The sequence below is a fragment of the Leucopleurus acutus genome, assembly GCF_964270905.1.
Source record: "Leucopleurus acutus genome assembly, chromosome: 11".
In the NCBI taxonomy this organism is placed as follows: Eukaryota; Metazoa; Chordata; class Mammalia; order Artiodactyla; family Delphinidae; genus Leucopleurus; species Leucopleurus acutus.
The window spans coordinates 53614055-54767487 of NC_139152.1; the positions used below are offsets into that span (position 1 = coordinate 53614055).

Genomic DNA, 1153433 nt, shown 5'->3' on the forward strand with positions numbered 1-1153433 from the left:
CTTGGTACATTTTACAGTTACCTGTCACTCTGTCCAAGCCCTGCTAATTCCCCTTTTTTATTATTTGTGGAGTCTAGGTATTTTCACCTTTACTTGCTGTAAAAAATTGAGGTTGCATATGCCCTTGTATTCAGCAATTCTGCTCCTAGGTATATTCCCTACCTATGCAAACTCTCATATCTATGCACACTGGGACACACACAGGGATGTACACATGGCAGTACTGATTGTGACAGTAAAAAAGGAGGAACCATATAAAATTCATTAACAGAAGAATGTATGAATAACTATGGTCGATTTACAAAACATAATAAATACACCAGTGGTTGTCAAACTTCTTGGTCTTGTGATCTCTTTACACGCTTAGAAATTACAACATTTGTCATATCAGAAAGATAAATTTTTAAAAGTTTACCTGTCATTAAAAAAAATTAATTACATGTCTATACGATTTTTATTAAAGAAACTACATTTCACAAACCAAACAATAATTTACTGGATGAAAAATGGTATTGTTTTATATTTTTTAAATGTCAAATCTCCATTTGCTTATATTTATGGTCTCTAGTCACAATTCAGTACATTCCCCCTTTGGAACAACAATAACATTAATTAACAACAGCAGCTGACATTAATAAGCACTTAGCTTATATGATATATCCATCTCATTTAACCCTTATAACAGCCAATAAAGTAGGTGTTATTATTCCCATTATAAAGATAAGGTACAAGACATAAGTAAGGAAGAGTAAGTAAATTGCCAAAGGTCACATCACCAGTAAGTTGCCTAGTAAGGATTCCAATTTAAATTCTCTTACCTATGATGCTATGTTAAACTTGAGTATAGCATTATGCAACTGGGTATTCAAAAATTAATTGATAGTGATGGAGTCAAATTTACATCTGAAACTCACCAAAGGCTAAAGCTATATACTACTAATTTATTTCAGTTTAATAGTTTAATGCTTAGTGTTAATGCTTTAGTGCTGAGTTGCATCCCCTGAAAATTCATATGATGAAGTCTGTCTCAGTCTATTCGGGCAGCCAAAACAAAACACTAGAGACTGGGTGGTTTATAAACAACAGAAATTTATTTCTCACAGTTCTAGAGGCTGGGAAGTTTAGCAGGCATATTCGGTGTCTAGTTTAAAGGCCCTCTTCCTGGTTCATTGACTGTGTCTTTTCGCCGTCACCTCATGTGGCAGAAAGAGTAAGGGATCTCTGTGGGGTCTCTTTTATAAGAGCACTAATCCCATTCATGAAAACTCCACCCTCATGACCTAATAAGCACATCCCAAAAGCCCTACCTCCTCATACCATCACAAGTGGGCATCAGGTTTCAACAAATTATTTGGGGGGACACAAACATTAGGAGCACTGCAAAGTCCTAACTCCTAGTACCTCAGAATGTGACTGTATTTGGAGATAGAATCCTTATAAAGAGGTAGTTAAAGTAAAATGAGGTCATTAGGATGGGCCCTAATCCAATATGACTGGTGTCCTTATAAGAAGAGGAAATTTGGACACAGACAAGTACAGAGAGAAGTCCACGTGAAGACGGAGATGAACATCTACCGGCCAAGAGAGAGGTCTCAGAAGAAACCAACCCTGCTGACAACCTTGACCTCAGACTTCTAACCTCCAAAACTGTAATAAAATAAATTTCTGTTTAAGCCACGCACTCTTTGGTGCTTTGGTACTTTGTTATGACACCCTAGCAAACTAATGCAGTCAGGAATTTGCCGAAGTTTCATTGGTCACTGGTATACTGCTATAAGTTTTAAATGAAACCTATACTTTAAAAAACTAATAATATTTTATGTCAAAATATCTCACTGTCAAGCAGAATTTTAATTTTTAATATATCATTTAATAATGAAATGTCATTAACATTTTAATATAATTTTAATACTGAATAATTCTCTGGAATTTATCTTTTATACTTTTTCCTTTCTAAATTAAGATTAAAATCTCCTAGTAAAAGGAGATTTATACTTTATAATATAGTACATGGCATACAAATAAAATCTTAAAAGTATTTAATAGTTAGTTATATCTCAAACTTTATTACTTAATGAATCAGTTTCTATACACTGCTTTCAATCACTTTTTATTAACTGCTTCCAAAACCCGCAACAGGTGCAAGAATAGATTGATGATATCCAAGTAGAGGCTGATGGCAGCTAATACATACTCTTCAGGTGACAGCCTATGCATCAAGGAGTGTGTGTCATAGATGATGAATCCACAGAAAAGAAGGGCTCCTACAGCAGCCAAGACCAACTCCACTGTCTCACTGTAAAAAAATACCTATAGGCAAGAGATTAAAATAATAATTTTATATTTAAAAACAGCATTAAGAATACTTAAGTTACTTGCTCTTAAGTTATATATTCTACCTATGTATTTAATAATTCTGTACAACTTTGAATACAAATGTTAAAAGTAGAAAAAGGCAAGGCAGGTCCACTACTGTTGTATGAAAGGGTGAATGGATGAACCAATGGATATCCTCCTTTTATTAAATTACCCACCTGACTTTGAACAGTAGCATTCCAAATATAAATAATTTAAAATATATTTCTTATTCAGAATTACATGTGCCACTTGAAGGTTAGCAATTACAAGTGAGGGCCTCTTTCTATGTAATTTAACTCATTTTGTTCATTCATCTTCCTTTCCATCAATAATATTGGCATAAGACCTTGATTTTTTAAAATATCATTTTAAATTCATTCTACATACAAATGTTCCCAGATAATTATAACCAAGTGTCTGACCATAAGATGCTTCTTATAGCTTTTTGAGATTATTTATATTTCAAGTTACCATCCTAAAACAACTTACCTTCAAGATTCCTGACAAGCACAAAATCCACAAAGTAGCAAATAGTCTATAAAAACAAAATATTAATAATTTAGAATATTGTTCCTAACCAAAAAACTTTGTAAACCCATTCAACATTTTCTGAAGAAATAAATCCATCCTGATATTTGCCTGATAAGTGAAATGTAAGAATTCTTTACTGTACAATGAATACTGTAGAACACCCAGAAATGGAAAGAACAGCTATCTATTCAACATTTGTTTTTATGGTGTACAAAACTAGTTAAGAGTATCATTTTTAAAGTTTTCAATTGGAACATAAATATTGACATAAGCTAAAAATCATTAGAAGTATTTTAATTCTTCTAGAAATTAAAAATCTATAAATGAACAGAGAAAATCTATAAATGAACAAATGAAACAAAATTGCATTTTTTAACCAAATAACAATAACAAATTTTTCTGTGAACATGCATATCCATTAGAGTGATTGGGATTAACAACAGTTTAGACACTGAAGAAGATTATTGAACTTGAAAACAGCAACAGACACTAACCAGAATGAATCAGAGAAAAAAAGACTAGAAAAAAAAAATGAACAGAGCACCAGTGAACTGTGGGACAACATCAAGAAGGTTAGCAAATATGTAGTTGGAGTCTCAACAGAGAGGAGAAAGAAGGGGAACTTAAAAATGTTTGAAGAAATAATGGCCAAAAATGTTCCAAATTTGATTAAAACTTTACACTGACAGATCCAAGAAGCAGAAGAAATGTGAGAAAAACACACCAAGGAATATCATAATCAGATTACTGAAAATGTTAATCATATTACTGAAAATTACGAAGGAAATGTTAAAGGTAGCTAGGGGATAAAAGACATATTATGTAGAGACACAAAGATAAAAAAGCAGACTTCTTGTCAGAACTACACAAGCCAGAATACAGTGGAGTGACATCTTTAGAGTACTGAAAGTAAGAAAAAGCCCAAACCTAGAATTCTGCACCAGCAAAAATTACTCTCAAAAACAAAAGTAAAATGAAGATTTTTCTGCAGACACACAAAAGCTGACACTAACAGACCAGCACTATAAGAAATGTTAAAAGGAAATCCCTCAGACAGAAAAATATTAAACGGAAATTTGGATCTACACAAAGAAATGGAGAACAACAGAAACAGTAAATATGTGGGTGAACATAAAAGGCTTTGTCTATATTTTAAATCTCTTAAAGAGTTAAAAATAAAAGAGCAAAAATAATAATAATGTATCATGAGGTTTATAACATATGTGGAACAAAGTTATGGCAACAATAGCACAAAGGTAGAAGAGAAGCAACCTAAGTATACTGTGCATGAAATGGTATATTCTTGAAGGCAGACTATGATAATTTAAAGATGTATACTGTAAAACCTAAAGCAACCTCTATTTAAAAGACCTACAGCTAATAACTAATAAAGGAGATGAATGGAATTAAATAATCCAAAAGAAAAAGAGGAGAAAAGAAACAAAGTAACAAAGAATAGATAGGACAAACAGAAAGAAAACAAGTGGCAACAGAGTAGGCTTAAGTCCAACCATATCAAAAATCACATTAAATATAAATTGTCTAAACAAGCCAATTAATAGCAGAGATGATCAGATTGGACAAAAAGTTAAGATCCAACCATATGCTGCCTGCGAGAAAATGATTTTAACTCTAAAGACACAAATAAGCTATATATAAAAGGATGGAAAAAGATATACCATGCTAACACAATCAATAGAAAGCTGGGGTGGCTATCTTAACAAAGTAGATTTTAGGGCAAGAATATTACCAGAGATAACCCCTTCATGATGATAAGGGGATCATCAAGAGGACATACAATCCTGAATATTTATGCATATAAAAACAGACCTTCAAATAACATGAAGCAAAACTTACAGAATTAATAGGAGAAACAAACCAAGCCATACTTGTAGTTGGAGATTTCAACACCACTTTTGCATTAACTGATAGAATAAGCAGGCAGAAAATTAGTAAGCCTGCAGAAGACTTGAATAATGCTATCAAGCAACTTGACCTAATTGACATTTATTAAACACTCATCTAACAACAGCAAAATATACATTCTCCTCTAGTACGCAAAGAACATTTACCGAGATATCATAAAATGAATCTCAATAAATGCCAAAAGACTGAAATCATACAAAATATGTTCTTTAACAACAGAATTCAATCAGAAATTAAACATACATAGTATTATAATCCACTTTGGTGAATCAAGGGCATGGTGAGATTCCAGCTCTCAGTTTTCTTGCTGGAATGGCCACAGAATTTCTTGGATACATCTGGTATACTTAAGTTAGACTGATGTATCTTGCCACCTCACCATATAGATCCTTCAGGATTGAAAAGGACTCAGGACCTGCTTTTTCATACTTAAACCCTAGGGAAACTCCAAAGCTTCTGCACCAAGGAGTATGGGGAAGGTGGTACTAAGAACTGTGAAGCAACTGGAATTTTACCTACTTGTAAGCTAGTAAGTTAGTATGGCAGAATTTCATGGATGTTAAGTAGAAGACATGCGACTCTTAGGTCTGAGATGAAGAGTGGTTTATAACAGCAATAGCAGTAGCTGAAGAACAGGCACAGGAGACAGGTGTTGTGGGAGTAAAGAAATGAAAGAAATAGAGGACAGAAGGTGAAGAAAGAAAATGAGACACTGATATTTAAGATTTCAGCAATGAAACAACCCCTAGTGATGACAATCACTATGATGTGATGTCTACGATGTGGACACGGCAGGAAGATGAAAGCTGCCAAAGTAGATAGAGGTCCAGAGATATCAAGAAGCTAAGGTGATGGATGGGCCTAAAATGCAGTTTGATACTAACGTCTTTAAAGCATGAGGGAGGCTTGACCAAAAAGGGAATGAGTAACAGTAATGAGCAAGAGTATGAAGCATATAGCCAGACAGCATAAACCTTAAAGCAATGAATGTCCAGCATGCTGAGGAACAATGAAAGGAGCATTAGGGGACTGAAGCAGTTTTCAATACTAACCCCCCATCCCAAACAACATAGGGTGTGGGGGAATGAGCAGCTAGAGAACAGTGTTCTCAGGGAGGAATCGAGTTTCAGCTGAGATAAGGAAGAAGAAAGAATTTATTCTGAAGAGGCTAAAATATAAGGAAGATATATAAGGAGTTCTAGAGTCTATAGTAGAGTGGATGGGAGGAAGGGGTACATATGGAGATTGGGATGGGAAGAAGCAGAGAGAGAAACCACATATACATCATAAATCATACATAACATACAAATATATAAAAAACACCCCCCCCCCCCAACATACATATAAGACAGGAAAGGAAAAAAAACATGTTGCCTCTCCCTAAATCAAACTCCATTCTAATACAACTATAAGCATCCTGCACAATTGTCAGTGTTGGCTGACCAACTATATTTTACCCCCAAGAGACTTCTGGTAATCTGGATTACCAGAAAAAAAGGAGGAGGAAAGAAAGTTTTGTAAAACTAGACCACTTGTAAATTTTTAGTGTTGTAACTGGAAAAAGAACAGAAAATGTTTGAGTGATTATGTGCCAACAGAAGGCCATTGTGAACTTAGGAAAGAGTCTATGCATTCTTACCAAGGTGAGGGCGATACAGTACCATTATCCTAGTATAAAAAGGATCATTCCCTATATTAATTAGTTTGAAGAATGATACAGGTTAATTTAGATGGATCAAAAAGATTTTAAAGTTCATGCAGACTCCTGGATCACAATTACCTCGCTTTTGCCACAAAGATGTAGAGGTAACATTTGGTAACAGTTTTGCTAAGACAAAGATCTAAATAATTTAGGTAAATTTCATACCATTTATAAAGCATGCAAGCCTAGCCTCTCTAGAAGGCTTAAATTTTTTCGCATTCACTTCCCTTTCAATACGGGGGAAGCAAAAGACTCAAAGCCACTTTCCATCTCCTAGCATACTCTGGGAGAGTACTCAAAGGGATGACCTCTCATTACCCTCCATTTTTAAAGTATCCAAAGCTAACAGTATAGAACTTCTCTCAAAACTAGGTAATACTAAATATACTTATCTATCATAACCATGATATATATAACTTACCCTGCTCCAAATTTGCTGAAATCCCTCTTAGATTGTAGAGTACATACAGTCAAGCCAAGAAATACTGCAGTAGTCAGTATAAAAGCTTGCAGAACAATATACACATCATAGAAAGTAACTGTAAAATTACAAAACACTGATTTAAAATACATACAAACATAGTATAAAAGTTTTTTTCTAGTGGGAAGCAGCCACATAGCACAGGGAGATCAGCTCGTGCTTTGTGACCACCCAGAGGGGTGGAATAGGGAAGGTGGGAGGGAGATGCAAGAGGGAGGAGATATGGGGATATATGTATAGCTGATTCACTCTGTTATAAAGCAGAAACTAACGCACCATTGTAAAGCAATTATACCCCAATAAAGATGTTAAAAAAAAAAGTATTGGTTTCTTTGTACACTTGAAACTAATAAAATATTATAAATCAACTATACTTCAATTTTTTTAAAAAAGAAATGTTAGTGTATGGGAGGATGTAAAAAAAAAAGTTTTTTTTCTGTCATATAACAGAAATGCCTTATTTTGTCCTGTACTACTTGCTAATAAAAACAATTATGGAAAGATTCCTTATTCAGTCTTCAATACTGGTACAGTAAAACCACACCCATAGTGCAATAAACAGGCTCCAAAATATACAACATAAGTGGTCATGTTATTATGAAGTTAAAGAAACGACTAGAGAGATATTACACAGCTAGTTGGTTTAGGAGTTTGGGGGATATGGTGAAATGATTCTCACCCATTTCTGTCCCCACTGCAGTTTATCACCATAGTTGACAGTGGTGACTGTCAACTCTGGCTTAAATATCAATAGGATATTCTATAAGAACCTAATTGGGAAAAGAATTTGAAAAAGAATAGATACATGTATATGTATAATTGAATCACTTTGTTGTACACCTGAAACTAACACAACATTGTTAATCAACTATACTCCAATATAAAATAAAAAGTTAAAAAAAATATATATATATCAGTAGGGATGGTTCTGGGTCCTGTGGCTGGCTGGGAAATCCTAGGCAAGAAAAATATTGGGGCTGTCTGGGGCTGTCTGCCGTTTACCAATACCATAGGGAACAGAAACCAACCACTAATTGCTTTATATCCAAATCTGCATTATCTTGGAGTACATTATTGGGGGTTTACTGAATATATAACGAATTCCCTTCTGAAGTTTTAGAATGACCATCTGGATTGACTATGGCTACTGTAATACAACTGCTTAACATTTTAATAGAATACTAAATTATAACCTCTTTAAAGGAAATTACATACTTTGAACCCAAAACCATTTAAGTAATTTTTAATTTGAGGGGGATTAATTATTCAGTTCTTTCTATTCCTAAATGCTAACTAATTGGACTTTCTCTACTTATGCCATTACAGGGTTAGGAAGATGAACAAAGAAAAGGTAAACCATGAAATCACTTTTGCTTCTCATTAGAAATGTCAGTGTAAGATTAGGTGGATTCCAATAACCCTGAAATAAATCTCTCTCCTACATCCCTTACAAATGGTGGGAGCCAGAGAAGACAGAGATGGACTTGATAATAACATTAATAGTAACATTAATAGATAATAACACTAATAATAAGTAAATATTAATAATACTTCCTTTCTATGCTGAGAAATTTCAACCCTATTTTTTTTTAGTTGTTATTATTATTTATTTATATTCTGATTCTTTTATAAAAGGAAGAGATGAATTACCAAAAAATAGATTCAATAAAACTGGCATAAAAAAGTTAAAAATAGGGCTTCCCTGGTGGCGCAGTGGTTGAGAGTCCACCTGCTGATGCAGGGGACATGGGTTCGTGCCCCGGTCTGGAAAGATCCCATATGCCATGGAGTGGCTAGGCCCGTGAGCCGTGGCCGCTGAACCTGCCCGTCTGGAGCCTGTGCTCCGCAACGGGAGAGGCCACGACAGTGAGAGGCCCGCATACCGCAAAAAAAAAGTTAAAAATAGTAATGACAAAATAGGAAGAGATAAATATATTACAATAAGGATCAACAATTTACTGTTATTGAGAGTAATAGTCAATTCTGATCTTTTTAGTATGCCAGATTAATCATTCTGAGTTAATCAGAATTTTTATTGTTAATAAATCACAAAACTTTTTACTTGAGGCATTACATAGAGTACATCAAGTAACTATAACAGATACTTCCTTTTAAATATATATTTAACACAAAATACAAAACAGAAATGAACACTGTTTCTTGTAGTGCCATTTGATGAAATATGAGGATATAATAGTAAAGTACAGTTCAATGCAGACAATTTGAGATACTGAGCTTATATGATGAAAGTACATGGCTCCAAACATGTTATCAATTCTTCTAAGCTCCCTTTAAATAAGGGAAAAGATTAGCTATGGTTGTCTTATTTTCACAAATGGATAAACAAAATGAATACTGTTCTTATTCCTATTGTCTTCCTAATTCTTTTCCACTTCCTCTGAACTCAGTTAACTACATAAACATTTAATTTTTGCTTATATTTTAGGAATTCTTCATCCTATGCCATATTTTTTAATATGACATTCCATGATGGTATGCTTTAGCCCCAAACACGTTTTTATCCAAAACATTTACCAACATTAAAAAGTTACTGTAACATATGGAAGCATAATTATGGCTTACCAACGAAGGCCACAGTCAGAGCTTCCAACAGTGTCTAAGAAAAAGAAATTGAAATTACATAGATGCATGTAAAATTTATACTATGTTATGTACATGTTCTAATTTCCAGGAGTTCAATGTGATTCCATATGCATGATCTCATTTTAGCTTCAGAGCAGCCTTGTGAAGTATATGGGACAGATAATAAGCCCACCATAATGAAAATGAGACCTCAATGTATTAAGTGAGAATATTCAGAATTCCTTTTTTTTTTGGCTGTGCAGCACAACTTGCAGGATCTTAGTTCCCTGACCAGCGACTAAACCCAGGCCACAGCAGTGAAAGCACCACATCCTAACGACTGGATCACCAGGAAACTCCTGTGAGAATATTTAGATTCTAACTGTGATCCCATTACTCCTTGAACTCAACTAGATTTTTCATATCTGTAACAGGAAGATTCTAAAAGTAATATGGAAAATTCTATTTTTCTCACTCACTATAATGTAAATAAAAATGAAACTGCAAATCACATGCACATTTATAAAAACCTCACTACCTCACACAAATAAACACAGGAAGAATAAAATATTTAAGTAGTACTTTGGTGTGGCAGAGTCTTAAACTGTCTCTGAATATTCGTTTTTTCTTTCTTCCTTAGTAACAGAATTTTTGCCTCAACACACAACTGTTCAGATTAATCATTACATTTTTCAGCCTCCCTTGCAGCTAGATCTGGTCACAAGACTATATTCTAGTCAACAGAATGTGAGCAGAGAGGCATACAACTTCAAAAAGCAAAAAGGCTTGCTCTCTCCTTTCTCTTTTCATTTTTTTAAATAAATGGATAGAATGTAGATATGGTGGTGAGCTATCTTATACCATGCAACACTTTAGAGATGTCTGAACCACAGCAGATGAATGGGCCCCTGAGAACTTCCCTAAACAGTCACTCAGATTTTTATATGAAAGAGAAGTAAACCATCTTGTTTAAGCCATTGTTATTTTGTCATTGTTTAAGCCATGTCAAAAGTAGCTAAATTCATATCCTAAATAAGAGTTAGGGATATTGAGCTTCATCCTCTAGCTGCTCTTTCCCCTTAATTACATATCTTTGTTTTATATGCTTACTCTAGTTAGATTTTATCTGATAGAAGATTATCATAAAGGTAAAGCCTTGAATTTTTTTAAAAAACTCATTAATTTTGTTCTGTTACTGTAACACATGTATATGCATTCAATTAAATAAATAAATTTAAAACTCAGGAATAAATGTTAAAGGAACAGATATTGTCAAAGTACTCACAAATCCAAAAAGCAGGTACAGGTTAAGGGGATGCTTATGTCTGTTTAAAGTCAAGGCTAAAATCAAACCCAAAGATCCAAGGGCACACACCAAAATTAAGGCAGGACTGAAAGACAAAAAATTAAATCATTCTCAAGTTTAAAAATACTATAGTTTTATCCAATTTAATAAAATTTGTCTATGTATTTGTGAAAGTACAGGAAAAAAAAATCTGAAAGGATCTACACCAAACTGTCAAAAGAAATTATTTTTCCATGGGGAAAATTTGAGGACTGTGAGATGTGGAGGAGCAGGAAGACAAAGAATCTTCCCCACAGGGACTTCCCTGGTGGCGCAGTGGTTAAGAATCTGCCTTTCAATGCAGGGGACACAGGTTAGAGCCCTGGTCCGGAAAGATCCCACATGCCTCAGAGCAATAAGCCCATGTACCACAACTACTGAGCCTGCGCTCTAGAGCCTGTGAGCCACAACTACTGAGCCCACGTGCCACAATTACTGAATCCCGCAGGCTCCACAAGAGAAGCTACTGCAATGAGAAGCCCACACACTGCAACAAAGAGTAGCCCCCATCCGTCGCAACTAGAGAAAGTCCGTGAGCAGGAACAAAGACCCAACGCAGCCAAAAATAAATAAATAAAAATAAATTAATTAAAAAAAAAAGAAGAATCTTCCCCACAATGAATGGGGAAGACTTAACCTTTTTACTTCATGAACTTCTAACATACTTGAATAATTTTTGCAATTAGCATACTGCTTTTTTAAACTAAAATACAATACATAAAAACTATTAAATAATAAACCAATTTTATACCTAACTACTTTTTTAGGGTATTTACTATATAGCTGTAATTTAAATTAAAGAACTTTACTCCAAATAGCAAACTAATAGTTCAAGATTCCCCTTTCGTAAAGGGAGAATAGAAATTATCTACTTCTAAGAAAATATTCATTCTCTACTTTTCCTTTCCTTTAATATAAAGAACCTATATTACTTTTAGCCGTGGAAATAATTATTTTGGAGGTCAGATCTTAAACAAATTAGGGATGAATCATATGGAACTCCTCTGAAAACTTTTCAGTGAAATTTTCCTAATTGTGAACCAACACTAAGGTAAGTTAAACGTTTTTTAAGTACCTTTACTTTTCAAGCACTGTCTTGGGCTTTGGGGACAGGGCATAAGTCTAATAAACACACAAAAAACTAAGACTTAGAAAAACTGCATACACAGTTAAAAATTCTTAACACTATTCCAGGAAATGAGGACTTAACCCTATGAAATTAAGCTAAAAAGTTTAGAGGTAAATACCATATCGTAGAACATTTTCCTTATCAAAACTTATTTACAAGAGCTAATAATGAACCTTTTTTACGTTCTAACCTTAAAAGTTAATAGAAAAAAAAAAACTAACTTTGCTCATATTATGCCCTTTCAGTGATATGCAACGGCTGAAAATGATTCAGAACCATGTCATTACCTTACCTTTCATGAACAAATGTCCGTATAGAATCAAAGTATAAAAAAAACGTGGATGTCACTGTGGTTAAGAGAACTTGCAGAGAAAGGATGCTGTAGACTTTTCTTAGAAAGCCTGAAAGAGAAAAAAGTTACACATGACTATTTTCTTAAGCATTTATCAAAGAACAGCAAGATCAAATTTCTTCTTAGAAACATTAACTTGTTATATGAATTCTTTTTTAAATCTTAATCCAAATAATGCAATCTGTAACTAAAACTAAAAACAAAAAAATGCCTCCCCAAAAAATCAAAAATTTTAAGTGATAACTATCCTCCAGGAAGCATGAGCTTAAAAAAAATTAAGTTAATGGGCCAGAATACAAATGTTTTCATCAAAATAAAAAGAAAACATTAAATGCATATTTGTAAAACATACAACAAAGCAAAAGATTAAAAACAGAACATTTTAAAGAACGAAGCTATGTTGAAACTGAAAAGCAGGAATAGAAAGCATATGGTTAGATATAAAATTAAAAAAGAAATCTTAATTTCCAAGCAATACAAATGTTTCCCCAAAATGAACTTCTCCATAAAAGGCAAACAATATTTAAACTTATTTTCACTCACCTATTTTTATTTCTCACTTCTAGTACCTTTACCTCTAGTTTCTATATAAGAAATTCTTACTTTCAAAATATTACCGACATACATATATCAGCTCCAAATATCAACTCCAAGGCCTAATGATCTAAAAATACTTATTAACGTCTTCTGAGCTACAGATGACATAAATGATACAGTGAACACCCAACTCACCACAAGCTTCAGAAATAAAACATTAACAACAGTTCTCACCTCTCCTTAACAAACTGCTAATCATCTTTCAAGATTCACCCTTTCTCGGGACTTCCCTAGTGGTCCATGGTTAAGACTCGGCACTCCCACTGCAGGGGGCCTGTGTTCGATCCCTGGTCAGGGAACTAGATCTGGCATGCCACATTTAAGAGCCTGCATGCCGCAACTAAAAGATGCCGCAGGCCGCAACTAAGACCCGATGCAGCCAAACAAATAAATAAATAAATGTTAAAAAAAAAATTCAGCCTTTCTCAGTTCCCCAGTCTGAATTAAATGTTCCTCCTCATGTTCCCAAGGGACCCTAAATATACTTCTAGTCACTTTATTTTATAGTGATACGTCTAATTGTCTTTCACTATTAGACTGTAAAGACTAAAAAGCTCCCTAATAATAGGATAATAATATTAATTTTTATACTCCTAGCACCCAGCCAAGGAGTTGGCACAGAATAAATACTCATTAAATTTTATATGCTTTTAAATAAACTTATATTGAATTAATGAAAAGTGAATCTTTCCAGTCAGGGAAAAGGTCTTATTCTGAAACAATAATGGAGCCACATAACTTCTATAGAGCATTGTTCTTAGGCAAGAAAAACACTATTGAATGACTTTTACCCAACAAAAGATGTGATATTGTCTCTTGACTCTCATGACAAGGCGAATATGATAAATGTTCTCTTTGAAAAAAATTCCTACCAAAGACCTGGTTCCTCAAGGAATGATGAAGTGCTTTGACGGCATGTCTGCCAAATATCGAATAATAAATATTTCATGAGAATAAGGGAATTTTCATGAATACTAAATCTTAAAGACCCCGCAATTAAATCTTTTTTTTTTTTTTTTTCCAATACGCGGGCCTCTCACTGTTGTGGCCTCTTCCATTGCGGAGCACAGGCTCCAGACGCGCAGGCTCAGCGGCCATGGCTCACAGGCCCAGCCGCTCTGCGGCATCTTCCCGCACCGGGGCACGAACCTGTGTCCCCTGCATCAGCAGGCGGACTCTCAACCACTGCGCCACCAGGGAAGCCCCCGCAATTAAATCTTAATCAGTGTTTCCTTCTGGCACCCTTTCCAAAACATAGTGAGTTTTTCCTCATGTCTTAAACAGGTTTTAATGAACGTATATCGTAACCAGTGACTCACAATCACAGTGAGAATCAGTCCTACTTTGGCCTAGGCAGAGGTAATCTTGAACAAAAAGGAGATAAATAGTGTTCATCTCCACAACCGATCTACAACTTACTTTCTTAAAAAGGCCCTGATGTCTGCAAGCTTTGGGAAGTCGTTTCTGCCTTTTTCAAAAAAGCAAAGAATCTGCCATAGACAATGTTATTTGGGCTATGTTTCCACAAATTTAATTCTAAACCAAAGGTCAAACCATTACTCCCCCAAGGGATTTTCTGGACTGTAAAAAGATCATATTCTTTACTTCTGATACCCTACAATGTACCTTATGTAACTCAAACCCATTGCACATAATATATATTCTCAGTTAAGCAGTGAAAGTCAATGTTAATCCTTAACATTTTATGGACCTGTTCTACAGTCAAAACAGTGTGTTTAATGTTTATTTGTATATGTGCGTGTGCACAAGTGCATATGTGATAAAAGACTGGAAGAATACAAGTGAAGGTGTTAATAATGGTTTTCTTTGGGCAGTATGACTGAGGGTGATTTCCATGTTCAGTTCTTTCCTAATCTGTTTTTTTAATATATCACCAATAAATATTTATTACTTTTGTAATAGAAAAACATTTTAAAGAAACCTATGCAGGGGGCTTCGCTGGTGGCACAGTGGTTAAGAATCCGCCTGCCAATGCAGGGGACACGGGTTCAAGCCCTGGTCCGGGAAGATCCCACATGCCGCGGAGCAACTAAGCCCGTGTGCCAAAACTAGTGAGCTCACGCTCTAGGGCCCGGGAGCCACAACCACTGAGCCTGCGCTCTAGGGCCCGCGAGCCACAACTACTGAATCCCGTGCACCTAGAGCCCGTGCTCCGCAACAGGAGAAGCCACCGCAACAAGAAGCCCTCGCACCGCAACGAAGAGTAGCCCCCACTCGCCGCAACTAGAGAAAGCCCACACGCAGCAACGAAGACCCAACGCAGCCAAAAATAAAATCAAAAAAAAAAAAGGAAACCTATGCTAAGCCAATAAATTCATCATAAAAATAATCCTTATGCAGATACTCTAAATCACAGCTTTTCTATACTCTTTAAAAATGAGAACTTAAATAAAATCTCACAAAAAGTAACACCTGATACCCATTTTGAATAACTAACATAAAAAGTGGCAAAAGATATACATACGCAGCTCACAGGGAAAAATAAAAGATCTGATATGAAAAGAAAACAAGCCAAACAACAATCTTTCAATTTCTTTTTTTTTTTTTGAGTCCTAATTTCTCCCCTTCTACTTCTCCCCTTTCTACTCAAACTTAACAGGCTAAACCAGGAACTCTTCATTTGTACCCAATCTGTAACCAGCACCAACATCCCCCAAGCCAAAAATGTAGGAGTCATCTCTCATTCCCCTCCCTTTTCCCAATCCATCAACAACTACCATAGCTTCCACCTGCAAAGTCGACCACCTCTGGTCTCCTCTGCAGCCTCTCCAGTCAGTCTTATGATCTCTCACCTGGACTATTAAAGCAGCCTTCTAATTGGTCTCTGTGCTTTCACTGGTCCCACCTGTAGGCCCAACCCATTCTCCACAGCTGTCAGCAATCTTTTTGTAAAGTAATCCATATCACGTGACTCCCTGCTTAACTACTTTTAATGGCTTCCCTTAAACTTAGAATAAAACTTTGAAGATTTTATGGGGCCTACAGGCCCTACATGATATGGAACCTCTCTAAACTCATCTCATATACTACTCTTCCTTTTCCTCACCATGCATTACCCTCACTAGCCACCTTTCTGCTCCCCAAACATGCCAAATCCTTCCTGCTTCTGGGCCTTTGCCCTTGCTGTTTCCTCTGCCTGAAATGCCCTTATCATTCTTCACATGAAATGATGGTTTAACTTTTGACACTCCCTTCAAGTGACTCACTTCTAACAAAAAGAATAAGGCAGAAGTGGCAGTGTGTATTATTTCTAAGTCATAAAAGGCAACACCTGTCAACTATACCTCAATAAAAAAAATTTTTAAGGCAATATGGCTACCTACTTGCTCTTTCTTAGATCACTTGCTCTAGAGCAGTGTTTATCAACCTTTTTTTTTAATTGCCCATCTAAGAAGCCTTCTGAACGTTTTTATCCTAATAGCCCTCCAATAAAATTTTAATGCCACAGGGACTTCCCTGGCAGTCCAGTGGTGAGGACTCCACACTTTCACTGCTGAGGGCCCAGGTTCAATCCCTGGTCGGGGAACTAGGATCCCAAAAGCCACGTACCATGGCCAAACTAAAAAAAAAATTTTAATGCCACAAATATACTGTACATATGTTTATGTATTACAACTCTTTGGAAGGCTACAAACCATTGAAATACCTGAGATTTTTTGCTCTCCACCTCAGGAACCAATTTTCATCCTCTTGGAGGCTGTCCCCACTGAGAATGAACACTGTAGGAGAAGCCAGCTGCCAGTGCTGTGAGAAACCTCAAGCAGCCCTCTGGAAAGATCCATGAGAAAGTGAGGTCTCCTGCCAACAGCCAGTGAGAAACTGAAGCCTTCTGCTAATAGTGATGTGAGTGTGCCTTCCTGCAAGCGTATCCTTCACCATCAGTCAGGACTTCAGATGACTGCAGCCTCAGCCAGCATCCTGACTACACCTATGACAAATCCTGAGCTAGAATCTCTCAGCTGCCTGGCTCTTAAAAACTGATAATAAACATTTACTCAAGCCAGTAAGTTTTGTGGTAATTTGTTACACAGCAATAAAGACTAATACAGATTTTGGTACCTGGAAGTGGGATGCTGCTGTACCTAAAACCTAAAATATGGAAGAGGCTTTGGAACCAGGTAGTGAGTAGAAGTGGGTAGGTCTTTGAGGTAAAAGCTCAAAGAGCCTTGAAGAAACTATAAAAGGATGACGCCTTTACAGAGGCTGTGGGTAAGGACGTAAAGAGAGGAAAATCTTATGGAAACTGGAGGAAACAGAATCCTTGCTATGTAGCGGGAAAAAATTTAGCAACACTGTCACCTGTGGGAACATGGAGTGTAGAAGATGTGCCTAATGAAGTGGTGATCAAAGTAAGGAGATGTCCAGACAGAGCATGCACTTGCTGCCTTCTTGCTGCTCATACTAAAATGCAAGAGATGACACAGCATGTGATGATAAAATCCTTTGTTAGAACGTCACAAAGGGACTTACCTGGAGGTCCAGTGGTTAAGACTCTGCGCTTCCACTGCAGGGGGCATGAGTTCCAGCCCTGGTCAGGGAACTAAGATCCCGCACGCCGCGTGGTGCGGCCAAAAAGAAAACAAAACAAAACGAACCTCACAAGTATCCAACATTGTACCTCAGAAAAAATCATTCAAACAATAGGGCTTCTGAGAGGCTTGAGGAAACAGTCACTCATCATCTCAGCCAAAACTCACTCTAAGACATTTGGGTGTGGCTTTTATCTAATGGAGTGAACCTCAGTAAGAATCATAGGAGACCCACAAAGTTTTCTGAAGAATTTTATTGGCAAAAATACCACCAAATTATGCTTGTCTTACCTTTGGATGTTGGGTGTGTGGATACAGGTAATTAAAAAATTCTTTAGTTCCACAGAGTCTGAGAGGAAATGTACTCATACGAGCTATACTTAAGGAACCATAGGCAAGGAGCCTCATCCATACCTTTAGATAGCAAGATTCTGAACTTTGAGCTGATGTTATAATAGGATAAGACTTTTAGAGGGTCTTAGCTTGCATGTGGAAGAAAGAAAAATAATTTGTAGCCAGAGGGAAATAAATATGCCTGTAAGTTCTTTGACACATCTTCAAAAGGTGGAGCCTAAATACCCTCCCCCTGAATGTGGACTGGACTTAGGAACTTGCTTCTAATAAATACAATAAGGAAGATGTGATGGTGTGTGGGACTGCCCTGACTAGGTCATAAAAGACACTGTAGCTTCCTCGATGGTCTCTCACGGATTGCTTGCTCTCGAGGAAGCCAGCCACCATGCCCATGACACTCATGCAGCCTATGGAAATGTCATGTGGCAAAGAACTAAGGCCTCTGTCAACATCTGCATGAATGAGGTTTCCAGGAAGCGGATCCTCCAGACTAGTCAAGCCTTAGCTGATTGCAGTCCCAGCCCACACCTTGAGTGGACTCTCATGAGACACCCTGCGCCACAGCCATCTAGCTAAACCTCTCCCAGATTCCTGACTCTCAGAAACTGTGTGAGGTAATACCTATGTGTTGTTTTAAGCGTCTAAAATTTGGGGTAATTTTTAATAAAGCAATAGATAACTAATACACCTGGCTAGCTCCTTCCAGTACAACACAACTGCCATCTCCTTTACGAGTTCTTTTCCTGGCCGTTCCTGAACTAAAACTGCTGCTATGCTAGACCCTAGAGTCTACTCCATCACTGTTTCTTTTCTTCAGAGAACTTATCACTGTTAGTAGTCTATTTGTTTGCTTGACTCTTTAGGGTCTATCTCCCCTACTCCTCCACCCAAATAACAGCTCTAGAGAACTGAAATATTATCTGGTTACTGCTATATCCCTAATATTGGTAGAGAGCCCAAGAAAGTTGCGTAAACAAAGAAAAAACGCTCACCTTCACTCACCTAGCTAAAGAAATGTAGATTAAAACAAGATAACAAGAGTCAGTCAGCTACAGCTAAGGGCGAAACCCAGCACATCACCTGACCTTATAGGCGTTACTGGGCACAGTCACACTGTCATGTGTGTGTCCTCTATGGCTGCTCTTGCACCACGATGTCAGAGCTGTGCCACAGTGTCCTTAGAACCCACAAAGCTGAAAATATTTACCATTTGGCCCTTTGTAGAAAATGTTTGCCAACCCCTGATCTACCAGATTGCCAGATACTAAAAAGTTTGATGATCTCAGTGTTGGTGAGGGTGCAATAATAGAAGTAATACAATGGAAAATTGTATTTTCCTGATATACAATACAATGGAAAATTATTCAGCCTTAAAAAGGAAACTCTGACGCATGCTATAAAATGAACACACCCTGAAAATATGCTAATTGAAATATACTAGTCACAAAAAGGAATACTGATGATTCCACTTATATGAAGTTATCTAGAGTGGTCAAATTCATAAAACAAAAAAGTAGAGTGGTGGGGCTTGGGAGAGGGGAAAGTGGCAAGTTGTTTGATGGGTACAGAGTTTCAGTTTTGCAAGATGAAAAAGTTCTGGTGATTAGTTGCATGACAATGTGAATATATTTAACACTACACACTGAACTGTACACTTAAAAATGGTTAAGATGATAAATTTTTAATGTAGTATGTATTTTACCACAATTTAAAAATTCTTATTAAAAAAACTGAGTTCTATTGCCAAAATAGATCCAAAATTCACTTCCAGAAATACAGATCAAGATTCTTAGCGCATGAGCGCTTCATAAGTCCTCTCCCAGAACAAGTTCCAGCTGCCGGATAGGATGAAAATCTGCTGCAGCTTCTGTGATCAATTGGCTGAACTAGAGCGGACAACGAATTCCACTTACATGAAGCTGAGCATTTTAAATTCAAAATAATTTCTACCCGCGGGATATTACATAATAACTTATAACCAACATGGCATTTTGATTGACCTAGCAAACTTCCATTTCCAGCAAATGCCTCAATAATCCTCACATCTATGTTGAGTTTTAGGTCCTGCAGGGAGAAAACAGTAAACGAGATAGATATGGTCCCTGCCCTCACAGTTCTTACAATCCAGCAAAGAAGACAAGAACGTTGGAACCTGGAAACAAGTTCACACCGCCTAAACCAAAAACATCCAAGCAGATAACTCCATTCAAGTATATGTCACGATGATAACATAATAAACTTATTTTAACCGAAAAAATAACTCTAGGTTTCTCTTAACTGAAAGATGCCAAATTCAGGCTACTGAGGTTTTCAACTGTCCCCTTCCCCACCGAAGACAGGGTTTAAGGCACGATGGGTTCCGGTTTCTGAGCGCACAGCTGGGGAACCACCTCCTCTCCCGTTGAGCCCCTGCGGAGGGAGAACGCTCTTCCTCCGAGCCGGCGGGGCTGGCAGGAGAAGGGAAGGCTGCCCTCTGAACCCCAGGACACCCGCGCTCTCCCCCGAGCCCGGTCGGTGAGGATGCTCGCCTCAGACGCCGGCGGCGCGGCGGGACCGACTAGGCGCGGCCGAGACGGGCCCGGCGACGTACCCATTCGGATGTGCACGCTGGCGGAGGCCACGCAGCTGCCATAGTTGAAGTCGTCCTCGATGGAGGAGCAGGGGTAGCAGGGTTTAGGGTCCGCCATGTCAGAACGGCACACCCAAGTACCTTTCCGAGGGCAGACAACACCAGCACAACAGCCTCCAAGCCACTTCCGGAGGAGGCGGTCCAGCCCCAACTAGCCGAGCGGCTGCGGCCGAGCCAAGCCCCAACTAATCGATGATCTCGCCTCAAAACTTCACTTAGGCTGAGAAAAAGGAGATGGCTTCAGATGAGGGTGGGAGAGAAGACGAGTTACATTCTCGGCGTCATCTGAAGTGAAGGTTTTCTCAGATTTTCCTCCACAAGTTTCTTCAATCTTCTGACCTGGTGAGTTGCTAAAAGTGATAAAAGCGAAGTCCCATTCATCCTTCCTTTCAACAAATACCCGTCTCATTCATATACTCTGTCAATAATCACATTAGAGAGACACTTTTAATTACATTATTTTTATTGAAGTATAGTTGATTTTATTTGCACTATTTTTAATAATAACAATCCCTAAAACTATTGAGCACTTTCTATAAACCAGGCTTTCTTAATGAGATAATGTTTAATCCTGGAAGACAAGTCGGAGCCAACCAGGAAAGCGTGGAGTGATGTAGGCAGGTTCTCAAGGGACCAACATCTGCAAAGCGGCGGGGAGCAGAGAGCAAAGCTCAGTATGAGTAGGGCACAGATGGCAAAGTATGAGGCTGAATAGATAAAGGCCAGATCACTGTCTGCCAAATGTAGAATACATTGTAGAGTCATGACCACAGCCAGGGAAGAAGGGATGTTGCTGTACTAATAAAAGAAATGATGGTGGCAAACACGATGGATCAGAGAGAATATTCATGGTATTACTGTCATTTCAGTACAAAGATGAGGTGTAGATATACACAGAGTAATATCATCCCAGGATCCCTTGGAATTTTTATGACGCATTTACTTTGATACACCCACATTTGCCATCCTCACTTTAACCATAACACTCAAAAGACTTAGCAAGTAAAACTCTGAATAGCTGTGGAACGGCCTATTCTGAAACCAAATCCTTAAACTTGATGTTATTGGAAGCTTTTGTCTAAAGAACTAAACTCAGGGCTTCTCCAGGGCTTCCCTGGTGGTGCAGTGGTTAAGAATCCACCTGCCAATGCAGGGGACACAGGTTCGAGCCCTGCTCCGGGAAGATCCCACATGCCGCAGGGCAACTAAGCCCGTGCACCACAACTACTGAGCCCGTGTGCCACAACTACTGAGCCCACGTGCCACAACTACTGAAGCCCCCGTGCCTAGAGCCCGTGCTCCACAAGAGAAGCCACTGCAATGAGAAGCCCGCGCACCTCAGAGAAGAGTAGCCCCCACTCACCACAACTAGAAGAAAGCCCACGCACAGCAACGCAGCCAAAAATAAATAAATTAAATAAAATAAATAAAACAACGAAAAAAAAGAACTAACCTCATTTCCATAAAGACAAGCAAAAAAAACTTACCTTTTATGATTTTACAGGCATTTCAAAAACACATTACTCATTTTAATATAAAGTCATAACAGGATTTATTATATAGAACTAACCAGAGTTGTCCTGGGAACCCACCATCTTTTTTTTTTTTTTTTAATGTCATACTCTTTTGCTTTTTAAAAAAAATTTTATATATTTTATTTTTTTTTTATTTTTGGCTGTGTTGGGTCTCTGTCGCTGTGCTCCGGCTTTTCTCTAGTTGCGGCAAGCGGGGGCTACTTTTCATTGCGGTGCACAGGCTTATTGCAGTGGCTTCTCCTGTTGCGGAGCATGGGTTCTAGGCACGCGGGCTTCAGTAGTTGTAGCTTGTGGGCTCCATAATTGTGGCTCACAGGCTCTAGAGCACAGGCTCAGTAGTTGTGGCAGACAAGCTTAGCTGCTCTGCAGCATGTGGGTTCTTCCTGTACCAGGGCTCAAACCCGTGTCCCCTGAATTGGCAGGCGGATTCTTAACCACTGTGCCACCAGGAAAGTCCAAACCCATTGTCTTATTGACTAAAAGCACCATCAGCAAAGTTTGATCTCCTACCTCTTACCATTTACAAAAAGTAAATTTCAGATGGATTGTGGATATAAATGTGAAAGACAAAACAATAAAACTTTGAGAAAATGATATATAGGAAAATTTGATTTGGAGGAAAGAAAAGATTTCTGAAACCAGATACAAACTAGCAGTTAACTCCAAAGGAGAAGATTCACAAACTAAACTATATTAAAATGAGGAACTTCTAGTAATCAAAATACACTATAAGAGAGTAAAAGCAAGTCACAGAACAGAGGAAGATATTTGCTACCCATGTAATGTACACAATGCTTCTTTCCAGAATATAAAAACAATTGTTACAAATCAAGAAAAACAGAGACAGGCAGCCAACAGAAAAAAAGGCAAACAGGCATCACACACACACACACACACACACACACACACACACACACACTAAATTACTAATAAACATATAAAAAGATGCTTACCCTCAATGTTCAGAGAAATGCAAATCAGTGCCACAATGAGATATCTCTACACATTCACCAAATGACTAAAGTTAAGAGGTTGACAACACCAAGTGTTGAAAAGGTTGTGGATCAACTGGAACTCAAACTAGAACTGGCTTCATAGGCATGTAACCTGTACAGTTGCATAGGGCCCTGCTTTCAGAAGGACCTTGCATTTGACTTAATGTTCAACTGTCGCCATTTTGCAATTCTTCATAATTTTTCCTTTGAACTTGTGTTTTATAAGTGAAAGCACAACGGAGCATGAGCAGAAGAGTTACACACAATATGTGTGTGTACACTCTTCCATGCCAACCATTTGCATTTAGCATTCAGGCAGCCCCATTAGTGCAGAATTCTATTAGACCTGTAATGCATGGGAGTTAGGCTAGATTGAAACCAGTACAAGATGAAATTCCCTGGCGGTCCAGTGGTTAGGACTCTGTGCTCTCACTGCCGATGTCCCGGTTCAATCCCTGGTAGGGGAACTAAGACCCCACAAGCCTCACGGCATGGCCAAAAAAAAAAAAAAAGCAAAAGCAAAACAAAACAGTACAAGATAAATGCGTTACATCTGCAGCTTAGTAAAGAGAAAGGGAGGGAGGGTGCAGACAGCTGAAAGAGGCCAAGCTTTCCTTACCAACCAGAACTTACTTTGCAGAAAGAATGGTGTTCTAAGAAACATGAATGACCAAGGAATCCTATCATAACTTTTAAAATTTGTGTTACTTCCCAGCATTAGCCAACCACTTACACTATAAACGAAGATATAGAAGGAAAGAGAGATAGCACAACTATAGTTTGTTTTCCCTTTAGTCCATCCTTATCCGGAAGCTGAAGGTAGAGAGTGTTGGTAGATTGTGCACATATCAGGAAATGAAATAAAAACATTTTGAGTTAATTTCATGCAGCTTTTCCACAGTTGAAGTAAGAATGAAATACATAAGCATGTACAAGCTATGAAATACAAATTATGTAATTTTGATGATTCCACACATGAGTTTGCATTTAAAACTGGCATTGCACAATATAAAGATCAATGGTAAAATCTGTGCTAATAACTTTAAATGATATTTTTTTCTTTACTTAAAATGACATTAAATAGCAAGTTAAAAAATCATGGCAGGCTTCCCTGGTGGCACAGTGGTTGAGAATCCACCTGCCAATGCAGGGGACACGGGTTCGATCCCTGGTCAGGGAAGATCCCACATGCCACGGAGCAACTAAGCCCGTGCGCCACAACTACTGAGCCCACGCGCCTAGAGGCCGTGCACCGCAGCAAGAGAAGCCACCGCAGTGAGAAGCCCGCATGCAGCAACGAAGACCCAACACAGCCAAAAATAAATAAATAAATTTATAAGAAAAAAAAAATCGTGGCAAGTCAAGAGACTGCAAAAGAAACAAAAAAGCTTTCTGTTTTAGTACATTTAATGGGACTTCTCCCTGCCTTTTAAACAAGGGGCCCCGCATGTTTATTTTGCACCGGGTTCCACACATCATGTAGCTGGCTCTGCTACTGCGACTGTATATGGAGAAAGCCCTTTGGAAAATTGTTTGCCAATATCCACCAAAGCTGAACATACACAACAAGGCCTATGACTCAGCAATTCCACTCCTACATGGAGTATACGCTCAACAGAAATGCATGCATATATTTGTAAAAGATGACCAAGAATACACATAGCAGCCTTATTCATAATAGCCAAAAACTAGAAACAACCCAACTGACCACTGTTGGTAAAATGGATTAAAAAATTGTGGTATATACTTGCATAGTTTCTACAATGAAAATGAACAAATTACTACTATATACAACATGAATGAACTTCACAAACCTTATGTTAAGCAAAAGAAACCAAATACAAAGAATATGCACTATGAGATTCTATGTAAAGTTAAAAAGCAAGCAAAAGGGGACTTCCCTGGTGGTGCAGTGGTTAAGAATCCACCTGTCAATGCAGGGGACACGGGTTCGAGCCCTGGTCCGGGAAGATCCCACATGCCACGGAGCAACTAGGCCTGTGCACCACAACTAGTGAGCCTGAGCTCTAGAGCCCACGAGCCACAACTGCTGAGCCTGCACGCCTAGAGCCTGTGCTCCGCAACAAGAGAAGCCACCACAGTGAGAAGCCCGCACGCAGCAACAAAGACCCAATGCAGCCAAACATTAATTAATTAATTAATTTTTAAAAAGCAAGCAAAATTAACCTGTGGTCTTAGACATCAGAAAATTATCTTTGGGGAGTAAGAAGGGATAAGAACTGGGAGAAGGCACTTAGAAGGACTTCTGGGATGGCTGATAACATATGTTTACTTGTGATAATGTAGCAAGCTATTTATACTGAGTGTTTGTATACTATTTTGTGTATTGTACTAAAATTTTTAAATTGTGTTTTTAAAAGTGACAAAAGTTATTTGCTCCCTCTGGGTTTAGATAAGAAAGTTACCTTATGACAATAAAGTACTTAATTGCAGATATGGAATCCAATAACTCAGTATCCTCTATTTTTTTTAAGCTTATATTTTCAAGAACAAGTTTATTTGTTCTTGTTGCATTTTGTTTTGTTTTGTTTTTGTTTTTGTTTTTGTTTTGGCCACACGGCTTGTGGGATCTAGTTCCCCGACCAGGGATTGAACACCAACCTTCAGCAGTGAGAGCACAGAGCTCTAACCACTGTATCACCAGGGAATTCCCTCCTCTATTCCTTTAAAGCTGAAATTTCATACAGAGTGCTTTGTAAATAAAGTCACTAATCTAAACAAATTTCAGTGGTTTTAAAGACCTATCTGCATCTCTCCTCTTCCTGCATCTTTCCTCTTCTTTCTTACTGTCTCTTCTTCTTTCTCCCCTCCTTTTCATTTAATATGTTTGTTCTACCAACTACAGGCTAAAATCTCTTCTAGATTATTCCCAGACTATAATAATTCTATCCTATTCCTAGATTGACTTGAAAACCTTTTTTTTTTTTTTTTGGCTTTTAGATAATAATCTGCGTTCAGCATTGAAGGAAGTAGAGACTTAAGCTGCTACTATCTTAAAATTTTTTTTTATCTTTAGAGTTTTATCTACAACTCAAGTTTAGGGACCAGAGCAGTAGAGGTTTACAAATCTCATGAATTACCGAAAAAGAGCATGGGCTTTTAGAGCTAAATAAATTTAAGTCTGAATCCTAGCTCAATCACTCACTAACTTTCAAGCACCCAAGCTTATATCTCCAGGCCTGGATTTTTTCTACTGTAAACTAAGAATCAGAACACCTAAACTGTGGGTTTGCTGGAGTATTAACATATGTAACATTGGAGACAACATGTGTAAAGCACTTAACTCTGTGATAGCAGGTGCTCTACTATCTCACCCTCACTGAATCTAAATAGGTAGGATTTGAGAGTTATTAAGGAATGGGGAGAATGTTAGAAGGAGGGAGGAAAAGCAGGCATTAAGCATGGCCAGAGGTAGAAATGAACACAACCACCATGAAACAGACTTTAGAGAAACTTGAACAGTAGGCCTTTATTATGTAATAGAGAGTCACTAAGGAAGTAATGTGATGAAATCTCTGTTTAATGTAGCTTAATTTGGAAATAAAATGGATTGGGAGAAAGCTAGGCTAGAGAGGCAACACAGTTTTGAGGTTAAGCCTCAATTTCCTCTGTAAGATGCAGATGGCACAGATACCTACTTCAAGGAGCCCTCATGTGAATACATATGTGTGGTATAATAAAAAATTATTTTGTTTTTGTTCTTGGTTCCTGGCACAGAGCTTCAAAAAACCTTGGAATTTCTGGAGTGATCAGAGTATCTTTTGTTATTCACAAAGAACCCCTTTCCTCCATATCTGAATTTATGCTAGTTCATGAGGTGACTTAGGTGGGCCTTGAGATAGTTACAAGGAAGGCACTGGCCAAGCCAGAAAGACCAAGCTTGTGATTAGAGGGTTGGAACTTTCAGCCACACCCTCCTAGATCTTGAACTCAATCAAGTGGTTGATGATTTAATCAATCATGCTTGTGTAACAAAATCCTAGATAAAATCTCTGAAACAGTGAGGCTCTGGGAGCTTGTTGGTTGATGAAAGCATCCGTGTCCTGGGAGGATGGTACACCTGGTGGGGACAAGGAAGCTCAGGACCCTTCTAGACCTTGTTGTGCTGTTTACCTCTTCATCTTGCTATTCATTTGTGTCCTTCATAATAAAATGGTCATCATAAGTATAGTGTTTTCCTGAGTTCTGTGAGTTGTTCTAGTGAATTATCAAATTGGTGGGGGCTGGATTCCGGGAACTCTCAAATGTGTAGTCAAATAGGCAGAAATACAGGTAGATTTGGGATACCTAAGACTTGCAGCTGGCATCTGAAGTGGGGTTAGTCATGTGGGACTGAGCCCTTAACTTGAAGGAGACCTGTATTAACTCTGGGTAGTTAGCGTCAGAAATGAAAGCCTTTGACCTTAACTTGTGGGGTCCATGCTAACTCCAGTAGTGAGTATTAGAATTAGATTCACCTGTAATACACTCAGTTTGTATCAGCATATTGTAGTTGGAACACAGTATGTAAAGTACTGACACAGCGCCCAGTACAGAGGAAGTGCTCAGTAAATGATAGCTGTAATTATTATTGGCTAGAGGCAAAATCATCACTTTTTTCATTTGTTAGACATTTGTTGAGTAATTACCCTGTGCCAAGCAGTATGCAAGGTACCCAAAGATGACTAGGGCTGTCCCACTACACTCCAACCCTCAACAAGCCCACGGGGAAATAAAAACAACAACAAAAAGTGATGATGGAAATAAGTACTGAGTGTTATAGAACCAAAAAAGGAATGATTAACTTTGGGGAGGTTATAAACGGCCTCACAGAGTGTTTTAGTTTGCTAGGGCTGCTGTAACAAATTACCACAAACTGGGGTTTAAAACAATAGATGTTTCTTTTCTCACAGCTCTGGAGGCCACAAGTCAGAAATCCAGGTGTCAGCAGGGTCAGTTCCTTCTAGAAGCTCTTAGAATCTGTTCTATGTCTCTCCAGTGGCACTAGGCCTTCTACCTTCTGTGTCTCTATGTCTAAATCTCCCTCTTCTTAAAAGGACACCAGTCACTGGATTAAGGCCCACCCTCATCCAGTATGACCCCATCTTAATTTGATTGCATCTGCAAAGAATTTGTTTCCAATTATGGTCACATTTAGAGGTACCAAGGGTTAGGATTTAAGCACATATTTTGGTATTACACAAGTCAATTTACAACACAGAGGTGGTGACTTCTCAACTGGTCTCAGTGGATAAGTATGGGTTCACCAGGCAAGACATACTCAAAAAACACAAACATTGGCCTCCCTGGTGGCGCAGTGGTTGAGAGTCTGCCTGCCGATTCAGGGGACACAGGTTCGTGCCCCGGTCTGGGAAGATCCCACATGCCGCGGAGCGGCTGGGCCCGTGAGCCATGGCCGCTGAGCCTGTGCGTCCGGAGCCTGTGCTTCGCAACGGGAGAGGCCACAACAGTGAGGGGCCCACACACCGCAAAACAACAACAACAACAAAAAAAAACACAAACATGAAATAACTAGTAAAGACAAATTGGAAAAGACTCAGACACTTATGAGAGACATTACAGAAGAAAAAATTTTGTGACTTGTCAAATATAGCACCTAGCACAATGTCTGACACAGCAGTTGCTCAGAAATTCTTTTGAATATATCAATCAATTAATGAAAATTACTAAGAGGTCCCTTGGCCATGTCACCGGAAACAAGGAGTTGATTTTTCAGAAAATGATCAGTTTGGGGCATGTTGATTTGAGATGAAAGCAAAAAACTTAAATGAAATAAATAAAGACTGGAGGCAGGAGTGAGAAGGGAGTCTGCAGGGCGGGCTAGGGCTGAAGACACAAATATTAGTGTGCGGTTTGAGGGGCAGAAATTGAGACACAGATGTAGAGAACAAACATATGGACACCAAGGGGGGAAAGCAGCGGGGGTGGTGGTGTGATGAATTGGGAGATTGGAATTGACATATATACACTAATATGTATAAAATGGATAACTAATAAGAACCTGCTGTATAAAAAATAAAAAAATTTTTTAAAAAAGACACATGCAAAAAATATATATATATATGAGTGTAGTCTACATAGAGATAATAGATGAAAATGAGATTATGTGAAATCTCCAACATCTGGAATAAAAAGATCCACGAATTCAGCCTGTGGGTGCATAGTACAGGCCAGAGGAAGAGTCAGTTAGGAAAACAGAAGAAACAATCACGAATATAGGAAGAAAATACCAAGCAACATCATAGAGGAAAAAAAGGCAAAAATTCAAGAAAGATGATGTGATGAGAGACTAATGCTCAGAATAAGCCCTGAGGCCATTTGATCTGAAAAATTACTAGTATCTTTAGACCCAAATATGCTGGATATTTTCATATACAGACTTGTTATTGCTTTCATTATCAAGACACCAGATTAAAATCTTAAAAAGTTAAGAACAATGAAATAAATTCAGTACAAGAACAAGAGGAACTATGACCACTATGAAAGGCTACATGATATAGATAACTAATTACCAAGTGTTGTTAGGATGTGTACTCTGAAACCTGATGATGTGGCATTGTTTCTTGAATTTACGTGCAGAGGGTTTCCTATGAACTGAAATCTGTGTCATTCCCCCCACCCCAATTCATATACTGAAGCCCTAACCCCCAGTATGGGTGAATTCAGAGAAGGGGCTTCTAAGGAGGCAATTAAGGTTAATGAGGTCACAGGGTGTGCTGGAGAACAGAAGGGACAAAACGTATCCACTGAACTAAGAATGCATTTTAAGACTGAAAAATGAGGCAGGGTGCTCCATACACTCGATGGATCAGTTTATTATAGGGTAACTTACTCACAGGGGGTGATTAGTTGGACAACAATCTGGAAGCATTCAAAGCTGCACTCCACACAGCTGAGGGGCCATTGGGACAATTTTATAGGGTTATGGGGGTAGGTGCTTGGAAACAGGGTGTGTACTCCTAGATTTATGAAGGGGTTACTAGTCTCGAGGGCACAGGGAATATGTCAGCAACATTTTTCATCCTTTGGGGACTAACAGAGCATAGAGGCTACCTGGACCTAATGATCACTAAACACTATCTAATAACTACAAAGCCCTTGATGACAGAAAAGAGATTCACTACACAGTACAGCCCTAGGTAGGGTCAGTGGAAGGACAGGAGGAACTGAACAGGCCCAAGATGGCCCAGTTATGCTAACAGCCATGCAGGGTGGGGCCCTGATCAGAAAGGATTAGTGTCTTTCTAAGAAGAGACACCAGAGTGTTGCCTCCCTCCCTCTCTCTCTCTCCCTCTCCCTCTCTCTGTTTGTGTGCATGCAAGTTAGGCAAAAGTTATTCTAGAAATACATTCTGGGATGAAAAATACTGTGAAAATAATTTGAAAAGGAAATAGTGAAATGGGATGAACCATAAAAGTGCTGGAAAAAATTATTTTCTATAGTTGAAGGTTTTCTAATCATAGAGATAATATGTTAACTTTAGTAAGTTTAGAAAACACAAAGTAAGAAAATAAAATCCCCCAAATCCTTTCTATCAACCCTAAAAGGATAATTGTTAAAATTTTAGTATTTATTATGTTGTGAAATAATAGATTTTTAGAAAAATGTTTTGATACCTTAAATGGGAAAAGCCTGAGTTACAAGACAATGCAACCCTAATGTTCTTTAAAAGTACAGAGAGAGAGAGAGAGAGAGAGGAAGAGAGGGAGAAAGAGAGAAGGAACTGGGGGAATAATTATTGCATGTTATTTTTGTGAGGTCATTTTGATGAAAGCCCAAGAAACCATTGAATTTTCACTTTTTAAAATTACCAAGTAATGCACACTACAAATGTTCTCACCCCATTATTGATCTTTACCCTATTCCTGAACCCCAGGGCACCTATGACCCTCTAGAATAAGGCTCAAGGATGAGCTGAAACTCAAAGACGATATAGGTTAGTGATCTTTGTTTCAAAAATTATTTCTGAAACCAGAAAATTCCCTACGACCCACAAGCCCGTGTGTCCTTTGAACATTCATCCTTGGGGATACTGGGTAGATAGCTGCCACCAACATAGCTGACTCATACATATTAAGAGCTGTTATCTGCCGCACCTGCTTTCTCTCACCTGTTTCTAGATTTCTGAGACTTTGATGCCCGTGCTTAGCTGGAGCTTCACCACTGATAATACCATGTATCTGTGCCATTGTCACTTTGGCCTTCAGGGTTTCCTCAGCATCTCCGTTTGTAATCTTGGCAGTTCATTACTCTCTTACCTCCAGCTGGGGTGGAAGCACTTTCTTCTTCTAGTGTCCAAACCTTGAGGGGGAGGGGTGGCTCTAGAGAGCATTCCGTGGCAAAGGGCTAGGTCATAGTGTGAAGCAGTTTTGCGGTTTCACCACAGCCCTCTCTTCACTAGAAAGCATGTATGCTGGCAGGGGGTCTGAGTCTTCATGGATTCTGGTGCAGTCTCATGCACGTCTAGCGCAGTCTCAGGCACGTCTCAGGAACTTCACATTGCTTCCACCCACACTGCCAGAGTCATTCTCTACTAACATTCATTTTCTCTCAGGGACCCAGTTGTCTCTCTCTGCAATCCAGTTTCCATGCCTATCTCACATCCCACAGATATAGCTGTAAATGTACATTTGAACTCCAGTTTTGGACAGGGGTTAGTTTCCCTCCCATAGGTTTCAGGCCCTCAGCAAAATCAAGGAGTAATACCAAATGTCTGTTCAGTGAATCAGGATGCATTTAGCTGCAAATGACAAGATCCTTGGTTTAAAAACTGATTTAATAAGGGAATTTATGTCATATAATTATAAGTCCACAAGCAGGACATTCTCCAGGCATAAAACAAATGAGCAACTTAATGACCTTATCAAGCATCTGATTCTTTCTCTCACTAGACCATCCCTAAGACTCACTTCATTCTAATATTGATCTCTGTGTGGTTGCAAAGTGGTTCCAGAGATGGCCAGAGCTCCCGCCTGTTCTTATTCAGATCAAGAAAGAGAGAAAACTGAATGAGATTTGGTTCCTGCGGCCATGAATTATTGCCAATTCCAGTCACATGCCAGCGTGAATCTGAGTACATGGACCATAGCAATTTTAAATATGGAGGTCAAGGTAGACCTTAGCCACATGGGAAGAGCATACCAGGCAAGGGAATAGCAAGTACAAAGGCTCTAATGAGGGATTCTGCCTGCTGTGTTCAAGGACCAGCAAGGAGTCAGTGTGGCTATGCAGAATGAACCAGGAATCATGATCAGAGGGTAACAGAGTGGAGGGGGAGTGGGAGAGAGAATGCAGCACATATGAAGAATCGGATTTTTCTTCTGACTGAAATTAGAAGCCATTCTTGGTTTCTGAACAGAGGAGAGGCCTAATCATATTTGATTTAAAAAGATCAATCTGGCTGCAGTGTTGAGAAAAGCCTGTAGGAAGCAATAGTGAAAGCTACTTTTAGTTAAGAGACAACTACAGTGATCTGGACAAGACATAGTGATGACTCAAACCAGGATGGCGGCTGTGGAGGTGGAGAAAAGTGTCAGGTTCTAAATATATTCTGAATAGAGTCAGCGGGATTTGCTGGTGGATTGAACATGGTCTGTGAAGAAAAGGAGGAGCCAAGGATGACTCTATAGTTTTGGGTTCAAGCTACTGTAAGGATTCAGTAACCTAGATAAGGAAGAATGTCGAAGGGCAGGTTCAGGAGGCATGATCAAGCGTTCAATTTTGGACATGAGTCTGAAGTTCAAGAGACAGGTCTGGGCTAAACATGTACACTTGGCAGTGCTGGGTAGATAGCTGGTATTTAAAGCCTCGAAACCACCTGAGATCACCAAGGGAGTAGGTGTCAATGGAGAGGACTATGGACTGAGCCCTGTGGCACTCTGACATTGAGTTAAGGGAGAAGTGGAGGAACAGCAAGGGAAGCTGAAGGGTGACCAATGAAGTCAGGGAAAATGTAAGAGAATGTGGAAGATAAATGAAGAAAGTGTACAAGAAGGAGGGGGTGATCAACCGCGTCAAAAACTACTAGTCGGTCAAGTAAGATGGGGACTGAAACTTGTCTATTATCTTCAGCAGTGATATGGACATAGGTGACCCTGAAGAGAGCAGTTTTAATGGAGTAAGGTGGGACAGATGGCCCTAGTTATAGTGGATTTAAGAGAAAATAAAAGGAGAAAAATTAGAGATGAAATAGTCAACTCTTTACTACAAAAAGGAGCAAGGTAATGGGATGATTGTGGCATCAAAGGGAACAATGGGGGCTTCCCTGGTGGCGCAGTGGTTGAGAGTCCGCCTGCCGATGCAGGGGACACGGGTTCGTGCCCGGGTCCAGGAAGATCCCACGTGCCGCGGAGCGGCTGGGCCCGTGAGCCATGGCCACTGAGCCTGCACGTCCGGAGCCTGTGCTCCGCGACAGGAGAGGGCACAACAGTGAGAGGCCCGTGTACCGCAAAAAAAAAAGAGGACAATGGCATCAAAAAAGTTTTTTGGTTTGTTTTAAGATGGAAGAAATAACTTCATATATGTATGCTGATAGAACCGATCCAGTGAACAGTGAGAAATTGTTGATCTTGCAGAGCGTGTGAACAGCTGCCCTTAATGTCTTTGAGTAGGGCACAGGAGATGGGATCTAGTGCCCAAGTGAAGAGATTAGATTTAGGAGCCTAGATAATTGATCCATGGGAAAGGTGGTGGGAGGGGGAGTGCATATTAGTACAAATGCAGGTAGGGACTGTCGATGTGGTAATGAGATCCCGTGGAAGTTTTCTCCTGGTGCATCAGTACTCTCAAGATCATCAGCTGAGCATGAGGATGGGGGAGAATGTGATGGGACTGAGGAGAAAAGAGACGCCATATACTAGTTGTCAAGGAGATCAGCAGAGTAAATGGACTAAAGGCACAAGTGTGACTACCTGGCAGCATAAAGGACCCACTTAAGAGCCATGACTTTGATTTTAAACTGAGTCCAATTAACAGGGTTTTTATTCCCCCTCCCCCTTCCAGCTACATTCAGGTGTATGGGTGGAGCTCAAAATTGGAACACTGGATTTCATCAGTATGGTAGACTTGCCAAGGGAGTTCAACAAAGTGAGAGGGGAGCAAGAGAATGGACAGCATGTGCCAGGGAGGGATTATAATAATTGAGTGTGGACTTTATGGATAAAGAGAAAAGTGAGAACGTCAAGAGGTTGGGGCCAGAGAGGAGGTGGCAAGATTTTGGACTTGGTATCCAGACGGGGGTAGGGGTTGTTGGGGTCAGAGTACTAGAGGATAGGGGATGTACTATTAATGAATCTCGAGCAGATTAATGAAATAGAATTTACGGACGGGGGTGCAGTTATTGATAATGAGAAGTTCTAGGGGATGAGTAAGTGGCTGAAATAGTGGGGAGGAGAAAATCACTGGAGAAGACATATCGAGGAACTGAGAGTCCAGGGTATGAGAAAGATCATCATCTATTCTACATATATTCTAAATCACCAAGGATTAAGAAGAAATTAGCACTGGAAAGAATTACAGTAAGCAGGAGCTACATAGTCTAAAACTGAGGAGGAGAAATTGAGGTGGGGGAGAGCAGTGGATGATGGCAACAGTGAAGAGTAGTGAGTGATACAACCTGATGATATAAAGGTCAAAGACAGTTTTAGGGAACAGGGAAGAAGCATGGTCTGATACTGCCAACATTGAAAATGCAAGAAATTCCACATAATCTGTACATAGATTTCGCATAGTCTGGCTTTCACATAAAATTCTTCCTTCTCTGTAAATCAGAAGATCTGGCAAAGCAATCCGTGCTGACTGCTTCACTCAGCAACAGTGATTTCCTGGCTCCCTGGCGTATTTGAGTTTGGCTCCCCTGTTCCAGCAATTCAAGAGCTACTAGATTAGCTTCCATTACTCAGCTTATTCAGGTAGTCCCTTTGAGGGGTATAGGGCTTCTAAAGCGTGTACAGATTGGCTGTAAAATTTTAGCCATTTGAACAAAGCCATGTGAACATTGAAAACAGGGATACAGAAACTCTTGCCCAAACGATGTTGGTTTTACCAATTTTCAAGTACATTTTGTGGAATATTTTACCTGGAAATTCAGGTAGCTACGAAATGACGGTGCATCATCACTGTTGATCTCTAGAGGGCGTCATTCCCCAAAAGTACAAATCTGAAAGGTTGCAAACAGGTGTTGATATTTTTCAGCGGAGAGCCATCTTCCACTCTTCAGTCCTTCAGGCTGGGATTTTTCTCACCACTTTCGAAGCATCCCCTCTTTTTTGGCAGTGGCATTCGTATCATGCCTGCGGTGGGACATTACAGCATAAACGGTAGAAGATTTCAAAACAATAAACAATTTTACTTAAACTCCCTGTTGAAAGCAAGAGGAAGATTCTGTGAAGCACTTTGAGGAAGGAAAAAGTGGTCGAAAAATGCTTCATCAGGAAAGCCCATGGACAAGAGAAGGTAGTAAAACCAAATAGCAGTTTGGACAAAGGACAGCCTCTAGAAGAAAACGACCACACTCTTATTTCACTTCGTTCTCTCTTATGTTTTTCTGTTCTTGGTATCTAGGTTCATCTTTTTCCAATTATTATTTCAGACATACACATTTACCTGTTTAACTTCGGTAAAAGTTGGGAGGAAAATGTGCCAAACGTTTAGAGTGGCTGTCTTCAGCTGGGGGGGGCGGGCTATGAGTGATTATTTTCCTCTTTCAGTTTTTCTGGGTTTTCCACGTGCTCCTCAAGAAACAGGACAAAACGAAATAACTTTGTAAAAAGAAGTCATGACAGGTCATCGCATATCCATCCAGGCCAGGTCGAGGGGGTGGCGGACTCTCCATCAGTTCTGAGCTTCTGGTCTTTCTCCACCTCTCACTCTTTGCTTGGTCTCATCACTCACGTCCCAAAGCCGGAGGAGCGAAAGGACTGTTTAAAACTGAAAGCCAACCTGCAGGGGGAAGCCGGGGCCGGGCGAGCCAGCGCCGGGCCGGGCCGGGCGAGCCCAGGGGCCTCTCCGGGGAGCGGCGCTGTGTGTCACGTGGGGCCCGCCCAGGCGCGGCCCGGACTCCGCGCGTGCGGCCGTCTTAGCAGCCGTCGTGGAAGCAGGATTTCCGCGGTTGTGCAACGGCATCGCGCTTCTGCGGAGAGCCTGGGCTCCGCGTTCCTCCCTGGCCCGGCCCCTCCTCTCCGGCAGCCCAGCCATGGCCTGGACCGTGGCGGCGGCGGCGGCGGCGGCGGCGGGGAGCCGCGGGGCCCGCGGCGCGCTCTCGGCGCACACGCTCCTGTTCGACATGCCGCCCGCGCTTTTGGGCGAGTTCTGCGCTGTGCTGGACAGCTGCGACGGCGCGCTCGGCTGGCGCGGCCTCGGTGAGTGTGGTCCGGGCGGCGGGGGCCGTGAGGGGCGGCGGGGGCCGTGAGGGGCGGCGGGGTAGCGGCGCCCACGCTCCGTCCGACGAGCGGCCCGCAAGGTCCAGGACTGCGCGGCCTCCGGGGGTCCTTGCTGCGAACCCGCGCTTTCCTCGCTCGCACTGGGAGCGACTCCCCAGGCCCACCCCCGAGCTCCCCCTTCGTCACTGAAACTTCGGGTAAGATTTAAGTGACCGGAGCCTTGGGGAAACCAGCTCCCCCCGTGAAACCATCTAATGTTTCTCCACGATTCCTGCCTTGCTTGGTTCGGAATATTTTCAATAAGAAACGCCTGTGGGATGTCTTCCTGTCCTTTCAAAATGACCCCCAGAATATAATTTTCGTATGAAGACATGTTTATACCTTTAAAATATTTATCCTGTGGTGTTTTCAATGCACTCCCCTTAATTACACTTCAGGTGAAATGCTAAAGTAAAACATTATTTGTAATTAACGTGGCTCCCAGTTTGCTTCATTAAATACACCTTGCTTATTTACCCAATCTGGTGGAATGAAGTTTTAGGCTAGAGAGTGGCTTTTTAATTTAGTCTAGCAATTGGCTCCAAGACTTCATTTTCTGCAGGCTTTGGAAAGTTGAGCAACGGCCTGTTGGAAGTGTTGAGTGTGATCAGAAATAATTCAGGCAAAAATCTGTAAGTACGTGCGTTCATGGTTAGATTTGATACCCCGTGATGTCGCAATTAATGTTAGTGGAAAATAAACACAAATATGTCAAAGCAGCTTAGCCTTAATTCTCTGAAATAGCTATTATTCTTACCCAAAATAGCAGAAGACCAAGGAGGAAGAAAGTTTAGTTTGCTGTTGGTGAACAGTATGGTCACACTTTATGGAATGTGGCATTGGGTTTCTAGTTGTATGAAGATTGTTCATTATAGGCTCTGTAATTTTATATTGTAGCCCTTCAGTAGAAGTCAGGAAACTCTGATTTCTGGAAAGCATGGACGTTTCTAGTATGCATTTGAGACATATCCTTCCCACACTAGATCTTTTTGAAATGGTCGATGGCATGGCAGTTTTCGCACCCGTTGGTTTCCTAGAGGTACTGAATTTGTAAGTGAAAAATGTTTTTAGTCCAGTCCATGGTTAGTGAATGGACTGAGTAGATATCGTAAATGCGTGAAGTAGGTTGGTGTAGACTGTGAAAATATAAGAACATATGTCTCATCTGAAACAGTGAGTACTCAGCCCCAGGTCACTGCTCCTTTTCAGGAAGTTCAGCTCAGTGTTGCTGAATCTTTTCTCTCCGACCCCCCTCTCTCCCTCCCTCCCTCCCCCCTCTTACTCAGCATTGAAATTCAGATATTCATTCATTACCTACGTTGTTTCATAAACCCTTCCAATGCCCCTGTCAGGCAGGCGCTGTTATCATCATCAGTGTTTGAACAGGTGAGAAAACTGTGGTGCACATTGGTTTAGTAACTGGCCCAAGTCAACAGCTGGGAAGTGCAAAGGGAGGACTTGAAGCACATTATACAGGAAGGATGAAGCATATGAGGACTCTTTGGACTATATTCTAAATTTTTCTGTATATTTAAATCTGTTCTGGGACTTCCCTGGTGGTGCAGTGGATAAGAATCCGCCTGCCAATGCGGGGAACACGGGTTCAAGCCCTGGTCTGGGAAGATCCCACACGCCACGGAGCAACTAAGCCCGTGCGCCACAACTACTGAGCCTGCGCTCTAGAGCCCGAGAGCCACAACTACTGAGCCCACGGGCCACAACTACTGAAGCCCGCGTACCTAGAGCCCGTGCTCCGCAACAAGAGAAGCCACCGAAATGAGAAGCCCGTGTACCACAACAAAGAGTAGCCCCCTCTCGCCGCAACTAGAGAAAGCCTGCATGCAGCAATGAAGACCCAATGCAGCCAAAAAAATTAAAAATTAAATCTTAAAAAAAAAAAAACCTGTTCTAAACAATAAAGTCTATTTAAAATTAAAACAAAAAACACATAGACTCTGGAGTCTGTCTACATTTCCCTCTGTGACTTCCTCAGGGTCACAAGTACTGCTGTGTTCTTCAGCTGCATCTCACAGACTCCCTAAAGTACAGCCACTTCTGCCATGAAAGAACCATTCAGTGAACCATTTCAAACATGCAGCCCCATTTTCCTAGTAGTGGAAATAACTGAAGATCACCAAAATGAGAACAAGCGAAGGCTTGTCAGGAGTCAGCTCCCATGGCTTGCATTTGACTGAGATGCAAAGGCAAGCAGAGGATTGGAAAAGCTTTATAGCTGAAAAAGAAGCTTCAGGTATGCCCTGATTGGAGGCTGTTGGCATGGGGAAGATGTATGCATTCTATTCTAAATTCTATTTAATTAAGAGTACATATTTGGCTTTCTCCAGTTGGCCCTAAATTGGAATTGGGGCAAAAATTAGGAAAGCTATCAGCTATTAATGAAGCCTTGGTTATTTTGGGCCAATTGCTATAAGGGTTATTGCTTGGCTTTCTGGACTAGTTGCTACAGATAGTAGTTTGACTTCCCAGACTGGTTACTCTAGATAGAACATTGGCTTCCTGGGCTGGTTGATGCATGTTGTGGGTGAGAGTTCTGTTTGTATATCTATCTGGCCATTGTTCCTTTGTATATTTGTTCTCTTATAGGGGAAGAATCTAAACTGTTTACTCCTTCATACTCCAGCTATAATTCATTGTGTAGGGGGCTGTGTCCCTGCTGTCTGGACCAGAGACCTGGAAAGGACCAGCTGCTTCATGAATTGTTGGCTCAGCAGAAAGGAAAGGCTGGCTCCGTTCCAGGTGGTTGAGGGCAACTGCCCATGGTTAAATAGGCTGAGTTTCTCCGTCGGCACAGTGAAAGGAAAAAGGGGGGAAAGAGGTGCTGGGAGGGAAAACTTGACCTTAGAGGGCGGAAGGGGGAATATTGGAGGACTGAATCAAGAAGACAGTTTCTTTTATGCTCAGGACAGCTGAAAGCCTGAGGGTACAGAGGGTCCAAAATTCGATATAGAAAGCAACTGTCATAGTAATGGGCAAGAGAAGAGAAAAGCAGTGGAAGAGATTAACCAAACTAAGTGTTGGTTCTCGAGCTTATCATGATTCTTGATGATGGTGAATAACAAGCTATGTTTGCAAAGGCAGTTCAGACAAAGGCAGATCATATGGTGGCCTATATGGTATAATCAGTGTATACAGGATAAGGTAGACAGGATGTTAGCAAACAGGAATCACCTGTGCAGTCTTTAAAAGCTACAAATGCCCAGGCCCCACCCCTGGAGCTGTTGATTCAGTAGGTCTGGGTCAAGGGTCCAGCATCTTTCTGTTTTTTGCCAAGCCCCACGGTTGAATCTGACGCACAGCCTGGTTTGGGAGCCATTTGCTTAGGCCAAATTCTCTTCTTTAGTAACATCTTATTGTAACAGTTACTTAACTGTAGTGACTGTACTTAATTCTGTCTTTAAACACATTCTACCTATTAATCATTAAATCACTTATATTTTATTGTTATTGAAAATGGTGTAATCACAAGGTAGTATATTCTCTGGTTGATGTTGATGATTTTATGGCTTTATAATGAAAGTAGGACCACTGTAGAAAATGCCATTATCTTATACTACCTCAAAGACCTAACGTATATGCAGAGCCTCTGGTGACAACTGATTTCATTACATTACCTTGAACTAGTGTTTAAATTGTTTGGAGCAGCTCACACTGTAAAACCTCTCAACACTCCAATGAGAGAGGAACCCTGCTTACAGATACTATGTAATAGGTTGTATTCAATTTTCTTCCTCTCAAAAAGGGAAAGAAAATTATCATAGAAATTATTATTAATCACTTTAAAACAAATTAGATGTAAAATCACATTAAATATGCATTTGAATATTTAGTAAAGATTTAAAACAATAATAGTTACCACCATCTTTTGAGTGCACACTATTTGCTAGACACTCTGTGCTCAGCACTTTACATGGATTATCTTATTGTTTATCACAAAAACTCTATTATCACAAAACTCTATTATCACAAAAACTCTATTACTCTATACAGGTACTCTATTTCCATTTTATAGATAGGAAAACTGACTCTCAGAGAATTTAGGTAACCTACCTCAAATCATAGTCTAGTATGTTGCAGACTAGGATTCTAACCAGATTGTCAGACTCCAGAGTCTATGTTGTTGTCTCTCTTTAATTTTAAATAGACTTTATTGCTTAGAACAGTTTGACAGAAAAATTTAGAAGATTGTACAAAGCGTCCTCATATATTCTGTCCTTCCCATATACTCTGTACCCAGTTTCCCATTATTAACATCTTACATTAGTATGGTACATTTGTTACAATATTGATACATTATTATTAAATACAGTTCATACTTTATTCAGATTTCCTTCGTTTTTACCTCAAGTCCCTTTTGTCTTCCCGGAGCCCATCTAGGGTGTCACATTTCACACATTTCATTTAGTTATCACGTATCCTTTGGCTGCCTTTGGCTGTGATCATTTCTCAGACTTTTCTAGTTTTTGATGACCTTTACAGTTTTGAGGGGTACTGGTCACTACTGATCAGTGCTGATCTACTGTTGTGTAGAATGTCCCTCAATTGAGATGTGTCGGATGTTTTTCTCATGACTAGACTGAGGTTGTGGATTTGGGGAAGGCAGACCACAAGAGGTAGAGTGCCATTTTCGTTACATCCTAGAAGGGGAACACGCTGTTTACATGACTGATCACTGTTGACGTTAACCATGGCTGGAGTAGTGTCTGTCAGGTTTCCACACTGTAAAAGCGGTCTTCCTCTGCGCCCCCTCCCACCCCTTTCCATATCATGCTCTTTGGAGGGAAGTCACTATGTGTGGCCCACACTTAAGGCATAGAGAGTTATGCCTCCCCTCCCTGAAAGTGGAGTAGAACCCATGTTCTTCTGACCACCATGTCATTTTTCACATCTTACAATGTTCTATCTAGATCAAACTTCTACTCTTTAGTTACCACCCCTTTTTCTGTTCCGCTTTATGGTAAAATTCCTCAGAAGGGCTGTTTACTCTCCATTTTCTCCATTCTCCCTTGAACCTGCTCCAATCAGGCCTTCACCCCCCACTGCACTGCTCCATTGAAATTCCTCTTGTCCAGAGTCACCATGGCTAAATCCGACAGTCAGTTCTCAGTCTTCATCTTATTTGACACAGCTGATCACTCCTTTCTCCTGAAAGCTTTACTTCCCTTCTAGAACATTACACTCTTTATTCTATTCTGTTCTTACAGGTTCCTCGTTCTCTCTCTCATCTCTTAGAATGCCCCTGGGATTAGTCCATGGACCTCTTCTCTTCTGTTTATCTACTGTACCCACTATCTTGTCATTGCCATCTGTGTGCTAATAATTCCCAGATTTCTTGCCAGGGTCTCTCTCTTGAACATCAGCACCATCTACCTAGTCCACCTATTGGCCTACTTGACAGACATCTCCAACTTAACCGTCCAGAAGTACTGCCCTCCCCCAGAGTTTTTCCCCATCTTAGTTAATGGCAACCCCATCCTTCATTTTTTCAGGCCAAAATTATTAGTCTTCTGCGACTTCGTGCTTTCTCTCACAAACCACATCCTGTGTCTCAGCAAATGCTGTTCACTCTGCCTTCAGGATCTATTTAACAATCTGACCACTTCTTATCACTGTCACCACAGCCATCCTTGTCCAAACCACCATCAGATTCCACCTAGTTAATTTCAGCAGTGTCCTAACTGGGGTCCTTGCTACTGCATCTGCCCACCTCAAGTTTCTTTTCAACACGGCAGCCAGTGAGCCTGTTTAACATATGAAGCATCTTATACCATTATCCTGTTCAGAACCATCCAGTAGCTTCCCATCTCACAGTAAACACCAAAGCCCTACATTGCTTTTCTCACTTCTTTCTTCTTCTTTGTTCAACTCCAGATAAATTGGCCTCTGTGGACATTCAAGGAATGTTTTTCCTGTAGGTAACCTTGAGGCTTACTTCTTCACATCATTCCTGATTTTGATTAACTATTACACACCCTAACTATGCTTTTAAAATTGATACCTCTGTGCTCCCTTATGCTCTTTCACTGCTTTATTTTTCTCTGTGTCACTTATCATTCCTCATATACTTTATATATATACATACGTCTATATTTCTTTGTTTATTGTCCATCCAGAAACAAGCTTCATGAGGGCAAGGATTTTTGTTTGCTTGTTTTCTGCTTATTCCTCTAGGATCTAATATGGTACCCGGTACAGAGAAGGTATGCACTAAATATCTGTTGACTGAATGAATTAATGAATGAACAGATGTCTGTTAAACATTCTTTTTGGGCAGAATCTTAGACAAAGTTTATACTAGATACAATGTCATGGCCCCTGCGTGTAAGGATTTTCCAATTTAACATAGGCAACAGAACAATAGAGATGCTATAAAGTTTAACAAGGGAAGGAAGTATGGGAAAATAGTACTGATGATTCCCTGAGTGTGGAATTGTACAGCTTCTGAGTTCCAGACTGAAAGACTGGTGTTGAGGGTGGACTGTTTTTCACTTGTCTCCCAGAAGTCATTAAAGTTTGATCCTTCCCTGGGTCTGGGATTGAGAGAGCAGGACAGATGGAAAGATCCCTGAAAAATCATGCGCAGGCCTTCCTGTTTATCAAATAGGAGTCCTACTCATGTAGGGGGTAAAAAGTACACATAAGCTTAAGTATGGACAAATATTATTTCTTGTAAAATGTATGACCTAGTGGGTGTTAATGCTATGGTCTGTAAGAGGAGTTGAGCTAAATTATGCTTTTGAGTTTTCTTTTACTTTTTTAGGAATTAATAATATCTTTTAAATCCTCAAGTTTTTTTTTTTAATTGCCTAATTTGTTTGTGTGCTTTGTGGGGGGAAAAAAAAAAGCCATCTTTTCCTCTTCCCATTTTGTTATCTCAAAACAAACTTTGCAAGAGCGCAGACAGTTTCCTAGGGGTTTTGGCATGTGGTTATATGCAAATATAAAGATTCCAAATAGGGTATGTTGCGTTATTCTAAAAAACCCCTTCAGAGACATATTTGCATGTGGAGAGTGATTTCTACAGCTGAATTCCCCAGCATTAGCACTCCTAGATAGTCCTGCCCTCTCAAAACAGAGCCCTGAGAACCTTTGAGCATTGAATGATTATTAAGCTGTCACTATTTTCAGATCAATTTATTTCTGGACTTCTTAGGTCAACTTTTTTGGCTTATATTATGCCAAGATGTCTTTCACACAAAAAATTTGCCTTCCAAAAAATGATTTTAAACTGTGTTTAAGTACAGCATATTTTTCCTGATTTATCTTTTCCTGTAGAAGGCTCTTGACTTTTACAACACAACAGTCATTGGGAAGTTCACTCTTTGTTTAGGACTATTAATAAATAAAGATCTACATTCCGGCAGGAACAAGGAAGGAAGGACTAGAGAAAACTTTGCACGTTGAAGAATATAACAGGAATTAAGGGTTTGCATTCCTGTCGCATCATATTGAAGCTATTGTTTTACAGAATTTGATCTAAATGAATTATACATTTTATGGATGCTAAGAATACTCTTTTAGTGGTGTTTCTATTCCCGATGCATCATCATTGGAGAAAAGCTATTAAGATTGTACGGTGAATCACCAGTTAGGGAAAGAGAAAACATTTCATTTCCAGTCCTGGAAGCAACCCATGCTTTCAGGATCCATTTTCACTGAGCTGGGTCAGTTTCAGCACTGTCAACTATGTACTCTTGGAAAACGCCTTTGTCTAATCTAGCTTTCCTTAGACTTAGTGCAAACTCAGAAACCTTTGCCCCGGGGTCAGTGTTAGGGAACTGTAAAAACCTCAGCTCATTTGGCATCTGTTCATTCACCCTCCAGCTACATCTTAGAGATGTGCTCAAGGGAATCATGGCCTGTTGCAATTTTTTTTTTTTCAACATACATAGTGGATTTATTTTTTTTATTTTTTACATCTTTATTGGAGTATAATTGCATTACAATGGTGTGTTAGTTTCTGCTTTATAACAAAGTGAATCGTTACACATATACATATGTTCCCATATCTCTTCTCTCTTGTGTCTCCCTCCCTCCCACCCTCCCTATCCCACCCCTCTAGGTGGTCACAAAGCACCGAGCTGATCTCCCTGTGCTATGAGGCTGCTTCCCACTAGCTATCTACCTTACATTTGGTAGTGTATATATATCCATGCCTCTCTCTCGCCTTGTCACAGCTTACCCTTCCCCCTCCCCATATCCTCAAGTCCATTCTCTAGTAGGTCTGTGTCTTTATTCCTGTCTTACCCCTAGGTTCTTCATGACATTTTTTTTTCTTAGATTCCATATATATGTGTTAGCATACGGTATTTGTCTTTCTCTTTCTGACTTACTTCACTCTGTATGACAGACTCTAGGTCCATCCACCTCACTACAAATAACTCAATTTTGTTTCTTTTTATGGCTGAGTAGTATTCCATTGTATATATGTGCCACATCTTCTTTATCCATTCATCCGATGATGGACACTTAGGTTGTTTCCATCTCCGGGCTATTGTAAATAGAGCTGCAAGGAACATTGTGGTACATGACTCTTTTTGAATTATGTTTTTCTCAGGGTATATGCCCAGTAGTGGGATTGCTGGGTCATATGGTAGTTCTATTTGTAGTTTTTTAAGGAACCTCCATACTGTTCTCCACAGTGGCTGTATCAATTTACATTCCCACCAATGGTGCAAGAGGGTTCCCTTTTCTCCACACCCTCTCCAGCATTTATTGTTTGTAGATTTTTTGATGATGGCCATTCTGACCTGTGTGAGATGATATCTCATTGTAGTTTTGATTTGCATTTCTCTAATGATTAATGATGTTGAGCATTCTTTCATGTGTCTGTTGGCAGTCTGCATATTTTCTTTGGAGAAATGTCTATTTAGGTCTTCTGCCCATTTTTGGATTGGGTTGTTTGTTTTTTTGTTATTGAGCTGCATGAGCTGCTTATACATTTTGGAGATTAATCCTTTGTTGCTTCATTTGCAAACACTTTCTCCCATTCTGAGGGTTGTCTTTTGGTCTTGTTTATGGTTTCCTTTGCTGTGCAAAAGCTTTGAAGTTTCATTAGGTCCCATTTGTTTATTTTTGTTTTTATTTCCATTTCTCTAGGAGGTGGGTCAAAAAGGATCTTGCTGTGATTTATGTCATAGAGTGTTCTATGTTTTCCTCTAAGAGTTTGATAATTTCTGACCTTACATTTAGGTCTTTAATCCATTTTTGTGTATGGTGTTAGGGAGTGATCTAATCTCATACTTTTACATGTACCTGTCCAGTTTTCCCAGCACCACTTATTGAAGAGGCTGTCCTTTCTCCACTGTACATTCCTGCCTCCTTTATCAAAGATAAGGTGACCATATGTGCGTGGGTTTATCTCTGGGCTTTCTATTCTGTTCCATTGATCTATGTTTCTGTTTTTGTGCCAGTACCATACTGTCTTGATTACTGTAGCTTTGTAGTATAGTCTGAAGTCAGGGAGCCTGATTCCTCCAGCTCTGTTTTTCTTTCTCAAGATTGCATTGGCTATTCGGGGTCTTTTGTGTTTCCATACAAATTGTGAAATTTTTTGTTCTAGTTCTGTGAAAAATGCCATTGGTAGTTTGATAGGGATTGCATTGAACCTGTAGATTGCTTTGGGTAGTATAGTCATTTTCACAATGTTGATTCTTTCAATCCAAGAACATGGTATATCTCTCCATCTATTTGTATCATCTTTACTTTCTTTCATCAGTGTCTTATAATTTTCTGCATACAGGTCTTTTGTCTCCTTAGGTAGGTTTATTCCTAGATATTTTATTCTTTTTGTTGCAGTGGTAAATGGGAGTGTTTTCTTGATTTCACTTTCAGATTTTTCATCATTAGTGTATAGGAATGCCAGAGATTTCTGTGCATTAATTTTGTATCCTGCTACTTTACCAAATTCATTTATTAGCTCTAGTAGTTTTCTGGTAGCATCTTTAGGATTCTCTATGTATAGTATCATGTCATCTGCAAACAATGACAGCTTTACTTCTTCTTTTCCGATTTGGATTCCTTTTATTTCCTTCTCTTCTCTGATTGCTGTGGCTAAAACTTCCCAAACTATGTTGAATAAGAGTGGTGAGACTGGGCAACCTTGTCGTTTTCCTGATCTTAGTGGAAATGCTTTCAGTTTTTCACCATTGAGGATGATGTTGGCTGTGGGTTTGTTGTATATGGCCTTTATTATGTTGAGGAAAGTTCCCTCTATGCCTACTTTCTGCAGGGTTTTTATCATAAATGGGTGTTGGATTTTGTCAAAAGCTTTCTCTGCATCTATTGAGATGATCATATGGTTTTTCTCCTTCAATTTGTTAATATGGTGTATCACATTGATTGATTTGCGTATATTGAAGAATCCTTGCATTCCTGGAATAAACCCCACTTGGTCATGGTGTATGATCCGTTTAATGTGCTGTTGGATTCTGTTTGCTAGTATTTTGTTGAGGCTGTTGCACTTTTAAAAAGGAAATTCAGAAATTAATAAAAAGAAAAATGGGGAATAGAATTATGTCGGAAAGCTGACATCCCCTGGAACTTGAAAGGTTAACTCCAGATTTCCTTAATAGTTATAAACTGTTCCTTTCCTACTATGAGAATTGTGAGCCATGAAATGTTTATACCTTTTTATGTGCAAATAGTGTATATGAGACTCCTGCTGCTATTGCCGCCAGATGGATCTTCCAAAAACTAAAGCTTCCATCTTTGCATCACCTCCTCAGAAATCTTAGATTGGCCCCATTTACTTTCAGGGAAAAATTTTAAGTTACACTGACACTCAGGGCCTCTGTCTGTCATTCAGCAGATACATATGGAACGTCTGCTATGTGCTGAGCACATTCCTATGCAGGTAATACGGAGACTTCATGGAGCTTGTTCACCTTTTCTTTAAGTTGAACCCTCTGCTCTAAGCATAGTGGTCTCCTCTTTGCCCCCTCACGCCCTTTTCTTCATTTCTGGAACAACTCTCCATCTGACAGGCTCTTCCCTCTTCCTTCATCTGACTGAAACCTTGCCTCAGTCCCCTGCTGTTGCAGAGTCAGCTGATGTCCCACTACCTCATGCTCCTTCCTGGGCTGTGGTAGCCCACACGGTCTTCTTCTTCCTTCACCCCTGTTAAATTACATGCATGTCTTATCTCACAGAGTCAAAGTGGAAAGAGAACTGTTTTAATAAGGAAAAAAAAAAGTCCTGCTGTGTGTTACATAAATTGTTAATTTATATGGTACATTATGCCTCTATAAATGTTAGCCAGTTGATTTACTAACAAAGTAGAAATCCAAATTTTCCCTTTGCTGAAATTTGATATTTAGCATTCCCTTATTGGGACATTCATTTGGAGACTGGGAAGTGTTTTAAAGACTGGAGGTGTTTTAAAGTCAGTGCTTATGTAATAAGCAGGCCAGCAAAGGGCAACTAAATTTAGTGTCTGTTTTAGGAGGGACTGTTTGTCGAAGGACATTAACTGATGAGAAGCTTGAGATTGCTCAGTGAGGCTGTGACTTGTCTGGAGTTGTTCTATAGGTTGGTGATAGATCCGCCACTAAACCCACGTGTTCCTGCATGTATCCAGGGGGCCACGGTGATGTCTGGACTGGTGACTTTTCTCATTAGAAGTCAGCATAGTCTGTGGGGCTCAGAGTTCATTCTTTTGTCTTGTTTTCTAATCGTAACTCGAGTGATTTTTTTTCTCCCCAGGGTAGTATACCCTATCCAGTTATTTCTTAAGAATTGTCCTCTCTTTAGAAATACTCATAGTTTTAAACTTGGCTCAGGCTCCAGAAACCACCCCTCTAGGAAGCCTTCCATGATGCCCCATCTTTAGTTAGGGACCCTTCTTCGTGCTCCACTCACACGTGCTATGTGCAGTTACTGCACTGTTGCACACGGTAGATGCTCAACAAACGTTTGAATTACACTGATATACAGTATTTCCTCCAAGAGCTTTTAGAAAGAGTTAAAGGTTTCATAAAAATGTGCCTCAACCAAATAGGCAGATGACATCATCCAAAAATACTTTAAAATAGAGTTAGCGTGTCTTGCCAACTATATTTGCTTTGAAGGTTCCCTTCTGTTTTTTTTTCAGTGCTACTCTATCTAAAACATATTGGCATTTGGACAGTCCTTGCCTCTTCATGAGACATCATCTCTACAAAGAGATGTAAAAGGAAGATATTCTTGCCAGAACTTAAAATATGGAAGAAGGGCAAAAACGTTCCAACTTAATGAATGATATCATATATTTTGTAGTAACTGTTTTCCCCCTACAGCCTAAGCAGGCATTCAGATTGAATGTTTCAACTTTATCTTCCCTTGTTTGACATGTACTTACCAGAGCAGCCACTTCCTTTCACTCTTTTCGGGTACAAGATGTGACTGACAAAATAAGATGTGACAAAATACTCTGACTTCCCTGGTGGCGCAGTGGTTAAGAATCCACCTGCCAATGCAGGGGACACAGGTTCAAGCCCTGGTCCAGGAAGATCCCACATGCCACGGAGCAACTAAGCCCGTGCGCCACGACTACTGAGCCTGCACTCTAGAGCCCGCGAGCCACAACTACTGAGCCCGCGTGTCACAACCGCTGAAGCCTGTGCTCTAGAGCCTGTGCTCCCTAACAAGAGAAGCTACCGCAATAAGAATCCTGCGCACCGCAACGAAGAGTCGCGCCCGCTCGCTGCAGCTACAGAAAGCCCACGCACAGCAGTGAAGACCCAACACGGCCAAAAATAAATAAATAAATATTTAAAAAATAAAACATTCAAGGTAAAAAACTTTGTATGTATTAGGTTAGACTAAGTTATACTGCAGTAAAAAACAAAACGAAAAAAAAAACCACCACTAAATCTCAGTGGTTAGCATAACAGAAACTTACTTTTGGCTCATGGGAAGAGCACTGAGAGTCCAGGGCAGCTGATCTCCATGTGGTGGTCCAGCATCTTGGGGCACCTCCATTTTGACATGTGCTTCTACCATTGCTGTGACAGGGGTGGGAGCCTGGTGAACTGCACCCTAGCTCTTCAGCGTTTCTGGCTGGAAGAGACACGTAGGCGTAACCAACCTAGAGCAAGAAAATATCATCCTCTCTGATGGGGTAGAGGACTAGAAATATTGGTGGGTACTAACAATGTCTACCAAGTCCATTTTTTTGCTCCAAAATAGGGGCAATAATGGTATCATATTGTGATCCCTTTCAGCTTTTAGGATTTACTTACAGTCTCAGCAGGAACATAAAACTGAAGGAAATTGAATAGTCCAGCAAACCCTTGTAGGACTGAAAATATGGGGGCAAGGGCTGCCGTATTAAACAGAAGACATTTGCCTTTCTGATATCTTTGTTCAAAGACTGTAACTGGTGTAGTAGTTCCTTAAGAAATTTTTAAAACCTGTGGAGTCTGAAACAGACTGAACAAAAGATAGTTCCCTAGGGCTTATTGCTCTTCTCAGAGCTGAGAACCTGTTTGTCTTATAAAAGGACATCAGCCTTTGGAGAACATCATTGTTGGAAAAGTGAGCCCTTCCATGAGGTTACCTTGATTCCTCTTGGAGGTCAGCTTCCATATTTGTGTGTGGTAGAGGGAGAGGGGCCGATTCCCACAACCAGTGACAGTGATGTGTTGCAGGTCCCCACAACCACTCTCAGGTGACAGTTGGATTTTATCTATAGATCTGTATCTGGCTGCCTGAAATTTTAAGACTCTGGAGGATAAAGGTATGAGGGGATGCTGCTATCACCATCACCAGCCCTAAAACACATTGCTAATTTCAGTACTCAGGATGGCTGGCCTAATCCGGGAGTACTGTCCCAGGGACAAGAAAGCTATTCTTTCCACCTGTCATTTGCTTGCTTTCTTCCTCCTTTGCCTTAAAATACACTTTAAAATTTGGGAGTTACGCAGAAAGACCGTGTAATATCTTACCTGAAGAATCCTATTATCTCAGGGTGCCAAATCAACTATACTCCAATAAAAATTGTTTAAAAAGTCATATACTTCCAGTACAGCTTTAAGGTATTTAAAGGACCCTAAATAAGTCATATACACTGTTTTCGAGTAATTAAAATCCTGTTATCCCAGTAGAACATTTCCCTGACCCTACCCAGATAATAACTTTTAATTGCTCAAAAATGTTCAGCAAAGACAGTCTAGAACAAAAAAAAATTTTTTTAACATCCTTATTGTAGTATAATTGCTTTACAATGGTGTGTTAGTTTCTGCTTTATAACAAAGTGAATCAGTTATACATATACATATGTCCCCATATCTCTTGCATCTCCCTCCCTCCCACCCTCCCTATCCCACCCCTCTAGGTGGTCAAAAAGCACTGAGCTGATCTCCCCGTGCTATGCGGCTGCTTCCCACTAGCTATCTATTTTACGTAGAACAAAAATTTTAAACAGCGTTTCATATAAGCTTCAACAAATGAACCTAACTATATTATCAGTGAGTAACCACACTGAAGAGAATGAGAGAGAAAAGAACTAACCTAAGTAACCTTGGAAAACAGGCTCTTCCCAGAATACCCTTAGCCTGAGGACAAAGACAAGTGTGCACAAATGCTGTAATTTGATTAGTTAATGTGTTCCTCACAGGGCTACGGGTTAGCCATTCTGAAAGTACTTTATGTACGTAGTAGAACTGAACAAACAAGCAAATATATTGTGGATAATGAGAGCAAAGTTTCTCACTGTGTGAGAATGAAGTTATATAAGTGAGAAAGGTCTAAAATGTGCCATATGATATTGACTTGGATCAGAGGCATCAGTTAAAAATCATGGTTTTTAACGTGTGTACAGACGGAAATACAGATGCATGGGTGAGAGCACATACATACATTTCCCACCTCTGTCTGCTTGAAAGACCTGGCAGCAGTGAGCACATCTAACATCTAAGTTCTTGCTTTTTAAACACCATTATCCAATAAAAGGAATCAGGACTCCTTGGAAAAGTAATTATATCAAGGGCTGGGGCAGGGGGAATATAAAATGAGCCTAGAGCATCTTGTAAAGCCAGAACAATAAGAAAGTGTTCCCAAAATGGTAGGGCTTGTCAAAAGAATGCAGGAGCAGCCTGAATGGACAAAGCTGGGGCAATTTTAGCAACAAAATAAATAATGATACTATTGGATTTTAACCTGTAGAGTAAAATAAATATCCATGAGTCCACACTGATATAAATAAATTAATTACCTAAATAAATGGGGAAGAGGAGATAATACTTTTTTACAGAAGAATTGCAGTTAACGAACATAGAAGGAAAAAGGGAAAATTGAAAAATACCATTAAGCAAACCCCACAGTAATAATTATGGTAAACAAGAACCATAGATAGATGCAGATATTTTTAGGCAAAATCTGAGAAGCAGGTTGCTTCCATAGTCTCAGAGTATCTCCCCCAACATAGTTATTAGTTAAAAATAATTAATAATAATTTTATAGTGGAGAAACCTGCAGACATCACCTTAACCAAGGGATCAAGGTTAACATCACCAGTGATAAGGCATGGACATCATGAACCTCTTGACATTATGCACCAAGAAGGATACAACAGCATTTCACTGTCCTTAAAGATAAGGAAAAACTGAGGAACATCAGATTAGTGGAGATTAAGGAGAAGGAACAAGTAATTGCAATGTGAGAAACTGGATAGGCTCTTAGAACAGAAAAAAGACATCAGTAGAAAAACAGGTGAAATTAGAATAAGGTCTTCAGTTTAGTAATCTCTGGGTCTGATCTTTGTACCATGGTTATGTAAGATGTTAACATTAGGGGAAGTTGGGTGAGAAATACATGCTAAAATTAGTTCAAAATAAAAATATAAATAAAATGCAACAGAACATATAAGGTACACACAAAAAAACAGGGATTCCAATAGAAGTAAACTATTCTTTGGTTCTTCCCATTACAATTTCCACAGCGGAGCGACTTTCAAGCAGCTGGCTGGATGTTCGTCACATTGAAAAATATGTAGACCAGGGTAAAAGTGGAACAAGAGAATTACTTTGGTCCTGGGCACAGAAAAACAAGACTATTGGTGACCTTTTACAGATTCTCCAGGAGATGGGGCATCATCGAGCTATCCATTTAATTGCAACTTATGGTAAGCATTGATTCTAACGATACGGCTCTTACTCAATTTTATATGAATTGTAACTTGTAAATATTGTATGTTATCTAAGACATTGACTGGTCATGCTGTATGTCAGTGATTCCTTACCTGTGACTTTTATCTGAAGCGGGGTTTGCAGCTTCACACTTTTGTGTCTGACACTTTCTTTTCTTATTGCCTAACTTATACAACACATTCCCTTCTACCACTTTATAGTTTGGTTTTTAAAAAATATTTATTTACAAGCTATGCTTCTTAAAATGTTTCATTCTCACTTAGTTAAGAGAATCAGCTCTCTGTCCAAAACTCTGACTCTCTGAGTCATAAACATGAGCAGAACCACAATATGAGTAAAATACAAATAATGCTATAATTTGTTTTACCGTGTGATTAGAAGTTAAAAATAATTGGGTTTCCCCCCCGTATTTTAGTGCAGATGATACCTCCAAAATAACCCTGGGATTTCTCTATTGTCTTTACTGCTGTTTTCATGCCATGGCTTTCTAACTTCTAACCTGTTTACTGTCCATTTCACAGTGGCTTGATTCTTCCCTCTCTTTGTCTTCTCTTTCTGATGCTGTGTCATGCGTTACATTTATAGTAACCTGATAAATAAAGCTCATGAAGTTTTCTCTGTTCACTCTTTGTCAATAAAATAACCTCCCAATGTCACCTGTTCTGTTTATTCCACTTTAGATTCATTGACTTCAACAAGAATGATCTTGAGTGATCTTGGGTCTTATGTTATAGATTCAGGGCTCTTAGGTTGGAAACTCCTTTAAATCAGCAGGCTTATTCTTTGGCTATTTCATCCAGGCATATTTTTAGTTCTGTGTATTTGCACACATGCTCTTTGATAATATACTTTGTCCACTCAAGCCACTGCCTCATCACCTAAAGAAGCTTTGCACACACAAGAAGAAATCCCAAGAGGTTTGTACCAGAAAACTGTAGCTTCAGAATGACTTATTTTATAGGTTTTTCACATTAATAAGGTATTAGACAGTTCCCAATAGGCTTCCACCATGATATTATCTGTATAACTTGGCTAATCCCTTTTTTCTGTTGCACACTATTTCTTCACTTAGTTTTTTTTTCTTAATGTTTATTTATTTTGGCCACTCCGGGTCTTAGTTGCAGCACGTGAGTTCTTCATGGCAGCATGTGGCTCTTTAGTTGTAGCATGTGGACTTCTTAGTTGCAGCATTCGGACTCTTAGTTGTGGCATGTGAACTCTTACTTGTGGCATGCGAGCTCACAGTTGCAGCATGTATGCAGGATCTAGTTCCCCAACCAGGGATCGAACCCCGGCCCCCTGCATTGGGAGTGCAGAGTCTTACCCACTAGACCACCAGGGAAGTCCCTTCACTTAGTTTTATACAGCAGAATGTTTCACTCTGAAGCTGACTGATCAGGTGAAATGCAGTGAGTCTCTGGGAGCTGTAAACGTAATGCCTTTTCATTATCTGAGCCTTTTCCAGCCACTGAAACCACCCACGTGACTTGTTGTTCACAGTATAAACTCACACCAATTTGATAGGGCACGGGTATATTTTATACTTCAGTGTTCTGGAATAGATTTCAGGGTGTCTTTTCACACTCTATGTTGTTTATTTATGCAGCGGGGAATTATATGGACAAAAATTCCACATCCTTGGTTGACTCCTAGTCTGTTGCACATGTTGACTCCTAGTCTGTTGCACATGGGGAATTATATGGACAAAAATTCCACATCCTTGGTTGACTCCTAGTCTGTTGCACATAAAAAAATCAATTTATTTTTTACAATGTGGGATTAGTTGATTTGTGGAAAGGCAATCAGTTACTGCCCTAATACCAGGAGATAGATACATCTGAGATGAAAAGGAGGTTAGTGCTTTGTTCTGAATCCTTTGCTAAGGAAAATAGCATTATTTATTTGCAGTTTGTTGAATTAATGCTTTGAATTATGATCTTAAAAACATTAATTGTATAGCTCGTTGAAAGCAGCCACATGATGATTCATTGGAAACATTTAAATGTAACCTGCTGCACAGGTGTTTTCTATGAGAGCAGCTCACTGAAGTCAGGAGTTGGAGCTCCTAATTGAAATGCATAAAGATTTAGTCTTTCTTTGTTGCTACCATGAACAGAGTTATCACTTATCTAAATAATCTGTTTTTGCCTAGCTTTCTTTAAAATTGTTCCATTTGGTGGGATGGTTTCACCTTAATCACCTTAGCCAAGCCATTTTGAATCTCCCATTTTATATGACAGTGAAGTATTGTCTCTCTTTTTATGTGCAGCAAAAGGACAATGGCTTTTAGTGCCCTTGCAGACCCCAAACTTCAAATTTTGTTCTACACAACAATACCTTGTTCAGGATGTTTGCTATTTCTTGCCTAATTGCCCTCGCTGGAACCTCTAGTATAATGTTGAATAGAAGTGGCAAGACCAACACATTCTTTTCTTGTTCCTGATCTAAGGAGAAAACATTCAGTCTTTCACCATTATGTATGGTGTTCACTGTAAGTTTTTCACAGATGCCCTTTACCAAATTAAGGATTTTTTTTTCTCTCCCTAGAGCTTCATCATGATAGATTATTGGATTTTATGAGTTTGTTCATTTTATTAATGTGGTATATTTTCAGATATTAAGCTAACCTTGGATTCCTGGGATGAATCCCACCTGGTCATGGTACCTCATCTTTGTTATATGTTTCTGGATTTAGTATTTTGGTGAGGATTTTTGCATCTATATTCATAAGGGATATAGGTCTGTAGTTTTCTTGTGCTATTTTGTGTGGCATTGATATTAGGACAATATTGGCCTCAAAGAAAGATTTGGGAGTTGTTTCCTCCTCTTCTATTTTGGAAGAATGTGTGAAGAACTGGTCTTAAATCTTCTTTAAATGTTTGGTAAAATTTACCTGTGAAGCCCCTTGGGCCTGGGCTTTTCTTTACGGGAAGTCTTAAAATATTAATTAAATCTCTTCCCTTGTTACAGACCCATTCAGGTTGTTTATTTCTTCTTGAATTAGTTTTGGTAGTTTGTGTCTTTCTAGGAATCTGTCCATGTCATTTATCTAGTTTTTTGACAAATAGTTGTTCACAGTATTCCCTTATAATTCTTTTTATTTCTGTAAGGTCAGTAGTTATGTCTTTTGTTCTTAATTTTAGTAATTTTGAGTCTTCTTTCTTTCTTGGTCAGTATAACTAAAAGACTGTCAACTTTGTTTATATTTTCAAAGAACCAGCTTCAGTTTCATTGATATTTCTCTTCTGTTTTTCTATTCTGTTCTTCTATTTCATTTATTTCCACTCCAGTCTTAATTCTTCCTTCCTTCTGCTTCCTGTGGTTTAGTTGTTTCTTCTTTTTTAGTTCCTCAAGGCAAAAGTTTAGGCTATTTATTTGATATTTTTCTTCTTTTTAAAGGTGGACATTAAAAGCAATAAATTTCTCTTTAAGCGCTACTTTTGCTGCATGCCATACGTTTTGGCATGTTGTGTTTTTGTTTTCATCCATCACAAAGTATTTTCTAATTTCCCTTGTGATTTCTTCTTTGACTCATTGGTTATTTATGAGTTTGGTGTTTAATTTTCATGTATTTGTCAATTTCCAAAAAAAATTTCCTTTTGTTATTGATTTCTACTTTATTTTTTTTGCACTTTTAAAAAATGTATTTATTTTTATTTATTTTTGGCTGCATTGGGTCTTCATTGCTGCAGACGGGCTTTCTGTAGTTGCAGTGAGTGGGGGCTACTCTTCATTGCGGTGCGCAGGCTTCTCACTGCAGTGGCTTCTCTTGTTGCAGAGCAGGGGCTCTAGGTGTGCGGGCTCAGTAGTTGTGGCACGTGGGCTCAATAGTTGTGGCTCACGGGCTCTAGAGCACAGGCTCAGTAGTTGTGGCACACGGGCTTAGTTGCTCCATGGCATGTGGGATCCTCCCAGACCAGGGCTTGAACCCGTGTCACCTGCATTGGCAGGCAGATTCTTAACCACTGTGCCACCAGGGAAGCCCTTGATTTCTACTTTAATTCCATGTAGTCAGAGAATATGCTTTGTATGATTTCATCCTTCCAAATTTATTGAGGCTCATTTTATTACCTAACATGTGATCTGTTCCGGAGAATGTTCAACGTACACTTGCAAAGTATGAGTATATTCTTCTGTTTTGGATGGAATGTTCTATAGATGTCTGTTCAGTCTAATTGATTTATAGTTTTGTTCAAGGAGGCTTATTATTAATTGATTGTATTTTGTTGCTAGTCTTCTAAGCAAAATAATCTAGGAAACATTAGAATACAATTTAAGAAAAACTAGAAGATGAAATAAAACTTCTGAAGTCTGAATCAAAATGTCAGAAGTAACAGCAAAATATTGCAGAGTTTTAATTTTTTGTAGGAAGCTACATAGACTTCCTTAGTTCAGACAGAACTAATAGTCTTCAATTGGGCAGCATTTGTGGGTATTTGTGATTGATTGCACGTGCGCGTGCAGCACACACACACACACACACACACACACACACACACACTCTCACACTCACTCACCCCTCTAATACCTTATGGCACAAGATGGGATAAAAAGTGAACTAACCGAGAGAGGTATAATCCCATAATCGTAAAAAATTTAAATACCTGTACAAAAAACTGATAACAACATTGCTTTTTTCCTGTCAGTTCTCTCCTTCATACTTCAATATTTTTAATTATGTCTAACAATAATTTAAGATAGGTGCTCATGGACTTCCCTGGCGGTTCAGTGGTTAAGACTCCGAGCTTCCACTGCAGGGGGCACGGGTTTGATCCCTGGTCAGGCAACTAAGATCCCACGTGCCCGCCTCACAGCCAAAAATTAAAAAAACAAAAATACAAACGAACAAACAAGAAAAAAAGATAGGTGCTCATGTTTTAAGTGAACAAAGGTATGTTTGTATATTTGATCATTAGAAAGCTCTTTCACATATGGAAATTTGAAACCATTCAATGGGAATGAAACTGAGCTTTAGAAATGAACCTTACTAGCAAGGTATTTATTTTCACAGTGTAAAAAAGAAAAAAAAGTTTGTTAAGAACATAACATTTTTTGTATCTATATTCCCTTATTTCTCTTTCAGGGGCAGCCTTGAATCCTTCAGAGCAGAGTCATCAGGGAAAAGGATTTCCGATCATGTTATCCAAGGTACAGTGTGTGCGCATGGGGAATGACCCTTGAGCCCTGTTGCATATATAATTGAATGTAAGGAATGAAGTTATCAGGCAGAAAAATGCTGTATTTGCCAGTACTTTTTTAAATTCTGGAGAGCTTTAGCTCTCATTCTTGTTCATTTATTTGGGGATTCAGGAAATTGGAGATTTGTAAATGTTTGAAGAGTTAAGAGCTTTGTCCTCTCAGTGATCTGTCAGAGATGAGTCTTAGAACTTTTAAGAGTACTGTAAGTTATGCATTTGTCTTAGCTTTTAGTTTTCCTGTTCTAGTGCTTTGCATATTACTGTTGGTTTTTATTAAAGCAAATTAGCGGTGATCATTTTTACAGCAATAGAAGTCATTTAAAATTGACTATAGGGCTTCCCTGGTGGCGCGGTGGTTGGGAGTCCGCCTGCCGATTCAGGGGACGCGGGTTCGTGGCCTGGTCCGGGAAGATCCCACATGCCGCGGAGCGGCTGGGCCTGTGAGCCATGGCCGCTGAGCCTGTGGGTCCGGAGCCTGTGCTCCATAACAGGAGAGGCCACAACAGTGAGAGGCCCGCGTACAGCAAAAAAAAAAAAAAAAAAAAAAAATTGACTATAACTATGACTTTGATACTTGAGTTTTTACCGTTGGTATGGAATATATATAGCAGTGAATACTATTGAATAAAATAGAATAACTTTGCATTCTACTAGCTTTCTTCTAAATTAGATTCCACCCTGTTGCACTGTACAGTCCCAGGGGGAGCTTTGGATTTCTGTTGGGGTTCTGTTCTTTCTAGACTTTATGAAATTGAATTATACTTTAATATGTATTTCTTCTCCTAGGAAACAGCTAGTGTCACAGTGGATAATGTTCTTATTCCTGAACATAATGAAAAAGGTAAGAAAAACAAAACAACTTTTCTTTAAATCATGTTTTCCTTTAAGTGAATTCATGAATTCTTTTAAGTGAAATTTAGAAAGAGCCAATAAACGTAATAACTATTCATTAATATGCAGATTCAGGATAAATTTTTCATAGATATCAAAATATTCTCAATCTTGACTGACACATAGTTCTGATAGGTGATACATTATTGTTATATTAAAAATTCATTGGCCAGTAAAGAGCATAATTGTGGTCTCAGCAGAATTTCATGACATTTGCTATTTTTATGTGTCATAGGAAGACATTTAAAAATTATGTTGGGTTTTATACAGTTTTAGAAATTTTCATAGCACTTATAGAGAAATCTTTAGAGGTGATTGTAGAGCAGTGCTGAAGGTCACTATGAAAATCAGTTATTTTCCACACCAACTTTCCTACTTTATCAGCAGGGCGAATAATTTACTTCTATCTGGGAATCATTCTGATAAACTTTAGTGGCTATTTAAGGCTGCCTAGCCTAATCTTTGCCACTAGATCCGATGCTTCTTTGGTTCAAAGGAGAATTAGAATAGTTAGATAAGGTTGTGGTCCTTTAATGTTTAGCAAAAAAGGTTTAAATCAAACAGACTAAGTGTGCAAATATAGCCAAAATTGGTCTCTGAAGCATTTAGCCAGGCTTTTCCCTTTGTATTTGATTACCTTTGAAATGTTTCCTCCCAATCTCTGCTTTAGATGATTTTTTTAAAAAGCTGAAGCATCTTCCTGATTTACTCTGAGCAAGTTAGTTAGCCATTTAGAGGATTTGGCTTATGAAAAATGTTTCTCCCAGTCATGCTTAGAGAGTATTATTTAGTCATATCAAAACTTCCACTTCTATAATTCTTTTTTTTACTGGTTTTAGGTTCATAGTGGGTCAACAGCAATCTGTTGATTTAATGACAGGGAAACAGTCTTGGAAAAGTTTCCCCAACTAAGTTGTCTGGCTGATCTCTTTGGAAAGGTGATAGAATCACAGTGCTTTTGTTTGAATATCTAAAAAGCCATTGGCTCTGTGGGATGGTGGGAGCCAGGCCCAAGTAAATGTACAGAGAGCACATGGTGGGCTTCAGTTTTTGCTCCTGGGCCTTTCTCTGTTGACTTTTCACTGGGCCCTGATTTGTTTCTAGTAGGGAAGTCTTGGTTCTTTATAATGATGGTTGATTCTCAAAAAGAGAAAAAGTAACTTATCTTCTCCCTACTTTCCTTCCTAAGGAATATTGTTTAAATCCTCCATCAGCTTTCACAACGTCATAGAAGGAACCAGAAATTTCCACAAAGACTTTTTAATCGGAGAAGGGGAAATTTTTGAGGTATACAGAGTGGAAATCCAAAACCGAACATATGCCATTAAATTATTTAAACAGGTATGGAAAGAATTACTATCACAGGATATCCATTCCATTTACTGGCTCATATTTCACATTAAAATGTGTCATTTTTCATCAACATTGAAAGGAGGTATACTTGAAAATAAAATTTCATAAATGGAAATAAGATATATGACCTCTGGTGACTGGAGAAATGACTGAGAAATGAATGCCTGTCTTGCAGGAATGTGGAAGTTAAATCCTTCCCCTCCCCAGATGTATGGCCTGAGAAAGACTTTTCTGAAAAGCGTTGTTAGGACCATTGCGACTTTGCTTAAGATGGTCGGATTGTGCTGGTCTGCTCCAGGTTTCCTGGCTTTCTAGGATGGGCAGCGCCCTCTCCATGCAGCTTTACAGGCTAAGCCACAGACTGATATTCGGTGCTACTTTATGAATCGTCTTCAATCGCAGTTCAGGAGAGGGCGAAAGCAGAGGCTTTGGTAGGAGCAGCACAGCAATGATCGGAGCAGGAGGTTAGAATACAGCTGAGTAGAGCCAGGGAAGCAGAAAGGCTATTGGGGGTCCGACGCAGGAGTCAGGAGGAGGTAGGTCCGCACACGCATACCCAGAGAGCTGTTCTTCATTGTTGGTCCACAGCCAATAAACATTTACTAAACTTCTTTTACGGGCTGCGTGTTGGGTGGAGATGAATAAAGCATAGTTACATTCTCCAAGAGTTCCCAGTCTTATGGGGAAAACAGGTAAAGAAAAGATTAAATTGCAGTGTGATAAGCACTTTAGCAGAGATTTGCCCCAAAGGTCATGGGAGCACATAGAAGATAGGCAGAGGAGGGGCTGGCACAGAGTAACCACGCAGTAAACATTTCCTCAGTAAACAAATGGAAAAGTGGATGAAAGGCAGTGACCTTTCAAGTGGATTTTGAAGGATAAGGAGAATTTGCCAGGCAGCGAGGGAAGTACTTTCCAGATGGAAGAGATAGCAGGTGCCCAGGCCTAGAGGCACATGCATGAAAGCCTGTGTCTTACTCACAAAGACCAGTTCGTTTGGTGGAGTAGAGTTTAGTGTGAGAGGGTGGGAACGTAGTGGCATCAGATGATACTGGAAAGATAGGTGAAGTCCATGGATGGTTTCTAAGTAGGAGAGTGAAAGGACGAGATTTGTGTTTTGAAGTATCACTTTGATTACCGGTCAGATGATGGACTGGAAGTTGGCAGGGGCACTGGAGGAAAGACGGCAGGAATTAGACTAGAGGTAGAAAGACCTGGCAGAGGGATATTTCAGATGTGTAAGCTGAAGTGGATAGGGCTGAAACCTGTATTCTCCAGTTTAATATTAGAATCACCCAGGAAGCGTTTTAAAAACTGAGCTCTGCAGCATCTGGTTGGGTCAGAGTAGTGGTGGTGGTAGGCGTCCCCAGGTGGTTCAGATGTGTGACCAGTGTTGGTAACCGCTCTAAACCAGGGCAGAGGCAGTGGGGATGGCAAGGGAGGGTACTATGTCTGAAAGATGAGGTGAAATGGAGCAAATCTGGTGATCTGTTAGGGCTGGGGAAATAGGGGAGAAGGAGGGATCTGAGGTGGTTCCAGTTTTGCAGCTTAGATTACAGGGCCTCTTTAAAAAAATTATGAACCCAAGTTGTCCATTTCCTCAAACTGCATTTGCCCCACTAATTCTGTATAGACATCTCAAGATTCCTGAGAAGATGAATGTCTAATGAAGAAATGAAACAATCCATTGTTATAACCATTCACCAAGAAGAAGGTGGTTACTCTAGAGGGGTCCTAACTGAAGGCTGCCTCTTGGGGCCAGTGTGTCCCTGGCCCCATTTGTACATTCTCTTCTGGTTGAGCCCCAGGGCCACCTCCCCAAAGACTCCATGCGTCTACTTTCGTCTTCTCTCTGCAGCTGCCACCAACTCACACTCCCTCTTGGGAGTATTCTTTCCAGGGGTCTGGCTTCAGAATGGGATGTCTTTGCCCTTTCTGTCCCGAAGACAATGATCATTTCCTTGATTGCTTCCGACCCCTCCAGGATGGTTTTGGTGACCCTCCTCTGTACAGTCGCAGGAAAATACCACTGTCTTATAGTATTGATTTCTTCATCTGCCTCTCCCAGTGGACTGGATGGTTTTCTTTAAGGAGCTTTTATTTATCTTTGTATCCCAGTGCTGTATTACAGAGCCTGGCCTATAGTAGTTGCTCAATAAATGTTTGTTAGGTGAATTGAATGAAGCACATAGGCTGTTTTCATGAATTTAGTTGCTATTCAGTATTAGTAAAAAGGCAGGAGGTAACAAAGTTACCCAAGACCTAGAGATTGTACAAACTCCTACACACATATACACATACACATCAGGAAAAATGAGATAATTTAATGAAGCCTTAGCCACAGAACATTTTTTACTAGAAATGTAGTTTTGTAACATTGAGACCTTAATTTCGGTAACCTTTCTTAGAGGGACTGAGGCTGGGAACTGTACTTAGGTGTGTTAGATTAGTGCATCCAGCTCACCTGGGGATCTTACAGTGCAGATTCTGATTCAGCACATTTGGGTAGGGACCTGAGACTCAGCATTTCCCACCAGCTCCCAGAGAAGCACAGAACACACTTTGAGCAGCAGGAGTGGTAGGGTAGCATGAACACAAAAACTAACCCCTTCACTTTTTCAGATTAAGAAAACGAGGGCCCCAGGGAGGTTTGGTGACAATAAGTCACAAATAATGAGTGTTAGAGGTGGGCCTGACACCCAGTCCACTTGCTCCCAGGGCAGTGGTTTTTTAAAATGTAAATTCTCATAATGTGGTCCTTGCAAATGATTTGTTAGACTAGTTTATTGTTTCTGACTTCTTGGGTTAACTTGGAAAATAGTTTCCAGGATTCCTGTTGGATTTCTCTCCCTTTGTTCCTGAGGACAGAGAGCTCTAAAAACTCTGCCATGGGACTTCCCTGGTGGCGCAGTGGTTAAGAATCCACCTGCCAATGCAGGGGACACGGGTTCGACCGCTGGTCCAGGAAGATCCCACATGCCACGGAGCAACTAAGCCCGTGCACTACAACTACTGAGCCTGCGCTCTAGAGCCCGTGCTCCGCAACAAGAGAAGCCACTGCCATGAGAAGCCCGCGCACCACAACGGAGAGTAGCCCCTGCTCGCGGCAACTAGAGAAAGCCCGCGCACAGCAACGAAGACCCAGTGCAGCCAAAAAATAAATAAATAAATATTAAAAAAGAAAACAAAAACAAAAAAGAACTCTGCCCTGTCTAGCAATTTGCAGACGATAACTGGAGCACACTTACTTTAACCCTTTCATGGTAGAAGTCAGGAATTTGAGATTCAGAGACACGCGACGATGTCAGGTGTATGAAGCCATCGAGAACGGTGGAGGTGCTCCATACCATATCATTGAATTCATTAATTTATTCATATGTCGGGCACTCTGCTAGCTTCTGAATCTTCTTTGAAGTAAGGAGTTATATGTTTCATTTTCCTAGTGGGCCCATTTTTTCAAAATTAGTACAAAGGTAAACTTGAACCAACAGCCAAATGACCCAAGTCATAAATGCCAAATTATTGAAATCAATTCTAATCAGAATACAACTATCACAACCAGGATTCTTTGAGATCAAGCGGGGAGTTTCTGTTATGGGATTTTCTTTGAATACATATTTTTGAATTCATATAAATGTGTACAAAATATGGTGAAAGGATTTGAATATAAAATAGAGCAGTATGATACATTTCATGAAAAACTTCTAATTCAAAAGCAGTGGTTCTCAATCTGTTTTGGGGTTAATGGATTTTTGAAAGTCTGATGCAAGCTAAGGATCCTCTCCCCAGAAAAATGTTCATATGCATTTATGCCATAAAGTATCTAATTTCAGGGAGACTATAGACCCTAGGTAAGAATCCCAGAAATAGAGAGATCCTTTCCTTATTTTTTTTCTTGTGTTTCTGTATGATATTTAGGGGAAAACAATGCAATGTAAGAAACAATGGAAGAGCTTTTTATCTGAGCTTGAAGTTTTACTGCTGTGAGTATATTGCTTTGGATTTCTCCACTTGTGCCTGGTTTTCATCTCTGTTCATCTTTGATTCTACAGCACAGAGCTTGGCATGGTTGGCATTTAATAAATGTGGGTTGGATGTTAGAACATCGGGTAAAATTTTGACATCTGCTTTAGTATATTCCTTGGAATACATTTTAAAATAGACCATTTACATAATTCACTTGAACATATTTTAACAAGAAACTGTCACAAGGAAATGGGTTAAATCATGTGTGACTAACATGACTGAATGTAAACTAATTCTTAGAACTTTAGAATTGTATATATTTTACCATTTCCCCCCTTTCTTAGAGACATTCCAGTCAAGAAACTGTTTCATCAATATAGACCTCTTCTGGAAGAGAGTTTTAGGCAAAGAAATCAAGTGTTTTCGATGTGCACATTATTTTCTGGGAATTCATTCATGAACTGGAAAGTCCTTGGAGACAAACTAAAATGACTTCATTTTCATATATATTCATATCTGCAGCTGTGCAACCTGTCTCACTGAAGGCCCCTAACCCTATAGAGTTCAGTCACCACCCTTTACAAACAGAAAATGTTCTTTTCAGATGTTTTCTAAACCAATACGTGAATTGGGGGGAGAGAGGTATTATCCTAAATCCTTCTCCGTTTATACCCAGGACCAGAAATCAAAATGTTAGAGGCTAAGTATAAACACTTAATATATCATTTAGTCAACAAAAAACTAAAACCAAAGTTGTAATAAGGTTTTTATATTTAAACTTTATTTCTTTGCTTATGAATAAATAATAAGTTCAGACACTTCAAAATTCCAAAAGGGCAAAAGGGTAAGCCAAGAGATTTCTTCCACTATTCTCATCCAGCCACCCAGCTGATTTTCCCAAAGGCAACAGAGTTATCAGTTTCCTGTATATCTTTTCAGAGATATTTTATGTGCAAGCATATATGTATTTTGTTTTCTTACTTCCCTCTTCTCACACAAGAGGTAGCATGCATACATTGTTCACTTTGCTCATTTTAGTATTCCACTGTGTGCCGTGCTGTAATGTAATCAACCGTTTTCCTACTGATGGATGTTTAGATTTCTCCTAATCTTTCACTTAAAAAAAAAAATGCTACAACAAGAAACCTTTTATATATGTTATTTCAGACCTGTTGGAAAACTTATCTAAGTTTTAATATCTCTTAGAAAACTAAGAAAGCTTCACATAAATAAAATTATAGGGTCAAATGGTTGTATGTGTTACATGTTACCACATTGTCCTCCAGTAGAAGCTGTACGAATTTACACTTATACCAGTCGTATGTTAGAGTGCCTGGTTCCCCATATTCTTGATAACATAGCGTTTATTCTTTTAGTTTTTTCTGATGTGCTAAGTGGAAATGGTTTCTCAGTGTAGTTTAAATTTCTTTTTCTATGATGAATGAATCTTTTCATATATTGAGATGTATTTCCTTTTCCATGAAATATCTGTTAATGTTTTTTGCCCATTTTTTTATTAGGCTGTTGGGTTTTTTCTTAATGGTTTGTAAGAGCATTTTATATATTAGAGAAAATTAGCCCTATTTTTATGTTACAAGATACAAATAATTTTTTACCACATTTTCATTTGTCTTTGCTTATTCTAGTTTTGGCCATGTGGAAACAGTTTTCATGTAGTTGAATTTAATCTATACTTTCTCTTATGGAGTCTGGGTTTTATATTATAGTTTAAAAGGCCTTCCCCACTGAGAGGTTATAAAAGAATTATGCCATTTTTTCCAAGTACTTTTATATTTTCGTTTTTTACATTTGTATATCTGATCCATTTGGATTTATTCTGCTGAGGCATTTATGTATTAATTTAGAGAGAATTAACAACTATGACATTGAATATTCCTGGTGTGCCATCATTATCATTTATATTGCTAATATTTCTTTAGTTTTAGGCCCTATACCAAGTACTTCACATGTGTTAATTCTTTAATCCTCACAACAATCCTGTGAGGTGAGTCCTGCTATTATGCCCATTTTGCAGATGAGGAAACTGAGGCAGGGCGTACTTTTTTTTTTTTAACAAGATCCAGTTTATTTCCTGAATCATACTCAATCTCCCTCTTCTCAGACATTTGCTAGTAAATAGGTCAGAGGCAGGCTTCTCCTCTTAGAACACACTGTCTGGAGTGGGTTTAGGGGAGAAGTGCACAGGCAAACAGGCAATTTCAGTAAGTTAAATAATAAGACAAGCAAGTACAGAGCACTGAGGGAGGAGGAGAAATGCTAATTTGGGGAGGCGGGTGGGCGGCAGAGTAGGTGTCTTGGAAAAAGTAACATCTAAGCTGAGACCTGAGGATGAGGTTTTTTGTTTAATATTAAGGGAACTACTTAAGGGATTGTATTATGCGTTTATGTATGTATACTTACACACACCCACACATTGCCTTTCTTGAGGAAGAAGGAATAGAGGGACTCAGAAGGGACGTATATATATATATATACACACAGACACACATGCACACACACACCTGTGTTTTATAGGTAAGTTTTGCTACTGAAGAAATGTGTAATAGGATTTTTTTTTTTTTTTTTTTTGTGGTACGTGGGCCTCTCACTGCTGTGGCCTCTCCCATTGAGGAGCACAGGCTCCAGACGCTCAGGCTCAGTGGCCATGGCTCACGGACCCAGCCGCTCCACGGCACGTGGGATCCTCCCGGAACCCGTGTCCCCTGCATCGGCAGGCAGACTCTCAACCACTGCGCCACCAGGGAAGGCCTATAATAGGATTTTATATATAACACCATTTATGGAAAAATAGCTTTATTTATTTTAATATCACCAGGCATGCCTAAGACATAGGAGGTGTTCCATAAATAATTGTTGAATTGAGGTGAGTTCACAGTATGTGTGGTGAATTTCACATGTTTTATATTTCATAGCTGTTACTGCGTTCCATTGGTTTTCACAGTGATGACACATGCCCTCTAGAAATAGAGTTTTTTTAAAAAAGAACCTGAGAAATGTATACGATACTGACACAGAATTCTGGGATTTAAAAATCAGTGATGTGTTTTTCAACATGAAACTTTACTAGTCACATGGATTTCAGGTAACAATACAAGCTTTCTGAAGGCACTGGATGTCTCTTTTTTTTTTTTTTTTTTTTTTTTTTTTTTAGAGATAAGCATTTTTTTTTTTAACATCTTTATTGGGGTATAATTGCTTTACAATGGTGTGTTAGTTTCTGCTTTATAACAAAGTGAATCAGTCATACATAAACATATGTTCCCATATGTCTTCCCTGTTGCGTCTCCCTCCCTCCCACCCTCCCTATCCCACCCCTCCAGGCTGTCACAAAGCACCGAGTCAATATCCCTGTGCCATGCGGCTGCTTCCCACTGGCTATCTACCTTACTACGTTTGTTAGTGTGTATATGCCCATGACTCTCTCTCGCCCTGTCACAGCTCACCCTTCCCCCTCCCCATAACCTCAAGTCCGTTCTCTAGGAGGTCTGCGTCTTTATTCCTGCTTTACCCCTAGGTTCTTCATGACATTTTTTTTCTTAAATTCCATATATATGTGTTAGCATACGGTATTTGTCTTTCTCTTTCTGACTTGCTTCACTCTGTATGACAGACTCTAGGTCTATCCACCTCATTACAAATAGCTCAATTTCATTTCTTTTTATGGCTGAGTAATATTCCATTGTATATATGTGCCACATCTTCTTTATCCATTCATCCGATGACGGGCACTTAGGTTGTTTCCATCTCCGGGCTATTGTAAATAGAGCTGCAATGAACATTTTGGTACATGACTCTTTTTGAATTTTGGTTTTCTCAGGGTATATGCCCAGTAGTGGGATTGCTGGGTCATATGGTAGTTCTATTTGTAGTTTTTTAAGGAACCTCCATACTGTTCTCCATAGTGGCTGAACCAATTCACATTCCCACCAGCAGTGCAAGAGTGTTCCCTTTTCTCCACACCCTCTCCAGCATTTATTGTTTCTAGATTTTTTGATGATGGCCATTCTGACCGGTGTGAGATGATATCTCATTGTAGTTTTGATTTGCATTTCTCTAATGATTAATGATGTTGAGCATTCTTTCATGTGTTTGTTGGCAGTCTGTATATCTTCTTTGGAGAAATGTCTATTTAGGTCTTCTGCCCATTTTTGGATTGGGTTGTTTGTTTTCTTGTTATTGAGCTGCATGAGCTGCTTGTAAAGTTTGGAGATTAATCCTTTGTCGGTTGCTTCATTTGCAAATATTTTCTCCCATTCTGAGGGTTGTCTTTTGGTCCTGTTTATGGTTTCCTTTGCTGTGCAAAAGCTTTGAAGTTTCATTAGGTCCCATTTGTTTATTTTTGTTTTTATTTCCATTACTCTAGGAGGTGGGTCAGAAAGGATCTTGCTGTGATTTATGTCATAGAGTGTTCTGCCTATGTTTTCCTCTAAGAGTTTGATAGTTTCTGGCCTTACATTTAGGTCTTTAATCCATTTTGAGCTTATTTTTGTGTATGGTGTTAGGGAGTGATCTAATCTCATACTTTTACATGTACCTGTCCAGTTTTCCCAGCACCACTTATTGAAGAGGCTGTCCTTTCTCCATTGTACATTACTGCCACCTTTATCAAAGATAAGGTGTCCATATGTGCATGGGTTTATCTCTGGGCTTTCTATCCTGTTCCACTGATCTATCTTTCTGTTTTTGTGCCAGTACCATACCGTCTTGATAACTGTAGCTTTGTAGTATAGTCTGAAGTCAGGGAGCCTGATTCCTCCAGTTCCTTCTTTCGTTCTCAAGATTGCTTTGGCTATTCGGGGTCTTTTGTGTTTCCATACAAATTGTGAAATTTTTTGTTCTAGTTCTGTGAAAAATGCCAGTGGTAGTTTGATAGGGATTGCATTGAATCTATAGATTGCTTTGGGTAGTAGAGTCATTTTCACAATGTTGATTCTTCCAATCCAAGAACATGGTATATCTCTCCATCTATTTGTATCATCTTTACTTTCTTTCATCAGTGTCTTATAATTTTCTGCATACAGGTCTTTTGTCTCCTTAGGTAGGTTTATTCCTAGATATTTTATTCTTTTTGTTGCAATGGTAAATGGGAGTGTTTTCTTGATTTCACTTTCAGATTTTTCATCATTAGTATATAGGAATGCCAGAGATTTCTGTGCATTAATTTTGTATCCTGCCACTTTACCAAATTCATTGATTAGCTCTAGTAGTTTTCTGGTAGCATCTTTAGGGTTCTCTATGTATAGGATCATGTCATCTGCAAACAGTGACAGCTTTACTTCTTCTTTTCCAATTTGGATTCCTTTTATTTCCTTTTCTTCTCTGATTGCTGTGGCTAAAACTTCCAAAACAATGTTGAATAATAGTGGTGAGAGTGGGCAACCTTGTCTTGTTCCTGATCTTAGTGGAAATGCTTTCAGTTTTTCACCATTGAGGATGATGTTTGCTGTGGGCTTGTCATATATGGCCTTTATTATGTTGAGGGAAGTTCCCTCTATGCCTACTTTCTGCAGGGTTTTTATCATAAATGGGTGTTGAATTTTGTCAAAAGCTTTCTCTGCATCTATTGAGATGATCATATGGTTTTTCTCCTTCAATTTGTTAATATGGTTTATCACATTGATAGATTTGCGTATATTGAAGAATCCTTGCATTCCTGGAATAAACCCCACTTGATCGTGGTGTATGATCCTTTTAATGTGCTGTTGGATTCTGTTTGCTAGTATTTTGTTGAGGATTTTTGCATCTATGTTCATCAGTGATATTGGCCTGTAGTTTTCTTTCTTTGTGACATCCTTGTCTGGTTTTGGTATCAAGGTGATGGTGGCCTCGTAGAAGGAGTTTGGGAGTGGTCCTCCCTCTGCTATATTTTGGAAGAGTTTGAGAAGGATAGGTGTTAGCTCTTCTCTAAATGTTTGATAGAATTCGCCTGTGAAGCCATCTGGTCCTGGGCTTTTCTTTGTTGGAAGGTTTTTAATCACAGTTTCAATTTCAGTGCTTGTGATTGGTCTGTTCATATTTTCTATTTCTTCCTGATTCAGTCTTGGCAGGTTGTGCATTTCTAAGAATTTGTCCATTTCTTCCAGATTGTCCATTATTGGCATAAAGTTGCTTGTAGTAATCTCTCATGATCTTTTGTATTTCTGCAGTGTCAGTTGTTACTTCTCCTTTTTCATTTCTAATTCTATTGATTTGAGTCTTCTCCCTTTTTTTCTTGATGAGTCTGGCTAATGGTTTATCTATTTTGTTTATCTTTTCAAAGAACCAGCTTTTAGTTTTATTGATCTTTGCTATTGTTTCCTTCATTTCTTTTTCATTTATTTCTGATCTGATTTTTATGATTTCTTTCCTTCTGCTAGCTTTGGGGTTTTTTTGTTCTTCTTTCTCTAATTGCTTGAGGTGCAAGGTTAGGTTGTTTATTCGAGATGTTTCCTGCTTCTTAAGGTGGGCTTGTATTGCTATAAACTTCCCCCTTAGAACTGCTTTTGCTGCATCCCACAGGTTTTGGGTCGTTGTGTCTCCATTGTCATTTGTTTCTAGGTATTTTTTGATTTCCTCTTTGATTTCTTCAGTGATATCTTCATTATTAAGTAGTGTATTGTTTAGCCTCCATGTGTTTGTATTTTTTACAGATCTTTTCCTGTAATTGATATCTAGTCTCATGGCGTTGTGGTCAGAAAAGATACTTGATACAATTTCAATTTTCTTAAATTTACCAAGGCTTGATTTGTGACCTAAGATATGATCTATTCTGGAGAATGTTCCATGAGCACTTGAGAAAAATGTGTATTCTGTTGTTTTTGGATGGAGTGTCCTATAAATATCAATTAAGTCCATCTTGTTTAATGTATCATTTAAAGCTTGTGTTTCCTTATTTATTTTCATTTTGGATGATCTGTCCATGGGTGAAAGTGGGGTGTTTAAGTCCCCTACTATGAATGTGTTACTGTTGATTTCCCCTTTTATGGCTGTTAGTATTTGCCTTATGTATTGAGGTGCTCCTATGTTGGGTGCATAAATATTTACAATTGTTATATCTTCTTCTTGGATCGATCCCTTGATCATTATGTAGTGTCCTTCTTTGTCTCTTTTAATAGTCCTTATTTTAAAGTCTATTTTGTCTGATATGAGAATTGCTACTCCAGCTTTCTTTTGGCTTCCATTTGCATGGAATATCTTTTTCCATCCCCTTACTTTCAGTCTGTGTGTGTCTCTAGGTCTGAAGTGGGTCTCTTGTAGACAGCATATATAAGGGTCTTGTTTTTGTATCCATTCAGCTAATCTGTGTCTTTTGGTGGGAGCATTTAGTCCATTTACATTTAAGGTAATTATCGATATGTATGTTCCTATTCCCATTTTCTAAATTGTTTTGGGTTCGTTATTATAGGTCTTTTCCTTCTCTTGTGTTTCTTGCCTAGAAAAGATCCTTTAGCATTTGTTGTAAAGCTGGTTTAGTGGTGCTGAACTCTCTCAGCTTTTGCTTGTCTGTAAAGGTTTTAATTTCTCCATCAAATCTGAATGAGATCCTTGCTGGGTAGAGTAGTCTTGGCTGCATGTTTTTCTCCTTCATCACTTTCAGTATGTCCTGCCACTCCCTTCTGGCTTGTAGGGTTTCTGCTGAGAGATCAGCTGTTAACCTTATGGGGATTCCCTTATGTGTTATTTGTTGTTTTTCCCTTGCTGCTTTTAATATGCTTTCTTTGTATTTAATTTTTGACAGTTTGATTAATATGTGTCTTGGCGTGTTTCTCCTTGTATTTATCTTGTATGGGACTCTCTGTGCTTCCTGGACTTGATTAACTATTTCCTTTCCCATGTTAGGGAAGTTTTCAACTATAATCTCTTCAAATATTTTCTCAGTCCCTTTCTTTTTCTCTTCTTCTTCTGGAACCCCTATAATTCGAATGTTGGTGCGTTTAATGTTGTCCCAGAGGTCTCTGAGACTGTCCTCAGTTCTTTTCATTCTTTTTTCTTTATTCTGCTCTGCAGTAGTTATTTCCACTATTTTATCTTCCAGGTCACTTATCCGTTCTTCTGCCTCAGTTATTCTGCTATTGATCCCATCTAGAGTACTTTTAATTTCATTTATTGTGTTGTTCATCGTTGCTTGTTTCATCTTTAGTTCTTCTAGGTCCTTGTTAACTGATTCTTGCATTTTGTCCAATCTATTGTCCATTCTATCTCCAAGATTTCGGATCAACCTTACTATCATTATTCTGAATTCTCTTTCAGGTAGACTGCCTATTTCCTCTTCATTTGTTAGGTCTGGTGCATTTTTATCTTGCTCCTTTATCTGCTGTGTGTTTTTCTGTCTTCTCATTTTGCTTATCTTACTGTGTTTGGGGTCTCCTTTTTGCAGGCTGCAGGTTCGTAGTTCCTCCTGTTTTTGATGTCTGTCTCCAGTGGCTAAGGTTGGTTCAGTGGGTTGTGTAGGCTTCCTGGTGGAGGGGACTAGTGCCTGTGTTGTGGTGGATGAGGCTGGATCTTGTCTCTCTAGTGGGCAGGTTCACGTCTGGTGGTGTGTTTGGGGGTGTCTGTGGCCTTATTATGATTTTAGGCAGCCTCTCTGCTAATGGGTGGGGTTGTGTTCCTGTTTTGCTAGTTGTTTGGCATAGGTTTTCCAGCACTGTGGCTTGCTGGTCGTTGAGTGAAGCTGGGTGCTGATGTTAAGATGGAGATCTCTGGGAGATTTTCGCCGTTTGATATTATGTGAAGCTGGGAGGTCTCTTGTTGATCAGTGTCCTGAAGTTGGCTCTCCTACCTCAGAGGCAGAGCCCTGCCTCCTGGCTGGAGCACCAAAAGCTTTTCATCCACACGGCTCAGGATAAAAGGGAGAAAAAGTAGAGGGAATTAGTAGAAGTATGAGGAAAGAAAGAAGGAAAGGAGGGTAGGAAGGAAGGAAGAAAGAAAGAAAGAAGCAAAGAAGGAAAGAAGGCAAGAAGGAAAGAAAGGAGGGAGGGAGGGAGAGAGGAAGGAAGGAAGGAGGGAAAGAAGGAAAAAAGACAGAAAGAAAGAAGATACAGTAAAAATAAAATAAAGTATAATAAAGTTATTGAATTAAAAAATTCTTATTTAGAAAAAAAAAAAAAGGGGGGACGGAAAGAACCTTAGGACAAATGTTGGAAGCAAAGCTATACAGACAAAATCTTACACAGAAGCATACACATACACCCTCACTAAAAGAGGTAAATGGGGAAAAATCCTAAATCTTGCTGTCAGAGACCACCTCTTCAATTTGGGATGATTCGTTGTCTAAAGGAGGGAAGGAAGGATGGAAAGAAAGAAAGAAAGAACGAAGGTAAAGTATAATATTGTTATTAAAATTAATTATTAAGAAAAAAATATTTAAAAAAAACATGGACGGATAGAACCCTAGGACAAATGGTGGAAGCAAGACTATACAGACAAGATCTCACACAGAAGCATACACATACACACTCACAAAAAGAGGAAAGGGGAAAGAATCATAGATCTTGCTCCTAAAGTCCACTTCCTTAATTTGGGATGATTGGTTGTCTGTTCATGTATTCCACAGATGCAGGTATATCAAGTTGATTGTGGAGCTTTATACTTCGTTGCTTCTGAGGCTGCTGGGAGAGATTTCCCTTTCTCTTCTTTGTTCTCACAGCTCTCAGGGCTCAGCTTTGGATTTGGCCCTGCCATTGCGTGTAGATCGCTGGAGGGCGTCTGTTTTTTGCTCAGACAGGATGGGGTTAAAAGAGCCACTGATTGGGGGCTCTGGCGCACTCAGGCCGGGGGGGACGGAGGGGCACAGAGTGCGGGGCGGGCCTGCGGTGGCAAAGGCCGGCGTGACTTTGCACCAGCCTGAGGCGCGCTGTGCGCTGTCCCGGGGAAGTTGTCCCTGGATCCCGGGAACCTGGCAGTGGCGGGCTGCACAGGCTCTGCGGAAGAGGGGTGTGGAGAGTGACCTGTGCTCGCACACAGGCCCCTCGGTGGCGGCAGCAGCAGCCTTAACGTCTCCTGCCCGCCTCTGGGGTCCGCGCTTTTAGCCGCGGCTTGCGCCCGTCTCTGGATTCCGCGCTTTCAGCCGCGGCTCGCGCCCGTCTCTGGGGTCCGCGCTTTCAGCTGCGGCTCGCGCCCGTCTCTGGAGTTCCTTTAAACAGCGTTCTTAAACCCCTCTCCTCACGCCCCAGGAAACAAAGAGGGAAGGAAAAGTCTCCTGCCTCTTCGGCAGGTGCAGGCTTTTCCCCGGACTCCCTGCCGGCTAGCTGTGGTGCACTAACCCCTTCAGGCTATGTTCAAGCCGCCAACCCCAGTCATCTCCCTGCGCTCCGGCCTCAGCTCGCAGCCCCGCCCGCCCCGGCGGGTGAGCAGACAAGCCTCTCGGGCTGGTGAGTGCCGGTCGGCACCGATCCTCTGTGCGGGAATCTCCCCGCTTTGCCCTCCGCACCCGTTGCTGTGCAGTCCTCCGCAGCTTCGAAGCTCCCCCCTCCGCCTCCCGCAGTCTCCGCCCGCGAAGGGGCTTCCTAGTGTGTGGAAACTTTTCCTCCTTCACAGCTCCCTCCCACTGGTGCAGGTCCCGTCCCTATCCTTTTGTCTCTGTTTATTCTTTTTTCTTTTGCCCTACCCATGTACGTGGGGAGTTTCTTGCCTTTTGGGAGGTCTGAGGTCTTCTGCCAGCCTTCAGTAGGTGTTCTGTAGGAGTTGTTCCACGTGTAGATGTATTTCTGGTGTATCTGTGGGGAGGAAGGTGATCTCCGCATCTTACTCTTCCGCCATCTTCCGCCTTCCTGGATGTCTCTTAACTGTGTGACTGGGGCCTAGTACAGCACTTGACATGGTAGCATTCAGTAAATGGATGAATGAAAACAGTCTTCCGAACTCTTCTATTTTGGTGATTTTAGTTACACATGTATACCTGAAGCAATGAAATGGATAATTTCAGTTGTATTATCTTTAATAAATAAGTTATATTGGGTTTCATGTTGATAAAAATAAGTTAATATCAAATATTGTTTTCTATTTGTTGTAAAGTTCCCCAAACCCCAAATCTTAAGAACTCTTTACTTTCTTAAGATGTCTGTCTTATATTTGGATATTGGCTAATATCTGTCAGAACGCTTTAGACCAATTTGGAAGGCAAATCTGTATCATGTGTCCATTGAAATTCCTTCTCTCTTGGCCAAATTTATATTCTGCTTTATACCTATTCCCCAACCCACCTACCATCCCCAAAACAGTGTTATTCATTTCCTATTTGAATAAACAGTTTGATGGATTTAAAAAATCTTTTGTTTCAAGGTTCCAACATCCAAACATATTGGAGTTGGCTGCATATTTTACAGAGAGTGAGAAGTTTTGCCTGGTTTATCCGTATATGAGAAATGGATCACTTTTTGACAGATTACAGTGTGTAGTAAGTTATATCTATTACTCTGCCTGATACTCTGACCCTCTAAAGCCCTGAGGCAGCTGCTGAAATACTTGAGCTATTGTGTGTTGTGCAACATGGTGGCCAGAAGAGTTGCTGGGTCCTTAGTCCTCACTGATACCATGTCTCAAATGAGTTTACATCAACTACCCTTATTTCTCAGATAATTTTTATTTGCATAACTTTACGCAAAGTACCATTCAGTACAAAGGATAGACATAAAAGTGATAGACACCTTAAAGAGAAGGAACGAGGTTGAATAAATGCCATGGTTTCTCTTTTGTGATGTTTCTGAAAGATAAGTTTTAAAAACTGATTCCAAATTGGTTAAATTTCAATTAAGATGAGAATAAAAACGGATTATTTTCAGTTACCCACACTACCGTGCCACAATAATTTTAAAATCTTGTTTAATGAACTCTTAAACATCTTATTAGCCATATGTCAATTAAGATAACATTAAAATTATTGGGTATTTCCATTGCCTATAAAGGGGCCTAGAACCAGTATTGGTAGTAGAGGAAAACCTATTTTGAATTAAAAATCGCTTATGGTAAACTACAGTGTTCATTTACCCCCTCTCGCCACCTCCTCATTAGTGTTTATTGGTTTTTACTCAGAAAATACAACCAAACCAACTACTGTTGTCTTTTCAGGGTGACACAGCCCCACTCTCTTGGCACATTCGAATCAGTATATTAATAGGAACAACCAAAGCCGTTCAGTACTTGCACAACACGGAACCATGCTCCGTCATCTGTGGCAGTATATCAAGGTAAATTATCCCAGAGCTGTAGGTTGCAGCTGAAGGCCCCTTTCATCATCATGGATGAGTCGGACTTCACCCTATTTTCTGTCTGTAGTTTCCCTGGTGTGTGTGTGTATGTGTTAAGAAATCTCATTGAAGTATTTAAAACCTCTTAATGAAAACATGTCTACCAAATTTTAAAGGCTGCACTTATATTGCCAATCGGAGAGTTTGTATTATCTTTGGGAATTATTAATGAACAGTGTAGGATAGACAGTTTTGTGTATTTTATTAATTATACTGCACAGCAAACTGTGAAATGAACCTGTATTCATCTCACTTTTTTAAAAAAAGAAACTGAGGTCTCAGGAAAGGTTCAGTGGCTCACACAGGGACTCCTCACAAGATAACAGTAGTGATCGGCAATTTAAATTCTTCCTCCTTGAGTCTCCAGCCTCCTGCCATGCCACTGAGCCCGCTGCCTCCTAGCTGTAGGTACTCACCTGTGACAAGCTGAGCGGCAATCCCAGTGTTCATTTTTGAGACACGTGAGAAAATTAGAAGCGACATCTTCCGTCTTCTTTCTTCTTCAGCAGACGTAAAGAATCATTCAGACAGAGTATATCCTGTAGCAACCCCCCCACCGCACCCCCACCCCGCTGTGCATTTTTCCTGTGTGCCCTTCATCATGAACCTGTCTCAAAGTAGGTAAATACACCTTTGCTGAATAGCAGAGGAGACTGAATTTAAAAGGCTCTGCCTCTTGTGAACCATCGCCTAGTATCTTGGGAAAAGCTTTAAGTGCGCCTTCAAGTTGAACCCAAGAGGAACTGATTGCTTACTTTGTTTTTCTGGTGAAGTGAATTTCATATAAAAAGACTCTAGATTTTGTTTTGTCCTGGGGGAGTGGTGGGGGTAGGGTGGAGGGGACACAACCCGTAGGCAATCTGCTCCTGTCGCAGTGTGGCAGTTCATCAACTGCCCGTGGAATCAGTGTAAAATTTGTGCGCCCTCATGGGGCCTGGGACAGAGATGGACAGTGAAAGTCTCAGCGGTCGGTGGAACCAACCCCTAGGTTCCACCTAGTGGAACCTCCCTCTTCCACTCAGCTCTCAGCCAGCTCAGCACTGTAGGTGCTTAAATATATGTTCTAACTGGGTAGATAGATAAATAAATACCTGGAATTTTGCTCTACATATTCTTTCTTTGGTTTAAAGTGGCTTGAATTTTTTTTTTTTTTTGGTACGCGAGCCTCTCACTGTTGCGGCCTCTCCCGTTGCGGAGCACAGGCTCCGGACGCGCAGGCTCAGCGGCCACGGCTCACGGGCCCAGCCGCTCCACGGCACGTGGGATCTTCCCAGACCGGGGCACGAACCCGTGTCCCCTGCATCGGCAGGTGGACTCTCAACCACTGCGCCACCAGGGAAGCCCTGAACTTATTTTTAATCCCATGAAGTAATCCATTAATTTTAAGCATTTTCCTTTTGTGTGACTGATTCATTACCTCCTTTCCTGAAAGCAGAGCTTGATAGGAAAGAGGGATGAGAAGGGAGACAGTGTGGAGGTCCTGGTACTTGATGGGAGAGGGGGACAGGGAAGGCCACCGACCAGAGCAAAGGGAACATCAGGATCCCGGCTCTGCCTGAGTCACAAGGCTTTCCCACAGCTGACACTGGGCAGGGAGATTTGCATGTGCCCCTCCAGCACGCCTCTCCTGCTTTTAGGTCACAGCACAGGCTGTGACCCTCATTTCTGCTTTCTCATCATTGGCAAGTGTCTTCAGGCAAGTTCCCAGGAAGTAGGCTCAGAGGCAGAGATTTGCCTGCAGGGGAATTTTTTGAGAATGCTCTCTGGAATAACAAAAGTAAGGGAAGGAGGAGGAAGACAGAATTGGGCGGTTGGAGAAGCTGAGCTGGGATATGGAAGTAGAGGCCTCGGCAGATGCCACGGGGACTGCTGAAGTTGGGGTGGCCCTTAGAAACTATCCCCAAATGAGGCAAGGTGCTTGGGTTTTGGCATCCCTGCATCCAGCCAGCCCTGAGTGGGGCTGTATTGGGGTGAGGCAGCTCCCTTCTCCCACTAGCAATTCCCAGGTTGGGGCTCAGCTGGGAGCCCTCAGCAGCCACGCCTCCCTGTTGGGGACCGAGTGCCCCCCTGGATCGGGAAGGAAGGATGGGGCCACACCACTGCCGCCGCCACAGTTAGGGAGGAAGTCGGCTGCGTGGCGCGCTGCAAAATGTGACCAAATGATTTTCTTTTCCTTGTACTTTCCTCCCCACCTTCTTGCCATCCTGTCCTCTTAGTTCAGTATCCACAATTGTTTAAATCAGAGAGCTCTGGTTTAAGAAGCTGGCTTTAAAATGCGATTCTGAGCCAACTGCTTGACTCCTCTGCGCCTCAGGTTTTTTCCTCTGCGAAGTGCTAATAAGAGAATAATAGCTTCTACCCCTTAGGGTTAAATGGCAGAAAGTCTATCTGGTGCTTGGCAAAGAGGATGCACTCACTAAATGGTGGCTCCTGTTACAATGGTCAAGAAGTGGTAGGAGTAGCAAAGGCGGGGGCTAAGAGATATTCTGGCTGGTCAGCCTTTTTACTTATCACCCTTTTACTTATTGTCTTGGTCCGTTTGGGCTACTCTAACAGAAATACTGTAAATTGAGTGGCTTATACACAGTGCACGTTTATTTCTCATAGTTCTGGAGGCTGGGAAATCCAAGATCATGGCCCTGGCCGATTCTGTGTCCCGTGAGAGCTCACAGATGGCCGTCTTTTCTCTGGTGGAAGGTGTGAGGGGTCTCTCTGGGGTCTCTTTTATGAGGGCACTAATCCCATGGGTGAGGGGAGCCGTTATGACCTAATCACCTCCCAAAGGCCCCACCTCCTAATACCGTCACATTGAGGGTTAGGATTTCAACATAGGAATTTAGGGGGGACACAAATATTCAGTCTATAGCCCTTACCTCTGTCATCAATTTATTGCGTTTGAAAAGTGGACCTACAAACTAAGTTCTCTTTTAATAAAAATCTTTTCTGTGTTAGCACATGTTTATTGAACATTTTGCAAATCACATTCATTTTAGTTCACAAATATTTATGGGACATCTGCTGTGTGCAGAGCATTGTCTTAGACCACAGTGGGGGGAAGACATTGACGATCATAGTCTTGACCTGGAAGCTTCAACCTGGTGATCAGATCGATAGTGAAAACACAGAAAATATATAGTGTGACACTATATATGCCTAATGTGTGGTTGGTCTGAGAAGGCTAATTCTAATTAGGTAGTTCCAAGCCAAATCTTTGAGGAGATGGTCATTGTCAGTGGATTGGTTGAAAGAGAAGAGAATATTCCTGGTGGAGGCATAATTTATTCAAGGGAACAGAGTAAAGAAATGCTGGGTGTATAATGAAATCAAGACAAGTTAGTTGAGGGACTTCCCTGGTGGTCCAGTGGCCAAGACTCCGCACTCCCAATGCAGGGGACCTGGGTTTGATCCCTGGTCAGGGAACTAGATCCCACGTGCCACAACTAAAGATCCCGCATGCCGCAACTAAGACCTGGCACAGCCAAATAAATAAATAAACACTTAAAAAAAAAAAAAAGACAAGTTGGTTGATTGGAGAGGAAAGGATGAGATTGGAGAATAATGAAAGATAAGACTGGAGAAAAATAAGGAAAATTGTGGGGAGAGGTTGGATGGAGCTTTGAACACTTCCTAGGCTGAGGACCTGGGTTTGATAAGCTAGGCTCTTACAAGGGGCTCTGAGGCTTCTTCTCTCTGGGGTATAGGTGGGAACAGAAAGGTTCTGAAGTCTCTTAGGTGGTCTCACAATTTAAAAGGAGGCTATATCTTTCCGGCCAGTATCCCAGGTGTTTGTCTGGATGTGCTGAGCTATAAAATCACTTAAATAACACAGAGTGCTCAGCAGGTAATATTGATATGAGTAGCAAAAAAGATCTGATCAGAGAAAGGTAGAATTTCATGGAAGAGGCAGGATTGAGCTGGAAGTGAAGCTAGCAGTGTATTTTATTTTATTTTTTGTTGGTGAAGGGGCTGCTGCGGATTGTTGCCTTTCTGGGTTTTCCAGAGGGTTCAAGGGCTCAAACATAACCATCTATAGATTACACCCACCCAGTCATGTGTCAAGGTGTGGAATTCTGGGGCTCTGGGCATTGATTTGAGAATTGTGGTTTCACAAGGGTTCATCAGTGTGTCCCCGTCTGTTCCAGAGCAATTCAGCCCCCTCCACAGCCACTGCACTCTTGGCCTTTCTGCTGAGCCTGCCGGCAAAGGTGTTAATTAGTGCCAACTGTAACAGTAGACTTTCCCCCCTTCCTTTGGTGGTGTGCACACCTGTTCTCTAGAAACTGGAATGAGAACAGCTCATTTCATTCAGGGCACTGAACATCTGTCAGATGGTAATGACATTCAGTCCCCTGCAGTCTTGACCAAACGTGAATTGGCTGACCTAGATCACCCTCCTGAATCTCTTTTATTTTTATATTTTTAACATCTTTATTGGAGTATAATTGCTTTACAATGGTGTGTTAGTTTCTGCTTTATAACAAAGTGAATCAGTTATACATATACATATGTTCCCATATCTCTTCCCTCTTGCTGAATCTCTTTTAAATGAATCCTTTACTCCGTTCTAAACTTGGGCCTCCCCGATTCCTGGTCCCACTGTGTACAGCCTTGTGCTTTCAGGGACGTCTGAAATCCCTACTATTCGGCCTTTGTCATATTAATTTTCTAATTCTTTGCGAGGAAAGGCAGCTTCTTGAAGAGATGCCATTTTATGACACAGCCCTGATAATTGGCTCAAAAAAGGGCATCTCAGTATGTGTCAAAACAGTGACCTTTTCTGTGAGTAAGTCAGGGCCCTGCTTTTGTTGAAGTGAGAAATGGAAAACCTTTCTTTTCTTTTCTGCACTTGGGCCTCAGACTGATGAATCACTGAAGAGTTATCATACATCATTTGACATTATTAAATATTGTTTTTAATAGTATGAAATAACATACAGTGTACATAAAGTGACAGTGCAAAAAGCCAAATTGAAATAGTAAGCAGTACACAATTATAACCTTGTAGAACTACAACTTCAGGAATTAAAAAAAAAAGATTAAAAGTGGAGCATACCAAAATATCAATAAGGCTTTAATTAGATGGAGAGACTATGGCTTTTCATTTAGTGACTTATTTTTTACTTCTACTTGATATTAAATTCTTATTTAAGGATTATGTCTACTCTTATAACAAAAATAAAATTTATTAGAAAAATAATAACTCAGCATCAGACCTTTCTGTCTCAAACCAGGGAATCAGAAATTTCAAGAAGGAGTCTCTAGTTGCTGAATGATATCCCAAAGTTTCTTTTCATTCTCTGTAATTAATTCTGTCTGCAAAGAAGCTTGATAATCTCACACCTTCGTCGTTTTAAAAATAGTTTAAAAAATGAAGATTGTAAGGTCATCCTTCAGCAGCCTGGCGCCCAAAGTGTGAGCAGCACCTTCTGTCTGGGCAACACGAAATGCTGTCATGGGGGTGACGTGGAAAGAGCACAGGAAGTCTGGGTTCGAGTCCAGGCCCTGCCCCCACTCTCAGGCCACAGTTTTCTCACTTGTACATCAGAGCCAAGTGGGATAATCTCGAGTTGGACCTCTTCTTGCTTTCAAATTCTGTGCCATTTCACCTGCTTGTTTTTGTACTGTGCTCTATACTCACAAATCTAGGGGTTGTGGCTGGAGAATGACATGACATCACATTTTCTTAGATCTTGGCCAAGCTTTCCCCTGATCAGCTTCCGAGTGAGGATGAGCTCAGATATGTTTCAGGAGGCACCTCCAGACACCTGCTCACCCTAGAGCAGGTTAGGGAGAGTTCTGACTTGCCTGTTTTCCAGAAACACCCCTCCCCAGTCTTTTCCCTGTCCTTCCCCCTTTCCAGCACCCACCCCAGTGATCTCATTGCTGCCCCTGTCTCTTGTCACTGCCTAAGGGTGTGGCCTTTGGGGTCTCCCAGGTCTCAGTACAAACGCCAGCTTTACTACTTTCCAGCAGCGTGATCGTGGGTAAATTACTCAATTCCTTGAGGCTCAGTCTCCTTATATGGAACTAGAACCACTGTACTTCTTCCCAGCGTTGTGAGGATGAAATAAGATTATCTCTGTGAAGCACAGCCCAGGGTTTGGCAGTGAGTTTAGTTCCTCCCACCTAATGGAGACTCAGGTATCTCATCTGACCTGTCCTTGGACCCCTGCACAGCACATTGTTAGACCTCTATTTGGGTGCAGCTCTAATGATTGGAACTTCCTCTGCGCTGCACCAAAATGTGACTCGCCCATTAGCCGTTATCTTGGCACCGGAATGATCTATATACAACTAAAGAGAAGAAGGGATAAAATTCATTTCCTTTCTGCCTTGTAATCAACAGTTTCTTGATCTTTTACGAATAGCTGAATCAAAAGATGTTTCTTTCAGTTAACTATAGTAAATCGAGAGAACACTGAACAGGGAAGTAGGAGGGCTAGGCTTTAGTGTAAGCTATTTTGCATAGAATGAGTCATTTCAACCAGCTGGGCCTCATTTACCTCATCTGAAAAAAGTGTTTATACTTTTAGCAGCGCTGACAAATCTGTTTCGTCTCACATTCCATCTTTGATTGGTTGGTAATGACTTCCCGTGTGCCTTGTCGAAAGGGAATCTGGGGTGGGTGGCTCTGAACTCAGTGATGTCTGCCAAGAATGTGGGAGGATGTTTTGGCCACATTTGGGCCACATACCTGCCCTATGCCCAGTGGTCTAAGGCTGCTTACGGTTTCAAATTCTCTTAATTTACAAACTGATTATATGATCAGATGTTTACTTGGTATCTTCTATAGATTCAGCATTATGCTTCTGTGAACAGCAGAAGCTGGTCTCGGAGGGAGTGCCAAATCGAAGAGGGCAGGGTGTACAGTAGGAACTTGGAGAAAGGAGGGCCGCTGGGGTTCAGAGCAGTCGAGTGGAAACTCCATGGAGGAGGTGAATCAAGCCGCATAGTGGATTTGGGTGACAATAGACAATTTGGGTGACACAATAAGTGGGAGGGAGTACTTTGCAGGTAAGGGGAGCAGCATAAAGAAGGCCCCCAGACAGCAGTAAGCCCAGTCTTTCCTGACTGCGCTGCTAAGCGTCAGTACCTTCAGCGTGGCTGATAGGCTGCAGACGTATTAGGGAACTCAGTGAAAGCCAGGGGACTGAGTTTACGCATCATTTGGTCTTATCAAGTTCGTTGGTTTGACAGAGGAGAAAGCTGAGACTTCCAGAGGTTAGTAACCTGCCTCAGTCACATATCTGTAGGTGGGTTGAGGAGGTGTGTTCCACGCTTGTGTGGGTCCAACAGTCATGCTCTTATTAGGTAATTAAGCCTTTCTAGCCGGGACTCCTGGGAGCATGTCGGCTTCATCAGCAGAGGCAGGGAAATGGGACAGGAGAGGAGAACATAATTAGTATGTGCAAATTTGGAAATGTTGACCTTGGACTCCTAGTGAAGACGGCAGCAGGCAGCCGACTTTGCGGGGGAGATTAGGCCTGGTGGTCTGCATTTGGAATCTTCGCCTTGTGCAAGCAGAGAGGGAGAGTAAATGGTCTTTGAAGGAAGACACTGTCAAGGACACAGCTGCAGAACACCAAGGATGAAGCCGAGACCACATTTCAAAGGTATTTTCAAGAAGTCTGCTGGTTTAGTTACCCCCAAAATGTCTTAGTAATTTGAACTCTGCAAAGAGAATGTTATAAAAACAAAATCCATTTCCAGATGGTGGAATTTGAGGAGGAAAAGGATTGAAAGAAAAGAATCCTAAAGAGTTGAAGTCTGTTCTTGGCGAAAGACCCTCACATTTTTATTGGGGAAAACGAAGAAGTTTTTGAATTACGGGATCACATAAAAGCATCTGAACGCAGTAAACCTTCTTGTTATTTCCATCTTATTCCTTAGCGAGCTTAACTGTTTTCACATTTATGAATGATTTTAAATTGAAATGCATTTTACCCCCGGCATTTTTCATCCCAGACATTCATTCTTGTTAATGTTGCCAAAGTGAGGAGATAATCTTGGGGAACATTTCTAATGTTTCCTACAATATCATGTTCTCTTATGGTATGGCCGTGTGTCTCCTGCCAAGTGAAACAGTCTTTCATACAAGGGAGGTGGTCTAGGAAAGAAAGGAAGGAAGAAGCCATCTACTTAAAAATGAATTTTTTTAAAACGGACATTGATCAAATATATATGGCCTAGTAAGTGCGTAGGGAATTTCCTTTGTGAGGAACTAGAAGGACTGAGTAGTTGAGAAGGAGGGTGGGCAGCCACACACGGGCTCCTTCATTGTGACTGTGTCACCCTTGCCCATGGGCCCAAGCTCCTCCTGCCTTTACTGCAAGACCTGATGTGAGTGGCGAGGCCACTGGGCTCCAGCTCAGCGTTCAGCAGGGACCGAAAATGCAGGGAATGCAAATGTTTGTTTGATTGATGGTTTAATTAACCAGTCTCCTCCCTGTCTGACGTCACCCCCCTCCCCCGCCGAAAAAAAACCTACTTTTGTTTTTCAGAGACATTTTAGATATAGCAATTCTTTTTCTTCAGATTTTTCCTATTTCCCCCCTGGTGCCTGCCTTCTTCTAAAATATCCAAATATGTTCATTTTTTCTAAGGAATGCCAGAACAAATATTACGTAAATTAAAATTTTCCCTATTAATTTTATTTACCACTATTGTCTCTAAACCCCAGTGCTCATTTATTTATATACAGGAATGCATACATGCATGCGCACATACATACCAAACAATATGTATATTTTTCTCTCCATGGTCTTAAAATATCTGGGAATATTAGTTTAGTCAGGTTCTTCCAGAAGTTCTCTGGAACTATTTTGAAACACAACTGATGCCTGGAAACTGATTAACCCAAGGGTGTTCAGATCTCCAGGGTTATCCTGCAACCCTCTGTACCTTTGTTACATCAAATTGGTGTCCTTGAACTTCTAGAGACACCTAACCAAGTTCTGTAGGATTTTAAGGTAAGGTGGTGGGTATAGGCTGGACAGTGGCCAGACTACATCCTTGAAAGCATGTTTCGAGGCTCTCCCTGTGCATCAGGCACTCTGCTTATGTTTTCTCATTTAGGCCTTGTAACAATCCTGTGAGGTAAGCATCATCAGATCTTTTTACCTACAAGGAAGTTGAGGCTTAGGGAAGTTGCGCTAGTTTGGTCAGAGACGAAATTTCACGTTTAAAGGAGAAAGACCCCTTATCGTCTGGGCCTAGGACTCACAAGACACCAATAAAGCAAGAACAAGCCATAATACTGTCTCTGAGTGCTGCCTAGGTCAATGGGAAAGAAAGGGAAAGCTGTATAATCCAAGAGGGGCATTAAGGGTTTCAGCTTCGCATCATTTGAGGCCAGATACGCTGCATGCTGAAGTGGGAGAGGGTGTGTATGCCTTTTTCCAGTAATCTGCAGGTTGTCGGAGAAACTGGGTCTTCCCTCATCTGGTGAGGGGTGTCTTAGTGTTGCAACAGCAGTGACACAGACAGCAAGCTGTCCTGTTGCCTCAGGCTGTCATGGAGAGCCAGTTGGGTGCTCTTTATCTCTGGGGCCAATTAAGTGAAGTCTAGACTTTTCCTGAGAGTTGCCAGGTATTCAGGGACTGGGCTACTGAGCACAGACAACTCCCCCTAAAATCAAAATATAGATACAGATTTTTAAAAACCAGTCATGCGCTTACATGTCAAACATATTTGCACTTAAATTAAGATCCTGCGTTACAATCTAGGTGTATCATCTTGCTTTATATTTAAGGCCCAAGGGCTTCAGCTTTAAATTAGGAGACAACGTGAGCCGAAGGTACCCAAAAAGAGTTGTCCTAGAGACCCCTAGCAATAGAGAGATGAAGTAACATCCCCAGAATCAGAATACAGATTCACCACTTTGTGTGGGATTTTCCCCATCACCTTAATGTACCATTACTAGTCCTTCTGCCAGAAGAGTTATCTAGAGAGGTGGTGGTCTCTCTGCTACAGTAAGTAGCCTTGTGGGAGAGAAGAGAAGAAATAGGTGGTAGAAGCACTAAATTGAAGGCGTGGGCCATTGGATGTTTCTCATCTGTTTGTTGCATTCTGTTGTTACATGATTTTAGTTATTTTATGTTGTCTTTGTTTTGTTAGTCTGTTTTTACTCCTGTAGGGTGAATGCATTCAGTTGACCTGCAAGGTAGCTGAAGGCACCTTATGTTTGAACATTCTATTTGAGGTTGAAGGAGGGGAAGGAATTCAGGTACAATTGATTGTTGAAGGGCCTTTTGCAGTTCCCACTTTCCTAAAAGAGAACATCCTTCTTCCTCAGCTACCATTAACCTTTATTTAGAACAGAGTAAATCACTGGACTCAAAATTTATGTTGTACACTAAAGTCTGCTGGTAAACAACTTGTCTTTACACTTTCATTATTCAAAGTGTAAATGCAGTGCCCTGGAACAATTTCACATTCTTATTGATGGCTTCTCACTGACCCAAAGTCCTCTGTGTAACCCAAAGTCCTTTATTGTGTAACGCTGTGTAACGCTGTGGTTACTCAGCTCACCTCTGCCTCTTACAGAAGCATGAGTCACCAGTTGCTGAAAACTTCCCCAGTTTTTCTGAGGATCAAATAATGGATTAGATTATGAGTGGTGGTGTTTCTTTTTTTTTTCCTTTTGTACTTAGAAAAGACCTATTCTTCAGGGATTCCGTTTCACCAGTTCAGCTTTTTGCATTCTCTTTTAAGTTATGGTTTTATACCATTCTTAAGGCTAGGGTGAAGGAAGAAGAGGATGAGATGTTTGACCTTGAAGATCTGGCATTCAGATCTTTGCTGTCCTCCTCTTATGCTGAAATAAAGCGGGGTGGGGGGCAGTGGTAGGGCAGGGGGGCAGAAGAGAGCCAGGCTCTCAGGGGGGCAGAAGCTTGGGTCCTGGTAATGAGAGTTAATGAAACTCTCTGCCCACCTCACCTCACTTGCCAGGCACACCTGGCAAACTCCTGCATTAAATACCCCGGGACTCTGAAATGATCAGGGCATCTCTGGAAGCCCCAGCCTTGATCTGAGCAAGTGAAGAGTACACCTATGGAAGAAGTCATTAAGAGCTAAATGTCTGTTCTTATCTAGAGCTGGGTTGAAGGTAGGATCTGGCTCTAATGTATTCCCCATATTCAGAGGTTCAGGATAGCTACCACTGTTCTCCAACTGAGAAAGTGGAAGACCAGGTAAGGAGTAACATAGATGGTGCTGTGTGCAACCCCATCTGGCCTCAGAAACTGCCAGGTTTGAAATATCTGGGGAGAAAAGACCAGGCAAGGAGAATAATGAGGACTGTGCTTACTGATACAAGTCTAGAGAGCCAGGCCTTCTCTGACTTTCTCCTTGTAGGTACAAGGATCACGCAACAGGTAAAGGCCCTCAGCTTATGGACAGGGTGGGCTCTTTGGACCTTGAAACTCTCCTGCCACCTTTAGAGGAGGGAGAGTGAAATAAAGTTTAGAGCACATCTTTCTCTATCCTTAAAGGGCCTTGGGGAGTCCCATCATTTTGTCTGTTGTCAACTCAGTCCTAGACAAAGTCTGGACTAGAATTCTCAAGACATTAGCATCAAGTCCTCTAAATAGAACTAGGACTCAATACTCTGAATCATAATAAGACCTGTAGTTTAGAACTAGGGTCTGCCTGTGGGCCTACTTGTATAGGGACAGCAAGAATTTCTTTCATAAGATCCAATATTTGTTCTAGACTAAGAATTTCTTCTTCTTATCCTATAGCTATTACCACTTTTACTACAAATATCCCATGTGGCATTTTGGATGGGCAGGCCTACTGTTGGAAGCTTTGGTTTCAGGGGACAAAAAGCAAGCTCTAGATAGCCCTAAGTAAAGTGGAAAAGTAGATGGCTTTCTCACGATCCACCCACTTCTTCTATCAATATCCATCTGCTGTCTTATGAGGGGTTGCTAATCTTCATCTCAGCTACCAGTATTGAGCATTACTGTATGCCAGGCTATTTATATGCCCCATATCAGTTCTGTGAGTTCTATTTTTTTTCCTCATTTCACATGTGAGGAAAGATGACATTGAGGCTTACAGGGTGATGTAACCCACCGGCAGTCACAGAGCCAGGAAGAGGCAGAGCTGGGACTTGCTCCCAGGCGTGTGCCCTGTGAAAAGCTTATCATTTCCCACCCCTGCTAAGACCACCCTTCAAAGATAAAAGAATCTGCTGCTTATTCTCAGCTAAGATGTTAAGTGACTCTTGAGGTGTTTATGTGCCAAGCAGCTAAAACTGACTCTGAGCACTTCGCCTTTGCCTCTGCAGATATTTATATTTTAAAAGACTCAAAGAGAAAAAATCCATAGAGGTGGAACAATGGAATAGCGTTATTAGGAAGGCAGGGGCTACCGAAGATTCCTCAAATCACTGCAGAGCAGCAGCTCTAAGCCGGGCATTCCACAACACAGCCCTGTGCACGTCAGACACTTAACTATAATCTGATTAAAACTCAGTTAATGTTCTCATTACATGCATGGAAGAAGAACACAAGGAAAGCTGCTTTGGTTAACTTTAGTTTCTCCTGTTGACAAAGCATCAGCTTTAGCCACCAACTCCATATATGTGCCTGTAAATTTGAAACGACTGCTGTTCCTAGGTCAGGATTTTGGTTTAGGTTTTATACGACACTTGGATTTATACTTTAAGAAAAATGAGAAAATGTCCTTTAAAAAGTTCATGGAGAATAACATATGGCTTTACTTGGAATTGATCAGATATAATGGTGAGCTTGTCCTGTTTCGAAATACCTTTATGATGTTTTTGTCTTGTTTGCCCTTGATCACAATTTCAGTGCAAACATACTTCTGGATGATCAGTTTCAACCCAAACTAACTGATTTTGCCATGGCACACATCCGACCCCACCTAGAACCTCAGAGCTCTGTCCTAAGCATGACCAGCAGCAGCAGTAAGCATTTGTGGTACATGCCAGAAGAGTATATCAGACAGGGCAAACTTTCTGTTAAAACAGACATCTACAGCTTTGGAATTGTAAGTACCAACTACCAGTTAACAAAGTAGAAGAGTTTGTTGCCAAGAATACACTAAATTCCAAGAATTATTTTAAAGGCTTTAGCTTTTAGACCTATTGATTTTCTGTTCCTCATTGTCTTATACATTAATTTTGTATAATCAATCAAGTAATGAAATGTAAAGTCATTAATTAGAATGAACTGTATTCAGCATTGAGGTTAATAGTCATGACTAATTATGCGTATATATTTAATATTTGTAATATTTTAATAATATTTATAATAATTTAGTAATTATTACTATGTGTATAATATTAATATTATGTAGTTGACTTTCTGTATGTTCCTTGTAGGTAATAATGGAAGTTCTGACAGGTTGTAAAGTGGTGTTAGATGAGCCAAAGCATATCCAGCTGGTAAGAATTGTCTTCATCTCTGTGCCTATTTTTGGTCACTTTTTGGATAGATTCTGAGTTCTCAGTGATGAGTTTGTCTCCTTTTCTTCCTAGAGGGATCTCCTTATAGAATTGCTGGAGAAGAGAGGCCTCGATTCATGTATCTCATTTCTAGATAAGAAAGTACATCCCTGTCCTCGGAATTTTTCCGCCAAGCTGTTCTCTTTGGCAGGCCAGTGTGCTGCAACACGGGCAAAATTAAGACCCTCGATGGATGAAGTACGTATACCCACGGTTTTATTAAAAACTGAGTCCATGGAACCATGGAAAATCTAAATTGGATAAATTGTGTATCTATGTGAATATCAATGAGACAAATGCAGCTCTCAACAGAGAATTCTCACCTAATAGATAGCTTTTCCAGATCAGAAAGTCACATCGTTTGGTACTCTGAAGGAGGGTATTACTGGGTGGGACCAGGGCAACCACAAAAAATTTAATGAAAAGACATGTGACTAATTTGGAGAGAATATTTTATTCAACGTTCGTAAGAGATCTGGTCCATTAAGAATGAAGCATACGGGAATTCCCTGGTGGTCCAGTGGTTAGGACTCAGCGCTTTCACTGCCAGGGCCTGGGTTCAAACCCTGGTTGGGGAACTAAGATTCCACATGCTGCGTGGTGTGGCCAAATTTTTTAAAAAATGCATCATGTATTTCCCTTATTGATTTTTTAATTTACTCATCTGTCCATCAATTTAATCATCTAGACATTTATTTGTTTACAGTAAACAAATATTTAGTACCTGCTTTGCACGTACCAGACTTTGGACTAGGTGCTGGTGATACAACAGTGATCAAGATACTGAATTGCTGCCCTTCAGCTCACAGTTCAAAGGGAGAGTCAGATCTATAAACATGAAGTTTCGGTACCAGAAGATAAGCATGATGATAGATGGGAGCGTAGAGTCAGAATACGTCCCAGCCTATGAAGTCAAGGAAGCTTCTTGATGGAGGTGATAGCTGAGCTATGATCTGAAGAACAGGTTGGATTTAGGTATTAAAGATGGAAGGACATTCCAGGGAGAGAATCTACACCTGCAAAGGCTCAGAGGTGCAGTGGATTCCTTGGCACCAAGACTGCAGATTGTCTAGCACCATGGAAGTGGGATGGTGGAGAGCAAAAGCTGGACGTGTTTAAAATAATAGGAGGTTCCAGGTGATCGAGGGACGTGAATTCCATTCTAGGAATTTGGATTCCATCCTAAGTCTATTGTAGAGCCATGGAAGGGTTTTAAACAAGGAGTTGACATAATCAGAATATAAAGACCATTGGCCTGGGAGTCAGGAGAGCTGTGTTCTAGGCCTGACACCACAAGTAAGAGCTGTGTGGCCTGCAATCTTGGGCCCGGAAAGGAGCTTTGAGATATATAGTGGAGGGAACGTGAAATTGGGAGCCAGAAGACGTGGGGTCAGGCAACAGGTCTGCTCCTTACTGGCTAGCGATAGTGATTCCCTTTTCTGAACCTCAGCCTTTTCATCTATAAAGTGAGGATATTAAGGTTTGTGCAGGTTAAATGAGGTGATGTGTGTGAAAACACTTTGTAAATTATAAAGCTCTCTATATGTATTTTTTAAATTACGTGTGTGTGTAAATGTATGTTATTTTATATCAGGTTAATGGTTCTCAATTCAGCTGCATATCCAAATCAACTGCAAAGCTTGTAAAATACAGATCCCTGGGCCCCCATGTCCATATTTTTTGAATGACCATCTTTAGGTTGGGGCTAAGGGATCTGTTTTTTAAGAAAGCTTCCCTAGGTAGTCTGGCATTTGAGAACTATAGATTGGGTTCACCATCCCCTGACCCCTTCCAATCCTCCACATATTAAGGCTGAAGTAAAAAATGATAAGAGATTCATCCAAGGTCACAAAGTAGTTGGTGGCAAATCTAGGCATAAAGTCAGGTCTCTTGATAATCAATTTCTTTTCTACTTTGCTTCAAGTCACTTAATTTATTAACATGAAGGAGTTTAGCTAATCCTTAATTCCTTTGCATTTCAAATTCTATAGTTGAATTTATTTCATGAAAATAAGAGAATATTCCTTAATAGGTAGACAGAAGAAAAAGGTAAAAGGAGAGGTTATTCAGACTTCACCCAATGTGTGTTGGCTTCTTGGTTAATCAGGTCCTAACTGTTCTTGAAAGTACTCAAGCCAGCTTGTATTTTGCGGAAGATCCTCCCACATCCTTGAAGTCCTTCAGGAGTCCTTCTCCTCTGTTCTTCGATAATGTACCAAGTATTCCAGTGGAAGATGATGAAAACCAGAATAATCCATCGCTGCCTCATGATAAAGGTTGGAGAAAAGGGAGAACGACTCAGAAAACTCCCTTTGAATGCAGCCAGTCTGAGGTTACATTCCTGGGCTTTGACAGAAAGACAGGGAGTGGGAGGAATGAGGACACTAGCAACGTGCCCAGTTCTGCTTGTGAAGAAAGTTGGTCTCCAAAGCCTGCAGCTCCATCCCAGGATGTGAGGGCCTCTGGTGTGAATATGGACCCTTCTGCGGAAGTTCCAGGGCATTCCTACAGGAGCATGCCAGTGGAGGCTAGCTGTTCCTCTGAATTTTCCTGGAATGAATGTGAACAGTACAAAAAGGCATCAGTTTCACCAGAAGATAAAGAAGAAAGCAAGTATTGCTGAGGCACCTGAGTACAGGTCTCATCTTGCGAAGACATTGTCTTTATTGGTAGCGCCAAGAGGATGATTGCTGGTGAATTTGGGTAATGCAGATCAGTGATCGGAACAATTCTATTCCATTCCTTCCAACTTGTAGAACAGAGTGACTTAAAGTTTTGTTTTAGCACGATCATTGCCTCATGATCAAACCTGGACTAAATTAGAACCATTCAGAATTACTTAAGATTGTAGACTCTGACTTCAGACAAACAAAACAATCAAAACCTACCAAAATGGAAGTGGATTCCAGTGTCTTCTCCCTCAGCAACCACATGACTCCTCAGAGCCTCCAGTCTGCCAAGTACATTCGGTTCAGTTGGATTCCATTGTTTTGGTTTAGCTTGCTTGCGAAGGTCGTCAGAAACGTCTAACTTGTAAATGTTAATAGATACCATACCTTTTTAAAGAATTGCCTTTTTGCTTATTTCAATCAACTCTTAGTATATTTCTGTTCATCCCTGTCAAGTCTGCCTATCTGAACATGAGCCATGACATGCCCAAGATCTGTATTTCTGTATTTAAACTCTTAAGATAGTTTATCTCCTATAATATTGACTATTATTACAATTTTTTTTACATAGAGACTATTATATCCTGAATAGAATGTATGAAATTTTAATCAAGCCATTTTTGTTCCAAGAAAATGGCTGGTCATAAAGGCCTAGGTCAGTTTTTTCTTTGATTCCAACTCTGTGCCTTTACTGCTGGTGTTTACTAGATCTCCCCCTTTTGAAATCCTACCCAATCTTTCAGGGCCCACCATAACTGCCATCTTCCAGGAAGCTTTCCTAATCTTTCCAGCCAATAGTAATCACTTTATCAGCATTTCCATAGCAATTTCTTTTTTTTTCCATTTTTAAAGATTTTTAATTGAAGTACAGTTGATTTACAGTGTTGTGTTAGTTTCTGGTGTGCAGCAAAATGATTCAGTTAGACGCATAGATACATATTCTTTTTCATGTTCTTTTCCATTATGGTTTATTACAGAAAATTGAATATAGTTCCCTGTGCTATTCAGTAGGACCTTGTTGTTTATTTTATATATAGTAGTTCGTATCGGCTAATCCCAAACTCCTAATTGACCCCCCGTTTCCCCTTTGATAACAATGTTTGTTTTCTGTGTCTGAATCTGTTTATGTTTTGTAAATAAGTTCATTTGTATCATCTGTAGCAATGTCTCTGTATTTCTGTTTTATATTTGTCACTTTCTGAATTATATCCAAGTTGCCTGTGCTATCATATCTCTCTTCCTAGATGGTAAACTCCTATATTAGTTTCCTACTGTCGCTGTAAGAAATTATCACAAGCTTAGTGGCTTAAAACAACATAAATTAATTATTTTACAGTTCTAGAGGTCAGAAGTCCTTGGCATTCCTTCTGAAGGCTCTAGGGGAGAATTCGTTCCCTTGCCTTTTCTAGCTTCTAGACACTGTATGCATTCTTTGGTTCATGGCTTCTTCCTCTATCCTCAAAGCCAGCAACATGACATCTTTAAATCTAGATCTCTCTCTGAACTCTTTTTCATCACCACTTCCTCTTTCTTTGGCCCTCCAAAGGATCCTTGTGATTGCATGGGGCCCACTCAGATAATACAGGAAAACCTCTGCATCTTAAGATCCTTAATTTAATCACACCTGCAATGTCCCTTTTCTCCTCTAAAGTCATATATTCACAGGTTTCTGGAATTAGGACATGGACATCTTTGGGGCCATTACTCTGTCTGTCACATTCCCTGACTGTGTAGGGTCCATCTCTTCAGGGCCTAGCATGTTATCCTATACAGAGCAGGTGTTTCCTTATAAGTTAAATTGAGTTACATTATCTCTGTGAACCCACATAATCAAAAATTCAGCTATAATAAACATTCCGGAGTAAATGAACAAAGTGGGGATAATGACTGTCTTTATGATGATGGACAGAAACACTCCACAAAAACCATTTCCAGAGGATTTACAGAATCTCCCTCTCCAGGATGTTTATAATAAAAGGGCAGACCTCTAGTTTTCTCTGCATCAAAGGAATAGGCCTATGATTGTTTTTTGTAGGTTTTTTTTTTTTGATAAGTCAGTACGGTTGAGTTATTCATAGTCAGATTGGAGTCCAGATTCAAGAACAATTAATCAAAGAAGGAAGTCGTCAGAAATCAGGGTCATGTTAACAGACCAAGGTCAGAAACGTGGAGCTACAATTCTGGGAAAAAGGATCTCATGGCAGGAAGTGAGGTTCAAAACACAATAAGCCTTAGCCTGATTGACAAGCCAAATAAAAGCCCCAGGCAAGCAGTTGGGAGAGGCCATCCCTGAGGGCTGGTCTGGGGGGACCTGGCTGCCCGGTGATGTCTTCCGCATCTGAGCATGAAGAATGTGTTCACAGTGCTCCCAAACTGCCCATATGCTAAGACTATCAGGGGAAAGGGTTGCCCTAGACTCATGTGATTTTTACCTCTTGTGACCTGTCCAGTTTGAAAACTCTTGATTATACACGTTAATCAAGGAATCAGTAAAAGTCTTCAACATTTGGCCTTATGTATCGCCAACCATTCTGAGGCCGATTCAGCTTGTCTTATGTAGTCTGAAAGTATTTTGGCTGAATCGGGCAAATAAGCCTAGAATTGTGTGAAGTTGCCACTAATAATTCAAACGAGGTAATCAAGATAATCAAGAACTGACTCTGTTAAACTGCTCTTCACTTTGAATCCGAATCCCCCAGTACCTTCAAAGAGAGATCATTAAGGAAGCTCTGATTGACAGCAGGCCCACACCATTATTCATCACATGTGTAATCTGTTGGTATGATGTTGATTTGAACTTGCTTAGTTGACTTAAAGCAGTGTTTCTCAGAAAAAAAAACCAAAAAACAAACAGTGTTTCTCAAACTTTAACGTGCAGCAAAATGACATGGAAGGCTTGTTAAAAACACAGATTGCTAGCTCCCAACCTATTACATGGGACTTTGCTTAGCACTGAGTAGAAGCTCTAGAAATACTATTAGTCAATGATCTTTTTAACTAGATCACCTTGCTAGGGTGTGACTATTTTAGACATCTTAAAGACCAAGTCAGATTAGCTGGCAATAACCTAATTAATGATATGGTAAGCAGATACCACTGTGGCTAGAAATTACCAGAATTTTCTATTGAGTGATGCAGTCCTTACTAGATTTGCCTTCTAGTGGGTGCGTTAATAAATGTTAACTGTTAGGAATTAAATCTTGCATCCTGCTACAGGCAATAAGAGGATACCTTTGTGGCTTCATGATGTAAAGACTAAGACACATGAAGAAACCAATAATGAGCCCCCAAGTGTTTCCTCTGATCAGCAAACGTGAATTAGTAAAGAATTTCACTCGTCTTCATCCTTATAACGCACCATGGGCAATCCTCCAGGCAGATCCTATTTACTTGATAGGTTTTTGTGCCATTTTACAATCCCCAAAACATGAAGAAAGTATTTTGTTGTTTTTGAAATTAGGTATGGGATTTCTGACGTAGTCAATTTTATTGGCTTCCGGAGAATTGTTATAATGATCTGTGACCCACTGCATAATTGTGAAGTTTCATAAGGTGGTACATCCTCTTGTGTAAAACAGCTTTTATGACCTGAGGTATGATGAGTCTAGGAAGTGAGGGTTACGTGAGTAGCATTTATGAAGAATCAAGGCACTGTGTTAGCTACTAGGGTACCAAATAAGGAGCAAACATTTTAGAAAGGACGAAAAGGCATCTACCCAAGTTAACTGTTCAGTGACATCTGTTATTTGAACCATAAACTATTGGAACCGAAAGTAAGGGCTGAAAGGGTGAGGAAGAGGTCTTACCCTTTTTACTGTGCACTTTCGAGAGGGCGAGGAAGGTGTCTTGGAGAAGCTTCCTGGAAAGAGAGAAGGGGTTAAGAGAAATAGAAAAGAACACCCAAGAAGCACTCCAGGATGGATACCCAGGGAACCAGGGGTCCACAGCTCTACCAGACCTCTGCACAGCCCCATCTCTGGGGCTGGAAGGATGGGGTGAGGGCAAAGGGAACCGGGTCCAGAGCTGTGGATGTTTTTTTCTATTTAACCTTTACAACCACCGTGAAGGTATGAATCCCATTTTATAGATGAGGAAACTGACTCAGGGTGGGTATGTAACTTGCCTAAGGTCGTCCCAGATCTGGAGGAGCCAGGATTTGAACCCACCTCTGTCAGACTTCAAAGCCCATGGTCTTTCTTGTACTCGACATGACACAAAGAAGCCACTGCAGATTCAAGCCCCTATGCAAGGGTCATTTGTCGATTCTAAAACTTTTCAGTAGGGACAGAAGCCTCACCATGTTTCCTGCCTTTTTCATTATTCTGTTCCTCTGCTTCAGGCACCCACCTCTGCAGTCATTTGATATGAGTTCAGTGAATTCATTCATTCATTGAATAAATATTTACCGATGGCCTCCTTTGTGTCAGACACTGTTCTAAGAGCTGGGGATACAGTGAAGATCAAAACCAACAAAAATCCCTGCCTTCATGGAACTTACATTTGAGTGAAAAATGAGTGAGTGGATGAACAGGAAATACTGTGGGAGAGTTGTAATCTCAGTTCTATCACTAACCAGCAGATCTCCGTGGGACCAGCCAAACTGAGTCGTCTCAAAAAAGAGTATTCTCCAGACATAGACCCTGGCTTCTCTGCCAGCTCTTTTGTCAGGATTCAGAGAGGTTTTCTCCTTGTCCTGTGGTATAGCTCATGTCTCCACGCTAGCCTGTGGCTTCGCTGTTAGTGTCTATGGCATACTTTGTGGCAATCATGACAGCACTTCTTCCACTGACCTATGACTTCTTCAGGGCATTCATTGGGCTACTGATGCCATCTTCAGCAGGCTTCTGCTAAGAAATTTGAAGCATCTACCCATGCCTCACTGCACCATCACCCCAAGCTGGAACTGCCTGTTGACTTCTCTCTCCTCCATAAAACTGAAACTTCCGTGAGGGCAGAGGCTATATCTTGCTCCTTTGGTATCCCTAACAGCTAGCACAGTACCTGGCACATACTACGGCCCAACGAATATTTGTAAAATGAATGAATTGAATAATCCTTCAAAACCTCTTCAGAATCATTGGTATCTAGTGTCTCAACACGGTCATCTAGATTGCACCCAAAGTCTGTCTTTCTAATATCCAGACTGTCACCAATCATTTGCTTAAATGGTTCCATTTCACCATCCTTGGATGAAAGTTATGAATTTCAAATATTAATATCTGTGATATCTTTGAAAAGAGGAATTAGAAATTGTATATGTTGCTTATAAATTTGCTTCACGGTGAAAAACATTCCCAAACCGTGTCTACGCAATGATAAGCCAACATTTTGACAGGGAATAAACTGATGTTTGTTGTATTTTGCTTCCACCTTTCTGTCCCAAATTATTTGTGTGTATTTGATGGTCCATTAGATTTTATTGCAGGTATTTCCTTGGGAGGCATTTTTATTCCAAAGATGCCTACCAAACCTGCATTACCCACCACACTTTCACTTAAGAGCCTTCTTACTGATGTCATCTGCCTAATTGCAAATTTTTGTGGTCATCTGTATAAGTAGCAAGAGAGTATTTCCAATGTTTTTCAGTGGCTCCTTAGTTTTAAAACTTTCTTATAGACAAATGTTAGTTGGGATAGAGGGTAGGAAGGTAGGAAGAGTGTACTTGCAGGAGATTCAGACTCAGTTAATATTGGTGTATTTAGTTCTATGCTAGCTGCATTCACACATCATCCAAGCTATTGAGCTGGGTTCTGTTACTATAAGATCAAGGAAAATGAGGTTCCAAGAAGTTGACTCTCATTCTGAGTCACACTGATGGGGAGACAAACTGAAAATTCTTTATTTAAGCCCAGGAAATACCTGCTCTGAAAAGGAGTAAATTAAAAAATTAAAAGTATCCCCTATTTGAAAATGAAAGCAGCTAATAAATATGTTTTTATTATTTTTAATTATTATTAATTTTGTCCTCACAGATGGGCAAAGATTAAAACTATTGACAGGAGTATGGGCAAATGGGTATTCTTATTCACTATTGGCAGGAGTGGAGATTAGTACAGCCTTTCTAGAAGGTAGTATGTCAAAATTTTAAATGGTGAGACACTTTCACCCAGCAATTTTTTAGGAATTTATCCTAATGAATAAAAGTTTTACAAGTGTGTAAACATGAGGGCAAAGATGTACTTTTTAGTGTTTGCATATTAAAATATTGGAAACAGCCTAAATATCCTTCCATAGAAGATGGGTTAAATAAATTACAGCACAAATATACAATTGAGTTGTATGCAACTAATTAAAAATTGTTTAGATCTGTGTTTATTGCTATAGAAAATTTGTCCCTGAAATATTATTGAATGAGAAAGCAGACTACCGAATAGTATGTTTAATATGGGCCCATTTATAACATTAGATATTTTTAAATAATATGTGTTTCATAGAGAAATCTTTGCTAAAAAGTTAATGATGGTTTCTTTCGGGGCTGTGGCGTTTGGGTACTCTTTACTTTCTTTAGACTTTTATGTATTTGACGTTTTTATAATGAGTATGTATCACTTTTATTATCAGAAAACAATAAAGCTATTTTTATTTTGGAAAAAAATGTTCTCTAGATTTCTACATTTGCCTGACTCTTCGCTCAGCTGTGCCCTCGGTAACAACTGGCAACTGGTAATAATGCTTTTATTCCAATGCCCTTTATTATTTCTGTCTTCCAACCCTAGTGACTGACGCTCCCACATAGATTTGTCTGGTATCCCCTGAGTAACAAGTTTTGAGAGGGCTTATAAAAGAAAAGTCCAAGAGGCAAAAACCAGACAAGCTGAAATACAGAAGAATGGAGAAGAGATCACAGTACACAACTGAGAATATCTGTAATTAAATATTAGTTGATTTTGGTAAAATCTTTAAAAGTTACCCTTAAGATCTATACTTGCTTCAAGTACTTCAAGAAGCAACCTACAGTTAAACTAGGGCTTCCCTGGTGGCGCAGTGGTTGACAGTCCGCCTGCCGATGCAGGGGACACGGGTTCGTGCCCCAGTCCAGGAGGCCCGCGTACCGCGAAAAAAAAAAAAACCCAAAACAAAAAAAAAAAACACAAAAAAAGAAGCAACCTACAGTTAAATTAAAGATCTTTGGGGAGATAAATTTTTCACCCTTAAGTATCCATACCCCAGACTTGTGCCCCACTATCCGTTTCTAGCCGACACAAAAATTTTAACTTGCTGAATTTAGTAGACTCTGGTTATCATTATCAACTGAAAATAAAACTTGCAACAGTGCAGAGAAAGAATGGCTGACTACCGTGCTTTTCTCCAGCAGGTAGAGGTGGAGGCTATATAACAATGCTAACGGGATCCACAATAACACATGAATTATAAAGGGAAAAAGCAAAGTATACGCTAGGGTAAAATACCAATTCTGATGAGCTCTATCTGGGACTGTTGTGGACATAACGAAGTTATGGAGTGTGTAAATATAAAAACACTTCCTAGGCAAATCTAGCTAAAAGATAAATGAATGTTGGCTTCTTAAGAGCATAACATAGCCACAAATTTTGTTCTTTTATACTAAATTAATGTGTTGGTGGTATTCTTGTGTTTCCTAGAAGGGAAATGCCAGGTAATCCCAATGGTACCATCATTACAAAGATTTCAACAAAAGAGAAGTTAAGGAATCCAATACATAAATACAGTGTAAAATGGAATCATTCTGAACAGCATGTTGGAGTGAGGTAGAAATAACTTCTGGTGGTCTTCCTAGTCCCATTATTCACTAATGATAATTTCCTGTCCTTCTGAAAGTGTACAGGCAAATTATGGTGTACTTGCAGGACCATGAAACACTGGATCTTGTGATGTTTTTAAATGTTTGTAACAGGATTTTTAAATAAGGGCTGCAGTGACTTCAGCCAAGGGCAAATATTAATCAATGACCTTTTATTGTTTTTATTTTATATACCTGGAGGAAAGGGCGTGCTTACCTCCCAGTATGCGTACAAAGCCAAATATGCACGTTTTACGTTAACTTGCTGCCTGCAGCTCTAAGGCCGTTTGCTTTGTGCTGGAAGGCAGAGCGATCTCTGACATTTTCATTATGCATTTGTCTGGCAGTTTGAAGCAGGAGAAATAATTCATGTGATTGCTAGTATCCTGTCTTGGCCATTAAAATGTATTTCCCTAATAAAAAAATTATCGCCATATTTTATAAGGCATAGTCTAACATGTCTTCTTCTTTCTCCCCATCTCGTATCCTGGCATCATCGCTCCTGATTTCAATAGTCATGTGAGTGAACCAAGTAGCATTACTGCATCACAGTTAAAAGATCTCATTGATTACAGTGAAGCCACACGTAAACTTCCCTTCAGCCACTGTTCCCATGGCCACACTGGACCCTATCGCCACCTGAAGCTGCTACACATCAGAAACCACAGTATGTTGTCCTTGATTTTATAAAGACCTCCCATTATCTGATCTCTCCTTTTTGTTTTTTTTTTTAAAGAAGATGTTGGGGGTAGGAGTTTATTTATTTATTTATTTTTGCCGTGTTGGGTCTTCCCTTCTGTGCGAGGGCTTTCTCTAGTTGTGGCAAGCGGGGGCCACTCTTCATCGCGGTGCGCGGGCCTCTCACTGTCGCGGCCTCTCCCGTTGCGGAGCACAGGCTCCGGACGCGCAGGCCCAGCGGCCACGGCTCACAGGCCCAGCTGCTCCGCAGCATGTGGGATCCTCCCGGACCGGGGCACTGACCCGCGTCCTCTGCATCGGCAGGCGGACTCTCAACCACTGTGCCACCAGGGAAGCCCCTGATCTCTCCATTTTGTCCAGGCCTATCAGTGATCCTCTCCCATCAGCTCCGTGTTTTTTCCTTTGCATAAGCTGGGCCATGCGTTCATCTGTATCAGTGATTGTGCTTGTGGAGAAATAGAACCCCTACTAGGTGTTTCAAACAGATGAAATTTAATATTGGGAATCGGCTATCAAAGGGTTGGAAAGCCTAGAAGAGCGAAAAGAGGAAAATGTGAAGTTATCCAGAGATTAATAACTACAGGAAGCCATTCTCACTCTTATGGATGAAAGAGAAAAAAGGGAAAATGTATAACTAAGAGCCCACGACCCCTGTACTGCTGAGGCTGCTGATAACTTGCTGCCGATGCTTCTGGAATAGTGTTGCCAAGGAGAAAAGCAGGAATGTGGACGGAACCACCACCTGTGCTGCTGCCACTGTCACTGCCAGGGGCCCAGTAAGAAGCAGGGAAAGAAAAACCTCTATTTCTTCCACATCCCATTATGAGAAGTTAGCTGCCAAGGGCATCTAGGAAATACAGGGTTTTTTTTTTTGTTTTTCTTTTGGCTGCCTTGGGTCTTCGTTGCTGCACGCGGGCTTTCTCTAGTTGCGGCGAGCGGGGGCTACTCTTCGTTGAGTTACGCGGGCTTCTCATTGCGGTGGCTTCTCTTGTTGCAGAGCACAGGCCCTAGAGTGTGCAGGCTTCAGTAGTTGCAGCACGTGGGCTCAGTAGTTGTGGCTCCTGGGCTCTAGAGTGCAGGTTCAGTGGTTGTGATGCATGGGCTTAGTTACTCCACGGCATGGGGGATCTTCCCAGACGAGGGATCGAACCTGTGCCCCTTGAGTCGGCAGGAGGATTCTTAGCCACTGCGCCACCAGGGAAGTCCTAGAAATACAGTTTTGTCTGAACTATAGTGGAAAGCACAGACAGGCAAGCGTGGCGCTAAAAGCCAAAAGACAAATCCTACTCTTCAGCTGTTCAGCATTTATCCTCACCCTTGTACCCTTTATTTAACCTTGCAGTATCAATAATAGTATCACACAAATAACCCTAAAATAATTCAAGATGCTGTCAGTCTCCCAAAAGAGGAGACACAAGGTCTCATCAGTCATCATTTCTGTCTCTAGGTGATCTTAATTTATCTTCCACCTGGATTTTCTAAGAATAAAGGTAATCATCACCAACATTTCTTGTACAGAAGAAATGAGAGGGAAAAATAAAAATTGGTTAATATACGCAAATACAAAACAAAGGAAATATGCATGGCTGCTGTGGTCTTTGTTTCTATAATTTGTCACGAGGCTTTAATTTGTATTTACAATGTGCTTTTTTTTAGTCTCCTTCCATGTTCCCTTTGCCCTCAGCCAGCACCCTGGTTGTCTATGTTTCCTTCCCTGATGGCGTGCACCGAACCTTCATTCCTGAAGGCTTATTCCTCAGTGACCCTGCCTTTATAGTGTGTAACCACTGCACATTAACTTTTACCCCTGGATATGGAACTATTAGCAAAGCAGAATTCCCTGGATTCCCAACCTAGTCCTTCCTGCCCTCGCTGTGCTCACCAATCTGGTCTCCCCTTGAAAACTGCAATCAATCCCCAGAACCAATATAATAACCTACTTCTTTCTTCTTGGTTCAGTGGCACAAAGAGCCCCGAAAGACAGTCCCTCAACTTCCAGTTCAGTGAAACCATGGTTGTGTCCACAGGGATCATTTCTCACTTGAGATCCAGGACCTTTAAGTTAGCAGAGTTCTGAGTCTGGGACGAAGAGATGGGAAGCAAAAAAAAAAAAAAAAAAACATGTGAGCAGGTATTTTTATTTTTCACAGCATCCTGGTCATTGAAAACTGGGGAAAAATTTAAATCATCAATAACTCTCTTAAAATATATAGTCAAATCAAATGTAATACTTTCAATAAGGTAGGTAAAAAGAATATTAGTTATTCTGTCATTTAATTTGGGTATGTTACTGTTAATTTAGTCTAAGGTTGTGCTGGGTGGAGATACATGCATGCACATATGCATGTGTGTATGTGCTTGTCTGTGGTGTATGTGTGTGTGTGTCTCTCGAATTCATCACTTTATACTAGCTCTTACTGAGCTTGTGGACCTACCAAGGTCTTGAGGTCTTTTTCACATAACCTGCTGATAGCACACCTCTCCTTCATCCTTTCCTTGTGTAATTGATTTTTATGAAATAAAACCCAGAGTATATTACATTTGCATTTTTATAACACTATCCAACCATTTTTAAATGACTTAATATGCCTCGTGCTTCAGTGCCATCTTGTTTGTTTTGATTTATTGATCCCACCTCTTGAGCTTATCACGCTGCCTTTCAGCAGTCAGCTCCAGCCTCGCTAGCCTTCTTGCACGCCAAGCTCATCCCCATGCAGGACTTTCACACTCGCTGTTCCTCTGCCTGGAACTCTCTTCCCCAATAATTTCTCCCTCTGCTATTACTCTCTATCACCTTTTACACTGTATCCTTCAATTTATTTGTCAGTGCATGATATTATATATTTATTTGTTTATCATCAATCTTCTCTAGAATATAAAATCCATGAGGTCAAGGACTTTCACTTGTTCACCGATGGATCCCTGCCACACTTAGAAAATTTCCTGAAACATAACAGATGCTCCAGAAACATTTTTTGAATACATGAACTAGCTAGTCTTTAAAGAAATTTTTAATTGAATTACGGTTGATTTACAATGTTGTGTTAGTTTCAGGTGTACAGCAAAGTGATTTGGTTATATATATATTTTTTCAGGTTCTTTTCCATTATAGTTTATTACAAGATATTGAATAGAGTTCCCTGTGCTATACAGTAGGACCTTGTTGTTTATTCTATATACAGTAGTCTATATCTGCTAATCCCATACCCCTAATTTATCCCTCTCCCCTTTCCCCTTTGGTAATCATAAGTTTGTTTTCTATGTCTGTGAGTCTGTTTTTGTTTTGTAAATAAATTCATTTGTATTATTTTTTAGATTCCACATATAAGTGATATCATAATATTTTCTTAAAATTTTTAATTTTATTATCCAACCTTTAAGTTCTGTTCAGACTTGTATCATTGGCCGGTTTGATGAGATTGCTTTCTCTATCCACAAAATTGTTGATAAAAAGTGCTCTACAGGATAAGGCCAGTTTCAGAACCATGTGGCACTCCACAGAGTACTTTCTTTGAGGTTAATGTCTTTCCAATAATTTTTAAAAATTAGGAATAAATTCAACGAACTCTGATTTCATCTCATTTTCCAAATACTTCTCTATCTTGAATGCAAGATATGATCCAAGTTCTTTAAGTAGTGCAAGAGGGACTTCACAAACTGGTCCCAAACAATTTTTCCGTCATTTATATCCCATCACTACCTGCTTCCTGCCTCCTTTCCATAGACTTTGTATCTTTCATTCTAGTCCCACTAAACTTGTTATGATTCCTGAAGCATACCACGTCCCGTCTCATCTCCATGCCTTAGCACATGCGGTTCCAGCTATCTGGAATACCCTCCTCTCCCACCCCCACCTTCAGCTAGGTCCATCCTTATACACCATCCACGACCTACATAAATATCACTTTCTCCATGAATCCTTCCCAAACTTCCCTGGGTGATTAATCACCCACTCCTCTGTTCTCCCTCAGTAATTTAGATGTTTGTCCACTGTTGCATTTTGCTTATTGTTTGTAATCTTTACCATATTATTTATGTCTCTTTTCAGTGTTAAGATGCTGACCTCCTCCAGGTATGAAGTTAGATACTGATGGATACCTACTGAATAAATGAAAAACATAATTAAATATTTAGTTCATTTCTTGTTACAGCTTTAAAAAAGCAGGTCGTGCCCAGTAGGACTGGCTTCCATCAAGGATGGCATTGACATTGGTGAGTTTTTTGGGATCCATCTTAGCCTTGCCATCTCAGAGACCTGAATTCCTCAGTCTGTTTGGAATGGACTTACTCTCAGTGGCAGAGCTGCATTGATCAGGTTCATGGAGGTTTATAAAAATCAGCATACTAATTCTCTACTTTCGAATGAAAAAATATAACTGTCCAGAGAACTGAAATCCTCAAGTCAACCTATTAGTGCATTGTCCCCCTGGAGGCAAGTTATATTTGAAGCAATATGATATGGCCCAGGGGAATTCGTTGATCTTAAGTATTCCTCAATGAAGGAATCTTGAGACTGTCTCATGCACTAGAGAAGTAGTCTCTCCAAGGAAACTTGGTGCTTAACCAAGACTGCCACGCCTGGGCAGGGCCTGGGTGATCACCTTCAACATGTCTGCTAACTCTCCATTTCCTGTGCAGCTTTGGTCAACCCACATCTCTTGGCCCAAGACAGGACTTAAAGAAATTTCACTAAATGTCTGGTGACAAAGTTATGTTTGTATCTGAGTTCCCATTCTTCCCATTTATATAATCATGGACACTCTCCTGGTTTGTTCCTGTTCATATTTACTGTGTATAGATTTAACTAACTTAACTCCAAGGACAACTATATTTCCACCTCATTGCCAACCCTGTTTGATGACAACAAGACCTAAAAGGGTTGAGTGGCTAATCAAGGTCTTAGAACTTCTCAGTGGAAGAGGCAGAAATTCATCCCTGGTCTTGTTGCTCTAATCTGGTATGCTTTCTATTATTATTTTCATGTGGAAATCCCTAATAATTATTCAAGAAGGACTAGTTCTTAGCCTTTTTTACCTGATTAAACACATGTTTTTTCAAAAGGCTTAAAAACTTTGACACATTGTTGGCACATGTATGAATCTATCCTATGGAAATCATATCCTATGGAGGTACAAAAATTATAGCTAGAAGGATGTTCATTGCTACATGGTTTACAATAGTTAATAGCTGAAAAGAACCTAAATGTTCAACGACAGGAAATTTGTGAAATTATAACTATAGTTATTAACATAATGTTATAAAGAATGTTCGCCTTACATTGTTAAGTTGGAAAAGGCAGATTACTAAACACTATGTAAAATAGGATCCTACTTTTTGCAAAACGAAAGTATATGGATACATAAATATAGAAAAAGAACTAGAAGAAAATAAAAAAGAAAGTGGTTAGGATTATAACGATGTTTTTCCTTTTTTGGCTTATTTGTTTTTTTAAAATTTTCTACAATGAACATGTATCAATTTTAAAAATGATTGCCATTATTAGAATAGTTGAAAATTAATTTTCATAATCTCATTTGATGGGATTTGAATAGAAAATAAAAACCATATGCAACAGTATATCAGTATTTTCATTATGTAGCTTTCTGTGTAAGAAAGCTGCTTTTATCTTTCTACTTCACATGTTATTAATTTCCTGTAGTGATATTCCACTAGAGGAGCTCTTTAAACTTATTAATCGCCTGTATTTCTATCCACATAAATGCAGACAAGTCTTTTTTGTTGTTGTTCTCTGGGAGAGACTATTAAAAGATAGTGAGGGTAATGACCCCCAAGCAAATATTCAAGGGACGCAGCTGAATTCGTTAGAATACTACAGTGATGTGATACCAATTACGCTTCTGTTTCCAGTGTGGGAGGGTAAAGTGTATATGAAAGCTGCAGAATGCACTTCTTCATAGTCTATCCCCCGCCAATGTTGCTCCATTGGAATGGAGACTGCAGGAGAACACCTGTAGACCAGCATGAAATATCCTTCCACTGGTCAGTCATACCATGTTTGTAGGTGAAGTGCAGCAGCAGTTGGATCAAGGAATGTTAATATTTCATTATAACTCAATTGAAATTTAATTCAGTTTCTGAATTCAGAGGATTTAAAACCAGCATAATTGAAAGTCATAAAATGTAAAGTCCTCTGATTGTATTCTCTCATCCTCATACACTCGTCTTCCCTCCAGGGTTTCTTTGCTCACTGCCCACCTCCCTCCCAGACAGCTCTGCTCAGTCCGGTGGAATGGTCACTTGCTTGCACAGAAATGTCTCTTCATTCTCAACCTGCTCAAGATATTGTGTTAACAAAGACCATATCTTCCCATTATCTTAACAAAACCTGGCTCTCACCAAGAACGCTGCTTTGCTTCCTTTACAATTCGGTCCTGGGAAGGGTGCTCGTTCTTCCATGAACCTGGCACCTCTAGGGCAGGGAGGAGGAGGTCCAATCCTTCCAGCTGCACACCGCTGCTCCTATGCCATTCACCTCCCAGTCCAGGGAGGCTTCACGGTCATGTGTCCAGTGCAGTCACACGGGCCCCCATGCACAGAATTGTCCCAGGCTTGGGGGTTCATGCTTTGCAGTGGTCATCTTGAAACTCTTAACAATTGTTATGGGCTGAATTGTTTTGTCCCCCCAAAATTCATATTTTGAAGTCCTAACCCTCAGTACCTCACAATGTGACTGTATTTGAAAATAGGGTCCTTTAAAGACCCTTTACTTAAGGTGAACTGAGGTCATTGGGATCGGCCCTAATCCAATATGACTGGGAAGAAAAGGAGATTCCTAATCTGATAAGATTCATTATAAGAAGAGGAGATAAGGACACAGACAGGAAAGACTACATAAAGACACAGGGAGAAAATGGCCATCTCCAAGCCAAGCAAAGAGGCCACAAGATAAACTAAACCTGCCATTATCTTGGTCTCAAACTTCTAGCCTCCAGAAATATGATGATATAAATGTCTGCTGTTGAAGCCATTCAGTTGTAGTTCTTTGTTACAGCAGCCTTAGCAAACTAACGTAACAGTTTCACCTTTTAATTTGTACTTTGTAACTGAAGCCTGATGGAACAATGGAGCCTGCACCAGGGGCCTGGAGCCTTGGCTCCCATGGGGCTCCACCTTCCACTGCCTCCCCACCTTCCCTGGCCAGCTTCTTGTGTCTCACTCTCCCCTTCCCTGACCCCCAGCACCCGGGGTCCCTTCCAGCCTTCCCCTTGCCACGCCCTCCCCAGGACAGTGATTGGGTCATGCCATCAGAACAAGCCTACTGGTGCCTGTTCCTGCTGTTGCCCTCCGCCCCTGCTGAGGGACTGGATGCAGGCACAGGCAGGGCTTGAAGGTGGGGCAACACTGCCCTGTGCCATCTTCAGGGAGAGCATGGAAGCACCATCTCCTCTCCAGGCTGGCAGGGTCACAGTGTGTGTGCTTGACTCTCTTGCCCGACCAAATCCAGGCACCAGGCACGGGGTTGTCCTGCTCTGGGGTGGCGTGGTGGGTTGAGGGAAGGGAGGAGAGGAGACTGATTTCTTTGCCTTCAGCTGGGGTGCAGCATCTCAGGGAAGGTAGAACTGCTAAGCCGGTGGACCATGCCCTGAGTCATGGGACAGAGCCGCCACTGGGCACCTGTGAGGGTCCGCACTCACTCTGCAGGGATTCCCCTTGTCCAAGGGACCAAGGCATGAAATAGTAAATAAAAACACCATGACAGGTCAAGAGAGAGTGACTGCAGAAAAAAGAGAGTTGTTAATATTTCGGTACCTTTAACAGCACTATATTTGAACAAAGGCCTGCACATTCTCATTTTGTACTGGGCCCTACAAATTACATAGCTAGCCCTGCTGAGCCCCATGCAAAAAGGTCAGCACTTTCAGGGCTCATACAGTCTGGCTTTTTCACCCTCTCTCCTCAATACTCTTGCTTCTATACATACAGTTTGCTTCCTTGGCTAGCATCTTTATCCACACTCCTAGCTATTACGGTGTGGTAATCCGTTACTAATGTGACGGACCCATCTACACCTAGCTCTCTACTTCACTGACCTTCAAATCCAGTCTAGGAGAGGAATTCGCTCCTGGAGCCCATCCTCCTGCTTTGCATTATGTAACTGCTCCACCTCTCAACCTCAGGGCCCAATTTAATCCATCAACTCTGGGGAAGGTCAACCAGCTGTGTGACATTGAACAAGTTAGCTGCTGCCTTTGAGACTCCGTGGCCTCACCTGTAAAGTGAGGAGAGTAATTATTAACTTCACAGGTTTGCCGTAAGGTTAAATAAAATGATATACAAGCTGCGCTTAGCATGGCGCCTGGGACATAGGTGTTCTCGCGAAATGGCTAGCGTTTTCCCCACGGATCACAGCTTCCTATCCCTGCGGCTCTCACCGGCGTACTCCCAGTGCCTCTCCAGTTCCCTGTGATGTGCATTCTCTGCGTCTGTACCAGGTGAGTCGAGGGGGAGTCCACTGCAGCACCCCGCAGACGCGGGCCTGCACACACGCGGCCCTGCCGGCCTCAGCTGGTCTCAGATGGTCCGTCACCTCCAGACCCAACAGCCCTTGTTAGAAGGCTTCCCTCCAAGCCTCCTTTCCTTTCTCTCCTCTGACTCTGAGCCATCCTCCCCTGCTTCAGAGGGAAAAAACCGGCAGCGGGCTTGCCTCTGCCCCCCCTCTTCTGCTGGTGGACAGATCTGCCTATCCTGCGCTCTTCTCTCCTTCCCTGTCTTTCTCCATCGGTCTTCTTGGCCTTTTCCGTCTATGCGCTAGACCCCCTTTCTCTCCTGTATTCGGTCATTTAGTCTTTGTACTTTATCATCAACCTCTTATTTTCCATGTCTGCTTCTCCTTAACATAGATACATGATTATATATATATTTTCAATGTTTAGGGGGAAACCCCTTCTTTGATCACATCTTATCTAACTTCTTATTCTCAGCCAGACTCTTTTTTTTTTTTTTTTTTTTTTTGCGGTACGCGGGGCCTCTCACTGTTGTGGCCTCTCCCGTTGTGGAGCACAGGCTCCGGACGCGCAGGCTCAGCGGCCATGGCTCACCGGCCCGGCCGCTCCGTGGCATGTGGGATCTTCCCGGACCGGGGCACGAACCCGCGTCCCCCGCATCAGTAGGAGGACCCCCAACCACTGCGCCACCAGGGAAGCCCCTCAGCCAGACTCTTTGATAGAGCAGTTGGCGCTGGCTCGCTCCCTTCCTTTACTTCCTGTTTGTTCCTCAGTTCCTTGAAGGAAGGCTTTGCCCTCCATGCCAGAAAGATTTGTCTTTCTGAGACAATCAGTGGCCTCCTAAGGGCCGATTCTGGTAATCAACATTCAGACTTCACCACCCCTGATTCCTCTGCAGCATCAGACATTGTTGAATTCTACTTCCTTCTGGAAGGGCTCGCTCTCTCACTCTCCTGTCTCTGTCTCTCTCTCCCCTTCCAAGAAATGACTCTCTTTCGGTTATATTACTACCATTTTGATTCCTCCCTCTCTTCTTTCTTCTCCTGTTTCTCCCCCTCCCCCCTCCTTTCCCTCAGGTGTTGCCATTCTCTGAGCTTCCACCTCCACCCCTCTTCTTTTCTCCCTCTCACAGCTTCTCTTGATGAATTCATTTAGTCTCCTGGCTTTAACCGCCCTCGATTTTCTGAGGAGCCCACAGTGCCGGGCTCCAGGCCCACCCGACCAGAGTAGCACAGTGGATTCAGCATTGATTAGCCACTCTGCGGCCAGCTGAATGGATTGGGAGCAAATCCGTTAACCCGTGTAAGTGTCAGCTTCCTCATTTGTACAATGAGACGAGTAATATATATATATCTTAAGGGCTTATTGTGAGGATTCAAATAATGCAGAAACAGCACAGTTCCTGGCACATATAAATGATCCCATAAATGGTGGTGTTGCTGCCACTGCTGCTGCTGCTAATGGTGGTGCTGTTTACGGGTAGCTGCTCTTCAACCCTTGCTGGGTATTTGGAAGACTCACCCATACATGCTCCCTCCCATCGGTTAGTAGCATTAACTGTGGACACTCTTTTGACCCACTGGCACCTCTTTCTATCCATAATCACAACATCTGGAGCTGCTGCATGTTCTCTGCTTCCTCTCACGTCTAACCCACTCTCCTGTCTAACCCACAGAGAGCGGGGGGATGCTCTATCTTGCCTTCCTGACTTAAATAATCTTCTATCTGACTCAGTCTTTCTGAGGGCTGCAAACTTAAAGAAGCCCATTTTTGAACAGTCTCCCATACTATGTAAAGCCTAGTTAATACTGACATTCTCAGCATGTTTTTGTGCAGTATTTGTTACAACTCTGTTCATAGCCTTCGAACAGAGGGTGGGAGACACTATCCAACACTATCCAACTATCCACTTCTCCCCTCCTCTGTGCCTCTCCCCAGCCCCTTGCCAAATTAGCTATTTCCACTTTATCTGTACCACAGCTCTGATCAGTCTTTTCTATACATGTTTGCCTCTCAGCCACACTGAACTTCACTTTCAGTCATGTTTTGTCCCCAGAGCCTAACATGATGCCTGGCACACAGCAGACCTTTAGCATCTATACAGGGATTAAAGAGATCAATGAAAAATACTGGAGAAGTGCTTCCTCAAAATTCCACTAGGGGTCACTTTCTGTAGGTTTTAGGAAGAAATAGTGCAGGCACGTAGTAAATCAATTCTTTATGAAAAATTCAGCTTGTGTTTAAATTTTTAAAGTCATCTGTTGTTTATTTAATGGAAACTGAAATGCTGTCATGTCGTACAAGCCTTGAAGCACGGTACGATGGCCAGCTCTTTCTGGTTGTACGGATAATGTCAATACTCATGTTTGTGTAAAAAACGAAATTGAACATAGCGTTTAATTTTGCATTTTAAGAATTCAGATCACTGAATTTATATGCAAGTTTCTTCCATATTTTTAGGTTAATATCCTTGGATAAGGTTAATATTTAGTTAATTTCAAATATGTTTATTTATAGATTATCCCAAAGGCCTGTTCTTCTAAACCTTTACTTCTTTACCACACTTATTCTCATTTGACCTCAGTTGCAAAATTAATGGTGTATTCCTACTGATTATCTTGATCTGCCTCATACCACAGAGATTTTTAATAAGGGGAGTGAAAGGGGGAGAAACTGACTTTACTAGCAATTAATAGCCACTTAAAAACAGTGCAAATACACTTACCATCGATATAATGCTTTACTATTTTGGTTACTCTCTCAAATATAAGACCGGCCTCCAGAAGAGCCGTGGTATCAAGATTCTGTTCTTAAGGGAAAATATTGTTCTTAGCAACACTGCAAATGTAGTAGCACAGCTATTGGTCAAACATTGAGTTTATACTGGCTGTCAACCTTCTAGGACACAGAAACATCAACAAATGATTAAATACCATGAGGTGAGCGCATTGACGACAAACGCTATGGGAACACGGGGTGGGGGGGGGGCGGAATTAGCTAAAGGACGGTTGCTTGATCGAAAGGGCTGCTAGGAGCATTTCCCGTCAACTTGGGGAAAGTCCATGAAATGTCTCCATCCCATAACGGAAGTTTCCCTCTCTAATGACTGCAGGTGGATGTGGGTCATTTATCCACAGTATGTCAGGGAAACCACATTAGGTAAATTTAGGTGTGTAAGCATATTTCATAGGGGTTTTGGTATCAGGAATGGTCACACCACTGTGGAAAACCCTCAACATTGAGCTGGAGGAAGGTCTTGCTTCTTCAGCTCGGCTTTTTGCTCATCCCTGAGCCGATTCTGGGAAGAATGCTTGGAGTATCCTGGCCTGCATGAGCACTTCTGACCAGCTCTACTCTGACTCCCCAGTGCGTGTATTTTCTCACATAATGGGAAGCTATTTCTGTGTCCTCTGCCTGGAACACCCTACCTGCCCACAATGGAATGAACTCTTCTTCTTCCTCCGGAATTTAACAGAAGGGTCGACTTGAGGTTTTGGCTCAATCTTTTCCTCAGAGAAAACCTTCCCTAACCTCTTAGATTAGGTCCAACTTGTTTTTTGTTGTTGTTGTTTTGCGGTACGCGGGCCTCTCACTGTTGTGGCCTCTCCCGTTGCGGAGCACAGGCTCCGGACGCGCAGGCTCAGCGGCCATGGCTCACGGGCCCAGCCGCATCCACGGCATGTGGAATCTTCCCGGACTGGGGCACGAACCCGTGTCCCCTGCATCGGCAGGCGAACTCTCAACCACTGCGCCACCAGGGAAGCCCCCAACTTCTGTTTTGAGTTGTCTCTTAGCTCTAAATGCTTCTCTTTTGCAGCCCTTATCATTATTGCAATTTTGCATTGCTTTCCTGGTGTTCAAAGATAAACTGAGGCATATTAAAAATTTTAACAGTTTATTCAAGGAAAAATCGGTTGGAGTCAGGCAGTCATAAACCGGAAGTGGTTAGGAGCCCTCCACCCACAGGAGGTGGAGGAGAGATTTTTATAGAGAAAAGGTGAAAGCAAAGTAAGGAAATTATTGATTGGTTATAGCTTAAAGCCTAGTTGGCTGTTTGTGACTGGTCGTCCTTATGTTTCACTTTCGTAATGTTGAGGCATTTCCAGCTTAGATTTTGGTTTTCTTATGCAGGCCGCCATGGCATCAGAGCCCCCTCAGTCTAATGGCCTCCTTGTTTAATTAAACACTGGTAATTATTTGATTAATTACTGACTCTCAGACTCAGCTGAAGCTCCAGGTATAACTTTGCTTACCGTTACCTAACAGCGTCTGGTGCGAAGTAAGCATTCAGTAAATATTTGTTGAATAAGCAAATGCACTTCATTTTAATTTGGCTACACAGCCCCAGACTTTTATTTCTAAGACCCTATAAGCCTAGTATTGTTCTCTATAACTTCCTTTATAAAAGGTTGGAAAGGGCTTCCCTGGTGGCGCAGTGGTTAAGAATCCGCCTGCCAATGCAGGGGACAGAGGTTCGAGTCCTGGTCCGGGAAGATCCCACATGCCGCGGAGCAACTAAGCCCGTGTGCCACAACTACTGAGCCTGCGCTCTAGAGCCCACGAGCCACAACTACTGAGGCCCTGTGCCACAACTACTGAAGCCCTCGTGCCTAGAGCCTGTGTTCCATAACAAGAGAAGCCACCGCAATGAGAAGCCCGCGTACCACAACGAAGAGTAGCCCTCGCTTGCCGCAACTAGAGAAAGCCCGCGTGCCCGGGTGCCCAATGCAGCCAAAACTAAATAAATTAAATAAATAAAAATAAATAAAAGGCTGGAAGGAAATAAAGCAGATTTACTACGCAAAGTAAGAAAATTTAGACTCAGATATCAGACGTTCCCTTCCTCCCACTGGCCTTCCCGGCCCGCCCCCTGGGCCTTGGCAGCCGCCATGTTGCTAGCTGTGCTCTCATTTACAATGCACCTCTTACCTCACTTCTCTCTTCCCCATTCTTTAAGACCCCAACCCTCTGTCCCCAGCCCCTTCCCAAACCACTTATCATCCAAAAAATTCCTCCAAGGACAATGCCCTTTTCCATTTGATTGACAACAGTTTTATCTACTTATGTTTAATATTTCTCATTCTTGCTAGTCTCTGCGTCTTGGCTTTGCATAGCCAAGAATTTCTCCAAAGGCTGTTCTATCTCCCAGATGAACTCTGCTGCACTTTTCAAACAGTAAATTTTTTCCTTCCTGCTGTCTATACGCTATTTTGATTAGAAAACAGAGCCTCCAAATCCTCAGTGACTTCAAAGTTGCGCAGCTTGTCAGTGATAGATTTTAGATCAGAATTTTTTTTTTTTTTTTGGAGACTTCTGACTTTGAATCCAGTATACTTTCTGTACAGATCTCTCTCGTCTTCTAGCCTGGGAGTTGAGGGTGTGGAATTGTTAGCGAGCTCAGCACAGTGCCCGGAACATAGTAAGATTACGCTCCATGACTCTTTGCTGAATGAACAAGCTTGATCCTCTGTCCCTCAACATTCTTTTAGACGCAAGCTGCCCGGCCTGTCCCTCTGGCGCCAGTGACCAACTGTGACCATTAGAGGGCAGCAGAGGTGTGAAAAGCACTGGGGAGGGGATAGTTGAAGTGTCGCAATGAAGTCAAAGTCAGAAACATCAGACCCGGAAATGTTATGCAATACAAAGTGCAGGGTTTGTCAGATTTAGCAAATAAAAAGACATGACACTCTGGGAATACGTATATTTAAAAAATATTCATTGTTCACGTGAAATTCAAATTATCTGGGTGTCCTGTGTTTCACCTGGCCACGCTAACAAGTGCCGTTGCATGTGAACCAGGCAGGTGCTCCAGAAGTGGCATTGGTCCTTAGAAGGGACCTGTTAGGAGGAATTGGATGGGGAAGTTGTTGGTGAGCTTACAGAAGTCGAATACAGGTGCTCGTCACATAGGGGATTGGCTAATTCAAGGTCAGCCAATATTAAAAGTCTGCTCTGGAGGAGAAGACTCTGTAATGTTACCTGGATTGATCTGGGTGACAGGCCCTTCCTCTGTCCCTTCCTGCACTGTGATGGCATCAGTTGGTAACAGTTGAAAGAGGATGTGCAACTTCTCCACTCGTGGCCACAGATTGATTGGGTAATGATTGTTTAACCCCACACACTGTGACTGTTGTGACTTGTATCCACCTTCCCTTCTTAATCTTGTGGTCTCTCACCTTGCGTAACAATCCAATTCTCTTATTTCAGAATCTTCCATTTTCCACATATTTTTTCCTATGACATTCCCTCTCCTCTAAGGCTCATTTTCTTTTTGGGGCCCTCCTGAAATTTCACTTCTTAAGTGTTCCTTTCTCTAATTAAGTAGAGACATCCATTCTCAATCCAGTTGTTAAACATGAACATTGAATAATTTAAGACACATTCATTTCCATACACATTTATTGAGGACTTACTATGTAGGAGAAAAAGCTTCACCATGAAGAAACTTGTAATCTAGTTAATGAATTATAACATTAGAAACCAAAGGGGAGATCCTCCCTCTGAGAAGTGATTGATACAGGTTGCCAGAGAACAACTGGTCCCTTTGTAAATCACTGTTCTCATATTCCTATGAATTTACTTTGGGAAGTAACTTCAGAGTAAGAGAATTCATGAACGTGTTACAAGTGATCTGTGAAATTGGGAATTATCAGTAGGGTCTTCTTTAAGTTCCTTTGTTTCTCAGAGAGCAGTTGTTTGCTTCTTCTTTTGAGGTAGGTAGAACTGACAAAATCTAGACTTACTTATTATATTTAAAAATGTAAAAGTGATTGAAACACACCCCCGCACACATACACTTACTGCTGCATGGCTTCAGGAGGAACGGGTAGTGATAACCGGCTGGAGGAGGAGGCTTTTAAGAATCCTAGGATGTTAGTATTCGATACTTCAAAGAACTTTAGGGATCAATCACGTGGTCCAACCTTCTTACTTACAGATATGATACGCAAGGCCCAGAATTTAAAGACTGGTATAAGATCGCACACTAAGCTTGTGCTAGGGCTGGGATGCGAGCTCAAGACTTCTAGGTGTGTCTAAGATTAGGTTCTGAAGGACTAGATAACGATATAACGATGTTCTGTGATGTGTGGCTCGTAACCACTTTTTTCCCGGGAAACTCTTGTAGGTGCTTGGCTTCCATGAGCACCTTCCCCCTGGGCTGTCTCCTCCCCCTTCTGATGCCCCTCCTCTGTCTGCTTTGCTAGTGCCTTCCTCTGCTCTCCTCTAAAGAGCAATGTTCCTGAGAGTTCACTCCCTCACCCTCCCTCCCTGAACAGTCTATCAACTACCAATGTTTTGGTTACCTTACAAAGTACCTCTTTGATTCACAGATGTTTATCTTTAGTTCTGATCGTTTTCCTAGGATCTATATTTTCAACTGTTATCTGCATATCTTTTCCCAGATGGTCTACAGATGCCTCAAACAGTCCAAAACTGAAACCTCGTCTTTTCCATCGTTCCCCCACAAACTGGGTTCTCTCCCTGTGTTCTATGTCTTAGATAGTGACGTCATCAGCCATCCCAGTCTCCAGGTCCCTATCCCCCACACTAATTGGTCACCAAGCCCTCTCACGTCACGTCCCCTCCTCATGAGGGACATGAGGGATGTCCCCTCATCCCACTGTACTCGCTGTGATGAGTACAGTGATGTCCCCATCTCTGTACTCATCACTTCCTCTGCATCCACACAGCCCCAGCCTTAGTCTAGGCCAGGAGTCACAGGTGCAAATACCTACAGGAGATAAACAAGTGAGATAGGGCACATGCCAGTAATAAAGCACAGTGAGGGCTATGACCAGCTGGAGACAACAAGCTTCATTTAAAGGGGGCACAGAATACTTAGTTTAAGCAGATTCTTACCATCAGGGAATGTGGGCCTAGTATTGACAGATATTCTCAATTTAAGAGAGGTCTACATTTTTAAAATGTGAAACATTCTGATTTTTTAATTGGAACAAATAATTTTTTTAAAAACCCAACTATTGGCTGGAAAACAAGCACACCCTGTCCCCTGCCCCCATCCTTTATCCTTCCCGTAGCTCTGCATCCAGCAAAGTGCCTGACATACAACAGGTGATCAGCAATTACTTAAGTGAGTGAAAATGGACATTGAGGTCGTAGCAAGCAAGCTATTACTAAGTTGTTTGCAGTTTAAATTTTTTTAGTTGTAATTACTAAATTATTATGTGCCCATTTTATTGAATGAAACACTTTGAAAATACCTCAAGAAAAGATCAGTTGTTTTCCTGCTCTCTTCCATATCCTTCAGGAAACTGGTGTTAACAGCTTAGTGTGTATCCAGCTACGCTTTTCCCATGGTCTTAAAACAGTCATATAGATTTTTCCTCCTGTGTTTCAGAAATGTAATAACACTTTACACATTGCTCTGCAACGTGTGTTGCTTTGGCTTAATTATGCAGCATCGTCATCCTTCAGCTTAGTAACTATATATCTAACTTCATTCTTTTTAATAGCAGCCTAATGTTCTTAATAGGATTTACCATAATTAAGTCAACCATTTTTCTATTGATGAGCAATCAGCTTGTTTCCAGCTGCTTTTTAGCCTATGAAAAATGGTGCAATAACTATCCTTATAAGTGGATACTTACACAGTGGTGCTTCTGTGCTTTCTCTTTCTGTGGGAGAGATTCCCTCAAATGGAATGGCTGTATTAAAGGATGTGGCTAAATATTTTAAGAGACACTCTGCAATTACTTTCAAAAGGTTCTAGCAATTCACATTCCCCCAAAAGGCCTTTGGCAGGGTGGACAGGGAAAGTCCCACTGAGAAGATGATATACGAGCAAAGCTCAAAGATGGTAAAGGAATTTGCCACACAGATCCCTGGGAAAGACAATTCCAGACAGAAGGAAGAGACAGTTCAAGGACCCTAAGGCAGAAGCACGTGTGATATGTTCAAGGAACAAAAAATAGGTCAGTGTAGCTGAAGCAGAGTGAGCAAAGGGGAGCCCAGGAGGAGAGAATGTCAGCGAGATTGATGGGCAGAGAATGATACTGGCTTTTGCTTTCATCATGAGGGTGATGTGGAGCCATTGCAGGGTTTTAAGCAAAGGAGTGACACACCAAGGCCTGTTTTAAAAGGATCGCTATGGCTGCTATGTTGAGAAAAGGCTACAGGGAGCAAAATCGGAAGCAGGAGACCAGTTAGGAGGCATTAGCAATAAGTTCACACAGAAAGGAGGGCAGAAATGAGAGTAGCATGAAAGCAGTGGAGATGGTGAGAAGTGCCGATTCTAGGTATATGTTGAAAATAGAGTCACTGGGATTTGCTGATGGATGGTGGATGGGATATTAGGAGATAGAGAGGAGCTGGGGATGAATCCAAAAAGTTTGGCTAGAACAATCAAAGGATGCAGTTGCCAACAACCGAGATGGGGAAGATCGAAGGTGGACCAAATTTAAGGAGGGAGAAAGATCAGGAATTCATATTTGGCCATGTTAAGTTGTAAATGCCTGTTAGAGACCTAAATGGAGGTGCTGAGATTTAAGAATGACAGCCTATAGATGACATTTAAAGACATGGGACTGAATGAAGGGAGTCTAGACAAAGAAGAGAAGACCAAAGACCAGGTCAGAGAGAATAAGGGAGACCAGCAAGGGAGACTACTCAGAAGCAGCAGCCACAAGAGAGGGAGACACCCAAGAGATTGCAATGTCCCCAAAATCAAGAAACAAAAATTTATCAAGGCAGGAGAGATCAAGTGCATCAAATACTGCTGGTAGGTCAGGGAGATACATGTCTACATACAGCTGATTCACTTTGTTATACAGCAGAAACAAACAACATTGTAAAGCAATTATACTCCAATAAAGATGTTAAAAAAAAAAGGCAACTGAGAACTAACTGTGGTAGACTGAGTAATAAACGCCACCACCCATGCCCCGCCAAAGATGTTCATATCCTCATCCCAGAACCTTGAACATGTTCCCTTACATGGCAAAAAAGACTTCAGCAAAGTGATTTTGTTAAGGACCTTGAAACGGGAAGGTTATTCTGGGTTGTCCAGGTGGGCTCAATGTAATCACAGGTGTCCTTATAAGAGGAGGCAAGAGGGTCAGAAGAAGAGAAGGGCATGTGACAATGGAGGCAGAGGTTGGAGTGATGTGGCAAGAGATGAATTATCCTCTAGAGTCTCCAGAAGAAAATCAGTCCCGATGACCCATTTTGAACTTCAGACCTCCAGAACCGTGTGAGAATGAATTGTGTTGTTTTTAAGCCATTATATTTGTGGTGATTTGTTGCAGCTGCAGTAGGGAATGAATACCCTAACCAATGGATATAGCTATGTGGAGGTCACTGGTGACTTTGGACCAGAGGAATTTCAGGGGAATGATAGGGGGAAAAGGCTGAGTGAAGTGCATTAACAAAGCACAGGAGAACAGGGCTATCATAAGCATATACAGGACCTTTGTGCAAATTAGGAAAAGAAGTCTGCCTCAGGCTGGCCAGCTGGAAATGGTGGTGCCCTGGGTAGATCAGTTTCAAATGTTGTTCCTTCCTCAAGGATGACAAAGTCCTGTGCCAGGCTTTCTGCTTGGCAGGCAAAGAATGGACTGGATTTCAGCTTCTACCCACGCCTTCCCTACCAAATGCCTCAGTGCAGAGCAGAGCCTGAACTAAAGCCCAGCTCAGCACTGGAAGAGAGGAGCAGGGGATACATAAATATAGACAAGCTTCAGGATAGCAAAGAAATGGAATGGTCTCTGGTGGGGCAAGTGAGAACAAAGAAAGGATTTTAAAGATGGCATATTTGTATGCTGATGGAAATACTTCGAGAGAGAGACAGAGAGGGAAATGAATGATACAGGAGGGAGAAGAGAATTTCTGGAGTGATGTTCCTGAGGAGATGAGAGGGGATGAATTCCTCACTTCATGAGGACTGCAGTGGAGAAATTCATATTTAATAAAATCAGTAAGAAGGAACAGGAGTGAAATATTATAGTATGTTTGTACTATGAGAGCAATGGACACAAAAGGAAAGAAAGTGGAGGTCTGGAGGCTAAGCAGGAGAAAGCTGTAATACATTATGTGAAAAGGGTACAGAATAAGGTGTTGGTGTGACTCAGACTTGGTCAAGCAGGGCTCTTAACAAGGCCCCGAGGCATCCAAAGGGTCTCTCTCTTTGAGGGACATCCTCAATTTTTTAGAGCCTTTCTGGTACTTAGGACCAGCTGAGATTGCATTGGCATCTATCTGGATGGGGCGCTCCAAGCTAGAACCGGGCCCCACGTGAGTTCAGTCCCAGTGTCTCCCTTTTGGGATGCTCTCCCATCTGCTGTCCAATGAGTGGGTTGACCAGCTGTCCCAAGTTGCTGCATAACTCATGTCTGTGCAGTCATCCTGGGGTACTGTGGCCAGGTCCTAATTCTGGGAGGGTGACCTGGCAAGCTAATCATGCCCATTGGACAACACAGTATTTTTTTTTAAAGGATTGTGTGAGTTGGGCTGCCAGAATAGCACTGACGTGCTGATTTAGGGTGGCTTCAATTGTTTACATAGACAGCAGTCCTATAAAAAATACTTGTGCAGGGGCGCACACACCCTAGGGATGACCCTGCCATAGTAATGAAGGGGCAATCAAAGAGATATTTCAGAGAAAGAGGAAGCATAGATACAACTTAGGGGTTAATTAGATGTACCGATATCTGAGTGTCTATCTTAGTGTCATCTTTTTAGGTGAATTTCCCCACTACAGAAATGCCTCAGACCTTGTGCTTACCCCCATCATTTGGCAATCATATGATTTAGGAAAGAAATAATAGGTGGAGATTTTTGAAAAGCATTGTGAGAGATGTAAGGAAGTAGTTTTTCTCAAAATGTGAAGTCATGGTCAAATATTATGGGGAAGGTGTCAGACAACAATAATGTCTCCAAAACAGAGCCAGCTAAGAAAGAGGTAAAGAGCATTCATTTCTCCCACACGTACGATGAACCTCAGACCCCTGAGTATAGAGTTCTTATAACCTGATCCAGTAGCTATGTGAAAAATAAGTAACCTCCATGCAATTTGAGTTATTTATCACTAATCTATGACATCAGGTTGTAGGTATCTTTATAATAGTTTTAAATCTACTCTAAGATCTCAGAGAAGTATGTGTATGTTTTACAAATCTCAAACAAACAAGAGAGAGGCAACAAATCAAGAATGAGTTTTAATCTGCTGCAATATGAGTCTGCACACAACCCCAGAGAGTTCTGGGTGCATCCACAGAAGCTGAGAACGTGTAGCAGGAGAGAGCATGGGCACTGGAGCCAGACTCCCTGGGTTCAAATCCTGGCTCGGCCATTTCCAACCTTAATCAAGTCATTTTACCTCTCAGTAGCAGTTTCCTCATAATTAAAATGGACATCTTATTATTATTGAAATATTTGAAAATTTTAATGTAAGATTTTAAATCTTAATTTAACTACAAAATAAAATGGGCATTTTAATGTTACCACTTCATGGGGCTGTTGTGAAGAGTAAATGAATTAATTCACAAAAAGCACTTTGTGGTTGGCACCTCATAAACACTCAAAATTAGCCATTATTGTTTATCACCATCATAAATAATAATAAAGGATGAAGATAAAAATACAAAAACATTCTGTTTTCTGAGTGTGGAAACATTTTCTTTGCACTCTCCACATTGTCTGTTTTTTTTCCATCAAAAATGGAATTTTGGAGATTTTATATTTCTTAATGAAATCTGCCATTGGGTAAAATGAGGTGGTATTACAGCATTATGACTTGTTTTTAAAGCAGAGTGTTCAAATTCTTTTCTCTACTGCCATGCACCTACCTCCTTTATCCTCAGTGTAATTCTCTTTCTGCATTGTACTCCTTGTCTGTCTCTCTTTCAGACATTCCTTCTCTTTTTTGCTCTTCTTTATATCTTACTTTTCTCCAGTGCTTCATAAGCTGGATGGGTTATTTTTTGTCCTTGGCCAGAAGTAGATGTCATATGCGGAATCTTCTCACAAAGAGAGGAAAATTTCAAGCCATTTAAAATAAACCCAGGGAAACATACCTGCTAATCTGAAGGCAGTTTGATTTCTCAAACAGGGTGGACCCTATGGAATGCTCAAGTATATTTCTGTCCCACGAAGTCAGTCTTCTATTGCTGATTATGAATTGCATGGGCATAGCACTTTTTACTTGGTCCCTGATTTGCTGTCCTGCTGTTCTATAAGTCATCCCATAGCCAATATGACACACTATCTTATCAATGTCAGTTTAATATTTCTGCCTCTGTTTCTATCGATCCATATCTGAAATAACTGACTTCCACTCTAGATATTCTCTCTCCCCTTACTCCTCATTCTCAGCATCACTTGATATTTGTATTTACTTCCTTTTGACTATCTCCTCTCACTAGAATATACCGGGACTCGGTCTGTTTTGTTCACTGTTCTTCTCCAGCACCCAGAACAATAACTGTCCTGAAATCTATATTTACTGAATAAATGAGTTGTAATCTTTTTATGAATACTTCCCAAACTTTTTCTGGTTTTGATTTCTATTTTTTATTTCACTTATTGTATAAGATAAGATCAATAATTTTCATAAAATGCCTCACAAATAAAGACCAATATGACTGAGTAGGGATCTACCCCCAGCACCACCTCCCTGTGGTAACAGAGCTGAATGCTTTTGCTTTGGTGCTTACCTCACTCATGGCATGTTTGTTAGGAAAGGAGCTTCTAGAAAATATACTTAAGGAGGCAATAATTTTTTATCAATATATTCTCCTACAACTTAAAAACTCATATACTGAAACAGAAATAGAAGGGCATAGATTTAGCCCTACCAATATTTTAGCTTGAGCAAAAACTTATGTAATAAATCAAACTAAATTGAATTGCAATTGAGGTGACTGGGGCCATTTCTTTGTTTGTAACATTTAGAGACAAGGGCTTAACATCAAAGTCAGTTAATTTCATCAGCATTTCCACTGAAATGCCCATATGGCAAAGAAGAGGGCTTGCATGCCTCATGGGGTCTTGAGGTACTAGCCAGTCTGTCTTCGCAAAGGTGAAATTACTGTTAAGTTTTATCTTTTACCTTAAAAATTCTTGCCAACTTTTCATTCTATATAATGCATCCTTATTTTTTAAAATATTAGAACAGGGTACTAGAAAACATTATGAGACAACTGGACACTTCAAAAAGCCTTTTATCTTGAGACTTTTTGTCCCTTTCTGGTGTATCACCACTTACCTACCAGGAGTCTAGAGTCCTGATTAGAGAATTATGGAACTAGATGTCAGTTCTTTGTGAGTAAGTCTTTTTGTTTCTTCTTTTCTTATTGAAGTATAGTTGATTTACAATGTTGTGTTAGTTTCAGGTATACAACAAAGTGATTCAGTCATATATATGTGTGTATATATATATATATATATTCTTTTTCAGATTCTTTTCCCCTATAGGTTATTATAAAATATTGAGTATAATTCACCTTTTTGCTTCTTTTTTTTAAAATTATTTATTTATGACTGTGTTGGGTCTTCGTTTCTGTGCGAGGGCTTTCTCTAGTTGCGGCAAATGGGGGCCACTCTTCATCTCGGTGCGCAGGCCTCTCATTATCGCGGCCTCTCTTGTTGTGGAGCACAGGCTCCAGATGTGCAGGCTCAGTAGTTGTGGCTCACAGGTCTAGTTGCTCCACGGCATGTGGGACCTTCCCAGACCAGGGCTCGAACCCGTGTTCCATGCATTGGCAGGCAGATTCTCAACCACTGCGCCACCAGGGAAGCCCACCTTTTTGCTTCTTTAAATCCATTTTGGGACTGCAGAATACTATCACAGTGTTTTAGCTTTTAAAGGTCCTCTGAATCAGGCCCCCAGTGCAGTTTTCCAGCCCCGTGTCCAATTAATCCCAAATCTACATACCTTAATTAAATTATAGAAACTTTTGGCAAGGGCCACTATTATTTACTTATGACTCTCACTATACTCACTAAACACAACCATCTGGTATGTGGTCAGTATTGTGTCAGGAAGGATAGGCTAGGTTCTGCTGACTTAAGAAACAAGTCCAATGCTTCCCTGGTGGCGCAGTGGTTAAGAATTCCCCTGCCAATGCAGGAGACACGGGTTCGAGCCCTGGTCCAGGAAGATCCCACATGCCACAGAGCAACTAAGACCGTTCGCCACAACTACTGAGCCTGCGCTCTAGAGCACGCGAGCCACAACTACTGAAGCCCACGCGCCTACAGCCCGTGCTCCGCAACAAGAGAAGCCACCTCAATGAGAAGCTCACGCGCCGCAACGAAGAGTAGCTCCCACTCGCCGCAGCTAGACAAAGCCCGCGCACAGCAACAAAGACCCAACACAGCCAAAAATAAATAAATAAATTTATTTTTAAAAAAGAAAGAAACAAACAAGTCTACTGCCTTAGTGGATTAACACAACAGGATTTCTCCTCATTTATTCAGACCCTACTGCGGGTCCGTGTCACTCTCCAGGGCAGTTGTCCATTAGGTGATGGCTCATCGTTGCACCTCACACTCCTACAATCACCAAGGCAAGGAGAGTTGAGCGCCCAAAATCAAATGCCTCCACCCTGAAATGATGCTTCGCTATGATTTTTATCGGCCAAAGCAGGTCGGATGGCCATGACTAACTCCAAATAGGTGGAGAAGTACAGCCCTACTGTGTGCCTAGAAAGAGAGGGGAACGAGATACCAGTAGACAGGGGTAATACGTGCCGCACACATGCAATCTCTTGACTGAACAAAATCTAACACATTTTTAATTAGGATTTCTGCTCTGTATGTAATTGTCAGTCTCTTTGGTAATTCTATTATTTAATTCATTTTTTAATTCTACTGTTCTCCTTTGGACCCCAGTTTAATAAACAAAACAGACAAAATGCTAATTTAAACATTCACCTGGATAAATTAATTCAGAGTGCTTTCGCATAACTGTGAAACCATCATTATCATGACTACATCTTAATTGCATGCTTTACCTAGTCATTAATTAAACAGGTCACTAAATCTTATTCCCTCCGTACTCTCCCAATAAAACGTTTAGGTTTTACCAATGATAGCTTCACAGTGTGTTAGCTGCCTTGATACCATCCAGGTACAGTAAAACAAAGGTATTTCCAGTGTAACAAGAAAATACTTTCTGTGTAATTTAGCGGAAAAAACTCTACGTGAGAAGCAATATGAATGAGATACTGAAATTCTTTGCTTCATGATTCAGGTTGATTGATTTATTTAACAAACATTGCCTGGATTTCAAGAGGATATTGAAATGAGAGCTTGGTTTGTGTGAGATGAATAGCCACGTTTTCAGAAGGTTATGGTTAAGCTTCTGTTTACGACCTTCACTGGCTTCTCCCTGTGGCTTCCCAAAGTACTGCAAGTTCTGGCTCTAGCCCGGCTCTCTGTCCAGCCTCATCTCCTACCCATTCCTTCTACTCTTGACTTCAGCTACTGGCCTCTTGTCAATCCTGGAATCCCTCTTGCTCTTTCCTGCCTTTTTTCCCATGACATTGACTTTCTGGAAAATCCAGGTCAGTTGTCTTGTAAAATATCCCATGTGCCAGATCGAGTATGCACATATTATGGCCTTTTGTTGAACAGCCCTAGAGCTAAGAATAGTTTTTACATTTTAAGAGGGTTTTAGAAGAAAGAAAAAAAAAAAGAAAAAGGTGAAGGAAAAAGGGTGGGGGGAGAGGAATTATGTGATGGAGATCATTTGTGGCCTGAAAAGCCTAAAGTATTTACTTTCTGACCTTTATTCTAGATCTTTTTGTTTCCACATGGTATTATTCACTTTGTACCTCAGTTCCTTGGATTTTGGGCAAATTGAAAAGTAGGTCTAGAACTGTGCTGTCCAATATTATAGTCACCAGCCACATGTGGCTATGGAGCACATGAAATGTGGCTCGTTCAAACTGAGGTGTGCTATAAGGGTAAAATACACATCAGATTTCAAAGATTTAGGATAAAGAGTGTGAAATATTTCATTAATGATTTTATATTGATTATCATGTTGAAATAATATTTTGGATATATTGGATTCAATAAAATGCATCATTTAAATTAATATCACCTGTTTCTTTTTTCATGTGGCTACCAGAAACTTTTACATTGCATATGTGCTTCACATTATATTTCCATTGGACAGTGCTTGTCTAGAACCTTGATTAAAATCAGGTTAAATATTTTTGACAAGAATGCCTCATAGCTGATCTTATGCAATCATAGTGTATCACAGCATGAGACACGCATCAGTTTGTCCCATTATTAACGGCACTAAGTTTGATAACTTGATTAAGAGGAGACTGACAAGTGTCTCCACTGTAAAGGTCCACTTTCCCCTTCACAATTTATAATTTCTTATAGCCATGGGACTATCAGCTTCCCAGTGACTTTTCACTTAGTGGTTTTAGTATCCTTTGGTGATCCTCGCTTGAATTAGTTATTATACTGGGGATTGCAAAATGGTGTTTTGTATTTTAGAATTTCTTCTTAAATTTCTTTTATTTTTTACTTTTTCAAAACAACTTTTTATTGACGTATACTTGATTTACAATGTTGTGTTAGTTTTTGGTGTACAGCAAAGAGATTCAGTTATATACATATTCTTTTCCAAAGTCTTTTCCATTATAGGTTATTACAAGATATTGAATATAGTTCCCTGTGCCACACAGTAGGTCCTTGTTTATCTATTTTATATATAGTAGTGTGTATATGTTAATCCCAAACTCTTAGTTTATTCCTCTCCCTCCCCTTTCCCCTTTGGTAACCATAAGTTTGTTTTCTGTATCTGTGAGTCTATTTCTGTTTTGTAAATAAGTTCATTTGTATCATTTTTTTAAGATTCCATATATAAGTGATATATGATATTTGTCTTTCTCTATATGACTTATTTCACTTAGAATGATAATATCTAGGTCCATCCATGTTGCTGCAAATGACATTATTCCATTCTTTTTATGGCTGAGTAATATTCCATTGTATATATGTGCCACATCTTCATTATCCATTCACCTGTCGATGGACATTTAGGTTGCTTCCATGTCTTGGCTATTGTAAGTAGTGCTGCTACGAACATTGGGGTGCATGTATCCTTTCAAATTAGAATTTTTGTGTTTTCTGAATACATGCCCAGGAGTGGGATTGCTGGATCATATGGTAACTCTATTTTTAGTTTTTTAAGGAACCTCTATACTACTCTCCATACTCTTATTTAATGTCAGTTAAATTCCTTAGCTGACATTCTTTTCTTCTTTTCCTTAAAAAATTTTTTTTAGTGAGTATTACAATGGACACATCAGATTTCATTTGCTCAGTGTGTTACAATCAAGTGCAGTCATTATTCTTTTTGTTACTCAAACGTCTCTAAATTTGGCTAGTGGGATGCCCTTCAAGCTGGCTCCCGAATCCTTTTTATCATAACCCTATTAGCTTTTGAGTGCTTCCTTGCCTTCTGGTACAGGAAATCCTAGGGCTACCTTGTACTTTCCTGTCCCAAAGGTGGAATCAGCCCTTCTTTTTTAAAAAAATTTATTTATTTACTTATTTTTGGCTGCGTTGGGTCTTAGTTGCTGGGCTCAGGCTTCCTCTAGTTGCGGCAAGCAGGGGCTACTCTTCATTGTGGTGCGCGGGGTTCTCATTGTGGTGGCTTTTCTTGTTGCGGAGCACGGGCTCTAGGCACGCAGGCTTCAGTAGTTGTGGCACATGGGCTTCAGTAGTTGTGGCACTCGGGCTTCGGTAGTTGTGGCACTTGGGCTTCGGTAGTTGTGGCTCGTGGGCTCTAGGGCGCAGGCTCAGTAGTTGTGGTGCACGGGCTTCGTTGCTCCGCGGCATGTGGGAACTTCCCGGACCAGGGCTTGAACCCATGTCTCCTGCATTGGCAGGCGGATTCTTAACCACTACGCCACCAGGGAAGCCCCAGCCATTTCTTAAGAAGCCCTCATTTCTTTTAATAAGAAATGGTATTCCAAAACCAAGATGAAGGTGGTAGATGTGATCAGAGTTACTGGGGTGATGTTACTTTCAGGCCATTTCAGTAGACAGAGCTAGGATATATATTTTAAGAAATCACAAGCTCATATTGATATTTCCAGCTCAGGTATAATGCTATAGGAGTTTTTCTTAACTTCTTTTATTCTATGTTTGTATTTCTCTTCATGTACATTAAAAACCTTCCTTTGATAAAACACAAAGACATTTACTTGTTTGCTTTATCCTACGATACACATTGTATTCAAATTACAATAACAATATTACAACTAACATTAACCATAGTGTGTGGTAAATTTTTTTTTTTTTTTTTTTTTTTTTAGCGGTACGCGGGCCTCTCACTGCTGTGGCCTCTCCCGTTGTGGAGCACAGGCTCTGGACGCGCAGGCTCAGCGGCCATGGCTCACGGGCCCAGCCGCTCCGCGGCACGTGGGATCCTCCCGGACCGGGGCACGAACCCGTGTCCCCTGCATCGGCAGGCGGACTCTCAACCACTGCGCCACCAGGGAAGCCCAGTGTGTGGTAAATTTTAAGATTATTTTGTAGATCTTTTGTCCTCAGAATATAACCTACTAAGGGTATATAGTCAGAGTAACTTAAAATATTTATTCAAAGTATTCAGAAGTAACTTGAAGTAATTTTTTTGCCTGAGAGGTTATGTTATCCATTTGATAGATAGTTTCCTTTGTTTCTGTTTGTGTTAAATTTTAGGTTTTGATTTTGTTTCTTTATTTTTGAATATGTGAAACATTTTCATGGCTCAGAAGTCAAAACCATTATAAAAAGTTACTCAGAGATCTTGTTCCCACCTTTTTCTCCATTATCCTGTTTCCACTCTATCTGTAGGTAACTATTTTCGTAAAATTCTGGTTTATGTTCCCTGTGTTTGTTTGCTTGTTTTGTTTTTGCAGAAAGAAGCATATGCAAACACATAAAACTATTTTCATTGTTTTATGTCTTTTTTCTTATTTAACATAATATCCTGGAAGTTCAAAAAGGTATTCCTCATTCTTTCTTTTATAAAATTGCTGAAGAATACTCCATGGTGTGGATGTACAATAGTTTATTCAATAGGTCTCTTACTGGTACACATTTCTACTGTTTCCAGTCCTTTGCTACTACAAAAGTTATACAGTGAATAACCTTATGCCTATGTTGTCTTACGTTTGTGGAAATGTAGCTTCAAGAATCATATTTTTAGAAACATCCCAAGTGATTCTGATGCACAGCCAGGTTTGAGTATTGTTGCTTACTGTGTACTGTAAAGATGGTATCCAGGAACCTAGAATTGTTAACGTTTTAAAAAATGAGGAATCAACAGGTAAAGAAGCAAAGTCCTCACCATCCTGAATCCTAACCTACACTACCTAGTAGAATGCAACTGAGTTATATAAACAGAAGCTTAACATCTGGAGTCTTGTGCCTAAATCATCCTGTTGGTAACCAGGTTATCTTACGTATAAACGCGTAAGTGGACCACATTTGGGCAGCAGAGCTTTCAGTTTGGATGCATTGAGTCAGAGGGAGCCAAGGGGCATCCAGTCCTGGCATCTAATAGGCAGTTGTTTGCACAGGTTTGGAGATTAGATTGGGGTCATTAGCATGTAGGTGACAGAGTAGGTGAAAGATGATTGAGGGAAGGATTACAGAGTGAGGAGGTGCTTAGGATGGAACCCTGGGGAACACAAGTACTTAAGAGGCCAGTAGAAGAACCCAAAGAAACTATAAATGGCCAGAGAGGTTAGAGGAAAACCTAGGAAGACAAGTCACAAAAGCCTAGGAAGCAGAGTGTTACAAGAAGAAAATAGTTTTCTGTGTCAAATACTGTTGAGAGGTGAGGCAAGACAAAGGCAGAAAGGTATCCACTGCATTTAGTAACAAAGAGACCAGTGGTGAGACATTTGTCAGATCAGATTCCATGTTGTGGTGGAAACAGCAGCCATCCTGAGTGTTAAGGAAGGCGTTCCACCTCATATAGACGATCCTTGGAAACACTGATGCAACAGAGGGTGTTCTAAAAGCAACAACAGTCAACATTTGTACCCAAAGGAAAAAAAATCAATTTTAGTAATTTCCCCCGTAAGTTTTTAAAAAAAGAACAAAAGAACTTTATTTTTTATTGAAGTATAGTTGATTTACAAAGTTGTGTTAGTTTCAGGTCTATGGTCCCATAAATTAAACAAACAAACAAAAAAAAAACTTTGGTGGTGGTTGTTATTTATATTAGAATAAGATGCTTTTGGATTTAGCAAACAGTGTATGCTTATTTTGTTTATTATTGAGTAATTTCATAATAAATAGTATCAAAATAGTAATGTAGTAATATATTTTATGGTGTTCCTCAAGAAGTACCATGACTTTCAAACACTATCCCCATCAAGTATGGGAACCATGGCTCCAGAATAACTTTTAAACCACTGTTCTCTTCTACTTGCTTTCCCTCACTCCTGTCTATACCCTGGGCTGTAACTAGACTTTTTTGCCCCACTGCGAGCAGGCAGCAGCCCAGCTTAAAGAAGTTTGGGAGGCCTGGGTGTACTCACAGAGGAAATGATAAAGAGGACTTTGAAAGTCATCTAATGTAGTGCTTTCCAAACCTGGCTGAGCATCAAAATCTACAACTTGGGACGTGTGTTGAAAAGAAGCCTGGGTCTCTGCCCTAGATCCTGATACAATGGGTATTGAATGGGGCCTAGAGATCTGTACCTTGAGTAAAGTGCCTTTGATCATATAAATTCAACACCTGACGAAAACAGAGGCCCAAAGGAGTCACGACTAGGCGGCTCTCCCGATTGGAGATTCGCGGTTCTGCGCTTTGGGTGCTGGCCGAAGGGCATCTGGGTTTTCGTTTTGAAGGCATCGGGGAAGGGCTTGCTTTTCCAGGTTCTCTGGGGTCACTAGACTGCCGTTCCCTCGCGTTTCTCTCTATGCAGGAGTCGCAGTGGGTTAGCTGCTCTGCAAGTGCCCGTATGCCGCTGCCCAATCAGCTGGTTTCCTCCGGGCACCTGGCGAAGCCTCAAGTCTGGCTGCGGGGCGGAGGCGGGAGAGATCACCCCGCCCCGCATCCGCTCCGCCCCTTGCTCGACCCCGCTGAGCCTCGACCCTCCCCACCCAATCCCGGTCCTCCGCTGGGAGCTTGGGGCGGAGCTTCGCCGCCGCTCCGCCCCTCCGCGCAAGCTTTTAGCCTGGGGAGTGGGAGCGTTTGCGAAAGCCGATGGTGTTGTTTTAGAAAATAAGTTTCAGATGTACAGCATTGGGCTTCCCTGGTGGCGCAGTGGTTGAGAGTCCGCCTGCCGATGCAGGGGACACGGGTTCGTGCCGCGGAGCGGCTGGGCCCGTGAGCCATGGCCGCTGGGCCTGCGCGTCCGGACCCTGTGCTCCGCAACGGGAGAGGCCCGCGTACCGCAAAAAAAAACCCCCCACAAATAACAGATGTACAGCATTATAGTTCAACATCTGTATATACTAGAGCGTGATCACCACTACAGTCTAGTTGCGATCCGTCACCATACAATTAACCCACTTCATGCATTTCGCCCCACCCCCTGGAAGCTGACGGTCCTACAGTCGCGGAGCTGATTGGCTGTTCTTGGGCGTTACGTAGCCCGGGTTTTCCGGAATTTGGGTTGAGCTGGGGAGAGTGGAGTATGGCTTCTTTGAGTCAGCCCTTGCGCGAGCTACAGGGACCCTTGCTCCCCCCCAAGGACCTGGTGGAGGAGGAAGATGATCATCTGAAGGAGGATGAGGAGGAAGACACGGTGTTTGTCGACGCCGAGGAGCTCTGCAGTGGGGGTGTAAAAGCGGGCAGCCTCCCTGGTCGGCTCCGTGGTGAGGAAGCAACTCGCCCCTGGGAATGGGTTTGGAGGATTAATGAACTGTTTCCCATTATGGCCTCGTCCCAAGTAAGGCGCCCCATCGCTGCTAATAGACTTCCTTTGGGATGGCCTAGCTGTTTCGTCCTGTTTAGGATAAAATAAAAACAGCAACAACCACAAGAATAGCAGAGACTTGAGCAAATACTATGTGTTAAGCTTGGGCTCCACGTGTATCTCATTTACTGATGACAACTTTTTCAGGTAGTTTCTTAGTCGAGGAAACAATGGGTCTCCAGCCAGTATTCACACCCCGAATCAGGGCTTTTAACTATTTTCCTGTCTTTCCTGGAGTCGAGTATGTGGTTACTTTTCAGCTACTTAGACACGCACGCACGTAAGAAACACCCCAAGGCACTGTTGATTCATTAACCTTGTGTTAATAACCTTGTGATCTGTGTTTACCTTGTATAGTTTCCTGTCCTAAGAATTATACCTATTATGTGTACCTGGTGACTGATGTTTGAGAATGTTTGAATGTTCAGACCACTGCTGTACTGTAGAATTTTTCTGGTGATGGCATTGCTCTATATTTGCTCTGTCCAATACAACAGCTGTTACCCACTTGTGGCTATTGAGCACTTGAAATGCAGCTAGTGCACCTGAGTTGAATTTTAAATTTTAATTAATTTAAATTTAAATAGTCACAGGTGAGTGGCCAATACAGGTTTAGACAGAAACTTTTAAGTATTTGTGGAGGGTTTAGTCATTTATCCTGAAAGTGTTAGTGATTGGCTACCATCTTCCAAGCAAGGTGTTTGTTTTGTTGGGCTACCTTGGAGAGATTAGATGATGAGGTTGCTGTCTTAATGGAGCTTACCCTCTAATGAATTAAACAGACATTCTATAAATAATCACAGAAGTAACTATAATATCACTCAGTGCTTAGAAGGAATAGTAAGAAGTGCTCTGAGAGGTTATATTCATGAGATTCAGGGCTTTCCTGAGGAAGTGACAATTAAGCTGAGGTCTGTAGTAAATGGGGTAAACAGTAAGGAAGAAATTATTTAAGGCAAGTGGAACAGCTTTTGCAAAGGCCCTGGGTAGGAGGGACCATGACATTTTTTAGAATCTGCTTGAAGGTCAGTATTGACTGAGATCAGAGTAGCAGAGAGAGGACTGCTTTTAGAAGAGGAACAACAAACTTTTGCCATGTGCCATGCCTCCCTCCTGGAATACAAAAACAGATGAAACATTGTCATGTTCTAGAGAGCTTACAGTGTAGTAGAGGGAGACAGATAAGCAGGTAAGTGGAATATAGACACTGTAATAGACATCTGTAGAGGGTACTGTCCAGGGATTAAAGAGAGTAGTGGATTTGACAAAACATTGGGAAGAGATTTTAAATTTATCCTAAGTTAACTTTTTTTTTTTTAAAAGTTTCAATTTTTGATGAAAATACTCACCAGCAATGTGAAGTGTTTGGACGTTTTCCATTACTGGGTGCTTGGTGGCGAGTGAAGGTACAGGTGAAGCCGGTAGGATCAAGGAGCTTTCAAGTTCAAGGATTTCCTTCTTACTTTTTACAATCAGATATGGCAGCACCAAATCAGTTACACATCTGTTCCCTCTTTCTTAAAGACTGTAATGTCTCCAGTGAAAAGAGAAAAAATTTTTTAGCATGGGTAAATGCTGAATCAAGTTATAAAGACCTCAACTTTGAAAATCTTAGGGAAAAATTAAGAACTTACCAAAAGAACATTGGAAGGAATACTCAAAAACAATCTACACAGAAAACACAAGAAGAGTCACCACCAGATGACGAGATACTGCGTTCTCTGGAAAACACAAGTAAGTGATTTTATCATTGAGTTTTAGTGTAACTGAGATACTGGATGACTGGTGTGTTTAAAATATTACCAGTACAGTATTGATATCTTGGTATAGTATTCTTTTTTTAAATTGGTTTGATGAAATGTGTTTGTATTGCTTTTGGAGTATGTCATTGACATTGCAGGTTCCTCATCTGTAATGTGAAGAGATTGGGTGAGATGATCTTTAAACAACTTTTAGTTCCTTTCCTGCTCTAAAAGTGTGATTCTAGGTCTCTCTCTAACTTTTGTGTCCTAGGATTACCTTGAGTCATTAAGAAGAAGTTCAGTTATCAATTATTCTGTTTCAGAAGGGAGAGAAGAAAGGCAAGAATATGAGCAATCCATTTTGGAAAGATTTCAGTTCAAAATAGTTTAAAATAACTTCTAAATATGGTTTGTTATCTGGACATTCACATATATGGAATATTTCATTTCTTAATTTTATCAAATAAATTTGGCAGTACATCACTGAATGATTTCAATGATGAAAGCATGATTACAGTAAGAAGAATGACTATAAAGATTAATATGTAAATGATTTTTAATGCTTAGCTTTAAATTTATATATCATTGAGTCAGAAATTTTATTTTGATTCTACTGCAAGCAGAAGGAAACAAAAGGCTAAGAAGTAGCTATCTAAGCATTTGAAGAACGTAAATTTTGGTGTTAAACACAATGAAAACCATCTTGATACAAAAGCAAGTGTTATAATACAATCACTTTTCTTGCTGGTCACAGTAAGTTTATTACTCTGTCTTTGATTTGGATTTCTTAAACTGGTTGTGCTAAATGAGAAAGTCCATCAAATCAGTTGTTCTATGAGCTCATTTGTATGTTTCTATTTGTTCTTTTCTGATATCCTGTAGTTCCGTTTATAACTGTGATGAGAGCTCTGCAGTTCCCCAAAATAATGGAATTCCTTCCAGTTCTTCTGCCCCGACACTTTAAACGGCTCATAAGCTCAGATTCTACAGAGGTGTTGGAAGAGATAGAAGAGATTTTAGGTACACAGCCATGGAAACTCGGATTTCGTAAAGTAAGAAAGATATTTGCTTAGCGTTTTGTAATCTTATACAAGGGAGGATGTCTCAAGCTTGACAGTTTTTTATATCTCTTTCAAGGGAAAGAAATTTGTATGACTTCAGTGTTGATTTATTTTCCTTGCAGTGTTGCAACTAAATATAAACTTCTTCCACCTGTAGCTCTTATGCAGTAAATTTACAAAGGAAAACAAAATAACAAAATAAATGACATTCAAATTATCAATACTTCAGTTACATAATTTAATTTCATATGACATTTTTTGTAACTGAATTGCCTTAGCACCTTGAATATAGATCTCATCGAAGACAACTTCTTGTGTGTTTGACAAGTCCATTCTGCTATGCTACGCAGTTCCTCACTTTCCTATTTGAACTTTCGAAGACCTTCATTATTCATATGGTATATGATGATGCCATTTGATTCTTTTTCTTTGGCACAATAATGTTATTTACAATTTCTTTGGCACTTCTGTTTTTCTTATTAGAGACCAGGAGTAGTAAAGTGGCACCGTGAAACTCCAGAGTTGTTGAAAACCAAATGTGGCACTTAAATCTTGGCAGTACTTGGTTATAGATGGTTTTCCAAATGAAAATACAATTTAAAAATTCTGAGATAATTGGTGGGATCCCCAAGAATGTTTACAGATCCCACCCCCCTGCCCCCCATTTGAGAAATACTGGAATAATGAATTTGTTCCCTCTATAAAATGACTGATTTCAATATGCTTGGAAAAATGAGATTCTGGAACATTAGATTATTATATATATTTATTCAGTAGGAAAGAGAAGCAGAGCAATGAGCCTTCTGGGACTCAAGTGGAACTCAAGTCCCCTTTTCAGCGTGTAAACCACCACCCAGAATAAAGACTTCTAGAGGTTTTGAATTCATTTGCTAGGGCTGCTGTAACAAACAGCATACACTGGGTGCTTTAAACCACAGACATTTATTTTCTCACAGTTCTGGAGGCTATAAATCCAAAGTCAAGGTGCCAGCAGGGTTGGTTTCTTCTGAGGCCTCTCTCCTTAGCTTATGGATGGCTGTCTTCTTCCTGTATCTTTACATGGTCTTCCCTCTGTGCTTGTCTGGGTCCTAAAATCTTATGACATCAGTCATATTGGATTAGGGCCCACCCCAGTGATCTCATTTTAACTTAATTACCTCCTTAAAGACCCTATCTCCAAATATGGTCACATTCTGGGGTACTGGGTGTTAGGATTTCAACATACGAATTTTGGGGGGGACACATTTCAGCCCATAAAATGTATGGAGGGCTCCAGGGGTGATGTCTCCATGGAAAAAAAAATGGAGCTGGTAGACGACCTCCTTAGTGGATTATGGTGAAGGAAGTTCTGTACCTTTTCAGTGGAGTTTGGGCAGAATTGTTGATAGGCACATGGAAAACTAAACAAGCCAAGAAAATGAGGCAGTCAGTAACTTCACAATATACACGAGAGTTCAACACAAAGTGAATGTAATCACAGCATATCATGTCACTCAGCCGTGAATACTGTTTACACTGATTTAACAAAAATCAGTTTTCAAAATGTATACTATTAACTTTTCTCAAAGATGGGAGGAAGAGGGCTTCCCTGGTGGTGCAGTGGTTGAGAGTCCGCCTGCCGATGCAGGGGACACGGGTTCGTGCCCCGGTCCGGGAAGATCCCACATGTCGCGGAGCGGCTAGGCCCGCTAGACCTAGCGGCTAGGTCGCGGAGCCATGGCCGCTGAGGCTGCGCGTCCGGAGCCTGTGCTCCGCAACGGAAGAGGCCACAACAGTGAGAGCCCCGCGTACCGCAAAAAAAAAAAAAAAAAAAAGATGGGAGGAAGAGAAGCATGTGTGAAAGTGACAGTACAAAGGGAGCAAACTTGCATGAAGAAAGACTTTCCATAGTAAGGAGTTAACTAATTACCTAAATTTTTTTAAAGAAATTAAGGAATAGTATAAACAATACATAGAAATGTGGAGATAAATTCTGGAAGAAATAACTGAAAATGTTGAGGGTGTTGCCTTTAGAAGGCATGGAAAGGGTAAGTCAGAGGATTCTAATTTTTTGTGAAAAGTCTCATAGTGTTATTTGACTCTTAAAACTGTATGTGTATTGCTTTGAAAAAACATAATTTTAATTATGAAATTATATAGATCTCTAATCACAGTACAGTTAATTAAAAAAAATTAGTGATGTATTAGGTACATAGTTTTTTTCCCCCAAATTTTGTTGAAACACGTATCTTCTGGAACTTAAAAAATTATTATTAAACACCATAGTTTTCACTGTAATTCTCATAATAGTCATCTAATAGTCAATTATAAAAATATTTATAATTTTTATAAAGCAAACTTGAATTTTACTTTTCTTAAAGATAACCTACAGACAGTTGAAGCTTCTGCAATGTGAGGCAAGTTGGACATCGTTTTGTCAGTGCAGGTCTCTTCTCCAGTTGATGACTGATTTGGAGAAGAATGCATTAGTAATATATTCTGAACTGAAGCGGATGTGTAGAGAGCAAGGGCACACGTGTGTTGAAGAAGCTGACTTAACTTCTGAATTGTCAGACCGCATGTCTTTTCATGATGCTTGGCAGTCTCTGAAGTTCTTGAAGGATATCGGTGTGGTGACGTATGAGAAGGGCTGTGTCTTTCTTTACGACCTTTACCAGGCTGAAAGAGGCATTGCTTCTTCAATCTGTGACCTGATGACAAGGTCGCCATGGCGATTACATGTTGATGTCAAAAAGGTGCTTGCGTCTATTCACACCACAAGACCTGAGAATTCAGAAAGTGATGATACGCTAAATAAAAGTGAACCTGACGAAACAAGATTAGAAGATCCTGTGGATATTTGGGACACGCAGGACAGTGGTGACCATATTTGGGATAATGGTGAAAGTGAAGTTAAGGCAGAAATAAGTGAAGTCCAACTGGACCAGGATCAGGTGGCTGCTTTGGACATGATTTGCTCCAATGCTGTGACAGTCATAAGTGGGAAAGGTGGTAGTGGGAAGACCACAATTGTTAGCCAGCTTTTTAAGCATATAGAGCTGTTGGAAGAAAGAGAAGTGAAAAAAGCTTGTGAAGATTTTGAACAAGACCAGAATGTACCAGAAGAATGGATTACCTTCACCGAGCAAAGTCAGCCGAAGCCGGGCAAGGCTATAGAAGTTTTACTTACAGCACCTACAGGGAAAGCAGCTGGCTTACTGAGACAGAAAACTGGTTTCAGCGCTTATACACTATGTCAGGTAAAGCCTTTTACATTTTTCTGTACATAAAACATTTGCCTTAAACACGGGCTTAATGTAATGAGTTTATTTTTCATTTCTTCCTGACAGAAATCAGTAGGCATTTATTTTATTTTTTTTAACATCTTTATTGGAGTATAATTGCTTTACAATGGTGTGTTAGTTTCTGCTTTATAACAAAGTGAATCAGTTATACATATACATATGTTCCCATATCTCTTCCCTCTTGCGTCTCCCTCCCTCCCACCCTCCCCATCCCACCCCTCCAGGCGGTCACAAAGCACCGAGCTGATATCCCTGTGCTATGCTGCTGCTTCCCACTAGCTATCTACCTTACGTTTGGTAGTGAATATATGTCCATGCCTCTCTCTCGCTTTGTCACAGCTCACCCTTCCCACTCCCCATATCCTCAAGTCCGTTCTTCAGTAGGTCTGTGTCTTTATTCCTGTCTTACCCCTAGGTTCTTCATGACATTTTTTTCCTTAAATTCCATATATATGTGTTAGCATACGGTATTTGTCTTTCTCTTTCTGACTTACTTCACTCTGTATGACAGACTCTAGGTCCATCCACCTCATTACAAATAGCTCAATTTCGTTTCTTTTTATGGCTGAGTAATATTCCATTGTATATATGTGCCACATCTTCTTTATCCATTCATCCGATGATGGACACTTAGGTTGTTTCCATCTCCGGGCTATTGTAAATAGAGCTGCAATGAACATTTTGGTACATGACTCTTTTTGAATTATGGTTTTCTCAGGGTATATGCCCAGTAGTGGGATTGCTGGGTAATATGGTAGTTCTATTTGTAGTTTTTTAAGGAACCTCCATACTGTTCTCCATAGTGGCTGTACCAATTCACATTCCCACGAGCAGTGCAGGAGTGTACCCTTTTCTCCACACCCTCTCCAGCATTTATTGTTTCTAGATTTTCTGATGATGGCCATTCTGACTGGTGTGAGATGATATCTCATTGTAGTTTTGATTTGCATTTCTCTAATGATTAATGATGTTGAGCATTCTTTCATGTGTTTGTTGGCAGTCTGTATATCTTCTTTGGAGAAATGTCTATTTAGGTCTTCTGCCCATTTTGGGATTGGGTTGTTTGTTTTTTTGTTATTGAGCTGCATGAGCTGCTTATAAATTTTGGAAATTAATCCTTTGTCAGTTTCTTCATTTGCAAATACTTTCTCCCATTCTGAGGGTTGTCTTTTGGTCTTGTTTATGGTTTCCTTTGCTGTGCAAAAGCTTTGAAGTTTCATTAGGTCCCATTTGTTTATTTTTGTTTTTATTTCCATTTCTCTAGGAGGTGGGTCAAAAAGGATCTTGCTGTGATTTATGTCATAGAGTGTTCTGCCTATATTTTCCTCTAAGAGTTTGATAGTTTCTGGCCTTACATTTAGGTCTTTAATCCATTTTGAGCTTATTTTTGTGTATGGTGTTAGGGAGTGATCTAATCTCATACTTTTACATGTACCTGTCCAGTTTTCCCAGCACCACTTATTGAAGAGGCTGTCCTTTTTCCATTGTACATTTCTGCCTCCTTTATCAAAGATAAGGTGACCATATGTGCGTGGGTTTATCTCTGGGCTTTCTATCCTGCTCCATTGATCTATCTTTCTGATTTTGTGCCAGTACCATACTGTCTTGATTACTGTAGCTTTGTAGTATAGTCTGAAGTCAGGGAGCCTGATTCCTCCAGCTCCGTTTTTTGTTCTCAAGATTGCTTTGGCTATTCGGGGTCTTTTGTGCTTCCATACAAATTGTGAAATTTTTTGTTCTAGTTCTGTGAAAAATGCCATTGGTAGTTTGATAGGGATTGTATTGAATCTGTAGATTGCTTTGGGTAGTAGAGTCATTTTCATAATGTTCATTCTTCCAATCCGAGAACATAGTGTATCTCTCCATCTATTTGTATCATCTTTAATTTCTTTCATCAGTGTCTTATAGTTTTCTGCATACAGGTCTTTTGTTTCCTTAGATAGGTTTATTCCTAGATATTTTATTCTTTTTGTTGCAGTGGTAAATGGGAGTGTTTTCTTGATTTCACTTTCAGATTTTTCATCATTAGTGTATAGGAATGCTAGAGATTTCTGTGCGTTAATTTTGTATCCTGCTACTTTACCAAATTAATTGATTAGCTCTAGTAGTTTTCTGGTAGCATCTTTAGGATTCTCTATGTATAGTATCATGTCATCTGCAAACAGTGACAGCTTTACTTCTTCTTTTCCACTTTGGATTCCTTTTATTTCCTTTTCTTCTCTGATTGCTGTGGCTAAAACTTCCAAAACTATGTTGAATAAGAGTGGTGAGAGTGGGCAACCTTGTCTTGTTCCTGATCTTAGTGGAAATGCTTTCAGTTTTTCACCATTGAGGATGATGTTGGCTGTGGGTTTGTCATATATGGCCTTTATTATGTTGAGGAAAGTCCCCTCTATGCCTACTTTCTGCAGGGTTTTTACCATAAATGGGTGTTGAATTTTGTCAAAAGCTTTCTCTGCATCTATTGAGATGATCATATGGTTTTTCTCCTTCAATTTGTTAATATGGTTTATAACATTGATTGATTTGCGTATATTGAAGAATCCTTGCATTCCTGGAATGAACCCCACTTGATCATGGTGTATGATCCTTTTAATGTGCTGCTGGATTCTGTTTGCTAGTATTTTGTTGAGTATTTTTGCATCTATGTTCATCAGTGATATTGGCCTGTAGTTTTCTTTCTTTGTGACATCCTTGTCTGGTTTTGGTATCAAGGTGATGGTGGCCTCGTAGAATGAATTTGGGAGTGTTCCTCCCTCTGCTATATTTTGGAAGAGTTTGAGAAGGATAGGTGTTAGCTCTTCTCTAAATGTTTGATAGAATTCGCCTGTGAAGCCATCTGGTCCTGGGCTTCTGTTTGTTGGAAGATTTTTAATCACAGTTTCAATTTCAGTGCTTGTGATTGGTCTGTTCATATTTTCTATTTCTTCCTGATTCAGTCTCGGCAGGTTGTGCATTTCTAAGAACTTGTGCATTTCTAAGAACTTGTCCATTTCTTGCAGGTTGTCCATTTTATTGGCATAAAGTTGCTTGTAGTAATCTCTCATGATCTTTTGTATTTCTGCAGTGTCAGTTGTTACTTCTCCTTTTTCATTTCTAATTCTATTGATTTGAGTCTTCTCCCTTTTTTTCTTGATGAGTCTGGCTAATGGTTTATCTATTTTGTTTATCTTCTTAAAGAACCAGCTTTTAGTTTTATTGATCTTTGCTATCGTTTCCTTCATTTCTTTTTCATTTATTTCTGATCTGATTTTTATGATTTCTTCCCTTCTGCTAACTTTGGGGTTTTTTTGTTCTTCTTTCTCTAATTGCTTGAGGTGCAAGGTTAGGTTGTTTATTCGAGATGTTTCCTGTTTCTTAAGGTGGGCTTGTATTGCTATAAACTTCCCTCTTCGAACTGCTTTTGTTGCATCCCATAGGTTTTAAGTCATCGTGTCTCCATTGTCATTTGTTTCTAGGTATTTTTTGATTTCCTCTTAGATTTCTTCAGTGATCACTTCGTTATTCAGTAGTGTATTGTTTAGCCTCCATGTGTTTGTATTTTTTACAGATCTTTTCCTGTAATTGATATCTAGTCTCATGGCGTTGTGGTCGGAAAAAATACTTGATACAATTTCAGTTTTCTTAAATTTACCCAGGCTTGATTTGTGACCCAAGATATGATCTATCCTGGAGAATGTTCCATGAGCACTTGAGAAAAATGTGTATTCTGTTGTTTTTGGATGGAGTGTCCTATAAATATCAATTAAGTCCATCTTGTTTAATGTATCATTGAAAGCTTGTGTTTCCTTATTTATTTTCATTTTGGATGATCTGTCCATGGGTGAAAGTGGGGTGTTTAAGTCCCCTACTATGAATGTGTTACTGTCGATTTCCCCTTTTATGGCTGTTAGTATTTGCCTTATGTATTGAGGTGCTCCTATGTTGGGTGCATAAATATTTACAATTGTTATATCTTCTTCTTGGATCGATCCCTTGATCATTATGTAGTGTCCCTCTTTGTCTCTTCTAATAGTCTTTATTTTAAAGTCTATTTTGTCTGATATGAGAATTGCTACTCCAGCTTTCTTTTGGTTTCCATTTGCATGGAATATCTTTTTCCATCTCCTCACTTTCAGTCCGTATGTGTCCCTAGGTCTGAAGTGGGTCTCTTGTAGACAGCATATGTATGGGTCTTGTTTTTGTATCCATTCAGCCAATCTGTGTCTTTTGGTGGGAGCATTTATTCCATTTACATTTAAGGTAATTATTGATATGTATGTTCCTATTCCCATTTTCTAAATTGTTTTCGGTTTCTTATTGTAGGTCTTTTCCTTCTCTTGTGTTTCTTGTCTAGAGAAGTTCCTTTAGCATTTGTTTTAAAGCTGGTTTGGTGGTGCTGAACTCTCTCAGCTTTTGCTTGTCTGTAAAGGTTTTAATTTCTCCATCAAATCTGAATGAGATCCTTGCTGGGTAGAGTAATTTTGGTTGCAGGTTTTTCTCCTTCATCACTTTCAATATGTCCTGCCACTCCCTTCTGGCTTGCAGAGTTTCTGCTGAGAGATCAGCTGTTAACCTTATGGGGATTCCCTTGTGTGTTATTTGTTGTTTTTCCCTTGACTGCTTTTAATATGCTTTCTTTGTATTTAATTTTTGACAGTTTGATTAATATGTGTCTTGGCGTATTTCTCCTTGTATTTATCCTGTATGGGACTCTCTGTGCTTCCTGGACTTGATTAACTATTTCCTTTCCCATATTAGGGAAGTTTTCAACTATAATGTCTTCAAATATTTTCTCAGTCCCTTTCTTTTTCTCTTCTTCTTCTGGAACCCCTATAATTCGAATGTTGGTGCGTTAAATGTTGTCCCAGAGGTCTCTGAGACTGTCCTCAGTTCTTTTCATTCTCTTTTCTTTATTCTGGTCTGCAGCAGTTATTTCCACTATTTTATCTTCCAGGTCACTTATCAGTTCTTCTGCCTCAGTTATTCTGCTATTGATCCCATCTGGAGTATTTTTCATTTCATTTATTGTGTTGTTCATTATTGTTTGTTTCATCTTTAGTTCTTCTAGGTCCTTGTTAAATGTTTCTTGCATTTTGTCTATTCTATTTCCAAGATTTTGGATCATGTTTACTATCATTATTCTGAATTCTTTTTCAGGTAGACTGCCTGTTTCCTCTTCATTTGTTAGGTCTGGTGGGTTTTTATCTTGCTCCTTCATCTGCGGTGTGTTTTTTTGTCTTCTCATTTGGTTATCTTACTGTGTTTGGGGTCTCGTTTTTGCAGGCTGCAGGTTCGTAGTTCCCGTTGTTTTTGGTGTTTGTCCCCAGTGGCTAAGGTTGGTTCAGTGGGTTGTGTAGGATTCCTGGTGGAGGGGACTAGTGCCTGTGTTCTGGTGGATGAGGCTGGATCTTGTCTTTCTGGTGGGCAGGTCCACGTCTGGTGGTGTGTTTTGGGGTGTCTGTGGACTTATTATGATTTTAGGCAGCCTCTCTGCTAATGGGTGGGGTTGTATTCCTGTTTTGCTAGTTGTTTGGCACAGGGTGTCCAGCACTGTAGCTTGCTGGTCGTTGAGTGAAGCTGGGTGCTGGTGTTGAGATGGAGATCTCTGCGAGATTTTCACTGTTTGATATTATGTGGAGCTGGGAGGTCTCTTTTTGACCAGTGTCCTGAAGTTGGCTCTCCCACCTCAGAGGCACAGCACTGACTCCTGACTGCAGCACCAAGAGCCTTTCATCCACACGGTTCAGAATAAAAGGGAGAAAAGGCAGAGAGAAAGAATTAGTAGAAGTAGGAAGAAAGAAAGAAAGAAAGGAGGGAAAGAAGGAAGAAGGAAAGAAAGAAAGAAAGGAGGGAGGGAGGGAGGGACGGTGGGAGGAAGGAAGGAAGGAGGGAAGGAAGGAAAAAAGAAAGAAAAGATAAAGTAAAATATAATATAGTTATTAAATTAAAAAATAATTATTAAGAAAAAAAATTTAAAAAAAAAAACGGACGGATAGAACCCTAGGAGAAATGGTGGAAGCAAAGCTATACAGACAAAATCTCACACAGAAGCATGCACATACACACTCACAAAAAGAAGAAAAGGGGGAAAAATCATAAATCTTGGTCTCAAAGTCCACCTCCTCAATTTGGGATGACTCGTCTATTCATGTATTCCACAGATGCAGGGTACATCAAGTTGATTGTGGAGCTTTAATCCGCTGCTTCTGAGGCTGCTGGGAGAGATTTCCCTTTCTCTCCTTTGTTCTCACAGCTCCCAGGGTTTCAGCTTTGGATTTGGCCCCACCTCTGCGTGTAGATTGCCAGAGGGTATCTGTTCTTCGCTCAGACTGGACGGGGTTAAAGGAGCCGCTGATTCGGGGCCTCTGGCTCACTCAGGCCGGGGGGAGGGGGGGCACGGAGTGCGGGGCGAGCCTGCGGCGGCAGAGGCCGGCGTGACGTTGCACCAGCCTGAGGCGCGCCGTGCGTTCTCCCCGGGAAGTTGTCCCTGGATCCCGGGAACCTCGCAGTGGCGGGCTGCACAGGCTCCCCAGAAGGGGGGTGTGGATAGTGACCTGTGCTCGCACACAGGCTTCTTGGGGGCGGCAGCAGCAGCCTTAGCGTCTCATGCCCGTCTCTGGGGTCCGCGCTTTTAGCCACGGCTCGCGCCCGTCTCTGGAGCTCCTTTAAGCAGCGCTCTTAATCCCTTCTCCGCGAGCACCAAGAAACAAAGAGGGAGGAAAAAGTCTCTTGCCTCTTTGGCAGGTCCAGACCTTTTCCCGGACTCCCTCCCGGCCAGCCGTGGTGCACTAACCCCCTGCAGGCTGTGTTCACGCTGCCAACCCCAGTCCTCTCCCTGCTCTCCGACCGACCGACCGACCGAAGCCCGAGTCTGAGCTCCCAACCCCTCCCGCCCCGGCGGGTGAGCAGAGAAGCCTCTCGGGCTGGTGAGTGCTGGTCGGCACCGATCCTCTGTGCGGGAATCTCTCCGCTTTGCCCTCTGCACCCCTGTTGCTGTGCACTCCTCCGCGGCTCCGAAGCTTTCCCCCTGTGCCATCCGCAGTCTCCGGCCACGAAGGGGCTTCCTAGTGTCTGGAAACCTTTCCTCCTTCACAGCTCGCTCTCACTGGTGCCTGTCCCGTCCCCGTCCCTATCCTTTTGTCTCTGTTTTTTCTTTTTTTCTTTTGCCCTACCCAGGTACGTGGTGGGGTTTCTTGCCTTTTGGGAGGTCTGAGGTCTTCTGCCAGCATTCAGTAGGTGTTCTGTAGGAGTTGTTCCACGTGTAGATGTATTTCTGGTGTATCTGTGGGGAGGAAGATGATCTCCGCATCTTACTCTTCCGCCATCTTCCCCTCATCCCTGGACAAATTCTTAGAAAGTACACTCCCCCAAGACTATATTGTTGGTGAGAACGTAAGTTGGTGCAGCCACTGTGGAAAAGAGTATGCTGGTTTCTCAAAAACCTAAAAATAGAACTTGGCTGAATACTGTCTCCATCCTTGCTGGTTGTTTCATATTCAACAAGTTATTTAACTTCTCTGTGCCCAAATTTCTTGCTAGTTCTGAAAGCTAGCAGTCCAAAACAGAGGTCACAGTGTGTCAAGGTGTCATCGGGGCCGAGCTCCTTCCCGGAGGATGCCGACATTTCTTGGATCGTGGCTTCCTTCCTCCATTTCCAAAGCCAGGAGCTGCCATGCTCTCACACCTCCTCACTCTGACACTGACTCTTCCAGTAGGCATTTATTGAATGTCTTCTAGAGCCTTGCCTTGTGGTAGCTAATCACTTAGATCAGTGCCACTCAAAACAGCCAGTCTATATAAACTGTTACTGTTTGCAGTGAGTTAGGAGCTTGTGCCAGAAAGCAGATCAGTGTACCGCTTCCTTCATTGAGAACGTCTTATTATGAAAAAAAAAAAAAAAAGTCAGGTAAACTAAAGTGTATGCTTAATGCTGTAGTTAGTTTAGATTCTGACACATGCCCTGTTTCTCAGTGGGACTGGTTTCAAACATGAGTCCACCTTTTGTAGAATGAAAGCTCCGTCGAAGTGAGGACTTGGATCGCCTGGTTTAGTGCTTTATCTCCTTTGCCTACAACAGTGCCTGGCAAATAGTAGTTGCATAATAAAAATTTCAAATGAATTAAGATGCTTGAAAAAAATAGCTTTGGCTATAGTTAAGAGTCATGAAGTTTTAAACTTGTGAAGAGTTGGAGAGTTTCCTTTAGCCCTGATCTGCCATTTTATAGATCAAGGAAGTTAGTCGTTGGAAGATTTCTGAAGGAAATAATAATTGAATTGGAGTCTAATGGACAAGGAAGCTCAGGTAAGGAGAAGAACATTTTATTTAAGGGAAAGGCCTTCCCAGAGGCATTGAGGTGAATGATCAAGTGCATATAGAGGGTTTTGAGGGGACTGCGTTGATTGGAATGAAGTCTGTGTATTGTAAGATAATGGAAATTACACTTGGTTTAGACCCGGGAATTTGAGCTTTAAAGTTTGTAAAGTATTTTGCCGTTTCATTAAATCCTTGACAAACGAGTGAAGTGGGTAAGTGATGTTATCTGCATTTTACAGGAGAGCCACTTAAAATTTGGGTGTGTTAAACAATTGGCCCCAAACCTTAACTGAGTGCAGAGCTCGCGCTGGGATTCACATTTCTGACCTCCCAGCTTGCTTCTCTTACCAAGGTGCCATGATCCCCTCATTTACTACAGACCTTATATACCTCACAAAGAAGCTTGGACTTGATTTACTGGGGAGCCATTTAGGTTCCTAAGCAAGAGAGTGCAATGAAGAAAGCAGTTCTAAGGAAGGCTACCGGAATCATAGACCCACGAGCCACCTCAGAAATTGCTTTTGCATTACTTTTATTTGTCACATGAGTGGGCATGATCCTAGAGCAGTTCAGTGTAGCTCATTGGTGGAAGAGTCTTCTGATCAGTTTATGATTTTTTCCATTACGCCTTCACTTCTGTTTAGTCTGAAGGATTGAATTAGAAAAGGAGAGGCCAGAGAGGGATCATTACTAAATTTCATCTTAAGTTCCAACTCTGATCAATTGGTAGTATCTTAATATCAGGTTGGGATGCTGGGAGGACATTTCTGAAGCCATGTTTAGGCTCAGGAAAGAGTGTAAGGGCACAGGAGAGGCATTGAGGTGGCACTTATGCCACTTATTTATCATCCTTGGGCTAGGGATACCGGGTTTAGCAGAAAAAAATGCAAATAATTTTTTAGTGTAAGTGAGCATATATATATGCATACAACATAGAAACATTTGTGGAATGGTATACAACAAAATATTTAACATTCTCTGGTTGTAATTTTATAAAAAAATGTTTCCCTCTTCTGTATTTTTTTAAATAGTAAATATTATTACCCCTGTAATAAATAGTTTTTTTAGTTGTGTTGGTGGTGGTTTTTTCAATGTTGGGGAAGTAAGGGAGTTTAGAATACTAGGAGAAAAAGTAGTATTTTCATAGTTAGTTTGGGCAGGCACCCCCTAATTTCCAGAATGGAGTATTACAGTTGGGAGAAGAGTGGGGCTTAAGTGTTTGGGCCATCTCAGAAGGCCAAGAGAAGGTTTATTTGGGGGTAGAAACCAATAGGGAGTTCTGTCTGGTCAAGAGTGATAAGAGAACAGTTGGGATTCTTGCAGTGGAATGGTGCTGTGTGAGAAGCTTGTTAAACACACCAAGTACTCCCTAGGAAGCAATGTTTTGAACTATTTCATCTGTCTTTTCTGGGATTCATCCTATAACTTTTGTGTTCTCTATTTCTTTAGTCTGTTTCCCTATGTTACTCTATGTACATCCTCCCTGTCCCTTCCCCATTTAAGAGTTTTGTTTTAAAAGAATATGTTGTTAAAAAAAAATTTTTTTTTTTTTTGGTAAATTTTATAACCCGAATTTAAAAATGCCATACTTCGCTTGTAGGTCAATTATAGCTTCTACTTATGGGAGACAAAAACAGTGACCAAGGACATGCCATGGAAATTTTCTTCGGTTAGAGTTCTGGTTGTGGATGAAGGGAGTTTGGTATCTGTCGGAATCTTTAAATCAGTTTTAAATTTACTGTGTGAGCGCTCCCAACTTTCTAAGCTTATTATCCTTGGTAAGTTAAAATATTGTTGGTATCCTAATTGTTTGGTTCAAATTATTGTTAGTACGTTCTTTATACCATTGCACTGTTTTAATATCCATATCCTACAGATGGGAAGCCATTTCTCAGACCCCACTCTGAAGCCACTCTGAGTTCAGTCTGACCAGTCTCTCTATCAGCTTGGGTGGCTCTTTGTTTTGGCCAGGATATCAGCAAGCTAGGTTGTGAATGAAATAGAGTTGTGAGGAGTTACTGTAATTACCTAAATGGTGACTATTAAAATAGTAAAATTCTCACAGACTCAGTGTAAATCAGGATGTAGATCATTTGGAAGTAATAGAAAGTCTGAATTATAGACCACTTAAAAGTAATTCTATGATTTTAAGCTAGTAATTCACATTAGACCTCCTCAGCCTCACAAGTCCTTTCCAATTCCGGTGAGATTCAGTTTGATGCTATTAGGTAGTACCGATGTGTAGACCATGTTTTTTAATGGAGGAAAAAATAGAATTGCAATGAGAGAATCAATATATTTATAAATAACTGTTTTAGGTATTTGAGGATATTGTGTAAGCAGTTGATTTTATTGATAGCTTAAGCATGCTTTCAGTTTCCACCCAGAAAATAGTTTCTCTTTTCTCTAAGGTTTGCTTGTTTGTTTAAAGTAAAAAGATTTTTAATAGAGCAAAATATTATCATTACATTACTGGAATTTATTATCAAATGCACTGGGTTTGTTTATTTTGCATTTTGTACGTTAAGTTTATTTGAGGCCATAGATTTTTCCATGTTTAGTAAAACATTGAGCAAGATTGAATAAGTGACTAAATTCTAGATATCTAAGGCCTGTTTTTTTCTTTACCTGTTGGTGAAAATATATGCCCCAACAGTTTGCCTGTGTTTATAGATATGAAAAAAGTTCAATTCATGTTTTACCTTACTGTGTTATCACTATTTTTTCTATCTTATATTGTTTAATTGGAATGGTTTTTGTTTGTTTGTTTTTTTGCGGTACGCGGGCCTCTCACTGTTGTGGCCTCTCCCGTTGCGGAGCACAGGCTCCAGACGCGCGGGCTCAGCGGCCATGGCTCACGGGCCCAGCCGCTCCGCGGCATGTGGGATCCTCCCGGACCGGGGCACGAACCCGTGTCCCCTGCATCGGCAGGCGGACTCTCAACCACTGCGCCACCAGGGAAGCCCAATTGGAATGGTTTTTGTTGCTATTGTTGTTGTTGAATATTTTTGAAGACTTAATGTTCTTAAGTAATTTTAAACGAAGATTTTTTTCTTTTTTCCTCAGAGTAAGTCTTTATGATTATAGCATATATCAGTAGGGAGAAATAAAAATAATTTCTAAATTTCCAGTTACATAAAACCTACTCTATGTATTTTTCCCCCTTTTAGGTGATATTAGACAGTTACCCAGTATTGAACCTGGTAACTTGCTGAAAGATCTTTTTGAGACTCTCAAGTCAAGAAATTGTGCTATTGAACTAAAGACAAACCATAGAGCAGAATCTGAACTAATTGTGGACAATGCTACAAGGTATAATATAACTAAAATTTTGCATTTTCTCTCTGTCGTATTAGAAATAAAGGTAAAAAAAAATATTAGCTTTTGAATTAGAGTGATTCAGTGCAGTATGTTCACTATGTTCTTTTAGCAAACCTTTTCTGTCCTTCAGGTATATGTATACCTTTTGTCCCACAGTTAGAAAAGCAAAGTATTTTTCATTATTGATCCAAGATAAATTAGTGTTGAAATTTAAGTATAAATGTGTTTTCCTGATTTTAAAAGTATATATGTGAAATAAAGTTGCATCAGGCTTAGAGACCAGAATAAACCCAAGGGGAACAGAGACTTGGAAATGAATTAATTAGAGTTCAAGGGTGACTTGGGGAAGACATTTCGTGTAATTTTTATAAGGGGAGCCCAAAGCAGAAAAAAAAAAAAAAGAAAAAGATAAAGAAAAAGGTATTTTACTCCTTGATGAATCCTGGTGGCACCTGTGGCATATTACTCTCCTTAAAGTAGTAAAGAATCCTTCTCTTTCCTTAATCTTTGCATAAGCCTTTAGAGTAATCCTCTGTAATAGACGTGATGGGACCACAGAATATTAAGAGACTTTTTATTCATTGGGCCAAAATTTATCTTTGTTTTTGACTCTCTTTTACAAGGTGCTGTTTTTGTTTCTTGGTTGGTTTTAGGTTTCATTTTCCCTTTATTGGCTGTAGTGCATGCTTTATTTCTGTATCAGCATGGAATTATTTTGGTTCTACCTTATCACTGTCCGTTATTTTGGGAATTATAGGGATCATGGGGCAGTCAACTGAGTGGCAGAGGATTATAGTTGATTTGAATAAAAATTTAGCACAGGTCCTGAACTGCTGCTGAGATCACGAATTTAGCCTGAAACTTCATTGCGTTAGGTCTTCTTGGTACAACATTCTGTGTGTGTCTGTCCTCCTGCCCTTGGACCTGCTGTGTATCCATCTGGGGCTTAGGACCAGGAACTAGATTTCTGACTATACTTGAGGACAAAAAATGACTTACTAGATAACGTAGAATTAAATTGGAAGGTAGATGTTGCTCAAAGAAGTGCTTTCTTCACGATGATTTGTTTTCTGTCAGAAGAGTTCTTATTTCTTTAATGATGGATGAAAAACTTATTAGCTTATGTGGAGGTCTTTGCAGTAGCTATTGGGTTCAGATATTCAGCAGGACAGGGTATTGTATTAGACTACAAGATGCAGTTTTTGTTGCTTAAACATTTTCTTGGTTGGATGTCAGCAGAAACTAGAATATTCAAAGCCTACTATCTCCCTGCCCCATCTACCCTGGAAAAGATAGTGGGTGTAGAGGCAGAATGGACAGGAATAGGGTAGATGATATAGGTTCGTACCGGGACGTTAAGAAAAATAATGCAGTTGGAAGTGTAACTATAACGCTTCTATAACTCTTATCTATAACTCTTCTGCTCCTACCTAAAGTCCACCTGAGTTTTGGAATGTTGGTGGATGATGGGTCATTTTTTTTTTTTTTTTTTTTTTTTTTTTTTTGCGGTACGCGGGCCTCTCACTGCTGTGGCCTCTCCCGTTGCGGAGCACAGGCTCCGGACGCGCAGGCTCAGCGGCCATGGCTCACGGGCCCAGCCGCTCCGCGGCATGTGGGATCCTCCCAGACCGGGGCACGAACCCGCGTCCCCTGCATCGGCAGGCGGACTCTCAACCACTGCGCCACCAGGGAAGCCCGATGGGTCATTTTAAAGTCTAGAAATCTTGGAAGAATCTAAAGCACATTAGGTTTCTTAGAACTCAATTTTATCTGAAATTTAGGAATTCCTTTTAGTAACCCTTTCGATGTCTTTTGGGCTGAGCTGTGCTCCTTTCATTATTCTTGGTCATTCTTGGTCATCATCACCAAGTGTTTAATGACAGAAGGATCCCAGTGATACCACGGAAAAGCTTCTAGAGATAGAAGTATGTTACATGTCCTGGGTCAGAAGCAAAATGGAAATCCATGGTGTTTCTCAGTACCCCAAATTAAATCTGGGTTAGTTCCAGCAGGGACAGCGTTCTTCCCTCTTTCTCCTTTCCTCCTTTCCAGCCCTGTTGGGAAGGATTGAAAGATGACACAGTAGGGTACTATTCCTTTGATAGCTAGGCTGCTGTTAGGTCTTTACAGGGTGTCAGTTTTCTTCCAAATAACCAAGGAGGGACTCTAGTATGACAAGGCCCCCGGCCTTTACTGTGCTTTCTGATATGACTTGCTAGTCTTGGGGAATACAAGAACAAAAGAATGATGATGAGGGAACAGAAACAAAGAGAAGATGTGGATACTTGGTTCAGCTGGGAACATGAGACCATATATATGATATATACAGAAGAAAGGAGAAAAGAAAGAGTATGATGTAAATGTATGGAAAAGGCCCCAAAGAGTTCAAATTAATTTAAATAGAAAGGAATATGGAGCCCAGTGGGCCCAAATTTCCCTCCTAGCTACCCCGCTTTTTACCTCTGTGATCTTGGACGGCCCCACGGTAGTTAACTAAGCCTCATGTTGCTCATCTGTGAAATGAGGATAATACCTACCTGGTACGGTTCTTTAGTGGTCTGGAGAAAAGCAGGTCAAGTTCTCAGAATGTTGCTTAGTAAATTCCATGACAATTTTTTCTAATGCTTTTAATGTGCTAGGGGTAGGGGACTGATGGATAAAAGTAACATTATGGTCTAGTTAAGTGTATTTTGAAACTCATTTACTATTTATAATGCATATATGGGTAGCCCTTTTACCCTATTTATGACCTATTCACAGATATTAATTCTTGTAATGCCATTATCTCTGCTCATATGTGAAGATACATTTTTGGATGCTAATGCTGTTAGTGTATTATTTTACCTTTATTTAAGAATCTCGAGACGCCAGTTTCCAACGTTTGATGCAGAGCTGAATATCTCTGATGATCCAACATTCCCTGTCTCAATACAAGATAAATCATTTATTTTTGTTAGACTCCCAGAAGAAGATACCGGTTCTCAGTTCTCAAAAAGTAACCATCACTCTTGTAAGTATAAACTTTTATGTTATATAGGGCTAAATATTTCAGTTTTGTAATATAGTTATTAAATGACTAGTTATAATTTTATTTGATGGTAAAGATAAATATTGCTAGCAAAACGTTAGGCACTGAAAATAAATAAACTAATTTATTAATCATCAAAAGCAGATGACTTTAGAATTTTGTAAAGAAGTAAGCTCTTGACACATGCATACTAAGGGCTTAGTAAATATTTGTTGAGTGAATAGGTGGATGTAGATGATTAGTTTAAAATAAAGCGAAGCCCTAAGTAATCCAGGTTCATTCAGGAGAAAGCATGTCTTAATGAATGAAGCTTTTCTTTTCCAGCAAATACTGTAAAGGTACAGTATTTGCTGGAAAAGTACAACATTTGCTGGAAAAGTAAATACCACATTTGTTGTTTTGAGTACATCTGTGAAACAAAGTAATGGCTGTCAAACTCTTGCCAAGCTGGGTTCCTAACAGTTCTGCTTCTAGTAAAGTGGACAAGCATCACTTCTAATTGTGGGTGTTAGGATGACAGCGTGGCAGGGCTGAGGAAGTGCACGGGATAGGGAATCTTCTGCCTTATGTGTACGACCCATGTCACATCACTCTACTATTTGTAAAATGGGAGTCATAGTGACAGTGCGTGGGGGACAGTTGTGAAGGTTGAGGGCGTTCATAGGTTTTGAGGAACTATATGAATGTTAGTTTTTTGTGAATAATAGGTATTAAATTATCTGCTCCAAATGAATTTATTTAAATTGAATTTATTTATTTATTTAAACAATTTGATCTTTGTATTATAAACTTAACTTAGCAAGCTTTTTTAAATTGTATAGTGGTTTACTCAGAATTGAATTAGTGAAAATTTAAATGATTTTTATTGAGGATTTATTGTAGTTGCCACAGTTCTTCAAGGTATATCCTTCCTCCTTAGCAGCGTTCACTCTGCATGTGAAATTGACATTCAACTTTATCTGTAAGCCTGTCCTCCTTTGTGTGTCCCCATCTCAGTTCCTATGGGTTAGTGTTCATTCACATGTTACATTATTCTTTTTTTAAATGAGCTCATGTAATAATAGGATTCTATAAATGCCTTTTTGGCTTTTTTTTTTATTATTATAGAAATCGTTTATATTCCTTAACAAAAGTCAAGTGATACGGAAGTGTTTGAAGTAAAAATTATTTCCTTTAATCATCCCCTGTCCTCTTCCCCTGAATCAACCCCATAAAGGTCACGTCTATAGGAAGAGCTTGGAGTTTCTCTTTTTAAACCGTATTATATCCATACACAGACATATATTAGTTTTACATAATTTGGTTTATAAGCTGTGTATTGTTTTTTGACTTGTTTTTTTTTTTTTTTCCTGCGGTACGCGGGCCTCTCACTGTTGTGGCCTCTCCCGTTGCGGAGCACAGGCTCCGGACGTGCAGGCTCAGCGGCCGTGGCTCACGGACCCAGCCGCTCCGCGGCATGTGGGATCTTCCCGGACCGGGGCACGAACCCGCGTCGCCTGCATTGGCAGGCGGACTCTCAACCACTGCGCCACCGGGGAAGCCCTGACTTGTTTTTTATTACACATGTTGTGAGTAATTTATAGATAATGTTTATTCTCTCCATAGCTTACTTAGTTCATAGTAGGTATTAGTACAGATGAAGAAAATGAGACTAAGATGGTTAAGAAACTGGCTTTCTTTGCCATTCCATTTAGATCTACCTAAAATATGTTTAGTTTTATTTCTGGTACCCATTCTTTACATTAACGAGAATGTACTTAAAAAAAAAAGTTGTTTCAGAATGGTAGTGGAGCTTAGCTGGAGCTGTTTTCTATCTTAATTGCAAACTTCAGCTGGAAAATGAGCCTCTTCTTTAAGAGAATTGAATAAATTACTCCTTAGAGAGGCATATAGTATTTTTTCGTTAATAATTAAGTGTTATTCCTTAATACTTAAGTAATAAGTATTTCTTAATAAATTACTCAGTTATTCCCATTATTGAAAGGTACAAAGGCCTAAGACAGGCTTCGTAGCTGGGCTAGAATTCCAGAGATGTTAAAATATGAGAAGAAAATGCGTACCTTAGAAACAATGAAGTACAGCGTATGTATTGATCTGGGAGATGTAGAGAGAGTGAACAAAGCAAGGAGCAGAACAGCGTGATCCTGTACGTGTGAAAGAAACCAGTGTTTTGTGAGACCTTTGGCAAGCAGGGCTTGGCTGGCGGGGAGCTGAGTCTTGGACATTTTTTAATGATAATCCTTCCTTCATCTGAAAAATGAAGGGCTCAGCGAGCAACTGATTCAGTCTTCCTAGAGCAGGGATCAGGGCTTTTTCATTCCCTTGTGATTTATCTTCTACGAGGGACCCAAAAGCCTGGAATGTTTTTACCCCAATTTTTATTTCTTCTGCCTCTCCTGAGAAATGTTCCCCAATTTGTAACATTGCTGAGAGAGGTTAGAGGAAGCCTGCTTCTCAGTGCTCTGCAAAGGACAAGCTGTAAGTGGACATTATCACTGTCAACAATCTGAGCTCTAAAAGAGGGAGGCTGGTCACACTACCCCACTGGAAAATTTCTTTTACTTCCAAGAGCCTCAGTTTCAGGTTGTAACAAGGATGTAATCAGTGGTGCTAATTAAACTACTTAATAGCTGGTAGGGTCTGGTCACTCTTGGAATGGATGCCCTTCCTGTGTCAGGGTTAACCTTTTAGTTGCTGAATCATGGGGACATCTGGGGGCTCTGGAGGAAGGAAAGACATGGCTGGGGTGGGAGGGAGGGGACTGTGGTGTTTGGGGAGTAGCTATTTTCTAGTTAAAACAGAAATATCTCCATATGTTATGCTGGTATGTAAAAGCTAAATGTCGGCCCTGTATGTAATAATACATACATCATGTGAGTATTGTGAAGATTAAAGATGAAATCACATACGCAAAGCATATAGATTCTCAAATTATAACTCATGACCACTAGTACCACCAGAACTTAAGACAGAAAGAAGTTTTACATTAGTAGTTATGTTACATGTTTTGTCCTCTTGCTCATACTTTAAATTCAGCATTCACAAACCATCAGTAAATATGCAGTGATGATATTACAAATTAGGAGCTGTCCTGGCTAGTGACTAAGGATACAGTGTCTGGAACCGTCACCTTCATTCTCTTTTCTCTTGCTCCTGGCTGATGAAACAAATGAGGTTGATGCTCCCATGGTGAACTTGTATCCCATTTGGTGAGATGTTTTCCTGGACCCCTTAGCAGGAATTCTGAAGTAGTTTCTCCATTGAAACAATGTTATAATTTAGTGCTTTGCTGTGTTAACTTTTTTCTCTTGAATTATCAGATTTATATTCTGCAGTTAGTACTTTACTCAAAGAAAAGGACCTAGAAGATGCAAAGACATCACAATTTATTGCATTTAGAAGGTAAAGCATTTACAAAATTTTGGTGTTTTTAATGAAGCTTTTAAATCTCATACTTTATGAATCTAGGTGCTGTTGGAATGGGAGACTGGTAGTTCATCACTGTGAATTCTCTCTCTTATTTTGAGGTATTTCTTGGGTACGTCCAGCAGAAGGCAGTTTCTAAAGAGGGCTCTTTCTTTTTATTGGCCACGCCTTGCAGCTTGTGGGATCTTAGTTCCCTGACTAGGGATTGACTAGGGACCAGGCCCTTGGCAGTGAGAATGCTGAGTCCTAACAACTGGACTGCCAGGGAATTCCCTAAAGAGGTGCTCTTTCTACCAAATATTATATTTGGTAACTCATAGGAAATCTGAGTGGAAGAAAGGGTTAAGATCAAAATTACAAAATACTTTTCCTGGAGAAAGTCCTAGAAACTTTTTTTTTAAAAAGATTTATTTATTTATTTATTTTTATTTTATTTTTGGCTGTGTCGGGTCTTAGTTGCGGCGTGCGGGCTCTTCGTTGTGGTGCGCGGTCTTCTCTCTAGTTGTGGCGTGTGGGTTTCCTCTCTCTAGTTGTGGTGCGCAGGCTCCGGAGCGCGTGGGCTCTGTAGTTTATGGTACGCGGGCTCTAGTTGAGGCAAGTGAGCTCAGTAGTTGTGGCACGTGGCCTTAGTTGCCCCGTGGCATGTGGGATCTTAGTTTCCCTACCAGGGTTTGAACCTATGTCCTCTGCATTGCAAGGCAGATTCTTTACCACTGGACCACCAGGGAAGTCCCAGTCCTGGAAACTTTTGATAAAATCCAGTATCTCATAATTGTTGGTAACAGAAATCCACACAAAAGAGGTTCCATTAAGGTGACCCTTGTATTTTTCTGTGTTCCAGGCAGGACTGTGACGTGATCAACACCTGCTGTTGCAAGCACTACACGGGCCGTCTAATCAAGTAAGGACAGTGCTTCCTGGATTCGCCATACTTTTGTTTGTTTTGACATTTATCACTGTAGCCGCATATTTTAAAATCTTTTTTCTCCTTTGTGAAGTCAAATGATATCTTCAATTAAATATAATATATATCCTTAGGAATTGACTATTTGGTAATCAGGGTAATAAGAAAAATAAAGAATAAAATTGTCCCTGTGGTTTCCTACCTCTAGCTTCTCCAAGATGAGTGTGGAGAATTCAGGGCAATTTTTCAAATTAGAATGTGTGTGGAATGTGTACAAGAACCTTAGCAATAGGGTGCCTACAGAGAGCACCTTAGGTGGACTTTTATCAGGGAAAAAGGAGCATAGAAAAGCCACTCTATTCACACGTAGGACAGACTAACTCACTTCTCTGGCATTTATCAATACCTACTTTTTATTAAGTGCAGAGAACCCAGAGACGTGTAAATTACAAGAGGAGCTCCCTGTTTATTGAGGAAAGACATAAAAAAACCATGATAGGTAGCCCAACAAAGGGTTGAAAAGCATAAGTTTGGGGCCACCCAGTCTGGGTCACAGTAACTGTGATCTTGGGCAGGTAATTTCACCTTTCTATGTATGTAAAAGAGGACACTTACCCAGAATTTCCCTCATAAAGTTGTAGTAAGGATGTAATGAAATAATATACCTAAAGCACTTACCACGGTAACTGGTATTATCACCAGCACTTATTTGATTTGCTGCTATTATTCTGATAATATAATTATTACAATAGCAATATGTGTAAGTGCTGTAAGACTTGAATTGGGGTAGTGATTAGAGAGATTGGAGAGGAGAGGATGAATTTAAAAGGTAGAGTCAATAAGATTTTTGGTAACTTTTGTAATATAAAGGCAAAGAGAGACATCAGCCTTTATGCCAAGATTTCTAACTTTGAAAAAATTCGACTGGGAAATGTCACTGAGTTTGAGGTGCTGCAGAAAGTGTAGATAGACCACAACTGAGGGAGCCTGATTTCTTGTTGACCTTTGGAGAACAAAAGTGACGTAAAGAGACTGTGGAAATAATTTTGAGAACTGGATCAGATCTGAGTAAGAGTCAATGCTTAAAGAAAATGAAATTGAGGTTTTCCCAACTCTGATGCTGTATTATTATTTTCTAACCCAGAAACCATCAGAATAGACTTGAATTTGGAGTTGGTGATAAAATTTGTTGTACCAGGAACGCGTATCTCTCAGACTTACTCCCTGAAAATACCTTCAACAGCCAACAAAATAATGAACTAAAGGCCGGTGGCGAAGACTTTAATGGTACTCCTCGTGGTTTTACTAAAAATAAGCATGACTTTGAAAGTGGTATTCGACTCTGCAATGGAGAAGTATTTTTCATAACAGAGGTAAATGATAACAGAAAAATAGTACCTTTTTACCTATGAGGGATAGATTTAGTTTTCTTTTATTGCCCGAGGATTGATTCAGAATTTAATCATATCAGAGCTGGCATTCTTCTTCTATAATTTTTTGTTAAGGATTTTTGCATCTGTGTCCATGAGGGATCTTGGTTTGTAGTTTTCTAGTGATAATCTTGTCTGGTTTTGGTGTCTGACTAATGCTGGCCTCATAAAGTGAGTTGGGAAGTGTTCCTTTCTCTTACATGTTCTGGAAGACCTTGTGGAGAAACATTTTTAATAAGTTTGAAGTGCTTGAGTAACAAAAACAAGGGACAAGTGACACACTTACTATATTTTACAAAGCATCACTTGCTTGGTTGCTGTGTAAATGTAGGAACTATAGAAGTGGTCACCTTGAATTTGTCCTCATTGTATAAATACACTTTTAAACTTACAAGTTTATTCTTTAAAATCTGTGAGGAAAAGTAAACTCTTCGCAAAAAATACATGCAGACTTACATAGTCAGTGCAAGAAGTGAAATGTATAGTCTTCAAAATAAGAAAGACAACACAGACTGTTCTCCAAAGAGTCAAATTAAGGTTAAATTTCAAGGACCAAAAACTTCCATTTGTGGTTATTAAAATATTTGGGTGTGTCTGTATTCAGTTGATGCTCAGGCATAGATTTTAAGCTTTTTGAAATTCTTAACAATTATACATGCTATTTTATTTATAAGGTGCTTGCATTTTATGTTCAACCCCAAAACAGACCTTTACAGTGTACATATTTGAAAACATACAAAACAGTTATTTGTTTTGATGACAGGATAAAACTGATATAACTTTTGGAAAGAAAAGATTTTTGACCATTAATAATATGGCTGGCTTCGAAGTAACTGTGGATTTTGGGAAACTAATGCAATATTGTAACATAAAACATGCATGGGCAAGAACTATTCACACTTTTCAGGTAAGAATGGACTTTTATAAAGCAATTTAAATAGCTTGCCAAGATAGAGTATCTTGCATTATTTTCTTCCTAAGTTTTGTTGCTTTTATTATTTTTTTAATTAGGAAACAAAATACACAAAAGTACAGAAACTACTGTACAGACACTAATGTTTTGCACTCTCTGCTTCAGAGCTGTCTTTGTTTTCTGGATCTAAGACATAGTTAAAGCCTCATCCTGCAGGCCTTCCCGTGTCTCCCAGGAAAAGAGCGGTCAGGACCAGAATAACTGAATTTCCCTCTTGCTTCCGTCTCCAGTGTCACTTGGCATGGCACTCTTACTGATCTTGCCTTTATTTAAAATTTTGATATTTTGTTCATTGTGGATCTTTTTTGCTCTAAATTTTAACTTTTAAATTATTTTCTTAAACTGAAATATAGTTGACTTACAATGATTCAGGTGTACACAAAAGTGATTCAGTTATACGTGTAAATATATTTTCAGATTCTTTTCCATTATTGGTTATTACAAGATATTGAATATATCAGTAGTGCCCTGTGCGATATAGAAGGTCCTTGTTGTTTATTTTATATATAGTAGAGTGTATCTGTTAATTCAAAATCCCTAATTTATCACTCCCCACCCCTTCCTTTCCCCCTTTGGTAACCATAGGTTTGTTTTCTATGTCTGTGAGACTGTTTCTGTTTTGTAAATAAGTTCATTTGTATCATTTTTTTTAGATTCCACATATAAGTGATATCATATACTTGTCTTTCTCTGACTCACTTCACTTAGTATGGTAATTTCTAGGTCCATCCATGTTGCTGCAAATGGCATTATTTCATTCCTTTTTCTTTTTTTTTTTTGGCCGCATCGTGCAGCTTGTGGGATCTTAGTTACCTGACTAAGGATTGAACCCAGGCCCGACAGTGAAAGCATCGAGTCCTAACCACTGGACCGCCAGGGAATTCCCTATTTCATTCTTTTTTATGGCTGAGTAGTATTCCGTTTGTATATGTGTGTGTGTGTGTGTGTGTGTGTGTGTGTATTTTTTATATATATATATATACACACACACACACACACACACACACACACACACGCACATACATACCACGTCTTCTTTATCCATTCATCTGTTGATGTACACTTAGGTTGCTTCCATGTCTTGGCTATTGTAAGTAGTGCTGCTGTGAACATTGGGGTGCATGTATCTTTTCAAATTAGAGTTTTCTCTGGATAGATGCCCAGGAGTGGGATTGCTGGATCATATGGTAATTCTATTTTTAGTTTTAGGTTTTTTTTTTAATTTTTAAAAAATGCAAGTAACTTTATTTTTTGTCCATGCTGTGTGGCTTATGGGATCTCAGTTCCCTGACCAGGGATTGAACCCACACCCTCAGCAGTGAACGTGCAGGTCCTAACCACTGAACTGCCAGGGAATTCCCTATTTTTAGTTTTTTGAGGAACTTCCATACTGTTCTCTATAGTGGCTGCACCAATTTACATTCCCACCAACAGTGTAGGAGGGTTCCCTTTTCTCCACACCCTCTCCAGCATTTATTGTTTGTAGACTTTTTGATGATGGCCATTCTGACTGGTGTGAGGTGATACCTCATTGTAGTTCTGATTTGCATTTCTCTAATAATTAGTAATGTTGAGCATCTTTTCATGCGCCTGTTGGCCATCTGTATGTCTTTGGAGAAATGTCTGTTTAGGTTTTCTGCTCATTTTTTGATTGGGTTGTTTGTTTTTTTGATATTGAGCTGTATGAGCTGTTTGTATATTTTGGAAATTAATCCCTTGTCAGTTGCATTGTTTGCAAATATTTTTTCCCAGTCCATAGGTTGTCTTTTCATTTTGTTTATGCTTTCCTTTGCTGTGCAAAAGCTTTTAAGTTTAATGAGGTCCCATTTGCTTACTTTTGCTTTTTTTTCCCATTGCTCTAGGAGATGGATCCCCAAAAATATTGCTGTGATTTATGTCAAAGAGTGTTCTGCCTATGTTTTCCTCCAGGAGTTTTAAAATATCTGGTCTTACATTTAGCTCTTTAATCTGTTTTGAGTTTATTTTTGTATATGGTGTTAGAGAATGTTCTAATTTCGTTCTTTTACATGTAGCTGTCCAGTTTTCCCAGCACCACTTATTGAAGAGACTGTCTTTTCTCCATTGTATATTCTTGCCTCTGTTGTCATAGATTAATTGACCATAAGTGCATGGGTTTATTTCTGGGCTTTCTATCCTATTGGATTGATCTGTGTCTTTTTTTGTGCCAGTACCATACTGTTTTGATGACTGTAGCTTTGTAGTATAGTCTGAAGTCAGGGAGCATGATTCCTTCAGCTCCATTCTTCTTTCTTAAACTTGTTTTGGCTATTTTGGGTTTTTGTGTTTCTATACGAATTTAAAAATTTTTTGTTCCAGTTCTGTGAAAAATGTCACAAATGTCAAATTACCAAATGCTGGTAATTTGATAGGGATTACATTGACTCTGTAGATTGCCTTGGGTAATATGGTCATTTTAACAATATTGATTCAATCCAAGAACATGGCATATTTTTCCATCTGTTTGTGTCGTCTTCAATTTCTCTCATCAGTGTGTTACAGTTTTTGGAGTACAGGTATTCTGCCTCCTTTTTAGTCCTAGGTATTTTATTCTTTCTGAAGTGGTTATAAATGGAATTGTTTCCTAATTTCTCTTTCTGATAGTTTACTGTTAGTGTATAGAAATGTAACAGATTTCCATATATTAATTTTGTGTCCTGCAGCTTTACTAAATTCATTGATGAGTTCTAGTAGCTTTCTGGTGGCATCTTTAGGATTTTCTATGTATACTATCATGTCATTTGCAAATAATAACAGTCTTACTTTTTCCTTTTCAATTTGGATTGCTTTTATTTGTTTTTCTTCTCTGATGCTGTGGCTAGGACTTCCAAAACTATGTTTAATAAAAGTGGCGAGGGTGGGTATCCTTGTCTTGTTCCTGATCTTAGAGGGAATGCTTTCAGCTTTTCACCGTTGAGTATGATGTTAGCTTTGGGTTTGTCATATATGGCCTTTATTATGTTGAGTTATGTTCCCTTTGTGCCCACTTTCTGGAGAGTTTTTTATTTTTTTTAATTTATTTATCTTGATTGCTGAGTTTCTTGGTATCCTCTTAAGTTTTGTACCCAAAGCAACTGGCTCATTTGCCCTCCCCTCATCCCAGGCCTTCCCACCCTCCTCAGAGGTGATTTCTGACTTGAATTTGTCTGTTCATATAGAAACAAGGTAACCAAGTTTTACATAAGTGGTATTGTATTGATTATATATATTTTTACAACTTCTTTTTTATTTATTTAACCAACTTTATTGGGGTATAATTTACAAACACATTTTAATTACAAAGTGGGATGGGTTTTGATAAATGTATCCCCTTCCTCTACCCTTGTGAGGTAATTACTTTTGATTTGGGAATAATTTTAGATTTATGGAAGAGTTGGGAAGTTAGTACAGAGAGTTCCCGTGTACCCTTCACCCAGCTTTCCCTAATATTAGCATCTTATATAACTATGGTATATTTGTCAAAACTAAGAAACTACTATTGGTACAGTACTATTAACTAAAAAATACACTTTATTTTGATTTCACCAGTTTGTCCATTAATGTCCTTTTTCTGTTCCAGAATCTTATTCTGGACACCACATTGCATTTGCTGCAACTTGCTTTTCAACTTTATTTTAATATTTTTTAATTCTCACAAGTTATTTGTGGCTCTGTTATTTATCTCATTGTTTTGAACTCCTCTCTCTGCCATTGTGTTGTTTTGGTGACAAGGCTGCATCCACTTTCTTTTTTTTTTAATATAAATTTATTTTATTTATTTATTTTTGGCTGCGTTGGGTCTTTGTTGCTGTGTGTGGGCTTTCTCTAGTTGCGATGAGCGGGGGCTACTCTTCACTGCAGTGCGTGGGCTTCTCATTGTGGTGGCTTCTCTTGTTGCGGAGCACAGGCTCTAGGAGTGCAGGCTTCAGTAGTTGTGGCTCACAGGCTCACTAGTTGTGGCGCACGGGCTTAGTTGCTCCGCGGCATGTGGGAACCTCCCAGACCAGGGCTTGAACCTGTGTCCCCTGCATTGGCAGGTGCATTCTTAACCACTGCACCACCAGGGAAGCCCCCACTTTCATTTTTATGTAGAAAATTTTATAGGTTAGACTATATCCTCTAATAGTAGGCAAACATTAATTAGCATAGGGTTTTTTTTCCAAAGTGGATGGTGTTTTATTTATTAACTTACCCCACCTCAGTTCCAGAAAGAATTTGAAATGGCTTACAAAAAGTGCCCACAGTTGAGCATGATTTTTTAAAATATAAAGAAATGCATGTCAGGGACTTCCCTGGTGGTGCAGTGGTTAAGAATCCGCCTGCCAATGCAGGGGACACTGGTTTGAGCCCTGGTCTGGGAAGATCCCACATGTCGCAGAGCAACTAAGCCCGTGCGCCACAGCTACTGAGCCTGTGCTCTAGGCGCCGCAAGCCACAACTACTGAGCCCACGTGGCACAACTACTGAAGACTGCACGCCTAGAGCCCATGCCCCGTAACAAGAGAAGCCCGCGCACCACAATGAAAAGTAGCCCCCACTCACTGCAACTAGGGAAAGCCCTTGTGCAGCAATGAAGACCCAACGCAGCCAAAAATAAATAAATAAATAAATTTATTTAAAAAGAAAAATGCATGTCAAGTGGAAAATAAAGTTAAACATGATAAAAGGATTACTGCCAAGAGTGGATTGAATGCTGATGTGCATACTGTCCTATTTGCGTGTTAACGTAGACTGCAGATTCAGCTTTTAAGTTCCCTTAAGGCCAAAGTTCCCAAAGCGAAGAGAGAAGCAGTCAGTTGACTCTGTCTACTAGGTTAAAGTAAATGAACAAACAAACAGTTGTTGAGAAGGGCAAATATTCCTAGCTGTGAGATCTGGGAGAAATTTCTCCCATGGATTTTTATGATGGGGACTCTTCTGGAAACTCATATTCTTCAATTTTGGGAAATTTTCTTAAATAATTTCACTATCTCATCCTCAGATTTCTCTGTTTTTTCTTTCTAGAACTTCTACTGTATGGATATTGGACCTCCAGAACTGGTTACCTGAATTTCTTATCAGCTCTCCTATTTTCCAACTCATTAATGTTTTGATCTATTGATTTCTTCAGATTTATAATCCAGTTTTTCTGTTGCATTTCTAGACAAATAAGTAGTGAAGGGTTTTTATTACTACTGGGTGGAGATTGGAGTAGATATCTTGGAATGTTCTTTTCATTGAATCTGGCTCTTATTTCATGGTTGAAATAATGTCTCTTACCTCTGAGAACATTTGTGATTGTTGTCTTCTATCAGTATAGTTTGTTCTTCAAGTTCAGTTGAGCTCAACAAAAATGTATTGAGTCAGACTCTCTTCTCTGTGCTTGGTAATAGGTCAGTCCATGAAATAGTCAATGATACTTGACATTATGAGGATTATATTTGGTAAGGAAGAGGATAGAGACAGATGTAATTGAAAAAAATAAGTAAACTATGTATTATGTGAGAAGGTGGTAAATGCTGTGGAAAAGGGGTGGGGGTGAGGTGCGGTTGTAATTTTAAATAGGTGGTCAGGGTAGGCCTCACTGACAAGGTGGCATCTGAGCAAAGATTTGAAGGAGGTCATGAAGTTAAACCATGTGAATATCTGGAACAAGAGCATTCTAGGTAGAGAGAATAGCCAAGGCCAAAGTTCTAAGGAGGGAGAGGCTGTCCAGCAGGTTTGAGAAACAGGAACAGCAAGGAGGCCAGTGTGGGAGAGTGACAGGAGATGAGGTTAGAGGAGTGATGTGGGCCAGGTCACCTCCTGGGGCCTTCTAGGACTGTGTTATCCAATATGGTAGGCAAATCTGGTCCACCACCTGTTTTGGTAGATAAATTTTTATTGGAACCCAGTCCCACATTCATTTACATACTGGTTATGGCTTCCCTTGCACTACAGAGGAGGAACAGGGTGGTTGCCATAGAGACCATCCGGCCTACAAAGCTTAAAATACTGATGCTTTGACCCTTCACAGAAAAAGTTTTTTGACCCCCACTCTAAGGTCCATATAGACTTTCAGATTCTAGGTCCACAAACTCATGAAGGGCATTAATGGTTTGTGTCTATTCGTACCAGTTGTTGAGCTTTAGAACAAATTTACAGAAGTAAATAAATAAAACTTGCCTCCTTTAAGAAGTTGGACAGTTCTTAATGATTTGAGGAAGATTTAAGGACATGGGCAAATGATTAATAGCAGGTTGTGAGGTGAAGGTAGGTGCCATGTCCCGCTTTCGGAGGACGGCTTTGGCTGACAGTCTAATTTTTATCCTCATTCACTCAATGAGACACCTGATAAAGAACAGTGAGCAAGACAGATGTGGTCCTGCCTTCACAGAGCTTACAGTCCAGTGAGGAGTACAGTTAAGAAGGCAGTTGGTGACAGTCCAGTCAGGTAAAAATACTGTGATAGAGGAAGTGCAGGGCGCTGGAAAGTACATGGATCAGGCAGCTAATCCGGAAGCAGGCCAGATGGAGGCCAGGGACTGGGGAGCACAGGCAGGATCACAAGCAAGTTCTTTGTGCTTGAGGGAGCCTGGCTCATGGGAAGGAAGGGGGAAAGGAAGGAGGGGAAAGGCCAAGGCTGGCTCTTGAAGGGCTGTAGGAGCCATATTAAGGAGTTAGGACTTTTTTTTTTTGAGAGCCTGGGAGCCATTAATGGGTTTTAAGCAGAATCTGATGTGACTAGATTTGCATTTGACAAATAGCACTGTGGCTGCTATCTGTGAGGACAGTGTATTGCAGTAAATGTGGGTACAGGGAGACGGATTATGAGGCTATTAGATTTTTCTCAGTGATATTTAATTGATGATTAAGAACTCAGTTAAGTTTAGGTAGACGTTTACCTGTTTACAAAAATACAGTGTAAAGTATAAAGTCCATGGGGGCATGGGGGGATGGTGCTGTATATCTAGCTAATGTGTTTAACATCTGTAGAATTAAGTAGCATTTACATTCATTTCTGAGATTCGGCAGCATTGGAAGGAAGTATTTATCAAACTTTTATAATCTGAAGAGTTGGTTTAAACTCTCTGTGTCCAGCAAGGTAGCAGTGCTTGGTATGTACCAGGTTTTGTTTTTAGTGCAGATGTGTATTTTCTACGTGCCTCATCTTGTTGTTTGTCTCCCCACAATTCCTCTTTCAGGCAGAGGAATGTGGGAGCGTTGGGAGAGAGAATGGCTCCAACCCCTTCTTAGTTTATATTGGCACTGAAAATACAGGGACTAAGAATAACCACAATTTGTTATTGTTTTCTTGAAATTGTTTTCTCACAGTTACACTGTGACATTGGGCATTTTTCTTGCCTGTAGTATAGTTCTTGGTTTGTTACACCCAAGAAACAAAGGGTCGTCATTCTCTTTTGTCTTATCTTGATAAGAGTAATAAATGGTTCAACACTGGAAAAATACGGAAAGTAGGAAAAAAAAATCATCCATAGGCCCTCTGTTTGGAAACAGACTGGTTAAATTTTTGGTAGGATTCCCTTCTTGCTTTGTGATTTACTTTGTTCTTGTTACATCTTTATGTGCGCTTCGTATTTTTGATCAGAGTAATTTTATTTTTTGTTACATGGTTGTGATCTTTTTTTTATATATATGTATCAAGTTTTTAAAATTTTGTTATATTTTAAAGCATATCTGATGTTTGTAACATATATAGATACATGATATAGAAAAATAAATATATACATATATATATGTACCTATTTCCTATTATTAGATATTTCAGGTGTCTGTTTTTTGTTATGTAAGTAACAGTGGAGTAAGACATCTATACATAAAGCCCATACAGCCGTTTCAAATTCTTTTATTAAGGAAGATTTAGCACTGCGTGCAGTTTAAAGTTTATTGCTGGGTTTCTACATGCCAGTTTTGGATCTATGACACCCAAACTTAGCAGCGTAATTAGAAAATGGGAAATCCAGGATAATGAATAAAATGGAACCGATCAGATGCATTCATTTGAATACTCTGGCCAGGTAGAATGCTCTTGAGAGCACTTTGAGGACTTGTCTCCTTTCTGCCCTTGTAGACTCTCCAGAGACATGAACCCATTATGCAGTATTAAATCTCCTTCGTGCATTATTTCCCCTCAGGGGTCAGAGGAGAAGACAGTCGTGTATGTGGTTGGGAAGGCGGGCCGCCAGCACTGGCAGCACGTGTACACAGCGGTGACCCGGGGCCGCTGCAGAGTGTACGTCATTGCAGAAGAGTCTCAGCTTCGGAGCGCAATTATGAAAAACAGTGTTCCCAGAAAAACTCGTTTAAAACATTTTTTGCAAAACAAGCTCTCCGAGAGCTGTGCATCTCCAGCAGAGTTTGCTTCCCCATCAAAGAGCTCTGAAGACAGCAGGAGACCCAGCACACGTCCATCAGCATCCCCACTCCCTACAGCCACAGATGACAGGGTGACAGATTACGTCCCCAGAAGGAGGGCCTCTGTGGCTGATGACACGCTGTTTGCCTTTGCTGAAGGATGGAAATTATCTTCACCTGATGAAGTGCATACGATTGAGGATCCATCACAATCGAGAGGGTCCAAGAGAACATGTTGCATGAATGCCACTTCAAGTCCAAACAAAATTCTTATGGTAGGACTGATGTTCAGGTTTTATTTAAATATTGCTGGCCTCAGTGTGCTTATAAATGACTGTGTACTTTTGTTAATGCCACATAGTGCTGCAGGACTTAAAAAACAAGTGTTCCCGTCACCTCTGTCCCATTTCCTCTCTATTTCTATATATCCTGGTGGATCTTAGCTTGATCTTGGCTGGATGTTTCTCCCTCTGCTTGAGGCTAGCACTCTGGACAGCGTCAGTGGACTGGTGGAGGCGGCATGCCAGGAGAAACTTCCTAGTCTTTCTGCATCTTCTTTCCTCGTCTTCCTCATCACCTTCCCCTTCCTTTTGCAGGCCATGGTCCCATTTTTATCCCCACAGCTCCATTGAAGTGGCTGGTGCCAGTCATCTTATCAACTTCAGAGGCCTTTTCTTAGGTCTCATTCTGGACTTTTCCCCCCTGACAGTTAACGTGTTTTTTTTTTTTTTGGCCGTACGCAGACCTCTCACTGTTGTGGCCTCTCCCGTTGCAGAGCACAGGCTCTGGACGCGCAGGCTCAGTGGCCATGGCTCACAGGCCCAGCCGCTCCGCAGCATGTGGGATCTTCCCGGACCGGGGCACGAACCCGTGTCCCCTGCATCGGCAGGCGGACTCTCAACCACTGCACCACCAGGGAAGCTCCAGTTAACATTTTTAACTGCAGTTGCTGTTGCCACGTTTCCTTCCCTTGGTTTCAGTGTTCCCTTTCCCTCTGACACTTCCCCTCCATCTCTGTCTCGTCTCCCCTTCATGTCTTCCCTCCTTTGCTTCCCTTCCTCTGACTGGAGACATCTCCCCCCAGGCTCAGGACTTCCTTCCCTTGAGAACTGATCCCATTCTCTCAGTTTTAGCTGTCACCTTTGCACTGGTGATCTGGTCAACAAATAGTTTTCAGCTGTCCATTGCATTCCAGGCACTGGGCATTCAGAGGTTCAGTGGCTTCAGTGGCTCCCTAGTTCCTACTGCATAAATTCCAGGCAATCTGGCTTGGCATTTGAGACCTTTCTCTGTTCGATTCCATCTTTCCCAGCATCATTTCATTTATTTCCCACTATTCCTTTTTTTTTTTTTCTTCTTTAGTCAATCTAGTCTTCATTCATTCACTACAACTGAACCAAACTTATTCTCATCTCTTCCTTTTGGTTTTTCTTGGATTCCTCCTTTTCTCTGCCTCCTCTCTTTCAGCATTTGAAAAAAAAACCCCAAAAAACATAGCTCCTCTGCTAGTCACTGATCTAAATGTTGGAGGGAGAGAAACAGACAGGTCCCTGGATTCATGGCCATTACATTGTACCGGTGGGTCATAGGCAATCCATACCACAGAAGAGTTTTCAGGTCAAGAAAGATTCTATGAAGAAAATACAGGTAATGAGGTAGGGCATGGTCGGTAGGAATAGGGGGGCAGGAGGTGCTATTCTGCCATGGTGGTCTGGTAAGTCCTTGCTGAGGAGGTTACGTGTGAGCTGAGCACTAAATGATGCAAAGAAGCCAGCCGGTTGAGGCCCTGAGGAAGAGCATCCCAGGCAGAGGGTGTAGAACATGCAAAGCTGAGGAGGAATGACCTTATTGGAAGGGGAAGGGAGACCAGTGTGCCTAGCGAATGAGAAAGAGAGAAAATGTGATGATCTCAGAGAGATAGGCAGAACTACAGGAGGCAGCTGGGACTTTATCCTACTTGCCACGGGAATCCATTGGAGAGCTTTAAGCAAAGGTGCGATATCGTATGATGTGTGCTTGACAACCGTCTCTCTGCTGTGGAGAGTGACCTGTGGAAAGGAAGGTGGGAGCAAGAAGACCAGTCAGGGTTGTCCCAGGGAGAGCAGTGAAGGAGCAGCGAGGGTGATGAGAAGTGGTTGGATTCTTGATGCCTGTTGGAGATGGAGTCTATTTGACTTGCTGATGGGATGTGAGGGGATAAAACAAACAGTGACCCAGGACGATTCCTGGATTTCTGCCTGAAGCAACTTGGTGAATTGTAGTGCCATTTCTTGAGATGGGAAAGATAATAGGAGCACTGGGTTTGGGGAAGTGGAGAGTTGTCTTTCGGCATGTTATGTTTAAGTTATTAATTAGATGTATATGTGGACTCGTTGAGAAAGGCAGTGGTTGGTAGAGAAGTTTAGAGCCTCAGGGTAAGTTAGAGAGGGAAATGTCCATTTAGGAGTCATTAGCATATAGTGGTGGGTTAATTTCAGGAGATGCCACAGATAGAGGAGGAGGCCTTAAGACTGAGTTCTGGGGGTTCTCCTAACTTTCAGAGGTCTGGCAGAGGAGGAAGAACTGGCAAAGGTGACTGAAAAGAAGTATGAGTGAGAGAAAAGGAAGACTAGGGTGGTGGGAGGGGACAAAAGTCTATCTAGGGTGGACTGGTCAGAGGCTAGGGGGTGAGAGAGTGGAGGAAGCAGTAGAGGCAGGGTTCTTGAAGGTTGCTATGAAAAGGAGCAGAGAGATAGGGCTGTATCTGGATGGAGGACTCATGGTCAAGGAAGGATTTATTGATTGATTTATTTTGGATGGGTACATTAAAGCATCCTAGGGTATTGATGGAATGGTCCAATGGAAAACAAGAAATTCATGATTCAGAGAGAGGGGATAATTGTAGGAATGGAGTCCTGAAGTGGGTGAGATGGGAAAATCCAGAGCATAAGTAGAGGAGTTTCCCTTAGATAGGATTGGGGACATTGTGGGGTGTGTGTGTGTGTGTGTGTGTGTGTGTGTGTGTGTGTGTGTGTGTATACACACACACATATATGTATACACACGCATATAATGGAATATTACTCAGCCATAAAAAAGAAGGTGATAAAAGTGGACATAGCAGAAAAAAAGTTTGCCCTTTTTTTCTTCTTCAAAATAGTAGGATCACGCTGATTCTAAGTTTCATTCAGTACTCGAGATCAACTCTGCTGAGATGGAATTTCCATCTCAACAAAGCATCTTTTTTTTTTTTTTTAATTAACTATGTTACCTCTTACAAAGACCCTGGGATTAAATAAAGCTTTTGACCTGGAGCAGAAAACAGAAGCAGTTCCAAGGAAAGAGTCTTTTTCTAAAAGTTTCTTGCTTTTTATTTCTTAGCACCAACATGGGGTGGGGGAATCATGGTTTATAGGATGGTACGAAGAGAAGTTGGCAGCACTATTCATCATCAGTTTTGAGCTTGCCAAAGCTTTTAAGCTCCGGGGGAGGCTAATGTCCCTGAAGGTCTGGAGCGCAGAGTGACACTGGGGGGCTGCCCAGTGTGGGTTGTTCCCACTGCACGATGGCAGCAGTATAAGCAAAGTCCTCTAACTGAAGAGGATGAGTTTTCTCACAAGGTTTGCCACAAGTATATGGCATTTACAGGAATCCCTAGAAATGAGGAAACTAGAATTCAAAGCTTCGGGACTTCTATAAATTAGGGACCTCTTTGTCTCGTAATTCTAGACTTTCAGATGCATTGAGATGTGTCATTTGTGAAAGACCAAATTCGATGACAAGGGCTGCCCACATATCCATCCTTCACATTTGTATTGCTACATAAGGGCTAAACCAGTATTGAGATTCTACAAATACCAATGACTAAAATACCTGAGCCCCTCCCTCCTAGAAGAAAGCTTTTGCTTTTCTGTCAATTAATAGCTTTGGGTTTGGAGAAAAGTCCTCAAAGAAAATGTTGACCTGATTATTTTTTTTCCTTTTGCCTAGCCTCCCACCATCAAAGAAAAAAAGGGATGGGTGACAAAAATGACCCTTAAAATAAAAACATATGTGTAAAATATTGCTAAAATTTATCATGTTCAAAGCAGGATTTCCAGAAGTTTTTGAAAGAAAATGACATTTTTACTTAAAAATAAAAAAAGCTAGGAAAGACATAATTACATAGTCCCTGAATAAAGAAAGTCCTTGTCTTACTCAGAGTTCCCTAGAGAAACAGAACCAATAGGGTGTGTCTCTATCTATCTATCTATCTATCTATCTATCTATCTATCTATCTATCTGGGCTATTTAATTTAACCTATCTGAATTTATTTTAAGGAGTTGGCTTATGCCATTGTGAAGGCTGGTATTAGTAGAGTCCAAAATCTGCAGGTGAGCTGGCAGATAGGAGACTCAGAGAAGAGTTGATGTTGCATTTCAAGTTCCGAAGGTAGTCTGCTGGCAGAATTCCTTCTTCCTGGGGGGAGGTCAGTCTTTTTTCTGTTAAGGCTTTCAGCTGATTGGATGAAGCCCACCTACATTATGGAGAGTAATCCACTTTACTCAGTCGGCTGATTTAAACGTTGATTTCATCTAAAAAATACCTTCAAAGAAACGTCTAGAACAGTATTATTCAACCAAATATCGGGGTACTGTGGCTTAGCCAAGTTAACACATGAAATTAACCATCACCGACCTCTAAATGGAACAGATTTAGCATGATGAATGATGAGTTGAATTTTGCTAATTTTTCTCTTTCCCTGTGGTGGCGAATCTTCTTCATGACGGTACTGGTCCATTGACTGGTGCTTGGGAATCACTAACAGTACCAAGAGTATACTTGAAGGTGTACTTGCAGTGTATCGTCTTAACCACACCTACAGCTGGCGTTGTGGACGTGCAGGCTGGGCAGTCAGTCATACAGGGCTTCGTGCTTAGAAGGAACCCATGCTTGTTATAATGTTCTCTGCTTGTCATCTTGAAATTCTTAATTTTTGAACAAGGGGCCCACATTTTAATTTTGCACTGCTAAATTATGTAGTGGACCCTGTCCGCACTTTTAGAAATTAAATGTATGTACTCAGTTAGCAAACAGTCACTTCTACATGCCAGTCCTGGAAGTGGGTAGTGGCGTTACCACAGTGAGCAAAAGCAGGATGACAGCTGATGGCTGTGGTCTGCTCCAGGCTTCCACGGGGTGGGAAAATGTATGAGAAGCAGTCAGAGGGAATAGAATTACACAGGGTAGACTGACTATATTTTTATAAAATTAATTTTATTTTTATTGTTGTTCCAACAATAAAGCTCCAGGCTTCCACGGGGTGGGAAAATGTATGAGAAGCACTCAGAGGGAATAGAATTACACAGGGTAGACTGACTATATTTTTATAAAATTAATTTTATTTTTATTGTTGTTCCAACAGGTGGAAGAATCATCTCCACAAGTGTCTTCTAAACTTCAGAATTTGAGACTAAATAGTTTAACCCCCAGGCAACTTTTCAAACCTACAAATAATCAGGAAACTTAGTTTTATTTCAGATTGCTCAAAGTAATTGTCTATTTTTTTCCATTCAACACAAAATGAACATCATAGCTTCAAAGGATCAAGACAAAAGAGGATGTCTATTAACTGGAGTTTTATTTTAAGGCATTTGTGTTAGCAGATGTTTTAAAATCATTTCATCAAAGAAAACCTTAGTGATTTTGACATCTGTCATCAGGAGAACTGACAGCACTGGTCATATATGAGGGAAAAATATGTTATATATATTTTTTAAAAAACCTCTGTATTTTTAAAAGTGTTTTATTTTTAGAATAATGCCTTATTAATTTCCATCATCGTTGTGGGTGATCTTTGCCATTGGGTTGAAGCAGTGGTAAAGATAAACTGTAATTATATCTCTTAAATTATTGACACATATTCTAGGACATTGTGTCTTCTGCAAAGTGGTCATCTCGCAAGGCTGCCACTTGCTCCATCACTGCTGCCTGGCCCTACCTGGTACATTTTCCTGGAAATGCCCGCTGAGCTGGAAGCACATTGGGTTTTGTTTTTGTTTTCTTAATTTGAGATATAATTGACATAGGACATTGGGTAAGTTTAAGGTGTGCATCATGTTGATTCACTACTTCTATATTGCAATATAATTACCACTGTAGCATTAGCTAATATGTCTATCATGTCACATAGTTATCATTTCTTCTGAGAGTATATTGTTTTAAAGATATTCCACTTTGAAAAATTCGTTTTCCTCAGTGATTTGATTTTTTTGAGTTTAATTTATTATTAAATGGTAAAAGAAAAAGTTAGGAAAAATTTACCTGTTATCCCAGTGTTTTAAAAATAGCCTTCCTGAGCTATAATTCACATACAGTTCACCCGTTTACATAGTTGAGTGGCTTTTAGTAAATTCACAGAATTGTGCAACCAACACCACAATTGATTTTAGGACATTTTTATCATCCCCCAAAGAAACCCTGTACCTCTTAGCTCTAATCCCTTTTCCGCTTCAGCCCTAGAACTGCTAATCAATTTTGTCTCTATTGATTTGCCTATTTCAGACATTTCATATAAATGGAATCATACAATATATGATCCCTTGTTACTGACTTCTTTGACTTAGAATAATGTTTTCAGACTTCATCCACATTGTAACATGTAACAGTGCTTCATCCCTCTCCCTTTTTCAAAGTTTAAAAAATTATGTACAAAGAACTAGCATTATTTCTTTTATTGGGTGTATGTCTTGGATAATCCATTCAAGGAGTGTCATTTTATCCAGCTTGATGAAGCCTATATCTTTCGTGTACTGATGGAAAAACTGGCGGCATATATTGAGGTAATATTTCCAGATCAGACCATGCTGGTTTGAGCTGATGTGGCGAGATCAGGAACCTTGGCTGAATTTTTGCAGGTAGCTCTAGTAGAGTTGCTCATGACCCATCCTGCTTTCAGTAGTGCAGTGAGGCAGAAGGCCTTCATTTCTTTTTATTACAAAATATTCCATTGTATGGATATGGTATGTTGAATTTATCCATTCATTAGTCGATGGACATGTGGGTTGTTTCCTCTTTTTGGCTATCATAACTAACGTTGCTATGAACATCTGTGTACAAGTTTTTGTGTGGGTATATATTTTCATTTCTTCTAAGTATATACCTAGGAATGGAATTGCTGGTCGTATGGTAACTCTATGTTTAACCTTTTGAGGAACTGCTAAACTGTTTTCCAAAGCAGCTGTACCATTTTATATTTACACCAGCAGTGTGTGAGGGTTCCAGTTTCTCCATTGTCTCTAGCATTTGTTATTATCTGACTTTTTAATTATAGCCATCTTAGTGGATATGAAGTGACATAATGGTTTTGATTTGCTTTTCCCTTATGACTAATGATGTTCATCACCTTTTCATGTGCTTAGTGGCCATTTGTGTGTCTTCAGAGAAATGTCTATTCAGATCCTTTGTCCACTTAAAAATCGGGTTATTTTCCTTTTTATTATTGAGTATGAGTTCTTAATATATTCTACATACCAGTCTCATTAGAAACATTTACAAAATTTTTTAATTGTGATGATGTCCAGTGTGTGTATTTTTGTTGTTGTTATTGCTTGTGCTATTGGTGCTACATCTGAGAAACCAATGCTTATCTAAAGTCATGAAGGCTTACTCCTATTTTTTCTTACAAGAGTTAAATAGTGCTAGGTGTTACATTGAGCTCTTGGATTCATTTTGAGTTAATTTTTTTTATATGGTGGGGTAGGAGCCCAACTTTATTCTTTTGCATGTGGCTCTCCAGTTGTTCCAGTTCCATTTCTTGAAGTGACTATTTCTCCATTGAATTGTGTTGGCATCCTTGTCAAAAAATCAGTTGATTATAAATGTGAGGGTTTATTTCTGTTGATCCAAACATCTGTCCTTATGCCAGCACCATGAGTCTTCATTAGTTTTGCAGGTTTGAAATCAACAGATGTGGGGACTTACCTGGTGGTCCAGTGGTTAAGATTCCACGCTTCCACTGCAGTGGGTGCAGGTTCAATCCCTGGTCAGGGAACTAAGATAAGATTCCTGCATGCTGTGCGGCACAGCCAAAAAAGAAAAAGGAAATCAAGTAATGTGAGTCCTTCAATTTACTCCTCTCTTTCAAGACTTTTTGGCTCTTCTGGGTCCCTTGCTTTTTGTATGAATTTTGGGATCAGCTTGTCAATTTTATTGACAAAAAAGCCAACTGGGATTTTGATTGGGATTGTGTTGAATCTATATATCTGGGGAGTATTGCCATCTTAACAATATTAAGTCTTTTGATCTATAAACGTGGGATGTCTTTCTATTTATGTCTTTCATTTCTTTCAACGTTTTATAGCTTCAGAGTATAGTTTTGTGCTGTTATTTAATTGAAGTATAGCTGATTTACAATGTGTTAGATTCAGGTGTAAAGCAAAGTGATTGAGTTATCCATATTTATAGATACATAGTATATATATATATATATATATATATTTTTTTTTTTTTTCGGTACGTGGGCCTCTCACTGTTGTGGCCTCTCCCGTTGCGGAGCACAGGCTCCGAATGCACAGGCTCAGCGGCCATGGCTCACGGGCCCAGCCACTCCGCAGCATGTGGGATCCTCCCGGACAGGGGCACGAACCCGTGTCCCCTGCACTGGCAGGCGGACTCTCAACCACTGCGCCACCATGGAAGCCCTTCAGATTCTTTTTTATTGCAGGTTATTAAAAGATATTGAATATAGTTCCCTGTGCTGTACAATAGGTCCTTGTTGCTTATCTGTTTTATGTATAGTAGTGTGTATGTGCTAATCTCAAACTCCTAATTTATCCATCCCCACCCCTTTCCCATTTGGTAACCGTAAGTTTGTTTTCTTTGTGAGTCTGTGTTTTGTAAATCAGTTCATTTCTATTATTTTTTAAGATTCCACATGTAAGTGATATCATATAATATTTATTGTTGTCTGACCTCATTTAGTATAATCTCTAAGTCCATCCATGTTGCTGCAAATGGCATTATTTCATTCTTTTTTATGGCTGAGTAATCTTCCATTATATGTATATATGTGTGTGTGTGTGTTTGTATACATATATGTGTGTGTGTGTATATATATATATATATATATATATATATATACATACCACATCTTCTTTATCCATTCATCTATCCATGGACGTTTAGGTTGCTTCCATGTCTTGACTACTGTATATAGTGCTGGTATGAACATAGGGATGTATGTATCTTTTTGAATTAGAGTTTTCTCTGGATATATGCCCAGGTGTGGAATTGTTCGACCATATGGTAACTCCATTTTTAGTTTTTTAATGAACTTCCGTACTGTTCTCCATAGTGCCTTCATCAATTTACATTCCCACCAACAGTGCAGGTGAGTTTCCTTTTCTCCACACCCTCTCCAGCATTTATTATTTGGAGACTTCTGGGTGATGCCATTCTGACCGGTGTGAAGTGATTACTTCATTGTAGTTTTGATTTGCATTTCTCTAATAATTAGCGATGTTGAATATCTTTTCATGTGCCCGTTGGCCATCTGTATGTCTTCTTCAGAGAAATATCTATTTAGGTTTTCTGCCCATTTTTTGATTGGGTTCTTTTTTTTTTTTTTCATATTGAGCTCTATAACTTGTCTGCATATTATGGAAATTAATACCATGTCAGTGACATCATTTGCAAATATTTTCTCCCATTCTATAGGTTGTCTTTTCATTTTGTTTCCTTTGATGTGCAAAAGCTTTTAGTTTATTGAGGTCCCATTTGTATATTTTTGCTTTTGTTTTCACTACCCGAGGGGACAGATCCAAAAAAATTATTGCTGCTATTTATGTTAGACAGTGTTCTGCCTATGTTTTCCTCCAAGAGTTTTAAAATATGGTCTTACATTTAGGTCTTTAATCCATTTTGAGTTTATTTTTGTATATGGTGTTAGAGAATGTTCTAATTTCATTCTTTTACATGTAGCTGTCCAGTTTTCCCAGCACCACTTATTGAAGAGACTGTCTTTTCTCCATTGTATATTCTTGCCTCCTTCGTCGTAGATTGACTGTAAGTGTGTGGGTTTATTTCTGGGCATTGTATCCTGTTTCATTGATCTATGTGTTTGTTTTTGTGCCAGTACCATACTGTTTTGATGACTGTAGCTTTGTAGTATACTCTGAAGCCAGGGAGCATGATTCCTCCAACTTTGTTCTTCTTTTTCAAGCTTGTTTTGGCTGTTTTGGTCTTTTGTGTTTCTATACAAATTAAAATTTTTTTTGTTCTAGTTCTGTAATTTGATAGAGATTGCATTAAATCTGTAGATTGCCTTTTGTAGTATGGCCATTTTAACAATATTGATACTTTCAATCCAAGAACGTGGTATATCTTTACATTTGTGTCATCTTCAGTTTCTTTTGTCAGTGTCTTATAGTTTTCAGAGTACAGGTCTTTTGCTTCGTTAGATAGGTTTATTCCTAGGTATTTTATTCTGTTTGATGTGATGGTAAATGGGAATGTTTCCTTAATATCTCTTTCTGGTAGTTCATTGTTAGTGTATAGAAATACAACAGATTTCTGTATGTTAATTTTGAATCCTGCAACTTTACTAAATTCATTGATGAGCTCTAGTAGTTTTCTAGTAGCATCTTTAGGATTTACTCTCTATATTATTATGTCATCTGCAAACAGTGACAGTTCTACTTCTTCCTAATTTGGACTCCTTTGTTTTTCTTCTCTGATTGCTGTGGCTAGCACTTCCAAAACTATGTTGAATAAAAGTGGTGAGAGTGGACATCCTTGTCTTGTTCCTAATCTTACAGGGGAAGTTTTCAGCTTTTCACTGTTGAATATGATGTTAGCTGTGGGTCTGTCATACGTTGCCTTTATTATGTTGAGGTAGGTTCCCTCTTTGCCCAGTTTCTGGAGTTTTTATCATAAATTGGTGTTGAACTTTGTCAAAAGCATTTTCTGCACCTATTGAGATGATCATATGCTTTTTATTCTTCAGTTTGTTAACACTGACTGATTTGCAGATATTGAAGAATCCTTGCACCCCTGGGATAAATCCCACTTGGTCATGGTGTATGATCCTTTTAAGGTATCGTTGGAGTCAGTTTGCTAGTATTTTGTTGAGGATTTTTGCATCTATGTTCATCAGTGATATTGGCCTGTAATTTCTTTTTTGTGATATCTTTGTCTGAGACCACTGTCTCAGGAAGTATTTGGAAGTGTTCCTTCCTCTGCAAATTTTTGGAATAGTTTGAGGATAGGTGTTAACTGTTCTCTAAATGTTTGGTAGAATTCACGCATGAAACCGTCAGGTCCCAGACTTTTGTTGGGAGTTTTTAAATTACTGATTGAATTTCAGTACTGGTAATTGGTCTGTTCATATTTTCTATTTCTTCCTAGTTCAGTCTTGGGAGATTGTACCTTTCTAAGAATTTGTCCATTTCTTTTAGTTTGTCCATTTTATTTCCATATAGTTGCTCATAGCTGTCTTCTATGATCCTTTGCATCTCTGTGGTATCAGTTGTAACTTCTTTTTCATTTCTGGTTTTATTGATTTGGGCTCTCCATCTCTTTTTCTTGATGTGTCTGGCTAAAGGTTTATCAATTTTGTTTGTCTTTTCAAAGAACAAGCTTTTAGTTTCATTGATTTTTTTTTGTCTCTATTTTATTTATTTCTGCTCTGATTTTTTATGCTTTCTTTCCTTCTACAAACTTTGGATTTTGTTTGTTCTTTCTCTGGTTGCTTTAAGCATAATGGTAGATTGTTTATTTGAGATTTTTCTTGTTTCCTGAGGTAAGCTTGTATCACTATAAACTTTCTTCCTAAAACTGCTTTTGCTGCATCCCATAGGTTTTGGATCATCAGGTTTTCATTTTCATTTTTCTCTAGGTATTTTTTTATTTTTCTCTTATTTCTTCAGTGATCCATTTGTTGTTAAGTAGCATATTGTTTAGCCTCCACATGTTTGTTTTTTGCAGTTTTTTTCCTTATAGTTGATTTCTGGTCTCATAGTGTTGTGGTTGGAAAAGATGCTTGATATGATTTCAGTTTTCTTAAATTTATCAAGGCTTGTTTTGTGGCCTAGCATGTGATCTATCCTCGAGAATGTTCCATGTGCACTCGAAAAGAATGTGTATTTTGCTGCTTTTGAATGGAATGCTGTAAAAGTATGGGTTAAGTCCATTTGTTCTAATGTGTTATTTAAGGGCTGTGGTTCGTTATTGATTTTCTGTCTGGATGATCTGTCCATTGATGTAAGTGGAGTGTTAAAGTCCCCCACTATTATTGTGTTACTGTTGATTTCTCATTTATGTCTGTTAATATTGCCTTATACATTGATGTGTTCCTATGTTGGGTGCATATATATTTATAATTGTTATACCCTCTTCTTGGATGGATCCCTTGATCATTATGTAGTGTCCTTCTTTGTCTCTTGTAACAGTCTTTATTTTAAAGTCTATTTTGTCTGATGTAAGTATTGCTACCCCAGTTTTCTTTTGATTTCCATTTTTGTGGAATACCTTCTTCCATCCCCTCACTTTGTCTGTATGTGTCTTTAGATTTAAAGTGAGTCTCTTGTAGGCAGCATGTATACGGGTCTTGTTTTTGTATACATTCAGGCAGTCTGTGTCTTCTGGTTGGAGGATTTAGTCTGTTTACATTTAAGGTAAGTATTGCTATGTATGTTCTTGTTGCCATTTTGTTGTTTTGGATTTGTTTTTGTAGGTCTTTTTCTTCCCCTTCTTTTGTTCTCTTCTCTTGTGCTTTGATGACTATTTTTGGTGTTATTTTGGATTCTTTTTTCTTTTTTGTGTGTTTATCTATTATAGATTCTTGGTTTGTGGTTACCATGAAGTTTTTGTATAGCAGTCTGTATACGTACCTGATTGTTTCAAGTTGCTGTTCTCTTAATTTCAAATGCATTTTAAATACCCTGCATTTGTACTCTCCTCTCCTCACTATTACTGTTTTGATATATTTTACATCTAATTGTTTTAGGTATCCTTTAACTGCTTATTGTGGATACGGGTGATATTACTACTTTTATCTTTCAACCTCCCTACTAGCTTTGTGTGTGGATGATTTCCTACCTTTACTGTATGTTTGCCTTTACTGGTGGACTTTTTCCTTCCATAATTCTTTTTTCTAGTTGTGGCCTTTTCTTTTTTGCCTAGAGAAGTTCCTTTAACATTTGTTGTGAAGCTGGTTTGGTGGTGTTGAATTCTTTTAGCTTTCACTTGTCTGTAAAGCTTGATTTCTCCATCAAATCTAAATGAGAGTCTTCCTGGGTAGAGTATTCTTGGTTGTCAGTTTTTCCCTTTCATCACTTTAAATATATTGTGTCACTCCCTTCTGGCCTGCAGAGTTTCTGCTGAAAAATCAGCTGATAGGCTTATGGGAGTTCCCTTGTATGTTATTTGTTGCTTTTCCCTTGCTGCTTTTAGGATTCTCTCTTGAATTTTTGTCCTTTTGATTATAGTGTGTCTTGGTGTGCTCCTCTTTGGGTTAATCCTCCATGGGACTCTGTGCTTCCTGGACTTGGGTGACTGTTTCCTTTCCTAGGTTAGGATGGTTTTCAGCTATTATCTCTTCAAATATTTTCTTGGGCCCTTTCTCTCTTTTCTCCTTCTGGCAACCCTATAATGCAAATATTAATGTGCTTCATGTTTTCCCAGAGGTGTCTTAAACTGTTTTCATTTCTTTTCACTCTTTTTTCTGTTCAGCAGCAGTGATTTCTACTACGCTGTCTTCCAGTCACTGATCCACTCTTCTGTATCATGTAGTCTATTATTATTTTTTGATGTTGGGGGTAGGAGTTTATTAATTAATTTATTTACTTTTGCTGTGTTGGGTCCTCACTTCTGTGCGAGGGCCTTCTCTAGTGTGGCAAGCGGGGGCCGCTCTTCATCGCAGTGCACAGGCCTCTCACTACCGCGGCCTCTCTTGTTGTGGAGCACAGGCTCCAGACGCGCAGGCTCAGCAGCCGTGGCTCACGGGCCTAGTTGCTCCGTGGCATGTGGGATCCTCCCAGACCAGGGCTCGATCCCGTGTCCCCTGCATTAGCAGGCAGATTCTCAACCACTGCACCACCAGGGAAGCCCCTCATGTAGTCTATTATTGATTCCTTCTAGTGTATTTTTCATTTCAGTTATTGTACTCTTCATCTCAGTTTTGTTGTTCTTTATATTTTCTCATTCTTTGTTAAAAAATTCTAACTTCTTGCTCTGTGCATCCATTCTCCTCCTCAGTTCTTTGATCACCTTTATGATCATTACTCTGAACTGTTTCTTGGGTAGATTGCCTATTCACTTAACTCCGCTTCTGGAGTTTTATCTTGTTTCTTGGTCTGGAACATAGTCCTCTGCCATCTCATTTTGTCTATTGCTATTTATATTTTTATGTACGTGGTAAGTTAGTTACGTTTCTCATCCTTGGAGAAGTGGCCCTCTGTAGGTGTCCTGTGCATCCCAGCAGTGCACTCCACCCGTCACCCAAGCTGTATGCTCTAGAGGTGCCCCCTAAGAGGGCTGCATGGCTCTTTCTGTTTTGGCTGGCTATGTGGGTGGTATGGTAGGCTTGGCTGGTGCCTAGTCTGGTGGTTTGCACAGCCCTGCCTTGCGTGGACGCTGCTGGCTGCTCTTTAGAGGGGCCTGGTCATGAGGTGGCTGGTTGTGGAACCCTAATGGGCCCTGAGGCTAGTGCTGGCACACGGGTGGGCAGAATCAGGGTCCCAAAGACTCTGGGGCTGTTGCCCGCCCACTGAGAGGTGAAGCCAGACCCTGGGAGTAGTACCAGACTACTAGCAGTTAGAGGTGTTTCTTGGAGTTTGCCTGCAGGGCCCAGGGATCTCAGAGCTCATTTCAGATTGTTGGTGTTGTCAGGGGCCAGTCCTGACAGTTGGTCATGGGTCCAGAGTGTCTGGAAGGTTGTATTAGCCTGCTAGTGGGCAGGGCAGGGGGCCAAAGAGTCCCTAGGGTGGCGTCTGGCCTGTGTTGCAGGATTGTAGCTTTCTTCTTTCTGGAGTCTGCCCCCTGGTGGGTAAGGCTGGTCTAGAGGCTTGGGCTGGCTTCCTGGTGGGAGGGGCTGGTGCCTTCCCACTGGTGTGTGGAGCTGGGTATTGGCCCTCAGGTGGGCAGGGCCATGTCTAGGGGCATGTCTAGAGGCGGCTGTGGGCTCAGGAAGCCCTTAGGCAGCCTCTCTGCTGGTGGGTGGGGATGTGTCCCCACCCAGTTGTTTGGCCTGTGGCATCCCAGCATTGGAGCCTTCAGGCTGTTGGATGGGGCCAGATCTTGGTGCTAATGATCCAGCATGTCAGCCACCTGGAATGTTCACACAATTGAATGTTCCTCAGTGTCTGACACCAGTGTCTGTGTCCCCCTGGGTGAGCTGCTGCCATCCCTCTGCCTCTCCAGGACAGTCTACAAGACCAGCAGGCAGGTCTGGCCCAGGCTCCTATCAAATAACTGATTTTGCCCTGGGTCCTGGTGTGTGTGAGATTTTGTGTGTGCCCTTTGAAAAGTGAAGTCTCTGTTTCCCCCAGTCCTGTGGGGCTCCTGCAGTGAAGGCCTGTTGGCCTTCAAAGCCAAATGCTCTGAGGATTTGTCTTCCCAGTGCCAGACCCCCAGGCTGGGGAACCTGATGTGGGGCTCAGAACTGTCACTCCTGTGGGAGATCCTCTACAGTATATTTATTCTCCAATTTGTGGGTCACCCACGTGTGGGGTATGGGATTTGATTATATTTCAAGTCCTCCCCTCCTGTCTGTCTTGTTGTGGTACCTTCTTTATATCTTTAGTTGTAGAAGATCTTTTCTGGTAGGTTCCAGTCTTCTTCACAGATGGTTGTTCTGCAGATAGCTGTTACTTTGGTGTGCTCATGAGAGGAGGTGAGCTCAGGGTCTTTTACTCTGCTGTCTTCCACACCTACTCTGTACTTTTATTGAATTTATTCCTAAGTATTTTATTGTTGATCCTATGAGAATATAATTGTTTTTTTTTTATTGGAGTACAATTGCTTTACAATGTTGTGTTAGTTTCAGCTGTACAATGAAGTGAATCAGCTATATGTATACCTACATCCCCTCCCTCTTGGACCTCCCTCCCACCCCACCCCACCCAACTAGGTCATCATAGAGCACCAAGCTGAGCTTCCTGTGCTTTATAGAATATAATTGTTTTATTTTTGGTTTGTTCATTGCTACAGTATAGAGATTCAATTGATTTTTGTATCTTGTAATCTTGCTAAACTCATATTAGTTTTAATAGGTTTTTTTAGTGGATTCCTTAAGGTTTTTGTATACACAAGATTGTATCATCTGCAAGTAGAGTTTTACTTCTTCCTTTCCAATCTAGTTGCCTTTTATTTCACTTCTTGTCATACTGTTAAATGGAAGTGGCAAGAATGGACAGCCTGCCTTGTTCCTGTGAATTTACAAAGCCTGCTAGGCAATCTGCAAAAATGAAAACGTTGGGACTATAAGGTAATAGCTTTTTTCTTTTTTAAGATAGCATGATGAAAATTTATACATTTTAATAGTTTTTGAAAATGTATTTTATAGAATACATATAATGTTCTCAGGGTAGATGTGATCCTTAAGATCAAGCTTTGTCACCTAAAGTAAATGTACTATTAGTCTTCGAGGTGTTCCTGTTTTAGCATTTTCACATATGTGTCACATCTCTTCTCATGAAAGTACTGAAATGTAGATATGACCTTCAGTATTATAGGTGGGGAAACTGACTCACAGTAATTAAATTTTATGCCACCACTGAGTGAGTACCAGAGCTGGACTTCAAGTCCAGATCAAATTTCAAAACCTAAGTTCTTCCTGCTCTTCCATGTTGCTTTTCAAGTTTATGGCAAAATCTTCCCCCATAGAAAATTATGTAACTATAGGTATTGTGTAGGGCTCAGTCTAGAACACTAAAATATATTCAAAGCACCAAAAAAAAAAAAAGTTTTTCTTTTGGCTTTTTAAAATCACTGTTTATTCCATTTGGTAGAGGGTTTTTTTTCCATACAAATATTTGCAACAATTTTTAATTCCCCAAAACCATACATAGACGATAAATACCATGCTATTAAAGTATTAAATTTGTACAAAAATACTTTACAGTTTAATACTTGTTTGTTACAAATAAAAATACATATTTAAGTGACTCCCCTCATGATCTTTTTTTTTTCCTTAACATGATTCTGCTTTATACTTTCTTGCCCTGGCAGTTCTGAACTATGACTGAAATAATATATTTCTTTGCACAAAAAAGAAAGGTGAACTTTTTCCTTAAACAAAGGACACAGTGTTCAAATGCTTTGCCTAAGCAGTTGTTTGAATTATTGACCAAAATAAAAATGTTCGGAAAATAATTGTTTCAGTATGGAGATTCTACAATTAATATACAGATCTATTTTTTTTATATTCACCAAATAACAGTTAGTTATTAGTGTAACTATTCAAAATATCTGAACAAATGAAAACAGTTGCTGACAAACATTAAAAGCAACTGTCACAATTTATTGCTTTGAGGGATGGTAATAATTGGCAATGCATTTTGTAAAAAATGTATTTACAATTTCAGTAAGTGGCATGGCTCAGAACAAAAGAGAGTCCAGTGTCATTTTTAAGTACATGTGCTGTACACCCCTCAATATAATCAGTTTTCAAAACATGTCTGTCAAGCAGTATGAGTTTGATTTGCCTATCAAGATAAACTTCATTTTAATAGACTCTTCATTCTCAAATTCTTAGTCTTGAATTTTAAAAATAAGATAACTAAACAGTTGCTAAACACCCTAATTCATTATCAGATTTTTCAGCTATTAACAATGTGTCCTTAAAAAAAACAGGTCACAAGACATATCCTGTTTGATAATTTGTTGCATAGGGAATAGCATACATCTTAGTTAAAATCATTCCTAAACTTGGGCAAAACATTTACCACCACCTATTATGGTTGCCTATGTGCATCATTGCTGAAACGTTGTAAGATGATTTTATACCTGTACCCCTCCCATAGCAGCAGTCCCAGCAGTTCACCAAACTAGCTCTCCTAGTACAGCCAGCTTTATGAAAAGCCTTGTTGGGTAAATTCTTGCATGAATGACTTTGTGGTAAGAAACTGATTTCAAAGTGAATTAAGGAAATTATCATAGAGAACATTTTCAAACAGAAATTTCTCTTTTTAAAAAGGAATAGGAAGATGGACCTGTAAAAAATTTCCTCTGATGTTAACTGTAGAGAGGGGTGGCCTAGTTGTTTTTCTTTTTCGCTACCCTTGGTCTTGGCAGGGGGTTGCCTGTCATATACCATAGTGATCACCAACAAAGAAACCTCTTCAACTTGAAAGGGTAAGTGAACGTGAGCCATGAGATTTAAAAGACCCCTGTGCTTGCAGTTAATGCCACATGATTATCTGTGCTTCAAATGTCACAGAAATCTTAAAGGGATTTTTTTTTTTTTTTAGCACCATGTAGATATTGTCTTTTGTCCTGCTTTGTAAAAAGCATCGCTATAATGTATTAGTGGGTTCTCGTATCTCCAAATTACCACCGTGGCTCGACTGCTGGAAAAAAGCACTGTTCTGTTCACTCCATTCTCCTCCTGGTAGAGTCTGTTCTATGGATTTCTGTGAAGCCAGGGGGTTTCTACTAATAACCAGGTCCAGCTTATTACCAGATTCTGCTATGAGGGGCACAACAAGGCAGCAGTCAAAGTCTCTCGTTCGGACATGATTAACCTGAAAGGTCAAGAAGCGCCACTTTGAATTACTGTTATAGACATAAGATGATTCCCAAAACCCAGAGTAACATTTCAGACACAACAGGTTGACTGATTAAAGTCTTGAAAGTGCTTAAAAGAGCACTCTGTACAGAGAGGTCTATCCTGGCCCTGACCACACTATAACATGGGTATTGGCTTACTTTACTCTCTGCTACTAAATTGTAAGGCCCTTGAGAGCAGGGAACAGGGACACATCCCAATGTCCCCATGCTGAGCATATCACCTTATTCATGGCAGGTGCTCCAAGTGCCAAATATTATCCCTAATTTACAGATGAGGAAAGTAAGGCACAGAGTGGTTAAGAGATTTGCCTGAGATCAGAACTTGGCAAGTGGTCCAGCGAGGATGTAATCTCAGGCAGTCTGGATGATTCCAAAGCTCGTGCTCTTGACCATGATACTGAACTACCTCTCTCGGTCATGAGCCCACCCCCTCCTCAGCTTACACATGCGTTCTTCGTCTTTCATGTTTCCTTATTCTTTTTTTTTAACATCTTTATTGGAGTATAATTGCTTTACAATGGTGTGTTAGTTTCTGCTGTGTAACAAAGTGAATCAGCTATACGTATACTTATATCCCCATATCCCCTCCCTCTTGTGTCTCCCTCCCACCCTCCCTATCCCTCCCCTCTAGGTGGTAACAAAGCACCGAGCTGATCTCCCTGTGCTGTGCGGCTGCTTCCCACTAGCTCTCTATTTTACATTTGGTAGTGTATATATATGTCCATGCCACTCTCACTTCATCCCAGCTTCCCCTTCCCCTTCCCTGTGTACTTAAGTCCATTCTCTATGTCTGCATCTTATTCCTGTCTGCCCCTAGGTTCTTCAGAACCATTTGTTTTTTTAGATTCCATATATAGGTTAGCATACAGTATTTGTTTTTCTCTTTCTTCGCTCTGTATGAGATTGTGTTTCCTTATTCTTTTCCCCCTAAAAGTTTGAAGAGTCATCTACATACTGCTTCCGTTCCTTGACTTTTCACTCTCTCCCCAATCTTCTCGGTCTGGGACCTGACCCTTATATATTATATAAATGACCCCAACTGTCCAACACAGGAATGGTGTCTTGAGTTCTCATCCCCTTTGGCCTTTACCTGGTCATCCTTAAAACTCCTTCCTTGGCTCTTACGACACCACTTTGTTTTGACCTTCGTACCATTTTAACTGCTCACTTTCAGTCCTTTCCTGCCTTTGCTTCTTCCTGTCCTTTAAATTTTGTTTTTCTTAGAATTCTATCTTTAGTTCTCTTCTCTTCCTCACTAGAAATCCACCATAGGCAACTTTATCCAAATCCATGCCTTCAGTAGCCCAGATCTTTACTTTTGGCTGTAACATCTCTCCTGAGCAACAACTGCAAGCTGCCGGCTGCCTCACAGACTGCTCTGCCAGGATGCACTGAAGGCATTAAAGACTCAGGTCTGGTACCCGTGTCTTACCCTTACCTACCTGATCGTCTTCCCTGTGATCCTCCCCTTCACCCTACACCAATCCACCTATGACAGAATTGTATCGTCTTTCTAAATTATAAAATATGTCATTATTCTGCTTAGAAAATTAATATACCTCCAGAATACAGTCCAAGAGCTTTATCTTGGCTTTCAAGGCCCTTCACAAGGTGAGTCCAGTCTACTTTTATAGCCTCATCTTCCATAAAAGTAAGTATAGCTCTAATTTATAGATTAGGAAGACAGGTCAAATAACTTGTCCATAGTTATTTATTCAGCAAATACTAGAGTATCTATGGAAAATAAACGTGTTCCTTACTCTTAGGACAAAAGAGTAATTGTTATATTGCCATGGTAAAAAGATCACCAGAACTGGTTTTAAAACGATCTAATCTATCAGTGACAACTTGCTCAGTGAACATGTGTCTGAAAGCCAACCAATCAGGGCAACCTCATGCTTTGAAAGGCAACTGTTTAGGGACAGACTCATTCACTTGAACGTACTTTCAAGACTGATGGCAACCCCCTCCTCTTCCTGCAAAATGCTCTTTCTAAAAACTGTACGTAAGATCAGGAATTTGCTTTGCTCAATGAAACTATACCTGACAACCATAGTACTCCTAGTACTTAATAGTAAACAAGGTTCAGCTTTTGGGTTTTAGACATTGTGTGAGACACTGGTATCGATCACCGTATAAGGGGAAATGGGAGAATAAGGTACTAGTCCTGTTCTCAAGAAGTTTAGAATCTGCTGGGGAATATATATAGGGAAACAGGCCGTTTCAGTAACTGGTAAATTCTACCAAAGGAAAAAGTGCCTATCCTCTATAGGAGGGGCCTCTAATCTCGTCTTGAGGCAAAGGAGGATGGGTGGACACTGATCAAATACGACTTTCAAATTAATTTCCAAATAAAATTCCATCTGAGGTCTTACCTGTAAGAGCCTATCGTAGGGCTTTAGGCCACCAAGATCTCCTGGTCCAGCTGGGCGAATGTTTTTGACATACACTCCTTTCTCCAGCAAGCCATCTGCTACACTGAACCCAAAGTCCTCCATGTCAGAGCCCTTGTACAAGGTCACCTGGAAAATGAGAAAATGTGAAGGGGATATTTAGGTAGTTTGAGGACTTTTGCTTATGAAATTTCTTGATGAAACATCTTTTCAAACTAATTTCAATATAATAGATTTGTAATAGATTAGGCAGCTCCCCCCAATCTTGAAGCTTTTTCCATTCTCTAGGAACATCCTTGGAATTTGCCAAGTCCCACCCAGACCTGGAAAAGGAGGAGAAATGCTGGAGAGTTCTGGTCGCTCTCTTTTTTTTTTTTTACTTGCAGTCATCAGGTGTATATAGGTGAGAAGTTCCCAGGGGCAGGTTCACTTCTCCTGGAGCAACCCCTAGGTGTCGGGAGAAGCCAGGGTTAGCCCTTTGCAGCTGGATATCAGGATTAGGCCAAAGGCCTTTCCTTCCTGTTCACTGTGCCTGGTGCTGTGTTCAGTGCTCAGCATATCCTCTGCCTTTGAGCAAGAGCCAGGAAGTCCGCCATTTTATTTTCTCTAGTATCCCAGTCAGTGCTTCAGTACTGTGGGCAAGAAATGTCTTAAAAGGGAGAGCAGCCAAGACGGCAGAGTAGAAAGGTCCTGAGCTCACCTCCTCTTACGAGCAAATCACACCTACCTGCAGAACAACCATAGATGAAAAAGACTGGAACCTACCAGGAAACATCTTCTGCAACGAAAGGCAAAGAGGGAACCACAAGATGGAGCCACCAGTAGACTCGTGATGTAATCAAATCCCATACGTCCCGGGTGGGCGATCCACAAACTGGAGAATAATTATACTGCAGAGGTTCTCCTCCAGGAGTGAGAGTTCTGAGCCCCACAGTCAGGCTCCCCAGCCCAGGGCTCCTGCACCAGGGAAATGAGCCCCCATAGCATTGGCTTTGAAGGCCAGTGGAGCTTAAGTGCAGGAGCCCCATGGGACTGGGGGAAACAGAGACTTCGCTCTTAAAGGGCACACACAAAATCTCACGCACACCAGGACCCAGGGCAAAAGAAGCAAGTTGATAGGAGCCTGGGCCAGACCTGCCTGCTGGTCTTGGAAAGTCTCCTGGAGAGGTGGGAGGTGGCTGTGGCTCACCCTGGGGACACAGACACTGGGGGCAGACATATTGGGGAACATTCAGCCACATGAGGCTCCACCCTACAGCCTGCAGGCTCCAGTGCTGCGAAGCCTCAGGCCCAACAACTAACTGGGCAGGGACACAGCCCCACCCGTCAGCAGACAGGCTGTCTAACAGCCCACAGCCACCTCTGGACTCGTGCCAAGACAGGGCCCTGCCCACCAGAGGGCCAAGACCCAGCTCCGCCCACCAGTGGGTAGGCTTGAGCCCTTCTCTCCAGGAAGCCTGCACTAGCCTCACGATCAGCCTCACCCACCAGGGGACAGACACCAGAAGCTACAATCCCACCATGCAGGCTGGACGCTACCCCAGGGCCAGCTGAGGCCTGGCCCGCCCCACTAGCAGGCCAATGCAAACTTCTGGACACCAGAGACCCCATACCCAGCTCTATTAGGAAACCACCACCCCCACCAACCAATGATCTAAAACGAGCTCTGGGATCCCTGGGCCACGCAAACAGACTCCAGGAACCATCTCTGCCTGCCAGTAGTCCAGCACTAACCCCAGGATCCGGCTTCACTTGCCAGTGGGTGGGCAACAGCCCCAGAGTCTTTGGGACCCTGGCTCTGCCCACCAGTAAGCCAGCACTACCCCTGAGACCTACTAGGGTTGCACAACCTTGTCACCTTGGCTGGTGACAAGGCCCCACTAAACAGTACCAGCAGCATCTGCACAAGGTAGGGTCTAGCAATCAACCAAGCCTACCAGACTGCCCACACACTCAGCCTACCACAAAGAAGGACCCATGCAGCCCTCTTAGGGGGAACCCCTAGAGCATATAGCTTGGGTGATGAAAGGGGAGTACACTGCTGGGATGCACAGGATACCTCCTACAAAGGGCACTTCTCCGAGGTTGAGAAATGTAATTAAGCTACCACAGACATAAAAACACAAAGAGTAACTTAGACAAAATAAAGTGGCAGAGGACTATGTTCCAGACCAAGGAACAAGATAAAACTCCAGAAGAACTAAATGAAATGGAGATAGGCGATCTACCCGAGAAAGAGTTCAGAGTAATAGTCATAAAGATGATCAAAGAACTCAGGAGAAGAATAGATGCACAGAGTGAGAAGTTAAAAGTTTTAAACAAAGAATTAGAAAATATAAAGAATGACCAAACAGAGGTTAAGTATACAATAACTAAAATGAAAAATTCACTAGAAGGAATTAATAACAGACTAAATGATTCAGAAGAACAGATCAGTGAGCTGGAAGACAAGAGTAGTAGAAATCAGTGCTGCTGAATAGAAAAAAGATAAAGAATGAAAAGAAATGGGGACAGTTTAAGACACCTCTGGGACAATATCAAGCATATTAGTATTTGCATTATAGGGGGTCCCAGAAGGAGAAGAGAGAAAGGGCCCAAGAAAATATTTGAAGAGATAATAGCTGAAAACTTCTTTAACCTGGCAAAGGAAACAGGTACCCAAGTCTGTGAAGCACAGAGAGTCCCATACAGGATTAATCCAAAGAGGAACAATACCAAGATACACTGTAATCAAAATGACAAAAATTAAAGAGAATACTAAAAGCAGCAAGGGAAAAGCAACAAATAACATACAAGGGAACTCCCATAAGCCAATCAGCTGATTTTTCAGCAGAAACTGAAGGACAGAAGGGAGTGGCACAATATATTTAAAGTGATGAAAGGGAAAAAACCTACAACCAAGAATACTTTACGCATAAAGGCTCTCATTTAGATTTGATAGAGAAATAAAAAGCTTTACAGACAAGCAAAAGCTAAAACAATTCAGCACCACCAAACCAGCTTTAAAACAAATGTTAAAGGAACTTCTCTAGGCAGAAAAAGTAAAGGGTCACAACTAGAAACAAAACTACAGGAGGAAAAAGCTCACCAGTAAAGGCAAACATACAGCAAAGGTAGGAAATCATCCACACACAAAGTCAGTAGAGAGGTTAAATGACAAAAGTAGTACTGTCACCTGTATGCACAATAAGCAGTTAAGGGATACATAAAACAATTTGATGTAAAATACAATATCAAAAACAGAAATCATGAGGGGCGGAGAATACAAATGCAGGGTATTTAAAATGCTTTTGAAATTAAGAGATCAGCAACATGAAACAATCAGGTATGTATACAGACTGTTACATAGAAACATGGTAACCACAAACCAAAAATCTATAATAGATATATGCACAAAAAAGAAAAAGGAATCCAAAATAACACTAACAATAGTCATCAAATCATAAGAGAAAAGGAGGAGGGAAGACCTATGAAAACAAATCCGAAACAATTAACAAAATGGCAATAAGAACATACATAGTGATAATTAACTTAAATGTAAATGGACTAAATGCTCCAACCAGAAGAAGCAGACTGCCTGAAATGGATACAAAAAAACTAGACCTGTATATATGCTGCCTACAAGAGACTCGCTTTAGATCTAAAGACACATACAGACCGGAAGTGAGAGAATGGAAAAAGGCATTCCATGCAAACAAAAAATCAGAAGCAAGCTGGAGTAGCATACTTAGATAAAATAAACTTTAAAGACTGTTACAAGAGACAAAGAAGGACACTACATAATGATCAAGGAATAAATCCAAGAATAAGATATAACAATTGTAAATATATATGCATGCAACATAGGAGCACCTCAATATATAAGGGAAATATTAACAGACATAAAAGGAGAAATTGACAGTAACAATAATAGTAGGAGACTTTAACACCCCACTTTCATCAATGGACAGATCATCCAGACAGAAAATCAATAAGGAAACACAGGCCTTAAATAACACATTAGACCACATGGACTTAATTGATATATATACAGCATTCCATCCGAAAGCAGCAAAATACACATTCTTTTCAAGTGTGCATGGAATATTCTCCAGGACAGATCACATGCTAGGCCACGAAACGAGTCTCCATAAATTTAAGAAAGCTGAAATCACATCAAGCATCTTTTCCAACCACAATGCCATGAGACTAGAAATCACCTACAAGAGAAAAGAACTGCAAAAACTGCAAACACATGGAGGCTAAACAATATGCTACTAAACCAATGGATCACTGAAAGAGGAAATCAAAAAATACCTAGAGACAAATGAAAATGAAAACATGATGATCCAAAACCTATGGGATACAGCAAAAGCTTATAGTGATACAAGCTCAGGAAACAAGAAAAATCTCAAATAAACAACCTAACCTTACACCTAAAGCAATTACAAAAAGAACAACAAACAAAACCTGTAGTAGAAGGAAAGAAAGCATAAAGAGAACAGAAATAAATGAAAAAGACTAAAAAAAATAGAAAAGATCAATGAAACTAAAAGCTGGTTCTTTGAAAAAATAAAATTGATAAGTCTTTTGCCAGACTCATCAAGAAAGAAAGGGAGGGACTTCCCTGGTGGCACAGTGGTTAAGACTCCACGCTCCCAACACAGGGGGTCTGGGTTTGATCCCTGGTCTGGGAACTAGAGCCCACATACATGCCACAACTAAGAGCTTGCATGCCACAACCAAGAAGCAGGTGAGCCGCAACTAAGGAACCCACCTGCTGCAACTAAGGAGCCAGCGAGCCACAACTAAGGAGCCCTTGGGATGCAACCACCTGCAGTAACTAGGGAGCCCACCTGCTGCAACCAGGGAGCCTGCCTGCTGCAACTAAGACCCAACACAACCAAATAAATATAAAATAAAATAAATATTAAAAAAATACACAGCACCAAAAATAAAAATAAAGAAAAAAAGGGAGAAGGCTCAAATCAAAACAAGAATGAAAAAGAAGTTACAACTGACACCAAAGAAATACAAAGGATATTAAGAGATTACAATGAGAAACTATACAGCAATAAAATGGACAACCTAGGAGCAATGGACAAATTCTTAGAAAGGTACAATCTCCCAAAACTGAACCAGGAAGAAATAGCAAATATGAACAGACCAATTACCAGTACTGAAATTGAATCAGTAATTTTAAAACTCCCAAAACAAAAGTCCAAGACCAGATGGTTTCATTGGTGAATTCTACCAAAAATTTAGAGAATAGTTAACACTTATCCTTCTGAAACTATTCCAAAAAATTGCAGAGGAAGGAACACTTCAAACACATTCCATGAGGCCACCATCACCCTGATATCAAGATATCACAAAAAGGAAATTACAGGCCAATATCACTGATGAACATAGATGCAAAGATCCTCAACAAAATACTAGCAAACCGATTCCAAATAGTAGCAATGCCTTAGAAGGATCATACACCATGGTCAAGTGGAATTTATCCCAGGGGTGCAAGGATTTTTCAATATCTGCAAATCAATGTTAAAAAGTTGAAGAATAAAAAGCATATGATCATCTCAATAGGTACAGAAAACACTTTTGATAAAGTTCAACACCCATTTATGATAAAAACTCTCCAGAAATTGGGCACAGAGGGAACCTACCTCAACACAATGAAGGCCATATATGACAAACCCACAGCTAACATCGTATTCAATGGTGAAAAGCTGAAAGCATTCCCTCTAAGACTAGGAACAAGACAAGGATGCCCACTCTCACCACTTTTATTCAACATAGTTTTGGAAGTGCTAGCCACATCAATCAGAGAAGAAAAACAAAGGAGTCCAAATTAGAAAGGAAAAAGTAGAACTGTCACTGTTTGCAAATGACATGATAATATAGAGAGAAAATCCTAAAGATGCCAGTAGAAAACTACTAGAGCTCATCAATGAATTTGGTAAAGTTGCAGGATTCAAAATTAGCATACAGAAATCTGTTGTATTTCTATACACTAACAATGAACTATCAGAAAGATATGAAGGAAAAAATCCCATTTACTACTTCACCAAAAAGAATTAAATACGTAGGAATAAACCTACCTAAGGAGGCAAAAGACCTGTACTCTGAAAACTATAAGACACTCATCAAAGAAATTGAAGATGACAGATATACCATGTATATCTGTATATACCATTTTCAAACAGATGAAAAGATATACCATGTTCTTGTATTGGAAGAATCAATATTATTAAAATGATCATACTACACAAGGCAATCTACAGATTCAATGCAATCCCTATCAAATTACCAATAGCATTTTTCACAGAACTAGAACAAAAAATGTTTCAATTTGTATGGAGGGAATTCCCTGGTGGTCCAGTGGTTAGGACTCAGTGCTTTCACTGCTGTAGCCTGGGTTCAATCCCTGATCGGGGAACTAAGGTCCCGCAAGCTGCGCAGTGTGGCCAAAAAAAGAAAAGAAAATTTGTATGGAAACACAAAAGACCCCAAATAGCCAAAACAAGCTTGAGAAAGAAGAATGGTATAATGGAATCACTCTGACTCCAGACTATTGTACAAAGCTACCGTATTGAAACAGTATGGTACCGGCACGAAGACAGGCACATAGATCAATGGAACAGAATAGAAAGACCAGAAATAAACCCACACAATTACGGTTAATTAATCTATGATAACAGGGAAGAATATACAATGGAGAAAAGACAGTCTCTTCAATAAGTGGTGCTGGGAAAAGAATGAAATTAGAACATTTTCTAACACCATATACAAAAATAAACTCAAAATGGATGAAAGGCCTACATGTAAGTCTGGATACTATAAAACTCCTAGAGGAAAACATAGGCAGAACACTCTTTGAGATAAGTCACAGCAATATTCGTTTGGATGTGTCTCCTAGAGTAATAGAAACCAAAGCAATAATAAACAAATAGGACCTAATTAAACCTAAAAGCTTTTGCAAAGCAAGGGAAACCATAAACAAAATGAAAAGACAACCTACGGAATGGGGGAAAATATTTGCAAGCGACGCAACTGACAAGGGATTAATTTCCAAAATATTCAAACAGCTCATAGAGCTTGAAATCAAAAAGACAAATAACCCAATCAAAAAACAGGCAGAAAACCTAAATAGACATTTCTCCAAAAACATACAGATGGTCTACAGGAACATGAAAAGATGCTCAATATTGCTAATTATTAGAGAAATGCAAATCAAAGCTACAATGAGGTATCACCTCACACTGGTCAGGATGGACATCATCAAAAAGTCTACAAATAACAAATGCTGGAGAGGCTGTGGAGAAAAGGGAACACTTCTACATTGTTGGTGGGAATGTAAGTTGCTGCAGCCACTATGGAAAACAATTCCTTAGAAAACTAAAAATAGATTTACCATATGATCCAGCAATCCCACGTCTGGGCATATATCCAGACAAACCTATAATTCGAAAAGACATTGGGTTGGCCAAAAAGTCTGGTTAATGAATACGTTGTTCAATAAAGTTCTTGGTGAAAATGAAAAATGTGTCTTTTATTTATTACTTAAAACCAAAAGAACTTTTTGGCCAACCCAATACGTGCACTCCAATGTTCACAGCAGCACTATTTACAATAGCTAAGACATGGAAACAACCTAAATGTCCATCAACAGATGAATGGATAAAGAAGATGCGGTATACATACAGTGGAATATTACTCAGCCATTAAAAAGAAGGAAAAATGCCAGTTGCAGCAACATGGATGGACCTAGAGATTATCATACTAAGTGAAGTAAACCAGATAAAGATAAATACCATATGATATCACTTATATGTAGAATCTAAAAAACGGATACAAATGAACTTATTTACAAATAGAAATAGACTCATAGACATAGAAAACAAACTTATAGTTACAAAAGGGAAAGGTGGGGTGTGTGGGATAAATTGGAAATTTGGGATTATCAGATACACACTACTATAATATAAAATAGATCAACAACAAGGACCTACTGTATAGCACAGGGAACTATATTCAATATCTTGTAATAACCTATAATGGAAAAGAATCTGAAAATGAACATACATATATATATATATATATATATATATATATATATATATATATATATAACTGAATCGTTTTGCTGTACACCTGAAACATTGTAAATGAACTATAGTTCAATGTTTTGAAAAGTCTTAAAAGACCTGAAAGTGCTCCTGTAAGGAACACCCTCCTCTGGGGCCTGCCTTCAGTAGCTCCCTCAGTCCTTGTCCTGGGTTTGGTTTAGCAATTCCAGGCATTCCTGGAAATGCCAGGATTTGCAAATCCACACTTCTCAGCTGTGGGCCTCAGCTTGTTCCCTCTGCATTAAGGCAGTACCACCAGCTAAAGTTTCCCCCAACCCCCAGTCCTCCTCTGACCACCTGCAAGAGTTAGTCTGAGGTTTACACGTTCATCAAATGTGTACTGAGTCCCTCCATGTGCTAAGCCTGGTTCCGGGTGCTGGGAAACAGCAGTGAATGAGAGAGAAGAGGCTGCCTTCTAGAGGCAAACACATTAATGTGTAATGTTCACTGAAACCCACTGTCCTGGACATGCCAGACAACATACTCGGCACATCACACTCATTTAACATTTAATGTGACCGCTATTTTTAGTAAGGTTTGCTGCATGCCCTCCATAAAAACTGATGCACACATCAAGCAATAATTTGGGCTTAGTTTTTAACTCTAATTATTTAAAAATGTATGTTTTGGGACTTCCCTGGTGGTCCAGTGGCTAAGACTCCGTGCTCCCAAAGCAGGGGGACCGGGTTCAATCCCTGGTCAGGGAACTAGAGCCTACATGCTGCAACTAAGAGTTTGCATGCCGCAACTAAAGATTCTGCATGCTGCAACTAAAGATTCCATGCCACAACTAAAAAGATCTCACATGCTGTAACGAAGATACCGCGTGCCGCAACTAAGACCCAGCACAGCCAAATCAATTTTTTGAAAAAATGTATGTCTTATTTATTTTAACACACATAATACCTAAATACATTCTTGTAGAAGAGTCAAAAAATTCAGAGCTATACAGGGCAAAACGTGAAGATTAATACTCTTATAGCAGGTTTATACCAAGTTATTTTACTTCAGAGAAATATGGAATATTGAAGGAATACAAAAGTGGTCAATTGTGAATTTTCATCTCACTGGACAGACAGCTAAAATATCAAGCTGGCTGCGTCAATTCTAATCACCAGGCAGCCCTAGTGGTTACTGCCATATTAGAGGTTAGGAAATTCAATTTTATAGACGTTAAATAACTCACCCAAGATCACAAAAGTATTGAATGGTGGGGCCATCTCTGTCTGACTCCAGTCACTTAACCATTATATTCTATTGCCGCTCAAGTGCCTTATTTCATAGATTCTAAGATGTACTTTTTTTTTCATACTTTAAATTCTCTGAAATCAGGCTGTGTTTTATAGGCCTGATTTTATAGGTTTTCTTAGGACCTATAGGTTTTCTTAGGACCTATGAAATAGGGTATATCAACATCTCACCCCTACCTGCCTCTTTCCAACAATACACTAGAAGGAAAGGGGCCAGAATATTGTTACATATTTACTTTAAGAGAAAAAAAGCTGTGCCTTGCCAATTACAGGTTGTCCTGATGAGAAGCATCAACATCACTCAGGAGTGTTAAAATGCAGAACCTCAGACCCTGCTCTGAATTGCCATCTGCCAATTTCTGTGCACAATGAAGTGTGCGCTGTGTGGTACTTCACACACCAGAGGGGCTATTACATGTTCTGAAAAGGAAGAGAGGGAACTAACAATGACACTCTTGGCAGGCTCATTCCATCACTGTGCATATACGAATGTGCGTATGTGTGGGTACACGCGTGTGCACTGGACCCTATGATGTGCTAGGCACTGTTTGAAGGACTGAAAGAAAGATACAGCAATAAACACAGCACAGCCATCATGAGTATACAGTCCAGTGACCATATCTGACTTAACCCTCCTAACAATCCTGCAAGAGGGGCAAGAATCACAGTTTTCAATGAGGTAGTGTGTATGAAGTTTCAAAACCTGAAATGACCTGATCTCTGTGGGAGGATCGCTTTTGTGGCACTCATTTATACAAGCATAGAGTAGAAAGTCCTACTTTACTATAGAAGAGATGTGTGTGTTTTAGCAAAATCCAGCCCCCTGCATCTGACCTGTACCTTGGCATGAATGAGAGCACCCTCTCCCCTCAAAGAAAAACTCATCAGGAGGAGAGGAGAGGTCTTTGTTGGTAACCTGGGCTCAGGTAAAAGGCTGAGGAGAGTATGTGGGAGACGTCCTGCCAAGCTCCTCGAGGAGGGCAAAGATCTTTGTTGTTTTCACTAATATCCCAAACTCCTCTAATGGCACCTGCCACACAGTAGGGCTTGTAGTTTGTCGAATAAGTGAAACGACTGGTTCTGACATACCATGTGGTTGTGCTTGGAAGCTAGTCAGAACTGACCATCACGTGCTGTGTGAATGGAGTGGGATTTAGTTCTGAGGGTCAAGCCATGGCCCGCCTTCCGGCCCCAGGGCGGCCCATGCTGGAAATGAGCAAGGCAAAAAGCTGCAGGGTGGCTGGCGTGGATGGGGCCCGGAAGGACAAAGCTCCATAGTGACACCGTGTGGCCACGAGAGGTGAGAGCACCACTGACGTTAGAGCCAGGCCTGCCCTGCCTTGAGCTGAGGAAGCCCCATTCTTGCACGGAGAGTAGGGTGGGATGGAGGGTCCTCCAGCTCAAGATTCTGGACTTCTTGCTAATAAGGCTGTGGGACTTGATTGATTAGCTTAAAAAGCAAACCAGGGCTTCCCTGGTGGCGCAGTGGTTAAGAGTCTGCCTGCCGATGCATGGGACACAGGTTCGTGCCCCGGTCCGGGAGGATCCCGCAGGCCGCGGAGCAGCTGGGCCCGTGTGCCATGGCCAATGAGCCTGTGCTCCGCAACGGGAGAGGCCACAGCAGTGAGAGGCAAACCGACCCGGAGACATTCCGGACCACCCAGTTCCAGGAACTGACCTGGGGACTTTGCACCCGACCCAGCCTTCCCGCCTTTCGAGGGGCGGGACTAACGGTCCCCCAGGATACACGAAAAGACCACCAAATAAGGAATACCCTGCGCCCTCCCAGATTCACCACACCCCTTTCCCTTCTTCCCCTATAAATTCTGCCCAACTCTCGCCCGGGTGCGACTTCTCTGGCCCCTTTCTCTCGGACCAGTGAACCTCGCGGTGCCGTTTGTTAAGATCCGACCTTACATTTGGTGCCGAAACCCGGGAGGGGTACCAAGCCCCGCGGGTTACCGCGCGGGCCGCTCCTCCCCTCCCCCAGGAGACAACCAGGGAACCTCTACTCATCCACCCGATCCGGCAGAAAATGGGGTGAGTCCCCCTCCCTTGTTCCCTCCGACCCCCAGAGACCCTGCCCACCGGACTCCCTGTCTTTAACCACGGCCCCATCAGGGACTCCTCCGTCCTCTCTCCGGGCCTCGGGCAACTGTGGAGACGTCCCAATTGCCTGACCGCTCTCCGACCCGCTGGGCCTCGGGTGATTGTGGAGACGTCCCAATCGACTGCCCGCCCTCCGACCTGCCGTGAGTTGGAGACTGAGACCAGGGACGCCTCTCTCCCTCTCCATTCACTCAGGGACAGACTGGGGGTCATGGGAACCTCACCATCGAAACCAGATCCTAAGACGCCCCTGGGGTGTCTCCTAGCCAATTTTACAGCCCTCGGCTTCTCCCAAGATTTCCGTTGCCGACGGCCTATTTTCTATTCCACTGTGGCCTGGCCACAATATCCTCTAGACAATCAATCCAAATGGCCTCCTGAAGGGACATTCGATTTTAACATCCTCCGTGATCTAGATAATTACTGCCGCAGGACGGGCAAATGGTCCGAGGTCCCCTATGTTCAGGCCTTCTGGTATTAACCCTCCCGCCCTTCCCTTTGCGTCGATTGTTCCACTTCCCAGATCCTTCTTGCCAAACAGACATCTCCTACATTCAAGCCCCTAATATCCTTTGACGATGACCCCTCTCCACTAGCCGACCCACCCGAATCTCTCGCCTCTCCCCCCTCCAGAGCTCCTCTCCAACCTCCACCCTACCCTGAGGCGGTCCCTCCTCCTCCCGAACCCGTTCCTGCCCCTCCAACCGTTCCCCCGCCTCCCTCGACAGTTTCTCCTCCCACGCCCCTTGCTTCGCCAATTAGTGCACATACACGCTCTCACGACTCCCAAGATTCAAATCTCCTCTGCCCTCGGAGGGAGGTAGCAGGAGCGCAAGGATTAGTTAGAGTTCATGTTCCCTTTTCTCTCCAAGATCTCTCTCAAATAGAAAAGCGATTAGGCTCCTTTTCTGCCGACTCCTCCCGCTACATCAAAGAATTTCGCTATATCTCTCAAGCTTACAATCTAACCTGGCACCGTATCTTTGTGATCCTATCTTCTACTCTGACCCCTGACGAGAGGGAAAGAACTCAAACTGCTGCCCGAAACCATGCAGATCAGGTTCACCTTACCGACAACTCCATGCCCGTCGGAGCAACTGCCGTACCTGGCACCGATGCAGGCTGGACTTATCAGGATGGCGCAGATGGCCGTCGTAAACGCGACCTCATGATCCAATGCCTCCTGGCTGGCATGCAGGCTGCCGCTCATAAGGTAGTCAATTTTGAAAAACTAAAAGAGATAACCCAAGAACCTAACGAAAATCCAGCTATCTTTCTCAATCGCTTTACAGAGGCCTTAACTCTCTACACCCGGCTGGATCCCGACACCCCGGTAGGGGCAGCGGTCCTAGCCACCCATTTTATCACCCAATCAGCCCAGACATCCGAAAGAAATTAAAACGGGCAGAAGACGGCCCTCAAACCCCTATTCGAGATCTGGTAAAGATGGTCTTTAAAGTCTATAATGGCCGTGAGGATTTGGCAGAATCCAGCCGACAGGCTCGGATGCACCAGAAGGTGGCCCTCCAAGCCCAAGCTCTTGTAGCCGCCCTAAGGCCGGCCATCTCCCATGGATCACAGCATCCACAGGGTCCGCAAAAGGCAACCCCACCGGGGGCCTGCTTCAAATGCGGAAAAGAAGGCCACTGGGCTCGCCAATGTCCCAATCCCCGACCTCCTTCTAAGCCCTGTCCCAGCTGCAGGCTAACGGGCCACTGGAAGAGTGACTGCCCTAGGACTGGCCGTCCCTCAGCGTCTCCACGCGGGGGGCAGGCTGACCCAACGGCATTACCACTCGAACTGCTGGGATTGGCTGACGACTGACGGCGCCCGGACTCGAAGACCCCCATCACCCTCGCCAAGCCCAGGGTAACGCTACAGGTAGCGGGTAAGTCCATCTCATTTCTGGTGGACACGGGGGCTACCTATTCGGTCCTGCCTACTTATTCCGGGCCAGTTTCTCCTTCCCAGATCTCGGTCATGGGTATTGATGGCAAACCATCCTTCCCACTCCAGACCGGTCCACTCCCACGTCATATCGAAGGACCCCTCCAAATTTCCATCAAGGCCCCAATTTCCCACCTCTGAGACTCACCTTAGGGGCCTACAACCTATTATCACCAGACTCCTAAACCAGGGACTCCTTATCCCCACGGACTCTCCCTGCAACACCCCCATCCTGCCTGTCCGCCAGGCCTCTGGGGATTATCGCCTGGTCCAGGACCTCCGAATAATCAATGAGGTTATAATTCCTCTCCACCCAGTAGTACCAAACCCATACACCTTGCTCTCCCATGTCCCCCCATCCACAACCCACTTTACGGTTCTGGATCTCAAAGATGCCTTTTTCACTATCCCCCTACATCCCGACTCCTATTTCCTCTTCGCCTTTACCTGGACGGATCCGGATACTCATACTTCCAGTCAGCTCACCTGGACAGTTCTTCCCCAGGGCTTCCGCGACAGTCCTCACCTCTTCGGTCAGGCCGGGACCTCACTTCCTGCTCCCTTACCCGCAGCACACTCCTTCAATATGTAGATGACCTCCTCCTTTGTAGCCCATCTCTCAGCCTCTCAAGACAACATACTGCAGATCTCTTCAATTACCTTGGCTCTCTCGGTTATCGGGTCTCCCCAGCCAAGGCTCAGTTATCTGTATCTTCTGTAACCTACCTGGGGCTCCACCTTACCCCTACCACAAAAGGTCTAACAGCCGACCACACCCGGATTATCCGTGAACTCCAGCCTCTGGAAACAGCGGAACAAATTCTCTCCTTTTTGAGCCTTATAGGATTTTTCTGACACTGGATCCCTAACTTTGCTCTCCTCTCTAAACCCTTATATCTAGCCGCTAAAGAAACCCCTCAAGGACCCCTCACCTCTCCCTCCGCCGTTCGACAGGCCTTTCTCACCCTCCGTAACGCTCTGATATCTTCTCTTCCCCTTTCTCTGCCCAACCCAAACCAACCTTTTCACCTTTTTGTGGATGAATGGGCCGGAATAGCCACTGGACTCCTTGCCCAGCCTGTAGGGCCTTCCTACCACCCCGTGGCTTACCTCTCCAAACAGCTAGACCCAACCATTCGGGGATGGGAACCATGCCTTCGGGCCCTAGCAGCGCAGCCGAACTGACCAAACACTCAAACTGACTCTGGCCCACCCACTAACCGTGTTTTCCTCCCACCGGCTGGTCGACCTTCTAGGCCACAAGTCTCTCTCCCTCCTGGGTCCCTTCCGCATCCAGGAGTTCCACCTACTATTCATTGAAAACCCAGCTATTTCTCTTGATCTCTCCCCTCGCCTGAACCCGGCTTCCCTCCTGCCTATCTCTGGCACCGGGGGGTTTCCATCCCATTCCTGCCCTCATGTCATAGAAGCCTTCAAACCACCAAGAGAGGGGCTCTGACACCCCTCTTTCAAATCCGGACCGCACTCTCTTTGTGGACAGTAGTTCGATACGCGGTCCTGACGGACGCCGACGGGCAGCCTACACAGTGGTAACTATCTCAACTATTATCGAGGCTAACAGCCTCCCAGAAGGAACGACCTCCCAAAAGGCTGAACTAATCGCACTTACACGAGCCCTCAACCTTTCCAAAGACCAAAGGGTTAACATCTACACAGACTCTAAATATGCCTTTCTCATTGCACACAGCCACTCAGCACTATGGAGGGAACGCGGAGGGAACTAAGGGATCCCCCAGTGGTCAACGCTTCCCTCATTGCAAAACTCCTGGAGGCCCTCCAGCTTCCTAAAGAAGTAGCAATTATCCATTGCAGGGGTCATCAACTCCCATCCAACCCAACAGCACAAGGTAACTCGAAGGCCGATTCCGTGGCCCGAGAGCTTACAAAAGGGGATCCTCCAGCTGCACTCCTATTTTTTACCAGTCCTACCCAACCCACATAGACCCCGCACGAGGAAGCTGCCTTACTATCAAAAGGGGGACACAAAGACAACAAAGGATGGATTTTTATAGACAACAAAATTGTCCTGCCTCTGGCCCAGGCAGCTGGCCTCCTATCAGACATCCATAAATCCTTACACATTGGTCCAAAAGCAATGTTCCGTTTTTTGGACCCCCTCTTTCATCTGCCAGGACTTAGAGAGGCCATTTCAAAGACTCAAATGGCCTGCCAAACCTGCGCATCCGTCTCCCCACAAGGAGGCCTATGGCCCCGAATTCCTACACACCAGATGCGTGGACATCAGCCTGGTGAAGACTGGCAGATCGACTTTACCCATATGCCACGCTGCAAACGCTTCCGATATCTGCTCACTCTTGTTGACCCCTTTTCAGGTTGGATCGAGGCCTATCCAACAACTCGAGAAACAGCAGACACAGTCGCCGCCATCCTGCTTCAACGCATCATCCCCCGATTTGGTCTGCCGGTCTCCATTCAGTCGGATAACGGACCCGCCTTTGTCTCTCAGGTGGTTCAACAGGTATCAGAGGCTCTCCAGATCACCTGGAAACTCCACATCCCCTACCACCCCAAATCATCCGGTAAGGTTGAACGCGCCCATGGGATCTTAAAAGACCACCTCACCAAACTGTCCCTTGAGGTCCGTGTCTCATGGCCCGACCTGCTTCCTCTAGCCCTTACCCGAATCCGAGCCTCACCTCGGACTCCTACTGGCCTCAGTCCATTTGAACTACTTTATGGCCGCCCTTTCCTCCTTCACAACCTACCAACCCAGAGTCCACCCCTAGCCTCCTACCTTCCCTACCTCTCCCTGCTTCGCCGTCTTCTCCGCGAACACGCTGACCGTCATCTACCGACAGTGACTGTCTCTGAAACTTCCTCTCTCCCTCTACAACCTGGCGATAGCATCCTCCTCAAAGAATTACACCCTCAATTTCTCAAGCCACGGTGGACAGGCCCCCATATGGTGATCCTCACCACTCCCACGGCAGCTAAACTCTTGGGACACCCCTCCTGGTACCATGTTTCCTGCCTTAAAATGGCCCCAACTCCGGAGACTTGGACGGCCCTACCGCTGGGTCCCACGAGACTACGGCTTGTCCATCACCCTGTCTCTCCTCCTGCTGCTCCTCCTGCCACCCAGGACTCACCAGATGTCCCTATGGTGCTTCCATGTCCACGGGACATGGCAAGCTAAAGGTTGGACCCACACCCGAGTCCTGGGCACGGGAGACTGCCAACCAGATGGGTGCCAGGCCTTGGTAACAGTCCAAATCCCCGTCTCTAACACAGAAGGTGTTCCCCTGGGATGGTCCACCCCCGCTGTCTGCTTCACTTACGATCAGACCCGAGACTACTGTCAGTGGTGGAATGAGACCTATGGGGGGTGCCCCTATCACTCATGTAACATCCATGTGGCAAAACTAGATACCAGGAGCTCACTCCGACCATCCCACCTGCTCACCACAAATGGCAAGGGTCAATTATTCATCAACATCAAAGATCCCTGGGAAACAAGATGGGTAAAAGGGGTACAAGGAAAAATCTACCGATGGGCAACGGATGCCTACCCCCGTGGGCTCTATCAGAGTCTTTCGCTCATATATCAGTTTGATTCCCAAAGTTATCCAACAGTTGAGCGAACAAGCCACTGCCATCCAGGAAACAGAACAAGCCCTAAGACACCAACTACCTCACCCCGAACACAAAGAGGATCCTTTTTCTTGGTTGACCCTCGTCCGTCAAGCAGTACAGATACTCAACCACACAGGAATAGGTAACATCTCCGACTGCTTTCTATGTGCCTCGCCTGGCCGGCCACCCTTGGCTGCTGTCCCGCTTGACCAGCCCTTCAATTCTACTTCCCACACCTCCCCACACCTCCCCACACCTACTTCCCACACCTCTAAAAACCCACCTTTTTCCCCGTTAAAAGTCCCCATATTCCTTGATTCAAAAAATCTCACCATCTGTTACGGCAGCCGCCCAAATCTAGCTGCTACTGGGTTTCTTTGTAACTCATCCCTCACGGTAAGCACATCAATTGAAGCACCACCAGGCACGTTTTTGTGGTGCAATGGTTCCCTCACAAAAGAGATCAATTCTTCCTCCCCCTTCCCATGTATCCCCGTTACTCTCGTCCCACAACTCACACTATATAGCCAAGCCGAATTTTCCTCGCTAATCATGCCGCCCTTTACCCGACGGAAAAGAGCTATCTTTCTTCCTCTGGTCGCAGGCATCTCTCTCGCCTCCTCCCTGGCCGCTGCAGGCCTCGGGGATGGCGGGGGGGGGGGGGGGGGGGGGGCGGGGAGCTCTAACACACAGTGTTTCAACATCCCGCGACTTAGAACATAAACTCCAGCTAGTCATTGAAGCCTCCGCCGGCTCCATCTCCTCTCTCCAGCGCCAAATCACCTCCATAGCTCAAGTCGCTCTCCAGAATCGACGAGCCCTGGATCTCCTGACGGCCGACAAAGGAGGCACCTGCCTCTTCCTACAGGAGGAATGCTGCTATTACATCAATGAAACAGGACGCGTCGAAGACAACGTAAAAGCCCTCCATCGCTTAAGAGAAGAACTCCAACGCAAACACCAACAGGCCGCCTCCCCAATTCCCGATTGGGGGCGATCCACCCTCTATACCTGGCTAACACCGATCTTAGGCCCCTTAATTCTCATCTGTATCTTGCTCACGTTTGCGCCCTGTTTTCTCAGGTGCCTTCGCAGGCGCATGGAGGAAGTCTCCCGGGTGGCCACAAACCAAATGCTCCTCAGTCCTTACACCTTGCTTGCTACAGGACACCCCACTGGTCTCCCCTAAGCCTCGGACCTCTGGTCGCCCGACTCCCCTTTCGACGCCCCCATTCAGCATGAAGTAGCCAGAGATCAGAACGGCGCCCCATTACACCAAAGATGTCGGGATGTAAGGCCAACTGGCCCGAGGCAGGGGAACACAATCAGATTCACAGGTTGCATCAGACCGAAATTCTCCGGACCACCCAGTTCCAGAAACCGACCTGGAGACATTCCGGACCACCCAGTTCCAGGAACTGACCTGGGGACTTTGAACCCAGCCCAGCCTTCCCGCCTTTCGGGGGGCGGGACTAACGGTCCCCCAGGATACCCGAAAAGACCACCAAATAAGGAATACCCTGCGCCCTCCCAGATTCACCACACCCCTTTCCCTTCTTCCCCTATAAAATCTTGCCCAACCCTTGCCCGGGTGCGACTTCTCTGGCCCCTTTCTCTCGGACCAGTGAACCTCGCCCGGGAGCGCTCCCTAATAAAGCTCACTTGAAGCTTTCCTCTGTTTCGCGGTGCCGTTTGTTAAGATCCGACCTTACACCGCGTACCGCAAAAAAAAAAAAAAAAAAGCAAACCAGATGCTACTGTCTCCACCTAGTTAGCGGAGCAGATCACACAAACGGGGAAATGAAAGCTCAGAGAGGGTTAGAAACTTGCCCAAGGTAAACAGTAAGCAACAGAGAAGTGGTTCAAACCCAAGTGGTTCTGACTGCAAAGCATGGATCTTTGCATGGCATACTACCTCTTTACCTAGCACATGGTTGCTTAATATTCATTGCAGAGAAGATATTTTAAGCCCCTCTAGAATTATGATTTTACCTGAGGCCATAGGACAGGAGAGTTTTATGTGAGGTGGGAATGTTACTGAGATAGAATTGACATACAGCTCTGTAGAAGTTTAAGGTGTATCACATAATGACTTGACATACATATACTGTGAAATGATTACCACAGTAAGTTTGGTTAGGAGAAAGTTGTGGTGTTTTTTTTTTTGGCCATGCAGCAAGGCATGTGGGGGTCTTAGTTCCCCTACCAGGGGAACCTGTGCCCCCTGCAGTGGAAGTGTGGAGTCCTAACCACTAGACCGCCAGGTAAATCCTGAGAAATCTATTTTTTAAGGAAAGATTTCAAACATATTCAAGAGCAGAGATGCTAGGACAATGAATCCTCATACACTCATCGCTCAGATCCAACAAGAGCTCACTTACTTCATCCCCCCGTCTTTCATCTTCTTTGGGGGAGTATTTTAAAGCAAATGCCAGTCCTCATGTCATTTCACCCTTACATAACTCACTATGAATCTCTTAAAAAATATAATCACTTTTTTATACAACCTCAGTGCCATTCATTCACAAAATCAGCACTTATTCCTTGATATATTCTAATATCTAGTCTATAATAAAATTTCCCTGATTGTCTCAAAGTGATTTTTAGAGTTAGTTTGTTCCAGCAAGGCCCACGCATTGGTGTTAGGTCTCTTAAATGTCCTCTTACCTAGAGCATGCCCCCATCCTTTTTTCCCTGTGCTACTGACTTACTGTTGAAACCATGTCATTTGCTCTGTAGCATGCCCTTCTGTGCCCCATTTTCCTTTAAAACGAAATTAGCTCTGGTTGCTTGAGTTGAGTCAGAGTCAGCTTTGGGGGGAGGGGTAGATTACAGGTAGGACAATGTGATTCCTATAACAACACATCACTCAGTGTCTAGTTGTCCCACTTTGGGTGGGTTCGGGTGATGACAGTTTAATTCTTCCATCATAAGGTTCCCCATTAAACTTCAATTTAATAGTTTCATCCATTGATGACCATTGTCTGAATCAATAATTTTATTAGGGGTTGCAAAATGATAATCTTTTTATGATCTCTTACTATCTTCTATATGAGCTAGAATTCTTTTGTAAAGAATTCTCATTTCTTCAGTTAGTGCTGTTTGGTTACTCTGAAGTAGTTTGTACAAGAAAGGCAAAATGAATGTCAATTCTTTCATTTTTAAAATAGGGAATTAGTGCACTAAATATTTCCAATGGTGTCCCAATGAGGTTTTTTTTTTTGAGGTGAGGGGTAAGGGAATGACCTTTTTAAAGTACATTATCAGTATGAACCTATGAGTTTTTATATATATGATATGTTATGATCAATTGCATCATTGTTTTGGGTGCTCAAGTTTCCTCATCTTTGGCCAAGGGAAGTCCTTCATATTGACTTCATGTTGTCCTTTTGATATGACCCGTTTGCTCTGATAAGTTATTTACTTTCTGGCACAAGATATCATAGACTCACCATGAATTTCCTGCCTTGATTGGAGGAAACACTTCCGGTTTACATTCTAGTCCCTTTCTTCCCAAACTCATGTTCCTTTCTCAAAGGGAGGAATGGGAGGAACAGGGAGAGATGGGTACAAAGGAGGAGGGAGTGGCAGTGACAAATAGCTAATACGGTTGGTGATAGTCTGCTATTCTTGGGACTCTGTTTACTAGTGGATGAAATTACTCTACTCCAAGGTCCCTGCTTATATGCCTCTCTTTGGCTTTGTCTGTGGCATCTCCTGTCCTTATGCCCCCTTTCCATCTTTGTTCCCAGTCAGGTTCTCTCTATGTGACAAGCAGTACAAGTGGGGTGGAAGGTGGCGCATTCTAGTTATCTCTGTTCCACGAGGTACAGGTTTGGAGAGCAGTCCCATGGACCCTCTGCATACGGCTGGTCAGTAAGAGGACTGGCATCCGCTCTGCAAGCCAAGCCATACTCTTCAGTCACATCTGAGTCTGAGTCACAAAGCCTATGCTTGCAATGGACATGAGGAAGCCCAACTCTGTTTTAGTTCTGAGATATGTTTCTCAATACAGTGAACCTGAACCCTTGCATGTGGGGTACATTTGGTGTGGGCCTCAAGTAGTAGTGAAGTTCTTCATTGCTCAACTGGCCTGTGCTGCTTGGGTGTTTGCTCTACAGGCCAGGACCCAGAAGGGGCAGAAGGATGAGTGTCACCAAATACTGCCAACACCAGGCAGTAGTAATCCGTTAACCACAACAGTAGAGAATGGATGTCAACCAGAGCAGGTTAGCAGATTAGCCCATTAACTGTAAAGTCACAGCTGTTGGCTAAGAGGCTTAGCTCTCCTGAGCCTTAGACTTGATGATATAGCTTTATGGCAAACTCTTCAGGATGAGAGGCTAATAAAAGGTTTAAAGTTGAAAGTAATCTGTTTCTCTAGAAAGATTTCCTAAGGTTAGAGGAGAGTGAATTTTAATAGCCAGCCCCATGGTTCTCCTGGAAATAGCTTGGAAATAGCAAATAACACAATGAAATTTTAAAATGATAGAGGTAAGATTCCAGGAATCAATAATTCACAAATATAGGACACACAGCTGGTCTCAAAAGCAGCAACAATAAATTGTGCCATGTAGCTGCTGCCCTCCTGTTTAGCTGGAGATGGGTAGTGGTTACTTCTGATTTATTTCCTATCCAAAAGTAATTCTAAGGATTCCAAAGTTTAAGTCACAATTTTCCCCCGCAGATGAATCCCTTCACCAGGAACTTTCCTATATATGACTGCTTTTGACCTCCCAACAACTCTGTGCAGCAGAATCATGCCCTTCCTACGAACGAGGACACCGCCCCTTGAACTTGGTGAATGGACTTGTCCAGTTAGAATACATAAGCCTGGGGATTTCAGTATTAGAATATCTGACCTCATGTGCTGTGTTCCTTCCACCAAATCATGACTTTTTTTTCCCCTCGACATGCAAATCTACTAGCTGGTCAGGCAGTTTTTATCCATTTCCAACTGCCCAACCAACTAAAGATGAATAATTTATCACATCTGCTGTAGTTCTTCCCATCGGAGCCCTTCTGTGGCTTTCCCCAAGGATCCGGCCAAACTGCTCCCAGCTGCTGAGAGTTCTCTGTGTTCCACCCTAACCCAAGTAAATCAAGATTTTTTCTTGCCAGGTCTCCATTCTGTGCTGACCAGAGGATGCCTCCGGGGAACGGACTGTGAACACAACGATAGATTTTCTGTTCTAAAAGGGCCAATGAGTCTCTCGGAAGGTAACTCTATGGGCGAGGATACCCTCCTACGAAACCCAGTTCAACTTTTAACCATTCATCACAGCGCACGCTGCAATGGCCTCTAACCCTCCTGAGAACAGAAGCTTTAACAGGAGGTGTCGGGCTTCACGTGATTCAAGTTGAGCCTTGTTTTGTATTTCTAAGCAAGTCTATCTGCATGTCTGAACAACGCCCTCGAGGCAAAGATCAGAAACCTAATGCCTGTGTTTTCATTTTTTTTTTTTTTTTGCCGTATGAGGGCCTCTCGCTGCCCTGGCCTCTCCCGTTGTGGAGCAAAGGCTCCCGGACGCGCAGGCTCAGCGGCCGTGGCTCACGGGCCCAGCCGCTCTGCGGCATGTGGGATCCTCCCGGACCGGAGCACGAACCCGTGTCCCCTGCATCGGCAGGCGGACTCTCAACCACTGCGCCACCAGGGAAGCCCCTGTGTTTTCAGTTTTGACACAAGTGAAAAGCCTCAGCGGCAGAGCCAACTCCCCCCACCTGGATTTTAATGGCAACCGTGTCTACTCTCTTGAGCACGTCAAGGCAAGTGGCAGCCATCCCCAGAAGCAGTTCCTAAGCCCTGGCTGCCTGTGTGGCTCAGCCCCTCGCCCGATGGCCTTATCAGAGATGGTTCTAGTACTTCCACAAATTACCGGGCCCTTGGGTTTATTCTTGCAGACACCACTGGGGGGGCCCTGTTCCTTTAAACCTGACAATTCAAGTAATGTTGGTTTTGAGCACAATTCTATACTACCTGTGGGGCTGAAAGAAAAAACTAAAGTACGGCTTTTCCAGCTGCATTCTTCCAGCCCAGAGGAAGCCATCTTGGATTCTGCCACTCAAGTGTGGGTTCCAAGATGAACAGGGTCAGGAAAAGCAGCTGCTGCCTTCCTGTCCAGGAATCTCATTGGCAGAGGAGAGAACTGGACGGACAGCAGCGTCAGACGCTGCCTCCTGTGTTCTGGCAAGCATGTGGCCCCATGAGCTTGACAAACGGGGGCTCAACAATGGGAGAGTCAGAGCTTGGATGGTGGCCCTAAGTCTGTGCGTGTCAGGGCTGACTTGGCCCTCGGAGAACTAAGTCCCAACCAAGGAAGTTCACAGTTTTTAAGATCCATGGTGGATTGAGGGCTGCTTTCCCAATTCATCTCAGAGGACCTTTGCAGCTTTCATTTCACATCATACCAAAGAGGAAAGAACCAGATTATTCTCCAATCCTCCAGGAGATCAAGCCACGCCACGGGCAGCTGATGGACACCCAGTTACCGTTAGCTCTGCCCCTGGCCCTTTCTCCATGCCCAGCCAGCACCAAGTCAGCCAGCCTGGCAGAGACCGTTCCAGCATCTCAGCTCAGGACTGCCTGCCGGCCCCTCTCCACACCTGCCTCTGCTCTCCGGCCCCCAGTTCTGGCCTGGCTCTCCTCCAGCTCCTGTCTCTTCCTGAGTCCCCCTGGCAACTTACTGACCTCCATAGCCCTCAGGCCCATGTGGGCAAGATGTCCTGATCACAGTTCGAACATGTGTGTGTGTGTGTTGGGGGTAGGTGGGTTCCCTACATCACCAAGCAGTCCTGCAACACCAGCTGAGTGTCCTACAATTCAAGTCAGTTCTGACATTATCTCCCTGGTGATAGCCTCAGACTCCATAGGTTAAGGGCTCAGTCTTACAATGTCACCTCACCTCCACCCCAGCATTTTAGACAATTGTCTTCAGACACGGGTTGTCACCCGTGCCTTTGACCAACCGGCTATGTCTCAGAGGTTCCAGCAGCCCTCTCCTTGGGTTTGACTAATTTGCCAAAGCAGTCTCACAGAACTTACCGTATCACCAGTTTATCATACAATGGTACAACTCAGGAACAGCCAGCTGGAAGCGTTGCTCTGGGGCAAGGTATCCGGGAAGGGCGCAGAGCCTCCATGCCCTCTGAGCGCACCACTCTCCCCGCATCCCCACCAACCTGAAAGCTCCTGGAGACCCATCCTTCCGGGTATTTATAGAGGCTTCATTACACGGGCACTAAGTCATTGGCCTTTAGTGATTGATTTCACCTGCAAATCCCCTCCCCTCCCTGGAGGTTGGGGGTGGGACTGAAAGTTCCAACCCTCTAATCACAGGATTGGCTCCACCGGCAAGCAACCCCATCCTTAACTGCATCTAAAGGGAGCCTCATTAACATAACAAAAGATACCTTTCTCACTCTCAACACTTAAGAAATTCCAAGGGTTTTAGGAGCTCTGTGCCAGCAACTGGGACCAGATCGAATGTATACTTATTATAAACCACAGTATCACAGGTGGCCTCCTTGATCCAGGGGCCACCTGCACCTCTGGGTGAGAGGCATCCCCTTCACCCATCCTCTGGGCTTCTGGGAATTTGGGGGCAGGAACTTGTCATTCGGGAAGTATGACAAATTACAGCGGACCAAACTCCCACTGCACTGAGCACTAAGAAAGTTGATTTTATTTCCTCATTCCAGGTAATGCTGTGGTTTGACACTACAAAGATCCTCAAACAAGAAAGAGCTCTGTGCTCCATCTAAGGGGAAGAAAGAGGGCAGCCCTGGGCTAGACTGTTATCAATGTCATCCTCACCACAGCCCGGCCAGACACGCAACAGACACACAGCAGAGCAGAACGATGGTGGAGGAAGAGGTCCAACAGGCTACTCTCCAAGGACCTGGACATTAGGGAAACAGAGTGACCCTCAGGGAGCCACCTCGTTTGTAAAGTGAATATCCCGTAGGTAACAATATTTTACGACCTATTCATAAACACATTTGATCACAACAGAGACAAGAAAAAACATCAGAAAAAGATGAATGATTCCCTAGGCCAGGGCTAGACTTAAGGGAAGCTATTAACATTTCTGGACAGAAGTGAGAGATCAAAAACTGAGATATCAGGCACACTAGACCACTGCCTAACAAGCCCGCCTAAGGGTCATCTGAGTCTAGGGGACTGCACTCTGTTTGACTTAGCATTTCTATGGCTCAGGGCTCAGACTCTGTAAAAGTGGATGGCAACTTACAGAGAAGAGATACGATGCAAATTGAGTTCTGTCCCTCAGAAAAGATAAGTTCAAAGGCCTTGCTTTTATTTCCCTGTAAGTCATTGAGCAGCTTTCATTTTAACTAGGAAATCTTATTCGGCATTCTTTTTTTTTCCCTCCATGGACTGAGATATATATATATATATATATATATATATATATATATATATGTGGTATAGTTTCTTTACCTTCCCTTTGAACAAGCTTTTTCATCCTGCTGTCATTCCTCATTAATGAGTTAAAAAACACTTTTCTTTTGCACGAGCCAATCATTTGTTTAAGAATTTTGTTTTTTACATTTTTGAAAAGTAAGTCTTAACAGAATCACAGACAAGGGAAGCTGATTGAAACAATCTATTTTGAGGACTGTCGGGGCTGGAGGTCATTACTCATATAAAACATACAACCTAAACTCCAACCCTTGTCCTATAATTCCACACTGATTGTCAGCTGCCCCTGGTTTTACAAGGAGAGAATATGCTTGTCAGACTGATGTAGTGACTAGTAACTAGACACACGTCCATTTCTCTCTGTAAAGAGATTCTCATTATGGTGTACACCTCCATATCTGGAGGCTCTAAGGCAGCTGCCTGAATCGTCTTTAAGGCTGGGATCCTGAGGAGATCTCATTTTCTGGGTTTCTGACACTGTAGGGCTGAGGTAAGACTGAATGGTGACTTCACCTGGGAAATGCTATTTGTGAAGTCTCCTCTCCTGATAACAGGTGATCCCTCCCCTTTTCTGCTAAGTGAGTAAACTGAAGTTCAGAGAAGTGACGTAGCCAATGACTGTCAGATTGTGACCAAACCTCTGTCTGCCTGACAATTCGCTGGATCTTGAGTACCAACTGCAAATATTTGGTGAAGAAAGATGCCTGTGCCGGAATAAGATATGTGTTTCCATTTCATATTTCCTCTTGAGGCCGAGCCTGTTCCTGAACTGGGGAGAATATTGCAAAAGAAGTGGGCTATAAACACCAAAAATGACACTCCTTCCAAGAAGTGAAACAACTTTATCATATCAAGAAGAACAAAGATTCACTCTCAAAACACTCAAATATATTGAAATTGCAAAGTGAACTTGGCTGAGAGAAAAGTTGATGGTAGCAAAAGCAGCTACAAGAAATACGAGACTCAAATGTTCACGGGTCATGCCATCAGCAGCCAGAAATAAGAGATGATGCTGGAAAATAATTTTAAAAAACCTTTCTGTAAAAAAATAAATAAAAACAGCTGCATACAATTAAGGAATATAATTTTATTGAAAAACACAAATGACACGGACTTCCCTGGCAGTCCAGTGGTTAAGTGGTTAAGTGCTTCCTCTACAGGGGCCGCAGATTCGATCCCTGGTCCGGGAACTAAGATCCGGCATGCCACGCAGTGCAGCCAAAAATAAAACATCAAAAGGAAATGATTTTCTAAGAAGTCCAAATGCTCTGAGTATGAAGAATTTTCTACTCTACTGAAAAAAATTTTTTTGCCTTAAAGTATGCAAAGAGAAGTGAGGCTAGAATTCATCTCAGAAATAGATTAAGTGGACACCAAAGAATATTTAAGCTTCAGAAGGAAAAGAGGGGTTATCAATGAACTGTAGCTAAGATCACAGGCTCCTTAACTGCAAAGAGAAAAAAAAAATCTGTGATAAGCTATAGTACAAACCAGAATTCATTTTAAAGATAAAACTTCAGAAGCTCCAGGGCCAAAGATGCAACCCCATTTCCCCTTTACTCAGCCACTATGTGTCAGTGACTCTGATTTCACCGACACAAAATAATCACCTCCCGTTAGCAAAACCTAAGGGAGTGATTCTCAATCCTTAGGGAGCAAAAGAATCCATTAAGGGGTTGTTAAAATGTAGATTCTTGGCCCCCGCTCCCAGAAAGTGCTGACCAGGTGAGTCTAGGTTGGGCTTAGGAACCCGCGTTGTAACAAGCAGTCACGTGATGATGGTAGAGCTCATCGGAGGTCCATATGCCAAACTATTCTCTAAGGCTATGGTGCCCAAACTTTTGGTGGAGACCCATTAATAAGTCTTGAAATCAGCTTAATGGGACAGCATTTGAAAACAAACAAAGATGTTAAAATAAACAAACAAATAAATAAATAAAAGAAAACAAACAAAACAGAAAATGTTAGCATACAGTCAATTTTTGGATGCATTTACATATATGAACGTGGGTGTACGTGTGTCCTGAATTGTGAGGCAAAATGTATTTTGGGCTGTGTCTTAGCCAAGCAAGTTTGAGAGGCAATGGCCTCTGGAGACACGAGTATCACTTCCCTGTGACTCCCTCACTGTCTACCTGCCATGCCCCCATCTAAGTACCGAACCGTCACTCCAGCGCCAACTTCCTCCTCCAACCACAAAGGCCCAAAAGGGAAGTGAGGCTGTGGTGCTTTGTTCTCAAGCGTCAGGAAGGATAACTAGCTTTTCAGGTTCGGGAATGCACGGGGTCGACCTGATGGAAGACCTGCCGGGACACGGCAGAGCCTCAGACGCAATAGATAGTGTGAAATAAACAAAAACCAGGTAGCCTGTCACCTGAGCTCTGCATTTTCAGAAGGTCTGAAGGAAGAAAAGGTATTGGTGAGGAGGACTGGGTGGAAAAGGAGGGGCAGATAATGGAGAGGAAGTTCCAACTCAAGAAGCTGGAAGATTAAGGCCACGCTCTCTTCTTTCTGTATCAGGAGATGGAGTGGTTTTTGCTTTTTGTTCGTGTTCCCCAGGAAGGGGGGTGGATACCGGCCCATTCATTCCTATCCTCTTGAGGCAGCTTCTAGTGCTAGTAAGAGTTTGTAGGTACTGGCTTGGATACGGACAGATCCACAACTTGTCCTCATGGCCAGCTTTCACCAAGTGGCACACAGCCACGAGAAAGACGGCAACTAAATAACACCAAGTGTGTTCAGAATGGTGTGCTATTAACCCTACCCAGCCTTTCCACTCTGGTCTTTGCAGCCCCTTGGGAATTCCTCCACTAGGTCTATGCAGAAAAGTCCACTCAAGGGGCTCAGGGAACTGAAAACCAGCCTTTATTCCACTTGCCAAGCTGTGCAGTCTTAACTTGGGGTTATTTTTAACTTAAGGAAGTGATGTTTTTCCATTTCCCTGGTCCCCTCTCCACACACCCCACAAAAGAGTACCTTTTCCTCACTTCTGTGAAGGTTTAGTACAGGCTAATAGCACCCCAAGGGGAAGATAACTCAATTGCATCAACAAGGCACTGTGCCTTTTCATGGTGTCAGGTAATCCTCCAGTGTTCAAGGGATGTCCATAATCAAGACACAAGCGCAATTACCAGTCTCTGCTCTGAGTAAAGTGACTCTTCTAATGACTATTTCTCCTCTCAAGCATTTCAAAATTGGAGAATGTGTTTAACAACAAACATGTGGACGGCCTATCAGGGAAATTGAATTCACTTAAAAAAGAAAAGATACCCGAGATGTGAGCATAAACCACCCCCAGAATTCCATATTGTCAGGCGGCAGGCTCCTCCGTTACATTTTCACTTAACAAGATCATTTTGGGTGTCTTACGATGCCCAGGACACCACCTACTTCTGAGCATCTTATTTTGTTTGGTATCAATCTGGAAGAAGAGTGAAGCCACATGGGAAATGCACTTACTGCTACCATTGAGGGGAAATGACTGAAGTGAAGGAAGAAAGAAGTAACCCATTTATTAGGTCAAGTGGGTCCAGCGGAGTCTGTGATCTGTGGCCTCTCAATTCACACCCCCCCGACACAAATTTTCCAACCAGTCCATCCTCTGCCACTCATTGTGCTGTGAAATGCATGACGCCTTTTTTTTTAAAAAAAAAAAAACAAGATCTATTTTCAGCACATTTTTTAAAACCTCAGCTATAACAACTTGCACAGCCAATTGACTGTCGTTATCTTTGCTAACTGCTTTCAGTACAGGAGGGATGGGGAGACAAGCCTTTTGTATTGCTGGGCTATCAGGAATCTCCCTTTGAGGAGACTGCTTCACTCCAGAAGGAAAAATGGCTCTATTTTATACTTGCTATTTCCCTATCCTGCAGCTGGAGGTAATAAATATCTGCTAAGAAGCACTGTTGTGGGAGGCTAAAAATAGAAAGAATATAGCACACAGTAGGCGCTCACTGGTATCCTTTTCCTTTGGTGCTGAAGGAAGGTGGGTTACCCAGCATGCTCCCCTCTGCCTGGGCAGTAGACTTTTAGAGAAGAGGGGAAGGCAGGGTTCCTAAATAACCGAGGGAATCAGGAAGGGCCAGCCCTTTTCTTGGTACAGCAGAATTAGCAGTGACTATGCAGCTTCTGCAATTTAATCACCAATGGAGTCCTTACAGCCTCCTAATGGTGTTTGTCGATTAGCAGATTAGGATATGTGACAGGTGGTGAAGGCTGGTGTTTACCAGACAGACATCAATTCACAGTAACTGGATAAACTAACTTGTGATACGGGGCTAGAGCTGGGTCCCCACCCTAAAGTGTCAGAAACGTCTTTGCTTTTCTGTAAAGTCTGTAATGCCTCTTAATGCACAAGGCTCTCGTTGGCAGATCTGCACTCCCTCAGTATACTGCTATCTGTGACATCCTTTTGTACATGTTTTTTTTTTTTTTTTTTTTTTTCCGGTACGTGGGCCTCTCACTGTTGTGGCCTCTCCCGTTGTGGAGCACAGGCTCCGGACGTGCAGGCTCAGCGGCCATGGCTCACGGGCCCAGCCGCTCTGTGGCATGTGGGATCTTCCCGGACCGGGGCACGAACCCGTGTCCCCTGCATCGGCAGGCGGACTCTCAACCACTGCGCCACCAGGGAAGCCCTTGTACATGTTTCTTTCTGTGCTTTGGAATGCCTTCCCACCCTCCACCTTCCTGCGGAGTCAACATCTGCATCTAGGAAGGCTTTATCTTCCTCTGTAGTGGGTTCAGGTTCCTCCCCAACCCTGCCCGCCAGCCCCCTACCTCGTGCCGTCCCTCAGGGCAGCCTAGTCTAGCGTCTATTGTACTTATCCCACCATCTTCCCACTGTTTCCTGGACTGTCTCGCCATTAGACCATGTGCTCCCTGGGGATTTATAATACATTCTTTAAGTAAATGAATGCACAATCTATGCATTGAATGAATGAACGAATGAATGAGTGATGAAAGAATGAACCCAGGATTGGAACACAGAATTCAGAACCCAACTTCCTATATAATCCCTTCTTTCACTATATCCGTTGTCAGCTGCAAAACGGCTACTTTTAATAGTTAGGGAGACTGAAGTCGTTAGAGGAAAAAGGGAGTAGTTGGCCTTTATCTCCTCTCAAGCTGACATTTATATGCTCTTCTGGGTAAGACCGATAACTTATCTCTAGTTAACATTATTAACTACAGAGAGGGTCTTGGCTCTCAAGAAAAGTAGGGTGAGATTGTTACCAACTATACATCCTTATGTATTAGCAACAAAACAACAAAAAGCATTAGAGTTCTACAAAAGAAAACCAGAGAAAGCTCCCTCCCACTGCTTTCCTTGGCCTGGGCTCCACAGACACTGTCACCTACACATGCCTTGTTCAAACTCTGCCAGCAACTCAGATTCAGCTGTTTGCAATCATAGGTTTCCTTCCATGAAGCAAAGTGAGGCAACTATCATAGCAGAGATGGAATATAACCAGGGCTTACCCTGTCCTGACCCAAGACATCTAAATGACATCTCAAAGAGAACTTCATGTCCCCTGAATAATATAACTGTCTACTGAGAAGTCTGTAACTGATGATTAAGCCTTCCAGCGTCACCCCTGAAACCCCTTTTCAGTGAAGCTGGGAGGGTACGACATTTAGAAAATCCTTCCCCCTTCCAATGAAGTTGGAATAACAGACCAACTCATTCAACCTCCACGTGACACTGGAACCTCAAACTTCTGTGAGAAGATTTTGGCCATAAATACATTTCTGATAAATTCACTGCCTGAAAGCCAGTGTTCCCCGTTTTATGAGATCACCTCTCAGAGCTCACGTTTTGAGAACAATCGGTCTCTGATGGTCTGCCTTTAAGCTCTAGCTTCTCTCCTTGGTTGAGCCCACAGTAGAATGTCATGATCATGCTTGCCTCGGGGTGGCCACGCTGAACAGAACGTGACCCTAAGGGAAGGAAAGAGAGTTTCCTGACCTTGTGCAGCTCCACAGGAGTTGGGGACATGATCTCCTTCATTTCCTGCTTCATTTTTCTCAGGGTGACAGACTTCCTGCCCACATCCGAGGGCAGAGTGTTGCTCCGAGTGGTCTGGCTGTAGTGTGGCCGCGAACTGCTCCGTTCCTGGAAGCTGGCCTGTCGCCCCAGCTGACTGCGAGGTGTAGGGGCCTCGTGATTCAAACTCATCGTGCTCCCCGACATGATTGTTGCCTGCGGCATTGACAATTTTCAGAAACAGTTAAGCCACGGACTAAGAAAAGCGTTTGGTTGCTCAACATGAAGCACATTTCTCCTTCTGCCCAGTCAAAATACGGTCTCTTCAGGGCATAACCAAAGGCTGGAGAATGGACGTACTAATTGCACCATGAAAGTCTGGGAATATGCTTCACACGTGACATTTATAATGCACAACTCAAATCCAATTTAAGTACTTAAGCCATTGAGTTTATTTAATCAAATACCACCCCTGGCAGTTTGGAGGCAAACTGAAAAGCTCTAACATCTGCTTACTGCAAACCACATTTTAAGCATTAACTTTCCACTGAGTGGGATCTAAAGATGGGATTCATGAGGCAACCTTCAGTATATCTTACAGAAATGAACTAAGAACTCCTCAGTGGGGACCAGGCTGACCCCATTTGCAATGGTGCCTCTAGCCCCACCTGGAGGTAACAATGGGCTGAAATGAGGCTACTGATACAAAGGCGAGGGCTTCTACCGAACGCTGGCTGCCTAGCTCTGGCATATTGCCTTTCCTTTGGCCACGTGGCCGGCCGGAGAAGTTTGTAGATCAGCTAGGTCTCCACATCATTTGGCGTAGGTCAGTGTTTCTTAGAAATGACCTTTGTGTAAGGTCCTCAGAGAGGTTAAGGAATAATCATTTATCACGCTACCGTATTCAACCCTTTGCTCAAAAGTGATGAGACCTTGGTTGGATTTTACCAGTGAATTGAGAAGTTTGTTCACTTTCAAATATGTTCCCTGCATAATACACAAGGAATGCTAAGATTAGATCTCAAAAATGACTGAGTCTCAGAAGTGGAACAAAAAGAGCATTTGAAACCAATATCATGCTGGGAATGTTCATTTCTCATGGTTAGAGGATGCTAAAATTCTGAAAATATGCCTGTAGCCAGCTGTGTTCCTCCGTATGATGGTTATATAATGGTGTACCAGCATCAGTGAATCTGCATGAAATCATGGATACAGAAAACAAACTCCACGTGCCACGCTACAACATGATCTAGTGGTGTTAATACCGATGCTAAAAGTAACAGAAGTGTAATTTGTTGAGTCCTTTGAATGTATTCACGCATTTAAGCCTCACAACAACTTTATGAGGTAAGTGCTGTTATTCCTCCTAATTTACATGTGAGGAAACTGAGGCACAAAAAGGCTGACCTACCCAAGGTCCCATAGGTAGTAAATGAGCCAAGTGCACTATCTAAAATTACTGATCAGGAGGGAATACTGCAAAGTGAGTAGAGTTTTCACTTGTTATCTTGCTAAGATTTATAATTCCAAGCTTCACCTGGTGTTCAGCTATACACATGCCACTCACAAGATCTTTGAATGACAGCCAAGTATTAGCACATAGGTAGGTATATCTACAACTCTGTTGACAAAGAAACAAAACAAGTGAACTTATCAATATTCTGGCTAGATCAGTTATCTTACTGATAATTTTATTTATTTATTTTTTTGGTATGCGGGCCTCTCACTGTTGTGGCCTCTCCCGTTGCGGAGCACAGGCTCCGGAAGCGCAGGCTCAGCACTCCGCGGCATGTGGGATCTTCCCGGACCGGGGCACGAACCTGCGTCCCCTGCATCGGCAGGCGGACTCTCAACCACTGCGCCACCAGGGAAGCCCCTTACTGATAATTTTTAAAAAAACAATTGTAAAAAAAACCTCATGGGTCATTGAGCATTTACAAATGCTAAGTACCACATTGTGTGTGTATGTAGCATACCATTAAATACTTATAATAACTCTGTATGGTAAGGTATTATAATTATTATGCCTCCTCATTTCACTTCAGGAAGGGGATGCCTGGATAAGTGAAGCAACTTGCCCAAGAGTCTGGGATTACTACTTTAGCCATGTCTCCAAAACTCTTATTCTTGACGATGAGGCTATATTGGTTCTCAGTCAAGTATGAGGTTGAAACATATAAAACTGACTTTTTTTAGTAAATGAAAAAAAACCCTTAACATTTATCCAGTATGGATTATCCATATAATGGTTTATTTCAGATAAATCCCCTTTAAATTGAAACCTTTCTATTACTAGCTTTGTTGGTAACATGGGACATCCTTTTATTTTATGGCATTTAACTCACACATATCATTTCCTTGGTTAATCTACTGTTACTGATAGCATCTGATGATTGTTTTCTTGCTGTGGTGACCATCCACCTATTGTTTTTACCTATTTAGACTAGCTATTTGCTTTGTGAACATTTATTTTTAATACTCATTTTTCATTAGACCAACAGGAAACACACTGGAAGTCAAATAATCACTACAGCCGGGAGACAACACTTCTGCTTTGATGAGCCTTAGCCACAACAGAAGTTACAATCTGATCGAGAAAGGGTTCTAATGGAAGCAATGACAGACTATCAAAAGGTCTTCAGGTCGAGTTTTCAAAGGATAGATTGTTTTGTTTAAAGTGAATGTAAATTGACTTAGTGATATTGCTGAAGGAATATTAAAATTAAAACACAAATACAAAAACTAAAATAAAAAGTAATTATATAAAGTTTTCTAGGATTTGTTTCTGCTTCAAGAGTATGTATTGCCTGTTTTCATTTTGCACAATTCATAATTTATATTATACTTTTTCAAAATTATTAGTGAGATAACTGGTATACATACAACTTAGGAGGAATATATTTAAGAGTTCTCTAGCTGACATTCAGTTAAACCTTCTTCCTATGTTATACTAAGCAAAAGATAGTTAAGGCAGTATTCAATACTCAAAAAAGTGGCAAAAATAATTTCTATCAAACATTTATTGTGTCATGTTCTATGTTAAGTGCCGTATAAACATTAGTCATTATAATCCCCATATTTGAAAGCAGAAATACCTGATAAGGAAATTAAGTAACTTGTCCAAAGTCTTAATTTGAATTTTTCTCTTTTGTTAAAACTATATATTTTTCAGCGCTAAAGCTGAACCTAAATTATTGCTAGCAATGGGGAAAATGACTAGTATAATTTTCATTTTCATTTCAATTGTAATCATTTTTCATCTTAGCTAATCTTCTGCATTTGTTACAGTGATAGTATGCTTTAACTTTTAATGCTGGATATACATTTCTTATGCAGGAACCTAGCTCCAGTAATATCTTTTGCATAGTAGCTTTTGCAATCAAGGGAGCAGAGTTCATCCAAACTGATAAATGAATTCCCTTTGTGCTAAAAGTGTGAATGAGATTCTAATTTATGGATTTGTCAATCATTCATCCTAGTTGAAAACTTTAATTTCTATTTGGCTTACTAATTCAACCCATTTTTTCTCCTGGATGTATAATTTCGAGGGCCACACCTGCCAGAAACGATGTTACAGAAAACCTATTGGCTCCTGCGAGATGACTTCTATGCTGACGTATGTTGTTTCCATTGGATAACTCAATGTCTGAGTGAAAACGCAACTTCATTGTACTACTTTTTACATCATCTTCATTTTACCTAATGTAGAAGCTATTAGAAGAATAGCTGCTTCTTCGAAAGAGAAGTATTTCAAAATGCAAAGTGAAAAAGGCATATGAGCCAAAACGCGCTTTGAAAAGCAGGAATATGTTCAAAAATTGTGAACTGAGATCTTTACTCAGTTTGGGAGAATGCTGACCCTTCTTCATATGGGAACTGGTAGAAGTTTAAATAAGCCACCTGATACTTAAGCACTCTACTTTTTTTGAAAGTTTCACAGAAGGCAACCAATTGCTAACATCTTAATGTATTTAAATTTTATAGGATTATCCATCTCCAGGTCCTTTAACTTGTGCTCTGAAGCTGCAATTCATGCCAGGTAATAATCATGATGTTTACAAATTCAAACTAGTATTTTTCTTTATAATTCTCTTTGCAGATTCACAGACATTAGAATCACAGAAAATATCCACACATGCATTTGAGAAGCAAAATAATATAAAGATGAGTCATCATTTTAGAATTGCAAGAGTTCCACCCCATTAGGCCATTCACATTCCTTATGGTGACTTGGGGACCTCATATGACATCAAAATAAAAATGCAACTTCTGCCACTTTATTTTTTACAGCTCCGAAAATTTAAAAGAACATAAAAGGAAACAGTCCAGGACTTCCCAGACCAAAGTGTGAATACCGTCAGCAAATTTATGGCTTTGATTAAAGAACTCCCCAGGAGTTCAGCTATTATACTCCGTCTCTCTGCAACTCCTTGAATTCACACTAAATTAACAAAGAATCAGGATTTGCAATTAACAGCAATGTAGGCTGTAATATGTTGGCTGGCTGCTTCTCAAACAGACTGGCTTTTTTCACCAGAGGCACTGTCATCTACGTTAAGGGCAAAATGAAGTAAAGTAAAATTTCCTCTTATGTTCCTCTTCACGATCAAATTAATGTCTCTACCAGGTACAAATGAAAACATGCCAAAGAAACCTTTCTAAAGCAAATAAGAGAACGAGAGATGCCACTGCTGGGAGACTTAGCTCGCTCCAAACGATCCAGTGGCAAACAGGTACAGTCAGGGTTAGCAGGGAGCAAATGGCAGAAGCCACAGGTCAGTAAGCTCGGCGGGGTGGGGGGGAGGGGTGGAAATGGGGAAAGAAATACTTTTAACTGCATTGGATAAAATCAAATCACTGTCCAGACGGCAAGGGGGCAGGGAAGGCAGCTTCACAAGCAAAAATATAAACATAAAGGGTAGCTACCAAGAGATTCATGTTTCTCAAAGACACACGCCTGTCAGCTTTCTCCTGTGGAAAGGGTTAAAGCTTTTAAATGAACTGGTGTGATCAATGCCAACTCAAAAGGACCAAGAAAACAATGAATGTAGAAACAATAAAAGTAGCAGGACCGACGCTACCTCGAGTTCTCTGAGAATTCCTGATTGTCCACAGGTTTCCAAATCCTCTAGCGCTTGGGACCAGAAGTTCTCCTCTTGTTCAGCCTCTGCACTGTCTGGAGCCCCTGTAAAACTGTTGTGAAATACAGTCTGGGTTAAGAACTTGCTGGACATTTTTTTTTTTTTGGTCTCCAGAATCTCTCTCTCCTTCATCTCACACACAAAATAGAGATTCGTTTTGGGTCTGGCTTTCTTCCCACTGTGGCTTCCAAGTCAAGCCAGCTCCAGTAGAAGGATGCTTTAGGAAACTCAAAGTATCTCAAAGACCAGAAGGACCATCGTCTTACTAATTGAATTTCAGAGTGTTCATGGCTGCGTCAACATGGCACCCGTGGGAATATGTCAGCTGCTCTGTCCACAGGGAAAGGGAAATCAAACTTTTCTCTCAGAGAGAAAAATATGTTTTCCCCACTCATTACAAACATCAGTATAGAGCCTTTAAGTGCTATCGCTTTTTATGAATTTCCTTAAAATATTTTGGTAAGGGAGCAAACTGCTAAAATAGACCTCTCAGTTGAAAATAGGGAACCCTCAGTTAAAGAAAGTTTTTTTTTCTAATGTAAGTTAATGTGAAACTACCTTCTAAACAAAAGGAGAGGGAACTAGTCATAGAGTGAGGACACGGTTTACAGAAGTAGAATTTCCTCATGTGCTACTGCTGTTTTCATTCAGGGAAACTTAGCTCTTGCCCTGTTGTGTGGTGGAGCCCTGCCTCCCACTGGGCAGGCCCAAGTCTTCGAATCTGGACATGGGGCCAGCATGGATGGCGACAGTGGCTTCACACAATGCTTCCAATGCTAGCAGTAGGTGCCACTGGAAGTAGAGAAGTTCACATCTGGCCCAAATGACCCGGAAGCAGTTGGGACAGGGCAGCAGTTGGTGAAAACCTTACCCACTGACTGTGGACTGGTCCCAGTCTTCGTTACTCAGCCCCACATCTGGGTAAGTCTGGCTTCGAGGCTTAGTGACTGGGGACAAACTGCCTCTCTGTTTGGGACTCCTCCAGTCATAGGTGTTGAAGTTGTAGCCTGAGGCCTGAAAGCCAGTGCCTGAAACAAAAACAAGGCATCATATTCTATTTTAGTAACTTGTCTTTTTCTGTAGCTTCCGTTAGTTTGTTCAAGGGGGCTGACTTTAACAGAATTTGGGATCAGGGAGGCCATCAAGACAATACTTAAATCTTACATTAAAGACACATTCACACCTATTATCCCAAATGAATCTAACAACAACCCTGAGGTAAGACCCTTAGACCCGAGCAGGAGGATCCACAGGGCTGGACCTGTGCTTTCTGTGGCTCCTGCCCTCCTCTGTCCGGGTGAGAAATCTGCTGGGGGCTGGGGCGGTGGTGGTGGAGTATGCCCAGACCTGTATCTAACGCTTTCTAGCGCAAGATCCAGAAGGTGAGAACCCTGACTTTCCTGCCCAGACACCCTGCGTCCACTTCCAGGTGGAAGTCTGTCCTTCTGAGAGTGGAATTTGCCACCAGATGTGGATTCCCGGCCCAAGGAGTGGCCAAGGGGTGCTGGTTGCAGGGGTGTGGACTAACCGTGGCTAAACCGGCTGGCGCCCACCAATGTTAGGGATGAGCCCGAGGATTATTTCATCCACCAAGAAATGACATTGTTAGCGAGTAGGGGGGTCAAATAACTACAACACCAGCAATAACGGCAAACACAAGGTGGGCATTTACTATGCAACCAGAACTTCATTAAGTGCTTTATTTATTTATTTTTGGGGTACGTGGGCCTCTCACTGCTGTGGCCTCTCCCGTTGTGGAGCACAGGCTCCGGATGCGCAGGCTCAGTGGCCATGGCTCACGGGCCCAGCTGCTCCGCGGCACGTGAAATCTTCCCGGACCGGGGCACGAACCCGTGTCCCCTGCATCGGCAGGCGGACTCTCAACCACTGTGCCATCAGGGAAGCCCAAGTGCTTTATTTGTAACACCTTATTTATTCTTCATAATTATCTTTGAAGGTAGATACTGTTCTTATTTGCATTCAAGGACCTAGGGGTACTTGCACACTTTCCTGGGGGTTCCAGTCCTAACTTTAGGAGAATAAGTTTTCAGATCCTCAAATTCCACAGGCAGGTCTTCCCCAAACCGGCCTCGCTGAGAAAGTTCCGGGAGGATCTGAGATCTGTCAAGTCTCCCTTCTTACTTCCCCATTCACAATTGTTTTCCTGCCCCTTTACAAATGAAAGACATACTTCTCATCCATATCAAACCTTTGAATGAGCTTGGCCCCGGGATATAAAAACTCCTAGGCATCAAATCAAGGGATAATTCGGGAAAGCCTCATTCCTGAGGGCAGGTCTTGGAGTGGAGCCTTATTTCAAGCAGGCACAGATTTAGCGCAAGGCTTTCACCCGCTCTCATCCATCCATCTCCCTGCATCTCAGCATCAGAATTCAGAAGGACAGCTGTCAGGGTGAGGAGGCGGGCACATTAGGATGTTTATTTGAGCTGCAAAACAAAGACTGACTTCCTTTCCGACAGGGAATTACGTCTGATTGGCTTGATGGGTGACAGTGAGGAATGGCTTTGACGATGAGGTTGTATGATGGACAATTTTCCACACATTTGAGCTGAATCTGTGGCTCCGTATTTTGACAAACATATATTGAAGCATATTTACCGCAAACTGGAAATGACAGTTTTTGCAAGTATTATAATTTGAGGAGAAAAATGTTAGGATGACAACTTTAAGTGTGGTGCGGGGTCTCAGTTTTTCAAAATTCTTCATGAGGTGCCTTCAGCTGGGAGAGCAGGGGCTGACTGGTAGGTCTGACTTTATGGTTCGTGCCGTAACCACCACACACGGCTTCATCTACTGCTTCAGGCTGTGACCCGTTACGTGTGTGTTTACGTGTGTGCACAGGGTTGCAATATTACATGCATTTCTTACTATGCTTAAAACACATAATCTAGCAAACAGGCCTAGGGCTCCAATTTCACATACAATTCAATGACTCAACCACATAAGATGACTGTCTTCATGCCAACCCTTTGTTTGTCTTCCCCATTCACTTTCCCTCTACTCGTTTGGTCCTATAACGCCATCCTCACTATCAGTTAGAGCCCAGAGAAAGCAGGATGGCCAAGGGTAACATTCTCTGATCAAAAGGATTTAATCTCCAGAATGCAGGGGAAAGCACACAGCAGCATGATGGAAATACTGTACGAATCTCCTGTTTTAGGAAACCAAGGATAAGAAGTCCTTGGCACAGAGGAACTATTTACAGTTCAAAATCTCATTTTCTTTCTTGGGTAACTGCAGAGTGTGGCTAGACATTTGGGGAGAAGTCTTGTGTGATAAATGTGCAGTTTTCTGTCAGAAGTGTTGAATTAAGGGAACACGAGTCTCCTCTTGACGGGGTGGGGGGGTGGGGGGCGGGGGGGCGGTGACTGGGCAACACTGCATTTCTCCTGGCTCCGTCTGACAGGCTATGCATCTTCTCCTTCTGAATCAAATAAACTAACCCTCAAATATTCACATGAAGTCTCTTAAAAAGAGTTAGGGGAAGCCCGTGCCTCACTTCCCTTACCCAGCTTTAAACTTGCTAAAAGCCAAATGCTAAATGGTTGTGTCCTCCGGGGGAGCATCCTTTTCTGACAGGCATTAACCCATAGGACCGTTCAGTTCCCAGGGGAAATTCCAACATGTTTTAAACTGAGCAGATTAACTTTCTGATTTTCCTTCCAACTGTTGTAAGTAGTTCCTGGTGACTTGGGCAAGAGTGTAAGGATGGCCTTGAGCAGATATGAAGCATCAGTACTAGGAAAATGTCCCTTCCCTGCCGTAAGGCGTGTCTATCTATACCAAGGATGCCTTGTCTTAATAAGCATTATTAAATGATTATTGCATTACAACAAAGCAGGGCACGAAAAGGGGATAAAATTCAAATATTTTTGCGTTAGGCATGAACTTAGAAGACCTGGGTCTGGTCCATGCTATGCTAGCACAGGGACTGAAGTAAGAGACCTAGGTTCAAATCCCAGGTTTGCCACTTCCTTGCTCTGCAGTCTTGGCCAATTCACCTCCGTGTAAAATAGGGATGATGACACGTGCTTCACCAGGTTGATGTGAGAATTAAGGAGAATAATACACACAAACACTCATGAACATGCCTGGAACACAATGAGGTTTTAATGAAAGCCTCATTTAATGTTCATTACTTTTATTATTTACTAAGTCACTCAACTTGTCAAGATCTCAGTCTCCTTATTATAAAACAGGGAAAGTAGGAAATCAGCATTGCTAATTCAGGAGATGTTCCAGCACCTCTAAGACTTGTCAGGTACTGCTGGAGGAGCTGAAATGTAAAGATAATAAAACTAGGTTCCTGTCCTCCCAAACTGCACAGTTTAGTATAGGTTTTGGAGAAAGAGAAGGAGAAACAGGCATAGATAGAAAATGAGAATTCTAATAGCATGTGAGAAGTGTTATCCTTTCAGTCTGTACACACTGAGAGAAAAGAATAGAGATCTGTCTGGGGGTCAGAATACAGGTCATGAAAGGTGTCAACGGAAAAGCAACATACAAGCTGGGACTTAGAGGATAAGCTGGCATTTACTAGTGGAAGTACCGCGGAAGCAGTGCAGGCCTAGCAAGAGGGGCTGGAAAGGTGCACTCATGATAAGCGCCGCTCCCTGGCCTCATGTTCCGTCAGTGGGTTCCTGCTTCACTCTCAGGGAGGGAGCAGTAGTCCAGGGATTTTCTGGTCCCTCTTACCATCTGTACTTAATCCTCCCCAGAGGAAGAGCAGCGATTTACCCAATGGCCCAGTTCTGGAAAAGAGCACTGGGAATGTACCCTTGGGCCCTTCTTGGCTCTCTCCAGACCCATTCTCTCCCACTGCTGCTGCACCATTAGGCAAGCAAACCTGGGTCCCACTCCTGGGGCTCACTGAACTCAAAGGAGGCAGGAGGCCAAGACTGCACAGTTAGCTGACTGTGGCAGACTACTAATTGCCTATCATAACATCCATTCTTATCTTCAACTTTTTACTAGAATACCAGTTTTGAGGGTGGACATATTACTGCTCAGGATAAGACTATATTTCCTAGCCTCCCTTGAAGTTGTGTTAATTTAATTATGTAGAAAGTTCTGGCCAATGACATGTAAACAAAACTTCCGGAAAGGCTCCTTACAACTCTCTTTCCTGCTGCCCGGAATATAGATGAAATGGCTGGAGCCCCAATAACTATCTTGGACGATGTGATAAACCCAAGGATGGAAGGCAAGTGCTAAGCATAATAGAGAAGAAACACTTAAGAGCATGGGTCCTTGATGACACTGTTGAATTACATACTAGTTATGAGATGCCCGCTCCTTTTTGAGTTAAGTCACTGCAATATTAGGGTTTTTAGTTCTATTCAGCTAAGTCAAATCCAACTGATATGCTGGGGTTAGAGTTTGCTTTGTAGATCTGACTTTCCCCTTACTTAAGTCCCAACATCAGACCTGGGTTGGGGTAGGGAAATAACAATCCTGATCTGGGTGTACATTCAATCCAGATATTCTGACAACCCCCCGACTCTGTCAAAAAAAAAATTAAGATGTTGATATTTTAATCCATTGCTGACTCCAATTTCTATTTCCCAACAGATTTAGAATTGATAAAGGCAGGGACTGATTAACATCAAAACACCTAGCGCTATCAAGGTACCAAAGACCAAAGCTTGCTTAGAGAAGAGTGAGAAGCTCAGGATGAGGAGTAAAAGGTACTGTGGGGAAGTGTCGGGAGATGAGATCGATAAAGCAGTTGGGGACTGGGGCTTCCCTGGTGGCGCAGTGGTTGAGAGTGCACCTGCCGATGCAGGGGACACGGGTTCGTGCCCCGGTCCGGGAAGATCCCACATGCTGAGGAGCAGCTGGGCGTGTGAGCCATGGCCGCTGAGCCTGTGCGTCCGGAGCCTGTGCTCCGCAACGGGAGAGGCCACAACAGTGAGAGGCCCGCGTACCGCAAAAAAAAAAAAAAAAGAAGTTGGGGACTGGATTACAAAGAACTCTGTGTTTTAAACTAAGGACCTTTGGCTTCATCCAACAGCAAGAGAGAACCATCAAAAGAGTTTTTTTTGTTTTTTTTTTAAGGGAGTGGCATTGTTTGATTTAGGTTTTCTAAAGGTCATTGATGGTAACGTGGAATGGTAAGATGCTCAAAGTAAGATGAATGAGGAAGTAAATATTTCAGACCTGATGACAGATTTGTAACAAAGGCAATGGCAATGAATGGAGAGACATGAGATGTGAAGCTAGTAGAAAGTAGGAGGATACCTGGGTCCTGATATCACAGTGGGGCTACCTGCCACCTCAGGCTCCTCCCTACAGCGGGAGAAAAATAAGCCTCTATCTTGTTTAAACACCATCCTCTGTATTTTCTTTTATACATAGGTGAATCCAATCCCTAACTGATGCAGGTGGATGATGACAGCGCAATTTAAAATAGGGAATATCTGAGGGAAATTAGGTTTGGGTAAAGGCAAGTTGGTTGCCACAGTTGAGAAGATGTTGCCAGGCCCTGAGGAATATCCCTTTACACTAGGAGTCAAAGTTAAAAGCCATGGAAAGAATAAAATAAATGAGGCAGCCCAGGTGCCAGAAATATAATTAGACTTTGTTTTTACTGAGTGATGATGTAAATAAGCACATAAAATTAACAGGTATGATACTGTAAACTAGATTTAAAATTCTAAATTGATTAAAACGTTGAAAGATAGAAGTAATTAAAAAATGTATTTCCTAAGTAGTTACTCTTCTTGTTTAGAACTGGAAACCTTTTCGTGTTTCTTTTTTTCTCCCTCCTTTCCCTTTCTCCCTTTCTCCCTCCCTCTCTCCCTTCTTTCTTTCTTTCACATCTCAGTTTCAGTATCTGGTCTTATATTTTGTATAATAATGTGAGGGATGTTACGGATTGACTTGTGTCACCCCCCAACTCATAAGTTGATGCCCTAACCCCCAATGTGACTCTATTTGGAAATAGGGCTTTTAAAGAGGTAATTAAAGTTAAATGAGGTTAAATGAGGGTGGGGCTACGGTCCCATCAGATGGGTGTCCTTATAAGAGGAAATGTGGATACACACAAAACACCAGGGATGCGGGTACACAGAAGAAAGGCCATGTGAGGACATAGTGAGAAGGTGGCCATCTGCAGACCAAGGAGAGAGGGGCTTCAGAAGAAACGAAATCTGCCAACACCTGATCAAGGACTTCTAGCCTCCCAAACAGTGAGAAAACGAATTTCTGTTGTTGAAGCCACTAGTCTGTGGTATTTTGTTACAGCAGCCCAAGAAAACTAACACAAGATATAAAATTCAGCCTAGATTCCTTTCACTGAGAGTAATGTTTAACTTTTATTCAGTTGCATGATGAAAAAATAGGTCTTCACAAATGTAGTTACTTCTGAAAGTTGATGGACACTTGGTATAATAATTTTTACTTTTAGGGTAACTACACCTCAGATATTTGTAAAAGTCGGATGCTCAATATTGTTTTTAGTACCACAATATGGTGCAGATAAATATCTTCCATGTGTAGCTCTTAACTCACATTCACTATTAATTTAGAAAAGTGATGCTGGTTCTTATTCATAAAGTTTAAAATCAGAGAATGGTTTTGAAAATCAATCTTCAACTCTACAATTTTGGGATTATAGCTCCTGTCGTTACTTTTATTTTTGAAAGCCAATTTTAGCACAGGAGAGCGAGCCAGATAATTTCCTGCCAAATTTATTTCCTAAAGCCCCAATTTTGCTAAAAATGAGAAAATCAAATCATACATTTGTGTAACTATTTGTAATTGTTGTTGCCAAGAAATAGTCAATGCATTTAGAGGAGACTGTGGTTTCAAAATGGCAGAGCAAAGATAGATCTACTTTCTCTTAGAAATCACCTCAAAACAAAGAACAGAATGTAGAGTCCAGCTTCAGCAAAACTAGAATATTGAACCATAATACACGGGAAAGTTACCAAATCCCGTGAAAGACAAACGGGGTGTGGTGCTAAGACGCCAAGAGGAGACACCTCTGACCAGAGATGATGGAGAAGGCCCAGTCCTCCAAAGCAGGGGCCACGGCATAGGCAAAACAATAACGTTTTGTTTGGAACACTAGAATGGATTGCATTGACTGGTGGCAGGAAGCGCCCTAGAGCCAGTTTGGCACCAGGGAAAAAAGCCAGAGAGGTGGGCTGAGAGATACCTCCAGACATGCCACAGACTGCATGAAGCAGTCTCCCAGTGAGCCAGGCTGGCAGAGAGGAATTCTACATTGGTGGCAGCCTGCAGTTGCTGCCCTCTGCTGGCCGAGGAAGAATGCACTCATCACAGGTGCCGTGAACTGGGGGTAAATTCTGCGCCCTTCCAATTTAGGAAAAAGTCATCTCATTTAAACGTAAGCAGTAATTTAAAAGTAACTGGCATAAGACATATACCAAGTTAATATTTAAACAAAGGAGAGAAGGCATAGAAAAACAAAGCCATAACAGATGAAGGATACTCATGAGAAAAAGACTGCCATGGAGCGAATGATGAATATGACCAAATACATCACAACAAAATTAAAAACATACACATCTCTATAAAACAAGAGATCAGAGATATGAGAGCTCAAGGAAAACTGGGCAAGGCAAAATCAAAGAAGGAGACAAAACATGAGCTTGTAGAGATCAGAAAAGAAATGGAAGAGAAAAATAACCCTCCCCCAATGGAGAAAGTCCTGCTGAGTCTCCTGCTCTGTGCTACTCTTTGTACGTACTATGTTGTGTTACCTAACTACGTTCAAGGAAAGCTGGACTCTGTACATGTTGGTGTCTTTTTGATCAATCACCATCACCTTTTATGAAAACTATAAGGAAGAATGGAAATAAATGAATTATGCATTCAAGTCATAAACAGAACAAAACCTAAGAAGAACAAAGTTAATCAAATTAAAAGCAAAAATTTATTTTAAAAAATCAGAATGGAATTAAATAAATGCAAAAGTCGGTTCTTTATAAAAAAAAAGGGCAAATACATTAAATATAGAACCATACTTGGGATATAATTATAGAAACCAAGAAAATTACAATAATCAAATAAGCGATTATATAATTATATGCAAATATATTTGAAAACCTGGGTGAAATGGAGTTGTTTTCTTCTTTCTGAGAGAATACCAATGATCATAATGACCTCAAAAAGGATCCGAAGGCAATAAAATCTGTATTGAAGAGATGGCTTTACTCCTATGTCACTGGATCATTATTCACGATAGCCAAGACATGGAAACAACCTAAGTGTCTGCCAATGGATGAATGTATAAAGTGTGGGATATATGTATATATACAAGGGAAATGCTTTAGCCATAAAAATGAAGGAAATCCTGTCATTTGCAACAACATGGATGAACCTGGAGGACATAATGCTAAAATAAGCCAGAGGGAAAAAGACAAATACTGTGTGAGCTCACTTATCTGTGGAACCTAAAAATAAAGTCAGACTCATAGAAACAGAGAGTAGTATTTGGTTGCCAGGGGCGGGGGAGCAGGAGGTGAGAGATGTGGGTCTAAGGGTGCAAACTTTCATTTATAAGATGAATAAGTTCTGGGGATGTAATGCACAGCCTGGTGATGATAGTTTCCAGTACTGTATTGTATACATGATGCTAAGAAAGGAGACATTAAGCCTTCTCACCAAACACACACACACATAAATGGTAACTATGCGAGGTGAGAGATGTGGTAATCAACTTGGTGGTAATCATTTCACAATATATATGTATACCAAATCTTATTACATTGTATACTTTAACTACACATAATTTTGTCAGTTACACCTCAATAAAGTAGAAAAAATAAACGCAAAAGAGAACTATGTAAAGAATACACATGACAGGATCAGACCGCCTGACTTAAGAGTCAAGAGTTACAGACGTCACAAGAGCCTCACCGTCCACGAGTATGACAATCCAGGTACCATCAATTTGTCAGTCTCCTCTTGTACTGATTGACCTTTGCAAACTCTAAGGAAAGCAATCACAGGGTTTTCTGAGAGTCTGAAGGAGGAATAAATAAGACAAGGGGGCCCAAAGCATAAGCTCTTGATAAGGCAGAGAGGCATGAATAGTGTAAGAGTCAAGAGAATGGGGAGTGGAAGAAGCTGGCCCAGAAGCAGACTAGAAAAGGTGTGCATCAAGAGAACTGAGCGTCATCCCACTGTGAGACTTCTTGAAACACAGTCCTTCTTTCTCCACCAGCTTTGATTACTCCATCCTTTTTCCCTTTTCATTAACTAAGTAAAAATTCACTCTGTTGGTACTTGTTAATTGTCTGGCCCTTCAGCTGGGTAACCTCCTCCACAAGAATAAGGACCATACCTCTTTTGTCCAACATTGTATACCCATCATATATTGGCTTTTATTGTGCCAGTCATTACATATTTACTTAATGAATGAATGGGGCAAGCTTGACATTTTGGACTAGAAGCAGAGAACAATAAGGAACATGGCTGCAGAGACATGAATTCCTAGCCCAAGGAGGAAGATGCGCATGACGGAGGTACAACATCCTACTGGGAATGGAGCAACTATTATAGATTTAAAGGTAAAAGTCTTCTTGAGATATGGTAGAGAGAGTGTGCTGAGAGACTATGCAGACAAGGCGGAAAGATAATCTACATCTCACAACACGATACATCACAGGGGAAAAAAGGTACGGTTCTAGGCCTTCCTTTAAAAAGTCAACTTCATGGGCTTCCCTGGTGGCGCAGTGGGTAAGAATCCACCTGCCAATGCAGGGGACACGGGTTCGAGCCCCGGTCCGGGAAGATCCCACATGCCACCGAGCAACTAAGCCCGTGCGCCACAACTACTGAGCCTGCGCTCTAGAGCCCGCGAGCCACGACTACTGAAGCCCACACGCCTCTAGAGCCCGTGCTCCGCAGCAAGAGAAGCCACCGCAATGAGAAGCCCCCGCACCGCAATGAAGAGTAGCCCCTGCTCGCTGCAACTACAGAAAGCCTGCATGCAGCAACGAAGACCCAACACAGCCAAAAATAAATAAATAAAATTAAATAAATTTATATAAAAAAAAAGTCAACTTCACAAGCACTATCTGGAGAGATCTGGTTTAACCCAATATCACAAGTAAAGGGGAAAAAGACAGACTTTGAGATCTTGGTAAACAATAAGATCACAATGAGTGACTAGGACGTGCCCACCAAAATTCTTTTTTTTTTTCCCCACCAAAATTCTTATGGTGAGGTAGGCTGTACTGATGGGTTCTACAATTTCCAGTGATGAAGGTGGCAGGCTTGAGTTGCTCCGGGCTGCCATACTATAGTATGACTTTCCTTTCTGAGTGCTACACTTGTATAGAGTTAAACTTGAACGTATTCAGAAGAGAGGCCCCCAGGATGACAAAAACACTCAAAGGTAAGTTATGTGAGGAACAGTGAAAGGAACTGGGGCTACTTTGCTTAGAGAAGGAAAGACTCAAGAGAGGCATGAGAGCTGTCTTTGAGCAGCTGAAGGGTTGTCAAGTGTCGAGGAGGCTTTACTTCGGAATGACCTTGAGAGTAGAACTAGAATAGGCAGAAGCTACAGGCTGACAGATCTCAGCTCAATACAAGGGAGAACTCTGAGCCGTCAGAACTAAGTACGGGGAGCGGGGAGAGCTGCCTTAGCAGTTAGGCAGCAACTTGTCACTCCGGACGCTCTAGGCCGTGCAGCACGACGGCGGGCAGCCAGGCTGGACAGGACATCAAGGGCTGCACTGGACGCCAGACTAGCTGACTTCAAATTCTCTCCCAATACCGAAATCCTGTGATTTCAGCTTCCGTGTTCCTTATGGGAATCACTTGAGATGAGTTATGTAAAAGTGCTTTGTAAACTCTAGTTTTACAAATACAAGGTATTATTACCAATTTTTCATCACCTTGGAGGATGTCAATTCTATCCCAGTTGCCATTTTCTCTATATCTCTCTAACCTCTCTTCAAACTCATAATGATTTTCAATTTATAAATGCCAAATTTATCATACCAATAATTATGACTACTATTCCCTGTCTAGGATTTCAAATTTTCAAAATCCTTCATAAATAATAAATGTTTCTTCATCTTTTATAAACGAGGGATAGGCCTTATATTCAGTGTGCTGATCATGGGCCTGATCTTATTGTGTAAGAGGATAGAGTAGCTAAGTTCTCAAATATCACTTAGGGGCAGAACTCATTATAATCAATAGCTCACCAAAATCTGTGTAACAAAAAAGTTCCCACATTAGTAAATAAACAAACACATGAAGAAATAAACCTCAGTCTACGCTCATAGAATTTGACTTGGGTCCTTTATCCAGAGTGTCGTCTGGGAGTTTCTCAACTCCCTGGCAATGAAAATAGCTGTTATTTGGTGGCATAGCTAACTTGTCACAAGGTATTTAGACTTGAAAAAATGACTTGCCAGGTAAATTGAAAGTCCCAATCCTCTTTTGGGTGTTCAAAATATTTTCTCCACCTGTTTATTCATACAAAGGAATATTACTGAGCCATAAAAATAAATGACGTACTGATACATGCTGCAACATGGATGAACTTAAAAATATTATGCTAAGTGAAAGAAGCCAGTCACAAAAGGCCACATATTATACGATTCCACTTATATGAAATGTCCAGAATAGGCAAATCTGTAGAGACAGAAAGTAGATTAGTGGCTACCTAGGGTTTGGGTGGAGAGGGTGGGTGTGTGCTAATGTGTATGGTGTTTCTTTTTGGGGTCACTAAATGTTCTATAATAGATTACGGTAATGGTTGTGCAACTCTGTACATATACTAAGAAAACACTGAATTGTGCATTTAAAACAGTGAACTTTATGTTATGTAAATTATATCTCAAAAAAGCTGTTAAAATATATAGTGTCTTGAATAAGAATAAACCAGTAAAATCGAATTTTCTTTAAAAATTAAATAAAATTTTCTTGTTTTTTTAAAAAACAAAACAACAAAAAGAAAACTAAAGTATTTTCTCCACCAAACTCCAATACCATCTCTAACAAGTAATGACTTGATAACTTTGAAATATCATTTCTTTTCATTTTTGTCCATCCTTCTTGGGATTTAACAGGAAGTGACATAGGCAGAGGCAGCTGAGAGAAAAAAACTAGAACCAGGAAGAGAGCAAACTGGATACAGACCCTCCTCAAAAGTGGTTACCTAAGTTATTACAAAGCAACCCTCCCGCCTGAACACATGTTCTCCAAACTGTTTATGTATTTTATTCTCTGACTTAAACCAACAGCAGAAAAGGGATTCGGAGGCTGGAATTTATACAGGGTGTTAGAGAGAAGGTAAGGGCTCAGATAAGGAGAAATAGAGAGAATTTTTGACACACTTCATCTTAACGATGCTAAGTATCGTTAAGAAGGAAACATATTTTTAAAAGAAGCATTTAGTTTATACTCTGTCTTCAGTCTAATACTTTTTGTGTGTTTATATTGTGTTAGTGAGGTCTACCTTTTCATATAGGTTATACTTCGTCCCATGAAGATGATGTTTGTGAAGAAAGAACTACAATATACTTTAATATACTATGATTACAACTCTCTAATGATGCACATTGGGGGAAACCCCTACACGTTTCCATGAAAAGTCGGGAAGAGGCAGGAATAAATGGGGTCACAAATCTTTGGGCTCATCTCTTTGCACATCCCCTGTCCCTCATTCCATCTTTGTGGAAAGCTTGCTAAAAAAGTAAGACAATGGGGCTGGTCTTCAGTGACCCAATTTACTGTGTGGTTTGCCTCATATTAAACTGTGCTCGACGGACAAGCTCTGGATCCAACACTTGGACGGCAGTAGGTCTAACGCGGGTCTGCTAGTGTTGGATAGATGTTCACAACTTATTAGCATTAAGGAGGAGGAGATGAAAGGCCAACATATTCACTGTGTTCACTATGGTTACACTGATGCAGACACAAGTAAAATAAAGATACTCTTTTCACGGAGCAGAAGGTGGATCTTTGAGAAACCTGAGTTTCACCAATGACAAATTTCCTGTACCCCACGGCTAGGACATACCTTGATTCCCGTAGCTGCCTTCTATTCCTGAACCATCCCACGAGTCCACGGCACTGTCCACGCTGGGCACAGTGGAGGGGTACGTATCGGTGAGTTTGCCTGGCTTCTGTGCTGGAGACGGGTCCTCCACATCTCCCAGGTCACTCAGGTGGCTGGCAATGGGGAACTTCTTGGGACTTGATGCTGACTGGGCTTTAAAGACAGAAAAGGAGCTTAAGTACTACAGAAAATTTAAATACAAAGATACGCCAACACTCCCTGGCTGTGTATTTCCTGAGAAACAAAACACGTAGACATTTGCACATTCTTTAAGGGAAGGAAATGCACTGCAAATCCTTAATTGTGGCTTTCAACCCACTCACCATCTGTCTGCTTCTTAATTTTCAAGGTGACAGTCTCTCCTGCCATCTGTAACAAATGGATGGCTTCACTCAGAGGCTTCCCTTTCAAGCTGCTGCTATTGATGGCTAGGATTCGGTCTCCTATGTGGATTGCGCCAGTTCTGAAACACCAAATAATTATAGGAAAGGTAGAAATAATCCCTGAATGCTACTGAATAGAAATTCCCTGATATACTTTCTTTATTCATAATAATAAAGACTTGAGGGCTTCCCTGGTGGCGCAGTGGTTGAGAGTCTGCCTGCCAATGCAGGGGACACGGGTTCGTGCCCTGGTCCAGGAAGATCCCACATGCCGCGGAGCGGCTGGGCCCGTGAGCCATGGCCGCTGAGACTGTGCTCCACAACGGGAGAGGCCACAGCAGTGAAAGGCCCGCGTACCGCAAAAAAAAAAAAAAAAAAAAAAGAGTTGGCAAGGGTCTCTAGAAGTCACTCCTTGCCTTCTCCTGAGCAATGTTACAAGATAACTGCGTCTGTTGTGAATTACTTTTTAGTTTCAAATAAAATCAGAAAAAATGTTTTAATTAGTATTTAAAATGGACTTGTGGGCTGTTTAAATTCCAGGAAAGCTGAGTCATTTGATAACCCTCTTAAAAATCCCAAGGAAACGAGCAAAGTGGGACAATCACTGTAGTGATGTTTAGCATGGAGCAGTCCTTTCTACAGACTTAGAAGTGTTGAACACAATCAGTCAGCATCCCAGCTTACCAGAAGCAAGGTTTAGACACAAGACCCTGGTGTGGCAGGCCCCCCGCCACCCCCCAGTGGTGATTCCAAGAATTGAAAAAGGCTGAACTCAGGAATCAGTTTTGTTTTTTTTTTTCCGCACTGTGTGACTTGCAGGAGCTCAGTTCCCCGACCAGGGATCGAGCCTGTGTCCCCTGCAGTGGAAGCGTGGAGTCCTAACTACTGGACCGCCAGGGAAGTCCCAGGAATCAATTTGAATCCAACTCTGTCACCTACCAGCTGTGTGACCTGGGTACCTTATTTTCACCTCTCTAGGTGTCAGTTTCCTCATCACTAGAATGGGGATAGTCATCTCACAGGGAAGCTCTGAGGGCTAAATAGGAAAACACATGTAAAAGGGCTTAACATCCTGCTTGAAATGTGGAAAAAGAAAATTAATGTATTGAGCAATAGATAAACCTTTGATCTTTTCCCTTCTCGTCCCATTCTCACCCGATTCTGAACCAGCAGACTGGAATTTACGATTCTGATGTGCACCGTATCTCTCTTTGTTTGAAAGCACAGGATGGGGGAGGAGCAGACTCACAGCAGTCAAACTCAGGAAAGGTTTAAACACTCAGATCTCTCCACCTGGGTTGAAGGATGTAGAGTGGGAATCCCATATGCTAGCCTCTGGGGTGCCGGCTCACTTGAAATATCCTGAGTGAAGGAAGCCCAGCTCACAGCCTGCTTGTGACTGAGTGGTCCGACCCCAGGTTGGTTTGGGGTCGGTGGGCAGCGGTGCTGGGCAGCAGCAAGTGGGGCTACGGAGGTGAAACTGGGTCACACAGATTATGAGGGGCTGCCTAACAAGTCCACCGATGCATCTACTCTCAAGGAATTTTTTTTCCTTTAAAAAAAAAAAAAAGAGAGAGATCAATTCATTCTTCCATAAAGAGTCTCCAGGGAGTGCCCTGGAGGTCCAGTGGTTAGGACTCGGTGCTTTCACTAACGTGGCCTGGGTTCAATCCCTGGTCGGGGAACTAAGATCCCACAACTGTGTGACGGCACGGCCAAAAAAACCCAACAGTCTCCAGTTTATGAAAGAGCCATGCTGTAAGCCACAGAACACTTGACCAGGAGGTTGCTGAATCAGATCAATATTATCCTTTTCCTCATTGTCTAACAGAGAAACCTAGGACAGGGGGACACCTGAAGCATACCGTATCATAGGTGTCTCTGTTAATTTCAGAATACGAAATTCCAACAGGGCAGCCTTTTTTGAGCTGCCTCGGTGTCCTCACCTGACAGATGAGGATGTTGGATGAGCTGATTTCTAAGGTACCCTGCAGCTCCAAAATTCTGTGATGCTATATCTCTGTTTTGCAAACCAGTGTCTTCAAGTGTCAGCATGAACAGTGTGTGTGCACTCCTGAGCTAGGTTACTGGAGGACAGATCAGGTTATGGGGTTTGGAATATGTCGTACAACGTGTCTTAGAAAGAAGTACAGTAAAATGGGGGTGGGGTGCATGCCAACGGAGACAAATTGCCGAAGGAACAAATGGGCATTCCAAATTTCAAGATGTTATTAAGTCACTGCACTGCTTCCTGAAATCTTTGAAGACGAAGCTTCTGTCACCCTCTCAGCCGCTAAGCCCGGTACCTGTCAGGTAACAGAGGCTCAGGAAATGTTTGCTGAATTGAATCGGACAAGCCTTTTAACCTCCTTGAACTTTTAGTCTCCTCTTCTCAACATGGACACCATATAAATTTACCTCTAGTCAATTGTGGTCGGTTTACACATTTCTGGAGACTAATATCAACGCTAAGCCCAGGACACGTTTAACTGCCTATAACATGCCCCTCAAAATCAAGTCAGAGCTCTGCCTGAGAGTTTTCAAGCTCTAAAATCAATCCTTTGTGCAGAGTTGAAAAAGTCAACAGATAACCAAGCAGGAGAGGGGAGCATGTTTTTACGTGGCTGTGAGGAAGGAAATCCATTTCAGACAGGTGATTGTAGAAGTTGCTTCGCATGTTACCTTTCAGCTAACCCTCCTTTGGTGAGGCTTGAAATGATTATAGGATCAAAAGGCTCTTCAGTTCCCGAAATCGTGATGCCAAGGGGCCCCCCGTAGCGCTTCAGCTCCACGGTGTAAATAATTGCTCCGGAACTTTCTTGCTCATCTGCAATAAATGCCAACGAGTCGTAATTGGTTTCTTCGGAAGAAGCAGAGTAAAAAGACATATATTCACACATAAAACAAGAAAGTCAAAACATCATCATCAAAGCACTGTGTCTCAGAAAATAATTATTTTTGGGAAGTAGCATTTCCTCAGTAGGATATACCATTCTAATACAGGGATGTAGTTGTTACCAGTGTCAGGGAAGGGGTTCTCTGCCTGATGACTTATGTTTTAAATCTGTGAGCGAGCTTCCCAGCCAGCACTGCGGGCCCTTTAGACAATGTCCCTGCCTAGCACAGTGCTTGCCCAGCATTTTGTGAGTGTGCCACGAATATCCGTGGACTGAACACACGGCTGAGGAGGCGATATGGGTGGAGAGAGTCACGCAGTAAACAGAGACTGGGCTCTGCAATTCCTATTTTCAGGCTTTACAGGCAAGCTAACTCTCAATATAGAAAAGTTGATTTAACTCACGGTTGGAGCAAACTTTAACATATGCGTGGTTAAGTGGGGCTTGGAAATCTGGAATCCCTTACCTATTGTTCCTCTGTGTCTTAAAATGTGAATCTTATTCACAAAATCTGTGAATCTTATTCACAAATACACAGATAGTAAAACAGACGTTTGAATGATTATCTGTCCGCTGTTCTTGAGACTAGGAGCCACGTAAGTTACATTTCAGTAGCACATGCCAGGTTGCCACACTCTCGTGAGCTAAGTTTCACCATTTAATGTTCCTATGAAGGAAAACATTTGTGAGTGTAGTCTGCCTAAAGCATTGGCTTGGAAGATGTCATGGGACACCTTTCGCATGGCTGGGTATTTTGACTGCATCAAAGTTGCAAACATGCAGTCTCAGAATTCAAAGGGTTTTATTTGCTTATGACAGGCTGAAAGTTCTTGAGCATTTCTTGCTTTATTCCTTGGGCCTGGGAGCTGTGAGTGGTTAAGGAGTTGTTCATTGCTGTACCTAAGGATACAATGAAATGGTCCAGTAGATACTTGAACAAAACAGTCAGTTTTTATAGTCAGGCTGTATCCCGGAGAAGCATTAATACAGTCACATTTCTGCAATGAGCAGCTGTTCATTTATGATACGAGACCCTAAACCAAGGAGGAATAGAAAAGCTTGAATTAACAATTCAATGATCTGTGTGTGTGGTGAAGAATTATAATGAATATAAAATGAAATGTCTATAGAGAAATGTAGGAAGCGATGTGTCCTTTCCTGCCAGCACTTACTTCACTTCTGGCCACAGATTGGGAGCTCTGGGACGTACCCATTGCCTCCACTCCGTCAGTGGAAGAAGAAGAAGCTCCGTACATAGAGAACAAAGACCATCTACCACACACTGGAATGCTTAAATCAACATCCTAGGGTATGAACATCTTCAACATTAGACTCAAATTTATACTGGCAGCTGAGAATCCTCCACATCAAGGCTTCGACGGCTCTGTTTCATGGTTTACACACTTCTTCCAGGTTCTACTTTAGTTGTGGTCAACAGGCTGGTGACGGGCTGCCAAGCAGCTGCTGAGAGAAGCGCCAGGATGCAGAGTAACCAAAAATGGAGGGACAGTCAAAAGTCTAACTTTTTCTACACTGTGATAGACCATCACCTGTCAGAACTGGCGTTGACATAAATGAATAGGGTATTACAGGACAGATGACACGTATTTTGCAGTCTGTGCCACCAACTATATTCTGCATAAAATTCTAGGTGAGTCATTTGATTAGTAAACCTTGATATAGTTAAGTGTTAGTTACCGCTGGGCACTCTACTGGCCATTCAGTGTGGGTGTGTGCGCCAGTGGGAAGACCCTGCCCTTTTATTGCCCGAAGTGTGAGCACTGCCTTGTCAGTGGGCACCAAGCATTCTGGATGTGGCCATCAGCTCTTTATGGGAGTTGTGGGAAATGGCAGTTACCAAGTATATGGAACCCAGCTGCCCAGAACCCAGGAACCTGTGGGAAGCTTCAGTGGAAACTTTAGTCTAGATGAAAACAACCATTGGCCCATAGGAAGGTGAGCTGGGGTGCAGTCCCATTCACCAGGAGAAGGGGCAGAAATTGGTTCCAGCTAGCTCATTCTTCAGGTAACCCAGAGTGAGTGCCCTGTGTTATTTCTGGACAGTTTTGCAACTTGCACCTAAGATGACAAAATAACGCCAGAATGGAGTAAACTGGTTTAGGATGGTTTCAGGCCACTTTATGTAGGAACATTTTAAATTAGGCAGCTGAGGCGTCCCAATAACAAAAGGCAATTGTTAGGGACTCAATGAGTTTAAATAGTGGTGAGATGCAAACCAAGAAAATGGCTGTATATTAATGAAGAAGTGATGCTATATTTAGATTATGACAAAAATGTAGTTGATTTCTGATTCCATCAACAAATAAAGAACTTGGAAACAAAAATGAGAATGGGTAAATTTAAGAGACGTTACAACCAAAAGCAATGAATACTTCTTTTTGGATCCTAATTCAAACCAACTGTGTTTTAAAAACCTGTCTACCCATGTATATGAAAACCAGGGAGATGGGAACATTGAGTACATATTTGAGGAGATTAAGAATTATTGCTAATATTTTGGGGCTTCCCTGGTGGCACAGTTAAGAATCCGCCTGCCAATGCAGGGGACACGGATTTGAGCCCTGGTCCAGGAAGATCCCACATGCCGCAGAGCAACTAAGCCTGTGCGCCACAACTACTGAGCCTGTGCTCTAGAGCCCGAGAGCCACAACTACTGAAGCCCACGCACCTAGAGCCCATGCTCTGCAACAAGAGAAGCCACTGCAATGAGAAGCCTGTGCACTGCAGCGAGGAGTAGCCCTGGCTCGCCGCAACTAGAGAAAGCCCACGTGCGGCAACAAAGACCCAATGCAGCCAAAAATAAATAAACAAACAAATAAATAAATAAGTAAATAAATTTTAAAAAAGAATTATTGCTAATATTTAAAATTGTGATGATATTTAGTTATGTATTTTAGAAGTCTTTTATAAGAGTATTGTTTAGGGATACATTAATAATATTTGCAAGATGCAATGATATGATGTCTGGAATTTCTTCAGAATAATTCAGTGTGTGGGTGGGGTGCGGAAATTAGGGTGGGAGTAGATCTGAAGCAAGACTGATTCTAAGTTGCTAACTGTTGATGCTAGGTGATGTGGGCTGGTTCATTACACCATCTTTCTCTATTTTTAAATATATTTTCATAGTAATTTTTTAAAAAGAAAAAATATTAATTCCCTTAGAAAACCCTATGTGGATGCCTTGAGTAAAGACACATTTAATTAGTTTGGCTTCCGTACTCTCTTAGCTGATGACGGCTGCCTGTACACTGTCTTGTCCAGACCCCATGACCCATCTGCCCACCAGGCAGGGTTCCCAAAGCATCCTACTGCCATGTGCTCTTGAGGAGGCCCCATGTCAGCTCTGCCCAGTTGTTCACAGCAATGGTCTCTTCCTAAATGGTTTTCCTACTTCGGATCCAGACTTTGTCCCTCTCTCCCACATCTATTTTCACCAGTCTTGCCAACCCTGAATTCCGTCTCTTTTCTTCCCAGAATATTCTGAAAGCATAAATCTGAACATGTCACTCTCTTCCTTGAAGCTTTCCGTTAGGTCCCAGATTTCTGAAGAATAAAGGGCAACCCCTTGGCATGAACAGGGCTGGAGCCTCTGTCTTCCACTATCCTTTCCCATCCCAATCCAATCTAATTCTCTCCCCACTGAACGACCTGTGGTCCATTTAAAGACACTTTGTTCACATCTTTAACCTTGCACGTGTTACTCCCTGGAAGCAGACGTCTTTCCTCTGCCGGAGAATCTCTACTCTTCCTTTAAAACTTGGCTCAGATGTCTTATATCTCTGGAAGCCTTCCTGGCTCCTCAGCTGAGACTAGAGACCTTTCCTATGAGATCCTACAGCTCCTGTGTATTTTTCTAGTGTTTCTCAACTTCTTTAAAAAAAAATTATTGCCTCCTCTCCTCCCATCAGGGAGAAAAATTAAATTTAAATTCCCCCTAATGAGAGAAATTAAATACGAGGGAATAAGAGTCAGTCGGGTAGGGCTGAGCTTTGGAGGGTCACAAACTACTGTAACGTAATATCTAAGATTCTTTGCTCCCTGAGAACCAAATTTTATTTTTTTTAATTGAAGTGGAGTTGATTTACAATGTTGTGTTAGTACAGCCAAGTGATTCAGTTATACACACATACGTATCTATTTTTTTCAGGTTCTTTTCCCTTATACCTGAGAACCAATTTTTGCCCCCATCTGGAATGCATGGTCTAGTCTACATGCTTTTCGCTCTATGTGTCTCCTTAATTAGAACAGGATCGCCTTGAAAATTACGATTTTTTATATTCACATGCCCAGAGCCTAGAACTATGCCTGGCACCAAGGAGACTCCAGTAAATGCCTAAACAAATGAGCGAAAGGATAAATGCCTGTTAGCAGGCAGTCACTGGGTCCTAGCTTTGTGAGTCACCCCTCCGGCTACTCCAAGGTCTAGATTCCTTCTCCAAGGTGATGCAGACCCAATCAGCCTCATTCAAAGAGTGAGAATAAAGCCTGGGCTGCCTGAGTTAGCTGCAGGCTGTACTTCCAAATCCATCTGCCTTCTCGGGCGTGGGCCCAACTGGCAGCTGTAAGGCCCTGCAGCTTGGGAGGAAGGTGATAACTGTCATTTACGCTCAGACCATTTTGGAGGTGGAAGCACTCCAAGACGCTGTCTCCTTGAGGCTGGTCCAGCTTAGAAAGGAGCAACTGGAGTGTTGAACCAGAACAGAAACTTTCTGAGAAGGAAGAATGCAGGGTCACCAGGAAGTTGCAAAGTGAGCCTAAACAGATCTTAATGATATTATAAACAGCTTCTATATCACAACAGAAGGTTTACCACTATTAGCAAAAGAGGTGAAAGGGGCCAGACAATTTGTTTGTTCTGCTCAGCTCTAGTTAAGGAAATTAATGGGATCACGGAACAGATGCAAAATTGCAGCATTACTCATCTGCAATGTTATTTTCAAGCTTTTTTTTTTTTTTCCCGGTACGTGGGCCTCTCACTGTCGTGGCCTCTCCCGTTGCAGAGCACAGGCTCTGGACGCGCAGGCTCAGCAGCCATGGCTCATGGGCCCAGCCGCTCCGCGGCATGTGGGATCTTCCCGGACCGGGGCACGAACCCGTGTCCCCCGCATCGGCAGGCGGACTCTCAACCACTGCGCCACCAGGGAAGCCCATTTTCAGGCTTCTTGAGTGCCGCCTATTTAACAAAATGAACGCTATCTGGCTTGATCCATAATGGCAGCTGGATTTGGGAGGCTTGGATTTGGGAGAGGGTCTTTGGAATGCATAAATGTACAGGTCAATCAAAGTTCACTTCAACTAAAAGTGATGGAATTCATTTCACAGAGTATGGCTACATTTCTTGGAGGTGGACAGACCTGAGAAAATGAACCATTTAGAACAATACTCTCTACAACTGCCTTACTGTTGTGCCAGTAAGGCCAACCTTACTGGCCTTACCAAAGTCATGTTCCAAGGAGTTGCTGAGTGTTTAAGAGTAGAATTTGAATTTCCTTATGTAAGTGATCATTTATAAGTCTCCAAATTAGGTTGCCTTGTGACAGTGTTTCTTCAAGTGTAGTTCTGGGATGAGAAATTTTAGCAGTATCTGAGAACTTGTTAGAAATACCAATTCTCAGCTCTATCCCAGACTTATAGGAATCTGAAACTCTGGAGGAAGAGCCCAGTCACCAGTGTTTTAACAAGCCCTCCGGGTGACTGTGATGCTGACTTGAGTTTGAAAATCATTACTACTTTGAGATAAAGCAGAAAAAAAGGGAAGAGTACTTTAAAAAAAAAAAATCTATCAGAGTTTCTTCTTGCAGCCAGCCTCTTGCCAAAACAACCCCTATCACTGTTCTTCGCACAGCCAGGATCATTCCTGGTTGCTTCGATGGGGCATTTCTGCTACTTCAACCTAGATTTGAGGGGAAAAAAGCTGCTGCAAATTACTTAGCCGGCTTAACACGGATGAAGTGAAAAAAAAAAAAAAAGATGAAAGCCCAACTCTTTGAAGGGCAGATGATTTAACTGGTACTAATAAGGCTGTATTTGCATAAGACTCTATTTGAAATTGTGAAAAGGTAATTTGCTTCCGATGGGACAAGGTGCCGCCTGGAAATGTTTCTCAACGCAGATCAGAGCCGGTGAAGGGAAAATACTGAATTTTTAGTCTCTACAAACATGCTACGTATTAGAAGTGAGGGGCTCTAAATCAAGAGAGAGGCCATTAGCGTCCGTATATTTGACTGGCACAAAGGCAGTGATACAAAGCGGACCCTTAGAAATTATCTGGGACAGATTTGGAAGCTTCCATGTATTTCTTCCCACAATTCCCCCAAATTCTCTCCTTTGCTTCAGGGTTCTTTCTCAGATCTCCAAACCCTCCCCTCTTCAGCTACGTTGGATCTAGATGCAGTCAAGATCTTATTTCAAGCAATAGATCTTACTTGCATCTCTGAGGGCCTGGGGATTAGGTAACAGCCATGGTTCTAGAGGCTTGGACCCAGACAAGCGCCGACTGGCTGTACTCGATTTATGTTCCCGTGGTAACGAAAGATGACAGATGTACAAGCTCCTCTAGAGAGAATGGCCACTGAATATGGGGGGTGGGGGGTTCCCTACAATCCCAGGTGTTCCAAAAGATTTGGCCATAGTAAAATAAAGCTAAAATTAATTTTATTTTTTTTTTGCGGTACGCGGGCCTCTCACTGCTGTGGCCTCTCCTGTCGCGGAGCACAGGCTCCAGACGCGCAGGCTCAGCGGCCACGGCTCACGGGCCCAGCCGCTCCGCGGCATGTGGGATCTTCCCGAACCGGGGCACGAATCCGTGTCCCCTGCATCGGCAGGCGGACTCTCAACCACTGCGCCACCAGGGAAGCCCTAAAATTAATTTTAAAAGCATCCTAATAATGGCTGTTGATAGTCTGCATTCACTGGGCCTTACTTGGTGCCATTCATTGTCGCTGAGCGCTTAAACATCAATATATTGCCTCCTTTGATCCTTAAAACTGCCGCGTTCAGGACGCATTCAATGGACATTGCGGATGAGGGCACTGGTGCCCAGAGAAATTAATTTTCCGAAGTTTCCCAGCTTGTCAGTTGTGAAGTCAGCCTAGTGTTCTTAGTCATTTTATTTTACTGCTTCCCCCAGCCAGCGCTAGAAACAGAGTTAATGCAGACTCTCTTGAATGCCTCTTCATTACTTCAGTAAGTGACCGCAACCAGTGGTCACAGACCAAATATCCTGGCCTCGTTCCCCTGCTTTTTGTCTTTTAATGGCTCCTCATTGGCTTCTGGGGTAAAGTTCAAATTTTTTAACATAGTTAGAAGGACCATAATGATCTGGCTTCAGTGTATCCATCTATTCACCCACTACTGAGTCCTTACACAAACTTTTTGCTTCAGCTATACCTGCTACTAGGATGTGCTGCTCTCTCTGACTTCCTTTGGCTCATACTTTTCCTCTGGTTAATTTTAACAACACCTCCCAAATACTTTCAAGACCAAGGTTGTTAGAAGCATTTCCTTGAGCTCCCCAGTCTCAAATGGGTGCCTTCCCGTTCTCTTAACGTTTTGTGCACACACCTAGAACATTCATAATACTGCTGATTATTTTCTTCCGTTTCTCCTATAACACGGTGACTGGTTTAAGGGCAGAGATTGTGTGTCCTTCTTAATCTAAGAACTGGCAGTCCCTAGTACCTTCCAGACACTAAATAAATGCTGATGGCGTGACTGAATGAAAAGCAAAGACCTTAACAACGTCTGAGAATAGTTCTACCATCTCCTTTAAAGTACAAGGCAGAGCAATAAAATTATTGTAGCTGGAAGACAGGCTTACATTTTGAAGCAACATCTGTTAAACTCAATTCCAGTATTACTAGCTTAGGAAACCAAGTTATATCAAGTATGGTTATAAACTTTCTGTAACTGATCAGAGAACCAAGGATGGAGAGGAGCAGACACTTAAGGAAAGAACTGGAAGACTCCTGAAGTCCAGTGGTACAGAAAGTCCAATATTAGTATAAGCAATATTTTAGGGAGTGAAACATACATACCGAGTATTATCATTCTAAAATACAGAGACAAAGGATGGCAACAATTTAAATCACCAGCTTAATTTCAGATTAAGCAAGGTATCAAACTTCCAAAATCAGTGACTGTTGTCATGAATAATGCTTATTTCCTACTCATTTATATCTTGACCAAGGATCCGAACTAATGTGGGGAAAGGCGTGTCAGGATGCAATAATAATAAAAATAGTTCCCAGTTACTGAATATTGATTGTGCCAGGAAATCTCTCTCTCAACAAGCTACAACAGCTCCCCGAGGTGAGTATTATTTTGTGCACATTACTGAAAATGGTACTGAATCTCAGGCAGGTTAAGTAACTTGCCCAAACTGACACAGCTCAAATGTGGTAGAGCTGGATTTAAAAGTGTGTGCTCTGGGCTTCCCTGGTGGCGCAGTGGTTGAGAGTCTGCCTGCCGATGCAGGGGACACGGGTTCGTGCCCCGGTCCGGGAGGATCCCACATGTCGCGGAGCGGCTGGGCCCGTGAGCCATGGCCGCTGGGCCTGCGTGTCCGGAGCCTGTGCTCCGCAGCGGGAGAGGCCACAGCAGTGAGAGGCCCGCGTACCGCAAAAAAAAAAAAAAAAAAAAAAAGTGTGTGCTCTTTATGTCTACATAGTTGGCCTTGAACTAGTCTATATCCAGGTTTTACATTTTGAATAATCCCTCCACTTGCTTCGCTCTGAATAAAAAAGGATTCAGTTACTCAAATTATACTTATATTCTCATGGGGGAAGAGGATACAGAAACACTCAAATTCTTCCAAATCGATGATCAGATGATAATTTTCAAATAATGGTCTGTTATAAAAATGTGTCTAAGTGGGTGTATATTTTAATATGACAACTTGAGAAAATCTGGTTTGGGTAAGTGTGTCTCTTGCACCTATATTTACAGTCTTATTTTGGGGAGGTGCATGGTTTTCAATGGAAGGATTTAGGATTTTAAAAACTGGACCTCTTAAAATTAGAAAAAAAAAACCCTAACAAGCATGATCATTACCATAGTATTAGGCATAGGGATTGTAGGGGGAAGGGTCTAAAGGGGAAAAATGAGCCAAAGGAAAGAAGCAACTGAAAGTAAGATCTGGCTCTCCAAGTGCTCAGCTGTTGTTTCTGAAACTCCCCCCAGTGTGTCTGCACAGCCTGGCTTTGGAACTGGGAACATCGCCAACCACAAGCACCATACATATTCATCTCTGGCTTGGCTTCTTCACTCTGCAAGGAAGATAGCTGAGATCTGCTTAGCTTGGCAAATCATGCAAAATGGGTTTCTCCACAGGGCTTTGCCTCTTTACTAGGACAGAACCCAGTCTGACGCTGGAGGCTTTATCCTTTTAAAATAAATCCCCCAAAGAAAATGCATGCTTTTTAGGAGAGAAATGCAAGTGTTGGTGTGGAAAATCAGTTGCTTGGGAAATAACTAGTAGAAATCTATGCATATTTTTAAACGTTCATTATAAAGTATACTCGGATATAATCATCTTTACCAGCTGTACTGATGGATGTAGCTACCAACTTGTTTTGACTTTGAATAGGAATCATAAACACAAGGCTTGACATGACCACGAACTCTGGATCTAGAGGATTAGATTCCAGGAGATTCCAGGACATTGACAACTGCTCATTATTGGTTGGGATGAAACTATATTCAGGAGAAACTCTCTTAATCAATCTCCCTTTAACCAATTTACTGGATTAATTGTGACTCTCCATCCTCTTTGTAAATTATACTGACCAATGCCACTGAATGTTCCAGAATAATAGGTTTCCCTCTGCAGTACCCCGTGTACCTCTGTTCCTGCTACCAATTGAGTCAAAAGCTTAAAAGTTTAGAGTCAATTATGATTATTTCCAATCCTGTTTATGCCAGTTGTACTTGTTATTGTAACGACGTAATTTAATGAATCTTACATAACCTATGAAATATGAGTATATTGGATCTATGAAAAAATCAAATGCTTTGGAAAGATTCAATAAGGGGGATCATTAGGCAAGAAATCAACAGTTAATTACATAGAGGAAAAACTTGAAAACATTGGGGAAATAAAAATCTAGATGGAGTAAGCATTCAGATTGCTTTAAATTATTTAAATTCTCACTGCATTAAAGCAAAACAACACACAAAAACCAAACCTGGAAATCATAAACTGTATATTATGGGTACGACTTAGGCAAACAAGTCAAAAGACTTGTAACTACAATCAGCAGAAAGTGTTGGCTTCACCCATAAGATTGGTACATTTTTAAGTTAAATGTTTATGCTATAGATATATGTTACTTTCTATAAATCCCCACACTAGTTGACTCTTTCAATTCATGAACTTTTTTCAGTTAGCTTGGGTTCTTATCAAAATCAGATAAAAGGGCGTCTGCTGCGGGGCTACTCAGATTGCTGGGTCGTGGCCCACGGCAGCATCATGATGAAGTTTGTTAGAAATGACAGTCTCAGGCCCCACCTAGGGTGAGCGCTCAGGAACTGTGTTTTAACTGAGCTCTTCCGGTGATTCTGAGGCCTTCTCAAGTTTGAGAGGCACTTCTCTCCTGTATTCGCACATAACTGGAAGCACTAACAATGGATACAGCCCTTTTAGAAAGCAACATGGTACAAGACTCATCCGAAATCATAAAAATTCCCTTTTTATTTTGACTCAGTCACCCTACTTTTAGGAATATTTCCTAAGGAAATAATTCAAAAGAAAAAAAGTTGAATAAAGATATCCACGCATAAAAATATCGGTTATTGTGCCACCTACAGTAATAAAACAACTGGGAGCAATCTAAGTAAGAAGAAAAGAATGGTAAATACATTACGGGCAGTAAATTCAAATGATAGCTATTAAGGGTGTGTAAAATGGTAACATGTTTATAAAGCTAAGGAAAAAAGAGAACACGCACTGTGGTTATAATTACGTAACATAATATCAACTAGAAAACGACCAGTTCTATTGTATTAGGGTGGTATCAGGTGATGATTAAGTTTTCATCTTTAAAGTTATTTTAATGTAGCTATAATGTTTATATAATGAAAATATCTTAATTATACCATTTAAAAGCACCATTATTTAAAATTCATACTACACTCTCAACGCCCAATTTAAAGACCCTCTTAACTACAAAAAACACTGCTGCAATGTCACTAGCCAGCTGTTGTATGTAAAACACCAAGATCTAATATCTTTGGTGACGGACGGGCAGTTAGAGAAATCAGTCTTAACTAAGGAGGTTATCCATACCTGAATTATCTTCATCTTTGCGGATTTTCAGCTTCACCAAGTCTTCACACTGCTGAAGGATCTGAACTGCATCTTCCATGGAACAGTTGTCCAGCCTGATGTTATCTATGGCAAGTAATTTATCCCCAAGTTCCAGGGTTCCCGTTCTGATAGTAAAGGCATAGCAAATGCATGATTAATGATGAGCACTTGACCAGGCCATTTAAGAGGCACTTAGCACAAAGCAGCATTATGGTAGTCTTTAGAAGAAATAAGATTCTTCAACTTTTAAAACTGCATTTTATTGACAAATCCCCTTTTTCCAGTCTTAATTTGGATGGCTGCCGTGACATTAAATTGCAGAGTATTAAAAAATATTTTTCTTCTGCTTTCTTCAATTAGACCAGGACAACCATATAAGCGTCACTCAGGAATTCTAAGGTTTCCAGGAAGGGGGGTAATGGGCCCAGGTTTACACAGCCCGGGTGTCCTTATGCTTCTCCACATTGTTGCACCACTTTTGGTCCTTGGCAGTCCAGATACTAGGAGAGGATACAGGGAGTGAGGCGAGTCAAGGTGAGATGGACTTAGGGGAGGTCTGAGTCCTGGTGTCTCTGCTATTTCCACCTGCACTGGGGAACTCACTATGGCTGCAGTAGGGAGAAAAGGGGAATTGGATGCTATCTGGAAGGTGGCCATTGAGAGTCTAATACTGGTTACGGACTGCTTCAGGTCTTGAAAGTTTTTAAAGGTCCATCACGAAATGAGAAAAACAATGAGAAGGTATATGTGCGTGCAGGTGCTTCTGTATGTATATGCACACATATCTATAAGGAAGGTTATGTTTTGGTAAGAACCATCCTTTATGCATTATGTCTGTGACCGAGATTGCTAATTGCTTCCCAGAATCCATTCTCCCTTCCTTCTTCTGGGTCATCCCCTAAAGATACACACCCCAGACTCTCTCTGCACCACCCCACCTCCCTTCTATGGCTGGAAAATCACAATGACTGGAGAAGCTGGAGAGGACGGCAGAGCTGCTTCTCCAGCCCTGCGTTGCCTGTCTACCTCCCAACTGCTGTATAAGAGACAAACTTCTGTCTTGTTGGATCCACTCCGTTTATGTCTCCTTGTCACAGTATCTGAGCCTATACCTACATACCTAAGTTCATACAATGTCCTTCCTACTTTTTGAGTGTTAAAATATTTCTTTAATGAAATGACTGTGATAACAGATGGGATTTTTTAAGTCCTTAACTGGAAAATAAAAAGAAAGTTAACATCTTAAAGTCTTACATCAATATTCCTAATCACTTAAAAATATTTTTGATCTGTGAAATTGAAAGTTTGAGGCTCCCTGATTTTTGTGGTCTATGAACCAAATAGGATACATAAACACTGTTTAAGGCTCAAGGACCTGGCTTGACTAGGGAGGACATCCTGGCATCTAGCAAAACTCTCCCCTAAGCTATTATCTCCATGTGGGGTGACTCTCATCATTGGGGCCACTTTCAGTTTTTTAGCGGGAAAAATGAAGGATGGAAGATGATCAGTGAAGGAGAGGCTATGTTGGACTCATGAATGACCCTAAAAAACATTTTCATGTGATTGTTGTCTACACTGGGTGCAGAAATAAACTGACACCGGGGGAGAGCTCTACATAGTCATTGACATTAGGGATGTCAAAAATATAATCGATTAATCGTGGTTGCCTGGAAAATATTGAGAATACCATGACCTATTAGCAAGGTTGTCTTGGGTGTGGAAGAGGTCATTTCTGCTGTAATTAAGAAATACCTTGGGATGAATCAGTAAATCCATCTTTCTTACCTGTGTGCCACACTGCCTTTCTTGATATCTGATATGACCAGGGGGTCTCCTGGTTTTCTACTGGATGGTGCTGTAATAATGAAGATAGAATAGTCACATCTTTATATCCACGATTCACCCACTACTGTACAGGTCTCACTGTATAGCAGCCATTAATGCAAGTACAGTTTGTATGCAAAGCAAAGAGAATCAGCAAATGAATTTAAAAATGCACATATTACCCCTTCTTGATATAAAAATGTTTGTGTTAAAGTACTCATAAACTTGAAAACTAAAGCAAAGTTATTTTAAATCTGCAATTGAAGAAAGCAATTGAAAAGCTGCCCATCTGGATTAAATCTATTTCAATCTGTGATTCTCAAGAGACGGAGGTGAAGAGTGAACAGTCCAACAGAAAAGTGTATTAAAAGCAATCAGGGGCTCCCCTTAGTGGTACTTCCATGTGATCCCTTCTCCTACCCATTCTTTCACTCCTTACCAGTGAGGAGACACCACTCTTCATGGGATCCTGCCATATTACTCAAGTGTACTGGGTGGGAAAGTGGATGAGAATCACTAATGTAAGTTTTTTTTTTTCCCCAGAAGGATATCTTTTGCTAGATAGACTGCAAATATTAAAATTTTGCTCACAAATTCATACCTAGAATGCTCTGAAATGTTCAGAAATCTGACTGATGCTATTTATTTATACTTATATATATATTCATATTTAAACATGTACATGTAACTTTTGAGTTTATAGATAAATCTATTATCCTGCACAGGGGTCAGTTTTGGGCTTTATAAATTTTCTTAGGAATATTTCCCTTTGGTGATAATGGAATAATAATAATGAAAAGCCATTAGGAATGAGTCTACTTAGACTTAATCCTCAAAATGAACTATAGTCCATATTTAAGTACAAAAATATCATCTTGACCTAGAAAGTTTACATTTAATTTAGGAGTTCAATAATTAAAATGAACATACCAACATTTATAAACAGCAATTTGCCTCCAATAGGAGATGTTTTACCAACCTGAAGCCTGGAGTGATTTCTTTTTAAGGATCATTAAAAGGCACCTAATGTAAGATTTTATTATAAACAGTCTGATCACCCCATAATAATCATAGAACCATATCATATCCCATAATCCCATTTGAATCCCAGGAAAATGTTTATGCACAAGAACAGATGGTTTAATATCGCAACACATCATTGAAAGAAAAAGCAAACACATATACCAATACCTTACCCACCGAGTTAGTCCACAGTAAATGTTAATGGGACTTCATCCAATCACTATTCTTAGCTTCTAGCAAAGAATGCAAAACATTCTGTTCACTACAATTAATTCATAATTTAAACTTCCACTCAGTGATTTGATATAATTCCACTACAGAAATATAAACATCCAGCGGTTTTACTCATATTACATTTCAGAACAGCAAATCGTTCTGGGCACAGGGCACAAAAACAAAAACTTTGTTATAATCAGCAAATACAACTTTCCTAGCATCTGCCAATAACTTTACACGATATTTTTCCAAGCTTTAGTAACCATCACAGAACACTCAATGTTTCCCTTGGTTTTTAAAAAAATTCATTTTCCATTGAAATGGACTAAAACAAAACAGTAAAGGCAACGAAATACATCAAACCCATCTCTGTCATCCTTCTAACAGAGGAAAATAACACTGTGACCTCTGGACAAACCCACACAGCTTTGCAGAGGGGTGTGAAACTTCTAATAGTCTACAGAAGTCTATGGTGCCCATTTCATGTTTACTACATTCTTCTCTTTCTCCTTTAATCAAGTCCATACTTGAGGTTTGAAAGGTGCATCAGGGTGGATGCCCACTGGAGTGATGAAGTTGAGCCCAGAAGTTGAGCTCCTGACACTATCACTACCATGCTTACCAGGCACATTAAATGTGGCCATGCCTTTCGGGCTTTGAGGGCTCAGTCATGGTTTGCACACCCTGGCACCATGTTTTATTTTATTTTTCTTTAAAAAAAATTTTTAATTGAAGTATAGTTGAGTTACAATGTTATGTTAATTTCTGCTGTACAGCAAAGTGGCTCAGTTATACATATATATACATTCTTTCTTTATATTCTTTTCCATTATGGATTATCATAGGATATTGAATATAGTTCTCCACGCTATACAGTAGGAACTTGGGGTTGTTTATCCATTCTATATATAATAGTTTACATCTGCTAACCCCAACTTCCCAATCCATCCCTCCCCCACTCCCCTTCCCCTTGACAACCACAAGTCTGTTCTCTATATCTGAGTCGTTTCTGTTTCATAAATAAGTGCATTTGTGTCATATTTTAGATTCCACACATAAGTGATATTATATGTTATTTGTCTTTCTCTTTCTGACTTACTTCATTTAGTATGATAATCTCTAGGTCCATCCATGTTGCTGCAAATGGCATTATTTCATTCTTTTTTATGGCCGAGTAAGTAGTATTTCATTGTATATATGTGTCACATCTTCTTTATTCATTCATTTGTTGATGGACATTTAGATTGTTTCCATGTCTTAGCTATTGTGAATAGACCTAGCACCATGTTTTTTTTAGCCTATATTATTTATTTATTTATTAACATCTTTATTGGAGTATAATTGCTTTACAATGGTGTGTTAGCTTCTGCTGTATAACAAAGTGAATCAGCTCTACATATACATATATCCCCATATCTCCTCCCTCTTGCGTTTCCCTCCCACCCTCCCTATCCCACCCCTCTAGGTGGACACAAAGGACCAAGCTAATCTCCCTGTGCTATGTGGTTGCTTCCCACTAGCTATCTGTTTTACGTTTGGTAGTGTATATATGTCCACGCCACTCTCTCCCTTTGTCCCAGCTTACCCTTCCCCCTCCCCGTGTCCTCAAGTCCATTCTCTACGTCCACGTCTTTATTCCCGTCCTGCCCCTAGGCTCTTGAGAACTTTTTTTTTTTTTTAGATTCCATATATATGTGTTGGCATACGGTATTTATTTTTCTCTTTCTGACTTACTTCACTCTGTATGACAGACTCTAGGTCCATCCACCTCACTACAAATAACTCAATTTCGTTTCTTTTTATGGCTGAGTAATATTCCACTGTATATATGTGCCACATCTTTATCCATTCATTTGTCGATGGACACTTAGGTTAGCACCATGTTTTGATTCTTCTCTGAGGAAGGTACAAACCAAGCATGCTTTGCTTGACTTGTAGTGCTTTAAAAAATTAGTTGCCAACATTTAAAAAGTAGTAGATTTCATACAGATGTACAGCTTCTTTTAAAAAATTAGAGAGGCAATATGGTATAGTGATGAAGAGGCAGCCAGAATGCTTGGGTTCCAAATCCTGCCCCTTCCACATATAAGCCGTGTATGCCTGAGCACATAGTGTTCAGACACCTTAGTTTCCTGGTCTGTGAAACGGTGGTAAAGAACAACAGTGCTGATCTCATACAGTTTTTGTTGTAAGGATTGAATTTTTCTATGTAAAGTGACTGGAGCAGTGCGCATACAATACTGTACATAAGTGTTTATTATGATGATTATCCAGCAACGTTGGACTCACTTTCCCACTCTCTTCTTCAGATGGAGCCTTCCGTCTCTAATTTGCCACTGTCCTCATTGGAAGGATCTCACTTCCTGACTTGCCTCACCTCCGAGGGCTTTGTGACCCTTTGAGCGAGAATACATTAGCACTCGCTCAGTGCTTTGAATTTGCTTGGAGTTCTCCATTGAACAATTCTGTGAAATCCACTGAATTGAAGTTGACAGAGCCATCCATCGAACACATACTCATTGAACACCAACTATGAGCTAGGCACGTCTGCTCTGGGCACTGGCCATGAAATCCTGGAGAAAAGCTGGATAAAAAAGGGAGATGGGGGGACTTCCCTGGTGGTCCAGTGGCTAAGACTCCACACCCCCAGTGCAGGGGGCCTGGGTTCGATCCCTGGTCAGGGAACTAGATCCCACATGCCGCAACTAAGAGTTTGCATGCCGCAACTAAAAAAAGAAAAAATCTCGCATGCTGCCTCTTTCTGTTATGAAAGATGAGAAGTCAGTTCTCTTCCGCCTCTACATCACCACCATATTCAGACACAGTTCTTGTTCCCCCATTCTTCCAATACAGTTTTGCCATTTTTTGTAAAATCGATATTTAGCATTTACTTTAGTATGACTGCAAACAGTATTAGAAGACAAGCCATGTTGCATGGCATGATTACCTGCCTTTTCTACAGGATATACTTTCTGTTGTCTTGATGTCTTTGTTGGCTTAATTTTCTTGTGTTTACCATGAATTCAACTCCTCAGATCTGTAATCTCTCAACATGTTATATCATATCAAGAATTCTATTAGCGGTTTCCAACCCATCTGGAACGTTTGCTTTCTAGGGTTACTACACAGACCTTGGGAATTTCCTTCCCACAGACCCTGGGAACCCAGAGTTTCTTTTCATTCCTGTTAAATTAATTAAAGAAGGAGGTCATTAGACTGAGGTGGCTCTAATGCTGTGGTAGCCCAAGGAAGCCAACCAAAATCTAAGCTTTTACAAGGTTATGAAATCAAAATACTAAGGACAACCAGTCACAAACAGGCAACTAGGCTTTAAGTTACAGCGAGTTAAATAATTTCCTTTCTTTGCCTCTGCTCTTCCTATATCTGTCTCTCCCCAGACTCCTGTTGGGGGCGCATTCCTAACGACTTCTGGTTTGGTGCTGCCAGATTTCAATCCATTTTTTTGCTCAAATAAACTCTTAAAATGTTTACTATGCCTCAGTTTACCTTTTAACACTGTCTCTTGCATCCTTGGAGCCCTTGCCTCCTGAATCCAATTCTCCCTCTTCCTGGCTTTACTCTCTTTTGGTGGTTGGCACACGTTCTCTGACAGCTTCCCGAAGAAGAGTGCATGCGAGGAGAGTATTCTGAATTCTTGCATAGTTGTCTTTTTTTCACTTCCCCCTTTGCTAGATGGAGAATTCTAGGCTGGAAATTTCTTTTCCCTCAGAATTTTGAAGGCACTCTTCCATTGGTTTCTAGACTCCAGAACTGCTATTTGTTGAGAAGCCTGACGCCATTCTGATTACTCGGTTATTATTTATTACCTGATACACTGTGTGAAAACTGCCCACCCCCACTGGAAGCCTGTAGCATTGTCTTTTTCTCCCAGTTTTCAAATCTCATGATGACGTGCCTTGGTGTGGGTCTGTTTTCATCCACAGCTCGTGGACCCATACATCTGGAAACTTATATCCATCAATTCTAGGAAATTTATGAAAATATATCCTTGATGCTTTTCTCTCCTCTTTCTTTTTGTAACGTCTATTATTTGGATATTGTGTTATTTGAACTCGTATAATTTTCCTATTTAGCCTAGATTCTTCATTTATTTATTTGTTGTTTTGTCCTAATTTCTAGAAATCTTCCTCAACATTTTTTCCAGTATTTCTGTTGAACTCCTTCATTTCTGCCATATTCTTACTTTTCAAGAGCTCTTTGTTCCCCACTGGAGGCTACTGCGTAATAGTATTCAGGGCCTCCCACCCAGGGATACAAATGATGTTAATGATCATTTTTTTTTTCTTTTTAAAGTTTTCTTCTTCCTGCATGTGCTGTTTCTGGTTTTTTTCTTTGTTTTTGGTGATAGTCTTACATCTTAGATTCTTTCCTCCAAGTGCCTGTGTTTTTCTTAGCTGTCTGTTCACATCAAAGATGGCTCTCCAAAATAGCTGTTTGAAAGCTTGGTGCCCCTGAGTGGGGCTCCTGGATTATGGTCGTCACTGTATAGTTCAGGCCAGACTGCTTCTTTGGGTCAGATGGCACTGATTCTTCCTCCAGCTCGGAGGGGATTAAGCCTGGATACCTGGCTTCTTTGAGCTTCTGTGAAAAGACCAGCAGCCTCCTCATTCAGTGTCTCACTGAATCTCTGCTTTCAGAGCTGGACTGGTACACTCAGCTGTGCCCTCCCAATCCAGAGACCCTCCCTTTCACGTTTTCCAGAGGATAAAACTAGGCTCTGCCAGGAAGGGGAGGGGTGCTTGGCGGTTCTGAGTTGGGGAAGGCATCTGACGGACTCATTCATTCTTAACAGACTTTCAACCAATCCCCCTGTGTTCGTACTCTCTCATCACTTTTTTTTTTTTTTTTTTTTTTGCGGTACGCGGGCCTCTCACTGTTGTGGCCTGTCCCGTTGCGGAGCACAGGCTCCGGACGCGCAGGCTCAGCGGCCATGGCTCATGGGCCCAGCCGCTCCGCGGCATGTGGGATCTTCCCGGACCGGGGCACGAACCCGTGTCCCCTGCATTGGCAGGTGGACTCTTAACCACTGTGCCGCCAGGGAAGCCCTCTCCCATCACTCTTGCTTCCAGAAGTTCCTGATTCCACCTCTCTGACTTGCTGGGAGTTTAGGATGCAGATCAGGCTCACTGTCAGCTTTCCACTCTGCTTCTTTAAATTAAATTTAATTCTTTAAATTTAAATCTTTCTCCGGATGCACATCAGGCTGTCAGCTTTCCACTCTGCTTCTTTAAATTAACCTTTCTCCATCTTCTTTGCCACTTCCAAATTTGGTTGTTGTTATCTATTTTTCTTTTCCTCTTCTCCTTATGAGTTTCTGCCTCCTGAAAAATCTTATACTGTCACTTTAAAATGGGGGTTTGGGGTAGGAGCAGGGCTAAAGGCGTGTTTTCAAGCTAGCATCTTTTGACTCAAGAAGCTTTAAAATCACTGGTCGTCTGTCACTGTCAGAAACTGGTTCTCACAGTGAATTTGGATTCTTTTCTTCTCAAACAGTTGTTGGAAGAGGTAGAAAATGACAGTCCCTATCTTTTGTTTAAAACACTTTTTCTGTACCTGAAGATGTGTGAAATCTTCTGCAGTGTGAAGCTAATTAAATGTGAATCATTCCAAGAACATTCTATAATGTCTAGCCGTTCATGGAACTTACTCTGCTAGTCAAGGTATTTTGCTCAAAGGGCCTGATAAACTGTCCAAACTACACTGGAGAAGCACACACACACACACACACACACACACACACACACACACACACTCACTCATGCAATCATTCAGTTTTACTTTCATTGTAACCATATAAATATGTGCGTGTGTGTATATATATACACACACACACATATATATATATATACTACCTGGCAAGTAAAACTGGTTATTTGATTTGAAATGGACCAGTGAGTAGAGTTTTTATTGCAAAGTTGGCAAAAAACCATGAACACATTTCTCTTCTAAATACGTTTAAGACTTAAGGCGAAAATGACAGATTTGTTGTTCTTGTTATAAAGAATGCTTTATGATTTTACAAAAAATAAAGCAGGCCTTTGTTCCTGAAGACAATTCAGTCACAACTAAAAAGGAAAGCCAATAAATTAACTGCACTCACAAAATGCTGTCTCTTGCTTTTCTAATATAGGATCTGGGAAGATTCATCAATCAGATGGTGACAGGGATGAGTGTTAACACGAACACAGCCAGTGTTAAGTCAGACAGAAAGGGTTTGAATCCCTGCATGGCCTTTTATTAGCTCTGGGTCTTTGGGCAGCTTATCCAGCTGTGTAAAATGGGCACAGATGTTATAGGGCCACTTTCAGGATTAAATGAGAAAACACATATAAACTGCTTAGTGCCATGCACGGTACAAAGTAGATAAAACTCCCTTGTAATAAAACCTCCAAAGAAAACTTCGATACCAAAAGATCTTTACGGACAACTACACACTGCAGAGACAAGCACAGTTCTCTGACCTGAAAGGCAGGTGAGCTGCATTGGAGGGTATGGGCTCTGGTTTCTGATTGGCTGAGGTGTCAGAGCTTCAGGATGCTGCTTCTTGTCCCAAACTGCATCCTTCTGCTAGGCTGTTCTACTTTATTTGCTATAATAAATTACTCCATATCATAGCAATAAAATCTATAAAAGTAATGCCTGATACTAATGTGCTATGAATGTCTCATCAGGAACTTATGAAAATTAGTCTAAAACTGCTCACCACATCCAACATCAGAGGGACTCATTTCTCAGTCAGTTAGGTATGAAGAGTGAGCCTTAAGCCAAGCGTGAAGGCTCTGATGGTACGCTTCCCGAGACGGAGGTCTATTTCTCACTACTCAGAGCGTTCACAAGATGAAGATACAGAAAGAGGACTTTGTATAAAGATAGTGAGATCATTAGAGAAATGCAAATCAAAACTACAATGAGATATCATCTCACACCGGTCAGAATGGCCATCATCAAAAAGTCTACAAACAATAAATGCTGGAGGGGGTGTGGAGAAAAGGGAACACTCTTGCACTGCTGGTGGGAATGTGAATTGGTATAGCCACTATGGAGAACAGTATGGAGGTTCCTTAAAAAACTACAAATAGAACTACCATATGACCCAGCAATCCCACTACTGGGCATATACCCTGAGAAAAACATAATTCAAAAAGAGTCATGTACCACAATGTTCATTGCAGCTCTATTTACAATAGCCCAGAGATGGAAACAACCTAAGTGTCCATCATCGGATGAATGGATAAAGAAGATGTGGCACATATATATAATGGAATACTACTCAGCCATAAAAGGAAACAAAATTGAGTTATTTGTAGTGAGGTGGATGGACCTAGAGTCTGTCATACAGAGTGAAGTAAGTCAGAAAGAGAAAGACAAATACCGTATGCTAACACATATGTATGGAATCTAAGAAAAAAAAATGTCATGAAGAACCTAGGGGTAAGACGGGAATAAAGACACAGACCTACTAGAGAATGGACTTGAGGATATGGGGAGGGGGAAGGGTAAGCTGGGACAAAGTGAGAGAGTGGCATGGACATATATACACTACCCAACGTAAAACAGATAGCTAGTGGGAAGCAGCCACATAGCACAGGGAGATTAGCTTGGTGCTTTGTGACCACTTAGAGGGGTGGGATAGGGAGGGTGGGAGGGAGGGAGACGCAAGAGGGAAGAGATATGGGAACATATGTATATGTATAACTGATTCACTTTGTTATAAAGCAGAAACTAACACACCATTGTAAAGCAATTATACTCCAATAAAGATGTACAAAAAAAAAAAGATAGTGAGAAACATTCATAAACCCCTGTAGTGCCTCAGTTTCCCTAACAGTACCTGTGTGTGTATGAGTGAGAAGAGGGTCCTTTGATTTCCTACTTAGGATAATTACGGTTGGCACTAAATTTTGTGCGGTAGAGCCTTGCTTAAAATATTTCATGAGGCTCTATGTGGAAAATAAATATCGATCATTATAATAATTAACATTCATTACGGTTCACAAGGTGTTCTGGGCACCTTACATACACTAACTCATCTAATTTTCTCAACAGTGCTACAAAGAAGGTAATGAGCACGCCATTTTATAGACAAGGAAACTCAGTACAGAGCGGTCAAGAGAGTTGGGAAGTGGGGCAGTCTGGGCTCTGAGTCCTTGCTCTTCCTCATTTTCCAAGTTCATGCTTCTTCAGTTCATGCAATAGACTTTGCACAAGCATCTATATTCCTTCCTCATCGCCCTCAGAGGCTCATTTCCTGGAGGGCACACTGGTTAGAAGAACATTGTTTACAGACTCCTCATTCACTCCTTCAACAAAGATTAAACAAGCATCTTGTATGTGCCAGGAACTGTGCTAGACCTCAGGAATCTACTATTTTGTAACAATGAAAATGGATTCTGGTTTTTATTTTTCTTTAGCAAATTCTGCTTTCTCAACTGGCAAAATATGAGTATTTTCCACGAGGAGACACAAACTCAGGATGGTGATGATTAGTTGTGTAAATGGAGCTGGAGCTCTAGAAGGACTGACAGGCATGTTTGATGAGCTTACGTATCATTTCTCCATCCGGGTATGGCACAAAACTTTTAGCTTCCATGCAAAGCTTTAGTTTACAGCTGGCTAAAATTCAAGCAGTTTTGTGGGGTTTGGGGATAGTTTCCATGATTGGTATTAAAATCAGTTTTCGTACATATGTAACATCATCATAAAGCATAATTTTATATGATTCTTTATGTGAATAAAATATTTTGCAGTTGTGTGTACATGGCCACACTTGAAACAAACTGAACATATAAATACTGACTTTGAAAAAGGGATCTATCACAGGATTAGTTTTTAAAGGGATACTCTCCTTTATAGTTAAATTACATTTTTATGTATATTAATCTTTAAGAATAAATCTATTGCGAGTTGCCATTTGATCCTGCAATCCCACTCCTGAGCATATATCTGGACAAAGCTATAATTCACAAAGATACATGCACCCCTAGGTTCATAGCAGCACTATTTACAATAACCAAGGTGTGGAAACAACCTAAATGTCCATGGACTGATGAATGGATAAAGAAGATATGGTGTGTGTATATATATATATATATATATATACACACACACACACACAATGGAATATTACTCAGCCATAAAAAAGAATGAAATAATGCCATTTGCAGCTATGTACATGGACGGACCTAGAGATGATCATACTAAGTGCAGTAAGTCAGAAAGAGAAAGACAAATACCATATGATATCACTTATATGTGGAATCTAAAATATGACACAAATGAACTTATCTATGAAACAGAAAGAGACTCACAGACATAGAGAACAGACTTGTGGTTGCCGAGGGGGAGGGGAATGGGGAAGGGAAAGATTGGGAGTTTGGGATTAGCAGATGCAAACTATTATCTATAGAATGGATGAACAAGTAGGTCCTACTGTATAGCACAGGCAACTATATTCAATATCCTGTGATAAACCATAATGGAAAATAAAATAAATAAAACTGCTTTTCAAATAAAAAAGAATAAATCTATTGCATTAAAAAAGACCATCCTCTTAAGTAAAATTTGAGAGTAAAATTACAGTGTGGCAAACTGTGTGGTAAGAGAAGCTTCTGAGGAATCGGTGTCTTCTGTAGATGCACCAGCAGTAAGCATTTCTAAGGACTCAAAACTTAGTATTGGGCCGTGGCACTCAGAGTGTCTTTACTGAATGCAGGCAGGAGGAAGAAAGAATGGGGTGGAAGCAGGGTCTCTGCGTGCAGCCAGCAAGCAGGCTCTACACTGAGCAACTCCAAGAGGTACCACACTCACGGCCAATTCTGATGGAATAAATGAATGGAATGGAATAGACAGGATAAATGAGAGCAGGGTTAAAGTTACATGGGGGCTGCAGAAGCCACGTAGAGCCCCAAATACTTTTAGAATAGTAAGTTCTGATGAGCTCTCCCTTAATCTCAGCAAGCACAGCTGGTGACAGAACAGTAGCATACCATCTTTGCTTCGTCATGAACAAACCGAAAGGGGAAGCGACCCAGTTAAAGGCGTAAATGACTGTAGTAGCAACTAGAATAGGTCTGGAGTCTCCAAAGTCCCATTTCATCTTTCTACTTACTCTACAGAGGAACGTCAGATCCATCAGTCCTACTATTTCTCCCAGTACTGGGGGTTGGGGGAGATACAGGCTCTCATACATATGGCTTCTTGTTCTTTTTTTTTTGCGGTACGCAGGCCTCTCATTGCTGTGGCCTCTCCCGTTGCGGCGCACAGGCTCCAGACGCGCAGGCTCAGCGGCCATGGCTCACGGGCCTAGCCGCTCCATGGCATGTGGGATCCTCCTGGACCGGGGCACGAATCCGTGTCCCCTGCATCAGCAGGCGGACTCTCAACCACTGAGCCACCAGGGAAGCCCTGGCTTCTTGTTCTTAACATTTATTCCATATCGTAGTACCACTATTTTTGGTGTTACATTAGATATATGTGATTTATTGGTTATTAATAAAACTTCATCTTCGATGTTAAATGTATATTGTCAAAGTTGAATTGAACAGCTCCCATTTCATACACCCACTTGAGAACTCTTTGTTTTTGCCTTAGCCACTGATGTAAATGCTATCCGACAGAGTGTAGTGAGGCACCTTTACGTAGCCTCATCACTCTCTGGAAGGGACCACACCTTGGTCACAGATGTCGCTTCTAGGTCTCCTTTGGTCTTCATGCATTAATCATTTGCTTCATTTTCTTGAAGCATTTATGGATGAACTTAGTTTATGGATATTAAAAGCATAGAGACCTCAATTTCCATTCTACACATTTCCACTGGGGCTCAAATTTTCAAAGCTGTTTTACCAAAGCAGTTATAAATCTAGAGCCTGAGGAAAAGAGGGAATTAACCACATTTATATGTCCTCCTTTTCTTTTTGGCTTGGTTACCCAGGCACCTTGTACCATGGAGGAATTCAGGAAGTTACTAAAGAAAAAGACATTATTTCATTCTTGCAAAATGAATTATAGATGCATAGTGGACAGATGGGAAGATAGTCTCAATAGATTATTGTGAAAACTTAATCTATAGTATGTTAAAATGTAGAGAACCTCTATTCCTTCATATGCCATCTAATTATTCATGTGGGGTGTGTGAGACGTATTTATTGAGTACTTACTCATTATTTGCCAGGGACTATACTAGGTATATAAATATATTATTTTATTTAATACTCTGAATAACCTACAAAATGAGGATATTCTGCAGATACCCTTATTTCCATTTGATAGGTGAAGAAACCTGAGACTGAAGAGAGTTACAGTAACTTGCTCCATTCACACAGCTATTCAGTGCTGGAGGGTAACTGGCTCCACACTTTTGTACCATTAGGTAGAAACTTGGCAATGAAACTTAAAACATTTGCCATGCCTGTAAACCATTTGAGAATACACTTTTCTAATGTCTTCCTAAAACTCTGCATTTTAAAAGATATCACTTGTACTTACAACTTATGGTTATTCCAAGTTCCACACTGTGTTTCTTAGGGAGCTTTACATGAAATGTTCCACTACTCGGGATGACAGACTCTGTAATTTCAAAAGAAAAAAGAATGTGTTTAGAGAAGACTAGGAAGATTGGAGCACCCATCAATGAAAATGCATCAGGAATACTTGTATCATCGTCATCATCTGTAGTTAAAGCTGTAGGAATTGACATCAAATCCTGATAAACTAAGCTCCTTGTGAAGAACAGACGTCCTACCCACAGGCAACAGCGCATAATTCACAGCAACAGTCGAGTTCCACGTTTTTAAAGTGTGATTCAGACAGCATCTCCATCAAATGTACCTAGGATGCAAGTTAAAAATATAGATTCCCGAATCATCCCAGATCTGTGGAATCCGAATCTCTGAAGACAAGGCCTAGAAATCTGCATTTTAAACATATTCTCCAGGTGATTCTTAGGTATACTAAAGTTGAAGAACCAAAAGTAGTTATGTTCTTTTCTCCCCCAGCCACATTGTTTGCAGAGTTTATTATTCAGCAGTGCTTTCTTTTTTTCATTCATAGCTGGGGGGAGATCCATTTCGGAAAAGATTTCAGTTAGCTGTGACGGTTGTTGATTTGCAGGAGGAGAGGTGTGCCTGAATTTGTAAGGTAAATGTGGAAAAGTACACTTAAAGATGTAGAAGCAGCAGTGATAGTCAAAATGTCTCACAACCAGAACGGTCCTGACCACAACCAATGAGACTGAGTGCTGAGCAGAGTTAGAACAAAGGGACCCAGGAGGTCCCGCTGCACCAAGGATGACCCTCTAGTTTCTGGATCACGGGGACGTTTCAGGGAGGAGCACGAGGGCAGGGGTCACTGGAACAGAGCGAAGTTGGGCTCAAATGTTGGCCAACCAGTAGAGAAGTAAGCTCATGTAGGAACAGAGAGGGAAGCGGTGTGTACTGCTCGACTCTCAACCTTGGCTAGATCTACTGTGATTTTACCAGGGCGTGACTAGTATCTGAGAAAGAAAGAATTGCTACATATTCTTAAATATATTCTTAAAATTCCTCTAACAGTCTGGGAGGCCTTCAATCGGAGACAAGGTTAAAATGGAAATATCCTCTTAAGAGATAACATCTATTCACACTAAGTAGCTAATGACTATAATCCTTTCTTGAAGGTTTCAGAAAGGGGTGGGAAGGGTTGGCAAGAAACAAAGGAAACATTAGCATAAGGGGAGGCTGGTGGGATGTCGGAATGAAACCACTTTTTCTGCTTCATTTTGCGCCAAGCTAGCTCCCAAACCGCCACAAAGAATTAACTACAGCTGCTGTGATGTGGGTAGAACTATTCGGTCCTCAGGCCCCTAGTCCAATTTGTTAATCACATTTTTAACATGTTTTGAGTCTCTGCAAAGCAGAGGTGAAAGGTGGGGTGGCCTCATGGAAGCAGAGTACTTCCTTCCTTCATCTGTCTTAACCTGCTCTTCCTGGCCTTTTCTACTTGCCCATGAAGAATTTAGGCAGTAAACCTTTTGTAAGACCAGAACCTGGGCTTCCCTGGTGGTGCAGTGGTTGAGGGTCCGCCTGCCGATGCAGGGGACACGGGTTCGTGCCCCGGTCCGGGAAGATCCCACATGCCGTGGAGCGGCTGGGCCCGTGAGCCATGGCCGCTGAGCCTGTGCTCCGCAACGGGAGAGGCCACAACAGTGAGAGGCCCGCGTACCGCAAAAAAAAAAAAAAAAAAAAAAAAAGTAATAATAATAATAATACCAGAACCTGATCTGCCAACTCAGAGTAACTGCCATAGACAAACAGGAGCACACAGTAAAATTTTGATTTTCCTGGGCCCTCCAGGCTTCTAGAAAGTCATCTGTAAAGAAGGTTCCCCAAACTGCCCTGGTAAGTTTCAGCCGGGGCTGCTGGGTAAAGGCAAGTCTGCCCCCTCTGGCTTCTTCCTTCTTCCCAGTTCTTTCCTCATTTCGCTGGGGCGTGAGGGAATCTGTCGCCTTCTCCCACTTCCTCCCTCTCTTCTTAATTCTCCTGTCCTGTCAGGTGTGGCCCCTTGAGTGTCACAGATGTTGTCCTCAACTAAGACTAATCTAAGATGTATCAGGAAGTAACAACATATATTTATTTGTTTATTTATTCATGAAGAATTTGTATCCTTCCCATTTCTCAATCGGAACTTGAGATAGATAAAATTAGTTATTTCGCCCAGTAGATTTCAAAAAGACTGGCTAATTTTAATATATTGGGGCAGAAAAAGAGAAATGAGGTTAAGTAATAACCACCTCGGTATGCTTTACTTCCTTACTTCAGGTGCTCCAAGTATCACAAATATTTACTTCTAAAAGATCTCTCAAATCCTTCCTTTCATCTCTTCTCTGAATCTTTGTGAAGGCTAATTACTACCTGCTTCCCACCACCAAAAGAGAAAGTTTAGGAATTTGGAATTAGCATGCAGACTGGGGGCAGCCAGGGTATTTGGAAGAGGCTAGTTTGGCCCATCCGCACCAATAGCCAGGCTGCAGAGAGAAGGCAGAAAGAAACAAGTGTACTTGAGGAGACAGTGTGAGGTCTTGGAGAGAGCCAGTGGTTAGCCTTGACAGCCCCTGGGTCTAGCTCTTCCAGGGGCTGCCTATTCCCTGTCCTCAAAGGCTGTGCAACACCAGTGTGCTTCCAGGAAATGCCTCTCCTGTCTAAATTAGCTTGAGTGCATTTCTGTGGCTTGCAACTAAATAGCTTTGCTATTTAGAGAACTCATTTCATGTATGTCTGTTTTAGTGTTATCCGTTTTACGAAAACGTTCTCTGTGAAAGGGGAGGGGAGCATAATGTATGTATATGTGTATCCACGTATGTATATGACATCTTGCCCAAGATGCTATACAAGTGAGTCTTTGATTCATAAGGGCCTGGAAAACACAGATCTAAAATAGTTACTATAGAAACATTTTGCTTTACATTTAAAAAAAAAATTATTTGTTATTTTTGGCTGTGTTGGGTCTTCTTTGCTGCGTGTGGGCTTTCTCTAGTTGCGGCGAGCCGGGCTACTCTTCGTTGCAGTGCACGGGCTTCTCATTGCAGTGGCTTCTCTTGTTGCGGAGCACAGGCTCTAGGCGCACAGGCTTCAGTAGTTGTGGCACACAAGCTCAGTAGTTGTGGCTTGCAGGCTCTAGAGCGCAGGCTCGGTAGTTGTGGCGCACGGGCTTAGTTGCTCTGCGGCACGTGGGATCTTCCCTGACCAGGGCTCGAACCCGTGTCCCCTGCATTGGCAGGCGGATTCTTAACCACTGTGCCACCAGGGAAGCCCTTGCTTTACATTTTTAATGTAGGGAATCTTGACCAAGATTAACATTGTTAATGACACTGAAGGAGACATTATCACTTCCTGGAAAACAGTAATAGATCACTTTTGACTACATAAGATTTGAAATATTTATAATGAATAAATATCAACATATGAATCTCTTTGATCAAGCTGTGGCTTCATTTTAATCTTAAATGTCAATATGATTTATTTTCTATCTGGTAATTTTTCCCCCCATACAATTACTTGGTTGTTAAAGCCAAGGCATGTTTAATTTGGGGTTTCTTAAGGAAATAATAATAAAGAGGAAAAAGATCCAATATTTGGAGAAACATCAGGTTTAGAGTAAGTAAACAGAACATTTATTTTCTTAGACTCCCCTGTGATTATTTTGTGCTTCCCTGGTTTTGCTTTATCTTTGTTAATACTGTAATTAAAAACACATTTGGGTAAACAAAGTCCTCTTTCTTTCCAACTGGTCTGCTTTTTCTGCCCAAAGCATTCATTGTTGGCACAGTAAGATAACCACCACATCACAATTCATCAACCTGGACACCCTTGTGAGATTTGAAAAAATTAAGGAATTATAACGGGGGCAAATGTTAATGTTTAACTCCCACTCACACAGAGAAAAACACTGGGGATTCTAGTAATGATGGCAAACAACATTTGATAGGATTTTTCACGGAGGCTTCTTGCCAGGAGAAAGCTGTATTTTTTCCAACAAAGTAACTTCAGCATTAAAGTAGAAACTTTAAGCATTCATGATATTGTACACTGGTATTTAAAAGACAGTATTGAAAAAGGCAGAATGTAAACTGTGCATATGTTATGATTATAGCTCTACAAAATTATATGTATGGTAAAGGACTTTGGTAAAGAAATATAAAAAAATAAACTTTTGTTTATTAGAATGATGGGGTTATAAGTAACTTCAGCATAAGAAAAATCCCTTTAACATTACTACAATTTGTTTGGACAGTGGTACCCACGTAAAAAGAGATAGATTTAGGCAAAAGTGTACTCACCGTCAAGCTTTTTAACCACTGTCTGTGTCACTTACAATGTTTATAAAATAGAGATAGGTAATCTCTAAGATCCAATAGTTTGAGAATTAGTGTCTGGGTATAATATATTTCTGAGGAAGAATTGGAAATGAATGGTGGTTCATATCCAGACAATTAGGAGTGATACACATAAAATAAAAATGCATGTATAGCACAAGTAAATACTTAGTAGACACTGCTATGGAGAAGGTCAATCGTGCTGGCCATTCCACTACTGGGATGTAGTGAGTAGATGCTCCTCGAGATCCTACAGTGCACAGGAGAGACACCTCCCCTCAACAAACAATGTCAGCAGAAATCCTGCTGTTTCACGCTGGGAACCCTAATATCATCTTGAAGAGGGAGTGTAATACGATATGGAAAAGACAGGTGCAAGTCAACAGACCCGGGATCTACCGTTCGCTTTGCTGTATGACCTTGAGTTTCCCCACCTGAACCTCAGTTTTCCCATTCATAAATAAATGAAGGTATTGGATTATAACAGTCCTTCCGCCACGAATGTTCTACAATTATAATAAGTACATTCTGGGGCCACAGGACAGCCTTCTTTGAAAGGTATACCCTCAGTGCCATCTGACTGATTCTTATGAGGTCTTTTACTGGCTTCTGCTTGGCCACAGCTGACGGGAAGGGGAAGATGCTACACCTAAGCTGGGCCACTTAGGTGCTTTTTCTTGGGAATTAGAAGTTAAGAATGGCTGGTCCTGGCTGGGCATGTTAGCAAGGATGGGGCGATCATGTACAGTCAGAAGTCACAGAAAACTTGTACAGGGACAAAGGGAGCAGATGTGAAGAAACAAGCAGCACCAAGAGACGAGGAACCTCAGAGAAGCAATGGGTATGAAATCCATTCGTGGTGCAGACTGAACTTCCTGATCCTAGTCTCTCAGGAGTGCCCATTGTACTTCATTCATTCATTCATTCATTCACCAAGTATTGGCTGAGGGCCTCCTGTATTCCAAGCACCATTCTGGGTGCTGGGGTACATTCTTGAACAAAAGGCACAAAGTCCCTGACATCATAGATTTTCCTACTGGAGAAGACAAGACAAGGAACAAATAAATATACCCCATAACATCATGGCATAAGAAGGGAGAAGAAGAGCTATAAATCTGGGCAAGGGGACAGACAGTGATAGATGTCGTGGAAGGCTTCTTGGAGCAATCTGAGCAAAGATCTGAATGAAGTGAGCAAACCACCCAGACATGTTGGGGAAGAGCTGCCCAGGCAGAGGGAACAGCAACTGCAGAGAGACTTCGATGGGAGTGTGCATGGCAGGAGCAGCTAGTTCATACTCCCTCGTCATTCCAAGTCCCGCCCTCCTCATTCCAAGTCCCGCCCTCCTCATTCCAAGTCCCACCCCCCTCCTGAGAGACTTCACCACGTAGATGCTCCGCCCATCACTCTGCATCCCCCCACTCCCAGACCTCTGGTTGAATGATACTTGCCTCCACTCCGCTTCACTTCGGCAGCTCACTACCCTGAGCCTTCCTTGACCTCTGAAATCTTAACTCTAATATGCCACTTTGACCTCAGTCTCCTGGCTGTTAGCCTTCTCATTCCCTTCCTCTCACTCCCCCCATTTTCCTTCCTGAAGACTCCTAATTCCTGAAGTGCTCCCTTTCCTTCTGGTCTCTCATGCTGCTCCTTTACTGATTTCCGTCCCTCTCTAAGCTAGATTCTCTCAAGCACAGGCAGTATGCGTAGTGCTTCGAGTGTGGCCCTTGGAGCCGCACTGTCTGTGTTAAAATCCCAGACCTACCATTAATGGGAATCTCCGTTTTCTGGGGACATAATAATAGTAACTTTCTCCATTGCTGTTTTAAGGACTAAATGAGCTAATGTACAGGCAGGGCTTAGAAAAGTAACATGCCATAGAGTAAGCATTTGATAAATATCATGATAATTTTGATGCTATTATCATAATCATTCCTCTGCTCTTCCTGCAACGATTTGAACCTCTATGACTTCCGTGCTCCTTCTTTGAAACTTCTCTGGAAATCTCAGTCTCTGGGTCAATCTAATCATCTACTGTCTTTGCTTTTATTCTTCGGCAGTTGAGGTCTCCTGACAAAAAACTACTTGACCATGTGGTTTGATGTTGCTATAGACTTAGAGCTTCTGGAGTCTGCTTGGGCTACCACCCAGCTTGAAAATCCCTTTACATGAGTCTGGTTGGTTATCTCATTCATTTCCCCATTAGCTATTCTAAACCGTCACCATTCTTTTCAACTCCCCAAGGTGCTGACCCTTTCACCCTTGCTTGACAGTTCTTACATGATCTTCCTAAACACAGCTAAAAATGTAATTACATTCTCACATCTTTCTCTTCAAACTCCTAGGGAGAGGTCTTCTAGTTTCTGTCTTAGACGAGTTATCCACCTATGTTCTAGATAACTTCCCTTCTCATCCCTCTGGAAACCCGTATCTACCAATTATCTCTTTTCTCTTTCATTTATTTCGGGCCCCAAACATGCTCAAATCTCTCCAGTCTTAACCAAACAAAATAACACCTCTCTGAATGTGGAATCCCCTTCTATCTGTTGTCCCATCTCCTTTCATCTACAGCTAAATGTCTTGACACTGCCAAATGTCCTCTGGGGCAAAACTGACCTTGGTTGAGAACCACCGATTAGAAGATAGGGTGGTATAGGCGCAGTGGTTAAGAATCTTCCTGCCAATGCAGGGGACACGGGTTGGAGCCCTGATCCGGGAAGATCCCACATGCCTCGGAGAAACTAAGCCCATGAGCCACAACTACTGAGTCTGCGCTCTAGAGCCCATGAGCCACAACTACTGAGCCCGCCCGCCTAGAGCCCATGCTCCGCAACAAGAGAAGCCACCACGATGAGAAGCCCGCGCACAGCAAAGAAGAGTAGCCCCCGCTTGCCGCAACTAGAGAAAGCCTGTGCGCAGCAACAAAGACCCAACGCAGCCAAAAATAAATAAATAAAATAAATAAATTTAAGAAAAAAGAAGATAGGACAGTATAAAACAGAGCACCGAGTATGTAACTAAATGTTGCAGAAGTTCTCAAAAGAGGAGCCCATGGTGGCCTCCAGTCCTTTTCATCTACTCCCTGCATTTTTCCTGCCAAACTGTCTTCCAAGACCCCTTGGCAGACAGACAATAAGCACAGCTTGTCTGTACTTCTCCACACTTTCTTCCCTCACCCCTCAGCTCCCTGCAATCTGACTTCTGTCCGCCAGTTGCTTAAAACTTCTCTACGATGTCTTTCTTCCTAATTGCTGAATCCAGGGGACATTTCCTTTCCTGCCTTTCTTACTTGAATTCTCCACAGCACTTTTACGCTATTGACGGCGACTTTTGCCTTGAAACTCTTGCTTTGGCTTCCAAAGAGTTTTGGTTCTCCTCCCACTTCTCCTATAGCATCTTCATCATCTCCTTTACTCGCGTCCTTTCCCTTTAAATCTTAGTATTCCTCAGGCAAAGTCCCCTCCTCAGTCCCCTTCTTAACACTACTCTTTCCCTAGTGGTGTCCTTTATTCCATGACTTTAACCATCACCACCATGTTGGTCACTCCTCAGTCCTGCTCTCCAGCAGAGACCCCAATCCCAGGCTCCAGGAGGTAGCCTGCAGTCTCCTGGGCACTTCCTTCTGCATTCCAGTGGCAACACACTTTCAGCAGGTCTAGTCTTATCTTTCAGCAGTTCGTTCTTGTGTCTAATTGGATCCAAAGTCCTTGAATGTCGATCCTTTCTATTCTTTCTTTCAATGATCTGAACATAGCGCAGCACCTAGCACTTAGTAACTGGTACTTGGGAAGAGTCTTTTGAGTAAGGAATGGATGTACTTGTCCTTTTTTCCCTAGTATTGACAGTGGATTTGCCTACTCATGTTTAAAACAGAACTCTTTTTGTTATCCCCAAATTTCTACGCTTCAGGTCTTCTTCTCAGTTAAAGACACTGCTATCTGCTCAACCACTCACCTTCATAACTCAGGAGCATTATGATCTCCCCTTTCTCTCATCTTCCATATCCGACCCATAAGCAAGTTATGTTAGATCTGCTTCAAGCCGCATCCTAAACTTCACTCTCTGTCACCATCTCTAGCACTACCGCCTTGTCCAAGCCACCAATCTTCTGCTACAATCTTCTGTTTTTTTCTAAGTTTGCTACTGTCCCCCCTACACTTCATAAGGATCTCTCCAAAACATCCATCAGGTTATCTCACTCCCCTCCATAACAGGCTCCATGACTTCGTTACACTTATAAAATTGTACCAAGGCACTGCACTGGCCTGTTCCAACCTCTCCCACCCCACCTCCAAATCCAGACCTGACTCCTATCCCCAGCTCCTTTATATGCTCCAGCAAGAGCCCTTTTTGCTGTTCCTCAAATCCACCAAGCTTATTACACTGGCTGCTCCCTCTGCCTGGAATGCTCTCCTCCAAGATTCTGACATGGCTGGCTCCTTCTCAACCTTTAAATCTCTGCTGAAATGTCTCTTCCTTAGAGAGTTATCCTATGGAAAAAAAAAAAAAAAACCCTACAGTCATTCTCTAACCCCCATTCGGCTTTATTTTCCTCAGAGCACTATTACTGCCTAAATTTATATTTACTAATTTTTAAATTAACTTTCTGTACTGCTATAATATAAGCTTCATGAAGACAGGGATTTTTTTTTTCCCTCTCCTGTCCACTGTTGCATCTCCACTGTATAGAATAGTAACTGGCCCACAGTAAACATTCAGCAAATATTTGTTGGGATAATGTGATCCCTATGTCCAAAGGCATATCTTTATTGATTGGTAAAGGTTATTGGGTCTGTGAGATAGTATTTCATTAAGAGAAGACAACTTTCTTAAATGGGAACTAGCACAGACCTCTAAAACCTGTACACCTATTAGCTACTGACAAGGACTCCTTCCATGGCCAAACTTAAGTCACACAAATGCACTTGCTGACTGACTCTGAGTTCAATTTCTTTCCTATTGCAAGTCTTGATCGCTACTGAAATAGTCTTGAATAAAGTCTCCCTTGTCCTTTTTAACAAGTGTCTGGTGCGATTCTCTTTAACGCTAGAGACCAAATATTCACCTACTGGGCTTGAATAAATCCACCCAATGAATTCTCATTGTTCCCCACAGAACTTGCATATTTTTTTCTGCAGTGGGAAGAGTCAAAGAGAGGCATTTCTTGCCCCTGTGACTGAAGAATATGGTTTCTCTAGCATATAGGGGAAAAGTCAGGAAGAATAAAGGCTACATGATTTTTAAAATCACTTTTATAGCAGCTATTACTTATTCATTTTGTCACATTTATTTTCAATTGTTCTTGTGGTGACATTTTAATGAATAATACAAAAGCAATGCTCAGTTCAAAATGACACCTTGAACCTCCGAAACAAAAGCACGTTCGTTACATAAAAACAATTTGTCATTCCTCCCCCGTCCCCTGCCACATAACCCACATGATTCACATGCAGTCCACTCCTGACTACGCAGCTGACTTGAGATTATATGATCATACCTGCAACATCGAACTCAATTTCCAGTGTGACCTTGCTTGTGATTGAAGAGTCTCGGAGGAGCTGGCTGGCTTCCTCGAAGGTGCTGTCTTCAGTTGGAATTCCATTAATGGCCAGCACTCTGTCTCCAATCTGTAGCACCCCACATCTGAATTTAGAACCACACGTTACGGGTCACAGATGGAGTAAATAATTATCCACTTGAAGTTGCCAAGATCCTGGCAAATAGCATTTGGTCTTATTTATTTAATGTTGTGGGCATCCTATTAGGTCAACTGCAATATCCCACATTCCTTTTTTTTTTAATAAAAGTGTAGTTGATTTACAATATTGTGTTAGTTTCCGGTGTACAGCAAAGTGATTCGGTTATATGCAATGTCCTACATTCTTGCATTTCTTGGCTACAAATGTGAGCAAGGGAATCTTGAAGTATCCCGGAAAAGTAATTAATAATTCAGCACCATGGTATTGTTATAACCTGATCTGAACCAATATATAGTAATGATGAATGTGCATTCCCCCATGGCACAGAAATTATTATGAAGTTTGGACTTCAGAGATTTTTTTAATGGATTTTTTTTCCCTTTTTAATTAATTTAGCCTCTAGTCGCCAACAGACAAAAATCTGCTAAAGGCACTCATGCTCGCTATTCTGTCTCAAACCTGATCAAGAACGTAAAATTTTATTGTCAGAACAGAGTTCATCACGTCTTGCATTTCCTGCGTTGAGCACTGTTCCATGATTTATTAGCTAGTCAAAGACAGCCAGCGAGAAATGCAGGGCAGACAACGATGCCGTGAAAGAAAATGTCTCACCTCTCTGCCGGGCTGTCAGCTTCAATATAGGAAATCAGAGGTGGAGAGGAGAGGGTCTCTGTGGCAAACACACTGCCCTGCAGTTGAATCCCAAATCCTGTGACAGGATCTGCTGTGAGCACAACCTCTGTGGTTTCTGTGTGAACAACCTGCCCAGCCAAGCCCACCGTACTGGAGGCTAATGACACTAGAGGAACAAACACACACACAAGAAATGACTTTAGATTAGAACAGGCACCAGGAGCACCAGCATTTCTGAAACAGATCGTGTCTCCGGAACAAAAGCTCATTGGCAATGGTGGGATGTGAGGTTTCGGTCTTTTAGCATAAAAAGTTTCACCAGAGCTGAACAGGATAGATGAATCTCCCAATATTTGTCACATCTAAGTCACAGCATCAGTGTAGCCCCCTCCTCAGGCCCACCCCTAATATCAGGGACAGTTGTGGGAGCTGTAGGAAGAGGATGGTCTTGGGGTCAGGGTACCTGAGGTCTAGTCCTGGCTCGACCACTAAGCAACCAGTTGGGTGACCTTGGGTTAAGTCATCTATCTCCTTCCTATCTAGGAAAATGGGGGTTGGGCTTAACTGGTCTAATGTGTCCCCCCCCAACCCCCACTTTAGCTATTTGCACCTAAGGTTCCAGCTTTTACAAACAACTTGACCTTCACTTTTGAAGAAACAACTGATCCAAGTCTGGCTCCTGGGGTGATGAGGATGTTCTGGTCATCAGCCTTAACGTGGCGTTGGGTTGCCACAATGGAGTCCTTTAAACCCTACATTCCTCCTACCCGCAAATTTGGTCTCTTCAGCTCTTGTTCTTTCCCACTGGCTCGCCAGCCTGTTTTGTCATCTCTTATTTCATTCATTTCTCTGATATTCATCCAAGCCCCCAGGCACACAGCTGTCTAGTTCCCATTCCCGACCTAGGTGGTGAAGAAGCATCCTCCAGGAATGCCTTCGTCTCAGCGCTGCTCACTGGCACCCATGCCTCCTTTGCTCTCCATGAGCAAGCTCTCTGCCTGTAGGGTCCTGCGTTTGACTGCCGCTTCCTCCAATAAAGGTCTCTGGCCTCCTTCCTCCAAGTGAAACCTGATGCCACCATACACCTCAGGACACTCTCCAACCACAAGCTATTTTCCCTCACGCTCCCTGCCTGGGGCAAGGAGAGAGAAGGGTTTAGAATACTCCTTGCTGCCCGTATGCAGTGCTGTTTATCTCAAATCACTCCTATTTCAAGTTCCATATTCTGTATTCATTTCTGCTTTGTCTCATCTTCAAACCCATAGTTTTCTGTTTTTGTGAAGTCCCTCCATTTCCTCACCGACTTCAGGACTTGGCTGTGAACCTACCTCCTCTAACCCTTCGTTGTCTCGGCACCTTTGACATCATGGCCGTAATCTCCTAACATGCTGGCTTGACGGTTCTTCATCTCTCTCAATGCCAGTTACTAGCAGTTCCATCCTCCTCCAGTTCTCTGCCAGCAGAGCCCTATGCTGGACCCCATCTTCCTTCAAAGTGGATAGAGCTCCAGGATCTCAATATCTGAATCCTCCTTATTGATCACACGTCCTTATGAGCCATCTTCCCGAGTCCCTACGATCTGACTTTCTCCTCTTTATGACGTCCAGTCCCATTTTCTCTCACTTGTCTCCTAGTCTAATGGCTTTCAAACAATATTTTTAGCAACGGATATTTCCCCCCCTTCATATGAAAGCACGTAAGAGATGCCCTTGTATTCCAGATAAGAACACAGCTATTGCAGGTAGTGAGGTAGGAGCAGAACACTCCAGAAGCTTCTGCCTCCCTCACGTGAGAATCTGGTTTGCAAGCCATCATCTTTCCTCGTTGCCTTTTCTAACATCATTTTCCTCCACACTCCACCTGGGCCTCCGGTGACCATTTCAATGAGGCCTCTGCTAGTATTCTTACACCTCATGTGATTCTGTCTACTCTCATACACCATACTCTTTGGTAATAGCCAGACACTCCACTGCTGTTACTGAGTTGCTGAAGGGTCCTACAGAAAGACATGACGAATTCACATTATTCTCTATGGGGCCCTGGAATCTTCTGTGGTGTAATATTTTGTCACCTTATTTGATTCCTCATGGGATTTTTCACAAATATTTCTACTCTTTTAAGGGTCAAACTTTACTTCCTTTCCTACAAGACTGAAAAGATCCAGCCATTTGACAAGAATTCCTTAAACAACATGCTTGTCAACCTCAGCTTCTCAGTATCATCATTTGCTCTCCCCCCCACCCCCATTTCAGGAGGATGTACAAGGCTAATTCTTCCTTTCATTATTTTTGATACTATCCCTCCCTTTCCACTCCCTCTGTGATTTTGTGCCACAAAAACTTCTCTCTTGACATTTTTCCTAACTTTCCTACTCACTCCCCTAGCCTTCTGACCTTTCTCTATAGATTTGTACTGATTCCCAAACTGCTTAAAATTGACTTCTCCCTTCACCCTTTACTGTAACTACTCTCGTGAGGATGACTTCCTGATTGCCAAAATCAATGGCCTCATCCTCTCTAACCACTCTGCAGCAACTGGCTTTGGGAACTATCCCTTTCTTCCTGAGGTGCCTCTCTTACTTTTGATGAAGTTTTGTTCTTAGTTTCTTACTCTTCCAGCCCTTACCACTTCCTTTGCCTTCTGCACTCCAAACATAGAGCTGACCACGGTTCTGTCCTAAGTGTTTTCTACTCTCATTCTTTCCCCCATTCACTTCCAGCGCACCTGTAATATGACCTCTCATGTATCTTCTCGTGTCTCCCTCTCTAGACTCTCTCAAGCTCCAGTGATGCATTTCCTTGATGTCCCATCCACAAGGATGTCTCATTGACTCCTCAAACTCAACATCTTCAAATTGAGTTAATCATCTTCTCTTTCTCTTTGCCACCACTATTTCTATGAATGGGACCATCATGTTGATGGTCCTTCAGGCTTGAAATCTCAAAGTAACCTTTGACTCACAACAACTCATTGTCTTAAATCCAATCAGTTGCTGAGTTCTCCCAGGATGATGACTAAAATATATCTTGTATAAATCCTCCTTTCCCTTCTTATCACCAATGCCTTAATTCAGGCTCTCATTACTTTCATTGCATTCCATTCATATTCCAATTATTCTAATATACCTGTTTCTGGGTCCCCTCATGTCCAGTGCTTTCCGTATATTATTGCCAGATTAACTTTGTTTAAGATGAGGCCCCAACTTCTCTACTCTCCTGGCGTACAGCCTCATCACTGCTAGTAGAGATTACTACATAGGCTTCCAACCAGTGTCCTTGCCCCTTATCTTTTGCTAACAGCTCCAAATTGCTCCCAAGGGGCTTTTCTACTATGCAAAGGTCACCCCCCAGTTTAGAATCTTTTAATGGCTCCCGATTTCCTAGAGAACAAAATCTCTCATTCTAGCAGACTACGCAGGATCCTTCATAAGTTCATTTTCTCCTGCCCATCCAGTCTCACGTTCCCTTATGCTCTGTTCCTGAGTCTTTCCTACAAGACTGAAAAGATCCAGCCATTTGAAAAGAATTCCTTAAACAACATTCTTCTCAACCTCAGCTTCTCAGTATCATCATTTGCTCTCCCCCTCCACCCCCATTTCACCTGCTGCAACTAAGGAACCCATGTGCTGCAACCAAGAAGCCCACCTGCTGCAACTAAGATCCAGTGCAACCAAATAAATAAATATCAAAAAAAAAAAAAAAAACAAGGGAAGGGGGCTTCCCTGGTGGCGCAGTGGTTGAGAGTCCGCTTGCCGATGCAGGGGACGCGGGTTTGTGCCCCGGTCCGGGAAGATCCCACATGCCGCAGAGTGGCTGGGCCCGTGAGCCATGGCTGCTGAGCCTGTGCATCTGGAGCCTGTGCTCCGCAACGGGAGAGGCCACAACAGTGAGAGGCCCGTGTATCGCAAAAAAACAAAAAAACAAGGGAAGGGCTAAAGTGGCAGAGGGCACAGCACATACAGAGGTGCAGAGGCATGAGAGCAAGCCTGGAGAACATGACTCAGGAGCAACTAAGCCCGTGCGCCACAACTACTGAGACTGAGCTCTAAAGCCCGTGAGCCACAACTACTGAGCCCACGTGCCACAACTACTGAAGCCCGTGTGCCTAGAGCCCGTGCTCCACAACAAAGAGAAGCCATCGCAATGAGAAGCCCACACACCGCAACGAAGAGTAGCCCCTGCTCACCGCAACTAGAGAGAGCCTGTGTGCAGCAACAAAGACCCAACACAGCCAAAAAAAAAAAAACCCCAAAACCAAAAAACTTTAAAATGTGTAAACATCACCTGAGATAGCCAAATAGATTATCATTTATTTGTAGTCACTAATATCCTTAATCAAGACAGCAGTCTTACCTCACACAAACAAATGTTTGGCCATTAAAGCAGAAGTATGAACATGAATGCATCAATTTTAATTGCTCTTCCCTGCTGAGGGCTGTTAGCCTGTTTTCTCTCAGTAAGCAGTGTTGCACAAGAAGGCATTTTATGTAAAAAATCTCATATAAAAATATCCACCACAAATCCTGAGGCATTAAATGGAAGACTCAACCTATGTATTATGTCAAAGTGGAACCATGTGAAAAATGCATAAGTTTGAAAGCAGTGTTAACATCTCAGATATAGGCATCATAATAGCAAATACTAGTGCTTACTTCAATAGTGCTTACTATTTAATAAGTATTGTTCTAGCACATATATATATTATATATATAGTACATTTATAATTATAGTTCTTATTTCATTGGGTAATTGTGAAGATTATATGAGAATATATCATTGTTCATACATATATATGAACATATCATATATATATATATATATGAATATATAGTCTAGAATGTATTTCTTGTCCTGCATGTTCCTTTCAGTGATGAGAATACACACACACACACACACACACACACACACACACACACACACACACACAGACAGACATATACACATTTTCATATAATCTTCACAATTACCCAATAAGGTAAATACTATAATTAGCCCCACTTTGTAGCTAAGAAGGCCAAAGTACAGAGAGCTTAGAAAATCTGCTCAAGGTCCTAGAGCTAGAAATTAATGACACTGGGATGAGAACCTACACAACCTGGTTCCAGAGGCTATGCTCATAACCAGTTCACTCTGTTGCCTTCAACTCATTTCTTCCATGAGTAAATAATTTGCTCTCTCGAGTCAGCTAAGAAACATATGAGGCTCTAGGAGTTCCTTGTTCTCAGTCTTCCTTCTCTTTACCTATACGAAAGATGACAAATCTTCTATTTGAAGGGATATGCACGTCAATATCATGAATACACCACAGTGGAGGTTTGCGATGGTTTTCCTTGTAAGGAAACCTCAGGTTCTTATAACATGAAAAGACCATGTCCCAGTATGGTGATGGCTGGTCTCCTACACTGATGGTGGCATTGGTAGGCCTGGCCACAGACCCACCTCTGAAGACGAATCTCTGGCAAACCAGCTGAAGAGCCAATAGATCCAACCACCCTTCCTCACAAGAACATTTTCTCTTTAACACCAGTCTTGAAGTACCTGGGTTTGGTTTTGTTTAGGTAACTTAAGAGTGGTCCTTTCTTTATCCCCATGGTGAGCACAGGAAGAGATCCCATCTTCTTTGAGCTTCTTTACAGGAATCATAATCATGGCCACCAAAAACAACAAGAAATACTCACACCTCTCTAGACTATGATTAGATCTGGTTGGAGAGATAGGTGTTCTCTTCCTTTAAAACTTATGTGATTATGATGAGAGATTATATTCTGCCCTCCCATCACCACAAAAGAAAAATTTAGGAGTGATGTGTTTCTTCCCTTCTTCCCTAAGGCATTCAACCACCCTTTTCTTGTTTACACGTACAACCAGCTATCCAGAAACAAGCAGCCAACCACATTTTCCTAGTCTTGCCTAATCTAATGTGCTTGGCTGTCCCAGAAGGTCATATTTCTAAGAATCACGGTCGAAATTCCTGGACCTTAGGATGCTTGTTGTAAAGACGAACATCCTTCAATCTTCCTGACGCTGGAGTGAGTAACAGATATATGTTAGGGCAGAGATTTTCAGTGGGGCACGTTCCTGGGGAAAGTATTAGAATCTTGGGGAGTGAAATACAGTTTGAAAAGGCACATTCAAGGGGAATGAGATATAGTTTGAAAACGCGTGTTTAAACTTATCATTGCCTTTCTTGCAGGGGGAGGTTCATGAAATACAATTTAGTATGAAATTTATAATAATATTAAACAACTGCATGGAACTCTTATATTTATCAAAAGGGGGACCTAGTTTTCAAAGAATTGCTTTAGAGTGAATAAGAAACTAAGAACAAAGATTTCATGTCCAAAACTACCCAGAATATAAGGAAGGAGTCTTAAAGAAAAAAAAATCACATCTTTGGTTATTTTATCAGATCAAAAGAGCAAGAAAAAGATCTCAAAAAAAAAAAGTTGTAGGCAAAGGTAGAATGAACTAACAAATTCAGTCTGAAACCGTATTTGGTGCAATCATTACTTTGTCGATAAGAGAGATCATTTCAACGGTCTTTGGCGCAGGGCTGCGAGCTGCTTAGCGTCTACCTGTGAAACACTCTTCCCGCAGGTTTCCTTATATCCAAGACTCCAACAGACCCACCCGTTTCCTCCAGGCCAAAAGTCACTGGCTAACATTTCACTTACGTGAGCTTTTGAAGTCTTTCTTTTTCAACCTCCTCCTCATCATGGTTCCACGTGGGCTAGTGGAGTAGAGGCTTCGAGGCAAAGTCCCCATGTTCAGGGAACTCAGGCTGTATGCACTCGTGGAGGTAGGAGAGAAGGATGAAGACAAAGCTGCTGTAAAAGAGTGAGGACTTGGCACAGAGCATTCTCAGGTGGGGTGTGAGCCTGCCACACCTGCCAACCAGCAACAATATAGAAAGACACACAAGAGGCACAGCAATGGCTAGTAGGTACCCCAACCAATAAGAGACCAGATCTCAGGAGCCATGGAGACAGCGCTTTAGAATCTGAGTTACAAGGGCCCGGAAGTGCCTGAGGAGCAGCGCTGATCTTCATAAGTATAATGCAACACGGAGAGGCTCTATGAATTTTGCTTTAGACAAAAAAGTAAACATTAAAACAAGTTTCTCCATAAACAACAACTCAATGCATCAAACACATAACCTCATTTTCATAGATATTTTCTGACATGAATTTCACAAGTGGTTCCATATACACAAATAAGGTCTGAGAATACTGTACTGTATATACTATTCTGCATTGGTATTTCCTGGCCACACATAAAGCATTCGGAACCTTTACGTCCTTTCCTAACAACAAATGCTTTCTGATGGAAAAGAAGGACTTAAGAGATGACAGAAATGATAAGTTGCTACTACATAAAGAAAAGCACACCACACCCATGAAACCAAAAATGGTATGAATCAAATGAGGAAGGGGTGAGAAGAATATAATTTAAGTAAAAGACCAGGAGGCGAAAGCCTGGAACATTACGAGGGCTGTTGGGAGGAGGTGCTTTCGTGAATGTCAGGGCTGGCGCTCTGCAATGGTCTGGGTGGTACGTATTATAGTGATGGTAGGTGTGAAGACTGCAGTGGTCGCTGGCCCAGGAATCCCAGGGAGGTTGCCTGTCGCTCCTCTGAATTTTCACTGCCCATATGAAGTGATGATGAGAAATAAAAACAAACAAACAAAGAACCAAAAAAAAAAAAAAGAGGAAAAAGTAACTTGAATTGCACAAATAAAAAGTGTAACCAAAAAATGAAAGCTGCTTGCAAAAAAAAAAAAAATATTGACTTTGCCCTTTTCTTAGTGGTCAGCAAAACTGATGATTAACATCAGGGATGGTAACTTTTCATCTTCGCAAGACTAATGCATGTCTTTCCCCAGCCCATTTTTTCTCCTTTTAAGATGACTATTGAATCCATTTCTAATCTCCCCTTGTGCTTCACAGCAGAGATTAAAAACATTTTTTTTTAACTTAAAAGTCAACCCCACAAAGATCTATGGCACAAGACTAGTGATTAAAGATTTGCAAATCTTGGCCAGTTAGTAGCACTTGTTTTGAGAAGAAGGAAAGAAGGAACGCTAAATCACACTGGCTCCTGATTCAAGGGGTTTACTAGTCACACATCACAATTTACTGCTCTGACATTTTAATTACACTACTATTCATCACTTGAACCTGATTTTTCTCAACAATAAACCACTCTAATCATCTATCATTATCAGGATCTTATTTATACTCTAATCAGAAGATAAAAGTCTCAATATATTTTATAATTTTGGGGGTATTTTTAAAAGATGTATTTACATTTGAAAGAGATATTGAATTATTAAAGTATTTCAAATACTTTATATTTCCTTAAGATGCCATGAAATTTTAATAAAGTCAATTTCAAAATTCTGGTGTCCCCTTTATTTTCAAAAAATTATATATCATATTTCCATTCTAATTTCAATATCGTTTAGATTTGATTTTCTACCCAGTGTTCTGAAATACAAGCACTTTTATGTTTGTTACTATATTGACATGAAATTTTTCATTTAAGTATCTTAAAAAATGAAAAATAAAAATATGAACTTTTCTCTCCTACTGTTATGATTCTAAGGTTAGATGCCTTACATGTGAATGACTCTGCAGTATCTATTCATGTAGTGAGGTCAAATACTCTGTAAGTATTTAAAGGAGGGTTATTTACGTAAGAGTTTAGATTATACCATCCGTGATATCAGTCTCACTGGCCACTTCACAGCCTTTCTGGAATGAGACAGTGCATGGAACAAAAGCACTAGTGTGGACAGATCACCACGGGCTGAGGCCAAGCTGAGTTTCTGTTCCGGCTCCAGCCCATCTTCTGTATATGACCCTGGCCAGTTACTCAACCTCTCTAGGCCTCAGTTTCCTCATATGTCAAGTGGAGATCATGAAAACGTCTACTGCACAGGCCAACTGTGAGAATTCTGTACCCAAGGTGCTTAGCACGATGCTTGTACACAGAATAAAATCCAACGACCCTTTATTAATAGCATTGATTCTGTCTACTTTCTATCTACTTGCCAATGAATCATTTTTAAAGGAAACAGATGTATCTATCACTCAACAAATTTCACTCATTGGGCACTTAAGTTTAGAGAATATTTCAGGAATCTGCAGTACACTTTTCTGGCCACCATAATTTTGTAACCCTAAACCATCTGGCCCTTTCCTTCTATCCACTGCTGTTTCTAGTTTGGGTTCCATCTCCCTCTCCACTATTCTACTTTCAAGCCACCATCTCCTTCACCTAGATCACTTCCTCATCTTCAGACTTGGCTCCCTGGTTCGTCTCTGTATCCACAATACGGAATGATCTTTCAAATATGTAAGTTAGATCATGTGACTCCCATTTAAGGTACTTCAATGGGTTACAATTACAAACAGAATCAAAAGTGAGTCCTGGGCTTCCCTGGTGGCGCAGTGGTTGAAAGTCCGCCTGCCGATGCAGGGGACACGGGTTCGTGCCCCGGTCCGGGAAGATCCCACATTCCGTGGAGCGGCTGGGCATGTGAGCCATGGCCGCTGAGCCTGCGCGTCCGGAGCCTGTGCTCCGCAACGGGAGAGGCCACAACAGTGAGAGGCCCGCGTACCGCAAAAAAAAAAAAAAAAAAAAAAAAAAAGTGAGTCCTACTTATCTCTCCAGCTTCATCCCCTAGCACTCTCCTCATCACTGCCTGTTTCAGCCATGTTGGTCTTTTGTCTTGTCGTAGAACAAGCCAGGCTGCTTCCTGCCTCAGGGCATTTGCACTTCCTGTTCTTCCTACCTCTAATATTCTTCTCCCCCTTGTTTTCATGGCTGGCTTTTTACCATCATTCAGGTCTCAGCTCAGGTACCACCACCTCAGAGTTGTTCTGACCTCCTTGGATGTAGTAGCTGCCCTCTCCCACCCATGCTATCCCACTGCTGCTTTACGTTCTTCATACCACTTACTACTGTCTGAAATGGCTTTATTTATTTAATATACTTTTAATGTTTCTCCCTCTATACTGGAATGTAAATTCCATGAGACTAGGAATCACTTTGCTTGTCTTGCTCACTAGAGGTATCACGGCAACTAGAACAGTGTCTGGTATATAATGACTGATGAATGAGTGAATGAATGAGTGAATGGATGCATGCATGAATGAACAGGAATATCGGCCAGAGAGTCCATGTCCACACTGTCCACACTGCAGCAGCAGTTTCCTTGGGATAAAGAGCACTGCCCAGGAAGTCCCTGATGGATTCTCTTTAACCATCCGCATTCTACTTTAGGGTGTACCAGAAGACTTTTTAGCAAGATACAGTCATTGCTGGGTCTGGCTCATCTACCCACAGCCGTTCTACTGAGCTCTGTAAAATATTGTCAAATGAGGTACAGTGAGCGAACTTCAGAATTCTACACTCACTTTTCGACCCAGTTCTTTATGGAGTGCTTTGAAAATTACTGGGCATTTTTGATTACTGTCAAGTCCAATTGATAACACAATAAGAAAGCTATTGAGCACCTACTGTATGCCTGGCACTGTGCCATTTGTGGCAGGCAGGTTAAATGTAGGTCATAACATTTACTTTGACTTTGAACTACTACTGGGGACTAAATATTCATACACATCAAATAATTGAGACAAAAATTATATTCGATAATGCAAAAAACTGCATGCCGTGGATAATGAATGCAAAAGGCGTTCAACAAACAATGTAGGCCAGAGAAGACAGCTATAGCCTATTTTGAACGTGCACTCTAAATCTCTTCTGTTTTATGGTGGTGTACTTAATACTCATATGTTAGGCAAGTATTTTAGTTTAAAAATTAGATGGTACTTTTTTTTTTTTTTTTTTTTTGCGGTACGCGGGCCTCTCACCGTTGTGGCCTCTCCCGCTGCGGAGCACAGGCTCCGGACGCGCAGGCTCAGCGGCCATGGCTCACGGGCCCAGCCGCTCCGCGGCATGTGGGATCTTCCCGGACGGGGGCACGAACCCGCGTCCCCTGCATCGGCAGGCGGACTCTCAACCACTGCGCCACTAGGGAAGCCCTAGATGGTACATTTTTGGCATGCTGTTTCATTTTGCAAAAAACATTCATTTATATTCTCCCATTTAATGGTCCCCATAATAACAGTCAGCCTTCACTGAGTACTCGCTATATACCAGGCACTGTGCTAAGTGCTTTTACATGGATTATCTCAGATAATACTCACGGTATACCTATGAGGTAGGTATTATTATAATACCCATTTTACAGATGAAGAAACTGAGGTATAGAAAAGTTGGGTAACTTGCTAAGTTCCCAAGTGGTGGAGCCAGAATTAAAGTGCTGAAAGTCTGACTCTGAGTTGCTGCCCTCAGCCACCATATTCCACTGCCTCTTCCTATGTGTGTTCCTAAGTCCTTTGTTACAGATAAACAGCAAGGAAAATATAATGCTTTTCCTATCATTGCATGGTGACATCGCTGTTGAAATCTTGAGGTATCTGATATGGAAGGTACTTCTGCTTGTTCTCTTCTCTAACTGTACCCTCTTGTCCTGTCCAGGAGTCCAAGGGTGTAGGCAACAGCTACTCTGGTGGTTGCTCCTGGGGCTCAGAAATGGAAGTCCTCCTGGTACTGAATGTATAGAACCTCATGACCCTGCTCCCATTTTCTTTTCCAAACTCTTTTACAAAGTTTCCTCCAGTCATGACTATGTCTCCCAAAGACCCTCAGTGGGAACAATTTCTGAGCTCTTTAAAAAACTCATTCTTGTTGGCTTTTTGAATGTTGCTACTTCCCAGCAAAAGGCACAGTTAATCTATTCCTGGTTGATGTGCCCATTTCTATATTTCCCTGAATGCTATATTTTCCTGCATGCTTTGTTGCTAAGCAAAATCTGGGAAATGTTATATCTCCATCCACCTATGGGATGAGAGACATGCTGTTTAGGGATCAGAGATTTTGAAAAAATAACCAGAATTTTCTTGTAGTAAAAGGGTAAAACTATGCAAAACAACACCACTACATACCAAAACAGAAGTTTGAGAATTATAAACACAATCACATTTTTGAGGATTAACGGGGATTTAATTATGTTTAAGAGCCAATATTTATTTCTTCTTGGAAATACAAGCCTGATTTTAATGTAAAATGTAGGGAGATGCCTGTATGTTAGATAAAGAAGATGGTGAACAATTTTCAACAAAAGTGGATGACAGGGTCAAAAACAGAAGCTAGAATTACTAAAATGACCAGCCCTTTACCCCCCTGCAAAATCACAAATGATGTCAGGTTTTCCACAGCGAAGAAAAGAAAAATTAATTTTTGGTCTCCATCCATTTTAGTATATAAATTCATCTTCTCGGACTGTCTTGGCAGGTAAAAATATTTAATATTTCATGAGTGGAAACTCTTTGAACTATTTATGATTTGTATACAGGGCAAATAAAAGGTGGGAAAAATGAGGTTGCTGAAGACAATGACATTTTTATAGGGTCTGTTCACTTTCCTGATTCACTGATACCAGAATTTACCAAGCGAAATCTCATGCTGAAAAAGCACTGGGCAGTGTGCACTGTTGTGCCCACTGTGCTCCAAATCCAGTGGCGACTTCAGATTAATTTAGAAGAAACCTAATGATTTTAGAAATCTCCCTTCTCAGCCAGTGAGCGGGAAAGGCCCGCACAGCCCCTTGACGGGAAGGGAACGTTCCCATGAACTGCACCCCCTATCATTTCCATTCAAATGAGGCAGAATTTCATAAACTGCCTCGGCTGCCTCATGTCTCCAACTCCAATGTGTAAAATTAAAATCTGATAAAGGGAAGGCTGTACTGGAGATTTTCATTAGCTCCAGGGCTGTCTAAGCTCCATTTAATTAAAAAAGGTTGTATCCAGCTGACTCATTCAGTATGAAAATTATTTGGTACCCCTTTTTTTTCTAAACTGTGGAAAAGTGCAGCGTGTTTTAGAAGGTTGGAGACATAGGATACAAATGACCTCCTCATAAGCAAAATTGCGGTTCCAGAGAAAATTCTTCTCTTGCTAACTAAACATACAGAAATGTGTCCTTCGCCTTTAGGGAGCCCTGATAGTATTAGTGAGGCTTCGAGGAACTGGTTTCAAAGAATAAAAATGGAGGGTGCTTGGATTAAGGAAAAGGAGGGAGGAGGGTTGGAACAAAGACCTCACTGGAGAGTCTTTCTTCATTTGATTTTGGGCTCAAAGTCCTTTTTCTTGCACTGGGTTTTATTTAAAGATGCCTAGGTGGGATGGTATATAAATGCTCAGCGAACAGATCTGTGAGCTTCAAGACAGTGAAAATGCAGATTCCCTCTGTTGACACTTGTTACTGCATAACTGTAGTGAAATATTCTGATACTCCCAGGAGAAATATTTGGTCAGAAAGGTTGTTCTCCATCCTAAGAAAAAAACCACTCTGGCGAACAGACAAAATCTAGAGAAAGTCATCCCTCGTGCAACTCTTCCCACTCACCTCCCCCAATATTTGAAGGGTCTGGCATGATACCCACTTTAGTTTTGAAAACTGGGAGTTTTACTATTTGCCTTTACTGTCCTTTAAGCAGAGTGGAAATTCAATATGAATAACAAGAAGTCAAATTATTTCCCTTCTCTCCACAACTCAATTTGCACCAAAGGCTTTTAAAAAAAAAAAATCAAATAGTACAAGCCTGAAAATTCTATTTCAAACAACGTTTCTTTCCTCAATTTGGGGGTTTCAAGTAAAATACCTGTGGCTTAGGAAAAGGGATTTGGAAGATGAAGAGTAAACAAAGATCACCTGTTGTTTTGAAAAGAAATGACAGAGGCAGAATTAAACTCAGCGTCTCCCTGCTTTCTAACTCTGCTGGAGAAGCAATCATTGCAAGGGGAGGATAACAGAGATTTATCCGGATGGATCCTCTCACCGTGGTCAGGTCCCTTCAGGGCCAGGCGGGTCTGATGATGGGGAAGAATCTCAAGCTTGACCTGGTCGGTGGCGTTGGCCAGGAACTGGGTTGCTTCTGCGAGCGTACAGTACTCCATGCTGGTCCCGTCGATGGACAGGATGTGATCGCCCACATGCAGAGCACCACATCTACGGAAGGGAGAAAGTCTCACTACAATGGCGTGCCGTCCTCCCTGGATTCCAACTTTCACGTCCTCATAGTTAAAACTTCACACAGTTTTCACTTACTTAAGAAAAAAAAGGAATCGTTTGGATGTTATAGGAAACACCGCCTCTCAGATGTTAAGTTCCTTGGATAAGAAGAGGAATGTAAAACCTTGTAGAATACAGAGAAAAACTCAAGGAGATGTTTTTCTTTTGTCCTTCATAAAAAATATATTATTTGGGGGGTGGTGATGCTGCAAGTTGAGGGGAAGTGAGCAGGAAGGAGGGAAGAACAGGAAAATGTTTCCCCTTGACTTTTTTCTGTGATTTTTCCTCATAGGTTTTTATATCTGTGAGTTGGTAAACATTCAGAATGTTAAGATGTGACTCACAGAATGGGAATAGGGTCATTTACAACTATTTTCTGTGTTAATGGCAATAACTTGGGGAAAGATTCAGCCAGTGTTGCTCAGAATTGTCTCACTCAAGCTCCCAGATCACCAGTGCTTGATTACTCTGTTTTATTTTGTTTTTCTGGAGTTAAACAATTATTAGTACAAAAGCTCTTGATGATGATGGAAATTATGCAGAAGTCAAAGAGTCGTCAGAGGAGGCCTTCGTGGGGAGTGGAGCGCGGGGGTAGCTGGGATGGGGAGGGGCTGGCTGCTACATCTTGCTGAACTCAAGAGACTGGCTACTGGATGAGTTGAGAACAGCAAACACAGCAGTCAGCATCCCGAGGTACCAGTCAAGTGGACAGCTGCTTAAACTGCTTACCTGCTGCGAAATGGGAAAGAAACAGGAAGAAAATGAAAGCATCCTGCACCGTTGAATGGGAGAGTACCCGTGGGTCAGTGGCCATTACTGTTAAAGGGCTGAATGTAGGTAACAGCACAGTGGAGCTGTAGATTGACCACTACAGGGGTGGCCACAGGTGCATCGGCGTCAGAGGTTCCCCAGGCAGGGCCAGGGCCTGGGCAGAAGAGGGCTGGAAACATGAAGGGAGATTGGGTAGTCAAGTATTGGGTTGGCCAAAAAGTCCGTTCAGGTTTTTTTGTAAGATCTTATGGAAAAACCCAGATGAACTTTTCGGCCAACCCAATAGATTTAAACATTTCCAAGGTGACCAGAGTCTACTTCTCAAGACAAAAGCATTTCAAGTCATCTAAAAAGAAAATTCCACGTGGAGGCACTTGGAGTGCTTCAGCTATGAGCTGGGGGTTTTCTTACCAGAAGCCGTAAAATAATTCATTAGGTGGTAAGGTAGTCTTTTTTTCCCCTTCTTGTAAGTCTAAAATACTAATTAGGAAGAAGAGTCCAGGATAAAAATCTTGCGTTTTTACTGTCATGGGAATGAATGATGTTTTCGGGGACCCTTGAAAATGGTGAAACGCTAAGACTAACACACTATGACGGTAGAGGGCCTTTCTTTCAAGATTGTATCATTTTAAAAATGTTGTTTTATTTATTTCAGAAAAAAGGAATAAGATTGTATGGTGGCAGGATTAATTGTTCACATAATAAAGATCTGCTTAGCTACCCTAAACCAAAAACGGGCTATTACCCTAGGACACAGTAGGTAAATGTGCTGAGTTGCTTGACTTTTTTTCCCATTTCTAAAGGCCACACCAAACATTTGGGTGAAGCAACATTACATGATGGGGTGGCTGAAAAGGTAGGTGAATTTTTAAGCGCTAGACCAGTAACTTGTTTTGTATATGAAGCTTGCATAAACTGGTAGAAGAGCTCTTTTTTTACTGTGTGTGTATATGTGTAGGTATTACATATGTGCACGTATATACACATATAAATATATCTCTACGTATTTTAACACACATGCAGTTTCGAAGAGCAGGCACTTTCTACGACACTCACCTGTCTGCGATACTTGCAGATTTGATTTTGTCTATGACAATGACCTGTTTGTTACAGCACATCGAGGTAGTCAGGGCCACACCAAGGCTGGCACCAGGAGTTTTGGCAACTTCAACTAGTAGTGGTCCGGATGCTGTCGCCACAGAATCTATGGAAGAACAAATTTCAGAAAATAAAACAAAGCAGAATAAATAATCAAACAGACACATGAAAAAGGTGGAGAATGTTGAGTCTGATGTTGATCTGTTAACGTTATCACCGAAACTTAGATTTCCCTCCGTGTACTATCCCCACGTCCAGTGCGTGGTAACTTCTTAAGGCATCTTTTAGGACACCCGTTCTATCGAGCTTGTATTATGGTAATATGTGCACGGGTTTATCTCTTCAACTAACACTTAAGCTTCACGTCAGCTGGGATGATGTCTTGTGTACCTTTATGCCCTCTCCATCACTAGGCACAGTGCCTGGCACATACTGGGTCTCTTGAGAAAAGTTTAAAAAATTAATTAACTCAATAAACATCTTAGCACCTACTACGGATGGATGGCATTTAAAACTTAGAAGAGGCAGAGGTCACACGGGAAAGAGGCCTGGACATGGAGTTATAACACCTGTACTTATTTCTCCTTTTCTCAATATTTTGTGTAAAAGAAGATATCATGGTATCGTAGACTAGTTACTAAAATTTTCTAAGTCTGCTTGCTTACCTAGAAAATGGTACCTTTTCCTCAGCATTTACTACAATGGAAATCAAGGTATAGTTAAAGCATTTTTAAATTTATAAAGTGCTATACACATAGAATATTACTATTATTATTATTGATATATTATGACCTCAAGCCTTTGAGTCATCTCACTTTTCAACACTGTATATTTTTGGTAGTTATTTTTTTTTAACATCTTTATTGTAGTATAATTGCTTTACAATGTTTTGTTAGTTTCTGCTGTATAACGAAGTGAATCAGCTATATGTATACATATCCCCATATCCCCTTCTTCTTGCGTCTCCCTTCCACCCTCCCTATCCCACCCCTCTAGGTGGTCACAAAGCACCGAGCTGATCTCCCTGTGCTATGCAGCAGCTTCCCACTATCTATCTATTTTACATTTGGTAATGTATATATGTCCATGCCACTCTCTCACTTCATCCCAGTCTACCCTTCCCCCTTCCTGTGTCCTCAAGTCCATTCTCTACGTCTGTGTCTTTATTCCTGTCCTGCCCCTAGGTTCTTCAGAACCATTTTTTTTTTAGATTTTAGATTCCATATATATGTTTTAGCATACAGTATTTGTTTTTCTCTTGCTGACTTACTTCACTCTGTATGACTGACTCTAGGTCCATGCACCTCACTACAAATAACTCAATTTCGTTTCTTTTTATGGCTGAGTAAATATTCCATTGTATATATGTGCCACATCTTCTTTATCCATTCATCTGTCGATGGACACTAAGGCTGCTTCCATGTCCTGGCTATTGTAAATAGAGCTGCAATGAACACTGTGGTACATGACTCTTTTTGAATTACGGTTTCTCAGGGCATATGCCCAGTAGTGGGATTGCTGGGTCGTATGGCAGTTTTATTTTTAGTTTTTTAAGGAACCTCCATACTGTTCTCCATAGTGACTGTATCAATTTACACTCCCACCAACAGTGCAAGAGGTTTCCCTTCTCTCCACACCCTCTCCAGCATTTATTGTCTGTAGATTTTTTGATGATGGCCATTCTGACTGGTGTGAGGTGATACCTCATTGTAGTTTTGATTTGCAGTTCCCTAATGATTAGTGATGTTGAGCATCCTTTCATGTGTTTGTCGGCAATCTGTATACCTTCTTTGGAGAAATGTTGATTTAGGTCTTCTGCCCATTTTTGGATTGGGTTGTTTGTTTTTTTGATATTGAGCTGCATGAGCTACTTGTATATTTTGGAGATTAATCCTTTGTCAGTTGCTTCATTTGCAACTATTTTCTCCCACTCTGAGTGTTGTCTTTTCATTTTGTTTATGGGTTCCTTTGCTGTGAAAAAGCTTTTAAGTTTCATTAGGTCCCATTTGTTTATTTTTGGTTTTATTTCCATTTCTCTAGGAGGTGGGTCAAAAAGGATCTTGCTGTGATTTATGTCATAGAGTGTTCTGCCTATGTTTTCCTCTAAGAGTTTTATAGTATCTGGCCTTACATTTAGGTCTTTAATCCATTTTGAGTTTATTTTTGTGTATGGTGTTAGGGAGTGTTCTAATTTCATTCTTTTACATGTAGCTGTCCAGTTTTCCCAGCATCACTTATTGAAGAGGCTGCCTTTTCTCTATTGTATATTCTTGCCTACTTTATCAAAGATAAGGTGACCATATGTGTGGGGGTTTACCTCTGGGCTTTCTGTCCTATTCCATTGATCTATATTTCTGTTTTTGTGCCAGTACCATACTGTCTTGATTACTGTAGATTTGTAGTATAGTCTCAAGCCAGGGAGACTGATTCCTCCAGCTCCATTTTTCTTTCTCAAGATTGCTTTGGATATTCGGGGTCTTTTGTGTTTCCATACAAATTGTGCAATTTTTTGTTCTAGTTCTGTGAAAAATGCCATTGGTAGTTTGATAGGGATTGCACTGAATCTGTAGATTGCTTTGGGTAGTATAGTCATTTTCACAACGTTGATTCTTCCAATTCAAGAACATGGTATATCTCTCCATCTGTTTGTATCATCTTTAATTTCTTTCATCAGTGTCTTATAGTTTTCTGCATACAGGTCTTTCGTCTCCTTTGATAGGTTTATTCCTAGGTATTTTATTCTTTTTTTTGCAATGGTAAATGCGACTGTTTCCTTATTTTCTCTTTCAGATTTGTCATCATTTGTGTATAGGAATGCAAGAGATTTCTGTGCATTAATTTTATATCCTGCCACTTCACCAAATTCATTGATTAGCTCTAGTAGTTTTCTGGTAGCATTTTTAGGATTCTCTATGTATAGTATCACGTCAACTGCAAAAGGTGACAGTTTTACTTCTTCTTTTACAATATGGATTCCTTTTATTTATTTTTTGTCTCTGATTGCTGTGGCCAAAACTTCCAAAACTATGTTGAATAATAGCAGTGAGAGTGGGCAACCTTGTCTTGCTCCTGACCTTAGTGGAAATGGTTTCAGTTTTTCACCACTGAGAACGATGTTGGCTGTAGGTTTGTCATATATGGCCTTTATTATGTTGAGGTAGGTTCCCTCTATGCCTACTTTCTGGAGGGTTTTTATCATAAATGGGTGTTGAATTTTGTCAAAAGCTTTTTCTGCATGTACTGAGATGATCATATGGCTTTTCTTCTTCAATTTGTTAATACGGTGTATCACACTGATTGATTTGCGTATATTGAAGAATCATTACATTCCTGGGATAAATCCCATTTGATCATGGTGTATGATCCTTTTAATGTGCTGTTGGATACTGTTTGCTAGTATTTTGTTGAGGATTTTTGCATCTATGTTCATCAGTGATATTGGCCTGTTGCCTTCTTTTTTGTGTGACATCTTTGTCTGGTTTTGGTATTTGGTAACCAAACCAATAAACAAATCCATGAATGATAACAAGTGCTAAAAACTACACTAAAAAAAAAAAGGTCAGATAGAGCCCTAGTACAAATGGTAAAAGCAAACCTATACAGACAAAATCACAGAAAGAAGCACACACATACACACTCACAAAAAGAGGAAACGGAGAAATAAAATATAAATAGAAAGGAAGAGAGCAACCACATCAAGAAACAAATCTACCAGTGATAATAAGCTCTAAATACTAAACTAAGATAAACATAAAACTAGATTCAAATTAGACGCAGAAAGCAAACCCCAAGTCTACAGTTGTTCCCAAAGACCACTGCCTCAGTTTTGGGATGGTTCGTTGTCTGTTCAGGTATTCCAGAGATGCAGGGTACGTCAAGTTGATTGTGGAGATTTAATCTGACGCTCCTGAGGCTGCTGGGAGAGATTTCCCTTTCTCTTCTTTGTTCTCACAGTTCCCGGGGCTGAGCTTTGGATTTGGCCCCGTCTCTGCATGCAGGTTGCCTGAGGGCATCTGTTCCTGCCCAGACAAGACGGGGTTAAAGAAGCAGCTGATTATGGGGCTCTGGCTCACTCAGGCCGGGGGGAGGGAGGGGTACGGATGCAGGGTGAGCCTGCGGCCGCAGAGGCCGCCATGACATTGCACCAGCCTGAGGCGCGCTGTGTGTTCTCCCGGGGAAGTTGTCCCTGGATCACCGGACCCTGGCAGTGCGGGCTGCACAGGTTCCTGGGAGGGGAGGTGTGGACAGTCACCTGTGCTCGCACACAGGCTTCTTGGTGGTGGCAGCAGCAGCCTTAGTGTCTCATGCCCGTCTCTGGGGTCCTCGCTGATAGCCGCACCTCGCGCCTGTCTCTGGAGCTTGTTTAGGCGGTGCTCTGAATCTCCTCTCTTCAGGCACCTCGAAACATGGTCTCTTGCCTCTTAGGCAAGTCCAGACTTTTTCCCAGACTCCCTCCTGGCTAGCTGTGGTGCACTTAGCCCCCTTCAGGCTGCGTTCATGCAGCCAACTCCAGTCCTCTCCCTGGGGTCTGACCTCCAAAGCCCGAGCCTCAGCTCCCAGCCCCGACCCGCCCTGTTGGGTGAGCAGACAAGCCTCTCGGGCTGGTGAGTGCCAGTCGGCTCTGATCCTCTTTGTGGGAATCTCTCTGCTTTGCCCTCTGAACTCCTGTTGCTGCGCTCTCCTCCGTGGCTCTGAAGCTTCCCCCCCGCCCAACCCCTGTTTCCACCAGTGAAGGGGCTTCCTAGTGTGTGGAAACTTTCACTCCTTCACAGCTCCCTCCCAGAGGGGCAGATCCCATCCCTTTTCTTTTGTCTCTGTTTATTCTTTTTTCTTTTGCCCGACGCAGGTACGTGGGGAGTTTCCTGCCTTTTGGGAGGTCTGAGGTCTTCTGCCAGCATTCAGTAGGTGTTCTGTAGGAGTTGTTCCACATGTAGATGTATTTCTGATGTATTTGTGGAGAGGAAGGTGATCTCCACGTCTTACTCCTCCACCATCGTGAAGGTCCTCTAGGTAGTATTCTTATGACTTTCTACTGCTCTGGTGTTTGAGACGTCATTAATACCACTTTGTCTTCCTGCAAGTACATCTTTATCACCAAGCCACCATTCAGATATGGTGAACTAGGAAGTCTGTATTCCTATCGCTGAAGCTCAGGCAATATGCACTGACTCCTGAAGCTAAAAGTCCCCTGGGAGAGAGCCATCTTCAGTCCCAGATGAAGCAAGATTCTTCTTAAATAAGGTAAAGATGAGCACAGTCATGCCAACTGCATTCATATTCCAGGGCTAAGGATTATTGTATGCACTATGTTCTTAAATGATCGGTAATATTTAGTCCTAAAACAGGTTAAAAGGCCTGTACCTCTTAATAAAAGCTGGGAGGAGCCAAAGGTCTTAGTCCACTAAGAGGATTTTCTGATTCTCGGGTGTTATGGCTATAATTTTCCCATAAACCTAACTCCCTGGTCCTGCTCACCCTGCTGTGTTAACACCCTGATCTCAGGCCATTGACATCATCTGGCTTCTCTTCTTTCTCCCTCGTTTCCTGCTTCGTTTCTCTCCAGTGCTTCCCTTGGTCATGTGCTGCCCAGGGTCCTGCCTTACTCTTACCTTGGAGTTTATAAGTGAGTGGTCCCAGGCCAACTGCAACAGTGGTTTGCACGTCGTCTGTCTCACTGGGACCTCCTAGTAAAGAATTCTGGTCAGTCCTGTAGTCCCTGTGTGAGCTGTCTTTCCAGCCCCTGTGTGAGCTGTCCTTCCATCATGAGGGTAGCTGATTCTTTCCCCCTTTCAACTCTAACAGTCAAAGTTCTGCTAAGTCAAGTGCACATAATCTGATGCCTATAGCTCCATCCCCAGAAGTCTGTTGTCCTCCTCTTGCTGGAGTCTGCTCCCTTGCAATGTCTTTTCCTGTTCAGGTTAAACCTTATGTGAGCTCTGGCCTAGTGGGGCCTTTTCTCACATTATTTTTTATAGAACTTTAGTACTAATTTTAGAAGGACTAATTTCCCAAATCATTTCTCATAGACTTGTTGGAGTTTTAACAGACAGGTTTGTGAGGTGACAATCACATGTATTCTTCCACATGGTTTTCTGTCTAAAGATAAATTTATTGGGCTTAACAGATGAAAGTAATAAAGTTTTTTGTTTCTTATAACTTAACCTCTTACAAATGACAGAAATAGAGTTGTTCCTTGGCATCCCATCTTTCTTTCTTTCTTAGTAATAAGCTTTCTAAGTTTTAGCTGAGCGAATGGCTGCCCAGCTAAGGACAACATTTCCCAGCGTCCTCTGCAGTAAGGTGTAGCCATGTGACTAAGTTCCAGCCAATGGGAAGTGAGTAGAAGTGAGATGTGACACATACTTTAAAAGAATGGCTGTGCCCTCCCGTACCTCATTTTCCCTTTTCTTGATGTTGCACTGTGGGCCCAGAACTGGTGAGCCATCTCCCACCATGCAGACAAGGGCATGGCACTCCCAGATAGGGGATGCTTAGATTCCTGAAACTGTATCTCCAGACACTGCTTGCTCTCCCAAGAAATAAATGTCTACCACGTTTAAGCTAGTAGTGTAAGTCTGAGTTTTTGTTGCCAGTTGAATCTGTACTGTGACAGGCCTTTTCACTTGAGTTTATGCCTCCAACATAACTTTCTTGAACTTTTATTCTAAGAAGCAGCTATTTATAGTTATTTGCAGATGTAAATTTTATAAAGCCACTATCAACCATCACCCAGTACACACACTAGGTTTTCATGTTTCTTAAAAGCATTACATCAGGATTAAAGATCAGAGTTTATAAAGAGGTTATCGGCATATGTGAAAGTTGCTTAAATATAAACTCTTACATTGCTATGCTTTTTTCCTGGCCTATATATTTGTCAAGGTATTAAAAATTATATACTTTTTAAAAAAATTTATTAATTAATTTATTTTTGGCTGTGTTGGGTCTTCATTTCTGTGCGAGGGCTTTCTCCAGTTATGGCAAGCGGGGGCCACTCTTCATCGCGGTGCGCGGGCCTCTCACTATCGCGGCCTCTCCTGTTGCGGAGCACAGGCACCAGACGCGCAGGCTCAGTAGTTGTGGCTCATGGGCCCTGTTGCTCCGCAGCATGTGGGATCTTCCCAGACCAGGGCTCGACCCGTGTCCCCCGCACTGGCAGGCAGATTCTCAACCACTGCGCCACCAGGGAAGCCCTAAACATTATATTCTTATGTTTGGTTCTAATGTTCCAGTTATAGTGAAGAATTAATATTAAATTTTTTCTTGTAGAAAGAAATGATAGGAACAGGAACACCTAAGAAGCATAGAAAAAGGGTATCATATTTTCTGCCACCATTAATTTAGAGGGAGAGAGAGAGTATACTCATAGCTGCTCTGGTGCACCTCTGGAACGGAAAACTAGAGCAACAGTCTCTCTTTAAGCAGTACTTTCCCCATGAAAGCTTTGAAGGAAAAACAAAATGCAACATCTGCATTTGGGGGAGCCTAATGTGCAATTAATGAGTTTCTTTTAAAATTTAAAGTGGAAAGCTTCAGAACTCTGGAAAGCTTCAGAACTCTGAAAAGAGAAAGGTAAACTCATGGTTAAGAGAAGACACAGTGTGATTCTAAGCTGGACTCAGATCTGGAGGTCTGGAGGGTGGTCCTAGCTATGCCACCAACTTACCATGTGGCCCAAGCCATCATCTCCCCTGGACCTCATTTTCTTAATCTGTAAAATTAGGGGACTTCAATAAAAGATCTCTAACTCTGATCATCTATGATGCTGCAAAGAGCTAGCAATGTCAGTAAGGAAGAGCCTAGTGGGAATTGGAAAATTAGAGAAGGTGAACAAACTTTATGAAAATACACAATAGCTGAATTTAAATTCCAGTATCCTACTAATGGGTAGAAGAGGGGAGCTGCTAGATATAAAAGTGATTCTAGACAATTACTGTTTATCAAAATGGGATGCAGGGTCTTCCCTGGTGGTGCAGTGGTTGAGAATCCACCTGCTAATGCAGGGGACACAGGTTCGAGCCCTGGTCCGGGAAGATGCCACATGCCGTGGAGCAACAAAGCCCGTGCACCACAACTATTGAGCCTGTGCTCTAGAGCCCGCGAGCCACAACGACTGAGCCCGTGCACCACAACTACTGAAGCCCACGCGCCTAGAGCCCGTGCTCCACAACAAAGAAGAAGCCACCGCAGTGAGAAGCCCGTGAACTGCAACGAAGAGTAGCCCCCGCTCGCTGCAACTAGAGAAAGCCTGAGCTCAGCAACGAAGACCCAACACAGCCAAAAATAAATAAATAAATAAATAAATTTATATATATGTATATAAAAAGATGGGATGAAAACCCTCAGACCTTTAAATATTTTGATGTCAACACTAATATCCTTTAAAGGCTGAGTTTGAGGGATGGTCCCCCACCGTCGTACATTCATCCCATAACATGAAGCATTCACATTAAGAACTTTCTAGGGCACAACTTTAACTTTCTAACAAGACTGTGTCATAATGAGGTCCTAACTTATGCAGAAAAAAATGATGAGGAAAAGAAGACGCTTATCTCATGTAAAGCTGATCAGGGATTGTCAGCTTACAGCGTATGAGCTCAGTCCTCTGTTCTCTCTCCTTAGCAGCCAAGAGTTTCACCTCACCATGTGCACTCTCAAATGCATGTGTCCAGCACACATCCTTCACTGCTGCCTTGCACAATTCCTGAATATCTCATAAGCCCATCAAACACAACATGCCCAAAGCGAATGGTGAGGCCACCCCACTCCACTGATTCTTCTCCATGTCTCCTCCTAGTGAATGGCTCACGTTTTATTCTGTCAGGCAAACCAGAAACCCAGGAGTCATCCCCAACTCCATCTTCTTCCTCACTTTCACAAATTCCTCTTGATTCTAATTTCTGAAGAGTTCTCAATTTCATTCAATTTCCAAATCCATCATCACCATTTTAGTCCAAGCTTCCATCAACTGATATATCCCTCATCTTCTCACGGCTCCCAACTTCCCCAATCCAGATCAAATTTTTTAAAAGTGCAGATCTCATGATGTTAACCCCACGCTTAAAACCTTTCAACAGCTCTTCCTGTAACAGGGTAAAATGTATTATCGGAGTCTTCAAGGACCTACATGATCTGGTTCCTGCTTACCTCATCAGTTTCCTTTACCACCATTCTGCCCTTGTTCTCTCTGCCCCAGCTTCCTATTCCTCTTTCAATTCTTCAAAAACACTGTGTGCCTTCCTGCCTCTGGCCCCTTATATATACTGTTCTGTCTACCTGGAATGTTCTAACTCTCCCCTGGTCCCTCCTTCACCGCTGCTCTCTGCTCAAATGTCACTTCTGCAGGGATTCCTGCCCTGCCCTGCAAACCACGTCAACCTGTCTGCTATACGCTTTAACAGAACCCTATGCTTTCCCTTCACAGCACTTCTAATAAACGTAATTCAACAATTAGTTGTTCAATTACCTCTTTAATTAATTGTTCTTTGATTAATAATGTAAGCTCCGGGGCTTCCCTGGTGGCGCAGTGGTTGAGAGTCCGCCTGCCGATGCAGGGGACACAGGTTCGAGCCCTGGTCCGGGAAGACCCCACATGCCGTGGAGCAACTGGGCCCGTGAGCCACAACTACTGAGCCTGCGCGTCCGGATCCTGTGCTCCGCACAGGAGAGGCCACAACAGTGAGAGGCCCGCGTACCGCAAAAAAAAAAAAAAAAATTAAAAAATTAAAAAAAAAATAATGTAATAAGCTCCATGCTGCAGGGACTGTGTACGTCCTGCTCCTGACTGTGACTCTCCGTATTGTCTACACAGCATCTGTGTACACACTAGGTGCTCAGTGTTATTTGTTGATGGAATGAACGAAGACCTATTATTTTATTCAAGGTTATGCCAACAGTAGTGATGATGCAGACATTTAAGTCATATTGTTATGCTTAAGAGTTCCTAGTGTAGTTGAAATCATGTTAACCCCATGTTTAGATCCTTTGAACGGCTGTTCTTGTAACAGGGTGCATATGCATACCCAGGTGATGCTGATGATGAGGGATATTTTTCCTTTGTCTAAATTCTAAGCCTGCATAAGGAATTCTATTCAATGCCTCATAATACCAGACTGAGAAGTGTTTGAGTTTATCTGATGGCAAAATCATTAGGGCACAATCCATTCCACGAAAGGTAACCCACCTTCCAGACGGAACTTGAACTCATTGGTCATTTCCCTTCTATAAGTGGGTATTCTAATAGCTGGAAATGGTGAAGTAAATCAGCTACTTCCAGGATTATGAGCTCTTGAAAAGACGGGCATCACTCAGAGACTGAACAAAGGTTCTATAACCTAACAGCATGCAGAGATGTGAATGCCCTGGATGTCGGGGAAAGGACACTGTCTGGCCATGGGAGAATCTGCCAGACCAGATGGTCTGCAGAGGACTCTGAGCGAATCATGTTGACTGACAGCTGAACAGAAACATGGAGTAGCAGAAGCTTACTAAGTCAAGGTCCTAGCAAAAAACATGATATACTCAAATTAGGATAATTTGATGAGATTTTAATGAAGGAAGTACAGTAAGTCCCTTACATATGAACCTTCAAGTTGTGAACTTCCAAAGTTGCAAACATGCATTCACATGTCCAGTCACATATATTAGCTCACGTGTCTGCCGTACATTGTCACATGCGGGCATCCTCTACAAGTGGTTGTGCTTTTGTGTACTTTACTGTACAGTACTGTATAGAGTACAGTAGGACAGTATCTTTATTTCAGGCCCAGGATGTCTGGAAGCAAGCGTAAAAGCAGCGGTATACAGCTGATTGTGTTCGTTGGGTACCTAGGCTAACTTTGTTGGACTTATGAACAAATTGGACTAATGAATGCATTCTTGGAATGGAATTCGCTCATATGTAGGGGACTTACTTATTTAGAAATGTGTGGGAAACCACAAGGGATAATGCAATACTCCGGGGTTAGAAGCAACAGGGCACCATACTCCACTAGGCCCAAAAAGGCAAAGGATAGAGCTGTTAGCGAAACCAGGATTCAGAAAGGACTGTATGGACAGGCCTAGCTGACAGGAGCTGGGACCTTCAGTCAAAGGATGCAGCCATCCCCAGTGAATCCACAGGGTGAAGCCAGGGAATAACACTGGACCTCACTGTCCTCCCTCCCTCTGATCTCTGGCCATGATTCCCTGTTAGCTAAACCCAACTGGAGCCAGAGGACATGGGAGCCCATAAGGCAGGCCACACAGGTCACAGTGCAGAGTAGCATGGAGAAGGGTCATGAGTAGTTCTGGAGGTAAGAAGGAGGATATCCTTATTTGTACATATCTCCACTCAACTTCTTTCCACAAAAGTGTGGAGGCTGCTTGCTTTAAACAAAATATGTAATATAAAGAAGCAATCAGGAAGAATAAAAAGACCTACGAATGCTTGCCTACAAGGGTTAATAGAGACGCTTTGACTGAATTGCAAAAATGACTCTAAATTATAGGTAAATCCACAGAGACAGCAAGTAGATTAGTAGTTGCCAGGGGTTGGGGGCAGAGGGGAAGAAAGAGTGACTGCTTCAGTTTTAGAACCAGGCAGAGGTGATGGTAGCACAACACTGTGAATGTACTAAATGCTACTGAATTTTATACTTTAAAGTGGTTAATTATATGTTATGTGAATTCTGTTACAATTAAAAAAATATGATGATACTTCCTGGAAACTACACCGGTTACAGGAACATTGTCAATTATGCAGTTCTCACTGTTGGAGAAGAGGAAGTCTTCTCATCCCTACAGTGGAAATTTTCTTGTAGCAGGGAGTTCTAAGAGCTATCTCTCCCATGGAGTTTTGTATATAGATGGTGCAAACTGATATAATGGGTAATGGCCTCAGTGCATTTTCATAATGACTACTCCTTGATCAAAGTTGAGGCATAAGATTAAAAAGCAAATCAATGCTGGTGTCTCTAAATGTGACAAGCTAATGTGATGGTCAACTTGATCTAAAGACAGATCCCTGGGTAGACAGACTGGATGTCTCTCTGGGGATCTTCCTAGATAGCAATCTTTTCCCTTACTTAGGTTTCCAGCAGAAGCTGGATGTTAGATAATTCAAGAAGGTCCTCTGTGAGGAGACCCTGCTCTGTTAGCATTTTATATATATGACTAAGACCAAATCCAAATGCTTTGGCCAGAAGGCTGGAGAAGCCTAACTAGATTCTTGCCAGGATAGAAGATCACCCATCTCACATTCCTGCACACTGGGCTTTCTGAGTCTGCAGGCTAAGTCATCGTTCCTGCAACAACATGAATTTGTTTCTTATAAATTTATTTATTTATTTATGGCTGCGTTGGGTCTTTGTTGCTGCATGCGGGCTTTCTCTACTTGCGGCGAGCTTCTCATTGCGGTGGCACTACCACTGTTCATTGTGGTGTGCAGGCTTCTCAGTGCGGTGGCTTCTCTTGTTGCAGAGCATGGGCTCTAGGCACATGGGTTTCAGGAGTTGTGGCACTCAGGCTTCAGAAGTTGTGGCTCACAGGCTCTAGAGCACAGGCTCAGTAGTTGTGGCGCACGGGCTTAGTTGCCCCGTGGCATGTGGGATCTTCCCAGACCAGGGATCGTACCCGTGTCCCCTGCATTGGCAGGCGGATTCTCAACCACTGCACCACCAGGGAAGTCCCAACAACATGAATTTTAAAATACATTTATTGAGCGCTAACTATATTCCAGGAACCTCAGAAGGTACTGGGGACTCAAAGATGAAAATCTATTATCCCTTCTTTCTCATAACCCCTTGGAATCCCTTGCCAAAGAAGCAGGGGGATGGGATAGAACTCTTGGATTCCACTACGGAAATTTATTCTGTTGAACCTCATGAAGTGTCTCGTTACTTTAAAAAAAAAAACTGCAGGACACGTAATGTTTGCAATCCCCCCACCCCCTATGAAATCTTTAATACAGTAGTGTCAAAGTGCTTATAAATATATTGGGTTATCTAATGGGATATGATTTCCAGCTTTCTAGGAAGATTACTCAAGTATGTCAAAAAGTATGTCAAATATGTCATCATCCACAGAAGGTGACTCAAGCTCCCTGTCCATAGGGCTGTCTAGGGAAAGGCAATTTTTTTTTTTTTTTCCGCGGGCTTCTCACTGTTGTGGCCTCTCCCGTTGCGGAGCACAGGCTCCGGACGCGCAGGCTCAGCGGCCATGGCTCATGGGCCCAGCCGCTCCGCGGCACGTGGGATCTTCCTGGACCGGGGCACGAACCCATGTCCCCTGCATCAGCAGGCAGACTCTCAACAACTGCGCCACCAGGGAAGCCCAGGGCAATTATTTTTATTTTGTTTTGTTTTTTTGGCCGTGCCACTCAGCATGTGGGAATCTTAGTTCCTCGACCGGAGATCGAACCCGTGTCCCCTGCAGTGGAAGCGCGGAGTCTTAACCACTGGACCACCAGCGCAATTATTATTACCAAGTATCTATGGCACATGTCAAGGGAATGGCAGTGATGTGAGACCTATGGGGGTCAGAGGAGGCTGAGCATGGTGAGCTGGGATGCTCGGGATGAGCTTCTTAGATGAGAGAATTTAAACTGAATGCTTCTCAGCTGCCTTTATTTTAATGCGCTCTAGGAAAACAAACAATTTTAGCAAGTACTGCGTTCCAGCATTACCATGTGGCAGTTACTCTCCGCATCACAGAAGGGGATCTACAAATGCTCACGTTTAATTGATCATTAGCCTTTTCTGGCAATTGCTTTCCATAATAAATGTTTCCACACAGCAACATCAGGAAGTTCATACTGCCTTGTGGTATTAAGCCTATTTCCCTAGCTGCCAACCAATTCCATCCACAGAGGGCCTTATGAAAAGCCGGAGTCCAAAAGCTCTGGCTTAATTCCAAAATGTCTAATAAGATGCATAGGAAAAATAAAAGCAAGCAGACAGGGTGGATGAATGCAGAACCCTTATTTAAGAAAGTGCAAGAGAAAAAAATGGACCGTGTCAAAATGAGAAAAACAAACAGAAGAAAAATCAGGAAGAAATAATGCACAGCCCACCCGCTGACAGAAGATTAGTTTATTCTGCTGAAGTGAAGTATGGCTGAGAAAAATGGATCATGCAGATATAAATTATTCATGGTTAAAGATGTCTCAGTCATTAAGATATTTACACTCTGACTGAAGTCCTTGCACGCTGTGTTGATTTATGGGCTACATAATTACATAAGATACGCTGATGACTGTTTGCATGGGAAACACTTTAGGTTTTTAATTTTGTTAATCAGTTTTCCCACTTTGAGCCCTGCATTTCAATCAGAGCAGGAGGCTTGATTAGAACCTCCCAAGGGAGGCAAAGCTTTGCCTGCTGTACCTTCCTGCAGATAAAAAGTACCTTTGGGGGCTTTTCAACTTACCCATTAGTTAAAAGTATTTTTATCAGTGACATCCTATTCAAATAATGCTACTAATGATTTCAACCCTTTTCAGATGAGTTAAACTCTAATAAAATTTTTTTTAACTTAAAAAAATTGCTGACTTATTTTTGTCTATTGCAATACACTACTTGGAAAATATTCCCATACAACAAAAAATGTACCTTCCATACTCCAATGAGCTTTATCTGAAATCCTAAGTTTTTCTTGGGGAGTGAAAGGGGTCAAGTTGAACAGTTACTATATCAGAAGAAGAGTTCAAACAACGCAAGTGAAATTAAATAACACACCCCATGTTACCTTGAATTTAGCTAAAGCATGACTGGTGACTAACTTTCATTCTCTGCAGCAACCTCCACCTAGTAATTTTATTAATTTTGGAATATTTTGACATTGCCACCTCCATTTTACAGGACTGATTTTTCTTTTGTACCCTGAGTATTAGCTTAAGTGTCTTTAAAATTTTTACTGAAGTATAACAAACATATGGCGCAATGCATAAATCCTAAGGTTGGAGCTTGATAGGTTTTCATAAACTGATCTGTGTAACCATACCCAGACCTAGAAATAGAACAATACCAGCGTCAAAGAATTCCCACACCACATGCTCCTTTAAATCCCTCCCCTGACACACAGGTAACCACCATCTTAACATCTAGCAGCCTAGCTTAGTATTGCTTACCTTTGTACTTTTAGAAAAGACTCTGCCTGTACTCTTCTGTCTCTGGCTTCTTTTGCTTAATATTACGTTTCTGAGACTCATGCATATTGTTGGGGATCATTTTGAGATCATTCCTTCTCATTGCTAAACAATATTCCATTGTATAAATAAGCCATAATTTATTCATTTTACCATTTAGCTTTTTTTCTGGTTTGGAGCTAATATAAATATTGCTCCTAGGAACATTCTAGTATGTCTTTTGGTGAACACAGGTATGCATTCCTATGGGAGTCATAACTAGAAGTGGAATTGTTGGGCTGTAGGGTATGAATATGTTCAGTTTAAGGAGATCCTGTCAAAGAGTTTTGCAAAAGAGTTGTATAAATTTACCATCTCGGCAACAGGGAATGAGAGTTCCAGTTGCTCCACAAGTTTGTCAGCTCTTGCTGTGGTCAGTCTTTTCCATCATAACCATTTAGGTGGGTGTGTAGTAGTATTGCATTGTGGTTTCAATGTGCATTTCCCTGGCAACTAAGGTGTTGAGCAATCTTTCACGGCTCATTGGCTACTTGGATATCTTTTTTTACAAAACTGTCTGTTCACATCTCCCTGCCCACAACTTTCTATTAGGCTATCTGGCTTATTGTTTTCTGGGAATTGAAAAAAAAAACATATTCTGATATGAGTCCTTTATTGGATATGTGGTGTGGAAATATATTTTCCCTCTCTATGGCTTACTATTTCAGACTGTTAAAGGTATCTTTTGATAAAGACAAGTTCTTAATTATTCTTTTTTTTAATGGTTATACTTTGTGTTCTCTTTAAGAAATCTTTGTTTACCGTGAAGTCATGATGATGTTCTCCTATGCTTTTTCTGCAGGATTTACTATTTAATTTTCACATTTAGATCAGTAGTCCATCTGGAATTGATTTCTATGTATGGTGTGGGATAAGGAGGGTCACCATATATTTTCTCCACATGGAAATAGCTGACCCATCGCCATTTTTTGAAAAGATCATTTTTCCTCAGTGCATTGCAATGTCACTTGTGTCATAAATTAGATGACCATATATGTACAGTTCTGTTTCTAGACTCCCTTCTCTGTTCCACTGCTCAATCGGTCTGTGCTTCTTACGATGCTGTCTTAATTACTGTAGCTTGTTAATAGATCTGGGTACCTTGTAGTATAAGTTCTCCGGTTTTGTTATTATTCTTTAAGCCTGCCTTGGTTTTTCTTGGCCCTTTGTAGAGTGATGTTTTATTGTGTATTTACTTCAGGGGAAACTGGAACCCATTAACTAAATCAGTGAGGGAGTTGAGGCTCCTGGCTAAGGGAATAATAACATATGAAATAATCATTAGGATTATTAATAATCCTAATTATTAATAATTATAATAATTAATCCTAACGATTAATAATTGTTAGGATCTACATGGTGGGTTTCAGTATTAAATTCGATAGACTGACAGTTTTTATAGCTATTTAAATGTGTTTTTTAGAATGCTAATAAAAATCTTGCAATTAAAATTTCTAGGGCTCTAGTCTTGTCCCCCGTAGAAAAATGATAAAGAGCTTTTAAACTTTTAAAAGAGCGAGTGAGAAAAGTCAGGTCACACAATTCCTTACAGAGATTTCTGAGCTCAGGCAGAGTGACCTGGGCACACTTCGTAGATATAAGGCTGTGTGTGTCCCTTACTGTACAAGTTCCGGAAGCTTGCGTTTCCATTGTCAGTACCAATGTAAGGACTTGACAAAAAGGGCATAATTCTGTCTACTAGCAGCAAGCTTTCAGGAAACTCACAAGGTTCACGTCCTACTTGCTGTAATAAGTGTAAATGAATCTGGCATTTAAGTGACCGATACCAATGAGAAAGTAGAAATATTAGCCACAAAGTGAGAAATGCTTTAGCCTGGTTATTAAAAAGATTGGGCATGTACATGACTACTGCACAATCATCATATTCCATATCATTATCTTCCAGAAAGCCTGATTCCTCCTCCACCTAAAAATAGTCAGTGTCAGGTTTTTCTGAGTTGGATAAGTGATCCACACAGAAAACGGAATGAGTCTCCGTCAGGTTCTGCTGAGGCAGAGAAACGACTTAAGCAGGAGTAAGTGTCTGCCAGACAGAAAAAGAATTCTTACTACTTAGGGTTCTTAACATCCCCAAACTGGAAGGGAACGTTCAGTCAGGAAGAGTTAATGGCTTAATGGCAAGACACAGACTCTGGCATCTTGCGCTAGGTTTAGCTTTATGGTTACATTAAAAGAAAGTACCCTAGTTCTCTAGGAACAGATCTGAAATAAGACGAATGAATACCAACCACGCAGACATCCTAAAAGCCAATTTACTTATAAGGTGCCAAAAATATACTTAGAAATACTTAAAGCATCTATATTTCTGACTGACCTTGGGCTTTTACCGGGGGTAAATGCAATATTAAAGAAAAAGCAACATGGGGCAAATGTACAGGTCTAAAGACATGGTTAGATAAAAAAAAGAGAAACTATTTGACTACTATATGTTAAAACCACCAATCCCTTGTCAATGAAAAAGCAAAGAAAGCCTGACCAAGGCATCCACAGAACAAGGGCACTAAGAGGCCCCCACTTGGGCCAATGTGACCAGTGGCTAGGAATACTAGGCACACTGTCCAGTGTCTTGAATTCTGTAGGGCCTCAATAATACTCATTTATGAATATGACAAATGAAATTTTAAATAGAAAAGTTTGACATATAGCTGGAAGGGATAGAAAATAAGTTGGATGTCAGGATCTAAAAAAGTTGAGATAGGTTGGAAGGATGGGTGAATATTTAGAAATTATTTTTAACAGGATGCATGACGATGTGTCTTACATTTTTACTGTAAGTTACAGTTTACAAAGTGCTTTCACATATTTCATCTTGCTTTTTTTCTCACAACAACCCTCTGGGATGGGCCTGGGCATTTTAAACAGCCTCCAGGTGATTCCATCATGCAGTGAAGGTGCAGGGCTGTTGCTCTGGGCTGTAGGCTTGGTCGGCAGGAAGATGTCAGTTATTACAGGTGTTCAAATAGAGCTTGGTAAGAAAACTTCTGAAGAAATTCCAGCATTAGATAGTGGTTCAAGCAAATGATGCTGAGATTCAATTACTGTGGTGTTATCAACTTTAAAGAACATTGTCTCCCAGGACCCTTACACGTCTTCAGAAACATGTTTTGAACATCATCTTTTCACCTGTTGGATTAGATAGGATCTTCTGTAGGCAACTGCTTCTTGACAAGGGCATTGGAAAGTGATAAACAGCACTTCACGCCACTGTAAGATATACTCCCACTAACAGAAATTGAAACAACTCCTGAAATACTTCAAAATACGAAAGTAGAAAACTTCTCTAAACCAGTAGAAACAGCAGAAAGTAGAGCCAACTCTTTTCGGTGGGAAATTGAGGATTTAAGGGAGCCCAAGGACATTCTGGACACGTCTGTAGAATTTAAAAAGGTGACAGTTTTTGCCAAAGGGTAAGAGCTAACAGACTGTTCCATTTTAAACCCTTCATCATGGAACCCCGACTTTGATGATGGTGCTGTATCATTCATGGTATCTTTATTACGTTAAGAAGTGAACATAGACCCTGCTTTGGGAGTACACCTGTGGCCTTTTCCTGGGCTATCTATTCCTCCCCTCACTTGGAAGACAAGCTAGATCCTAACACTTCTGTTTCACTATGGAAATCTGGGCTGCAGATGTAGTGCCCAGGAATCTGTGAAGATGTCTCTGAGTATACTTGAGATATTAAGAGAGAAAAGAAAAAAGAAGTAGGAGCGGAATCTAAACACTGGTACAAATGAACTTATTTACAAAACAGAAACAGAGTCACAGATGTAGAAAACAAACCTATGGTTACCAGGAGGGATGGAAGGGAGGGATAAATTGGGAGATTGGGATTGACATATATACACTACTATATGTAAGACACATAACTAATAAGGACCTACTGTATAGAACAGGGAACTCTACTCAATACTCTGTAATGACCTATATGGGAAATGAATATAAAAAAAGTGGCTATATGTATAACTGATTCACTTTGCTGTACACCTGAAACTAACACTATATATATAATCAACTATATCCAAAAACAAAACAAAACAAAAAAATAAACACTATATGTCTCAAATGAAAAAAAAAGTAGGAGCATTCCTGGAAAATTTTGCCTCACTCCCTTAGTCTGAGTAACTTTTCCATAATTTGAATCAATAAAAATGCCTGAATGATTAAACACCAGTACATAATTAATTCATTGTCTCACTTTCTTCCTTCATACTGAGAACACTCTTAGGTACTTAATGTTAAATATTTGATGTTCTGGGATTTTTTAATGGGGTGTTCAATAATGAACTTTTATTCAAAAATGAACCTAAACAATTATATTTTAAATAATAAGATTTCACTTTTTTTTTTTTTTTTTTTTGCGGTACGCGGGCCTCTCACTGCTGTGGCCTCTCCCATTGCGGAGCACAGGCTCTGGACGCGCAGGCTCAGCGGCCATGGCTCACGGGCCCAGCCGTTCCGCGGCACGTGGGATCTTCCCGGACCGGGGCGCGAACCCGTGTCCCCTGCATCGGCAGGCGGACTCTCAACCACTGCGCCACCAGGGAAGCCCTCACTTTTATTTTTAAATAGTCCCTGCAAAACTTTTATTTTTGAAAGAATATAAACGTAAATTTACATTTCAATTTCAGAATCTTATGTTTAGAACAAAACAAAGCCATATTCCATTAGTTTTTCTGCTGCTTTCAAAACTTTCATCCATACTTAAAACATTTATTGCTTCATAGACTGGCTATAATTACACTCAATCTTCTGTGGGCACAATATCAGATCTGTGAGGTTGAGCCTAGGTTTAACATGATATTATCTGTGTTATTTGGTGCAATTACTGTAATGTCTTTGAGACATTACTTCATTTATGAAAAATAAGGATAATAATGTATTAACTATTGAGTTGCTATGACAGAGTTAATAAAATGTATAAAGTACCTTGTACAACTCTTGGCAGAAATGAACCACACCAATTGTTAGTTCTCGCCTTCTCTACTATTTCTTGGGTTAAACCCAGGACATGCTGACGTTATCTATGCTGCTTAATTAATTTCCTAGTTGATGGTGAAAAAGTTACTGTCTTTACTTGGCCAGAGAAAGCTAGAGAAAGGACTGTTAAATCAAAAATTAAATTATAAGGGAACCCTCCTACACTGTTGGTGGGAATGTAAATTGGTACAGCCACTATGGAGAACAGTATGGAGGTTCCCTAAAAAACTAAAAATAGAACTACCATACTCCCCAGCAATTCCACTACTGGGCATATACCCTGAGAAAACCATAATTCTAAAAGATACATGTACCCTAATGTTCATCGCAGCACTATTTACAGTAGCCAGGACATGGAAGCAACCTAAGTGTCCATCAACAGAGCAATAGATAAAGAAGATGTGGTACATATATGCAATATTACTCAGCCATAAAAAAGAACAAAATAATGCCATTTGCAGCAATATGGATGGACCTGAGATTATCATACTGAGTGAAGTAAGTCAGACACAGAAAGACAAATATCATATGATATCGCTTATATGTGGAATCTAAAAAAGGGTTCAAATGAACTTATTTACAAAACAGGAGTAGAGTCACGGATGTAGAAAACAAACTTATGGTTAGCAGGGGTAAGGGGAGTAGGGATAAATTGGGAGATTGGGATTGACATATACACACCACTATATATAAAACAGATAACTAATAAGGACCTACTGTATAGCACAGGGAACTCTACTCAATACTCTGTAATGGCCTATATGAGAAAAGAATCTAAAAACAAGAGTGAATATATGTAATATATGTATAACTGATTCACTTTGCTGTGAAGCAGAAACTAACACAACACTGTAAATCAACTATACTCCAATAAAAAATTTTAAAAATTAAATTATTATTTATATACCTCCAAAACTTTTAGTGTTTGCATCTACATAACATGCAGTGATGTTGTCATCAAGAGAACTTCTAACAGAGAAGGAGGGCAGGATTAGGGAGCCAGAGAGCTTTGAGTGTATCGCTAGTTAGATTTTCATGCGTTGTTCCACTTACTTAGTTTTAAGTGTTGTAAATGATTTCAATATTATTCTCTCTGCAATTTCAGATTAGCTACACTGCTATGGATTGAGTTTTATAATCTATAGCTAATGAATCCATATCTTGGACAAGGTCCTAAAAAAAAAAAACTACACATGGAGGCTCTCAACTACAAATTATGAAAATTAAGCTAATTTTCATTTTTTCACAGGTGGGATGTTTAATATTCCTGCCAAATGATAACTTCAGCTTGACTGACCCCCCTCAAACCTGTTTTAGACACCCCATATGCCTTCCCCAGTGTGAGAATTCTGCTGGAAAGTCTGCCGAGCTTGTCCTATAATTCTGTTTGGATAGTAAGGCTTCAGTGAAGCCGATTCCACTGGTGAATGTACCACTCAGCACAAAATTGTCTTTTAAGGAATTCAAAAGATGTGTTCAAGTTACGGAAATCATCTCTGAGAAGTAGGGAGTCCCAGAGTCGCCCACAGCAGGTCTCCACAACATGAGACATCTCAGATAATCTAAGTCTGGAACAAAACGTCAGAGGGTCCTAAGAAGCAGGCAACCAACAGTGATGAACCAAAGTATATAAGGCAAAAAGCCTGGTGGGACTTTACATGGGTGCAGCTGAAATATTACTTGAGTTCTTACGAATTAATGATAACTACTCCTTCCTACTCTCTGAGACAGAGTGTGTGACTTAGTAGTTTGTTTTTTGTTTTAACCTCTTGAGAGGCACAAATTAAGCCAGAATGAAAGTCTCCAGTGGGCTAAAAATGTCAGGTCTCAGTACTCTGCTGGTGCAAATTTATGATGCTTACCTGAAACCACACCTGAGTGTCTGAGTGAATCTTACTTGTACCAGTGCCTACACGGCTGAGGCCTCTGTGGATGGCCTGGAACATGACGGGTTGGACAATACAATTGATTTACACTCCCAATTAGCAGCAACAGCTGTAACTAAAGAGAAACGGGGGTCCTCAAATGACCTACAGAACACCAAGGTTTCAAACAGCCATGATACCACAGCAGGGCACCTTTCAAAAGCCATATATTAGGGGTTTCTATCATGAAGACTCCTATTTGCTACTTGGTGAAAACAAGGGTCTTCTAAAATAGAAGGGCTGGACACAGGGTGATACAGGCCACTTTGTACTCTGATCCCAGTACTTCCCGATCTTCAAAGAACTGGAGAGAAATAACTTATTGCTTGTATACCAGTGCACCTTCTTTGGGGGAGTCTGGTCTGGTATATTCCCTAAAAGTCTGGATCTCCAGACGAATGTTTACTGTTAGACTCTGGAGCTATGGTATTCTGGAATCACTGAAAATAACTAATGAAAATTTGGGCGAGAAATTAACTGTGGGTACGGGCCAATGATTCACAGAAAGCCCTTCCATGTAGCTCTGTGGGATTCAGGTACCCTGATGTTTTCACTGATAACCTAGAGGAAATGCTTCTTGAAGGGAAGGGAAAAGAAGGGAAGGGGGTGGTGAGGGGAGGGGAGAGGAGAGAGAAGAGAGGGGAGGAAAGAATGGATAAGATTAACAGAATAGCAATACAAATTGGTTACTTAAAGCTCTATTGCATCTTTTACTACTACTTTTGGACTCCTTCAGAGAAGAGTAAATATTTACTCTCAACTTAGTGAAATAAGTGGATGTGCTGGTTTTAAGCTGTCTGCATTTCATTCCATCAACAAATATTTAATGTGCACCTTTTCTGTGCTTCAGGCATACACTGTGCATACAGTGGTTAAAAAATATATAATGTCCCTGCCCCTGCCCTTATGGTGCTTATAGTTTAGTGAAGGAGACAGCAGATAAGCTCACCAACGAATTAGCATTTTAATGGTGATAATTACTGTGAAGGAAAAGTAAGAGTTCCCTGGGTAAATAAACCAGGGAGACCTAATTTAGACAGGGTGTCAGGGAAGTTTTCTCTGAGGCAGTGACATGAAAGGATATGTACAAAATAGCCAGGTAAAGAATGTGAGTTTGTTCACGTGCAGCGTGGGGAGGTGTTGGCAGAGGGAACTGAGCTTGCGAAGTCCCTGAGGATAGGAGCCTGGTATGTGGGAGGAGCTAAAAAAAAGAGCCTTGGGAATCAAAGAGAGCTTCTGGGAAACCATGGAGAGTTGAGATGGGGGAGAGCATGCAGGGATTCAAAGGCACGGCATAGAGTTTAATTTTATCTGAAATTTAGTAGATGACAATTGAATGAGAGTGACACGATTCCATGCATGCTATGTAAAGGTCTCCCGGGCTTCTGTATGAGCATGGATTTGAATGAAGAGGGAGTAAAGAGTGGAGATGGGCACAAGCTGGGAGATGGCTGGGAGAGACAGGGTGGTGTATGTGGGTGAGCGGCGAGGATAAGTGCGAGGAAAGTGAAGATGGAGACAAGGAGGGTGGCTGGAAGGAGGAGAGTTGGACCCTGTGGAAGAGCTAGGTATAAATGGAGTGGGGAAATGAAGGATGACCCAGGCTGTTGATTTGAGAGCTGCTCAGACGGAGGCACTAAGGCCTGAGATGGGGAAGATGGGAGGGGAACAGGCTCAGGGGAGAAGTCAAGTTCAGTTCTAAACATTTAGCTTTAAGAATTACCATAGAAATGTTGCATTAAGACTGCTCTGATGGAACAGACTGTGGTTGCCAAGGAGGAGGAGGGGTAGGGATGGACTGGGAGTTTGGGATTCGCAGATGCAAACTATTATATATAGAAAGGATAAACAACAAGGTCCTACTGTACAGCACAGGGAACTATATTCAATATCCTGTGATAAACCATAATGGAAAAGAATATGAAAAAAGAACGTGTGTGTGTGTGTGTGTGTGTGTGTGTATGTATAACTGAATCACTTTGCCGTACTGCAGAAATTAACACAACACTGTAAATCAACTATACTTCAATAAAATAAATTTAAAAAGAGACTGCTTTGATGGTTCATTTGCTTTAAGCAAAGGTTCTAGAATCAGACATAATAGTTTGAATTCTGACTTTGTTCTTTTCTGCCTGGGCAAGTTCTTTTACTTCCTCTGATTCCTGAAATAGGGATACCTATGCCTATCTCTTATGGTAAGAATACAATGAGATAATGTTTATAAAATTGCCTTGCACATAATAGGTACTTAGTAAAATGCAGTTACTATTACTGTAATTTGCTAATAGCAGCATATTATGTTAGCGAGAAGGATGAATTTTGACTTTGACATTTATAAACTGTGTCATCCAGGCAAATAAGGAATCTTAAATTTCTAATTTTTTTTTTTTTTTTTTTGCGGTATGCGGGCCTCTCACTGTTGTGGTCTCTCCTGTTGCGGAGCACAGGCTCCGGATGCGCAGGCTTAGCGGCCATGGCTCACGGGCCTAGCCGCTCCATGGCATGTGGGACCTTCCCAGACCGGGGCACAAACCTGTGTCCCCTGCATCAGCAGGCGGACTCTCAACCACTGCGCCACCAGGGAAGCCCAAATTTCTAATTTTTAAAACAGCCTAATACCCTCCTTTCCTACATCACAAGGTATATACAAACAATAATTTCTACTCTAACATCTTTGATTTAGTCTTGATCCCATAGGTCCCACTGACAGGTCACGAGAAGCCTTGGAATGAAACATTCTTTTCTCGTACCATAAGGAAGAAAAGATCAGGAATATTAACAGTCTGTGACTACAGGAGCTCTGTGAAAAAACAGCACTGTGAAAAGAAGAGTTAACTGGGAGAAAGGCCTTATTGAAGGTCAGTCTCATGTATGTTCACTGAGAAGGAACAAAAAGTTCCCTAAGATGTTCAAATGTTAACAACAAAGGTCTTATCTAATATTTCTGAACTGTAACCTTCAACATTAAACATTAAATGTGTGATGACCATGAAGCCTATAAAGCCATCTATGTTTTTCAAGAATGTATTTTGATGTGCTCAATTAAAACGTGAATGAATTCACTAGCTTTGTGTGAACTGACCTATCGTAGAAGTCTTGTGGATCCTTATACTCATCAGAAAGTGCCAGACTCCTGTGGTCCACATAATCCTTTCAGGTTTTCTCAAAAAAAACAACAACACAAGAGGAAGCTTGGTTTCCTTAACAGGTAATAGAAGGATAAAATAGGATTGCAGTTGTGAAGTACACTATAAGCTAAAAGAGCTCTAAATACATGAGGAATTATGTTGAACATTATTAAATTTAGGGGAATGATAGTCTCAACGTCAAATACTCTTCATTTACTTGTTCATTCATTTCTTCCATCAACCAAGAAATAAGTGTCTTCCATGTATAGGGCACTACAAAGGATACAGTATGGGTATGAAATAGTCCCTGTTTCCAAGGAGTTTATAACATCATAGAGGAGTGATAGTCACATACACAAATAACTAGACTACCACATGGATGGGGTAAAGACTATGAGGTGTATAAACAAGATATTATGGGAGTTAAGGGGAGAGAGAGATTGCTGCTAGCTAGGTTTCCCAGGGCTCCTTGGTGTGAGCCCTCCCAGAGTCCACCATTAGCCCCACCAAAGAGCTGGGTAGACTCCAGTGCTGGGTCGCCTTAGGGCAAACAACCAACAGGGAGGGAACCCAGCCCCACCCATCATCAGACAAGCAGATTGAAGTTTTACTGAGCTCTGCCCATCAGAGCAATAGCCAGCTCTACCCACCACCAGTCCCTCCCATCAGGAAGCTTGCACAAGCCTCTTAGATAGCCTCATCCACCAGAGGGCAGACAGCAGAAGCAAGAAGAACAATTCTGCAGTCTGCGGAATGAAACCCACATTCACAGAAAGATAGACAAAATGAAAAGGCAGAGGGCTATGTACCAGAGGAAGGAACAAGATAAAACCCAGAAAAACAACTACATGAAGTGGAGACAGGCAACCTTCCAGAAAAAGAATTCAGAATAATGATAGTGAAGATGATCCAGGACCTTGGAAAAAGAATGGAGGCAAAGATTGAGAAGATGGAAGAAATGTTTAACAAAAACCTAGAAGAATTAAAGAACAAACAGAGATGAAAAATAAAATAACTGAAATGAAAAATACACTAGAAGGAATCAATAGCAGAATAACTGAGGCAGAAGAACAGATAAGTGACCTGGAAGACAGAATGGTGGAATTCACTGCCGCACAACAGAAAAAAGAAAAATGAATGAAAAGAAATGAAGACAGCCTAAGAGACTTCTGGGACAACATTAAACACACCAACATTCGCATTATAGGGGTCCCAGAAGGAGAAGAGAGAGAGAAAGGAGTCGAGAAAATATTTGAAGAGATAATAGTTGAAAACTTCCCTAACATGGGAAAGGAAATAACCACCCAAGTCCAGGAAGCACAGAGAGGCCCAGGCAGGATAAACCCAAGGAGAAACATGCCGAGACACATAGTAATCAAACTGACAAAAATTAAAGACAAAGAAAAATTATTAAAAGCAACAAGGGAAAAATGACAAATAACATACAAGGGAACTCCCATAACGTTAAGAGCTTACATCTAAGCAGAAACTCTACAGGTTAGGAGGGAGTGGCACGATATATATGAAGTGATGAAAGGAAAGAATCTACAACCAAGATTACTCTAGCCAGCAAGGATCTCATTCAGATTCTACGGAGATATCAAAAGCTTCACAGACAAGCAAAAGCTAAAAGAATTCAGCACCACCAAACCAGCTCTATAACAAATGCTAAAGGAACTTCTCTAAGTGGGAAACACAAGAGAAGAAAAGGACCTACAAAAACAAACCCAAAACAATTAAGATAATGGTAATAGGAATATACACATTCATAATTACCTTAAATGTGAATGGATTAAATGCTCCAACTAAAAGACACAGACTGGCTGAATGGATACAAAAACAAGACCCATATACATGTTGTCTACAAGAGACCCACTTCAGACCTAGGGACACATACAGACTGAAAGTGAGGGGATGGAAAAAAGATATTCCATGCAAATGGAAATCAAACAAAGCTGGAGTAGCAATACTTGTATCAGCTGAAATATACTTTAAAATAAAGAATGTTACAGAGACAAGGAAGGACACTACATAATGGAAGGACACTACATAATGAAGAAGGGATCAATCCAAGAAGAAGATATAACAATTATAAATAAATATGCACCCAACAAAGGAGCACCTCAATACATAAGGCAAATGCTAACAGCTATAAAAGAGGAAATTGACAGTAACACAGTGATAGTGGGGGACTTTAACACCTCACTTACACCAAAAGACAGATCATCCAGACAAAAAATTTATTAGGAAACACAAGCTTTAAATGACACAACAGACCAGATAGATCTAATTGATATTTATAGGACATTCCATACAAAACCAGCAGATTACACTTTCTTCTCAAGTGCACACGGAACATTCTCCAGGATAGATCATATCTTGGGTCACAGATCAAGCCTCGGTAAATATAAGAAAATTGAAATCATATCAATCATCTTTTCCGACCACAACACTATGAGATTAGAAATCCATTACAGGGAAAAAAGCGTAAAAAACACAAACACATGGAGGCTAAACAATACATTACTAAATAACCAAGAGATCACTGAAGAAATCAATGAGGAAATCAAATAATACCTAGAGACAAATGAAGGTGAAAACACGATGATCCAAAACCTATGGGATGCAGCAAAAGCAGTACTAAGAGGGAATTTTATAGCAATACAATCCTACCTCAAGAAACAAGAAAAATCTCAAATAAACAAGCTAATCTTACACCTAAAGCAATTAGAGAAAGAAGAACAAAAAACCCCCAAAGTTAGCAGAGGGAAAGAAATCATAAAGATCAGATCAGAAATAAAGAAAAAGAAATGAAGGAAATGATAGCAAAGATCAATAAAAATAAAAGCTGGTCCTTTGAAAGATAAACAAAATTGATAAACCATTAGCCAGACTCATTAAGAAAAAGAGGGAGAGGGCTCAAATCAATAAAATTAGAAATGAAAAAGGAGAAGTTACAACGGACACTGCAGAAATACAAAGCATCATAAGAGACTACTACAAGCAACTGTATGCCAATAAAATGGACCACATGGGCGAAATGGACAAATATTTAGAAAGGCATAACCTTCCAAGACTGAACCAGGAAGAAACAGAAAATATGAACAGACCAAACAAAAGTAATGAAATTGGAACGGTGATTAAAAATCTTCAAATAAACAAAAGCCCAGGACCAGATGGCTTCACAGGCGAATTCTATCAAACATTTAGAAACGAGCTAACACCTATCCTTCTCAGACTCTTCCAAAATATAGCAGAGGGAGGCACACTCCCAAATTCATTCTACGAAGCCACCATCATCCTGATACCAAAACCAGACAGAGATACTACAAAAAAAAGAAAATTACAGACCAATATCACTGATGCATATAGATGTAAAAATCCTCAAAAAAACACCAGCAAACCAAATCCAACAACACAAAAAAAGGATCATACACCATGATCAAATGGGAGTTATCCCAGGGATGCAAGGATTCTTTAATATACACAAATCAATCAATGTGATACAGCATATTAACAAATTGAAGAAAAAACCATATGATCATTTCAACATTTGCAGAAAAAGCTTTTGACAAAATTCAACACCAATTTATGATAAAAACACACCAGAAAGTAGGCATAGAGGGAACTTACCTCAACATAATAAAGGCCTTATGTGACAAACCCACAGCTAACATCATTCTCAATGGTGAAAAACTGAAACCATTTCCACTAAGATCAGGAACAAGCCAAGGCTGCCCACTCTCACCACTCTTATTCAACATAGTTTTGGAAGTTTTAGCCACAGCAATCAGAGAAGGAAAAGAAATAAAAGGAATCCAAATCAGAAAAGAAGTAAAGCTGTCACTGTTTGCAGATGACATGATACTATACATAGAGAATCCTAAAGATGCTATCAGAAAACTACTAGAGTTAGTCAATAAATTTGGTAAAGTAGCAGGATACATAATTAATGCACAGAAATCTCTTGCATTCCTATACACTCATGATGAAAAATCTGAAAGAGAAATTCAGGAAACAGTTGCATTTACCACTGCAACAAAAAGAATAAAATACCTAGGCATAAACCTATCTAAGGAGACAAAAGACCTGTATGCAGAAAACTATAAGGCACTGATGAAAGAAAGTAAAGATGATACAAACAGATGGAGAGATATACCATGTACTTGGATTGGAAGAATCAACATTGTGAAAATGCCTATACTACCCAAAGCAATCTACAGATTCAATGCAATCCCTATCAAACTACCAATGGAATTTTTCACAGAACTGGAACAAAAAATTGCACAATTTGTATGGAAACACAAAAGACCCCAAATAGCCAATGCAATCTTGAGAAAGAAAAACGGGGCTGGAAGAATCAGGCTCCCTGACTTCAGACTACACTACAAAGGTACAGTAATCAAGACAGTATGGTACTGGCACAAAAACAGAAATATAGATCAATGGAACAGGATAGAAAGCCCAGAGATAAACCCCTGCACATACGGTCACCTTATCTTTGATAAAGGAGGCAAGAGTATACAATGGAGAAAAGACAGCCTCTTCAATAAGTGGTGCTGGGAAAACTGGACAGCTACATGTAAAAGAATGAAATTAGAACGCACTCTAACACCATACACAAAAATCAACTCAAAATGGATTAAAGACCTAAATGTAAGGCCAGACACTAGAAAACTCTTAGAGGGAAACATAGGAAGAATACTCTTTGACATAATCACAGCAATATCCTTTTTGACCCACCTCTTAGGGTAATGGAAATAAAAACAAAAATAAACAAATGGGACCTAATGAAACTTAAAAGCTTTTGCACGGCAAAGGAACCCATAAACAAGATGAAAAGACAACCCTCAGTATGGGAGAAAATAATTGCAAACGAAGCAACTGACAAAGGATTAATCTCCAAAATATACAAGCAGCTCATGCAGCTCAATATCAAAAAAACAAACAACCCAATCCAAAAATGGGCAGAAGACCTAAATAGACATTTCTCCAAAGAAGACAGACAGATTGCTAACAAACACATGAAAGGATGCTCAACATCACTAATCATTAGAGAAATGCAAATCAAAACTAAAATAAGGTATCACCTCACACCAGTCAGAATGGCCATCATCAAAAAATCTACAGACAATAAATGCTGCAGAGGGTGTGGAGAAAAGGGAACCCTCTTGCATTGCTGGTGGGAATGTAAATTGATACAGCCACTATGGAGAACAGTATGGAGGTTCCTTAAAAAACTAAAAATAAAACTGCCATATGACCCAGCAATCCCACTACTGGGCATATACCCTGAGAAAATCATAATTCAAAGAGTCATGTACCACAATGTTCATTGCAGCTCTATTTACAATAGCAAGGACATGGAAGCAACCTGAGTGTCCATCAACAGATGAATGGATATAGAAGATGTGGCCCATATATACAATGGAATATTTACTCAGCCATAAAGAGAAACGAAATTGAGTTATTTGTAGTGAGGTGGATGGACCTAGAATCTGTCATACAGAGTGAAGTAAGTCAGAAAGAGAAAAACAAATACCATATGCTAACACATATATATGGAATCTAAAAAAAAAAAAAAAAAGGTTCTGAAGAACCTAGGGGCAGGACAGGAATAAAGACACAGATGTAGAGAATGGACTTGAGGACACAGGGAAGGGGAAGGATAAGCTGGGACGGAGTGAGAGTGGCATGGACAAATATACACTACCAAATGTAAAATAGCTAGCTAGTGGGAAGCAGCCGCATAGCACAGGGAGATCAGCTCCGTGCTTTGTGTCCACCTAGAGGGGTGTGATAGGGAAGGTGGGAGGGAGATCCAAAAGGGAGGAGATATGGGGATATATGTGTATGTATAGCTGATTTACTTTGTTATAAAGCAGTAACTAACACACCATTGTAAAGCAATTATACTCCAATAAGGATGTTAAAAAGATAAAGGGTACAAACTTTCAGCTAGAAGATGAATAAAGTCTGAGGATCTAATGTAAAAATTGTGACTATAGTTGATAACACTGTATCGTATAATATGCTAAGAGTGTAGCATCTTTACACCATGTATGTGTATATCAAGTTATCACAATGCACACTTTAAATATCTTACAGATCTGTCAATTACACCTTAATAAAGCTGAAATAAAAACAAAACAAAAACAAAAAATTACACTACAGTCATTCTTGTTTAATACGGCCAACAAGAAATCCGTAGTAACCAAAAGCCCTCCCCCGCTCTTCCTATGGAAGGAAAAGTCATAAAATAAATAATTATTAGAGAATTGTGTAAGTTTTAAAAATCTTGAGTAAATTATGTCAGCACAGATTTGGTACCATCTGTACCCCTTGACTCTGTAACACAGGCCTAAGGACTAATATTCAGAATGATGTCCTTGATAGTTGTATGGGCCTCTACCAAAGACCCAAGTATCTTTAATATATATTCTCAAAAACATTATTTAGAAATATTTTCAGCTAACGTTTAAGCAAAATAAGTATTCTGATGAATTTTAGAAAATAAAGCCATCCAGAACACATCATTTTTCAAACATTCTTTCTACTGAGGACTCAATGTTGTCACGGAATAAAGCCTCAGCTGCTGCTTAATCCAGGGTAATGGGAGACCTGAGGTTCATTTTAGGGAAGTGGAGCATGGACACCGTGAACTTTAATTCCCTGGTAGTCAACAAAAGTTTAGTTTAGTTATGATAAACACTTTACATGTATTCACTCGCTTAATCTTTTCATCAACCCTTTGAAGAAGTACTGTTATCATCCTTATATTAGAGATGAGAAAGTTGAAGCTTGGAGAGGCTAAGTAACTTGTTCAAGGTCAACAGACAGCCAAGATTCAAAACCAAGTTTGTCTGACTTCAAAAGGCATTACATTTTACTAAAGTTATTGTTTTCAGAACTTTTGCCCCGAGATGTTCAAGCTTTCCTTATATATATTTTTTTTTACTTTTTTTTTTTTTTTTTTTTTTGCGGTACGCAGGCCTCTCACTGCTGTGGCCTCTCCCGTTGCGGAGCACAGGCTTCAGACGCGCAGGCTCAGCGCCCATGGCTCACGGGCCCAGCCGCTCCGCGGCATGTGGGATCCTCCCGGACCGGGGCACGAACCCGTGTCCCCTGCATCGGCAGGCGGACTCTCAACCACTGCGCCACCAGGGAAGCCCTTTCCTTATATTTTATGTTATTTGGCTTCTAACGTCAGGGCTCTGAGAACCAATCATTTGGTAGTCCATTTCGACAATAATGAAGTGGAGGGCTTTTTCCCTATAAACATTTAAAATAATTAGTTCATATTTATTGAGCACATATTATGGGCCAAACAGCACATACGCATTAACTCTTTTTCTCCTCACAGCAACTTGTGAGTGTGGTAGTATAATTACCACCGTTTTACAAAGGAAAAATCTGGCCTCCAGGACTCCACACTCTGCCTTGGTTCTCTGTCTCCATCACTTGATGTTCCTTCTCAATTTATTTCAAAGGTTCCTCATCACCTTTCTGATTTGTCACTACTGGAGAGACCCAGAGCTCCATCCTTGGGCCTTGCTTTTCTCTGTCCACGGTCACTTCCCTAAGGTGCCTCATGGTTTTAAGGTCCATCTCTGTGCTGATGACTCAAAACTTTATACCTCCTGCCCTAACCTCTGCACTAAATTCCAGGCTTAATGATCCATCTGTATACTCCATACCTCCACTTGGATGATGGATAGACACCTCAAACATAACATATCCAAAACTGACCAATTACTTTTCCCCCAGACCTATTCCTACCAGTCTTATCTCAATACATTTTCTTTAAAATTTTAACAAAGACTAAATTCAACTTTAGTTAATAAAATTGATGTTTCAATAGCTTTCCCAGACTACTGAATTTGCTAAAATTTGTGATCTGAGATTTACTAGAAAATATATCTCATTCCAGTGATGAGATATCAATATCTCTGCACAGGCACACACGTGTTTCCTACAAAATAATTTGTGCACTTTTAATAGCATATAAATAAACTCAATATTTATATTTATGATTATAGATACACACATACTTCCTAAGATATAATGTGACATAATTTTAATAGTATGTAAATAAATGAAGGTATTAAAAGTAAAATAATGCAACAGGGATGTCCAAGTGGCAAATGAAAAGGTGCTTCATATCATTATTCATCCTGGAAATATACATTCAATTTGCCATGGGATATCACTACATACCCATAAGAATAGATAACATGAAACAGACTGAGAATACCAAGTGCTGGTGAGGACGTGAAGTAAGGAAAATTCTCGTTTGTGTGGCATCTATTACTTTCATGATCTGCTTTGGGAAAGTGCCATTCTTTGTCTTGTTCTGTTCAACACACATTCCTTCCTGCCCTGCCAAAGAGCAGAGGCTACACTATATCCCTGGACATAGTGATTACTGCAGTGGTCAGCATTTGCTCCAAGCTAAGTCACTCAGCATCTTTTAGGGGAGATTCAGTTTCATTTCTTTTTCTGGCATTATGAACTCACAACATAATATAGACCTGTAGCTGCCTGGGACCATCTGGTCATGACACAAGGAGAGCCTTTCCCAGGCAAAGAGACCTGAGAGACAGAACGCCTGTGATATTACTGAACTTCTTCTGAAGTCAGGATATATCTTGACTCCCCACTTTTACAAGCTAATCAATTCCCTCTTTAAAGTATTCTAAATTGGTTTCTGCCATTTGTACCTGATAGCAACTTCATATACCAATGATCTATTGCTCCTCATTTTCCTAATTTAAGATCTTAAGCTTTCTATTGCAATTTTTCACCTATTTAGCTTTATCTAGGAGTGACAGAAAGGTGTCTCAGTGGAGGTCCATGAACTTTAAGTTTTCTACATTCTTTCATAATTTTATTTCCTTTGTACTTCTAAATATCTCCTGGCTTCCTTTAAAGATAAATAGCTTTTTACTTTAGAAGTTTAATTATTGAGGATTTTTATATCACAATGAGCTCGACAGGGTAAATAGCATTATTCTTATTTTATAGAAGTAAAAGATGATACGAAGAAATGAAATCATTGAGTCTTATATCTAGGGAGATTGGTAAAAGGAAAGGTTAGTTAATATTTTATGAACAATAATTCTAATTGAAAGTATCCTATATTCTGATTTTCTAAGGTACCATTTTTACTTCTTTCCACAAATTGTCATTCTCAATTATCTGACCTTATCTATGCCTAATCCCATTTTAACCCTGTTTTAGAAAAACAGGATTGAAAAAAGCAAGAAGGACAAAACAGAGAAAGGATAATAATTACAGGGGAATACTGAAAACAATCCAAGTAAGACGATTAGAGTATAGAAGGGTATTAACAAGTGAGAAACCGAGAATAGAGTATAAAAAAAATAATTGGGGGGCTACCCTGGTGGCGCAGTGGTTGAGAGTCCGCCTGCTGCTGCAGGGGACACATGTTCGTGCCCTGGTCCGGGAAGATCCCACATGCCGCGGAGCGGCTGGACCCGTGAGCCACGGCCGCTGAGCCTGCGCGTCTGGAGCCTGTGCTCCGCAACGGGAGAGGCCACAACAGTGAGAAGCCCACGTACCACACACACGCACACACAAATAATAATAATTGGGAGGCTAGAAAGGGAAGGAGAAAGAAAGGAAGACAGAGCATGAGCAACACAGTGGGAGAGAAAAGGCTGAGAGCAAGTAACCAAGTGCAAGAGAGTTGAATGGAAGAGAAGAGAGAAAAAGGAATTTAAAAAGACATAAGAAACCCAAATCAAAGTTTGCTCATTTGCTGTATAAAGTTAGCAAAACTTAAATAATACAATAAATGTAGTATGCAGATAAATAATTTTCCAAAAATGTGTTTTTATGATAATAAGAGCTCTTATACTAAGACTTTAAATTCAAAAGTCCTATCCTGGAAAAGGGAACACTCTTGCACAGCTGGTGGGAATGTGAATTGGTATAGCCACTCTGGAGAACAGTATGGAGGTTCCTTAAAAAACTACAAATAGAACTACCATATGACCCAGCAATCCCACTACTGGGCATATACCCTGAGAAAACCATAATTCAAAAAGAGTCATGTACCAAAATGTTCATTGCAGCTCTGTTTACAATAGCCCGGAGATGGAAACAACCTAAGTGTCCATCTTCGGATGAATGGATAAAGAAGATGTGGCACATATATACAATGGAATATTACTCAGCCATAAAAAGAAACGAAATTGAGCTATTTGTAATGAGGTGGACAGACCTAGAGTCTGTCATACAGAGTGAAGTAAGCCAGAAAGAGAAAGACAAATACCGTATGCTAACACATACATATGGAATTTAAGAAAAAAAAATGTCATGAAGAACCTAGGGGTAAGACAAATAAAGACACAGACCTACTAGAGAATGGACTTGAGGATATGGTGAGGGGGAAGCGTGAGCTGTGACAAAGCGAGAGAGAGGCATGGACATATATACACTACAAAATGTAAGGGAGATAGCTAGTGGGAAGCAGTCTCATAGCACAGGGAGATCAGATCGGTGCTTTGTGACCGCCTGGAGGGTTGGGATAGAGAGGGTGGGAGGGAGGGAGACGCAAGAGGGAAGAGATATGGGAACATGTGTATATGTATAACTGATTCACTTTGTTATAAAGCAGAAACTAACACACCATTGTAAAGCAATTATACCCCAATAAAGATGTTAAAAACACAAAACAAAACAAAACAAAAACAAAAGTCCTATCCTGAAATCTGGTGTGAAACTAGATACAATCAGACTAGCTAGCCCAGATGTCGAGTCCAGTATATTTAACAACTTAAGGTATGCTTTAAAAAATCAGTAGGCATGTGATAGATTCTTTATTAAATCTATTAAATTATATTAGGTACCTTTAGAAAAAAATAATATTTATATCCTAAGAAAAATACTAGTTCGAGGGCTTCCCTGGTGGCGCAGTGGTTGAGAGTCCGCCTGCTGATGCAGAGGATGCAGGTTCGTTACTCAGTCTGGGAAGATCCCACATGCCGCGGAGCGGCTGGGCCCGGGAGCCATGGCCGCTGAGCCTGTGCGTCCGGAGCCTGTGCTCCGCAACGGCGGAGGCCACAACGGTGAGAGGCCCGCGTACTGCAAAAAAAAAAAAAAAAAAAAAAAAAAAAAAAAAAAAAAAAAATACTAGTTCCAAATTTAAAAAAAAACAAGGAAATTTGATACATCAGAAAGGGCAAGTAAACTACTAAGAAGAGTTTTTACAAAAAACTGATAAGAACTAATATCCCTAAAATACAAATAGTTACACAAATCAATAGAAAAATTAATACAGGGCATAAGCAGACAACAGGAGATGAAAATGGCTAGTGTTCATACAAAAAAGCATTTAGTTGCACTAGAAATTTTTTTAAAAAGTAAACTAAAATATAAATGCAATTTTTACTTAAATCAGAAAGATTAAAACCAAAACTATTTAGTGTTGTATCTGGTGCTCTGTTGAGACAGGTACACTTAAAACATTGCGGGTAGTAATATATTATAAAGTAGGATAACCTTTCTGGAGGACAATTGGAATTATGTACCAAATATTTAAAAAAGAAATATGCCCTTTGACTTAATGAAGTCAGATACACAGACAAAGATTTGGGTTAAAAGGATATTCACTCCAGTTATCTATAATAGCAGTCTGTTGGGAAATGGTTATGTGAATACAGAATTTATTTTTGGGTGTGGTATAAGTAGGAGATTAATTGAATTTTTTCCCATGTGGCTAACTAATTGACCCAGTATCATTTACTGACTAGCTCAACCATTCCCCACTGATGTAAGGCTACACCTCTGCTTACATATCTGTAGTGGTCTGTGGCATTCAATTCTCTTCCACTGGGTTCTTTATTACCTCATGTAAATATTACATAGACTTAATGGCACAATTTTAGAATGAGTCTTGATATTGGATAGAACAAGTTTCTCTGCTTTCATATTGTTTCAAAAACATTTTGGCTGTTTTCCCCCTCCCACTTTTCTTACATTTTAGAAACAGCTTATTAAAGTCCTCCAAAGATCCTTCTGGGATTCTGAATAGAATTTATGGATGCATTTGAAAGAAAGGATATATTTTAGATATCAAGACTTCCCACCCAAGTTCATGATGTAGGTCTTCATTTGTTTAAGTATTCTTTACATATATGCATATCTGTATCTATATCAATATCTATATCTAATGGGAAGATACAACTTTTGTTGTATTTATTCCTTATAGGAACCTTATTATTTTATTGTTGTTATAAATGGTATATTAAAAATTAACTTCCTGGTTTTGGCTGGTATATAGAAATGTAACTGATTTTTGTATACTGATCTTATATCTAGCAACTTAGAGAAACTTTTAATGAATTTCCTTCCTGATGGCACTTTCCCCTATATTAGGGGGATATCTGAGAACTCTGAGGTATGAAAATTGTCAGGCATGATTCAGAATGTGAATGTGAGTAGGGAAGAAGGAAGACAGGTGAGTCATCCTCTCCCCCCCGACTCTGGTAATAATGAGATATGGAGGGTTCTGCTCTGAAATGGTGCCCATCCCCAGAGGGGGAGCCCTTGTCTCTCTAAGGTGGGCTGCTCAGAACTTACAAACTGTTGCTGTATTTAGTTTGGGAACTGGTTCCTTCTCATCCTTCAGGTTTTTGCCTACCTGTCACCTCTTCACTGACTCCTGATTGGCATCTGTCAGCCCTCACCTGTGCCTGCCCTTATTCCCTATTACAGAATCCAGTTCATGCCTTTCATGGTAGGTAATGATCACTTTCTGAGTGTTTATTTGTTTGGTCATGTTCCTGTTTACTGTCTCTCCTCCTTGTCAATTGCAAACTTCATAAGAGCAGAGACCAGGTCTGTTTTGTTTATTTCTGTACTCTTGGTACCTGTCACTTAGCTTAAATATTAAAAAAATATATATTTGTAGACTGAATGAGTTAAATATGTCAAACACCTATTTCAATTTTATTTATTTATTTATTTATTTATTTATTTACTTTGCGGTATGTGGGCCTCTCACTGTTGTGGCCTCTCCCGTTGTGGAGCACGGGCTCCAGACGCGCAGGCTCAGTGGCCATGGCTCACGGACCCAGCCACTCCGCGGCATGTGGGATCTTCCTGGACCGGGGCACGAACCCGCGTCCCCTGCATTGGCAGGCGGACTCTCAACCACTGCGCCACCAGGGAAGCCCCACCTATTTCAACTTTTAATGTGAATAATAAATTGGATCATCAGTTAAAATACATCTTACTTGTATAATTTTATTTTATCTTCCTAACTGCCTTTTAAAATAGGCACTGCTGGTTTCCATGTGACAAATGAGGTAACTAAGGCACAGTGAAATAAGTAACATGGTGCAAACTAATAGCTAGAAATCAGTAGAACTGAAAACAGAACCCAAATCATCTAACTCAAAAGCCATACAAAACAATAAAAAGAGAAAGAAAAAAGGGAGAAAGAGAAGACAAGAGAAAGGAAGAATAGAGGGAGGAAAGTTCATTCATTCCTGACCTTTCCATCCTAAGGGCATATCATACCACTTATTCTGCTAAGAACTCCTTAACTCACACTTTAAGTCTTTTAGGAAGCCTCATACCTCTCAAAGACATTTCAGGCCAGTAGACAGATTAAGAATACGTTCAAGCAACACTGTTCTACGCGAATCATATAGAGCAGGAAATAAAAGGAGTTTACAGTTACAGAATAAGTGTTTTTTTTCTTGGCTACATTTTACCAGGACGAAACTTGCTGGTAAAGTCAGGCACACAATCAAGTCTGATAATTGTAAGAAGTATTTACAACATGATTTAAGTTTCAGTTTCACATTCCAGTTCATTCTATCATAATTTATCTGCCTTAGTCAACTTTACACAAGACTTTGGCTCTCTCTTCACACTGAAAAGCCACGTGAGAATATCTTTCCAGTTGTACTACAGTTGAGAGGGTAGAAATAGAATTACTTTCTATTGGAATCATTATTTCAAGAAAGAATATTGTACTCAACTTTCATTTTAATCTATGATACTATTTGTCCCCTTTCCTTTCTTTGTCCCTAAGTCTGATGATAAAATGGTAATTTCCATTAATTCTGATCAGCTGGCTTCACTCTGTGACGTAAAAAGAAGGAAAGGAATCCCCTACTGTTTCCAGTCTCCATGTAGTAAAGGAAAAAGTACTAGCCCCTAAGTTAATAATACCATTTTTGTGACTTGGAGGGGGAAAACACTTTCCTGCCAAAGGGTAATCCACGTATAAGAGCTGATTGCTAGGTGAAACACACTGACAGAATGAGATGTTATCATAGATTCTATCAACACAAGAATTCAAAATCGCTGAGAAGTCCTTCTCACCTCTTTCTGAACTCAAACAGAATAATATGGTATTGATGAAATTCTGTCTGCTACAGGAGGACATAATAGTTCCTTCTTAATCCAAAGTGGTTTATCAGGGATGGACAGTGACATGATGTAGAGCTTAGTTAGAGATCCCAACCTCAGGATCCGACATACCCATGACCGAGACATCATATTCGATCAGCAGCGTCGCTTCTTGTCCACACTGTTTGAGAATACTCATGGCCTCAGCATGTGTGGTTCCAAGAAGCCGAATTCCATCCACACTGAGCAACCTATCACCAGGTTTGATTGTGCCCTCTCTGAAGGGAGAATAAAGAAATAGTCATTAATTTAGCACCACGGGGCTTAGCATTAACAGTCACTCAGCCAAAGAGGCTCTTTCACACACATTCTACCATCTATCCCATTTGCATTTCCTTTTAAGCATCAAGTGTGACATTAAGAGAGTAAAGAGGTAACCCTGGCCAGAAAGTTGCTGCAATATGAAAATCAGTAATAAGAAAATAACTACACATTAGCAAATAACCAGGTCACCCACGATGAACTCTTGGGGTGTAAAAGTAATAAAGGCACATTTTCTCTTTTCTAGGGTTTTGCCAAAATGTCTAAAATTGATTTATTAGAGCCCAAGAAATAGCACTCACCTATTTTCCCAAAGCCAGGTGAGCAGAAAAGTCTGCTGGTTTCAATTTATCACCAGTGAACCCAAGCTGGATAGGGAATGCTGGTGAAAAATTTCCCTAGTCTGTAAATTTTCCTACTGATGTATAAGGCCAGTTGACAATCATTAAATTGATTCAGTCTCACATTCAATGGAAAAGGCAGGCAAATACTATTCTCCCTTCTGTGGCCATAGACACTCAAGGCACTGGGAGAAGATGCCTCAGGACAGTAATGACACCACTAAAATGGAGCCAGAGAGGCTACCAGATTATAACCCTCCTGCCTCAGGGAGGGTCAATGAAGATAAGAAAATCAGATGCGGGGAATACAAGTTTAGGATTTGGAAAGAATAAAAATGCTGTCTTAAATATCTTTCACCCAGCAACTCTCTATGTATTTTGACTCTAAATTTTTATCTTAAATTCTTAGATTTCCTTTCATCCTCCATTAATTTGGTAATACGTTGCTCACAAACTAGTAGCCTGCTCCTGACATTTCTGTCAACTCAAACTCTAGAATGTTATTAAGAAATAGAAATATTCTCATTTGCTTCAGGAAGAATCATTCACAAGAAAAGGCAGGAGAAGGAAAAAAAAACGGCAAAATTTCCTTGGAAATTTTGACATTGTATTATCCTCTGCAAAGGCAAATACACTTTAGTGCAGAGGAGAACCCAGTGTCTCCATATTTTCTCATTTTATATTAAACATTGACTTAAAAAACAAACTGAGCTAACAGTATGAGCTTTGAAGGAAAATAAATCTGAATTTCTATCCTAGCTGGCAAGTCATTTAACGATACTGGGCCTCAGTTCTGTCACCTGTAAATCTGGATAAAAATACCTGATTTAGTGTGTGGTTGTGAAGATAAAATAAGATAATGTCTGCCAAGTACTGAGCACAGTTCCTGGCCCATGGTGGTCACTCATCAAGCAGTATTTATTATTATTATTACTATTTCGAGTGCTTAAGAAAGGTTTTTAAAAATCCATCCTAGGCGGAAATCTAGTGCAGAGTCAGGGGTAATCAGTGCGTTTTCCTCCTCTCCTTCAACTATATCTAGTGGCAGGCATCGTGTTCCCTACCATTATGGAGCAGACTTTTCGCTGTGGGAAATTAGTACTAAGATAAGCATCTCTTGAGACATCTAAGTTGTGAGTTTACTTGGGACCCCCAAGGTTTACTGTAGGAAAGCTGAAGGAGCTTCTATCAGATATTCAAATTAGCCAGGAAGAGAATGCTCTAAACGCTAACACTGACAATATTCCTTCCCTTTTACTAAAAGTCGCTTCTATTCTGACACACATAATCATCATCAAAGGGTGATAATCATGATAAGGACGTTGGCAATAGTAAGAGTCAGAGAACACCACCACCTGTCTTTTCAGGTTAGGATATTACCAATTGGAGAGGATGCATTTCAAGGACCTGCTGTTAAAGGGCCAGCTGCCTTTTTTTTTTTATAATTAATTTTTATTGGAGTAGAGTTGCTTTACAATGTTGTGTTAGTTTCTAATGTACAGCAAAGTGAATCAGCTATACATATATCCCCTCTTTTTTGGATTTCCTTCCAGGATGAAAGGCCTCCTGCAAGGCACCATAAATCTCTAATCTTTGATAAAACAAAAAACCTTAAAAGGTATGCATTATCACCTACATTTTACAGTTGGAGGGAACTGAGCTTAGAACTGTTAAGTCATTTGCCAGAAACACAGGGTAGCAAGCATTGAATCTGGAGTCAAACTTTCTTCTGATTCTGCAGCCTGGACTCTTTTGTTTTCACATTCCAACATATTTACTTAAGACCTATCTGTTACTATGAAATTTCTAATTCATCAACTTCTATGCCAAAGTCCCCAGCTTTATTTGAATCTATTTGGATAGTTACACAGAAAGATGAAGTTTACCTGTCAGCAGGCCCTCCAGGACGAACACATGTTATTACAACCGGACGAGATTTATTTCTATCATCATGTGCTCCCCCTAGCAAAGAAAAGGAATACGGCTCAAAAAATGCTCTCATTGCTGCCATTAAAAAATTCACTTACAAAATGCCAGCTGAGAAACTGAAACAAATGTTATTGTTGTATATGGAGGAATACTTATAATGTTTCCTTCTGGCACATAACAGACTTAAAAACCTTATTCATTTTATACAGAATACATTGTTGAAGTCAACATTTCTCCTCCTCTCAATAAATATATGGCTGTAATCGGGGTGAGATATAAAATGTTTAACAACGACTGTGATAAGAGCATCAAATAATTATAAATACTAGCCCAATTAGAACAGCTGCTGGTTATAAACAAAGTGTAGGTGGGTATATTTGGTGTCAACCAACCAGGGCTGTTATACTGGTGAGTCTACAACGTGACATGAAGCAAAAACTAAAGGAAAAAAAAATCCAAATATTAAAAAAAAGAAAAATTCGAGTGGCTGAAGTGGCCTCCATTAAAAACGGGGTGTTCAAAATATTAGTGCATTCTAAAAGCACTACATTTTTAGTGCCCACATTTTTTTTTTAACATCTTTATTGGAGTATAATTGTTTTACAGTGGTGTGTTAGTTTCTGCTTTATAACAGGTGAACCAGTTATACGTATATATATATCCCCGTATCTCTTCCCTCTTGCGTTTCCCTCCCACCCTCCCTATCCCACTCCTCTAGGTGGTCACAAAGCACTAAACTGATCTCCCTGGGCTATGCGGCTGCTTCCTACTAGCTATCTTTTTTACATTTGGTAGTGTACATCTGTCCATACATACACTACCACTCTCTCACTTTGTCCCAGCTTACCCTTCCCCCTCCCCGTATCCTCAAGTCCATTCTCTAGTAGGTCTGCGTCTTTACTCCCATCTTGCCCCGAGGTTCTTCATGACCGTTTTTTGTTTTTTAGATTCCATATATATGCGTTAGCATACGGTGTTTGTTTTTCTCTTTCTGACTTACTTCACTCTGTATGACAGACTCTAGGTCCATCCACCTCACTACAAATAACTCAATTTCGTTTCTTTTTATGGCTGAGTAATATTCCATTGTGTATACGTGCCACACCTTCTTTATCCATTCATCTGTCAATGGACACTTAGGTTGCTTCCATGTCCTGGCTATTGTAAACAGAGCTGCAATGAACATTGTAGTATCCCCCACATTTGATGTGGGCTTTTTAAAAAAATTAATTAATTTATTTTTAGCTGCGTTGGGTCTTCATTGTTGTGTGCGGGCTTTTTCTAGTTGAGGTGAGCTGGGGCGACTCTTGGTTGTGGTGCGCGGTCTTCTCATTGCAGTGGCTTCTCTTGTTGTGGAGCATGGGCTCTAGGCGTGCAGGCTTCAGTAGTTGTGGCATGTGGGCTCAGTAGTTGTGGCATGTGGGCTCAGTAGTTGTGGCTCACGGGCTCTGGAGCGCAGGCTCAGTAGTTGTGGCGCACGGGCTTAGTTGCTCCGCGGCATGTGGGATCTTCCCAGACTAGTGCTCGAACCCGTGTCCCCTGCATTGGCAGGTGGATTCTTAACTACTGTGCCACCAGGGAAGTTCCTGATGTGTTTTGATGTTACATTTTACATCTTTTTATTTTGTATCGCTTAACAAATTTTTGTAGTTACAGCTAATTTTACTACTTCTGTCTTTTAACCTTCATACTAACTTTATAAGTGGTTGATCCACTACCTTTACCATATATTTGACTTTACCAGTGAGATTATTTCTTTCATATATTTTCTCATTTATATTTAGGGCCATTTCTTCTCAGCTTAAAGCTGTCCCTAAAGGGACATTTCTTGTAAGGCCAGTTTAGTGGTAATGAACTACTTTTGTTTTCCTTGTCTGGAAAACTCTTTATCTCTCCTTCAATTCTGAAAGTTAACCTTGCCAGGTAGAGTATTCTTGGAAGTTTTTTCCTTTTAGCACCTTGAATATATCACGGCACTCCCTCTGGCCTGCAAATTTTCTGCTGAAAAATCAGTTGATAGTCTTATGGGAGTTCCCTTGTATATAACGAGTTGTCTTTCTCTTTCTGCTTTGAGTCTCTCTTTATCTTTAACTTTTGACAGTTTAATTATAATGTGTCTTGGTATGGATCTCTTTGGGCTCATCTTGTTTGGGATTCTCTGTGCTTCCCAAACCTGGATGTCTATTTCCTTCCCCAGGTTAGAAATGTTTTCAGCCATTATTTCTTCAAATAAGTTTTCTGCCCCTTTCTCTCTCTCTCTTCTCTTTCTGGGACCGTTATAAAGTGAATGCTAGTATGCTACATGTTGTCCCACAAGTCCCTTAAGTTATTCTCATTTTTAAAAATTCTTTTTTCTTTTTGCCATTCTGTTTGGATGATTTCTACTACCTTGTCTTCCAGGTCACTGATCTGTTTTTCTGTTTCAACTAGTTTGCTACTGAATCCCGCTAGTATATTTTTCAGTTCAGTTATTGTATTCTTTAGCTTTATGACTTCTGTTTGGTTCTTTCTTATGTGTTCTTTCTCTTTGTTGAAGTCCTCACTGTGTTCTTCATTCTTCTCCTGAGCTGGGTGAGCATCTTTATGACCATTACTTTGAACTCTTTATCAGGTAAATTACTTAGCTCCATTTCATTAGGTTTTTTTTTTTTTTTTCCCTGAAGTTTTATCTTGTTCCTTTATTTGGAACATTTTCTTCTGTTTCCTCATTTTGCTTGACTCTCTGTGTTTGTTTTGATGTATTATGCAAAACAGCCATCTCTCAGTCTTCAAAGATTGTCCCAGTCTCTATGTGGCCCTTTCATAATTTCTTGGGGAGTAGGAATTCAGCTGTTTCTGGGGTTCTTTTCAGAGTAAACTGTTTTATGTGTAGCTGTATGTTTGTTGTGTCTGTGGGAGGAACTGAGTTCAGGATCTTCCTACCAACCATCTTGAACCACCCTCTATCCACTTCCACTTTCTTAACTAGTGTTTGCGTGACCTGATTTCCTCATACATCACCATCCTGGCTGCCCATCTGGATGGTCTCTAGTTTGCCAGTATTTGATAAATATGAATGTTACCATCATATGACATATTTTGGTTGTTTTTCTAATTTTATATTTTATACAGCATGTTCTTATTAGTTATCTTTTTTTTTTTTTGCGGTACGCAGGCCTCTCACTGTGGTGGCCTCTCCCATTGCAGAGCACAGGCTCTGGACGTGCAGGCTCAGCGGCCATGGTTCATGGGCCTAGCCACTCCGTGACACGTGGGATCTTCCTGGACCGGGGCATGAAGCCGTGTCCCCCGCATCGGCAGGCGGACTGTCAGCCACTGTGCCACCAGGGAAGCCCTAGTTATCTATTTTATACATATTAGTGTGTATATGTCAATCCCAATCTCCCAATTCACCCCACCACCCACCCCCCCGCTTTTCCCCTTTGGTGTCCATATGTTCGTTCTCTACATCTGTGTCTCTATTTCCGCCTTGCAAACCAGTTCCTCTGTACCATTTCTCTAGATTCCACATATATGCATTAATACACAATATTTTTCTCTTTCTGACTTACTTCACTCTGTATGACAGTCTCTAGGTCCATCCACGTCCCTACAAATGACCCAATTTCGTTCCTTTTTATGGCTGAGTAATATTTCATTGTACATATTTCATTGTATAATATTTCATTGTATATATGTACCACCTTTATCTCTTCATCTGTCAATGGGCATTTAGGTTGCTTCCATGACCTGGCTATTGTAAATAGTGCTGCAATGAACATTGGGGTGCATGTGTCTTTTTGAATTATTGTTTTCTCTGGGTATATGCCCAGTAGTGGGATTGCTGGGTCATATGGTAGTTCTATCTTTAGTTTTTTAAGGAACCTCCATACTGTTCTCCATAGTGGCTGTATCAATTTACATTCCCACCAACAGTGCAAGAGTGTTCCATTTTCTCCACACCCTCTCCAGCATTTATTGTTTGTAGATTTTCTGACGATGCCCATTCTAACTAGTGTGAGGTGATACCTCATTGTAGTTTTGATTTGCATTTCTCTAATAATTGGTGATGTTGAGCAGCTTTTCATGTGCCTCTTGGCCACCTGCATGTCTTCTTTGGAGAAATGTCTATTTAGGTCTTCTGCCCATTTTTTGATTGGGTTGTTTCTTTTTTAATATTGAGCTGCATGAGCTGTTTATATATTTTGGAGATTAATCCTTTCTCCGTTGATTCATTTGCAAATATTTTCTCCCATTGTGAGCAGTGTCTTTTCATCTTATTTATGGTTTCCTTTGCTGTGCAAAAGCTTTTAAGTTTCATTAGGTCCCATTTGTTTATTTTTGGTTTTATTTCCATTATTCTAGGAGGTGGGTCAAACAATATCTTGCTGTGATTTATGTCAATAGGAGGTTCTTCCTATGTTTTCCTCTAAGAGTTTTATAGTGTTCAGTCTTACATTTAGGTCTTTAATTCATTTTGATTTTATATTTGTGTATGGTGTTAGGGAGTGTTCTAATTTAATTCTTTCACATGTAGCTGTCCAGTTTTCCCAGCACCACTTATTGAAGAGACTGTCTTTTCTCCATTGTATATCCTTGCCTCCTTTGTCATAGATTAGTTCACCATAGGTGTGTGGGTTTATCTCTGGACTTTGTATGCTGTTCCATTGATCCATATTTCTGTTTTTGTCCCAGTACCATATTGTCGTGATTACTGTAGCTTTGTAGTATAGTCTGAAGTCAGGGCATCTGATTCCTCCAGCTCCATTTTTTTCCCTCAAGATTGCTTTGGCTATTTGGGGTCTTTCGTATCTCCATACAAATTTTAAGATTTTTTGTTCTAGTTCTATAAAAAATGCCATTGGTAATTTGATAGAGATTGCATTGAATCTGTAGATTGCTTTGGGTACTATAGTTATTTTCACAGTGTTGATTCTTCCAGTCTAAGAACATGGTATATCTCCCCATCTGTTTGTGTCATCTTTGATTTCTTTCATCAGCATCTTAGAGTTTTCTGAGTACAGGTCTTTTACCTCCGTAGGTAGATTTATTCCTAGGTATTTTATTCTTTTTGTTGCAATGGTGAATGAGATTGTTTCCTTAATTTCTCTTTCTGATGTTTCCTTGTTAGTATATAGGAATGCAAGAGATTTCTGTGCGTTAACTTTGTGTCCTGCAACTTTACCAAATTCATTGATTAGCTCTAGTAGCTTTCTGGTGTCATCTTTAGGATTATCTATGTATAGTATCATGTCATCTGAAAACAGTGACAGTTTTACTTCTTCTTTTCCAAATCTGTATTCCTTTTATTTCCTTTTCTTCTCTGAGTGCCATGGCTAGGACTTCCAAAACTATGTTGAGTAATAGTGGCGAGAGTGGACATCCTTGTCTTGTTTCTGATCTTAGTGGTAATGTTGTCCCAGAGGTCTCTTAGCCTGTCTTCACTTCTTTTCTTTATTCTGTTGCATGGCAGTGAATTCCACCATTCTGTCTTCCAGGTCACTTATCCATTCTTCTGCATCAGTTATTCTGCTATTGATTCCTTCTAGTGTACTTTTCATTTCAGTTATTGTATTATTCATCTGTTTGTTCTTTAATTCTTCTAGGTTTTTGTTAAACATTTCTTGCATCTTCTTGATCTCCGTCTGCATTCTTTTTTCGAGGTCCTGGATCTCCTCACTATCATAGTTCTGAATTCTTTTTCTGGTAGGTTGCCTATCTCCACTTCATTTCATTGTTTTCTGGGGTTTTATCTTGTTCCTTCATCTGGTACATAGCCCTCTGCCTTTTCATTTTGTCTATCTTTCTGTGAATGTGGTTTTCATTCCACAGGCTGCAGGATTGTAGTTCTTCTTGCTTCTGCTGTGTACCCTCTCACCATCATGTAACATTTAATGTTTGTCTGGTAGAACAGAGTGCCATTTCCTAAATTTGGCACTGGTAAAGAGGTCAGCTTAAAGAACCTAAGAGAAAATTTAAAAGGCATTCACTGTTCTTGATGAAAGCAAATTCTTCCTTTATGTTCATTGCTATTACAAGAGATTTATTCAGTCTGGTTGGTAAAATCTCTATTTCAGTATTTTCTTTCAATCAATTTGATGGATTCTTTTAAAATTCTTCCTTAATTAAAAAAGAAAATTCAGAGTGTTTTCAGAAAAAAATTGTTTTAATGAAAATCATGACGATAAGTTACAGCACATGTTTAACCATATTTATATAAATACCATTATGTAACTTCTTTTTTGCAAGGTGATCATAAAAAGATAGGTGTACTTTCCCCTGAGGGGTATTGATTCAGAAGAGGAAAGAGGCTGAAGACAGCAAGAACCCTTTCCACTATATTGATTTGGAGGTCTAAATACAAGTATGTAACAGTGAATACATGTTAAAGTGTGAGACAGATAACTCTAAATTTATTGGTATGTGACATTTTGTCATTATTTGAAATAATGAGCCAAGTTTAGTTTGTGCTTCACTTACGTTCTAGATGTTTGGAGCTGTAAAGCATAATAAAGACCACTCAGAGACCAGTGGTATTTTCAATCCTGGTTGCCCATTAACATGACCCACCTGGCATGCTATTAGAAAAATATCAATGCCAGGGACACCATGCAGACCAAATCTGAATATTGAGGTCCATATGTTAAATGAGTACACATACCTACAATTTTATAGTTGAGAATGATTAGAGAAATTTCCTCATCCAAAGTGAAAAGCAAATTAGTGGCAGAGTGATTTTTCCTTTCTTTAAAAAAAATTTATCATAATTTTTTTCATCTATTTAAAAAATTTTTTTATTGGAGTACAGGTGATTTACAATGTTGTGTTAGTTTCTGCTCTACAGCAAAGTATCTCCACTCCTTTTTAGATATTCTTTCCAAATAGGTCATTACAGAGTATTAATTAGAGCTCCCTGTGCTCTACAGTAGGTCCTTATTAGTTATCCATTTTATATATAGTAGTGTGTATACCCAATCTCTCAATTTATCCCTCCGTCCCTTCCCCCCCCCCCAGTAACTATAAGTTTGTTTTCTACATCCGTGACTCTCTTTCTGTTTTATAAATAAGTTCATTGAGTTTTCCTGTTAACCTAAACCATCTTCTGGCTTGATGGCAAAAGAATTAACAGAAATTTAACTCTCCATGATAACGGCCAGAACATCATTTTTCATTTTATGGATACAAGTTTCTATCATTTGGGCAGTGAAGGTGTTTGGATCTGTGACGTATAGCATTAGAAACGTAATTCCATTCATCAGCTAAAAGCCTGGTTTTTTTAAAAAGATCCATCCTAATTGGGTAAGAAGAAATTCTCCAGCATTAAATGAATATGCTTCATCTGCAATATCTTCTCCTCCCTCTTCCCTGAATGTCCTGGTATTCCCCATTGATCTAAGTTAAGCTCAAATCCCATCTATGCCATAATGTTTTACCTGCCATGATAGCATTTATCCACAGTACTTTCTCATTCTGCAACTCAGTTTGCGATTAACCAATAACTCTTAGGGGATGGGCAATGGCCACCTTTTGAGCAAGAAGACCCTCCAGATGGGCCTCAAATTGATTTGAAAATATAAGTTCTTTATTTATTCTCATTAAATATTATGTAAGGGGCTTCCCTGGTGGCGCAGTGGTTGAGAGTCCGCCTGCTGATGCAGGGGACGCGGGTTCGTGCCCCGGTCCGCGAAGATCCCACATGCCACGGAGCGGCTGGGCCCGTGAGCCATGGCCGCTGAGCCTGCGCGTCCGGAGCCTGTGCTCCGCAACGGGAAAGGCCGCAACAGTGAGAGGCCCGCGTACCGCAAAAAAAAAAAAAAATTATGTAAAATTTGACACATTTTTATGTTCAACTGACATACTAAGGGAGTTATTAAAACCTACAAAAATTTGGTACTCATAAACTAAAATTGGCTTCTTATTACTAAGGTTTTAAAACCAGTATAATACCAAGAAGTCTGATGTCCACACAAACCTAGGTCTCATTCATTCATTCTTCCATTTATTAAGTGCCTACCATGTACTAGGTAGGAGTCTAGGCTCATATTAAAATATTCTTACTACGCATGCACACATGGCTATTTGAAATTCCTGCCAATTGTGGGAAGGACATTTGTTAGCATCATATCATCAGTTGTCTTGAGGTGGTTGTAGATTGCAATTGCTTCTATTCTTTTTAGTTCTTAAGTGATAAATTACTGTTGGTTTAGCTCTTTCATTAGCAATTTGATTTTTTATTGATTAACCATACAGCAGCTAGTGATGAATATCTGCACCAGCAGTATTTTTTACTGAAGCATTTCAATAATCAGGCTTGTAGGAAGGCGAGTCAAGCGTGCCTCTCTTTCATATTTATATTTCAACACCAGATTTGTATATACCACCCTCCAAGCTAAAATTACTTGTACACTGACTTTTCATTATATTCATCTAGTTTTTTTGCACAGAAATTTGAAAATGGTTAAGGTAAATGATCTTGGGGTCTGTCACTCCACCTAAATGTAGGACTTGGTTAGAAAAGTGTAATAACTACTGGTCTAAACCATTCCATGGATTCCTGGTTGCCTGTTTTCTCTAATATTCATTTGGGCACTTTATCAACTTACATCTTAAATTCACTGGACTGTAATCTCCTGTAGATAGGGGTCCTGTCTCATGACTCCACAGTACTCTGCCTGATGCTGACATGTTGACATGTCCTTAATGAATATTTGATTGACTGATTTTCTTAATGATTCACACAGAATTGAACCTAATGCCCAAAGCTCAGTCATTAAGGCAAGTCTGTATAAGTGAACACATCTGTTTTATTCCTTGATGCATGTACATTTATTAGGATGCTTAATTAATTTTAATTAATGTCTTAATAATTTTGATAGAATTTTGACTCTGGTGAAGTAGAAAATGTAATAGGTAAAAACAAATTAAAAAATCAAGAAATGTTAAAAATTCCTGATGCTTACCTAGCTCCCTATTGAACCTATTGAACCAATTGTCAGGAATTATGAGTTATTAATGTATGTGTAGTCTTTTTTTAATAAATTTATTTATTTATTTTTGGCAGTGTTGGGTCTTCGTTGCTATGCGTGGGCTTTCTCTAGTTGTGGCGAGTGGGGGCTACTCTTCGTTGCAGTGCACGGGTTTCTCATTGGGGTGGCTTCTCTTGTTGCAGAGCATGGGCTCTAGAGTGCGCAGGCTTCAGTAGTTGTGGCACACAGGCTCAGTAGTTGTGGCTCGCGGGCTTAGCTGCTCTGCGGCATGTGGGATCTTCCTGGACCAGGGCTCGAATCCACGTCCCCTGCATTGGCAGGTGGATTCTTAACCACTGCGCCACCAGGGAAGTCCCTTGTATGCGTAATCTTTAAGGGATGAAATTACTAATAAGAAAACTAAAATAATAAAAGCCAGAATTACAGCTCAGAATTAATGGTTTTGTAGACATGCTGGAGTCACCTGACATTTTTATTATTCATATCATTCCAAAATAAGATGAACTGAGCTGATGCACGTCAGGTGGAAGCTACAGTAACAAGATGTATTTTAGGAGAAAACAATTTAAACAAAGTTACTTAATCCTAGTGCATTAAATCAAATCATCCACATTCATCAACATTTTTGACTCAGCGATATAGAAAAGTATAAAAGGGAAGACAAAAGACATGTTGACAAGTGGCAAATCAGTAGGATGACTGTGAGTTCACAAGGTTTACAAATAATGGCTTCTTGTTCTGTATTAACAAACTGGAATAAATTAGCTACATCATCTGGATTCCACTTTGATTCCCAATTACTGCTTTATTTCTTGAAAGAAAAATGGGTGCAAATATTATAATGTGACTTTAGGCACTGAAAACATCAGTTTTTTTTAGGATGACTTTCTAGTTCACTCCCAGTATTTCACTGACAAATTCTCCAAGAATATCTGTTAGTTCTATTTTCTAACCGCCACCTACCTCGTATTACAAAACCAAAGGTATTGCCTTCTTTATGTAACGTGACCTCCACCGTTCGGAAAATAACACTCGATCCTTGAACGGCTGAATGCAGGAAAGAGAGAGGAAATATAAGTCTTACATCATAATAACATCTCTGGATTTTTTGATAGGCATAAAATACTACAGATCCCCTGTCGCAAATAATTCTTGTTCAGTAATAAAACAGCAAAAAAGTCTGTTTTTAAAGAAAATGTTACAAAAAGTAATTGGACTGACATACAAATACCATAAAATAGTCATGTACATAAATGACTTATATAGGTCCAGGTGGAATCAAAATCAGAGATACTTCCTTTCCTCCTGTGTAGCCAGTTTTTAGACAGAGCATAATATTCACATTGTTAAAATTCTATATAACAAGAGAGACAATCTTCATATGACAAATAGAATTGTTTTCCCTTTGTATAATGCAAAAATAATATGATTTTTATAAAACGTATGAAATAATTATTGTCTTTATATTTATTTTTGCAGCTAGCACAAGAAGGAAAAGTATTACTCTCAGATTACCATTAATAGGTTAAGCTGATGCAAACTGATTTTCTGACATGATGCATAGCAATTAAAGACAACAGCAACCTGAATGAAACTTGGAGAGAAAAAGAAATTCGAAGTACATTCAAAATATTATTACTGACTAATAAAATAAAGATCTACTTAATTTTACTTGATAGTATCATGCTTAGGTTGTGTTTGCATGGTTATTGCTCTAATTTCACAAAATGAAATTCCATTGCCAAGTTGCTATCTCTAATTACATTATACACGAGGGGATAAGTTATATGAAGTTATATGAATATAACTAAACTACCCTTTAAGACTGTTTTTTCAAGAAACTAGTGAGTAATTCCGATTATACAGTATACTCTTGCTAGATTTAAAAAAATATTTTATCATTATGGATACAAGGATATTTTTATTCATGGAGACAGGGTTGGCAATCTATAGAATTTGATGGTCTTAGCTCCTTGTCTTGAATTTGTACAGTGATGTTCAATTGTCTAAGGCTGTGTTCATTATCAATGACACATTTTTTACGTTGTCACTAGATCCTGAAGGGCTTATTACATCAAGCTGTCAACAAGAAACATATAGACAGAATTTAAAGGTATCTTTGAAAAGAACGTTTCTTGCCATTGACAGAAATAGGAAGTAATTTTAATTAAGCATTAATTATAATTATTTTTCAATTATCAGAAATTCTGAATCCTCAAAGGAATGGGCATGATTATGAAAAGTACACAGTTAAATTCACAAAACTGCACACAGCCAGCTGAGACATAAAGTACAATAAGAACTTGGATCTGCTAAAAAAACAACATAAACCTACAGCTGAACAAAATGTTTTGGTACACTGCTGATTTAATTAAATGTCATATTCTTGCTATTAGGGGAATTTCAGTTTATTCTAATCAGCTAGGAACAGTGCATACAAATAGCTGAAAGTGTTGAGGTACGGTATTAATTAAATGTAAAAAACTGAGTTCAACCCAAATGTTTTCTTATTTCCATGACCCAACAAGCCACTTGAAGAAACTGGTTAAGAACATGATCTTTCTGTTCTATTAAGGAAAAGATATGGAGAGAAATAATTAATGAGCATCTACTGTATGCAAGGAACTCTGCAAAGTGGTTTACAAATTTTATTTCATTTAATCATTAAATCAACTTTCAATTATATACAGCCAAATTCTAATTCTGGGCCACCTGTCCTTGTTGGCTGAGTGTCTGTTCTGGGGATGCAAAGCACTGTAATTTCAATTTTGCTTGAACTAAATCTTGCTGACCATAAAATCTTACAAACAAATCTAAAGTCAATATAAAGACTTCGGGGATTATCTACAGCTTTAGATTATCCACACTCTTGCTGTTCATCATTTACAAAGATAAATGGGAATGTTGACTACATTTTAATATATTTAATGAAATAGATTTGGTCTTTATAATTTATATTTGCATGAATGGCTCTTGGCGACTAGGTTTTCATATTCAGCACCAGACATCCTGTTTGGCCACATGAATTTTACTCATTACTTCACATGTGTGTATGTGGACATAGAGATCCAATTAAGGGGCTTACCCAAAAAATCAAACTGGGCACATAGGAAGGCTAGAGAAACCAATCTTAGAATGCAAAAATACTCCTCCCTAGTATTTTAGTTGTACTGTTGTCCCTTGTTTCTATATGTGCATATGCATATACTTCTATAACATGAAGTGACATTCTCTATTTTATTATGGTGGATTTGGTTTTTCTAAATTATCAATATATACTATTTCCCATAGGAGAATAGGAGTTCTGCACTTTCCCACCTCATTACATTGGGTTTGCACAGCTGACTTGCTTTAGCCAATGGGGTGTTAAGACACGTGAACAGAGTCTGGAAATGTGCTCCTGGGGTTGGGCTTGTCTTGTTTTCCCTCTGCCACTGTCACAGGAAGAGCTTCCCCTGGGTAGCTGATGCTTCTTCATACTACATTCCAGAATGAACCATGGGGAGGAGACCTGGGATGTCCACCACGCCACACCTCCCCACCATATCATCATCATCATCACCATCACCATCATCATCTATCATCTGTCTATCTTTCTTAGAATTAGAAATGAGAAGTAATAAGGCTGTCACAGGGACATGCTTTAACACACTTATTTGAATTAAGGAAGCATTCCTTCCAATAAAAAGCTAGTCTGATTTAGCTGACGGTTTAACGGTGAGGACCGCCTTTGACAATAAGACTCTGTGGCAGATGTTTTCCATAAAACAAACGAGGTAAATCTGTAGCTCCAAGGTTTGAATGGAAATGGTATACAAAGATGTATAAAATAAACATTATGCTAAAAATTATATCCTATCCAACTACTGAAGTTTATCATAAAGAATTTTAGGTGTTAAAAATTGGATGAGAATTATGTAATATTTCAAAATTCTTTAGGGGTTATGCGACCCGAAAATTTGAAGGCACTCCTCTAGACCAACTTTGAACACACTAATACTCAAGATACAGCCTGGTAACATTCTCTCTAAATACGGTCTCAAAACACCACATAATTTTATAAAGTCAGAAAGAACTTTAGAGCTCATGAAGATCGACTATTTCATTTTCACTAAGAAACTGAATCTCAGAAAAGGTAAGTGGCTTGCCCAAGGTCAAAGTTCCATTTTTCTTCTATCAGATCTCTGTCTCTGTACCATTCTCTCTCTCATTCTCTCTCTCTCTCTCTCTCTCTCTCTCTCTCTCTCTCTCACACACACACACACACACACACACACACACAAACCTTCCTCCAATTCTTTCTGGATCCTGGGATTGGCTGAGCCTCAGACTGCTGTGAGAGTTGCAGTCTCGGCCTCGGGCGGCCTACCTTTCATCAGGCAGCTCTCCTCCCGGGCCCTCACTGCTGCTGGCTCACTCCTGTTCTGGCTGTCTAAGCTCAGTGAAAGGGAGGCTTATTAATCCCTTCAACCTCCCTGAACTCACAGATCTTATCAATTTATCTAACATAATAGAAGGAGACAGAGATAATCCTTGGCGAATAGACCTCTTCTATCTGATTTCTACCACAGAATTCACACTTCTGTGTTTAAAAGTATTTTCTCTTTTTCCATCAGCTTTGCTGTGTGAGGGAGGAAAAGCTGGTATAATCACCAACCCCTGAATATTTCTGATGCCCACCCTCTCCTCTTTAACCCTACTAATGCTATAGTTATTCAGGATATTACCTCTCTTTTGGGAAATTATAACAGCCTTGGGGCTTATAGCCTCTGATCTGTTCTCCATTTGACCTCTTAAAATAAGTCTAAAAGCCCTGATCTGATGATGCTGTTTCTTGGCCTTAAAACCTTTAAAGGCTCCTTATTGCCCACTCGACACCATCCACACTCTACCCACATGGCTTAGAAGGCCCTCCTTCTCTTGGTTTCTGTTTACCTCACTGGCCTCATCCCTCTCTAGGCCCGCTCTTTCCCTTTGTGTTCCAGCAACTCCAAACCGTTTGCAGTTCAACCTCCGTACTGGACTATCTTCTTACCTCCTTGCCGTGTCCTGTGCCTGGAATGTTCGTCTTCCTACTGGACCTACGTAAACTCCTTCAAATCTACCCCGAAATGCCCAGCTCTGGATTATCTGGGTTTGCTGGATAATACTCAGCATATCTCCACTACTGGCCTCACCCTGAGAGCTACACTAAGAGTTCCTCTTAGGAAGAGGTTGTGTTTTATGGATATTCATCTACCCACGAGAATACAAATGCTTAATCAAAGAGCATTAGCTCTAGATATTTGACTCCTCTTAACTCCTTAGCAGTGGTTTAAGACAGTGATTTCAAAGCAAACTGACTTTCAGTTCAAGAAAACACAGTACTTTCAGTGTAGTAGCAGTAGTAGTAGTAATAATGATAATGGTAACAGTGGCTAAGATGCACTATAGCTTAGTGAGTATGTGCTTACGATCTAAATACTTTACAGGATTATAGCCTTGAATTCTTACAAAAATTCTACATCCATTATAGTTGTTTTATAGCTGAGAAACCTACGGCTCAGAGAACTTAAATAAAATGCCCAAAGTCACAAAGCTAGAAAGGGACAAAACTGACATTTAACTAGTGACACAGCCCAAGCTCTCAACACTCTGTTTTACTGCCTGCTCTTAATGAAAATGAAAAAACATTGTAGCAAGGTTTCAGAACGCAGATTCCAATGGATTTTGTTGTAAAATCACCATTAGATTTTCAGTGTTAGATTTTAGGTTAAGAATAAGAACTTATGATTGGTATGTACACTCACTCTCTGAGTGCTGTCATCTGGTCCCAAAGCTTCAAACACCGTCTATAGTCCCATTCCTCTTAAATTCACATTTCCAGTCCAGATCTTTCTCCCAAACGCCAAACCGTATCTCCAGCTCTCGTCTTAACATTTTCTCTCAGCGTGGCAAATAGGCCCCTTAACTGTAGCATCTCAAACAACAAACTACTGATCTTCTCCTCGCAAGTCAGCTCTGCCTGCATTCTTACCCAACCCCGTTAACGGCAACTCCATCCTTCCAGTTACTCAGACTCAAAACCCGCTGTGGGCCTTCACTCCTCTCTTTCTGCACAACCCACATGAAATTCATCAGGAAATCCTGTTGGCTCTATCTTCAAAATAGACGAGGGATATGAGGGCTCGTCACCATCTCCACCACCATCTTTTATCTGAATCACTGCAATAGTCCTCCAAACTTCTACCCTCGTCCCTGCAGTCTATTCTCCACACAGCAGCTAGAGGAGCCTTTGAAAACATACATCAGATCATGTCACTCCTCTGTCCCAAATCATACAATGCCTTCCTGCATCATTCAGAGCAGAACTTAAGGCCCCTCCAATGGCCTACACAGACACTCCTATCCTTTACACTTCAGACCACCTCCCCCCACTTCTCTGCATGCTTACTCTGCTCCAGCACACCGCCCTTCTTAATGTTTCTAGAACAATGCCAGATGTGTTCCTGCTTTTGATCTTAGCACCGGCTTTTCCTTCTTTCTGGAACTCTTTTCCCCCAGAAATCCATACAGCTAACTTCCTCACCTCCTTCAAGTCGCTGAGTAATGTCACTTTCTCAATGAAGCTGTCCCTAACCACTCTATTTAAATTGCAATCCCATCCCCAGCCTGGTGCTCCCAACCCCGCTCCTTGCTTATTTTCTTTTTCCCACAGCATTCATGACCCATAACATTCGTACGACACACAGCTGACCCTTGAACAACATGTGTTTGACCTGCATGGGTCCATGTATATGTGGATTTTTTTCCATAGTAAACACCACAGTACTGCCCTATACCTGGCTGGTTGAATCTGCAAATATGGAAGAACCTCGGTTTCGGAGGAACCACATATATGGAGGGCCAACTATAAGTTATGCATTGATTTTCAACTGCGCAGAGGGCTGGCACCCCTAACCGCCTTGTTGTTTAAGGGTCAATTTTCATTAACTTATTTACTGTGGTTTTATTTTAATACCTGTCTTCGCCTGCTAGAATATAAATTCCACCGATGTACTTTGTGGGGACTGGAACACAGTAATGCCAATAAGTCATTTCTAAACAAATGAATTATTATCGGTTGGTAATAATCAGTCTGAGTTCTCAGTAGTACAGAAAAGCAAAGAGCTGACTTTGATGCCTACTAATTTGGGAAAGATATCTAACTTAAGTCTCTGTAAAATGAGAATAATAATGAAAATAATGCCTATCTTACAGTTTTGATTGATTTATATATTTATTATTTAACAAAAACTTTTATAGTGTCGGGCACTGTCCTAAATGCTATACAAAACCTAACTCATTTAATCCTCATAACAGATCTGTGAGTAATACCATAGATTCCTAATATCATCCCCAGTTTTCAGATGTGCAAACTGAAACACAAGAAGCTTAAGTAACTTTCTCAAAGGCACGTAGCTAGTAAAGTTGGAGCTGGGATTTAACTGGTTATTATTATTTTTTTTTTTTGCGGTACGCAGGCCCCTCACTGCTGTGGCCTCTCCCGTTGCGGAGCACAGGCTCCGGACGCACAGGCTCAGCGGCCACGCCTCACGGGCCCAGCCGCTCCGCGGCACATGGGATCCTCCCGGACCGGGGCACGAACCCGGGTCCCCTGCATCGGCAGGCGGACTCTCAACCACTGCGCCGCCAGGGAAGCCCTTAACTGGCTATTTGACATCAAAATTCAGCTCTGCTATGCTTTCTTTGTGGTGAGGATTTAAGTGAACCAATAAAAGGGGCTCCTTATAATGCTGGACATTTAGTAAGCTCTCAAAATATGTTGGCTGCGCTTTTATTATGTCTATTATTATTACTTAACAATGTATTCTGATTCTATTTTCATGCTTCAGAAATGAACATAACTATAGAAGAATCAATAGAAATCACGTTAAACATGCTTTTCCTAAACTTAGTCACTAAGTACAAAGCCTGGATGGAACTTAATGCACAGAATTTATAAATATGTGGACAGTTCATTAAAATAGCTTAAGTACAATTATGGTGTTCACAGATGGCCTTAATGAAATATGAGTCCTAGATAATTTCATCATTATTTATGCTCTTTTACATTCTTCCTGAGTAGGCTATAGCAATTCAAATAAGTTTTAAATATGAAGAAACTATACTCTACCATTCCTGTAATAAGACAATGATGGCAAAAGAGAAAAAGATAGGAACCAATAGTTTTAGGCCAAAACGTGGTGCAGCCGTTCTGCCCCTGGCTTGTGATGACTTACAGACTGGCGGCAGCTCATACTCAACTTCAAGAACCACTCTTTCCCCGACATTCTTCAGCAAGCTGATGATCTCATCGTGGCGGAATTTGGCCAGGTTGATGCCATTCACTGCTTTGATATAGTCACCCACATCCAGCTGATCACTTCTGCAGAACAGAGAACGTCACCTCAGTGGACCCCTCCTTTCCACAGGCCAGTCTGACCATACTTCCCTCTTCCCCATCATGGATAAGCACGCAAGCCCAGGATGCCGACGCAGCTCGAGTCCTGGCTCCTAGGATGTGGCTGGTTCCTAAGAGCAGGTGAGCAGCGGAGGGTGGATGAGAGGGACTCAGTGGATCCCTCTTCTCACGCTGACTGCACACTTCGGAAGTCCTGTACCGGGTCTGCTGCTGTCTCCAATTTCTTCCTAACCCTCTACCTCTTTTACTTTTAAGGAGCACCATAAAACAAAATAAAGAGAAAGTTATCTTTAGTTGCTCTGCCCATAAAGAGGTGGTGCTCTTGGGGCAGATTATCCAGATCCTGGACACACTAGAATTTTCCCTTTCTTCTCATTCCCTCTCATTTTTGCTGCCTGCCTTTTGGACATTTCACCACTTTTGGTATCTTCACTGGGAGTGTGTCCAGGGCCAACCAGAGGGTGAGCTTATTTTGCTATTTATTGCTTATAGCGGGACTCATAAAAAAAAGTATCGGTGAAGAAGAAAGTGCAACGAAAGTACTGGCTTTCAGTGACCTTCTCCTCTCTTCACCATCGTAATAGAACCTTGGCTACTCTGGGGCTTTTAGTCAAACTCTGCTTTTAAACCAAGAGCAGGCAGAAAGAACTATGATAGGACTTAATTCAATAATATTTTCTCCCCAGAGAAAAATACCAAGTTCATTTGTTTTACATAAACCCAGCTCCAATCATTCTTCCTTCGAAGCCTCCGTCATCTGTTCTAGCCAGCAGTACGTGTTGTCACTCTTAACTCAGGTTTACTGACTGACACTTATTCGGCAACTTAATTGCCTAATGCTCTGTGACAACCCTTAAGTTGTTGCTTTTTCCTATTATGCAATGCGATTATTGCTCCCAAACTTTTCATGTTTTTTATACCTTATTTCCCCCAATAGATTATAAACCCTCCTAGGGCAGGGATCTTATCTTTACTTATTTTGGTTTACTACCTGTTAAATGGTAGTGGCTTAAAGAATAAATATTTGGTGATCGATAATGCTCAACATAACTGGCACAGCGCTACATTTAATTATAGCATCAATACATGTGAAAACCACATTCTTACCCTCTCCCCTGCCAATCACACTTGCTCTAGGGGCTGCATATACAGAAGCCCTGGAGACAGAGGAAGTCCTAGCATCATGGATTGGCCACGACTGTTAAAAGTTAAAGGAGGCTATGATGTGGAAAGAAATCTCTTAAAAATCATAAAGGAAAAGAACATAAGAAAGAATGTATATATGTATCACTGAATCTGTGGTACAGCAGAAGTTAACACAACATTGTAAATCAACTGTCCTTCAATCACAAAAAAAATAAAAATGCAAAAAAAAAAAGAGAAAAAAAACCCGAAGGAAGGAGACTAAGGTGCTAGTGTTGACATCAGCCTGTTTTACAAACAATTCCCCAGATCATGGAGCAATCAACTGGATTGAGCTTATAAACTGTACCAACAGGTTGTCATGGAAAGTAATCACTATTTCCGGTGACACTTTATAAGTTAAGAACTCTAAAACTTAATTTGTGCTTATGTGGACACAAATATTGGTGTCCAGGATTTAAGGGACATTAACCTCACTTTGAATGAAACCTGGGCATTCCACCCCCTCTTTCTGAGGTAGATTTAGAATTTGTCTGCCAAGCAAACCTACCGCTGGCCAGCACCCAAGACGTTCTGCTGTCAGCAAGACGCAGTGCAATCTGCAGTTCATCAGAACAAGGACAAAAGGAGACCTCCTCACCCAAGCCTTCTGTCCTTTTGGAAACCACCTCTTTGTCTTAACGAAAGGAAAATCTCACAAGTAGAAAAGTTGAGAATATGCAGGAGAAGCAAAATTGGTACTTAGAAACCTGGAGTTGGGCCTCCCTCATTTTCTAGGCTTGTCATATCCCTCTGTGGCAGCTTCCCCTTATCCACAGCATATGCGTCATCTGTTCCCCATTAGATGATCGGACCATCTCACTCCCACTGCAGCCTGTCTGCTGTTCAGTGGCAATCTGAGGACTAGATCCATACAGACACTTTAAAATTAAAATCTCAGGAGAGCCTGGCTGCTCCTGAGAAGACATGAGAGCTCCCTGGTGATTCTGACACAGGCCAGAAAAGCCATGCTTCTGAAACGTGCCCCCCTATGCTTCTGCCCCGTAGATAGCAGTGTCGTTTGTTTACTAGTGACCTTTTCTGATGGAGCTTTAACGTTTGAATTAATTACATCCTGCATTCCTTTTTCTACGTTTCCACACAATGCAGTTACCTAGCAGCAATTCCTCCCTGCCGCAGATTAGATACTCTTGGCTTGCCGTCCTTGTCAATTCCACCGGAAACCGTCAGCCCGAGGGTAGTGCCTTCCTTCTTCATCAGTTCAACCACGGTGGAGCCCTTGAATTCCTCTGTTAAAAGAAAAGCATCTGGTTTAGTAAATGACAGTAGAAGCACAAGGGGTTGTTTTTGTGGGTGGTGAAGTGACTCCTCCCCATAAACTCTTTGCACTTTTTCTTTTGTGGGAAAAGATCTGCGGTCTCTTTTCCATTGCAACTTGCAGAGTATCTCATAAAGATGAGCATACAGGTAAAGTGGAGCAGATATTCCATTACAGGTTATTAAAATGGGTACCAGTGGGGTAGTTCGCTCTAGATTCACAATAGTCTGACATGGCTTATGTACAAGGATAATATTTGCCCTTTGTTTCCTGTCATTCTGAAGTGACTTTCTCTGGTGTCTCTCCTTGTAATTCCAAAGGGAACAATTGAGAGTCGTAAGACAAGGGGCTAGAACGGAATTTTAAACAATGATACAAAAGCATATAGTGCAGACTCCAAGTTCCCGATACATTTTTGCTGAGGAAACCAGGTGACACAAGAGGAGAGCTTTCTACAGGTTCAAGAAAAATATTATTGACTTTTTTTTTTGTCTTTCAGAAAACAAAGTACAATAGCTTCATGTTATGACTTACATCATTTCTTACAAAATGTGTCACAGTATGTTAAAGCAGGGTTGGTCCTCAGAATCCCCAGGGAACTTCTGTTAACCCCCCATTCTCTGCTTTCGAAATTTTAAAATCTCACTGATCTTGTGGGGATAATGTCTACGCACCAAGGGGGAACCCACATCTTTTGATTTTAGGCACTACAGAAAGAAAACTTTAAGACTATCCTTGCTTTCAGAAATAAAAATGCGTCAGTATTTATCTATCCAGAGGCTAACTATGATAAACATTGTTTTACAATTCTCTGTTACGTTATCCCCCTCACTGCATACACTTTCTGGGTGGGGATGGGGAAACTGGACAGTTTTCCAACTCCTCTTGAATCAGGTTATGAATTTCAGGGGTTATGAACTTCTAGGACATCAGAGACACTCATTAAAATTCAAGAACAGACTTCCTTTTTCAAAGTCTAGGACATCAGAGACACTCATATTAAAACTGAAGAACAGACTTTCTTTTTCAAAGTCAAAAAACCGAAAAGATTACTTACACACTTCTGCCCTTTATTACACATGACAGAGTTAATTATAATTTCAAAATTTATGAATGCTTATCATAAAGGTTTTTAAATTGTGGCTGCTGGTCTACTATCCCATTAGTTGATAAAAAAATCAAATCATGTTAGGGAAAGAAATAATCTCTCATCTGATCTCGTGAGGAGAACAGAGTACTTGGGGAAAGGAGGCAAGAGGGACAGGCCACTGATTTCGATGTAATAATCAGTCTAGGCAGGACTTTCAAGATTGCCGGATCCTGTGACCTAAGCAGCCCTGCATACTTCCTTTCTCATGGCAGTTTCATGACACTGTATACAGGAGTTGTTACTGCTCTTTAAAATAGAAGCCAAGGAAGAGTCAGTGAGTGTGAGTGATGTCAGCTTCATTTACCAAATTTTGAATGAGAGACCAAATAAAGATAGACATTCAAGAAGCAAAATTCTTGTCAAGTCCATAAAAGCACAGGGCCCGTTACATGATTTACCAGGAGCATTTGTAACAAAAGTCCACCACAGTGCGCATTTTACCTAAGCTCTCTTAACACAGAACAGAACAACCCTCTATATATCCCATAAAGACATACATAGGCCCAACTGATGGTTGAAGAGGTCAATTTAACAAACAACCCCATCAGTCCTCCTTGGCAGAAGGCTAGGCATAAATTATTTTAAAAATAAGGTTAATAACTAAAGGAATGAAAATTACATAATGGATGATGACTTTCCATATTACAGAGACATAATGTATACAACAATTTTACCCAACAAATTATTTGCATTTTCTTTAAATATGTAGATTGACCCTGTATGTTTAAGCACTTGATTATAGAGCTTTACTTAAGGAGTTGGGAGCCTGGGTTTTTAAGGGCCTGTCTTAAAGGTCAATCAGAAATGCACAAAGAAGCAACTATCAAATAGTAGTAACAGACAAGTGAGAAATAAGTTTCAATTAGTACGAATTTCATTTGTACTCTGGTTTTCAGGAGTGTGCTTCCTGAATAGAATGGGATACCAGGACATAAGTGCAGCCTTATGGGACGTGGACAATGCAGTTTCCTCCAGAAGGAACCAGGTCCTTCCCAGGTCCCTGGCTGAATCCTGAAAAGCTAGAAAGGCTAAATTCAATTAGTTTGATTTGATCTCTGTTAAAATACAAATCCATCTGGGCTACTTTTTAAACTGGTAATAGTCAATTACCCTGTTGTTTAAAAATATTCCAAATCTTTCCCCAAGAGCTAGTTTAAAAACACGAAAGAAAGAAAATATTAATGTACCAGTTAACTGAGTAATTTGTGTATTCATTGATTCAAGCATTTATTGAGTGCTTACTATGAGTCAGACGATAAAACTCAAAGACGGAAAAAGTCAGAGATGCTTAAAGCCCAGTCACAGAGGCAAATGAGTCATAGAGCACCATGCCACAGTGTTGGTTGTGGGGAAGGCGGCCACAGAGGAGATGGTCCTGGCAACAATGTAAAATGAAAACTTGCTGTTCCAAATGCAACATCTATTTCACAATTTTATCTTCTGTCTAATCTGTCTGTACTTATCAATCAGGATTAGTGGAGAAGAACAGACCTATGGCAGAATCTAAATTAGGCAAAACTCAGGAGTAAAGATAGAATATTGTTGCAAGAAAATGTGCCGAATCACAAGAATGTTAACTGCCAATAAGCAGCTCTAGTCCCTAAAAGATTGACTAAATCATTTATGGGCGTTTCTGAAGAAAGGAGAAAAGAAGCAGTTTGGAGAGGGAAGAACGTGTTTCTGGCGTTGGCTTTCTGCTAACCTGCGCTCTCCACTAGACTAATCACTCATTTTATGTCTTTTCTGGTGTTTAATGCTTGCATAATGATCTAATGGCAAGGAGAAATGAAGACAGATGCATTCATTTGCATAAGTTCGCTTGTATATCAAGGCTTACTGGAAAAAGCTCGCAGTTAAACAGTGGAACTTGGGAAAATCAATATATATTGACAGTTTATTTCTTTGTGATTTAAATTACAAATATCCCTCCCCAAATTAAGAGGATTCTGTAGTAAAGACTGCAGTCTCTCCAAATTAGCAAGCAACACAGGGAACAGATGATACCCAACTGGCAAGGAATGAGACGGTTCTGGATTTGACGGTTTCCTTAATCACCATATTTAATTATCTTCGAAAAGAAATTGCAGGTTTACATCTGTACCAGCACACACTCAACCAACAAGAATCTCACTGATAGAATGAGATTTAGTTGTCTGCTGTTTTAATTTGGTCTTGAAATTCAATCCTCTTAATTACCGAACTCCAGAAAGTTTTAAGAAAAGTAACAATGATACCTGGCAAAAAACAAGAGAAGTATGAAAAATTCTTGCAAACAAATAAGAAAATTCCATAACATAGATGGTTAAAAAATTAATATGTAGAAAACCATAGCCTTTTATAAACAAACAACAACTAGTTAGAAGTTAATCACGGAAGAAAAAAAAAACCATTTACAATAGCCAAAAACTAAAATCTCTAAGAAAAAAAATTAATGAAAAATATATAAGATCTCTATGAAGAAAACTTCTGAGGGATATAAAACCAGAACAAATGAAAAGGCATCCCATTCATTCATTCAATAAAAACTTAGCACTTACTATGTGCCAGGCACTGTTCTAGACTTCGGAGGTAGAACTCAACCAAACAGAGAAAATCCCTGTCATCTAGGAACTGATATTCCAGTGGGCTCATAGCCCAGTGTAAAAATATGACAATTCTCCCTAAATTAATCTATAAAGTTCACAATATCAGTAAAAAATGCCACTAGGATTTGGAGGGCACAGTTATATTTTCTATTATTGCAAAAATGGAACATGTATCCTTGCAAAGATTCTGCGAAAAATTATATTCCTAAAGTCTACCAGCTGACAGTTTAATGTTGCTATGAAAGAACAGGAAGAGACTGCCCAGGAAGCCTCCCTGAACGAGGTGATGAACTACGACTGGATGCTATACCACCCTGAGAGAGATAAAAAAATTAACCAGACACCCCGGAAGCAGGGGCCTAGAGTGGGGAGGTTGGCAAAGCCTCTGTGTCTGCCTCCCAAACATTGGTCAGAGTCCGGATCTATTTAGATGTACAAAAGCAAGAAAGAATGAAAAGAAAACACGTATCATAGGCATAGGGTATTCAGAAGCCATATTAGAACACCTTAGTGCTTTGTAATACTAAGATTGTAATGTTTTGCATAGAATCAAGGTACAGCATAATAACCTTATTTTGTTCTGTGAAACTTTTGGTATCTAGAAGTTCTTGCTTCATTGATTATTTAAAAAGTATAATTAGGCTTAGAGTAGGAAAGGGGAGTTACCTTTAATTTTTGGAAGGTCCCTAAAATTCAGGGGCTAAATGATCAGGGAATTACAAAGTGAACAATTGTAACAACAGTTGCTGAAAGCGGGGAGACAGACAAAAAGTGATGATTACAACAAAGAGTGATAAGAGCTATGACTAGAGTAAAGAAAGGGCCACCATGGTGCAACCTGGGAGGATCCATCATCAGACTGGGCAAGTCGTGCTCTGGACAGTTCCTCAGAGTTATTCCTGAGCTAGGTCATAAAGAAGGCCTCAGCTCAGCAAATAGAGCGGCGAGGTATTAAAGGCAGAGGAACAAGAAATGGTAGATGATTACATAGGTTCTGGGGAGTGCAAGTCCATCAGTTCAATTTGCACTTTCTCAGTTCTGGCTGCATTTTAGAATCACCTGGAGAGCTTTGAAAATTTTCAATGTGTGAGCCCACCCCAGACCAAGTCAATCAGAATACCACCCCCAATCGATGGGCAATTTTTTTTTTTTTTTTTTTGTGGTACGCGGGCCTCTCACTGTTGTGGCCTCTCCCGTTGCGGAGCACAGGCTCCAGACGCACAGGCTCAGCAGCCACGCCTCACAGGCCCAGCTGCTCCGCGGCACATGGGATCCTCCCGGACCGGGGCACGAACTCGTGTCCCCTGCATTGGCAGGTGGACTCCCAACCACTGCGCCACCAGGGAAGCCCGATGGGCAATTTTTTTAATGCAACTTTTACTTGTGAGATAACTTAATTGAATATTAATTGTAAGATTCCCATGCAGTTGTAAGAGATAATACAGAGAGACCCCCTAGTTCCCTTTACCTTGTCTTTCCCCTATGGTAACATTTTGCAGAACTGTAATACAATGGTACAAGTAGGATATTGACCTTGATGCAGTCAAGATACAGAAGATTTCCATCACCACAAGGATCCCTCGTGTTATCCTTTATAAATCACCCACTACCCTCCTGCCCCAACCCCTTCTTTAAACTCCAGGCAACCCTTACCCCATTCTCTGTGTTTATAACTTTGTCATTTTAAGAATGTTAAATAAATGCAGTCACACAGTGTGAACGCTTTATGGTCGACTCTTCACACTCAGGATAATTTTCTGGTGATTTATCCAAGTTGTGTGTGGCAAGAGCTCCTTTTCCTTGCTGAGTGGTATTCCATGGTATAGATATACAAAAGTTTGTGTCACCATTTACCTGTTGAAGGACATTTTGGTTGTTTTCAGTTTGGGGCTACTACGAATAAAGTTGCGATAAACATTCATGAATAAGTTTTTGTGTGAACATAAGTATTCACTTATCAGGGATAAATGCCCAGAAGTACAAGTGCTAGGTCATACAGTAGTTGCATATTTAGTTTTCTAATAAACTGTCAAATTGTTTTCCAAGGTAGCGGTACCATTTTACATTCCCACCAGCGGGTGAATGATCCAGTTTCTCTGCATCCTTGCCAGTACTTGACTGTCATTGTTTTTATTTTAGCCATACTGATATGTGTGTTAGTGATATCTAATTATGGTTTTAATTCTTGGGTACTTTGAGCCATTTCTCTAATGGGAAATGTTTAACATTTTTTTGTGTGTACTTATTTGTCATTTTCAAACCCTCTTTGGTGAAATGTCTTTTCATGTCTTCTGCCCATTTTCTAATTAGATTGTTTGCTTTTTTACTGTTGAGTTTTGAGTTCCTCATATATTCTAGATACTAGTCCCCTGTTTGAATATGTGGTTTGCAAATATTTTCTCCCAGTCTGTAGATTTTCTTTTCATCCTCCTAACAAGGTCTTCTGCAGAGCAAACATTTAAGTCCAATTGATCGATCTCTTTTTTTTATGGATTATGCTGTTGTCAAATCTAAGAACTCTTTGCTGAGCCTTAGATCCTGGAAAATTTCTCCCATGTTTCTTCTACAGTTTCGAAAAGTTCTATAATATTATAGTTTGCATTTAAGTCTTGTTATCCATTTTAAGTTAATTTTTTACATAAGATGTGAGACTTAGTCAAGTTTCACATAATTTTGGGGGGGAGGAAGAGGGGGATGGGTGTCCAACTGCTCCAGCACTATTTTTTGAATAGTCTGTCTTTTCTCCACTGAATTGCTTTTGCACCTTGTCAAAATCAGTCTGTTTCTGGGTTCTCTATTCTGTTCTACTGATGTATCCGTCTCTTCACAGATACCATGCAGTCTTCATTACTATATCTATATAAGTCTTGAAATTGGGTAGGCCAATTACTCCTATTTCATTGTTTTTTTTTTTTTAAATTGTTTCAGCTCTTTTGGTTCCTTTGCCTTTCCATATAAATATTAGAATAATCTTGTCTATATCTATAGAAACTTTTGTGGGTATTTTGATAGGATTTGGATTAAAGCTGTATGTCAATTTGGAAAGAATAGACATCTTTACTATGTTGAGTCTTCCAATCCATAAACATAATATATCTCTTCAAATTATGTAGAAACTTCTTCGATTTCTTTCATCAGCATTTTGTAGTTTTCAGCATACAAGCCCTATACATGTTTTGCTGGTTTTACACCAAAGTATTTCATTTTGCGGAGAACAACTGCAAATGGTACTGTATTATTAATTTCGATGTACACGTGTCCATTGCTAGTATACAGAGATACAATTGATTTCTGTATATTTGTCTCATATATTGTGGCCTCACTGAACTCACTTAACAGTTCTAGGAAGTTTTTTTTTTGTAGATTCCTTAGGGTTTTCTATGTAGACGATCATGCCACCTGCAAGAAAGGACAGTTTTTATTTGTTTCCAATCTATATGCCTTTTATTTCCCTTTTTTTGCCTAAAGCACAGGCTAGAACTTCCAGTACTATGTTGAATAAGAGTGGTGAGAATGGATATCCTTGCTTTCTTCCCTATCTTAAGGGAAAAGCATTCAGTGTTTCATCAGGTATTATGTTACCTGTAGGTTTTTTGTAGATTATCAATTTGAGGAAATTCCCCTCTATTCTTATTTTTCTGAGTTTTTATCATGAGTTTGAATTTTGCCTATGATGATGTGATTTTTCTTCTTTAGTCTGAAAATGTAGTGGATTACACTGATTGATCTTCTAATATCGATCCAATCTTGCATTCCTAAAATAAACTCCACTTGCTTATGGTATATAATTCTTTTTATACATTGCTGAATTTTATTTGCTAATATTTTGTTAAGGACTTTTTGTGCATCTATATGCATGAGGGATATCATCTGTAGATTTCTTTTTTTCTTTCTTCGGTTTGGGTATCAGGGTAATAATACTAGCTTCATAAAATGAACTGAGAAACACATCCTTTCCTCTTCTATTTTCTGGAAGAGACTGTGTAGAGTTGGTGTTTATTCTTTTTAAAATATTTGTGTAATTTTCAATGAAGCCATCTGGGTCTGGACATTTCTTCTTTTCGGAGTTTTTAAATTACAAATTCATTTCCCTCAATAGTTACAGGGCTATTCAAATGATCTATTTCAGGTTCAGTGAGTTGTGGTAGTTTGTGCTCTTCAAGCAACTGGTCCATTTCAATCAGATGATAATCCTTGCAGGTGGGGAACTGGTCATTGTTTGTTTGTTTGTTTTTTGCGGTACACGGGCCTCTCACTGTTATGGCCTCTCCCGTTGCGGAGCACAGGCTCCGGACGCGCAGGCTCAGCGGCCATGGCTCACGGGCCCAGCCACTCCGCGGCATGTGGGATACTCCCGGACCGGGGCACGAACCCGTGTCCCCTGCATCGGCAGGCGGACTCCCAACCACTGCGCCACCAGGGAAGCCCGGCATTGGTATTTTTTAAACCTCTCCAGGTGATTCTTACATGTAGTCAAGATTGAGAGACACTGATTTAGGGCTTAGTGCATGAGGAAAGATTGGTGGTGGAAATCAGGCTGGGAAGCAAACAAAGGAAGTGCTCAGCTTTGAGTTTTAGAAAAGTTTTAGCCTGTTATTAGCGTAAAGCAGTAGATCTGGTAATGATGACATGAACTGTTGGGGAGGAAGGCATTAGATTTGGATCAAGGAGAACCATTAGAAGGTCACTGCAGTACTATAAGGTATTAATTAAGTTAGGCTAGGTTGTGTCAACAAATTCAAAAACGAACAACGGCTCAACCACAACAGAAGCTTATTCCACTCATATATTTACAAGCCTGCAGTGGGTGTTCCCCATCAGCAGTCTGCTCCCCTTCACACAGAGATTCAGGGATCTCTGCTCTTTTCCATTCTGTGACTCTGTCATCCCCCAGGGATCTGGTTCCCAAAGTGTGCACAAGGTGCCTCAAGGTTTCAAAGTGAACTCATGGGAGCACGGTGGAGTATCTTAAAAATGTGAAGGAATTACAGCCATGTGTGATATCAGCTGGGCACACCACCACCTACTAGCAGTTTTGTTCAACGTTAGAACACACAACCCTGCTTTTGCTGATGGCTTATCTTTCCAAAGCTGGGTTTTTTGGTGGTTTCTATGACAAAAAGGAAGTTCTGTGTGAAAGTCAATGAGGAACAGGAAATGAGTTTGTCAGTATTTCATTTGATTTGAAGGTTTGAGAAACTGTGCAGTGCCTAACAAGCACATACATACCATTCCTAAGTATTTGTGATTCCTTAAATTTATACGTCTTATATTTCTTCAAATGGCTACTAAATGGTTAGGAGATAATATGTATTACGGTGTTTGGACCTAACTACTTAATAAGTGGAACTACTGACATTTCACTTGACCTAGAGGTGCTGTGAAAAAATTACTGAGACGTCAAGGGCTCTGTGAACCGAGAAAGTTTGAGAACTTCTGCCTTAGGACTTTATCTTGTCTGCCTTTCCCTGGGGGAAGGGGAAAAAGCTCTCAAAAGCCACCACTGGCCTGCTTCTGTTCACATCCCCAGGGCAAGAACTTGTTCCATGTCCACACCTAACTGCAAGGGAGGCTAAGAATTGGAGTGTGGACAGATGCCAAGGCAATGAGGGAAGTGTAGACTTGGGGGGGCAGGTAGGCAACACACGAAAAACTGAAATCCATCGGTAGCTACGTGGATGGCATGAACTCCAGGTACACCGAGGAAGAACTTCCCTGAGTTAGAGACAAATTAGTGTGTGGGGAGTGAGGAACTAGGACAGACAAGAGGATCTCAAGATTTCCACCTTGTTTGACTAGGAATCTAGAAAAGAGAGGAAGGGAATCCAGAAAAGAGAGGAAGTTTGTGTTGTTGAGACTGATTGGAGAGGGCAAAGTCACGTGATATAATGCCAGTTAGAGAGAAACCAAATGAGATTTAAGTACTAGGGAAAAACCTAGTCTTAGAATAGTTTTTGTCACACCCCAAAGGGTCTGTAAGACCCTCACCTTAGAGCCATATCACAAAAAGAAAAAGACGCATTTTAAAAGCAACCACCAGGACTTTCCTGGTGGCGCAGTGGTTAAGAATCTGCCTGCCAATTCAGGGAACACGGGTTCGATCCCTGGGCCAGGAAGATCCCACATGCTGTGGAGCAACTAAGCCCGTGCGCCACAACTACTGAGCCTGTGCTCTAGAGCTCACGAGCCACAAGTACTGAGCCCGTGTGCCACAAGTACTGAGCCCGTGTGCCACAACTACTGAAGCTTGCACCCTAGAGCCTGTGTGCTCTGCAACAAGAGAAGCCACCGCAATGAGAAGCCCACACACCGCAACGAAGAGTAGCCCCTGCTCGCCACAACTAGAGAAAGCCTGCACGCAGCAACGAAGAGCCAACGTGGCCAAAAAAAAAAAAAAAAAGCCATGTAACAGCAACCACCATTGGCACATTCAGCAAAATAGACCCTGGGAGCTCTTTACTTATTGAAGTTCCATTCACTAGATTTTTAAAAGTATATCATAAACAGTAAAATAGAAATACTATTGATAAAAATAGTATTTTTTATTGAATAAAAAATAAATAGTATATTTTATTAAATAAATATAATACAAAGAGTATTAAAAATACTATTCATATAGTTATTGTATAAATACTTTATACAGTAAGTCACAGATTTTTAAATGCTAGTGACAGAGATAGTGTTCTGTTCCCTCCTGTATCTCCAGCGCCTAGAATGGCACCTGGCACTGTGGTAGGTGCTTCCTGGGAGCTACTGAACGAATGGGCACGTCAGTCCCAACACAGGGAATTATGAGCTGGAGATGAGCATCGGCTCGTGGCAAACAGAATTCTTGCTGGATGGTGCCAAAGCAAAATGATAAAGCAGCAGAATTTGAACAGAAGCAGACAGAGTTATTTCTCTAAGCTTCTTTGGTTGATTAGTTTTTACCATTGCCTTCATAAGGGCGACTGAGGCTCATACCAGAATACTATAGCTATTCCTGTGTATTACTTTTGAAGAGAATATTATTGCTCACAATGCAGTCTTATCTGTATATTACTTTTAGTGGAGCCACCAGGATGTTTATCCCCCTCAGGAAATAAACAGATGCTTTTTCCAATACTCATTTCAAGTTCCTTCTAACATCCCCTGCTTCAGCAAAGCTGTCGGGCTCAAAGCTGGGTTTCTGTGATGAATGGCTGCATTTTCTGTCTCAGTTCTTGCCACCCAGACTAGCAGGGAAAGGTCTTCTGGCACTTTCCACCTTTGTATAGCGACATGAAGGATGTACCAGAGTTTTTCTCATCCCCTGGGAATCTGAACATAAGTTAGATTCGTGGCAGGGATGTATAGCACATAAATATTACCTCCCACAAATATTCATGTGAAACAAAATTATGATAGGTATTTATCTCCCACAGTGATGGGAGGGCTGGATTAATATCTGTAAGTTTCTCAGATCACCTCAAGAGAAAGAGGATACACAAATATGCGGTACCAGCCACAAAAATCTGAGACCCCTGAAAGTACGCGACGTCTAGATCAGCATTTGAAAGAATAGATAAAGCAGAAATGTGGACTCTTGGTGTAATTGACTCAGATATATTATGTCTTTTGAGTCATTTAGAAGAAATATCAGTGCTTTTAAATTATGGCAATACTAGGATTCTTTCAGTTTTCCACTGTTCCAAAATCAATAATTTAATTGTCAAAATTTTCTATTAAGCTTCCCAGTGTAACAGCTTATAAGTTATTTAATTTTTTTTCATCTTAGTTTCCTTATCTGAAACAGGGATAATAAAAGTACCTGCCCTTATGTGAAGAAACAGGATCCCTCCTACACTGTTGGTGGGAATGTAAATTGGTGCAGCCGCTATGGAGAACACTATGGAGGTTCCTTAAAAAACTAAAAATAGAATTACCATGTGACCCAGCAATCCCACTCCTGGGCATATATTCATAAGAAGCTCTAATTCAAAAAGATACATGCATCCCAATGTTTACAGCAGCACTATTTACAAGAGCTTAGACATGGCAACAATCTAAATGTCCACTGGCAGATGAATGGATAAAGAAGATGTGTGTGTGTGTGTGTGTGTGTATATATATATATATATATATATACACACACACACACACACACACACACACACACACACAATGGAATATTACTCAGCCCTAAAAAGAATGCAGTAATGACACTTGCAGCAAAATGGATGAATCTAGAGATTATGATACTAAGTAAAGTAAGCCAAAGACAAATATCTTATGATATCACTTATATGTGGAATCTAAAATAACAGTAGAAATGAACTTATTTACAAAACAGCAATAGAGTCACAGATGTAGAAAACAAACTTATGGTTACCGGGGGGATGGGGGGGAGGGATAAATTAGGAGGATAGCATTAACATATACACACTACTATATATAAAATAGATAACCGACAAGGACCCACTGCATAGCACAGGGAACTATACTCAATATTTTGTAATAACCTATAAGATAAAAGAATCTGAAAAAGAATGTGTGTGTGTGTGTGTGTGTGTGTGTGTGTGTGTATATATATATATATATATATATATATATATATATATAACTGAATCACTTTGCTGTACACCTGAAACTAACACATTGTAAATCAACTATACTTCAATAAAAATATATATCTTCAAATGAAGTTGCATAATTTTTGCTATAAAATATTTACTGCTTCTCATACACCACTCTCTGCTCTTGCTTTTAGATGAAGCATAAGAATTTGTTTTTAGAATATGAGTCAAGGGTATGGTTTCTAGAGAACCATGTGGTGGCGTCTGGAATCACTGAGATATGTACATTCCTGTGCACACGCGTGCGTGTGGGCACACACACACCTGGCCCAGATAAGCACACACACCACACCACCACATTCATGATGAGCAGGCCCTGGAAAGAACACAACACTGTAAATTAACTATAGTTCAATTTTTAAAAATGGTTTAAAAAAAGTACCTACCTTTAGGGTGTTGTGAAGATTAAGTGGTAAAATTCTCATAAGGGACTTATAGTACCTGCCACATAGTAAGTGTTCAATATATATGTTAGTCGCGGTATTACGGTTGTCAGCATTATTATTATTTGGATATAGGAAAATTCTAGATATGTAGTTGCCAATCTTCTGCTGTATTTTGATTGTTATGAATAGAAGACAAAACAATTAGCAGCAGTATTCAACCACTTGTGGAATCACAGACTCCTTCGCGAATCTAAAGAAAGCCTCTTCCCAGAAAAATTTTGTATACGGTTTCAGGGGAATTCATGGATACCCTGAACTCTGTCCATGTACTCTACACAGAAATCCTGAAGATCTTAAGTCAGATCAGGTTTGAGCAATGTGAAAATCAAAGTATACCCTCTGCTAGGCTGACATAAACTGTGTGCATGTCAGGTAGGGAGTCATGAAACAGCAAATAACGTCAAACCTATCAGTGACATGTTCCTACATAGTCATCTAACAATCAAGATGAAACCATATTCAAGACATCAGAAACAGGAAGTGACTCATATTCAAGACATCAGAAACAGGAAGTGATTCCTGAGCAGGACCGCCCAAGGGGTGGACCTTTATATCTGAGAATCCGTAAGGACCAGCAAAAGGCACTGGCCAGGAGATCCAATGATTGCACTTGTCTTAAGAGCCCCAGGCACTTTTGCTTTGGGAAGGCTCCCAATCTGCAGCTTTTTACTTGCAGGTGGTTGTACTCACATTTTTAAAGTTGTTGACATGATTGAAACCTGGATTCTACAAGTGAAACTAAGCAACTAGCACAGCTAACTTTGAAATGACTCTGATCTTCAATGTTCTCCTAGAGAAGCTAACTGCATCCTTACAGCTACTTGTGGGTCATTTTGGTCCAAAAACATTTTGTGAGCATCTGTTATTGTCAGACTCTGTGCTAGGGGCTAGCATTTCCAAGACCCATAATCACAGCCTCTACCTTTCTGCATTCTAAATGTCTAAGCGACAAATGTCTATACTTTCAATGCAATGTGGTTGGTGCACAGCATGGCCTGGGAGCCTGAAGAATAACGAACAGTTCAATCCGGGGTCCTGGGGAAGCCCCTGTAGGCTATGGATGTGTATTTGGAGGTTTAAATACTTTCTTTAGGGGAGAGTAGGAAATTTACTTACAATATTACTATCATTTCCATCCAATAGTTGGAGAAATTTGAGGTATCAAAATTTGCTTAGCAAATGAATGAGATATTGCTGGGGGAGGCTCTTTTATTTTTGCATGACTTTGAGGATATCCTTTTGGCTAGTATCTTATATTAAATAACTATTTAGATATGAAAACGCAGAGCTCCCATGCTAGGGTTAGAGTGATCAGACGGTCTGGTCTGGGAGCTCAGCTGAACAAGGGATGAGAAATATGTCTTGTTCAGCTGGGTGAGTGAGAAGAAAAAAAACACTCTGTAAGCAAAGGAAAACCCTGAAATTCGAAAAGATTCATGCACCCCCATGTTCATAGCAGCACTATTACAATAGCCAAGACATGGAAGTAACCTAAATGTCCATCGACAGATAAATGGATAAAGAAGATGTGGAATATATGTACAGTGGAATATTAGCTGTAAAAAGAATGAAATAATGCCATTTGCAGCAACATGGATGGACCTAGAGATTATCATTCTAAGTGAAGTAAGTCAGATAGAGAAAGACAAATACCACATGATATCACTTATACGTGGAACCTAAAATATGATACAAATCAACATATCTATGAAACAAAAACAGACCCACAGACATAGAGAACAGACTTGGTGGTGGCCAAGGGGGAGGGGGAGGTAAGGGAGGGAAGGAATGGGAGTTTGGGATTAGCAGATGCAAACTATTACACGTAGAATGGATAAACAACACGGTCCTACTGTATAGCACAGGGAACTAGATTCAATATCCTGTGACAAACCATAATGGAAAAGAATAAGAAAAAGAATATATATGTATAACTGAGTCACTTTGCTGTACAGCAGAAATTAACACAACGTTGTAAATCCACTATACGTCAACAAAATTTAAAAACAAAAATTCAAAAAAAAAGAAAAAGGAAAACCCTGAGACAGACAGACATCAGGTAAGGCTGCACTGGAAGCTAGTGAGAGTAAGTCGTCAAGGAGTTAGGAGCTTAGCTAGTGCCCAAGACAGGGAGCTAAACACTGTTTAGGGACCGTTGCGTCTTCAAAGACAATTAAAAGAACAATGCTTGGGGGGAACATTCTTTCTACCAGAAAAGGAAATGAAGGGAGGATAAACTTCAACAGGATATCAGACTTCTTGAATAATCAGGACAAAATGGGACTTAGAGCTACACCTGCTTGGCCTCCTCCTTCCATGGAGACCAAAGTACCTGTGAGTCTACCGTGAGTGAGATAACTGGATTGAAGAGAAAAATTAAAAGGAAGAAATCCCTGACACCGTTTAAGATTATCCATCCTTTTAAAGCAGTTAATAACTCTCAAAATGGTTCACATCTGTCATCTAATTTGACCTTCAGCATAACCCTGCGAAGAGGAGAACACTTCCATTTTATAAATCAGGAAACTTGAGACTTGAAAATTGGTTTGTGAGGCAGAAATCTGTATCTGTTTTAGGTGCATGGGATTGCCTTCTCATATAACTGAATGCTGTAAATGTTCAGACCGTCATAAAGTAATTGCTAAACAATGGATGCAAAAACATGTAGATGAAATACTGCTGAGAAAGGAGCTGAAAAATAAGGCCAGCCTTAGGCCAACTCCAAGCCACCAGGGCAACAGCAAATCAGTAAATCCATCCCTATCATTTTGTTACAGATGTCACAGGCATTTATTTGACTCTCTTGTTTTATGAGGCTTGATCCATTTCAAAGGAACAGATGGAAAACTGCAGTCACTGCAGATAACTAAGAGGCAAGGCATCAAGGGAGCCCTGTGGACTCTCCATGGAGAAGGCAAGCAGCCTGTTGCAGTGAGTTTCCGTTTTATTAGAGCCCTACTGAGACCCCGCTGGAATCCAGAACTGGAGGAGGCTGTGCTGCCCCCATCCTACACCTACATCCTCCCTGTCAGCTTCCTCCACCCTGACAAGGAGGGTAGCCTTCTTTCCTGGTCCCTCTCTTGGTCCAGCTCTTTTTTCCTGCTCTACTTGAGAGACAACATATTCTTGTCTCAAGGGAAAGGCTCCCCCTTAGGGTGAGCAGCAAGGAAGTGAGCAGACCCACCAGAGTCATTATTATTTCCTTCACTCAGTCCATACTTGTATTAGTACATCAACTGTCATATATAACACCACCTTATCCAACTATCTTGCAGCCTCAATCTGAGTATGAAATGTTTCAGTCCTTTCCATCCATCCATCTATCCCTCTCTTCATCTACCCCTCCTTCATCCATCCATCCATCCGTCCATCCATCCTTCCGCTGGAAAAATCTCATGATCATTTGCTGAATGGTAGGCACCTTGCTACCTAGCAGTAAACAAGACAGACTTCATCGTTGCCCTCAGGAATTTATGTTCTAGTAGGAAATGCAGATCCCAAGCAATTAAAAAAGAATAACAAATCTGATTAGTGATGATTAGTGAAATAAAGAGTGAGGGTTCTAGTCTGGGGCTAACTAGGGAACAACTGCTTGAAAAATATTTGCAGCTAGTTCATTATGCCCTGGAAAGATCAGCCATATTGCCTTGGGCAAGTCACTAAACACTCTCTGGGTATTAATCTCTGAACTACAAAATGAGAGAATAGAACTAAATGGTTTAAAAAGTACCACAATTCATTGACTCCAAGACACCAGCACTTTTAAGGAACGCTATTGTTTTATTTACCACTAAGAAATGCTGCCAATTAAATTACAACATAATGCTTTCTTACCACTAAGTTTAAAATTTTTTTGTACTTACAAATGAACTCGAAGTGCATACATAAGAAGGAAGATGTAAGTTAAAGTCAGTTAAGGGACTTCTATATCTTCTTCACATTCACTTTCCGAACCAGTGTCACTGATGTCTTTATTTGTCATATGATGTTGTCCTCTGGACCTCAAGAACACTGATGATGCCAATTTCTGAGACAGGGCTACGTTACTGTCTCTTGGTCTTTCTTCCAAGCTGCTGAGACCCCTTTTGGCAAGTTGTGATGCTTATGCTTCCTTGATCTTCCCCCAAAGTGTCAACAGAATGTTTTAGACAACAGTGCATGTTCCTGACTCAAATGGTCCTTAAATGATTTATTGCCTGAAACTTCAAGGGGTTGCATTTATCCAATCATATTACCAGGAATTACAACCAAGTTAAGAGCGTGCACAGGCAATAACGATGACATCACAACCACTGCAGGTTCAAGAACAACCGTAAGGTGCATCCTGGTTTCATGGTAGTTAAAATGGGGGGGGGGCGGTCTTCAAATAAATGAAATACAGTGTTTCTCCAAATTCCCCTTTCAACTGAAGTTCTTAGGTACCCAAGGAAGAAGGAGGCCACATGGACACAGTTCTAACTAAATCCCTTGTCCTAACTTCAGCTCCTCCTATCTGTTTTCTCTTCTGTTTCTCCATATAAGATTTTGTTTCCAAAGAAGTTTCTACTGGGAAAAAACAGGTGTGAACCCACTCTGAGCTCTGGCATTCTGTGAGTCTGTAATAATAATGCACAGCTAAAGCGACTGACTCAAGCTTCTAGGACCTTTACTGCCACAGGCTTCTTCTAAAGCCTTGGTAGAGGTCCTAGCAAGGTGTTCACATGGTCACATGGTTTTGTAAAATCTTAAAAAGACATTTTTGCATTTTTTTCCTTAAAAAGCTGCCTACCCTCAAATTGTATAAGCTTCGGGTACCACAAAAACCTATATTTTCCTTTGATCACACCATTTTACATCTCTATACCACTTGAAGAGGCGTCTAGCGGTGTCACATTTTCTCATTTGATTCTCACAGAAACCCAGCATCTTAAAGATGAAAACACAGAACCTTTTCAAGGTTAGATGATTTGCCTAAGGACACCGTACCAGGCAAAGCATTTTGCTAGAACTTAAAGCCAGGTGCTCTCAACTCTGAATTCAGTCTTCTTTTCACAACATCACTTTGGTTAACATGGGTTGCCTTGGCTTGGTAGGTTGCCAAAGTGACTCTCGCCAAAAAAAGAAGTTCCAAATTCTAACAAAAAATTCTAAGACTGTTTTTTCTTTTTCTTCTTGAATGTAAGCATGAAACACAAAACCACGTGTGGTTCAAGCAGATTGTGAAAGTCACTCTCACGCAACGGGTAAAAGAATATTTACTGATCTGTATTGAGTTAGTGACCTGCCACACCGTCATTTGGAAAGCCACACCAGTCCCAGAAAATAACAACTTTGTGTTGAGGTTCATGAGAAATATGCTCAGCTGAATGTTGAAAGAAAAGTCTTACTCTTTCTTTCTGTTGTTTTGTCTAATCTTTTTCCACTCAGGGATATACACACACAGGAACATTTTTTTCTCATATCTGAAATCTTGATATATATTTCTTGAAAAAATATTACTCCTGTCTTTTTTTCCTCCATTGCATATTTCTCTTTAACAGATTCATCATGCGGTCTGAATACAATATCCACCCATGTTATCAAGTATGAACAGGGCAGAGAACACAGTTTCTTTTTAAAAGCACACTGCCCTACCAATACCTTTAAAATCTATTAAAGAATATCTCACCAAGCCCAGGAGAGCATTACAGTAATTGCTTCTCTTAGCCAGGTGAGAAAGAACATATCTGTCAACACGGAAGTGCAGAAGCAATTAACACCTCAACACTCTACTGGGACATTGCTTAAATTAAAGAAATAACAGGGATGCGTCATGATTATTGTATTTCTAATATTTAGTCACTCGCATGGCTGTAGAGTGCCTCAGTCATCCCCCCTCCCCCCTCCCCAGCATAACAGGGCCAGGTGCTAGTGTGTGCATGACTCAGGGTGTATTTGGGTGTTGGCATGTGTGGTGCATGTGGTTCTTTGGTCACATTTCTCAGAGGCTGAATGCAGAAATAGGGCTGGTGTGTGCACTGATGCCATTCACGTGCAAGGCTATGTATGTCTTAAATCAATAATTTCTCAGGCATAAAAAACAGCTTTCTGGATTCTGTGCTGCCACAATGGAGCTGCCTTGTTCGTCCTCTTCCATGCCTGAGCTACTAAACAGAAAGTTTATGTTTACCAAGCCTTCAGTGCAAACAGCGGAGGCTGAGCTGGTGAGTGAGTCAGAAGGGTAAAAAGCCTCGTTAGTCACCAGCAAGATGTAGAGAGAGTCTAGAAGTCCAATCCATCATCTCGCCCTCTTCCCAGTAATGTTACATGACCTTTATTGAGTGCAGTCTAGGTACACAAACCTGATTAGGCTTTTGAGAGGCCCAGAAGCTGCAAAGAGGGCTTGCAGCTCTGCGAATCTTAGTCAAGGTAAAATGCATTTCTTTCCTTCCTCCCCACCCCACCCCTAAAGCTCGGCTGTTTTAAGAGGAACCAAAGTCACTCTCAGAATTCTCAGAGAAAATCGTATAGGCTGCTCTAGTTCCCATTTACACAGGGGAAGTCAGGTAAAAATGAAAAAAATACCATGCAAAACACCTATCCTTCTGAAACTATTTCAAAAAATGACAGAGGAAGGAACACCTCCGAACTCATTCTATGAGGCCACCATCACCTTGATATCAAAACCAGACAGAGATAGCCCCCACAAAAGAAACATACAGGTCAATCTCACTGATGAACAGAGACGCAAAAATCCTCAACGAAATACTAACAGACCGGACCCAACAATACACTAAAAGTATCATACACCACGATCAAGTGGGATTTAACCCAGGGAGGTAAGGATTCGTCAATACCACAAATCAATCAATGTGATATGCCACATTAACAAAGTGAAGAATAAAAACCATATGATCGTCTCAATCGATGCAGCAAAAGCTTCTGATAAAATTCAACACCCATTTATGATAAGATACCATGCAAGAAGAATAGCAGCAACAAACGCATAAAGATGCTGCAGGAGACTTTGGAGGAGGGCAGTTTTTCACCTTGTCTGGTGGCTGAATTAAATCACAGATGATCTTAAAGGTCATCTGGTTCAAGACCTACCTCCGTTTGATTTTATTTACAGCCACCATCCAGTCCTGTCTGAGTACCCCCAGTGTGAGAAACTAATCTTCTCAGAAAGCTACCTATGTCTTCTTCAGACAGTTTAAATGAACACTAACTACATATATTAGGTACCTTAAAGGTACTGGGCCTGAGTTAGTATGCTGTGGCAGACAGATGCTAAGGTGGTCATTCATGAGGCCTAACTTCTGACTATGAGGCCTTGTATTATCCCCTGTTTTTGAGTGTGGGTGTCACCTGTGACTTGTCTCTAGCCAGGAGAATATGGCAAAGGTGATGGGATGTATGCGATGACATGTAAGGGATTATGCACGTAAGACTGTAGCACCCATCTCGCTGGAGCCTTTCCTGCCCTTGTGCGTTTTGGAAAAGCAGGCAACTGGGTTAGGGTTGAAGGCCTCTGGCTGACAGCCTGATTGACCTTTGTGAGACCCTAAAAAAGAGAACCAGAGAAGCTATGCCTCGATAACTGACCCACAGAGACTGTGAGATCATGAATGTGTGTTGGTTTTAAGCCGTGAAATTTGCAGTAGTATTGACACACAGCAATAGATAGCTAATACAGATGCTTTATAGGCACTAACTTATTACTCTCTCATTTCACACAACAGGAAAACTGATACATGAAGCATGAAACTTCAGCAACCAGCCAAAGTTCACATAGCAGTAGGTGGCAGGACCAGAGTGCAAATAAGGGGCAGGCTAACTCCAGAGTCTGTGTTCCCAGCCAGTAAGGTAGGTTGCCTTTCTGTACTTCTTAGAAAGTGCCACTTTTAAGTTGCTTCCAGATCTGATTTCGTATAACTTACCCTTATAGCATGGGTGAAAAATCCAAATGCATGTACGAATCTGATACATTAAATAAATGAAGCAGGCCGTGTGTGACCTGATCAGTAGGGTGCGGACATGAAACAGAGTGAAGAGCGATGGGGACCGCCTCACGGTATTTGCTGGCCAAGTGCATCTAGGCTGCCCTCAGTCAGCGGGATGATGTTGGCTGGTGACCTCTGACATACAAGTTCTTGTTATGCTTCTGAGATCACGGGGAACACATGGACCCCTTTTCCATATGACTGAAAATATTACATACCAGTAATCATTTTTGTTTCCAATCTTCTGTTTTCTTCTACTTAAATGAATGGCGATACCCTCACGTTTTTGTTGTTCTCTCTTGCAGATGAGCTTCTTGACACATGGATAAATATTTACAAGTTTGTTGGCTCTGTGTAGTATCAGCTGGCAGGCATACTTCCTCCTCTTCTTCTCCATCTGCAGGGTTGGGTCTGGTATGTCCTCCAAGATGTGGTTATGCCAGGTGGCTCCAATCCACTAATATTCCTTGTTGTCATTATAGTATTTTTAAAAAACTACCCAGGTATTACCCAAATACACTTTAGTGGAAGATTCAAATCATATAGAAGTATATGGATCAAAGCCTGAGGGTGCCCTTCCACACTCTCCCTCTTCTCCTCCTCTCATCTCAGAGGAAACCACTGTCAAAGTTTGTGCCCAACTTCCATTCTCTTTTCAGGCACTAACATTTAACCAAAATTGGGTTAAACCAAGCAATGCTAACTTGCTGTTTTCTTTTCTTTCCTTTCTTTTTTTAAAAAATAAATAAATTTATTTATTTTTGGCTGTGTTGGGTCTTCGTTGCTGCACGCGGGCTTTCTCTAGTTGCAGAGAGCAGGGGCTCTTCATTGCAGTGCGTGGGCTTCTCATTGCAGTGGCTTCTCCTGTTGCAGAGCACGGGCTCTAGGCACGCGGGCTTCAGTAGTTGTGGCTTGCAGGCTCTAGAGCGCAGGCTCAGTAGCTGTGGTGCACGGGCTTAGCCGCTCCACGGCATGTGGGATCTTCCCGGACCAGGGCTCGAACCCGTGTTCCCGGCATTGGCAGGCGGGCTCTCAACCACTGCACCACCAGGGAAGCCCCTAACTTGCTGCTTTCAACATGGCAATATGTCGTGGAGATCTTTTCATGATGTGCTCTATAGGTTTACCTCATACTTTTTAACAGTTTTATAATCTCTCTTAGAATGGCTGCACCCTAGTTTGTTTGACCATTCCTCAACTGATGGATACTTTAGGTTGTTTCCAATACTTCAATAATAAGCAAAGCTCCAATGAACATCTCTGTATATACCAATTTGTTGGCACACTTTATTCCCAGACCCGCCCACTTTCACGGTCAAACACACTTCGCCTGTCCAACTCCTGGACGACTAAAGGGATTCTCAGTCCCCACTTTTCAACAGTGAGGCACCAGAGTTGGGAGAGGTCCCTTTCTACCCCTGGAGTCACCCTCCTTCAAAGTCAGTGATGCTCTCCCTCAGAGGCAGTGAGTGATGGTGACAGTGGTTGTTGGGGGCTACCTGCACTTTTTCAAAGCATTTCTTTACCAGATTGGGGTGATTCTCAAAAATTACCACATCTTATAAGTAGGCAAGTATGGTTACATCTTTGTGCACAAGTGTGAGGATTACTGTAGAATATATTCTCACAAATGTTGGGAAAAGTGCATATATTTTTAAACACTCTGATTGATGCTACCAACGTGTCTTCCAAAAATTTTATATTCCTGCCTACAATATATGTTTCTATTTTCCTGTATCCTTGATAGCACTTGATATAATCAGCATTTTAAATATCTGTCATTTCATTTTTTTGCAAATTTCTAATATTTTCTTCCCTTTATTCCTTGTGCCTGGAGAGCAGAAGAGGAGTCCTTGCCACCATAATGACTACCACCTTCATCTGGCCTCCTGGAAAGAATAGTTCTTGAATATGCTTTATTGAAATACGGACAACTTTTATCATGTGACAACTATAGCTAACAAGAGATGATAAGGTCAACTAGAATAATTTTTCCAAGTTCTCTAGGCCAGAAGAAGAAGAACCTGGGGAAGAAGTCTACCTCTGAGAGAAGCTGGTGTCAAGTTACTTTTAGCATGGTGAAATGCTGAGTTACTCTATTCCAATTGGTAGCTTCCAAGGAGAATAACCTTAAACTAGAAAGGATAGCATTTAAGATTAAAGTAAGAGGAAACTTATGCCAAAGGTTAATAAGTAAAGTGATATTAAAATAATCCCTTAGTTGTTTAAAATATATTCGAGTTTCCAGAGTCAGGTAAATTACCTCCCAGAGAATTAAAAGAATATGCAGATGTAATAATGAAACAAACATAAAAATGAAAGATATGCCTAAAGTCTGGGAATAAGTGAGCAACTAAATTTCTACAATCAGGGGCTCTGGAAATCCTAGATCTCTGGGATTGATGGCATGTACTGGCAAAATTTTAGAAAGGATTATTAGACCACTGAAGAATAAGGCATGCAAACCAACATTATACAGGTATACCCCATTTTGTTGTGGCTTGCTTTACGCCTTTTTACAAACTGAAGGTTTGTGGCAACCCTGCATCAAGTTTATCAACACCATTTTCCCAGTAGCTTTTGCTCACTTTGTGTCTCTGTGTCACATTTTGGTAATTCTCGAAATATTTCAAACTTTTTCATTATTATTATGTTTGTTGTGGTGATCTGTGATTAGTGATCTTTGATGTTACTACTGTCATTGTTTTGGGGCACCACGAACTGCACCCATATAAGATGGTGAACTTGACCGATAAACGTTTCATGTGCTCTGCTTCACTGAGTGGCCCTTCCCCCATCTTTCTCCCTCTGTTTGGGCTTCCCTATTTCCTAAACACACAATAATACTGAAATTAGGCCAATTAATAACCCTACAATGACCTCCAAGTGTTCAAGTGAAAGGAGTCACACATCTCTCACTTTAAATCAAAAGTTAGACATGATTAAGCTTAGTGAGGAAGACATCAAAAGCTGAGATAGGCCGAACGTTACACCTCTTGTGCCAAACAAGAATGCAAAGGAAAAGTTCTTGAAGGAAATTAAAGGTGCTACTCCAGTGGACACACGAATGTGGTCTTCATAGAAGATCAAATCAACCACAACATTTCCTTAAGCCAAAGCCTAATCCAGAGCAAGGCCATAACTCTCTTCAATTACATGAAGATGAGAGAGGTGAGGAAGCTGCAGAAGAAAAGTCTGAAGCGAGTAGACATTGGTTCATGAGGTTTAAGGAAAGAAGCCATTTCCATAACATAAAAGTTCAAGGTGAAGAAGCAAGTGCTGATGTAGAAGCTGCTGCAAGTTATCCAGAAGATCCAGCTAAGATAATTCATGAAGGTGGCTACACTAAACAACAGATTTTCAATGCAGATGAAACAGCCGTGTATTGGAAGAAGATGCCATCTAGGACTTTCATAGCTGGAGAGGAGAAGTCAATGCCTGGCTTCAGAGAGTCAAAGGACAGGCTGATTCTCTTGTCAGTCAGGAGCTAATGCAGTTGGTAACTTTAAGTTGAAGCCAATTCTCATTTGTTACTCCAAAAATCCTAGGGCCCTTAAGAATTAGGCTAAATCTACTTCGCCTATGCTCTATAAATGGAACAACAAAGCCTGAATGACAGCACATTTGTTGACTACATGGTTACTGAATATTTTAAGCCCACTGTTGAAACCTACTGCTCAGAAAAAAATATTTCTTTTAAAATATGAGCACCTGGTCACCCAAGAGCTCTGATGGAGATCTACAATGAGATTAATGTTGTTTTCATGCCTGCTAACACAGCATCCATTCTGTAGCCCACGGATCAAGGGGTAATTTTGACTTTCAAGTCTTATTATTTAATCTTATACATTTTGTAAGGCTATAGCTGCCACAGAGAGTGATTTCTTTGATGGATCTGGGCAAAGTAACTTGAAAACCTTCTGGAAAGAATTCACCATTCTTAGATGCCATGAAGAACATTCCTGATTCATGGGAAGAAGTCAAAATATCAACATTAATAGGAGTTTGGAAGAAGTTGATTCCAACCCTCCTGGATGACTTTGAGGGGTTCAAGACTTTAGTGGAGGAAGTGACTACAGATGTGGTGGAAATGGCAAGAAAAATACAATTAGAAGTGGAGACTGAAGATGTGACTGAGTTGTTATAATCTCTGATACGACTTTCATGGATGAGGAGTTGTTTCTTGTGGATGAGCAAAGGAAGTGGTTTCTTGAGATGGATCTTTTCCTGACGAAGACACTGTGAAGACTGTTGAAATGATAACAAAAGATTTAGAATATTACATAAACTTAGTTGATAAAGCAGTGGCGGGGTATGAGAGGATTGACTCCAATCTTGAAAGAAGTTCTACTGTGGGTAAAATGTTATCAAACATCATTTCACACTACAGAGAAGTTGTTCATGAAGGGAAGAGCCAATTGATGCGGCAAACGTCATGGTTGTCTTATGTTAAGAAGGTGCCACAGCCACCCCACCCTTCAGCAGCTACCACCCTGATCAGTCAGCCGCCATCAGCACTGAGGCAAGACCCTCCACCAGCAAAAACATTACAACTCACCGAAGGTTTAGATGATGGTTAGCATTTTTAGCAATGAAGTATTTCTAAATTAAGATATGTACATTGGTTTTTTTAGACATAATGATATTGCACACTTAATAGACTACAGTATAGTGTAAACATAACTTTTATATACAATGGGAAACCAAAAAGTTTGCGTGATTTGCTTTATTGTGATATTCGCTTCATTGTGGTGGTCTGGAACTGAACCTGTAGTATCTCCAAGGGATACCTATATATAAAGACACTATAATGTAAATGCATATTTGAATATTTCAGTGGGATTTGAGAAAGATCTCTCATGATAACTTGTGGGCAGAACAGAGTACCATGAACTAAAAGCTGGTGGCTTTGAAGCTCACTGAGGATGATACCCAAAAGGCTGAAAGTCATTGTTGATGGGGGAGGATCAAGGTTTCTGGTGGTGGTGGTGGTGCTGCCGCTGCAGAGCTCTGTCCTTGGTACTGACTGCTATGCTCAAGATTCTTTTCTTTTCTTTTCTTATTATTTTTTAACATCTTTATTGGAGTATAATTGCTTTACAATGGTGTTAGTTTCTGCTGCATAACAAAGTGAATCAGCTATACGTATACTTATGTCTTCATATCCCCTCCCTCTTGTGTCTCGCTCCCACCCTCCCTATCCCACCCCCCTAGGTGGTCACAAAGCATGGTACACTCAAAATTCTTAACATTGTTAGATGCTTGTCAAATTTATGGCTAATTCACTGCTAAGACAGTGGTAAATATATGTGATGTGCAGGAATAGAGACTATTTCCACTATGTTGGAAAGATGAGCTGAATCATTTGAGAGCTGGGAACAAGAGCTGAAAGATGAGGGGCTTTGGATTAAACTAATCTAAACTCAAATATCAGCTTTGTTGCTGGATGAACTTGCACAAGTTACTTAAGCCTCAGTGAGCCTTAATTTCTTCCTCCATAAAATTGAGATCATTAAATACCTCTTTTGAATAAATAAGACTGGTACACAATTGATGCTCAACAATTGTTAGTACCCCTCCTCCTCTCCTCTTCTCAAATCTTCCTAGCGGAATATAACAGAAATACATGTGTAGAACAAAGGGTACAGTGTTGGCCAGCATTATACGAAGTGCTACTGTGCAAGGCAGGAAGCCTAGCTCTTGAGGGATATCCATGAGAATAAGGCCTATTGACTGAAAGTTCAGTGTAAACAAACATCATTATTTCATTCAAAAATACAATCTTAATCTGCACTAATTGAGTAGAACACCCAGATCAGGGAAGGTACTGGTTTTCTTATACTCTGCGCTCTTTAGCTGGAGGAAGGATTCGGTTTTGGCTGCCACATGCAAGAGAGCATTGACAAAATGGAGAAAGGCTACCAGGGTGTGAAAAACATGTCACAGAAGTCCAGGCTGAAGGCAGGAACATGCTTTATCTGGTTAAACAACAATGATGGCTCAGGGAGGAGCTGATAGGTGCATTAAAGTACTCGAAAGACTTTGGGGAAGTTCAGAAGAATTAGAAGAGCCAATGGGTAGAGGTATAAGGTGGGAATCCTCAGCCTGTTGGCATAAGGAATACTTCCTAACACACACAGATTTTAAAAAGCAGGGGTTACCTTGTAAGATAGTAAGTTTCCTGTCTCTAAAAATATTGAAGCAGAAGAGGTTAGATGTGAAGTTTCCTATATTGAAAGAGGAAAACAGAAGGAAAGATGTGTGTGTGTGTGCGCGCGTGCGGACAGTGTTTGGAAGAGAAAGACCAGTAAGTGTACTACAAGCCATGCTTCATCATTCCATCTCAGTGTCTCGTAAGGTTTGGTGCATAACAGTGATCAGATCCTAAAGCAGGTGATGAGAGAAGTCTTTCATACAACAACCATGGACCGCACCCAGTTATGAACCCTGCTGGGCAAAGCTTGGTGCGAGAACTTTAAATAAAGAAACATTTTCTTGAATATAAAGGGACTGTAACCTCAAATTAGAGGTAAGTCTAGAACCCAGGAAAATAATTGCAGAGCGGCTTGAAACAGGATGAGCTAACCTGCCAGAAGGTTTAATAAAAACACATGATATTGTGGGTGTTCATAAAAAGAAATGCTTATGAAAGTCAGAAGCTGTAGGAGAGCTCCTAAGGGATGTAAGTTCATTTCATCCCTTTTTGATCTGAAGAAGTCAGGTTTTTAAGAGAGAAGAGGCCTCTATTTAGTTAGGGATCTACAAGGCTGCAGGGTAATCCTTGGAAGTTGCCCAAGGCAATCCACTCTCCCAGCCTTTGAAATGACACCTCCTCCTCACTGTACAACCCTTCCCCTCCCTCCTCTCTGTGATGACCTCACCTATTATTTCAAGAAGAAAACAGAGCAGTCAGAAGAGGACTCACGTATCTGCTTAGCGGGAAACCTACCATAATCTTCCTGCCTCTGTGTCCTGGATTCATCTGCCTGACCTCCTGCTGACACCTCCACTGCATGCTGGATGCCCCCCCTGGAGCCTCTTCAAAGGTTTTGCTTTCGCTTTCATTCCCTTTCCCTCCTGCGTCAATTTCTCCCACTCCACTAGATCAACCACGTCAGCACACAAACACGCTGTATCCTCTCCTGTATTTAAAAAGGGAGTCTCCCCGAGACCACATGCCCCCTCCGGCTACTGTCCCATTTTTCTGCTCCTCTTGATAGAGTCTTTTGAAAAAACATTTTTAAAAAAATTAATTTATTTATTTTTGGCTGCGTTGGGTCTTCGCTGCTGCGCGCGGGCGAGCGGGGGCTACTCCTCGTTGCGGTGCGCGGGCCTCTCATTGCGGTGGCTTCCCTTGTTGCGGAGCACGGGCTCTAGGCACGCGGGCTTCAGCAGTTGTGGCTCACGGGTTCAGTAGTTGTGGCTCGCGGGCTCTGCAGTGTGGGCTTCAGTAGTTGTGGCGCATGGGCTTGGTTGCTCCGCGGCACGTGGGATCTTCCCGGACCGGGGCTTGAACCCGTGTCCCCTGCACTGGCAGGCAGATTCTTAGCCACTGCGCCACCAGGGAAGTCCAAGTGTTTTGAAATTCTGAAAGCGTTGTGCACATTCTCTGACTCTGTTTGCTTAGGTCCTATTCCCACCTTAGCCCACTCAAAGCAGGCTTTTGCTCCCACCACTTGACTGACACTTCTCTAGTTAGGGTCCACTACAAACTCTCTTCTTACACAATCCTTTAGCCAATTCTCAGTCCTCGTCTTATTCATCTTACCATCAATACTTGGTTCAGTTTTTCTCTCCCTCCTTGGTCCCATGTGGTTCTTAACTTGGATTCCAGGGCACCACATTCTCCTGCTTCTCCTCCTACTGCCTCCGTTTCTTCAAGTCTTTTGCTGAAACTTCCTTCATGGCTGACCTCGGAAGGCTGGAAGCCCCAGGCTCAGACCTTGGACCCCATCTCCATCTATCTGCACTACGAAGATGGTACCCCTCATCCCCAAGGGTGTAAATACAAACTGATTGCTCCAAAATTTATATCTCCACCGACCTTTCCTCTGAGTTCCCTACTTCCCCCTTCCACTGATCCATTTCTTCCCCAGGGTCTGTCTCAGTAAATGGCATCACTACTTACACAGTTAAGAGCAAAACCCTTGGACTCATCCCAGACTCCTCTCTTCCTCTCACATTCCACATCTAATTTGACCATTTTTACTACCTCTACCTCCATCATCCTAGTCCAAGACACCATCATTTCTTGAGTGAAATAGTACAATGGCAACTGATCTCCCTGTCTCTGCTCCTGTCTCCTTAAAGTCTATTTTCCATATAGACGCTAGAGAGATTTAAAAAGAAATGCATCAGTACCTCAACTGTTCAATCCTTGCAATGGTTTCTTGTCACACCAAGAATAAAACTGAAGCTCTTACCTTGGCTACAAGTTCTACAGAACCTACCTTTGTCTCTCCCTCTCTCCAACCTCATCTGTTGCCACTCTCAGCATTGCTTCATCCTTTCTGGCCATGCTGGCCTTCTCTCAGTTTCTTTAACAAGCCAAGCTTGTTCTGACCTCAGGGCCTTGGCCTTTGTACTGGCTGTTCTTTTTGGCCTAGAATCCTCTTTCCCCAGACCCTTATGGGTTCACCCCTCATTTTAGGCTCACTCAGTTGTTACTGCCTGACTGAGGCTATCCTTGACTTTCTTTTCAAACACAGAGCCCAGGTCTTTCTGCCCACCGCTCTCTATACCTTATACTAGTTTATTTCACTTTACTGCACTTAGCACAGCCTGACCTTATGTTAGGCTGTCAGTGCTTGTTGAATGGCAGTCTCCCCACTAGCATGCCAACTCCAGGAGGACAGAGGCTTGTAGGATACTGCTAGCTTCTGGAACACTACTAGGCACATATAAAAACTGAGTGAGGATCATTTTAGTTATAATGGACTTAGGGAGCAAGTAAGGGATTGGCTGGAGGAAAAATAAAGGCCATGCGGTGAAATATGCAAGGGTGAAATGCATGGAATCAATGTGTAAGCAGTTTACATTTACATGCAGAAGGCAGGAAGGCACCAGGGGAGTAATCAAACTCCTAAAGAGAAAAAGGCTTTCCAGGTGCTATAAAGTTTCCCCCCCACCCCGGTTCTGAAGCAGAAATCTTCCTAACATCAGTTTACCATCTAGCTCAGTAAGAGTCCTTAGAAATGCACAAGAATGTTTACTATTAAGAGAATTGAAAATGTATATACTGAGCACATGGCCCAGAGTCAGTCTTTACTCATTGAATCGGATATTGGGAGATCTATGTGAACTGATTTTAGAAATCTGTTTGCCAGGTGAAATGCTCTGCCACAGAGCAAAGTGACTCATTTTACTCATTCAGTGTTATCTTAAAACTCTGTATTATTCTAAGGTTTTAGAAGCAAAACACAAAGCAGAGAGTTATGGTGTTACCTGTTCAAGAACAAGTATTTAAAAGCCTGCTTCGGCAATTTCAGGTTTTTTCCTTGAAAATTACAAATGTATAGAACAGATGACAGCACAGCCTAAAGCAAACTAGCAGCCTGCTTCCTCAGTTTCTGCTAGCCCTCAGTTACTTAAATAATGGCATGACCCCTATGAGCGCAGCCTCTACTCACTGACCCACCTGTAATCAAGGGCACAGTCAGTGATGACTGAGATAGATTCTGCAACTTGGACAGACAGAGGCCACCCACACAGGCTCCTGCCCACCTTACATTTTCTTACATTACTTCAGAGCAGAGGCTCCATTGGCCACTAGGAGTCAGTCTTTACACCTCATTCTCATTAAGAATTCTCACCACCTTCTCCTTTCACTCACTGCTCAGGACTCTGGTAGAAATTCATTGTTACCTAAATGCATTTCAGATAAAATTTTATTTTGTCCACTACTTTCTAGCCCTATGACCTTGGCATGTTACTTTAGCTCTCCGAACTTGTTCCCTCAACTGTTAGAGGGAAATGAACAAAACTTAGTTCCTGCAGGTGTTGCGGAAGAAACGCAACACTATTTATCAAAATGGTTAGGCCGATACTTGGAACACAGCATGAAATGAATGACAACCAGTATTTTTAAAATTTATCTATGGCTTCCCTCACTCTCTCTTTCTAGATTAGGTTACTCTTGTGATCACTGCAGTCTTGTTTTTTCTTAGGCTTTGGGTTAATATTGTTCTCCCTCCTCGCTATCAGCATTTCTTTCCATTTTATAGCAAAAGCTCCAAATGCCTTCCACTCCCGTCCAAACGCCCCATCTCTGCACTATAAATCAACGACTACTCGTCAACATACTGACAAACTGAAGTTCTCAAAGGCATTTCTTTGGAGAAGAATCTCACTCCAAGCCAGTGTTTCCCAAAGTACAGTGTATGTAAACATTGATGGATATATTTGAGGGAACACATAAAACTTAAAAAAAAATTTTTAGTTATAATTTTTAAAAACTTATATTAGAAAAATATAATTAGCATATCAAATTCAAGATCATAAAGCTTAGGATAAAGATAAGGAAAAAAGTGAATCAATTTAAATTTACTTAAAATCATATTAATTATAGTCAAGGTGGAACAAACATATATAACAAACATTATGAAGATGACACGACTGAAATTGGGGGGCTGTTCTAAGTCATGTCAGCCCTAATAAGAAAGGAGTATTAATGAGCTCAACTGCTCTATTCTACATTAAACTGTGTAGGATGGTTCTTTTCTTTCCCTAGTGCCAATCAATCCATTCAACTCTTTTATTATTATTTTTTTTTACAGAGCAACTATTTTAAAAAATTTTACTGGAGTATAGTTGATTTACAATGTTGTGTTAGTTTCAGGTGTATAGCATGGTGATTCAGTTATACCTATACATATAGTCATTCTTTTTCAGATTCTTTTCCCATATAGGTTATTACAGAATATTGAGTAGAGTTCCCTGTGCTACACAGAAGGTCCTTGTTGGTTATCTATTTTATCCATATAGCTTGCACCCAGCCAAATTCTCTAAAGTCACTTAATTAAAACACCCTGAACTGAAGGTCTCCCTAACCTGGGGAGCGGGAGAATTCATTTATCTTCAGTGCCAAAGTAGCAGACAGAAAAGACTTTCTCCTGTGGCTCTTGTGCACATCTCCTTGAGCCTCCTTGTGAAATGTTTCCAGACACTGGGAAGCTGTGCTGGCCGTCGTCAGAGTCATTCTTATGACTTCGTGTACCCAGAGCACGACATTGACCAAATGCCACCAGTCCTGTAACACAGTGGGGCTCAGGGAATATCCAAGCACAGAACTAATTCATTACAAATAATTTCCCCTAAACTGCATGCTGAAAGAACTATTGTTTAAAAATCATTTGCTGCCTATGTACCACTTCATTATATTTCACCCGTGTCTACGAAGGCAGGAGAGAGGTTCAAACATAATAGACTGTCATTTGTCTGAATCGCTAATGAAAGCTGCAGCACTGAACACACAAATCAAGCTGCTCGTTTTGCCCAGCGCTATTTGAGAACTCAGGGTGTACCACAGAGCAAAGTGGATCAGCTCTCCGGGGGAAATCCTTCATGCGTACCTGCCACAAGAAGTAATAAGTTCTGCTTTGCATCACTCTATTTACAGACTCCAGCTATTGTTGCATATTTTTTGTGGCCTTTTTTCTATAGCAGCACACGTCCTCGAATGAATCACTCTCATCCTGTCGATTTTATTGTTAAATTGTGCTCAGACTTTCTCTTTAGGTGTTAGAGGATCGCACAGACATTTTCTGTTCAAACAGGAACAAATGAGACTTGGGGGAGAGACCTCTGGCCTTTGAAATTCTCTATGTAACTGACAGAATTGTAAGACATTTAAAGTGTACAATGTGACGATTTGATACACGTAGGCATTGTGCGGCCCCGTGCTTTGTATGACATGACATACTTGCTTGAGTCAACTGAGTTTGGTTTCCCATCTGTGAGACTCGCCCATTTCTTGGAGCAGCTCAATGGTGGAACTAAACAGAGGAAGGAGAACCAGGCCCGAAAATCAGAGGAAATGCCCTTCATCCACCTGAAGAGTGTTAGAGCTATAAAATCCTATTGTAAATGTCACACTATATATCTACTATAATCATGAAAATTTAGACCAATGAAGTGTCAAATTGTGTGTTAACAAAGAGGAAAATGCTGAACAGGGAGGGCAGAACCTTCAAAATTCCTGTCCTTCCCCCTTAATTCAAGGTTGCCAGCTTCTCTGTGATACCAAGGGCACTGTATTATTTTCCACACTTTGACTTTTCAGTAGGTGTCAATGCTTCCTCAATGTATTCTAAACAGCGTGAGTGTATACATCTTGGGCTAATGGGCATTTCAGACTCTCAGCTCCATATCTGTACACCCTCTGCAAATACTCAAATGTGAGAAGCAAGAAAGACATATCATCTTCATTTAATTATGACCAAATTGATAAATGTCTTTTCTCATATTCTGGGAGGAAAAAAAATTCCCACACAAACTTCTGAGGGCTCATTTTGGCTACAGAGTTAAGATAATTTTCCTGGGGCACCAAAGTTTGGAAATGACAATGGGTGTGAACACTTGACATCTTCCTGCTTTGGTGAATTGCCCAGAATTCTTTGTCAAAACTAGCATAAACAAAGAAAGCTATCCTACCTGGAAAAAGTATGTGAATCAAATAAATAATACACTAACTCTAGGCCTTCAGGTCTAGTATAGTATCCTGTCTTTTCCGTTCATGAACATTAGACAGACATGATTAAATGCCTCATCTCTAAGTGGCTAAAGCCACAAATTATTGTAAAATATGCTAATCCAAGAATCATACAGATATCCTGTAATAATCTGGACAAACCCTCAGGTGGTCAAACTCTGATTCACCAGTAATCTCTCAAATAAAGGAAGATCAGACCAACAGATTCTTTTTAATAATCATAGATGTGTAGTAGAATCTGTTAGTTCAAAATAGCTTTGTACTTGGAATTCATCAAAAATGAGCTCAAAAAATGAGCGGAAGTGAGACTGAAATATGCCTCCTTAATAGTTTTATACAGAATGTTAAGTCTTTAAATTTAAACTTCAGTGTCATAGATAGTCGTGTCATTTCTTCTTTACTAGCATGGTTATTAAAAATTTTACAAAACCTTATGAAAGACTAAAAAACCTTTTTTTTTACACATCATGCCATAAGAGACACGATTAAAATGACGTTTCCAAATAACAAGAAAAATGCATTTCCCCTTTATCCAAATCAAATGCATTTGGCTCCTAAGAGATGTTTAATCCATTCCCTTTTTTGAGAAGAGACAGGAGTGGGCCGAAAGGATTTACAGTTCGAATTGTCATTTCATGAAGGACACATATTTGACTTGTGATTATAAAATAACTGCTATAGCAATCTTGAGTTTAGACAGTGGTAGTAGATTTTGATATGAACGAAAAGCAAATTATATTTTTGTTAACATTCAGGGTCACTTCTCTGGGTCAGAATTATTAAAAGTTACGCTTTGTTATGCCATGGAAATAGTGGAACCCATGTTAAGAAACCTTATTTATGTATATGTGTACAAATATTTATTCCAGGAAGCATCAGGTCTCTATAGAATTAGTGTCAAAGAACAGCTTACGCTTTCACAAAAAGGTGTATAGAGAGCTTTAAAATGCCTTCCACTACCTTATACTCTTCCTCCCTTACACCACCCCCCCTTCCATCAGAGAAAGTGTTCACATGAACGATCAAATTCAATCACCATCATTGGATCGGTGGGGAGAGATGTGAGGAAAAGCCATAGCTCCTTTAAAATTCCAGCTTCTGGGTGTTTGCTTACTGCCCAGGAATTGGGGCACCAAAATCTGCCCTGAGAAGTGCCTTTGCACTGAGAAGATCCAGGGGCCAGTAGAGGAGCCACGCGTTCCTTTACGCCTTTTTCAGTTCCTTGGTGCCTTTTTTCTTTAGACACATCTTTCCTTGCTACCAGGGTGGTGATAATACTTTTGAGGGAAGCGAGGTTGGGAGGTAAGCACAGGAGAAAGAAAAACAGGCTGTAAACTTTGCTCTTTTAGCTCCCCGGGGTCCACCTTCATTCCTCGGGAGGACCCTTTGGGATTTTTCAGCCGAAGCTCCAGCAAATAATAAAGAGTGTGCATTTTCCAGGTCTCTGCGCATTTCCCTCTCTCTCTCTCTGACTTCACAGGGATAAAGGTTGCCATGGTAGGTGACTGGTTAAGATTTCTGGATGCCTGATTTAGATCTCCCTTTGACTTAACTATTTGGCCAAAGATCAGGGGAGAGTCCCTTTTTTTTTTGCCAGAACAAGAATTAATGGGAATTTTTAGGTAAGACAGTAAAGGTTCAGTACTCCAAGTGTCAGAACTCAGTCAGGACGCAGTTTCCAAGAAGTTCCCTAATTTACTGTTATTTCTTAAGATATAACAGTAAGTCCTCATCAGTTATTAATCGCTTTGGTTTCTTAGCCTTCTGGCTGGTGAACTCTTTTTTTCTCTTGGGCTGTTCTAAATAATTAAGAAGATTTTGAGGATGCCCAACCCTTCTGGCTGCTGCCTTCTAAGAGAGAACAAAAGGGTGTTTGTTCATATTCAAACTCCAGGAAAATAACCCCTGAAGACTGCAAAAAAGGTTCCTATTCCAGTGACTTAAAAACTGGCTTGAGGAAGAACAAAAGGAAAAAGTCTATTACGAAGAATCACTGTATGTCATGAACTAAGGATTATAATTAACAACTTCTCTGTACCTAATATGTAATGTTAAAAACTACTTATCGACTTTAAGGAAAAGCCTGGCCCATAAACCTGTGTTATAATTTAGTATGTAACACTAGAAAACCCATGAAAGGAAAACATGAGACTAGTCGGTGCTTTTCTTTAGTACCACATAAAGTGGTAAGGACAGTGGGAAGTCTCTTCAACTCTTCCCAGCAGAGTACTGAGCGCCAGCTAATTAGAGAGGCCAAGAAGGAATTGATGGAGAACTGGCATTCTCGAGCTTCAAACTTTGGGTACTTCCTTATCGCTGACAAGGAGAAAGCAGAGAACACAGCACAGAGCTGATTGCAGTAGTTTTTCTAAACGTGATCGGCACTAAGAATGACGTTTTACAGGATGGAATAGAAGAAATCTCGGCACTGGGTGATGCCATCTAATTACAAATTGCAAGTTACTTTAGAATCTTCAGAGCACACAAACAAGGATAGGTAACATTCACAACATGCCTCTTTCTAAGCCAGGTACTTTCACTATGAGTCTAAGCCTTCAGAATAAGAATAAAAATAACCACATGTAGTTCTTATAAAAATAAATAATAATCACGAACAGGGCAGAAACTGGACTCATCTTGCTCTTTACGCAAATGGAAAATTCCCCTTTCACTGACAGATTTGCCAAACCATTCAATTTAACATTGGAAACACTGCTTTGTTTCTCCTGGATTGTTAAACTACTGTACTCTAGAATCCTGTCACTAAGCTTTAGCTGTACTCAATTTACTTGTATATAATATAGAAAGACGTTAATTTTGATAAATTTCTAAATGTATTAATGCTTTTAATCCTTCTCTTAAGTATAGCTGCTACCATAAGAGGTTTTCCACAAATTACCGAGTTCAGATAAAGTTTGAATAATATTTTGAATCTCCTTCCTCCTTTAATTTTAGAATGTTTATGTCATTCTCAAATTCAGTTTCAAAATATGGAAGTTTGGGATAAAGACATTTTAAGACATTTCTGAAAAATCTTTTGTTGAAAAAAGTAGGTATCGTTTATTGTACTACAAGGAACCTAATCACAGCTTCCTAAGGAAACAAAAGTCCCAGAATTCTACAAGAGTTGTTCGATGGAAGTAAATCCAAGTTCAACGAGACAAGAAGAAAAGAGCAATTTGTTATTCAGCATATATATGATCTGCCACAGCAATTCTGAACCACTTTGTTATGCCCGGTTTGTCTCAGTAAAGGGATAGATGCTGCTGTGAGAATCACACCCTGAAATCAGAGGTGAAAGTAAGTCAGTGAGTGAGAGCTGATATAGATTCAAGTCATTTTACAAAGGATTTGCACACAAGATGAATTTTCACAAGTTTGCAACTTTTCCAGAGTCTAGCTTTCATGAACGTTGTTTGAACAAGTTGTGCAGAATGCAGTCTCCACCCTATGAAATAGCATTTTTTTTTTTTTTTTTACCAAGTTGGAACTATTTAGGATCACCAAATAACAGGGTTCAAAAGGAAAACAGCTGAAAAATCCAGCAGTCTGGTCTAACCTGGGATGCTCTGTCTCCTCACAGCCAATGCTCCATCAGGCGGTTTTGTCTGGCTGGCGGATTTAGTGTAGGGACTCTCATCTGCAAAGGTACAATGAAGGGTTTGGTTAATTTCCATCCAGTTTCTAATGTAGTGAAGATTTTCCAATGGACTGCAATCCTTCTGCCAGAGAGAGGTGATATGATACAACAGAAAGAATCTGTAGACCTGGGTCCTAACCTTGGGTTAGCCATAGGACAAGGTCAAGTCATTTAAAATGCTCTGAACATCAGTTTCCTCTCCTATGAAAGAGGGATATACTTTTTCATCCACCTCTTAGGATTGTCAGGATCAAGCTATAATGCACATGAAGGCATAGAGTGGTAAGAAGTTTGTAAATCCGGTACACAGATTATTCGCCTGTCACCTATATTCATTGATAAATAAGCATCAGTGACTATCAGTAATCAGAAGACAAAGAAGGAATAAAACGGCTCAATGGGCACTAAGAATAAACAGGTAGAAGAACAAAGGAAATGAAATGTTATATTTCAGAGAAGCAGATGACAGAGTATTAGTATTGCAGGGAGTAAAGACACAGAATTAGTGGGTTCCTCTTGGAAGTAGGAACTGGCATCCAGTGGAAAATAAAGGGACAGGGACATTCAGAGTAAGACCAGAGAAGCTAGGTTAAGAACAGGGAAGGAAGGACGGTTTGGGGAAAGAAGACATATATTGCAATGAGCTGATGTGACCTCTTTTAGAAAGAGATGGAAATAACTTGCAGAACCAGAAAAAGAGCAACTGAAGAGACAGAAGGACCAAAGCCTAGTATACCTGTGACAGGCAAGAAGCTGAATGAGCAAAACACCAGGTGACAAAATCATACAAGTGATGGATCCATCAAATTCTAAGTAAAGTGATTTTTTTTTTAATCTAGGAAAGGATTTAGTCTGTCTTGGAATATAGGAATAATGATCTAGGATGGCAAATATCTTCTTTCTAGTTTGCATGGGACATTTGTATAAAGTAAAAGAGATGTCTGAGTGACAACCTTAAACATTTTCAAGAATAGGATGTATCTGGCCTGAGCAGACATAATGTAAAATAATGACCTAGCAGATCTACTCAAGCTGGATGACCCAAAGGTTACTTCTGGCCACACTATCAGGTTAGTTTGTGGTTGTTGTTGTCATTGTTGTGATAGGAAATCATTAAAGGATTAAAAAGCATTATATTGTGCATGGCAAACTATTAAATATAACAAGGATTTAATTCAGTAACAAGACTTAGTCATCTGAGAACATAATTCTCCCAACTAAGTAGTCTGTGTTGCAAAACTGAGGGACTTGATTCCTCTTTAGGATGTTCTTCTGGTTGAAATGATTCACGATTTCTTCATAAAACTAACAAGGTCTTTGTAAGCAATGACAAAAATGAAAGAGTAACACTGCTGTAAGCTGCAATTAAAAAATGGCAGTCATGCTGTTTCATGTTTCTATTCCATTTGTCACACGATTCTTTAAATTCTTCCAACCATAAAGATAAACTACCAACTTTCAGATACCAATACACTCAACAGCGTCACTTTTGCTTAGGAAGCAGTATCCTAGATCTCTGACTCTTCTCTTTGCAAATGTGATTTTGAGTAGAATCACAAACCACAACACAAAACGCAAGCATTATACTACAAAAGTCTTCATTTTGCTATACCATGCCCACCTGAGTATTTGAACTCTTTTCTCACAGTGTTGATTTAATAACCAGGCAATATGCTTTATATAGCACCCATTAAAACAAACTTACTATATGTTAAAATCTGGATTCTTTATAAAACCAGTTTAAAAATGTATTTCCTTTTATTATCTAAAACTTTGAAACTGTGTATTTATGAGTACAGAGCACTGAGCCAGGAGATACCAATCACGACGACCAGTTTCAGGGGACAGCATCTTGGAAGCCTAAGGGCTTTCCTCAGTTTTCAATTTGTCTAGAGTCCAGCCAATTAAAGTCTTGGGTTGAATTCAGTGTTGGATTTTCTTAAAGGGCAATAAGAGATTTAACCAGGAGCCTCTGGGGTGTTTTGCACTTGATGCTCTATTTTAAGGAGGCATGTCTTTAGAAATTTACCCAGTTTGCATTACAGAAGCGGTCAACCCTGGTAAAACTATTTTCTCATTTATATTTTAAAACGTCCTTGATTTAGAGCTGAGAAGTCTAGTTATACACATCCTTAAAAGGTTGAAACTGAATTATAGATGGCCACCTGGCCAGCCTCTGCTTATCCACTCCCCAGCGCCCAGCCTCACTCTCAGTATCAAGAGTGTCCTTGCTGAACACAGGCAGAAGTAGACAATTACCTAGAAGTCAAAATTTGCATTGGTCAAAGGACCAGAGTGAAATAAGTTTGATATTATCTGAGAATAGCTTACCGAAGTTAAGGTGAAAGCAATAATTCTTAATGGAAGTGAGGCAGAATCTCGGCAACATTCATCATGAGTTAAGGAGAGCATAGCAACAGAGCAGCATGGCGCCTTTTAACATTTGCATTTAAAGAAACTTTTTCCTCACAATATATCTTTAATTTAAACCTCCAGGAGGCATCGTAGGCCTTTTGTAAAAACCTACCCATCAGAGAATACGCATCAATTCTCTTGATGTGATTTACGCTAAGTCAATTCTTGATTCAAACTTTGAAGATAGAAACAGAGGGAAGACATTGAATGAATCAGTGGCTGATGGCTCCGTAATAGGATATTCAAGGTCAAGAATGTCTGGGGAGCAGACAGTCATGGAGAGCTGTGGAGTCTTCCATGGTAGTTTTCTCTTAAGTCCTTTAATGGCCATTTGTAGATATATCACTAGAATCTCATGATTATAAGGGATGCTCTAAACCACTCTTTCATTTTAGAGTCAGGACTTGAGGCCCAGAGATGAAAATTTATAGAAGGACCTGCATCTAGAATGAGTCTAGACTGAATTTCTTTTATTCCTATTTCTGTGCTCTGTCCTCCTTATGTTATTTCCTCTTGGATAGACAACAAGATTTGATAGGTTATCAGGTATCACACATTTCGGCATCACACAGGCCACACTGGACACACCACTCCAGCAGACACCTGGCATCATGTAAGTCAATTACTTTGGAGAAGTCTACAAAAATGAGCAATCTTAGCCAGTTCCTTTTGTGTGTATAGATAAATCTCACTTCCCTCTCTTCCATATACTTATTTGCCTAAAATAAGTAAATTTAAATTGTACTGCAGAACCAATTTATACCTTTAAGGTCACTTATTTGAAGACAAAAATTTTAAATAAATGCCAATACACATGAAAAGATGCTCCACATCACTAATTATTAGAGAAATGCAAATCAGAAGTACAATGAGGTTACCACTTCACACCGGTCAGAATGGCCATCATTAAAAAGTCTACAGATAACAAATGGTGGAGAAGGTGTGGAGAGAAGGGACCCCTCCTACACTGTTGGTATAGCCACTATGGAGAACAGTATGGAGGTTCCTTAAAAAAAACTAAAAACAGAGCTACCATGTGATCCAGCAATCCCACTCCTGGGAATATATCTGGAGAAAACCATAATTTGAAAAGATACATGTATCCCAATGTTCAATGCAGCACTATTTACAATAGCCAGGATATGGAAGCAACCTAAACGTCCATCGATGGAGGAATGGATAAAGAAGATGTGGCACGTATATACAATGGAATATTACTCAGCCATAAAAAAGAATGAAATAATGCCATTTGCAGCAACATGGATGGACCTAGAGATTGTCATACTGAGTGAAGCCAGAGAGAGAAAGACAAATATCATATGATATCACTTATACGTGGAATCTAAAATATGGCACAAATGAATCTATCTACAAAACAGAAACAGACTCACAGACATAGAGAACAGACTTGTGGTTGCCGGGGGTGGGGGGAGGGAGAGGGATGGACTGGGAATTTGGGGGTTAGTAGATGCAAACTATTACATTTAGAATGGATAAACAAGGTCCTAATGTATAGCACCAGGAGCTATATCCAAATCTCCTGGGATAAACCATAGTGGAAAAGAATATAAAATAAGAATGTATATATGTGTATAACTGAGTCACTTTGCTGTACAGCAGAAATTAGCACATTGTAAATCAACTATACTTCAATTAAAAAAATAAAATAAATGCCAATACAGTTCACTGTTCCTCAGTAAAGGCCTCAAAAGTTTCAGTGAATTATAAGATCTATTACTTCTTTGATTTATCAGGAAGACACTAAATAGACTTTCCAGTTCCACCTAATTATGTAAGTGAATTAAAAAATAGCTCAAATAGCAAAGGAAGGAATCAATCTATAGATAATATCTCTAGAACAGTGCCTGACTCATAGTAAGCATTCATTAAATATTTGCTGATAGATGATTACACTGCATTTAACTTTTCAAACTAGAGCATTTATTGTAAATAAGCAAACTGAAGAAAGTCAAACATTAGTTATGAGCTATCCTGCCTCCTCCTTCTGATTTCATTTTCTAGGTTTACACCCTATTGCTTTTAAAGCCACATCACCACCTAACAGCTATTAAGTATTGCCCTATTGTATGTTCAAAACCTGTGACTCTTTATAAAAATAATATTAAAATATATTTCCTTCAATTTTCGTTCAGACTACAGAAAGGTTTATCGAACAACCTTTAACATAATGCCTTTAAACAAAAGAATTCTGATTTTCATACCAGATCCCCAACCTTGACTTTGATGGTGGATCATGTTAACAAGGGATCCTTATGGAAAGTCACTATAGGGGCAAAGGAGGCATTGAGCTAGTGAGTCACTGCTCACTGAAGTGAATGCTGCAAGTAATCATCAAGGGCACATCAGGGTATCAGAACTGTCAGCCTTTTAACATGACATCTTAGCAGCTAGATAATCACTGTCACATATGATGGCCGCCCATTGCCGTTGGTCATAACAAGAAAGAGCACGGGTCCCCTTTACGGTGACATCCCATAAGGCTAGGGAAAATGCCCTCCATTAAATGGAGAATCGACACTGTGACAGAGACACAGAAAGGGCTTAGTCAAGCATGTACTTAAAACAGAAGTGGAACAATGGCAGAGACCCATCTATCCCTCTTATTTTCCCTAATTTGGCCACTCTCCTTATGTGCTAAACACAGGAGCGGCAAACACAGATCATTTGTTTTGATTACATGTTCCGAGTGAAGCTGGTATTTACAAACTTGGAAAGCAAATGGCAGGCACCTAAGAAGCAAGGTTTCATTCTGCATCACAACCAAAGCCCATGCTGCAGTTGGGAGAAACCCATCTTGAGGAATGGACTCACGTCTCCTCATGTTCTCGTAACCTTGAATGGTTGCCTGGCATCAAATAGCATCCATGTGTAATCAGGCGGGACCTTGTCTCCACCTTCTACTTCTCCCATTCCCAGAGTCTGGGCTTCCCAGAGAAACCGGATATGACTATGGTTTCAAGAATCTCTAGCTGTTTTCAGGGCTTTATTTTTTATTTTATTTTTATTTTTTTTGTGGTACGCGGGCCTCTCACTGTTGCGGCCTCTCCTGTTGCGGAGCACAGGCTCCAGACGCGCAGGTTCAGCGGCCATGACTCACGGGCCCAGCCGCTCCGTGGCATGTGGGATCCTCCCGGACCGGGGCACGAACCCGTGTGCCCTGCATCAGCAGGCGGACTCTCAACTACTGCGCCACCAGGGAAGCCCAGGGCTTTATTGAAAAAAAAAAAATTAATTTCCTTTGCCTGAGACTAATCAGCCTATGCTAAACAATTCCTAGTAACTAATTTTGCACAATTGAGGCGCCTGCTAAGCCAGAAAATCCCTCAACTTCTTGATTAGGGAAAAAAAGGCATTTTGTGCAATTAAACATTATGACCATTTCCTAGCAGCAGGGAGGGAGACAGCCAGCTCATGCCACAAAGTTCATGCACATCGTTACGAACGCAGAAGAAAACTGTTTCTCGTGAATGAACAAAATGAAATCCATTGTGAAGGAAATAATCGGTCCCTAGAATTCAATTACATTCCACAAATTTTAGTGCCTACTATGTGCAAACTAAGAAAGTGGATATAAGATAATAAGACTCATATTATATCCAATTTTATATTCACCATTAATGAATGGTGATGGGAATCCTTATTACGTCATAGGTTTGAGACTGGAGCATGTGGTTCATTAGCTGAGGGGCAAAATGAGCATAGGCTCAGGGTACTGGTGGAGGTGGGACCCCGTAGGAGAAAGGTAGCTCCACTGTGATGAATTAATGCAGAATTTTGCAATCAGAAAAATCAAGAAACAGGCAATGTTCATTTTCAGCTAGCCTGGAAGTTTTGTGTGGTGTGGGACCATAATCTTTCCAGTACTTGGGTCTTGTGAACATTTTATCCCAGCCCAGCAGGAACATACTACAGATTGACTGTTTCTCTCTCTCTCTCTCTTTTTTTTTTTTTTGGTAAGTTTGAGCAACATGGTCTTGGTAGAAAAGTAAGACAAAAATATTACAAGGAAGAAAAATTACAGCACAGTGCATCTAAAACAGAACAAAAAATAAGAAAAACTGACAATATATTTAAAAAACTAAATCTTTAAAAATTTTTTTAAAAAGACAAATAATTCATCACATTCAATTGGGTTATACTCCAGGCATACATTTTATTTTTAATAAATTTACAAAAGCCATAGTGAGAATTTATTTTTTTATTTTTATAAACTTTTTATTTTATATTAAAGTATAGTTAACAATGTTGTGATAGTTTCATGTGTACAGCAAAGTGATTCAGTTATACATATATCTATTCTTTTTCAAATTCTTGTTAACATTTGAAAATCAGTTGCTGCAATTCAGAAAATTCCCAGAACAAAGGAGATAAAGAGAACTATTATCACAGACAATTCAGAAAAAAGCATTTGATAAATTCAATATATACTAATGATATAAAACTCAGAAATTGGGACACAAAGGAGCATTTTGACTCTTGAAAACAGCTGACACAAACCACGGCCCTAAGACAATGCAACTGGTCCTTGTTAGAAAACAGGAGTACATATGCACAGAGCTACAGCTATTAATTTGCATATTATCTCTGCCTGCTTGTTTGCTCCACTGTCAGTTTTGTAGTAGTGACAGAGATTGACAATGGAGCAAAAAAGCAGCCAGAGATAATATGTTTCTCTCGTTCTGACATTAGACCTCCAGTTCAGTTTGCTGCCTTGCTGGTTTGATGGGCATACTCTAAAATTTAAGCAAGATTTCCTGAAGGCTAGCTGTCACGTGGTTTTGATCATAGATCTTAATTCTGTCTTTCTCTACTTATTAAGACAAGGTATAACTACAAGCACAAGGCCCAGCATAATTTAAAGAAATGCAAACTCAATGATATGGCCAAATATTCCTCTGCAATCCAAAACAGTTCTTAATTCCTGATTAAAATGACCCTGTTTCTCTAGGGCAAATGAAAAGTACACCCTTAATCTCTCCTAGAGTCAGAGGCTTCTGGGTGCTACATAGACTTTAGCTCTATTGCTTTGGCACGAGTTTTTGAGAATAAATTAATTTCATCTCCTTCCCTACTGGGGTAAAGTGGGCCACACAACTAGGTTTTAAATCAGAAGGGAGCAAGAAAGATCTGAGCTTGAAGGCAGGAGGCAGAGGCAGTGAGCTGCTCCATTACAGTCCCTTTCCTATGAAGAGATGATTCCCCCTACTCCAAGCTACTTCTCTCCTCTCTTTTGTTATTTGTTTTGCATCTGCATGGCATCATTGCCTATCCTTTACTCTGCAGGTTTCCTTACAGTTTTCTCATTCTGACAGTGATGTGCTCTATATTCTTAAAGGGGACCAGGTCTTTTGATTCTGAACACTAAAAAACATCCAAACAGAGCAAAACTTCATTTTAAAATCGAATGTATGGTGGTTTCTTCACACTGACAGAATGTCCTCTAAAATTATATTAATCACAATCACATCACCATTTCAGGGATTAAATATTACAGCTGAAATGAATGCTAACCGAGGAAAACAGCTGAACAATCATGGAGAGGAAGACACTGGAACTCACCAAAAAAGATATACAAAGACAAAGGAGAAGCCACATGAGACGGCAGGAGGGGCGCAATCACAATAAAATCAAATCCCATAACCGCTGGGTGGGTGAACACAAAGTGGAGAACACTTATACCACAGAAGTCCACCCACTGGAGTGAAGGTTCTGAGCCCCACATCAGGCTTCCCAACCTGGGGGTCCTGCAAGGGGAGGAGGAATTCCTAGAGAATCAGACTTTGAAGGCTAGCGAGATTTGATTGCAGGACTTCAACAGGACTGGGGAAACAGAGACTCCACTCTTGAGGGGCACACAAAAGTAGTGCGCACATTGGGACCCAGGGGAAGGACCAGTGACCCCATAGAAGACTGAACCAGGCCAAGCTGCTAGTGTTGGAGGGTCTCCTGCAGAGGCGGGGGGTGGCTGTGTCTCACCGTGAGGACAAGGACACTGGCAGCAGAAGTTCTGGGAAGTACTCCTTGGTATGAGCCCTCCCAGAGTCCCTCATTAGCCCCAACAAAGAGCCGGGGTAGGCTCCAGTGTTGGGTTGCCTCAGGCCAAACAACCAACAGAGAGGGAACCCAGCCCCACCCATCAGCAGACAAGTGGATTAAAGTTTTACTGAGCTCTGCCCACCAGAGCAACAGCCATTTCTACCCACCACCAGTCTGTCCCATCAGGAAACTTGCACAAGCCTCTAAGGTAGCCTCATCTACCAGAGGGCAGACAGCAGAAGCAAGAAGAACTACAATCCAGCAGCCTGTGGAATGAAAACCACATTCACAGAAAGACAGACAAGATGAAAAGGCAGAGGGCTATGTACCAGATGAAGGAACAAGATAAAACCCCAGAAAAACAACTACATGAAGTGGAGATAGGCAACCTTCCAGAAAAAGAATTCAGAATAATGAGAGTGAAGATGATCCAGGACCTCGGAAAAAGAATGGACGCAAAGATTGAGAAGATGCAAGACCTAGAAGACCTAGAAGACCTAGAAGAGCTAACAAAGACCTAGAAGAATTAAAGAATAAACAAACAGAGATGAACAATACAAAAACTGAAATGAAAAATACACTAGAAGGAATCAATAGCAGAATAACTGAGGCAGAAGAATGAATAACTGACCTGGAAGACAGAATGGTGGAATTCACTGCTGCAGAACAGAATAAAGGAAAAAGAATGAAAAGCAATGAAGACAGCCTAAGAGACCTCTGGGACAACATTAATCACACAAACATTTGCATTATAGGGGTTCCAGAAGGCGAAGAGAGAGAGAAAGGACCCGAGAAAATATTTGAAGGGATCACAGTGGAAAACTTCCCTAACATGGGAAAGGAAATAGTCACCCAAGTCCAGGAAGCGCAGAGAGTCCCATACAGGATAAACCCAAGGAGAAACACGCTGAGACACGTAGCAGTCAAATTGGCAAAAATTAAAGACAAAGAAAAATTACTGAAAGCAGCAAGGGAAAAACAACAAATAAAATACAAGGGAACTCCCATAAGGTTAACAGCTGATTTCTCAGCAGAAACTCTACAAGCCAGAGGCATGACATACTTAAAGTGATGAAAGGAAAGAACCTACAACCAAGATTACTCTATGCAGCAAGGATCTCATTCACAATCGACGGAGAAATCAAAAGCTTTACAGACAAGCAAAAGTTAAGAGAATTCAGCACCACCAAACCAGCAATCCCACTACTGGGCATATACCCAGAGAAAACCATAATTCAAAAAGACACATGCACCCCAATGTTCATTGCAGCGCTATTTACAATAGCCAGGTCATGGAAGCAACCTAAATGCCCATCGACAGACGAATGGTTAAAGAAGATGTGGCACATATATACAATGGAATATTACTCAGGTACAAAAAGGAATGAAATTGGGTCATTTGTAAAGACATGGATGAATGTAGAGACTGTCATACAGAGTGAAGTAAGTCAGAAAGAGAAAAAGAAATATCGTATATTAATGCATATATGTGGAACCTAGAAAAATGGTACAGGTGAACTGGTTTGCAGGGCAGAAATTGAGACACAGATGTAGAGAGCAAACGTATGGACACCAAGGGGGGAAAACGGCAGGGGTGGTGGTGTTGGGATGAATTGGGAGATTGGGATTGACATATGTACACTAATATGTATAAAATGGATAACTAATAAGAACCTGCTGTATAAAAAAATAAATAAAATAAAATTCAAAAATTCAAAAAAAAAAAGAAAAGGAAAACAAAAGAAAAAAAAGTAAAAAGAATGCCAACCATACAGACCATATTGCTGCAGGCCTGTCTTATAAGACCATCTTATAAAATAAAGAAGATATAGTACACACACACACACACACACACACACACACACACAGGAAAACTACTCAGCCATAAAAATGAATGAAATAATGCCATTTTCAGCAGCATGGATGGACCTAGAGATTATCATACTAAGTGAAGTAAGTCAGAGAAAGATAAATATCATATGATATGACTTATGTGGAATCTGAAAAAATAATACAAATGAACTTATTCACAATACAGAAACAGACTCACAGACTTAGCAAACAAACTTATGGTTACCAAAGGGGAAAGGTAGGGGGGAGGAATAAATTAGCAGTTTGGGATTAACATATACACACTACTATATATACAATAGATAATCAACAAGGACCTACTGTATAGCACAGGGAACGCTACTCAGTACTCTATAATAACCTATATGGGAAAGGAATCTGAAAAAGAATGGATATATGTATATGTATAACTGAATCACTCTCCTGTACACCTGAAACTAACAACACTGTAAATCAACTACACTCCAATATAAAATAACAATTTAAAAAAATGTTTACAGATTAAAAAATCCCCAAATGTACAGTGGTTTATTCGCAATGATAGAATGTCCTGTAAAATTACATTAATTGCAATCACATCACCATTTCAGGGATTAAATATTACAGCTAAAAAGAATGCCAACCATACAGCCCATATTGCTGCTGGCCTGTCCTGTAAGACCATCTTTCTCCCTCGCTGCTCCATTATCTTATGCCTTGCTACTCAAAATGAGGTCCACAGATGAGCAGCACGGGCACCACCTAGGAGCTTGTCAGAAATGGCGAATCTCAGGCCCCACTCCAGACCTATGCAATCAGAGCCTACACTTAACAAAATCTCCAGGTGATCTGCACACACAGTGAAGAAAGACCTGCTCTAATTGATTTGACCAACAGCAAAGGCAAAACTAGTGAGGATCCACCTGTCCTGCTTGTCACCTGATTGTGTCAGTGGCAGCCCATGAAGAAGCTGGCAGAATGGCTTCAATACTATCCCCAGACCTCAAATACTAGAATTATCAAATTGCTTATGGAATGAATTCCTCAAATGGAAATGAAACTGTTGCAATGTATGGTTTTGAGTAAATTTCATCTTCTCTTGATCCACTTTAGACCCTTTAACAGTCCTAACATGGCTGATTTATGGGGGTACCTGGATACGTCTAAGGTCAGATTACCTACAGCACTTGATTGACTGTATTAATAATCTATTAGTCAACTTACACTTTAAAGTGGAGAGAGAAAATAGCATTGAGTTACTACCACCTAGCTAGTAAAGAACAACTGAAAATGAAAACTTACGTCCTACCTCGTAGAAGGGACATGGGGGAAGCATCCTCATGGTACTATCTCTTTTGTTTCAGACACAAAGTCGCTTCCTTGCATGTGCAAGGAAGGTCTCCAGCACAGAACTTGACCTATAATCTTCACGTGGGAATAAATAGGACCACTGTGGCCCCCAAGCATCTGGTCGACCTTGTGGCCGTGGTCTGTGGTAACTGTACTGCTCCATGATGCCTGCAGGCCTTTTGGAAGAGTAATATCTCGAGCCAGGTTAATTTGTAAATCCTCTCTGAAATTAATGAGCATGAAATTGCACATTTTCTGCCTCTGGCATTCCTATTGCTTGTGTGTCTGAATCACAAATGCTAACTCCGCTGCTTCTTCCTAGTATTGTTTCCAGCGAGGACAGATGAACAAGAGTCATAGGCCTCATCACCAAAAATTTCTAGAGGGATGGACTCTGTGCCATAAAACTCACTTTCATTACCATATCAGACCCCAATTAAAAACTTTAAAATCTTATTTTCAGTACAGCTTCTACATTTTCTATATGTAGGGAGGCCTATCTGCTGTAAACCTTTGGTTTGACCATCAGATTATGCCAGCTGGCATTCTCTGTACCTCAACACTGTGAAATATGCCTAGGTTCAATAAGTTCTAAGCATTAGAATAATAATCTGATAAAAAATATGAATTACTTCAGCATAGTGAGTATTGACTGTTTAAAACCACACCTGTTAATTCTTATTTTAAAAGTGTACCATTCTTCAGGAGAAAGTATTCATGTGGGCATAAACAGGTTATACCATATCTGAGTATTCTTGGACGGTCACATGAATCAATGATTTTATGTAATAGCAACTAGACCTGTGTGGTAGGATCAATAGAAATAAATAAGACATTTGGAGAAATTAGGGTTCCCCCCAATTTTTTGACCAATGAATAATAGAAAATTAAGTTACTTGAATACATATTGATCACAACTTAGACTGAAGGAAATTTTGTGGAAAATAATTAAAACAGTACATAGATTTTCTTGAGATAACTAATGAAAAATGTTAAAAATATTTTCATTAAAAAGACTGAGAGTGAAAAAATAATAAATAAAATTAAAAAAATAAGATTGAGAGTGGTTTTTTTTTAAACATTCCAATAACAACCGTCACAGCTTCAAAACTTGATCATTTATATGATCATATCTCTTGATTACTTAAATCACTTTTTTTTTGCTCCTTGTCTGGGAACTTTTTGGCATTTCTAATGTAAACTGTAGAGAGAAAGATGGAGCCTTCTATAAAATCAGGGCTCTCCAAGAACTCTTCTTTTAATGATATTACTGCAAAGATTTCTACATTTAGAAAATTTCAGTATGGTAGTTTCTAGAATGGGGTCAAGATTGATGGGAAAATGAGAGGAAACAAAATGCAATCAGGATGACTTTATTTTAAGAGGTCTGAATCTTGTGCCAGTGTGTGAATCAATGCTGGGTGTCATTAGAAGAAAAGAATGATTCGCATTGAGCTGTGGAGAGGAGCATTCTTGTCTAGGTTTGATTACCATGAAAATAGCCTTTAAACCCTCACCTGTTGCTCTGACAATCAGTGACATGATGAAATCTTATAACTAAGGTAACTTTCCAACCTGGTTCAGTGGCTCAATATTTTTTCTTTCTTTCTTTTTCCTGTTAACCAAGTGTCGTGTAAACGGAAACAAATGTCAACTGCTGAAAAATTTACTTTATACAAATAAATGATCAGGTAGTCCCTACTGCTGACAAATTCCTAATGAAACTGGAAAAAATAAATATTGTCCAGACTCAGTTTCCAAAATACAAGCTGAAAATCGGTCTCTATATCTAGCACCCTGGCGTAATAGAAAAGGCAAAATGAATAGTGTACATTTATAATCTTGAGCAACATTTTGGAGCTCGGAGCACAGACTCTTCTCCCCAGGGTCATTGATCTGACTGCAGAACAAGGGCCATATATGTGCCCAAACCCACTCTGTGACCCCCAACTCCTTCCTTCATGGCTGAAGTGTGCAGTGGTCTTAGAAAAAATACCCCAAAGAATGTTTCCAATATGCTGAGGAAAAGCAACGCTGAGAGTCTATTTTCATTACTAATCAAAACACTGAAACAAGAGATGAGACTTAGTGGTAATGGAGAAAATGGATTAAGCCAGAAGTTATCAGAACGCAAAGTAGATAGAAGGAAAAGTAAACCTCAGGTTGAAGCCCTGGGTTGTATGTAAGGGATATAAGTTACATGGGAAAAAAAAAAGCATACTTGAGTCAACTAGAAGATTTTTTTATGCCAGTAGTACTAATACTCCTATGCACAATGATAGCTAACAGTGAGCTCTCACTGTGTGTCAGCCCGAGTGCAAATCCTCTATATGTATAATCTTTTTTCTTCTCAACAACTCAATAATATTTAAAATTGTAAAAAATGATAACTTCATTTTACAAAAGGAGTCCTGGTTTTCAGGAAGAATTGGCCATTGCTTATGCTAAATAGATTCCACGGTGAATTCTAAATGGCATTACTACTATATTGCTGCTGAGAGCAGTGTGGGTGTACATACGTGCCTAGCACTGTGCTTAGTACTTCACATACATTATCAATACTTAGGATGATGTAATTGCACAGGTTGCAGGTACAATAACACTTCTGAAAATTTGACGATACAGAGGCTTATAGAGATGAAATAAGGTGCCTAAATGTTCCCAGGAAGCAAAGTGTAGAAATAAAGCTTTAGCTTACATGCTCTTTACCACTATGATATACTACGTGCCCAAATTTGATTGACATCCTTTATTATAGTGTGTGTGTGTGTGTGTGTGTGTGTGTGTGTGTGTGAGAAGAAAGGCACATTTGCATATAGTAGTCACTACTGGATGTATTCTGGGTGACTATCTATCACTGATACAGAATAGGGACTTGAGGCTGCATTTGAAGATTCCCTGAAATTTCAGCTGAGAAAAGAACATATCGTTTCTCCAAGTTTTCACATCTCACTTCCTCATCATGAGTTCTTGGTTTATTTTCTAAGATTCAAGTTTTTTTTTTTTCCAGCACATAAACAAATCACTTGGAAGAATGTCTTTTAGCCAAGACGCTCCAAGCATTTTAGGAGATGAAATCTGGCTGAATTTATCTCTCAACTCCTCCTCTATGCCCACTATTGTCCCCGAGAGAGCATTTATGAACTGGTTCCTACAAGTGGATTATCATCTTAAAATGAATAAATAGTGGGACGCTCTCTTTTCTCCTTTCGTATTCCAGACAACAGGTTCAAAGCCTGCTGCTTACAGTATGTCAAACTTTTCGTTAGTGTTCACGCAGCTAGAGGGGTAAAATAAATCTTAGACCAGGTGACATGGAGCAATGCAACGAAGAAAGTGGTGAAATGACTTGTGCGGTTAGCAAAGATCATTGAAGCTGTCTTTCCTCTCCCTCTGGCTCTCCCAGCCACCCCTACAAATAGCCAGGCTCCAGTGTAGGGAGGCTGCAATCTCTGTTCTCAGACTCAGGCGAGGCTCTGTGCAGCAGGGTTACTGGGCAGACAGGGGCAGACTCTTTGCTGAACTTTAGAATTTCACAGAGAGCTTTTGGAAACCAGGTGATGAGCACTCATCAGCCATTCTTTCCAATATTGTCATCTCTTTTGGCCTTGGCTCATTTCAGGACCTATCTCTTAACTCCTTTCAGTTTCGAAAATTCCCACATTTAAGCTCAATTTCTAAGTGTGAGCTGGTGTTGTTATATACTATTTTAGAACCAACACCTTTTTGCACCCAGGATTGGGTGTGAGAATCACGTTTGGATGCCTTGGGAATAACATATTTCATACATATGCCTTGAGTTGTCACATATTTTGCTTCATTAATTCATTGCTAGGTCAAGCAATAGCAGAATGACTGCTTATCAAACAGATGACATGTTTTTAATGCTTGATTAAAGCAGGATTTATTACGGCTGTCAGAAGGCTGGAAGTCTGTGATTTTCATTATTTAAAGCCGTACTTTGGAGACTCTCTGGTGTTACAGTGAGAGGCAGTGATTATACAGACAAAACCTTACCAGGGTCTTAGAACAGAGATAACTTTTGTATGGAAAACACAAACCCATTTTTTTTTTTTTTTTTTTGCGGTATGCGGGCCTCTCCCGCTGCGAAGCACAGGCTCCGGACACACAGGATCAGCGGCCATGGCTCACGGGCCCAGCCGCCCCGCGGCACGTGGGATCCTCCCGGACCGGGGCACGAACCCGTGTCCCCTGCATCGGCAGGCAGACTCCCAACCACTGCACCACCAGGAAAGCCCAACCCATTTTTAATACACTAGTTTTTACTGTAATGCAATTTTCATAGTTCATACTGCACTGCCATTTATTAGCTGTGTGACCTTGGACGAGTCCCTTCTTCTCCCTGAGCTTCAGTTTCGTCACCTATAAAATGGAAATAGTACCTACCGCATAGAATTGCTGTGAGGATTGAATAAAATAGTGTAAATAAAGCACCAGGATTGGCTGAGTTCAAGAGGTGGTGGCCGCATCCCTTTATCTTGTGGGCGAGGAAGCTGAGTGACAGACCAGAGTTAACAGGGACCCCACAGCAACAAACACATGTTCCCATGACAGCACTTACCGAACCGCCTTGTAAACATCAACCTGCTTATCTGTAAGGTATGAACGCCTTTGAGCAGGAAGTTACTTCTACAGTCACAAATATTACTATCCCCGTTTTTACAGGTGAGAAAACGGAATCTCGGGGAAGTTAAAAATCTAAGACTAAATAGCTAATAAGTGGCAGAGACATGATTCCAACCGAGGTCTGTCTGACAGCAAAGACCATTCTTTTCCCGATACGGACCCACTGCCTCAGTAAAGAGAGTCTGCAGGACAAACAACCCTTAGTGGAGAGGAAAGTCTTATTTGGCCATTGCAGACCAATCTGAGTGTTGCCCAAACCTGTCCTTCCACTTTCTATCATAATAAAGATGCAGACACTTGACACATCTTTTTTTCAAGGCCCATTATGGGCTACGATTTGCTGAATTTCTAGTTAGAGAAATTCATTGACATGAAATGGTCTATTATGACTCAATTTGTCAGTGGCAAAATAAAAATTAAAACCCAGGAACCTAGATTTAATAGTCCAAAGATTATCAAATTATCTTCATTTGCTTCTGAGACACATTATTCAGATGTACAATTTCCTCACGAATTACTTGCTTGTCTAACTCTCCTTGGGTTATGTCTACTTCATCAACTTCACTACTTTTCCCCATAAACCTTGCCTGAGCAAAGATTCAGCTTTTATAGTTGATTAGGACAAACAAGGAAAATGCAGTTTAACTCCACAAAATGTGAATGTTTAATTTTAAACTGATTTTGTAGCATTATATTCAGTAGGACTCTTGCAGTTTTCCAGTTAAGGAGTTACTGACATTTACGAGCATCTAGAATAAAAGAAACCTTTCCTTCCATCACTGTTTGTCAGCTCCATTATTGAATTTTGGGTCTGCTTTGGGATACTTCAATCATGAAAGTAATCATGTAAAACTATATTGGGTTCTGTTAGCAATAATACCATAGAGGAGGTTCATTTATGAAAACTGAAACTTTCTCTGACTCTCTCTCTTCTGCCACGTAATTCACCTTAAGGTATTTTAAGGTGAAAATTTGAAAATTACATTGTCAAAGCTTTAGAAGGACACTCCTAATAAGCATTTAACACTGAGCCACAGTATATTTTGAAACACAGATATTTTATGAAATCCAATATTGACACGCAAATCACTCAGCATTTTTCAATATAAACGTTGTTTAAATTTTCCAGATCAGTTCATCAATGCTGTATGAGAAAAACACACACACACACACATATGCACATACATACATCCATATATATTTCACAGATATATTCATCCATATATATGTATCTATTTATGAGCACTACTAGGAGTAAGTACACATATGAACAGGAGATCTAAAAGGACCCCTCAGCCCCAAGTCATCCTCTCCTATTCTGCAGGGCAAAATATAATGAGGAAAAGTTGGAGACTACCATCTTTAACCCAGTGACGTCTTATTTAGCCTTGTAGTAGAATGACAAGAAGCTTAGAGCTAATGGCAAGGCCCAAGACGGAAAAGCTTTCGTAATATTCCAGAAACTTCAACTTTTAGAAAATATATGCAAACTTGTACCTTAATTTATATAATTCACAGACTTTGGAATTCTACACCTAGGATTGCCACGTTCTAGCAAAAGATGTTTTCAGAGAAATTGTAATTTCTCTTGGAGACAGCCTATAAATATGTAATGACACAGCTTGTAGAAGCACAAAAGAGTTATGTGAGAAATGAGTTGATCTCAGTGGTCCAAAGTGAATAATTCAGGCACAGCAAAGCAGACATTGTAGAGGTGGGCATGGTGACCATTTGACATGCACCATCCACACATCCACTGCATAGAGAAGTAGCTTAGAAAGGTTATGCACGTGTGTGTAGATCTATTGAACAATTTGGGTTCTGACTTCAAGAGTAGCCTGCCTTCACATTTCTTCACCGTATATCAGCAGCCTTTATTGGCTTCGATTTCGCTTAAGACAAGCTTAACAAAACATTTGATATTTATTGCGATAGAAAGAGTAAACAACACATAATAGCTATTCTGGGTACCATAAAGCTCAGATATTTGCTTCTTTGACAATTAGGGATGTACTGCAAGCATTTGTGCATTATCTGAAAAACACCCCACTTATGTAAACAGACTTAATAAAACTGATATATGTAAGCACTGCTGGTGCTACTTCTGTCAGCATCTTTCCTGTAAGAAACAATTTCAAAGGACACTTTTTTTTTTTTTGCGGTATGCGGGCTTCTCACTGTTGTGGCCTCTCCCGTTGCGGAGCACAGGCTCCGGACGCGCAGGCTCAGCGGCCATGGCTCACGGGCCCAGCCGCTCCGCGGCATGTGGGATCTTCCCGGACCGGGGCATGAACCCGTGTCCCCTGCATCGGCAGGCGGACTCTCAACCACTGCGCCACCAGGGAAGCTCCAAAGGACATTTTTATAAATTCCAATTATTAGAGATTTTAGCTAAAAACCTATTAGGTCAAAAGATTCTTTGTTAAACCAAGTAGAAAGCTTTGCTGCCTCTGTTAAATACCTACAAACAATTGAAAAAAAAATGACGTTAAACTAGTTGGAGAAATACCAGAAAGTCTCGAGCAATTCGCATAATTAAACCATCTTCTTTTCCACTTCCTTCATGTTTTATCCTTCTGACCCCAGAATTTCCTTCTTGTATTGCATATTTTTGCATAATTGAGATGAAGCATGAAGCAAGGGCTGAACTCATCCTAGGAGCCCTCAGAATCATTTGAGGGCAAGCTCTTCTGTGAGTAACAAACTTCAGGATTGGATGCACATCCACTAAATGATCTCTTCTCATCTAGACTGTGAGTCACGTGGGCCTATTAGAAATTTTACAAATAGAAGGAGGCATGCATTGACCACATTTGTTTTTTCTGCCATCGGCAAAGATAAGCCAATTAGAAATAGGTGTTCAGAGAAGCAATTCTTTATTTTCTTCTAAAGGTTTTCTTCTTAAAGTTTACAGCAACAGAGCATGTGTGTACTGTCTTTACAGTACACACATGCGGTGTTTAATGTTTCTTGGCTAATATAACTGCAAACAATTCGAGCAGAGGAATGGGGGTTCTTTTGTAGAGAGTTAACTCAGTAATGTGGAAAGCACACAGGTTTTATGTTCATAAAATATTTGAAACTCGGTTTCTCCATTGACTTTGGACAAGTTATAGAAGCTGTGATTTTCTTATCTCTTAAATGGGGATAACAGTATCTATTTTTCAAACTTATGAGAATTGGGAGAATGCATGTAAAGACCTTGGTATATAGCCCAGCGTCAATCATACCAGCTTCTCATGCCACTTAGGCCTGGTATGATTTCATGGACCTCCTGGGCATTTGATACATGTTAATTGATCATATTTGGTAGAAATAAAAATCATGCAAATAGAGAATTTTTTAAAGCCTAGAATTTTTTTCAAATGTTTTAATTTTTTGATGAGGGAAAGACAGAACCCAACAACAGGAAACAAAACCACTGCTCTTCACACATAATTGAATTGATTAGAGATGAGTTCTGAGAGGGCTAAAAATGGCTCCTTAAAAGCTTAGTTAAATAATCCAAAAAATACACAAGAAACCTATTAAGTATAAAACATATCTTTAAAATGTTATGGGGTAAATCCTCCCAGAGGCATAACTTAGTCCCCTAAACCAGACATATCAGGTGGGCAAATGCCAATTCTTTCATGGTACTAGGATATCATTTATTAAATTACCACTTTCATAGCACCCTGGTGGCCCTAGAACTAATGCTCCTTGTAAAGGTTTAAGTTAGAATGAGGGAGATGATTTGCTCACCTGATCCTTTATGCATAATTATCACTAATTGCACAAATCTGGTTTGTATTTGTTCCATTATGTACCTCCAATGACATCGTTTTGTATACAGACCAACTCTGGGATGCACACTCTGTCTACATATAGGAAGTTTCCTACATGTTACAATTCAGTTCAAATTTTTATTAAATAAATGAGAATCCAATAACAAGGCATCCACAGCTTTTAAATAATGAATATGCACTAGACTCCTTGCTTCACGTGATAAATAATGACAAAGGACAGAATGGAATCCTTATCCAGTTTGGCAACAGCTAAGAAAAAAAAAGAACTTTCAAATTTCTTACCATGAAATTTTACTTTCAAAAGTGAAATACGGCAAAAAGCGAGTACTCTTGGGTATTATAAATCATTTATCTCCCAGCTAGAAACAGATCTGCTGGAAGGCTGCCCAGGGCACAATGATTTGTTCTTTTTCCTGAATCACTATTAGAGGGCAATTACTTTTCATTGGATTTAGGTTTATTCTGTGCAAGCATTAAAGAAAAATGCTTCCGCATCCTGGAGTTTAAAACTATAGAAACAGCACACATTTAAAATTCAGTATAGGTAGCACTCATTTGTGGTCCGAAGATTCGCTAGAAATCATGTCTTAAGACATATTAGCATTAATATTATTTTTAAAATATTCCCTGATCTCTTCATTCTTGGCATTTTGGCAGCATTACTGGAGTCAATCTCTCTGTCCTCTTGGCTTTGGATATAGTAGTTGGTCTTGGCTTCCCCCATGCCTTGATGACCACACTTTCTCAGCCTCTATTGGTGCCTCCCTCTCTCAGACCTGGAAATACATATATGACCCTCCTTCACTTATCTACACCTCTCTCTCCTTCTCTCATCCACTTCTAAGATGCTAAAGACTCCCACATTTCTCTCTGCTGCCATGACCTCCCCCTGAGCTCCAGACTCACAACATACAACTGTCTATCTGGCATCCCTGCTTGAACATCAAAAAGGCATTTTAGGGCTTCCCTGGTGGCGCAGTGGTTGAGAATCTGCCTGCCAATGCAGGGGACACGGGTTCGGGTTTGAGCCCTGGTCTGGGAAGATCCCACATGCCGCGGAGCAACTAGGCCCGTGCGCCACACTACTGAGCCTGCGGGTCTGGAGCTTGTGCTCCACAACAAGAGAGGCCGCGATAGTGAGAGGCCCACACACCGCGATGAAGAGTGGCCGCTGCCTGCCGCAGCTAGAGAAAGCCCTCGCACAGAAACGAAGACCCAACACAGCCATAAATAAATAAATAAATAATTTTTTTAAAATGGCATTTTAATCTTAAGATGTCCAACACAGAATGATTGATTCCCCCCCATGCCAACCCCATGACATGCCCATCCAACCAGTTACTCAGGCTAGAAATCTCTGAGTTATCTTGGATTCTTTCTTGCCCTTACATTCTACCTTGAATCCCTAAGCAAATTCTGCTGGTTCTTCCTTAGACTATTTCCCCAGTTCATTTACTTCTCACCACCGACTGTGCTACCAACCTGGTCTAAGCCACCATCACCTCTCTGCACTATGAAAACAGACCCTGAAACTTGCCTATCTACTGCCCACTTGACTGCCAGAATTATCATTTAACTCGCTCCCCCAGCAAAATCACATTATTCTTTGGCTTAAAGTTATCCAGAGGCTTCCCACTATACTGAGAGAACTATCCAGACACCGGACCACAATGTCAGGTGTAATCTGCCCTCTACCCAACTTCCTCACCTTGTCTTGTATATTTCTCCCTCCACTCTGGCCACATGGGCATTTCTCCTGCTCCTCGACCATGCTAAGGTCATTCTCGCGTTAGAGCTTTCACTTTTGCTATTCCCTCTACCTGGAACATTATTCCTCCAGGCCTTTGCACAACCAGCCTCTTCTTATTCTGATCTTGCTAAAATGCCATCTCTTTCTCCCTGAGCATCCTTTCCCAGGTCCTCTCTTCTCAAGTCACTCTCTATCCATTAACTTATTTTCACTTTCTTCCCAATACCTGTAACTACCTGAAATGTCTATTTATTTGCTTTTCTAATGTCTGTCTTCTCCACTAGAATATCAGCTCCGAGAGAGTAGGGTCCTTGTATATATAGTCTATGTGTCTTGGCACATAGTGGATGCTCAATAAATATTTGCTGAATATATATTTTGAATGCATTCCTGACCATCATACATGTGTAATGTAGTATAGATATACCATATACTAGAGTCAAACCTAACAACTAAAATTCTTTATAATAATTTAAAATAATGGAATCATGCTCCTGGTCATAGAGTTCAAGGACTGGGAAGGGTCCTAGAAATTATAATGAACCCTCTTATTTTACAATGTCATGCGGCTTAGAGGGGGACAGTGAGCCAAAAACAGCTCACAAAGTGAAAGAGAGGCAGAGTTAGGCCTGGCCAGGTCCCCACTACAGCATCAAATACAGCTGGTTGCCCGTTATTATACAACACACATAAGTGCTTTTATTAGACCTCATTGACTATACAAAGAAACCCAAACCCAGCACCAAAATGCAATTCATTATGCACAGCAAGTAAAAATATTATTTTGAGTCATAAATTTGATTTATCTTAAATGAATATGCTAGTGTTCATAATAAATGGCAACCTTTTCATTAACCGTATGCTTGCGTTAGAACTTAGAAAGCTTTTCAGGGACAACCGAATGGCACATGTCTCTTAAAAATATAACCAGGAAAGTTTTAACTGACTTTTATAGTTTCTCTCCAAAAATGTCCATAAACATCACTTCCAAAAACCTGCATAACTGCATTTCATTATCTGGGTGACTTCAGTTAAGAGACATAATGATGTATATAATATAGCCCTCTTGAGTGCCCAGGAATTTCCTGGACACTGAGAGAGGTCTGGGCCATTTTATTTGAGACAATAGGCATTTTTAAAATAAAGAAATATTTAGATGAAGTTAACAAAGTTATGGAATATTTCAAATATTGACATTATACATATTAACCCCTGAAAGAGTGCCTTATTATTATAGGATTTTTTTTTTTAAAGCTTATTCGTCATGCACTGGAGGCTCTATGATCTACTGCAGGGACAATATTTAAAAAATTTAAGAGGAACACCTACTCCTTGCAATGCTGTCTGTGAATCTCTAGGATGAATACATGAAAATAATGTAAAAATCCAAGATTGCAGTTCTTTATGATGGTAGAACCTGGGCCAAGTGATCATCCTAGGACAGACCTTGTGTATCTGATTTTCTTTCTGCCTTCACGCCAACTGCAAGCAAGTCATGTGGGGAGAGGATGGCAGGCGATGGGGGAGATCTTAGCCACCAAAAGGCAGCTGAAATCCAGTGTACAAAAAGTGAGGAGGGACAGACTCTTTCTGGTCTCAGAACTTGAAAACCAACCGACCAAATAAGTGAAAATAACTGATGTGACTCTTTTTATCTCTCTCAATCCACTGCCTCTCTGATACTCTGGGGGGAAAGTGAGTAGCTGTTTGGAATTAGCAGTTACTGTGGCCTAATCCTGAATGAGGACAACCTTCTCTGGCCATGGCCATATCCTGACTTGCACTTGCATTCCAGGCATAAATTGCAGTTAAAGCAAAATATCTATTTATTAGGATGAATCCCAAAGGGCTTTATTGGTATTGCAGAAGTGTGTTCTGAAAGGTCTGTTGGGTCCTGAGAGGCAAGTTATAGGAGAAAGGAAACCAAATTCATTTCCTCAAGAGTTAGGGAGCAATTTGACAAGCTTTAGGTACAAATGTGTGTGCATGTGCGTGTGCATGTGCGTGTGTGTGTGTGTCTGTCTGTCTGCCTGCCTGTCTTTCTGGAGAAGGTGAAGAGATGTATATAGCCTGAGGTCTGTTTCAACTTCAGAAGATCAGCGCTATGGTGAGGCTGGGGATAACTCAGTTCTATCTATCCGAAGAGACCCCACTTCAGGTCTGGCTCTTTCCCCCACATAGCCAAAGGAAAAAAAAAGATGCTGGTAAACTACTGTGTGGGTGGTCCTATTCATCTTTCTTTAGTGACATTACCATCTAATAAGCTTTAGTTCTTAATTGGTTTTACAAGAACGATGTTTAATTGAAGCTAATGATATCGGGGTACTTGAATCACCATGTGATTTAATTTAGCAATATGAATGCTTCATCACATTCTCTCTTTATTTTTCTCAGTATTAATTAGAATCATTTCCCAAAGAATGTAAAAATCTCAGGGATGACCTAGATATTCCACTTTTCATCCCAAAGTGGGCATATTCCAAGAGTCTGACAGGATAAAGAAAGACAGGTTTTGGTTAGAAAACAGTTTCTAACATTTGCCCAAATCTGAGATATTTACACATACTTGATTTTAATACACTATAACCAAAACCCAGTAGAAAAATGGGCCTGTGATATTAACAAAAATTTACAGAAAAAGAAATACAAATGGCTCTTAAAAGTAAGAAAAGATGTTCAATCTTACTCATAAGAAATGCAAATTAAAGCCACACAAAATATCATTTTTTTCACTTCTAAGATTAGCAAATTCTACACGTTGGACAACATACATATTGGCAAGGCTATGGGGAAACAGGTACTGTCACACATTGTAGGTGGGAATATGAACCAGTATAACCTTTAAAGAGGGCAATCTGGCAATATTTATCAACAATATAAATTCATACTATAATCTTTGACCCAGATTTCCATTACTGTGATTTATCTTACAAATATACTTACACATGTATAAAATAATACATGTAAAAGGATATTAATTACAGCAATTTCATAATAGCAAGATATTGGAAACAACTCAAATGTTCATAAGACTGGAAACAACTCACATGTTCACAAATGAGGGATTGGTTAAATAAATTAGAATGTACTCATACAATAGAGCATCATGCAGCTATAAACAAAGAATGATGAACCACTTTTTGTGCCAATATGGAACGATTTTTAAGATTTACTTTTTCAGTGAAAAAAGCAATATAGAAGAGTGTGCATAGAATGCTATATTTTGTTTTTAAAAGGAAAGTTCTGAATATGAATTTATATTTGCTTATATTTGCATAAAGAGCATCTGGAGGAATTCTAAGAAATGAATAAATGTGATTTCCATTTTGTGTATATAGTGGTGGGAACTGGCTGCCTGGGCGATGTGGAAGAGAATTAATCTTTTTATTTTATACCTTTTTATATGTTCTGTGTTTTGAACCATCTCGTTGTACCAGAATCTACCTCATTTGAATCTACCACTTCAAAAAAATAAAGTAAAAATAAAGCATTATTGATTAGGAGGTCACAACTTCCGAAACCGTACTGATATATATATATCTAAAACTGAACATACTTAAAATTTTTCTGACAGCTTTCTTTGCCAAGGAAGTCTAATAAGTATCAAAAGATAAACAGTGAAAGGCATTACATGAATGCATGTGCATAATGAAACATAAAGAGCCACTGATGCATGTAGTGAATGAAGTTTCTTGAGAATAAGCATTGATTAAATGTCATATTTGTAAAACAATTAGGATCTGAAGCTTATTAGATGGAGAATGCTGAAAAAAGACAAGCACCACTATCACCTACAGTAAAAGAGAAAAAATGAAACATTCAGTAGCTATCACTATCACATATCTTAGTAAGACAAATATAGTATCTGTTTATTTTATTTTTACAGGTTTCTAATATGAGGAAGTTACAAACCCTCTTACTCTCTTATGCTTAAAAATGATGTTCAGGCAGAGGTGGACAAAGGGTATTTAAAACACTCAGATAAAAGTATAAACGGCATTTCCTCCAAATCTGTTGTTGTTGCAGTTATTTGAAGTCTTGCCTGGATAGTTAAGAAGGTATCCCGATGAAGACATAGACAAAATAAGATAAACTAAAATGTACACGTTAAAATCAAAGGAAACACTGTGATTAGAGAAATAGCTCAGGGGCCACAGGGCAAGAAGTACTACAATGTAAGAGTTATATTTCTCTTTTAAAAGGCAACCAAAAACTCACATGAGGTATTTTTAGATGGGCACCTAATGTTCACAGTTCACAGCTTTAAAATGACACACTGAGAACTGGGTACTAGATCATCAAGCCTAATGCACAAGTGGAGTAGGAAAAAGTGGACGTAAGTAGCGGCAGCCATCAGGGATGGTTTTTCTTGGCCTCCCTGAATCAACAGAACACATTAGGGAATTTTTGCTTTCTCCCTGGTGGCATCTTTGACAAAAGTAGCAGCTCACAGTATTTGTACTCAAGGCCCACTTCGGAAAGAATGGAGCAGTTAAGTTTCTAGCATTTGCCATGTATTGGGTAAAATAAAGAATAATAAATGAACACGGAAGGTGAAATCAGTGAAGACAATAAAATGGCCAAAACATTAAACTTTTCATTTTTATCTGCCTTGTACAAGAAACCAAAAGGAGAGAGAAAAAAACATTTGAGGATAGTTATGTAGGAACACTTTCTCAAAATGGTTACAAAAAGCATGACTGCATATTGTCCACCTAATTTTCTTCTCCAGCAAGAAAGCAAACATCCAAAGAGAATTCTACATGTACAGAGGATTTAAAAAGAATGAGATTTAAAAAATACTGGTTTACTCTTATATGGTTTTGATTATCAAAGAAGAGTTGAAAGTAATTCATTGTTTGGGGATGAAATTACTGCCTCTTACAAACCTCTAAGAGAAAAAATTCTTATTTAGAAAGTATTTACAATTTCAGTGCAATTTTAGGTTCATTTTTTCATTTGATGAGCTGATATTATCATCCCTGTAATACAGATAATATATAGACACCAAAACTCAGAGGCATTAAACTACCTGCTCAAGGTAGCACAGGTAGAAAATAATGGAGCAGAGATTCAAATCCTGTTCATGACTCCACAAATTCTGTGCTCTGTTCTCCATAGATCCTTAAGAATATGTGCAAGTAATCTTAAAAAAAAAAAATAAGGTATTCAGTTTTTCCCCTAGAGTAACCAGCCAGGGACTAAAAGTATTTTGACAGTCTGCGCCAATGGTGTGCTGAGAGAGTTCTCAAAAATCGGCTCAATGATAGTTACAAAGATGCACTGATACACTGCCACCATCCAGGACCCTCAAATTCCCTTCACCCAAAAGGCCAATATAATTTTGAGCCATGAATTGAACAAGAAATTGATTTTCCTTTGGTTCAAATTCCTGAGTAGGCGGCTCTGAAATCCTCGGAAAGCTCTGCTCTCACCTTCTGGACATCCCACTTCAACATCAGACAGATGTTAACAATTAGACATGTTCAAAGAACAGTACACAATTAAGGAGCCGGCAGGACTGATCCTATACGCCAGGTATATTGTGCCTTTCATCAGAGCAAGAACAAAAATTAGACCTTCACAAAGCTGCAGACCAGAGCTTTTAAAAAAATATTCATTTTCAGGATTAAAAATAATACTTTTTACTTGGTTTCTCATACCTCTTTACTTTAAATTTGATCAATGTATTTAAATAACTACCTAAAATAACCCTTAGGTCCTTTTCTCAATTTTAGCTGGTAGTACCTCAGTTTATTACCCTAAGGGATATTTGAATTCTTTTCTTTTCTTTTTTTTCTTTTTTTTTTTTTTTTTTTTTTGCAGTACGCGGGCCTCTCACTGTTGTGGCCTCTCCCGTTGCGGAGCACAGGCTCCGGACGCGCAGGCTCAGCGGCCATGGCTCACGGGCCCAGACGCTCCGCGGCATGTGGGACCTTCCCCGACCGGGGTACGAACCCGTGTCCCCTGCATCGGCAGGTGGACTCTCAATCACTGCGCCACCAGGGAAGCTCGAATTATTTTCTTTTAAAATTATTATTTATCAGTTGCCTTCAATAAAAGTAATCTTCAGCCACCTTATTATTGTTACATAGCATGGTGTCTCTTTAAACACAGTTCCTTCCTTCTCTCCTTCCTTCCTTCCTTCCTCTCTTTCCTCATTCATTCTTTCAATCATTTATTTAAATATTTATTCAGTATCTTCAAGGTGCCAGGCACTATGCTAGATGATGGAAATACAACTTTTATTCTCAGTATCTTCCCATTTAAAATGGTTTGTCCAATACTGTGGAAATTAAACCATTCTATGATTTGAGATATTAAAAAAATTGTAAGAAAATAAATTATTTCAATTGGTTCCTCTTTTTCCATACTCATATCTGCCCTCTCAAAGGGCTAGAATACGGTGGCATAGAGGTTGATGTCATTACTTAGGTTTAAATAATTGAACAAAACATCTCATTTCAGGAAGTACAAAAATATGTAACAAAATGATTTACAGCTTTAAGTCAAAGTATACAACAGGTACTATAGTTGTGAATCATCCTCTTAAGGAGAGAAAAAAATTATAAGTAAAGTAACATTTTAAGGCAAGATGGATGCATTAGAAATTTATCATTAGATAGACTGCAAAATGTCTCTTGCATCTGAATAATAAATATAATTTATTGCTTCTCTCTGAATGTATTAGAGAAATAAAGCCTATAAAATAATCATTTATACTAAGGACATACAGTAAAAGAATCAAAATTATTCTCTGCAGCAAGCACTAGGCTGATGGTCAACAGCACATACATTCATTTTCATACCTCTTGCCCTTTTAAATATATCTCTAAGGAAAGACAGTGGTTATTATTTGGTTTTCTCCATGTGCAGTTTCTCATATTACACAGTAAATCTTTAAAAGTTATATGAAAAGTACATTTTTCTTTCCTGAATTCTCATTCATGGTGGAGAATGCTTGTGGGTATATTTCATTTAGCGTGGACAACATTTCCAATTTAACTTGTTGCAGAGAATGTAACATTTGCAGTTAATTTCCAACATAACATTTAGAAACAGCTCAAAGTGAAAACCCATTATTGGTTTTTGCCATGTTTAAAAGCCAAATGCAAATAAAAACCAAGGCAAGGCTATATTTTACTTTTAGATCATGTATTTCAGTTCCTTGTCCAGAAAACTAGGTTTGGTGTAGGTGGTAAGCTTGTAATGTTATTCTTTGTTGAAAACACATGGCAGAAAGGTCTCAGGGAGGAGAAGACACATGTTCACATCTGTCATGACCCTATAGTCATAAATCTGCCATTTGAAGACAGGCCTTCAAAGGGCCAGATGAGCGGCCATGTTCACGTATATTATACTAGCTTCATTTTTTGTTAACCAATATAGCTCAGATGTTGTCTTTTATATTTCTATAATCCGTTCATTACAGATAGCTTACATTATGTTTTGCCCAAACTGAACCGACTCCTTAATCTGGCTCATGCGTCAGACTTGCAAATGGACAGATTTTCACATATGTACTTTCCCATATGAACTGATGACCAGTAGGTCTTATAACATTCTTTTGAGTATTTATAATATTACAAATTACCTACACTAATTTTCAAAGAGACTCAATAAAGTGATAAAATACTTACAAACTTAGATAGAAATATAGTCATTTGTACTGTTATATAAGGAAAACCATAGTTGGTATTAGTGATTTTTTAATATAATTACTCTCTGACAATATGCATAAAATGAAGAAATTCAAAATGATGCAATTAATCTTAAAGTTTGAGCCCATGTCAGTAGTTTTTTAAATGTTAGAGTTTAATGAAAAATGTTACTGAGGTAGAATAATTTTGCAAACATAAATTTTAAATGGAGCTTCTGGAAAGGAATAACTTTAAGATAACCTATCAAATTTGAGGAGTCAGGCATTATTTAGATAAGAATTCTGCCAAAAATATAAATAGCATAAAGAGTATACAGAGACATTTGCAAGTATCTTCCAAACAGGATTCAACAAATATCTGTCTCATGTCTACTAAGAATTTCAGATACCGAGAGTTCCTGAGTGGGAGGGAGGATGCACCATTAGGTAGGAAATGCTGAGACCCAAAGAAAGACATGGACCGTCCCACCTCTGGGGAGGACGGTCCCAGGCAGAGGCCAGAGCAAGAACATCAGTCTCAAACGCACATTAAAAGTATACTTATTTTTTGGGCTTCCCTGGTGGCGCAGTGGTTGAGAATCCGCCTGCTGATGCAGGAGACACGGGTTCGTGTCCCGGTCCGGGAAGATCCCACATGCCGCGGAGCGCCTGGGCCCGTGAGCCATGGCCGCTGAGCCTGCGCGTCCGGAGCTGTGCTCCGCAACGGGAGAGGCCACAACAGTGAGAGGCCCGCGTACCGCAAAAAAAAAAAAAAGGTATACTTATTTTTAAACCAAATGGTAAAAGAGTTAAACAGAAATTCAATTACAGATTAACATATCTATAAGTAAGGTGCATATATATTGTGTTCTGACAATATACATGCACACATATATATGTATACATACATAATTATACATATATATACACACATGTATATACTGAATGGATGTATATAAATAAAGAGTATTTCTATAAAGAAAACTGAGGATATAGTTCTTAAATGTTTTGAATGTAAGCCAGCAGAAGCTAGGAGTAGCTGGATAACCCATATCCTGAAAACGTTTGCTTATGGTTTGTCCTAATACATCTGCCTTGTCCTTACTTCTCTTGGCCTCTCTTTCTGCCAGTGTCTCATATTGTGTCCCTCCCTCCTGTGAGCTAGGGAAGGTGAAAAGGCCTTTGTGTCTCAATTCAAAACAGGTAGAGTCAGCACCACAACTCCACGTTCCACTGTGCTGAAATGAGCATGGAATCCTGATGAGAGAGAGGTCTGCTTCTTTCTACAGAGGTGACTCTGCAGGTGGTAAAAAGAAAGGGCACTGAGCGGGGACACCCAGGGACTTGGCACAGATACTATTTTGCCAGAATTTGTGCTCTTATGCTCTCTGACCATCTCTGCTTGATCCAAGTAATTCATTTGCATGGACAATAAACTCCAAGTGTCACTGCACACTGTGCCTTCCCATTTTCTGACCACAGATCAGGCCCTTGCTCAATCTGCCACTGGCTGTTGAGCCATTATCCGTCCTCCAGACATGAGGACAGCTGTACTCTTTCCTTTGATGAAGAATACTTAGGTGTTCTTGTTCATCTCTCAAGGCAGGTCAACACCCACCTTAGGAAGACCATATTACCATTGTCTCTTCATCAGATGGTTTCTCCGTGGCAGAGATCAGTATCTAACCTTAGGATGTTATGTGCTGAGCTAGGAAGGAAACTGCAACCCTGAAATTCAACACAATGCCCAAAGTCTACCAAATCTCTATCTTGGACTACCAGGCTCCTAACTGGTTTTCCTGACTCTTCTTCAATCATTGGAGCTCTACATGTAAAACAAAATGAAACTACCAGACTACTTGTTTATTCACTCATTAATTCAATAACAATTCACAATATTTACTGAAAAGCTTCCAGGTGTCAAGCACATGTCTTACAAGTGTCAATGTCACGGTAGCAGGGCTCACAGTGTAGTCAGGAAGGGGTGAATCAGGTAGGTGACTGTAGTGAACAAGCGATGTTTTTGTCTAATTAGCAACCATTTCTCCCTTTATCAGCACCTCTTTATATAGATAGATAGATTTGGACATATAGATATATAAATAGATATGTCTATATCTATCTATCTATCTATCTATCTATCTATCTATCTATCTATCTAATTAGCTGCTAATTCCAACATTTGAGATCTCTTTGTGCTCCAAAGTTTTAAGGGCAATGATAGAAGCTCTGATAAACCACTACTTGAGTGTCAAGTGGTAAGTAACCAACTCTGGAGCAGCTGGGGAAATGCACAGCCACCTGGCACCTGCCTCTTCTTCACTGTTCTTCAAATGTCACCTCTTCAGGGGAGACTTTCCTTCCTCCCAGAAGGATTACTTGCTACCCTCACTTTGTTCTTAAGAGATCATGAGCTCACAGACACCAGAGAACATGGCTTGGTCATATATATATCTCCTAGCGCACAGCACTGTGCCTGTTAGATTGGATACACAGTATGCCTTCAAGGAAAATTCCTGGAGTGCCTCTATGTTCCCAGCCCTATACTGAAGGCAGGGGGTTCAAACAGGAGCAGAATGCTGGCCCCGCCCTTGCGGAATTTGCCAGGGTAACTATCATGTTTGGAGAACCGCCTTCAGAAAGAAACCTAAGATAACTTATTCTTTTTCTCATTTTCCCCTCCCCCGCCATGTCCTTTTCCCCCTCTCCCCCAGCATTCTGGTCTAGCTAACCTTCCATCAGAGCTTAACACAAGTATCTCCCTGTCACTTATCGGAAAGCTTTGCCAATTTAGGTCCAGGTTCCCTGTTACAGGTTCTCAAAATGCTTTGTATTTCCCTTTTATAGAAATCAGTGTTCTCAACGAGGGGTGATTTTGCTTCCCCTTCCCAAGGACATCTGACCACATCCAGAGACGTTTTTGATTGCTACTACTGAGAGAGGTGGCCTGTGGCATACGGTAAGGATAAGGATGCTACGGAAGAAGACAGCTCCCCACGACAAAGAACTATCTGGCCCAAATGTCAGTAGTGCTGAGGCTGAGAAACTCTTATACAAATCTTCACAGTTTAGAACTACTGATCTATTTTTTTCATTATTTGATTGATGTATTTTCCTCCACCGAATCGTAAGTTCCAAAAAAGCAGGGACTAAGTCTGTTTTGCACCATTATATTCCCAAAGACTTACAAGTAGTAGGCGCTCAACAATCATTTATTGAACGTTGTCTTTAAAGAAATGTTAACTCTCTCTGAAACAGAATACAATATTCAAGCAATTTCTCCTTTACTGTAAGTATGTATGCTAGCAAGACAAATGTAATTCTCTGTACTCAATTATCATTTTCTAGAAAAAATAGTTGTCGGTTGCATGGTTGTAATTTAGTCTAATTGAAGAGGTTCCATTCCAAAATGAAAATATCCCATATGAAAATATTTGTTTTAATGTATTTGGAAATTCTTGGGAGGTTAACAAGACCTACAGAATGTATGGCTCCAGCTGCAGTAATAATCGCTCATACTTTGCAGTATATACAACTGACAAGCCCCCATGACACAAAGAGCAGGAAACCTAACATGTGATGACTGGCATGTCACAGAGTTTGCACAGTGATGTCATCAAAATATGCCTTAAGTAAATGCTATACAGCCTCCTATACTTCCCATCTGCTCCCTAAGAACAGGAAGCTTGCATTCTACTGAGCCGAGTCCTCAGTGCCTCTTCTAAGGCCTCTAATTAAAATCTTGTCATAATATTTGCTTTAGAGCTTTACCTCAAGTGAACATTCAAATGTGATTTTTATATAGAAGTCAATTTCTGGAAGACCTACAATGTAAAAACATTGGGGAAAGGAGCCGGTTAATTATTAAAGCAAATCTAAAACAATGTACTAAAATACACTACTATATAAAAATAAAAAGTAACTAGTTGCTTTACAATGGTGTGTTAGTTTCTGCTTTATAACAAGGTGAATCAGCTATATATATACATATATCTCCATATCTCCTCCCTCTTGCATCTCCCTCCCACCACCACCCCCCATCCCACCCCTCTAGGAGGTCACAAAGCACCGAGCTGATCTCCCTGTACTATGCAGCTGCTTCCAACTAGCTATCTATTTTACGTTTGGTAGTGTATATATGTCCATGCCACTCTTTGTCCCAGCTTACCCTTCCCCCTACCCGTATCCTCAAGTCCATTCTCTAGTAGGTCTGAATCTTTATTCCTGTCTTGCCCCTATGTTTTTCCTGACCATTTTTTTTCTTTTTTATAGATTCCATATATATGTGTTAGCATACGGTATTTGTTTTTCTCTTTCTGACTTACTTCACTCTGTATGATAGACTCTAGGTCCATCCACCTCACTATAAATAACTCAATTTCGTTTCTTTTTATGGCTGAGTAATATTCCATTGTATATATGTGCCACATCTCTATCCATTCATCTGTCGATGGACACTTAGGTTGTTTCAATGTCCTGGCTATTGTAAATAGAGCTGCAGTGAACACTGTGGCACATGATGCTTTTTGAATTATGGTTTTCTCAGGGCATATGCCCTGTAGTGGGATTGCTGGGTTATATGGTAGTTCTATTTGTAGTTTTTTAAGGAACCTCCATACTGTTCTCCATAGAGGCTATATCAATTTACATTCCCACCAACAGTGCAAGAGAGTTCCCTTTTCTCCACACCCTCTCCAGCACTTAATGTTTGTAGATTTTTTGATGATGGCCATTCTGACTGGTGTGAGGTGATACCTCATTGTAGTTTTGATTTGCATTTCTCTAATGATTAGTGATGTTGAGCATTCTTTCATGTGTTTTTTGGCAGTCTGTATATCTTCTTTGGATAAGTGTCTATTTAGGTCTTCTGCCCATTTTTGGATTGGGTTGTTTGTTTTTCTGATATTGAGCTGCATGAGCTGTTTGCATATTTTGGAGATTAATCCTTTGTCCGTTGCTTCATTTGCAAATATTTTCTCCCATTCTGAGGGTTGTCTTTTCATCTTGTTTATGGTTTCCTCTAGTGTGCAAAAACTTTTAAGTTTCATTAGGTCCCATTTGTTTATTTTTGTTTTTATTTCCATTTCTCTAGGAGGTAGGTCAAAAAGGATCTTGCTGTGATTTATGTCACAAAGTGTTCTGCCTGTGTTTTCCTCTAAGAGTTTTATAGTGTCTGGCTTTACATCTAGGTCTTTAATCCATTTTGAGTTTATTTTTTATGGTATTAGGGAGTGTTCTAATTTCATTCTTTTACATGTAGCTGTCCAGTTTTCCTAGCACCACTTATTGAAGAGACTGTCTTCTGTCTTCTCCATTGTATATTCTTGCCTCCTTTATCAAAAATAAGGTGACCATAAGTGCATGGGTTTATGTCTGGGATTTCTATCCTGTTCCATTGATCTATATTTCTGTTTCTGTGGCAGCACCATACTGTCTTGATTACTGTAGCTTTGTAGTACAGTCTGAAGTCAGGGAGCCTGATTCCTCCAGCTCTGTTTTTCTTTCTCAAGATTGCTTTGGCTATTCAGGGTATTTTGTGTTTCCATACAAATTGTGAAATTTTTTGTTCTAGTTCTGTGAAAAATGCCATTGGTAGTTTCATAGGGATTGCACTGAATCTGTAGATTGCTTTGGGTAGTTGAGTCATTTCCATAATGCTGATTCTTCCAATCCAAGAACATGGTATATCTCTCCATCTGTTCGTATCAACTTCAATTTCTTTCATCAGTGTCTTATAGTTTTCTGCATACAGGTCTTTTGTCTCCTTAGGTAGGTTTATGCCGAGGTATTTTATTCTTTTTTTTGCAATGTCAAATGGGAGTGTTTCCTTAATTTCACTTTCAGAGTTTTCATCGTTAATGTATAGGAATGCAAGAGATTTCTGTGCATTAATTTTGTATCCTGCTACTCTACCAAATTCATTGATTAGCTCTAGTAGTTTTCTGGTAGCATCTTTAGGATTCTCTATGTATAGTATCATGTCATCTGCAAAAGGTGACAGTTTTACTTCTTCTTTTCCAATTTGGATTCCTTTTATTTCTTTTTCTTCTCTGATTGCTGTGGACAAAACTTCCAAAACTATGTTGAATAATATTGGTGAGAGTGGGCAATCTTGTCTTGTTCATAATCTTAGTGAAATTGGTTTCAGTTTTTCACCATTGAGAATGATGTTGGCTGTGGGTTTGCCATACATGGCTTTTATTATGTTGAGGTAAGTTCCCTCTATGCCTACTTTCTGGAGGCTTTTTATCATAAATGGGTGTTGAATTTTGTCAAAATCTTTTTCTGCATTTATTGAGATGCTCATATGGTTTTTATCCTTCAATTTGTTAATATGGTTTATCACATGGATTGATTTGAGTATATTGAAGAATCCTTGCATTCCTGGGATAAATCCCACTTGATCATGGTGTATGATCCTTTTAATGTGCTACTGGATTCTGTTTGCTAGTGTTTTGTTGAGGATTTTTGCATCTATGTTCATAAGTAGTTTTCTTTCTTTGTGACATCTTTGTCTGTTTTTGGTAACAGGGTGATAATGGTGGTCTTGTAGAATGAGTTTGGGAGTGTTCCTCCCTCTACTATATTTTGGAAGAGTTTGAGAAGGATGGATGTTAGCTCTTCTCTAAATGTTTGACAGAATTGGCCTGTGAAGCCATCTGGTCCTGGGCTTTTGTTTGTTGGAAGATTTTTAATCACAGTCTCAATTTCAGTGCTTGTGATTGGACTGTTTGTATTTTCTACTTCTTCCTGGTTCAGTCTCAGAAGGTTGTGGTTTTCCAAGAATTTGTCCATTTCTTCCAGGTTGTCCATTTTATTGGCATAGAGTTGCTTGCAGTAATCTCTCATGATCCTTTGTATTTCTGCAGTGTCAGTTGTTACTTCTCCTTTTTCATTTCTAATTCTATTGCGTCTTCACCCTTTTTTGCTTCATGAGTCTGGCTAATGGTTTATCTATTTTGTTTATCTTCTCAAAGAACAACCTTTTAGTTTTATTTATCTTTGCTATTGCTTTCTTCATTTCTTTTCATTTATTTCTGATCTGATCTTTATGATTTCTTTCCTTCTGCTAACTTTGGGGTTTTTTTGTTCTCCTTTCTCTCATTGCTTTAGGTGTAAGGTTAGGTTGTTTATTTGAAATGTTTCTTGTTTCTTGAGGTAGCATTGTATTACTATAAACTTCCCTCTTAGAACTGCTTTTGCTGCCTCCCATAGGTTTTGGGTCATTGTGTTTTCATTGTCATTTGTTTCTAGGTATTATTTGATTTCCTCTTTGATTTCTTCAGTGATCTCTTGGTTATTTAGTAGTGTATTGTTTTGCCTCCATGTGTTTGTATTTTTTACAGATTTTTTCCTGTAATTGGTATCTAGTCTCATAGTGCTGTGGTTGGAAAAGATACTTGAGATGATTTCAGTTTTCTTAAATTTACTGAGGCTTGATTTGTGACCCAAGATATGATCTATTCTGGAGAAAGTTCCGTGAGCACTTGAGAAGAAAGTGTATTCTGTTGTTTTTGGATGGAATGTTCTATAAATATCATTTAAGTCCATCTTGTTTAATATATCATGTAAAGACTGTGTTTCCTTATTTATTTTCATTTTGGATGATCTCTCCATTGGTGAAAGTGGGGTGTTAAAGTCCCCTACTATGATTGTGTTACTGTTGATTTCCCCTTTTATGGCTGTTAGCATTTGCCTTATGTATTGAGGTGCTCCTATGTTGGGTGCATAAATATTTACAATTGTTATATCTTCTTCTTGGATTGATCCCTCGATCACTATGTAGTGTCCTTCTTTGTCTCATGTAATAGTCTTTATTTTAAAGCCTATTTTGTCTGATATGAGAATTACTACTCCAGCTTTCTTCTGATTTCAATTTGCATGGAATATCTTTTTCCAACCCCTCACTTTCAGTCTATAAGTATCCCCAGGTGTAAAGTGGGTCTCTTGTATGAGTCTTGTTTTTGTATCCATTCAGCCAGTCTATGTCTTTTGGTTGGAGCATTTAATGCATTTAAATTGAAGGTAATTATCGATATGTATGTTCCTATTACCATTTTCTTAATTGTTTTGGGTTTGTTATTGTAGGTCTTTTCCTTCTCTTGCGTTTCCTGCCTAGAGAAGTTCCTTTAGCATTTGTTGTAAAGCTTGTTTGGTGGTGGCTGAATTCTCTTAGCTTTTGCTTGCCTGTAAAGTTTTAGTTTCTCCGTCAAATCTGAATGCGATCCTTGCTGGGTAGAGTACTGTTGGTTGTAGGTTTTTCCCTTTTATCAGTTTAAATATGTCCTGCCACTCCCTTGTAGCTTGCAGAATTTCTGCTGAAAGATCAGCTGTTAACCTTATGGGGATTCCCTTGTATGTTAATTGTCGTTTTTCCCTTGTTTCTTTTAATATTTTTTCTTTGTATTTAATTTTTGATTGTTTGATTAATATGTGTCTTGGCGTGTTTCTCCTTGGATTTATCCTGTGTGGGACACTCTGCGCTTCCTGGAGTTAATTGACTATTTCCTTTCTCATATTAGGGAAGTTTTCAACTATAATGTCTTCAAATATTTTCTCAGTCCCTTTATTTTTCTCTTCTTCTTCTGGGACCCCTATAATTCGAATGTTGGTACATTTGATGCTGTCCCAGAGGTCTCTGAGACTGTCCTCAATTCTTTTCATTCTTTTTTCTTTATTCTGCTCTGTGGTAGTTATTTACAGTATTTTATCTTCGAGGTTACTTATCCGTTCTCCTGCCTCAGTTATTCTGCTACTGACTCCTTCTAGAGAATTTTTAATTTCATTTATTGTATTTTTCATCATTGTTTGTTTGCCCTTTAGTTCGTCTAGGTCCTTGTTAAACATTTCTTGTATTTTCTCCATTCTGTTTCCAAGATTTTGGCTCATCTTTACTGTCATTACTCTGAATTCTTTTTCAGGTAGACTGCCTATTTCATCTTCATTTGTTTGTTCTGGTGGGTTTTTACCTTGCTCCTTCATCTGCTCTGTGTTTCTCTGTCTTCTCATTTTGCTTCACTTACTGTGTTTAGGTTCTCATTTTCACAGGCTGCAGGTTCATACTTCCCGTTGTTTTTGGTGTCTGCCCCCCGTGGCTAAGGTTGGTTCAGTGGGTTGTGCAGGCTTCCTGGTGGAGGGGACTAGTGCCTGTGTTCTGGTGGATGAGGCTGGACCTTGTCTTTCTGGTGGGCAGGACTGCATCCAGTGGTGTGTTTTGTGGTGTCTGTGAACTTATTATAATTTTAAGCAGCCTCTCTGCTGATGGGTGGGGTTGTGTTCCTGTCTTGCTAGTTGTTTGGCATAGGGTGTCCAGCGCGGCAGCTTGCTGGTCGTTGAGTGGAGCTGGGTCTTAGCGTTGAGATGGTGATCTCTGGGAGAGCTTTCACCATTTGATATTACATGAAGCCGGGAGGTCTCTGGTTGGACCAATGTTCTGAACTCAACTCTCCCACCTCAGCATAGGCCTGACACCCAGCCGGAGCACCAAGACCCTGTCAGCCACATGGCCAGATATGTGGGGAATGTCTTGCCTTTGGGAAGTCTGAGATCTTCTGCCAGCATTCAGTAAGTGTTCTGTAGTAGTTGTTCCACATGTAGTTGTATTTCTGATGTATTTGTGGGGAGGAAGTTGATCTCCACGTTTTACTCCACTGCCATCTTGAAGGTCTCCTGTACTATCAACTCTTTCCCATGGTTCTTCATCAAGGGCTCATTCAGGAGACTGGAGGCAGGGCAGGTGAACTGAGAGACAGCTTCCAAAGCAGGAGCTAGAGGTTGCCTTTACAGCGGGGTGCAGGACTGAGGTTGGGGGGGGACAGTGGGGGAGGGGAAGAGGAGCAGTGGTGCTGAGAGGGAACCCTTTAAACCACCTTGGGCCTGTGGAAAGCTGGGGGCAGAGCAGGAGCTAAGAGAATTCCTTCAGGTGTCTCTGACCCTTCGGAGTGACTCTGGGACCATTTTCAAATTCATTTTTGTTCCCCACAAAATATCTTGTACATTTTAGGTGCTTAATAAGTATTTGTTTATTGACTTTTGCTTACTGCTCAGATACAAGAGATATTACAGGTAGTATTCAAATAGGACATGAAAACGTATTAATGAGAAAAAGAAACAGTACCTGTAACCCAACCTTTTTATGACTACAACAGCAATACTAAAGACATATATAGTGTAGCACTGTTTTTTGTTGTTGTCTTCCTTCATTTAGTAAGCTTTAGAAAGAGGCAAGATTTTTCTCTCTCTTTCCTATTACAATGCCTTCTACTGCGGCCACCTGATTTCTACACAATACAAGAAAAGGGACAAATGATACTATCTTTGGCATTATTCTGGGAGACTGGTGACAAATCGTAGCATGGTGGTCCCACCTTGTGAACTGGTTGAATCAGAAATTTCCATCAAAAAAAAAAATTTCCATCAAAGCAGAGGATTGTCACAGGTGAGTTTTTTAAGGTGATAGAAGTAGAGGAAAAGTGGAATGAGCAGGGATTAACACTAAATATGTGCCCAGGGCTGGTTAGTATTTTACATGTATTATTTTATTTCATTCTTGTATAACCTTATGAGGTAGGTATTCTTTTCTGGTGAAGTTCAACATAGAAAATGACATGTGAAGTACTGCACAGGGGTAATAAGTAGACTGGGGTCCCAGTCTCCCGTCTCCTATGAGACCCTCCAAGGTGGCACTCAACTCCTTGGCGATTTTACCGTGGTTCTCCTTCAAGCCGTCTGCCTTGCAGGTCTAGAAACTTGCTTTGTTGGCTCACCCAGCATGGCCCCATTTCTCAGAGGTAAGAAACGTGTTATCAAACTGAGGAGACTGATGTATATTGAGATGGATGTATAATGAGATAGTTGTCATGGGTACAAGAATATTTGCTGTAAGCAAAACTACATGGGAGGAAAGATATATTCTGAAGGTTGCTGGGTGAGAAGGGAATGAAAACGAAAGGAACTATATCTAAATGGATGGCAACGCTATTGAAGTAGGAACGCTTGCAACAAGAAGAGATTGACAATACTCCTCTCTATACGTTAGGAATCATCTAGGTATTCGGGTTGGGCCACTTGAAACCATTAGCTAAGATTTCCTCTCCTCCCTGGATGGTGCCAGTACTTACTTCTGTGATCCTCCTTTCTGCTATGCTTCCAATGAGCACCAAATCCTGTTCTTATTTTCCTTGTATAGATATATATTTATACATCCTTATATATTAATACATTTGGTCAGGTTACAGAAAAGTCTTGCTTTTTAAGCAGTTATTTGGTCTCATGTTGAGGAAGTGGTTTTTAACCTTTATTGAGTCATAAACTCCTTTAAGAATGTTTTGAAAGATAAGGAGTTTCTCTCCAGAAAAAGCCATGTACACAAATACAAATATATATTATTTCCAGAATTCTAGAAACTCATACTTGAATCCAAGATTTAAAATCATTGCTTAAGATAAATGTGCGTATTCTTGCTCTGATCCATTACATATTGATAAAGGGTAATACTCAGAGTCCATGACACCTATGATCCTTATGAATTGGTATCCATTCCATTTCATAAATGAGAAAACAGAAGCTCAGGAAGGTTCAGTGACTTGCTCCAAGGCCAGCCAGTAAAGGACAGAATAAGAAATTTATCAATGTCTACAGTAGGTATAAGACTACCTTCAATTTTAAAAATTACTCTTTATAAATGAAAATTTCATCTCCAGTTCAAAAAAAAATCAAAAAGGAGAGAGTTGAGAAATAGGGAAATGGGTATAACTTCTGAGCCTTTAAAGATGGCCAAAACTTTCTTTTAATTAGTAAAGACATGGATTAATTTACCACTATCCCCATTTTACTGAAGGGTAGAAATTACCTGAGGTTACACAACTTGCTCAAGTTTTCTTAGCTACAAGTGATGGAACTAAATTTGACCAGGAAGCTGTGTTCCAGAGGCTTTGCTATTATCTACCCTATGTAACATCTGGCCACAGCCTCAGCAACCACTGGCTTCATCCATCTCTATTGGCAACATCTCAAAGTAAAGTTGCCAATGGCAGTCAAATAACATACTTTAAGCACACTTGAGGATTATTATCTTGAAGGAACTCTGAACCTTCAAGTTCAAGAGGGTCAGAGTCCAGGGTAACCTTCAGATGATGGGAAGCATGAGATACATATGCCTTCCCTCAGTATTTCAAAAACATGTGAAATGGTTTATATTTTACTTCAAAAATGGTCCATCTCTGCATTTTCCTTTTGTGTTGTGTTATATTTCATTAGGCAACAAAGGTTTCTCTTTTTCCTCTCCTGGTAATAAGTAGTGATTAATCACAATCACCTGTTACACTTAATTTAGCATTCATTCCATGAAAAGATTTTCCACATGCTCCAAGGTGAAATCTACAATTTTTTTTTTTTTTCGCGGTACGCGGGCCTCTCCTTGTTACCGGCCTCTCCCGTTGCGGAGCACAGGTTCTGGACGTGCAGGCTCAGCGGCCATGGCTCATGGGCCCAGCCGCTCCGCGGCATGTGGGATCTTCCCGGACCGGGGCACAAACCCGTGTCCCCTGCATCGGCAGGCGGACTCTCAACCACTGCGCCACCAGGGAAGCCCTGAAATCTACATTTAATTACATTTAATGTAATGCAGTATGCATTACATTTTTTTCCCCCAATATTAAAACCATTTTCGAGAATTTAGACTGCTAAATAATCATTCCTTTTATGAGACTAGCTCTGAAGGTACATATAAATTTTGAAATCTGTAGTATTACTTAGCAATTTTAGTGCTTTGCTTTTTGCAGCCAATCATGGAAGACATACTTTTATAGCTTTCTCTGCAGAGTCATCTTAATTATAGGGAAATTCCTTTATAAATGGCTATCCATTTACAGTGCTTCAGCTGGAATCTAACGCTGGTTTTATTGGAAATGATGAAAAATCAGTCTTCCCGGGACACAGACTTAAGAATTACGACTGGAAGTGAACCATGTTCTTTTAGCTTTATGAATATTTTAAATACCCTATTATTTCCTTCTAAACAGTTTATCCCAAGGAGGTTTAGTAAAGCAAAAACCTTTTAGATTCTAGAAAATTTTTCAAGGGGAAAGGAGTCATACCAGTTATGTGATTCAAACCACACATTTAACTAATAAATAAGATGAGTTTCACCCAACTCACAGAAATAGGGAGCAAGCCTGGATTAGAAGTCCTATCTATGGGCTGCCATTGTACCCTTTCAGCCTCACTCTGCTTTGAATGTTATACCCTTTTTCTTTTGTTCTGCAAATAGCTCACATGGCTGGGAGTGTGTTCTGGCCCTGATGACAGTAACTTCTTTGAGGCTCTCATCATAGCATTCCTGACAACCTGGCGCCATGTTGTATATTCACTTGGCTATGGTCTTTCTCCTAGAAAGAATGTAAGTTCCATGAGGACAAAGAATTTGTGGCCTCTAATGGTGTCTGGTATATAGTAGGATTCAATAAATACCTGATAAAGGAAGTTGTGAATATAGCCTTAAATTTCTCCCATAATTTATATTGTATTCCCTAAAATATCTGTTTGCTTTACCTAGAAATAAAAGAAAAAAAAACCTTAATATCCTCAAGGTACAATACTTCTTAAATAAGAAGTCATAGAAGCAAAAAATGATAAATTGTGCTACACTAAAATTAAGGGCTTCTATTCAACAAAAAGCTACCACAAAGAGATTGTCAATACAAGTCTACAAACAAGGAGAAGAAAATTGCCACACATATAAGCAACAAAGAATTAGTACCCTAGAATACACAAATACTTCTCAAATTCAATAAGGAAAATAAATACAAGTTACACATTAGAAAAATAAAATGGTGAAAGATAGGAGCATACATTTTAAAGAAAAGAAAACATACATGGCTAATAATGGCCAACAATGACCAATAAAAATAAGATCAATATTCAACCTCTTTAGTAATCAGGGAAATGAAAATTAAAAACCTCAATAATATATACTCAAAAAAAACCCCTGAAAGCAGAGACTCAAACAATACGCCCATTTTTGTACATTTATTTGTATATCAATGTCCATAGCAGCGTTACTCACAACAGCCAAAAGGTGGCAGCAATCTGTGTCCATGGACAGATGAGTGGATAAACAAATTGTATTTTGATGACAAATGGAATACTAACAATGGAATATTATTTGGCCTTTAAAAAGAAGGAAATTTTGACACATGCTACAACATAGATGAACCCTGAAGATATTGTGCTAAGTGAAAATAGGTCAAGCACAAAAAGACAAATATTGTGATTTTACTATGTGAGGTACATAGTCAAATCCAGAGAAACAGAAATAGAATGAAGATAGCCAGGGGTTGGCACAAGTGGGGGATGGGAAATTATTGTTCAATGGGTATGGAGTTTCAGTTTGAGAAGATGAAAATAGTTCTGGAAATGAACTGCGGTAATGGTTGAACAACAATATGAATGTACTTAATGCTACTGAACTGTACCCTTACAAATGATTAAAGTGGTAAATTTTATGTTATATATGTTTTACCACAAAAAAAGAAACCACAATATCAATTTATTACACTAGACTGACAAAAAAGATAAAAACCAAAACTTCTGACAATAGCAAGTGTTTATAATTGCTATAGACTAAAATGCATACCCCTATAAATTCAAATGTTGAAGCCCTAAGCCCCCCCAGCCCCCCATCATGTGACTGTATTGGAGACAGGTCTGTAAGGAGGAGATTAAAGTTAAATGAACTCATAAGTGTAGAGTCCTGATCCAACAGAACTGGTGTCCTTATTAAAGAGGAAGAGACATCAGAAAGCTTGCTCTCTCTCTCCACCCTTAAGGATACAGTGAGAAGGCTGCAGTCTGCAAGTCAGAAAGAGAGGCCTCTTCAGAACCTGAACCCTACTGGAACCTTGATCTTGGTCTTTCCAGTCTCCAGAACAGTGAGAAAATAAATTTCGGTTGTTTAAGCCAGCCGGCCTATGATATTTTGTTATGGCAGCCCAAGCAGACTAAGACAGTAATAATGGAGCAGTGGGAGCTCATATGCTACTGATAAGAGCAGACACAGGGACAGTCTGGCCAGGTCTAGGTGTACACTCATAACCCGGTGACTCCATTGCCTGGGGTGCACTCCAGAGAAATTCCAGCATGTGTGCAAGATAAGATAAAAACATGGAAGTTAACTGGGACAGCTTTTGTATTAGGAAAATCTGGAAATAACCAGAATGGACACTGAAAGGAGGATAGAAAATATACATAAAATAGGTGAATAATAAGTTGAAAAACACAGGATAATATTACATCTAGGAAGACAAAGAACAACACATCCTTCAGGGGAGTATAGGGGCTTCACATGGTCACTAATATTCTATATTTTAAGCTGGGTGGTGGGCATGTGGATGTCCTATTATTATTATTCTTTAAAACATAAATATCCCCTCTGCATACTCATACTTTACATACATAGACTATTTAATAACAATTAAATAAATGAAATTAATGACAATATGCAATACCCAAAGCATAGAGCTTAACTATCTTTCATCCATTTTGGTCCAAAATTTTTGTTAAAAATTTTTATGTCTCTCCCCTTGCTATGTTCTTATACTGTTTGGTGTTTTTTTTTTAATTTACAAAAAATGGTACAGAGCTTAAAAAAGTAATTTTACTCAATTTAAAGATCTCAACTTTTTATTTTCTCCACTAAAATACTGAGTCCCCTGGGAACCAATTTGCCATGAAGAAAGTGAAATCCTCCACTGATCTCAAATTGTTATACAATTTCCCAGCATGTCTACAATATGATAACGCACGCGAGAAATGGAAGATCATAAATAAATACAGTATAAAACTTCAAGTTTCAGGGCATAACTGGGACAGATAAGTAAGCAAGCACAACTCTGATATAATAAATTACTTGAACTGGTTAAAAGAGTGGGCTACATATGTCACAATTTTACCAGAGGTGCTGCAAAATCCAACTGCACTGTGAACAGTATAAAAATCGCTTGTATGCTGCTAACCAAGACTCCACGTCATATATGTAAAGCCCGAGGGCCATTCAGATACATGCCACAGGCCTACATACACAAACAACAAGAGCAACCTCTTCCCCTTGGTGTGAGAATGTCATTGCCCATGTGAAAACAGAGTTATTTTTGTTATGGCTGGAGCTGGGAGTGATGTTAAGATGTTAGAAAGTGAGAACCAAGAGTTAAAAAAACAACATCAAAATCACTAAGAAACGTCATATTTTACATTTTCTTCCACCAGGGTAAACAAATTATACTGGGTACACTGAAAACGTGACACATGACTATTTAGTTCACATTTATCATTTTAATCCTCAATACATCACCCTTGATAGGTATTACTTTTCCTATTTTATACATGGAGGGAGGGAGGGAAGGAGGGAGGAAGGGCTGTGGGAGGGAGAGAGAAGGAGAGAGACAGACAGAGAGAGAGAGACAGAGAGAGAGAGAGAGAGAGAGAAAGAGAGAGAGAGAGACAGAGAGGGAGAGAACCTTCCCAGAGAGTGCACAATGGAATCCAAACCTAGTTCGTCTCACTCAAAGTTCAGTACTTTTGGCCATTATACTGTTTCCTTATGACTGCCTTAAAATATAATTTTTTTAAATGACAGCAAAAATAATTAACAAGTCAAGAGTTAATTAGCCAGGTTCTTAGCTTTTCCCTCAACTTTACGGCTTTTCCTATCTTCTGGGCTATTCCTGCTCATCAATTAGTTCTTTCTAAGATGAACCAAGGAAATAAAATATGAAAACTGTCTATCAATTTAGGCCCTTCTTAAAGAGGATCACCCGCATTTCTGTGCCATACCTGAGATGTGCTAGAGTGGGCTGAGTATAAGTGCATCTAGTAGATACAGTCACATTTTCCCCCTCCTTTCAGACAAATACAGCTTTAGCTGACACATTCAGGTAGGAATCCTTTAGGGTTGTCTGTCAGTTTAGTTCGGTTCACTTAACTATGCCAGACTCTGTGGAAACAGTAATAACCGAGACAGTGTTGATGCCTCACAGAACTAACTCAGAAACAGACACATGAAGGCAGACGTGGTAAGATCTGCACAGATGTTACCACCACTCAGGAGCACCAGCTGGTGGCGGCTGAGAAAACTGCGAAACATGTGAGGTGAGTCTTACATGTTAACATGTGAGGTGAGTCTTACATGCGAAACATGTGAGGTGAGTCTTACATGTGAAACATGTGAGGTGAGTCTTACATGTTAACATGTGAGGTGAGTCTTACATGTGAAACGTGAGGTCAGTCTTACATGAAAAACATGTGAGGTGAGTCTCACATGTTAACATGTGAGGTGAGCCTTACAAGATGAGCCTAAATGAGTCCCATTGAGTGAACAGGTGGTGGGCGAAGGTCTCTGACAGGTTGGCCCAAAGAAATCATCAGTTGACTAAAAACAGAACTACCATACGACCCAGCAATCCCACTACTGGGCATATACCCTGAGAAAACCATAATTCAAAAAGAGTCATGTACCACAGTGTTCACTGCAGCTCTATTTACAATAGCCAGGACATGGAAGCAACCTAAGTGTCCATGGACAGATGAATGGATAAAGAAGACGTGGCACATATATACAATGGAATATTACTCAGCCATACAAAGGAACGAAACTGAGTTATTTGTAGTGAGGTGGATGGACCTAGAGTCTGTCATACAGAGTGAAGTAAGTCAGAAAGAGAAAAACAAATACCATATGCTAACATATATATATGGAATCTAAAAAAAAAATGGTTCTGAAGAACTTAGGGACAGGACAGGAATAAAGATGCAGATGTAGAGAATGGACTTGAGGACATGGGGAGGGGGAAGGGTAAGCTGGGATGAAGTGAGAGAGTGGCATGGACGTATATACACTACCAAATGTAAAATAGATGGCTAGTGGGAAGCAGCTGCATAGCACAGGGAGATCAGCTAGGAGCTTTGTGACCACCAAAAGGGGTGGGATAGGGAGGGTGGGATAGGGAGGGTGGGAGGAAGATACAAGAGGGAGGGGATCTGGGGATATATGTATACATATAGCTAATTCACTTAGTTATACAGCAAAAACTAACACACCATTGTAAAGCAATTATACTCCACAAAGATGTTAAAAAAAAGACAGAAGTAACCAAAAAAAAAAAAGGAATCATCAGTTGAGAATTTCGTAAAGACCTGAAAGGATTCCCAAAGGTGTTAATGTCATGGGCCAACTCTCTCTCTTACTTCGGACATAACTTAGAAGGTTCGCAGTGTACCAGTCCCTGGCACTGTGCAGATCACGCTCAGGTTGATCTGATGAAGGGGAAATAAGTGGTACCACTGTCTATTCTGAATAAGAAAATCATAAATTAGATTAATGACAGCAACATAAAGATGCAGAAGGGGAGGGCAATAGTTTCTATAATGGCCATATTGTCAGTAGAATGGGTATAGCCTAAAATTGAAGAAAAAAGCTCATGGAGTCACAGACAATACACGATATGACCATAGCAGCAATGCTTCATCCACCGCTTCATTCTTAACCAGAGGTGACCGTGCACCCTCAGTGCCAGGTTACAAGGGGGGATATGACAATGGTAGACGAGACTTCGAGCTTAGAGGGCCTCGTCAATCTAGTGGGGGAGACCAGGCAGAGAACAGGGTCTGACAAAACAGCGTTCAACAGCGCCCTGGGGACACTGCAGGTGCTAAGGGGAAACACAACAGGAGCAACTAAACTGGACTTTAGGGGGAGAGGGAGAAAAGTGACATCTAAACTGAGGGTAGAAAGAAGAGTTTGCCACAAGAAGGGGAGGAGGAGGGCGAGGAGAGAACTCCAGTGAGAGGAAACAGCATGCGGAAGGCCCAGAGGCAAGACGCAGCGAGGCAGGTCAGAATGGAGCGAGCAGCGCAGTGGGAGGGCAAGTGTGCGCGAGTGCGTGTGTGTGGTATGTGTGTAGTGTGTGTATGGTGTGTGGTGTGTATATGTTGGGTGGGGTGTGTGCGTACATGGTGTGTGTGTGTGGTGTGGTGTGTATATGTTGTGTGGTATATGTGTGTACATGCTGTGGTGGTGTGTATGTGTATATGGTGTGGTGGTGGTGGTGGTGGTGGTGTGTGTGTGTGTGTGTCTGTGTGTGTGTGTGTGTGTGTGTGTGTGTGTGTGTGTGTGTGTGTGTGTGTGTGTGTGTGGAGTGTGGTGGCATCAGAGATGAGAAACTGAAGCTAGATTGTTAAGCAGGAGCCAGATCACAAAAGGCCTTGAGACCACATTAGGGGGTTGAGCCCTATTTCCAGGCCAGGGAGGAGCGGTTACAGCACCTGCAGCACACACATGACAGAAGCAGATCTGTGATTTAGAAGATCTCTCTAGCTGCAGGGTGGAGAACAGCCTTGGGGGGACCAGGCAAGGCCTGGGGGGGGCGGTTAGGAATCTAATCCAAGTAATCCAAAAACCAGCATTTGGAAATTGTGAAGGATGATTTTGAAGTCCACTTGGAAGAATGAATGAATGAGAACAGGCATGGCTCCTTCTAAGCCCTCCACCGTCTGTCCTAGTCAAGACACTAAATCCATTTTAAAACTACTGTAATTAAAATAGAGTGATAGGGCTTCCCTGGTGGTGCAGTGGTTGGGAGTCCGCCTGCCGGTGCAGGGGACGCGGGTTCGTGCCCCGGTCCGGGAGGATCCCACGTGCCGTGGAGCGGCTGGGCCCGTGGGCCGTGGCCGCTGAGCCTGCGCGTCCGGTGTGCTCCACAACAGGAGAGGCCGCGGCGGTGAGAGGCCCGCGTACCGCAAAAAAAGAAAAAAAAATAGAGTGATAAAAGAGTAGAAGTAGTATAGACAGATGAGTGGGACAAAAAGTCGAAATAAGCCCAAGTATTTATGGAAATTTAGGTTATGATAAAGGTGGCAAGTGGAACCGTTTTAAAAAATAATTAGGCTTTCACCATACCTAACAACAAAATAGATTCGAGGTAAAGATTTAAATGTACAGAATAGAAAACAGGTAAAAATCATTACTAGGCAATTCACAAAAGAAGAAAAGCAAATGCTAAAAAAAATAGATAACAATTTTTACCCAGCAGATTGGCAATGATTTAAAAAGTTCATAATATCCATGGGCAGTGAGATTACAGGGGAATAAGGATGCTTCTACTCTACTGGTGAGAATGTATAAAATTGGTATGTCCTTTCTGGAAGACAATTTAACGATATAAAACAAATCCTTGAAAATGTTATGCCATTTGACCGAGAAACTCTATTGCTAAGAATTTATCCTGAGGAAATAACTGAATAGACACCCAAACATATATGAACAATGGTGGCAATTGGGACATTTTGAATAGTAAAGATATTAATGATAACTAAAGTGTCATGAGACAGTGAAGTACTGTAGAGCCATTTAATGTAAAGATAAAGAATTATTTTAATGACATGAAAAGATATTCACAATACATTGGCAAGTGAATAAACAAGGTTGTGGTACTGTGTGGATTATTACAACTCTATTATATATTTGTATATAAAAAGAGGAAATTTACATAGAACAATTAACAGCCGTCTTCTCTGGTGTTGCGATTATGGTTGGTTTCTGTTTTCTTCTTAGGTGTTCTATGAAATTTTCTTGCCAAAAGTATATATTACTTTTATAATCGTAAAAAAGTACAAACTCTATTTGCCTTTACAAAGAAGTGTCAAGAATAGCACTGGGGCTTCCCTGGTGGTGCAGTGGTTGAGAGTCCGCCTGCTAATTGCAGGGGACATGGGTTGGTGCTCCGGTCCGGGAAGATCCCACATGCCGCGGAGCGGCTGGGCCCGTGAGCCATGGCCGCTGAGCCTGCGCGTCCGGAGCCTGTGCTCCGCAACGGGAGGGGCCGCAACAGTGAGAGGCCCGCGTACCGCAAAAAAAAAAAAGAATAGCACTGAGAGTGGAGTTAATAACTCAGAAGGAAAGAGCAAGTGCCTGTGTCACATTCCAAGCCACTGACAAGTGACAGCTAGAAAGTCTCTTCTCTCTGGATTCAAGGAGAAAAACTGACACAGAAAAACTTTCTACCACCGAACCTCAAAAGAAGAATGAAAATCCCTGCCATGAAAACCAGCAGCATTACTGAATAAATTACAACATATTTTGCTCTTCAATTGCAGAGATAATGCAGACACTCAAACCACACTTTCAGATGCAACCCCCATATCATGCCTGCCCATTTATCAAACTCTGTCAAATACCACAAACAGTGCAACTTAGCTTTGAGGAACATGCTTTTCTCTTGTGTGGGACTGTGTCATATTCGTACGAATCCTCATGTTTCTCTGTTTTTTCACTTAGGAAACAATAAGAAGTTGTTTCATATACTCTAACTTTGCCTATCAAGCACTAATACGGTAAATGTCTTTTTCATAATAATCTAAGACCAAAACCAATAAATACCACCTTACTTTTGTAAAGCAGCTTTCCAATATTCTTTTCTGCACACAACCTGTAGTCTCAAAAAGACCATGTTTAGTGGAGGAGCAGGCATTTTTAATATTATTATCATTATTATTATCCCTACTTCTATAGAAAAGAGAAGTTACGATTAGAGTTTATTTTCCCAAGTGTTTCACAGTCAATCAGCCACAAATTCAGATTCACACCCAGTACTGCTTTCATGGTGGTATTTTTTTCAGCTTCTAATATGAATGATGCTTTTTCAATGAGTAATACTGGAGTTGACCAATTTTATTTTTCTGCCATCTACATAATATAATAATTTAATAATTATGGAGATGTCAAGTTTGGTCTCCTCATATTATTGACAAAGAAAACTAAAGCACAGGGAGAGTAAGCGACTCTCCTCACATCTTAAGCGTCATTAGCGGGATGGGAACCAGACCTCAGTCCCCCTCCTCTATTACAAGTGCTCACTGTGCTAGAGAGAGAGCCTGAGCAACCCCCCAGCCATAGCAATTTACAGACTGTGCTCCCACACACTTAGTTCCCACAATCACTGTGTGAGGTATGATTATATGATGATGATGATGAATATTATTCTCATTTTATAAAGGGGTAACTGTCACTTGGAGAATTTAAGTGACTCGGTAACACTTTCAGTTACAAAGCCCAAGGCTTTATACCAGGACCAGAACTTTTTCACTCTGAAATCAAGACTGGGATGTGTTTTCTCTAACTCTCAATTCAAAGGAATCCACTGCTGAAAAAGTCCTGGAAACTTAAAATTAAATAGCAATCTGATAAAAAGATTCACGAACTGTTAAGACAATTATTTCCCAAGGAAAAAACTTGTATCTCATATATCTTTTCAAAGCAACGGCTTCCTACAGATAATTAAAAACTGAACTCAGAGAATAATGAAAGCTTACCCTTGTTTAGTTTAGCAAGAAATTCAAGAGGGCTCTGATCCAGGTTAACCTTTGTATCATTAATTTCAGGAAGCTCACAGCTTAAATGAAAATCGTCAGTGTAAGCTTCTAGGGCTTTGGAGGCAAAGGAATCTGGCTTTTCTTTGTATTGGATGGAACCATCAATACTAAAGGAGATGCTGTTGAGGATTAAAGTTGCTGGAACAGAAGGTTCAGGAGTGCTAAAGTGACGTTTCTTAACTGACTTTGCCATGGCTTTCTCAAAATGGGCTGCAAGGTCCATTCATTGTCCAAAAAACTCTAAACATGTAAATGTACACATGATTTCAGTTAATATAGGTAATGGATGATAATACTCACAAAATCCTTACTAATCTTCATATCCTATACATTTGCTTTTTTACAAATGAAATTACTTTTTATTCCCCTTTGTGTTTTATGTATTGCACTCTCAAGCAATGTTTGTTGACTGACAGTTTCACTGCTATGGCCACAACTGTAAACTGTGCTTTAGAAACATATTAGGGAACTAAGAATAGAAGCCTTGTCGGGTAAAGCAGAAAACTGAGGGGCTGCTTTCCTTTGTCTTTAGGTTTCCTCAATTGAATAAGTAGTTCTGGAATCTCGAGATATTTTTATTTGCTACGTGAAGATAGGATAAGCCTTCAGAATCATGTCAGTTTTCATTCCCTACGCCTGTTCCCACCTCATTGATGGGGCAGGGAAAGCCCCATGTGAAGACAAGAAGACAGCAACAGGCGACCCCAGCACAACAGTGATGGCAAACTCTTCACACTAACTACTAAAAACAGGCAATACAGTGCCCTCCTTTTCAAAATGAGAATATGGTGACACATGGAGATCAAGTAACTTGTCCAAAGCTATAGAGCAGGGAAACAACAGCCAAGGTTGAACCTCAGTGGTCGGATTCCAAGCTTGAACTTAACCACTGCACTAGACCATCACCTCACATGTGCTGGAACGGCCCATGTAACCGGTGATTTCTTTAATGTCAGCCACATCTAATGTGCCAGCAAGGTCTACCAAGGTCGGGTGCCTAAGTTCTGTGGTCTCTTATTTCTCTAAAATGCTTAGAGTATTTACTGTGTGCAATGGAAAATGCCAGTTATTGGATAATAATATATGTGCAAGTGTGAAAGAGAGAGTACTCACTTTTTTGGTCTTTGAAATCCAAGCGGATATGCTGAATTTTCAGAATGTTACGTTATGTGACATCATAATACCTGCAGTTTTCATCGGTGTAATGTTTTTTAGTTTCCTCTAATGTAATGGAGTTATACAGAAGCCTTTGACAACCAGAAGAAAACTATGGACCATCTTCCCACAAAAATGTATGTTAGCAGACACAAATGCAATGGGTTCTAAGATTCCTGAAGCTCATGCATGGCCCCCCATGAACCCTAAATTAAGAGCTTTCATCTAAAGAAAGTGATAGGTGAGGGAAGAAAGGAAGGGAAAGAAGGATAGCTAGGAAAAGAATGATTAGAAGATCCTTACTAGGGATGGAACAAACACCTGGTATCGCACATTCTTGGAGATATGATGATAATATATCTTTTGAATTTAAAGGTACAGCTCAGAAGGGACTTTCTTTGTAAACCACAGCCATGATCAACTTCCTCTTCTCCTCCTCTGGATTTGTCAGTATGAATTAGTTACCATTACAGACAATGGGCTTTAGAATAAGGGAGATGTGTGTTAATCTCAGTTCTACCCTTTACTAGCTGTATGCCTCCATCCCCTCCCTCAACGGTGATTTCCCCATTTTAAATTCTGCTTAATAATACTTAGCTCCTGGGGTGGCTGTGTTTGATCTTCTGCTGTTTTGCACTGGGACGGCCCTATCAGGGGTAACACGTTGAAATACTTTGAAAACAGCTGGAAAAAGCTGCTGCTGCCCTTGACTTTCACCCATACCTCTCAACACACACCACAGCGCCTTCTAGCTACTCCAGCTCTAGCCCTCTTCACCCAGAAGCCCTCAGACCGTCCCATGATCCGGCAATGTAAGAGCTACTGCCTGGCTCTGCAGGACTCTGCTCCATGCTATGGTCGATGCCCAATCTATTTGGTTAGTGTCTGGACATACAGATTTTTTTTAAATTTTATTTATTTATTTTTGGCTGCATCGGGTCTTCATTGCTGCACGCGGTCTTTCTTTAGTTGCGGTGAGCGGGGGCCACTCTTCGTTGTGGTGCGTGGGCTTCTCATTGCAGTGGCTTCTCTTGTTGAGGAGCACGGGCTCTAGGTGCGCAGGCTTCAGTAGTTGTGGCTCACAGGCTCAGTAGTTGTGGCTCGCGGGCTCTAGAGCGCAGGCTCAGTAGTTGCTCTGCGGCATGTGGGATCTTCCCGGACCAGGGCTCAAACCCAGGTCCGCTGCATTAGCAGGAGGATTCTTAACCACTGAGCCACCAGGGAAGCCCTGGGCATACAGATCGTTAAATGTTTTGAATAGATCCCTGAGAAGCTGTGGTATGCAGCAAGTGTGCGTGTTTTTCCTTTCCTCATCCTTGGTGCTTTGCCTCATATTCATCATGGTTTGACCTATATGATAGCTGAGTATGTGTCTTTTTCCCTCTCTAAGTTCAAGCAAAATAAGGAATGGTATTTCTGGTCTTCCATCCCATGGCAGCTGCCCGATAGATGTTTGTTGAATTGAATTTCAGCCAAAATGTCTCTTTCACTGTAGAGCATTCCTGGGTGATTACTGCAGTCGTTAAAATGCCTGAAAGATGGAGCCCTTTGGGTTTATTAGTAGCTGCTGAGATGCAATAAAACAGGTGAATAGAATAATGTAAAGTCAAGGATTTAATGAGAGAAGGGCTGAATGCATGGAGAGCAAGAAGTTGATGAGAGAGTTGGTGAGATTATCTCCCATGTTGGTTATATTTTGGAGGTTCACTTATGGCAAATCTTTAGCACCAGACTGTCCAATGTGCATCCACAGCTCAAAGTCCAGTTTCAACTGGACATTTAAAGGCGTTTTCGGTATCACCTAAGTGCATGAATAACACTGTAGAGGAAGCTTGATAACTAAATATTGCTAAAACAATATAGAGGAAAAAAATCAATGTGTAAAATATGTTGATGATCCTAATAAGTGAACACGATAAGTTTGAGTTTATTTTGTAAATTCCATTTTATCAAATACATGGCAATGTGCAAATTCATTCTCTTGGTTTCTCATCATTATAGACTCATGGGGGCTAAGAAGCAAAGAAAGGGATGATCACTCTTGCAGTTTAAAAAGCAAGAATACCATATGCAATAACTAAGAAAAGAAAAAAGAATCAATATACTTCCTAACCATAAATCAAATAAAATGCAGACTGTTTGGATATTTCCCCTAGCAATTTCATGTTTGAAGTTGGTCTGGCTTGATTCTCTTCGATAGTATTTAAAAAATGTATTCAATCTATAAAATCCATCTACCAGCAGGCAACCAATACTTGAAGAACAGAGAAGATTATACAGGTAAGAGGAGTACAGAGAGTCATCAGCTCTGTCTCCCTTATCACCTTAGGTTAAAGCAGACTCAGTCAAAGTAGCTGAGTCCCTCAAGCCTGGACAGAGAGAAAGGTCCAGAGATTTGCACAAAGTTCAGTTTCCCTCTCTCATTCAACTCAATTAAACACACAATTATTGACCACCAATGTGCAAGGAGCCACGCTTAGCACTGGATAGGGATACAGTGATGGGCTAGACATTATCTCCCTCACAAGGAGCTTGAAGTCCAGCAGGAAAGATAAAAGCAGCATATAAATGAGTATAATCCAAGGAAGGGCGTGCTAAACGTCATCGAGTGCCCCCAAGGGTGGCTGGAACACAGAGAAGAGAGAAATTACTTCTGTTTCGTAGAACTGGGGAAAGTTTCATTTTCAGACAGAGTATTTAAAACCAGGACTTGCAAAAGAAGTAGGTTTCAGGCCCATGCAAATGAGGAAAATGGATATGCCAGGAAGAAGGAACAACATAATCAAAGACATTGAAATAGAAAATCTGCATACATAATTTAGACGGAGGAATATATCCGAATTTCTTGCGTTGTCAGGTAGTGACAGAAAAGGCTGGAAATACTCTATTCCATACCGTATAGAGCAAAATTGTGACTTTTAGGGCTAAGTATTATATCTAGTTTAAAGAAAAGGAAAACTAGCCTTAGAAAGCTTTTAGAGTGCTCTAAGGGAATACATGTAGTGAGTGACAGATCTGAGACTTAAAGCTTCAGAGCTCATATTCTTTCCATCACATCCCAGTGTCCTTTCCCTGCCTGTCTTTCCCCAACATCTGAATGAACAAGCACAGACCTTCCTGGCCACTCCTTTCCTGCACCCCGTGGTGTTCAGCTCCACATCCAAGTGAGAATACCCTGCTCCACCCACCCATGCAGCAACTAGAAATCTGTACCCCAGTTTAAGTCATTCATAGACTAATGCTTTTACAAGTCTGCTTGGGTCATCTGGCCAATGGGATACCTCACTGGCCAAGGTCCAAATATGTGTCTCAAGATGATGAGGGAGACAAGAAGCAACAGGACAGAAATATGCCTTAATCTTGTAGGTTTCCTCCAAGAAATTTAGTAATCAAAGCATATTTTACTGGAGAGATATTATCATATCCATTGTCAGTTTGCTTCGGAGGAAACTTTGAGCCCTCAAAGATCAAGTGATGAACATGCTATGTTTTAGAATATGAATTTTAGTAAAAGACAGTCAGAGAGATGCAACTTAAGTTTTCTCAGTAGAAAGAAGCTAATGGAAATACTTCAAACGTTATCTCAGTTGCCAGGCACTGTGACAAGTAATACCTTCGTTGAAGGATAGTTTACATATACTGGTCACTATTATTACCTATTCAGAGTTTAGACCACAGACTGATTTTAATTATTAAGGAAGAATTCGACAAGAAACCAATGTTTGAAACACATAGGACATTACAGATCAAAGATACTCTGAGATTTGTCTGCTAGCAATTTGGTACATGGTATGTAATGAACACCAACGTATACTGGTGTGCCTCTTGGGACTTATAGTTTTGGGTAGATAATATTTTCGAGTAACAGATTACTGCAGTTTGCGTAACATTCTTTTACAAACCCAACTGGCAAGCCCCTATACACTTGAGGATTAAATGCCTTCCGCAAACTCCTCCTTCACGTTGATTCAACAAGTATTTAATGTAAATGTAGGAAGGTGGTACAGAGTGGAGGTCAGGAGTCAGGCTCTGGTACCACACAGACCAATTTCAAATCCAGCTGCATGACTTTGGGCAAAATACTTAACTTCTCTGTCCCTAAACTTCCTCATCTCTAAAATATGGTAATAATACCCGATTCACAGCACTGTTATAGGGATTAAAGTGGATAATATGGGTAATGCTTAGAACGATACCTAATTCCATGGAAAGTGCTCGGGAAACATAGTTAGCAGTTATTTTTATTATTGCCTAGTATGTGTTAGTATATATTACCTACATGTGTTAGGCGCTCCTGCTACTGCTAGAACATTCATTTCCCATCGGGATGCATAAACTTTGTGGCTTTATCGGATTCCACTTTGCCCAGATAAGCAGTGGCGTAGCAACTCTGGAATATTAAGCACCAAAATAAGAAACCTAGAATTTCACTCAATGTATCCATTAATCTCCTTAAATCCACAATCCATAGATGTAAGGATTATCCTAAAGCAGGACGGATACTTAACTCATTTCACATCCTACAATCTTCTGTAGAGCCCAGGAAAGTCAGAGGCTGGAGGAGAGGCATCAGCAAAATTTAAATTATTTCCTAAACCTTAAGCTTTAAGAGCTATTGTGTTCTGCTCTAGGGACTGTTTTCCTCCCTACGTCACTTAGCTCCCCCCCCACCTCATTTTCAAATTCTCTTTATTTCCGAATCAGAATGCTCACAATTACTGTTCTTTTTAAAAAGCACAGATACGAGTGCTTCAGCAAAAAAAGCTGCCAGTATACTTTAAAAGATGTTATTCCATGACTAATTGGGGGAAACAGGAAACAAGCACATTAGGATTACATCTGCCGGCCTGTGACCATTCACTGGCACTCTGGCAACACATTAAGCAGAATCTCACAGTATTGGGTGATAAGCAAAAAAATCCCTTTGCTTGGTGGCAATCTCTATGGACATCATTTTAAGCAGGAGGGAGGGGAGCTTTCACTCACTCACTCTAAACTAAATAATACCATCCATCACTTCTGAATACATTGTTTTTATTAAAGAAAAAGTATTAGAATCAGGACAGAAGCACATGGGGCTGCCAGATCCATTTCCCACTATAATGTGCATCGTATTTTAAGAGTTTTCTTAGCAGAGGTGGCATCTGGGAATTATTGTGGGAAAAATTAAAATAGTAGGAAGCAAAAGGGGTACTGGGTAGTATGTTCAAACTGAATGATAGAGAAGTACTCTGCTTTCTGGGAAAGGTGAAAAATTTTCTTAATGCAAAGTCAAACAATATGAAACAAATCTTTATTCTGCTACTCCAATATGCAAGTCCTATAGTGGAAGCTATGGAGGAAATCAAGGAAATACAGTTCTTTGCCTTCATGGATATTCTAATATAGCGGGAGAGAGAAAACATGAGTTTGAAAGTTCATTGACGTTGGGCAGTTAGTGTTGAGTTGTCCATGAGTAGAGTGAACAAGTGGAGCCTTTGCATAGCGGATGCCAGGAAAGCATCTCACCTGTGAGCTGGTGTCCATGCCCATGTGCTCTCCACACATATGCTTTCCCTTCTGGGACCAAAGCTGATTTTACTCACCAGAAGTTTGGCTTTTCTTCTTAGAATGTGATGAAAGATTTCCACCCCAGAGATGCTTACTTGGGATTTTCTTTAGGGCCTATGTGTACCTTGCAAACAGTGGAAAGGAGCACATGAGGATTATGAAACAGGCTATAGTTTTCACCTCTAGTTTGCTTGATCTATAAAATACGAATGTCAGTTGTTTTACTTGAAAGATTCCAGAGGTAAATAAGGCTATCTTTAAAACATCCCACACTCATGTATTTTAATTTGGTTGTTCTGTGATAAATCCTATTGTGCTTACAATTCTATTGTGCCAGAAAAGTTGTGGCTGACGGAGGCGCAATGGTAAGAGCTGAGTCTTTGGATTCCTTGACATTGATTTCTAGATCTCAGGCTCTCAGTTTCCACATACAATTTTCACAGGGTTTCTAAATTTAAAATGGCATAATAATTAAAAAAAAATCTCTTTCCCATAAGTATGAATATATAATTGATCTAATTACTACCCTATTATAACTTTCCAAGCACCTGTTTGCCAAACACCAAATAGCTTAAACCAGACACTTTATAAACGTGAGGTACCCCTGTAAGCTGAACAGTGCACGTTCTCACAGAATATTTAGCCGTTTTATACTAGCCCACCTGTCTCCTGAAAGTATCACCTCGAATGAGTACTGATACCAATTTGGGAAATAAAATCAATGAATAATAACATCTCTGGATTAGCAATTCCTCCATTTATTAATCTAATGTAGTAGAACAGAAGCTTCATCCCAGTATTCCCTTTCTTCAGTTTCTTACACACAATTTAGCAGCTCAGCATTTATGTCACTGAGAGGATACAGAACTCAAGAAATTGTTGATCCACGCTAGACCTAAAGGAAGAAACTATTTGCTATAAGAATGTGGCAGATCTACCATAAACCCTATCCAAGAGAAGCATTCCTCTGGCTCATGCTGGACACATAGCAATGAAAATTTAAAGCAAAATTAAGGGGGCACAGCCACACTTAAAAACAAGGTAAGTTTCTCTGTGGACTGAATTTTGAGCTGAAATGTACACCACTGGGTAGAGACTGGAGTGGCCTACTGGCCTCAGGACTAGATACAGACTACAGTGATCTGATATACACAGGTTCAGAGAGAACAGGAACTAAAAGCCCTTCACTTGCACAAGTCAATGGATGCAGGATCACTACATGAAAGAGCAGCTGGGATGGCCAACCCTGTTAGCAGGCAGAGGCTGAAAATGCTGTGACCGCCGCCCAGGACTATAATCACTGCTTGACGGGGAAAGAGGGACAAAGCAGAGCTGCCAGGCACCCAACCTAGTTCTAGATTTAAACTCTCAGACTTAGGAAGAGAATTCCTAGCAGTCATAAGAAGACCTACTTCTCAATGGTTGACCCCAGAAGGACAGAAGGAGATAACTACAAACATTTGTGGCAAGGAGAGGTGATCTTAAGGAAATGGGGGGAAAAAAAAAAACCCAAATAACAACAAAAACCCAACAAAAAAAACCAAACCAAAACTTCCACCTAAGATAAACTTGCAAAGAAAAGGCATAATAAAGTACCAAAGTGAACGCAATCAGTGCTCCAAATATAATAACAACAACAAATATAGGTCAAGTTCTATAGAAGGGGTAGAACGTGAACCAGACTTACAGGAATAAGTTTTGGAACAGTAGAAGAGGAAAGGGCATTTTGGAAAGGAGAAACAACATATGCAAAATCATGGAAGTTGAACACGGAATGGTGCTTGGTTTCTGGGAAGCACTGGAGGGTTGATGAGAAAAGAGGGACTGTGGGAGAGGGAGACATGCTTTGTAAATTAAGATGGAGCCAAGCCATGGTGATGCCTAAGTTCCAGGAAGAGGAGCTGAATTTGCTTTGTGAACAATGGGAGCAGGATGACAATGTGATGAACAAAAAGTAACAGCAGGGCTTCCCTGGTGGCGCAGTGGTTGAGAGTCCGCCTGCCGATGCAGGGGACACGGGTTCGTGCCCCGGTCCGGGAAGATCCCACATGCTGCGGAGCAGCTGGGCCCGTGAGCCATGGCCGCTGAGCCTGCGCGTCCGGAGCCTGTGCTCCGCAACGGGAGAGGCCACAACAGTGAGAGGCCCGCGTACCGCAAAAAAAAAAAAAAAAAAAAAAAAAAAAAAGTAACAGCATTACACAGATGGAGAAGACGGGGAATGTGGAGGTCATCAGACATTTGGGGAGGTGACGAGAGTGTTAAATGATGATGTGTGTGACATAATGATACAATAAAAATGGAAAGAGATTTTGTTTTTAATTTTTATTTTATATTGGAGTATAGTTGATTAACAATGTTGTGTTAGTTTCAGGTGTATGCAAAGTGATTCAGTTTTTTTCAAAATGTTTTCCCATTTAGGTTATTACAGAATATTGAGCAGAGTTCCCTGTGCTGTACAGTAGGTCCTTGCTGATTATCTATTTTAAATATAGCAGTGTGTATTATACATGTCAATCCCAAACTGCCAATCTCTCCCTACCCCCTTCCCTCCTGGTAACCATAGGTTCATTTGGAAAGATGTTTCATAGGTAGATTTTGTAAGTAACAGACTGCATTAGCCCCCAGGGATAAACAAGAGGGAAATTTTAAATATTTTAAGTCTGGGAGGCTGGTGCCACTAAAGCAATGGTGAAAATTAGAAAAGGCATTCTCTCAGGAATAAAAAAAAAAATCTAATTTAGTCACGTTGTGTTTTTACATTCTTATTTTATTATTATTACCTATTTAAAATATTCTAAGCAGGATGATGGGGAAAACATGGGATGCCTAAGTCCCCCATCATCAAGACTTAACAAATGTTTACATTTGTTAGATAATTTTTAAGAAACAAAGTGTTGCAAATACAACTACAGACCAACATCTCCATCACATTTCCCTCCTTCTTCCCCCAGAGGCAACCACTGTCCTTAAGTGGGTGTTGTTATCCTTCAGCTGTGGAGGTTTTTATACTTTTCCTACAGTTGAATGTTCCTATAATATATAGTACTGTTTTGTGTGCCTTAAAAATCACATAAAATCATTCTGCATATTTCTTTGCAACTTAAACTTTTTTTCTCACTATTATGCTTTGAACATGTATTCATGCTGATACAAGTAGTCTTGGTTTACTGATATATCATAGTCGAAGGAAAACAGATATACTGCAGGTCAGGTGAGAGGCTGGAAGCGTAGGTGTTGATTTGAAGCCTATAAAACTATAGGGAATAATTGAATGATGAGTACGGTTTTCCAGGCTAGGGGGCAGGCATCCACTAGACTCAGTTCTTTGGTGCAAAGACCTCATATTTCATTTATCTTTGAAAGCCCCATAGCACTAATCATGATGCAATACTCAGTACATGTTTGTTGAATGAATAGAGGAATGGATGGATGAATAAACAACTTCTGTTTTTGCTACAGAACATACAAATGCACAGCTTGGAAACTGGCAACCACGTGCAAAATCTGAGTTAGAAGTGAATTTCGTTTGCCAACACAGTATTTTTTAAACAGAAGCAACATTTTAAAATTGGGAGGTTTCCTATTAAAAAACCAGATTCCTGGCTTTTATCACAAAAATCTAAATATCTGACAATACCAGGCTTGTACTTCTGCCTGGCAGCGATCAAGGTGAGGAGCTGCAGCCACCGTTAAACAGGCCATATGTTCCCAAGGTGACACCACCACTGCCTTCCCATTGCCACTGTGACACCAAGGCCAACTGTCAGTTAACATGGATTACCGCTTGAACTGTTGTTTGCAAATTTTTCATTGTATCCTAGCCTCCAAGAAAGGGAAAAATACAGATGGACGGAGAGGGCCCAGTGTTTCATGCAGATTGGAGAGAACATATTTCTTTGCAAACGTAAAGACTGTACCCTTAGGTGTTTAACACGCCAACAGTGTGTCCAGGTCAGTCTGGGTCATGCAGGATGGCACTTATATATATATTTATTTATTATTTATTTATTTAGCTGTACGCAGGCCTCTCACTGTTACCCGTGTCCCCTGCATCGGCAGGCGGACTCGCAACCACTGTGTCACCAGGGAAGTCCTATTTATTTATTAAATAGCTATGAAACGCCTGGCTCTTGTCAGCATTTCCGTTTGCAACCCAGTTCTCTCCTCTCAGATTCTTTTAGGAATGCAGTATTTACAAAAGACACTTTCTCTTCAGCTGTTTAGTGTTTAGCCTCATGGGGTTTTCAACCCAATAGAAACTCCGAATAATCTGGAAATCTTCCTATTCTCTATTTTCTCTACTAGAATGACCCAGTAGCACCAATCATGACTCTGGCAGCACATACAGTATTTCTAAAAGTTGAAACTATAGTTTGATTTTGATTTAAATGAGAAAATATGGGAGTTGTTCCTCTCAACTCTAGTCTAGCATTGCCAGTTGTAGGGAATTAATCAAAAGGTTAGATTTGCCTCGTCAAGTTGTCATTTTTAATGATGTGAGACAACTCTCTAATGACCATTTCTCCAACAAAGATGCATTACCAGCAAGGGTCCTGAGAGGAGAAACATGATGAACTGTCAGCATGTGGTGTGATCTCCCGGAGAAGTCCCTCTCAGACTTCAAGAGGACCCCACACAAAGTTGAACATTTCTGTCTTTGGGGGTTGCTTTGGTGCCTAATCCTCATAGCTGGACAGAAAACAGCATCAGGGAAGGTGGTGGGGACATGCAGGCTATGTCTTTAAGTGAGGTGTCTTTGTGGCTGAAAATCCAAGCTTTACTCCAACCTTCTGCTCAAATGAAGTAAAGTCCTTTTAGGTCCTTCCCATCAATAGAAGATTATTTTTATTGAGCTAATGCTCTTTGATTAGAAGATAATTTTTCCCAGGCTTAAAAATAGAGGACATCTGACTCTGGTTAGAGAAGCAGATTCTAAAAGCTGCACCATCCCCACTCCTCTGTTTAGATGGGTTTGAGCTGGTTTATTTCCAGCTACAACAGGTTTCCTTTTCACTGCATTTAAAGATCCCCCAACCCCACATGTACCAAACTGCCATGACAATTAATAAAACCTTCTTAGCTGGATAAGAGAAAGACAATACACAAAGCATGATAGCCATACTGTCTTCCAGACAACAGGAGGGACTTTATTTGAAGTGATTTTAAAGTTTACTCTTAAATACTTGAAAAAGTGGGCTTCCCTGGTGGCGCAGTGGTTGAGAGTCCGCCTGCTGATGCAGGGGACGCGGGTTCGTGCCCCGGTCCGGGGAGATCCCACATGCCGCGGAGCGGCTGGGCCCATGAGCCATGGCCGCTGAGCCTGCGCGTCCGGAGCCTGTGCTCCGCAACGGGAGAGGGCACAACAGTGAGAGGCCCGCGTACCGGGGGGAAAAAAAAAAAAAAAAAAGAATGGCATGTGAAATACTTGAAAAAGTTATTTGTTTGGGGGATTTAACTTAAATTTTGGTTCTTACAGAACCAAAGATATTTTAAATTTCGTAAGTGAATAGTTTACTGTCTTCTCTCACCCTTAGAAGGTAATTCCTTCCTCATAAACCCTTAGGAAGGCAAATTCTCAAGTTTAAAATGTACTTATTAGTGAAATTAATGGTACACAATGATTTCAATAGTTAACAAACAACATACATGATGAAGAATGTTTATTCGATTGACATGTTAATGCCAGAAAAACCCCAGAGAGGTAGAGACAAAAGGAATCAATAAGGTAAGTCAGAAAGAGAAAAACAAATATCGTATATTAACGCATATATGTGGAACCTAGAAAAATGGTACAGATGAACCGGTTTGCAGGGCAGAAATAGAGACACAGATGTAGAGAACAAACGTACGGACACCAAGGGGGGAAAGTGGACGGGGTGGTGGTGGTGAGATGAATTGGGCGATTGGGACTGACATGTATACACTGATGTGTATAAAACTGATGACTAATAAGAACCTGCTGTATAAAAAAAAAAGTTGTTAAACCACAGCTCATCCTAATTAAAAAAAAAAAAGGAATCAATAAGAACAATGGGAACAATGCACAGGATTATTGCTACTATTAATTAGCAAATTACTTTGAGAACTTAATGCAGTCTATGCTGACCGTGGATCTAGATGAGGGCTGTCTTTGCAGCTAGGAACGGTCCTAATAAACATGAAGAAATGCCTAGAAAGTAAAGTATGGTACTAAGTAAGCTTAAATCCTTGTATTCCTGTAATCTGTACCTTTTTAGAGATCTCACGGGTGTGACTGCATATGGAGATGATAAGCAATCAGCTTAAAATCCCTATTTAAAAAGTAGCTCCTCAACTCTTTGCTTTGCTTACTTTACTCAACTCTTACTCTGCTCTAACAATATTGTCCTCTCGGTGAGCCTCACATGCCAAGCTCATTCCTACCTCAGGGCCTTTGCACTTGCTGTTCCCTCTGTGCAGAACATTCTTCCCCCAGATAATCACATGGCTCTCAGGTCTTGGCCCAGATATTATCTCATCAGAGGCCATCCCTGATGAGATGACATCCTCCATCTCACTTACTCTCTACCCCTATGTCCTCCTTTAACTTCTGCATAACACTGAGAGTGTGCATTTATTCGTGTATTTGTTTATTGTCTGACTTTACCATTAAAAGTAGCCTCCATAGTTTAAGAGCAACACTTGTTTTGTGCACGGTGGTGTGAATACCCACCACTCACAGCTTTATCTGACATTTGGGGGCTCGATAAATATTTGTGAAGGAATGAATGAAGCTGTCACTGTACATTCCTTTTTGAAAACAACTTTATTTCCTTCAAAACAAAACATTTAAAAGCTACACTTCCACATGCATGTAATATAGTGTCACACAATCCTTGAGGATGTGACTATTAATGTATTATTTTTATTTTATAGGTTACTGAAAAAGGACATGTCTCAGTATAGATTCTAATTTAACATAAACTATATATATACACTGACCTCAATCTAAGAGAACAATTCTTTTCCCTTTCAAATGGTTGTTCATTCTGACAGTGTATCTAGTATGTCCTCTAAAAATGGACATTTAAAAGATACATTTCTTGAAGGACCCAGTTGTACAATGTACCCACTAGAGGCTCAATAACTATTAACTCCTGGTGAATTGTTGCTATGTAATGTAAACTCTCTCCAGTGGAAGATAAAAAGAAGTTCTACCTGGATTTTAGACCATAAAAATGGTATCTTACAGTACAAACTCCACAAATATATCTCAAGTTAACACATAGGTTCTACACACAAAATAAACAAAGGATTGTTTTTCTATTAAAAGATTCTGTTTGCTGTACAAAGATAGCCATCGAAATAAATCAATGCCCATGCTTCTCTAGAGAGAAAACTAAACTATCTACTGTTTTCCATGATTCTCATGTTGGTGTCTACACTGCATACAATTCAACAGCCTCAGCCCAACTCTTCTCTGTTGGCCATCGTTGAGGATAAGGAATCAATAATGTGTCCTTATTATAATTTTCTTCATATATCTTAAAACCTTAGTTAATGCTGTTAAAAACACTCCACAGAAAGCAAACTTATGGCTACCAAAATGGAAAGCAAGGGGTAGGGATAAATTAGGAGTTTGGGATTAGCAGATACAAACTACTATATACAAAAGAGATAAACAACAAGGATAACAAGGACCTACTGTATAGCACAGGGAATTATATTCAGTATCCTGTAATAAACCGTAATGGAAAAGAATATGAAAAAAGTATACACACACACACACACCCCTGAATCACTTTGCTGTACACCAGAAACTAATACAAAATTGTAAATCAACTATACTTCAATTAAAAACAAATTAAAAAAACTAATCTCTAGCACTCATACCCTAAAATAAAAGCTAAATAGTAAACAATGAAATCAATATCGTAACATACCACCCTTTAAAATGATGTGCCTACACAGTCAAATGATTAGCAGCATCTTAATATTAGAAGAGCTATCAAATTGTTTCTATGTCACAGAACAACGTTTAATGTTATTTGAGGCTAGGAAGAAAAATGATTACACCCGAGAATTATCCTCTTATTGATATTTTGAGTCAAGGACCTATTCCTCAGCTAATGACCTAGTCTCAATTGACTATCAGTAATCCAGGGTCTATTATTAAAACTACGTATATTGTACAGTTATAACATTTCAAATGTTAATATTTCACGGGAACATAACACTACACCATATTTATATAAAATTTTACATAGCACTTTTACATACATTTCTCGTAAGTCATTTTCAGCCCAATATTTCATTTCACTAACACATTTCTGTTTTGGGGGGAGATGTGTGAACAGAAAATAAGTTACTAATTTAATATCAATTACATCTCATTTATTTATATATTTATAGTTATTGATTGCCTGACATGTTCTAGGCATTTTGCCTGGTGCTGGAGATACTGAGAGGAGTAAGATATGGGCTGTGCCCATTACAGTACTGACGGCTTAAGTATGGGAAAAAATAAATGTATTTTTGCACAGCATCAAATAAATTTGTGTGTGCATGTTTGTATGTGTATATATGCGTATTCATGTATATATGTTATATGTATACAAATTATACATATGTATTACATATATACAAATATATATTACAGATAACACATGCATATATCTTCTGATCTATGTAAGTCACTAGTTATACTCTGAAGACACATAAATACTGAAGTTGGAAGGGATGCTATAATTTTTAGGAAAATACAAGTTAAAATACGCAGATATATGGTGGCTTTCCTGGAAACACAGAAATATGCTCAGTGCCCAGCTGTGATGAAGGATCCATGACCTTATAGAAATTAAGAATATTTGGGGAAAAATGCCTTCTATAGAGTAATCTGAAAGCAGAATTATTTTTATGAATAGGGATCAATCTATGTAGCTGATTTGAACTTCCTATGCTAAACAGCAGCCCACCAGAGAGTTCAAAGTTCTGTCCCTAGAGATCTGAGTCTTAAGGAGATTTTGCTCATCTAGAATTTCCAATGAGAAAGGTCAAGTGCTGGAGCGTTCAAACCACCAAAGTCCCTTGGAGTTAATCTCTCAAAGCAGAGACTACTTCTCTCTAAAACAAACAAACAAACAAAAAAACTAGCTCTGAAAGCTAGGTCCTGTGAAAATAAAACCCTGGTTAGATTCTGGAAAAACAGGGGAGGTGGCAAAGAAACCAAAACAAACCATACCTACTACAATTTTTCAATTTGACTTGGGGACAGACAGTCTAGTCTAGGAAATTCATCAGAGTCTTCATTAAAATCTCAGATGAACTTCATTTGAATATCAGACACCATATAATACACATTTTACACTCTGGATTGTCTAGAATTTCACCAAAGTAATGAAAAAGATAACTGAAACATTTTCTTTTCCCCAAACTAATATTTTTGAGTCCTCATTTAGTTTTTTTAAATTAATTAATTTATTTATTTATTTATATTTGGCTGTGTTGGGTCTTCGTTTCTGTGTGAGGGCTTTCTCCAGTTGTGGCGAGCAGGGGGCCACTCTTCATCGTGGTGCGCGGGCCTCTCACTGTCGCGGCCTCTCTTGTTGCGGAGCACAGGCTCCTGACACGCAGGCTCAGTAGTTGTGGCTCACGGGCCTAGTTGCCCCGTGGCATGTGGGATCTTCCCAGACCAGGGTTCGAACCCATGTCCCCTGCATTGGCAGGCAGATTCTCAACCACTGTGCCACCAGGGAAGCCCCCTCATTTAGTTTTATTTTAAGCATCACTAAAAAGCACCCTCTCAAGGCTTTACAATGACCAGTGTCCTATTTATACAATTACCAATCCACTTTTTTCCATCTCTGCCCTTAAGAGATTTTAAATAAAATGATTAATTCATCCTCAAATTAATCTTCAGCACTTAATATAACTATTTTAAGATTTCACCATATGTATCAGTTGAACAGTGAAATTTGGGGCATGTAAGGTTTAGATAAAGCAAAATCTTTTCTTCCCCATCAATAACACTGTAGCCTTTCCCACTCCGGGTTCAGTGAGAGAATTAAGCCCTAATATTCTAAGGTGTCCATACCCCTGCACATGTAGAATGACAGTAATTGTGTATCATCCTAGTAAGGATTAAGAAAATAACCACTTAAAATATTTTCTGTCTTCTGTGTTTCAAATGAGGAGCTAAGCTGAGAAGATCCAGATTCACTCCACGCAAAATGTCCTTCTGGAGAGGTTTCCCTTCTAACCATGGCTGACCAATATCTACTCATCTTGATGGCCCCTTTGTTATTTGTCAGTTCACTGTCTGCTGAAGTCAGGAATCCTGCTTCCTCCCTCTCCCTCTTCTTTACCAGGTTCCCTGCCCATTTCCCCACTCTACCCTCCCACCGAAAGTCTGTACAGTATGGAGGAAATCATGCATAAACTGTTTAACTTCAAAATCTTTTCAGTGCAGCACATTCCTTTGGGGGCAGGAGAAGGGTCCTAGTAAGTTTCTGTGAACAATTTTGGCTGACAAGAGTTGAGGGTCTTGTGCATTGTCATCTGAGTTATAATGTCCCCAGGAGGAAGAGTAGAAGCACATGTTTCTTTAGATGGTTGGGTGAATTATTTCATGATGCTTTTCCCACATTTTATAGTTTACAGGCCTGTCTCTTCCTAAAATTTGGTTAAAACAAACCAAAAAACAAACAAACCCAAACCTTTTTTATTAATTTTTTTATTGAGGTAACATTGGTTTATAACAACGTATGTTTTATGTGCATAACATTATATTTCGACTTCTATACACACTACAGCACGCTTACTACCAAAAGTTAGTTTCCACTCATCACCATACAGTTAACCCCCTTTACCCATTTCACCCTCCCCCATTCCCCTCTGATAACTACAGCTCTGTTCTCTCTATCTACATGTTTGTTTTGTTTTGGTTTGTTCATCTGTTTTTTTGTTGTTGTTGTTTGTTTTTTATATTCCACATAAGAGTGAAATAATATGGTATTTGTCTTTCTCCATCAGACTTACTTCACTTAGCATAATACCTTTAAGGTCCATTTCTGTTGCTGCAAATGGCAAGATTTTATTTTTTTTATAACTGAGTAATATTCCATTGTGTATATATATTCCACATCTTCTTTATCCATTCATCCACTGATGGCCACTTAGGTTGTTACCATATCTTGGCTATTATAAATAATGCTGTGGTGAACATAGGGATGCATATATCTTTTCAAATTAGTGTTTTCATATTCTTTGGATAAATACCCAGAAATGGGATACCTGGATCATATGGTAGTTCTATGCTTAATTTTTTGAGGAACTGCCATACTGTTCTCCATAGTGGCTGCACCAACTAACATTCTCACCAAGAGTGTATGAAGGATCCCTTTTCTCCACATCCTCGCCAACGCCTGTTATTTCTTTCTCCAAAAACCTCTTTTAAAAATTTCTATCACTTGCCTAAATGTTGAAAAAGATCTCGGAAAAATACCTTTTCCTCCAAGAATTATTACAGTTCTGTCCCATGTGCCTGTGTCTTTTCTATCAGGCCACTTACTGTAATGACTTTCTTGGCACATAATTCTTTCCTGGTGGGCTCTCCTTTCAAAGTAGGAAACCATCTTATATTTCATTCAAAGTGCAAAACTAGGGCTTCCCTGGTGGCGCAGTGGTTGGGAATCTGCCTGCCAACGCAGGGGACACGGGTTCGAGCTCTGGTCCGGGAAGATCCCACATGCCTCGGAGCAACTAAGCCCGTGCGCCACAGCTACTGAGCCTGCGAGCCACAACTACTGAAGCCTGCATGCCTAGAGCCTGTGCTCCACAACAAGAGAAGCCACTGCAATGAGAAGCCCGCGCACCGCAACGAAGAGTAGCCCCCACTCGCCACAACTAGAGAAAGCCCGCATGCAGCAACGAAGACCCAACGCAGCCAAAAATAAATAAATGGATAAATTTATTCAAAAAAAAAAAGAAACAAAGTGCAAAACTGTGACTCATTTTCTTCATAAAAACAAAGAAAAATGGTAAGTCTGGGTTCCTCAATCTACTACCTTGCATTAAGGAGTCACTCTTCCATTGCTGATTACTGTTCTCCCCTTGCTTTACCACACTGAGACGAGGTAAGACTTTTTGTCGTGTTCATTGATCTTTTTTGCCTTTGATTCCATAAACAGAACTATCTGTGAGTCAAGCTGTACACTCTTGGATTAAAGTCCAAGCTATTAATGCTTTTTCAAAGGGTATACCATAATACCACTGTCAGAATCAGCACGGATAAGAACGCTTGTCTGACAGATCAAATTCTAATTCTAAATGGTGTGGCATCTCCCTTCCTGTTAACCTTTATCAAGGTAACTTGATAACATCTGAGCTCCATTAGAATTATGCCCACAGATTCTATCACACTGAAAGCTGACCATATGCACTTGTTATCAGGATATACTGATTAATTCTGCTATAAACAATTTGGCAGACATTCTCTAATATATAAATGAAAAATTGAAACTCCATCCCAAAGTGTACTCATTCAACTCTCTGGGTGGAGGGCATACTTTGTAGAGAACTCAGTTTGCCAGGTTCCTTAGGAAGTAGCTGCAGTAAAAACTAGACAGTGTCTGGGGGTCATCTCCCTCTTTCATTGGGTGGCCAGTTTGTAACAGTGCCTTTTAAATGTTATGAATCGAATCATTTCTTTTGTGCTTCATGGCACAGATCTTAGAGGTTTCCTAGAATTGAGTCGAAATGATTTGACAGATTCAAAATGCAGACAGCTCCGCACTTTGGAGGAATGGGGGGTGGGTGTGTGCATCATCTAGCTGCAGACAACCCTGCAGTTTATTTCCGTGTAAAAATAGAGGAGTATGTCTAGGAAAGACTTTGTCAGGGTCCTAAGTTTCTGTTAACAGGACACAAACTTTGTTTTCTATACTTTTGAACTCTGTATCCTATGGGTCTAATTTTATACATGATACCAGAGAATACTGGCACTTGAGGCAATTCTCAGAAAATTCATCCTCCAGTACTTGCCAAAAGTGTATCTGAAACAACTAGTTTTGACAGCTCTCATCACTGGTGCTTGTATGCTTGCTGCCTTCCAACCTGTACTAGGTAAACTCATGTCTCCCAAACTCTGGTATCTGCAGTATCAGTGTTACTTGAAGAAAGGTCCTGTCATTAAATAAACTGGGGGAAAAACTGGGTTAAACGCAAGTAATTAGCTTTACTTTCTATTGAACTTCTAAGGCTCTTTAATATGCTAGGATAGTTTTGAGTCTACAAAAGGGAGATTACAGTTTGCTGCATTTTCGAAGACAATTTAACCCATGTTTTGGTGAAGTAACTATCAACATCGAGCATAATTAGTTTTCTAAAGAACACAGGTTGGGAAACTCTCCAGAAATCAATATGTCCCGACTCTACTACCTGCATTTCCTAAAGAAATTACTTCCCTGCATTATGATATAATATGATGCTCTTGGCTTTTATAGTGAGTCAATAAGAGAGTTTTTCAAATAACTTTTCTATCTTTTTGCCATAACATAATTATAGCATCTATCACACCTTAGACAAACATTCATAGTGTACGTTCCTTCCAGAATTTGTTGCCAGGTACCGATTATCTCTCCAGGTTTTTAAATGGGCAATGAGACTTATAATCACAATAAGAGCTTCCCCTGCCCCCAACTGCTAGGGAGCTCAAACTCAAATATATGTACCTTAATCTTATAACAAATATATTCTGGGTTGCTGAGAATTTTTCTTTCTAAATAATGTTTTATGTCTTTCATATTATAATTGGGTATCTTGATGCTTAGGTTATATCATCATAACTGGTTTAATAAATTCCACCCTAATAAATGCAGTGAAGAATATCAAGTGTGAAGATTTAACTGAGATAAATTATACAGAATGTCTAGTTCAGTATCTCAATAATGGTAAACATGAAATAAATGGCAGCTATGATTATTATTGTGAATATTACTTTTGTCTTTCTCTTTTTAATGTTATGGTAGAGAAAAGATAAAAAGTAAAAATTTCCTTCCTCATTAGTTCTCATTCTCATTCCCATTCCTCAATGGGAAACAATTTTTTTAATTGTTTCAGTTTCCAAACTTCTGAAACTACCAAAATAAATGTTACCATTTCTTCATTTATCATTTTAAAACAGTGTTTGTCAATGTTGTCTGTGAAAGAGGGAAATGTGCACCGTCCACTCCTCCCTCTTCCTCTCATATTGGTAGTTCTAGTAGATAGATTTATGAAGTATAAATAGTGTACTCTTCAACTTCGGGATTTTTTAAATAAACTTTTTATCGTACACACAAAGTGCATGAAGTAAAAGTGAACAGCCACGTGAGTTTTCACAAAGTAAACACACCCATGTAACCACAGCCCAGATGAAGATACAGACCTCTACCAGTGTCCGATCAATTTCCTTCCCGTCTCCACCATTATCTTGATTTCTAACCTCATAGTTTGATTTTGAGTGTTTTTCAACCTTTTAGTAAATGAATCGTATACTTCTTCGTGTTTAACCTCTTTCACTCAAAATTATGCTAGTGAGATTCATGAATTTTATTGAATGGAGCAGTAGTGTCTTCTTTTTAATTCCATACAGTATGCCATTGAATACCATAATATATGTAGCCATTCTATTGTTAAAGGATATCTGGGTTGTTTCTAGCCTTATACTAATACTAATGCAACAGCCATTCTTGTGCAAGTCTTGAATCATATATTTATGCATTTTTGTTGGGTGTAAAACTAGGAGTGGCCTTGCTGGCCTAGATAATATGTAGCAGTTACACTTCAGTAGACATCACCAGTTTTCCAAAAGTGATTGTACTAAATTTTACTTCCCTGAGAAGTGCATGAAATGTTCAGTTGCCTCATATCCACGTCAACATTTCACAGCGCCAGACTTTCTGTGGTCTTTTTGTTTCCTTAACATGTTAACTTCACGTAATACCTTAAGATATATTCCACATAAATTGAGGAAATTAGCAGCCCTATATTTCCTTCCATTTCTCTCTTCTCCATAAACCTCCAAGCTTATTAGGTATATAATTATCTTTTTTTTTTTTTTTGCGCTACGCGGGCCTCCCACCGCTGCGGCCCCTCCCGCCGCGGAGCACAGGCTCCGGTCGCACAGGCCCAGCGGCCACGGCCCACGGGCCCAGCCTCCCGGACCGGGGCACGAACCCGCGCCCCCCCGCATCGGCAGGCGGACCCCTAACCACTGCGCCACCAGGGAAGCCCCTATAATTATCTTTATATTACAAAACTTTATAGCATTTACATTCTCTTCCCTAATTGTAATTTAGTTTTGTGTTTTCTCTGTACAGCTAGACTATAAAAATTAAAAATCCAATAAATGACAATTATAAAATTACGATTATATAAATATTCATTGCAAAATAAAATAATGTGATGGACTCCCTAAAGCAGGGGATGCAGGTTTCTTTTTTTTTTTTGGTTTCGGGGACATGGTGGGGGGGTTGTCTGGCGGTGGCCGTGGTGTCTCGTGTGGTGGCCGGCCCGGCGCCCAGCCAGGGCCCCGCGTCACGGGCCGGTAGCGCCGAGGCCCGCGGGCTGAGAGCGTGTTGGTCGGTGTCGGGGCGTCGGCGAGCGTGGGGCGCTCCTCCCCCCCCCCCCCCCCCCCCGCCTCGCCCGCCTCCCCCGCCTCCCCCTCTCCAGGTACCTAGCGCGTCCCGGCGCGGAGGTTTAAAGACCCATGGGGCGTCGCCCGTCTGCCTTGGGGTCTGGGAGGTCGGGCCCGCGGGGAGTCGGGAGTCCCCTCCCTTCTCCCCCCAGACTCCGCTTCCCCCCCGCCCCCCACCACGGGGCCGAAGCGCCGCGCCGCACGCCACTGGTCCTCCCCGCCGCGGCCGTCGAGAGGGGGCTCCCCGGCGGCCATGGTGCGGGCCAGGGCCGTGTACCGCGCGCGTGCGCGCCCCGCGTCCCTGGTGGGGCGGGGGGGGGGGGGGGGGGGAGAACATCAGCATATTTTTTTATCAGGATACAATTCAAGCCACAGTAGGCTCCAATCAGCAAAATCGTCAGTCACTGAAATTCAAAGAGCTAGGGTTGCAGTCCCCAGAGGTAGAAGCAACTTTTCTACCGCAACTCCTAGGAGAACCCCCCTGACACTATTGGGATGGGAAGTACATGCCTGTAATATACCAATTCCTACTATACATGAGATGTAGAAGCAGCCAAAAAAAGTTCATTGAGTTGGTCCAAACTTCTCTCACCTACTGTGACCCCATGAACCCTAGCCTAACTGCGTTAGCTATATTTGGACACCTCCTCTCCCATGGAAGCAAGAAGGTTGGCACTTTGGGTGCCGGAACCAATAGAGTTATAGAAGTTTAAAACCCTCTCTCCATGCCGTAGTTCAGAGTGTATATGGCCTTTGATCCTCCTTGGGACCAGAGAGACCACGAATCCTCCTTATCCTTCAAGCAGATGAAATTGGAATAGAAGGGGAGTGAGAGTCCAGTGGGTGAAGAGGGACAACACAGCTTCACATTGGTAAGCATGGCACATTTGTTTTCAGTTTCAGCTGTCAATCACTCAGGGTTCAACCAAATGAACTTTTCTTTTTTTTTTTTTTTACAGCAGGTTCTTATTAGACATCAATTTTATACACATCAGTGTATACATGTCAATCCCAATCGCCCAATTCATCCCAACACCACCACCACCACCCCCCCCCCGCTGCTTTCCCCCCTTGGTGTCCATACGTTTGTTCTCTACATCTGTGTCTCAGTTTCTGCCCTGCAAACCAGTTCATCTGTACCATTTTTCTAGGTTCCACATATATGCGTTAGTATACGATATTTCTTTTTCTCTTTCTGACTTCTTCACTCTGTATGACCGTCTCTAGGTCCATCCACGTCTCTACAAATGACCCAATTTCGTTCCTTTTTATGGCTGAATAATACTCCATTGTACATATGTACCACATCTTCTTTATCCATTCGTCTGTCGATGGGCATTTAGGTTGCTTCAATGATCTGGTTATTGTAAATAGTGCTGCAATGAACATTGGGGTGCATGTCTCTTTTTGAATTATGGTTTTCTCTGGGTATATGCCCAGTAGTGGGATTGCTGGGTCGTATGGTAATTCTATTTTTAGTTTTTTAAGGAACCTCCATACTGTTCTCCATAGTGGCTGTATCAATTGATATTCCCACCAACAGTGCAAGAGGGTTCCCTTTTCTCCACACCCTCTCCAGCATTTGTTGTTTGTAGATTTTCTGATGATGCCCATTCTAACTGGTGTGAGGTGATACCTCATTGTAGTTTTGATTTGCATTTCTCTAATAATTAGTGATGTTGAGCAGCTTTTCATGTGCTTCTTGGCCATCTGTATGTCTTCTTTGGAGAAGTGTCTATTTAGGTCTTCTTCCCATTTTTGGATTGGGCTCTTTGTGTTTTTGATATTGAGCTGCATGAGTCGTTTATATATCTTGGAGACTAATCCTTTGTCCGTTGATTCGTTTGCAAATATTTTCTCCCATTCTGAGGGTTGTCTTTTCATCTTGTTTATAGTTTCCTTTGCTGTGCAAAAGCTTTTAAGTTTCATTAGGTACCATTTGTTTATTTTTGTTTTTATTTCCATTACTCTAGAGGTGGATAAAAAAGATCTTGCTGTGATTTATGTCAAAGAGTGCTCTTCCTATGCTTTCCTCTAAGAGTTTTATAGTGTCCGGTCTTACATTTAGGTCTCTAGTCTATTTTGAGTTTATCTTTGTGTATGGTGTTAGGGAGTGTTCTAATTTCATTCATTTACATGTAGCTGTCCAGTTTTCCCAGCACCACTTATTGAAGAGACTGTCTTTTCTCCATTGTATATCCTTGCCTCCTTTGTCATAGATTAGTTGACCATAGGTGTGTGGGTTTATCTCTGGGCTTTCTATCTTGTTCCATTGATCTATGTTTCTGTTTTTGTGCCAGTACCATACTGTCTTGATTACTGTAGCTTTGTAGTATAGTCTGAAGTCAGGGAGTCTGATTCCTCCAGCTCTGTTTTTTTCACTCAAGACTCTTTGGCTATTCGGGGTCTTTTGTGTCGCCATACAAATTTTAAGATTTTTTGTTCTAGCTCCGTAAAAAGTGCCATTGGTAATTTCACAGGGATTGCATTGAATCTGTAGATTGCTCTGGGTAGTATAGTCATTTTCACAGTATTGATTCTTCCAATCCAAGAACATGGTATATCTCTCCATCTGTTTGTATCATCTTTAATTTCTTTAGAGACAGAGATACATATACATATACCTATTTTTTCTTTGCTTAAGTATCTCAGCAAGTTTTTTCTAAAAGTGCTCAGTGGCTTTTTTGTAAAAGTGCATGTTGGATATAAATCATCTGAATCATTGCATGCCTAAATATATCTTTATTTTATGCTCACCCTTGATTGACAGTTCTAGTTTTAAAAGCACACCTCCTCAAAACGTTGAAAGCATTGAGAAAATCTTCTAGAATCTAGTGTTAATAAAAACTCTGATACCAAGTTGACTCTCATTCCTTTATAGGAAGTCTATATTTATTCTCTTGAGAAACTCTTAGGATCTTCTCTTTTTCATAATGTCCTAGGATTTCAAAAGAATTTGTCTAGGTCTTTCTTCAGTCTTCTTGCTTAGGGCTCAGTGGGCCTTTTCAATCTGAAAACTTTCTTTTGTTCCAGGAACTTATATCAATCATATCCATTATAACTTCTTTTTCTCTCGGCTCTCCCAATGTCTTTTTGGGTTGCTGCTATGTCTTTCCAATTGATCTTCTATGTACTTACTTTTAAAAAAGATCTTCCTTCTTTTTTTTTTTTTTGGCTGTACTGTGCAGCATGTGGGATCTTAGTTGCCCAACCAGGATCGAACCCGTGCCCCCTGCAGTGGAAGTGTGAAGTCTTAACCACTGGACTGCCAGGGAAGTCCCTGTAGTCATATTTTTATATTCTAACAATTCTGCATATATTTTTCCCCCTTATCATTATAGCTGGTCTTGTTTTATGTATGTAATATTACACCTTCTTGAATGTTTCTGAGGTTAATAATTAGAATGTTTAAAAGTGTATCTTTTGCTCTTGAATCACCTCTCCTTTCCTCAAGTTAGTGGTTAGCCCTCAAATGTCAGTCATTATCAGTTTACATTTATTAATAGAAAACTAAGTTGCTAATAGAAGTAGCTAGTGCAAATTATATAGATATATTTCTTCAATCAACCTTTCCTCAGAATGACAGGATGTGAAAACTGGCAGGCTTTACCTGAAGGTCTCGGGCTGGGAACAGACAGTAAGGTAAACAGGCATGTTATACCTGCCTATTCCTCACTAACTTCATGCCAAAATGAGGAGGGTTTTACTCTGAGGGTCATCATCACTACATATCCAGGAACATCTTAAAAGTCTGGTTTTCTAGTTTTAGATTAGGGGACAATACTATAATGGAAGGTGATTAAAGGGGAGTGGGGTTGACTTTCCCAAGTGTTTCATCCTTCAAAAAAAAAAAATCACATTATTTTCTACCCCCTTCTTCTTCCTGATCTCCCAAATTTTGTCCTGGACTGTAATGTCTGCTTTGGTTTATCTACTTTCCATCTTTCAGAAATTTCTGAAAATCTCTGGTCTCTTGATATCCATCCATTACTTCCATTTTTAGAACTGCCCTTTTTGCTTTCATGTTGACGTTTGGGATGTAGCTGAGGGAAAGTTTTTTGGTCAGTGTGATTTGAGCCCCTAATCCTTATACAGATTTTACCATTCGGGAGGCATACATCTAAAACAAATAAATATCGTCAACATAAAAATATCATTAGGAATTAATACTCTTGGAAACTCTTTTGATTCTGAGACTTTATAACTGAATTTTCACAGTTTATGAACCAAACTTACCAACAAAGCATTTAGAAAACAAAGGCAATAAATGAACTTCACTTCTATCTATATGAGGTCCCCTAGCTTTATAGAATGGGAAAAATTCAATTCAATCAGAAACTCTGTGGGGTCCTAAATATTCCCCAGATGGAATTCAATTGGGAATTTGGTCATGCAGAATTCAACAACAGTTCGTCCTTCAGCCTCCAGCCCCTAGGTGCTGTTTCTGGCCTCCTGCAAGAATCTTCCTCTAGACTGCCCAGAGCAGGCTTCCAGAGAAGGAGGGAAAGGAGGAGGATGTTGAACACCCCTCTTGTTAGGAGGGCAACTGGGAAATCAGCAGGTGTTAGAGGATGCTGACGCTCCTTGGAATAGTCCTGGTGCTTACTTCCTCATGTGATGTGAAAACCTCAAAGAGTATTTTCAAAAATCAAGAGCTCTGGAGAAAAGGAAGGAGCTAACTGAAACATTCCAAGTCCAAAATGAACACGTGAGATTGGTTAATCCAAGAGACCTTTAGAAATGAACACCATCCCTTCAACAGGGCATTTTCTTTGTGCCAAATACCGTGTATTTGCTGGGGATATAATGATAAGTAAAGCATGTATATTAATTTCAAGGAATTCATAGTCTGATGGTTGTATACAGATAAACGGACAATCACAATTCCACTTGGAAAGCAAAAGGAAAGACATCTACACATGTTTTATGAATACGTAGAGCACAGGTACCTATTCAGTGGTATGCTGGTAAATGTTTAACAACTGGCTTTCTGGGGCTTACGGGGAAGCCTTGATTTACTGCTTGTGCCAACTTCCACGGTGTAAACACACCATAGCCAATTTCAAGCTATTAATGTGATGTCACTGACTGTGGAATTGGGGAGAAATGTACAGTAGCACACCATTATATAGTATTTCCACTATACTGATACACTAGACCTTAAGAGTACAGAGAATAAAATGTTGTAAAATAATAATTAGGCAATGATTGGGAAGTGATGAAGTTTGAGCATGTTTACCTTTGTTTTTAATATAATTTATTTAACCATAAGTTTATATAAAATGATGTTTAATAACATATATGTTTAACAACTGGCTCACAAAACTCTTGAAAATTTAACCACTGGCTCTTTTAAGCTAGTATAAGCTGGCTTCAGCATGCGACTACCCCTATCTGGGGGCTGGGGTGACAAATGAGGGTGGAATCCTTTACTGTAAGTAGGTCTACGTCAGAATTCATTAAACAACCACCTTCTGCTTAGTGGGGAGGGGAGGGGAGAAATTAGCTCCTGGGATAGTAAAGACAGAAAAACCACATGGAAATAAAACATTCCTTTCCATCCCTATCTGGACATTCCTTCTAGTTTATGCTGATGTGGACCACCAAGTGGGGGGAGGGGTGCACTTGATCAATGGTCCACTCAACAAAATGATCCAAAGGAAATCCTAAATGAGCAGTGGTGCTCATAACTCGGCACGGAGCTGGGGGACCAGGATTTGTTGAGGCTGTACTGGTATTCTGGGGAACGTGAGCGATTGTGGTTATCAAAATGTGTACGCTCAACTGTTACCACCCATATATCAGGCTTCTTTTGATTGCAAGTGACTGAAAAAAACCTGGCTGTAATTAGCTTAGGTGTTGGGGAAAATTATTGGCTAATATAACGGAAGAAGTCTAGGGCAGAGATCAGAGCTCACTTAAGGTAGTTCTTGACCAGAGGCTCAGGTGATGATACTGGGACCTGATGTCTCTTTCTTTTGGCTCCATTTCCATTTTCAGATGTTCTCTGCCTGCAAGGTCACAGGAAGTTGAATCTGCTCAATTTCTCCCTCCCAGCAGTTGAACAAAATCCCGGGCTTGTCTCTGGCAGAAACATGTCTGATTCCCAAGGACCAGTGTGATGTCCCCATGGGGCTCCCTAAATGGTTAGGTTGGTGGCTCCCAAATGCACCTGCAAAGCAGAAACACCTGGGAAATTTTTAAAAATTCCCAAGCATAGACCACAGCCCCAGTCAATTAAATCATAGGCTCTGGGGTTGACACAGGTGATTTTTTAAGCTCCCAGGTGATTCCAATGCATAGACAAATTTAGAAACCCCTACATTAGGAGCTCATAAGAATATGAGTTATTAGAATCTCCTTCTAGTTCATTAAGAAAGTTGAGTTAGGTTAACTTTCTTAGTGTCTACCTCAAAAGCTTTCTTCCTGTGCTGTACCATCTCCATGACGAAGGCATTCCTCTTGCTGGCCCAGGCTGGTCTCCATCTGCATCTGGCTCTCACTCCCTCTCACCTTGCCTTGCTCTGGAATCATCTCTCCTCTGATTCGCATCTTAAAGTTTCACCTCTCTACAAGCTCTTTCCTCTAAACCTAAAAAACTGCCTACATCTCTATCTCATAATACCCTTCCCTATTCCCTGTGATCCCACCCTCCACCGCTAGAGGTTACTCCCAGGCCATAGCCTCACCTTCAGTGTCCACCTTGGAAGAGAGGTGTGTACTCACGACCTTCAGGTGTGCCTGAAGCCCTTACAATCTGGTTGTGGACATCACTACTCTGCTGAAACTGTTCTCTCGAAGGTCAATGATGACCCACTTAAAAAGCTGAATAGCTGTTCATTTTTCACTCTCCTTCTCACTGAAGGCTGCTCTCTCTCTCTCCTGTATGAAATATTATCCTTGCTTCACCTTTTGGATATTATGGCATCCAAATGCTGCCTCCCTCACTGTTTGTCTTTCTGCCTTTGAGAACACATGTGGGCTATGTATTCCAAACACATTTCTGCCACCTTTGTTAGCTTTAAAAAGCCTTTGAGAACACATGTGAGGTACGTATCCCGAACACATTTCTCAGGAGATGTGTGTCAGGAGATTTTAAAGTGAAAATATACTGAGGCAAGGCAACAATTTAGAACACAAAGGATTCTTTTCCCTTATAGGTTATTATGAAATATTGAGTATAGTTCCCTGTGTTACACAGTAGGTCCTTGTTGGTTATCTATTTTATATATAATAGTGTGTATATGTTACTCCCAAACTCCTAATTTATCTCTCTCTCCCTTCCCTTTGGTAACCATAAGTTTATTTTCTATGTCTGTGGGCCTATTTCTGTTTTATATATAATTTCATTTGTATCATATGATCCTGCAATCCCACTCCTGGGCATATGTCTGGAGAAAACCGTAATTCAAGAAGATATATACACCCCAATGTTCACTACAGCACTATTTACAATAGCCAAGACATGGAAGCAACCTAAACGTCCATCGACAGATGAATAGATAAAGAAGATGTGGTACATACATACAATGGAATACTACTCAGCCATTAAAAAAGAATGAAACAGTGCCATTTGCGGCAACATGGATGGACCTAGAGATTATCACACTGAGGTAAGCCAGACAGAGAAAGACAGGTATCATATGATATTGCTTATATGTGGAATCTAAAAAAAACGATACAAAGCAATTCTTTAAAGATACTCAACACCATCATTTATTTGAGTGAAAATGTGGAAACAAACTAGGGTGATATGTTAAGTACGGTAATCCACATAATGGAATACTACAGAGTCAGTAACATCTTATGACAGCAGTGTGCTAACACACACAAGTGGGTAGAATTTTAAGAAGAAAATGTAGGGCAAAGATATGTGTTCACATATAGTATAACTTCAACTCTTACTAAAAAGCACATAGAGGGCTTCCCTGGTGGCACAGTGGTTAAGAATCCACCTGCCAATGCAGGGGACACGGGTTCAAGCCCTGGTCCAGGAAGATCCCACATGCCACGGAGCAACTAAGCCTGTGCGCCACAACTGCTGAGCCCGCGTGCTGTAGCTGCCAAAGCCCACGTGCCTAGAGCCCGTGCTCCACAACAAGAGAAGCCACTGCAGTGAGAAGCCCGCGCACCGCAACGAAGAGTAGCCCCCGCTCGCCACAACTAGAGAAAGCTGCGCACAGCAACGAAGACCCAATGCAGCCAAAACTAAATAAAGAAAGTAAAAAAATTTTTTTAAAAAGAAAAAGAAAAAAAAAGCACATAGAATAGGATAAATTGCAAATCACCTTGCCCCCCACACCAGGTTCCAGGTTTCCATTATAACACCGGCAATGTATTTTTAGTGACATGACGTTAGATATTACCTTTTCTCCTAATTCATCTTTGCTTTGAAAACTGGGTAGAAAATTTACTCAGTACAAATTTTAATTACTGTGCTTTCTTCATATGTTCAGCTGTTTAATAATCTAGTTTGAATTATTAATAAGAATTAGTAACAGTAGTTCTTACTATTGTAATAACAAATTAATACTTTTTCTCATTTTCTAATAGCTTGAGAAGGTTTGTCTGAACTTAGGTGGTTACCACTGACTTGAGAAATATGAGACCATTTTGCTTCAATTGCTTTTTTAATGGCAAGGTCAAAGTTTCTCTTTGCATTTGAAAGGTGAAGTAACATCCTTCAAGAAGCTAAGTGTGCATGGCTTTTCTTTGAGATACATGTGGTGCTGAAACTTTACAGTAATTACCAAACAAATTTTGCAACAATATATTTTCTTCTGTAGATGTAGAAGGCACAGATGATTAATTTTTAGATGAACATATAAGTCTCATGCATATGGGCAGAATAATGCCAAGAGACTGAATAAAAGAGAGAGAGGAGAAGGATCTAATCATTGGCTGCTCCCTTATATTCCTAGAAATTTTCAGAATACATATTTTGCCTTCTCTCGAATTACCAAAAATATGTTTTCTGTTAGAATAAAGTAAATTGACTAAGGTAGAAATTCAAATCAATTGCAGTAGAAAATTAGAATGAAACAATTTTCTTATAGCTAACATGAGCCTAAAGCCATATAAAAGCTTTTGCATATGATTTTTAATTTATAGATGAGGAAACTGAGGTTTAATGGGGAGGTTCAGTTCTTTTTTATGGCCACACAGGTGAAAACAGAAGAGCTGGGACAAGATCACGCGTCATCTCACTTCTAAGTCAATTCTGTTGCCCCTATACCATGTAGAACACTGAGGGATTAGAGATGTATTACCCTGGTTGATTTCCCTTTAATATTCTGGGTGAGCAGGTATCAATATATAGTTCTCATCCCCTTTTCCTACTCTAGGAAAGGTGGGGCAAAAATGAAACATTGGGTCTCATTTTCCCAAAGTGAGAATGCCTATCCTGAATTGGAATTCCTTTTCTCAGTAACGAACCAGCTTTTCCTCTCTGAACAGCCACAATCATATCAGAGAGTCTGGACTCCTGTTCATAGAAGGTTGTATGAAGGATAGCCAGTTACTCCATCAGAAGGATGCGTGGCTTCTGGAAGGAGGAAAAGCATTTCCAGCATGCAATTCCCATCCAAGAAGATGGGGGAGAAATAAACCTGCAACTATGACAAGCCTAGCCAGTTTTACAAAAGGAAAGCTTCAGACCACTAGGAGTAATGTGGTCCAAGCCGCTGTTCCATGTAAACTCCCTCAGAGCACTGGACGAGGAACACAGCAAGAAATCCATCACCGTCCCCTCAGGTAGCAGCACTTGTGGGGGAACAGCAAGACTTGCCTGAGATCCAGTTGCAGAATTCTCCTATTCAAGTGGGGTCTCTCCATTTGTGAGACAAATATGCTCGTGTCCTAGCAACAGACGACACTTCAACAAAATAAGACAATCTTATTTTGTGCAACAACTTTTAAGGGCATGGAATTTTAAAAAGTTTATAGGCTGGAATGATGAATGAGTAAACTAGCTTCGAGGGGATGAAATTAAGAGGTAGAGGCAAAGGAGAAAGGATATGTTTTCAGGTGAGATGTGAAAAGGGATGGAAAGTTAATGAGGTAGAGAGATACAGTCAAGCTCTTCCAGATGGCAGGATCTGACAGAGGAGGACAGCGTGGGTTAGCAGAAGAAATGGGGATGGGGAAATGCAAGTAATGAGGTCCAGCAGGGAGAAAGATCATTCTTAACCCAGATGATAATCAATTCTGAATCATATCACGGAGTGGATGAGGACTCATCAGAGGAGAATGCCAGAGGATCTGGAAGACTAGACACAGACAGATGGCGAAGTGCAGAGGGACCTGAGCAGAAAATTCGAAGCCATCAAAAGCGGAGCAATCGCATTCAGAACAATGACACTGACCTCAACGGCTGATATAGAATTCCTCGGATTAAAAGAATATTGCAGAAGGGAAGACATAGGAAATATTTTTCCTCTTCCATCAAGACCAAAAAAAAAAAAAATTAAATGTACTGTTGAAATTGATGGAGATTACACATAGAAGATGAATTTCTGAATAGAAAAAGTTTTAAACATTGGATGAGTGTCGAAGAGTTTAAAAAGACTCAGAGGTCACTTAAATAGTCCTTTGAAAGGTTATCAGACACATCGTGAGATTGTTCTTACTGAAGAGAATTAAGAATAAGATTGCTGGCTGCTTAAAACGGTTGAGTTGCAGTTCCATTAGGAGACAAGTCCTAGATTAATGTCTGACCTTCCCTTTCAAGCACGATGATTCCATGCTGGTGTGGGGGCGGGGGGTGTAAGGAGCAGAGACTGAGAGGAAGTGCCTTTTAATCCTGCTCAACGCCAGTGGATAAAGTGAGGCCCAGGAATGCCCAGGCAGCAGGAGAGGAGAGAGGATACCCAGGCTGGGAGGGGTAATCAGGAAGGAGAAAGAAAGAGTGCAGAGCAGGGGGCAGTGGGATGCCAGCCTCAAGCTCAGATGCCCCACTGAGACTCAGGTCAACAGGGCTGCCTGTAGTAAGCTAATGGGAAAGGGACAGGGAACGTTCATTCTATTCTAGGCCATATGTGTGTCTGGGAAGAGAGAGGAAGACAAGGCAAGTAGAAAATAAAATGAGGGAATTCTGGTGGTGCAGTGGTTGAGAATCTGCCTGCCAATGCAGGGGACATGGGTTCGAGCCCTGGTCAGGGAAGATCCCACATGCCGCAGAGCAACTAAGCCCATGCGCCACAACTACTGCGCCTGCGCTCTAGAGCCCGCGAGCCACAACTACTGAGCTTGTGCACTGCAACTACTGAAGCCCGCGTACCTAGAGCTTGTGCTCTGCAACAAGAGAAGCCACCTCAACAAGAAGCCCACGCATCGCAAGAAAGAGTAGCCCCCGATCTCCTGCAACTAGAGAAAGCCTGTGTGAAGCAACTGAGACCCAACGCAACCAAAAATAAATAAAATTTAAAAAAAAAAGGAAAATAAAATGACACTGAGGCCAGCTACGATAAATGATTTTGAAATCTATACTAAAGTGAAGGCAGAGATTTTTGGACATGAGTCCTGAGCCAGTAAAGAGAAGATGGGGAGATAAAATGAATGGAGACCAAAAACAAGAGGTGACCAGAGCCGCATGCTCCCTGTGGAGTGTCAGTAAATATTAGCTGGCTGATGTTGACTTTGGTAGACAGAGGAGAGCTTGAGAAAGAAGAATGCCATTACCAGTGGCATCTGCCAACTAAAAACAGTGGCACCGGGCTTTCCTGGTGGCGCAGTGGTTGAGGGTCCGCCTGCCGATGCAGGGGACATGGGTTCGTGTCCCGGGCCGGGAAGATCCCACGTGCCGCGGAGCGGCTGGGCCCGTGAGCCACGGCCGCTGAGCCTGCGCGTCTGGAGCCTGTGCTCCGCAACGGGAGAGGCCCCAACAGTGAGAGGCCTGCGTACCGAAAAAAAAGAAAAAAACCAAAAAACAGTGGCACCTGAGAAAGAAGTGGGGTCACACCAGTTATCACACAGAAGATGATTCTTTGCAGAGGACGCCAACCAACTTCAAGGAGAATAAAATGACACAAACATGACGTGAGAAAAAGAACCATGGCTGTAGAAGCTGTGAAAATATATTCCCTTCCCCAGGAACACATTCACTGCTCTGAAGGTCCTGCAACTCCTGGCAAAGAAAGCAGGCTCTCAGAGGCAAGCAGTTGTGAAGGTAGGTGCCAAGAAGCCTAGCTTGAATTGCTCAAGAAAATTCCTTTGTTCGATGTGCCTGGAAAGCTGAGAAAATATTATTTTTGGATTTGGCTCCAACGCTAGGTAATCAGTAGACAGTCTCATTGTGGCGTTAGCACAGAGGCAGAAGACAGCATCTCTTCTCTAGATTTCATTATTAGATGTAAAAGAATACTTTTGACAGTTTTGGTCTCTTAGTGGCCCAAAGTTCCTATCTTAACTGTAGGACCAGGCCTTTTAAGAAAAGGTTATTTTCTTGTTCTTGATCTACCTTGGTAGGAGGTCCATAAGGCAAACAAATTGAAACAGTCACTGGAAGCCTTAAGAAGAAAACAGACTCAATTCCCAAGTCTGAAAAGTACTAAGGCCACGTAAAATATGTTCTGCCGTAAACCTGCGGGTCAGGCTTCTATGCAGGGTGACCAAAGGATTTGTCTGTAAAGTGTATATTTTATAGATCTTTAAAAATCATTTCACAAATAAAGAACAATTTATTTATTGTTAAAAATATATTGATTTTAAAATGCTTGATACCCTTACAAAGTGTCCCAGCCCAGGATTTCAGTACAAAAATGGCAGTGTCTGGCACACATAGTAGATGCTCAACAGATATTTGTTAAATGGACAATAGATGAATGAATGAAGAAACCTAAAACACAAGTAAACTACTAAGAATTTGTGTGTGTGTGTAGAAAATAGTTTACCTTTAATTGCATCCTTTTCTCTTTAAGAGAATCAAAAAGATATTATAATTGCCATATTGTTTTTTCTTGTGGGTGACGTCAACCACAAATAGCAAAGTAGTCTCAGAAACACAAAGCAAATCTTCCCTGCCCCTCCTAAGAGGTGGGCAAGGTTCTAGCCACAAGGGGTCCAATAAGGAACTTGAAGCATTTGCTAAAAACTCACAGAAACTTCAAAAGTCCTACCACTTTCAACTAGGCAAATCTAATTCCTTTTAATAGACAAGTTGCAGGGCACTGGGGTAGATATCTGGAGGAGGGGTATTAGGTGAAGCCTTCAATGGGTATAAAGAAATATGTGCCTTTGGGGGTTGAGAGTGAGGGTGTGGGAGCTGTGTGAGGAGGGGGACAAGGCAGGAAAGAAACTTCATCCAAGTGCGTATCTGCACATTACTCCTCACCCCCCAGAAAAAAAAAACCCAAAGAAGGGTAATTTAAGATTGTAATTACATATAGTTCTTGGTTTCACTACTACAGCGTAAGAAAAAGAGCACAACAGGTAGGGGTGGGGTGCTGGAACTCAATGTATCCAGTTTGGAACAACAGGTAGCGTTGGTGGGACTTGAACTTTGTTTGACAGGACGGTAAGGAGATGACAAGGTAGGTGGAGCATTACTCAGACACATTCCTGGCCAACATCTGAACATCCAGTCAAATGCACAGAGGAACCGAATGATGGCAAATTGATTCCACGTAGAGATTTTACTGCAGTCATCAATTGGCCGTCTTCAGCCAGATGCCAAAAAGAAAAGAGGCAGATATAAAGATTTGGGGGGAAAAAAGTGAAATAGCAAAGACAAAGAAGGTATCAATACTTTCCTCATTTATCTAGATTTCTAAAACTATCTTAGTAAACATTTAAATCTCCTTTCACTAACGGACAGCAATGCTTCTGTAAGACACAGAAAACTGGACAAAGTTTAAAACTATTTGTAAAAACTAAAAATTGCTTAGGCTCACTTTCATCCTAGTATGTAGGATTTGTAAAAGAATCTCTGATACACATGAATAGAAAATATCAACTGTTTTATGGTTATAATCTAATAAGAGCATCAACTTCTTAACATCAAGATGAGTAAATGCTAAAATCAGCTAAGAACTTTTTAGAATAAGAGACCTTCTAAGTCTTAGCCCAAACCATCACATAAAAGATAGTCTGTTAATAGTGATTCATAAACAGAAATGGTACATTTGTACCAAGTGCAGAGGATGAAGTCCAAACCGAATTTACTACCCCATGCTAACAGCCTAATTTAAAATGGATAGTCTTTCCTATATTTTCCCCAAAGTACCTCTTCAAAGGACTTGCTCTGCTATCCAAACAACTTGCAAATGCATTCGGTAAGTTTGGCTGTAGTATTTATTCTCTTTCCTGTTATTGACTCAAGATCTATTCCTCACTATTTGCTTTGTGCTCATTCTTCTGCCAAATAAAATATTAATTGCATTTTTAGCTGTACTGCTGGTGATAAAAGAACTCTGATACGTCAAGCTGAACTGATAGAAACAGCATCCATTAACATATTTATAGGTTCAGAGCTTCTGGAGCATAATTACATCCATTAATTACTTGACAGTACTCATGTTACAGGCTGAAAGAGAAAGGCATTTGCAGCTACACACTTTTACTCAGAGTGAAGTTTTTTTAAATAATACATTCTCTCTAAAGAAGATTCTATCTAAAGGAAATAAGGCAAAAGAGCTCACACATCTATCCGCACCTAAGGTAAGAGTTTTAAAAACAATATTCACGGGGCTTCCCCGGTGGCGTAGTGATTGAGAGCCCGCCTGCCGATGCAGGGGACACAGGTTCGTGCCTGGTCTGGGAAGATCCCATATGCCGCGGAGGGGCTGGGCCCGTGAGCCGTGGCCGCTGAGCCTGCGCGTCCGGAGCCTGTGCTCCGCAATGGGAGGGAGAGGCCACAACAGTGAGAGGCCCGCGTACCGCAAAAAAACAAAAACATTCACTAACTTTGCAAAAGAATGCTCACGAAGTAAATGGGATGGCATACGGAGAGTGATTTCAAAGAAAAGCATATTTAAAATATTACGGAGAGATTTAATGAATATTTTAGAGTTCTAAGAGAGACAATCTCAAGCCAGGAATTCTTGAAGGGAGGATACAAAGCAATGGTTCTTTACTTTCAAATAAACTTCTTCAAACAGCACATAAGACCAAAGCATTTCAAACTACCTACATTTCAGAATATGCAATTCTAAAAAGACCCCAAAAAACTAACGCTGTCCTGGGAAAAAGCTCATGAGATGTCAGAAAGTAACAGAATAAACAATGATTCTGTGCATTCGTCAGCTGTGCGGGTCCTGAAGCTGCCAGCTGCATTTAGCACGTGTGTCATGGAAAGGACAGCAACACACACATGAATTTTCTTGCCCAGTTAATCAGCATGCAAAATGACAGGTTCCCAGGATAACTTCAGCACTGGACGCAAATGCATTTTCTTTTCAGCAATGAATGAAGTTGCTAAGAAAAAACAGACATACACACACACACACACACACACACACACACACACACACACACCCCGGGTTCATGATTTCAGCACGAATACAATCAGGATGTAAGGACAGCAAGCAAAGCCCAGTCTACCAGCCCATATCTCTCTTATCTATCTACACCTATCTCAGAGTTCTTTGTTGCCTGACAATAAATTGTAAAGGCAGTCATATTTGAAAGTAAAAACCATTAAACTGTGTTTATAGGCTACTGCAACAGACTCGCGGAGTGAATAACAAGGAAATTACGGTACCTTTAGTAAGTCGCCGCAGAATTTGACAACGGCATTTAAAAGAGACAGCTATCATTCTTGCTCACTGCTTGCCGTGGCCAAGAGTACTCCGGGCTCTGCTCTGGTGGCTGCAGCAGCAGCACATGAATTCCTTGCGCACATACCAGGAGAAAGGTGGTCCCAGCGGGGAGTGACAAAGCTTAATTCCTCTTCGCTGATGCAGAGGTCCGCTACTTGTCATCTGGCAAACCTGTGTCATTCACAACTCCTAGCACCCCTGCCCGCCACAGCCTCCTCCCGCTGCACAATCACAACGGCTTAGAAAGTGAGGCTGTTTCGATAGCAACAAAGCACCAAATTGTAGAAAGCAGGGACAACGCCGGGAGAGGAGCCATTCCATAAATCTAATACTAAACACTGAGCAATACCTACAGTTTTAGGCAAAGGGCTATGTTTTCCAGTCAGTTCAGCCCTCCACCCCCTTCCCTTTCCAGCTCAGCATCAGGTCAGTGTGCTTCAGGGCTTCTTATTTAACTGGAAATGCAAGTGAAATGCTTGCACACTTCCTTTAGGGGGAAACGTATGTATCATATACTATGTTCTTTGAACAACAAAAAAGAAAGGCAGGGGCTTCCCTGGTGGCGCAGTGGTTGAGAGTCCGCCTGCCGATGCAGGGGACACGGGTTCGTGCCCCGTGCCCGGGTCCAGGAAGATCCCACGTGCTGCGGAGCGGCTGGGCCCGTGAGCCATGGCCGCTGAGCCTGTGCGTCCGGAGCCTGTGCTCCGCAACGGGAGAGGCCACAGCAGTGACAGGCCCGCGTACCGCGAAAAAAACAAACAAAAAAAGAAAGGTAAAGGAGGGAGGCAGTCTATCTCTGGGATGCAGTAGGGAATAGTATTTTTGCCTACAGAAGAGATGCAGCCCTATGACAGTCAGAAAGACAGCACTATGTGGCACTTTACAAATCTATGAGGGTCAAGCCAGTCTAGATGGAGAGAGGAAATGCAAGAAGGGCTCAGGGAAAGGGTGCAGGCAAGGCGATCATCAGGCAGATGGAGTCCCAGCCCCTTTAATCACCCTTTGCAAAAACGGACTTGGCTGGGAAGCAACACAGTCAAGACAGTTTCTAAAGATACCAGGAATAAAAAACAAACAAGGCCAAGTATTTCTATTTTTAAAGTACCTTATTATCCTATTTCCCAAACAACCCTCCCCCAAACCATTCGTCTCATTATGCAAATAAAACAGTCTTGCAACATAGATATTTGGGAGTATCTGCTTCAGTGGAGTGAAGAGCAAATGAACAAACTCTTCCCAATCCATTCATGAAATGACAAGAAGGCAGAGCAAGTTCTTCATCCGCCAGCACCAGCCTACTCACTACACAGTCAATACAAACTAACATTTGGTATGGAATTTTAATTCAAGAACCTCGATGAACATGCCAAAAACTAAAGGAAAAAAAATCACAGTTGGCCAGGAACTCAGTGAATTAGTCAAAACAGAAAGATATATCACTGTCCAAACTATTTGATTAACATTTCTAGGACTATATAAATTATTCATACAGTCTTATTCTCTACTCAAAAGCTGTAAAAAAAAAAAAATCTTTCAAGCTGGTTTCTAAAATAACTCCCAATATTCCAAATTTAATGATAGAGCTTTTTCCTCTCCATTCATAATTGCCATAGTAAGTCCGTTTCAACCCACTGATGCTGAAATGTATATGCTTCCTACTTGGAGTCCAATAGAAAAATAATTTCTGTGGGAAAAATAGTTTAATATCGTAAGCATCTACGTTAAAGGTCTTTGAAAAGAATGAAATTCCCTTACCAAGGACGGTCTAGCTAGAGCTGTCAGCCACCACTAATCAATAGGAAAGTATATTAAATGGATTGTACGGCAGAATCAAATTTTTATAACTGTTTCAATTAGCATAAATCTTTTTGAATTTTAACCCATCTCATTTTCATCTCTATTAGGTCATCCCCTAGTAATATTTTAGCCTCCTTGATTTTTTCTTTTTTTTTTTTTTTGCTTTAAATGAGATGTACTTTACTGGTAGAGAATTGGGTTATGCGTGAAAATGAGATAAATATTTATAGTTAGCTCTTTAAAAGAGCTTTCCCTAGATTTAAATCCAGGCACTCAGAATACGCAGCTGTCAAATAGCATTAGTAAAGTCTTGCCAGTGGAATATCACCACTCTAGCCCATTTTTTTAATGTCTGTTCAAATAAAACTCAAGATCATACAGAAATCTCTTGCCCCCTGCTATTATGCCTGCTCAGATCTAGTCTGCTTCTTCCTTAAGGCTAAAATAATCAAATATTTCCTCTTTTACTAGAACACTTTTTTTTTTTTAAGGCTCTGTCCTCTGGTCCTAAAAAGATCTTCAGAACTGCCCAAACATCCTGCTTTTCTGGAAGGAGAAATAACCCATCCTAGAGCCCTTTTTAAAGGTTCCCGGGGGCTCAAATTAGGGGATTTTTTTTTTTCTCTTTGTATATCGTGGTTAATCCAGCTAAGCCAGCTGAGCTCATGCTCAAAGCTCCAGGAATCTTACAGAACTGGAGCCATCCTGGAGTAACCCTTTTCCAGGAAATGAAGGAGTCTGCCATGTGTTCCCACCTTCTTCCACGTGTGGCCTCTCTAGTCCTCAGAGATTTCCCTGGGAGTCATTCCCAACTCAGCCTTCTTACTGTAAGCCCCTCCTTCTTCTGTCACCTAATCGGAGCCCAGCCTCAGATCCCGAATTCGAATGCTGGCAAAATGCCTTCCAGTAGCGTGAATTTTTTAATCTCAAAATTTACTGACATGCAGGACAAAGGTCCCAAGCAGCTACAGGCAACTTGTGGAACTGGACCACAGTCTCCTACCATAGCCACCACTGGGGCAGAAGAACCTCCATTTCTCAGCCACCAGACTAATGCAAGCGTGTGTCTCTGGAACCATCAACCTCATTCTTTATGGCGGCTCAAACTTAACAATGTGCTCTTTGAGGTCACCAGGTGAGGGCTATGGAGATAGAAAAGCAGGCAGAATTACACAAAATATATATATCTGATTAAGTTCCAAGGTGATCTGGAGAAGAGCTGGTTCATGAAGTTTACTCCTCTTTTTTTTTTTTTTTCCAAACTCAATATATGAAAATACGGGCTTACTGGATTTAGGGTTGGTTATTCCCTTTAAACGATAATTATTTCAGGGTTTTAAAAAATTATTAATTTTGCTAAGGTATAATACAAGTATACTGTGTGTATTCTGTGTGTGTGTGTGTATGTAAAATTTTTTAAACCATTATTACAAAGCACATCTATACACAGTGTCTCATTGGAGGGACTCTGTTATGGGTTTTTGTTCCAGATAAGGAAACTGTTTCTCAGAGAGAGCACTTTTCATCACAGTCATTCAGCTAGTAAGTGGTAAACAAAAGGAAAGAATCCAAGGTTTCTCACCCTGGCTGAATATTCTTTCTACTCTTTGCTTTTTCACTGTGTCTCTTTTTCATTGATAGAAAACGTGATCCCTATTACGGGGGGAAAAAAGTCCAATTAACAAAGAACCTTTACGTGTAGTTACATTTTATAATAGGCGGCAAATCTAGAGTCAGTTACTTCTTCAACGTCCCCTTCTCCCCAACCTGTGCCCATGCCCCTCTGAAGCACAGGTAATGTGCCCAGAACCACAGTGACTAGAAGGAACCAGAAACCGAAGGCAGTTAAGACAGGCACTTCCAGGCTCCAGACCACTAATTACATACCAAGTATTTCCCACAGGAGTCCATTCTGACTAGATAGCTTGTCCGCTCTGACTAGCTGGCGTCTTTGTCATGCTTGTTTTTAAATATTCTGAATATCGCTGCCAATGACAGTATGGTACTAATTCTAGGATGGGGGAGGGGAGTGAGGACCAAAAAACCTTTCATACTGGCTCAAGGACTCCAGTATCTTCTCAAAATCATTCCACAGCACCATCAGTAGTAGGTGGGAATACACACACACACACACACACACACACACACACACACACACACACACACATTCTTACTCTAATTTTTCTCATCTCTTTGATTCTCCTCCATTGTATACATTCTTCCATATAATATCTCCACTCCCAAAATAAACACTGCTGTTTGCAGATCCTCCTGATTCTTAGCAAGAAAGAGTCATCGTGAACCATAAATTTCCTGCCATCTACCTACACCTGGGGAATTCATTGAAAAAATAAAAAACATAAAAATGTGGTTACCTCCACACACACCGCACTATTTTGTATCATTAGAAACAATTCGATTAAATTACTAAAATAATTTGTACCTTCTTCCTTGTTTCAACTGATTTTGTAATTCTGTTACAAAACACACTTGACAGACCCCATTTGATTGTTTATTTAAATATTACCTCTTTTTCTTCGAATGCAGTTGATTCAAAATGCTAACCATGTTTCGGTCATTATTTAAACACCACAGGACATCCTGAATTGGCTAGTATTGAGTATACTGATGTTTTTCCCTCACAGTTAATAACTTTAAGGCATTTCCTAAGTCTTGAGGGTGTTTTAGAACACAGCAGTGTTCATGGAGGTCTTAAAATGGGACCAGAACCCCCTTTTCGGTTTCTTATGGACACTCTCACTGACTCATCATTAGCTTATTATAATCTGCTGCTTGTAGTTTCCTTTTCAAAGATGTTAAAAGCAGCCATGAGCCTCAAACAGGTTAGAACCCTTGTGGCCACTGTCTGCCACTTAATTTATGGAGTGTGTCAAAGTGAGGCCAAATATTCGGATCGGGCTGCAAACAGAGCGTGCCACTGCCCAACTGGAGCTGCGGGCAACTATGAGAAAGAGGAAGAACAAGACCTAGTTTACTGACAGCAGTGTGAAGGGTGAGGGTGCAATTGCCCAAGACAGGATTTATTAGGCATTTTTAACAAATATTTTATGAGAAAATAGTTTTGCAGAAGTAATGATGCCCTTTAGGAAGTGTCATTAGGACACACTCTTGCAAATCTGGGGTGATTAAAAAAGCACTTAGCGGCTCTGAGCCTCTGGTGTGTTGTGATATAAAAGGGAGTGTATAACGCACACTCCGTGCTTCTGTCATCCAGGCCCTAATGCCCTTCACAGTGCCAGGGGAGGAAGGCTGCTTCCACTTAACATGAGAAGGCCAGGAAAGCTCCCACCAAGGTAAGGACCTTAGAAATTTGTCAGCTAAAAGCATCTGGTGGAGAAACATTAAAGCATGGGATATGTAGAAAATGAGAAATGCAGTACAAGAGGAAACCTGCCACAAATCATCCTCCTGAGCCCAGGTTAAATCCAACTATTTACTGGGGCATTAGGTAGAGAGAAGACGGTATAGTGGCCAAAAGCCCAGGCGTTAGAATCAAATTGCGTGGCTTTGAATCCTGCTTTTACCACTAAGTGGCTGTGTGACCTTGAGCAAGTTTCTTACCCTTCCTGTTCTTCATTTGTAAAATGGTGGACATCATTTCTAGGCTTGTTTTAATGATTAACTGTGTTATTTGTATACAGTGGCTTGAACACAGAATAGCAAAAGGTTTTATTAGTCACTAGGTATTTGGTAGAGGATACAGTCTTACAACCTGGCAGCTGGTTACAGAACCCAGATTCTCGAGATGGGCATTGGGACTCACAACTAAAATGATCCCTTTTCCATGAAGCCTTGCATGATTGCAATGGCACAAAGCCATCTCTTTGGATGCACATGTGCCTTCCTTTTCAGAGCATACGTCAGATTTATTTCTGGTACTTCTGGCAAGGTGACTCATGAGGACCCTGTCCTTTTCCAAATATGAAGAAACATACAACACAGCTGGTTTTTCACTGAAATCAGAGGCAGCAAGAGCAACAAAGAAAAAGGCAAAGTAAAAGTAATGCTAAAATTAAAAAGAATCCTGTCTTTGGCTTGCTCTGTGAATAAAGAAAGTAGCAAATACAAACTCATCCTGATAGTAGATTGTGGTGTGACAAGCATAATTATCGCCTGTCAAGGATGGAATTTCAAAGTTTTTTAGCCATGTGTCACTAGACATAGAAACTTTTAGACAGACACATACTGTTACTTTAGAGATATATTATCTGTCTAAAAGTTTCTATATCTAGTGACACATGGCTAAAAAACTTTGAAATTCCATATTCAGCAGGCCTTTGTACTATAACAATTAACCTCTAAACTGACCTTGTTGCTGTTTTAGCTGCTATTTTAATTTCTTCCTTTTATTGAAGTATAGCTGATATACAATTTTGAGTTTCAGGTGTACAGCAAAGTGATACAGTTATAATATATATATATATATATATCTTCAGATTATTTTCCATTATAGGTTATTATTATAAGATATTGAATATAGTTCCCTGTGTTATACAGTAAATCCTTTTTGCTTATTTATTTTACAGTAGTTTGTATGTTCATAGTAGCACTATTTACAGTAGCCAAGACATGGAAACAACCCAAGTGCCTTTCAACAGCTGATTGGTTTAAGAATATGTGGTATAGGACTTCCCTGGAGGCGCAGTGGTTAAGAATCCACCTGCCAGTGCAGGGGACACAGGTTCGATCCCTGGTCCAGGAAGATCCCACATGCCACGGAGCAACTAAGCCTGTGCGCCACAATTACTGAGCCCACGTGCCACAACTACTGAAGCCCGTGCACCTAGAGCCCGTGCTCCGCAACAAGAGAAGTCACCACAGTGAGAAGCCCACGCACCGCAACAAAGAGTAGCCCCCGCTCGCCACAACTAGAGAAAGCCCACTCCCAGCAAGGGAGACCCAATGCAGCCAAAAATAAATAAATAATTTTTTTAAAAAAGGAATACGTGGTATATATATACAACGGAATATTATTCAGCCATAAAAAAGAATGAAATTTTTGCAGCAACATGAATGAACCTAGAGAATATCATACTGAGTCAGAGAAAGACAAATATTATATGATATCCCTTATATGTGGAATCTAAAAAATTATACAAATGAATCCATATACAAAACAAGAACAGGCTCACAGACATAGAAAATAAACTATGGTTACCAAAGGGGAAAGGGAAAGGATAAATCAGGAGTATGGAATTATTCTGACAGCTTTCATTTTGTGAATACAGGAGTAAAACCTTCCGTAGTGAGAATGTATACTTTGAAAACAAACTACAACAAAAGCCTCAATTCTAAGACACTTGACTCATTCAAATAAAACTGAACTGAATATTTTAAGGAATACTATAGATATATAAAAATCTAAATAATTTTAATAAAATGAGGGTAAAGTAAGTCTGGATATAATTATCATATATGATACAGTGAAATGGACAAATGTTTCCCACCTTCAAGTAATGTGTATTGTGGGTCATTAAAACACATACAATTAATTGGGTGACCAAGGCCACCACCCACTAGAATATTTTAATCAAAAAACAGGGAAATGATGGCGGAAAGTATGAAAAAAACCCCACAGGAAATAGGATGGCAGAACTGAGATGGTTTAAGGAGTCAGAAGGCTAAGGGTGAAGTTCTGGTGCAGTTACAGATTGGGCATTTCTGGGATAAAAGTTGCTGGGCACCTCCTTCATGCTGGCCACCGTGATGTGCCCTGTGAGTGCAAAGGTGAAAAATACACAATCTCCTTGCTGCAAACGTACATTCGCGGGGATAAATTCCAACTTAGGATACACAGTCCAGAATTCCAACCAAAAGACTATGGAACCACTTTATACAAATTGCCTTATAGCCTTATAAACTGCTCAGGCCTATGCAGCATCAAGGTCCCCCTCCCCCTTTAAAGAAGGTTAACACCTTGATTTTCTTTTGAGGACCCTCTCTCAGACCACGTAATGCAAGTGCAGCAGGCACTCCCTCCAACTGCCCTTCCAGGGCTGACCACACAAACAGGTCCAGAAACAGGCAGTCATACAAGCCAAGCTGATGAGATACAATCCCAGGATTTTTGCTAGAACTACAAAAAAGAAGATAACTCGCATTCCACCAAGAATGGTAAGGTTATATGCCCAGAGCTGCCATCTTATCACGAGTTCAGGAGAAGCTGTCTTTGAACTATGCCAAGACAGAGGAAAGAGATGGAGAGTGACAGGTTCTGGAGATGTTGTTGGAGCATCTGGATCCATCCCCTCCTAACACCATAAGCCCTGGACTTTTTGCTTATATGTGTCTATAGTGTCTCCTTTTTGCTAAATCAGTTTGGCTTGGGTTACAGTCACTTGGGATCAAAAAGATCTTGACTAACTAAACATCTTTCTGAACTTCAGATTCTTGACCTGTAAAATAAGGGGGTTGTGTCTCTAAAATCCCTTACAGCTCTGCCATTCTATTACAATACGGCATTCACCTATCTTACAGTGTTGCTGTGGTGATCAAATGAGATAGTGAAGAGGAAAGTATTTTGTCAAAGTACTCTATAAAGAGCATGAGAGTTTCTGAAAATATTCAAATGTGTGTGTGCGTATATGTTTGTGTGTCTGTGTGTGTGCGTGCATGCACACATGTGTGTGTTGGAAAAAACATTAGGAGGCTCCGGAATCTACCATCTGTAATACAGTTACATAAGGAGTACAGACTCAGAAAACAAGGGGGAGAAAGGTCTCCTCTCATAGGAAATCCACACTTTATCGAATTCAAAGGTTTATACGAACTATATCCTGTCTTCCTAAGCTCATTACCACGCCTCTCTCACTTAAAAAAAAAAAAAAATGGTGCCCGTTATTTTTCACTTTTTTTTTTTCCTTATAAAAATAACGTTAAAGGGCTCCTTGGGGATGTTTTGCAAACACTCTCAATCACTGATCACTGACTCTGAGAAAAAAGTCAAGGTGTTTCTTTAAGAGGAAACAGCCCTCTAATAATTCCTAAAGGGAAAAAAGGGACTCCATAAAGATGGAAGGAGCATAGAAATTAAGAGAAAGAGAAAAGAAGTCAGTATGGAGGGTCATTCTTTCTCTCATCAGGCGTCTTAATATCCATTAGGACACGAATAAAAAATAATAGAATTAACATAAAATTAAAAAAATAAAAAGATCCAGTTCCGTGAGCCCCCTGCCATCCAGCAAAAGCGGGGTCGGCTTTATGTTCTGGTTGCTCAATTGGGTGCATAGCTACTAGAGGGCAGCAAAGGATCAGAAGTGGGCCCGCACGGCCTGCCTGGAACTGACCAGGTGACCACACTGAGGCCAGCAGCCTAGAGAAGACCTCAGCCCAGCTTCCCATCATAAGGCAGGGAGCATTAACTTGCAGGGGCCCCTCAAATTTCTCTATGGCTCATGACGAAGCCTGTGTTGACAGTAATGCAAGGACTTACCTGAGCATCCAGTGACAGGAGCATAGGTAGAGAGTCACAAAGAAACCAGGGGTGTAGGGAGAAGCCATGCGGGAGGCAAAGTCAAGGAAAGGTAGGGAGGAGGTTGGGGCGTCTGGGTTCTGGCTTAGAATTCAGGGAACCCATTACGTCAACTGTTGTCATCTTTTGCATCATCATTGCCATTACCATTGGCAACAGCAGCAAGGCCAGCACTTACATGGAGCTCCCTGTGTGCTGGGCACGGTCCAAGCCTCGACTTACATGTCCTCATTGAATCCTCACAAAAAGCCAATGCAGGGGGAACTATGATTACCCCAGTTTGAAGTTGAGGGACTTCCAAATAGTTCCTCTATTTGCCCACTACACTTAGGAGCAATGCTGGTGAATTTGTTCTAATTTCCAGGGTACTGAAAGCTTTGGAGAACAGAGGCCGTCTTTTCATTTTGAGGATCTCAAGGCCCAGGACTTGAAGAACAGTAGATTCTTGATACATTTTTCCTTGAATGAAAGAATGAATGAACGAAGGGGGCATGAAAGGAAAGGACTGGGAGAACCAGAAAGTCCTATTTCACAGTGTATAGCCAATATACATTGGGATGTAAGAGGCTGAGGACTAAGCACAAAACAGCTGCAGCTCTCAGACTTGTGTGCCCAGAGAGCAGCTCTCATGGAGCACCTCAGTCCAGGAAGTGGGGTCTTGAGAGCACATTTCATTTTCCTTGCTACCGCTGGACCTTTCTTTCTTTCTTAGGGCCTTTCCTGTACTAGAGAAGCTGAAACAACAGACATTTCAGGGAGCATCACACTAACCGAGAGCTGGGGGCAGGCACTGCAAGTATCTGGCACGAAGCAGTCTGAATGGTCTGGGGCTTTCAGATGTCAGGTCACCTGAAGGGTCGGGATGCTTCTGCAGCATCTGGGGGGCCTTGGCTAAGATGGGTCTAGGAAGCAGGGCCAAGTCTAGGGCCCCACTCCCCATTTCTCAATCTTCTTTGCGCTCCCAAAGGCTTGCTATATCTCTGCCTCTCCTCCAAGGAGACTTCTTGGACGTATAATCCCAGTCTCTTGGGAGTTTTCTTGGAAAGTTTTAGAAACTTTCTAAACACCCTGGCTTCAGAATACACAGCAAAAGTACTTTAAGGGGCGGAAGATTCCAAATACACCCATCCACTCTGGCCAGAAAGAGCTCTTAAAATTATCCTAAGGGGGGCACTGCTGGGAAACTCTGAGGAAGTGGAAGTGGCTGATGTGTGGTGGCTAGAGGACCGGACGATGAGGGCCAAAAAGAGCCTGCCGCGTGACTGACAGGGTCTTGGTGCTCTGGCCGCGTGTCAGGCCTCTGAGGTGGGAGAGCTGAGTTCAGGACATTGGTCCCAGATCCACATAAAATCAAATGGCGAATGCTCTCCCAGAGATCTCCATCTCAACAACAGCACACAGAATCACTCAACGACCAGCAAGCTACAGTGCTGGACACCCTATGGCAAACAACTAGCAAGACAGGAACACAACCCCACCCATGAGCAGAGAGGCTGCCTAAAATCATAATAAGGTCACAGACAACCCAAAACACACCACCGGACGCAGTCCAGCAGATGACGCCGGATCAGAAAGAAAAGATCCAGCCTCATCCACCAGAACACAGGCACCAGTCCCCTCCACCAGGAAGTCTACACAACCCACTGAACCAACCTTAGCCACTGGGGGCAAACACCAAAAACAATGGGAAGTACGAACCTGCAGTCTGAGAAACAAACAGACCTCAAACACAGGAAGCTAAGCAAAATGAGAAGACAGAAACACAGAGCAGATGAAGGAGCAAGGTAAAAACCCACCAGACCTAACAAATGAAGAGGAAATACGCAGTCTACCTGTAAAAGAATTCAGAGTATTGATAGTAAAGATGATCCAAAATCTGGGAAATAGAATGCAGAGAATACAAGAAACATTTAACAAGGACCTAGAAGAACTAAAGAGCAGACAAACAATGATGAATAACACAATAAATGAAATAAAAAATTCTCTAGAAGGAATCAAGAGCAGAATAACTGAGGCAGAAGAACGGATAAGTGACCTGGAAGATAAAACAGTGGAAATAACTACCGCAGAGCAGAAAAAAGAATGAAAAGAATTGAGGACAGTCTCAGAGACCTCTGGGAAAACATTAAATACACCAACATTCGAATTACAGGGGTCCCAGAGGAAGAAGAGGAAAAAAAAGTGACTGAGAAAATATTTGAAGAGATTATAGTTGAAAACTTCCCTAATATGGGAAAGGAAATAGTCAATAAAGTCCAGGAAGCACAGAGAGTCCCACACAGAATAAATCCAAGGAGAAACACACCAAGAAACATATTAATCAAACTATCAAAAATTAAATACAAAGAAAAAATATTAAAAGCAGCAAGGAAAAACAACAAATAACATACAAGGGAATCCCCATAAGGGTAACAGCTGATCTTTCAGCAGAAACTCTGTAAGCCAGAAGGGAGTGGCAGGACATATTTAAAGTGATGAAAGGGAAAACTGCAACCAAGATTACTCTACCCAGCAATGATCTCGTTCAGATTCGATGGAGAAATTAGAACCTTTAAAGACAAGCAAAAGCTAAGAGAATTCAGCACCACCAAACCAGCTTTACAACAAATGTTAACGGAACTTTAGCAAAAGACCTACAATAACAAACCCAAAACAACTAAGAAAACGGTAAAAGGAACATACATATCGATAACTACCTTAAATGTAAATGGATTAAATGCTCCAACCAAAAGACATATATAATTTATATATACTTATGTATAAAACATGAGTGTGAGTGTGTGTGTGTGTGTGTGTGTGTGTGTGTGTGTGTGTGTGTATCTCCATCTCCAGGCAAATCTCTCAAGCCATTCCCCTTCTCCCTCTTGTTCCAAAAAAAGGCTAAGATTTGTCAAAAACAAGTTAATCAACACCCGTTATAAGAAGCATTCACCATCTGGAACACTTATCTGTTACAGACAATTCTCTTCGGGTCAAGAGAGTTCCCAATATAATTCTCAGCTGTAAACTGTGAATTACAAGTCAATAAGAAGTTTTCAGATACAGAATGTAGTCTACATGAAAAATATTAATTGAAGCAGGCGATGGAGATAGCCTTAAATACATGCCAAAAACTGAAGAAGTTTAGTATTGAGCCTTTGTAAAATCGTTCATTCAATGACACACATTGTCTTGTGATAAGCATGTTCTAGATACCATTCGAGATATAAATGAGACAGAAGACAGGGGTATCTGCCTTGAAGAGCTTAAGCTCATAACCCAAATAAATGAATCATGAAATAGTTCTCAGCAGTATATGTGCTGTACTTATCCGAAGTGAAGAAAATATGATTGGGGTTCCAGGTCGTTTAGGCAGGCTTCATGGAAGAAGCAAGCTTTGGAAGAGAGCATGCAGTTTGGATTTGTGGTAAGAAAAAGAAAAAATCACTACATGCTGCATCAAAAATGCAATATACACAAAAATTAATTCAAAATGGATTAAAGGCTTGAATGTGATGCCTGAAACCATAAAATTCCTAGAAGAAAACATAGGCAGTAACCTCACTGACATCGGTTTTAGTGATCTTTTGTGATCTGAATCCCAGACAAGGGAAACAAAAGCAAAAATAAACAGATGTGACCACATCAGACTAAAAAGCTTCTATGCAGCAAAGGAAACCATTTTTCAAAATGAAAAAGACAACCTATTGAATGGGAGAAGATATTTGCAAATGAAATATCCCAAAAGGGGTTAATTCCCAAAATATATAAAGAACTCATACAACTCAACAACAACAAAAACCCAATTAAAACATGAGCAGAGGATCTGAATAGACATTTTTCCAAAGAAGATATACAGATAGTCAAAAGGCACATGAAAGGATGTTCAACATCGCAATCATCAGGGAAATTCAAATCAAAACCACAATGAGATATCACCTCACACCTGTTAAAATGGCTATTATTGAAAAGACAAGGAATAAATCTTGCAGAGGATCTGGAGAAAAGATCTGTGCACTGTTGGTGGGAACATGTTGGAACATGGTGGAACATGTCCACTGTTGGTGGGAACATAAATTGGTCCTGCCACCATGGAAAAGAGTATGGTGATCCCTCAAAAAATTAAGAAGAGAATTACCATGTGGCCCAGCTGTTCCACCTCTGAGTATTTATCTAAAAACATGAAAACACTAATTTGAAAAATTATGCACCCTGTACACCCCTATGCTCATTGCAGCATTATTTACAATAGCCAAGATATGAAAATAACCTTAGTGCCCATGGATGGATGAATGAATAAAAAGGATATGGTATATATACAAAACAGACTACTACTCAGCCATAAAAAAAGAATGAAATCCTGTCATTTGCAACAACATGGATGGGCCTTGAGGGTACTATGCTAAGTGAAATAAGTCAGATGAAGAAGAACAAGTACCATAGGATTTCACTCATATGAAGAATCTAAAAAAATAAAACAATAACAAATGAACACAAAAAATAAAACAAACCCATAGATACAGAGATCAGATTAGTGGCTACCAGAGGGAAAGGGGGCAGGGGGTGGGCAAAATGGGTGAAGGGAGTCAACTGTATGGTGAGGGATGGTAACTAGGCTTGTGCTGGTCATCACTTCGGAGTATATACAGATATCAAATTAGAATTCTGTACACCTGAACCTTCTATAATTAAAACAATGCAATATGGTGGAGCCAATGTATACAGATTTAACTTACATGATTTCAGCAACTTTGAGTTCCCGCTCTCCCCCCCCCCCCCATTCCATACGAGTTCTCAGTTCTTGCTCGACTCTCATCAGGTGAGCATTTTGCCACACTGAAGATGATTCTGTATTTGACCATAACCCAGCCCCTATATTCTGGCCAGCTATTCTATCTGCACAACCAAGAAATACAAGGATCGCTCAGGGGTAGTTTTGACTTTATGAGAGTTTTGCCTCACTTTCTAACTTTATTTTTTTTTAATTTAAAAATTTTTTGCCTTATAAGGAAAATAATCTATTTTTACTTAGTGGGATTTGCCTATTTTCTTTCTTTTTTTTTAAATTAATTTTTATTGGAGTATAGCTGATTTACAATCTTGTGTTAGGTTTTGCTGTACAGCAAAGTGAATCAGGTATATGTATACATATAGCCACTCTTTTTTAGGTTCTATTCCCATATAGGTCATTACAGAGTATTGAGTAGAGTTCCCTGTGCTATACAGGGGGTTCTTACTAGTTACCTATTGTATGTATAGTAGTGTGTATATGTCAATCCCAATCTCCCAATTTTATCTCTTCCCCCCCCTTTCCCCCTTGGTAACCTTTTAGAACTACCTCCACATGCTCAACTGCAGGGCAACTGCTACTAAATTTGCACTTTATAAACCAACTCTGATAATGTCATTCCTCACAGCAAGGGGTCTCTTTAAGCAACATGCTTTCCGTTGCTTGTATCTGTGGTCCTCGATGACAGACAAGGGCACAACCTAGTAGAAGCATCAGGTTTGTGCAAATCCTGTGATTTATGTTTAGGCCCAATAGAAGAAAGCAACAAATGGACACACCAGATTTTTCTTTCATAAAAAAAGAAAACATAGTCCAAATATTTAATCAAAAATAAAACAGGGGAAAGTTTACTTTCAAGTTCTTACAGAATTGAAAAGAATATATACACTTTTCAAAAGGTAGTTAGATCCATCAACTTCTGCCTTCCCCAACATATAGATCTCTGAATGGTTTCTAACGATCGGCTATATGATTAAGCCTGGAATTCTACAATGCCCCCAGAAGGCCCTTGCTCACTCACTCTTCCATATTTTTGGTGGTGAGTTCCAGCGGTCAGTAAGAGTTCTCTTAATGGCATCTTTTAAAACCCTCCTTTTGGCTTCATAGCTCATGTTTTATTTCAGAACTCATGGTAAAATTAGTCCCCAGTACGAAAGGTCTTCTGCAGATCCTCCTCTGAACTTGAGGAGGGAATCACAGGAGCCTAACTGATGAAAAGGGAGTCATAAGGTGAGGAAATATTTCGCATAAGCATAAGCTAAAGGAAGTGCACCAACCTGTAAGACCCACTGCTTACAGGAAGCATCACAAACCAGTGAGCTGATGAAAATGCAAAGCTGTAATAAGGCAACAGCCAAATCTAAGGGGCATCTTCTGAGCAGGAAATTAGAGACCCATTGATATTATTCATGGCATATCACCGCTTTGGAGTAAATTCACACCCTATCCTTTGTCTCCCTCCCTCCCTCTGTTTTCCATTATCAGTCTCTCAGCAGGGTTTGGACAGAACTGGAAACAAGTGTGTGTCACAAATCAGCGCATGCTCCCATGTCATAATCCCATCCTTGTACATCAGACACAGATTCCACGTTGCTGCTGCACTTAAAGTCAATTCCCTGTCATTACAGCTGTAATTTCTCACCTATTTCAGGAGTTTATTTTGTGCAAACCTTTAGAAAGCCTCACTCATCTGAGGAGGTTCAGATGAAACAAGAATGTGAGTAGACAGCTAAGTGGGCGCTTTCTGCTCCGGCACCGCAGTCTCACTCTCATTCCACCCCTTCCACTGCTCAGATGATGTCAGCGGGGGCTAAACTTGTTGAGAGACAAAAGACAAGGCCATCTCTCACCATTATTTGGAAATCTCATCTAGCAAAGGATTTACGATCTGCTCATTTCAGAGGAGATTAAAAACTCCAAAGATTGAATAAAACATGTCTGGTGATGCATGAAAATGAGATGAGTTTCAAAGAAGACCCAGGGCTGAGACAGTCAGAAATGTCATATGGCCATGCTAATGTGGACAGGGTTTTTCTGGGACCACGAGGCACCACAGCTGAGAGGTATTTGAAGAGTGGCCAGTGCCCAGAGTACCACAGAGGCAGTCAGAACAGCATAGTGGTTAAGAGTTGCAGGCTCTGGAACCAGTCTGCCTGGGCTTGAATAAGAGCTTGGGCTAGGGCCAGTTATTGAATAGCCCCATGCCTCAGTGCCCCTAGTTATTCACAGGATTGTTATAACAGTTAAACGAGTTAAGGCTTGTACCTAGAAGTCCCTAGGACAGTGACCTACAGTAAATGCTATATAAGTGTCTACAAAACCAGTAGTAGCCTAACTCGCAAGGTTTCAGACATGGTAAAAGGAGTGACTGTGAATCAAGTCTTCAGGGTAGTGCCTGGTACATCATAGGTGCTGGAGTGTTAGCCACTGCTACTATGAATGTTGTTATTAGAATGATGACAGTAATTAGCAGAAGTACTAGTATTCCCTAACATGGTAACATCCCAAGAGAATCAGGTCTTCAGCTTATCGGTCAAAGGCTGATGTCTCAACTCAGGTTATCAAACTGGCAACTCAAGGGTCACACATGAACTATAGGTACATCCATTTTGCCTGAACCATGCTTACGAATGTTCTGATTGAGCTGTACACTTCAGAAATTTCTGAAGTTCAATGAAAATTATGGATTTGTGGCTTCTCTCGGAAAATCTAGAGGTCATCCCACACGGGGTCTGCATTCCGGGTGACTGTCACCAGGGGCTGAAAAGTGGCCGCCTCCTTAGGTATTTGGGGTGCACGTTATGCAGTTCACCCCAGTCCCCCCCAGGTTGCCTTCACTCACCGTGTTATCTGGCTGGCCCTTGTTTGCACTGGTGTCTGCTGCCTCTGCCACTCCCGAGTCTGTTCTAGGTCTCCTTGGGTGACATGCCCTCAGACAGAATGTGGGCCTTTACCCCATCTGAGAATCTAATGAAAGTCAGGGAAACTCTCCCCAATAAAATACACATAAATTCACATGCTCACAGCATATGATAATTCCAGGGGGTTCATGGACCCCCTAAAGTCCACTCATGGGAAAACTCCCAGCTTTAAGGGTTTACTCATGGACAAGAAAATTCCATTAACCCTCACGCTTCCTTAGATGACTACTGTGTGTTGCAAGGAGGAAAAAATGATTAAAATAAGGTAAGTTATGCAATGCACAGATGGGAGGGCTACGCTTAGGAAGACTAAATGCTTTGAATCGATGATAAATTTAGTGGTTGATTTGGTTTCAGTCAAATTTGACATCTTTAAAATAAAATCATCCTATGAGCTTGCTATCTCATTTCACCTCCTAAACACTTCTCAATTCCATCATCTTTTCTCGGTGTCTCGTCTCCTCACTGCCAGGGTCACTGCCAGTCCAAAGGGTACAGTGGCGAGCATTATAAAAAGGCTCAAGACATTTGACTGCCATCTGCTGGGGGAAAAGCGCCATATTAACTATGTACATATACTCACCATGTCTAAGATGAGAACGGCACTCCCTAGACATGGAGTCCTGGAGTTGCGTACAGCTGCACAAGAGTTTCCAGCGTGATCTGAGTTGTAAGCCTCCCTGACTTGGGCTGACTATTACTACAGAAGGCTGTTTGTTACCCAGGTGGGGCAGCAAAGAGCAGTGCTGATGAGCTGTGTTGTTCTGAGGTTTTGCTCTTTTCTTTTCTTTTTCTCTCTCTCTTTTTTTTTGGGGGGGGGGCAGAGCTGTGCAGCATGTGGGATCTTAGTTCCCCGACCAGGGATGGAACCCGCACCCCCAGTATTGGAAGTGCAGAGTCTTAACCACTGGACTGCCAGGGAAGTCCTGTTCTGAGTTTTTTAAAAAACATTATTTCGAACTACTCTTGGACTTCCTGAAAAGATGCAAAAATAGAACAGAGTTTCCACAAATGAATCCCTTACCCAGACTCCCCCAAAGAGTTTCGGTTTACAGCCATACAAATCAGGGTGTCAATTATGATTCTGACAAGATTTGGGCAGATGGGCTTAGTGCCAGCGCAGAGTAAATGCCCAGTATGTAAACTGTTTAGCACAGTGCTTGACATACAGAAACATTAATGGTTGACATTGGTGGTGAAATTACCTGTTATTATTTCTGTGGCCTAATGTTCCCCCCGACCCACAGTTTTCTAGCATACTGTCATCCCAGTTTTCTAGGTGTAAAATCATAAGTCATCACTACTAAGGAGATGCTTCCATATCCTAGGAGGTAGATGACGGTGACCAATTCTTGGATGACCACACTTGGCATCCCAGTGACCAGGAAACACCCAGAAGCTAAGGGCAGATCCAGCTCCAGGCTGAGGGTAAGACTAACAGGGACCTTCTACTTTTCTATCGTATCTGAGAGTTGACACCTCTCCAGAGCATGTAGTCTCACTGGTTGTTACTGTCGTCATTGTTGTTTTAATTTCATAAAAGAAATGGCAACTCTTTTAAAAATAAGACAGAGACACTTTTCAGTCCCACCTCTAAACCATCTGCACCTATCCAAGTCATAAGGACCACTGGGCTCCCAGTACAGTGAGGGGTGTTAGGTTCTCAACAGGAGGAATGAGCAGCATAGAAGACCTCGGTTTCTAGAAAAGGCTGACACCTGGGGGTGAAGGAGGGGGCAGGCACATGCAAAGAGGAGCCTTGCTCTTAGAAGGGAGGACACTCCTCAAGTCACTCCCAAACTGCTTTCACAGCAGGCAATCGAAGCTTTTCCTTTATAGCATCTGTTTACACAAATGCTGACCAGGCGGCCAACTCTTCCCCTCTGCTCTCAGCAACAGTATGCAGGCCAAAGAACACCTGTTCTAGAAACGGACTGATTAACCGGAGGCTGGCATACACAGCACAGGCTTGGGGCCACATGTGGGGAGCAGATCCTGCCGCCTTGTCAGCGTTTGGATCCAACTCCTTCTCTTGGCTCTAGTCCACGTTCACCACTAATGGGATTGATCCATGGGCATAAATCTGAAAGACCTTGCCAGGCACGTGGGAGGTTATTCTATCCAAAACTGCTCCTGTGTGCTGTTACTAGTCTAAAAGCAAATGTTTCGAGCGCTGGGTAAGATACTGGGGGTACAAAATGCACCTGATGATCCTTGTCTTTAGGGAGTTTCTTAGGAGTTACTGAAAATGACAGAATGGAATGGAAATACTGTTTAATGAACATCTTTTCTGCAATGTAATTTACATTGGCAGGATCATTTTAAACAAGTAACAATAATTCAACAGGACACATGTTACATTGGTATTATCAACAGAGGGCTGCAGAAGCAAAAAGGAGGGAACAAGTTAGTGAGGTGAATGGATAAGTGAGGGAGTAAGACAACTGGGGGAAAGTTTCCCAGAGGATGTGGAATTGGAGCTGGATCTTGAAGGATAAGTAGGAGTTCGTCCATGTAGGAGGCAGGTAGAAGAAGCAGTATGCAACCTGGGGCAGATGGGAACTAAGTTTGAAAGAAATTAAAGAACTAAGTGAAGGGGTGAAGACAAATCCAAATTACAATTCAGCTAATAAATATAGGGGAAGCTAATGATAAGCAGAGTTACTGTTATCTCAAAACCCCATTTTATTAACAGGGCAGCACACCACAGTACCTCCCACTGTGGGGCTCCTTACAAATTTAGGTTACTTCCATGCCTCCGGAATGGTCCCTTGCCCCAGGGGTTGTACAGAAATACAAGTCAATCCATTCAACTTTCTAAATATACAGAAGACTCTCACTCTGCATGCTCCTTGTCATTTTCAAAAATTTGTTTTCTGAGTAAAGCACAATACTAATCTAAACACTATTATGGGTGGGGCAACAGAAAAGAAATTCTACAAGTTCTTGATTCTCAATAGTCAAAAAGATCAGATGCCAAAAGAACATAAGTTAGAAAAAGGCAGAATATACCTGAAAAAGAAATTTAAAAAAATGATTATAGAAATGTAGATCTAAGAGGGATGTTAGACAGCCTACCCTAAAAGAACATGGCAGATGCTAAAAAAAACTTGTCGAATGAATGATTAAATGAGTGATTATTCCACTTCAGTGGTTTACAGACTGTGCCTTTTGGAGGTGGCTTGGGTTCTGTAAACCCCAAAGTCATTGCTGTACAACAGTGAAGGTTTACACCGCGTTGTAGACATATTTGACCTGGCGCCTGATGTACAACAGGGGCTTCATAAATATTTGATAGTGAATGAAGGAAGGAAGAAGCAAATTTAATGAACACAAGGATGGAACTGTTTGAATGTTACCAATCAGGAAGTAAGAGAGCAAACTCTAAAGGGAAGATAAAGACTGCATTTCATTCTCTACTCACCTACCTCAAACTTCACCTTTGCCGTATCTTACTTTCCTTGGATCAAGAGAAGCATAAACATGACCCTTTTCTCACTTCAGAGGGAGGTGGGAAGGGTAAATATGCTAATATGTGCAAAGCTTCTGGAGTTTGTCAAAGAGGGTCACTACAGGTGCTTATTTCATTATTGTAAGCTTCTTGTGAAAATACAGCTGTCACACCCTTGAACAAACCATTTTTGATGATGTCTCAAATATCTTCAAGTAGAACAGGGAATGAGCTATGTGGCAATGGGGAAAACTGTCAACAAAACAAACCCACCTGGAAACAAAACAAAACAAAACGAAACAAACCCACCTGGTCCTCAGCCTTGGACTCACTCAGGGCTCCCTTTTGGGGCAATCACAAATTGAAGACCTTACTTTAGGTTGTGCGGTTGCACTATCAGCCTGCACTGAACTAAGTCGGCAGGGCGGGGTGGGGGATGAAAGGAATGCATCTTTCTCTGTCCACTGAGAGCCCTGATTTTGAACTAAATTCCAGGAGAGGAGGTGTAAAGAAGATGAAAAGCAATGGGTTTGAAGGTATTTTAAGTGGGTTATTCTCTTTGTAGCAAGTACTGACCCTTTTAAAACTACATGTCTCATGTCAACACTGCAGACAAACTGCTTTAATCAGCAAATGCAAATTAAGACCCCTTCAGTATAGGGAAGCGGAATAAGAATAATAGCTTATTGATCTTCTCATTATTGATCGGCACCAAACATCTAGATTCGTCTGGATCCTAGAACTAGAGAAAGATCTTCAATGTATAGCATTAAACAGAGAAAAGATCACAAGCAATAGTTCCTACAATATTTAAAATAACCAGCGATTAGGAGCTTGAAAAAGAATGAAACACATCGATAATGGGACTTGTGCCATCAGATATGCAGGTTATGTCACATCTGTGTCAAAATTCTTCTGTTAATCATCATAGCGTCAATATGCACCTGGACTTGAATATGCACTGGAAGGAATCCACACATCAAAAATACAACCAGGAGGGAGAAAGGGTAATTAAGATCACAATTATTGCAAATGATTTAGAAAGGAAATTTTATTTGTCTACAACATCATGTTCTTTATATATGAGGCTGTCTGATGTTTTTAAAACATAAATATTTATTGAATAGTCAAGGTTGTACTTGTACCTGTGCCATATTTTCAATTGCGTATTGATGCTCTTCCATTGAGTAGCTCCTTGAGCTACCATCTTTAATTATACAACACACGTTTTATTTTGTGAATAGTAAATATATGCACAAGGTAAGAAAGCCAAACAATCTAATTGAGAATACAGTAAAAAAGTAGGTCCTTCCCCAGGTCCTTTCTCCAGAAGCAGCTACTGTTGAAAGCAGCTCTTTTGCCACTTTCCTGTTTGCCCATTTCTAGTCCCCTCTAACCTTGAAAGAACCTAATTATAGGAAGGAGATCACGAGGCAATTTAAACTAACTCCTGATTTATGCTCTCCTGAATGCACACCATGCCTTGCCTAATCTATTCTCTTCTTAGATGAACAGAAGAATGAAGAATTAAGTAGTTAAAAAATAACTAGCTCTTTACCCCCAGCAGCCCCTTTAGCAATGCAGGCAAGATAACATATGAAGAGAGAGTCAGCCAGCCTGCACACAATGGAGAATGATGCAGAACCTATCCTCCTGCCTCGATGATTCACTGAGACTCTCCCTGCCTGCCCCACCACCTCCATTTTTTTCCTTTAAAAAATGTCATGGCTGAGCAGAATCTTTGGAGTTGGTCTCAGGACACGAGTCCACCTTCTCCCCAGATTGCCGCCTTTCCTGATTAAAGCGACTTTCCTTTCTACTGACACTTGCCTCTCAAATTATTGTCTTTTGAGTGGTGGCAGCCAAACCTGAGTTTGGCAACACTGTTACCAGTTTATGGAATACTTCTGGAAAGTAAGAAGGCTTCTCCAACTCCTGCCTTCACTGCTTTCTTCCTCCTCTGGATTCCTCCTATTATCCATAATGCAGTGCCCCAGAGTTTAGCACACAATTAACCTCAAATTGTTTCATAAGTTATTAACCTTGTCTCCTTGAGGGCAATGGCTGTTACACACATCAGTGTTAGACACACAGTAGGTGTTCAATAAATACCTGCTGATTAATTAAACCTTAAATTAACTTCATGCTAGCTTAAATGGTGTATCTCCTGTAAACCTTTAAGAGAACTCATTCACACAGCTGCTACATGGTTACTTTTGCAATAGCTATCGACTTCATTGGTAATCAATCTCTTTTTAGAACCCCTCTGTACAAGTACTTGAAAAAATTACTACTATGGACGCTGACATTATAGTGAATGCAGTCATTCAAAATCTAAATCTCAAGACATTCAAGTGTCACAGAGCTGGTCCTGCAACACAAATTCCAACTCCACTTTGAGAAGTCTGGGTCGTAATGATGGGGAAAAGGGAGTACAGATTCCTCCAGCAGTACCCCAACAAGGGTATTATTTCTGCCATTTCTACCTATTTACACCAAGCTATATATACTCAGTCAGGCTACATTTTAAATGCTGGCTCTATTATATTCATGATATTCCATTAAAAGGAGACCACCAGGCTCATTTAGTTTACTCTTTATGAATCTCAGATAGTCTTCCAGGGAAAGACTAAATGCTTCTTTTCACTGTGATTCAATGTTTTCACCTAATAATGCTCTAGAATTACGCTTCCTCCCCTAATTTGGGATCTCTTAGGCTAAATTCACTTCTTTTGTTCTCTTGACAGTTTCTAATCCCAGTTTAAATACCTAGAGTTCTGCTTTCAGGGTAGTAATTTTTGATCCTATTTTTAATGACAGCAAAAGTTATATGAAGGGGTTTATGTATATGGCTTGCTCTTTGCATTTTACAAGCCCAAAGAAAATTACATTTCAGAGAAGGTACATATGCAATTACTAGGAAATGAGTTACAACAAAGCGGCCATAAGAGGCAGGGTAACAAAGACAAACTCAATTAAAAGTCACCGTAACATAGCAAAAGAGTAGACATAATACAATGCACATTAACAGCTTATTCAGAAGTTAAATACTGAGTGGGTGGTAGAAAAAGGAAGTTTCTTTCACGTAGAAGCTAATGAATCATTCTATTTAACAAGAGGTGGACTAAGAAAGGGTGAGGGTCTCTTTTGTGATCAATAGGAAGTGGCAGTTAGAATTCAAGGAAGAAAACAACTCCCAGTAACCTTGTGAAAAATTATTTCAGACAAATCTTGTTAACTTCAGGGGGTTTTTTTGTTTGTTTTTTTTTTGCGGTACGTGGGCCTCTCACTGCTGTGGCCTCTCCCGTTGCGGAGCACAGGCTCCGGACGCGCAGGCTCAGCGGCCATGGCTCACGGGCCCAGCTGCTCCGCGGTATGTGGGATCTTCCCGGACCGGGGCACGAACCCGTGTCCCCTGCATCGACAGGCGGACTCTCAACCACTGCGCCACCAGGGAAGCCCTCAATCAGCTTTAAAGAAACATTACGAGATGAATGAAGTGTAAGTGAGCACAGGCATACACTTATACCCTCACTCTAGTTACATAAATATTTATTGTGCTGTAAACTGAGCTCGTGAGAGATGGAGGTCCTAACTGGAACCTCTAGGAAGTAGACAATTACATAGCAGTGTGGTGACTTCCAGGGGGAAGGAGGCAGAAGGACCCGAAGCTCAGGGGCAGGAGATCTAATAGACTGGAGCCAGTGGTGGGGACGGAGAGGGGACGAGGAAGGGAGAAAGAGAGTAACAGGCGAGGTTTCTGGACTTGAGCAAAGATATGGAACCTAAACAGAGGTTGGCCTTCCTGGAGTGTGAATGCAATTCAGTTAGGCTTAAGCTTGCTGGCTGTGTGTGTGTGTGTGTGTGTGTGTAGTGGGGAGAGTGGAGCGGAGGTGAAAGAGGTGTAGTGGATTTCTAAAGCCTTGCCAAAGAATCTTAACTTGATCCTGAAAGTCATGAACTTCAGGAAGATTTTAAGCCAGAGCTGTAGCATGATCATATTTGTATTAAAAATACCATCAGGTGGAATGGCTTCCCTGGTGGCACAGTGGTTGAGAGTCCGCCTGCCAATGTAGGGGACGCGGGTTCGAGCCCTGGTCCAGGAAGATCCCACATGCCACAGAGCAACTAAGCCCGTGCGCCACAACTACTGAGCCTGTGCTCTAGAGCCTGCAAGCCACAACTACTGAGCCCGTACACCACAACTACTGAGCCTGTGCTCTAGATCCTGCAAGCCACAACTACTGAGTCCGTGCGCCACAACTACTGAGCCTGTGCTCTAGAGCCTACGAGCCACAACTACTGAAGCCCACGCACCTAGAGCCAGTGCTCTGCAACAAGAGAAGCCACTGCAGTGAGAAACCCGTGCACCGCAACGAAGAGTGGCCCCTGCTCGCCGCAACTAGAGAAAGCCCGTGCGCAGCAACGAAGACCCAACTCAATCAAAATTAAAAAAAAAAAAAAAAAAGACCATCAGGCGGCACCAGTGTAAAGGATGGCTGGGAGGAGGCAAAAGAAGCGGAGGCTGAGGCATTAATCCCTGTGGCAGGTGATGAGAACCTGAAGAACAGCAGGGCCCATGTGGGGTAGAAATGAAGTGGAGACTCAAGGAGTATCAGTGGTAGGGGATCAAAAGGACACTGATGGATGTGAGGAGAGAGGAAGAAAGAAGAGCCTGGGATGACACCCAGATTTCTGGCCCAAATGATCGTTGGAGGGTGGAGCCACTCATGGGATAGGAGATAAACCAGGAGAAGCAACTCAAACATCACTACACATATGTAAATGAAGAGCATCAACGTCAAAGAAAAGCCATGCACTGGGTGATATTCTGCCTATCAGATACTAAAAATGATTACAAATCTATGATAAAATCATGTTGGGGGAGAAGGGAAGGAGGAGTTATTGTTTAGTAAGCACAGAGTTACTGTTTGGGATGATGAAAAAGTTCTGCAAACGGATAGTAGTGATGGTTGCACAACACTGTGAATGCACTTAATGCCAACGAATGGTACACTTCAAATGAGTTAAATAGTTAAAAAAAAAAACCCAAAACCATGTGACAAAGGTAAGAGAAGTACGCAAGTGACAATGAAAGGAAACAGATCTAAAGCAGTACATAGAAGAAGGCAGTAGATGACAAATAATACATCAATAGCAAAGAAATAGAGGGTAAAACTGGCTCGCTCCTCCAAAACAGTCAATTTAGATCCATGCACAAATATCAAAATACACTACAGTTTGATAAGCATAATATATAAACAAAGAACATAAACTATCCAGAGACATATTTCAGTTAATATTTGATCTATGGATAGGGAAGGATTTTCAAAGCATAAAAACAATGGAAGAAAAAAATCAACAAACTGTCATATTTTAAAAATATTAACATTAAAAGAAATAAAAGGTAAATCAGAATGGTAAAGAATTTGACACAATACATGAGGATCAATAAAAAGGCCACTAAGATCTAAACAGAAAAATGAACAAGAGATGTGAAGAAACAGTACGTTAAAGGACAAATACAAATATCCAGGTAAATTAATGAAAAGCTCTTCAGCATCACGGATAATCACAGAGCTGCCAAACAGAAATATGAGACATGTTTTTCATCTATGAACTTGAGTTCTCCAGTGCTCGCAAGCACTCTGCAGAATATGTAAGCCTATGTGCCACAGATAGGAGGTCAACTGGGCACCACTTCTGCAGGGAGCTCCCTCATGACTTGTATCAAGAGCCTTAAAAATGTTCCCATCAACTGATTCACTTTGTTATAAAGCAGAAACTAACACACCATTGTAAAACAATTATACTCCAATAAAAATGTTAAAAAAAAAATGTTCCCATGCCCTGACGAAGTAACTGCATTGTCGGGATGTATCCCGAATAAACATTCAGAAATAGAGCCAAGAGTTTTGCATATCATCACAGTTTCTTTTTTTCTACTTAAAAATAAAGGATTTATTGATTCCTTTGCCTGGAACATTTTTTCCCATAAGTTCTCTAGATAATTTCTTCTTTTCCTTCAAGTTGCAGCCAGTCCACATTGCTATCCCTGCTATACATTGCGAGAGCATCCTGTGATCCCTCAAAGGCAGCTCATCATGTTGATATTGTCTTTCTCTGCCTAGAATTCTCATCTAAATGATAAGCTCCATGAAAGTCTCCTTCTCTGTTATATATCACTCACCTAATAGAGTCCTTAACAAAGTCCCTATTGAATGACTGTATGAATGAATCAATGTATGATTGCTGAGAAACAGGACTGCAATCATTTTTACTTTTATTTTTTTCCTTAAGATTTGAAATAGCTCTTATGTGATTTTTCTATTCAGAATAACTACAAAAAAAGATATAAAAACCAGCATCCTTTCATACAGTTAGCCTATTGCACTAAAAGTTAATACTCTACAAATAAACTGTGAAATACTACACAGAATTTAAAACTAATAAAAACATTTGTTTCACATTTGTTTTAAATTCTTCAGCTTGCAAGCTGGTTCCCATACATGAAGCTGTTCATGCTCTGTCCACTCTGGAACCTTCACTCTGTCCCCAAATCCACATGTTCTTGGAGATGACCAGCACTAGAGCCTTTGTGCCATAGTGTCTAAGCTGTAGCTGCTGCTCTGAGACTTTCCCAGATTTGCCGATCTCACGATTTATTACTTCTGCAAATGTACACACTTATTTCGACAAGTTAAAACATACCATGTAAAGAAGCAATGTGGAGAAAACTCACTTATACTCAGTCTCTAAAGTCTGATTAAAAAGACTAAACACAATCTTTCTTCTTTGAGTAGCAGCTTTCTGTGATTCTACTGCCGAGCCAATCACTGATTTCTTTTAAAAAGTGTGAAAACTTGTACTGGCCTATTTAGACGCATAGAAAATGTCTTTAATGACCCTCTTGGGTACTTCAAGTTAATATTTCTTTTAAAAAGAGGTTGGTTTTTTTGTGTGGGTTAAAGTCCTTCTTGTTTATTTCTCCTTTACAAAGTTGGAACAATGTGAATGTGCCCATAATTCAACCACTCGTAAAATTCCTTTCAGTGCCCTGTAATGAAAGCTATGTATTGAAAACCCATGCATTTTTTTTAAACATCTTTACTGGAGTAGAACTGCTTTATAATGGTGTGTTAGTTTCTGCTTTATACTTCCCACGAGCTGTCTGTTTTACATTTGGTAGTGTATATACGTCAATGCTACTCTCTCACTTTGTCCCAGCTTACCCTTCCCCCTCCCCATGTCCTCAGGTCCATTCTCTACACGTCCATCTTTATTCCTGTCCTGCCCATACGTTCATCAGAAACATTTTTTCTTTTTTTAGATTCCATATGTATGTGTTAGCATATGGTATTTGTTTTTCTCTTTCAGACGTACTTCACTCTGTATGACAGACTCGAGATCCATCCACCTCACTACAAATAGTTCAATTTCATTTCTTTTTATGGCTGAGTAATATTCCATATGTGCCACATCTTCTTTATCCATTCATCTGTCAATGGACACTTAGGTTGCTTCCATGTCCTGGGTATTGTAAATAGTGCTGCAATGAACATTGTGGTACATGACTCTTTTTGATTTATGGTTTTCTCAGGGTGTATGCCCAGTAGTGGGATTGTTGGGTCATATGGTAGTTCTATTTTTAGTTTTTTAAGGAACCTCCATACTGTTCTCCATAGTGGCTGCATCAATTTACATTCCCACCAACAGTGCAAGAGTGTTCCCTTTTCTCCACACCCTCTCCAGCATTTATTGTTTGTAGATTTTTTGATGATGGCCATTCTGACTGGTGTGAGGTGATACTTCACTGCAGTTTTGATTTGCATTTCTCTAATGATTAGTAATGTTGAGCATCCTTTCATGTGTTCGTTGGCAATCTTTATATCTTCTTTGGAGAAATGTCTACTTAAGTCTTCTGCCCATTTTTTATAGGGTTGTTTGTTCTTTTAATATTGAGCTGCATGAGCTGCTTGTATATTTTGGAGATTAATCCTTTGTCAGTTGCTTCATTTGCAAATATTTTCTCCCATTCTGAGGGTTGTCTTTTCACCTTGTTTATGGTTTCCTTTTCTGTGCAAAAGCTTTTAAGTTTCATTAGGTCCCATTTGTTGATTTTTGGTTTTATTTCCATTTCTCTAGGAGGTGGATTAAAAAGGATCTTGCTGTGATTTATATCAAAGAGTGTTCTTCCTATTGTTTTCTCTAAGAGTTTTATAGTGTCTGGCCTTACATTTAGGTCTTTAATCCATCTTGGGTTTATTTTTGTGTATGGTGTTAGGAAGTGTTCTAATTTCATTCTTTTACATGTAGCTGTCCAGTTTTGCCAGCACCACTTATTGAAGAGGCTGTCTTTTCTCCACTGTATATTCTTGCCTCCTTTATCAAAGATAAGGTGACCATATGTGCGTGGGTTTCTCTGGGCTTTCTATCCTGTTCCATTGATCTATGTTTCTGTTTTTGTGCCAGTACCATACTGTCTTGACTACTGTAGCTTTGTAGTATAGTCTGAAGTCAGGGAGTCTGATTTCTCCAGCTCGTTTTTCTTTCTCAAGATTGCTCTGGCTATTCGGGGTCTTTTGAGTCTCCATAAAAATTGTGAATTTTTTTTGTTCTAGGTCTGTGAAAAATGTCATTGGTAGTTTCATAGGGATTGCATTGAATCTGTAGATTGCTTTCGGTAGTATAGTCATTTTCACAATGCTGATTTTTCCAATCCAAGAACATAGTATATCACTCCATTTGTTTGTATTGTCTTTAATTTCTTTCATCACTGTCTTACAGTTTTCTGCATACAGGCCTTTTGTATCCTTAGGTAGGTTTATTCCTAAGTATTTTATTCTTTTTGTTGCAATGGTAAATGGGAGTGTTTCCTTAATTTCTCTTTCAGATTTTTCATCGTTAATATATAGGAGTGCAAGAGATTTCTGTGCATTAATTTTGTATCCTGCTACTTTACCAAATTCATTGATTAGCTCTAGTAGTTTTCTGGTAGCATCTTTAGGATTCTCTATGTATAGTATCATGTCATCTGCAAACAGTGACAGTTTTACTTCTTCTTTTCCAATTTGGATTCTTTTTATTTCTTTTTCTTCTCTGACTGCTGTAGCTAAAACTTCCAAAACTATGTTGAATAACAGTGGTGAGAGTGGGCCCCATGCATTTTTGCTAAAACAGTCTTCCATCAGTTTTAACATGTCCCACATCAATGTTATACTATAGTGTTTGTCTTTCTAAGTCTGGCTTATTCACTTAGCATAATGCCCTCCAGGTTCATCCATGTTGTCACAAATGAGAGGATTTCCTTCTTCCTCACGGCTGAATAATATTCTATTGTGTATATGTGTATATATACATATATATAAATGTATATATACATATATATATATATATAAAAAATATATCTTCTGTATCCATTCATCCATTGATAGACATTTAGGTTGTTTCCACACCTTGGTGCTTGTGAATAGTAATGCTGCAATGAACATAGGAGGTACAGGCATCTCTTTAAGACAACGTTTTTGTTTCCTTTAGATATGTACCCAGAAGTGGGATTGCTGGACTATATGCTAGTTTTATTTTTAATTTCTCGAGAAAACTTCATTCCATTTTCCATAGTGGCTACACCAGCTTACATTCTCACCAACAGTGTCCAACACTGCATGATGTCACTTATACGTGAAGTCTTAAAAAAAAAGTCAAACTCATAGAACCAGGGAGTAGAAAAGTGATTGCCAAGGGCTGGAGTGGGGGAAACAGGGAGAGGTTGGTAAAGGGGTACAAACTTTCAGTTTTAAGATAAATAAGGTCTGAGGATCTAATGTTTAATATGGTGACTGCAGTTGATAACACTGTATTGTATAATTGAAATTTGCTGAGAGAGTAGAATTTAAACGTTCTTACCCCCAAAAGGGGGGGTATAAATATTCAAGGTGATAGACGTGTTAATTAACTTGATGGAGGGATCCCTTCACAATATACATGGATATCAAATCATCATGTCGTACAATTTAAATATCTTACTGTTTTATTTGTTGGTTACACTTCAATATAACTGAAAAGAACAAAGAAACAGAGAGAAGCAATGGCTATTTGTATAACAGTCTCTAAGAAAGTTGCTAATAGTTTAAAAGGGCATATTTTCAGGATCCCCTGCTACTGCTTTTTGATTACTGGAAGTGAACTGTTCCATAAAATCTCTGAAGCCCCCAGTAGCACTGGGGTGTGTCTTGGGACACAGAACACACACAGCACATGCACCCAGTGGGAGAAATGTAACAATGGCATCCAGAATGCTCTTTTACATGGTACTTGATAAACAGAATTAAAAATAGCTCCCCACAGAACTGAATGGGGCAAATTAACGGTAATTTAAAAAAGAACAAAAAAGAAAGGAAAAATCAGTCTAATATTTTATTTGTTTAAATCTTAGGTATCTATAATGAAAAGAGTATCTTTTAAGACTATTCATTCAAGGCAATGCTAAAGATTTACAGCACCATATTTATGTTTTGTTAGTTTACTTTTAAATTCTATCAGGAAGTTTTAATTTGTAATGCTTATTTTCTCAGTTCAGGCTCAGGTAGATGTTAATCCAATGTTTCCAAGTGATGATCAAATAAATTATTTTAAAGATAGAGTGACAGGTATACTCTGATGTGTATAATGGATGACTAATAAGAAAATAAATAAATAAAGAAAGAAAGAAAAATAAAAAGAGAGAGTAAAAAAGAAAATCAACCTCTCATAAGTAAGTCAGACAGAGAAAGACAAATATTATACGATATCACTTATATGGGGAATCTAAAAAAATGATACATAGAGAAATGGAAATAAAACAAAAATAAACAAATGGGACCTAATGAAACTTAAAAGCTTTTGCACAGCAAAGGAAATCATAAACAAGACCAAAAGACAACCCTCAGAATGGGAGAAAATATTTGCAAATGAAGCAACTGACAAAGGATTAATCTCCAAAATTTACAAGCAGATCATGCAGCTCAATAACAAAAAAACAAACAACCCAATCCAAAAATGGGCAGAAGACCTAAACAGACATTTCTCCAAAGAAGATATACAGGCTGCCAACAAACACATGAAAGAATGCTCAACATCATTAATCATTAGAGAAATGCAAATCAAAACTACAATGAGATATCATCTCACACCAGTCAGAATGGCCAACATCAAAAAATCTACAAACAATAAATGCTGGAGAGGGTGTGGAGAAAAGGGAACACTCTTGCACTGCTGGTGGGAATGTAAATTGATGCAGCCACTATGGAGAACAGTATGGAGGTTCCTTAAAAAACTAAAAATAGAACTACCATATGATCCAGCAATCCCACTACTGGGCATATACCCTGAGAAAACCATAATTCAAAAAGAGTCATGTACCAAAATGTTCACTGAAGCTCTATTTACAATAGCCAGGAGATGGAAACAACCTAGGTGTCCATCATCGGATGAATGGATAAAGAAGATGTGGCACATATATACAATGGAATATTACTCAGCCATAAAAAGAAACGAAATTGAGCTGTTTGTAATGAGGTGGATGGACCTAGAGTCTGTCATACAGAGTGAAGTAAGTCAGAAAGAAAAAGACAAATACCGTATGCTAACACATATATATGGAATTTAAGAAAAAAAATGTCATGAAGAACCTAGGGGTAAAGCAGGAATAAAGACGCAGACCTCCTAGAGAACGGACTTGAGGTTATGGGGAGGGGGAAGGGTGAGCTGTGACAGGGCTAGAGAGAGTCATGGGCATATACACACTAACAAACGTAGTAAGGTAGATAGCTAGTGGGAAGCAGCCGCATGGCACAGGGATATCGGCTCGGTGCTTTGTGACAGCCTGGAGGGGTGGGATAGGGAGGGTGGGAGGGAGGGAGACGCAACAGGGAAGACATATGGGAACATATGTTTATGTATGACTGATTCACTTTGTTATAAAGCAGAAACTAACACACCATTGTAAAGCAATTACACTCCAATAAAGACGTAAAGAAAAAAAAAAAAGAATGAGAAAGGATAAGCCAGGTACACAATAACCAGAAAAGGTTGATGTAGTTATATTAGTATCTGAAAAATTAAAAGCAAAAACAAAGATTTAATAAAAATAATGACAACAAAAAGGAAATTGAGAACAACATAAAAGTCAAAAAAGAAAAATGATACAAATGAAGTTATTTACAAAACAGAAACAGACTCACAGGCTTAGAAAACAAACTTATGGTTACCAAATGGGAAAGGTGGGGAGGGATACACTAGGAGTTTGGGATTAACAGATACACACATTTTTTTTTTAATTTTAGAATTTTATTTATTTTTTTATACAGCAGGTTCTTATTAGTTATCCATTTTATACATATTAGTGTATATATGTCAATCCCAATCCATATACACACTTAAAATAGATAATCAACAGGGGCCTACTGGTATAGCACAGGGAACTCTACTCGATACTCTGTAATAACTTATATGGGAAAAGAACCTGAAAAAGAATAGGTATATGTATAACTGAATCATTTTGCTGTACATCTGAAACTAACACAACATTGTGAATCAACTACACTCCAATATAAAATAAAAATTAAAAAATATAAAACCAACCCCTCAGTGATTCTCTGAGTAAATTTCTCAGTCTCCTTTTTCTTCTCAAAACTGAACAAACAAAAGCAACCACAATGAAAACAGTATGTCAGATAGAAGCATGTCTGGTGCGGTGCGCCCAACCACACTGAAGGATTAGGAGATGGAGACAGTGGGCACCGGAGCACACAGTTAATGGTGCTCCCTTTGTACAAGCCTCTGGAGTGGATAGATTTTTTTTTTTTTTTTTGCGGTACGCGGGCCTCTCACTGTTGTGGCCTCTCCCGTTGCAGAGCACAGGCTCCGGACGCGCAGGCTCAGCGGCCATGGCTCACGGGCCCAACCGCTCCGCGGCATGTGGGATCTTCCCGGACCGGGGCACGAACCCGTGTCCCCTGCATCGGCAGGCGGACTCTCAACCACTGTGCCATCAGGGAAGCCCGGGAGTGGATAGATTTTTGACATGGAATCAGGGATGTGTCCCTACACCTTCCTGATCACTAGATTTGCTGGTGAAACTTCTGTGTATACTCCCCCATCAATGTAGCAAAGTAAAACAAACTAACCCCGAAGAGGGCTGTGATATAATAAAAGAAGTACAAAGGAGAGTAGCAGAGGGGCAGTGAGAAGATGCCGCAGAACTGCTGGCTTTTCTCACTGATGCGGAAGCAGGCAGGGGCTCCTGGTTTAGCCTGGGGTCACCACACACGGTCTATGCAGGACCTGCGATTAGTTTATAAGGGAAACTGACAGTAATATACTGTTTCACCTTAAGATTTTGTAACAGTTTTAAAAGTTCCTTTGATAACAATAAGCCAGAGGTACAAAGATACAATTTGATACCATTAGGGCTATAATATTATCACTTCTTTGAAATATTAAGAGAAATTAGTTTTTATACAGCTCTCAAATATAAACACATGTTTTATATGTTCATTTAACATTCGTATCTTTTTTATACTTTGTTTTAAAATAAAATTAAAACAGAATGTTAGGCAGAAGAACAAAAGAATATAGATAAATATGTTTATGGAAATAGAAAGACAAACTTTAGTCTGTCCACGATGAAAATACATGAAATTAGGTTATATTTATGCTTAGATTACATGTATATACTTAAAAATGTATGTGATTATACATTTTAAAAATCCACAAATTAAAATTTATACTTTTACTTTGAATGTCATAAACTACATTTAGCTGTAGTTGACTCCCTCTATTGGCTGAAAATGATATTTTTGGTGAAAATGCATTTTTTTTTTGAAAATGCATTTTTTGCCAAGATTTTGACAGATGAAATATATAAATATAATTTGTAAAATCTGACAAATTAATACCATTACCTTGGAACATGATTTTTATAAGCAGAGGGAAGTTAATATAAAAGATAATATACCACCACAAACTAGAACACAAAGAAAAATAAGAAAAAAGCTCCTGGGGGTATTAAGTACACAAAGAAAAGGAAATATTCAAAACAAAGCATTTTGAAACAAATTTTAGAGTCTATCCAAGTATTTGTAATTATATTCAAGGACAAATAACTTGTTTTTTTCCTGCTTTGACTCCAGTATTTTTTTTTAACATCTTTATTGGAGTATAATTGCTTTACAATGCTGTGTTAGTTTCTGCTGTATAACAAAGTGAATCAGCTATACATATACATATACCCCCATATCTCCTCCCTCATGCGTCTCCCTCCCACCTCCCTATCCCACCCCTCTAGGTGGTCACAAAGCACCGAGCTGATCTCCCTGTGCTATGTGGCTGCTTCCCACTAGCTATCTATTTTACATTTGGTAGTATATATGTCCATGCCACTCACTCACTTTGTCCTAGCTTACCCTTCCCCTCCCTGTGTCCTCAAGTCCATTCTCTATGTCTGCAAAGGCCAAATAACTTTTTAAAAAATTGAAGTATAGTTGATTTACAATGTTGTGTTAGTTTCAGGTGTACAGCACAGTGATTCAGTTACACACATACATACACTTACGTACATACATATATATACACATATACATATATTCTTTTTCAGATTCTTTTCCCTTATAGGTTATTAAAAAATATTGAGTATAATTCCCTGTGCTATACAGTAGGTCCTTGTTGGTTATCTATTTCATATATAGTAGTGCGTATATGTTTAATCCCATCCTCCTAATTTATCCCTCCCCCCCTTCCCCTTCGGTAACCATAAGTTTGTTTTCTATGTCTGTGGGTCTATTTCTGTTAAGGACAAACAAGTTTCTTAAATGAATGAAAAATAAAACGCCTCAGGATCTGGTCAGATCTACAAGAAAAGAGGTTTCTGCTCACTTTGTTTTTTATCATAGTGAGTTGAAAATTTTTAAAAGTATATTTATAAAATTGTTGATGACTCAGAAGGAGGAGGGAACACTCGTATACTGTTGATGACAGACTCAGGACTCAAAGTGATCTTCAAGGGTGGCCTCATGGATTGACTGAAGTTAATCTCTTGTCTATGGTCCCCAAACCAAAAGCACCCAACACTGAGAGTTGTTTTTAACCCTTTTGATGGCAGAATCTGACCTGAGCTAACCAGAGGCTATATAAATCTTTATTAGTACCACTAAATGTGAAGATCCACATTTTTCACTGCAGACGTATTAATATACTTGATTACAGGCAGCTGTTAGGATAATCCTGGGCAGGGGGCATATCTGGTAACATACGGGTAATACAGGGGCCACTGTGTTACCTTCTAAAGGCTGGTAGTTCAAAAAACATCTTCCTTATGGGTTTCTGATGAAGGATTGTGAATGTATAACAAAACTAAACTAAAAGGGGTAAATAAGAGTATGCACAAAGGACCAAAAATGCCACAGCACAAGTGCAGAAGAGACTTCGCATAACAAGGAGCATAACAATTTCCTTAATAAAAGGAGATCAGCCAGCTTATAGTGAGTTGCTATTTTTTAAAATGCCTGCTGTTTGCCCAGCCCTTTGCTGCACATTTTATATAAATTATCTTATTTTACAATAACTGTGTAAAGTAAAAATTTTACTCTCATTTTATAGATAAGAAAACTGAGGCTCAGTGTGGTCAAATAATGGATGCAAAGATAACAGCTATTATGTGGCGGAACCAGGATCTGACCCCAATTCATCCTGACTTTTAAGGTTGCACCTTTATAACTACACTGCCATCAAAAAAAGAATAGAAGAGAGACTTAAATCTAGATCATGTTGAGAATATTTAAAGGGACTGATCATACTTAAGGAGTCGGGAGTTTATGTTCCACCTCTGCAAAGTGTTTTTAAAAGTAGAAGAGGGTAGAATTATGTCTTAAGAGAGAAGAGAAATAGTTCGATAAAATAAACAAAATATACTCTGCTCTTTGGAAGACCATAAACTAGCCCTGGGAACTCTTAAAATAATAAATAGTCTCTTAAGGAAATAAGTAGAACTTCCCTAAGACACTTCCACCTGAGAGGTGCTCTACGGTTTTCCTTTTTGTTGGAAACAAGCAAGTCAGCCATGATGTTTTTTCCATCTTTTGTAAATCTATCTTATTCTTGAAGGAAGTTAATATTTATTTGTTAAAACATATGAACGTGGTAGATGAGTATTTCCAAGCCCGATCAATTTGTTTCCAAACCTTTACGTGAACTTTCGCACCTCTATAAACAAGATGCATAGAATCTTGAGAATTTACTGTTGCCATAACCCCTGAGTTAATGACCCCAAATACAAAGAAGAAATTCACCCCATTCCCCCTGTCATACACTTTGCAAGTTCTTATGAGTAAAGAGAATCTTAACATAAATAATGCATGCTCAATAACATAGTACACCAAACTGCATTTTAAATATTCATGCAATTCTCTTAAAAAATAAAACCACAAATTGCAATTCAAACTGAGGCTTCTGAAGACGAAGCGATACAATATGTCAGTGAGTCTAAACAGCTCTGAAATGAATTTATAGAAGAATCTTCCAAAGGTTTCTGCCCTTCTGGATCACTTCAGCACAGTTTACGTCAGTAGTACAGAGCACATGAGTTTCTGAAAACCCTAAATAATATGGTGTGTTTGGCACAGATATGGTAGATTTGTCTCCAAGAAATCTGTTGTGACTTTATAGAGGATATCTTTTCCTTCATTCTTCAAACATAGTGATTTAATTTACTGGACCAGTATAGATATAGCTTTGGGTATTGATTTAGAGCTCAGATGGATCTAAATCGTCTGGATAACCTGCTTTGGACCTTGTTTGCTCTGATTCCTGTTTTAAGAACAAGTATTTTCAAAATGTTTGGTTAAAAATGTATTTAGCAGGAAAATATGAATACAGGATCTTAATGAAGGGTATTCCTAAAAGCTTCCATTTACAAATGAAAAGCAAACTCCTTAAAAGTGGATTCAAAATTGATACATCTCAGTTGTTATTAGTAAATATATGTCCTTGAGAAACAGAATTTTATAACTGTTTACACAAAAAATCTAGAGATTTCTAAGAATTTATGAGCATAATTAAATGATCAAGAAATTTTCCTGAGCATGGTAAATTTTATCTCACCGTAGCTCAACAAAAGGTTTTGATATCAAGAAAATTGAATTTTGCCTAAGCCTTGAAATATATGAATAAAACAAAATTCACTGTGCTCTTAGATATTAAATGCCTCAAATATGATAGGTAAAACACATATTTGTATTCAATGTTGGAATTTTTCTTACATTAATTGAGTTCACACTGCTGCAAACCTTGGTAAATTTATATGTCTTATAAACTGAATGACTGTAAATCCAAGGGCGTTACACAAGTAATGGATAAAATAAAAATCCACCTACCAAAAATGCCCTTTTGGAACACAGAACTGGCCTATTTGGGTCTGCCTCAATGGGTTATACATGAGAAAGTATGACTAATAACATTACTGCTTTATAGAATGAGTTTGAGAACACCCAAAAAAGTTATTTGCCAACCTATACAGAACATGGAGTCACAGATCCTAAATGGGTAAATCAAAACTGGACCATCAGTTGGTATGAACAGAAAGAATCCCAAGTGATTTAGGACTTGCATAATTAAAAAAAATAAATATTCATGTAAAACTATCACATCAGTGAAAAATCAACTGAATTGAGTTATCCAAGAACTGTAGTTTACTTTTTATCTTAGTGCCAGGTTTGTTTGTTTTTTAAAGTAACTATTTAAAATATATATATGGGTGCTTTCAAACCTTGAAATTCAATACAATCCGATACATCCCTTACTTCACACGCAATGAAACGTACTGTGTCTAAGCAGTCTGATTTCTGACCATAATTTATGCTTTTGCATTTTAAGTTAACCTTGGTACTTACCAACTGGAAAATTATTTTATATTAATAAAATCATCATGCAGCAAGTGGTACTTTTGGTCAAAGGAAATGGACATAATTTATGGCTAAAACCTACTAAAATCATTAAGATCCCATAAGAGTTGGGAAAACGGCAAAACCTTAATTCTCAGCATAAAACAAGTTCAGACGTTGACTATAGGGACACTGAATGAATGATTGATGTCAGACAGCATATTGAGCATACTGATATGACATAGGGATTCTGTTTCCTCTGGGATAGCTTTCCATTTTGAACTTGAATTTTGAGGAAAGTTAAGACGCCAGTGAATTTTATACAGCTCCATTATGTTTCCTGATTATTTCGGCGTGAACAGATAAAGCCAAACATAAGCAAAAGGAGAGTATCGTGATGGAGAAATGCAGTAATGACAACATGTTTTTTCAGACACTGAATTCAAATTTCAGCCCTTGCTATTACGTGAGCTGGGGTGAATCACTTAATTCCTAAGTCACAGTTTCATCATCTGAAAAATATTTGTCTTATAAGGTTCGTAGATTAAATGAGATGATTGCATACGGAAAGCCCTCAACCCAGTGCTCGGCACTTACTCTGCAGTCCTAGCATGTATCACCAGGTAGGGCAATGGAGTTTTGCTTCTTTGTCTTCACCTCTATGTTGAGTGCTTGCTGAGGGCGGTCTTTTTCATCTCTATAGTCCTAGGACTTTATCAGCAGATTACTAAATCCAAAAATTGGCTAATGGGTGCTGAATGAACAGTGCACATTCAGAAAGTTGAAAGTACTTTCATAGACCACTTCTTTTATTTTTATTTTAAGCCTTTGAGGCAGAAAAGACAGAAAATAAACCAGTAGCCTCTTTTTTCTTCCACTAAAATAACCTAATACCCATCCATCAAACATTTCCTTCCTTAAGTTTTGTCTTTATGATAGTCAACCCTCTTACTTTCTCCAAGTGGGATGGGCAGTGATACACTCATCTACTCACAGCCAAAACAGAAAATAGCTAAGAAATTGAGTCGGAATTATTTCTTAAGATCCAAATGTTTAGCAACCAGTCTTGTTCCTCAAAATACATTTGTTAATTACCTACTATGTGCCAGACAGTGTGCCAGGTACTGTGGATTCAGTGATAAGTAAAGCAATCTCCACTCGCGGAATTTAAAATTTAAGGATGCACTAAGGTAGACTGTAGTCTGCCTAAGAGTCACTTGGGGTACTTGTCAAAAACGTAGATTCTTGGGTTCCCTCTCAGAACAATGGAACCAGAAATTAGCAAGCTTATCTCCTGAATCCCCACTCTCAGTGCCGTTGCCCACGCTGCAAGGCTTGTCCAAAATATCTTCCACTTTTATCACCCACCTACTCACCCTTCATTGTTCTACTCCAATGCTCCTGCCCCTAGGAACCTTTCCTAATTATCCCTGTCCCCCAGAGAATTAATTATAGAGTTAACTTCTTCTTTCTCTGACCCTTTGCTTACCTTGGAGCCGTTCTATCAATCACAAGCTTACCATGCTGCTATGTAATTTATTACTCTACACATCTGCTTCCCTTACTGATCTAGGGGCTCTGTCAACAAAAACTAAGCCCCATTCATCTCTGCTTCCTGGGACCTAGCACAGAGCCTGTATGCAGTGGATGGTCAGGAAACATTTACTGAATTATAAATGGAAAAACTGAAAAAGCTCCCTGACAGATAAACTTGGGAATGTCCTTAGTCAGAGATTGGCATGGGTAAAAACATTCATTGAAATTCATCCTACTGCCAGCTCAGGGACCCAGCACAGTCAAATTCCCCAAACTGCAAGATTGTTTCGACAAGACATAGAATTTTATTATTATTTTAAAATTTCCTACAAGATGTCTTCAGTTGTAATTTCTAAGTTTAGGACTTAGTATTCTAAACCAATGTGAAAATATATCTTTGCTTCACTCTCTAAATCTACCCAACAGATCAGTTTGGTCTGATTTAAATCTAATGACTTTTTAGAAAAGAAAACTAGAATCCAACTCATAACTTAAGGATTTTGTATATTTAGGATGTGAAATATTTGAAGTAAACGTTTTCTATTCACACTATATTCATTGAAAATGATAATTTAACTCTCTGAAATACTATGAGCGCAAGAAGCTATAAGAATTAAGGGAAATACATAAGCAGAGAAGATCAGTAAATAATATGAAGTGGCTTAATTATCAACTGGACTACCAACTGTGTCCTCTAAATCTTTCATTTTCTATTCTGTTACTATAAAAGTGTGTCAGACTCTATCTAAAATAAATATATCACATAATCTTAATTTGTTTGTAATTGTACCTAATAACCTCTTCAAAGGAGATCAGCATAAAATGTTTACCCCTTTTATAGTTATAGTAATTATTATTATTATTATTTTTTTTTTTTGCAGTACGCGGGCCTCTCACTGTTGTGTCCTCTCCCGTTGCGGAGCACAGGCTCTGGACGCGCAGGCTCAGCAGCCATGGCTCACGGGCGCAGCCGCCGCGGCATGTGGGATCTTCCCGGACCGGGGCACGAACCCGTGTCCCCTGCATCGGCAGGCGGACTCTCAACCACTGCGCCAACAGGGAAGCCCCCAAATTATGGTAATTATTAAATAATCACTGCATTTTTCATGCATGGTTTACAATGAACATTGCCTTATTCAGTATACTATGAGAAAACTGCGTGTCATTAAGTTTTATTTGGTGAACATTTATTTATATGACTTCTTCAAAAGTGACTTCTATATTCACTTGGTGAATGGTGCTCCCAATCTTCCAGGTGATCAAGCCAGAAAACAGGGAGTGAGCCTAGATTCTTCCCTCATCATCCACCCAATCCATCCATCCCACCAATCCACCTGTTAGTCAAAGCGAGGTCCCATAGATCGTACTCCATAAATATCTCGTGTAACTCCCGACTCTTTCCTATGCCCACTTCTGTTGCTCCAGTGCAGGTCTTGCTGCCTGCTTTTTCTCCTCCCTCCTCAGCTGGGGCCAGTGATCTTTCCAATTTCCCAGCTAAAAAGCCTTCAATTATTTTCAGTTGCCAAGGGCATAAAAACCTCAACTCTTCAGCAAGGTACACAGGGTCTTTTATGATCTGTCTCCTGGGCCATATTTATACTTGGCTCTAGCCCCTCAGACAATGCTCGCTGCACTCCCCGTACTTTCTTGAACTTGTCATGTGGTCTTGCTCCTCCTTAGACAATGCACGTGATCCCTGTTCCTAGAACCTTCTCACTTATTGGACTGACAAACTCTTATTTTATCCATTACATCCGAGCTTAAGCATAATTCCGCCACAGCAACCTTCTAATTGTAGTTTTTGTTTTTGTGTCTGTCTCCCTTCTAGATTAAACACCTCATGGTCATGAGTATTTCTTTTCATCTTTGTTGCCCTCATGTCAAGAGGAGTGCCTGGCCAGTAAATGCGGGTCGAATAAATGAAGAGTTGTCTACTTCACCTATGCCTGGTTGGTCATGCTCAGAGCTGTGCTAGAAACTACGAGAACATTAAAGCAAGTAATACGTGGGAATACAGGCAGAGTTACAAAGAGCTTAATTCACCCCACCTCTAGTCATCTCTCTCCTCCTCGCCTGTCCTCACCGATTCTGCTGTGGGAGCTTTGATGAAGACACTGTAGATCTAGAAGCTTCAGAAGGGAAGAAACTGTGATAATCTGGAATAACTTAAGAGGGTTTTCCCACAGAGGAACACTCAATCAGGCCCCGTCAGTATCTGGGTACCCCTGTGACCAAAAGATACACTGCTCAGCTGGCATGAAGATCTCACTCACCCATCTAGAATTCCTCTCACTTATGATGCTTTCGAGATTGACTGATACTCATTTTGCGCTAAGGAAGATTTGCTATGGCTGCTTTATCAGGTTAGTTTCCTTATCTAAAAAATAATAACCTCCCTTTTTTCTCTGCTATAAAGTTCAAATGTGATGAAGTGAAACTACTTTGAGGAGCATTAAAAATATCAAACACATTTAATTTATTATTTTTACTCCCAGCTTATGTGAGTTCATTTAATTTGTACTTTGGGGGACTTCCCTGGCAGTCCAGTGGTTAAGACTCTGCGCTTCCACTGCAGGGGTGTGGGTTTGATCCCTGGTCAGGGAATTAAGATCCCATATGCTGTGCAGTGCAGCCAAAAAAAAAAAGAGAAAAACAGAAAAACACTAATTTGTATTTTTTTCCTTACTCTAGTTTAACTGATTTGAAGAAACAGGATTTTTGATCAGGAGGGAAGGGATTCAGATGTTTTGATTATTGGTTCCCTGACCTGGCTGCTCATTAGAGGCTCCTGGGGACATACAGATGCCCATGCCCATTTCTGATCTGGGAAGTCAGGGGCTATAAAGGGAGAAGCCCAGGAATCTGCAGGTTGCTAAAAGCTCCTGGTGTACTCCAATAACCAACTAGGTGGAAAAATCTATGTTTCAGGATCACATCCTTTGAGAAGGCGCTCCTCAAAGTGGACACATGTATTGATATTAAGAACACAGGTATTTGGACCCCAGACAGACAAATAAGACCTGTGTGCTAAATGTGCCTCCCCGACTCTTCATGACTCTGCAGTCCTGGGAGCTTGAGTGGTAGCGATGTGGGCGTGAGGGGCACTTAGGAGTGGAAGAAAAGTGACAGTCTCATAAACTCCACAGTCCCAGTTCTCAGGACAGGAAACTCAGGCTTGTCCTAAGTATTCTAATTCAGCTATTTCAGACTATTTTATAGTCTCCCTCCTTAACCCTTCTTACAACCAGACACACAGCCTAGACAAGAAACTGGTAAACTTGCTGAGAGCCCATTTACTATTTACATAGCTCTGTTTTTAAGACAGAATATGTTCCAAGTTCCAAAAACCTTAGTCACAGTGACCTTTATAGAAACACAACTTATACTTAGATCAGAAACAGTCTCTGTTACCCTACAAAGACAAGTCCAGCAAGTTACAGGACACACATACTTGTAATAGCCTGTTCTTACTAGACAACTTAGGACAGAAATTTATTTTTCTTGAATTTTGTAGACAGAGGGCAGCATGCACAGTCCAACTGTACAAGCAAAAGCCTGTGTGTCAACTTTACAGAAAATGCTCTAAGACGTCTTTCTGTAATGGTCCTTTTCAACCTCTGAATATTGTTTATTTATAGTGGACTGGTACTTTTGCTCACCGTTAAAAAAAAAAATCACTACATGGCCCAGGGAAGTGTTCATTTCCTTGGTTCAGAAAATATGCATGTGATATCACCATGGCCTTGGAAAGGGAATACACCCAGATGTGATGACAAGCATCATGCCAGAAAACCCAGTAGTTAAAAATGATAACTAATCTTGTCGTGCTCTGTCATTATGCAAATCCAAGAAATGTATTGCCAAAGTGATTTACGTCAGTGCAGTTGAAAGACAATTAAAAACTGTAATCTTCAGCAGATCATTTTAAAATTGACTCTCTATGGCTGCCTCTGCCTTATAATGGTGATGCATATTGAATAGTAATTGTGTTGGTCTTTTCTTTAATTATAAATGGTATTGCACTTAAATCCAAAGTACCCAATTGACAAAATTAAATTAGCAGACTTTAAAAGGTATTGATTTTAAAATCAAATAAGATGTTCTAGAAGAAGTCTATTTCCCATTTTTGTTTTGGTTAATAGATATTCTTGGACTAGACAATAACAAATCTGTGGTTCTCTTGTGTAGGAGATGACAGGTAGGTGGTACCCTGTGTCCTGGGGAAGATGCGTTCCTGGAGATGGAATCACCACCCGAATCAGTGCTAATGGGGTCATTGCAACACGGTTTCCATGGAGATCTGCCTCTGACAACACACTTGGGTAACTGCTCTTCAATTTTCTTCAAATCCCCTGACTAGTTTCCAGCTACCATTCACACAGTGGTCAGTCCTCCCAGGCTGCAATGATGCCCTTCAATAATGCCAGTGGATTGCCACCACCCCCAATGTCCTGCTGATTCTGCGTTACCATGAGCTACCAACAGTGGAGAAGTAAGATGAGGGAGGTTCTTCCATGATGGTTGCCAAAGTTTTTCCAACTTGTTGAGCCTCAGAGCCTACTCTAATTCCCTCATTTTACAGCTAGAAAACAAAGAGCCAGTGTGGTTAATATTCCGGGAAAAAGTTGCTTAACAATTTGGAAAAGAATCTTAAAATAACAGGAATTAAAATTCAAAATTCACTTAAGCTCTTTTTCCAAAAGAGAGAATTTCAAGCTGTTTTCCTTGGAACACTGGGTATTTCCATGATTTTAAAAGTTTGAAAAACGGTAGGATAAGCAAAATGAAACAGATCTCCTTCCTGCAGAAATTCTCATTGATGTTCTTTGTGAACATATAGGAACAGTGATGGTACATACAAATGTTTCCGAAATATTTTTTTCCTCTTTTCTCATAGAGCACTCTTGAGATCTAGAAATTTGCAGAATAATTTTGGTAGACACTATTATAGAGGCATGGAGTGACTATATGATTTATTGCCCTATTAGGAAAATTTTGAGAGTGAAAGGAGATGCCATTAATATTTATGCTGGGAAAATAGTGTAAAGTGGGACTATCCTGAATGGGATGTCTGGTCCTAGAGGCATAAAACAAAACACAACAAAACATTCTGAGAGCTAAAGATAACAGAAAGGCAGTCATACTGTTTCCCATCTTGAAGGCTATAATTTATAGGAAAGACAAGTATTACTCTGTTTTGCTCCAGAAGACAATGATAATAATAACAACAATAATAATGGTAATGGTAATCATGACAACAGCAACAACAATAATAGGAGGAGGGGGAAATTAGATGGAAAAAGGTTTTTACACAATGTAAAAAGGAAATTTCTAGAAATCAGATCCGTCCAAAGAGGGAATAAATTCTGTTGGGAAGATGTACCTCCTGCTCCCCTCCCTAGAGGCATTCAAACAGGGGCTGGATGTTGATGAGCGACGGACGCTATTTGAGTATGGAGTATATGACTTCTAAGAACCAACTAATGTTTTATAATCCTATGATTTCACTAATGGAAACTTACTGCAAAGTCCTGAGACATCACCACAATTCAATCTAAGTAAACATGATTGTTTCAAGACAGGACTCAAAATGTCTCATAATCCAACTTTTTCCACTTAACCATTTGCCCAAAGGCATACAAAGAATACAGTACTGAACAAAAGAAACATCATCAAACTTGAGTAACTGAGTTTCACACAAGTTAAACCACACTGGACACTTTGCCATGAGGCCTTGGTCTTGAAGAAGCCACTGCATTTATGTAAAAATGAAGGCCCTGAAAATTCCCAGGGGCAGTGATGATAAAGAATTGGGAGGTGCAGACTTAGGTACAACTTACAGATGAACAAAATTGTGGAGCGGAAGGAAAGTTGCAGGTCATCCTAATTCAGTTTGCTTGTTTCCTCAAAAGGACACAAGCCTAGGGATATATAATGCATCTTACCCAATATCAAACAGTAAATTAGGAGCATAATTGAAATCGTAATCTAGGTATGGATCTGAGTAGGACATGTACAGAAAGTTAAAATTATTTTACCTATCTTCACATAAGAAAACAGCATATATTAACAAATTAAGATGAATTTTCAGGCACTGCAAGGTGCTGAATTCTCTCATTTTATGAAAACAGGTAGTGATTTATATGGTTTCTGGAACAAATTTCTAATCCTTCTAGTCCCTAGAAAAGGAAATTCAAAATAAAGGTAATACAGAAGTAATTAATCATTTCAACTTTAATACTCTTTACTAGTGATAAATAGTAATATAGGATCAAAAGCTCCCATTTTACAGGTGGGAAGGTAAATGATAGGACTAAGGTCAAACTGCTAAAATGGGAAGAACCAGAATTCTAACCCCAGTCATGACACCTGAAGACAAGTACAGTAGTATTTCCATTCTGTCTGCCTGTTCCCGTAATTTTTGTGTTTGCCAATGCTGGCTTTGATATTTCATTGTTTTGAAGTACTTCCATCAAATCAATAAAGAAAAACAAAACAGAAAACCCTACATTTTTAAGACCCCTTTGCCCTTAGGCCTTCATGGACCCTAAATCAAGTAAAAGGAGCCACAGGTTCCTGGGCAGCATATCTTTTGGAAAACAAATGAGCAAATGGAAGAACATAATCAACTGAATTTCTACACATGGGAATACTCCATCAAATAAGAGTTTCTCGTTTTCTTTTCGGTTTGAGAATGCAAAGAAGAGTTTTGCACACACACCCACTTCACCATGGAGTTTTGTGAGGCACTAGAAAGCCACACAATAGCAAGGGATCTATGGGCAAAACAACTGGAGATGCTTCATGCCGAGAAAAAGTAGGAGAAACAGAGAATTAGCAACTTTCTAGGATAGCTTCAGCACAAAGAATTAAGCACAGCTACCCATTTTAAGGGTCATTTTGCAAATACACACCTGATGAAGAAAAGAGTGGTTCAGCAAAATGAGCATTTCTTTCTTTTTTTTTTTGCGGTATGCGGGCCTCTCACTGTTGCGGCCTCTCCCTTTGCGGAGCACAGGCTCCGGACGCGCAGGCTCAGCGGCCATGGCTCAAGGGCCCAGCCGCTCTGCGGCATGTGGGATCCTCCCGGACTGGGGGCATGAACCCGTGTCCCCTGCATCGGCAGGCGGACTCTCAACCACTGCGCCACCAGGGAAGCCCTGAGCATTTCTTTTATTAGGTCAGTGGGTTATAGATTAAGCTGTGATGTGGCAGGGAGAAGATGGGTTAGGAAACAGAAACAAGATAAAGCAGGGAAATGGTGCTTTGTAGAAGTGATAGGGTAGGAGAGCATCAAGACCACATGTCATAACACCTTGACACTCCTCCAGTCCAAAATCAGAGTCTCAGAGTCGAATTAGTGCACAGTTACTTTTTTTTAAAAATACATTTATTTATTTATTTATTTACTTTTGGCTGCCTTGGGTCTTCGTTGCTGCGCACGGGCTTTCTCTAGTTGCAGCGAGCAGGGGCTACTCTTCGTTGCAGTGCGCAGGCTTCTCATTGCAGTGGCTTCTCTTTTTGCGGAGCATGGGCTCTAGGCGCATGGGCTTCAGTAGTTGTGGTGTGTGGGCTTAGTAGTTGTGGCTCGCAGGCTCTAGAGTGCAGGCTCAGTAGTTGTGGTGCACAGGCTTAGTTACTCTGCAGCATGTGGGCTCTTCCTGGACCTGCGCTCGAACCCATGTCCTGTGCATTGGCAGGCGGATTCTTAACCACTGTGCCACCAGGGAAGTCCCGTCGTGCACAGTTACTTTTAGGAGACTCTGGGAATTCACACTTGAGTAATGAGAGAAGATGCCTGTACAGAGCTCTGTTAGGCTGGAAACGAGCTTCTTTGGAAAGCTTGCTCTGGTTCTCCCACAGTGAGAAGTTTCTGGCACATCTGAACAGGATGCTGGCAGTCCTCTCTTTACACATAACAGCACTTTTTAGCAAATTGCCCCATGATGGTTTCAAGAAAGAGGAGCAGATGGGGTGCCACTAATACCCATGGAACAGGCCACTAGGGTGACCTTTTCTCAGCCGGAGCCTCGGCAGAAGGCTCACAGGTGCTGAGCTGCACTGAGCGTTATGCTGTGTGTTTCGGGCAACTGAGGGAGAGAGGAATTCACTGCATCCCAGCTCCTAATTTCTTCCTTGTCCTACAACACGCTTGTCACTTAAGCACAGAACATTTCAGTGAACAGTTAGCTGGCAGCCTTCAGCTGTTTACCTTAAAAACTGATCTCTTTATCACCCACTCAGGGGGGCTTTGGTCACCTGATGTCCAAAATGGACTCCGGGGACAATCGTAACAACAGGTACCTTCACTATCTGAGACTGGTGACCATGTGGTGTTCTGTACCCTAGAACTTCCCTTTAGAAGTTATTTCTTCTTTCAATGTCCATTTGTAATGGACAGATAAATAAAGCTACTGCCACCCTGGGTTTCCCACATCACCATTTACTGTGCCAAGAAAAATTCTGGGGAGTTCAGAGAACTTTGGCCTGCAGAAGTGGAAGGGACCTTGTCAAAGCAGAGTCCTGCCATGACCCTATGTCACCCACTGGGAGGATAGCAGGCACGTCCAGGCCCTGACTGCAAGACGCTCTTCCCCATACTGCCCACCTCTTTCTCTCTACTTTGTCACCAAAATGGAAGCTCACGAATTAAGGATTCCTTTCAGAACAAGAGAATCTTTTAAAAGTACATTTAAAAAAATAGAAGTAATACATGAATATTATATAATGTAAAGGCAAAGAAACTAATAAAAATTTTTAAAAACATCTTCTGGAGCTAATCTTGGTATTAACTTTGCAGTTTTTTTCTGTTATACACATACATTTTTTTTTTTACTATACACACACACATAAATATATATGTATTGCTTTTAAAAAATGAGTTTTTGCACTTAGTATATTATGAATATCTTTTAAAATCACTAAATTGTGTGTGTGTGCGCATATGTACGCATGTGAAAATTCACAGAATCAAGAAATGTTAGATTTGGAAAAGATGTAAGAGATCATCTATTTCGAACGGTGACTACACAACATTAAAAATACGTTTTACATTGCAACTCAGTACACACATTCATATTTGTTATACACACACACACACACCAGAAACAAAAGTTTTATGTAGTAACATTTACCCTTACTAAGCACCCTAATCATTTCTATTTTACTTTTATGATAATAAAAATGTATCACTGACAACACCAAATGCTGACGAGGATGTGGAGCAACAGGAACTCTCATTCATTGCTGGTGGGAATGCAAAATATTACAGCCACTTTGGGAGTCAGTTTGACGTTTTCTTACAAAACTAAACTCTCCCCATATGTTCCAGTAATGTAGCTGAATCCAGCAATCCTTGGTATTTACCGAAAGGAGTTGAAAACTTACGTCCACACAAAAATCTGCACGCAGATGTTATAGCAGCTTTATTCATAATTGCCAAAACTTGGAAGCAACTAAGATGTCCTCTGTAGGTAAATGGATAAATAAACTGTGGTCCATTCAAAGAGTGGAATTTTTTTTTTTTTTTTTTTTGCGGTTCGCGGGTCTCTCACCGTTGTGGCCTCTCCCGTTGCGGAGCACAGGCTCCGGACGCGCAGGCTCAGCGGCCATGGCTCACGGGCCCAGCCGCTCCGCGGCATGTGGGATCTTCCCGGACCGGGGCACGAACCCGTGTCCCCTGCATCGGCAGGCGGACTCTCAACCACTGCGCCACCAGGGAAGCCCAGAGAGTGGACTATTAATCATCACTAAAAAGAAAGGAGCTATCAAGCCATAAAGAGACATGGAGGAAACTTCAATGCATATTACTAAGTGAAAGAAAACAGTCTGAAAGGCTACATACTGTATGATTCCAACTCTAACATCCTAAAAAAACTATGCAGATTGTTAAAAGACAGTAAAAACTTGTTAGGGGTTGTGTGCAGGGGGGCTGAAAAGGCAGAGCACAGAGGATTTTTAGGGCAGTGAAAGTTCTCAGTGGGATATTATGATGATGGGTACATGCAATCACACATTTGTCCAAACCCATAAAATGTGCACAACCAAGAGTGAGCCTTAATGTAAACTATGGGCTCTGATTATGATGTGTCAGTGCGGGTTCCTCAGTTTTAACAAAGGCACCACTCCAGTGGGGGATGTTGACAATGGGGGAGGCTGTGCATGTGGTGGGGAGGGGAGTATATGAGAACTCTCTGTAACTTCCTCTTAATTTTGCCGTGAAAAGCCTTAAAAAATTCTAGCAGAGATCTTTTGCAGATTTATAACTCACTACTTGGTTGGGACTCACAGTTTGGAAAAAAAAAAAACCTTATCTAATTAAACCCCTTCTTCTAAGAAGAAAACTGAGGCTCAGAAATTAAGTGTTTTCCTAAGATCACACAGTGAATACACGGCACTGGCAAGGATCAGATCTTCTTGTTTCTGTCCCACGTCATCTCTGTATCTCCTGGACACTGTGAATCACTAACCACTGACAGACAGAGATGTATATGTGTGGGTGGTGTGTGTGTGTGGGTGGTGTGTGTGTGTGTGTGTGTGTGTTGGAGGTGATGACGGGGGAGCACACAGCACCCTGAAATATATAGAAAAACGCTCAACATTTTCCATAAGAAAAATTATTATAATAGCTAACATGATTTATGAGTAAATTTTCTCACACAGCTTTATAATTTTCTAAGGCAACAGGTCCAGTAAGTTTCTACAGCTGACTAAAAATGAAGCTATCACAGATACAAGTCAGTAGTTAGGTTAACTGTAAACCACCATGCTGTAGAAAATGTCAAGATTATCACTCTATGGGTTGGCAAAATATATTGACTTTACGAACTTCAGTCACTTTCTTTATTTGTAAAATGGAAATGACTGCCTTGCACACCTGAGAGAATGTAAGCCATAACTCCAACAACCTTCATTTCTTGTTTGCCTTGTTTGTAGCTCAGGCTGACTGAGCATCCAAGGTAACTGTGCTCCCTGTGGTAACCCCGTGACCCAGGCTGCTTCCATCTTGTGGTACCATCATCTCCACATGTGGCTTCCAGGTCAATACAGTAAGAGAAAAAGACAGCTAGAGGGTGGCATGCTGGCTCTTACCACTGGCCCAGCAGATCACAATAACACCTACTCACAGATCATTGTCTAGATCCAGTAAACAGTCCTACCCAACTACAAGGGAGCCAGAAAACATGGGGCCACAGAAGGACACACCCATAGCAGTAAAGGTCTCTCCTCTCCCAGCCAATGATACCAAAATTGTTAGAAACCAACTAACTACTCTGACCTACATTATAATTTTTAGAAACCAACTAACTATATTGAGTGATATTATAATTGTTAGAAACCAACTAAGTATATTGAGCTGTATTTGTGCATATTCCTCAGCCTAACTAGTATAAAACTGTAGTACCCGCCATATCATCATGATTAGTGTTTCTGTTTTTCAGACTGTGATCCGGGGGCATGAACAATAAATTTTTAAAAGCTTGAGCACCTATTTATAATTGGCCTGACCTCTAACAGCCAGTGAAGCAGGCTGTCATGGAGCTATAATATTTTATGTCCACAGAGGCCCCAAAGTATATTGCAATCATATACAGAAACTACACTCTGTTGAGCAAGGTATTTTTAGCACAGTTCTCAAAGCATCACTGAGCTGGAAGAATTTAAGGCAGTAAAGTTAGCCACTAGCTTCATTTTGTCCATTAAGTAAAATCAGCTGGATCCTAAAATGAAGTGACACCAGTTATCAGAAGCAAAAGCAAATTTCCTCAAGAGATCCAATGTGCCCTTCAGGATATTGGCTGATAATAGCCTTGGCCTTTAGAATTTGTTAAACATACACTATATGTAGTTTGGTTAGCTGACCAACCCATTTATATTTTAACCATTTATATTTTAATACTAAAAACTAAAATCTCTCTTTTTAAAGACAATAAAAATCAAGAATACTCTAAAATACAGCTCAAACCTCCCAAAGTACACTTATTCCTTTTTGGACTTTTCTCCATCTAGATCTTAAAGTCAGAATTAGATGATTCTGTGCTCATGTGTGGTATGTGTGTGTGTGTGTGTGTGTGTGTGCGCGCGCACGCACACACACGCACACGTGCATATGGTGGGTATCAAGAGAAAGCGTACGTTCACTCACAGTGGTATGGTAGAATAAAGTATTGTTTCAAATTTTCAGTTTTCTGTAATAGGATTGTAGATCTGCACCCTTCACCGTGTAACTGCAATGTACATCAGTGGAACAGGCGGGATAGACAGCCCTGCCTCACTGACTTTGTCCAGCTGAATCTGGCAGAAGTGATAGGATGACAGTTCAGAGGTGAGGCCTTAAGAGGCTCAGTCCTCTTGCTCTTCCCCCAGCAGCCAATGGACGAATATGACCCAGGTAGCTGCCAGTTGCAAAATGAGAGACACGTGGAGCAAATCTGACCGAATCTGCCTCAAAAGTAAAGCTTCCCCCCATCTCATAGACCCAGGAGGCAGAAAAATAAATGGAGATTGGATTGTTGTAAGCACTGAAACATCGGGGTTGTCTCTCATGCTGTGTTGGTGGAGAAAAACCTAACTGGTACAAATGAGGAAAACACAGAGACAGAATCTTTTTAAAGAACTTCCAAAACTCCTACAAATTCTCCACTCTTTAAACATAGAAGACTCTTGAAAGAAAGCAGAGAAAGAATAGAAATGCCAGGGAAATTAAGAATGGTTGTCTTGTGACGATCTATAAGGTAACATGTAGAAGCTGAAACAGACAAAATGGGTACAGATATATGCCTGTAAATTCTGAGGAACTGCTGATATACTCAAAGAAACCAGGGAAAATTCTGTATAAACAGAAGGGAAAGAAAAATGCTAATTTTTTAAACAGCGCTGTTCTTGATGATACGAAACCTTGACCTAAGTTAAATCCACAAAGAGGTTGACTAATACTCACAGATGCTAGGAATTTGTAGGAGAGACTAGGCACTTGAAAGATTAAAACACCACAACAGACACATTGCCAAGACAAAAGATCCAACTTGAGGGCTGACTTGTTACAAAAATTAAATGGAGGAAGAGAATTCAGATTTTAATACAGTTCACAGTCACAATTTATAAAAATTTTCTTACGTTACTGGTAGTTTTTAGGATGGTGTTTGGTTATGAGTGACAGATAATCTAAATTAATAGTGGCTTGAACACAGCAGGATTTCTTCTGTCTTGTAAGAAGCAGTTCAGAGGCAGTGAAGCGAGGCTGGAATGGCTCATCACAATGCCCCGGGCCCAGGGTCTTTCAATTTTGCCCCAGAATTCTCAGTGCGCAGATCCCCCTTTAAGCTCTAAGATGGCTTCCTACCCTCCAGCCATCACATCCGTATTCAGGAAGCAGAAGAGAGGAAGAGATAAAGAAGATAATACCCTTCCTTTGCAGGGCACTTCCGAGATGCGCCATGTTGCATTTTAGCTTATGTCAACCTAACCGGAGCTTAGATTCACAGGTAGCTTTAAAGAAATGCACCCAGGTTAAAAACAAACAAACAACAACAGGGAGCTCTGCTAGTAATGAAGAAGGAAAGAATGGATTTAGGGGACCAGTAGCCTCTGCTACAGTTTTTATTGTGTCGAGCATACAACATACAGGCAAGAAACATGCAGTCCTTCAACAGCCTGCCCTAAGTCACTAGGCAAACCGAGACCAGAAATTTACAGAAATGAATAAAACAACAGCATTTCATTTTGAGACCTAAACAAAACACTAACAACACTAACTAACTTAGAGAATCCCAACATACATAAAACTCAAGTGACATCTGTCAACTTTCCTCCCTCCCTTCCTTCCTTCCTTCCTTCCTCCCTCCCTTCTTTGGTGCTGATTAAAATCCAAAATCCAGTAATCTTTAACATTATCCAAAACATCTTACCAGTCAGATCAAAAAGGGTTGGTGGATTAACTGATTAAGAAAAAGCTTTCTTCATGAGGATTAAGTGTAAAACATGGTGACTATAGTTGATAACACTGAATTGTATAACTGAAATGTGCTGAGAGTAGAACTTAAATGTTTTCACCACACACACACACAAAGATGATGATGGACTTATTAATTAACTGGAAGGGAAGAATCTTTTTACAATGTATAAGTACAGCAAATTTCTTTGATGTACACTTTAAATATCTTACAATTTTACATGTCAATTATACCTCAATTAAGGTGGGAAAAAAAAGGAAAGAAGGGTTTCTTCAGACAAAACATGTTCATGTTGATCACTAGCATTAATGGCCTAAATTTGATGAAAAAGAGGCACATATTATTACCTTTTGCCTTCTGATATTGCTTATCCAGAAGGTTTTTGGTTAACATTAAGATAAACCATATTGACGTTAATCTTTTTCTGCATATAAATAAAATACTTATTTTGAATGTGCACGATTATTTATGTATAGTATATGGAGCTTTTCCAATAAATAGTCTATGGCTTCTCTGTAGTAACAATATAAAGTGAGCATGTAGTGAATACTTGCTATGTGCCAGGTACCATGCTCTGTGCCTGACATTACTTACTTCACTTCATTCCTTTTTCAAAAATAAACCTAGGGCTTCCCTGGTGGCGCAGTGGTTGAGAATCCGCCTGCCAATGCAGGGGACATGGGTTCGAGCCCTGGTCCGGGAAGATCCCACATGCCGCAGAGCAACTAAGCCCGTGTGCTACAACTACCGAAGTCCACGCGCCTAGAGCCTGTGCTCCACAACAAGAGAAGCCACTGCAGTGAGAAGCCCGCATACCGCAACTAAGACACAACACAGCCAAAAATAAATAAATTTATAAAAATAAATAAATAAATAAACCTAGAAGGAGAGACTACTGTATCTTCCAAATTACAGAATAGAAATTTGAAATGGGTAACTAGCTTATGGTCACAGGTTTACTCAATGATGAAGGTGAATCCAGGATACACATTTAAGTCTCTGATTATAAGACTCAAGCTTAACCACTGTTTTATTGCAGCACTTATCTTAAGGAAAATGGTACACAATTTAGAGATAACTAGATAATTGCATATATGCCTTTATTTTTATACTTCCTTTTTGTCTTATCATCTTATAGCTAAATGAATATTCAGAAAATTGTCTCTAATTCATCACAAAACCAGCTTCCAGGAGAGTAACTCATATATAGTAGCCACAGGTTAGTTGTGGAATGACTGAATTAAATGTGAAATTATTACACTTAACAGTAGTTCTATTTTTCATCTGCTTTCCAATACATATATACCATACTAGTGGTTTTTGTTTTACGGTAATAACACTTAAAAATCACAAACATTTCCCAAGATCATATCCAATTTCACCACTCTGAATTTCTATTATAAAATATCATCTATCATTAATGGCTAGTAGCCGTTTTAGAATACCGCAAAGAATTTCATAAGTAGCTGTAATTGCAAATGTCTTAATATTTGAACTATGTGTACATAGTTTGCCGTAACATTTTAGGAGAAGAAAGGATGATTGGAACATGCATTGTTTACTGCTTATGACTATATTTACAATTCCTGTTATTAAAGATCAGCAGCAATCTCCCGATATTACAACATTTATAATCATTTGTCCTAAAAAAGCTCATTACTTTCAAAAATACATGTAAATTACACATCATTTTGCCAAAAGTAGGTTATCTAAAGAAGACACAAATCGTTAACCTAAAATATGCTTGACCTTAACAATGAGGCTCAGACCCTAACTGGATGCTAGCCCAGGAATAAGATGCCAGAAGGACCATCAACAAAGAAGAGACATATGCAGTATTTCCCGTGCCCATTTCCCATGCCCAGAGCACAGCACTGAGCTGATATGCACAGAAAGTGGCTTCTTATTTCAAATTTGCAAAACACGTGTACATAACTTCTATTTCTCCATGTGTCTTTGGTTGCCTTACCTGTCATTGAAAATTTATGTCAAAATACAATATTCTGTACTCTTGGGAAGAAAAGGCATTACATAAGGGTGGAAAGCATGATTATTAATGTTAAAATTAAAGTCATTATATATATATTCTAATATAGATATTATTTTTTAAGATATCAGTTTTCTGTCTGTACTGTCGTGCTAATGCAATAAACCACACTAATTTGTTCTAGGAAAATAGAAAAATTGAAGTCGTTTTTATCCTTGGTTAAATAGCAAAAGGAGACTATAAGCCCACTCTTTTAGCTCTGGGGTCATAAAGAGCCCATGAGGTTTTCATTTTTTTTTTTTCCTCAGGGAGATCTCATTAGATATTTTCTCTGCTGGTGGATTTCATTATTTGAAGGAGAACCATTGGATTGCCAATGAAGAAAAGAACAGATTCAGCTAAAAGCAAGACAGAATGAAACAATATAAAAAGAAAAGAGGTCTTTGTTATAATTGCCATTAAAAAAGATTAAAAGTGAGAAACATTTTTGGACTATCATTAAGTTAGTATTGTACTGCACTGGACTCAGAAGAGACTTTAAACTATTCTTGTCATAAAGATGATCTTAGCCATGTGGAGTTTCACATGTCTTAAATTCAGTTTTAGAGATCATGGGAATGAAGGTGCTGTAACTGCATAAAATTACTTATGCACTATCTTGGATAGAAGATTCACTGTTAAGTAATACATTGTCCATTTAGACCTGTTTATGGTCATTTACAAAGTATCTGCTTTATTTAATCACTGGAATTCCAAATAAATAGGGTGGGAACACGTTACCTAAAAATTCATCTGCATGAACAAACATCGATAGTGCATTATTTTGTGCCAGATACTATGGTAGACAAGAAAATAATCAGGCCATAATAGAGAGATAAAAACACAAATGGACTATGGTGAGTTAACAATAGAGACAGGACTTGTATTAATGCATGAAATGTGTTGACTTCTAAGTTTTTAAACATCTGTGTACTGGACTTCAGTTTTATAAGAAACTTGCTTTAATTCAAAGGATTGCGAAATGTAATGTGGATGAGAATTAAACATTCTTTTTAACAGGTACTCAGAGTGTCATATCCAAATGGCCCACTATTAAATAATTTAAAACACGAAGGTAACATGAAAATTATACTTTAAAAATATTTGACTTGGGCTTCCCTGGTGGCGCAGTGGTTGGGGGTCCGCCTGCCGATGCGGGGGGCGCGGGGTCGTGCCCCGGTCCGGGAGGATCCCACGTGCTGCAGAGCGGCTGGGCCTGTGGGCCGTGGCCGCTGGGCCTGCGCGTCCGGAGCCTGTGCTCTACGGCAGGAGGGGCCGCGGCAGTGGGAGGCCCGCGTACCACCAAAAAAAAAAAAAAAATTGACGATTCTGAAGTCATTAAGGATTGTGTTGGGGCTAAATTTTATCATGATGGAGAGTAATTTTTCTATCAACAGAAAAGAATTATAGCTTTCTGATTATTTACATGCTGAATAAATAAGTATTTGCTGTGGAAAACAGCACAACATGAAGAGAGAGGAATCTGCTGTTTATATTTGTTTTCATACATTGCCAATTGTGGCAAAGACTGCTAACTGCCAAAGCAATATCAATTCTCTCTTACCTCCTTAATACAGAACACTGATTTTTTTGGAGAGATGGTAATACATTCAGCTGATAAACTATGTATTTTCCATGTGACTAAGTTCGGGCTAATAAGATAAGAGTGATAGTGTTTGGATGGGACTTCTGGTGAAAACTCCTTAAAAAAGAGGGCTGGCTTAGCTGGGATGTGACCCTTTCTCTTACTCTGAAACTTGGATGAGACGGATGAAGCTCTGGTAGCTGTTTTGGGGCCCCAGGCAAAAGTCACTTGGTAAAGATGTCCAAGCAGAAAAAATGGAAGTTGCCTGGATCCCACTGTGGGCTGTGGCATTTTCATATGTGAATTGCCAACGTCTAAAAAACTGTCAGCATGGGAGAATAAGAATCAATTAATTTTTTAAAGCCACTCTCTTTGGGTCTTTATAACTAGCAGCTGTACACAATTTCTAACTAACCTATCAGGTAAAATAGGAATAAAGTGGATACGACATCCCGGGGAAAGAAGAGAGCCCTCTTCAAATTGTAACCAAAATATCCTGCAGCGTTTTAACCTCGTGGAGCAATATATAAACATTTTATTCTAGGGGAAATCAAAGGAGAAAGGGTAGCTCCTCTTGTGATACTGCAGAGTTTAGTGTGTTGAAAGCCATGGCACTGTCACCACAGGGCATCGTTCTGAACACAGATGCTTCTTGCTATTTGCAAGGTTTTCTATTCAAGCTGCAACTCGGAGAGGCACAAAGGAAATGTGTGGCCCACACAGCAAAACAGCAAGAATCAAATTTGCCTGCTTTGTAAATCCTGAGATCTGAATGGTATATATGCGAGTCTCTCAGAGGTCTAGGATAATAAAATGCCTATTTTAATTACAGGATACTTAAACTGCTGTCATTAAGGTTATGTCAGCAATTACTTTTTTACAACCTTATTTTCCAGAGAATAATAAAAACGTGTTTGGGACTGATACCTTGGCCTGAAACGTGGCCATCTCCATGCCTTTTCTTGCTTTTGACAAATTAGGAGAGAGCCTGAGCTGTGTTTCCTTGAAACTGTGAAAGAGAAAATTCTAAACGAACAGACCTCCAAATTACTCTGCTTTTGATTGTCTGAAATTCAGGTCCGTGAGCTGTCAGGGGTGATCAGTGCTATCATGTTTCAGGATAACAATTGTGGTTGCTATGGTAACAAAGGCTCAAAATGATTAGTGTTTTGAAATTAAAATCACCTCTCTGAACTGTACTTTAAAGAGGGAAACCAGAGTCATGATATAGAAGTGTTAATTTTCTTGGTCCACAGGTCTATGATGGAATGATTTGTGAGGAACAAAATAAGCAAGAGATTTAAAGAAGGGATCAACTCAGATCAGTGTGAGAAGAAAATGACTTTACAAACGGAACTCTCCCTAGATGGGTAGGAATTAACACATAAGTTTTGTGAATGGTGAAAGAGAGTTACAAAAACGCAGCAAGGGGCTTCCCTGGTGGCGCAGTGGTTGGGAGTCCACCTGCCAATGCAGGGGATGCGGGTTCGTGCCCCGGTCCGGGAAGATCCCACATGCCGCGGAGCGGCTGGGTCCGTGAGCCATGGCTGCTGAGCCTGCGCGTCCGGAGCCTGTGCTCTGCAACAGGAGAGGCCACAACAGTGAGAGGCCCACGTACCGCAAAAGAAAAAAAAACAAAAAACAAAAAAATAAAAAACGCAGCAAAAAGGCAATATTAGGAGATTCTTTATTAGAAAGAAGCATCCCCAGAAGAACTGACGCTTAAAGAAGTGTGAAATCTCTTTATAAGATTGATAGTATGTTAAAGGCTGCATATTATGTCAAGCTTCAATAATAATAATAAGCTTAAGTATAATATAATAACTAAAATGTATTGAGCATTAACTATGGACAGGTCTTTTGATAGCATTTTTACATTATGAACTCATTTAACACTCAGGACAATCCTAGGAAGTAGGTACTTATTATTCCCATTTCACAGATATGGAAACTGGAGTGAGAAAATATGCAAATACTTGTCTTTGGAGCAACGATGGGCAAGAAGAGGTGGACCCACCTGCGTCCTTCCTGATTATATTTAAGAGAACATGATTTCCCCAGGTTGTGCACAAATCTACTGAATAGTAAGCTTTCTTCTACCAGATTTCCATGGTTTTATCAAAGAAGGATAAGCAGGTTTTAAGATACTCTACAGATATTAAAAGCCATATGTTTGTAATGTTGAAATGATAATAAGAATTTTCTGAGGCATAGAAAAAGGACTGGGAAGGAAGAAGAATTCTGGACTAAAGATAAGTTAAAGGAACAAAGTCACTTGAAGGGACTGTGGAGTCAACAATAAAAGCTCTCAGTAGCCCAGTGGCAGTGGTGACAGGGGACCCTGGCGGGATAACAAGCCCAGAGTCCGAATATAAATTTCTGACTTGCGCCATATTTCCTGGAGTCATTCTAAGACTCCTTTATGACAGAGGGGAAAATCTGATCAAACCTGGTAGGAAGATAAAAAGTTTAAGTGGCAGCAGGAGGGGAAGAAAACAAGTGAGGTGACAAGAGAGGAGAAAACCTGAGAACAAAGGTGGCAGGAAGAGGGAAAGTGAGGTGTCAGGGGAAAGAAACCATCAAGAAGGGGTTTGAGAAAATAGGCCACATAAGGAAAGCTCCAGGAAGACAGAGGCAATCGATCATACGTGGCGGGACTTCCAGAGAGACGAATCTTTTCATAATCCCATTTCTTATCAATTTCAGCATGAATCCATCCCCCAGAGAATACGCTTCGGCATTAAACAGTAACTCCAGGCTCTCCCCTTCACTCCCCTCTTGCCAGCAAGCAAACATGCCCCTTAGGATATGACACAGTTAAAGAAGAAGAGGACTCTTGAGACAGACCTGCGATGTGGCACCCAGGAAAAGGACAGAGAAGGTGAACTGTATTCTAAGTATCTGAACTGATATTTATCTGCTGCTAAAAATACCTGGGAAAAAAAGCTGCATGAAAAATTTAAGGAGATACCAGGAAAGAGTTTTGCTAGGTAGATGAATTGGTGTCGTAAAGATGCATCAGAGTTGGACGAGGTCCATTATGGCATTTTCTGGGAAAGAAGTCTTCAAATTGAATATATATCAGTGCTTGCTTTGGCTTTCCCTTGCTTCTCAAGTCTTCGTGATGCTGCGGTGAAACACTAACACGCTAACCTCCACAGAGCTTTGCAGACTGACTATTCATTAGGAATTTTCAGGTACAGCTGCAAAGCAGCAAGGAAGACTAAGGTCTGAAGAATTGGCCACAATCATGTGTACATCTCGGTGGGTTAAATTAAGCACAGAGCTAAACAAGGGTCAGTGTCCTTCCCTTTGGTACCAGAAGGTCCCTAAGTCATTACCCTAAGCTGTGCGAGATGCTTATCTGTCTAAGTTGCAGTCCACTGTGACTGACTGCCTCTTTCCTTTCTAGGTTCTTCAGATCGTCCCCTATTTCACCTCTAGTGATTTCCAGGATACTCTCTGTCTCTATTACACACTCTCACCTCATAAAATCACCTCATTACTCATTATCTCTCTAGCTTTTCCAGCATAACTTCTCTCTCTCTCTTCCTCTCCCTTCACCCTAGTATCCCTTTGAGATTATTTTTAAAAGCAAACAATATTGCCACATCTCTTTGCTCTGTCTTGGACCTATTTCTTTACTCTTTTGTCCCTCCTTTAATAAATATTTAATCATCACGCACCCTGTGCCAGGTGCCATGTTAGGCATTCTGGATACCACAGGGAACAAGGCAGACCAACTGTATGTTCTCATAAAATCTAAATTTTAGATTTTAAATTCTAATTTTAAAAATTTAATTTTAAATTCCAGTTGAGAAGGCAGACACCAAACGTGATTATTTGAGACATTTGTGATGATTTACTGCAAAGAAGATGGGCCAAGTGCAAAGAGAGCAGCTAACAACCAGCTCAAAGAAATCAAGGAACGTTTCACTTGGGAAGAAGGACAGGAGAAGGGAAGGGATGGGTGAGGGGAATCCACTTCTGGTGCCCAGGACCCCTTGGCTGGCGGGTCTCAAGGCAGCGAGAAGCACAGATGTTTGAAGACTGGAAAGAAATGCAGAGATGGACTGGAGGAGAGGGAGCAGAGCAGGAGAAGAGCTGGTGAGGCAGGCAGGGGATAGAGCACGAGAGCCTTGTAAGTTAAAGATTTGACATGCTTTATCCCAAGAGCAATGTGAAGCCATTGGAGGATTTTAAGCAGGAAGAAGAGGCACGGTCCACTGCATGTTTTGAGAGACAGCATTCTTGTGACATGGAGAACATGGATCAGGAGAAGCAAAAGGGGACACAAAGAGACTAAGTGAGCTAGGAGGCCACCCAGGCACTCCAGGGAAGAGACGATGCTGCCAGCAGTGAGAATGAACGGAAATGGGTGGGAGTAAGAAATCTGAATTACGGAGAATACAGGCAACTAATAAATGCCCTTGATGTTTCTCCTATTGCAATAACATGAAGGTGTTAAACTCTTGTCTGTATGGGAGTTTACCTTCCCACGTTGCCTCTCACTCCTGCTAGAAAGCCATCCTGCCCGATTCCTCCTTTACATATTCAGTGTTCTGTCTTTTCTTTTGCTCAGAAGTTCCTCAAGCGTTTAATCCTTGACCAGGAGAGCCTTAGATATTTGTTCACAGATTGGCATGAGTAGTAAGTCAGTGTATTTTCCAGTGACTGCAAACACTGGGTCTACACTTTGCTTGGGTCACGATAAAGCTCCGGGCTAAAGGGATCATGATATTGAAGTCATCAAAGAAGTGCACTGTCTACTGCAATACCTGCCAACAGGAAAACTAAGATTAGAAAGTAGATAATAATAATTGCTATTAACATCTACTGAGTACTCACCAATATGCCAGGTATTCTAGGTTGATTGTCTAATTTAAACCTCACAGAACTCCTATAAAGTGGGTCCTGTAATTTACCTCCATTTTACAGATGCATAGACTGAGGCTTAGAAAGGTAAAATAATTTGCACAAAGGCACAGAGAGTGAATGGTGGAGCCATCAGTCTGACTCTGCAACTAACTTATCTATCTGCTAAGGTACTACACATCTCACAAGAAGAGGTTTTCTCTTCTAAAGGAATCTTAGGCCCCAAGTCCCGTAGACCAGTTAAAGGTATTACTGGGATTTCCCACAGTCTTGGGGATACCCATATTTGTCAAACTTGACTATTGGGATTATCATAACTTGATCACTTCTCTGTATTCTCTTCCTGGGGAGGGAGTCATTTAATAGTCCCCTATCCATTCCCCCCCCCCCCCGCCCCGCTTTCTAGTTTGTAAACTCAGCCTCACGTCCCGTTCTGCAACTCAGGCAAGAAAGATTTAAGGGACAACATTGGATCAGTCTTGCTCTTTAAGGGAAAAAAATCAACATCAAGCTAATCTTGCTACAAGTTCGTTGAGGCTCAGTCCTCTGAACTAGCTTCTATCTGTCATTGGGGTAGCCATCTTCTTCATACATGAGTGTGAATAAACGGATTCCTTCCTGAGCCTCTTCCCCAGCAGCAAGCCCAGTATCCCTAGGACGGTGCTCCTGTCTCTTCCAGCTCTCCTCTGCAGTACTGAGTCCTGGCATTTTATCTAGGCTCTTCTAATAGATGACCCTGATGTGAATGAAAAGACCTTCAAATTCTGCCAGTGTCCAGAAGCCTGGTGATTGGGCATGGTTTGGTGGAGAGAGGTCCTTGTTATAATGCCACGTATGTTGGACCTCGAATGATGAATATAAGTCTATTTGTTGCCATACCCTCTGATGTGTGTTCTGCCTGCCTTTCCTATCCCCGCCTCCGCCCTACCGTGGGAAAGATCTTATCCCAGGTCATGTTCTTCTCAGTTCGCTCTAGCCTTCTAAGTTTAACTGGGTCATCCCCAGCCCTGTCAGTGCCTATGAGGCGTAGGTGATACAAATGACAGTAAGGTCAGTATCCATGTAAGGTCCTGACTTCAACACAGGGATGTTAGGACTGTAGTCATGCCAGCTTCTCTCCTAGAATCTGAACTGTGGCCAGCAATAATTTCTGGCTGCTGGCCCAAGGCATAGAAGAGTTTAAATTTGAGTTATAATGCCAGGAGTGCTTTTAACTCATTAAGGTTGTTGGAAAAAATCACTTAGCCTTCTGTTGATTCACCCCATTAGAAGAATACAGGGCCAAAATATGGGGCGGTAAATGAAGATGGTGTTTCCACAAAGTTATAAGACCAGTTAAGATTTATTGAGCACTCGTGTGCCGGACACTGTAACTAAATACTTTGAACAGTTATCTCATTTAACTCTCACAACCCAATGAGTAGTTATTATAATTATCTTGACATTACATTTGAGAAAAATTAGGTTTCGAGAGGGAACTTGTCTAAGATCACAGAGCCAGGACATGAGTTATAAGCCAGCCAAAGCCCTCATTCTCAACCCTGGATGGAAAGGTCATACTTTCAGCATAGCCCCATGTACTGAAGACATGCATATGGACACATATGTTTTTAAATGTATGCAAATCTAAATTTCAAAGTTAGAAATGTAATTAAAGAAAAAACATCCAATTTGACCAAGCCTTCTCGAATCTTTGAGAAAGGGGCATGGTGGTGAAGAATGATGCTCAGAAGAACAGCTCCCCACTCTTTAACAAACCATTCACAGCTCTCTTTTTCAAGAAAGATGCAACATCTCCTCCTACTAGTAGGAATAAGACAGAAGTATTCTAAATCAATCTATTCTTTGGGATTGACATATATACACTAATATGTATAAAATTGATAACTAATAAGAACCTGCTGGGGCTTCCATGGTGGTGCAGTGGTTAAGAATCTGCCTGCGAATGCAGAGGACGTGGGTTCGATCCCTGGTCCGGGAAGATTCAACATGCTGCGGAGCAACTAAGCCCATGCGCCACAACTACTGACCCTGCGCTCTAGAGACTGCAAGTCACAACTACTGAAGCCCACGTGCCACAACTACTGAAGTCTGTGTGCCTAGAGCCCGTGCTCATGAGAAGCCTGCACACCACAAAGAAGAGTAGCCCTTGCTCGCCGCAACTAGAGAAGGCCCGCGTGCAGCAATGAAGACCCAACACAGCCAAAAATAAATAAATAAATCTATAAAAAAAGAACCTGCTGTATAAAAATAAATAAATAAAATGAATTTTTAAAAAATGTATTCTCCTAGGTGCTTCTGTGTGGTGTATCTATCAATAATGAAAATCTGACAGGATTTTTTACTTAAGAAGAACTTAAATGTCCTTTATTTTAGAGAACTGTCTCCAGGGCCTGCCCATAAAAATAATTCTCCAATCATGCTGTTCATTCTCTTTACTCATATCTACCTATTTGAAAACTAAAATTTCTAAACCAAATAAAACAACTACTTTTAAAAAAATGAACACATTCCCTGGGAAAATGTGAGGAGGAAACAAAATTCATCACATAAGAAAGTGAAACTGTGGTTAAAGCACCAGAGATACAACAGTCCTCCTAACGTGGTATAGGGCCGGACCAGCCCTGTCCAATAGAGACATGCTATGAGCCACATATGTAAATTTTCTGTAGTCATATTTAAAAATAAAAAAACTAGTGAAGCTAATTTTAATAACGTTTTACTTAACTCAATGTATCAAAAGTTATCACTTAAACATGTAATCAATCTAAAACTTAAGAAGATAGCTCACATCTTATTAAAGATTATTAAAATATATATACATTTGATGCTGAGAATTGGAATCTGGTATGTATTTTTCACTTACAGCACAACTCCATTTGGACTAACCACATTTCAAGTATGCTGTGGTCACAAGCGGTGAGTAGCTACGGTATTGGACCGCACAGAGTTGAACTGCGACAAATCTGAATATTCTTTGAGTTTCAGAGCATCATAGCTTCCCAGCTTCAGAAAATAGCTAGTTCCCTCCTCATCCATTTCTTTCCTGGAACTTTTCCCTTTCATTGTTCCCCATCACCTCTACCAATTCTTTACTCGACTCATACTAAACAATTTTCTGTCAACAGATCACAATACAAAAGTATAAAATTATATGCCATTGTACCTTTTCTTCCCTCTGTTTTACACAGTACCTAGGTTATTTCCCTACTCTTGTATTATTTTACTTTCATATATCTTCCCTTTGATGTGTAACGGCTGCCAGCTTTTCCAAGGTTTACTGTAAAAACTCCATAAAGCGTTTCCTCTGTGAGAGGGCTGGTCTTACTTTCTGATGGTAACTATCCTGTTCCATTTGCATTTTTACGGGAAGCCTCCTCTATTCATTGTTTTCCCCCCAAAAAGTTGGGATATTTGTTACAAGTGAAATGCTAATAAAATGGTTTCCTTAGGAAAAACTGAGAAGGGGGAGAAGAGAGGGACAGAGAACAGAATCCAAGTAAAAAACAAATACCAGATGGAAATGTTTGCTTGAAATCATCAAGGAACTGGTATGAAGTTGCCTAAAGTGGATATGCTGCCCAGAAGGGTCTCCTGACAAAACCACCAAACCCTTCGGAAATAGAATATATTATTACAGGAAGATAGTCAGAAAGTCAAGAAAAAGACAACCATAGCACTTCAAAGATCATCCTGAAGAAAGATGAACTGGAAATGAGGTGATAAACAGATTAACACTGATTAGATAAATGGATCTGTGGCCATGTCTGGTGTATCACGCCATACACTTTTTACCCAGAAAAATACAAAAGCGTTGCACTGTAAAGTTGTTTCAAGTGAGAGACGGAACGGAAGGACAAATAATAACATTTGAGGAAATGGCTGCAGTTTCCCCAGATGATAATATAAGACGGCAAGCTGAGAGAAGAAAAGGGCAAATGAAACATGATGAGGCAATAAAAGGTACAGAGAGAATGTCAGTCCGATTTATTACCTGTATTTTGATAATTAAAAATAAGAGTTAATTCAAGGCGGTTAATGACTAGCAAAATTAGGAGGTAAAATAATCAACTTAAGAATTAAATTCATATTGAAAAAAAGAGCAGGATATACCTCTCTGTGCACAGAACAGTTAATGTCTAACTGTGAAGAACCTTTTCAACATACCACAGTGCCAGCAGCCTTTCCCGACCACAGTGTGCAAATAAACAGGCCAATAAGAGACGTTTATTTCTCAAGGCAAACAAACAGCCCCTGAAAACCCACTGACAGCAGACATGAAAAAGAGAACGGGTCTGAAGCTAGAACGCAGAGACTGCATTTTATTCCCCGGATGTTCACCCCAGAGCTTAGTGTAACGCCTGGCACAAAGCAGGTACTCATTAAATATCTGTTGAAAGTATTCTCGGGCAATGGTTATAGCTGTGGGTTACTGGTAGGTATATTTCTACCCCCAAATATGTTGGGGTAGAAAAAGTGTTGAACACTACTGGCTTAGGGGAAACCTCTCCCAAAGTGGAAGGGTTAAGACTGAGTGGCAACAGGGGTCCTGCTATTATCTGAGGTGGTGCAGAGATCAAAAGGAACTTTATTATGAATCCCAATCAGAATACGGGTCATGAGGAAGAACCCTACGGGAAGCCAAGGTCTGACTGATTAGACTAGATCCCACGGATCAGGACCCAAGGACCTGGGAGAAGTGAATAAATACATCAGCTAGTACAGAACAGTGGCCATGCTCTCCATGGAGCAAGTTGAGTACGTGATATACATAATGTATGTAGACTTTTTTGTAACCAGGCACTTGACCTTCACCAGGACATAAAAGGAGTCTGTCCTGGAGTGTCTAGGATGTTGTACAAGCCCACCAAAGTATGGGATAACAAAGAGGAGAAGGAAAGTTAACATTCTATAAAACCAGACAAAGTTAATGGTAGTAAGGTTAGTGTGCCAACAAATTAACCTACCTTCTATTCAAAACCATCAGTTCCCCATGGATTACCACAAGGGCCACAAGTATGCAAAGACTGCAATCTCTGGAGGACCTTTTCTTCATTTGTATGTTTCTGTGTAAGGAGGCAAATTCTCATTACCAGTAGCGTCCTTACCATCCAGTCACCAATACAGACACTCTAGCTGTGCGGACTTCCTTGCTGTTACTTATGGCAATAGTTCTCTCTTTCTCACAAGGTGCCTTCAGTGTTTTTCCATTGCTTCCTATGTAATAATTAAAATATTTATCTTCATTCCATGAGCGTGTTCCCTAGAGATCCACCTAGCTTTTATTTTTCCAGATGGTGGCAGTGAAAAGTTACTGAAGTAAGCAGCGTAGTCAATTAATACACAAATACATAAAAACATTAAAAATGAGAGAAATTAAACATTGCTTAACTCTAATCTTACTTCAGGTCCCTCTTTCCCCTTCATTCTTCACACCAATGCATTTACCAGGATGGTCCTCTATTCCTGAAAAAAATGGTCCATTTCTATAAGAATAGCCTTCCCCTTCCCTCCTTCTCTAGTCACTCCATTCTTCGGGGACTGGTGCCTGGGAGGTCATAAAGCATGGTGCCCATCGCTCCTATAGGGAGTTTTTGCTGAGTTTCTGATTCCCCTTGCTCCTAGACTGCTCAGGAGGGTCCCTGCAGGATCCTCAGGAAGATGCCTTGTTTGTCTTCCTGGGCTTGGATCCTACTGTGCACTGTGACCGCCAAGACCTGTCTGAACGAGCATCCCCGACTGTGAAGCAATCTGCTCTGGACTGTTAAACTCACGGCAGACCTCGATACTGACCCTGCGTCCCGAGACCCTCCTGAGGCCTGGCTCCCCACCCTCTTCATCTCCTGTCTGCACCGCAGCCCAGCCCCTGGTGTCTCAGTCTGAGACATTCTGCATAGACAACGCTGTACCACCCAGGCTCTGATACAATCTAAAGGTGATTTTTCCTCATCCTTTGAGTAACTCATTCATCATAACTTAGTTCCATACACAGCAATCCTATCCAATTATGTTGCAAACAGTTCTATCAGCACTGTTAACAATGACTAAATTCATAGTACTGTATGGTTATGTTATCTATTATCAGCAGGAAATTAATGAATTGGACTCCCAGTTCTAACAAAGTCACTTTGGTCCTATAAAAGGCAAAAGTAGGAGGCATTGCATGGCAGGGGCCTCCTGAATGTCAGGGACAAAGCATTTCATGCAGCACCTGACAACTATAACTGAAAGCACTGCCCCATCACATGAGGTCTGTAGATGGTGAGTAACATCAAAAGCTTCTATTGTTCCCAGGTGGCAAAGCTGACAAGGTACCTCTACAGGAAGTCTGACAATAACATATATAAACTAGTCAGTGAAAAGGACTGCGGTTTTACAGAATCAGTATTCAGGAACAGTCAGTAAAACCTAGCAGAAAATAAACAAATGACTTATAGATAATTTATATTATTGGTTTGGCCAAGATTGTAGACAAATCAAAGCTGATAAAAGGCAAGTCATGCGAGGTAAATGATAAATGGGGAATCAGACAGAGAAAATGATAAGAAAAAGAGGCTGATCAATAAATGCATTCTGCTTATCATACTAAGTAAGCCAGACAGAGAAAGACACATATCATATGATATTGCTTATATGTGGAATCTAAAAAAAATTATACAAGTGAACTTACATACAAAACAGAAATAGACCCATAGACACAGAAAACAAACTTACGGTTACCAAAGGGGAAAGGGGGTGGGAGGGATAAATCAGGAGTTTGGGATTAACATAAACACACTACTATATATAAAATAGATAACCAATAAGGACCTAATTGGAATTATACTCAATATTTTGTAATGATCGCTAACGTAGAAGAATCTGGAAAAGAATATATATATATATCACTGAATCACTTTGTTGTACACCTGAAACTAACACAACATTGTAAATCAACTATACTTCAATAAAAATATCAATACATTAAAAGTAATAAATGTATTCATTCATTCAACATGTATTCTGTGCCCAGTAGGTCCTACAGAAATAAAAATGAATAAGATAGTGCTTTTGTTCTTGAGAACCTCACATTTCAGTGCTGAGACAAACACATAAATAAGACATTGTAATAGCTGGTAAGGGTTCTAGTAGAATTATGCAAATCCCTTTACAGAGCAGAGAGACACGTAATTAACTGCATGGAACAGGTAGCAGTAACCTTTGAACCCTATCTTAAAAAGAGAGAGGTACAGGGACATTTCAAAGTGTAAGGAAAGGTTGGAGACACCAAAGGAAGAAGGTCAAGATAATAAAGTGCCCTGAAAAGGACCATTTAGGAGCAGGACCCAGAGGCGCCCCAGAAGCCAGGAGAGGGCAGATGTTCAGTGACCACAGTGTGGGCAGCAGAGTCAGAGGTGGCAAAGCTGGTGAGTGCTGGTGGCCTCCAGCACTCAGTCACACCCAAGCATGTGGTACTTTGTCTGCTGTAGGTTGTATGGAAAGCTTACAATTTAAGAAGAGTAAATTTATTCACTTGAAGTTAGTGCCCACACGTATGAGCTTAGAATAGTTCACAAAATGAACATCATATGAAGGGCCAGTCTAGCCATAAGAAAAGATAAATTCTGCACTGGCAGGATTTGCTGGCTGTCACATCAATTGAATTTTTAAAACAAAGAGAGAGAGAAAAAGGAAGGAAACATCAGAAATCTTGTTGCTTGAGAAAACAAAATAATGCTGCTGAGAGAACTTAGAAGAGAAATGAATCTCTGTAAGAGGAGCTCAAAAGAATTTAGAAATGAAAGAACATCCAAAAAGTCACTTATTTTCAAAACTTTTCTTGCACACCTTTTACAGCCTTGTGACTCAAATGTGGCACTCAAGACCAGCAGCAGCAGCATTGCCTGAAAACTTGTTAGAAATGCAGAATCTTGGGCTGCACCTGAGAGCTGCTGAATCAGAATCTGCGGTTATTACGATCCCTAGATGAATCACATGCACAATGAAGTTTGAAAAGAATTGTTTTCTAGAACTAGGGAAACTGTCCATGCTATAAAGGGACAGGGAAACTATTGCTAAGACACTAAATAGGGACATGCCCTTCTCCACCTCTGCTCCTCAGCGCCCCCTTGTTGATGTCTCAATTGAAATCCTGCAGATCTATCAGAGGTTTCCCTGGAAGCCTCGGAATACCTACATCACCCATATGTCTACGGCATTGCAACTGAGCTCAATTTAGGTAATAATGGAAAAAGAACACAATTATCTCATTAAAGTAATATATCATGCACTAAGGTGTAAAAGGCTGATTGGATTAACATTCTCAGCAAGCATTGACATTTTAAGGGTACGTGTTAATCCAAATGGATTTCTAATTCATAATCAATGGGAAAGAGTTCTTTTTGAGCTGAGAATCCTTCAGGTATGTATTGTTCCTACCTACCCCAGACCACCGCTAGCAGAACAATAAATTTTTAGAATCCACTTATGGGTCAAATACTGTTATAATAAATTAAACCATATTCTTCTGAGTTATGGAAACAATGGTAATGACAGCTAAGCAGACTAGCTAAAATTAAATTATATATTATGATAAATAAGAGAGCATGGATAGATAGAACAGTAAATTGGGTTTAGGATTAGAAAAACTGAAAAAATATATTTAGGTAGAAGTGAAAGGAAGTGAACTGAGAAGGAAATTAACAAATTATATACTCTATCCAAACAAATAAAATTTAAGGTTATCTCTAGAAAAAACATAAGGGATAAAAAAGGTGAGTAAATAAAAGTTATGTCCAGGTTGTTTGGCTGTATAAATTATTTAAAAATCGAAACTAGAAAAAAGGGGGAGAGATATCAAACGGAGCCATTTCTAATTTGAATAATAACCATAGCGTTACTGCCTACACAATCCAAGAGGCAGTTGTGTACATGAAAAGAATGTACTTCAGTAGATGCTTCTAAAATCAGGCAAGCTATATGTTCTTGACAGGGGTCCAAAATTTAAATTATCTACAATAAATATGAAGCAAAAGAAGCATCTCTTTCTGTGCTTTCTCATTGGGTGACTAAACAGGTAGGAAAGGTTCAAGAGAAAAATAAAATCATTTCAAAAGGAATTTATTTTTGGACAATAGAGAACAGAATATTGCACGGGATCACAAACAAAATAAGAAAAGCTATACAGGTACAATTCTATCTCGATTTGAGCAAAAGCTTATAGACGGCAAGAGCCAAGTTACTTAAACTTTCTGACACTTAATCTCTTAATTTGAAAAATGAGTTTAACGACACCTACGTTTTTTTTAGGGTTGTCTCCAGGACACGGTGAAAACTATAGATTGTCTTGCTCAGAAATAGTCAATAAATGTTTGAGCTTTTGTTTAACTTCACAGAGAATGAAATATGAGTTACAATAATATTTTGAGTTTAATAAGCTGTAATTCATATTCAATAAAAGTTCAAAAATTATAAAGAAGAGAGTAAGGGAAATTTATACATATTAACATTTACATGTAAGTATATATATCTGCTTCTTGGCTATATATATATTTTCTTTCTTCTTTTGGCCTTGCATTCTTTTTTTAATTTTTTTAAATTTTTTAAAATTTTTTTTTACTTTTTAAATTTTTTTTATTTTTTTTACTTTAATTTTTTAATTTTTTTTAACCTTGCATTCTTATTCTACAACTTCTCCACTATGCTAAGCCATCATTATAAATTACTTGTACCAAGACTATAAGCAGTAGAGCCACACTGCCTGGATGCAAATCCTCACATCACCATTTTAAAATGTGGGATCCTAGAAGATATATTTAATTCTCTGTGCTCAGTTTCCTCATCTGTAAAATAAGGCTAACAGTAATCCTATATCTTACATGTTTCCCGTGGTATTTGTTCTTGGTTGCCTTGTAACTCTCCCTACTCAACTGGCAGCAGCACATTCCCTTTACCTTCCAGTTGTTGATGGCATGCACCCCAAAGTCCTATCAGTAACCAACCAAAAGTTCTGTCAAGAATACCATGTGCCTAGCTGCCTTAGGATCCACAGAGACTTAAGGTCCAGTTCCACCTCTGTTGTGTAGGAAATTTTAATTTCTTTGCCTCCCAATGTCCAGTGATGAGCCCTGAGCCCACAAATGGTCTGCTGTTTCTTGGCTATGTGGACTTCCCGTGTGTTTTCTCCTATCCAGATGTTCCTGGGTATTTTGATAGTCTATGCTCGTTTGTTTGCTACTATCATTTTAAAGTAATTTTTAAAATTATATGGACAAAACATACACTCTATAAAATTTACACTGTATAGAAGTGTATCCATCCCCAGAGGTGATCACTCTTGTAGACTTAGTATGTGTATAAACCCCAAACTTTTCACTGTGCATATATTATAGATAATAGGATGATAGATAGATAGATAGAGAGATCACTACTGTAACCCTAACACCTAGAGCAGGGCTAACACTTAGTAGACAATTAATAAACATCTGTTGGATAAATTAATTACCATACCAACTGTATCAGAGACTGCTAGCTGCTCACCAGTATCCCTTCTTTCCATTCTCCCCTTCTTTTACAGAATCCCTGATTTTATCTGGGTATATCCATTATAATATTTTAATTATTGATACATGCTTGTCTCTCTCATTAGAATATGAGCTTCTCAAGAACAGAAACTATGTCTCCTTCCATCTCATTGTCATAATTCCTAACACAGTATCTGGCACCTACGAGGCACAAAGCAAATGCTGAATGAATGACAACATTTTTGGTCCACTTGTTTTTCCATATTGTTTAGTCAGCAGGCTTTATGAAAGAAACAAGCTCAGTTCTCAACAGTCCTAACCTTGTCATTCACCCCAGAATACTAGCCTTTTTCCAGCCATATATTAGGCAATGTATCAGGCTCATCGATGAGAAAACTGATGGGGCTATTTCTGTTCTCTAACTGAATGTTCCATAAGCCATTTGCTCATTGTGTGCTGTGTTTTAGATGCCAATTTTGTAAAACTATAATCCTCTTTCCTGACTAGTATATAGTAGAGTCAGACTTCCTGTGGAGGAAAATTTGGCAGTTTTGCCACCTGAGGTCAGTGGGGATGACTTCATCTCCCAGCCTCCCCTGCAGCAGAATCTATGTGCGCATCTTCTAAATGCCCCTCCCCGCCTCCTTTGCACTTCCTGTTGGCTGAAATGGAGATATAGTGGTGGTGAGACATCTTGGATAAAGACAATGCCCTGGGGATGAGAGGGCAGCAGGGTAGAAGGAGCCTGGGTCCCTATTGCCATGGACTGTTTCTGCCCAGATGGGTACATGAGAGAGAAATAAATTGCTACCTTAGTTAATGTCTTGAAACTAATATAAAAGCAGATTATCTCATTGGGTTACCCCTCCATACTCCTCTCACTTCTCTGGCAGACAACCAAGTACCAGTTGAGGCATCCTTATGGATGCCACCACTGCCACAGAGTCAGCTCCAACAAACCAGGGATAATGCATGGCAAGTTATATGCCCATTGTCTATACCACAGAGAATGCTCATGCCTTTTTCTTCCCTCCTAATGGGTAGAGATTATATCAGCTTACTTTCTTTTTCCCAGTACCATCAGACAAGGTGAATCGCACCTGTCAAGGACCAGAAATGGGGAGAACTGCACAACACTACATGGCATGAGTTAAACAGGCTTTATAAGGAAAGTATTTGTAAGCCAAAGGTTCCTTGATGCTTTCATCATCCCACAGAGAAGCATGCTGGGCGGGGTGCTGCTGTTGCCACAGCGTGAGTCTGAGTTCCGACGGAGGAATCTAGCTCCCCCGAGAGCCTCCACTTTCTAGGGCAAGCATGGGAATCAGCCTCGTCAGTGCTCACTGTTAGGCAGCTGCAGTGTAGGGTGCTAGCCGCTTACATGAATGGCCAGAGAAAGCCAAGCATCCAGATGCTACGGTGGACCTGTCTAGGGGAGGGAGTCACAGGTCCTGTAGGAAGCTGAACTTGAGCTTGGTATAATCTCACCCATCAGGAAAAGGAAGCAGCCCTTCTTCCTCCGCCTTGTCCCAGCTGCCTGTTGTCCAGGCAACCGAGAATCAACAGGGTCAAGCCAGGGCTGCCACTCCCTGTACACATCTAAGGACACAGTGTTGCTTTTGTGTTTTTTGTTTTAATAATTATTTTTAAAATAAATTATTTATTTATTATTTGGCTGCAATGGGTCTTTGTTGCTGCGCACGGCTTTCACTAGTTGAGGCAAGTGGGGGCCACTCTTCGTTGTGGTGCGCGGGCTTCTCATTGCAGTGGCTTCTCTTTTTGCGGAGCACGGGCTCTAGGTATGCGGGCTTCAGTAGTTGTGGCTCACCGGCCCTAGAGCACAGGCTCAGTAGTTGTGGCGCATGGGCTTAGTTGCTCCGCAGCATGTGGGATCTTCCTGGACCAGGGCTCGAACCCGTGTCCCCTGCATTGGCAGGCGGATTCTTAACCACTGCATCACCAGGGAAGCCCCATAGAGTTGCTTTTCAATAACGACTTTGAATAAATCTGTTAGATCAGATCAGAGTGCCAAAAATACCTACAGAGTATTAAAGTAAGAGTAGTAAAGGGAACACAATTCCAAAATCACTCTTAAATGACACATATGAACAGCAATAGAATTTCACAGAATCAGCAGAAGACTTGTGAAATAGGGGTTAAGTCACCAAACCACAGATATCTAAAATATATTCTTTACATGCGATCATTAAAACAGCATAGGCAATGAACTGTAACGCATCTCCTAAAGTAATAGGAAGATTGACTTAAACTAATAAAGACTGAAATATTCTAAGGTTGCTATAACTTCATTCTCTTTCATCTTCAGATATTTATTGTAGTAGTCTGCTTTACGGGGCATAGCACTGATTTTAAGAAAGGTTTTAGATTTTAAAAAATACTTTTTAAGTGAGAAATTCAGAAAGAATTATAGATGCAGCTTGTGGAATGCTTCAGAGGTCTCATTATGAGACTTTAAGGTGGGATGCTGGAGTGGCTGTCCTCATCAATATGCCATCATGAAACAATTTTACCTCTCTCACTTCTAACTGTAACGGAGAAGAAAAGAACAGAAAAATAAAAAAGATTAAGAAAACTAAAGCACATAGAGGAGTCAGGGGAGCAGGGAGACTAGGAGAGATGTGCCTGCTGATAGATGCACAAACGTATGGACAGAAGAGAAATAAACAGCATAACTGGGAAACTATTCTCTCTTCCCATGTTTTGCATTTAGGTGGTTTGTAGCTACCTGAACCCCCAACCTAGTGCGTACACTTTGGAAATTAAAGGTAAAGAAATATTCGTGATTGCTTCTTCCAAAAGGGCAGGGTGGAGTCCACAGAAGAACTACTGATTGCTTGGTTTGGTATATTGCAATTCTAACCTGGCTCGAAAGTCACCTCTTCCCTGAGGCCCTCTCTCCCCACTGGGTGAGCGCCTCAAGGGCAGGACTTCGAGGACTTCTCCTTGGGATTCACGACTGGCTCTCAGGCAGACGCTCCCTGAAGGAGTATTGAATTAAATAAGAAGATAGATTTAGTGTAGTGCCTTCATTAACTGCAGTGGGAAACAATTCACAGTTTGTTTAGTTAAAATGAATAGATTTAGATTTTGTACCAAATTTGCCTCACTCATAAACTTGGCGAATTTGCTTTTACGTTCCCCATGTAATCTGAACGTGCTAACATGTGTCACCAGCATAAAGTCTCCATTAGGCTCCAACGGTGGGAAGTGAAATTTAAAGTGACTTCAATTACCCTGCTGCAATTTCATATAAAAGCAAAGCACAGAGCCATCACGAGGAACTGTCAGTAAGTAATATCACAAATGCAAGAGGCTGACGCGATAGGCATGGAGAGAGCATACACTGGACTGTCATTCTCACTGGCAGGCCCTCAATTTCTCAACAAGTCACTAATGAAAATGCTTCTTGTATAGAGAAAATATTCATCCATATTACAAACCATAACGAAGTTTGACATAACAATTTATTATGGTTAGAAGCTTTCATTTAAGGAACAACTGAGGCTATGGTTATAAGGGCCTTGGCATGGAATGAACAAAGTAAACTGGTTGGAGTGTTAAGTATTTTTATAAACACCTGCATAATCCTCCACCTGAGAGTCCCACTAATCTACTATTTTCAGGGAAACTGAATTCACACGTCTATTTTAAATGTTTTCTAGTTTGAAACAAAATATAGTAAATTAGACCAATGTTCTGATATAGGACTTAAAAAAATATGGTAGGGCTTCCCTGGTGGCGCAGTGGTTGAGAGTCCGCCTGCCGATGCAGGGGATGCGGGTTCGTGCCCCGGTCCGCGAAGATCCCACGTGCCGCGGAGCGGCTGGGCCCGTGAGCCATGGCCGCTGAGCCTGCGCGTCCGGAGCCTGTGCTCCGCAACGGGAGAGGCCACAACAATGAGAGGCACGCGTACCGCAAAAAAAAAAAAAAGAAAATATGGTAAAAATTTTCCAAGGACGATATACAATTTGTTATTTCAAAATCTAAAATATCTAGAGAATAAGAATTGTTCTCATTATTCTGTCCCAACTCAAAGCCTTGGACCTATGGGCAAGTGACATGTTTCATCTCATGATTCAATACAGATGTCCCTTTGTTGCTAGTCCGTATGAACTGAATTATTTAGAAACAGTACCATGGGCCATTGACACTGCTTTCTTATACCTATTTAAATAAAAGCCATTTCTGTGAAGCTGTTATTAAACTGTCAGCTAGTTAAACACTGACTGAGTACTTCTGTACCTCAGTGGCCTAGGGAAACTATAGGGAAATATATGGAGTATAAATGTGGCCCTTAACTGCAAGATTATAATCCTATTGAAAAAACAAAGCTTGAATTTTTAAAAATTGCATTATGAAAATATAATGCCTCCAATCACAAGTAATAAATATAGAGTCTACTTCAAAGAAATTCAGCCCAGCAAATCAGTCAACTAATACTTATAATATTAAAACAACAATGAAGAGCTATAATTCTAAGGCGAGTGGAAACTTCTTAGTAAGGTACTTATGAACTTTTATGATCTAGCCCTCAACTGCCTTCCTAGTATTATTTCTCATTGATCCCCGTCTGCCTACTAGGCTGTGCACGGAGAAAAAGTAGAAAACTTCCTCTTTCCCAAACTCAGATCACTGTGTGTTTCTCATGCACATCTCTCCTGTTTATATCCCTATCCAAACTCACTTTTTTTTCATCTTTTAAGTTAAAAAATGATTTGTAAATGTTGATGTTAGTTTCAGGGGTACAGCAAAGTGATTCAGTTATATATACATATATGTATGTGTATGAATATATATATATATGTATAATATATATATAAAACTTCTTCAGATTCTTTTCCATTATAGGTTATTACAAGATACTGAATATAGGTCTCTGTGCTATACAGTAGGTCCTTGCTGTATATCTCTTTTATATATATATATATACAATAGTAGTGTGTATCTCAAACTTACTTTTAATCTAAAAAAACTCACTGCAGTAAGATTACGAGCATTTACTAATATCTGTGTTCCCTTCTATTTGGGCATGTGGCTAAAATACATTTTCCATCTCCCTTGCACTTTGATGTGACCATATGTCTGAGTCCCAGAAAACAGAATGTGAGTGGGAGCGATAAGGACCCCTTCCTGGTCTAGCCCATAAAAACTTCCATCTGCAGACCTCTGATTCTAAGGATCTGGAAGGAAGTAAAGCAACAACTGGAAAGGATCCAGGGTCCCAAAATCACTGTGTCAGGCAGAGACACCTTTCATCACCGCTCTGGATTGCTGTCCTATGACATGAGTGATAAATAAATCTCCTATCGTGTTAAGCCACTAATATGTGGGAGTTGATCTGTTATACAGCTAGCATTATTTACCACAACAAATACACCACAGATGAAACCATTCATAGATGAACGATTCCTCCTCTGCAAAGTCTTCTCCACCCCCTCAGGTGGAATTAATCACCTTCTTCCTTGTGTTCCCTTTATTATTTATTGTTGTCTAATTCATCAACTAGCTTGTGAGCGCCCTGAAGGTAGATCCTGTTTTATTCATCTGGGAATCTTGTAACACCTAGTTCATAGTGAGTACTCAATGACTGTTTATTGAAAGTTCTTGAACAATGGATGGTATCTGAGAGTTGTATTAACTTACTGAATGTTTATACCTGTATTTGACTTAGAATGCAAAAGAAAACACTTTCTTTTATAGTTAATGAGAAAATACTACTGTTGGATCCAACAATGTATTCAACTTGCACTTCAACTCCATGCTTAAACAGTAACGTTTCTTTGGATAAACATGATATATCATTTACTCTTCTCCTTTATGATGCTTGGCAATTTGAACCACCAAATACAACTATCATAGATGTGTTTGTCTTACTCTGACTCTTAATGGCCACCTAAGGTTTAAGGGACAACCTACTGGTAAATAATAATGATCTGTTGCAATTTTTAGAATAGTTTTATGTTTCTTTTTGACAAAGGAAAAACAGATCATTGGAAGGATACCTTTAGTATTCCTTCAAGAAAAATCTAGCCAGAAATATTGGGTTCGCCAAAAAGTCCATTCGGGTTTTTCTGTAACATGGAAAAACCTGCATGAACTTTTTGGCCAAGCCAGTAATTTTAGAGGGCCTGCAAAACGAATGTTAATGTAAAACTGAAAATAAGTAAAGGTTCAATTTATAGTCTATAAAATCGAAAGTTAAAACAAAACCCATCCATTTCTGAGTTCCTAAGTATTACGTGCCTGCCTCTCTCCCCAAGCTGCATTCCCATACTGTAGGATTTCTTGGAGCTATAAAACGGGATGAAGCAAATGCACACGCACGCTCACACATATGCACACAGACAATATGACTGGATTCAATCCCCTGTTTAATTAATGAAAGAGATGAAACGCTATATCTCAGTGCAGATTCTGTTGGCCCTCAGGATGCTGAGCAAGGACAGACAGCCCACGTAGGGTAGGGTCTCAAAGGACCCAAGAGCACAATTCTTCCTAAACCGCTGCGCTTTACAACTCAGGTATACATCATTATTCCAGAAAAAGTAAGCCTAACATGAAGTTCTCTTGACTCTCAAACCAACATCAGCCTGAGGGCGGCCCCATCTGAGGGCGGAAGTGGAGGCCAGAAAGTAGTGAAGGGAGGAAAGCCCAGATGCTCCTGTAAGTAACTCTACACTCCAGCATTTTGGGAAGCCCATCTTCCAGAGTCTGTCTGCCTCATTTTAGTATCATTTTATCTAGTTGGTTGTCATATGAGTTTGGTCTGAGGGTTATGATCAAAACTCCATTTCCCTACACACAGAACTATGCCACCATTTATCAAGAGGTAAATAAGCATGATTTCCACATTTTCTAACTGTGAATTTTTTAAAAAATATGTGAAGTACTTTCATATTTTCTAAAATGCCATTACATTACATTTTTTTTTTCCCTGGGGAATACAGACTGATCTGTCTTCCCAAACATACTGATGATTCTAGTAAAGCAAAAGAAAGTTGGGCCAAAAGAAAACACTGAGGGAACCTGTGATATTTACCCGGAAATTTTCCTATGAGAAAAAGTCCAGAGCAGGAATTGAGAACACAATTGCTACAGTGACGCTTGCTAATATTTAGAACATTAAAAAGGCCATGAAAAATCAAGACTTTCATATTTTTTTACAAATATGAAATATCTTGAAACTGCTATCTCTCATTGCATTATGTGATAAATAAGTAACTAGGATAAGTAATTAGGACTCACTTTATTTCCAAAGGTAAAGAGGGCAAAGAACAAGAGGAACAACCACGTTCTGCATCCAGCCAAGTAATAATGATATATTGGCTTCTAATATGAGGCACACTGACTCACAGCAATGCTTTTGTCATTAAAAAAGAAAAAAATAGAGAAAGGTAGAGCGCAGTAGCAATTATTTCATTAACACAAAAAGGGAGACCACGGCCATCTTCAGACTCCCTTGGCCATGCTTCCCCCTACCTGGGGAGCTCAGTTTACACCAGCATCACTTGTCCTGGGAGTGTTGAATGTTCCCTTAATATGGCTGCCGCTGGGCAGCTGGGCCCATCAGTCACCCACTTGGAGCTTCTGGCTTCTCCTTCTACTTACTGATGTGGAAGCTGGCATCCCACACAATCGCTGGAGAGGCCCAATGCAACCTGCAAATGTGGGGAGTTAACTTCCCAAGGGGCAAACTGTGACCTATGGGAGATGGGAGGGAGGTGGGCGGGTAACTGTCTTCCCCCTTTCCTTTTTCAAAATTGTGGTAAAAAACACGACATAAAATTTACCATCGTCACCATATTCACAGGTGCAGTTCAGCAACGTCAAGTATAATCACACTGTCATGCAACAGATCTCTAGAACTTTTTCATCTAGCAAAACCGAAACTCTGTACCCACTGTACAACTCCCCATTTCCCCTCCCCCAGACTCCTGGCAACCACCATTCTACTTTCTGTTTCTGAGTCTGACTGCTTTGGGTAGCTCACTTGTCTTTTTGTGACATCCTCCCCTGTTTCTTCTCCTCACTGGCCTGGATTTGTATATCCCAAATAAAGTCCTAGTACTTCAATCCCTGCCTCAGGTGCGTCTCTAGAAAATTCTGGCTAGAACACAGTGTTCTGATACCTGAGAGTTAACTCACTGAAGCAGTAAACCTGTCTCTTGGAGACAGATCCTTGACTTGGATATCAGAACTAGTCTAAAAAGTTTTATCATACAATAACATTTCACTTCATAAGTACCCTTTTTTGTAAGTACCTGGTTTTTATATTAACTTTTTATTGTAGTTATTAAACCGGCCGTAAAAGCCCCAATAATGGTGGTAGTTGGGCTTTAGTGATGGCAGAGGTGGTAGCGGTATGGTGGTAGTAGAGATAGTTAACCATTACTGAGTTCCTTGGGCCAGGCATTATGCATCATCTCATTTAATCCCATCTGTGGTGAAGTAGGTCTCATCATCACCATAGGACAGAGGAAGAACTGAGGTTATCAAGGTGAACTGAGAACTCGTCTTGGGCCACGGAGCCAAGAAGTGGCAGAACTGGAGTTTGAAATGAAGCCTTTCTGCCCTCAGAGCCTGGCTTTTAACCATGTGTGTGAGAGATACTGCCTCGCTTTCAGTCAAATCAATGAGTCCTCCTTTGTGCCAGGAACTCTGCCAACGCTTTACACGCATCTTTTCGTTGTTGTTAAATCCCCAAAACGATTCTTTGCAATGAAAAAGCCTCACAGATGCATAAAATTCTCTCTATCATTTTTCCCCAAACAAATCTAGGAAGAAAATAAACTTTTCTTGTATACTTTATTATAGGAATGAAACAGAAAATTTATGGAATCTGTGAAAAATAATACACACTTACAAAATGCAGTTAGTTTAGGGAAAAAAAGAAGTATTTCTGGAAACAGGAATATTGTGAAATTAATTTGGGAGACAAATCCATACACAATGAAGATTACACACTATCAATATTTTGTACGTCCTTAATTTGATCTGGAACTTGTTTCAATGTTAGTGCCTCATCCTGTTAGTATTCTTTATTGCTCCCCCCCCAGATAGCCTGGGGCATCTTTGTCTGTTACCATGATTCTGGCCAGGATGCCAGACAGGTAGCATACTTCAATGAAAGCTTTGAGCTCTACAGAGCCCCCCAAATCACCACCCTACTCAACTGAAAGCTTCTGAAGGACGTGTGTCACCTTTATCTTGGCTTTTCCTTTGGAGTCCAGCACACAGCAAGGCTCATTAAATATGTTTTTAACGGAAAGAGGAGCTTGAAGACATCAATCTCAAGGGTTTCTGGTGTTTATAAGCTGAGTTTTAAAGGACTCCTAGAGCTAAAAGAGCCAAACCTCAGCTGCCTCAAGTCTTTGTGTTTCATTAAACACCTGAACAAAAGAGACGCAACTCAGCACAGCAGGAAAGAGTCCAGATTCTGCAGCTCTGCAGCCTGAGGGTGAGTCTCAGTTCTGCCACACACTAGCCATGATGTAACCGTGAGCAGGTTTTATTTCTTTAGCCTTTATTTCCCACTGCCTCAGTTTCCTCATCTATAATATAAGGGTAATTATATTGCCTACCCTAGAGGGTTATTAAGAAAAACAAATGAGTTAATATTTGTATAGCACTCAGCTCTGCGCCTACACATAATAAAATAATATTAAAACTGGGTCTCCATGCTTTTTGCTCTTTCTGTGATAGTCACCTTCTATTTTGAAAGCATGGTTCTACGAACTTGGACAAAACTTTCTGACCCTTTATATTTACTTAGTATGAGTTTTACTTAATGTTAAATGTGAAGGCATAATTGTCAACTAGGAGCTTCTAGACTGCAGGCAATTCAGCTGGCCTGGAGGAAGCTTCCTGCTTTACAGCTATGTTGAGAGTTTCATCTCCCCCTGGTCAGAGTAGGCTGACAGGAAAAGGGGCTGTGGGCTGGAAGCATGTCTCCTGTCTTCCGTTCCAGTCTCATTTTCCTATTACCTGTTGTTAATATCCTTCCTAGTTTGCCCTTATTTTTATTTCACAGTGTGCTCTGTACAACTTAAAATTTGTAGCTAAACATCTGCTTAAATCTTTCAGCAGATAGATGCAATATTTGGTTCAATTCAATTCCCCAAACACCACCAGCAGCATTCTGTGCTGGGCATTATGCTGCGGAATCCAAGAGAAATGAGGCCACGTTCTGAAAGAGACAGACATGGAACACACAACTGTAAGGTAATGTGTTAAGTGCCTCAACAGGAGATTAGACAATGGACAGTGGTTACACAGATTGATTCTGCCCTGGGGACTGTCTTCATTAAAACATCTAACAAATTAGTGAACAATACTGGTCGATTTCATTTCATCATTCCTTGTATTTCATGTGTTTTGTATATGAGGCTGGGACCAGGGGCTATTGAGCTGAAGTACAGAGAATAGTAACTGATCATCATATTCTTGAATATTCTGTTTACAGAAGCCATGCCCACACTGTTTGTTCTGCTACTGCAAAATGCAAAGAAAAGTCATATGAGATACTTTTTTAAAAATTGTAGCTTTAAAATGGGATCATTAGGTTTCTACTACTAAACTAATCCTTGCTATCCTCAGAACAGGATCTGCTGCATTTGTTCCCCTTGGTGCTTCCATCATCAGATACAGAACTTGACCCTCGAACTACAAAGGCCACTGACTGCAACTTGGTGGTCTCTCCAAATCAGTCACCCTAGTGATCTCTTCTGTGCCAAGCTTCCCTCAAATTAGCTAGTTGTTTGCAGGCTTGGACGGATGTTCCCTCTAGCCCACCCCTGTGCAAGCTACCTAGGTCTTTAGAAACAAGCTCCACCTCAGGAATGTGCTCTGACATAAAATCACAAACAACTGTTGGGCTGACCACAGTCAATGATAATTCCCCAGGACTCAACTTGACAAGGAAAAAGAATGAAGTGGAAGAAAACTAGATGCTTGCCAGCATGACTGTTAAATGTCAGCTACTTTGGAGTTTATCCCCACATGAGATATTTCTTTTGTGCTGCGAGGACGATCACTGAGAACACATGACAACATAATAAAGCCACAGAAGACAACTCCATCATTACTGCTGCAGGAAATAAAACACAGATTAATGTCACCAAAGCCCATGTCAGGAGGGATAATGATGATGTATACAAATGAATCTTCTCATCCTGGACAAAGGGCTTAAGTACCACTTAAAACTGAGTAATAATTATATACAGATCACGCAGGAGAGTCTGCTAAGCATGTATTATGTTCTCACATTTTCAAGGAGTTTGTTTTATACTTTTCTCTGAAAATTCTCTAGAAGTCTTCCCACTTGTATCCAAGTGACACAAATTACAAAGTGGTGCAGCAAAGCACTAACATTGCCTAACAAGGCAAATGCACCTTGCCATGGACAGCTATGGGACATCACGCTTCCCCAACCTATTCGATGAGCAGCTGTGAACAAGAAAGGCAACATGGTCCATGATGTGGACCATGCAGAGAGGCCATTTGGCTGTCCAAATGAAAACTGCATATAAACAATCATTTGGAAAATAGGTTCCATTTGTGTTTCTGGCCACAGAAAAACTGGGCGGAGAGTGAAAACTAAATGGAAAAGAATCAGAGGCCAATAGCTCACCAATATAAGGAATGTAAGACTTAGTGTGAATATTAAAGATGAAAGGAGCTAGAATTCCTGATCTTGGCTTTAGGCTACAGCCATTTTACTATTAATTAGCAGTCTTAATGTGGCTTGGCTAGAGCATCTTCATACTCACATCAGCCTGCTGCAACCTCAAGGTATGCCTTAGGAAAACCTAATAAATAACGAAATAACTTTGATAATAGTTATAACTTAAATTATACTGAGACCTTTGACCAAAATTTAATGTAAGCTAAACCTTTCAGGGATGTGTTTTATTTTATAACAAGAAGTTCACCTACAGCTCACAGCAAATGAATGGGTTATAATTACCGAAACCCCATCTAGTCATGGATATATTTTAGAAGGCTTATACACTTTTTAAAGCCTGTTATTCACAGTTCTTTGAAAGAATGAGGGGTGGAAAAAGGACAACGTGCTGTCTTTCTCCTTTCTTTATATTTTTCTTTGTTGGAATAAAATGTAATCAGACACAAAGAAAGTCACTTGAATTTGAGCAAAGCCTACCATCTCTTGCCTGTACAGAGTCACTACCATGTTCCCCTACCTATGAAAAGGAGGACAGCTTATGCAGACTGCAAAATATAACAACAGTATGACTGGTAGCAGCTAATACTTTACTGCTTCCTATGTCCCGAACACTGTTCTAAGTGCTTTATGTGAATTAACTCATCTAATCCTTATAACACGTTATGAAGTAGACTGTATTAAGTAACATCCTTATTTGATAGAGAAGGAAACAAGTGCATGTATTCATATTTTTTCTCATGAAGAAGGTTACTTTCTTGAAACTTCAATAGAGTACATGATTAGAAAGGAGATGGAGTTCCTTATCTCACTAAATACATACCCATCACTGACAGCACATTTGGTCTTACTCCCTGATGGGACAGGCCCTTGGTCACAGTCTATTCATCCTATCTGGTGACGATACTTCATAGACTCAAACGCTCTTAAAGTTGAAAAAGGTGCTGGAGTCATTTAGGGCAATGTTCAAGCCGCTGCAGAACCATCCATTTGGAATGGATTTCCCGCTATCCTCTGAGCACCTCCAGCCTATCTTGTGGATGAAGAGCTCCAGGGGTCAAGGTTCCCCTTTTGATTCACACCACCGACAGTCTTTGAAATGGCTTTTCTTCAGTCAGTCAAGAACTTCTTCCTTTGAAGTGCTACTCTATGCAAGTGAAATAGTATGGAGCAATGTCCTAGTTTGTTTTTTTAAATAGATCTTAGCTGAAGTCAAGGGCGTAATATTACAGAATTCCATGTGACGAAATGAAGGAGGCTGGTCGCCATGTGTGGGTTGGGAGATGGGATCCTCATTCCTGGTGGTCACACCCTCCTTGCTTCCTCTGGCTTCTCCACTGGTGAACGTGCTAAGACTCCTTCACATTGCCGTAGTGAAAACACACTAAGATTTATGCTGAGTAGGAAGCTCTTGATAAGTGAAGCCAAAGCAGTATTTTTTTTTTTTCCTTTAATAAATGGTGTGAAGACTCACTACTCCATGCTATTTGAGAGAAAGAACTGAACAGTGGGTTTGAGGAAAGAGGCAGGAGGAGAAGATGCGGGAGGCAGGAGGAAGTGGGCAGGGAGGATGAACAGGAGGAGGTGATGACTGCAGGCATAGGACCTGCTTAGGGAAAGGGTGTGAAGGCGTACTTATCTTCAGAACTTCCAGACCATTCATTTGTATACAAATGAATCTTCTCATCCTGGACAAAGGGCTTAAGTACCACTTAAAGTCTATCTTTAAGTGGGGCTATCCTTCTGGGGCTACCAGCCAGCTTTCTGAGCCTCTTTATCCACTCTTCTCCAGGACTTACTCTCCTGTGGCTCTGGTTTTTTTTCCTTATACTCTGAAAACATGCTCAGAAAAAAACACCTCAAGCTCACCCACACTAAGATGTAACTGACTGATGACGACGTTAAGTCTTAGCACCATCAAAAGAGTGTTTTCAAAAGGAAGGAAAACCTTATATTAGAGAGCTGAAGTGCCAGGTCTTGAATTTAGTGTATCCATCAGCAAGTGGCAGAGATACTGTGGAGGTCGGTGGTCCTTTCCAGGACTGGCTTCAATTCCTGGGGCTCCCCTTGGACTCTCTGTACATGGCATCGCTTTTCAGAAGGTGGCTGGCATTCTAGGCAGAGTTGTCACTTGTTTCTTTGAGCCTTTCCTAGCATACAGCACACACACCTCCATGAAAACATCTGCCCTATCGTACTTGGAGTTCATGTGTCTGTCTCCACCCACTAGACTGTGAGCACCCTGCGGGCAGAGACTGTGTGTTGGTCAACTTTAGATTTTCAGCACTTCGTATCAGGTCTGCCTGATCACCCCTCCCTCCCACATGGCTGCCCTGCAAGGAATCAGACACACGAGAAACAGCTATACATGGGCAGTCTTACATTTAGGGAGGTGCAATAACAGTGCAGGAGCCTCTCCAGGTATCGACAAGACCTTGACTTAAAGATCAACAATCAAGGCCAAGACTGGTTAATCTTTTCATCAAAATATAAACTTGCTAACGGTATACTTGTGATTTTTATTTAACGGAGTTCCAACTTGTTCTTTCTAATTCAGTGTTCACGCAAGCATATTCTCAACAAGTGAAGTTTTGAGTAATACCTACTGAAGAATCCACCCACCACTGCGCAAGCATTGACTATGAATGAGAGAGAGAATGAATATGTGGATAAGGGAATCACTCTGGTTTCCCCATTCTACTGCAATTTGTTACCCATTGAAAATAGGTTGGGTTTGATCATAAGTTACAGGAGACTCAAAATTCTATGGTTCAAGGGTTTAGTTTCAAGGCATTTAAATAAAAACTGAAATGACTTCGAAGTGAACAAGACATCATTAAAGGAAGGTAAGCCTGATGATTGAGCAGTAGATCAGGTGACCTAACTGCTTTGATAATTACCAAAAAAAATGAGTAGAAGCATAAATACTAAAGACTGAAAGTCAATTTAGCATGCCTAGGCTTAGTTAACCGACCATGGAGAAACGGAGCATCTTTTTACTACTGGCCCCCAATTTGACAAAAATAAAATCAATTATTTTAAATGAAAATCATGCTTGAAATCCATACGTTTTTCTAATAAAAAAAAACAAGAAGGTTTTTATAATTAATCAGAGGTATAATACACTAATGGTGGCAAACACACTTCCCATATCAACAGGAATGCTGACTTGTTTTTAGTTGAATTACATCATGAAAAGCGCACATATAAAAGCAAAGCTAACAAGTCAGTTTCAAAATCCTCATGTTCCTCAAGGCGTGAAGAAACCCCAAATAAAACCATAGCCTAGAGGCCACTGGCTCAAAGGCAGGTCATAACACATCTTTGCCTCAGTTTCTTCATCCATGAAATCGGAAACACTTTGACAGAACGTGAAGTGACGCAGAATTTAGCAAGCAACCGCCTGACGTGCGCTTGCATCACACACTAAACCTTTTCTGTGCTTCCACGTAATAGTCATTAAACAAAGCAGAGGATTAAAGAATGGTCCACAATTTTGGATTAATTCCTTTAATTTTGCTACCAATCTAATCATCTTCAAATCTCAGAAAAGTCTTTGTACAGCTTTTGAATATAAATGCTTTAATTTGATTTGCTTTAAAAATTCAGTGTAAGCTAGTCTTATTGTTACAAGGAGATACTTGCAAATTCCAGATTGCACTTACATCAAAAGTACTTCACATTAACAAGGCATCTCCAGACACACGCCAAATCAGAAGAAGCCAACCAGCTCTGGGGGATGAGCAGTGAGGAGGAGGGAAGAAATTCTCAGAAGATGCATCTAAGGACAAGGGACTTAGGAAAAAATAAACAAACAAAATGACTTTCATTATTCATATCATCTGTGCTTAGATGTTTAAAGAGTTATTTCAATGGAAAGGTCTGGGACAGGATTAAAGGCACTAGAGTTTTCTGATATATCTAATTAAGCAGTAGGAGCTGAAGGAGAATGCTATTCATCATCGTTTTTGCCTTCGCAGCAAGTGGGTCTCTGTGTTAAAAAATAGCTTTAATCAGTATAACTGACCTTTGACAGGAGTAATAGCCTACCAGGCATGATTTCTCACAGTAGGCTGAAAAATTGCAACTAACATGAGAGAAAATTACGTAATCACTGAAGCAGAAGACAAGCAAATAATTTATACATGAGTCAATTGAGATGGAGCGGCCCTGCCAGGATGTCGGCTTGCCTCTCCTCAGCTTTATCCACCAGAGACATAACATGCGTACGTGTTTTGGTGCCATATGAGGTAATGTCTTATAACAAGATAGTAGCCTTGGGTTGCTCCCCTTTGGAACAATGCTGAGGTGCAATGACTCATTTGTGATGTGCCTTGTTAAAACCACCACAGACCGCGTAACAGGAAGAAGAGAGGGTTAAGAATCAACACAATTCCTGTCGAATGTTTGTATCCTGTAGGCTTATAAAACGTAGAATCAATTTGCTTCACCAATGCGTAATAACCTCTATGCCCTTGAAGAAGCACTTTGAGAAATGCTAGAGTCACAACTATACATCCAGTGACACTGATTAAATCCTGTTTGCTATATATTGTGTTGAAGGTGGAGGCGGGGCAGCACATTAGTATTGCTTGCCTGGGCTTCGAGGATAAAGCCAGGTAAGGGTGTCTTCCCTCAGGGAATGCCATTTGCACACTGCTGGCACTTTCTGAGGAACTTGACTGACATTAATATTTTATATAATCTCGGTTTAGCAGGCACCCACTTCCCCAAATGACATGTTTTACCATCACCAATCACGGAAGTATTTGTCTAAAAATGCACTCACATACGGCCACATGCAGCTGGGGAGGCTACAGATTTGGCTGGTTGGGACTTGCAACCTCGCCAATTGCTTCCATGGGAATAAAGATGCCAGCACAGGGGATGATACACCTGCGGGAACTGAGGAAGTCAGTGATGTGAGAGTTTACGTGGCCTGGTGGACTGGACAGCGGGCTAAGGTAGTGAAGGCGGGAGCACTGTGTGCTTATTTCAGTCTCGGCTCTGATTTTCCCAATGGCTTCAAGGAAGTTCTGTGCCTTCTCCATGCTCCGTGTAAGCGTGAATTATGGAAAACAAACAAGTCAGCTAGACACTGTTTATATATAACAACGTTTATCCTTTTCCTGATGCAGTGGCATTTCATTACAGGTGACTAGGGACAAAGGCAATGCTTACATTAAAGAGTTTTCACATTACAGGGTGACAAGAAAAACCTCAGGTAATCAGAGCTATAGGACAGTGGTTCTCAAATTCTGCTGCATATTATAGAGTAGCCTGGGGACCTTTGGAAAAATCCCAATACCCAGCCTACATCCCAGACCAACTCAATCAGAATCTCTGGCAATGTGACATAGTTTCTAAACCTCCCCAGGTGATTCTGATGTGCAGCTGCATCTGAGAACCAATGGTACAGGATTCTACAATAGCGCTTTTCTCCCCTTCAGCCAGTGGCTCTCGCTCAGAATCCCCTGGAGTCGTTAAAACACAGATCGCTGGGCCCTACCCCCAGATTTTCTGGCTTAGGAGGTCTGAATTGCCATTCCTAACAAGCTCCCAGGTGATGCTGGGCTGTCTGGGGACCACACTTCGAGGATCACTGCCTCCATTAAATGGACCCAGTTGCATAAATGATTCTCGGGCTAGAAATGTTCTTTTACATCAGCCTTTCTGTAAGTGTGGTCCTCAGACCACTGTCATCAAATTTCCCTGGTGTGCCCGGTGAAATGCAGATTCTCAGGCCCCGCTCCAGATGTCCTAGGTCAGAAGCACTCTGGATGAGGCCCCGGAAACTTCATTTTATTACCCCTCCCTTGTGACTGTGCTCAACAAAGTTTGAGAACCACTTCTCTACTCCCTCTTCCTGTATGAATATGAAATAGTTCTCCCCTAATAACCAAAATGACTCAAGCATAGAAAGGCCACTGGGTCCCAACCTAGAAGTGGGAAAGAGTGAACCCCCTGAAATGTGGTTTCTTCATTACATTATTCACAGGTAACATTTTCAGAACACAGTGTCTGAGAAATTGACTCCGTCACAAAGTCTCCAGCGTACTGAGCATCTCTTCATTATCTTTTTTAAAAAGATTTTATTTTATATTGGAGTATAGTTGATTAACAATGCTGTGTTAGTTTCAGGTGTACAGCAAAGTGATTCAGTAATACATATACACGTATCTATTCTTTTTCAACAGAAACAGATTCATTATCTTATTGCTGCAAACCCTCTGAATTTAAGAGGGAAAAAATCCTCCTTTCCAGCAAGTTCACCATAACAACCAATAACTTTTTTGTAGTATCTCCTTATGTCTTCCTGGCTGCATGCATCACTTTCTACGCATCCTCTCCTGAGCTCACAAAAAATAACAGAGTATTCAGAAAGGAGCTGTTTCCTTCCTAAGCCCACCATGCTGACACTCTCAGGTTTAATTAGTGAGGAATAAGAGGACTGGATAATAAAACAGTTTAACTGCTTATAATTTAAAACTACTATGGTAACTTGGTTGAAGGCTGGGTGTTAGAGCCATTCATATGAGACTCACCCCATCAACAGATGAATGGAAAAAGAAGATGTGGTACATATACACTGCGGAATACTACTCAGCCATAAAAAGAATGAAATAGCGCCATTTGCAGCAACATGAATTATTGCATGCAACCTACATTGCAGCAACCTAGAGATTATCATACTAAGTGAAGTAAGTCAGACACAGAAAGACAAATATCATACGATATCACTTATATGTGGAATCTAAAACAATGATACGAATGAACTTATTTACAAGACAGAAACAGACTCACAGACATAGAAAACAAACTTATGGTTACCAAAGGGGAAAGGTGGGGAGGGATAAATTAGGAGTTTGGGATTAACAGATACACACCACTATATATAAAATAAACAACAAGGTCGTACTGTATAGCACAGGGAACTATATTCAATATCTTATAATAACCTATAATGGGAAAGAATCTGAAAAAGAATATATACGTGTATAACTGAATCACTTTGCTGTACACCTAAAACTAACACAATGTTGTAAATCAACTATACTCCAATAAAAAAAATATGGGACTCACCAGCTGGTGACCTTGGGGGGAAATTAGTTAACCCCCTATGCCTCCATTTCCTCACCTGTACAATGGAGGTAATAATAATGCCTAATTCATGGGATTACTGACATGAACTAAAGCATATAGAGTGCTTAGCACAACGCCTAACACATAAGTGTCCAAAAAATGTGAGCTTTTGTTTTAATTATGACATAGTGGATGCTCAGCAAATGCTGAACAAAGGATAGAATAAATGAATAAACACATGACTAACCAGATAACAGGAAAGGCAGTCTTTTAGGTCAGTCAAGCTTCAAATTCAGACTAAGTTATTGCTCAGGGGACCTAAAATTTAAGAGTGCCTGGATGGAGAGTTTGATTCAGGATGAAGTGCATTCACAGACGTCTATGACATTTATTTTTTATAACTGGGTCAGGCCCAAGTTTATTCTGTGAAAGTAACTTTTGCCAAGAAAAAGAAAAGAAGAGGCACTCAGGTCTTTTCATTCCATGGAGCAGAGAGTTAACCAGAACAGAATGGCAAAGAGCAGGGTGGGAAGTGACTTCCTGAGGCTGACCCACTGGTTCAGCCTGGGGGGAAACTGAGGTAGGGCAATTGGAAGAGGGCCATCAGATGGACTGAGGAATAAACATATGGGCAATGAAGCTCGAAAAGATGAGCTGGATGGATCAGGGGTCTGCTTTAACTTTACTGTGTATTACGGATTTTCTCCCCTTGATGTTGATAAATATAACACGTTATACTCCCTATCCCATGGTACCAGCATCCCTGATTTAACTTATCAGTCCATGCCACAGTACAAAACTCAGCAGCTGGCCTATGTGCTGTGGTTTATTATTCAGAGACGTGTCGAAGACTCAACACCACAGGCCATTTCATCTTTGAGAGTCCTAATCTCCCACTTGAATTCAGAAAATGCTCATTTAACGGAAATTCATTTTAATAATGATACTTTTATTTTCATTATGACATTTTTTCCAACCCGATACTCAAATCTAATATAGCAACACAACGCACCATTAAGTTTCAACTGTACTGAAATGTGTATATTGGGCCATAAGCATACAAGACCTTGCACACACACACACACACACACACACACACAACACACACAAAGATGCATGCACTCCTATCCAAGCAAATAATTAAACCACAGAGTACATCATAAAATAAGGCCCACTCACTGTCTGTTGCTTTGTATTTATGGAGTAGATGTTAAGGCTGAATTAAATTAGGGGCTCATTTTGGTCTAAAGAGTTTTGGATACAATCTGCTTTCAGCCAATTCCAGGCCAGAGTCTCCACCAAAGAACAGGTGGATACTAAGACTCATTCAAATTTGCTTAGAGGGTTACACAACCGACCTGGCTTTTGGAGGGGCTCTTGTGAACAAAGGCTACCTTAAAGCTAGAGAGTCTCCTTCTAAATGATTTTGAGAAAAAGTAATTCCCTTAACCCTGAAGTAAACAAGAAAAGTTAGCTCGCTAGCTCTGGAAACAGACCTAGTCCTTAGGATTTGGGCCACCTACAGCCAAGCCTAGTATCTACTATGGAGGGTAAGTCCATGGAGGCACATTGCACGTGCCAAAACGGATGGAAGAGTCTTCAACTTATTCAAACAGGACCTACACATATGAATGACACCTAAAAATGCTTGAATGGCAAAGGAAAAATTATAATAAAAATGATAATAATAGTGGTGATAACCAAGTAGCCAAGACTGACTGAGAGCTTAATATATTCTAGATACTGTGCAGCTATTCTACAGGGTTATCTCACATTATGCCCCTACAGCCCCATGAGATGGGTACTGTATCATCATCTCCATTTTATAGTTTAGGGAACTGTGGCTTAGTAACATTGAGTGAGTTGCCTGAAGTCATATACAGAGCCAGAATGTAACCCTGGGCCTGGGATGTCCAGAGCTGGAACCCTCAACCCTACCCTAGTTTGCCTCAGTAGAGAGCAACTGAGCAGGGAACCCCTCAGTGGTTTTAGATCTTAGATGAGAAATTATACAACATGGAAGAATTGGCAGATAATCAAGAAAGAATATTAGAGTGTGATCCTAAAGGACAGTATGGGGACCTAAGACCCCAAATAAGTTGGATTCTTTGGAATATTACTGAAAATGACGCAAAGGACATTTTATTGATGGGATTCAAGATTGAGAGCATAAATCCTGCAAGTGCCAAGCTTCAGCCACAGCTGAGCAGTCTGAAGGGCTAATGGGGTATGTCTTTAACAGAGGAATGAGAAACCACCAAGGGAATAATATATCCTAAGAGAGAAGCCTGCTGCCACACAAAGGCTTGGTCTAAAAGGATAATGGCGTCAGGTTAGAGGGACGCCTGATTCTGAGTCATTAGTGTGTGTTTCCCCCAGCCCTTAGGTTTGTACCAGAACTCTGGAGACTGGAGATAGAAAACCACTGCTTCTTTAAAGCCCCTTAGGCTTTGAAGAGCACAGAGCAGCCCACCCTAAGGTCCATGTTAGAAAGCATAGCACAAGTGGGAGGGAAAGAGCTTTTCTCATTTGGGTTGACCCTTGAAGCCCACTGGAGATTCGAACGGGGGTTGAACACAGGCGGACAGCCATGCCTGGGAGCATTACCAGTGGGAGGAGACCCATAGAGCCACAAGAGAGGCTCCCCAACTCATGGCAGCTAGGAAAACAGAACTTTCTGGGCCAAGTAAACAAAAGACTTCCAAAACAAGTTGGAGAGCTGGTATGTGGAGGAGATTTCAGAGGAGAAGGAATTCCTGCAATTCTGTTAGTGGTGGCGGACACACAATGGAATCATGACAGGAGGCAGAGCCTAGAAATGACAATTTAATAGTGACTGAGGCCCTTATGTATGCTCAGATTGGCAGTACCTTTGGAAGCTGAGGTTGGTTATATAAGCTCTGGTCTTGGAAAGAAGAAAGAAAGGGACCAACTCATTGTTGGCCATTGTTCTCGTTTTTGCTGGGGGGTGTTTTTGTTGCTATAATGTTAAGAAAATATCAAAATCAAAAATAAGTGCTGAGCTCCTTTCTTGCATTCATAATACATTTCAGTTTCCCACGACTCTGCAGAGATGAACCACAGTAGTTCCTGAATCCAAGAACTACTGGGTCAGTGATCCAAGAACGACTGTGGTTAATCTGTGCAGTCACGGTAAACTTAAATGGTGCTAGAAGATGGGAGTAAAAAAATATATATGTGTGTGTGTGTGTGTGTGTGTGTGTGTGTGTGTGTGTGTGTTCAAAAAATAGAGAACAGTACATTTGAGAATACATTCAGTGATTTATTGTCATGTAGTAGAAAAAGGACAAAACTAAATGCTTCGAGTATGGTTCAGAGTCATCATTTATTGATAACCTTGTTGCCTCTATTTTGCCATCCATACACATGAAGATCATTAAGATCACTAGCTCCATCCTCACAGTTTGAGGGATGCTCAACTGAGCTATGTTTTCTTGTGAAAATGCTCTGAAAACTGAAGCTCTCGAAGCTGCCATGTCCCACATTTCTATCCACAGCTTTGTATGAAAGCACAGAAATAAAACTAACCCAATACGAAAGTGACACAACTGAGTTAAAGCTAATGTGTTGAATAATGATTAGAAGAAGATTAATAAAGCACTCTACTTACGTGAACAAAACCAGATGAGATGGAATGTAACAAGGATATATTTTTCATTGATATGAAACATTTTAACTGCACAGGTACAAGAAAGCAGGGGGCGGTACAGCTCTAACCTTAGTTCATTTGATGCAGGAAAAACCCTGGAGGTTTCATCTTACCACGAGCTGAATAGGAGTCACCAATAAGATCTGGATGCTGAAAGGAAATGCAGCCATAAGCTGCACTAATGGAGCCATCACTCCAGTAGAAGACAGTAGGACTGTTCCTTGTCTTCAACTGGAAATAAACTTGTAGCTAATGTAGCTTCCATGAATTACATGGGATTTAGATACAGTAGGGGTTAATGGGTTTTTAAGGGCTGGTCTAGAATCATAATAATCATGAACAACATTTTTCAGTAGGAGGGAAAAAAAAAGTGCTCGAAGTCCCAAACAGTCAATTTACAAACATACTGTGGAACAGAACTCATTCACAAAGCAGGGCAGGGTGGGAGAGTGCAAGTACTTGGGGCTGTGTCTCAGACACAGAGCCACGCCTCGCCGGTCTGAGCCTCTCATTTCACAGGAGGTGCTTCTCTCACTCAAAGATGATTTGAAAAGATGGAGGTAAATTCACATATTGATTTCCCAGCACTCTGAAGGCCAGAAGCAGCACACCCTCAGTCATGTTTCGAATGATGGAATGTGAAATTAAAGGCTGCATCTGTGCTCAGCCTGTAATTGCCAACCTAGTGGATGTTTTTAAGGAGTACAGAGAGGGAAGCGTGAGAAATGAGAAGAAGAGGGAGAAGCAAGTTGAGTGCATTAGAGAGCCTGAAAAACACGAAAAATGTAACAAAAGGAGGGGAGGGCCATTTAAGAATTTCTATGCACAGATTAAAGTTCTCAGTGCCTGTTAAGTAAATCTCCACAATTAAAACACAAGCAAGAGTGGTCATCAGTTAGCTTCTTTGACAATACAGACAGAAGTTTTAGAAGCATTCTACTGACAACATTTCAGGTATGTGAAGATGTTTTATAGTTAGGAGAAATTAATATCTAGGTTTAACTTTTTAAAATCAGCACTTTCTTCATATGTCCATTTTCAGTCTTATACCTGTTCCTAAGCTCTCAGGTTAACTTTAGTTTCTAATTAGTCCTAGGATGTAGTCTATTTACAAAAACAGATTACTAAATTAAAATGTTCAGTTCATCTGCAGACTATTTCTGTGGTCAATGGCTACAAACCAGCCCATACTAGACAGCAACTCTTCATTTGATGAATACATGCTAGGAACTGAAAATAGACATATTTAGTGATAATTATTTATAAATGTATATAATCATCTCTATTGGTACAAAATGAAAAACAGGAAAAAAAAATTTCTCTTGTTTTTTCTCCAGCTCTGTCCTGTGGAAAACTGATATCCTGTGATATACTGACAGGTGTTACTAGGAAAAAAAATAATTTCCTGTGGTCAAATTAATTTGAGAAACACTGGGATAAAGAGTTGTCTTTACTGCTGGGCTTCTCGGAACCCTTCATATGCTTCTGTGCACGGAGGAGAGAGATTCGGTACAACACTTCCAAAATGGAACATTTGCTATTCTCTCCAGGGACCCAAGTGTACAGGGAAAGCCAGCCCAGGAAACGCGTCTCATCTCCCTCGGCCCACACAATCCTCTGCCCAAATCCATTTTCAAATCACATTTTCAAGGTTCTCAAAACTAAGTGACAGTATAGCCGTTAACTTCATGACCTCAGCAGCCAGATGCCCCAGGCTGCAAACCAGAAATTGCTGCTCAGCTTCAAGATGACAAACCAGACAGAAGCAGACAAAGCTACTGAAATCTGATTGAACTGTGTGAACTGTCACCTGCACAGGATCCAGTCCCACTCAGGTTTTTGTATATTTAAAGAAATGCTTACTTTGGGGATTAGAAAAACGCGTTGACTATCTCCATCCTGAACACTACAGGTGGAATACATAATTGTTCTCAGCTAGCAGTTAGAAACATGTAATCCAATAAATCAGTGTTTCAGTGACAGCTGTTGCTGTCATTTTAATTGTCAAATTCATAACACAAGTATAAGATTATATAGCATAATTCAAACAGAATTACGTCATTCACTCATTAATCAACAAAGATATGATAACTGTTCATTGTGCATTAAGCAAAGTTCTAGGCACAGAGGGGAGGGTATAAAAAATAAGAGGTTAGCCTGGCTCTTGAGAAGCTTATAATAAAAAAAAATGGGACACAAGGACATAAACAATTAAAATACAAGCAATAAACGCTATGAAGAGATGTAAAGTGCAAAGCAGTTGGGAGCCCTGAGAAAAGGAAGAGGAGCCGGATAGAAACCACATTATTATATGATTTAGAGTGGAGGAGGGATCACCCCAAAATCATACCCGTAAGGGAACACTTTTACTCACAGAATTGGCAAAAATAAAATTGTTGGTTAATGGCTACAGTGTTAATAGGAAAACAGCGCTCTCCTACATTGTGGGTGAGAATATAAATTTGTACAACCTCTCTAGAGGGCAAATTGGCAATATCTAGGAAAATTAAAAATTAGCATTCCTCTGGGGCTTCCCTGGTGGCGCAGTGGTTGAGAGTCTGCCTGCTAATGCAGGGGACACGGGTTCGAGCCCTGGTCTAGGAAGATCCCACATGCCGCGGAGCAACTGGGCCCGTGAGCCACAACTACTGAGCCTGCGCGTCTGGAGCCTGTGCTCCGCAATAGGAGAGGCCGCAGTAGTGAGAGGCCCGCGCACCGCGATGAAGAGTGGCCCCCGCTTGCCACAACTAGAGAAAGCCCTTGCACAGAAACGAAGACGCAACACAGCAAAAATAAATTAATTAATTAATAAACTCCTACCCCCAACATCTAAAAAAAAAAAACAAACAAAAAAAACATTGGTTGAAAAAAATAAATGCTTTGGTACAGGCACGGGAAAAAAAAATTAGCATTCCTCAATGAGTTATTCTACTACTAGGAATTTATTCTACATGGAAGTTCACAGGCATGAGCAAAAACATGTAGATTCAAGGATATATACTATGTCATTGTTTAGAATATCAAACAGGACAGAAACAACCTAAGTGTCCCTCTCAATAGGAGACTGGTGCATGGCACCTCCAAACACTGGAATGTTTTATGGCTGCCAGTGAGAACCTGGCAGACCTCCTTACTCTCACAGCAAGAGTTCCAGGGGTTACAGGAGCCTCTCAAGTAGACAAGACCCACTGCCCTCTCCAATCACTTCACTCCACTCCACTGGCCATCTCACTGCTCCTCACTAAAAGGAACATGCATCCCAATGTTCACTACTATTTACAACAGCCGAGGCATGGAAGCAACCTAAACGTCCATCGACACATGAACGGATAAAGAAGGTGTGGTACATATATACAATGGAATACTACTCAGCCGTAAAAGAATGAAATAATGCCATTTGCAGCAGCATGGATGGACCTAGAGACTATCATACTAAGTGAAGTAAATCAGACAAAGACAAATATCACATGATACTGCTTGTATACGGAATCTTTAAAAAAAATGATACAAATGAACTTATTTACAAAACAGAAATAGACCCACAGACTTAGAGAACAAACTTACGGTTGTCAAAGGGGAAAGGGGGAGGATAAATTAGGAGTTTGGGATTGACATATACACTAAATATAAAATAGATAACCAACAGGGATCTACTATATAGCACAGGGAACTATATTCAATATCTTACAATAACCCATAATGGAAAAGAATCTGAAAAGGAATATATATATATACATATATATAACCGAATCACTCTGCTGTACACCTGAAACTAACACAACATTGTAAATCAACTATACTTCAATGAAAAAAATTAAAAATAAAAAACGTGCCAGGAACCCTCCCACTTTGGGTCTTTGCACTGCCCTCCCCTGCTGGGAACACCCTCCCCCCTAGATTTACCCACAGATAACCCCTCACCTCCTCCAAGACACTGAGCAAATCTCTCCTTCTTAATGAGGTCTCTCCCGAGCACCCCATTTGAAATAGAAATTCCTGACCTGCTACAACTTTTCCTTTTCTTTTTTTTAATAGTATTTATTGCCTTCTAAAATACTAAAGAGTTTACTTAATTAGGTGTTTACTGTCTATCTCGTTCTTCTAAAATGTAATATCCAAAGGCGGAGGTGTTTATCAGTTTCGCTCACTGATAGAACCCAAGTGCCTAGCAAAGCATGCAGCACATAGTAGCTTGTCCATAAGTATGTGTTGAATTTATTTGAATATGCACAGATACACACACACATGCATATCTGCATATACACATAAACACACACACCCATACTACTAAGGAATAACTTCCAAGTTATGGTGTTAAGTGAAAAAAAAAAGCACTAAAATAGAAACGTGTGTATAGTATGCCTTTGTGTTAAAAAAATGAGGAAAAATATACTTGACGTATAGAATAACTTTGAAAAGTACATGAAAAGTTGTGTTTGCCTTTGAGGAGAAAGATGGAGGAACTGAGGATTAACGGGGTAGAGAGTCTTATTTCGTACTGTACAACCTCTTATACATTATTACTTTCTGCCTCCCGCCCTTCCTCTCTCTCTACAATACAATATGGCAGCCACTAGCCACTCATAACTAATGAACACTTGAAATGTGGTTAGTCCTCTTTGAAACATACTGTGAGTGTAAAACACATACCAAATTTTGAAGAATCGTACAGAAAAATAGAACGTAACATAGCTCATTACCAATTTTTATATTGATTGCATGTCGAAATGACACTAATTTGGATATACCGGTTTAATAAAATATATCATTAAAGTTAATTTCACCTGTTCTGGCTTTTAAAAATATGGCTATATAAATATAAAATAAAATACATATAAAAATAAATATAAAATAAAATATAAAATTGTATATGTGAGTTGCATTTGTGGATCATATTATATTTCTCTTGGACAGTGCTACTCTCTCTCCAAAAACATATAGGTAATATAGATAGATATCCATACATAAAAATACACATGTACCCACACACTAACGAGAATGGTAAAGAGACTTTTAGTAGGACCTGTAATAAAAACGAGTTTTGCTTTTACTTAACTTCCCTGGGGATACGATCATTTACCCTGCAGGATTACAGTGGAAATGAAAGGAGATAAATGTATATAAAAGTACTTGGTACACAAAGGTGTACCATAAAATGGTATAGTGCTGGGATTTTCTTCTCCAGAGGAAAAGTTCATGAGGCGTGTATGAAGCCATGAGCCCCACCATCAAGCAGTGAGGGATAGTATGTTTCTGCATTGTCGTGCAGATTGTACTTCCTCGGGGCAAGGAAAATTAAAGACACAATAAAGATTTGCATCTGACACAGAAAAACAGAAGTAGGCAATGAATGAGGAATGAAGGGCTGAATTTTCAGTACAGGGTTGGTACCATATTTCTATATGCAAATAGTTTCATAGTATTCAGGAGGTGCCAAATCCTTCAACAGTGCAAACTGCAAGGATAGGAAAGGGAAATGAGAATTGATGGGCAGCCGAGGAGCATGTACCAACGCCATCCCAGACATGAGGGCGAGGTCTGAACTGGCCTCACCTCCGAGCGAGAGGCGATTTGGAAATGAGGGGAAGCGCTCTGTGGAATGAGAGGTTTGGGGGAGAGCACAACAGCTGACCGCATCACTGTGGAAGCCTGCCTCCCAAAAGAGGAATTCATAAAGGACCAGAGGGAGAAACCAGAACACCAGCTCAAGAGTGATGAAGTGCTGTACTTGAAGAAGATGCCTTTTTTAAAAAGTGATATCAGATTTCAGGTGCCCAAGGACAGTTTGTCTTTTCTATTCCAGGTCAATATGGCAGATTTTCAAATTAAGCTGGACTTCACTACCTGCCAAACCATAGAGCACTGAGGGGAATAGTAAGCCCCTCTTGAAAGTAGCAATAAAAAGCTTGTTTAATGTAGTATAGCATTTACGTTAGTGGCTGGATTTATTTTAAAGGCTTTAGGACTGATTTTAGTTCTGTATTCAAAGAAACATTAGGAGGTCACTTAAATTTTTCAGTTATACTTTACTTCATTTTATGGAGGAAACTGTATAGTATTTGTGAACCTGTGGAAAGTAGAAAGGGCCCTCGGGCTTCCCTGGTGGCGCAGTGGTTGAGAGTCCGCCTGCTGATGCAGGGGACACGGGTTCATGCCCCGGTTCGGGAAGATCACACATGCCGCGGAGCGGCTGGGCCCATGAGCCATGGCCGCTGAGCTTGTGTGTCTGGGGCCTGTGCTCCGCAATGGGAGAGGCTACGGCAGTGAGAGTCCCGCGTACCGCAGAAAAAAAAAAAAGAAAGGTCCCTTAGGCATATTCCCCATGAATGCCACAGGTCTACTGCATCAGAGATGGGAAGGAGATTCAGTAAACAGAGGTCCTCAAGACAAAGCAGCTTAGAGATCATAATGATAGCTATCACAGAATCAGGGAACCTTGCAATGGGATGTTGCCGGAAAGTTTTAAATAGCACTGGCATGATCTGATTCACAGTTTTAAAAGATCACTTTGGGTGAATTATGGTAAAATGATGGTAGTAGTGGAAGCACAACTTTGGATTTTCCCAGATCCCCACATAAAAACAGAGTAACTAGATAGCCAACTCAAAACCCTAGGAACAACATTCAGAGAAAACTAGGAGATGATGTATTGATTGTTCACAGACTCCAAATTCGAAGCTAGTGAGGACAAACTACCAAGAGGAACAACGTCAGCATCTGTGCAGGAGAAAGCAGAGAAGCAAAGAGGTCTCTGGTGGATGTGAGAACAGGAGGACCTCCAAACAGCCAACAGGTATTCACTAGAGAGTGTTGCAGACCAGTTCGATCACAGAGGCTGAAACTGCCCAATCCAGAAGCCAGTGAGGGCCAAGACACCGTCTGGCAGGCTACCCACCGTGAACTTCTGAATCTGATCCAGCCAGGGATCCCTTCCAGGACAGGACTCCACACTGAGGAGAAACTACTGGGAGTGGAATCAAAACTGAGCAGGACAGAAACAATAGTGGTAAAGGAAAGAGAAGATCCAGGGAAGTGGGAGGCATATTTTCCAAGGCTGCACCCCACAATAACTCCCATTCTACATGTTCTTATTACATGGTACCCTTGACACCCCCTCCCATCAAAGGATTAGGTCTACATCCCTTCCCCCTAAATCTGGGCAGAATTTTGTGACAAACTTAACCAACAGAGCATGGCAAAAGTGACTGCAGGCGACTTTTGAGACGAGATCATAACAATGCCATGCACTTCTGCCTTGCGCTCTGGGGATGCTCCCTCTTGGAACCCAGCTGCCATAATGTGAGGAAGCCCAAACTAGGCCACCTGTAGGTAGTTTAGTTGACAGCTGAGCTGAGGTCCCCGCCAACAACAGGCTGGGGCCTCAGAAAGTGTCGAGTGGACAGGCCACCTCTCCTGTGCTCTATCTGAATCCCTGACCCACAGAATCCAAGAGCATGATGAAATGGTTATTTTCACTATTGAGTTTTAGGGTAGTAAGTTTCCTAGAAATTGTAACAGAGCATAGTTTTAATTAAAAGTTTTAATCTCACAGCCAAACTTTAAGGCAGGTTTATTTTAGAAGTCTTCTTTATTTTTGGTAAATTATAAAATAAAGTCAATGCCAGTGGAAGCGTTCCCCTTTCAAAAGAGTAGCTTAATGGATTGGTGCAGCATAATCAATTTTTCTTTGCTTTGGATGGCATCTCGTTAACAAATCCTTCAAAAACCATGCCAGGGACTTCTCTGGTGGTCCAGTGGTTAAGACTCCATGCTTCCACTGCAGGGGGCACGGGTTCAATCCCTGGACAGGGAACCAAGATCCCACATGCCATGTGGCATGGCCAAAAATAAAAAAAAAATAAAAAAATAAACTTTAAAAAAGGGCTTCCCTGGTGGCGCAGTGGTTGAGAGTCCGCCTGCCGATGCAGAGGACACGGGTTCGTGCCCCGGTCCGGGAAGATCCCACATGCCGCGGAGCGGCTGGGCCCGTGAGCCATGGCCGCTGAGCCTGCGCGTCCGGAGCCTGTGCTCCGCAACGGGAGAGGCCACAGCAGTGAGAGGCCCGCGTACCGCAAAAAAAAAAAAAACAAAAAAAAAACCCACCATGCCAGGGAGAACCTGCTTCTTTTTCCAAAAGAAACAGCCAGACACATTAAGTTTCTTCCTTTTTTTTCTTTCTCTCTCTTTTAAAATGGTAGAAAAGGGGTCAAGCAGGATGACCACATGATTTATCATCTAAACTAGAACAACTTTTCAAAACATCTTTATTGAAATATAATTCACACACCAGAAAATTTGCCCACATAAAGTACAATTCAATGTTTTTTAGAATTATAGTCACAGGGTTCTGTGACCATCGCTAAAATCTAATTTTAGAACATTTTCATCCCCTCAATCTAAGACAATTTAAAAGTGAAGGGAGCACTAATAAAAATTATACAAAGACAATAGGTATAAACTTGGTATATCCAGGGTCTGTCCAGGGCAAATCAGAGTACACCATCACCTGAAGTAGAGGGTACTGGTGTTAGGAAGAAATCTGTATAACCTAATTCAAAACAGTACCTTGCTTTAAGAAACATGATTTTAAAGTAGATAAATAATTTAAAATGGAATTCTCATTCCCTACTGAGGCTGGGGGTGGCCGGGGGAGGAGAGTGTATAAATTGGCAGAACAATTTTCAAAAACTCTCTGGCAGTGTCTATTAAAGCTGTACATACGCACCTACACTATGAACACAGAAACAACTACTTGCTCTGCGATTTCACTTACGTAAACGTCAAAAACATGCAAAAGCAATCTACAATAGCACAGATCAGGACAGTGGTTAACCTTGGACAGGAGTTAGTGACTGGAAGGGAGCGTGAGGGAGAGTTTGAGATGCTGAGAATGTTCTGTGTCTTGATCTGGGTGCTAATTATATGAGTGTGTTCGCTTTGCAAAGATTCCGCAAGTTGTATGCTTATAATCCGTGCACTTTTCTATACGGTTGCAGACTTCGATAAAAAGCTGACTCAGAAATGGATAGGTTTGGGTTTGACAAAGGAATATTAAGAATATTCTTTTATAACTGAAACAGAAATTCCAAGCTCATTAACAGAGAGCCACCTTAAAGAGAGCAGTTACGAGCAGTTAGTGTTCGCACACTAAAAACAAGGTGTTAATTTTCTCCTTAACACCTTTCCCTTGAACTAGTGGCACTGAAACTCCTAGGGAAACAGAGGTGGGAAAAAGCAAAAGGTCTTCCCCTCACATAAAGGAATGTTTAAGTAAAGACTGAAATAATTAACTACCACTTAGAAAGAATGGAGGTTTTTTGTTTTCGAGTTTTTAAATGCTTCTGCTAACGAGGATAATATTTTAGAGTTGGAAGCAATTTTCAAGGTCATTTGATCAATTTCTTTCACTTTACAGTTAAGGAAACTAAGGTCCAGGGAATTGATAGGGTTTGCCCCAAATTACACAGCTAGTCAGTGACAAAGCTGGGTTCATAACTCTTGACTCGTAAACCATTTTTCCCAGTAATAATGTTTGTTACTCTATGGCTTACCAGCAAACTGTGACAAGAGCATTCCTTTTGATCTAATTTAATCTCCACAACAGACAACAGGTGTCACAGTTATCCCCATTTTACAGAGGGTAAAACTGGAGATGCTCAGCAAAGTTCGTATACCTTAACAAGGTTAAAAATCAATAAAATAGAGGAGCCAGGATTTCAATTCGTTCTCATTCTAGCATCTGAGATTTAGCCAAGGGGCAATACTACTTCTTTGAATGAATAGTACATCACCGTATTTCTAAGCTGACGGGTAAATGAGTAAATAGATGTGTTGTTCCTTAATCATTGTGTCATGGAAAAAAACAAGGGAGTATACAATTTATTTCTATGTTAAAATCTAGTTGCTCTCACTTATTCATATCTAAGGAAAATACATCTATTGGATCAAGGCTGTCTTCAGTAAGCAATCCCATTTTCCTCTCAGCAGCCATTTCTAAGTGAAGTGGCTCTGTGCTTAGTGTTCTAGAAGTTATTCAACACCCAAATACATGACCATGCAACATCACCTCTTTTAATGACACATCTTTACGTCCTTAGCAACGTTCTTGACAACATACAACAGGCAGCGTTAAAGATTCACGGCCAACACACCAATTTTACAGTTTTCTTCTTAAGTATCCATGGATACTTCAGATAAGGTACTCCAAGTAGAGTCTAAGTAACTATTCATACCCTAAAGTGCTGAAAATACACTATTTTGAGTTCAATACAAATATAAGAAAAGTATAGCCAGGTAAGACATATCTGATTTGTCAAAAAGATAGCTCGCTTTCCCATCTGAGTTCCCTCACGTTCTCTCCAAATAGCTAATCTGTAGTAGAACTAAGACATTTAAGAAGCACAGGCTCATTCATTATGCATTGTAAAATGTCCTTCCTTCCAATTCATTCATGTGGGAAGACTAGCAAGGCTAACAGGAGAACAAAAATTGTATTTTCTTTCCATGTAACCGTCATCATTTTAAACTTAGGAAATACAAATAAAGATGGAGGGAACAAAAGGAAATATACATGAGAGAAGGTCCCTAATTTAAGCCAATGCTCCCTCTAATTGATTTTTTAAGATGTAAGTAGATAACTATGTAACATAAAAATAAAATACGACTGAGTATAAATGATCGTTTCATTCTAACTATATCCCAAAGATGATAAATATATGGTGCACTTTCTCTCACTCCCATGGCAACTGAGCAGGGTTTGCTCTCTCACCTACCATGATCTCATAATCTTTCTTTCTCTGACCCCAACAATCTTTTTCAATACTAACGTGCATCACTTATAGTACGTGTAAGGCACTGTACTAACTGCTTCACATGCACCATCCCCTTTAATAGCATCACAGTATTCCTAGTGAGATAAGTACTACTACTATTCCCCTTTTAGAGGTGTGGCCACTGAGAGTCTGATGTTAAGTCACACAGGTGGAAGGGGCTGAGCTGGCATTCAAAGCCAAGTTCATTGTACTCCTATGTCCAGGGTCAGGCTGCTTATACTACTACAGCCAGCTCCCACCAACTGAGTGGAGTTAGCACATAATATATAAGCTAAATGTCATCTTGGTTCTCTGCGCATACCTTCCTTCACTGCACTGCTAACAGTGGTCACAGAAAAGATGCCATTTTGTTTTCTGAAAAAAGAATCTTTCCTCAAAGCTACACACTGGTTTTAGCCTTGTTTTTAAAGGTCACACAGAGCAAATTCTGGGGTTGCACATGGCAGCACTGCTGTACCTCCAACCTCCTCTCTGCTATTTTTCTGCAAAGTCTTCTCTCAAGTAAGGTGAACACCTTCTGTTCTTTCAGCCAGCCCATATGTGCCGTTCCTGCATCTGGTCATTCTTCTCTGGCACTGCTTCAGTTTGCCCACATCTCCCCAAACCTAACAGAATGTTTCTAGAGAGGTCTGACCAGCCCAAGTGCAGCAGGGCCATCCCTCCCTTCCACGTTCCGGCTCTCTTGATTCTTACACCCGAGGACTGATTTTTAAACCAATTTCACAGCTCTATAGGCTTATGCTATTTAATATTCTACTAAGTCAGCATAGGCCTCAAACACCAAAGATGAAGCTGGATACGAGAAAAGGAAAGTAGAAGAAAGTTAAGTACTGGCCAAAGGAAGAAGGCTGCGGACATGAAACTGTTTCCAGGAGAGTCTGAGATTCCTCACAACAAGGTGTCCTCGTATGTAAATAGAATACGCTTAGAAGCAAAATTTAGTAAAAGCAATCCAGTCCAAACGCTCTCTGCTATGTTGCCTGAAATCTCAACATTTGAAGATGTATTGGGGTTAATAAGCAAAAAAACAAAAACAAAAGCAAAATAAACCATAAAACTCATCCATAATAACATGGGTTACCAGACAATCACACACCTTGTGAGTTTTCAAAAAAGGAAGTAATTTGGTTTAGCAAATGACAGTACGTTTTGGTGTTGAGATGATAATTTTTTGACTGGGATAAGTGTTAGGGAGAAGGTAAAGGAGACTGGGAATTGGGGGATGGGTGGTGGAGGGGTAGAGAAAACCAAAATCCACTCTGAGGGATGGATATGATGACCCTGTTTTGCAAAATAAAAATCAGTATTCATGGATGAACAGAGGACAGAGGATTGTTGAACTGGCACAGGAACCAAACACCTGAGACACATGGAGGCCATAAGTACTTTGTTGGTGAGCAGACCTGGAAAGAAGGTCACCATGGGCACCAAGCGGCAACCACTGGGCAGCAGGAGGGCTGTGGACGGCGGTTTCAGGAAGCAGTTCACCTTCATGGCCATTTAATCCAGGGCCAGTTAAGCAGCTGCTTTCCTCTCTCCTGAACCCAAGTGCAGATGTGATTTATTTCTTATCACACAGAGACAGGACCACTGTTTTTCTCAGCATCCCCAGTGCCTTACCCAATGTCTAGTAATAAGCACTCAAGAATGAAGGTTGGGTCTTCCCTGGTGGCGCAGTGGTTGAGAGTCCGCCTGCCGATGCAGGGGACACGGGTTCGTGCCCCGGTCCGGGAAGATCCCACACGCCGCGGAGCGGCTGGGCCCGTGAGCCATGGCCGCTGAGCCTGCGCGTCCGGAGCCTGTGCTCCGCAGTGGGAGAGGCCACAACGGTGAGAGGCCCACGTACCGCAAAAAAAAAAAAAAAAAAAAAGTGAAGTTTGCTGGACAGTCTCCCCATCAAATGTCCAGCCTGCAAGTGCTGCTGCTTGAAGTACTGTGGTGAGAGCCTTGGCTGGCTGGCCGTCCAGGACATTCTGACTCCCAGGGATCCTCACAGGACTAGAGGAGGAGCCCACAGGCATGCTTATGCCGGCTAGAGTCCCATTTAAATGGATCCACAGGGTTCCAAGATCTGACAAATGATCACTGGCTTTGCTATCAACCTCATACAGTTTACCTGAATCACAGTGGCAGTCTAATACTTGCACTTTCTTTCTAAAAAAGAGCACGGCTGATCCCTCAGGTCTCATCTTTCATATCTGTAAAAGTAGGAGGGGAAAAAAGCCCCAAACAAAACAACAACAAGCTGCTATAAAGCCATAGCTACAGCTTATTAGGTTTAATTTGACACACCAGTGACCCTGGATACCTAGTATTCGATCCCCCAGTGGCCCCAGCTGACCCCAATTAATATCCGGGCGCGCACACACACCTGTGCTCTCTGTGAGTCAACATATTAATGAGGCTTTGCATTCATGCTAAACTCCAGATAGATGAACTGGATTCAGTCCTAGGGATGAGCTCTGGTAATGATTAAAGGTTACACAAAAAAGTTTAGGAAACATTTTGCTTCCATAGGACACACACTGCAAAACTATGGAGTGCCGTTTGTCATTAGCTTTAAGCAATTATCTAGCATGAACTCTTTTGTTCAGGAGGGTAGTTCTTATTCCTGCCACCAAAGTAAGATTTGCCCTCCTTTCCTATGTTAGGTCCTCCACAAACATAGTAAATTGCATGAATGAGAACAAGCAGGGCCGTAACGAGGATGGAGGCGCACAAATACTGGTTTGCTCGCCCGTTAGCCAAAACACTTATTGTGAGAACAGCGCCTCAATCCTTCTTTCCTCCACTCTCGGTTCATATGGTTTGGATTTCTGCTCCTGTCACTTTCCCCCAGGTTCCAGGCCTGGTAGATAACCCAGAACTGGTCAGTTGGGGAATTCCATTCCCAATAACGATAGGGATGGGCCCGAAGCACAAGACAGGCCAACAGAATCCCTTCAGGACCATTTAAGAAAGCAGAGCGTTGGGAGAACAAAACAGAATCCTGCTGGCCCTAGAGTCAGGACAACCCCGTGACTATTTTGTTAAATAAACAAATAAACTGATTTTGAGGGTGGAGGTCTAAAGCCAGTGTGAGCTGGGTTTCTTTAACTTTTTCCTTAAAACGTCTGAACAAGGTGAAGGTCAGTCTACTGGCATTTTACTTCTGATTTAGTCTATCTGAACGAGTGCATTTCATATGAATGGGCTACACAGCCTTAAGATGTCTCCAATGATTCTGCCTCTTAGCAGTCACAGTCTGGTGTAATCCCATCCTCTTCAGTGAGGGCTGAGCTGGTGACTATCCTCTAATGAACAGAAGGCAAGAGTGACGGGTTGTCAGTTCCAAGATTAAGTTACAGAGACTGTGGCTTTTGTCTGGCATGCCCTTTCATGCTCTCTCTCAGCTCACTTGCTCTAAGGGAAACCAGCTGCCATTTTTGAGCCACCTAATAGATGGCCCACTTGGGAAAAAACTAATGTCTCCAATCAACAGCCAGCAGGGACCTGAGACGACAGCCCCGTGAATGAGCTTGGAAGGGGATCCTCACCCAGTCCAGCCTATGCCTTGACTGCAGCTTTATGAGACACAGTACGCCCAAGGACCCAGCGGATGCACAAGATTTCCAACCCACCTGAACTATGATATAATAAATGTCTGTTGTTTTAAGCTGCTATATTTGGGGATAATCTGTCACGCAGCCATAGAGAACTAATAGAATGCAATTAACCCCAAATAGATTAACAATAAAGTACTCATCCTTTTCCTCTTTGTTATGTTTCCTGTGACAAGTCTCGATTTATAAAAAGTACTTCATTTAGAAGACTTTAAAAATGCAGTTTCAATGATTTCAAGTGCACAGCATAATTCTATTAGGTTGATAAAATATCGTATTTGAGCAGTAAGATTCTTGAAGAGACTGACAATTGAAATTCCATTCTAGCGTACAGTAATCTGTTCAACAAATACACTTCATGCATCTGTTATGCTGCAGGCACAGGAGGATAAACAGGGCGGGGTAGGCTGTTTCAATAGATCTCTAAGTCCGTTCAGGAAAGGAGAAAAGCCCAGAAGAATCAAGAGGAGTGCCGCTACTCACTAACTGTGTGACACTGTACAGCCATTTAATTTTCCAGTATTTTCTTTTCCCTCATCTATAAAGTAGGGAATAACATAACAACAGCTAATTTATCGACTCATAAGATTGCTAGAAGGACCACAAAGTAAAATGTACGTAAAATTACTGTAAAATTCTGAAATAAAATAAAATAAAAGTATAATTACTGCAGTGCTTACTATCAAAACTACAATATTCAGGCTTTACTACAAAATAGACAAGAATGATTCATAATTCATTTTTTGTTTACTAGCATGCAAAATTTCTTTTCTATTAACTATTTAAACATGTCTTTAAATTTGAAATTTGCACTCGAAAGTTGCTTGGTCTTGATCATTCTTTCCAAAACCATGCAATGTGAATTACTTTTCCCTTGAATTTAAATTTCTCATACTTTCATTTATATTTATTCTCTGTGAGAAAATTTATTGTAATTGTTTTAAAAACTGAGTGAAAATTACAAAGAACATGAAAATTCTAAACATTTTGGTCAATTAATGATTCTTGTAAGCAAAAAAGCTCCATTCTATAAAAAAAGAGACAAAATTTTCTCTGATTTTAAATTTAAACAATATCTAGAGCTACCAGGTAGAATCAATTACATGTTCTCATTACTTCTATTGCCTTTCTTCACTAAACCTCCTCTAATATACTCTGATTTATTAGATCAACATTTTGAGGTCACTGAAAAACACTTTTTCAAATTTTCAATATGCGCTTGCACTTCATTATTTTAGTCCAAATAGCCAGTCCGTTAATAAAAATGCACTGGTAAGAACAATTGACTCCATTTTAGGGAAAAGATATCAATAATAAACTGCTTTGAACTGAGGCAATCAATGGTTATTGAATTCTCGACTCCAAACTAATATTTCCAGCTACACAGGTCCTTGAGACTCAAGTTGGCCACTTTGCTTTTAATGAACAAGGTCAAAATCATGAATTGAAATACTACGACATTAACAGAATACATTACCTCAGAAAAATTTTAGCCTCGAGCCATCATAAACTGCTACGTATCTTTCCAGTAGGCCTAAATATTAAGATATACATCAAAGTTGTAGACAAGTCCCTTGGAATCCACTATTCTTGTTGTCTACATTTTGGTGTGAAAAAAAAAATTGAACATTTATTAAGCTCTAACTATGGGCTAGCCCAGGTGCAGAGGGAATACAAAGATAAAGTATGAAGTAGATGAAGTAGATAAAATATAATTGAAAAATGTAGAGAAGGTAGGGTGAGGAATGATTTTGAGCTTCTTATTTTGGATGAATTTTTAGAGGACTGTGCCTTTAAAAGAAAGAAGGAAGGTGGAACAAACGTGTGGGGTGGGAGATAAGGTACAGGTTTCAGTTTAGGAAATGCTGAAATCTGAGGTGATGGAGTATCCAGATGACAGTTGGCAGTGTGATCTCATTCGTACCATCTGAACTACAAAGAAGAGGGAGACAGAGATTGCCCAGGAAGAGTTTACAAGAGGGGGGAAAGCAAAAAAGCCAGGAAAACGGGGAGCAGAAATAGGTGATGACCAACTGTCAAATGCTACAGAGAGATCAACAACATTAAGGAGTTTTAAAGGCTGCTAAATATACATTCAGGAGGTCACTCATGATCTCTGCTGGATCACTTTCAGAGAAGTGGCAGGTGTGGCATGCAGAGGACCCTGAGGCATCCGTCAGTCTAATATTAACTGAGCACCTTCTTTGTGCTTTGGGGATGACAAAGTCCAAGCTGTATATGTGGAATATTTTGTTGTTGTAAAAGATATTTGGGAGGTGGGGGGAGGTGGGGAAGCAGAGTCAAGGAAACTGAGAAGTAGTCTATGTCTTTGGTTGAGAGTGTGTTTAGGGAGGGGAAGCGCAGATTGGGGCTTCAGAAGAGAGGTACAGGGCTTCCCTGGTGGCGCAGTGGTTGAGAGTCCTCCTGCCGATGCAGGGGACACGGGTTCGTGCCCCGGTCCGGGAAGATGCCACATGCCGCAGAGCGGCTGGGCCAGTGAGCCACGGCCACTGAGTCTGTGCGTCCGGAGCCTGTGCTCCCCAACGGGAGAGCGGGAGAGGCCACAACAGTGAGAGGCCCTAATTGCTTGAGGAAAGGGTAAGAGAGTGGCTAGAGATAAAGAAAGACTGATGACTAGTGTTGAAAGCCCAGCTAAGGCTGGAACTCATCAAGTTGTAATGCAGCCAACCTCCATGGCTGTACAGTCTTTTTCCTCCAACAATGTCAGTGACCTGAGAGCAGGAGTAAAGACCACAGATGGTCTGGCGTCACTAAGACCAAGCACTGTCAGGCACGTGAGGCTGCAGTCCAGGGGAGACAGATACTAAAGGGGAACTGGACCCCTAATGAAAGAATGAGAAGTCAGTGACATTCTGACAGGTGGAGGGGACAGGTAGGGACTGAAGGGCCTGGTGAGTTTAACATTCAGGTTTGATGGTGAGGGAGAGGTTGAAAAGGGGGATTTAATGAGATTTCTGAAGAGGATATAAAAATAGAGAGAAAATGTGATATTATTAAAAGTTACCCAGTGTCTTAACAATTCAAAATAACTGATCACCTTAAAAAATGATACACTTCCCTATAACTTTTCACTATATAACTTAAAATTTATACTTTGCTTTTAACATTACATAATTCTAAGTAATATCAGGTCATTTCTGAGGTTTGCTGTTATATTTCAAACTAAGAGATTCCTGTCAAGTTAATGAAGTATTTTAATTTCTGATGACTTGGGAAACTTGCAACTTAAAGGAAAAAAAAAATTAAGTAAAAAACAGAAAACTTCCAAGTGAAAAAAAAAAGAATAAACAGCTAATTATTTGAGACATTTACAAAACCCCAAGGGTAATACTTTGATAAAGTCAAGCTCAGGGCTTCCCTGGTGGCGCAGTGGTTGGGGGTCCACCTGCCAAAGCGGGGGGCGCGGGTTCGTGCCCCAGTCCGGGAGGATCCCACATGCCACGGGGCGGCTGGGCCCGTGAGCCATGGCCGCTGGGCCTGAGTGTCCGGAGCCTGTGCTCCACAGCGGGGGAGGCCGCAGCGGTGAGAGGCCCGCATACCAAAAAAACAAACAAACAAACAAAAAAAAGGCAAGCTCAAATTGGATGATATAAATGATGTAACCTGGCACTGAGAGTTCCTTGATCACCATTGTCAAGTATCAGAATATTACCCATTCCTAAAATTTATACCTTATAGTAAATAACTTCACTCTACTTGATAAATATTTCCCATCAGCAAACTTCACAGGTGAGTATTTTATCTGGGTGGGATATGATTCATGTGTGACTTAGTAATAGAGAAAATAAATAAAGAAAACTAGTTCCTATATCATTTTCTAACTCTCATAAATTCCAGGATTTATTTGGAACCCCTAAGAGAACTCTTTGTTTTTATGACGGATTGATACCCATATTCACATTTTTGTTCATACAGATGCACTAGTTTTGGACAGTTTAACTTTTAATAATCTGCATTTTAGGTAGCATAGACACAACATGCATTCATATTCAGATGACCAAACGTGTCCCAGTCCTCCTGCTGTCACTTCTATGTTTCTGTGGGATTATGAACAAGGTTTAGTCAAGGACCCCAGCCTAGATTGGATATGTTTGCTCACTTTGGTGATTGTAAGTTTTCGTCTAATCCAAATATGCTGTGAATTATACACATCATTTCCTAATTTTAGATTCAGTGGGGAAGAATACACACACACACACACACACACACACACACACACCTCACAAAGTTACACCAGAATGTAATACGGCAAATTAACCTGTTCAAAGCACAACTGATTTCAAAATGATTGAATGAACAGGATTGAGGAGAAAATTTACCTTGTTACAAAAACAGTCACAACAGCAGTTGCTTTTGCTGTCTTTTTACCTTTGGAGACTTGGAATTATGTCCAAGATGACCCAGGAGTTCATCGACCTATCAAAAGGGTAGAGGTTCCTATCACAACAGCATCCTCAAACAGCACCACCGGGGAGGTAGGCACACAGCATAGCAGTTGGGAGATGGGATGCACTTGGCTCTGCTCTCAGCACACAGTAACTGCTTAATGAATATTCGCTAATAACATCCAACAGCTCAGATAATTAAGCTCATTTGGCCCTAGTTTTATGGAAAATAAGGATGATAATATCTGTCTCACAGATAATATCTTCTTCAATTTGTGAAAATGAATAACTCATCTAAGTGCTTAGCACAGGGCCCAGCATGCATTAACCCCAGAAGATCAAGCCTCAAGAAGTGTGTAACAACTGTATGTTGAAAAAAAAGAAGGTAAGTCTATAAAATACAAACATTTCTTTTCCCCTTATATTTTCTTCGCATTTAGATTCTCTTAAAAGTTTGTTGTAAGAGCTGTGCTATCTTATGCTACGTGGAGTTATAGAGGGGCAGTATCAGAATTACAGATAGGGCAAATGCAAATTCTTCCCACCAAAGAGTATTATTTTCTAAACTTCCTAATCATTACGGATATATGAATAAGTTACTATAAAATAATACGATGGGTGTCTGTGGGTGGCTCATGGGAATTAGTCTCCAGATTTTTAAGCAAGAAACATCTACTGATGGCCCAGAATGTGGCAGGCAGCCAGGCACTGTCCTAGGTGCTGGAATATAAAGAGTGGTACTCACAGGAGAGACATACAGACATATACAAAGTGACAGACTAAGTCAGGCATCATTTGTATACACAGGTGCCCCCAGATCTAACCCTTGGGATTGGGGTGGGGTGGAGACTCACTTGAAGACAATCTTTGACTCAATGGGAAAGGTTTAGAGAAAGATAAGATTAAAAATACACCAAGTTAAGAGACTTTAATACTTACGTCAGTCCTGTTCTTAGCAGACTACGTGCCCCCGAGTTAAATATTTTCTCTCTTTAAGCCTTAAAAAACAATTACTGAGCAAATTCCTATGCTGTTAAGAATATTCATCATATGTAGCATCAGAGAGCTGGATTAGAAGATCCCAATAGTTCTTCTTTGCTCTAAGTTTCCTTTTATGCCTGATCATCTTCCAAATGGTTCTAAATACACCACTACACAAACATTTTGAGGTTTTAAAGAATGAAAGAGGTGTCCGTCCCTGTAAGTCATGAAAACTTGGTATTGGTAGAAAAACTGAGCCATAAACAGTAGTTCTCAGGTGCCTGGAATTCCCCAACTCTACGCCAATAATGAAAGGCCACTGTAAATCCATAAAGTGGAAATTTATAACCAGCAGCTGAGCACCTGTATTTCTCACCATAGATTTTGACAGCTGCTCCCTTAAAAGTGATCATGATTCTAGGCAGGGTGAAACTCACTGAGCAAAGTAAGTTCATATTCATGTCTTTAAAATACTTGAAGAAATTCATTTTTTCCACACGTTAATATTTTTTGCCCACCACAGTTTATAAAAACAATGTTGCAGGGAGACCTTCAAGATGGCGGAGAAGTAAGATGTGGAGATCACCTTCCTCCCCACTGATACATCAAAAATACATCTACATGTGCAACAACTCCTACAGAACACCTACTGAACACTGGCAGAAGACCTCAGACCTCCCAAAAGGCAAGAAACTCCCCCACATACCTGGGTAGGGCAAAAGAAAAAAGAAAAAACAGAGACAAAGAATAGGGACGGGACCCGCACCAGTGGGAGGGAGCTGTGAAGGAGGAAAAGTTTCCACACACTAGGAAGCCCCTTCACGGGCGGAGACTGCGGGGGGTGGAGGGGGGAAGCTTTGGAGCCACGGAGGAGAGCGCAGCAACAGGGGTGTGGAGGGTAAAGCGGAGAGATTCCCGCAAGGAGGATCGGTGCCGACCAGCACTCACCAGCCCGAGAGGCTTGTCTGCCCACCCGCCGGGGTGGGCGGGGCTGGGAGCTGAGGCTCCGGCTTCGGTCGGATCGCAGGCAGAGGACTGGGGTTGACGGCGTGAACACAGCCTGAAGGGGGGCTAGTGCGCCACGGCTAGCCGGGACGGAATCCGGGAAAAAGTCTAGAGCTGCAGAAGAGGCAAGAGACTTTTTCTTCCCTCTTTGTTTCCTGGTGCGCAACGAGAGGGGATTCAGAGCACTGCCTAAATAAGCTCCAGAGACGGGCACCAGCTGCGGCTATCAGCGCGGACCCCAGAGACGGGCATGAGATGCTAAGGCTGCTGCTGCCGCCACCAAGAAGCCTGTGTGCGAGCACAGGTCACTGTCCACACCCCCCTTCTGGGGAGCCTGTGCAGCCCGCCACTGCCAGGGTCCCGGGATCCAGAGACAACTTCCCCGGGAGAACACATGGCGCGCCTCAGGCTGCTGCAACGTCACGCCGGCCTCTGCCGCCGCAGGCCCGCCCCGCACTCCGTGCCCCTCCCTACCCCCGGCCTGAGTGAGCCAGAGCCCCCGAATCAGCGGCTCCTTTAACCCCGTCCTGTCTGAGCGAAGAACAGACGCCCTCAGGCGACCTACACGCAGAGGCGGGGCCAAATCCAAAGGTGAGCCCCTGGGAGCTGTGAGAACAAAGAAGAGAAAGGGAAATCTCTCCCAGCAGCCTCAGGAGCAGCGGATTAAAGCTCCACAATCAACTTGATGTCTATGGAATACATGAATAGACAACGAATCATCTCAAATTGAGAAGGTGGACTTTGGGAGCAACAGTAGACTTGGGGTTTGCTTTCTGCATCTAATTTGTTTCTGGTTTTATGTTTATCTTAGTTTAGTATTTAGAGCTTATTATCACTGGTAGATTTGTTTATTCATTTGGTTGTTCTCTTCCTTTTATATATATATTTTTTTCCTTTTTCTCTTTTTGTGCGTGTTTACGTGTATGCTTATTTGTGTGATTTTGTCTGTATAGCTTTCCTTTTACCATTTGTCCTAGGGTTCTGTCTGTCCATTTTCTTTATTTTGTGGTACAGTTTTTAGCTCTTGTTATCATTGGTGGATTTGCTTTTGGTTTGGTTGCTCTCTTCTTTCTTTCTTTTCTTTATTTTATTACTTTTTAAATTTTTAATAATTTTATTAATTTTTTATTTTATTAACATTGTTTATTTTACTATATTTTATTTTTTCTTTCTTTTTCTTTCTTTCTCTCTTTTCTTCTGAGCCGTGTGACTGACAGGGTCTTGATGCTCCAGCCAGGTGTCAGGCCTGAGCCTCTGAGGTGGGACAGAGCCAAGCTCAGGACATCGTTCCACCACAGACCTCCCAGCTCCACGTAATATCAAGCGGCGAAAGCTCTCTCAGCGATCTCCATCTCAATGCTAAGATAGAGTTCCACTCAACAACCATCAAGCTACAGTACTGAACACCCTATGCCAAACAGCTAGCAAGACAGGAACACAACTCAACCCATTAGCAGAGAGGCTGCCTAAAATCATAGTAAGTTCACAGACACCCCAGAACACACCACTGGATGCAGTCCTGCCCACCAGAAAGACAAGATCCAGCTTCATCCACCAGAACACAGGCACCAGTCCCCTCCACCAGGAAGCCTACACAACCCACTGAACTAACCATAGCCACTGGGGACAGACACCAAAAACAACGGGAACTACGAACCTGCAGCCTGCAAAAAGGAGACCCCAAACACAGTAAGATAAGCAAAATGAGAAGACAGAGAAATACACAGCAGATGAAGGAGCAAGGTAAAAACCCACCAGACCAAACAAATGAGGAGGAAATAGGCAGTCTACCTGAAAAAGAATTCAGAGTAATGATAGTAGAGATGATCCCAAATCTTGGAAATAGAATGGAGCAAATACAGGAAACATTTAACAAGGACCTAGACGAACTAAAGAGCAAACAGTGATGAACAACACAATAAATGACATTAAAAATTCTCTAGAAGGAATCAATAGCAGAATAACTGAGGCAGAAGAACGCATAAGTGACCTGGAAGATAAAACAGAGGAAATAACCACTGCAGAGAACAATAAGGAAAAAAGAATGAAAAGAATTGAGGGCAGTCTCAGAGACCTCAGGGACAACATTCAACGCACCAACATTCAAAGTTTAGGGGTCCCAGAAGAAGAAGAGAAAAAAAACGGACTGAGAAAATATTTGAAGAGATTATAGTTGAAAACTTCCCTAATAAGGGAAAGGAAATAGTCAATCGAGCCCAGGAAGTGCAGAGAGTTCCATACAGGATAAATCCAAGGAGAAAGACACCGACACATATATTAATCAAACTATCAAAAATTAAATACAAAGAAAAAATATTAAAAGCAGCAAGGGAAACGCAACAATTAACATACAAGGGAATCCCCATAAGGTTAACAGCTGATCTTTCAGCAGAAACTCTGCAAGCCAGAAGGGAGTGGCAGGACATATTTAAAGTGATGAAAGGGAAAAACCTAAAACCAAGATTACTCTACCCAGCAAGAATCTCATTCAGATTTGATGGAGAAATTAAAACCTTTCCAGACAAGCAAAAGCTAAGAGAATTCAGCACCACCAAACCAGCTTTACAACAAAAGCTAAAGGAACATCTCTAGGCAGGAAACAAAAGAGAAGGAAAAGACCTACAATAATAAACCCAAAACATTTAAGAAAATGGGAATAGGAACATACATATAGATCACTACCTTAAATGTAAATGGATTAAATGCTCCAACCAAAAGACATAGGTTGGCTGAATGGATAAAAAAACGAGACCCGTATATATGCTGTTTATACAAGACACCCGCTTCAGACCTAGGGACACATACAGACTGAAAGTGAGGGGATGGAAAAAGATATTCCACGCAAATGGAAATCAAAAGAAAATGGAGTAACAATTCTCATATCAGACAAAATAGACTTTAAAATAAAGACTGTTACAAGATACAAAGAAGGATACTACATAATGATCAAGGCATCAATACAAGAAGAAGATATAACAATTGTAAATATTTATGCACCCAGCATAGGAGCATCTCAATACATAAGGCAAATGCTAACAGCCATAAAAGGGGAAATCAACAGTAACACAGTCATACTAGGGGACTTTAACACCCCACCTTCACCAATGGACAGATCATCCAGAATGAAAATAAATAAGGAAACACAAGCTTTAAATGATACATTAAACAAGATGGACTTAATTGATATTTATAGGACATTCCATCCAAAAACAACAGAATATACTTTCTTCTCGAGTGCTCATGGAACATTCTCCAGGACAGATCATATCCTGAGTCACAAATCAAGCCCTGATAAATTTTTAAAAACAGAAATCGCACCAAGTGTATTTTGCGACCACAAGGCTATGAGACTAGATATCAATTACAGGAAAAAATCTGTAAAAAATACAAACACATGGAGGCTAAACAATACACTACTAAATAACCAAGAGATCACTGAAGATATCAGAGGAAATCAAAAAATATCTAGAAACAAATGACAATGAAACCACAATGACCCAAAACCTATGGGAGGCAGCAACAGCAGTTCTAAGAGGGAAGTTTAGAGCAATACAATCCTACCTCAAGAAACAAGAAACATCTCAAATAAGCAAACTAACCTTACACCTAAAGCAATGAGAGAAAGGAGAACAAAAAAACCCCAATGTTAGCCGAAGAAATCATAAAGATCAGATCAGAAATAAATGAAAAAGAAATGAGAGCAAAGATCAATAAAACTAAAAGCTGGTTCTTTGAGAAGATAAACAAAATTGATAAACCATTAGCCAGACTCATCAAGAAAAAAAGGGAGAAGACTCAAATCAACAGAATTGGAAATGAATATGGAGAAGTAACAACTGACACTGCAGAAATACAAAGGATCATGAGAGATTACTACAAGTAACTATATGCCAATAAAATGGACAACCTGGAAGAAATGGACAAATTCTTAGAAAAGCACAACCTTCTGAGACTGAACCAGGAAGACATAGAAAATATGAACAGACCAATCACAAGCACTGAAATTGAGACTGTGATTAAAAATCTTCCAACAAACAAAAGCCCAGGACCAGATGGCTTCACAGGCGAATTCTATCAAACATTTAGAGAAGAGCTAACACCTATCCTTCTCAAACTCTTCCAAAATATAGCCGAGGGAGGAACACTCCCAACCTCATTCTACGAGGCCACCATCACCCTGATACCAAAACCAGACAAAGATGTGACAAAGAAAGCAAGAGGCCAATATCACTGATGAACATAGATGCAAAAATCCTCAACAAAATACTAGCAAACAGAATCCAACAGCATATTAAAAGGATCATACACCATGATCAATTGGCGTTTATCCCAGAAATGCAAGGATTCGTCAATATATGCAAATCAATCAATGTGATACACCATATTAACAAATTGAAGGAGAAAAACCATATGATCACCTCAACAGATGCAGAGAAAGCTTTTGACAAAATTAAACATCCATTTATGATAAAAACCCTCCAGGGCTTCCCTGCTGGTGCAGTGGTTGAGAGTCCGCCTGCCAATGCAGGGGACACGGGTTTGTGCCCTAGTCCGGGAGGATCCCACATGCCACGGGGCGGCTGGGCCCGTAAGCCATGGCCGCTGAGCCTGCGCGTCCGGAGCCTGTGCTCCGCAACGGGAGAGGGCACAGAAGTGAGAGGCCCTCGTACCGCAAAAAAAAAAAAAAAAAAAGTAGGCATAGAGGGAACTTACCTCAACATAATAAAGGCCATATATGACAAACCCACAGCCAACATCATTCTCAATGGTGAAAAACTGAAAACATTTCCACTAAGATCAGGAACAAGACAAGGTTGCCCTCCCTTCCCACTATTATTCAACATAGTTTTGGAAGTTTTAGCCACTGCAATCAGAGAAGAAAAAGAAATAAGAGGAATCCAAATCGGAAAAGAAGAAGTAAAACTGTCACTGTTTGCAGATGACATGATACTATACAGTGAGAATCCTAAAGATGCTACCAGAAAACTACTAGAGCTAATCAATGAAGTTGGTAAAGTTGCAGGATACAAAATTAATGCACAGAAATCTCTTGCATTCCTATACACTGATGATGAAAAATTTGAAAGAGAAGTTAAGGAAACACTCCAAGTTACCATTGCCACAAAGAGTAAAATACCTAGGAATAAACCTACCTAAGGAGACATAAGACCTGTATGTAGAAAACTATAAGGAAATGATGAAAGAAATTAAAGATGATACAAACAGATGGAGAGATATACCATGTTCTTGGATTGGAAAGGGAGGGGGAGGGGTAAGCTGGAACAAAGTGAGAGAGTGGCACTGACATATATACACTACCAGATGTAAAACAGATACCTAGTGGGAAGCAGCCGCATAGCACAGGGAGATCAGCTCGGTGCTTTGTGTCCACCTAGCGGGGTGGGATAGGGAGGGTGGGAGGGAGACGCAAGAGGGAGGGGATATGGGGATATATGTCTACGTATAGCTGATTCACTTTGTTATAAAACAGAAACTAACACAGCATTGTAAAGCAATTATACTCCTATAAAGATGTTAAAAAAAAAATGTTAGCCACAACTGTGACTGCAAAACTCTCCACTGTGCTATTTGTTAACCTACATTCAATTTTTAGAATCAGCAAGATGCCACTGTTGGCTTCACATTCTATACTGGTTACTTGTGACATTTAACCAGTGCATATGACATGTGCCTAGTTTTATCTCAAAAATGGGGCTTCACAAATCAAATATTTTCCACACCTGCAAATTCATGATTCACATACCACCACCAGCAGAAGAGCATCATGAAAACGTAAGACCAGCTCTGCAGTGATCAGAAGCACCTCTTTTCACAAAGCGCTCATCACAGCATCGTAATCAGGCATAAGTTTTAAGTTTGCTGGTTTGACACATCTCCAGAAAAGCAATTCAGACAATCGCCAGAAAACAGCAAGATATTTTAAATCTTACACTGAATTTATTTCTAAATATAAAAAATACAAATACTAACTGATCTGGAAAACAACAATATTCCAAGAAGCAATATAAAATTCCCTGGCTGTCTACTGCTAGTAAAACAATAAACAACAGAAATGTAAAGGGTCCAATTCTCCATAAAGCACAGAGACTGGCAATGCTATGGGCTGTAACCCAAAGACCGTGTACAACTCTGCTCACTCTCTGGAAAAAAATCCTTTGACGTATAATCTTTCCTATAAAATGCACAAGCCATTGAGTATCTATACTGTGGTGATTTTCAAAGACCAGGGAGAAGTGGAATATGTTTTTGAACAAGAAACTATAAAACAAGCATACATTTTAGTATCGTCTGATTACATGGCAAGTACACTTTTAGGTTAAGAAATGTGCTCAATGGATGTTTAGAATCAAGTGACACTAATCTAAAGGTAAAGCGAACTATTTTCTCATTCCTCCAAAACACTGCTGCCACTTTAGGCATCCCTTAACTTGGCAGAAGTCTTCTAACAGAAGACTCCTATACATGAAAGGCAACTGCAGCCCTACCTTTTTCAGCAAAATTAAGGTTTTCTCCACTACCTACCCCTCCTTTGGCCACAGCCATACTTTACCTGTTAGTGAAATATTGCAAAGGCCTTCAGGGTCAGGCGTAGCTTGAAATCTAGGGAAAAATGCATTCGCAATTCCAAACAACTGATTTTACAAATGAAGGCTAAGGAAACAGCTCATTCAGAAGATGTCACTGCAAGCGCTCTATGAAAATGAATAAACACATTTCTAATACTGGAGGGTTTTATGCCCTGGCTCCTATGCAGATTATCACAAGGTGGCTCTGTCTCTTCTATCAGAGTCAGCCCAAACATCTAGTTCTCAAAGAGAGATCACCTTAGCTAAGACACGCACCCCCTTTACTACCTCTAAAACTCTAGCCTGTAAAACTGTGATTTTCTCCACTGTACCCAACACACTTTCTTTATTTTCTGTTCCCCTGTTAGATTTCTGGTTCCAGTAAAGCAAGGACCTTCTCTGTCTTCTGTACCACCCAATCCCTGGCACCTAGAATGACACCTGGCATGTGAAGAATCTCATCAAGTATTTGCTGAATGAATAAAAATGATGGGGTGCTTACCATAAATTGTCTTCCTATTCTTGGTAGGGTAGGGAAGTAAAGGAGAAAATCCAAGCATTATACTCTACCTTAAATATTACTTAATTTAAACAAATACATTTAAAATGACTTAATTATGATAATCTGTTTAGCCATAATATTTTGGACTCGGTTCAGGCAGTTTCTAGAACAGAGATCTGCAAAGGTATATTAGTATATTAAGTAATACACTTCAAAGGTATATTAGTGTGTTAACTGAAGTCCAACTCAATTTCTACAAAACTATAGTCCTAAGTGCTGATATTTAGTTCAAATCTACTGACCCAAAGGGCTCAGTTCTATGGTTCAATGTTTCAGAAAAGCTTCTTGGCTCTAAGCTTATGTAATAGTTGACGAGATATCGGAGTAGAATTCTAACACTTCAAATAAAAAAGGCACATAATCAATTCTGTTATATATTCTAAAATACCACTGGGAGTGTTTCCCTCTGGCCTCATGGTGACTCATTCTGTATTCCATATTTGATTTGCTTGTTTTCTGAGTTGGGACTTAACAAACACTTCTTGATTGAGCTAATGCCCAGGACATTCCATAGTGGAAAATAAACTCTGATTGCTCATTTGGGAGCTGCTAAAACAAAAACAAAAACCTTACATGTATTCATTTGAGTGCCTACCACTCTATCTTTTTAAAAATCAATTTAGTGATTTCTAAGTAAGTTTACAGAACTATGCAACCATTATCACAGTCTAATTTTTAAAACATTTCTATCACCCCATCAGGAAACCTTGTGCCCGTCTGCATCAGTACATGGTCTTTTGAGTCTAGCTTTTTCATTTAGCATGTTTTGAGGTTCTTCCATGTTGCAGCACATACTAGTCCCCCCTCTTTCTAAACTCATTTAGAAGTTGCTTTCTCTCCAGGACACCACAACCGAATGTACAACACTAATAAAAATCCAACTTTTGAATCCTAACACCTATTTTGAGTTGCATTTCCCTTTGCATAATCAACTTGCAATTAATCTTTTATATCAGCATTATAAGAAATTAATCAAATGGGCAATCCATTCAGTACTCATTGCGAATTCCCTTATTAAGGTATCCACAGCATTGCTTCCTCTATCTGTTGACACTCTCTCTTACATCATTAGAATTGTATGTTTAATCAGTTTTCCTCATTTGGTCCCAAGAATAGTCAGCATAAGACAGAGTCAAAAGACCACTCTTTCTTACCAAGGTCACCTAGTCCCATGATTCATCCATCAAATGTATATACACATCTTCCAAATCTCTTGAATCCTACCCCCTTTCCACAATTCCAACTTCCATATTTCAAGCTGCCTCCTTACAGTTCTCCTTGGACATCTTCCTGGCAACACAGTGTGTCGAATATATTTTTTTCTGTTCATACCTATGTTTCCCCACAACTGCCGTATCTGCCCTTTTATTTATGTCTCTACCTCTAATCCCTTTTATACACTAATACCATACTAATCTCCCTAAAGTACAGCTCTTTTCTGGCTCTACCTCTACTTGAGAACCTACAATAGTGCCCCAGTGCCTGCACAATGCATGTAAGCTCCTTAGCCTGCCATTCATAACGATCCATTGTGCTTTACTTAATACCTTTATGAATAAGGCTTTCTTCTACTAACATTTACTAAGTGCTCACTATGTGTCAAGCACTTAGTGCTGTATTACGTAATTCAATTCACCATAACCCACACTAAGAGATGGGTAGTTATTGACCCAATTTCACAGATGAGGAAACTGAGGCACAGACAGATTACTTGCCAAGTTCACTTATCAATGATTCCAACTCAGGTAGTCTCACCCAGGTCCCACATCCTTAACCAGCAGGACACAGCCTGCCTGGAGAAATAGGTATTGCCTTAGGGTTAAGAAAGGGTGTTGTTTTTGACCTCACAAATATCTATATAAGTCCCGTGTGTGAGTTGGGGGTTGTGCGCTCTCTCTCATGCACACACACATGCACATGCACACACGCACACGCACGTACACACACACACGCATGTCCTCGCGGGGGACTCACTGTCCTGTACTTGGTATTCTACAGCACCTAGTTTTAGGGCGTATACTGATGAGAAAGAATTGTCTCGTGTGTATCCAAACCCTCTTTTATGCATCTATAGATACTGGCGGCAGAACTCCAGTGAGATGTCGATAGGGAAGTTGTGTGGCCCCCTCTCAAACAAGATTTAACTCTGAACAGAACGTGAGGGCAGAGAATGTTAAATGCACAGCAGTATGCTGCTAGGTGAAGTCATGTCTTCTGCTCAAATCTGTCTACTGGCCATCTCCCTCCTCCAGCTGCTTTGGCTGCGTGATGCCCTGAGAGACACAGCTCTAAATACTGTATCTAGACCTGTCAATGGATCCTCTCTGAGGTCTCTGGTCCTCTGCACTGGGATGGAGTACCCTCACTTTACAAATAAGAAACTGAAGAAGCATAGAGATCCACATGATTCCTCTAAAGTCACAGAGTTCTTTAATCCCATTAAGAAAATTACTCTTTTGGAGGGTAGGAAGTTTAATTGAAAGAATCTAGTTTCTACCTCTGGCACTTATCTCTATCGATGAGACTACCAAACAGTAATATTTTCAAAATTTAAAAAATTACCCACATGATCAAACTAGAAACGAGCTGATCTGAGCTCCAGTTTTGGTTCTGGTCCTTTCTAGCTATGTGAAATTCAATGTGGGCAGTCCTAGAGACCCCAACGTCTGGACTGGTGACTACAAAGCTGTGAGAGGGGGGGACTTCCCCAGGGGCACAGAGGTTAAGACTCCGCACTCCCAATGCAGAGGGCCCGGGTTCGATCCTTGGTCAGGGAACTACATCCCACATGCTGCAGCTAAGAGTTTGCATGCCACAACTAAAAAGATCCCACATGCCACAACGAAGATCCCACAGTCTGCAACTAAGGAGCCCGCCTGCCGCAACTAAGACCCGGCATCAATCAATAAAATATTAAAAAAAAAAAAAAAAAAAGCTAACCTTTAAAAAAAAAAAAAACTGTGAGAGGTCTCTTGATCTTTTATTCTCATCTCTTTTACATATTGACTTGATTCTCTCCTATTCCAGACTGTTTTTTTCCATGTGATAAAGGGCACTGAGTTGAATTTGCAAGCTCCCAGAGGAGCGCTCTCATTGACCCAGCTTGGTTTATGTGTCCATTGCCAGACCAATCACCATAGCCGAGGCAATGGTATAATTTAATTATGTCGGTTTTGATTAATCAATAATGACCAAATTGGAATAGAAACAGGAATATTTTAAATATGAGAATTGTTCCTCGCAGGGGGGAAAAAGACTTTCAAGGCAGACAAATAGATGTCCACTACATCATGCAAACACAAAGCACAGTATGTATTTCTCATGAAATAAATGGGAGATTTGGTGACCTTTAAGAAATTTTAAAAAGAAAAATTACCAAATGGATGTAGGTACAATGCAGAGCTCTTCTGGGTTTGTGTAGTTAAAACAAAAATAGCATTGAAGGAATTACTCACCTCCACATACCATATGTTATGTCGGTAAAAGAATAATGTGAAGAGAGGGGAGGCGTGAAATCTTATTGCACATTAAATATAACAGAGTCTATGTTTATCTGGGTCAAGATAAAATTTTGAGCACATTACTGTATTTGTTGGAATATGCAAACAACTTAACATAAAATTTAGAGCTTGTTTAAAAGAGACTTAGGCTTATTCAATGACTTGCCTGGTCTGGAAATGAATGTGTTCATACTGGAAGGATATAAATAAAAGCTGGAGGTCCATATAGCACGGATGCTGAGAAAGAACTTCCTAGATGAAACAGCAGCGTTCCCTAACTGAACTCCAAGGATCCTCCTAATTCTACTATTCCTGATAGACTTATGCCACTTTAAGTCTCTTGAAGGGATATTCATTGGCAGAAGTGGCTGTATATGCAAACCACAGAGCAAATGGGAGGTGATACAAAAAATATTGTTGGCTGGTTTTTGAGTCAGTGACAATCACTGTTACTAGCATCATCTATAAATAAGACACCAAGTTAATTTCACCTTCAATATTATATTAGGAGTTAGTTTTTGTTCAAGAGTTTAGTTTAAGATAAGAAGAGCCACTGCTCAAAAGAATAAAGCCACCAACAAGGGAAATTAAAATTCTAATTCATTTGTAGATGGATCCGAGCCCTTAAATATCGGAAGAGTCATCGGAGAACTAAAAGATGAGTGTGGAATAAAGGATGGAGGACCAGACTCTATCAGGTCCGCCTTGAGGATCAGTGGGGGCTTGCATAAGCCACTTACCTTGTTTGTATCCTACTTTATTCATCTAAAAAAAGACTCAGATTGGACAAACGGATTCTAAGGTCCCTTTCAACTTTAATATTCCTTTACACTATTCCATGTGGGGAAAAAGTACAGTTTGAGATAATGAAGTTGATGACACAAAACACCCAGGCAAATGTAACATGGTAGCCAATCAATTTTCAACCAAACCATTATACTAGAGATGGAAAGCAATTCTTAGGAAAGAAAAATAAGCCGTGTAGTCATAAAACAAGCAAGTTTGCCCTATTTCTATATAACCGATGTTTCTCATTTGGGATTTTGTGAATCAAACTAAGTACAGCTAAGGTTTGAATCATTCAGTATCTCACATCCAAGACCTGCCACTTCGATGATCACTGTTTTTAACATAGAAATAAATGGCTTTTATGCTCGGAAACCTCAGATAGGTAAGCATGACCTATGAAATGTGCTGCCCTCTCTTCTTCCCTTCCTCCCCTCCTCTGCCTCACTCCCCCACCCTGTGATGGCTGTGTTCAGCTTTTGCACACAGAGGAGCAGGGACCAGCCATCTTTCCAAAGTGTAGGTGAAAGTTCTCACTCTATCCTTATGGCACGCTTAGCAAGAGACAGAATCCAAATTTGATGTCAATTCCAGGAAGCAGAGAGGATGTGGTTACATGAATTTACAAACAAACAAACTTGTAAAGGAAACTAGTGAGAAGAAATTACTTGAACTAATTACCCACAACAATTCCTAAAAATTCTCAAACTGCAAACAGCCACTACCAAAATTGTTTTTCCTCTGAGAACAGTGTAGGACACCTTTCAATGAAATAAAAGAAAGTGAGCAGCCTTCTTAAAATGCATTTTGAACATCTCAGGCAATTTAAAGCCTGAATTGGCTAACTAGGGACTTTAGATGCAGACATTGTTTAATAAAGTAACTTAGCTAACAATGATTGTATGCACACACATCACAATTGTTGCTCAATACCTATTAGAATAGGCAAAGAACAACAACAAAAGAACAAAAAAAAATTGTAAATACAAATGCCCTATTTTCAAAAGACCTAAACCATATTCCTGTTCCCCCCTTTCTCTGGTTTTCCTGAAAGGACCTCAGTGGGAAAGGTGAATGGGTCGCTGAGGACTGCCCTGAGTAGCTTCACCACACAGCTCACACCTGCCTAAGTGAGTCAGGATGAAAGCAGAAAAGAGTGGCTACCTTGGAGGAACTCCATGCCTAATTCAAAGCCATTACACATGTGCAAAAAGGCGCCAGGGCCATAGGTGAAAGTGGCTCACATACTTTCACATTAGTAAGATTAAACTCCTTTTCAAGTCATTCAATAACCATACCCTGCCTGGACTCAGGCAGGTCAGGATTTCTATCATGGATACGAACAGAGCTAAGAGAATACTTATAAAATGCACATTATCTGTCTTAGAACTTGAATATTATCCTATGTGATTAAATAAAAATATACATTGAAAACAGGATCAGAGGGCTTCCCTGGTGGCGCAGTGGCTGAGAGTCCGCCTGCCGATGCAGGGGACACGGGTTCGCGCCCCGGTCTGGGAGGATCCCACATGCCGCGGAGCGGCTGGGCCCGTGAGCCATGGCCGCTGAGCCTGCGCGTCCGGAGCCTGTGCTCCACAACGGGAAAGGTCACAACAGTGAGAGGCCCGCGTACCGCAACAAAAAAAAAAAAAAAAAAAGGCATTTTTATAACCCAGTATTTAAGGAACAACAAATAAAAGCAACAAATACCATAAAACTGAATTTCAGTACCCTTTTTTTTTAGCTTTTTGTTGCAGTAAGGTTTATAAATCAGTTCTGTAATCAGTGCCAGGTTTTCTTAAGTAAAAATACCAAATGAATCATCCATGTGAGAATTTCAGAGTAAATGGTGATTTGGGGCAGATAACATTACATAAAAGATGAGGTATAGGACATAGCAACATGTTCAGAATTTCATAGGTTTATAAACATTCTCCAAAACTCCTGCATATTCAATGATAGATTACTAACTTAAAGGAACAGGAATCGTCCTACTAATGATTCCTGCCAGAAAAACCAATTCCCCATAACACAGGTGAATTTTTTAGTTTAAATCCCGGTTAAATTCCTTCAGCCAATACCTTTACCTGAATTGCTTTAGAAAGTAAAACAAAGTTTAAAATCGTAGAGTCTTAGAACCTGAAAAATCTGAAGAAACAAATATCCCTCCTATCACATTTTAGGAAACAAAACCCCAGAAAAGTGTGGTGATTTTCCCAAAACAATTGTTTAGTTTATTGAAACTCTAACTCTAGAATTATGAAAGGATAGATGAATGACGAAAGGAGATTTTAAAAAACCAAAGACAGTCATCCCATGCACAGTGACATTCATTAAGTCAACATAAAATCAGGGAAGATTTAAAATCAGTCTATCACCATGATCACTACTCAAAGTCAGTTTTGATGGAGTTACAGAAAAATTATCCATTTTTAGGATAACTTCTCCTTCATACTATCAGACCCTACTGATATTTTCATTCAGGTTTTGGCATTTCATGAAATTATAAGCTGTGCTGTATTTCAGATGAAGGAAAAGATGGTAAAATTTGAAACCAGAACCCTTACAATAGAAGAGACGTTATCTAGGATAAAATTAAATATCAACAAACACTTGAGAATGTACTAAAGGAGGGACAGACCTATTGGGGACCTTTCTGGGAAGGTCTTTCTCAGCTCAGTCGTTCATTTTTTATTTTTTATTTATTTTTCTTTTTTTCGGTACTTGGGCCTCTCACTGTTGTGGCCTCTCCCGTCACAGAGCACAGGCTCCGGACGCACAGGCTCAGCAGCCATAGCTCACGGGACCGGCCGCTCCGTGGCATGTGGGATCCTCCCAGACCAGGGCACGAACCCGTGTCCCCTGCATAGGCAGGCGGACCCCCAACCACTGCGCCACCAGGGAAGCCCAGTCGTTCATTATTATACGTATAACGTCCTTGTGGTAATCTGAACCATCGGATAAACTGACAAAACAGAGAGGTAAGTTTCTTTCAAGAAAGAAACACCACAGGGAGAAAAATAATAATGATACTTCTGGTTTATCAATAGCTCCATTAACTAAGATGTGAACGTCATCAGTAAATTTCACCAAGGTTTGAGTCTCAATGTAAATAATTTTTCTAAGCCATCTAGGGAAATGCAGGGCATAAAACTTTCAAGTCATGCCAAAGACTAATTAGAATAGATACGTTGTAGATGTAATTAAATTCAACCATGTTCACTCTTTGAGGATTGGTCTTAAGGATGAGTCTCACCCTTACTATTTTTCAGCTATAAAATACAGCTATTTTACACCTGTAAATTATAAGGGGATGTCTCTCCTACCCCATTCAGACAGAACCTGAAACGGAAGCCAAAAGATGCACTGGGAGGTCATTATGTTGTATGACGTGGCTTCTTTAAAAGCCCTGGCAATTTGACATTTGATGAAATGTCAAATCCCAAGTGTCAGAGCCCATTGCGACACCTTCTGTTTATTATGTAGCAGTTTGAAGTTGGAGATTCGATATGCATCTAACTCCAAAAGTTATATGTTACATAACGGGTACTTTCTGATAAATCATCGGGGAAAACATGTCCATTCTGCATCTAAAGCAAATGACTTTTGATGTTCAGTATCTTATCCTTAGCATGATCTTGACAAATCAGATAAAACATGATTCTCTTTAAGTTACTGCATTTAATGTATGAAGACTACTGTCTTTGATATGTAATTCTCCTAACTCTAGTTTAGGGCTACTTCTTAGATATCTCCATACATATTTCTCCTTGTGGGCACATTTTGTAAACTTATAAAGTACTTTTGTTGTTTTTAAATTCTTACCAAAACTAGTAGGATGCAGGACTTTGAGATTGTTTGATTCTATCTGCACAAACACATCACAATACAAACCCAAGAAGGTGTGAATTTGACTCAGTATATATTGGTTGTAAGAAATATGTACAATGAACACCAAGGTAACTAAAAGTTCCTAAGCTCCTTTTTTCTTTTCAGTCTCCGAGTTTTCAGAATTATGCATGCAAACTGACAGTATTTTTTGATGTGACACAAATCTTAATTAAATTCAATGGAAACTAAGTTCAGGAAACATAGATCGTCACTACAATAGAACAGATTATTCATGTAAAAGCATGATTCATGTAAAAGCATGATGAAAGAGAAACATCTCTAAAACTCAGGAATTACTCGGTAAAAGCAACACAGCCATATTATTCAAGCAAATGTCAAAGAATTATAATCTTTCATTATTTTGTTATTGCCACCACGTGAATTTTCAACCCTCAACTTTCATCAATCCCAACAGAATTTCTGGCATTTAGAACTAATTCTCATGGATTCCAATACCACGGAAATGGAATCTAAATTATTTATCAGTCAACACTCACAAGTTGTAAATGGTACATATTCATGGTTAAACATCAAAAGACCAGGATATATTAGAACCGAAATATAAGTTTATAAAGATCCTTATTCAAGAAGATAAAAATAATTTTGTAAATGTAGAGCATGCATAACTGCCAGTATCCCCCACTTAGGACACCTCATATAAACTACGTAGCTGCTTCTCTCTGCACCCTTGGGTGTTTCTAGGCATTTTAAATCTATTAGGACAAGTCTAAACCTCACCAGGAACTTAAAGCAATGATAAGCACAAGAAAAATTCTAGTTCTCTGCTATTTAGAAGCTCATTTACAAATATCTTGATATAGATATATTCTTTTTTTCTTAAGGTATCACTGCTTCTAGTTGACAGCAAATAAGAGTTCCCTTAACTTAGTAATAAAATTATGAACATGCATCAGAGAAAAGCATTTGAACTTCCTTGTACAAACAACACCTCAGATTAATCATAGGTAACTGTCTAGAAGTCTGCATAAGGAACAGTAATTATCAGCATCTGCTTGAACAATTATTTCTTCCAAATAAACTACTCTCCTAATCAAAAAGAAAACACAGTTATCTAAGAGCAACAATTAAAACCAAACGTGTTCTAACCACCTACTACATGGGCTTGCAAGACACTTTTTTGAGTGGCTCATTAAAATGCTAACATAATCAATTAATTGCACTGAAAATATTAACCATGTGTATAGATCCGGACAGTTTATACTGTCTAGATGCTATCTGATAGCTATTCTTGCAACAAATCAAGCAAAATGTAGCACTTCAGTACTTACAGACAGCTCCCAGAGAACACCATCTGGAAAACCTTTTGCATTTAAGATTAAAGCTCCACACAAGGTTTATTGTTAGCCCCAGCATGCGAGAAGGAGGGTGGAGGGTAGCGCTTACTTCGAAAATGCTCTGAGGCGTAATAATAGACATCCTCATAGCCCTCGTGGTAATCCTCTTCTGGTCGGTACTTTTTTCCCTTTCTTCTCCTAGATCTTCTTATCTGCTTGACAAAACCCAGGAAGCGGTCCATCTCTCGCTCACCTCACAGCCTGGCTCAGCCAGCACCAGAGTGTACCACCAGCCCAGCTGCCTGGGGAGCCAGCGGAGCATGAATGAAACCTTGGGCTGGGGGACGCGCTACCCTTCCATCTGCCTCCGTGCTACCACCAACGCAGAGATTTTAGCCAGGGGACAGGAAAAAATAACGATTAGGTTTACAAGATTTCTTACTTTGCTCAGTAAAATGTCAAGTGTGCAATTTAGAAAGAATTTTTTTTTAAAAAGGAAGAGAGGAAGTAAAATGATACTGAAAGACTAAGAGAAAAAATCAACAGCAAAGCTTTGTACTTCAAATTGCTTTGAAACAAAACAAAAAAAAGTTCAACGACAGATTCCACTGAGAGGCGAGGAGTCCCAGCACTAGAATTCCACTATCCACTGTCTCCATCATCAGGGGCGGGGGATGAAGGAGAAGAGAGGGGCGGGGAAACTTGTTAGTCAATGGACTGAACCAAAGCTAGAGACCCAAGGGACGTTTTCTTACCTGCTAATCCCACCCCCCAGAGCCTAGCACCCTTTAGGGCAAAGCATGTACTTGGGAAGGGTCTTGGCAAGGTATTGTTTGCAATGGGCAGATTGATTAATCCTTTGCTCACTCCTGCATATCATATTAATGAGCTGCAAAGTGGTTTCATCCATATGCACTGCCTCTTGCTGACAAAAGTGTGCAGTATGTGTTAATTGGAGCAGCAGGGAGAAGGCTCAGCAGCTGCTTTCAAATGACACATTTACCCACTGGGCATTAATGTATTCCAATTGCTGTTTGATCTAAATATTAAAATGCACTTCACAGAGAGGTTTCTCATAGGCTTAGTTATGGCATACCATAATCAGCAAATAAAGGAAACCGCACGGTTTGGGGGAAAGAAATATTAAAAAATCCAATTTCTGCTTACACTGAACTCAAATATCAATCTAGCTGAGTTGTTATACTTTTTTAAAAAATGTGAAAACAAATGGGCTAAATAGTATATAAAATTTAGTTCTTGATGAAGATGTAAGGAGGGAGAGAAGTTTTGAAAAATGCTCACACCCAGTTCGTCCTTTGTCTCTATAATCACAACCTTTTTTTTTAAAGTATGACAATCAGAAACACTTCAGACTAGACGAAAGAGGTACACTAAAGTCTAGACAGGTCAGCGTTAATCATGGATAATCTTTTTCTCTCCAGTTTCTTTTTCAGATCTTCCAATGAATGCAAACTTTTAACACCAGGAAAAACTCGATTTGTTTACAATATAATGAATCAAACATGTTAGCATATTACCTACTAAACTAATAATATTCTGCAGAAGCTCCATATTCCCAGAAATGTAACTTTTAAAAAAGCTTCTTACTATATAAAGGTTGTTCAATATCTATGCAATATCAAGTTTGTAGGAACATCCCAGAGGGAAGTGATTGCACTTTGCCTTATCTGTTCTTAGATTCACAGGCAATCTGTCTCTCCTCTAGCTTCTGACAGTTCTCTATCTTCAGATATTAACTGCTAATGATGGAGTAGGGAGACATTTACTCGAAGAGGTAAAAGTTCATCAATCAAGAACATTTCATCTCTGAAATATGTAAAGTTAGATTTACAGTTATGCTCAATGATTACATGAATTTCCCTTTTCCTAGAGATTTCCCTTCTTTATGCCTTATGAGTGAGCCCATGAAGAGAAACACAAACTTAATGATGCTGACAAAAAGATACTATAAAATGTTTTACGAACATCTTTAAACAAAAAAATCACTTGTCTGTAGGTTTTAAATCATTTATTATTCTCAAAAAATAAACTAGAACAGTTTAAAAACAGCGAACTAAATATGTGAAGATCTGGAGTCTGGATCTTGAATAAGTCACTAAATAAATGATAATAATAATACATATCCTTTTATTTCATTTAATCCTAACAACGACCTTTATAATGAGGTGATATCCCTATGGATGAGGGAAGAAGGTTCAAAGGTGTTTTACTGGTTTATCCAAGATCATGAAGGTAACACTGCCAAGTATTACCTAGTACCAGGTATTTTTTCATACAAATTCAGAGATTATCTCTTATTTGCATTCAGTGAATCAATTTTTTCTATGTACATCGTTTGCTATTGAAATGGAGTTTGAAAATAGTAGCAGACTTTCATTTTCAATTGGGCTAAACATATATCCTGGGTCACATGATTAATCTGTCAAATACACTTGTCCCCCAGAAATTATGCAGGCAACAAATTTTACCCAACTATCCCTGACTTACTATAACTCCTACATTTGTGGAGTCCACATTATTTAAGTTTTATAGTTATTAGTTCCCAGTTCAACCTGAAAGGGCTGACTGTACAGAACAGATGATGCTTTTTTTTTTTTTTTTTTTTTTGCAGTACGCGGGCCTCTCACTATTGTGGCCTCTCCCGTTGCGGAGCACAGGCTCCGGACGCGCAGCCACAGTGGCCATGGCTCACGGGCCCAGCCGCTCCGCGGCATGTGGGATCTTCCCGGACCGGGGCACAAACCGTGTCCCCTGCATCGGCAGGCGGACTCTGAACCACTGCGCCACTAGGGAAGCCCCAGATGATGCTTTAACAGAAGATCCTTTTCCCAGAGACCAACCTTAAAACATTTCATTACAGTTTACTGATTTTTAATTTTAGTATTTCAAGAGGCTGAGAGTTTCCCAAGCGGTGATAAGCAACTATTTTTAAACAAGAAACAATGCAAAGTAAAAGTATCTACATATGAAACTGTTCTCATAAATACACAGAAATTATGCTTAAGCACCTTCCTGTTATTTTCCTAGTTTCGTAGGATTTTATTCAAAAGGTTAACATTTTGGTATGTCATTATAATGACATGATTATTACACAAGATGAGATTTGGTGGTGCTAGGGAAAAGTTTTGAGTTCGGCCATATATTTGGAGAGGTATGGGAGAGGAGGTGACAGCCCTAATGAAAAATCATAGATGCTTGGGAAGCAGGAATAGGGAATCGGGTATTTAGAGGAGTCTACCTGGGTCACAGAGAATGAAGAAAGGTGGCAGTGTATGATGCAAGGAGAAAGGAGCACTGTGTATGTGTCACAATCCAAAAGACAGAAGGCAAGACACTTGCTACCCTGCCTGAGGGGTGTGCATGAGGACAGGATTCTTTAACCCATCATCCTGGGCCCATAATTCTGGGCCCAGAATTTTTCCCATGTTCTATCCTGAAGACTCCATATTTAGCAACCTAAAATCTATAAGAACTGAGGCACTGCAATAATTAACTAATACACCACAAGAGTTGATAAATTAGTGGAGTGAAGTTCAAGTCCATTCAAGTTAAGTACACTACGGTTTCTGTAGAGTCACCCTTTCACCCCATAACGCAAACACTGGTTAAGTGGTGCTATTCCCCAGTGACTGTACCCTACAGTCTAAACAGATGGGATGGTTTAGAGGCTGCAAATAGCAGTTGACAGAACAAGCAACTCCCACAATTGTGTTTCGTTTGGCTCACATTAGAGTTTTTTTTTTAACTGGGCCAATATCTAAAAGTCAGGAATTTCACAAATAAATCAGACATTAGCATTTTTTTTCCTTGTGAAGTCAAAGATCTGGCAACTCTGGGCCAAGTTCCAACATGGCAACTATGGATTAGAACTGAGCGGTGGCTGTCAACCATAAATAAACATGTGCTTTCCACTTAGCCACAGTCCCCTCTCCTGGGCCCAATTCTCTCATCCAGTTACCACCTGGCCCCTGTAGGCTTTTACGCTTGTGAACCTTGGTTGAGGTATTATCCTGCCAATTCCAAAACACTACATTTAAGAGAAATTTCAGCTCCCTTATATTTTCATGTAAAGAAAAAAGATTACTATGACAAATTGGTTTCAGTTGAACTAAATGTTCACTAAACTATAAAATTAACTTTCTTAGAAAAATATTTGTTCACATGGGAAAATGGGGAGATAAAGCAGGTTGAATTAGTCAACAAAATGTGCTTCAACCAAGAATAGCAAACACATACCAGCAATTTTTTTTTTTTAAAACAGCGAAATCTTTTCTTTCTGGGAAGTAGATAATTGCCTGAAGAGCATTTTCATGGTTTCCATACTCTTCTGAATTAGATTCTCTACTGCCTTTTAGGAAAAGAGGAACAGATCAACTATTGAGATTAAATCTTCGATTTACGATCTTCCCTAGATCTCTTGATTAGTAGGGCCCTTCTGTGTTGATTTAGATTGAGTAGTTGTTAGAGTATTTTCTGAGTAGTAGTATGGGACATCGAATCTATTAGAGAAATCTTTGAGACATTACATCAATCTGGCCCTTTTAGATGCCATGGTGTTTGCATGTGATGCCCAAAACTGCAGCAGACTCCCTGGGACCTGAGGGGAGACACTCGGACATACTGAAGACGGCAGAGCAGGCAGGGAAAACGCTCTGGGCCCTGGAAATGACCCTGTCAGACCCAACACCACTTTACTGCAGCAGAGATTTTTAATATGCCCTATTATTAGTCTAAATGAAATTTATAGATCATGCAACCCATATATAAATAATTTCAACATAAAGCGTCTTAATAATAATCTATATTTAGGTATATATTTAACAATAGATATTTCAATTAGTCATCTGAGGACACTTACCACACCAGAAGACGAAGCTGGATCCTTGCACCTACTTCTAATAAACAATTTCAAATTTGAGAGATGATCAAAAGCCATTCCATACAATTTACAGAAACTAAAAGGGTAGAGTCACAGATAGCACAGTAAAAATTAGTATGTTCACCATATACTAAAACTGAAAAATATCTCATGTCAAAAGAGTGAAAAGACAAATCACAGACTGGGAGAAACTATTTGCAAAAGACACATCACATAAGTGACGATTATCCAAAATATACAAAGAACCCTTAAAACTCAACAAGAAGAAAACAAACTGCCCAATTGAAAAGTGGGGCTATGACTTTAATAGACACCTCAGCAAGATTTACAGACAACAAACAAGCAGATGAAAAAATGTTCCACATCATAGGGCATCAAGGAAATGCAAATGAAAGCAATAATGAGATACCCGTTACCCCTATTAGAATGGCCAAAATCTGGAACACCGACAACACCAAATGCCTACGAGGATGTGGAGCAACAGGAACTCTCAGTCATTGCTGGTGGGAATGCAAAATGGTACAGCCATTTTGGAAGACAGTTTGGCAGTTTCTTACAAAACTGAACATACTCTTACCATACAATTCATCAATCACACTCCTTGGTATTTACCCCAAAGAGTTTAAAACTTAGGTCCACACAAAGATCTGCACTCGGATGTTTATGACAGCTTTATTCAGAATTGCCAAAACTTGGAAGCAACCCAGTTGTCCTTCCATAGGTGAGTGAATAAATAAGCTCTGATACATCAGATAATGGAATATTATTCAGCACCAAAGAAAAATGAGCCATCAAGCCAGGATGAGACGTAAGGGAACTTTAAATGCGTATTACTAAGGGAAAGAAGTCAACGTGAAAAGGCTACATTCCGTATGATTCCAATCATAGGACATACTGGAAAAGGCAAAACTATGGAAACAGTAAAAAGATCAGCGGTTGCTAGAAGTCAGCTGGGAGGGAGGGAGGGATGAATAGGCAGAGCACATAGCGTTTTTAGCGCAGTGAAACTACTCTGTATGGTACTACAATACTAGGTACATGTTATTATGCATTTGTCCAAACTCATAGAATGTACAACAACAAGAAGGAAACCTAATGGGCTCTGGGTGATAGTGATGTGTCAGCGTAGGTTCATGGATTGTAACACATGGAGCGCTCTGGTGGGGGACACTGATAAGAGGGGATTCTATGCGTGCGAGGGGGGTAGGAGGGTAGATGGGAACTCTCTGTACCGTCTGCTCAATTTTGCTGTGAGCCTAAAACTGCTCTAAAAGGTAAAGTCTGTTTAAAAAACAGATGTATGCCTCTCTATATAACAGTACGTATGCCTCTGCATACAACAGTATTAGTTTCTAGGCTCAAAGAATTATAAATAAGCTTTCACCTACAGGAATATTTATTCATAGAGATATTTGAATGTTATAAAGATGCAGGACGGTCTGTCAGCATTTCTCCCTCATTTCAGTACTTCTAGCACCCCAAGCCTCCATCCACAAAATGCTGGCTACCCTCCCCTTCCCTCCAACCTTACTCAGCGTTGTGACAATCCAAAATGTCCCTCTACATTTTCAATAGGTTTTTGGAAGGAACAATGGGTTGTTCCTTCTGACAACCACTGAGCTAAATTATAAATTAACCAAGCAAATGCTGCCCTACCCCTGGGATTCTTCTTCCTATGTGTGTAGTACCTACCCCCTGCCCCACCTTTGTTCTCCCCGTTTAAGATACTGTGAAGTGTGAAGACTAATTTTAACACTTAGCTATTTCAGCAGTTGATATTCGAAGACAGGTAATATCCTAAGAAATATGAGTGGTGTAATACTAATCCTTCCTGTCTTCTTGCTCTTCATGAATTTGTGTAAAATTTAAGAGAAACTAAGTTCCAAAATGAATGCTTCAGATTAAAAATAAGTTCTTCATACCACATGCAAGGCATTTAAATTATTATTCTGCCAGTAACTACGCTTAGGTTTACTAGAAGGAAAACAACGTCTGCTGGTATACGAGAATTAAGTCATTCTAGATAAAGTCACCAAAGCCCTGCAGCAGCTCAACCAACACTCCAGTTCGTACATTTATCTCAGTAATGAAAACACTTGTTTTCACTGTTAAAAAAAATAAACAGCAAAACAATAGCTCATGGTCGAAACAGGGCACATCAGAGCCTGAAGTAAAATGCTTTCAGTGTACAAGTAAATGTTTTCTATACTCTCCTCAGGCATACTTATCTGTGGGTAAGGAGACACATCCACACAGAGATAGGCACTTATTGCTCCTGGCAGATAGTAGATGCTCAATAAATCTTTTTTTTTTTTTGCATTAATATGATAAAAATGCCAAGATACCTTAGTTAACTAAAGATAGGTAATCTAATTAAATTTTTTTTAGGAATTTAGATTCACAAAATATTGATGTTAGAAAAGATTTCAGACATCATTCTCAGCCTCTCTAATCCCCACCGACATTCAAACCCAACGTTTGCACCAGATTCTAGAAATCCTACAAGGCCCAGCCTTAGACCTGTGTCTTCTTGATGCACCGCGGACCCTCGCCTGGAGCAGAATAAAGGACGTGTCCTCCGCACTCTGACGGCTCTTTGCTTCTGCCTCCGGTAACGTAACTTTACCTCCTCACAACATCCTTTGACTCAAAAGTCTAGTCAGTTAATGCACGGTAGTCATTACTACTCATTTGAGATACGTAAAATGGCATGCATATTTTTATTATTTGATGTGCTACCCTTGTTTTATTTCAGGGAAAATTATAAGTATATATTTCATTTACTTATGAAAAACTGCCTTTGCTCCTGTTTCCTATAAGGCTGTTTTCAGTCAATTAACCTTCATCATAATAACAACAACAACAAATTTAAATATCTATTGCTCTGAGCCTGTCTCCAAGAACTTCGTGTATTCATTTCATCCTGCCGACAATTTTATGAAGGTGGCACAGTCCTTTACCCTTATTTGTAGGTGAGGAAAGGAGATACAGAATACTTAAATAACTTGCTCTCCGCCGCACAGCTGAGGGTGGCATATTTACTACTGCGAAATGAAATTCGTACATCATATAACCATTACTTAGATAATTTAATAGATATAAACCTCCTAATAATAAACCAGGCAGTTTAGAGTTTATGCTCTTCACTATCATGCTATGCTTCCTCTCAAGAGTTCTTCTACTTGAACAGTACAGTATCTTTTAAAAGATGATTATAACAAATTGCTGTAGTAATTTTGATGTCACTGTATACATTCAAATGAATGATCTTACAGATTTATCTAAAATGTATAATGCGCTAGAAATGATCTATTTCATAAACATATAAATGAGGAAAAAGTATGATGAAAAACTTCAGATGTGAAGTTAAAAATCTGCAAGGGGAATGCATTTGTGTTTCAAATTCTCTTAGTGCAAAAAAGTTTGAGAAAACTGCCTAAATGTCGTGGTGATTTTTTCACCTTTGTATCCTCAGTTGCGAGAACATGCTCTATGTCTGATGAGCAGATGAAAGATGCAATGAAGAGTGAATAAATGGATGAATGAATACTTGACTGAAGGACGGCTGAAGAGACTAGATTTGCATAACCCTGCTCACCAAGAGTGGGAAAGCTGTTGTATAGTGGAAATAAAACCATGTCCGGTCCCACTGGGCTAACAGTGCATGAAGAAGACAGGGGTGTGAGTGGAGGCATTAAAGCCCAGATTTAGGCTTGCTGCCTTGACCTCCCTGAGATGCTGCAAGGGAACACAGCCAGTAAGTCACTGTCACTTAAAGGGGAGACAGACCTGAATGAGAGACACGGAGCGGATCTAAGCCCACCGCTGCTTAGCAGTCTGAAGCAGAGCTGCCAGGTTGGGCCCAGCCGTAGTTAACCCAATTGCAACCCACTCCGGGCACACCCGTGAGTGGGAGAATAGGAATGACTATTGTTGGAAACCACTGGATTTGGGAGGGGCTCCTGATGCAGCCATATTAGTGCATGCTGACTAGGATACCATTGCCGACTCATCTAGTGCAGTTCACGCTGTATTACAAAGGCCCCTTTTAAAAAATCTGTCTTTCTTTCTGGACAGGGAGGTACACAGAACAAGAGCCATATCTTATTGATGTTTGGATCTCTGGTCTCTGGCAGAGCACTGGGCACAGAGTAGATGTTCAATACATGTTTAAAGCTGGAATGAATGGATGAAGTCTTAGGTAAGTTCTGAGGTTTCTTTCAGTTCTGACTGCAACCACTTGAGCACCCAGTCCCAGGCACTGAGTTGGCCCAAATACACATTGGGGGAGCCTAAGAAATAGACCAGTGACCACCTAGGAAATGTCAAGGAAATTGTCCCAGATCGTGACTGACACTGATCATTGTTCCCGTCGATCCAAGAATGTGCACCTTGACACACAATGCACCCATGAGGAGAATCCTATTCGGGTCCTCCAGAAATTAAGGATGTCGGGATGTGAAAGATTCTCTTCAGTTTGAGGATCAGCAATGGCTACGTGTTAGAAAAACTAAATTAGGCTTTTGACACTATGGCTTAAGAAAAAAACAACACACACTCCTTACTTACTTTGGACATTGAAAATAAACCCATTTCTGCCTTTCTCTATGTTATTTATTTTTAACCTCTGGTAGATGTTTTTGGAATTGGATGTTTCTGGAATTACGGATTATGAGAGAATAATTTCATAATCCATGTAGCTCAAAGGCCAACCCAAGGAAAGAAATTCTGGTCTACCTATTTAAGTTTCACTGATTCTAACTAAGTATTTCATGTCAGGAAGTTTAGCTTCCTGGTGAAAACAAAATGTAAAATCTTATCAGGAAAGGCTGGAATCTGTTTTGTATAAAATATACCTGAAAAAAGAATAGCACCTATTCGATCATTGTTTTCAAGAAGAATGATGTGAAGTGTAGAGTTTGTTGCTAAGTCTTTCAAAATAACCAAATTAGTTTTGCAAGTGTGCATAATATCTAGTATATGCCTAAATTAATTTTTTTCTGCACTGATTTTACCAAATGGAGGTACAGTATACCAAACAGATACGTAGTACCTTATGCCTTTTAAGTATTTCATTGCTGGATGCTGATGGAAACAAGGCTAAATAAACACAGAAAGTATCTTAGTACAATTTGTTATTGGCACTGTGGTATTAAATAAAAGGAGAATGCTTTTATGCTCTCACCCATATGCTATGCCCCCACTAAGCTCCAGATTCACTTAACCGTATCCAACTCTATGCTAAGATGCATGATAGGCATGTCCAAGATAACAAGGTCAGAAACTCTAGGCACAGCCCTCAATCCTGTACCTCTCATCATAGGTCCCTTCTTAGTAAAGAGTATTATCCTTCTAGCTGTTCAAACCAGGAACCAGAGTCATCCTTGATTCCTCTCCTTTAGACTACCCATATCAAATTTATCAGCTATACCTTCAAAATATATCCCAAACCTATTAGCAGATGCAAACTATTATATATAAGATGGATAAACAAGAAGGTCCTACCGTACAGCACAGGGAACTATATTCAATATCCTGTGACAAACTATAATGGAAAAGAATATGGAAAAGAATATATATATGTATATATGCCTATAAGTGAGTCACTTTGCTGTACAGCAGAAATTAACACAACATTGTAAGTCAACTACACTTCAATTAAATATATATAGAGATAGATAGATATCTCCCAAGCCTACCTATCTATGCTCCACTGCCACCCCTAAAGCCAGCCAGCATCCTTTCTAACTAGGCACCCTACTTCTACTCTTGCTCTGTTTTCCATACAACAATCAGAATGACCATCTTAAACATACATCAGATAATGTCACTACCCTTCTTCAAACTCTGCAATGAATTCTAGGTGCTCCTAATACACGTAAAGTAAAACTCAACAATTCTTATCAGGGCATTTAAAACCCAAGTTGAGCTGGCCCCTGCCTACCTCTTTAGCATCTACTCATATTACCTTCCACAGTGATCTTTTCCTGTCCCTGGCAAAATGTGAAGCCCAGGGTCTTTGTCCTTCCTGTTCACTCTGCACCAGATGTACTGCCCCCAGATGTTTGCACGGATGGATCTTTTTGTATTATTTAGGCTTCAGCTCAACTTTTGTCTCTTCCTGGTGAGGCCACCCCAGATTCCCCCATTGTGATATAGCCCCACAGTCACTTTCCATCGTACCACCCTGTCACTTCTCCCTGTCAGAAATTACTTTGTTTCACAATGTGATTACTCGTATGTTATCTGTTTTTTTTCTCTTCTAGAATATGATCTCTGTGAGAAGAGCGACGTTTACCCTCATGTACACTGCTCTGTTTCCCAGCTGTGAACAGTGCCTGGCAATATACACAAACCATAAGCATTAGTCGAATGAATGAATCAGATTTAGTGTGAGATGAGCACATACTCTTCATGGTTCAAGGAAACATACTATTTAAATTATACAAGGGCCTTTAAAGTATCCTTCCTGAAACCGTATTAAACACCAAAATCGGCCAGCAAGAATATGAAATAAGGCCAGTTCTAAAGATTGGTTAGAGCTGGCATGCATTAAGTATCTAGCATGTCACAGGTGCTAAATACATTTTATAGAGTGAATAAATAAAAATCTTTAAAGCTATAGACACTCCAAAAGCCCTTTTAAGCTAATGGTTTCAAACTCTTCACTAAACTTATAACTAAAGCTAATATCAAGTAGAAAGATGGCTTGGAATTTCCTCTGCCTCCTGCTGCATACCCACTACTTAATAAATACTGAGTGCATAATACATATGTGAGAAATAATTGAGCAAATAAATGCATAAACAAAGGAATGAACCAGCCAAAGATTTAATAATAAAAGTAAAGAAGAGAGGTAAGAACACAGGTTAATCCAAGTTGGATAAACAACTCCTAAAAAAATCAACAACGTGTAAGTACTTTGATAGCAAACCAGACAAGTGTGCCTATAAATGACAGCTAGAATTAGGGGTCTAAGAAATGAGTTTAAGAGGAAAAGGTCAAGAAGCTAAGATGAATCATACGGCAAAGCACTTACAGGAAAGAAAAGAAGAGAAATTTAAATTAGATGAGTCATCATAATTCAAAAAAGAAGTGAGACTACAGGAAACTATTTTAGAGACCAAGAGAATGTTCCTATAGCCAAATGAATTGATTAAAAAAAACAAACAAACAAACCTAAGCTTTTTGAAATGCAATGCTCTGGGAAAAGGAATCAACCAACAAGAAAAATAAACAAATAAGTGTATGGCATTTAAAAATAGACTTTTCTTGATAGCCTCATCCACCAGAGGGCAGACAGCAGAAGCAAGAAGAACTACAATCCTGCAGCCTGTGGAACAAAAACCACATTCACAAAAAGAGACACAAGATGAAAAGGCAGAGGGCTGTGTACCAGATGAAGGAACAAGATAAAACCTCAGAAAAACAACTAAATGAAATGGAGATAGGCAACCTTCCAGAAAAAGAATTCAGAATAATGATAGTGAAGATGACCCAGGACCTCGGATAAAGAATGGAGGCAGAGATCAAGAAGATGCAAGAAATGTTTAACAAAGATCTAGAAGAACTGAAGAACAAACAAACACAGATGAACAACACAATAACTGAAATGAAAACTACACTAGAAGGGATCAATAGCAGAATAACTGAGGCAGAAGAACGGATAAGTGACCTGGAAGACAGAATGGTGGAATTCACTGCTGCAGAACAGAATAAAGAAAAAACAATGAAAAGAAATGAAGACAGCCTAAGAGACCTCTGGGACAACATTAAATGCCACAACATTCACATTATAGGGGTCCCAGAAGGAGAAGAGAGAAAGGACCTGAGAAAATATCTGAAGAGATTATAGTCAAAAACTTCCCTAACATGGGAAAGGATATAGCCACCCAAGTCCAGGAAGCGCAATGAGTCCCATACAGGATAAACCCAAGGAGAAACACACCGAGACACATAGTAATCAAATTGGCAAAAATTAAAGACAAAGAAAAATTATTGAAAGCAGCAAGGGAAAAATGACAAATAACATACAAGGGAACTCCCATAAGGTTAACAGCTGATTTCTCAGCAGAAACTCTACAAGCCAGAAGGGAGTGGCACGATATACTTAAAGTGATGAAAGGGAAGAATCTACAACCAAGATTACTCTACCAAGCAAGGATCTCATTCAGATTCAATGGAGAAATCAAAAGCTTTACAGACAAGCAAAAGCTAAGAGAATTCAGCACCACCAAACCAGCTCTACAACAAATGCTAAGGGAACTTCTCTAAGTGGGAAACACAAGAGAGGAAAAGGACTTACAAAAACAAACCCAAAACAATTGAGAAAATGGTCATAGGAACATTCATATCAATAATTACCTTAAATGTGAATGGATTAAATGCTCCAACCAAAAGACACAGGCTTGCTGAATGGATACAGAAACAAGACCCATATATATGCTGTCTACAAGAGACCCACTTCAGACCTAGGGACACAAACAGACTGAAAGTGAGGGGATGGAAAAAGATATTCCATGCAAATGGAAATCAAAAGAAAGCTGGAGTAGCAATGCTTTAAAATTTAGACTTTAAAATAAAGAATGTTACAAGAGACAAGGAAGAATACTAGGTGATGATCAAGGGATCAATCCAGGAAGAAGATATAACAACTATAAATATATATGCACCCAACACAGGAGCACCTCAATACATAAGGTAACTGATAACAGCTCTAAAAGAGGAAATCGACAGTAACACAATAATAGTGGGGGACTTTAACACCTCACTTACACCAATGGACAGATCATCCAAACAGAAAATTAATAAGGAAACAGAAGCATTAAATGACACAATAGACAAGATAGATTTAATTGATATTTATAGGACATTCCATCCAAAAACAGCAAATTACACTTTCTTCTCAAGTGCATATGGAACATTCTCCAGGATAGATCACATCTTGGGTCACAAATCAAGCCTCACTAAATTTAAGAAAATTGAAATCATATCAAGCATCTTTTCTGAACACAACGTTATGAGATTAGAAATCAATTACAGGGAAAAAAATGTAAAAAACACAAACACATGGAGGCTAAACAATACATTACTAAATAACCAAGAGATCACTGAAGAAATCAAAGAGGAAATCAAAAAATACCTAGAGACAAATGACGATGAAAACACGATGATCCAAAACCTATGGGATGCAGCAAAAGCAGTTCTAAGAGGGATATTTATAGCAGTACAAGCCTACCTCAAGAAACAAGAAAAATCTCAAATAAACAATCTAACCTAACACCTAAAGGAACTAGAGAAAGACGAACAAACAAAACCCAAAGTTAGCAGAGAGAAAGAAATCATAAAGATCACAGCAGAAATAAAAGAAATAGAAACAAAGAAAACAATAGCAAAAATCAATAAAACTAAAAGCTAGTTCTTTGAGAAGATAAACAAAATTGATAAACCATTAGCTAGACTCATCAAGCAAAAGAGGGAGAGGACTCAAATCAATAAAATTAGAAATGAAAAAGGAGAAGTTACAACAGACACCGCAGAAACACAAAGCATCCTAAAAGAGTACTACAAGCAACTCTATGCCAATAAAATGGACAACCTGGAAGAAACGGACAAAATCTTAGAAAGGTATAACCTTCCAAGACTGAACCAGGAAGAAATAGAGAATATGAACAGACCAAGCACAGGTAATGAAATTGAAACTGTGATTTTAAATCTTCCAAGAAACAGAAGTCCAGGATCAGGTGGCTTCACAGGTGAATTTTATCAAACATTTAGAGAAGAGCTAACACCCATCCTTTTCAAACTCTTCCAAAAAATTGTAGAGGAAGGAAAACTCCCAAACTCATTCTATGAGGCCGCCATCGCCCTGATACCAAAACCAGACAAAGATACTACAAAAAAGGAAAATTAGAGACCAATATCACTGACGAATATAGATGCAAAAATCCTCAACAAAATACTAGCAAACAGAATACAACAACACATTAAAAGGATCACATACCATGATCAAGTGGGATTTACCCCAGAGATGCAAGGATTCTTCAATATATGCAAATCAATCAATGTGATACACCATATTAACAAACTGAAGAATAAAAACCGTATCATCATCTCAATAGACGCATAAAAAGCATTTGACAAAATTCAACACCCATTTATGATAAAAACTCTCCAGAGAGTGGGCATAGAGGGAACTGACTTCAACATAATAAACGCCATATACAACAAACCCACAGCAAACATCATTCTCAATGGTGAAAAACTGAAAGCATTTCCTCTAAGATCAGGAACAAGACAAGGATGTCCACTCTCACCACTATTATTCAACACAGTTTTGGAAGTCCTAACCACAGCAATCAGAGAAGAAAAACAAATAAAAGGAATACAAACTGGAAAAGAAGAAGTAAAACTGTCAGTGTTTGCAGATGACATACTATACATAGAGAATCCTAAAGATGCCGCCAGTAAACTACTAGGGCTAATCAATGAATTTGGTAAAGTTGCAGGATACAAAATTAATGCACAGAAATCTCTTGCATTCCTATACACTAATGATGAAAAATCTGAAAGAGAAATTAAGGAAACACTCCCACTTACCACTGCAACAAAAAGAATATAATACCTAGGAATCAACCTTCCTAAGGAGACAAAAGGCCTGTATGCAGGAAACTGTAAGACACTGATGAAAGAAATTAAAGATGATACCAAAAGATGGCGAGATGCTCTTGGACTGGAAGAATCAACATTGTGAAAATAACTATACTACCCAAAGCAATCTACAGATTCAATGCAATCCCTATCAAATTACCAATGGTATTTTTTACAGAACTAGAGCAAAAAATCTTAAAACTTGTATGGAGACACAAAAGACCCCGAATAGCCAAAGCAGTCTTGAGTGAAAAAAACAGAGCTGGAGGAATCAGACTCCCTGATTTCAGACTATACTACAAAGCTACCGTAATCAAGACAATATGGTACTGGCACAAAAACAGAAATATAGATCAATGGAACAGGATAAAAAGTCCAGAGATAAAGCCATGCACTTATGGTAAACTAATCTATGACAAAGGAGGCAAGGATATAAAATGGAGAAAAGACAGTCTCTTCAATAAGTGATGCTGGGAAAACTGGACAGCTACATGTAAAAGAATGAAATTAGAACACTCCCTAACACCATACACAAAAATAAACTCAAAATGGATTAGAGACCTAAATATAAGACCGGACACTATAAAACTCTTAGAGGAAAACATAGGAAGAACACTCTTTGACATAAATCACAGCAACATATTTTTTGATCCACCTCCTAGAGTAATGGAAACAAAAACAAAAATAAAGAAATGGGACCTAATGAAACTTAAAAGCTTTTGCACAGCAAAGGAAACCATAAGTAAGATGAAAAGACACCCCTCACAATGGGAGAAAATATTTGCAAATGAATCAACGGACAAAGGATTAATCTCCAAAATATATAAACAGCTCACGCAGCTCAATATTAAAAAAACAAACCACCCAATCAAAAACTGGGCAGAAGACCTAAATAGACACTTCTCTAAAGAAGACATCCAGATGGCCAAGAAGCACATGAAAGAATGCAAGTAGGAGAAAGAAAGGAGAAGAAGGGGGGGGCAGCGGAGGAGGGGGAGGGAGGTTGGGGGAGGAAGGGAGTAGGGGACAGAGGGATGGCGGAAGGAAGTATGAATGAATTCCCAGGCAATAGAAGCCATTTGGTAATATATTGTTCAGAACCATCAATATGGAGCTTAAATAGATCACATGAATTCTCACTATTACCTAAAAGGACTTCATAATCAGCACTAGTTTTTTTTCATCACTTGAAAGCACCTAGCTGTATAAAAATAATAACATCTTGCAGCTAGAAGAGACTTCCTAGTCTAAATCTTTCTATCTACAATCCATCTTCAGGGAACATATGAATTCTGATACTTTGCAAATTTCTGAAACCCCTATAATATTCACATGGCACATTCAGAATTTCCAATTTGGAAATTATTTTTAAGTTTTAATTTTTAACTCTCCTATGCTTATCCCACAGTAGTTATTGATTGAATATATTAATTTTACATGATGGAAAAAATAGAAAAAAATCTTTTAAAACTGAAAGAATAATCTCATTCACTCAAGCCCTTTGAAGCCTAATATATTTGGAACCTCAGAATGACTGCCTGACATTTCATTTTGCAAGAAGCCTAAACAACCACAATAAATTTACAAATGCAGACATGCCACAGTTAAATTTCATTTCACGCTCAGTAAGCAGACATTATCAAACTGTAAGCACTGTCCTCCACTGTCTTTTTAACTCAAAATCTTTTAGCCAATGGATGGTCGACCTTGAAATATTCCACAGATGGATGAACTGGCTTAGTTTATTCGTCAGTTTGCAGACTAGCAAACTTAGGCTATATGTACTACTGTTTAGGCAGGTGGCTCTATGCTTTATTGAATAAACAACACAAATAATTAGTGATTAGAGGGAATCAAATTAGAGACCCAATTAGGAGTTATTCAAGAAAAGTCTTCTAAAGATAAGGAGTATTTTTTTTGTGCGTTCGATTTTTTTGAGAAACTTGATTCTGCTTTCATTTGTTAATGGAAAATTTCCTTAAACAGTTTGCATCAATTTCAATGAAACCAAGGAAATACTTTGAAGAAATCATCAGATTATACAGGGGTTTGGGAAATCAAATGAGTACTGAGTGCTACAGAGTGCTAGGTAACTACTGTATTTATCAGCATTTACCTTCATTTTTAGATTATATGTAAAGAGGAAGCTTTCTTTATTTAAACATATTTGGTTTCATAATACTGTCATTTCATTTGTCATATGCATTTATCAGTTACTCAGTAAATGTAATAAAGATACAACATGAAAACATACAGAAAAAAACACTCATAACATACTTTATAGTTTCGATGCCAAAATCCCACGTAGTATGTGAAAACTTTGTGTTGAATATTTATTTAAGTTTTAAAATTGTTACACAATAACACTTTTCAATTACAAATTATTGAAAAGGCAAATTATTGACGCAGGTTTTACATCCAGGAAAAAATTTTCCTTTGACTAATCAAACATTAAAATTGACAGATATGAACTAAAGAAATATTCTTTAACGGTGGAATACACACTACTCCCCAGCATGGAAGCTTTATCCTGTAGGGCCCAAGGTGTTAGTCTTAGTCATGACTTGCATCTGATCCTTGGGGGCACTGCAAGTCAGTTATCCATATCCATATTAACTGTTCTTTCATGTCACTGGTACATCACTGAGTACATTTCTTTCCCTAAGCAGTACCCTACTGACTTCAAACTCTCAAGAAGTGATGTAGCTATTTTAGTGATATAGTTAAAGTTGAACTGTTCAGAGCCCACTTAAGGACAAGGATATCTAAGCATGAGCTCATTTTGTAATACATTATTAAAGAAATAAAATTCAATTATTTTGTACAGTAACGACTGTCCGAGTTTCAAAGGTAGAACATCTTCATCGACGCTATCACAGCTGCTCTTTACACAAACTTGTAATGATCTGCTTAGTTAACTGTGAGTTCAAGGGCAAAACTGTCCTATTTATTGCGGTGGGCTGAATGTCTAAGCATAGATTATTCCTTTTATTCATCTTTATTCATTGGCTCTTTCTATAAAGAATTTATTGAATGCTAACTGTGTGAACAATGGCATTGTGTACAACTGATACCAAAAAAATTAACAAACAGACAAAGAGCACATCTTAATGAAGCTTATGTGGGGGAGGGAGGGGTGACAAGTTTGTAGAAAAAGTAAATAAACAAAGAAAATCGGTAAGAAGGTTCCACATTGGATATTTATATTCTTTATTTATGTGTATATAGTAAGTGCTCCATACACATTTGTTTAAAGAATGAAGCAATTCCTATTTCATGCAGTCCTCCACTGGAATCATACTAAAGTCTCACTATATGGCATCGTATCAGTGATTCTCATGGCGGAGGGGTTCCTAAGAGGGGGGGTCAGACCACCTGGGGAGGAGTGTTTTCCAACTCAAAACAACCCTTCAAAACCCAGGTCAGGGAGCCCTTCCTCCAGGAAGGCTTGTCTTGGGCTCACCCTCCCCCATCTCTTCCAAGTGGTCCAGGTCTAGGAGTTACAGTGTCCTGAGCTTACTCTATTAATCAGGACACTAGCAAATTGGTTAAGAGTGCTGAATCACGATGGAGGTATTCTTTTTCATATTAGGGTCCGTGCTGGTGGATGGTGGCTGGGATTGGGGAAAGCGGGTGGCAGGCAGTGCTGCTATGTAAGTCACCCAGGGATCTGGGTTCCTTCTATCTGAAATGGTATAGCTTGGCGTGCTCTCCTTATAGCCCTGAGTTTGGCTCACCACTGCTATGGCCAAGTCTCAGCCCAGAGAAGGAGAAAAATGGTAAAGTTTCCTTTTAAACACAGAACGAGTAAATCGCACATACTACTTCTGCCTGCTGCCATCGTTATATGGCCACACTGTACTCAAAGCAAGGAAGGGAAATGGGGTTTCTCCAGCTGAGTACCCATGTGTGTAGCTAAAATGTGGGAGTTCACCAAAGAGTGGGTGAATAAGTATTGGAGGATTCCTAATTTATCTCCCCTCACTTACTTTAGTACAGCATTATTATTCTCTGTTGTGACTGAGACCGTATTTGGTCTTGCCTGGAGCTGATTTCAAAGTCTGTTCAGCAAAGAACCAGTATTCTATTCATCTTTGTTACCCTGGTACTGAGCACGGAGCCTGGCCTCTGAGGAGCACTCAATTCCTGTGTATTGACTATACTACAGGCTCTATCGAAATTTCATTTTCTTTTTACAATAACCTAGTCAGCTAGGTAAAATAAGCCCGTTTTATAGGTGCCAATATTCATAAACATGCCCATTTAAAGACTCAATACATTATGGATTCAGTATTTGAAACCAAACTTGTATGACTCTTCAAATCCCTTGCTGTTACAAAAAACCATGCTGGCATGTTTTAAGTAAACACCAAAACTTGAGGCTATTATTTTAAAATCTAGCCTCAAAACCTTTCATTGGCAACATCTTAGAATTTTCAAGTGATTATTCTAACATTATTAACAGCCTTATTTTTATGTTATACCAATGCAAATAGGACAACAAATAAGAATTCTGATGCTGAAAGACTGAACTTCTTACAGAATCTTGAAAACATTTGAAATTTTAAAAAAACTAGATCCTCAGCCACTTATGTTCATTACATATTGCTATATCACTTGTCTCATGATTAAGCTTACCACCCTTTTATTCTATTCTAGAGAACTGCGGGGCTTAAAATAAATTTTTTTAATTTTTATTTTACTGTGGTAAAAACACTTAACATGTGATCTAGCCCCCTAACAGATTTATTTTATTTTATTTTATTTCATTTCATTTTAATTTTTTTTGGCCACACCACGCAACATGTGGGAATCTTACTTCCCCGACCAGGGACCTCACCTGTGTCCCCCGCATTGGAAGCTCAGAGTCTTAACCACTGGACCACCAGGGAAGTGCCCCCTTAACAGATTTTTAAATGTACAATGCAGTATTATTAACTATAGGTACAATGTTATACAGCAGATCTCTCCAACTTACTCATCTTACATAACCGAAACTTGTTGGTAGGAATGCCAAACAGCGCTGCTGCTATGGAATAGAGAGGATCCCCAGAAAATTAAAAATAAAACTACCATATGATCCAGCAATCCGACTTACGGATCTTTATTCAAAAGAACTGAAATCAGGATCTCAAAGAGATAATTGCACTCCCATGTTCACTAGTCACCATAGCCAAGATGTGGAAATAACCCAAATACTCATTGATGGGTGAGTGGAAAAAGAAAATTTAGTATATTAGTATTTACTATATAGTATATACATACTATACATTATAGTACATAGTATTTAGTATGTAATATATACATATATACATTATTCAGCCTTTAAAAGGAATGAAATTCTGCAATACAGTAACATCTTAACCTAGGCAAGGCACTAGATCTTTGAAGCAAGATGTGAATGAAGCAATATTTGCACAATAGTGCTCCTCACAAACACTTCTTCCTCAGAAAACAAATAGGATTTTATTCAGGAGTTTGAGCACTGCCAAGTTAAACAAAATTAAGCATGTTTTTCAACTGAAGGACCTAGAGCTTCTATGCCACTGTGCATTGTGACTCTCTGATAGGGAGTGAAAATTTCACCACAATATACGTTTTTTTTTTTCCCATGGGCTACCTCACTTTAAGTGGTTCTTAAACTATCTGGTCTCAAGAACTCTTTACCCTCTTAAATATTATTGAGGACATCAAAGAGCATATCAGTTATATCTATTGATATTTACCATAATAAAACTGAGAATTTGAAAGTATATTTATTACTAATTTATTTTAAAATGACATGTTAATATAAGTAACATATTTTATGAATAATAACTACATTTCTCAAAACAAAAAAATTCAGTGAGAAGATTGGCACTGTTGTATATTTTTACAAATCAAATTTATAGCTTAATAAGAAATAGCTGCATTTTCATGTCAGATTCTGCATTAATCTGTTGCAATATGTTGTCTGATCAAAGCATACAAAGAAAATCCAACCTCACACAGACATGTAGTTGGAAGAGGAAGTAGTATTTTAATAGCCTTTTCAGATAGTTGTGAATATTCTTTGAGACTACACCAGAAATCAACAAGGGGTAGTTTCTTAAAGATTAGTCTCAGTGTGGAATCTGAAACTTTGTCAATGAACTTTTTATACTCTGTTACATTAAAATCCATTGGTCTATCATACATTTGAATGGACTTTTACATATGATTTTATAGCACCATGTATTGGTCACTTGGAAAATAATGGTTCAGTGAATTATGTAGGTCTTGCAAATGTTGATATATTTCATTATACCATATCAATACATCACATTAATTGTCACCACTCATCTCAGAAAAGTCATTAAGTATTACAGTATTGGGAAACTGGCAAGCTCACGATGGTAGATACAAGTGTCCCAAACTTCCAATTTTCACTTGAAAGCTCGAATTTTATCCCTGGCAACAAATACTATCTGTTGCTATCCTTGAAGTGACAGGATCATTTTGTTCATTTTCAAAAAAATACCTGCCAAATACCCAAGTCTGAATAACCAGAGTTAGCTTGTCAGTTCTTTCAGTAAAATGTTATTCCATGGTAAAGTGGCTAGTTCAGTTCACAACTCAGTCTGGCAGGTGCTTTTTCTCAAGACAGCCTTAGTACATTGGTATGCAACAGAAGTGTTCTAAGAGTGCTTCCCATTTTGTAACACAGAATATTAAAACATGTTTATTGTTTCACCAAAGACACTCTTACGTGAAACCCACTTTTTATTTTTATTTTTTTATTTTATTTTTTTATTTTTTTTTTGCAGTACGCGGGCCTCTCACTGCTGTGGCCTCTCCCGTTACGGAGCACAGACTCCGGACGCACAGGCCCAGCGGTCATGGCTCACGGGCCCAGCCGCTCCGCGGCATGTGGGATCCTCCCAGACCGGGACACGAACCCGCATCCCCTGCATCGGCAGGCGGACTCCCAACCACTGCGCCACCAGGGAAGCCCCCCACTTTTTATTTTTAAATGCAAGTATATGGTGGTGAATAATAAATGACTCGTGGTGCATTTTGATGCCACTGTCTTGGTACTAAAGCTCCAGAGGTGTTATCCACCATCGGGTAACAGCAAATAATATGGACCCCCAAGGGTCCACTATACTTTGAGAACCCTGCTATACAGAATCACTGCTAAGTAAAACAGATAAGAGCCTTGGTTTTCTGTTATTTGCTCCAAGTTCTAACAAAGGGTTTCCCCCAAATTTTAGTGCAATGTAAAGCTTTAATAATTTCAGAAGTATAATGCCAACAACTTAGTTAAATGTCTTTTACACATATTTAGTTTAGTACATTTGAAAGAATCAACTTTTAATTTAAAATTTTTGTCTGTAACTGCTTCCACATGGATTGGTGAAGGAGGCCCTTTGCTTGGCCACCTCAGTTACTAGATCTGCCTCCACTCAATTTTTCTTTTTTTGATACATACAAACTGTTATGTATGTACCAAAACCTTGTTCTTCTGGTGATTTGAAGGATAAAACTACAAATTCAATCCTTTCAGTCAATGAGCTCAGCTGGTAAAAAGGTTTTACAGAGTTTAAAAATCAACTAGAGCAATGTATACCATAAAGTAGTAGTTATATTGAATTGTACGAGAAACATCAATATTTTAAGATGTTAAGTAATCAACCTTTCAAATGTTTTCTGTAAGTAGTTACACTATAGTATTCTTAGGGTACTTGCCTCACAAAGCAATTATGGTAAAAACACATGAATTAAACCATTCACTCAACAGTTAATAAATATTTATTGAATATTATGTACCAGGAATTGAACTGGGCATTTTTATAATACCAGTGCAAGGTAATTTCTGAGATTTATATGCTCAAAATGTCAAACTAAACTGATAATTTTTAATATTCACTGTCAAAATTCAACCTATTCCTATTCTAGCATTTATAGTAAAATTATGAACTTGGTAGAGAAAGGTGAAATTCAGTAAGAAATTTAACTTGACATTGTTTTTAAAATTTATCATCAGATAAGTACTATAAACTTTGCGTTTCAGCCAAAATATAGAGAGTTACAGGTGAATAAAGGTCAACTGTTGTGGCCTCTCCCGTTGCAGGGCACAGGCTCCGGATGCGCAGGCTCAGCGGCCATGGCTCACAGGCCCAGCCGCTCCGCAGCATGTGGGATCTTCCCGGACCAGGGCACGAACCCGTGTCCCCTGCATCAGCAGGCGGACTCTCAACCACTGCACCACCAGGGAAGCCCTTGGCTTTTTCTTAATAGATGCCATGAGTACTCAATTCAGGAGCACCATGATATGAATAATTGTGACTGTCTCTGACTTTTTGCCATAAGAAATAAAATATATTCCTATAGATTATGTTTGTAATTTTATAACTTGGGCTGGAAAAAGTTTAAACGAATGTCAGCCTACAGAAATAAAAACATTATCTTTGTCAATACAATTTAGCCAGTGTTATACTTTAATTTTTGGTGCTGCTAACTAGTCTCCCTAAGGAAATTGAGCCAATAGTAATTTAAAAATCTCTCTAATACATATTCACTCTTCTGGGTTTTAGAAACAAACCATTGAGATCATCAGAAACTCCCCTCTTCTGAAAAAGTCTTGTGAAAGTAGGTGGTCTTTGATGGAAAGAAGGGGGACTGAATATGGGATCTGGACCCCCCCACCCGAATGAGGGGGGCATCTGTGAGTTTCATCAAGTAACAAAAAGTGGAGGCTCTGCCGCAATCAGTTCATGATCTAAGGTGGGCTGTGAGAGTCACCTTAGATCATGTGTGAGATTAAAATTCCTTGAGGATGGTGATCTCTAGATTTCTATGTGGTTAATTACCCAATAATGTCTAGTCTAGTAAAGTACTTTGCACATTAACATTTTCAAGATAAAAAATGATCAATGATCATTTAAAGCTTCTCTTGCTCAAGTATTGGTTTATAAGAAAATTATACCTTCATTAAGATTCACTTTTCTCCTTCCTCAGTATTTAGTACATACTCTGGCATCTAACAACCACACATATCAACCTCTTTGGGAGATGAATTAAGATTTTCTTCTTTGACCGAAAAAATTAGAGACATTTAATAGAAGCAACACTGGAAATCAAGTATTTACTCAGTAGACACCACCTGTGATACTTGGGAATCACTTCTCTATACAATGCTTTCCAGACCTGAAAATCCTGGCACTAACTTATAGCAACCATGCAATCTGAAAGAATTTGGGGGAGAGAGCATAAGCCTCCCTCTTCTGGGTCCCAAACACCAACACATATCCACGCGCTTCTTATTGCCATGCCTGGACTAAACTTCTTATCCACTGGACAGCATGTAGGAAAGAAAATGCAACACCATCCTCAACTCTGAAACAGAGAGCCTGGTGATTCCCAAGTGTGACCAGTTCTAATTCTGCTAACAGCTCTGTCCTTTTCAGGACAGTACATAGAAATGGGCTCCAGCTGTCCCAAGGACCTAATGTTTCATTCTTTGTACAAGCCTGACAAGTTTTCAAATGTTAATAGCATTAGCAGTGATTTCCATAGTGTAACCATGGCAGAGGTGCCCTGAGTCTGCCAGGATTTTAAAAAGGTGGGTGAGGCACAATCCCCAAACACAAAGAGGTTCAAGGATAAGGCGTTTTGATCGTCAACTGGAAAATCACACACACACAGATGGGAAGTAAAGAAGCAAGAGTTACTGGTTGAACGGCACTCTCAGAGAGGTTGTTTGGGGCTGCTAAAAGGTAACGCTCCATAGAGAAAAGAAAGGTGAATAAAGACACAACGTGAGCTACTGAAGCCCCAGGCCCGGGGAAAGCCTCTACGCCAGGGCTGCCTCACAGGATCAGCCTCTCCTTGAATGGCACGGGCAGTTACTGCTCGCCTCAAGGCTCTGACTGGGTCTTTTTGCTTTGACATATCTCAGGGGATTTCATAGGACTCTGGCATTGCAAGTGGCTAGCCTTGAAGGTCGTAAGTCCAACACCACCTTCTCCCCATCAAGTTAGATGCCTTCCCCATAATCGGGACAAGTGGTTGCCCAGTCTCTCCTTCACTTTATCCATTGGAGTTAAATAACTGTGCTTTGCCTACAGGAAGCATGGGGGGCTTACCGTTCAGGGATAGTTGGTACCGAGAAAAGGCCACTCTAAGTGAATCCACTTAAAACAGAAGCTAAATTTCATAGTACTGAGCAGAAATAAGAAGGCTGGAAAACTGAACCCCCAAAGATGAATCAACTACTGACTTTTATTGTTTTTAGAGCGGGCATAATTTTTAAAATTTGGGGTAAATTTATATGATAGCACAAAATTATATGATAGAAGAATTTAACATCCTTTGCTTTGTAGTGGACTTTGACAGTTCAGTCCAAAAAAGGTCATTTTTGTAAGTTTTCAAGGGCTTTATTAATTTTCCCAAAGGCTTCACTAAATCCCTCGACACACAAATCATCCTCTTTTGAAGTGCCCATATTACCACTATTCTGGTCTATTTTTCATCTTCAATTTTTAACTAGTTCAATTCTATTTTTAGGTTTGAGCAGTTTGTCCACATCTCCTTATCCATCTCATGAAACTCTGAAACTTTGGTGAGATTTTTCAATGTACACTGTTCTTCGTTGTAAAGAAGAGTAATCAGCGACAGCATATATTTATGGATCTCTTAAAAAGGAAGAGAGAATGACTGAAAAAACTGGCAAGGCAAAGGCAGACAGTAAATACAGGAGAGATGGTTTCACAAGGACAAATATTAAAGTAGTCCCTAAGTAAATTTTTTCATGTTATAACAATTTTTGCTTTGTAATTCAAAACAGGGACTTTTTAATAGCATTATTGTTATTACTTTTCTCCGTGTGATTTTACACACAAAGCATGAGAAGTTAAACACAGAGTCTGTTTATATTAGGCATGATCAGATTATTTAGTACAAATGGCATTAATGCCTTTTCTCCTGGGGAAGCTAGTTTATTATAAAAATGCCTCCAGCCTTATTTTCAGGGATTAGTTCTGGAGTCAGCTTGGTTACCATCTTACTCTGCCAATTACTACATTTGAGACATTAGATAAGGCATTTGCTATCTTTATCCCACAGTTTCCTCATCTGTAAAATGGGCATAATGACAGTACCTACTCACCATATGTTTGTGAGGAAAATTGCAAGTAATCAGCACCCATAAATGTCTCTGACATTTAATACAATTCTTCTGCTGCTGCTGTTGTAATAAAATGATGGGGATGCCCTTTGGATGACTAATAGCCAATTTCTTTTTTCCTTTTTTAAGGAACAAAACTATATTTTAAAATGTTAAAAAGTACCCTATGTCTCTGAAATAAAATTTTTGATTAAGAATTAAGGAACTAAACCTCTGACTAATATTCAGAGTTTCTATGATTCCAAAGTACTTATAAAGAATTAGGCAAACTGAAATGAAAAGTCAGCAAAATGTTATTTTACGGTAATTGAATCTAAGTCCTCAGCAGTATTCCTACTTCAAACGCTACTAGAGATTTAAAGTGTCAACTAGAGAAATCTCTGTACTATACATATTAGGTGAAAATGAAGTCACAGAAAAGAAAAAAAAAACAACATATTACATTCTATCCAATGAAAAAATAACTTAAAAAGTGAGGAAGGAATGATTTTCCTCTAAAGCTCAAACTTTTAAATGCCACTGAATTAAATAAAAATTGGGGTGCAGGTGGGAATAATTCTCATATTCTGAATATATCATAAGTTCAATTCCTCTTTTCAAAATATTCACCTGGTATAGTCTGTGTTTCGTCTTTGAAAATGCATAAAAGAGAGTCTGGGTATAGGGAGATCAATATAGAAACAATATACCTCCTAAATATATTTTAAAATTTCCAAAATGATTAGCATCTTGTTTAATACCTATGGCCTGCATTTCTCTCTCTTCTTTTTTTTTTTTTTTTTTTTTTTTTTTTTTTGCTGTTGTGGCCTCTCCCATTGCAGAGCACAGGCTCCGGACATGCAGGCTCAGTGGCCCTGACTCACGGGCCTAGCCGCTCCGCGGCATATGGGATCTTCCCAGACCGGGGCATGAACCCATGTCCCTTGCATCGGCAGGCGGACTCTCAACCACTGCGCCACCAGGGAAGCCCTTCTCTCTCTTCTTGATGCAAGCTTTTGGATGTAGAGAGAAAAATCAATCACAGTCATTGTACTAACCTCTCTTGTTACATAGCAAAACAACAGTCCCCAAACATAGTGGCTCAAAACAACACACACTTACTATCTCACAGTTTCTGTGGGTCAGAGTCTGAGCAAGGCTTAGCTGGGTCCTCTGCAATCAACACGCCACCCTGGCTAAGTTCTCATCTGAAACTCAACTGGGAAAGAGTCTACTTCCCAGCCTACTCAGGTTGTTGGCGGAATTAAGTTCCTTACAGCTGTAAGACTAAGAGCTTCAGGGTCCTGCTGGTGGTCAGCTGGTGGCTGCCCTCAGTTTGTAGAAGCTGCTTGTAATTCCTTGCTACCCAGGGTTCCCCAACATGCCTGCTTGCCTTCTCAAAACCAGCAAAGGAGAGAGAGAGAGAGAGAGAGAGAGAGAGAGAGAGACACCCAGCCTGACACACTACAATTTTATGTAACACAATCACATAATCACATATACATAATCACATATATCCTGTCGCTTTCGTCCTGTTCTGTTGATTGGAAGCAAGTCACCATCCATTGTCAAGGGGAGGGATCACACAAGGGCATGAGTACCATCAGGCAGGGGGATGAAGGTCGCTTTAAGAGTCTGTCCGCTACACTCATGTATTTTAATACTTATTAGTAGATTCATTTTTAGTGGACGAGAAGGATGACAATATTGATTTTAGAAGACTAAAAGTCTACATTACGCATTTTCCCTTTTGTCCCCTCAATAATTGAGTACTGGCTCTTTTAATATATTATTTTGAAGTGACTGTGAACACGAGCTAAATATTTGCCTATAATTCAAATTTAAAAACAGATTCCTTTTAGTAAAAACGTATCTTATTTGGAATTTTCTTGGCGCTTCGAGTTCTAGTTTTTTCAGCACTTGCTCAGTGGCTGGAGGCTGATGAGTAGAAGAGTATGACAGTCTTTTTTTCATGGATCTTTCACCGGGAAGCCCTTCAGCCTGTACCAAAAAGCAGAGACATCGCTGTCAATCACTGGACTTGCCCTGCATCTGGCATTCCTATGCCTCAAGATCAAGATGGACCAGATATCTGTCCCAGGATGACATAATTTACCAGCATTACGGTGAGACGGTGATTTTATTAGATCAACATTCATGCGACACATTCTTTCTACAGGCTTAAATAAATTCAAGACAGTCCTTGTGAATTGTAGACAATATGATCACAATTATGGATGATGCTGTACGTGACAGCATAAGGTTAAAGAGATTGCCAAAGGCTATATGGAAAAGAACTCATAGGTAGGCATGATACACAGAATTCTGTTTTGTTTTTTTTTTTGCAGTACATGGGCCTCTCACTGTCACGGCCTCTCCTGTTGCAGAGCACAGGCTCCGGACGCGCAGGCTCAGCGGCCATGGCTCACGGGCCCAGCTGCTCCGCGGCGTGTGGGATCTTCCTGGACCGGGGCACGAACCCATGTCCCCTGCATCGGCAGGCGGACTCTCAACCACTGCGTCACCAGGGAAGCCCGATACACAGAATTCTCATTGAGTTAACCCTTTAATAAGTAAGCCCACGCCATCTGTTTTCTAACCTACTGATGTGCAGTACTCATATAATATGATGTGGAGATTACCAGCATTATTAATAACCAACACCTCACATCCCCATAGCTTTCACATTTTCAAAACACATTCGTAACTATTATCTCATTTTAGATAAGTAAAAATGGAATCAAGGATGATTTACCCCTACCACTTTTTAGTCTTTTATTTTATGTAGTGAGTTTTACCTCTCTTTTGCAGTGGAAATTATATTACCATCACTTCTTTAAATATCAGCTCCAACTATTCCTTGGGCGAGGAAGCGTTCTGTGAGAGACTTCTGCCCTCTGCTACTGCATACTTCTGTCTTTGCTTCTCTGCACGGAAGAGCTTTATGTTACTTTTTCTTTTACTCTGAACTTTCAGTTGTTTTCACGGGTGTTTTATATTTCATTTGCTGGATGGGAACTTCATCAAGGGAAGGGATTTCACTTGTTTTTTATTTTTGGTCGGGGTTGTGTCCCGTAACGCCTCGAAAAAGTGCTCTTGTTCATAGAAGCATTCATCACAGGGTACCAATGATCCCTCACTTAGCTGCTGAGTGAAGGCTCTTCACCATTTCGGAAAAATTTCCCCTACTTTTCCTTCTGTCCCTGTGGTAGGTTGAAACAAATGACCATCTTTTGTCCACCACCGGTTACTAATACTCATTTTACAAAACTATTTGAAGTACTTTATTAATATTTTAAAGCAATATAGGCCAGCATATTTCTAAAAGGTGATTTTCAAACTTTTTAAAAAAACAGAATTGTTTTTTTCAAAATCGTACGTGGAAATCTCAATATATAAACGGGATCAAAGCAATTTTGCTCTGATGGAAGGTGACGGGGAGTGGTGGGTGGGAGCAGGTCTAGGCTGCCTGCCACTCCTCCAGCGCAGGGCCCCCTAAGAGGCCGCAGGAAGCATCTGAAACTCTCTCTCCAAGGCGGTAACTTCTGAGTCTCATTCCCACCAACGACTTGGGAGCTGGCCACGTAGCCAGGTTCAGATGTCCACAGAAAGTTGCTATTTTATTTGTACAAGGTGACACTTGGCTCTGTTTTTCCAGGAAGGCTGATTAGTTCATGTTGATGTATTCGCATTAGCATTATGTTAATGTTATTGATATTGTCAAGGATTTTGAGATATCTTACATTAGCAATTTCCCTCAAGAATGACAAGAGAAAGAATGAGTTGGCTCGGTCACCCCCAAGTTTAAAGGTAGGACTAATCATACTCCTTTCAAAATGTCATGTTGACCCAACCAACTTCCCTGGACATGCTTCAAAATTATAACAGCAAACAGTTTATGTGTGTCCCCACAAACCACACTTCAAAGCAAGTATTTCATCCTCCCTTTACAGTTTTAAAAACTGAGACTCAGAGAAGTAACTCTGTTGAGGTCACACAGCCTGAAAATGGCAATGCTGGGATCCCAAGTCAGTCTAGCTCCAAGGCATATGCTCTTTCTAGATTTCACACCAAGGAGGGACGTGTTGCCCTTTTGGAGGAGCATGTTATAAAACCCAGATTTACCTCTTACTTGCCAAGTTACTTAACGTCTGGAAGCCTCAGTTTCCTTACCTGTAAAACCGGGACAACAAAAGACCCTATCACGTGGGCCACAGTGAATACTAAATGAGTTAACACGTACATAGTGCTTAGAAAAGTCCCTGGAATAATGTAAGGTGTGCAGTACATATTTTTAACCAGGATTACTATTTATTAATAAATTTGAATTATAAGCCCGGCTTTCCACGGTAGTTCTGCACTACTCCTCATTTTATCCAGAGTCATATTTGGAGAAATCTTAGCTTCTGCAAAAGATCAGGACACGTTGTGAACTGAGACAAGTTACCTCTGAGACTCTCTCTGTGTACACTTAAGACCTGTGCATTCCTACCGAGTTAGTTTCATGCTTAGAAAATACCAAGAGGTCACTTAGCTCATCTTCAAGCTGTGGCCAGGTCCCTTCTGAAATTATCTACCTCAGTTGGAAATACCTCCAGAGAAAAAGGTTTTATAGCTTCCCGTGGTAACTGATTTAAATCTCAGACGTGGACAGACCCAAAGCCATGAGCACCATGCCTCATGCTTCACTTGGGGCTCAAGGTCAGGGATACCTAAAATCTTCCTACAGAGACCCGGGCCATGTTACAAAGGGGCTTCTTGAACTTCAGCTGGTACCCTTCCTTCTAAATCAACGCCTAATCCAGGTTTCCTTCCATCTGTCCTTGGAATTAATGAATATTTCAATTTAAAAACCGTATCATCTGTTTATGGAACACCTGTTATGTTCCTTTCAGAACTGCAGAGCTTGGTAAGGAAGTGATTTACTGCACGCTGAGCCCTGTTAATGGAGCAAACTGGGGGTTGGGAGGTGAGTATTTAACTGGTAAGAGTGAGGTGTTAAGAAAACCTTCCGACTGAAAATAAAGAGAAACAAATTCTACATAAGGCTTCTCCACTGACTATTTATCTGGCCTTAGGCAGACCCATAAAAAGGGGATGATGATAACTACCCTGTTTATTTTACGGGCATGTTGTGACATTCAAGTGAGATCATGTTAAGTAGAGCGTATCAGTGATTACAGGTGGTCCCCCGGGGGGAAGCTCTTGGCTATCACCAGGCAAAGTCTTCGACCCTCAATCCCAATGGCATGACTACAAGCATCCCGACTTTCTGAGCTCTTTTCACCTTTGCAGAAGGGGGTTTGCTCTGAGATGTGCTCCTTCTGGTGTCCCTTGAACTGAGTGCCCAGCTTACAGAGACAGAGGGATGGAACGGAGCCAAGTAAGGGCAGAACCTGATCCAGGAATTCCCAATTGCACAAAGCCTATTTCCTCCTTAAACCTGGGGCCGTAGCTGCATGACGCAGCCAGCTTTCCTGGCTGCTTCCACAAGCACTGGCCCTAAGGAAGGTGTGTGAGTGGGTCTAGGGTGGAGCAAGGCTGTCTATTTTACAGGCGCCCCTGGCCAGGGCTCTGAGGCAGGGTGTGCGCTCCATAGCGGTCCTTCTGGAATATTTGACGCCTGCCACCCTCTTTATTCTGGCACGAGAGCAGCGCTGCTTTTCCTTCTCTTCAGAAGCATCACCATATTGTCAACCATTCTTTGCTGGGCCCCAGGCGAGACCCATAAAACCCCCGTCTTGCACCCCCTTCACACCTCGTGGAGATCCAGGGTGTCTTCACATCACCCTGGGACTCTGCCATGCGGCCTCCCTTTCTCCAGGGAAAGCAGGCCTCTCTCCTGTGTCACTGGGCCCAAGCTTCTCCCCCTTTCTCCCAGCTCCTCTCCCCTCCTCCTTCCCCCTCACACCCTCCCCTAGTTCACTGTAACCTACAGACCTGCACCCCTCCCCCACCCCAATGCGGGACCCTCACCATCAACCCTAAACTTAGGATTCCTGTCATCATGATCACTGTCATTTAAAAATCATCCTGAAGTCAGATACTGTGTGCAACTACGTAAAACAAGTAACAATATTATTTTCCTTCAAAAAAATAAGGAAGCTCAAGAATTGAGAGTAGAGAGAAAAGCCTTAATAGATAATAACAGACAAAGTATATCAAAGGCTTACTATGTGCCCAGCATCAAATAACAGTTTAAAAGGATTATATCCTTTAATCCTCCATGCAGACCCATGAGTTAAGTGTTACTCTTATTAGCTCCAGTTAACAAATGACGACACTGAAGCTTTGGGGACGTTCTATCACTCTATGTCACACACTTAATAAGTGGTAGAACCAGGATATAAATAGTATATTGCACTGCCTCTGTGAAATGATTAAGCAATGGCCTTCTACTCCTCACTGGCCGTTTAGTATATGCATGAGAAAACAGTGACTCTGAATTAGTACAGATGTATGATAAAGCAAGATAAAGGGCTTATAATCCCAAAGGGAAAATGAAATTAAAGCTTTTCCTTCGGATCAAGGAAAAACTAAGGTTTCGTTAAATAGCAATTAATAATAGTCAAATTAGTGGCCAGTATGTTAGCATTTCTTTATATCTTGTTCTCCACTGTATTTGCCTCAAATAAGCTTTAAAATATTTAAGGTTTGCTGATGATTTATGTCATTTTAGTAGAAGCATGCAATAGGCTGGACCATATGTATAGGTAATAAAAAGAGCTCTTTTATACAAGCCTGCTACTGCTCTTGGTAAGGAGTCAAAGCTCTAAGGAAATAACAAATATGACATGATGGCTTTGCCATCCTGACGTGTCTAAGATCTCTGCACCCATCTAAGATACACTGAGTAAGTATTCCTTATGGATAACAACGTCACACATTTCTAAATGCTTGGAGGAGCTCAGGCCTGGGAGTGCCAGGACCTTATCTCCTCCAGAAGATGCCTGCCTCCCCCATGCCTTCTCTGGCTTCCAGACTTCCTGGGACTTTATCCACAACCCTATTCTATAAGCCTGCCCCTAGTTAATGGGTGCTTTCAGGCGGTGACATAGTGGCAATTACATTAGCAGGCTTTTCAATACATCTTTTAAAACAGGCCATACATAGCTCTTGGAGTAGAAATGTCTTTAGAAGGATCCCCACAACCACCCTCTCGGAAATTGATTTCACTAAATTTGGAGAGAAAATACAAGTGTAATATTTTTTTAATGTCTATTTTTAAACACACATACCTTTTAACTTGAACTGTAAACAATGAAATGATGAGAATTCCTTCATTAGAAACATGAGAGACTGGCATTGATAAAAATGCTTCCATTAATATCATGGATTAACGGCCAGCAGGAGTCCTTAGGGTCCTCCTTCCCTTGTGTTCACCCTTACAGACTGGAAATGAACAATATCATTAACAGGCCTCATTTGCAGGCTGGCAGCCGGGTGCCACACCAAAAGGATGAGTGCTGATTAGTTCATTTGAAGGGGAGGATGTTTATTGCTCACAGTTGGGAAGCTTGACCATCAAAGCAGTCCACTGCTCTTTCAAAGAAAGGAAGGGTACATTCATGCTGCTTTTCTCTTCAAAGCCCATCCTTCAAATGAGGGCTGTAGAGGAGGAAATGCATGCTTTTATCCAAATGATAATTGCCGTCAAACAACCTAGTATGAAATCAGTTCCACTGTACGTGGAAACATCAGACTCTGTCACTTTCATTTATTTCCCTAGACACTACTCACGGCTTTCCTTTTCTCCAAGGAAAAGTTAGTAATGCCTTTATTCTCATTCAAATTAATTTAACACATATTTACTGAGTGCCTTCTATGGGCCATAGCAGGCCAGCAGGATACAAAGGTAAATAAGGCATTGTTCCGATCTTCAAAATCTCACACTAGAGTGAGAGATTTAGAGAGGAGTTGCCTTAACAAAGGTAGCTAAAACATACAGAGAAAGGACAAAGAAGCAAGTGACTAACGCTACTTGGGTGAGTCAAGGAAGGCTGCAGAGCAGAGAAGATGTCTCAGCCAATCACTGATGGGCACTCTGTATAGTTTCCAAAAAGAAGGGCATTCCTGCAGCAGTGGCTACAGGCACCAATGCCCAGAGAGGTCCACTGTAACTAGTCCAGTGTGCAATGTGTGCAGGAAAAGTAGAAAGAGGATGGAGAGCTTGGCAAGGCAAAGTAATGAAAGGGCATAGTAAGGAGTTAATATTCGATCTTTCAAGCAATGATCAGCCACAAACCGATTTGAGTTTTAGAAAAATCAGTGATGAGCAATATGGAGAGTAGACTGGAGAAGGATGGTAGAAGGCCAGTTAGAAACCTACTAGAAACCTGTAGTAGAAACCTACTACAATAGTCCAGTCACATGGGGCTGAGGGTGGGAACCAGGGCAGGAGTGAAGGGGTGGAGAAGAAAGGTCAAATATTCTTAAGGCAGAATAAAGAGGAGAGCATCAGGGGTGAGGATCCAGTTTTAAGCTTGGGTTCTTTGAGAAAGGGGATCTAGAACCCAGCAGGAGAACAGTTTTAGGGAAAAGGCAATGAGTTCAGCCTTTCCCAGAACATCAATAGGTGAGGTAGAAGAAATACTCTTCATTCATTAAACTATCACCAGGTACTATTTATGCTTCTATGTGTTTTAGAGCACTAATTTTAAAACCTTAAAAAATACCTCCGGGCTTCCCTGGTGGCGCAGTGGTTGAGAGTCCGCCTGCCGATGCAGGGGACACAGGTTCGTGCCCCGGTCCGGGAGGATCCCACATGCCGCGGAGCGGCTGGGTCCGTGAGCCATGGCCGCTGAGCCTGCGCGTCGGCAGCCTGCGCGTCGGGAGCCTGTGCTCTGCAACGGGAGAGGCCACAACAGCGAGAGGCTCGCGTACCGCAAAAAAAAACCCCAAAAACAAAACAAAAAATACTTCCAGTGTTTCAAACTGAGAAAGCTTGGTGGGTAATGGGTAAAATCGTTAGCAGATAGAGAGATGAGGTTAGAACATCAGGATTACATTAACGAGACAGGACTCTACTTGCCCAGAGCAAATGCAGGAGATGCAAGCTCTGATCAGACAAGACTCCTGCCAGGAGCAAAGGTGTGACACACTCACTCATGCATGGGGACAAATCAACTTAGACATAATAAAGCCAAAGGATTTGATTAGGAATGTTTGGGATCAGTGACTGGGTTACAATAACAGGAAAGGAAAGCACAAGGACAGAACACTGCCTGATAAAGGGGGCAGTGTATACTTTGGTTTGAATTGATAAAAATAGGTGAGTGAGTCAGGTGATTCTTTCTGGTTTGGTAATAGCGGTAATCGGGCAAGTGAGAAAATAGAAGAGGTTAAATAAAGAGAAGCCAAATAAATAAGAAAGGATGACAGAAGAGGCATAAGGATAACAAAATTGTCAGAGTGAAATATTGGGGTCGTAGATAAGGGCAGCCTCCTATGTATAAAGGCCAATTTTAAACTTAGCAGTGAAAAAGACATTTTAAAGGGCAAGTCAGAGCAGAGGCAGAAATGATGAGCTGCCTGGGTCACAAATACAACAAGAACTCCGGCACAGGCTTGAGAGTTTTCTAGCCCAGGAATGAAATCAAGACACTAAGTGCTGTCTGCTGCAGTAATGAGCATTACTGTAATAGGACCATTGCTGTGAAAGAACGCTAGACTACTTTGGATTTAATTCCCAATAGGCTCATATTCGAGGTAAAAATATAAAAGGAAACGGAGAAAAATGGAAAAACTTGCATTTACTGAACAAAAAGAATTGTTTCCTTCACTGCTGGTAAATAACGGACAGGGGGAATAATTTAGTAGGCAAAATTGCCAAATCAGTGATTCTAGAATCCCTAATGTACCTATTATAGAGACCATTGTGGGCAGGTAATTCAAGTATACAGGCCCAGCTGTCTCTCTCCTATGTTACCAGTTTATGAGGTCAAATTGTAATAGACACAATTCTATGGAATGAGAATTTTCAAAAGGATTTAATTCTGCAAGTTAATTGCATGTAGTATTCACCTCTGAGTTTATCTTAAACATGTCTTTGCATATATACACTAATGCCTCAGTCCATGAATATATGTATGAGACTATATGAAGACTCACAGTCATACAAGAAACAACATAAAGCAATGGAGGTTATTCTTATCAAGGAACAATAATGAGCTACAAGTTTGGGGTGGTGGCTTTTAATTGCTAAGGAAATTATGAAAGCTCAACATTTTCCTAACGTTAATCTGCTGGGAAATGACTAGAAAACAATGTAGGAAGAAAATCTGTCCTAGACAAGAGCAGGAAAGGAACAGGATCATTAGACAATGACAGGGAGGGCTGCCCTGTTAATGAGGCGGATGTAAAATTTTTCCTAGCTGACTGGCCGGCATTTTTCTTGCCAGTGATGTTATCATTCACCTTGTAAAGTGAAGTCATTTTACAACATCAGGGCGTAGTATCAACTCTGAAAGACCTTAAGATTTTTCATATATTACTGAGAAATCTGTTTAAATTGAAACCTACTGAACTCCTAACTATGCACCAGACAAGAGTCCCCAAGCCCTAACTGGTCATTTGGGCTGCCAGAGGCGCGTTCAAGGGTAGAAGTCACGTCAGCCTCTGGTCTTCCAGTACCTGACCAACAACAGTACTGTTAACTGTGCACAGACAAGCCCAGTGAATCTTTTTTAATTGGCTGGTCATTCATCTACTTTTTTCTAACTATCTAAAATATTTTAAAAACCATTTTAAAATTTAAAAGAATTGCCAGGTAAAATACCAATTGCCAGGTAAAAGACCCATTTAAATTTGAAATTCAGAGAGCAATGAATAATTTTTTAATATAAGTATACCCCAAACACTGCATGGGCTATACTTCCGCTAACAAAAAAGTATTTGCTGCCTTTCTGAAATTCAAGTTTAACTGAGCACCCTGTATTTTATTTGCAAAATCTGGCATAGCTGAGCTCCCCAGGATATGAGAGAAATGCTCAGAGTCGGGGTGGGAGGCAAAAAGGAACCCAAACTGAAGATCTATCTGAGTGATTGGCATATAGTCCATGCTTCCCATGTGTTTGTTCCTTCTTTTCTTGCCCCTCTGCTAGGCCTTAAAGAAATACCAAGACGATTATGTTCCTGTCCTCAGTGTGCATACTACTAATAAAACAAATACAGTCATATAATGAAATATGACATGTGCTGGGGCCAAAGAGGAGGCTGGGAGCAACCTCCCACAGAAAGAAAGAGATCAAGTCTAGTTAAACATGCATCCTTATCTAATAAGCAAACATCGCTTAAAATACTTCTAACACAAAGACATGAGATGAAGCAGGGCACTACCTGGGGTGTTTTCAGTATCCTCCACATTCCTCAATATACATTTTGAGGCTTACCCTTCATTCCCTAAATTATTTTCTGCAGGTATTAGCTCAGCTTCATGCCTTTGGACTCAGTTAAGTTGGGCTCAAATCTCAAGTCTCGACTAGGATTTCAGGAAATACGTCCATATGGGTGGCCACAGTTAACTGGCATACAAAGCAACCAGACCACAGAAACTGGGGCGCCATTCCAGCAGCGCAAAGACACCTTCATTACTTCTGGGGAGCATCTGGGGGTAAACATCCTCCTTTCACAAATGCCAAGCTCAAGGCTTATATTTCCCAATTCTGCAAAACACATTTACAAAGGCTAAGTAGGCAAAATAATTAAACACACACATGTTCAAAACACAGATTTTATTTTTTAAGTATGTACAGGACTGAAGTTTTCTATAATCTTCACAGGCCTAGTTATTTTTGTCAAAATAAGATCATCAGTGATTCCTCTACTCTTGCCCCTATGCCACTTCCAAACGGAGATTAATTTCAAGTGCTTTGTTATTAGTCCCCTCATTGAGATGAGGCATATTTTTATTTTTTATTTATTTTTATTTTTTTATCTTTTTTTGCTGTACGCGGGCTTCTCACTGCTGTGGCCTCTCCCGTTGTGGAGCAACAGGCTCCGGGTGCGCAGGCCCAGCGGCCATGGCTCACGGGCGCAGCCACTCCGTGGCATGTGGGATCCTCCTGGACCGGGGCACGAACCCGTGTCCCCTGCACCGGCAGGCGGACTCCCAACCACTGCGCCACCAGGGAAGCCCAGCATGGACTTTTAAAAAGTAGTTTTAGCCACGTTGTTGTAAACTTTTTTTTTCTAAAAATAAAAATGATGCCCACTATAGAAAAAGTTTTTAAATGAATAAATGAATTACCCAGAGAAATTGTCCAAAAAATTCCTTATAAAACTCTTACAAGTAATAGTGGAGAGAGGGGCAAAATACCAAGTAATAGTGGAGAAAGGGGCAAAATCTCCTAAACCAATTTCTGAAATGTGAGCTACTATTTCTGAATTAATAACAAAACATTTAAATATAAAAAAAAGATTCCATTTACAATAGTATCAAAAAGAATAAAATACTTAGGAATAAACCTAATCAAGGAGGCAAAAGACTTGTACACTAACAACTAAGAAACGTTGCTGAAACAAATTAAAGACATAAATAAGTAGAAAAATATCCCATTTAATGCATTAGAAGACTTAATATTGTTAAGATGACAATGCTACCTGAAGTAATCTTCAGATTTAATGTAATTCCTATCAAAATCCCAGTGGTATTTTTCGCAGAAATAGGAAAATCCATCTGAAAATTTGTATGGAATTTTAAGTGACTCCAAATAGTGAAAACAATCTTGAAAAAGAAGAATAAAATTGTAGGTCTCATATTTTCTAATTTCAAAATGTATTACAAAACTATAGTAACCAAAATAGTGTGGTACTGGTATAATGACAGACATGGAAACTAATGGTATAGAAATAGCCCAGAGTGAAAGGCAACTTACAAAACAGGAGAAAATATTTGCAAAGCATATTTCTGATAAAGGGCTAGTATCCATAATATATAAAGAACTCCTACAACTCAGCAACAACAACATAAAAACAACCTATTTTAAAAATGGGCAAAGGACTTGAATAGACATTTCTACAAAGAAGGTAAACAAATGGTCAATAAGCACATGAAAAGATACTCCACATCACTAATCATTAAGCAAGTGTGAATCAAAACCACAGTGAAACACCACCTCATGTCCATTAGGATGGCTACTATCAAAAACGCCCCAAAATACCAAGTGTTAAGGATGTAGAGAAACTGGAACTCTTATGCACTGTTGGAAATATAAAATGGTATAGCCTCTATGGAAAACAGTACGGTGGTTCCTCAAAAAATTAAAAATAGAATTATCATATAATCCAGCAATTCCACTTCTGGGTATATGTCCAAAAGAAATGAAAGTTAGATCTTGAAGAGATATGTGTACTCTCATGTTCATAGCAGCTTTACTTACAATAGCCAAAAGATGGGAGTAACCCACGTATCTATCAATAGATGAATGAAAAAACAAAATGTGGTATATACACAGAATGGATATTATTGAGTCTTAAAGAAAGAAGGAAATTCTGACACAAACTAGGACACGGATGAACCCTGAAGACATTATGCTAAATGAAATAAGCCCGTCACGAATTCCCTGGTAATCAGTGGTTAGGACTCCATGCTTCCACTGCCGGGGGCCCAGGGTCGATCCCTGGTCAGGGAACTAAGATCCCATAAGCCGCACGGCACGGCCAAAAAAAAAAAAAAAGAAAGAAACCAGTCACAAAAAGACAAATAATGTATGATTTAACTTAAATGAAAGGACTGGAAAGGGAGAAGGGAATGGGGAGTTATTGTTTAATTTAATTGTTTCAGTTCTGCAAGATGAAAACAGTTCTGGAGACTGGCTGCAGAACAATGTTAATGTACTTAACACTACCAAACTGTACACTAAAAAAAGGTTCAGACGACAAAATTTATGTTATATTGTGATATATTTTACCACAGTTGAAAAGAAATACACAATAAAAATGTTTAAGGATAAATACCGAAATATTTCATGATATATTCTTTCTGGCTTTAAATTTTAGGTTACACTTCTCTCTTTTAAATCATCGGGTAAGTATTAAGTTCTGTCTTCCCAACAAAACCATAATTTCCGTGGGATCGTGGGCTGGGTCCCATGATTTGGGCCCACAGTAGACTAACAATAAATCTTTGATAGTTGGTGCTAAAAAAAATTAACATAATAATGTTTGGTTAATCTTCTGTTGAGCCTCAAACATTAACAGCCTCTACACTAGCTGAGAGTAATCAGCAGACAAAGGAGAATTTCCATCCTGCAGGAACATCTATTTTAAAAGACAAAAGCCTGAACAAGAGGAACTCTATTGAATTCTCTTAAGGAAGTGCCCAGAGGACTGCTGGCACTTTAAATAAACTCCTTACCTTCCAGGTCTTCAAGGGGGGAATGACTGGTATTAAGGTACTCTACTCCTCCCCCATACAAACTGTCTGCTTTCATCAGCTGGACTATTCACTGTTGTCCAAATCTGCAACACACATTTTGCTTCTGAACCTTTGTTCACACTGTTTACTTCTCCTGCTTAGTGTCCTCTTGCCTCAACCCAGCAATGCTCACGTCTCACTCCCTGCAGGAGGGACTCCCCATGATAAGCAGTTTGGAGTCTGCTATCTTTGGTGATTGCTACCATCTGTAATTCTCACTTGCTAGGATTTTTGAAAGTCTATTATTTATACAATCCTCTTTTCTCAACGAGATCTAGTCACCAGTTCTTGAACTGTCTGTCTGACTGTCTCCTTGACATTTCCACTTGAGTATCTCAAAGTTACCCCCATATCAATACACCCCAAATTGAACTCAAGACCTTATCCCACACCCAGGGCCTCTTCCAGTTTTCTTGGTCTTGATGAATGGCCCCTGTGACACAAGCCAGAAATCTACAAGTCATCTTCATCACCTACTTTTCTCTCATCTTCAATATGGACCTATCTTGGAATAACGTTGTTGTTATCTCATACCTACCTTTGCATTTACCAGGTTTTTGCTGTCTCCACCACCAACCTAGGCCTGCATTGTTTTAATAGGTTTTACTATTATTTAGGTATGGTAAAGCCAACACATTGGGAGATGACTGACATTGAAGAGACTAGACGGTTTCTTCTACTCAAAGTTCCCAAGAGAGGGAGTAGGTGTCACACCACAGGGGGCAGAGGACAGGGGCAAGGGGGGGGGGCACACAGGGAATCATGGGGCTCAGCCCTGAGGCAGAAGGAGAGGGAGGAACTGTGGGCAAGAGCCTTTACTCTGGTTTCCATAGGAAGGAACAGATGAGGCGGGATCGGCTAGTTTAGGATTGGCTCGTAACTTCAGCAGGTTCTGGGGCACTGGGGCTGTGCCTGGGTGTCTGGCATCTGGCCTTGGGGTGATTAGGACAGGTGGACAGTGGGCCACAGAGTGAGAGCCCAAGAAAGGAGGTGGTTGGTGTGTGGAATTAATCAGCTGCTCCCGAAGGGGAACTGACCAGTCTCCAGCCAAGGCCTCCGAACAGGGTCAAGACAGCACTTAGACTACATTACAAGTGCATCACCCTGGACTCTTCACTGCAACAGCCTTGTAAAGGCCTCCCATCACTCTCTCATCTCTAAGTTCCTCTCCACCCTCCCCTAAAACCCTTTGGAGATTTCCTATTGCCTCAGAATAAAGACAAGTCTCTAACACGGTTTATGAACCCCTGAATACTCTGGTATTCTCACTTCCCCAGGCACAGTTTCACCTTGCTTCCCCTCACTATATACTTAGTTCTTATCTACCTGTATATATACCTTGTCATTTGCTCCACAAAAAGGTGCTTTCCTGCTGAGAAGACATCAGTTGTGAGAATTTTAATGAACATCTTAAATCAATTCCAGTTCTATGATTTATTTTTACTAGGCAAATCAAATAATGTTATTTAACAGTAATTAATCAGATGCTGCTATCCATTATACATACTTATCTGCATCATTATACAAACCCCAAAGGCAAAATGGCTGGGTTTATTTCCATAGAACGAGTAGGTTTCACGTAAACATCTTAAATTTGATTACTGAATCTTGCAATGAAAATGTCTGTTCAGAAAATCCTTGTTTCTAGGAACTTACGAGCTAACAAAGGCACAAATTTTGCTTGAGGACGTGTCTGACAATTCCATCGGACTCCTAAACAGCCTCAGGATCCAATGGCAGCATGTTAAAAACTCACTTCAAGATGAAATTTCTCCTGCAGCATTTAAACTGCGGGAAGAGGATATGAGAATGTGCTTTAATTTCTTTTTTATTGATGCACTATCATCATTTTAAATAAAACATTTATTGAAGAGGCAGCAAGTAAGTTTATTGGATCCTTGGGTTTGTCATAATTTCCCTCACTAACTTGAACATTTTGATTCATTTTACCAGGAGACAGAACCAGTCGATAAGTGATATGATTCGCTTCATACGTGACTTCCAAAGGCCATGATGCTAACATCGTACTAAATCAGTATGAATAGGCTTTGTGGAAAGGCACAGGAAGCCTAGTTGAAAACAAAGTTCTTTTGTAAAAAAAAAAAGTTCTTTGTAATAACCCTAAATTAGTTTTCTTTATCTCTGAATCTTTGTTTCTCCTTTTCCTTCCTTCCGTTCTTTCTCTCTCTGTCTCTCCCTCTCTCTCCCCACTCCCCTCCACCCTCTTGCCTCTCCTCCTCTTTCAGCTGGTCTGTCACCAAGTTATTCAATAAGAATTTAGTGAGCATTATCTCTATGCAGACACTATACCAGGCCCTGGGGATAAAACAGTGAACAAGACAGAAACGAGTCCTGTGGTTGGGAAGCTCACAGTCCAGAGGTGTGGCCAACCATTAGACAATTACAACCTAGCATGGGAGAGGCTATGGCAGGAGAAGTGCAGGGTGCTATGAGAGCACATAGGAAGGAAAAATAACCTCAACCCAGGGGTCACAGAAGGCTTTCTGAAAGAAGTGACATCTAAACTAGAACATCAAAGAATCTGCCAGATGGACATTCTAAATAAATTTCAATTTAAGTAGAAAGAATGCTGATGTAGCTTCTAATTATAAGGATTCTAGAGTCCATTAGCTCTTGCCGTTTGCCCGCCTAGTTTTTCCCAACTCCCATCCAACCTGCACACGTCACATCTCTCCTCCAGGATATCTAGCGGCCCTCAAGATAGCATCTCATCTCACCCTGTGTCACCAGTCCCATCTCATCTCCCTGAGATAAGCCTCCCACGCTCAGTGCTGGGAACACTGATACCTGCTCCTTCCTGCTAAGGAGGCCTGAGCCTCTTCTTCTATCTGGTCATTTCTTATATGTACAGACAGCTCATCTCGCATTCCAACCTCCTCTGTGAAGCCTTTGCAGGTCACTCCAGCCTGTGTTGCTTCCCCTTTTTCTGAACAACTTATTTTCTGTGCCACTTATTTTGAAACCTCTTTTTTTTTTTTACCCAACACCACAATTTGTGTTATTTTCATTTCCCTAATTATATTACAAATTCTTTTGGATCTTAAAAAGCCTTTTATTACCTCTCCTCCTTACCACCCTCTCTGTAATCGTGTTAAACCCAGACTACCTCCTTAATTGAAGGTAAATGAAGACATACCTAGTTCCTAAAAGACATGTGAGCTTGCTCTAGAACAAACAGAATTACAAGAAACAAAATAGCCCTATTGGGCTTCCCTGGTGGCGCAGTGGTTGAGAGTCCGCCTGCCGATGCAGGGGACACGGGTTCGTGCCCCGGTCTGGGAGGATCCCACATGCCGCGGAGCAGCTGGGCCCGTGAGCCACGGCCGCTGAGCCTGCGCGTCCAGAGCCTGTGCTCCGCAACGGGAGAGGCCACAACAGTGAGAGGCCCGCGTACCGCAAAAAAATAAATAAATAAAATAGCCCTATTTACAATCCCTGTGCCAACATTCACCAGGTGCCCTTTGCCTTCAAATGGTGGAGGATGGTGCTCTGGACCCGTCTTAGCGCTGCCAGCCCTGCCCCAGCATGAATGGGCCACTATCACTATCATCACAGTGTCTGATTCTTACCCTGCTCGGGGGCCCAGAGAGTCAGGGCACCAGACCCCTTCCTCACCCTGTTCATCTCTGTCCCTCAGTGTTCAGGGGGGTGGCAATGCTGATAGCTTGAGCCGCTTAGAAAAGGATGGAAAACGGTCTTCAGCTAAGAAGTTACCAAATGTCCATTAAAGCTCTAGCTGTTCTGACTGCAAACAACAACAACAATCTCTCTCTCTTCTTTATTTCCAAGGGTCAGTTACCTCTTGGCGAGCAGACGTAGTCTAGTGCAGAAAGCACTGGACTAAAAGCCCCGCATTCCAAGCTCAGTTCGGGCTCTGCTGGCTCTGCCAGTCTCCAGCTTAGTAACTCTGACCTAGCCTCCTAACACCTCTGTGTCACAATTTTCTCATCCACAAAATGAAGGAGTTGCGTCCAGATAATATTTAAAGTCCCTTTTCAGTCTCTCCTTTACGGAGATACATTCTATAACCCCGGGCACGTCTAGACAAGCAGAGCGGTAACTGGTTAAAGAAGGAAGCACTAGTCAGTGTAAGGGGGATATGAGACTAAAGAGGAGATGAATTGTATTACAAATCCCACAGATGAAAATGAATCTGGAAAACTACTGTGACCGGAGGTATCAGCTCATCCTTTGAACACATTATCTCTCTAGGACGTTAGCTGACAACTCTGGTCAATCAGCAAGCAGTTTAAACTGTAGTTCTGTCATCCAGCCCTCCCTGTGACCACAGATCTGGGTTCCTGAGAGGTGACTGCACAGTTTTCAAGATCTTGGAACAGTTGTGGATTCACAGTCAGGACAGCCCTCTGTCAGGCGATGAAACTGTGTTGTAAGACTCAGTAAAATATCACCCTATTGGATTTGCAGGTGGCAAAGTTTTTATGTTGTTTCTTGTTGTTGTTTGTTTGATTTCTTTTTTATTGAGGTATAATGGACATATAACACTATATTAAGGTCAGGCGTACAATATGATGACTCGATATTTGCATATGTTGTGAAATGATCACCATGATAAATCAAGTTCACACCTATCACCCTACATGCTGTTTTTGTTTCAACACTTCATAAGAATGGATTTCAACTTTGTATCTTGAAATCACAGATCTTGACGCAATCTTAGCCTGAGATGGGAAAGGGGTGCAACAGAAACAAAACATTTTCAGTGACACCAAAGGGTATTCTCAGGAATACCTAGAGGTGCCTCTTGGATGCCTAGGACATCAGGAACATTGCTGCAAGAGTTACTGAATAGAGTTAACAAAGAAATGCAGAGCACGTTTTCTTAAAAGCACATCTTTCTGAAATAAACATATGTAAATATATTTATTTACTATTTTCAGATAGGACCAGCCAGCAAATAATGTCCCTCCCTCCCTCTCTCCTTCCTTCCTTCATTCCTCCCTCCCTTCTTTCCTTTTTTTCTTTCTTCTCTTTTTAATTAATGAGAAAAGGAAAATGTGACCTCTCTCCTAATGCTGTCTCTCCTTTTGGGCTTCTCAGCTCTTTCATTTCTCTCCCTGACTTCTTTAACATCTCTGAGCCTTGACTTATTCAGCCATTAACAATGTAGGTAAGGTATCTAGCATGATACCTGGAATCTTTTAGTGATTTATTTATTCATATTGACCTCATGCCAATTGCGATTTGAGGGAATACTTGGCCGATAGTAAGTGCTGGAGAAATGTTAGCTTCCTTCCCCTCCTTCCTCTATTTAAATTACCCCTAGTTTTCTTGAGAGGGAAGGATAAACTGAAAAGCAAGAGGAGTCTGGGAATAAAGGGTATGGAGATAAACTACTAGTAAGTGATACAGCTGTTCCTTTTTAAAAGCTTCCCCATCTGAAAGAACAACACCCTTTCACAAGACACAGGACATCTGGAAACAGGAGGCTGCACATTAAAGGAGGAACATTGGCAAATGCCTCTGTCTCTGACAAAAGAGGACGTTATGGGTAGGGGGATGTTTTCACAGCTAGAACAGCTGTCCATCCAAGAGCTCAGCTGCCCAAAGCCAAAATATAGAGTTTTATTATAATTACAATTGAAATTTATATAGCCTTGTTATACTGCAAACAGCTAACCAAATCTTCATATTGCAGGGCTTCACAGCCATCCTGGAGATTTGTCCAGCTGGGCCATTCTAGACGTGACTATGATGCAATGGAAATCAGAAGATGCAGCTAAAGTGTGCTTGGGCACACCAATTTCACCTCTCTGGATTCAGTTTCTCTATATGTGATATGGGCTAGTTTAAGTTCCCTTTTAGCTCTAAAATCCCTGCCATGGAAAGTGGGTAACGTCACCAAGTGCTCACTAGTACCTGGCTGAGCAGGATCTTGCATCCTCTTTCTTTGTTCTCTGAATTGCAGTCTCTTCATACATTTTTTCTTTCTCGTATTAAGCAAATTATGAAAAGACTGAGCATTCTTCCTTTAATCACAAACCATTTGCATTTTTTAGGCTGAATGTGTCTATATAATCATAATTGTAAACCTTATAAAAAACCAACCTATCTGCAGCCACTATGGAAAACAGTATGGAAGTTCCTGGTGGCGCAGTGGTTGAGAATCTGCCTGCTAATGCAGGGGACGCGGGTTCGAGCCCTGGTCCAGGAGGATCCCACATGCCGTGGAGCAGCTAGGCCCGTGAGCCACAACCACTGAGCCTGCGCGTCTGGAGCCTGTGCTCTGCAACAAGAGAGGCTGCGATAGTGAGAGGCCCGCGCACCACGATGATGTGTGGCCCCCGCTTGCCACAACTAGAGAAAGCCCTCGCACAGAAACGAAGACCCAACACAGCAAAAATAAATTAATTAATTAATAAAACTCCTACCCCCAACATCTTCTAAAAAACAAAAAACTAAAAATAGAGTTACCATACGATCCTGCAATCCCACTCCTGGGTACATATCTGGAAAAGATGAAAAGTCTAATTCAAAAAGATACATGCACCCCAATATTCATAGCAGCACTATTCACAATAGCCAAGACATGGAAGCAACCTAAATGTCCATTGGCAGATGAATGGATAAAGAAGATGTGGTATATATACATAATGGAATACTACTCAGCCATAAAAAAGAATGAAATAGTGCCATTTGCAGCAACATGGATGGACCTAGAGATTATCATACTAAGTGAAGTATTTTAAGTCAGAAACAGAAAGACAAATATCATATGATACCACTTATACGTGGAATCTAAAATATGATACAAATGAACTTATTTACAGACAGACATAGAAAACAAAGTTATGGTTACCAAAGGGGAAGACAGTGGGGGCAGAGGGGATAAATGAGGAGTTTGGGATTAACATACACACGACTATATATAAAATAGATAAACAACAAGGACCTACTGTATAACACAGGGAGCTATATTCAATATCACGTGATCAACCATAATGGAAAAGAATATGAAAAAGAATATTTATATTTATGTAACTGAATCACTTTGCTGCATACCAGAAACTAACACATTGTAAATCAACTATACTTCTATTAAAAAAACACAAAAAACCCTGTCATGACAGGTCACCCCATTCACAATTCTAACTTCCTCATGACTAACACTCCCTTTCCTCATCACATCATCATGCATTAGAGTCATAATCTCTAAACAGAGGGGATACAATTTCAAATAAAAAATTTAATTGCAATTTAGGGGTACTTAAAGCCTTCCATAAATAGAGCCAGCAACTTTAGCTGAGAAGGGCTGGGTCAAGACTCTGAAAAGGGCTGTCTGTGGAAACACAAGTTCATTCTTCCATTTTTGGACACTTTTTTGTACCTACTTTAGTCACGAAAATTATATCTCCCATTAGCTGTGCCAGGGAATTTTTTTTTCAGAAGTAAATTTGATGCCTTTCCAAAATTGCATATGATTAGCTTTAAATCAGGAAAGAGGCCAAGACTGACTTACTGTGCTGAGTTAGCAGCCCTCCCAAGAAGTTAAACTTGAGGTCAAAGAAAAACAAATGTCATTTAGAATGAGACCACAGTAGGAAACAACCCTTAATATCTCCTGAGTTTGGGCAGAATTTTTAATCATCCCAAACAATAAGCAAATAAAAACTGCTTATGCACACAAATAAACATAACATACCACTGTATACATTAAAATTAATTTGGATATTTTTTCCAACCCATGTAAATTTATATAAATGTATAGTGTGATAAAACATATTTTTCTAAATACCAATTATTGATATCAATTTTGAAATATTTCTATTTCAAAATAGAAATCGATTTTGAAATACTTAATGATTTTGAAATATTTACTCGATACATTATTAATGGGAAATCTGGGACAATTCCCATGTATTTCAACTAATGACAAAAGATATAAAATGATTCCATTTATAATTCAAAGCCTGGAGTCACAGCAAGTAAAACAGTTTTGCTGTTAGATACTGCAAATCATTAGTGCTATCAGCATATATGTCTTTGGAGAGTAGACTCACATCCTAACACAAACCAACCTCCATTTACTGCAAACATAAGAGTAAGTAAAACATGGCAGCCTGGCAGAATGCATCTTAACCCTCCCAGGCAACTGCTCTCCTTGTTAAAGTTCCCCTTGATAAATATGAAAAGTAACAGATGACTAACATGCTATTAGCTCAGAGTTTGTGTCTCACGGGTCAAATGCTGGGGGCTTTTTCTTCTGATTGGGAGCATTTTAGAGTAACCATGCGAGAACTCTTTACATGAATAAGAGAAAAGGGAGATTTTTAAATCTTCCAGTTGCTGTAGAGCTCATGTACTTTGAAGATGCTCAAATACTTCTGTAAATACCCCCAAATCTTTCTTACAAGAGGCAAGGTGGGTTTTCTTCTTAAGACATTATCATTACCTGTCAGCCGCCAAGGACACATTTGATATTTGGCTTCAATATCATTTTCAATGAAAATGATATTTCATTTTTGAAATTTATGGTTTTTTTTCTCCTTACATAATCAAAAGCTCAAGTATCTGAGGAAGCCATTTTAACAATTCTTCTCTTAAGTAATAATTAAAGCCGCTGCTACACAGGAGTGTTATGTCTTTATAAATGTCAGCTCAATTCTAATGAATCAGAGCTTCTCGGAAGTTCTAACACCACATGCATGAATATATACAATTTTGAAATGTCTTTTTGCCATTTATACACTTATAAATCATGAGCCAAAGTTAAAACCCCAATCGAGTGTGTACCTTTCACGAATTCTTGAGCCAACAATTACTGGCATGCATTCTAACACCAGAATGCTTCCCCAATTACTGACAGTAAACATGACACTGAGGTTGCAGAAAGACTTCAATATCTGAAGTTCAATTACACTTAATTCTATAAGAATATAATTTGAGAATTCATGAATATGATTGGTTGCTGTCACTGGAGTTTTTTTTTTAACATACATACAAGTCTATCTTTTTTTGTTGTTCTAAATAGATATTTAAAACAGAGCATTATTTTTCTGATTCACAAAATTACTGAAACATGTCTGATCCTATTAGGATTAATAAATAATGACAAATCTTTTCACACTCATTGGATTGACAGGGATAAGGAAGAAAATAAAGTGAGAGATGCTGTATGCTAGATATTATACACTGGGAATATAAATATAAATAAGGTACTTGGACCCTTGATGTGCAATCTTGTAAGAACAGACAGATAAACAGATTGTATTAAAATGGAAACGTGCAACGACATAGAAAGCACAGATTAATATTTTATATTAGTTACTCCAGGGGTAACTAATGAAGGAGGGCTTTGTAGGAACTAGCATTTAGCAAGCAGCGATTAGACACCAGGTTCTTTACTTATATCATCTCATGGAATCCTCACAACAATCCTACACATCACTGTCTCCATTTCATGGCTAAGGAAAGGAGACTAAGAAAAATTAAATAGTTTGGCAAGAGCACATCATTGATAAGTGGTAAGACTGGAATTTAAATCTTGTCTGGGTTGCAATCTCCAAATTTTCCAACTGCATGAATGTGTTGCAACAAAATGCAAAATGAAACCTGAACAACCTATGTGCAGCCTAAGCTTCATGACCAATACATGGATGCTGCTACCAATTTAAAACAAAAGTCATGGCACTGATGCAAGAGAGCCATGTAGGAGATGGGGCCAAGGACAGGAACATTACTACCCACACTACCCAGGCAGGAAGGTAACATGGAGAAACCCCAACCTGTTTTCCCATGGACTTCATTCCCATGGCACTTTGTTAAAAGAAATTACTTATTTTTAAATTACAGTGTCCATCTTCATCAACATCGTCACTGTTTGAAGAGATGTTTTCAGGCTATTCCTCCCTTCCCATCTGCTTTTTTTGGGCGTGTGTGAAGACAGAAGGTGGCTGGAAGGTTGCGAAGAAATCACATTGGTTATCAAATGTCTCGAACTATGTTACTAAGTCATTAAGACTGACTTAGAAATACTAGAGTTTACCACCTGCTACTGTACACAAGGCACCTTATATAACTGGTCAGATGCTGTTAGTCACTTTCAAGGACATCCCTATCTTCTGGAAATGAAACTACTCTCTAAGCAAGTTGGTTTAAAAAATAGCTTCAAGAGTGTTACATCTGGAATGAAGCAGAGAGAAAATACATCTTTGCACTGTTTGTTCTGAGCCTGTATTCTCATGTCAGAGTCAATATCCCCACTTCATAGGTGAGAAAACTAAGGGCATGAAGAGAAATGACAAGTACGCTTTCAGAGTTTGGGAATGTCAGGTTTGGTTCTTGAATCCAAGCTTGTTGACACACACCACTTAATGCTTTATCTTCATGCTTCAGAAAGATTTTTTTTTTCAATTAATAGTATATTTTTGAAGGTTAAAGCATTTACAAATCAACTAGAGGAAGTCAACATTTCACCATTTTTCTACAAGAATATCGTAGATTATGTCATTCTAAGATAGCAAAAGAAAAGCCTGGGGTTCTCATTATCCCGATTACTGAGTACTGATTACTACATACAAACACAGAATAACACAGTCTGCTGATGACATGAACAGAACCAGCTAGAATCTGCTACAGCAGTGTTCCCCAAAGTGGGTTCTGAGGAATGCTAGTTCCATCAAACATTCCCTCATTGTTCCAATAAGTTTGCGAAACTGGAAATATTTTATTCTCTTCATGCAGATTCCTAGTACACTCTGGCATATAAAGGTTTGATAAGTCTTACAATGTAAAAGAACCTGTTTAATGTTATTTAATTCAGAGTGCTTCAAAATAATGAAAGCAAAACAACAGAAGTGGTTGAATATCAGTGACTGAGATCCCAGAAAGTTTTAGAACATTTCTAGATTCAACTCCAACAGATTAGTTATATCAAAAGTCAAATCAAACATGAATTTTATAAGGTTTCCATTTAGTATCATTTTTCACATAAAAATAATGCCTACTCTGAGCCAGGTGTTCTCCTAGGCCAGGGGTAGCAAGAAAGCTGAAACCAGTGTGTCAATCACAATGAATTTGTAGTAAGCGGCTGACCAAAGCACGGTGTTCAAAAATACCATGCGGCTATGCCTAGATTCCGAGAGAAAAAGTACCATGATTGACTTGTACTGTCTGCCACAGATGCAGAATTGAAGCGTGGAGGCATGTGGCCATATATTTTCAATCCATGAACTAGGCAGACATAAATGAATAAAATGTGGCTCCTGACTTCAAGCAGCTCATTTGGGGTGGGGAGAGGTGAGGCATATCATCATCTAATTTCAACACAGTGAGACAAGAATAAGAATAGGAGACTGTAACAGAAAGAGGAGCGCAGGAGTGACTGGCTAGCTTCAAAGATTAAAGGCTGGGCTTCCCTGGTGGCGCAGTGGTTGGGAGTCCGCCTGCCGATGCAGGGGACGCGGGTTCGTGCCCAGGTCTGGGAGGATCCCACGTGCCGCTCCGTGGCCGTGAGCCATGGCCACTGGGCCTGCGCGTCCGGAGCCTGTGCTCCGCAACGGGAGAGGCCACAACAGTGAGAGGCCCGCATACCAAAAAAAGAAAAAAAAAAAAAGATTAAAGGCTACCTGATCTGAGTCCTGAAGGATGCGTGCAAGTTCATCAAGCGTGCAGAGAGGATGGAGCGTCAAAGCTGACGCTGCAGGTAGAGGCAACATGAATGCAGACCATGGAAGTGTGGAATCGCGCGGCACATTCACGGGGCTCTCGGTAACTCAGCTTGGCTGGAGCACAGGGATTAGGGAAGGTACACTTTACACCTTTCTTTTGATCGTATTTTCCAGGGCAACCCTAGCATGGGCAACACATTTCTCATGTGTTCTTTGTTTGTTTGGGGTTTTTTAAAATGTATTTTTCCACTGTCAGTACTGTGAAGTTATTCAGCCTAGTAAAGGAAAGAATGTTCTATTTAATTAACCAATATGGTTAGGAGAGGATTACTATATATACAAGAGATATTTTTTATTCTAATTTTCAAGGTGGTCCACATGCTCTTAACTACAACAAAGCTCCAAAGATTTTAGAATACCTACGGCACCCTTACTGCTGCTTTGTGATCATTTACCCTCACTGCCATGGTAAGGTTTGTGACTCTGAGTTTTGTATGTTTAAGAAGTTAAGATGGGGCTTCCCTGGTGACACAGTGGTTGAGGGTCCGCCTGCCGATGCAGGGGACACGGGTTCGTGCCCCGGTCCGGGAAGATCCCACATGCCGCGGAGTGGCTGGGCCCGTGAGCCATGGCTGCTGAGCCTGTGCGTCCGGAGCCTGTGCTCCGCAAGGGGAGAGGCCACAGCAGTGAGAGGCCCGCGTACCGCAAAAAAAAAAAAAAAAAAAAAGAAGTTAAGATGAATATGAATCGACTTTATATTATGTCCCAGAACCACTCTTAAAAATCTAAATCACTCGAATTGACTTTTTCTCCTTGGCATTTTCGTCTCTTCTTCAGATTGCAACCATTACCGGCTTTCCCATGGACGGAATACGAGATAACAAAGTCTATTGTTCTCTTCGGAAACATTTCATTTTCTTACAGAGAAAGGTGAAGGTAAAATGAAATGGTCAAGAGCCCGATTTTGAAAGTGTCTTGAGACTATCACCAGAAATGATTCACAATAAATTTCTTTCATAGTTGAGGTCATCTCTCTACATTTAAAATACAATCCTTGACTCTAAGGACACGTGGAGTTGAAGCAAATTTAAAAATGAACTAGTAGCATTTAGGGGTATATGAGGGGAGTAGTAACTGAAAGGGAGGAAAATCTCATCCCTGGCAAAAAAAGATCTAGTACTTTCGTGTTAATTCAGTATCTTTTTTCTTCGTGTTGGTTATAGAGAGATTTAGTGTATCAGAGCTATTCCTTCAAAGAATGAGATAACGGTGCTCATTGACAAATGATCACCATACCCATCATGACCGACCCTTTCTACCTCGTTTTCCTATCTGTTACCCAATCCCTGTGAATTTGGGCAGGTATACATTTTTCCCTAACAATTTCTACTACACCCTACACCACTTTGTCTGTTTGGGAATATGAGGTATATTTGGAATGTGCATTCATCGCTGATATCAGATAAATAAGCCAGAAGCAGAACCATTTTTGACTGGAGGACAGGAAATGCAACAAATTACCTGGAAGTAACAAAATGAGGCTGAAAAGACTAAGATAAATATTCCCTGCATTTTCTGAAAAATACCAACGTTAGCCATCAAAGATGGCAACAGGCCAGTTAGTTCCTTTAGCCTCCTCTTATGACCCATGGTTTCCTCTCAGGAAGCAAGTTTCATTGTTGCCAAATACGTATGAGTCTGCTGTAAACCATTATTCAGATTTAACATTCATCTCTGCTTATAGATGTGTTCAATACATGATTTAATAAAAGATGATACAAGAAGAAAAAAGGCTCTGAAACAATTTTCTCAGACTGAGCAACAATACTCCTACATACAGTAACAAAAAAATAGATGGAACTTCCTTATCTTACTGAGATATCTAATTCTGTTCTCTGTGGGAGACTCATCAGCACATTTAGCTAACACAACCAGGCTCCTGTCAGTGTAGGTAATTACAACTATATGAACCCCTGAAAATGGTTTTGAAAAGATCCGTGCCAACCTGGGCAATTCCTAAAACCAGTGCTCTGTGGGCAATGCAGGGCTCAGTCAGTGTCCTGAAAATGCTGATGTGCAAGTGGCACCTGGTTGGATTTGGGAGAGAATACTTGGTTCTTAGATCTCCTGAGCTCAGCATTAATATAATCCCACTCTATAACAAATCTTCCAGCTAAAGGTCCCCAGTCGCCACCCATCTGCAGTCAGCCTCGACCTCCTCAGGATGGCAAGGCTGTATTAGATGGAGGAACTCACATGACCCACACACAAGGTATAAGTGATCACCACCCCCATTTAGGAAGTCACTCTTCAGTGCTTAATTTACGAACTTTCCAAAATTGCTATTTCAGTGTAAGGTCCTCAGATCCTTGGTCTGGAAATCAACCCTTTCCTTTGCTATCTATAACAGAGGTGATGAGGACAGATAACTTACTGGAAGAGCCTGGGCTTCTAGGACGCAGCTTACTCAAAACCATGGGCTTTGGAGCTTGGCAGAGCCCAGCTGGGTTTATGCTTTTGCTCATCACTGACTGGCTGTGTGAGTGACTTTGCATGGTCTCCTCTCCTGGGACAGTAATTTCTCTCTCTCAGAGCTGTCACAAAGATTAAATGTGAATCTCAGCCCAATGCCTACCAAACACACGCTTGCCCTTAGTACATACCTCTCTTAGCACCGACATGGCTGAATTTCTTTTTTAAACACCCACTCCATCCCCTGACTCTAAGCTCCCTGCTGGCTGGTATACTGACTTGGCCATAGCTGTACCCAAGCCCAGGTGCACTGCCTGACTTCCAGCAGGCTCTCGACATCTGCTTTACATTAACGGAAGAGGAAGCACTTAATAGTGCTTCTCCAACTTTAACATGCATATGAATTATCTGGGAATCTTGTTAAAAAGCATATTCTGATGCATTACATCTGGGGTGAGTCCCAAGACACTGCATTTCTGACAAGCACCCAGGAACACCCATGCTGCTGGGGTCAAAGGACCACACTTTGAGTAACTACATACTAGTTTCCTTTCCTTTCCTTCCTTTTTGGCCACCACAATATTCCATGAAGTGGCAACAGTGAGCTATTTGTGAGCAGCTCTTTGAGGGCTGTTACCCTCAGCCCAACCTCATCCTTTGCTCGACACAAACACAGAGGATGGGAACACCCAGGATAATACTCTATGGGGATTATTTACTGATATATCTCTACCCTATTAGGACAAGCTATTAAGTGAACTCCAGTGTTAATCATCAGAAAATAAAAAGCTCCTTAAGGAACCATGAACAGTTTCACTATAGCGCTATAGGGCAACACTATATAATAATGTGCTGGAATAAGGCACAAATTTACAAATCTCTGACATTTAATACCTTGTATTTCAAAAAAGTGTCATTCGCTCCACCACAGTAATGTTAACAGAATGAGTATTTGTAAATATATAGGCCAGAAATGCACACAGCCACATTTGCAAAAGGAAGCTGTCATTCAGTTACCACACAGTACCATCTGCTGGACGACTGCTGACATGCAGCGGAAAAAATATGAAATAACCCCCTGGGAATAATAATATAAAGATTTCTGCGGCTTTTCAATGAGATTTTTGCAAATTAAAGCAACTTCCTACTGTTCTGCACTTGTTTCTTGGAGAGAATATTGTACAGCATCTATGCTCTTTTGCTTAGAGAAGTAGAACAGTTTTATAGAGATATGTATATTGACGCAGGACTAAAGGTTGAACCCAGAAATCCCATACGGCCATGGAGAAGAAAGAACGGCTTCCTTCTTCCAAAGAAAACCTGGTTTTCTGGGTACCACTGGAGTTTACATGACTTAATCAACAAAATATTAGCGCACACTATCTTGCAGCACCCCAAGCAAGAAACAGATATAACAGTAGAAAATATAAATCCCCAACAGAGTTCACTCTGCACACAAGTACCTCTTGAGCCTTACAACTGGTCAAATTGTTTAGCACAAACGGTAAGAAAGGAATAAATGGGAAAGATGGGAGGCTTAGGTAAGACTTGCCTACTGACATCTTTCAAGAAGAGCGCAACTTGCTCTATCAGAGTAGTAATATAATTTTGAAGTTATTTAACAATTTCCTACCTGATATGAACTCAGTCTAGTTGCAAGAGCTGATCACATAGGTCTTAGGCAGTCTTCCATTTTAAAGAATTAAGAAGATGGGTTTAACCGCACGTATTAAAGAATAATGATTAGTGCTGTGAAATATCTACTTTGGGATGTTAGAAAAAATATATATAACCAGGCCCTTTTAAGCAAATTTCTATAAAGGATCTCGAAGGGCATTATTGGCTTTCATTCAGTGACCCTGAGAATGGCTCTACTGAGGTTTTCCAAAGATTTAGAAGTGGCAAGTATGAATAAAATATGGAACAATAAAGTATCTTATACGTATTTTGGGGAACATTAAGTGAATTGCCTCAGGTCACAAAGTCCTAACAGTGAGAGGAAAAAAAGAACCTAGGACTCCCAGATCCTAGCTGAAAACACCTAAAGCACTTCCACCTGCAGAATACTTCTTGGGGGACAATCCCATAATTAATTTAAACAGCTTTCGGGGCACATTAATCATGTATGCTATTTGTATACCAGGCCACTCCAAGAGGAGAAAATGGCTTCCTTGTCACTCATAAGGGGACTGCTTTCTTCTGAGTGACACCAAATGGCTCCTGGAAGGAAACAGCAGCAATGCCACGAGTGCTGGGAGCTCACGTCGGGGGCAGATTTTTCATCCAGCTGTCTTGTCTCATCTTTTAGGATCTCCTCAGTAGCCGGGGAAAGTTGACCTTTCTTTCCAACTGTCAAGGCTCACCCCACCCCAGGCCTTCATCACCCTTAGCGGGATGATTCCCAACTGTACATTTTCATCGCCCGAGGCCCCAGCTGTACTGGAAGGGAAACCGCACCCTGCATTCCATCTTTCCCAGTGGTTAAGACAGCATTACTCTTCTCTGCCTGCATCCATACAGATTTCCAATATGTGGCAGTTTCGGGAATGTTGAACCAGAGTTTTGGGAGCAAACTCTTACAGGGTAAAGATGATGAAAATTAAGACATGGAATACTACGGCACTGAGACTGAAATTCCAAAACAAAAGAAGCACATCTCAAGCTGGTCAGGAAAAGGATCCCTGATGGTAATATGGCATCTGGTAAAGCTCAGAAAAAGGAGAATGTTCTTTTAAGTGTTGAAGTCTAGACCCAAAATATGACTCTACCCACGTGAACTGAAACTAGAGCTGACTAAAACTTTCTCTTCTCCTTCGTACTGGCCAAGTTAAATTACTTCCTGTTTCCTAGAGCGTATCTGCGTTTTCTAGCCCCACTGCAACTGTTCTGCCATTCATTCCCTCACTCACTTCTTCCTGCCCTCATGCACTGAACAAATATGAAGGCCAGCTATGAGTCAGGCACTGTTCCAGGTGCTAAGTCTACAGCAGTGTCCAAGATAAACAAGTCCCTGGACTCGTGGAGCTGACTTCTAGTAGTGTGGGGCAGATAATAAGTAACAGCCCAATAAATATATACCAGGGATGAATTACTTAGGGAAGAAAGAGAAAGGAAAGTAAAGAGACAGTAATGAGGCTGGCGTGTTTCAGTCACCAGGGCAAGCGGTTCTGGTACGGTAACATCTGAACAGAGCTCTAGATGAAGCTAGGGAGAGAAAGGTGTAGTCACGTGGAGGAAGTGCATCCCAAGCAGAGGGAAAAGCACAAGACAAAGGGTTCCCTTGGCAAGTTCAAGTAACAGCTAGGAGGCCGCTGGTGCATGGCGGGAAGAAGGTGGAGAATGAAGGGAAAGGGCAGAAGATGCAGCAGGAAGGTTGTACAGGCAAGTGCTCCTCAAACATTCTGTGGTAAAGAACCACTGGTGTGTTTTTCACAGTCCACTGCAGATCAGTTCTTTTATAAAGTACACTTAAAATGTCACAGTAATATCTACTCTGAATCTGTCTCCTCACAGACCCACAGCTATTCTCAGATCAGCAGTGGGGGGGAGGAGAACACTGCACAGCACTAAGGGGGGTTGGGAGGCCAGAGTCAGTGCTTTAAATTATATTCTGAGCAGTTGCACCACCACTCGAAGGTTCTGATCTGAGAGACCTCTGTTCCTTCCCATAGTGCCAAGTGGCAGGAGCGCACTCAGTTACAGGAAACATATCCACCACTTACAGAGAATACCTTCAGCCAGGAGCCCTCTCAGCACATGACGTTCATTTACTGACCTCATCTCATGGCTTCTCCTTCACCCCCAACAAAAGTAATCGCTTTCAATGAAAATTCTTCTCTTTTTTTTTGGTCTACTCTTCACGGCATTCATCTACACGATATTATGATGTTTTGAATACATGCCACATTTCTCCAAGTAGTCTAAACTCTTAAATATCAGAGACTGTTTCATAAACCTTGTACTTATTATGTTAACCTGACACTCAATACATGCTCTTGAATTGAGCTCTAAACTAGACCTATAAAGATCAGTCATCAATAATATGATGTGACTATATAAAACAATCTTTTAAAGACCTGTTGACAGCATTTTGGAAAGTGCTGACATTTTTCAAGCTCCCTGTAACTCTACAGATCAAATCCAGAAAATCGTTACTGGTTCAAAACTTTTGTATTTCTAATCTCTTGTCTATGGCATATTTCTTGAAATACATGGCTCACTGGCTGGAACTTGTTACTATCTTAGTCCTATATAGATTCCTTTTCTAATGAAATGTGGTATAATGCAGTTTGACCTGTAGGGCTGAAGAATTTCAATACTCCCTTAAAAAGTCAGTGACCAAGAAACATTGTTTGTATATGTCCCAGACCTACAGTTACTTTTCAAATTAGAAGTAATGATCTGCTATGTTAAATGTGTAAAGAAATTGAAAATTTAGCCTTTCAATATTTTAGCTCAAAGAAGCATAGCAAGAAGATTATTGCTCTAAAATCCAATATGAAAAACTTTGTGGTGATTCTAACTTTATTTTTACTATGCAGAAACAGAGTCATCTGTATATTCTTGAGTGTTTGTGTCTTTGGAATGAGTCACAATTTGTGATGAAATTCCTGATTAAAAAAAGAAAACACCATTCCTAATCAGAGAATGTTATTATTTTTCTCAAAATTATAACTTTCTCCCTTACAAAAGATGAAAATCTTTTAAGAGTAGGAGGGCAGTTAAGAAGGATTGCCTAAACAGAGCAGCAGATCTTTGCCGTAGCTTTTCTGCATGGACAGAAATATCCTCATTTCTAGCTGCAAAGGGATCTTCTTAATTTGGTACATAGAGTTTTAAAAGGTCTTAGTCCTCTCAGGCTGCTATAACAAAATACCACAGACTGGATGGCTTATAAATAATATACATTTATTTCTCACTGTTGTGGAGGCTGCAAAGTCCAAGATCAAGGAACAGGCAGATCTGGTGTCTAATGAGAGCCTACTTCCTGGCTTATAGATGGCACCCTTATGCTGTGTCCTCACAAGGCAGAAGGGGTGAAGGATCTCTCTGGGGCCTCATTTATAAGGGCCCCAATCCCATTCATGAGGGTTCCGCCCTCATGACCTAATAACCTCCCAAAGTCCCCATCTCTCAACACCACCATCTTGGGGGTTAAGGATTTCGACACATGAATTTTGGGAAGATACATTCAATCTACAGTAGTCAGCAACACAGTCTATTCTCTCCTATATCTGTCCATCCAACCCATCCACTCACCCATCCACCCAACCACTCATCCATCCATCCATCCATCCATCCATCCATCCATCCATCCACCCACCCACCCACCCACCCACCCACCCATCCATCCATCCATCCATCCACCCACCCACCCACCCACCCATCCATCCATCCATCCATCCACCCATCCACCCATCCACTCACCTATCCATCCATCCACCCACCCATCCATCCACCCACCCACCCATCCACCCACGCACCCATCCATCCATCCATCCATCCATCCATCCACCCACCCATCCACCCATCCACTCACCTATCCATCCATCCATCCATCCATCCACCCACCCACCCACCCATCCACCCACCCACCCACCCACCCATCCATCCATCCATCCATCCATCCACCCACCCACCCATCCATTTGCCAACCCATCCACTCACCCACATCTCTCTGTCAGTTGATCACTTGATCTCTCTTTCCTTTTTCTAACCTTCAGAGTGAAACAAATAATATTTTCTTCCCCATGATTCCAAGATTTAAAACAAAACCCTAGGCAAATCTTTATGCTCATCTTTCTGTATTCCTGAACAATCAACTTTCTTCAGCAATTTTCCTACTGCCTTTTCTCCAACCCACTTTTCTCCTTTACCTAAATCTAATGTTTTTCTTCTATATGTAACTCTCCATTTCTTTCTGTCAACCCGCAGAAGCAAATTCAAATGAATACCATAGCTTTTGCGCAGGGGTCTTTGTAAAGCAAGAAAAGAACAAGGACCCAAGGCCTTCCTTTGCTGGGTCTTTTATCTGGAGCCCCTCCCCTCCTGGGGTTGTGACTTTACCGGCTGCCACCAACAGACTTCTCACTTGGTGGCTTTTGTGCCGGCACTTCACCCAGAGAAAACATATAAAATAACTTACAACCATATGAAAAAATCTATAAGAAATAAGGGGGAAACCTGCTCATAAATTATTTTAAAAAGAAAAGGCAGTTATTTCATATTGTGCATTAAAAACCAATGACCAAAATTTGACCTTCCGAGACAGACACTGGTGCCCCTTGACGACAATGACCCAATACCAGAAAAGCTTGAAACGCTGAATTAGCATCATTGCTTTCATTATAAATTTAAACATACAAAGCTTAAGCATTTAGAGGTTATCTTTGGGCGGGGCTGGAGTAGGCAAAGGACACACAGGAGCTTTTAAATACACTTGTTACATAAAAAGTTGCTCAACATCGCTAACTATTAGAGAAATGCAAATCAAAACTACAATGAGGTATCACCTCACACCAGTCAGAATGGCCATCGTCAAAAAGTTTACAAATAATAAATGCTGGAGAAGGTGTGGAGAAAAGGGAACCCTCTTGCACTGTTGGTGGGAATGTAAATTGGTGCAGCCACTATGGAGAAGAGTATGGAGGTTCCTCAAAAAACTAGAAATAGAACTACCATATGATCCTGCAATCCCACTCCTGGGCATATACCATGGAACACCATAATTCAAAAAGATACATGTATCCCAATGTTCACAGCAGCACTATTTACAATAGCCAAGACATGGAAGCAACCTAAGTGTCCATCAACAGATGAAAGGATAAAGAAGATGTGGTATATATACTATATATACATATATATATATATAATGGATTATTACTCAGCCATCAAAAAAGAATGAAATAATGCCATTTGCAGCTACATGGATCGACCTAGACATTATCATATGAAGCGAAGTTAGAGAGACAAAGACAAATATCATATATGGAATCTAAAAAACTGATACAAATAAACTTATTTGCAACAGAGAAATAGACTCACAGACATAGAAAACAAACTCATGATTACCAAAGGGGAAAGGGGGGAGGGATAAATTAGGAGTTTGGGATTAATAGATACACACCACTATGTATAAAATAGATAACCAACAAGGACCTACTTTATAGCACAGGGAACTATATTCAATATCTTGTAATAACCTATAATGGAAGAGAATGTACAAAAAGAATATATATGTGTATATATATCAATATGAATCACTTTGCTGTACATCCGAAATTATCACAACATTGTAAATCAACTATATTTCAATAAAGTTTTTTTTTAAAAAATACTTGTGTTTGTTTCTTAAACTGGTTGGTGGATATGCAATGTTATTTTGTTTTTATACCTTATATATATATAGTCTATGTTCAATATATAATAAAAACAAAATTATTAAAGTCCATTCTTTGAAAAGAATTGATTTATAATGGTATCTCTTTAGAAAAGTATCTGTAGATACTTTTAAATAAAAATAAATCTACCAGAATACCACATGTGGTGCTAAAGAACTTTATTCATGACAGAGATACTTCACAACTTTTTGTGGAGTTGTGAGATAATGAATTTAAGGCACCTAGTACATTGCTTTGTATATACAAGGTACTCAAATGAACCACCTTGAAGTCAAAAACAGACTGCTAAACAGGAAACAAAAATCTTCTGTAGGAAGACATGCAGAAAAGTTTGGTATTAAACTACACTAAGTTTTCAATTCCATAGGAAAAGAAAAATAGGATTCTTTATTTTAATACAAATATAGGAATCATAAATAGGAAGTAGTGATTGGTAAAGGATGGGATAACAAAAAGTACCACAAAATTAATCTCGACATGTGGGCTATAGAAGGAAAACTGCTGAAAAAAAAATCACACGGTTCACTTAACTTAACCAAAGGAAAGCATATTTGTTTTGGTCTGTTCTGCCACCATAACAAAATACCACAGACTGGGTAGCTTATAAACAACAGAAATTTATTTCTCATAGTTCTGGAGACTAGACATCCAAGACCAGGGTGGCAGCATGGTCAGGGTCTGGTGAAGACCCTCTTCCAGGTTGCAGACTGCCAACTTCTCAGTGTGTCATCACATAGCGGAAGGGGCAAGGGAGCTCTCTAGGACTACTTGCGTAAGGGCACTAATCTCATTCATGAAAGTTACACCTTTCCTTACTTAAAGTCCCCACCTACTAATACCATCACCTTTGTGGGTTAGAATTTCAACATGTGAATTTGGAAGGATCACAAACATTCAGATGATAGCAATGGTAAATTATGGAATTAGTTAAAATTTTACATTAAACCTAACTTTTTAGAAGACAAGTGGGAAAATGTATGCTGTCAATCAGAATGACCAGGAAGGGACGGGGTGGGAGTCAGGGGGGTGGAATCTGGGCTGGTAAACAGTGAAGCAACAGAAGCCACAGAAGCTGAGACAGAGGAGGAGAGAGTTCCCTAAGAAATATAACCTAAGTGAGGAAGATGAACAGGTGGGGAGAGGACTCCCTGAAGCATTTTTTGGCAAGCATTTTATATGTCATCTTAATGAGTCTTCTCAAAACTATGAAAAGTAGGTGTTATTATCCTGTCTGTACAGGTGAAGAAATCATACTTCTGTGAATTTAGAAAAATTACCCTAAAACACACAAAGTTACAGCGGGGATTTAAATCCAGATATATTTGACTCCAAATCTTATAATTTTATACCAGGCCACCTCAAGAAGAGAAAAGACTATAGAATATAAGTTGGGGTGGAGGGAAGAGAGGGCAATCATCTACCCGCAAAATGGTGAAATTAGAGAACACAGAAATTAAACAAAAATTGCATTTGAGTCCTTTCTTCAGCAGTTATTATGAGTATCCTGCCTAGGTGTTCAGCAGTTATTATGGAGATCTGAAAGCTAAAATCATCTTTTGAAGCAGAGAGGTCAAATTAATGTTCAGAATGTGTGATGTTCTGAGTCTAATTGACACACCAGACATAAATAAGTCACCAGGAGTGGTTGTGATACACTTTAGAGGTCTAAGGAACTTCAGGATGAAACAGTGACACACTGGGCCAAAATGTACAACTTGGCATTTACAAAATTATCCTTATGCGAGAAGTCTGGAAGCCTGTCAGCATGGTTCTAACACAGAATATGGGTTTCAGAGGTCTAGATCAGTAACTTGAACTTCCATGCATTACTGGCAGGCAAGCTCTACCAACAAGATGCTTCAGACACACCATGGAAACTGCATCTCTCATATATGTACATCTATTTCAACAGTATATTACAGTTATTTATGTACATATCTTACCACCCTTGACTAGGCTTTAAGCTGTTTAGCAAAGGTTGTCTTATTCAGGTTGTATGCCCTGACAGCCTGGCATACTGACCTGTACATAATAGATACTCAATATTTAATTAAATCAACCCCTCACCGCATCAGGAAGCACAACTGTTGGGTGCAAAGGCAACTGTGGTTTCTGTCAGGGGAGATACCACTTAGAATTATATTTAGAATTTAGATCTAGAATTCTTTAAGAGTTTGACATCAGTTTGTGGCCAAGGAGAACTCATTAGGCATACTTTTCCAACTAAATTGCATGGTAATTGGGAAAATGTTTTGCCAAGGGAAGAAAACTGGTTCAAAACTACAAACAAGAAGGAGGGAGAAATGTATAATTTCTCTAAACGAAAAGGAGTCAAAACAAAGAGTCTGTTGCAGCTGACCTTCATTAACCTTTTGTAAGATATAAGTCATCTGGCTGATAAGCCATGATGTGTTCCAGATAAGAAGTCAAGCTGATGAACGTAAATGGCAAAGAAAATAAATGGCAGAGTTGAGCGGAATGAAGAGCGACAGACACGCATTGAAGACAAGTGCAAACTGAGGATTAAAATACAAAAGTATCATACAGGATGCTGGACTTGGAGATTCAGAGTCATTGGTAACAATTCTGGAAAGGCCCTAAGCTCAGGCGTCTTCTAAACATATAGACCAAAAACTTCCAAGTATTGTCAGGCAGAGTTTGGAAAAACAAAGGGTGTTTTTTTCCTGTTGCATTAAATCCAGATTCTGGGATTGTGCCTGAAGAGAGACAGACACACCAAGTAAGAAAGGATCCATAGAGAGACACCTAGGCGGGATACTCAACCTATGCACTATTGACATTGTAGGTGGATCATTCTTTGCTGTTGGGAGGTGGGGTGCTGTCCACCATCCTTGACCTCTACCCACTGGATGCCAGCAGCACAGTCCCAGTTGTGACCACCAAAAATATCTCCAGAAATTGCCAGATCCTCCCTGGGGAGCAAAACTATCTGATATAAGAAGCACTGCTCTAAAGTGATCAACAGAGTCCCCAACGGGAGATGCAATCTGCTAAGTATGAGACAGAAATAAACATCCCATGAGAGAGTTGATGCAAATACGCATATGCTTGCTAAATTTCAGGACTACAGGTATAGCTGAAGGGAGGCACTTTTAAGTGCCTTTTAAATCACAGCAGTATTACTAAATAGGATGCAAACCTGTACATTTATTTTCACCTGAGGAAATGGACCAGGATTGACAAAAACAGGTTGGAGAAATGTTTGGCAAAGTCATGTGTGGACAGACCCCAAAGCTTTTCTTTTCATCTTAATCTCTTAGAGGGCAATGCTATTCCTCCACAAAACATTTCTTGGTGCAAAGAAAGAGAGAATATCAGTTTAGTCTAACATAAATGTTAGGCTGAAATTAGCTGATTTCTTCAGTTCTGATTTTTAAGTGTTCTATTTTGTTCATTCTGGGTCTCACCAAATGCATTTGGTCTAACTGCAGAAGTTATTTCTCATGTAAGGTTAGCCAATCTTGGGCATAGATATGGAGATGGAAAAGGGACAGTGATAGGGTTCATGCTTCTCATAGGATCATTGACAAGTGCTTTCAGACTGGAAAGGTGGGTACTTGACCAACAGGATGTAACCTTTTCATAAATGCTAGGATTTATAGTCATGGCCTCATATGTTGCCATTTCATGAAGAGCCACTCCACTTCCAAAGACTACATACCAATCTGGTGCCCTTGCCACTGTTGCTTTTTGATCGTGTTTACTGTGCTGAACTACTGCATTGCACTGAGATCCTTAACCGTAGAGCTTACACAACAGTGGAGAATGTAGGGTTTGTATTCAAAGCCTGGTTATTATCATTTATGGTCTGTCTGATCTTGACCATAACACTTAACCTTCTGAGACTCATTTTTTCATGTGTAAAATAGAGGCGTAATGACCGATCTCTCAGCACCGGTGTGATGATTAAACAAGGCAAAAGGTTGGAAAGCTACAACTGGAATCACTGCAGGAGGAGGAAGAAGGGTTTTCTGGGCAGCAGGGTCTGGAAGGCAGACTGTTGAAGGATGAGACAATGTTGCAGTTCTGTGCTCTTTTCTCCTTTTTCAAACAGGCCCACCTTATGAAAACCTGTGTTTTAGAACACTTTCTACTTTCCCCCCTAGTTAATATATAAACATTACATATTCCCGGCATCCACTCTGACAAGGGGGGAAAGAACCACCACCAAGATACCTTGTAAAATCCCTATTTATCAGTGCTTAAGAAAGCAGATCTAGAGTCAGACTACCTGGGTCCACATGCCAGCACTACCATTTACTAGCTACGTGGCCTCTTTTTGCCTCAGTTTTTTCATCTGTAAAATCGGATAATAACATTTCCTACCTCAGAGGGTTGTTATAAGGTTTTAAAAGAATTAATAACTATAAAGTACTTAAAAGAGTGCCTGGCATGTGGTGAAGACTCAGTAAGTGCTGGCACCATCACCATCATCATCATTTGTTCTCAGGACCACACGCTGCCAAGAGATAGGAGATGATGGGCAGGGAACCCCGTCCCCACCCTACAGTGTAAAGACTACAGCATTAAGCTTATTTATTTCATTGTTTCTGATCATATTTCCCCCTATCTCCACATCATGCCAGGTAGGGGTTTTGCTAAAAGAGACTTGAAAGTAAAGTAAGATTGAGCGATGTGCTGGGGCAAGGGGTTTTTCTATGTACATTGGTATAAAATTTAAGCCTGCGGGTAGACCTGAACGCTCCATCAGCTGTCTCTAGTTTTGCTTTTTGGCACCATTGGAATAATGCAATCTTCTGAGCTGTGGGCAGCAAGACTTCTGTTTGTCTTCTTCTAATGCATCCCGTCTCATACATAACGGCCATGTTTTCAAGCTGTCCAGCACCTTCCAAACACTCTCACTACGTTTGGGGAATTTGCAGCCTTATGGATCTGGCTTCATCAGGGCAGAATCCAGAAAAGTCAAGTTCCCAGACTCTCTTGCAGCTAGGAAACAGGCACTTGGACAAGGTTTTGCCAGCCAGTCCGTGCTCCTGACTCTTTGGTTTGGAAACAAGCAACTTGAGGGGACAAGCTTTGGGAGGAGGTCATTTTGCTGGCTTTGGTGGCAGCAGAGGCATCCAACAATCATGGGCACCCAACCCAGAGGTTCCCCCTGGTGCTCAGTGGGCAGCAGAAGCACCTGCAGTTTATTCATCAGACCAGTTCTGATGCATGGTTTTACGATAGTTCCTGTAAGTTTAAATTCAACTGTTCTTATATGTTTAGACTCCAGCCCTCCCTACAGTTCTGTGAGCTACCTAATAGCCTTGTCCTTTTCTGGTTAACCAGCCCAAGTTGGTTTGTGTTGCTTCCCATTAAAAACCTTGACTGAAAGAGCTACATCTACTATGAAAGGGAATATAGGCATCAACCCATACCAGGAATATATATAAAACACCTAGTGTTTTAAAATGGTGGTTGATATAATTATGTCTACCATAAATGTGCAACTTTCTTCTCCAACCTTTTCAGCAAATACTTCTACAGAGAAGGAAAGACTTTGTCCAGGCCTTCGCAGTTGACTATAATGCTTTGTCATTATGATGTTGAGTTCACCTTATCAATGATTTTTATAGTTGGAATTACCTGGAGATGCCATTTCATTGTTCATCTCTGCTGCCTGGGCTGATATGACTCAAAGACTAGGACCACTGTTTGGAGCACCTAGAGATGCCTGGGCTTCCTCACAATATGGCTGCCTCAGGGTAATCAGACTTGTTACTTGTCAGCTCAAGTATTCCAATGAACGAGGGGGAAGGTGTACTGACTTTTATGACCCATCTTGCAAGCCACACAGTGTTAACTCCAGCATACCCTATTGGCCAAAGCAGTCACAAGCCTGCCCAGAATCAAGAGGAGGGAAATGAGATTCAAAAGGAAATGGCAAAATCATGTTGTGCAAGAGTGTGTGGAATGAGAGGTGTTTTGCATCCATCTTTGGAAAATGAAATCTGACACAGTGATGCTGGCAAAATGGATTTAGAACCCAAATGTTAATTCTAAAGATGTCTAGGAGTCGTAGTCAGACATTTAGACTGCTGGGGTACTTTGAGGCTTGATATTATCGTAATACTTTATATCTGGTATAGCTCCTAAAAAGATAAGCTGACTTTCTCAATTTTGCTTTCTATTTTTCATCCATCAGTACATAATTTGACTATGGAATACCCTTCTAGAAGAAATCTAGTGACTACTTACATTCTGAATACTAACATCTCTCAGTAATAGTCAAATTAATATATAGTCTGTGTTTCTTCCAGCTTAGCATAAGCTCCTAGTACTATGATTCCTCTGCAAAATCGTTAAAGATCTCTTGAAAAATCTTGTGTTTGCTTTCAGAGCAATGTCATGAATATAAAATTCTTTTCATGGTAAAAGGGTTTTTGTGATGCTCGTGTATTTCCCCTAGTTTTAAAGATGGAAGATGGTGTTGATAACAGCATGATAATTTATATCATACTCATTGAGCAGATCACTGCAGGTGAGTTTCCCACTTAAAAATTCAATTACATTTCTCTACATTCTAACGCCACTGCTAAAAGATGCCCTTAAGTCTTTCCTGACTCCCTTCGAGGCAAAAACGGATTCTGCTAGGAAAAGTCGCTTAAGATTCTTGAAGGACATTTCTTCTCATGGGCATGTGATCTGGGGGAGATATAGGCTATTTCAAGATAGACGCTCATCAGTTATTTTCTTGGCAAATTTAAAAGTTTTGACTGTTAACTAGCACAAATTATTTGCAAAGGTAACAACTAGCAAACAGGTTAACTAGCAAACAGGTTAACTAGCACAAATTATTTGCAAAGGTAACAACTGAGGGCTATTACTCTTAAGGTACCAAACCTCTCCTGAAGAAAATATACTCAGCATCTTTTTTTAATGGAATGTGCATTTGTTCCTCAAGGCCAGGGCTTGGGTCTTAGCCACAGATACCCAGTTCATTCACATAGTGTTTGTTCAACTAATGTCTGTTGACAAGAATTTTATGATTACACATTGCTTTCATGAATATACAGTTCATGTACTACAATGCTAGCTCTTTTATATTTGGCGAGGAATCTAAATTTTTAAACTTTTGATGGCTGGCATTCCATGAGATGGTCATTAGATTTACATTCTAAGATATATTACACTTCCTGCATACACACCTTGTCTGTACGCTAAAGTCAAATCCATCAGAATTGGTAATAAGACGCATGAGGACAGGAACCATGTCTATCTTACATATTCCCTGCACCTTGCATAGTAGTGCTTCATACAGAATAGGTGTTCAATAAACATTTGTAAAATGATGCAATTATTGATTGAATAAATGAAAGAAAAAGGCATACTCGGGTCTTAGGTCACCTTGTCTTATTCATTTGTTATCCCATGAACCCACCTCAAAATAAAGTTGGTAATATCCACATAGTTATAAAATGGGGCCTCAGCTTCTTAAGAAAATAACTGGCTCACATCCTGGGCTGTCATCACAAGAAAGGATTAAATTTCCACAAGCAAACTATGTAAATTGAGCTAGATTTCCAAGAATGATTCTTGATTGGACTGAACAATTGGAAGTGTGCATGTATGTGCCCCTGTTAAGTGAACAGGAAGTGATCAGGATATAGTTAGCTAGCTGCAAAATTCCATTTCCATGCAAGCTCCTCTGTGAGTGCCAGGGCTCACCCACTCCACAGGCTGCTTTACAAACATTACACATAAACCATAAAAATAAAACCCTGGCATCGGTGCTATTTAGTCAGTAATCAAATTCCACACACACCCAGAATTTTGCTAGTATGTACATTTTGATAATGAGGTTGTCTTAAAGGCTGCTGAGAGGTAGTGGAAGACTTCATTGCTTAACCAAAGTCTGCCAATTACCCCTTAACTTTGCTATTTTCCTAGGATCAATCATCCATCATATTGTGGTGTTTTAACTGGTTACAAATTAAACAGGAAAAGTAATAAGAAAAGAAAACTAATTTTCCTAGACTACCCTAATCCTGCCAAGCATAAAAATGCACTTAACTGAGAAAACTGCTGAGAGATTAATATAGAATTTGTGTGCTACTGAAGAAATCATTATAGCAGCTAAGTTCTGGGAATACAGCCTCTACAAAAGTGAAGGGAAATACCTTTTTCAAAAATAGTGGTGTGATAAAATTTAGATATTTATTCTCTACCAATGTAAACAGGATTTTATTACTACAACTTCATTTAAAGTCATGTATTCAAATCTCCAGTGTGTCAGTGAAGAAAAAATTTCAAGGGCTAGGCAATTTAAATTACAGTATTAGCTAAAAGGAAAAGGATGAGCATTTAACTTAAAGAAATCTGTAAGACTGATAAGGATCCAACTGAAATAAAAACTAGGCTCGGCGATCAGCTGCTTAAAGAAAAAAATGTCTAGTTAAATTAGAAAAAAATCAAGGATAAAAATTTTTTTTATCTCAAGTACAATTCTTTTTCATTGTCATTGTCACCGTTGTCGTCGTCATCATCATCATCATCGTCATCACCATCATCATGGCCATCCTTTACCAAATGTTTACTCGATAGCAAGCATTTATACACACTTTCTACCAATCCTCAAAACAACTCTATGAGTTAGGTTCTATTATTACCTATGGTTTACTATTTAAGAAACTGAGGCTCAAACAGGTTAACTAGCACAAATTATTTGCCTAAAACCTGTAAGTGGCAAGTTCAAATTCTAGGCAGTCCAATTTCAAATTTTCTCGTAATTATCATCTGTCTAGATATTTCTGACGATAGGTCTGATGGGCAGAGTAGCTACAGACAGAGCAAAGCTGTCAAGCAGCTCATGAGCCTCATAGAACTTAACTAGTTATGTGACTAGTCTCAGGTAACTGAAAGTTTCTGGTTCTCAAAGTCCTTTAGAAGGTGGTAGAACTAGACTAGAGATTTGAAACTGGGTGGCACGAGCTGATAGGGAGCAATCTGGACATTTACAGGGAGGTGGCATCACAATGACTGTGGACCAGTCTTGTGGGCATGTGGGGGGCAAGGGTCAGTCACAGAAATTGTAAAGAGTGGAACAATTCCACTAGAGGAAAACTGTCCTGTGTTCTGCACGATTTTCCAAATGTTCTACCAGACATTCAGCTATTCAATAAACCCCTTTTATAACTATCTAAGCCTACACAGTAACTCCTTTTCCACATGCAAACACAAAGTATTTTTTGTTTCGTGTTATTTTAATACACCCTGATTTCTCCAGGCATGCAGCTGTAGTCTATATGTGCGTGTGGGTGACTGTGTATGGATGAGTGAAGGTGCTTCACTTTGAATAGTTTTTAAATTATAGTTCACTATTTGGGAAAATCATACCACTGACATAAAACATACAGTGTTTGAGTTGCCAATACAACATACCTTTATCCAAAGGCATTTATGGCTGTTGCATTCATGATAATTCTATGTACAGGTGCATCTGACTACTTCATATGTTTCCAGAAGAGTCATGCTCAAACATTTATATATCGATACTGATGCATGTATATGTACATGTATAATTTTTATTATAAACATACTTTTATATATATATTCTAAATTTTGATTTTATTTATATGTAAGTTATATACACATACAATTTTATATACATATATTTAATTTTATTACATATTATTTTATTTTTCCTGGCTATTTCAGTCAGGATGTTATATTGATTTTTAAAAATACGTGTTTGTTGATTAAATTGTTGGTGAAATTTATTTTAAGCCAGTGAGGCACTGTTACTAAATATTTGTCAAAAAAGAGTGCACTGGGCTTCCCTGGTGGTGCAGTGGTTGAGAGTCCGCCTGCCCATGCAGGTGACACGGGTTCGTGCCCCGGTCCGGGAATATCCCACATGCCGCAGAGCGGCTGGGCCCGTGAGCCATGGCCGCTGAGCCTGCGCGTCCGGAGCCTGTGCTCCTCAACGGGAGAGGCCACGTCAGTGAGAGGCCTGCGTACCGCAAAAAAAAAAAAAAAAAAAGAGTGCACTAGTTCTGAGAAGATAAAGAAATTCTGGACTAGGAGTATCTAAGGTCTCACCCAGCTTTAACATTCTACTCCATCCTATTAAATAAAGCCATAGCCAGCGATTTTTCTCTACAAAAGTAGCTACAGCGAAAATCAAAGGTAAATTACACACTCCCTCTTACTTAGCATAACTGCTCTCAGAATACAGACATATTTCTGGAAATTCCCTAATTTGCACATTTTTTATGATGGGAAGTGCCTTTCCTAGTCTGTGAAGCAGAAAATGACATTCTACATACACCCGCACTTGTTCATTCTTCCCTTTTAACCCACACATAAAACTTAGCTGGCAGAAAGTCAGCTGGATTAGAAAAGTGAGACTATGCTGACAAATTAATTTCAAATGAAAAAATATAACAAATTAAGTGAAAGGAAGAGCAATAGGAACAATGTACGGCAAATGAGAGAAACGATGTGGACTTAAAGTAATTTGATTACTCTGCACCGTGGGCGGACATCATGGAAATATTCAGGGAATTACAACGAAGTATCATCATTTTAACTAAAGAAGAGCTTAAAGTTTCCTCAGTGCTTTGCCATCTAAAAGGGTCACTTTGTCAAACAATCGTTAAGCAAGAGTTCAGAACTCTTTTCTGAGGGGTATGATGGCCTTTCTGAAGGCCCTCCTCACACGCAGGTTCATTGATTAAACAAGACAGGCTGAGCCCTCACTGAGAAGAGCAGCAGAGCACTGTGCTGGGTGCTATGCAGCGTGACGGGAATGCAGGGATTCCTACCCTCCACACTCCTGCAGGACACACACAGTTAAATAAATCTGAAACAAGGAAGACCATGAAACAAGCTGTAAGAGAGCAACAAAGCGCTGAAGTAGCCTCGGAGAAGGGGAGATTCATTTCAACTGGGGGAATCTGAGAAGGCTTCTTGGAGGAGGCAGGATTTGAACTGAGCTTGAGGAAGAAGAAAAGCTCTGGTAAGCAGACATGATAGGAGAGGGAGGTAGCCCAGACACAGGCAACAGCTTGAACCAAGGCCTGGGAGAGAAGAAGATGCAGAGCAAATTGGAATGATGGTGTTAGGGTGGGAAGCAACACTGCAGAGGGCCAAAATAAATATAAATTTGAAATCCAGGTTGAGGAGTTGGGGCAGTATTCTGTATATTCAACACACAATAAACAAATATTACAGAGCAGCTACTATGTTTTAGGCAGTAGGGATATAGCAGGAAACAAGGCAGACAAAATTCCTGACCTCATGGAGCTTACTTAATTAACTGTAGAAATACACAAAAAGATAAATAAGAACAAATACATAGTATGTCACAGGGTAAAAAGTATTGTGGAGAAAAAGGAAGAAAGGAAAATGAATGGGGGTGTTGCCATTTTAGAATGCCCTGGGAAGGCTTCACTGAGATAGTGGCATTTGAATAACGGCTTATAGGCGATGAGAATATATGTAATAGGGATTCAACAGTAGATTGTGACCACTACACACCTATGGGAATGGCCAAAATCCAGAACACTGACAACACCAAATGCTGATGAGGATGTGGAGCAACAGGAACTCTCATTGCTGGAGGGAATGCAAAATAATACAGTCACTTTGGAAGACAGTTTGGTAGTTTCTTACAAAACTAAACATATTCTTAACCATCCAATCCAGCAATTGCACTCCTTGGTATTTACCCAAAGGAAAACTTATCTGTGTCCACACAAACACCTGCACATGGATGTTTACAGAGCAGCATTACTCATAATTGTCCAAACTTGGAAGTGACCAAGATGTCCTTTAGTAAGTGAGTGAATAAACTGTGATACATTAGATAAGGGCATATTACTCAGCGCTAAAAGAAAATGAGCTATTAATCTATAAAAAGGCATGGAGAGACCTCAAATGCATATTACTAAGTGAAAGAAGTCAATTGGGAAATGCTACATATTGTAGCCTTTGATTCCAACCATATGACATTTTGGAAAAGGCAAAACAATGGAGACAATAAAAAGATCAGTGGTTTCTGATGGGCACAGGGGAAGAGAGGTGAATAGCAAGAGTACAAAGGACTTCCAGGGCAGTGAAAATACTCTATATGATATTATAATGATGAACATATGCCATTATACATTTGTCTAAACCTACAAAATGTAAAACAGCAAGAGTGAACTCTAAGGTAAACTATCTATGGACTTTGAGAGATTGTGATGTTCAATGGAGGTTCATCCTTGGTTAAAAAAAGAAAAGGATCATTTTGGTGAGTAATGTTAATAATGGGAGAAGCTATACTTGGGAACAGGGGGTATATGGGAAATCTTTCTACTTCCCTCTCAATTCTGTTGTAAATTAAAACTGCCCTGAAAACACCAAGTCTAGAAAGAGGTAGAGGAAGGAGGGAAGGAAAGAAGGAAGGAAGAAAGCTGAATGATTTACAGAAACAGATTTGTGTTTTGGGATGATAACTCTAGAAATAATATGAATTACTGATTTGAGGGATGCATTGGGGGGCAGGTAACTAGAGGACAAAGCATTGCATACCATACTGCATTCATAATTCTTAGCTACACAGTCAATGTGTAAATATATATACAAATGATAAACACCAAATTTGGGTCAGTAGTTATCTCTGGGATGGAGGAAGGGAGAAGAAAACGAAAGGAGGGAAAAGTTGATATAGGAAAGGGTTCTGAGGTAGCTTTTATCGTCTTTGTTGATTTCTTTCTTAAGCTGGTAGCGGCTGCATGGGTGTGTGTTATATCAGCCTCTATTCCTACTTGCATGTTTGAAATAGTTCACAAAAATTAAAAAGAAAATTGTAAAAGTAGAAGCTAGAAGTCATTAAAATAACTCATATATAATTACCATTTACTATGTACTAGGCAGTAAGGGCTACACAGGAACGACCTCAATTGATTCACAGAACAGTCTTATGGAAGGGCTGTGATTATTATCTTTCATTTAAAGGGAACAAGACATAAATGAGACACAGAGACTAGGAAATTTGGACACAGCTAGCAAACTAAGACACAGGGGCTCTAAAGCGAGGTAGCAAAAAGACAATACATGAAACCACTGAACCAAACTGCCTCCCCCAAAATAAATAAAAGCTTGAGCTGAAGAAAACTTGTCAGTGAAGGAGGGTTGACAAAGATAGCAAATAGAGTTAAGAGTCCCTCTCAAAGCAGAATGGACTGATTGGCAACTGGTTACAACATTCACTCATTCATTCCTTTTTTTCATTGCTCAATTTTCAATGCCCATTTGTTGACGCTTATGTACCAGGCACTACTCTAGATGCAGCAATATAAGACTAGATAACACAGTTTACAGGCAGTTGGAATATGGTGTGATTAGTGCTATGATAAAGATATGCGCAGAGGTTCTGGGAACCTGTGGGAGGCGTATCTAAAACCCAGACCTCAGAGCTGCATTCAGAGGAGCAAGAGTGAAACCAACTCAGCAAAGGTTGAGGTGTCTGTTCACAGTAGGTGGAGGTGTTTACAGCAAGGTTTACTTGAAGAAATACAGATGGTAAATACTGTAGCGGAGACAAAAGGGAGTGTGAGTATTTGGAAAAGATGCAGCTGGAGCAGTAAGCAGAAGCCAGCTCGTGAAGAGCAAAGAGGAGGTGGTTAGCCATGCAAAGTTAGGAAGGAGTGAAGGATGGATGTAATTAAGAGCAAACGAGGGTGCAAGGGAGGCAGCAGATGAAGCCTGAGAACCTCACACTTTCTAGAGCTGTGACCGGTAAGATCATCTGCTAAGAGGAAGGGAGGTGGGGGTGGGTAGAAGCTTTGTCTTCCAGAAGGTCAGAAATAGCCATGTTAATTACACTGACGGGAAATTAAACAGGGGATCCAAAATAAATGCGTCATGACAAAACTGAGGACGCAGTGAAGGTAAAGTGCCTTGACGCTGAGTTCATCGGTCAGCACACACATCGATCACCACCGTCGGGAGATCCTGATCCATTCTCAACCACTTGGGAATGGAAACCAGAGAGACTGCAGCGATAACCAGGGATAAAGACAGACAACCAGCGTGGGCATGATGGATTCCTGAGCTAATTTTTAAATTATTTATAAGGATGCAATGGTTAGCAGCAATAAGGAACGTAGACTCTATCGCTTCCAAATCCCAGTTTACAATGTAACTGGAATAGAGCAAAAGCAACCAGTTGATAGTAGCCAAGGATTGGCCAAATGAATCCCAAAAGAATGCTGAACTGATTAACTGACCTGTACCACTCCATAGGCAAACTCTTAAAAATTAAGTAGACTTTTGTTAGTGTTTCTCAAGGTTCATTTCATATGTGTTCCCTACAGACAGCATATCCAAGTAAGCGGTGAGATGAATGGGGAAATCTCTAGATCTTGCCTGTGGCCCAACATTAGTAAAAGTCAGGTTTTCAAGCAGAATTTGTTACTCTTCTGTGCTTTTCCTTTCCTGAAAATTACAGGGGTCTCAATTGAGTAGGAAAAGGAGGACTAAAGGGAGTTTTCACTTCTTTTCCCTTCCCTTATTAACTCCTCAGATATTGTTACAAATGGGCTCTCTAATGAATAGTACATAGAGTTAAAGAAAAAGGCCCCGATGGACAGAAAAAAGAGAGAAAGAGGAGAAGCAGCTTCTGGGTATGGCGGGCAGGGGGCGACAGTGTAGAACTTCCTTTTTTTTGGACACTAACACCAGAGGTGAGTTTTAAGCCTTAGTCTGTGAAGATGTGATCTGGGGTTCACCAGGGAAGTAAAGGGTAAAAGACTTAAAGCGTGGCTGCAGAAGCTGAAGCTGCTAATTGGCTCTAATGATCTGAATGCAAATTAATAAATCTCTGTGCTAAAAATTACACGCATCTATAATTGTGACTTTAATAACTTAAGAGCTCTATTTAACCCGTTATGCACACTCTTTCCTTCGTGGGACCCAGTAGGGATGGAGAACTTTCGTTTTACTCCCTTCCCTGCACGGTGCATCACAGCACTATTGAGCTTTACAGCTTTGGAAGCTCTTGTTAAAAGGATCTAAGGATTGCAGGCATGAAACCCCAGGATATTTTTACAAATGAGGGGGAAACGGTCAAGCACAAAGCTGTGGAAGGCTGAACAGCTTGAAAATTCCCAGCCAAGTTGTCTACTCGAGAACCCTTGAGCCCAGCCAGAAGAAACTTTGACATTGCAGTGTGTGGCCACGGGCTGTTAGAAATAAAACGGTCATACTGCATTTTCTTCCACAAAGGGTGGAGTCGTTGATGAACTGAGATAATTGATAGGAAAAGGCCTGAGCAGGCCTGGTTCATAGCAGGCACTTAAAATCTTGTCCTTTCATCCGTTCATCCACTCAGCCGGTCAGAGAGGCAGCATCTAATTCCTACTTCTAGTTCCTATTATTTCCCTTTTCCTTGTCCTCCTCTCTGTCGTTTTCTCTTTCCTGTGCACTTGCTCCGTTTCTTCCTCCCCTCGTCCCTCCCTCCTCGTCTTACACCCTCCATCTCATGCAGAGGCACCATTTTGCTCCGCTGGGGGCACATGGAAAGAACAGGTATTGAACCTCATCATGAAACACTCACCAGAGACCTAAGCCTTGGGCCCTATTCTGCTGCACCACCACCCACCCACCCCCCCCCCATGTAAATACAGTCCGCCATCACTGAAAGGACCACAACTTTATCAACGTAGATGTTCGAGCACCTGAGTCAACACAAGGCTAATATGAAATGAGAATGGAAACTACGTCTGGAAAGCTGGCAAGAGTGTACACGGGAGGGAAATCTCCAAGATCGCCAGATAAAAACTGGGTGCAAACTATATTGTACCTGGGATCTGACAAGGGTGGTATAGGAGAAAAAAGGAAGTACTGTAAGAGGAGCCAGTAGACCTGAACCAAAACCCATTTTAGGCCATCAAAATTTAGGCTGCCCAACTTCTCTGTGCCTCAGTTTCCTTCTCTGTAAAATCTGGGTATTGTAAGAATGAAATTGGTCAATACATCTCAAGCCTTGAGAATAGTGTCAGGAATGTATTACATGCCAAATAAGGTATTAACTACTGTGACCACCATCATCATCATTTTATCTCAGGATAAGTCCATAATGAACATTATAATCATTAATATTACTTATAATAATAATAGGATTCTGCTTATTTCATATTTTGCTTTTTACTTTCAAAAGTACCTTCCTCACGTTCCCATTTTGTGGACTGGGAAGGTTATTATCTCTACTTCACAGACAAGGAATCTGAGCTGCTTTGAATACTCGCTCTCCTCTGCCATTTTCTGCAGAGTTCATACCTATAGAACTCCTGGATTCTGGCTCCAGAAATGGGGGAGACAAACCCACGAGCATGGTAAGAAACCAAAACTGGGGGGAAGGAAGGGTCTTTCCCTCTCACCCCTCACGTCCCATTAAACACCAAGTTATGTGTATTCTACCCCCTCTGTTTCATTCATTTCTACTCACTTCACTGCATCCTCATGGCCCAGCCTCTATCATCTCTCACTGGGATAACTGAAACTACAACTTGATGTTCATCCTGTCTCTCTGGTCTCTGCCCCTCCCAGCCATTCTCCACAGAAAACTCCATCAAGTCCGTCTCCTTCAGGGGCTTCCCTTATTGCCCCTGCCAGACTCCTCCAGTCACGGTCCCAGTGCATCAGTGCATCCCCTCCTCCCCTTCAGAGCTCTTTTCACCCTACTCTGTTTCATTGTTGGCTTTTGTCTCCACTTTAGATTAGAAATTCCTTGAGGGGCATGGACCGTGTCTTTTCATCTTCATTTTCCCACGACCCATCAAAATACCCAACCCATGGTAAATGTTCAGCAAATGTATGTTCAGCAAACAAACTGAAACTCTATAATACAAATAAGGGGGGACGGGGGTACAGCCCTGATCATGTTTACATAGTATTGCATCAGTGGACACATTCATGGAAAACTGCCTCCTTTGAGTAAAAACTGAATCTGATTAGAAGCTAGGGACTTTCCAACCTTGGGGAAAGGACCTTGGAAAGGACCCCAAAGTCTTCCTTTACTGTCTCAGTGATTGAAAGCTCCCCACCAAGAGGGCTTATAGTCAGGGTAAACATATGTCCTAGTCTGCACAGAAAAGCTCTGATTTATAACTGTTATCCCAGTAAAAATAGCAACAGTGTCCCTTTTCACTCTCAAAGATGTCCCCATACAGACACTATATAACAGGATGGGGAAAAGGGCAGACCTGGTTTGGGCTCTGTTACCTTCCAGATGTATGACTTTGGTCAACTTCTCTAAATGTCTGTTTTTCCATCTGCAAAATGGGTATCTATTTCAAGGGACTGTGAAGATTAAATGAGATGATGCCTGCAAAGTGGTTAGCATAATGCCTGGCACACAGCTCAAAGGGGTTAGCTACCATTATTATCACCCATTTAGAGAAGTGGATCGTGCCTGCATGTATGAACAGAAAAACTGCAATTACCAAATGTTAGCTCTCCAACACATTCCAACAAATTGAGTCAGGTTCTTAGAGCATGTATGAGTGCCTTTTGGGCAACACTACAATAGTGCTTTTAAGAGCAGAGAAATGGGGAAAAGCAGGGCAAAAGGCTGCATGCTTGACCTGTGTGTTTTGTTAATAATTTAAGTGAGACCACTTAGTGCTTTTGCTTACTACAAAGAGCAGAGATCTGCACCTCCCCCAGCTGTATTAGAACTCTTGTCAGCCGCAAGGGAACAGAAAGCTGTTTGAAAAATTGCCTCTCTCCAGCCTCTAATAATTATATAAAGCATATCATTGAGGATCTATAATTGGTAGAGAAGGCTAAGACTAGAAAATGAGACTATTGCCCTCTGGAATCATCTTATGATAAATGATACATTTATTTTAGAGAAATAAGAATCAAAATACACAGGAATAGGAAGGAAAGTTAATGCAGCTTAAAATACTACTATTCAGCAGAGTTGACATCAATTGGAAATGAATAACCATGAAATGTAGAAGTTATAAGAAATGAAAGCTTTAAGAGACAAAAATTGTAAATGGATTATAAAAAGAGAAGTCGCAGGTTTCTCGGAGATAAAGCTTAGTCTTGAATACAAGAGCTGCACAATGAATCTCTGATGTGCAATTTCTTAGACTGAAAGGCAAAGCAAAAAACTAAATGCCAAACATAAAATAAAAGAATAAAAAGATTACTTTTCAGGTAATAGAATATTTTGAAGTACCATCCTAAATATGCATCATCCTGGCAGTTCTCATTACTTCAAAGCCCTTTACTCAGCTGAGCCATCCATTGCTTAAAGGAGATGGCAGGGCCATGGCCCATCTTGGATTTTAAGTGGGCTTGTTTTAAAACAGGTCATGGAAACGCTGATTTTTCCCTTGTAAGAGCTGGGTACTTAAAAGAGGTTTGTTTCCCCTGGACTCTGAAGATGTGCTTTCAATAACAAAACTAGCTTGAAGACCTGGGAATAAAATTCTACAATGAGCCTGGCGGATTTTGCCCACTGACATCAAAATTCCAGGAGGGTAGACAGGAACTCTTCAGAGAGACTCAGCACCCAAAAGCAGAGGACACTCCTGGTCTCTCTGTTCGATTGAAACTCTCAGTGGTGCCAATGCCAACTCAAGAAGGCTGCAACAGAGAACAAATGCCAGCGGGCAGATTTAGACAAGACAGAGCCAGCCACTCCCACTTCTCTCCACACCATTTCCCGTGGGCATCAGCAGGGCATAGAGGAGCACTGAGAATTCCCACAGGCCCTTGAGAGGGTCATAGAGGGCGGCTGTGACCTGCGGCGAAACGTGCTATCCTACCCGGGGAGCCAGAGACAAAGAGAATCTGGAACAAAAGCTGTGGGTAGACCAAAGCCAGGATTTCACACAGGTGTGGCTGAATCTCAGAGAGAAAATAGCACGGGAAGAAAGCCAAAGTGATGGCGAAGTCAGAAAAAGAGCTCCAGGCACTGACTGTGCTAAGATCAGATGAGGGACACGTCAGTAGCAGATGGAGCGAGGGCAGGGGCTGGTGCCCAAAGAACAGGCAGGATGGGCCATCTCAGAGGAGGCAGGGAGAACCAGGGCCCAGCTGATGAGCCAGCCGCGGCCCCTCCACCAAGGTCTGGAGGCTTCATAGCCCACACCGCACTCTGCTTTCCAGATGTTGCCTGAGAGAAATGGAGAACTCTGAAAGACTAAGACTTTATGTGAAGAAGAAGAGTTAACCTAGAACTGACCTTCTTACCTTGAATGGGCAAAATTATGAGGAAATGGGGAAATGGAGACTTAAGTGCTACAGTAGGAGGAAAATAAAGTTATGGTATGTGACTCTCCATGTAAAATCCTCCCATACGTTTAATGTCCAACTTATGGAAAATTAAACTGAGAGCATCTTTGTGTTCAAAGTTAACCCTGGAAAGATCCAACGCAGAGCAAAAGTTAGTTCCTCCTGCCTCCCTAGGAAAACTCTCCATTTTAAAGGAAGAAATGATAGGAGAAACTGTAGAAAAAGCATTGTGGAGTGGCGGGTAAAGGGCAGTATAGGTAAAATGTACTGAAGGCCTTCTACAACCTGGTATTATAACACACTCACTCTTTACTCAATCCTCACAACAACCTCATGACATGACATGGGCAACAGTATCTCTCTCCATTTTGTGGAGGAGTCCAAGGTTCACATAAGTGAATGAACTTGTACAAGGTCACACAGCTGATACGTGGCAAAACTGGGATTCAAACCCAGATGTTCCTAACCCCCTAAAGTCCAAACTCTTTTCCTTGAAAGCAGAATCAAACTTAATGACGTCAGCACCTGAAAATTAGAGGAGAAAAGGCTGAGGAATGGAATTCCAGTGTGTGTTTTGCAATATGTGCTATGAACATGCCTACCACTAATTTAGATCGCATAGTACCTAAAAACTGAACTTTGCCAAATCATAATGAAGCTTATATTGGAAATGAGATTATATTTATTTGCAGGGGTAAGAGTTGTCTGCTACCTCCTCTAATCAAATAGTGAGCTTGTATCAGTGCACCACAATGTTTTATTAATATTTTAGCTTGGATTCCTTCAAGTGAAAAGTAAATAAATAAGCTGAGAATTAACTCTATAACTGGATATCAGTCTTAATATAGTATAATTTTTAAAGAAAAAGGAGATTATCTTTAAGTCATATATAACAGAGGCTTTCAAGCTAAAAATGCTCGTAACAAACAGAACAAAATGACTAGTTTTCAAAATGAAAAACTATGCATTTGGATGGATAAATTCACAATGATCTATATCCCAGTTGGCTTCTATTTTCAACTTCTGCTTACTCCTCAGGCCCATTTACAACCCCGCCCCCCCATATCTTCTCCCTCTGCAGTCAAAATTCTCTTTTTTGAAAGCAAATCTAAGAGATTTTCCAATTAAAATTATTTTCATGTTCCAAAGCTTAAAATCTCCCAATAGGGCTTCCCTGGTGGCACAGTGGTTGAGAGTCCGCCTGCCAATGCAGGGGACACGGGTTCATGCCCCGGTCCAGGAGGATCCCACATGCCGCAGAGCGGCTGGGCGCGTGAGCCATGGCCACTGAGCCTGCGCGTCCGGAGCCCGTGCTCTGCAATGGGAGAGGCCACAACAGTGAGAGGCCTGTGTACTGCCAAAAAAAAAAAAAAAAAAAAAAAAAAAAATCTCCCAATGATCTTACATGGGTAGACTCCTGAGCTTGGATCCCATCTCAAGCACCCATTCATCCTACCTTCCATTTACTCTGGAAAGGTGGGACCACTTTTAGTTGGTGGTAAACATAAGCAAAAATAATAATAGTAACAATAATGACAAGGTAATAGTAATAGAGAAAAACTAGTATCTGAATAGCATCATATAGCCACAAGCACTCTCCAACAAATATCTCATTTGATCGTGCCAACCGTACTGTGAAGAGGCTCTGGCAGACGCTGCTGTTCTTGTTAATTACTGCTCTTACCACTCCGCTCCCTCTATTGGATAGCACAACAAGACATTTCAACAGGTTCAAGTTTTTTGCAAGATCACAGCCCTAAGTGAGAGCAGGAACAAGGTTTCAGTCTCCCTGGGTTCTTTCTCCCAGTGCTCACTGTCTCCAAGCATCCCTGCTTAGATGTTAAATGAATTTCAAATCTTGAAAGTTGGGGAATTGAGAAAGCAAAGCAATTAAAACTGCGGGAGTATGAACCACTTGATCTTACCCTTTGTTTTTCAGGCTTTGTTAACCATGTCAGCCTAGGAGATTCAAGTGCTTTGAAGACTTTGCCTTCTGGCTTTGCCTTAGGAGCAAAACATACTTTAATAAAGGTTGGCATTTCAAATACCAGCAGAACTTAGAAATCATAAGGACTACTAAGGTACAGAAATTTTTGAGAAGGCTTAGAATTCAAATTGTAATTACTAATGACAATATTTAAATAATATTTATAGATGTAAAGTTACTCACTGTATCTCAATGTTCTCATGGGTAAAATGGGGTAATATGGTATCTGCCTTGTGGATTGTTGTGAGGACAGAATGAAATCCCAACCTAAAGTGCTTAGAATACTGTCTGGAATACCGGGATCCCATTAATGTTAGCTGATAGCACTATCATTTCTAATGATACAATAATAAACTATAGGTATCTTCATCCAGGTCTTTTTTTTTTTTTTTCTAGAGGTCAAGGATACTTACTTCTGATATTTAGTTGCCTTTTAACTAATTTGAAAATTCTATATATGTTGCTATAGACTGAGTGTCTGTATCCCCCCCCAAAATTCATGTTGAAATCCTAACTCCAAAGGTGATAGTATTAGAAGGCAAGCCTTTGAAAGGTGATTAGGTCATGAGGATGGAGCCCTCATAAATGGTTCTAGTGCTTTTCTAAAAGAGACCCCAGAGGGCTCCCTTGCCCCTTCCACCACACGGGGACACAGTGAGAAGACAGCCAGCTATGAAAAATGGGCTCTCATCAGACACCAAATCTGCCGGCACCTTGACCTTGGAGTTCCCAGCCTCCAGAGCTGCGAGAGATAAATTTCTGTTATTTATAAGCCACTCAGACTGTGGTATTTTTGTTACAGCAGCCCAAACAGGCTAAGACGTATGTTTTGACAGTGTGTTTGGATTATCATGTTTTATGTATTGCTATTCTAAGATAAAAATCTCTAGAGGAGGGACTTCCCTGGCGGTCCAGTGGTTAAGACTTCACCTTCCAATTCAGTGGGTGCAGGTTTGCTCTCTGGTTGGGGAGCTAAGATCCCCAAAACCAAAACATAAAACAGAAGCAATATTGTAACAAATTCAATAAAGACTTTAAAAATGGTCCACATCGGGCTTCCCTGGTGGCACAGTGGTTGAGAGTCCACCGGCCGATGCAGGGGACACGGGTTCGTGCCCCAGTCCGGGAAGATCCCACATGCCGCGGAACGGCTGGGCCCATGAGCCATGGCTGCTGAGCCTACGCGTCCGGAGCCTGTGCTCCACAACGGGAGAGGCCACAACAGTGAGAGGCCTGCGTACCACAAAAAAAAAAAAAAAAAAAAAATGGTCCACGTCAAAAAATCTTTACAAAAAACCTGAAGAACTGACCAGCAAGATATGATTATGATGATTTTTAAAGATTCTTCATAAATTTTAAAGTTTATTTTACTAAAAGCAGCAGAGAGGTGCCTCCCATGTTAAAGTACTTCTCCTTAACCAAAGAAGATTTTTACCAATAAAAGTATGTGAAGATATTTATTCCCAGACGGCCCCCTATCAGAAGAAAAATGCTGCTTTAATTAAAAGGAAATTTAATTTAGATAAGGATAAGCCTACATCAGCAGTTCTCTGTCCTCTGCGTGCATCCAAATCATCTAGATTCTGGAGAGCTTCTAACAAAGTCTCGCCCCTGGTGATTCTAATCCAACTGGTCAGGGGTGGGGCCCAAGAACTAAAACATTTTGAAGCCTATTCAAGTTACAAGCATGTGCAGCCAGGGTTGAGAACTATGGGCCAAAATTCAATTTCCAAGATCCTATTTTGCTAATAGAAACAAAATTTTTTTGAGGCTATGATGTTATACTACTAAAAAATAGAGTTGTTATCTTCACACTTCAGAAGACACATTTAAATACATGAAGCCACATTTTTACCTGAAGAATATAGTGTCTGACAAAGTTTAAAGATATCTGAAAAAAACAATCTCGTCCTCTATAACCACAATGCAGTGTTAACGAAGAGGTAATGCTAGAAAACACAGCTGATCTAGAGAAGTGAAGCTCGAAGAAGGTGTATGATTTGTCCAAGAGCAGACTCTGTATCAAACCTTTCTTCCTACCCTGCTACAGTTCCTCTATTGTAAGTCTTGTCGTTTGTCTGTACATACACAAGCATTCTATTTTTTTTTTTTTAGTTTCACAGATTTTGAAGAACTGTGATCCAATACTGAACATTATCTATTATATATGTTGCATATTAAAAATACGTTTATAAACTGTGCTAAATGGTCAGTGACATAAGCTAAAATAAATCCTTAGCTTCTGATCAGAATAGATATGTTTAGTTGGCTTCCAAATTTTAATAAACGTTAGATAATACTAATTTTATTAAGTTTAATTTTACACTATCTGTATAATAGTTAACGCATAAATGTGTGGCCCCTGAGCTGTGTTCCTGGATGGAGAATGATGGCAGGTGCCATCACGTGTCATAATGTGCTCACCTTCCACATTTCACATCGAGTTTGAGACTGCATTTGTAACAATGATAACTATATTATAACATTATTATAGCAATGATAATAACTACTATTTATTGAGTACCTACTATATGCCATACATGGTACTCAGTGTTTTACATATGTGGCCTTTAAGGTTATTATATAAATTTCATAGATGGATAAACCAAGGCTTAGAAAATTTAAAGTGCTCACAAGTATAGCCATTTGGTGGCAAACCAATCCAAATCAGTTTTAGAGCTAATATTTTATCCACAAATTTATACTGCTGTAATAATTGATTTGAGAACATTCAAAGTTCAATTTTGTTGAATATAAAGTTAGACTAAAATCTTTTTATAAAATTGAATTTAAGTATAATGTAGGTTGAGAAAACCCCAATTGGCCGAGAAAACACTGATGATGAAGATTAACACTGATAAATCTTGAATGTAAGACTGCTGAAGAAGCTCCTTATTAATCTGAGTGACAGAAAAATGACACAGGGTTCAGAAATGATACACCTGTAACTAACTATCACTCTCCGCTCTGTACCCGAGAGTGAGCTCCAGGGAATATAAAGTTAGAAAAACAGGCAGAGAGAAAAAAATTTTAAATGCAAATAATTCAGATGATTATAACTGGAATACAAATGAGTTTATTATACATGTTAATGGGTTAACCATCTTTAGATCCGAAAAGTAAATTATCTGACTAAAGATAAATCTTAGCAGGAGGGCAGGGAATGTAACAGGGTAACAGAAGTGCTATGTCTAGAAAGAACTGCATCAATGTGGGAACTGAAACTAAGGCTTTGGATCTTGCATCTTACAAGATTATCAGTGGTTGTTCAATGACTTTATGATGTGTTTCTTAGAGACTTAAATAACATCACAGAAAACATATGGATTTTGGGGGGAAATGAGTAAACAAGTAAAGTGTTGCTATATTTTAATGTTGATCTAAAAACTATATAGTTGGTTTTCTAGTCGCAATTTTATGATGGTTATAAGCTGCTTAGAAGTCATGTACACTTTAATAAAAAGTCTGTTTTAATGCAATAAAGGTGGAAGGATCTCAAAGCAAGCTAAAGCTATTATATTTCTCCAAAACGGTTGAGTTCTACATTTGGAAGCAACTGGCAAAAGTCCCAACTTTTTTTTTTTTTGAGATAATGCCATATTGATTCAAAATTCATACAAGGATTCTTGCAACCTTACTAAGAAATAGGTTGCAGTTATGACTCAACGGTCCAGAACCACTCAAGGACTTAATGTAAATGTTGTGTACCAAGGACCCGGCAGGGCTATCAGCCCTGGAATAGTGTTCATATCTGAGTGATCACAAAGCCATCAGTATATGTTTCCAGGAGGATGGGATAGTGGAGGGCCTGGCTGTGGACTGGAATCAATGAGGGGAGATTTACCTTCCCACCAGAAGGATGCACTGGAAGGGTGTGGGCCAGTGTGCTGATGTGAGGATGATGCCTGAAGGGTTGGTTGCCAAAAACAGAAGTGGGGCAGCTGCATCCTCCACATCATAGGGGGTGGAAAATTGGAATGCCTGTGACTTTGGTACTTCCCCAGAGATCACTGAGCTAGCCATGCTCCTAAGAGAGGGTGAGAATACATATCATAAATCTGAATCAGTAGGCAGGAAAACACTTTGGCACAGAGATTTTTCCTTCCTTCTCTCAGATGGGAATGTGTCTTAAGAGCTAAGAGGTGAGGAGACCCTTTTGGAAAATATGCCTAAACTGAGCTCTTCCCCATGGATGTGGAAAAGGAATTAAAAGCTTCCCCAGAGGATTGCACCAAGTTTCCTGAGAAAGAAGCAATGGGAAGCCCAGAATGTGATACACCTCCAGTGGGAAAAGTAGGAAAGTCCAGTTCAAACCACACGGGGCAGGTGGTGGTCTTCTTGCTAATGGGTGGGCAGAGGAAACGCAGCTCAGACAGTAGAAGTCAAGGACTTGTGAAGATCTGGGCAATTCTGGCACAAGTAAGCAGGAATGCATGCGACATCAGGGGCAGCAGCACCTACCAGTGGCTGTGAACCTCAAATGGCAGCCACGATGGCAGAAAGCAGCATGAGTAATGGGCAACAGACTAGATCCAGAGATGACAGCAGAGATGGTGACAGGTAGTGACAGGCTGGGCGTCTGGCACTTCTGAAAGTTGCTCTATTGCATGGCCCAGAAGGGACAGATAGGAGCACTATCACCCTGGCCCCGCCCTGGTGCCAACCACCATCACCTCTCACCTGGATGAGGCAGTAGCCGCCTAAGTGGTCTCCTATCTCCCCTTCTTCCCCCATCAGTGTTGACTCAACAGAACTGCCAGGCAGCTCCTTTTTAAACTGCATTTAGAAGTAGTTTTAGACTCACAAGAAAGTTTCAAAAATAATACAGAGAGATTCTGTGCACCCTTCACCCAGCTCCTCCAATAAATAACACCTTACATACCCAGAGTATATTTCCAAGCAAGGAAAACTGACATTGGTACAATACCATTAACTCAACTACAGACTTTATCAGGACCGTCACCACATTTTTTCATGCATTCTTTTTTTTCACGGTTTGATTCTATGAAACATTATCACACACACACAGATTTGTGCAACCACATCACAATCAGAATACAGAACTCTTCCTTCAAAACAAAGAAATGCCTGTGCCGCTCCTTTACAATCACAGCCTCCCTAACCCTCACCCTCACAACCACCGACCTGTTCTCCATCACCATCGTTTTGCCATTCTGAACACGTTACATAAATGGAATCACAGACTATAACACCTTTTGAGATTAGCTTTTTTTTTCAGTCAGCATAACGTCCTTAGGCTCCATCCAAGTTGTGTGTATTTAATAGTTCTTTCTTTTTGCTCTTGAGTAGTATTTCAGTGTCTGGATGCACCAAAGTTTGTTTTTCCGTTCACCCATTGAGCACTAAGGGACATTTGGGTTGTTTCCAGTTTGGGGGTTTTACGAATAAAGCTGCTATGAACATTTAATGCTGTGAAAATTTAGCTGCTATGAAACTGTACAGGATTCTGTGCAAACATTAAGTTCCCATTTCTCCAGGATAAATACCCAGAAGTGTGACTGCGGGGTTAGATGGTATGTGTGTGTCCAACTTTATTGGGAATCGCCAAACTATTTTCAGGATCACTCTAAACCAAACGTCATGTTACATCACTTCTTGCTCAAAACCCTCCCGGGGCTTCTCCAATTAAAAACCGAAGTCCGTCCGTCTTCTAAAGCACCTTACAGAATCTGGTCCTCATTACCTCTCTAACCTCATTTCTTTACTTGCTCATTCTGCTCTGGCCACACTGGCCTCATTTCTACTCTGCTCATCAACCAAGCTCCTCCCAACTTGAGCCTTTATGCCTGCGGTTCCCTTGGCCTGGACTGCTTCTCCCTCAGAAGTCCATGTGCCTTGCTTCCTCACCCTCAAAGCCCAGCCTTTAGAATTAGAGCACTTCCTTTTCCTGCTTTATTTTACCCAGAGAGTACACTTTGTTTTCTTTCCTTTTTTTTTTCTTTTTTTTTTTTGCGGTACGCAGGCCTCTCGCTGTTGTGGCCTCTCCCGTTGCGGAGCACAGGCTCCAGACGCGCAGGCTCAGCGGCCATGGCTCACGGGCCCAGCCGTTACGCGGCATGTGGGATCTTCCTGGACCGCGGCGCGAACCCATGTCCCCGGCATCGGCAGGCGGACTCTCAACCACTGCGCCACCAGGGAAGCCCTGTTGTTGTTGTTTTTTTTTAATTGAAGTATAGTTGATTTGCAATGTTGTGTCAGTTTCTGGTGTACAGCAAAGTGATTTTTTCAGATTCTTTTCCATTAGAGGCTATTACAAGGTACTATATATGGTTCCCCGTGCTATACAGTAGGACCTTGTTGTTGATCTATTTTATATATAGTAGTCTGTATTTGCAAATCCCAAACTCCTAATTTATCCCTCCCCCACCCCCTTTCCCCTTTGGTAACCATGAGTTTGTTTTTATGTCTGCGAATCTGTTTCTGTTTTGTAAATAAGTTCATTTGTATCATTATTTTAGATTCTACTTAGGAGTGATATCACAGGGCATTTGTCTTTCTCTAACTTGCCTCACTTAGTATGATAGGTCTCTCCAGAGAGAACACTTTGAAGTCTTTCTCCGATCTTTCCTATGAGTGCCCACTGGCACTCATGGAGAAAAACCCTTAAGGGAGTGTATACTCCCACCACTGCCACCCCGAAGGTCTCCACATCCTCTCATTCCTCCACAGTCAGGTTACCATCCAGCATCGCGCTGTCTACCGCAGGTAAGCCAGTGTTTGCATCTTGTCTCTTCTGCCAGCCACCTGTCTCCTTAGGTTTGGGGTCAGCTGGCTGTCCCACAACCAGGCTCTCCAATGAGTTTGAGAAAATACATGAACTTGGGGTTTGAAGTGCTTTTTAATTTTTTTCATTGTGAGGACAGGAAGATGCTCCTTCCAGCTGTCCAGCCCCAGGAGGAAGGCCGGGGTCTTCTGTACCCACAGTGTGCACAGAATGGGGCTCTGGGATCCCTGTTCCTGCCACATTCCCCTGCCTTTGTCTTCCCAGTTCCTCATGGGCCCAGGCCTGCCCTGATTCCTGGGCTAATCATGAAAATGGCAAGAGGCTGATTAGAAGACACAGACTGCCTTCCAGACACAGACCTGAGAATTCAACGCTGCTGACGATCTGCCCCGACAGGGGATGAGCAGGGGGCATGTGTGAGGCCTCCCAGTGGCACTTCTTCTAGTCACTGTGTTGAGACAACTTTTTTCTATAATCTTCCTGGACATACTGACCAATAACCTAGGCTCCCTCTGGGACTGGAACCCTAGCTGCTGGGCTTGTACCCCACCTAACCCTCCCCTGGGGTCTTGCTGTTCTCCTCCGGTCGGTGGCTGTGATTCTGCTGTGAAGGAACTAGGTTCTCTGACGTGGCTCAGCCGTGCCTGACTTTGCCCTCTATGCTCCATGAGGAGCCGCAGTGCACTTCACCTGCCAGACTGTCAACCTGTGGGACCACGGACTGCCAAGCACACCCATTCTTTTTGTGAAGACCTTAGACCACTTAAAAAAAAATTTTATTGAGGTATACTTGATGTACACTATTATATAAGTTTCAGGTGTACAACCCAGTGATTCACAATGTTTAAAGCTTATACTCCATTTACAGTTAGGATAAAATACTGGCTATACTCCCCTGCTGTATAGTACATCCTTGGAGCTTATTTATTTTATACATAGCAGTTTGTACCTCTTAATGCCCTACCCCTATCTTGCCCCTTCCCCCTTCCCCCTCCCCACTGGGAACCACTAGTTTGTTCTCTAGATCTGTGAGTCTGTTTCTGTTTTGTTATATTCACTAGTTTGTTTCATTTTTTAGATTCCACATATAAGTGATAACATACAGTATTTGTCTTCTCTGTCTGTTTCACTAAGCATAATGCCGTCCAGATCCATGCATGTTCAGCACACCCATTCTTTAGACACATCTTTGGGTTACTCAGGTGCCCGGCCAGCACAGTCAACTGTAATAGCCTCACCTGATCTGAATTCTCTCTGCTTCTTTCTGCCTGAGCCCTGTATGTCTCAAGCTCACTGCATGCTCCACTGAGCACCACTGATACGCAAAAACGATTACCAATCATTGCCTTACTCAAGGATTTGTCTTCAAAGGTAAAGGTGGCCTCAGACCTGCCCCTACCTCCTATGGTTAATGTCTGTGTGCTACTGGCTTAATTTCATATTAATGTTCATTTATCGGAAGGAAAGGAGGTTGTACACACCTTGTAGTCTGTGGTTCCTATTATGTGTCTTAATTATAATGTTACTATTCCTTTGTTACTAGTTTAGCCCAAAGACTAAATGTATTTAAAATTCAAACGGACTGTAGCTACTCTGGCATCTAACAGGAAAGCCAAAATTCGTATCATTGAGAAAAAAACATGTGTTCTCCTCTGATCTTTTGCACTTTGAGAACTTGAGCAGAGGTGAGGAGGTGGGACAGAGAAGGGAGAGGAAAGGCTGAAATTCCGAAGTCACCGCCAGTTCTGCTGTGCTGGTAAAGAGTGGATGGCCATTTTGCTTGGCGAGATAGTAACGAATCCTTAGACAGATAGAGGCAGGCATGGGGCCAAAGAGTGGGTCGTGCTAGACCACTCTGCATAAAAAGTGAGAAAAACTGAATTTGAAGCATAGTGAGAACTGGAGCAGCGTGCGGCTGAGCAAGGATGACTTGAGACAATTCTCTGTGATGGAGTGGCTGAGGGACATTTAAGAAAAGGAATGTTTACTCAGCCATAAAAAAGAATGAAAATAATGCCATTTGCAGCAACATGGATGGATCTAGAGATTATTATGCTAAGTGAAGTAAGTCAGACAAAGACAAATATAATATGATATCACTTATATGTGGAATCTAAAAAAAAATGATACAGATGAACTTATTTACAAAACAGAAACAGACTCACAGATGTAGAAAACAAACTTATGGTTACCGGGGGGAATGGCGGGGGGGATAAATTAGCAGTTTGGTATTAACACATACACACTACTATACATAGAACAGATAATCAACAAGGATGTACTGTATAGCACAGGGAACTCTACTCAATATTCTGCAATAACATATATGGGAAAAAAATCTGAAAAAAAAAATGAATATATGTGTATGTATAACTGAATCACTTTGCTATATACCTGAAACTAACACAACATTGTAAATCAACTATACGCCAATAAAAATAAATAAAAATAAATAAGTAAATTCAATTCCAGGTTATCTGTGTTGTGGTAATGTAACTGCTGTCTCCTGTTGCCCCAAACTTTCAGTAAAGTCTGTTATACCTAAAAATGTCTTGTCTGAGTAATTGGCAGGGAAATCTAGAGGTAAAAAGCCATGTATAGGTTAAAATGGAGAAGAGGGAAGAAAAGAGCAAGGGCGATCAAGACTTCCATGAGAACTCAAACTCAAACTCAAAGCTAGAAGTGACTGTGAGAATTTGCCAAAAAAACACAAAAAACAAAAACCGTCTTTGGTGGGCCGGGATTCCCCATGGGATGTACAAGAGAGGATTTAAGTGTTCTTGAATCTTAACAAAGAGACTTCTAAGCTGTCACCTGTGATGTGTTTCTGTAGGTGAATGGACACCCCCTTCTTCAAGGGGTGGCCATAGTATAAGATCAGGTCCAGGTGATGGGGAGGAAGACGTAAAGGGGTTAAAAGGCTGCCACAAGAACTGCTCTGGCTGACTGGAGAGAAAGTCGGGAAGCTGTTTTTAGAACCAGGAGAGTTCCAAGTTAACCAGCCATAACAAATTCTGTATTCTAAGTTAAGTGTCACGAAACAAGGATTAGGAAGATGGCTTGGCAGGTTTCTGGTTCCACAATTTCAAAAAACATGTCCACGGTAAGGAAACAATAATTAGAATGTGTCAAGGCATCTTCCAGACCCTTCCCAAATCCTGCTTCCACAGCAGAAGGAAGCTGCTCAAACTGAGAGGCAGTGCAGCACGGTGATTAGCACGCAAGCTCAAGCTGGCTTGCCTGAAAGTAAATACTGGCTCAGTTGTTTGCCAGCTGCTAGATCCTCCTAGTCTACTACTCATAGTTTCTGTCTCCATTTTATTCCCTATAAAATGTGAACGATGGGGCTTCCCTGGTTGAGAATCCACCTGCCAGTGCAGGGGACAAGGGTTCGAGCCCTGGTCTGGGAAGATCCCACATGCAGCAGAGCAGCTAAGCCCGTGCGCCACAACTACTGAGCCTGCGCTCTAGAGCCCACGAGCCACAACTACTGAGCCCACGCGCTGCAAAAGCTGAAGCCCACGCGCCTAGAGCCCGTGCTCTGCAACAAGAGAAGCCACCGCAATGAGAAGCCCGCGCACCGCAACGAGGAGTAGCCCCCGCTCGCCACAACTAGAGAAAGCCTGCGCACAGCAACGAAGACCCAATGCAGCCAAAAAATAAAAAAATAATTTTTTTTAAATGTGAATGATAATAAATAGTACTAAATTCGTGACGCAGTTGGGAGGATGACCTGAATTAATACATGTAAAGCATTTAGATTGGCACCAGGTACCCAGAAGGCCCTCAATATGTTTTGCTCCCTTTATTACAGGAAGGCAACAGCTCACCAAAAGCACTGGAAAGCCCTGTCCTGAGAGCTAGAAACCATGTTCCCCCCACTTAGCAAGAAAAGTTAAGATCACAGCCTAGGACTCTTGGAGCCTTCTATGAAAGTGAAGGTCAAAGCAGAATAACTTGTAGAGTTTCTGCCTCTTCTTGATTAGCCTCTGGCAATACGGAAAACTGACACTAGTTTAAACACCTGCACATGCTTAAATACCATTTAGGTAAGAAAAATACATTCTGTTCCATTTGATTAAGACACTGATCTTATAGCCAAGGCGGGCAAGAAGCAGCTTCAGAACGCTTGCCTCAAAGACCAGCTACACACGAATGGAAGGCAGCCAATGATGGCGGCCTTTGAGATCAAACAGTGCAGTGTTCCCTCTATACAGAGATTTTCACAAAGAGTGGACAAAGTGACAATAAGCCCAGTAATGTGAACAGATCCAGTTATAGCAAAACAGGGGAAATTAATACTGTGCCTCAGGCATACAGTATTAGACCAGTGTTTTCTTTCTGTGACTTATAACACCTAATTTCTCTTGACTTTGATCTTGAAATACCTTTTTTATATTGTTTTGTTTTTGGTGTCAGTGTGAATCCAAACACATACACACACATAAGTTAAGGCTGTGTAAATCCCAGTAATAATAATCACCTGCCACAAAATGCTAGGATCCATTTTGTTATAAAAGCCAAATCCTTTGCAAAACAAAGGAAAACAATCAATACTGACAAGAATATACTGCCTAACCCTTGTGCTGTAAAATCTCAAACAAATAATAATTTGGAAGCTAAGAGGGAAAAATGTTTATCTATCACCTTTATCACCTAAATGCTTGTCCAAATACTATGTTCCATAATCCCTGAAAATCCTACAGAGTGGAGGAATTTTAAAGATAATTTTATTCATATTAACTAAGGCAAGAACTAAGGTTCAAAACCAGTTCTGAGTTCAGAGTCTGCACTGTGCCCACGACACTAATATCCTGAGACACAGATTCCCCAACCTTCCTCAATAACTGGTTATAGTTTGTGACATTTTTTTCTTTAATGATGCTCACTTTCAAGAAATGCTTCCCAATATTTAATCTAAATCCCTTTCTTCTCCTTGAGTTTAAACAATTCCTTTTATACATGTCTTCTATGGGGAGAGAGAACGTTGGCCAATGTCCTCCTTAAAAACAGCTCTTTAATAATGATTACATTGCCTCTACTCCAGACTAAATGCATCCAACTCCTTTAACCTTTTGTTAAAGGCCCGATTTTCCAACCTATTGATAACTGCATTTGTTCTTCTCTGGACCCATTCCAAGCTCTTGATGTTGCCCTCAAAATGCATATGTTTTATATATGTGGGTGTATATATATATACACACACATATATATATATCACACATACACACACACACTTTTCCTAAAATGAAGATCCTATGCTAAGTAAACCTGATAAAATCCTTCCCAGTTTTTTTTTATGTGAGACAGAGATAGAGAATGAGATCTGATTGGTAATTTTAATAAAAGCTTTATCTTGTTAGCACATTATCAACTTACAAACCATTATTATCACAGATTTCTTTTTACGACCCATTTTCCTAATCCAGCTTGTACCCAATGTAGTGTGTTTATTATGGACAATTATAACCTACCTTGAAATTACTCTCTACACACATGCCAAGCGCTTCGGTGCCGAGAGGGGAAACAGAGTGTGCTGGTAGGGGTTGAGCTGCTGAGCAGGGAGGTTTATGTAACACCTCAACACCCACCATCCTGACAATGGCTGAGGGTGACAGCTATATGACACAGCATGCACATGATGGCATCGTCCCTTCCAACAGTGGGATGTGGCAGAGAAAGGGATCAGGTGGTCTTGCTTCTCTATGTTGCATTCCTGCCCCTCTCTTTGGATGTATGCCTGAGTAACTCACTCCACCTTCCCAATTTATGTCCATAATTTTCCTTCAAGGTTTTATTTTCTTCTCACTGGATCACTCCTTTAATTTACCCTTGGCTGAACATGACCTCTATCTTCTTTGACATTAGCAAAGCCACAGAAAGTTGCAGGAAGGCAGGTAAGAGGCCCCTGCCTCTTAGTAAAGGCCTGAAGGGAGCTCTCTTCCTCACTGGTCCATGAAACACTCACCCAGTGAAGTGCTCCTGGCAGGAAAGAATCTATTTCCCGTAGACATCATGTGAAAGAAGCTATGTTCCTGCCCCATGTGAGACTCTAACCCTGTCCAACTCATCCTGTCCTACAGGCTAGATTCTAGACTTCAGTGGTTCGTGCCTGCCAAACAGTTGCCCTGCACACCCCACCCCACATCTCCTGTGAGAGCTGCTGTGAAAAGTCCCCTTGCCTCTGAAAATGCTCTGTTCAAAGGAGAACAAAGGAAGAAGCAGCAGAAATAGCTGTGAATACATTCTCCAGCCAGACCAGTCTGCATATGCGATTTTCAGGCAGGCTCTTCCTGTCTGAGAATGTCCTCTTGAATGCTAGTAATAAGTAGAGAAGGAGGGAGTTAGAGTTAGGAGAAGAGACGAGTGAAGTAGGAATACATGCTTCTGTATTACAGTCATGGGAAAGTTATACCTATCAGGTATGATTAGGTTTGTCTGCATATAACAGGAAGCTCAAACGTGAAGTTTAAACAAGTCAGAAATTTACTTCCAATTCAGACAGAGGAAGTAGAGTCAGCCCTTCGTATCCACAGGTTCTGTATCTTCTGTATCTTCGTATTCAACTGACTGAGGATCGACTTTGATCAATTGTCCCTCCGGCCCTCCGTATGCATGGATGCCATTCTACATCCCGGACTTGAGCAACCACAGATTTTGGTATCCATCAGGTCCTGGCACCAACGACCCACGGATACCAAGGGACAATCGTATAGATGTAGGCGGTATACACTGCCATGTCAGCTCCAAAATCATCAAGAACCCTGAATCTTATCTTTCTAAGTGGCTTTCATCCTGGAGGTCCAAGGTTGCTATGAGGCTCCAGATACTACATTTCAAACAGAAAGAGGACCAAGAAGGAAAGGGCCAAAATTCATGCCTCTCAGCTGGGTCAGTCTGCCTAACAGAGCCTTCCTGAAAGCCCATCCAATCACTTCAGCTTCATTTCACCGACCACCTCAGGGGTTCTGGGAAACAAAGGTGTTTATCCAGGCACACTGCCGGTTGGGGGAAAAAAAAACTAGGTTTCTTGTGAGTGAAGGCAGAATGGATACTGGGTAGATAACTATCAGTTACTAACAAGATAAACTAGACAGAATACTTCTGGTCTTGACTTTTAAGCCCTACGTATTCTTTAAAAGTATTTCCCTTAACTCCACATTTCTCCCAGGGCAGTGGAAACCCGGGGATGAAAACAGACCGGGATATTTAAACCAGTTGCATGGAAATGTATCACTCACGTTGCTTACAGTATTTTTAACTGGAAAATGAAAGGAAATCTTGATTATATAAGTAAACTAACAGAAGTCGATCATGTCAGAGGGAGCTATTCAAACTGGAATGTAAAGCTCTGTTTTGAAAACTAAAAACGTCCATTAGAGGGGGAGTTAATTCAACAAAAGAATGAAACCAGTAAACATCTGCAATTTCACATGATGAGGGAAAAGAATATAAAGCTCAGTTATTTTAAGCAATAGACCAAAGACGACATGAAAGCAGAATGTAGCCCTAAGATTTGTCACTCTTGCTTACACAAGGGATGGCTTCACTCAACCATGTTTGGGACACATCTGGTGGAGAGGAAGGCTCTAAATATTTCACTAGGTTATCCTTACGGTTCCTGGTACCCTGTGGCTATAGTCAACATAATCTCTGAATGGAAAATCAGATTATACGGTTTGACAGAAGATTTTTGTCTTTTGTGCCAACGTATGGACCATCTCACATAGGTAAGATGGTACACATTTAAGAGATTGCTTTTATGGCAAAGAATAAAAGCACTTGAACACAGGGCTATCTCAAGAAAGTTGGGATGTATGCTAGACTTAATAAACCTGGATTGACCTTTATAATCAGCCACTGAGACTCTTTACCTGGAGTATTTATTGCCCTGCAAGTAATATCTCAACCACAGGTCCAAGTCTAAGTGCTGGCCCAAAGAGAACCTGGTATCAGACAAGAAAAAGGAAGGAACAGGAAAAGGAGGGTGAAGACTTGCTCTGTGTAATTCCTTGCCACCTGGTCACTGCAAATAATGAACTGAACGTCTGTGTAATGTTGCACCAGTGCATCATACTGTGTGAAGAGCAATGCCATACATTAAAGCCACGGTGCTTTCAACAACAAAAGTGAGTATTTCTACCTGAGAAAATCCTCTTGAGCATGTGTATATGTGGGGAAAACATGAGCTCTGGAGCCAAAAATACCTGGCTGGCAATCCAAGATCCATGATTCATTGGGCAAGGGTAACGCTGGAAAAGCAATTAATATTTTTCATAAGCAATATTGGGAAACCAGTTCCTTACTTCCTTATAATGGTGTTGCGACGATTCAGTGAGATCAAACACATCAAGCACCTGACACTTAGTAGGTATTCAACAAGGGTTCAAATCTCTCCTCTCCTACCTCACTACCCCACCCCTTTGCCCACTCTCAGTAATTCCTTGTTTTGGATTTAGGTTCACATGTTTAGCACAATTAGATCATATTAATACACCATGAGGTTAAATAAGGATGCCATTATTAGCAGAGCCATGGATAAAAACTTCCGCTCCTTCACAATGTGACATTAGGTGCCGACCTGGAAGAAATAGCTGACCTGAGGGATGCTTTAGGCGAGAATTCTGGGAAGGTTCAGGGATATGGGAAGAGCATCAGCTTCGGAGCTCAGGTCACCTGAGCAGGCTCCCAACAGTCATTCATCTGAAGCCCAAAAAAATCCCTTTTTTTAATCTCTAAAGAAAATATATATTGTGGACCTCGTTTAATGAAATTCTTGGGGTTTTTTAGTTTTTCAAGATTTCCCCTAGAAGGGGAGGTGGGGAAGAGAACCACAGAGAACTAGTAATCAAAGAAAGCTTCTAGGAAATACTAAATTTTCTCCTTAAAGTCTACTTTTTGGGGGCTTCCCTGGTGGCGCAGAGGTTGAGGGTCCGCCTGCCGATGCAGGGGACATGGGTTCGTGTCCCGGTCTGGTAGGATCCCACATGCCGCAGAGCGGCTGGGCCCATGAGCCATGGCCGCTGAGCCTGCGCGTCTGGAGCCTGTGCTCCGCAATGGGAGAGGCCACAGCAGTGAGAGGCCCGCGTACCACACACACACACACAAAAGTCTACTTTTTGAACTTAAATCAACATAGACAGGAAGGCTTAAATCTGTAGATTTTTTTTTCTTTCCCAAAATGTTATGAAGGGAGAGAATGTGGGTAACAAAATAATGAGTTCAGGATCACTGATAATTAGACAACACCAAGGATGCCTGCCTTGGTCACGTTCAAGGATAGTTTATGGATTGCTGGCTTTCAGTGGGGGGAAAGGAGGAAAGGTGGGAAGTGGAGCTCTTCTCTAAGTTGACTCAATAAAAGAGAGAGTCTCCAGACACAGTGGTGCTGTTTGTGCACCTGTCAGCACTTTAGGATACTGGATATTTCTTCTGCAAGAAGCCTCTGGCTCTTCAAGAAAGTGATTTGGTAATGTCTGCTATAAGAAAAAGTATTGTAGGGAGTATTCAACAGGTGGTTAGTACCCTTCATATAACAAATATATTGAGCCTGCCCATAGCTAAAAGGCTGCTGCTAAATAATGTACCTCCAGAAATGAACAGCAGGGAGGGGAACCATTTTTCTTCCTGTTATACAGGCTAGAGGGCAGTGTGGTATAATCTTTGTAGATATGTCTTCAACCTTTGTCTAACCCAGACTACTGCCCATCAGTTATTGAACAAATGTTTCAAACCACCGCATGTGGTCCTGCCTACTGGCCAACACGTAAGTTTGAACAGTGACACCATCTTTCAGTGAGCAGAAGTGCTTACTTGAGTATTTCAGTATATTTTCTTATTTTGTTGTATAAAATGGCATGGAAAAATGGAAGTCATGAAATAGTATTAGTCCTAATGATAAGAAGCAAGGCTCTCAGAAAACTAGTTGATGTGAGAGCTGGTTGATGGTACGAATTAAACAGTAAAAGTAAGGTAACTGTACAAAATGCTGGAAATTTACACTCTAAGATTGTGCCTTAAAATATAACTAACTAGGGATATCATCATATATTTAGTTCTTTGTGTACGGAAGACCCACGCCCTTAAATTTAGAAAGTTTGTTAAAATGTAAGGTTGGTAATTTTTTAATGTTTTTAATGGAAAAGCAAAAGGGAGTTTAGAAGCTAGGCCATTTGTACAGTGTACTCAAGAAATGTAATTTCCCCCTTACAGTCCTCAGATACAGTAAATGTTGCTAAGTCTCCACACATGTTGACCGTGCAGAAGTGTTTGTGATACCTCACAAAGTGGGTAGCATCTGGGTATTCAGTAAATGTTTTCAAAATGGCCTTATCTATGAAAACTGGGGTCTCTCTCTTTCCTCTTTTCTTTCAAATTCTAGATGTAATAGCCCCGTTCAGGTTTTGGTGTTTTTTTTTAATATATTTATTTATTTTATTTATTTATTTTTGGCTGTGTTGGCTCTCCGTTGCTGCACGCAGGCTTTCTCTAGTTGTGGCGAGCTGCAGCTACTCTTCGTTGCGGTGCACCGGCTTCTCATTGTGGTGGCTTCTCTTGTTGCGGAGTACGGGCTCTAGGCACGCGAGCTTCAGTAGTTGTGGCACATGGGCTCAGTAGCTGTGGCTTGTGGGCTCTAGAGCGCAGGCTCAGTAGTTGTGGCACACGGGCTTAGTTGCTCTGCTGCATGTGAGACCATCTTCCCGGACCAGGGTTCGAACCTGTTTCCCCTGCATTGGCAGGCGGATTCTTAACCACTCAGGCACCAGGGAAGCCCCCCAGTTCAGTTTTATGCTAAAGAAACAACAGTGTGGCAAGCTGCTTTGTTGAACTGTAAAAACGTTCTCTGTAGGAATCCTCTGCTCCAAGCTCCACACTTTCCATCTGTGGATGTTTGTGTTTGTGAGGTGTGAATGCCTAGATACAGAGATGATAGATGCCGCAGAAATACCCAGGTAGGTAGCTGTGCAAAGCAAGAAGTCCCTAGGGGAGGATGCCAAGAAACAGACAAGAGGGACTTTTCTTTGCTAAGACAACCTTAACCCTGTTGCTAGCAGTGCACGGTTTATGTGAGCAAATGACAGTGAAGTTATGGCTGAAATGGAGTACCATGTGTTTTCAATAGAAAATAATTGCAAGTCAAAAGTTTTATGAGCAAGAGGAAAATAACCACACACTGACCCTAAATGTTTATCAAGGGTTCAACCTTTAGGAGGCTTTTCTTAAATTTCCACCTGACTAGAAGGTCTTATTATAGCTCTTATTAATTATATGTGCTATTATATAGTCATTCTACAGTGATGGACTAAGTTTAGAATGCTCTTAGATGGACTTCCCTGGTGGCGCAGTGGTTAAGAATCTGCCTGCCAACGCAGGGGAAACGGGTTCGAGCTCTGGCCCGCGAAGATCCCACATGCCATGGAGCAACTAAGCCCGTGCACCACAACTACTGAGCCTGCACTCCAGAGCTCGTGAGCCACAACTACTGCAGCCCACGTGCCTAGAGCCCGTGCTCTGCAACAAGAGAAGCCACCACAATGAGAAGGCTGCGCACCGCAACAAAGAGTAGCCCTCGCTCGCCGCGACTAGAGAAAAGCCCGCGCACAGCAATGAAGAGCCAACGCAGCCAATATATAAATAAATAAATTTATTTCTTAAAAGAACGCTCTTAGAAATGCTCAGGGATGTTTTTACAAGGATTTCTGAGGTTTTAAACTTATTTTTTCAACCTTTACAAGTTATCTTAAAAGTTATAGTGTTCTGGATTTCTACCATAATATATTAAGATAAAGATGTTCTTTTATATGTTTAAGACATTTTAGAGGGACATTTTCTACACAAAATTTGAGATTAGCTATTAGTAAAAAGGTGGTCAGTCCACAACATATAAAATAAAGTTAGCATGTATTGAATCATTAAAAAAAAAAAAAAGATGCTCAGTTGGGAATCTGGCCAGAATATCTTGGTATTCAAAGAGAAACACAAATTTTCAATTCAAAGATAAAATACAAACAATTTAAAAATCAAGGTATAAGGAGACCAGATTCCCCATTTTTATTTTGTTTTTCTCTACTACAACTCTTCTTTATTACCTTCAGTCCTGATGGAAGCAAACTGCCAATACACAGTGTGTAGGCAGTACAGCATCACTGCCACCAAAAGGCAGGATGCTGGCCTCCCAAGCACAGGCACTCGGGGACCAGGTCCTCCCTAAAGGCACCAAGTTGTTGCTAGGTAAGACAGGTAGGCCAAAGAGAAAACACAGACTGCAAATAACCAGAGTGGGAGCAAGCAAGGGTAAATTCATTCCGTGTTTATTGAGCACCTACTAGGCTGGGCACTGTTAGTGGCTGAGAATCTAACTATTAAGGCATACTTTCTGTCTATGGAAAGCTCCTGGTTGACTTTACCTTATTATTTTGAAATAATTTTGGACTTTGGGAAAAGTCTTAAAGATTGTACAAAAGGTTCCCACATCCCTTTCACCCAGCTTGCCCTAATGTTAATATCTTGTAAAATCTTCATACCAATTATCAAAACTAAAAAAATTGAGTTTAGTACAATACTATTAATTAACCTGCACACTTTTTTTTTTTTTTTTTTTTTTTTTGCAGTACGCGGGCCTCTCACTGCTGTGGCCTCTCCCGCTGTGGAACATAGGCTCCGGACACGCAGGCCCAGCGGCCACGGCTCACGGGCCCAGCCGCTCTGCGGCATGTGGGATCTTCCCGGACCGAGGCACGAACCCGTGTCCCCTGCATCGGCAGGCAGACTCTCAACCACTGCGCCACCAGGGAAGCCCTAACCTGCACACTTTATTTGTATTTCACCAGCATTTCCACTGATGTTCTTCTTCCGTGCCAGGATCCCATGTTATATTTTCATCATCACGTCTTTTTAGTCTCCTCCATTCTGTGACATTTCCTCAGTCTTTCCTTGCCTTTCATGACCTTGACAGTTTTGTTAGTTGACTTCTGAACAGCCATAATGGAATGTGTAAACTCTCTGAGGGAACTATATTGTGCCTGGGGATGGAGGGGCTTCATAGAAAGATGACATTTGAACTGGGTCTGGAAAAATAAAGTAGGACTTGGCCAATGTATTATTTATATCTCATCTGTTCAATTCAACATATATTTATAGTAATGGGAAGAGCATTAGGCATTGCAAATATAGCCTTGAACAAGGTAGAAATGGTCTCTGTTGTTATGCATTTTGTGAGGTATTAAACAAATCATGACAAATGCACTGAAAATTACAAAGAGGAGGGAAGGAGGATGGGTAACATTCAGCAAATGGATTTTACATCATCTAAGGGGTGAGGGGAGATTCCCTGGAGGAAATGGCAGGCAGTAAGCTGAGATCTATCCAGGGGTTTGTCAGCTGAGGGAAGACAACAGTGTTCCAGAAAGGGGGAACAGCCTCTGCAAATGCCTAGAGTCAGGAGTACTTGTCGTTTTCCAGTAACTTCAAATGCTGCATCACTGACACATGATGGAAGGCAGTAGTGTGAAGAAGAGGGGCTAAAGGAGATTGGGAACAGCTAACTGTTGGTTACATATGAGAAACTTCAAATAAGAACAAAGAAATAAGAGAAGACCTAGGTGGAAAAGTGAAGGAGAATGAGATTCCTACATCAAATGCATAGCAAGTTCCATTAGTTGTTTGTTTTCTGAGCTATTTAGGAAGAGGATGGCTGGAGCAAAGGGAAGGGAGAGAGGCCAAGCCAATGTAAGACCAGCAGATACAAATTATCAAGAGACACCGGGGGGGGGGGGGGGGTCAGGAACAATATTGGACTACCCTGCAAGATGACAAAGACTAGGGCATCAGCAAAATTACAGTACCAAAAGTAAGAAAAAAATTTTGGAAAAATAAAGAGACCTATTATTTTCCCAAAAAGGCATCAACATCATGGAAATTTTAAGAACTCTGTTAAACTTCCTTCAACTTATTTTAACGGCTCAGCAGTGTTATTATTTTAAACTGCATCACCTAGGAAATATAATGTCAGGGTTTCTGGCTTCTAAATGTCCTGGTCTTGGCTGAAAATATAGATTCTGTAGACACCCAGTACCCAAACCCACAAGAACAAGAGATGGATAAAAGAGGGTAGAACACAGCTCAGCAAGAAGGCAGTCGAAGACTGATATGCCGGGAGTGAGTGGTAGACGAGAAGCCAGTGAAGATCAGAGGCAGGCCCACCTTACCAGAGAAAAGGGAAATGTCCATGAAAAACTCAGTCACCAAAATCAGGGAAGGAGAGAGCTTCAAGGAGGCACGCCTTCCCACAGAGAGTCGTGAAGAAGGAAGAGCACTAAAATGATTCATGTCACCTCATCCTTAGCAGGCTGGCTGCCACGGGTGACCTCTGCTAGAATGGTTTCAGAACAGTCACAGACAGGCGTAGATACTGTATTAAAACAAGTTGAGGGGTGAATGTGATCTGAAGAAACAGTGCTATGCCTTGAAAACTCTCTTCCACAGCGTTTGTCTATGAGGCAAAGGTGTGAGATAAGAGAGCACTGAATGTTGGGCTTCCCTGGTGGCGCAGTGGTTGAGAGTCCACCTGTCGATGCAGGGGACACGGGTTTGTGCCCCTGTCCGGGAAGATCCCACATGCCGCGGAGTGGCTGGGCCCGTGAGTCATGGCCGCTGAGCCTGCGCGTCCAGAGCCTGTGCTCCGCAACGGGAGGGGCCGCAACAGTGAGAGGTCCGCGTACCGCAAAAAAAAAAAAAAAGAGCACTGAATGCACGGTGGACGAGTCATTTTTCTGCAGGACACTATGTTCATTGACCAAAGAGAAGGAGTGAGCCAGAGAGGGGTCTGGTTGAAAGACGTCTGCACGTCTGCAGGGGTCCTCTGGTGAAAACAGCTGTAGTAACATTCAGCCATGAAGATGTCTTTCTTGCAGGTCTAAGAGAAGTAGACACAAGATGTCTGCCTGGACACTGACCCTCTCCAACTTCCACCCTGAACACAAACCCCAGATTTAAGAGGACCCAAGGGAAGCCTGCTGCACCCCCAAGACTGCCTCAAAACTCTGCCCCTCAACGGAGGTGATAACTTTAAACGTCATACATCACAGGTGCTTACTTAGAGCCTAGCATCAAATACCCTTCTTCCTTTTTAGCACATTCCTTGATATTTCTGCTATTTCCCTTTCTTTTATTTGTTTGCTAGCACTGTCCACAGACTTCTATTAAATTTTTTTCTTGCTAACTTAATGTTTTTAATCTGCTTTCTCTCATTCCTTCTCTCTGTCCGTGTCAGCATTCCTTTCTCTGTTTCACTAGTTTGCCCTATCGGTACATTATGATGCCTTAGCTTGTAGCACTTCCCTCACCTCCACCTCAAACGGCCTCTCTCACACCAGCCACCACACCCTTCCAGTGTCCGCTGTGAAGTCAGAGAGGAGGTCACCTGCTGGGGGACAGGGAGATGAGGCTGTCATGACAGGCTGTGGTGAATGCTAAATCCAGGATGCTTCAGACAAACAGAATATTCACCTGTTCGGTACTGATAATGATTTTGAAAACCGTTCCACATGCAAAACTAGTTTTAACCTAAAACCTGTTTACAGAACATCTCAACGGGGACATTTCGGCATCAGCTCACATGGTCAATTTAACGTTTCTTATCATCCCCAACCTTGTTGCCAGCCGTCCATTCTGTCTCCACACTCTACTCTTTGACTCCGTTCCTACTTAAAGCCAATGAGGATGTGTTGAGCACCTACTGAGTACATTCTTTGGGTCATGCAAGTAATCATTTGTGAGAGCTGCTGTAATGGAGGTGGCTACAGGGTGCGTGGGAACAAGGTTTACAATGTTCTTCCAAACATCTTTTGGCCCTCTTTGTTTCTCTTTATCCCCTCCCCTACCTTCCCCTTCTCTTTACTCCAGACTAGTTCTGTTCTAATATATCTAAAAATACCATCTCTAGTTAGCTGACCAAACACAATAAAATGGTTCCAAGTTATTTCCATAATAGTGTCAAATCTCCTGAAAATGGGATCAAAGACTTTCCACAAACTGATAGCATCCAGGGACTTCCCTGGTGGTCCAATGGTGAAGAGTCTGCCTTCCAATGCAGGGGACATGGGTCTGATCCCTGGTCGGGGAACTAAGATCCCACATGCCGCGGGGCAACTAAGCCCGTGCACCACAACTACTGAGTTCACGTGCATCAACGAGACAGCACGTGTGCCGCAAACTACAGAGCCCACGTGCCACAACTGGAGAGAGAAAACCTGCACGCCACAACTAGAGAGAAGCCCACACGCCACAACGAAGAGCCTGTGTGCCGCACGGAAGATCCCACATGCTGCAACTAAGACCTGACGCAGCCAAAAAAGAAAAAGAAAAAAAAAAAAACTGATAGCATCCAAAATATCTCATCCCCACCACTTCAACTTCTCACCTCATCTAAGCAAATCATAATCTCCGGTCAGTGCGTTTAATCAAAGTCTTCTTTTAACGGACTCTCAAGGTTGAAGAGCACTATTACTAGGACGACTAGCACAGGTAGAACATGGAATTCCAGACATAAAGGAAGCACGTGAATTATGAATATCCCTTGCACGGAAGCAATACCCAGGCCAGGGACTCATCTCTCCCCTGTCTTCTTGCCATTCATTAGTCCCCTTTCCTCTGTCTTCTTGGTCAGTTTGCTGACACATTCACCACTAGCACTAATCCCCAGTTCTCACTCTCTCTCTGCCCAAGTGCAAAAGAGGAAGCAGGGCTGAGGGCCATTCAGACACCTAGTTCCATCTTCAGGGTTGGGCCTCCCCTTTCCTTTCTTCTCCTGGCTTCTGTAAAACATAATTTCACATCTTGGTAATGACCTCAGGCCTACAAAGCGTCCAGTTCAACCACAATCAGAGCCAGGAACCAGAACAGTGAGGACCCAAAATGTATTGAAACTAAAAGCCCATGGCCACAGTGTTCAAGCAAGAACTGAGGAATGTGTCATACAGCCTTTCTAGCCTAAGAACCTAAGAAATTGGGTCTGGGGGTAAATACTAGCACAGGCCTCTCCTATCTAGCACCTGGCTCTTAACCTCAGGAAACATTCTGAGGAAAAGAAAAAGTCTGAAAATGAAAGACAGGAAACTTGAAATTAAGAGACCTAAGGTTGGGGATCAAAAAGTAAACCAAAGGGCTTCCCTGGTGGCGCAGTGGTTGAGAGTCCGCCTGCCGATGCAGGGGACGCGGGTTTGTGCCCCAGTCCGGGAAGATCCCACATGCCGCGGAGTGGCTGCGCCCGTGAGCCATGGCCGCTGAGCCTGAGCATCCGGAGCCTGTGCTCCGCGGCGGGAGAGGCCACAACAGTGAGAGGCCCACGTACCGCAAAAAAAAAAAAAGTAAACCAAAGAAGTCTTCTAAGTTCAACTCTGAAGATCAGAGATTCTTAAACTGTTCTTCAAAGGTGCTTCAAGGACTAAGTGGGTAGGTCTCCAGGCTCTAGAACTCCACTTCACCAGAGCAGCAACATTTTTATCTCTTTTACATACTAGACCTCCATGTCAGACTTCAACTTGAAGGACTGGTTCTGCAGCTTGAAAAACATAAGTCTAAAAAAAACTTATTTCGAACTGCATCCATTCATGCATTCATCCATTCAACCAATATTTATTGAGCATCTCTGTGACAAGCATTGTGCTAAGGGATGGAGATACCAAAATAAGTAACACATGGTTGCTGTCCTCCAGGGGTTCTTCCTGGAGATGGGGAGATAGACAAATGATGCAAAATTCAGAGCAGAATGTGACTGGGTGCTATGACGGGGAAAAACAGGGAGCTTTGAGATTCCACAAAACAGATGCTTTAACATCTGGAAACTGGCTTTGAAATTGGCTTTGAAACTCTGCTTAAATATATCCAATGGTGGGTAATTCTACAAGGTAGCCAATTCTATTTTTAACACCTGTAATTATTCGCAATTTTTCTTTTTAGGGCTAAAATCTATGTTCTTGTGGCTTCAGTCCATCAGCTCTGGTTTGGTCAAGTCTACACAGACCAGGTCTGTTAACCTTTTCCACAAAATTGCCTTTGAAGATTTGAGTTCAGTCATCATTCCCTTCCCTGGACTTTCCACTCTCTAAGTATACAGCCTTTATTTACACCAATTATATTATGGTTTCATGTAACCAAGACAAAAAGGGAGAGAATTTGGGGAGAACAGGAACTTGATGACATCATTCCTTCTATGTGAGAACTTTGTTTTATTTGGGATAATTTTAAGAGCAGTCCTGGTGCTATCATGGAATCAAGAAAAAATGTGTAAATGAAACTAGACATTATCTTGAAACTAGACTACAGATCTTGAAAGCTCATTTTTCTTCAATATTAACATTCAAAACTAATGGAAATCTAGAACATACATTAAAATGGTTTGTTGATGTTGTTACAACACATGCTATGTTCAGTGTGTTGTCTGTCCATCATTAAAATGCATAGTTCAACATGCTGTTTAAAACTGGAATGAACATGGTGACTAATAGTTCCCATTATACTGCCTGCACCAGCATCTGAGATTTGTTACCTAAGATAACTATGTCTCCGATTTTCACTGAATAAACCTACTCCAAGAAGTAATCAAGGAGGGTCAATCTATAACAAACAAGAAAGCAATGCTACCTACATTTGCAAATTTCATGGCCAGCATCTATCTTTCATTAAAATTTTACTGTTTCATTTTTAATTGCTTTTTAATTATTGAAAGCTTTAGAAAATTATCATGCTTAAGAAAAATTCCAAACTGTTTTACCTATGTAATGTTATAAAGCATTTTGGTATTTCTTTTTCTTTTTAACCTCAATTTCTAGGCACAGGACTTTTGCTATCTAAAAATTAAGAAGCTTTGAAGGCCAGTGTGAAACACATATAACTAACACACATATAACTTTATCTCTATGAAAAAATTTATCAGTTAAAATGGTTTGAAGATAAATTTTCTGAACACACGCTTTGCATAAGAAGTATCTTTCACTATTAACATAAAATTTAAGTACCACCTGCTTCCAAGGGAATTGAAGTAGTATATAAGCCTGTTTAAATTTTAAAAAGCATGTGTAGATATTACTATGGTGTGTATTAAATTTGACTTTGATCTTTCTGACAGCCTAAGCAAAAAGGAAAACATGAAAGAATACTTAATTATACTTGATACATCTGATAAGATGAAATAGCCAGGGTTTTTTTTTAGGAAAGAACAAACATTTTTACTACTAACTTCCAAACAGAGTTTATCAAGACATACTAATCAAGGGAATTTAAACAAGGAACACTTAACAATACCATGTCTTCAACAAAAACATGCAATGAAAGGTTGGAAAACAATCCTAATAATGTTAAGTATGCACAGATCTGTAAAATTTGAGGGCACAGTATTAATACCATTTAGTGAGGATGTTTTAATGGAGAATTATACTGAAGAAGTCAAGAAATATAGTTCTTTTCTGAACTGTGATCATCAGCTCCTGGGTGGAATTTGAATTCACAGAAAAAGATGACTATTATTTTCTTTATTTCTCTTCCTCTACTGTAGCCGTTACAGGATACAGATGGAAGTTACCTCAAGTTTAAACTCTAAGGAAAAAAAAACGTAGCACAGGTACCCGGTCTCCATGCTAGGAAGAAGAACTTAGGGTACCAAACATGAGGGTGCAAAGTTAACATTCCGTTAAAGAAGCCGAAAAACTGTCTAAAATCCCTGCCTGGGTAAGGGGTCACCTCATCATCTCCACACAAGTCAGCTGCAGCAGCATCTCAGGCCAAAACCCGCATCAAGATGCAGCTTTGGATCTGCTCAAGTACATGAAAAGTTGCCTGTTTGAAACTCCAAAATACTGTACCAAAGAATACTGTTTCTCCCAGTATTTTTTTACTCCAAGACTTCTCAGAACTTCTAACTAGCTAACATGCAATGTGGACCTTCCAAAATGGACCCAGAATGGGCAGTAAACTTGTCTGACCAAAATGCTCTCATTTCTTGGAGCATCTTACAAAACTAATGTCCCAAGGAACATAGTTCGGAAAATACGACCAGAAATGCCACAAGCTGAATATTTTAGGAACAGGTATTGCCACCTCAAAAAAAAAAAAAGACTCTCATTGTTGGAGAATTATTAACAAAGCAACAATAGCTTTGGCATTGTTTATATACAGTGACTCCTTAGGACAATAATGTGACAAGAACAGCTGCTTTCTGGAGCTGGAGGTGGAAATTCAACGTCTTCAGCCCAAATAGGAATGTTTTCTATTCAATTATGTCAGGAGGTCATTCAAGTGATAAATCTGAAAGTTGTAATAGTAAGATAAATTAAGCTGAAAAAAGGACATTTAAATATTATACTGTTTATACCATTTGATATTGAAATCTATTCTACTAGTAGATAATTCCTTTTCATTCCTGTCATCAAAAAAGCATTTAAGGGACCACTGGACCACTGGACCTCGTGGTCCAGTGGTTAGGACTCTGCACTTCCACTGCAGGCGGCACCGGTCCCCTGGTCAGGGAACTAAGATCTCACAAGCCGCATGGTGCGGCCAAAAAAAAAAAGGGCATTTAAACGCTGGTTTTGAAGCAGAAACAGACATACAGATTTGTGGTTGCCAAGGGCGGAAGTAAGTTGGAATTAGCAAATGCCAACTATTATACACAGAAAGGATAAACAACAAGGTCCTACTGTACAGCACAGGGAACTATATTCAGTATCCTGTGATAAACCACAGTGAAAAAGAATATGAAAAATACATATGAAAATGTGGATAACTGAACCACTTTGCTGTACAGCAGAAATTAACACATCATTGTAAATCAACTATACTTAAATGAAAAAAAGAAAGAAAGATAAACACTGGTTTTGAAGAATCATCACCAGCCTGGGCTCAATAATGATAACAGCCGGTACTTACTGTGCTGTAGTATGTCATGGTACACTCCTGTTAAGTCATTAAATTCTTATAACAATCCTAAGAGATTGGTATTATTATTGCCATCCCTGTTTAACCAGTGAGGAATGGTCTATGGACTACAGAAGGATACTATTAGAAATAAGGAGATCTTTTCTTTACCTCTAAATTTTAACCACTTTTCTCACTGTACAAATAGCAAATTCTGGGATCGTAAGTGATTTTTAATTTTATCTATGATATCCATCTCAAAGATTGTGGGAATCAAGTAATCAATAATGCTGGCTCCAGTAATGATAAGAGAAATCCTTCTGGGCTACCTAATTCTTTGGGGTTGGTCTGTTTGTTTTTCACAATATTGGTAAGGTTATAAATACTCTTGAACAGGTGTTTTCCTTTTGATTCATTCAGTTTATTATCTCTAGAAGCGTAGTTCTTGACCTTTATTTTCTTCACAACACATATGACAGATGAGGTTCACATATGACATACTCCCAAAACCTGGCCTTGTTTTTCCTTTTTTAATTTTTGGCTGTGTTGGATCTTTGTTGCTGCACGTGGGCTTTCTCTAGCTGCGGCGAGCGGGGGCTACTCTTCGTTGCGGTGCACGGGCTTCTCATTGCAATGGCTTCTCTTGCTGCAGAGCATGGGCTTCAGCTGCTGCAGCACGCGGGCTCAGTAGTTGTGGCTCGCGGGCTCTAGAGCACAGGCTCAGTAGTTGTGGCGCACGGACTTAGTTGCTCCGCGCGGCACGTGGCATCTTCCCAGAGCAGGGCTCGAACCCGTGTCCCCTGCATTGGCAGGCAGATTTTTAACCACTGTGCCACCAGGGAGTTCACCCAACCTATTCTTGACACAACAAAATTTGATAAAATAAACAGAATATGATAGAATTTTTGCTATGATATTTATGAAAGTATTTTATAGGCATATGGGTCAAGAAACCGAAATTTAAAAGACCTCAAAATTTTGTCATTTTATGTGGGAAAAATGAATACATATAGTTACTTTTAGTTCAAATAATTTTTTTAAAATGTGAGTCTCTTTCCCCAAAGCTATTCTACTGGTAAAATTAATTAAGCAAAAGAGATGCATTATTGAAGAACAAGCATAAGAATATATTATATATTTTGTTGTTTTGAACTACATAGAATTTATAGATTTTTTTAATTGTAATGAATATGAATCATGTTATTGCAAATAGTACTTGCATAACCTTTTCTGCTGTTATGCTAATAACCATGATGTAGACATTAATATAACTGGCAATTATCAAAATTTTACTGGCACATCAGCAATAATCACCAAGGACTGTCAACTCATGGTGTGTTGGTTTCAAGTCTAACCCTTCCTCTTCCACCTAAGAAAGAATATCATAAACCAATGAGCAGTATCACAGGCATAAATCAGAATCTACTTTAGACTAAATTAAAAAGGAAATCATTAGAAAATCTTGGAACGTGTTAATGCATCATTGATCAGGATTGAGCAATTAGTATATCATGTCACAGTGTGTAAGAAATGCCAGTATTAAAAACTGCCCTTGAGAAGCAACCGCATAGCACAGGGAGATCAGCTCCGTGCTTTGTGACCACCTAGAGGGGTGGGATAGGGAGGGTGGGAGGGAGACACAAGAGGGAGGAGATACGGGAATATATGTATACATATAGCTGATTCACTCTGTTATACAGCAGAAACTAACACACCATTGTAAAGCAATTATATTCCAATAAAGACGTTAAAAAATAAAATAGTAACTAGAGGAGAATTTATTGCTTTAAAAATGTTTATAAGGAAAGAATAAAGGCTGAAAATCAATGAGCCAAGCATCTACATTTTGAACTTAGAAAAGAAGACAGAATGAGGTAAAGTAAAGTGAGAAGGACTGTGTGTATGCATATGCGTGTGTAAATCATAAAAAGATTCATGAGAATGATAAATACCAAATTAATGGTTTTGGTTACCTGCGTGTAGAAGAGATGAAAAATGTTTTGGCGAGGTATATACAGTTTCACCCGTACTGGTTATGTTTTCTCTAAGATGGGTAGTGCATAGGTATGCACTTGTATTAGTCTATTCTTTTTATATATCTGAAATGTTTTATAATAACATTTTAAAAATTTACCTAACAATCTCCCTGGCTAGTAACTCATTCATTAGTAATTTACCTTCAGCAAATATTTTTTGAATTTTAAAATGTCATTTACCCAAATTAGTATTCTGAGTATCTTCTCCTTGTTATCACTGACTTTCAAGGGGCATCGATTTTGTTAACACCAAATCTAGAAAATGTATGAGAGGAAATGTTAAAATTTTAAGAAATAATAAACGAGTTCAAGGGCTTAAAGTTACCTTATTCTTTTAGTCTTTTGACCTATTTGTTTTTTCTCTATTGTATCTGCCCTGGATCACTTCTTCTGTTCTTTAACAATAAAAAATAAAATAAAATGTAGCTTTTAAAGGGAATGGTTTGTAATAAGTGTAAAGACAAATCAAGCACAAGTGCATATAACTGGCACTGGATGATTGTAATAAGTGGCTATATAAAATTTTAAAAATAAATAAATAAATAAATACTGCCCTTGGGACAGGGCTGCCCAGTCCAACTTTTCCTTGATGAGAAGTTTGGTGGGTCACAGAGCACATAAAGATCATGACACTAAGACCTGGAAACCAAAGAATCTGCATGCACCTTGGCTCGCGAAAAACAAATATGGAGACACTGCAGGCAGGTCCCATCAGAAAGCTGAATTAAAATCAGATTAAATCTGAGAAAGAAAACAAGCTTTCCTATTTTATGAGACACAGACCATGCCTCTGGATGGCCCAGTTTCTATCTCCCAATTTACCTGATCTTAAAGGAAATTCATTTCCTAATATCCAGGCCCTCTACAGGCGAATGACATGAAGTCCCACAGCGACCTCAGCAGACCAGAACCTTGCTTTTGAGATGCCCTTCCTGACATGTTCCAAGTAAAAGGTCTTAACCATTGAAAGGCATAAAGATCCCAGTGAAATTCACTAACTGAGGAAAATAATGCTGTGATTTTCTTTTTGGCAAAATCTTAACTTACTTGGCAAACGCTTACTAACTGGAGTAACACCACGAGAGTCAGACTAGCTTAACTGCCTGTGCGTCCTGGGGAAGGAGTTTTAGTGAGAAAGCGTATGGGCTTCCCAGACAAAGCCATCTGGAGATGGAAGCGGGGGTTGTCTAGACAAGGAGACAGCTAGCTTTAGAAAAGAAAAAGAGTACATTGTGACAAAGGAGAGCGAGACAGAAAGTGGGTGAGATCACACAGAGCCCGCGTTCTCAGCAGGCATCAGATGCGGGTGGGCATCAAACAGGACGGCAGCCTGGACACAGTGCTCGCCTTCAATCGCTGTGCGCGCCAGCCAGGCAGGTTCCGGAGATGGCACAGATCTCCCAGCTGTGAAGCTTCTCCGTGTGGGGTTTTCAGTGAATGAGAAAGATATTAAACAGGGTGAAATAGGGTGGGGTCGACGTCTTGTATGCTGGGTAATGAGCGAGCCAGGCTGCAAGCCTGACGTTTCCTCAGGATTGTTTCCTGCGGCTCAATAAACAAAAGTAATGAGCTAAGACTGTGGGCCAGACACCGCGCTAGGCACCGGGAATGAGGCGAAGAATCTAACCCAGTCTACCTTCAGGTGGTCCTGCACCTATTAACACTCCATCAAAACTGGACGCAAAGTGAGAAGAAGGGTTCACAACACTCTTCCCACAGGAGCCCTTTGCGAGGAACTGATTATGCCCGAAGGCACCTGGCGAGTCTGGAGGGGACAAGGCTGGGTGGTTAGGGACCTACTGACCTTTGGCTGAACACCATGGCACGCCAGGCATGTGCACGCACGTGTGTGCGTGCTCAGCGCAGTGCACAGTGTGGCCCCTCTGAGCCCTAAGTATGCCCACCCCTGCCCTACCTGTTAAACGATGCTATAAGAAAGCCTAGTAAAAAGGAAAACGGTAAATGAAATGATCTTTGAAATTCACAATTAAAGCACAAGGTGTCCTACGTGATATTTTAGGTTGTGACCCCTACGAATGACAGGGGGATATCTATACAGCTGCCCTCTCAGGCTGGAGTCCACAACGAGGGGGCTCTCAGGGGCTGGGACATTCCTATTTGGAGAACCTGCGAGAGCATCCGTGTGTTCATGCTCCCCTCCACCCACAGACAGTTTAGGCCTAATCAGGTTGAGGCATGTAGAGCTCAACTCCCCTGGGAGGTCCTGACTGTGTACAGACAACAGTCTCAGCACTTTGCCTTCCAGCCAAGCTTCCAAGCTGCTTCGGAAGCTGCCCCTGTACTACAAAGTACCTTTCTTGTTCAAAGAAATCCCACCTTCAAACAAAAAGTATTAGAAGCATTACGTTTTTTAAAAGGCAAAATGCACATACTTCAAAACCTCAGATTCCAACAAGTTTCTTAGGTGGTTAAAAAAAAAAGAGTATTTAAATCTTTATTTTTTGTCTTTTTGCAAAAATGTTAAGAGAGCCACCATCAGAAAAAAACAGTCAGGAAAATCTAGGAACTGAAGGTTTGGGTAAAGGGAAAAATATTAACATTAAATAATTATACTTTCTTCTATTATGCCCTTTGGCCTAGGATCAAAAGGCTTTTCTTTACCTGGAGGCCTGATATTCTAAAGAGATCATTTATATTTCCTTCGCTGTGTTAAAATTAACTTTGTTCAGCACAAGGTAGATACCACATAGCACTAGGAATATATCTTTATAAAATACATCAGAATGGATTTCTGTTTGTTTGTTAAAGCTAGAAAGTAGTTTTTACTTACAAACGTTCCAAGTTTCAAGATCTATTTTCAAGTGATATGAAACATGTCTAGAGGATTTACAAAATTTAATATGGAGAGCGTTTTCTGAAAGTCTACCATAATCTTCAAATTGCATCCCATGTGTTTAAAGAATACTTTCAAGTTCTTCATCTCTTGTTTTACTTATGCTTATTTTTAAGCTTTCTATACTTTATCAGCACAGCCCTAATTCAGGACACAGTCACACGTTGCCACTCTGATCAATAACAAAAAAACAACAAAGGTCAGTAATCAATAATATCTATGCTTTCCTAATACATGATTTCAAATACAGCACCTCCTGCAAAGCAAAGAGTTTTCCAACGTTGTGAAGGCACTTTCCTTAATCTAGGAATGAACTGTTGAGTAACAGGAGAACCAGAAAGGAAAAAAATCTTGTTAAATAGGATCTATTCTTAATTGTTTATGGGAAAACTATGCCACGGTGCCTATCAAGCATAAATCAGGGTTTATAAGTGTATATTTTCATGATAATATAATTAAAGTATGACAGTAATTGATAAATGGAAAGTAAAGACATGATTTCCTTTATCACATGCCAAGTGTAGGGCTTCACTTTAATCATTATTTACCCAACACCTAAAATCTGCCAGAGGGGAAATTTACTGCATTAATTTCAATCACTAGACATTTTAAAGAATGTTCTGAACCACATTTAATACACTGTTTGAATTTCCTCTGTTTTCTCAGAATAATTCTTTTTAAATCAGACATTCTAGGAAACATTAAACTGGACAAATTAAGTCGTTTTCTATAATGTTCCCTCTGGCATTGTAATTTTCAAAATAATTACTCATCTCTCTCTTTATATCTCCGAATCAAAACAACTTAGTTCAACTGCATTAGTCAGGGTTCTCCAGAGAAACAAAACGACTAGGATGTGGAAAGACAGATAGACACCTATATAGAGAGAAAAAATTTTATTATAAGGAATTGGCTAACACAATTATACAGGCTGATTAGTCACGAGATCTGCAGGGTGAGTCATCAAGCTGCAGACCTAGGAGAGCTGATAGTGTAGTTCCAGTCTGAGTCCGAAGGCCTGAGAGCCAGAAGGACCAAGGGTACAACTCCAGTCCAAAGGCCCGTAGGCTTAAGATGCAGGAAGAGCCAAAGTTTCCACCCTCAGTTTCAGTCTGAGTCTGAAGTCAGGAAAAAAACCCCTGTGTTCCACTCCAAGGGCAGACAAGCAGGATGAATTCTCTCTTAACTCATACTCAGGGGACGAGCCGCCTTTTTTTCTGTTCAGGCCCTCAGTTGACTTGATGGGGCCTACCCACAGGAGGCAGGACAATCTGCTTTACTCAGTCTACCGATTGAAATGTTAATCTCAGCCAAAACACCCTCACAGGACCATGCAGACTCACGCTTGCCCAGATATCTGGGCACCCTGATGACCCACACAAATTGACACATAAGATTAACCACCAAACCAATCAATGATATTCCCACGTGTACTTCCTTTTATTCTGTACTTTCCTCTAATTCTCCCAAATTTCAGAGTTTTAGAGGATTAAAATGTTTCAAAACAACAGTTATTCTAAATTATTCAGAGAAACCTTATCAGCACCAAAAAGTTTTCTTCTCAAGCAGAAAAATGATCCTTTCTTTCTCACATTTATAAAGTTCCATATTATTTATGTTAGCTCTCACAATAAAGCAGTGATGGCCTCAAGATAAACTAAAAGAAAATGTTAAGCCTAAATTTGAATACCAATCTCCATTTGGAAACTTGTTTCCAAACTCCCAGGTTATCATTAATGCTACAAGGTAAAGATATTTTATAAAAATGTAACATGGGGCTTCCCTGGTGGCGCAGTGGTTGAGAGACCGCCGGCCGATGCAGGGGACACGGGTTCGTGCCCCGGTCTGGGAAGGTCCCACGTGCCGCGGAGCGGCTGCGCCCAGTGAGCCATGGCTGCTGAGCCTGCGCGTCCGGAGCCTGTTGCTCTGCAATGGGAGAGGCCACAACAGTGAGAGGCCCACGTACCACAAAAAAAAAAAAAAAATGTAACATGAAGAGTAAGAATACATGAATAAATTAACACAAATGTCACAGAATCTTATCATTTAAGTTTTCTTTAGAGCCTTGTAATAACTTTAAAGTGTATATGAAAAAATAATCCACAAATACTGAACATACTTCATGAATAGTTCATAAATGAGTGAGGCCAGATGGTCATTTGAGCTTCAGGCTCACAAGGGGCTGGACCTCTGTCATCACCATGATTCATGATCTGACTTTTTACAGTTTCAGAAAAGCAGTTTTGTTTGGTTCCCCCATGCTGTAATGGGTATAATGGAATGGATTCACAGGAATCTAATGAGAAAGAAACCTATTTAAATCCAAAATCATCAATTATTTAAACGTAAGCTTTTGTTTGACCCCAAGACTAGGGACGTATCTATATGGAACACATCCTTCCTGGGGGTTGGGGGAGGGGGAGGGTGTTCACTTGGAAGCAAAGTTAGCAACTGGCAGCTGGCTTGGTGAGAACAGAAAAAGCACAGATTATGATACTCCTTAGGGAAGCTGAGCCATGGAGCCCCATGAACTACCCTTCTCTACCCTGGGGATATTTTTGTGGAAACAGCAGGATGACTCATTAATAATCAGAACACCTGCCCTCTAGGCAGTGCTGGAGAAAAATCACAAATTCTTTCTCTGCAACTCCCTTTGCTTTTCTAGACTACACAGGAACTTGTTTGCACTTATCATTATCTCATTCTCCTTTATTTATCTTACGCAATAGATTGCTGGCTGTCTCCTAATGATATAAAGGGAAGGTACCTCAATGACACCAGTGAAATGAAGCAAGAATTTGGTTTGGGGCTTGATTCTGCCCCCAGAGGACTATCTCAATTATCCATTCCAATGAGAGGGATAAGGAAGTGAAGTAAGCCAGAAAAATGTGTCACCATGTATAACGTTGACATGCCTCTCCATCAAAGTAGGACAGAGGAGGCAGTAGACACTCAAATAAAGAAAAGGGCTGTGGATGTGTGAAGAAAATATGAACAGATTTTTTTTTAAGTCTCATATACAAAAACACCTTAAGGAAATTTTTACCTTGGTAAAACTAAAGTATTTCTGAGTGGAAATATTTATTTGTACATTGGAGGTATTACATAAAGTTATTTAAATAATGCAAATGAACCAGATATTAGACGAGCAAACAATTATCAATAATATAAATCTAATGGAGATATTTTATAGGTATATAAAGAAATTTTATATAAATAGGTTATTTGCTGATGCATTTAATTTTGGCAATTACAAATCAGTTTGAATCCTAAAGCCCATAAGGATTATCAATAATTGGGATGAAACAAGAAAACAAGCTGCCCAAAATGCCAAATTTTGATTGACCTGGATTAAATATTAACATTTCAGCTGTCCTGCATTGTCAAGCGACGTTCTCTTCCACCTACATTAATGCAGGATGTCAGCGATTTGCTTTCACCGCTCCTCGTGTCCTCAGTCCCCTGCTTGCCCAGCTCCATGTCTCCTGGCCCTGTCACCACTCCTGTGCGTTCATCCCTGTTCCCGCTCCCTCAACAGCATGATCACTTGATTTTACCCAAAACTATGCTTTCTCTCTATCTCCCCCAAGCAGCTGAACTGGCTAGAGAAAACCCCACAATCACAATGACAAGGCACATGTTACGTTCATGTCCCAAAAGCTCAAAAGGCGCTCAGCAGCAGCCGGTGACTCTCAGAGACACCCAGAAATCTGTCCGGAGTGAAAAGTCCCATCAGGGAAATGATGGAAGAAACCCAAGGACTAAGGAGACCTACTGGTGTCTGGTTCAGAACTGTCTATCTCTGATCACTCTTAGTCAATATTTTCATGGTTCCAGGGCAAAAAAAAAGTATGCTAATTCATACATATTTCACTTACTGGTGGACATGAACAGCCTTAATCAGGCCCAGGCCCCAAAAGACTTTCTTTAAAATTTCATAACCTTGGGAGCATCTCTATTCAGCTTTTTCCTCATCTTTTCTCTACCTGAGCATCACACTTCCTGGGCATCCTGATCCTATCAATTGCTTTTCACACCTTATCAGCATCCATGAGGACTCTACTGCCCTGCTGAGAATCCCACTTATTCTGAGTGTAACAGTCTCTACCTCCCCAACACCCCTATCCCATCACCAGATAATGGGAATGCAACAGTGGGCTCCATTCACTGGAGTAAGGCGTAAGAGGACTCCTCTGAATACTTTGTGGCAAACTGTAACTTGAGGCAAGGATGCTTCCTGTCACTCCCTTTCATTCGGGATGGCATAACCCAGCCTCTGAACACCGACATCCAGAGGACAGGACATTAAGGTCACACTATGGGGAAACGAGACGCCCTGATGTTACTTTTAAAGGCAGGTGACATGTGAGCCTTCGTTTCCAAACAGGAGACATCACTTCTCACCCTGAGGGAAATAACAGATGAGTTTGGAAGCCTTTCGGCTCAGAGATCTGTTCATAACAGCAAAGAAAATGCTACAGTAGCTTCCCACCTGATAGGTCATCCTGAAAGACAGACGAAATATCCAGGAAAACTGTTTTCCATAAACCCAAGATGCGTCAGCTGCCTAAAGCCCCAAGCGAGATTCCACACACAACACTGAGGAAGGGGACCACTCCTGGCCTGGCTCTAGGCCCCTGAGTATTGACATATTGATACATAAGAACAAAAAATTCCCATGAATATCATCTGAAGGAATCTGGGCTGCCTTCCAGCCAGGTTCCTGAGCAATTCCTTCCCGTGTTCATTTCTAATTCCCACCTGAACCCACCTTCCCACCCCACGGCCCTGTGCACTGCTGTCTCCCAGGGCTGCTGAATCCTGCCACTGTGCCCACATGCAGCGGACCCCATGGGCATCTCCCACCACTGACCATATGCCAGATTTTCCCACTTGCCTGCCGTGTGAAAGAAAAGAGAATTAGAAAAAAGGACCACTGCTTCCAAGAGCAGAAGTACAGAAAATGATTAATATGAAACAAACTTTTTGTTTCAAAAGTGTTTATTTTACCGTATCTTTTTAGAAAGGATGTAGCTGGTTTACATTTCATTTTGAAACCAACTGTTTATAAGAAGAACCAAGGACTGTGAAATTCTCTTTGGGAAAGAATGAAGAAAACCAATTAACAAATACACAGTACAATCAGCAGTAAACAATTTTTTAACATGCCCAGCTTCCCTTCCTCTAGAATACATCAGTAACCCCAGAAAATTTACAGAGCGCAAGGATTGTCCTGGGGAAGAAAAGAAAATGAGGAAGCATCATTGTTTTGCCCTTTTTTTTCCTCTATAAAATCATGACTCCGTGGTCTCGTGTCATCTTAAAGTGAAAAACAACAGCAGCTATTTACATTCCAACCTTGTGAGAGAATTTCACAACGCACCTTTCTGATGTCTAATTTTCATCTGAAGTTTCCAAATGCTGGGTGTACAACAGAAGGTTTGGGAACAGTAAAGTGTTGCAGAGACTGCAGTTGTTCTCAACATCCCCCTTTCTTTGTTTTTCTTTAAAAGCAGGTCCCTATATTGTTGTAGGCAGCAATGTGCCTGAATTAAAAAAAAAAAAAAAAAAACCCTCTATAATTCCCAAACTCCCTTGTATGAAAGAGTATTTAAAGATTTAAGCAGAAGTCATTGACAGGCTTCTGGAAAATGCTATTCAAAGAGAACTGACTCAGCTGACAGCCTTCGCCTTTCCCCCTTTCTCCCTCCTGTTCTCTGGAATGTGGGCATGATGGCCAGAGCTCCAGCAGTTATCTTGTGAATAGAGGTGACCATGAAGATGGAAAGCCTGGCCTAAGAAGAGCGGAGCAAAAAGATAAAAACAGTTGAGCCACTGATGACTGTATACGTGTCATAGAAGCCCTTGACTACCTACCTTAAGATTTCTTTTGCATACGAGAAAAATGAACCTCTATCTTAAGTTACTAGTATCTCGGGTCTCTACTACTGGCAACTGAAACTATCTCAATTAATACAAACAGTTATTAGAGGCTGTTTGACATTCTTTTAAAGAAATTTGTATTGCAGCGCTGTACATTATTTGGCCAATTGAGACCACCACTGGTTCATGCCACAGCATCGACTGACTCCTTGGAAATGCCTGACACTCTACTCAGTCTCCACCATCATCTCACCTTCCTACTGAAAAAAGAGTTCTTCCAAATCTCTTCAACTTTCCACAAAACTTCTATCCTCTTTTTAACCCCACTCAACTCTCAACAGACAACCTCATCTTCCACTTCAGAAAAAAAAAGCAGAAACTATCAGATAAGGGCCAGCAGAGCTCCCTCTGCCAAATCCACAAACCCCCTTGTACTTTTGAGTCAGTATGGGTTAAGAGCCCAGACTCTGGGTGCAGAAAGACCAGCTTGGAATCCCACCCACTTGCTGAGAAATCTTCGGAAGATCCCTTACCCTAAGTTCCAACTCATCTATAAAATGGAAATAACTGTATCTGCACTTAATGAGCTTTTGAAAGGATTAAAGGAGATAAATTTTTAGCACACCAATGCATGGAACCCTGGAAGCACTGAAACAATGTTAGTTCGTATTGTAATTAAGTATTGTAATTCTACACCATATCTGTCACAATCACCACAGTGCAAAGAGCCTAACGTACTGGAGGCACATAATAAACATCTGCTGAATGAACTATACATCAAAACAAATTCCATTTAAAATCTAGGGAAAATCCCTGGAAAATAAACTAAGCCCATACTGTAGGTAGAGTGATATAGATATGTTTATCTAACTCAACCAGAGTTGCACCATCAGCCCACAGAGGTGATCACATTCTCTGACCTCCTTTTGTCTTTGCTAGGCAAGAAACTTCGTATGGAGATGTACTTGGCTGATTTGAACAGTGGTCTTGTACTGGACTGACTAACTGAAAGAACGCTGAGAGGTATCACAAAGCAAATGATGCCTAGCTCAGAAGAGAAGCTGGATAAAAGTTAATACAGCAAGATAAGAATTTTCTCCTTCAAAATATAAGTAAGTCAGATTATGAGTGATGTTATTTTAAAAGAAATGATGAGACTCTCCTTTTCTAACAGATTTGGGGCACTTGGGAAGATAAGTAAATAAATCCACAGGACTCTACGAATTCAAGAAACCATGCCAAAAGAATTTTTAAATCACCATCCCATATACAAAGTCAGAGGTTTTTTTTTAATAGCTAATAAAGATCTATACATACACACTGATGCCTACAAGTGACACAGAATGTGACAGTACCAATGAAATGGGTTTAGGGCAGATCACCAAGCCACATGCAAAGTACCGACACTTGCCATGAGTTGGGCCAGGAATGACATTCCAGAAAATGATTATTTGAAAAAGGAAGCAGAAACACATTCCCACATACGTATGACCTATGGAAAGTAGAATGCAATATCCCTCTTACATCATACAGAAGAGTGAATGAACATACATTGAGTTTTCATTTGTCTGGGTCATTTAGAGGGAGTAAAGAATGACAGGGATACCTGGAAGATGTGCTAAAACCATATGGATTATAGTTAAACTTGTCGGAGAAAATTTCTGAACAATAAGGATAAACAGCATGAAGGCAGGAATTATAAATGAATAAACTGACTAAAGGTATTAGACATTTTAATATAGGAACAATGATAATAAATATTCCAAGAGGTAAACAGACTCTTCTTAACACAGTAAACTAAAGCAGCATCTCAAAGGAATGCTTCCTTCCTCAATGTCAGCAGCCATTACCCCACCACGTACTTCCGAAGGAGTCGCCCCGGAGTTTTTGTTTAAAATTCTCGGTGTTATACAATCAATGTTACCAGTTCCTCTGACAATAACTTCAGTCTTTTACACATGATAATGTTCTCCACCACCTAAAGAGGCTGTTACTTTCATGGTTTTTTTTCCTTATTCCAAATGGTCCATTAGTGAAATAAAGGTCTATTCAGCACTTGCAAGACTCCCATGGTTCGAAGCTAAGCTACTGCCTAAAATCAGAGTTTTACAATAAGGCTGCTGCTCGCAATTCTCCTTTATTTCTTCACATGGTTGAAGTTCTGCAGTTCAGCTGAAAAACCTGAGTTTGAGTTCTGTCTCTCCCACTTCCCAGCACTGAAGTAGCATGCCATGCATCTGATCCCATGTTTTCCATCTACAAGATGGGAGGATTTGATTAAATGGTCTTTCAAGTCCTTCCCAAATACACTGTCAAGCTATTCTATATGATTTTAGACATCAATTTGCATTATTTGGTTAGTAGACCCTGAGATTATCTGCTTTCAGACATTAAGAAGGCGATTCTTTGAGATGCGAAGTCTATGCGCGTGTGCTCCAAATAACAGACTTTCGTTTGACATTGGAATCCTGCGTGAAAGCATATTTCACTAGGTTACATTTTTCCATCAGAAATATAGTTCGCCATTAAAATCACAAAGCACTAATATTATCACAAATCACACCACTAAAAGCAAAGAAAAAAATAAATTCACGAAGGCGCAGTTAGATATGAACTATTTAATCTAATCACGATATTCTTGTAAATCTGTTTAGAAAGCTCACCATCTATTCACTCATTCATTCATTCACTCATTCATTATTGAATATGTACTATGTGTTAGGTGCTGTGCTAAATTTTATATTTATAATAACTTTATATTCAGCACAGCACCTAACACGTAGTACACATTCAATAAATTTTTAAAAAGTCTTCTAGGGCATAGATATCTCCTAACTTGTTACATTATGTCAAAGTCTCAGAGCTTTCCCAACATCAGAAGTCCTTCATTACATGCTAACATCCTCCAAGTGAGAAGGAATTGATTTATCTCCTCAGACTTCTTACCTCACAGAACCCCCCAACTACTCAACCCTATAACGGAGCTGTTGTACATGCCTCTATTATTCCATTATCCATTCAGAAATCATTAATGATTCTGGCTCCAATAAATGTTACTTCAATAAATACATGTGGCATGCTCAATATGTGTCAGGCAGTGTGTCAGGTGTTAGACATACACAATGAACAAAGCAGTGGAAAAGTCCCCACTCCCATAGACCTTATCATTGAGCAAATATTGATAAAAGGTGACTAGATCAATAAGACATGTCCCTATGCTCTTGGTCATTCCCATCACTATTCTGATTATTTGTTTATGTGACTACCCTGTGGGTTTCAGTTCTTAAAACAGTAAAGACTCAGTAAATGTTTTCTAAATGAAAATGTCAGTCCCTCTCTGTTTCTGTTCACAAGAAGGACACTGCTACTCCATAGAGCGTGGCTGCCAACAACAAATTAGAACTCATTATTAAAACATCTTTAGTCATTTCTATAGACTCCTACCTTATAGGAGTGATTGCCACCTAGTACCCGTCCTCTCCTACCTCTTTCCTAATGGAGCCATGATTTGGTTCAGGTCTCCCCCTCTCAGTTGAGCCCATGGTTCTCAGGGGAAGTAGGTCTTATCCCCAGATCCAAGGCTGAGTCTAGACAGCACACTCTTACCATGACCATCTCATTCACCCTGGTGTTGATAATTCAGAAGTAAGCACATAACTTAAGTCAACCAATCAGAACAGAGGAAAGGATTTTTAGTCTATGGCTGGAGAAGAAGCCCTTTCTTCCACTGTAATTAGGGACAACTGCTGCTAGTGGTGGCAATTATCTTGTGACCACGGTGGAAGCCAGCTTGAGAAAAAAGGTGACATGGAGACGAGAGTAGATCTGAGATACTAGAAAAATGGAGGTGGAACTGCCCAACTTCTGGCTTCCAGTTATGTGTGATAATATAACTGTTTATTGTTTATGCCATTTTAAGTGGGGTTTTCTGTTACCCATAGTTAAAAGTATCCTCATATAATCCTCTGGAAGCTATTGGCTGAACTCCAGATTAGGAGAGAAGAATGTGCTTTTAGGATCCATGGATGTATTTAAACGTAAACTCTGACCAGAAGGGCAGCATATCTCCTCCAAGACCCAGCTGGAGAGTGAGGCATCTGTGATTATTGTTGTAAAGTCCAAACAACATTTACCACAAATAATTTATAAGGTTCTTTTCCCTCTCTCAAAACTTGATGTCTAATACCCTTGATGCTTGGTTTTAAAGTTCTTTTGTGAATTGAAAAGGAATTCCCTTAAGTTAAAAGCAACATAAAACAGTATTCATTGGATAATTCATTCATTAATAGAGGCAAAAAGTTAACAATAAATAACTCAAAGATGAAGAACTTTTAAAAGAATCATGGTCATAGAATCACAGCAGGAAAAAAAACTTACAGAGTGTCTAGATTAATGCTTTTCAAACTTTTCCATTGAAATCCATGAGGGAAATGTTTTTATGAGGATAGAAATCATGCCTGAAGTAGCTTGTCAAAAGCATGAAATATCTTTGATATTTGACTTTCTAATCTTTAAAATGCAAGGGAGTTTTGTGTTCTAATGCAGAATATTATTCACATATAATATTTCCCAAATCTTTAGTGAAATTAATAACCCAGGAAGATGAGTAGTGTCTATATTCAGTCTGTGGGTTGTCCTCACTGACATACCACTGTGTATCCCCAGGGGCAGATGGTATGTTTATCCAACCATTACCCTCATGTCACAGATCAAAAAACTGAGGCCAAGAGAGGTTAAATAACTTGACCAAAGTTCTTAAGATATTACTAGCAGAGCTGAAAAGAGAATCAAGCTCATTGTAACTTCCAAGACCAGTACTCTCTCCAAATGCTTCTTTTGATCTTTGTAAGAAAATAAGAGCAATGCAAATTAGAGGTTCAGCAACAGCTCCAACCAAATTCATGAGGCTGTGGGTCACATCCTGAACGTGCCCAGCCTCAGTGCCTCTGCACTTGCTATGCCTTTTCTCTAGAAGGCTCGTCTGACTCCCTTCATGGCTGGTTGCATCCCAGCATTCCTGTCTCAACTCAGACATTACCACTTTACAAAAGAAGCCTTCCCTGACCATCCTATCAAAAGTGGTCCTCCCACCCCCAGTTATGCTCTACCATGTCATTCTGATTTGGTTCTTTCACAGAATATATCACAATGTGAAATTACGTATGTCTTTGTGCCCTTTTTGGTTCCCTTCCTCTTGAACATAAGCTCCACGAAGAACAGACCTTTTCTGCATTGCTCACACCAGAACTGGGGGTTTGCACATAGAAGAAATGCGTACCCTATGCTGTCCTATCTCTCTTTTTCCAAGCTGCCACTCTGCTGGAACACCATTCCTCCTTTATCTTTCCTGCTCAAGTATTACCCATTCTAAGGACAACTCAAATCTTACTTCTTTCAGGAAGGCTCCCCTAGATCTATTTACCCAACTAGCTTGTGAGGTCACGGAGAACTGGAAACTTGCCTTGTTCACATTTATATGCGCACACGTTTATGTGCCCAGACCCTAACATAGGGAGCACCTTTGATCCCAGCCCTTCCCTCCCGTCACCTGTTTGCCCTTCTCATCTCAGTGCACTTTTTCTTTGTGTTCTAGAAGACCATTTTAAGGTTGTCCTACATGAGATTGACTATATTTTCCATTATGTCAATTCTGTTCCTTAAACACTCCAATGCAATTTTTTTTTTTTTTTTTTTTTTTTTTTGCAATACGCGGGCCTCTCACTGTTGTGGCCTCTCCCGTTGCGGAGCACAGGCTCCGGACGCGCAGGCTCAGCAGCCATGGCTTACAGGCCCAGCCACTCCACAGCATGTGGGATCTTCCCGGACCGGGGCACGAACCCGTGTCCCCTGCATCGGCAGGCGGACTCTCAACCACTGCACCACCAGGGAAGCCCCCAATGCAAATTTTAATTCTGTCATTTCATTTGGTTATTTCCCCCTTGCCTTCTTTTCCTCCTGTCATCCAGGTTCTCTTTTTTACCTCAAAGCATCATTTCCTTTGGACTTTCTGTGCTATTAGTGAGCTTCTGTTTCTTTGTAGTTGATGTAGGATGCCTATTTAAAATAGCATGCTATTTCCTGTAACAAATTATACTCAGAAATACTCTCTTCTTCTGATCCTTCAGCTTCTCCTTCTTCCCCTTAACCTGCACTGCTATTTTGTGGGCCCCAAACTTAGGGGTTCCTCTGTTTTCATCCTTAGAAGGAGAGGAGGTCTATCCAGGCTCATATATTGACCAAACAGGTGATTCACAGAGCTCTTAGCCCTACTCACTGTCTGCTACGGAGCAGGTCTAATCCTGGATGTAAAGCAAAGGGGGATTGGTGTGCCACATCTCCCCTGGCTCCCAGAATCTAGCCTAACTTAGAGCAGCTCTAATGGACCTAGGTGGGATCTTCTCATGGACCTAGGTGGGATCTTCTCCTGACTCTATCAAATGATGGATTTCAGAAGTTCTGGAAAAACCACAACCACCAATGTGCACGGGGTGAAATATTTCCTAAGACACAATGCACTCTCCCCTCAGCCCCCTCTACACTGTGTTCTGCACTGTTGTTTTCTAAATGGATTGCCTTCAAATGGACACTGAAAGCCGAGGGAACAGAATTTACGCCTCTTCACAGGAAATGGAGTAAAGGAAAAAAGCAAGAGGCCAAGAAATGAACCTTACAATTTGCTAAAATTAAGGACTGGAGGAAGAAAGAGAAGCAGCAGTCCAAGAGCTAAATGATAGCCATGTCGTGTCACAGAGATCACCTGAGGCAGAGGGAAGGTTGAAATACTGCAAAGAGGTGACCATCAGTGTCACTGATTGCATCAAGGGAAAAGAATGAATACTGCATGATTAGGAGGCCCCTGACATCCTTGGACTTTTCAGAAGGATAACGAAGGAGATCACTCTGGCAGGTGATTAAGCAATGAATACAAGAATGAAGAAAGGGAAACCAGGCCACGCTTGTTGAGAAAGACTGACAATGGAATTCAGGGAAGAAATAGGGAGTAGTTGTCTATTTCAATATTGTAGGAGAGATGCTAAAATCTGCAAGCACTATTTAAATCTCTAAGTAAAAGTAATTGGCATGATTGCCATTTTTTGCATTTGGGAAGACTATGTCGGGTTTAGAAAACAGTAAGAGTAACCATATGTACATCCTTTGTTAAAATACAGGGGGACAAGTGGGATGACGGGAGAGAATTCAACCCCAGAAATTAGCAGTCTGAGCATAGTGATAAAATACCAGTAAGGAAAGGTTCCATAATTTTTTGAAACTGCATCCAATAATTTCTTCCTTAACTCTGCTAAATACCATGGAATTTTTAGACCTCTCTTTTTGGTATTTTGTAATATCGCTTCATGGCCCCCAATATCAACAACAGGTTATATGCCAAATTCTGAAGGCTTCTTACAACTAAATAGAACAATGAACTTGTATGATTTGATGGCTAGACATTACCATACTCATTGAATAAAAAGATTATAACAGAAGAAAAGTGAAATTCTTTTGAATGGTGTTTAAAATACATGCATTTTTATAGGTAGGGAGAAGTCATTAAACATTACTTTTCATACCTTACAGGCTGAGAGCATCAAAGATCTACTCTTTTCAACCACAATCCAACAAGACTAAGTGATAACATAAAGGATCCTGGTTACCAGCAAATTTGGTAAAGGCACTGGAACCCAAGGACCAGAGGCACCGTGCATCTCGGCTCTGAGCTACCAGCGCAAAGAGCGCATCATGCAGATTCCATCCGTCTGGAGCAACAAAAGCACAAACCAGCAGACATCCACCCACTAGTCTAACCATCTGTTAGTACTTAATTGTTGTTAATTCATTAGTCATTTGAGAAAGGTGACAAATTGGAAACTCTGATGCTCTAAGAACAAATTCCTGTCCTGGGAAGGAATCCTCAGGATCATCCACCAACTGCTCAAATATTTTAACTTCTGAAAAGGGATTCAGGGCTTCCCTGGTGGCGCAGTGGTTGAGAGCCCGCCTGCCAATACAGGGGACGTGGGTTCGTGCCCCGGTCCGGGAAGATCCCACATGCCGCGGAGCAGCTGGGCCCGTGAGCCATGGCCGCTGAGCCTGCGCGTCCGGAGCCTGTGCTCCGCAACGGGAGAGGCCACAACAGTGAGAGGCCCACGTACTGCAAAAAAAAAAAAGGGATTCATTCAAGTAAGCCAGACAGAGAAAGACAAACATCATATGATAATGCTTACATGTGGAATCTAAAAAAATGATGCAAATGAAATTATATACGAAACAGAAATAGACCTACAGACATAGAAAACAAACTGATGGTTACCGAAGGGGAAAGTGGGGAGGGATAAATTAGGAGTTTGGGATTAACAGATACACACCACTATGTATAAAATAGATAACCAACAAGGACCTACTGTATAGCACAGGAAAGGGACTATATTCAATATTTTGTAATAACCTATAAGGGAAAAGAATCTAAAAAGTATATACATATATGTATAACTGAATCGCTTTGCTGTACATCTGAAACTAACACAACATTGTAAATCAAATATACTTCAATTTAAAAAAAACAGTAAAATAAAATAAAACAAAATGGGATTCACTCAAACAAGTATTTTTTGAGGACTCCTATGTGCCAGCTCTAAGCCTGAAGCAAACAGGTCACTTATTTGGACACCAACACTGAACTGAGTCTCTCAGTCAAGTGAGGAGAAGGATAAAGATTGTATATACTAAGAAACAATATCCAAGCCATTAGGCTCAAGGGACTAAAATCAGAGGGGGGAAAAAGACTCACAGATTATCAATGTGCTTTAATGACAGAAAACTTACCAAGGGATGATATTATTCTTGTAGGTGGCAACTAGTTTTATTAAGAATCTTTCCTATGTGTGACATCTTTTAGCCTTTGGCCTAATTTTTCTCCCAGATACTGGGCTTGTTAGCTGAGCGTAAGTTTCCAAAGCAAATTACCTTTTGATGATCTGACCTAACCTTTTTCTTAAGTACAGTCAACATAAATGGAGGCTGGTACCACTTTCCCAAGTCTTATACCAATACAAAGGCATGACTAAGAGTGTACCTCTTCCCAGAGGAGCTGCACAGGAGTTTGGGATCATCATGTTAATTCTCCAGAGAAATCTACAATATGAGATGAGATCACTTGTGCGTAATTAAGCTAAAAATAAATTCTGTCTTATATTATATGGAATGAGTGCTGACATTTTCCCCACACATAACTCTAGTCTGAGGATAAAATCAGCTTAGCATTTTGTTGATTTTGAAATTCATTTATCCTACTAAATGCATAATAGCTATTATTTAACTTCTTCCTCTACACATTTTAACCAGGGTAAAATGTGTAGTTTCTGCATATTCAGTTCTTTCAACAAAAATTAATTGAAAAATTAATTGGCCTACTATGTGCTGGCTGCTGTTATAGGGTCTGAGGACATCATAAGGACATGTAATGAAGAAAATGGCATCTCCGCCCTCATAGAACTTACGTGGAGCTTACATTTTAGTGAATGGATATATAAATGTACCACCTACAAACACAGTGCAGCAATGTTTTCCATCAAAGTGAAATCTGCTTCCCTGCTTATATTTGGAAATATCTGAATACTGTAGTGTCAGGGATCTAAACAAGTCACTAAGCAACTTTTATTCTGCATAGCATTAAACCATAGCCCAGACCTAATTTTATCAGATTCACATGATATTCAGTGGGCTTTTTTTCCTACAGCAGGTTGTTCTCCCTTGCATAAGTTACCGTTAATAGAGGTATTTTTTTCCCAGTCTTAACCCCACTAACCTCCCCCAGCAGCATTACTCATTCTCCCAAGTGTACTAAAAATGTTCTCTTGCAGATTGTATTCTCAGATGAGAGCACCTTGTCTTTTTTTTGTTTTCTGTTTTTTGCGGTACGCGGGCCTCTCACTGTTGTGGCCTCTCCCGCTGCGGAGCACAGGCTCTGGACACGCAGGCTCAGCGGCCATGGCTCACGGGCCCAGCCGCTCCGCGGCATGTGGGATCTTCCCGGACCGGGTCATGAACCCATGTCCCCTGCGTCAGCAGGCGGTCTCTCAACCACTGCGCCACCAGGGAAGCCCGAGAGCACCTTGTTTTGAATGGTACTTTCTTGTCCTTGAGGTCGTCTTTTAAAAGATCTCCAAACTCTCCTTTGTGATCACTTCTTATCTTTTCAGGTCACTTCTTACAACTCACTTTATAGTCCACAGAATGGCTTTTGTTTCTCAAACACGCGTGCTCCGTCTTACCCCCAAGCCTTTGCTCGTGCTTTACGTCTGCCTGGAATAGGCTTTGGCTATACTCTTTCCCAGGCAAAACACCTTTTCATCCTTGAATACTTAGTTCAGACACTACCTCCTCCAAGAAACTTTCTCTGACCCTTGTATCTCGGCTCCCTGGGGGTTCTTTACGTTCTCCTCTGTGCTTGCACAGTACACAAGAAAGAACCATATTAACTGAACTTGCTACACTATATATAACCATCCGGTAGCACACCTAAAAGGGGAGATGAAGTCTTGGTCATGTTTGTGGACCAGTGTCTTGCACACAGCCCTCCATATGCCAGATACCAAAAAAACATGTTTGCCCAATAAACACTTTAATGAATTCTAAAATCATGCTTCAATAAATTTTTAACAGTAAAAACAGCAAGTGACAAAAACCCGTGACATTATCAAGTTCCCTAAACCAAAGAATGTTTCTTAACTCGGTCCAAAGTTTTTCTTCTTTTCAACACAAGCTGTCTACTTATTTAGCTTTTTGTTTTAACTAGATATTAAACACATGTAAATGCTTGTTTAAACTTGAAAAATCCTACAGGGATTGTGGAAGTTGATGGAGGAAACACAGTAATAAGCAACTGAACAAATATCTGTTATGAGATTTACCCTCTGCCCAGGAGACACCAGAAAGAACTTCATTAGCAAAGACCTTCCTTCACCTATGAGGTAATGAAAGGGGAACTGCCAAAGCCCTCAAGCCAAAGAGCAGGTGACATCAACTTCATCCCGAGTAATTTCAATCTATCTGCAATGCCGTGTCCTCCAGAAGGGGCCTGGATGAAAAGTAGGAGTTAACCATGTTTTCATTCATGGTTCTTTTCTACCCTTAGCAGCTGCCCCTCTAACAAAAAGATGAACTTGGGCTTTGGCTATGGAGATTCCCTTCCTAGCCAGGATTTTTTTGTTTGGTTGGTTGGGTTTTTTTGCCTCTTTGAGTAGCTACTTTCTTATCTCTGGGCCAGCTATGTCTTTAGTAAAATTCCTAAGCCAGATAGGTTTTGAATTTCTGTCTGCTGTAGAATAAAGAATGTAATATAATAAAACCATGCTTTTGTGCTGGGTTCCCGGAAGGGAGTTTCCAAACTCAGAACTGCCCAAGTGACAGGAGTATCTTTGGTATTCATGGTAGATCCTCAGACCACACTTGAATTTATGCTAACCAAGCAACTCAAGGTGGGCCCCTAGATAGTTTCAGGCTGGGGACCAGCAGTGCTAGAAAGACCAACCACGGGATTTAGACGGGTGGGACTTTGAGCCTTGTGCTATCAGCCTGACCCCTGGGGAGGGAAGTGGGGGCTAAGGATTGAGTTCAGTCATGTGGCCAATGATTCAATAAAACGTGTCTATGCAATGAAACCCCAATAAAAACTCTGGACACCAAGGCTCTGGTGAGATTCCTGGTAGATGAACAAACTAATGTGTCTGGGGGGCAATGTCTCCTGATTCTAAGGAGAGAATACTTGAAAGCTCTGTGTTCAAAACACTTCTAGACCTTGCCCTATATGTCTCTTCATTGGGCTGGTTCTGATTTGTAGCCTTTATAATAAAACTATAACTGTAAACATTAGTACTTTCCTCAGTTCTATGGGTCATTATAGTGAATTATCAAACCTGAGGGAGTTGTAGCAACCCCCGAATTTGTAGTCAGTTGGTCAGAAGTGCAAGTGGCCTGGAAACCCCCCAAACCTGCAGCTGGCATCTGAAGGGAAGGCAGTCTTGCTGGGAACTCTGCTCTTAACCTGTGGAATCTCCAGGAGGTAGTCGTGGTATTATACTGTTCTACCATGGGAACTACACAATTACCATATTTATTCAGCATGAATTTAAAAAGTCAGGCCCGGAGTCAGGGTACCTGGGTCCGGGGTCAAACTTGCCATTTAATAGCTCTGTGATCTTGGACAAGAAACAAAACTATTCTGAGTATCAGTTTTCTCCTCAGTAAAGTGAAAGGGCTGGACTCAGTAGTGGCTTCTGCCATTTCCCATCTTGACACAGTTCCCATCAGGCTCAGTTTGGAGGAGAAGCCAATGACTGCTTTTTCCTCTGGATGATTTTCTTCTACAGGCTCCTCTTATTAGCAACAGCGCACAAAGAGGTTTGAGGCCTTTGTATTTGCTGGTAATTCACAGGCTCATACCTGAGGTAACTGTAAAAATGATTTCCCCACAGTTCAAAAAGGAGGCAAAGTGCGATGACAGGGAACAACAGAATGCCAGGAACCATACTCAGAGAAAGGAACTGTGGAGATTAAGAGATTTGGGGGTGATGATGGTGACGAGTGAGGTGGGGATGAGCTAAGGCACTGAGAGACGGTAAGACGGTAGAATCTTCCAAGGTGATGACAGGGAAAGGCATATGGGGAAACTGCAAGGCAGCTGATGCCACTGTAATTCCAAAAAGTGCTTATTGGTCACAGCAAAGATAATGAAAATCAGGTGGTATAAGAGAAAGGCTCTGAAATGTTGAGAAATTGCAGGGGAACAATAGTTGAAACCAGACGTCGGGTACAGTAGCTGTTAGACACAAGAGGCTGTTAAGCACTAGAACTGTGGCTACTCTGGACTGAGATGTGCTGGGGAAGTGTGAAATGAACACCAGATTTCAAAGATTTAGTATGAATTTTAAGATGGAACACACATCATTAGAAACTTTTTATATTAAGTACATGTTAAAATAATTTTTGGATATATTAGACTAAATAAAATTAATTTCACCTACTTTTCACTTTTTTAATGTGGCTAAAGGAACATTTTAAATGACATCTGAGGGCTAGCATTGTACTTCTATTGGGAGCACCTGTCTAGGAGTGTCCGAGGGGTATATGAAGAATTCTGCAGGTTTGATTATCAGCCCCCACGAACCTGGAGAAATGAGAGAAGGCATGGCCTTCATTAGAGAAGTCTGCTAAAGAAGCAGTATCTTCAAGGGAAAGCTGATTTTCAACATCAGGGAGGAAGTAAAAAGGTTATTTGAAAAAAAAGGATGTGATAGAGGTGTTAGTTGATAGAGGTGTTAGCTGATGCCAAGGTGGTAATCATACTGCAATACATAAATGTATCAAATCAACACGCTGTACATCTTACCCTTACACAGTGCTTTATGTCAATTATATCTCAATTAAAAAAAAATAGGTATAGTTCATGTGTCAGAGGCAGGTTGGTAGATTAAATCACAAGAGAGGTAGGGACTTTGAAGTTCACCTACTCCGGGTTGATTCCAAAGCTGAGAGCATTTCCTTTTGTCAAGACCAACTTCTTTGTGGGAGGCAAGGTGGATGAATAAGTCATCCAACTACAATATAGTCAATCAGCAAACATTTATTAAGGATTTTACATATCTTAGGCTCTAGGGATCTAAAAATGAGTAAGTTCCTATCCACAAATTGTTCTCAGGCTAGTAGGAGAGACAAGTACTTAAAAATAGATAAATGCCAATATAAATACTGACAAAAACAGTAACTGTGTGTAAACTAGGCCCTGAGGTCAGAGCTGACAGTGATATGCACACAGTTTAAGGCCTGTGTGCTGTTTCCACTGAGGCATGGGCTGTAGAAATAGTCCATTCAGCACAATTTCAATTCTAGCTACAAAAGGGTCATGGCTTCTTTTACTTAAAAAGATTAAATCTTCTCATTGGGGAAAAAATGTATTTTCCATTCTACTTTTACAGATATAAAGGAAAATAACTGACAGTTTACAAATGTACTCCACTGTCTCTCATTTAAACCATAATTATCCTTCATTCAAAAATTTTAAAAATACCAGCTTATATCCTACAATATTATTTTTAGAAGTCTTTCTATAAAACAAAATATGCACATAACTGCTATGTGCTTTCACTATCTTAAGATGCCAGATGGCTACAAAAGAGAGTATTTCTTTCATTTTCCTGACTTCTTTCAAAAAATAAAATACAGTTGGTTTGGTATAGTTAGTTTCTAAAAGGTATAACGGGAAACACCAAAATCTCCTTAGTAGAAACAAATCAGCCTGTGTAGACCTTTTTGGTTCTTCTCTTCATTCTTCAAAGGTAACACAGTCAAGATGAAGATAACTTCTGATGACAACTGGTGTGTATGTGTGTGTGTTGGGGGGCAAGAACTGACCATCTCTGGGGCTCATTCTGGATAAAACAGGCCCAGGGCAGAAAGAGAGGCAATGGACATTAGAGTCAGAAGAAACTGGATCCAAATTCCACCTCTATGGCTTATTAAATTTAGAATGTTGGGAACATGAACAACTTCTCAGAACTTCAATTTCATCGCCAATTTTTTCACACACCTCGAGCAGTGTGAAAATTAAATGAACCATCTGGCAGACAGTAGGTGCTCAGTGTTAGTTCTCCAGTCCTTTTCCTTCTCTACAAACCCCACCACCCCTTCCGATCTGGTCGTGGCCACCCACCCCCAAAAGAATGACAAAAGTATATCAATCAGCATAGTAGCTATTCTGCTCCTAACGGTATCAAGTGTATCAGTGAAAGCAGTCAACCATTCCCTGTGTATTAAAATGAAAGCACATGGTTCCAGAATAAAAATGTCATTAATTTCTATAAAAATTAACTGCTTGAGCATTTTCTAGCAAAATGAAACCAAGCTAACTGAATAGTCCTTGAAGAGCGGGAAAATCAGCAGGGCCATCACAGACTCTTGATTCAGTCTCTACAAAGTTGAAAAGCAAAGTATAGAAAGTTGTGATAAGAATCTCCTTATCAGCGTGAATAAGGGCTCATAAACTTCACCCACTGAATTCCAACAATCTAAAACTCAACAGAAGAACGATGTCTTAAAATAATAAGAGGGTGTGTTTTTATCAGAAAAATAACCTATTTTAAGTCCTCTGTAAAAAGAAATAAGATATAAATTCATTTTTTATTGAGTAAAGATTTTCATTTTTTGATATCAAAGTCTCCTTTCTTATTTGAATAAGTACAGTTTCCACAAAAAAGTTCCTAGGGAAAATAATAATGCATTTGATTTAAAATAAATCACACCACTGAGCATAGTCTCCAGTGACTAGAACACTTAATGAATGTGCAGAATGACAAATAAGCAGAAAAAGAAAGTATGCCTTAACAACATGCTATAAGACCATACATCACTTCATGTAATTTTTAAAAAATTCATTCAGAACAGGTAGATATTTTTATACCAACTAAGTGGGTGAGAAAGCTCAGAGAGGGTAAGTGAGTTGCCCAAGGTCACACTGCCTAAGTGTACCAGAACCCAAATCAACTGATTCATTTGGCCACCTTTAAAATCTCAGTGTTGGAACCCCATGGAGGTTATTCAGTCTCAGTCTCCCAGGCCACATAAGAATCCTATCAATAACATTCTTGACATGTGGTTATTTGGTCTCTATTAACAGTTCCAACGACTCACTCCTTTTACAAGGTCACTATTGCCATTTCTGAAATGTCTTCTCTACAATGAATCTAAATCTTCTCCCCAGTATTTTTAGACTTTGGTCCTGAGCTACACAACATAAATCTAATCCCCCCTCCACAAAGAAGCTGGTCCTCTAGAGCTCTCTCTACTTCAAAGCTAAACATTCCTTCCACCCATCGGGTTTTACCACGAGGTGCTGCTAGGGCGTCATCAAGGTACCATGTCTGAAAATCCTTGCTCATTTCTACATTCCCATTTCCTGTTACCTTTCAATTTTCATTTCATTACATCCCTGACGTGTTTTAAACAGAATCATAAATAGACCGATAAATAAAACACCATACAATTAAAAGGCAATCAGTAACGTAACCATGATCATCCTGAATTATTGATCTTCCTGAAATATCTGGCCTTCCTCAGTGGAGGACTATTTACAATCTCTATCTGTAAGGATCACTAGAGTTACCAAATCTCTTCATCTTTTACATTCAAAGAGGGACAGTTAGGGAGTTTGGGATTGACATGTACACACTGCTCTATTTAAAATGGATAACCAACAAGGACCTACTGTATATAGTACAGGGAACTCTGCTCAAAATTATGTAACAATCTAAATGGGAAAAGAATCTGAAAAAGAACAGATACATGTATATGTATAAAAATATATTTATAAGCCCACAACTTTTGAATCAGAAAATTTAAAAAAGACAGAAATCATTTCATCACTTACACAATAAACATTTATTGAACATCAGCTACATGCCATGTTCTGTGCTAGGCTCTGTGGTATGCACTACCCATAGAAGAACTGATAAGACAGTTACTAACCTAAAAAGGGCTAATAGTAGTATTATTATCAAATAACTTTCATTGAGCATTTATTGGGCGTTGAGCACAGTTCTAAGTGAACTGCATGCATTAACTCACTTAATCCTCACAATGACCATAGGAAGGTGCTATTATGATCATCATTTTCTCATGAGGAAACTGAGTCCCAGGAGAGGTAGAGGAATTTATGCAAGGCTTCCTAGCCAGTAGTGGCTGCCACCAGGGCCTCAGGGAGGAATTCCAAAGTAAACAGTTTGGGGCTCCCCTGGTGGCGCAGTGGTTGAGAGTCCGCCTGCTGATGCAGGGGACAGGGGATCGTGCCCCGGTCCGGGAAGATCCCACATGCCGTGAAGCAGCTGGGCCCGTGAGCCATGGCTGCTGAGCCTGCATGTCCGGAGCCTGTGCTCCGCAACGGGAGAGGCCACGAGAGTGAGAGGCCAGCGTACCTCAAAAAAAAAAAAAAAAAAAAGTCCAAAGTAAATAGTTTGTCTTTCTTTTCCCAGCCTTTTTTTTTTCTTTCAGTTTTTCTGTTATTTCTCAGCTGTCCAAAGTCTTTCCTAATGCTAAGTAATGTGAAGCTTTCTTCATTCACAAATTTACATTAGTGTGTAGATTACCACCAGGCATCGCACTACCACTCTAGATCTTCCTACTTCCTTTGACCTGCACTTTCTCACCCCTGTATACAAATGACCCCAACTCTGACTTAACAATTGAGCTGAACAAGGAGGTATATGTTAAATAGTCTGTGGGAAGGGGATATATTTCAGAGCAATTGTTACTAATCATGCCTGACAGCCTTCATTCCATGCACATACCTGTAGTTAGTAAGAAGGGCAGTAGGAAGGGCAGTCGGTTTGCAAACTTCATTTTGGTGCTTTATGAGCATGTGGATTGGAAACATGTAAATTCGAGGATTCTTTTGTTGATAATTTTGTCTTCTACTCTTATGAAGAATCTTTCCATCATTTTTTATTATTATTTTTTTTTTTTTTTTTTTTTGCGGTACGCGGGCCTCTCACTGCTGTGGCCTCTCCCGTTGCGGCACACAGGCTCCGGATGCGCAGGCTCAGCGGCCATGGCTCACAGGCCCAGCCGCTCCGCGGCATGTGGGATCTTCCCGGACCGGGGCACGAACCCGCGTCCCCTGCATCGGCAGGCGGACTCTCAACCACTGCGCCACCAGGGAAGCCCGCTCCATCATTCTTGTTGGCACATCTAAAACGAACTAATCCTGGATTTCTCTGGGTAATGCCTCATCTGAAGATCAAACACGGGTTATCCCAGAGAGGGAATGGGGCAGAGAACAGGTGGTTAGGGCCTTCACAGCAGGAGGTCCAGCAGTTGCAAAGGCCCCAAGCTGGGGAGGCTTGGGGATTCCAGGAACAAGTACCAGGCTGAGGGAGAAGGGGAGGGACACTGCCAAGGAAGAATTTTCTGATGAGAGGATCTTTGAATGACATGAGGAACCACAATGTATTTAACAACTTAACTGATATTCATAAACTGATTTGCTCTATTTAAGTATTATAAGCATTAAAGACACCTTTATAAAAAAGATAGTATTACAAATATTTAGAATTTAATGTTATCTATACTCCTCTTTTCTGTGAAATTGCTTCGGTTCATAATAAATGCAAAAGGAAAGAAAGGCAGTAAGCACGTCCCTGATTAAATTTTTAAAAGGGAAGCAGCATTACAGTAAATGCATTTACAGATTATTCCACTTGCGAAATTTCATTTGATAGATATCACATAATCATCTTCTTAATCTTTGGACCATAGAACATTTACAAGGTTTTTTGGTTCGTATGTTTTGTTTCTTGAATTTAAAAAGATCTTCAGTGGTCCCTAAAAATGCAATGTAACTAAAACTCTACTAAATCAGTAGGAGAATTTAATTATATATATATTATATATATAACATTTATATATATATAATATATATATTAGTCTTTAAGTTCCCTTTGTATCCATTTGAAGCAGGAAGTTGGGTCCTATCTAATATCCTCATAGGTTCAGTATTTTTAAAAGATTCACTTTGACCCAGGTAATCTGGAAGAAAAAACCGATATTGTTAAAAAACTATCATCACGAATATTTCTCTGATTCCCTGAGATGATCAATAATTCCAACTCCCAGGCTTTGCAGGGGTTAATGTTATACAGTACTATAGGTTCTTCCAAGCCGACTGCCAGTGGCAGGGCCATCTGATGCCTTTCTCTACATTGTTGACAGAAAGGACCCTGAGAGGCTTTTGTGCTGTGAAAGGCGCTCACTCTTTAGCTGGGGCAACTCATTTACCCCAACCCTTCAGGCTTTCGATCTGTGAGAGGAAGAGGTTAGGCAATACGATCTCTAAGGTCCTCACGTGAGATGACTGCGTGAACTGTGGGCAACTTGGTTTCCTCCTTTACAAACGTGAAGCATGACAGAGAGCTTGACCCCAAGGCTACTATAAAAAGTCTATCTTTCCCATGTAAACGGCTATGTCCTTTTAAGTAAATGTGCAATACAGGCTGGAAATTCACATTGATTAAGTGGAGTACTGATTCATTCGAGTCACAAGAGTACATTTTTGATGGGCCACTTTGTTGAAGAGAAGCCAGTCTATTCATTGTAAGCAATGAAGAAAAAAGGAGGAGCATGGTTCTGAGAGTCAGCGTGCAGTTGGAGAACTCTGAGCTGTGTGAGAAAGTCTTCTGTGTGGCCTGAGGAGCTGATGGGAGAGGGGGCAAAAGACAGGACAGTAACACAGAGGGTCAGAAAGGGCAAGGTCAACTGCTTTCTCCAGCACTGCAGGGCCCAAGATGTCACACCAAAATCCACCACTGAGCCATTTTGTACTCTTTCCCCATCAACAGTTTAAAAGTCAAAATATGCAAGACGTTTTTAACATGGAATTGCCATTCTCTTTCACGGGATAACAAGACTCACTACAAAAACTTTCATCTAACTGTTGCGATAAAAATGGAGCCCAAATGTCATCTTTGACCACCACACCCTGTAAAATTCAAAAACGTTTGGCTCGGGACTTCCCTGGTGGCACAGTGGGTAAGAATTCGCCTGCCAATGCAGGGGACACGGGTTCGAGCCCTGGTCCGGGAAGATGCCACATGCCGCAGAGCCACTAGCCCATGCGCCACAACTACTGAGCCTGTGCTCTAGAGCCTGCGAGCCACAACTACTGAGCCCATGCGCCACAACTACTGAAGCCCCTGCGCCTAGAGCCCGTGCTCTGCAACAGGAGAAGCCACTGCAATGAGAAGCCCACGCACCGCAACGAAGAGTAGCCCCTGCTTGCCGCAACTAGAGAAAGCTGGCGCACAGCAACGAAGACCCAACGCAGCCAAAAAAATAAAAATAAAAACGTTCGGCTCACACATTCATCCAATTAATCCATCAGATTATTTCTGACTATTCTATAAGTGATCCAACGTACTCCTCCATATTTAGCAAGCTTTGCAGGCTTCTGTGCTCTGGCTCTGATTTTCCACTTCTGCAGAATTCTCATTCATTGCTTGATACCCTGCAGCTACTCTTTTCCTCAACCTTAGCACAGACCCAAACATGGAAACCCCCAAGAGCCCACCCTGCTTCCTGCTGGGCAATTATTCACAGCTCTTGCACTTAGGAGAACATTTAGAGAAAGCTGGTGGGTCATGGGAAGGGGTTACAACACAGCACTGCCTGGTCAACAATCTAACCTCTTCCTAAAAGATCTTTCTACTTCTCCCCCTCCAAGACTTCTCATAGGGCCATTCTATCTAGATTCCCCACTCTTTGCTTGCTCTTCTCTCTCCTTCTACTTCCCACCTTGTCCAAGAAAATTCTACATAATCTCCCTTTATTATTTAGAGCAATTCAATTCTCTCCACACTCATAAACGCAATTCCGGGTCCAGTTTTGAATAATGCAAACCCAGTAGAGAGCCTGAGATTACAGTCTTTCCTTAAAAGTAATTGACAGTTCTTAGGTAGTGCTGTGGTTTTAAATGATGACATTTTCCCATTATAAGTATCTTCAAATATATGCCCTAAATGATGGACAGCAACTCTAAATAAGAGCTAGCCTAAAGTTTATTACCATGACTTCCAAAAGTGACATTAAGAGTATATTATCCATTAGATACTTTACTACAGTTCTTCTCAAACTTGAACATGTATCAGAATCAACTAGAAGGCTTGGCAAAACACAGACTGCTGTGCCTCATCTCCAGAGTTTTGGTTTCAGACGGTTTGGAAATTTGCATTTCAAACATGTTCTGGGCTTTGCTAATACTGTCCCTTTAAAAATCCCTGCTTTAACATAAGTTCTCATCCCCACACCTGAGAAGGGCAGAAGTGCTTCAGAGTGCTTTTAGGAACATAATGGCTAGAGCTTTCTCCTCTAGGTGTAGGTAGCAAACAAATAGTTTCACCTGTCCCCTTTCAGCCCACACATAGTGATGAATCTTGATATTCCCACAGATTCTAGTCTATTTCCGGTAAGATCTACTGATAGTGGGCTGGTGTGGTCTGCATATTAATCATCCCTCCCAGACCCCTGTCATCACAGCAGCCATAAGGATATGCTCAAGCCTTACATTATAAATGTGAAACCGTTTAGAAGATGATGCTGTTTCCATCTCCATAGTTTCCCCTTAATCACCATGATTGTTACTGATTACTCCTGAATGCTGGCAGGGGAGAACATGTAAAGAATGAGAATTTTGGAGGCGGTTAAAATAGTTGACATGGTACATGATGCTTCATGTGTGTAGCTTGTAGATGTGACAATAATTTTTGTACTCTTCTGAGCAGGTGACAGATGGGTGACTTCTGGCATAGAAAGGGTTGATGCTCTCATTTGACGGCTCCTCCCACGACATCACTGACAAGGCATTGTGAACAAGAATCGCAACCAAAATTTTAGCCACTGTTCAGCATCAGCTACTCAGCATCTTCTTACCAGTGAGACTTCTCCTGAGGCAGGCTGTTTCTGCAGGATTCCTTAAATTTACCAACTTAATCAATAACCAAGTATAAGACATAAAACCATACAACACAGTGACAGGCTCTGTAAGCAACATCTGTGGCTGAAATTAAAGAGCCACCTTCATAGTTCAGTGTAGAAAGGGAGCTGCTCCTACACTATTTTCTTTCCTGCCTCCTCTGTCATTCAGGACCTCATTGTTTATATAAGAATGGCCAGTAAAACCCCTTTATAAAGTGGGTTCACCTCAGAGTGTCAGATCACATCATGATATACAAGCCCCTCCCATCGTAGCAAAAAAAGCTTAAAACTAAAAATCAGATGATGTGCTTATTCTCAAGGCCAGGGTTTAAAGATTTACATTCAATGTGTTTTTTTGGACAGAGAAGGCCCATTTTTTATTCTTGCCAACCTGTTCTTAGAGTTGCTAGAAATTCAGCTGTCATGAGAATTAAATACATCAGTTTATTTTTTATTTAGTTAGTTTTTAAATAACAGATGTGTCCTTTTAGTCACAGATAAATTTTGCATGGGTTACACCTTGAAATCTCCATTCGGTTAATTGGGGAAGGAGGAAGAGAGGGGCTAAACTAGCATCACAAGGTGGTTTTTCATGAAAATGGAAAACCTAAGTGGAGCAACGGATGAGCATGTAGAGTGGATTAATGATAGTTATTTGCAATATGTTAAAAGACTGGTTTATAAAATTGATGTTTCTCAGATATTAGGAATATTTTAATACTTTATATTGCCATTATATATCCTTCCGGGGGAGGGTGGACTTTTAGATCTGTCCCTAAATAGTATTTAGTCAGTTTCTCTGACACTGAGTTTGTTAGATACCTATTTGTTCTTTCTTCTCTTCCTTCTTCTCTACTTCATTTAGCTAAATGCTGTAGGGCATGACTATGCTTAAGAACTCGTGACATGGAAGTTTGGTGTTGAACCATCAAATCCTCCTGGGCAGATACTCTCTTAAGGACAGTGTCATACAAAAGGGTACCTAAGATGAATAAGTGATGGTACCTGTCCTAAAGAAGCATATAGTCCAGGGGGAGAGGCAGACATATGACTAGATGAACTACTGTAAAACAGATGAATAATGAACAAATACTGTATACTGGGAACACTAGGTAAGGAGAGACTCACTTCCTAGAGATACGAAGGTGGCTTCAAACGGAGGTTTTGTCTGAGCTGGGTTTCCGAGGATGGAGGATGTATTCGTAAATGTAAGAGGAGAAAGGGAGAGAAAGGAGAGATACTGATACAAGTTCTATCTTTCCTTCAATTTGCATCAAGGACAAATTCCTCACTTCCTACCACAGAAAGTTAGAACTGTAGAATTTCACTTTATGTACATCTACTTTCACTTCTATTTTTAGCCAATGTTAGGGAATCTCTCATAAATTACTAAAGATGTGTTGCAGCTAAAAGCATAAACTAGAAGCACATAGCTGACCTGAAAGGGAGAGAAAATTAAGAGCAAAAGATCTGTCCCTCTAATTCAGCATTATTTCCCTTTTTTTTTTTAACCAAATTAATCTAATTAAACTAGCTTAAACTACTCAAAAAGCAATTGCTTAAATTTTGTTGGAAATGTTTTGCGTGGCGGTTTTGACTCTTTAGGAACAGATTTGAAGACATAATTACAAGCATCCTAGACCATATTTTCAACTATTGATTATAAAAAAGCTGTTAGAAAAAAAGTATGTATATTAACCTAGTTGCACCAGTTCCTACAGAAAAATTCTTGAGACTTTTCTATGAAGAAAAAAGAAAACAAAAAGACTAGTAGAATATCCTTCTGACTGGGGGAAAGAATCATAAAGCCATTTTCCTCCAGTTTTACTCTGAGCAACTAAAAGTCAAATGAGAGGTCTATGTACAATCAACTCAGAAAGAGCCTACGTACGTGATGTGAGTGCAAATCTATGGCTAAAATGGGACTTCGTAAGCCCAGTAGCTAATGGTGAAGTAGACAGGAAAGTGCATTAACGCTAATCATCCTCACTTCTCTGATTGGCTGGGGCATCCCACCAACCTGGTGTTTTAAGCTTTACTTCTCAAAAATTGTCTGTACAAATCCAACATCATGAACTAAACAGACAAGAGTTTCTATTTCCTTTAAATTTTCCTTCTCTCGTGTTTGCCTTTCTCCACCTAAATCTTCATCAAAACAGTCAAAACATTTCTGGTCCTTCTGATGGATGGATTCAAAACCAAATTTAATGTCCATATTGTACTACATAGTTTTAGGTACAAAAAAAGGGAATTCCAAAACAGCTAATAGTTCTCAAAACTAATATTTCAAAGTGCTAGCTGGAAAACAATTTTGATATATTAACTCTCCTACAGAGAGTTAATATACTTTCAATGAGATTGTGTCCTAGACCCTCAAAAACATTTTCCTTTCTTTAATCAAAATAATTTTATTGACTTAGAAGTAAAATGTATATCTAATCTTAATCAATTATTACTTGATTTTAACATTTATATCTATGAAAAACCACAGCTTCAAAAATAAAATATTTTCTTAAAAAAAAAACCTTTTTCTAACTGAGAAATCAATTGTTAGTTCTAACCCATGTTAATCAATAAATAAGATAGAATAGCATAAAATAGAAAAGAACAAACAAGAACAGAATAGAAATTTATAGAATATACTGCATGCAGCGATGGAAAATATTGGTTTCTTAAGTTTTACTTCAGTTGTGTGTGTGTGCCTGTGTGTCTATATAAATCATAAGGTAAACTGGGTCATGGCCCAAAATACTGGAAAAATAAACACGCTGATATTTAATTGCATTACATTCATTAAGAAGAAGTACTGAATATGGATGAATATATGGTCATTTAGTCTACGTCTCAGAGACAGTGGGCAGTATGTAGGTCAGCCACTGAGCTCATCCTGCAAGGTGAAAGAAACTGCTTCTAAAGAAACTGCTGATAATATGTTGAAACTAAAGACTGACAACATCTGACATCTAGAAGAACAATTTGCAAATATTTTAGTATCTTTGGCTTTCATTCAACCATGTAACTTGCATTAATGAAGACTCATTTATATAGGCCCCATGACAGCCCAGGGAGGAAAATGATGAACAAAAGAGTTGTGATCACTGCTGTCATGGAACCTATAGTCTAAGCAAATATTAATCAAATAAACACACAAATAAGGTATACCTGTTAAATACTATGAAGTGTGATTAGAAAAAGATAATGAGGAAGCCTCACCTGGTTGCAGAAATGATACCAACTGTTAATACCATGCTATAAATAATAATATATCTTGTAATAATATAATAATGTTTTTACAAATGGCCAATAGGCACATGAAAAGACGCTCAACATCACTAATTAGCAGAGAAATGCAAATCTAAACTACAATGCGGTACCACCTCACACCAGTCAGAATGGCCATTATTAAAAAGTCTACAAATAACAAATGCTAGAGAGGGTGTGGAGAAAAGGGAACCCTCCTACACTATTGGTGGGAATGTAAGTCAGGATACTTCCTAGGTCTCTCACCTAGACCTGGGTGGGCAGTGGTGATATGGAAAAGGGTTTTACACTGAGCCACGGACATGCCCTAGAGGCAAAGGGTAAATGTTTGGATAGGCAGGTCTGGTGTGCAGAAGAAAGGTGTGGGCTGAAGATGTTGATTTTGGAATCAATAGCATAGTGCAGGTAACTGACAATAGATAGGGTCACAGATGAGATTATTTAGAGAAAAGTGTAAAGTGAGAAGAGATGAGAGGGAAAGGGAGGGCAGGGAGGGGAAAAGAGGAAGACTGAGGCTGACTGAGCCTTGAGGATGAGCAGCTGGGCAGAGCAGAGAAAGAGCACACAGAAAGTGTTGGGACTTCCCTGGTGGCGCAGTGGTTGAGAGTCCACCTGCCGATGCAGGGGACATGGGTTCGTGCCCCGGTCCGGGAAGATCCCACGTGCCGCGGAGCGGCTGGGCCCGTGAGCCATGGCCGCTGAGCCTGGTAGAGGCCACAACAGTGAGAGGCCCGCGTAGCGCAAAAAAAAAAAAAAAAAGTGTCAAGGAAAATCATGTGCCAAAGCCAAAGGAAGAGACAGTTTCAAGGAGGGAGTGGACATCGGGTAGAACGCTGATAACAGATTCAACAAGATGAAGGCTGAAATAGTCCTTTAGATCTTGGACAGTGAGGGCATCAGAGAACCTAGTGATCAAGAAAGATTATATTTTAAAGCACTGACTTGCTCTTGTATAAATGTAGAGAGTTTCAAAGCTTGAGATTACGAATGAAAATCACATATAGTATTATTTATCAACAGCCTATTAATGCGACCCAATAAAAGGGTGAACAACAATCTCCTTTTATAACTGAAGTATAAACAGCAACACCAGAATCCATTCTTTTTTTTTCCATTATTGATCACATCCTCTTGCTCTTTGCTATGGTAAAACGGGACTTAAAAGCAAAATACGAATGGCAGATAAACATTTGCTTTTTCATTTCAATACAAAGCATAATGTTTCATCTCAATGGAGTTCAAATTCCTCTGACTCAATATACTCAGCATCTTTCATGACCACAATTCAATCTGATTTGACATCTCCTCAAAGACGTTCTCTATTTGCTGCTGGATGAATGATTTCATAAATTGCATACATGATCCAGGCCCTGGAAGACTGAAAGGAACATGATTCTGATGAGTAAACATATGCCATTTTTAGTTCATTGTGTTACGCATCCTTGCAAAGTGATTCAAGTTTATGATTAGAGTTACATGAGGACTTTTATAAATATTCTGTACAGCTCCACTCTGTGGCACATAGAAGTTTAAATTCTGAAGTTGGTTGAGCATAGCTGCAACCCAAATCAGAAGAGAAAATGTTATACTGGGGTACACCTGCAAAGCACAGAAAGTACACCACATCCCCAAAGAAATCTTTCAGCCTGCAACAAATGGAAAAGGACATTTTTTGAGAATATCTTTTAATCTAAAAAATATCTAAAATAATCATGTATTCATGGATTCGTTTTGTCAGTATTTATCAAGTGTCTTCCATGTGTTGAACGTTAAACCACAGTGTGAACAAACAGACAGCCTCCATGTGAGCCAAGGCTCTGAGGGAAAGAACAAGAAGGCAGGTGGGGTTATCTAACTCAGTCTCGGGGTCTGGAGGATGGTGACGGTGACACTGGCAGCCGTCATTCACTCAGGACTCAGAACTGTGCCAGGCCCTGAGGAAGCCCCATAAAGATTATCTCATTCGAACCTCCAAGCAACTCTCTGAATTGGGTAATAATGTCCTTATTCCCATTTTTAAACAAGAAAACTAACAGAGAGGTAGTTTGGGTTTGTTTGTTCTTAGCATAAGTCATAACGCTCACAATGGTTAGCCTGAGACATCAAGAAAACAAATTCTGGGCTTCCCTGGTGGCGCAGTGGTTAAGAATCCGCTGCCAGTGTAGGGGACACGGGTTCGATCCCTGGTCTGGGAAGATCCCACATGCCGTGGAGCAACTAAGCCCATGCGCCAAAACTACCGAGCCTGCGTGCCACAACTACTGAGCCTGCTCACCTAGAGCCCATGCTCTGCAACAAGAGAAGCTACAGCAACAAGAAGCCCACGCACCGCGACGAAGAGTAGCCCCCTCTTGCTGCAACTAGAGAAAGCCCACGTGCAGCAACGAAGACCCAACACAGCCAAAAATAAATAAATAATTTATTTTAAAAAAAAGAAAACAAACTCTGCTCAGCAAAACAAGAGAGGAAGCAGGCTTTTAGAAGTGCTATCGGGCTTCCCTGGTGGCGCAGCGGTTGAGAGTCTGCCTGCCGATGCGGGGGACGCGGGTTCGTGCCCAGGTGCGGGGGGATCCCACATCCCGCGGAGCGGCTGGGCCTGTGAGCCATGGCCACTGAGCCTGCGCGTCCGGAGCCTGTGCTCCGCGGCGGAAGAGGCCGCTGCAGTGGGAGGACCACGTACCGCAAAAATAAATAAATAAATAGAAGTGCTACCACTAAAGCACGGTCATGATTTTGTCACTGCCTCAGTGCTCACAGCTATCAGTAGTTTCTTAGGAAGACTCTTCTTTCTCCCCAAGAATGACAGATTAAAGAGGCAGTACTATAAAAGATTAGAAAAAAAAAGTAAAAAGGAAACAGAGAGGCCAGAATAAGAATAAACAAAACTGAGTTACCACTGGGTGATCCTGGACTAGCTACTAAACGACAGACCAAAGAGAGAGTGTGACACATACACACACACATATACACACACCAGTATACACACACAAACATCCACACACAAATACACACATACAAAAACATACACAAATACATCCACACACAAACATCCATACACAAGTACACCCATACACACACACACACACACACACACACACGTGCATGTCATCGCCCACCTAGATAACGAGGATCCTCTAATAAAACTTCACACTCAGAATCTGGTTTCTGGCTCAGTAGATTTTTGCCATCCCCAAATCTGTTAAAAAAATATTGTCAAAACCCATCTCGTCTGCAGCTGTCACAACACCTCTCTCAGAATCCTCTGCTGATTCCCTGCACAGAGTTCACATTTCTCTTACTGGGTTTCCAGGCCTTCTCCTCACGTGGGCTTTTGCCTTTAGATAGCCTCTCCTCCTTCATTCACCGCAATCTGCGCTTCTGCCTGGTCCATCTAAACCCCCTCTGTCTCATCTCTTCTGTCTCCTAATTCTTTCCTCATGACATCTCTACTCAGTTCCTTCTGCCGGCAACAAATCCGCACCTCTTAACTGCCACTCTCACCAAGAAAAAATGGCTGCAGACTTCAGCAGTATTTGGGAAAACAAACTCATTTCAGCTTAACAGTACGGAGAAGTGAGTTTCAAACCCTCTTAGCTACACAGTCCTTCTGCCAGTGAAATTCCTCCGAGAATCCAGCCACTTGGGACTAGAGCCCTGAGGAAGGGTGGGTGTCTGGGGCCGCTGACTGGACTGGAAGCCCACCCCTGCCTCAACCCCCAGCAGCTCTCCAGATGGCTTTGGGGTGCAGAGACCATTAACCAGTGCCCAAAGCACAGCCTAATTATAGAAGCATTTCACAAGTCAAATCAAACATTCAGAGCACCTAAAGCACTTGCAGAACACTTGGAAGCCTGCTTTCCATAAAGTGATTTTATCAATCATTCATTGTGGAAACAAATATTAAAGTGCCTACCATGTGTCAGGCACTGATTTTAGCACCTGGGCTCCATCAGTGAAAACAAAGATCCCCTGCCCTTGAGGAGTTACGATCTAGCAGGGGGAGACAGACATTTAGGAACGTACATAACGAATGTGTAAGTTAGATAATTTATGAGATGGTGATAAGTGCTATGAGAGGTGGGGGGACACACCAGGAAGAAAAGGAGACTGGGAGTTCCAGACAGCGGGGCAAGAGGAAGAGGCATGCTGCAATTATAAAGAGGGCAGTCGAAGAAGGCCTTCTTGATCAAGTGCCATTCAAGCAAAGTCCCAAAGGCAGCAGGGGAGTTAGCCGTGAAGACAGCCGAGGGAAGAGGCGGCAGTATGTGGCTCTTACTGGTACTTTTACTGAACCACTTACAATATGCCAGGCAATCGCTAAATTGGTTTGCATTGCACACTCATACGTAAAACCATCAGAGGCCTGTAGTATTATTCTTTGCATTTTACAGCTAAGGAGACTGGGATTTGGAGCAGTAGAATCACACAGAGGACTTGTTAAAACACAGATGGCTGAACCCGATCACCAGAGTTTCCAATTTAACAAAAGTGGGGTTCAGCCTGAGAATTTTGCCTTTCTAACAAGTTCTCATTAATGCTGCTGGTTCCTGGGAGCACACTTCAAGAACCACTGATTTAAAGGAACGAGGTAATCTCTGCAAGACCTGTTTCCAAATCCCCATATTCTGGTCCAAATTATACACTTTCTCTTTCAAACAACAGTGCCTTCACCCAAATGTTTACATTTATCATCCAATTAAACCTTAAAAGCAAAATGCATACTACAGTATACATTACATACTTACAAATACAGTTTTTTTTAAAAAAAAGATCAATTGGTAATAAAATGAAAGCTCTATCAGGGCAAGAATAATATCTGTTTTATTCATTGCAGGATTCTCAGCACACAGAAGAATATCTGGCACCTATCAAGCACTTAATAAATAGCTTTTGAGTGAATCCATGCTATTACGTATGCTACATTCTTTAACATTTTATTTTATAATAATTTTAGGTTTTTAGTAGAGTTGTGAAGGCAGTATAAAGAATTCCCATATACCCTTCAAGCAGCTTCTCCTAATGATAACATCTTTTTTTTTTTTTTGCGATACGCGGGCCTCTCACTGTTGTGGCCTCTCCCATTATGCAGCACAGGCTCCGGACGTGCAGGCTCAGCGGCCATGGCTCACGGGCGCAGCCGCTCCGCAGCATGTGGGATCCTCCCGGACCGGGGCACGAACCCGTGTCCCCTGCATCGGCAGGCGGACTCTCAACCACTGCGCCACCAGGGAAGCCCAGATAACATCTTAAATAACATTTATCAAAATTAAGAAATTAACACTGATACAATACTAATAACTAATCTTCAGACTTTTGGATTTCACCAGTTTTCCCACTAATGTTCTTTTCCAGTCCAGGATAACATGTGGCAATCAATCATTATGTTTAGTTTTCTCTAGTCTGTGGCAGTTTCTCAGTCTTTCCTTGTTTTTCATGACCTTGACACTTTTGAAGCAAATGACCAAACATGCTGTAGAATGTCCCTTAATCTGAGAGTTTTGGAAGAACGTGACAGAGGTAAAATGCTGTTCCCACTTCATCCTACCAGTGGTACGTGGTATCAACAGGACTTACCACTGGTGATGCTGAACTTGATTACTTGGTTAAGGTGGTGTCTGACAGGTTTCTCCACTGAAAAGTTCCTATTTTTCTTTCTATAACTTTAGAAGGTGAGTCATTAAGTCCATGCTTAAAGGAAAGAGAACTGAGCTCCACCTCTTGGAGGGAGGCATATAGAAGTGTTTGTGGACATATGTAAAAACCACCACAGTAATTAATAAATATTTGGGGTGGGTGAGATAATTTGAGACTATGTACATATCCTTTTGCTCCTTTAATTTTCTCCCAGACTAATCATATTTTTCTTGTCTCAGTCCTAGAATCAGCCATTTCTCCTCTGCTTAGAGAATGGTAGTTAGAAACCAACTGCCAGTAGGTATGTTTGTTGCTACTGGAATGTCACTGCTTCTAGGACCTCTCAGCAGATGAGCTATGTAATATGTACACATATACTAACCATGTGTACACACATAACTATATTTATTTCTGCATCTATATGCATATATATTAAAGTAAACATGAGTCCCACTAGTATCTCCAATCCTAATCTATCACCACAGGGTTGTTCTAGCCTTTCTCTGTTGCTTATCTGTAACTTCTTTCTCTGACAGTGAGAAATATGGTGTCATGGGCTGAAATGTGCTCCCCCCCCGCACCCTGGCACAAAATTCTTCTCCTGAAGTCTTAACTCCCAGTAGCTCAGATTGTAACCATATTTGGAGATAGGAGCTGTAAAGACATAAAACTTAAATGATGTCATTAGGGTGGGCCCCAATCCAATACAATTGGCATCCTCATAAGAAGAGGAAATTTAATCACAGATATGCACAGAAGGAAGACAATGTAAAGACAAAGAGAGAAGACAGGCATCTACAAGCCAGTGAGCGAGACCTGGAACAGATCCTTCCCTCGTGGTCCCTGGAAGAAACTAACTCTCCAACACCTTGATCTCAGTCTTCTACTGATTACAATTAAATAATCAATACCGATGCATCATTTAAGTAAAGTCCATACTTTATTAAGATTTCCTTAGTTTTGACCTAATGTCCTTTTCTGTTCCAGAATTCTATCCAGTTTAACACACTGCACTGAGTCATGATTTCTCCTTGGGCCACCCTTGGCTATAACAGTTTCTTGGATGTCCCTTATTTTTGATGACCTTGACACTTTTGAGGATTCCTGGTCAGGTATGTTGTAGAATTTCCCTAAATTGGGATTTGTCTGCTGTTCTTCTCATGATTAGACTGGGGTTGGGGTTTGGAGAAGGAAGACCCCAGGGTAAGATGCCATTTTCACCACATTACATTAAGGGTACATACAATCAACGTAACTTATCCCTATTGATATTTACTTTGATCACATGGCTGAGGTAATGTTCTCATGTTCCTCCACTGTAAAGCTATCCTTTTGCTACCCCCTACCCTTCCATGATGTGTTCTTTGGAAGAAGTCCCTCTGTGTAGGCCACCTTCACAAATGGAGAACTGCATTCCACCTCCTTGAGGGTGGAGTATCTATGTAAATTACTTGGCATTTCTCTGCATGGACCATATTTCTCTTGCTCTCCATTTATTTATGCAATCATTTATTTAGATTAGTATACATTCATGAATATTAACTTCATACTTTGAACTATAATCCAACACTTTATTCTGTTGCTCAAATTGTACCAGCTTTGGTCCCTGTGACCCTCTGAAATACTCTATCACTGTGGGTTTTGTTTTTGTTTTAACACTTCCTTACTTTGTGGCACGACAAGATGCTCCAAGTTCATTTTGATTTCCTGAAACAGCCTTAAAATCAGTTATTTCTCCAGTGATTCCTGATTTCTTTTATTGGAGAATGGCATTAAGAACCAAGATCTGGGTGCTAGGTGTTACCTATATTTTTGACCTAACAATTCATCATAAGTATTTTTTCCATGTAAATACACATTTTAAATTATCATTTTCTGAAAAGCATCATATTCTATTTTATGGATAAATCATAATGTATTATCATCTACTGATGCATATCTACACTGTTTCTAGGTGTTTTGATATTATAAATAATGTTGGGATAAACTTTCTGGTATCAAAATCATCATACTCATGACTAATTATTTCTTTAGGATAAATTCCTAGAATTAGAAATTGTGACTTTAGGGCTCTTGAGGCATATTACGAAGTAGCCTTCCAGAGTCTGATCTGCAAAGAATGACTGCCCACTGCTCCATATTTTCCAACACCAGGTATCTTTTTTTTTTCATTTTCTATTTAATGGACAAAACTTTCTTGGTAGTTATGAATGATTCCTATCTAGGATGAACAATATTTTAAACATTTGTCATTTGAATTTCCTTTAAACTTTTTTATGTTCAAGTACTTTGCCCACTTTTCTATTGGTATACATTTTTTTAAATTGACATGTAACAGTGCTCGTATATTAAGGAAATTAACTCTTTGCCTGTTATATGTATATATACACATATACATATATATATATATTTTTTTTTTTTTAACCATCTTTCACCAGTTTGTCATTTGTCTTCTAATTTGGTTTATGGCCTATTTCTTTTTAAACAATAACTTTCCATATTCTGTATTCTACAATTTAAGCTAATTTATAGATTTTTTTTGGCCTAAGCCACATTTACTTTTTTGTAAATTTTTTTCTGTAAAATACATTTTACATTACAATTATGCTCGTGGACTAAAAAATGTGTTTGCTTTCACATCTTTGCATTATGTGAGCCAATGTGATAAAGAGCTGATTATGTATTATTGATTCTGACACAGTCATGAAAGCAAAGATTATGTTTCTATTAAAACTTGTATTTTATGACAAGTTTGTCAGGTTTAATTTATGACTCGTATACATTTCCGGCTCAGTAGCCACAAATGATCTCTTCTTGAATCTTTATAATATAGTACATTTTCTTGCCAGAGCATTTGTTCAAATATTTCGATACATTCTAACAACAACAATAAAAATCAGAAAACACACACCAAAAATTGATACGTAGGAAATACCATTTTTAAAGACAATTTTAAATATATATGTATATGTGTATATACGTATATAATTCCATCTCCTCTTCATTTCTCATGCTAGTTTCATATTTTTATAAATATATTTTTCTCACTTTAAGAAAATGATGTAACATAGATATTCATGCTATCACAATTCTCTAACTTTCTGAATACAGCAAACATGCACACAAAAAAATGGAGCTGATGAACCATCTTCTTTATAGCAGCATTAGTGAAATTTCAAATGAGAAGAGAAAAAAATATAAATATATATCCCTAATACTAGGAATTAGCTAGGATGATGGGGCTGAGGAGGGGCTGGCTAAGAATATTCTAATCACGTGCAGAGACATGGCGGTGGGAAGACATATGGTACGTTCAGGAAATGAAGGGAAGGTAGGCAAGGCCAGATCACACAGGCCATCTGGTCTTGTTAAGGATTTGCGTCCTTAACCTAAAAGCAGATGGAAGCACATGTTAAGTGACTTGTTCAAATTTATTGTTTTGCAAGATCCTCTGAGTGATATAGAGAATGGATTGAAGGAAAGCAGAAATTCCTGAAGTCCAGGGTTGAGGGTCATCAGTGGTCCAGGAACAGATGACGGTGGCTTGACCTGCAGTGGCTGGGGGTCGGGTAGGGAGGAGGATAAATATGAAGAGAAGGGTATGGATCTGGGGCAGAGCTGGAGTACAAAATCACCCAGCACTTAGTGATTAACTAGAAACAGGGAATGAGGGAGGTGGGTAGATGATAGAGCCTTATTACCAGATAGGAAACACCAAGAGAGGAAGTATGGTAAGAAGATCAGCATTTTGACTCTTAGCTTTGCAGTCTCTCTGAAATATCCAGGAAGATATGTTGTCACTGGAGCTCAAAAGCAAGGTCTGAACTGAGATTACACGATGAGCATGATGAACATGTAGACCGTAATTGAATCCAAGAGTGTGGACAGAGTTGCTTGGGAAAAGAGTATAAAGCAGTGGTTCTCAACCAGGGGTAGGGGAATTATTTTGACCGTCAGGGGATATCTGAAAATGTCTGAAGACATTATTGGTTGTCACAAACGGGGGCACTTAGTGAAGAGAGGCCAGGGATGCCACTAAACACCCTACAATGAATGCACAAGGCAGGCCTTCACAGCAAAGACTACCCGAATCAAAACCTCAATAGTGCCGAGGCCGAAGAAACCTGACATGAAGTGTGATGAAATGAGGGCTTCAGGAACTCCACCTGAAAACTGTGATGGGTCAGGAACAGAGGAGGGGCAACCACAGAACCGAAAGGAACACCAGGAGTATCTGGTGCCACGAACACCAACAGCAGCTAAATGCTGCTACTGCAAAACAAACTATTGTATATACTGGTTCAGAGTCTTATTCATACAGAGAATATTTTTTATAATCTCCCCTACATTATTTTCAAACCTCTGTTATAATTCAACAAGCCTCAACACAGGCATACATTTATAAACAGAGAGCTGAAATTCTGCCACACTTCTCATTAATCCTCAACCTTGGTCACCTTCCTAAATGTCTCTTTCTCAGATGCTTACCACACAAGCGAAAAGATAACTACTATTTCAGAAGGAATAAGAACAGGGAGGGGTAGAGGACACAGGGAATTTGGGTAGGAGAAAGGATGAACAACTTGACATGGAAAAAAGCAAGCCTTCCTTACAGGTATGAAGCATTCCAGGTGATTATGTTTAGAGCCTGTTATATGGCATTCGGTATGCATCTTCAATGTTAAGATAGACAATGTTATGAGAAATAGTTAAGTTTGAGGAAAAATCACAAAAGCCTGTTTTGCCTGTGGTATCTTTTGATATTGATGACAGCCCAAGTTGTAGAAGGTTCAGGAGGTTTCGGGGGGGTTGCTAAAAAATCAGCTGGCTTCCCCTTTCTTGGGATCACCTTCAATCCCAATATTTTTAAGCTCATTTGTTCATCAAAGATTTCTTGAATTCTTAAATAGGATTTGTCTAGTGTCTGTGTTCCCCACTGAATGATAAGCTCCATGAGGGCCAGCCCCACATCTACTCTGTTCACTACTAAACGCTAAGAAACTACCATTACTGCCCAGCATCCAAACAATAATCACTGATTGGGAAGTGAGTGATGAACAAATGAATGAATACATTTCAATTTTTTAAAATGACATTTACTCTAATGTATTTCAAAAGGGTAGGCTTTCATGCAGAATTACCATACAAAATTTTTAGAAAATAGCCTCACAGCATGAAGAATGATGTTCTGAGGCAGAGAGGTCACCCATAAGTAGGCCAGTCCTGCCTGAGAGCCTGCCCTTGGGGTCAGCCACATTCAAATGGTATATATATTTATAGTTATAGTTTTCTTCCTCCCTCTTAGACATTAAAACATGTATTTTTGCCATGGATGTGGTAGTAGTGATATAAGTGTAGCCCAAGCTAACAGTTTCAACATTTAGGGAGAAAACAGTCTATTTTTAAAAATAAAAGGAAATCTTCAGGAAAGGTGACTTTTTGAAACGTATAGAAACCTACTAACAGGATTAATGTATTATTGTAAACAGTTTTATGCAAAGAAACTTCCACATTGGACTTTAAAGGGGAATGGAATTAAGATGGGAAAAGTGGGTCAGGTGGGGAGGACTTTTCTGATGAGGAAAATATAGTCAGAGGGGAGTGTTTTGCAGTGAACTCAAGCATGAGTCCTTCGTAATGAGCCTTTCTTATAGCTAAACGGTGCTATAAAGACCAAAGCATGATATTAGAGAATGAAAGCAGCTTCTCTGCAGAAAATATGCAGGAAGCAGTAAGAACTGGACACCCCGTAGGTAGCCTTGCTAGCAAGATGTCAGTTAAAGACAACAGATAAAAAAACTGCAAATACACACTTTAATGAGCCAATAATTGTGTAGGAGTCCAGGACATTTTAGATATTTAAGGTACTAATACAAAGGTCCATCTGAAAACAAAATGAGATAACCATGAGAGTCTGATTAACAGTAACAAATAAGGTTTAGTCAATGGCACACTTAATTTATTCTGGAGTTTGTATTTTATTCGGTGTTGCTTGGAGTTTAATATCATTTCGTTTACAATTTGTAATTAGTAATTGGTAGGTATACTGTGTGATTATTCACACACATACTCATGCACAAACATAATATAAAGGAGTGGTCCACCCCACTCAACAAAAATCCACATCCAGAGAAATCTTCTGTGGTTGATCTTGGAAGCCATAAGCACCAATGTTCCAAACTGGAGACATAATATAATTAAAAATAATAATGATAAGATCTAACAATTATTGGGTGCATATTATGTTCTCAAGCTTTATACCTATCTCATCTAGTCCTCACAACAAGCCTTAGAGGTAGGTATTATCCTTGGACCCATTTTACAGATGCAGAACGATGTATAAAGTGGTTAAGCAACTTACCAAGATTATAGCTTCAGAGCTACAATTTAAAGTACACATTCTTCTTAAAGTTCTATAAAGTAATGACAGGGCTTCCCTGGTGGCGCAGTGGTTGAGAGTCCGCCTGCCGATGCAGGGGACGCGGGTTCGTGCCCCGGTCCGGGAAGATCCCACATGCCACGGAGCGGCTGGGCCCGTGAGCCATGGCCGCTGAGCCTGCGCATCCGGAGCCTGTGCTCCGCAACGGGAGAGGACACAACAGTGAGAGGCCCGTGTACCGCAGAAAAAAAAAAAAAAAGTAATGACAAACATAGCAATGAGGAATTCACAGAACTTTGGGGAAGAGCACTAACCTTCTCACCGCTTGTTTTGATTTTCTGTTGCCATTTCACTCTCAGTACTCCTTGTTCTTATCTTCTGTGTCTACATACTTTTCTCGAATAACTGCATCATTTCCCTGGCTTTCATTTTACCTTGAAGTTGAAGGTTCCTAACTCTAGGTCCAGCCCAGGAAACCCTCCTGTACAGTCACAGCCAAGCAGACATCTCCAAGTGGACATCATTCTGCTGCCTAAAGCTTAACATGACAAACACTGAACTCAGTACCTCCAACCTACCCCCAAATCTACTGTTCTTAGTACACTTCTTGCCTCGGGAAATGACCTTTCTTTCAGTGCCTAAGGCTGGAACTTGGGAGTGATCCTGGACTCCCCTCTTCTGCCTCAAACCCTAAATCCAGTCAAAGTACAAGTTCTCTTGATTCTACCTACCGACTGAACTCTTCCATCAGTCTAGTCTTTCTGCCCACACCTCCCCCATCAACGTTAGCAGCTCTAATACCACAGCCTCCTAACCTATCCCTGCTTGGGGCCACATTCCAAATATTTTCCACAGTGATTACTTAAAAGAACAAATCATGATTTCCATTCATTCATTTATTTAGCAAATTTTTTGCTGAACATTTTCTATGTGCCAAGCACCATTCTAGCTAATGAAAACAGAATAGTGAACAAAAGCCAAAAAGGCACAGCAGAGGTTTCATTCCAGTGGGGAGAGACCAACTGATATTTAACAAAATGAGTGTGTGTGTGTGTGTGTGTGTGTGTGTGTGTGGCGTGAGGGGGGAGGGGAGGTGATAAAAGCTTATTACTCTTATGCCAAATCTCCCCATTCCCTCATTCACAACACACCCTGGACTTCATCCCTATGGAGCTGTTTTTGATTTCCCGAACATGCCATGCTCCCATGTCCAGGCCTCTGTACACGCTGCTCCTTCTACTTAAAGTTCTCTTCCCCTGCCCTTTTCACCAGGCTACCTCCCACCTACTTTCAGCAAGTCTTCCCTGATTCTCCCAGTTCCGATTTTGTTAGCCATCATTAGGTTCCCAGGGCAACTTAAACGTCCCCTATAATAACACTTACCATACTATACTGTTACTGCCAGACTACTCGTCTGTTTTCCCTTCTGATCTGTAAGTACCCAGAGAGCAGAGGACATGTGTTCTGATGATGTGCTAGGTATCTGTGTCAATTTGGCAGGTCTGCCATAGCAAAATACCACAGATTGGGTGGCATAAACAACAGGAAGTTATTTTCTCACAGTTCTGGAAGCTGAAAGTTCAAGATCAAGGTGGCAGCTGATTTGGTTTCTTCTGAGGCTCTCTCTTTGGCTTATAGATGGGGTGCCTTCTCCCTGTGTCCTCATGTGGTCTTTCCTCTACACACCTGCTTCCCTTATGTCTCTGTGTGTCCAAATTACCTCTTCTTACAAGAACACCAGTCAAATTAGGTTAGGACCCACCGACCGCCAGGGCCTCATTTTAACGTAATCACTTCTTCAGAGGCCCTATCTCTAAATACAGTGTTACTGTGAGGAACTGAGGGTTAGTGCTTCAACATATGAATGGGGTCGGGCGGACACAATTCAGCCCTAACAGCGCTCTGTAATCAACTCACAGCCAGCCTTGTGTCGCCTACAGACCTAACCACCTCCCCAACTCCCATATTATTTTGAGGCAAATGCAAGATATCATATCCTTTAATCAGTAAATATTCTTTCAATGCCTTTGGATAAAGACAACATATTTTTCTCTCTGGCACAAAAGAGGTAAGTCCTACTTAGCTCTCTGATAATTCCCTAACCTCTTCTCAGGTTTTGAGGAGCAATAATCCTTTAACAAAAGATTTTCTCTTTTTGGAAAAGTTTTCTCTTTATAATAACCATTTACAAAACAATTTTTTTAAATCTTCAGTATGGTAGATATTCAGCCTACATTCTAAAGATGGAAGGAGGGCTCTACGGATGGTTTTAGTTGAGGTTTAATTTTTCTACTTGCTGCTTAGGCTACTGAAAACTAAACAGCGTGTGTATGTTTATGTGTGTGTCTATAAAGTATGATGCGTCAAATGAAGCTAACAGATTTTTAAGGTGCATTCTGGGAATCCGTGCATGCTATTCCATGCATCTTCAGTGAGATCCAAGAAGCCAGGCTATTTTCTCTTTTCATTATGGCTGCTCTTTACCACATCTGCACTCTCCTAACAGCTGTCATGGCAACGTTCTCCTCTGTCAGGAGGAGGAAACGGAAAGGCTCATACTCTTAATGCATGAGTGAACAGACGAAGACTTCTGAATAACAGAACTCCCCAGAGTTTGGATGACACCCTTGCAAAATGCAGCTTCTGCCGGGCAGTCTGCTTTGAAAGTGACACCTTCTCCATACTGGCGCTTCATAACGTGATAATAAAATAAAGGGTAGATGAAAGAGGTGGACTTTTTCATTTGTGACTCAACATGTATTGTCCTTAAATAGCAAGTTGTAAAATGACAATGAATTAACACAAGCACTGAAAAATATATGGAAGACACAGGATCCTAACAACTAAAAGACAATTTTGCCCTTGCAAATGTTTGTAGGGGAAAAGAAAAGACCTGCTTTACTCCAGAAATAAACGGAATATCATTAATACCAAAAGTTCTACTCAGCAGAAATTCTTGAAACTGGAACAAATGGCCTTGGGTATGAGTTCTACAAATGAAATGTGTAGATATATTAAAGTGATTTTTTAAAAATAAAATGTAGTTTTAGAACAGTTCTGGACTTACAGGAAAATTGTGACTATAGTACAGTGAATTCCTATAACCCCAGAGTTTCCCACATTATTAACATCCGACATGAGCATTTGCTACAATTACTGAAAATATTGATACATTATTATTAACTAAAATCCCTACTTTATTCAGATTTTCTTCATTTTTAACTAATACCCTTTTCTGTTCCAGGATTCCATGCAAGATAACACATTTCATTTAGTTGTCATGTTTCTTTAGGCTCCTCTTGGCTCTAACAATTTCTTAGACTTCCCTTGTTTTGAAGAGTATTCATTTTTGTAGACTGCCCCTCAATTAAGATTTGTCTGATGGTTAGACTAGATTCGTAGTGGGGTGGGCATGAAGACTACAGAGGTAAAATGCCACTTTCACCATACCCTATAAAGAGCATTAAAGTACTAATATCAACACCATTTATCACGGCCACTGTCAATCGTGATCACCTGGCTGAGGTATATCTGTAACTAATATAACCACTGTAAAGTTACCTTTTTCCTCCTTTCCACACTGTCCTTTTTAGAACAAAGTCACTATGCACAGGCCACACTTAAGGAGTGAAGAGCTATGCTCCACCTTCTCGGGGCGAAGTAGCGACATCGATATTTGTAATTCTGCAGATGAGATTGTCTCTTCTCCCCCATTTACTTATTTTTTATACGGCTGTGCCACAGTTTTGTGTATCCATCTATCATTAAAAGACATCTTGGTTGCTTTGCTGTTTCTCCTTTTCTAATATATGCACTTAATGCTTTGAATTTTCCTTTAAACACTGCTTTTAATGCATCTTACAATTTTTGATAAGTTGTATTTTCAATTTCATTTTGTTGAAAAATTTTTAAATTTATGTTGTGACTTCTTCAACCCATGCGTTATTTATGAGTGTTGTTTAATCTCCAAATACATTGGGATTTTCCAATTATCTTACTGTTACTGATTCCTAGTTTAACTCTCATTACATACTTTGTATGGTTTCTACTCTTTTAAATTGGTTAAGATGTGTTTTATGGCTTAAAATGTGATCTATCTTGGTGAATGTTCCATTCAAGCTTGAGAAGAATGTGAATTCCGTTCTTGTTGGATGGAGTATTCCGTAAGTGACAATTAGATTAAGTTGATTGCTAGTGCTACTTAAGTCAACTAATTTTTACTAATTTTTACTAATTTTTGCTTCCTTGATCTATCTATTACTAAAGGAGGGCTACTGAAGTCTATAGATACAATAGGGCACTATCTATTTCTCTTTGCAGTTCCATCAGTTTTTGTCTCATGTATTTGATGCTCTGTTATTAGGTGCATACATGTTTAGGACTGTTATGTCTTCCTGGAGAATTAACCCCTTTATTATTCTTGAACGTCTTTCTTTACCCTATATAATTCTCCTTGTACTGATGTCTTCTCTGTCTGAAATTAAGATAGTAATTCCATCTTTCTTTTGATTAGTATTAACATGGTATATCTTTCTCCATCCTTTTACTTTAACCTGAGGCTTTATATTAAAAGTGGGTTCCTTATAGACAACATAGAGCAAGGTCTATTTTTGTAATCTACTCTGATAATCTCTTAATTAGTTACTACATATACTTAGACCATTCACATTTAAATGTATTTGTATATAGTTGGATTAGTATCTACTATATTTGTAACTGTTTTCTATTTGTTTTCATCTCTTTTTTCTTCTTATTCTGACTTCTACTATCTTAATTAAGCACTTTATATGATATTTTAACTCCTCGCTGAGCGTATCAATTATGCTTCTTAAAATTTTTTTAGTGGTTGCCTAGAATTTGCAATATGCACTTTAAGCTAATCCAAGTCCACTTTCAAGTAACACTATGCCACTTCATGTGTAGCGCCTGTACCTTACAAAAGAGTACAGTCATCCCTTGGTGTCTGTGGGGGATCAGTTCCAGGACCCCTGTGGATACCACAATCCATGGATACTCAAGTCCCTTACATAAAATAGCGGAGCGCAGTTGGCCCTCCAAGTCTTTGGGTTCTGCATCCACAGATACAAAGGGGCAACAATATTGCCATTTCCTCCCTCCCATCTCTTATGGTACTGCTGTCATTCATTTCACTTATCCACATGCTGTAATCATCAAACACATCATTACCAGTATTACTTTAAACAAATAGTTTTCTTTTAGATCAATTAAAAAACAAGAGATTTTATTTTACCTTCATTTATTTCTTCTCTGACACACTTCCTTTAAGTAGATCTAAGTTTCTGAACTTTATTTTCTTTTCCTCTGAAGAACGTCTTTAAACAGTTCATGAACAGCTGGTCTGCTGGTAATAAAGTCCCTCAGTTTTGTTGTCTGAGAAAGTCTTTATTTATTCTTTACTTCTGAAGGACAATTTCTCTGGATATAGGATTTAAAGCTGGTGGAGTTTTTCTTCCAATACTTTAAATATTTCACTCCACTGGCATGGTTTCTGATGAGAAGTCCTCTGTAATTCTTATTCTTCTATAGGTAAGGTTCCCCCTGACTCCACCCAACCCCATGATTTTTTTCAAGACTTTCTCTTTGTCTTTGGTTTCCTGCAGTTTGAATATCATATACCTAAGTATAGATTAGGGGGGTTGTTTTGGGGGGGTTTTCTTGGCCACAACACAAGCATGCAGGATCTTAGTTCCCCTACCAGGGATCGAACCCATGCCTCCTGCAGTGGAAGCGCTAAGTCTTACCATGAACCGCCGGGGAAGTCCCATAGATTTTTCGTATTTATATTGCTTGAGGATTGCTGAGCTTCCTCTATCTGAGGTTAGGTGCCTGTCCTTAATTTTAGAAAGTTATCAGTCTTTATTACTTCAAATGTTGCTTTTGTTCCATTCTTTTTTCTCCTTCTGAAATTCCAATTACATAAATGTTTCACTTTCTGAAATTGTTGTTGAATGTTCTGTTTTTTTCATGATCTTTTCTCTTTGCATTTCAGTTTGGAAAGTTTCTCCTGACTTATCTCGAAGCTCACTGAGACTTAGCCCAGTCATATCCAGTCTACTGATGAGCCCATCATAGGTATTCTCCATTTCTGTCACTGCATTTCTGATTTCTAGGGTTTCCACTTGATTCTTTCTGACATTTTCCATTTGTTAACAAACATTACCCACTTGTTCCTATATGCTGTCTACTTTTTCTATTAGAGTCTTTAATGTATGAATCATAGTTATTGTAAATTCCCTCTCATCATTCCAAACTCTGTGTCATACCCGAGTCTGGCTCTGATGCTTGTCAGACTCTGTTTTCCCTTGCTTTTTAGCATATCTTGTAATTTTTTGTTGAAAGCCAGGCATCACATACGGGATCATAGGAACTAAGGTAAACAGGACTTTAGTGTGAGGTATTCTATTAAGCTGGCTAGGAGCTGGGCTGTGTTTAATGCCTGCTATAGACGTAGGTGCCAGAAGCTTCAAAGTTCTCCTGTGTCCTTGTTTTGTCTCCTCTATTATCTTTAGGCTTTCCTAAGAACCCGCCTTGGATAGAGTCTGCATCCTGCAGCTCTTTCAGCTGTAATCTACTGTTATTATAGGGGAGCCTAGTTGGTGCGGTGGTAAGGAGTGCGGAAGGGGAAGCATTCTAGAATCGCATGATGAAATCTAAGTCGTTTGGTAGGCTTGTGTTGCTATGCTGTGACCTCTACTAGTGTTTCTTAGCTTTTTTCCTCCTGGCCTAGGTGATACAGAAAAGCTAGGGAGGGCTTAAGTCAGAGAAATGCCTTTCCCCAGGTGGTGTAGGACTTTGCTTAAGTCATTTCCCCTGGAGAGTAGACCTTCATTACAGAGAATGCTCTGTATTTTACAGGGGTTACATTTCTCCTCCTCTTGCCAGAGTCAGCAAGGTATCTTTCTTGACTCTTCCCTGTGAGACCCTGATGGAGTTCTAGAGACAAAATCCACGTAAGTATGAGACCCCCTCTAAAACTGTTGTGCCTAAGAGTTTCTCAGTCTCAAGCTGAACTACACTGAGCCTCCTGCAATTCAGCAAAATTATTATTTAAGCAGTTCCTCCAGTTTATGGCTCCCCTGCTTCAGTGGCAGGCAAGCAAATCTGAGTGGTAACTGTCTAGATTTACCTGCTTCTCCCAATTTCGGGGTAGTATTTACCCCACAACTACTGACGGGGCTAAGAAAAAAAATCACTGATTTTCAGTTTGTTCAGCTTTTTCTTACTGTAAGGATAGAAGCAATGACTTCCAAGCTCCTTATGTTGTCTTTTCATACTCATATTGTTAATATTATTTTAATAGAGAACAGAAAGTATTTATTGAGAACTCATGACAAGCTTAGCATAGTACCAGGTACTTTGAAAGATAAAAATTCATTCATTCAATGAATATTCATTAAGCACCTATTATGATGCCAGGCCATGTGCTGGACAGCAGGGATACAGTGATGAAGATGACAGCTATGGTCCCTGCCTTCACAGAACTTATATTCTAGTGCGTAGAACATAGAACTTATATTCTATATTCTAGTGAAAAAGGATATACACATGAAAACACTAACCTCAGCCTTTAAGAAGCTAATCAGACTGACAAAACAAAATGTAATCATCATAAAGAGTGTGTATGTTGGAGGATATTGTAATAACGTAGTTCAGCAAAGAAAAGGAACTGTGTGAGTTGAAGCATTCTGGGGCTTGAACACAAGTTAGAAAATAAGTAGAATTAAGGTTTTGAAGAAATGTCACTTTGATAAAGGGCACAGCTATGGGAAAGACTTGGAGCAGTAATGAGAATATTATGTTCCAATGCAGCCAATACAACATAATAACATGTTCCAATACAGCTGGGCTGCAGAGTAGTATGAAAGAACAGCAGAAAAGCTGGCTGACACCAGAATCGGAAATGTGTTGTTCAACAGCAACCATGAGAGCCTTGTTATTAAAACGTTAGACAGGGAGTGGAATGGAAAAAAAAAACACTGTCTAGGATTCATAAGGACACGTAGCCTCTGCCACTAACCAGTCACGAGTCCTTGGGCAAAATCACTTGGCTCTGAGTCTGTCTTCATCCTTAGTTTAAAAAAAAAAAAAAAAAAGGTTGAATCACTGAGTCCTCTTCCCACTTAAATACCCTAAGGTTCTGTGTGGGAATCTCTTCCCCATCAATCCAAATAGGGAGGAATCCAGTCTCTGGACGAGTGCATCAATGGCAGGAGGCTCACGGTTCTCTGAGGCAGCCAACTCAACAGAACAGGCACTGGACAGTTCAACTGACAGCATGCTTTTGTTCATAATAAGATGAAATCTGCCTTTGCATAATTCACCCTGTTTAAAGTTTAAAACGCTAGAGCAGCTCTGTCCCATAGATCTTTCTGCAATGATAAAATAGTCTATACCTGCACTGCTCAATTTAGTAGTCATGGGGCCCTTGAAATGTGGCCACTATCACTGGAGAACTGAATTTATTTTATTTATTTTTATTTTATTTTACTTTACTTTTATTATTTATTTTATTTTTTTATTTTATTTTATTTTATTTATTTTATTTTATTTTATATAGCCACATGTGGCCAGTGGCTACAGTACTGGATCACCCAAATCTGAGGCAACCCAGAATAAACTTACTCCTTCCACATGCCAACCCCTCAAATATGTGTGATAGTTCATTAATGGCCTGTGTCCGAGATTTTCTTTTTCCAGCTAATTAGGCTGAGGTGCTCTAACCTTTGTTCACATGGCATCTCTTGTAGCCCCCAAGTTCTTACTGACACATTCTAATTCACTCACACTCAGCTAAGGTATACAGATGGTTTCCAGAAACCATGAAACACCCCTGAATTTACATATGAATCTCTTATGTGTACATGTGCATTCTTGACGGGACAGCTTCCATGCTGCCTTCAGATTCTTCAAGGAATCTCTAACCCCCAGATGGGGGCTGGAGTAAGAGAGAAAGATAAAAGAAAATGGGACACAGTGATACTATTAAAGTTAGCTCTGACACATCACAAAACTATTAAGAGACTAAGATAAAAGCCGACCTCAGGACCCCTGAGCACCTATTCCTAGTTCTATTTCAATACCAACTAGGAATCTTCACACAAAAGTTGCTTCAATTTCTTCCTGAAACACAGCCCATCATTCTTCTTCTATAAACATGGTAATACGCAATTTTTATAAATGCATGTGTCATGTAAAACTATGTTATTTTCAGGAGAACTATGGTTAAAAGTACTTTTTTTATAAAAGCATTCTTTAACACCACACACACACACAGACACACACACATACTATCTAGCTTATTCAGAGTCTTGGAATAGTTTCTAAATTTTCTGACTGACACGACAACTTTTTAAAAAAGGAAAATGCACTTCAAAAACCTTCTTGCAGTCTGTTAAAGACATCTGTAATTCCCTTGCTTCAGATCCTGCTGCCTCCATACAGTAAGGTGTATTTTGAAACGATTTTTGAATTCTGAATGAATTCACCTGACTAAATCAAAGGACCTATGGTCTGTCAAAGTAATCTGACCTCTACTGGCCTAAATCAAAACATCACAGCTATGCCAGTGTTTATCCTATTTTTAAAGAACTCCAGGAAAGATAAACTGTTACCTTAAATAGCAATTCCACTCCAATGCCATAAAAGATGAAATGTAATACGACACTGAAATAATTGTGTAGGTAGATATTGCTTCTTACCAAAGGTATATATCAAATAAAAGTACATCATCTACTTGAACAGTTGTGGCTTCTCTTTACTTGCCTTCCAATTTAATCCAGGCATTATAATTATATAAGAAGAACCTTTGGCATACTGAATATTTAAGTCTACAGTTTTCCTAGATTCTGGGCTTTGAGGGCATTCTTTCTTCTTCCTTTCTTTTCATTTCTTTTTCTCTCTTTTTAAGATATTAAGCAGGTGATTGTAGGGGCTACAATATAAAAATTCTACATGAACAAACAAAAAAGGATACCCCACCCTGACATTACCTCTAAGTTACTTTTTAATAACAATTGGCTAGAAGACAGAGCAGGAAAGATTTAAATCTATCTCCTTGCAATTAGATCTTGCTACACAAACTCCAGAACATTTATTTTTGTCTTTCCAGTCCTGAAGAAAGACATCACCATGAGACATGAACAAAAGTCCCCGTGAATCATGTTGAGTGGCAGGACCTGGAGTCTCGAGTAGGCTCTTAAGAACTCTGCTGTGTCGGCCTTAGAATCCCCCACTCTGATATCTATTTAACTATTGAAGACCAAACACAGAACCCGGCCCCTTCTCACCACCTAAAACACTGCTTCCCCGGGCCACAGACAGCCCCATGACTCCCCAGTCAGATCACTAGAATTCCCACTAGTCCATCTCCCTATCCCACCCTTGACCTCTCTTATTCTCCACCCAGCAGCCAGAGAGATACTTCTAAAACTTAAGTCAGATCGTGTTATTCTTCAACATATCCCAAATGTTTTGCATAACAACACTCAAAAGAAAAGCTAGGGGCTTCCCTGGTGGCGCAGTGGTTGAGAGTCCGCCTGCCGATGCAGGGAACATGGGTTCGTGCCCCGGTCCGGGAAGATCACATACGCCGCGGAGCGGCTGGGCCCGTGAGTCATGGCCGCTGAGCCTGCGCGTCCAGAGCCTGTGCTCCGCAACAGGAGAGGCCACAACAGTGAGAGGCCCGCGTACCGCAAAAAAAAATTTTTTTTAATTAAAAAATTTAAAAAATAAAAATGAAGTCTTAGCGGGGTGTCTGGCACATGGTAAGCACTCAACAAATGTTTGCTCTTATTGATTTTTATTACACACTTTCCTTAGGATAAATTCTTGGAAGTACAATTACTGGCCATAAAGAGAGGCATGTATATTAAGTGCCTAATAAAACTTAATCATCAGGCCCCCTCATCTGCTAGAGCCTCTTCCAAGACATGAGAAGGGTCATCAAAATATGTTCACATGGCCATATATTTTTTTTAAATTTGTAAAAATAAGATAGTTTAACTGCATCTGTTATGACTGCTGTTGCCTTCCACTCCAGTTTCCCTTTCACCGAGTCGTCCCTTATATTGAGTGGCTATCTAGTAGCCATGGGCATTTTCAGAACCCAATAAGGGCAAACTGAGTTGGGAATTGTATTTTAGTTTAGTGGCTTTTATATACGGACTTTGAGGTCACTTCCAAAGATAGTTAGTGATAGCTATTCCAAATGAGAAATGGCAAGGAATATTCCTACTGCCCATCTACTGCTCACTCTCCAGGGCCAGAGGTCACACATCACAATGAGAATGCCTCTTGCCAAGCCTAGAATTAGAAGTATGTGGGTAACAGAGGAGAAACAAGATTTGAAATGTATAGAGCTAGGAGCTAGTCGGTAGAAAATTCTTCCAATCATCGGGCATCTAAAATCATACACAAAGTACTGAATTCCATTTTCACTGCCTAGACTAAATGGAAGTAATTTCCTGACGAGAATTGTACTCAATAATGGAGTATATTCAATTATAAATACAACAAACCTATAGCAGTACTACAAACAGCAAGCATGTGTGCATGTGAACTTTCACATTCTATGCATCCTAACTATTAATAAAAAGAAATTTCCATCCACCATGCTAGAAGACTTAATTATGTTTCCTGTGCCTTTGTAGAAAATACAAAACCACTGTCATCTGAAAAGACAATCAAAGAGTAACCAATATAATACAGAAATAAATTATTATAGAGGAACGTCAGGAAGCTCATTACTAAAAATGTTAATAAACATAACATGTAAATTCCAGTCAAGGATGAAGCACAGAGACCAGTTAGGAAGCTATTACAATGGTCCAGGAGAGACAAGACAGAGGTTTAGACCAGGGCACCAGCATTAGAGGTGGTGAGAAGTTGCAAATACTTTTTGGTCTTCAGTAGTCAACAGACATACACGGTGATGAATTCTGAGGCTGTCAGAAAAAAGCTGTCGTGAGCCAAGCCTTAGAGTCAGACTGACTCAAGTTTGCCAGTTAGAGATGAATTTTGTGACATTTGTGGTATTTACCAACTTTATAAAAATTTGTTATGATTTTTTTATCATTAAAACTAAATATTTACTTTCATACCGAATTCTTTTTTTTTTTTTTTTTTTTTTTGCGGTACGCGGGCCTCTCACTGTTGCGGCCTCTCCCGTTGCAGAGCACAGGCTCCGGACGCGCAGGCTCAGCGGCCATGGCTCACGGGCCCAGCCATTCCGCGGCATGTGGGATCTTCCCGGACCGGGGCATGAACCCGTGTCCCCTGCATCGGCAGGCGGACTCTCAACCGCTGCGCCACCAGTGAAGCCCCATACCCAATTCTGAATGCATAACTTCAGAATCCTTTTTTTTTTAAAAAAAGAACCCTCCCTTCCCCCTCGCCCCATGTATAAGCCTCAGGCTCCACAAACCCACGATCTACCCCTGGTCACAGAGTATGTACATTGTAAATATTGATAGAAACTGGTTAATTTCCCACTGGAAAGATTATACCAATCGACAGTCTTGGTTTCCTTAGAATTTCGTTAATATTAGCTATTATCATTCTTTATAAATTTGGCCAATCTGACAGATGAAATTTTGAGATTCTTTGATTACTAGGGATGCTGAACTTACTTCTATATATGTATTGCCCATTTGTAAATCTTTCCTTATAGGTTACCTGGCTTAGTCCTTTGCCATTTTTCTATTAGAAAGTTGGTCTTCGTCACCTAACTGGCAAACCAATAAACAATAAGTCAAACATTGTTACTGTGTATGTATTTATACCATTTACCTTACACATATATTTCATGTAAACATTTTAGCTCTAAATGCCTTGTTTCTCCAACTAGAGAATATGTTCTTAACAGGCAGGAGACATTCTTAATGGGCAGACATATTATACTGTATTATGTATTATATTTTCTATTTTACATTCCTCACCTAGCATTGATCAAAGTATTTTGAATGAGCAATATTTAAAACAAAATCTGGGACTTGGGCTTCCCTGGTGGCGCAGTGGCTGAGAGTCCGCCTGCTGATGCAGGGGACACGAGTTTGTGCCCCGGTCCGGGAAGAGCCTGTGCTCCGCAACGGGAGAGGTCACAACAGTGAGAGGCCCGCGTACTGCAAAAAAAAAAAAAAAAAATCTGGGACTTCCCTGGTGGCACACTGGTTAAGAATCCACCTGTCAATGCAGGGGACACGGGTTCGAGCCCTGGTCTGGGAAGATCCCACATGCCGCGGAGCAACTAAGCCCCTGAGCCACAACTACCGAGCCTGCGTGCTGCAACTACTGAAGCCCGTGCACCTAACGCCCATGCTCCACAACATGAGAAGACACCACAACGAGAAGCCCAAGTAGCCCCTGCCCACCACAACTAGAGAAAGCCCGCATGCAGCAACGAAGACTCAACGCAGCCAAAAAAATAATAATAAATAATAAATCTATTTTTAAAAAATCTAAACTCCTTCCACCACCACCACTACCACTTCTTCCTCAGTTCAAACAGCTCAGTCCATTCAAAACCAATAGGAGTTAAACACAAATAACTCACTGGATGTGTCACATGTCTGGCCAAAAAATATTTCATTTTCTTACTTTTAAACGAACATCTGAAGATTTGTGTCTTCATTATTTCCACTTACCCTCACTTTTCTTCAACTCCTCTATACCTCCTCCATATTCTTAGTTTTTCTCTTTTGTCCTATCCTTAGATTTTTAAAACTCACATACACACATACATACATCCAAGTTTATGAACTTCAGAGCTAATGAGAAATTTGAGAAACAAATTCTATGTTCTGAACTGAATATAAATTGTAGCTAATTCTGACCCCCACTGAATATAAATTGTAGCTAATTTTAAACACACTTATATGATTGAAAGTACAATTTGAGAAACAGAAGCAGATTGCTAATTACCAGGAATATCAATGGGCAGCTACCAGAGAAAGATTCCTCAATTTTGGTGCAATTATGAAAAACAATATATATATAAACATTAGCACTCCCAAATCTGCCATGTTTAAGATTGGGGCAAATTTTCATCAAGATATATCAGCCAGCCCACGAAATTTTAATTTTTTCAGGATAAAATTATCTTAAGAGTTCTGAATGTCCATTAAGTTCTATAACATATCTTTCTAACTTTTTAAAATGTAAAATAAATGTAGCAGAAAAGAACACAAGTGATTAAGTATATAGCTTGATGAACTTTCACAGGATGAATCCTTCAAGCCATCAACCCCCAGGTTATGAAACAGAGCACTACCGGAGCTGAGACGCCCTCACTGTGCTCACTCCAAGTCACTACTTCTCCCCAAAATACACCTCTACTCTGACTTTTAACACCATTAGTTTTGCCTATGTTTAAGCATAGTAGGAAGCATCCAATAAATACTTTTTTGCACCTGGCTTCTTTTTCTCATAATTATGTTGTTGCATGTAACAAAAATAGTCCAAACACTCCAGTTTTGTAACGTATCATTAAAGAATGCCTTCCTCAGTTACTATAGTTAGTTCGAGAGTTGGGGCTCTTCTTTTAATAAAGTCTTCCATTTTAGACTTTAACTCCAAATCCAGAAACTACCTCAACAGGAGTTAATAAACAGATTCAACCCAAGAGGGGGATGGTGTAAGGATGATTTTTTGATTGGGTAAAGTACATATTCACACATACAAGAAAGGAACTTCCTTTTATTATATTGAAAAACAGTAATGAAAAAATGTAATGACAACATACTATACTCTAAAATTTTTGAAAATTTGATTTAAAAGCACTTCTATAGAAATAAACTGTTTTGATTGTAGATGAAGTTGATGCATGTATGTGAAAATCATGTAATTTTGATTTACCTAATCTTGACTGCATAATTGGAAACTGACCACTCTGTCCCCGCTTCAGTCTCTGTCTTTGGGTAATCATGTCAACATCTCCAAACCGGCCATATTTTTCCCAAGGAGGCAATGCTACTATATGAGGGATAGTGTCCCCATGCACACGTCAGCATTTTTTTCATGTCTCAGACCAGCTGTTTTCTATTTTTCCCCCAAACATTAAATGCTACTCAGTTAAAGCCAAAAAGAGAAGTATCTGCCTCAAAAGTAAAGATAAAAAGTAAACAAAAACCACTAAAGAAAAAACAAAAACGCTTTTAAAAATACTGCATTTCGGGCTTCCCTGGTGGCGCAGTGGTTGAGAGTCCACCTGCCGATGTAGGGGACACGGGTTCGTGCCCCGGTCTGGGAAGATCCCACATGCCGCGGAGCGGCTGGGCCCGTGAGCCATGGCCGCTGAGCCTGCGCGTCTGGAGCCTGTGCTCCACAATGGGAGAGGCCACAACAGTGAGAGGCCTGCATACCACAAAAAAAAAAAAAAAAAATACTGCATTTCCACCAGATTATTCGTTTTTCTCTTGTGCAATGACATTTTCACTTTCTCTTACTTGATCTGACTTCTAACCAAGTTCATTTTTTATTTTTGGCTGCATTGGGTCTTCGTTGCTGTGCACGGATTTTTCTCTAGCTGCGGCGAGCAGGGGCTACTCTTCGTTGCGGTGCGTGGGCTTCTCACTGCAGTGGCTTCTCTTGTTGTGGAGCATGGGCTCTAGGCACGCGGGCTCAGTAGGTGTGGTGCTCGGGCTTAGTTGCTCCACAGCATATGGGATCTTCCCAGACCAGGGCTCAAACTCGTGTCCCCTGCACTGGCAGGCGGATTCTCAACCACTGCGCCACCAGGGAAGCCCCCAAGTTCATTCTTAAATTACAGGCAGCCAAGCGTTTGAAAATTTTATCTGCAGCTTTCAGGATCCACGGGGACAAATGTCAAAGTGGTAGACCGTGACACGGCTAGAGCTCGAGCCCGTGGAGGCCGGCCAGGCTTGATGCCTTCAGGAGCACGCCTCCACCCTCTGTGCTAGGTCAGTAGCTTTAACCATCTGGGTCGCTGCCCCAGGATGTATGATTTACTAAACCTGCTGTGATCCCATGTGTGACTCTTCCCAAGGAATTAAAGAGAAAATACACTGTTCTCCCTAAACAGCAATAAATCTCAAACAATTTGATCCTCATGAGCCCACCTGATTCACACAACATCCCCAAAGCCACAAAGTCTCTCTTCTATTAAAAAGAAAAAGAGCAAAACAAAATAACATCCTGTCACCTTGCAGGTACCACCACCGCTAGATAATTCTGGAATTACCTTTGCTTTTCTATGAATTCGTACATTTGGGGAAGGTGGAAGCAAACTCAGTGAGTGGAGTCAAGAGTGAAAGTGACTTGCTAACCTAGTTTACGTGGCAACAGCCAGTACTAGCCAGCAATGAACGTTATCAACCAGAGCTCTATAGCTCTTGTCTTTGTGAACTCATCAAAACATCTCCCCATGCCTCCTAAGCTTCCAAATCTCAATCCTGAGAGAGACTGTGTGGGGATTGTGGCTGGATTATATCTCCCCAAAGGTTATGTTCCTGTACCTATGAATGTGAACGTGATCTTATTTAAAATGTGACCTTATTTGGAAATAGGGTCTTTGCAGATGTAATCAAATTAAGGTGAATTCATTAGGGCCTAACCCACTATGACAGGCATCCTTGTAAGAAGAGAAAGCCCTGTGAAAACAGAGACACACAGGGGAGATCTCCACTTGATAACAGAGGCAGAGACTGGAGGGACGCAGAGGTAAGCCAAGGACCACAGAGACCAAAGGCCAACAGCGGAAGGTAGGAAGAGGCAAGAGAGGATTCCACCCAGAATCTCAGAGGGGGATGGCCCTGCTGTCGTCTTGATTCTGGACTTTTAGCGCCCCCGAACTCTGAGGATACACGTATGTTTAGCGCCCCCGAACTCTGAGGATACACGTATGTTGTTTTAAGCCACCCAGTTTACAGTACATTGTTGTGGCAGCCGGAGGAAACTAATCAGGCTATGATGCGTATATTAAGTGGAGTGCCAGCAAGGCTTCTATAATACCCCTTCTTCTACAACACAGCAGACGGCCAAATCAGAATGGTCACAACCTAGTATCATTCACTAGGTTTGCTCAATTCTCAGTTCTCTCTGATGAGATGAAATACTAAAAACAGTTAATCCAATGGCTTTTTGTTGTTGTTGTTGTTATAAATTTATTTATTTATGGCTGCGTTGGGTCTTCGTTGCTGCGCTCGGGGTTTCTCTAATTGAGGCGAGCAGGAGCTACTCTTCGTTGAGGTGCGCGGGCGGCCTCTCTTGTTGCAGAGCACGGGCTCTAGGCAAGCAGGCTCCAGTAGTTGCAGCACGTGGGCTCAGTAGTTGTGGCTCACGGGCTCTAGAGCACAGGCTCAGTAGTTGTGGCACACAGGCTTAGCTGCTCCGTGGCATGTGGGATCTTCCTGGACCAGGGCTCGAACCCATGTCCCCTGCATTGGCAGGCAGATTCTCAACCACTGCGCTAACCAGGGAGGCCCCAATCCATTGGCTTTTGAAAAATTACTTTGTACTTCTATTGAATGGGAGTGACGGGCGTTCTAGAAATTCACCACACTTCAAACAATCATAACTAACACACACTGCGTGCTTACCGTGGGCCAGACCCTCTTCTAAGAATTCATACGTACTACCTCATTTAATTACTACAACAAACCTATGAAATTAAAATATTATTATCCATATTATATAAATGAGGGAACTAAGACAAGAAGGAATTCACTTGCCCAAGGTCGCATAATTAGAAAGCAGCAGAACCACAGTTTGACACCCCAAGCAGTCCGACTGCAGCGCGTTTCTTCACCAGCACGCGTGAGGGTCTCTGCCACTGGACGAAGTTAAGAGTATTCATCTTATCCAGGCTACTGTTTCTACTCAGTGCCTTTCATCTTGCTCCATTCTTCCTGCTTTGTTCTCCATTACCCCGTTTTGGACATGGGCCAAATCCCCACTAGGCGACGTAAAGGACCCATACACAGCAGAGCTGAGTCCTTCCTCAAATGTGCTGTTTCCTACTTTTTCTAGGGCAGAGAGGTTAAGTATTTTTTATTTAAAAGGCCTTCTATTCCAACTGAATTATAGCAAACAAAGCTCCTATTTACATCAACCCAGCACTTAAGCAGAGAAGGTGACAATGTCAGCAAGTGTTCCTTTCACACGCTTAATGTGCATAATCTCTAATCAGTGGTTGGCCATGACTAGGGTGGCTTTCCCAATGATCCACAGCGGGAAGTACTCCCTTCCTCTCTCTAAATCCCCTTAACATTTAGTGCTTCTTATGATGTTCATCAGAAACTGCCCTCTATTACAATTATTTGTGTTCATGTGTTACTTCCCTTTTTGCATTATAAATTCCTTGATGTCAAAATCACATTTTAGGGCTTCCCTGGTGGCGCGCTGGTTGAGAGTCCGCCTGTCTATGCAGGGGACACGGGTTCGTGCCCTGGTCCGGGAAGATCCCACATGCCGCGGAACGGCTGGGCCCGTGAGCCATGGCCGCTGAGCCTGCGCATCCAGAGCCTGTGCTCCACAACGGGAGAGGCCACAGCAGTGAGAGGCCCGCGAACAGCAAAGAAGAAAAAAAAGAAAACAACCATATTTTAGGTCTGTCTTCCCCACAGCAGCTTCCTTGGTGCTTTGCATAAAGCTGGCCCTTAAAACATATTTGTTGAATGAATAACTGGATAAATATATAATGACCATAGTAGTAGACTAGTGATTCTGCTGTAATAATACACTGAATTCTAGACACAGATTGATTAGTCAATCCACTCAAAGTGACATAAAAGGATTTCCCCTTGAGAATCAGTTCCTATCTATGACAAAACCTGGATCTTAGATTTAAGGTTAAAAAGCAGAAAAGAAAAAAATGTAGCTTTGCTGCAAGGTCCTAAGATAACCTATCTTTGGTTAGATCAAGGTAAGAAGATAAAGACACTATTTAAGAGGATAAACAAAAAACTATTATTTTCCAAAGGTAAAGGAAGCACATACTTCGATGGGTAAAGGTATTCTCACAGCATATTTGCAGAAAGGACTCAGCTCTGCCATACACAGGTCCTTTACATACGCCTAGATGGTGAGATGGCCTACTCAAAAAGATGGTAATTTCTAAATAAGGAAGTAAAGGGCCCAGATTTCAGGCTTCCTGACTCTCAATCTTAGAATCGTATGTCTGGGCTACACTGTGTTATTTGGGGGGAAGGTGCTCCTTTTACCTTTGGGAAAAATTCATTAAGAATTTACAAAGCACACTTTTATGCTACATTATCTTATTTAATTAGGACAATAAGCCTGTGACTTCGTTGAGGAAATAGGTCAAAGATGTTATTTTACAGGTGGCAGAGGTTCATTTAATAGGTGGCATTTCAAGGACTCAAGTCCAGTTCCTTCTAACTCCAAACTCTGTACTCTTTATCCACTCTACATGGTAGCGATAGCTAACTGCCTACCCGACAGCCCTTCTCCACTTCTTCCTGATTTTGTGTGTGATGGTAACATCGCAGCTAAAAGTATTCAGCCTCTAAGGTGGCACCCAATGATTCCCACCTTGGAGTGCTTGTCTAGTCCCCTCCTGTTGAGCGTGGGTTGGACCTAATGAAACTTCTAGTAAGTAGAACAGGGCAAAAATGATGTGATGCCACTTCCAAAATTAGGTTAAAAAAGACTGGGACTTCCGTTTTGGGCTACCCTCTCTCCTCCCTTGTTCTCTCTGAGGGAGGCCAACTGCCATGTTGTGACCTGACCTGTGGAGAGGATCTCATGGCAGGAAACAAAGCAACTGTGACCAACAGCCAGTGAGGAACTGAGGCCATCAGTCCCACAACTCATTAGGCATTGAATCCTGCCAACAATCATATGAGTGAGCTTAGAGGTAGATTCTCCCCCAGTCAAGTCTTCATATGAAACCACAGCCCCAAATGATGCCTTATGAGAGACTGAGACAGAGGCACCCAGCTAAGCTTCTGTTCTGACCGACAGAAACTATGAGATAATAAATGTTTGTGGTTTCAGCTTTTAAGGCAGGATAATTTGTTACACAACGGCAGATAACTAACACCATTCCTTGGAAGTTGGTAGGGGCTATATGACCTACAACATGTAAGCAGAAGTCTAGGGAATGGGATTACTGGGAAAGCTACTATTTTCATGATAAAAATGGATAAACTCAGCTGTCATGTGCTTTTGACACTTGACCTTCCCCCTTCTGTCTTCCTGGAATATAGATATGATACCTGAAGCTGGAGCCATCATCTTGTAACCATGAGTACAAAACCCACACATTAAGAAAGGTAGAGACAAAAGAGGGAAAAATCCAGGCCCCTTATGGCATCATGGAGCTGTCATCCCAACACTGGAATGCTTTCCCCTTGACATTTTGTTGCAAAAGAAAAAGAAACCGTTTTTGAGTCTTGCTATTTAGGGTGAAATGCAATTCTAACTAATTTAATCATTCTTCAGCTTTGGCTAAATGTTCAATTTTCTCTATAAAATTGGAGGTTAATAACAGCCTCCCTTTCTACATGGACAGGTGTGTTGAAGTACTTTATTCTCACAAAACAAAAACAAAGCATTATGGTTATTTTTATTTTAAAAATCTAAAATATTATTAACATTTAATGTCAAGACCAGCAATAAATTACTGACGATAAATAGATGTTTAAATAATTAACTCTTAGCAATATTTTTAGCTTACTAATAAGTTTTTGAAAATAAATTTGTAGGTAATTACTTTAATAGTTGCATCATAAAAATTTACTGTAACTCAACAATAAAGCCAATAAAAAGTGTTAAATACATTATGCCATATATGGATTTGATGAAGTTGTTTCTATGTTTCCAAAATAATTCACAAGAAAATCAGAAATATAAGCCCAATAAGTAGCCAATTAAATTCCATACCTATATGTCATCAGCCAGTATCATCAATTAAAGGACAGCATATTGTGCATGAAGTGGTTAAACAGTATTGCCCAGGACTGCTGCTATCCAAGGTATACTTAATGGCGTTACCGAGGAAGTATCCTGGTGTCTTTGTTTTTGCACAATGGGGTATCTATTTCCAAATCAGACTCCAAGCAGGACGCACTTCTTCCCACCAAGGGAGATTTAAAACCCGCCGCCTATCTTTGCAGCACACAGAAGACATCGATTCCAGCAAAGAAAACACAGATGGGGATATTCAGGCTGGGGATACAGTATTACATGACCACAGCCAGCAATTTACAGAACAAATCCACGAGAAGCAAAGCCACACTTAGAAATCCACAGATAAATCAAGACTATACTTAAAGACAGATATTTCAAGAGCATAAGCAAAGAGGAAGAAAACACAGTTATAATGAGCCTACAGCAAAAAGCAGACATCTCAGCAGATGCAAAAGCACAGGGAAGATCCAGTCTGGGGCCAAATTATGCTCATGTCCCCACTCATTAAAGACTCTCACCTGGGCTCCTTACTGAGGAGAAACCTGGGACTAATATCAAAAGCCATTATGTGGCATATAAAATTTATCATATGTAAGAACATGTAGAAAGCTATAAAATAGTCATAATACATTGAATTCAACTGCTCTCAACAAACCCTCCAATTGTGTTCATAAAGCACCAGAATTAAAATGATGCTAACAGTATCTAACATTTATTGAGCGCTTACTATATACCAAATGTTGTTCTAAGTGCTTTACATGGACTAACTCATTGAATCCTCACAACTCTATGAGTTAAGTGGTTTAGCATCATCCCCAATTTACAGATGGAGAAACTAAGTAACTTTTCCATAAACTAGGAGGTGATAGAGCTATGTAGATAATCTCACTCTCAATTATACTAAAAATACATCCAGATATTATTATCTGTTGACTAGATCACATGGACTCTGTCTGGCTACTGAAGAGACTATTCTCTAGTGTGGGCAAACTAAGTATCTCAAACTATCCCAAGCTTAGTGGCTTAAAACTGCAACAACTAGTTTATTTTGCTCATGCGTCCACAATCTGGGCAGGATGTGTCTCTGTTCCACACAGTGTCAACCAGGGTGCCTGAAAGGCTGTTGGGGCAGAGGGTGACTCTATGCCTGCAGACTGGAATCATCTGAAAAGCCACTCACTCATTTAGTAGATCACTGGCATCAGAGAGGACCTCAGCTTGGGCAGTCAGCCAATATACCTACACATTTCCTTACTGCAGGGTGGCTGAATTCCAAGAGTAAACATCCCAAAAGAATAAGGTGGAAGTCCATGGCATTTTTATGACTTAGCTTCGTAAGTCACATGGTATCACTTCCAACTATTGGTCAAGGCAATTGTAAAGGCGGCTCAAGTTCAAAGAGAGGAGACATAGATCCCACCACTTGACAGAAAGGGTGTCAGTGTCATACCGTAAGAACAGCTGGCGGTAGGAGATATATTGTGGCAGCCATCTTTGGAAAATATAACCTGTCACAACAAAGCAATTACACCTTTTCAAAAGCTAAATATAATGTACCTACACAATAAATAAATGAATTAAATAAGTAATGTCAACAACATCCTAATTAAATATCTCATGAGTCATTTTTTAAATAAATTTTTCACTGCCTAAATTGCCTAGTATAAAGCTCTAAGACATTTCCATTTATAATTTAATTGTATGTGATCCAATTTCAACTTCCTGAAGACCAAATTTGAGGTTAAATCACCCTTCTAACGGGAAAGGTTAGGGAGACAGGACTGATACCGTGAAAGATTAGAATTTTTCTATCACGTTAAACTGGACAAAATGAACACTGCCACTCAGGCTTCAAAGATGAAACTGTCATTTTCAAGTAACACCTACTTCCTCTGAAACATTTCATCCTGCCCTAAAAAACACTGTAAATCAAAATCTCAGTTCACTTTACCAAAATGGCATGCCACTTGTAGATCCTTCACTAAGGACACCAGAAAACAACTCCAACACTGCAGTTCCTGTGCCTCTGGTCAATGGTCAGCAGCAGTTACTGATTTCATTCTGATTACAAGTGCTCAGTAATTTTTGTGTCTAAAATTCAGGGTCATCCTATTAAATTTGCTGCTTACTTTTTCTCTTCATCATCACTTTCACCCTTGAGATATACTGTCCTCCAGCCTGAGATGCCTTTCCCCCACCTGACCTAAATCTTATACATTACTTAATCACAAATCTTGATTTCTGCACTCCCTCTGAATCCACATCCACAATCCATGCCAGAGATACACTTGTGTTAACAAAATTCTTATCTGAAAATGATGTGGAGACATACGGAAATTTCAAGAAGCTCAGAGACATTCTGTAAATGTAAAAAAAACATACAAGAGCTTTCCCTATTTAGGGTCTGCTAGGCAAATAAAGGGCTCAGCAGGAGTATTTGAGCCTTCTGGCTTAACAGGATAAAGCTCACCAGAGGTCAGAAGAAGGTGAAATAAACTGGAATAGTGCTGAACTCCTGGTTGTTTCTTGGAAAGAACGAGGACTAAGAACCTGGAAGGCAGGATATCAAGGTGAGCAGGTAGGAGAGGAGAGAAATAGGATTTATTGTCTCTTCCTACCAGGATCTAAGTTCTGTGAAGACATGGGTAGTTGGTGGTTAGTTCACAGTGATACCTCCAGCACCTAAAACAGTACCTGACAGGTAACAGATACTCAACCAGTATTCGTTGAATGAATGAATGATACTGATAGATGGTAGTAATCTTGGAGATACGTTGCAATGAGAGATGGGAATCCAGGCTTTTCTCTTTTGATAGCCGACCCTGCCCTTTAGACCTCTGCCCTCTTAACAACCTACTCATTCTCTCTCCCTCCTCACAAGCCTCATCCGTTGTAGGACGCTAACCTTCTCCCCTGTCTAGAGAGCTAGAGTGCAGAGCTGTGTATCCCAATTACCAATGTAGAGGTATATCTGCCAAGAGAGAAAATCTACCCACGTGAACTCAATAGGTCGTCTCTGCAGTCCAACTCCAAGAATCCCCACCTTCTGGAAAGGAGCTCTACCTGGAGCAGGTTAAGCTGACGTTCCGTTTACAGGGTTGAAAGGCCACAGAGTGGACACCAAAGCATGGTACTCACACTCTTGCTGGTCCCACCAAAAATAAGCAAGGAAGAGGTTTTTCCTTCATTTAAAGTCTTCTTTTTAGAAGACTGATGCTTTCAGCTCCTCTTTTCTCTGCCAGTCTTGACGACCACCGTTGCTTTTCGGAATGCCAGTTGATAGCCCTACAGGTGCACAAGGCCACAAGATGGGCTTTTTCTCTTCTTTCATGCCCTCAGTAAATCTACCCTGATTTCCAAGCCTGCCTCAGTCACTAAGTAGCTACCTATAGCCAAGTCATTTCACCCCCAGGGCCTCTGTCTCTTCATTTATAAAACCAGAGATCGGAAATAGATAAATTTAACAGTCTCCTCTAGTCACAGATTCTTCAAATCAATAAGTAATTAAGAAAGGACTCCACATAATAATCTTTCCGATAGGGTAAAATAATGGTGCTAAGTAATTCTTTCTTGTAATCTAATGGTGCCACTTATTTCTTTGCCCAAGAAATAACCATATGTTATTTGCATGGTGCTACCTCTCTGATGTTCCAGAACTTGTATTTATGAATGATAACTACTTGAGTTTTGATCCACGTTTTGGGAATTTTAGGTTGCTGTCCCAAATTCTGATAAATTGTATGGTTTTTTCACTTATCTAGTTATTCAGGAGACAGTTAGTTAAGAAGCTAAGTGCTTATTGATTAACTCTCAATAAAGGATTGATTTGACAACTTTACAAGGGAAGATGCTTACTTTTTGAGATTTTCTTAACTTTATGAACTAGAATAATGGATAGGCAAGCTAACTGGTGATCAGAACCTTCATTTATAAATATTTCCAGAAACTAAATGTCATCATAACTACCACCTGCTGAGCACTTACGCTGAATCAGTGCTTTTAGATTCCACCATCAAAACAGCCCTCTAAAAAAAGGTATCACTAGTCCCATCGAACAAACTGCAAACAAGACAAGAGGCTGAAGAAGAAGGTCCTGTGAATCACAAATTCCTGACTCTCAAGCCGTCATTCCCAAGGATCATAGGCAATTTCCAACCAGTGTTCTAACATTTCTAAATTTCTGTGTGATTCACATTTTAATGTGATTCTCTTGTATGTAAACTTGCCACAGCTTCACAATTAAAAGGTAGACTTATTCACTGGAGGGTCTTTTCTCTGTTGTTCCTCTGAGTGACTAATTGCAGCACAGTAGGGGAAGTTTTTACCAAATGAATGCAGTGAGGGTTTCTGCCTTGCTGAAATGTATCAGATTTGAGATTTGTCACAGTGAAGATCAGTGTGTCCTTGGGAAGGAGCCATGGCCATAGGAATCTTCTTCCCCAAGCAATTGAAGGGTGTCTGATCTGTTTGCCATCAGGGTTCAGAGTAAGACCCATCTGCTTGTGTCCTAATACAAATGGCCTGGTGGCAAAATTATCCTCAGTTCCTCTGATGAATACCTCTAAATAGGTTATTAATCATCACTAAACGGAAAACCTTTGTCTCACGCTTAAGAGACTTCTGAATTTTTTAAGTTTAATATGGTCAGATTAAAATACAGCGTTTCTACAGCTAAGCTGTAAATTGGCTTTGGAACAACAATAAACACTGTCACTACACAGGAAAGAAAATAAGGGAAGCTATTAGTTTGTTAGTGGGAAATGGAATCCCCGGCTCCAGCATGATCTGGCTGGCAGCACCAAAGCCTTTCATGGAATTTTAGTTACAAACTGGACAGGTGAATACAATCAGCTTTAATGATTGTGGCAATGTGAGAGGCAAGGAAGAAAAGTGTGAATGATGTTCAAGGAATTGCAATTCCCAGGGAAAATGATAAAACGTGCAAATACACAGATGTTGTTTGGTAAGACGTCATAGAATTAAAATAAATGAAAGTATTACTGCTAGTTCCTAGCTCGTTATATTATGCCTATTTCTGACTAGCAATATGCTGAATATCAATATATTTCATTCAAAGGCATGGTCCACAGCAAGGATGAGGGAAACACTGACTCAAATTCTGGAAAGTTAGAAACCTAGGGAGATGGGATTTGCTTTTGAAGTTCCGGGGAGAGGTGGTTAAGCTGTAAACGTAATGTATGTAACACTCACTAGGCTCCAGCCCTGGGCCAGGTTTGAAAAATACAGAGTAAGATAAACCGATCAACACGAAAGAGCTTATCTACCACTGGAAAGAAGAGACAGGAAGGAAAAGGAAGCTAACCACTGTAGATTATTCTGTACACCAAGTGCTGTACTAGGCGCTTTGCAGTCAAGAACCCATTTAACCCTTGCAACACCCTGGACAATTATTCCCATGTCACATTCTTTTCCCAGCGTCATTCCTGTTTCACATAGGGCTCACCAAAGCTCATAAATTTGGGGTATCTTGCCCTGGACAATTATATCCACGTCACATTCTTTTCCCAGCGTCATTCCCATTTCACATAGGGCTCACCAAAGCTCATAAGTTTGGGGTATCTTGTCCAGGATCACATAGTAATGCGGTCAAGCTGGGATCTGAAACCCTTATTATCAGTTCTCTCCACTACACACACAAATATGTCGAATACAATATAGAACAGGCTGGGGGCAAGGGTTGTTTAAAAGACAAACTGTGCTCATGAATAATCAGCTCTGCACTTATGTGAACTCTACCAAAAAATGTGCAATAGAAAATATGTTTAGTCAATATGTTTAGAGATGTGGCTTCATTTCCAAATTAGAGTAAGGCATTGTCACAGCAGGCAAGGGATGAAAAAAATATTTCTTCCATAGAGCCAAGTGACAAGAAAGCAAGACCTTGTATATAACATCAAGGGTCAAAGTAAAAAATGGAATTATTAGTCAAAATACTTTCTTTCCTGCAAATTATTATTTCTGAGTGAAAGAGTACAGAGAAAAATGAAGTCAGCTTGGGTACAACCAACTTTTTCAATAAGGGGCAACACAGTTGCGAATTCATATTGTGAGAGTCAAATGATTTATTAATAGCAATGTTGAAATAGAGCCAGTTAGATATTTAATGGTGATATAAATGCTGTGCAAGAACAACTTATTCTACCTAAAATGATACTTAATGATAGTAAGTATACTTTAATCAATATTAACTACATCAGTGAAAACACTGGAATTTGTCAAACTGAATAGTTTTTTTTTTTTTAACTCTCTAGGGTGTATTCAGCCAGAGCCCATCTCAATTTGGATTCCAGATTAACAGCACTAATGGGAGCTCTTGGCCTCAATTTCAGCAGTTTCATGAAAGAGAAACTGCTTTCACAGAACAGGACACATTCAAACACCACCCAAAATATGCTTTAAACAGAAATTTCACAGTAATACTGAGATGCTTTTAGCCATGTTCAAATTCCCAAGAATACTGTGGGTATGTTTTCTTACTAGCATTGACTGCACTCAGTTGAAATCTTGATCCCATCCACACTACGGGCTGTGGTCTGCTAATGCAGACACCCAGGGCCAACTGCAGAGACGTAAGGCAGGATTCATGTTCATCACAACCTACGAATCTCCTCTAAAACTGAATTTTTGGTCAGTGTGCTGCACAATTCTTAGAGAAGCAATAATTCTATTGCTTTTAAGATAATTCAGAAACTGAATAAGCAAACAAGCTGCTTTTGGAAACGGATGAGTCTGCTGGTAACCATTCTGAAGGTCTGATCAGAACGAATAACAGGTATTCTTAAAGTAGAAACCAAAGCAAACGAATTGAGCAGAGCAGGGAAAAGGAACATACCCTGTATTTTAACCTGACTTTTCTCCTGGAGGAAAATAATTCTGGCTTTCTGCCTTTACTCAAGAAGGGTTTTTTGTTTGTTTTTTTATGAAAAAAAACAAACTTTGAAAAACATCAACAGCACAAGAGTGACATTTCCTAAGAATTTAATGCAAAATCCTCCTCTTTATTTTTACAAAAAGGCATGTAATACATAGAGCATAAGTGTTTACTGCTCACACTAAGACTCAAGAAGATGTTGCCCCTATCAAACAAGAACAGGCAGAAAAAGAAAAGTGGGTAGTAAAATAAAAAGCACAGAAGAAATTTAATTCATATAAGAAGCAATAGAAAACAGACTTTACACAACAGAAAATGGAATGAAGATGAAGAACAAACTTCATCTTCATCTTGAGAAAGGACCCAAAAGAAGAAACTGAAACGGATGAGTCTGCAGGTAACCATTCTGAAATAACTCTGAATAAATAATTCTGAAAGGTTGAAGCATTTTCCAGAGGCCACACAACCTGTAATTTGTGCAGCTGGGATACAAACTCAGGTCTATAAGGTCTCTAAATGTATGGGTTTTGTCAATCACAGCATCCAAAAGATATGCTAAAAGAAAACTTTCAAAACCTGGGACAGGACTAGCAATTGCCATGTGCTCAGCAAGTTATTTTTAAGAATCTAGAAGTCATATCCATCATTTACAAAATTTCAATTTTTCTAAAAGCAAGACAGACAGAGTTTGGATTCTCTTCTGCAGGAATAAATGCCGGAAGGCAACAGAATAATGTCTACAACTGTGCTGTCCAGAATGGTAATTTAAATTAATGGAAAGCAAAACAAAAAAATTTTTTTAGTTACTCAGTGGCACTAGCCACATTTCAAGTGTTCAATAGCCACATATGGCTACAGGCTACTATATTGGATAGGACAGATACAGATGACGTCTATAGCTGCAGAAAGTTCAATTGGACAAGCTAGACCAGAGAGTTTTAAATAAAAGTTCTTAATCAAATAATCACATGAGGAAGTTGGAATTTCTGCTTGAAGGTTAGAGAAGACACTTTTTAGTTCTGTAGAAATCTCAGAAAATATACAACCCCTGTACCTTTCTGAGAAAAATGCTTGTTTGTGCATGCAACCCTGCTGACTAGTCTCATTTTCAATTCATGACCACGAATCCCAAATGGGCATTAAGAACTGCCTGGATTTCCACTACCTATCCCCGATAACTTCATTTCACACATTCTTCTTTCAAACTTGGCTTCTCCATCCTTTTCTCTGTCCATCTTTCCCCTTCCGGTCCCCACAGCTCCTTCCTGACCAAAGACCTCACCTCACTCGTCAAAGAGAAAATAAAGCAGCTAAACAGGAACCCACCTGTATCAGGTTCATGTGCATTTGTAAACGAAGAGGAGCCCCAGCTTCTAACAAAGACCAGCCCCTTTGACTGTACCTTGACCTTGGTCTGCCCATTTCAGAGACCACACGTCGGCCATTATTCCTCTCCACCCAGCAGCATGCAGTCTCCCTCTCTAGTGGGTCATGCTCACCAGCATAAAAACATGCTCCAAAGCTTTTTTTAAAAAGGGTGTTTGCACCCTAAGTGCCTCCAGTTATATCCCCATTTTTCTGCTCCCCTCATTCCAATCTTAGCTCAAATGACATCTCCTCAAGGTGCCTCTCACTGACCACCCTTTCCAAAGCTGCCCACACCCCATACCCACACCCAGTTTCTATCACATTAGGATGTTTTCTTCATAACATTTCTATCAGTAGGAAAAAGAGTTCCAAGACTGCAGACCTTGTCTGCCTTGTTCATACCCCACATCTCCAATGGAGCAAAAACTAATAAAGTAAGGGTAATTAGTGTGCCATGGTCTGAATATGAGTCATTTTATTTAATTTTCACAGCTTTGAGAAACATCCTATTAATATCTTATTTTACAGCTCAGAAAACGAAGATCCAGGAAAGTGGTATAAGTTGCCCAAGGCCACACAGCTGGTAAGTGCTAAAGCCAGGCTGAAACCCAAGCAAACTACCCCTACAGCCTATACTCTCAACCACTACATTTCACTGCCTCTTTACAACAGGTACTCCAAATGCACTTTGTTTGTTCACTGAATGAACATTTTAGCTGTCATCAAGAAACAAAGCAAAACTATCATCCAAGAATGAGGATTAAGGAAGTGAACACTGAAATCAGCTGAAGGTCATAAAGATAATGATGAATGGCATCGACCACCAATAAGGAAAAGAATAATACAGAACTATCTATGTAATTAACACACAAATGGGAGCAAGAAGAGAAGACTAAAAGGAAAAACGCCAAAAAGGATTCACAGTGAAAATAGCAAAAATAAAAATACCGAGAGAATCAAGATGTAATTATAAATGATGGCTCCATCTACTCACAATAGTTGTTAATGTTTGGTTGTAATGTGAGATGTTTTGATAATAACAGATGATCACGTGCTACACTGGACACTCGCTCGCCAGAATATTTGTCCTATACCTTCCTGCACTCGTAACTTTTCTCATGACATTTTTATTTCGAAGCCCCCAACCTTTCTTCCTCCCTCCCATTAAGTTTTTCCAGATCGAGGAGCTCAAAGATTTCTCTCCTTCTTGATTTCAAAATCTTTGCTACAACACACAGGGTAACTAGCTACATGACAGCACACATTTATATCATGTATTACTCTATCTTTTCCCAAGTTTATTGTCCCCTCAAACTTATCTGGGACCTTTTGGGGAAGGCAACTATGTCTTGTACTTCTCTTTTTCTCCCCAGGGACTATCACAGTATTTTATAAATAAATTAGGTAAATATGAGACTGCAAGAAGAATACCACATGTTTTCAATTATCTAATACTTAACGACAGTTTCATATAAAAATAAAAGAATACCACGTTTCTATGGAACATGTAATGTGCAGGAATTAGCAATATTTCCCCCAAGTAGTTATTTCTTTGCTAGCCAAATAAGAGGAATTAGATATTAGCCATTACTAATATCTAATCACTTTCCATTATTGTGTATCTGCTAATATGCCTAACCAATCATTTCTATAGATCTCCAAAGCATCCCTAAAATTGTCATCCCTTTGGAGAGCCTTCAATCAATTACGGACAAACAGCTGAATTGTATTCTCCTATAAACTTCCATGATAGCTCTGCACACACATAGATCAGTCTATCTCCTTGCCTGCAGCAATTCTAGTAAAGGTTATTTTAAAATTCAGCAAGTTCATGAGGACAATTCAACATCAGACAATCAATCCAAATACTATTGAAAGAATTTGTGGGAATTCTTCACTATCTTCTGGCTTATAAATTTCAGGTATCCTGCCCTAGACTCTGAATTTTGCCCAGGCTCATAATATAGGGTTGCCAGATTTAACAAATACAAACAACACAAAAACAAGATGCCAAGTGCGATTTGAATTTTATATAAACAACAAAAAATGTTTTAGGACAACTGTGACCCTTGCAATATTTGGGGCATACTTATATTTTTTAAAATATTGCAGAGGACGTATTTATACTAAAACATTATTTGTTGTTTATCTGAAATTCAAATTTAACTGGGTGTTCTGCAAACTCTACCCTAAAGGACAGAAATCAGACTTCCCATATTTCTGGAACCATCTTCATTTAGCACTGATGTCACATTGCCTGAACATGTATCTCTGTAAAAATGCTTCCTGGCTAATCCAGTCTCTCTCCTTCTTACTTTACTTGCTTATCCTAGCTGTTCCTACCGGAGATTTTTGAAATGAGTTCTGATTACCTCTTCAGATTTTGCTCTAGCTCAGCTCTTTGCTTTAAAAGAGCCAACTCTCCACCACTATTTCCCAACATAAATTATACTGAGGGCTGGTGAGCTATTTAAATTCTCTTGCACAGGCTCCAGGAGTAAAAAGAGAGGAAAAAAATAATCACGATACATCTGCAGTCATAGAGGAGAGAGAGGCAGCAGATGCGAGGCAATAAATATTTTCTGTAAGACTCTGGGGTTGGAGAACTCCGATCAGTCAATCAGTGTTGACCAGAGGTCACAGGCTCACAGACCCAGGCATGCTTTATTTGGCCCACACAGCATAATCCTCGGGTTTGTTTGTTTGTTAAAGAATTTTCAATTAATTACTCAAACTGAATAATCAGGATATTACCCAAAAACCCCATCTGTGGTCTCTCTTGAGAGAGAAGTCCTAGCAATTCTGGCCTTGCGTTCCTAAATGATAACCAGAGACCAGAGCCGACAGGTCCCCCAGGAATCCCGGAAGACCCCACTCGTTATTACCTCACATGCCTGGGGGTTTGTGACCCTCTCAGACCAACCCTGCACTTTTCACAAGTCCACACAACCAACCATTCTGGCTCCTACTTCCCATCGCAGAGACTCTATGAGCTAATCAGGCATCTCACACCTAGCAGGTCCCCTGTCCCTGCCAGCCGTTTGTACAGTATCCTACCTGGATAGGAGAGTATGTTTGCCCAGATGTAAAGTAAAGCTGAATTCAACCCAAGATAGAGAGTTTTGCACATGAGATCAGGGGAAAATACCCTGAGGAAAATATGTAGCAAGTTACAGATCAAGAGAGAAATGTGAGGTTGAGAATCACCTAAGTCCTGCATATTAAATGAACAGTATCGGATTCAAACTCAATTGAACCGTATGTAGTACTTTCACTATTATTAGAGCAATGATAAATGCAACCAGCGCTCCTTATTCAAAACAACTGCAGCACGATTGTTTTTTTGCTACTCAAAACGGTGTTTGTAAATTGTACGATCTGTCAACACTTGAAGACAACCTGAAGCAAAGCATTTATATCAGGAAATCTTCATGTTGAAATTCACTGACCTAAATATTACAAAGAATGTAAATGAAAAACTGCCACAGATTATACCAGTAGAATAACTGGTAAATGCTGCACACCAGTAACAGAACAGACTGGAACAGAGAAGCCTGGTGTAGTGCATTATCCCACGTTTGTTTAGCAAACCTCCTAAACTTGCAACCTCACAAAGGTTCTGTCATCCAAGGTGCTAAACAGGAGATGATACTGGCCTTTTTCACAAGTCAATTCATACAACAAAGTAAATTAAAATTCTCTAACTGGTTTAAAGAAACAACTATTTTCTTTTATTATTACAGCCATCTACGAATAATTGGGTTCATGACCCAGGACATAGTATGTGTACCTAGTTTCTGTTCTCATTTTTAGGTAATCATGCAAACCTTTTTAAGAGAACCCAGACAGACCCTTTTCCTGTGGAACTGTACCAGAATCATGGTTTTCTACTTCGCTTTTTTTTAATTAGTTTCTTTTGCCTTTCCTTTCTTTCCTTTTCCTTTAATATTTAACTACAGAGACATCTCTAAAACAAGAAGTCCTTTGCCCTGATCAGGGTTAAATCAGAGCTACAGTTGCCTTTCTGCCATCAGGGAAGGATGTTTGGGGAAGAGAGAGCCAGCCATCACTGACGCCTCCACCCTGCCCATCAGCACCTTGGTTTCTCCTTACCATTTGCTTTCTACTCTCCCTAGCTAAGTACCAGCAGATGACAGGTCCCTCTGTGTACTATGTCCTAGGAGGACATGGCAGCCGTGGTCTGGAAAGGCAGCACCTGCCTTATTTCCCCCTTAAGGAACTGTGCTACACTCCTAAATGCACAACTTAAAGAAAAGCAAAATGTAAGTGGAAGCACCACCATTCAGTAATTTAGGTATCATCTCACCCTCTTTTCCTCCTCTTGCCCCTGCTTTCTGCCCCAAACGGGACAATACCAACGTGCTTGAACAGTTTCACATTTTAAGTGGCAATCCAATGCTAAAGACAGAAAAAAAGGCTGTACTTTGATTATTACATTGTGTTATTTACAGCAGTATGAGTCTAATTAACTTCCTGAGTATGTAGTTCCCTACCACTAATTCTGTAATAAAGACGGACATCTCAAAAATGATCATCCCTATCATTTTTCCTCTCTTTCCCTCATCGATTTGGGAATGAACATATTGAGAGAAGAATAGATGGACATTAGATTCCTGAAGCTGCTGTAACAAATCACCACAAAATTGCCCTCTTAAAACAACAGAAAGTCTTCCTCTTACAGTTCTGCGGGCCGGAAGGCTGAAATCCAGCAGGGCCACGCCCCCTCCAGAGGCTCCAGGGGAGTCTTTCCGTGCCTCTGCCAGCTCCAAGTGGCTGTCCTGGCGTTTCCAGGCTTGGGGCTGCATCATTCTAATCTCTGCCTCCACCTTCCTGTCACCTTCTCTCTGTGACTGCCCTCTACCCTCTGTCATAAGGACACTTGTGATGGCAAACAGCGTTCACCTGGATAATCCAGGATAATCTCCCCATCTCAAAATCCTTAACGTAATTACACCTACAGGCGCTTTATCTAAAGAGAGTAACATTTACAAAGTACAGAAAGTAGGACTTGATATCTTCAGGTGGCCATTATCCAACCTACTGTAAGAGGAGTGCAGTGCTACATGGAAAAGGTCTTAACTGGCTGAGAAGCATTAGCCAGCTACATGCTGTCTTTCAGCTACACAGTAGACCGTGGATACTACATTCTTACTAAACAAGCCCCAGTTGTAAAAGTCATCCTTAGCACTTAGCAGCTGCAAGAGTCAAGATTCTTGATCTGGAAAATCACCTGGATGGCAAAGTGAGTTGGACTAAATTAAGAAATTGTTCAGTGGGCAAAACTATACCTCTCAGAACTTGATGAGGACCCAGTTTAGAAGGCAGTCCATGAATAGGATAAAGGTCTACTGTTACAAAACCAACAAGCCTGGCTATGCAGAGAATATAATATGTTGAAATGTGATCTACCCAGGACACTCTTGTTGGATGGAAATGAAAGAAAGAGAGAGACAAGAAAATATCCTTTCTAGGACACCGCATGAAAACACACGAAATAAATGTTGAGCACTGCCTGACAGCAGAACCTACTACAAATAATTTTTAAGCTTAAAGGGGAGGAATAAAAATATTATAGAACTGGGAATGAAACTCAGCTTTGAGAAAACTGAATGAATGTAGAATATATGACTAATTTGGTCAAGCTTTATCTAAGATAGGACACAGTCATGTACAAACATTTGAAATGTGCACATACCGGAAAGAGAGATGAATTTAATATATTAGCAAAGGATTAAAAGCAATGGGGAAAAGCTGTCTTCAAATGAAACCATGGGAGCATTTTTTAAAGGTCATAAGCTAGCCTTGTTGCATTAACTTCAAAAGAAGACAAATAAAATATCAATTTATTTTCATCACTGTGGGCAGGAAGTATGAAAGTAAGAATTTTTTACTTTCTTATAAACATCTGACCAAAGCAGTCTTTTCCTAAATAGGATGTGGGGAAATATTCTTAACCACTTGCTGCTCTCTTCGCTTTATAAAGTCAAACGGTACCTCAGAAAACAAACTCACGTATTTCAGAAACCAAGTTTCCATCCCTTCTTCTACATCTAATCTGAATTTGCAGGGTAGAGAGGAAGCAGCCTGGTGATAACATCTTTGGCCACCATAAACATAATGTTGACAACTCAAACACTGTGAGTTGAAAAGTCCTGAAATATAAAGACAGTCAGGGAATTATCAGAAATTCACTACAATGATAATATTACTTGACTTTATTGAGCGCTTACTATCAACCAGGCACTGTGCTATAAGCACTTCACTTGGATGATTTCTTGAAGTCAGTCCTCACAAAAATCTTATGAGGGAAGCATCATGTGCATGGAAATTTTGCAGCCAAGGAACATAAAGCCACGATCCCAAGACTAGAAATAGCAGAGCCAGGATTCAAATGCGGAGCCTAACTCCAGAGCGGAACTCCATCTTTTGCTGTTGCTGTATGATGGCACTAATCACTTCCTGAACGCTCACTGTGTGCCTGGCAGTGTCCAAGACAACCACCCAGATGAAGATGCTCCTCCTGACCTCCCTGGGAGTTAGGTACTTATTATTAAACCCAGCTACGGAAGCTGCCACACAAAGATTATGCAACTTGTCCATGGTCACACAGTTAGTAAATGTTTTGATCTAACCGCAGGTAGATCGACATTTAAACACAGCAAGGAAAATTCTAAAGGCAGCATCCTTGACAAGTGCACCAACAATAAAGACCAGTGATTTATGTCACATTTCTCAGACCAAGTACAGAAAGGGAACCCAGGCATTTAATCTGCCTGATGAGGCAGGACTACCTTAAACCTCCATTTCCCCTGACCTTTAAGCCTCACATCCACATGCCAGTTCCATGGCTTTCCAAAGGTGAGGATTAGGGAGCACAGTCACTTTTAATACATTTTGGAGGGGGAAAACGGTGCCAGGTTTTCTAATGACCTGATACGCTAAGGATAAGCATATATGGAAAAAAAGAATAGAAAGAGGCAGCCATAAACAAGTCAGAAAAAAATACAAGGATCAAAAGCAAGTCACAAGTCACTTCCCCACCACTGCCTGTGTCCAGTCATGTAGGCACTGACGTTAAAAAAAAAGCTACACTGCCAGCCTGCATCTGAGGAGACTTTCAGGTGCATCTAAGAGGATGCTGGCTGGCACAACCTAAAGACAGACAGGAGCAAGCTCCGAAGAGAGGAAGAGAGGAAATAATCTGGTCCAAAGCAGAGCTAAGTAGCAAGTAAACCAAAAAGGGCTTTTGTTTGTTTGTGTGTGTGTTGTTTTCCCATTTACCATGAGAAACTTCATAAAGACAAACTGCTGCCTTGGTTTGTAGAGCCAAGAACATGCGAGGAGAATGTTTCCTCTAGTTCCTAGGAATCCCGAGCTAGGATCAGGCTAGGGCAACCCGTGCTGACCTTTACGATTTCCTTTTAACGTCCATAATGGGAAATAAAGCCCAAGTAGGGAAAACATGGTTGTGATAGGCCAGCGGAGGGGTCAAAAAACACCACACATTACTAACTAGGTAATTATGATTTTCCTCCTGCTGTCACACACAAAGGACAACAGATGACTGGTTTAAGAATATGTGGTCTAAGACTTCCCTGGTTGCGCAGTGGTTAAGAACCCACCTGCCAACACAGGGGACATGGGTTTGATCCCTGGTCTGGGAAGATCCCACATGTCGCGGAGCAACTAAGCCCGTGTGCCGCAACTACTGAGCCCACGAGCCACAACTACTAAGCCCGCGAGCCACAACTATTGAAGCCCGCACGCCTAGAGCCCGTGCTCCGCAACAAGAGAAGCCACTGCAATGAGAAGCCCGCACACTGCAGCAAAGAGTAGCCCCTGCTTGCCACAACTAGAGAAAGCCGCACACAGCAACGAAGACCCAGTGCAGCCAAAAATAAATAAATAAATTTATATATATATTTTAAATTGTCACAGCCACCCCAACCTTCAGCAACCACCACCCTGATCAGTCAGCAGCCATGAACATGGAGGCAAAAAGATTATGACTCTCCAAAGGCTCAGATGATGGTTAGCATTTTTTAGCAATAAAGTAGTTTTAAATTAAGGTATATACACTGTTTTTTTAGACATAATGTTATTGCACACTTAAGAAAATACAGTAATAGTGTAACTTTTATATGGACTGTGAAACAAAAAATCCAAGTGACTAGTTTTACTGCAGTATTCACTTTGCTCTGGTGGTCTAGAACTGAACATGTAATAGCTCTGAGGGATGCCTGTATCTTCCAAAATTCAGAGCAACAAGATTTATATGGGAGAGGAAATCTATTCAGCATTTATTCAGAAAAGTAATATCCAAAATATGTGTGACTGGTAGAAACAACCTATCTTCCTCTTTTATACTTTTTAATAACCCACTGCATTTCTTATATGAGTAGACAGCAATGCAAAGATGTACCCCTCCCCCTGAGAAAAACAATGTGCGGCAAATGAGAGAAGAGTAATGAGCAAAGATGGTATCGGTGTCTAGACTTAGGCATGTAATTATTTTCATAAATATACAGTGATTAAAAGCTTATTAGACAGATGCATTCACTCCACGGGGACCCCTTGTTCCTCTTGTTACTATTACTAGTCACATATTTTCTTTTCAATGTCTTCCCCACCAACACCCCTGTCACCACAGGAAAATTAAGGTCATGGTATAATAGCAGTTTTGCCACATAAATCAAAGATAGAATTTTCTTGCACAATCAATGCCTTTGAAATCTATACTATAAACTCGGGGATTTAACTTCAGTCAACATCATTAAGTTTTACAAACAGCTGTGTTCCAGTGCTACGATGTGCATTAACATCTCAGAAATAACACTGCCTATATAAGGATACGTGTAAACAAAAAACCAAATCATGGCATATTCAGCCAAGTAAAATGAAACAGGAACCCACCGAGTCTTTGCAGAAATAACAATTCATGAATAAAACATCTGCACTGTATACAGCTTCAGAAGGAATCAATCATATTAAAGGATTCTGTGACGTAGGATAACACGCATGTATTTTAACTTTTCTTTTTGAAAAATGACAGAATATCATCAAATCCTTCCATATTCATTGAAAAGATACCACCAGCCTAAATGCTGACAACATCCACGGCCTCTTCATATGTGTGGTAGAGAAAGGGGAGGATAAGGGATATGGCTTCATTAATGTTCAGAGTAGAGCTTTACACACATAAAAAATGAAATTTTTAAAAAGTAAAAGAAAATCTGCAGAAATAGCCAAATCTTTGGGGGGGGAAATGTGGAGTTCGGATAAGCAAGTCTCAAGTTTATTCACCATATTGCATATAAATATTTATATTAGAGTTCCTAAATCATGCATCGTAAGTCCACCCCCTCCCATCCAGCGGTGATCCTCACCTCGCCCTCGGAGTCCATGGAGGTCCCCTCCACTATGCCCTAGGGCAGACGAGCCGAGTCCCCACTTCTGGACTGTCCACCCTCAGCCGCTTAAGGGTTGGGGAGGATAACACGGATTTGGGGACGATCTCCAACCTTACGTTCTTCTACTGAGAATGCTCCTGGAAGCTCACCTCCAGCGCCACACTTTACTGCCTTGAACCTGAAGCCTACCCTATTCCGGAAGTTATCAGTGCAAAAAATAGGTACTGAGGTGTTAAAAGTTCAAATATTAAGGAGTCAAGATGGCGTACTAAGAAGACGCGGAATTTGCGTCTCCTCACAACTAGGGCAACTACCAGGCACTGGTGGGGGACCACAGACAACTAAGGGGACGGAAGGAACCCCCAGCAACGGGCTTGCAGGATCTTGGTTCCCTGGCCGGAGGTCGGGCCCAAGCTCCTGCGGTGGGAGCTCCAAGTCCAAACCGCTGGACTAACAGAGACCCTCAGACCCCAGGAAATACCAATCAGAGTGAAGCCTCGCACAGGTCTTCATCTCAGCACCAAGACCCAGCTCTATCCAACTGCCTGCAAACTCCAGTGCTGGACGTCTCAGGCCAAACAAATAGTAAGACAGGAATACAGCACCACCCATCAAAAACAAAAAAATCAAACGACAAAAAACTGTGTTACAGACGAAGGAGCAAGGTAAAAACCTACAAGACAAATGAAGACGAAATAGGCAACCTACCTGAAAAAGAATTCAGAGTAATGATAGTCAAAATGACCCAAAATCTCAGAAACAGCATGGAAAAGATACAAGAAACATTCACAAGGATCTAGAAGAACTAAAGAGCAAACCATCAGTGATGAACAACACAATTACTGAAATTAAAAATACTCTAGAAGGAATCAACAACAGAAAAACTGAGGCAGAAGAACAGATAAGTGAGCTGGAAGATAAAATGGTGGAAATAACTGCCAGGGAGCAGAATAAAGAAAAAAGAATGAAAAGAATTGAGGACACTCTCAGAGACTCTGGGACAAAAATAAACACACCAACATTCAAATTATAGGGGTCCCAGAAGAAGAGGAAAAGAAAGGGTCTCAGAAAATATTGGAAGACATTAGAGTGGAAAACTTCCCTAAGATGGGAAAGGAAATAATTAAGTCCAGGAAGCACAGAGAGTACCATACAGGATAAACCCAAAGAGAAACACACCAAGACACATATGAATCAAACTATCAAAAATTAAACACAAAGAAAAAAAAATTGAAAGCACCAAGGGAAAAGCAACAAATAACATACAAGGGAATCCCCATAAGGTTAAAAGCTGATCTTTCAGTAGAAACTCTGCAAGTCAGAAGGGAGTGGCAGGACGTATTAAAAGTGATGAAAGGGAAAAACATACAACCAATATTACTCTACCCAGCAAGGATCTCATTCAGATACAATAGAGAAATTAAAACCTTTACAGACAAGCAAAAGATAAGAGAATTCAGCACCACCAAACCAGCTCTACAACAAATGCCAAAGGAACCTTTCTAGGCAGGAAACATAGAGAAGGAAAAGATCTAAAGTAACAAACCCAAAACAATTAAGAAAATGGTGATAGGAACATACATATCAATAATTACCTTAAATATAAATGGATTAAATGCTCCAACCAAAAGACACAGGCTTGCTGAATGGATACAAAAACAAGACCTGTACATATGCTGGCTACAAGAGATGCACTTCAGACCTAGTGACACATACAGACTGAAAGTGAAGGGATGGAAAAAGATATTCCATGCAAATGGAAATCAAAAGAAAGCTGGAGTTGCAATTTTCTTATCAGACAAAATAGACTTTAAAATAAACACTATTATAAGAGACAAAGAAGGACACTACATAATGATCAAGGGATCAATCCAAGAAGAAGATATAACAACTGTGTAAATATTTATGCACCCAACATAGGAGCACTTCAATACACAAGGCAAATGCTAACAGCCATAAAATGGGAAATCGACAGTAACATAATCATAGTAGGGGACTTTAACACCCCACTTTCACCAATGGACACATCATTCAAAATGAAAATAAATAAGGAAACACAAGCTTTAAATGACACATTAAACAAGATGGACTTAATTGATATTTATAGACATTCCATCCAAAAACAACAGAATACAGTTTCTTCTCAAGTGCTCATGGAACATTCTCCAGGATACACCATATCTTGGGTCAAAAATCAAGCCTTGGTAAATTTAAGAAAACTGAAATCACATCAAGTATCTTTTCCAACCACAAAGTTATGAGACTAGATATCAATTACAGGAAAAAAACTGTAAAAAATACAAACACATGGAGGCTAAACAATATGCTAGTAAATAACCAAGAGATCACTGAAGAAATCAAAGAGGAAATCAAAAAGTACCTAGAAACAAATGACAGTGAAAACACAACCACCCAAAACCTATGGGATGCAGCTAAAGCAGTTCTAAGAGGGAAGTTTATAGCAATACAATCATAACTCAAGAAACAAGAAACATCTCAAATAAAAAACCCAACCTTACATCTAAAACAATTAGAGAAAAAAGAACAAAAAAAACCCCAAAGTTAGCAGAAAGAAAGAAATCATAAAGACCAGATCAAAGGTAAATGAAAAAGAAATGACAGAAACAATAGCACAGATCAATTAAACTAAAAGCTGGTTCTTCGAGAAGATAAACAAAATTGATAAACCATTAGCCAGACTCATGAAGAAAAAAAGGGAGAAGACTCAAATCAACATAATTAGAAATGAAAAAGGAGAAGTAACAATTGACACTGCAGAAATACAAAGGATCATGAGAGATTACTACAAGCAACTATATGCCAATAAAATGGACAACCTGGAAGAAATGGACAAATTCTTAGAAAAGAACAACCTTCCAAGACTGAACCAGGAAGAAACAGAAAATATAAACAGACTACTCATAAGCACTGAAATTGAAACTGTGATTAAAAATGTTCCAACAAACAAAAGCCCAGGACCAGATGGCTTCACAGGGGAATTCTATCAAACATTTAGAGAAGACCTAACACCTATCCTTCTCAAACTCTTCCAAAATACAGCAGAGGGAGGAACACTCCCAAACTCATTCTACGAGGCCACCATCACCCTGATACCAAAACCAGACAAAGATGTCACAAAAAAGAAAACTATAGACCTATATCTCTGATGAACATAGATGCAAAAATCCTCAACAAAATACTAGCAAACAGAATCCAACAGCACATTAAACGGATCATACACCATGATCAAGTGGGGTTTACCCCAAGAATGCAAGGATTCTTCAATATACGCAAATCAATCAATGTGATACACCATATTAACAAATTGAAGGATAAAAACCATATGATAATCTCCATAGATGCAGAAAAAGCTTTCGACAAATTTCAACACCCATTTATGATAAAAACTCTCCAGAAAATAGGCATAGAGGGAACCTAGCTCAACATAATAAAGGCCATATATGACAAATCTACAGGCAACATCATTCTCAATGGCGAAAAACTGAAACCATTTCCTCTAAGATCAGGAACAAGGCAAGGTTGCCCACTCTCCCCACTATTATTCAACATAGTTTTGGAAGTTTTAGAGACAGCAATCAGAGAAGCAAAAGAAATAAAAGGAATCCAAACCGGAAGAGAAGAAGTAGAACTGTCACTGTTTGCAGATGACATGATACTATACATAGGGAATACTAAAGATGCTACCAGAAAACTACTAGAGCTAATCAATGAATTTGGTAGAGTAGCAGGATACAAAAGTAATGCACAGAAATCTCTTGCATTCTTATACACTAATGATGAAAAATCTGAAACAGAAATTAAGGAAACACTCCCATTTACCACTGCAACAAAAAGAATAAAATACCTAGGAGTAAAACTACCTAAGGAGACAAAAGACCTGTATACAGAAAACTGTAAGACACTGATGAAAGAAATTAAAGATGATACAAACAGATGGAGAGATATATCATGTTCTTGGTTTGGAAGAATCAACTTTGTGAAAATGACTATACTACCCAAAGCAATCTGCAGACTCAATGCAATCCCTATCAAACTACCAATGGCATTTTTCACAGAACTAGAACCAAAAATTTCAAAATGTGTATGGAAACACAAAAGACCCCGAATAGCGAAAACAATCTTCAGAAAGAAAAACTGAACTAAAGGAATCAGGCTCCCGGACTTCAGATTATACTACAAACCTACAGTAATCAAGACAGTATGGTACTGGCACAAAAACAGAAATATAGATCAATGGAATAGGATAGAAAGCCCAGAGATAAACCCACACACATATGGTCACCTTATCTTTGATAAAGGAGGCAAGAGTATACAAAGGAGAAAAGACAGCCTCTTCAATAAGTGGTGCTGGGAAAACGGGACAGCTACAGGTAAAAGAATGAAATTAGAACACGCCCTAACACCATACACAAAAATAAACTCAAAATGGAGTAAAGACCTAAATGTAAGGCCAGACACTATAAAACTCTTAGAGGAAAACATAGGCAGAACACTCTATGACATAAATCACAGTAAGATCCTCTGTGACCCACTTCCTAGAGAAATGGAAATAAAAACAAAAATAAACAAATGGTACCTAATGAAACTAAAAGCTTTTGCACAGCAAAGGAAATCATAGAAAAGACGAAAAGGCAACCTTCAGAATGGGAGAAACTATTTGCAAACGAAGCAGCTGACAAAGCATTAATCTCCAAAATATACAAGCAGCTCATGCAGCTCAATATCAAAAACACAAACAACCCAATCCAAATTTGGGCAGAAGACCTAAATAGACATTTCTTCAAAGAAGATACACAGATTACCAACAAACACATGAAAAGATGCTCAACATCACTAATCATTAGAGAAATGCAAATCAAAACCAGAATGAGGTATCACCTTGCACCAGTCAGAATGGCCATCAACAAAAAAATCTACAAACAATAAATGCTGGAGAGGGTGTGGAGAAAAGGGAACACTCTTGCACTGTTGGTGGGAATGTAAATTGGTACGGCCACTATGGAGAACAGTATGGAGGTTCCTTAAAAAACTAAAAATAGGACTACCATACGACCCGGCAGTCCCACTACTGGGCATATACCCTGAGAAAACCATAAGTCAAAAAGGGTCATGTAACACAATGTTCACTGCAGCACTATTTACAATAGCCTGGACATGGAAGTAACCTAAGTGTCCATCGAAAGATGAATGGATAAAGAAGATGTGGCACATATATACAATGGAATGTTACTCAGCCATAAAAAGAAACGAAATTGAGTTATTTGTAGTGAGGTGGATGGACCTAGAGTCCGTCATACAGAGTGAAGTAAGTCAGAAAGAGAAAAACAAATACCATATGCTAACACATATATATGGAATCCAAAATAAAAAATGGTTCTGATGAACCTAGGGGCAGGACAGGAATAAAGACACAGACGTACAGAATGGACTTGAGGACATGGGGAGGGGGAAGGGTAAGCTGGGACAAAGTGAGAGAGCGGCATGGACATATATACACTACCAAATGTAAAATAGATAGCTAGTGGGAAGCAGCTGCATGGCACAGGGAGATCAGCTTGGTGCTTTGTGACCACCAAGAGGGGTGGGATAAGGACGGTGGGAGAGAGATGCAAAAGGGAGGGACATGGGGATATATGTATACATATAGCTGATTCACTTTGTTATACAGCAGAAAGTAACGCAACACTCTAAAGCAATTATACTCCAATAAAGATGTTAATAAATAAATAAGTAAATTTATATTAAAAACTGCCAAAAATAAGACTAGGAATTCATTCTAACAGGAGGCCACTCAATACATTATTATTTACATTCTGCTTACTTTCAAAAAAGGAATTTAATTGTACAATAAAAGACACATCCAATCAGAACAGATAAAACAGCAGTTTGCCACAGTGGTTATGAGCTCAGACTCTGGAGGCAATAGAGGATGGGATCTGAACTCCAGCACTACAACCTACTAGCTATGTGACCTTGAACAAGTTACTTCATATCCCTAAGCCTCAATTTTCCTGCCTATAAAGCACCAATGATAACACCAACCTCTTATGGGGCTATGTGTGAAATAACACACATAGCATACATAAAGTTCTAGCACCAAGCTAGCGTTCGAATAGTAAGTGCTCAAGAAACTACAGATGCTGTCAATTTTGTAATTAATAATAACAAAAGATTCTAGAAGAGTACTCTCCAAGTTGCCAGGCTGTCCTTATTAACTATTTAAAAAAGAAAAAATCTATATGCTTTCACGAACAAATATGTGCATGCCATATAGTTATAAAAATTAAAGAACCTGACCCCTTCCCGTCTCCAAGAAAAAAAGTCATTTCACCTTGACACAAAGGTGGCCTAGAAGACAACCTGCAAACCGGAGATAAAATGTGGTTCAGGAATTCATTGTGCACGTGTTTCAAGGGCCTAAGCAGCTGAGACACTAGAGTTTTTTTTTTTTTTATCATAAAACAGATAGCAATGACTTTGGTCTGAAATATTTTAAGAGCAGGAACTACCAGCTGGCTACTTTAATCAAGATTTCTATTTTTAAAAACTGCATCCTGTTGTGTCCCTCCACTGAATTAGCTACAAACTGTTTCCCATGAGAATCAAGCAAAAAAGTAATTTATTTGATATTGTAACTCTAATTGCCGAAGACTTTGACAAAGGGAATTACTTAGCTTTCTTTTTGAGAGTAGTCAGCCCCTGTATTCACCTGCCTTGCTAACAGCATGGAGGAAGATGCTGATCTTTCACTTAACTTTGACAGGAGGGCGCATACACAGCTCATCTAAAAGCTATGTGGGACATATCTGGTGCTGTTAAAAGTCAAAATAGCTAGAACACACTACTTTTGTTTTATATAATTGAGGATTGGAATTTAACCCACAAAGAGCATATTCTTACCTACCATCATTCTCGGAATGGTTTTATATGCACAGACTCTTTAGAAACATTAACAGCTTGTGATTCATGCTGCATTATAGTTGGCCCAAAATGTTTCCGCTTGTGAATTAAAGACGGACCACAGATGGATGGATCAATGGTGTGAAAGTCCTTCATGGCTCCTCAACATCTGACTGAAACAGACTACAATCTGTGTATCCTCACCCAAGACAGATACAGGACTCAAGGAAGGCTTCTGAGAAGGCTGTACATCCCGGATGTGCACCTAAAGGACAGATCTGGAATTGGGGAAAACCGAATGCTACCTTTTTAAAAAGACTTTAGACTAAACTTTGAGTCCATCCTAGAGAAATTCTAGTTGAACCAATATCAAGATCTATCAGTAAGAAGAGAATTTCAAAAGTGCTCATCATACCCTTCTCATGATACTTCTCTTTCGACTTTCAAATAACCTCCCCACTGAGCTTTTACTAAAGGGAGAGGAGTAACAAACGCGAGGAGGCACACTGAACCACCACCTCAAAGGGTGTTTTTCAGTTGTCTGGTGTCAACCTAGACAAAGTTTCCATGGGCACACCACAGCACTGTCTCCGAACCTTCCTTCTGCACAGTTTTCATCAGTGATTCCGATGAGGATAAAAAAATATACATATATGTACTTAAACTCGTGCATAATGCAAAGCTAAGAGTACAGGTAATATAAAAGGGCAAAAAAAAAAAAAAAAGGATTCAAAATGGTGACCACAGATTAGATGAATGAGCCAAAACACAGCCAATTAAATTTAATCCTCCACTCCTAGGTTCAAAACATTGACTGCACAAACATAAGATTTGACCTAATAGCCATTTGTGTTAAGAAAAAAAGACGACAACAACGACAATGATATAGGTGTTTCAGCTGCCTTCAAGCAAAATATAAGTCAACAGTGTTACAGTTTCCCCCAAAAGCCAAAGCAATCTGAAATTTACACTTTAAAAGAAAAGTGCCTAAAGCAAGAAAATGTGACAGTCCTTTTCTATGATGAAAGCTATAACAATACCAGGAATCAACGAATTCAGTCATGGGTACCATATTTAAGAAAGCCATTGACAAGCCAGAATATACCTGGGGAAGGTGCTAAGAATGTTAAGGAGTTTCCAAACCAGAGGCGAAAAAGGACTGAAGGAATTAAGATATTAGCCAGAAGAAAAACCTTTGGTAGCCCAGGCTAGTGGTGGTGTGTTCACCTCATCGTAACTAACCTGTCAGCAAGAGCTGAGTGCAGAAACAGGGAATGTAGGCTCCATACCGCAACTCCTGAGCCTGTGGTCCAGGCCACAGCTGAATCGTGTTATGTCCTACTTCTGGGGGAGAATCAAAACCAAATCCACTAGGATGCCTTACATTCTCTGCTTTCCTTGGTTACCTCCTAAACGCAGGCCTCTGCACTCAAACACCACTTCAGTTATCTGCTGCTACTAACAAACCAGCCCAAAACTTAGGGACTAAAATAATCTTTTTTTCCTCATTACTGTGCAGTTTAGGCTAAGCTTAGCTGGACAGTTCTTCTGTTGACCTTGCTAGTAGTCACCAGGTGGCTGCATTCAGCTGGCAGACTGGCCGAGGGCTGGGCTCAGCTAAGATGACCTGGGCCTCTCCTCTCCTCCCTCCCCTCTCCCCTTCTCTCCCCATGTAGGATTAAGGGTTCTCCCTCTCCACATGGCCTTTCCATATGGTCTCTCCAGCAGGGAAGCCGGATTCCTTTAATGGCGTCTGAGGGCTTTCAGGAGAGCAGAAGCTTAGTCCTAGAACTGGCACTGCCTCACTAATGCCACGTTCTGTTGGTTAAAGCAAGTCACAGACTCAGACTCCCCAAATTCAAGGGAAGGGGATTGTGTAAGGACCTGACACAGGGAGGCATGGTTCACTGGAGCCTCCAGTGGTGCAGACCACCACAGCTATCATCTCCCCAGTGACTCAACAGACGCTCTCTGCCCTGCCAGTGACCACGCATCCCACCCTCCTACATCCTCAAATGTGGCCTCTGGAACTCCAGAGACCACTGAACCGCCACATCCTCAGCCTCTTTTCTGAACAGCCATTTTCACTTCCTTGCCTTCACCTCCTTACCTGAACTGAGACCTGGCTATCTCCAGAGGATTCGGGTCTGCCACACCTGCCTAGGCTCTCAGACCTTACCTAGGGCCAGTATTGGGAGTCTGGTCTTCCTAGGTCACTGTTCCTCTAAGGTGCAGATCGACTTTCCGCTCTTTCTTTTTTCTATCAACTCACCTCCATCACTGAAGCTTTAAGAACTCCTTTAAGGTCTTGTCTCACCCCAAATCTTTCTATCATCCTGTGTGACCTAATACACTGGTATCTCGATTCCTTGACCTCTTCAACTTCACTAACCACCTCCTGGGCACCAAAATTGAAGTCACTAATCCAGATATCTTATTCACTGCCCACAGTCTACTATACTTCCAGGTTGGTAGCTCAAGACAGAAGCCACTCATGGACATTCCTGCAACTTCCTGCCAGCACATGGGCAAACCTACCTGCACCTGCATCCCTCCTGTCCACTCTCCTGCCTGTTACAATGGAGAGAGTGTCCTTCCTCCTATGGAAAGCCAGCCCTCCCCTGGGGGCTCACGTTCCCTCCCCTCTAGGAATATCAGAGGCTTCATCTGGTACCCTTTACTCTGCTGTCTCTTCACCCTCCCCACCCTACTCTTTCCTTCCCATTGAGGCTCAACATCTTAGAAACAAGTACAACGTCTTGTCTGCATCTCCTCTCCCTCTCTAGCAGCTGCCTTCTCTCTCCTTTCCTTCACAGCTTAACAACTTGGAAAAATGTCTCTTTATCCTCCCTTCCTACTCATGTACCTCTCAGCCTATCCTAATCTGGCTTCTGCCCTCACCACTTAGCTGAGCCTGCTCTTGCTAAGGTCACCAGTGTTCATCATGTCTGCAACCTGAAGGATGCACAGTCTCCGCCTAACAATCAGCAACAGTGCTACGGGGCATAGAAACCTGCCCACCTTCTTTTTTTTTTTTTTTTTTTTTTTTTTGCAGTACGCGGGCCTCTCGCTGTTGCGGCCTCTCCCGTTGCGGAGCACAGGCCCCCGATGCGCAGGCTCAGCGGCCATGGCTCACGGGCCCAGCCACTCCACGGCATGTGGGATCTTCCCGGACCGGGGCACAAACCCGTGTCCCCTGCATCGGCAGGTGGACTCTCAACCACTGCGCCACCAGGGAAGCCCCTTGCCCACCTTCTTGAAACACTCTCTCTGCTTAGCAGAAGGATACCAATTCTCCTAGGTCATTCCTACTCCCCTGGCTCCTCCTCTTCATTGGAGGTTCCCTCTCCTTCTCCACCCAAATAATCAATGTCAGAGCCCCTGGGACTTGAGCCTAGCCCTCTCCCCACCCCCCACCCCGTACTCACATCCCCAGGCAATCCCACCCACCGACACGACTTCAAAGAACCTCAAATGCTGACGGCATCCAAACTATAATAATTACCCATATCTTTCCTCTAGGCTCCACATTAGTGCATCCAACTGTCTTCTTAACATTTCTACTTAGATATCTCACTGGCATCTCAAACTAAACTTCTCCAAAACTCAAATCACTACCAGTTCGCACCAAACCTGCTTCCCCTCCAGAATTCCCCATCTCATAAATGGCAACTTCATTCACCCAGTTGCTTACATCAGATGACTGGGAATCATCCCAGATTCCTTACTCCCCTTTACTCACCCACCAAAACAACTGGTCCACCAAAGAGCTAATCCAACCACTTCTCTCCATCTCCATGTAATTGCTTTAAAATGCAAATCGATTTAAAACCTTTCAGTAATGTCCCAGTGCCCTTAGGGAAAGAACAGGATTCTCAGAAGGCCCTGCCTGATCTGGCCCCTGCCTAGCTGAACCTCAAACCACCTACCTTCACTCACTTGGTTCCAGCCACAATCGCCTTTTAGTTCTTTATTTATGCCAAGCCCTCTTCCTTCTGCAGGACTTCCTGTGAGTTGTCCCTCTGCCTATCTGTTCCTCACACCCTCACAATCTTCTGGCTCTTTTTTTGTCCTTCAGGGCTTAAGTGTATTCTCTCAGGGAGGAGTTACTGCCCAACCTAAATTAGGTTCTCTCTGTTATCTCTTTCCTAGCGCTCTGCACTACAGAAATGTGCAATGACGTATTTAGTGATGAGTTCAAGAATTTAATATCTACCTTACCCACCAGACCAGGGGTCAGCAAAATTTTTCTGTAAAGGGCCAGAAAGTAAATAGTTTATGTTATAAACACCACAGGGTCTGTTGCAATTACTCAACTGTGCTGTTGTAGCACAAAAGCAGTCATAAACTGTATGTAAAGAATGGGTGTGGGGCTTCCCTGGTGGTGCAGTGGTTGAGAGTCCGCCTGCCGATGCAGGGGACACGGGTTCGTGCCCTGGTCCGGGAGGATCCCGCATGCCGCGGAGCGGCTGGGCCCGTGGGCCATGGCCGCTGGGCCTGCGCGTCCGGAGCCTGTGCTCCGCAACGGGAGAGGCCGCGGCGGTGAGAGGCCCGCATACCATAAAAAAAAAAAAGAAAAAAAAGAATTAGAGCTGACCAAAAACGTATGTAGGTTACCTTCCGAAGCAGTGGGGGCCCCCTGGCTTATTTAATAAGAGCTTGAAGACCCATCAATCAGACGTGCTCCAGGACAGATTTTTGCATTGGCGGGAGGTTGGACCAGAAGACCTCCAAAATGCCTTCCAACTTCTCACTTGGGACCTGCCCATGAAGAGCAATTAACATATTTACCATGTCCCTAATGTGGGGCAAGAGCTTTATACGCCATGTTCTATCTAATTCTTGAAACAACGCTTTAAGTGTAAATGGCATTATCCTCATTTTGCAGAGAGGAAGCTGAGACTCAGGGATGGTAAGGTGAAGGGGTAGAAGCAGGACCTGGAGCCCACGTACCGCAAAAAAATTTAAAAAAAAGAAATGTGCATCAAATTCCTTATGGGGCTCTGACGGAATGTTGAAGAAATGTGTGTCTCGAAACAATCATTTTGGAAGACAATCTTCCTTTGAGGTATGCTGAATAAATATAACAGCTTTGTAAATAGAAAATAATTTATGTCTAAGAGAAACACTTTTTCACCTTTGTGAGAAAATCTATTAGTTTTCAACCTACATTTCATAGAAGGGAAAACAGGTAGCTAAAGCGTTAGTCAGGTAACATTATAAATTACCACATAATGTAATTTGGGTAACATTTGTTGGGGAAAGAAAATATCAGGTGCAGCGCAGAATAATTATTGCTTTTTCTGATTTTCAAAGACACAGGAGACCTTCCATTTCCATACACAAAAGTTTACATAAAAATAGGCATATTTGTTTCAGAAGGAGGTCAAAAATTATTCTTGTTTTTAAGTCAGAGCAATGGGATTCCAAATGCTTTTTATGATCTTCAAGTTGCTTATCTATCTTTGTTATATTTTTAATGATGAAAATATATTACACGTGAATAAAATGGTCAAAAACAATCTGATTAGGGGATGTACTCTTAATATTTTCTCAGTAATTTACTGACCAAATCCTTCCTAATTACTCCATCTACCCATCTGGAAAACAACTGAGAATTACGAAGAAAGCAAAAAAAGCCTCTGAACAGCCCAAATACATGTGACAAATCCAGTACTCACGCACATTCATTACAGGAGGGTCTTTTGGGCCCATCTTATTATTTTACAGAAAATTCTAATAAACTTAGATATCTGATAATGAAATCTCTTACAGAATTGGAGAAATAAATAAGGAGGGACATAGAGTAGAAACATCTCCCCAACATCCATTCTATCCAGCCTCCAATGTGTACCAGCCATTCTATCTAGGTGGGACTCAGTCCTCCCTCCAGGGATATTCTCTGATAACCATGGTAATATCAGAATTTCCCATCTCCCTTCCACACTAATTGCTGCATCATATCCAAACCAATAAGCACTTAGAATTGCTTGAGCATTGGTTCAGGAGTTTGTCCAATCAGCACAAAGCTCAGGATTTCTACTAATAATTCGGGGCGAAGATGCTCTTCTTTTCTGATGGCAAACTATGCAACACAGACGGCCAGAAGTAAAACCTGAAAAAACTGCAGTCATTTTGCACCATGATGCAGGCCAGTGCAAGGATAAACCATATACTTAGAGCCAGGAAAATGAAGCCAGATCTCTGACCAAGCCACAACAGACGCCAACTCAGCCTCTGAGATTTTTCAGTTACATGAGCCTGTAAAACCTCTCTATTATTTAATTAGGTTAGTTTGTCTTAATTTTGTGTTAGCCATAACAATCTTGGTTTGCTCTGGAGAGTCCGTTTACAGCTACTGTCCCTGTATAACTATTAAGAGCTCCCTTTCACTTCCAAAAGTATTCCGGTTTGAATAACCAATGATATGGGTGCCCCAATCATAACTGATGGGAGGGGAGAGGCCGGGATCCGGCATTTAGGAGAGGTCAGAACACTCACAGTGAAAATGGTAAAAACCAAGAATGTACAGAAAATGTAATTTAAAAGGAGACATAAAAATCCAGCAGCAGGCTTCCCTGGTGGTGCAGTGGTTGAGAGTCCGCCTGCCGATGCAGGGGACGCGGGTTCGTGCCCCGGTCCGGGAAGATCCCACATGCCGCAGAGCAGCTAGGCCCGTGAGCCATGGCCGCTGAGCCTGTGCTTCCAGAGCCTGTGCTCCGCAACGGGAGAGGCCACAACAGTGAGAGGCCCGTGTACCGCAAAAAAAAAAAATCCAGCAGCAATTTGAGTCATTCAATATAGAGGCAAAGAATCCCATATATACTGACAGCCCTAGAGACTTATCACACTAAAGCAGCATTTTCCCCAAATTTTCTAAAGATTTTCTTCAGGAACTACAACAATCTAACACAAAGGGGGTTCTCTGGTTCATTATATTTGAGAAAAGCTCCATTCTCTAACTCTCCGTGGAGACTTAAAATACACATGAACAGTAAAAGCTCTGAGTAATTCTGAAAAAAAAAAGAAAGTTACTTCATTTTGTTTACCCAGTATTTACCCAATTTATTTGATCACAGAGCACTGTTTTTCAAAGACACCTATTACTATGCAGTAGATAACTATTCTGCTGACACCAATTTGGGGAAAGCTGCAGTCAGTAATTAATGATCTGAGTCATCCAAAAAAAGTCATCAAATTACATTGAGTGTTTCTGGTCTAAAAAGTTGAAAAGTATTCAATATATTCTAGAAAGATTTCCTTACAAAATGGTTAAAAATTTTAAGAGTGAAATAATTAAATAAATGAAAAAACAAAACCTCACCTCTTCTGGTGACTGATTAGGAGTGGTGAATAACAGAATGTCCGCTACAAAACTAAAATAGCACCTTCTAAGGTGCTATGACTTCTCTCCTATTATCTAGGAGAGAAAAAAGCTACGAAAACATGCACTCATACACATCAGTAATTACGTCTAAGTAGGGTTCTACCCTGATGAAAAAAAGTGTACACTGATAATCTGTAAGATGTGTATTATCCCAGAGGTCAAATCAACAGTAGTGACTTTAAAAAAAAAAAAAAGGGCTTCCCTGGTGGGGCAGTGGTTGAGAGTCCACCTGCCGATCCAGGGGACACGGGTTCGTGCCCCGGTCCGGGAAGATCCCACATGCCGCGGAGCGGCTAGGCCCGTGAGCCATGGCCGCTGAGCCTGCGCGTCCGGAGCCTGTGCTCTGCAACGGGAGAGGCCACAGCAGTGAGAGGCCCGCGTACCGGAAAAAAAAAAAAAAACAGTAGTGACTTTACAAGGGACTTGAGAAATTGCAACCTTCACTAGATAAATTCTTAGCACGCTTAGGGGGCTCTTTCATGCTGAAATATAAATGTGCTTAGGAGAAATGTGCCAGGGCATATCTCACTGTCCTCAAGAGACATTCTCTTGACTCTGAGTAGAATAAAACAAAAAGCTTCAGAGATGCCCGAAAATCAATCCTGCTCACAGCAGACAGACTGGCATCTTCACTACAGCTTGAGTCTGGTGAATTCTTATAATTCAGAACATCCTCGGAGCTTTGGAGAACCACTCTGAAAAGACTTCTGACAGGAATTCCACGTTGGGTATCTGAAATTGAGAGAGTATGGGGGGAAGGAGAATGCATGTCTTGACTACAGCATTGAATACCCAAAGCCTTGCAAGGAAGGAAACAAATAATCCTCGTTGGATGCCAAGTGCAAACAATCTGGCTTCGGGGCTGCAACCGTGTTGTGACGGCAAGAAGGCGATTTCCCTTCAGTTTCTGGAGGAGGAAGGATACATGGCACATGGTTCAGGAGGAGTCTTGGCAGCTGACAACAGAACAGTTGGCATAAAATCAGAAAATGCTGCCGGGCCTCAGAAACAACATCATCCCCACACAAGATGCAAAAACAATGTGGCATTAGCAAAAAGCATGGCTGATTATGATGAGTTCTGGTTACCAGGACTCCCAGCTGTGGTTTATGGCTGGCCCCACGGGCAGCACCATCACTGCTGTTATCTGCTTCTCCGGGGCTGGAGTAAGGATTTAAGGGCACAATAACATCCTAAGTCCAGAGCCATGGAACTCTGGGTTACTAGGAGGTCAGAGGTCCTTCACGCCATTTGTAGCACAGTAGTTTCAATTGTCTATGTATTTAAGATGCACATGATACCATCCCTTGAAAGAGAAACATCACTTTGCTTCACAGCTTGTGTCTAAGTATAAGAAATTAGGTTGAAATGGTTTCTTTCTCTAAAGATGATAGAAGACAGAACACTTGAGAAACACTTGAAAAGCTTGCACACCACACTCAGAAATAAGACTTTAAAATGCAAATACATCAAAGGAAAGTTGGCTTAAACTCACATTAAATGGAGCTGATAAGAGGGCTTGGTTTTTTTTTTTTTCCTAAGAGCAGGTTTTAATAAGGAGAACAAAGCACAAAAACTGTGAACCTGAAAAGGGGTAAAAAAGGGGTCCTGAGTTGGGGACAGAGAAAGGATTCCAAAAATGAGGCTCCACAGCTGCACGGCACAGGGAGATCAGCTCGGTGCTTTGTGACCACCTAGAGGGGTGGGGTAGGGAGGGTGGGAGGGAGACGCAAGAGGGAGGGGATATGCGGATATATGTGTATGTATAGCTGATCCACTTTGTTATACAGCAGAAACTAACACAGCATTGTAAAGCAATTATACTCCAATAAGGATGTTAAAAAAAAAAAATGAGGCTTCAGACACAACAGGCCAACTGCCTTCTAGAAATTCTGCCCACAGCTGGCACACAGACACATACACGTATACCATCTATGGGACAAGTGGGCCGTCCAGAAATCTGCTGAGCAGCTGCACAACGCAAGCAAGCATAGGTGGCGCCTCAGGGGGCCCTGAGCGATAACAAGATGTAAATACAGACGCTTCCTTCTCACCCAGTTGGCCTGGGAGCCAGAGACAGGCACCCGGCGGCTCCTCTGGCCCTGACTACGCAGAGCTGTAATACTCAAGGATGAAATACGACGGAAGGAAGGTAAATATGTTAACGACATATACCATGAAAAATGGTCACTGTAAAGCCACTCCAAATAAGAGCAGGAGAAAAGGTAAGTGCTTCTCCAGAAAGTACCTTCAGTTTCCAAGTGTTCCATGAATCATAAGGAAAATCTTCACAGCTGGAGAGGTAATGTCTAGAAAAAATGGTAATAGTTCTGAATGTTGCTGCTATCATTTCAAGAGAGGGTGACGAGGCCAGCAACGGCATTAGTGATTTATCAAGTCAGGTCTCGGGTAGATATGTTAAAAAGGAGGATTAACGCAGAAGAAATTCCCCTATAATCCTTAGATGTAATTACTAAAATAGAGAGAGGTGGTTCGTGATAAAATGTGCTCACATGAAAGATTAATGTAAAGACATGAAACGTGAGAAAATGCCATCATCTTCTGCAGAAGTTTGGAGCTCTCAATGAATACCTGAAAAGGTAAGTATTACAGGAAACAAACTTCAAGCACCGTACTCTTGGTCTCAATTAATGGCTTTCTTAAATTGCTACTAATTTATGTATATTAATCTCATCTTCTCAACTAAAACATGAACCCCTCTGGCAGTCAGTTCTTTTTTTGTGACTTCTTTTTTTTTCTCTTTATGTATCCAGTAAACAAAAGGGACTTAATACAGAACTACTTGAGGAACAAATGAATAAATGTGGAAGTCTTCAACCCTAGTACAAAGCATGATATTACATTGTACTTTCTACAATGTCATGTGGAGAAAGTTTTGATTTAATAATTAATCTTGCTTTATTTCACAGTATTTCTCATGAAATTTTGGTTCTCCAATGGTGTCGTTTTAAGCCTCTGCATAACATTTAATGTCTAAAAACATTCAAATATGAAAAACACTTAATCATCAACTTAAACTATCAGAAAGTGTTAACCAGATACTCTTCAAAAGCACATTTAGGGTTTCCCTGGTGGTGCAGAGGTTGAGAGTCCGCCTGCCAATTCAGGGGATACGGGTTCGAGCCCTGGTCCGGGAAGATTTCACATGTCATGGAGCAACTGAGCCTGTGCACCACAGCTACTGAGCCTGCGCTCTAGAGACCGCTAGCCACAACTACTGAAGCCCCTGCGCCTAGAGCCCGTGCTCTGCAACAAGAGAAGCCACTGCAATGAGAAGCCCATGCATCGCAACAACGAGCAGCCCATGCTCTCCACAACTAGAGAAAGCCCGCATGCAGCAACGAAGACCCAACGCAGGCATAAATAAATAAATAAATAAATATTTTAAAAAAGCACGTTTAAACCAGTGAGAGTAAATTTACACACATTAGTGGGTTAAACTTAATTTTTTTTTATCAACTGTATTAAAGTATAACTGACATACAAAAAATGGCATATATTTAAAATATATAATTTGAAAAGTTTTTACTTCTGCATACACCCAAGGAATTATCACCACCATCATGATAATAAATATGTCACCCCCAAAAGTTTACTCACAACTTTTTCATTAATCCCTTCCACCCACCGCACTCTATCTTCCAGTCCCTAGGCGAACAACAATCTGCTTGCTTATTTTTCACATTTAATGTAAATGAGAACACAGAGTATGCACTCTTTTGTGAGGACCAGGGGTAATTATTTTGAGATTCATCCATGTTGTAGCATGTATAAATAGTTCATTTCTTTTTATTGCTGAGCAGTGTTTGTTGTATGGGTACAGTGTATCCATTTACTGTTGATAGACATTTAGGTTGTTGGCTTTTTTGACTATTACAAATAAAGCTGATATGAGTATTCATGTATTCAAGTATCTGAATATACACATGCTTTTATTTCTCTTGCACAAACACCTTGGGGTGGAATGGCTTGATGATTTGGCAGGTAAAATTGTACCCTCTTAAGAAACTGCCCAAATGTTTTGCACAGCGGTTGTGCCGTCTTGCATTGCCATCAGTAGTGTAGTAGAGCTCCAGTTCCTCCACTTCCTCGCCAATACTTGGTATGGTTCGTCTTTTCATTTTACACCTATCAGACAGATGTGCCTGGGCATGGCACGGTGGCTTTAATTTGCTGAGCATCTTCGTATGTGCTTAACTGCCATCCATATATCTTCTTTGCCTAAGTGTCTGTTCAAATCTTTTGCCCATTTTTTAAAATTGGGTTGTTTACTTATTAATTGAGTTTTGAAAGTTCTTTATATTCTGGATACAAAATCAGATATATGCCTTACAAATAGATTTCCTCCCAGTCTGTGGCTTGTCTTTTCACTTACTAACAGTACCTTTTGAAGAGCAGATTTTTTTTTTTCTAAAGAAGTCCAATTTATCAATTTGTTTGTCTTTAGATTATGCTTTTGGTGATGTATCTAAGAAATGTCTACCTAACCCGAAGTCACAAAGGATTTCTTCTATGTTTTCTTAAGTTTTATATTTAGGCCTCTGACACACTTTGTGTTAATTTTTTATGATGTAAGATGTAGACCAAAGCACATATTTTAAATATGGATATTCAATTTTTTCAGCACCATTTGTTAAAGACTATCCTTTCTCTACTGAATTGCCTTTGCATCTTCATCAAAAAGAAGCGTCCATGTATGTGTGGATCTATTTCTGGATTCTCCATTCTGTTCCACTGACGTATTCATTTGTCTCGATACCAGTACCACACTGCCTTGATTAATGTAGCTTTATAATAAATGCTGAAATCAGTTATCTAGTCATACAACTTTGTTCTTTTTCATTTCTAGTTGTTTTTGGCTACTCTAAGTCCTTTGCATATCCATAGGAACTTTAGAATCAGTTTGTCAATTTCCACAAAAAAAATGTCTGCTGGAATTTTGATTGAGATTACACTGACTCTATAAATCAGTTTGGGGAGAAGTAATCTAAGGCAGTGGAATCCAGAACTTCTACTCCCATCCTTTCCTCCCTCCCTCCCTATCAGCCTCACACCAGTAGTGGACTAGGGGCTAGAAGGTAAGAGTCTGAGATTAAACCAGACAGAGTGTAAGGTGTCTCTGGCCAGTAATGTCCCAATGGGGACCCAAGGTTATCTCCCTCTTTCACTTTTTCTCTCCTTTTTCTTTATTTTCCTTCCCTTAACTTTTCCTCTTTTCTCCTTCCTTCTTACTTTCATGAGGACATTACAGATTAGCTCCTCCACTTCCTTTTCCACTGTTAACCCCAGCACCTTTCAGCCAGGGTTGGAAACTAAAGTTTCACAGCCATTTCTCAACTCTCAGGTCCCCGAAGCAAACAAAAAGCCCTTTTGAGAAGGTCCACATTTGGGGAACATTAGGTCCTTTCTCAACAAGTAGTTAAAATTTATTATCAAAAATTTATTTATATCAATAATAATTTATTATTATTAATAAACATTTTATATGTTTATATAATAAACATTTTATTATTAATAATAAAATTATTAATAAACATTATTATCAAAAATAATGATGTTTTCCTCCCATCACTCATCATCCTCCCTTTCTTTACTTTCCGTCATTCTAGAGAAAGATAAAATACAAACGATCATAACCATGATGGCCCTAAAGACTGAGGATTCATGGGAAGATTCCTGCTGAGGAGCAAAGTGTCTGAAGAGTTCTGGCTGGGGCTACACTGGGATCAGCAGGAGGAAGAGTAGAAAGAAGAAGGACGGACCTGCAGCCATAAAAAGTGGGGTGGGGTGGATAACAAAAACCGCTGGGGAAGGAAAGGGAGAGTGGTTTAAACCAGAGCAATGAAAGGGACATGAAGGAGAAAGGAGGGGCAATCCTGGCAGAGGCTGCACATCTGAAATAAAACTGACTGGTTCACTGTTTCTAAAGGCCTTTGGCCATTCACAGACCTATTTGTAAGTCAGGGGCTGCCTCTGTAATAAAAGAGCCATTTAAAAAAATCTTACCATTTTATTTGCGTCCTAAGTACAAAGTCTAAATTATAAATTGTAGAGAGGAAAAGTATTATGACCTTCATCGCTTCGCATATGGAATCTTTTAGATCTCTTTATGTCCTAGAAACTTAAAAAAGAGCAGAAATACAAATGGCTACTCTTCCATATTTAATTTTACTTAATTCCTGGTACAATCAAAGAAAGAGAAGGACTGACACACATGTATTTTTAAGCAGAGGATCATTACAATAATATGTTTGTCATGATTATTCCTAGTCAGTGGTTCTCCTACCAACAGTATTCAAAAACTTATTTCCATTCAAAGAAATTACAACAGTTTTCTCACTGCCATTTTTTCCACTAATTTAATACAGAGGATTCCTGCAAGAGATGTGGTTGAGAACCTTGGCCAATTTCTGAATGAGACCTTCTCTACTCAACTATGAGAAAGCATAAAATTCCCTCTAGAAGAATAAGCAAAGACAACAATCACACAGCCTGTGAAAAAAAATTCTGCAATTCAAAATACAGAAGACTATGTTTAGAAACTAAGAAAATAAGGAATTTTAAATTCCATATCCATTTAATTTATAATTATATTTTTCTTCTGGGCAAGCTTACACTTTAGCCTTTTATTTCTATAGAAATATAAGCTAAAAGAAATAAATGTGCATTACAAAGACAGCCTTAGCACTTTTCAATGTTCATTACCTTTAGTATCACCTCATGGACTTGAATATCTAAGGCGGGACTAGCTCAGATTTATTTCTTCCCAGCGTTTTAACTTGCAATTTCTACACCTGCCACCAGGTGGTATCTTGGGTCATGATGGCAAGGGTCGGTCAGCCAGGTTTATTATACCCCAGGTGTGGATAAATGAAAGAACACATGACCCAGGCAATTATGCACATTCTATTAAAATAAATAAATTATTGAAATTACAAGCATACATTATTAACTAGTTTCTAATTATTGTGTACAGCAGTGCTTTCTCAGCACTCTAATCTGAATTCTCAAAATGCTCTTAACTAGCCAGTGCTGTTCTTTTTCCCTTTTTTTTTTTCCCCCCAGTTGGAAGAGTGAAAGTGCATAGTCACCACCTTTCAGCAGCATGAATCTCTGGTCTGTTTTCCCAATTAGGAGGTTTACTTCCTACCTGGGCTGCTTCACTCTTTGCCTAACTCCCGAAACACTGTCTCTAGTGCAATTTAATTTTCATTGAATTATTAAGATTATTTATTGAATACCTTAGATGCTTTCTGCCAGCTATGCTTTTTGTTCAAAGAACAGTGTCTTTTTAAACGGTCCTGCTAAAAAAATTGAAAAGTATAAAGAAGAAAGTAAAAACCATCCCTAATCTCACCACCCAAGTATAAAACCTTTCAAAGCTACTACGTTTTCCCCAGATTTTCGCATGTTCCACATTTTCATCCCTTTTCCTTTACGTTTGAATTTTTTTCCTCAAGTTTGTTTTCTACTTTACTTTTTTTGTGACTATTTCTCAGTGTGCCACTGTCTACTGACTCCTCGACAAAGGTTTTCTAAATGGAGTTAGTAACTGCATATCCCTCATAGGGGTGTTATGAAGATTAAATGAGTTAAAACACATAGGGCCTTAGAAAAATGCCTAGTCCTTGATATGTGCTCAATAAACATCAGCTCTTGTCACTATTTCTATGAGGCTGGCTCCCACGTCTTTCAGCACTGTGTAATCCTTCCTCTCCTTCCTTTACCTAATGGCCTGTTTAGGCTGCTATAGTTCCATACATGCAACAAACCCTCAAGTGCTGCTGAAAGCAGAAAAACATATTTTCTAGGATCGTCTCATCTCATGGTCAATCTATCACAGAGGAAACAATTCCTCTGAAGCTTTAGAGAAAACAGTGATCCTTTTCTTTTGAATAACAGAAATCTCTTAATAGAACCCATGAGGGAGCCTTATTTTTCTGATAAAATAATCTCCTAATAGGAGTTGAGCTGCTTTTTGGCAGAATTTGTTGTGGATTCCCATCCAAATCTTTCTTAGAAACACATCCTTATCTAGATTGAAGAGAAGATGATCCGGAGCAGAAGACGACTGTTTTATCAGTTAAGGACATCCAGCAGCCCGTGGGGACAGAGAAGGAACCAGAATGCAAGTCCCTGGGCCTCCAATGTGGAACCTATTCTTTGGGAAATGCCCCGTTTTCCAAAACCTCTGCCTGATATGGCAGCCACACCACATCCTATCACCATGCCTGGTCCTTTGCTTGTGGCAGTTGTCTGTGTAGGGAGAAAAGGTCAAAAGGGTATCCTAGGTAGCTGCTGAAATCCTAATGCTACCATCCCTCAATCCATCCATCAATCCATCCATTTCATAAATATTTATTGAATATCTAATATATGCAAAGTGCTATGCTAAATGCTAGGGATACAATGGTGCACACAGCCAGATACCACTCATAAGTGGAGCTCATAGTCCAACAGGGGAGACAGATCCTAAGTAAATAATCATGAAAATGACTGTACAATTCGAATCACAGCATGCCATGACAGCACAGATCTCTGATGATCCCTAAGGAAGGAACGATGCAGCCAAGATCTGAAGGATGATGAGGAATTAACTAGGAAAGAGGGGCAAGAAGATGTCCAAGTGGTAGAACTGGTTCGGGGCCAGTGCGAAAAGCCAGAGCCAGTGGTGCCCATGAAGTCAAGGTGGCTGCAGCATGGAAGACATAATGGACCCGGAACTGGAAGGCAAGAAAGGTCCATGTTTTGGATGTCTGCCTCAATCCTAAAAACAGTCGAAACCCCTGGAGGCACTTAAGCAAAGGCATCACGTAAAAGACCTACCTCTTAAAAGGATCATGGAGTCTAGTGAGGAGAAGGAATTGGAAGAGGGTAAGAATGATGTGGGGAGACACGCAGAGGCAGTTTCAGTCTCAAGATGCTGTGGTCACGTGCTAACCAACCGGCCCTCAACCTGCCCTCACCTCCAAACACCGCATCACTCCGTCACTTGCTTATTTTCTGGATCCAGTGAGGGGAAAAGGCTCTGGGACATCCTTCAATCCAGACCCACCAAAGAACTGCTCACAAAAATTCCCCTCACTTTCTGCCACAGGGACTGTATCCTTCCTTGTTTCTGCATTCTCTTGTTAATGCAGATTTCCCCCCTATTTCTATACCCTTCCAGCCATTCTGCTAGAAATTTGGGGAGAACTGGGGTCTGTGCTTACACCAATCACCAAATCCAGAGATTTCAAACAATGCCTTTGGGAAACTGAACATTCCAATTAAAGAACCATATTTAGGGGCTTCCCTGGTGGCGCAGTGGTTGAGAGTCCGCCTGCCAATGCAGGGGACACGGGTTCATGCCCCAGTCCGGGAGGATCCCACACGCCGCAGAGCGGCTAGGCCCGTGAGCCATGGCCGCTGAGCCTGCGCGTCCGGAGCCTGTGCTCTGCAACGGGAGAGGCCACAACAGTGAGAGGCCTGCGTACCACAAAAAAATAAATAAATAAAAAATAAAAGAACCGTATTTGAACAGAGGCACATTTAAATAAATGATATTTTTAGTAGTCCCTTCACAAGCATATTTTGGATCAAGTGGATACTTGTAATTATGTCAGCAATTTTCAGTATTCATATAAGTAGAAAGTGTTGTGAAAAGACTGCTGGGAAAGGAAACATCACCCATACCCCTATTATCTACTCTTACGCAGAACATAGCTAGCTTGGTGGATAGGAATTTATGAATAATTTTTAAGAAGTCTCTTTATTCACCAGTTTCCACCTCTTTAATATCTTTGACTAAAAAGATTAAGTGCTGTGACTCCTTTGCCTTTTTCTCCATACTGTGTTTTTAATGTCAATAATTTAAGAAGTAATATTTCCCACAGCCGCATAGCACAGGGAGATCAGCTCGGTGCTTTGTGACCGCCTGGAGGGGTGGGATAGGGAGGGTGGGAGGGAGGGAGACGCAAGAGGGAAGAGATATGGGATCATAGGTACATGTATAACTGATTCACTTTGTTATAAAGCAGAAACTAACACACCACTGTAAAGCAATTATACCCCAATAAAGATGTTAAAAAAAAAAAAGAAGTAATATTTCCCAAAAGCAGAGATCAGAAATACTCTTACTGTTTACTACACTCCTAGTGAATGTACTTTTTACATTTTACATTACTAATACTTTATAAGTCAATTTTTAAAGTAATCAGGCAATACCACTTGTGGGGAACACTGGCTATAGAATTTCTCAAGTTTTTATAATTTTTATTTATTGCAGCACCTAAGATAGCCCTGTAGACTTAATCGCTGGGAAGCTGATAATGAGATTCATTGGTATTCTCATTTTATAAACATGAAGCCTTGGGCTTAAACATTAAATAGGTTTACGTAAAACTTAACCAAGGTCAAATAATGAACCTTTCGCAAATTCAGAGGTAAAGCTGATATACTTTGATTACCAAACCAAAATTCTGGCAACCACACAACACTGCTTTGACTTTTGCATCTTTTTTTTTTTTTTTTTTTTTTTTTTTTGCAGTACACGGGCCTCTCACTGCTGTGGCCTCTCCCGTTGCGGAGCACAGGCTCTGGACGCGCAGGCTCAGCGGCCATGGCTCACGGGCCCAGCCACTCCGTGGCATGTGGGATCTTCCCGGACCGGGGCACGAACCCGTGTCCCCTGCATCAGCAGGCGGACTCTCAACCACTGCGCCACCAGGAAAGCCCTTTCCATCTATTTTTAAAATCAAAGTTCCACAAAAGCAGTAATGACGTCTGCCAGTCATACTGACTGAAACCTTGACTATTTATACTGCAGGCAATTTTTAGCAACCGTGTTTCTATTTTTGTATTTTTCTGAACTTTTGTCTTTTAAAATGTTTAAGTTCTTCAAATGTGAACTGCTTACATGTTTTTATTAACTTATTTCCAATAACAATAATATAGAAAAAATTCTTATCCAGAGTCTTACTACAAACTTTCCTTAGGACATCAAAAGATCATTGCTGTAGGGAAATAAAAGTTATCATCCACGACATGCACAGGGATGGGGTAAAATATAAATACATCCCCCACCCAGCCCAGATTGAGAAACACCACCTCTTTGTGGTACCATAACTCTAGCAATGAGGTACGTGTAGAAAAGACCAAGAATAACCATTTAACATGTTTTTTTAATATTCAAATGGCAAAAGTTTCCAATTTGGAACTGTTACTTTCTCTCTTTAATCCATTAAAAACCTGTTCAGCTATTTCCCAAGTCCCCCTCAGGAATAAATATTAAAATGAAGCAGTCAGACCTCCAGTTTCGCCAAATATTTTTAAAACAGTAGATAAAATTTAAAATTCAAATTACTTCTAGCTATGAAAAGGTGATCAGCGCTAGGAAGAGTTTTACTTATGCATTTTAACACCTCCCCCCATCATTTCCATTTTATTTATTTTACCAGAAACACTCTCTTTAGCCCAAATGCATCAGGGCAAGTAGAATTAGACATGATCCCTTATCTAGGACATCAACTCAAGACTGTCAGAGCTTGGCTAGAGAAGGAATATGGACAAGGACACAGTTTTAGGATTTAGGAGCCTAATTACTAAAAATTTCCTTCTGTCATTTTTTTCAAGCAGTGGCCCTGTTAGCTCCGTTTTCCTGAGCCCAGAGGTGGAGGAGGCAGTAGAGATTACACCTTAGTTGTCTCCGTACACACCTCATCACTCACCCCATGGTAGATAAAATAAACAGATACATGTTCAATGAATACCTGCCGGAGGAATGAATGACCCCACAGAAAGAATGTCACGAAGTCAGCACGTGCTTGTTCTCCCAACAGAAGCAGTCTGCCCATTCCTTCGCTCCTTACCATGTGTTTCCCACCCGGTACACCAGAAGGCTACCAACATCCTTCGGGTGGTGAAATTCAACTCCCTTGACGTCACTCCAGTTTCAGCCTCCACGCTCTGTTAGCACTGCTGACCGCTGTGGAACACCCCCAATGCAAACTCCTCCTAGCTTCTATGATTACTTCTGTATGCTAAATTACACAGAATCCTCTTTCTGTGTCTTTTGCCTCATCTTTTACTTCCTTCCCTGACTTCTCCTCATTTCATCACCTAAAGACAGTCACACCTAAGGGTGTATCCTAGCCTTCTCACTGGGTACCACCTTCCTCAAGTAATCTTCTCCATTCTCAAAACTTCAGTGACCACTTTACCTGAGATGATCGCCCAAATCTCTATTTCTTGTCCTTGTTACTCTCTGGGCCTCAGATCTGATTCGCAGGGGCTTCCTCAACCTCTCCACCACCTGGATACTTATTATTACCTCAAACTCAACACGGCAATCCTGAATTCATCATCTTTCCATTCTTGCCAAACCAACCCATCCTCCTGCCCTATCCCTATGAATGTCCCCAGACACCCAAGCTTAAAACCCCAGGATCACCTTTGATTCCTTCCTTTCCTTTATCTACTGACATCCAGTCAATTGCCTCGTCCTAGACACTTTGTCTCTATGTGTCTCTCATCTCTCTTTTCATCTTGCCAATCTGTTATAAATGACCTCAGTCTTGTTGTTTGTTCACTTCTTTTGTTTGGGGTTTTCATTTTTTAACTGCTCCACACTGGGATTCTAAAGTCAACTTGACTATTGAATATTCCCCAAACACACTCCCCTTTGCCTTGGGCCATGCTGTGCCCTCTGCTGTGTATGCCTTTCCGTCATCTCCATGGGTCGTTATCCTGTCCACTGCGGGGTACATTTGAAACAGAAAAGTCTTATGAAGACTTTACCTGATTTCCCCAACCAACACTGGAATATTTTCCTTTGAAATTCATAGTTCTTTTGGTTGTCGTTGTTTTTGCCACATCTCTCTTCTGACATCATATGCTGCTTACAAGAGAGTGCATTTCTCATGCCATCCTCTACCAGCCTGCAGGCTTTTTGAAGGCAGAAGTTGTATTTTATTTATCTCTATTTTCCCTGTAGAAGCTTTGCAAATACTCAGATTTCAGTATGTGTGTATGTTTATATATATGTGTGTTTATTCTTCCCTCATCTTGTTCTAAATAAGATTTGTAGTCACTCAATAAATATTTGTTGAAATAACTGACAAAGCCTGTTGCTTTAACCCTGACCATCTCTAATTCCTTACTCTTACCTACAATAAGAGTCATTCTTTAATGCTGCTAAATACTTATGCAGTCTAATATTTCAAATCAAATTAACCTATAAGCAGTTTTAGCTCCCAGCCTTTTTCCCCTACTTCTCCTTTCTGAACCATCTGTACCGGAGTTCTCAGCCTCAGCACTCTTGACACTTTGGACCAGATAATTCTTGTTGTGGGGTGTGGGTATCTGTCCTATGCATTGTAGGACGTTTAGCAGCATCTCCAGCCACAACCCACTAGATACAGCAGTATGCCCAGTGTGATGATCAGACACGACCCTAGACATTGCCAAATATACCTTGGAGGATGCAAGAGGTAGTGAGAGGAGGGAGTTATCTGTGGCTGAGAAGAATCTCAACCAGCACTATGATACAGACATATAATGAAAGTTACAAACGTAAGGTACTTGTATAATTTTAAATATCCCTGAAGCTACATTAAAAAAATAAAGAGAAACAGATTAAGTTAGTTTTAGTATTATATTTTATTTGACCCAACATATTCAAAATATTACCATCTAAACATGTAATCAATTTTTTTAATTATTAATGAAATATTTGATGTTCTTTTTTCTTACTAGTCTTCGAAATCCAGCACATATTAGTTAAGACTAGTCACATTTCAATTACTTGGTAGCCGTTTGTGGCTAGTAGCCACCGTGTTGGACAGCTCAGACCTGGACAGTTTTCCCTAGGCTGAGAACTCATTTTTTTTCAAGAAGAATAAAGAAACCTTTTCTTTTCTTGCCTCCTAATTATTCATAGCTATAATCAAATATAGCAAGTTTCAGGATCAGAAAATTTTAAAGGAGATGGATGACAGGGGATCTGGGATAGCAAGCAGATGTGGTAAAAGGTAAGGAAAATCAAGAAATGTCTGTAAGAGAATGCCGTTCCCCCAGTGGCTCAGTGCATTTCACTAGCAGGTCATGTAGAGACGTCAGTTTTTATCTGCGTTCCACACCCAAAATCCCCAGCCCAGGAATAATACTCTATTATTTTCAAACACGTATCTCAGTACTCTACAGAAGATGCTCTCACGCCATTTACGAAAACCTGTTCATTAAGTACTGACCTCTCTCAAGTTCCCCCTGGGTCGGGCATGTGTTACAGAGGTTTGGGATAGAAACTTAATCCAAATCTTCACATTCTAAACCGTTTAATGTACAAATGAAGAAACCAGAGTCTAGTCAGGACCAGAAACCAGCCTGAGACCTTAGCGCTCATTACTGGCAGCATCCAGGTCCAGAGCCATGGTTCCAAGCCCTCTCCCCACCCCTTCCTAGCTGTGCCGTTTTCAATGAACAACTTCACTCACCTACTGGACCCTCGGTTTCTTCACACGGACAACAGAAACAATGTTATCTCCTTTGCTTCTGTGAGAATTACCTCAAATAAGTTAATACATTTGAAAATATCAGGCTCAGTGGTCCTGTGATCCTAAATGTTTGTTGAATCTGAAAAGGCAGCACATAAGAGAATCAGAAGGTAAGAAGCAACTTGGAGATTTGTTTTAACCCATTCTTTCCCCCTCAGGAGTATTATAGCTGATCTATCAAGGCCGATGAAACTATAAATTTTTATGTAAAAGCTTTAAAGGAAGGATTGTAAGACCTCTCTCAACAGTACATTCCAATAAGGGACAACTCTTATAATCTAAGACACAGAGAACGGACATATGAACTCGGGGGTGGGGGGGATGAACTGGGAGGCTGAGATTGACGTATGTGCACTACCATGTGTAAAACTGATAGCTAGTGGGAACCTGCTGTGTAGCGCAGGAAGCTCAGCTCGGTGCTCTGTAGTGACCTAGATGGGTGGGATGGCGGGGGTCCAAGAGGGAGGGGATACATGTATACATATAGCTGATTCACTTCGTTGTATGGCAGAAACTAACACAACATTGTAAAGCAACTACACCTGCCCCCCACCAAAAAAAAAAAGTTTTCCCAAAGGTCTACATTTTTCCGTGGATGTTTCAGGAACAAAAAAAGAGCTTAATTATTAGCTTCAATCCACGTGGGCAAACGCAACCTGCCAGAGGACACAGATCAATCCTGGAGGAAGAATTCCCTACTCCCCTTAGGATCACAGCCTGCCTCCTGCACTGAAACTTACCATGGAAGGAGGATTAACTTGTTTCCTAAATATCCCACTTCACTGGTTTGGCTAGTAGGAAGGCTTACTGTGTGCCAGTAAGATAAAACCAATTTTACCAAATTTTCTCTCTCTTAATAAACACACCAACGGAATCACTTGTGGAAAACAGAGCCTGCCATTGTTTCCAAGTGATAACAGCATGACTCCTTCAAATATCGAAAAAGCATGATTAAGTTATTCCTAGCCTTCTTTCCTCAGAAATTTTAGATATTAACTTTCTGGGTTCTGTAGAATGGTCAGGCACTTTAATAACACCTTGTACCAATATTCTGTTGTCTTCCGGCCCAGTGTGAATTTAGTCGCAGCCTTCCTCTGGATAAAATGAAAGAAAACCATTTTTTTCCTCCACGCAGTTCCATAAAGCTCCGGTTTCATGCAGGCTTTTTCATCTCCCGACATCTCTTTGAATTATATCCTTCCTGCCTAAGCCTTCCCTCGGTAGGGTGTTCATGGCGCGGTTTGGAATTCAGGCCCTGGAGTCAGGGAACAAAGTCTGAATCTGCCTGTCCTACAGGACACAATGGAACAGCCAGCTGTTTGCTTAGACATTTTTCTGAGTCGTATGTTATCGGGCTATTAATAGTTTTAATGTTGTAATTAGATGTGCAAATGTACCCTGAGGTAAGTTTGGATGGGAACATCATACAAATCAGAATTGACAATGATGAACACAGCTGCACTGCTGCCAGTGATGAGGCATTTAAATAAGTGCTCGCGGTGTATTTGCTGGAAAATGGGATCCTGTGGAGTGGAGAGGTTAGCAAGGACGTGAGGCTGCCAAGGGGACATCAAAAATATCAGGAAAACAGGAGAGAGGGAATAAATTGGATTCCACTTGGAAGCTGGAAACTCTTTTCCCTGACCACCCTATGGAAAATAGCTCACTTCTCCCTGACATGTTATATATACAAACAGATCTTTTTTTAACATGTGTGCATTGTGCCCCCCTTCCCAATAGAACATAAGTTGTAAGGGAGCAGGGACAACGCTATATCCTCAACACTAGAACACTGCCCAAGTCCTCCACATACTAGGTTTTCAAAACATATTTGCTAACGAAATAAATGGATAAAAATAAATGTATTACAATATATATTGAAGAGAGTTGGTGTAAATATGACTTCTCTCTGTTTTTGTTTGTTTGTTTTTTGTTTTGTGGTACGCGGGCCTCTCACTGTTGTGGCCTCTCCCGTCGCGGAGCACAGGCTCCGGACGCGCAGGCTCAGCGGCCATGGCTCACGGGCCCAGCCGCTCCGCGGCATGTGGGATCTTCCCGGACCGGGGCATGAACCCGTGTCCCCTGCATCGGCAGGTGAACTCTCAACCACTGCGCCACCAGGGAAGCCCCAATATGGCTTCTCTCCAACTAAAATTTTCATAAAAATCATTCAGCATTTACAGCTGGATGACATCAAGTTCAACCCCATCTTTTCACCACCAGAACTGGAAGCTTGAGCTGGTTAAGTGACTTGTACAAAGTCTTATAATTAATTAGCCTGGACACAGAGGAAAAACTTAGAAGCCAACTTTGCACTACATTGTATTTTTTTGCTTCTGTCAAGAGTCACTAACACAAGAATAGATTAGTGTCCCCTCCTACTTGCCTAATGTTCTACTCAATGAGTATAGTCACAGTAACAGAGAATAAAGATGGCAGCACTTTTGTACCTACACAGCACTCTCAGCTGTAATAGCTTCGTAATTAAATCTCTTTCACAAATTGCTGGCCTCTAAAATCCTCCCTTCTTCTTGTAGCTCCAAATTACTAAACCTTCCAATCCAATGCTTCTAAGACCCTTTCTACTTAGAAGCTCTGAAACTTAGAAACTGACTGCTCTCCACAAGTTGTCCAAGTTGTCTCCCGATCACCTCCTGCCCCTATTCTCCTTCCAAATTTCACAAAAATATGAATCCAAAGACATAAACACACTAAATAAACATTATCCCTATTTCTGGAGGCATGAAAACCCCACAGAGTCTATAGCAAGTGTGTAAACCGGGATGGCTTGGGGGCTATGAGCACATGGTTAAATACTGTACCAATGTTGTATGAATAAGAATATAATATTCTAACGCTGATGCTATACCAACATAATGTAAACTTCCTTTGGAGATTCAGAAGTCAATTCTTGCAGTGCCTGAACGGCATTATTCTGTACATCGATTTTCCCTACACATTGCTGTAGAAAGAAAATATGATTATTTAAGCTCTTGGATTCCAAATAAATGGAACTTTATAGCATTGTGACAAAGAGGAATTACAATGTTCTTCATATGAAGCAAAAGCAGGCATAAAGAAAATGAGCTATATTTCAAGCAAAAGAGTTAAATTCGATATTTATCATTTCCTTACGTGTGAAAGACTAAATCTAGGTCCTAAACCATTGAAGTAGGATTGCATTTAGCATGGGTGATGACCAGAAAAGTTTACTCACTCTTTTGTCCTTAAGCAAATGTTAAGGTTATGAATTTTATTTCATTTTATATTTCAGTCTATCAGTAGGACATTAACCTAGACTGTAGAAAGTTTCATCTGATTGCTAAATATTAGGTCAACTACAACTCCACACAGGTTTTTCTTTAAGTAAGTCTTCAACAGGGGGGTTTAGTATGACTAAAGCTACTTTAAGCTACACAGTAAACTAAATATACTGAAATTGACAAAAGCTATTTATCAACTTTAAATATTCAAGTTGATGACAAACATATACTCATCAATACAATTCACACTGGCCATCTGACATCTGTAACTGTTGTCTGACCACCCAGTACTAATCCAGCTAATGAAGAACTAACCAATGACTTTTTAAGAGCTTTCTTCACTGTTATTAAAAGAAGAAGGACTTCCAAGGAGACTCACTACATAAGGCTAACGATGGAGAAAGGGAAGAAACTGAGCAGAGGCACTGAGAAAAACAGAAATAAGGACATGAGGAGAGGATGCTAAAAGTTTCCCAGCCCATTCTGGTGACCCAGGCTCCAACCCCACCATCCTATTCATGAGACATCTCTAAATCCTTTTAATAAATTCTCTCTCTTTTCAATTTAATTCCAATCGGTGTCTGTGGCTTGGAATAAACATCTTTAACTATTAAAAGAGTAGAACTCTATCCTTAGTTTCACAATGCACATTAATATAAAAGCATCAGAAAACTCTCATAGTATGTTTGAAACTAAGTGCACCAGTAGAGCTTTTTTTCACATCTACTAACAGCCTTTGAGCTCTGCTCCACAGAGCCTATTCTGAAAAACAATGATGTATACGTTAGTATAAACATATATAATGTGTTTTCTCAACCAAGGCATTTCAAATTTAGCTTCAGAATATGGTGGTGAGGGGGAAGAGTGGAGGAAAAAGTCCCAGAAATATCCATCACACAAGCATCTGCCCATTCCTTCTTAGCAAAGGCTGATTCTATACAAATCAGCCAGGCATTTTTCCCCTCGGAATTAGTCTGATGGCCACGAATACCCATTTTACTTTAAATGATCCACTATTGACTAAGAATATGATCAATCAATGCCTTAATGTAGCAAAACTATATGCACTCACTACAAATTCATACTCCACACAGACCCTGAAGTCCTAGGCAAGGCCTTGATATGCTCCACAGCAATATGACCAAACTCATCCCCAAATCTCTATACACACGTAACAAGAAAAAGCCACAAACCACAGACACATACATACACTCTTAGCACATTCCCGAAACTTTTTTTTTTTTTTTGCGGTACGCGGGCCTCTCACTGTTGCGGCCTCTCCCATTGCGGAGCACAGGCTCCGGACGCACAGGCCCAGCGGCCACGGCTCACGGGCCCAGCCTCTCTGCGGCATGTGGGATCTTCCCGGACCGGGGCACGAACCCACGTCCCCTGCATCGGCAGGCGGATTCTCAACCACTGCGCCACCAGGGAAGCCCCCAAAACATTTTTAAAATGAAAAATAGAGGTCTCGAAAACTTAAAGTTATAAACAACCTTACTGAAAATCAAGAGTTAGACAAGATTTATGTTTGGGTCAGGTAGAATGTTACATTTTTAACTGTTTGGCAATTCCCCAAAGCACAACTGGTAAATACACCATTCGAATTCAATTACTGCTTAAATACCAGGCTTATTCTCACATGTTTAGATAAAAGAAAACAGGTCCTGGGTCTTTTTTACATGCCACATTCTACCAGACATGGGCACAAAGAAATAAATTCTAAATAGTGACTCTTCCATTATGAGAATATCAAATGAAAACAAATTTGTTTCATGCAGGATAAAAGGCAGTCAGGCTAGCTGCACAGGCAGTACGAATTTGAGTTTTAACACTGGAAATGAATTCAGCACAGCTGGGCTCTCTAACTCTAAACTACAGCCAACATGGGTGCTAGTCAAAAGTCAATTAAGGCTGACAGCTCCATTTCCAAAAAAGCACTGCAACACTGGGTCTGTACCAATAGGAGGCATTCAAGAGTCTCATAATCATGATTATCGTTTCATAAAGATATCTATATCCAGAACCTAGGAGTGTGAAACATTATGGAGAAATCTCTTTCTAGATAAATGAAGGCTAAGCATTAAAACATTTTACTGATTTTCCAGGGGATGCTTCTAGAATGTACTGTATACTTCTAGGCCTTTTTTTTTTTTTAACTTTTTTTTTTTCGGGGGGGGCCTTCTTAATTAAGTGCTCAAAATCTGATTTGAACTCCTGGCAACTTATTATGAATGACAATTACTATATGGTGTCAAATGGTCTTTGGTGCGAAAGGGTGTTTTAATATGTGCATGGCCCCTGCTTGTGGTACGTTTTAGGTTTATGTTTGCTTTTATTAAGCTTTTCCCTTCCACCCAGTTTAGTCAACCAGCTATTATTTCTTACTTCTCTCCAGCTGTCTGCCCACTGCAAGGTTTCTCCTCCCTCCCCACTTTCTAACTGACAGCCTCTCACACTGCCCTAGCCTTAGAAACCAGTGTATCCAGTAAGAGCAAACAGGCTGACTCAAGGCCTGGGTTACCATCCATGATTTTTATGGCATCTGTGGGCCTTTTTCACATACTCTCTGGTTATTAGCCAAGTTCCAGATAATTGCAGGGTAATTACAGCCCATGTAGATTCCATCCCACACCCCATCCTTCTCCAGCAAGTAATGCATGAGCTCCAATAGTAATTGCCAGCCCCTACTACAGCAAGTTGAAATAGTCTTTGATTCCACGTAACTAGAGAAAGCCTCTGCCTCAACCTCAGACACAAAATATGCCATTTTTAAATTATACTTCTTAGTCTGTCAGTAACACTTTCAAGGGATCTTTTTGAGCCCTGCCCTAGGATCCTTCCCATAAAGATATAAATCCCTATTTTGATCACAATCTCAGGAAGTGAATAAACTATTTGCTCTCACAAATAGTGCTTTGGAACTCATTTTAGGTGTCCCTTCACAGGACCCCAACAGTTACTACCCATCTGTTCTTTTCATGTTTAAGGAGAGAGGTAAGAAACACGAATTCCACATTCCACATTGGTGGGAATGTAAATTGGTACAGCCACTGTGGAGAACAGTATGGAGGTTCCTTAAAAAACTAAAAATAGAACTACCATATGATCCTGCAATCCCACTCCTGGGTATGTATCTGGAGAAAAACATGATCCGAAAGGATACATGCACCCCTATGTTCATTGCAGCATTGTTTACAATAGCTAAGACATGGAAGCAACCTAAATGTCCAACGACAGATGAATGGATAAAGAAGATACGGTACATATATACAATGGAATATTACTCAGCCATGAAAAAGAATGAAATAATGCCATTTGCAGCAACATGGATGGACCTAGAGATTGTCATACTGAGTGAAGTAAGTCAGACAGAGAAAGAGAAATACTGTATGATATGGCTTATATGTGGAATCTAAAAAAATGACACAAATGAACTTATTTACAAAATAGAAACAGACCCACAGACTTAGAGAATGAACTTATTCATCCCTTACCAGGGCAGGGGGGACGGGTAGTGGGGAGGGATAGTTACGAAGTTTGAGATTGATATGTACACACTGCTATATTTAAAAGAGATAACCAACAAGGACCTAGTGTATAGCACAGGGAACTCTGCTCAATATTATGTAACAACCTAGATGGGAAAAGAATTTGAAAAAGAATAGACACATGTATAACCATCACTTTGCTGTACACCTGAAACTAACACAATATTGTTAATCAACTATATTCCAATATAAAATAAAAAGTTTTAAAAAATTTAAAAAAAGAAACATGAATTCCAGCTCAACCACTTACTGTCTGTGTACCCTTGAGCAGGTAACTTATCCACTTCATCCCTAAGGTATCTTCCACTTTGGAATTAAGATGCCCAACAATGGAGTTAATAAGAGACTTGAATGAGATAATGCTCAGAAAGAACTGGCACTCAAAATATGTTCAGTGAAGGTTGGCTACTGTGATGGTTAATTTTATGTGTCAACTTGGCTTGGCCACGTTGCCCAGATATTTGGTCAAACATTCTGGATGTTTCTATGATGATGGGTTTTGGCTGAGAAAACATTGAAATTGGTGGACTTTGAGTAAAGCACCTTCCCCTCCATAATGTGCATGGGCTTCATTCAAACAGCTGAAGGCCTTAATAGAACAAAGACTGACCTCCCCCAGCAAGAGGGAATTCTGCCAGCAGACTCCCTCTGGACTCAAACTGCAGCTCTTCCCTGAGCCTCCAGACTGCCAGCCTTCCCCACCAGATTCTGGACGTGCAAAGTCTCCAAAATCATATGACCCAATTCCTTAAAATGTATCAATATCTCTTTCTCTCCCCCCCAAACCCCCACGTCTCCCTCTCCTCTCTGGCATCATACATATATGGAGAACCCCGACTGATACAATTACTATCAGAATTATTTATAATCATCATCACTATTACACCATTCAACCAAATACACTGGTCATCCTGTAATTTCAACTCCAAAGGAGATAGAAAGGAAGAAAAGCTTAATTACCTCAAACTTCTTCAAATCAAAAAAGGACTGGATAATCCTCAGCAAAACCAGATATTCAAGTAAATGTCCCAAAGTAGTTCACCTAGCATCCAAGGATGACTTGGTATAAAGATATCAGTGTGGACCCATTCCTAAGCATTGCAAATACAGTTAAAAACTTTAATATGTCTGTCTCTTTTTTGTAAGAAACTTTAAGGAAGAAAAGCAATGGCAAAAGAAGACTTGCAATTAGTAAATTAATTGATTTATGTGTTTTACTGTTGAATTTATGTTACACTGTAAGCTCCTTCAGAGCATAGCCAATGCCTGCATCTTTCTAGCAAAACCACAGTGATGTTACCAACATGATTATTCATTTATTGCCTACTGATTTTGTAGGCATATGCTTCTGTGATCTGGGCTTTGCTCATAAAACTATCATAAAATGAAACCCCTTTTTCTATGAAAGGTAATAAAATAAATCAGCTTCATGTCTTTGAAGTATGGAATTTTTCACAATCTCTTTCCATATTTTTGTTTAGCAGAGGGTCAAAGGATATCTCAAAACCCTGTAATTTCATTCCATTTCAATTCACAGGATATAAATATCTTTATTTCTCTGCCAGGCATTTTATTGATATTTCTTTCATTGTCTCATGTCTCATGGATTGTGTGTCCTAACTTTCCAGTCTCCTACCTAGCATTTGGCTTTAAATGTCTTTATTTCTTTAATTATCAGAAACGTAAATCTATGAGAGGGCCAGGCTGCAAGTGGTCGGGAGGCCAGAAATGAGGACAATTCAGTGGTGAGAACAATTAGGGTGGCACCAGATTGTAAGACTAAAGTTTTGATGGGCAGGGGGTGTATCATGACTGTGAGTTGCAAGAATCTGAGTGAAGTCAGAGCAAGGGAACTGGGACAGAGCGAAGCACAAAGGGTTAAACTCTTAAGTATGAGTGAGAAGGAAAGGGTCAGTGTCCAGAGGAACGATCTGGACAGGAACAGAACACATCTTTCAGGCAAGTTGCAAGGAAACAGGCAGAGAAGAGCCTCCCGTGGGACAAATGGACTTGTCCACATGACAGCCCAATTTGGAATGACAAAGGATCCCAGGGCAGGGCCATCTGCCCACTGTCTTGGTTTTAAATGGCCTCACTAGTGTGGGGAGATAAAGGCTAGCAGGTGTGTGCTGTTCCCTGACAGAGGCCAAGGATGGCTCTGCAGGTGCCGGGGACTGCAGCCGAGAGGACGGTCCTCTGGGAGCCCTTGCAGGTCTATTGCCATCGTTGGAACTGATACAGCATAGACTCTTCCTTTGGTTTTCAGTCTCTTAAGAGCCATGGATTAAATATTCATTTTTATTACATTATCTCCTGGAGCCTGCTGATGGAAGGAATGGATAAACAGTGGGAAAAAGTCCTAAAGTCAGCTAGGAAAACTTGGGAAGATCTGAAAATCTTTTCACTTTCACTAAAACTGTAAGTGTCCAGTTCCCAAATATCTTCTTTGTTCTCAGAGGACAAGAGAGGGTGATCCTAAATTCTCAGTCAAAATCAAAATATATCAGCCCCTCTTAAAAGAGATACAATGAAAAGTATGGAGGCATAATGTTAGAGGGTTTTGTGTTTTTTTCGCTTGTTTACTCGAAGATCAAAAAAGAAGGCCTATCCCAGAGCAAAGGAACGAAGCAGAGGACATGTGGCTTCTAGCCACCCGCTTTTATGTAACCACCACCGTCACAGTCAGGGTAATCCCTTCTCCCAACAACCAAGAATCATGGTGCGCCCTCCCTACGCAGTACTGTTTAAGGCCAAACAAAAACTCCATAATCCGGAAAAGAGTTTATAAACTCATTAACGCATTGCTGTGAGGCTGTATGTATTATTTAGTCATGCCTGCGTCATTTGCATTTGTAGAAGGTAACAAAACTTGAAGTTTAAAAACAGGGAGAATCTAATGTGGAATTTCAAACAACCAATAGATAAAGAAACTATCTGGAAGGAATTCAAAGACATTTCACAGCCACTGAATTGAAACAACTTATTCAGAGCCCACTCCACCCACGAGTAAGACTGACCCTGAGAGCACCTTTTATAATAGAGCCATGAGTTTTAATCTTAAAACACTTGCCTATTAATTCTGAATATTCAACTCTAAAAGAACTAGAAAAACACACTAATGCTTAGACAAAAGCTTATGATGCTTCCAATTTCTCCCCAGAGTTATTTCCATCAGTTTGTTCCTAGGGCAAGTAGCTTGTAAGGGGGGTGGGTAGTAGGGGCATTTCTTCGACCAGTTAAATATTTTTGCAGAAGGAAACCACGTTACATTCTCCTAAGGGATTTAATCCAAAGACTTTTTCTCCTAAATTTCACATGTAAATTGCTCCCATCTTGAGAGAACAAGGACTTGTAGATACTAAAGAAGTAAATCAGAAATTAAACTGCTTGGAGTGACCACTGATTGATCTGGTATTATTAAACCTTTCTACCATTTTCTTACTCACATTTATCTTCTATAGAAAACTAAAGTGATTACAGTTTTTTTATACAGCTTTTTCTAAGTGACTGTACATTTCCCTTCAAAATCTTTGAAATAAAAAGCTCCTGTGAAAACCTAGTACAACTGTGGTCATAATTACTGTAAAATTCCCATTGATTCCCAGGATGTTATGTATTGCAACTGCTCTTTATCTCATTCTTCTGTGTTTAAGCTGACACCAGCTACTTCCAATTCTCCTCTAGTGACTGTCATAATGTTTCTGTTTCAGAATTTAAACAGATTCTAATCTAGAGTCATGTACTATACTAGTCTACATTTCTTTAAAAACCCTCAAAGAATTCTACAACACAATCCATGCCCTGAAGACATTATTTTAAAATGCTTTTTGCATCTACTAATCCAGAAGGAGAGTCTGAGTTGGCCAACACCATAATTTTTACTGAGTACTTCCTATGTACTAAGAGTTTTACATATGTTAGTTCATTTAATCCTCACAACAACCAGATGAGGATGGTATTGTAATTATCTCCATTTCAACCACTAGCAAACTGAGACACAGAGGCATTAAAGGCTTGCCTGGGATCATAGAACCAATAAATGGCAAAGCCAGAATTTGAATGGAAGCAGGCCATCTCTAGGGCCTGTGCTGTCAACCCTACCTTAGCTCTGCCCGTGGAGAAAATCAAACAGCACAGAGGAGATGGGATTTGATTCACTTTGTTGTATAGCAGAAGCTAACACAACACTGTAAATCAACTCTACTCCAACAAAAATTAACGTAAAAAAAATTTTTTTATAAATAAATAATTAGCACCTAAAAATTAAAAATAAATTTTAAAGCTTTTATAAATAACAAAAGCTATTATAAAATTAATTAAATAACATTGTTTAGAAAAAAAATCAAGACATCTACACGGCAAAGAATGGGCCATTTTATTCTCAAATTTTTTTTTTCCTTTAAGTTAATTAGCAAGCAAAATAGTGTTGATCCTGTGTCAGGGGAGTGAGAAGGGGATACGGAAAGGGATGGGGAGGGAGACATAGACAGTGACAGAGGAAGAAAGAGGTCCAACATCAACTTTTGCTGAGTTTTGAGGAAGCAGGAAAACCCAGATCATGCTACTGCTTAGAGCCCTGTTAATAAGTTAACAGGAAACACTGTATTACTTGAGAAAAATGTTCTTTCTGCTGTGTTACTCTTCCAACCCCACAGCATGTCTGTTACAGGATGCAGCTTTCCTGTAAGGGCCATCATGAAGGCCGTGACCTTTTGTTTTAGTTTCCTGAGGGGAAAGGGAGTCCCTTGCCCACAGTCTGGGTCTGGGGAGGCCAAACTCTACAGAGAGGAGAGGGCTGTGGAAGCCAGTGTGAGACCTAATGGAATTCCCAGGTCATTAAGGAATTAGCCTCAAGTTTCAACTCAGGTGCAGCTCCATTAAATAGAAGACTGAGAGGAAGATGCCCATGCTGGCTGTAGGCGGGTCCAGACCACTCTGTTTGGAGGCTGCGCTCGCACATGTGACACTTCACACTGACTGAGAGCTTTGTCCACAATCACCGACACCGGTCAAATGCTGGTGATGACACCAGGGATGCCAGCACTGCCACCATAGCCACCAGACCTGCGCCAAGTACAGGGATGACTGGACACACTGGCCAGGCCTGAATAGTGGACTCCTTAGAGGGGAACACGAACCTGAAACACACACGACTAACTTCCCCAACTCCGGGATACACATTTTGGCGTCTGAAGCACACCCCAGCGGTGAGGCTGTCTTTACTCAGCTCTCTGGAGAGAAGAGCACTCCACAGAGAAAAGATGGAGACAGAGGGGCAGCAGCCACTTTATCATCTGACGAATCTGGAAAGAAAGCAACCTGAGCTCTCTTCACCGACCTCTGCTTCCCAACTGAGTTCAGCCTCCAAGTCAAAGCCAACGAGTCTTCACCTCCTGGCCCCCTGGAAGGGGCAGGAACGTGTACAGTATGGTGCTGAGAGCAATGACTGCGGAGACAGAGGACCTCCGTCCTCAGCGCTCCCCTCCATGATGCAATCTCACGTGAAAGGGCAAGTATGCAATCCACCTGGGTTCCCGTCTACCCAAGACTCCTGACACTCCTTCAGTTCTCTAACCAGGCTTTTTGCTCTATGACTAACTCTAACACGACTGAATTTCAGGCTGATTTTAATAATTTTGAGCCCTGAGTTTTATATTTTATGGTGCATTTACATAGGTCATAATAACCAAAGGTCGTACATAGGTCGTACAACCAAAATACAGAATGTCCTGACCTTTGCTCAACATTTTAAGCCATTCTTGAACTCTTTTATAACTTTAAATTTAAAATATCTTTATTTTTAATTCAAACCAAGTTTTCAAACACAAAGCATAAAAACAATGCCTAAACTTAAGGGACTATCTAAAACATTTCAAAACACAAACCAATTACACAAAATAAATTTATGCATAAGTATAGAACATAATTAAAGTTTATTTAGAATCACAGTAGTGGGATCCTTCACTATGGGAAATAATGCTTGAGTGGAAATTTAAATTCCCTCATCTTAAAAGAGGAAAAGGAAAAAACACACCATTATCCTAAATAGCCGTTTTCAGAATTTTAATTATATTATTGCACTCTTTATGGCATGCAAAATAAGAAGACTAAAGAATTACTAGGCTGTTAAACTTGCGTTTACCTAATCAAATTGACATCGTGTTGGACTTTTTGATCTGTTGAATATAAGTTTTTATCTATTTGATATACAATTACCATTTACTACAGAAGTGTTTTAACGAAAGTAGCATCTTAAAGGCTTTTAGACGTATCAGTAAAACCAAAGATGTTTTAGGAGCTCAATAAAATCATGAATTCTGGTAGCTTTAATTAAATCTATTAAATTCCCATCATAGCTTGGACATAAGTTCCTATTTTCCTATTTAAAGAGGGTATTGCAAACATATAATAAATAACAGCGATTAAGTTTTGTGTTTATTTTTCTAACTTAAAAAGCAATATATTTTTATTGTAGAAAATTTGGGACATAGTGAAAACTATAAAGGAAAACAATCCACCATCCAATTGCAAGATAACTGTTGATATTTTCATGCACTTCCTTTTAAGCTTTTTTCTGTTTTGCTGGGTTTTTTTTTTTTACACAATTGAGGTGAATACATTTACAATTTAATATCTTACTTTTTATACCCAACATTTAAGAAGTCTGCATTTCCCATGGTACGGAAATCCTCTTTTTAAAAATCATTTGGAGAAAAGGTTTTGTTCACTGCTGTGTCCTCAGCACTGAAGCAGTGGCTGGATATTTGTAGGATAAATTAATCATCAGATGACTTATCCTATCATTTATTACCCCATGACCACAGTGCTGCACATACAGGCTGTTCTCAATTTTTCACTATTATGGGTAATGCCGTGTTATCTTTTTGCATAAAGACTTTTCAGGGTTTAGGATTATTTACTTGGGATCAAATTCCAGAAGTTGAATTACTGGGCCAAGTCTTGTATAAACAATTTTAAGACTTCTGATACCAATCATCAGATTGCTTTCTCCAAAGTAGTACCTTTGGAGTATCTATTTCAGCACTCTTTTTGAAAAAGCTTTCCTGCTCTAACAGATAAAAAGTTATCTCGTGGTAGTTTTACTTGTAGGTCTTTAATTACCTATATTGACTATTTCTCCAAATATGTATTAAACATTTGTATTTCCTGTTCTCTGAGCTGTCTAGCCATATCATGTAGCAATTTACTCAGTCACTCTGAATTCCTTGCACCAGTAGCCATATTCTTCTATTCCCTGGGTGTTTCCTCTTTCACTTCCTTTTGGGCAAAAGTTGGTTCTGTTAAATCTCTATATAAACTTCATAACATTGTCATGTTCGCACAGGGACACACACACCCAAATTTGATAAAAATTTTTAAAACATTGTTGCTTTTAACACAATATATATACATTGTAGAAAAATTAGAAAGTATAGGTAAACAAAAAGAAAATAAAAGTCACAGATTAGCACTGTTTACACTTTAGTATATAGCTTTCCAAATTTTGCTCTACGCTATACCATTTTTAAAAGAACATATGTGGGATCATGTGTGCATACTGTTTTGCAATTGTTTTTTTACTTAACTCTATTTCATAAACAGCTTGCCATATCATCAAATGCCCTTCATGGTATTTTTAATGCTAACAGAACACTATGGTAGATAAGAGCGTGGACTTTAAAGGCATACAGCTATGAGTTCAAATGTTGCCTCCAAAATCCTAATTAAAAGACTTAGTTTCTTGGGATCCCTGGCGGCACAGTGGTTAAGAATCCGCCTGCCAATGCAGGGGACACAGGTTCGAGCCCTGGGTCAGGAAGATCCCACATGCCGCGAAGCAACTAAGCCCGTGCACCACAACTACTGAGCCTGTGCTCTAGAGCCCGCGAGCCACAACTACTGAGCCCATGTGTCACAACTACTGAGCCAACGTGCCACAACTACTGAAGTCCATGCACCTAGAGCCTGTGCTCTGCAACAAGAGAAGCCACTGCAATGAGAAGCCCACGCACCGCAACGAAGAGTAGCCCCCGCTCGCCACAACCAGAGAAAGCCTGCATGCAGCAATGAAGACCCAATGCAGCCAAAAATTTTTTTTAAATAAATTTTTTTTTAAAAAGACAGTTTATTTAAGCCCTTTGCTCATCAGTAAAATGAGGATAACAATACTTATTTTATACTGATTGTTGTTTAAATAAAATAATACAATTTATAAAACAACTTAACAACATGGTGATAACAGGTGTTTAATAAGCATTTATCAAATTAAGGAAGAATTGATTAAAAGTTATTTTGTTTTAATTTCCATCTCTTTGCTTTTCTTGTATATTTGGATTTGTACTTCTGTGTGTGCACACACACATGTGACTTGTGCTATGCCACTCTTCACATCTTTTTCATATTTCTTATTTTTATAAATTTATTTTATTTATTTTTGGCTGCGTTGGGTCTTGGTTGCTGCGCGCAGGCTTTCTCTAGTTGTGGCGAGCGGGGGCTACTCTTCGTTGTGGTGCCCAGGCTTCTCATTGTGGTGGCTCTTGTTGCAGAGCACGGGATCTAGAGCACAGGCTCAGTAGTTGTGGCACATGGGCTTAATTGATCCCACAGCATGTGGGATCTTCCCGGACCAGGGCTCAAACCCGTGTCCCCTGCATTGGCAAGTAGATTCTTAACCACTGCTCCACAGGGAAGTCCCAATCTTTCTCATATTTCTACTGGGGTGCTTTTTGTCCTTGTTGCTTTTAATTCATTTATTCATTTACTCATTCATCCAACAATGACTTATTAAAAGCTACTGTGTGCTTATTTTATCAAGGATAGTAAACATTTATTTTTATGTTGCAAATGTTCTTTCTAGTTTATAGTTTGCATTTTAATTTTGTTTATGGTAGGTTTTGGTGTACAGAAATATTAAATTTTCATGCACGTATTCTATTTCTTATTTTTTGTAACATGCTCAGAAATTTCTTCTCTACCCTAAGGGGATCCTTTATTATTTGGAGTGAAAAACCCTGTTTTTTTAAAAAAAGTCTGAGGCCTGAAATGAAGAAAAACAAAATAATTGGTTTGATATAGAACCACCTTTATAAAATATCTGTTTTGCACTCTAATTTGTTTTTCAAGAGCAGGCCTAGCGTGTTCATTATTTGTGTTTCCGGCAACTAGCACAGCATATGACACATAGTAGGTTCTCGACAAATGCTGACTTTCCTCAGAGAGAATAGAGCAGTCAGAAAAGGCAAACTCAGTAACCAAACATCAGAATTGAGAGGAAAGATCTTAATTAGGCTGACACTACAACACTACAGAGAAAACATCAAGAAAGTTCAAAATCAAACATTCTACAGCACTGTTGTTCTTCTGTTGTTGAGGAGATAACACCTGCTCTTAACATTTTCTCAAGCCCCAAATAGCACTACTAGTCTATGGGGCAACATTTCTAAGTGTGCTCTGAACTACATTACCCTTCAAGATGCTCCAACAGCAAGAATCCTATGATCAAATAAATTTGGCACTTCACATTGCTTTACCCCTTCTCGTCAACTCACCCGCATACCAGAGGCACAATGAACTTCTGCATAAATAAACCTCTGAGAAACTCTGCAGGTACTCATTTTCAAAGGAGACAGAGAAGAAACTGAGTTCAGAGTTTATCTGGGGTACCCAGACAGAAAGGAGGGAACCAGGGAAATGATGGGTCCTAGCAAAAACTAAAATCAGTATTCTGGGATTCAGGAAGATCCTGGACAAAGCACATACTTAGGACACAGAAAAAGACCAACGACTGGAGGAGACACAGACCAGGCAGGAGGCATTCAAGGATGTCGGCAGGACTTAGGTTACACGGTAGACTGGGCAAGAAGTAAGCACCAGCATCCTGGAAGATCATGTGGCAGGAACCAGGAACAGGAAGCAGGGACCCAGGCGTGGCTGAAGCTGGAACAGAGAGATGTGGCAGCCACATCACCCCAACCAAGAGCTGGGCTGGACTACAACATGCAGTGGGATCCCTATGGCTACCAATCATTTGCTTCCGAGCCAGGCTAATTATTCAACACTCATTTACTAGGGGCAGGGCAATGCACTCTGTGCAGGGATTTTTTAAAATTTTCCACTTGACGATCTGTCCACTACGGTAAAAGGCGTTATGTGTGAGAGCTTGGATTATAACCAGCCCCGTGTTCCTGATCTATTGCAGTGATGCGTAGCATGCATTTAGACTGGTACCCTGGCAGTACGTTCTTTAAATCTACTGTGATGGGACAGAGTACCAAGTGGAAAGGGCCATCAGCGCTGACGTCAACAACAAATCAAGTTCTCCCAGGCAGGGTTCCCCTGGGAGACTCAGAACCGGGTTAGACAGTGAACAGAGTGGGGTCAAAGAGGTAACATCTAGGCATCAGTGGAATGAGAAGCCAGGCAGCTCCTCTGGCTGTAAGCAATGCAGGGTTCCAGGGGCAGAAGGGGTCTGGGCTGGCAAAAGAATCCTCTCTGGCTCCCAGGTTAGCTTGGTCACAACCCTGTCAGAGTGGCTCTGCTGTTTTTGCTCTGTATTGCTTTGCATTTGCCTGTAAGCATTTAACTGTAGTGTTGACACAAAGTCTTTATAAATCATCACGTCTTTGCAGGTTTTCTACATGAAGGATAACAGTTTACTTGGTGTGTTTAGTTTATTGTCTTGGTTTAACATATCTTGAAAGCCTTGCAGTGAACAAAGCTATTCTTCAAATGCCGTCACTGACAGGAAAAGAACTGGAAATTGTCATTCACGAGCTTGATGTCAAACCGAACCACATGTCAGCAGTGAAATAAATGGAGGCATATGGTTTTAAAATCAGTCCTTTTATCCTGAAACAACGAGTTTCAGGCCCTTAAGTCTGATGCAAATTAGCCTAGATGAATTTCTAGGTTATGTTCATAATCACTTTTTCAAATACTTTTAACCAGTTGTTACTATTACCAAATATTTATATTAGCGGCAGAAATTTGTGAATGACCCCCCTTACTCCTCACAGGATACAGGGATCTCCAAACATCCTGGCACCCACCTTGAAAAACAATCCTCAGGTAACTGCATCACCCACAATTACACAAAAACCTGGACTTATCTTGATATCATCTTGTAATTAGTATACTCCTCTAGATTTTACTGACAGGTACCTTTAGAGCTACTCTTAAAAGCTACTACAACCCTGCAGAGTACGTGTTGTTATGTTCTTTTTACAAAGGAAACAAAGGAGAAGCCAAATAATTTGTCGAAGGCCGAAGAGCCAGTTAGGGTAGGAGTTAGTATTCAAATTCCATTCTGACCCTACAAGCCGAAATCTCTCAATTATCTTGCAGTATAGTCAAGTTGCCTAAATTGTTTTCCCATAATAGAAAGTAAACTTTTGATCACTGAATGTCTTTCCTCATCCACTGCATACATCCCAAATCTAGATGACATGACAAGGAACCCAGGAGGGGCCTTCGATTCATTTGGGAGTCTTCCTTAAGTTAAACAGTCTACAGGAGGTGAAGGGGTTTAGATCAATCAATCAACAAGTGATTACTGAACGCCTCAGGCTTTTTTGTGCCAGGCATGACAAAAACACATAGGGAAGTAGTAGAATTGATCATTATTCTGATAGTCTAATGTTGGGGGATGAGGCGGGAAACCGAGCAAATACCTTGGGAATTTAGAAAGAGATAAAGTAGGGATCTTGTGAGAATAAAGAATCACTGATACACAAGCAAATGACAGTTCACGTGTAATAGGAGCCTAGGAAAATTAGTTGTTAAAGAGGTGCTTCCTGGGGAGGAACAATTGCATTAAATCGGTTTCCTTAATCTAGGTGTGATTCATGGTTATGCTGAAATTTGAGGTTATCTACCATACAATCAACCATATCTAAAGAAAAAATATTGTACTAGTTAAGAGTGCATGTACATATGAAACACTGCCTTAGAACCAAGAACGAGGCTATACAGGGACTTCCCTAATGGTGCAGTGGTTAAGAGTCTGTACTTCCACTGCAGGCGGCATGGGTTCAATCCCTGGTCAGGGAACTAAGACCCCGCATGCTGCGCGGTATGGCCAAAAAAAAAAAAAAAAAGAATGATGCTATATAATAACATTATAAATGTTTTCCTAAGAGTACATATAAACATTCCCTAATAGGTCTGCCATGTAACTATTCAGCCCTTTGGTTTCAGTAATAAGAAAGGAAATTAAGTACTGCTTCCTGTGTTTCATATCAAGAAAAAAACAAATGACATAATAAATTATTCAGTTAAAGGCCTTTTTTATTTCACTCCATTAGAGTATAATGAATTGGCTTAGAAAAATTAGGGTAAAATATACTAATCTTCATTTTACTGGCATGTTATTACACACTTGATAAAACCAACTGGACTTATCTAGGGCCAGAAGGAGGCTGTTAGAAAGATACTGCTTTCAGTTCTCTTCTAAGAATCAACAATGAAAAAAAAGTATAGATAAAGAAATATGTAAACTATTCAGGTTTGCTTTTTAAAAACACTTTGTCCTTGGTACAGCTTCTTCAAATGCCGCATATAACAAGAACAAAAATGATTTTTTCACTTAAAGCAATTGCATGATGTAATCCAATCATGTGTCCTGGTACCAGGTAGTAATATACTCTACTCTTGACTTGTACATAGTTTTTGCCTCTAGAGAGAGGGGAGCAGATAGGCTTATTTCTTTCTTACCATGATTTTTCATAATGCAAACTCATTTTGTCTCATTTATTCATTCATTTCACAAATATTAAATATCTACACAGTGCCTTGCACCATGGTAGGCGGCGTGGACATAAATAAGGCCACGACACAGCTGCTGACACAACAATCATATCTCAGAACATCAAGAAAAAGATTTTCACTGTAAAACACTCCTTGGTCATTTTTCCGCTTTACAACACCAACTGTATCATCAACAGAGGTATATTCTAGCAGAAAATATTTATAGTTTTAAGACATTAAAGAGCACTTTTCAAGGGGCAGTCCACAGATTGCCAGTACTGGAAGGGAAACTCTCTACTCATCTTCCTCCTTTCTTCTTCAACCCCAAAGGGGAGACCAGGAACAATACGGGAGTAGTACTAAAATTGTTCCTGCTTCCTCTTCCCCTGGAATCAAGATGGCATAAAGCTCAAACGCAAACTCCGTCATCTGAAAACCATTTCTCTTGCTTTCTTAGTACCACTGCCTTGGCCCCTCAATTCACTCAACAGAGATTTACTGAGCGCCTACGGCAAGCCCAATACTTCTGTGCGCTGGGGATGGAGCAGTTAACAAAACAGATAAAATCCCTGCCCTCCTGGAGCTTCCATTAACAAAAAGCAATAGGCTATACAACATACGCATAAAAAAGTAAAAGAAATGGCACGTCCTAGGGTGCCATGGGAAAAACGAAAGCAAGGAAGAGAGAGGAGGGGTGTTGGGGAGGTTACTATTTCAAGTACAGCTGGGAAGGGAGGCCTCACTAAGGAAGTGACATTTACACCAAGCCTTGAAGAAGGTGAGAGAGGGCGTGACACAGGCAAAGGGGGGGGAGGGCGAAGAAAGACCCTGAGACAGAAGCCAACTGGGTGTTTCTAAGGCCAGGGTGCCTACGGTAGACACAACGGGAAGCCACTAAAGTGTTTTGAGCAGACCTCAGATATTTTAAAAGGATCACTATGCCTGTTCCACGTAAAATATTTGTCAGAACAGAAGACAAGGGGACAAACAGAAAACCCAGCTTGGAGGAGAATGCAATAAGTCACATAAATATAGATGATAGTGGCTTGAACTGCGTTGGATGTGGCAGAGGTAGATGACAATGGTCAGATTCGAGATATATAATATTTTGAAGGTAGAGTCAACGGGATTTTCTGACAGACTGGATGTGCAGTGTGAGAGAAACAGAGGGTCCCAGGAAGATACCAAGGGCTCTGACATGAACAAGCAGTAAGATGGATGTGCCATTTACAACGACGGGGAACACTGGAGAGGAGCGGGTTTGAGGGAGCGAACGAGGAGCTTGAGTTTGGATATGTTCGGTAAGTTGCTTGCCTGTTCGACCTTCAAATGAAGATGCTGGAAGTCCTGTGAACAGGGAAGCCTAGAGTTCAGGAAAAGGACCAAGCTGGAGACACAAATTTCGAAAGCATCATGTATTGATGACCAGATGACAGCACAAAAGAAGAGGAAGCACAAAGACCAAACCCTGGTGCACGCCAATATTTAGATATCAGGGACCTAAGGAATAAACCAAAAGAGACCAAGCAGGAATGAGAAGGGAAGGAGGACAATGTGACAGTCTAGAGGCCAAGTGAATAAAGGCTTCCAGGGGGGGAGTAGTTAATTATCTCAAATGCTTCTGACTGGTCAGGTAATACGGGACTGAGAATTAGCTAGCAGGCTTAACAATATGGAGGTCACTGGTCACCTTGGTAGAGGGAGACATAATAGGGTACAAACACTGGATTGGACTAGGTTCAAGAGAGAATAAGTGGAGAACTATTCAATATTAAAGAGTGAATACAGACAAATTTCTCAAGGGATTTTGCTTTTAAGAGAAGCAGAAAAGTGGAGTGGTAACTGGACAGAGTAAGCGTCAAGGGAGGGTTGTTTTTTAAAGTGGCTGAAATAACATCATGGTTGAATGGCAATAATTCAGTAGAGAGGGAAACTAATGATGCCGGAGAGACAGAGAATATGCTGGAGCCGCGTCCTGGAGGGGGCACAAGGGCATGGGATCTGATGCACAAGTGGAAGGCTGGCACTGAATAAAAGCACACAGTTCAACCATAGTAGCAGGAGTGAAGACAGAATATACGGGCACAGATGCAAACAGAAGTTCTCTTCTAATGGCTTCTACTTCCTAAGTGAAATAGGAAGCAAAGTCTTTAACAAAGGGTGAGAATGGAAGCAGAGGCAGTGAAGATCTGAGGAGAGAGGAGAGAGCAGGAGTATGGGTCAGCTAGGAGAGCAGGGGCATGAATGAAGACCAAGCAAATGCAGCTTGGTAACCTAGCAGCGCTAAAAGTGCGCTTGAGAGCGGCAATCTTGAAATTAAAGCGAAACCAGTCAGCTTGGCCGAGTGTTTTTCTCCAACCATATTAAATGGCAGAGGCAAAAATTAGGGCGGTAGAAAGTTGAGTTTAACCAGGTTTTCTAGATGAGACCTACGACATGGAAGAGGGAAGAGGAAATTAAGAGTACACCCAAGAGACTGATTATATGAGATATGAAGGAAGTGAGGCTGGAAAGAAGGGAAATGAGGACGTGAGAGGGGTGTGGAATAGTAAAAAGGGGGTGAGATCAAGGGGTTTTAGGTCCTCGTGGGATTGAGGATTACTGGAGTCAGGATCACAGAGACTGAGTTAGAAAGACAGGTGCTGACTGGAGAGCAAGACACGCGAAGATGAGCCAGAGGGGAGCAGTCACTGGCAGTGACAAGGTTGAGGGCAGCAGTTCTCAAACAGGGTGGCTTTACCACATTCCTATAAGTAAGTGGGCGTTCCAAAAAGTTTTTGGTAATGTGGGTGAGGTCTATTCATATTTACCATATTAAAATTAAAACAGAAAATTTGTAAACATAAGGATATACTAGTACACATTTCACTAGCTGCCAGAATGAAGATGTTCATCACACGTCATGTAACCTCTGAAAACTGCTGTGCACTCATAAATGCATGAAAGTTCCAACGGCAATTCATGTCTGAGTATCGTTATGGAAATAACAGACCCTCGGAAAGTGTCTTAAGAACACTCACTTTGAGAACTGCTGGTCTAAGGTGTGGCCATGAGGCAGACATAACAACGGAAAGAGAGGAAGATGCAGGGCTGAGAAACGAAGAAACTAGAGGGACAGTTCATGTGAAGACTGAAATTCACAAGAATTATGACAGAAGTAGGGCTGGAACAATAGTGAGCCAGGAGTGAAAGTGGTCAAAGACTGCAGGAAGTGACTGCAACAAGGAGAAACCATGGTTTGTGTGGTCTGATGGCACGAGATTCAAAGTTCAGGATTTTTAGGAAGGAGAGAAGAACAGTCTGGAAGTAGCAAAGAAGGACAAAGAGGACCTTCTACTCCTCCTCCAAGGGTATGTGAGAGAAAACTGCCACCACTTGAGAGAGCACAGGGGAAGCAATGAGTATGTCACCTTCTGTTCAAAAGGAGCCGTTTCCAGACACTTAAAGATGAAATTTATAGGAACATTACCTAAACCATTGATTAATCTTCAGTTCCTGCCCGTTCTGGACTGAATGTTTGTGTCTCCCCCACTCCCAACCCTGCCAAATTCCTATGTTGAAACCTCTGACCCACAGTGTGACTGTATTTGGAGACAGGGCTCCCAAGGAAGCAATTAATGTTAAATGAGGTCGTAAGAGTGGGGCCCTGATCCCACAGGATTAGTGTCCTTAAAAGAAGAAAGAGTAGAGAACTCTCTCCACCTCCACCCCCCAACCTCGTGCATGCTCCAAGGGAAGGCCGTGTGAGCACACACAGACAGGAGGCAGCCACTGGCAACCCAAGAAGAGCACTTTCACCAGAAACTGGCCTTGCTGACACACTAATCAAGGACTTCTAGCCACCAGAACTGTAAGAAAATACATTTCTGTTGTTTAAGACTCCCAGCCTGGGGTATTTTGTTATGGCAGCACAAGCAGACTAATACACTGTCCTCTATGCTTCTTCAGCATGAGCAGCAGAGGCTGAGAGGGTAGGATTCTGAGTCAATGCAGTCATGGAATGCAAAGCCCAGATCACACTTGATAATTTTAGATGACTGCTGGCAAAAAAACTAGGGCTACTCTTTGGTGGTAGGGTAAACATATATGTATGTATGTATGTATGTATGTATGTATGTATGTATGTGTGTGTGTGTGTGTGTATATCTGCATTCAAATTCACTAGAAAGCCAGATGAGGTGCTTTCTTATTTCTTAGTAGATGCAGCACTACGGGTATCTGATTCTAGCCTGGCAAACTGTCATTCTCTTAACTAAAATTATAGGGGGGGAAGTGAAATAGTAATAGAGAAACTAAATTTATATTCCCTTGTTCAAGGTTCACATTTAACGAAAATGTGCTCTGCACATACTAGAAAATTACATATTTAAAAAGAAACACTTGAATTCATCTGAAAAATCTAATTTTAAATGCCACTCTCTCTTTTTTTTTTTTTCGGTACGCGGGCCTCTCACTGCCGTGGCCTCTCCCGCTGCGGAGCACAGGCCCTGGACGCACAGGCTCAGCGGCCATGGCTCACGGGCCCAGCCGCTCCACGGCATGTGGGATCTTCCCGGACCGGGGCACGAACCCGCGTCCCCTGCATCTGCAGGCAAACTCTCAACCACTGCGCCACCAGGGAAGCCCCCGCCACTCTCTTTTAATCAACAATCCTGACACTTCAGAAGAGGGCAAGGTAGAAATCCTTATGACTAACTAAGTTGAGGATATTAGTGCACTTTTTCAATGGAAATTCTGAATATTGATAACAGTAGAAATACTTGACATCAGAAGGTATCAAGAAGGAAAGCTATTCTCAGATTATATATCAGAATACATGAACAAATAAATATCTACTACATTATTATCTGAATGTTCACCTACATTATTTTCCACTGTTTTGCTGTTATTTTTAATGTGCTAACAGGTAAAAGCTACATTCATTAACTTTTTCTCAAATGATGAACTGTACCTAAAAAAGATATAAACTCTAGTAACTTATGCTGTCAAACTATCAAATTTTCATATTGTCTGCTATATTCAACAACTGTGAAAGCAAAAGAAATGAACACTTCACCAGTAAAAAATATATTTATCAATTCTAACATCAATTCATACAAAAAGTCTTGATCTCTTCTAAAGATCTTTATTCTAAATACAAAGTAAACCTTTAAAATACATGAATAACAGAAAATGGACATTGCAATTACACGACCAACCATGAAAAGAAATATGTCAGTTCTCAAGTTCACACGTTTGCTGATGAAATACAAAGGGCAGATTTCTAATAAAACTATTAAGTGAGAAAGGTGTGTGTACAAGGTAGGCCGAGAGAAGGTATTGGTCAAAATTACTTGCCAGCCTCAAGCTACATTATCTCTGGGCTATTAGACAGTTCTTCTCTATATCTTTTTTCCCTGACATTCAGATCTTAGGGACAGGTGTCCACCTAATCATGGCCTATTGGACTCTTCTCCCTTATTATTTATTCACCCTGCTGACTCCTGTCCCTTCCAGTTTTAAGTTTTCAAGTCATTTAAGCCACTCCAGATATCTGGGACAGAAGAGAAAAAAGAAAAAAAAAAGAAGGGAGGGACAAAAGATCAGATGTAAGTATCCAATACCCTGCAAGGATTCAAGACTCGTGACAAGTACAAAAGGAGAGGAAAACTAACACCTGTTTGGTTTTCAGGACATTAGTAAACATTCTGACCAATGATCCATCTTGCTAGCATAAAGGTCCCTTACTGGGCATAGGCAGAATTCAAGGTAGCACTGGAACAATACAGTGGCAATATATGCAGAAGGTGGCATAAGACAGGTAGGGATGTTGGCACCTCCCAAGATCCCACAAACTCCATAATGATTCAGGAGAAATTGTTGTGTTCTCTGGCTCCCAGGAGGGATATAGACATGTTGACAGGACTGGAACCTAGATGAGGCCTGGGGTTTGACAAAAAGGTCACAGGCTGCATGTTACAACCAGGCTCAATGGCAAGATCCAGGAAGCCCAAATCAGCTGCCAGGATGACATTCAAAGACCAAATGGGAACAGTCGCATTTCAGTGGATACCAGTCACCAAACATGCCAACTCCAAAGCAGTGGACGCAGTGAGGGTCATACAATGAATAAAATGCCCTTCACCCAGGGCCATGAGGATACAGAGCTTTCCCGTTCACCCGAACGCCGTCTTGGGAATGAGGGAAGGGAAAACCCTTGAGAAATGAAACAACCGAAGAGTCCTTAAACAGGAAACTAATGTGTTCTTAATGGACAAGATCAGGTGTTTTCAGTGGGAATGGGATCTTGAAGGCAAAGTGAAAGCAGCTATAGAAAGTAAGTTACGTTTCATTTGTATATTTTAATAGTAGTGTGTCCATTTTCACACACACATACACCCATCCTTCTGAACTCTGCTTCCCAACACTAGCTACATAAACATATTCTAAACCAGTACTATCCAAAGTGTGGTCTACGGACAGTGCCAGTTAGAAAACTGCTTATCACCCATCCATGGTTAGATGAATACTGAAAATGAGGGTAGGTGTTTAGAAATTCCTGCAGCAGTCTGGCATTGCCCCAACATCTAAGTCCGTGATGAATGGGCTCATCTCACTGAACACGACATAGACAAGTGCAGGTGTGGTCAGACTCACCGGGGAGTTTCACGTGGTGCAGTCACTATAGGACCACATATCAGACTGGGGGATAAACAGCCCTTCACCACAAGTAGTCTTAGAAGTACTAATGCAGATCAGCCTAATACTACCACCAATTGCATTACCAATACTGGGGTTTGTATTTAGGACCACAATGGTGCAAAACAAACCAATGAGAAAAGAGAACTTCACAAGCAAATGACATGTTCATGCCCCGGAAAGGCCAGGTGACATCAGACTGTTGAGACCAACATTCCACGGGAGTTCAACTAGGGAAAAAGTGAAAGTAGTTCAACTACTTTCCACAGCAGCAAGTACCATATTCATACTACAAAAGGGAATCTTGTTTCAGGCAAACAATATCAAGTCGCATGAAGTAGATGCTGTTCACTTGGAAGTTATTGATTTTTTTGGTAGTTTTGTTTACATTTCATTTGTAAAATCTGTTTTGGTTCTGTGGTTGTATGAGACCTGTACGCATCAGGAGTTTACACCTAGTTTTACGTTAGTACATATTTAAGTAACGTAACAGAAATAAAGTCAGCAGTGGAGGTCTGCAAGAATTTTTTCTTCCTTAAAAAGGTTCCATACATGATTTCAATTTGAGAAGTCATGGTGTCTTGGGGTTTGCGTTGAGGTCAGAAGCCTAGGCTGGAGAGCAGCAGAAACTGAAGAGGGAGAGGTAGCAAGGTACACTCAGCATCTGAGCGGGATGCTTCCAAGCCCAGTGGGGAAAGAGGCTGCTTCCAAGAATTGTGCAGCCTGTGTGTATATGTTGTAATTTAGTTACATCACTTGAGTTATTTTGTTATCAATGGGAGCCTAAGGGGGGACTCTCACATTTGAACTTCATTTTGGAAAACTAAGAATTAAGATTCTTTAATGAAAGCTTCCAGTTTATGAAACAGAAGTTATGCAATAACACCTCCATCCAGAAATGGTCAGCTAATAGATGTGCTTTAAGAATCTCAGTCTTGGGCTTCCCTGGTGGCGCAGTGGTTGAGAGTCCGCCTGCCACTGCAGGGGATGCGGGTTCGTGCCCCGGTCTGGGAGGATCCCACATGCCGCGGAGCAGCTGAGCCCGTAAGCCATGGCCGCTGAGCCTGCGCATCCGGAGCCTGGGCTCCGCAACGGGAGAGGCCACAACAGTGAGAGGCCCACGTACCACAAAAAAAAAAAAAAAAAAAAAAAACAAAACTCAGTCTTTCAACAACTTCTTCCCTTCGTAATGTAACCACGTAGCAATAATAGCTTTCACCCGATAACAACTTTAGGAGGTCTGTATGACAAGAATCATCTCTACTTTCAGATGAGCAAATGGAGGAGGCTCAGACGGGCAGGCTGTGCCTAGACCAGCTAATCAAGAACATGGCCAAGGGAGGACTTTAACCCACTTTTTGAATTGAGTCCAATGTAAGAATTATTTTTAAACTTTATTCATAGAGAATTTAGTTGTTTTCAGAAAATAATAATTTTTTAAAACCCCACCCAATTCTGTTAGTAGGGGAAGACATTTCTCTAAGATAATAACTACCACTTTTCTCTTTTTCCATTAAAAAAAAAATCACTTTAAATTCCAGATTAGTATTCGGATATAAGTGTACAGGATAATAATTATTTTTCCTTTAAGATTAGATAGTATATGAATTTTATATAATCAAAAGAAAAAACTAGTGCATACTAAGCTATCATCATGACCCAGCCTGGTACCCAATCACTTTGGTGGTTGTCTATTTTTACATTATTCTACCAGACTATAGAATAGTCTATAGTAGATTGGGGAGGGGGGAGTAAAGAAAGGCAACATGTAGTGGAAAGAATACCAGGCTTTGTATCAAGGTACTGGGTCTCAAGCCACAACTGTAAATCTAATCAGTATCTTCACCAGAGACTTACGCCCTCCACATTTCCTACGTTCACCTGCTCACCAAGTCCTCCTCCGGTACATCTCTGCATGGCCTGCAACAGGGCAGTAGATTCCTACCTGATTCCCACCTCTCCAGTCCCTTCTTTTTCTTTTTCTTCTTTTTTTTTTTTGCGGTACGCAGGCCTCTCACTGCTGTGGCCTCTCCCGTTGTGGAGCACAGGCTGCGGACACGCAGGCTCAGCGGCCATGGCTCACGGGCCCAGCCGCTCCGCGGCATGTGAGATCCTCCCGGACCGGGGCACGAACCCGTGTCCCCTGCATCGGCAGGCAGACTCTCAACCACTGCGCCACCAGGGAAGCCCAGTCCCTTCTTTTTCTAATCTTCCCTCCTTGCTACCGAGATGACCTTTCTAAGACATAAATCTGATCCCTTCACTCCTCTGTTGGAAATCCTTCAATTAACTCCTCATCACCTGCTGGATACAATCTGAACTCTGCCACCTGGCATACAAAGTCCTTCCAAAGGTGGTCTCATCTTCTCCCACCCAGTCCCCCCACCGCTTGGGGAGACGTATTCTTATTCGACAGTCCATATGCATATTCAGACTCTATGCTTCAGCCCCTTAAGAAACCAGTAGTGGTTCTTAAAATATTTTATTCCATAATGCTTTGGAACACACCATGCCCCCTGCCTGAAATATCTGTCCTCACATCCCCTCCCAACCTTCTGAACTCCTCCCCTTCCTTCAAGTCCTTTAACACTTCCTCTGTGCCACCTCCTTTGAGAACGTCCTCAGAAGCTTCCCTCTTCCCACCTGCCCTCGGCACATTCAACCCCTCTTCTCTGCTCCCCCAGAGCTAATCTGTACAGGAGGGGAGAGGCTATCATATCCATGACTCTGTAACTATGCATAATAATCTCCTTGACAATGGGAATGATGATTTGCTCATCCCCAGCACCCAAATGTCAGTTAGTTGTCAGTAACTGTTTACTAAATGTATGAAATGTGGCCTTGGGCACATTTCCCCCTATACTGGAGTTTCTTCTTCTTCCTGAGAGGGTCAGACCAGAATATATCAAAGACCTTGGCCTCATAAGGCTCTGTGTTTCAACACAGCTTTTCACAAAACACTGGACTTTCTTTTTTACTGGTTTATGAAGTTTTTAAAGGATAAAAACTTATTTAAAGAATAAAAACTTATCATTTCATCATCAGGACGCCTTGAGGTGTCAAGTTTACAGATCTATATCAAGATAGCGTAAAAATAATACCGGTTGCCATTACTGAGCCTTGAACTATATACAAGGTACTGACAGAAATTCCCCCACACTTTTTAATTTCATTTACTCCTCCCATGAGGTAGATGTTACTTGTCCTCATTTTAAAGAAGAAAACACAAGGACTTTGCAAAGTTAAAAGATCACAGAGCTAAGAGGTGCTGAAGTGGCTTTAAACCCACAGCTGTTTGACTTCAAATACCTTGTCCTCCATCACTCTGCTGGGTGAGGCAAAGGAATCTATCCAGGACACTAGCCTCGTCTTCACATTCTACACGACACCTGATTTAGTACTTAAAGTGTAATCACTGTTGAAATAAAAGGCGGTAAGAAATTCAATCAGGCGCATTTTAATCAGCAGATGTACTTAAAGAACGCTGACTTTCCCATGAAACTGACAACACCCTTTGGCCACTGACCTGTCTAAATAAATAGATGTCTTGAATATGGCATTTTGTTCCAATAGATTTTTATATTTATATTCAGGACACCTTCGAATTTAAGGAGAAATAAACTTTCCTAAAAGATAAAACAATAGCTTCAAACCCAGGTTTTGCTCTTGTGTTTGAATAGCATTCTCTGTTAGATGTGTTCCTTTGTATTACTACTATTCTTGTATTTTTTATTACTGAACTACGATTGTAATTTAACTGAAAATAAACTGATCAAATCCTAAATGCCTTAAACCACCAGCCTTCACACAGCATTTAATGTAACCATTTTAAAACCCATGATAATCAATTCTCAATATCCTTTACCAATTTAAGTTGATCCTTCTTTTTTCTTCATGAAAAACCAATAAAGCTGCCGCAGAAAAAAACATTATCTGATGCCCCTTTGGCCACTGGGCCTTCTGAAAGATAGCCAGGCCGAGAGCTCAGATGGATGGCTTTAATTAAATAAAAAGTTGGTAAAAGAGCAAATGTACAGTGGCTATTAACAATATAGTAGTTTCCTAGTTCATCGCAGTGAGGGAAAATACCTAATTCTTGTTCATTCTTGCCTTCATGGCAAATACTCTGAAAAAAAGGAAAACTATGTAATATTTCAAGTCCTTGGGGGAAAAGCCATTCATTTACATGAGTCTCTTTAAGTTTAATCAAATAACTCCACTTAGAAATATGCTGACATGCCAATCCTTACAGTTAGGGTTAATAAATCTACCTAGCAAAGACAGTTTTTCAAAAGCCCAAAATATACTTTGGAAGCTTTTCCGCAGGATATGTAACTACAAAACTCTCCTCGTGAATTCTTAATGAAATATTTGGTGGAAGTTTATTAAAATTCTGTCCAAAAGAAAAACCGTAAGACATTATAATGTTAATACAATGCTAAAAACCTCATCTTAGGAAAAGTAACAATTTCTTTTTCGAATATGTCTAGAAACGGGTGCCCTCAGTCTTGGCTTTGTAACTTGAGGCAAATTTTTTCATTCTCTGAGCATCACTTTCTTCCACTGTCAGGGGAAATAATACCTACCTTACTGGCACATGGTAAGGACTATACCAAATAATGCTCGGGAAATGTCAAACATAGTGCCCAACGCACAGCCAACTCTTGTGCATTTTGATCTCTTCTCTTTTCCCCACAGCATTCCCCAGTCAAGACTCAAATTTCAAATTGGACTTTTTATTAAGCAGGTTACGTGGGGTAGGGTCACCAGATCTCCTTGTGATGTGGAAAATGAAACAAACCAAAGATGTAATAAAAGCACACTACTTAAGCCCCCTGTGCCTTCTCATACATATTTTATAAACACTAATTCTTTACATCTAATAAGATCCAAATACTCTCATCTGACAAAACAGAAGCAAAACCCCAGACACAGTAATTCCTACAGGGGTCCAAAAGGAAGTCCTCAAGTTCACTTGTAGACCTCCAAAACTTAGGAGAAGAACAGAAAGGCAAGAGGGAGGGGAGATATACAAAATGCATACATTTTCCCACGGAGAATGTGTATACACCACACACACAAACATTTACTAACCAAGTCCACACAAATCAGAAGGGAAGCTACAAGGCAAAAGAAAGGCATCATTAATTACTGAGGCACCTATCCCTTTACACTAAGATTTTCCTTAACAACTATATTCTTATTACACACGATCAGCTAATAAGCAGATTAAAACAACAAATGAATTGCTTAATTTAATTTGCTTGGAAGGGATATTAAACAGAACAGTTTTCAAAATCATTTATCTTCTTCTAAAACATTTACCCAAAAGTGTATTAGGCAGTTTCTAAATGGATTGGGTTTATCAGCTCAGGCAGAAAATCGGGGGGAAGACAGAGAAATGTGCCCTGAATTTTAATAGCACGTGGGTGAATTTTTACCGTACATGGGTGAATCCTAACATGTCATTTTGGAAATGACGGCATTTCCTGCAGCAACTCTTATGTTACAGTTTCTCTGCTCAGCACTGCATGCAGTAGCAATAGTTCACTCAATATCATCTTGACAGAGGCATTCAAGGTGAACCCAAGTTATGAATGGTGTGTAGGTATGGCATGAAGTCATGGATTGGCCAGACCTCTCTTTGTATGTGACAATACCAAGAAGGCAGGTTCCCTAAATCTTTGAATTGAGATTAGCGTTTTTTTTTCCAAGAATAACGCCTAGAAATACTGTTCAAATACATGGTCCTTAAAGAAGCTAGCAGCCTGTATTAATTTGCATTGTTTCAGAAAGAGATTTAGCTAAATAAAATCTACATGAAAAAATGGTATGCTAGAGTAGTCTCCATAATGGGTTTTAGAATGTTTAAATGTAAACTGGGGCTGGGGGAATGTGGAAAGAACAATGGTTCTATGAGCACAACCAACCTTAGAATTTAATGGTAAGATATTATAAGTGGGCTTTTTGGTCAATGTTATCCCCAGACAAAATTTAAAATGTATTTGTTCCCTTTATGTTCCTTATTTTCCTAACCAACCTGATAGTTTAATATTTCTGTTTATATTTGACAAGAACCTAATTCAACACTATTTGAATCACTTAAAAGGAAAAATGCTAAATACAATCTGATTTCGAATGCAAATAGAAAACCGCTCATTATTTTACAATAAAATTCTTCCAAAACAGTAAGACAATCTCAAGTAGTATCCTCTGACACATGCGTTAAAAATCAGTTCATTCAAATATATGTATATATGTATACATATATATGTATACACACACACACACAATTGAAACACAAACACCAGGTAGGAGATTTTAAAAGGAACAAAACACACATTTGTGCATTCCCAATGAAGCAGGACCTCAAAAAGAAATGCCACAACCAAACAAAAACAATACTAATTAGAAAAGCATCACTTAATATAAGCAAGAAGTAGGAAACTTTTTAGTGAAAAAAGACACCAAGTAACAAACGTTCCCTGTTTTCTCCTACTGGAGAAGTTAAGGCAGAATACCCAATTTCTGACTCAGATTTTTATGTTCTGGAGGAAATTCAGTCTTATCTCCAACAAGCAGATTAGGCGATCATCTTTCAAAGTTACCATATATTTCTAAAAGACATAAAAGTACATTTTGTCACGCTCCAAAAATCTACCCATTTCAGCATTCTGATAAAACTTGTAGGCAGCACTGCAACGGTTTTTTAGCAAATGGATACATTTAACACCAAGTCCACTGTGACGCTGAGTTGACAGGACAGACACTCCACGCTTGACAGAAGGCTTTCATTTAGTGCTTTTACCTGGTTAGAAATTATTGGTACTACTATTTGCACCTTTTAAGATATGACCTACTAAAGGGAAAAGCAGAAGTTTTTCTAAAGCAGGGGTGGCATTTTGAGTGGGTGAACGTAAGTTCGGTCACCAGAACGTGTGCTGGGAAATGAATGCACATCTCTAATAAGGAAGTGGTTAAAAAGGGATGAATTCCCTGAGTCATTAAACAGGATATAAACCAAAGACAGGTTGTGCCACCTAGAGAAAAACTGAAAATCGTACATTCGTTCTTCAGTAGTAGGCATTATTTCCAAAACCTGAAACTTCGGGCGTGCCCAATAAGCAAGCCACCTTCCATACCAACTCATCATTCTGCTGGATTCGGCTCCCCTGACAACTCTGCCTACTCCACTCACCAGACTGGCCTCCTCACCCCGCCGGCCACGCAGCACCCTTCATCCTCGGCCCTGGCGGTTGCACAGCCCATGCGGACCCAGCGTCCTGAAACCCTTCCAACTCTAAAGCATTTTCCTCGAAGCAGGGCAGGCCGGGGTGGGAGGAGCCGAGGAATAAACCCTGGTGGACCTTGCCAGCCAGGGGCCCTCTGGACGCTAGCAGAGCCACGGCGCACACCCCCCTGGCCCCGTGCGGCCCGTAGAGGAAATTCTGGCACACTCAGTACATCATCTCCAGGTTACCGAGATGAACTCCCCGGCCAACCTCCGCACAATCCAAACACCATGAAATGACCTCAATAGAACCGAGCCTTGGAGGTGCAAAAAAGGCCTTCAACTTTCCTCGCCGCAAGTCACTTAAAGGCAACGTGCCCAGTACACTTGTCAGGCTGAAGCACAAAAGGTCTACAAGCCACCTGGCACCGAGAGCCGCCTTTTACAAAGGAAACAGACAGCAATTACGAAAAGCCCGCAGTCCTGCGGTATTAACTTGACAGCGGGGACTGCACTGGGGCATAACTCATCTCCGAGGCACTCTCAGCCCCAGACCCTCAGTCTAGGGACAGCTTTCCCCCTCCTCCCCTCCCCCTCCGGAGACCTGCGGCAGCGCCCACTTGCCTTCCCCCACGCTCTTCCTCCGCCTCCTTCTTGCTGATTCTCCAGCAACTTTGGGTGGCAGCACCCTCAAAGCCCAGCCCGAGGCGGGGACACCGCGAAAGCGACCACGGGAGGGAGGAGGAAAGTTTGAAAAGTCACATAAAACACTGCAGGACTACCCCCGCCCCACCCCGGCGCCCGGTCACCCCAGCACCCACCCCGCAGAAGGCCGCCCGGGGCTCCACGTGCAAGTGGGCCCTGGAGAAGCTAGAGTTCCCCCCACGTCCTCTCCAGAAAAAAATCTCTGCCCGACTTAAAAGTTCCCTACTGCAGCACCCTCCTTCTCCCCCACCCCCACCCCCCCCAAAAAAAGAAAGAAATCTGGAGTTCGCACGCCGCCGCCGCCCGGACTCCCCCGCGACCCCGGAGGGCGCGGCGCCCCTCCCCCGTCGGCCGCGGACAGGTCGGGAGGGAGCCCGGGGAGAGGGAGGCTCCGGGGCGGCCCCCGGCCCGGACCCCCTCCCCGGCCCTCCCCGCCCGGTCGCCCCGCTCACCTCTCTCCTGCTCTTCCGCCTGCAAGCAGATGGGGATATTCTTCTTCCAGCCCGGCATGGTGTCTGCTCCCTGCGCTCGCTCTCGGGCTCGCTCCTCCTCGCCCGCTGGCTCTCCGTCTCCCGGGGCTGGCCGCGCCTCCCCACTCGCCCTCCCGAGCCGGCCGCGGCGCTCTCGGGGCTGTTCAGCTGGGCTGGGGCGCCGAGGCGTCTCCCGGGCGCATCGAGGCGGCGCCGCGCGCCCCGCGCTCGCCTCAAACTCGCCGGCGGCTCCGGGTGGCTGTGGCCGGGCCGGGCTGGCCGGGCCGGGCAGAAGGGGCTGCAGCCGCGGCGGCGGCCGTGTGGCCGGGAGGCCTGGCCGGGCCGGGGGCGGGGGGCGCGTACAGGCCTAGAGCAGGGGCTGCGGAGCCCCCGGGAGGTGGGCGCGGACGGCTGGAGTGGGCTCGCGCCGCCGCCTCTGTCCCCTCCTCCTTCTTCTTCCCCTTCCTTGTCTCTCCGCCGCCAGCAGGTGGGACTCGGAGCCGCCGCCGCCGCCGCCGCACAAAGCTCCGCCGGCGGCAGGACTGAGGCTGCGGGTTCCCCAGGCGCCTGGTGGCGGAGCCTCCCCCGAGACGCGCGCGAGGCTGAGCGGGCACGAAGGGGGCGCGCGCGCTCACACCCTCCGCGCCCCGGGCGGCCGGCCTGCCAGGTACAGATCCTGGCGCCGAGCCGCGGCTGCCGCTCCTCCCTCCCAAAACCTAAACCGGCGGCTGCACCGGCTTGGACGACGACCTTGCTGAAGTAGGGGGCAGTGTCTCTCCCTCTAGTCCCTCCTCCCGCCGCTCTCCCCCCGGCCCGGGCTGTCGCCCCCTCCCCCTAGCTGAGACTTTGCAGCTGCGGAGTCGCTAACTTTGCCCTCAGCTGAGAGAAATCGCAACTTTCGCCCGGTCCTCGCCAGCCGGGGCCGGGAATACGTTTTCTGCTCGGGTGGGAAGGGCGTGAGTAGAGAACCTCTTTTGTTTTCAGTGAAGCCGGGAGACCTTGGCTCAGTGAATATTTAATCGTTGTCTTCAAGTATAAGAAGGGTTTTATGATCAGGTTTTATGATTAGTTTCTTCCCCTTGTCATAGGTTCATAGAATATCGGTGGAAGGGTGAATTGAGGGGAGAGGGCAGCTTTACGGTAGAGTCTGGAAGATTCCGCCCAGACTTGGGGGCGCTTGCTTGTGATTTCAAAAGGATAATGTTAGGAGGGGCTCCTGAGTCTTCCACTTGGCAACTAACTGCCTGTCCTGCGGGGTTACCTCGCTGGGGGGCCAGCTAGATAATGCCTAAGTCTTCGCCTCCTGAGTGTCTGATGGGGACTGAGGAATTTGGGGCCCCTGAGGCTATAACTACTGGTTTGTAGTTGTCAGGGACCAACCACTTATGACTCTCTCTGTCCTGCAGTTTATTTTGGCCTCTGAAGGAACTGCAGTTTGCTCTCCCAGACTGAGGACATTGGCCCTTGCCAGGCTTCTCTCTCTCTCTTCCCTTGGAAACGTAATAATACAGCCAGAGGAATGTAATAACTACAAAAGACAGGAAGATAGAATCTTTTTTTCCCTGCCACTGCATAAGCAGTCTTATCAGGCTGGGATGTTTGCTTCTGCTGCTGCCCCTTGGCTGGGTGGCTGTCTGTCATTACAGAACTGCGGAGCTGCCAAATACAAGTGGCTGCCTCTCCTAAACAAAGGAGAGGCCGGGCCCAGGAACCTCAATGAGTAAAGGAATTGAAGGGCTAAAGGAAGGGCAGAGTCAAACCATCCCGGGGGTTATCAGTAGAAATCCCATCTGAGCTGCTCAAATCTTCTTTCCAGACTCTTTGAGAAGTAAAATCCAGAAAATCAATATGAATGTCGCACCTGTCACCTTTAAATGACCCACTCTCCATCCTAAAATTAACAAGACTCCTTGGGTACTTTCCTCTTGTCCTGCTCTTGTTTCAAGATGTAGTCCCACCAGCCTTATGTGGAGAACGGCATTTGTCATAGATTCTCCCAAAGGGACAGGGTGAACCCAGCCATAACCAGGACAGCCGGTGCCTGTACACCGCAAAGACTTAGGTTTTGACAACATAGAAATGACTGCAGCATTGGCGTGCTTGCTTTTTGTGTTAATAGCATCTTATATAGCATATTATGTATGTGGTTGTTCTAACAAGCCTAATTCTAGAAGACCTACACACTAAGGTAGGGACTAAACCATACTCTTATAGTTACATTGCAATCAGTGGTGCAGTTATCCTGCCAAGATGAGTGACAGATTACAGTTGCTAGGGAGTTGCAGCTCACAACTGTTAAAATAATAGTATTTTAGCTAGGGTAGACAGAATTCCTACTATGTGTTAGACTCTGGGCTAAAAGTTAGAGATACAAGAAAGAAGTTGATGTTTAGTAGTGGAAGATTAAATTAATATATTCTGCTGTGTGTTACGGTCAAATATTATTTTACAGATTATACAAGTGAGACTGGTAAAGAAACTCTTAAGAAGGGATTCATATCTTCCCCAACCTCAAAGTACTTACTGTCTAAACCCTTGTTCAACAATATCCAATGCCTTGTTTCATCTTTGTATGTACATCTAAGTCATCAGTTGGGCTCTAAGCTCTGTCAGGGGGAAATAGGGCTTATCTCTTTCCATCTCCGGAGCCAGGGACAGTAAGCTCTCAGTCAGTGATGGTTGATGATGATGGTATTTAACCTCACTAGAGCTACCCCTAGCATAGTATTTAAGGGAAATAGGCCCTAACACTGTGAGATCACCACTTGATAATATCAAACCAAAAAAAGAACTAAATCATTTAAAATTCAGTCTGATATATTTGGTTCCATTGTCCAAAGCCATCTCATATTCAAAGCATTATATCTAAAAACCTATTCCAAGGAAATTATAGTGCTATTGGGGTAGGATATAAGACATATTATTTTTTCCTTTACTAAATTTGAAAATCAATGTTCTTTAAAGATTACAACTGCAACTACAATTGCAATGTCTGTTTCTAAACATCTGCTCACTTAAGAATTTATGCTCCTTTTCTGAACACAAATTCTTCCAAGGTATTTGTGCACTTTGAGTGGCTTTGCAGTCTGCATTTACAGAATTCAAAGCTTAATTTAAATCAATTGTTTTACTCTGACAGGTACACAGTTGACTGCACAGGGCACAGGACACTCCTAAACGTGGCCTCACTTGATCTACTTTTCTATTTACAATTTCAAAATACAGTGGAGAAGAGACATGTTTTCTTACTACTAGTGCCTCTCTCACCTGGTAGAAAAGGGGGAAAAAAACCTGTAAATCGGGCTTTCCTGGTGGCGCTAGTGGTTGAGAGTGCGCCTGCCAATGCAGGGGACTCAGGTTCGTGCCCCGGTGCTAGAAGATCTAACATGCCGCGGAGCGGCTGGGCCTGTGAGCCATGGCCGCTGAGCCTGCGCGTCCGGAGCCTGTGCTCCGCAACGGGAGAGGCCACAACAGTGAGAGGCCCGTGTACCGCAAGGAAAAAAAAAAAAAAAAAAAACAACCTGTAAACCAAAGGCTTTAATGTGACTGCTTGATCACCTTTTCAAGCTTATGTGGATGCACTCAGTTCATTAAAGAATTTGGAAATGTGTGTGATAGAGTCCGTAGCTGCTCTTCCATTTCCTCTGTGCCAACAATTAAGCTTCCAGTCTCCTGCTCACAGGGCCTTTCACTCTAACAGAGTGTTATGACTGCTTGGGACTGAATTTCATAAGTTTGAGGAGTTCCCCAGGAGATGTAAGATCCCAGCTGTTATTCTGGATTGGCTCCAGGGCCTGAAAACATCCACAATATATGTTTTTAATCGTGCATTGACTTTTACGAGCACCCACACTGCATACTGAACAGCCACCTGGAAGTTTCAATACTGCTACCAAAACCCAGCACTTCTTTTCTATTGCATGCAGTGAATTTGAAAACTCTTTTAACACCTAATATGTACTCCTAGTGGGTACCCAAGGATTCTTTTAGATGTTGTTAACTCACTTTTAGCTGCAAAACCCTCTTTGAAAATTTAAAATGCAAGAGGAAGCTTCCTTGGATAGTTTATCTTCTTAAGGAAAAAATAAAGGGAGCAGAAAGCAAACAGAATGAATCCACATGGGTTTTATTTTAAAATCTTCAGTTAGAAGAACATTACTGGGGAAAGGGGAAACATGGGAGAAGCAGCAGCTCTAACATGAGTAATTTAAGTAAGGCATATGTGAAAGCCAAATGAAAGTTCATCTAAGAAAAATATTAGAGTGTATTTATTTATTTATTGGCTATGTCACACAGCTTGTGGGATCTTAATTCCCTGACCAGGGATTGAACCTGGGGGCTTGGCAGTGAAAGTGCCAAGTCCCTAACCACTGGACCACCAGGGAATTCCCTAGGGTGTATTTTTAAATGACAGTACAGGGCACAGTGGTTGGGACAACTAGTAGTTAATCTTATGTGTCACCTTGACTAGGCTATGGGATGCCCAGATATTTGGTCAAACATTATTCTGGGCGTGTCTGTGAGGGTGTTTTGGATGAGATTAATGTTTAAACTCGTTAATTGAGTAAAGCAGATTGCCCTCCCTAACGTAGGTGGCCCTCATCTAATCAGTTGAAGGCCTGAATAAGACAAAAAGACTGACCCTCCCCAGAGTAAGAGAGAATTCCTGTTGCCTGACACTCTTTGAAGTAGGACATCAGATTATTCCTGTCCTTGGACTCAAACTGAAATTTCACCTCTTCCTGGGTCTCAAGCCTCCCAGCCTTTGGAGGGGAACTACACCATCAGTTCTCCTGGTTCTCAGGTCTTGGGACTCAGACTGGAACTACAGCCTCAGCTCTCCTGGTCACCAGCTTGCTGGCTGCACATCTTGGGACTCATGACCTTCTACAATTACATGACCCACTTCCTTAGAATAAATCTCTTTACACACACACACACACACACACACACACACACACACATCCTACTGGTTCTGTTTCTAGGGAGAAACCTAATATGGAGACCTATGTTCAAATCTTGCCTCTACCACATAATAACTCTGGGCAATTTATTTAACCTATGTGTTCCTCCACATAGGTAATACCTATATGGCAATGTAATGGCGAGGATTAAATGAGCTGGCACTTAGGCACTTAGCACAGGACCTAAAATGTAGTTTTAGTTTTATAGTTGGAAAATATATTAATGCATTGGTTAAAAAAGAAGTTATGCAGAGCAGACTCTTGAGACTCATGGCTGGGTTTCAAAAAGTACAAGAACTCCCTAAAATTGTGTGCAAATGTTTGTATGAATGTTTATGATTCCATCGCCCCTCACCTCCCTGCCACACATGCACTTGGGGATGCAAGAAAGTCTATAGTTCTCATCAAGTTCTCACAGGAATTCCAAATCCAAAAAGAGAATAAAGGTCCCTGATAAGAATGAGAAGAAGACTCCATAATAGAATTAACTTTTGGTTTTGCTAAAGAAAAGAATTAATCCGTAAATTAGCTTTAGAATTACTGACACTCAAACTCTCCATCCTCTGTTTCCCGTTAAATTCAAACTTTTCACAAAGTCATCCATACTGCTGACACCCAAGTTTTCAGTTCTGATTCACTCCTAAACTAACTGCAATTTCTCTCTGCAAAAAGGCATGATCATCATTTCAGGACCCTGGGGCTAAAACCAGAGGAACATTTTGACTCAGTCCCAAGTCCCCAGTTGGTTACCAAGTTCTTTCAAATCTACCTTTGAAATTATTCTTGACTCTCTCTCCTTCCTTTCCATGAACATTGTCCTGACTCCTACCTTTATTATCTTTCACCTGGACAATCCCAGTAGTCTCCTGCGGATTCACTTCTTCAGCCCCTCCTTACTCCAAACCACACCGCCGCCAACCTTGTTGTTTCCCTTTGAGTAAAATGACACGCTCTCTTTCTGCCTTCTCAAGTCTTCCAGCAAGTCCTCATACCTATTTCATTTTGCCTTCAGCCGCAAATGCTCTCCACATATGCCTGCCCTTCCTTCCTTCCTTTCTCCTTTCCTTCCCTCCCTCCCTGTCTCCCTTCCTTCCTCCCTTCCCTCCCTCCCTCCCTTCCTCCCATCCTTCATTCTCTCCTTGAACTGCCCCCAATAGCCCCTTAAACCCCCTTTACTTTGCATCACTTCCATTCCCTAAACAAATCATCTGCCTCCAAACTCTTATATCTTTGCTCATTACAACTGAAATAGGTTGAGTTCCTGAGGCTAAGTGAATTTGCCTTACAATTAGTATGTGCTGGGGTCATAATTTGAACCCAGAGGTACTGGGCTCTAGAGTTTATCTTTCCACCCCACATAGAACTATCCACTTTCATTTCTACTCAAAACAATATTGTTTCTATCTTTCAAGGCCCATTAATATTCTACCTCTTCTTTGGATCTTGATTTCTCTAATTTCCCAACCCCCTGTACTACCATATTTTCCTAGTGATAGTATATTATTGCAAGTTATGTTGTGTAAGTCTATCTTACTGTACTCAAGTTTTTATAGGGAAGTATGCATTAAGCAAGCTGATTCTGGACTAAAATAGTCCAGGTTCAAATCCATCTGTGTGGTCCTGGATAATTACTTGCTTCTCCCTGCCTTTGTTTCCAATCTCATACTGTTGTTGGGTGGATTAAATGAGTTAGTACATGTCAAGCATTTAGACCTGTACTTGGCATACAGGGAGAATCCAATAAATTTCTATGATTATCATCATCATCATCATAGGGTGAGGAATGTGGCATTTGCTTCTTAGCATTGCTGCAGACATCAAGTATTGCACCTTGTAGTGCATGCCCAATGGATGCTTGCTGAAAGGATGAATATTAAAAATAATTTTCATTTCCTAAATGAATCTCCAGTGATCATGAAGACTGGCCCATAAATGTGCTAGTAATGGAAATTTCACTTATTTCAACAAAGCTTGACAATATTTCTAGAAGAAACCTTTTAGGTTAGAATGGAGAGCAATGAATTTTTATTATTTTTACTATTATTATGAAAAGAGCAAAAATATGTAGTTGAATGGAGGACTAGACAGAAATAAGCATTTCATCAAGAAAATTAAATAGATGCTTCCTACCTTCATGACCAAAAGCGTCTAATAATATATTCAGGTTTAGCCCCTTGTGTATCTAAAAAATTAGAATAGTGAAGTGATTAAGGAAACTGACTTCAGAGGGAAAATTAAGGTGGCCAGCCACATCTAGTATAACTTGGCTGAGCAATAACTAAGAGCTTTCTTGCTTGAAATTCATGGACTCAGTAAAGGAGTAAATACCAAAAAGGGAAAGGAATTATTTATCATGTTGGCAGGTGATAAATAAAAATAAAGGAAGAAATGAAAGGAGAGGGTAGGTTGCCCAAGAGGCAAGATTTTTTAAAAGAATAAATGTATTTATTTATTTTTTGGCTGCATTGGGTTTTCGTTGCTGTGCACGGGCTTTCTCTAGTTGCAGCGAGCCGGGGCTACTCCTCATTGTGGTGCACGGGCTTCTTATTGTGGTGGCTTCTCTTGTTGCGGAGCACGGGCTCTAGGTACGCGAGCTTCAGTAGTTGTGGCACCCGGGCTTCAGTAGTTGTGGCTCGCGGGCTCTAGAGCGCAAGCTCAGTAGTTGTAGCACACAGGCTTAGTTGCTCTTTGGCATGTGGGATCTTCCTGGACCGAGGCTCGAACCCGTGTCCCCTGCATTGGCAGACGGATTTTTAACCACTGCGCCATAAGGGAAGCCCAAGAAGCAAGATTTAACTTGTACATACTGTTGATGAATAGTGAAAAGCACTGGTTAGAAAACACCGTGTGCCTGCGTATTCTACCAGTTAACATACAGATTGAATCAATCATTTTGGAAAGCAACTTGGCAGTGTACAGGAAGTGCAAACTGCGTATCATTTTACCTAGCTAGGCTAACTTGGAACTCTCTCTTAAGGAAATTATCAAAAATGTGGACAAAGGTTTACTCTCAAAGATGTTTATCACATTTTAGTTTACGATGGCAAAAAATTGGAAAGGTCCTAAATGTGCAATAATAGGGAATTGTTTACATAAATTATATTGAATGTGGTACAGCCCTTAAATATCATTAACTTAAAAGATAGCAGTAAGTTCTCTTTTTTATTTAATTTATTTTTTTTATTTTTGGCTGTGTTGGGTCTTCGTTTCTGTGCAAGGGCTTTCTCCAGTTGTGGCGAGCAGGGTCCACTCTTCATCGCGGTGCGCGGGCCTCTCACTGTCGCGTCCTCTCCCGTTGAGGAGCACAGGCTCCAGACGCGCAGGCTCTGTAGTGGTGGCTCACGGGCCTAGTTGCTCCGCGGCATGTGGGATCCTCCCAGACCAGGGCTCGAACCCGCGTCCCCCGCATTGGCAGGCAGACTCCCAACCACTGCACCACCAGGGAAGCCTAGTAAGTTCTCTTGATATAAAGTTCAGCCAAAAAGAAGGTTGCATATACCATATCTCATAGATTCTAAAGTGCATACTTTTTCATATTTTTACATATCTAAAATCATCGTGTTTCTTAGAGTTTAATTGCCTGTGCATGTATATTAAAACTTGCACATAGGGGACATCAGCTTAAAGGCAAATTCTGGAGACAATAGCAGAACACTTTCAAAAAATGCCCTATCACCAATACCCTAGCAGGGAAAGAAGATAATTGTGTAAAGAAACACAAACATTGAAAAGTCTGAATCACAGAGTGAATCATAAGAGTTAACGTTTGAATATGAAAAAGTTTTCGGCATACCTACCGAATTAATTTCACTTATGTTTTATTCATGTAAGCTCAAGATATCTGATAAAAACCTATGTCTAGAGGATTTTTTTCAACAAGTATAAAATAATAATTCTAAGTAGTTAATTGTAGTTAATTGTTTCAAATTATCAGCAATTTTTTCTTGTTTCTTAATAGTCCATAAAATAGGTATTTATATAATATTAATATAATAGACGACCTACTAGATTAATGAAAAGCGATATGTATATATAGTATAAATCTAACTTTTTTTAGAGGGGAAGAGATATGTCAAAATATATTATCTCTGGGTATTAGCATTATCTGTGAATTTTATTCTTTTTATACTTTTCAATTTTTCTAAAGGGCAATATTACATTTTAAATAGGAAAATCTTAGTAAATATTGTCTTTAAAAACAATAGTGAAAGCAAATTGTTGAAGACGAGATTTTTTTCCCAGGTACTCTGGAATTGGAATATCTCTCAGCAATTCTGTAGTAAATAGGCTAAGGATTGAATTTGAGAAGTTTGGGTTTCGTTTTCTCTTCTGCCAGCCTAGCCATTTACAAAAAGTTTGAGCTTTCTAGAATTTTCCTATTCCTATGTGTAAGAAATACACAATAATGCTCACTCGCCTACTTCAAAGTAGCAGGGAGTGAACATCTGGAAAGAAACAAATAGATATCATAATTGCAGGGAGTCTGAGCAAAGAGCAGGAACAAGGCATTTTGTGAAGACAAATCTGTCTCCCCTTTAACTTATCACTGAGCAGCATTCGTTTCTACACTAGCTGTGGGGTCCAGACCAGCCAATCTATTGAAATCCCCAGGAACGCCAACCTCAGATCAGTTTCTGTCTGATGTACCAAAAGACTCAGAAAAAAAAAAAAAAGATGCCCCTTAGGGATTTGTAAGCTTATTTATTTTTATAACCTGAAAATTCCAGCCTCAGGGTTGAATGCAAAGCGCTTGACACATGTGTATTATGCATGTATGAGCATTTGTTTATATTCTCTTTGACTTTTAAAAATCTGTTCAATGAGCCTTTTTATTCCATACTTATTATATATGATGTTTCATTAAGATCCATGGATAGAGTCGCTCCTAGTTTACATTTACATTATTTAAGCCCTGCAAGTGATATTTGCTATTGGTTATGTAAATGGAAAATAACTTCTGAGATTTATGACATGATTTTCCTTCTTGTGCTTGGTGACTGGGTTGCCTCCTGATTTTTATTTATGCCCTGAATGATAATCAGCCCCTTCCTTTTGCCCACCCACACTGTAGCCTAAGCTTAAAGAAACAGCTTGAAGACTGGAAATGAAGACTGGGGGAGGTATAACTGCCCTTAGCTCAGAATGACACTAGCTAGCTCCTCCTTGAAACCATGGGGCAATTCAGTTTCCAAGAAGAAATACCAACCTGATTTCCAGAAGTGAAGAAGCAGGAAGTCCCAGAGCTTGACCAAGAAGCTACCCCCACCCTGCACTTTGCAGTCAGCCCCAAGGGACATCAAAGAAAGATCTATACTCTGGAAATGCCTATAGATGATTAAAGGGTAGACAAAGGAAGTACTTAAAAATTTGAAGGAACAATAGACTAGATGAGCACCAAGAAATGGGACTGTCTACAGCCACCCTGAAATCTAACAGGAAGCAGCAATTTGCAAATTGGTCTGTTTAACGGATGAAACGCCATGATGGCATCCTCTCAGGACCACAGTTGATCTTCTCAGGACCCCAAACAAAGTGAATTTTATCAAGCCAGCAACATCACTGAACTTGTATTTCAACAAAGAACGGTCCACATGCTACTAGTGAAACTTCGACAATAGTATCCTTTTCCATGTAATTTAGTTCTATTTTAAACTCACTTCACAATTCCAATTACTATTCTAGTGTTTTATTCTTCTTAGTCATATTCCGAGCAGCCTGAAAGAAATTTTACTTTGAGGCTGCCCCTAGCTTTTTCAAATTCTGACCCTTCTCAGCATCCTCTTTTCCATCACTGCTGTTTGTTCTCTTTCTCCCTGGAAACTTCCATGTTCTCACTTCAAGATACAGACCTTCTCACCTCCTGTCTACCATCCCCAAACAGCATCTGTCCCAACTGTGATCTCTGCTTTCTAAGTGACAGTTAACTAATCTGATAAACTAATCCATGCTAATGTGCTAATGTACTATAGGTCACTACTGTGCAAATGAGACCATGCTGGTTTCCTAACCTCTTTTCCCTTCCAGGAATTTTTACCAGGGCCTTTTAAAGAATGTCTTATTTCAGCAACATGGATAGACCTAGAGATTATCATACTGAGTGAAGTAGGTCAGATAGAGAAAGACAAATATTATATGATATCACTTATATGTGGAATCTTAAAAAAATGATAGAAATGGACTTATTTACAAAACAGAAACAGACTCACAACCATAGAAAACAAGCATGGTTACCAAAGGGAAGTGGGGGAGGGATAAATTGGGAGTATGGGATTAACAGATGCACACTACTATATATAAAATAGGTAAACAACAAGGATTTACTGTATAGCACGGGGAACTATTTTCAACATCTTGTAATAATGGAAAAGAATAAAAAGTGTATAGACATATACATATATGTATATGTATTACCAAATCATTTTGCTGTATACCTGAAACTAACAAAATATTGTAAATCAACTATACTTCAATAAAAAAAGAATAAAAAAGAATGCCTTATTTCAAAGAGGTAGTATTAGCAGTGGGAATTTTAGGTAAGATATGAGACGTATGGGGGGAAACTGGACAGCCCTTTTGGTTATTCTTCAATCACAACACAGAGGAATGGTGTCACAAGGGTTGTAGCTGATTTGACTATTACATTATGGATGACTCTGCAACAGTTCTGTCTGGAGCTGCTGTGGATTCAGCATTAGGTTAAACCCTAGAAACATGCCATGTAAAGCGACTTGCATTTTCATGTCTATGACAAACGTTAACATTTGAACTCTCTATTTAATTGGTATATATTTAAACTTTATTTGCAATGGTAAGAGAAAGGCTTTTGGCATTAAGCTGCTGCTGTGTAGATCCTAAATGTCTGAAAAATTCATTAAAATAGCACTTTAATTTTGACAGAGTTGAACTACTGGGAAAATTAATTGATTGTTTCTCACTTGAGCTTTGGAAAAGTCATTAAGGTTTTTATGGTTTATGGAAAATGGAGAATTGAAGTACACTGAAATCAATATGTTATCTGATGTACAGAGAAAATGGCACTTTAGATAAAAGAGAGCGTGAACAGCTCCTTGGAGCTTTTTCTTCCTTTCTCCTGATTCGACAAGCATATTTACATAGAGCTTCTATATTTACTTGTATTCAAAGTCCTTAGTCAGTCATTTCATTGTGCTACACATTGTGAGGACAGAATAATGAGGTCTGAGAGATGAATCACTGCATTTTAGAATCTATTCTTTCCTGGCTATTTCCAAAAAATATTAAGGATGTAATACAAAGCACCAGAGATATTCGTATAGGTCTCTGCATTTTGTGATGAATTTTTACAAGAAATTTTTAATTGGGCTTACATGGTAAGGGCAATGGAAAATACTTCAAGTGTTCTACATTGTGCTTACATGCATTTTGGAGAAAATCATCATGCTTTGTAGAAATAATGGGCAATGAATTGGATATTGGCTGATGCTACCAGCAAGACTTAGGAGCTCATTCTGTGAGATTAAACTAGACTTAGAACAGGGGGAAAAAAAGAACTGGTAAGACAAAAGATCAACATGTAATTTTTCTTTAGTTTATTTCCTCTTCTCAGTATGTTTCTCTGATATACATACCAATGATCCTGGAGGGAGGAGGGGGACAGTTGGCCTTATTCCATTTTTGAAAACACTGAATGGGTCGGGGATTATAAGAACAGCCACTTCTGCATTTATCCATTTGCACCATCTCTATTCCAGAAAGAAAACGATACTTTTCTTTTTGATTATTCATTACTGCTTCCAAACTCCTTCAGCCTGACCGACCCTTTCCTTCCTAAAATCACTCCCAATTCATCATCCTTCTACACAGTTCTATCCACAGTAGACCATGGCAGCATGTGATATGGAGGGGATCCCGTAAGAGCGTTAGTGATAAAATATTTGCTACCATCTCAGAAGCATTCAGCAAATAGAGTAGCCCTATAGGTAGCAATTGGTTTTGTTGGTTATCACGGGATACTTGAAAACCAGGATGTTGTCTAGTAAGAATTTACCCTAGACCAGGTATTTTGAGGTAATCAAGCAATTGCATAACACGAGTGTTCTCATTACGTTAGCATTTGATACTTGACATGTTAAGTATTCATTTATTTATAGTTTCACACTTTATCCAACTGGTTAACCATTGTTTTCACTCTTAGGAAATCAGTAATCCCTAGGGAATATACCATGAATAGAGAAACTCTTTAAATACCCTTTATTAAATTGTATTCTAACCTTCTTTCTTTATCAGTTTTATTAATAAAGTCTGTGGAAAACTCATTAATTCATTAAGAAATAAGCGAGCACCCAAACCAAACCAGGGCGTCCGTTCATCTCATGGTTGTCAGTCTGGCGTACAGCCCTTTACCTGGTCTTTACGCTGCCAACTTGTGAGTGACTAATCCCTGCCTTCTCCCACAGTCAATTGATCTTCGTATATGTTCCCATGTTAGGCATCTCTGAACATGTTCAACCAACTTGCTCAGACAAAGGCTTTCAGTTGGAGTAGAAGACTAGCAATTTTTACTGCTTCAATGGTCGCTCGTAAGAATGTAATTTATTAAACAGTCTCTACTAAACCAAGAATAAGAATTTCTTGTTCATGATTATACTACAACTATAGATTTATTAAGACACCAAAAGGAAAAAAATCTTTTCAAAAGATTCACTATAGCATGTATTCTCTAAAGGGGGAAAACTGTTAACCAAAGTATAGGTTGGGGTCAAGAGCTTTGTGTTATTACCGTTCTCCCACCTGATCTGTTCAGTGATCCCAATCATTTGACATAAGCACCAACCAGTGCTCTTTTCTGAGCAGTAATTCTTTTTTCTGTCTCTAAGTTTAATCCTACAGATTCTGAGACCACCATGATGTTATTCTTTCTTCTGTTACTGAGATTGCACTTCCCACTCCTAGAAGGAGAGTCTTTGGGTCAAGGTGACATGGTCTCCGTGAAGTTCACATTAAAACATACCTGAGGTATGTAAAACATTAACTTATTAGCACCAGTCATGACATAATCAGATTGCTTTATCACATTTTAACCAACTAGCAACCAGCTCGGCAGGTAGAAATTGCCAGGAGATCAGGGAGACGGATGAAAACAGACGGGGAGTTGTTCTCAGGAAAACAGACTTACAATGAAAAGATGGAAAAATCCCTGGACAGGCAGCAGGAAGGCACTGCCCAACCAGAAAATGGGGAATTAGCTAATGCTGAAGGGTCCCTCCAGAGACTAACCCCACGCCTCACAATTCTGCTGAGGCAACTGTTTCCAAGCAGTTCTTTAAATAAAATATCCAGTCTGAAGCAAAAAGGACAAAATATATCAGCTACAACATCACAACATTCTTGGGGGTTCCCCCCTGCCAGCTCTGGAGGTTTCTTTTGCAGCTTTGGAGTTGCATTTAATTCTGATAGCAATATCAGTAGACTGCCTGACTTCTAATTGGATAAAAATCATTCACACTGAAAATCAGTAACCTGCTCTTCCTTGGTCCACTCTGAAGGCCCTGATGAGTAAGTAGCCTTTATATTCTTGGGCTCTTTCAAAGTGCAGACAGTAACAAAGATGGAAAACACGTCAACCCTCGTGGGTGGGCAGATAAACTTAAGGGATCAAGGACAAATGACAGCTACCTCACACCATCCCATGTGAAATTTTTTCCCACAATAGCTCATCCTTTTTTTTTAACTGGAAAAACTTAAAGTTGAAACATAAAAATTCAAGTACAGACGGCTCACATGAAATGTGTAAATATAGGAGAAAGAGTAACACAGTGGCTGACAGCATAGACTCCAACAGAACTGCATTGGAATCCCAGTTCCATCACTTACTATCTACGAAAACTTGAGCAATCTTACCGAGACTTTGTTTTTCTGTCTATAAAATGGAGATAATAATAGTACTTATTTTTTTGTGGAATATACTAAGTATCCCATAAGTGAGCTGTTACTAATTTTTTAAATTAGATGTTATTCTACTAGAATTTACTTCTGTGATTTAAAGGTTTTAGACATTGTAATTATAGAGAGAGCTACCATGGAATAGTTTAAATTATAATCGAGGATCCATATGTCTACAGGGTATTCAGTGCTAGGACAGTTGCTTCATGAATACAAAAGAAATATAATCCCTAATTTTTTCCCTTATGTGATATACCTCATGGTTAGGGAGACAAGACTACCTTGTAAATTTTTGTAGTATTGACTTAAAAGATTGGTTTTGGTACAGATGATTATGAAATCACATGTAAAATAATCATGTAACATAGTCCTTTGTCTTCCAAAGCTTCAAAACGATTATAGGTAGTGATCAAATAGTGCAACCAATGAAATAAAGGCAGAAGTTGCAGTGAAATAGCCTATTCAATTTTGCATTCCCTAATTTTAATTTCTTCATTGTACAAGCTGATAAGGCACCATTTTAACCTTTGCAATGGGTCACATGCAGACCTGTCCCACTGATGCAATGAATCCAGACTGAAAGAGATGGACTCATTTCCATGTTTTGTGTATCAGCTAAATCCTTACTGCTGGACAGAGACCCAATTAGCATAGATAGGTTGGGAGAGGTGATGCTGCCAACCAGTCAGGGCTCGAATGTGCAACTGGACCGAACCTCATGCTCTACCCCTATCAGGTAGGCAGCAGAAACCCATTTCCTCTGCACCTCTTCCTTACATATCCCTCAAACTAAACATTGCCACGTGACAGTATGTAGTATCTATTTACAAGTGATTTATGACTACATTAAAACAATGACAGGGACTTCCCTGGTGGCGCAGTGGCTAAGAATCCGCCTGCCAATCCAGGGGACACAGGTTCAAGCCCTGGTCCGGGAAGATCCCACATCCTGCAGAGCAACTAAGCCCATGCGCTTTACAGCCCATGAGCCACAACTACTGAGCCCGCATGCCTAGAGCCTGTGCTCATCAATAAGAGAAGCCGCTGCAATGAAAACCCTGTGCACCGCAACGAAGAGTAGCCCCTGCTCACCGCAACTAGAGAAAGCCTGAGCGCAGCAACGAAGACCGAATGCAGCCAAAATAAATAAATAAAATAAATTTATTAAAAACAAACAAAAAAAAACGACGACAAACATTGGGAAAGGGGTCTTCCAGGCTTTACCTTGGACATCACACTACTCCTAAGATGAAGAGGGAGAGGGGTTATAGAACTGAGTTGCTGACCCAGGCTTGCTTCTATGGAGACATTTTCTGTTTTCCATAATGAAGGCTAGAATTGCCTGACTCTAGGAGGTACCACCCGGGAGTTATTTGTTTCATGGTTCAAAAGTTTGTTTACTGAGCTTTTGTTCTGATAATGATCTGAAAGTCAGTTTTACTTTGGAATGAATGGCAAGTCTAACTTGAATTTTTTATTATTTGAGTTGTGCTGCAAGAGGTCAAAAATGACCATATCACTGATCCATGGAGAGACACAGAGCTATCTTCTGTAAAATAGCTAAACTTATGTCTGGTTTAAAGTAATCTTTCTGGAACACAACACACACACACACACAACTTACTCTGTCTTTGTCTACCTATTTTGTTTCACTCCACAAAAGTAGAGGGGGTGGGCAGTTTGAAAGAATCAATATTTTTTTTCTAAGTCAGGTCAATTTTTCCACACCATTTTTACTTTGACAAATAATGTTAACAGTCATTCCCATGAGTAAACAGTTTCAAAGAATACTACCTCCTTTGGTTAGGACAGTGTTGGGAGATGGGTAGTGGTTACAGAGTAACTCAGGTCTTCAGAAAGAGTGTGACTACAACAATAAGACATGTTTTCAAGCCTGGCTGATGGAATTCATGTAACTATTTTGTTATCATATCTTTTATAGATATGTCATATCTGATTTAAGATATTTCATATCTAAATAAGTCGTATCTTATTTAGATGGGAAAACTACTTCAAAATTATTGGTTCTTGAGGTTTTAATATCCCTATGAAATATTCAGAATATCATGATTTCTGTTAAAATAAGAATAACGGGGGCTTCCCTGGTGGCGCAGTGGTTGAGAGTCCGCCTGCCGATGCAGGGGACATGGGTTCGTGCCCCGGTCTGGGAAGATCCCACGTGCCGCGGAGCGGCTGGGCCCGTGAGCCATGGCCGCTGAGCCTGCGCGTCCGGAGCCTGTGCTCTGCAACGGGAGAGGCCACAACAGTGAGAGGCCCGCGTATCGCAAAAAAAAAAAAAAAAAAAAAAAAAAAAGAATAACGAGGCATTCAGAATTTGTCTTATAAGTGTCTGCACAGCATAATTAAAATTATATTTTAAAACTATTGTAGGGGAGAAGAGGGTAACACCAAATTTTGTAGAGACTAGTTATGGAATCTTCATTTACATCCTCAAAATAATACTCCATAATACTGTAATGGTTATTCTGGTATCATCTGGAGACACACCACACACATACACACACAAACACAATTTGAAGGGGTAATATTGCCATTGCCTTAGGAGATATCCATTAAAATAGTTTTCCAAATACATTCCTTTAATTAATGTGTGTTATGTTTAAACACTTATTTTCAGATTTATGTACACATGTATTGATGTTCATCTAGCATTTCCTTAAAAAACAATAGATTGCATATTGAGGGAGGAATGTTGGTGAAGAGTGAGCTCCCACTTCATGTGTGAACTTGCCCTAAAATACTCAATGTTAATAATGAGGATTTACCTTGCTAAGAAAGTGGAAATACTTTCAAAAGTCAAGTTACTCTTTTAACCATTAAATGTGACTTTTTTGTAGGCAATTTTGGAAAGGGTGCTTCCTTTAGCAGCTAAAAAATAGGAAAAACAGACTGAAGTTAAGGCTATGACCATTCTGTCATAAGACATGTTACAAATGGTCACAATATTTTAAGTGAAAATATACTATGTCTGGTAAACTTTCTGTTTTTCAGAGGCCTTAATATTGTATTTCAAACAAAAGGAAGGATAAAGCAGGCCAAGAGATAAGGATCTTTTAAAAACATAAAATTTCTCTCTTCTATTTAAGGGTAGATAAATGAAGCTATGTTCAACAAAAAGAAAAATGTCAATGAAATATAATTTTACCCAAATCCACATGTTTGATTTTATATTTCAGTTCAAAATATTTCCATATTTATTCTAAATTCTGGTCTCAAGGTTAATCTTTTGCACGTGGCTTGAAACTACTAATTCTAAAAGGAAAATTGAATAGGCAATCTACAATTTCAAAAATATAAGAATACTTCTTGTAAGAAAAATTTACAATGATTGTGAGTTATGTTTGTTTTGCTTGTTACTTTTTATTATTAAAACTCTTTCATAAAGCTGTTATTTCTTCCATGCCCAGGAGGCAAGAGCTTAGCCCTCTGCTGAATTAGTTCATCTAAATGTCAGCTTTTTCTAATGGAATAAGAATTGTCTTATTCTCATTTAGGACTACAACTATATGACCTTTAAGAGCCTTTCCTACACTGTGATCTCTGAAGAGTTTATTATACCTTTCCTTAAAATTCATGGTAAAAATCTTCATCAAAATTGTTGTGACATTCATTTTTACATTAGCTTAAGGCAGAATATAAAAATATTTGTGTCAGCTATGGCTTTCTGTTGGGATAACACAGGTCCTCGACAATCTCCATGGAATTTTCCTAGTGTCTTTGGGTTACTGCATGAGAAGAGGGAAGAATTGAAAGATTTCTGCTCCGAAGATTATATTCTTGAACGTAAGGCTTTTCTCTTTCTTCCTTTCCTCTGTTTGTGCTGCCTTCCTCCTGTTATTATCTCTGAGCTGTAATACATGCCCAGCAGGACTGCACAACGACAGAAGTGAGTGCATCTTAGCTCATATGCGGTTAGTCAATGTACAGATGCACAGTTGCTTCAACTTAAATTAGGTTGTTGTAGTTTAACTCCTTACGCTAATTCAAAAGCTGTCTCTGGAGGTTCCCTGCTGGGTTTGCTGGCTCCCATTCCTCCCTTTGATCCCGGGTTTACTCACACCTTCCTCTCTGCCTCCCAGCTCTACCTCTTTAGTTCAGATTCAAAGTCTGATTCTCACTGCAGCTGCCTCAGGGCTGACTCACTGGCTCTGCCAGCTCCTTAGTCTGCCCATCACTCCTGGACCTTCCACTGCTCCCTGTCTCCTTGCTTGCTGGAGAAAAAGCTTCGAGGATTTTTTTGTGGTTGATTGCTTTTCGTAGCTTGATCGAATTTCTGCCAACTGTCCTTTATATACCTTCAGAATTTCCTGATTTAGATTAGCATATAGTCCTTGCCTTTCCGTTATCTATAATTGCATATCCATACTTACAGTCTAAAGAATGTTATCTATAGACAACTGTATTAAATATGTTTAAAAATACACAAGTTTAGGGCTTCCCTGGTGGCGCAGTGGTTGAAAGTCTGCCTGCCGCTGCAGGGGACGCGAGTTCATGCCCTGGTCCGGGAAGACCCCCCCTTGCCGCGGAGCGGCTGAGCCCGTGAGCCATGGCCGCTGAGGCTGCGCGTCCGGAGCCTGTGCTCTGTAACGGGAGAGGCCACAAGAGTGAGAGGCCCGCGTACCGCAAAAATAAAAAAACCGAAAAAACACAAATTTATAATGATACTTAAATATACTCATTAGTCATCTTTGGAAACCAGTAGCCAGAAGGAGGAGGAGAGACAGAATTAAGAATTTATCTTTTTTTTTTTTTTTTTTTTTTGCGTTACGTGGGGCTCTCACTGTTGTGGCCTCTCCCACCGCGGAGCACAGGCTCCGGACGCGCAGGCTCAGCGGCCATGGCTCACGGGCCCAGCCACTCCACGGCATGTGGGATCCTCCCGGACTGGGGCACGAACCCGCGTCCCCTGCAGCGGCAGGCGGACTCTCAACCACTACTCCACCAGGGAACTCCGAGCGTTTATCACTTTTTTACCATGCTTTTACTATAAGAACCATGGTTATCTCAGAGTAACCAAAGAGTTGATGAAGTCAAGTTCATTTGTTTGTGTTAATGAATTGCAGTTAATAAATGCACAAGGGATACTAGAATTTAAATATCACCACTTTATGATCCCTAATGAAATAAAGAATCTGGGCAATGATAGTCAATGGCTTCTAAACCCATAGGTGAAAAATGAATGGAGAACTTTATAAAAAATGATCGAGCTGACAATATCAGAACCCACTGATCAAGTTTAACAGTACAGAAAGGAATCAACTCTACACTCTGTGCCTCCCCATATGATGCAAAAGAAAATATACAACCCTAACTGTAAAATACTCATAAAAACTGAACGAGAGTCTCATCTCGTGTAGAGGCTGCTACATCTGTCAATTTTATAGGAAATACAGGAGACAGAGGATATCACAGGAAGGCGATCAGCAAAATCCAGAATGTGGGAAATTCTATAGGACAAAATATCTTTCTTCTACAAACAGCAAGAAAGACAAAAAAGGAAAAGATACATGTATTCCAAGAACTTTAGAGACATATTAGTGTGTAACATATGCTCTTGTACACATTAATATAATTATGTATAATTTTGGCTCCTGATTTGAACAAAGCAATTGTAAACAAATGATCTCTTAGGTCAAATGATCAGAGTAATCTGAAGACTGGGTATTTGATAATATTAGGGAATTATTATTAACTTTTAGGTGTAATAAAGGTATTGTGATTATTTTTTAAAGAAAGAAGCCCTATATTTAAAAGATGTATTATAAAATATTCATGGATAAAGTGATATAAACTTTTGGAATTGTATAAAACAATCTAGGAGATAGGAGATGTGGAATAGAGTATAAATGAAAGAAGATTGGCCATGAATTGACAATTATTGAAGCTGGTGATGGCTATATGGTAGTTCATTGTACTATTCTATACACTTCTGAATGTGTTTAAAATTTATCATAATACAAAGTGGTGAAAGATTCAGTAACTAATACATTTCTCTGAAAATGCAATAAGAACTCTAATGTCAAGAGAGAAGCTTATTCTAGAAATTATACCTTATCAAATGGAATCTATTCTGTAGTAGGATAGTGATATTCTCAACCCACTTTCTTCTCACCTCCCCAAAAATCTTCAGAAAATATGGTGCTGTCTGTGAAAATGTAGACACTGAATGACAGGAGGGGGGGAAGAAAGGTGTTCACCAGGAAAGTGGCAGATTTATCCTTTATTTCTGGAGAATCTCTGCTTTGTCCTCACCACTCTGGAGAGGGATCAGGAGATCCAGGCTGGAGGTGATTTGTGCAAATCCAAGTGAGCACAAATCCCCTTAGATGCCCAGTGCAGCCCAGCAAGTGTTCCAAGGCTACCTCTGAGATGATCTGGGGAGCCAGAGCCATGAGGCATGCTGGCAGCTCCATGCTGGGACTTGGAGGAGGGAGTACGATTCTGCTAAAGGAGCAGGGTTAGAGGAAACTGAGAACAGGGGGCTGGAAGGTTCCTAGGGAGGAATCTACCTTCCACATCAAGAAGTTCAAACCATGACAAGTTCAATTCTATTTCTAACTAAACATTAGAGATTGAAAACTAGGTAGGTTGGGAATAAGATGTCAACACAAAGACTTCTCAGGCCTGGCAGGACTGGGAAAGAGGGCTCAGAGCCCCCTGGTATACACTCTAATGTGCAGGCGGGGCTTGGGAGTCAGGAATACACACTTTGCAAGGAGGGAGGGTAGATGCAGTGGATTTAGTGGAGAGGCTGCGGTGCATTGATTATGTGTCTCCTAGGAATCTAATGTCACATCTAGCCACACTAATTGCAGGCAGCAGACACCATTCAGTAACCGTGGAGATGGAATTTGAACCCTGCTCTGAGTTCAAGATCTGGTTTTTTTCCATTGCACTCGCTGCCTCCCAGCTCATTGAACTGCCTGGGCATATGGAAGGGTCCTCTAACAAGCAGCTCTGTTCTATACACTTGGTGCTGTTCTTATCTTGGCATCCCACCCAACCCCTTGTTATGTGCCAATCCCTTACTTAGGTGGGAGTGGAAGAGAACCGACACGGCATAGAAGGAAGAAAAGGGAAGAGTCGGTGGGAAAGCTTGGGACTCTAGAGGGAAACTCACCTGCGTTAAATCCTGCTTTATTTCTTCCCAACTCACTAGCTTCTGGCAAGTTTCCTGTCCTTTTGGAGTGTTTTATCATCTGTAAAATGAGCAGAGTATTACCTAACTTGAAGGTTTGTTGTGAAAATGAAATTTTAAATAGACCATGAAATATACTATTAAAGTAACCAGGAACCCCACTCTTCCTTTTAAAACTTGTTTTGGCCACTTGGGGTCCTGTGATAAATGGAAACAAGATACACTGAGAGGTAGCAGAATCTACCTCAGAATCTACCTCTCATGTGGTTCTATTAGCACATGGCATTCCCACACCAGGAAAGTCAGGTACACGACCTGTCCAAACCTGATGGGGAAAGAGTTGCTTTTGTGAAAACGTTATGAGTCAAAATATTACAATACCTTGCCCAGTCTCTTCCTAGTAGTTGCCATCCCACCATTACAGAAGTAAGGGAGCTTCCTACCGATGCCATCTGGTCCAAAAGACATTTTTTTGTCCAGTTCATTCTCAACATTGACAATGGATTGGGCATCAGACTTGCAAGAAGCAAGTAGCCTAAGTGACACATATTTAAAAAATGAATTCCTTTGGGCTGGGGCAAGGTTGTCATTCTAAAGCGATTAGCCAGAGCACTGTGTCAAGTAACGTCTACGATGCTTTTTCAAAGAGATCCTAAATTATGGAGGATTAGAGAATAATGTAATATTTGAGGAGTTTATTTCCCTCACACATTGTAATCCTTAAGTAAGCAGTCCAGGTTGAGGAATGGCTCTGCTCTGGGTGTGCTATGGGATGTGGAGATACTGGCAGACAATAGATTGTAAAAATTTTTGCTTATCTATCATAAGGATCTTTATGCTTTTTAATATTATTCCTCAGTATATAGCTCTGGATCACTAAATGTTAACTCCTTTCTTCTTTCCATGTCATCTATACCAAGTATGTTGGAGATGGCCAACTCCTTTGCTGATACATTCATGAAATATTAAAAAAAAAAATTTGCAAATAATGCTTAACTTTGCCATCGTTAAAAATAGCCTTACTTTCTACTAAAACCATCTCTAGAATTGTTAACGACTTTGAGTAATGGGTTTTATGCTTATTGTTTAAAAGAATCACTTGATTCTTTTAAATAGAATAGAACTTTGTTATTGAATTTAATTTTAAATAAAATTAAAATTAAATTAGGTTAGCTGCTGACAACTCTAAATTTTGGCTGATTTTTTAAAAAGTCACCGATAGTAAATAGCAGAATTTAAGGAACAGGGAAAATAAATGTTCAACCCCGTAGCCCCTTTATCACTTTTTCAAGACCGTTTTTGATCAATAGCCATCCTATCAAGAACGAGTCCCCAGGAGAATGCTATAATTTTGTTTATTTCAAGCTAAGTCTCTGAAGACATTTCTACTGCATTTGTCGTCTCCACTTTATAAATACGTTTGAGTTGTCAAAAGACCGTCATAGACCCTTCCCTAATGTTTATCTTTTTTTTTTTTTTTCCGGTACGCGGGCCTCTCACTGTTGTGGCCTCTCCCGTTGCGGAGCACAGGCTCCGGACGCGCAGGCTCAGCGGCCATGGCTCACGGGCCCAGCCGCTCCGCGGCATGTGGGATCTTCCCGGACTGGGGCACGAACCCGTGTCCCCTGCATCGGCAGGTGGACTCTCAACCACTGCGCCACCAGGGAAGCCCCCTTAATGTTTATCTTTTAAAGCCATTCTCTGGCACAAATAATTAGAACTTTTCTTTTTCCTAGACTCATTGGACTTATTTTAGATCTACTGAACAGATTTTATTATGATTAAATTGGGTGGGTTAATACTACTATTCTTTCATTAGTGATAAATCCTTATAGAGCACATTTTTCCAATGTATACATGATTCCAGAATGTCCAGGTGAATAAATAAACTCATCAATTATCTGGACTTTTTGTTTCCCAACACAAAACACCAGGTAAAGGCTATCATCTAGAACAGGGGTCCCCACCCCCTGGGCCTTGGACCGGTTCCCATCCGTGGCCTGTTAGGAACTGGGCCGCACAGCAGGAGGTCAGCTGCAGGCAAGTGAGCAAAGCTTCATCTGCCGCCCCCCATCACTCACATTACCGCCTGAATCATCTCCCTCCCCCGCCTCGTGGAAAAATTCTTTCATGAAACTGGTCTCTGGTGCCAAAATGTTGGGGACTACTGATCTAGAACGCTGTTTTTTCCCCACCTCTTTACCTAGTAGTTTGTGCCTGTAGACAGAGCTTTTGACAATAAAGGAAATGAAAAGCCAGACTGAAAGGATCATCTAGTTTTCTTGAATTCTGGGCAATGTCCCAGGATTGAAATGAATTGTTCTCTGAGCTGTGGGGAGTAGATGTCTGAAATCACTCCTTCACAAGCTGCAGGAGGCTTGAGACTATGACACGGTAAAATGTCAACTTGAAGGAATTTAAAGTTTTCAAATCCTGAACTTGACCTGAGAGGAAAGGTTCATTCCCGAGTAACCACAGTGAAGGAAACCACAGCCGCAGTGGATCTAGGCGAGAAGATTATCTAGAGCATAAAGCATCAGAGGCCCCCAAACCAGCAGAATGGTGAAATAAAAAAAAGCAACAGGACAAATAGGTCTTAGTTCCAATGCTACTTGTTACTGGTCACTTATGTTCTAAATGCCATTGAGCCAACAAAGTGTAGTGGTTTAGCACCTGAGCCTTGGAGCCAGGTTCTCAGTGCTGATTCTGTCACATATCACTGGGTGAACTTGGGAATCTCAACCCCTCTAAGCCTCATCTGTAAAATGGGGCTAATAATAGAACCTAAGTCTCAGGATTGTGTGAAGATTCAGTGAGTGAGCATGTGTGCACTTGGCACACAGCATGTCCACAATTGTCCAATGATAGAGCTCCTATGATTATTATTCCCATGAGCTGCTGCAAGCAAAATCCGAGATAAAAGATGTGAAACGCTGGGAAGACTACAAATGGCCAAGCAAATTCAAGATATTGTTAGTTTGTTTAATGGTTAATTAGACCTACCTCAGTAGCTCATCAGAGGTCTGGAAAAAAGCTCAAACCATAATGGGAATGAGTACTCCTTCTGTACAGGTACCTAGAGCTTGTGTTCTCAGAAATGTAGAGGAGAAAGTTATTTCTTCTTTGTACCTACCTGATCAGGTAGAGACCTAAAACTGCTGGCAGCCATCGTCCTCACCTGCATGCTTGCCTATTATTTTAATAAAGCACAGGTCCATCCCTTGTCCTTCTAATTGAGAAATGTTGGGAAAGAGACAGCAGTAAGAGAGTCACATTCCTTACTTCTTCCTTTTCCTGCCTTAGATCCCATCTTGCTTAGGTTGTCTGGTCAGTATATTAACCATACTTTGAGCCATTCCAGAGGGTCATGATCTCTCTTCTTACATAAGACTGCCCTAGCCAGGAGTTACAAAGACCAGCTTTCTGCCTCTGCAGAGATTGAATTTAGTGTATGGAGAATTGAACCATTTGTTGAGATGGGTTGACTGGAACTAAAATGAATTCTGCTACTTAAGAAATACTCTTTGGGGAATTCCCTGGCAGTCGAGTGGTTAGGACTCTGCACTCTCACTGCTGAGAGCCTGGGTTCAATCCCTGGTTGGGGCAATAAGATCCCACAAGCCAGGCAGTGTGACAAAAAAAACCCACACAAATATTCTTGGGAGGAAAAAAATAACTAAATATTGCTAATAACTAAGTGTCCTATTTGCTGTGAGAGTGTAGACCAGAATAAGAGAAGGGGCTTATCATTTGGGGAGGTGCTTTGAGTTCCTTTATAAAAGATGTTATTAGAATCTGAGAGCTTTTGATACTTGATAGCAATTCTATTGGCAGACTGACTTTTTCTCAAGGCCTGGTGGTATCATCAACTTACAGCCCAGAGAAAAGAGCATTAGAAAAAAGTCTTGTGGATGAAATAAAACATGGAGTTATATACAGTTGGCAAAATACATGATATTTTGAAAAATATCCTTGACCCTGGGTTCTAACTTTAGAGGAAAGGAAATAAACAATCCATAAGCTTCTGTGACAGGAGTTCTGAAAATTTGTGGAAAATGTTCCCTTTTCCCTTAAAATGGATAAGGGAAATGACGATTCATTCAACAAAATAAGATTTGTTCTCTCCATATCCCTGCAAAACACCCATCCGCAGTCCCTGGGGGAGTCTCAGCAGAGGGGTGTTTTGATCAGCCTAATCCCCAAAGAAAATGGGAAGCTGCCCTCACGACTTTTCTTGCCACGAGTACCATGCTGCCCAGCAATGCACAACTCTCTTAGCCCATTGACTAAGTACCAGGAAAATGGGCCCTAACCTGTACCAGGCCTCTTCCTAAAATCCTCCAGAGGGGGCAAGATGAAGGGTAGGGAAATGTCAGGCTGTGTGTAGGGAGGGCTCTGCCTCCTGCCTTTTGTAGCATTCCCCTCCTTCCCGCCAGGTCACAGGTGAGGATGGGTAGGTGGATAAAACCACTGACTAGAACATATTCGTACCTGTTCACAAAGCACTAAGAAGATTATACTTGATTATGAATTGCAATAATTAGCGGCGAGCAGTATGGTGGATGTGAATGTAACTGCTATTCCAGGCAGAGGTCAACATTGCCTCATGAATGAATGACTCAGCAAAACAAAATTGTGAGGTGTCTCTGCTGCAGTTCAATGGGGCCCTCTCCGAAGTAATCAAAACAAAGAGCTCAGCAGGAAAGCAAGGCTGGAGAGTAATTTGGTGGTATAGCACAGTGATTATTATCATTTTATAATATTTGTGGTACAAACTGCTCACTGTTAACCAAAATCCGTTCTCCCCTCCTGGGCATATCCCCAGCCCGCCCCAAGATTGCATTTCCCTTTCTCCTTTGAGACTAGGTGTGGTCACAGGACTCAATTCTCAAAAATAGAACGTGAATGGAAGTGATGAGTACGACTCCTGCATCATTTGCTTAAAATGAAATTGATGCTCTGGGCCTGATCTCTCTCACTCTTCCCAGTCTGCCCAGGACCCATTTTTGACCATGCAGGTGAAGACAAGGCTCTTTCTGAGGGGGGGTTGCCAGGGTAACAAAATGGGAGAAACATGAGCACCTGAGTTCCTATGCCAGCCTGGATCCTGGAAAGCCAACCTGGATCCGCACTGCCCACTTCAGGACCTCAGTGTGTGAGGGAAATGAATGCCAATATTTTCTAATCCATTGTATTTTTGAATCTCTTTGAAAAAGCATCTTAGACTTTAACCTGTTGCAGTATATAATGCAATATATCTTTCCACAAAATATGATATATAATATTCATTTTTTATAGCTGCATAACAAATTACCATAAACTTAGTACCATGAAACAAGAGAAATTTATGATTTCATAGGTCTGTAGGTCATGCTTAGGTGAGTTCTCTGCTCAGGGTCTCTCCAGGCTGAAATCAAGGCATTGGCTGGGGCTCCCATCTCACCTAAGGCTCATGGTCTCTTCTTCCAAGCTCATATGTTGTTTACAGAATGCATTTCCTTGCTGCTGTAGAGCAAGGTTCCTATTTTCTTGCTGGCTGTAGGGCAGGCCCATTCTCAGTTCCTGGAGGCTGTCTGCAGCTCCTTGTCATGTGGCCGTAGTTCACAACATGGTCGGTGCTCCTTTCAGATCAACAGGAGTACATCTCTCTGACTTCTTTCTCAGATTCTTACAATCTGGAGAAAACTCTGCTTCTAAAGAGCTTGCCTGATTAGGGCAGGCCCACCTCTATAACCTCCTTTTCACCATATTAGGTGATATAATCACAGGAGTGGTATATCATCAAATTCAAGTACTTTTTAAAAATTTTGTGTATCAGAATACACAATGGATCTATTTTCAGGAAACCTATTTACTCCCTCAACAATAAAAGAAACATTATACTATTTAATTAGCACATACTATTTACATATGTAGATAAAATGAACTTAAATATCTGAAATGTAAAGAATTTCATGTCATTAGCATATTTAGGTAAACAGTGTGATGTAGCAGAAAGCGCATAAGCTTCAACGCCCCAGAGGAGAATAGAATCCCAGATCTGCCAACTTTGTGTCCTAGAGCATAGTTTGAATTTCAAGTTTTAACTGTATCTTGGACTTCTAATCTCTCAGTAGTCATGTTTAATATGTTTGTATCTGTTGTAATAACTGTTATGTTTGGTCTTATATCATCTTGTTTTATACTGTCGTTTTTAATGTTTTCTTGCTTTTCATACTGTTTTGTTTTTCTTTGGCAATATAAAGAAATTTTTGCCCACTTTTTTTGTGATTTAGAATGTGCACATCTTGTTATTCATTCTCCTAAGGATATGTTTAAATTTTTAAAACCCTCTAAAATATATTTCTCTTATTTTTGTACTCAAAAATGAATCAACATTTAAAATCACTCCTATGTATGATAAAAAATTTTACTAAATTTACTCCTTATTCATTGCTTATCTTTGTCAATATAGTTTACTACCCAGAATCTATATTATTATATAAAAAGTTCTAGCCACACTCAGGGGAGGGGATTATACAGGGTTTGTATACCAGAGAGTGAGAATTTTGGGGGGGTCTTTTAGAATTCTGCCTACTGTAAGAGTACTTAATATATATATGTGCTATTAACATATGTGTGATACATACTATAATACCACAATATAATAATGCTTACTTATAATAATAATTAGGCTTACTATATTCCAGGAACTTACAAACCATTTTACGTGTATTTTATCACTTAATCCTCACAGCAAGCCTATGAGATATAATATTATATTCCCCATTTCACAGATTACAGAAGTAATTGAGGCTTAGAAGTGTTAAGTAATTTGCTTGAAGTTATGCAACTAGTTAAGTGGCAGAATTTGGCTTATCCCCAGCTCTGTTTTCAGAGAGCTTAGACTTGGAATTGGACAGACCCATTATGCATGCTCCTAGTGCCCTATAATTCTCCTTTATAGCACTTGTCACAATGCCAATTAAATCATTTTTGTGAAATAATTTGGTTATGTCTGTCTCCCCAGATAGACTACAAATGTCATCAAAGCAACTGTATCCATTCAGCTACAACTAACAGAAAACCTGATTAACTGTGGGTTAAACAAATAGAGATCCAGTTTCCTCATCAAAAAAAAGTACAGACATAGTGGCTGCTGGTAATGTTTCAGAGGCTCAACAATATCACGATGTCCCTTTGGCTCTTTTGGGCTTTACTTCATGTTCAAGATGGCTGCTGCAGCTCCAGCCATCACATCCAAAACAAAACCAGAAGAAAGGAAAAGAGATGAAGATAGGCATATTTGTCTCATTTTAGTGGGAAAGCAAACTTTTCATTCTTGAGCTTGGCCATAACTAGGTTGCTTGCAACTCCAAGCTGCAAGGGAGGCTGGGAGAGTGAGATTTTGCACAGTCTAAATTGGGAAAGAAAGTTGTAGTGGATATTTGATAAGCAAAAAATACTTTCTGCCATAGGTAACAACAGTATCTGTCCTAGTCATCATCTTATCTCCTGCACCCTCTTCAATGATTTCCTCATTGTAGGCTCTTAATCGTAGTTGAATGAATGTTTGCTAAATAATGCAAGCAAAATGCTTAGCACAGTGCTTGGCATAAACGAGGTAGTTGATAAACTTTGACTACTAGTGACTACATTGTTTAGAGACCCCAAATGTGTGTGTGTGTGTGTCCTGATGGATGCTTTCCAACACTACACTGGTTGATTCAGGATAAGCACCAACAGCTGATAGCTCTGCTGGGCGCATTAGCTGCAGGTGGGCTGGATAAGGTCTGCTTTGGGGTGGGGAAGTGGGAAGTGATGAATCTTCTTGTAGCCCCATGATGCTTTGCAGGCTAAGACTGGTAATTGCCCAGCTGCTGCTGCTGCAGCTCACTTTAGGAAGCTAGGGGAAAGGTGAACGCTTAAAGCTTTCTTTCTTTGGATAAAAAGAAAAAAATCCCCGGCCTGATAGTGGCAAGATTTCTCTGCCTGAACCTGAGGCGGGGAAAGAATGTTAAGACCTCTGTATCAGCACCATCTTTTGGCAACACTTCAGCAAGCTTGCGTGTCTTCAACTTACTTCTCTCCCTTTTCAGCCGACAGCCAGGCAACAAGGTATGTTTAGATTGCCAGGTGAAATATACACTCTAGACTCTGCTCACCTTCTCAGAACTAGAAGTGGAGCATACTGATGTTGCAGCAATGCTGGGAATTGCAAATACACCGCTTCCCTCTTCCCTCAACAGACACTGTGTGACTTGGGTGAATCTGTTACTTTGCTAGAGCTGCCATAAAAAAGTACCACAAACTGGTGGCTTAAACAACAGAAATTTAGTATCCAGAATCCAAGAAAGGTGTCAGTGGGTTGGTTCTTTCCGAGTGCCCTGAGGAAGGGATCTGTTCCAGAACTCTCTCCTAGCTTCTGGCATTTTGCTGGCAATATTTGGTGTTCCTTTGTTTTGTGTTCCTCGGCTTGTAGAAGCATCACCCCGATCTCTGCCTTCATCTTCACATGGTGTTCACCCTGTGTGCCTCTGTCTCTGTGTTCAGATTTCCCCTTTTTATAAGGACATAGTCATGTTGAATGAGGCCTATCCTAATTACCTCAACTTGATGATCTGCAAAGTTGCTATTTCCAAATAAAATCACATTCACAAGTACTGGGGGTTAGAATTCGACGTCTTTTTGTAGGGGACACAATTCAACCCAAAACAATGAGAAATATATGGTACGTATATATGTCCCTTTGCTTAAACAAAGACCACTAGTGATCTTTGGGCCTCCTAAAATGTTAAAATGACTTCCAGTTTCTTGGGCAAGAATCAAGATCTATAAAGAATGATTCTGTGACCTGGATTTTTAGGATAACATTGACTCCATGTAATGTTTTTCTATAAAAGCAATTGATTAAACATAAGAGATTTATGTTTTGTGCCTGTATGATATTTCTCAGATAAATTAAGGATCTGGTCAGAAAAATTAATGATTATGATTACAGTTACAACTTATGGCTTATAATAGCCTCTAGGTGCCAGACACCGTATTGAGAGTTTAACCACAGTAATACTGCCAACCGGGTGTTAATAGGCTCGTTTTCTGGATGAAGAAACTGAGTCTCAGGATAGTTAGAGAACATGCCTAAGGTCAGGCCCAGCCCGGGAGGGGTGCCTGCAGAATACTAATCAACGCATGTTTGAATTTCAAAACCATCACAGCATGCTGCCTGTTTTGGTTTCAGAAAATATGGTCTCCATACATTTGCAGCTCAAATCAGCTGTACAAATTACAATGGCTGAACATGAAAAAATGAGACTCTGGACAAACTAGACTTTCAACAGACAGAGAAAAATGTGACCCACAGCGCTGAAATGGCACTTCATTGATTTGCTAATATCAGTTCCATCAGATACATCATGGTGCACCTGAAGCGAGCAGGCAGCGTTATGTTTCTAACGTTATTAAGAAAAATGTGGATTGGTGTTTTAAATAATTCTTCAAACTTAAAACAATATTATTTTTACCCTTGAGGGCACTTGCAGGTGAAAATTAAAGAGGTAAAAGTTCAAGACTTGCCTACGAAAAACGCTTCAGAAAGAGACAGCCATTATTGAGAGTTTGATAAGAGCAGAGTTTAGGCAAGTGTCATTTGTTTTACTCTTGTGGTCTAGAAAATGTAGATTCCTCATCAAACTATCTAATTGAAGTCTCCTTAATACTTAATGTTAAGTTACATTAAAGAGAGGTTGAAGAATCTCTTTAAATCACTTTACAGTAATAGGATTTTGTGGTTAAGAACCTAATTTAAAATAAATGGACCATTGGCTAGATTTAGGTATTTCTGTCATACAAATTTCTGCTCCAAATCTATTTGCAGTAATGGATTTTGATCTATTATAAAAATGGTCAATCATTTTGGACATTGTACCTTCATGTGCGTTTAGTAACTGATGAGCAATTTTGAAAATTTTTGCTAATTAGCAATGGCCTGTTTTTATGATGATAACGTGAAAGAATGTAGCACTGATGTAAGAATTATAAGCCAGTGACTACCCCTGAAACTATTTCTCCCCAGGAAATTCAGATGCAGAAGCCTCACATGTTCATTCAGCATATATGTATTAAACACCTGTCGCAGGCCAGGCACAGTTCTAGGTGACTGAGATGCATCAGTGGACAGACTGATACAGATCCCTGCCCTGTGGCATTTACTTCTAGTATGGGGGGACAGGCAACAAACAATAAAATGATAAGAAAGTTGGAAGTGTCCGAAGAAAAGTCAGAATAAAATAGCCAAAATAAAAAAGTGATATAGTGATAAAGCCATGAGAAAAAGAAAAAAGACACCAAGGCACGAGGCATTGGGAATGATGATAAGTGATATCACTGTTTTAAATAGCTTGATGGGGGCAGACCTCACTGTGAAGGTGACACCAGAGTCTCAGACTGGAGAAGTTGGAATCAGGGTTTCCACTAGTTGAAAGTGAGCAGAAATTGATGAGGGATACAGTGGTGTATGTTGTCAACAATGGCCCAGGTTTGGATGGCATTGCTGAGCTCCTCCTGGCTGAAGAGTGATCTGGAGACAAATCACTTAGTCCCGTATTTTAACAAGTGTATATGGAACAGAGAAGAGAAATCATAGGTTTTTCCCTGAGAGGTGATGGGAATGGGGATGGAGGTAAACAGTTATAAGATGGCTGTATGTCGGAGTAGCAAATTACTCAGAGGTGGCATTCTCAAATCAGATCAAGACAAAGTGGAGATGTTGAAAATTACCCTTGAAACTTCTGTGGAAAGCCCCCTTTGGAGATGAGACCATCTATCATGAACTGCTAGTTTTTCTTTTGGCATTGGAGTAGATTTGTTTCTTTGGTTGAGCAGCAGATAACATAATTGACTTGTATTGAAGGGCCACACTGAATATTCAAATATGGTAAGAAGTTCACAGGGGAACTGAGACTCGGGTCACAGCAGACTCATGTCTCTTGTATGACTCACTCTGGGAAGGATGATCGTTGAGGGGCATGGCAGGCAGGTGCTATTTTAACGTCTTTCTCTCTTTCGCTCTCTCTCTTTCTCTCTCCCTCTCTCTCCCTCCCAAGCAAGCATAGTTGAATTCGCATAGATTATTTGAAATAATTATTTAATGTGACGACACTCTCTACCTTCAGCCTCCGGTCTTGTGTTTATCAGCTGCTGTCAGTGTACCTCCACTTCTCTCTTTCTGCCTCTCAGAGACTGACCTGCACTTGCCTGTTTTCTACTGCTTTACAAAGCCACTGAAGTTTAGGACCACGGGGCATTTGCCCTTTGTTTACTATGCAATAGAGCTATCTCTACTAAGCTATTCAAACAAGTATATCCCCTGTATATTTTTCTCTTGGTCTGATTCATTTAGTTCAATAAAAATGAGTCCAGTGAATCCAGGAAAAAACTCATGCAAAACATCACAATTCACTTCTACGCACTTCATACAGACAAGATCCAAATTAAAACAACTGCTGGAGAGAGTGAAAACATTTAGGACAAGTTCACAATATCATGAAGCTGGAAGACCCTTAGTTTAATTATTAGTCAGGATTATTCTGATTACATATGCATAAACTTCTCCTTGGGGACAAGAAATAAGAAGATTAAGTTGTCTTTTTCTAAGCAACACATTATAAGCTTAACCAAGATTAGCCACATTATAACAGCTAAGATAATACATTCAAAATTCCACTTACTTAATTTAAATATTGCAAAAATTGAAGCTAACTCCTCAGCATGCCCAAACTAGAAAAAAAAAAAAAAGTGTTTTTTGGTGTTTGTTGTGATTGTTCTGTGTGCTGTGATTGTGTTTAATTAAATTCTATATAAGCTTTCTCTTTTTCTTTCTTTTTTTCTGTTTTTGGTGGAGGGGTATTAAAAGTTATAGGAGAAGCAACTGAAATTTAGCTTTTCTCTCAGTAGAGTTCCTAAAGTCGAGACCTTTTAAAAAATTCTCAAAGGTAATTAGCTGCCCCAAATTTTCATCTTGTCCTCAGTGGGAATACCATTAAACCTCCTTCAGCAGATGTCTGAGAAATTTTCAGTTTAGAGAAGGGTAGCATGGACTTTATTCCAAAAGAAAAAATAAAAGGTTTAAAATATATATTGCTTTGTCCTGGCTGACTGCCAAGTTTCCAATTTTCTACAATATTTTCATAAATAGGATAACCCTTACTAATAACTAATTTCACATATATTTAAGATAAAATAGGCCATTCCAGTGGATTTAATGTCAAGGACTAGTTGTTAAATAATTTAAAGAGTACTTTTTAAAATGAAAATTTGGGAATGAAACAGCTTTCTAAATAGGAGTCTTATGATATAACCAGAAAAAATTCCAAACCCAGTTGTAACTCTGATGTGGGTACAGGGAGTGAGTGGGGAGTGGTCCTTCAGAGAGAAGCACTTATGGCACAGAAATTCTTTAGAATCCACTGTTCAAAATAACCAAGGGGAACCGATGTCTAGTAAAGTTCTAGAGTGAGACCTGGGTCTGGGAAACCAGTGATATTCCACTACCGTGTCTGGAGGATCTGCCAGGAAGTCCTGCCTGCCTGGGAGTTATTCGCAAGAGGAACCGTGGAAGGCTGTGGGAAGGAATTCACTCAAAGAAGGTTGAGGTGTGCAAGCTTGGACCAAGGACAATGGGTCATTGTCAGAGGGGACGGGCGGCCTGAGGTTAGCAAGGTTTATGTTGCTCAGATTCCCTCTGGCCCTGCTGTATCCAGAGACCAGAGTCCAGGGAGGAAGAGTGTCCGATAAGAAGCTAATCATCAGCGTCTCGTGAGATACAGGCTGGGCAGCGCAGCTCTGGGGCCTGTAACAGAATACAACCCAAATGGGGGAGCGGAGTAAATTCCTCAGTTCAGCTGGAAGGTGGTTGGCACGGGCCGCAGTGGTTACAAGCCAGAAATGCTCTTCAGGTCAGCCACCTGGGGTCTCCTGGGCCGTGCAACCTGAGTCGAAAGCAAGGACCACGGCCGTCTGGTCGCTGGGTATGACCGCAACCTGACACGCGAGCAAGCACCACTGGGGAAGAGGGGGCAAAAGCTTCCATGCTGCACGATTAAATCCAGTGTGAGGTGACACACCCTCTGAGGATTTCTTTAGCTATCCCAGGAAGCCTGGAAGGGGGCTGGAGCTTCCCATGATTCATCTGGAAGGACCAGACCAGACAGACACTCTTTTGTTAAAAGTCCCTTGATTTTTTTTTTTTTTTTTTTTGCAGTACGCGGGCCTCTCACTGTTGTGGCCTCTCCCGTTGCGGAGCACAGGCTCCGGACGCGCGGGCTCAGCGGCCATGGCTCACGGGCCCAGCCGCTCCGCGGCATGTGGGATCCTCCCGGACCGGGGCGCGAACCCGTGTCCCCCGCATCGGCAGGCGGACTCTCAACCACTGCGCCACCAGGGAAGCCCAAAGTCCCTTGATTTTTAAAAAAAAAATCTCCCCAAGGCTGCTGTGGCTGGGGAAATACAGGTTACGCGTGCAAGTGCCTTTTACTCAAAAAGCCCAGCTTGGAATTTCCCTGGCGGTCCAGTGGTTAAGACTCTGCCCTTCCAACGCAGGGGCCACGGTTTCCGTCCCTTATCAGGGAACTAAGATCCTACATGCCGCGGCACCGGAGCGGGGGGAAAGCCCAGCTCCTCTCACAGCTCTCTCCCCTCCATTCCCCACCCCCAACATAATCACAGTGCTTTCAAAGTGATAATACTTCCTGAGCACCTACACTATTCAGTATGGATATCAATGAAACAGAGAAAAGGCTTTTACGTTAGGATTGAGATAAATCATTCTATATAGCCACGTGTGAGAATGAACAACCTGGTAGATTCATTCAGGAGAGGTTTCTTGGGAGAAGTGAGGTGATATAAACATTAGACAGAAATATTGCTCTGTTCCTACTGCTGACTGTGAGACCGCAGTCCCCTCTGTGCAATGTTAGTTCAGCCAGTAACTGTGTGTGTGCATGCACACACACACACACACACACACACACACACACACACACACACACACACACACGGAGTCATCTGAAGTGGAGGAAGGTCCTTGAACAGCACTTCCAACAATTCCCCGGGGTACAATCCGCTGTTCCATTGCCCTCCTCAGGAGATGACAAAGTAAGTAATAGCCATGAAAACTGTAAGTGCCCATATTTGAATCTCTTGGGCATTGTGAAGAGGGAAGCAGGCCCATGATTCACTCAATATTCAAGCCATAAAAGCAGAGCACCTACAAAGTGGGAGCTGGAAGCAGCCTGGTTGTGTGAATCAGTCACCCAAGGTTGAAATCCAAGTTCTTCCCTGTGTGATAGTGGAAAAGATACTTTTCTTCTCTTCCTCATCTGTGAAATGGGAATAACACTCCTGTGAAGCTGTGAAGGTGAAATAGATACATATAATCTAGTAAGGTGTCTGGCATACAGAAAGTACTCAATGCACTAGGATTGCAGTTCTGATCAGGTAGCAGGTGTCTCCCAAGCAGGAAACTGGAAAGAAAGTGGTATGTAGTTACAGGAAATACAAGAATTCAGTGAAAACAACAGTTCCTGACTGTCCCCGGAAGAATCATTCTGGACTCAACTCTCTACCCTCTGTGTCCCAACCCTGGACCCTTTTGTTTCCTTCTGCATGAAGGGATAGTCATTGGCTTCTCCTGCAGCAGCTAAAAGCTGCTGTCAAGGTCATATTCATTGTACTAAGTGCCTGGAAGTTGGGAATCCGAGGGATATGGCTCTCTCTCTTTGGAATCTTCACTTCTTGGGTGCTCTCACCCTTGTTGCTGCTCTGGGGCTGGGGGCAGCTGTCACAGCTTCTTTCTCTTTGATGCTTCTTCCAGTCAGTGTCACTATCAAGTGCTAGCCACTACTGCTGCCAGCTCTGGGCCTGGGGCCTGATGCTGGAAAGGCTTAGGAAGGAACAAGGGCATGGCTCCCTCCGCCTTACGTTGGGCTGCCCTCTCCTTGGGCTGGGTTTTGGCACTGAGACCACTTCTCTGGTCTTTGGTGCTGTTTGGTAGCCCCAGCCTTTTCATTTTCTCAAAGGAGAAAAGGTGTGTTTATAATTAAAATAGAGAAAACTTTGGGATGCTTACATACCCTTCCCTAATCTACCATTTAATGATGATTTGAAAATTATCGCTATATCATTTAATCCAAACAACAACACTAGAACATGAATATTATTTTTCCCATTTTACATATAACAAAGCTGAAGACCTGACAGGTAAACCCTTTCACAGTTAGTAGGAGGCAGAGCCAGGACACAAACCCAAATATTCTGGCTCCAAAGGTCCTCTCCTTTCCCTAACTCTATAATTACACGCAAAACTCTTGGTGGGCAAGGACACAGTCCTATGAATTATACTCCCAATACCTTAATATGGTGGCATATCATGTGTTTCATTTCCTCTTTCTTGATGTTAGTTAATTTGTATCAAATCAGCAAGAAATTTAATATTTTTTGCACTATATTCACATGCTTCACTCCACTTCAGTTACTTAGATTATCAAACAGTATCCATGAGCCTTTGTGTTACTTTTATTCCTAATCCACACGAAGTACTCAGTTATAGTTTGTTGCATAAATGAATATAAAGTGTAAGCACAAGGCAATAATCAGACTGCTCAGTGATTATAGGGCTGCCTGCATCTCAATAAACAATGTTCAGATATAGAACATGGGGAGCATGTTGTTCATAAATGATGGAGACCCCAGTTAACTTTGCAGTGCATAGCAGGACAGTCAAGTCCTGGGCATGGCGGGACATCCAGTCGAGGACACCGTATACATTAAAGACTTGAGCAAAGACAGGTATGGCTTTGTGCAAGTCGGCTTGGACTTGAACCAATGGTGAGAACAAACAGGAATAACAGTAGCAGGCAGGCCTGACAAGTGACTTCTGCAGTTAAGCGCATTGATATTAAGCAGTGCACAAGAGCTGACACAGAGAAAGAGCTAATGTGTTCAGTTTTAGGGAGGAAATGAAATATACCATGGAGGAAGGAGGAACAAAAGCAGAAAAAAGCTCAGCGTGTATAAGCATAGACTGCTGTATGAATCAGGAAATGAAAAGAAATTCTTTCCAAAGGCTCCTGTTCCTCTGTCCACACTACAAAGAAATGACAAATCCCCCCTGAAATTGTGGACTCAGCTTTCTCTTTTTCTTCTTTTTTATCTTGCCTAATGAATTACTTGTTTGTAAAGGATACCTTAACAACTTTAGAAAATGAGAAGTGTTTTTCTACCAACAGAAGACCTGCTGTAAGAGTTGGGTTACAGGCACAGAAGCGCTCAGGCAAAGACCCAGAAATCTAAGTAACATGATAAAAAAGAAAGGACCATACTATCTCTGGTTATTGGCAACTGTAAGTCTTAATATTTCACCCTATTGTGTGATATTACAACTCATTCATAAATTCATCAGTCACCCAGTATTTACTAAATCTTCCTAACAGGTACAAGGCTGGGGACAGTGTGGCACTGTCCTGGCTTCAAGGAGCTCATGCCTATTAGCGGATATAATTATATATCTTATTACAATACGATATATACACACTGCTCTGAAAGCACTCTGCCTGGGAGATGGGTGAGAGCTGTAAGGTTTCTCCTTACAGGGAGAGGAGGCTACCTGAGTTACATCTTGATTAATAAGTAACAAAAGAAGGGTGTGTGGCAGCTCCAGGCACAGGGAACAGCATCTGTGAAGGTTTGACAGCCTGCTTGAATTGTATAAATTCTATAAGGGTAGATTCAGACCATGTTGGGCCTGGAGATTATATACTTGGGGGACCCTCTTTAAAAAAAATGGTAAAAATTTATAATATACAATTAAATATTAAAGTGAAGATTTATTTAGAATGAGACAGTAGATGACAAAACTGACTGTAAAAACTGACAAATATCACAAAGCTCACAAAATCCAGAAAAACAAAATAATATTGAATAATATTCAATAATACTGAATGAATAATATTGAATGAGCTCGCTACCCAACATAACTCTATAATACTTTTCCCTATCATTTTGGAGGGGCTTAAACTCTTTGATACCCTCTGCATATGGCAACAATTTTGCAACGTGGTATATATATTGAAAAAAGAAATATAATTGATTGATTTTCCTTGAATGGTTGATAACATTTGATTTTTCTTATTATCAGTTTAGAAAAAGTGTTTCAATTTTACAACTCTTTGTTGTTAATGCCATGTTAAATTTTTAGGAGTGTTTTCAAATTTGGGGAAACACCGTCAAGGTACTTTTTGCATAAGCTGTAAGATTTCAGGGTGTTTGAAATTCTTTTTGGCAGTGACTCATCTTCAGTTCTCTTTGAATTAATGACAGTATCATCCTGTTGTCATTAATGTTTTCATTCTGGTGGCATATCATGTGTTTTATTTCCTCTTTCTCGATGTCAGTTATTTTGTGTCAAATCGGCAAGAAATTTAATAGTTTTTGCACTATATTCACATGCTTCACCCCAATTAATTAGATTATCAAACAATATCCATGAGCCTTTTTATTACTTTTATTCAAAATTTATCTCTTCCTATGAATGACTTTTCAGTGTCACAATAATTTCTATAGATTTTATCACTCATCGTGTTTCATATTTAATTAATTTCATCTGAATATTTTATATTTCTTTAATAAATAAATTTAATTATGATAAAAGGAGGTCCCCTTCGTATACATCCAAATCAGGAATATGTAATTTCTCCCTAGTTCTATTGAAATGTTTATAAAATGACTGCCAAATTACAGCTAAATTGCATTTTTGAGTTTTATTAACTTTTAAGCAAACTTTCTGCATCTTATGTTCATGTTGCAAATCCTGAAAAGCTTCATAATGGGTAGATCACACTGTTATATCCAGACTGAAAAAAAATCCAGATTGGTTTTGTGGGTTTAGATACCCTGTTTAGGAGGTGAACCAGAAAACATACAGCTTTTACAGAATACCAAGGTAATCAACAACCTCAGGAACTGTGGGCCAGTTTCTTCTCCAGCAAGATTAAGGAATGAGCTGCACATGACACATATTCTGCAAACTTATTCATGATCAATAATAAGATCTTCACAATGTTTAATTGTAAATGTTGCCTAGTGGCATGTTAGAACTGAACAGATGTTTTACTCTGTTCAATAAAGTCACACATAAATGCTTTTCAGGTGGCAAAATAAAGTTAAATATAAATACATAGTATTTATTCCACGTAAATATACTCCACTATATCCAGACTAAATATTCCAGGTCAACTTCTCCTTAGCTGGATCCCCAAAATGCTGATGACCACTCCAGTGCCAGTCAAAACAAGGGATTGTTGACAGAAATAACTGACCAGCCAGTCCGTAACAAGAATAGAGAAGAATTTTATCTGAGCCAAACTGAGGACTATAGCTGGGGAGACGTGGATTCAAGAAGTACTTGAATTGTGTTCCGCCAGACTACAAAATGGGGAGGCTTATAGAGGCAGAAACTGCAAAATGACTAAGCTGCTTGCCAAGAATTAGGGTTAGAGATGGCAAGAAGTAAGGGTGCTTGTTAAGTAAGGATTGGTTGGGGTCTAACTTGGTTGCATAGTTACGAGGGGAGAACTTGAGACCATAAGGTTGCAGCTGGAAGCTGCTTACAGATACTGTTTTGAGAATGGCTGGTAGTGTACTTGAGTCTGATACAGTTCAGAAAACTCAAGCTGTCAGTGATGCAGAAATGTGTCTGAAACCACATTCACAATGGTCACTTGGCTCCATTTTGGATGCCTGAACCACAGTTACTCCATTTTGATTTTTAAATGGATTCTTTTCTCTAATGGTTAAAGCAGATATACAATGCATGTTTGACAGGCTGTAGGACAGGCTGTCCTAGGTAGCATCAAGTTTAAGTTAAATCATGTATAAGCCAGAATGACTTGCCCATACCTCAATATGTGAGAATTTCTTCCATCAGGATCATATAACAGAGGGGAAACTGCAGTGGGAAGAGATAGTGTTCTTAACTGATTGTGGTTAAAGAGTATCTATCTCCAAACTTATGAAAGCATAAGTATCCTTATTTTATAAAAACATAAAAATCCTTCCTCCCTCCGACTCTAATTTTCTGAATAATTTGGTCCAAACAGCATTACTTGGGACCAAGCAAAGTAGGTGTCTGTCAGGAGTGGCAGTTGCAGTGGTGGCAGCATGAGGTATCAAAGCCATGGGGTGAAGGTAAAGGGCATCTGTGTGAGAAGGAAGAGGAAATGGGTAGATGTGGGCTTTCAGAGCTCAGGAAGACTGACCAGAGTGCCCATGAGGCCCCACGCAGGACACTGGAGTCCAACGGTGGTAAAGAGGAAATCCGAGTTCAGGGTAGGGTAGGAATGAGTGGGTTGAGCTGGTGGCCATGGCAGCCCAGAGCAGGGTGTCAGAACCCGAGCTGGGTGAGGAGAAAACCAATGCACGGTCAGTCAGGTGGTCTCTGACACAAGGTGAGGGGGGCAACCATGTGGCAGGGGTGGGGGAGAAGACTGATTACATAAAGGGGGAATTGACTCAAAAGATAAATAAATTGAGGTTTGGGAACTGGGTTTCTCACTGTCAAAGAGCAGAGTTATGAATATGCTAAACTAAATGAACTAAAATGAACCTTGCGATGTTGGATTGCAACAGAAGGTATTGGTTGAACTCATGTATGGAAAGATATAAAAATAAATATAGATGTAAATGTGTGTATATGAGTATGTTCATTAGCTTCTCCACTAAGAAGGCTTGGGAATAGCAATACCCCCAAAGGAATGAGCACTCCGAGTGCCCAGATCTTGGTTTGTCAATACCTTTGCAGGTTTAGAGCAGTGAAATTACAAGACAAGCTTGGAAATATTGTTCTTTTAGAAAGCAAGAGATTCTGGGGACATGTCAAGATTCACAGAAACCAGCTTGAAGGGGTGCCCACTGGCCAAATCTGGGACAACTTGAGATCAAAATAAAGTATGATAATAACAGATTATTGCTCATTGAATAAAATAACAATCATGAATTCACACCAGTATTAGTTAATTAATGAATGATAAATAGGGAGAAGAGAAAGCTCTTCCAGTAGAATACCAACTAATACATGTAGAAAGAATGAGCAAATCAGACGATCATCTTTCGACAACCAGTATAATAATAATTCAAGTCATTAATGAATGCTAAAACTAGTGGGTGAAAGAATAGGAAATTCACATAGTATTAAAACACTTCTCCACAAGACATTAATTGCAAAAGGAAAAAGAGTAATTTTAGACTAGAGAAACCCAATAGACACCACCTCAATCATGATCATAGTTAACATCAGCAGTGGTAGGACAAATGGAAATCATGTACTACCCAAGAAGATGCAATGAGAGCACAGCATTACTTCTGTGATGTTCCTGCTACAAAGGCAAAAGCTGACTCCAGTCCTGAGGAAACATCAGATGAACCTGAGCTGAGGGAAATTTTACAAAATAACTGGTCTGTCATTTTCAAAGCACCAAGGTCATAAAAGTCAAGGAAAGAGTAGGGAACAGTTTCAGAATGAAAGAGACTAAAGAGACTTAAAAGTAAATGCAATACAATAATGCAACCAACAAGGTGTCAATCTCCAAAATAGACAGCTCATACAATTCAATATCAAAAAAGCAAACGACCCAATCAGAGAATGAGCAGAAGATCTAAATAGACATTCCTCTAAAGAAGACAGATGGCCAAGAGGCACATGAAAATATGCTCAACATCGCTAATTATTAGAGAAATGCAAATCAAAACTACGGTGAGGTATCAGCTCACACCAATCAGAATGGCCATCATTAAAATGTCTACAGATGACAAATGCTGGAGAGGGTGTGGAGAAAAGGGAGCCCTCCTACACTGCTGGTGGGAACGTAGATTGGTGCAGCCACTATGGAAAACACTATGGAGGTTCCTCAAAAAACTAAAAATAGAGTTACCATATGATCCAGCAATCCCACTCCTGGGCATATATCCTGAAAAGACAAAAAGTCTAATTCAAAAAGATACCTGCACCCCAATGCTCACAGCACCACTATTTACAATAACCAAGATATGGAAGCAACCTAAATGTCCATTGGCAGATGAATGGATAAAGAAGATGTGGTACATATATACAATAGAATATTTCTCAGCCATAAAAAGGAATGAAATAATGCCATTTACAGCAACATGGGTGGACCTAGAGAATATCATACACAAGTGAAGTAAGTCAGAGAAAGACAAATATCATAGAGTTTTGTCCAGATATACGCCCAGGAGTGGGATTGCTGGATCATATGGTAGCTCTATTTTCAGTTATTTAAGGAACCTCCATACCGTTCTCAGCAATTATCCCTTCTTAAAGTTCTAGCCCCTTGTTTTCTGAAGTCACCAACTTTTGGTGATTTTTCTCCTTACTTTTGACTCCCCTTTCTCTGTTCTTTTCTCTGACTCTTCACTTGCTCATACTTCAAATGAAATTGATTTCCAGGTGTTCATCCATGACCTTTTTCTCAAACTACATGTGTTCCCTGTGCAGTTCTCCTAAACAATGGCTCCAATTCCCATCTATATATCTATGATCCCCAATATCCATGATCTGCTCTAACTCTATTACCAGCTTCCTACTGTTCATAACAAATGATCAAAGTCAACATTTAAAAAATAGAGTCCTCTCCATAGTCCCTCCTCCTCCAACCTGTTTCTCCATTTTTGAGTTAATAAGATATCAGTGAGGATGCTTTTAACATAAGTAACAGAAAACCCAGGCCTAATTAGTTTGAACAAAAAGGAAAATGTATTATTTCATATAATGAGAATTATGGAGATAGGTCAGTCCCTTGATTGGTCAACTCAGGGGCTAAATGACATGAAGCAAGACCCAACGTCTTCTGTTTTTACCTCCTGCCATTTTCAGTCCATTGGCTTATCCTCAGGCTGGCCTCCCTTGAGATCACTGCTGCTATTCCAGACATCATATCAAGACAGGGAAGTGTCCACTGAAAGAAGGTAAGAGCTCTTCCTTTTTCTGTTTGTCTTTATATCAGAAACAAAACAAAACAAAATCTTTCACTAGCCCTCTAGAAGACTTCTCCTCACATCCCACTGGCCAGAATTCTAACACATGCGCTTGTCAAAATCACCTACTTTATTCAGACACCCACCATCCTCAAGGCAACCGCATGGTGTGAGAGGGGCAAGCCTACCACAGTGGTCCCTTTCTTTCCATTTTAAAGTAGGATGTGAATTTCTCATTTCGGGAGATTTCAAGCAGAAGCTGGAAAATATTCTGACAAATATTGTAGGCACAATTGATGCACTGGCTAGACGTTTGAACCAGACAAGCTTGTATTCTTCTCCAACTCTGAGATTCTAGGATTTTGGTAATATTGGACTAGAAGAACTTCATAGGGGGAGAGAAAAGCATTAAGCGGGGAATAGAGCTGGGAAGAACTTGGGAACTATGGACAGCATAAGGATACTGGGGTAAAATAAAAATAGAAGGTAGGAGGACGGCATTCAAAGTAGATTTTACCTTCTATACGATTTTTGCCTTAGATTGGCTCAATATTGCCTTAACCCCCAGCTAAGTGATGGTGCCAACGTTTGATGTAAATTCCAAGTCAAAACTTCAGACTGCCTCAGGCTGTCTATGCTTCAGTCTTGCAATGAAGAGAATTTTCAGTCCCTCACTGAGGCCAATCCTAATGTTTCCAAGGTGAACGAATTATTGCATAAGGCATGAAAAAGGTGATCAAATGCTGTTGGCTTTCAGACTCTCAGCTTTTTATAGGTAGAAATGGCAGAAAAAATATTAACAGCCACTGTATTAAATCTTGGCAGAGAGTAGAGATTATTTGGGGGAGGGAGTATTTTTTTTTCTCAAAAATAAAAGAATTTATTAAATGACTCATAGTGATTAATGTGTTGTTTTTTCCATGAGTCAAGTATGTATGGTTGATTACTGCTAAGTAAAAGGCTAAATGCAAATAAGAGAAAAAACAAAAGAATAAGGACAAGAGAGGTGTTATGCTCATTGTGAAAGACAAAGTTGAGTACTAGTAATTATATTAATTAATTGACATGAATAATGTGTCAAGAAAAACGGCTGATTGATATCAGTAGTGATGAACTTAAATTATGTCAATCTCTTCAAAGCATTCCACGAATTTCACAGATACTCTTTTAGGCACATACCTCCCCAGAGCCATCAATTTCTAGTTCCGAATGGAAAAATAGGTGTGGGAGGGCTGGTGTCTTGTGATAGACATGCAGGGAATGAGTGGCAGAATCCAAGCTCAGAACAGAGTTCAGCCACTGTCCTGTCTAATCCTTCAAATGTCAATTTGTATCTTAAACTCCTTTCAGAAAGGATTGTACTATTGGAAGCACAGCAAGCATTTGGCTGAAATGGGAGTGATGGAAATACTTGAAATGACTTCACAGTGCCTGATTGACTGAAGGCAATGATTTCCTGGTGGAATGGCTTGTTCAGATAGCGCTGAAAATACTTGATTTGATTTCTCGCCCATCATTAAGGGTGTGAAGCACAAGTACATAATGGGCACAGTTAGACTCAATCTATTTTATGCACCCATGCCTGACGTTACAACAAGGGACCCAGATGCTATTTTAGAATATGTTTCAAAGCCTCCAGCATACTTCTCTAACTTGATGGATTTCAAACATCCCCAGAATCCTTGAGGGGACCTTTGATGAACTTCTCTGGAGCACATGATTGTACCTTAGTGCAACAAGTCCAGTAAGTTACTTTGTGCATTATAGACTGCTGTGCAGTGGTGGCTGAACAGCAGAGTTTGAAGTAAGTGTAAAGGAGACAAACTAGTTATAAAATCAGCCCAGAAAAACATGCCCCTAAAACTTTGCTGCTAGGCTAGAATGAAAATCTCCCCAACATCTAAAATACTGCTTGGAAATATCTATGGCTTAGCAATAGGCAGGAGAGAGAGGTTCCAGGATATATATCTTTCTAATCGAGAAGAAGACAGAGGTCTTATATCAGTGTAGAGGACACCCAGCACAGAATGCATTCTTCATTTGATTGGAGAGTAGGGTATGCAAGGGAGAGTAGCAAACACACAGTAAAAAAAAAAAAAAAAAAAAAAAAATGTAGGTGGGATTAGAAGATGGAAAGTTTGGAAGAAAAGAGGTTTGGACTTTATTTCCTTTGGTAATTTTTCTCTGATCTCCCCAGATGAGGTTAAATGCTCCAATTAAATGCCCACACGATATGGTTTACCAAACACATATCACATTTTATTGCTACTGCTTCTTAAATTGTGTGATTTCCCCGCTAAGCTCAAATGCTCTGAGGACACCTTCCTCTCACTAAACACCCGGAAAAGATTTGGCACGTGTTAAGTGCTCAGTACATATTTGTTGAGTTAATGAATGGATAGGAATAGGAAGCCACTGATGGTCTCTAAGTTGGGGAGGCATGTGATTTAGAAGTGTTGTAGTGCAGTGAAATTGTAGGGTACATTGGCAGTAAGATTGGGGAGTGTCCTACCCCTTTATCAGTGGCGGTGCTAGGGGTATATCTCACCTGGATTTAAGCCACTGAGAATTGTGTTGTCACTTTGGAGATTATGGGATCTAAAGGAGTAGGGAAAGCTGTAAGGCATGTGCTACTTCTATCTCTTCCACCATTGGAGAACTTTGTTGTGCTCCTACTGTAACTTGGTCTTAAAATCACAGAGGAGGAAATTAAAAAAAAAATGTTATTGAAGCGTACTTGATTTACAATGTTGTGTTAATTTCTGCTGTACAGCAAAGTGATTCAGTTATACAAAAATGTATATCTATTCTTTTTCATATTCTTTTCTATTGTGGCTTATCACAGGGTATTGACTATAGTTCCTGAGCTATAGAGCAGGACCTTGCTCTTTATCCATCCTATATATGATAGTTTGCATCTGCTAACCTCAAACTCCCGCTCCATCCCTCCCCCACCCCCTCTCCCTCACAGAGGAGGAAATTGAGTCTTAAAGGAGTTTGTGGTTTTCATGCGGTCACACTGTTTGAAGGAGCAAAACTGAGATTAGATACCAAGCTCCCAAATTCCTGTCTTTTGGCGGCTCTTTAGGAAGATCTCTCTTATAAGATCCTTTAGGATGAATTTAAGAAAGAGATACTGTAATTAAGAAGGGGATTATCTCTAGATATATGTTGAGGGTTGTGTAAAGGTGATTATTATGTGAGTGAAAGGAAAGTAACGGCTCTGAGAGATTTGAAAAAGAAAGAGCCTATTGTTTTGACATGAGGTGAAATCTAGAAGAGAGGTTTAGGGAGTAGAATGAGTGAAACTGCTAATTCCTGAGCATTCTGATAAATGTGAGTTGAGAAGATGGTGTTTTGCACCCAAAACAATAATAACAGAAGCATAACAGCAGTACTTATTTAACAATAATAAATATGGAATTCTCTGTTGAGCAAAGGGTTTAGAATGCAGACTCTAGGAGGACAGTGGAGACAGGGGCTTTTGTAGGAAGGGCAGCAAATGCAGGGATATTTATTACAAAAGGGAGAAAAAAATGTCAATAATTGCTCTTGTCAAGGATGCCCTGAATAACACAGCCCACTGACAAAGTTAAATGTGGGTCCCCAAGTTAAGTTAAACCCCAAAGCTAAATATGGGTCTCCTAGGCAAAAACTTTACAAAAGTCTTCTGTCCAAAAATAGTGAAATACACATCTCTGAAATTTATTAACAATTTAATAAGTTTAATATGAACGTTTTATACACACAGTGCCCGATACCAGTTTCAGTTCTATTTTATTCAATATTAAACAAATATTTGTTGATCATATATTATGTACTTGGCACTTAAAATATTATCATTTTATTATTATCATCATTATTAACCTTATTCTATATTTGTTGTTTAGTCAACATAGAATAGTTAATACACAAAGGTGCAAATAGATGCCATGTTGGCTTTCTTTCTAACAAAGGAAAAACATTTCTGCTGAATATTGGCAATCAACAATAGACTATTATACCTATACTCTTAATCATATCAGGGTCCAAAGGAAAAAAATCAAGCCACCACTTCAAAAGTGACACTGGCATTAAATCAACTATTACCAGGAAAATACATTCTTGACATGCCTTCCTGATAATTCTATCTGCCAAAAGGCAAGAAAAGCAGTGAAGGGAAAAAAATGTTTCTTTGGATCTAATCATAGCCTCCGTGAAAGAATTTGCTGATTAAGTGCTAGAACCTTGGAAAAATAGAATGATGTGGTATAATATTCTGTGATAGTCAAGGAGAGGAAAACTAGACATGTATCAGATTACATTTTTATTCATGACAATCATTTTTTATTACAAAATAGGTGTTCATTGCAGAGGAATGCAAAAAATGTAGAAATTACAAAGGAGAAAATAGAATAGTAACCTAGAGAAAGCACTGTTAACATTTTGATGTACATTCCTGGCTTTTTAATACCTGTGTTACGTTTCTCTTGTTATACAATTTGCATTATACTTTATAAAAAATTTTATACCCTGCTTTCTTCCGTTAACAGTACATCATAAACATTTTCCCACTTTATTACATGGTCTACTGAGACATTATTTTAATGTCTACATGATATTTATTAAAAGAAAATACTGAGTTAATTTTCATCAGCCCTATGTACCAGACACTATATAATGAGTGCATTATTGGATTATCTCAGTTAATGCTCATGTCGGTCGTCATGTTAAGCACTTTTAGGATCTCCATTTACACTGAGATTTAGCGAAAATAAATAACTTGGCCAAGGCTCTGAAGGTAAGAATTATAAGATTCAGATTTGAATCTAGCTAATTTAAAACTAGAGTCAGTGCTTTTAACAACTACTTTATGGTATTTCTCTTATTGTAGAAATGTATCAAAGTTGATTTAACCCAATCCCCTATTGCTGAACTTCTAAAGGGTTTCCATTTTTAGGCAATTACAACTAATGCTATCATTTGCAAATTTGGCCATACTCTTTTGTAAATATCCATTGTTATTGCCTTACGATAAAGTTATAGAAATAAAATTATTGGATGAAAGAATATGAATAATTCAAAGCTGTTTGATATAGTTAAAATATATTTGCCAATTTGATAGAAAAATGTATTTTTCTTTAAATTTATGTTTCTTAGACTAATAATGAGGTGAGATATTTATTGGCTTTAGATTACTTTAAAAATACCTGGCAATGTTTTTGGCATAATTTCTGCTGACTTTTACATTTTCCTTTTTGATTTACTAGAACTCTTTACATATTAATAATTAAAATTTTTCATATATTTTTAAAGTTTTTCTTCTAAAAATTGGCCTTAAAATTGTACTTATGATATCTTTTCATGTTTGAGATTTAAAGCTTTAGGTAATATATCAATATTTTCCATAATTGTTTTTTCATTTGCTGTTGTGTTCAGAAAGACTTTGTGTTCTCTGAGTTCAGACAAATATTTAACCCTATTTTTGAGCAAATTTAGAAGGCTTTCTTTTAAAAATTGAATACAGGGGCTTCCCTGGTGGCGCAGTGGTTGAGAGTCCGCCTGCCGATGCAGGGGACACGGGTTCGTGCTCCTGTCCGGGAGGATCCCACATGCCGCGGAGCGGCTGGGCCCGTGAGCCATGGCCACTGAGCCTGCGCGTCCGGAGCCTGTGCTCCGCAACGGGAGAGGCCACAACGGTGAGAGGCCCGCGTACCGCAAAAAAAATATTAAAAAAAAATTGAATACAGTTTTTAGCTATGTGAATCTCATATATTTTTAAGTATATGACCTGCAAATTAAATAGTACTCTAGGCTAGAAGAGAACTGGTTTATTTTTTATGACGTCCTTGTACTTTTGACTTTTTATTAGTGGCTGGAAAAACTTAATTAGGGTTATATTGTTGTTTAGAGACAGATCATTTTCACATCTTTCATCTGTCTCTGAGAATCAATGTGTTATATCCCTGGAAGGACTGCCTGTAAAGCAACTCTAAATTTATGCAGTTTAGAGTGGGTGTCTCAATGGATGACAGACCATTCTCTTTAGTAAAATCTCTTGCTTCATCTACTGGGACTGCCTTAAGAGGAAGTAAATAATTCCTGCTCCTCACAAGCATTATGATGTTTCTATTGGCATAACCTTTTCAATCTTTCAACTACCATTCTACATTTTCACACGTGATATACTTAGCATTATTATAAATGCTAAGGTACCCATTTCTCTGTGGTGGTATGCAAATATCATAGCTCAGCATTGCTGCTATCCTACAGCATCCTCTATTTGAACCTTTATTTTTTTCCTATCAGCCTGGATGTGTCTTACTGAAACTCTTCCAGCTGAGCTCTTGATTTCCAGATTAATCTCCTTCAAGTAAATTGAAAGAGGACTGCTTTCTCTATCAGAGTCCTACTTGTTGTCAGGGATGCCAGCAAGTGGAGTGGTGTTGGAAGTTGTGCTGCATTGGTGGGGCCAGGGTCAGTTGATGCAGTAATAATTAAAGGATCAAGGCTTCTGGAATTTAATATTTTAATACATCTGAAATTTCTCTGGTGTATGGTGTGGAATAGAAATCTAATCTTATGCTAAGTTTCTTAACGAATAATGACTTATTTTCTCAATGATTCAAAATGCTACCTCTTTCATATATTAAATTTATATATTTATGTATACACAATATGTACTTATGTATACATACATAATAATGCTAAGTATATCACATATGTATATATATATATATATATCGGCTTCTGAGCTTTTTATTCTCTTATTCTTTGCCATTAGTTTCTTTAGTCTTGTGTCACTCTCATATTGTTTTCATCATTACAGTTTTAAAGTATATTTTAACATCAGGTAGTGGTAATCCAAATCACCTTCTGTGCCAGTAATCAATGTATTGACTCTCAGCTCCAAATTTACCCTTCATCGAATGCTCTGGGAAAATGGAGCTGGGTCTTTTAAATATTTTCCTTGGCCAGCTGGCATGATAGAATCATTGTCAGTAGAGGGCGCTAAAGAGACACGGCAAGAGAAGATGCCTTCCGTCTCAGTTTTGGAGTGCTGCTCCCTTGGCAGTCTGCAGCAGGCATGGATTATCTAGTGCCCAGCTCTTGCGGTACACAGTAGTCTGGAGTAACCAGCAGCCAACAGATTCCCCAGCACTCCTTTTGGACAGTTTTGTGATAAAAGGCTTTTAGTGAGATATCTTCCAGTGAACAGCTTTCCGAGCATCTAGAATGCAAATTTCAAGCAAGTTCCACTGGTGCAGTACAACAGTGACTTCTTTGCCATTCAGTGAGCCACAGCTGTGCCTTCAACAAGGTCTAGATCTCAGCCCTGGGGGAGGTTATTCCTTCTAGTAGCCCTAGAATTCATGGCTGCTTAGTATAGACGCTATTTTTATATTCTTTAGCTCTCTTTACTTCTGACTAACCCTTCATTATTCCAATCCTTTATTACAGTTAATAATTCTTATTATTAACCTTTCCCTGTTTGAATTATTGTTTTGTTTCTGTCTCCTGATTGGACTCTGAATGATACCATTGTTTTTCCAAAATTTCGTATGTCCTCTTTCTATTTTTCCAGATGAATTTTAGAATATATAAAATTCAAGAAAAATCCTGTCAGATTTTCCATTATAATTACATTAACCCTATACATTAATTTGTGAAAATTAACATTTTATTTATTTATTTATTTTATTTTTGGCTGTGTTGGCTCTTTGTTGCTGCGCGGGCTTTTCTCTGGTTGCAGCGAGAGGGGGCTACTTTTGGTTGCGGTGCGCGGGCTTCTCATTGTGGTGGCTTCTCTTGTTGCAGAGCATAGGCTCTAGGCGCGCAGGCTTCAGTAGTTGTGGTACAGGGGCTTAGTTGCTCCGCAGAATGTGGGATCTTCCCAGACCAGGGCTCAAACCCTGGTCCCCTGCATTGGCAGGCAGATTCCTAACCACTGAGCCACCAGGGAAGCCCAACATATATATATATATATTTTTTGCGGTACGCGGGCCTCTCACTTTTGTGGCCTCTCCTGCTGTGGAGCACAGGCTCCAGACACGCAAGCTCAGCAGCCACGGCTCACGGGCCCAGCTGCTCCGCGGCATGTGGGATCCTCCCAGACCGGAGCACGAACCCGTGTCCCCTGCATCAGCAGGTGGACTCTCAACCACTGCACCACCAGGGAAGCCCCCAACATATTTTTAATATTGAATGTTTTCTTCTAAATAAACCAGTCCTCCTCTATGTTCTTTAGGAAGAAAAATCAGTTTCTTTATTTAGGCCCTACAGATTTCTTGTTAATTTCTAGATGTTTTGTTGGCTGTTATTATGAATGTGATCTTTTCCCCTTATATTTTCTATTTGGTTCAGAGGTAATGGTTAACATGATTGAGCCCCTGAAACTGGCTCTCAGAGAATTGCCCTTCTGCAGAACTTCATGGAACTTGGATAAAGCCAAGTGTTAAAACAATCAATTTTGGCATAATATTGAAGTGGTAGATCCGGCCACTGGTCCTATAAGCTCCAAATGCAAGCCTTAAACTCTTGTCACTCTTCTAGTTACTGTGGTTGCATAACAAATTACCCAACATTTAGTGGCATAAGACAACCATTTGTTGCACTTATAGATCAAGAATTTGGGCAGGACAGAGTGAACAGCTCCTCTCTGCCCCTTACTGTCTGGGGCTCAGCTAGAAGACTTGAGGTTGGAGGCTGAAATCATCTGAAGTCTTGTTAACTCACATGCCCCCAGTTGATGCTTGCTGTTGGCTGGGGGAGCCTCAGTTCTTTTCCACACAGGGCTCTCCATCTGATCTCTCCAGGTTGGCTGGTTTGGGCTTCTTCACAGCATAGAGGCTGGTTTCCCCAATGCCAGCCTCCCAGAAAGAAAGCACCAGTTGAAGCTGTGTCCTATTGCTGCGCTAGCCTTGAAAGTCACATAGTGTTCCTTCCTCTGTGTTCTATTGGTCAGAGAAGTCACGCACACATTCTGGTTCAAGGAGAGGCCAGATAGACCCTACTCTTGATGGAGTGTGGCAAGGTTCTAGAAGAGCATGTGGTATCAGAAATATTGCTGTGGCCATTTTTGGATAATAGAATCTGCCACAGTCCCCTAATAATATCAAAAGAAGGACTGGTGCTTCCCAAACCGTGAATGCTAAGGTGGCAGTGCAATAATGAAGAATAAGCTTCTCTTGTTCTCTTGATCATGCTTGGGGAGAGTCTGGTGTTTCCCTTTATAAGTCCTGTATCCCTGGGCCAGGATCCTTCTCCTGGTATCTGACATCTGGCCCTGCTAGATCTCTATGTGCTTTTTCAGAATGTGAAGGGCAATATTAAACTCACAGGCCATGCTATTGCTTCAATCTCTATAAGTTTCCTTAAGAAATGCTGTCGCAGAGGCCTGCTTGTGTGCTCTCTGGCATTTTGCCGTCATTTGTTCAAAGTCGGATTTTGCTGGTATATAAAAACCAAGTTTTTATTTATTTATAGTCACATTGCTAAACATTTTTATTGCTTCTAAAATCTTCTCATTTGATTCCCTTGAGTTTTCTAGGTAACAGATTATTCAAATAATGACAGCTCTACTTTCTTGCTTTTTATTTTCTTACAATGGCCAAAATTTGTGGGAAAATGGTAAATAAGAGGGCTGATAGAGTCTATCTTTTTATTACTTCTAAACAAGGAATCTCAATGTTTAGTCATTAAGCATGATAGTGATAGTTGGTTTGAGACAGGTTTTTCATTATAGTTTTAAAGAATCACCTTCCTAGTCCGCATTGACTAAGGGTTTATTATTTGTATTTTTAATCTGAGTGAAAGATTTCTGTGCAGCATCTTTGGAGATTATTTTTCTTCTTTAACCATTTCGTATGGATGTTTTATATTAGTAGATTTCCTAACATCAAATCGTGCTTGGAAAAAGCTTATTTGGTCATGTGCATTTTCTAGTATTAAATTCAATCAGCTATCAATAATTCTTTACAAATAGATTTGCAGCAGTTCATATATTTTTATGAAGTGTCCTCATTGTCATTATTTCTTAAATAGCTTGTAATCACATTTTTTTGCTCCAAAATTATTTTTTAAACAAATTTTTTAGTTACTTAATTAATTAATTAATTTATGGCTGTGCTGGGTCTTTGTTTCTGTGTGTTGCAGCGAGCGGGGGCTACTCTTCATTGCAGTGTACGGGCTTCTCCTTGTGGTGGCTTCTTTTGCTGGGGAGCATGGGCTCTAGGTGCACGGGCTTCAGTAGTTGTGGCTCCTGGGCTCTAGAGCACAGGCTCGGTAGTTGTGGCACACAGGCTTAGTTGCTCTGTGGCATGTGGGGTCTTCCTGGATCAGGGCTCGAACTCATGTCCCCTGTATTGGCAGACGTATTCTTAACTACTGAGCCACCAGGGAAGTCTGCTCTAAAATTATTTTAGAGAGGTTTTTTTAAAAATAATTAATTAATTTATTTATTTATTTATGGCTGCATTGGGTCTTCGTTGTTGCACACAGGCCTTCTCTAGTTGCGGGGAGCGGGGCTACTCTTCGTTGCGGTGCACGGGCTTCTCATTGTGGTGGTTTCTCTTGTTGCGGAGCACGGGGTCTAGGTGCGAGGGCTTCAGCAGTTGTGGCACGCAGGCTCAGTAGTTGTGGCTTGCAGGCTCTAGAGCACAGGCTCTGTAGCTGTGGCACACAAGCTTAGTTGTTCCGCAGCATGTGGGATCTTCCCGGACCAGGGTTCGAACCTGTGTCCCCTGCATTGGTAGGTGGATTCTTAACCACTGCTCTACCAGGGAAGTCCCTTAGAGAAGCTTTAAAAAGGTTATTATTGCTATTTCCAAGAAGTTGAGATTTGTTTGAAATTCTGTTACTATAACTTAGATATTAAGAAAACATATTTGTTTGTAGAAAAGATGTATATTATTTTAGAGTGTGTCAGTCAGATTAGGCCATGTTTACTGCATTAACAAATTAACTCCCAGATCCCAGTGGTTTTACACAACAGTTGTTTATTCTGGTCACGCTATATATCGAATGGCAGGTTGTTAGGGAGCCATGACTCAGACTGATGGAATGTCCACCATCCCCTGGTGCTGCCATCTCCAATTGGGGTTTCAACCTTCCCTGTAACAGTGAAGAGAGTGAATGGAGAACTCACTCTTTCTTTTAAAATCTTTGACCTTAAACAGCACATGTCACTTTCACTCACAGGCCATTCATTAGAACTAGTCTCATGGCCCTGACTAACTACAAGGATATGTGATGAAGCAAATGGAAATTCAGAGGACTGTAAACGTTTACCAAAATAGCCATGAATCTAAATGGACGATAGTCTCAGGATATTATACTGAGATTATAATGTTATATTAAATGTTAGAATGAGTATAGCCCTACCATTGCCCTGGATGGCTGCCTTGAGAGCATTTCCAGGCTGTAGTTCAGGTAAAGGGAACCCAGGTCAAGTCTGAAATGAGCAGAGAGAGGTGAGAATTTTGGAGATTTCAGGTGGTTAGAATTCCGATGACAGAGTAACAGATTGGAGAAATCTGTGCAGAGATTGAACTCTGGAGGTCTGCAGAGTTACCCTATAGTATTCAGCAGAGTACTGATCAGGACACACATGTGAGGAAACTACCTGAGGCTGAGGAAAGCACCACTCAAAGGATTAGAAGTAATGGTGCTCAGTACTAACACAGAGCCGGGAATAGTGCCTAGTCCCATCAGCCAGACTGGAAAGCCTCATCCTTCATGAGACATTGGTAGACTACTCAGAAGAGTTTGCTTCCATAGTGAGAAATAATTAGCCCTAGTCTAAATGCTGTTCTGATGCTGCCTAACAAATCTTAAAAACGAGACCCAAAGGATCAAACTCTTTCCCAGTAACTTAACGGCATCCTAAAACAAGGCTCAAGTATAATTATAGGGCTACAGAAATATCCAGCACCCACAAAGATAAAATTCACGATGTCTGGTATCCAATAAGTAATTACCAGGCATGGAAAAGCAAGAATCTAGGAACCATGGTGAGGAGAAAAATCAATAAATTGAAACTGATCCAGTACTGATGCAGATGTTAGAATTACCAGACAGGACATAAAAAGAGTTATTATAACTGTATTCCATGAGTTCAGAAAGTTAAGTAGAGACAGGGTAGGTATAAACAAAAGACACAAATAAAATTTCTAGTTATAAAAACTACAATGTCTGAGATGAAAAATTCACTGGTTAGAATTAAGGGTAGATCAGACACTGCAGAAGAAAATTTTAGTGACTTTTAAAACACAAGGCAAGGGCTTCCCTGGTGGCGCAGTGGTTGAGAGTCCACCTGCCGATGCAGGGGACACAGGTTCCTGCCCCAGTCCGGGAAGATCCCACATGCCGCAGAGCGGCTGGGCCCGTGAGCCATGGCCGCTGAGCCTGCGCATCCGGAGCCTGTGCTCCGCAACGGGAGAGGCCACAGCAGTGTCATTAGTGTCTCCATAGGAGAGGAGAGAGATAGGGAAACAGAAAAATATTTGAAAAAATAAGGGTCAAAAATTTTCCAAATTGATGAAAACTATAAGCTCACAGATCCAAGAAGCTAAATGGACTCCAGGCACAAGAAAGACGAAGATAACCACACCCTGGAATATCATAATTAATGTGCTCCAAACCAGTGGCAAAGAGAAAAATCTTAAAAGTAACCTGAGAAAAAAGACACTATGTATAGACATAAAGATAAGGATGGCAGCAGATTTATTGTTGGAGACAATGTATGTGAGAAGACAGTGGAGAAAAATCTTTAAAGCAGACAGAACAACTTTCAGCCTAGAATTCTATAGCAAGCAGAATATGTTTCAGTAATGAAGATGAGATAAAGATTTTTTCAAACATGTAAAAAGCTGGACAATTTCATCTCTAGCACACCCACACTGCAAGAAATTGTAAAGTACTCCAGGCAGAAAATAAAATGAACATAAACATGGATTTACACAAAGGAATGAAGAGTGCTGGAAATTGTTACTTATTCTCATGGACACAAATGGCCGGAACAGTTCCTTGCATCATAGTCAGAAAAGATAAAATCCAGCCAAAGTAACTGATTTTACTTCTTTTCATCTTTTGCAGTGTGATTCTTTAAAAGCAGGAATCCTTTCCCATAAGCAACCCTCATACATACCCACAGACTTCTCCTTAAGCCACTGGCCAGAACTGCAAGAAGAGAACTGCCGTGTTTGGCTTAAATTTAGGATTTACTCAAGTCAAGTTGGAGAGGAATGGAGGAATGGACAGCTGAACTAGATTGGGAGTCTACCATAATAAAAAGAGGAAAATGGTTGTTAGATAGGCAAACTGCATTGTCTGCTATTGAACATTTATGGAGAAATGTCATTAAATAGTTTTGTACAACAACAGTTTAAATTTAATAGATTTAGAATTCCATAGAAAGGACGTACAATAATCCACTTACCCGGTCATAATCCCTGCTGTTAGCCATGTATATTGCTTTGAATTACTAATGGTCCTATGGTAAATATCTTTCTAGACATAACTTTGTGCACGTAACTGATTATTTCCTTAAGAAAAATTATTTGAAAGAGAAGAGCCAGATCAAATGTGCACATCAAATGGTACCTTATGGCAAGATTATACAAGTTTTTTTTTCCAACCATCAAAATAGGATAGGTTCTATATCCCCCGACCTTTACCTATACTATCTATTAAACTTCTCCAATTTCATAGGTAAAATGTGTCTTTTCATTACTTTAATTTGTATTACTTTGATTACTAGTGAGATAAACCATGTATTCCCATGTTTTGTCTACATTTATATTTCCCCTTTTGTTAACTGCCTATCCAATATCCTTTGCCCCATAAATAAAATGGCATTTTAATGCAAATGAGCAAACAAAATATGAAAAGAAGAACATACAATTTAAGACATATTAAGGAATGGCATGGGGACTTCCCTGGTGGTCCAGTGGTAAAGAATCCGCCTTCTAATGCGGAGGACGTGGGTTCGATCCCTGGTTGGGGAACTAAGATCCCACATGCCACCAGGCACCTAAGCCTGGGCGCCACAACTAGTGAGCTTGCGCTCCTCAACGAGAGAGCCTGTGTGGCACAAACTACAGAACCCACATGCTGTGGACCCTGCACACCACAACTACAGAGCCCATACGCTGTGGAGCCCACCTGCCACAACTAGAGAGACAAAACCCACACACCAAAACTAGATAGAAGCCCGTGTGCCGCAACGAAAGATCCCTCATGCCTCAACAAAGAAGATTCCGTGTGCTGCAACTAAGACCCACCACAGCCAAAAAAATAAAATAAAAAAATAAAATAAAAACATATTTTTAAAAAATAAAGAAAGAATGGCATGGACCAAACTATAATATTATCAGAAAGATAAATGGCCAGGAAGAATTAAAACTTATAAAAAATAACAAAGGACATTCTTATTGGGTCTAGATTGAAGAGAAGCATAAGAATATATTGATTTTACTTTATATTCTCTGTAATGGAAATTGATGGCCACACCGGAAATATAGATTAGACAATGGTAGAAAAGAATTGAAATCCTACCTATGTTAAGAGTTATCAGAGAGGATTTACTTTCAAATGAGTTTAACCTTCCAGGAGGTTAATGAATTAAATTAAGTGTCAAGTACTAGTTCTATGGATTAGTTTGCTGTTCTTTAAGGAAGCTTGCAGAGTAGGAGAGTTTCTGGATACCGGGAAACTGGTAAATGTTGCCTTGAGTTTTACAAAAGTTAAAAAAAAAACTGTAGAATTTGTATGATATACTAGTGATAAAGGAGGTATGTAGATTCTCACCTGGTTAAATGAGCAACCCCAAGTTTTCATGATATAATAGGGATAAAGGAAATATGCAGATTCCTATGTGATTAGATGAGTGACCCCAGATGGTGATCTCTGGTGGAGTGTTACAGGACACAGTCTTCAATTTACCCTGTTCAAAATACGGAGGACAAGCTAACATCATGAAATTTAATGAGAACATATGTGCTAATGGAAATAAATAATCTGAATAATATAAATTACTTATGTACGGGATTGAGGATAGAAGTGTAAACTACAATCTGCTTTAGAAAAATTTATGTTTCTTATTCAATTTTGTTTTACGTCTAATATGGCAGAGACTGTTTAAATAGCAAGAAAACCTTTTCTAAAAAGCTATTTTAGAGTTACAAGTAAACAATTCCACTATAGCATGGAAAAGGGATTTCAAGATTATCTTGTCTAAGCCCTCAGTTTATAGTTGTCAAAACAGACATCAAGAGAGGTAAATTGCCTTTCCCAGCCTCCCAGCAAGTTAATTTCGTGATTTAATGCTGCATCATCTGTCCCTGGTGTTTCTCTCTCTCTCTCTCTCTCTCTCTCTCTCTGTCTTTCTCTCTCTCTCTCTCTCTTTCTCAATTACTGTCTCTCATGATCCACTTTTCAGGGAAAGGCTGAGGTTTCCTCTGCTGAACATAATGGGCCTTTTCAGAGGAAAAATATGGTAAATGCTGTAGACTGAGATGTGGATTTCCACCCTTAGGTTTCCAATTGGATTTAGGATTTCTGTGAAAGAGACCTAAATCAATGATTGGCCCAGTTGGTCTGATAGTCGATGTTACTTGATCCCACACCTGTGACACACTTCGCTCTTCCCAAGGAGAAAGAACGCTGTCCTGCAAGCATCATTCCTGCCACATGCATAAAGGTTGTTCTCCTGTCAGCATGGACTCCTCACCTGCCCTGCTCACCTCTCTGACCTCAGGTCCGATAACTCCCCATCATTCATTACGCTGCAGTCACTCTGGCTTTCATTCTCTTCCTCCAACACACAAAGCCATCTTGGAAAAACTTTCTTTTGACGTGCTGCTCCCTTTGCTTGAAAGTTCTGTGGCCAGATCTTTGTATGACTGGCCAGAGGGCTCAGTTTAGCTGTGACCTCCCCAGAGAAGCCTTTCTCTTCTTTTCTTTTGTTTAAACATTTTTGAAGAATTATTTTTTTAAGATTTTTTTATTGTGGACCATTTTTAAAGTCTTTATTGAATTTGTTACAATATTGCTTCCGTTTTATGTTTTGGTTTTTTGGCTGCGAGGCATGTGAGATCTTAGCTCCCCGATCAGGGATCGAACCCGCACCTCTTGTGTTGGAAGGTGAAGTCTTAACAACTGGACTGCCACGGAAGTCCCAGAGAAGTCTTTCTTGATGATTTATTCTGAACTACCTCCTCACCTTCCTGGCTCCTTTCCATTCCATTTTTCTATTTTATTTTTTTCATATTATTTATCACTATTTGAAATTGTGTCTTTAAAAATATTTTTATGTATTTATTCTTTTTCTCTCCACACATCTAACATGGAAGCTTCATCACATCAGGGTCCTTGAGCAGTCTTGTTCATTGCTGTATCTGCAATGTCTAGAAGAGTAGCTAGCTTACAGAAAGATCTCAATAAATACTTGATAGGTGAATGAATAAAGTTCCCACTTGGAGTCTCTGTCCCACTCCCTAAGTGAGAACCATAATATTCAGTTTTATTTAGGCCCCATATTTATGTACATACAGGCACATATCAGAATCAAGCAGAGTGGAGGGATTCCTCTTATTAAACTAGTTACTGTTAAACTAGTGTATATCTTTCTACTTGAAACAGAAGCCAGAATTTCAGAGCTTGAAGAACTTCAAGGATGATAATGATGGTAGTGGTGGTGGATAACTGAAACCAAGAGAAGTAAAGTGATCAGGTCAAAGTGACACAGATATTTCTGGGTAAAGTGGAGACATAATCCAGTCTTCCTGACTCCCAATACCGTGCTTTTCCTACTGAACTATGCTCCCTCTATAAACTATGAGAGTAAATATGAATGAACAACAGAGGAGAGAGGGGTTTGGAAAGGATGATAAATGGTTGGAGAAAGACAGAAAAAAGTGGGACTTCCCTGGTGCCTCAGTGGTTGAGAATCCGCCTGCCAATACAGGGGACACGGGTTTGAACCCTGGTCCGGGAAGATCCCACATGCCACGGAGCAACTAAGCCCGCACGCCACAACTACTGAGCCTGCGCTGAAGAGCCTGTGCACCGCAACTACTGAGCCCACGTGCTGCAACTACTGAAGCCCACGCTCCTAGAGCCCGTGCTCTGCAACAAGAGAAGCCACCACACCAAGAAGCCCATGCACAGCAACGAAGAGTAGCCCCCTCTCGCCGCAACTAGAGAAAGCCTGAGTGCAGCAACAAAGACCCAAAGCAGCCAAAAATAAATAAACAAATTTGTATAAAAAGAAAAAAGACAAAAAAACCGTTAACTAACAATGTCTCCCACAGAATCAGGAAGTGATGATATATACTACCTATAGTCTAAATGGGGGGAAGAATAACCAACAGCCCATAATATCAGGGAACCCTAAAAGAACACAGCTATTTCAACTATAAAAGGTATGAGGTGTTTTTTCCCCTCAAAGGAGAGCATTAAGCCTCCTGTAAGCAAAGCTACTCAAAGCAAAGCAAAAAGGCTCTGAGGGGTTTTGTGGTTGCCCCATTATTTAGGTGAATCAAATCAATTTTCTGTGCTCATGGAAGATCTCCTCCTAGGAGAAATGTAGTGCAAATGTAAGACGTCATGCTCTTTCACAATTGTCACATAAAATTCTATCTTTCGTGTACACATCAGGGTTATAAAGCTAGAGATAAACATGGATATAGGACTGAATTCATTCAACATGACTTCTGTAGAGAGAATGGTATTAGAAACCATACATACTCTGTATAATAACGCAATGCTCTAACATTATTATTTCCAAATATCTGGGACTCTTCTCAAAAATAACATTCTCATAACTTGCATTTTTGGCAGAGATTCCTTAAGTTCATAAATGATTAAACATGGAATCTTTCTGATAAGATTTTGTAAAGATGCAGACTGTTTGCTTTTCCACTTATGCCATACTTTCATTAGTCGTAGAGTGCTTTGTCTTCAAAATGATGGATTTCAATGTGTTAGTTGTTTACCACATTATTTTGGACAGAAACTAAGGAGGAGAAACTATATTATTCAACATAAGGCTAGAAATAAAACAGCTCAGTTCTCTCACCCATCACATGTGTAGGTATGGGTTAAGCTGGGGATTGAGTAGTCACGTAGATGGGAAGGGAACTCCTAACTTCCCTGTGTGTTACCTGGACTCACAGAAGTGTCCAGCCAAGTTCGAGGGCCAATGAGCTTTCGCTTGTGGAAGGTGAGGTGTAATGTAACAACTCCAGACTTGGGATTTTAGGCCCTTGTTAGCAATGTGACCCTGAACTTGTCACTTACTTTTAGGAGTTTTAGTTTCCTCTTGTAGAAATTGATGAGAATGATACTGCCCTGGCTCTATCAGAGGATTGTTACGAGGATCAAAGGAGACAATGTCCATGAAAGTGCCTCATAAACTACAAAGTACTGTGTAATTGCATTTATGTAGGTGGGAAGACCGGGCTGGGTGATACTAGAGGAAAGGTTAGGAACTCAGAAGAGGCAATAAAACTGACAGAAGGCCCTGCTTGTTTAGTACCGTTTGTCTCAGGGCCCAGCCATAAGGCAAGGTAAGAATCAGGGGATTAGAGATGCTGTATGACGCTGTACAAAATGTAGCCAACTTTCAATTCAGGAATCACTCGGTTTATTGCATACAGTGGGCACACAACACAGGTCAGTCAAAGTAGGGAAAAGGGAGTAAGGAACCACGCCAAGGAGAAGTCTGGGAAGGAGGCATCCCAGCGCGAGCAGCGGTCTCTGACCCACTACTGGGTCACACGACGAGCGTGAGTGGGAAGTTGCCCTCTGCTCCAACAGGGCCTCCAGTAGCTCTCATCTGGATCAGTTCTCATCAGCATGGAATCAGGTCCCCAGAGAAGAGCCTTCATTCAAGTTGCTGGGTCTCTTTGTAAGGAGTCTGTTGGTAGAGTGTAACAGTTATTCCCAGGGCGTCTTTTCTCTATCAGTTGCTCCTTCTGTTCCAGTGGTCAAACAAATTCCTTATCTAAAGTAACTCTCCTAGTTTCTCAGTCTAAGACACCTGCAGTCCTACCACAGGCGTTTCAAAACGACTAATATGGAAGTTCACATTGACCACTGTGACGCCATTTTGAGCTACTTAACATAGCTTAAATCCTGTACATTTCATACAAGATAAGTAGGAATCAACACAAAAGAAATCACATCATAACAGTTATGCTAAAAAAAAACCCAACAATTATGCTCTCTTACCTACAGGTGTCTTTGGGGTATATATGTATCTGTGTATCTTCATATATGTCTCTCAAGAGGGCTAGAAGTAAGGGACGCCAGTAACAATGACCACACCTGGGACCTAAATTTTGGTATTTAATATCATTTTCCACTAAAAGCAAACAGAGTACCTTGGAGAAAGGCTGACTTCAGGGCTGGGGCAGGGAAAATAAAATGTAAGCCTAGTACATCTTCTGTGAGAAGATAAGGAAGTGCTCAAAAATTATGGAACTTAGCAAAAGGATACAGAGACAGTTTGAAGGGACCTCCATAGGGACCTCAATTTCTGGGGAAACTGAGCATCAAAATAATTAACACTAACAATGAATTATATTAACCATTGAAAACCCATGAGTTCATACTGACAATAGATTAAATAGGGAAGAAGGAAGGAAAAATGCTAGAAAACTCATTACTGAGAAAACTGATAAAATTACTGTGACTAAATAAAGTTATTGTATTCATGTTAATTTTCCAGAAATTGATAACTGTATTGTGGTTTATATAAGAATATATTTTCTTAGAAAAAACACACTGGAGTATTGAGGGATAAAAGGGCATGCTGTATAAAACCTACATCCTAATAATTCAGAAATGTATATATAAAAGAGCCTGGGGACTTCCCTGGTGGCGCAGTGGTTAAGAATCCGCTTGCCAGTGCAGCGGACACAGGTTCAATCCCACATGCCGAGGAGCAACTAAGCCCATATGCCAGAACTACTGAGCCTGTGCTCTAGAGCCCGCAAGCCACAACTACTGAGTCTTTTGCCAAAACTACTGAGGCCGCGTGCTGCAACTACTGAAGCCCACTCCCCTAGAGCCCACGCTCTGCAACAGGAGAAACCACAGCAATAAGAAGCCTGTGCACCGCAACAAAGAGTAGCCTCCGCTTGCCACAACTAGAGAAAGCCCGTGCAGCAACGAAGACCCAACACAGTCAAAATAAATAAGTAAAAAAAAAAAAAGCCTGAAGTCTTTTTATTAGACAAACATGTGACGTGGGTTTGTTTCCTGGCTTTACCACTTATTAACAGTTTTAATATTTCTCTTTTTCTTCTTTTGAACCCAAAGTACAAACGGACAGGTGAATTGGAGGCATAAAAGGTTTAGAGAGGCTGTACAGAGGAAATATTGTTATCTTGAGGTCAACCTTTTAGTTAAAGTATAACATTCTTACAGAAAATTCACACATAGTGAGTGTATAAGTCAATGAATTATCACAAAGTGAAAACACTCATGTGTCACAGCATCCGTATCAAGAAATAGAACATTACCAGCCTGCAGAAGCCCCCTCACTATTCCCACCAGAATAATCACCATCCTGACTTCTAATGGCACAGTTTAGTGTTGCTTGTTCTTGAATTTAACATAAATTACCAGCTTTTCTTTCCACATTATGTTTGTAAGTTCCATGTTGCATGTATGTGTAGTTCACTTATTTTCATTGCTGTATAGCATTTTGTTTAGGAATAAGCCACAACTTATTCTTTCATTTGCCTGATGTTAAGTATTTGGGTTGTTTCCAGTTTGGGACTATTATAATGTGACTAAGGACATTATTGGACATGTATTTTGGTACACATGTGTGCATTTATTTCAGTCATGTGTCTAGAAGTGAAATTGCTGAATCATAATATGCACATATATTCCATTTTAGGAGATGCTTGCGAACAGTTTTCTGAAGGAGTTGAACTAATTTACACTCTCTCCAGTAGTGTATGAGAATTCCAGTTGTTCCCAATCTTTGCCAACACTTGGTACTCTCTGCATTACTTTCTTGCCATTTTGGTAGGTGTCTTAGTTTTCTAGCTACATAACAAATTATCACAAATTTAGTAGCTTAGAACAGTGCAAATTTATTATACCACAGTTTCCGTGTACTGAGTACGATTTAACTGAGTCCTCTGCTCAGAGTCTCATAAGGTTGCAATGAAGATATCGGCTGGGTTACATTCTCATCTGTAGGCTTGACTGGGCCAGAACCTGCTTCCAAACTCCTGCAGGTTGTTGGCAGAATCTGTTTTCTTCCCACAGTATGATTGACAGCCCAAGATTTTTGCTGGCTGTTGGCTGGAAGTTCTCTCTGGTCCTAGAAGTTGTCCACAGTCCCTAGATGCCACCTTCGGTTCCTTGCTACATAGATTTCCCTAACTTAGCTACTTACTGCCCCACACTCACAACATTATCTCCAGTATGTTAATACAGTATGTTAATATAACAAGATGTAATAACAGGAGTGACAGCTCACCATCTTTGCCATATTTTATCAGTTAGAAGCACATCACGCATCCTACCTTCAGTCAAGAGGAAGGGGTTGCACAAAGGTGTAAAGACCAGAAGGTGGGGATCATCAAGGATCATCTTAGAATCTATCCACCATAGTGAGTATATCATGATATTACACTGTAATTTCAGTTTACATTGGAAGACTATGTTCTCTCAGAACTAAGAGAATAAGAATATACTATTTACTTGGAAAATTTGTCTTGAAATATCTAAATTATTTTTTCTCTCCATCTTATGAATTAAATTTTCCGTCTTGCTTTGCCAGTCTGGGTATGGGCTCAAAATACAGGCTTCAGCTTTCATGTCCTAGATAAAGCCTAGCTTATATATAGGTTTGATGTTCTGCCAGCTCAGTTATCTGTGCAATTTCAGTTGGACACAGAGGACAGAGACCTGAGTTATAGCCCATGGTACTCCAGAGATCTTTGAATACGTTGATGAAATATAAGGAATTCCTATTGCCTGGAAATGTGACTTGGCCTCTTCTTTCTTGCTTACTTCCTCTAAACAGCATGAAACATAACTCTGCACTCTTAAGCAGTGGCAATTTCACCCTAGGGGAGATAACATTTCAGGAGTGAATGCTGTGATATTTGAGATTTGTTTATCACTTCTCTTAACTCTATAGAATGGTTGGAACCTTCCCTAGGAGGAAAGTATGGAGTAACTCTCAAAACAGCGTTATTATGGTTAATGTATTTGCTGAATCACATATAATAATGAAATTGTCAACCTTGACCACAAAGAAAAGAGTAATCATTACTCCTTCAAAATAAGGAATTTATAAAATCACCCAGCTAGATAAGAACTGCATTTTTAAATGTTTTATTCACTGTAGAGAACATTGTCACAGGTTAAATAATACAACCAATTGCAATAATACACAGTAGAGTGAGAGTTTTTAAATGAAATTATACCAAGGAGATTTGAGAAAAATAATTGTGAGTGAGCTTAAGGACTCAATGCTTTCCTAAATCCAGAAAGCATAAAACCCCTCTAATTTTTTTTTTTTTTTACCCCTAATGATCTTTTAATCTTTGGGAACTTTATTAACAGAGATGTATAGAATGAAATGGATATCATTGGAAATAAATTCCCCAAATATAGCAGTATATTCATAAGAGAGTGATTGCGTCTAACACAGAAAATGTTACAGGGATAATTCCACCTGAGGCTATCTTTGAGTCATCTTTATAATAATGCTTAGAAAAATGCATTCAGATTTGAATTCCTTTGCAAAGAAGTGGGAAATGTATGACAAAATATTCAGAATTCTGAAAGAAACACCTGAAAATTATTTATAATGAATAAAGTTTAACTCTGAAGAGCAGTGAATTTGAAGGTATGCTGAACAGGGAAATTTTTATTCCTTAAATTTAATTTTATAAGTAAAAGTCACAGGTAACCGTTTATCCCTGTAACAAATTGGAGGGGTGGCATGAATGATGATTGAGTTCTATTACATTTACTTGAAAACTCAAGTAGCCAATCCATTCTAGATCACATCTTTTTAGCATTTTACTTTCCTTTTTGCAAAAAGGTCCTTGGAAATAATTTTTCAAAATGCATTTATTCGCTTCTATTGGATATACCAAAAGCTAAAAATTTCCTTTGAAATAATACTCTTAAGCAAGATGATAGTGGTAGAGCAAACAATTTTGAATTAACTGGAAAAAAGTCATGTCTCTGGGGAATAAGATGAATATCAAATAACCAAGTAGAAATCTCACTTCTAAAATAAAAGTAATTTTTTAGTAATCTTGCCACAGTGTACCAAGAGCTCTGCCACCATGATGTGGTATCAGAAAATGGGGCCTGGGAATTTGAACCCTCTCATTTTCTAGTTGAAGGTAAATGAATATTGTAGACCACCCAATATGCCAGGATTATGTATATTCTTATCTATTTTATACATTTATACTTATATTTTCATCTAACCTCAAGGATTTTTCCAAGATAAGTACTATCTCCATTCGTTAGAGATCAAAAGCTTGTGGAGTCCCAGAGTCACATGACCAGTCAGTGCTACAGCTAGAATTCAAACACAGCTGTGTGTGGTTCTAAGGCATTTTGCATTCCTTTGCTCAGGAAGCTCTTTATTTTATTGATGTGTATCAGGTGAGGTCCCTGTGGAGTTACTCCTCCCTGCCCCCACCGCCACCCCCTGCCCCCGGCACCCCTACCCTGTGGTCCATCATCGTGACTAGAAGCCTCTGTGATCGGTTTACATCAACGAGTATAAATTCCAACATTGTTACCAAAGTGCACTCAGGGCAAGCTTATGTTCACCAGATCCCTGAGACTAGACATGTGCCAACCCGGCTTTGACAGTGTTCTTCCATTCAGCTCCAATTTCTGTTACCCTTATTTAACCATGGTGGATACCAGGTGTGAGATAATAGAAAATATATGGGTTGGTCTCTGCCCCCGCTTCCCGCACAGAACTCCTGAGACCCCCGTAATTTCCTAAGCGGCAAGAGTACTAGGAGTATCTTTTGTTCTACTATTTTGTCTTTGACCCCAGTTCCTGACACAGCGTTCCTGAAACCCTTGCAATTTCCTGGGTGATAGGAGTGTCTTTTGTTCTAATGAGGCAACTCTGCATGGGCTCCTGGATGATGGCTGGTCACTGGAAAGACCAAGCCATGATTAGAAGCTTGGAATTTTCAGCCTCGCCCCTCCCCCATTCTCTTGAAAAGGGAGAAGGGCTGCAAACGGAGTTAATGATCTATCGTGCCTACATAGGGAAGTCTCCATAAAATCCCCAAAGTACAGAGTTCAGAGAGCTTCCAGTTGGGTGAACACATGCACACCGGGATGATGACACACCCCAACGCCCCAGGGACAGAAAGAAACTTCTGCAGTCAGGACCCTCCCTGCGTATCTCTTCATCCTTTACCATATCCTTTAATAAACTGGCAAATGTATTTCCCTGAGTTCTGTGAGCCACTCTAGCAAATTAGTTGAACCTGAGGAGGGCGTTCTTGGAACCTTTGATGTAGAGCCAGTCGGTTGGAAGCACAGGTGATAACCTAAGCTTTTTACTGGCGTCTGAAATGGGCGTGGGGATGAGTTGTGGAACTGAGGCCTCACTGGGGTCTGACTGTCTCTCCGGGTAAACAGTGTCAGAATGGAGTTACCTTGTGGGACATCCAGCTGGTGTCAGAGACTTGCTTGTTGCTGTGGGGAAAACCCTCGTGCTTTTGGTGACTAGAAGTGGCAGATGTGAAGTGCTCTGTGTGAGTAGTAAAGGAGCTGCACAGAATAAGAAACAGTAGGAAGAACTGGCTTTTTTCCTACATAGGAAGTGGATAACAAGCCCATCACCAGTTGTGAGAAGGTCATCACTTGGTCCAGACTCTCCCAACACTTTTTCTTCTCCCGTCTGTTCCTTCTAGAACCAATGTGCAAAATCCAGGTAAGAGAGATTCTAGTACTTTTAAGTATTTTTTTTATATTTGGCTTTAAAATATATATATTTATTTATTTGGCTGCGCCAGGTCTCAGTTGCCACACGCAGGATCTCCGTTGCTGTGTGCGGGATCGTTGTTGTGCCGTGCGGGGTCTTTTAGTTGCGGAGCGCGGGATCTTTTAGTTGCAGAGCGCGGGGTCTTTTAGTTGTGGAGTGCGGGATCTAGTTCCCTGACTAGGAATTGAACCTGGGCGCCCTGCATTGGGAGCACAGAGTCCTAACCACTGGACCATCAGGGAAATCCCTTATCTTTAGCTTTTAGCAGTTTGATTATGATGTGCCAAGATGTAGTTTGCTTTGTTATTTATTATTGCTTTGGATTCTCTGAGGTTCTTGAGTCTGTAGATTATTTTTACCAGTTTCAGAAATTGCACAATTATTTCTTCAAATGTTGCTACTGCCACATTCTCTTTTCTCCTTGTAGGACACCAGTCACATGTGTGTTAGATCTTCTGGTGTAGTCCCACATATCTCTTATACTCTCTTTGTCATCCCCCCCCTTTTTTTAAAATGTTCTTTGTGCTTCATTTTGGATATGCTCTCTTGACCCATCTTTTTTTTTTTTTTTTTTTTTTTTTTTTTGCGGTACGCGGGCCTCTCTCTGCTGTGGGCTCTCCCGTTGCGGAGCACAGGCTCCGGACGCGCAGGCTCAGCGGCCGTGGCTCACGGGCCCAGCCGCTCCGCGGCATGTGGGATCTTCCCAGACCGGGGCACGAACCCGCGTCCCCTGCATCGGCAGGCGGACTCTCAACCACTGCGCCACCAGGGAAGCCCCCATCTTTTTTTTTCTTAAAGATTTTTTTTTTAAATGTGGACCATTTTCGAAGTCTTCATTGAATTTGCTACAACATTGCTCCTGTTCCATGTTTTGGCCTTCTGGCCCCAATGCATGTGGGACCCTAGCTCCCCTACCAGGGAATGAACCCGCACCCCCTGCACTGGAAGGCGAAGTCGCAACCACTGGACCACCAAGGAAGTCCCTGACCCATCTTTTTGAATTCCCTAACCTTGTCTTTTGCGGAATACAATGTGCTTTAAAAAAAACCAGACAACTTTATTGAGATATAATTTATGTATGATAAAATTGGCCCATTTAAAGTGAGATCAGCTAGGGAGAGAATGTAGCTTGAGAAGAGGGTGCAGGACCAAGCCACATTCATAGGCAGAGCTGCAAAGGCTGGATCAGCTAGTGAGGCATGCCCTGTGACCCATCCCTGCTCCCATGTGCAGAGTCCACAAGTTTCTTGTGCCTTTCCTGGTACCTTGACCTTTCTGATGCACCCAAACTTCTTCTTTCCAGATCCCTCTGTGCCAAGGATTTTCAATGACTAGCAAAACTGATCATTGATTCACATGAATGTACCATGTATTACGCTGCTCTGGGATGTTTAGAGCTCAACAGAAGGTCCCTAGAGATGAAATAACATAACCTATATTTTCTCGAAGACATTCATGGACCATCTTTATTAGGCATGCATGTAAAAAGGCAGATGCCTGGCCCTCATTCTGGACCTATTGAACCAGAACCTTTACTTTCATAAGCTCTCCAGCTGTTTTTAATGGACCCTAGAGTTTGAAAACAAATGCCTTAACCCATCCATATACATCTCAAGTATCTATTGGTAGTACTTCAAGCCCAGGGTAGACTGGCGCAATGTAACTGCGGAGGTCTCGGCTGGGCCCTTTCCACTACACTACAGGAGCCCCGCTGATTTCAACTTCAAGCAAAACTAACCTAGTCTTAAGTGAATGAATATTTATATTTTATGTACACAAAATTCAGCTTCCTATGAACTCCTGGGTGAGAGGTGTGGCCGCAAATGAAGACAGTCATTTTTATTCGAGTGGTGGAAAGATTCTGCAACCCCAGACTTCTATTCTGGGCCAAAATAGATATGGAGAGAAATTTGAAAATGATTAATTTAAAATGACACAATCCATTTTAAGCCTCAGCCGAGAGCACTGATGCAGAGGCTGGAGGACATCGTGCTGAGCGCGAGCAGGGCTAGGGCAAGGCTGTCGGCAGCCTTAAGCTCAAGAAGGTTTTCCCAGGCTGCTCTTTCATTCTGTTCTTAACCCTTTCAGCCTAGAATTCCCTTAGGGGAAGTGAAAACTCATCTTAGTCTGACTTAAGCACTATCTCCTTAATTGCTGACCTCTGGTTAATCAGATAGATATATTTAAAACGTGTGAGGAGTATCTGCCTGTGATTGGAAGGGCTTTAAAAAGACAAGATAATGTATTGAGATTTACTTGATACTTTAGTAAGGCCCTAAAAAACTAGACTCTCGTCAGCTTGTATTATCAGTCTTTCCTGAGGGTCAGCCTGTTCGCTTCCTGTGTCTTAGTAAAATGGCTCTACAGTTTCTGAACAAACAATTCTGCTGCACTCCTTGTTGGTAAGCTAGCAGCCGAGAAATAATAGAAAGTTACTATTGCTATAACTTTTTCATAACTTATTTTAAAAAATCATGGTCCATAGATAAACACTGAAAAGTTAAAGAAAAAAATGCTTTCAACCTCTTAGAAGAAAGAATAGGATAATGTATTTATGACCTCAGGATAGGAAAGAACTTCAATGAGGCACAAAGAGCCTAACTGATAAAAAGAAAAGTGTAATAAATTAGATCACATCACATCAAAATTTAAAACTTCAGCATGATAAAAGACACTATAAACAAAGTTAAAGGTAAGGGACAGACTGGGAGAAGCTATTTGCAACACATAAAGCAAAGGTTTAGTATCCAGAATATATAAAGACAGCAGACAATTCAATAAGAAAAAGAAAGATAACCCCGTAGCAAATGCACAAAGGCTACTAACAAGAGATTCACAGAAGATGAAATTCAAATGACCAATAAACATGAAAAAAAAAAAGCCTTAGACTCACTAGCATTGAGGAAAATGCAATAAAATTCATAAGCTGTGATTTCTCATCCATCGAGTTAGAAAAAATAAGAACATCTGAATAGATCAGACACGGTTCTGTAGTTGCAAACTACAGAAACCAATCACAGTTAGTTTAAACAGGAAAAGAATGTATTAAATCATACAAGCTAACACTTGCCCATTGCTCACTGTGTGCAGGTATAGTTCTAAGTGCTTTATATGTATTTGCTCATTTAATCCTCACAACAAATCTATAAAATAGGTACAATTATTTCCCACATGTTGTAGAAGGGAAAGTGGCGACTGGTGGTTTAGTTTGCCTGAGGTTACACAGCTAGTCTGTCAAAAAACAATGGTTTCAACACAGCAACCTGTTTCCTGGGTCCACCCTGTTTGTTTATTTATTTTTAAATTTTTGTTGGAGTATAGTTGATTTACTATGATGTTGGGTTACTTTCTGCTGTACAACAAAGTGAATCAGTTATACATATACATATATCCACTCTTTTTTAGATTCTTTTCCCATATAGATCATTACAGAGTATTGAGTAGGGGTCCCTGTGCTAAAGAGTAGGTTCTTATTAGTTATCTATTTTATATATAGTAGTGTGTATATGTCCATCACAGTCTCCCAATTTATCCCTCCTCCCCCTTTCCCCCCGGTAACCATAAGATTGTTTTCTACATCTGTAACTCTATTTCTGTTTTGTAAATAAGTTCACTTGTACCATTTTTTTTAGAATCCACGTATAAGCGATATCATACAATCTTTGTCTTTCTCTGTCTGACTTACTTCACTCAGTATGACAATCTGTAGGTCCGTCCATGTTGCTGCAAATGGCATTACTTCATTCTTTTTACGGCTGAGTAATATTCCACTGTATATATGTGCCACATCTTCTTGATCCATTCCGCTGTTGATGGACATTTAGGTTGCTTCCATGACCTGGCTATTGTAAATAGTGTTGCAATGAACATTCGGGTGCATGTGTCTTTTTGAATTATAGTTTTCTCTGGGTATATGCCCAGGAGTGGGATTGCTGGATCATATGGTAGCTCTAGTTTTAGTTTTTTAAGGAACGTCCGGGTCCACCCTGTTTAGAGGTGCATTCAGTTATCTATTAGAAGACACACCACTGCAGGCCACTGAAACCCCACAACCCTTCGGAAATCCTAAATACCAACCACTGTTCCTGTCACCAATACCAATGTGGCTTTCGGAACCTCTGAAAAACGAATGTAGCTGTTGCCAATAAGAGTGGATTCTAAGGAGTGCCTGTTTCCTGTTAAGTCACTGGGTTTCCGTTCATGATCTGGTGTGAGTGAGTCTGATTGGCAGTCTAGGGAGGGTGGGAAGGAGAGGGTTGGTGTCTATAGTGGGAAGTGGAGACTCATAATTGGAGATTCGCCAAATGTAGGGGGATGTTCAGGGCGCTGGGTAGCCAAAAAGAATGACAAATGTTCCCTACACTGACACTCCATATCCTGGAGAGGATGCAGAAGAACAGGAACACTGGGGTGGAGCTGTAGTCGGTACAACTGATGTGGAGAGTGTTTTGGTAATAGCACCCACATAACACTATGTATTTCTGGAGAAACTCCAGCACACGTGCACAAGAAGGCATGTAAAAGATGTCAACAGCAGCATGTTTAAACTAGCAAACTATTAGAAACGACCACACTTTCCATTAGTGAAAAAGTAAATTGTGTTATGATATGAAATGTAGACAGCAATTCAAGTGAAGGACCTAGATCTATACTAATCAACGTTGATGGTTCTGAATAACAGGATGGTGAAGAAAAAGTTTCAGAAATGATAGATACCATATGAAAGCATTTATGTAAATTAAAAACAAATAAAAAGAACACATAGATGTAGTGAGTATTGTAGACAAAGAATGTCACCTGCCATATAAGTAAACAAAGGATGTTGTGGCCCTCAAGCCAACAGCCACTGCACCCTCCTCCCCCAACTGTGCACCATGAGGGGTTCAGGAGAAAAAACAAAAACAGGCTACTGGCCTTAGATAGTTAAGGTGCATCTCAAAGGAATGATTTCAATGAGCTCAGACTCTTGCATCTTCCCATACATAGAAAAGCGCTAAATTCATTAACTTGAGATGTCTGGTTTTTCTTTAATAAACAGTAATCTTTTGATCAGTTTTTGTTGCAAAAACTCCTCTCCCTTACCTCTCCAGAATAGGTCCCTCAGAGCTGAGAGGCTGCCTGCCAGACGTGAGTCCTCAGTATGTCCACCAAACAAAACGTAAGTCTCAACTTTTAGGTTGTGCATTTTTTTTCAGTTGACAGTATAAAAGCATGAACTAAAGGATACACATCACATTCATGATCAGTGAAGTAGAAATTGCCTCTGAGAAAGAAAAGAGGAGCTTAGAACCGAGGTGGGGGAGACAAAGGGAATTTTAACTTCATTTGAAATATTTTATTTCCTTTATTAAATTTTAAAAATTGAAGCAAAAATGTTAAAGTGTTAGCAGCACTTGTTAATTTTTGGTGATGAATAATATATAGGAATTGGTTAATTATTTCCTCTATTTTAATAATTTTCGGAAAAAGAGGGAAATCGCGGTTATTCAACTATATTATTTGCATTTTGTGGTTCTGCTAATTTAATCCATTATTTCCAGAAATTGTTTATTCTGTTTCATAGGCTTCTCTTTTGGACAAATAAAGGGTAAACTTTGTTACTAATACTGAAGCTATATAATTCATTTGATTAGCATTCTACTCTGATGACTACAGAGGTTTGTACATTTTCCAGGTTATTTAATATTAAAGGTTCAGATACAGTCTTTCTCACAGGTATAAACTATATTTAATGCCTTTCTCTTTGTATAAAATCTGCCAGAAGTGATTTGTCTTTGCCTTCTGGCTAATGAAGATAGAATCCATTTGGTAACAGAGACTAAAACCATTTTTCTTTAATATGGAAAAAACACTTTCAGAATTAGTTTTATTTCAATTGCAACAGCATCTAAATCAAACATCATTTCACTGAAGGGTCTATCTAAAACAGCAGAAAATTGAAAATATTCTGAAATATATATTCATAATATTCTTGAAGTTACAGTGTTAAAAATAGATCTTAAGCTGCCTATCACCTCCCTACGTATTCTATTTTATTGATCAAGTCCTTTTGAAGAATTTGAGATTTCAGCAGAATCAACATTCCCTAAGTATGGCAAAATGTAGTCAATTCCTACTAACTTTGGAGCAGAAAGTATGTTAGATGTGAAATCACTTAAGGCTCTTCAGGAAAGCTCACATAGATATCTGTTAGATCCAGCTTGAAGATTAACCTATTAATAGACTTCCAGGACCACAGAGATATGGAGGAAAATTTAATCTTCCTGAGAGAGGCTCACAAAACCAAACTAATATCACTTCTGATAATGGGAAGAGATTACAGTTTTCAAGGCTCAAACTTCCTGAAAAGAAAACACAAAGTGATCATCTTAGTACCTAGATTGGTGAAGAAATATTTGCATAAAAAATTTAAAACATGCCTTCAAATTATACGAAAGGATTACATCAGAAGATGGGAAACAAGTGTCCTCTTCTTCACTGTGGTCAATTCTAGATTTAATTGTCTTAATTAATACAGTAAGAATTTAAGTTAAACATTTAAAAAAATCATTGAGAGGAATGATAATGAAAAGCTGGAAACAAAGATTAAGAGCTATTACTTACACTAACTCTCTTCCGGAAGGGTTATAAAAACAAGATCGATAGTTATCGGCTTGAGATGGCATGGACAGCATATAAGATAATGTAAAATGTTCTTTGGAGGCATAAAAAATATACATTGGAATAGAAAACAGTGATTATCATTCTGTTTGTTATGATATCCTCCAGTGATTACCTCTGGAGGATAAGAAGAGGAGGCTGAAGGGGAGGATATTTAGGAGTTTTCATCTGTTTGTTTAAGCTTGGTGATAGATAAATAGATGTTATTTATAATATTCTTTATGTTGTTTGTCTGGAATATTTCATAATCGCTTTTAAAAGGAAGATGTGTTTTGAAGTCCTAGAAGTTCATGTGCTATTCTAGATGTCGTACTTAGGAGAAATTTAGACTAATGAGAGCATTTGGAAGATGACTCTGATATAAGGATGAGACCAAAGACCCTGGTATGAGAAAAGTTGAATGGACTGTGGAGGTTTAGCCAGATAGAGGAGACATGTGGTTTGGAGGGGTGTAACTTGGCATAGCAAGGAGCATGGCAGACGATAAAAATATTTGACTAAGTGCTATGCAGAAAGGAATAGATTTGTTCTACATGACCGCAAAAGGTTAGACAACACAAAACAAAACACAGGACAGATTTAGTAGAATCAGTATAATTAAGAGTTTTCCAGAGATGGAATAGGCCACAATTCCACATATGTAAAATTTTGTCTTGGAGGATGATTTAATATGATTGTGATCATGTAAATTCAAACAAAGTTGAACTATTCCAGAATTTTCCAGTACAATTAGGTTTTTTTTAATGTTTTATTAATTTTAATGATTTTTAAAATTATATAATTTTTAATCTGATCAGTGCTTTCCCTGGTGGGGAGGTTGATCAAAGTGTTGGCCAGACTAGTCATTCCCACAATACTAAGGGTCTGGAAATGTGACTTAGTCACTGGCAAGATGCTAAGTGCCTGAGGACAAATGCCAAGATCTGGGGGAAAATTCTGGTCTAGCCAAGTTAGATTATTCAAAGGTGTTGTCGGATGTTATGGAATGAAACAGAAGCTGGAGAACAAAATTAGTTGAGTTGTTGATCCAAACAGATGACATAAGACTAAGTCTAAAAAATTCCATCCATATAAGCCAATGGGCTCTTCTCGCTCAAATAATGCTTGGTTACACAGCTAACTTCAACTCATCTAAAGGGCTCATGGTAGGATGGAGTCACTATTTTGGAGAGAAGGGGAATGAATTGTCACTAAGAAGTAGAATGGTTTTGTAAGAGCAGCCAACACAGTATTTTATGACATTCCTGAGTGTTGACCTCAGTTTGAATCCAAAGCCTTCCAATTACCGGCTATATGACCTTGGTCAAATTACTTATCTGACCCTTAGTTGCCTTATTTGTAAAATAAAGATATTAATTTTACATGCCTCATATGTTAAAGAAAGAAATGTATGTGCATCTGACCCTTGAATAATGCAGGGGTTAGTGGGCCAACCCTCCGCACGCTTGAAAATCCAGGTATAACTTAGAGTCAGCCCTCCGTATCCTCGGTTCCTCCTATCCATCATTTGGCATCTGAAGATTCAACCAGCCGTGGACTGTGTACTGTAGTATTTATTATTGAAAAAAATTCTGCTATAAGTGGATCCATGTAGTTCAAACCCAAGTTATTCAAAGGTCAACTTTACACATATATAAATGTATCATCCTAGTGCCTGGCACAAAATAAGTGCTCAGTCAATAGGCTCAAAACTAGGGGGGAGGGCTTCCCTGGTGGCACAGCAGTTAAGAGTCCGCCTACCGATGCAGGGGACACGGGTTCGTGCCCCGGTCCGGGAAGATCCCACATGCCGCGGAGCGGCTGGGCCCGTGAGCCATGGCCGCTGAGCCTGCGCGTCCGGAGCCTGTGCTCCGCAGCGGGACAGGCCACAGCAGTGAGAGGCCCGTGTACCGCAAAAAAAAAAAAAAAAAAAACTAGGGTGGGGCAGGAAGAAAGCATAATTACCTTTATTTATTTCTGTATTCTCAATGCTGGGGGTATACTAGGTGTTCAACCAATATTTGTAAAATAAATTAGCACTGAGAAGCCAGACAAAGGACCACAAATGTGACCCGTATAACTGAGCACCAAGAGATAGAAAATGAACAAAATAGCAATAGTGCTGTGCAGGGCCAGGGGTATTGGGGTGGGAGGGTATGTAGAAAAGGAAGTGTGTCATTTTCACAGAGAAGGCGCCCCACCTATAGGATGGAGTTGTGGCTAGGGAAAAAAAGTGAGGTTGGAAGTGAAGGTGATGATATTGCAGGGATATTTGAGTTTGTGAGCAAGTCCAATAGTCCCTTGACTCATGATAGATACGGCAGGGAAGGATGAATAGAGAGTTTCAAATCAAGTTAGGGACCACCCAAAATCCTGGTGGATTGCATTATACATTTGGAATGGTTTCTATGCATTAGACATATTTGGTGTGGTAGAGGTTCACCAGTCCTCCATGGCTGAAGGCCATCTGAGTGTAGAACTGGATTTCAGCCTGGCACTGCTGCCCGGACATATTATCTTCACTAATTACTCTGGTGTCAGAGGATTTCCTGGGTTTGAGTCTTCTGTCCCCTGTTATTCTGGCTTTCCTAGTAAAATCAGGCAGATCCGTTTGCCTAGCATGCGATGCAGATATCACACGAATGGGTCCATTTCAGGTAACATAAACTGAGTGTATGTTTGCCTCTGTTTTTCATGGTTGTCTAGGAGCATCATTCAGGGTCCCTTAGGGGAATGCCCACACATTTCAAAGGTGGCTGTGGCCCCTAATACCACTTGTCCCCAGATAGAGTAATCAGCCTAGGCTGAGATCAACTTCTAGGAGAATCACAGAGCAGAGGCCACCAGAGTTTAGATCTGCTTCTGAAACAATATGCTTTCCTCTAATGATGTATCATCAAGGCTAATGAAGGACCAGAGTAGGTAAGGACCAGAGAGGAGAGGATGAGATTTTCAATGTCTGTGAGGCCACAGTCATATCTAATACCAAGAAAACCCTTTTCCCCATGTAAAGAATTCCAAAGTATAGTCAGGTTAGCTGTTCTCAAACTTAAGCAAGTATCAGAATTATCTGGAGGGCTTGTTAAACACAGATTGCTGGGCCCTGCCCACCAGAGTTTCAGATTAAGTAGGACTGTGATGGGGTCTGAGATTGTGAATTTCTAACAGGTTCCAAAATGATGGTGCTAGTGTGGGAAATACAGTTGGAGAACCATTGGATTAGAGACATGAGAGAGAAATCACCAGAAAACCCTAGAAACCTATTGTAACCACAAAAACTTGCAGTTACCTGGAATTCCTGATTCTGTAGAACACCCCTCTATTAAAATAGCAGTCACTTTTTTTTTTTTTTTTTTTTTTCCGGTACGCGGGCCTCTCACTGTTGCGGAGCACAGGCTCCGGATGCGCAGGCTCAGCGGCCATGGCTCACAGGCGCAGCCGCTCCGCGGCATGTGGGATCTTCCCGGACCGGGGCACGAACCTGCGTCCCCTGCATCGGCAGGCGGACTCTCAACCACTGCGCCGCCAGGGAAGCCCAGCAGTCATTTTTTATGATATCATTGGATCATCTATTTTAGACAGAATAGAATGACCCAGCTATAACATTGAACCAAGAATTCATTAAAATTCATTCATGTGCATAAAGAAACCTTCCATTCCAGAAAGTCACAGAGTATCCCCTTTGGGGATACTTCCCCATTGGAAGGCAGGGATGTTGGACCAGCTGAACAGTGTCATCATATACATGAATTGGTGGAGATGTTTCTGCAAAGCTGTCATCACGTATTATTCTCTGTTTTGCCCAAAGCTGTAGATACCATGAAAGTCTTACTTTGTCAAGCCCAAGTTTTCATAGAGCTGGTCCATAATAGGGATTAGTAAGTTGTCTCAAATGGTGTTGTAAGCATTAGTAATCCTAACAGGACCCCAACGTGCTAGTGAGAGTTGGCCTGAGGGACCACCACCAAAATTAGTGCCTTTGAACTTGCAGAAAGCCTTGGCTTTGAGCAATGAAAGTAAATATGTCTGCTTCGCTGGAACCAGTTACTAGATCGAATGTTTAGTGGCGTATTCGAACTAACTATGCAAGCATAGGTCCCCTGCCTCTTCGTTTGTTGCCAACTTAAATAACTTTTAGTGAATGGGGAGGAAGTGAAGTGGAGACTTAATGAAGGTATAAGTAGTGCTGGTGACCGAATTTCCAGGTGAAGAAAAGGATATGGGGTGCAAGCTTAACAAATGTTTATGTGCTAAGTGCTTTTCTGGGACTGAGAATACATCAACAAACAAGCCAAAGTCCCTGCCTTCAAGTGGCTAACATTTTTAAGCTGGAGAGGGTGGAGTTAAAGGGGAATTTTGGTAATGGATAAAGGACCCCATTTGTTTTTCGATATCTAGATAGGCTTTCCAACATGCAGCTCATGAGGGGGGTGGGGTGAAAGTTATTTGTTTACACAGTAAAGGCATTTAGTCAAGTTTCTTAGTTTCCTGGATAAGGGCATGATCCTCGAAGCTACACAATGTCCTTGAATCTGTTGGACCTATCAGTCTTCTACTAAACGTAGGAGGGAGCCACTTTCAAATCCATGGAGCACAAAAATCTTTTTTTCCGGAGTGGTTCTGGATATGGATATGAGGAGTGGGAATGGAGTGGTGGACAGAGCCCAGAAGTGGAGGTGCATAGTGCAGGAGGACAAATATCATCACTGTGTTGAACAGGCGTAATGCATATTCAGTATGAAAGATCAGAATTGGAAGTAAAAGTCGGGAGCAGGGCAGTGGAGGGCCCAGTGGAGGTTGTCAAGTGATGGAAGATGACAATAAAGATTTACGCATGGGGGGACTTCCCTGGTGGCGCAGTGGTTAAGAATCTGCCTGCCAATGCAGGGGACACAGGTTCGAGCCCTGCTCTGGGAAGATTCCACATGCCACAGAGCAACAAAGCCCTTGTGCCACAACTACTGAGCCTGTGCTCTAGAGCCTGCAAGCCAAAACTACTGAGCCTGTGTGCCACACCTACTGAAGCCTGCACGCCTAGAGCCCATGCTCTGCAACGACAGAAGCCACCTCAATAAGAAGACTGTGCACTGCAACAAAGAGTAGCCCCCACTCGCCGCAACTAGAGAAAGCCCACATGCAGTAATGAAGACCCAACTCAACAAAAGATAAATAACTAAAATTGATTCTTAAAAAAAAGAAAGAGATTTATGCATGGGAATGAATACACTAGAATATGTTCTGGATGAATTACAGAGACCAGAGCTAATATCCAAGGCCAGCTTTTAGTATAAGCTTTTAGTGCATTCTTACCTGGGCAAGGAAGATCCCTTTAAGGAGGCCAGAATAAAGCAAATATTCTCTGCTACATAAATTAGGAATAAAAGCAGGCAGAAGTGCAGTGGTGGAAAAGAAAATAGGATTTAATTGCTGCCCTGAGAAATAGAATGAATATACATTCATTAAACAATTAATATATGTGTATTAGTCAAGGTTCTCTGGAGAAACAGAACCAACAGGATATATATGTATAGAAAGAGATTTATTGCAAGGAATTGGCTCGTGTGATTATGGAGACTGAGAAGTCCCAAGATCGAAAGTCAGCAAGCTGCACATCCAAAAGAGCCAATGGCATAGTTCCAGTCTGAGCCTGAGGGCCTGAGACAAGGAGAGCTGGTGGTATAAATTCCAGTCTGAAAGCTGGCAGGATTGAGATCCAAGAAACTTAGTGTTTTAGTTTAAGTCCAAAGGCAGGAAAAAAAACCAATGTCCCAGCTTATGCAGTCAGGCAGGAGGTGTTCCCTGTTACTCATGAGACGGTCCGCCTTTTTCTTCTATTCAGGCCTTCAACTGATTTGATGAGGCCCACCCCCATTAGCAAGGGCAATCTGCTTTACTCAGCCTACTGATTCAAATGTGAATTGCATCCAAGAACACCCTCATAGACCTAATAAAACGTAAAAGCTTTTGCACGGCAAAGAAACCATAAACAAAATGAAAAGACAACTGTCAGAATGGGAGAAAATATTTGCAAATGAAGCACCTGACAAAGGATTAATCTCCAAAATATACAAGCAGCTCATGCAGCTCAATATCAAAAAAAAACCCAATCCAAAAATGGGCAGAAGACCTAAACAGACATTTCTCCAAAGAAGATATACAGATTGCCAACAAATACATGAAAGAATGCTCAACATCACTAATTATTAGAGAAATGCAAATCAAAACTACAATGAAGTATCACCTCACACCAGTCAGAATAGCCATCATCAAAAAATCTACAAACAATAAATGCTGGAGAGGGTGTGGAGAAAAGGGAACCCTCTTGCACTGTTGCTGGGAATGTAAATTGATACAGCCACTATGGAGAACAGTATGGAGGTTCCTTAAAAAACTACAAATAGAACTACCATATGACCCAGCAATCCCACTACTGTGCATATACCCTGAGAAAACCATAATTCAAAAAGAGTCATGTACCACAATGTTCATTGCAGCACTATTTACAATAGCCAGGACATGGAAGCAACCTAAGTGTCCATTGACAGATGAATGGATAAAGAAGATGTGGCACATATATACAATGGAATATTACTCAGCCATAAAAAGAAACGAAATTGAGTTATTTGTAGTAAGGTAGATGGACCTAGAGTCTGCCATACAGAGTGAAGTAAGTCAGAAAGAGAAAAACAAATACTGTATGCTAACACATATATATGGAAACTAAAAAAAAAAAAAGGTTCTGAAGAACCTAAGGCCAGGACAGGAATAAAGACACAGACATAGAGAATGGACTTGAGGACACGGGGAGGGGGAAGGGTAAGCTGGGACGAAGTGAGAGAGTGGCATGGACTTATATACAATACCAAATGTAAAATAGATAGCTAGTGGGAAGCAGCCGCATAGCACAGGGAGATCAGCTTGGTGCTTTGTGACCACCTAGAGGGGTGGGATAGGGAGGGTGGGAGGGAGACGCAAGAGGGAGGAGATAAGCGGATATATGTATACATATAGCTGATTCACTTCGTTATACAGCAGAAACTAACGCACCATTGTAAAGCAATTATACTCCAATAAAGATGTTAAAAAAAAAAAGACTTTCCAAACCTTAAAAACACCCTCACAGACTCACCCAGAATAACATTTGACCAAATATCTATGCACTCCATGGCCCAGTCAAGTTGACACATAAGATTAACCATCACAATATGCCAGGACAGTATTAAACACTTTACCTCCTTTAATCCTCCCAGTAATAAAGAATCTAAGAATTATTATTATCTCTGTATTAGTTAAAGTAACACCAGATACCATAAGAAATAGACTTAAAAATTAAAAATGGCTTAAATACCATAAAAGTTAATTTTTCACTCATGTATCAATGCAAGGCAGGGTTCCTGATCAGCAGGCAGCTCTTCTATCCTGATTCATGTTATTGAATCTAAATCCTCATTGTTATTATCTGCATCTAGCCAACAGAGGGGAAAATAAGGCACATCTACTTCTTAACAAACCCTGGCCCAGAAATGACACACATCATTTTCACAAACATTCCTTTGGTAAGAAGTAGTCACCTACCCACACTATCATGTAAGAGCAACAGGGAAATTTTGTCCCTTCCTAGGGACATGTAAGAGCAACAGGGAAATTTTGTCCCTTCCTAGGGACAACTCCATGCCCTAAGAGGGGAACTCAAACTTGTGTTTATCTAGTTCTCTGCACAGTCTGCCCCTGTAGCGTGAAGTATCTGTGCTCACCCTTCTTCACACCCACGGGACATGCTTACTCCTCCCCAAGAAAATTAAGCCTCAGTACCATCCACTTTCTGAAACCAAGAACTCCATGATCTCTTGGTGATACGTATTCCTCTTCACCAGGTCTTATGGCCTTTTTTTTTGGTCTGGCAACCTATAAACTGAAAAAGAAAATGTTCAGTGGTAGAGCAGGGCAAGGATATATGCCACTGAAGCTGTCATTTGGATAAAGAAAGAATGGGAAACACACATCACTCATAGGCTCATAGATATGATGGAATCCTACTGGGGAGGCATTGTGAAGAACCCCTGTCTTGGGAATGGGGCAAGTTCTTTAACTAAACCTTGTATCTGCTTTCCAGGAGGAACCTTCTTGTTCACTTTTGACTCTCTCAGAGGTTCTTCCCTGTGTCATCCTCCCTGGCCACATCTGAAGTAAATGGTGGAGAGTGTGCCATTCTTGGTGGTTGTCCAGATTTCATAGCCATCTTCCTTTCCATGTGATTTTGGGACCTGGCGTTCTCTTTTAAGCTCAAATGGTCACAGGTTTTGGTCCAAGGTTATCATTTTTTACATAATAGTCAGATATTGCTGAGTTTTGTTTTGGTAATAACAGTAGCTTACAACAATAAAGACTTATGTTTTGCTCACGTTAAACATCACCTGTAGTTTGGCAAAAATTTTTTCTATGTGACTTCTTTATTCTAAGATCCAGACTGAAGGATCAGCTTCTATCTGGAATTAGCAAAAGTCATGGAATGGCTCATAAGGTATATGATAGGACATGATGGCATTCATTACTTTTCACATTCCAGTGGCCAAAGTCTGATATCCATGAGGTAGGGAAGTATATTCCTTCCTCAGGGAGGCATTGCAGGTCTTAAGGCAGTGGACAGAGCTGTATAATCTTTAAGAAGGAGAGGACAATAACACTGTCTACCAGGTCCCTCAGAAACTTAGTAGGCTTCAATCTATTTGTTCCTAGTCAGTTCCATTTGTAACCACATCCAAATGTAACCAACATTCAGTAGTTGTGGCACATGGGCTCCGTAGTTGTGGCTCACGGGCTCTAGAGCACAGGCTCAGTAGTTGTGGCACACGGACTTAGTTGCTCCGTGGCATGTGGAATCTTCCCGGACCAGGGATCAAACCCAAAAAACACTAATTCTAAATGATACATGCCCCCTATGTTCATTGCAGCATTATTTACAATAGCCAAGATATGGAAACAACCTAAATGTCTATTGATGCATAAATGGATAAAGAAAATTTGGTGTGTATGTCTACACACACACACACACACACACATACACAATGGAATAATACTCAGCTGTTAAAACAGAATGAAATCCTGTCATTTGTGATGGACCTTGGATGGACCTTGAGGGTATTATGCTAAGTGTAATAAGTCAGATGGAGAAAGACACATACTGTATGATTTCACTCATATGTGGAGTCTTAAAGAACCCAATGAACAAGCAAAATAAAACATAATCAAACTCATAAATACAGAGAACAGACTAGTGGTTACCAGAGGAGAAGGGGGTTGAGGGTGAGGGAACTGAGTGAAGGGGGTCAACTATATGGTGGTGGATGGTAACTAGACTTGTGGTGGTGATCATTGCAGTATATACAGATGTTGAACTATAGTGCTGTATGCCTGAAACTTATATAACAGAAAGAAAGAAAGGAAGGGAGGGAGGGAGGGAGAAAGGAGGAAAGGAAGAAAAGAAGAAAGATTTTCGTGCTAAGTAAAAGATAAAAGACGCTGTTCAGTTCTTATTTCCTTTTGTTTAAGGCCCAGAAACATTCTTTAACACTGGGAAGCCTCACATTTCATCCCTTTTACCTTCTGCTCTCTAATCAATCTTCGCCTGAGCTCATAACTTTCTTGCAATATCTTACCAAAGGCAGCAGTCGAGCAACTAATATCACAGCCAATACATATTAAGATTCTGGCTTTTTCCAATCCTCTCCCCTCCCCACCACCTTCATATACATTGAGAGCTTTAGAGTCAGTAGGCACTTGGTTTTCTTTCCAAGCTATGCGGGTGACGGTTTTACCAAATGTGCCATTGCATATCTCTGTTATTCTAGCATTAGGCCTCTGTTTCCTCAGTGCCTACCACCAGCCCTCTAAGCTGGTACCACATACTTGTAGGTTTATTTGTTATAGTAACATTGTACTTCAATTTACCAATTTTGTTCTATAGGGTGACACTAGGGGTTGCTATAAATAGATTCCCCTAAAATCATGTATTAACTCAAACTAAATAGAAATTTATTTCTCACTCAAGTAGCTATCCAAAGTGCATTTCCTGTTAGCCAGGAGACTCTCATCCATGCAGTAATGCAGGGATTAAATTCTTTCAGTATTGTGTTTCCACCCTACTCTAGGGCGGGAGTTAGCAAACTCTAGCCAGTGGGCCAAATCTGGACAACTGCCTGGTTTTGTAAATGTCCAGTCATTTACATATTGTCTGTGGCTACTTTCACGTTACAATGGTGGAGCTGAATGGTTGTAACAGAGATATTATGCCCTGGAAAGCCTACATTACTAACTAACTGGACTTTTACAGAAAACTGTTTGCTGACCGCTGCCCTAGGATCTAACAATTGTCACCTGAATCCAGCTGCGAGAAGGGGAAAGAGTGTGGAGAAGGTACAATACTTAAGGCCCTGGCCTAGAATTGCCACGCAGAACTTTCATTCACATTCCATCTTTACCTGGCCTTGTCTAGATGTAGGTGGGGTGGAGAAATGTAGTCTGTGGCTGGGCAGCCACTTTGCCACTTTCCAACAACTCTATATTATACAAAGGAGAGTAAGAATGTTGGTGGACAGCTGGTCAATCCCACCATAATGCCCATCTTGTGGTTTTTTTTTTTTTAATTAGGCTTTTAAAGGTTAGTAACTTGACTAATGACTTCAAACCTGTTTGGAGGTATTATATCAAAATGGTTAACAATTCAGTCTCTAGAATCAGAAGGACCTGGGTTTGAAGAATAAATGCTCAATAAATGTTATCAATAGAATCTTGCCTTCATGAAACAGTAGAAGCTCTTGCTAGAGGTTAAAATTTACCTCCTAATCTGTAGCTTGGAATTTGTGAAACCTTGGTCTAGAGGGTCTTTAGGTTTCCTTCCAGTGCAGAAATGCTTTCATTCCATATATTTTACTTGAGTTCTACTCTGTACCTGAGACTGTGTGAGGTGGTGGAGGGACAGAGATGAATAAGGCAATGCTCCAGCTCTTGAGAAGTTTACAGTCTAAAGAGGAAAACTAACATGGTATCAGTGCCTATTCTTAATACCTGAGGGTAGAAACACTGAACAAGAAATGTCCGCAGAAAGCTGAGAGCCATGGTGATTCCTCCCTGTCTGACAACATTCGGGCTGAACTCCTAGGCACCTAGGCCTTGCTGGGCTTACCTGTCAAATTCCCCCATCAGTTGGGTCTTTCCTTTGGAATACATTCTTTTATTTTTTTAAGAAGATGTTGGGGGTAGGAGTTTATTAATTAATTAATTTATTTTTGCTGTGTTGGGTCTTCGTTTCTGTGCATGGGCTTTCTCTAGTTGTGGCAAGCGGGGGCCACTCTTCATCACGGTGTGTGGGCCTCTCACTATCGTGGCCTCTCCTGTTGCGGAGCACAGGCTCCAGACACGCAGGCTCAGTACTTGTGGCTCACGGGCCCAGTTGCTCCATGGCATGTGGGATCCTCCCAGACCAGGGCTCGAACCCGTGTCCCCTGCATTAGCAGGCAGATTCTCAACCACTGCGCCACCAGGGAAGCCCTGGAATACATTCTTGGTCTTTAGCTCTTGACTTCCTCTTTGTTTATAGTATTTGCCCCAGGAACCTGTCTTTCCCCTTATGTTTATTTTCCATGCTTATCACCCCAACTTTGTTCTTTTGTTTTTAAATTCAAAAGTGATTGACACTTCATGCTTTATTCTAGAAAGTTGGTGAATACCCCCAATCCTTTTTATTTCATTGGTCTTCTTCCCTTCACTATGCCTTGAACCAGAATTTTAAAAACAAGTCTTTGTGCCATTTATATGAAATTTTATAAAAGGCAAAATTATAGTGATAGAAAGCAGATCAGTTGTTACCAGGGTCCAGCGAGTGGGAATTGCAAAGAGGCAGAGGGTAACTTTTTGGAGATAATGCAAATATCCTATGCCCTGATGTGGTATTATATTTACTTGGCTGCATGTGTTTCTCAAAAGTTATCTGATTATACATTTTAAATTGGTGAATTTTACTGTATGTAATTATACCTCAGTGCAGCTAACCAAAACATAAAAATAGAAGAGATCACAAAAGAGAGAAAAATTAAAACCAAATATTATTTAAAAAAACAAAACAAAACTAGTCTTTGGAAACCTGAGAGGGCCATAAGTTCTGAGGAATCTCTCAAAAACACTCTCAGTTTTTGGCAAAAGCTGTTTAACTTTATGTTTTTATTTCACTGTTAAATTTAAAAATTAATGTAAGCATATCCTTTTTTTTTAGCTTTAACCTAGACTATCTCTTTGCCTATTATATTATTATTATTCAGTGTCTAGTTCTACCCTGTTGATATTCCTATAATTAGTCATTATTACTATTGCTATTTTATTCAATCAATGCTTGTCTTACAGATATACCAATTTATTTTCTTAACATTCCTTCTTGCAATTTAATCCTTCTTTTAGGGATTTTATTTTCTTCTTCTTCATTTTTTAATTTTTTTTTACATCTTTATTGGAGTACAACTGCTCCACAATAGTGTGTCAGCCTCTGCCCTACAACAAAGTGAATCAGCTACACACACACATACGCCCCCACATCTCCTCCCTCCCACGTCTCCCTCCCTCCCACGCCCCCCATCCCACCCCTCTAGGTGGTCACAAAGCACCGAGTTGATCTCCCTGTGCTATGCGGCTGCTTCCCACTAGCTATCTACCTTACGTTTGGTAGTGTATATATGTCCATGCCACTCTCTCACTTTGTCACAGCTTACCCTTCCCACTCCCCATATCCTCAAGTCCATTCTCTAGTAGGTCTGTGTCTTTATTCCCGTCTTACCCCTAGGTTCTTCATGACATTTTTTTTCTTAAATTCCATATATATGTGTTAGCATACGGTATTTGTCTTTCTCTTTCTGACTTACTTCACTCTGTATGACAGACTCTAGGTCCATCCACCTCATTACAAATAGCTCAATTTCGTTTCTTTTTATGGCTGAGTAATATTCCATTGTATATATGTGCCACATCTTCTTTATCCATTCATCCGATGATGGACACTTAGGTTGTTTCCACCTCCTGTAAGCATATTCTGATTTATCAAAATGATGACATTCTAACTGAATAATGCTTTGTAATCCAAGTGCCTGAGTTTATGTTTGTATTTATGATTGTGTTTGTATCAATGGCATCATGGAGTGCTGCCTGGCTGAAGGTATCAAAGTCATAAGAATAGAGGAAAGTGGTGGCAGAATTGGGTCACATGGGATATGAGAGAATAGATGTAGAGAATTTAAACAGAAGAAAACCTGTACTGTAGCATCTGGTATCATGTTTATTTTATAAGTGGATATATTGTTCAGATACTAACTAGGAAAAATTCATTAACAATAAATATGCTATGAAGTATTCATTATTTCAATAATTGGATTAAATACCCATACAGAGATCCATTTTTAGTGACACAATGTTAAAATTATCTTAAGCAATTTACAGAGCTGACACTCCATGAAAAGTATTCTTGGACCATTATTCACTGGAAGAGTTTTGATTCTACAAGAAGACTGTTTATCCTGAATTAGGAAACAAAATCATACTAAGAGAAAACATGTTTTTTCTTGCATTAGTATGGTTGAAGTCAAAATATAAAAGTTGATTATATATAGAACTTGACCTGAGGCTGCATCCTTATATATTAAAGGCTACATCAGCAATGTAGTTCCAGAAAAACAGCATCATGTATCATATTAAATTAGGGCTCTTAATTTGACTTTTAACGATTTTATGGTTTTGTTAGTTATTTAATTTGTAAACTTGCTTTTGTTTTTTAGTTGGATGGGAGGTATGAGCATGTATTTCTTTTATATTCACATAAAATATATGCATTTTTTAATATTATAATAAAATAATGTATGGCAACATGGGGAGGGGAGTGTCTGTGGACATGCCTTTTCATTTAAAATGAGAATACACATTTTTTAAGTTTAGAAACATTGCGTTAACCAACCAACACTCTCAGGAGCTCAAAAGTTCCAGTCTTTGAATCAGCACAGATGGTAAATGAAGGTTTTGACGTAGTCGAGGCAAAATGGGCAAAATGAGGACAATGTCATAAGTTTTGAGTCATACTAAATAATATTACATTTAAAGGAATGTCCATTAGCTCATGTTCTTACTCTTGGAGGATTAAACTTGTCCTATAAAATATTGGTGATAATGCATGGTAGGTTTATTTAATACTTTTACTTGACAAAATGTTACTGTAAAATTGTCCCAGTTCAAGATGTTCCAATGTTATGAACCCCTCCTTGTTTTGGTCCTTTGCAGCCCACTGGAATCTCTGATCTTGTCGTCAGTGCTCTGGCTCTGGGACCACTCACTCAATTCAGAACTTTTGACCTTAGGTGGCTGCCTCAACCACACAGGAGCTTGTAAACCAATCATTATAGGATAGTAGATTCCCTATTTGTAATTGGGACTAGTAGTTGGTCAGTTAATAGAAACAAAATAGATTAAAACAGGGATACTTCGAGTATGATACATATTATAATGATTTTTTGTCACTTAATACAAATGAATGTATGTTAATTCACCAATATTTGGGGTTCTTTCTTTTTTTTAATTGAAGTATAGCTAGTTTGCAATATTGTGTTAGTTTTTGGTGTACAGCAATGTGATTCAGCTATATATATATTCTTTTCAATTATAGATTATTACATGATATCGAATACACTTTCCTGTGCAATAGAGTAGGACCTTGTTGTTTATCTATTTTATACATAGTAGTGCATATCTGTTAATCCCATGCTCCTAATTTATCACTCCCTCCCCTCTTTCCCCTTTGGTAACCATCAGTTTGTTTTCTATGTCTGTGAATCTATTTCTGTTTTGTAAATAAGTTCATTTGTATCATTTTTTCTTTTTTTTAAATTGAAGTACAGTTGATTTATGTTGTGTTAGTTTCAGGTATACAGCAAAATGATTCAGTTCTATATATACGTATGTGTATATCTATATATATACACACACACATATATATATATTCTTTTTCAGATTCTTTTCCCTTATAGGTTATTACAAAACATTGAGTATAGTTCACTGTGGCCCTTGTTGTTTATCTATTTTATATATAGTGTATCATATTTTGGATTCCACATATAAGTGATATTGTATGATATTTGTCTTTCTCTGTCAGACTTAATTCATCTAGTATGATAATCTCTAGGTCCATCCATGTTGCTGCAAAGGGCATTAATTCACCAATATTTTGATGTTGAGTCCCCAAAGTATGGGCCCATCACTTGGTATATAAATTACATCCAATTTCAAATTCTTTAAAGTGGAGCAGGAATTTAAAGCCATTTGCCATCAAACTGAGTGCAGAATAATGTCTGATTCCTTTACCCAGTTTATTTTTTTTTAATAATTGTGTCACATCTATTTCAACAGGGTTTTTTAGTGGCTTGGCTTTATTAATAGTTTCTAAATCATTCATTTTTCCCCCCATAGAAATGGCTCTTTTGTGTCTATATTTTTATTAATGTGCACAATATGCACAAATAATAAATTTAAAATATATTATTGGGATAAAAAGTACAGTTGGACTTGTTAACCTAAAACAATAAAACAGCAAGTTATTTTTACCAGCAAAAGAGGTTTATTCAAAAACAGCAATTTCAGAATTTCAATTAGAGACATGCAACTATGGTGAACCATAAGCAAGTCCAGTAAAACGAAAGAGAGGAAACTCCATTTTATAGAGGAGAAGGGGAAGTTGGGAGGGGCTGTTCTAAACAGCCCGTTGGAGGAAACTGGGAGTTGGAAGTATAGTGGCTTTTCATTGGCTGAGCTGTTGCCAGGCAAGGAGAAAAATTTTTTCTTCCTCCAGCTGGGTCCTCCGGGGTATGCAAAGTATGTCTCTTCCTGTTGGAATCCGTATTGGTATTGAGTGGTCCCCCTTCTGGCCTTCCAACTCCATTTTAGTGAGGTTTCCCTTTATTAATTTTCACATATGAAAGGGCTTTGTGAATTAGCCCAGCTGACTCTTGATAAGCAAACAGCTCAACTGATGTATTATGAAGGCAAATTGAAGAGTAGAATCTTTAAGCAGTAAGTGTCATAAGCATCAGTCATCATGTTTCACAGACAGAATAGAGAGCATCATCTACTTCGGGAACCCGGTTAAATGGAAGTCAGTTTAAAACATACAAACAATATAATTAGTGTGAAGAAAGATTTAAGTACAAAATGCTATGGAGACCCAAAGGAGGGAGCAACTAAGTACCTGTGATTCTAGATCTTTTCAACCCCTTATAAAACAATAGCAGAAATTTAAAAAATAACTTTTAAAAACTTTATTTCGATATCTTCACTAATTCAAATATTAGTGAGTTATTCTAACACAAAAGGTTAATCTGGATTTATATTTTTTTCTTAAATTTGGGGGACACTGCATACTATATTGTTTTGAATGATCAATAATTAATACATCAATTGTTGTTTTAAATTATCTGATGTCCTGTGTAGCGAAGAGTTAGAATTCCCAGTAAAGGTTTTTCATCCTGGCAGAAAGGGCAAATTCTGTGCTCTAACCACATAGATCTCATTGTAAATGGTTTCTTCTGCTGGAGTATCCAGCTACCTCTCCTCCTTTTACCCATCCCTGGCACTGATCAAATCTGTTCATCTTATTCTCCCCTCCTGGCTCCTGTCAGGACTGATGTCTCCCTTATCAGAACTCCTAGAGCCCTGTACCATTTAACGATGCCCTGTCTTGGATCATTCACTGCCCATTCCATGTGTTTATGTATTTTTATATCATCTTTACAGCATCTTTACATCACAGGTACAAATAATTGCTTGTTGAGTCGAATGGAAACAACCAGCAGGCTGCCAAAAGAAGAGTACAGATATATTTAATAAAGTGACTAGACTTTTCTGAGCAATTATTAAATCTTTATTCTGTAGCAAATGCTGTGAAGGGTAGGTCAGAAGCACAGGTAACAACTGGCATCTGATGTGGGCGTAGGGGGCGGTGTCATAGGACTGAACCCTCACCCTGTGGAATCTGATGTTATCTCCAAGTAGATAGTGTCAGAATTGAGACCAATTCTCAGACACTCTGCTGGTGTCTGAGAATTGCTTGGTGTTGTGTGGGAGACCCTCCACTTCCACCCCACACACGTTGGAATTGGTGTCAGAACTTATTTACTCACTCCTTTCCATCTGGTCATCTAGTTTTGAGACTGTAATTCCACCTCCTCTAAAGTTCTCTAAGACCATCAACCCTTCTCACCCTCAACACACCCAAGCACCCACCATACTCTCCTCTCTTTCCCTGCCATAGAAACTCTCATTTGAGCTTTTCAGAGACAGTGTCATCTACCTCTCACTCCTCTCTATTTTCTTTTGGTTTTATCATGGCTGCAGGTTGGGTACTGAAACTGAGACAGTGTTTATTAAGTGTGTCCTTTTGGGCTCCATACTTGTGGCAAGGAGGGAGGGAGGTGGGATTTGGCTAGAAAGTGAAGGAGAGCTGCTCTGTAACCTGACAGCCTTGGTTCTTGCCATGGGGTTGGGGGGTGGGGTGTGGAAGCTCTGAACCTAAAATGGCTGGTCTAGCTGTCTTGCGTTGGGACAAGAGGGCCAGGCCTTCTTACTCCCGTCTTTATCAGCCATTGGATGTGGGCTGTCTCACAAAGGTTGTGACCTAAGGTGAGGCAGATTTCTGCAGCTGGGCAATTCCTGAAGGAGTCGAAAGCTGAAGGCTTTCTGCCCACAGCACTCCCAGCTGCAAGGGCAACAAGTTCTTCCTTGGAGGAAGATCTAAGGCACATCCCATGTCCACTGCAGTGGTTAATGTTTAAATGCTATGTCCTTAGGAATTTCTCTTTTGATTCTCAAAGGTCTTTTTAAAAAAATTTTATTGGAGTATAGTCGATTTACAATGTTTCAGGTGCACAGTAAAGTGATTCAGTTATACATACACATATATTCATTCTTTTTCAGATTCTTTTCTCATACCGGTTATCATAGAATATTGAGTGGAGTTTTGGTTATCTGTCTTATATATAGTAGTGTGTGTGTATGTTCATCCCAAGCTCCTGATTTATCCCTCTCCTCCATGTTTCCGCTTGGGTAACCATAAGTTTGTTGTCCATATCTGTAAGTCTGTTTCTGTTTTGTAAATAAGTTCACTTGTATCATTTTTAAAAATTAGATTCCATATATCAAAGGTCTTTTTGTTTAGTTAACAAAGAAAAGCTAAACATTTGTAATTCCTTTCTCTTTATATCTATGCCATAAAAATTTTTTTGTCAAGGCAGTATGAACATCTCTTAATGACCAGAAGAAAGGTCTATATAAGGAAGTGCTTAAAAAGGCAAAAATTTTCCCGAGAACAGTATTTCAAGATAATGTGGAGAAACATTCTCTTTTCTAGTCAAAATAATTTAACTTGAGTCCAAGTTTCTTTTATTTTGTTTACTTGCTGGTTTGCTATTCCCAAGGCTTTGCTTTGGCTTAATTTTCATTCTAACCTATGATAGAGTCCAGGGTTTTGTGAATTTGCCCTACAGTTTATGACAGAGCTGAGAGTCTTGTTAAAATGGTCTCCATCCTAGATAAAAATCGAATCTCCTCAAATAAGAACTTCATATCTTCCATTTAAAAGAGTCACCTAATCCCAATGCCAGATCTGACCTGATTCGTGAGCAGACTCAATGTAGGTTTCAATTCCAGATGTCTTGCTCGGTAGCAAAAAGAAGATCTCAGCCAGTTAAATTACATTTTAATGTTTTCTATTCATATGGAATACTTTGGGTTTAATAGCAGAGCATAAAAGCCCAACTCAGCTGAAATATGAACTACAATTTGTTATTATCAATGCCGTGTATCATCATTACCAGCCTCATATTTCAAGAGGACAGCTGGTACTTGCAAGGTCAATGACAGTTTTACATAAAAACCCCAAATGAAAGTACTACAGAGATCAAAGATTTGGGACAATCATATAGAGAAAAATTGCCATATGATAACTCATCCATTCCAAAAATTGGGTTTTTATTTTTAGTATCTATGATGGAGAGATGGGAGGGGATTGAAAAGGAGGATTCAGTAAAAGCTATTAACACGAGCTAAGTCAAACATTCCATAAGAGAAGTTGCTAGGGAGAAATACACCCAGATAATTGTTACTACTGAAGGTCCACTCCCTGTTGGTAAATGCATTTTGAGAAAGCTTGATGCTAATACATAATGATTCAATTATACAGCAGGATAGTAATGATCTCACAGACTGATGAAAACAAATCAAAATCAGCTCAGTGGTACCAAGGAATAGATGTGGGCATGCTGTGGTAGGTTTTCAATGACCTTGGTGTATTTACATTAATGGAAGAGGGATACCAAAGCTTTTTGATTTTTCAGAACTAAACAGCAATCGGAATTATCATAGCTGTGACTCATAAACCTCACTTTTTCTTGCTTTAGGGGAATAGTGGAGTTATTATGAGAAATTAGCCCAATCTAGGATATTCAACCCAGATGATGCCATCATGTACTTCAAAGACCTTGATTCTGTCCATGAATGAAGTCAAACGATGCAGGCATTTGGGAGCAGTGGGAGGAGACACTGGATGTCCCCAATTATTTCAACTTTCCATGCTGCCCACCCTACACATTTACCTTCATTTTGAAGTCATGAGTTGAAGCTGTTTGGAGAATATCATGGAAGGGAAAGACTAGGCTAGCAAAATGCAGAACATTGCCAGGACCTAGGAAAAATATGTAGTAAGTAAAGCATTAAGCCCCCAAATTTTCTCTACTAGACATTTTCTTGCCTTGACAATATCTGATCCCTCCTTTCAGGCTTCATGGGTATTTGTGCTCCTTCTTTGGACCTCTCCTTCATTTTCTTGTCAAACTGTATGTTCTGGTTTGCTAGGAGCTTGGAGGGACACACATACGCACATAAAACAGGGTCTGTTTTATGGATGAAAAAGTTATTTTGCTCAAAAAATTGAATAAAAGGGTTGAAAGTTGAGTTTTACCAACTCATGCCAGAGATTCAGCCGTCCCAACCCCGCTGAGCCTGCTCTGGGTTACAGCTACTTTATCATTAAGATTATGATTAACCTGGTCCCAAATCATCACACCTAGGATATGGGAGCTCATGACGGAAGGTAGTCAGGAGTTCTCAGTTATGCACTAATGGGCAGAATACCTCAGTTACTGCAGATGACTCCTCCCACCCTGAAATTTCTTCCCCGCAGCCCCTTCTTACACCCTCATTTCGAATTAATTTAGAATAAACTTGGACGCCCCCCTTCAGCATCCAACTCAACTCCAGCCCCATCATGTACACCATACATTCCCAACAACGGGTTACGCGCTTATTTGCTGAGTATCCAGGAACTGTAAGATACATTGCATGATCATTGTTTTCTACAGCCCACCTATTCATCCCCCTCCACTGCTGATGGCAACACAAGAAATTAGTTCTCCCTTGTCTCTCTCTATATGTTCTCAGGGAAAATAGTCTAAGATGGTTAATTTGAAATTAAATACAAATTCAATACAGAGTTACCTCTCTGAGATATGTTTGCATTTTAAAAGTAAAAGCTTTGTTTCTTATTAAGGAGTTGCATATAACCACAAGCAGAGGAGTGAAATATGTGTGTGTATGCACAGGTGAGTGTGTGGAGAGGGAAAAGGGGTGCAGATGGACTACTTCCCCAAGCCTACATAAATCTTAGGGCCGGCCCAACTTACCCCAGACTCAGAACGTTCACCTGTGAATGAGAGACAATATACGTGTATATTTATTGACAACAAAGATGATGCCCTTTGCTTTTTTTCTCCTTGGCATTAATCACTGTTTAACATACTACATACATTTTATCTATGTATCTACTTTATTGTCTCTGTTCCTACTGGAATATATTACCACTGCCTAGACCAGTGCCTAGTGTATTGAAGATACTCAATTTAAACTTTTGAGTAAATTATTTATATGAATACTACACTTTTCTATATACTTTTATCAGTTATATGTGTTGTAATAATATTTTCCTACTATGTGCTCATCTTTTCACTGATTCTATGGTGGTTTTGGTGAATAGAAGTTCTTAATTTTAATGTACAGTTGACTCTTGGACAACATGGGTTTGAACTGCATGGATCCACTTATACGTGGATGTTCTTCAATAAATACGTACTACAGTACTACATGGTCTGTGTTTGCTTGAATACTTCCTCCTTGGATGGAAGAACTCTAGATTCACAGGGCTGACTGTAAAATTGTATGTGGACTTTTGACTGCATGGGGGTTGGTACCCTTAACCCCTTAGTTGTTCAAGGGTCAACTGTAGTTGCATTTAATTATTTTCCTTTAGGGTTATTAATATTTGTGTATAGTTAGATAATTCCTTCCCTCTTCCGAAGCCATGAAGGTACTTTCTATGTTAACATTTTAAAGTGTGACTGGGCATAGAGAATGGACTTGAGGACATGGGGAGGGGGAAGGGTAAGCTGGGACGAAGTGAGAGTGGCATGGAAATATATACACTACCAAATGTAAAATAGCTAGCTAGTGGGAAGCAGCTGCATAGCACAGGGAGATCAGCTCGGTGCTTTGTGACCACGTGGAGGGGTGGGATAGGGAGAGTGGAAGGGAGATGCAAGAGGGAGGAGATATGGGGATATATGTATATGTATAACTGATTCACTTTGTTATAAAGCAGAAACTAACGCACCATTGTAAAGCAATTATACTCCAATAAAGATGTAAAAAAAATTAAAAAAAATAAAATGTTACTGGGTTTTCCCCCAACTATAGATCTTTAATTTTGTGTGTGATGTAAAGTAGGGGATTAACTTTCTTTTTTGTTTGCATGGATAACAGTTGTTTAACATCATGTATTGAATATTCCAACCATTCCCACTGATAAGCAGTGCTTCTTACTGTACATCAAGCATCCATATATACTTGCAGCTATTTTAAAAAATGTTAGTGAAGTATAGTTGATTTACAATGTTGTGTTAATTTCTGCTGTACAGCAAAGTGACTCAGTTATACATATATATTCTTTTTCATATTTTTCCATTATGTTTTAACATAGGATGTTGAATATAGTTCCCTGAGTTGTGCAGTAGAACCTTGTTGTTTATCCATCCCATATATTATGGTTTGCATCTTTTTAAAATATATACTGACAGCTATTTTTTGGACTCTATTTTGTTCTATTGGTCTAAGTATCTTTTTCCAACCCTTTTATATTAAGTATTGCTGTCTGATATAGCAATTCCTCCTACTTTCTTTTTCTTTTTCAAGAGGTCATGGCAGTTTTAGCTCTTTGGGTTTTCATATAAATATAATTTTAGCCTATACATTTTCCCACATACACACAGACATCTATTGAGATTTTTACTAGAATTACATTGAATCCATAAATCAATTAAGGGAGGATTGAAATCTTAATAATATTGAGTCCTTTCAGTCTATGACCATGGCAGAGTTTTCATTTTATTTAGGTCTTTAATGTCCTTCATTCAAACTTTATAATATTCCATTTAGAGGTATGTACACCTTTTAGTTGAGTTTATTCCTAGGTAATTAATATTTTTGATGTTTTGAAAATTTTATTTTTGCTCTTAATGTCAGTTATAATTATTATTGCTTATTTGTAAAACTACAATTTAGTTTTGTGTGTAGTGTATTAGCAGTGTTAGTAGTGTTAAACTGTAGTATTAATCCTAATAATTTATGAGTAGACTATTTGGTATTTTCTATGTAAACATTCATAACTGTGAAAATGACCATTTTGTATTTTCTTTCCTGATCTCTTCACCATTTGTGTAATTTTCTTCTTTACTCTGATATTAAAGACTTGCATTACAATGTGGGATAGAAGCAGTGATAGCGAGCTTCTCTGTGACTCATTTAAGCTCTACTCTGCTAGTAACTTCAAAGGGTATATTACAGTATCATTAACTAGAGTCATCCTGCTGTACAGTAGATCTTCAAAATTTATTCATCTTATAGCTGAAAGTTTGCTCCTTTTGACCAACATCTCCCCAATTTCCCTACCTCCAGCCCCTAACATCACCAATAATTCTGTTTTTATGAGTTCAACTTTTTTTAGATTCCACATATAAGTGAGATCATACAGTATTTGTTTTTCTCTGTCTGACTTATTTCACTTAGCATCATACCCTAAAAGTCCATCTATGTTGTCACAAATGATTGGATTTCCTTCTTTTTCATGGCAGAATAATATTCTATTGTGTTTGTTTATATGTATGTATATGTACATATACATACATATGTATATATTTGTATATATATACACATATAAAACACATACAGTATTTTCTTCATTCATCTGTTGATATATATACACATATAAAACACATACAGTATTTTCCTTATTCATCTGTTGATGGGCACTTAGGTTATTTCCATGTTGTGGCCCTTGTGAATAATGCTGCAATGAACATGGGAGTGCAGATATCTCTTCAAGATCCTCTTTTTATTCTGTTTGGTTATATACCTAGAAGAGGGATTGCTGGATTGTATGGCAGGTCTATTTTTAATTTTTTGAGGAACCCCCTGCACTGTTTTCCATAGTGACTGTACAATATACATACCCACCAACAGTGTGTAAGGGTTCTCTTTTCTCCACATTCTTGCCAACACTCGTTATCTCCTGTCTTTTTTGTTTTAAACTGATTCTTTGTTTTTGGCCTCACCATGCGGCTGTGGGGTCTTAGTTCCCCGGCCAGGAATCGAACCCCGGCCCATGGCAGTGAAAGCGGGGAGTGCTGACCACTGGACCACCAGGGAATTCCCTCACCTGTCTTTTTTCCTTTTATTTTAAAGAGGTTCTTTTTTTAAAAATTAATTAATTAATTAATTAGGGGGGGCTGCATTGGGTCTTCATTGCTGTGTGCAGGCTTTCTCTAGTAGCGGCGAGCGGGGGCTACTCTTCGTTGCGGTGCACCAGTTTTGCATCGCGGTGGCTTCTCTTGTTGCGGAGCACGGGCTCTAGACACGCGGGCTTCAGTAGTTGTGGCACACAGGCTCAGTAGTTGTGGCTCACAGGCTCTAGAGCACAGGCTCAGTAGTTGTGGCACACGGGTTTAGTTGCTCCACAGCATGTGGGATCTTCCTGGACCAGGGATCGAATCTGTGTCCCCTGCATTGGCAGGTGGATTCTTAACAACTGCACCACCAGGGAAGCCCCTTGCCTGGCTTTTTGATGTTAGACATTCTAATAGCTGTGAGGTGATAGCTCATTGTGGTTTTGATTTGCATTTCCCTGATGACTTGTGATGTTGAGCACCTTTTCATGTACCTATTGACCATTTGTATGTTTTATTTGGGAAAATACCTATTTAGGTCCTCTGCCCATTTTAAAATCAGATGATTTGTTTTCTTGCTATTGAGTTGAATGAGTTTCAGATATATTTTGAATATTAATCCCATATCAGATAGAAGATTTGCAAATATATTCTCCCATTTAGTAGGTTGCCTTTTCATTTTGTTGATGGTTTCCTATTACGTGCAGAAACTTTTTGGTTTGATGTAGTCCCGCTTGTTTATTTTTGGTTTTGTTGCTTTGGTTGTCACATCAAAACAAATCATCACCAAGGCCAATCTCAAGGAGCTTTTTACCTATTTTCTTCTAAAAGTTTTATGGTTTCAGGTTTTACATTTAAGTCTTCAGTCCATTTTGAGTTCATTTTTGTGAGTGGTGTAAGATAGGAGTCCAATTTCTTCTTTTTTTTTTTTGCTTATGAATATCCAGTTTTCTTAATAGCATTTATTGAAGAGATCATCCTTTCCCCATTGAGTAGTATTGGCTCCCTTGTGAAATATTAGTTGACCAAACGTGTGTGTTTATTTCTGGACTCTTGATTCTGTTCCATTGATCTATGTTTGTATGGCAGTACCAAACTCTTTTTTATTACTATAGCCTTGTAATATAATTTGAAATTGGGAAGTGTGATGTATCCAGATTTTTTCTTCTTTCTTAGAATTTTTTGGCTATTCAGTGTGTTTTGTGGTTCCATATGAACTTTAAGATTGTTTTTTCTATTTCTGTGAAAGATGTCTTTGGAATTTTGATAGAGATTGCATTGAATCTATACATGACTTTGTGTTGCATGAGCATTTTTTTTTTTTTTTTTTTTTTTTTTTTTGCGGTAGGTACGCGGGCCTCTCACTGCTGTGGCCTCTCCCGTTGAGGAGCACAGGCTCCGGACCCGCAGGCTCAGCGGCCATGGCTCACGGGCCCAGCTGCTCCGCGGCATGTGGGATCTTCCCGGACCGGGGCATGAACCCATGTCCCCTGCATCGGCAGGCGGACTCTCAACCACTGCGCCACCAGGGAAGCCCTGCATGAACATTTTAACAATATTAAATCCTCTGATCTATGAACACCAGCTATTTTTCCATTTATTTGTGTTTTTTAAAAAATTACTCTCAGCAGTGTCTTATAATTTTCAGGGTGCAGATCTTTCACCTCCTTCATTAAATTTATTCCTAAACATTTTATTACTTTTTGACGTTATTGTAAATGGGATTTTCTTTATTTCTTTTTCAGGTAGTTCATTATTAATGTATAGAATTGCAACTGATTATCTATGTCTTCTTGAATGATTCCTATGACAACTATGTCTTCTTTAATCTGTTTTGATAAGTTCTATTTTTATCTGGAAATTTATCAATTTTGTTATAAAATTATTTGTTATATCAGATTTGTTATCTTTTTATTTTACTTTATTATTATTTTTTAGATTCTTTTCCCATATAGGCCATTACAGAGTATTGAGTAGAGTTTCCTGTTCTATACAGCAGGTTCTTATTAGTTATCTATCTTATATACAGTAGTGCATATATGTCAGTCCCAGTCTCCCAATTTATCCCTCCTGTCACATTATCCCCTGGTAACCAGAAGTTTGTTTTCTACGTCTGTGACTCTACTTCTGTTTTGTAAATAAGTTAATGTGTACCCTTTTTTTTTAAAGATTCCACATATAAGCGATATCATACATTTGTCTTTCTGTGTCTGACTTAACTTCACTCAGTATGACAATCTGTAGGTCCATCCATGTTGCTGCAAATGGCATTATTTTGTTCTTTTTTATGGCCGAGTAATATTCCACTGTATATATATATCACATCTTCTTTATCCATTCTTCTGTTGATGGACATTTAGGTTGCTTCCATGTCCTGGCTATTGTAAATAGTGCTGCAATGAACATTGGGGTGCATGTATCTTTTTGAATTATGGTTTTCTCTAGGTATATGCCCAGGAGTGGGATTGCTGGGTCATATTGTAGTTCTATTTTTAGTTTTTAAGGAACCTCTATACTGTTTTCCATAGTGGCTGTACCAAAATTTATCTTTTAAATGTCTGAGGCATCTGTAGCGATATTCACCTTTTCAGTCCTGATATTGGTTAATAGCACCTTCTCTCTTAATTTCTTGATCATTTTCACCACAGTTTGTAATTTAATAATATTCTTTTCAGAAAATCAATTTTGGCTTTGTTGATTCTTTCTCCTGTAGGTTTAGTTTCATTATCATAAATTTCTGCTCTTTTTTCTACTCCTGCTTTCTTCTTTCTGTGGGTTTATTTTGGTCTTTATTTTTTAACTTCTTCAGATATATGCCTAGCTCATTATCAGCCTATTTTCTTTTCTAATATTTACATGTAAGAGTATAAATTTCCTTCTTGTTTTGGTTATATCCCACAATTTTTGATATATAGTGTTTTTATCATCATTTAGTTCAAAATATTTTCTAATTTCCATTATGATTTCCTTTAAGTAATATGGTTGTTTAGAAACATATTTTTTAAATTTCCAAACATATGGGGATTTTCTAGTTCTCTTCTTTGCTTTCATTTCTAGCTGAATTTCAATGTGGTCAGAGATTTCAGTCCTTTAAAATTTGATGGGTCAGTAATCAATTCCATAAACTTTCCTGTGCCCTTCAAAAGAATATATATTCAGCAGATGTTGGTGCTGTTTTCTATATATGCCCGTTAGGTCAAGTGTGTTAATTATACTGATTATATTTTCTATTTCTACGCTAAACTCTTGTCTCTTTGTGGAACAGATAACTGAAGGAAGTATGTCTAAAAGCTCCTACTATAATCATGAATTTATTAATTTTTTCTTATAGGTATATTAATTTTTGATTCATGAATTTAGCCATGATATTATACATTTCATACAAATTTGAAAAAGCAATATTTCTGATATATTATTATCTTCCTCTCTGGTAATGATTTTTGTTTTGAAATCCATTCTTTGTAATATTAATTCATTACACCAACTTTTTTGGGGGGAGGAGTTGTAGTCTTTACACGGTATATATTTTTTAATCCTTTTATTTTTAAACTTTCTGTGTCACTGTATTTCAGATATATCCCTATATATAGCTACAGCATATAATGGAAATTTTTTCAGCCATCTTTGTCCTTTATTTAGAGCATTTACTGATAAATTTAGTTTTTTATCTATTATTTAAAAAAATTTATTCTGCATATTTATTTTTATCTCTGTATTGCCTTATTTGGACTTGCTTCTCTCCCCTATAAATTGTAATGTTGTTTATTTCTATTCATTTAGTTGTTACTTTAGACTTGCAAATGCATACTTTAACTTATAAATATGTAAAGTTAACAAATAACTTTACTTTTGTCATTGACTTACTTTAACTCCATTTAACCCCATATGATTTTATTTTATTTTTTAATTTATTTTTTAAAAAATGTTTTAATGCCATCATTAAGCACATTATCACTGTTGCTTATAACACTTAATGGACATTTAGTTTTAGGTCTTATTTAACACTTTCTTTGCTCTTCATTTCTTCTTGCAACTCAGAGATTTTCTCTGGGATTATTTCCTTGCTGCCTGAAGTATTCCTAAGAATTTTCTTTGGAGAGGGTCTAATGGTCACACACTCTTTTAGTGTTTGTTGAACTGAAAATGTCTTTATTTTTCCTTAGTTCTTGAAAGATCATTTTGCTGTGTATAGAATCTGTTGACAGTCATTTTTTCCCCCAATACGTTCAATAGATCATTCCTGTCTTCTGGGTTCCAGTATTACTCTTAAGAGCTGATGCTGTTATGAAGGTAATTTCACTTAAAAATTTTTTTGGTCTGTTTTAAGCTTTACTTTGCTTGGCTTTCTGAAGTTTTACTCTGGCATATTTAGGTGTGAATTTCCTCTTATATATTCCACTTGGGAATCACTGGACTTCCAGAATGGGTTGACTGCTGACTTCCATCTATAGAAAAATCTCTGCCATAATCTATCCAAATATGCCTCTGTCTCATTCTCTCTCTTCCAGAACTCCAATTAAATATATAGTCAACCTTCTCAGTTTATTTTTTACGACTCTTAACTTCTCTTCCATATTTTTCATCTTTTGCTCTCTCTGCTCTGCCTTTTGGATAACTACTTCTTACCTATCTTCTTGTTCACTAATTCTCTCCTCTGTATCTGTATCTGATCTGCTGTTAAACACACCCACTTAAAAAAAAATCTTCTAATAAACAAAAACAAAAAATTCTTCTAGATCACTTTTCATAATTATCTGTTTCTTACAGATAATTTCAAGTTTATTTTTCATTTCCTTAAATGGGGTAGACACAGTTGTTTGATAGTCTCTTATGATTTATCTCTACACTGGGTGCGTAGCAGTTTGAGATCCAAGTTTTACAAGCTATAGACAGGCTCTGGGTCCTCACCTGCTTCCCTGTGCCATCCACGCTATGAAAGCTACAGCTCACTTTCTTCTGCTCAAGCAAATGCCCTCAAGGCTAAAGGGGACTTTGTCCTTGACTTGCCATTCTGAGTTGTTTCTTGTACTTAAATTTTAATCTGATAATTATTTGTATCTTTTCTATACTCTTAAGGTTTATTTTTTAAAAAGACTTAAAAAAACTTATCTATCATTTTTAGTTCTTTTCAACAGGGGAGTTCAACAGAGAGTCCTACATATTATCAGAACACACCCACACACACCAGACTTATTGAGAATTTGCAACTCATTAGGACAGAATGTGTGTGTGGTTGCTCCTTCAGTGAAGTCTTGGCTAGATCCCATGAATTTTCAGTCACTGGAAAAATCTTATTTTTGAGTTTAAGATGTAGTCCTTACTTCTTTTTTTTTTTTTTTTTTTGCGGTACACGGGCCTCTCACTGTTGTGGCTTCTCCCGTTGCGGAGCACAGGCTCTGGACGCGCAGGCTCAGCGGCCATGGCTCACGGGCACAGCCGCTCCGCGGCATGTGAGAACTTCGCAGACCGGGTCACGAACCCGTGTTCCCTGCAGTGGCAGGAGGACTCTCAACCACTGCACCACCAGGGAAGCCCAAAGATGTAGTCCTTAATTCTTGATTCAAAGCTTGGCTTCTCCTCTTTTCCCTGCTTGCTTAGAGTAGGGAAGCGTGGTAGCATGGTTACAGTCTAAGATGTCTCCTTCCTCTTTCTCTCCAGGCACTAATTCTTCCAGTGTTGGTGATCCAGAGGAAAGATGGGCAGAGGCCTCCACACATACATTTTTAACTAGACCCTATCTTTGCTCTGGTTCAGTCTGGTTTTATCTCGAATTGGGGGTCTCAACTGATGTGGAGAGGTCCTCACAGGCTGGGAGTCTGATTTTCTTAGGGTGGTGATTGGCTTCATCTGGACACTTTCCACTGCTCAAGAGCCTCCTCCCGAGAGCAGGAGTGTCTCCTCTTGGCCCACCTGCTGTGTGTATTCCCAGTGCCCTCTCAACGTTGAATACCTCATTACTTGACCTTCAAAATACACATCTGGGCAGCCTCAAGCTTCCTGTCTTAGAATGCCCATACTCCTTTATGTGGAGTCAGGAAAATTAGCAGGGTCTTTGTGCCCTATAAGGTACCTAGGAAAAGAGGGAGGAGTTGGACAATTTTTCTTTCTAAGTACTTTACACTCAAGCATGGCTGACAGTGCCTTCCAAAGAGGGTCTCCCACTTCCAGAGCTCTCCAACCCAAGTGCATCTCCAAACCTCAAGGAACATATGGCAAGCAAATCCTCTTTCCCCATAGGTGGAAAGAATTGCTAAAATCCCACTACCATATTCCTAGGTTCTGAGCCCCAAATGCCTTCCCAAGAACTCCCTCACCATCTTCTGCTCCTAGATAGGATGCACATGCAAGGGTCTGGCCATGAGCCAGCATCCAGCTAGAGAATGAGGTGCTGGTGCCCCACCTTACAAGCATCTCTAATATTTAGGGATGATTCTTTTGGAGTTCCCCTCACTGGGCTTCAGGGGGAGAAAACAACCTCCTCTTCTCCATATGAGAGAGGAAGAAGGATCCTCCTGACTTTCCCCTTCATCTTTTATAAATTGTGTGAGGGGAGGGAGTGACATTGGCACTAGGTGCTGTACCGGTACTTCCCAGCAAGGCTGCAGAAGGAAGGTTGTTCCCAGAGGCTGGAGGTAAGAGTGCAAAGTATTGACTGCTGTTCATCCTCAACTGAATTTACTGTCAAGTGTGGGAGAACAGTAAGGATCTAACTCATCATCTTGTTAACGGTGTACACATTCCTAATGGGTCTACCCCCAGATGTCCACAGTTTCTCTTCCCTTCTTTGGTGGTAGGCTCTTGGATGATTTAAAATATTTCTTCTCTTTCTTTTCCTTCATCTACATTTTCTAATCTTCCCCTAATGACCATACATTCACTGTATAATAAAAATAAATTTCTCTGCATATTCCATTTTATTAACGAACAGTAGATAGACCCCCTTAAAAATATTCATCGAATTTTTACAAGTCACAGTTTAGTTTATAGGCAACTTGCTTTAATTCTCAGATGTGGAAATGAAGTCCTTACCTTTTGACCCTCTTTTTTTGTACACTTGAATTTCAAACTCTGCCACCATATTTTGTTGTGACTTTTCAATTCATACTTTAATAAAAGTAATTTCTGTTTCAAAGCTGTAAAGGAAATGGAAAAGTGAAGATTAAATTAAATGTTATGCTTAATCTCTGACTTAGCATGAAAATACCTCCTCTAAACAAGAGATAGGTGGAAATGATAATTGTTCCGTGCCAGACATTCTAAGAGAAAATTTTAAATATGCACGTGTAGGTTTCTTCTAAGATGACAAGCTCAGCCTTTGCCTCCCCAGGTAGAAAGAAACTCACTGGCATTTTGATGTACTTTTTTGATTGGATAGAATAAATTCTTTGGTCAGTGAAGGACATAGAGAACTTGGAAATGCTTCTTGATGAGCCTGGTATTTTTCCATTCTGTCTCTGACTAGCTAAGAGTTCTTTCCAATTGTACTTGTTTGTCCCAGTACATCAAGTTCACTGGGCAGGCACATTGAATTTTTAGATGAAAATTCTTGATTGAATATCATTTGAATGTTTTCCACTCTTGCATTATGACCTAAACACAGCAAAGAGTTTTCAGTTTCATTAAGCATGTATTTATTAGTCATTGTCTCTGTGCCAAGTTCTGTGTTGGACACTATGAGAGGTCGGGGGATGGGAGGAGCAACCCAAGTTTTGTGGAGTCTAAAGCAACAAAAATGATATCCTCATGTGTCTCATGTGCATTGATCTCATTTGGACATTCCTTGAAGAATGTGGTTCTTCTCTCAAGGAAGTAACAGTTTACTGCAGAACATAAGTCCACATCTTAAACAATTACAAGGCAAGGTAAGAAGGACATTATTCAGTGCTGAATAGTTTGGTGTAGTTAATCGATAGAGGAGTTCAGGTATGGAAGGATCTGTGAGCAGCATTGATGGAGTATGGTTACCATAGACTGGAAACCAGATGAATTTGAAGAATGAACAGGAACTGGGAAGGCAGTTGGGCAGGGACTTTCTGTGTGTGGAAAGCAACAGGGGAAAATGGACAGCGTAGAGAAAGAGTGAGCCCACAGCCTGATCAGAACAGAGAGGGCAGTAAATGGAGTTAAGTACAGTGACCCTACGTACTGAACCATAAATGCCAAAAAAAAAAAAAAAAAAAAAAGAACAGAGGAGCAGTTTAAAAGTAGAAGTGGAGAGCTTGGAATTATTCATGCATGTATATGTGAAGTAATAATATTTTAAGATTTGGGCCTCACATGCAGGCCCAAAAAACCCCTAAAATGACTGTTTTAATCAAAATTGAGGTCCTAAACATTATTTACTCCAAAATTAAGTCTTTTATGAATGGTATAAAGAAAAAACTATATATCTTTATATATATAGTGGCATTTAATTTATATATCAATTCTGTGAAGTAGGAATTACATTTGGTTACTGGGAAAAGAGACAAGAAAAATAGCAACCGAAGCAAGAAAGAGGGTTATTTCTCTCTCACATTAAAAACCTCTAATCGTCCTGGTCCACCTCCGTGGCCATCAGAGACCTAGGCTTCTTTCATCTCCCTCTTCATCAGACTTAGTGAATGGCTTCTAGTCTCACAATTGCCTCGTGATTGCAAAGATGGCCAATATTGCTCCCACCATCACATCCATGTTCCAGGTGGGAGGAGGAAGAAAGGAAGCTGAAATGCAGATAGACACACCTCCCAGCTCTCTTTAAAGAAGATTCCAAGTTTTCTTTAAAGGGATTTCCAAAAAGCCCAGTTCAGTGATTTCTGAACCAAGATATCACCCCTATCTGCAAGGAAGGGTGGGAAATGTACTTTTTTAGCTGAGCATATTCTGGCCCCAATAATATAGAGTTCCTAGTAGTAAGAAGAGGGAGGAGCATGTCTATTAGCTAAGTTGATAGCAGTCTCTGTCACAGTAATGTTACATTTTACAGCTGAGGGAACTAAACCTCCAAAGTGTTAAGTTTGTGACCTCAGTCACACAACCAGGTCCTAAGCTCTTTCCACCCTCTGTGCAGTGCATGTGCTTGAAAGTCTAGGCTTGGTTTCCCTAACACTGGTCTCACACTTTCTCATGTACATATTGAACTACTATTCTCAGGATTTATCACTTTCCAGCTGCAAAGAGATGCTTCAGCATCGTTAGGAGGATGGGGAAATTGGACTGAACAATTTCCTATGTGTATATATCAGGGTCAATCTTGTTAGACTTGAAGTTTGTGGGTCTTTGTACGACGCTTCTACATGGACACCATGCCTGCTGTCTTATGTATTTCATTTCAGCGGACCCAGTCTCTCCCTTCAACCCCTCGCATTTAACATTTGTCATTCCTTCCCAAACATCCGCAATTCTACCTCTTCCAAAGTTGACACCCAGTTACCAACTCCCTTGTCAAGAGAGATTGTGAGTAAAAACACTCACAGGGAAGCATTTTACTCAGCCTCGATCCTCAATCTACCAATTATTATTATTACTATTATTATTTTTAATGTTAAGCACTAAGGCATCTTCTCTAAAGGAATAGGCAGGGATTGTAAAGTTATTTACTTTTTAGTATTGTTGTTTTTTCCACAAGCCAGAAAAACAAAAGACGCTACCTGTTCAGATGACCTCTTGCGCTTCTCTAACTTACAAATGGCCTAGAAATAGTCCTAATTTGTATTACAATCCTAATGATCAGTTGAAACTTAATTCTATTTATAAGATTCCCTACTTTCCCCTTAATGATTTTATATCTTCTTACTTCTTCAAAATTTCTAGTCCATAGCATATTAACTTAATTTGCTTGAGTATTTTGGAAGAGACTACTAGATGCTCCCTAGTATCTATCATTCTCCCTCTCTCTCTCTTTCTCTCTCTCTCTCTTTTAAGAAACAGAACTTCATGAATTTCAGATGGGCTAATGGCCTGTGTTAGCAAAGGACTGTATTCCCAAGCTCCCTTGCAGCAAGGTACGGTTATGTGACTATTTTTAGGCCATTGGGAAATGGGTAGCAATGATGATTACAACTTCCAGATCACATTCTTATTAGGAATTCCCACTTCTCTGTTTCCCACTCCTATAGCCTTAAATGCAGCTACGGTGCTGATAAGATAGTTTTGTCCATAAAGACAAGGGGAACATCCTGAAAAATGGTGGAATAATAAAACAAAAGGAGAAAAATCCATGAACACCCTCTTGGATCATAACCATGTAATGCCTTGGATGGTTTCTTGGCTGTTATATGAGAGAGAAATAAGTTTCTACCTTGTTTGAGTCACTCTTCTGGCTTTCTTAGATATAGCAACTCAGCTTATGCCCTATTATTGCAATTGTTTTTTTTTTCTAAAATACTTGTGTTTTACTATTCTTTTTCTTAATTGAAGTGTAGCTGACTTGCAATATTATATTAGTTTTGAGGGTACAACATAGTAATTTGATATTTTTATAGATTATACTCCATACAAAGTTATTATGAAATATTGACTGTATTCCCTGTAACATATTATTTTTTTGAACACTTACTGTGTACAATCAGTATGCCAGGTACTACTGGGCTTACTATGAAACATAAGATACAATCATGATTGACCTCAAGGAGTGAACAACCTAGTTGGGGAAATGAAATGCATACACATTAAATGACAACTCATAGAGCCTGGCAGTATATAAGTGCAGGTCAAATGAGAGAAGATGAAAGCTCTAACTGTTGAGAGGAAAGAAAAATCTCTTTTGGCTGAAGAGGTCAGGGAAAGCTTCATGAGACAAGAGGACATTGATTTGATCCCTATGGAAATTAGGACAGTTAAAAGGAGATGAGAGGTTTCTTTAGGTGGAGAGATAAAAGTCACAGCAATAGGAGACCACTGACATATTTAAGAGATGGGAATGTTTGGGTCTGGCTAAGATAGTTGGTTAGTATGGAAAAGGAGGGAGAAGAGAGGCTAGAGAACCAGTCTGGGGGCAGAATAGAGAGTCTTAAATGCTGGATAAGGAATGTGGATTAGATATACCTTTGGATTTTATCTAAATTACATATAGGATTTAGAGCAGCACTTAATGAAAGTCCTGATTTAAAAGGAGTAACTCTGGGAATGTCAACTGGGGTAGCCACTGTGGAAAACAGTATGGAGTTTCCTTTAAAAACTAAAAATAGGGTTATCATATGATCCAGCAATCCCACTCCTGGGTATGTAACCAGAAAAGATGAAAACTCTAATTAGAAAAGATACATGCACCCCAATGTTCCTAGCAACACTATTTACAACAGCCAAGACATGGAAGCAACCCAAGTGCCCATCAACAGAGGATTAGTTTAAGAAGATGTGATATATATATACAATGTAATATTACTCAGCCATAAAAAAAATGAGTCAAATATTGCCATTTGCAGCAACATGGATGGACTTAGAGAATATAATACTTAAAGAAGTAAGTCAGACAGAGAACAACAAATATTATATGATATCACTTATATGTGGAATCTAAAAAATTATACAAATGAATCTACGTATAAAACAGAAACAGACTCACAGACATAGAAAACAAACTTATGGTTACCAAAGGGGAAAGGGGGAAGGAGGAACAAATTAAGAGTATGGGATTATTAATTACAAACTACTATACATAAAATGGATAAGCAACAAGGATTTACTGTATAACACGGGGAACTATATTCAATATCTTGTAATAACCTAAAATGGAAAATAATCTGAAAAAAAAAATATAAAACTGAATACTTTGCTGTGTGCCTGAAACTAACACAATATTGTAAATCAACTAAACTTCAATTAAAAAATTTAAAAAATAAAAGGAGTAACTCCAGGTCTATGTGAACTGTACTCTGTGTGAACCATTTCTCCCACACCTGTGTTCTTTTTCTCATTTGTACTGAGCTGGTGCAGGCCCTGTGGCTTCTCCTTCTCCTGCAGGCTGCTTTCATCTGCACTGGCCCCTTCATCAGTGCTTTTACCAAGATGAGAGAAAATGGAACTAACACCAATCCATTTTATGAGTTGAGTTTTACCAGTTTTACTAAAAGGTTTAGAGAAAAAAGAACTGAAAGAAATATGGCCTTTGATTATGAAATGGCCTTTGATTATGAAATGATCATGTCTAGGAAGACAAAGGAGTGATGACTCTAGGAGTGATGTAGTACAGGTTTTCCACACATTAGAACCAGGGGAGGTGCTGTGGCTTTTCTCTTCTGTGGCTCTTCAGAACCCCACCTGACTTCCTGACACTGATACTTGCAAATGAATCTTGCAAAATGATAGTGGTAGTCCTGGTTCTGCCCAGTCATAGGAAGAGAATTAGGTGAGAAAATTAGTAGTAGTTTCTCTTTCCAGTAGGCAAATTCCTTCAAGCAGTCTATTAACTATTTTATTTGGAGTTATTGAGGATATTTTTGGGTCTCAGGTAACAGACAACCTAACCTAAATAAGCTTAAGCAAGAAAGGAACTTATTAGTTCCTGGACTGAATGTTTGTGTCCCTCCCAAAATTCATATGTTGAAATCCTAACCCCCAAAGTGATGGTATTAGGAGGGTGGGACCTTTGGGAGGGAAGTAATTAGGTCATGAGGATGGAGCCCCCATGATGGGATTAGTGCCCTCATAAAAGAGACCCCAGAGAGCTCTCTCACCCTCTTTCTGCCATGTGAGGATACAGTGAGAAGTCTGTTATAAGCAAGAATCCTTGTCAGAACCTTACCATGCTGGCACTCTGATCTCAAACTTCTAGCTTACAGTACTGTAAGAAACAAATTTATGTTGTTTATAAGCTACTCAGTCTGTGGTACTTTGTTCTAGCAGCCTGAACTAAGACAGGGGTCATACATAGCTTCAGAGTGGCTGGATCCATGGACTAAAGTGATGCCATCAAGGCACTGTGTGTCTCCATCTCTCAGCTCTGTCCTCAACTGCATTGTGTTATTTCTTACACTACCATGCTAGCAGCTTCAAGTTTCAAGGTTCAAGTCCAATGGAAAAGAGCACATGCTTTCTCTCAATAGTTGTGGAAAAATTTTCCAGATCATATCTCTTCAGATCTGATGAGACATTTGATTTTCCAAGCCTGAGTCTCATGCTTCTCCATGGATTTAGGAGTTCAGTCAACTCCATTCATAGCACATGGATTGGGGGACTTCCCTGGTGGTCCAGTGGTTAAGACTCCACGCTCCCAATGCAAGAGGCCCGGCTTGGGTTTGATCCCTGGTCAGGGAACTAGATCCCGCATGCTACAACTGAAAGATCCACATGCCGCAACTAAAGTTCCTGAATGCCAAAACTAAGACCCAGCACAGCCAAAATAAATAAATATTTTTAAAAAGCACATGGATTGAGAATGGAAAAGAGAGTTGTTCCCATGGCATTATCACCAGAAGAAGGGGAAACATACTCTGGGTGGGATAGAATAACAAATGTCTACAACTGTTATTTTTCAAAATATCTGTCTTCTAGTAATACACTACACAGTTTCCTCCATACTTTTCAACTTTCCAGTACCATTGTCCTATGACATTTGTAAGAAGAGAATACATATAGCCCCAAAATAGTCTGTGACAGAGCCTAGACTATACTTTTATTTTAGACAACTTTTTTGAGAGTATTGGGAGCTAAACTTTTTGGAGTAAATGTCCCATGTCAAGGGATTAACTTTCACTATAATAGTTCATCTTCACAACAGCCCTTTGGAGCAGGCATATTCTTATATTTTAGATGAAGAAACTTCAGTTCAGAGAGGTTAAGCATCTCGCCCTGTGTCACGTAGCTAAAGGAGAACTTGCATTGGTACTAGAAGTCAGGTCTTCCTGGTACAAAAGCCGTTGCTGCTTCCACTATGCTATGCTGCCCCAAAGTCTGATTTCTTTCCAAGGACATATTCTCATTTCCATGGTCATGAAATTATGCTGTGCATGGTCATTTTTTTCTCTCATTAAATTCCAAACCACTGCTTGTTTGTAAAGATAAAGATCCAGGATGTGAGAGCTGAACAGGATCTTAGAAATAATCTAGTTCAAAACTAAAAATCTTGCTTCAAAGGAGGCTGTTTGATCAGAAGAGGTGTTGATCATTCAAGATCACATAAATAGTGGTCCTGCTCGAGGCACCTGATGTCCAGATTCATACCCTGGCTCCTCCACTTTCTTTCCTTGCTTGAATATGACCTTGGGAAACTTACCTTAACCTCTCTGGCTTTAGTTTGTTCTTTTGTAAAACAAAGACCAGAGTATTGCATTTCATTGATTCTCAAGTGCACATTATTTCGCATTTTTAAATCTAAATGTGGCTTAAGTGGAAAGCAAATCATAGTTTGTTTTCACTCTCTTAACAGTGCGCATATAAAACAATGGCATGTCTCACAGTCAATGATGTCTTAGATTCTATGAATGTGGAAATACAACCTTCATGGTGTTGTTGCAGAGATGTAATAAAATAATAAAGATGTGTCATTTAGAATAGTGCCTGATGCATAGTACATAAATGCTGGGAATATGTTAGTTGGTATGGTGGTGGTAGTGATGGTTACACTGCATATAAATAAGAATGTATCTATGCCTTAGCTCATGTACTGTTATTGGGAGATAAGATTGTCCCTGGACTTTGTCACCATTTATAGTTTTGTCTCTTTGGTCTGTGGGCCACATACTGGTTTTCCTTTCTTATTCCTCATTCCTGAGTGTTGTACCCAAATCCATTTGGATTGAATTATCCAGATTAATTTTTTCCTTTGTTCAAATCATGTAGCAAGGTGACAAATAGTCACTCATGTTTGTGTTATATTGATACAGGGTATAGCTTGTACTATATTTCCTTGTTTTTTACAGTCAACTGATTAAAGCGGTTTTTACAAATAGTTTCACTTAACACTCTCAGCCTCATCTTTTTATGACACAAAAATGCATCACAGCAGGTAAATTGGCATGAGATTTTTTGAGGTAGAGATTTATCTTTGCTTAGACTAGTAACCATGGCTTTCTCTACTAAGAAGAGAAGTCTGATAGAATTCAGATGTAAGTTTAAATTGGTGCAATATCAAACCAAGTCAACTTTTATTGATTTCCTAGACAAATTTCTGTGTATTTTGTTCATTGTATTTCAAGGCATAACTTTGAAAGGCAGGCTATTCTTTAAAAGATAGGGCATACACAAAAATACATTGTGTTTCTTTCCTCTAGTTCCCAAAATTTTACTGCCTATAGATTTGAGGTCAAATAGGTGATATCTTTACTGATCTTGTTATTTAAAATTCACAGCCCTTCATCTTATTCTTCTATTCATCATTTTCCCTGTTGTCTTTCAGAATGTCTATAAAATGATGGGTTATCATTTCTGCTACTTCAGTTAGTGTTTATGCCAGCAGGGGAAACATTATTTTATTATTTTTAGAGAATAAGAGTTATTTTTTGAACCAGGAAATTGAGCTTGCTATTTTAGAGAAATAAGCAAAGACATCTTTCTCATCAATCTCTACTTGATTTTCTCTCAGGAGCCTTCCCCATTCCCTAAAACTACCCCCCACATAAGTGAGAAGCCTTTCCCATCATATAAAGTGCAAACCTCTATTTATTGACATGTTACACTATAGTATCTATTTCTGTTACTATCTTCTCTCTACACAGGGCACCCCTCAAGGACAGGGACTGTGGCCATTTCCTTGCTGTATGCACATATCCTAGAGCACTAAATTAAAAAGTATGTTAGGACTTCCCTGGCAGTCCATTGGTTGAGATTTCTTGCTCCCAATGCAGGGGCACGGGTTCCATCCCTGGTCGGGGAACTAGGATCCCACATGCCATGTGGTGTGCCCCCCCCCAAAAAAAGTATGTTAAATGAAGAAATGTCTAACTTGGAATCATTCTTAGAGCTCTGAGGGTAACTGTGTATTGTTTCAATATTAACGTTTATCCGTTGGGTAGTACGACTCATCACCAAAGTAGATTTTAGTTTCTCAGAGCTGCACCTGCAAAGTTGCATGCACCACTTTAGGTAATAATCTGCTAGAGACACTTATAGACATATATTTACTTAATATTAGGCTGGGCTAGAAAAGCAACCAGTTTGAAATTGCTTCCTCAGCTGAAAGCTCTGTGCTAACAATAAAGTTTAATTTCAGCAGCTGTAGTTCTCAAATCAATAGTCTGCAAAGAGGGTGGCAGAATTTCAGTTTTTGGTTTTGAATACTAAGCAGGTCAGAAGTTGCATTATTTAAGAATAAATTTACTGGATTTTAAAAGCAGCTTTCGGAAAATTAGCCATGTGGATTTATATTATTTTCAGTAATGATCTAAATCTCCAGAGTAAAAGAAAATAGTGTCCAACCATAAACTATCATATTAATTACATGAATATGAGGGGTTTTAAACATTTGTGGCTTCAAGAGAAAGACTTATAAATTTGTAAATGATAAATATTAAATCACATTAAACAATTGGATATTCTTACCTGACAAAGTTTCAGGACATTTTCTTTGGTGTCTCCTATCCTTTCTTTAGGCTGAAAATACTGCAGTAATACCTCCTGGTAACTAGACTGTGTTATGCTAATATCTGACTTTTTCCCCTTAGCAGTATTTGCTCTAGCATGGGAACATATGTGTGATGAATAGTGACCATGGTTATATTGGCCTTTTAATCTTGACCTTGTTTACATGAGTGTGTTGTCTTACTTTATCTCTTAATAACTAATTATGCTGGTAGCCCCTGGGACCCAAGAATATCAAATCATGGATATTTTCATAACCAAGAAGTCCAACTTAGGAAATAACTTTTAAATATAAATAAATTACTTTGTCCTTAGAAATAAATGAATGGTCTTAAGTCTCTCCAGGGTCATCAAAGCATGCACTTAATCCAGAGGGTTCCATGCTCCCTATCCTAGATGTCCACAGGTTGAGGGGAAGAGAAAGCCACATCTACTAAGATTTTCTACAGTCAGGTTGTACAGAAAGGTACCGAAGTGTTCTGGAGTAGTAGGTAAGAGCTGTCAGCATTTCTGAAGGAATGTTGAAGGTCAAGATGATTAGTGTTTAAAACACAGAGACAGGGAAGGAGACAAAGGGCCACAGATGGTGCTGAATGGGGGTCAGGACCCTGGACAGCTCTACTAATCTGGATTTACTGCTGGATTTTTCTTGTCAGCTTTTGGAAACATGGAGGCATATCATTCATAGGCTTTTCTTGGACTAAGCTGTGGAATTTTAATGTCATGGTCTTAATATTTTAGGCTATTCCCTTATTTGAGGTGGGGGAATAGAAAATGAATTTCATCTACCTTTCATATCCACTGTGGGTTTCTGGCTCGAGGCTTCAGCAACAAGGAGTCATATTGGGTTAACTATGGGATGGAATGGTGATGGGGTTGTAGGCTGTCCTTATACACTATTGTATTTTCCCACCATGCATTTTCTCTCCTCAAAGGTAGAGACTGATATGAGTTAGAGCCCAAGACTATAAAAGAAAAGATGTTCCCAATTCAGTTTGTGAAAGAGCCTGAAGGTATCCAGTTAAGCACTTAATTGTTTTGCTCTCTCACTGAAAGAAAGAGAAACACAAGTTTTCTCTTTTTAATAATTTTGTATAATTAAACTTCAGTCTTTTAGATGTGATGCATACTAATAAATTGTCCATGAAATCTTTTAGAAGTAAAGCACAGCTGTTCAACTCATGAATTTATTTTGCAGTGTCTTAATAGAAAGTTTTCCTCAAAAAGAATTTTATTCTTTAGATGACCTTCTGTAGTTTATCTTCTCTCTCATCTCTCTTAGTTTTGGCCTTATTCTTGATTGAAAATACTTGTTAGCCTTAATACGTTATACTTCTGGTGCCAGGTCAGTTTGTATTCCTGTGAGCTGCATGCCCATGTTCAAGAGTCACCATTTCATTTCACCCTCCTCTCTGCCAGATGTTGTACCTGCCGCATGAGATTTTAAATTCAATTGGGACTTTATTAAAGTATGATCTCTGATTCCTTTCTTAACTTAGCTGTTTTATGGGTTAAGTTATAATCTGGGTTCATGAAGTATTCAACACAATGATTTCTCATTTAAAAATATGGCTGAAAACAGAGAAAGAAAAAAATCAGGTATTATATTTACTCTGAATCCACAAGGAGAAATTTTCACACCCTCATTCAATATTTGACTGACTTAAACTAGGTCATATTGACAATAAGTTGGCCATTGAAAAATTGTTAGAGACTCCCTCCTCCTCTAGGATGTACCAAACAACATTGGGTTGAGTTGAAATCCTTAAGGGTTTGAAGACTTTCTCTCACATCTCACTTACACAGCCTTAAACTGTTCACTCATCTCATTCTCCATCAAGTGTTCCTCCTGACCACTTTCAATACCGGATCTCCTGTACCAACTTGAGAGAGGACATAGGAAAGGAAAATGGGAGGAGTGAAAGGATGGTGAGGAACGGAAATGGAAAAGGGAGACTGCCAGTATGCTTTAAAACAGGACCACCATGTGGTCTTCATTATACTCTATGTATTCTATGTGAAATTCCTTTGGCAGTCCTATTTGGGATCATTACCAAAAAAATGTGCTTGGGCAAATTTAGAGCATAAAAAAAAATTCCTAACAAGACAGCATCTTGCTTTATTGCTCTTTCAAATAAATCTCTTCTTTCCTATGGCTGATCAACACTGGTAGTTGAGTTCATCTGACCAAGACACATAGAGATAGATCCAACACTTTGTCAGAAACCTAAGAATGTTCTATCAAGGTGTTCCTAGGCTTTAAAAAATATAAAAACACTTTTTGATATGTCCTGATCAAAAATCCTTCCTTGCAATATTCAGGTGACTTTTATTCAGGGGTATTTCAAATGAAACTTTTTGAGTTAATCGCTAAGAAAGGGAATGTCCGAAGGATAAATAAAAGTGTTCATTATTCAGAAGGTACTATGCAAAAGTGTGAACATCAAAGATTCAAGAAATTAAAAAATATTTAAATAGACAAAGTCTACACCTTTGTCAATTTGAGAGATTAAAATTAAAAAAAAATTGTATCACCTTCTTAGGAACAATTTGGGTCACAACAGCACTTGTCTCAACCATCTGGGCTCTTCCCTGACCTATTCACTCTTTTGTTTGTTTCACTTTTCCTTAGGTTTAGATGGTGCCCTTTGCAGAAGCCTAAAATGGTACAATACATTCCCCACGTATGAAGCATCTAATCAAAGGACAAATACTCCTAATTTTCACATACCAAACCTAGTGATATTTGCTATTTGTTTAGCAGACATGTACCAATAGCATTCTGCTATGGTAAGCAAGGTAGTTAGATCCTGGCCCCAAAGCATTTATAATTTAAAACTATCAATAAGGATAAACATACCTAAGCACATGTCAACAAGCCAAGAACTGCATAATAAATCTAGAGGTAGAAAGCAGAGACAAGATTCTAAAGAAAGCCGTATCTATAGTTCAGAACTTAAAAGAAACATTTTGCAACTGTTTTACAAAATGTGGGGAGAAGGAATTAAAGACATGTTAGCCTTCTAGGGGTGCTTTTAAGCAAAAACATGATGCTGCACATTTTGGTCATCTCAGCCTGTCATTCCTCCCTCCCCCCTTTGTGGCACCCTCTAACTTCTGACACTTCGGTCATAAAGTGACTTCTGTACGCCACCTATTCTCTACCATTCAGATCTAATTAGAACAGTAATTTACATCTTGGAGTCCATTCTATTCATCCAGTTTCCGTCTTTCAAAAGGTATGTTTCTTTAAGTCTCATTTCCCTTGTGCAATGAAAGTCTTTACTCCCCGTTCATAGAGTTTTAAACATTAAAGTTAATAGAAATTTAAACATCAGCAAATATACATGTGGGTGAGGGGGTGATATTTGAGAAATAAACATGCCTTCTTGGACCACTGAGATTACAACACATTAACTGTAAGCCTCTTAAATCCTTTGTGATTTTTAAGCCACCTTGTAAGGTCTTTTTGTTTGTTTTGTTTTTTTTGTTTTGTTTTGTTTTTGGTTTTTTTTGGTACGCGGGCCTCCCACTGTTGTGGCCTCTCCCATTGCGGAGCACAGGCTCCGGACGCGCAGGCTCAGCAGCCATGGCTCACGGACCCAGCCGCTCCGCGGCATGTGGGATCTTCCCGGACCGGGGCACGAACCCGTGTCCCCTGCATCGGCAGGCGGACCCCCAACCACTGCGCCACCAGGGAAGCCCTCCTGTAAGGTCTTTTTAAAAGTTTTATTGGTGTCTGAGTAAACGGCCAGTGCAATAGTAACAATGACGATGGTGGAGGTAACAATTATAATTCTCCTAATTGCTTAGAGTGTTATCAGGTAAAGAGCTCTGAAGTTCATTTTCTTTCAGAGCGTATTTACCTGCAAAGATTTCTAATCTAGGCATATAAGACAGCATTTGAATGAAGAAATATTGTCAGAAACCTATTAGGAGGAGAGGATGGGAATCTTGCCATTATTTTAGTGACAGCTTTTCAAAATATGAAGAATGACAAGGGAAGAGGGAGCATAATAACATCTGTTAGAAAGAATTCGGCTTCACTGTAAGCAAGTTACTGAACCCCTCTAAGGCTCAACTTCTTCACCTGTAAAATGGGAATAATGAAGCCTACCATGCTGAAACTTAGCCTTCTAGCTCAGTAAATCTTATTTCTTTATTCTTCCTTGTGAAAAAAAAAAAAGGGAAAAACCTTAAGCCTGAAAACAATATATGAAATGAAACCCGACAGTGACCATAGGGAGAAAACTCTTACACTATATGTCAGTGAATCCAAGTGTCACAAATATGATATATTGCTGCTGTAAAACAGTCACAGTTTTGAAATTTACCTTGAACACATGAAATATGAGAAGAGAATTCAGAGCAATCCCATGAAACTTTATAGAAATGGAATCAATTTTCCATTTCTCCTATGAGAGGGTCCTCTATCAAGCCAAATTTCTCCCTCTTATAGAACTTCATTTAAATTCTATTTTTAAGCCTTTCTATAATAATTGTATGGAATGTGACTCAGACCATTTAAATTCTTATGTTTATACATGCTTACAACATAATTTACATGTTTTAATGATTCCATTGTGTTTTCCCATGTATTTGTTATGCCAGTTCCCTGCCAATCCCATGTAAATTGTAAGAAACTTGAGGGCCAGGTCATTGCTGTATTTTAATGGTTGCTAGAGACAATGTACTACTTTTAGCCCTTATCTTACTTGACCGCTCAGACGTGTCGATCATCGGTTCCCACATCTTCCTTCTTGAACATCGTCCTTGGTTTCTATGATCCTGTACTCATCTAGTTCTCCTATCTCAGGCTGCACCTTCTCATGCTCCTTCATGGGTTCCTTTTTCTGAGAACCTCTTAGAAGCTGATGTTCCTCAGGGATCAATCCTCTTACTTTCTTCTCCCTTCATTCTATAGATGCTTCCGATATGATTTCATCTGCTCCGCTGGCTCCAACTAACATTCATATATACCGATAACTCCCATATCTGGAGCTCCAGCATGTTCTCCCCTCAGACCTCCAGATTCATGCATTCAAGTGCTACTAGACATTTCCACTTACCTCTCTCATAGGCACTTCAAACTCAGCATCTCCAAAATGAAACATAATATCTTTGTCTTTCCCTCCCGAGGCTTGCCCTCCCTTCCTGTGTTCTCCTCTCCTTGAAGGCACCTCCATCTGCATCACAAGACAGACCCCAGGGAGTCATCCTTAACCTGTCTCTCCCCCACCCCCAAATCAAACTAGACTAATTCCTATGAGTTCTGCCTCCCAAAGATCTCCTTGATTCTCTTTACTTCTTTGTGTCCTCACTACTACCAACTTGGTCAGCATCCACCAAATTCTTGTTGAATTATTGGAACAACTTTCTATTCTTTCCTGGTCTCCTTACAAGATGCTGGGTTTGCCCAGTACTGCCCCATATTGTAGTGAGTGAAAGTGGTTTTTCTAAATTGTATATCTGATTCAAGACACTTACACCTGCTTAAACCACACAAATAGTCTTCATAACCCTCAGGATAAAAATTCACTTTCTTTAGTGAAGCCAACAAGCTCTTCATGGCAGCCCCTTTCCTGCCCAGCCTCATCTCTTGTCACTTACTTTCTCATCACTCCCATTCTGAACTATCTGAAATTCTCCAAATGTGACATTTACTCTTATATCTTCAGCCTCTGTGACTCCATTTTCTCTGCGTAAACCTCCCTCTTGAGATTGGAATTGACATATATACACTACTACATATAAAATGGATAACTAACGAGAACCTACTGTATAGCACAGTAGGTTCTCAATGATCTGTGGTGACCTAAATGGGAAGGAAATCCAAAAAAGAAGGGATATATGTACATGTATAGCTGATTCACTTTACTGTACAGCAGAAACTAACACAACATTGTAAAGCAACTATACTCCAAAAAAAAAGTATTCCTATATTCAGCAAGCATTTCTTTACTTCTGAAACTCCCAAAGAAATGATTCTGCTTTCTATTAACAATTTTGGCTGCTTCAGCCTTTCGAAAGCAGTTGGAAATCTCTCAGTAAATATGTAAATTAATATTGTCCAATAATATTGTCTGGATTTGGAGTAATGACAATCACTCATAACGGGGGATTTTTTTTTTTTTTGAGGTACGCGGGCCTCTCACGGCCCCTCCTGCCGCGGAGCACAGGCTCCGGACGCGTAGGCCCAGCGGCCACGGCCCACGGGCCCAGCCGCTCCGTGGGCACGCGGGATCCTCCCGGACTGGGGCACGAACCCGCGTCCCCTGCATCGGCAGGCGGACTCCCAACCACTGCGCCACCAGGGAGGCCGCGATAACGGGGATTTTTTTTAGATGTTGCGGGTAGGAGTTTATTAATTAATTTATTTATTTTTGGCTGTGTTGGGTCTTCATTTCTGTGCGAGGGCTTTCTCTAGTTGTGGCAAGCGGGGGCCACTCTTCATTGCAGTGCGCGGGCCTCTCAGTATCGCGGCCTCTCTTGTTGCGGAGCACAAGCTCCAGACGCGCAGGCTCAGTAGTTGCGGCTCACAGGCCTAGTTGCTCCACGGCATGTGGGATCCTCCCAGACCAGGGCTCGAACCCGTGTCCCCTGCATTAGCAGGCAGACTCCCAACCACTGCGCCACCAGGGAAGCCCAAAAGGGGATATTTGGAAATATATTTAATATATTGTTTCCTTGTGATCTAATCATGTTACTCTGGTAGAAGTTAACTCTGTAGAAGGCTATTAACTGAGTTTATTTAGATCACTGGCTCTGGATACAGATACCATCTATTTATTTATTTCCTTTTTCAGCTTAATTGAGGTAATGTGATAATTTGATACATGTATACATTGGGAAAGGATTGCCTGCATCAAGTTAATCAACACAACCGCTACCTCACATATATTACCCCTCTTTTTGGGTGAGAACATTTAAATTCTACTCTCTCAGCAATTTAAGTTGTACAATAACTGTGGTATCAACTATAGCCACCATATTACACATTAGATCCTCAGGCCTTATTCGTCTTATACCTGAGTTTGTACCTTTAACCAGTCTCTCTATTTCCTCCACCCCAAACCCTGTTCCTGGCAACCACTTTTCTACTATCTGTTTCTTTGAGTTCCACTTTTTTTTTTTGATTCTACACAGAAATGATACCATGCAGTATTTGTCTTTCTCTGTCTGGTTCATTTCACTTAGCATAATGCCCTCCTGGTTCCTCCACATTTCCCAGGTCTCCAGGGAGAATGGCAGGCAGCTTCCAGATGTGTGCTAGAGTACAAGCCTGACCCTCAGGCAGCAGCTTTCAAAATGTGCAGATGGACCCCTTTCCAGGAAAGATCGGGAGACTGGTGATTTCGCTTGCCTCCTTTGTGCTGAGCCCTGGGGGGATAATCGTGCACCATTAACAACTGCTCCTTTGTTTGCTGTGGTCTGTGGGAGTTGTCTGTACTGCTACTGGTAGTGACCAAGTCGGCTTGTCCTTCTACACCTACTCAAAAGATGGTGATGTAACCCTGAATCCCTTTCCTGACGCTGCCAAGTCACCTTAACTTATTCTCAGTTTTCTTCCTGGAGGACCTCGATCATACAAAGCAAGCAACAGGCACACATGAGGCAAATAACTCTTAACTACTGCCGTGGGATGACTTAACCTCTCTCCCAAGCTAAATGTTCAGGTCTAGCAATGATTAATCAAGCTTATCACCTTTTAATAGAACAAATGCGGTGGTTTAGACGAACATTTGGATATAACAGTTCATTTAGCACAATACAAACATGGTCGGAATTCCCACAAACACAGAAAGAGATCAGTTTTCTAGTCAATAGGTTCTGCATCTGTGATACATTGCTTTGATACTCCCATTTGGTTCCCATCATAATAAGCAAATGAATATTGCTTATTTTGCATCCATGAGATCTGAAGTTCTAAGCAGAACACTGAAGGATAACTTCATCCCCATCAGAATCTTACTTAATGCTACTTGAAGAAGCTATTTGACTGTGAGGCAATAGTCCCTGTGTAATTTGCAACTGGGTATTCATAGGCCCACTCTCTGTCACTAGATTCTTCTTCGTATGTTATTTGACATTTTTCCCATGAGTGTTTAGTACTACTAATTCTCAGTAGATGGGTTCAAGACACAGACGCACATGATGAAAATTAAATGTGACATGGAAGTGACCAAAAACACCAGCCAGAAACATGAAAATCTGGCTACCAGAACTATAGGTGATGATCCAGATGTCATAGGATTATTGCAAGGTGGAATTAAATCTTTTGCACACATCTCTTGGACACTATACTTCTCATAAAGCAGCAAAAGTTTGCAACACTGCTTCTCTGTCTCCTACCGATCTTTCAGTCAATAAAATCTCACAGCCTTTCTTTCATGATGGTTGTTAAATCAGTTCCACATCCTGCACTTTTACCATTGATTTTTTTAAACATATACCTTACAGTTTTTCCCAAATACGTTATGCCTTACTAGTTTTAAGCACTTTTTCTGGCCCACTTGTCTTTGACGGCTTCACTAAGAAAAAGAATCACCACTCATGGATTCAGCTGTCCTGAATATTTCACCTCAGGATGTTTACATCAGGCTAAATTAGGGCATCCTGAACTGATGTTATACTAAATGCTTTTAACTACTTTGCAATCAATTCCTGGAATGGAGTGGGCATGGGGGAAAGGGAAGAGGTGGAGGGTAGGAGGTAAGAATAAAATTTGGAAGATGAGTGAATTTTTTTTAAGATTGGAATCAAGAAATTCATTATAAATATGAAAAACACAGCTGTAACTGGCATAGGGAGTGATTCAGCTTTCCATCCTGGCAGTCTTTTAACTCTGGCAGCATGAATTGGACCTGAAAGACTTCTACTGCTTTGGGTTCTGATTTTCGTTTAGTTTTACCAGCGAGAAAAATCACCCTGGAGTCATGTGCCTGCTGATTTTGTTAATTTCCTCAAATATGTCCCTTGTTTAAATCACTGCTGGTTAAACATTCTTGACATCTTTCCTTCCTCAACGTGCTATGACTCATCAGGTGATCCCAGTGGAAGGTAAAAGTTAAATCTGTTTCTTTAAAAGGTTTACTGAAAGTGAGCAGCGGAAAAAGCAATAGTAGCTGAGATGATAAATGCCTCTGATGGGCTATGCGTCTTTTAACTGTTGATAGTCTTCAAAAAATGGCATATTAGCCGTCAGGAAACATCACCAGGAGCTGAGTTAGAGCAAAGGCTTGAACTGCAGCAAGGCTGAGCTGCTGCTGCCAACAAGCATTTCCCAAGCGGGGCCAATTGCCCTACTGCTATGGAAGGTCACTTAGAGGCAGGAATTTTGGCAGTGATCATGGATTTTCTCTTTGCCTTATCAGAAACGGTGTTCAAATTTACTCTAATATTTGATCCTCTATCTCCCGAACAGTTTGAATTTTAAGGTAGTAAAATTGTTTGCCACAAAGAAACCAGGCATGTGTAGAATGTTAACTGAAAGTTCGTTTATACTGTGCAATGCTACTTGTAGCACAACAAAAGTTAGACTTTCTGTTCCACCTGTGACAGTAACAGGAAAAGGATGACTACCACAGCAAATTACTCACTCCCACCTGCCTAATCGTCCGTCAGACTCTGTCAGTTGTGTGAAGGGAGGAACTCATCATACTCAGTATAATACAATAGAAAAAGCACCACTTTGGGAGTTAAGAAAACAAGTTTTCTCTTCTTGGTTCTGCCCACAAACTGTGCAATCTCGGATAAGCTGTTTACACTCTCAGATCTTTAATTTCTCATCTGTGTAGGCATTAGGATAGAATAGGATCTTGCATTTTATATTTCATTCCATGACTCCCCCAACCCTAACAAGAATTATCTTTCTGGAATGTTCCTAGGATTTTATATGTGTACCTCACTCAGTGCAGTCTGGGATGTTAATTTAATTTAATTATCACTTGGAAGATAATCTGAAGAAAAGATCAGATAAAAACTCATATATTTTTCTTCTGCCAAGAAAGATCCTATTTTAGGGATTTGGTTTTACTGACTTCAGTAAATATAAATATAAATATATTTATATATATATTTTTATATAGATAAATAAGTGTATATGTATTTTTTAAGGTAGATGATACATTAGTGTCATGTATCAGAACTGCTATCTTGGGATCTGGGGATGGGGAAGACTTGAGTGCTATGAGCCATAGAGTCAATACATTCATGCATCTGAGGTCTGTCACTGACTCTTCTCTGGGAATCAGGCCAGTCATCTCTGATCTTTGTTTCTGAACATCTTTGTTTCTATCTGGGAGTTATTCATTTATTTAAGTTTGCTTCAGGAAACTGTGGAGCATAATCATTTGGGAGCATGTGCTTATGGGACAATGTCAGAAGAATGTTAAAAATTTAAAAGTAAGTAAAAAAACTAAAAGTTGCTTCCTTTAGGCTTTGTTGTTGACAACATAAGTGCCTCGTCAATTGGAGAACTCTAACATCATCTGTAGGTTGTCATGGTAACAGCTACTGCTATTACCAGCCTACCTGGAAGGATACAAATGTAATAATTCAAAAGTCTTTCTCCTGACTCTTACTTATAAAGTGGCAAATGTTTTCCTCCTCTGGTCTATGTATCTTTCCCATTTCTCACTTTCTGCTGCATCAAAGGCCATTTCTTGCTCTGGGTTTCTTTTCTGCAGAGCTACATGGCTCCATCGGCCAATTGTTTAGGATAATGGTCTTTCTCTCTCTTCCTTGGAGATCTAGAAGGGATATGAACTGCAGGGGAAATAGGCTTTGAGTCATGGCAACTATTTGCTTGTGGAGAATTAGAAAGTTATCTTTTTCTTCAATTAGGAGTAGATAACAGAGGCCTATGGAATTACATTCATGTAACTCAATCATAACTGCTAGAGTGACTCAGCTAAAACTTAGTCTTATTTTATGGCAGAGAAAGAAATATTGATTGGGGTTAAGTAAGTGGTTACATAAGTTTAGCATCCTGCATTTACATGTATCCACAGTATACTGTTTATTTGCTTTTCTCTTTTTAACAAGTTCTGGTGATTTCCATCTTCAGCTAAAAATAGAATAGCTTGGTAAACTAGATCTTGTAAACTGAAAAGCACATGGCCAGACTTAAAAGCAAGAAGGGGAAATATGTGATCCAGAAACCAAGATATTACCATCAGAAATGGCAAAACAAAACAAAATCAGACAGAAGCATATAGCTGCAGGCAGTTGAAGCTGAGGGCCTGACGTAATCTAACAGGAGCTGCAAAAGGAAGAACAGAAAATGGGCTCAAAGCAATATGACAAGAGAGAATGCTCAGAATTTCTCAGAGTGAAAGCAACACAAGGGTCATCGGACTGATGAATTCCACCATGTGTCAAATGGATAAATATGCTTTGAAAATTAACATCTAGAGGTTCCAGAGGCTGGGCTACGCCAAGACCTGAGCATGAACAGCTGCGGTGGGGGCAGCATCCAGCGGCAGTGCCAGCAGTTCCAGCCCGTTGCTTTACTTTTTAGCTGCACAAACATAGTCATTATGCCGAAGAGAAAGTCTCCAGAGAATCCAGAGGGCAAGGATGGATCCAAAGTAAGTAGACAGGAGCCCACCAGAAGGTCTGCCAGGTTGTCAGCGGGACCAGCAATATAATACCTTTCACTGACATCATTGCCCGTGGTGCTGACGCAGAGCCTCCTTGGAAGCCAGTGGGATTACGGACTCCAAAACCTCATCGATTTTTTATCAAGCCGCCTGTGATTGCTCATCACAAGTTTTTATGCATTTTAACCACTATAATAGAAGCTGTGACCCAGAATTGCATCTTTCATTTGCGCCGTGGGCGTGTTCCTAAAGAGAGTGCTTGAGGTCAGGATGCAACTTCTTCATCCTTGTAACCCTAGGGCAGGCTATGCTGCCTCTCCAGGTGAGAGGACTGGAGAATCTGTAGAGAAAGGAGGCTTTGCAGGACTAGTGCTGAAGAACCATTCACCAGCCGTGTGGCTGACAGGGTCTTAGTGCTCTGGCCGGCTGTCAGGCCTGAGACTCGGAGGTGGGGGAGCTGAGTTCAGGACACTGGTCCACCAGTGACCTCCCGGCCCGACGTAATATCAATCAGTGAGAGCTCTCCCAGAGATCTCTGTCTCAACGCTAAGACCCAGCTCCACTCAACAACCAGCAAGCTCCAGTACTTGACACCCCATGAGAAACAACTAGCAAGACAGGGACACAACCCCACCCATTCGCAGAGAGGCTGCCTAAAATCATACTTAGGTCACAGACACCCCAAAACACACCACTGGACGCATTTCTGCCCACCAGAAAGACAAGATCCAGCCTAATTCACCAGAACACAGGCACTAGTCCCCTCCACCAGGAAGCCTGCACAACCCACTGAACCAACTTACCCACTGGGGGCAGATACCAAAAACAACGGGAACTATGAACCTGCAGCCTGCAAAAAGGAGACCCCAAACACAGTAAGTTAAGCAAAATGAGAGGACAGACAAATACACAGCAGATGAAGGAACAAAGTAAAAAAACACCAGGCCAAACAAATGAAGAGGAAATAGGCAGTCTACCTGAAAAAGAATTCAGAATAATGATAGTAAAGATGATCCAAAATCTTGGAAACAGAATAGAGAAAACACAAGAAACGTTTAACAAGGACCTAGAATAACTAAAGAGCAAACAATAAATGATGAACAACACAATAAATGAAAATATAAGTTCTTTAGAAGGAATCAGTAGGAGAATAACTGAGGCAGAAGAACGGATAAGTGACCTGGAAGATAAAATAGTGGAAATAACTATCGCAGAGCAGAATAAAGAAAAAAGAAGGAAAAGAATTGAAGACAGTCTTAGAGACCTCTGGGACAACATTAAACACACTGACATTCGAATTATAGGGGTCCCAGAAGAAGAAGAGAAAAAGAAAGGGACAGAGAAAATATTTGAAGAGATTATAGTTGAAAACTTCCCTAATATGGGAAAGAAAATAGTCAATCAAGTCCAGGAAGCACAGAGAGTCCCATACAGGATAAATCCAAGGAGGAACATGCCAAGACACATATTAATCAAACTATCAAAAATTAAATACAAAGAAAACGTATTAAAAGCAGCAAGGGAAAAACAACAAATAACACACAAGGGAATCCCCATAAGGTTAACAGCTGATCTTTTAGCAGAAACTCTGCAAGTCAGAGGGAGTGGCAGGACATATTTAAAGTGATGAAAGGGAAAAACCTACAACCAAAATTACTCTACCCAGCAAGGATCTCATTCAGATTCGATGGAGAAATTAAAACCCTTACAGAGAAGCAAAAGCTAAGAGAATTCAGCACCACCAAACCAGCTTTACAACAAATGCTAAAGGAACTTCTCTAGGCAGGAAGCACAAGAGAAGGAAAAGACCTACAATAACAAACCCAAAACAATTAAGAAAATGGTAATAGGAACATACATATCGATAATTACCTTAAGTGTAAATGGATTAAATGCTCGAACCAAAAGACATAGACTGGCTGAATGGATACAAGACCAAGACCCATACATATGCTGTCTACAAGAGACCCACTTCAGACCTAGGGACACATACAGACTGAAAGTGAGGGGATAGAAAAAGATATTCCATGCAAAGGGAAATCAAAAGAAACCTGGAGTAGCAATTCTCATATCAGACAAATAGATTTTAAAATAAAGACTATTACAAGAGACAAAGAAAGACACTACATAATGATCAAGGGATCAATCCAAGAAGAAGATATAACAGTTGTAAATATTTATGCACCCAACATAAGAGCACCTCAATACATAAGGCAAATGCTAACAGCCATAAAAGGGGAAAACAACAGTAACACAACCGTAGTAGGGGACTTTAACACCTCACTTTCACCAATGGACAGATCATCCAAAATGAAAACAAATAAGGAAGTACAAGCCGTAAATGACACATTAAACAAGATGGACTTAATTGATATTTATAGGGCATTCCATCCAAAAACAACAGAATACACTTTCTTCTCAGGTGCTCAGGGAACATTCTCCAGGATAGATCATATCTTGGGTCACAAATCAAGCCTTGGTAAATTTAAGAAAATTGAAATCATATCAAGTATCTTTTCCAACCACAATGCTGTGAGACTAGATATCAATTACAGGAAAAAAATCTGTAAAAAATACAAACACATGGAGGCTAAACAATACACTACTAAATAACAAAGAGATCATTGAAGAAATCAAAGTGGAAATCAAAAAATACCTAGCAACAAATGACAATGAAAACACAACGACCCAAAACCAATGGGATGCAGCAAAAGCAGTTCTAAAAGGGAAGTTTATAGCAATACACTCCTACCACAAGAAACAAGAAACATCTCAAATAAACAACCTAACCTTACACCTAGAGCAATAAGAGAAAGAAGAACAAAATTACCCCAAAGTTAGCAGAAGGAAAGAAATCATAAATATCAGATGAGAAATGATGGAAACAATAGCAAAGCTCAATAAAACCAAAAGCTGGTTCTTTGAGAAGATAAACAAAATTGATAAACTATTAGCCAGACTCATCAAGAAAAAAGGGAAAAGACTCAAATCAACAGAGTCAGAAATGAAAAAGGAGAAGTAACAACTGACACTGCAGAAATACAAAGGATCATGAGAGATTACTACAAGCAACTCTATGCCAATAAAATGAACAACCTGGAGGAAATGGACAAATTCTTAGAAAAACACAAACTTCTGAGACAGAACCAGGAAGAAATAGAAAATATAAACAGACGAATCACAAGCACTGAAATTGAAACTCTGATTAAAAATCTTCCAACAAACAAAAGCCCAGGACCAAATGGCTTCACAGGTGAATTCTACCAAACATTTAGAGAAGAGCTAACACATATCCTTCTCAAACTCTTCCAAAATATCTATAGAGAAGAACTCTCCCAAACACATTCTATGAGGCCACCATCACCCTGATACCAAAACCAGACAAAGATGTCACAAAAAAAGAAAACTACAGGCCAATATCACTGATGAACATAGATGCAAAAATCCTCAACAAAATACTAGCAAACAGAATCCAACAGCATGTTAAAAGGATCATACACCTTGATCAAGTGGGATTTATCCCAGGAATGCAAAGATTCTTCAATATACGCAAATCAGTCAATGTAATACACCATATTAACAAATTGAACGATAAAAGCCATCTGATCGTCTCAATAGATGCAGCAAAAGCTTTCAACAGAATTCAACACCCATTTATGATAGAAAGTCTCCAGAAAGTAGGCATAGAGGGAACCTAATTCAACATAATAAAGACCATATATGACAAACCCACAGCCAACATCATTCTCAATGGTGAAAAACTGAAGCCATTCCCTCTAAGATCAGGAACAAGACAAGGTTGCCCACTCTCACCACTCTTATTCAACATAGTTTGGGAAGTTTTAGTCACAGCAATCAGAGAAGAGAAAGAAATAAAGGAATCCAAACAGGAAAAGAAGAAGTAAAATTGTCACTGTTTGCAGATGACATGATACTATACATAGAGAATCCTAAAGATGCTACCAGAAAACTACTAGAGCTAATCAATGACTTTGGTAGAGTAACAGAATACAAAATTAATGCACAGAAATCTCTAGCATTCCTATACACTTATGATGAAAAATCTCAAAGAGAAATTAAGGAAATACTCCCATTTACCACTGCAACAGAAAGAATAAAATACCTAGGAATAAACCTACCTAAGGAGGAAAAAGACCTGTATGCAGAAAACTCTAAGACACTGATGAAAGAAATTAAAGATGATACAAACAGATGGAGAGATATACCATGTTCTTGAATTGGAAGAATCGATATTGTGAAAATGACTATACTACCCAAAACCATCTACAGATTCAGTGCAATCCCTATCAAACTACCAGTGGCATTTTTCAGAGAACTAGAACAAAAAATTTCACAATTTGAATGGAAACACAAAAGACCCCAAATAGCCAAAGCAATCTTGAGAAAGAAAAATGGAGCTGGAGGAATCAGGCTCCCTGACTTCAGGCTGTACTACAAAGTAACAGTAATCAAGACAGTATGGTACTGGCACAAAAACAGAAAGATAGATCAATGGAACAGGATAGAAAGCCCAGAGATAAACCCACGCACATATGTTCACCTTATCTTTCATAAGGCAGGCAAGAATATACAGTGGAGAAAGGACAGCCTCTTCAATAAGTGGTGCTGGGAAAATTGGACAGCTACATGTAAAAGAATGAAATTAGAACACTCCCTAACACCATACACAAAAATAAACTCAAAATGGATTAAAGACCGAAATGTAAGGCCAGACACTATAAAACTCTTAGAGGAAAACTTAGGCAGAACACTCTATGACGTAAATCACAGCAAGATCCTTTTTGACCCACCTCCTAGAGAAATGGAAATAAAAATAAACAAATAGGGCCTAATGAAACTTAAAATCTTTTGCACAGCAAAGGAAACCATAAACAAGACGAAAAGACAACACTCAGAATGGGAGAAAATATTTGCAAATGAAGCAACTGACAAAGGATTCATCTTCAAAATATACAAGAAGCTCATGCAGCTCAATATCAAAAAACAAACAACCCAATCCCAAAATGGGCGAAGGCCTAAATAGACATTTCTCCAAGGAAGATATACAGGCTGCCAACAAACACATGAAAGGATGCTGAACATCACTAATCATTAGAGAAATGCAAATCAAAACTACCATGAAGTATCACCTCACACCAGTCAGAATGGCCATCAACAAAAAATCTACAGACAATAAATGCTGGAGAGGGTGTGGAGCAAATGGAACCCTCTTGCACTATTGGTGGGAATGTAAATTGATACAGCCACTCTGGAGAACAGTATGGAGGTTCCTTAAAAAACTACAAATAGAACTCCCATATGACCCAGCAATCCCAGTACAGGGCATATACCCAGAGAAAACCATAATTCCAAAAGAGTCATGTGCCACAATGTTCATTGCAGCTCTATTTACAATAGCCAGGACATGGAAGCAACCTAAGTGTCCATCGACAGATGAGTGGATAAAGAAGATGTGGCACATATATACAGTGGAATGTTACTCAGCCATAAAAAGAAACGAAATTGAGTTATTTGTCGTGAGGTGGATGGACCTAGAGTCTGTCATACATAGTGGAGTAAGTCAGAAAGAGAAAAATAAATACCGTATGCTAACACATATATATGGAATCTTTAAAAAAAAAAAACTGGTCTGAAAAACCTAGGGGCAGGACAGGAGTAAAGGTCTAGACATAGAGAATGGACTTGAGGACACGGGGAGGGGGACGGGTAAGCTGGGATGAAGTGAGAGGGTGGCACGGACATATATACACTACCAAATGTAAAGTAGATAGCTAGTGGGAAGGAGCCGCATAGCACAGCAAGATCAGCTCAGTGCTTTGTGACCACCTAGAGGAGTGGGATAGGTAGGTTGGGAGGGAGATGCAAGAGGGAGGGGATATGGGGATATATGTATACATATAGCTGATTCACTTTTTTTTTTTTTTTTGGGGGGGGCGTTTTTTTGGCTGCGTTGGGTCTTTGTTGCTGCACACGGGCTTTCTCTAGTTGCGGCAAGCTGGGGCTACTCTTCATTGCAGTGCATGGGCTTCTCCTTGCGGTGGCTTCTGTTGTTGTGGAGCACAAGGTCCAGGCACATTGGCTTCAGTAGTTGTGGCTCATGCGCTCTATAGTGCACGCTCAGTAGTTGTGGCTCATAGGCTCTAGAGAGCAGGCTCAGTAGTTGTGGTGCACAGGTTTAGTTTCTCTGCAGCATGTGGTATCTTCCCAGACCAGGGCTTGAACCCGTTTCCCCTGCATTGGCAGGCGTATTCTTAACCACTGCGCCACCAGGGAAAACCTATTCACTTTGTTATACAGCAGAAAGTAACACAACATTGTAAATCACTTATACTCCAAGAAAGATGTTAAAAAAAGAATTAATATCTATTGTTTTCCTTTTTTTCATAGCTGAGCATTTGGGGCTTCCGGTTCTTGAAAATTACTTATATTGCAAGTGAAAGTTCTAATTGATGTACTTATTAAAGAGGCACACCAACTGAGTGTTACCTAGAAATATATCAATTTTAACACATTAAAAAAAAAAAGTAACCTAATGGCGTTTCTTTTGCCTTCAAGTTCCTAAAGGTTTTAAATATGCAAATTTTTAAATACTAAAAACAGCAAAATATTCTATTAAAATATACATTCCCAATCAAAAACAGAAAAAAATGAACACCTAGACACAATGGCAGAATATTGAGAAAACCCTACGAAAGAAAAATAAAAATCAGATTAACTCTATAGATTTTTCTTAGTAAAAATAGTTGCTTAAGGAAATAGATTATCTGTAAGCTTTCTGAAGAAAAAGTAACTGTACTATAATTCTACAGCCAATCAAGCTATAGTTTATGAACATATTGTAAAGCATACGTATACCTCTTAGACAAAGACCATCATTAGAAAAACTTTGAAGGTCTGTTTTTCAGCTAACTAAATTTTAGGGATGTACAAGAATCAGAAATGGGCAAAGAATCAGGAAAGCATAATGGCAAAAGAAAATGAATGTTGTTTGTAAACAAAAACATATTTTCATTTTTAGTAAAAATATGTATCTAAAATTTTAGGTAAAAATCATATGGTAGTTGGAGAAAAGTGAAGTGTGCTAAGATTATTGTCTTCTTCAGAAGGAGGAGAAAGATGCTGATTAACTTTGGATTTTAAGAAAATGTAAACGTATGTATGAATGTTAAAAAAAAATTTTTGTTTTTTCTTTTGGCCACGCCACTCAGCATGTGGGATCTTAGTTCCCTGACCAGGGATTGAACCCATGCCCCCTGCAGTGGAAGTGTGGCGTCTTAACCACTGGACTGCCAGGGAAGTTCTTGAATGTTAAAAAAGTTTAATGGTCAACAGTAAAAAAGAAAGGAAGGAAGACAAAAAGGAAAGAAGGGAGGAAGAGAGGAAGGGAAAGAATATGTAATATGCGAATAAGTAGATGGGAAAGTGGAGCAAAATCTTAATCAGTTGAAGAGACAGAAAAAAATAAGAAAAAGCAAGCAAAGGAAAAGTATCATAGATAAAAACACAAAATAGTATGGCAGACACAAGAACAAATGTATCAGGAATCATACAATATGTAAGGCATCCAACTTCTAAAAGATAGAGACTCACAGAGTTAATAAATCCACCTGTGTGCTGTTCCCAGAATTACTCAGAAATAGATAAAATGGATAAGAGGGGGCTTCCCTGGTGGCGCAGTGGTTGAGAGTCCGCCTGCCGATGCACGTGACACGGGTTCGTGCCCTGGTCTGGGAAGATCTCGCATGCCGCGGAGCGGCTGGGCCCGTGAGCCATGGCCGCTGAGCCTGCGCATCCGGAGCCTGTGCTCCGCAACGGGAGAGGCCACAACAGTGAGAGGCCCGCGTTACTGCACAAAAAAAAAAAAAAAAAAAAAAGGATAAGAAAAAATATATTTTGATAAATATCAACATCAAGAAGCTGACATACCAATAGCCAAATCATAAAAATAGAATAGCTTGGTGAACAACTTTGAAAGGACCAAGGAAAAAATAGTAATACTAGTAAAAGGAATAATTCCCCCAGACAAAAAAAAAATATTGGGTTGGCCGAAAAGTTTTTCCGTAAGAAATAATACGAAAACCTGAACGAATTTTTTGGCCAATCCAATATGTTCCAGAATGTATTCTCCAAACTCTCTACCCTGTAATCTCAAACTTAATTGTATGATTTAATTTGTTAGATCTTTGGTATTCCATTTTTAAAACCATTTTAAGAATGATATAGTTTTTTTTAATGGTGACAATGAAAATATATAACTCATTTCTTAACACAATGCCAATACTTTTCAATGAAATCAAACAGAAACCTGAGAAACCCTTCACACTTTGATCACATTCTCTTGAGTTCACATTCCTGATTCTCTATTATCCCATTGAGTTATATGTGTTATAAATAAATTTTAAGAATATTCTTGCCTGCATAATTCTGAAATATAAGTATTTAAATAATATTTCAGTGCATTTGTTCAAAAGTACTCTTTTTTTATAGGTAGATTTCTCCTGCCCTTTCATCTGTTTCCTCCCCACAGTAGGACGACATTAGAGTCAGCTTTAATTATGATTTTGTTGAAATTTTATATTTTGTTTATTAATGCTTACATGTAATTAACAAATTATTTCTCAATTCTTATGTTTAAAAACTAGATAAAACATTCAAGGTAGTTCTCCCAGTACTTATCTGTAATTAAATTCCCCTGTAATTAAAATACAGAGAGACTTCCCTGGCAGTCCAGTGGATAAGACTCTGCGCTTCCAACGCAGGGGGTGTGGGTTCGATCCCTGGTCAGGGAATTAAGATCCCACATACCTTGTGGCATGGCCAAAAAAAAAAAAAAAAAAAAAGAGTGAACATTTAAAAAAATAAAATACAGAAAAAAAAATCAAGATGATATATAATTACATATAGAAGGAAACCCAAAAATGAAGACAAATTAAACTGTTTACATAATTTGAATAATTTAAAATGGACACCTGATGAAAGAGGAATTATTGATTGAAATGTTAATTTTTGTGTTATTTGTCTTTTTTGACTAAAATGACATAGGAATCCTAGCTGGGATTGGAAAGAAAAATATATATGTATCTTCCGAGGAACATATCTGTAATAAGAGGTCTGTAATTGTTTGGAGTCAGCATATGGTTTTGGATCAAATATTGTTTTTTGACTATTATGGTTCTAGGTAGTTTACTGGGCTAAGACAATGATTTTCTCTTGATCTTATGTCCTCCAGTATTTTTAAAAATTTATTTTATTGAAGTATAGTTGATTTACAATGTTATGTTATTTTCTGCTTACAGCAAAGTGATTCAGTTATACATATACATACATTTTTCATATTCTCTTCCATTATGGTTTCTCACAAGGTATCGAATATAGTTCCCTGTGCTATACAGTAGGACCCTGTTGTTTATCCATTCTCTCTATAATAGTTGGCATCTAATCCCAAATTCCCAGTCTATCCCTCCCCCATCTTCCCTTCCCCTTGGCAACCATGAGTTTGTTCTCTGTGTCTGTGAGTCTGTTTCTGTTTTGTAGATAGGTTCATCTGTGTCATATTTTAGATTCCACATATAAGTCACATCATATGGTATTTGTCTTCTCTGACTTCCTTCACTTAGTATGATAATCTGTAGGTCCATTCATGTTGCTGCCAACGGTTATGCCCTCCTGTATTAATCAGGGCAACCTGTCTCCTGAGATTAATGTTGTACAGCAAAACATTTACTCTATAGCGTAATACAAAGCAGGAGAATGCTGATTTATTGTCATTCCCTTAACATCTCATGTAAAGAAAACATGCCTTTTTAACAACAAATATGTTTCCCCAATGGCTATTTCTTGTTAACAGCTACAGTTTAATCTTTGAGAGGCAGATGGACACATCTTTTGACTGAAGATACAGAGAGCAATTTTACACCAAACACATGAAGAGGGAAATTGGGAATGGTTGCAAAGACTCTAGCACTTAATTTCAGAAACGCTTTTATAGCACTGGATAAAAACTGGCCTCATGCCGGCTCCCAAAATGCCTCCTTTGCAGTGTAATCTCTTGAGAGATTTTTCATTATCGTCTTTACTGGTTAGATCAACACCAGGCAGACTGAGTGAAAACAGCCCATTTTTAATCTTTCAAACAAGCAAATAAGTTGTGAAATATTTATCAAGAACATCCAGGTGGGGACTAATACACTGAAACCAGCTTTCTGCATTCCTTTAACCTAGAGGTTTTTTTTTTTTTTTTTTTTTTTTGCTGTACGCGGGCCTCTCACTGTTGTGGCCTCTCCCATTGCAGAGCACAGGCTCCGGACGCGCAGGCTCAGAGGCCATGGCTCACGGGCCCAGTCGCTCCGCGACACGTGGGATCTTCCCCGACCGGGGCACGATCCCGTGTCCCCTGCATTGGCAGGCGGACTCTCAACCACTGTGCCACCAGGGAAGTCCCAACAAAGACAACTTTTAAAAGATAGACATACACTTCAAGTTTTTAAAATGAGTTCCATGAATTTTAAAGAGTGGCAAATGTTAACTTATTTTCCGTTTAAAAAAAATTATTTTATTGAAGTATAGTTGATTTACAATGTTGTCTTAATTTCTGGTGTACAGCAAAGTGATTCAGTTATATATTCTTTTTCATATTCTTTTCCATTATGGTTTATCACAGGATATTGAATATAGTTCCCTGCGCTACACAGTAGGACCGTGTTGTTTATCCATTCTGTACATAATAGTTTGCATCTGCTAACCCCAAACTCACAATCCATCCCTCCCCTACCCCTCCTCCCCGTTGGCAACCACAAGTCTTTATGTCTGTGAGTCTGTTTCTGTTTCATAGGTAAGGTCATTTGTGTCATATTTTAGATTCCACATATAAGTGATATCATATGGTATTTGTTATTCTCTTTCTGACTTACTTCACTTAGTATGATAATCTCTAGGTCCATTCATGTTGCTGCAAATGGCAATATTTCTTTCCTTGTATAGCTGAGTAGTATTCCATTGTATATATGTACCACATCTTCTTTATCCATTCATCTGTTGATGGACATTTACATTGTTTCCTTGTCTTGGCTATTGGAAATAGTGCTGTTATGAATATAGGGGTGCATGTATCTTTTTGAATTACAGTTTTGTCTGGGTATACGCCCAGGAGTGGGTTTTATGGATCATATGGCAACTCTATTTTTATTTTATTTTTAAAATTTTTATGTATTTATTTATTTTTTGGTTGCGTTGGGTCTTCGTTGCTGTGCACGGCCGTCCTCTAGTTGAGGCAAGCAGGGGCTACTCTTCGTTGCCATGCGCAGTCTTCTCATTGTGGTGGCTTCTCTTGTTGTGGAGCACGGGCTCTAGGCATGCAACTTCAGTAGTTGCAGCACGTGGGCTCGGTAGTTGCGGCACAGGGGCTTAGTTGCTCCGTGGCATGTGGGATCTTCCTGGACCAGGGATCGAACCTGTGTCCCCTGCATTGGCAGGCGGATCCTTAACCACTGTGCCACCAGGGAAGTCTGGCAACTCTATTTTTAGTTTTTTGAAGAATCCCCATACTGTTCTCCATAGTGGCTGCACCAATTTACATTCCCAACAACAGTGTAGGAGGGCTCCCTTTTCTCCACGCCCTCTCTAGCATTTATTATTTGTAGACTTTTTGATGCTGGCCATTCTGACCAGTGTGAGGTGATACCTCGTTGTGGTTTTGACTTGCATTTCTCTAATAATTAGTGATGTTGTGTATCTTTTCATGTGCCTATTGGCCATCTGTGTATCTTCTTTGGAGAAATGTCTATTTAGGTTGCAAAAACTAACTGTTAATGAGCACTTATTATATACTACAATTAATTCTCTTAAAAATCAAAAAGGTTAAGAGCTAGTAATATCTCTACTAATTGAGGAGGAAACCAAAATACAGAGAGATTGAGTAGCTTGTTCAAAGTTCCATAGCTAACAAGAAGGGCCAGGGAAGGACTTGACCACAGACCTTCTGCTTTCAGAGCCCACCCTTTTAACTACCAGACATTTGGCCTCTCTTCCCTTCACTATAACTAATATTACTAAAACTATCATTATAAAGCATTGGGATGACCCTTTATCAAAATAACAAAAATGTCTTTATAATGTCTTGTATAAAATTGACACAAAACACCTGAACTATTGGCAACTCTGATGGAAATAGCAAAACTGATGACTGTGTTCTTCTTATAGTATTCCTTTTTGCCATGTGCACTGTCTGCTCAAGTTTGTGTTAAGTAATATTATTTTGGGGTAGGGAGGATGCCAAAAAGTAGAAGAGAATAAGTCAAGGATACACATCAAAACTATAGTGCATTTTTTAGTCTATTAGAGAAAAACAACCTTAAACTTAAAATAGATAAAAGAGTTAAAAAAAACGTTTAGCACTAATGATGTGTTGCATAATTTCTTATGTAAAATTCAATTCTCCTAATAACTCTGTGATATAAGTATTTTTACCCTTTTTAAATGTGAGGGACCTGAAGTGGACTAATGCAGAAATAGAATTCAAACCCAAGTCTCCTCTTGCCAAGGCCTTTGCTCTATCTTCTACTGTGCAGCTACTCTATGGCTATGAAATGCAGAGGTAAATACCAGTTCTGGAGTCAGTCCAAATCCTTGATTTCCAAATTTTGAAATTTGGAAATTTCACCCCTGCTTATTCGCTGTGTAATCTTGAGCAAATGAGTGAACCTCTCTGCAGCCTGATTTCTTTATTTGTAAGATGGGATTGATCATGACACATAAGGAGTTGTTGTGAGAACTAATTACAAAAGTGCACAGAAGAATGTCTGCTGGGCACATTGTAAAGGCTCAATAAAATGTTAAAAAATATCATTGCACGTGTTTTTATTATTATGAGCCTTTGCGATAGTAGTGCCTTTGGAACTAGGCAAGTATGTTCACTTCCACATTTGTATTCAACATTGCACTGGAGGTCTTAGTCAGAGCCAAAAAGCAAGAGGAAGAAAAAAGCAAGTTGTGCAGTTTGGAAAGGAAGAAGTATAGTGATGTTTACTCACAGATGATATGATAGTGAATGTTTAAAATCCTAGGGAATTGACAGAAACGTAACTAGAGGTAATAAATGAATATAGCATAATCACAGATGCAAGGTCAAGATGTAAAACTCCATTGTATTTTTTTATACTAGCAGCAAAACTAGAAAATATCGGTTATAAGAGCTTCAAAAAACATGAAATAGTTGAACAAACTGAGTGGTATCTGGGAAGACCTTGTGCACTGAAAACTACAAAACGTTGGAAGTAAAAATTGAATAGAACAAAATAAATGGAGAGGTAGACTATGTACTTGAATAAGAAGACTCAATATTGTTAAGAAATCAATTCCCCTCAAATTGATCAATGCAATCTCAATAAAAATCCAAGGAGACTTTGATATAGAAGTTGACAAGCTGATGTTAAAATTTATATGGAAATGCAAAGAACCTGAGAGAGCCAAAACAATTTTGAAAAAAGAAAAAGAAGGAAAGAATGGCTTACATTACATGATCTCAAGACTTGTAAAACTATATTATTCAAGACAGTGTGATACAGGCATGAGAATAGATTTATAGATCTATACAAAAGGATTAAGAATGCAGAAATAGGCTGACATATATGATCAATTGATTTTCAGCTATTATGTTCAGGTAACTCGCTGAGGAAAAGGGTAGTTTTTTCCCAAGAAATGTTGGTAGGATAATTAGATATCCTTGCAAAAAAAATAAACTTTAATCCTTACTTCACACCATACTGAAAAGTTAACTCAAAATGAACCATATGAGAAAACTTTTGTGATTTTAGGGCAGAAAAGATTTCTTAGAAAAAGTCATAGCCATTTAAAAATTGATAAATTGGACTTTCTAAAAATGTAAAACTTGTGTGTTTCAAAGACAGCATTTAAAAAATGAAAAGATAAGCTATATACTGGGAGAAACTATTCACAATCAATGCATCTGATAAAGAACTTGTATAGAGAACATATAAAGAACTCTGACAACACAGTAATAAGAAGACAAAGAACTTAGTGAAAATAAGGTAAAAAAATTTTTTGAGCACTTCACCAAAGAATATATAGAAATGGCTATGAAACACATGACAAGATTTTCAGTATAATTAGTTATCAAAGAACTGAAAATTAAGATGACAGTAAGATACTCCTACAAATTAAAAATGACAATTTGATGACTATAATTAAAAAGATTGACTACTTCAAGTGTTGACAAGGAGGTAGAACAACTAGGACTCTCACATATTCATGGTGGAAATGGAAAATGGTACGACCATCTGGAAAAATGCTTTGCAGTTTGTTATAGAGTTAAACATACACTTATCATATGAGTCAGCAATTCTACTCTTAGATATTTTCCCAAGATAAATGAATACACATGTTCAAAAAAATGTGTTCACAAGTGTTCATAGCAACTATTCACAATAGTTCCATATTGGAAGCAATACAAATGTGCATCAGTTGATGAATGGATTAACAAGATCATGTATTATACAATATAGTCTTTCTCAACAATTAAAAGGAATTAATTACTGGTGTTCTCAATGACATGGAAGAATCTCTTAGATGAAGCTAGGCATGAAAATATGCATAATTTATTATTTCATTTATATGAAATTCTAGAAAAAGTAAATCTAGTCTATAGTGATAGAAAGCAGTTCAGGAATTGTCTAGGATCGGGGTGCAGGCTGGAAATTGACTGGGAAGGGGCACAAGAGTCTTTTAGGATGATAGAATGTTATATATCTTGATTGTGGTAGTGGGTACATGAGTGTATACATGTGTCAAAATTCTTTGATCTGTACATTCCAAATGGTTGCATTTTGTTGTATGTAAATTATACCACAATACAGTTAATTTAGAAATAAAACATATAAAGCTTCATTGATTCTCATCAAAGTACTGTTTCTCATTTGTAATATTAGTTACAAGTGTGTGTACAAACTTATTCTATTACAAAAGAAGGCAACACAAATTAGTAGGGAGGAAAGATGATGCAACAAAAATGCCATGGACAATTGGCTGGCTATCTGGAAGAATATCAAAATTTAGCCTGATCTTATACAATACACCAAAATTCCAGAAGTATCAGAGTGAAATGTATATATAACATAATTTTTAAAAACAGAAGAAGATACAGATAAATACCTATCTGATCCTCTAGATGCAGAGGAATTTTAAGCTTGAAATAAATGGAAAAAATCATAAACAAGAAGATCAAAATACTTAAGTATCTTAAAATTGAAAATTGTCTTTCAAAAATATCATAAACCAAATTAAGTATTATGTAACAAAATTTTAAAAACCAGCAGTATATGACAGTGTTTAACATATAACATAGAAAGAATTTAACACATAAAGTACTCTTTGAAATAGCTGAGGAAAACACAAGATTCCTTTACACCCATAGACAAAGGACATTAATATGCAAAGCAAGTGAATTAACAAAAATGTGAAAGTGAACAAAAATGAGACACTTTTTGTCTATCAAATTGGCAAACATTTTAAAGATTATAATAATATTTAGAGAGGTTGCAGCAAAATCTGTAATTTTATACACCACAGTTAATATAGCAAGTTGTTATAAACTCTTGCAATAGAGCAAGAATTGAAAACACCTAAATATCTAATATTAATGGACTAGTTATATCAATTATGTTATAATCACAGTATGGAATATTATATAGTTATAATGTACGTTATGTGTTATTAAATATATATTATATATAAAAATATAGTTATTATTAAAATAATTTACATGAAGATTTTTTTTAATTACAGAAGAAGAATGTTAGGCCAAAATTATATTACACGATATTGGATATATGTGATCTCATCTATGGAAAGGGAAAATTACAGAGCTAAATGAAGTGAAAGAAACGTGTCAATCTGTTAAAATGATGGTTAGCCCGAGAGTTAACCAGGTAGGATTACAGATTTTTTTTTTTTTTTTTGCTTCTGTACCTTTCAAATTTTCTATTATGGGCAGACAAACAAGAAAGCACACTTCCTTCAAATATTTACCATATGGATTGAGTTGGGTCGGGGGTTGTCAATTTAGGGCAATATTGCTCCCAGGGGACATTTGGCAATATCTGGAGACATTTTTAGTTGCTACAACTCAGGGGAGGGGTGCTATAGGCATCTAGTGTGTAGAAGCCATGAATGCCGCCAAACATCTAACAATGCACAGGACAGCCCCCTGTAACAAAGAGTTATCTGGTCCAAAGTGCCAGTGGGACTAAGGTTGAGAAACCTTGAGTTAGGTGATCCATCTATATGCTCTCAAAACATCCTGCATGTACCCCAAACTTATCATATTGTTGATATTTACTATTTACAAGCCTGTTTTACCTATAAGACTGTGTAAATCAAGGGCATTTGGCTAGGTGAAGCTTGGCACATAGTAGGAAGCTCACTGTATGTTTCATTCCTACAACTTATCCAACTATATTTTACTGAGACCATCCCAGTTTCCAGACTCTATGCTATACTACAGATTAAGAGATGAACAAGATTTTTAAAAATTCCCTATCCTCGTAAAGCTCAGTTGTTCTCAGGAAGACAGACATTAAATAAGTAAAAATGTAAATAAATAAGATCATTATAGAGTGTGATACATTTTAGTTGGAAATAAAACAAATAAGGAGATAAAGAGTAACCAAGGGAGGCAACTTGAGATAGGATGGCAAGGGGATGGCAACTTTCTAAGTAGGTGGACTGCAAGCTGACAGCTGAAGGATGAGAATGAATTAGCCATACAAAGAGCTTGGAGAAGAGTATTCTGGGCAGAAAGAAGAGCAAGTGCCCTTGACAAATGCATGAGTTATAGATGAGTTAATAGTACACATTGGTTAACAGTATTTCAATGATAATTTGCTTTGCAATCTATATTACAATTACAATTTTTGGGGTATTTCCCTTTCAGATGCTTTTCCCCACTTACCAAGCAAATAAAAATATAAAGTGCATTTTCCTTGTTTAAAAAACTATGTCATGTACCTATCATTTGTACATATAAATTCATAACCAGGCAAGCAGTCCTTGGCAGTCGTATTAAATTGTATACATATGTTATGAATGAGTTTGTGTACTAGGTCCAAGAATTACACGTATCCCCAGGGCTAAGAAATTCTCAGGGTGTCTGCCAAGTCCACAAAACTATAGTCTTATATAAATCCCACAAGGAGGGGAAAGGGATTATCTTATCATCCCTCTACTTTCCCCCTAGCATATAGTAAGCAATTGCTGCTAGAGCAGAGAAAATAATCAAATTGATCAAAATAATATCCACACCTCACAGATCTTTTTTTTCTCCCTCAAAAGCTCAGAGACTATATTCAAAATGAAAATGTTTAGCTCATATTGAGAATTTGAATAAATTAAAAAATTGAGTGACTTGTAAATGTGAGACATACTAGGTAACACCAGGCTCTATCTCTACCTGCTGTGATTGGTCACATGTAAATGGTTCAACTGGACGTGGATGTCAACTGAGTCTAGAGTCTATTCTGTATAACATATCAGCTTCCCAGAGCAGACTAGAGAGAAAGAGAAACACTATGGTCACGATATATGCCAAAATTATATAGTATAGTTTCAGAGAAAAGCTTGAAGGAAAAATTGGAGTAATAGGATCTCCCCTAGACATTACCCTCTGGTTTTGAGTTCAAGCTGCAGGCAGGTTTATGAGTTATATATTTGCATATTGACTATCTAAAGCATATCTTTAAAAATCTACTCATTAAGTGAATCCATCTTTCCCACTTGAGTGCAGGATCCTATACAGACAGAATTTCAGGAGGGTCTCCCACCCCCACCCCAAAAAATCTAGTCATTTTTTAAGTTACCCTGCTTATTGTAAAATCTACTATTAGAATGTAATTTCTTTAGATGAAAGCACTGATCCTTGTTAACGTGAAAATAACCTTAGTAAATGAGTTTTGGATCTTGAAAGCAATTTTTGATGACAGGGAGATAGTATGAAAGCACTGAGCATATAAGATAGTAGAAAAGTGGAGACAAACACCAAATGATGAATTTTAATCACCACAAATAAATTTACCTCAAAATTTTCTTTGTGGCAAGTTTTGTCTCAAGGTGTTTGTTAGGTTTTGGGCAATTTGGCAAACTCGATATATGGGATACAATGATTCAGAGCAAACACAGAAAACTTCCAAGTGATAGTGGCTTAAAAAAGAAAGAAGGTAACTGTCTCTTATACAAAAAGAGTTTCAAACTCAAGCTATAATCATGAAGAATCAACCATTTATAGTTTTCTGATCAGTCATTAAAGGTATACACATTTTCTTTATGGACCAAGATGGTTACAAGAGCTCCAGTCATTCCATTTGCCTCCTAAGCAGAAGGATGGGGGAAAGGAATCCCAGAAGTCCAACACATCACTGTTGACAACTTTATGAGCAGCACTTGGCCCACTGTGCACACCTAGAATCCAGGGAGAACGAGAGCTGTGTGTTTTAGCTAGGTGCATCTTTAATCAGTGTTGTGTTACTGGGAAGAAAAGGGAATTTGGATATTGGAAAATGCTACTGGCAGATGTCGTCACTTTAGAGAACATGAAAATCCTTAAGCTACAAAATACCTATGAATTTCAGATAAAACATAATACATTTACTCAGAGTTTACTTCCGAGACTTCCATTTCCATCCAAGATGGAGGAATAGAAACCAGATTTATCCTCCCACCCAAAACAACCAAAAATATAATACAGACAAAATATATGAACCGATGTTTTTTGAGGACATTAAACAGTGGGAGACAGCAAAGCCTGAGACAGAAAACAACTGACATGAGCCCTATTGTTGCCCCAACTTAGCACCCTGAGTTTCCAGGCCACAGCACCGGGGTGGGGGGAACCAGGAAAATCCTGGTGGACAGCCTGAGTTGAGAAGATACAGCTGAGAGTCTGAGGAGACCAAGACCAGAAATACTAGAAACTAGAAACGACAGAGCTTCACAGAGAGAGAACTCTGAACATCTGCTGAAGCATTCAGCAGAGTGCTCATTAGTTCATCAATGTGAAGAAGTCATCCCAGGTTAGTATAAAAATCAAATCAAAGCGTTAGAAAACTGTGCCTGATGCTCAAAAAGGCTGGCAGTTGTGCCTGTTCCCACCAGACAGACTAGACAAAAAAAACCCATAATTCACAGGGCAATGGGTAATAAGCTCAGGAAGTTGCCTCAGTCGTTGAGAATAATTCCATGGAGAACTACTCTGGACCTGGGAAATAAATCATAAAAGGATCAAATTGTTTGTATCCTTGTATCTAAATTCACTGGATCCTGGAATAAATCTCAAAACTATTTACAGGAATAAAAAAACATATACCTAACAAGGTAAAGTTTCAATATCTGGCGTCCAGTCAGCTAATGAGTGAGTTTAGCAAGGTTGCAGAGCATAATATAATATGTGAAAATAAATTATATTTCTATGTACCATCAGGGTACAACCAGAAATTGAAATAAAACCATTTTAAATAGCATCAGAAATATGAAATATTTAGGGATAAATCTGTAAAAAGTTGTGAAAGACTTGCACACTGAAAACTGTAAATGACTGGATTGCCTGGCCTGAGTGGCAGAGAAGCTTCTGGCATCTTATCCTGGACCTATTGCAGAGCCCCTCTTGCTCTGGGTGTCTTAGGAAATGGAATCTTTCTGTGTCATCCAATAAATAGTTCAAAGCAGTATTCTGTATTACAGTATGTCCTTCCTCCAGACTCCAGGGGCCCACAAAGCACAGTGCTTATTTTCTTGTGGCACGAGGTGTGAGGTGCAAATATATATTCATCTTGGAAAGAGATATCCCGGTAAGGCCCAGTCCATTGGTATATAGAAAACTATACCAACATGGCAAGCTTTGGAATCCCCATAGGGCTTTTCTTCCACTTTCTAGTACTAGGCCATCATCCAGGGTACTTGCCACTTCTTGTTCACCAGATTCAATCCGCATGATGTCATCAGTATAGTGGACCAGTGATGTTCCATGAAATATCAAGATGACTAATAGCATGCAGACACATTATGACAGAGAGCAAGAAACTTAACATAGGTCTGGGTCAAGACAATAAGTATACTATACAAAAGCAAACTGCTCTTGATCCTTTCTACTGATTGAGATTGAGCCAATCAATAGCTGGATATTGAATACCATTGGCTATGTTGATGTGCTCCAATAAAGTTACCATATTTGACATGGCTTTTGCAGTAGGGGCTACCACCTGTTTATATTTATGATATTCCAATAATATCCCCCATTATCCATGTGGTTTTTTTTTTTTTTTTTTTTTTTTTTTGCGGTACGCGGGCCTCTCACTGCTGTGGCCTCTCCCGTTGCGGAGCACAGGCTCCGGACGCGCAGGCTCAGCGGCCATGGCTCGCGGGCCCAGCCGCTCCGCGGCATGTGGGATCTTCCCGGACCGGGGCACGAACCCGTGTCCCCTGCATCGGCAGGCGGACTCTCAACCATTGCGCCACCAGGGAAACCCTATCCATGTGTTTTTCACAGGAGCAAGAATTAAACCTTGAGATGATAGGGAGCACCATTCCTGCATCCTTTCAGTCTTGTAGTGGTACTCATCTCTGCAATTCCTCTTGGATGGTATTGCTTCTGACTTACTATCTTTGCCAAGGAGGTCGGGGTGACAGTTTCAGGAACTCTCACTTGGCTCTTACTAGCATTATGGGCCTTACTTTGCAAGTCTATGGTCAAATGTAAAAGTTTCATTTGTGCCAAGGATATTTATTCCAATTATACATTCAGTACAGGGAAAATTACCACAAGATGGATCTGTGGACTCACGAGATAAACTATAAGATGCACTTGGGCCAGTTGGCTCTGGGTCTGTGAACTGTCTTAGCTCTGGAAAGTGAAAGAGAAATTGCAATTTCCTATTATAATAGCTGACATCAACTCACTAGTCACCAACTCTCACTTTTAAAAATTGTTTTGTTGTTGTTTTACAAATCAGGTGGATTGTTAGTCCACTGTCCTTGTATTTTGACCCTAGAAACATCATGATCCAATAGCCATCACTCTAGATTGCTGTGGATCAAGGCATCCTGATTGCCATTCCATTCTTTCTGTCCATTACTAGGATGACCAAAGACTTATTGTCTAAACCAAGGTGTCGAGGGTGAAAGCTGGCACTCTTAATAATTATACTGGGACAACACGCAGAAACTGTCCTGAGCAAACCATGACGTGTGTTGTTCTTATTCATTTTTGTAATTGGATCCATCTTGCCTCCGATGATTCAATGCTGCCACCTGGCTTATGACATTTCTTAATGCCTTCATTCTCCTGAATTTCAAGGATTACAGTTCCCACGCAGCATCTCACACTGTCAGCTCCAGTCTATATAAGACAGAAGCCATCAAACTTCTCAAAGATATTGGTGACTCCTGCACAGGTACATTTTTTTACCTTTAGAAAAGGAGCATCCTTTAGGACCTCTCATGAACTGTTAGATGGTGGGTCCTTCAAACATTCCCATATTCTTGAGCCCTCTGAATGCTTCCTGAATCTCATGCCAAGGAAATTCTGGCATCTCCTCTTCACTTATTAGAAGATATTGCTGTATCCAAACTTCAGAGAGCCATCTCAGCAGACTGGGAGGACTAGGTCCTGGTGTCTTTGCCAAAACATTGAATCCCACGTCATATTTGAGTGTCCTCATATCAGTAAATTACCCCCATCTATCCTTATATTTCAAATTCCTCCCCAGTCCAATGCTCTAAAGATCTGTTCCCTCACATGTTCCGCTAGTTAATGCCTGTACATATGATCCACATTACTCAATTCCCTTGACATGTAAGCTATTTCTTCCTGGAGCAGACTACTTCTTCATTCAACTTGTGCTAAAATCTGACCCTACTTTTCTGCCTGGGGTAATGGGGTGCAGGTGTGTTTGCTAATAATTAGCACTATCTTATGAGATACCTGCTATAGCTGAGGTCATTGCTTGGTCTTCAGGTACAAGAAGCTGTCTCTCCCTAGCAAGTAGAAAGGTCTGCTTTTGTCAGCTTAGAGGGTTTGGAGGAATTTAGGCATCAAGGACTCTCAAGCTCACCTATCTAAATGTCCCAATTCCAGATCTCAGGACCCCATCCTTTCTCTATCAAGGCCCTGTCATTTACATAGGAAATCTGTCAAGTTTGCACAGTCTCCTTTGCAGCATCTCCACCCTTAAAATCAGATCCAGGGCCTGATTTTCAGCACAGTCTACCTTGCGGCTGCAGGAGTTGAGCATTTTCTTGTAACCTATTCTAGAAGCTGAATCAGCCAAGTTCTGAGGATTTCCTCTCCCTTAGCAAACAGTCATGATAGTAATTGACTGCTGTATCTCTGAGAAAAGCTTGGAGGAAGAGTTACAGTATATACTTGTGGTCAATTTGCAGGGCACTTTCTCAAGGGACCCACCCTCCTCTTCAATCAAAGGACTTTGAGTTTGTGAACTGGCTTAGGTCCACAAGCTAGATGAAAGGTCTTGACTCTCCATTGTGGTGACTCAAGTCAACTTTCTGGGCACAAGACCTGGATTTTTTTTTTTTTTTTCTGTTATAAGGATCAAGTAACACTTCAGTAGAATGTCTATCTATTTCTGTGGCTGGTGGCCAAACATTCTGGTTAGCCCTTCATCTGTGATGTTCATCACCAGAAATGTGTCCCCATTATCCGTAGTAGGTGAGTGCTCTGAGGTCACCCCAACATTCTCATTGAAATCGGGGACCCCTTGCAATGGCAGCATCTCTCAACATCCTGTCTGGCTTACAGAGGACAAGGACCATAGAGCTTTTCTACGATACTCGTGTTCCCCTCATCTTCACTGGTACTTAGTGCCCTAGTGAAGGAAGCATCCTGTGAGTCATTCAAGATGATGTAATGAGGGTGGGTCAAGGCTGTTAGTGTACAGGTCACTGATGATAAATCCACTCCAACATCCCCATCCTCTGAAACCTTTAAATTTCATCTTCTGCATTACATGAAATTTCTGCATCCCCATCCCAGTGAATGCAGGCCACCATTGAACCCAAGTTCTGTCAACCAACCAAGTAAACTATTAGAACCAATTTCAGATGTACCAGATAATACATTACTTCCATAATCTCTGGAAAGCTTACCCCTTTCAATTTATTTGACTTAATCCAGTTGTATAAGAAACAATGTGTCATAAAGAATTGGTTAAATGGATACTGAAAGACTGAAAAGGCAAAAGGAAAACATTGAGAAAACACAGAAATAATGACATAGAAAGAAGCTAGCATTCCAGGGACTGGGGAACAAAGGAAACAGGTTGGATTTATTAAAGCCTAGAGGCTTGAAGAGCCTCCATGGAGCAGGAACTCAGGCCTCTGAGGAAAGGTGCTGAACCTGGTATCTCTGACGGGTGAGGTTGACAAACACAGAGCACGGAACGGGAAGGGGCTGATGGTCTCTCCTCCAGGCTTTCAGTCTCCCTCTAGTGTTCCTTTGTGGAAAAACCTAACAGGGAGCTCGCTGCTAAAGCAGAAATGGCAGAAATGGCTCATAGAGCATCACAAAGCACAGTATAGAAAAGTGGGATTGGAGCTGAGAAACAACAGCTTTGTAATCAGCACGGTGTTCCTCAGACTATCACAGTGGCAACTGGCTCAATGTGGCCTTATTTGGGGTGCCCAGTGCTATGAACAGGATCCAATCTCCTTCATAATCCTCATGCTTATGATTGTTCCCTATACCTGAGACATGAGATGTGCTATAGCCCCAGCACATGCCAGAGCCTCACTTTCCCTTGTACCTCATCCCAATTAACCCTAGATGAAAGTCTTAGTGATTCTGATGCTGTTGCAAGCAGGAGTTATTGCCACCTCCACTTACCATCAGCAATAGAGTCCCTACTGACATCAGACTGGAGAGAAACAACTCCAAAATCCTATGCTGAGGGGTCTGCTTTCAAGGGTTATGCCTGGTTCCAGCAGTCTTAGCTGGAGTTCTTCAGAGCATAGAACCTGAGGCAAACACCTATGTGTTGCTACTTTACCCGAGGATGCAAGACCAGGAGTGAAGGAAAGGGGGGAAAAGGCAGGGAAGTAGGGGGAGGCAACACAAGGTATATTACTGTGCAGGCTTCCATCTGATTTCAAACAAGATCTGGGGGATCTTGTGCGATCCTAAGACCCTATGAACTACTGCATTTCAGGACAGCCGCAGGATGGAGGGAGGTAGGGTTGATCATTTTTCTGCTGGTTTCCATCTCCCTTTGTTCTAAGATTCACTCTCTCATTCTCTTTAAGATTCCTTTTCCTGCAATTCTGGTTTGAATGCAAGGGTGCTGAGCCTGTCCTGGGACATCTCATACCTCAGGAGCAACAGGGGGACCCTAAGTTAGGACAGAAAGTCACATGTCTTGGGCATTGGACAAGGCACTGTCTGGTTGGAGTAAAGCATAGCTCGTGCTAGATGGGTCATCACAGGAGTGCGAGAGGAAAAATTAGTGAAAAAGGATCCTGATGAGGATGAAAAGATCCAAGTGATGTCTGTTACAAACATCATTTATAACAACAAAAAATGAAAAACAACCCAAAGGCTATCAATAGGAGAATGATTGAACAAAATATATATAATATTATGTAGCTATAAAAAATTAGAAAATATCATATGTAGTGTTATAGAAAATCTATAAAATATATTATTAAGTGAAACAGGAGGGTCAGGATGAGTATTTATAATATGTAACCTTTTACTAAAAAGTAGGAAAATGAGCGGGTTTCCTTGGTGGCGCAGTGGTTGAGAGTCCGCCTGCCGATGCAGGGGACACGGGTTCGTGCCCCGGTCCGGGAGGATCCCACATGCCGCGGAGTGGCTGGGCCCGTGAGCCATGGCCGCTGAGCCTGCGCGTCCGCAGCCTGTGCTCCGCAATGGGAGAGGCCACAGCAGTAAGAGGCCCGTGTATCGCAAAAAAAAAAAAAAAAAAAAAAAAGTAGGAAAATGAGACTATATGTATTAGTATATGCATGAAGACCATCTATAATGATGCATGGGAAACTAAGAACAGTACTCGCCTGTGTGTACCATGATAAGAAATGAGCATATGGGGACAAGTATGGAAGGTTGGGTTTCCACTGCAAAATGTTTTGTACTTTCAGGCCTTTGAGCCATGAGAATAAGCTAAGCATTCAGTGAAGAGGCTGGGGTGGGGAGAATCATTAGAGAACATCTAGAAAAACAAAAGGTAAGGAAATACTACTTATCTTCTCACAGGCATAACACTTTGAACAGATAAAAATGACAATGATAGTAAAAATTAGTGAAGATTTTTTAAAACCCAGATTTTGTTCTTCAAAAAGTTTAATTAGACAGCCATGCAAGACTAATACATAAAAAGAGAAAATATGAAAATAAATAAAATACAGAATGAAAAACAGGGATGAAAATGCAAACACAATAATACAAACAAGCGTATGCTAACCAATTTGAAAACTTCGATGAAATGGAAAAATTCAAAGAAAAATAGGATGCTGTAATTAAAAAGTGAGAATTTGAAGAAAACACTAAGAATTAAAAAAATCAAAATGGTAGTCAGTGGCCTCCACTCCACCCCATCCCACTCCCAAATTATCCCAGGCCTGAATGGCTTTACAGTGAGTTCTATCAATATTTTATGGAAAGGTTAGTTCCTATTTGATCCAGGTTTTCCTAAAGGTGGAACAAAAGTTGCCCAGATCACTTTACGAAGCCAAGGAAATCTTGGTTCCCACAACACAAGGACAAATCAAGGATAAAGATTACATGCCACTGATTTTATAAATATAAATGCTACTTTCAAAATACAAGCAAAATCTGACCACTTATTGCCTCCTCAAAAATCTAAGCCACGATTATCTCTCATCTGGACTTTCTGAAACTTGTCTCCCTGGTTCCATTCCTGGCCCACTGTCATCTATTCTCCACACTGGCAAGAGTGGTTTTTGTTTTTAAATGTAAGACATCACTCTGTCATTTCTTTCAGATATCTGCCCAAATACCTCTTGATAAAAGAGGGTTTCATTTTCTTCCACAGCCCCATCATCCCTTAACATGTATTACTTTGTTTTACTTATTACCACCAGCTATATTATGTATTGCTTTGTTTATGCTTTATGGTCTGTCTTCCCAGTCCAGAATTAAATTTCATGAGAACAGGGGTTTTGTTCTGTCACTATGTTTGCTCTGTACTTAAAAGAGTGGTTGGCACAGAGTACATATTCAAGTATTTACTGAGGAATGTCATTTATATAACTACATGGAAATAATACTGTATATTGCACAGTATTTTTATATATATGAGAAACCTAAAGATATGCATATGAATGATAACCACCAAATTCAGGACAATGTAATCTGTACATGGGGTAATGTTTTATTTCTTATGTAGAGTGATAGGTACATAGGTATTTATTATATTATTTTCCTTACCTTTTTAAGGTACCTGGACAGTCAGTACACTAATAATCAAGTATAGACTCAAGAGCCTGACCAACTGGATTTGAATTCTGTCTCCGCCATTTAGAAGTTGTATGACTTGAGAAGTTCCACTTAACCTCTCTGGGTTTCAGTGCCTTTCTCTGTAACATGATGATAGTAAGACCTACCTTATCAGTGAATATATGAAAAATGGTGGCACATAATCAGTGCTATGTAAGACTCTTCCCCTATTTCCTGCTATTGAGTTCAAATTCAACAGAGGATTCTACTCTAAGCAACAAAATAACAACAGGCCCTCTTGGCAGGACCCATCTATGTATCTTAATGAGCACAGAATAGAGGAAAGAGACATACCTATGTTTAAATTTTGACCATGTCACTTCCTAGTTATGTGACCTTCAGCAGCTTATTTTCCTTTTAGGATCGTCACTTACTTCTCCTGAAAAATGGGAATAATAACTAACTCTTTTATCAACAAACATTGACCAAGTGTCCACTATATTCAAACACATGAGACAATGTCTAACATAGAATAGCTTAGCTATCATTGTTGTTGCCTAGAACAGTGGTAGCACTGTAGAATATAGATAACAAACACATTGACCCTATTCCTAAGGAGCTTATACCCTAGTGGAAACAGTCTGACACCTAGACAAATTGTAATGCAATGTGAAAAGTTCAACACTAGAAATAACATAGATAAGGGACTGGTTAAAATATGACAGAGTCCAGTAAGGTTCACTGGGAAGCCTCCCTCTAAGTGCCAGAGGAAGCTGTCCATGGGGGATTCTACATACTTTTGACCTCTGCACTCTCCTTCTTTGTGCTTCCAGTGGGCTCCACTGATGAAGCTTAACACTATGCCAGCTGTCAAGGGAGAAATGCTCCAATATCACAAGCTTGGCAATGAAGGGTGAATGTGGAGCAGAGAGGCAATAGATTGATAATGGTATAAACCACTGAATCCATAATTATGTTAAATGTAAGTAAACCAAATGATTCAATGAAAAGGCAAATTTTTTGAGACAATTACAACTAGGTGCTGTATAAGAAACACATTTAGAAAATAGAAAACCTATAAGTTTAAGGGCTTCCCTGGTGGCGCAGTGGTTGAGAGTCCACCTGCCGATGCAGGGGACACAGGTTCGTGCCCTGGTCTGGGAAGATCCCACATGCCGCGGAGTGGCTAGGCCTGTGAGCCATGGCTGCTGAGCCTGCGCGGCCAGAGCCTGTGCTCCACAACGGGAGAGGCCACAGCAGTGAGAGGCCCGCGTACCGCAAAAAAAAAAAAAAAAAAAAAAACCCACAAAACAAAAAAACATGGAAGTTTTAAAAAAAAGTTTCTATTTCAATTACCAGAAATAAAGAAGGATGATAAGAAGTTCAATTTGCAAGAAATTTATAACAAGTGAAAAAGTGTATGCATCTAATAACTTAACCTTAAAATGTCAGAAGTAAAAATTGATAGTTACAAAGTGAAATATACAAATCCACAATCATATTGAGAAATCATAACATACAGTTTTCAGTAATTGATTAAATAAGTAGATAAAAATCACTGAGGATAGAGAAGATTTGTGGGATTGTTACAATGATAGACACATAGATCAATGGAACCATAAAGAGAACCTGCAAACAGACCTATACATACATGGATGCTTGATTTATAACAGAAGTAGCGCTGGAGTGCAGTGAGGGAAAAGATCTTTTCAAAAAGCATTGTTAGGACAAAGAAAAGCCCTTAAAGGAAAAAATTGATATGGTGGACTAATATTAAAATTATGAACTTCTGTACCTCAAAAGACACTAGGAAGATATTGAAAGACAAGGTATAGAGTGGGAAAAGTCATTTGCATAACATTTATATTACATATACTAACAAAGAGATTACATACAGAGCATAATGAAAAAGACAGACAGCTCAATTAATAAGGGGGGACAAAACCTTAAACAGGCATTTTGCATAAGAGGAAATGCAAACGTGCTCAATCTTATTAGTAATCAGGGATGTGAGATTTAATCTAAAATAAGATCTATACCCACTGGAATAGCTAAAATTAAAAGTCTGACAATACCAAGATTTCATGAGAAGGTGGTACAAAAGCAACTCTTATCCACTGCTGGTTAGAGGGTAAATTGGTGCAAATACTTTGGAAAACAGTTAGACATTATGTAGCAGGAACAAAGATACACATGTTCTGTGACCCAGCAATTCTTCTCCTAAGTATATACTCTACAGAAATGCAGGCTTAGATGTACCAAAACACAACGGACAAGAGTTTTAATCACAGCACTTTGCGTAATAGTCAAACAGTGGAAACAAACAAAATGTTCATGGATGATAGAGTGAATTAAAATAGAAAATGTGGTATGTTTATTCAAATGAAAATTATACAGCAACAGAAATGAATTAACTACAACTCACATTTACAATAAGGGTAATTTTAAAAATAATGTGATTCATTCAACCTCCAGCCCCTCTCCCTCCCTGGAGGTTAGGGTGGTGGGACTGAAAGTTCCAATTCTGTAATCACACAGTAGGCTCCACTGGCAACCAACCCCCATCCTTGAGCTTTACAAGAGTCAGCTCATTAACGTGACAAGAGGCACGTTGACTGCACTCAGCACTTCGGAAATACCAAGGGTTTTAGGAGCTCTGTGCCAGAAATGGGATGAAGACCACATATATGTATATTTCTTATATAAATCACAGTATCACACATGCATATGTGTGTATATACACAGTCGTATTTATCAAATATATCAAATATACTGTATATATCAAAATTTTGATCCATCATTGGTTGATGTGAGGATGCAAAACTCTTGGATATGGGCCAACGGTATCTATAAATTTGCATGTCCTGAGTTGTGATATACAATGTTTTTCTTAATGTGTGACATGGTAAAAAAGATATGTTTGAAAATCCCTGCTTTGGATGATATTTTTCTTCCATACTCCGTAAGTTTCATGTTAAAAGCCCATCGTTTTAAGTGTTCACTTTTGTGCTAATTCAGATTGTATAAAAAGAAATATTGGAGGTGAATGGTCACTCATAGCACACGACCTAATTTATCTGAATCAGTAACTTGATAGTGGCCCAGAAGCAAAGCTAGAAAATTCTGTGATGTCATTAAACTCAAGCAAGGAACAACTATTCTTTTCTTTTTTCCACACACATACACTGTATTTTATTTTTACAAGAGATAAATAAACTGACACCAAGCATTGTAAATGGATGACTGTGACAAAAGCAACAATGATTGCAATTACCAAACACGAAACACACTCATGCTGTGTCATAATATTGACATTCAGTCCAGTAATCCTCCACTGTAACAGCTCCTTTACTTTGCAGTGAAAATTGATTTGTATATTTTTTGCCTCTGAGTCCTTGTGGGATTTTTTTTTTTAATTCAAACAGAAAGTCACAAAAATTATAATCATCCAACTATTCTTAACTGTTATTTTAACGTTGTCCAAAAGCCACAAAGTGACACACAGCTGAGAGCAAGGTCTGTGCCAAGGCACACTGAAGACTAATCCTCTAACTGATCCTGACACCACCAGACTCTAGAACCACTCAGGTCACCGACCTTCAGTTAGATGTTGACCAAAAAACCTGATGAGGAAGCAAAAACTTCTTCACCATGTCTTCTAAATATTTCTCCTTACTTAATTTAGCAACTCCTTTTATTTTAGTGTTTTCTGTTCACCTTTGTCCCTGTGAATGAAGAATGTTACCAGCCATATAAGCAAACTAAGGATGCTGCAGTCATCAAGCCATCAGCCACTACAGCTGTTCCCAACAGTGTACCCTGAGGCGACTCAGGATGGGAAAGAATGGGATACTGGCCCTAGATAGCTAAGGTGCATATGAAAGGAATGATTTCGATGAACCCTGATTCTTGCATCTTCCCATACATAGAAAAGTGCTAAAATCATTAACTTGAGATGTCTGGTTTTCTTTAATTAAACAGTAATCTTTTGAAGTTGCAACTACCTGGTCTTCACTCCTATATATCCTGGCTTCTCCCCTACCACTTTGGAGCAGTGCCTCCTAGCTGAGAGGCTGCCTCCTGGGCTTGAAGTCCTCAGAATGTGTACCAAATAAGACATAATTCTCAACTTTAAGCTTGTGCATTTTTTTTTCGTTGACATCCCTAATGGCACAGGGGTTAGTTTCATTTCATATATGAAAGAGATTTTAAAGTTACCTTGACTCCGAATATTTCTCTTTCTAGCATAATGATCTTATTTATATACTGAATTATTTGGGGTCTATGAAAAAAACTCTTTAACATTATTAAAACAAATTTAAAAAGAGATCCAGGAGTATCCAGAGGTAAATCTGCCCTTACAAACTATATGTAAATAACAGTTTTATAAATTGATTATTTTTCCATTGCTTCATTGCTTAAGAGCACCTGACATTTTAACTTCACGCTTCTCAACCAGCCCTTTGTCTTCTTCAAGAAGCTAATGATAAAGGAATTCTGATGTGAATAACCACTCCCTAAGCAATCTATTTGACACACTTGAATTTTTTTTTTGTGATTGCTAAAAATGAAGACAAAACTATATTCAGTTATTACGTTTGTGGTAAGAACTGCTTGTCTATTGGCCCAAAGCTTTACACAAGTGCAGAAGCATATGTGTATGTTATGAAGATTTGTGATTTGGTAGAGATAAATAGAAATAAAGACAAAATTCTGCTTGTGAACATAAATAGCCTAGGTATCTTTTGAATTTCTTATGAGCACAAGCAATGGTCTGGCTGAATCCTGGATGGATGTAAAAGAGGCAGACATAGATTGGAAAGCAGGGAGAGCTGAATTTTGTATCTGATTCTACACGGAATCGATTACCCTTGATCAGCATGACTTCTTTTCCTCAGAAGTTTCCATGGGAATGACATTCATAAAACGTTTTAACTTCTGAGAATAGTTTGCTCCATTTCTGAACTATGGAGCTGAATACTGCCGATGAAAAGAGAGGAAACATTTGGAGGGGAGATTAACTGTTTTTGTTTTCCCCCAAAATACAAACACTACTGCTAATTTCTTACAAATGTTCAGTCTCCAGGAAGAGGATATAGTCCTGTTTTAAGACTTTAACAGGTACTTCCCTGGTGGTCCAGTGGTTAATACTCCGCACTTCCACTGCAGAGGGCTCAGGTTCGATCTGTGGTCGGGGAACTAAGATCTCACATGCCGATGGGCACCGCCAAACTAAGATTAAAAAAGAAAAGAAGACCTTTGACAGGTTAGCACAGCATCACTGTCAGCTGCCTCCTCACAGAAGGCTTACCCGTGTGCCAGATGCTGAGTGAGTCTTGTATCTGTGTATTTCCATTTTGTCTTCACAAGAAACTTATGAACTAGAAGTTGTTATTCTTATAAGGCTAGTTAAGCTCTGGATCTTCTTTTCTAACTCATGCATTTCTATCCAACTCCAAAGCCTTATGCTGTCATTTGACAGCATTTTGCTTCTATCCCTTATGATGCTCTGTGCTACCAAAAAACAATTCAGAAACTTCAAGTAACTTAAAGGCAAGATGATATTTATATCTAAAAATCATAAACTGCCTCTATATAATTATGTATTTGTTGGAAGGCCATCCTGTACACATAGCTATTATTTATAAGCTGTACAAATTGATGTAACATTTTACATTATTATTCAAAAATTTTATTTGGCACCTCATATTCTAACAAACTGTTAGAAAAAAATTATTGAAAAAAAATTATGAGGTGATTTTTTTCATGCTGAACTTTTTGCTTACTCGTCAAGCACTAATTTTAGGAGAGACTGCTGTTCAACAATACTCAGTGTCATGACCGGTACAGAAATTATATCCTTTGAGTACACCATTTTTTTTTTTTTTTTTAAAGAAGATGTTGGGGGTAGGCGTTTAGTAATTTATTTATTTATTTTTGCTCTGTTGGGTCTTCGTTTCTGTGCAAGGGCTTTCTCTAGTTGTGGCATGTGGGGGCCAGTCTTCCTTGCGTTGCGCTGGCCTCTCACTGTCGCGGCTTCTCTTGTTGCGGAGCACAGGCTCCAGACGCGCAGGCTCAGTAGTTGTGGCTCACGGGCCTAGTTGCTCCGCGGCATGTGGGATCCTCCCAGACCAGGGCTCGAACCCGTGTCCCCTGCATTAGCAGGCAGATTCTCAACCACTGCGCCACCAGGGAAGCCCTGAGTTCACCTTTTAAGGTGAAAATGGTTCTTTCTGAAAAGACTAGAAGCAAGTGTAGGCTCACCACTAGAGAGGACCCAGCATAAACAAGTACTGCGTGTCTTATTTCTTGTAGGGTGGATGATAAACCCTTTCATCTCTGAGATTATGTGTACTCAGCAATGAGCTCATTATGTAAAACAAACTTGATAGCATGTGTTGGCAGAAACTGAAAACCAAGAAGAAAAGCAGTTACCTTTATACCTAAAAATTCCAAATGCACGTGGTTGTAGGATCTTTCTCTATTTTTTTATATTAGAGAATTCTTATCCTTCCTGATGAAAAAAAAATAACACGAGAAATACTCTCAAAGTATACTCTCAAGTAAACTTTCAAAAGTCAAGTATTTGAAAAGTCAGAAAACAGGATCAGAAAGAGTGTTAAATGTTTCATTAGGCTACATGAGTATTCTCCTAAGATTTATTTTTTAAGGTACTGGTCACTCAAAAGAATGCTTAAAGTAAAACTAGACGTAACAGATCCCCACCCCAATTGACCAGAGTCTCAATTTAACCATAACAGTCTGACAGTGACATATTTTCAGAGAAAGGGGTAGATGATAAGAACAGGATGTCAATTTAAGTATTTTGTGAAAAAAAGCCCTAAATGTCAGGTGTTTCCTTGAGGTCAGTACACACTGTTTATTCTCCTACTGCTATACTTCTAGGGATTGAAACTTGGTATCAAGAATGGTAATCCTGAATCCTTACAAAATACTTTATCAGGAATAAAGAGAGAGAGAGAGATTTAGTCATCTTTACTGTTATGAAGTATGCTATAACATCTTGAAATCATTTTTTTATTGAAGTATAGTTGATTTACAATGTTGTGTTCGTTCTGCTGTACAGCAAAGTGATTCAGTTATATGTATATATAGTCTTTTACATATTCTTTTCCATTATGGTTTATCACAGGATATTGAATATAGTTCCCTGTAGGACCTTGTTGTTTATATATTATCTATATATAATAGCTTGCATCTGCTAACCCCAAGCTCCCAACCCATCCCTCTTCCACCCCCCTTCCGGGCTGGCAACCATGAGTCTGTTCTCTGTGTCTGTGAGTCTGTTTCTGTTTCCTAGATAGGTTCATTTAAGTCATATTTTGTATTCCAAATATTAGTGATATCATATGGTATTTGTCTTTCTCTTTCTGGCTTACTTAGTATGATAATCTCCAGGTCTAATCATGTTCCTGCAAATTACTTTATTTCATTCCTTTTAATGGCTGAGTAATATTCCATGTGTGTGTGTGTGTGTGTGTGTGTGTGTGTGTGTGTGTGTGTGTGTGTGTGTGTGTACACACGTATCTTCTTTATCCATTCATCTGTCAATGGACATTTAGGTTGTTTCCATGTCTTGGCTATTGTAAACAGTGCTGCTGTGGACATAGGGGTGCATGTAACTCTCTGAATTGTAGTTTTGTTCAGATATATGCCCAGGAGTGGGATTGCTGGATCACATGGCAACTCTGTTTTAGTTTTTTGAGGAACCTCCATACTGTTTTCCATAATGACTTCACCGACTTACATTCCCACCAACAGTGTAGGAGGGTTCCCTTTTCTCCACACCCTCTCTAGCATTTGTTATTTGTAGACTTTTTAATTATGGCCATTCTGACCAGTGTGAGGTGGTACCTCATTGTAATTCTGACTTGCATTTCTCTAATAATTAGTGATGCTGAGCATCTTTTCACGGGCCTATCGGTCATCTGTGTATCTTCTTTGGAGAAATGTCTATTTAGGTCTAATGTACCTTTTTTGATTGGGTTATTTTTTTGTGTTATTGAGTTGTATAAGCTGTTTGTATATTTTGGAAATTAAGCCCTTATTGGTTGCATCATTTGCAAATATTTTCTCCCAGTCCACAGGTTGTCTTTTTGGTTTGTGGTTTCTGTTGCTTTACAAAAGCTTATAAGTTTGACTAGGTCCCATTTATTTTTGCTTTTATTTCTATTGCCTTGGGAGACTGACCTAAGAACACATTGGTACAATTTATGTCAGAGAATGTTTTGCCTATGTTCTCTTCTAAGAGTTTTATGGTGTCATGTCTTATATTTAAGTCTTTAAGCCATTTTGAGTTTATTTTTGTGTGTGGTGTGAGGGTGTGTTCTCACCTCATTGATTTACATGTGGCTATCCAGCTTTCCCAACACAACTTGCTGAAGGGACTTTTTCTCATTGTACATTCTTGACTCTTTTGTCGAAGTCCACAGGTGTGTGGGTTTATTTCTGGGCTCTCTATTCTATTCCATTGATCCATATGTCTGTTTTTATGCCAATAACATGCTGTTTTGATTACTGTAGCTTTGTAGTATTGTCTGAAGTCTGGGAGGGTTATGCCTCCTGCTTTGTCTTTTTTCCTCAGGATTGCTTTGGCAATTCTGGGTCTTTTACGGTTCCATACAAATTTTAGAATTATTTGTTCTAGTTCTGTGAAAAAATGTCATGGGTAATTTGATAGGGATTGCATTAAATCTGTAGATTGCTTTGGGTAGTATGGCCATTTTAACAATATTCTTCCAATCCAAGAGCATGGGATATTTTTCGATTTCTTTAAATCATCTTCAACTTCCTTTATTAATGTTTTATAGTTCTCAGTGCATAAATCTTTCACCTCCTTGGTCAGGTTTATTGAAGTTATTTTTAATACAAGCATTGGTTAAAAAGCATTTTTTTTAGATTAACCAAAATTTATGCTGGGAAAAAAATCAACCAGAGCATCCTTCATTCCCCCAATTGAGAGGATCTCTCATTAACAGCCTTCTTTTTTTCTTGGCGGGGGGGGGGGGGGGGGGGCGGGTGTCGGGGCAAGGGTGGTGGGTGGGGGAGGGGTGGTGTTGGTGGTCTGGGGCTTCCCACAGGAAGAGTTAACAAATGGTTTCTACATTCGAGATTAAAGTCCTCCTCTTCTGGAGCCAAGGCAGGTAAAAGAAGCCTATCACTGTGATCCATTATATTTTCCATGAGATCCAAAATTATTCAATAAGCAACAACAGTGTACTTTGTTTCATTATGAAGCTACTATTAATTACTTGTTATTGACAATCTCAAGCTGATAAATCAAAACAGTACAAGGATATTTACTAAAACCAGGGCCATGGGATACAGAGTACTTTTGTGGTTTAAAACAAAACAAAGCAAAACAAAACAGCAAAACACCTACACCCGTGAAGCAAGTACAAAAGTCCAAATCTCACAAGTGTATCTAGTCTCTGACAGAAGATATGTTGAATGACATCGTGGGTCTGGCTTTTTCCTGCTGTGTAACCAACCCTGGCATAGTCCCCAGAGCACAAGATTCAAAAGGCACTAATTCTCCTTGTGCAGTGTTTCAGGACCGCAGCAGCTTCTGACAGGAGCACAGGGGTGGTGCCCACAGCCCACAGAATGAGGCAATCCAGGCTCTCTTGGACCTGATGCTGCATCTGCAAAATGGGAAGAAGGGGGTGTGATGTTTCTCCATTTCACCCGCCATCCAGTGTTTTTAATTGCATATCCCTAACATGTAAAAACGATTGAGCACATCCCCCCAACATAGGTAGATGTATTTATTTACAAATTGTATACATACGTTACTATACTAATAAATGATGCACATAATAAAACTTATACAAATAGAATTTTTTAATAAAAATACATAAACCAAATTTCTCCTATTTTCTGGCTGTATCTCAATGGGTTGTTTTCAGCAATCCTTGGATTGCTCCCTCCTCCCACTGTGTGCACCACTGGCCTGGATGGGACAAGTACAGGCTGGTCTGTCCTTTCTTTCAAATCTACGAGTTCCCCAATTAGCAACTATCTTGATGGCTTTAATTGTTAAGAACAATATGAAGCAACATTTGAAAAAATTACCACACTTATTTATTCAGGAACAACATTTCTAGAGACTGTGTGCCATGGGGAAAAAGAATTTCCCTGGTATCTAAGCTATTGGTCACATTGTGAAACATTCTGCTCAAAACAGAGTTAAAGCCAGTTTGAGTGCAGCCACTAAAACACATTCAGGGCTATACAAGATTTTAATACAAGTTTAGTAAAAAGAATCTACTGGATAGAGATGGGACTAATGTGTGGAAATCCTCAGTTTTTATTTTAAAAGTAATTTTTGGCTAATTATATATTATAGTGAGTTTAAAATGTATGTATTTTGGGTTATATCAGATCATAACTTTTTCACAGCATATTCATTCGGATATTTCACAAAATATAAACAGTAAAAAAGCAGATTTATATATATATATGTAGTCATAAAATAACATTTATATTATTTAAATGTTTAAGTCAAATAATAAGGCATAAATATTTTTAAACTTTGAGTGTTTTATTCATAAACCAAACAATATTGTTTTTCTCCTGGCCCTGCTGCAGTTCCACCTTCTGTAGTCGTAGCCATGTTTCAAAGTTCCCCTCTAATTTTATTTCTTTATCAAGTACTTTGAAATCACTCCTATAGTCAGAACTAGTCACTTCCCTCTAGTCCACATGTTGCATATTGTGGTGCTTTTCATCATCAGCCTGAATAATATCAGCTATTTTGCTCAAGATCATAGTTTGTAAATGACAGATCTAAGAAGAGCTCAAGTCTATGTGACTGCAGAGGCCAAACCCTTCTGCATACAGCATCTTATGAAGTATAGCGACTATACTGGGATCCTCAAAGGCCTGGCATGGTAGTATTGCAGCATCTGACCATCTAACCACTAATGTATCATTAACCATCTACTGTGAATTGGGAAGAGTCAAAGAAGAACGAAAATTTTAGACATAGATTGTAAAATGAGCCCATTCTCTCAAGTAACGAATTTATTTTCTTTTCAGTATCTCCCCATCTAAATTGTATTCCCTTGTTTCCTGATCTTTTCCTTTAGAATAGTACATTATTGTAATCCACTGATTTTCTCCCCATATTCCTTTCCACATTCTTTCCCTTAAAAAACTAAAAGGGGTGTCCCTGGTGGCACAGTGGTTAAGAAACTGCCTGCCAATGCAGGGGACACGGGTTTGATCTCTGGTCTGGGAAGATCGCATGCTGCAGAGCAACTAAGCCCGTGCACTGCAACTACTGAGCCTGCGCTCTAGAGCCCGTGAGCCACAACTACTGAGCCCATGTGCCACAACTATTGAAGCCCGCGTGCCCTAGAGCCTGTGCTCTGCAACAAGAGAAACCACCGCAATGAGAAGCCCGTGCACCGCAACGAAGAGAACGAAGAGTAGCCCCTGGGCACTGCAACTAGAGAAAGCCCGTGCAGAGCAACGAAGACACAAAGCAGGCAAAAGAAAAAATGAACACAAGTATATTTAAGGAACAATATGAGTTTTAAGTGCCAATGCAATGACTTATTAAATTATACATTAATACATATAATTTGAATATATATATTCAAAGTTTTTTTTTTTTTGTTTGCATTTATCATTTCAAATTACCAAACATTTGTGATTCCTCATTTTGTACAAGGTCCTATGCTAGAAGCTGCAATACCATGCCAGGCCTTTGGGGACCCAAATCTAGTCATTATATTTCATAAGTACTAGATATTAGTACTTGAACATATCTTTTGGGGGGATATAATTAAACCCACAACAGTTCCCAACAGAAATGTGAGTTTAAGAGATGTTGAGTTTATTTACATGATTATTTTTATTATCATTTTTCCCTACTGACTGTAATGTGTATTATATATTTTGACCCCTCTCTGGCAGGGGCTGACAAATTACAGCCTACACGTGAATTCCACCCAACCACTTGTTTTGATAAGACTCATCAGCTGAAAACAGATTTTTAAATGATTTTAAACAAATCAAAAGAAGAATATTTTATAACATGTGAAATGAATATAAAATCCCAAGATAGGTGCCCACAAATACTGTTCTATTGGAACACAGTCACTCATTTATTTGTGTATTTTCTGTGGCTGCTTTTGTTCTGCCATGACAGAGTTAATGCAAGAGACTGCAGGCCCACAAAGCCTAAAATATTTACTGTGTCTTTACAGAAAAGGTTTGCCAATCTCTGATTGACAGTGATGAAGAAGAAAAGGGAAGGAATATAAAGTGATGAATATGAATGCATAGAGAATTCTCCAGTGAGTTCATGAATTCATATTTAAGACTTGGAAAAATGTGAAAAGAAATATGAGGGAAAGGTTCATAAGGAGAAGGAGAGGAAGAAATAATTTGGAGAAGTAGCAGGAAGTGTATGGAAATGTCAGTGAGGCTAAAAGCTCAGAAGATTCTGAAGCTTGTGACAACTATAAACAGCAAGAAAAATGACTCTTGTTTATAAGTTAAGGAAACAAGAATGGTGTATAAGGCTACCACTTGGGGTGAATGGCACAATGCTACTGAATAGAGAAAATTAAGCTGATTACTCAACTCTCTAACTCTACTACCTCCCTAAGTATGTTTCTATCTTTTATATGAAGATTTATCATCATCTGAGAAGAACAAAATTAATAGTAATAAGAAGAAATGGAGATTAACAGAGTAAAATAGTGAAAAATACCCATCTACTCTAGTTTACCTCGGGCTTGGGTGAACAATATCTCAAGATTCCAAAAAGATATCATCATCTCAATCTACCAAAAAGCTATTGGTAATCTTCAGGAATTTGGAGAGAACTGAAAACGTGCTTAAAATATAGAGTTAGATTAAAAGTCTCATAAAAAAAAAAAGAGCTGCAAACTATGGGACTGAGAGTTTGCTATGACTCCCAGTAAAACTGTACAATAAATTGTTGAGTCTTTAAGAACTGAGGAAGGAAACTTGCGATCAGGAAGAGAATAGGTTTATTAAGAAAATCATACCAGATAAAACCTCATATCAGTTTTAGATAGCATTATAATATATATCTTGATTTCAGAAAATCCTTTGATAGGTTCTCTCAAAATATCCTTTGTAGAAGATTTAGAAGGGATGATGTTTGCAGATTAGGAAGTATCATCAGTGCAGTTATGTGGATTTGTAATTAAAGTACTTGATTAACGATATTCTCCAAAGTGCTGACTAATGAATTAATGCCAAGCTATGGAGAATTCTCCAGGAGTATGTTACTATTTCCCTCTCTCTCTCTCTCTCTCTCTCTCTCACACACACACACACACACACACACACAAATGATTCGGTTAAGGATATTGCTGCACAATACCTAAAGTTGCAGAAACTCAGTAGCAGCAAGGGGTACCTAGCATGTCTCATAGTAAAATCAAGATCCAAATAAGATCTTCAGAACCTGATGCAAATACTGCAATTAGATCCCAAACAAAACTAAGCAAAACATGAACAAACAAAACCAAAAGGAAACAAGCAAAACAAAATTGTGGTTCTCAATGCCAGTTGCACGTTACAATTAGAGATTATTATTTAATTGGTCTTGGGTGCAGCCTGAGCAGCAATAATTTTCAGAGGCATTCCAGTTGATTCTAAGTTCAGCCAGAGCTAAGAATCACTTGGAATACACTAACTATGAAAGATGAGGAGGGCGTGGTAAGTGGAATAACCACAGTCCAGTGCAAGTATGGAAATCTTTAGAGGATTCTGTGGACCGTAAAATCAATGAAGCAATGGCGAGATGCGGCAACTTAAAAAGCTAAAATGGGGCTTCCCTGGTGGCGCAGGGGTTGAGAGTCCGCCTGCCGATGCAGGGGACACGGGTTCGTGCCCCGGTCCGGGAGGATCCCACATGCCGCAGAGCGGCTGGGCCCGTGAGCCATGGCCACTGGGCCTGCGCGTCCGGAGCCTGTGCTCCGTAACGGGAGAGGCCACAGCAGTGAGAGGCCCGCATACCGCAAAAAAAAAAAAAAAAAAAAAAGCTAAAATGACCGTAAGTTATAAATATTGAACAGAATTAGGAAATCGTAAAAGTAGCACCCACTTGTCAGGCAATTACTCTTGTATCAGGCACAGTAAAAAGGACTTTTAGTGCATTATACAGTCATCCCCAATTTACAGTGGAGAAAACTAAAGTTTAATAAGGTTAACTAACTTGCCTAAATCACCTAGCTAGCATCTAGTGTGGCTAGAGTTTACTGAATTACTATATAGTAATGAATTGACGGCCTGAAGAGACTAATTGCACTGGGCATTTATTAGAAAGGGAAAACCTAAGTGACATTTTAAGGAAGAATTTGTATTAAAGTGAATATAGATAATGAATATAGAATGTAGATAAATACAAAATTCAAATATTTCCCAAGATTTTCAGTCTAGGAGATTTGTAGGACCTATGAAAAGAAATGTGGTGGTAGGCAAGAAGGCTCAGTATTTGTAGAAAAATAATTTTGGTTTTTAATAATAGGTATTATTTATAAAGTACATGTGCCAAGCATTTTACATTCATCTCATTGAAACCTCGTACAATCCCAGGTTCTATTAGCATTATTCTATTTTAGAGAAGTTGTCCAGATGGAATAAGTGGTATAGCCAGGACCTGAACCTAGGTCTTTGTGAGTTAGAGCCTGCACTCTGAATCACCTGGCTATACAGTATCACACAGTGAGTGTAAGGTGACTTTGTAATATCTAAGCAGAAAAATGCCAGAACAGTTGGAAATATGGGAATAGAACACAGGCAAAATGATTGGATTATATGTTCAGGTAACTAATAGTTTATAAATATATCTACTAAGTCCTTTTATTTATTTATTTACTTACTTATTTAATTGAAGTATAGCTGATTTACAATGTTGTGTTAATTTCTGCTGTACAGAAAAGTGATTCAGTTATACATATATATACATTCTTTTTTGTATTCTTTTGCATTATGGTTTATCACAGGGCATTGAATACAGTTCCCTGTGCTATACAGTAGGACCTTGTTGTTCATCCATTCCATATATAATAGCTTACATCTACTAACCCCAGCCTCCCAATCCATCCCTCCCCCACCCCCTCCCCCTTGGCAACCACAAGCCTGTTCTCTATGTCTATGAGTCTGTTTCTGTTTCATAAAGGTTCATTTGTGTCATATTTTAGATTCCACATACAAGTGACATCATATGGTGTTTGTCTTTGTCTTTCTGACTTAATGTGGTGGTAGGCAAACTTCACTTAGTATGATAATCTCTAGGTCCATTCATTTTGCTGAAAATGGCATTATTTCATTTTTTTATGGCTGAGTAGTATTCCATTGTATATATGTACCACATCTTCTTTATTCATTCATCTGTTGATGGACATTTAAGTTGTTGCCATGTCTTGCCTATTGTGAATAGTGCTGCTATGAACACAGGGGTGCATGTATACCAACACTTGGTATGATCACCCTTTTTGATTTTAACTATTCTGATGTAGTCGTGTCTCATGTAGCTTTAAATTATCTTTCCCTGATACTAATGATATTGAGTGCCTTTTCATTTGTCATCCTGTAGCTTCTTCTGTGAAGTGTCTGGTCAAATCTTGCTCATTTTTAAGCAGGGATTTCTGTCTTCTTATTACGGAGTTATATAAGTTCTGAATAAAAGTCCTTTGTCAAATATATGTTCTACAAATATATTTTTCCTGTGTTAAGCCTTGGTTGGTCTGTTAAAAGAAATAGTTTGCCCCTATCAATAAACATTTTCTTCTAAACCAATTCTAGGCTGCAACATATCTTAAGCGTTAATAACTACATCCATTATAACAAAACTCTCACATTTAGAAATTGATGGAAAAATATGATTGCATTCTCCATGAAGTAAAAAGAGTTTACCTGGTCATATAGAAAATTCTGTATTTTCCAAAATGATATAAATAGAGCAAGAACACATTTTACATAATTGGCAACTTTTTTCTAGAATGTGATATTTTTACCACTTTATCTAATAGTATAAATAATAATGATGGACTTATTTCATTGTATAAATATTCATTGCTGAGGGAATCTCAGTACTTCATTAAATTTCTTTTCACTAAAGTTAGTATTTTTCCCCCGCCTCATTTTTTTTCAATTTTTTCCAATCCATGATCCTGTGGGCTAATAATTTCTCTTTAATTAGTCTTTCACACCTTTTTTTCCCCCAAATCAAAACTTTCATCTTGGTGGTAAGCAGAATACCTTTTTAAGCAGTGCTTCAAGTCATCAGCAAACATCTGTATTTAAAGCAAAATGCAGCATTTGCTGAATTCTAGCCTTTTCTTCTGCCTCCTTCTGCCAAAACTGATAACCAGCTTTACATATGTAAAGTTATATTTTTAGTTGTTTGGAAATCCTGGACAGTGCTTTTATAAATTCATATTGGAAAATGTTACGATTTTAAAATGCCAGATGATGGTTAATACTACTATAAAAGTCAAAAGTGAGAATGAAATGGAAGATATTCTAAATGAAGCAACTTTGTGACTTAGTCTTTGTAATTTTCACTAATATGATGCAAATGTATTTCTAACTCTAAAAAAATAATTCCTTCATAGAGTAACAATTAAATTTGATTTAGAGTGCCACTAAAAATGAACCAAGAGCTTCTAGCAGTTGTTTAGAAGAGAGTAAATCATAGAAAAACTCTAGTTGCTGGGCTGTTTTCAATCAAATGGAAATCTTCTTAAGATTAGTGTTATATAGCATTTACTTCCTTTTGCATCTAAGTTGAATTCAGTGTTGACAAATGGTCTGTAACAGGAAGCATTTTGTGTCTGTTTATTTGTGTGCAAAGCTGTCTACACTGAAATGCAAATCAGAGCTGCCCTTTTCCTCTCTCGATAACATATCAGCTTTGACATTCAACAAAGAACTATGTTTCAGAAACTAATAACTAGTTGAATAAATAGCTCTATTTTCTTTATTTCCTTTAACTCAATTTATAGCAAATGTATGAAGTAAGCACAGTCCACATTTACTTGGCATAAGGTTGTGCTAAAATGAACGTCAAATAAACTTATTTTCTACCAAGACTCTCCTCCTCCACACCACCCATTCATCATTCAGTTCACAAAAAAAAAATATTACCAATGGAACAGTGATTTCCAAATTATGTTTTATGGTACTCTCATCCCTTGAGATGGTAATAGGTAGGACCTTAAAAAATTCTACACTTGAATATGTCAGGTAGCTGCACACTTGTATTAGTCAGCTTGGGCTGCCATAACAAAATACCATAGAGTTCTCTTCCTGGCTTTCAGATGGTTGCCTTCTTTCTGTGTCTTCATATGGCAGAGGGAAGGGGGGGTGGGGGGGGGGACACTCAAACAGAACTTACTTTGGAGGGAGTTGTCTACTTTGCCCGCTGGAGACTCATGCATCCTTGCCACACTAAATGGAGGGAGTTGGTAGTACGACGGTAACAAGTCATTTCTAAATGGGGTGATTGGCACCCCCCTTGGTGTGTGTCTTTAAAAGTAGGAGGGAGTGCAGCTGCTACAATGCAGTACCCCTCTCTATCCTCCATTTCTCTTCTTCCCTCCTCAAATGGGCACAAATCAGTAGGTGGCCAGCCAAGGGATGAATAATCTGAAGTTTTGAGGGTACCAACGTGAAATATTTCTTTGTTGTTTTGTTTTCCAATTACTGCTTTCTAACACACTCTGTCAAATATTTTCCTTCACCCAGAATAACATCTTGGGCAAACCTCAAAGCTTTCCAGGTCCTTCTCTTCCTATAGGGATTCTCATTTCCTCTGAGTGGTGGGGTTTTTTGTTTGTTTTGGTATTTTTTTTTTTTTTTTGAGTGGGAAGGGAAGGAAAGACCCAGCACCCAGCACTCTGCCAACTAATAACCATATTTCTCTTAGAATCCTCTCTTCCCATGGTGGTCCTGATATAGACAGGAGGGTGTGCTTGGCACAGTGTAGACACTCAATAAATGAGAAACAAGTTAAACTACTGGTTGATATTTGAAGAACCTCCCAACAGCTTGAAAGACTCCATTTTTATTTTTTTACTTTTATCAAATTTCTTATCTCAGTTTTGCATTATAACCACTAAACAGAAAGAAAATTCTTAGAGGATAACCTTATCTAGACTTATTTCCTTTTGCACTTAACATTAATTTAGCATTTACAGATCCTTAAAGGAAAACATTTTCCCACTGTTTAGCAACAAGCTATATTCAGTGATACACAAATCAAATTTCTAAGTGGTCAAGAATACAAAATAAAATTAAGTACTATTGAGTGCCTATTACGAATTTGGCAAGGGCTAAGTACTTGAAAGAAGCAGAAGTGATTTCAAGTTGGTATAAGCTCTTAAGGAACTTACACTGTAGTTGGAGGCTAGCATATAAACACTATGATTGGTCAAGATCTTAGAAAGTGAGATAGGGGAGGTGAGAGGCATTCCAGGTAGGGAGAGGCATTCCAGTACAGAGGTTTGGAGTATGAGCTCTGAAGCAACACTGCCTGGGTTTTCATCCTGACTGCTCTTTATTGCTGATCTTTGGCAAGTTACATAACCAGTCTGTGCCTCTCATACTTAAAAAGCAGATTAAATTAGTTAATGCAGCACCTCACCTATAAGTAAGTGCTTATTATTATGATGACCGTAATGATGTACAAAAACTTGGAGCTGGGTCTTTGAGGTACTCAAAAAAATTGACCCGAGCAATTCCTATACTGTATTAGAATAGTGGGAGAAAGATCAGAAAGGGTTAGGGACAGATGAAGGAGGTCACTGACTGCAAACATTTGGACTTTATTTAGTAGCAGAAACCTGCTGAACTTTTAAAACTGGTGAGTAGCCCTATAAAAACAATGTTTTGGGAAACTCTAAACTGGCTATGTAGGATGGTTTGGGATAGGGACAAGACTGAGAATGTAGTAATAATAACAATAGCCAACTTTTATTAGATGTGTTCCATGACCTTTGTAAGTATGCAAAAAAATTAGTTATAAATATTATTATTATGTTCTGGACAATGTGCTGAGCACTTTATATGGGATATCTGTTACGGACTGAATTGTGTCATTCCCGCCCCCCTATTCATATATTGAAGCCCTAACATCCAGTATGACACTATTTGGAGATAGGGCCTTTAAAGAGGTAATTAAGGTTACATGAGGACACAATAAAGGCTAAATGAGGTTAAAAAGGTGGGGTCCTAATCCAGTATGATTGGTGTCCTTATAAGAAGAGAAAGAGATACCAGGCTGTGGGTGCATAGAGAAAAGGCTTTGTGAGAACAAAGGAAAAGGTGGCTGTCTGCAAGCCAAGGCCTCAGGAGAAACACACCTTGCTAGCTCACTGACCTTGGACCACCAGCCTCAAGTGAGAAAATAAATTTCTGTTGTTTAAGCCACCCAATCCGTGGTATTTTGTTATGGCAACCCTGGCGGACTAAGACAATAGCTAATTTGACTCTTAAAACAGCTCTATGGGGAAATACTCTGATGATCATTGTGTTACCCATGAAGAAAGAGAGGTTCAGAGAACTTAAAATGAATTGCCTACGACAGCTAATAAGTGGCAGTAAACAGGATTTATATTTAGGCTAACTACAAATATTATAGTTCAGTTGGAAATTGATAAATGAAAGATTTGTACATAGAAAAGGAAAAAACATGACTTGGTTCTCATTAGATTCAGGCTAAAAAAAGGGTTATCACTAGATGATTGAGATTTTAGGCCTTGGGGTTCACACAAGATAAATGACTGGCTTGTTTGTGTGTGATGTGTCTGGGGTGTGTGTGTGTATAGTTTATATTAAATACTGTGAAAAGGTTGTTCAGAGCAGAATGGAATTGTGGCTGAAGCACTCATGGAACCTAATAATAGCTAACTTGGGTAAAGTACAGGATACATGTGGGTAAACGAGTAATGAGGGGAAATTTAAATATGAATTATTAGGTCAGAAAGTGTTTCATCTATTTTGTTATTGCCTATAACTATGCCTGTCTTTTCTAAGACACTAAATAACATTTGGTGAATATAGGAAAGAACGGTAAAGAAATGTTGAGATTTAATACCTGGAAGAAAGGAGCTATTTAAATTCTTTTTTCCCCCAACTAGAGCAATAACAGATTTAGACTGAATTTTCCTCGTCTCTTAACTGGGCTTTCTCTCTCTTTTTTAAAATTTTATTTTTAGGAAGGCTAGCTCCAATTCGAATGAAGGAGATAAAAACATGGATACTGAAACACATGATTCGGTATCTCCGATTGCTGTCTGTGTATGTTTTAGGGAACAATAAAATAGCTGCAGGATTATTAATTCCACAAATGCTGAATACAGAGAGTAATCATTTAGCTATTCCAGATAAAAGGAATAAGCCCTGAATACAATCATCGGTCATCGGCCCTTGGTCTTACTATGGTCCTTATTGCTTTAGGGGGCTGGCTCTTCAATGCACGTTAGGAGTGCCCAGAAGAGGCTCAGCTGCCTTCAGAGGATGAGGCGACCATCACTCTCATGGATTAGTGCTAGGAAGCCGCTACTAGGCCTCTGCCAAGAACATCAACTCATCCGCAATGCGCCTGCCCAGACCGCAGCAGCCTAGCTCTGCAGACACCCCACAACAGCCAAAAACAACTGTAAGTGAAAATTCGAATCTGCTGCAGAAATCTAATCCACCATACTCCGAAGGATTTACTCAACACAGCTGCCTCGCCAGACTACAAATCCCAGCATTCAGGCCTCCCATGGAGCCAATGAGGAAGCTACAAGTTCCTTCAGCCAATCATATCTTGACCCAGTGTAACATGCGGACTGAATTCTGGGATTTGTGGTTTTCACGTGGCAACTTGCACCATCGTGGTTAAGGCAATGCAGGCCACGCGTCCGATTCAGAACGAAAGCTCCTTCTAATAACTCTTCTGTTCGCCCCGAGTCTAACCTGTTAATTAACTTTACTCCTAGGCCTTATGCGCCTTAAAAATCGTAAGCTTTTTCTCTTACTGTCGTACAGGAAAAACAAGTTATTTTCGGACGAAGGTCTCCTCCTCCCACTGGCCCCCTATCCTTTAACCGCCGCTTTCAAGTCTCGCGAGAACAGCCCCTTTTGGCCGTTGTCATGCCTCCTGAAGGGCGGGTACGCGAAGATTGACACAGGCTTCAGCCAACAGGATTGTCCTTTACCTAGCGTCTCCGCAGCGTGCGTGGGGAGACTTCCTTGAACCCTGACCTCAGCTTTCCGTAGCGTCCCGCGTCTGCCGCGCCCTCCCCCGGAGCGAAGGAGGCGGGTTTTGGCCTCTTGCCTTAGGGAGCGAGTGCGGAGGGAGTGGGAGTGGGACTGCCCCGAGTGGAAGTGGCTGCTTCTCCGGAGAGAGCCTGCTGTACTCCTCGCTGCTCATGAACTCGTTTTCCGGCGAGCAGCGCCGTCGTTAGGCCGGCCCCGTAGCCTCTGCTTCCCCCGGGACAGGCCCACGCCTCGCCGGGGAGGGGGCAGCCCGTCCAGGCGCCTCCCTTGTCAGCGTCTGCGTCGCGCTGCGACCCTGGAAGCGGGAGCCGCGGCGAGCGAGAGGAGGAGCCCCAGCGGCGGCGGCGGCGGGCAGCAGCACGAGCAGCGCCGGCGGGCGGGATCGAGGCCGGCAACATGGCGAGCGCCTCGTACCACATTTCCAATTTGCTGGAAAAAATGACATCCAGCGACAAGGACTTCAGGTGAGGCCGAAATCCGACCCTCAGCTCCCCTCGGGGTCCCCCATCCGCGGCCCTGGCCCTCACACAGGCCTTGCCCCACCCCTTTGGCCTTAACTGGCTGCTCGGCTTTGCGGAGGTCTCCAGGCCACCCTCCGCTCCCCGATCCCGGCAGGTCCCTTTCCTCGCCCACCTTCTAACCCCCTTCCCCCATTCTTTCCTCTAGGCCGTTGCCCGTCTCTGGTCCTAGGCCTCTTCTGCGTCCCCCACCGCATGCTCTGCCCTCCCAGGACGTGACTTTCGCGTCCCAGGTAGCGTGAAGGAGCGAGATCACGCACCATTGTGAGCAAGGGAGTCGCTCTACGCTTGGAGACCCGGAGGCCAGGCCTACCCGCCGGCCTGCCCGAGGCGCTAGGCCGCCCTGCTCCCGGGGCCAGAGCTGCTGCTGCTGCCCACTCGGGGTCCCAGCTGCCGCCTCATTTCTCGCAGATGTGAGCGGGCCTAGGTGCATTCAGCTCGAACGATTTGCTTTCTTTTCCAGCCCTTCGGGGATTGGGCTATAAACTTTCTTTGGATTATCCCTTTCGTCAAGGTGGGAAGAAGGTGGAGGGGGAGCCAGGAGGGTGGAAACTTGACTCGTAGGGTTTTCCCGCCAGCATTTCTTGTCATTTTCCCTCGTCAGGCAAAAACCCAAGCAGGATCTCGGGGTTTCAGTCTCATTTCCTTAGATCCAAAATTACTGCCAGAAAGGTGAATTACTGAACCTGAAACAAAAAGGTGCAACAAGCAAATGGGTCTTATTGAAAGGAGTTTTCTAATATGGGGATGGTGAATGTGAAGGTTTGTTATAAAGTTCTGTTCCAGGAGACTTGTACGGTTGGTTCCAAACCTTGGTCACATGCATATTGAAGAATTGTTATATTTTCACGGGTAATCTTGGTTTCTCTCCCTCTTTTTTTTTTGCACTACAGAAATTGTTACATTCTTTCCTTCCCGCCTTCTATCCCATCACAAAATCAATCAACTCCCGATCTAATTAGCTTTTTATAGCTTGGATACTTGTTTTGTTCTCTAGTGGTTTTATTTTCTGTGCATTTTAAAGGGAAGAAAAAATAGTCTTCAATTTAAATTGTGGCTGACGGGCTTATTTGTTTTTTTTTGTATGAACGGTACGTTTTAACACCTGAAAACACGCCCAAATCTTATGTACTGGGGAAATATTTTTTGATTTGTGAAAGGAGAACCAAGAAAAATGTAATAATCTGTTCCTAATTAAGTTAATATGCTGGCATATTAAAATAGCCAATGACATTTTGGTTCTGTGACTTCATAGCCAGAAATGATTCTCAAAAAGTTTTGCTATCTAGGGAGTTTTTAAGTATTGTATTCAAAAGTTTTAAAATTAGTTTGCCAATAATAAAGGTTCGAGTGTTCGTTTTTGGAAGAGACGTGTTTATTTTGGGCATTAATATTTTTAGATCTGTGAGTTCTAGGGTCAAAATCAAGATTAAAATAAATAAAAGGTTTTGTTTGTTTTTTAAAGGATTAGAATGCTGTTTACTTCCCTTTGGAGCTTTGCTCCCAATGCAAGCCATTAAAATTTAAATAAACATTTGAATGGAACATACATAAAAAACTTTAAGTAGGTAGAACGTGTGGTGTGATTTTTACCCCCTCCCATTTCTGTCAGTTTGGCTCATTCTGTAAAAGTACTGACTTTCATTCTGATTGTGTTCAGTTTTAGTCTAAAGATAGGACTTTCCCTATAATAGTACAGTTTTGTTCCACTAGTCAGACTTGTGTGTGGATAATATGTTTAGAATAAAGAAGTCAAGTCATGTGATAATACTGCATATGTGATTATTGACTGAAGCTTTCTTTCTTACATTTCCTCTAAAGGAAAGGTAATACGTACATGCCTGAGGAGTTTTTTGTTTTTGTTTTTTCTAATTATATGGAAGAGTAATGCTCTGATGTTAAGATATACTAGTGTTGAACTTGATAAGGATTATCTACCAATTTGGGCTTGAATAAGTTAAAACATTGCTTGGAGGATTACTCCTAAAAATGTGATACTGATAATATTTTTAATAGTTGGTGAATATTATAGAAGATATGCCTAAGAACAGTAAATGACTTCCAGTAATTTGTCATTAAGATATTTTTAACAACTAAGTTTTTAAGACTTAATACGCTCAGACCATTCAGTAATAGACAAGTCTTGGGAACCAAAGCACTATATATATTAGATTACTGACACTTAAGAGATTAATTAAAATAACGTTTGCGGTCAAGTGTTTTGAAGATTTTTCCGTATTTGAATACATGTGTTCTATTTTTAAATGATGCTTTCTAATTTCTCACTAGAAATTTATTTACTTGTTTATTTTGCTGTAAATATCATAGTTATTGTTACATGTTTTAAAATACCTAGTGCTAGAAGGATCTTGAGGACAAGATTAACATTATAGAAAATCTAACATGTGCAGACCACTCTACCTTGTGCTAAGGGGAGAAGAAGATATTATATCCAAAAGGAAGAAAAAACCATTTTTCTCATGGTGGAATCCAAAGGGAATATGACCTACCAGTTACAAATATGGGTTCTAGTCCTGTAGGATTCTTTGCTGTGTACTATCTGGTATCTTGGACAGGCTACTTAGTTTGGGATTAAATTCACTTTTGAGAGACTTGTACATGGGTAATTACAAAAGGTCCCGTATAGGCCCAAATTTTCAGGTCTCTGAATAACTAAATAGTTTTTTTAATGTAAAGAAAGTAAAGAAATGGATGCAGACTTCAAAATTTTGGAATGTCAACGTTTTTAAAGATTTTTTTTTTTTGGTAGGACTTAAATTATAGGCGCAATTTATTGGGGGGAAAACCCTAGTGTCCTTTTTTCTTTCATGTTTTAGTGTTCTTCGAAGGTAGGATACTATGGTTTAGTGGCAGTAAGTAGTGATTCTGTAGATAACAGAATGAAAATTTTAATGTGTATAAACAAAGTGAATGCTGCACCTATAAATATTAATACTGAATATTCAGTGGGTTGAGGTAACTAATAAGGTTCTGCTTTTATTTTCATATGCTTCATCACCAGCTTTTATTTTCATATGCTTCATCACCAGCTGAATTCCAGTATTCCAAGGAATCAAGAGCTAAAAAAATTTTTTACCGTTCTTTTATATCTCTGTACATAATTGTTAATGCTTACTGTGGACTTTATACACTTGATCCTTACAACTTTAGTAAAGTGGATACTAGTAGCAATCTCCGTTTCAGCTGAGGAAACTTCAATCTGGTGATGCTGAGTGCTTGCCCAAGGCCAGTTAAACAGTAGTAGATCAGGGATTTCCAGATACCCCCAGAGCATGAACTCTAAACTACCATATTCTACTTCTGCAAGATTTTGACTAGGGGACATTAAGAGTAAGACCTTAAATTTCAGTTCCCTCTAAGTTAGGCTTAGGGAGTATTTTGTGCTAGAAGATTAAATAATTCCCTGAGAGGGACGACAAAAAGTTGAAGATAGTGCTTGCCTTCAGTATTCTCTGCATGCTTGTTGAGTGGTTAAGGCATTTGTAAAAACATAAATAACCCAGGGCAGTATGTAGTGTTCAGGCTTAAGTGGCAGAGAAGATGAAAGCAAGAAGATTCATTCATGTTCAAGGAGTGATCTGAGCTAGGTCTTGAAGTTCTAGGTAGGTGTGAAAGCACACAATACAAACAGCACTCTTGGGGTGGGGATAGGAACGGGTAGGGACCTTGTCTTACTGAACTGGATCCTCCACTTTATTTAGTGCCTTGGCCATGTGAGTTCTCAATAGATAACTTGTTTTAGTTGAATTTGATTTTAATTCCAGAGTAAAAAAAGCATGTAAGGATTGGGGAAGTTTAAGAAGTCATTGTAAAATCTACCAATCTGTTATTTTTAAATACCATTTGATACAATCTTAAAATAATTCACTGCATTGTAGAATTTCCTAGCTTGATTATGGTTTATGTCACCAAATATATTTATGTGTTTTGACTACTGGAAGGCATTTGCCCTTGGAAACTGTTTAAAATGCTAATAAAAATCTCGGGCCTGTTACAGAATCATCAGTTTTCAGAGTTGGAAGGGAGCTTAGAGATCCCATAACATAGCTGAAAGTACTGTGTGGGCATTTACAATAATGTAACAGGAAAGACTACATTATCTGGACTGCTTGTGCTTGAAGAAAAGTAAGTTTAATCCGAAGAAATAGATTTGCAGAGATTAAGAAGGTGATTTCTGAGCATTTTCTAAGTTCTTTGTACATTGATGGCATTAAGTTACACGATTTCACTTGTGATTTGGTGGGGAGGGATACAGGTATAGTACTGCTAACGCTTATTATCAGCAATGATTAGGGCTCACTACTGAAAAAGAGGAGAAAGGGACCTCATTGAGGAAACTGAAGAAGAAAGATGACTAATAATTAGTTTTATTTACGTGAACGATATTAAGACTGTCCCAAGTTAATTCATAACTCTAAGAGAATAAATGAGAAAAAATGAGACAGCAGTGTGGTGTGTACAAGATATATGAAAGATAATTGGTTCACTCGGTGATGCAGTTGGCCCATAGCATTTAGATTTGTTGGAAACAAGGGTAAAATTGTGTTTATATATTAAGGGAAGGGTTTTGGAAACCACTCATTGTGCAGTACAAAGGATCTATTTCTACCATTATTTTTTTTTTAACATCTTGATTGGAGTATAATTGCTTTACAATGGTGTGTTAGTTTCTGCTTTACAACAAAATGAGTCACTTATATATATACATAAGTTCCCATATCTCTTCCCTCTTGCGTCTCCCTCCCTCCCACCCTCCCTATCCCACCCCTCCAGGTGGTCATAAAGCACCCAGCTGATCACCCTGTGCTATGCGGCTGCTTCCCACTAGCTATCTACCTTACGTTTGGTAGTGTATATATGTCCATGCCTCTCCCTCGCTTTGTCACAGCTTACCCTTCCCCCTCCCCATATCCTCAAGTCCATTCTTTAGTAGGTCTGTGTCTTTATTCCTGTCCTACCCCTAGGTTCCTCATGACATTTTTTTTTCTTAAATTCCGTATATATGTGTTAGCATACGGTATTTGTCTCTCTCTTTCTGACTTACTTCGCTCTGTATGACAGACTCTAGGTCTATCCACCTCATTACAAATAGCTCAATTTCGTTTCTTTTTATGGCTGAGTAATATTCCATTGTATATATGTGCCACATCTTCTTTATCCGTTCATCTGATGATGGACACTTAGGTTGTTTCCATCTCCGGGCTATTGTAAATAGAGCTGCAATGAACATTTTGGTACATGACTCTTTTTGAATTATGGTTTTCTCAGGGTATATGCCCAGTAGTGGGATTGCTGGGTCATATGGTAGTTCTATTTGTAGTTTTTTAAGGAACCTCCATACTGTTCTCCAGAGTGGCTGTATCAATTTACATTCCCACCAACAGTGCAAGAGGGTTCCCTTTTCTCCACACCCTCTCCAGCATTTATTGTTTCTAGATTTTTTGATGATGGCCATTATGACTGGTGTGAGATGATATCTCATTGTAGTTTTGAGTTACATTTCTCTAATGATTAGTGATGTTGAACATTCTTTCATGTGTTTGTTGGCAGTCTGTATATCTTCTTTGGAGAAATGTCTATTTAAGTCTTCTGCCCATTTTTGGATTGGGTTGTTTGTTTTTTTGTTATTAAGCTGCATGAGCTGCTTATAAATTTTGGAGATTAATCCTTTGTCAGTTGCTTCATTTGCAAATATTTTCTCCCATTCTGAGGGTTGTCTTTTGGTCTTGTTTATGGTTTCCTTTGCTGTGCAAAAGCTTTGAAGTTTCATTAGGTCCCATTTGTTTAGTTTTGTTTTTATTTCCATTTCTCTAGGAGATGGGTCAAAAAGGATCTTGCTGTGATTTATGTCATAGAGTGTCCTGCCTATATTTTCCTATAAGAGTTTGATAGTTTCTGGCCTTACATTTAGGTCTTTACTCCATTTTGAGCTTATTTTTGTGTATGGTGTTAGGGAGTGATCAAATCTCATACTTTTACGTGTACCTGTCCAGTTTTCCCAGCACCACTTACTGAAGAGGCTGTCCTTTCTCCACTGTACATTCCTGCCTCCTTTATCAAAGATAAGGTGACCATATGTGCGTGGGTTTATCTCTGGGCTTTCTATCCTGTTCCATTGATCTATCTTTCTGTTTTTGTGCCAGAACCATACTGTCTTGGTTACTGTAGCTTTGTAGTATAGTCTGAAGTCAGGGAGCCTGATTCCTCCAGCTCCGATTTTCATTCTCAAGATTGCTTTGGCTATTCAGGGTCTTTTGTGTTTCCCTACAAATTGTGAAATTTTTTGTCCTAGTTCTGTGAAAAATGCCAGTGGTAGTTTGATAGGGATTGCATTGAATCTGTAGATTGCTTTGGGTGGTAGAGTCATTTTCACAATGTTGATTCTTCCAATCCAAGAACATGGTATATCTCTCCATCTATTTGTATCATCTTTAATTTCTTTCATCAGTGTCTTATAATTTTCTGCATACAGGTCTTTTGTCTCCTTAGGTAGGTTTATTCCTAGATATTTTATTCTTTTTGTTGCAGTGGTAAATGGGAGTGTTTTCTTGATTTCACTTTCAGAGTTTTCATCCTTAGTGTATAGGAATGCCAGAGATTTCTGTGTATTAATTTTGTATCCTGCTACTTTGCCAAATTCATTGATAAGCTCTAGTAGTTTTCTGGTAGCATCTTTAGGATTCTCTATGTATAGTGTCATGTCATCTGCAAACAGTGACACCTTTACTTCTTTTCTGATTTGGATTCCTTTTATTTCCTTTTCTTCTTTGATTGCTGTGGCTAAAACTTCCAAGACTATGTTGAATAAGAGTGGTGAGAGTGGGCAATCTTGTCTTGTTCCTGATCTTAGTGGAAATGGTTTCAGTTTTTCACCATTGAGGACGATGTTGGCTGTGGGTTTGTCATATATGGCCTTTATTATGTTGAGGAAAGTTCCCTCTATTCCTACTTTCTGTAGGGTTTTTAATCATAAATCGGTGTTGAATTTTGCCGAAAGCTTTCTCTGCATCTATTGAGATGATCATATGGTTTTTGTTCTTCAGTTTGTTAATATGGTGTATCACGTTGATTGATTTGCATATATTGAAGAATCCTTGCATTCCTGGAATAAACCCCATTTGATCATGGTGTATGATCCGTTTAATGTGATGTTGGATTCTGTTTGCTAGTATTTTGTTGAGGATTTTTGCATCTGTGTTCATCAGTGATATTGGCCTGTAGTTTTCTTTGTGACATCCTTGTCTGGTTTTGGTATCAGGGTGATGGTGGCCTCGTAGAATGAATTTGGGAGTGTTCCTCCCTCTGCTATATTTTGGAGGAGTTTGAGAAGGATAGGTGTTAGCTCTTCTCTAAATGTTTGATAGAATTCCCCTGTGAAGCCGTCTGGTCCTGGGCTTTTGTTTGTTGGAACATTTTAAATCACAGTTTCAATTTCAGTGCTTGTGATTGGTCTGTTCATATTTTCTATTTCTCCTGGTTCAGTCTTGGCAGGTTGTGCATTTCTAAGAATTTGTCCATTTCTTCCAGGTTGTCCATTTTATTGGCATAGAGTTACTTGTAGTAATCTCTCATGATCTTTTGTATTTCTGCAGTGTCAGTTGTTACTTCTCTTTTTCATTTCTAATTCTGTTGATGTGAGTCTTCTCCCTTATTTTCTTGATGAGTCTGGCTAATGGTTTATCAATTTTGTTTATCTTCTCAAAGAACCAGCTTTTAGTTTTATTGATCTTTGCTATCGCTTTCTTCATTTCTTTTTCATTTATTTCTGATCTGATTTTTATGATTTCTTTCCTTCTGCTAACTTTGGGGTTTTTTTGTTCTTCTTTCTCCAGTTGCTTTAGGTGCAAGGTTAGGTTGTTTATTCGAGATGTTTCCTGTTTCTTAAGGTAGGATTGTATTGCTATAAACTTCCCTCTTAGAACTGCTTTTGCTGCATCCCATAGATTTTGGGTCGTCGTGTCTCCATTGTCATTTGTTTCTAGGTATTTTTTTATTTCCTCTTTGATTTCTTCAGTGATCACTTCGTTATTAAGTAGTGTATTGTTTAGCCTCCATGTGTTTGTATTTTTTACAGATCTTTTCTTGTAATTGATATCTAGTCTCATGGCGTTGTGGTCGGAAAAGATACTTGATACAATTTCAGTTTTCTTAAATATACCAAGGCTTGATTTGTGACCCAAGATATTATCTCTCCCGGAGAATGTTCCATGAGCACTAGAGAAAAATGTTTATTCTGTTGTTTTTGGATGGAATGCCCTATAAATATCAATTAAGTTCATCTTGTTCAATGTATTATTTAAAGCTTGTGTTTCCTTATTTATTTTCATTTTGGATGATCTGTCCATTGGTGAAAGTGGGGTGGTAAAGTCCCCTACTATGAATGTGTTACTGTCCATTTCCCCTTTTATGGCTGTTAGTATTTGCCTTATGTATTGAGGTGCTCCTATGTTGGGTGCATAAATATTTACAACTGTTATATCTTCTTCTTGGATTGATCCCTTGATCATTATGTAGTGTCCTTCTTTGTCTCTTCTAATAGTCTTTATTTTAAATTCTATTTTGTCTGATATGAGAATTGCTACTCCAGCTTTCTTTTGGTTTCCATTTGCATGGAATATCTTTTTCCATCCCCTCACTTTCAGTCTGTATGTGTCTCTAGGTCTGAAGTGGGTCTCTTGTAGACAGCAAATATATGGGTCTTGTTTTTGTATCAATTCAGCCAATCTGTGTCTTTTGGTGGGAGCATTTAGTCCATTTACATTTAAGGTAATTATTGATATGTATGTTCCTATTCCCATTTTCTTAATTGTTTTGGGCTCGTTATTGTAGGTCTTTTCCTTCTCTTGTGTTTCTTGCCTAGAGAAGTTCCTTTAGCAGTTGTTGTAGAGCTGGTTTGGTGGTGCTGAACTCTCAGCTTTTGCTTGTCTGTAAAGGTTTTAATTTCTCCATCAAATCTGAATGAGATCCTTGCTGGGTAGAGTAATCTTGGTTGCAGGTTTTTCTCCTTCATCACTTTAAATATGTCCTGCCAGTCCCTTCTGGCTTGCAGAGTTTCTGCTGAAAGATCAGCTGTTAACCTTATGGGGATTCCCTTGTGTGTTATTTTTCCCTTGCTGCTTTTAATATGTTTTCTTTGTATTTAATTTTTGACAGTTTGATTAATATGTGTCTTGGCGTATTTCTCCTTGGATTTATGCTGTATGGGACTCTCTGTGCTTCCTGGACTTGATTAACTATTTCCTTTCCCATATTAGGGAAGTTTTCAACTATAATCTCTTCAAATATTTTCTCCGTCCCTTTCTTTTTCTCTTTTTCTTCTGGAACCCCTATAATTCGAATGTTGGTGCTTTTAATGTTGTTCCAGAGGTCTCTGAGACTGTCCTCAGTTCTTTTCATTCTTTTTTCTTTATTCTGCTTTGCAGTAGTTATTTCTGCTATTTTGTCTTCCAGGTCACTTATCCATTCTTCTGCCTCAGTTATTCTGCTATTGATCCCATCTAGAGTCTTTTTCATTTCATTTATTGTGTTGTTCATCGTTGTTTGTTTCATCTTTAGTTCTTCTAGGTCCTTATTAAATGTTTTTTGCATTTTGTCTATTCTATTTCCAAGATTTTGGATCATCTTTACTATCATTATTCTGAATTCTTTTTCAGGTAGACTGCCTATTTCCTCTTCATTTGTTAGGTCTGGCGGGTTTTTATCTTGCTCCTTCATCTGCTGTGTGTTTTTCTGTCTTCTCATTTTGCTTATCTTACTGTGTTTGGGGTCTCCTTTTTGCAGGCTGCAGGTTCGTAGTTCCCGTTGTTTTTGGTGTCTGTCCCCAGTGGCTAAGGTTGGTTCAGTGGTTGTGTAGGCTTCCTGGTGCAGGAGTCTAGTGCCTGTGTTCTGGTGGATGAAGCTGGATCTTGTCCTTCTGGTGGGCAGGTCCACGTCTGGTGGTGTGTTTTGGGGTGTCTGTGGACTTATTATGATTTTAGCCAGCCTCTCTGCTAATGGGTGGGGTTGTGTTCCTGTCTTGCTAGTTGTTTGGCATAGGATGTCCAGCACTGTAGCTTGCTGGTCGTTGAGTGAAGCTGCGTGCTGGTGTTGAGATGGAGATCTCTGGGAGATTTTCGCCGTTTGATATTATGTGGAGCTGGGATGTCTCTTGTGGACCCTTGTCCTGAAGTTGGCTCTCCCACCTCAGAGGCACAGCATTGACTCCTGACTGCAGCACCAAGAGCCTTTCATCCACATGGCTCAGAATAAAAGGTAGAAAAAGTAGAAAGAAAGAATTAGTAGAAGAAAGAAAGAAAGGAAGGAAGGAGGGAGGGAGGAAGGAGGGAAGGAAGGAAAAAAAGAAAGAAGGAAGATAAAGTAATATAAAATAAAGTAAGATAAAATATGAAGTTATTAAAATAAAAAAATAATTATTAAGAGAAAAAACAAAACAAAAGAAAAAAGGACGGATAGAGCCCTAGGACAAATGGTGGAAGCAAAGCTATACAGACAAAATCTCACATAGAAGCATACACATACACACTCACAAAAAAAAGAAAAGGAGAAAAAATCATAAATCTTGCTCTCAAAGTCCACCTCCTTAATTTGGGATGATTCGTTGTCTGTTCATGTATTCCACAGATGCAGGGTACATCAAATTGATTGTGGAGGTCTAATCCGCTGCTTCTGAGGTTGCTGGGAGAGATTTCCCTTTCTCTTCTTTGTTCTCACAGCTCCCAGGGGCTCAGCTTTGGATTTGGCCCTGCCTCTGCGTGTAGGTCGCCTGAGGGCGTCTGTTCTTCGCTCAGACTGGACGGGGTTAAAGGAGCTGCTGCTTCGGGGGCTCTGGCTCACTCAGGCTGGGGAGAGGGAGGGGCACGGAATGCGGGGCGGGCCTGCGGCGGCAGAGGCCAGCGTGACATCGTACCAGCCTGAGGCGCGCCATGTGTTCTCCCGGGGAAGTTGTCTCTGGATCCCGGGACCCTGGCAGTGGCGGGCTGCACAGGCTCCCTGGGAGAGGGTTGTGGATAGTGACCTGTGCTCGCACACAGGCTTCTTGGGGGCGGCAGCAGCAGCCTTAGCGTCTCCCGCCCGTCTCTGGGGTCCATGCTTTTAGCCGCGGCTCGCGCCGTCTCTGGAGCTCCTTTAAGCAGCGCTCTTAATCCCCTCTCCTCGTGCACCAGGAAACAAAGAGGTAAGGAAAAGTCTCTTGCCTCTTCCGCAGGTCCAGACTTTTCCCCGGACTCCCTCCCGGCCAGCCGTGGCGCACTAACCCCCTGCAGGATGTGTTCACGCCGCCAACCCCAGCCGTCTCCTGCGCTCCGACCAAAGCCCGAGTCTTAGCTCCCAGCCCCGCCCGCCCTGGCGGGGGAGCAGACAAGCCTCTCGGGCTGGTGAGTGCCGGTCGGCACCGATCCTCTGTGCGGGAATCTCTCCGCTTTGTCCCCCGCACCCCTTTTGCTGTGCTCTCCTCCGCGGCTCCGAAGCTTTCCCCCTGTGCCACCCGCAGTCCCCGCCCGTGAAGGGGCTTCCTAGTGTGTGGAAACCTTTCCTCCTTCACAGCTCCCTCCCACTGGTGCAGGTCCTGTCCCTATACTTTTGTCTCTGTTTATTCTTTTTTCTTTTGCCCTACCCAGGTATGTGGGGGGTTTCTTGCCTTTTGGGAGGTCTGAGGTCTTCTGCCAGCGTTCAGTAGGTGTTTTGTAGGAGTTGTTCCATGTGTAGATGTATTTCTGGTGTATCTGTGGGGAGGAAGGTGATCTCCGCGACTTACTCTTCCGCCATCTTCGCTCATTTTACCATTATTTTTTCTTCTCTAATTGGATTTACTAAAGATGAATAAGTTCTGTCCTCAGTGAACTTTCAGTCGCCAAGTGTGTGTGTTGCAGTCTGACTGTCTTGCTCATAAGTTTTTGCAGAGCCTGGCACAGTTTCTAATGATGGTACCCCCCAAATACTTGAACAAATCAATGAGATGGCACTGCCTGTAGGTTAATCCACCTGGGACTCCCATAAAAGTCTGAAAGTTAACATCTTAACTTCCTCCTCTCCCACCTTAAACCTTTTTTATTCTTATTTTGTTGTGTTATATTACCATCCACCAAATGTCCCAGTTGGAAAGCTTGATGTCACCCTTTCCTCTTTACCTTAGTTCCCTGATGAGTATTTCTCAAATTAGTCTCTCTCAGGCCTCTTTTTAATCCAGTCTTTTGGTAATTCTTCCATTAGAATTTTCTTTCTAAATATCACAGCTGACGTTGCCTTCTGCACTAATTCCCATAGACTACGAGATAAACTCTAAACTTAGAGGTTGCCCTCCTAGGCTTACTGAAATTACTCTCCCTCAAATCCCTCACAATCTCCAGGTAACTAATTTAGTGGGTGTTTTCTTTGCTCTTCTATTTGATATGTAATGTAAGCACTGTTTACCACTTTTTTCTTCTTGATATTCTCTTATATGTATAGATGTCCCTCACAGGTTTGGTTTGTTACCATGTAGTGAGGGAGAACACATACTATGGGATATCTCAGTAGGAGGGTGTTAGGACCTATTTGGGTAATTTTTGGAAGGAAGCAGAGGTTTGCTTTAGATTGGATGTTGTCAGAAAGGGGCAATTCTTTGTATTTTTTTTATTATTACTTTTTATAAAGCAGATTCTTATTAGTCATCAGTTTTATACACATCAGTGTATACATGTCAATCCCAGTCGCCCAATTCAGTACACCACCATCCCCACCCCGCCAGGGTTTCCCCCCCCCTTGGTGTCCATATGTTTGTGCTCTACATCTGTGTCTCAACTTCTGCCCTGCAAACCGGTTCATCTGTACCATTTTTCTAGGTTCCAGGTACATGCGTTAATATATGATATTTGTTTTTCTCTTTCTGACTTACTTCACTCTGTATGACAGTCTCTAGGTCCATCCATTTCACAACAAATGACTCAATTTCGTTCCTTTTTATGGCTGAGTAATATTCCATTGTATATATGTACCACATCTTTTTTATCCATTCATCTGTCGATGGGCATTTAGGTTGCTTCCATGACCTGGCTATTGTAAATAGCGCTGCAGTGAACATTGGGGTGCGTGTGTCTTTTTGAATTATGGTTTTCTCTGGGTATATGCCCACTAGTGAGATTGCTGGATCATATGGTAATTCTATTTTTAGTTTTTTAAAGAACCTCCATACTGTTCTCCATAGTGGCTGTATCAATTTACATACCCACCAACAGTGCAAGAGGGTTCTCTTTTCTCCACACCCTCTCCAGCATTTATTGTTTATAGATTTTGAAATGATGGCCATTCTTACTGGTGTGAGGTGATACCTCATTGTAGTTTTGATTTGCATTTCTCTAATTAGTGATGTTGAGCAGCTAGCTTTTCATGTGCTTCTTGGCCATCTGTATGTCTTCTTTGGAGAAATGTCTATTTAGGTCTTCTGCCCATTTTTGGATTGGGTTGTTTGTTTCTTTAATATTGAGCGGCATGAGCTGCTTATAAATTTTGGAGATTAATCCTTTGTCAGTTGCTTCATTTGCAAATATTTTTTCCCATTCTAAGGGTTGTCTTTTTGTCTTGTTTATGGTTTCCTTTGCTGTGCAAAAGCTTTGAAGTTTCATTTAGGTCCCATTTGTTTATTTTTGTTTTCATTTCCATTACTCTAGGAGGTGGATCAAAAAAGATCTTGCTGTGATTTATGTCAGAGTGTTCTTCCTATGTTTTCCTCTAAGGGTTTTATAGTGTTCGGTCTTACATTGAGGTCTGGAATCCATTTTGAGTTTATTTTGTGTATGGTGTTAGGGAGTGTTCTAATTTCATTCATTTACATGTAGCTGTCCAGTTTTCCCAGCACTACTTATTGAAGAGACTGTCTTTTCTCCATTGTATATCCTTGCCTCCTTTGTCATACATTAGTTGACCATAGGTGGGTGGGTTTATATCTGGGCTTTCTATCTTGTTCCACTGATCTATGTTTCTCTTTTTGTGCCAGTATCATATTGTCTTGATTACTGTAGCTTTGTAATAGAGTCTGAAGTCAGGGAGTCTGATTCCTCCAGGTCCGTTTTATTCCCTCAAGACTGCTTTGGCTATTTGGGGTCTTTTGTGTTTCCATACAAATTGTGAAATTCTTTGTTCTAGTTCTGTGAAAAATGCCAGTGGTAGTTTGATAGGGATTGCATTGAATCTGTAGATTGCTTTGGGTAGTAGAGTCATTTTCACAATGTTGATTCTTCCAATCCAAGAACATGGTATATCTCTCCATCTATTTGTATCATCTTTAATTTCTTTCATCACTGTCTTACAGTTTTCTGCATACAGGTCTCTTGTCTCCTAGGTACGTTTATTCCTAGGTATTTTATTCTTTTTGTTGCAATGGTAAATGGGAGTGTTTGCTTAATTTCTCTTTCAGATTTTTCATCCTTAGTGTATAGGAATGCCAGAGATTTCTGTGCATTAATTTTGTATCCTGCAACTTTACCAAATTCATTGATTAGCTGTAGTAGTTCTCTGGTGGCAGTTTTAGGATTCTCTATTTATAGTATCATGTCATCTGCAAACAGTGACAGTTTTACTTTTTCTTTTCCAATTTGTATTCCTTTTATTTCTTTTTCTTTTTTGATTGCCGTGGCTAGGACTTCCAAGACTATGTTGAATAATAGTGGTGAGAGTGGACATCCTTGTCTTGTTCCTGATCTTAGAGGAAATGCTTTCAGTTTTTCTCCATTGAGAATGTTTGCTGTGGGTTTGTTGTATATGGCTTTTGCTATGTTGAGGTAGGTTCCCTCTATGCCCACTTTCTGGAGAGTTTTTATCATAAATGGGTGTTGAATTTTGTTAAAAGCTTTTTCTGCATCTTTTGAGATGATCTTATGGTTTTTATTCTTCAAAATGTTAATATGGTGTATCACATTGATTGATTTGTGTATATTGAAGAATCCTTGCATCCCTGGTATACATCCCACTTGATCATGGTGTATCATCCTTTTAATGTGTTGTTGGATTCTGTTTGCTAGTATTTTGTTGAGGATTTTGGTTTTTTTGTTTTGTTTTGTTTTTTGCAATGCGCGGGCCTCTCACTGTTGTGGCCTCTCCCGTTGCGGAGCACAGCCTCCGGATGGGCAGGCTCAGCGGCCATGGCTCACGGGCTCAGCCACTCTGCGGCATGTGGGATCTTCCCAGACTGGGGCATGAACCCGTGTCCCTTGTATCGGCAAGCAGACTCTCAACCACTGCGCCACTAGAGAAGCCCTTGTTGAGGATTTTTGCATCTATATTCATCAGTGATATTGGTCTGTAATTTTCTTTTTTTGTAGTATCTTTGTCTGGTTTTGGTGTTAGGGTGATGGTGGCCTCATAGAATGAGTTTGGGAGTATTCCTTCCTCTGCAATTTTTTGGAAGAGTTTGAGAAGGATAGGTGTTAGCTCTTCTCTAAATGTTTGATAGAATTCCCCTGTGAAGCCATCTGGTCCTGGACTTTTGTTTGTTGGAAGACTTTTAATCACAGTTTCAATTTCATTACCTGTGCTTGGTCTGTTCATATTCTCTATTTCTTCCTGGTTCAGTCTTGGAATGTTATACCTTTCTAAGAATTTGTCCATTTCTTCCAGGTTGTCCATTTTATTGGCATGGAGTTGGTTGTAGTAGTCTCTTAGGATGCTTTGTATTTCTGCGGTGTCTGTTGTAACTTCTTCTTTTTCATTTCTAATTTTATTGATTTGAGTCTTCTCCCTTATTTTCTTGATGAGTCTGGTTAATGGTTTATCAATTTTGTTTATCTTCTCAAAGAACCAGCTTTTAGTTTTTTTGATCTTTGCTATTGTTTTCTTTGTTTGTATTTCATTTATTTCTGCTCTGATCTTTATGATTTCTTTCCTTCTGCTAACTTTTGGTTTTGTTTGTTCTTCTTTCTCTAGTTCCTTTAGGTGTAAGGTTAGATTTTTTATTTGAGATTTTTCTTGTTTCTTGAGGTAGGCTTGTATAGCTATAAACTTCCCTCTTAGAACTCCTTTTGCTGCATCCCAATTGGATCATCGTGTTTTCATCGTCATTTGTCTCTAGGTATTTTTTGACTTCCTCTTTGATTTCTTCAGTGATCTCTTGGTTATTTAGTAATGTATTGTTTAGCCTCCATGTGTTTGTGTTTTTAATGTTTTTTTCCCTGTAGTTCATTTCTAATCTCATAGTGTTGTGGTCAGAAAAGATGCTTGATATGATTTCAATATTCTTAAATTTACTGAGGCTTGATTTGTGACCCAAGATGTGATCTATCCTGGAGAATGTTCCATGTGCACTTGAGAAGAAAGTGTAATCTGCTGTTTTTGGATGGAATGTCCTATAAATATCAATTAAATCCATCTTGTTCAATGTGTTATTTAAAGCTTGTATTTCCTTATTTATTTTCATTTTGGATGATCTGTCCATTGGTGTAAGTGAGGTGTTAAAGTCTCCCACTATTATTGTGTTACTGTCAATTTCCTCTTTTATAGCTGTTAGCAGTTGCCTTATGTATTGAGGTGCTCCTATGTTGGGTGCATATATATTTATAATTGTTATGTCTTCTTCTTGGATTGATCCCTTGATCATTATGTAGTGTCCTTCTTTGTCTCTTGTAACATTCTTTATTTTAAAGTCTATTTTTTCTGATGTGAGTATAGCTACTCCAGCTTTCTTTTGATTTCCATTTGCATGGAATATCTTTTTCCATCCCCTCACTTTCAGTCTGTGTGTGTCCCTAGGTCTGAAGTGGGTCTCTTTTAGACAGCATATATATGGGTCTTGTTTTTGTATCCATTCAGCAAGCCTGTGTATTTTGGTTGGAGCATTTAATCCATTCACATTTAAGGTAATTATGAATATGTATGTTCCTATGACCATTTTCCTAATTGTTTTGGGTTTGTTTTTGTAGGTCCTTTTCTTCTCTTGTATTTCCCACTTAGAGAAGTTCCTTTAGTATTTGTTGTAGAGCTGGTTTGGTGGTGCTGAATTCTCTTAGCTTTTGCTTGTCTGTAAAGCTTTTGATTTCTTCATCAAATCTGAATGAAATCCTTGCTGCGTAGAGTAATCTTGGTTGTAGGTTCTTCCCTTTCATCACTTTAAGTATATCATGCCACTCCCTCTGGCTTGTAGAGTTTCTGCTGAGAAATCAGCTGTTAACCTTTTGGGAGTTCCCTTGTATGTTGTTTGTCGTTTTCCCCTTGCTGCTTTAAGTAATTTTTCTTTGTCTTTAATTTTTGCCAGTTTGATTACTATGTGTCTCTGCGTGTTTCTCCTGTATGGGACTCACTGTGCTTCCTGGAGTTGGGTGGCTATTTCCTTTCCCATGTTAGGGAAGTTTTCGACTGTAATCTCTTTAAATATTTTCTCAGGTCATTTCTCTCTCTCTTCTCCTTCTGGGACCCCTATAATGTGAATGTTGTTGCATTTAATGTTGTCCCAGAGGTCTCTTAGGCTGTCTTCATTTCTTTTCATTCTTTTTTCTTTATTCTGTTCTGCAGCAGTGAATTCCACCATTCTGTCTTCCAGGTCACTTATCCGTTCTTCTGCCTCAGTTATTCTGCTATTGATTCCTTCTAGTGTAGTTTTCACTTCAGTTATTGTGTTGTTCATCTCTGTTTGTTCGTTCTTTAATTCTTCTGGGTCTTTGTTAAATATTTCTTGCATCTTCTCGATCTTTGCCTCCATTGTTTTTCCGAAGTCCTGGATCATCTTCACTATCATTCTGAATTCTTTTTCTTTCTATCTCCACTTCATTTAGTTGTTTTTCTGGGGTTTTTATCTTGTTCCTTCATCTGGTACATAGCCCTCTGCCTTTTCATCTTGTCTGTCTTTCTGTGAATGTCAGAAAGGGGTAATTCTGTCATTTGACATCTTTTTTTTTTTTTTTTTTGCGGTACGCGGGCCTCTCACTGTTGTGGCTTCTCCCGTTGCGGAGCACAGGCTCCGGCCGCTCTGCGGCATGTGGGATCTTCCCGGACCGCGGCACGAACCCGTGTCCCCTGCATCGGCAGGCGGACTCTCAACCACTGCGCCACCAGGGAAGCCCATCATTTGACATCTTAATAAATGTTATAAGGAGGGCATAGTAAAGCAGAGGGAAAGCTATAATTGGTAAAGAAGTAGCAGTCACTCATTTAGTTAGGAGGATGTTTGGTATTTTATGTTGCTAAGTGAACTTACCTGAAATGGATGTTCTGTGTGTTTATGCCCAGGAAAAAAATATGCTTTCCCTGAAAGCATCAGATCTGTTTGGGTTATTCATTTGGATGTTATCATTGAAGTTTAGGTATGAGCCTTCGAACAGTTCCTGGACTGTAGGGGCTGCTGGGTCACCTCCGCCCCCCACCCCCGGCAGTCCTTACTTTTGGCCAAGGGCAGACAAAGTTGGTCTGCAGGGCAGTAAGTCACGTTGTTGATGTCTTCAATTTGGTTGGGATTTTGCTGATTAGGATCAGAGGAGTGGCCATTCAGTATAGTCTGTAGTTGAACCAGGCTTGTTAAATCTCTCTTCCTGTGTTGTAAGATGAATGGTTGAACCGTCTAATGTGTGACAGTGGTTATTCAATAACACTAAGACTGGACAGAACGTATACTGACTATAACACCCAAGTCCTGTGGTTTCCCTTCTATTTCTTTGTCCTTTTCCTAACTCATCCTTTACCATCCCCATATCTAATCCATTTCAAAGACCTATAAACTTTAACCTTGTAAATCTCAAATAGGGTTTGTTCTCATTATATTATTCACAGTAGTTACTTATCTAACATGTACTTTTTCTGGAAGCCTTCTTGTATTTAGGAACACTAGATAGCACTTCAACACCATGCTTGAGGGTCATTTTAAACAGCAAAATTACCAACAGAAAGCACAAACATGCAAAAAAAAAAAAAAACGAAAAAAAACACGTGGCTCCAGATAGACTGAGAAGAGGATGCTTGTGTACAGTATGAGAGCTGAAATAGGCAGAGTGTCACCTGGTGCAGTGTCAGCTGGGAGTGTGTGCAGAACGTGTGCTTTGGGTGATTCAGATATTTCCTGGTTCTTCGCATGTCTGCAAATGTCATGAAAGTGCTGGAGAATTGATTTGGGGGTTACAACAAATTTTACTCTGCTAATAATGAGAACTGGCTGTGTATACATTTTTTCCGTCTCCATTTATTGTCATAACCCTAATTCTGGCTACCATCATTTCTCACTTAGACTGCTGCATAGCTCTCGTAACTGTTCTCTATCCAGTCTGCTAAATGAAGTTTGGTTCTCTCAAACTGTTTTCCACAGTGTAGATGGAGTAATACTTCTGAAATGTAAATCTGATCATTCCATTTACTCCCCATCTCTACCTCAGATGAGTAGCTTTCCATCACTTTTATTTTATCATTATTATTTTTTAATTTTAAAAAATTGTCTGGCCATGCTGTGCAGCGTGTGGGATCTTAGATCCCAGACCAGGGATCGAACCTGCTCCCTCTGCATTGGAAGCGTGGAGTGTTAACCACTGGGCTGCCAGGGAAGTTCCTCCCATCACTTTTATTTATTTATTTATTTTAAAACATCTTTATTGGAGTATAATTGCTTTACAGTGATGTGTTAGTTTCTGCTTTATAACAAAGTGAATCAGCTATACATATACATATATCCCCATATCCCCTCCCTCTTGCGTCTCCCTCCCGCCCTTCCTATCCCACCCCTCTAGGTGGTCACAAAGCACCAAGCTGATCTCCCTGTGCTATGTGGCTGCTTCCCACTAGCTATCTATTTTGCATTTGGTAGTGTATATATGTCCATGCCACTCTCTCACTTCATCCCAGCTTACCCTTCCCCCTCCCTGTGTCCTCAAGTCCATTCTCTGCGGCTGCGTCTTTATTCTTGTCCTGTCCCTAGGTTCTTCAGAACCATCCTCCCATCACTTTTAGAATAAAGACTAGAATCCTAGTAAGATCTTCAAATCTCTTTAATCTTTTGGCCCCTGCCTACTTGGCCATAACCTCCCCACCCCCCACACACAGTTTCCTTTTCATGCTTAGGATCTCAGTCTTCCCTGATACACAACTTTCATTCCAGTCTAGGTCATGTTACTTTGTTATCCCGTTATCTTTTCTTTATGCCATATTCCTTTCCTTCATAGCATTTATCTCAGTTTATAACTACATATGTAAGTACTCATGTATGTAGTTTTAAAAAATCAGTATGCCTCTATTCAGCTGTTATGTAAGTTCCAAGATAGCAGGAAACAACTGTGTTTGCTTTTGCCAGCCCTTGTATCCATAGTACCTAGCACAGTAACTGACAAATAAAAGGTTCTCAGTACATAGTGCATGAGTATATACAACCTTTCCCATCTTGACCTCAGCCTACATTTCCATCTTCCTGTTAGGTTTCTATTTCCCTGTGCCTCAGACACACTGAATTGCTTCACTCTGAGGTATTATGCCCCTCACCACCACCACCACCATGCACACAAATACATTTAAAATCCCGAACCAGCTTTCCCCATGCAAGCCCTGGTAATCCTCTGAGATCCAAACTAACTATCGGTTCTTTGGTGTGATCCTTGCCAAACACCCTTGAGTGTTTTAGAAAATTTGTGTGAGATTCTTCCGTTTACCTGTCTGCTGTGTTAGATGAATAAGTTAAGAGGGGACTGAGTATAAATTTATCATCTCAGCCCTTAGCCCCATACCTAAAGCAGTAAATGCCTAAGAGACGTTTTACAAATTGACTTTTGAATCTTCCATAGACAGCTTTCAAACTGGTCAAACAACTTCCTTATAAAATTTATAGTGCAAACCTTTTAACACATGAACAGAAGGAACTTTCTGGTTTCAGGGTCAAAATTAAAAAGTAGTTCTTATAACCTCATACTATCTCAATCCAGGTTTTCTGAGTTTAAAAAATATTGTCTATTGCTAATTTTGCCGGTGCTCATTTCAACTTTTAAAAAATGTTTAACCGTTAATTATTGATTTTTGAAAATCAGTAGACTTGTTTATTAGAGTATAAGCTCTCTGAGGCTAGGAGTCAAGACTTACATCTTATCTGTTCTTTGCTCATAGTCCAGCCTTTGTAGCATCATAACAGGCAGTGAATAAATAAATGGTAAATAAAGGAAGGAATCTGTGTACCAGTATAGTTTCTTCAGAACTATAAAGTAACTTTTTTTTTTATTGGGATTACATGCTTTTTTACTTAAATTGATGATCACTATGTTTTCTCTTCAACCAGATGATTAACATTTCAGGGGTTCTTAGAGGTCCTAACTGGTATGGTTGTTTAATGGATTTTATCTAAGTAAAATAGTTAAGGTGCTTTTCATGCTTTGTGTGTAGAAGTGCCTGCATTAGTGTTCTATTCAGTTGTTCTTTTAACTTTCTGGAATATTGTGTGGTTTTAATTTCATTTTGTCATCATATAAAATGGGGAGGGGCTTCCAATTAGAAGAACGATGTTAATTTTTAAAAGGCCCATGCTTAATTTACCTTGTATTATCCCAATTTGAACATATGCTCAGTTTAATAAGACTTGATAAGAATTGTGCTTGCGCATAGTTTAAAACTTTGTCCTTTGGTAGTGGTTCTTAAGGAAAGGGGGCTGGATGTCGGTTGGAATAACTTTTGGAATCACCTCTTCATCGTTTTGAAAATACATTTGATCCTGGTTGTGGGAGTTGGGGTGGAGGTGAGAATTTGCATTTTGGAATTTTCCCAGTGATTTGTAATATGTAACTCCCAATCCAACACAACAGTATTACACAGGAAGGTATTCTTAATGTTAGTTAAAGACTTCCTAGATAAAATTCAAATCACATGCAACGAAAAAGTAAAGAGGAGCTTTTCTTCCCCTAAAAGCAGTGATGCAATTACAGCTGACCCCTGAACAATGGGTTTGATCTGCACGGGTTCACTTATATGGGAAATTTTTTGACCACGATCTGTGGTCAGTTGAATCTGCAGATGCGGAAGTGCAGATGTGGACGGTGACTGTAAAGTTATACATGGATTTTTAGCGAGGTGGGGGGAGGGTGACCCCCTTGACCGCCACGTTGTTCAGTGGTCAACTTTATTAGAATGAAAGAGCATTCATTGAAGGTCTGGTCAGTAAATTTGAAATCAACACTAACCCGGGGAAAATAATTTTAGCCAATGATACCTTGTTTAGAAGACTAGATCAGGACTTAGATATGAATGATAGCATTGGATTTGAAAACTGTGATTTTTTTTTATTAGTGCTTAAAAAATTTTAATTACGAACAAATTTTAATTTTTTGACAGGTTTATGGCTACAAATGATTTGATGACAGAACTGCAGAAAGATTCCATCAAGTTGGATGATGATAGTGAAAGGAAGGTAGTGAAAATGATTTTGAAGTTACTGGAAGATAAAAATGGAGAGGTACAGAATTTAGCTGTCAAATGGTAAGTTGTTTTTTACTTGCTTCCTACCGCCTTCACTTTCCTTTAAAAAATTCAGTGTAATAACTGGTAGATTATCTTAGTCTTGTACTATGTCTTTCTGGAGTTTTTCTTTAGAATTTGTAGGTGATTTGGTTTAGTATTTGTACTTGGTACGTGAGACACATTTCCTTATATGTAGTTTCTGTATTGGCTGGACATGTTATTTTAATTTTTATGAAATACATGTAGGAAACTCCAGAAAGAGTAATTCTCTTACTTGTTTGGCCAGGTTTTTTAGCTAGGTTAAAAGGCCTATCCATCTCTGTATTTCGGGGAGGAGGGGTGGTTTTAAGAACCAATGACAAGGAAGTAAAAAAATAAGACTTGATAAAGGATAACAACAGTTAAAACCATAGTTTAATTGACACTGATGATACAGTAGTTACAAAGAATCTCCTAAAAATTGAGAATTCCAGTTACCTTTGTGTGTATGGTGCATTGACAGCATCTTGTTAGGTGTGATATTGACCACTGGACTCTTATTCTTAGTTAAAGGTACAGAATTTGAGTTCTTGGTAAATTGTATTAGTGCATCTATTTAATTTATGCATACCAAATATTAGAAACCCTTAAAAATTTATAAGTAAGTTATTAGTAAGTATAACTTCTGGTTTCATATAAAAATTAAATTATAGAATTTTATGTCATTTTGTATGGCATATAATATCTGGTATCAATTTAAATAAAGTATTGTCTCATTACCTTTGTTGGATTTTCTTATAAAGGTTTTACATTTATTTTAGGCTAAGCTTTTACATATCCTCTGTAAAAAGAGGCAAAAGTATGAGAAATCATTAGTCAGCATAGAATTTCTAGACATGTAGTACAACTTTCTTTAACTTGGAACATTAGCAAGTTTAAAATCAAATGGGTCTTCAAAAAATGGTAAGTTGCAGAATAATGCGAATGAGTCTAGTTTTACTTAAATAATTATTTTTCATCTTTTGTTTCTTTTGCCATGTGCTTATTAATAAACAAAATTGTTTGGTTCAAATTATGTGGTGAGCAATAAGCAGCCTTTAAAAATTATAATAAAATGTAGGCTTTGTCCCAGATTGAGAGGTGAGAGGTACACAGGTCTTTATTCACTTGAGTATGAATCTTGTTAGAAACCTGATCGTTTGAGCTTTTGATGATCTTTTATACTTAAAATTTAACAGGTTGGGGGGAAAATGATGTATATTCAGGAAAATAAGAAAGGAATTAAGATATTAACAAAAGTAATATATTAGGTGATAAAACCCAAGAACTGATTCTTGGAGGAGGGAAAATCCTAATAGATAGAAATTGGAAAATTTATCAAAGAACTCATCACCCAAAAGAAACTCATGCCCAGAAATCTTTCACACAACTCTTTGAAACCTCGAAGAGCAGATAATTCCAGTATAGATAGTTTTTGAACTATTTCAGAACATAAAGTATGAAAACCTTCCAGTCTTATTTTTAAACCAAATACTGATGATAAATTCTGACTAAATACAACACTAAAAAAGAAAACTACACACCAGTTTCATTTAAATGTTCAAAATAAAATCCAACAATACATTAAGTATAATATACTTTGACCAAGTGAGGTTCATTCATCCCAAGAGTATAAGGACAGTTTAATATTATGTGCTTTATTAATATTTTTATTCCATCATGTTAATAGATCAGAGGAAGAAAAGAATAATGTAAACAGTAAGAATTCAATGAAGGAACTGGATGTAAAATTAATGAACAAAAATAAGTAGCCTTCACATAAGCAAATAACCAGTTAGAAGATATGGAAACAAATGTCCATTTATTATAGTAACAGAAAGACAAAATGCCTAGCAATAAATGTGACAAGAAATGTTACAGTGGTGACCTTGGGTGAGGGTGTTGCATGGTTTAAGGTAAGGTTACAATTTTCTTTTTAAAAACTTTCTTTTATAGAAGAAAAACTTTACTCTTGACCAATAACAAAAACATACTCGCAGAAAAATGTACTTGGAACCAATGGAAAGACATCTCAGGTCCTTGGATAGGATAACTCAACAGGGTTGTCAGTTCTCTCCGGGTTATTTTAACGCTAACTTAATTCTAAAAATCAGTAAGTTTTTCCCACAAGCTAGACAAGTTGATTCTAAAGTATATTTTCGTGGAAGGGAGAAGAGGGACAGGGTATTTGCTCAAGATAGACAAAAAATTCCCTGAAAATTTCTGGAGTTGGAGGTGTGTTGGCTAGCCCTACTAGATACGAAAACATACTATTACGTTTATCTAATGAAAGCAGTGAGGTAGTGAGGCATTAATAGACCAGTAGTGTAAAACAGAATGGAAAATATTCGATACATGATGCAGTTGGTGGCATCATGAGAAAAGCTGGACCTTTTTTCAAAACACTGGATAACCATTTGAAAAAGATAAAATTGTGTCCTTACCTCACAACTTCCCTACTTAAGGTCAACATTGTTCACCTTTAATTGGTTTTATGTTGGATGTATTAGTGTTTTGTGACTTTTTATTACTGATTAGTAGTTCACTGATAGCACAATGATATCTTCCTAGGTTTGGCTATTGTGCATAAAGAGACAGTGAACATTCTTGTGTGAGTCCTTTTCAGGACATGTGTCTTTATTTCTTAGGAAGAATGAAATTGCTTTTGTCCATTTAGATTTTTAAGAAACTGTGGAATTGTTTGCCAAAGTATTTTTACCATTTTACGTGAAAGTACCAGTTGTTCCACATTATCATCAGCCGTTGGTTGTGTCACTCTTCTTTTTCTTTTTGGGCCGCGGCATGCGGGATCTTAGTTACCTTACCAGGCGTGGAAGCCTGTAGTCTTAACCACTGGACCACCAAGGAAATCCCGGTTGTGTCACTCCTTAATTTTAGCTATTCAGTTGGTGTATAGGTGTAGTTTTAATTTACATTACCCTGATGACTAATGATGTCTAATGTCATTTTGTCTATTGGCCATTTATTTATTTTTTTGTGGACTTTTCCCTGTTTTTAAAATTGAGGCTGTCTTTTTACTATTGAATTATAGGAGTTCATATATTCTGGATATAGGTCCTTTGGCACATATATGTCTTATAGTATTTTCTCCCAATTTGATGATCTTAAGTTTTTAATTTATTTTAAAATTTAGTTTAGTTTGATTTAATTTATAAATTAATTTCAACTTTCATGGTTATTGCTTTCTGTGCTGAAGAAATCTTTATGTTGCAAAGATTTTTCTCTTGTGTTTTCATCTAAAAGCTTTGTAGTTTCAGCTTTTATTTTTAGTCCTGTGATCTAGAATTAATTTTTGTGAAGTAGGAATTGAGCTGTTTTTTTTTCTATATGGAAATACAGTTGTTGAAGTACCAATTTATTGAAAACATCTTCGTTTTGGTACTGAATTGCTTTGACATCTCTGTCAAAGTCAGTTGACTATAAAAGTGTAAGTCTATTTCTAGACTATTCTGTTCCACCGATCTGTTTGTCTGTTCTAATGCCAGTACCATACAGTTTTATTAGCATAGCTCAGGCTTTTTCAGGCTTGGCTCTGTTGAGTTTTGGGGCCAGATAATTCTTTGTTATGGCGAGGTATCTTGTGTATTGCGTGCGTTGTTGGATGTTTAGCATTATCTGAGCCTTTACCCACTATTTTTGCCAGTAGCATTCCTTCATCCTCCAGTAGGAACAACCAAAAATGTCTCCAGACTTTGCCAAATGTCTGTGGAAGGGCAGAAGTCACCCCTGGTTGAGAAACACTGGTGTAGATCTATAGAAGTCTGAAGTAAGGTAGTGTAAGTTCTCTAGCTTCATTCTTTTCTCAAGAGTATTTTGATTTTTTAAGTTCTCTGTATTTCCATGTAAATTTTAGAATGTTAATTTCTGTTTTAAAAGTAAGCTTGCTCAAATTTTGATTGAGATTGTGTTGAAGCTATAGAAATATTAGGAGAGAATCAACAATTAACAATACTGAATCTCGTAACTGCAAACCGTACTATCTCTTAATTATTACAGTAATTTTTGTTGATTCCTGGGGATAGTCTGTCTAAACAATCGTCATCAGTGAATATCCCCCTCTTTCGATCCTGATTTTGGTAATTTGTGATTTCTCTTTTTTTCCCCCCTCAATTCATTTAATCAGGGATTTACCAACTTTACTAATCTTATCAAAGAACTGACTTTAGGGTTTGTTATTTTCCCTATTGTCTGTTGCCTTATTTAACTGATTGCTTCTCTTTTATTATTCCTTTCTTTCCACTCATTTTTTTCCTTTCTAATTCTTAAACATTTAAAGGTATATATTCTCCTCTAAGTAAATTGTGGTATTTTTATTATTCAGTTTGAAATATTTTTAATCTCCATTGTGATTATTTAGAAGCAATTTTCAAATATTTGGAGACTATCTAGATCTTTATTTTTATTTTTAATGGTTTCTAATTTAATTGCATATGGTCAGAGAACCATACTCTTTAAGGTTTCAGGGAGCTTTATTTGTTTTGGTTTCTTTTGTCTGCTCATTGAGATTGGTTTTATGGTTCAGCATATGATAGGTCTTGGTGGATGAGGATGTTCCCTGTCCACTTGAAAGTGTATTCTACAGTAGTTGGGTATGGTATATTACAAATGTTAGGTCAGGGTAGCTGATAGTGTTGTTCAGATTTATATCCTTTGTGATTGTTTTTTCTTTTCTTAATACTGAGAAAGGAGTGTTAAAATTTCCAACTATAATTGTCAATTTATCTGTTTTTCTCTTTAATGCCAATTTTTGCTTCATGTATTTTAAAGTATGATTAGGGGCATACGCATTTATAATTATGTCTTCCTAATGTTTGATGTTTTTATGAGTATAAAATGTTTCTTTGTAAATACATTTGGAATATATTTTTTCTTGGAATATATTTTTTCTTATGTTCATATAGCTGCTCCAGTTTTTTTTAAGATTAGTGTATCTTTCTCTATTTCAGTTTTTAATCTGTTTTTATTTGTATTTGTTTATTTTTTGGCTGCATTGGGTCTTTGTTGCTGCTCGCGCGGGCTTTCTCTAGTTGAGGCGAGTGGGGGCTACTCTTCGTTGTGGTGCACCGGCTTCTTATTGCGGTGGCTTCCCTTGTTGTGGAGCACTGGCTCTAGGTGTGCGGGCTTCAGTAGTTGTGGCACGCGGGCTCAGTAGCTGTGGCTCACGGGCTGTAGAGCGCAGGCTCGGTGGTTGTGGCACACGGGTTTAGTTGCTCCGCAGCATGTGGGATCTTCCCGGACCAGGGATCGAACCCGTGTCCCCTGCATTGGCAGGAGGATTCTTAACCTTTGTGCCACCAGGGAAGTCCTGTGTTTTAAAATTATGCGTCTTGTAGACAGCAGATGGTTAGGTCTTGCTTTTTTTTCTTCTATTCAGTTTCATAATTTCTTCCCTTTGATATGAGTGTTTTAGTCCATTGTTGTTTATTGTTAAGTATTGATATAGTTAGATTTAGGTGTGCAATTTTACTTTTTTTTTTCCATTTGTTTCTTTTGTTGTGTGTTTTTTTGGGGGGAGTTTGTTTTTAATTGTTTTTTTTCATGCCTTCTTTTGGGTTAATCAAATATTTTATAGCAGCAGTTCTCAAAGTTTGATTTGGGGGTCCCTGGGACATCTGTGACCACGAAAGTTCAAAACTGTAATATGAATAATACTAAGGTGTTATTCACCCTTTGATGCTCATTTTCCCATAAGTATACGGTATAATTTGCTCATTTTCCCATAAGTATACGGTATAATTTCCACAGGCTACATGACACATTATATCACAAAAAATTGAATGCAAAAGCAGATGTGAGAATCCAGTTATTTTAAGCCCAAACATTAATTTGCAAAAATGTGAAACAGCTATTTTTCTCATTTTTTGTTTTTTGGAAAATGTAGTTATTCCTTTAAAATGTTAAATTTATGTTAACATGTGCCTTTATTATTGTTACTTTTAATTTTTAATGTGGTAAGCATTGACAGATACATACAGCCCACATAAAGAAAAATTCTTTGGGGTCTTCATTGATTTTCAAACTGTTAAAAGGGTTCCTGAAACCAAAAGTTGGGAAGTGTCTTGTTTTATAATATTTAATTTTGATTTCGTCTGTTGACTTTTCAGATACATCATCTTTGTGTTATTTTAAAAATTGTCACTCTAGGCTATGGATTATAAATTGCATCTTAAATTTACCACAGTCTTAAAAGTTAATATTGTACCACTTGATATAAATTATATAAACCTTGAAATAACATTTTTCCATTTACCTTCCTCCTGGCTATCTGCTACTATTGTTTTTTAAATTTGTGTGTGTGTGTCCGTAATACAGTATTATTGATAGTTGTGAGAAAAAATATATAGTCTCTTAAATGTAGCCTTTTAGGTATACACACATTTACCATTTCTGGTGATCTTTATTCCTTTCTGTAAATCTGAGTTATCATTTGGTTTAATTTACCTTTAGCCTAAAGAACTTCCCTTGGCAATTTCTGTAGTATAGGTCTGGTTGCCATGTAGTCTCAGCTTTTATCTGAAGTTGTTTTTAATATAAATTTTTATTATTCTACATTTTTAAAGGGTGATTTCACGGAATATGGAATTCTAGGTAGACACTTTTTTCCATCTGTTTTTAGTTCCATCATTATGCATTCAAATTGTTTTCTAAAATAGAGTTTTAGAGATTTTGTAATTGTTATCTGCAGGAGGTTTAGTCCAACAAAGCTATTTTGCCATTTTAGAAGCTACAAGTCTTTAAATTCATTTTTGGAATTCCTTTTATTTCAAATCCCAATTTGTATTGTTTCACATTAGGTCTCTGCATATATGCCATGTCTCTTATTATCATTTCCATCCATTTGGATTGCGCTGTTCTTGGATTTCTCCAACATTTGTTTATTTTTCTTTTCTTTTTTTAATTTATTTTTTATTTACATCTTTATTAGAGTATAATTGCTTTACAATTGTGTGTTAGTTTCTGCTTTATAACAAAGTGAATCAGTTATACATATACATATGTTCCCATATCTCTTCCCTCTTGCGACGCCCTCCCTCCCACCCTCCCTATCCCACCCCTCTAGGAGGTCACAAAGCACGGAGCTGATCTCCCTGTGGTATGCGGCTGCTTCTCACTAGCTACCTACCTTACATTTGGTAGTGTATATATGTCCATGCCTCTCTCTCACTTTGTCACAGCTTACCCTTCCCCCTCCACATATCCTCAAGTCCATTCTCTAGTAGGTCTGTGTCTTTATTCCTGTCTTAACCCTAGGTTCTTCATGACATTTTTTTTCCCTTAAATTCCATATATATGTGTTAGCATACGGTATTTGTCTTTCTCTTTCTGACTTACTTCACTCTGTATGACAGACTCTAGGTCTATCCACCTCATTACAAATAGCTCGATTTCGTTTCTTTTTATGGCTGACTAATATTCCATTGCATATATGTGCCACATCTTTATCCATTCATCCGATGATGGACACTTAGGTTGTTTCCATATCTGGGCTATTGTATAGAGCTGCAATGACCATTTTGGTACATGACTCTTTTTGAATTATGGTTTTCTCAGGGTATATGCCCAGTAGTGGGATTGCTGGGTCATATGGTAGTTCTATTTGTAGTTTTTTAAGGAACCTCCATACTGTTCTCCATAGTGGCTGTACCAATTCACATTCCCTCCAGCAGTGCAAGAGTGTTCCCTTTTCTCCACACCCTCTCCAGCATTTATTGTTTGTAGATTTTTTGATGATGGCCATTCTGACTGGTGTGAGATGATATCTCATTGTAGTTTTGATTTGCATTTCTCTAACGATTAATGATGTTGAGCATTCTTTCATGTGTTTGTTGGCAATCTGTATGTCTTCTTTGGAGAAATGTCTATTTAGGTCTTCTGCCCATTTTTGGATTGGGTGGGTTGTTTTTTCGTTACTGAGCTGCATGAGCTGCTTATAAATTTTGGAAATAAATCCTTCGTCAGTTGCTTCATTTGCAAATATTTTCCCCCATTCTGAGGGTTGTCTTTTGGTCTTGTTTATGGTTTCCTTTGCTGTGCAAAAGCTTTGAAGTTTCATTAGGTCCCATTTGTTTATTTTTGTTTTTATTACCATTTCTCTAGGAGGTGGGTCAAAAAGGGTCTTGCTGTGATTTATGTCATAGAGTGTTCTGCCTGTGTTTTCCTCTAAGAGTTTGATAGTTTCTGGCCTTACATTTAGGTCTTTAATCCATTTTGAGCTTATTTTTGTGTATGGTGTTAGGGAGTGATCACATCTCATACTTTTACGTGTACCTGTCCAGTTTTCCCAGCACCACTTATTGACGAGGCTGTCCTTTCTCCACTGTACATTCCTGCCTCCTTTATCAAAGATAAGGTGACCATATGTGCGTGGGTTTATCTCTGGGCTTTCTATCCTGTTCCACTGATCTATCTTTCTGTTTTTGTGCCAGTACATACTGTCTTGATTACTGTAGCTTTGTAGTATAGTCTGAAGTCAGGGAGCCTGATTCCTCCAGCTCTGTTTTTCGTTCTCAAGATTGCTTTGGCTATTTGGGGTCTTTTGTGTTTCCATACAAATTGTGAAATTTTTTGTTCTAGTTCTGTGAAAAATGCCACTGGTAGGTTGATAGGGATTGCATTGAATCTGTAGATTGCTTTGGGTAGTAGAGTCATTTTCACAATGTTGATTCTTCCAATCCAAGAACATGGTATATCTCTCCATCTATTTGTATCATCTTTAATTTCTTTCATCAGTGTCTTATAATTTTCTGCATACAGGTCTTTTGTCTCCTTAGGTAGGTTTATTCCTACATATTTTATTCTTTTTGTTGCAGTGGTAAATGGGAGTGTTTTCTTGATTTCACTTTCAGAGTTTTCATCCTTAGTGTATAGGAATGCCAGAGATTTCTGTGCATTAATTTTGTATCCTGCTACTTTGCCAAATTCATTGATTAGCTCTAGTAGTTTTCTGGTAGCATCTTTAGGATTCTCTATGTATAGTATCATGTCATCTGCAAACAGTGACACCTTTACTTCTTCTTTTCTGATTTGGATTCCTTTTATTTCCTTTTCTTCTCTGATTGCTGTGGCTAAAACTTCCAAAACTTTGTTGAATGAGAGTGGTGAGAGTGGGCAACCTTGTCTTGTTCCTGATCTTAGTGGAAATGGTTTCAGTTTTTCACCATCGAGGACGATGTTGGCTGTGGGTTTGTCATATATGGCCTTTATTATGTTGAGGAAAGTTCCCTCTAATTCCCCAGATCATACTGCCTACTACTTTTCTAGTCAGGCAGTCAGTCAGCTGTTATTTATTGAGAATCTGTATGTGAAACAATGATCTGAGCATTTATCAAATTAAATTATTTTCATCGTGTCACTAATGCTTGAGAAAATGCATTGGCTCCCAACTTTACCACATCACATTTAAATTCATAGGCCTAACTTTAAAGATTCTCCTTAATATCCCAGGTGTTTTGCCTTTCCTATTTTGTGTTTCATCTGCCTTTTGCATCAAGCAATTCTTTTGACTTCTCATTTCTTTCAGCATGTATTCTATTCATTCTAGTCTCTCATTTGAAGTGCTCTTTTTTCTAACTATACCCCATAAATACAAGTACCTAAAAATCTGTCTCCAAGGTGCAGTCTCCTGTCTGTAAATAAATACTAACATTGAAATTAAAAGTTGTTTTCTTTTTTTTAATTGTGCAGAGTAGTGAATGCCTGCATCATTTCTAAAGTAGTTATGTGAGTTCCTTACCTCACCAACCAGATGGTAAAGTTTTGAAGATAGGGGCCATACTTTTGTTATTCAATACAGTCTTGAATACAATGGCTCCTCAATGAATAGTCATGCAATAAACATTATCTCCGATGTGCTAAATTCTGTGGCAAGGACACGGTGGAAGAGCTTTTCCCAGTTACTTGATACTTTCAAAATTTAAACAAGAAAATAAAAAGAATATAAATTTTTTGGTTCATGAGTTGGAGTTGGTGATAGATGGTAGGAAGGAAGGGTCACAGTTGGGAAAATGTGATACACTGGATGGAATTTCTATTGCAGGTAAATCATAGGATCCTTGTTAGGAGCAGACTCCTAATTAGCCTTCTTATTATTAAAGGATGTTGTGTGTATTTGAAGGGTTTGTCGGGAGAGGGTGAAAGCATCTTCGAGTTTCATGATACTGCGATGAAAATAAGTGGGAAAAAATTGGAAACTGCAAAGAGCTTATTAAGAATTTTTTAACACTCTTATTCATATACTATCTATGTTACAGGCATAGCATTTATTTCGTGTTGACAGTTGCTAGGCAGAAAAGTTAATGTTTTCACTCATCTGTTTTTGTTTATCTAGATTAAAAAAATGTTTTTTCTTCCTTATGTTACAGTCTTGGCCCTTTAGTGAGTAAAGTGAAAGAATACCAAGTAGAGACAATTGTAGATACCCTCTGCACTAACATGCTTTCTGATAAGGAGCAACTTCGAGATATTTCGAGTATTGGCCTTAAAACAGTAATTGGAGAACTCCCTCCAGCTTCCAGTGGTAAGCAAGAATGCCTTTTTCTCCTATTTCCCTTTTATAAATGGAGGTATTTCTCCTCCACCGGTTTTTTTTTTTTTTTCCCTCCCGACCAGGGAGGGAGGGAGGTATCTATCCCTAAAAGATCTTTGTAAAAAAAAGTCCGGAGTCTTATTTTTGCTTAAAAATATTATTTTGATTGAATTTAAGTATCTCTTTGGAATACCAGTTCTGAAGGATATTTATGTTGGAATAAGATTTTATATTGTATTAAATGTGACTTGCAGAATAGAGTTAAGCCAGCCTATGCAATGAGAGAAAAGATAACCAAAATCATGAGTTATTTCTGATTAGCTTTCTATTTTCAGTGTTAATTTTGCTTTGCTTTAGAATTTATGATGTAAAACTTAGCACCATTAAGACAGCTGTGAAAGAGTTCAGTTTACTAGTATCTTTAATTAAGGCTGAGCCTTTTATAGCTACTTATAATTTTTTTAAAATTTAAAACTACAATTAACGAATTTGTCAAGTAATTAGCTTTTGACCTCTGACAGATGTTTATGTAATGTAAGTTTTAGAATTTCTCTTGACTGCTAAGCTACAGGCTAAAATTTCAGGCTAAAGTTACTGTCTCATCTGCAAATGGGGTGAAATTACTCTCTTTCATGGAAAGAGGTATATTGGTAATAATGTAGTCTTAGTATGTAGTTTTCACTCATTTACTTAATAAATATTATTCTCTATGCTAGGTATCATGCTAGATAGTGCGTGTATATTATTTCACTGTCTAAAAATGTCAGTCATATGGGAGGTCTTAAATGTAGATTGTTGATAAGGGAACTGAAATTCAGAGATTAAGTTAATTCATCCAAAGTTTTGATTACCTGGTTGGATGAAGATTCATACCCATTATCTTTTAATCCAAAGGTGATGGTTTTTTTTTCACTGTATCATGCCAGTGTTACTTTATTTCACCAACTCTGAAGTATGTTATTTATAGTTGTATTAGCTACATTGATATTTTCCTTATTTTTTTCCCTCTCATTGAAACATGTTTGTTTTTAGCTGATTTCTGGCTCTAACAAGAATTCTATTAACCATTCAGATTTTTACTTTCACAGTTTCTTGTTTCCTTTTTTTTTCCTCCCTGGTCAGTAACAACACAGATCTACTTTAAAATAGTCATAATCTTTATTGATGAGTCTCCTGGAACAACATCTCTACTTTGTTTGGATTGGAAAGGATCTTATTAGGTTACTAGTAAAGAGGACTTAAAGAGAGAAAAATGTCATCAGTGCTTTCCAATCTAGAGGTGTAAGCACTACAGTTACTATTAGCTCCATAGCTGGCATTCGTGCCAGTGCACAGAAATAGTTGTCCAGTAGACTCTACTGAATCGATACTGTTTTCCCTGTTTTGTGTACTCCTGCAGCGGGGTCTAATTCTTACTTATGTCTAATAAATTATTTGATTGAAAAACCTGTTTTGAAACATATTTTTCTTAAGATTTTTTTTGATGTGGACCATTTTTAAAGTTTTTATTGAATTTTTTACAATATTGCTTCTGTTTTATGTTTTGGTTTTTTGGCCTCGAGGCATGTGGGATCTTAGCTCTCCAACCAGGAATCGATCCCGCGCCACCTGCGTTGGAAGGCGAAGTCTTAACCACTGGACCGCCAGGGAAGTCCCTTGAAACATATTTTTCTGACATGGATCTCTTGAGTCAGTTTTAAAATCAAGTTTAGAGTTGCTGAGTATTTGCTAACTAGCATGAATACAAGGTGGAATTCAACATACTTGCCTTGAAATCATAATCGGTTTCTTATTCATGCAGGCTCTGCATTAGCTGCTAATGTATGTAAAAAGATTACTGGGCGTCTTACCAGTGCAATAGCAAAGCAGGAAGATGTCTCTGTTCAGCTAGAAGCCTTGGATATTATGGCTGATATGTTGAGCAGGTAAACATGACTTGTTTGTATTACTTATAATACAAATATTTGTGCATTTATTAAGAACCCTTTCGGATAAATATAATAAAACTTGGTCTAAAATTATTCATGTTTAAATTGTGTCTGTTTTATAAATGTGTGTGGTTAGGAGTGAGGGAAGAAAAAAGCTAATTATATTATGTAATACTGCATAGCAAGCATATTTCTTGTAGTTTTGAAAAATAATAAAATTTGTGACTTAAACATTTCAGCAGAGTTTTTATATTTTGTTTTACTCTTTGATGTTCTTGAATACAATAATCTACTTGGCTAAGGAAATGTGCTGGTAGGAGTGGCAAGTTTTCCAGTTAAAATAATGCTGGTATTCTTCAGCAGCCATGTTTTTTTAGAGCATGTGTTGTGAGGGTGGAAGGAACTTGGCTTTATATATTTGTTGCTTTTCTACTTTTCCTCTGGAAGTCAAACTTGGGAATATAGAAAGAGATCTAAGCAACTCCAAGGGGGAAGTAACCTTAAAAGACCTGTCAGTTTCAGTTTGTCCCTGATTCTTACAATCATTATACGTCATCATTATTTGTCTGTTATTTGTGGCTAATTCACTTGAACTTGAAAATAATCAAGTGCCTTCATGTGGTACAAATATATAGTAAAAGTGAAGAGCTATCATCCTAGCCCACAAAGAGCTTATACTTTGCGATAGGAGGTAAGAACACAAATGGCTATAATGTAAGGCAGAATTGGACTAAATATTAACGGAGAGTATAGTGTATTTGGGGGTTTAAAATGGAAGGATCCAAGAAAGTTTGTTATGGAAACAGTGGCATTTGAATTTAGTTTTGAAAAGTGGGTAGGGCACAGGTGTCTATGCTTAAACATAGAATATATCAGAATATGTAAGTAGTCTTGAGTTGGGAAACATTGTATTCTAATTTTCCAGAATATAGAATGAATAGAAAAGTGGTAGGAGATCATTTTGATACATTGGAGTCTTGTTGAGGAGGGTGAGGAATTTATGCTTAATTTGATAAGTAGTGAAAATTCAGTTAGACCTTTTTTTTTTTTTTTTGCGATACATGGGCCTCTCACCGTTGTGGCCTCTCCCATTGCGGAGCACAGGCTCCAGATGCGCAGGCTCAGCGGCCATGGCTCACGGGCCCAGCTGCTTCGCGGCATGTGGGATCTTCCTGGACCGGGGCACGAACCCGTGTCCCCTGCCTTGGCAGGCAGACCCTCAACCACTGCGTCACCAGGGAAGCCCCTCAGTTAGACCTTTTGTCCTGCGTGTGACTTGATCACTAGCACTGTCCTGGCAGGACACAGACGTTTGACTGCTATTGAGTCATTGAACTGCACATGTGAAATGATTTGAAAGAGAGGGTTGGACCAACAAGATCGTTGAAACTTAGTGTGTAGATTTGTAGAGGAAAGACAATAGGGAGAAGGGGTAATCAAGAGATGGTCAGAGGGCAGACATTTCAGTAGTACTTGGACATTTTGTATTTATTTGTTTTCTTTTTATTTTATTTTAAGGCAAGGAGGACTTCTTGTTAATTTCCATCCTTCAATTCTGACCTGTCTGCTCCCCCAGTTGACCAGCCCTAGACTTGCAGTGAGGAAAAGAACCATTATTGCTCTTGGCCATCTGGTTATGAGCTGTGGAAATATAGTTTTTGTTGATCTTATTGAACATCTGTTGTCAGAGTTGTCCAAAAATGATTCCATGTCAACAACAAGAACCTACATACAATGTATTGCTGCTATTAGTAGGCAAGCTGGTCATAGAATAGGTAAGAAATATTTATGTATTGAAAAGTTTTCTTTAAAAAATATTAACGAATGTTTATAAGAACTAATATGCTTTTCTTAGGCGAATACCTTGAGAAGATAATTCCTTTGGTGGTAAAATTTTGTAATGTAGATGACGATGAATTAAGAGAGTACTGCATTCAAGCCTTTGAATCGTTTGTGAGAAGGCAAGTTTTTAAGATCTATATTTTTCAAATAAAAATTTTTCTTAAGAATAGAGTAATAATTAAGATGTAGATCAGGTGGGTGAGGAGAAATGGGTTTTAATGACAGCTGGGATTGAGTTTTGGATTTCAAATGTGTTTTAATTAAGTTTTTATTAAATAATAACTGATAACCAATACAGTATTTGAAGTGAGTATCATCTTTATTTTAAAATACAATCCTTACATTTATTTTGAAGTGTTTCCTTATTATTGTTAGGACTTTTCTTAAAGAACTTGGGAAAGGTATTTATAATTGTCTTTCAGTTTACTTTAATGATGTAGTCTTTATCCTGAGAGAGTACCAGGATAAATTAATTATCTGGTCAGAAATGTATACTAGTGAATTTCATCTCTCTTCAACAGTTTTTGAGATGTGTTACAGCCATTTTGCTAGGGCAGTGATTCTCAGTTTTGGAACCTTGGTTCTAATAATAAAAACTGTATTTATGTACAAGAAGGCCATACTGGCTAAGTAGTGAGATTTGGGGTGTTTTTTTTTGCTTTTGGCTAGAATTGACAGTGTAGTAGCACAGTGTCTTGAGACTTCACTGTTGTTATTTGCAGTAATTATAGGTAGTTATTTGCCACTCATGGTTTTTGATAAGGAGCTTTTATAGTCATATCAAATTGTTAAAATCAGAAATTGTGGGATGCATTTCTGTCCTTTTAATTGAGAAATACAAATTATTTCTTTATTGTTGGGCATTTATTATATGTTCTGTCTTTTCTCAACATAAAGTTAGAAGACCAAGCCTAGATGAATGTACACTGGCATTTTCACCAATAATCCTAGTTACTGAAGATACATTTATCTGGGCTTGGTGTTCTAGCCGTGTGTTGAGAAGATAGAGCGTATACAGATTTCTCTGTGTGACCCCACACTAACTACGTCATACCGTTTATTATAAGAATCATCTGACTTCAGAGATGTTAAAGTGTGTGTGGGGGTGTGGAGTTCATCTTAAAATTGATTTAATAAGAGTAATTTGAAAAGTAAATCTTTTTTAAAACATGAAGTCAGTGGGAGGGAAAGATGAAGGATCATTGGTGTTGAGGGCTGGAAACCACTTTCCTATACTATGTTAAAGGGAAGGGAAAAATATCTGGTAATAAAGCAAAATTGGCAGATACTGAATCAAGGAAAAAAGTATAATTATTCAAGGCAGCTTTTGTTTTTTTCTTCAGATGTCCTAAGGAAGTATATCCTCATGTTTCTACCATTATAAATATATGTCTTAAGTATCTTACTTATGATCCAAATTATAATTATGATGATGAAGATGAAGATGAAAATGCCATGGATGCAGATGGTGGTGATGATGATGACCAAGGTATTTCAAATTAAGTAGAAGGAATTTGTTACATTTTCATGAAAGACCCAGTGTTATAGATGGAGGTGATTCTTACCCAGATTGTACTGTGTTTGTTTGTTTGCTTATGATAGTGAAAGCGGAAATAACCACAATATTCAACAAGAGCAAATTGATTAAAAAAATTATGGGGCATCCATGTATTGAACTGCTATGCAACATGTTCAAAATCATGTTCTTGTTAAAGCAGTTAATAAGTTGAATGAAAAGTGGGTAGCAAAAATTACTGTCCCAGTTTTATTTTTTTAAATATGGTGAAAAAAAAGTTACTAGTGTTTTTCTCTTGGCAAGCAATTATAAGTGACTTTTGTTCTTTATTTTTCAAATTTTCTACAAAGTGTTTTTGTAAGGAGGGAAATGAATGTTATTTTAAAAATTGTACCTATAGATAACATATTCATAGCAGTTTGGTTGGTTTCATACATAGTTACTTTAATGAGAAATCCTAAATATTGTTTGAGGCTCCATTTAACTTTCATGAATAATTTAAGCATTTCTGAGGCTCGTATGATCGATGTCATTGTGCTGTGATTTGTGGTATTTACTCTGGAAAGGAGTAGCACTTCAAGGACACAGGGTTGCTCATGTTTAGTTGTTTCTGCTAGTATTCAAAGAATCATAATAGAAATGTTTAAGTTATTGGGTATATGCATCGGTGGATTTCCTGTTAGTTATACTTTTAAGTTTGATTCTTTGAATGAATTTAGGTAATGACTTTGCTCTAAAGTCTGTAATTTCATCCATCTATTTTTTTTAAAAAAAGGGTGGAAAAAACCTCTCTTAATCCCATTTTAGAGTCAAGCAGATACTGCCCAGTTTCTCTACCCTACAACAGAACTCTTCAAAAGAATGAATGCTCTCCAACTCCTTTTTTCCTCTTTTCTCTTAAATCCAGTCTTCTGGTGATTGCCAGTGACCTCAGATGTTTGAGTCTGCCTATTCCTCAGTTCTCAGCAGCATTTCTGTATTTAACTTCCAGGATACCACACCCTCCTATCTTTGTGATTACTCCTTTTCAGTCTCTGTGCTGGTTCCTCTTCATCACCCTGACCACTATACTTTGGAGTATTTCCGGGCTTAGTCCTTGCCTTCTCTGTTATGTTCTTATGATCTTGTTGATTTCATCTAGTCTCTTAGCTTTAATATCAATATGCTGAAAAGCCAAATTTTACCTTTATACCAGACCTTTCCTGTGAATTCCAGGTTCATATATGCAACTGCTTAACTGATTTACTGCTTAGATGTCTAAAATATCTTCTCTCCACCCTTCCCCCACTGCCTGCCCGACCCTGTTTCTTCTTTAGACTTCTCCATCCCAGAATGGCACCTCCCTTCTTCTTAGTTTTTCAGGCCAAAAACTTTGGGGTTATACCTGATTGCTTCTTTTACACACCCTCCTCATCCAGTCTCCCATCTCAGGGCTTTCCCCTTACTTCATACTCATATATCTATCTCCCTTTGCAGCATTTTTATTTTCTTCATTACACCTAATCATTTTCTGATACACTGAAATTATTTTCTACCGTACCAGGATGTAAGCTTCATGAAGGAAGAGATTTTATTTTAGTCTTTCTTTATCAATTGCTTTATCCCAGTGCCTAGGACAGTGCTTGACACACATTAGACCCTCAGTAAATGTGTTATATTAACGAAGGGAAACCTTAGCTTATAATAGGAATATCCTTTGAAAAAAGGAGTAGCATTTTACGTTCCAGATTTTTTGATTGTTGGCTTTTTTAGTGTGGTAAGTACCGATGTTGAATAACAAACCAGGTCCTTCGGCTGCTTTATCAGGTACATGGATTATACCTAATAAATATCTTTTTATCATAGTGTTATTGTAACTTATAAAACCAACATAATTTTCGTGATTAAGCTGTTTAATTTTTTATAACCTTTAAGTATATTTCTGTAAAGTAATTCCTATAGTTGGGTTGCCATTGGAAATTTTTCATTTATTTATGTGCTTTAAAATAATCTATTTGGTAGTACCCTATAATTTTTCTTCAAATAGGTATTGGTGAATAAATCAAATGCCTTAGTTTAGCAGTATTTGGTTGGGTTTTACTATAAACTGCTAAGATGAAATTAAGTAATCCTTCTGGAGATTGGAAAATTTTCCAAGGCATAGTTGGCTACATTTAGCTGTCACTAAGCTAATTGGAATATAAGCCAAAGAAGTGATGGTATCTTTTTTCTCCCACTGAGGAATCATTTCAGGACTATAGTTCTTATATCTAAGAATAACAAAATTATTGTTAGTAATTTTAGACTGTCCTGAGAACTGCTAATTTGTAGGCCATCCTCCTGACTTCATGTTACCCAACTGATTCGGCTTGATGTTGTTAGAAGGAAATAATTTTCAGAGATTTCACACACACAAAAGTTAGCAAGAATAGTAAGTGAGAGAGAATTGTTAATGCTTATGCTTGGAATATTGCTTTAATGTTTAACAGGAGTTTGGAGAAGCTGGTGCTCTGCTATGTGGGCAGAATTTTCTTGTTGTAATTGAGAAAGTATAGTTTATTTAAGCTGTATTAATAAGATAATATCTTGAAAGGTTGAGAATATGCATATTCGTTCCTAATAGCCCATCAACAAATTTAATGAAAAGCCTTGTAGTCACAAAGAAAGCTGCTGTCAGGATTCTTTTTCTCCCCTGAAAAATTAGTTTCACAGCATGACCTGGGATTGGTGATCATTCTTTTTATCACATCATCTATATCACAAATCTATTTTATAGTTTATCTTATAAACTCCCCAGTTGTTTGTTTGATTTTCCTGTTGTGTCAAGTGAATCTTTTGAATTGAACTTCCATTCACATTATTTTAAAAGGCTGGGACATTTATGATTTTACAAATATTTATAATCTGAAGAAGTTTAATGTATTAATAAATGATTTTAAAGAGTTAATAAGCAGCTCATTACCCATAAATGAGAAAATGTTTAACAAATTAAAAACACAATCAGATAATTTTTCTTTAGAGGTTTGTTTATGTGTAAAGTTTTATAAGTAAATTCTGCCTCCGATTTAAGTACTAGTTCTTTTTAAACCTATCTATTGCTGTATATCTTAGTGGAAAGTTAGAAAACTATCTTAGTTATGAATATCAGTTCACTTTCTATATTAAACTTTTCTTATGATTAATAGCCTGTTAACATTAAAACTTCTCTTTAGGGAGTGATGATGAATACAGTGACGATGATGACATGAGTTGGAAAGTGAGACGTGCAGCTGCTAAGTGCTTGGATGCTGTAGTTAGCACAAGGCATGAAATGCTTCCAGAATTCTACAAGACCGTCTCTCCTGCACTGATATCCAGATTTAAAGAGCGTGAAGAGAATGTAAAGGCAGATGTTTTTCATGCATACCTTTCTCTTTTGAAGCAAACTCGTCCTGTGCAAAGTTGGCTGTGTGACCCTGATGCAATGGAACAGGGAGAAACACCTTTAACAATGCTTCAGAGTCAGGTCAGTTTAAAAGTGTGTTTTAAAAGTCATGCTAATAAATGTGATCTTTTAAAGTGGTGTTTTTATATGGAAATATGAGTTCCAGAATAGCTTTAGAGAAACAGTTCTGGGATGTGTTTGTATAGTAGTTTATGGATGCTCATATTACATTACTTGTAAATAATTTATTCTGATTGAAGTTTTCTTGATTTTTCCTGGCTAAACAATATTAGCTTTAAGATTCAGTGAAGTAGTCTTTATCTTTGATCAATGGAGAAATCTTAGGGCGGTGGAATTAGACAACTTGTGTTCATAGCTTCCTTCCCTCCTAATTTAGCTGTGTGATCTTGGACAAGTTATTTAGACATTTTATTAAGCCTCACTTTTCTCATCTGTAGTAAGGGTTTACTTAGAACTGTCTACCCAAGGTAGAGATGATATGATCTATGTAAACGTACAGTGAAGCCTGCTACATAGTATTTATATATACCAGCTATTGTTATTGATAAAATACATATTTTTTTCACTTGAGGACATCTTTTCTAAGATCCTAAATGTTAGCTCTATATAGCCCCCATTTGTTGAATATTTAGTATATGCTAGGTATTTTCCTATCTTATATGCAGTCTCTACAGCAGCCCTATGGGGTACATATTTGTCCATTTTTGTAGATTACAAAACAGATGTTGAGAGGGACTGAACAACTAAACCAGAGGAGGGGATGTACATGCCATATCTATCTTGTTTTCAAGTAGTAAAGATTTTAAAAGTTTGTGGTGAACTTAAAGGTGAACGCTGAAGATTAATTGTAGAAGGAAAAGATAAAGTGTATGGAGGACATAAGCAATTGACTAAGTATATGGAAAGCAGATAAAAATCACAGGAAATTTTGATGATGCTGTGGTGAATTAATTAGATAGATATTTTCTTTTGCCTCTAGTTCTCTCACATCATTGTTCGATACGGTATGTGTCTGTTTCCTGGCATCCATAAGATTTATTGGTAAATTCCCTGTTTAGGATTTACTGACTGACATTAGGAAGTTTAGAAGCAGATGTCTTTGAATCTTATTCCTGCCGCTTGTAACTACATTTGAAGTGAGGTTGATTTCATTGTAACAGCCAACGAAAAGCAAACACAAGGACCCATTTAATGGTTTCTTTTCTATAATTTGTCTTTTTTCTTTAATTGCTTGTATGTGCTATTTCAGTTTCAAAAACCATTTATAAATTATGCTCCTAAAGTTTTGGTTGAAAATTATTTTATTGTTTAGATCTCTATTTAGTCTTGTGCATTTCATAAGTAAAATTAATCAAGGAAGACTTTTGTTGCTCTGTAGAAAGCTAATGATAGCTTTTCTCTGCTCTTATTTATCAGTATCAAGCAAATGTAGTTTCAAGAGAACATATAGAGTAGATGCAACAAAGTTTGTATTGTACAAATTGTTGACAGTTAGTGGAATTAGGAATTTGACCAAAAAAATTCTTCCATTTGTCCCCAGCCCCTGTAATTTGTGTTAAGTGTATTGAGGAAGTACCAGTAGCTGAACCAGCTAATGAGCACTTGATAATTACAGGTTCCCAACATTGTTAAAGCTCTGCACAAACAGATGAAAGAAAAAAGTGTGAAGACCCGACAGTGTTGTTTTAACATGTTAACTGAACTGGTAAATGTATTACCTGGGGCGCTAACACAACACATTCCTGTACTTGTACCAGGTATGAAAGAAATAGTAAATCACTTTTGGGACTTATTATAGACTTTATTAAGACTTAGATAAGCTTAAATAATTGTTTCCTTGAAAAGGATAATTTGTGACAACTTTGCACATGTAACTAACTTTTTTACAGAACCATTGAATACCTAAAGTTAAAAGTTTAAAATCGTACCCTAAAATTTTTTACTTTAATATTTATCATAGCTTGTGGAATTTCGACTGCTTTAGAGATAATATATAGTGGGAACTTTAGCAATCTTTTAGGGATTCGTTTTAAATTTTAAAACTAGCTTTAAATTCATAAAGGTGCCATGGATAAAAATACTGGATTTTTCTTTTTTGGTTGGGTTTTAGGAATCATTTTCTCACTGAATGATAAATCAAGCTCATCAAATTTGAAGATTGATGCTTTGTCCTGTCTATATGTAATCCTCTGTAACCACTCTCCTCAAGTCTTCCATCCTCATGTTCAAGCTTTGGTCCCTCCAGTGGTGGCTTGTGTTGGAGATCCATTTTACAAGATTACATCTGAAGCGCTTCTTGTTACTCAACAGCTTGTCAAAGTAATTCGTCCTTTAGATCAGCCTTCCTCGTTTGATGCGACTCCTTACATCAAAGATCTATTTACCTGTACCATTAAGAGGTTAAAGGCAGCTGACATTGATCAGGAAGTCAAGGAAAGGGCTATTTCCTGTATGGGACAAATTATTTGCAACCTTGGAGACAATCTGGGCTCTGACTTGCCTAATACCCTTCAGATTTTCTTGGAGAGACTGAAGAATGAGATTACGCGGTTGACTACAGTGAAGGCGTTGACACTGATTGCTGGGTCGCCTTTGAAGATAGATTTGAGGCCCGTCCTGGGAGAAGGGGTTCCTATCCTTGCTTCATTTCTCAGGAAAAACCAGAGAGCTTTGAAACTGGGTACCCTTTCTGCTCTAGATATTCTAATTAAAAACTATAGTGATAGCCTGACAGCTGCCATGATTGATGCAGTTCTAGATGAGCTCCCACCTCTTATCAGCGAAAGTGATATGCATGTTTCACAGATGGCTATCAGTTTTCTTACCACACTGGCAAAAGTGTATCCCTCCTCCCTTTCAAAGATAAGTGGATCCATTCTCAATGAACTTATTGGACTTGTTAGATCACCTTTATTGCAAGGGGGAGCTCTTAGCGCCATGCTAGACTTTTTCCAAGCTCTGGTTGTCACTGGAACAAATAATCTAGGATACATGGATTTGTTGCGCATGCTGACTGGTCCAGTTTATTCTCAGAGCACAGCTCTTACTCATAAGCAGTCTTATTATTCCATTGCCAAATGTGTAGCTGCTCTTACTCGAGCATGCCCTAAAGAAGGACCAGCTGTAGTGGGTCAGTTTATTCAAGATGTCAAGAACTCAAGGTCTACAGATTCTATTCGCCTCTTAGCTCTACTTTCTCTTGGAGAAGTTGGGCATCATATTGACTTAAGTGGGCAGCTGGAACTAAAATCTGTCATATTAGAAGCCTTCTCATCTCCTAGTGAAGAAGTCAAATCAGCTGCATCCTATGCATTAGGCAGCATTAGTGTGGGCAACCTTCCTGAATATCTACCATTTGTCTTACAAGAAATAACCAGTCAACCCAAAAGGCAGTATCTACTGCTTCATTCCTTGAAGGAAATTATTAGCTCTGCATCAGTGGTGGGCCTTAAACCATATGTTGAAAACATCTGGGCCTTATTGCTAAAGCACTGTGAGTGTGCAGAAGAAGGAACCAGAAATGTTGTTGCTGAATGTCTAGGCAAACTAACTCTAATTGATCCAGAAACTCTCCTTCCACGGCTTAAGGGGTATTTAATATCAGGTGGGTACCTAGATTTTCTTATCTAAAAAATTTTTGTTTATTAGCAGTTGTTGCCTGGAAAGATGGCTAATGCCGAAGTTAAAACATTTCTGTATCTTGTTATATGTAGAACCTATTGCCTTATGTTATTGATATGGAGCCATATTCAAATGACACCTTGTTGTTTAAAAGGATAAAGAGAGTGTAGTTAGATAATGATTAAATAAATCTGTTGTAGTTTCTAGTGTTTAATGTTACTCTTGTCTTAATGTGGGACAGATGTCTCTTGAATTAATATAGCCAGAGGAGCTTGCTAGAATTAATTACCGTACTAAAATTGGTGAACTAACCTGGTTCAAATGAAAGATTCTAGAAGAGTTTTCAGATTACCAGTGTCAACCCCTGTTGTCCCAGGAGAAGATAATAAAGGCCATTCATTCTTAGAAATTGCTTTCATTTTTAATAAAAATCTTGACAGTCATATAGTGGTTTAACCAGTTCCCTTTTGTGAGGGATAGAGCCTCCACTGCTGGTCACGCAGGCCGCCTCCTTCCTGGTAGAGATTGTTCCTTTTGAAATCTAGTGGAATTATGTTTCATAAGATGAGTAAACTTTGCTTCATTAGTATCCTGGAAGTAATAAGAAATACCCCTCTTGACCAAAGAGAGTTTTTTTTTGTTTTTTATTATTTTTGGCTGTGTTGGGTCTTCGTTGTGGTGTGCGGGCTTCTCACTGTGGCGGCTTGTCTTGTTGCGGAGCACGGGCTCTAGGCACGTGGGCTTCAGTAGTTGTGGCACATGGGCTCAGTAGCTGTGGCTCACGGGCTCTAGAGCACAGGCTCAGTAGTTGTGGCACACGGGCTTGGTTGCTCTGTGGCATGTGGGATCTTCCCGGACCAGGGCTCGAACCCGTGTCCTCTGCGTTGGCAGGCAGGTTCTTAAGCACTGCGCCACCAGGGGAGCCCAACCAAAGAGTTTTAAGGAATTAAAGACCCTGGTGTTATTCGAAGTGGTTTGAAAATGATAAAGGTGTCCATGGATTTTAGTTGACTTAAATACCAATAGACTTAAAATTTATTTTTAATTAGGCTCATCATATGCCCGAAGCTCAGTGGTTACAGCTGTGAAGTTTACTATTTCTGATCATCCACAGCCTATTGACCCACTATTAAAGAACTGCATAGGTAAGTGGAAATGAAGATGAATATACTGAATAACTAGTTAACTGTCAAAAAACGAATCATTTCAATAGCTAACTATATCACCAAGGAACTAAAATGCTTTTAAGGGTCTGGTAATTCTTTCATAAAAAAAATAATTTTGCAAACAGCTGAAATTTAGTAAATATGCTAGGATGTCTTTAAAGTCAACTACACAGTTGATAATCATATTTTGGGAATGACCTAAAGTAAACTAATGGGTAAAGGAAAAAGATATATGATCTCTCTGACTAATCTGAAGTTCTTCCCAGTTGTAAGTGAATCACATTTGAGCTTGTGATGGCCCCAGTTCTTCGTTATTACTTGTATCTCTCCAGCTCCCAGGGGGATCTTTGGAGGCTTTTAAATTTAAGGTAGAAATTTAAGAATAAAAAAGATAATTCTTGTGGTTATTAGTTCTACCAACCTAAGAGGAGCTAGCCAAGAAAGAAAAGGGCCATCTCTTTCTATGAAGACAAGAATTAGCTTTTAGTGTTATTTTTCATGATTTTATAACTTCCCTGTGTTGTTTTCATCATCAGTTTTCCTAGAGCTTTTAGTAACTAAACTCTCTGGTGTTTTCTTGAAGACAAGAATGGGGATACCAGCAGAGAGGATAGAGGGATATGGCAAAGAAGCTTTGCAGTTTCATGCCATGTAAAAAACACAGTCTAAAAGAAAAGAACTACCGAAAGGGATTACCAATTCAGAGTAAGGGGGACATGGGGGATAAATGGGTGCCAACGCTGAGACCTAGAATTAATTCAAAGAAAGTCTCTATCAGAAGATTCTTGCCTTTGTTCCCCTCGCCTCTTTTTGCTTTGATATATTTACTCTCATTTTTGTCATTGTACAAGATACAGCAAAGGAAGAGACCTGTGCCAGATCTTTAGAGACATCTTTCTAGGTTGACAACAGTCAACCAGTGTGCATCTTTGGTATAGTTATTCAGTCAGATGATTATCATTCTGTTTGTTTAAAATTGAAATTCCTAGACCAAGTTGTTGGGGACCACTGATCCTAGACCACGTCACCATTTGTCTATCATAATAGCAATACTTTTTGTGCTTTACTGAAAGCAATTCACCATGATAGTAATTCTAAGCAAACAGAGGTGAGGAGGTTTAGTCTGGTACATTTAAATTCTTTTTGAACCCAAGCTACCTCTTAACCTTTTTTGTAGTCAGAACTTTCCTGGTTGGTCAACCTTGAGTTTACCAATCTATGGTGTCTGAAGTATTTTTTCCCCCTCCCATTTCTTCAAATTGCTGTTGTGATACATTTAAGTCTTCTCATACCTTTTTTCCCCTGTGTATTCTAAAAGATTGCTTATGGTAGGGTTGAGATGACATAATGATGAGTAGCTCTGTGTGAATATCACATGTGTACCAGACACTGTGTTCAGTAATGTACGTATAAAATTCTCATTTTATAAACTGGGAAACTGAAGCTCTTGCCTACAGTAACTTGCCAGAAGTCGGGCATACAGTTGACAAGTGAAGCAGTGTGGATCACCGTCTGTATGACTCCAAAGATCTTTGCACTATAATTTCTCTCCCCCGTGTGGAAGAAAAACCAGACTTATATCTGTGTTTAAAGTGGCCAGGTGCTTTCTTTAGCTTTTTGTCCTGTGGTAGGTTTCAGTTTCTTCCTTTTTGTATTCTTAGACCTCTTATCTATTTCTTGTTAAAGATAAAAATAGGCTTTGGGAGGCACATTTCTCCGTCATCTGATAAATTATATACTTGTTAACAGTATTCCATCTTTATCAAGCAGTGGATCTGTCTCCACCTTGCTTATCTTTTGAACTCAGGTTTTTAAATTTCACTTTTGGAATTTAAAATTTAAAGTAAATATAAACTTCATCTGAGCATAAATTTATTTGACTTGTCCACAGCTGTATCCCCACTGCTTCATGCCATAAATGCTCAATAAATGTTTTTTGAATGAGTGAAAAAAAAATTCCATTTTTGTTGGTGCTTTTAGTGCGAGTACTAATTTTGAATTTTAAGGAGAATCATTCAAGTTACTAGTCCTTGTGGTTGCTGGCTCCATCACTTTTCTATGTCACCCACCTGTTAAATCAACTATCTGTAAAAGTAATGGGGAGCTTTTGGGGCTCTCACTTCTTACCTTTTGCATTTAAAGGTGCTGAGAATAGGTTTATCAATTAAGTCCACTCCCATTCAGACATAATAGTTTACCTGTTGTCAAAAGAAATTATATAGCTCACTTAGGATTTCATCATATTCCATGACCCACATTGAAGAAGTAACAATAATAAACTATCAATTTAGGAAAATAATATAATGCATATTTTAAGCTTACCATAACTCTTGTTGCTTCTCTTTCAATTTTTCAGGTGATTTCCTAAAAACTTTGGAAGACCCAGATTTGAATGTAAGAAGAGTGGCCTTGGTCACATTCAACTCAGCAGCACATAATAAGCCATCATTAATAAGGGATCTTCTAGATACTGTTCTTCCACATCTTTATAATGAAACAAAAGTTAGAAAGGAGCTTATAAGAGAGGTAAGTTAGATTGCACTGTTTACCTAAGCTTGTCTTTTACTTTCTAGTATATCTACGTATTCTGTTTTATTTCAACAGGTAGAAATGGGTCCATTTAAGCATACAGTTGATGACGGCCTGGATATTAGAAAGGCAGCTTTTGAGTGTATGTACACACTTCTAGACAGTTGTCTGGATAGACTTGATATCTTTGAATTTCTAAATCATGTTGAAGATGGTTTGAAGGACCATTATGATATTAAGGTAAGATGTTTGTGCCTGTTTATAGAATGTTTTAGAAGAAGACTTTGCTAGTGACTTTCACCTTTGTAATCTACTCGTTATTAAGTGAGAAAGATTGGTTTGCTTGTCATGATTTTAGTGTGTTATAAACTAATATGCAAAAGTAATAGTGATGCAATGTGACATCAGTTGACATACAGGAAAAATCCAGAAACCTTTTCATTGGAAGAGGAAGTCAATATCAAGAGGTTTGTTAAAGGATAAGAGGAAGAACTGTCTTCAGATACACAAAGCAATCTGTAGAAGCAACCACAGAGAAATTATACTTCATGCTACTTAGGTTTAGAGCATGAACTTTGCTCATAACTGCTTTTTGTTTTCCTGTTTGCTTAAGTCCGTTTAAAATGTGAACTATAAAAGGGTGATTTGAAAAATCTTTTTCTTCTAGTCAGGACCTTTGGTCAAGCAGGGCAAAAGTGGTAGTTGAGCAGTAACTCATCCATACTATCAGAACTCCAACTTTCACGTTTCCATAATGTAATATGGAAACGTGTTCCCCTCCGGAACTCAGTGAAAAGAGCCCTGAAAGAATAGGATCCTTTTATTTCTACAGTTTATGGTCTAAGAGAAAAGATATGGGTTACTGGACTTTATATGGATTAATCTGAATAAGCAGGCTTTTTGTTTTGTTTTTTAGTGAAATTTGCAAAGACAGTAGAAACTTCTTACAAAGCTTTTCTTCTGGTTCAATTATTTTCTTATTCACTGATTGTTCCATCTGGTGCACATGAGCTTTTTAAAAAATACTGAGTCTGTGGCCCTATCCCGATGAGTGAAGTAAAAATAGGTATATTTGTTAAGCTCCCCAGCTGTAATGTGTGGTCAGGATTGAGAACCACTCTTTTAGTTCTGTACTCTAGGACCGTGACCATCTATCATGATAGATAAGGTAACTCTAGTACTTGTAGGTAAAATTTCTTAGACAAGATTTGAGGCAATTCTGTGTGATTCCAATGGCAGATTACATTAAAATGAAACAATGGTACAGGTTAGTCATTTTCCTTTCAAAAGCTTTGTCAGAATTTGGGATTTGTCTTTAGAAAATAATGCAAAATCTAAATTTTGTCTCTTTTATTCATAATAGATGCTAACATTTTTAATGTTGGTGAGACTCTCTACCCTTTGTCCAAGTGCAGTACTGCAGAGGTTGGACCGACTTGTTGAGCCATTACGCGCTACATGTACAACTAAGGTAATGTTGATGTCATTGATTTAGGCCAGACTTAGTATGTTCAGGATCCCTAGTTGATTCTATACTGTGGTTTTCCAAATTTAACTATGCTAGCACCCTTATGTAGCAGTTTGTTTCAAAAGTTAACTTATTATTCCTATTCCTCACTTCCTTCAAATGTGGATGTTTTAGAAAGCTTAGCACTGTTAAATGCTATTCTTAAAAGTTTGTTATAACAATCTGACACATATTTTTAAAGTACTGATATGGGTTAAAGTGTGATAGGGCCACGAAAGAGGACGAAATGTTTAATTCTGGTGGAGGAGGGGGTGGGGGTCACAGAAGGCTTCATATGCACGTGACAGCGTTTAAATGCACCTTGAGAAGTCAGGATTGTTTTAGGTCCAGAAGGTGAAACAGGACTTTTCATACAAAAATAATTGTATGAATTAAGGCACAGAGATGTCAGTACATGACATGTTTGAAGAATAATGAATAAACAAGGTAGCTAGAGGGGTAGTTTCTTGATAGAGGACAAAGTAGGACTTGCTAATAAGCAGATCCCACTCTTGGTTTTTATAATGGGCCTTGTATAGCATATTCCCTTAAAAGGAGATACATAGCTACTACTAAAAAGAAGTTTCAGAGCAACTCTGCTTGAAGAATAATGTGCCTTTTGGATCTATGAAAGAGTAGCTTTGCTTTATTTATATGTGCTTAAATTTCTTTATTTATATGTGCTTAAATTTTGTTTGTATAAGAACTGCCTTTTATAGCATGTAATATAAATTTACTCATTGTTACAGGTAAAAGCAAACTCAGTAAAGCAGGAGTTTGAAAAGCAAGATGAACTAAAGCGATCTGCCATGAGAGCAGTAGCAGCACTGCTAACCATTCCAGAAGCAGAGAAGAGTCCACTGATGAGTGAATTCCAGTCACAGATCAGTTCTAACCCTGAGCTGGCAGCCATCTTTGAAAGTATCCAAAAAGATTCATCATCCACTAACTTGGAATCAATGGACACTAGTTAGATGTTGGTTCAACCTGGGGACCATTACATTGACCATATGATGCACTGAATTGACAGGTTAATCATAAGACATGGAAAGAGAAGTAAAGCTTCAAAATGTTCCACTTTTTTTTTTTTTTCCTTCGTGGAGACGGTTTGACTTTCTTCCATTGTTGTTTTTGTAGCATTTATTTCAGAAATACGTATTTCCATAATCCAGAGGTTGTAAAACCACTAATGTTTTAGTGGTTAGGGCAACATTTAAAATGACATCTAAAAGTTAGGATTGATGGAGATAGGGTCCAGTATCTATTTACCCTGTAATGTTTAGGATTAAAATGTTAAAATTTTGTGACCATGAATTTTCTTTCTTTTATAAATTTTCTCTTATTTAAAAATCAAAAATTCTGCAAGACAAAAACCATGTTTCTTTTTCTTGTATAACTTTTTGTTTCAGCAACACAAATTGATTTTTAGCTGTGGCAGACAAGAATATCTGTGTAAGATTTGTTACATTTCGGAGGGGTTGGCAGTTTAAAAGAGATGATATCATTTTTTTTAGGTATGGGGATTAACAGTATCCCTGTTGCGCACACTAATTTTGCATGAGCAAGTTTACAAATATGTATTGTCTGTAAAGCAGCATGTGCAGATTATTCATAATACAAAAGTAAAAATAAGTATTATTGTATTAGTGCAATTTTCAGATATTTATTTTTGCACAGAAAACATATCTGGAGAGAAAGAGAGAGGAGTAAATTTTTGAAACTTTGGTTTTCTTAATGCCAGTGTGAATTTGCAGATGTTTTCAGCAAATCAAGTCATGATAACAATTCGCCACTTCTTTTTCTATTATAAATTTTCGTATACATTTAAAATTTGAATATTTAAGTACTCAGTTTTTCTCAGTTACCCATTTGTGTGCGTGTGTTTCCACTTAGAAATTCTTAAAGCCAGATTTTTCTTTCATTTCCTTTGTATCTCTACATTCCTTATCGAAAGAGTCAAATAACTATATGCTTTTGAATTTTACTTTTAGGAAAATTCTGAAGCTGGCTATCACAGGTTTGTTAGCTAATAATAGTATTTTCTTTTAGTTGAGTTAGATTTTCCCCCTTTCTTGGAGAGCTAATTTACATATTGTATTCGGTAAGCGTTGACTACTTTTCCTGATTAAAGGGTCTGTGCTTGGGGGAAACAGTACCTTATATTGTAGTTAAGATTTTATTTAACATATCCTTCAGTGAGCTCATTTCACACTGTAGCCTCTTCCTTCAAATTTGTGGTGCTCCTGTAACAGTAAGAACTAATTTCTGAAATAAAAGACATCTCCTAATGCTGTGCAAACATAGTTTACATGTATTGAAGGAGGCAGTTGTTAAATTGAGTGACCAATTTTAAGCATTCAGATATTTGAAAACTGCACCCTTTATTTTTGAAACTGTGAATTAGAAGTATTTTTCCTGCTGTATTACTTAACCTGCTTTAACATCCAAATATGCGGTGATTTTAATTGGTAACATACTGTGGTTATTAGATTAACAGCTTGACTTGAGATATTCAGATGATAATGCATAAGACATCATTACCAGTAAGGATTTCGATTAGGACATGGACCATTACATGAAGTTGGTGCCATTTCAGAATGTGGCAGGTGATAATCATACCATAATTTGCATAAAACTGTAATAGAAATTTATTTTGAGATGTTGGTATATTATGTACTATGCATTACCGTGATATAGATGTTGTGGATATATTTAAGTATTTGGTTACATGGTTTCACAATAAATTACAATACTGCAGGCTCTAGGACCATATAGGAGACTGACATGCATATGTTGTGTGAATGTCTTAGTTAAGTTGTCTGAAGTTAAATCCATATACTTTTCATGTATTGGATTTCTCCATTCTTTAACTTCTAAAATGCTTACAGTTTTTTTTTTGTTTTTTTGAGTCTTGCAAAATGGCTAACTTTTCTAATATAGCTGAAATTCTATCTTCTAACGAAAGATTCTGCTCTTTTCTAGTAGTAGATATGGTTTTAGTGTTTATATATATATAATATATATTATATGTATATACTCACATATATAACAAAATTAGTAAAAGTAGAATACTCAGATTTTAAATGCTGAGTCATACTAATTAACTTCATACTTCTAGTGGTAATGTCCTGATACTGGAATGGAAGTTGCAAGGTGTGGCGTTCAGTCATAATCTGCCACTCATACTGCTTACTGTTCTTTTAAATATTAGGAAGTTCTGCTTAGCAATTCTGCATATGTAGGTTCCTCAGGAGATCTACAATAGTAAGAGAACAGCTGCTCTCTGATTTTCTTGAGAACGTTTAAATTGTTTAGATCTACCCAATTTCTTTTTATTTTTTTTTTTTTATTATTTTTAATTTTTTTGTGGTACGCGGGCTTCTCACTGCTGTGGCCTCTCCCGTCGCGGAGCACAGGCTCCGGACGAGCAGGCCCAGCGGCCATGGCCCACGGGCTCGGCCGCTCCGCGGCATGTGGGATCCTCCTGGACCGGGGCACAAACCCGTGTCCCCTGCATCGGCAGGCGGACTCTCAACCACTGCGCCACCAGGGAAGCCCCCCAATTTCTTTTTAAAGAAAGCTCAGTATGGGGTTGTGTTTTTAGGTTAGGTTATTTTATGAAACTAAGGCAGAAAGGAAATTTGCTGTGGCAAAGACTAAACTAAAAATTTTAAATCATTAGCACTGAATGATTTTTTAAATGTGGTCATGTATTCATTAATGATATCTAAATCTGCTTAACCCCTGGGAATTAGAATTCTTAAAATATTGGAGTATGGAGACTTCAACAAATGTTTGAATATTTATATAATTTTTATGTAACCATAAGTAACCAAATCATGTTTTTTTGTTTTTTGTTTTTTTACACTTTTGTTGGGTAAATGGTAAAGAAATAACATATGGGCATATCTCATTTAACCAGTTTTAAGGGATATCTTTATATCTAGCTCAGTCTCAGATATATGAATATGATTATATAGGCATGATTGAAGTTTAAAATGATGAAATATACAAAATCCTTAGTCACTGAAAAATTCAGTTAACTGGTTAACTAATAAACCTTGTAAGGTGTGTTTAGCCACATGTCAAATACTTGACAATTTTTTAGAAGTTGAAATAACATTTTCTGCCCAAATCAAAAATTTTACCAAAAATTTTAGTTGTTAAAATTAACTGCCAATCTCTAGATATATTATGCTTAGTAAATATTTTGATATTAAAGAGCTTAAAAATTTCAGTAAATGTTGATTCTAGCTCTATCTTAAATATTGAATCCCAGTTTTCAAACTACTGCCACCCCAGATTCACATCTGTTTTTGAAATCTTAATTAATTCTCTGTGAAATGGAAAATGGACAATAACGACAACAGTTCATTTTACTGTTTGGGAAAAGGATATTCTGGTTTTAGCTGATTTTTTCCCAGTTAATTAAGTAAAACTCCTCTGATGCCTTTGGCTGCAAAATGCAACACATTGGAAGTATTACGTGGCAAGCTGCCAAAATCTCACCAGATATGGCCATTTTCTTAAGAAACATGTACAATGAAATTACATATTTTCCCTTTACAATACAGTAAGTTGCTTATTTTCCTATTAATACTAGAAAAATAGGACTTTGTGAACACCTACACTGTAATTTAGGACAAGAGTTACCAGCAACATGTTTTTGGCTCTTTGTAACAACTTTGAAAGTTAGCACTTTTCATAAAAACCAACTTCAATTAAAACTAAGGGGAGTATTGCAGATAATTTTACTTTGTTAGACTCTGTAATGTTAATGTGTCAGTATGCTTTTTTTAGTAGAGGGAGTCTTAATACCCTGACCGCTTTGTACTTTAGTTCTGATGTTAAGTGACTGTCAGTGATTTGGGCAAATTGAATTGTTTCACTTAAGTCTTAGATGAGAAAAAGCTATCTGTGAACTGAAATTCTTTCTAGATTAGGATGTATTGGAATTAGTGTATTTAGCCATTATCAGTAAATAATGGCTGATGCACACTGAGTGATTTTATTCTAGAACGCTCTCTCACAAGAAAAATCTGAAGAATTGTATTTTAGAACTGGTTAATGTATGATAACCACGATAACCTCATGATTTAGTAGCCCGTAATAATCCTGTTACTTTGAAAAACTATTTTACTTGTTTCATAGACATTTCACTTTTAATATAAACCCAACTGCTTACTTAGGTAAGAGCAGCTAAATGTGTGTGGTGGTATTTTACTGTAATCCTGATGTAGTATTTTTAAGACACCAAATGTGTACTTTACTTGGAATCCTTACCATCCATGAACTAAATTAGGCTTTCCTAAAAGGTCTGGAAATAAACACCTAGTTTCTTGTTCTAGAAATAAAACCCATGCTTTCCTCCAGACTTGATACTTAAGTAGAAAAATGCATGTTCTTTTTAGATCAGGATTTCTCAACCTAGCACTATGACATTTTGGACTGAGTAATTCTGTGTCATGGCAGCTGCCCTGTGCATTGTAAGATAACAACATCCCTCGCCTCTACCCACTTAGATACCAGTAGTACCATCACCACCCCCAGCTGTGACAACCAAAATTGTCTCCAGATATTGCCAAATGTCCCCAGTGGAGTAGGGGAAGAGGGAGAGAGTGCAAAATTGCCCCAGTTAAGAACCACTACTCTAGAGAGCTTTTGTTTCTTGTTAGTAGGTAAAACCAACTGAGATTCTATACATGCAGAAGTTTTCAGACATTCTTAATGTCAGTTCTTCATCTTCCTAACTAAATTTAAGTACTGTTTTTAACCTGTTTTCTTCCACCAGTTAATTAGAACTATCATGATTTAGTGAAAATAGGTTTCTATTCTATATATTACCTCCTCTGATTTAAATGGATGGTCTTTATTAAATCCCTTAACATACTTTTTTTTTTTTTTCTGGCTATAAAATGCTTTCTCTTACTTAAAGAAATATGAGTATAAAGGGGTCTTCTACTACACAGGGGAACATGAGGCAGTGTGAGTGCTTTGCAATTGGGGTACTGTATAAAAAGGCAACTAGTACATTTTACTTGAATTCTTGAAAAAGAATAAGTGGATTTTCAAAATTACTCATTTACATTCTCTTCAAGAGAACAGTTTGTTCATTAATTTACTTTCTTGAACTAAAGACTTGCTTTCAGTACAGGTAATTTCCTGTTTAGCTGTAATATTTAAAGACATGCCAAACAGTGATGGGGGGTATTAGGTATTATTTCAAAACTATATATTTGAGCTTTGAAAGTAAATTGTAAAAGTAAAGGTGACTCTAGCAGATTTTTGCTATTTTTCTAGGATTAGTTGATGTTTAGAGACAAGAAAATCCTTCTTATGAATCTTGATAACCACCCATGAGATTTTAAAGACTGAATGGTGGTAGGCAAGTGGTAGACACAAATCAAATTGCTTACTCTTTGAAATAAGACCATTGAATGAGTCATCTTTCAAGCTTCTGAACCATTTTAGTCCCACTTAGCAGAATTGGCATAAACAAAAATAAAAGTTAATTTCCTTTTACATGATGTTTTTTGAAGTATTAAATGAGGCTGATTGGTCAGCAGTTTTAGTAAGTTCAGAATGCTGAGTTTTGAAACCTTGGAAAATCTAGTCTTTAAAACCTGCATTTAAAAGACTTTTGAAATTTGTTTCAGCATCAGTTGCCCTCTGAAGCAGAGTCAAGCATTGTCAGATGACCATGTGTGTAAGAGAGGCCCCACTGCTGATCTGCATTGCTGTAGCCCCTGCTCGCCGTGCTCTACCTGTCAAGCTTTGCGTAAAACTTACTGCCACGCCTCCATCCTTGTAAACGGATCGAAGGCAAAGCTAATTACCTTTTTCCCTCCTTCCTTTGGTGCCTCTCTACTCTTTAGTACTATGTGCTCAACACTGGGGACAGTATGGGGGAAACACTACATAGTTACTGTTAAGTAGTGTTTCAACAGGGGAAATGCCGTTAGGGCTCTGTATGATCTGTGGCACAGATTCCTGGTCTGGGGATCAGGACAAGCCTAAGCCAGGGGTGCCGGTACTCCATGTGGTGGGAATAGAATCAGCAAAAGCAGAGAGACAAGAGGCCATGCTGTATTCAGAAGCTGGAGAAGGCTGTAGTCTGGAATATGAGGGAGAACAGTAAGAAGCTAGGAAGGGCAGATTATAGAGGGCCTTGTAAACGTTTTGGATTTAACTTCAGGGATGATGGCAAGCCTAGAAATACTTAAAAGCCAGTCATGTGATCAGATTTGTAATTTTGAAAGATTAGCTGCCGTATAGAGAATGGACTGGAAGGAAGGAAAGACACTTGGTGAGTTAGGATGTTAATGGAATAATATATGTGAAAGGGAATGTTGTGCTGAACCAGTGTAGATTTGGAGGGGAAGTCAGGGTGTTCGAGATAAAACTGACAGGACAACAACTGATTGGATGTTGGAAATATGGACAGTTAGGCTGCAATACATACAGTCCCCCAAACAGGTGGTTTAGAATACATTATCCTACGTAGCTATGGTGGATAGCATGGGGGTCTGCTTCCCACCTCACTGGGACCCTGGATAACGAAGCTGCCACTGGGAATGTGGTTAGTTGCTGTGGCAGAGGGAAAGTGAGAAGTGAGCCACATCTGTCAGTGCTTTTGCTTGACAATGACACACACCACTGCTGATCACATTTTGGTGGCCAAGAAGTCTTACAGTCATACCTAACAGCTGAACACTCATTCACCAGGCATTGGTAAGAACAGTCAGCTCCGTTGAGCTGTGGAGTGGTCCTTTTTTAAGAGGCGAAATGTGGGCAGAAGAGTTAGGTCACATTGCACACCCCACTGCAAACAACTCAAAATTAGACGTTCCCACCGATTCTTACAAGTTCTTTTCAACCACCCTGCCACTGAGTTTCTCCTAAGCTCCTTCTCCACTCACTGTCTGCCTCCTCTCCTTTCATCTCTTCTTTCTTCCATACCCTCCTACAACCATCCTCACACCTTCCACAGTAGCAGTCAAATTTTGTTAGCAACTTTTTAAGCTGTGGCACCCAGGGCCATGGGAAGTGGCCCATCTACCTCAGGCATTTCCCCCCACCCAGAGTTCAGCTGTACTTTCCCAAACAAAAACAGCAGTCTCCTAAAAGTGCCAGCAATTTTGATGTTTTCTGAAATGTACTTATGTAGGTATCACTCAATATTCCAACCCTATAATTCTTGCTTTTATCAACCTTTATCTCTGCTATTTCGACCAACCACTCTGAAGGCTACAAGCTAAGATATTTTCATCCAGAGCTGTTTGCTCTGCCCTCACTTGCTGTAAACTGATTTTTGACCTCACAGAGTCCTGTGATCGATTTTTCCCACCATTTTCTCTCAGTTTCTTTTAGCCTTCTGTCATTACCTAATCTGGATCTCCTGGTTTTTGTAAATGATTTATTCATAAAATTACTTGTCCTTTTACTGCATCTGGGGATGCCCCCTCTCCCACTCCCTAAATCTTCCTTTAAGTGTTACGCTTAACCCTGCCTCCATACTCAATGGACTACCTAGCATTAACATAATTTTGTCAATAAACTTAAGGCCATTATTCTTGTCCCTCCACCTAAGAATCTCATATCCATTCCCATCCTCAGAGGCTGAGTTGGTTGTTCTTTGCTCAAGTCCAACCTTTCTCCCAGAGCCCAGCTTCCACTAGCCTCTCCCAGGTTTCGGTTAAATTGGTCCTCCATCTCTTCCCTTTATCCTCAGTACCACTTCTCCTAGTTCCATCTGCTGGACCCTCAGAAATACACTGAAGTCTCGTCTAAAAAGACAAAAAACAATTTTTTTTATTGCATCTTCCACAAGATGTCATCTCTCTGTAGAGAATTAGATACGCTTTCCCAATTTCTTGCCTTCTTTTCACTTCTTAACCTGTTCTAATCTGGCTTTCATCCCTCTGTAGGTGGTCATAGCAAACCAATTTCAGTGAAGTCCTTTATGCCAAAATGGCCTTCAGTCTTTCTCTTACTTGAACTCATTGATATCAATACTGCTGATCACTCCCTCCATGAGACTACCTGTTCCCTTGGCTTCTAGGATGTTACCGTCTAGGGGTTTCATTATACCTGTGAGACCACTGCATCTTAGTTTCCCTTAAATATTGTTCACCAGGGCCTTCAGTTCACATGTCTTCTCATTTAATCCTTCCCGGATCATCTCATCCATTTCTCATGGTTTACATGTTGATTTCTAAATCTGTATACCCAGCTCAGTCGTGTATTTCAGACTATTATATCAAACCACTTGCTGGACACACCATAAATATATCCCAAACACAGCATAGCTAGAGCTGAACTCAGCATCTTCCCCTGGTTTTTCCCTGTCTCTATGTCTTTGCTGATGGCCCCCCATTTACCCAGTCACTCAAGCTGGAAATCTTAACACAAATTTGGAGGCAAGAAGTGTAAATAACAAAGAACATAGACATGTCTGCTGCCAGACATCGTCTGGGTTTGAATCTCGGCTCAATATTAGCCGTTTGACTTGGGTAAATTACTTAGCCTCAGTTTCTTCATCTAAAACATGGGGATAAATGTAGTAGCTACCTCAGGATAATTGTGAGGATTAAATAGGAACACTTGTAAAGCACTTAAAACTGCCTGGTACATCGTTTGTGCTATATAATTGTTAGCTCTTGTTAACATTCTGCCCATTTTATTTCCTAAATATTTCTCATGTCCATCTCCAGTACTCTTCTGGTTCAAGACCTCATTTCCTTGCCTATTGATTGGACTACTACAAATGCCTCCTAACTAGCATTTAGGTTCATTCATCCAGGAAGCTAATTTATTAAGTACTTTGCTAGGTCCTGCCAGACCTGCAGAGCCAGGTGAGAGGCCATACCTGACATAAAGAAGTGTGCTGGTTACCAGGAGAGACCTGACATAGGAAGCACCATAGAGTTCTACTGTACGAGAAGTGTATTCAGGAGACAGAGTAGGTGACAGTGGAGTATATGACCCATTCTACATTGGTGGGGCAGGAAAGGTTCTTGGAAGAGATGAAATGTCTTGAGATAAGAGGTATTCTACCTTAGAAGAGTTGTTTTCAAATGCGTGTGCAGGGCCCAATAATCGCCTTTTTGGTTTTTTTTTTTAAACGTTCCCAGGTCCTGATGCCTTCCCAGACCACACTTTGGGACCCGCTGCCTTAGGATACCCAGAGAGCATGCATTCCCAGGTCCTCTCAACTGCCAAAACGATGGTCTTGACCATTTCATGTTCTTGCACTACATCCTTCAATCGCTCCTTTTTGCCTTATAGGGCAAGTACAAGCTCTAGATCTGGCTACTGTTTGCTCCTCTAGCCTCAGCATCTGTCACACCTAAGACTGACCGTTATCCTCAGGCGAGAGTGAAATATTTCCCTCAGCCACCATGCTGCTCCTAACCTTTACACCGTTGCTCAGGTTATGCCTTGTGTCTGGAATATCTTGCTTTTTCTTCCCTTTATGTAGCTGGCTGCTACTTTGTAAGCTGAGTCAAGGATTTCAAAAGCCTCCCATGATGCCAGGTGACAAGGAGGACATAATCTAGGGGCCAACTCCCATCTTTAAAGCCTGTCCCCTTTTCATGCATGTAATATCCAATTTCTTTAAAAAGCACCTCTCTGTTAACATTGTACAGATATTGCTGAGTGGGGGAGGGTAGGTGGGAAGAGCTGCCTGGTCCAACTCTTCACAGACAGCCCTTTAAGTAAAACTGAGTACTGCCAGCAACCCTGTCCCTCTCTGTACCTAACGTCTCACAGGTTGGAGTCCTTTCTGGGGCTTGGCTGGACTAAAAGGATCCCTGCTTTTCTGGTTTGTGACTTCTCTAATGCCTCCTGCTTCTTGTCTTCTAGGAATTTGTCAGAATTTTTGAACTACGTGGGCCTTCCCTTCTGCTCTCTATATTATTTTGGATTTCCATTAATAGATGTTTACTGTCATTTCAGTAAAATTTGGAGACTGAATAAATAGCACACTAAATTTGTCTGCCATCTTGAAGCTTCTGTTATTTTTTGATCTTCTCTAATGCTTTAATGAGAAACATTATAATATGGTTGTTAAGAGTTCAGGCTCTAAACCTGGGTTCAATCCTACCACTTCTCAGTTGTGGGACTTTGGGCAAATTGTTAATGTCTTTAGATCTGTTCTCTCATCTGTAAAATACAGTTATATGTACCAGCCTCAAAGAATTAAGAAGGTTAACACACACACACACACACACACACACACACACATACACACAATAAAGAGGATGGTACATAGTAAGCACTCAAATATATCTGGAAAAATATATTAATTCATGAATGACTGACTATAGGAGCTTAATAGTCCACTCAGATTTTTCTTATGTTATTCTCGATGATTAATTTGGCTTTTTCTAGAGGGGAGAGAGGGATGTTATGAAATGTACATTGAGAGAAACTTTTTACCCTATGTTTTGAGAATGCTAGGATGACTCAATGTTAGAAACTATCAGCATAAACTTATATTAGTAAACTAAAATAGTAAAATTATGAAGAAGGGTTATCAAAAACCAATAAATAGTATCCTAAATGATGAAACATTAAGCCAATTTGATTTAAAGCCAGATGCTAGACTGCCAGCATTATTATATACCATGTCTTGGAAGTTTTCAAAAAACAAAACAAAAGGTAATGAATGACATGAATTAGAAGCGGTACAGGAGGGCAGTCCAAGATGACAACACAAGAAAATCATGGACTTAGCCCCTCCCACTGACACGCCAAGTCTACAGCTACCTGTGGAACAATTTCCTCTGAAAAAGACCTGAAAACTAGCAGAGCAGCTCCTTCACATGGGCAAATGAGAAAAGGGTCACGTTGAGGTGGGTAGGAGAGGCTGAGACGTAGTCTAGCCGTCAACCCTAACCCTGGTATGGTGACCTACAGTGCGGAGGGAACTCAAACCTGGAGCTCTTCCCTGGGCCACCCCACATCAGGCACCCCAACTTTTAAAGACCTGCACCTGAGACAAGCCCTCAAAACACCTGGCTTTGAAAACCAAAGGGGCTTCAGAAAGACACAGGGCTGTCGTGAACAGAATCACTCGCCCCGGGGCCCAGCGAAAAAGCAGCTGTTTGAAAGTGCCTAAACTTGATGTGAGAGAATCATTAGCTAATCTTAAAGCAACCACCAGAGGGACAGGGGCCTGCAGGGATACTTTTCCAGGGACAGAGGCCCTGGCAGGTGCCTTTTTTTTTCTTTTTCCTCAGTGGGTGCCACCCTCGCCTTCTCCCTCTGGCCCGCTCCACGGCACCAGTATCTCCCAGAAGGGAGCCTTTACACATGTCTGGTGCCCCAGTTTTTGTGGCTGGAACCCAGAGAATGCCCCTGATCACCTGGCTCTGGAGGCCAGGGTGGGGCTTGCATTCCTGAGTCCCATGAGACTGTGACAATCGAAGAGACAGTTCTTGGAAAACTACCATCCCCAGGGCACTCTGCAGACTGAAAAACACCCTGTCTTTCTAAGAGGCCCAAGGGGCAGGCTTCTGGGCTGACACTTCTAGAGGCCAAAGAGGTGCTGTCAGGGAACGGGGGCTGGTAGACCCAATCTTTGTGCTTTACCCTGGCCTTGCTTCAGCTCCCAAATTCAGCTTAGACCCTTATCTGGTGCCCTCATTTTTGCAGCTGCTGCCCTGGGACACCTCTGCATGGCCCGGCTCTGGTGGCCAGCAGGGCTTCTGCTCGTAGGTCCCACGGGACGGTAACAAAGAGAATTCTTCAAAAGCTACCATCCTCATGGCACAGCATGAAGCAAAGGATCCAGGGGTTCAGTGTTTCTGTGAAGGAGGCCGATAAGCTAATCATCATGACTGCGGCCCGAGGGGCAGGCTTCTAATTAAACACAAATCAAAGGGCTGACTGTAAAGCTTTCCTGAGACTTTGGAAGGTGACGCTATCTTCGTACTCTCCCTCTGCCCGGCTCCAGAGCACAAGCATCTCTTGGAGGGGAGTCCTCACACGTGTCTGATGCCCTGGTTTTTATGGCAGGGGCCTGGTTCGTGTGGCTGCCGCCCAGGAGCTACCCTTTGAACAGCTGGATCTGGTGGGCAAGGGTGTTTGTATTCCTGGGTCTCATGTGGACTGTACAAGCAGAGAGACAGTGCTTGTTAGAGCACTGCACAGATGGCAGACTGAAACACACCCCTAGGCTTTCTGTGAAAGGCGCCTATTGGCTTGTCCTAGACTTTTGACCTGAGGGGCAGACTTCAGGTTTGACAGACATCTAGAGGTCTACAGAGGTGCTCTCAGGGAACGTAGTGGGGGGGATGCCATCTTTGCACTCTCCCTCTGCCTTGCTACAGCTCACCAGTATCTCTCAGAAAGAAGCTTATCTACTCACCTGGGGCCCCAATTTAGGCGACTGTAGCCCAGGGCACACTTCCAGATTGCCTGGTCTTGTGGCCAGGAGGGCTTACACTTGTGGTCTCACAGGACTGTATTTATTTGCATACTTTAAAAGCTGCTGCCTGAGTGTCTGGCTTCCAGTCAGCCTGAAGCTAGGTGCTGACTGAGAGCCCTACCCTTTTAGCACATCCACAAGTGGCAGTGACTAACAATAAAATAGACTGCTTGGACAATCACAAAGGTTCTAGAGACAACCAAGAGCTAAGGTGAGGTTGAATAAGTTCAACTAATACATATGACCACTCCTTCAAGATTGGGAGAGATGGCTGTTTCAGCTAATACATAGAAAGCAACACAGAGACTCAAGAAAAATGAGGACATAGAGGAATATGTTCTAAATGAAATAACAAGATAAAACCTGGGTGGGGGGGAACCCTTATGATACAGAGATAACTAATTTACCTGATAAAGAGTTTAAAGAATGGTCATAAATATGCTCACTGAACATGGGAGGAAAATGGATGAACACAGTGAGAAATTCAGCAAAAGACAGAAAATAAGTATCAAAGAGACGTCACAGAGCTGAAGAATACAATAACTGAACTGAAAAATATGCTAGAGGGGTCCCATACAGGCTAGCTGAAGCAGAGGAAAGGATTAGTCAATTTGAAACCAGGGCATTGGAATTCACCTAATCAGAGTAGCAAAAGGAAAAAAGAATGAAAAAGTGAAGATAGCTTAAGGAACTTATGGGACAACATTAAATGGACTAATATTCATATTATAATGGCACCAGAATGAGAAGAGAGAAAAGGACAGAAAACTTATTTGAAAAAATAATGCTGAAAGCTTCCCTGATCTGGGGAAGGAAACAGACATCTAGATCCAGGAAGCCCAGAGAGTTCCAAATAAGATGAACCCAAAGAAACTCACATCAAGACACATTATAATTAAAATGTCAAGAGTTAAAGACAAGGAGAAAATATTAAACTGCAAGGGAAAAACTACTTGTTACATACAAGGGACCCCTCATAACAATGAGCAGATTTTTCACCAGAAACTTTGTAGGCCATAAGGGATTGACATGATAAAGTCAAAGTGCTTAAAGAAAAAAAATCCTTCTAAGCAAGAATACTCTATCCCACAAAGTTATAATTCAGAAGTGAAGGAGAGAGTTTTTCAGACAAGTAAGGGCAAAGGAATTCATCACCACTAAACCAACCTTATCATAAATGTTAAAGGGACTTTAGGCTGAAGAGCACTAATTAGTAACAAGCAAACATATGACAGTATAAATTTCACTGATAAAGGTAAATAAATATATAAAGCTAGCAGGAAGGTTAAAAGACAAAAGTAGTAAAATAACTATAATTACAAAATCAGATAAGGAATACACAAGATAAAATAATGTAAAACGTAACATTGAAAACAAAATGTGGAGGGGGAATAAAAATGTAGAGCTTTAGAATGCATTCAAACTTAAAATAGACTGTTTTAAATACAGGTTATATGTAAGCCTCATGTAATCACAAAGCAAAAACCTATGGCAGATACGCAAAAGATTTTTTAAAAACCTGTCTACATGCTGCCTCCAATAGATTCACTTCAGATTTAACAACACACACAGACTGAAAGTGAAGAAATAGAAAAAGGTGTTCCATGCAAACGGAAACCAAAAGAAAGCTGAGGTAGCTATAATTATCAGACAAAATAGACTTTAAAACAAAGACTCTAATAAGAGACAAAGAAGGGCATTACATAATGATAAAGTGTCAATCCAGCAAGAGGATATAAAATTTGGAATATTTATGCACCCAACCTAGGAGCACCTAAATATATGAAGCAAATATTAACAGACCTAAAGAGAGAAAAAGACAATAATGGTAGGGAACTTTAATATTCCATTTATATCAATGGATAGATCATCAAGCTATAAAATCATAAGGAAACATCAGCCTGAAATGACATATTAGACCAGGTGACCAGGTTAGACCAGGTTTCTTTGTATGTATTTTCTTGCCATACATAGAAAATCCCACCCCAAAGCAGCAGAATACGCATTTTTCTCAAGTGCACATGGAATATTTTCCAAGATAGATTATATGTTAAGCCACAAAAAGTCTAAATAAATTTAAGAATATTGAAATAATATCAGACATCTTTTTCAACCACAACGGTATGAAAGTAGAAATTACACAAAGGAAACTAGAAAATTAACAAATAAGTAGAGATTAAACTACATGCTCTTGAACAACCAATGGGTCAAGGAAGAAATAAGAAATTTAAAAAATACTTTAAGGCAAATGAAAATGGAACTAAAACATACCAAAATTTATGGGATACAGCAAAAGCAGTTCTAAGAGGGAAGTTCATAGCAATAAATGTCTACCTCAAGAAACAAGTCTCAAACAACATAGTTTTACACCTCAAGAAACTAGAAAAAGAAGAACAATGAAGCCCAACGTTAGTAGAAGGAAGGAATTAAAGCTTAGAGTGGAAATAAATGACATAGAGACTAAAAAGACAATAGAAAGGCTCAGTGAAGCTAAGAGCTGTTTCTTTGAAAATAGAAAAACAAAACCGACAAACCTTTAGCTAGACTAACCAAGAAAAAAAGAACTCAAAATCAGAATTGAAAGAGATGTTACAATGGATACCACAGAAATACAAAGAACCATAAGAGACTACTATGAACAATTATATGCCAATAAATTGGAAAACCCAGGAGAAATAAATTCCCAGAAACATACAATGTCTAAAGACTAAATCATGATGAAATAGGAAATCTGAATCAACTGATAGTAAGGAGACTGAATCAGTAATCAAAAACCTACCAGTAAACACAAGTCCAGGACCAGATAGCTTCCCTGGTAAATTCTACAAAACATTCACAGAATTAATACAAATTCTTCTCAAACTCTTCCCCCACACCAAAAAAAGACGAGGGAACTCTTCAAAACTCATTTTATGAGGCCAGAATTACCCTGCATCCAAAACCAGACAAGGATGCCTCAAGGAAAGAAAATTACAGGCCAATATTCCTGATGAACATAGATTTAAAAACTCTCAGCAAAATATTAGCAAACCAAATTTGACAGTACATTAAAAGGATCATACACCATGATCAACTGAGATTTATCCCAGGGATACAACAATGGTTCTACATCAGCAAATCAGTCAATGTGATACGCCACATTAACAAAATGAAAGATAAAAGTCAGATGATCATCTCAATAGATGCAGAAAACGTATTTAACAAAATTCAACATCCATTTATGATAAAAACTCTCAACAAAACGGGTGTAGAGGGAATGTACCTCAACATAATAAAGGCCATATATAACAAACCCATAGCTAACATCATATTCAGCAACAAAAAGCTGAAAGCTTTTCCTCTAAGATCAGGAACAAGACAAGGATGCGCACTCTCTCCACTTTTACTCAACACAGTATTAGAATTCCTAGCCAGAGCAATTAGGCACAAAAAATAAAAGGCATCCAAATTGGAAAGGAAAAAGTAAAACTGCACTATTTGCAGATGACATGATATTATATGTAGAAACCATAAAGACTCCACCAAAAAACTGTTAGAATAAACATATTCAATAAAATTGCAGAATATAAAAATCAACACTTAAATAAGTTACATTTTTATATACTAATAACAAATTATCAAGAAGACAAATTAAGAAAACAATATCATTTACAGTTGCATCGAAAACAATAAAATACCTAGGAATGAATTTAACCAAGGAGGTGAAAGACCTGTATATATCGAAAAGTACAAGACATTAAGGAAAGAAATTGAGGAAGACACAAATAAATGGGAAGATATTTTATGCTCATGGATTGGAAGAATTAATATTGTTAAAATGTCCATAATATCCAAAGCAAACTATAGATTCAATGTAATCCTTATCAAAATTCCAATGGTATTTTTCACATAAATGGAACAAATAATCCTAAAATTTGTCTGGAACCATAGCCAAAACTCTGAATAGCCAAAACAATCTTGAGAAAGAAGAATAAAACTGGAGGCATTATGCCTCCTGATTTCAAACTATATTACAAACCTATAACATTTAAAACTGTGAGGTACTGACATAAAAACAGGCACATAGATCTTGAAACAGAATAGAGAACCCAGAAATAAACCCACACATATATATCAATTAATATTTGACAAAGAAGCCAAGAATATATAATGGAGAAAAGACAGTCTCTTCAACAAATGATGCTGGGAAAATTAGACAACCACATGCAAAAGAATGAAACTGGACAACTATTTTACACCATACACAAAAATTAACTCAAAATGGATTAAAGACGTGAATGCAAGACCTGAAACCATAAAACTCCTAGAACAAAACATAGGCAGTGGACTTCCTGGTGGTGCAGTGGTTAAGAATCTGCCTGCCAATGCAGGGGACACAGGTTCAAGCCCTGTTCCAGGAAGAACCCACATGCTGCAGAGAAACTAAGCCTGGGCGCACAACTACTGAGCCTGTGCTCTAGAGAGCCCATGTGCTGCAACTACTGAAGCCCACATGCCTTCTCCTGTGCTCCGCAACAAGAGAAGGCACTGCAATGAGAAGCACGCGCACAGCAACGAAGAGTAGCCCCCGCTCACCGCAACCAGAGAAAGCCTGTGCACAACAGCAAAGATCCGATGCAGCCAAAAAAAAAACCATAGGCAGTAAGCTCCTTGACATAGGTCTTTGTGATGATTTTTTGAACCTAAAAAAGCAAAGGAAAGGCAACAAAAGAAAACAAAAAACGAACAAGTGGTACCACATCAAATTAAAAGGCTTCTGCACAGCCAAGAATCCATCAACAAAATGAGAAAGTAACCCACAGAATGGGAGAAAATATTTGCAAATCATATATGACAAAGGGTTAATATCCAAAATGTATAAAGAACTCATATAAATCAACAGTAAAAAACAATCTGATTAAAAATAGGCAGAAGAGGGCTTCCCTGGTGGTGCAGACGTTAAGAATCTGTCTGCCAATGCAGGAGACGGGTTCAAGCCCTGGTCCAGGAAGATCCCACATGCCGCGGAGCAACTAAGCCTGTGTGCCACAACTACTGAGCCTGCACTCTAGAGCCTGCGAGCCACAACTACTGAAGCCCGTGTGCCTAGAGCCCGTGCTCCGCAACAAAAGAAGCCTCCGCAATGAGAAACCTGCGCAGCACAGCGAAGAGTAGCCCCTGCTCGCCACAACCAGAGAAAAGCCCGCGTTCAGCAATGAAGACCCAACGCAGCCAAAAATTTAAAAAAAATAAAAAAATAAAAGGCACAAGATGTGAATAGACATTTTTTCATAGAAGACATACAGATGGCCAACAGGCACATGAAGAGATGCTCAATGTCACTAATCATCAGGGAAATTCAAATCAAAACCACAATGAGATATCACCTCACACCTGTTAGAATGGCTATTATCAAAAAGATAAGAAATAACTGTTGACAAGGATGTGGAGAAAACGGAATCCCTCTGCACTGTTGGTGGGAATGTAAATTGGTACAGCCACTATGGAAAGCAGTATGGAGGTTCCTCAAAAAATTAAAAATAGAACTACCATGTGATCCAGCAATACTATTTCTGGGTATTTCTCAGAAGAAAATGAAAACACTAAACAAAATATATGTACCCCCATGTTGAATGCAGCATTATTTATAACAGTCAAGATATGGAAACAACTTAAGTGTCCACTGATGGATGAAATATACACACAAATACACACACAGAGAGAAATATTATTCTGCCATTAAAAAGAATGAAGGACTTCCCTGGTGGCACAGTGGTTAAGAATCTGCCTGCCAATGCAGGGGACACAGGTTTAAGTCCTGGTCTGGGAAGATCCCATATGCCGCGGAGCAACTAAGCCCGTGTGCCACAACTACTGAGCCCACATGCCACAACTACTGAAGCCTGCACGCCTAGAGCCCATGCTCTGCAACAAGAGAAGGCACTGCAATGAGAAGCCCGCGCACCGCAACGAAGAGTAGCCCCTGCTCGCTGCAAATAGAGAAAGCCTGTGCAGCAATGAAGACCTAACGCAGCCAAACATACATACATACACACATACATACATACATAAATAAGAAGAATGAAATCTTGCCATTTGTAACAACATGGATGGACCTCAAGAGCATTATGCTAAGTGCAATAAGTCAGACAGAGAAAGAAAAATGCTGTATACTATCTCTGATATATAAAATAAAATAAAACAAAACAAGATAAAATAAACCAGGCACGTAGATATAGAAAACAGATTTGTGGTTGCCAGAGGTTGAGGAGTGGGAGAAATGGGTGAACTGTTTTTTTTTTTTTTTTGTAATTTGTAAATGAGATGTTCTTTTCTTTCCTTTTGGTTTGTTTTCACCACATTAAAATGTTCCCATGATAAGTACAAGATATTTAGCCTTAACTCCTCGTCAGCTACCATCTCTAGGGCTTCAATCAGGATCAGTATGGGTCAGATGGTCTCTGTGATTTCCCTGTTACTATTTAAGCTCCTTCCTTACTATGGTCCATCTGCCCCCCAGTGCTCAAATGGTCTACTCTGCCTCACCAGGGAGCTGTCCTTCAGGCGAGCTGTATAACCAGGTGGTTACTGCACTTTCATCCACCATTCTAGGCAAACTGTCTGCACATTCTTTTATCTTGAACTTTTTGCAAATTACCTTAGTTCTCTTTTAAACTAACTAGTGTGCATTTTTACTAATGCGTCACTGCTTAATGAAACATTCTGTTTTTAATCTGAAAATCATGATGCTGGATTCTAGGTTCTAGGAGTCATGATTATATTATTGTTGAACTTCTTACACCCTGAGGGTGAGAAGTTGGGGGCTGGACCTCTGGAGCACAATATGATCCCTTATTCTCAAGTCTGGGTGGCACAGGCAATCCTCAGATTTCTAAGAGATGCCTTGTTTCTCTAAACTATAAACCTGCTTTATAGTTAAGATTCACAAACTCTTTTAAAATTGTGATGGGAAAGAACTGTGACATTCTTGGAGGCTAACTCAGCTTTAATAGACCTAAAATATAATACACACTTTTTAACGGTAATGACACGTACTGTAAAAAGTATCCAGACAATAGAGACTGAAGGAAAATAAAAGTCTCCTATAGTCAGGGTTGAGTTAATACATGCAGTAAAAAGTCAGCTATGCCTGTTTTGCATATTATTATTTTTGAAAACCCAGAGATTTATGTTTTTGATGGGGCTACTTTGAATCGGGTGTGGCAAAATGGACTGGTTTGTCAGCAGTTTATTTTGGTGACTGCAATAACAGCTTTAGGTGTAGGGATATGAGAATAACTAAACAATTCTAATTAACTATGGAGGAACTGAAGTGATTAATGGGGATAGAAAGGAGTTGTCTCTAGAAATAAACATCAGAAATAGTTTATGCCACCCAATGAGATATTAAACTCTTGGAATTCATATGTTTAACATAGTAATGAAAAATGGAAAAAGAATATTGTTTATTATGTGATATTTAAAAGTTAAAATGAAGTATTTTTCTAGATTAAAGGAATCCTAGAACATGATAATTATATGATATTGGTATAATGTTTCAAAACCTGGAAAATCTTAAGGCTATTTCAGAATGCTTACAGACTTCTTAAAATTATTTTAGAGATCTTTAACAATAAGTTTTTGCTTATTGAGGTTAATTTTTCCTTTAAGGAAATGATAGTGAAAATGTATAAATATATATATGAATATTTTATACATTTATTTATTTTTGGCTGCATTGTGTCTTTGTTGCTGCGAGTGGGCTTTCTCTAGTTGTGGCACATGGGCTCAGTACTTGTAGCTCGTGGGCTCTAGAGTGCAGGCTCAGTAGTTGTGGCGCACGGGCTTAGTTGCTCCGTGGCATGTGGGATCTTCCCGGACCAGGGCTCGAACCCATGTCTCCTGCATTGGCAGGCAGATTCTTAACCACTGTGCCACCAGGGAAGCCCTGAAAATGTATATTTAATATTAGGCTTTAAAATACTTATAGGAAAAGAAATGACTTACAATGTTGCTTATATTTAAAATTCTATAGTTCCATAAGATAAGTAGGGCTAAAAATATCTAACTGAAAACGAAAGTATGCCGAGGAGGATGATATCCTATGTTATTTATTTCATTAAACCATTTAAATGATATTTGAAAATTATTTATCAACTTTTGATTAGAAGTTGCCATAAACATCTACATGTAAAAGAATGAAATTAGAACGTTTTCTCACCCCATATACAAAAATAAACTCAAAATGGGTTAAAGAACAATGTAAGACCAGAAACCATAAAACTCCTAGAAGAAAACATAGGCAGAACACTCTTTGACACAAATCGTAGCAATAATTTTTGGGGTCTCCTAAGGCAAAGGAAATTAAAGCAAAAATAAACAAATGGGACCTAATTAGACTTAAAGCTTTTGCACAAAAGAAACTGTCAACAAAACAAAAAGAACCTACTGAATGGGAGAAAATATCTGCAAATGACTGATAAGGATTAATATTCAAAATATATAAACAGCTCATACAACTAAATATCAAAAAAGAAAGCCAAAACCAAAACCAAAACAAACAACCCAATTAAAAAATGGGCAGAAGGGCTTTCCTGGTGGTGCAGTGGTTAAGAATCCACCTGCCAGTGCGGGGGACACGATTTCGATCCCTGGCCAGGGAAGATCCCACATGCTGCAGAGCAACTAAGCCTGTGTGCCACAACTACTGAGCCTGCGCTCTAGAGCCCGTGTTCTGCAACAAGAGAAGCCACGACAGTGATAAGCCCGTGCACCACAACAAAGAGTAGTCCTTGCTTGCCTCAACTAGAGAAGGCCCATGCACAGCAACGAAGACCCAACACGGCCAAAGAAAACCCCAAACAAAATAAATAAATTTATTTTTTTAGAAAAGGCAGAAAACTGAACAGACATTTTTCCAAAGAAGACATACAGATGGCCATCAGGCACTTAAAAAGATACTGAACATCACTAATCAGAGAAATGCAAGTTAAAACCACAATGAGATGTCACCTCACACCTGTCAGAATGACTATCATCAAAAAGAGCACAAATAACAAATGATGTGGAAAAAAGGGAACCCTTGTACACTGTAGGTGAGAATGTAAGTTGGTACAGCCATTGTGGAAAACAGTAAGGAGGTTCATCAAAAAACTAAAAATAGAACTACCATACGACCCAGCAATTCCACCCCTGGGTATATATTCGAAGAAACAAAAACACTAATTCAAAAACATACATGCACCCCAATGTTCATAGCAGCATTATTTACAATAGCCAAGGTATGGAAACAACCTAAGTGTCCATGAACAGATGCATGGAGAAAGATTGGTATAAATAACACATACATATATACACACACACAATAGAATACTACTCAACCATAAAAAAGAGCAAAATCTTGCCATTTGCAACAACACGCATTAACCTGGAGGGCATTAGGCTTAGTGAAATAGGTCAGACAGAGAAAGGCAAATACATTATGTTATCACTTACATGTGGAATGTAAAAAATAAAACAAATGAATGAATATAACAAAGCAGAAACAGACTCACAGATACAGAGAACAAACTAGTGGTTGCCAGTGGGGAGAGAGAAGCGAGGATGGGCGAGACAGGGGTAGGGGATTAAGAAGCACAAACTACTATGCATAAAATAAGCTATAAGAATACACTGTACAGCACAGGGAATGTAGCCAATACTTTATAATAACTTTAAATGGAGTGTAATCTATAAAAATGTTGAATCACTATGTTGTACACCTGAAACTAATATTGTAAATGAACTATACCTTAGTTTAAAAAAGTTGCCGTGAAAATTGTTTTTATTTGATAACACTATTAAATGTTTTAATATAACAAAACAGCTTCATTATAACAACGCTCAGCTTTTATTTAATGGTTCGAGGCAACTGTAGTCTAAATAATGTTTTTATTCTAAATATACTAATGTCACTGAAATTTTAAAAATACAAACAAAAAAATAATTTTAATTTGATCCCTTAAAATAAGTTATTGTGGTGAATCTGTCCAGAATTTTCTATGAATAGGTTTCTTATACAGTTGTCAACAGTGTAAACAATTTTAAACTGTACTTTTTACATTTACCATTATATAGTAATAATTTTCCCATTCATTAAAACCTATTTTTTAATTTAATTTTAGTAGATCATGGAATGGATGTCCCACTGTTTACTTACTGATTCTCTTAGTTTGGTTAATTATATTGTTTCAATTTACTCTTGTATACATGAAAAAAATCTGTCATCACTCTATCTAGTTATGGTTATAATGTGCATGTTTCAGGTTTTGCTGTTAGAATAAACTTCCATAAAATTACTGGGTCAAAATGGTTTAATAGTTTATACCACCAGCAACCACACAGTGATACCGACTATAGATCAAAATGCTTCTAAATTTGGCTTGTAGAGACCAAATTCATAAGCAAAGACTGTATCTTCAGTTTTATGATCCATATATCAATTTCAAATATTTGTCTTCATTTCAGTGCAAAGAATAAAGATGACTGTGTTATCCTACAAAAAAAAAACCTGGTATTCGTTTGCAATTATTGCTTTCTTATGAATAAGGGAGATTTTGATATTTTACCCACTAAATCACTTTCATTGTTTCTAGAAAATTTTATACTTTCTAAATCTTGGAAGCTTTTCAAAGGGACCAGAGCTAATCCTGTAGCAGAGACCAAACATTTGTGCTCCTCCTTCGACATTGTGGAAGTGACATTGGGAAGCAGTTGCCATGTACTACATTTCAGTCCTGTCTTCATCCAGGTGTGGCTGTGGATGAGTTCCTGCCAGGAGAAAGTGAGCAGAGTGGATTATGCCCTCTGGGCCTCTTTGGCTTCATAAGAGGCAGATATGCCTTCCCTTGGCCCCTTTCTCCATCTTCCATGAGAAATCTGAGCAGTTGCAGCTGTGCACTCACCCCACACCTCTCTGCTTAGTGCTCCTTCATCCTGGGGGCAAGACCCTGGGCAGACCCACTAATTCTTTCCCTCCTCTCTCCTGGGGCTTGACAACGATACTCTCACATCAGTCCTTGAGTGCCACCCAGAGTGTTCCTGTAATGAGGGAAACGTGGGAGGAGGTTTTTTCCCTCTTGTGGCAAATGGTCCTTCCTTTGCCTTTGTGGGGCAGAACTGCGACACCGAGGACTGCCAAAATTCAGATGGGAAGATGGGCCCCATCACCCTACTCTCAGATCCCCCGATGTAAGAGAGAGTCTACCTGCAGTATTCAGCCCACGGAGGATGGGCAGCTGGCAGTGGAATCCACGTTCCATCTTTCTTTTTTTTTTTTTTTTTTTTTTTGCATTACGCGGGCCTCTCACTCCTGCAGCCTCTGCCGTTGTGGAGCACAGGTTCCGGACGCGCAGGCCCAGCGGCCATGGCTCACGGGCCCAGCCGCTCCGCGGCATGTGGGATCTTCCCGGACCGGGGCACGAACCCGTGTCCCCTGCATCGGCAGGCGGACTCTCAACCACTGCGCCACCAGGGAAGCCCACGTTCCATCTTTCCTGAATCCTCTCTTCTTCCTTTCAGCCCGAAGGCTTTTCTTGAAGGGACAGGAAAATAGCTGCTTTGCCCACCTCACATCCATTTCCAAATCTTCACTTTCTCACTCCTAAAACTTTCCTATTTGAGCTTAGAACATTTTCTTGTCTTTTTAAATTTATTTGGGGGGTGGTTTCTTTCTTAGTCTAGTTCTAAAACTTCTTGTGTATTGGTGGCCCAGCATTTTAGACTGAGTGGGAGATAGTCACAGGGGTGGGTAACTGATAATTCCAATCAGTATTCTACTTCACTTTTTATTCAAGAAAATAGCACTAGACTGTACCTCTGTTTTTTTTTTTTTTTTTTTTTTTGCGGTACACGGGCCTTTCACTGCTGTGGGCTCTCCCGCCGCGGAGCACAGCCTTCGGACGCGCAGGCCCAGCGGCCATGGCTCACAGGCCCAGCCGCTCCATGGCATGTGGGATCCTCCCGGACCAGGGCACGAACCCGTGTCCCCTGCATCGGCAGGCGGACGCTCAACCACTGTGCCACCAGGGAAGCCCAGTACCTCTGTTCTTAATGTGTCGTATCTTTCCTAAAATGTCAAAAATTCCTTGTCATCAACACATATACATCTCTATTTTCACTGTAATATCTTTATTGAAATTGGTTATCTGAGTGAAGTCTACTACACTGAAAATAATCTACATTTTTTTTTTTTTTTTTTGCGGTACACGGGCCTCTCACTGTTGTGGCCTCTCCCGTTGCGGAGCACAGGCTCTTGGACGTGCAGGCTCAGCGGCCATGGCTCACGGGCCCAGCCACTCCGCGGCATGTGGGATCCTCCCGGACCGGGACACAAACCCGTGTCCCCTGCATCGGCAGGCGGACTCTCAACCACTGCGCTACCAGGGAAGCCCAATCTACATGTTTTTATTGTTGGATATTTAGGTTATTTCCAGTATTCCTTTATGATAAATACCCTTGGATGTGCATGTAATAAATCTTTGCACATTTGCACAGTCCCTGAAAGTGGAATTGCTAGAGAAAAGAGTATGTACATATGAAGGCTTCCTAACACATATGGTCAAAATGGCCACAAAGGCTCAACAAATTTGCACTTGAACCTGCAATCTGGAGAGTATCCATTTCCCTCCTCTCCCACTAACATTGGGTATTATCATGAATAACAGGATGCTATTAGGTATAAATTGCTTGAAAAGGCAAATCTTGATGCCAGGATAACATTTAATAGTGTTCTACCAGGAGTGTGATTCCCACGTATATACAGGGGATTGGTTTCCATCAACTCCAAAGAGGAAGTTAATCCTTCCAATAAAAGTGTTTTAAAATCCCTCCCATCAGCAGTTGGTCAAGATGGCAGAGTAGAAAGACCCTGAGCTCACCTCCTCTCGCAGGCTCACCAAAATTGCCACTGTTTGCACAGCAGCTACTGATGAGAAAGACCAGACTACCAGAAAAGATCTTCTACAAAGATATAAAGAAGGAACCACAATGAGATGGGTAGAAGGGGCTGAGTCACCATATAGTCAAGACCCATACCCCTGGCTGGGTGATCCACAAACAGGAGGATAATTACAATCGCAGAGGTTCTCCCCAAGAACCGAGGAGTCTGAGCCCCACATCAAGCTCCCCAGTCTGGGGGTCTGGCACCAGGAAGAGGAGCCCCCAGAACATTTGGCTTTGAAGGCCAGCAGGGCTTAATCTTGGGAGATCTAGAGAGCTGTGGGAACTAGATTCCACTCTTATAGGGCACACACAAAATCTCACATGATCTAGGACCCAGGACAGAAGCAGTAATTTGATAAGAGCCTGGGTCAGACCTACCTACTGATCTTGAAGATTCTTCCAGAAAGGCAGGAGCAATTGGAGCTTACCCTGGGGACACAGACACTGATGGCAGCCATTTGGGGAGCTAGTTCTACCACGTGGATACTGGTGCTGCCATTTTGGGGTCCTCTTATAAGCCTTGGGACCCAGCCTGGTCCCTGCCTACCAGCCTGTAGACACCAGTACTAGAATGCCTCAGACCAAGCAACTAACTGGGTGGAACATGGCCTTACCCACCAGAGGCATGTTGTCTTAAGACCCCCTAAGCCCTCAGGCATGCCTGGATATAGCCCTGTCCACCAGAAGGCCCAGGACCTGGTCTCACAAACCAGTGTGCAGGCACTAGACCTGGGACCCCCAGGGCCCTGCAGCCAGAGATGCTAGGACCCAGCTCTACCAACTCATGGGCAGGCACCAGCCCCAGAACCCCCTGGGCCCTGACTCTGCCCACCAGCAAGCCATCTCTAGCCTTGGGACCATCCTCACCCCCCAGTGAACAGGCACCAGCCCCAGGACACTCTGGGTCCTGGTCCTACCCACCCTCAGATGGATATCAGCCCCAGGACAAATGCAACCCTGCAGCTACCCTGGCAGGACCCAGCCCACCCACAGCAGGTCAACACCAGCTCTGAGACACCATGGGCCCTTCAACTAGGTGTGTCAGGAACTAGCCCCACCCACAAGCAGTTTGACACCAGCTCTGGGACCCATGGGACCTGCAGCCAGAGACCCCCCTAGGACCTGGCTCTGCCTGTGAGTAGGCTGGCACTAGCCCCAAGATCTGGCTTCACTCCCAGGGGTTGGACATCAGCCCCAGGGCCATTGCAATCCTGCATCCTGCATTGTCAGGACCCAGAAAACACGCCCACCCCAGGCCTGCCCTACCCACCAGCAGGCAAATACCAGCTCTGAGATACCTTGGACTCCTCAGCCAACGACCCTGGAATACAGTCCCACTCATCAGCACCAGCTTTGGGACACACCAAAACCAGGAACCAGCCACACCCACCACTAGGCTGGCACTAGATTGGAGAACCCTGGCCATGCAATGACCCACCCCAGAACCCAGCTCTGCCCACTAGAGAACCAGAACTAGTCCCAGGACCCACCAGTCTGCAGCCAACTGCCTTGTGACCTAGGCCTGCCAACCAGTAATTGGCAGCCTTGGCACAAGGCAGGGCCTGGCAACCAACTGAACTGGGGGCCAGCCATGCCTTCCAGATGGTGCACCATAGTCTGCCCACAACAACAGAAGGACCCATGCAACCCACAGAGGGGGCCCCTGTAGAGCATACAGCTCTGGTGACCAGAGGGGAGTGCACTACTGGGACACACAGGATATTTCCTACAAAAGGCCACTTCTCTAAGGTTGGGGAACATAACCAACCTACCAGATATAGAAATAAAAGCAGTAAATGAGGCAAATTTAGGTGACAGAGGGACATGTTCCAAACGAAGGAACAAGATAAAACCCCAGAAGAACTAAGTGAAGTGGAGATAGGCAATCTACCCAATACAGAGTTCAAGGTAATGATTGTAAAGATGATCGAAGAATTCAGGAGCAGAATGGATGTACAGAGTGAGAAGTTGAAGTTTTCAACGAAGAGTTAGAAATATAAAGAAGAACCAGAGATGAAGAATACAATACATGAAATGAAAAATACACTAGAAGGAATCAATATATACACAGTGGAATACTACTCAGCTGTAAAAAAAAAAATGAAAGAATGCCATTTGCAGCAACATGGATGAACCTGGAGATTATCATACTAAGTGAAGTAAATCAGACAGAGAAAGACAAACATTATATGATACCGCTTATATGCTGAATCTAAAAAAATGATACAAAGGAACTTATTTACAAAACAGAAACAAATTCAGACGCAGAAAACAAACTTATGGTTACCAAAGGGGAAAAGGGTGGGGGAAGGGATAAATTAGGAGTTTGGGGTTAGCAGATGCAAACTATTATATATAGAATGGATAAACAACAAGGTCCTACTGTATAGTACAGGGAATTACAACTATATTCAAGGCGTTTTAATGAACTACAATGGAAAAGAATGTGAAAAAGAATACATATATATGTATAACTGAATCACTTTGGTGTACACCTAACATTAACATAACATTGTAAATCAACTATACTTCAAGTTAAAAAAAAAAGAGCACAAGGAACATTCTCCAGGATAGGTCACATAGGAGGCCACAAAACAAGTCTCAGTAAATTTAAGAAAACTGAAATCATATCAAGTATCTTTTCCAGCCACAATGCTATGAGACTAGAAATCAAGTATAAGGAAAAAACATGCAAAAACCACAAACATGTGAAGGCTAAAGAATATGTTACTAAACAACCAATGGATCACTGAAGAAATTAAAAAGGAAATTTAAAAAGTACCTAGAGACAAATGAAAACAAAAACATGGCCATCCAAAATCTATGGGAGGCAGCAAAAGCAGTTCTAAGAGGAAAGTTTATAACGATACAAACTTAACTCAGAAACCAAAAAAAAAAAATCTCAAATAAACAATCTAGCCTTATACCTAAAGAAACTAGAGAAAGAACAAATAAAACCCAAAGTTAGTAGAAGGAAAGAAATCATAAACATCAGAACAAACAAATGAAATAGAAACTAAAAAAAAATAGAAAAGATGAAACTAAGAGGTAGTTCTTTGAAAAGATAAAACAGAAGTGATAAACCTTTAGCTAGACTAATCAAGAAAAAAAAGAAGGCCCACATCAATAAAATTAGAAATGAAAAAGGAAAATTTACAACTGACACCACAGAAATACAAAGTTTCAATATCTGCAAATCAATATGATATACCACATTAACACTTAAGTAATAAAAATCATATGATGATCTCAATAGATGAAGAAAAATTTTTGACAAAATTCAGTATCATTTTATGATAAAAACTCTCCACAAAGTGGGTATAATAAAGGCCATATATGATAAACCCACAGCTAACATCATACAGTAAGTCCCCTACATACAAACCTTCAGGCTGCAAACTTTCAAAGATGCAAACCTGTGTTCACATGTCCAATCACGTAAGTTAGTTCACGTCTGGTGTACATTGTCACGTAAGTGCATCCTCTACAAGTGGTTATGCTTTTGTGTACCTTACTGTACAGTACTGTATAGAGTACAGTATCTTTATTTCAAGCTCAGGATGTCCAGAAGCAAGCATAAAAGCAGTGGTGATGTAGCTAGTACTGCTACTGGCCCCTGTATGCCCGCTGTTGTACTGTACTACCGTACTTTTCAAGGTACTATAATGTAAGCTTAAAAATGTTTTCTTTATATTTTGTGTTCGTTTTTTTATGTATTATTTGTGTGAAAAGTAATATTTTAAACCTATTACAGTACAGTACTATATGGCCAATTGTGTTAGTTGGGTACCTAGGCTAACTTTGTTGGACTTACAAACACACTCTTGGAATGGAACTCATTCGTATGTAGGGGACTTACTATACTCAGTAGTATGATGAGGAAGGAGGAAGTAAAACTCTCAGTGTTTGTAGATGACATGATACTGTACAGAGAAAACCCTAAAGAAGACACTAAAAAACTAGAGCTCATCAATAATTTCCGTGAAGTTGCAGGATACAAAGTTAATATACAGAAATCTGTTGCATTTCTATACCCTAACAATGAATTATCAGAAAGAGAAATTAAGGAAACAATCCAATTTACAATTGCATCAAAAAGAATAAAATACCCAGGAATAAACCTAACTAAGGGGCAAAACATCTGTACTTGGACAACTATAAGACACTGATGAAAGAAATTGAATATGCCACAAACAGATGGAAAGACATACCATGCTCATGAACTGAAGAACTAATATTGTTAAAGTGACCGTACTACCCAGAGCAATGTACAGATTCAATGCAATTCCTATCAGTATACCAATGGCATTTTTCACAGAACTAAAAAAAGTAATTCTAAAATTTGCATGGAAACACAAGAGACCCCAAATAGCCAAAACAACCTTGAGAAAGAAGAACAGAGCTGGCAGAATCACACTCCCCGACTTCAGGCTATATTATATTTTTTACAGTAAAAAACAGTATGGTACTGGCACAAAAACAGACACATTGGTCAATGGACGGAATGGAGAGCCCGGAACTAAATCCACACACTTATGGCCAATTAATCTATGATAAAGTAGGCAATAATATACAATGGGGAGAAAGTCTCTTCAGTAGTGCTGGGAAAACTGAATACTACATGTAAGCAAATGAAATTAGAACATTTTTTCACACCATATACAAAAATAAACTCAAAATGGATTAAAGACCTAAATGTAAAACCAGAAACCATAAAACTCCTAGAAGAAAACATAGGCAGAACACTTTTGAACACAAATTGTAGTAATATTTTTTTGAATCTGTCTCCTAAGACAAAGGAAATAAAAGCAAAAACAAACAAATGGGACCTAATTAAACTTCTAAAAATTTGATTTGCACAGCAAAAGAAACCATCAAGAAAAAGAAAAGACAACCTACTGAATGGGAAAAAATATCTGCAAATGATATGACAGATAAGGGGTTAATATTCAAAATATATAAACAACCTATACAACTCAATACCAAAAAAACAAACAACTCGGTCAAAGAAAGGGGCAGAAGACCTGAATGGACATTTATCCAAAGAAGGTATACAGATGGCCATGGCACATGAAAAGATGCTCAACATCCCTAATCAGAGAAATGCAAATCAAAACTACAATGAGATATCACCTCACATCTGTCAGAATGGCTACTGTCAAAAATAACAAATGTTGGTGAGGATGTGGAGAAAAGGGAACCCTTATACACAGTTGGTGGGAATGTAAATTAGTTTAGCCACTGTAGAAATGGTATGGAGGTTCCTCAAAAAAGTAAAAATAGAACTACCGTATGATCCTGCAATTCCACCCCTGGATATACAATATATCTGAAAAAAATGAAAACATTAATTGAAAAGATACATGCACCCCAACATTCATAGCAGCATTGTTTACAATAGCCAAGATACGGAAGAAACCTAAGTGTCCATCAACAGATGAATGGAGAAAGATGTGGTATTATATACTTATATACACACACATATATATGTGTATATACACATACATACAATGGAATACTACTCAGCCATAGAAAAGAATGAAATTTCACTATTTGCAGCAACATGGATGGACCTGGAGGGCATTATGCTAAGTGAAATGAGTCAGATAGAGTAAGACAAATACTGTATGTTATCACTTGTATGTGGAATCTATAAAGTAAAACAGGGAGTTCCCTGGTGGTCCAGTGGTTAGGACTCGGTGTTTTCACTGCTGTGGCCTGGGTTCAATCCCTGGTTGGGGAACTAAGATACCACAAGCAGTGTGGTGTGGCAAAAAAAAAAAAAAAGAAAAGAAAAAGAAAGAAAGAAAAAGAAAGAAAAAGGATAAAAAGTAAAATAAATGAGTGAATATAACAAAGCAGAAACAGACTCACAGATACAGAGCACAAACTAGTGGCTGCCAGTGCAGGGAGGGGTAAGATAGGGGGAGGGGAATAAGAGGTAGAAACTACTTTGTATAAAATAAATAAGCTACAAGGATATATTGTACAACACGGGGAATACAGTCAGTATTTTATAACTTTAAATGGAGTATAATCTAAAAACATTGAATCACCACATTGTACATCTTAAATGAATAAATTGTAAATCAACTATGCCTCAATAAAAGCAAAATAAAATCCCTCCCATCAATAGAGCACCCAGAGTGCCCTGTCAGATGAGAATCCTACAATACAATACTCGAACAAAAGTCAGTTATTGTCAGCTAATGCAGGATTAGAACTCATCCTGGCTGCTGTCATCTCCTCCATTGCAATGACTTGGTCTTATGGTTAGATTTCTCAAACTTCCTATTTCCAATTGTGCTCTCCTGGGGAAAATTATACCTCTACACAGGTGAATTTATGCCAGAACCCTTCTTTACAGGTTTCTAGAAACCTCATTCCATATCTATCCTTGGAGCCTTGGCAAGATAGTTATCAATTTGGGGGAGATCTTACATAACCACGTTGCACATAGGAGGTGTTAAATGTTTCCTTGACTTGAAAAAGCAAAGCAAAAAGAAGGAAAAAGAGGCATATTTCAGAATGCCTTCCTTATCCTTGCTGCTGGTACTGCCATCTACCTTGTCAGACAATCTGATACTCTCCTACATTCTCTCATGTGTCCATCTCTAAGTGCATGTGATCACTATCAGTTCTTAATTTTACTTCCTAGAAATACTTTTTTTTTTTTTTTTGCGGTATGCGGGCCTCTCACCGCTGCTGCCTCTCCCGCTGCGGAGCACAGGCTCCGGACGCGCAGGCCCAGCGACCACGGCTCACGGGCTCAGTCGCTCCGCGGCACGCGGGACCCTCCCGGACTGGGGCACGAACCCGCGTCCCCTGCATCGGCAGGCGGACTCGCAACCACTGCGCCACCAGGGAAGCCCTAGAAATACTTCTTGATTTCCCTTATATTCTCTGAACCGATTAGGTATCAGTCTCCTAATTGGTTTCTTGACACTTACAGCAGTGGGGAGGATAGATTGGAAGAGGAAAGAAATCAGTGTTGTCTTTTAAAGTAAGATACTCAATTATATTAACCCCTCATTCAAAATCATGCAGTGATTCTCTGTTGCCTAGAGGTACATACAAATCTTTAGGTTTACATTATTTATTTATTTGTTTGTTTGCCTTTAACAAGCTGCCCGCAATCTCCTTGTCCTGTTCCATCTCCTGCTAATTATCTCCTGCTTCTCCTAATCTAGATGATTTAGGCTTAAACGTTCCATGCTGGCCTATGTGTTTTCATAGGCTATTACTTCTTTCGGATGCCCTTCCTGCTATTTACCCCGCTCCTGGTGCACTCACACTCATTGCCAGACCTATCTGAAGAGCTTCCTCCTCCTGGAAACCTCCCCCAACTTCCCCAAGCAGTTAGTTGCTGCCTCTACTGTTTTCCTATAGGCATGTTCTTCATCCAATACATGCTATTGAGTGCTCAATATGTTTAAGGCATTAAGGTACTAAAATAAAAAAGATATGGCCCCTGACCTCAAAGATCTGTCTCGTGAGGATGCTTAAACTGAATCTTAAAAAAATAATATAGTGGATAAACGTGTTTTAGTCATCCAGTAGCCATTTGCCTTACTTAGGGTAATAGTCCCTGGTTTTCATCAGGGGATCCATCCCTCTGCCATTCTTGGTCCTTGTGGTCTGGGAGAATAATGGGATAGGACCTTGGTGACAAATAGTGTTGTAACCAAGATCTAAGCCAATAAACGCCTTCTGTTTCTCTGGGCACAGCAACTGGGTCAGGGGTGGCCATGTGACTTAAGTCAATCAGAACTGCTTAGATGCCTGGAAAGAGATATTCTCTCATCCTAGCTGGACTTGAACCTCAAGAATATGAGGTTACCTCGATGAAGAGTGGCCCCCGCTTGCCACAACTAGAGAAAGCCCTCGCACAGAAACGAAGACCCAACACAGCAAAAATTAATTAACTAATTAACTCCTACCCCCAACATCTTCTTAAAAAAAAGAATATGAGGTTGGAATTATCACAGCCACTTGGCAGTGCAATGACACTGAAAATTAAGTCAACACATGTCAAAAAGCAGAGATAAGCAGAGAGACGGAGAAAAACAGTCCCAAAGACAAGTTTGGAGCCATGAATCCAGTTATTCCTGAAGCCAATTTACCCTGGAAATTCAGCTCCATAAGCCAACGCATGCTCTTCATACACGTAAGCCAGCTTGAGTGGTCTTTTCTCCCGCTTGTAATCAATAGAATCTTAACTTATACAACAATATTTTTCAGGTGGATAATGAAAGTGATGTAAAATGAAAATAGCATATGCGGGGGCAGTGGAGGAATAAAAGAGGAAGCTGAATTACAGGGTGCGCAAGGCAGCATAGGAAAGAGACAAAATGGGGGAAAGGGACTAAATGAAAATTGACAAGGGCCGGAAGTAAAAAGCTAAACAGACTGAAGAATCAACAATTTTTCTGGGATCTGTAAGAGAGGTGAGGACACTGGACAAGCCACTGCCCCTAGGACTGTAGTGACAGGCGAATACAGGGAGTCACGGCTTACCGGAGCAGAGACGAGTGGAAACCAGCTGCAGGAACCAGCGCTCGGGGAGGAAAGCCGGAACTGTAACTGACGAATTGCCAGAGACTCGGCGTGGACAAGCCTGAGAATTAAAATCTCCAGGAGAACCCAGAGGTGACTCCCACTTTTGTGGAGCTCCACCAGGTTCTCACAGTAGATGTTTGAGAAGAATCTCCTACAGCTTCCAGCAAGGCGAGCGGGAAAGGAGCCATTTTGAAATACGGCAGAGCCTTCTGTTCTTCTTAATAAGGCCTGTTCTCAGGGGAAACTAATTAACTAAAGCCTAATCTGCTGGGTATTATTATCAGAGACTAACTGACCGGGGGAAGGGATATACTCAGCTCCAGCTGTCTCTAGCCTTTCAGGTGGGAGAAGAAAAATACCTGACTTCAGCCCACTCTATCCATCCTGTCCCACCTGAGGGGGAGAAAACACTGAGAAACGCGTGTGAAGTCGTAGAAACATAGGCTCACTAAAAGGCTGAGATCTAATCATAGGACTGTAGAACGCTCCCCGCCCCCTCCACTTCACCTCACCTCACAACCACATTACTAAAGGCCTATTTATAGCAGTTCAATATTCCTGGTCCATCATGTCCAGCCAGGAAGAAAAAAGTGACAAGGCATATCAAAAGGCAAAACACACAATTTTAAGACAGAGCAAGCCTCAGAACCAGACATGGCATGGGTCTTAGAATTATCAGAGAATTTAAAACAACTGTGATTAATATGCTAGGAGCTCTTAATGGATAAGTAGAAAGCATGCAAGAACAGAGGGTCAATGAAAGCAGAGAGATGGAAATACTAAGAAAGAACCCAAAACAAGTGTTAGAGATCAAAAACATTGTAACAGAAATGAAGAATGCCCCTGATGGGCTTATTAGTAGAGTGGACACAGCTGAGGAAAGAATCTCTGAGCTTGAGGATATATCACAGAAACCTCCAAAACTGAAAAGCTAAGAGAACAAAGAATGAAAAGAACCGAGGAGAATATCCAAGGACTGGGACAACTACAAAAAGTGTAACATAGGCATAATGGGAACAGAAGGAGAAGAAAGAGAGAAAGGAACAGGACAAATATTTGAAATAGTAATAACCAAGAATTTCCCCAAATCAATGTGAGGCACCAAGTTACAGCTCCAGGAAGCTCAGAAAACATCAAGCAGGATAAATGCTCCCTCCTTTCCCCTCCCCTCAGACAAACAAACAAACAAAACACTGTATCTAGGCATATCATTTTCAAACTAAAGAAAGCAAAGATAAAGAAAAAATCCTGAAGAATGCCAGAGGAAAAAAGTATCTTACATATAGAAGAACAAACATAAGAATGATATCTGACTTCTGCTCAAAAGCCCTGCAAACAAAAAGAGAGTGGAGTGAAATAATTTAAGTATTGAGAAAACCACTGACCTAGAATTTATACCCTGCAAAATTAAACAATGTGATTTTAAAAATTGGCAAAGACCTAACAGGCATCTGACCAAAGAAGATCTACAAATGGTAAGTAAACTTGCACATAAAAAGATGCCCCACATCAAATGTCATCAGGGATATGCAAATTAAAACAATGATGAGATACCACTACTATCTATTAGAATGGCCAAAATCTGGAACACTGACAACACCAAATGCGGGTGAGGGTGTGGAGCAACAGGAACTCTCATTCACTGCTGGTGGGAATACAAAATGGTACGGCCACTTTGTTTTGTTTTGTTTTTATTTATTTATTTATTTAACATCTATATTGGAGTGTAATTCCTTTACAATGGTGTGTTAGTTTCTGCTTTATAACAAAGTGAATCAGTTATACACATACATATGTTCCCATACCTCTTCCCTCTTGCATCTCCCTCCCTCCCACCCTCCCTATCCCACCCCTCTAGGTGGTCACAAACACTGAGCTGATTATTTTTTTTAATTGAAGTAGAGTTGATTTACAATGTTGTGTTAGTTTCTGGTGTACAGCATTGTGATTCAGTTAAATATATATATATATATTCTTTTTCATATTCTTTTCCATTATGGTTTATTACAGGATATTGAATATAGTTCCCTGTACTATACAGTAGGACCTTGTTGTTTATCTATTTTATATATAGATATATATGTGTATGTGCTAATCCTAAACTCCTAATTTATCCCTCCCCCACCCCCAGTTTGATTACTTTAGTTGTCTCATGTTAATGGAATATTTTATAGAAAAGATACTTAAAAGTGGAAAGTTAAGTTCAAGTACTATGCACAATTTTAGATTTGCTAGTATGGCCAAATTAACCTCCAAAATTATACATTTTTACATTCCCTGTGTATGAGGATTCCTCTGGTGTCACCAAGGCTGGGTGCTCACATGGTGGAAATTTGGATACTTGAGTCTGTGGTTCCAGAGGAAAAGGTACAGCCACTTTGGAAGACAGTTTGGTGGTTTCTTAAAAAACTAAACATACCTTACCATGCAACCTAGCAATCATGCTCTTTGGTATTTACCCGAAGATGTTGAAAACTTATGTCCGCACAAAAACCTGCGCATGGATGCTTATAGCAACTTTATTCATAATTACCAAAATTTGTAAGCAACCAAGATGTCCTTAAGTCAGTGAATGGATAAGTAAACTGTGGTACATCCAGACAATGAAATATTATTCAGTGCTAAAAAAGGACTGAACTATCAAACCATGAAGGGACATAAAGGAAACTTAAATGCATATTACTAAGTTAAAGGAGTCAATCTGAAGAGTCTATAAACTGTATGATTCCAACCTTATGATATTCTGGGAAAGGCAAAATTATTTGGACAGGAGAAAGATGAGTGTTTGCTAGGGGTCATGGGGGAATGATGAATAGGCAGAGCACAGAGGATTTTTACGGCAGTGAAAATACTCTTTATGATACCATAATGTTGAATACGTGTCATTATATATTTGTCCAAACTCATAGCATGTACAACACTAAGAGTGAACTCTAATGTGACCTATGAACTTAGGGTGATTATGATGGTCAATGTAGGTTTATCAGTTGAGACAAATGTATCACACTGGTGGATGTTGATAATATGGGAGGCTCTGCATGTGTTGGGGGCAGGGTATGTATGGGGAATCTCTATACCTTCCTGTCACTTTTGCAATGAACTCAAAACTGATCTAAAAAAGTCTTAAAAAACAAAAAGATACGGCCCTGAACTAGAGTTATGTTAGTAGGGATGGAGATGGAAGGAGATATGTGAGAAATATTTAGGAGGTGGACCTTATGGAACTTAGTGCCCTATAGGGAAATAGGTGAGAATTCTTTTATTTTTAAATTTATTTTATTGAAGTATACTTGATTTAATTTGTTGTGTTAATTTCTGCTGTACAGCAAAGTGATTCAGTTATACATATACATACATCCTTTTCCACATTCTTTTCCATTATGGTTTATCACAGGATATTAAATATAGTTCCCTGTGCTATGCTGTAGAACCTTGTTGTTTATTCATTCTATGTATAATAGTTTGCATCTGCTAATCCCAAACTCCCAGTCCATCCCTCCCCACCCCCTTGGCAACTACAAGTCTGTTCTCTATGTCTGTGAGTCTGTTTCTGTTTCATAGATAAGTTCATTTGTGTCATATTTTAGATTCCACATGTAAGTGATTTTATATGGTATTTGTCTTGCTCTTTCTGACTTATTTCACTTAGTATGATAATCTCTAGGTCCATCCATGTTGCTGCAAATGACACTATTTCATTCTTTCTTATGGCTGAGTAATATTCCCCTGTATATATATGCCACATCTTCTTAATCCATTCATCTGTCGATGGACATTTAGATTGTTTCCATGTCTTGGCTATTGTAAATAGTGCTGCTATGAACATAGGGATGTGTGTATCTTTTTGAATTATAGTTTTGTCCAGATACATACCCAGGAGTGGGATTGCCGGATCATATGGTAATTCTATTTTTAGTTTTATGAGGAACTTCCATACTGTTCTCCATAGTGGCTGCACCAGTTTAAATTGGGTGAGAATTGTTTTAGAGGTTGATCCTCAGGTTTCCAGCAGGAATGAACAGAGGGACGGTAGTATCTTGGAGGAGAATGCAGGGGGAGGAGCAGACTTTTTTTTTTAAACATCTTTATTGGAGTGTAATTGCTTTACAATGGTGTGTTAGTTTCTGCGGTATAACAAAGTGAATCAGTTATACACATACATATGTTCCCATGCCTCTTCCCTCTTGCATCTCCCTCCCTCCCACCCTCCCTATCCCACCCCTCTAGGTGGTCACAAAGCACCGAGCTGATCTCCCTGTGCTATGCGGCTGCTTCCCACTAGCTATTTATTTTACATTTGGTAGTGTATATACGTCCATGCCACTCTCTCACTTTGTCACAGCTTACCCTTCCCCCTCCCCATATCCTCAAGTCCATTCTCTAGGAGGTCTGTGTCTTTATTCCCATCTTGCCCCTAGGTTCTTCATGACCTTTTTTTTTTCTTCTTAGATTCCATATATATGTGTTAGCATACGGAATTTGTTTTTCTCTTTCTGACTTGCTTCACTCTGTATGACAGACTCTAGGTCCATCCATCTCACTACAAATAACTCAATTTCGTTTCTCTTTATGGCTGAGTAATACTCCATTGTATATATGTGACACATCTTCTTTATCCATTAATCTGTTGATGGACACTTAGGTTGCTTCCATGTCCTGGCTATTGTAAATAGAGCTGCAATGAACATTTTCGTACATGACTCTTTTTGAATTATTCAACATAGTTTTGGAATTTTTAGCCACAGCAATCAGAGAAGAAAAAGAAATAAAAGGAATCCAAATTGGAAAAGAAGAAGTAAAGTTGTCACTGTTTGCAGATGACATGATACTACACATAGAGAATCCTAAAGATGCTACCAGAAAACTACTAGAGCTAATCAATGAATTTGGTAAAGTAGCAGGATACAAAATTAATGCACAGAAATCTCTGGCATTCCTATACACAATTGATGAAAAATCTGAAAGTGAAATCAAGAAAACACTCCCATTTACCATTGCAACAAAAAGAATAAAATATCTAGGAATAAATCTACCTAAGGAGACAAAAGACCTGTATGCCAAAAATTATAAGACACTGCTGAAAGAATTAAAGATGATACAAATAGATGGAGAGATATACCATGTTCTTGGATTGGAAGAATCAACATTGTGAAAATGACTCTACTACCCAAAGCAATCTACAGATTCAATGCAATCCCTATCAAACTACCACCGGCATTTTTCACAGAACTAGAACAAAAAATTTCACAATTTGTATGGAAACACAAAAGACCCCGAATAGCCAAAGCAATCTTGAGAACGAAAATTGGAGCTGGAGGAATCAGGCTGCCTGACCTCAGACTATACTACAAAGCTACAGTAATCAAGAGAGTATGGTACTAGCACAAAAACAGAAATATAGATCAATGGAACAGGATAGAAAGCCCAGAGATAAACTCATGCACATATGGTCACCTTATCTTTGATAAAGGAGGCAAGAATATAAAGTGGAGAAAGGACAGCCTCTTCAATAAGTGGTGCTGGGAAAACTGGACAGATACATGTAAAAGTATGAAATTAGAACACTCCTTAACTCCATACACAAAAATAAACTCAAAATGGATTAAAGACCTAAATGTTACGCCAGACACTATAAAACTCTTAGAGGATAACGTAGGCAGAACACTCTATGACATAAATCACAGCAAGATCCTTTTTGACCCACCTCCTAGAGAAATGGAAATAAAAACAAAAATAAACAAATGGGACCTAATGAAACTTCAAAGCTTTTGCACAGCAAAGGAAACCATAAACAAGACCAAAAGACAACCCTCAGAATGGGGGAAAATATTTGCAAATGAAGCAACTGACAAAGGATTAATCTCCAAAATTTACAAGCAGCTCATGCAGCTTAATATTAAAAAAACAAACAGCCCAATCCAAAAATGGGCAGAAGACCTAAATAGACATTTCTCCAAAGAAGATACACAGATTGCCAACAAACACATGAAAAAATGCTCAACATCACTAATCATTAGAGAAACGCAAATCAAAACTACAATGAGATATCATCTCACACTAGTCAGAATGGCCATCATCAAAAAATCTAGAAACAATAAATGCTGGAGAGGGTGTGGAGAAAAGGGAACACTCTTGCACTGTTGGTGGGAATGTGAATTGGTACAGCCACTATGGAGAACAGTATGGAAGTTCCTTAAAAAATTAAAAATAGAACTACCATATGACCCAACAATCCCACTACTGGGCATACACCCTGAGAAAACCATAATTCAAAGAGGAGCAGACTTTATAAGTAAACACACACTGTACTTGATGTGTTTGCAGGGACTAGGAGAGAAAATATTAGATGTCACCATGGAGTTATTTGAAGTTGTGGGCTTGCAATGGAGATACCAGAGAGGTGTACAGAGTGAGTTGGAACCCCAGCATTTCATGAACTGGAGGAAGAAGATTTAGTGGCTAGAGATTTCAAAGGCAAACCTTTCAAAAGCTTTGGACATTGAAGCCACAAGGGAAGTGAGTTTCAAGAACAGATAACTGTTCTACTTTTTCAAATGGTGGCAGAACTATCAAAAAAAAAAAAAAAAAAAAGAATAGGGGACTGAAAAGCACTCAAAGCTTTGGTGATACAGTGAATAGTTTTAGTTATGGGTGTAAAAGGTAAATGTGATAAAAGCAAAAATGGAAATAGGAAGTGTAGACTACCCTATAAAAACTAGTCAAAACTAGGCCCAAAAAGAGGAGAAACCACTATGTTGTACACCTGAAACTTATATACTATTGTACATCAACTATACCTCAATTAAAATCTTTTTAAAAAAGAAAGGACAGAGAGATTAGATGTCAGAGGATTCTGTTTGAGATAGCAAAGAATTAAGCAGCTTTATATGATAAACAGGAAAAAAAAAGTAAGGAGAATATCTTAAGAATTAAACAAATATATAAAATTTTATGCCTATTTCATTTAACTGCAATTCTGTGTGTTTACTTCTCCAGTTATACTGTAAGTTCTTTTGAGGACAAAGCCAGCTTCTCATTCATCTTCATATTCATGATGCCTGGCACATGGCAGGTGAACACATAATAACATGTCTATTACTTTAGCAACAAAAGGAGACCCCATCTTTCCCTGCTATAATTTTCTTTGAGATGCTCAAATATAATACAATGTAAGAGCTAGATTTCTCTATATTTTCACCTGAGGCGGTGCTCTCATATTTTCTGTTTTCTCTTTTTGTCTCAGATATTTAAAAATCATTTATATTTTTTATTAAAGTAATATGTACATAGTTTTAAAAAGGCAAAGAGTACTTAAAGCTTATAATAAAAATGTCAACCCTTGGCAGCATCTGAATCTTCAGGGGCAATAACTTTCTGTACTCTTCTCTCTTTCTTTTAATATTTACTTCCAGATTTCTCATTAATGCACTTAAACTGCAACCGCCTGATTATCCAGTTCTTCACCAATTTCTTATTAGGGAAGATGTGGATTGAGCTTTTATAGGCCACCCTTCTCCCCCACTTTCCTTCCCATTATCTTCCCCCAAACAGTTACCTCACCACTTTTGGACAGATAACTGAGCGCAATTCCCACCCAACAGTCAGCAAGAAAAATGGGTACTTAGTACTATAATCACAAGGAACCGATTCTACCACCAACTGGTGAGCTTGTCGAGGGACCCAGGCCTCGGAGGAGACTGCAGTCATGGCTGATGTTTCAGGCTGGTGAGACCCTGAGGGGAGTACCCTACTCACCTGTACCTGGACACCTAACCCATAAAAACTGTGATGTAATAATCTGTGTTGTGCTAAGCCACTAAATTTTTGTAATTCATTGTGCAGCAATAGAAAACTAATAGGTTGGCCATGCCTTTGTGTTCTTTTGCACTGAGTTAAATGGATATTAAATTTTTTTTTTCTTTTTTTCCCCTGAAACTTGGATATGATGTGGGGTCTGGTAGGGCACAGCCCTGATGATGGGTTGGTTGTTTTATTTAGCATCTATGCTATATCTGCACGTGAAACTATTAGGTTGCTTTACTTTTACATGTTTCTAAATTATGATAATAATTTAAAGACCATTATCAAGTCTTTATCCTTTCTGTATTTGCTGAGACTAATTCATTTGGTAATGAAATAATAACAGCAACAACAATATCAATCATTCCTAACGTTTGCTGAGTGCATGCTACATGCAAGCATTGTGCAAAATGCTTTTTATTTAATCTTCACAAAAACCCGATCAGGTAAGTACCTGATCTTGAATAACATGGGTTTGACCGGCAGGAGGCCACTTGTACGCAGATTTTTTTCAATGGTAAATACTAGAGTACTATATGGCCTGCAGTTGGTTGAATCCACAGATATGGAAGAACCTCCAATTTGGAGGGACACTGCATGTGGATTTTCCACTAGGACAAGGGTCAGTGCCCCTAACCACCCTGCCTCCCGCTGTGGGTCAATTGTGTTATTATTCCCCTCTTAAAGTTGAGGAAATAAAGTCCTAAGAAATTTGTTCAAGGTCACATACCTTGTGAATGGCCAATCCAGAACTCTATCCCAGGCTGCCTAACTGCTCAGCCTGTGTATTTAACGACTAAGTTATACTGCCTGCAGGAATTTACAGAATGTCACATCACTGAAAATAAAACACTGGACCCTAAGCATCTCGTGTTGACACACAGTCGGCCCTCTGTATCTGAGGATGCTTAACCCGTGGATAGGAGGGCTGACTGTAAGGGACTCGAGCATCCCTGGACTTTGGTATGGTATCCTCGGGGACTGGAGAACCAATCTGCCCCAAAGACTGAGGGACAACCATATGCAGTTTTGACTGCTCGCAAGCAGGGCTGCAGGTTCACGTGATTTTGTCGTAATGTAGTTTCATATCATTTAAATGTGGAGAGTGGGTAACTGGTAAGGGTACCCAGCTGACGGCCAAGTGGTTCTCAGCCACGGGTAATGTGTGCTCTGACGCTCAGAAGGGATTGTTTCAGAGTTTATATGTTTGCTTTTATACTGTAGGGTGAAATTATATGATTAGTGAAGTAAAAGACAGAGTTTTAATAGTATTTGGCAGGAGGGACCCAGAAAAGTCTGAGGGAGATACACATAAGGACAAATAGCCGATGGGAAACAAAAGATCATTTCCTGACTGGGGAGAGGGGGGACTAGCTATGAATGGAGGGAGCTCTTGGCTCCAGTTTGAGGCCTAAATGGAACTGCCTAGCTGCCTTCAAACGTACATCCAAAGTCTGGAATCTTTTACCACTTGTGCTTGGCCTCCTGGTGGAGGAACTTCCATCAGTGACCAACAGGTTGGGGTGTGTGATGGGAAGGAACGAGGCTGCTGGGTTCCAGGGGCAGCCCTGACTCAATGATTCCTGCTGTAGAGAGTGAACAGGGGCCAAGGATTAGTACAGGGCAGGTGGATAGTTAACACCTGTTAATAAACATGTCCCACTGAGTATCTTGGATTCTGACTCATCGGATTACCCTTCCTCCTCTCTTAAGAGTATCTAGGAAGGGCATTTAAGTATTCCTCCTCTGACAATGGCAATTACAGATTTGGGGATTTGAAGAGTCTAGAAGCATCTTCCAAGATGTGAGTTGAATTTATTCTATACTATTTATCACATTAGTGTATGTCCAGCAGTGATAATTAGCTGAAGACACTTTGTTTAAGCTTGTTTAAGAATGGACACAATCATTCTTTCCTTTGCGTACCTTTGGCTTTACAAGTCCTAAGCCTATGGGCAGGGTGATACAAATAAACAAAGGAGAATGATTGGATGGTTTAAACAAAAGTGAAAATGAAAGCCCTTATAGCTTTACCTGTATTCAGGTGTGGAGCACGATCTGACTTCTAAGTTGAAGGGAATAATCATCAGAGCAAGGGACTGAGAAACAGGTTCATTTCGAACTGCACTCTCTAGCCTGTTTTCCCACGTCATAACTTCTGTTGTGAGGCCGCCTATATTTTCACCCATAGTCACATCCTGTTAAAGTTTAAAGTTGGAAATGGAAGAGATTTTGAAAACTAGGATTAGTTTTGAGTTCCTTATAAACAACTAAAGCCTAGTCCATTTTATTACTGCATTAAAAATATTTTAATGCATTAAAAATATTTTAATATCTGGTCCCAAACCCAGGCTAAATTGCCCAGCTAGCCTTTTGAGATTAATTGTAAGTCCAGAGCTGTCATAACATTTTGACTGGTTTCTCTGGTCAGGAGCAGTGTACCTTGTGCTTTTGACTCTCTGGTTTGAAAGGTTTTGAAGTTCTGCAGGAAATCTGTGCCGCTGCCTTCCTGGTGAGCTCATCTCCTTCCCATTTTTTTTGATGAGGGTCACATGGGATATTGGATTTATGAACCCAGAGCCTATGGTTTCATTGTTTATATGCTCCAAGACAAAGATACTGAAAATAGTTTAAGTGGAAATAACTTTAGAGGGAGAATTTAGCAGAAATTTTGAATTCATTCAGTCAAGAAAGATGTCTTGAGTGTTTCCTATTTGCCTGGCCCCTATAGGTAGTGGGGACACAGGAATGAACCAAACAACTCCCTGCCCTCAAGGTGCTTCTGTTTTAATGGGGGCAAGAGGAGATGATGATCACAAATTAGCAAGTGTATAACAAGTAAAGGGTGATAAGTGCAAAGAAAAATAAAGCAGAGAGGGGAGATAGTGCTATTTTACATAGGATATTGAGGGAAGGCTTCTCTGATAAGGTGATTTAAGATCAGGGACCTGAAAGAAGGGCGGGCATGGGAGGAGGAAGAGCATTTCAGTCAGAGGAAGCAGCAAATGCAAAGGCCCTGGGGTGAGTGAGCAAGGGTGTTCAAAGAACAGCAAGGAAACCAGTGGGGGTGGGACAGAAGGAACGAGGGAAGAATAGTGGGAGATTAAGTCAGAGAGGAAGTGTCAGGTTGGAAGATGCTAAGCTATGGCGAGGACTTCAGATTTTAGGACTTCTGATGGGGAGACTTTGGAGAATGTATTAGTTCCCTATTGCTGCTATGACACATTACCACAAACTTAGTGGATTAGAGCAATACAAATTAATTATTTTACAGTTCTAGATGTCAGACATCCCAAGTGGGTCTTACGGGGTCAACTAGCTCGCTGGGGCTGCCAAAACAAAGTACCGCAACGAGGTGCCTTAAACAATAGAAGTGTATTGTCTTACACTTCTGGAGGCTAAAAGTCTGAGATCAAGGTGTCAGCAGGGTTGTTTCTTCTGAGTGCTGCGAGGAAGAATTGTTCCAAGCCTCTCCCCTAGCTTCTGGTGGTTTGCTGGCAATCTCTGGCATTCCTCGGTTTGTAGAAGCACCACCCTGATATCTGCCTTCTTCTTTACCTGGTGTTCTCCTTGCGTGCATGTCTGTGTCCAAATTTCTCCTTTTTATAGACATACAAGTCATACTGGAATAGGACCTGTCCTAATGACCTCAGTTTAAGTTGATTACCTCTGTAAGGACCCTTTGTCTAAATAGGGCACATTCTGGGGTACTGGGGGTTAGAACTCCAAAATATTTTGACGGGGAGACCCAATTCAATCTGTAACATGGGGCTAAAATCAAAGTGATGGCAAGCAGGGCTGCTTTCCTTCTGGGGACCTTAGGGGAGAGTCTGTTCCTTGAATTTTCCACCTTCTAGAGGCTGCCCACATTCCTTGGCTTATTGCCCCCTTCCAGCAACGGCACCCCTCCAACCTCTCCTTCTGTTGTCACATCTCTGACTGCTGCCTCCTTCTTATAAGGACCCTTGTGATTACATCTGGGAAATCAGGAATAATCTTCCTTCACCTCAAGATCCTTTACTTAATCACATCTGCAAAGACCCTTTGGCCCTGTAAGGGAACATATTCATGAGGGAACATATTCACAGATATTTTTGCAAGGTCAGTATTCTGCCCACCTCAGAGGGTTTGGAGCAGGGAAGTGGTATGAGCTGCATTGTATTGTAAAAGAGTCACTCTGCCTGCTGTGTGGAGGAGGAAAAAGTGTGAAGTGGGAGACCCACTGGGAAGCTGTGGCAATGGTCCTAGTGAGAGATGATGGTGCCCTGCACCAGGGCAGAGGTGCTGAGAAGTGGTCAAATTCTGGCCTTATTGTGAAGAGTGACTTGCCAGTGGAATGCACAGGAGGTGTAAGATGATAACAAAGAACTCCTCCTTGTCTGTTTTTCAGAATAACAATAACTAACATTTGTTTACCATATCAAAACGTTCTACATGATTTTACATGAATTTTTGCATTAGAACTGCCTACAAGCTTGTTATGTATCATTATTTTTAGACTCGTTTTATGTAAGAGAGAGTTGAGCCTCAGAGGGGTGATTTCTAATGATTTGATTTTTAGTGCATTAGAATTATTTTTTGAAATTGGCTATTTCAATGCTTTGATGGATTTTAAGCACAGAAATGATGAGTAAGCTTACACCAGTGATAAAAGGAGACAGATGTCCTTTGATGTTACCAATGTTTTATAAATAAGTTCACTAATTCCAAAGCCAGAGAGAGTTCCATATTCAGTTTCAGTAAGGATTAAATGAGTTAATATATATAAAGAGTCTAGAACATTGTGGGCCTGTATAATGTTAGCAGTCATTACAGTTGTTATGATTTAGATCCAGTACCTCCAAATGGTACTCGAAATAGCAATTTAGAAAAAAGCAAAACAAAATAAGGAAATAAAGGGGAGGAAAATTTTGTTCTGCAAGTAGCTAGAATCAGTTGCTACAGTCAAACATTTAATTTAGTTCTGAGCATCCAGGCAGCGAGATCAAAAAAAAAATTATGTAATGTAGTTCTTGTTGATTTGTAATTTAAATTATATTAGGTTGTCGAAAGAAACAGAGCTTTTCGCCATGTGTTTCTCAGTTTCCCTTTTTATTTGTTGGACTGTTCCATGGCCCCTCATCCTCACCTTACCACCCTTGGACTGTAACGTAAAATTGTTTTACCATTTCAAAATATTATTAAAAGTACAGTTACTTTGACCTCTTTCCAAAAAAAAGAAAGTAAAAGGAACAGACCTTTTCATGGAATTATAATCATAACTCATTGTGCAGATCCTCACAGGAGGGGCTTTGGAAACATGATTTTCTGGTCATTTGTAAGAGGGAGAATGGACACTTATGAAAAATACACACTTGGAAATGTGGATTTAGCATAAATCCCAGTGTTGACTTTTCATAAGCGTCCATCCTCCCTCTCCGTTGCCAGAGTGACTTTT

General features: G+C 40.1%; 5 protein-coding genes across 19 annotated transcripts; 3 read left to right on the forward strand and 2 right to left on the reverse strand.

Annotated features, from left to right (window-relative positions):
• Positions 1-267: 267 nt before the first annotated feature.
• TMBIM4 (transmembrane BAX inhibitor motif containing 4) lies at positions 268-20652 on the reverse strand. 2 transcript variants are annotated; one of them, XM_082849808.1, is made up of 8 exons: positions 20499-20644; positions 17496-17565; positions 12348-12456; positions 10867-10972; positions 9582-9615; positions 6939-7056; positions 2848-2893; positions 268-2310 (listed from the first exon to the last, which is right to left on the reverse strand). In XM_082849808.1, the coding sequence occupies exons 1-8, from the start codon at positions 20538-20540 to the stop codon at positions 2104-2106; spliced, it is 732 nt and encodes a 243-aa protein (XP_082705934.1). In that variant the 5' UTR covers positions 20541-20644; the 3' UTR covers positions 268-2103. The 2 variants fall into 2 exon arrangements, with proteins under 2 accessions (XP_082705934.1, XP_082705935.1); XM_082849809.1 differs by lacking the exon at positions 17496-17565 and having other exon boundaries at positions 20499-20652.
• Positions 20653-36193: 15541 nt separating this feature from the next.
• On the forward strand, positions 36194-101186 carry IRAK3 (interleukin 1 receptor associated kinase 3). Of its 3 annotated transcripts, none has more exons than XR_014326620.1 (13): positions 36194-36446; positions 52444-52626; positions 57735-57799; positions 58636-58690; positions 59930-60081; positions 64012-64076; positions 75340-75454; positions 76126-76244; positions 89123-89321; positions 89656-89718; positions 89812-89976; positions 91886-92738; positions 100722-101186. XR_014326620.1 is itself a non-coding variant. In XM_082850897.1 (12 exons), the coding sequence occupies exons 1-12, from the start codon at positions 36281-36283 to the stop codon at positions 92399-92401; spliced, it is 1863 nt and encodes a 620-aa protein (XP_082707023.1). In that variant the 5' UTR covers positions 36194-36280; the 3' UTR covers positions 92402-99415. The 3 variants fall into 3 exon arrangements, 1 of the variants encoding a protein (XP_082707023.1); XR_014326621.1 differs by lacking the exon at positions 100722-101186 and adding an exon at positions 100049-100104; XM_082850897.1 differs by lacking the exon at positions 100722-101186 and having other exon boundaries at positions 91886-99415.
• A 30812-nt stretch (positions 101187-131998) lies between these two features.
• HELB (DNA helicase B) lies at positions 131999-174489 on the forward strand (the record flags this gene model as incomplete). 2 transcript variants are annotated; one of them, XM_082850149.1, is made up of 13 exons in its annotated part: positions 131999-132179; positions 133604-134014; positions 134905-135074; positions 137444-138322; positions 148264-148441; positions 149834-149975; positions 152840-152994; positions 156333-156414; positions 157280-157339; positions 158487-158715; positions 159536-159679; positions 167857-168351; positions 173461-174489. In XM_082850149.1, 13 exons carry the CDS (start codon positions 131999-132001, stop codon positions 173563-173565), a joined length of 3231 nt encoding a protein of 1076 aa, XP_082706275.1. In that variant the 3' UTR covers positions 173566-174489. The 2 variants fall into 2 exon arrangements, with proteins under 2 accessions (XP_082706275.1, XP_082706276.1); XM_082850150.1 differs by having other exon boundaries at positions 133757-134014.
• Positions 174490-186550: 12061 nt separating this feature from the next.
• Positions 186551-878853, reverse strand: GRIP1 (glutamate receptor interacting protein 1; the record flags this gene model as incomplete). 11 transcript variants are annotated; one of them, XM_082849387.1, is made up of 25 exons in its annotated part: positions 186551-186778; positions 189200-189346; positions 220655-220888; positions 225599-225643; positions 225754-225865; positions 226685-226841; positions 239846-240037; positions 240208-240347; positions 242950-243094; positions 254470-254615; positions 256279-256348; positions 269062-269142; positions 278922-279067; positions 279736-279922; positions 286430-286582; positions 287243-287398; positions 293669-293838; positions 295729-295876; positions 335508-335653; positions 337924-337999; positions 347896-347979; positions 355194-355339; positions 357672-357807; positions 394841-394921; positions 617744-617876. In XM_082849387.1, the coding sequence occupies 25 exons, from the start codon at positions 617874-617876 to the stop codon at positions 186551-186553; spliced, it is 3459 nt and encodes a 1152-aa protein (XP_082705513.1). The 11 variants fall into 11 exon arrangements, with proteins under 11 accessions (XP_082705513.1, XP_082705520.1, XP_082705516.1 ...); XM_082849394.1 differs by lacking the exons at positions 287243-287398; positions 617744-617876 and adding an exon at positions 878796-878853; XM_082849390.1 differs by lacking the exons at positions 225599-225643; positions 617744-617876 and adding an exon at positions 878796-878853.
• A 175429-nt stretch (positions 878854-1054282) lies between these two features.
• Positions 1054283-1107530, forward strand: CAND1 (cullin associated and neddylation dissociated 1). The gene is made up of 15 exons (XM_082849874.1): positions 1054283-1054699; positions 1077020-1077163; positions 1087546-1087700; positions 1089511-1089634; positions 1091156-1091412; positions 1091493-1091598; positions 1092823-1092968; positions 1096187-1096479; positions 1098035-1098176; positions 1098530-1100023; positions 1101090-1101185; positions 1103563-1103732; positions 1103811-1103975; positions 1105099-1105206; positions 1105992-1107530. Exons 1-15 carry the CDS (start codon positions 1054632-1054634, stop codon positions 1106214-1106216), a joined length of 3693 nt encoding a protein of 1230 aa, XP_082706000.1. The 5' UTR covers positions 1054283-1054631; the 3' UTR covers positions 1106217-1107530.
• Positions 1107531-1153433: the final 45903 nt, after the last annotated feature.

What these genes read in the sequence shown, in the direction of transcription:
- IRAK3 (XM_082850897.1), top strand. Translation starts at nt 36,281, where the DNA reads ATGGCCTGGACCGTGGCGGCGGCGGCGGCGGCGGCGGCGGGGAGCCGC. An exon ending in TTCCGATCATGTTATCCAAG is followed by an intron (nt 57,800 to 58,635) that starts GTACAGTGTGTG and finishes TTCTTCTCCTAG; the next exon opens with GAAACAGCTAGTGTCACAGT. An exon ending in ATCTGTGGCAGTATATCAAG is followed by an intron (nt 76,245 to 89,122) that starts GTAAATTATCCC and finishes TCACAATTTCAG; the next exon opens with TGCAAACATACTTCTGGATG.
- TMBIM4 (XM_082849808.1), bottom strand. Translation starts at nt 20,540, where the DNA reads ATGGCAGCTGCGTGGCCTCCGCCAGCGTGCACATCCGAATGG. An exon ending in CTTAACCACTGGACCTCCAG is followed by an intron (nt 12,457 to 17,495) that starts GTAAGTCCCTTT and finishes TTTCTCTTTCAG; the next exon opens with GCTTTCTAAGAAAAGTCTAC. An exon ending in TCTGACTGTGGCCTTCGTTG is followed by an intron (nt 7,057 to 9,581) that starts GTAAGCCATAAT and finishes GTAATTTTACAG; the next exon opens with TTACTTTCTATGATGTGTAT.
- CAND1 (XM_082849874.1), top strand. Translation starts at nt 1,054,632, where the DNA reads ATGGCGAGCGCCTCGTACCACATTTCCAATTTGCTGGAAAAAATGACA. An exon ending in TCCAGCGACAAGGACTTCAG is followed by an intron (nt 1,054,700 to 1,077,019) that starts GTGAGGCCGAAA and finishes ATTTTTTGACAG; the next exon opens with GTTTATGGCTACAAATGATT. An exon ending in ACTCCCTCCAGCTTCCAGTG is followed by an intron (nt 1,087,701 to 1,089,510) that starts GTAAGCAAGAAT and finishes TTATTCATGCAG; the next exon opens with GCTCTGCATTAGCTGCTAAT.